Below are 951,504 nucleotides of genomic sequence, written 5' to 3' on the forward strand. Positions count from 1 at the left end.
AGGGCTTCCAGATTAAGATCAACACTTTGTATTAAAGACTTCTGGCTATTGTGGTTCTGGTCTGACTAGTACCAGTAGATCTCGATTTGGTTTGCTGCCCTCCACAAGTCTGTACTTGTTAGCTGTGGAAATACCATAGCCAACTGGTCTTCAGAGGGAGTTAATTGAATTTATTGTAATCAAATATAGGTAAATTCTTCAGCTTTTACTTTGAAGGTTTTACTTCTATAGAATCTGTTCTCCATTGTGATAATTGTTTTTTTGTTCTATTTTACTCATTTTAATTTACAATTTTTAAAAGCCTAACCAGTCTACTACATTAAGTATTAATAGTGTACTCTTGATGATAATTTTCAATATTTTTTCTTATTTTTCTCAACTGTTATATAGTATCCTTTAAGATAAATTTTTTATTCATGATAATCCAGAATTCAGAACTGCTGAGACCCTTTAGAGGTCATTTAGTCTGATCCTTTTATTTTACAGATAAAGTAAATAATTGAAGTCTAGATAGAAGTAACTTTTTTTCCAAGATCATAGAGGTAAGTAAGAGTAGTGATCCAAGAATCAGATCACCTAACTACATCGTTCGTTCTTTCCATTTTACTGTAATTCATCACATACCATGTCAAATATAATGTCTTTTTCAAACATTTTAACAATTTAGGTTACATTATAGGGAATCGGTGCATATCTAAAACAAAGTAGAATACAAAGATCTTGACCATTTCAACATAGTCTGAAAAGATGGAATGATTAAAAAGTAAAACACTGGTTTAGAAGGGAATAGTAAAAGAAGAAAGGGCTGGACTAAAAGAGGAAAGCAAAATGATGGGTAATACACAGGTGGTAATTAACATAGTCCAGCCGTTCTTTTTAAAATCCCTATCCCTCTACCTCACTTGCATATAATCCATAATCTTGTTCTGAAGGGATTTAAATATATAAGAAATTATTAGTCACAGGATGCCAAGAGTAATAGAAGAGCCTTGAGATTCAGATGATGACAGATTGAGATCTGAGAGCTATAATATTTGTAACCCTTTTGTGTGAAGGAAATTATTATGGGGACTTTGATCATGAGGATAGAATGGAAACTGATGCCTCCTGTAGTTGCAGGAAAAGCCCACAATTGAGGTAGGGGACAAGAAGACTGGCTGGTTATTTCCTAGGTGGATGACATGAGGGTGATTCAGGCAAAGGAGAAAGAGCGACAGTTGGCTCACAAGGGTGAGATGTGAGAGTCAGTGGGTAGAGAGAAAATCAGATAAACTGAGGCTCGACTGGATTTGGGCTCTTGGCTTCTGGGACAGAGATAGATGAGATGTGCTAGTTTGCTTTGGTAAAAAGGTTTAGGCCTTAGCAAAAATGGGGGCTAATACATTAACCCTTTCTTTAGTAATGATCTATGTCCTCGCACTTCTCTCATCCTCTCCTTTCTGATTAATAATATTAAAATCTATGGTCAGTCTCCCATATTTTTAATCATAATACTTTTGTGTATACTTCATTTCCTTGCCATCCTAAGATGAGGTTTCAAGGTTGATGTTGAATATGAATTCAGTCTAGCCCTAGTCACAATAATCATGCTGCTGGGGTTTTAGTCTTCATGTTTTGAGGAAAGTGACACTGTAGAGGGATTTTTTGGAAGGTGATTCATTTTTGGAGATCCAGAGCCTCATTCTGTAAAAGACACTTGAAAGCCTTTGTTTCTGGATATTTAGAGTTTGAATAGTGGATTATTTCATAGATGTGCTTCATTTCCATGGGTAAAGCAATCAGACTTGTACCAAGTGTGAGTTCAGCCTTTTCTGGGAGATCAGAACATGAAATACTTATTGACTTGAATACTGGCATAAAAATACTGTTGACTGCCTTTGTTTGAAGTTCCTGACACTATCTCCAGATCTTATATCTTATAACTATTCGCCTTTTTTGATTGAAACTCTCAAATTCTACTAATTATAATCTCTCTTTCTATTTCTGTTCTTCCCCTTCACCCTCACCTTCCCTGCTAACATTAAAGAAGGAAAAAGCACTGAAGGCAATAGAAAGATCCCCTTTTTGGTGAGTTGTCCTGCTGTCAAGGTTCAGCATCATCTCACAAGTTCTAGTCGAGGATCTTGGTGAAAGAACAATGTACTTCACCTGCTGCACTTGCCTTACTGTTTATACTGGACACTTTGACTATCTGTAGTTCTCTAGTTTCCTGCTTGAATCCCCACCCTCTCATAGCAGCATGGTTGCCTTTAGAAGGTTGGCTTCATATCCTTTTTGGCTAGCAGGCAATATGGTCACTTTTCCAGATCACGTTTTAGCAATGGGATGTTTTGGCTTCTTTCCTTTTTATGTATTTTGGTCCAGTTTTTATTTTTTAAACATTTTCTTAAACATTAGAAAATGTGAACATATAAATATACAAAGAACAAAAGATTATATATGAAACTTTGTTGATATATCATCTAGATTTTAAACGTTTAACATGCTAATACCAATACTTCTGTTCTTGCCTAAATATTCCCTTCTGAACTGATTTCAGCTCTCTGCTGTGTATTTTACAAATAATTCAGTGATGCTTTTTTTTAATATCACTAGCAGTTCTCCCCAAATCTTCCCCCTTGTAAGAGCCCTTTGTAAAATGGTATTTTAAACAAGATAAATGCATGCATTTTTCTCTTTTCTAAATCCCCTCTCTAATAGCCTAACCTTTATTCACCAGCCTTTATACTATAACTTGCCTATTCAGCCATATCTTACTCTCTGTTGTTGTGTTCTTTTGCCTTATTGCTATTCACTTTGTCAAACAACAAGCCTGGGGTTAGTCCTACTTTTGGTTCTTGCTGATGAAGAAAGTGATCTCTTCCATCTTGGATATATAGATTTGTTACCAGTTTTTAGGAGGGCCTTTAACTGAACAGCAGTTCTTTTATTTTCTATTATGCTTCCTGAAAAGGTGATTGCAATATTTTTCCTGCCTCAAAACTCCTTATACCACTGCCTCTTACTTAATAGAGAAAATCATGGCCCCCTCTTTTAAAGCTTTCTTCTTCCACTCTACCTGAACACTTCCTTTCCTCATTTTTTTCTTTTTTCCAAGTTTCTGAAGTAGTGTGGCCCTTCTTTACAAGGTTACTCTTTTTATGCCTTTGATCTTTTTTTTCCATCTCATCTCTTATCTTTGGTTCCATTTCTGTTCCTTAAAAACATGCCAGGGGGCAGCTGGGTAGCTCAGTGGATTGAGAACCAGCCCTAGAGACGGGAAGTCCTAGGTTCAAATTTGACCTCAGACACTTCCCAGCTGTGTGACCCTGGGCAAGTCACTTTACCCCCATTGCCTAGCCCTTACCACTCTTCTGCCTTGGAGCCAATACACAGTATTGACTCCAAGACGGAAGGTAAGGGTTTAAAAAAAAAAAACATGCCGAGGTATCTTCCATCTTTTAAAAAAATAAAATAAAATACCCATGCCATTTCCCTTTATGAGCTATACTATTTCTGAATCACTTAAATGTCTCCTTTTCTTGACCATTGATTTCTAAACCCCTTGGAATATGATGGCTTCCTTATACCATCACTGAAAACTGCTTTTTAAAGGTCCCATCAAATAAAACTGCTTATCTCATGGACTTTTCTGAAACTTCATTCTTCCTGACCTCACACAACTTTTTGATAGTGCTGACTAGGCTGTCTTTCTGTATATTGTCTCTGTTCTAGATTTTCTTCCTGTGTTTGACCTTTCCTTCTCGTTATAAATGGGTTAGCTCCCAAGTCTTTGTTCTGAGTCTTCTCTAAGTGATATTATCAAATCCAGGATTCTGTTATCTTTATACAAAGGACTCAAATCTAGGGGAAGCTAGGTGTCTTAACCAGCCCTATAGTCCAGAAGACCTGGGTTCACATGTGATCTCATACTTCCTATGAGATCCTGGGCAAGTCACTTAACTGCAATTGACTAGCCCTTAACCACTCTTCTGTCTTAGAATCTATATCAATTCTAAAATAGAAGGTAAGGGTTTTAAACAAAGAAAGGACTTAAATCTAAATATTCAAATATACTTTTTCTTAAATGCATCCTTTTTTATCTGTTGAGCCTATTCTGCCAGTTAACATGTTATTAACTATTTAATATGCCAGGCACTGTACAAAGCCCTAAGGGTACAAAAGCAAAAATAGTCCCTGCTTTCAAGGAGCCCACATTATAATAGGGGAGACTTTGCAAAAATTATACATATATTAGTTAGTAGTAGTCTCTCGGTGATCGAGAATGACTATTGTCTTTGTGCAGTTTCATCTACGGTGTACCCTCATGTGGCTTTGCAGTCCAAAGGCTGAGGCGCAGAGTCTGTGGCACATGGGGCATGGGACTCCAGTTGTTACGGGAGGTGCGGGTGTGGCGTGGTGTCGGTGTTCGTGTGCAGCGGCAAGACATCGACGTCGCTCATCTTCAAAGGTGGTGGTGGCATGGTGAATGTGGGTTCGCCAGCTGCTTCTGTCAGAGGCAGCAAGTTCTAGTTGCTTTGGTGTAATGCCAGCCCACTTCAAGTTGGACTTTAGCTGATCCTTGAATCTTTTCATTGGTCGGCCTTGTTTCCTGAGTCCAGCTGACAGATCACCATAGAATACCTGTCTTGGTATTCGCTGTGGGTCCATGCAGATGACGTGTCCAGACCATTGTAGCTGGGTGACTTCGATGCTGGTGGAGTTGGCTCTGTCGAGGACTTCCTGGTTGGTGATTCGGTCCTGCCATCGGATCCTTATGATTGACTGGAGAGAGCGTTGGTGGAATTGCTCCAGCTGTTTCATGTGCTTCCGGTACAGTGTCCGTGTCTCACAATCGTACAGGAGCGAGCTGAGGACCACTGCGTTATACACTTTGAGCTTCGTCGCAGTGCTTACATCTCTGTGTTGGAGGACTTTGGAGAGCAGCCGCCTGAGTGCCTGGCTGGCCTTTTGGATCCTGGCATTGATCTCGTGGTCTAGGGACCCATCGTTGGCGATGGTGCTGCCCAGGTACTTGAAAGTGTTGACGTTAGAAAGCTGTGTGCTGTTGATTGTAATGCATGGCTGGTTCGTTGGCCTCCCTGGTGCAGGTTGGTATAGCACCTCTGTTTTGCTGAGGTTGATAGTCAGGCCAAACAGTTTTGTTGCGGTGGAGAACCTGTCCACAATGGTTTGGAGATGATTTTCTTGGTGGGCCATGAGAGCACAGTCATCTGCAAAGAGAGCTTCCAGGATGAGTCTCTCTGTTGTCTTTGATTTTGCAGTCAGGCAGCAAAGGTCAAATAGTGAGCCATCCAGTTGGTATTTGATGTAGATGCCCAGGTCTAGATCCATCACAGCATGTCGTAATACTTGGGTGAAAAATAGGTTGAATAGTACCGGAGCGAGGACACAGCCTTGTTTCACGCCATTGGAGATGTTGAAGCGATCGGAAGTCTCTCCCCCAGATAGGACTTCCCCTGTCATGTCGACATGAAAAAGCTGGATCAGTTTGATGAATTTTGCTGGGAAACCGAGCTTGCTGAGGATCACCCACAATGTGTCCCTGTTCACTGTGTCGAACGCCTATATATATAACTTTGTATAAAGTGTGAATAGAAATTAATCTGAGAGGGAAGCACTTGGGCAATTAAGGGGGGGGGGTTATGCATCCCAAGTTCAACATGTCCAAAGTGTGAGAACTCCACTTTTATTATACAAATTTGAAATAGTTATTCTTGACTGTTCAGCCACATAGCTATTCCATTAGGAAATTTTGTTGAATTTACAGCTACAATATACTTTTCTGTCTAGTCAGGGCCACTTTCCAAATTCAACCCCCTTCTAATCTTTTCTCCTGATCTAATCCATTGTCCATTACACTAAGATGAATATTCTTAAAAATCTGTCTCCTTATTGCCCCCAAGGATAAAATGTAAACACTTTGGCATTTATATACCTTGCAGTCTGCTTCTAGCTTCTTTTTCCTCACACTCCTTTTCCTGTAGTCCATATTCCAGCCAGATAAACTGCTTTTAGCTGAGCTATTATAAATTCAACATCTTCTTTTTTAAAAAATTGATTTAGAATGTTTTTTCATGGTTACAGGATTCATGTTCTTTCCCTCCCCCTTTTTTTCCCCTTCCCTGAGCAGACAAGCAATTCCACTGAGTTATACATGTATCATTGTTCAAAACCTATTTCCATATTATTAATATTTGCCTTAGAATGATCATTTAAAGTCCAAATTCAACATATCTTCTGTCCACATGCATTTTGAACAGGCTGGATTTGCTTGACATGTTCAGAGTATCTTTTAGGTGTTAGCTTGTAAGGGGAAATTTTAGGGTTGTGACTTAATCTAAATTTAAATGGTCGCCAGGGAATATCCCAAATAAAATACCCAAGTCAGTTTGGGAATTTTATGGTGGTTTAATTAATATAGAGGGAAGAATTAAGAAGAAGAGAGAGGGAAAGGGTATAGGATTTCTCCATCCTACCCTGTGCCAGGGGGAGTTCAAAGACCTCCACCATGGTCTTCTCAGAAGATTAAGGACTTCCTATAAAGATATTGCTTTAGAAGGTAAAGGAGAAAGGAATCAGCTTAAACTCTGAGAGAACTTAGAGAATATGCCTCACCTGAACTAGTTTACTAAGCTTCTCCCAGTATTGTATTAAGGACACTCACCGCCTAACCTGGACAATAGCTGCTGCCACGCCACGATGCCAAGATGCTCAGCACACTGCTGCCAGCCACCTCTCCGCACAGAGGCTAGAGAGAGGAAGTGACACCAAATATATAGACTGTTTTTACATCATTTTCCTGCGTCTCACATGTACCAATGGTAGCTTAAGCTTGACTTAGGACAGCTCGGGGGTCTGTCAGTTTCTGATTTGTCATTTGCTAGGCCATCCTTCTCAATCCTTAAGTAGGGGTGTAGACATTCCTGTTTTGTTAGACTGAGCAGGGTGGAGTAAATCTAAAATTCACAATCCCCTCTGATGATGATTGGGAGACTAGTCTCCCCAATTGATCACTAAACATAATCATCCTACACTTCCAAATTTTCTAACTGCAGATACATATAAAATTTCACCTTCTAAGAGGAAACTACATTAGAAGAGGGAAATAGAAGAAAGACAGACAGCAAAACCAATGTTTGCTGGACACATTGACAAAAACCAATTGGGGGCAGTCCCCTTTTGGCATAAGAGTACAAGTAAATGTTCAATCAAACTTCAATTCAATCAACCACACTCAAAGTTCGTTCTGGATCTTGATGTAGTGTAGGTTTTCTGGGATCTTTCTGCAACAGTTCATTCTCTGGATTTAGGAGTTAGCAAGCTTCTTTCCTTGAAGATCTTTTCTCGAACAAAAATATGTTTTTCCAAAAATCCTTTTCTAACTTTCCCAATTAATGTTCTTTCTGAAATTTCTTTGTGTTTACTTATTTCTGTAATAAGACTAGCATTTATATTGATTTAAGGTTTGCAAAGCACTTTATAAATATTTCATGTTATCCTCATAACCTGGGAGGTAGTTGCTATTATTCCCACATTATAGATAAGAAAAAGAACCTAGACAGGTAATGATTTGCTCAGAGTCCCACAGCTATTAAGTGTCTGGGGTCACATTTGAACTCAAACACCAGGTAAAGAATTCTTTCCATAGTAGAAATAACCTTCTTGAGGACTGAGAATGGTTGTTTTTTTTTTTTAAGGAGGAGAGGGTATTAGAGGAAATGCATATTATTTTGCACATAGTGAGTATTTAGTAAGTATTGCCTTTGAACACTGGGTAACTTTGTATCATTTGTTTCTTTTCTGGGTCCATTATAGATTAAGGCTAGCTGACCTTAACTGGGCACACGTTGCTGACACATACTTCTTTTACTCATGTCCAGCTGAATTTATAGCACGCTTAACCTCAGTTGCTGTTCAAACTTCTTGGTGTCTTCCAGATAAGCTCACTTTTCTGAGAATTTAAAGGATGAATAACAAAGTTCTTTAGAATTTATAAAAAATGCTCTCTATATGTGTGTATATCTATGTACCTCATTTGATTTTCACAGCAGACCTGAGTTAAGTACTAATATCCCATCTTTACCAATAGGGAAACTAAGGTTGAGAAATTAAGTGACTACTGGAAATACTTGGGCCTAGTCTGACTTAAATTTAGGTTTAGAAGCTTTATAATTCAAGATCAATTTTTTCAGTCTATACTCATCTTTCTTGCCATTTCTTTAGTTTTAGAAGGTAACATGACCAGCCTTCTTGCCAAAGTGTATTTCTCCCACTAATCTTCTATCCATCTCTAGGTCTGTGCTCAGTTCATTCCCTCTATGTTAAAGTTCTTGCTTAAGTTTATCTTCTATAAATCTCAAAATTAATTTTCTTTGTTCCTCTTATTTATGATGTCACTTTATGTGTCATGTATTCATTTGGAGCTCATTTTGATATATAGTATGATATGTGGGTTTAGACCAGTGATGGTGAACCTTTTAGAGACCACCCCCAGGCCCAGAGAACTTGTGCCATTCCCTACCCCCCTACCCCCCTTGGGGGATGGAGAAAGCTCACCCATTGAGCTGATGGGTAGAGACTGGGATGTGAAAAAATGTAGGTGGGGGGGGTAGGGGAACCTTATCCACTAGAGCCCCTCTGTCTTTCTAGTAATAAACTGGGAGGGACACATGGGGTGGCCATGTACCCACAGAGCACTGTGCATGTCATCTTTGGCATGCATGTGCCATAGCTTGCTATTATGGGTCTAGACCTATTTTCTACCAGACTACTATCTTTATTTTTCCCCAACAGGTTTTTTGTTGTTGTTGTTAAATAATGAGTCTTTGCTCTATTAACTTGGGCCATTGGGTTCTTCAAAAACTATTTCTTTATCTTGATGCCTAATCTTCACTGATTAACAATGACAAAAAATCCAAACCAAAAAAAATTTACCAAATCATTTAATGGTTATTTTTGTTTAGAGCAACTTCTTTTGTAATACTGACTGCTCAAAGTTGAAGTCTAACCATGTTTTCCCTCTAGACAGAAAACTTATAATGGCTCTCCCAATACCCTGAAGTAGGTGTTTTAACTTTTAGGTGAGAGCTGCCTAGGTGGAGGCTTTATTCTGCACCCCCAAAGCCTTTATCTTAAGTAGTGATGTTTTTCAAGGTCCTGTTTAGGTATAACTTTATTATGAGATGTTTGACAACTGTAGAGTAGCCCTTCCTGTCTTAAATATCTCAAGGCCACTCTAATGTGTGTTAAGTACTAATATTATAATTATCACATTCTAATTTTTCCATGTGTAGCTCCTCTCTTGTCTATCCCTTATACAATGTATTCATTGATGACTTAAGAACTTTCCTTCCAAAGTACAGAACTTATAGCAAGTTTATTAAGAGATGACAGTAAATACTTTGGGTATAGAAAAAGCCCTTGTAGTAGTGGAGAAATCAGTGGATGAGACCAATTATTGTGCCTTTAATCAGTTGTCTTAAGTCTTCTTTCCCCATCAAGTATTTAAACACTAACCTTGAGTAAAGGTACAATTTATGTGTCTACAAGATGCCTTTTTAGAGTAAATTGGTAGGATGGGTGGGTCTTTTTCTCTGGAACTATAAACATTTCCTTTCCATAAACTGGGAATTGGATCGTACCCTATTTTTTTTTTTACCTCTCTCCCAAACAAATAACCAGAAAAATATTTTATGTTGACTTATGCTGTGTATTTTCTACATTTTTACACGGCCATATTTTTATACTCTACCTCACTAGCTTATTGCAGATTTTGAAATATTAAACATCTTTATTCCTTTGCTTATTTTAATGATATCTGTAATTTTGGTCTATAATATATTCTTCTGTTTTTCCCCATAGTAATGATATTTTTTTAAATCCAGTTAAAGAATGGCAGCTTTAATTATCCATCTTACATTTTTAATAACATCCCTTTAGAAAGGGGACTAGTGCATAATACATCACAAATTGTTTATCTGTAGAATTAGACTTGAAATACATTTTATTTAGAATACTGGTTTTTGATCTTCTGAGTATGAGCACTTGTTTAGTTATAAAACTTCCTTGGAACCACACCTGATAATTGATGAAGAAGCATTGAAATTTAGATGAACTTTATAAATCACAGCAGTATCTACCTATAATGTCTAATACATGCATTAGAAATTTAACTAGTCTACAAAAGATATGGTTGCTTCTTTATGGATTCCCAACTCTTCCAATAATTCCTGATAGTTTAGAGGTTAGAAATCACTGTTTTACAATGTATTTAGTTGCTACAGCTTTTCAAGTTTTTTTAATAGACAGTAGATGAAATTACCATGTATATTCTTAAATTTAAGGTCACACTGCTGGATCTCGGACAAATCAGTAGCAAATAAAACTGGTAATACTTTCTTGCTTATAGCTCCTTGGTATGGTGAAATTTCAATAGGTTCATGAAAACAAAAACAAAAAGTCTAGGAGAGTGGAAAGTGAATGAAAAATGATTGGACAAACCAAAGAATCATCATGACAGCTTAAAAAGGTATTGCTGAAAACTTGTTTTATGCATTAAAGGATTGTTGTGTTAATGTTTAATTTTAAACACATTTGAAAATGACTTTTTATTTAGTCATCTTAAGTCGGTGAGGTTTTATCATGTTATGTGTTCGATATTGTTTAGAACTTTTGAGGATGTAAATAAATAAGGCTCTCCAGCAATAATCACATACTGAAATTGATTGTGAGAATACTAGGACAAAGGAATTACATTGTTAGCTGATTATCCAGTTAGTAGCGATGGCTAAAAATTTAGTTTTCTTTTTGAAAAGAAGTATAAAACTTCAAATAAACTATTGATTTTCTAAAACAAATATGAAAATTCTAATTATTGAGTTTTTCTTAAAGTATTCAGTGAATGAAATTAAGATGTCTAACTTTATTTGCCCCATGTAGAAATTATCATTCAGAAGTTTAAAACACTGCTGAGGCAATTATTTTTTTACATGACTTTAGAAGAGAAACTCATTCTGGAACATTTTAATGAAATATTTTTGACAATTTAGATCTAATATTTAGGTTAAAAGGTAGAAAAAATTTTAAAAGGGCTAGTCAGAACTCACTTTACCATTATTTATAAAATAAAGATCTAAGTGTGCATCTTAAATGAAAGTGTCTTTAGGTCAAAACAGGTAGAATGTTAAGTTAAATAATTTAAGAATTTGATATAGGTTTTATTGATAAAATGGAAGAAAATAGAAATATTTAAAAAAAACCCTTAACTTATATCATAGAATCAATACTGTGTATTGTATATCTGTACTGTATATGCATAAAAGGGGTAAGGGATAGCGAGTGGGGATTAAGTGACTTGCCCAGGGTCACACAGCTAGTTAGTGTCTGAGGTCATATTTGAACCCAGCACTCTTCCCTTTCTAGGCCTGGCTCTTAATTCACTGAGCCACCTAGCTGTACCTCTCTTCCCCCCTTTTGTAAATCTCTTTAAAAAAGTACTAAACTTAATTTCCAAATTGCAAATATTGAATAGCTATGCAACAGAGAAATGGACTGAATATGTTCCTCACCAATGAAACAAAACACTTTAAAAAAGTATGTTTTAATTTTATAAATATGTCAGAGGACTTAACTGAATAATTATGTAGATGTCCATAAAACGGGTTCTTCTTAAAAGTAAAGTGTGCTTTATATACTTAAATATAGAAGGCTGGAATGTTCACTTCTAATATTATTTTGGAAAAAAAAAGTATAAGAAAGTGATAAGAGGGCTGCTGGCCTACAGATGGGAGGTCCTAGGTTCAAATCTAGCCTCAGGCACTTCCCAGCTGTGTGACCCTGGGCAAGTCACTAGATCCTCATTGCCTAGCTCTTACCACTCTTCTGCCTTAGAACCCATGCACAGTAGTGATTCTAAGACAGAAAGTGAGGGTTAAAAAAACAAAACAAAACAAAAGGAGCAGGTTAGGTGGTGTACTAGAATAATAATAGATAGAATGAAGTCTGGAGAACTTGGGTTCAAAAGTGGCCAGAAACACATTAGCTGTGTGCCCTAGGCAAGTCACCTAACCCTTTTTGCCTAGCCTTTCCCTTTATAGTTGCTACTAAGAATGTAAGGGTTTAAGGAAGAAAAAGTGATAGAAATATGATTGAAAAGGGAAAGCTATGTATAACACTTTCAGACCTGTGAAGAGGTAGAGGATTCACGACTAAAAACCTGGTAATTTTTATTATATCTTGAATGTAAGGAATACTAGTTAATCTGAAATTTTTAGTCATTTTTAAAAATTGAACTGTGGATAGACATGTAACTTAAGAGTATAGAAGCCATAATTTTTATTTAACCAGAAAAATATATTACAAAGATTAGAACCACTATTTAAAAAAAAATCGGACAAAAAGATCACTTCCTATTATTTACACATCTGTCATTGGTACTTTTCAGTACATTTTCCACATCTGTTGATTACTTTTGAGTTATCCACATCTTTGTCACATAATTATAATTAGAACAATAGTCTGCCAAGTTCAAACATTACCTGTAGAAATAATAAAAAAAAATTACAAACTTAAAATTCCAGTAATTGATTATGAAGATTTCTTTTAGAGCAAATTCTATAAATGAAAAGGATATTTTACGACTGATATATGGAATATATCCCTCAAGGTGAGTTTTTTCTTAATCACCTTTTATTCCAAATTTCAAGTGGAATTATCACTTCCAATTTCCATACAGAGTTATTGAAGGCACAAAAGGCTTCTAGTCAATTCACTAAATGAGGAACAATTTAGCAGTATTAACAATCTTCAAATTTCTAGAGCTTATTCTCTCAATCTCTATTTGTTTCACTATATCAAACTTGCACTATTTCACAGATGTTTTTTAAAATATCAGGAACTTTAAAATATAGGAGCTTGAAGCCATTAGTATGTGCCTCTTTAACAAAGATTTCAAAAAATTTGATTTCTACATAAAAATGGTTTTGGTAGTATACCTAAATGTAATTTAGTAAGTACTACAGATGGGTAATGGATTTAAAGCTAGAATGAACTCATTGCTATAAAATCAGCTCTTTAATGTTTTAGTTTCTCAGTGATATTCTTCTGCTTCAAAATTAAGAAACACAATCATCTCAGAATAAAATTACAAATAACCAGTAGAGGAACCAATAGGGAGCAATAAACATCAATGTCAACTGGCATATAAGCAGTGAACACTATTAAAGGTTTTGAAGTAAGAATCAAATAGAAAGCATTGTGTTCTTTTAAAGCATTGGAAAATAAGGGTAAAGCCCAAAGATCCCAGCTTTTGGGACCAAAATCCACTATTTGATAAAAACTTCTGGGAAAATTGGAAGACAGTATGGGAGAGATTAGGCTTGGATCAACACCTCACACCCTACACCAAGATAAAACTCAGAATGGGTGAATGACTTGAACATAAAGAAGGAAACTATGAATTATGTGAACACTGAATAGTATACACGTCAGACCTTTGGGAAGGAAAAAATTTTAAAACCCAGCAATACTTAAGTCACGAAATGTAAAATAAATAATTTTGACTACATCAAATTAAAAAGGTTTTGTACAAACAAAACCAATATAACCAAAATCAGAAGGGAAATAAACTGGGAAACAATCTTCATAACAAAAAACCTCTGACAAAGGTCTAATTACTCAAATTTACAAAGAGCTAAATCAGTTGTATAAAAAAAATCAAGCCATTCTCCAATTGATAAATGAGCAAGGGACATGAATAGGCAATTTTCAGTCAAAGAAATCAAAACCACTAATAAGCACATGAAAAAGTGTTCTAAATCTCTGTTAATCAGAGAGATGCAAATCAAAACAACTGAGGTATCACCTCATACCTAGCAGATGGGCTAACATTACAGCAAAGGAAAGTAATGAATGTTGGAGGGGATGTGGCAAAGTTGGGACATTAATGCATTGCTGGTGGAGTTGAGAACTGATCCAACCATTCCAGAGGGCAATTTGGAACTATGCCCAAAGGGCACTAAAAGACTATCTGCCCTTTAATCCAGTCATAGCTCCGCTGGGCTTATACCCCAAAGAGATAATAAGGAAAAAGACTTGTACAAGAATATTCATAGCTGTGCTCTTTGTGGTGGCCAAAAATTGGAAAATGAGGGGATGCCCTTCAATTGGGGAATGGCTGAACAAATTGTGGTATATGTTGGTGATGGGATACTCTTGTGCTCAAAGGAATAATAAAGTGGAGGAATTCCATGGGAACTGGAATGACCTCCAGGAATTGATGCAGAGTGAGAGGAGCAGAACCAGGAGAACATTGTACACAAAGACTGATACACTGTGGTACAATTGAATGTAATGGACTTCTCCATTAGGGGCGATGCAGGGATCCTGAACAACCTGCAGGGAATCTATAAGAAAGAACACGATCCACATTCACAGGAAAAACTGGGAGTAAAAACACCAAAGAAAAAACAACTGCTTGGTTGTCTGGGTCGAGGGGGATGCAACTGGGGATGTAGACTCTGAATGAACATCCTAGTGCAAATACCAACAATATGGAAATGGATTCTGATCAAAGGCACATGTAATACCCAGTGGAATTGTTCATCAGTGAGGGGAGGGAGGAATAGAAAATTATTTTTGTAACCAGGGAATAATGTTTGAAATTCACCAAATTAAAAAAAGAAAAGAAGAGTAAAAACAGTCTCTGATTTTATGGTGCACATATTTTAATGTGGAAGACAACATGTAAATGATCATCAGATCTACCCAGAGTAGATGGAAAGTAGTATCACAAGGAAAGGCACCTGCAGTTAAGGGATCCCAGGAAGGCTTTTCACAGAAGAAGAGATTTAAGCAGAGTCTTGAAATAAAGTGCTAAGAGGTAAGGAAGGAAAACATTCCAGGCACAGGGGACAGGAGATGGGGTACCATGAAGGCAGAACAATTAATAGGACAGTAAACCTGGGTTGTGGAGTACATGGTGGAAAGTAAACTATAAAAAGTTTGGAAAGGCCAGTAGGGGCCAAGTTCTGTTGACCTTTAAATGCCAAACAGAGGAGTTACTTGATCCTTGAGGGAGTTGTAAGTGAATAGTTTTGTATGGTCTGACTTGTACTTTAGGAAAATCAAGTTTGGCAGCTAAGATAGATGTGGTGAGAGGCTGGGAGGCCAATTAGAAGGCTGTAACAGCCCAGGCAAGAGATGAAGTCCTGAACTAGAGTAGCTAGTAGGTAAGTAGTTAGTAGCTCTGTAGGCAAAGGAAGACATGATGGGCATTGTGAAAGAAAAATCTGACAATGGACATTGGGGGTGAGGTGGATGAAAGATGACAGATTATGAATCTGGTTGACCAGAAAAGTTCAAAAGAAGACATAGTTTTTGGAGGGGAAATGAATTTTCTAATTTGTGTTTAAGATGCCTATCACTTATGCAATTCAAGATGTCCTCAAGGCAGTTGGTGATGAAGACTGAAGATAAAGGGCCCCAGACCTTTGGTTTAAAAGACACTGGCATTTCAGATACTGCCTAGCTGTGTGATCCTGGGCAAGACACTTTACCTCAATTGCCTAGGCTTTACTGATCTGCTTTGGAAATGATACTTAGTATGGATTCCAAAATAGAAGGCAAAAGACTGCCATTTTCCTGCAAAAATATGGGTAAGAATAACACTTTGAGAAGATGCTGTGGAAGGGCTATAATCTGTCCTACTGGAGAAAAGCACCCAATGCATGTGAAATTTCTTCTCTTTCAGATTAATGAAAGATGGTAAAAATGTCTATGGCATCAAAATTTCTTATTTACCTCTATGGTGATAAGTATTACAATCATCCATTCTAGACGGAGTGCCCGCTTTTCATTCAGATGATTTCGCATTAAGTCTGTTAGTTCCATGCAGTGTTGAAGTTTCTCATTCATCACCTATGGAAGAAAAAAATCTGTCTAAAGCTCAGTTTGAGAAATACAAGAAACAGGTCACTTATAATGAAGTGCTTATCTTTTTGATTGAAAGGACTAAATAAGTTGAAGTTTGGGGGCTGAAACCGATTTACTAATCTATACAAACTTCTGGGAAACAAAAAACAAAACCAACCATACCAATGCAGGTTAACTCTTTCTAGGTAATTTATAATGTTGGTTTTCTAGAGCAATCAGAGGCTGTGTGATTGACCAGGATCACAGCCAAGATATGTCAAATCTTCCTGGCTTTGAGGCTAACTATACAGGACAACTTGCTGTCATTCAATAGCCATCAATAATAAAAGTTCATATTAATACAGTTATTAATAAGTATTCTCTTTTCAAAGTAGGTGGTATAATTATTCCCATTTTATAGGTCTTCTAACTTTAAACTTTTCTTTAGTCCACTTTTCAGGTATTTTTTCTATATTCTGATGTTCATCATTTACCTTTTTAATAAAACCCTTTAAAGTAGGAAACATGGCAAAAATACCTCTAGCCACTTCTTATAAAAAGGAAATTGGAGAATAAAAGAAACTAAATCTTCTGGCCTCAACATTATAAATAAATTAACAGAAAATCTAAGGGGGGAGGTAGTTGGCCCAGTGGAAAGAGTGCCAAGGCCTAGAGATGGGAGGTTCTGGGTTCAAATGTGGCCTTAGGCATGTCCTACCTGTGTGACCCTGGGCAAGTCATTTACTCTCAATTACCTTGCTTTTCTGCTTCAGAAGTGATACTTTGTTTGGATTCTAAGATAGAATAAATAGGGATAAATATTCTATATTTTTTCAGTTTCAAGTTGTTACTCGTATTTTGCAAGATATTACATCATTGTTTTCTCTTGCTTCTACTTTAAAAAATTCTTTCAAATTATCAGTGTTGTACATCCCTTTATTAATCATAAGGCAAAAAAAAATAATTGGCAGTTTTTAAAACCAAAAATTTAAACTTAAAAATTAAAATTTAAAAGTATTAAAAATTCCCTATTAGATCATATGATTTTGCATTAATGTTCCATTGCGAAAATATTGAAGTATAAAGGATAGTCAGGTGCTAAATAAAAAATACAGAGAACAGTTTTTTTAAATATTCAAAAGATAAACTAGGCACAAAGCGGTTTTGACTGTTGGGTAAAAAAACAAAAACATGAAAACCACTGCTTCATATAGATTCCATAAGATTATACTATATAAAATGAGTTCCATTAAAAAATGCCTATTAAAAAAGTGAAATTCACATTAGTGTGGTCATTATGTCTAAGGGGGGCTTTTCTCATAGTTGAACATCTAGGCCTGTCAGCCTTACCTGCTATTTCTTCCCCTCTGGCATACTTTTTGCTCTCATTGTTTACACAAACAGTTATCTTATGCTTACTATGTATTAATTTAATTTTATTTTTTTAAAAACCCTTACCTTCTGTCTTAGAACCAATATGATGGAAGAGAGGTAGGTAAAGGCTAGGCAATGGGGCTGAAGTGACTTGCCCAGGGTCACACAGCTGGGAAGTATCTGAGGCCACATTTGAACCTAGGACCTCCTGTCTCTAGGCCTGGCTCTCAATCCACTGAGCTACCTAGCTGCCCCCTTATGCCCTGATTTTAAGGGAAAAATGGGTAGCTCTCCTTTCTGTTACATTTCACATTAGTCCTTCTATCTTATATTCCCAGTAGATTCCTATCTCTATTTTTGATTGTTCTCTCCAATTCCTAATGCAGAATTAAATAAACATCTGGCAGTACACATTTTATTATTTGTTGTTTTTTTCTTTTCCCGTTTAAAAAACAAAACAAAACCCTTGACCTTCTGCCTTAGAACCAATACTATTCTAAGGCAGAAGAGTGATAAAGACTAGGCAATGGGGGTTAAGTGACTTGCCCAGGGTCACATAGCTAGGACATGTCTGAAGCCACATTTGAACCTAGGACCTCCTGTCTATAGACCTGGCTTTCAATCCACTGAGCCACCCCAGCTGCCCCGGCTGATTTTATTATTTGTAATGGATGGTTCAAATGAATCTTGAGTATCTGTCCTTAAGAAAAATCAAAGCAGTTTTTGAAGAACTCATTTCTAGAGCTTATACCTCTCAGGGTTACTACAAGGATAAAATCTTTACAAACTTAAAGTGCTATATAAATACTAGTTATTATTGCTGTTATATTAATAGATTCCTAAAATATATAGCTTGATCAACCTAAATTACCTCTTAAGACAATACAAAAATGTTTTCCCTATTTAAAAAGAGGCAAATATTATATAGTAAATAATAATGAATTTTCTCAGCTGAATGTGCCTTCACTGATGATGTCCAAGGATCTTTCTTTGGTCCTCTCCTCTCCAAATACTCACAGTAATTATACGACAGTGTCTATTTTCACTATAACTCCTTACAGACAACCTATAAGTTTGTTTTTTCCAGCTATTATCTTTCAAGTTTCAGTCTCATGTCAGTAATGGATCCACTAGATATATAGCTGGGTATTCAACAGCCACCTCAATCCCAATGTCTAGAAACGAAACTTATTTCTTCCCTATATCATGAAAAAGGGTTTCAAAGAAACGGAGATGATGCAAGTGTGGTGTAGTGAATTCAAAGAAAATAAAGAATGATTTAGAAAAAAACAAACAAGCTATGCTGTATAATAAACAGGAAGCAATCTCCCTCCTGATTTTCCTATTCCTGACAGTTAAAGGCACTGCCATTGTCTTGATTAACTAAGGCTTGAAATCTGAATGTTACTCTTTTGTCTTTTTATCCAATTCCTACAAAGAATAAACTGTTGAATCTTGCTGATTCTTCCTTTGAAACATCTCCAAAAAAACCCTTCTTATACCATGCTAATTTGGACTCTTATTATCCTGAGTATGTTTTAGTGCAGTAGTCACTTACCTGGCCTCCTAGCTTCTGCTCTACAATTTACATTGTACACTATTGCCAGATTGATGGTACAGTAGGTGGAGCACTGGACCTGGAGTTAGAGATACTTGAGTTTGAATTTAGCCTCAGATGCTTATAAGCCATGAGTGACCCTGGGCAAGTCATTTAATCTCCCTTTCTCATGGAACTGATAGCAGCTACCTTGTAGAATTGTTGTGAGGAAAAAAACTGAAAGTGTCAAGTGCTTCACAAAACAAAGCACTACATAAATGTTAACTATTAGTCAATAGATGTCAATAAATATTGAATGCCTACTCTGTGCCAGGCATTGTGCTAAGAGCTGGAGATGGAAAGAGACAAACTATACACTCTCTTCTCTTAAGGAGAGAAGTCGAAATCTAATGGGGGAGAAAACAAGTAAACAAATATGCACAAACTACACATAGGATAAGTAGGAAATAACTGAAAGAGATCTCTAGAATCTGGAGGAAGACTGCTGGGTTTAAACTCCAAAGAGATAAGGAAAAAGACTTGTACAAAAATATTTATAGCCTCACTATGTGGTGGCAAAAAAATTGAAAAATGAAGGGATGCCCTTCGATTAGGCATCCAATCGATTGGACTGAATAAATTGTGGAATATGTTGGTGATGGAATATTACTGTACTGAAAGGAATGATGAACTGGAGGAATTTCATGTGAATTGCAATGACCTCCAGGAATTGATGCAGAGTGAGAAGAGTAGTACCAGGAGAACATTGTACAGAGACGGATACACTGTGGTACAACTGCATGTAATGGACTTCTCTACTAGCAGCAATGCAATGATCTGGGACAATTCTGAGGGATTTATGAGAAAGAACACTATCCACATCCAGAGAAAGAACTGTGGGAGTAGAAACACAGAAGAAAAACAATTGATTGATTACAAGATTGGGGATGTAGACTCTAAATGATCATCCTAGTGCAAACATCAATAATATGGAAATAGGTCTTGATCGATGACACATGTAAAACCCAGTGGAATTGCTCACTGGCTATGGGAGGGGGTGGGAGGAGGGGAGGGAAAGCACATGAATCATGTAACCATGGAAAAATATTCTAAATTAGATAAAATTTTTTAAATTTAAAAAAATCTGGAGGAAGCTGGGAAAGTCTTGTAGAAGATGGGACTAAAGTTGGGACTAAAAGGAAGTCCGTAAGCAGAGAGATGAGACGTTAGGAATAAAAAGGGGTCCGGCCAAAGCTATAAACATTTATTAAGAGAAAGAAGGAATAGAATCAGATCTTCATTTGGCTGGCTATGACCCTATAATTCATACAGCAGCAGCAGCATGGCTGTCATCTCTATTGCATAGGTCCAGATAGAGTGCAGTACGTTCCTGTTTAGGTTTAAAAGCCTTTCCCAACCCACTGGCCTTTTTCACATGTCATCCTGGTGTGGCAACATTCTCCTGGCCTTTCCTCCTTCACTACAGTGGCCCAGGGACATTGGGTCTACCTTGCTGTCCCCTACTTTAATTGCTGGCTTTCCTACTGGTCCCAAAGTGCACCTGAGCTTAGACTCTGTCCTTGTGATCAAGGTCCTCTAAATAACTTCCTTCACACAGAGAAGAAGGTTCCAGATACAGGTCAGCTAGAGACGAAGTGCTCAGAGTTGAAAGATGGAACAGTGAGGAGGCCAGTCCATGGATGAAAGACTATGGTGGGGAGTTCAGTGTAAGAAGCCTAGAAAGGTAGGCAAGGGCTACTGTATGATTGTCCTTGAATGCCAAATAGGATTTTGAACTTGATTTTGGAGGTGACGGGAGCCCTGGGAATTTGAGCAGAGTTGGGGGTTGCACTCATGATTTAGAAAACTATGTTAGTGACTAAATGGAGGATGGGTTATTGTGGGGAGAAATCTGAAGCAGGCAGGCCCTTCCGCAGTCTATAGCAGTTGTCCAGGCACAAGGTGAGGGTCTGCAGCACAGTGGTGGCAGCATTTAAGGGGGTGTAAACTAGAGATGTTGCAAAGACGAGATGTCCAGGCCATGGCATCCAGGGAAGGGGATGTGAGATGTGAGGAGCTGAAGATGACACCTAAATTGCCTGAGAGACTGGGACTTGTTCCCTTCTTTAGAAAAGGGAAAATGGGGCGGGGGGTTGGTTGGAAGAGTTGGATTCAAGATGTCTACTAGGCATCCAGTGCAGACTGTCTGAAAGGCAGTTGAAAATGTAAGACTGTCAATAGAGTCTAAAGTCTGGAAGTCAGTAGAGAGGAAAAGCATCAGCATAGGGACAGTAATTAAATCCATGGGAGCTGATTAGATCACCAAGGGAAGTAGCAAGAGAGCAAGGAGGAGGATCAGGACAGAATCCTGCAGGGTGCTATATTTACAGAGAAAGTAGAAGCACCTATTGTGGACAAGAATGGAATTCTTGTTGTTTCAGCTAAACAGTGCCCTTGTTTAGAGCAGTCATATCACAGCTTCATCCTACTGATGCACATAACTCAGTTAATATTACATGCGGCAAGGAAGATTAGACAGAAAGAATTACTTTTAGAGAGAGCCTGTGATTTCACTGGTATTGGGAACTTCTGGTGAGAAAACTTCCTCTACCAACAATGGGTAACTTACAGTTTTTGCAATTTACAATCTTAAAGAGTTGCCTGGAGCAGAGATCAAGTGATTTTTCCAGGGTCACACAGCCACAGTGTCAGAGGTGAGACTAGTCTTTCTGGTTTTGAAGGTATCTTTATCCACTACATCAAACTGACTCTCAGAAATAAAAATAAGCATTCCAAATGGAAATCCCCATTTTATACTCTTACAAATGATTATAAGATTGCCACTATTTTTTTTTCTGGAAAGAAGACTTACCTTAACTCTACGAGTAATGCTAAGGAATTGACAAGTTTTATCATAAAGTGCCTCCAAGTTTTCTCTATCCCAGTAGAAATCAGGGGTCATCAGAAAGTCTGAACTTAAATTTATACGGTGTCTGAAAAAAGTAAAAGTACAAATGTTTTTATTTCTATAGGTTAAGCTTAAATTTTTAATTAGTAAAATTATATCAAGATTTAAGTATTTTAGTAGTTGAATTAAAATCAATGTAAAGATGTCTGTTAATGTCATTATGCTAATATAGTTTACATTTTAAAATTTTATTTTGTTTAGGTCTTTTATTTTTATATCTTCTTCATTTCCAAACATAGTTCCTTCATCCTTCCATGGTCAGAGCCAAAGTAGTTTAGTAAAATGAATATATCAACCAAGTGTGACAGGGTATGTATTGTTTTATACCTACTTCTGTAAAAAAAGGGAGGAATATATGCATAGCTTTAAAAACTTAATCAATTGATGAGTTTTCTGTTCATTTCAGATTGGTTTCTTCTGACAATAACAATTTCCCAACCCACTAGAATTGTTTCCTTTTGTGTCTAAATTAGACTTACTGGACTTATTTGCTTTGTAAAAATTTTAGTTCATGAGACCTAGTTTGCCCACCCTCTGAACCCTTTGAAATTTGCTCTTCCAAAATTTAAGATATAAGATAAACTATTCTCAAATTGCACCTTTTATCATAACTTTAAGAGACAATGGCAACATTATTTCTATCCCATCAACTAGTTTCTCTCAATATTAGTGAGAACCAAATCCAGACTAAAGCTTTCCCTATTGTTTCCTCTGCTTTTGGATATATGTGCTTTTGAAGCAAGCGCTCTTCCACCTTTTATAAGATGGAATCATTAAATTAAATCAAGAAACTATTAGCTGGTCTGCTGTAGAGAGAACTCTAGAAGATATCTGGATATATGAAGTTCCCCATCCCAAAAGTAATCTTATATATCAGGTTTATGATATTTACTGAATCCATGTATTTCATCTGTATGTTCAGGTAGTCTGAGGTATACATCAATAATAAAATTAATTTTTTGTCCCCAATCTGTATTATTCTTCACACAGTAGACCTTGATTATATTTTAACTCTCTGTCCTTCATATTCTCTGGTTTCTTGATTGCTTCATGAATGCATACACACACACACACACACACACACACTCCAATTTATCCATCTATCCATCTCTGTCCATTCATCCATCCTTTTAAATATCTCCTTCCCTTCCTCTTTGTTGCCCTGCCTACCTGTCTTGACAACAGGAAAGGAAAAGAGTCCCCAAGTAATTAAAATAAGGGCAATAGAGAAGAAGCACATGGGAGCTGCTACATTATAACTAGTGAGAAATGTTGAAGATGAACAGGAACAAATGACATCAATGAGGAATTGTGTGAGAGGAAGAGAAGATGGTCTGGTACATTTCAGAGGTGAGATATGACAGACTGATGGCCAGGGCAGGAGAAAGCAATGGAAAATATTTAGCACACAGGGTAAATTTCCCGTGGAAATCTTATAGAAACACATCTACAACAGTCATAAAAAAAGTTAAGTTACACTATGTAATAGTGGAGGGAACTTCCTTATCAATGAAATCAGAGAACTACTTAAATAGCAAGTATGTTTTACAAAATTAGAACCAAATTATACTGCGTTTCTAGTCTTTGAAAGTTTTTTTTTATGCTTATGGCTATTATGAAAATAACTACAATTAACATAAACATGGCACTTTAAAAAACCCTTTTCATGTATGTCAACATAAGAGATGTTTTGTTCAAATAGAAATCTTTACCTTAGTGAGAAAAGTTCTCCCATTTTCTGCATAACCTCTTCATGAGTAAGCTTCACCTTTTTCCCAGCTTTTAAAGCCTGGAGAAAAATAGCAATCTGATTTGTGACTTGGTTGTGACTTTTATTTTTAAAACTGAGCCCTCCAAGACCATAAAAAAAGTTGAAGTTGCAGAACTTTGATTTCATACTATTAAAATATTTCACAAGTGACTATGTTTAGTTGCATATCATTATCATATCATAAGGTCTTAAAATCTTATGAAAGCACTTTTATGATCCATCTTCACCCCATCATTTCCTCTAAAATATTAGCCTCATCTCCTCTTGCAGAGACCATGGCTTCTTACCTCATTTCTTAAGCATATAACTGAAAAATCCTTTTACATTAAAAATGAGATCAATAAAACATGAGAAAATGAAATTAAAATATTATTTTGTGGATCTTTTCTTATTTTCTTATTTAACTCTAGATATAATTTGGCAAAATATCTGTAGAACAGTAAAATAAATGTTCAGCATTTCCAGTTAGAGGATAAGGATAATTACTATTTCTTTGGAGAATGGAACTATTTCATCACTGGCTTTTTTGGGTCAGATTTTATAATCTTAATAACATTAAAATCTCAAGAGCTTGTATTTTTAACTCAGACTAAAAAAAAACAACAAACCAAAACATTTTGGTGCTTATTCTATATCCCTACATTTTTGATATACCTGAAATGAGAAGAAGAGTTCTAGTGTGTTATCATTTTTCTACTGTGCATAATTTTTCTGATATTTATCACTACTTTGTTTTACAACCACACTGACTGGTCATTTAAAACTTTAAAAAATATCCTTACAAATGAGACTGATTCCTTTTCACTTTAAAACCGAGTATAAAGTGGATATAAATTATTACCTCGGGAATCGACTGAATAGACTCAACAAAATCATCCAGTGATGCTTCCCAAATCGCTAGTTTCACTGAGGAAGAAAATTTTAAAAGAATGGTTTTTATATCTTTCAAATTAAAAAAAAAAACATTTAAGTTCTTATTATGCACATAAGACACAATCAACAAACATTTGAGGGCCTACTATGTTCAAAGAATTCTTTGAAGTACATAGGATAAACCAAATGGAGTTCCTATTCTTAGGAAATGTATAGTCTAAAAGACAGCTTTGGCAGGGAGAATAAGAAGAGAGCTACAGTCATTGCCCTTATCTCCATGGGAAAACATCATTACTAAAGTTTCCTGAATGCCCAGGTATTTAACAAGCACAGAGGGGAAGGGCATTTGAAGCAGTGAATATAAAGTGAGCTAAGGGACACAGACAAGAAAACACTAGGCATATAGTACAGTTTTTCTGGAGCATATAACATATGCAGAAGAATAGTATGAAATAATCTTGAAATGGTAAAGGTTTGTGAAAGATGATGTTCCCTAAAATACTCTATCTAGTCTCCCAGTTCCTCTTTCTTCTCTATTGCCAAAGACCTTTCTGCACTCCACCTGAACCACTCAGTTCTACCTCTACAGTTAAGAATCCTAAAATTCCCTGGTATGATTACAATCTTTTATTATTCCATCCTTCTAAATCTATTTGTCCTCAACTTGACCTGCAGTCCCTCCATATTCTAATATTAATCCTCTACTGTGATTTAAATTTCCTCTCTTCCTGTTTTAACTAGTTCACAATTTTATATTCTCTTAAACTTTCAAATCTCTTGACCCCTTATCCTACTGTTTTTCCTACCTTGCTAAACACTAACCCTAGATTACTCCTATCATCTACATCTTTTATTATTCATATGCTGCTGAAGAAAGTGAGGTACTTGTGCTGATTTTGTCCACTACAATTATTATCTAATCTCAACTTCAGGGCAATCCCACTGTGGGTCTTAAGACCAACTTTTCTTGTACCCTAGATTTCATCCCCTGCCTCTTCTGGCAGATTGTTCACACAGATATCCCTTCCTCACTAATCTTTAATCTCTATCTAATCCATTCCTATAAACATGGCTAGATTTCCACCAGACCTAAAAGCCCCTCTGCATGACATCACTATTACCTCAAGCTCTCACCCCATAGCTCTTTAGGGAACTTTCAAAGCCAGCCTCTTAGAAAAAAGTTGTCTACACTCATTGTATTTCTTTCCTTTCACTTCTTAATTCCTTGAATCTGGCTTCTGAATTGATCATGGTAAGGGAGATTTTGGAAGAAGTCATGAAGCAGAGTGTGTGCACGCAGTTGATGGAACAGGGAACTCTTCACTGGGGATCCAGCAGTGCTGCGTGTGCACCAGAATCTGTGAAAATAACTGCCTTCAGGGGAGTTGGGAGAAGACCCTGTAGAAGGAAACATCTTCAGGACCCAGCTCTGACCTCCTGTGGCCCTTTCTACTTGTTCCTGTGGATAACCCAGTTGATTCCTAAAAATCCATCCAGCCATCCAAACTGCTACTACTCTGAAGAAGAAAATCTCAAGCAAGGTTGATGTGAACTGCTCAGTTTACCTCGAGGGGGGCTTTGGCCTCACCTGGGTAGACCAAAGTCAAACCTGACTCCTTCACTATCTGTTCCTGTTCTAGAGACGACGTCCATTGTGGGCTTAGCCTAGAATAGACCAGTTTAGAAGAGGAGAATTGAGGTAGAGAGGGGAGAGAGCGTAGCCGCAGCTCAACTGAGGGCCGAAGAGACTGAAGAGTCGGATGGTGGGATATAGACAGTTTTATTAGTGTTTGGGGAAAGTCCTCAGCCCACATACCTTTCCCCATCCTCAACGGCATCTACAATAAATCTGTTATTTTGAGTTTAAGTGGAGTCAGAGTGATTTGATTGCCTACTGGCCCGAGTTGGAGAGAGAAGAGCCATTTTCACTCTCTGGCCCTGAGAAGACCATCTTGCCTGACTCGGGAGTAAAACCCCCAGGAAGCCGTTTATATCATCTTTACAATTACTAAGATGAAATTGCTTTCTCCAAAGTTACCTCACAATAAACCTCATTTAAATAAAGCTATAGAATACAATTTGCTAAATACAGCTCCCTTAAAAACTATAAGATGAAAATGTATCCATAGTTTGTATCCATAGTTTATTTACCTCCTATATTATAATAGAATGGATCTACATATACAAACAAACAAACCCCATCTTCACCACCATCAAGAGCTCAGGTAGAAATAGTGACAAGAGTGCTAGACCTGTAATTGGAGATTTGAGTTCAAATCTTGCCTCAGAGCAAGTAAATTGAAGAATTTCCTGAAGTCCAAAAATGAGTATGTTTTACTAGGCACAATGAAAAGTTTGACATAACAAAAATGGTTTTACTAAAGTTAAGGGAGAAATAAACTGGGAGAAAGTATTTGTAATAAATATTAAAGGTCTGACACCCAGAGTCTATAAAGAACTGACACATAGATCTAATAATAAATAATCCTTAATAGAACATCAGTTCAACTGATCATTTGGAATGGGATTTTTTCCAGTTTTCCATTTTTAAGAACTCTGAACTTAACAAATATCAACAAAAATGACTACTACATGAGATGACTATATAGGAAACTGCAAATCTGTTATGTCTAGCTTGCTTTTCATCAAAAATTCAACATGTTACTTTCAGAGTCATCCTCCTTATCTGTGATTCTTTCTGGCCTTTCTTCAGGAATGCATTTTCCCCCTTAAACCCTTACTTTCTATCTTAGAACAACTCGAAGACTGAAGAGCAGGGGCCAAGCAAGCAAGAGTTAATTTTGCCCAGGGTCACACAAAACTAGGAAGTATCTGAGGCCAGATCTGAATCCAGGTCCTCCTAATTCCCGGCTTGGTGCTCTATCCTCTGTGCCAACTATCTGGTCCCCTACCCTCAATACTTTTTTTTTCCAAAGGAGGAAATACACATTTTAAAAAACCACAAAGGGGGCAACTGGGTGGCTCAGTGGATTGAGAGTCAGGCCCAGAGATGGGAGGTCCTGGGTTCAAATGTGAACTCAAGACACTTCCCAGCTGTGTGACCTTGGGCTAATACACAGTATTGATTCCAAGACAGAAGGTAAGGGTTATAAAACAAAAAAACAAAAAAACACATGAAAATGTGCTTGAAGTTACTCATAATATAAGGAATGCAAAACAAGACTAATGCAAATTGATTTGGAATTCAGTGCTGAAAAAGTTTAAGGGAAAGGGAATCCTAATATATTGCTGGGTAAGTCAGTAGTCTGGTACAGGCATTCTAGAAAGCAATAGGGTAATACTAGCCAAAAAACTGATCATATCTTTCCAACAAATGCTGCAATTTCTGACTTCTTCCTGCTTCTCCCCCTCAATTAATGAAAACATTATCTAGTTGTATAAAAAAAAAATTCAAAACCTCTATGTTTAATAATTACAGAATTCCTGATAAATGGCATATTAATTTAATAAAATATGATGGCATTATAAAAAATAGTAAATATGAAGTAAAAAGAAATACTGCAAGATTTATAGGAAGTAATAAAATCTAGGCTACCCGAACTGGAATCATACACATTGATAACAATTTTAAATTAATTGTTAAATTAGTTTTAAATTTTAAAATATTTTCTAAAAGAACAAAATCAGTAACATAAGAAGTATAGAACAAAAGCCTTTATTGATTTATGAAAATTAATCTGATTCTATCTTGAAAAATGCCAAAAAATTTTATTATTTAAGATTTTTGCTTTTTACTCTAGAAGTTAAATGGATTATTTGTTTTTGTAGTTGGTTAAATTTATCTGTGAAAATGTGTTAAATTTTTCAATTTCTTTATAAATTCTCCACAACTACTACAAGCAATGAAACACTCCAAACTCTGAAATAACTTACCTGAAAGGCAAAGGGCATTTGAAAAGGCAAATTTCTCCAATATGATTTCATCTAGATCCAACTCTGAATTTAACTTGATTTCCCCCCTATGAAGTTTTGACTGGCCCCTATAAAAAGTAAAATAAAAAGATAAACAAATCCAATCTATTTTACAAATCTTTCTTATTACAAACTATTATACTTATATAGGGATGGTATGGTACATGTATCAGTAAGTTACGATTATCTTTAAGGAGGCAGCTGTGAGACAGTGGCACAGTGAGACAGTCTTGGACCTGGTATGGAAAAAACCCAACTTCAAATATGGTCCCAGACACTTTTAACCTGTGGCACTCTGGGAAAGTCACTTAATCTATGTCAGCCTCAAATTTCTTCATCTTTATGCAAAATGGATATCATATTAAATACCGCCCCCCCAGTTGTTGGACAGATAAAATGAGATAATATTTGTAAATTATTCTAAAAATTTTAGTCTATTTATCCAAGTATTGAAGACTATAACTGTGTAACTGTGAATTGAGATTGATTTAACATATGTCTATGGTTTCTGAAATCAAGAAGAAATGAGAAACATAACATCGACTTTTAAAAATATTTTATGTTTCCCCATTACATGTAAAAACATTTTTAGTATTCATCTTTTAGAAATCTCTATTATAGTTTCACATTTATGAAACGTCCAAGATTTTCCTGATTTGTATTATTTAGAATACCAATTTCAATTACATGGATTTCGTTAATACTTAAGAACACTTCATCTATTAAAATCATTCATAAAAATTCTGTGAGAGATATGTAGAAAGGATGTAACAAATTCAAAAGAATTGTAAACTGTAAACTCCAAATCACTAATAATGAAAGAAATGCAAATGAACACTGTTGAGATTTTATTTGCTATATAGAGCAAACTGACAAAAGTTACAAAAGATACAAATAGTGTTGGAGGGACTAGGAAAGCACATGCAATCTAAAGCAATATTAGTGGAAGTGTAGACTGGTCTAACCATTCTGTAATACAATTTGGAATATAGGTAAGAAAGGGGCTAAAATGTTCATACGTGAGATCCCATTGGTAGGCATGTAACCCAAGGAGGCCAAAGACAGAATGATTGAATATATATTGGGAACAAAGTAGATGCCCACTGATTACAGAATGGCTACAAAAATTATGGCATGTGAATATAATGATAAGCTATTGTACCATGAGAAATGAAGGACATGAAGTCAATAGAGAAGTGTGGGAAGACAGATGAACTGCTATAAAAAGTAGAACCAGGAAAATTACACACATATACAGTGACTGATGATGTAAATGAACAAAGCAAAAGGGGTAATGGATGTGGAACATTAAATGCTGTTAAACTTGGCTGATGTCTTGACTGATTCAACTGAGTTGCTTTTTTTCTTTTTTTTCTACTGGTAATAAAGGATAGCTCTTTGGGAACCAGAAGAGATAGATACACATTAAATTAAGACTATTTACTGAAAAAAAAACCCCAAGAAGCCTGCCCATTAGTATTATATTTCATGGACAATAAGCATTGGTGTCATTTTTCCCTTTAAGATACTAAATTAATAAACATGATTTTTGCTTTATTACCACTGTTAGTTTATTGTAAAATAGGTGTTTTAGGAAGAAACAGCAAAGTAAGGCAGTGCTTAAGGTAAATATCTGCAATAAGACCAAGAAAATAAATGTAGTTTATGTGCCACCATTTGTTGTAATGGATGAATAGTTAGGGAAATTCCATGAAGAATTTGATAAAATTCTTTAAATTAAATCAATATGCATTTTGAAAGTTGGCAAGTCCAATATGCTTGAAAATGTGGTTCAGGAGTAAGAAATGACAGTGGCATAGACTTGAAGACTACACTATACATCTTAACTACGTTGTTAAAGAATCTGTAGGTAACACTGAGGAAAAGCAACTGCTTGACTACAGGGGTGGAGGGGACATGACTGAGAAGAGACTCTAAATGAACACTCTAATGCAAATACCAACAACATGGAAATGGGTTTGAATCAAGATTACATATGATACCCAGTGGAATCGCGCATCGGCTATGGGAGAGGTGGGGGTGGGGGGGGAGGGAAGAAAAGAAAATGATCTTTGTATCCAATGAATAATGCTCAGAAATGACCAAATAAAATGTCAATTAAAAAAAAAAAAGAATCTGTAGGTGCCAGACATGATGAGTCCCAAATAACATCATCAAAATGAAACTGATTACACATATTTTAATATTCTAAGCAATTTTTATTTTTATCTATTATTATTTTTATTTATTTATTATTTTATTTATTTTATTTATTTTTATATTTATATATATTATTTATATATATATTTATATATATTTATATTTATAAAATATATATTTATATTATTTATTTATTATATTTATTTTTATTGATGGAAGATGTAGCAGAGTAGATATGGAGAGAGATGTAGTCATTAAGACCAAGTCCCTCCTCTCTCCTACAGGGCAATATACGTTAACATCTTGATAAGCTAGGCAACTCTCTACAACTCAACCTGCATAGGTGGAAGAAATTCCTCACCAGGAAGTCCTTATGAAATCATAGGTTTGATAAGAAAAGATAAGAAAAAAATTTCAAGGTCATCTTTTTATGTCACATTAATTTCCAAATAAATCCTTCTTCCCTATGCAGGGTAAGAAGAATCAATTAGCTTATAATAATTATAAAAATTAATATGTTAAGTTGTAACTATGTGATTTATAGTCTAGTTCATTGAATAACTCTGTATAAGAGATAATAATCAGTAAGAATAATAAAAAAAATCATAATGTGTGTCAGTAATTAAAGTAAAATTAATTCTCTGTGTGCTTTGGACCCTGAACTCTACCCATTATTCCTTTAGAAAAACCATTCTGGTCAGGTCAGCCCCGTCCTTTGACTGGGCACACACGTACTATGGGAGGATGTCGGAGGCCTCGTGGCTCCTTGGCATCTGAAAGACTGGGCTCTGACAGGGTTCCCCAGAAGTGTTCTCCACTATCTTGGAGAGAATTCAGATAGAGCCCAAGCTAAAGAATGGTCCATGAAATGCTTTTGTTTGTAGATGACATTGTGTACACTCCAACAAGCCCTAGAACACTGTAAAGCTGCCAAAGGAGATTCACAGGAGTTTGGTCTAACTATTCACAGAAGAAAAGCTACATGGATAAAGAATTCCTATTGTCTGGAGTGATAGTATGCTGCAAGATGGATGGCATATAGTGCTCAGTGTATATGTAGGGTATACCGCAAGACAAGCAACCTAAAGCTCATCTCTGCAGTGTATGTAGTATGTGTGTGATATCTCTTGACAATGCAGGACAATGTTCTGCAAATGGATAATGAATGAGAACCAGAATTGAATAGGTGGGAGAATGCTGGATTACATTTGGGAATTAGCAAAGTTCTGTATTCTCCCTTAAAAAAAAAAAGCCCATTTAAAAAAAAAAATTTTTTTTTTAAACCCTTACCTTCCGTCTTGGAGTCAATACAGTGTATTGGCTCCAAGGCAGAAGAGTGGTAAGGGCTAGGCAATGGGGGTCAAGTGACTTGCCCAGGGTCACACAACTGGGAAGTGTCTGAGGTCAGATTTGAACCTAGGACCTCCCGTCTCTAGGCCTAGCTCTCAACACACTGAGCTACCCAGCTGCCCCCCAAAAGCCCATTTTTTAATGTCAATGGTCTTTCATTTTATTCCAGTGATCTTATAATAATTTTGTCCATCATGGATTACTGCAATCTCTGAATAATTCAAGATGAAGATAATCTAAAGAGTTATGAGGAATCTATGATAGACATGAATAGGTTGCAACACATTACAAATAAGAAAGTGTAAGGGAGAATTAGTAAAAAGGATATCCAAGGAGCCTATGATTAAAGATGAAGAAAGACTGATTAGTTATGTAAATCTTGAAATCTCTCAGACTTGTGAATGTTAAAAAATTTCCCATCGGGGAATTCTTAATTGGAACAATTGGAACTTAATTGGAACTACTGAGAAACATTCCCCATTTTGATGTGAGAACTCGCCAGAATCAGAAATGGGAGGCTCTATTCCACCTGTACTTAAGACTGCTTTAGGGCAGAAAACTCCTTGCTAAATAAAGAGAGTACTTGGATCCATGCTTATGGTGGGGCAAGGAGTTCTTTGAGCCAGGCCAGTTTTTAGAATTGATACAATGAGATGCTAGGTACCTAAAAGGGTCGGGCAAGTTTTGTCTTAATGAGATTAGTTGACTCAGCTGTGTTTTCACTGGTTCAGACTTACTGAGGAGATTGGTTGACTTAGCAGGAATTCAGATGGGCAGTCCTTTGGAAAGAGTCTACAGTGATTGGTAGATGTAGGGACTTAGGGGAGGTGACATGGGAGAAAAACCCCTATATAAGAAAAAGCAGAATCTCTTGAATATAGATCCTTTAGGAGGAATTCCTTTTGGAGGATCTCTGATGAGGACCACTTGGGAAGAATCTCTTGAGAGAGTCTCTGGAGAAGGGAAGTTCTTGGAGGACAATCTCTAAGGAGGTCTCGCTGGAGCTCCTCTAAGGGGACTCTGTCCCTCTGGAGGCTCTGGAGAGAGGCCCTTTGGAACAGTCTCTGGCTGGAAGGCTCTCTGGTGAAGTCAGCTGAGATGGAGCTGGCCTGGTGTCAGTAGAATCCTTGTTTAGGCAGACCTTGTGGTGAGTGTTAAAAGACTGACTGACTGATTCTCTCTCTTAAGACTCAGGTCTAGGCCATATTGGCTTGAGGCCCTTCATAATTATTCCTTTCCTACTCTTTCTCAAATTCCTCATTATATTATTAATTAAAAATCTCTATAAAACCCAGTTGACTTGGGTATTTGAATAATTGGGAATATTTCCCTGGCGACCACCTTATATTTGATTTAAAACCAAGACACTGTAGTGAAACATATTTTCTGTGGTCAAATTTACTCACCCTCTCTTATATCTATCACAATTTATATCTTCCACCATTTTAAATCACTACAGTTTAAGACCTTCACTATTTTAAATCTCACAGTTAGCAAGAAAAGGGATAACCAAAGAAGAGCCTATATATACACCATTGATATCCTTGAAATGTCAATGTGTACTTAAGGAAGGTCCTTCGCATTTTGGGTATATTCCATATGTTGAACTTATTGAGGATGCAGAAAAGATAAGATAGGCCTACATGGGTGGGTTGCAATCTGCTTTGCTGGATTATTACGTTAATGAGATCAGAGATCAACCTGAGTACTGGAGATGCTCTGTTAGTGTAGGTAATAACAAATTGCTTACTCTGCTTTCATGTAGTTAAGCTCTTCATTCTCCCAGTGAACCAGTGCCATTTCATAAGGCTGAACTTCATGTTTTTCCAAAATTTGCATCACATGTTTCATCTGGAGGAAAATAAATATCAACTTAAAATAAGAAGTGAATTAAACTACATGAGTATTGTATGATATGACAATTGGCATTTTTTCCCATAATACTTGGTAATTTTTTTGGCTACTTAAATTTGTTTTTTAAAGTTCAATTATTTTAATAACAACTCAATCCTGATCTTGATGTTGGCAAGGTATAATTTTCTGCAAATTTAAATAAAAAACAAACAAACAAAAAAACAATTCCCCTTTTCCAAACAAAAAAAACACCCCTCTGGTAAAGTAAAGCTTAGTTTGGCCTGTTCTCAATGAACAATACACTTCAATGTGTAGATTAGGTGCTGCAGATGTTAATCACAGATAGGCTTATGCTTGCAATCTCCTCTCCCATCAGTTACTATAACAACTCTCTATTTACTGTCTCATCAGAATCTCATGACAACCATATGTGGTAGGAACAAATTTTTAATTTCTCATGTCATAAGAAACTGGGGGTTCAAAAAGTTTGTGACCTAAACCTCAAATTAATTAATTAGATCATTAAATCGCTAATGAATGTCAGAAATATATTAGAACTCAAGGTCTCTCCTAACTTCAAGTCCATGTCTTCCCACTCTACCAAACTGCTTTGTAAAACTCATAAAAACACAGATTTAAAGCTAGAAGGGATAATCCAGCTAAATTCCTTCATTTCACAATTATAGAAACTAAGGTGTAGGGAGGTTAAATGATTTGCTTAAGATCACACTATTATTTTCTTTGAACTAAGTATCTGAATAGGAATCTGAACTCAAGTCTTAACTCTCTCCAACCATATCATGCTACCTTTGGTTTCACATAAGACAGAAGAAAACATAATTAGGAAGACAAATCTATATGAAAATATGTAATAAAGAGCAAATAGAAATGATGTTTAGGTTTATCTGCTGCTTTAGATCATTTGCACCACTGCTCTTGTCCACTATGACAAATAATTAAGAGCTCCATAAAAATGTGTTCCCAGAAGCTACTGAGTTTTCAATTTATTTTCACTTACAGTTTTATTCTTCACATTCCAAAATACAACAGCTCCTTCCCTGTACAAAACAAATAAAAAGATCCATTAAGTTTAAAAGTTACATTATTTTAATATAGAAAATAATATTCATATAAATCTTAAGACTATTTCCAAGTTTAAGTATTACTAAAATGAATAAACTTTTAAAAAACCACATTAAACTTTGGTTTTTACCTAGACTAGCTAAAATAAAAAGGTTTTCATTAAAGTGTTTTTGACTTTGTCAGGGGAAGGTGATGCGTATTTTTGTCCAATATAGATGGAAATGACAAAATATACAAAGGTCAAATTAAAATTAAACCAACATTTTTATGCTTAAATAAAGGTTGTTTTTTTTCCTAAGATCACTGGTTTTATAGTGCTTCCATAATGCCCAAGTAATTACTACTCCCAGTACTCTTGTATATTTGGATCAATTCAGACAAACTATAATCAGGCTATATCAAAACCCAGATAGTGCAGAGATACTTTTAAACATCTTTCTTCAGCATTAATTAATTAATTAATTCGCTGTAGTTCCTAAGCAATGACAAAGGAACTCCGGGAGAACATTCTCAGAAAATATACATAGCAAAATGACTGAAGTAAGTAGAACTACAGGTAAGTGGGGGATGGATAAGATTGTGCCACACTGAAAATGCTCCAGAGAGAATTGTGATGATGCCTTAAGCTTGCTTAAGACTGGATCAGAATGTAAAGCCTATATATAGCCATGGGCGAATTTGCCTAATTTGATGCCCATTGAAAGGAATCAACATTAGTCTAGAAGTTGCTGGATAAAGTTCCTTGGATGGCATCCAATTCATCAGGCCTCTAAAGAGCTGGAAGGTAATGTCAGGAGCCCAGGGGAAATAATTGGGTCATGAAATCACAAGAAATAGGGAGAGTAAGGAAAAGATAAATTAGTCAATAGTGATAGTAACATTTACATAGGGACTTTCCCAGCAATAATGAGAAGCTAAGGTTTTTATAGTCATGTTCTATGAAGTATGTCCAATATAGGAAAAATTTATATTAAAAAAGACAAGGATTATCACAGGATTCTTTTAAATAGTAAGTTCCCTAGCACATCTGAAGTGGGGCTTGTTGTCCCACTTACTATACAAAATTGGAGGGTTGCAATTTCTAGAAATTGGATATAATTGCTTTAATAAATGGGTTTTTTGTATTACCTGAAGAAAAAGATTGTTCCAGGATCATACTCTTTTTCAGAATTTTCTACGCCAATCACCAAAATATTTGCTGCATCTATAATTTAAAGTAAATAGAAAAGCAATGTTTCAAACATAATTTTGTTCCTCCAGTTAGTTGTTCTGAAAAACAACTTCATTGAAATTCTTAAGACAAGTACTCCAAAATGCATTATATGACATAATTGTTGACTAAGTTTTCTCAAAGAGAGACATCATCAGGAATGAGTAAAGTATAAGAAAAGATTGAATAGCAGCAATACTTCACACTGTATAAAATTGTTTAGTTAATAGTCACTTTGTATAGTTTGTTCTATTCAGTAACCATTGAAGTTATACTAGTGTCTATAATTCTAGCATTACTTCAAAAATCAGTACTGAAAAAGTCTTAAAGTAATATTTTTTCCATAATATATTTTGTTAAGAAGATAAATTTAATAATAACAATAATGATGATACTTGCCATTTATATAGCACTTAACTATGTACCAGACACTGGGTTATTATCTTATTTGATCCTCACCACAACCCTGGGAGATATAGGTATTATTATTATTCCTATTTTACAGATGAAGAAATTGAGGCAAGCAGAGGTTAAGTGACTTGTTCCAAATCATGACAATAGTAGATATCTGACGTCAACTCTGAACTTGTACCACCTAGCCTTGATATCGTAAAAATGGAGATTTGAACCCCGGACTTCAATCCCCAGAAGTCCTTGCTCTAGTTCCCAGGATGCCCTCTAATCTCACTGAGATCCTCACCTTGGCAAGATCAAAATTTCTATTTAAACTGGCTGTAAAGCCTATTGAACTCTCTTCCTACTTCCACTTTGGAGCACACATGGCTCTCTATCTAGCAGGCAAGATGTGAGTGATTGTGAATGGGCTCTCTGGGCCTAGACATGTGCTTTCTTATTTTGTATTTTCTTTATTTCCTAATCTTAATTAAACCTCTAAAAATATAATACTTCTAGCAGAAAACCTAAATTTTTAATCTTAACAGTTTGGAGTAACCACTTTGGGAAAACAAAATACCTTCAATCTTCTGATCTACTGTAACTAAGATCAGCCTTTAATAGCTAGTGCCTAGTTTGTTTGGTTTTTAAGCCACGTTTCTCCAAGCTGCTTTTTTAGAAAACCATCTTGATCAGCTCTGGCCTGCAGTCATCTGCTTCGGACTTTCTTGATTCAATATTGCTCAGCTGCCTACCCTAACTGCCCAGCTGGCTCAGCTCCTGTTCCCAATGACCGGACCTATTTGACGCAGATCTCACTCACCTGGTGCTTTTGCACTCCAGCAATCTCCCAGCCCCGGCCCGCCTACCTACTGCCTGCAATCCCGACCCAGATGAACCACTCGGCCCAGCAATTCTGACTCATCGCCCCAGATCCAGGACTCATTTCTATTAGTTGGTAAAAAATGGGGGTAATTTCCCCTTAGGCTATGATTAGCCTTCACGTGGACTGGGGGAAGGGGATCACAGGAGGGGAGAAAGAAAGGGAAAGAAGGAAGAGACTTCCAAACAGGAACTTACAAGCAATGGGTTGTTTAAAAGGATATCTTTTGACTGTTCTGGTAATTTCATTTATTTCACCTGTGTTCCAGGGAAAAAATTCAGCTCCCAGCAACTCTTTAGCAAAATTTGGGGAGGCAGCTGGGTGGCTCAATGAATTTAGAGCCAGGCCTAGAGGCGGGAGGTCCTCAGTTGAAATCTGGCCTCAGATACTTCCCAGCTGTGTGGCCCTGGATGGGTCGCTTAAAGCCCATTGCCTAGCCTATACCAATCTGCCTTCTGACAATAGGCATCTAAATGGATAAAAACCCAAGGAACTTTAAAGAGACTGGAGGTTATGTTTTTAAGGTATTTCAGACTCCAATGTTTTATAAAAATCTCTGTATTCTATTGCATTTACTGATTGCTTTGTTTAAGATTTAACTTTGTGATTTTAAGTTCATATATTACTGCATTCAATATTATTCTATTATACTTGTTCATTTTAATGTACTGAGTTTTAACTACTGTTATATTGCTTTTCCCCTATAATCATACTGAACGAACAAACACTGATTAAGCCCATAAAAAAAAAAAACAGCTTTTCTGTTTTAGACTTTGTAAACTGTCACATAGAGGATAGATGGACTCCATCAGAAGTTTGCTATAACAACCTTTGGAAAAATTAATGTGCTAAATATCTCAATCGATTTTCAGGGTTCTTTATTTTAACAATCTCTGGTCATTTTTGCCTGCCCCTACCACGAGGTAAGGCCCATTTTAACAGCTGAAGTGAAATACATTTTATAACCCCCACCTATGTGAATGGAAGCTAGGCAGTTAATCCCAGGGCATGTACCCCTAGAAGCCTCCCCCCCCCAAAAATAAAAGGGAGCATCTCTCATATAACTCTTCAGCTCACTACTTTACTTCCACCAGAATATCTAGATTTCTTGATGATGTTCTAAACCCAAAATGAGTTTTACTTTGTTTAAAAATATGTTCACCAAAGTTGAATGAATTGCTCTGATTGTAAAAATTGTGACAAATATCCATCAATTCGTAGGCTTTTAAAAATGCCATACAGCAACTTATGTGAAATATGATAGTATGTTTGTTTGCTATTGTAATTAACTGGATTATTGAGAATTTTGGGGATACTGATTCAACTGTTACCTTGTGAAATTCATTTGTTTGTACTCACAGTGGATCATGGCCAGATATGAAGAGGAAATGGATCTCATTTTTGGTGAGAAAGTCTTGTATTCCATATTTTCTTAGCTGACAAAGGGTGTCAATGATTATAAGCTACATTTTTATTTTTAAAACACTTTTATTATATTTTTCTTGCATGTGCAAAATACTATTTGTTTTTTCTCTCTCCTTTTTATATTTCAAGCACATGTCACCAGTATTAAAGTTTTCTTTAACCTTTTTGATTTTACAGTAATATAAGTTTAACATACATTTGCTAAAGCATGCCCCAAAAGCTTGAGACTATAAAAATGATGCCACTAATTGTTTAAAAAAATTATGGGACTTTGCTTAATGATTCTGTCTGATTCCAGGACAAGATATACAAAAGAGCCATTGCATAGGGCCAAAATAAACCAATCCAGGATGATTGATGTACTTCTAAGCCAATACAAAGGATTTGAACCTAGTGTGAAGACTCAAGGTTGCGATGCTTAACATATGTTAAGACATAGGCCTTCCTTGTATCCACACTCACTCTGAAAATACTTACAGATGAGTATCCTAAACTTGGCTCCTACTTGGCTTCTATAATCTAGTCCCTTTTCTATCTTTTCTAGTGTGGCAACTTTCTGTAGTCCTGGCTACTGACTGGGTAATGCTTACTTGCTTAGATCATTTTAATTGGGCCCTGATTCAAGGACCTGTTATAGGTTTACTTTTCCTTTACTTAGAATTTTTACACATAAGACTTTAATGGTCTATATTTTCATCCAGAAATTATCTTTTTTTTTTTTAAACCCTTACCTTCCGTCTTGGAGTCAATACTGTGTATTGGCTCCAAGGCAGAAGAGTGGTAAGGGCTAGGCAATGGGGGTCAGGGGACTTGCCCAGGGTCACACAGCTGGGAAGTGTCTGAGGCCAGAGTTGAACCTAGGACCTCCCGTCTCTAGGCCTGGCTCTCAATCCACTGAGCTACCCAGCTGCCCCCAGAAATTATCTTTTTTATTTGGATTTTTCTGATATCTTTTTAATTTCTCTTGCCAATTGATTCATATACCTCATAATTCAGCCATACATCCCTAAGAGATCCCGTGTTTTTCAATTATCCTCTTCACGGGGAAATGTAAAAATATTATTATTTTAAATTGCAAAGTTTAAATTCCTTTTGAGAAGAATTTTAGGTTAAGAAACATGCTACCTTTCTGAATCCAGAAACTGAACTGTTTGGAGAAGACACCATGAAGAAGCCTTCAGACCACGAGCTGCACAAGAAGATTAAAATTGAACTTTGGGTGTGGTTGATTGAACATTTATTTATTTGTATCTATACTTTCATGCCAAAGGGGACTGCCCCCAACTGGCTTTTTGTCAATACGTCTAGCAATTATTGGTTTTGTTCTTTTTTCCCCTCTTATCCTCAAATTGTTGTAATGTTTAAGTTGATTATGTTTTCATGATCCTTTTTGGGGAAACTTCTTTCCCCAATAACAATCAAATGGGGGTATGTAAAAATGGAGATCTGAACCCCGAACTTCAATCCCCAGAAGTCCTTGCTCTAGTTCCCAGGATGCCCTCTAATTTCACTAAGATCCTCACCTTGGCAAGATCAAAATTTCTATTTAAACTGGCTGTAAAGCCTATTGAACTCTCTTCCTACTTCCACTTTGGAGCACACGTGGCTCTCTATCTAAGCAGGCAAGATGTGAGTGGTTGTAAATGGGCTCTCTGGGCCTAGACATGTGCTTTCTTATTTTGTATTTTCTTTATTTCCTAATCTTAATTAAATCTCTAAAAATATAATACTTCTAACAGAAAACCTAAATTTTTAATCTTAACAATATTTTAAAATAAGTCTATCAGGTCTGTAGGGTAAATATATAAAGATAAGGAAACAAGGATATTGACAACTTTAGAATGATTATAACTTTTAAAAGTTCTCCTTGAGAACTATTATCCTGCTTAATAAGTTTTTAAAAAAATTAAGTAGAATGAGATTTTAATTTTTAAATTCTCCCCTCTATCTTTCCCCCAGATAGTCCTGGGAGAAACCAAATCCTAAACATCCCTTCTTTGTGAACCACAGTCAACTTAAATGCCCATGGAAGTGGGCAACTTTATTAGTATGTACAAAAATGCCAGGATGGGCAGGATGATTTCAATAAAGCTGCCCAGAGAGTAGAGAAGAAGGTTTGGCTAGAGCCCAGTTAGACCCTGGTCAGTCTGGACATGAAGAAAGTAATGCTGCTGAAATACAATGTCATGACAGTGGTTGCCATTGTAGCTCTCTAAGTGGATGGGTTCTGAACGCAGCTATAGCATTCCATGTGAGCTATGTCTGTCCAAGCAAGCAAACAACAGAGTAGGAATTCTCAGTTCATGGGGCTGTCAAAATACAGTGGAATTTCTAATGTTCCTTGGGGTTAAGGAACAACTAGGTGCAACTACTTTGTAACGTTTCCTCTTTTATAGTCTTATAATCTATTGCATTTTTATTCAAACAACATTGTTCTCTAAAATAGTCCTAGCTGAGGCCATCCTCAAATCATTACTAAAATGTGACTACCACGACCACAACCACCACCACCACTTCTTTTTAAGGGAGTCTCTCTTCTTATTTTGTACTTTAAAAGAATCTATCTGGTTACAACAGCATGGATTGCAATTTTAAAGTATTTGGATGTACAAGCAATGGGCAATTTACTTCAAAAGGTCTTATTAATCAGTATGACTAGTAATTTTGTAGCCATGTCATTTAAAATTTTGATAATAAAAGGAAAAGGATTTCCCACCTTAAAAGTATTTAATGATAATGTAAAATCATTGTTAGTTTTGTCTATGATCATCCACATATGTCCAAATACATTATTCTTTTCTCATATAAATGTTACTGGTATAAATTTTAGAAAATATACCTCTAGGCAAATTGGTTATTTCCACATATCCATGAAATCCCAATTCATGGGACAGATTGCCAAGATGATATTCATCTGCTGTTGCGAAGGCTATGCAGTGCATCAGATCCTGTACCAATCAGAGCAACACAAGATAGGTTACTAAATGGTTCAAGTCACAATAATATATCACTATTAATTTTGGTTAGCAAAATTAGAACTCCAGATACACCAAGTTTTTTAAAACAAGTAATGAGGGGGCAGCTGGGTAGCTCAGTGAATTGAGAGCCAGGCCTAGAGATGGAAGGTCCTAGGTTCAAATCTGGCTTCAGATACTTCCCAACTGTGTGATCCTGGGCAAGTCACTTAACCCTATTGCCTAGCCCTTACCACTCTTCTGCCTTGGAACCAATACAGTATTGACTCTAAGACGGAAGGTAAGGGTTTAAAAAAAAATAATGACTTATCCAAAGTAATACTATTCTTGGGGATATTTTATTATTATAAATAGATATATTACAGGTTAATTCTACTTTAAAACAGTAAGTCAGCCCTGGGATTCCTTGGCCTGGAAAGTGTCATCCCCTTTGATAAGGTTCTGTCTTCTACAAAGTCCTAGTACAAGTTTAAAATACATATTAAACAACAATCTATTTTTGTATAAAGTGTTCGAAAAAGTTGTTTTAAAAATCCTATCATTTTAAAATATTCTGAAATCCTGATGGCTCTTGGTCCCTTCTACTTTGTGACAATTCTAATTGCTGAGAAGTTTTCCTTCCATTTGAGGTTTTTAAAAACTTTTTCTTTCTGTCTTTGTAACAACTCTAAAGTAGAAAGGCAAAGGTGAAATGAGGTTGTGCTTGTCCTGGGCCACACAGCTAGGAAGTATCTTAGGCCAAATTTGAATAAAATTCTCTGCATTCCAGGTCTGGCATTCTCTGGATTGTGCCACTTAGCTGCTCCTTCCACTAAGCTTACAAACCTGCTGCTCTGAGTTCTGCTTTCTAGAACCAAGTGGAAGAGACTATTAAAATGGAATCTAGAAGCCCCCAAACTTGTAGCCTAGAAAGATTTAATGATCCCCAGTTTACTTAGCTTAAAGGTGAAAGTCCCAGGTTTGACCTGGTCTCATGAGAGTTCTCCCTGAGGGAAAGTCCAACTTCACTAGTCTCAGACTGACAAGACTTTAAAGGAGTTTAAGTGGGGAGGGCTAACCCCATCAGGTGACCTCCACTCTAGTTTATATCAAACTTATAAAAAACTCTAAATGTAATGTTTGTCATACTTGTAAAAAACAGACACCTCATCCATGTCTCTTCAAACAGGACAAGTTTCTTGTGGGGGGGGAGGTTGGGGGGTGTTAAGGGCTTGACATCAACCCCTCCCAAATAATGCAGTCTGAACTCTTCTCAGTGTCAGTCTCTAACTTCCTGATCATTTCTTTAAAATGTTAATTTGCTTGAAAGTACCCACTGTAAAGCTATTCTCCAATTTCTGGAAGGCCTTAATTTACTAGAATCCATCCATTATGTAAAGCTACTAAAAGTTTTATCTCCTTGAAATTTTCCTATAAGTTGGGAGTTTCTCAGTAAACCTGGGAAGCATTTTGTATCAGCAAGATTGTATCAGAGTCTGTTCTCAGGTGCATCCAAGGCAGATATGGCCATACCTCTCTCTCTTTAAATTTGGGGGGGGGGGGGCATTTGTCTGAGGTTCATGACTTGAGGCAGTGCCTCACGTTTCTCTCAATGAATACATTCCATTTTAAAGATGATTTCCCCCATTTTAAAATCGTGATTAAAGAGGGTATACTTTGATATTTTCAAGGTCCCCTTAAATTTCCACTTCACACAGCCCCACCTCAAGCCAAAACTCAAAAAGAAATAGCCAAAAAAACCCCTACCACATCCTGAATTTAAAGGGCCCACTCTTCCTACCCTGCTCCCCCTTACTGGGGGAAAAATGTTTTCTCAGCAAGTTTTCTAGATCAAAATTATCATTATAAATAATGAGACTGTGTTAGCTCCCCTTTTGGTAGTATATGGAGGGAGAAATTAGTGTGTTATTCTCAAGTTATCATTAAAATTTCAAGGTAATAGAAAAGTGGTCTTCCCACCCCCCCACCCCCAATCTCTCTGCAAGCTCCACCCAAGACAAGATTATTCCACCCTTCTCCTGGTTGGAGTCTTTGGGAATTTGCCTGAGGCAGTAGTCCCAGGATAGACTGTTCTTAGACCCTAAAGTAACCAGGAACAAACCTTAAATAACAACCTGGAGGACCCTTTGGTCTTAGAAGTCTATCTTTGTATTGTAGAGTATCTATGAAGCTGTTCCAGGTCAAGCCCAAAGGCTATACTGATCAGCCCCTCCAATTTAATCCAGTCCCCCCTTGGTGTCTGACTCCAATTTCCTGATCATTTCTTTAAAATATTGATTTGCTTAGATGTATCCACCCTGAGGCTATTCTCCAGTTTCTAGAATTTGTTCATTTACTTGAATGTGTCCATAGTAAAGGTATTCAATGTTCTGTATCCAGCCTCTTGAAATGTTATTCTAGAAGGGAATGTCTCAGGAAAAACCAGAGAACATTTGTATCAGTTTTTCTGTAAGTCTTCCAGTCAGTCTGTCCCCAGGTGCCTCCCAGGCTGATATGGCCAGATCTATCTCAGTAACTGTGGGGGCTGGGGGTTCTGCTTTGGGTCAGTGACTTGAGGCACTGCCCCCACATTTCTCCCTCTTTCAATAAAGCAATGGTTCTCTCTGGTCATATTGTTTAATGGTAGTTAAAGAGGGTATACTTTGGAATTTAAGGTTCTCTCAATTTCCACCCCACATAGTAGAGAAAGAATTTCTGAGGAAATTTCAACTGTTGAGATCCAATATCAGTTTTTCAGCCACTAAACATTTACATGCCTACTCTGAACCAGGCACTCATCCAGCTTTGCAAGTCTCCAATAAAATGCATTTTAGGCCCTTTTAAGTATCCCTAATCAAGAACCTGGCATGACGTTATATTAAGGCCTGGCCAGAAATTCAGATAACTTCTTTTTACCTAGTTGTTCACTTCCTAAATGCAATTTTTTCCTGAAGTCCCTACTTTTGAAGGCTAGCACCAATTCGAATACTATCTGTATATCTGAAACCATCGATTTCCTCCTCAGGACTTTACAGTCCTCAGTAATGATTTTCTGGCAGTATCACCAAGAATAGTGGCTCTCAGGTTTAATAAAACTTTGGAGACACTTTTTGTCATATGTCTAGCAGACAAATAACTACACTGTATAACCCAGGCAAAAGCCACATACATACAAGGAAGGGTCTTTCTTGTTAAACTGGAAAAAAACAACTATTCAATAGTCAGAAAAATCACATCTTTAATTAAGGAGAGGGTTCAGTGCCTTCCTCTGTCACCATGGAATCTAAGAACCCCAAACTTGTGGCCTAGTGGGATCGATGAACCCCAAGTTTCAGGACTAGCTTATAGGTTGGAGACCCCAAAGTTGATCCTTGTTCCCTTTTCCCAGGGGAATCTACCCTGAAGGGAGTCCAGGGCTAGCAGTTTCAGACTGAGTGGGAAACCATCAGAGGAATGACAAAGCTAGTTGGGTGAGACTAAGCATATGCTAAGGACCCTCTTTGTTTTCAGTAATCTCCCCTATTAGAACAGACCCTATCCCAAGAAGATCCACACCAGGCAGGAACCATCCTTTAGTATCCATTGTAAGCAGCCTCTTCTTTTACACCCTAGCCTCTAGCTATGATTCCTTTCCCAAGTTAGATTGTATCCTATCTATGTAGTTTGAGTACTCTCATTTCCTTTGTAGTTATAGTGATCAATCAACTTTCCCTACCCCTGGATTCCCCAATGGTACATAGGTTCCCCAAATTCTTTTGTTTCCTGGAGTCATCATCTAGCGTGGTGGCACTCTCAGGGGTCAGTGTCCAGAGCGGCCAGAGTTCAATCCTTGGACTCTGCAGTGGGTGCGCAGCGATGTTGTTGAGGCCTACTAGCGTTGAACCACCTTTGCCCTTGATTAAAGAGTGATTTTTAACTAATAATTCTGTGTTTTTTCCCAGTTGACATCTCTTAGGCCTCCACACAGAGCCCGGAGACTCTGCTTGCTCTGGCCACAGACCCCTGGGAATCACATGCAAGATGTGACAATTCCGAAGGACAGAAGAAACTGGAGGGCTTATAGACCATTTGGGGAACCTAGGGACGGGGGAATATGTTTGACTGACCATGGCTACAAGGAAATGGGGGTGCTCCAGCTACACAGACAGGCTTGGAAAAGAAACCACTGCCTGAGGCTAGAGGGTATGTATGGGAATGGAGGGTCCCAGTGACATGGGCACTGTGCCCCCAGAAACCCAGGCGAACTATTACCAGGGAAACTCCTTTGCCTTTTTATCCTCCAGACTCTGAACCTGGAAATACCCAATGACCCTCCCAAGGGTCCCGAGATGACTATCTACCTTTGAATGTCCTCTAGATTTTAGATGGACAAAGAGATGAATCTATGCCCCCAGACAGACCCATCAGATGACCACCTCACCCCACCAAATGCCTGAGGGACTAACACTCCATAGGTCACCTCCACACCATGACATAGCATCTGTTGTAAAAAGGATAAAATCCCCAGAACTGATGTCGTCTGGGAGACAGCCTTTCCATCCATGCTGTCCCCATGGAGGAACAGCCTTTCCATTCATGCTGTCCTCCCAGGAACTGCTCCCCATCTTGCTGTCCCACCTTGCTATCCTCCTGGCCATTCTCAACATTACTTTCTAAATTAATAAATTTCTCTTTGTTTTTAAGCTAAATTTTGGAGTCTTGCATTCTTGTAAAAGGTATCCTTCCTGAATCCCAAAGGTATCCCTTCCCGCCCATAACACCAGCACAGATTTGGGTCTTCTAGGGAAAGAATCTCTGATACCAAGGGAGAAGAGACTGGGACAAAAGGATATTTACCATTTGATTAAATCTGTTAACTCCACCTAGCTAAATCCATCTAAGGTCAATTATTCAGTCAAAGGGTGGATTCTCATAGGAACAAAGGGCAAGCTTTAGGGTCTCCATCTTTCAAGCTGACTAAACTGGGGTTCTCTTGGATTCCCAGGCGATGGTCTCATTTTGCTCACCCGTCCAAATCTTTATTTGTTAAAGTACAAGATCTCGTTTCATACTTGGAGAATACGGGTTTCTCCCTAGGATTAATCCCAGGCCTATTCCTTGGCACCAAATGATCTTCCATTCTTGCACCCTATGGATTTCTATGTGAGACAGGGCTGCTTCTTTTTTAGACCTGCACATGGTGAATGCAGAGCTGTTACTTAGCACTGGCAGAATTTCAGCTCCTAAAGAGTTACACATACCGAATCACAGACATAATACAAGAATGTACAAAGAACAAACGAAGTCTGGAGGGAAAAGGCTTTGCTGAGAGTGGGAGCTATGTGTAAAGTAATCAGTACTGCAGCCAACATGTTTCATTTACTCTGTACTAGTAGTGGACTAGTGCCCTGAAGGGTCATTTCAGAGCTGGACCTTAACATAAGATAACACAGAAGTAATACAGATTTACTTCACCAAAGCAGGTGAAGGAGTCATCCAGAATGTTCAGGAAAGATAAGATGATTCAGCTGAGTGCCTGAGATAACCATGATGGCCTTACCAATGAAGCATCAGGGATGGATAAAAAATTCATTGAACCGTATTATTTATTAACAATATTTCTAGGTGAAACCATTCGTTTTCCTTAAACTCCTGACTGAGGAAGGATCAGGCAGCTCCTAAACTAATGTGATTACTCCTACTCCTAAGGTATCTAACCGAGTGGGGCCAGTCAGTATTTAAGACTGGTGGAGACTGGTTTATCTATAAGCAAGAACATTCTCCCTAAGGCATTTGAAAGCATAAGCATAGGAGTGACCAGGTCCACTGAAAACTCCCATGGAGACAATGCTTATTTTTCTAGCCAAAGATTGCTAGAAGAAGCTCGGCTTCAATTCTCACTCACACTTTATTTATTGGTTAAAATTCCAAGTGCTACAGGCTGAAGCTAGACCTCTTCATGGCTTTTTGTACTCTACTCGGAAGACTAGGAAGTAATGTCAATAGTGTGAATCAGTTAAGTCTTGAGGATGGTTTCAATATCTTTTAGGAAAAAGAACTCACCTAGCTTGCACCCCAGAGGACACTGGTAAATAATTTTCTTATCAGGCCTCTTAGTGGCAATGTCCTAAATACCTTCTAGTGAACTCTTCCCCACTTAAATGTATTACTGAACTGTAAAGAAACATTGGGGGAGAAAAAATAAACCTCAATGTCAGAAAAACAAAACAGAAAACAAGCAGCAGCAGTGTAATATTCTCCTGAAAGACCAAACGTGGGAAAATGAAGACCTGAAGTCATAGGCCTCAACTTTTCCCCCTTTGGTGACGTGGGTGATGCCCAAAATGTGCAGTTCACAGGAGCATGAAGAAATGGCATTAAGAAGTAGCAGCAGGAGCAGCAGCAATTAGGACTATAGTGAATATCATACCTGGTCAGTCACCAGTTCTCATGAGTCAGGATCATCTATTGTCACTGAGGCTTTGTTGTTGCCCATTGCCATTGGGGCCAAGTGTTGTCTACCTGGGCCAAGGCCTCACAAGGCCTGAGAGCTTCTACTTTACCTCATCTACCTTCTTAGGCAAGAATCCTGCTGCAGCCTTTGCCAGTATTTGAACCTGATTCTGCTTCCCATGTATTTCATGATTGCTCTCTGGATCACCAAAAATTTTTATTCTTCAGAGTTTTCGTCTTTAAAATTTACAATCATTCAATATCACTAGGAAAATATTTGTGGAGAGTGAGGGAGGAGGTGGTTGGGTTAACATTTTAGAATCACTGAAAATACTAGCCTGATATCTTCTTCCTATTCCATTCTGGGCTGAACTTACTGTCTATTTCTAGTACCTATCCTAGAAATGTGCACAGATGTAGTTACTCAAAGGAATGTACCTTCAACTACATTTCAGGATAACAGGCATCTTCTACCCATTTAGTTTTTTTCTATATGAAATTTGAGGCCAATTTCTTTCCAGTGAATGAATCCTATTGAGGGGACCTAGGAATGTTCTGGGGTTTGATGCAATTAGCACAGTATTATTTGCCAGCTCATGCATTTGGAGTACCTTAAAATGTGTAGAGAATCTGTTTTTGGCGACTTTAATACTATCTAGGGCAGAGATCCTTAACCTGGAGTCTATGAAGTTAAAAAAAATTTTTTTCATAACTTTCAATATAATTTTTTTCTTGTAAATATCTTTCTCTATATGCCTATATATTCAATAACATAATTCTCAAAATGGGTCAATGATATACACAAAAAAGGTTAAGATTAAGAACCCCTAGTCTAGGGAATTCTCAGTGAGAGCAGTAAACACTTCTAGCAAATACCATTTCCATATTTTTATGCCTTGCATGACAATCACAAGGTTGCTGAACAGTCATTTATCAAGGGATGTATATACTCTTACTACATGCATGAGATTCCTTGTTCAGGGAAAGCTCTGAGAGTGATAATTTGCCTTTTTTTGGGGAAACCCTTACCTTCTATTTTAGAATCTATACTAGGTATTAGTTCCAAGGCATAAGGGTGGTAAGGGCTAGGAAACTGGGATTAAGTGACTTATCCTTCAACTTGGCACATTTGAAGTCAGGTCCTCTTGGTTCTAGGCCTGGCTCTCTATCCACTGAGCCACCTACCTGTTCCTATATTGAGACAAATGCCCTACTTTTTTTGTCATTAATGAACAAGAATTCAATATATCAGGTATTCATTATACCTTCTAGTCACTTATATAACTTTCAAGATGTGGTACTGCACAAAACATTTGTGAAAACTGCCTATTCCCTTCTCATTTTCAACAAATATACCCTTGATATATCTGAAAATCATTTTCCAAAATGAAAATGAGCAAGTGATAATTGCTGTATATCACACATTTTTTATAGGAACCCATGAAAATGAAGGTCAATTTCTGTCTTTTTCCATTTTGATGGCTTGTCTGAACAAGTTAAACTGAAGTTGTAACTGTTTGCAATCATCTCATCTTTATACTCTCCTACTAATTTCATGTTGTTTTTTGGTCATTGCTGAAACTGGCTGCACAAAGGTAGAAAATAAGGATATTTATGTGCGGTTTTTAAAAGTGCCCAGTAATTTCTCTTAAAATCTCCACAGAAGTGTCCAAATACACCATCTTAACTTCTGCTTTTGCAAACACATGGAGACAAGAAAAATACTAAATTCTCACTCCATGTTATGGTTTTTCTGCTATATGTTAGCAAAGCAAAAGCAATGGCACACACAACTATAGTTCTGGATATACTAATCACAAAGTAACGAATTGTGGGTTTTAGAAAGCTAAAAAAAAACAAAGAAAAATAAATGACCCTAGTTTTTGTGAGGCCTTTTTCCTGAAACTTCTATAATCATAGGGGTGATCGATAGAAAAGCAGACAGCCAGAAGGTGTTAAAATCCCTCAGTTTTCTTAGAATGCCTATAAGGATTAATTTATCTATTGGTATTTTCAATATGAGATCATCTTCTAACTACCAAAAAGTTCACATGTCAACCAACATATATACACATATATGTATCGCTATTAATGTTCTCATTATAAACACAAGATAAAAGACATAAAAAGTTGCATATATAGGGATGGATAGCTTACAGATTCTCCTTTGAGCACCAAGTAAAAGAGTTGGTTTTCTCACATGCCCAAAGGAAACAAGAAATACTTCTTTTCACACGATATTTGGTCACCTCACCCTGCAATGCTTGTGATCAGTATAAGCCAAAAAAAAAAATTTGTTAAGTGCTATGGAGCAACTACAACTTTTGGAGCTAAAAAGATAATAGATAATGCTCAAAAACGGAGCAGAAAGAAAGAATGTGTAGGTAGCTACTATGAATTCTGAAGTGTTCTGAGGGTGCTAACAACTGAGCTTCTTAACCACAAAGGAAAAAGGAGTTAGATGGTGGGGATGAAAAGGTATTGATAGTCACTTCAATCAATGGGAAGCAATGAGTTCTAGTCCTTAAATTTGATCCTTTGGTAAAAATGGAATGTTTTTACATAAACAGTAGAAAACATTTTTTTAAACCCTTACCTTCCATCTTGGAATCAATATTGGGTATTGGTTCCAAGGCAGAAGAGTGGTAGGGGCTAGGCAATGGGGGTCAAGTAACTTGCCCAGCGTAACACAGCTAGCAAGTGTCTGAGGCCACATTTGAACCCAGGACCCCTCATCTCTAGGCCTGGCTCTCAATCCACTAAGCTACCCAGCTGCCCACCTTTTTTGTTTTTGCTTTCTTTTAAAATTATATGAGCACACAACCAATAGTCATGGAATGTTAGAGCCAGAAGGACACATTTCCGCTTTTTGTTTATTAGAGAATGTGATGGCACACACTCTCTTTGAAACATAACCTCCATTTTCTACTTAACCACTTTTTGGGATCGTACTTAATATTTCATTGGGGTAGATGAAAATTGTTCTGAGTTCCTTGAGAGCAGTTTCTCTATAGTTCTAGTATTTAGCACAGTGCCTGGCACACAGTAGGTACAAAATAAATGTTTGCTGACTTGACTTGCACTCCCAAAGAGGAGGAAGATGATGATGTGATCTTTGAAGCTTGATCCAAAGAAAGAGGGTTGGAGAAGGGAGGGAGGAGTGGGGTGGGCGTGAAGCAAGCTTAGCAGTGATAGCAATAGGGTAGAAGTAGTCTCTGATCCTTCCTGACAAGGGGAGTTATATAGAGGTAAAGTATGTTTGAGGCTCCTAGTCAGGCCAGTTCTGCCTCAGGACTTTTTCCAATGGAGAGGATATTATCTCAGTAGATAAATTCTCCCAGATAATTCTTTAGTTAGGCTTTAAAATGTCTCAACCCATGAAAAGGCATTTCCCTCCTTGCTTTTTTTGGGGGGGGAGGGGAGAGGATAGGGTGGTAGATAAGGAACACTCCTCAAGTAACAAATTTTTCAATATTGGCTAGTTCTGATAATTTCCCCCCTTTTTTCTTTTTAATTATAAAATATGTCTCTCTGGAAGGAGAAGAGGGAGAGAGATTGGGGAATGTTAAGAGTTATGAAAAGTAATTTAAAAATATGTTCCAGTAGGTGGTGCTAAACAGCTATGGAAAAAGGAAAGCATTACAGTACATTTTTATGTATGTGGTGTTTTTTATGTAGCATTACCTAAATGAAGACATTAAACTCTTAAGTAGCAATGTTCTATCATTGGAGAAAATAAAATGATATGTACTTTGTTACATTATACAAGTAGCATGAAAATTTCTCCTTTATTTTCTGCAACTGTTTTACTTTGTTATTTATTTCATTTGGAATCCTACTACTTACTATGCTGATGATTCCCAAACCTACCAATCCTGCCCTAAACTCTCTGCGACCTTCAAACTCACATCTCCAAATGCTTTTTAGACAGCTAGAATTAAATGTCCAATAGACATCTTAAACTCAGCATGTCCAAAACCAAACTTAACTTGACCCCTAACTCTACTCCCCATCCTGCTGCTTATAACTGTAGAGGGCAACAATCCTCCTCCCAGTCTCCTCTCTGAATCCTCACTACCTCTCATCATCCCATATCCAAACTGTTGCCAAGACCTGTCACTTCACCTTACCCGGATCTCTTGAACACACCCTCATCTCCCCGTGACATTGGCAACACCCTGTGTGCAGGCCTCCATCACCTCACACTTGAACTAATGCAATAACCTGCTGTGGGTGGGGAGGGGGCTCTGTGCCACAAAATTTTCCCCACTCTTACTCCATCATCTGCTATTCAACCACCAAAGTAATTTTCCTAAAGTGTGGATATGACCATGCCACCCAACTCCCCTAACCCCCACTCAATAAATTCTAGTGGCTCCCTATAATTTCCAGGATCTAATTCAAAATGCTGTTTGGCATGCAAAGCCCACCAGAACCTACTTTTCCAGTCCTCTTATATCTTACTCCCCACCCTGGCTTCCCTGCTACAAAACATTCTATTGTTCAGCTCTGGGTATTTTTTTCTGCCTACCTCCCAGGCCTAGAATGTTCTTCCTGTCTGCCTAATGGCTTCCCTGGCTTCCTTATCTAAAATTCCATCTTTTATAGGAAGCCTTTGTCAACTCCTCTTAAGTGTAGTGCTTTCCTTCGGTAAATTACTTCTCATTTATCTTGTATGTAACTTCTTGTCTCCCTCTCAGATTGTGTACTTCTTCAGGGCTAGGATGGTCTGTCTCTTTTATGCATATCTAGTCCTTAGCATAGAGCCTGGTACTTTTACATACTTAATAAATGTTTACTATCAGACTAATGTTGTGGCAAATAGTAGGTACTGAATGTTGAATTAATTTATTGAGCAGAGTTTTTTTTTAAGTTATTTACTATCAAGAAGGGACACTCCGGAACAAAATTTTGCAAACCAATAAAATTTGTGAACTGAAAGGGGAAAAATGATATATGGAATTCTATAGCATTAGTGTAGAGCAATAAAGTGACATGGGCACTGTACCCCCAGAAACCCAGGCCAACTATTATCAGGGAAACTCCCTTGCTTTGCCTCCTCCTGACTCTTAACCTAGAAACACCCAATGACCCCACCCAGGGTCCTGAGATGTTTACCCTCTTTGGTCCTCTAGGTTTAAGATGGACAAAGAAATGAATCTTTATGCCTCCAGGCAGGCCCCAGGCAGATGACCTCACCCCATCAAATGCCTGAGGGGCTAATACTCTAGTCACTTCCACACCAGGACATAGCATCTAAAGAGCATATAAACCCCAGAACCGTTGTCATCTGGGGGACAGCCTTTCCATTCATGCTGTCCTCCCAAGGAACTGCTCCCCATCTTGCTGTTCCACCTTGCTATCCTCCTGGCCATTCTCAACATTACTTTCTAAATTAATAAATCTCTTTTTTTGTTTTTAAGCTAAGTTTTGGAGTCTTGCATTCTTGCAAAAGGTATCCTTCCCGCTCCTAACATTTTGGCACCCAGAAGAGGGAAACCCCAGGGGTACACATTGACCCCCATAACATTTTGATCCCCAGTTTTTGGTTCTCCTAAAAGCTACTCCTGTACTCTGGATCATCCACGAGGACACAGCTTCTCAGATAGGAAGCAGACTTTTCTTTGACTCCCGAAACCCCCATCTTTTGGGTGATATCTTTGTGGCAACTCTTTCATGCTCTCTCCCATCAGCCCCAGATCAGTCTGGCCCCTGGAATTTGGGGACTATCTGTCAGCTTCCCCTTCTGATACTAGAAGACGTTCTGGTTTGTGGGGAGTCTTGACTCAGTATTACACTGAGAGCTCTTGGACGGGCAACCTCTGTGGATGCATAGTTGTTGACCCTCTGGTGTGGAATTGGCCATCCCTCATCTAAATAGGACAGAGACAGAGAGAACCCTGAGATTCCCCTTTGGGGTGTATACTTAAAAATTGGAAAAAATTGGCACTAAAGAAAAAGCAACCAATTTCTTTTTGTAATGTTGACTGGCCAAGTTACATCCTTGGTAAGCAAGAGGCATGGCCTATCCATGGCAATTTTTTTTTTCAGCCTGAGGTCAAGCCAGATAGGGACTAGCCCACCCAATTAAGACAAAGGGAAAAGCATGCTTGCAGGCCTTTCCTGTTGGGAAGGGATCAAGTCTAAGCAGCCTGAGAGAAAATTCAGTTGGATTTTTTGTTTGTTTTCTCTCATGTTAAATAGCTGAGCAATATAAAAAAAAAAGATGAGGAAATTGACTTTTTGTTACCCTAAATTCTAACACCAGGTGGCAATTGGACATATTGTAAGGACAGAAGCTCCTTACCTTTTAGCTTTATTCCCTCACCAGGCTCCCAGTTCTCCAAAACTCTACTTGGATTTTAAGGCAAGGGTCTGCCGAGAAATCTAGGCGGAGATGGGGGAAGGAAACTGGGAAGTTATCAGTTCACTGATCAGATCTACCTTCTCCTCTACTGCAGAGAGGAAGGGGGTTGATTCTGAACAGAGAAGCAATTGGTGAGAAAGCCCTATTTTGGGGATTTTTAAATGTCTTACACTTTAATCTGTCTATTAGAGGTATTTATTGGTATTTTATTTCAAAATTGTGATCATGTATATATGTGGGTTTAAAAAATAACATCCTAATTTTAATTTTGTTGGACAGTGAAATTTCAGTTTGTATGGAAAAGCCATGGATCAGTTTTGTAAAACAGGTTTTAGCAGTGTTTTAAACTTACCAAAAATGGGTTTTTGTTTAAAATTCTCAAATGGTTTTCATCTCAATGATTTTCATCCCAGTGTATTAAAGTTGGACTAACTTTATTATTACATTTAACTTCTTGGTCTTGAAAATAGATAATCAGCCTGCTTGTCAAAAGGCTTGCTTTAAGGTTTATGGTCCATAAAAGGTTTCAAATCTCTAAATTTAAAATAGATCCTGTAATACTAAAAGCTTTATGAACATTTTTTAAATGTTATGTGAGTTGCTGCTGAAACATGTATTTTAAATATTGTTTGGATGTAAACAAAAGCTCATTGTAAACCTGACTCTACCACAGATTTTGTTCAATACTCAGTGGTTACCTCAGGGGGGAGAGGGGGAGAGGGGAAGAGGGAGAGAGGGAGAGAGAGAGAGAAGGAGAGGAGAGAGGGAGAGAGGGAGAAAGGAAGAGAGGGAGAGAGAGGGAGAGAGAGAGAGAGAAGGTGAAAGAGAACAGATAGATATTCTGCTCTCATATTTGGATCTTTAACTTAGGGATCATTTCTAGAATTGATGTATGTAGTTTTGGAAAATCACAAATAATTCTGGAATTTCTCTGAAAATTCCTTAGAGAGATTCCTGACCGGTCTTGTCTTAGTTCCTTCAGAAAGCCTATTTCAGGATATGATCTAGCCTTGATTTGTATTTACAATAGAGCTAATGAATCCAACATTCCTGTTCAGGTTTTATGACTAAATTGTGATAAATTATTGCCAAAATATGTAAGAATAATTGCTATAATGTAGACTCATAGGCCTTAAGGAATCCTTAGAGAGGGCAAATGGTCAGAAAAGCTTGTTTGAGGGTATGGAAATTTGTTTTTGGACTGCTGATAAGCAGAATTTCTCTGAGCTGTAATGGGTGAGACTTGTCCTTTAAGGAAAAAGAAGGCTTCTGGGATCCAGTAGCAAGTGCTGTAAGGAGAGAGAAAGTCCTAGGATGGTTATAGAGAAGGCAGTCCAAGGCTCACTTTGGACTGAATTTTCCTGACCATCTAGACTGCTGATCCTTGAGTGAAACAATAATGGCGTGACAGCCTTGCTTTGTACATGAAGCCACTCACTGTGTCCTTTGTGACATGTGGAGACATTTTCCCTTCTGGGACTTCTTCCTTTGTGACAAACTCCCATAATCAGCACATAATACAAATTGGAAAATTAAAGTTTCCATTTCCCCAAACAACCTGTTAGGTTAATAATTGAACATTCTCAAATTGTTAGGAACATACTTTGAGAAGTAGGTGAAGTTTATTCATTGATGGCTTGTATTTGAAGCCTTAATCGAAGTTTGGATCTTGAGCTTGGAATAGCTCAAAGCTCTCCTGAATTTTCCCCAGAATCTGGAGTAAAGAAATTCATCTGTAAAATATTGTTACTCAAGTGTTTATAGATGTTTTAGTTAATGCGTACTTTGCAAAAGGATATTCTTTAACAGAAACATCACATACCAACTCTGCAAACAACTCAGGAATCTGATTTCCCAAAGGGATCTATTCCTGTCAGAAGACGATTTCTGAAGAAGTCTGTTGGCTAAGATACTCGAATGCAAATGTGTAATGCCAATTGCTATTGTACTAATTTCCTTTGTTTCTATCCTCCTAGTCCTGGGTTCTACACTTCTATCTTAGGGGCTGACTCTCCCCTTGTGCTGCCCATCAGGGGAAGCAGTCGCTGGACATCCTTCACATCTGCAAGCAGGTTCCCAGCTACCTAGGACCCAGGCATTCACTGAGGACATGTCCCTAAGACCCTGTGCCCACAGCCTTCCCTTCCCTGCTATTTTCAACCCCTTTTACTTTAGCTCTTAACTGTGAACCTTAAAAATTCCCAGACCCTACTTCATAAGATTGGATTCCCCATAAGACCATTCCCCATTTGGGCAGTGAACTCTCCTTAGATCAGGAATGTGAGAACTCTACTTCACCTACTTAAGTCTGCCCTAGGGGAAGATAAAGTACTTAAACTCATACTTATAATAAGGCAAAAAGTTCTTAAGATAAGTACCTATAAAGGTCAAGCAACTTGTGAATTTACAAGGAACAAAGAGCTGAGAAACTTACTCAGAGCTTTCCTGGTGTGAATTACTCAAAAATTTACACCTTAGGTGTGGACTAAGAATGGTCTGTCCTTTGAAAAACATCTAATGTGATTGGTAGATGGAAGAACTTAGGGGAGGTGACATAGGAGAAAATTCCCTATATAAGGAGATGACAGGCTCTTAAAAAAGGAAACAGGCTCTAAGGAGGCTGTTGGGAGAGAGCTCTGGAAACAGGCTCTGGGGATAGTCTCTGGCTGGAACTCCCTTTGAGGAGGACTCTGGCTGGAACTCCCTCTAAGGAGACTCTGTCTCTCCCGGGTCTCTCTCGGAACAGTCAGCTGGGAAAGGCTGCCTTGAAGGGTCTCTCTGGAGACTCTCTCGGGGACATTCGGATTCACATTCAAATTCAGATTCAGGATTGAGCTGGTGAAGTCAGCTGAGATGGAGCTGGCCTGGTGTCACTAGAATCCTTGCTTGGACAGACGTGTGGTGAGTGATTAAGGACTGACTGATCTTTTCTCTTAGGGCTTAGGCCTGGGTTGGCCAGGTCTGGCCAGGGCCGGCTTATCCCTTTCTCATTATTTCCTTTTCTCTTTCTCTCCTTTTCTTTAATTCCTCATTTGTATTAATTAAAATCTCTATAAAACCCAGCTGACTTGGGTATATTTTAATAATTGGGAATATTTCCCTGGTGAACACCTTATATATTGATTTAAAAACAAGACACTGTAGTGGAAACATATTTTCTGCGGTCACAACTTACTCATCCACTCTTATATCTACTATAATTTATATCTTCCACTATTTTAATTATTACATAACTACCTGACCATAACTATTTCTTTCTTTAAATTTTGGGTCTTTTATGTTTTAAATCATGCACATCCAGCCAGCTGGACATATAATTCTCTGATTCAGCTTGGGGAAACAAGTATTTAAAGTGGGTCCCTCTAACTGTTGGGTCTGTATGAAGCACCCCCAAAGTGGAGAGAACCCCAGGGCTCTAGTTCAAGATGTCAGTGCCTCTGAGGTATATCCAAGACCTGAGGCTTTAAGGAGATTAGCAACCACTCCAGTTTTTGCTACTCCCCCATGGGATATGTGGACCTTGTATTTGTAACCTTGCCATCTCTCTAGTTGCTTCTAGGGTAAAAGCACTCATGGGAGTCACCCAGATGCCAGATGCCACCATAACCATCTCAGCCTGATGCTCTGGACACAGCCTACAGTCAATACCTCTCTCTCCTAATATTAGGCAGGGACACCTCTAGGCCCATTCTCAGCTCTGAAGAAGTTACAGAAGATTCTGAGACCATGGTCCCTTTTCCCTTACATATTAGGAGAGGGGGAATATGACATGGGCACTGTATCCCCAGAAACCCAGGCCAACTATTATCAGGGAAACTCCCTTGCTTTGCCTCCTCCTGACTCTTAACCTAGAAACACCCAATGACCCCACCCAGGGTCCTGAGATGTTTACCCTCTTTGGTCCTCTAGGTTTAAGATGGACAAAGAAATGAATCTTTATGCCTCCAGGCAGGCCCCAGTCAGATGACCACCTCACCCCACCAAATGCCTGAGGGACTAATACTCTAGTCACTTCTACACCAGGACATAGCATCTAAAGAGTATATAAACCCCAGAACTGTTGTCGTCTGGGGGACAGCCTTTCCATCCATGCTGTCCCCATGGAGGAACAGTCTTTCCATTCATGCTGTCCTCCCAAGGAACTGCTCCCCATCTTGCTGTTCTACCTTGCTATCCTCCTGGCCATTCTCAACATTACTTTCTAAATTAATAAATCTCTTTTTTTGTTTTTAAGCTAAGTTTTGGACTCTTGCATTCTTGCAATAGGTATCCTTCCCGAACCCCAAAAGGGATCCTTCGCACCCCTAACATTTTGGCGCCCAGAAGAAAGAGGGAAACCCCAGGGGTACACATTGACCCCCATAACAAAAGGAACAGTGGTCATGTGACTCTAAGGGTCAGAATGTAAATCTGGACTGTTTTACTTAACAGCCCTCAGTTAAGTCACAATCCCTCTCAGCTTGTTTTACCTATAAAATGAAGATAAACCCTGTCCCACCAACCTCACAAGTCTATGAAAATGAAATATTAAACGTATGGGACAATGTCTTTAAACTATAAAGCAATATGCAACTTAAAGTTACTAATACAGAATTCCATGCAGTCGATAACCTTGCACAATTTTTTTCTCTAATTACATAAATCATTGCTGTTAAAGGAACAAAAGCAACAACTTGTTTGTGTTGTTTATCTCAGAATAAAACCCCCAAAAAATGGAATAATTTAGTAATAACTAACTACTAGGACCCCACAAAAGAAAATGGAATGGCTACAGGACCACCCAAGGATTTGAAAGGCCTAAAAATGGAAAAGATACAAAGAATTTTAAAAGAGCCATAAAGGAAAAATTCCTGGGGAAAAAAGATGGAGGAAGAAAGAGCTTGATAATTCAATGCTACAATCAATAATTTTAGATTCAGCAAAATTGAATACCTGAAAAACATGCCAAAAAAACCCCAAAAATAAACTGATCTGAAAAAAAAAAACAGCTTAGAAAGAATCTGATAATCATTCAATGACCTCCCAGAAAAAAAAAACATAATGAAACAAAAAACCTGAATATTATATTTCAAGAAATGAATAGCAAAGGCCTACCTATTAGTTTCCCAACTTACATTAGTAGATTTCCCCCTTCTTTTAGATAAGGAAGTGATTAGCTGTATGCATGAATGATACTAAATCTAAATTCAGAAGAGATGTTTCTATAGACTTACTGGCAGACTAGATTTTGTTATATAAATACTAGTATTCTCTTTTAAAGGATACTGTATTGACAATCAAATGCAACATTTCCCCAAACCATATTATATAAAATCCTGATATTTTTACCTGACCAAAAAAGGCGCTTTCTTATGACATTCTGATTTCTTAAGTATTTTTATCTCTAAAATATTAAATATGAAAGATAGGTAAATATAAAAAATATTATGGCATTGGCATCCTACCCCAGAAAATTCAGGGAAATTCCTCTGCTCACTTAGGCCCTCAGGACTCCCAACCCAAAACACCTGACCTAGAAGATTACCCTCCTTAGCCCCATTGAATTGAGATGCACAGAGACACAACTCATTCATTCATCCTCCAAATCAGGAGAACCAACCCCATGCCCTTAGGCAAACCTCCCCCTCAACCCCCAGTTCCAGAGTCACACCCACTCTGCAGTAAAAGAATATAAAAACCCCAGAATGTAGGCATTCTGGGAGCAACCCTCCAGTTCCGTCCACTCATGCTGTTTTGGTGGCCAAAAACTCAACTTTACTAATAAATCTCTTTTTTAAACTTTTAAGCTAAATTTCAGAGTCTTGCATTCTTGTGAAAGGTATCCTTCCTGAACCCCAGGGGTACACCTCTATACCCCATAACAATTACAAGTGACAAGGAGTTAGTAGGTAAATGACTTTAATTTCTCCTCCAATCTTTGAGATTTTTTTAGAACACTTTTTTATATTTCTGGGTGTGCTTACACTAGGATCAAAGATGTAAAGAACTATAAATTTAGAGCTCAAAGTATCTTTAGAACCATCAATTAAGGATTCTATCAGTATGTTTTAAGCAATGAAGTGTATCATGATCAATATTTAAGAAAAATTCCATGTATACTTATATGCATTTTTATCTGCATTAACAGTCAACATTAGTAATTGATTTCCTGTAGGCATGTTAGAAGTCTTAAAAATGAAAACCAGTTAAGTCAGTTTAACTTGTTGATTCTCCAATACCTGTGTCAACATGGAATCTAGAAACCCCAAACTTGTAGCCTAGTAAGATCTGATGAACCTCAAGTTTTAGGACTTATCTAAGTTGGAGACCTCAAAGTTTGTACTTGTTCCTAGTTCTGGTGAGAATCCACCCTGAAGGGAATCTCAGGCTAACATTTCCTATTAGGCGGGACTAAGCATATGCTAAGTATTCTTTTTGTCTTAGGTTGTCTTCACTCTGGTATCAGAGGTTTCCCAAGAAGACCCACACTAGGGCAGGGACCATCCTGTAGTATCCATTGTAAGCAGCCCCTTCTCTTAGACCCTAGCCTCTAGCTATGGTTCTTTTCCCAAGCTTGAGAGTATTAGGTCAGTATGGTTTGTACACTCCCATTTCCTTGTAACCACTGTAATGTCAATCAATCATCTTTCCCTGCCCCTGGATCCCCCAAATGGCATACAGGTTCCCCAAATTCTTTTGTTCCTTGGAGTCTTCATCTAGTGTGGTGGCACTCCCAGGTATATGTCCCCAGAGTCCAAGGTGTAAACCCTGTAAAAGTTGTGGCACCAGACTGAGTGAAGGGCCAAATATTGGACTTATCCCTATCCTGATTAAACAGTGGTTTTTCTGACTACTTTAGTAGTTCTGTGTTATTTCCAAGTTAACACATGGCGAGCCAGCCAGGATTTGAACCAAGAATCTTCTGATCTGTAGTCAAGATGCATTATCCGCTGGCCCTTGGTTATGTTATTTCCAAGTAAACACCAGCATACAGATACTATGTTATAGTCACTGTCTAGAATGCATAATTATTATTAAATGGAGAATTCAGAAACAATATGAACTTTACCTCATTTACAGATGAAAGTGGAAGGTTAGCCCTGGATGGCTGTTTGGTCCTAGAAGCTTTTAGTGGTCTCTTGATTTGTTGAACTTCTAGTTTTCCAGGTGGCATAGATGAATAACACCTCTTTAATATTTTCATAGGCCACTCTCTATACAACAGAGTTTGCTTGTGATTCATTTTCCTGGAAGTACCAATAGATTTCACGGATAGAACATTCATTTTTCCAACTCTGTAGAACACAGTCTTCAACTGAGACATTATGCTTGCAGCTGACATTTTCCAGTTGATGTGTCCAGGGAATGAACATTTCAAAACACCAGCTGTTGTTTCAGAAAAGCATAAACCTAAATTCTGATTTATTGTCAGGGTTATGCATGTTATCTTTTCAAATTCCTTTAGTGGTTTTATTGTTGGAGGAAGAACTCTAGGGAGACTTTGGTACTGGCATATTTTTGCCAAAATGCAGGGAAGTTTTGCCAGATCTTGAAGCAGTTTAACTTGCATCACAGCATTGAGAACTAAATAAAACAAAATTTTAGAGTTTAACATTAAAACAGCCAGTCAACAAACATTTACTAATAAAGAAGGGCAAACACATTCTCCCTTCAATAAAGAAGTTCATGTTAAGAGTGGAGACAACTAATTTAGATCTGCACAAGACAAATACAATGTAATAAACTCCAAAGGGAATGTTCTTTTCATAGATGTGTAAAATCTTGAAGGCATAACAGAACACTTAAGCGGAATCCAAGAGTTGTATCTGTGACCTCAAATGAGTTACTTTCATAATTTAATCAATTAAACCACAAACATGAAACTCTGTCAGCAACTGTGAGAGGAACTGAGGATACAAGAGAAAAAACAAAACAATTCTTGAACTCAAGAAGCTTACATACTACCTTCACTTAAAATTGTAGGTCAAATCTCAATTAGGTTCCAGACTTAAAATGCACAATAAACATTTGTGGAGCATAAGACACAATTAAAAGAAGCTTTTTAAAAAGAACACATAAAATACCAATTGAAAAGGATAAAAGACAAAAGGACACTACTTGAACCCTTCAGAATAATCATCACGGCAAACAATTGTTGGAAAGCATTTCACTAAAGGACCACAAGAGAAGCAAGGTCAAGAATCTACCTTCAACTGTTTATGGGCTGGACCTCATATATCAGAAGGCAAGGAAAGAAAATGGCCCTAATGCCCCTTTAAAGGAACAGCCCAGGAAGAGATGATTCCCTTACTCTACCCCAAACAGGTGTTGCTCTTACCTCATCTTACCCCCCCTGGTGGCAAGGTCCCTAAAATTTCCAAGGTGAACTTCCATCTTGGAAATTCTAAAAACAACCCCAGCACAAGCAGCACTAGAATAACAGAAAGAAGTTTTTTTAAAAAAGGCTCCTAAAAAGTGTCAGAGGAGCAATGTCTTCTACAGAAGAAACATTTGTGATGACCAGAAAACATCCACAACCACAGATTAGATGATACCTCTGATGCTGCCTCCAGTTCCTACAATAGGTCTGGATCAGCTGAACGAAAACAGCTAAGAGCCTCTTGCCTGCAACTTATCCTGGGATCTAAGATGACACCAGGATTTGCCTTGTACTACTATTCTTGTACTTCATTCAGTGTTCCCTGACCCATCAGTCAAAATAGATATGATAGAGAAGAGGTGGAAAAAATCATCTGGGATGATAGTGAATAGTAGTTTATTTGTTCATGTAAATTCTCCTGAAAGCTAACTCCAACAAACTTCTGGAATGGAAAGATCTTGCCCTTTCTTAGGGGTGGTACTAATTTATTAAAGATAAAGCCTTTGCAAGATGTCTCACATCCAACTTCAATGGTGTGGAGAACTGCAATGAAAAGCTGTTATTTTAGATGCAATTTCGGTGTTTCATGCATGATACCATCTGCCTGGGGACGGCATGGAAGATGAGAAAATGAGCAAATGTAAAGACAATGTGCTCAATCTTAGACCTTCTTCACAGTTCAATATGGATATCCTGAGCAGAGCAATGGTAGAAGCGGGCCAACAAAGGAAGAGGCAATAAGTATTTATATTGTACTTACTATGTATTGGCACTATGCTAAACACTTGATAAATATCTCATCAGAAACTCACAACTTTGCAAGATAAGTGCTTTTATTGTCCCCATTTAACAGTTGAGGAAACTAACTTAACAACAGAGTTGTTAAGTGCTCTGCTTAGGGTCACACAGCTAGTAGGCATCTGAGGCTGGATTAGAACTTAACATCTTCCTGACTCTGGATACAGAATTCCATCCAATGCCACACCTAGCTGTCATGAGGGAAGAAAGATGTATTATTTAAGTCATGATTGGTTTTCTCAATAACAGTCCGAACTGGCACTAAAACCATTTCTTGAGTAATTATTAATTGTAGTCTTGTTCTGCTAAAGGCGAAAGGAATCAGTAAAATCAATTTCTGAAGAAAAGGTACGTAGAAAACCTTAGGGATCATACTGTACAAATCCTTCAATGTCATAAACTCTGTTTTGAAGAGAATATTTTTGTTATACACTGATCTGACACCTTTCTCTCAGGTGATTGTTTGGAAGTTAACTGGGTTTTAAAATGTTAGGGTGAACCCAGAGAACTATAACACTGTGTATATCTTAAGTTATTGCTGGGTCTATTTCCCTGGGAGATGAGGGGAAAAGGGAAAGCACCTATATGTTTTAAAATATTGATAGCAGCTCTCTTTGTGGTAGCAAAGAACTTTTCTCTAGATCTACCTTTTTAAGACTGTCATGATTCATCCTTGTGCCATTCATCTTCAGAACTTGCAGTTACTTTCTCATGCAGGCATTTATATATACAAGAATTTGAAAGCAAGAAAGGCCCTTATTGATAATCTAAAGACTATGTCTTCCCAAAATGTAAAAATCTTCTTTGGTTTTATTATAAGGAACTTTTAAATATATAAACAGAAAATGGTCAAGCAAGAACTCCAACTCTAAATTTTCAACTACACCAGCTGCTTGAAATTTTGTTGCCACCTTCTTTGACACCTCTAAATAAAATTCTTAGAATGTATGAAACAAAGGTCCAGTTTTTAGAAGCACAGGTGTGATAAAAATTTATTCTCATTACCCATTAAATTTTTTAAAATTAAATTAAAAATTTTTCAATTACACATACAATTTTTGACAATTGTTTCCTGACATTTTATGATTCAGATTCTCTCCCTCCCCACTTTCCTGAGGGGGTAAATAGTCTGATACAGGTTTTATCAGTGCTTTTATGCAATATGTATTTCCACATTCTCCATGTAATAACTGAAGACACCTAACATGTATATAATAAAAAAACTCATAAAGTAAATAAAGTAAAGGGTGGCATGCTTTGATCTGCAATCACACTCTAACAGTTCCTTCTTTGGCTTCGGTTTGCATTTTTTTTTTTATCATGAGTGGCTTGCAGTTATCTTGGAACCTTGTTTTGCTGATAAGTTTGGTCCTTGGTTGATCATCATGTATTTTTGTTACTGGATTCATTGTTCTCTTGGTTCTGCTTACTTCACTTTGCATCAATTCATAGAAGTCTTTCCAGGTTTTTCTGAACTTATCCTGTTCATCATTTCTTATGTTGCAACAGTTTTCCATTACAACCATATGCCACAGTTTATTCAGCCTTGCCCAATTGATGGACATCCCCTCCGTTTCCAATTCTTTGCTGCTACAAAAAGAGCTGCTAAAAATATTTTTGTACAAGTAGGTTCTTTTCCTCTATCCCTGATCTCTTTGGAATACAGACCCAGAAGTGGTATTGCTGGGTTAAAGGGTATGCATATGGTCCTTTGGGAGTGATTCCAGATTGCTCTCCAGAATGGTTGAATGAGTTCAGTTCCACCACAGCATATTAGTGTCTGCATTTTCCCATATTATATCCAATATTTAACATTTTCCTTTTTGACCATATTAGCCACTCTGATAGGTGTGAGGTGGTATCACACAAAGTTGTTTAATTTGCATTTTGCTAATCAATAGTGATTTGAAGCATTTTTTCATATGACTCTAATTTTAATTTATTCATCTCAGAACTGCATGTTCATATCCTCTGACCATTTATCAATTGGGGAATACTTTTAATTTTCCAAATTTCTTTTATGACACAAATATGGTACTGATACCTAAATGAGTAAGAGCCACAACAGAGAAAGAAAACTATAAATCAAATCTCCCCAATGAAAAATAGATGCAAAATTTTTAAATAAAACACAGCATTATATCATAAGAATCATAGACCATGACCAAATGAGTTTTATAAAATGAATGCAGGGATGGTCCAATATTAGGAAAACTATCAGTTTAAGTGACCATATCAATAATAAAACTAACATAACCATATGATTTTCTCAAAAGATGTAGAAAAAACCTTTGACAAACATAACACCCATTACTTATAAAAACACTAGGAAAACAATGGACACAAGCTTTCCTTAAAGTGATAAAGGGTATCCATCTAAAACCATCAGCAAGCATTAACTGCAATTGAGTTAAACTAGAACCCTTTCCAAGAAGATTAGCAGTGAAGCAAGGATGTCCATTATCATCACTATTAGTTAATATTATACTAAAAACACTAGCTATAGCAATAAGAGCAGAAAAGAAATTGACGAAATTAGAACAGGCAATGAAGAAACAAAACTATCACTTTGGGCAGATGACCACAGAGATTCAATCAAAAAACTTAGAATGAACAACTTTAGCAAAGTTGCAGTATACAAAATAAACCCACACAAATCATCAGCATTTCTAATTACCATGAATGAAGTTCAATAGCAAGAGAGGGGAAAAGAAATTACGTTTAAAATAACTGTAAACAGCAAAACACTTGTAGGGAGGAAAAGGTAAAGATTTTAGTAGTTTTACTGTAACGCTGGTTACAAAAGCCAGGGTCTACAGTCAGGTCCAGTTTGGTCTGGGACTATGAGTTCTTAGATCCTCCAGATTTCATAAGCATAGGCAATGACTCAGTAGAGATTGTGAGCAGGGATAGGAGTTCAGGTGTATGTTCTGAACAGGCGTCCTGAACAGGGTTTATGAAGTAGATTTCAGAATAGATTCTAGTAATAGGGTTATGTCCATGGTATCCCCCTATATGAAGTGGAAGTTGAGGGGATCTTGAATATTTCAAAGTATACCCTTTATAACCACTATTAAAAATATGACTAGGGAAACTGTCACTTAAAATATAATACTTTTTTGAGAGAGAGAGAGAGAGAGAGAGAGAGAGAGAGAGAGAGAGAGAGAGAGAGAGAGAGAGAAATGGAGGGGAGCACTGTCTCAAGTCACTGACCTAAAATAAAAATTCACAGAAAAATCCCTTGGAGAATTCTGATACAATCAAGGCTCCCTGAAGGGATTGTAACATTTTTACAATGGTTGTGTGTAATCAGAAATCCTGTACCCTTGAACTCCATTTCCCAGCACCTCACTCTCCTGTGGTTATGTATTGTGGATAAAAATCTCCCTTTTTCCACCTCTTTTCCCCTTGTCGTCCTCTTGCGGCTTTGGTGGAACAGGCTTTTTGAGCAGGGAGATTAGCTTGGGCACATGGTTTTATTTTTGTTAGATAATTACCTTTTTATTCCTTTACTTCTAGTTATTAATAAATCTTATAAAATATAATATTTGAAGTTAGTATATATTAATTTTAATCTTACGGTTGGAGACAGAATGTTGCATAGTTTTACAATGGCTTTACAATGAACACATTCAACTAACTAATTAACATCTTTGAGAAATTGGAGAACAGCTGTAAACCTCAAATTTCCTTAGACTTATAATTGTTGAAAATTTCACCATTGGGATATTTCATACTTGGAAAATTTCTTACTGATAGTCTATTGGAATGGGAACTCCATTGGCATGGGAGGTTCCTTCTCTTCCCTTCTTAAGATTACTTTAGGACAGAAACCCTTTGCTGAACAATGGAAAGGACTTTGACCTATGCTTAAGCATAGAACAGGAATTTCTTTGAGTCTTGATTGATTTAGAATTGATACAATGGAGATACTTGGAATAAATCTCCACCCTATTCAGTCCTAATAGGATTGAGTAAGGGCTGCAGCCTAGATCAAAATTTAATTATTCCAATCTCTACCATACTCAAGTTAACAGGATTTAGAAAGGGCTGTAGCAAAGGAGTATAGATTTAATCATTTGAAAATATGACCTTCAACAGACATGTGCAAAAGCCAGAAACCTCTGGGCGGTCCTGGGTTAAGCGAGAGCCTCCATTGACAGGGAAATTGATGAAGAGTGATTGGTAGATGTGAGGACTGAGGGGAGGCAACTTGGATGGTGTCCTTAAAGATAGGAGGGTCTGGAGACTGAAGGGGGTGGAGTTTTTTTTGGGTCGGTGTGGTTCCTGGGCTCTGAGGAAGCTTGCTCTGAAGGAAGCTGAAGGTGGGGGCCTCTGAGACTGTTTCTCCATTTTGGACACGTGAGTAATAGGGACTGATCTCTTTTCTTTGCCCCAGCTATCTAAGGGCTTGGGCCTTTTGGCCCAGCCTAAACAGAAGGGGTATTTAAGCCCTATTCCCTTCTCTCCCCTTTCTCTCTCTATATATATCTCTTAATTCCCTTCTTGCTCCTATTGTAATTAAACTCCAAAAAAGGCTGACGGCTGACTTGAGTTTTTCATTTAGGAATTACATAGCTGATTCCTTGGCGACCTTAAATTAATATATATCAGTCTTTTAAAGTGATTCCCTTGTAACACAGCTTTACAGTGGGTACATATAAGCATTTAGTTATTTTAAAGAAAGGATCAGGAAGTTGGAGACAGAGGTTTTAATACAGAAATAAAGGACAGGAATATTATACCAAAAGAGGTGGAGGTCAGGACTGAATTATCTGGGTGGGGAAGATGTCAAGCCATTGGTGTTGATTACCTGGAAGAAGCCTCAGATATAATGGAAGAGGCTTCTATGATAAAAGGGTACTCAAGATTGATACTTACGATTTGATCATTGGGTACTTTAGGGTTCTAGGACACCTGCCCTTGGCAAATTCCCAAAGAAATTCAAAAAACTAAATTCAAAACTGAAAGGAAGAAAGATTTGCAAAAAAAAAAAAAAGGTTATTAGCAAGATTTTGCAAAGAGGGTCTGGACACATGCAAAGAACTGAAAGGGCTGTTCTATAGCTTGAGGAAAAGGTAAAATGGGACACACTGAAACAGTTGGGAGCTGTTGATTCCTGTCCTTCAGGGAGATCAGAAAGGGAACTTTCTGTGGCTTGATCTGTTGGAGCCTAGAGGGGAAGGGTTTACCTACCTGTTCCCTGGGAGCAGAAGGTATCCTGCTTTCCTGATATCCAACTATCCTGAGATCCTGCCAACCCTGTGTCCACATTTCCATCTACCTGTGTTCTTGTGAGATCCAGTGTCCTGAGTGTTTCTTGAGAGCTGAGAGAAAACTGCCAGTACCCAGTAAACTTGTCAGTGGAAAAGGCAGAGCCATCTTGGCTTTGGCCTGAGAGGGTGAATCCACCAAGAGTTCAAGCTATCTTATTTTGATGAACTTTAAACTTGTCTACTGTTAATTTGGAGGACCAGTTAGTTCAGATAAGTTAGATAATGTGGGTTTTATAGAGTAGGGAAAGGCAGCCAGAAGACAATTTCTTGAGAAGTCACTAGAAAGGAGGGTGGAATATCCAGAGTTTTAAGCTTAGGGATGACTCCTTGTTCCTGGTCCTCTTCCTTTTCTCTTTACTTGATTATTAATAAACCTTAATTAATTTTTTTTACATCACCTCAACTAGTCAGTGTTTTGGACCTTCAAACTACAAGTTCAGGCCAACCCTCTGAGTGGTGTACCCAAACTGTGATACATCACCTACTCAAACCTTTCTATACAGATCACTCACCTCTTTCAACACTGTTGGTCCTACAGGGAGAAAGGTAGAGTAATCTTGTCTTGAAGGGAGCTTGAAGAGAAATGGATGGGGGAAAGGGAAAAGGCAATTTTACTAACTTTTTGGAGATGTTAATAACTTGAGAACAATACACTAATTTCTCACCCCCTTTTCTCCTCTCTCAGGTAACTGTCCTAAAACAACAGGGCTGGGAGCAGTTTCCCCATGTCATAACTTTAAGAGTATGTGACAAGGTAATGTGAAGTGTATAGACACTTTCATCACTGCAGAGGCTTTTAATACTATATCTTATTTAAACCACACAGTTACAGCTTATCAAACTATTGTAGAGGAGTCCTTATAAGTGATTAAAAACTACTTGGTTAAATTTTTTCTTACATAACCAGGAGTATACTTGCTAAAACAAACTCATCAATGTATATGAACATAATTACAAAACACTTTTCACATAATTAAATCAAATCCCAAATAATACTCATGGATTGGCCAAGCCAAAATAATAAAAATGACAATCCTACCTAAATTAATTTACCTATGCCAGGCCAATCAAATTACCCAACAATTTTTTCCTAGGACTAGAAAAAATAATAACAAAATTAATCTGGAAAACAAAAAGTCAAGAATATCAAAGGAATTAATGAAAAGAAAAATACCAGCTGTACCAGATCTCAAACTATACTATAAGGAAATAATCATCAAAACAGTCTGGTACTGGCTAAAAAGAAATACAGTACTGAATCAATGGAATTGATTAGGAAATCAACACATCATAGTTAATAACCATGATAACCTAGTGTTTGATAAACCTAAAGATCAAATCTACTAGGGGAAGAACTCATTATTTGACAAAAAAAACAACTGGGAAAACTGGAAAACAATGACAGAAACTAGACATAGACCAACATATCATGCCACACACCAAGATAAACTCAAAATAGATATTTGATCTAGAAATAAAGGGGAACACCCTAAACAAATTAGAGGAACATGGAAAAGTTTACCTGTCAGACCAAAGAATTTATGAACAAATGAGACAAAGAACATTATGAAAAATGAAAAGTTTGATTATATTAACTTAAAACTGTTCTGTACAAACAAAACTAATACAACCAAGATTAGAAGGGAAACAACAAATTGGGGGAAAAAAATTTATGGCAAGTGTCTGTGACAAAGACCTCTTTTTCCATTACCTATAAAAAGAGAACCCAAACCCTTTTGCTTGGCATTTCAAATTCTTTATAATATGGTTCCAGTCTTAATGTATCACTGTTTTCTTGAAATACTGTTCCAATAAATGTAGGCTCTTACTTGGCATCAGAGAATCTGAAGCTGGAAGAAACCAAAGGCATCATCTAACCCCTCATTTTAGAAATGAGGAAAGTTTTAACTCACACTCAAATTCAGGTATATGCAATTGGCAATTGAAAAAAAAGGCAGAAAAATAGGTAAAATTTTAATTACATGCTACATCTGCACCATTTCCCCAAGCACAGTAAAATCTCCCTGCATTTTAACCATGCTCATTTTCATTCTTAGAAGCATGTGAATCATTTTTGCCCCAAACATTAGCTCCTGCATCAGTCTTTGTCTGGAGTGACAAGTCATGTCCACATCAGAACAGTGCTTTCTTGAATGCTATTTAGTTATTAATATTTGCCCCGAAGTATAAGAGCAGTGAAGTTGGTAACTCTGATAAGCCTAAAAAAAGTGGTAAAGTGCCAAGGTATGTTTGTATAAAAAATACTTAATAATGGGGTTCAGTATTATGCTTAATTTTCAAAATATGAGAAGGGTATAGAAACATATTGGTATAGAAAAAGGAGGTCATGTTGCAATTCTTTCCTAATCTTTGCCTCCCTCTCCACCAAATCCCAATTATCTGGTATTCACTTCTTTGTGTATATGCTACAACTTATTCATCAGTAGAAAAAAACAGTATCTTGAGAGCAGGGATTGTTTGATTTTTGTCTTCCTATGTTACCTTTCACAAAAATTTAATGTTTGTAGAGGTGTAAAATTAATGCACTGAGAAATGAGCAATGGATTTGGTATCATAAAAAGAATAGGAAATCTGGAGTGAGCCTAAAAGCTGAAAATGGTTAGGGCAGTATGTTTTACTCAAGTTATGATGAGTTTCATTCTTTAAGATATTATCACTCGTATCCAGACTTTCTCATGTAACTATTTCTGCACAGTGAAATAAGTGATGGATTTGGCATCATAAAAAGAAAAGAACAAGAAACTTGGCTTGAAGACCTGTAAGTTCAAATCCTTGTTCTGTTACCTATGTAAACTGCATTGGGGCTAGTCCCTTAACCTCTCTAAGTCTTAAGTTTCCTTATCTGTAAATGGAAAAAACTTGAAAATACAACTTCATTTTCACTGACTTTTAAATGAAACTTAGCACTGCCTTCTATTAAGAATTAATAAAAACCACTGTTCTGAGAAGGGGTCTGAGGGCTTCCCTAGGCTGCTAAAAGGGTCCATGACATAATAGCGGGCATTCATATAGTGCTGTAAGATTTGCAAAGTACTTCACAAATATTATATCGTTTTATTCTCACAGCAACCTTAGGAGGTAAGTGCTATTAGTAGCCACATTTTATAGGTGAGGAAATTGAGTGACTTGCCCAGGGTCACACAACTAGTGAGTGTCAGAGGATGGCTTTGAACTCTGGGTGTAGGACTTTATACACTGGGACTCCTAGATGAATTTAACACACACACACACACACACACACACACACACACACACACAATGTCTCTACTCTAGGGACAGAATTCTCGACCTGGAGTCGGAAAAGACTCATCTTTCTAAATTCAAATCCGGCCTCAGACACTTACCAACTGTGTAACCCTAGGCAAATCACTTCACCTCTGTCTGCTTCCGTTTTCTCATCTATAAAAGGAGATGGATAAAGAAATGTCAAACCATTCCAGTATCTTTGCCAAGAAAACCCCAAATGGGATCACAAAAGGTCTGACACAACAGAAACGATTTAATAACACTATAAGGGAATGAGTCTACGGTGCAAATTTGAACCGCAGCTCTTCCAATTACTGGATGATCCTGAACACGTCACTTAAATTTCCAGGACCTCAGAATGAAAGTTTGTTTAGACTAGAGGACCATCAGGTTCCCCACCCCCGCCGCCAAGACCCTACCTCTTACTTCTCGGAGCTGATCTGTCAATTCCACCAGCAAAGGAATGTGTCCGGCTTATCTTTTTATCCCCTGGGGCTTCAGGGGCGTATAGGTTTAAGACTGGTGCGACCCAGTAGGTCAGCAGAGGAGAGGGAAGCCAACGTGACCCAGGAGGCAGGGAAGAACAGGCCAACCACCCCCAGCTGGAGGTGAGAGAAAAGACTCCTCCAATCCCAGGAAGAAGAGGCGGAGCTGGCTGGGCTTTAGGGGTTATTAACCTCCACTAAAAAGACAGAAGAATGCAATGCCAGCGGCTACAAACTTCTTTTGACGCACAGCCAAGGTGACCTCCTAAACCTCCTACCCCAGGAACCGATCCTGGATCCATTCCGCCTCCACACCTGGCTCGACCCGCAAGCGTTAATTTCCGCGCACGCGCAAACGTAGATCCCGGGCGTGCTGCTCACATGACTGCTCTCCCCGTTTCTCCTTCCTCTCCCCCTCCTTCCCCACTCTCCGTGGTCTTTGATTGGGACCTGAACCTGCCATTGCTGGTCTTAGAGTGTCGCACAGTGGAATGTTGAATAAAGTTTGTTTATTCAAAAATAAGCAGGCAGTATGGCTGTGGGAGGGGAGGAGGCGGGGTTTGACCAACCGGCTTTGGTGACGTAATTCCTACACCGCCTTTTTCTTCTCTTTCCTTAAGAGTTTCCCTTTACTTTCTGTGCCCCCGGGAGAAGCTTGAGAAGCTGAGGCTTGAACCGCGATGGATGTGCTTCCTATTCGGATGACTGCCAAAGAGGAAGGGTTCGTCTCGCTTCCTTCTCTTTTTTAGTCCCCCACTCCCCACCATTGCCCGTAAATAGGATCAGGATCTTGGAACCAATCCAGAGCGGGTCCAATAACGGAAGGAATGAGGCGCGGGTGCGCAGTGCGCTGTGCTAGCGGGGTCTGGCGCTGGGGAGTTACAGAGGTCTTCCTCTTGGAAAGGGAAAGAGAAGACGTGTAAGGGAAGGGAGCCTCCTCTGCTGGCTCTGCCGCCAGTCCCCCACTATCCCCCCACGCTCAACTGTGTCGGCTGCGTGTAGTAGGCGCTTGGGTCGACTGCTCATTCTTTTCCCGGGAGTGAGGCCAGGAGTCATCTCCTCCCTCCCAGGGAAGAGACCCTCGATGCAAATGCGAGATGCCCTGGAAACTTGGTTAAAATTGACCATTTGCTTAACGTTGCCCTCCCTTTCCTCTAAATCTCCAGTGATCCATTTTGAAGTAACTAAATGTTGATGTATCAGTTAAATGCGAATTAAGAAACCTGAGTTGTTTTCAATGAGTCTTTAATTTTAATTTTCTTTCATGTCCTTTCTCTGCCTTGACCTCCCTACTCACCCGTTCTCATGTCATGGTGCAGATTGCTCAAGAACTCTTATTCTTTTTAGGAAACGACTGCTTTTCTTCACCCAAGGTGAACTTTTCACAGCTGTTAAATGTGATGAGCTAAATTTAGGAGTTCTGGGATGTAATTCTATTTGTGCCACCCAAAGAATGTGCCGCCCTGGAAAATGTTTAATAACTGGCTCATTGAAAGATAAAAGTACCTATGATGGTTTTTTTTAAATTTTGCATTTTTCGTATTTTCTCCTTCACTTTCTTAAGTCTACATAATCAACAATACCGTAAACTGAATCCTGATTTGTACCTTTGCCAACATCACCCTGAAAATTTAACAAAATGTAGCTGGTATGAACTGTGTCACTTCTTGTGTGACTTTGGACAAGTCACAATGTCTCTGGAACTCATTGAAATGTTTTATAAAAGTTTTCTTCCACCCTCCCATTTTTTTTAGTGTATTTTGAGAATTCATTTTTTTTTTCTTTTAAGAACACTTTTCTGGAGTTATTTCTGTTAGTAGAAATTCCCAAGTTCACACAAGTGTGAAATAGGAGAAAGAAAATTAAGAGAAGGAAAATTAGAGCGAAATTTAGGAGACTAGGTTTCTATTTCAGGCGGATGTAGCTATGTGACTCTTAAGACACATCACAAACTAATCAACTCAAGTCTTGATTTCATTAGGTTCCTGGTAGGTCTGCCTACCTCAAGCCTTACTCAATCCATCCTTCAGAAAGCCACCAAAGTGGCCCTATGCCTGTGGGATCAAATATAAAAAACTTGGAGGTTTTGAAGCCCCCCCCCCCCCTTTTATAAACCTTTAATCTTTGTCTTAGAATACATACTAGGTATCTGTTCTAAGGCAAAAGAGTAGTAAAGATTAGACAGTTGGGGTTTAGTGATTTGTCCAGGGTCACACAGCCAGGAAGTGTCTGAGGTCAGATTTGAAACCAGGTCCTTAATGGACCTCTAGCTCCTGAGCCACCTAGCTGCCCCAGTTCAAAACAGTTCTTAACCTAATTAATTACTTAAGTTCTTAACCCAATCTCGTTACTTCTCAGTCCTAAACATGACTGACTTTCAGACACTACCATCTTGTACCTTTCTGGAATGCTCCCTCCTCACTGCTGCTTACTGTTTTACTTGGCTTCCAAAGTAAAATCCCATCTTCCACAGAAGTCCTTTCTCAATTCCTCTTAATTCTAGTGTCTTGCCTATTTTAATTATTTTTGATTTAATGTGTATACATCTTGTTTGTGTGATTTTGAGTGCAAGGATGAACTTTTGCCTGTTTATATCCCCATTGCTTAGCACTGTGCCTGCTATATACATGGTGCTTAGTAATATTCATTGACTGACAAACTCGACCTCAGTTTGAAGATGAGAGGATTAGGTTAATTAACTTGTAAAGTTATTCAGTTATATGTTCATGCAAAAATAATAATGGTAACATTTATATAGTGTCTTCAGATTTTGCAAAGCATAGAGAGTATATTATTTGATCCTGTTTTCTCTGAAAAATTGGATCAGTCATGTGTATTTGTATAACTCTTTACCTTTTAAAATAAATTTTTTCCTTTAAATTCTATTCAGAGCTATGAAGAAGTTCTATATTTAATAGTATTGTGTAGATCAGGAAGGAGGTCTCAGGCCATCTATCAGGGAGGCCATTATCATTTGTTCCAAATGACTCATTTTACAGTGAGGCACAGAAATCTTTAGTTATATGTCCAAGGTCCTACAGGTCTCATTGTCCATCTCTAGTGTTATAGGTGAAGAAACTGATGTTAAAATGATTTGCTTGCTCTTGACTGGGTCTTACTATCCAAAATCTCATCAGAGACCAGAGATCTAACACAAAGTATTTGTCAAGTTCAGATTTGAACCTAGGTTTTTTGTTTTCACATTTCAACTTTTTATGCTAGTTTATGTAGTTTTCCTTATACATGTAGTCTAACAAAATATTTGAGGAAAATTAATTTTAATACTGTACCATTTGACTATTAATATTAATTTTTGTAATACTCCTTTTTTTAATTTGAAATACACACTTTTCAGTTTAGCTCAAATAATAAAATAACCACTTCCACTATCTTCCAAAGACTGGTCTGGGCCTCTCTTTATTCCCTAAACAGAAACCTATAAGAAATAAAGAAATCTCTAGGCCATAATTCTGAGCTGAAACTATTTGTGGTAAATACAGTCATACAGTCAATGGCCTCATCATATCCAGTCTGTGATGAAAGACATCTTTTGGATGTTCAGTTGTTTTATAGGATTTTAACAGTTGATATAGATTGTTTGATTAACAGAACCAGAAGTTTAAACAAAGCAGGTTAGCTAATAGTTGCAAAATTACAATACAGATTCCATGCATTTTATTGATCCTGTAACTAACACTATCAGACAAAGATTTGTGGAGGAGACTTAAAGATATCTGAGCATTCTGGTATTGACATAAAAGCAAATACTGACTTTCTATGATTATCTTTATCAGCAATCAAGATTCAATCAAACTCAGGATTGAATAGAGGAGCTAACATTCTCCATACCTTATCACAGTTAACATCTGGGACTAACTTTTCTGGCATGCCAGTTAGAAATACTGCCTAACCAACCTGAATTCTACCATGATGATGGAAGTAAAGTTTGTATGCTTGCTTCCTAATCAAAATTGGGGGTGACCTGCTTTACAAAGGGGAATCTTAAGGCAGTGAGATCCTGTTTAGGTTGATTTTTCTAGTCCAGATAGTTGGAGTCAGCTTGAATTCCATGACTAGACCACATTGTCCAGCTACTCTCCTCTTTCCCCCAATTATGAAATACTTGGGAGAAGTTGAGAACTCTTAGTCCACCTCCTCATTAAATGACCAGTCAGGGTTGCCTTTCACTTGTCAGGGGTGTGCCAGTGATGAAAGACACCTGGGTTTAAGGAGAACAGGACCTGGGATACTCCATTGAGGTCTTTGGTCACCAAGAGATCACTGACTTCAGTTTATTGCTGGTTTGCTGAAATCTATCTGATTTCATAGACAAATTTAAAGGTGTAAATTGATCCAAATAGTGTTAAGACTTGGTGATATAACTGAGGTAAAAGTGGTTTGTTGTTCCTACCCACTCAAATTATTTTTGTATATTTTTCCACCACCACCCCATTATTTTGTCATGAATTACTTTTGTTGAAAGTTTGTATCAATTAACAAATATTAAGTGCATGCATTAGATCAGGAATTTTCAGAGGGCGTTGTCCAAAATTTCTATTTTATCCAGTGGAAAAAAGCATATTTGCAGTTTTTTTTAAGCCTATACTTTCCATCTTAAGACTCAAAGCTATATTGTTTTTAAGGCAGAAGAATGATAAAGACTAGTTATGGGGATTAAGTGACTTACCCAGGATCATACAGGAAGTGTCTGAGGCCTGATTTGAACCTAGAACCTCCTATCTCTAGACCTGGCTCTCAATCCACTGAGCCACCCATGCCCCCTATATTCTTTAAGATAAAATATAAGCTCTATTTGATACATAAAGACTTAACACAACCTAGCATTTATTTTGTTTATATGTATATTTTGCTTCAGCTAAGCTCTTGAGGGCAGTAATTTTAATTTTTGTTTATATCCCCAGCATTTAGCACTATCCCTTGTCTTTAGTAAATACCTCTTGATCTTGAAGTAACATTCAAATGAGTTAAACTAGCATATGCTCTGATGCTTAGAGATTTTGATGCAAAAGACAGTTGAATTAGAGTGAAATTATATGGGAAGTATGATTTAGAAGAAGGAATGAAAGAGGCCAAAAATTTGTAGATTACTCAGCAGACTCATTCCTCCAAAAAAAAATGTGGAAAGTTATTCTTTTTGTTTGTTTGTTTTTTCCAATTGAAATTGCTTTTGTTTTATTTTTCCCCCCCATTTGAATTAGTTTATTTAGTCAATTTAGAACATTATTTCTTGGTTACAATAATCGCATTATTTCCCTTCTTCCCCTCCACCCACCCTTCCAGCCAACACCCACTTGTTCTTTAAATGTTTGATAGAATTCATTTGTGAATCCATCTGGATGGGGGTTTTTTCTTAGGGAGTTCTTTGATGGCTTGTTCAATTTCTTTTTCTGATATGGGGTTGTTTAGATAATTTATTTCTTCTTCTGTTAGTCTAGGCAATTTATATTTTAGTAAGTATTCATCCATATCAGCTAGGTTACCATATAATTGGGCATAATAGTTTTTAATGATTGCCTTAATTTCCTCTTCATTAAAGGTGAGGTGAGGTCTCCCTTTTCATCTTGGATACTGTCAATTTGGTTTTCATCTTAACTTTTTAAAATTAGATTGACCAGTACTTTGTCTATTTTATTTGTTTTTTCAAAGTACCTGGTTCTAGTCTTATTTATTAAATCAATAGTTCTTTGACTTTCAATTTTATTAATTTCTCCTTTGATTTTTAGGATCCCTAATTTAGTTTTCATCTGAGGATTTTTAATTTGTTCACTTTCTAGTTTTTTAATTTGCATGCCCAATTCATTGATCTCTGCCCTTCTTAATTTGTTAATATATGAATTCAAGGATATGAATTTCCCCTTGAATACTGCTTTGGCTACGTCCCATAGGTTGTGATTTTGTTTTGTTTTTTAAAACCTTACCTTCCGTCTTGGAGTCAATACTGTGTATTGGCTCCAAGGCAGAAGAGTGGTGAGGGCTAGGCAATGGGGGTCAAGTGACTTGCCCAGGGTCACACAGCTGGGAAGTGTCTGAGACCAGATTTGAACCTAGGACCTCCCGTCTCTAGGCCTGGCTCTCAATCCACTGAGCTACCCAGCTGCCTCCCCATCCCATAGGTTTTGAAAGGGTGTCTCATCATTGTCATTTTCTTCAATGAAGTTATTAATTGTTTCTACGATTTGTTCTTTAACTGGTTTTGGAGAATCGTATTGTTTAATTTCCAAATAATTTTTGATTTACCTCTCCATGTACCCTTACTAATTATTTTCATTGCATTGTGATCTGAGGTCACATTTATTATTTCTGCTCATTTGCACTTGTTTTCAATGCTTTTGTCCCCTTATACATGGCCAATTTTTGTGAATGTACTATGTGCTGCTGAAAAGGAGTATTCCTTTTTGTCCCTATTTATTTTTCTCCACATGTTTACTATAATTTTTCTAAGATTTCATTCACTTCTCTTACCTCTTATTTATTTTTTGGTTTGATTTATCTAGTTCGGATAGAGGAAGGTTCAGGTCTCCCACTAGTATAGTTTTTCTATCTATTTCATCCTTGAGCTTCACTAGTTTCTCCTTTAGGAATTTGGATGCTATGCCATTTGGTGCATACATGTTGAGTACTGATATTTCCTCCTTGTCTATACTGCCTTTTATCAGAATGTAATTACCTTCTCTATCTTTTAACTAGATTTATTTTTACTTTGGCTTTGCCATGATATCATTATTGAGACTCCTGCCTTCTTTTTATCAGTTGATGCCCAATAGATTTGGCTCCATCCTCTTGCTTTCACCCTATGCGTATCTACCTTCCTCATATGTGTTTCTTGTAGATAGCATATGGTAGGGTTTGGGATTCTAATCCACTCTGCTATTTACTTTTGTTTTATGGGTGAGTTCATTCCATTCACATTCAGAGTTATGATTACTAGCTGTGTATTTCCCAGCATTTTGATTTCTACTCCTGGTCCTGCCTTTTTTTCTTTCACTGTTTCCTTCTACACCAATGTTTGTTTTTAATCAATCCCCCTAATTCCCACCCTTATCTTACTTCCCTTTCTACCCCCCTCCCTTTTTGTCCCTCCCCCCATTTTGCCTGTAGTCTTTCTAAAACTGCCCCCTCACCCTCTCCCTCCCTTGTACTGCTTCCCTCCCAACCGGTCCGTTTGTTACCCTTCTACTCCCCTATAGGACGTAAATCTATTCTCTGCCCCAATGGATTGGATTGTTCTTCCCTCTTTGGGTCAATTTCAATGCATGTAAGAGTTGAGTATTTCCTATCTTCAACCTTTTTACCCTTCCAGTGTATTGATGTTCTCCCCCCTCCCACCATGAGCTTCTTTGTGACATATAAATTTACCCCCATTTGTTTCTTTTCCCATTAACCTCTTTTTTAGCTCTAGTTGTATATATATGCATATATGTATTTATGCATGCATATATCTATATACCTATTTGTGTCTTGTCCTTTCATCCTATACAGTTTGTCACTGTTCCCTCTAAGTATAATTCTTCTAGCTGCTCAAGTGATAACAGTTTTTAAGAGTTACCAATGACCTCTTTTCTTATAGGGATACATAACATTTTAACTTATTGAGTCTCTTAAAAAAATGTTTTTTTTTTGTTTTTTATTTTTTCCCCTCTTTTTTAAATTACCTTTTGATGACTCTCTTGTTCTGTGCTTGGGCATTGTTGTGGTGAAAATTTTCACCTTTTAAGATTGTTATAATATTGAACAATGGCCGCCAAGGAATTTACTTATGAAATTCCTAAAATGAAACACTCAACTCAGAATGGAGTTTATGGAGGTTTAAGCACAATGGGAGTAGGGAAAAGGAGAGGGAGAGAAGGAGAGAGAAGGAAAGGGAAAGGGGTTACTCAACCTCTGACCAAGGCAGAGGGAGTTTAGGCCCAAAGGGCCAAGGTAGAAGGAATCAGTCCTTGACTCACGTGACCGATCTGAAGGGAAGCTGTCTGTGGGCCTCCTCTCTGTTCAAGCTTCTAACACGAACTGGCGTCTAGCTCTCTCCACAGGAAGTGAGGGAATTCCAGAGGCTGCTCTCTCCATCACTTCCTGTGCTTCACACGTGCCAATGGTGGCTCAACCTTGGCTTAGGACAGCCCAGGTGGGCAGTTAGTTATTTCTGATTTGTCATTGACTAGCACATGCCTGTGTAGTGTGGGTGTGCACAATTTTTGGGTGCTAGACCAAGATGGAGATTTTAAAATTCACAATCCCCCCTGATGATGATTGGGGGACTAGTCTCCCCAATTGATCACTAAACATAAGCATACTGCATGTGATAAGGAAATAACTTTTAAAAGACTGATATATATTAATTTAAGGTCGCCAAGGAATTCAGCTATGTAATTCCTAAATGAAAACTCAAGTCAGCCGTCAACCTTTTATGGAGTTTTAATTACAAACAGGAGGAAGAAAGGAATTAGAGATAGAGAGATAGAGGTAGAGAGAAAGGGGAGAGAAGGGAATAGGGCTTAAATACTCCTTCTGTTTAGGCTGGGCCAAAAGGCCCAAGCCCTTAGATAGCTGGGACAAAGAAAGGAGATCAGTCCCTATTACTCACGTGACCAAAATGGAGAAACAGTCTCAGAGCCCCCACCTTCAGCTTCCTTCAGAGCAAGCTTCTCAGAGCCCACTGCAACCACTCCGACAAACTCCTAAAACACCCCCCTGAGTCTTCAGACCCCTCTCTCTTTAAGAAAACCATCCAAGTTGCCTCCCCTCAGTTCTCACATCTACCAATCACTGTCCATCAATTTCCCTGTGCCAATGGAGGCTCTAGCTTAACCCAGGACCGCCCAGAGGTCTCTGGCTTTGCACATGTCTGTTGAAGGTCATATTTTCAAATAATTAAATCTTTGATCCTTTGCTACAGCCCTTCCTAAATCCTGTTAACCTGAGTAGGGTAGAGATTGGAATAATTAAATGTATCTCCATTGTATCAATTCTGTGGCTCTCTCAGAGGGGAGAGAAGCCACAAGGTAGGAAGATAGAGACAGGATAGAAGTTTTTGATACCACGAGGGGAGTGACGGAGTCCTATTAGAGATATGAGGTGGTCAGAATGAGTCTTTATTAATTATCAATGAGCCACAGCTAAGCTCTGATCAAAGGACCATTGCGTAGGCTTTTCCAGTCCTGAGATCTATACCACACAGGTCAGAGAGGTGAATAGAGAAAGATTAAAGATGGAGCTTGGCCAGAGGCCAAGCTCCTGCAAGAACAGCCATCAGGTAGCCTGAAAGAGAAGAGAGAGAGAGAAGGCGGAGCTTGCTGGGCTAAATAGTTTTTGATATGCAAATATACACAGTACATAGGGATGATTCTCATTGGTTAATGACAAGGCATAGGTGTGGTTTCTCTTAACCAGGGGAGAACAAAGAAACCTGTTTTCCCACCTAACCTGGGAGAAGCTGGGGTCAAGGGTCAGAGGCCTTCCCAGCCATGAGCACTACTGAGCATGCCCAAGACTGACTGTTCCCCTTGCCCATAGCCAGGGGGCGGACTGCTACATCTCCCCCTTTTTGTTTTACACACAAATGAATAGTGTAATATCAAAATGTAGCAATATTACAGCATTAACAAATACAAACACTCTGGTGCATAATCATATTCTGATACAGAGATGAAAAACCCATCCTGATTGTATAACTTAGATATCCCAATCAAGAATGAACATCAGCATAAACTGATTCAGTGATCAATCTTAAAAATTCCCAAACTGATCTTTCTATCTGCCTGTCTGCATTTCAAGATCAATGCAACAGTCTTAGTAGATATAAAAATGTTAAGAAAATAATTTCCACGCTACTGATCCTGGTCTAATGAGGTAGAACTCCATGGTTCACATGACAGGTGCAATAATCAAACATGCCACCTTTCACAGTCTGGACTATCAGAAGTTGTCAGCCTTTTCAACAGTTAGCAAAATACTATCCCTGGAGATGAAGGATAAGTCCTTCCTTTCTCTCGTCCTGATACTGCATCTTGGGGATCTTTCCGTGCTCACTGCCAGATGCCTGCCACATAGGAAACTGGTTGGTAGCTCGATGCCAGGACACCCAGCGACTGAGGGTGTCAGTACGCCATGTCTCTGCATTTCCCAACCTCAAACATCCATTTCATATGGAAAGTGTATGACCGTGGCTGAGGCTGTCTGTTCCATAATGAAAGATTCATTATGATTCCCCTTACATGCAATCAGACATCACTCTCCAGAATGGTCATCTGAAAATTAACAATTGCTGTCATGTTCTCATGTTCACCGACTGTTAGGTGACTGCAATTCTAGAAATCTTTGCACCTTCATAATTCTGGATCAGAGCATTAACAGTACTTTCCTTGTACTTAAAAATTCTGGCAATAATTGCACTACAGAAAATCAAAGTTGAATACTTGAGAATGAATCAAAAGTGTTCTCTCAAATGAACATACTGATCTCTATGAGATTCCTCTCCCTTTTCTTTTTGTTTGTGTGTTGGGAGAGATCCCTTCAAAGAAAAACATCCTCTCTTAACAATTCTGGAGGATCATGTTATCACATGTCAAATGATCTTAGAAAATTGATCCTGGGAACCTGATCCCAAAATTAATACAAGATTCTCTTGGCTCACTGTCTATGTGGTATCTTTGAAACTGAGCCAATGTAAAATATCAGAACTTATTTTCCCCATGATTTCTAATTCCTGATCTAAATAGATCAAAATTCGCCTTGTATATGAACATAATTTTGCACCATTACAGGCTTTGCAAAAACATTAATACATCAATCACAGTGCAAATTTTTAACAAATACCAATATTCCCATCCATTTTCCATTCTCAATTGTAGCTTAAATAACCATGATGGTGATAATGAAGTAAAAGTTCAAGTTCTGACTGCATATTCCTTATGTCTTCCTTATTTTAAATCTCTGCTTGTATAAATAAGCCCATCAATATGATAACCAAACCTATACCATTACCACTATTTGCAAAATTCATTCCACCAAACCAATGTTTGAGTAAATAGAAGCTTAAGTTGTTTTCCATGTAAAAACAATTTCTACAGTTTCTTGTACCTATGGAATTTGACATAGCTTTTTCATTCCTAATTGTCAGTGAATAATATTCAATGTGCTTTTTCTACACGCTTATCTGTGCCTATTGTGTCATGTTCTTTATCCATACTCCAAAACAGTAAAACTTAGATTATACTTTGCCCTTGCTCCAAGTTTTTGTGCAATAATAATTTTTTCCACCTAGGAGAGACAATGACTGCGCGTCCACAGAAATTGTCAAACCTAGAGCCCTCAGTTTTTCTTGAGGTCTTACTTCCATATACCAGAACGTCTTCCAGTATATGAAAGGGAAGCCAATAGATCCCGAATCCAGCGGCCGTCTGAATTCTGGGATTGTTGGAGGAGAGCAAGACATTTTTCCTATCAAGATATTACCCACAAAGACAGGGTATCAGGAGTAATGGTTAACAATGGTATTAACACTTAACTACTGCTATGGTAGTCAGCCCTTAATGTCCATCCTGGTATTGTCAGGAACATAATCTTTGCCTGGATGTCAATGATCTCTTACAATAACTCAGGTTCCTGATTAAAGATTTCCTAGTGTCTTTTCCCTGATCTCTCATCCTTTCTTGAGAGTAACATCAGTGTCATCTGTCTATTAGACATGGCTGTGCAGCATTTCCTGCTTAGCACCTCATTTTCGTTGTCAGAGGTATCAGATCTATGCTATGAATGAGAGTTTTCTATCTCCTACTCTTTGGAGAGTCCTACCAAGGTCTATACCCTTGTTGATAACAGTATTTCTTACAATACAAGTGGTGGATTTACAATGCATACAATATACATTCCTTTTGACAGTATCATATACAAAATACAAGGTATACATTAGTAGCTAGACAATTTGTAGCTATTTCATCTCAATCCCATCGCAAAGTCTTTGGAATGTGGGATGTATCTGGTGTCTTGTACAGACACAAGTGTGATTTAGTCCTTCTGAGTTAGCATACTTGATGTTGCTCTGGGTACCCCATCTCAATGGATGTCAGCATAACAAGTGTCCTTCAGTGGCCTAATAGCCAATGTCCCTAATAGTGTAATGTCATTGTTCTGGAGTGATATTAGTCACCAAAGAAGTGTCCTTCCAGCGAGTCTGGATTGTGGCTGGCATGTAGGTATCTGATGCCATCACCTTCCGTCTGCTTCTCTTCCTGGTCTGTATCAGCTGGCATGAAGCATGACGTGGGTGACCAGATGTTTTCATTATCTGTGAACATACAAACAAGACCTCGACCCAACATTATCATCCCCTTGGGTCCCTTACCGTCTTAATATCTTGATGATATTTAACCCAATTCAGGCATCTCACACAATGTGATCTCTATCATTACATTCAATATTGATTATTACAAAGCTTTAACTTATCTTCCTTTTGGGGTGTAGAAAAGATAGATGATTAGTGATACCATATCCACCCCTTTCCTTAATGAAAGTGGAACAGTCACAGCTAAACAAAATTGACTTCTAGATAAGTCTGATTCTAATAAAGACATGTTGTTTGCAAATATAATGTACCCTTTAAGACAATATTCATCATTACATTTTGGATAGCAATACCCTTTTTGTGCTACAAGTGGACAGCATTCCTTATACTGTCATAACATTCCCAATTATACCCTTTTGATATTTGATCGAATTTGGCTAACATGGAACAATTCCAATAATATGATTTCAAGTTACACATTGTACCAGTACCATTCAAAATTTTCACGCATGTAATAAAGTTAGATCTTTTACCAAACACCCATATATTCCTAGAACAGAATATCTGTTAGTGACTCAATGATACTCTTCTGCATGTACATTGTTTCTCATACAATTGCATGTGTGTGTGTGCATAGTGTGTTAAACCTGCCTATAGGGCAGTCATAGCCTTTACAGTCCATGTGCTGCTTTTCTGGTGTCCTGTGCCAGACACCTCTGCCTTCTGTCCTTCCGGGCAGATTTTCTTGCCATCAGATGCTCTTGATCCTCTTCCATGGACTCCATGTATCTGAGAAAGTAAACAGAAAACCTCGACCCCAAATGAAAGCCTCATTGGGTCTTAGACAATTAGAAAGTGACAGAACATATATACCTTCAGTTTTTGAACCTTGGGGCTCATGAATTCCTTTGAGCTCTTTTTACCATAGCTTGCATGTAAGCCATGAGCTATACAATTTAGCCCTTGCATTGCTGTTAAAAGCCCTGCCATTCCAAGCTGTTTGGAATAGACAGTTGTGCACAGTTATTTATAAAATCCGTAATCACTTTGCTCACTTCTTCATTTGAGCTTGAACCCATAAACCAGGAGAGTAAGTATCTCCCATCACTTTTCACAGTTCAACCTTTGTGCCAGGAGCAAACTGAAATGCACCTTTTGCTCCAAAATATACAGTGGATATCTATCAGGGGTGAAATTAATCCACAACAGTTTGCATTGATAAGCCATATCACCTGCTTGTTCAGGATATAGATGTACAATAGACTTTGCAAAGCAGCATGTATAGATGCTTAAATATTTGTTTTTTCAAACCCATAATCATAAAAATATCATTCCATAAATCACTTATGATTTGACCCATGTGTGCTGGGATCTTAAGCCTTTGTTTGCCTGCACACCCTTTTTGCTTTCTGAAAAATTTCACTGTGTGCAGTTATTAAAATTATAGCATTGTCTTATGCTGTAAAAATATGCATAGAATTATCAAATAGTTGCACAGAAGTTGTTATTTCTGAACTACTGCCCTTAGCTTCATAACTGAAAAGATCTTAATACTGTGACTAAAATCATTACTTTCATCTGCTAATTCTGCAAATCTTCCCTGCAGAAATAAATCAAATTATGCCAGTAACCTTTGAATTTGCCTTATTATCATAGGTCTCTTTTCAATATCATGATCAGCTTCAATATCTGCAATTTCAATACATGATAGTATTGCCTCTTTCAAATCCTTAATAAATCACTGTACTGAGTAACAGAGTTCCTGATAACTTTAATAATTAACCACTGGTAACCAGATTGAATCCTTCTAACCATGCTTTTACTCTGCTGAGCATGTGTCTTAATTTTCCATAGTAAAAGCTATTCTAGTTATACATCATTTGCTTTCTGGATACAGGTATAGTAATATGCCCAGTAAAAAGTTTCTGAATTGCATACAGGCTGTTTGAATAAGCTCTGCTCAAGATTCATCCTGTTGCTTTATGTCCTGTTTAGAAAAGTGTTAATAATTCCTCCATGGTTAAAATTAGAAAGCCTTATAAATTCCTTTAAATCGTATTCCAATTCATGCTTATTATATCTTTAGTATTAAAGTTTTCCTTCTAGCCAATTACAGCCTTAGTGATAAAGCTTGTAACCTCAGTTGCTCTGCCTCTATCTTCCACGTGGCTCAAGCCACGTGGCCGGTAGAGAAAAAACATTTCAATCTGCTTCAGATTTAAGCCCAAACCTTAAAAGTTTTCTGTTTGCACTTTAATTACCTTGAGATATATACCAAAATTTCTCTACAGATAAAACATTTCTAGTCCTGATATTCTGTGGCATATAACAAAAGTCAGAGAAAGATTTTTTAATTCTCCTTTTTAACTTCCTTTATCAAAAAATATAAGCAGACATTCCTTTATAATTTTGCCTATATCCAACCTAAATTAAAACGATTCAAATTCCCAGATCTCACTTCACTGTGCTTTTTATCATTTGCACTCACCCAGGTAAAGCCTGCCTTTACCTGGCCAGACCTCAAACAAAAGAGTTCCTGGGACCTTTTTCAAATGCTAAATGAGTTTGGAGGCTTGCTTTTAAAAAAAAATCTTCTGCCTTTGGTTACAGAATGGCAATATCCTTTTACAACTTAGGCTGTTCCGAATTTAACCTAATTCAGGATTATTGCCTTGATTCGTTAATTTTGCTGAGACCTACGGTTTTATTAGAAAAGTTTTTTGTTTTTTATCCTTTTTTCCAAGTAATTTTCCAAGTAATTCCAAGATCCTTTAAATGCCCAGCTTTGAGTCCAAGCAACCACTTCCTGATAAGCCTTTCAAATGCATCTGAGTCCAACCTCTCCTGAAAAGGCACAGGGATTTTCTTGTGAAGATTAGCTTGCTCCCTGCAGAACTTTTGAAATAAGAAGTGCTTAAGAAAGAACTCCTTAGCATTCTGCAGCAGTTTCTACCTTGCTTCTTCGCTAGCCTCTCCCGCTTTTGCCAAACTGACTGTTTTGCCTATGAATAGCAGTCTGGCTCTCCCAGCTTTTTGTTTTAGGAGCCGGTAAATTTGACTTTGCACTTTCCTGATGAAATTTTAACTCCTGCTTTTTCCTTTTCCCAGTTGCTCCTTTTGAAATTCACTATGCTCTAGCAACTGTTTGTTTCAGACTGAGAGTTCTCAAGTTCTCAATCGCCCCTAGTGAGGGTTTTGCTAGGTCAAATTTTCTTTTTCCTTCCCCTCCCCCTCAGACCACTCCTCAGGTGTTTCTTAACCTCCGGAGATCCAGGTCTGGGAGAGGAGGCCTCCGCATAGTATTGTACTAGCAGGACCAGGTGGGGGAGGGAAACTGCACTCCCACCGCCACAGAGATAGTTTAAGAATCCCGCTCTGACCGACCGTGTGCTTCCCTCATCCTGATTCTTTTTTCTTTCAATACTTCCCTTCCTCCCCTGCCAACAACGATATTAAGAGTCGAGCAGGGTTCAGAGGGGAGACCCACCTCAAGCAGAGGAAGACTTACTGTCCTTGGCCAGAGGAGCAGCAACATTCCTCGACTTCCGGCACCCGCCTACTGTTTACCCTCGTGTCCTGGAACGCGTTCTCCCACTTAGCTGTGTGAAATAAAAGGGTTGAATGCCACGAGAAAGTGCCAGGGGCAGGGCCCCACGTTGGGCGCCATGTGTGGCTCTCTCAGAGGGGAGAGAAGCCACAAGGTAGGAAGATAGAGACAGGATAGAAGTTTTTGATACCACGAGGGGAGTGACGGAGTCCTATTAGAGATATGAGGTGGTCAGAATGAGTCTTTATTAATTACCAATGAGCCACAGCTAAGCTCTGATCAAAGGACCATTGCGTAGGCTTTTCCAGTCCTGAGATCCATACCACACAGGTCAGAGAGGTGAATAGAGAAAGATTAAAGATGGAGCTTGGCCAGAGGCCAAGCTCCTGCAAGAACAGCCATCAGGTAGCCTGAAAGAGAAGAGAGAGAGAGAAGGCGGAGCTTGCTGGGCTAAATAGTTTTTGATATGCAAATATACACAGTACATAGGGATGATTCTCATTGGTTAATGACAAGGCATAGGTGTGGTTTCTCTTAACCAGGGGAGAACAAAGAAACCTGTTTTCCCGCCTAACCTGGGAGAAGCTGGGGTCAAGGGTCAGAGGCCTTCCCAGCCATGAGCACTACTGAGCATGCCCAAGACTGACTGTTCCCCTTGCCCATAGCCAGGGGGCGGACTGCTACAAATTCCAAAATCAATCATGACTCAAAGAAATTCCTGTTCTATGCTTAAGCATAGGTCAAAGTCCTTTCCATTGTTCAGCAAAAGGTTTCTGTCCTAAAGTAATCTTAAGAAGGGAGGAGGGGGAAACTCTCATGCCAATGGGGTTCACATTCCAATAGCCAAGACCCACTATCAATAGGAAATTTTTCAAGTATGAAATTTCCCAATGGTGAAATTTCCAACATTTATAAGTCTAAGAAATTTTGAGATTTACATGCACCACAAAAATTCTAACTGTAAGTGTATTCAAAAAATTTACCCACTAAGAGGAAAACTATAATAGTTGTAGATATGGAGAAATAGAGGAGAGAGAAAGACAGCAAACCAATGTTTTTCTGGGTGCATTGACAAAAGCCAATTGGGGGCAGTCCCCTTTGGCATTAGAGTGTACATTCAAAAAATGTTCAATCAACCACACCCCAAGGTTCATTCTGGATCTTCCTGTAGTGAAAAGGTTTAGATATCTTTCTGCAAACAGTTCATTCTCTGGATTCAGTTAGATAGCAAGCTTCTCTGAAGATTTATCTTGAACAAAATTTAAATCTTGGATTTGATGAAATACAATCCCCCCTGAAGAAAGTGTTGAAAAAAACACTGAGTCCAGCTGAGGATGCAAGTTTTAGTTGTGGGGGGGGGGTGTGAGTTAATCCAAAAGGATAACAAAATAAAATAAAAAAAAACAAAAGAAAAAGGGAAAAAATCAAGGGAAAAAATACAGACCCTTTATATATACATATATTTATATTAAAGAATTCAAAATCAGTATCAAAAAAATAAAAAAAATCTATGTATACAAAAATTTGAGAAAGCAAGAATAAAAAAAAAAATTTCCCCCCCACAGGCCCCTGTATTAGGGTCCAGTTAAGTAATTTCTAATCCCACAAGTCTGTAGGACAGAATGCAGCAAATTTTACTTACTCATTTGCAGCCAAGGCTACAGGAAGTTGCCATACTATAGGAGAGAAAAAAGGACCAGATTTTTATTTTATATCTAGGGAAGTGTCATTCCCTCGTCTGATTTTACCTTCGTTCTCAGGGATGGAGGGAGCCAGGATGGTAGCTAACCTTTGGTACTTGTCTGTAGGTATTTTCACGAAGAGTGTGGATACAAGGAAGGCCTACATCTTAACGTCTGTCAAGTGTCGCAACCCTGAGTCTCACACTAGGTTCAAGTCCTTAGTATTGGCTTAGAAATGCATCAATCCTACCTGGATTGGTCTTTGATTTTTAGACCTGTGAGCTCTTTTGGCATTATCCAGGTCATCTCTGTGCTCCTTTTCTGATCCCATTCCTAGAATCAGACACAAACATTAATCATAGTCCCACAACAATTATCAATAAATGGCAGGTTCCCATAGTTTAAAGCTATTTGGGTGCGTATTAATAATAATAGCAAGTATATATATTTAAACTAATATTATTGTAGAATAAAAATTAATATTGATTGTATGTACCTTAAGTACATAGAAATGAGAAAAAGGGGAAAAAATAAAATGTTATAAAAAAGGATAATAATAATAAAGGAAAAGAGAAAAAAGGAAAAAGAAAAAAAATTAAATTTAGGAATTCAATGTGTCAAAAGCAGAATAAAACAGTTCCACTTGTCAATGGGTAGTTATCTCCAGTGCATGTATAGGATACAGTCAATCAGTCTCAACAGAAGATGCTCTCTTTACATGTGAGCAGTGAACCCAAGAGCCCTTTTCTCCAACCTTTATAGATGTTGGAGTAGTTAACAATATTTGGAATGGTCCTTCCCAGGAAGGTTGGGTTGCTCCCGTACGCTGGAAGTTCTTTATATACACGTTGTCTCTTGGGTTCAGGTCATGAAGTGAGAAGTCTAGTGGTCCGGCTTGTACTGCAGCTCCGGGTTCATGTAGTTCACGCAGTTTGTGCTGTAATTCGTGTATATAGGAAGCAATAGTAATATCTCCCCCTAATAGCGATGTATAAGCCGGGGAGAAAGGCTTAGCCTGTATAGGCGGATGTCCAAAAAGCATCTCAAATGGTGAGATGTGGAGATCTCCTCTAGGCCTGCTTCTAAGATAAAATAGGGCCAGAGGGAGAATTTCAGGCCATTTTAAATGGGTCTCAGTGCATAATTTGCCAATCATAGTCTTAAGTTCTTTGTTCATCCTCTCAACTTGGCCTGAACTCTGGGGATGATATGGAACATGGAATTTTGGAGTTATCCCCAAGCAAGAATATATCTGGTTTAGAACAGAATAAGTGAAATGACTCCCCCTATCGGAATCAATACGTGCTGGCAGGCCAAAGAGAGGAATAATTTCTTTTAAAAGCACCTTAGCAACAAAAGCTGCTGTGGCTCGGGCTGTAGGAAATGCTTCCGGCCATCTGGTCAGTTGGTCTACTATAACCAGACAAAATTTATATTGTCCAGCCTTTGGCATCATTATGAAATCTATCTGCAGGTGCTCAAAAGGTGTGTAAGCCAGAGGTCGCCCACCAAAGGCTTTGCCACGAAAGGCATGTTAGTTATATGCCTGGCAGGTAGAGCAGGCTGAGCACACTTTAGAGGCTATGGTAGTTATACCAGGGGCTATCCATACTCTCTTAACAGAGTCCACGATGCCCTGGGTACCAAAGTGGCCATTATTATGAACAGATTGGCAAATTTGGTGATAGAAACTTCTAGGGAGCAGGGGTTTTCCTTCAGATGACACCCACACTCCATTAATCTGTTTTGCTTTGAATTTTTGTTCCCATTTTTCCACTTCCTTCTCATTATAGGAAAGTGATAAATTTAAGTCATCAGTAGTTGTTAATGTTAAAAGTAATTCAGGCCCTTCTATGGCTGCTAGCTTTGTAGCAGCATCTGCTCGGTCATTTCTCCTAGAGACAGGGTCGGTGCCACCTGTATGGGCTGAGCAATGAACTACAGCTAGGGCTTCAGGAGCTGAAGAGCAGAAAGTACTTCATTAATAATTGCAGCATTAGCTATGGATTTTCCAGCTGAGGTTAAAAATCCTCTCTGGAGCCATAGCATCCCGACTGAGTGACAAATGCCAAAAGCATATCTAGAATCCTTATAAATTGTTGCCCTTTTATCCTTGGCAATTATACAGGCATGTTTCAGAGCTATGAGTTCTGCCCCTTGAGCGCTAATGTTAGAGGGCAGTGAAGCTGACCACTCAGTGGCAAATTCTGTGACTACGGCAGCTCCACTGTAGCTTATGTCATCCCTCATGAAAGAAGAACCATCAGTAAATAAGATCAGGTCTGAGTTCTTTAAGGGAGTGTCCAGAAGATCATCTCGAGGCTTTTCTGCCATGGACACTAGTGTTTCACAACTGTGTAATGGTTCTCCTGAAGTTGGTAAGTCTGGAAGCAAGGTGGCAGGATTAAGGGTTGTACAGCGTTTTAGAGTAATATTTTCATTTTTTAGCAAGGTTATTTCATACCTTGTAATTCGCTGATCAGAAAATGCCTTTGTTCTCTGTCTTAGCAACAATGCTTCTACCTCGTGTGGACACATAATTGTTAGTGGGCATCCCAATACTAGATCAATGGTTTTTGTCACTAGTAAAGCAGTAGCATCTACGCCTCTAAGGCATGGGGGTGCTCCTGAAGCTATTGGGTCCAGCTGGGCTGAATAATAAGCAACTGGACGCTGAGAAGGCCCACAGAGTCTGAGTTAAAACGCCTAAGGCTACTCCTCTTCGCTCATGTACATACAAAGTAAATGGCTTGTTGTAATCTGGGATGCCTAGAGCAGGGGCAGATAGGATAGCCTTTTTTAGCTCCGATAGAGCTGACAAGTGTTAAGGCTCTAATTTGAGGGGTTCAGGGACGGAATCCCTTGTTAGTGCTATAAGAGGTTTAGTAATTTCCCTATAGCAAGGAATCCATTGTCTGCAAAACCCTGTTGCTCCTAGAATTGCTCTTAACTATTTTTTAGTGGTAGGAGCACTCAATTTTTGAATATTCTCAATTCGCTTGGGAGAAATAGAGCAGGCACCAGCTGTCAGAATGAACCCCAAATATTCTACTTTGGGGAGACACCACTGAACTTTATCCTTCGAGATCTTATGACCTCTTTTGTGCAATTCCAAAAGAAGGTGTTTACTATCTTCCTGACATGCTTCTGCATCTGCGGAAGCCAAGAGTAGGTCATCTACGTATTTTATTAATTTGCTGTTTTTAAATTTTATATTATCTGTATCTTGTCCCAAAATTTGTGCAAATAAGGTCGGACTTTCTACATAATCCTGGGGCAAACAAGTCCAGGAATATTGGGTGCCATTCCAGGTAAAAGCAAAAATATACCTCGAGTTCTCATGTATGGGTATGGAAAATAAGGCTGAGCACAAGTCTACTACTGTAAAATATGTAGCTGTGCTAGGAATAGAAGAAATAATAGTATTGATATTGGGAAGTACGGAGTGTCTCTTTATAACGTGATTGTTCACAGCCCTCAAATCCTGTATGAATCTATAGAGGTGTTTGCCATCGGGCCCCCTTTTTGGTTTTTTAATGGGGAGGATGGGCGTGTTGTATTCAGATTTACAAGGGGAAATTATTCCTTGGTCAATTAAAGAGTTTAATTGGGGTAATGCCCTCTGTTGCCTCCTTGGAAAGAGGATACTGAGGAATGCAAGGAGGTGGGCTGGATTTAGTTTTTATTTGCACGGGAGCAGCTGATTTAAGTAAGCCTACATCAGTAGAAGATGTGGCCCAAAGAGACTCTGGTATATCTGTAGGTATTTCAAAGATGGGAGGCTCCTTTGCCTCCTGGCTCTCTGAGAGAAATACAGGGAGTAAATTTAAGGTTTCCTCGGGCACTTCTAAGGAGAGGGAGCCATTTGGGACACACATTATTGTTGCTTGTAATTTGCATAGTAAATCTCCCCAGCAAATTTGTGGGGGATCCAGGCATTAAAAGAAAAGAATGTTCAACAATTAGGGGTCCCACGTGTACCATGCGAGGAGAAAGTTTTGGGACCTTTAATGGTTTTCCTGAAACACCTACTACATTTAAGGAGCCAATAGAATCACATTTCTCATCAGGTTTGCTTACTAGAACTGACCTAGATGCTCCAGTGTCTAAAAGACAGTCATAGTATGAATTTCCTACCTTTAAAGTGACATGAGGTTCCTTACTGTTTGGAGTGGGGGATATATAGGGATTATTGGCATTAAAATATCAGGGTCTGGAAAAGCAAAGGTTTCATTCTTTGATTCCAAGGCCCTCACCCCCCCCCCCCCCCCTTCACACCTTCATAAAGATGCTTGGGCAGTTTTTTGGGACCCTGCACACTATTGGGGGTGTTCACCCTGAGTGTAGTGTGGTCGAGCTCCATTTCTTATGTATTGTTGTTGGGCATTTTTTGGGTATTATCATTTTCTGTATTTTGAGCATTGTCATTTTGATTGGCATTGTGATTCCTATAGTTATTATTCCTAAAGGTGTTATTATTTCCATTTTTCCGTAGCCAGCTCCCACAGACCATTGTTGCATGGCCTCTCTTCCCACAGAAGAGGTATATTAAGGGGTTTGTTAATGATCTATCTGTGGATTCCTGCAAAGGGGCCATGGTCTCTCCCTTACTTTTCAATTGTTCCTGTATCATACTTTCAAGTTCTTTTTTTAAGTCTGCCACTGATGTATTGTGTGTCTCAGGTTTTTTGTACGATTCTTATAGGCATATGTTGCTACTTTCCTCAGTTCTTCGAGGTCCATAGACTCCCAATTGGGACAGCTAGTTTCAAAGTAGTCTTTTACTGCTGATCAACAATTCCTAACAAATTGTCTGCGTACATGTTTAATGTCCCTTTCTCTGGTCAAATCAAGGTCCATATATGTACTTCCTACGTCAATAAGTCTGTCCATAAAGTGGGAGGGGGTCTCATCAATTTCCTGTTGGGACTGTTCAAATTTTTCCCATGCATCAGGGCTATCAGAGCAGTCTCTCATGGCTTTTAATAATAATTCTCTGGCCAGGACTAGTTTTGTGTGATCCTGTGTAATATTGGGGTTCCAGTGTGGATCTACAGTTGGCCAGTGGTGAGCTCCTCTACCGCTTTTCTTATTAGCTAGAGAGATGACATTTTTCTCTCACTTTGTCAGAAATGTATCTAACAAATTTTCCACATCCAACCAAGAAGGGTCAAAGTTTCTGAATATATTTTCTAATTTTTCTATAACCAATATTGGTTCTGCCTCAAATGATGGAACATTGTGCTTGAATTTTTCTAAATCATCAGGTTTAATAGGTGTATAGTGTCTTACAGACACCAAGTTCCCTTCTTTATTAAAGGTGAGTACTTCCCTCAATGGAAATAAGCTTCTGTCTAAATTATCTGGTGTTACTGTTCCTAGGCTACTTGCTCCATTTTCAATGGGGTAGGTAAGAGAAGGGGAAAGGTTAGGATTATTGGCTGTTGGGGCATGGGGGTTGGGGATTAGAGCATGAGTGGGGGGGGAGGGCAGGGGGAAGGGCCCGGACAGGAACAGGGGGTGGGGCTGAGGGAGCAGGGTAAGAGGCATGAATAGAGGGAGGAATCAGGGTAGGAGGGGCAAGAATGGCAGGGGGAGGGGCTGGGTGGTCAGGATGGGGAGGAGCTGGTTGGTGTGAAGGGGCTGCTATTTGAGCCAAATCGTTTTGGGCAGGGTGGATCAGGGAATCTGATAATGATGGAATGGAGAGATAAATCACTCCTATTATGGGATGTTTTTAACTCCCTTTCAATGTTTTGCAGGAAGGTTTTTATCTCTCCCCATTTTTCCTCCATAATTTCATCCCGTTCCACCAATTGTTGATTAATAAAAGTAAAGTTTTCTGTAATTTGTTGTTCAGTAAAATTATTTTGTTTCTTAATTCGTTGATCAGTAACAGTATTTTGTTCCTTAATTTGTTGATCAATAAAATTGTTTTGTTCCTTAATTTGTTGATCAATAAAAGTATTTTGTTCCTTATTTTGTTTAGTAATAGAAGGAACAAGGGAGTGTTCTCTCTTAGAGGTTAGGTATATTATTACAAGTACAACAATTACAATCCCAAGGAAGATGAATGTAAGGGTCACCAAGAGGCTTATAGTTTCTGAAAAAAAAAAAACCCATCCTACAGGAACATCTAAAAATCCAATGGACTTGGTTATTGAACTTATAAGCCAGTTTCAAAGCAAGTCATGCACTGGTTGAAGCCACATTTTTTTTTCTGTAAGTCAATTACTAAGTTGCCTGTAACTTTTTTTTTTTTTGTCAGTAGGTGGTTCCCTTTACAGTCTACAACCCTATACAGGTTAAAGGCCTATTCTGTTGTAAATTCTCCTTATTAAGCTTCTGGGAGGGGTCACAAAAAGCCTTATGCGGGAAGGCAGAGGCTATGAAAAGGCTGATTAGGAGTGAATAAGCCGTAAACAAAGGGTAGAGCTAAAACTCCTTCTTTTACAAAGTGTGTATATGGGAGGGTCCCAGCAATCTTCTTTAGCCCTCAGGATAAAACTGCTAGGACCATGTGCTTTCTTCCTTGAGCAAAGCCCACTTAAATTTTAAGACTAGAAAGGCCAGGAAAATGGGTTTTAAGTTAGCTCCCTAGGTGTATTCAGTTGTTTTTGTTGTGGGCTAGGAGCTCCTAAGAGCTCCTTCTCCAGAGGTTCCTCGTTGCTAATCAGTTGATTAGGTAAGCCTGGCCTGCCTCTCAGTCCACTGAGCCACCTCCTTAAAGTAAAGGGAGGAGGAAATGAGAGACAAAGAAAAAAAAACCCGTTGACCCCAATTTAAATTAAGGAGAAAAGAGAGAAAAGGTGTTTTATACTTATCTGTTCTGGCAACTGTGTCTTTAAATCTTTAAGGACTGACAGAGTGAGAAGGAAGTGGGGTGAAAAGGCAAGAAAATTCAGGAAATTTACTGAGGTTCGATAAACCTTCAAAGCACTAAAACAGGGCCAAGAGCCGGAGGGGGTAGTCATGGGACCTCTCCCAGGTGATCAGTATTGAGAAGGAAAAAGATCAGAAGATTGAGATATTTCTTTTTTCCCGAAGTGGTTATGCCAACTGTTGTGGTGAAAATTTTCACCTTTTAAGATTGTTATAATATTGAACAATGGCCGCCAAGGAATTTACTTATGAAATTCCTAAAATGAAACACTCAACTCAGAATGGAGTTTATGGAGGTTTAAGCACAATGGGAGTAGGGAAAAGGAGAGGGAGAGAAGGAGAGAGAAGGAAAGGGAAAGGGGTTACTCAACCTCTGACCAAGGCAGAGGGAGTTTAGGCCCAAAGGGCCAAGGTAGAAGGAATCAGTCCTTGACTCACGTGACCGATCTGAAGGGAAGCTGCCTGTGGGCCTCCTCTCTGTTCAAGCTTCTAACACGAACTGGCATCTAGCTCTCTCCACAGGAAGTGAGGGAATTCCAGAGGCTGATCTCTCCATCACTTCCTGTGCTTCACACGTGCCAATGGTGGCTCAACCTTGGCTTAGGACAGCCCAGGTGGGCAGTTAGCTATTTCTGATTTGTCATTGACTAGCACATGCCTGTGTAGTGTGGGTGTGCACAATTTTTGGGTGCTAGACCAAGATGGAGATTTCAAAATTCACAGCATCGAATTTTCTGTTCGTGTCGGGTCTTTTCTTTACAAATTCTCGGAATTCTTCTATTGTTGAATGACCATACTTTCCCCTGTAAGAATATAGTCAGTTTTGCTGGGTAGTTGATTCTTGGTTGTAGACCAAGTTCCCTTGCTTTCCGAAATATCCTTCCCTGGCCTTTGTCACACTTGCTAGTCCCGCCCCAGGCCCCCCCTCCTGTCTCTCCCCATCTCCCCAAGCACTTTTTAGTTTTAGCTTTGGTTTTAGTCAGACTCCCTCCGGGAGTTTTTAAGCAGCTCATAGAGCCAAGATACATTAATATTATCCAGTGTCCGTGAAGCAGAACCAAGTCCTTGGAAAATCCTGAAAGGTGTTACATTGTTATTTACTGCTGCCTCTTTATTCTTTTCGGTTGTTGTTCTTGAGGCTGAAGTGATGGCTCTCTCCACTCCCCCCCCCCCCCCCCACCTACATGACTAAGGTTGCAATAGAGTTCTGGGAATTCATCCACCATTGTGGGCTTGCTGTACCTGGGTTGACTTACATGTCACAAAACTGTACACTTCAGTTCCCGAATAATGGCATTCCAAAGGTAGAAAAAAAACAATCCAACAACCTGTAGTTTTCCAAAGAAAAAGTGAAAACACCCCCTGGCTGCATGCTTTGATTAGAACATTTATAGTTGTCATATTGATTATCTTAAATTACTTAAATATGATGCTAAGGAATTTTTTCTATGCTATAGTCTTTTCAGAAGATTTTTAGGAGCCTTAAAAAAAGTAGCTTTGGAGTGTAAACCTTGAAATTTCTCAGACTTGTGAATGTTAAAAATTTCCCCATTGGACTGGGAACATTCCCCATTTTGATGAGAAAAATCCTTGCAATGGGAGGACCTCTACTCCACCTGTACTTAAGACTGCTTTAGGGGAGAAAACTCCTTGCTAAACAATGAAAGTACTTGGACACATGCTTATAATAAGGCAAGGAGTTCTTTGAGCCATGCCTGTTTTTTAGAATTGATACAATGAGATGCTAGGTACCTAAAAGGGTCAGGCAAGTTTTCTCTTAATGAGATTAGTTGACTCAGCTGTGTTTTCACTGGTTCAGACTTAGGAGATTAGTCGACACAGCAGCATTTTTTCTGGTTCAGACTTACTGAGGAGATTTGTCGACTTAGCAAGAATTCAGATGGGCAGTCCTTTGGAAAACGTCTACAGTGATTGGTAGATGTAAGGACTTAGGGGAGGTGACATAGGAGAAAAACCTCCTATATAAGAAGTAGAATCTCTGGAGGAAAGAGAATCCTTTTGGAGGATCTCTGATGAGGATTGCTTGGGAAGAATCTCTTGAGAGAGACTCTGGAGAAGGGAAGCTCTTGGAGGACAATCTCTAAGGAGGTCTCGCTGGAACTCTCTGGTGACGTCAGCTGAGATGGAGCTGGCCTGGTGTCACTAGAATCCTTGCTTAGACAGACCTTGTGGTGAGTGTTAAAAGACTGACTGAGTGATCTCTCTCTCTTAAGACTCAGGTCTAGGCCATGTTGGCTTAAGGCCCTTCATACTTATTTCCTTTTTCTCTCTTTCTCTCTTTTTCTTCCACATTTGTATTAATTAAAATATCTATAAACCCAGTTGACTTGGGTATTTGAATAATTGGGAATATTTCCCTGGCAACCACCTTATATTTGATTTAAAAACCAAGACACTGTAGTGAAACATATTTCTGCGGTCAAATTTACTCACCCTCTCTTATATCTATCACAATTTATATCTTCCACTATTTTAATCACTACAGTTTAAGACCTCAACAATTTTAAATCTAACAGCAGCTTGGCTGCCAAGGTCCAGCCTATGTTAGAGCTTCGGACTATCCCTTTCCATACAATGAACATCAAGAGGTCTGACCATGTGTCTGGTAATACAATATCAATACATCAATCAAACTTCCCAGATGCTAACATGCCTGGTATGCTTCACTTTGGGAGATAGTGGAAGTGGTTATTTTATTATTTGAGCTAAACTGAAGGGTGAGGATTTTAAACAAAGAATGGAATATTACAAAAATTAATATTATTAGTCAAATGACCCTTGCCTTCCATCTTAGAACCAATACTGTGTATTGGTACTATGATAGAATAGCAGTGCTAGGCAGTGGGGGTTCAGTGACTCACATAGTTAAAAGTGTCTGAGGCCAAATTGATTATAAACTCTTAAAGAATTTTTAAAAATTTAAATACTTTTATCCTTATTACATTTTATATAACAGACATTTGAATGTTTGCTAGAATAAATTGAATAGTATACCATTTAAGTCTTACGTTTTGCCACAGCATCTCAAAATATTTTATACACTGGCGTACTATAGGGGACTGACCTGCGGTTCCTATATAGTTTATCTGTGGGTGGTGACCTGAGAAGGAGAATGGAGGGTAGAGGAATATGGATGTGAGATAGATAAGGTAGGTAAAGGAAGAGATGCAGGAATAAAGACCGCAAGTTAAAACACCTGGGGAGATGCGAGCTCCTCCTTAGATATATCTCTAATGCAGTGGTTCTCAACCTTTCTAATGCCATGACCCCGCAATACAGTTGTGACCCCAAACCAGAAGTGTCTTCACTTCACTTCACTTCAAAACTGTAATTTTGCTACAGTTATGATTTGGAATGTAAATACCTGATACTCATTATGTATTCTCATTGCTCCAAATTGAGAGGTTGAGAACCTCTGCTCTAATGAAAGATAACAGAGTGGAGAAATTATAAGTATGAGGACAAGAGAACCTGCGTGGAGCACAGGACCCGGGATATCCCTCATGGACCAGATGGTCAAGAGATTAATGGGAGATGTGCGGGGCAGCTGCGCTGCGTAAGTCAGTTAGACATGAGGAACATAATAGACCACAGCAAGATCAAGATTATAAGAGGCAAGGGGGAGGGCAAACACTGTAAGAGTAAGAGGTGTAGGAGAAGAGCAGAAAGAGGCTCATACATGTTCCCCGGCCTTTATTGGGGACCTTAGGAATGTCAAGTGGGAGGTGATTAATGAATACGTGACATAGAGGTTTTTACATTGGTAGCATTTGGAATCACAGAGGAGGTGATTAATCCAACCCGCACTTTGTAAATGAATGTAGTCCGAGCCAGGGCAACGTGGCTGTCAACGCCCAGTCCTGGAATTTGCTAGTCTTTTGCAGTAGTCCCTTGGACTGTCCCTTTCCATACAGTGAACATTAAGTGAGCTGACCCTGTGACCATATGCTTCATGTACTAATAATGACAGCATATATATGAAAAGTAAATGTGAAGAGGAAATATATTTTGTAAGTGAAGGGATACCAGATCTATTACTGTAATTTTTTATTATCCCTAATATGCTAATTTGTATTCTCTTTTTTAGATCCTTTGCCTATATTTCAATGAAAGAGCGAACACCAGAGATCATAAAAAAAGCTATGGCTTCACTGGATGAACATCAAAGTAATTTCACTAAGTTGCATGGACAGGTAAAGGTTATATGTTTAATAATTATCTTTTGATTAGCCACTAAACAGGAAACTGGTAAATGTTACTAAATAAGTCATTTGACTTCTGTCTTCCATTTTAATGACAGTTGGTACAAATGATGGTTAGTTTCTACAGTTGTACCACAAAAGCCTATTTAATCTGTAATTTAGAATTATTATAACTCTTAGTATTGTCTTCTAGGTGGTGGGAACAACCTATGTCCTCTCATTTCTCAGTATTTTCTTAGGCCTCAGCTGGCAAGTGGCATTAAGCTGGTGGGACCAGACTGAGAATCTGGGAGAGACTCTTTGACTCCCATTTTTTCCTGAATTTAAGCCCATGCCTGCACTGGTTTTAATTTGTCTGTCCTGACCATGTGGTTAGCTGGACCCCCAGGCCTTTCTTGTGAAATGAACTAGGGCTCATGGGAATCTAGAACCTGATGAAGCTAGAGACTTTGGATAGTTAGTCTGGTTCCTTCCTTCCTTCCTTCCTTCCTTCCTTCCTTCCTTCCTTCCTTCCTTCCTTCCTTCCTTCCTTCCTTCCTTCCTTCCTTCCTTCCTTCCTTCCTTCCTTCCTTCCTTCCTTCCTTCCTTCCTTCCTTCCTTCCTTCCTTCCTTCCTTCCTTCCTTCCTTCCTTCCTTCCTTCCTTCCTTCCTCCCTTCCTCCCTTCCTCCCTTCCTCCCTTCCTCCCTTCCTCCCTTCCTCCCTTCCTCCCTTCCTCCCTTCCTCCCTCCCTCCCTCCCTCCCTCCCTCCCTCCCTCCCTTCCTTCCTTCCTTCCCTCCTTCCCTCCTTCCCTCCTTCCCTCCTTCCCTCCCTCAAAATATATATAATTTATGATGAATACAATTTGTAAAAGCTATTCTTTTCCCCCCCCCAGGCAGGCACTAAAGCAAAACAGAAAGCTTACTCACTTCTTAATGATTTACTACAGCAACTAAAAAGTGATGAGCCCTTAAAGCTTTTGACTGATAATTATGTTGATAATGATATATGGAACGAATACCTGAAAAATCATGAAAATAAGGAAAAGTTAAGTTGGTTTCAGGCACCTTGGTTATATGCAGAGTGTTATATGTACCGAAGGATTCATGAAGCATTAATGCTAAGGTAAGTATCTTGTCAATTCTGTTACTTATATGCTTGGATGTGTTTTAAGAAGCCTTTATATTTTATATCCAAAGAAGAGCAGTGTAGAATAAAGGGAGCTGATCTTGAAGCCAGAAAGACCAAGATTCAAATCTTCCATCTAACATATATTATTTGTGTCACCCTGGGCAACTTAACTCCTCAGTGTTCTTGGTAAATCTCTAAGATTTATAAGTTGTAGAGAAAGTACAAAACTGTTCTGGTAGAGGAATTTCATTCAGGTCTTTTAAAATTATGTGAGAGTTATAAAAGCTAGCTATAGCTAGTTAGATTATACCAATAAAAACATTAGTGATTTCAGAAACTTTTACTTCTTCAAAGTTATTTTATAAATGTTATAATTGTGCTAGGTTTTTCACTTCTGTGAAAGGTTGCCTGGCATTCTATTTTATTTTCTTACAGAGTCCAAATTCCTAGCTTTTGGTCAAATGTTATAAGAATTTAAGAGTATAGACACAATCTGACCTTTAAAACAAACTTGTTTTGTAAAGTTTAAAAAAAAATAGATAACATTTCAGCATTCGTTTCATAAAAGAAAACATCTGAGTAGTACATCACTATCTCATTTTCATTGTACTGTCTAAAATCTAGCCAGTCCAAAAAAGAAATGTCATCTTTCACATTTATTCATTTTTCCTATTCTTAACATCCTGGTTCAAACCCTACTCCTACTTCTTCTCTTTACCCTTCTAATCCTTCATCATGTTGGCTAATCACTTCTTTTGCTTAGTCTCTGAGGCATTCGCCCTCGAATGCCCCAAGAAGAGAGAAAGGATAGTAGTTTAGATTCCGTGGGGGGCGAGAAGGAGACAGGAGATGGCAGAATTGAGTCAGAAACCAAGCCGGATTGATTTGAATGGAGCCACAGCACACTCCGGCCACTGGAAATCTCAAAGGAAAGAACCATTCAGTAGTCCAAAATTAACACCACTCAGGTCAGAGAAATGATATAGCTTAACTGAGAAGTTAGCCTAGGTTCATACCAAGCACAAACCCTAGGGCTAAGAGAATAAGGTGTAGATAGATAATAGGATGAATTAGAAAGAGCTAGGTATTAGCATTGGAAAGGAAAGTGCCTGGCCAAAGGCCAGGTCCCAGGTGAGAGAGAGAGAGGAGAGAAAAGGAGAAGAGACAGTGTTAGGCAATGCCTGAGATCCAAGAGAGGAGGAGATGACTGTGGGCCGCTCCTTTTAATGTTTTTGATAAGCAAATATGCGAAATGCATAAACATGAATATAGAGTGTATTGATTGGTTCAGGTGTAGATTCGAACAAGGTAAAGGTGGGGTTTATCCCAGTGTGGGTAAGACAAAGGGATCTAAGTTTTCGCGCCTTAACCTTAGCAATGCTGGGATCAGAGTTCATTGCCATGTGCAAGAATGGCCATGTGTCCATACACAATCCTTACATCTTAATTATACATTGTGACAATTAAAATGTTTGGGAGACAGGGAATATAGAACACTTATGAATATGCCCAAGTCATTTGGGTTTTATAGAGATTTTAATTAACAATACAATGAGTAATCAAAGAGAGAGAGAGAGTAAGAAAGGAATAAGTATGAAGGGCCTCAAGCCAATATGGCCTAGACCTGAGTCTTAAAAGAGAAATCAGTCAGTTTTTTAACACTCACCACAAGGTCTGACCAAACAAGGATACTAGTGACACCAGGCCAGCGTCCTTCCTCAAAGAGTCTTCCAGCCAGAGATTGTTTCAAAGGGCCTCTCTCAAGAGCCTCCAGATCTCCTACCCCAGAGGGACAGAGCCCCTCAGAGGAGCTCCTCAAGGAGCTCTCCTTCAGAATGAGAGTCAGAAATCCAGATCAATTTTTTTTCTTCTTTGAGCTCTTATTTTTAAGGGCAAAATCTCCTCTGTCACCTCCCCTAAGTCCTTACATCTACCAATCACTGTAGATGTTTCTAAATGACCGCCCATTTTGAATTCACAGCTGAGTAGTTTTAATCTCTTTAGTAAGTCAGAAAAAAATGCTGCTGTGTCGACAAATTTCATTAAGAAAAACCTCTGAATAAGTTATCACTCTTTTAGGTTTAAGTAGTTTACAAGTTGCCCCACCTTTATAGGTATTTAGTATCCCATTGTATCAATTCTAAAACAGTCATGTCTCAAAGAACTTCCTGTCCCTTCCATAAGCATGGAACAAAGTACTTTCATTGTTTAGCAAGCCATTTTCTGTCCTAAAGCAGTCTTAAGTAGGGTGGAGCAGGGACACTCCCATAGCTAGGAGCCCCCACACTCAAGTAGAGTTCTCACCATCTGCTAGGGGATATTTTTAAGTAGAAGATTCCCCAATGGGGGAAACCCCTAACATTCATAAGTCTGAGAAATTTTTGAGGTTTACAACATATGGGCTGGACTGCTACAGTCTCTATATGCTCTCCTGTAACCTAGAACACCTGTTCCTTTGGAGCCTTAGCCCAAAGGACTTTCTAAGAAGTACTCTGTCCTATAGCCAAATTGGACACCTCACTGTACTCTCTACTGTGCCTTTTATGTCATGCTGTTGCTATGGCTTGGAATGTTCTTCTTCCACATTGCTTGTTCTTCATGTTGTAAAGAGCAGCTCAGGTGCCAATTTCTCTAGTAAAGCCTGTCTGATCCTTCTGGGTTTTGATTTCCTTTATCTTCATACCTCACAATAACGTCTTGTTTCATAACTCTGTAGTTATGTCATTTATTTTAGTTCTGTTGTATTATCATTCTACTAAAATGCAAGTTCTTTAAAAATAGGGATTATAAATTATTTCTATGTTGTATCTACTGCCACCTGTAGCACAACCATAACATATAGGAGACCCACAATAAACAAATAGCATTTGTGAAATGTTTTTCTGTTGTGAAGTGCTATTTAATTTTAATTTTTTTTTAAATCCTTACCTTCCGTCTTGGAGTCAATATATTGTGTATTGGCTCCAAGGTAGAAGTGTTAGGGGGTAGGCAATGGGGGTCAAGTGACTTGCCCAGGGTCACACAGCTAGGAAGTGGCTGAGGCCAGATTTAAAACTAGGACCTCCCATTTCTAGGCTTGGTTCTCAATCCACTGAGCTACCCAGCTGCCCTCTGAAGAGCTATTTAAAAGATCTTAGATGTTGAATAAAGTCTACCCTTGTTTCTTCTCTATTGAATTTTGTGACTGTAATTAATTTTTTCCTTAGCTTTCCACATTACATTTTCCCATAATTCCACATAAATGCTAGTTTTGTTAGATACATAATATATTATTCCTTTTTATATTTTTATATTTTATATTTATATAACTTATATTCCTATTCAGCCGAGGGTTTTGATAATTATGCAAATATTGTGAAATAGCTCATTTGGATTCTCTTAGAAATTTTGTAGGAAAGAGCACAAGAACAATATAAGGGATTCTGAATATGAATTCATGGTGGTTGCTTTCATTTCTGTTATCAAACCAAAGCTATTAATGATGAATTTCACTGTAAAAGAAATTGTAACATAGCCTATGGCACAGGATGCCTTTCCCTAATGATTAAGAGTTTTAAGTTACAAAGGGACTATTTCTTTGATTTATTCATTACTGTTAAATGAAACTCATCTTGTTTTTCATATGAGGTATGACAACTATAAACTAATGATACTTGTTTTTAGACAAATAGGATGAAAGTTAAACATGCAAATAGATGTTTTTCATCAAAGTCACATTGGGAATTAATATTCTTATTCCAGTCATACTGTCTTCACCAAAAACATTTTGGAATTTCTCTTTTGGAATTAACTTTTAGAACTAGCTTATGAACCATACAAAGAATGTCTCACTATCTTATGGTTATATCTCAGTTTTGAATCAAGCTGGTATTACCAGTTTGATCCAACCCACCTTATTTACAGGTACAAAGGTACAAAAGTACAAAGGACTTTTGACTTATTTCCAAATGTCAAATCACCATCAAAATAAGATACACCACCCCTGAAAATACTCTAAAGATAATGCTGCAGACCCTGAAGACATTTTTAAATGAGGCAGTATAAAACTATGTCAAGCTATGTTATCACTGGAATAAGAATATTTCCTCTTAATCTGACTCCTTTGAAGAGGAAAATACTTATTTGGTTATACAAATTCAGGTAAGTGTGTTTTTAAAAACCACTTTCTTGTCAAAACTTAACATACCATAAAAATAATAGCACCTATTTTGCAGGGTTTTCTTGATGATAATTGAGAGAACATAATTAAAGTACTTTGGAAACCTCAAAGTGCTGTTTAATTAAGTGTTTGTTGTTGATGTTAGTATCTTAAGACAGTAGCTTTTCTTACTCCTTTGTGCTTCCTGATTTTTGAAGCTTTCATCAGAAAGAGAACTTTGCAAATAGGAGACAATACCAAATTAGTCAATATTGCAAAATATACTGTATATTGGAAAAGGAATATGATAGCTTTAGGGATTAATTATTGAAGCTTTCAGTTTTCAAGCTTTATGCTTCTTAGCCTTTACCATAATTTATAATTGATTGTTGAATTACTAAGATAATATTAACTATTTAAAGTATAGCATCATGATTATTTTATTTCCTGTTTCTTTTGTCCTATTAGTTCACCAATCAGTGACTTTGATGTATTTAAAGATTTAAAATGCCAGAGTTTCCTTGACTCTCAGGAACCTATTATCATTTTATGTAATTACCTCCAAGAGTTAAAAAGAAAGATTGAAACCCTAAGTGAAAATAAACTGCAAGAGGAGTTTTTTAAATTGTTACAGGTAATGATACAGTATTTTTGTTTCTTTGTGTGTATGTTTTTATGTGTGTATAATTTAAATTAAAAAGTTAATGATTTTCTAAAACATTTTTCATAAATATTTTTATTCACATGTCAGGTCATTTAAGGCCAATCATACATATATTTATAATGGGCTTAAAAATAATTTTTTTTTTAGGAATAAAATTTATTTTAAAGCTTGGAAATAGAATTGGAAGTCAACTTTTAGCTAGAGATCCATGCTAATAGCATAGGAACTATCTGCTTTAGTATTTTTAAGTTATTCCTAAATATAGGTAAAGCTTGAACAGTCAATTCATTAGATGCTTCCTTCACTCTGAAAAACACTATGCCTTTAAAAAAAAAAACAAAACAACCCCTACTTTCTGCCTTAGAATCAGTACTGTTTATTGGTTCCAAGGCAGAAGAATGATAAGGTTTGGGCATGAAGGTTAAGTGACACAACGCCCAGGGTCAAACAACTAGGAAGTGTCTGAGGTCACATTTGAACTCAGGACCTCTTGCCTCTAGATCTGACTCTCAATCCACAGAGCCACTTAGCTGCCCCCTTAAAACATTCTTAATTCTATTACTATTTTTCTTCTGAGAACTTCTTAGAAGAAGATACTTGTGTCCATTGGGGTAGAATGTGGGCTTCAGAGGCCAAGGAGCAAAAAAATTGAATGCACAGAATATTTGGAAGAAGAACCAGATAACCAGGAGGCAAAAACTTAAGGGTATGAATATGAAGCAGAGGATTTTTTTCAAGTCAAAATTTGTTGAGCATCTTCCTTTCTAATGTTGCTAAATAAATTTTGTAGGTAGTAATTGCTTTACGAATATGAATCTTGGGGGCAACTGGGTGGCTCAATGGATTGAGAGTCAGGCCCAGAGATGGAGGTCCATCCTAGGTTCTAATCTGGCCTCTTAAGTTTTTATATCATAATCAAAAGAAGAAAAGTCATTTACTTTTCATTACTAATAATCAGTAGTATTTGAGTTATAGTTTTTTTTAATTTATTGAAGCCCTTACCTTACCCTTGTCTTAGAATCAATAGTGGTTATTGGTTCTAAGGCAGAATAAAGATGGGATTTTAAACCAGAAAAGCTTTGTTTTATGCCTAATCTTTACCTGTATAAAATGTCTTTAACATTGAAACCATTTCTAAATCACAAAAGGATATGGAGAGAGGGCTTCCCATATTTTGCTATGTAAGGATTGAAATAATATTTCCACTCAGATATATACTTTATAAAATTTATTAGAAAGGGTAGACCATCATTCGTATAAGTAAACTGACCACGTGGTCCCTAGCCTGCAAATCACTTTCTCATTCCCTTCACCTGCCTGCCCTGTTCCTCTTCATTCTCTTCCCTCAAGCCCCAAAACCTTGAGTTGTATTGATGTACAGCACATAGAGGGATGCAAACCTGGTGCAACTGTTATCTCAGGAATGTTTGATGGGCAGGTGAAGCTATTCAGGAAGGGGAGGGGATGAACTTCCTTGACACAGCTGCCAGTATTACTTAGTAAGACTGAACTACTACAATATTCCATAGTCAGTCAAAACCAGTTATTGTTATGGCATGTTTTTAAGGGGCAAAGGAGAGGGGAGTTTACAACTTCTGTTGGCATTAGTTAGCAATGAATAGAAATATTTTTAAAATAAGATTTTAAACAATTAGTTATTTGAGCCTTTTAAAAATTATTTTAACCAGTTTTCACTTATCTCAAGGATAAATTCTCTTGTTTAAAATGTATTTATTAGTGTTTCTGAAGTGTCTTTCAGAAATAAACTTAAATAATTTAAATCATTTTCTTATTAATGAAATATATCAATGTCAGTTTTTGAATAAATATTTTAAAAATAGAGAATTCATCTTTTTCCATATTAACTCAAGTTAAGGTGTATCATTTGAAGTCTTATCTTTTAACATACCTGAGATTTCTTTCTATTCAGTATCTTAACTGCTCAGTTAATAGTATGGTGAAAATTTTACTTTTCCATAGACTGCAGTTGTTTGCCTGGCTGAATTTTTCACTTTTGAGTCTGATTTTCCAATTTTAAAACAACTAGTTCAAAAGGAAAAAATTCCATCAATGAAACTGAAATATTGCCTTTAATATAGGAAAATGATTTTTCATATAAAGATTAGTGTCACCTTTGAATTGTATAGACGGTTTTCAATGGAAATTGCTCATGACTTTTGCCACTAACAATATAGCCTTTGAGGTAGTTCAGTTGTATATAGATAATGAATAGTAATTATTTTGTACTTTCTTTCAGATTTCATTGTGGGGAAATAAGTGTGATCTGTCACTTTCAGGTGGTCGGAGCAGCGCTCAGTTCGCAACTCCAATGGCAGTTGTGGCAGAACTTGAATCTTTCATTTTAGTGAATCATATGGATTCTATTTGGTCAGTACTTATAATGAGAAAGAAAAATCAGGAAAACATTTCTACGAGAGTGGATTTTATCCTGGATAATTCGGGGTTTGAGCTTTATACAGATTTGGTATTGGCAGACTTTCTGTTATCAGCTAATCTGGCTTCTGAGATCTATTTCCATGGAAAAAGTATTCCCTGGTTTGTTTCAGATACTAGTGAAAAAGACCTTATGTGGTTAATTTATCAATTAAAAACTGCTCATACCAATTGCATGTCCAGGTGTGGGAGTATCTGGGAAGAGTTTTTTCTGAATCATAAATGGAATTATCGAGATAATATGTTTTGGACTCTACCTCATGAGTATAGTGCTATGTCTCAGGTTGCTCCTGACTTGTATGCTGATCTACAAAAGTCAAATTTAATTATTTTCAAAGGTGATTTGAACTATAGGAAATTGTTAGGAGACAGAAAATGGACATTTACAGTTCCATTTCATGAGGCTTTGAATGGCTTTCATCCTGCACCTCTCTGCAGCATAAGAACAATAAAAGCTGAAATTCAAGTTGGTCTGGAACCTGGGCAAGGAGAAAGAATTGCAATTTCTGAACCTACTTGGATGAACACTGGAAAATATGGTATATTTCAATTTGATGGGCCTTTAAGTTGACTTTTTTAAGTTTTTCACATGTACATTTCCTCCCTAGAAAAGTATTTTAAAATTTTAATTAATTACTTTTTGCTTTACTTTTTAAAATTTAGTTATTTTTGGATTATACTTACAGTATCAGTTATACTAATGTACTGAAGTTACTGATGAAGCATCTTTAGGTTCAGCTGCTTAAAGACATTTCATTTCTAATTCATTGAAATATTATGTTCGTTCAGTATTTCTAGTGGTTCAAAGAAACTACTGAGATAAATGCAGAAAGTGCATTTTGCTTTTATTATTAACTAAACTTGTATTTTTATTTTCACCATTTGAAAGTATAAGCTACATGGATTTAATATTTTGGAAAAGTGAAAATTATTTTAACTTCATTTTGTATTGCTGCAACACAAGTCTTATGGTCACTTAAATTTTTATTTACCTTTAGGGGGAGAAATTTCTTTTAAACTATGATGTTTGTACCACCAGGAAGTAGAAAATTGATGCTATTTGTAATTCTGAGGAATTGCCTTTTGTATTTACATTTATTTTCTTAATGATAGTTGCCTAAATTCATGTGTGTTTTGTATTTCTATTCATGCATTTACTGTACTGACCAAAGTTTACCGTAAATAAAAATCTCCAAAAACAGACCAAAAGAATGTGGTATCTTTTTCATTATTATGACTTATATCCGTAGAACTAAAAGATATTTTGATCATTTTGTCTTTAGAAATTAACAAATTCCTTTTGGAATTTTTATGTTATAACTGCTTTAGAGATGTGAGGTTTATAATAGACTGTGCCCTTGAATTTATTCTCATGCTTTGAATTTGGAAGGCTGTCTCTCCACAATGAACCTTTGTACTTGAATTATTTTAGAAAGTATAACCACTTTACCACTTTGCTTTGAAAAAAATAATGGAATGTGTTTTCAGGGGCAATGTTAATAAAAGTGAACTGTGTTAACATTTACTTAGTTTTGTTTTACATCCCAGAGTGATGAATTAGTTTTTTTAAAAAAACGGGCATCATATGATACAATTTGCATATAAGATTGTTTTAACTTCTTTAGCCAAAAACAATTTCTTTTTTTGAGGTGATATACTATATGAAAAATAACCAACTTATTTACTTCTGGATGTATTTTTTCATTCATGGGTAATTCTTTTCAAAACATGCGATTATTCACAGCACAATGTTGTGGACAAAAACATTTGAATGAACTACTCAAGTATAGTGTTTTGTATTACATTTTGTTAAGAGAATAAAGAAAACAGCGATTAGTGATCTATTAAATGAATTATATTGCTCAATTATAATGAACTTGAAAAGTATAAAATTTTTTACTTCACATACTTTTCAATTTTTGTTTTGTATTAACATTACCTTGCTTGTCTGTTTATCCTTTCTAAGTTTTTATGGTATAATACTCCATTGTATTAATATCACAGTTTGTAAAGCGATTTCCCAACTGATGAGCAGTTCCTCTTTATTGCCATTTCTTTGTTAAAACTGTTAGATTTAAAATGGTTGATGTCCTTAAACTGTAGTAGTTAAAAGAGTGATGTTGTAAACTGTAGTGAGTTTAAATGGTGGAAGATATAAATTATGATAGATATAAGAGAGGGTGAGTAAATTTGACCGCAGAAAATATGTTTCACTACAGTGTCTTGGTTTTTAAATCAAATATAAGGTGGTCGCCAGGGAAATATTCCCAATTATTCAAATACCCAAGTCAACTGGGTTTTATAGAGATTTTAATTAATACAAATGTGGAATTAAAGAAAAGAGAGAGAGAGAAAAAGGAAATAAGTATGAAGGGCCTTAAGCCAACATGGCCTAGACCTGAGTCTTAAGAGAGAGAGATCACTCAGTCAGTCTTTTAACACTCACCACAAGGTCTGTCTAAGCAAGGATTCTAGTGACACCAGGCCAGCTCCATCTCAGCTGACTTCACCAGAGAGAGTTCCAGCCAGAGACTGTTCCAAAGGGCCTCTCTCCAGAGCCTCCAGAGGGACAGAGTCCCCTCAGAGGAGCTCCAGCGAGTCCTTCTTAGAGAGTGTCCTCCAAGAGCTTCCCTTCTCCAGAGCCTCTCTCAAGAGATTCTTCCCAAGCAATCCTCATCAGAGATCCTCCAAAAGGCTTCTTTTTTTCCTCCAGAGATTCTGCTTCTTATATAGAAGGTTTTTCTCCTATGTCACCTCCCCTAAGTCCTTACATCTACCAATCACTGTAGATGTTTTCCAAAGGACTGCCCATCTGAATTCTTGCTAAGTCGACAAATCTCCTCAGTAAGTCTGAACCAGAAAAAATGCTGCTGTGTTGACTAATCTCAGTAAGTCTGAACTAGTGAAAACACAGCTGAGTCAACTAATCTCATTAAGAGAAAACTTGCCTGACCCTTTTAGGTACCTAGCATCTCATTGTATCAATTCTAAAAAACAGGCATGGCTCAAAGAACTCCTTGCCTTATTATAAGCATGGGTCCAAGTACTTTCTTTGTTTAGCAAGGAGTTTTCTCCCCTAAAGCAGTCTTAAGTACGGGTGGAGTAGAGGTACTTCCCATAGCAAGGATTTTTCTCATCAAAATGGGGAATGTTCCCAGTCCAGTGGGGAAATTTTTAACATTCACAAGTCTGAGAAATTTCAAGGTTTACAAAACAAAAAGTAATGCCTTTTGTATGGATAGATTCGTTGTCTTTGATCTTTCATTTATATGACTTATAATGGGATTAATGGGCCTAAGGGCAATCTGTTTTCTAAATTGCCTTTCAGGATGGTTGAATTATTTCACAATAGTATATTAGCATGCCTATTATTCCCTTAACCTCTCCAATAATTTGGTTTTTGTCAACTTTTCCATTTTGATAAGTTTGAAGGTCTTGCCTCATACCTCAGTGAAAAAGTTGATATTCACTCTAAGATCTCCTATTTGCCCCCTCCTTTTACATCACCCAAAGGTCTTCTTCCTTTGTCATGTATAATTGGAAATCTGTTACCCTAAAAAACATTTCCGGGCTGCCCACTCACTTCCTGTCATTACATACTTAGGCAGTGGGCATTCCTGGTCTGGCCTCTTTACTTCCTGTTGGCGAATGCTGGTAAGTGGTAAGATTTTGAACAGGCTGATTAGTCATGGGCATGTGGTTTTTTATTTTGTTACCTTTTTATTCCCTTCTAATGATCATTAATAAATCTCTTAGAATATAATATTTTATTGGTGATAACTTTTAATTTTTACAGTCATTCTCTCTCTGATGAGGAGGTAACCTTGCTAAGTCAAAACTCCTACAAGCACCCTTGAACTGATCCCCTCCTGACTTCTCCAGTAAATTTCCCCTTGTAGCAGCGACACTAATATTTATCATCTTCCCTTTTCTTAAAAAGACAACCTTGTATCTTTTCCTTCATGGTTAAACTTCATCGTTAAAAGTTATCTACAGAGTGCTTTCACTTCCTCTCCTCCTGTAAACCCTCTTACATATGGTTTCTTATCTCATTCCACTGAAAATATTCCTGTTATGAATCCCTTAACAGCTCTTGTCTTCAGTTATCTCTATGAAGATGGGACTCCCAGACCTATGCATCTAGCCCTCGTCTCCAGAGCTCCAGACCAGTTCCACATCACCTTTTGTATTCCTTAAATTGAATGATCTCAAACTATATCCAAATCAGAGCTGTAGCAGAAGCGACACAAGTTAATCTTTATACCCTGTTATACGGTCATCTCTTAGACTACCGTTGAGGAGAACCACAGATCCTGAGGGTCTTGGGCCGAGTTGCTATATTCTCACTTAGTCTATAATGGCAGCATGGAAAAGATCCATCTGGATGGAGCAGCAGCCAGATTGTATGCTGTACCAGCCCTCATTCTGTAAACCTCAAAATTCCTTAGACTTATAAATGTTGGAAATTTCACCATTGGGATATTTCATACTTGGAAAATTTCTTACTGATAGTCTATTGGAATGGGAACCCCATTGGCATGGGAGGTTCCTTCTCTTCCCTTCTTAAGATTACTTTAGGACAGAAACCTTTTGCTGAACAATGGAAAGGACTTTGACCTATGCTTAAGCATAGAACAGGAATTTCTTTGAGTCTTGATTGATTTTAGAATTGATACAATGGAGATACTTGGAATCAATCTCCACCCTATTCAATCCTAACAGGATTGAGTAAGGGCTGCAGCCTAGGATCAAAATTTAATTATTCCAATCTCTACCCTACTCAGGTTAACAGGATTTAGAAAGGGCTGTAGCAAAGGATCAAAGATTTAATTATTTGAAAATATGACCTTCAACAGACATGTGCAAAGCCAGAGACCTCTGGGCGGTCCTGGGTTAAGCTAGAGCCTCCATTGGCACAGGGAAATTGATGGACAGTGATTGGTAGATATGAGAACTGAGGGGAGGCAACTTGGATTGTTTCCTTAAAGAGAGGGGTCTGAAGACTCGGGGGGGGGGGTGGTTGAGGAGTTTGTCTGAGTGGTCGGAGTGTGCTCTGAGAAGCTTGCTCTGAAGGAAGCTGAAGGTGGGGGCCTCTGAGACTGTTTCTCCATTTTGGTCACGTGAGTAATAGGGACTGATCTCTTTTCTTTGCCCCAGCTATCTAAGGGCTTGGGCCTTTTGGCCCAGCCTAAACAGAAGGGGTATTTAAGCCCTATTCCCTTCTCTTCCTTTTCTCTCTCTCTATCTCTAATTCCTTTCTTCCTCCTATTGTAATTAAACTCCATAAAAGATTGACTGCTGACTTGAGTTTTCATTTAGGAATTACATAGCTGAATTCCTTGGCGACCTTAAATTAATATATATCAGTCTTTTAAAGTGATTTCCTTGTCACATACCTTTTTTTAAAATGAATAATTCGATTCTCTGCAGAAAGGAGGGGGTATTAGATCACAGGATTATAATTTAGGACTAGAAAAGACCTTATCAATTATCAAATCTCATTCATTCTCTCTACAGATAAGGAAAATAAGACCCAGAGATGTTAAGTAATTCACCCAGGTAATATAATAAAGTGATTGAGGCAAAATTTGAATCCAGGTCTGCATGATTTCAGGCCCAAAATTCTAGACCCAAAATTATGTTTCTCTTTAAGGACAAAAGAGAAGATTGTGAGAAGAGTTGAAGATTGGATTGGAAGGTAGAGATTTTATATAGCCCATCTTGAAAACAGTAATGAATAGATGAGGTCAATTGAGTTTCAGTTTTTCCTAGAGTTTTGAATTTGTTATTTGGATCACATAAATTGTCTTTGGAGATATTTATTTCATCATGCTTTGTTTTTGTCTTACTTATCATACCTATTTCCCAACTTCTTTTTTAGTCTCACTATTATTCTCCAAATAATTTTAAAATATGTATTTCCTTTCTGTTTTTTCCATTTTCAGTAAAGTAGAAAAGGAAAATTGAGGGTATACATATACACTAAAGACATTTATAAAAATGCATTTAGTATTAAAGGGTATTTTTATAATTTAAGGAAATGACATTATATTTATTGTTAAATTCTTTGTTTTATATATATATATATATATATATAATACCATTCAGGTATGTAGGAAGAGGAAATGGTTATGATAAGTTTTTAAAATTAAAATGTGTGCTCTATGGTTCTCATTACAAGATGATAGGCTTGAGTGGGATAGGGTCCACGAATAGTGGGCCTCTGCACTTAAGTAAATACAATAATCTTGGAGTCAGAAAGCCAAAGTATAACTTTCCTGAAAAAGGGACATCCCTGACTTTGGATGCTTGAGGAATGCCAATGCATAGAATTCAAAGAGCCAATTTATAGGAGTTTTTATCACAAAAGACCTTCTCTCACTCCCCTCCCTTCATCCTGTCAGATTCATCTCATCAGACTCTAGACTTCTAGGCTCAGGCTTGAATGTGAAGTAGGGCTTAAGAAAGAACAATGTATACATATGCATGATATACAGAGTGTACCTGTAAAAAGCTAGGTTTAAAGAACAGTGAGATAAAACAAAATGTGCAAAAGGACATTCTGATATCCTTAGAGAAAAGTTGCTAACCTGTCCTTGCCTCAGTGTTCTTTGTTATCAATCATCTTTCTTGGACTTGTTCCTGGAGCCCTTAAATAAACTAGTAAACTAGCTTTCATGTTCCCCCTCCCAGTCAAGACAAAAGCCATACTTTAAATTGTACTTCTTTACCCATCTCCCTGAGAATATTGGTGTTATAAACCAAATGTCATTATCCTAAGAATTACACACTTAATCCCAGTTTACACAATCTTTCCTTTTCTTATTTCAGAGATGTGTTATTCTCACTTGCCTCGTTTTCCTTCTCTACAATAGCAATAACATTGATTAAACATTAGATTTCCTCGAATTTGGATAACATTCCCATGACCAACATATTTCATCTTCAGAAATCATCATATGATGGTCAGGGATGGATCTTCAGAAACTTGCTCCCTCTGCTCTAAGTTGCTTTGCAGAGATGCTGGAGATGTTCCTGCTAAAAATCTTTTGCAAGGCAGATTTCAACAATATTTATGAACCCAGAAGTAACAACACTTTTGCAGATGGATTTCTCTATCCTAGGTTCTATAAGAGATTCTTTTTAAGAGAAAATCCTGGGTCATTATCCTGAAGCTAAGATTCAAGCTCCAATCATGGTCAATTGGAACTAGAGGTCCCCTTTTATAACTGTTCCTACAGGACCTTGACAGCAAATACAGATCATTAAAAACCTTAGTACTTAGCTAGCACTTGAAAAATTCTAATCTTCAACTATTGATCTACTTGGTTGTTTGGGAAATGGAAACTTTTTTTTTACAATTTACATTCTGTGCTGATTATAGGGATTTGTCATAAAAGGAAAAGGCAGGGAAAAGATAACTGTCCTCACTAGTTCCTTTAGGTCTATGCCATAAAAGGACACAGAGAGACTTAACACTGTCTGACTTCATGTACAATGGCTCATGCCATAACTCAGGGACCTTCAGAATATGGTAAGTCTTAAGTCAAAAGGCTCCTATCCCAGCTCCAGATTAAGATCATCCTTTCAACCCTTTTTATAAAGACTATCATTTGTCCTCTGAGTGCCTTGTAGTTCTTCTATCCAATGATGGGTCAATCATCAGATAGCCATACTTGAATTCCAAGCTCACAATCATATCACTTAAGATCCTAAAATTCTTTTACCTTAAATGCAAAAATCTTACCCAAAATTGAAATTATCTTTCTCAGAGGTCCAATTCCATTTGTAATATAGGAGAGAGAGAGAGAGAGAGAGAGAGAGAGAGAGAGAGAGAGAGAGAGAGAGAGAGAGAGAGAGAGAGAGAGAGAGAGAGAGAGAGAGAGAGAGAGAGAGAGAGAGAGAGAGAGAGAGAGAGGGGACCAGAGTGAAGTAGAGGTGGAATGAAGTCAAGTGGAAAGAGAAAGGGGATGGATTGTTTTCCCTCTCTCTTCTCCCTAGCAAACCCCACTCTGTCTGCCTTTAAGACAGCTTTTCCCTCTCTGAGGAGAGAAATGTAACTTACCTCCACCCAATCTTTAAAGTCTCCTTCCTTTCTTAGATACTCTAAGGGAACAAATGAAGAGCAGGGCAATTGAATTGAGGAATGAGTTATTGGGAAAGAGGGAGTGGGAAGTCCCTAGAAGTGACTGAATCCCTTTTCCCCAAAGTCTGGCAGGGTCAGGATTGCCTGCCTGACCCTCTGAGGTCAGTTGTGAAAATGTCCTGACTTTGTGGTTGCTCTAGCTATTGTAACAAGTTCAAGGACTTTCAGGGGATTTAAAGGAATTCTTATAGTGAACAGCTTCCTGTTGAAGTCCTATTCTCTCAGCTTGTCTTCTCTGGAAACTGGGTTAGGAGTCACAGGAGGAGGGTGCTGGTCCAGAGGTCCTCTCAGGTTTTTCTGTTGGGTTTCCCAGAAAGAAGTCAGTTCCCAACTGTCCAAATCCTCTTACTTCCTCTCTCCTTCCATCAGAACTCTCTCTCCTTCCTGCCCTTCTCCCATTCCAGTTGGTCCTCATCTGCTTCTCTCTTCCTTCTGGCAGGTTAAGTCCAAGTTCCTCTTTTACAAATTCTCCTGAAATCCCATAACCCAAATAAGCTTTTTGTCCTGCTTACTTTGTTTAATCCAATAGCTTCTTAAAGCTTTATAAGTTTACAAATTAAATATTTTTCTCTTTATCTTTCTCATACAGAAAATGCCAATTCTGTATTTTCTTCATCAATTCCACTATTATTAATCCTTACAGATTCTTCTTTATAATTAGATCTAACTGGAAAGATTTTCTCTCCACTTATTCCATTTTTTTTAACTTCTCTGAGAATACTCAGGGTTATGATACTTGTCCCTCCTTGGTAATGGGGAAATGAGACAGTTATTTACTAGTCTCAAAATAATCATTCTTTCCCCCTTTCAAGCCTTAACTCAAGGCAGAATAGAACTTTCTTTTTGCCTTCTCCTCTGTAAAGATGAAAATTTAGGGGAGATGGGGAGACTGAGGCAGGTAGAAATTAGTTTCTCTCTGCAAGGAGTATTATATTTTATAAGGTTTATAAAAGGTTGAGAATTTAAGAATATACAAGTAAGAAAAAACACATGCCTAGGCCAGAGGCCTAGACAAGACCTCACCTACATTATGGAAAGAGCCACGTCTGCCCCAAAACGGAAGTCCAAAAGAGCTCAAAAGCCTTTGCAATCAGCTTAAGTACCTTCTCGATCTCGCCCACCTCAGAATTCCGTGAGATTACAAAGAATTTTGGGGAAGTGGAGCAAGGACTTGTGGGGATTGAAGTCCAGAGTTCAAATCTTAATTTTATACCTCCTCACATATCTATATACATGAAACTTTACATATGACATTCCTCTCAATGGACTTTACTTAAAAGCCTCATACTCTGATTTTAAAATCTCTTAACAATTTATTTCTTTCATATTCTAATCCAACATTCCTTTCACCTTCTATGTTCTTTTCACCATCATTATTCAAATAAACTTCACTTCACCAGGTATTGTTTTACCTGTTAATGAGTACCCCAAAAGAGTCCAGAGTATCATTCTTCTTAAAGATTGCATCATTTACATGCATCATTTATATATTATATCTTAGCACATTGTCTTATCAATTCATCTCAGACATTAATTTAGTCCACATTATAAATTCATAAATTGTTTTGTGATTAAACAAAATCACATTCAAACAATGAAATCATTCTTGCCCAAAGTACATATTTTGGTAGCAATTCATATAACATTTTAGTCATACTTCATCATTTAACAGTATTCCAAACTATTGGTACATGTTCTATTTCAAATTACAGATTTAAACCTTTTTCTTTCCCAATGTTCATTGCATTTTCATTTGAGAGCACAAAATCTTTGTGCTTTATTACCTCTTTCTTGTAAAAAGTTGGTACTAAGTTTCTGGTTCAATAAGTTATTGAATATTGTACTTCATTAAGCAGCCAGCTGTTATTATGAGTTTGTTTCTCATCTATTTACTTGAAGCAAGCCCTTTCTGCCAATCAGGCTGGCTACCCATTACACTGATTAAGAAATGCATTATATAACAACCATTCTTGATACATTCAAAAGTTTACATCATTTAACCATTGCACTTTTTTGTATACCTGCATGCCAAGAATATGGATATAAAATATAAAAATAAATCCCAAGCCTGGGAATGTCGGAGCAGCTCGGAGATGCAAAGCAGTCCCATGGCCGTAATGATTAAGCTGTCTTCCGTTTGTTATTTATTTTATTTTATTTATTTTGACTGATCATTCGCCACCTGCCAGGAACCCTGGAGTCATGAATGGGGCTGGACCCTGACCCCGGCGCATATCAATTTCTCGTTTTTCCATCTAAGATTTGTGAGGACCTATCTATAAATAGATTTACTTCCCCAGGTGGGGGACATTCTTGCAAATCCTCCATCACTCTAGTGTGGTAATCTATTACTTCCATGTGATCATGCTCTGTTTCCTCAGAATCTCCCTTCCTAGTTCCCCACAAAAATATTGCAGGGTTCTATATGGAATCTGATATCAGAACTAGGTCATCTTTTTCTAACAAGACTTCATATGTTAGTATCCTTCAGTTTGACTGTAAAGCCATCTTCAGTTCTAAGAATTTCTCTTCTCCCTCTGAATCCCACCTTATGGTATCTGAAGATTCTTTCTCTGTAAATTGTAATTGCCTTGATATTTTCTCTTGCTTATATTTCACTACTATTGGTTCGGTGATGGGGACAAGGAAATGTTCTCCTTTGACCCTAGTCACAAGTTTCCTGTTCCAAAGCTTAGTCCCTTGGGGCAGCATAATAAGGGATGATGTAGCAGCACCCATATCAGTCAGGATGGTAACCTCCACGTCTGATCCAACACCTTTAATGTTATCAAGGGCTCTGAGTGGGAGTCATCAAAGAGCCCTGGATCTCTTGAGTCTTTAGTCTCTGTGAGAGAGAGAATCCTCTGCTCTCTCTGTTGTTTAGGATACTCCTTTTCCAATGGTCTACCTTTCCAGAGCTATCACAGAGATAGCTACAGAGATCTTCCCAATTGATTGTTTGATTCTTTCTTTCTGTGAATTGTTCTATTTCTAGTCTATCCTTTCTGCTGTAGTTCCTCTTTTACAAATACCTTTTGGGCTTTCTGTAAGAGCTCATCTAAGGGCTCATTCACCCAATCTTCCATTTTCTGGAGTTTCCTACTAATATCTGGCCAAGAATTAGGAGTCACATCTAGGTATAAGATTTAAATTTAGGTTTTGACTCAATATGATAGTTATAAAAGTGGTTGCCAATTATAAAATATTAGTCCCTAAGTCAAAATGACTGTTAGCAGCTTTTATTTACAACAAGCTACAGATATTGAAAGTGGGAAATATAGGAAGGAGACAAAGCCTGGTCTAGTCTACCAGCCCTAAGTGCTGCTCTGGTAAAGTCCAGGTCAGTCCCTGGCAGGGCTTCCCCAAGTCTCAATCTCCACGTGGATTTCCTGGTAGTCCTCAGCCAGAAGTCCCAGTGGTATCTTCAGCCAGAGTTCCACCAACACATAATGACTCTTCCTTCAGCTCCAGTCACTCACCCAGCAAGTCTCTCCAATGCAGAATCCAAGGGAAGAGTCTCTCCAAAAGCCAAGTCAGGAAAAAGGTTTCCTCCAGACCTATTCACTTGACATCCCTGTCTCTCCCCCTCTTCACAGGAACCAATCATAGTCTCCCAATTTACCTAGCACTGCCCAGGGGAGGGCAGTGATTGTGGCCTTTGGAGGTGTCAGCTAGTAAGTGGTGAACTCTCCTACCTAGTGACCATTGTAAACTTTAAAATTTCTTAGACTTATGAATGTTGGAAATTTCCCCATTGGGAAATTTCATACTTGAAAAAATTTCCTACTGATAGTAAGAATTCTATTGGAATGTGAAACTCTTTGGCATGGGAGGATCCTTCTCCTCCCTACTTAAGACTACTTTAGGACAGAAACCTTTTGCTAAACAATGGAAAAGGCTTTGACCTATACTTAAGCATAGAACAGGAAATTCTTTGAGTCATGATTGATTTTAGAATTGATACAATAGAGATACTTGGAATGACAGAACCAGGTCTTGGAACTTACAATCTCCACCCTTCTCAGAGTAACAGGATTTAGGAAGGGCTGCAGCAAAGATCAAGATTTAATTATTTGGGAATATGACCTTCAACAGACATGTGCAAAGGGGGGCAGACCTCTGGGTGGTCCTGGGTTAAGCTAGAGCCACCATTGGCACAGGGGAGACATGGACAATGATTGGTAGATGTGAGAACTGAGGGGAGGGGACTTAGATTGTTGACTTAAAGATAGCGGGTTCTGAGGAGGTTTTGCTCTGAGGAGTTTTTTGCTCTGAGAGGTTTTGCTCTGAGGAGGTTTTGCTCTGAGAGGTTTTGCTCTGAAGGAGTCTGGAGGTGGAGGCCCCTGAGACTGTTTCTCCATTTTGGTCACATGAGTGATAGGGACTGATCTCTTTTCTTTGCCTCAGCTATCTAAGGGCTTGGGCCTTTGGCCCAGCCTAAGGAGAGGGGGTATTTAAGTCCTATTCCCTTCTCTCCCCTTTCTCTCTCTCTCTCTCTCTCTCTCTCTCTCTCTCTCTCTCTCTCTCTCTCTCTTACCTTTCTTCCTCCTGTTTGTAATTAAAAACTCCAAAAGGTTGGCTGCTGACTTGAGTTTTCATTTAGGAATTACATAGCTGAATTCCTTGGCGACCTTAAATTAATATATATCAGTCTTTTAAAGTGATTTCGATATCATGCCTTCCAGTGCTAAATAAGGGCACTTTACTTTCTTGGTTTGATTAGCTAAAAATAGACAAAAGGAGAATTAATTCCATCTTCACATAGGCCAGGGTACCTGCTTATCAAAAAATCAGTGGGGGTTTCATTTTTTCCCTGTTTGGCTTTAGATACCTCATTCAGGTCCTGACTCTGGGTAGCATTAATATAACCAATCCCCTGTCCTAATGTGACTTCCTTGGGGGCAGAACCAAAATGGTGGCTTAGTAGCAGTGAAAGCCTGAAATCACTCTGAATATCTTTCCAAATGGATCTTTAAAAAGGAGTCTCAAAAGGACAGGAGTCAAAACAGGATGAGTGAGGGGACTCTCCTACTAAACACAATGTGAAAGAAAGGCAGAGAGAGGGGATTCTCATAATATAAGGGGAAACCAAAAGGCCATGGCATCAAGCTCTGGTGGAACATAGTGCTGGGTGCTTTCAAGGCTCCTTGGCTACAGTGAAGATAGAACCAGGGTAAAACCCTGTGAACCAGAAGCTAAGACAGAAATGGCCAGCAACATGTAGATTTCCCAGTCCACTGAGGGGAATATTAATTAGCAAACAGTAGCAAAAAAAATCTTTTGACCCTCAAAAATTTCTATGGGAAAAAGAGCGAGGAACAGAAGCAACAAGAGATGGTGAAATACAAACACGCAAAATCTCAAAAAAAAAATGGGAATTGGTTGTAAGCTTTGGAAGAACGTAAGAGGGACTTCCCTCAATGAGTATTGCTTCCCACCTCCACCCAGGGGCAGACTCTTCTGGTCCTCTACTGTCTTAAGTTCTCAACACAGGGGCCCAAAAGAAGCAGGTGGAGAAGCCAAATTCTCCTCAAGTGGAGCTACTGATTCTAACTCCTTTTTCTCCACTTGTTTATTTTATAAAACAAATGTTTCCACCTCTGGCCACAAGAGGACAGCATAAGTACACTCTTCCTCATTCTGAGGCTGTTTTGCATTCACATACAGGTTTCAGAATTGGCACATTGATTCCTCTGAGGATCCGAACCTGGGCCAAAACATATCATCAGCCTTACGTAGGAGCGTCTCAGTCCACTTCAGAAAAACAGTATTTTACAAATATTCTCCTGTCAAGGATTGTAATTTGATCACTAGTGGACTGTCTGGACTCTTCTTTCCTTTCTTTCAGCATTTCTTCCTTGAGTGTTTCTGACCCCTCTTCCAATTCTCTAATGTCTATCTCTAGTATCAGAATATCTAGCACTCTGAAATGCTCTGCTGACAGCCCTCGCCGCTGCTGTAGTCCAAACCACCTCATGAGCCTATTATGGATTTGTCGACCTCCGCTCTTGGTGTGAACTGGATTCCTAGCCCAGCCCCGGGGCACTCTGCCTGAGCTGTCCTGCAAGTCAGGAACGCTAGATGTGTGCTCTCCAAACTTCCTTGTCTGGGGAGACCTCACACCTAGCCAGAATTGTTCGATTCCGTCAAACCTTCAACAGATCTAAGATATCCTAGGGCTATTTGATCAGAAAGGCTATCCTGCTTCATCCTGCATCTCTGGATCTCTTGCCACCCACAATATTTGCTGCATCCCATTTCTGGTTGGGCCCCTCGTGGGATGCTGAAAACGCATACTAAGGCTCCTCACTCACTCAGAGCTTGTGCTAATGTGTCTCCTCTCACACAAACATCCAAAAAAGCTTTTCAAAGCCAGGACTTCCCTCCTCCTCTTCACTAGCCCATTTATACTTACAAATCCTGTTGCATCTGAATTCTGAATTTCTCACCGTCTTTATTTTTGCCTCCGCACTCCCGTCTAGGCTTGAAAGCTAATTAGAAACTCACAACCCCCTTTTTTGGCAGGCAGCTGAAAAATCTCAGTTGACCATCTTAAGCCTCCCAAAAGGGGAAAATAGTTTCTTACCATTCCAGGATCCTGGACAGCCCCAACTAAGGGGGATGGGTCGAGAATTGTGGATCCCTCCACTTAAATGAATGCCGAAGTATAAGACAGACTTTATTGTACCTTTCCTGAAAAGGGGAAATCCCTGGCTTTGGATGCTTGAGGAATGCCAATTCATAGAATCCAAAGAGCCAATTTATAGGAGTTTTCATTACAAAAAGCCCTTCTCCCTCTCCCCTCTGTTCATCCTGTCAGATTCATCTTAAACTTCTTTCAGGCTCAATCTTGAGAGACAGTGAAGTAGGACTCAAGAAATACATACATACATACATACATATATATATATATGTAGATATATGTATATGATATACAGACCATACATATAGGTGGCTAGGTTTGAAGAACAGTGAGATAAAATGTAATATACAAAAGGACATTTTGACATCCTCAGAGATAAAAGTTGCTAAGCTGTCCTTGCCTCTGTGTTTTTTATCAAGCATCTTTTCTGGACTTATTCCTGGAGCCCTTAGATTAACTAGTAAACTAGCTTTCACATTCCCCCTCCCAGTCAGGACAAAACTTTCCTTTAAACTGTACTTCTTTACTGCCCCTCCCCCTAATATTGGGGTCATTAGTCAAATCTCATTATCCTGAGAATTACACACTCAGCCCCATCTCACACAGGCTCCTTGTTTAAGAGCTGGAAAGGATATTTGAGGTCATCTAATCACCTTCACTTTTTATGAATGAGAAAATCAAGTCCTAAACAAGTTAACTGTCACACAGGAAGTAAATCGGGAGTAGCAGAATCAGATTTGTACTCAAATTCTTTGACTCTAACTCTAGTACATTTTCAATTATGCTATGTTGTCTCTTTCAAATGTGGTAGGAGAATAAATAAAATTTATTAGCTTGAGTTTGGGAATTCTGACTTATTCTAGCCTTCAAGTCCATTCCTATTGAAATATATATATGCATATACATATATATATATATATATCATTATATATAGACATATATTTGGCATAGCAACATGGTTAATATGCTTGCCTTTTTATTTGATTCCTGTTCTCTTATTAACTATGTGACCTTAAGTCACTTTCTCTTAATTTTCCTGGAAATCTGAAAGTTATTTCTAATATACTTGAAAGACATTTAATCCCTAGTCTTAAAAACCCTTAGGAAGCTGGGTTTGTTCTGAAAAGCATTTAACATTCTAGAATTCCCTATGGGACATCAGAATATCCTAGTATTTGTCCAAATTATTTATTATGGGAAAGTATTAAACTATTTATACAGGGCTCCCTAGAAATGTGGATTTGAACTGAGTAGGCTTAGGGAAACTGATCTGGTCTGGATTGAATCCATAAAAAATATTTCCATAAAAAATATTCAAAAGAGCCACATGAAATTGTCAACCTGAAAAACACAGAACCACCAAAGCAGCTACAAAAGAACACATCTTTAATCAGGACCAGAGAGGCAATGCTCTTATGGTCATCATACGCATCACACCAGAACTACTTAACTCTGAGACTCTGGGAACGTCTTTGGGAAAAACACCAAGAATGGGAATTCCCTTAGCAATAAAGAAGTTGGAGTTATATTTATACCTAATGGAGTATAGTCAAAGAGAAACAACTGACCAGGTATGTAGGGACTTGGCAAAAGGGTTGTAGCCCAAGGCTAAAGCCAAAGTGCAAGAGACACTTAGAAGACAAAAAGTACTTAAGGCTTGACTACATCCACCTCTCCTATCCAAGGTGCTCAATGGGTGCTTGATGCCCTACTGTTCATTCTGAGACAAGGGTCATTCTGGGAGGTTCTTGAAGGCAAATTCCCACGGAACAAAGATAAATTTGAGGTTACATAAAACAAGGTTGTCAAGATCAGAATGATTCATGTGAGACCATTTCTTGAAGTTCTGTTAAGAAACTATTCTCAGACCTCAGCAAGACAGTATACGATAAACCCAAAGATCCCAGCTTTTGGGACAAAAATACACTATTCGATAAAAACTGTTGGGAAAATTGGAAGACAGTGTGGGAGAGACTAGGAATAGATCAACACCTCACACCCTACACCAAGATAAATTCAAAATGGGTGAGTGACTTAAACATAAAGAAGGAAACCATAAGTAAATTGGGTAAACACAGAATAGTATACATGTCAGACCTTTGGGAGGGGAAAGACTTTAAAACCAAGCAAGACATAGAAAGAATCACAAAATGTAAAATAAATAATTTTGACTACATCAAACTAAAAAGCTTTTGTACAAACAAAACCAATGTAACTAAAATCATAAGGGAAACAACAAACTGGGAAAAAATCTTCATAGAAACCTCTGACAAAGGTTTAATTACTCATATTTATAAAGAGCTAAATCAATTGTACAAAAAATCAAGTCATTCCCCAATTGATAAGTGGGCAAGGGACATGGATAGGCAGTTCTCAGATAAAGAAATCAAAACTATTAACAAGCACATGAAGAAGTGTTCTACATCTCTTATAATCAGAGAGTTGCAAATCAAAACAACTCTGAGGTATCACCTCACACCTAGCAGATTGGCTAACATGACAGCAAAGGAAAGTAATGAATGCTGGAGGGGATGTGGCAAAGTGGGGACATTAATTCATTGCTGGTGGAGTTGTGAACTGATCCAACCATTCTGGAGGGCAATTTGGAACTATGCCCAAAGGGCGACAAAAGAATGTCTACCCTTTGATCCAGCCATAGCACTGCTGGGTCTGTACCCCAAAGAGATAATGGACACAAAGACTTGTACAAAAATATTCATAGCTGCGCTCTTTTGGTGGCCAAAAACTGGAAAACAAGGGGATGCCCTTCAATTGGGGAATGGCTGAGCAAATTGTAGTATATGTTGCTGATGGAATACTACTGTGCTAAAAGGAATAATAAAGTGGAGGAGTTCCATGGAGACTGGAACAACCTCCAGGAAGTGATGCAGAGCGAGGGGAGCAGAACCAGGAGAACATTGTAATGGACTTCTCCATTAGTGGCGGTGTAATGTCCCTGAACAATTTGCAGGGATCTAGGAGAAAAAAACACTATTCATAAGCAAAGGATAAACTATGGGAGTGGAAACACCGAGGAAAAGCAACTGCCTGAATACAGCGGTTGAGGGGACATGACAGAGGAGAGACTCTAAATGAACACTCTAATGCAAATATTATCAACATGGCAATGGGTTCAAATCAAGAAAACATGTAATGCCCAGTGGATTTGCGTGTCGGCTATGGGGGGTGGGGGGGTGGGGGGAGGAAAAGAAAATGATCTATGTCTTTAATGAATAATGCTTGGAAATGATCAAATAAAATATAATTAAAAAAAAAAGAAACTATTCTCAGAGAAGGACCTACACTATTGATTCAGTCTCCTTTTAGGACTTTTTGATCTGTTTTCTTGTCCCCATTTTGTAGTGGAATGTCTATATCCCAAATTTTTTTAGTTATCATGCTTCATAGAGGTATACCTTAGGATACCTAAGCTATCTTTGATCTGAGGAAAATATAACATTTAAAAATATTTCCAAATGAGTTAAATTTTTAAAAATATTTTATTTCCCTCAACTACATGCAAAAACAGTTTAAATTTATTTTTAAAAAATGTTGAATTCCATATTCTGACTGTCACTTTCTTCTTTTTCTCCTTGAGACAACAAGCAATTTGATATAGGTTATGTATGTGCCATCATGCAAAACATAATTCTATATAATCATGTTGTAAAAGAAAAACCAGACCTAAACAAAGAAACAAGAACAATAAAGAATATTTTAAAAGTATTCTTTGATCTTTATTCAGATTTTATCAGTTATTTCTCTGGAGGTGGATAGCATTTGACAACCTGGATAAACACAGAACCACTAAAGCCATTACAAAGAACAAGTCTTTAATCAGAGCAAGAGAGTCAGAGTTAGTATGGCCACCCCACAGGGTCATAAACACACACCACACAGAACCAAGCTCTGGGACTCTGGGAATAATGTCCCCAAGAAAATGCACCAGGAATGGAAATGTTCATCATGGCAATTTCCAATAAACTGGAGAACTTGGGGTCTTATGTACACTTTGGGGAATAAAGGAAAGGAAAGACAACTGATTGGCTTACATGGAGGTTAGGAAAGGATAATTGTAGCCAAAATCTGGACTACCTGGAAGAGGCTTAAAATACAATGGGAGAAACTTCTAAGACAAAAGCATACTTGGAAGATTTGATTGTATCTACTAATTCTAGCTAGGCTGTCATCATTGGATACTTGAAGGTTTATTGTTCAGTCTAAGTCAAGGGTCAGTATGAGAGTTCCTTGAAGGCAAGTTCCCAAGGGGCAAAGATAAATCTAGGGATTCCATAAAACAAGGTTGTCACAATTTTCCAATCATAAATCTTTCAGAATTGTCTTGGATCACTGTATTGTTGGGAATAGCTAAGCCATTTACAATTGATCATTGTCCAAAATTACTGTTACTGTGTATAATGTTCTTCTTCTTCTGACTTCACTTTGCATATGTTCATATGTCTTTCAGGGTTATTCCAAAATCATCGTGGTCATCCTTTCTTATAGCACAATAAAATTCCATTCCAATTACAGGCCACAACTTGTTCAGCTATTTCCTAATTGATGGTCATCCCCTCAATTCTCAATTCCTTGCCAGAACAAAAAGAGTTGCTATAAATATTTTTAATTAATAGATTAATAGATCCTTTTATAAAGAATCTTTTTGGGATATAGACCCAGAAGTGGTAGTTCTGGATCAAAGGGTATACACAGTTTTATAGTCCTGTGGGCATAGTTCCAAATTGCTCTCCAGAATGGCAGTTCCCAACTCCACCAACTGGTGCATTACCATCCCAATTTTCCTACATCCCTTCCAACATTTGTCATTCTCTTTTTATGTCATATTAACTAATCTGAGAGATGTAGGTGGTACCTCAGAGATGTTTTAATTTGAATTTTTGTTATAAATAAAATTAATCTTGGAGGCTTATTACTAGATTTATAAGCATTTATTAGTAAAGAGAGAGCAAGAGAGAAATATGATTTAGAGCCTTTCTAATGTAAGTAGGGTCAAGTCCCCTCCACACTGCCACTTGCCAGAGGTTATAAGATGAGATAAGTGCTCAGAGAGAGAACAAGTCAAGAAACAGGTAGGGGAAGCAAAGAGTGTAATTTTGCTTCCCATGCTGGCTTTCCGAACCTAAGCCTCCCTCTCCCCCTGATCCTTCCATTGGCCAATGGCTTGCTGTCTGGCTTCTGTGATGCTATCACGCCTTCATGTCATCATACAAGGACTGTGCTGGGATACTGACTTCAGACATGGGACTCTGATTTCTATGTTCATCCATTGGGGTGCACAGAATGAAAGCTGAAATGGAAGTCCTCTAGATATTTACTTCCTACGTCTCCAATCAATAGTGATTTTGGAATATTTTTTCTTATGACTTTAGAGACCTTTGATTACTTCATCTGAAAATGGCCTGTTCATATCCTTTGATCATTTATCAATTGGCAAATGATGTGTTCTTATACATTTGATTCAATTTTCTATGTACTTAAGAAATTAGTTCTTTATCAGAGAACCTTCCCATAAATTTTTCCACATTTATGATTACTATATATTTCTGAGGGAAATATAATTTATTGTTACTTATAATCATTCACACTCAGCTAAAAGTAGACCATTGGATTTTCTATTTGTTTTTGATGTTTGGGGGAAAAGGGGGGCAATTTTATTAGGGGTTTCTTCATCCTATTTTCATATATTTATAGAAATAGCAAAGAGAAAATTGGTTGACATGAGGGAATTCTTAGAATTCCCCATTCTTTTGTGAAAAGAAACTCAAATTGAAAAAAAAATTAAGAAAAAAAGTTTGTTTTGGTCTGGATTCAGATTTGCTTCTTTTCTCTAGAAGATGGTTTTTATCATGAGCCTTTTGGGATAGTTTTGGATCATTGTATTGCTAAGAATAGCTGCTATTCACAGTTGTTCATTGTAAAATATTCCTGTCATTGTGTACAATGTTCTTCAGGATCTGCTTATTTCACTCTGCTTCAGTTTGTGTAAGTATTTCCAGGTTTTTCTGAGCTCCTCCTAGTTGTCATTTTTTATTTAATGATAGTATTTCATAACAATCATGTACTATTGCTGGGGGCCATAAAGCCACAATGTTTTGATATGGTCACTTGTGGAAACCAGGAGGTCACAAAGTAGCTCCTAGGAAGGATGGAGACACCCACTCAGCCCCTCTCTGTGTGACTTCTCTCACTAACATCCCTTATTGGAATTGCTATGATCATCGTTCTCAAAATACTTGCAGGATTAATACTAATGTTCCACATTACTCCCTCCCCCCCCCCCAATATCAACAGATATTCTTACTTACAGAATGAAACTTAAAGATTCCTATGTACCAACTCAGGTGAAAAAGCCCCCTTTCCCCCTAGGCTTGAGCCTCTAGCAAAACCACATTTAGATTCTCCACCCCCAATACAAGCCAGGGACTACAGGTATATTAATTACTTCTTAGGTGGAGACTGGTATATTACACTTCATTGGTTTGTTGTGCTTACTGAAGCCCAAGTAACATATCTTAGATACCTCAGTGAAACATTAGAAAAATGAAAGCTGGAAATTGGAAAATACCTAAATCTGGATTGTGTTGATTTTACTCTTTGACCCCGCACTTAGCAGCAGTGTTTTTGTTGGTTATCTCCTAAGTAATTCTGATTTATTATGTAAGTTGATTAAAAGCAACAATGATTTTCTTAGCAAGTCTGAGCACCTCACAGGTTAATGGGGACTGACCCCTGGTTATCCTGCCTGTGACAAGAAATACATTTATCTTTAGTAAAGCTTTGTATTTGTTGTCGGAATCTATAGCAACATGTATGCAGGATAGTCATAGAATGTTAATTAAATGATTTGTTTAAAGTTAATGTATCACTTATCCAATTATCTGTATTTGAACATGTATGTTGAAGAAAGTGTGTAACCATTGAGAGGTATAGAAATAAACGTGACTCTGGGCCAGATGGAACAGTTCTGTACAAAGCCTGTCTCCCATCACTCATTCGTGCCTTGCCATCACACCTAGTTGAGGACCCCTGGACCCAAGATCATGTCATACTATAACTTACTCAGCCAATCCCCAATTGATGGATATCCCCTCACTTTCCGGATCTTTGCCCCCTTAAAAAGAGATGCTTTAAACATTTTTGTACATATAGGTTCTTACACACACACACACACACACACACACACACACACTTTTTTTTTAAATTAATCTCTTTGGGATACAAACCTAGTTATGGTATTTCCAGACTAATGGACCTACTTCTCTCAAAAATATGAGGTAAACCAACTTGTTTAAAATATATATATATATTCCTCTTCTTCATCTCTTGGTCCCATTCCATTAAGAACAAACAAATAAACCCTGATCTCCTGCTTGGTTAAATATAGCTAAATATTGTTGTTGTTTAAAGTTATAAAATTATTAGTTTTAGTGGAAAGGGGCACTGTTGTACTTACTACTGGTAGAATTTTTGAGTTTCAGCAAAGAAGGAAGTACCAGTATGATACAATTTTCTTGGTTGACTAAATAGAAACTTATGGCTTAAATACTCATAATTCTTCTCTTGGAGTTAGACCTCTGAATACCTCTGATAGAAGGATAAATAAGAATTATTGTAAAAATTCTGCCCAGATAACACAGTGGATAGAATACTAGAACTGGAATTAGGGATCAATTTTAGTCCAAATGTTGGCTCAGATATTAGCTGTGTGACCTTGAAGGAATCACTTAACCTTAGTTTGCCTCTTTCCTCATTTGTCCAATGAGGATAATAAAGACATCTACCTTATTCAAACTTGACCCTGTAGCCTGGTGAGAAATGATTTAAAGTTTAGATTTAGACTGAAGGCTAGGATTTCCCTTATAAGGAGAATTAAAAAAAAACACATTTAATGTATATGAACCAAGTATTTAATTCCTACATAAAAAGGAATGCTAGAGACAGAACACTCACAAGACTCCAAAACCAAAGTAAAATTAAAAAAACAACACTTTATATTCTGATGCTCAAACCTCAGCTGAACATAAGAGTTTAAGGATTGCTAATAAGATTCCCTTTTGTTCAGCACCAACTAAACATTTCTCAACAGTGTCTCCTTTGTGGTCTAAATCCTGGATGTTCACCTCCAGTGAAGAAATTTCCCTTGATGCTCAAAGTTTCTTCCAAAAGATCCAGGACCTTTGGTTCTTTTATTTTATTTTTGAATTAAATTCTTTCTAATTTTATTAGATGAAATAGAATTTACAAGGAAAACTAATGAATGTAGTAGGATGAAAACCTAGCCTATACAAATGATTCTCATTTACACAAATTTAGAAAACTGACTCATTTTTGTTACAAGGCTACCCAATTACATGTGGTCAAGGCAAATTCCCAGTGTTTGGGCCCCATATTTCTTTAACATTTTTTGTCTTTATTATACAGATATTTTATTCTACCAATTACATGTAATAATAAGTTTCCACATAAGTTTTCCAAAATCATAAGAATGTCTTCCTTTCTCCCTTCCCTCCCCACTCCTGGAGCTGGCAAGCAATTGACTTTGGATCTTTTAAACTCATAAATTTTACTTCAAACTGTTCATATATATTTCTGAATAGATACTCTTTCATCCAAAATTAGGAAAAAAGAAATACTAATGCAGAAAAAAGAGTGATAAGGCCCTAAGAACAAGCTTGCTGAGTTAGTTGAGTCAGTCAAAATAATACCAGATGGAGGAGCCAGTACTTTCCTTCCCCTCATTTGAAATAATAGGGTTATATACTGTCATCCTGGAATGCTGAAGAAAAGAATTGTCTTTCCTTTTTTCCCCCAATGGGGGAGGTGAGAACCAAGAGATTGTAGGAATATGTTAGGGATAGACTAGTTTCAAAGATTAGTTAAAAGAAGGGACTTTTGATACAAGTCCTAGGAGAGGATTCTGGGAAGGAGAAAGGGATTGTGGGAGCTTGAACTGAAAATAATTGACCTTTCCTTCCTTCTTGGATTTCCTCTGAGATGGAGGCAGATTGGACTCTCTGCCTGAATTTCCACCAAGCTGAAGGGTTTTGTTCTGAGAGATTTTCCCAAGATAGTCAAAATTTTGTGGAGAAACTTATTGGTAGAGAATTTATTAGGAGGAAATCATTTTTCCCTGAGTCCAGAGATCATCTGCTCATGGACCATCTGTCAGAAATCCTGTTGGGCTAAGGTAATCCAAAGATTTTCATGTTACTTTGGATTACTTAGTGCAGCCAAACCCAGACTTTCGCTTTCTTTTGCTAATCTCTAGTGAGAGGATCAGGATAGATTCAGATAGCATGGGGAAGGGTTTTAGGTAGAATAGGGAGCTGTAGGCAGGGCCCAGAGAAGAAACAGAAGGCTCCCCTTAAGCAGGGGACTTGGGAGTTGGGTGAAGTTAGTTTTAAAAGTGTTAGGGTCTTACCTAACAGCTTCCCTTATTCCCTTTTATAAAATAAACTTTGTTTTTTAGAAGCCAAAGGGTTTATACTTTACTGGCCCTGGGAAGTTCCTAGGTGGGTCACATCATCTCACATCCCTCTAGGACAGTTCCTCATTACAAGACTATTTGGAGTTTTTCATATGGAACCAAAATGTCAAATTCTTTCTGTATTGGATCAACAAATGATAAGATATATCTAGAGGAAAGCACATCATCTTTGACATGCTTAAATACTGAGACACTAGATCCTGGAGTCCTCATAAGTTGGCCTAGAAGGTTGGGGTATATTTTACCTGGGATGATCTTTATAAGTAATTGAACATTTGTTCTAAGTGAAAAATCCTCTAAAATATTTAGTATATAGGACTAAGCAAAAACTAAGTCACAGAGCAGTAATGGGTAGGTAGTCATTGTAGTATAATTATTTTGGGAACAAATAATTATTTGAAGAGACTTCTTTGGAAGAGCAAAAGGGAGGTGGTTTAGTGAGCATTAATTGGTGGACTTCTAAAGAGCTCGTTCTCTTTGAAGGGTAAGTACTGCTTCAAAGGGAGTAGTACTGATTTTTGTCTAGTCTGGAAAAACTCCTAAATTTTATCAGGAACAAAAGAATTCAAGTCATATTCTGGATATTGATAGCATTCCTATTAATTTGTCTGTCAGGCCATGAAATAAAGCATGTTAGATAGAATGCTATTATATTGACCTATCAGAGTTGGCTGTTTTTTTTTTTTAATTTAAAAAGATAATTCAATCCTACATTTGTTTTCTATCATCATTACTTCTCAGGTGGAATACAAATTATACTATTAAGATTCCTACTTATAGACTTCTAGATTTCCATCAAGGTACCTCCTTGCTGTCTCTAGAGGCATTTAATATGGTACAGAACAATGAATAAGAGTCAGGAGAAAAGAATTCTGGTTCAGCTTTTGTAATGTCTTTGGGAAAGTCTTATACTAGCCATACTTCAGTTTTCTCCTCTGGAAAATGAGAAAGTGTATGAAGCTGCACCTTACTTTCTCCAGTGGCCAGGATGTAGCCTCTGCACACTTGTCAGGTGCTTTGGAGCAAATCTCAATGCCTTTCCTCCTCTTTTTCCATCTGTCCCATCACAGAGTAACTGTGTGAGGTTATAGAAAGGCTGGAAGCCTGCTTCCTGTCTTCAAGTGACACGTGTGACTGTTCTCACTAGGAAAACTTTTATTTTTTTTTCTGTCAAGATATGAATTGTCACTACTTCCATGTTTCAGATTTCCCCATATTATTTAAAAGAAAGAACTTCCACAAGAGGCAGCTTTGTGGGAAGGGAGTCAGACAAAAGGTCCATGTCTTGTTCCTATCTCTGAAGCAGTTGAAAAGCAACGTTTTCTGTACAATGTCTTGTACAAATGTCTGTGTAATTAAGCTTCTAAATTTTCTTTGTTTATTAGAAATGGATGTGTTTGCTTGACATTCCTTCATTAAAACCTTTCAACATTGAACAAAAGGTTCTTTATATTTTTGTCATTGATCCCTTTGGCAGTCTGCTGGAGCCAATGAATCCTTCTTAGAGTACGGTTTTTAAATACATAAAACAAAATATGTAGGATTACAAAGGAAAACAATTACATTGAAATGTAATTGTCAAAGTATTTTTGATATCCAAAATTCAGGCACTATCTGGTATCCATGGGACTCTGTAGAACCTAGCTTAAGAACTCCTATATTAGGGATCTCTCTCAGCTCTAAAATAATAATCTATGACCTTTAATCCTGCTATACTGCAAAACAGTATCAAAAAATAAGAGCTAGCATTTATATACCACTTTAAGATTTGCAAAGACCTCTACATACATTATCTCATTTGATACTCACAGATAAATTCCTGAAACCTCCACTAGGCAGGTTACTCTCACTCTGCACTTCTGGCTGACATTGCCTTCTCTTTCTCTTCTTTCTTATCTCCTCCTTGACCACCTTTCCAGCCCCTCTTTATCTTTTGTCTTTCCCTATTAGAATATAAGTTCCTAGGGAGTTGCAATTAATTGTCTTATTTTTGCTTTTAGCACAATGTCTGGTGCATCATTTGACTTAATGAATGCATGTTTCTCTCTCTCTCTCTCTCTTCTTCCTCCCTCTCCCCCCCCCTCTCTCTTTCTCTCCTTGATTTTCCATCCATCCATTCATCCATCTACCTATCCATCCATCTATCTATCTATCCATCCATCTGTCCATCTTCTGCCCACCCTCACCCACCTACCCATCCATCTCTCTCTCTCTCTCTCTCTCTCTCTCTCTCTCTCTCTCTCTCTCTCTCTCTCTCTCTCTCTCTCTCTCTCTCTCTCTCTCTCCACACAGTAAGTGCCTGAAGTGGTATTTGAAATGGGACCTATCCAATACAATTATTTTTTCTTGCCTTTAGGAATAGGTAGATAAATTTCCAGTAACTGGCTCTCTGGACAAAAAAAAAATGTATGTGGAACATACTTTTAAGTTTGATTGATATAATTAACATTTGAATGATATAATTAACATTTTTTCATCTTTCTTAAGACTTTACAATCAATGAAGCACTAAATCAAGCCTTAATATGTAGTGTTTGCTGATTTCTGAGTTGTAAATGCTCCCAATGAGAATTTAGCAACTGGCTCTAGCCTGATTTAGCTATAGTATACTTCTGCTCACATTTGAATTTTTTTTTTCCAGACCAGGACTCCCAATGGAATAATGTACTTTTTACCTCCCCTATTATTTCCTCCTGTACTAATGGAGTATTAATATTACATTTCATCCAACAAGTTATTTGCTTAACTTTACTTTTTTTTTTCCAAATGCTTAATGTATATCATTTAGTTACCTTTCAAAAATCCTTATTATGGTCAGTATGTTCCCTGTCTATAACTTGATGATGGAGAAGACATTTGCAGGTAGAAGGAATGATAAATACAATGATATGGGGGTGGTGGTGAGAAAATACAAAAAATATTCAGAATATAGTGAGTAATTCAGACAAAATTGATAAGAGTTTAAACCTAGGATGGCTATAGTAGGAATAAAAAAGGAAAGATGTACTGAGATAATGATAAAAACTAGAAATCATGAAATGAAAAAATAAAGCTGAAAACATGTTTAAATCAAATTCTGGATGCTAGACTATTAGTGAGAACTAAGGATATTTGGGGATATATTCCCAATACTTTGAAATTATTGTTCAGTAAGACATTAGGCATTGAAATGTGTCTTGAATGTATATATGTAGAGGAATGAAGAGGAGTGCATAGATGAATGAACAAGGATAGCCATACCCTTCCACAAAATGACTCAATTCTATTGTCAGACAGAATATTGGTCTGGGTTGACTATAGGTCTGACCTAATTTTGTTTTGTTGTTTAATCCTCTAGGTCTGTGATGGTGCACCTTGTATAGATAGAATGCCAGGCCCTGCCCCCACCCCACCCCTCAGATTAAAAGCCATGCCCACTCCCCTTGAGACAAAGTACTGCCCCCAACCTCACCTCCTCACTCCTTACCCCAGACAGGGAGGGAAGAAGTGTTCTCATTGGGCTTCTAGGCAGAGGGGCAGATGATGAGAGACATGTGTGGAGATGGGGAGGAGTGTGTCCTGAGAGCTCCACTCCCCTCCAACTATGTACTACACTGTGAACTATGTTCCCTTCAAACCTAGCTACTTTCCAGTACTACCACAGGAATACGCTTCACCACAGACTCAACAGGCTACCATCTGTGCCACATCCTCACACAGCATGTGAACTGCCCCTCACCCCAGACAGGAGAGAGAGGAGCTCTTATTGGGCTGCTGGGCAGAAGGGCATATGAAGTGAGAAATGTCCTCAGGTGCATGGAGGGGAATAGCTCCACTCCAGTTCCGCTGGCTTTCTAGTAATGAACTCTTGTGGGAGACTGAAGGTGTGCTTACAGAGAGGACTCTGCATGTCCTTTTTGGCATGTATGCCATAGGTTCACCATCACTGCTCTGGGTTCTGTCCTTAAAAATTCTGTTTAGGATTTATCTCCTCTAAGAAATTTGCTGCAACTAATCCCATTTGATCATTCTATTCATCCTAGTAATCTTTTGCCATATTTTAATGTTGTTGTAACTGATTTTTTATATTTTATATTGTGGTTCCAAGGTTCAATTATATTTGTCTGATTTTCTTTTATAAATTGTAGGCCACTTGAGGACAAGGACTGTCTTCTAACATTTTTTTTAAACAAATGAGCACAATTTGAAGAAAAACCCTCCCCAAATTTTTCATGTTAAAAATGTGGGGTTTTTGTGTACTTTGAGTACATCACTCCTTTGTTAGAAGGTGAATAGCATATTTATTCATCAGATCTCTGGAGTTGTGGTTACTTACTTTCCTTTTTACTTATAGAATGATGATCTTTAGAAGAGATTTTAGAAGTTATCTAATCCTCCACCTTCTTACTTTACAATTGAGGGAACTGAAGCACAGAAAAGTGAAAGGACTTGTTGACTCTAGTGAAAAGATTTGGACCAGAACTCAGGACTTTTGATTCTCCTGTCAGTGTTCTCTTTGTACCAGCACTAGGCAAAACAAATAACCATAAAACCAATCAATGGAGTTAATTTATTCATACATTGTACCATTTCAAAACATTGTTAGGATATCCTGAAACACAGTTTTCATCAGAGAGGCAAAGATAAAATGAGCTAGTGATCACTCTCCCTTCTGTTTATTCCCTTATTTGAAAAAAAAATGGTGGAGACAGGGGAAAGAAGGAAGCACTCATCGAACTGCTCATTAGTACAATCTTATAAATAATGTATTTTTGTTGAGGCCAAATTTGTGAATCACTAGAAGATTAAACATCTCTTTTCCAAAAGCCAAATAAGTTAATTTATTTTTTTGATTTTGCTAGAATAATTAGATAGAGATCATTCCTTATAAAATGTTGGATGCACCTCAATTTGTAATAAAATCTAGTCTGGTCTAAATTTGAAAAATCATCAAAAGTGTTCTAATGCCCCCCCACCCCTCAAAAAAAAAACCTCAGCAGGATGTTACAATCAATATTAAGAAGCCAGCCAGAGCAGTGCAGAGGAAGAACAAAGACTTTGCCCTCAACTCCTCTTTTAATTTTTTATTAACAAGAATTATTACTGCCTTTTGAAAGGAAGTTGGCATGCTTTTAAAAGAAGCCCAAAGTATGTTTAAAAGAGGGTCAGGCAAATCCCACACTCTCTACTCAGCCCTCCCCTCCTCCAACATTAGTATTTTAAAAATTGAGAAAATAAATATCTGTGTATTCAAATAGAATGGATTTCCTCCATATTTTGAAAACAGAAATTACTTTTTGAACATGACAGTAAATTTTACTTTTCAAATAAAGGTTTTGGCACATTATCCTATGTTTTTTGAGGAGTTTCAGCATTGGCCCCTCAAGACCTGGTATACAATTACTGATGAAACAATGTAGAAACAGTATTAATTTCTTATATCTGTTTTTAAAATGAAGCCTGAATTTGATTGTGGTTGCTCAGAAATTAGGCCATTCCATCCTTTACTTCCTTCTTTTTTCTGGTTCTTCCTTTTGCCATTTTCTTTGGAATTATTAAAGAAATAAATGATCTTCTCTTTTTTAGAAATTTAAAATTGGTTTGGTAACTATAATATTTCCAAGTTCAGGGCAATTCAAAGGTAAAAACAAAAATAAACAGCTTCTCTAATGCTTTTCTCAAAAATGTTGATTGATGCTTTCTACTCAGTTTTAAGACAATATGTTTTCTTCAATTTATATGTAAAGGAAGCACATAAGAGTTTTTCCAGACAACTTGATAATAGGTACAAGAGTAAAGAACTTGACCATAAGGGAAGAAGTTCTTCAATCAAAATGACCTATATATACCTATATGCATGCATACATATACATACATATAAACACATGTGTATGTGTGTTTATATACACATATATTTGTATATATGTCTATATATATTTGGAGAGAGAGAGAGGGACAGAGAGACTGAGAGAGAGAGAGAGACTGAGAGAGAGAGAGAGAGACTGAGAGACTGAGAGAGAGAGAAACTGAGAGAGAGAGAAACTGAGAGAGAGAGAGACAGAGAGAGAGAGAGAGACAGAGAGAAAGAGAGAGAAACTGAGAGAGAGAGAAACTGAGAGAGAGAGAGACAGAGAGAGAGAGAGACAGAGAGAGAGAGAGAGACAGAGAGAAAGAGAGAGAAACTGAGAGAGAGAGAGAGAGAGAGAGAGAGAGAGAGAGGGACAGAGAGACTGAGAGAGAGAGAGAGAGAGAGAGAGAGAGAGAGAGAGACTGAAAGACTGAGAGAGAGAGAGACAGAAAGAGAGAGAAACTGAGAGAGAGAGACAGAGAGAGAGAGAGAGACAGAGAGAAAGAGAGAGAGACTGAGAGAGAGAGAGAGAGGGACAGAGAGACTGAGAGAGAGAGAGAGAGAGAGAGAGAGGGACAGAGAGACTGAGAGAGAGAGAGAGAGAGAGAGACTGAGAGACTGAGAGAGAGAGAGACAGAAAGAGAGAGAAACTGAGAGAGAGAGAGACACAGAGAGAGAGAGACAGAGAGAAAGAGAGAGAGACTGAGAGAGAGAGAGAGAGAGAGAGAGAGAGAGAGAGAGAGACAGAGAGAAAGAGAGAGAGACTGAGAGAGAGAGACAGAGACAGAGAGAGAGAGAAACTCTTATAACCGGAAAGAGTTTAAAAATAAGGGTGTGCCCATCATTTGGAGAATGGCTATACAAATGATGGTACATGATTATAATAGAGCACTATGCTATAAAAAATGATGAAAGAGATGGTTTCAGAAAGTCTTGCGAAGATTTGCATGAAGTGATACAGAGTCAAATGAACAGAACTAGAAGAACAATTAATATAAAATATTATAAAGACAAACAACTGTAAAAGACTGAAGAAGTCTGACGAACATATATTTATATCCAATCATGATTCTAGAGGACTGATGATGAACCGAATTCTTGACAGACAGGTGATGATTTAAAATGCAGAATGAGACATATGTTTCTGGACATTGACTAGTAGATTTTTAAAATTTCTACTTTGTCCTTTGTCTTTAAGATATCTGGGTGGTTTTCTATTTCTAATTACTTGAAATATGATATTGTGGCTCTTTTAAAAATAATGGCTTTTAGGTAGTCCAATTCTTCTTCTTCTTCTTTTTTAAACCCTTACCTTCATTCTTAGAATCATTACTGTGTGTTAGTTCAAGGTAGGAGAGCAGTAAGGATTATGCAATGGGTTGCCCAAGGTCACACAGCTAAGAAGTACTTGAGGCCAGATTTGAATCTAGGACCTCCCATCTGTAGGCCTGGCTCTCAGTCTACTCAGCCGCCTATATGACCCCAATAATTCTTAAATTAAATCTTCTCAATCTATTTACCAGGTCAGTTGTTTTTCCTATGAGAAATTTCATGTTTTTTTTTTTTAATTTCTCAGTTTTTTTTTACTTTGATATCCCATGGAGTTATTACCTTCCACTGACTAATTCAATTTTTTAAAGTTTTATTTTCTTCATTGAGGTTTTATATCTTTTTTTTTAACTATTGGTCAATTTTGATTTTTAAGGAGTTGTTTTCTTTAATTTTTTTGGTACTCTTTAAAAAAACAAGCTGGTAATTTTCTTTTCATAATTTTTTTGCATTGATTTCATTTCTTTCTTCAACTTTTCCACTAACACTCTGATTTTTAAAATCCTTTTTTGCTCTTTTAAAATTTTTTATGAATTCTTCTTTGGGTTATGTCTAATCTCCATTTTTCTTTGAAGCTTTGCTTGTACATGTTTTCAACTCATTGTTATGACTTTATGTTAGAATTTGACTCTGTTCATCTCTGGGGGTAGAGAAGATGTCTCTCCTCATCTTTTGACATTCATGTCTTACTTCTTACACAGTTATGTCTGGGAGACTGTACATTTTTTGTGCTTTCAAAGTGGAATGATCTGTGAAGTCACTGTGAAGTCCTTTTGGTCTGGGCTCTGTTCCTTACCCAAATAGGTTTTCTTGCTTAGAATTTGGCTTAACATACTTTTTACAATTGTTTAGAAGTTGTGTTAGGAGAACTTGGCAAAAATGCTTACCTCACTCTGCCATCTTGGCTCTTACTTTTCCCTTTGGAAAAATTATTGTATAATTAGAATTTGGAACCCCAGGACTCTTTTTCCCAGCTTCCCATGTTCCTTCTCACACATTTCATGCTAACATTGGGAGGTTTTGTGTAGCTCCACCCTCTCTTGCTCTTTTTCCCTCATTGTGGCCAAGAAAACAGGTTTTATGCCAAGCAAGAGAATCTACACATGTGGGTTTACTTTTTGTTAGATAATTAGATTTGAACTTCTATTTCTTTTAGTTTATTTTCTTTCTACTTCAACTGATTATTAATAAACTTTATAAAATATAATTCTTGGAGTTATTGGATATTAACTTTAATCTTACACTTTAGAGAGGACTTTATGCTTTGGAATGAGTAAGAGGGTTTGGATTAGATGACTTCTAAGGTCTAATGCTAAAATGTTACTAATATATCAGATGAATTATGGTAGGGGCTCCCCAGGAAACTTAGAAAGGAATGAAGTTTATTCAGCCAGGCAAAGAAACCTCAGATCAGTGTGGTTATTATAATTCTAGTGATTTTGTCTCCCAAAAAGAGCCTTACAAGCCTTAAGCAAGGCCTTGTAAGCCTTTAAGAGTGAGTCCACTTTTGAGCTCAGCAAAATTTTTTTCCTTCCAGGAAAACCTGTTCTTCTTGAGGTATTCCCTGATACTATATATGACATTTTCTGTATGACCCTGGATAACTTCTGAATCCCAGTAAAATGGGGACTATATTCAAACTTTTATATTTCACAGTTGGTTTAAAAAATTTATACAGTACTTTGAAGTTTATGAAAGAAATGAGCAGTATTCCACTTGAACTTCCCAACAATTCTGTGAAATGGGTACTAGAGATATCATTGCTATTTTACAAATGGGCTCAGTTTAAATTATTTGTTTAGGATTACATAATAAGGGTAAGAAGGAAGATTTGAACTCAGACCTTTCTATGCACAGATACAACACTTTGTCTATTATTCCAGGTTGTAGCTGACATTAACAGCTGATATCTGTATAATGTTTTAATATTTTCAGAATCCTCTCTCTGTCTCTGTTTCTTTCTCTCTCTACTTTTGCTTTGCCAATAGACTAACTCCTGAAGAGAGAGTGAAGCTGATTATTCTATGCAACTCTGCCTCACTTGAATCCAATTTATGTACAAATCAAGATATCTCCTTATGATGTCATTGGTTCTCTTAACAAACTAAAGACATAAATGTATATAAATATATAAATAATGGGTGTATACACACACACACATTCCCAAAAGTCCTTTAAGCATTTTAGGTGGGTACAATAAATATTTGTAAACCATTTTAGGACTAAGAAACTAGATGTTCACAGAGATTGAGTCTTATTAATAAACTTCATGCCTACTATGTGCCAGGCACTGTGCTAAGTGCTAGGGATACAAAAAGAGACAAAAGATAGCTCCTGCTCTCAATAATCTCATAGTATAAGGTAAGATAAGCAAATTAATATGTACAATAAGCTATATACAGAATAAATATGAAGTAATTAAGGCAGGAGAGGTACTAGAATTAACATGATTTGGTAAAGACTTCTGTGGCAAGATTAAGAATGTGACCATCTTTGTGTGTGGCTGAGGTGAGAAGTGGAAGGAACTGAGAGGTCAGAATGTTCATGGGAGAGTTAATATGTTGAAGTCTTCTAGTATGAGGGTAGGAGATGGGAGGAGAGAGAATGTAAACCATGTCCTGAACTCATTGAGGAGGGAAGGAGAATGACCTGGAGGTCTGTAGACAACAGCGACCAGGATTCTGATTGAATGGTAGAGATGAATAGTATGAACCTCAATGCATGAGAGGTTACTGAATAACAGAGGAAGGGGGAAAACTAGCAAGTGGCAATAGAGAACAAAGAGTATTCCAATTTGATCTTGATCGGTGAACAGAGGGGAATGGGTGAAGGTGCAGCCAGTAATGGAAAGGATGGTCAGGAAGGTTGTGTCCTCAGTGAGGAGTCTGGTTCCTGCAATAGTTAAAAGATGGAAGTATTGGGAGAGGAAAAGATTTAGGGTTAAGATAAATGTATTGCTTATGGAACACACATTCCAGAGGGCACAGTGGAAGGAGAGGGTGTTTGGTTGAACCTTTGAGATAGAAAGTCAAGGGGAGGAGACTAAAGGAATCAAGTGGTAGAGGATAGGGAATAGGACTTGGATGGTGACCTACAGCGGTTCAGAATCATTGGGATGTGTGTGGTATGACTGGATATGAGGCTGTCCTTGAGTAGAAGGAATCATTTCTCTTCCCAAAGGAGGCTGGAGATTGTGTTGGAGACAAGTTCAATAGGAGATGGAAGGCACAGAATCAGATGGTCAGATGGGAGGTCCTGTTTGGTACTTCTTTTCCCTCCAAAGTCAAGGTCCATAGTCACATAACTACAAAGTGGCAGAGGTCTTCTGGATTTCAAGTTTGATATATTATTCACTGTGACATATTATCTGTGATGAGGAAAGTGGTAATATTGCTATCATTATTACTTGAGTTTTTTAAAAAAAATCATGAATCTAAAAATAGCTGAAATAAGTAGTAAAGCATTCCTTTTTTTTTTTAACTCTTACCTTCCATCTTAGAATTAATACTAAGTATTGGTTCCAAGGCAGACAAAGTGGTAAGGGCTAGACAATAGAGGTTAGGTGACTTGCCCAGGGTCATATAACTAGGAAGTTTGTGAGGTCACATTTGCACCTAGGACCTCCTGCCTCTAGGCTTGGCTCTCTATCATGGAGACACCTAGCTACCCATAATAGCAAAGCATTCTAAGAATTGTAGTTTAATAATATTATGGCTCATCTCCAACAGATAGGGTGAAGCGTCAGGCTTATACCAAGTGTAAATTCAGTCTTGTCTGGGAGATCAGAACATGAGGTATTTTCTGACTCAGATACCTGAACTTTTGCTTTTGTTTGAAGTTCCTAACATTGTCCCCAGATCAGTCACTCAAGAATGGACATACCCTTTATCTCATCATCACCTATAATGATTCATCTTTTGTGATCTAGAACTCTCAAATTTACTCGTTATACTCCAACCTTCCACCTCTGTTCTTCCCCTTCCCCCAGTCTTCTCCATTAGCATGAAAGAAAAGCATTGAAAAATCAAGAGAAATATTCTCTTTTTGGTGAGTTCTACTGTCAGCATCATTCTACAAGCTCACAGTCCAGTACTTCGTGAATAGACTCAAGGATCTTGGTGAAAGAGCAGTGTTTCCTTGGACTTCACCAGCTGCACACTGTGGTTTCCTTGCTATTTATGCTGGACCCTTCAACTCCTATTTGTAGTTTCATGGCTTCTTACATGGCTTTCCAGGCTAAGATTCCTTTAACAGCATGGTTGCTCTCAGAATGCTGACTCCAGCTGGCAGTATAGTCCCTTTTAGCAATTGGACATTCTGGTCCCAATGTAATTGGGCAAAAAATAAAATAATATTAATAAAAAATTTATAGCAAATATTTCTGATAAAGACCTCATTTCTCAAATATAAAGAGAATTGAGTCAAATTTATAAGAATGTTAATCATTCCTTAATTCATAAATGGTCAAAGGATATGAAAAAGCAGTTTTCAGAAGAAGAAATTAAAGCTATCTAAAGCCATATGAAAAAATTCTCTAAATCACTATTGATTAGAGAAATGCAAACTGAAACAACTATGAAGGTCCATTTCACACTTGACAGATTATCTAAATGGCAGAAAAGGAAAATGACAAATTTTGGAGGGGATTTGGAGACAGTGGGGCAATAATGTACTGTTAGTAGAGTTGTGAACTGATCCAATCATTCTACAGAACAATTTGGAATTATTGTCTATCCCCTTTGATCCACCAATACCTCTACCAGGTCTGTATCCCAAAGAGATTTTTTAAAATTAAAAAGTGCCCATGAGTACAAAAATATTTATAGAAGCTCTTTTTGTAGTGGCAAAGAATTGGAAATGAAGGAGATGCCCATCAACTAGGGAATGACGAATTAGCTGAACAAGTTGCGATCCATAATTAGAATGAGATATTATTGTGCTATAAGAAATGACAAGCAGGATGATTTCAGAAAATCCTGGAATCACACAGACTGATGCAAAGTGAATTGAGTAGGATCAGGAGAACATTGTACACAGTAATAGCATTATTTTGCCATGATTAACTATGAATGACTTAGCTATTCTCTGCAATAAAAGTATCCAAGACAACTCCAAAGAACTCATGATGAAAAATGCTCCTCCAAAGAAAATACCTCCAGAGAAAGAACTGATAGAGTCTGAATAGAGATCAAAGCATACTGTTTTTCTTTTTCTTTTTGTGTTTATTCTTTTTAGGTATGTGTAATATGACTAATATAGAAAATAGTGGTGTTAAGGGAAGACTAGTTTATCTAGTGTGAGGGCTTGTTGAGCCCCCTTTTTTTCCACATCTGTTTTTCTACTTTGGTATTCACTTGCCACTCAAATCTCAACTGCAGCTCCAAGAAACTGTAGCATGCACAATGTCCACTCCATGGTAAAGCCATCTAGGTAGGCAGGTTAAATGAGTTTGAGGGTTACTGATGGGCCTCAAACCCATTGTTGAGTTGGGGGAGTATCCATCCTAACACCCAGCAGAAAGGGAGGATGAGAACAATTTGTTCCAATGGCCATGAAGGTGGTATAAGTAGTCTCTGTAAAGCACTTAGGTCTTGTTTGACATTGAAGAACCCAGAGTCATCCCCTGAGTCATCACCAGTTGTCTTGATTTTTGTCTTGCCACTGGACTTCAATGACTCTAGAAGAGACAGTGAACTCAACAACTTTGCACATCTTTGCCTTATTTAAGTCTAGTTTATAATTGAATCAAAAGACTTCACCCACACCATTTTACATTTTATTATCCCATTATTTTACTTCTACCTCAAAAGTCCTATGGTGATGAGCAAGTGAGGAAGCAGCAGGGTGTGGAAACATACAAGGAGCTGTAGTGACAATCCAAACACAGGCAGTCCAGAGGATAGGGTCACTTCATTGGGAGCACAGCAGTGGGATTTGGCAGCTCCCTGGGAGTCTGAGCAGCCTTTTTAAAGGACCACATTGCTTACCTCTTGACATGAGAGAAGGTGCCCCCAAAATTGTCATTTGAAACTGTCTGCTTTACCTAACCTTGGCTTGCTTACAGGATCTTACCTTGCAGTCAAAACACAAAGTACACAAACTTTAGCAAATATGAGTCTACTCACCATTGGCATATGGAAGGTGTGTATACTTATGGACCATTATCAACCAATGCTGAAGTCATTGACCATATGCCTTAGGTTGAAGTTAATCCCTCTGTAGCCAAACTTCCAACTGAAGAAGTTTTGAATGTCATTAAGCTCTTCTTGTGTAGCAAAGTGACTGGTGCTGATTCCATTCCAGCAGAAAAGCACAAAGCTAGGATGATCAGGAATCCATTTTTCATATAAAAGCTGACTGAAGGGGCAACTGGGTGGTACAGTGGATAGAGAGCTATCCAGACCTATAGATGGGAGGTCCTGAGTTCAAATTTGGCCTCAGATATTTCTTAGCTATGTGACCCTGGATAAGTCACTTAACTCCGAATTGGCTAACTCCTACCAGTCTTCTGCCTTGGAACCTATACTTAGTATAGATTCTAAGACAGAAGGTAAGAAATTTTTTTATTATTGAAAATTTTAATTAAGTAATTAATAATATTTTCCCAATGGTTATATGATTCATGTTCTTTCTCTCCCCCCCCCCCCAGCTGATGCACAATTCCACTGGATTTTACATGTATCATTGATCAAGACCTATTTCCCTATTATTGACAATTGCACCAGGGTGATCATTTAGAGTTTACATCCCCAATCATATCTCCATTGACCCATGTGATCAAGCAGATGGTAAGATTTTTTTAAAAGAAGCTTACTGAAATCTTCTGGGTTATATAGAAAAAGGACATCCAAGAAATCAAGGATTCCTCCATTGTTTACCTCTAGAAAGGAAAAGGAAATAGATTGTCCTGTGACAATCATGGGGGAAGAAGGATATCTCTCTTAGTTAATGCTGGCAAGATTCTTGCTAGAGTCATCCTTAATAGGTTAATCCTTTACTTGGAAGATGGTCACCTACTCAAGAGCCAGTGTGGCTTCAGAAAATACTGAGGAATAGTTGATATGATATTTGCTTCCCAACAACTCTAGGAGAAATGCCAGGAGTAGAACAGAGGTCTATACAAAATATTTGGCAATCTGATCAGGGCACAGAACAGTATCAAAGGATACTGTAAGTCATGAGGGCTTATCATGGCAAAATTGGTTTTGTAGATAATTTCACCAGCTCACTGTCAATATGCTTGCATGGGTTCTGCTTTCCCAGTCACCAGTGAAATGGAGTAGGACTGTGTTCTTGCTTCTATGATTTCTTGATATGATGTTTTCAGCAATGTTAACTGGATGTATTAAATGAAATGAAATGAAAACTGAAAATGGCATCAAGGTCAGTTACTGAGCAGATGGTAAATAATTTAACTTGAAAAGACTACAAGCCAAGACTAGGTAGAGGGCCAGTTGGCGCACTACTTTCTGTTTTGTGGAGGAGAGAAATTATAAGGCATGCGAAAGGACAAGAAGCAAGACAAGAAGTTGGAGATTGATCAGCTGTCAATCAAAGGAAAATTCCTTTTGGAATGTTACTGGAAAACAATTGAAGGCAAGAGTCAACTGCTTGACTTTTTCTGGTTGATGGTGGTGACTTTGAAGGAAGAAGCTGGGTTTATCTCTGAGACTTGGGATAATCAAGTTGGAGGTGGCCTGGCTGATTTGAAGGCAGAAGAAGAAGGACAATAGTCCATATATTTCTCTCTGACTTGCTCTGTTTCATGCTAGTGACTGAATTGCCATTTCTCTCAATATCCTCTAACCTAATAGATAATAGGGAAACCTCCACCTCTCTTACCTCCATCCTCCATCTTGTCCTGTTTCCCCCAATAAACCCTTACTTGAGATAAAGAAGAGAAAAGAATATTGCCTCTGAAACATCATAGCTCACCTTGAGTGACTTAGAAAGAGGCTGAATAAGAAGGGGGAAGGGGAAACTGAAGGGAAGAAGAGGGGAGGAAGGGAGATTGGAAGAGGGAGGAAGGGAGGTATAAAAGGGAAGAGGATAGGCAAAAGAAGATAACTACCTGATCCATTAGTTATCTAGTATCCATCTAATATATCCAATATAATCTATTTCAATTTGGCACCCCGGGCTGACTGGACTTTAAAATTCTAAAAACATACAGCAAGTTGTTCAGAAAAGTACTCTGTGGGGTACTGATTTCGGAATATAAAAGCTGGTGACATAGGCTTAGATCAGAACACAAAGCCAGAGTTAGCAACATCTGACACAAGTTTACATGGCACTGAACAAAATTCATCTAATATACCCCCTCCAATATCATCTATTACAGTTTGCAGATGTTTGTGCACTCAGTGCAGCCTCTGAGATTGAGATGTAACAGAGCATGGATGGACTCTCTACTACTAGTGCTAATTTTGGCCTGACAACACCAAGAAAACAGAGATTCAGCACCAGTTAGCAATACCTAATCCGTATGTGGAACCATTGGTTGCAGCAAATAGAGAATGCTATGGATAAGTTCACTTATCTTGGCAGTACATTTTTCTAGGGATGTACATATAGATGATAAGGTTCATGCTCACATTGCCAGCACTAACTCAGTTTTGGGAGGCTCCAAAGACCATAGGAGAGAAGAGGTACTAAGCTGCCTACCAAATTTAAGGTCTACTGTGCTGTTCTACATATAAATGCTTGCTGATTTAAGCACTCCCAATTTGGAAAAAGGGAATGATTTGGTTGTCAATCTAAAGAAAAAGGAGCAGGGGTAGTACCAGGGTAGGTGTGTGTGAAATAAGTACACAACACCAGAATAAATGTCCAGGTCCTTGTCTTAACTGACAGTTAAGAAAAAATTATATAGAGGTGAAGAATGTTGATAAGGTGATTTTATTATTTCACCAGATAAGTTCCCTCAAATAATAATTATTAAATTAATTAAATTAAGCTTAAGAATGTCTTTTCTCATGAAAAGGCACTTCCCTTTTTTCTCTTTTTGAAGGTATTGAGGTAGGGTGGTGAATGTGGATATGGAACACTGTAGATATTAGTCATATTTTTCAATATTGATCAGTGTTGCTAATTTCTCCCCCTCTTTTTTATTCTAAAGGATGTCTCTCTGGGAGAAGAGAAAGAGAGAGACTAGGAAATGTAGGTGTAAAATATCAATAAAACCTAATGAAAAACATCTCTAGTCAATAAAAAAATAATTAAAAAATCTCTAGTACTACTCTGGCAGGGTCTTTATCTTTCAGCTCTCTTCTCTTTCTGTAGCATTAAAATTATGCTATACATAATTATTAATTACACAGGAGTAGTTAGATGACTCGATGGATTGAGAGCCAGGCCTAGAGATAAGAGGTCCTGGGTTCAAATTTAGCCTCAGACACTTCCTAGTGGTATGACTCTGGGCAAGTCACTTGAACTAGATTACAGAGTCCTTACCACTCCTCTGCCTTGGAACCGATACATAGTGTTGATTCTAAGACAAAAGGGAAGGGTTTAAAAAATTTTATGAAACCTATGGTTTTATGCAAATTTTTACCGGAAATTTTTAATGGAGATTGCCTGATTTTTGTTAAAAATTGAATGCAGAGATTAGGTCCAAGGATGACTATTAATGATAAATATCTTGCTGCAAAATGGATGTTATGAACTTGTAATTTTGGGGGACTCTCATTCCTTAGATGGAGAAATAAGGGTTGAAGACAGTGAGGAAAGGGTTGATGAAAATGGCTTCCCTCACTACTCCTTCCCAGAGTCCTTGAATTACTTGAGGAAGGCAAAATGGAGATCTCTCCTCACTGAAGGCTTGCCCTTTGATGGCCGTGCTGACCCTCAAGGGTGGTGGGGAAGTCTTCTCTACCAGAAGAGGTATGTGGGACCTCAATCTAGATATGTGCTATTTTGGGGCGCTCACAAGCCTCCCCCTCATGTCTTCTTGAAAATTGGCAACATGATGGAGTCTGCTATTGGGTTTACTCTCTAGATGTAAGTAAATAAACAAGATTGAATTTGCTATCTGACTGCTTATTTGATTTAATTGTTGATTGGGGCAAAGGGTAGAGGTTAAAGGGGTTGTGGGTTGCCTTAAATCTCTTTCTAAATAAAACTAATTATTGAAGTACTAGATTTTCTTGTAAGCAGGGGAAAGATAATAAAAGGGAAGAGAACACTGCTCACTGATTTGAGTCCAGTATCTCAGTTCATGGAAATGAAAGTCTTTGAAGAAACTAAGTTTCTTGACAGGAAGCAGCAATATTTTAAATAGGAACCCATGATGTTAAGATTTCTGTCAGTGACAGAAATCCCCAAAGGTATCTTGAAATGGCCCTGAGAAACAGTTCCTCCTTCCATTCCCTTCTGTGTCTCAGCAACCAAGACCCCCTCCTCAGGAGAATTTTCCAGAAATCCTTCTTCAGTTCCCAACTGCCATTCCTGCCTCATGCACAGTAGAGCTCTCAACTTCTGTTTCCCCCATTGTTCTACTCTGCATCATTACAAACCCATCAAGGAATGGTATTGGATAAGTCAAGGTGTAATAGTAATATTTTCTGCAAAAGGCAAAATACAATTGTTTTGTTTGTTTTTCTGGCTAAAGAGAACACATTCCAGGAGGTGGCGATAGACAACTATGGAAAAAGGAAAGCTTTTCAGAATAATCCAAACCCACAGGATTTTTTTATATAGAAGCTTTGCCCAAATGAAGACATAGAACTCTAGGAAGTCGTGTTCTATCTTTGGAGAAAATAGAATCCAATGTACTTTGTTCTCGCATTATAAAAGTATCAGCAGAATTTTCCCTTTAATTTCTCAATATATAACTCAAAGTTTTCAAGTGAGGATTCCTTAATGTGATTTATTTCGTTTGAACTTCTACTTACTGAATTGCAATTTTTTTTTAGATATATTTTATTTGATCATTTCCAAGCATTATTCGTTAAAGACATAGATCATTTTCTTTTCCTCCCCCCCCACCCCCCATAGCCGATGCGTAAGTCCACTGGGCATTAGATGTTTTCTTGATTTGAACCCATTGCTTTGTTGATAGTATTTGTATTAGAGTGTTCATTTAGAGTCTCTCCTCTGTCATGTCCCCTCAACCTCTGTATTCAGGCAGTTGCTTTTCCTCGGTGTTTCCACTCCCATAGTTTATCCTTTGCTTATGAATGGTGTTTTTTTCTCCTGGATCCCAGCAAGTTGTTCAGGGACATTACACCGCCACTAATGGAGAAGTCCATTACGTTCAATTATACCACAGTGTATTAGTCTCTGTGTACAATGTTCTCCTGGTTCTGCTCCTCTCGCTCTGCATCACTTCCTGGAGGTTGTTCCAGTCTCCATGGAACTTCTCCACTTTATTATTCCTTTTAGCACAATAGTATTCCATCACCAACATATACCACAGTTTGTTCAGCCATTCCCCAATTGATGGGCATCCCCTCGTTTTCCAGTTTTTGGCCACCACAAAGAGCACAGCTATGAATATTTTTGTACAAGTCTTTTTGTCCATTATCTGTTTGGGGTACAGACACAGCAGTGCTATGGCTGGGTCAAAGGGTAGATATTCTTTTGTCGCCCTTTGGGCATAGTTCCAAATTGCCCTCCAGAATGGTTGGATCAGTTCACAACTCCACCAGCAATGAATTAATGTCCCTACTTTGCCACATCCCCTCCAGCATTCATTACTTTCCTTTGCTGTTATGTTAGCCAATCTGCTAGGTGTGAGGTGATACCTCAGAGTTGTTTTGATTTGCATCTCTCTGATTATAAGAGATGTAGAACACTTCTTCATGTGCTTGTTAATAGTTTTGATTTCTTTATCTGAGAACTGCCTATCCATTTCCCTTGCCCATTTATCAATTGGAGAATGGCTTGATTTTTTGTACAATTGATTTAGCTCATTATAAATATGAGTAATTAAACCTTTGTCAGAGGTTTCTATGAAGATTTTTTCCCAGTTTGTTGTTTCCCTTATGATTTTAGTTACATTGGTTTTGTTTGTACAAAAGCTTTTTAGTTTGATGTAGTCAAAATTATTTATTTTACATTTTGTGATTCTTTCTATGTCTTGCTTGGTTTTAAAGTCTTTCCCCTCCCAAAGGTCTGACATATATACTATTCTGTGTTTACCCAATTTACTTATGGTTTCCTTCTTTATGTTTAAGTCACTCACCCATTTTGAATTTATCTTGGTGTAGGGTGTGAGGTGTTGATCTATTCCTAGTCTCTCCCACACTGTCTTCCAATTTTCCCAATAGTTTTTATCGAATAGTGTATTTTTGTCCCAAAAGCTGGGATCTTTGGGTTTATCGTATACTGTCTTGCTGAGTTCGCTTTCCCCCAGTCTATTCCACTGATCTTCCTTTCTGTCTCTTAGCCAGTACCAAATTGTTTTGATGACTGCTGCTTTGTAATATAGTTTTAGGTCAGGGACTGCAAGGCCCCCATCATATGTGTTTTTTTTCATTATTTCCCTGGATATCCTTGATCTTTTGTTCTTCCAAATGAACTTTGTTATGGTTTTTTCTAAATCAGTGAAGAAGTATTTTGGTAGTTCAATGGGTATGGCACTAAATAGACAAATAAGTTTGGGTAGGATGGTCATTTTTATTATATTGGCTCGTCCTATCCATGAGCAGTTAATGTTTTTCCATTTGCTCAAGTCTAGTTTTAGTTGTGTGGCGAGTGTTTTGTAGTTGTGTTCATATAGTTCCTGTGTTTGTCTTGGGAGGTAGATTCCTAGGTATTTTATTTTGTCTAAGGTGATTTTGAATGGGATTTCTCTTTCTAGTTCTTGCTGCTGAGCTGTGTTGGAGATATATAGAAAAGCTGATGATTTATGTGGGTTTATTTTGTACCCTGCAACTTTGCTAAAGTTGTTGATTATTTCAATTAGCTTTTTGGTCGAATCTCTAGGATTCTTTAAGTAGACCATCATGTCATCCGCAAAGAGTGATAACTTGGTCTCCTCTTTGCCTATTTTGATGCCTTCAATTCCTTTATCTTCTCTAATTGCTACTGCTAGTGTTTCTAGTACAATGTCAAATAGTAGAGGTGATAATGGGCATCCTTGTTTCACTCCTGATCTTATTGGGAATGCATCTAGTTTATCCCCATTGCAGATGATATTAGCTGTTGGTTTTAGATATATACTGTTTATTATTTTTAGGAATGACCCTTCTATTCCGATGCTTTCTAGTGTTTTTAATAGGAATGGGTGTTGTATTTTTATCAAAGGCTTTTTCTGCATCTATTGAGATAATCATGTGGTTCTTGCTAGTTTGCTTGTTGATGTGGTCAATTATGTGGATGGTTTTCCTAATGTTGAACCAGCCCTGCATCCCTGGTATGAATCCTACTTGATCATGGTGAATGATCCTTCTGATCACTTGCTGGAGTCTTTTTGCTAGTATCCTATTTAAGATTTTTGCATCTATATTCATTAGGGAGATTGGCCTATAGTTTTCTTTCTCTGTTTTTGACCTGCCTGGTTTTGGCATCAGTACCATGTTTGTGTTGTAAAAGGAGTTTGGTAGAACTCCCTCTTTGCTTATTATGTCAAATAGTTTGTATAGTATTGGGATTAACTGTTCTCTGAATGTTTGATAGAATTCACAGGTGAATCCATCAGGCCCTGGGGATTTTTTCTTAGGAAGTTCTTTGATGGCTTGTTGGATTTCAATTTCTGATATGGGATTATTTAAGAATTCTATTTCCTCTTCTGTTAGTCTAGGCAGTTTGTATTTTTGTATATATTCATCCATTTCTCCTAAATTGGTGTATTTATTGCCATATAATTGGGCAAAGTAATTTCTAATGATTGCCTTAATTTCATCTTCATCGGAGGTGCTGTCCCCCTTTTCATCTTTAATGCTGTGAATTTGCTTTTCTTCCTTCCTTTTTTTAATTAGATTGACCAGTACTTTGTCTATTTTGTTTGTTTTTTCAAAGTACCAGCTTCTTGTCTTATTTATTAAATCAATAGTTCTATCACTTTCGATTTTATTAATTTCTCCTTAATTTTTAGGATTTCTAGTTTGGTTTTCTGCTGGGGGTTTTTAATTTGATCGCTTTCGAGTTTTTTCATTTGCATTTCCAATTGATTGATCTCTGCTCTCCCTTGTTTGTTAATATAAGCATTCAGGGATATGAATTTACCTCTGATTACCCTTTGGCTGCATCCCAAAAGGTTTGAAAGGATGTTTCGCCATTGTCATTTTCCTCGATGAAATTATTAATTGTTTCTATGATTTCTTCTTTAACTAAATGGTTTTGGAGTATCATATTGTTTAATTTCCAATTGGTTTTAGATTTGGTTTTCCATGTACCATTACTAATCATTATTTTTATTGCCTTGTGATCTGAGAAGGCTGCATTCATTATTTCTGCTTTTCTGCATTTGTGTGCTATGTTTCTGTGACCTAATGTATGGTCAATTTTTGTGAATGTGCCATGTGGTGCTGAGAAGAAGGTGTATTCCTTTTTATCCCTATTTATTTTTCTCCATATGTCTACTTATTCTAATTTTTCTAAGATTTCATTCACTTCTTTTACCTCTTTCTTATTTATTTTTTGATTTGATTTATCTAAATTTGATAATGGTTGGTTTAAGTCTCCCACTAGTATGGTTTTATTGTCTATTTCTTCCTTCAATTCTCCTAGTTTCTCCATTAGAAATTTGGGTGCTATATTATTTGGTGCATACATGTTGATTAATGATATTTCCTCATTGTCTAGGGTTCCTTTTAACAAAATATAATTACCTTCCCTATCCCTTTTGATCAGGTCTATTTTTGCATTGGCTTTATCAGATATCATGATTACCACTTCTGCCTTCTTTCTATCAGTTGAGGCCCAGAAGGTCTTACTCCATCCTTTCATTCTGACCTTGTGGGTGTCAACTCGCCTCATGTGTGTTTCTTGAAGACAACATATGGTAGGGTTTTGGATTCTAATCCATTCTGCTATTCGTCTACGTTTTATGGGTGAGTTCATCCCATTCACGTTCAAAGTTATGATTGTCATTTGTGGACTCCCTGGCATTTTGATAGCCTTCCCTAATTCTAACCTTTTCTTCTTCGGCTCTACCTTTTAGTCCAGTGATTTACTTTGAATCAGTCCCCCTTGTCCCCTCCCTTGATGTTTCCCTTTTTAGTCCCTCCCTTTTTCTTCCCCCCCTCCCCCCTCTCTTTCCCTCCCTTTTTGTTCTCCCTCTCCCCCTCCCCCCCTTGGTTTTCCCTTCTCCCTACCCTTGTTGGGTAAGATAGAATTCAAGATCCCAATGGATCTGGATGTTTTTCCCTCTCAGAGTTGATTTCCCTGAGATTGAGGTTTAAGTACCCCCCCCCCCTTCCTCTCCTTCTTATAGGAGTTTTCTTCCCCTCCCCTTCCCATGTGAATCTTTGTGTGAGAACGATTATTCTATTTGGTCTTTCTTTACCCCCTATTTATACATTACATTTTCCCCACATATTAGTATACATAGATTGATATAAATGTAGTCCTTATAGAAGAGAGTTTGAGTAAAAGAAGATAACATTTTTCCCCTTTCCTTAATATTTACCTTTTCAGGTATTCCTTGCTCTTTGATTTTCGGTATCAAACTTTCCACAGAGCTCTGGTCTTTTCTTTGCAAAAAGTTGGAAATCTTCTATTTTGTTGAATGCCCATACTTTCCCTTGGAAGTATATAGTCAGTTTTGCTGGGTAGTTGATTCTTGGTTGGAGACCCAGCTCTCTTGCCTTTCGGAAGATCATGTTCCATGCCTTACGATCATTCAGAGTAGAACTTGCAAGGTCTTGTGTGACCCTGATTGGCATTCCTTTATATCTAAATTGTCTTTTTCTGGCTTCCTGTAGGATTTTTTCTTTTGTTTGATAGCTTTGGAATTTGGCAATTACATTCCTGGGAGTTGTCTTTTGGGGGTTTAGTGTAGAAGGTGTTCTGTGAGCTCTGTCAGTGGCTGTATTGCCCCCTTGTTCTAGAATCTCTGGGCAATTTTCTTTGATTATATCTTGTATCACCATATCGAGTTTGGTGTTTATTTCTGGCTTTTCTGGGAGTCCAATTATTCTTTTTTTTTTTTAAACCCTTACCTTCCGTCTTGGAGTCAATACTGTGTATTGGCTCCAAGGCAGAAGAGTGGTAAGGGCTAGGCAATGGGGGTCAAGTGACTTGCCCAGGGTCACACAACTGGGAAGTGGCTAAAGCCAGATTTGAACCTAGGACCTCCCGTCTCTAGGACTGGTTCTCAATCCACTGTGCTACCCAGCTGCCCCCGAGTCCAATTATTCTTAAATTATCTCTTCTCCCTCTATTTTCCAGATCTATCACCTTGTCGGTGAGATATTTTATGTTCTCTTCTAATTTCTTGGTGTTTTGACTTTGCTTTATTAGTTCTTGCTTTAAAGCCTGGTTTTCTTTTACAGTTTGGTCAAACTGGTTTTGTAGATGCGTGAATTTCTTTTGCATTATTTCCCACTTTTCCTCCCAGAAGGCTTCCATCTTTTTGGTCATTTCTGATTCAAATTCTTCATGGGTTTGTGGAGAGTTTCCATTTCCTTTGGAGGATTTTGGAGCATTTTCTTGTATATCTTCTATCTCCTCTGTATTTTGTATTTTGGCTCCATAGAATGTGTCCAAAGTCGCCCCTTTCTTCTTATTTTTCTTGGTATTTTGGGGCTTCTGTGCTTCTGTGGAGTTTGCCATCTCTGAATGGGGAGGATTAGCTTTTCTTATCTCTGTCTGGTGTTCAGAGGCTTTAGTCCTGGGCAGATTGTCGGTTCTATGAGGTTTCCCTGGGTTAAATTGAGTATGCCTCACTGGAACTGGAGTGGAAGGGTCGGACCAGGAGGCCACACTCTCTCCCGGCTCTCTGGGTCGGGTTGCTTTCCAGAAGTTGCCTTCAGAATAGCTGGCCGTGAGGCTGTTTCGTCGGCCTGCCGGGGGATGGGCTTCGGCTTCCCAGGGCAGTGACTTTCGCTGAGACTTGGATAGCAGGATCCAGCCCGTGAGGCTGTCTTGCCCGCCCTGAGGGTTGCTGTTGTTTCAGACAAGCCTGCTCTCTGCGGTAGGGAGCTCCGAGGGCAGTGACTTTCACTGGGACTCGGATAGAAGGCCCTGAGGGTTGTTGTTCAGAGGACCCTGCTCTCTGAGCCGGGCGGGGCTGCGGCTTCCGGGAGCCTTGGACTCTGCGCTCCTACCCCTTAGGTCCGAGTGATCTCGGGTTCTGGCTTTTGAGGGGGCTGTACCTTTTGATCCGGGTCCAGGTCCAGGAGGGTTCCCAGGGTCTATGCTGTTGATCGTTTTGAATTTCGGTGCCTTAGGAGCTTATAGTTTGAGATCGGTCGGGAAGGGTTTTCCGGAGATCTGAACTTTAGCTTTCTCTAAGCCACCATCTTCTGAATTGCAATTTTTTTTAGCATCTTATGGTATTCTGAAATGAGAGAAGGCTAGTGATTTAGGGCAAAAAGGATGATAAGACATATACAGAATGCCAATGCCACTTCTTTTGCCCCTCTAGGTTTCCTTGAAGTCTTAAAATACCACTTTCAATAGGAAGCTTTTCCCAATTCCTCTTCATTCTAATGTGTTCCTTCTTCGATTATTTTCAATGATCCTATATATAGTTTGTTTGTATATAGCTATTGAAATGTTGTTCCTCCTATTAACATGTGAGTTCCTCACAATCACAAGACTAGGGTCTTTTTTTTTTGTTTGTTTTTAAATTCCCAGCACAGTGCTGGGCAAATAGTAACTACAATCTTTATTGATTGACTGGTCACTTACACAATAATTTACCATAGTAAAGCATAGCAAAATCTTATGGAAAGATTGCCATCAATCCTTCTTTCTCTTTTTTTAAAAAAAATATTTTCTATGGTACTAACTTTTTTCCTGATATTGAAATAGAAAAGGATAATCTGTGGAAACTATTACTTATTGAAATAAAATGTTAAATCTGTGTGACACTTTCTTGTTGCTGCAGTTTGCTCTGGCTTGTGACTAGAGAGAGCAGCTGCTGGTAGTATGGGACCCTTGCTACAGAGATGTTGTTACAGGGAAATGCTGCCACAGGGATACTGTTAAAGGGGAAGGCTCTGGGGTAGATCAATCTATTTCCTAACCTCCTACTCCCCCTTCCTCCCTCACTGCCTCCCTTAACTTCCCACTTCTGGAAGCCTTTTGGCTTTCTCCCTCCCCACTGAGTGGACTATAAAATACTCTAAGTTTCTTTCTCAGGTAACTGGTTTATTGTGATAACAGGATGGGAAAACTGAGGTAAGAGGGATGAGGGTGTCCCTAATCTTAAATGAAGATTATGCGGATTGGGAAGTCACAACTGTGACAGAGGGACAGTCAGAGATGGAGGACAACAGATAAGATCTTCTTATTTTTCACAAAGTCATCAAGAAAAGTCTCTCCTTCAGCTTGACTTTCTTCCAACCCTTGGTCAGTCAAATCTCAGAGAGAGAGCAGAGGTTTCTCCCTTGGTCAGAGAGCTCCCAAAACCAAGCCAGCCCTACAGGGGTCCTCAGCTAGCCTCAACTGCCAACTCCTGGGAACATTCCGTTTGGAACCTTCTTCTTAATTGACAGGCAGTTAGTTGTTTCTTCCATCTTGGCTTACAAGTCCTCTCTCTCTCCATGCCTCTACCACAATATTTCACTTACTATTGTACTGTTTTTCCTTTATTTTCTTTTCAGGTACAAGAAAGCCTGTTTCATCCTGTCTAAAATGAAGAATGCACATAAAGGATTTATAGCAGTTTACAAACAATTGCTAGTTTCTCCCCCATTGCCCACCTCCTTTTCTGTAAGTATCATGAATGAGATGTACTGGTGCACATCATACCACAGACTTATAATGAGCTTGTGAACTACTAGAACCAGTATACCTTTTTCACAAAATAATTTCTATTTCCCCCACCCCTACTCCCCAGAAGGGATCTTAGACAACAGTTAAATCCAAGTTTAAAGTAAATCTGCTCTGGCAATACCACGGTTTCTATATAAGGAGAGGCAAAGACGTTTTTTCTTTGAGAAAGAGAAAAGGAATCTGATCTTCTGTCTCTCCAATGGCCTATGATTAAAATCTAATCTTTCACTCTTTTCCCTACCCCTGCTCCAAACCTCTTTCTAAAACTAGCTCCAATTTGTCCTGTATATTATTTTGTTTATACATAATTGTTTATATATTGCCTCCACTATTACATTATGATTTCCATAAGAGCAGAGGTATTTTTGCTTTTCTTCATATATGGGGGGGTTTTACACTGTTAGATTTAAAATGGTTGAGGTCTTAAACTGTAGTGATTAAAATAGTGGAAGATATAAATTGTGATAGATATAAGAGAGGGTGAGTAAATTTGACCACAGAAAATATGTTTCACTACAGTGTCTTGGTTTTTAAATCAAATATAAGGTGGTCACCAGGGAAATATTCCCAATTATTCAAATACCCAAGTCAACTGGGTTTTAGAGAGATTTTAATTAATACAAATGTGGAATTAAAGAAAAGAGAGAAAGAGAGAAAAAGGAAATAAGTATAAAGGGCCTTAAGCCAACATGGCCTAGACCTTTAGTCTTAAGAGAGGGAGATCAGTCAGTCAGTCTTTTAACACTCACCACAAGGTCTGTCTAAGCAAGGATTCTAGTAACACCAGGCCAGCTCCATCTCAGCTGACTTCACCAGAGAGAGTTCCAGCCAGAGTCCTCCTTAAAGAGCCTTCCAGCCAGAGACTGTTCCAAAGGGCCTCTCTCCAGAGCCTCCAGAGGGACAGAGTCCCCTCAGAGGAACTCCAGCGAGACCTCCTTAGAGATTGTCCTCCAAGAGCTTCCCTTCTCCAGAGCCTCTCTCAAGAGATTCTTCCCAAGTGATCCTCATCAGAGATCCTCCAAAAGGATTTTTTCTCAAGAGATTCTGCTTTTTCTTATATAGGGTTTTTTTCCTATGTCACCTCCCCTAAGTCCTTACATCTACCAATCACTGTAGACGTTTTCCAAAGGACTGCCCATCTGAATTCCTGCTAAGTCGACAAATCTCCTCAGAAAAAATGCTGCTATGTCGACTAATCTCCTCAGTAAGTCTGAACCAGTGAAAACACAGCTGAGTCAACTAATCTCATTAAGAGAAAACTTGCCTGACCCTTTTAGGTACCTAGCATCTCATTGTATCAATTCTAAAAAACAGGCATGGCTCAAAGAACTCCTTGCCTTATTATAAGCATGTGTCCAAGTACTTTCATTGTTTAGCAAGGAGTTTTCTCCCCTAAAGCAGTCTTAAATATGGGTGGAGTAGAGGTCCTCCCATAGCAAGGATTTTTCTCCCCTAAAGCAGTCTTAAGTACGGGTGGAGTAGAGGTCCTCCCATAGCAAGGAGTTTTCTCATCAAATGGGGAATGTTCCCAGTCCAATGGGGAAATTTTTAACATTCACAAGTCTGAGAAATTTCAAGGTTTACAACACAATGTCTAGTTGATAGTAGGTACTTAATAAATGCTTGTTGATTTTACTTTTACTAAATTTTCTTTTACTGTTAAGGGTACCAGCACTATAATCATCTAGGCTGAAAACTTTAGAGTTTTCTTTGACTTTCCCCTTTTCCTTATTTTCCACTGTGAACTTGGAAATTGCTCCATCCTAATTAGACATACTTTAGGGGAAGATAAAGTTGTAAACTCCTGGTTGAACAATGAAGGTACTTAACTCATACCTTATAGTGAAGCTAAAACTTAAACTAAGTCTATTTTTACATCTAATACAAAAGGGTGTTAAGTACCTATAAAGGTTAAATTAATCACAAAAAGGTCAAGTAACTCACAAAAGGTAAGCTTATCAAAGAAGTGTGAAGTACTCAGAAGATATAATCTAACCAGAGAAGGTGAGAACTAAAGAGTGTATAATCCTGGAGAAAAATCTAATCAAAGAAGGTGAGAACTGAAGAATAGGCAGTCCTGGAGAAAAGTGTCTACTGTGACTGGTAAATGTGAAAATTTAGGGGAGGTGACATAAGAGAAAATTTCTTTAAAAGGAGGCTAAGAAGTCAGTTCAGGCAATTGAATTCAGTTCGCAATTGAATTCAGTTCGCAATTGAATTCAGTTCAGAGTGCAATTGGATTTGGAGTTCAGTTCAGGACTGGAACTCAGCCTGGAGGATCTAACTCAGACAGCTTCCTTGGAGACAGTCTCGTGGTGTGTAATAAGGCTGACTCCCTTTCCATTAGGCTCAGGGAGGCCACTTTGGCCAAGGCCTTTAACTACTGCCTGGCTCTGGCTCTGGCTCTCAACCTGAGCCAGAGCAGTATAAATTAGTTCTTTCTCTCTCTCCTTTCCTTAATTCCTTCTCTCTATATTAATTAAAAACACCATAATTCCCAGCTGACTTGGGTATTTTATTATTTGGGAATTTTCCCTGGCGACCAATTATTTAGATTTCAAGTCACAAAGCTAAAATTATCCTTTACACTACCCATATCCAACAAATTGTAAAGTCTTTTTTCCCCTTCAAATTACAAAGTCTTGTAAATTCTACCTTCACAATATCTCTCTAAAAAAAAAACCAAAGAAACAAAAACCTCACTTTCTTAGGATCCATACTAAGTATCAGCTAAGGACTGGGCAAGTGCCTTGCCCAGGGTCATACAGCTAGGAAAGGTATAAGGTCATATTTGAATCCAGGACCTTTAGGCCTGGCTCTCAATTCATAGAGCCACCTAGCGATCCCCCACCCTACAATATATTTTGTATCTGTCTATTCCTTTCCCATGATAATCAGTATTCCTAGTTAAGGACTCTCATTTCTTCTGAATGATTTAAATAATTTATTAACTATTTTTCTTGATTCTGGCCTCTCCCTTTCCCAGGATTCTCACTGCCTAGAACCCCTCTTAATGAGTCCTGTCCTGGGCCTCTTTTCCTCCTCCTATACTACTAGTTCACAAAATGATCTTATCAGTTCCCATTGACTTAATTACTATCTCCAGGCAGATGATTCTCAGATCTACCTATCCTGCCCTAAATTCTCTGCTGACTTTCAAACTCACATCTCCCATTGCCTTTCAGACCATTTGAACTAGATGTCTAATAGACATATGATAATCTTGTTTTATGGAACCCCCAAATTTACTTCTGTCCCTTGGGACCTTGCCTTCAAGGAACTCTCAGAATAACTCTTGTCTCAAAGAGGAACTCTTGTCTCCCTTGTCCCGCCTGATTAAAAACTTGTTCTTTGTAACTACTTTATTGGTTTTATGTTTTTCCAGGTTGATACATCTTAAACACAATATGTCCAAAACCAAACTTATCATCTTTCTCTTTAAACTCTCTCCCCATCCTATTACTACTAAGGGCAACATAATTGTCCCAGTTCATCAGGCTCACGATCTAGGGAGTCATTCCTTGATTCTTCACTATCTCTTACCCTCACATTTTCAATCTTTTGCCAAGCCATTGTAATAGATGCTCCTCACTACGATATTTAAGGCAGCAGAGAAGTGCTGGAGCAATGACACCAGGAATTAAGTTAGGGGGAAAGCTAGGATTCTTACTCCTTCTCCCCACCCCACTTCCTGTCTCTCTCTCAGTTGGTCCTAATGGCTCTTCTCAATGTGGTGAGTTATCAGAAATTTCAAAAAGACTACTCTCACACTATGGCTCTTTCTGAAAGGGGTTTATTCTTAAAGAAGGGAAGTTAGGGAGATGGGAGAAGGATAGAGGGAATTTATGGGCCTCCCTAATCTTCTATAAGATTCAATACAGGGAAGTAAAGTTAATTTGTCTCTGAGGGGATATTATTGATAATTAAAAAGGTTCTTCAGAGCTATGCTCCAATCTTTTCAATGTTAAGTCACTAGCCAGGAATCCAGAGCAGTATGTCTGCTGGCCCTGTAAGATAATTTTACAGTTGTGACTTAAAATCTATTTAATTTGGTCACCAGGGAAATTCCCAAGTAATAATTGCCCAAGTCAGCTGGGAATTATGGTGATTTAATTAATATAGAGAGAAGGAATTAAGGAAAAGAGAGAGAGAGAGGAAAGAGTTAATTTAAACTGCTCCAGCTCAGGCTGAGCCAGGCAGTAGTTAAAGGCCTTGACCAAAGTGTCCTCCCTGAGCCTAAGGGAAAGGGAGTCAGCCTTATTATACACCACGAGACTGTCTCCAAGGAAGCTGTCTGAGTTAGATCCTCCAGGCTGAATTCCAGTCTTGAACTCACTCAACTCAATTGCCTGAACTGGCTTTTCTAGCCTCCTTTTAAAGAAATTTTCTCTTATGTCACCTCCCCTAAATTTTCATGTTTACCAATCACAGTAGACACTTTTCTCCATGACTGCCCATTCTTTAGTTCTCACCTTCTTTGATTAGATTTTCTCCAGGACTGTCCACTCTTTAGTTCTCACCTTCTCTGGTTAGATTATATCTTCTGAGGTACTTCACACTTCTTTGTTAAGCTTACCTTTTGTGAGTTACTTGACCTTTTTGTGATTAATTTAACCTTTATAGGTACTTAACACCTTTTTGTATTAGATCTAAAAATAGACTTAGCTTAAAGTTCTAGCTTCACTATAAGATATGAGTTAAGTACCTTCATTGTTCAACCAGGAGTTTACAACTTTATCTTCCCCTAAAGTATTAGGGTGGAGTAATTTCCAAGTTCACAATCCCCCATGATGATCATTTGTAGACTAGTCTCCCCATTGATCATTTAACATAATCGTCTTGTAGTCCTAAAGAACTTCTAACTACAGATATATACAATATTCAATTTCTAAGAGGAAATTACAATAGTTAGGGGGAAATAGAAAAGAGAGAAAGCAAAACCAATGTTTTGCTAGGCACATTGACAAAAAGCCAAATTAGGGGCAGTCCCCTTGGCATAAAAGTGTACATTTACAAATAAATGTTCAATCAAACTTCAGTTCAACCAACCACATTCAAAGTTTGTTCTGGATCTTCTTGATGTAGTGTGGGTTTTCTGGCATCTTTCTGCAACAGATAATTCTCTGGATTTAGGAGTTATCAAGTTTCTTCCTTGAAGATCTTTTTTGAACAAAAAATTTTCAAAATCTTGGATTTTTATTAAAATAAAATCCCTCCTTGAAGTGGGTGTTAAAAAACATCTAGTTCAGCTCAGGATGCAATATTGAGTTATGGAGTGTATGAGTCAATTATCAAAAAAAAGAGAAAAACAATAAAAAAATAAGGAAAAGAAAAAATGGAATGAAAAAATTCAAAATAGGCCCTTATTTGGGTTTTAAAAATCTCTAACAGGCCCTTGTATAGGTCCAGTTTAAAGTAATTTCTATCCCACAAGTCTGTAGGACAGAATGCAGTAATATTTTATTTATGCATTTGTAGCCAAGACTACAGGAAGTTCCTATACTATAAGAAGAAAAGGAACTAGAATTTTATTTTTGATAGGGAAGTGTCATTCCCTTGTCTGATTTTTTGTCATTCTCAGGGATATAGGGAGCCAGGGCAATAGTCAAATTTTGGTACTTGTCTGAGTACTTCACAAAGAGTATAGATATAAGGAAGTCCTTTGACTTCCTTATAGATATAAGGAAGTCCTTTGGCTTCCTTATAGATATAAGGAAGTCCTTTGGCTTCCTTATATCTGGCAGGTTCCCATAGTTTAAAGTTTTTGGGTATGCATTGATATTATAGCAAGTGTATATATATATATATATATATATATATAAAACTTGTATTACTGCAAAAAAAATAATATTAATTGTATGTACCTTTAGTACAAGAAATGAGAAAAAAAGGAAAAAATCAAATATTCTAATCAAAATAAAAGAAAAGCAATAACAAAAACAAGGGGGGAAGTCATGAATTCAATGTGTTCTCAAAAAAATAGCATCCATTTATCAATGGATTATTATCTCCAATTCATGTGATAGTATAGAGTCAATCAATTTCAACAGAAGATGCTCTCTTCACATGTGAGCAATGACTCCAAGAGTCCATCTCTCCAACCTTTATAGATGCTAACAATATTTGGAATGGTCCTTCCCACGAAGGCTGAGTTGCTCCAGTAAGCAGGAAATTCTTAATATACACTTTGTCTCCTGGGTTCAGGTCATGAAAAGAAAAGTCTAGTGGTCTGGCTTGTACTGCAGCTCTGGATTCATGAAGTTCACGCAGTTTGTGCTGTAATTCCTGTATATAGGAAGCAATAGTAGCATCTCCCCCTAATAGTGGTATATATGCAGTGGAGAAAGGTTTAGCCTGTATAGGTGGATGTCCAAAAAGCATCTCAAATGGTGAGATGTGTAGGTCTCCTCTAGGCCTACTTCTATAATAAAATTGGGCCAGAGGGAGAATTTCTGGCCATTTTAAATGTCTCAGTGCATAATTTTCCAATCATAGTTTTAAGTTCTTTGTTCATCCTTTCAACTTGGCCTGAGCTCTGGGGATAATATGGTACATGAAATTTGGGAGTTATCCCTAAGCAAGAATATATCTGATTTAGGACAGAATCAGTAAAATGACTTCCTCTATCTGAATCAATATGTGCTGGCAGGCCAAAGAGAGGAATAATCTCTTTTAAAAGCACCTTAGCAACAAAAGTCGCTGTGGCTTGGGTTGCAGGAAATGCTTCTGGCCATCTGGTCAGTTGATCTACTATGACTAGACAAAATTTATAGGGTCTGGCCTTCGGCATTGTTATGAAATCTATCTGTAGACGTTCAAAAGGTGTGTAAGCCAGAGGATGCCCACCAAAAGCTTTGCCATGAAATGCATGTTGGTTATATGCCTGGCAGGTAGAGAAGGCTGAGCACACTTTAGAGGTTGTAGTATTTGTACTAGGGGCTATCCATACTCTCTTAACAGAGTCCACAATGCCCTGGGTGCCAAAGTGACCATTTTTATGAATAGATTGGCAAATTTGGTGATAGAAACTTCTAGGGAGCAGGGGTTTTCCTTCAGATGACACCCATACTCCATTAATCTGTTTTTCTTTGAATTTTTGCTTCCATTTTCCACTTCCTTTTCATTATAGGAAAGTGATAAATTTAAGTTATCAGTGTTTGTTAATGTTAAAATTAATTCAGGCCCTTCTTTGGCTGCTAGCTTTGCAGTGGCATCTGCTCGATCATTTCCTCTAGAGACAAGGTCGGTGCCATCTGTATGGGTAGAGCAATGAATTACAGCTAGGGCTTCAGGCAGCTGGAGAGCAGAAAGTACTTCATTAATAATTTCTGCATTAGCTATAGATTTTCCAGCTGAGGTTAAAAATCCTCTCTGGAGCCATAACATCCCGCCTGAGTGACAAGTTCCAAAAGCATATCTAGGATCTGTATAAATTGTTGCCTTTTTATCCTTGGCAATTATACAGGTGTGCTTCAGAGATATGAGTTCTGCTCCTTGAGCGCTAATATTAGAGGACAGTGAAGCTGACCACTCAGTGGCAAATTCTGAGACTACAGCAGCTCCAGCATAGCGTATGCCATCTCTCATAAAAGAGGAACCATCAGTACATAAGACCAGATCTGGATTGTCTAAGGGAGTGTCCAAGAGATTATCTCAAGGCTTTTCTGCCATAGACACTAGTGTTTCACAATTGTGTAATGGTTCTCCTGAAGTTCATAAATCTGGAAGCAAGGTGGCAGGATTAAGGGTTGAACAGTGTTTTAAGGTAATGTTTTCATTGTGTAACAAGGTTATTTCATACCTTGTAATTTGCTAATCAGAAAATGCCTGTGTTCTATGTCTTAGTAACAATGCTTCTACCTCATGTGGGCACATAATTGTTATTGGGCATCCTAATACTAGATCAACAGTTTCTGCCACTAGTAAGGTTGTAGCAGCTACTCCTCTAAGACATGGTGGTGCTCCTGATGCTACTGGGTCCAGTTGGGCAGAATAATAAGCAATTGGGCACTGAGAAGGTCCCAAAGTCTGAGTTAAAGCACCAGAGTCCAAGAGAAAAAAAAGTTACCAGTTTCAGATGCTGACTTTCTTAACTGCCTGACCACATTATTCTTTGGAATCTTCCTTCCTTCTCTCCTTGATTGGCAATTCCTTCAAGCTTCCATTTCCTTGCATTTGTTTGCCAATCACACTGATGTTATAATCTCTTCCTCACACCATCACAATATCTCTTGAATATATCTTCATCTCCCCCTGACACTGATACCACCCTGGAGCCAGCCTTCATCACCACATGCTTGAACTAATGCAACAACTTGCTGGCAGTGTTGTGGGAGAGCTTGAGAAGAACCCTAGGCCAGGAAGGATGATCCTTTAATGAACTGACAGGCTCTGATGAATATCTTTAAAAATAGAGACATTTATTGAGTTGAATGACTGGGTGGCAGGTGCAGATAAAAGACCTTCTCCTTGAAGAGATGGGGTCCAGGAGTTTTTTTTTTTACCTTACAGGGGACAGAGACTATGTGACCAGAAATGGGGATGGGGGATGTGATATACAACTGTGAGGGGCCTTGGTATCTGGGATACAGGTGTCCTTGATCACAAAGGAGGGTAAATTGAACATTTCAGGGAATGAATTGATATCTGAGGTACATATTTAGGCTTATCAGCTAAGGAAATATATAGTTGATGCTTATTCAAAAACTGGGGGAAATGCTAAGGAAATGTATAATTGATGCAAAAAGAAAGTGCATAGCTGTGCTTATTAAAAAGCTAGGGAAAAAGGCTAAGGAAATATGTCTCTCTGAGAATCCTTTTATCATGTTTCTGTTGCTCTAAGGTTGGCTTTCTTTAGCCAGCATTGCAGGGGTGCAAGAATGGGGAATTCCTCCATGTACTCTTTGACCTGGGATTCCTCTGGGCCCAGGGAGCTCTGTGTCCCCATATCAGCAGGTCTGCTTTCCCACTCTAATCTGCCACAGAGCCACCAAAGTGATTTTCCCAAAGTGTGGATCTGTCCATGTCATCTCTCTGCCCCATTGCTCAGTAAATTCTGGTGGCTCCTTATTACCTCCAGGATCAAATTCAAAATGCTGTTTAGTATTCAAACCTCATTAGAACCTAGCCTCTCCTACCTTTAAAGTTTTCTTATACCTTACTTACCATCAGGCATTCTTCAATCCAGGGTGTTGCTGTCCTCCTTGGTGTTTAACAAACCAAATATTTTATATCTGAGCTGCAGACAATTTTTCTGGCTATGTCCCATGCCTGGAATATTCTTCTTCCTAATTTTTCTGCCCAGTGGTTTCTCTGGCTTCCTTTAAGTCTCTAAAATTTCATCTTTTACAGGAATCTTTTGCTAACTCTTCTGAATTCTAGAATTGGCTTATTTTATTTATTTCCAATTAATCCAGTATGTAGGCTGTATGTGCATATTTGTTTGCTTCCTGTCTCCCTTTCCCCTTAGATTATATGTAACTTGAGGGCAAGGATGGTCTTTTGGTTCTTTTTATATTCCTAGACCTTAGCACAAGGCCTGCTACTCAGTAGTTCCTTACTAAATATTTATGTTATAATTAAAAATCAATTTGGAGGCTTATTACCAGATTTTAAAATATTTATTAGGAAAGGGAGAGAAAGATATATGAAAGTAGAGAAACAGGGCTCAGCTTTCTTACTTGAGGGATAGATCTGATTCTCCATTTAGGTGTCTCAGACTGAGACTTGCCAGATCTGATAAGATAAGGAAAAGCTCAGAGAAAAACATCTGCCCACCCTCAATTTTCAAGCTATCTCTGCCATTCCTCCTTCCTTTCCTTGGCCAATGGCTTTGACTTTCAAACCTCATGCCTGCCCTTCCATGGAGACCTTGTGCTGGCTCTGCCATGCTGATGGGGACTCGGGCATCCAGCAGTCAGACATTCCACATGACTTTGTGACTCCTATGCCCAGCCACTAGGAGGGATCCAAGTCCCCTAAATAATTTACTTCACACATTTATTCACTGTCCACTACCACTAGTATAGTAGTAAATAGTAGCTATTTAAGGTTGATTTGATTTAATTTGTTTAGCAGAGGTGAGTTTTTTAAATTAGTTATTTTTAAGAAGGAATATGACTAATCAAAATTTTGCACAGCAGTAAAAATGTGTGGACTGGAAGTTGGGAAACGCTTTATATAGAATTCTAAACCATTAGTTTGGGGTAATAAGGGAACATTAATCATGTGTCCAAAGGGCTGGGATGCAAATCTGGACTGTCTTACTTAACAGACTTGAGTAAGTCACACTCTCCCTTTGTTTTTTTTACTTATAAAATATAGATAAGCCCTGGCCCACCAACCTCACAAGTCTATAAAAATCCAACATCAAATGTATGGGACAATGTCTTTAAACCATAAAGCAATATGTAACTTAAAGTTATTAATACAGAATTCAATGTAATCAATACCTATGCATAATTTTTCCCTCTGATTACATAAGTCACTGATATTAAAACAACAACAGCAATACACAATTTGTCTCTGTGCTGTTTATCTCAGAATAAAACCCAGAAAAAAATAATTTGGTAATAACTACTACTAGATTTTTAGGATTGAAAGGCCTAAAAATTGAAAAGATAAAGAATTAAAATAGGTCAGTAAATGAAAAATTCCAAAGGAGCATTGAGAACTTGGAAAACCTTAGCAAATAGTAGATACTTGGGGGGGGGGGGCAAAGATGAAGGAAGAAAGCTCAATAATTCAATGATGCAACCAATAATTTAAAAAAATCCAGGAAAATTAGAATACATGGAAAATACGCAATAAAAATAAACTGATCTAGAAAACAGAGCTTAGAGAGAATCTGATAATTCATTGGCCTCCCAGAAAAACATAATGAAATGAGAAACCTGAATATTATATTTCAAGAAATGAAAGCAGAAGCCTACCTATTACTTTCCCAGTTTCTGTACTGCCAGATTTCCCTCTTATTTCCTATAGATACATACAGGAGCAATTATCTATATGCATGGATGATGCTAAAATACAAAATGCACATTTTGACAGTGAGATCCAAATTCAGATAAGATGTTTCTACAGACTTACTGGCAGACTGGATTTTGTTATATAAATGCCAGGATTCTCTTTTAAAGGATAATGTATCAACAAGTTTAATGCAATGTTCTCCTTATGTTCTACCTGACCAGAAAGGGGTTTTATGATAATATTTTGGTATTATTGTAATATTTTATCTCCAAAGTATTAAATATCAACACATACATGTAATATTTTATGTATCAATGTAGTAGATAAATGATCTTAATTTCTCCTTTGTTCTTTCAGAATTTCTTTGCATTGTGCTACATTCATTGCTGTATAGAATGCATAATGATTATTAGACAGAGAACTCAGCAATAGTATGAAATTTACCTCATTTACAGACAAAAGGGAAAGGAAGGTTAGCCCTGGATGGCTGTTTGTTCCTTGATATATGGGTCTCTTGATTTGTTGAACTTCTAGTGTTACAGTCTAGCCAATAACAAGACATGTGTGGATTCTCCTGACCTGTGAAGGGAAGCTGAGGACTGGAAAACATGGGGCAAAGTCAAAGATTAGAGACAATAGAGAAAAGACACAGATACAAAGTGTGTTGGAATCAGCTTAAACAAACTGCTTGGGTTAGCAGTAGCTCAGGAGTATATTTAAATGTAAATAGACCAATGAAAGTTCAGTGAATTCATGAAACAAAAGAGAGAACCAATGTTTTCACACAGGAGTACAAGATTTTTACAAAGGTTTACAAGTTTTGTGGGAAAGGAAATTGATTGAAAACTCCACTGCTTATATGAAACTTTCTTCCTTGAGGATCCAAGTTTTATGATGGGATTTCTAATCTGCTAGCTCACATTAGGATGTGAAATGTTTTTGTTTTCTAAAAACTTTTGTAGTTTGCCCATCGCCTTCTTCTTTGCATGAAGCTGAAGTGAACGTGACATTCACCCCAGGTCAAGAGAAGTTCAATTTCCTTGCTAGATAATTTCATTCCTAAGCCAGTTTTTCTGATAGAAGGATTTAGTAGAAATCAATCTTATGAATTATTAAATATATAGCCACAACAAGAAAATTGCCTTTGTGACCAAATCTTGCTATCACTGGTCCTGAGCCCTTGTTCATAGGAATCAGTTTTGACTATATATTCATAACTCTCAGCACTTGTTATGTCTGAATTCCTTCATCTAGTTTTCCAGTTGGTATAGATCAGTGATGGCAAACCTATAGCACAGGTGCCAAAGATGACAAGTAGAACACTCTGTGGTCTTGTGGCCATACCCTCCCTGCCCTTTTGCCCCTCCCTCCCAGTTTATTATTAGAAAGGCAGAGGGACTCAGGCAGAGCTGCTCCCTTCCCCCTTTCTACTGTACCTTAAGACATTTTTTCCCATTACCCGCCCTTCTGCCCAGCAGCCCAATAGGAGTGCTTCCTCCTTCCCCTGTATGGGTTGGGGACTAAAAGAAAGAATATAAGGGGAGACCCACAGATGTAGATAGTGGTGCATCCACTCAGGGATCCCCCTGAATACCCAGCCAGGTATTCTAACCTTCAGTTAGTGAGAATGAAACTGAATCACTTTCTCTCACTGGACCAATTGTGCAAATGCCTTGGAGATATTTGATATAAAAAACAGTATCTCTTTTATTTTAAGAGGGGATACAAACTGAGGATCAGAACAAGGGGTGCCTAACTCTAAGGGATCTAGCTAATTTCCCACAATCCTCTAAGTCCCTTGCAAGATGGACCCTTCAGGTCTTCTGGCTAACTTAACAGCTCCCTGTTTTCTATCTAGGTGTCCCCAAAACTGACTAAGCTACCTATCTATGATCCTCAGTAGTTGTCTCTGAAAATTGTTAAGAATGAATTCCAATGGCCAAATTCAACCCAGTGGGTCTGATACCTGAAGTAAAACCTCAAAGCTAATCTGACAGGATTTTTTTTAGATAAAACCTTCTGAAAATCACAGCAGTTATAGTCAGATCCTTTTCTAGATCTTTCCTGGTTAAATGAAGTACCTCTAAAGATGAACTAGGGGTATACGCCTTCTCCACAGTCAGGTTGAGGTAGATGAGGTACGACAAGTTTGCCTTTTCTCCACCATTCCTGGTCAGGAAGCTCTTAACTTCCAACAGTAAGTCACTGCTCTCTAGCAGTTGTCACTTCCAAACTGTTCTTTCTCTACCTTCTGCTTGCTAACATCCTTTGCCATGAGTTCCTAGTTTGTGCCTTAAAAACAGCCTTACACTTCTCTTAAATCTTATCCTATCTCTATCCTTTTCCCATTACAGAGTGGGGCCTGGCACTCCATCTCCAAAAGTTTCACCATCACTGGTATAGAGATGCCTCTAATATTTTCATAGGTCACTTTCTATACAACAGACTTTGTTTGCGATTCATTTTCCTGGCAGCCCCCAAAAGATTTCACAGATAGAACATTCATTTTCCAACTCTGCAGAACATAGTCTTCAACTGAGATATTATTGCTTTCAGCTATCATTTTTCAGTTGATGTGTCCAGGAAATGAACTATTCAAACCACCAGCTGCTGTTTCAAAAAAGCCTAAGCCCAGTTTCAATTTGTTGTTAGGGTTGTACATGCTGTCTTTTCAAATTCCTTTAGTGCTTTTTAGTGCTGGATGTAGAACCCTAGGGAGACTTTGGTACCAGCATATTTTAGCTAATTGCAGGAACATTTGGTCAGATCTTAGAGCAATTTAATTTGCATCGCAGCATTCAGAACTAAATAAAATAAATTTTAGAGTGTAACATTAAAACAGACAGTCAGCAAGCATTTATTAATAGACAAAAATTTACATTCTCCATGTGCTTAAGAAATGCATTCTAGCATGGGAGATAATGTATCTAGGTTCATATAAGACATATACAGTGTAAAAAGCTCTAAAGGAAATGTTCTTTTTTTATAGATGTGTAAAATTCTGAAGGCATAACAGAGTACTTAAGTGGAATCCAAAAGATATGTCTATGAGCTGAAATTGGTTGCTTCAAGTGTTTGATTATTAAGCAACAAATGTTTATTAAATACCAACTATATACCAGAAACTGTGCTAGGAACAGAGGATACAAAAACAAAAATAAAGCACTTTATGCCCTTAAGACCTTATATTCTGCCTGTACTTTACACTGAATGTCAAGCCTCAATAAGGTTCCGGGCTTAAAATGCAATAAAACATTTGTGGAGCATAAAACACAATTAAAACCAGTTTTTTAAAAAGATACACATAAAAATTAATCAATTAAAAAAGGATAGACAAGTGGACACTATTTTATCCCTTCTGAGTAATCAAAATGGCAAACAATTGTTGGAAAGCATTTCCCTCAAGGGCAGCAAGAGACACAGGGTGAAGCATCTGATTTCAACTTTTTAGATGTGGGGCCTCATACATCAGAGGACAAGGAAGAAAAATGGCATCAATGCCTCTTTAAAGGAATTGTCCAGGAAGTGATGATTTCCTTCCCCTACCCCAAACAGATGTTGCTCTTACCTCACCCTAACCCCTGGTGGCAAGGTCCTTAAAATTTCCAAGTAGAACTTCTACTAAAATATTCTTAAAACAACCCTGCACTAGAACAGCAGAAAGCATAGGGTTTTTTTAAAGTCTTCTCAAAAGAGACAGGGGGAATGATGTCTTCTACAGATGAAACATTTGAGAAGATAAGAAACATCCACAACCACAAATCAGATGATGATACTTTTGATGCTGCCTCTGGTCCCTACAATAGGTCTGGATCAGATAAATTAAAATAGCTAAGAGTTCATAGCCTGTCTACAACTCATCCTGGGATCTAAGGTGACACTGTGATTTACCTTGTACTACTATACTTATACTTCAGTGTTCCCTGATCCACCAATCAAAATAGATGTAATAGGAAAGAGCTAGAAATTATCAACTAAGATGATATCCAGCAATAGTCTAGCTTTTTCAGGTAAGTTCTCCTGAAAGCTAAATCCAAGAAATTTCTGGAATGGAGAGTCCTTCCTCTTTCTTTGGAATAATATTGATTAAGGACAAAGCCTTTGCAAGATAACATACCAAACTTCAGTAATTTGGGAAACTCTGATAAAAAGCTATTGTTTTGTTTATAATTTTTTATTCATAAAATTTTCTTAAAAGTGATCTTTTATTTTTCCCAATTACATGAAAAGCCATTCTTTTTTCCTCCTTTTAAAATTTTTATTTTTCCATAGTTACATGATTCATGATCCTTCCCCTCTTTCCTCCCCCCCTCCCAAATCTGACAAGCAGTTCCACTGGGTTATACATGTGTCATTGTTCAAAACCTATTTATGTGTTATTCAGATCTGCAGTAGAGTGATCCATTAACATCAAAACCCAAATCATATCCCTTTCATATTTTTCTAATGTAATGAAAGCCATTTTTAACAATTCTTTAAAAAATTTTTTGAGTTCCAAAATTTCTCTTCCTTTCCACCCTTCCTTCTTCTTTTCCCTGCTCCCTCGGATAGCAAGTAATTTTATCTAAATTATACTTCTGCAATCATGCAAAGCATATTTATAGATTGGTCAGAATATGGAAGACGACTCTTAAAAAAACCCCACCAATAAAGGGATAAATAGTATGCTTCTATCTGCATTCAAACTCCATCAGTTCTTTTTCTGGAAGTGGATAGTATTTTTCATCATGAGTCCTTTGGAGTTGGGTGAAGTTAATATTCATCTATACTCCTTTTTGGTACCCCAAGATAACCTTTGGATTTTTAAGAAGAAAAACTTTAATTTTAAGACTGAAGCTACTGACTTGCTCTCCCATCTCCCAAACCAAGCAGGTTGGAGATAAGTTCTTTGCTAATGTTTAAAGAAGTTCTTGTTTATCTTTACCTCTTGAGTAGTAAAGCAATTAAAGGACCTAGGCAGAGCCAGGAGGAGAAAAGTGGATATACCCATGAGGCCATTCTAAATGTTTCATGGTGGTGACTCTTGACATCTGCCTTTTGTCCAGGCTGAGGTTGGAGTCTGCTAATCAAAGAGGCTTGGGAAAGGGATGTCAGGAACAGCATAAGATGATGGAGAAGAGAGGAAATTCCCTTCTTTTTCTTTGGAGTTCTGAACTGGGGAGGCATGTGATCTGTCTTGGGGCTAGTTCAGCCAGGTGGGAGGAGGCTTAGAAAGTAGCTGGCCACACATGGCTGGTGCCTTTTCTTTCTCTGATCTGCTTTTCATTATTTAAAAAATAATTATAAATTAAGGTGGTCTCTAGATGATGTGGGATTCAGGGTTTCCCCTGGATGCCCCCAAACCCCAAAGGTATCCCAGGTCAAAAAGTACATAAGGAATTCCTTTTTCCCTTGCACTCCTGCAGTGCTGAAGGAGGTAACTTTGAGCTGAGAGAGACACTCTCTTTGGCCTCTTCCCCAGAGTTTTGATGAGCACAGATATGCACCTCTCAGTTCTATTGTGATAAGCATCCCTTTGTATTTAAGATATCGAACTATCCCCTGAACTGTACAGTTTACCCTCTTTTGTCTTTGAGGCACAACATATCACCTTATCCCTGGTCACTTAGTAACATCACTCCATCAACCCACATCTGATCATAAAGCCTATTGACAAAAGGGTACAAGAATCCAAACCCACATCTCCTCTGGGAGGTGGTATCTTCCCTGCACCTGCCTCCTGGCCAATCAACTCAATAATTCAACTTACTTTCAACTTAATAAATTTCTCTATTTTTAAGATAACCATTGAAGCCTGTCATTCTTGAAGAGAGCAACCTTTCCTAGACCAGATTAACCTCTAGATCTTATAACATAGAGAATTTAAATTATAACAGAGTTGTCTTAGGATCATTGTATTTCTGAGATTAGCTAAGTCATTCAGAGTTGGTCATCATATTTTATTATTGTTACTATGTACAATGGTCTCCTGGTTCAGCTCACTTTCCTGCTTCAGTTCGCATAAGTCTTTCAAGGACTTTCTTTTAAAAAAATTAATTTATTTAGTCAATTTAGAACATTATTCCTTGGTTACAATAATCACATTATTTCCCTCCCTCCCCTCCCCTCACCCTTCCCATAGCCAACGTGCAATTCCATTGGGTATTACATGTGTCCTTGATCAGAACCAATTTCCATGTTGTTGGTGTTTACACCAGGATGTTCATTTAGAGTCTACATCCCCAGCCATATCCCCTCGACCCATGTGTTCAAGCAATTGCTTTTTCTTCCGTGTTTCTGCTCCCACAGTTTTTCCTCTGAATGTGGATAGTGTTCTTTCTTGTAGATCCCTCCAGGTTGTTCATGATCACTGCATTATCACTAATGGAGAAGTCCATTACATTTGATTGTACTACAGAGTATCAGTCTCTGTGTACAGTGTTCTCCTGGTTCTGCTCTTCTCACTCTGCATCACTTCCTGGAGGTTGTTCCAGTCCCCATGGAATTCCTCCACTTTATTATTCCTTTGAGTACAATAGCATTCTATCACCAACATATACCACAATTTGTTCAGCCATTCCCCAATTGAAGAGCATCCCCTCATTTTCCAATTTTTGGCCACCACAAAGAGCGCAGCTATGAATATTTTTGTACATGTATTTTTCTCAAGGACTTTCTGAAATGATTCTGTTTATCATTTCTTATAGTACAATAGTAATCATTAACAACCACTGCTGGGATTTGGGTCCAGTCCTTGTCACAGCTTCAGGGGTCCTTGGCTGGGTGTGGCAACAAAGGCCCAAATGAATGATGAAAGACAGTTGGGAATGTCAGCCTGGGCCAGGCTTCCTGTAGAACTGCTTCACTAGGCCCAGTGTTGGCTTTATTTTTATACCCCAATTATTACATACTTTCATGGCACACAGCTACATTATTCATCATACATGCTCAAATGAAGATAATTGGATAAGTGATATCAACAAACACTGTGGCCAAGTTGAGTGATCAAAGGGGTAATAGAATCATAATTCAGTTTTAATATTAGACTAATCATTTTTCAATGTTTCATGGGGAGTTTCCAAGATGGATTTTAGTTGATAAATCAAATCACTGAGGCATGATATACCAACCTCTCACTAGGGTGATTGATACTGACTTGGGAGAACCTGTTCCAGGCCTGTACATTGGGTGGAGAATTTTGAGTACAGCTCTATTAGAAGTTAACCCATAAGAATCTTTTAGGTTTGATTTCACAAGTGTGATCTTTTGGTGATATTCTGGGGAGATGATGTAGAGTATTAGTATGAATCCTGCAAGTATTTTGCTCTCATATTATTTTTTCTGAAGCTAGGGAGAGAACAATGATCATAACAATTCCAATATTAAGGGATGTTAGTGAGAGAAGTCACACAGAGGGGGTTAAGTGGGTGTCTCCATCCTTCCAAGGAGCCACTTTGTGATCTCCTGGTTTCCACGAGTGACCGTGTCAAAACATCATGGCTTGACAGTCCCCAGCAAACCACAACTTGTTCAGCCATTCCCTAACTGCTGGGCATACTCTCAATTTCTAAATCTTTACCACCATAAAAAGAGATGCTACACATATTTTTGTACACATAGATCCTTTTATCTTATTTTTTATTTCTGTAGGATACAGATCTAGTACTGTTATTGCTGGGTCAAAGGGTATGTACAATTTTATAGTCCTTTAGGTTGTTAACTTGGAAATAACAGAGACTATTTGATAGTCAGAAAAACCTAAGTCTTTAATCAGGAATAGGGATAGGCCCAATATTCGGCCACCACACAGAGCCCAGCACCAAGATCTACAAAGGGCCTGCACTCTGGGGACATATCCCTGGGAGAAGATACCACAATAGATGCCAGCTACAAAGAAGGACATACCTTGGGGGTCTTATATACCCCCTGGAGAACTCAGTATGGTAAACCTGCATAGACAAACCTGCAAACAAGCTGCAAACCTCTTTGTAGCCAGCCTCAGGGATCAGGGAGTGGTCAACTATAACAATTAGAAAGGAAAGGGTCAAATTAAGAGCTGGGCTTCCTTGAGAGAAGTTTAACATAAATATTGAGAAGCCTTTAAAACAAATAAAAGTACTCAATATTTTTACTATGTCCACAAATCCCATCCACACTAGATTTCCCAAACAATTTTAGGTCTTTAGTTCAACCCAAAACAAGTGTGCCTGACACTGGGGTTTCTCAAAGGGCAGGGGCAAAATTGAGGTATCCAAATTTTCCTTTGACAAGGTGTAGTTCCAAATTGATTTCCAGAATGGTTGGATCACAACTCCACAATCAGTGTATTAGTATCCTAAATTTCCCACATCACCTCTAACATTTATCATTTCCTCTTTCTATATCATATTAGACAATCTGCTAGGAGTAGGAGTATCTTAGAGTTGTTTTAATTTGCATTTCTCTAAACATGATTTGAGGCATTTTTTCAGATGACTGTAGATATTGTAAGGGGGAGAAAAGGGTTTTTTATAAAAGGTTGGACTGGATTATTTAAGAATAGGGTTGCCAGGAATTTTGTGAAATTCCAAAAAGGCTTATTTATAATTTATTTACAAAATATAGAAAGAGTGAAGTAAGGGATCAGAGAGAGGATATGGTAAAATATCTAGTCTATGCACTAAGCATTTTGTTCTGACCCTTGGCTTAACCCAGGCAGGGCTTAGCAGGAGAATCCTTTGCCTTGAGCTGAGGAACTGGGGATGCCTCTCTCAAGAGGATAAGTTTCTCCTGAAGATAGTGTCCTCAGAAAATCCAGGAAAGAAGTCAGCTCTTTTCATTTACCACATGTCAGTCCAAAGGGAGAGATTCAATGACAGTCTCAGCAGGAGAGGTTTTAGGTCCAGTCAGCAGATTCTTCATCAGCCTCTAATTTGAGCTCAGAACTCCAGAAGAAGTCAGAAGTCCCAAGCACACAGAACCTGAGAAGTCTCCAAAGATAAAGTTTGAAGTCCTCCCACAGGAAATTGTAACTCTCTTTTAAAGACACTTCTTTTGTGCCACTTCCTGTGCCTTCCTACACTTTTACATCTACCAATTACAGTTGAAACTTTACTTAGGACTGAACAGGGGGCAGACAGTTTGATTTTGATTTGTCACCCACTATTGCACATGTGGGTCACAGACCTCCCCCACTCAATGATTAAGTGGGATGTTTACACTTTTGGTGATTAAATCTAAAAATGGGCAGGAGAGTTAATTTAATCTTCACAATATCTTTGATTTTTTCTTGTCTGAAAATATCTATTTATATCAGCTGATCATTAATCATTTGGGGTATGACTTGTATTATTATAACTTTGACTCAGTTCTCTATATATTTGAGAAATGAGGCCTTTTATCAGACACTTGTAAAAATTTTCCTCAGCTTTCTTCTTTCCTTATTTTTTTAAACCCTTACTGTCTGTCTTAGAAACAAAACTAAGTATCAGTTCCAAGGAAGAAGAGTAGTAAGAGCTAGGCAATTGGGAATAAGTGACTTGCCCAAGGTCACATAGCTAGGAAGTGTCTAAAGTCAGGTTCCATGGAGGGCCAGCCCTCATGGGGTCAGGGGTCCTTAGTAGGATGGTAGTGTCAGCGTGAAGAAAGAGATGAGAGACAGTTAAAGTTTTCACCTGCAGCAAGGCATCACAAAAACTGCTCACCTTAGGCTCTGGCTGACTATTTTTTACCTCAAGGAATACACATCTACTTGGCACACAGTTTCATTTTCAACATATATACTTCCTTACAGGTAATGGAATAGGTCATACCTTAACTTTTATACTATTCTCAGACATACCCTACTTACCTTACTTATCAATATTGAACATGTATGTACCAAGTGTTATAGCACCTAGATTTTTGAAGGAAAAAACTAAATGAGAAACAGATAACAACAGATATATTACTTACATATCTTTAAACAATTGCAAACAATGTAGAATTTGTGGTTTTGCACATAATCTATTTTTAAGCATTTATTTAATTGAATGTTTTTTTGGGGGGTGTTGGTAAGTATATAATGAAAAATTAAAAACCACATGGACAGGTCAGACAAATTAAGGCTAGCCAAGGAGCAGGTTTGAGTTCAGGAAGGCTTTAGCAAAGTTGCAGGATACAAAATAAACCCACATAAGTCATTAGCATTTCTATATATCTCCAATACATCTCTGCAGTAGGAATTAGAAAAAGAAATTCCATTCATAATTACCTTAGACAATATAAAATACTTAGGAATCTATCTGCCAAGACAAACGCAGGAACTATATGAACACAACTAAAAAACACTTTCCACACAACTAAAACTAGAATTGAGAAATTGGAAAAACAATAACTGCTCATGGGTAGGACCAGCTAACATAATAAAAATAACCATCTGTAACAGTTAAAAATTAGGGAAACTGAGGCAGGTAGAAATTAGTTTCTCTCTGCAAGGAGTATTATATTTTTTAGAGGTTTATTAAAGGTTAAGGATTAAAGAAAATATAGAATAAGAAAAAACATGTGCCTAGGCCAGAGGCCTAGACAAGATAACCTCACATCATGAAAGAGATGTGTCTGCTCCAAAAAGGAAGTCCAAAAGAGAGCCCCAAAAGCCTTTGCAATCAGGTGAAATACCTTCTTGATCTCGGCCCATGTGAGAATTCAAAGCATTCTGGGGAAGTGGAGCAAGGGCTTCTGGGAACTGAAGTCCAGAGTTCGAGTCTATTTTTAAACATCCTACCCAAACTTATCTATTTAGTGCCATATCCTTTGAACTTCCAAAAAAAATTTTTTTACTGAATTAGAAAAAAACATAATAAAGTTCATTTGGAAGAACAAAGGATCAAGGATATCCGGGGAAATAATGAAAAAAAAATACAAAGGAAGGTGGTCTTGAAGTCCCAGATCTCAAAACTATATTATAAAGCAGTGGTCATCAAAACAATTTGGTACTGACTAAGAGGAGGATCAGTGGAATAGACTTGGTGTAAGCAACCTCAGTAAGACAGTCTATGACAAGCCCAAAGATCCCAGCTTTTAGGATAAAAATCCATTATTTGATAAAAACTGCTGGGAAAATTGGAAGACAGTGTGGGAGAGATTAGGTTTGGATCAACACCTCACACCCTACACCAAGATAAATTCAGAATGGGTGAATGACTTGAACATAAATAAGGAAACTATAAATAAATTAGGTGAACACAGAATAGTATATATGTCAGACCTTTGGGAAGGGAAAGATTTTAAAACCAAGCAAGACTTAGAAAGAGTCACAAAATGTAAAATAAATAATTTTGACTACATCAAATTAAAAAGTTTTTGTACAAACAAAACCAATGTAACCAGAATCAGAAGGGAAATAACAAATTGGGAAACAATCTTCATAACAAAAACCTCTGACAAGGTTTAATTACTCAAATTTACAAAGAGCTAAATCAATTGTACAAAAAATCAAGCCATTCTCCAATTGATAAATGGGCAAGGATCATGACAAGGCAATTTTCAGTTAAAGAAATCAAAACTATTAATAAGCACATGAAAAAGCGTTCTAAATCTCTGATAATCAGAGAGATGCAAATCAAAACAACTCTGAGGTATCACCTCACACCTAGCAGATTGGCTAACATGACAGCAAAGGAAAGTAATGAATCCTGGAGGGGATGTGGAAAGTTGGGACATTAATTCATTGCTGATGGAGTTGTGAATTGATCCAGCCATTCTGGAGGGAAATTTGGAACTATGCCCAAAGGGTGCTAAAAGACTGTCTGCCCTTTGATCCAGCCATAGCCCTGCTGGGTTTATACCCCAAAGAGATAATAAGGAAAAAAAACATGTACAAGAATATTCATCGCTGTGCTCTTTGTGGTGGCCAAAAATTAGAAAATGAGGGGATGCCCATCAATTGGGGAATGGCTGAACAAATTGTGGTATCTGTTGGTGATGGAATACTATTGTGCTCAAAGGAATAATAAAGTGGAGGAATTCCATGGAGTCTGGAACAACCTCCAGGAAGTGATGCAGAGCGAGAGGAGCAGAACCAGGAGAACACTGTACACAGAGACTGACACACTGTGGTACAATCGAAGGTAATGGACTCCTCCACTAGGGACAATGCAATGTCCCTGAACAATCTGCAGGGATATATGAGAAAAAACATTATCCGCATGCAGAGGAAAAACTGTGGGAGTAAAAACACAGAAGAAAAACAACTGCTTGACTACAGGGGCCGAGGGGATATGATTGGGGATGTGGACTCTAAATGAACATCCCAGTGCAAATACCAACAACATGGAAATGGGTACGGATCAAGGACACATGTGATACCCAGTGGAATCACACATTGGCTATGGGAGGGGTGGCAGGAGAGGAGGGAGGAAAAGAAAATGATTTTTATATCCAAGGAATTATATTTGAAATTGATCAAATAAAAATAATGTTTAAAATGAAAAAAAAAGGAAGGAAGCAGAGCCCAAGAGACAAGAGTTCCTGCAGTAGCCCCCTGTGATAGACATTCTTTTACAGAACAGAAAAATAGGAGAAATCCAGCTTGCTTCATACATTGACTTTTTAGGCTCAGTCTAAACTCTTCCCTTAGATTTTCTAATTGGTCAGATTTTCATTTCACTCTCTACATGTCAGATGCCTTGACTACTGCTAGGCAGAAATCTCACCTGCCACACTGACAAATAAGACACCTGATGGAAAGTCTGAAACTGAGGGGGGGGGTGTCCCCTAAATATTTAATTCACACCCTCCAAATAACTATTGATTTGAGAAATGCAAATTAAAATAACTCGGAGGTACCACTGATCAGATTGGCTAATATGACAGAAAAGGAAAATGACAAATGTTGGAAGTGATGTGGGAAAACTGGAAACTGTTTCACCTGCTGGTGGAGTTGAGAACTGCTCCAGCCATTCTGAAGAGCAATTGGGTACTATGTCCAAAGGTCTGTGTATACCCTTTGATCCAGAAATATCACTACTAAGATCTGTATATCCCAATGAAATTCTTTTAAAAAGAGTGAGTATGGGAAGATTTTATTAATTCAAAAGTATTTATAGCAGCTCTTTTTGTAGTGGCAAAAAAATTAGAAATAGAGGGATTGCTCATCAATTAGGGAATGATGGAATAAGTGGCCTTATGTTTGTAAGGGAATACCGCTGTGGTATAAGAAATGACAGTCCTGCAGCAAGACAAAAATCAGGAAAACTGGCCATGACCTAGGCTTCTTTAATGTCTAAGCAAGCTCTAATTGCTCTGCAGCACTTGCTTAAGCAGCTTTCATGGTCATCGGAATAAATTGGTTTTATCTTTCCATTCCAATGGTGAGGTCTTCACATGCTTGGGGGTGGATACTTTATTTCAATTCACAAAGGAGTTCGTGGGCCATCCTTATCCTTAAACTGATTTAGCTGGTCTGTAGAGACTGTTTTACTCTGCACATGCTAAAGCTTCTTGGCAGTACAGATGAGAGTTGGGTGAAAAGTAGACACACCAAAGGAGCAGCTTGAAAAGAGCTTAGCAAGCCCTCACACCAGAGGCGCTAGTCTTGCCGGGATACACCATACATCTCTTCAAATTGTCTCACAGCAGGGAATGTTGAATAAAGTTTGTGTATTCAAAAAGAAGCCGGCAGTAAGCAGCAGCAAGGATGTGAGCTGGGGGGCGGGGGGGGGGGGGGGGGGAGGAGGCGGGGTTTGACCAACCGCTTTAGTGACGTATTTCTAGCTCACTACCTTTTCCTCCTCCTCTTTCCTTCCTAGAGCTCGCCTTACTTCCTGTGGCCGGGGGGAGAAACCGGAGGCGCTGAGCACGGAGCCTTATGAACCGCGATGGATGAGCTTCCACCTCAGTTGACAGCCCAAGAGGAAGGGTTCGTCACACTTTCTTCTCTTTTTCAGTCCCCTGCTCCCTATCCTTGCCCTTAAATAGGGTCGGATTCTTGGACCTGAAACAGAACCGGTCCAAAAACTGAAGGAATGAGATGCGGAGTGCGCGGTGCGGGCGGGGTCTGGCGCTGGTGAATTGCCGAGGTCTCTCCCTCCTCAGGAAAGGGAAAGAGAAGAGAAGGAAAAGTAAAGGAAGGGAGAAGATCCTCCTTTGCTGACTCAGCCGCCCGTCCCCACGCTATCCCCACGCTCGACTGTGTTGGCGGCGTGTGGTGGGGGTTTCCCTTCTCGAGTCTGTCTGGACTTGGGTCGGCCGCTCATTTTTCCCCCTGGAGTCGTCTCCTCCCTCTCAGGAAAGAGACCCTCGAGGCGAGATGCTCTGGAAGCTTGATTACAGTTGACAGTTGCTGAACGTTGTCCTCCCTTCCCTCTTTTTTCTAACTTCCAGTGCGGGTTGTGTAGTAACTAAATGTTGATGTACCAGTTAAACGTGAATTAAGAAATCTGAGTTGTTTTCAATGAGTTTTTATAAAAAAGTTTATGTTTTCTTTCATGTCCTTTCTCTACCTGACCTCTTCACTCACCTGTTCTCATATCATGGTGCAGGTTCCTCAAGAACTCTTATTCTTTTTAGGAGATGAATGCTTTTCTGAAGATAGTTACCCAAGGTGAACTTTTCACAGCGATTAAGTACAATGAGCTAAATTCAGGAGCTGGGGTTTGGTCCTAATTGTGCCACCCAAGTGATGTGCTGGTAAATGTTTAACAAACGGCTTACTGAAAGTGCTCAGTACAGGTTTTTAAGTTTAATCTTCATCATAGGTTTTCTCCTTCACTTTCTTAAGTCTAGATAATCAGCAAAACAATCAACCAAAACTTGATTTCTATGCTTACCAACTTGTTCACCCTGAAAATTTAACAAAAGGTAGCTGGATTGAGCTAGCTTTTACATCACTATGTCACCTCTTGTGCCAGCATCTCTGGACTTCAATTTGAAATGCCTCTTTTAAAAAAGTATTTTCTCCCTTTTTCAAACACCTCTCCCCCCTTTTGTTATAGTGTTTGAAAACTCAGTTTTATTCTTTTCTAAAGTTATTCACATTAGCAGAAGTTTCTAAGTTCTTAAAAGTGTGATATATGGGAAAGAAAATTAGACTGAAATTTAGGAGTCCAGGTTTTTAGTTCTGGCTCTGCTACTTATATGGCTGTGTGACCTTGGACAAGTCACAACCTAATCAACTCATTCTTGAATTGCTTCAATAACCTGCTAGTGGATCAGCCTGCCTCAAGTCTCTCCATAAAACCACAGAAGTGATTTTCCTAAATCAGAGCTCTGATCATGTCACCCCCTACTCATTAAACTCCAGGGCCTCCCTATGCCTATGGAATCAAATATAAAACCCCCTTGTTTGTTCATTTAAAGCCCTTTTTAACCTACCACTCTCAGGCTGCCCAACTTTCAGTCTAACTATAGAAGCGCTTTCTCCTAGACATTCCTAACTCTCTGAGCTGGACATTGTCCTTAGCTGTCATCTGTACTGGATTGCTCTTTATTTCTCCCTACTATTTGCCTGGTTTCCCAAGTAAAATCCCATCTTCTAAAGGAATCCTTTCTCAACTCTTAATTCTAGTACCTTCTCTTTTAATATTATTTCCAATTTATTGTCTACATATTTTGTTTATACATGTTTGTTTGCTTGTTGTTTCTCCTCTTAGATTCTGAGCTTTGTAAGGGTTAAAATTAAGGGTTTGACTAAAATATATAATTCAAAGTAATATCGCTCAAAGTTGAAGTGACCTTTAATAGCTTTTATTTACAAAAGAGGTGGAAAGAGTGAAAGTAGAGAACTACAGAAGGATAGAGAAGACATTAACCTACTCAGCCAGGACTTGTTGAACTTCAACTGGAATTAAACTCTCCAGAAGACAGGAAGGGAAAGCCAACTGGATATCCACTCACCCAAGTTCCCTTCAAGAGGCAGGTCAAGACATGACTGGAGCTGAAGGTGACTCCTGAGGCCAACTTTCTTCCTTGAGCTGACCTTCTTGAAGTCCAACTTCTTCTTGAAGCTGACTTCCTTTTTGGAGTTGACTTACCTTCTAGTCTCAGAAATTCAGAGCCTTTTATAGTGGCTTCTTGTCTCCTCCCCTCTTCACAGGGGCCAATTACAGCTTTCAAATTGTCTAGCACTGCTCAAGGGGCAATGTTTGTGGGAACCAGTTTGCACCTTCTGGAGGGGTGATTATTCATCAAAAAGATTCAGTTTCCTGATTGAACAGTTTCTGAGAGTGAACTCTTAAAAGAATTCACAAGTTTCTGACTGAGTTAGAAAAAAAGGGTGAAGCTCTCCAAATATCTAGCTGACCTCACTTAGCACTAAGTAGGGTATGAATTCACTAAGTGGTTTGCCAGCCCCTCTACCTAGTTTAAGCTTTTGTTGATTCAATCAAAAGGTGTGTGAATTCAGAATAGGCAAAAGGAATAAAGAATTCCCTTTACACATAATGAGCATTTATATAGTATCAAACTTTTGCAAATCATTTAAAGTATATTATTTGATCCTATTTTCTCTGAGAATTTGGAACAGTCATATGCACTTGTATTTATAACTCCTATCTTTTAAAATAAAAGTTTATTTTAAATTCTTTTCAGAACTGTGAAAAAAGTGAACATAATGTGTTGAATATTTGTTTAAACCTAATGGCCAAAATTATCTCAAGTTCATTTTCAAAATGGCAATCATTTACATAGTACTTTAGTTTCCCTCCTCATTTTACCTATAAATAAATTTTAAAATCCCTATAAAATATTATTGTACATGTAAACCTTGCTAGGGGGTCTCAGACCATCAATCATTGAGTTCATTATCAATATTTTGTCCAAATGATAACTTATTTTACAGATGAAGAAAGTGAGGTGCGGGAAGGTTTAGTGACATGATTAAGGTCCTACAGATAGTTCATGCCTTATTTTTCATCTCTAGTTTTATAGGTGAAGAAATTGAAGTTTTAGTGTAACGAAAATGCATTGCTAGAGTGGCTTTGTCTTAAAGTCTGTATCCAGTGTTCTCTTCATTGTTCCTCACTGTTTCCTTTTCTCTAACATGACCCCAGAGAAAAACATAAATAGATGTTCTTAAAGAAATGGCTATATCCTAGAAATGTGACTCCTTTAGTAAGTATAGTAAGCAGTAGTGGAAGTCAAATCTCACAGAACTGTTTTCTGTTAAGATATTTTACTGTCAAAAATCTCAACACAAAGCTATTTCAGCCTTTCAAAAAAGCACAAGTCTATAATCTAATTTATTCAGTAATAGAACTAATGAATATACTTTACTATTTAAGAATGAATCACATTTACTTAGCTCTTTGAGGTTAACACAGTGCTTCCTTTATGAAAACCCTTCTAGGTAGTGTAAGTAATTAATCCATTTTTTATGGAAGCTCAGGGAGATAATTAGTCACAAGCTAGTAAATATCAGATTCCAGATTTGAATCCAGGTTTCTTGATTCCACATTTCAGCCTTTTTAATGTTATACCACACTATGACTTTTATATATGTATATGTTTCATATATATGTTTACCATACATATGCTCATATAAAACATTCAAATCATTAAGGAATCAGAATTTACTTTAACCATTTCATTTATGGGTATTTACAGTGTGACTTTAAAAAATGGAATACATTGAGTACAACATAACTTTTTAAAAAGCTCTTACCTTCCATGTTAGAATCATTAATGTATATTGGTTCCAAGGCTCAGAGTGAACTAGGCAATTAGGGGGTTAAGTGACTTGTCCAGCATCTTACAGCTAGGAAGTGCCTGAGACCAAATTTGAACCCAGGACCTCCCATCTCCAGGCCGCTCTTTATCCACTGAGCTACCTATTTGTCCCCAATATAACTTTAAAAAAAAAGAAATATATGTAGACAAATTTAAAAGTGTTGATTAAAACATTGTCAGAATTGGTGATTTAGTTGAGGTAAAAGTAGTTTGCTGTTCTTACCCACCCAACTTATTTTTGTAGTTTTCTCATCCCCCCTCCCCCGTTTTGTTAAGAATTACTTTTGTTGAAAGTTCATATCAATCAACAAGTCATTTATTAAGGGCCTATATATCAGTTTTGAGAGGCACTGTGGTTATTACGAAGAGAAAAATGAAACAGTTCTTGATGATAATTTCTATTTTATCCAGGGAGAAAAAGCATATATACACTTAAGGTTATCAAATATAATGTCCTGTGATTGATACTTAAAGCCTATTACAGCCTAGCCCCAACCCAACTTTCTACCTTTATATATTACTTTTTATATACACTCTATCGTTTAGCCAAATTGGGCTTATTGTTTTTCCTTTCACACGAGGCTCCATCTCCAGTGCCTTTGATTGGGCTATATTCTGTGTGTTCAGTGCAATCTTATTCCACCTCTACTTAGAAAACCTAGTTTTTCTGAAAGAGTAAGCTCAAGCTCCATCTTCTTCCTGAAGCCATGGCAGATTTCTCTCTCTGTCCTCCCCATTACCTTGTATTTATTTTGTATATCTGTACATGCAGTGCTTCTGGTTAAGTCCCCTAGGGCAGTAACTTTCATTTTTGTCTCTGAGCATTTAGCATTGTACCTTGTTGATTGATTGAAGTAACATGTATAAATGGATAAAATTAAGATATGCTCTGATATTTGGAGATTTTTATGCAAAAGAGGGAAAGTTGAATTTGGGGAGAAATATATGGGAAAGCATGGTTCATGAAGAAGTGAGTCCAAAGATTTGTAGGTTGCTCAGATGACTTGTGTCTCAGTATCATGATTTTCTTTGAGAAAAGAAGTAGTAGGTGCTGGAAATAGTGGTCAGCAAAAATGTGTTAAAGAGTGAAATCTATTTTATATTTTAATGAAAAAAACTGATTGATATGGGAGTTATTCCTAAATAAACTTTCTGTATACAATAAGATCAATAATGGACTGACTCATCAGACCTAACTAAGTTCAGAATTAGTAAAGAAACAGGAAGAAAGAATGAGAAAAAGATGTGTACAATTAAAGCAGACTTGCACTTAAATGATTCATTGAAAAAAAAATCTAAAGGGTATCATAAAAAACTAATTTATAGTGGGGAGTGTGATAAAGGATGAATGGTTTGCCAGTTCTATATGGAATGAGGAATGGAAAAGTAGAAGATGCAGCAGTCAGCACTGGAGAAGAATGCCAGAGATCCAGAAACCTTGGGAAAACCAGGTTTCAATTAATGCAAGGAAATTGAAGGAATATAAAAGGAAGAGATTGAGCATCAAGGGGAATGAATTAATTTGTTTTTGGGTCAGTATTTCCAGATGACAAGGATTAAGATTGGAAATTACACATTTTTCCTTAAAGAAATGAAAGTACCAGGCAGATAGATCATTGGAGATTGACTTTTCCCATATACTTACACAATTAACTAAAATATTAGTAAAAACAAATCATGTTTAACTTTCTACTATATTCTAAACTCAAAGCAGGCATTTTCATTTATATCTTTTTTATCCCTGGTATACTTATAATATAATAGACATTTGATTATTGTTTGCTAGACTAAATTGAATAGCATACCATTTAGGTTGTACATATCACCACTTTATCTCAATAGTATACATTGGCATAGCAAATACGTGAAAAGGAATTGTGAAGAGGAATTGTATTTTGTAAGTGAAGGGATACCATATCTATTACTGTTAATATTTTATTATCACTAAATAACACTAGTTATCTATACCTCTCTCTTTTTTAGATCTCATCCTTATCTTGTAATGAAAGACCAAAAACCACCAATCATAACTAAGGCTATTGATGCATTGCATCGACATAAAGATGAGTTCTTTAAGAAGTATGGAGAGGTAAGGGTTATATTTTTAATAGTTATGTTTTCATTAGCCATTAAACAGGAATCTGATAAATATTACTAAAAAAGCCTTTTGACTTCAGCCTTTTTTTAAATAACATAAATATAATGATGCTGATCTTTTTTAATTAAAATATCACAAATGATTGCTAGTGCCCTGGGTTGTCCCTCAGAATCCTATTTAACCTATAATTTAGCTGAATAAACTCTTAGATTTGGTCTATGTTCTTTTGGGTTGTGGGATCATCCTTTTACCTCCTTTCTTATATCCTCTCATTTCCCAGTATCTTCTCAAGCTTCAACTGCTTTAGGATCATAGAATTAGAACTGGAAAGGACTTTAGGGACCTCTAGTTCAATACCTTTCAGATGGGGAAACAGCCTCTGAGAGGTTAAGGACTTTTCTAGGATCACACAGCTAAGCAGATGCTATGTGGATCAGCTTCCTACAGCCTTCCTAATATACTCATTAAAAAATGTCTATATTACATCCCAAGTTGGAACACTGAACACAATTTTTTTTTTGCCATAGAAACTACCAGTGTTGTATATGATAGTTATTATATAGTACCATTGGGATAATAACTGTAATGAGGGTTCCCCAAGATTCTGTCCAGGGCCCTTTTCTCTTCTCCCTCATTATTCTTGGTGACTTCATCCCCTCCCATGAGTTTAATGTCTCCATGTAAATGACTCCTAAATCTAAAAATCTAGCCCTAGTCATCTCTCTTTAGGCTTCAGTTCTAGATATCTATCTAATTTTCATTTCAAATCAGATGTCTTAAGAGACATCTTAAACTCAATATAGCTAAAACTGACCTCATCTTTCCTCCTAAAATAGCCTCTCAACCTTTCTTGTTTCTCTTGAAGATACTACTATCTATCTTGTAGTATCTCTTGAAAATACTGCTATACTACTTGAAGATACTACTTTCAAGTGTCTCAGGTTTGTAATCTCAGCACTTTCTGGACTCTTCTCCCCAAAATTTGCTTTTTTTCTATCTCTAAAGAACATTTCCTGTATCCAGCTCTTCTTACCCAGCTCACCTTAGTTCAGGCTCTAATCATTTCTCACCTACATTTCTCCTTGTTTCCTTGTTTCAGGTGTCTCCTTGCCCTCTAATCAATCCTACTCACTGCTTGTCAGAGTCATTTTCTTTTCCTTAAGTGATCAAAGGATAATAAAGGAAAGTTTTCAAAGGAAGAAAGCTGCTACCAATATTCCTGATCATGATTGCTTGGTACTTAGTTTTATTTTCTGGTTGCTTGAAGTATTTTTCTTGGTACTTGAAGTTCTTATTTCATTTTGAAGTTTCTTTCAGGAGGTGATTGGTAGATTCTATTTTCACATTGTCCTCTAATGATAGTATTGACCAATTTCCTTCGATGATTTTTTAAAAATTTTATTTTTATTTAGTCAATTTAGAACATTATTCCTTGGTTACAAGAATCATAATCTTTCCCTCCCTCCCTTCTCCCCACCTTTCCCGTAGCCAATGCGCAATTCCACTGGGTATTACACGTGTCCTTGATCACAACCTATTTCCATGTTTTTGGTGTTTGCATTAGGATGTTCATTTAGAGTCTACCTCCCCAATCATATCCCTCTTGACCCATGTGATCAAGTAGTTGTTTTTCTTCTGTGTTTCTACTCCCACAATTCTTCCTCTGGATGTGGATAGTGTTCTTTCTCATATGTTCCTCTGAATAGTTCTGGATCATTGCATGGCCACTAATGGAGAAGTCCATTATATTCGATTGTACCACAGTGTATCAGTCTCTGTGTACAATGTTCTCCTGGTTCTGCTCCTCTCACTCTGCATCAATTCCTGGAGGGTGTTCCAGTTCACATGTACTTCCTTCAGTTCATTATTTCTTTGAGCACAATAGTATTCCATCACCAACAGATACCACAATTTGTTCAGCCATTCCCCAATTGAAGGGCATCCCCTCATTTTCCAATTTTTTGCTACCACAAAGAGCACAGCGATGAATATTCTTGTACGTGTATTTTTCCTTATTAGCTCTTTGGGGTACAAACTCAGCAGTGCTATGGCTGGATCAAAGGGCAGACAATCTTTTAGTGCCCTTTGGGCATAGTTCCAAAATGCCCTCCAGAATGGTTGGATCAATTCACAACTCCACCAGCAGTGCATTAATGTCCCAACTTTGCCACATCCCCTCCAGCATTCATTAATTTCCTTTGCTGTCATGTTAGCCAATCTGCTAGGTGTGAGGTGATACCTCAGAGTTGTTTTGATTTGCATCTCTGATTATAAGAGATTTAGAACAATTTTTCATGTGCTTATTAATAGTTTTGATTTCCCTAACTGAAAATTGCCTATTCATATTCCTTGCCCATTTATCAATTGGAGAATGGCTTGATTTTTTTGTACATTTGATTTAGCTCTTTATAAATTTGAGTAATTTAGACCTTTGTCAGAGGTTTTTGTTATGATGATTTTTTCCCCAATTTGTTGCTTCCCTTCTAATTTTGGTTGCATTGATTTTGTTTGTACAAAACCTTTTTAATTTGATGTAATCAAAATTATTTATTTTACATTTTATAATTTTTTTCTAACTCTTGCTTGGTTTTAAAATCTTTCCTTTCCCAAAGATCTGACATGTATACTATTCTGTGTTCACCTAATCTGCTTATAGTTTCCTTCTTTATATTCAAGTTATTCACCCATTATGAGTTTATCTTGGTGTAGGATGTGAGATGTTGATCCAAACCTAATCTCTCCCATACTATCTTCCAATTTTCCCAGCAGTTTTTATCAAATATTGGATTTTGGTCCCAAAAGCTGGGATCTTTGGGCTTAGCATAGACTGTCTTGCTGAGGTCACTTACCCCAAGTCCGTTCCGCTCCTTTCTGTCTCTTAGCCAATACCATATTGTTTTGATGACCATTGCTTTATAGTATCCTTTGATGATTTCTTGAGATTCAATATAGAGGCTTTTTTTCGGGTGGGGTGGGGGGGCATGCCTTTTTGCTAATGTTAAAGGGATTTTTTCTTAATCTCTCCCTCTGTCTCTTTAAGAGGTAAGTGAGCGGAATTTCTAAGTATAGCAGAACTGACTGGGGTCTGTAAGCCAGAGCTGAAGATTCCATTACCAGGGAAATGGGGAAGAGAAAAAATGTTGGCAGTTAGAGGCTCTTTGCCTCTGGATCTCACCAAGATCGAAAGAGGTCTGTCTCAGCTACTGGCAGTTGGCTACTGACTGTTGGTGGTAGAAACTGGTTGAAGGAGTTAGTGGGTGCTGACTTGATATTTAGGAACATAGGTAGTTAGTGAATCAATTTTATATGGTGTAGGTTAGAGAGGTCTTGCCAGGCAAGAAGAACCTGTCCTCAGAAGACAGAAGAAAGGTTTTAGAAATTTTAAATCGTTTTTAGGAATTTAGGTATAGTCATAGGGTATTAGGATAATAATCTCTTTTGTCCTTTTCTATTTTCTACCTGTACTTCTCAAATTAAACTTTTATTCAACTGCTCTCCTCACTTTTGTCTTAAGACCTACCTTTTAACCCTTACACTAGCCCATAGATTCTTAAATGATCTCTCCCTGATGATTTCCATATAATTTTTTAATTAAAAAAATTTTTTTAGGAGATAACTTACATTTTCTTTTATTTTTTCCAATCTTTTATTTATTTATTTATTTTTAAACCCTTACCTTCCGTCTTGGAGTCAATACTGTGTATTGGCTCCAAGGCAGAAGAGTGGTAAGGGCTAGGCAATGGGGGTCAAGTGACTTGCCCAGGGTCAAACAGCTAGAAAGTTTCTGAGGCCAGATTTGAACCGAGGACCTCCCGTCTCTAAGCCTGGCTTTCAATGCACTGAGCCACCCAGCTGCCCCCTTTCCAATCTTTTAACTTTAAAAATATTTCATCTAATAGAGACATTAACTTCTGTTTGGTTTGTTCTAATTTTCATGGAATCTCTTTCTTGGGTAAGATTTTATAACCATTGTGCCAAGCTATTAATTCTTTTTTTGAACTTTTCCTCCAAAATTAGCATTTCTTTTCCAGTTCTTTCTTCTAGCACTCTCATTTTATCCATTTTATCATATTTTAATTCTTGCTTTATTTCTTCTAAGAATACTAACTTACCTTGTGACTTCTTTGCTTGTAGGTGTTTTGTAGTTGTTCCCCTATGAGTTTGGGTCTTAACTATTACTAATGCCTTAATAACTCTCTATTTTGGGTGTTTTTTTTTTATTTATTCATTTTTCATCCTTCCCAGATTGGGTTTTGGGACTACAGTCAAATTCTTTGTACTTCTGACAGAACTGTTTTGGTCTCATTTGTCCCTGCCTTGTGCTATCCTAGTTTATACCACTTTTCTAGGAATTGAATGCCATGTTCTTCAGGGATTATAGGAATACCTCAGTATGGGAACTGAAAACTTTCCTTGTGCTTTATGCTCTCTGACCTAACACATACTCTAATCACTGCCTTTTTGGACTTTCCATGCTCTGTTCCTTGGTTTGTTCTAGGTGACATAGCTGAAGAGCTACTTCTTGGAGTTCCTAGAGGTAGTTTTTGATGGTTTATGCAACTGCCACCACCCACCCCCTCCCCCAGTTAGTTAGCTAAAAGAGCCTGTAAGTTCAGAGTAACTGCATTGTTTGCTTATCCTGATTGGAGCCTGTGAAATTTTGTAGCTGTAGCCCTGGGCTGAGTCTGGGGCCAAATCTGCACTGTTATTCTTGGGTCAGAGAATCAAAAATGCCATTACTATAGGCCTATTCTGGTTTTGACTTTGGAAGTCAACATTCCTAATCCTGATCTGGGGTTACAGTGGTAGCACTGGACCATTTTTCCTACCTTGATCACTTTCCAGTGGGCCTACCCTGTGACCTTGGTCTAGAAATACAACCCATTGTGGTTTTAGCATGGATTTTCCAATCACTTCTTGGTCTGATATTCTTTAATCTTTATGTAGTTGTAAGAGGAAGTGATCTGTACTTCTTCCTACTCCATCATCTTTTCTGGTTGGTATCTAATTTCAAAAGAGATTTCACATCTCCCCCTCTCATAGAACCATTTCTTTTAGGTCCTTTTTTCAATAGATTCTTCTTTCTGGTTCTTAGCTTAAAAAAACAACAACACTATTTTGGCTTAAATTCTATATAATAAACTTAGCACATTTTTAAACCATAATTTTAATATTTTGGTTTTTTTTCCACTTAGATGTAAAAACAGTTTTTAACATTAAAAAATATTTTGGGTTCTAAATTCTCCATCTCTCCCCTCCCACCCCATTGAGAAGGCAAGCAATTGGGTATACATGTATAGTCATAAAAAACATTTTCAAATTAGTCATCTTGTAAAAGAAAATACAGACAACACATACATACACAAGAAAAGTATGTTACAGTCAATAGTTAGATTCCATCAATTATTTTTCTTTGGAATTGTCTTGGATCATTGTATTGCTGAGAATAGCTAAGTAATTGACATTTAATTATTATATGTTATTGCTGTTACCATGTACATTGTTCTACTGATCCTGCTGAACTCAGTTTGCATCAGTTCATGTAAAGTCTTTACAAGTTTTTCTGAATGCATCTTGATCATCATTTCTTATGCCACAATAGTATTCTATCACAATCATATACCACAGCTTATCAGCCATTCTCTGACTAGGCATCATTTTAGTTTCAAATTTTTTGGCACCACAAAAAGAACTGTCAATTTTTTTGGTACTTGTAGATTCTTTTCCTTTTCTTCTTTTTAATCTCTTTGGTATACTGACCTAGTGGTGGTATTATAGGTTAAAGGGTGTGCAAAGTTTTATATACCTTTGGGCATTGTTCCAGATTGTTCTCTAGAATGGTTGGATCAGTTCACAACTCCACTAATAGTACATTTAGTGTCCCAGTTTCTCCATATCCTCTTCAGCATTTGTCATTTCCCTTTTCTGTCATAATTAACCAATCTGATAGGTGTGAAGTGATACTTCAAAGTTATTTTAATTTGCATTTCTCTCATCAATAGTTATTTGGAACATTTTTTCATATGAATAGAGATCTTTGATTACTTTGTCTAAAAATACTTATTCATATCCTTTGACCATTAATCAATTGGGGAATGACTTGTATTCTTATAAATTTGACTCAGTTCTTTATACATTTGATAAATGAGGCCTTTATCAGAGAAACTTGCTGTAGAATTTTTTTTTCTGTGTATTTCCTTCCATCTTATGCTTTCCATTTATCTTTCTCCCTATTTCCTTTCACCCTCTCCTTCCTCAAAAGTGTTTTACTTCTGACCACTGATTCCCCCAACCTGCTATATTTTCTGTAACCCCCACCCATACCTTTTCTTATCTCCTTCCCCTTCTACTTTGCTATTGGGTAAGATAGATTTCTGTATCCAATCTGTATGTATTTTATTCACAGTTTGAGTCAATTTCAATGAGAGTAAGGTTCAGACATTGTCACCTTTTCCTCCCCTATAAAAGCTCTTTCTCACTTTTGTGAGATATGTGAGATAATTTACTTCTTTCTACTTTTCCCTTCTCTCTTCTCCCAGTGCATCCCTCTTTCCATTCCTTAATTTTATCCATTTAACTATCCCATCATAGCCATTTCATAGCCATTCATTGCCATGACTTCTGTCTATGTATACTTCTACTAACTGCCCTAATAATGATAAAGCTCTTAAATCTTATAAGTATTATCTTCCCATGTAGGAATGCAGACAGTTTAACCTTATTCTATCCCTTAGGTTTTCTCTTTCCTGTTTAGTTTTTTATGCTTCTCTTGAGCCTTGTATCTGAAAGTCATATTTTCTGTTCAGTTCTGGTCTTTTGATCAGGAATGCTTGAAAGTCATTAGATATCTGTTTTTTTTCCCCCCTGAAATAATATTCTCAGTTTTGCTAGGTAGTTGATTCTTGGTTGTAGTACTAGCATCATTGATCTCTAGAATCACATTTGAGGCTATCTGTTCCTTTCATGTAAAAGCTGTTAAATCTTGTTTGATCCTGACTGTGGCTTCATATTTTGAATTTTTTTTTTTACTATTTTAAAAAGTTTCTTCTTGTCCTGAGAGCTCTAGAATTTGGCTATGGTAATTGGGAGTTTTTATCTTGGAATCTCTCTCAGAAGGTTGATACTGTTTTTTAATGCCATAACTTGTTCATCCATTCCCCAATTTATTTTTTCTTTATTGATGTTTTTATTTTTTCCTACTTAAATGTAAAAACAATTTTGAGTGTTTGGTTTGTAACATTCTGGGCTCCTCATTCTTTACATTTTTCTTCTTCACTCCCTTATAAGCAATTTGCTATTGGTTATACATTTCCTGTCATATAAAACTTTATAAATATAAATTATCATATAAATCATATAAAATTTCCTGTCATATAAAACATATTCGTCATGTTGAAGAAGATACATTTTATTTTATTTTTAAACCTTTACCATCTGCCTTTGATTCAAATCTGTATATTGGTTCCAAGGCAAAAGTGTAATAAGGGCTAGGCAATGGGGTTAAGTGACTTGCCCAGAGTCACACAGCTAGGAAGTCCAGATTTGAATCCAGGACCTCCCATCTCTAGGCTTTGCTGTCAGTCCACTGAGCCACTTAGCTACCCCCAAGAAGATATATTTTAAAAAATGAAGAAAATGAAGTGAAGCATGCTCTGTTTAAATCTGCACAACAGACTCCATTTTTTTTTTCACTGAAGGTGGATAGCATTTTTCATTATAAGCCTTTTTGGGGACCATTGTATTGTTGAGAGTAGCCAAGTCCTTCACAGTTGTTCATCATACGTTATTGCTGTTGCTGTGTATAATGTTCTTCTGGTTCTGGTCACTTCACTCTGTATCAGTTTATGGAGGTCTTTCCAGGTTTCTTTGAAATCTTCCTGTTCATCATTTCTGGGAAGCTAGCCTAAAGGCTCATAGTTTTTTAAATTTAATTTGTTTGTTTTGTTTTTGTTTTTTGTATTAAGATCTGTTTTTTTAAGGAAAGATATTACCAATGACCTGGACCAGGAAAAGCAGATCTGCCAGAGAAAATGCTATGAGGACTAGAATGATTCCAGATGGCCTAAGAAGATGACAGCAATAGAAGATACCCTCAGATATTAGACACTATATTATGAAACTGAGTGAGCTTTTGATATAACAAACTGAACTGTGGGAAGTAGGTTAACTATTCCCTTCAGTCCTCCATGCGTATTGCTATCTTGATTATAAAATCCTTGTGCCAAAAAGAGGAATGTTCCCCTAATGGTTTCCTGTTAGTGAGTCTATTAATCATTTTAATATAATGTTAAGAAACAACCAAGCTTGAGTTAGACCCTCCATTAAATGTATAATACTTTCAGGCCCTTATGCATCCTGGTGAGACAATCCTGAAATGTATAGATATCATATATTGAATGATTCACTGGGGCAGCCATGTCTTCCAATGAATCAGAGGGGATATGTGGAAAGTTAATATTAATTGTACCTCTTTGTCCCCCCACCCCCTCAAAAAATGCCTTTTGATTTTAGAGGTCAAACAGTTTGATTTTAGGGCCGAAGCTCAAGCTGTCTCTCCTTGAGGCTGTGCTGGGTCTTCTTTTCTTTTGTCTAGATGTAAAAACTAGCAGTGGAGACCTGTTTTCTTTTTAAATCTATAAATAAGAACTTTTTTGATTGATGAAGCAATCAGTTAGCTAGGCAAGTGCCATTTTGGAAGCCCCATGCACCATGTATTAGAGTGCCTTGGTACCTGGAAGACCTGCCACTTCTTGGAAGTATCTTGAGTTCATTTTCTGTGTAGTTGTTGTCCAATGAGAAATATTTTAGGATTTTCTGGGGAGGGGCTGGATGATGACATTGTGAGGGACATATATTAACTTTTGGGATAGGAAGTGGGACTTTTCTCCTTCCTCTCCCCTCCCCTCCAAGCTTGAAGGCTTATCTGCTCACACTGATCTCTCTCATTTTATCTAATCTGATATTTGTGAGATAGTACCTCAGAGTTGTTTTAATTTGCATTTATTTAATCAGTAATGATTTTTCATATGACTCTAGTTAGTTTTGACTTCTTCATCTGAAAACTGCCCTTTCATATTACTTGACCATTTTGGGGATCAGTTGGAGAATCTTATGAATATGACTCAGTTTGAGAAATGAGGCCTTTGCCAGAAATGGTTGTTGTTATGAAAATTTTTCATAGTTTAATGTTTTTCTTCTAAACATGGTTTCATTGACTTTGTGCAAATATTTTAAAATTTATTGTATTCAAAATTATCCAAATTTTATGTCTTATAATGTGCTTTTATCTCTTGTTTGGTCATAAATTGTTCCCTTTTCCATAGATCTGATAGGTAAACTATTCCATGCTCCTCTAATTTGCTCATGGTATGTTTAAGTCATGGACACATTTTGACTTTATCTTGGTATATGGGTCCAAGATGTTGATTTATGTGTAGTTTCTGCCACTGTTTTCCAGATTTCTCAACAGGTTTTGTTTAATAGTGAATATTATTAAATAGTAAATATCTCAGGAGCTTGGATCTTTGACTTTCTGAAACATTATTATGGATGTTTTTCTACTGTTGTGTTATGTGTCCTATTCCATTGGTCTACTACTATATTTTTTCCAAGACATAACTTCAATATATATTATTCCAGGCATAATTTCATAATCTTCACAATGGATAGGCAAATAACCTCAAATAAAATACTACCAGTAGATTTGAAACTTTTAGCCCTATTTTGTGTAAGGAGTGTTTGTAATGGACTCAGGGATTCCATTATTCAGCAAGCCACTTGTTGAGGAATTTCTTTCTTCCTTTTTTCAATTTGATCTCCTTCCCCCCAATTACATGTAGAAAGTTTCCAAAAATTTTAGAGAAGTTTTGAGTCTTGAATTCTCTGCTTCTGTCTTCCTCTTCTCCCTGCTGAGGTGGTAAGCAAATCTGATATAGATTTTACATGTTTAATCATGTAAAACATTTTCTCATATTAATCCTATTATAGAAAGATGCTCAAAAAAATTAAAGAGAGAAAAAAAAAGTTTGCTTTGGTCTGGATTTAGATTTCATCACTTATTTCTCTGGAAGCAGATGGCTTTTTTTTTTTATGAGTCCTTTGGGATTGTTTTGGATCATTGTATTGCTGAAAATAGCCATGTTATTCACAATTGTTCATTATATGGTGTTACTGTCATTGTTTATGATGTTCTCCTGATTCTGTTTACTTCATTGTGCTTTAGATCATGTGTGTCTCTCCCCTCCTGATCATAATTTTTTACCGCATAAGAGTATTCCATTATAATGTTCTATAGCTTCTTCAGTCATTCCCCAAATGATGAGTACTCCTTCTCTTCCCAATTCTTTGCCCCCATAAAAAAGTGCTGCTTTAAATATTTTTGTACATATAAGCCCTTCCACTTTTTGTTTATCTCTTTGAGATAAATTCTAGTAATGGTATTGCTGGGTCAAGGGGATATGTACTGTTTTATATAGTCCTTTGGTCTTAGGTCTAAAGTGTTTTCCAGAATGGTTGAATCAGTTCTCCTCTCTCCAAACAGTGCATTAGTGTCTCATTTTTCCCACATCCTCTCCAAGTTTTGCTATTTTTCTTTCCTGTCATAATAGCCAATATGATTGGTATGGAGTGGTACCTCAGAGTTGTTTTAATTTGCATTTCTCTAATTAATAGTGATTTAAAATGTTTTATTTTTTTCCTGATCAGAGAGAGCTTTAATCTGTCTGTTCATATCCTTTGACCATATCAATTGGGGTATGACTTCTATCTTTATACATCTGCCCTGCTTCTCTATGTATTTGAGGAATGAGGCCTTTATTAAAGAGACTTGTAAAATTTCTTTTCACTATTATGATTTATTTCTGTGTATTACTCTCTTCCTTTTTTCACCCCACCCCATTTATCCTTTCCCCTCTCCTTTCAATCTATCCATCCTCAAAAGAGTTGAGTTTCTATCACATCTTCCAATTTACCCTCTTTTCTATCAGCTCTTCCCTACCCCTCATCTTCTTTTTCTCCTGTTTTCTTTTAGGGCAAGGTATATTTTTGTACCCAAATGAGTATGTAGATTCTTCCCTCTTTGAGCCAATTTTGATGAGAGTAAAGTTCATGCGCTCTTTTCCTCACTTCCTCCATTTCCCCCTCCACTCTAAAAGCTCTTTCATGCCTTTTTTATGGAAGATAATTTACCCCATTCAATTTCTTCCTTCCTCTTTCTTCCAATGCATTACTCTTTCTCATCCCTTAATTTTATTTTTTTTTAGATATCATCCCATCATATTCAACTCACACCCTTGTCTTCTGTCTATATATACTACTTCTAACTGCCTTAATAATGATAAAATTCTGAGGAGTTACAAGAATCATCTTCCCATGTAGGTATGTAAACAGTTTAATCTTATTGACTGTATTTATCTTTCCTATTTGCCTTTTTATGTTTCTCTTGAATCTTGTATTTGAGAGTCAGATTTTCCATTTAACTCTGGTCTTTTTGTTGGGAATGTTTGAAAGCCTTCTATTTCATTGAATACACATTTTTTCCCCCTGAATGATTATACTCAGTTTTGTTGGGGAAGTGATTCTTGGTTGAAGTCTTTTGCCCTCTGGAATATATTCCAGACCCTCTGATCCTTTAATATAGAAGCTGTTAAATCTTATGTTATTCTGAATATGGGTGCATGATATTTGAATTGTTTCTTTTCAGTTGCTTTTGTAATATTTTTCTTTGACCTAAGAGTTCTAGAATTTGACTGATATTTTTGATAGTTTTTCTTTTGGGATCACTTTCAGAAAGTGATTAATGGATTCTTTCAATTTCTATTTTCCCCTGGGTTCTGGACTAGCAGGGCAGTTTTCCTTGATAATTTCTTGGAAGATGATGTCTGAGTTGTTTTTTTTTTTTGATCGTGGATTTCAGGTAGAATAATATTTAGATGATCTCTCATTGATTTATTTTCCAGGTCAATTGTTTTTCCAATGAGATTTCACATTTCATTCTTTTGGCTTTCTTGATTGTTTCTTGCAGTTTCATAGAGTCATTAGCTTCTACTTGCTCAATTTATAATTTCTTCAGTGAGCTTTTGATTTTCCTTTTTCATTTGACCAATTATACTTTTTAAAGAGTTCTTTTCCCCACTAATTTTTGTACATTTCTTTCTATTTGGCCAATTCAATTTTTTAACAAGTTCTCCTCAATAAATTTTTGTGCCTCTTTTACCATTTGGCCAATACTTTAATTTTTTTTTTCAGTACTTTTTTGTGCCTCCTTTGCCAAGCTATTCACTCTCTTTTTATGATTTCTTGCATCACTTGCATTTCTTTCCCCAATTTCCCCCCAATGTCCCAAGACATTTTGTCTTATTTGATTTTTAAAATCCTTTTTGAGCTCTTCCAGGAGCTCCTTCTGGATCTGAGACCAATGCACTTTTTTTTTTTTTTTGAGGCTTTGTATGTAGTTGTTTTCACTTTGTTGCTTCAGGTTTTTCATACTGCTGTTTTCAGAACTGTTTCTGGGAATCTGTATGTTTTTGGTTCTTCCAAATTCATATGATTTAATGAGAGAGATGTTGTCATCCCTCTTCTAGCTTAGGCTCTGGTTTGTAAGCAATCACAAGCATTTTTTCTGTCCTGGACCTGTGACCAGCATCCCTGCTCCCCTGAGGGCTGCATGCTCTAGTGTGCTAATACTCCTCCTTGCCCTCAGCCTGGAACCTAGATTTGTGTATGGGCAACACAAAAGAATATTACACTCAGTGTCAGCAAAGGATCCCCTTTGGTATCCTTTCGACGAACCCCCTTGTCCTCTTTAGATAGAATGCTCCAGAAGCCCCTACTGGTGAGTCAGTCACCTGTAATACTTGCTTCTGAGGTGCGGTCTATGCTGAAACTATTCCATTCTCACTCCAGTGAGACAAGATATTTCCTGCTAATCTTCTATGTTGTTTTGGGCAGTAAAATGGTTTCAACTTATCCTTTTGTTGGTTCTGCCATTCTAGAATTTGTTTTGAGGTGTTATTTAAAAGTATTTGGAGGGGAGTTTGACAGAGTTTAGCTGAGTTCTTGCCTTTTTCCTTTCTTCCCCTATCTTAGCACAAACTTTCAAGCTTGTTAGTTTTTAATCATTCTTTACTTGCTCATAGTTCTAGTTTACCTTTAACTTTCAGTTGCTTAATCAATTTACATGTCAAATGCCCTCATTAGTTCTATATTTCTCATCAGGAAAGAATTACATTTTTTTCAACTTCCGGAATTAACCATCTTTTTTCATGACAGAGTGTGCTTTTTTGAAGCATAGATAATTTTGGTGCATAGACTAGTTTCCTTTACCTTTTTTCCCTTTCCCCCTAATCCTTCTAAAACCTCTGCTTTCTATCTTAGAATGGATACTAAATATTGGCTTTGAAGTAGAATTGCAGTAAGGGCTATGCATTTGAGGTTAAATGACTTGCTCAAGTTCACACAGCTAGGAAGTGTCTTTGTCTAGATCTGAACCCAGTATTTCTCATCACCAGGCCTAGCTCTCCATCCACTGAACTACCCTAGCTCCCCTGCTCCCCTTGTCTTTCTTAGGTTATTACATTTTGGCCTCTTAATTCCTTGTCCTCCCAATTTTAGTTTAGTTGGGGTTTTTTTGTCTGAGCATGTAAATTACCTACTCCTGGATAAATATATATATATATGTTTGTTTCTCTCTTTGACATGGTACTAAAATTCATTGGCTCCATTTTTGAGTTACTGAAAGTTCTACATTTTTTTTTTTGGTCTTGAAGGTTCTCTCAACTTGAGCTTTGCTTTGTATTTCTTTTACTTTTGTAAAATTTTATTGGAGCATTTCCTTGAAGGTGATATTCAGATTCTTTCTTCATGGGCATTTTTTTCCCCTGGGAGAACAGTAATAGTCTTTTGATTGTCCTGCTTAAACTCTGTTCTCTGGTTTTGTTGCTTTTCTTTATAAAGGTCTTTCCCCAGTTTTCATATTTAAAATTTTTTCTTCTTCTGTTTCTTCAATTTTTGTTCTATTTGAATCATGCTCATAGGAGAATAAAATACTTTGAGATTTTCCATTGTCTTTTCAATAATATCAATTCTTATTTTCATATTCCTGAATTCTTTTAATAATCTAATTTATAGTCTTAGAACTATCAGATCTTTCTTTATATCTCTTGGAAACAGTATAGCAGAATAAACAGTGTTGGCCTTCCAGTCAGGAAAACCTGTGTTCAGAGCCTAACCCAGGCAAGTTACTTGCTGATTCTGAGCTGTGGCTTCTTCATCAATAAACAGGGATAATACCTGTATTCTGTACTTCACAAGGTTGTTTTGAAGGTTAAATGAGATAATTTCTGTTAAATACCATGTAGACTTTAAAGTCTGATATAAGCAGAAGTTATTGATATTCTAAATCTTCCTCAAAATTCTACCATATTTCATTTTTTAATGGTATAGTTTCTGATATTGTAGTCTTTATTTTCTTACAGTAATTTCTTTTTGCTTTCTTCTTTCCCAAAGTATCAGTCCATTGCATCTAATTAGTTCTCTTTTCTACTTATTTGTACAGCCTTTCTGTTAATCTTCTAGTTATTTCTTTTTGTTGTTGTTTTATATTATTTGTCACATATATCATTGTTTAGAGGTTGGGCCCAAATACAGAATTCACCATCTCAATTCCACCATCTGGTCCTGGGTTTTACTAAAGTATATTTATTTATATGAGACCTGTATGAGTAATAAGTGATTTAGAACTCCAGAATTCTAGATTAGAACATGGTTTATTCTAAACAGCTTTTGACATTTTAAAAATCCAAGACTCTTGAAAAGCAACTTCAATTTATGATGATTAAAATTTGTGAAAGGTATTTTTAAATTCTTTTTTTCTAGGAAGGCACTGAAGCAGAAAAGAAAGCTATTTCTCTTCTTTCTAAGTTACGAAATGAACTACAAACTGATAAGCCATTGCTGCCTTTGCATGATGACTGGGTTGATACTGATATATGGAACCAATACCTGGAAGATCAACATAATCTTTTAAATGAAAATGACAAAAAAATAAGCTGGTTTCAATCTTCTTGGTTGTATGTAGAGTGTTATTTATACCGTAGAATTCATGAAGCATTAGTGCTAAGGTAAGTAAATATCTTTTTGTATAAAAATTATTAATCTCAAGCTTACTCTTAATATGAGGTGTGATTATAAATTAATGAGGTGGATTTTTAAATAAAAAGAATGGAAGTTCCACTTGCAAATGGATGTTTTTTTTCAAAGTCACATTGGGAATTAATATACTTATTCCAGCCATACTGCCATCATCAAACACATATTGGAATACCTCTTTTGGAATTGTTTTCAGAACCAGCTCATGAGTAATAGAACTTCATTTTAAAATCAAGGTGGTATCACTTAATTCAGTCCAGTCCATTTTATTTACCAGATTTGGATCCAAGAGTCAAATTTATCATCAAAAGATAAAAGATTTGCCACCATTGAAAATCTTCAAAAGATTGTGCCACAAACTGAAGCTAATTCCAAAAGAGGAAATAAAAAATATTTTGAGCAATGATAACATCATTTGAATAAGAATATTTTCTCCTAATCTAGCTACTTTAAAAGGAAAAATGCTCATTTGGATATATAAATTCTGGTAGATATTTTTAAACAACCAGTGAAGTTACTTTCTTGTCACAGCTTATATACCATAAACTTTTGATTTTTTACCTGAATATAAAAAAGTGGGGGACATAGTATGGATAACTTGGAAAAGAAGATAATCCTCAAATCTTTTGGGCTTTGAAATATCTCATCATTTTCCCCTTCAGAGTTAGTTGCTCATTTGTTTTCTTTGGTTAACATTATTCTTATTTCTCCATATTCCCTTATTGTGTGCTGGCCAGGCAATAGAATGAGATGGCCTAGGAAGATAATTGATATCAAATATGGGGATGAGGAAATGGGAAGAGAGTAAACAGTTTGGAATTTAAAATTTTGTAAAGATAACCTGCATATAGGTAATCAAACTTGACTTTAAAATGAAATCAAGGCAGCTGGGTGGTTGAGTAGGTAAAGTGCTAGATTTGGATTCAAGAAGACCCGAGTTTGAATCTCCCCTGGAAGACTTACCCTATGCAAGACAGTTAATCCTTTTCTGCCTCAATTTCCTCATGTATAAAGTAGAAATAAATAATAACACCTACCTCACAGGGATGTTGGGAGGATAAGTGGGAGAATATATTTAAAGTATTTTGGAATCCTTAAAGTACTGTATACATGATTGGGTTATTTATTTATTTTTTATTTTATTTTATTTTTTTAAAACCCTTACCTTCCATCTTGGAATCAATACTGTGTGTTGGTTCCAAGGCAGAAGAGTGGTAAGGGCTAGGCAATGGGGGTTAAGTGACTTGCCCAGGGTCACACAGCTGGGAAGTATCTGAGGCCAGATTTGAACCCAGGACCTGGCTCTAAATTCAGTGAGCTACCCAGCCGTCCTCAATTGGCTTTTTAAAATTATTATTTTAAGCCAAAGCTTTTCCTATTCTCTTGTGCTTCCTGACTTTTGAGGTTTTCATCAGAAGGAGAAATTGGCCAATAGGAGGCAATATCAAATTAGTACTGCAAAATATTGTACATTACTCTGATTTGTCAGAGTAAGCTTTTAGGATTATCTATGGAAGATTTGTTTTCAAGGAGATTCATGCTTCTCAGCTTTTACCACAGTTGAGATTTGACTATTAAATTAAGATGATATTAAAAACTATCTAAAGTATAGTATCATGATTATTTTTTACTTCTTGTTTCTCTTGTCCCATTTTAGTTCACCAATCAGTGACTTTGATGTATTTAAAGACTCAAAAGACCAGAATTTTTTAGAATCACGAGGTGCTATTGAGGCTTTATGTTTTTATCTACAAGAGTCAAAAAGAACAATTGAAGTTGTAGATGAAAATATACAAAAAGATGAATTTTGTAAACTCTTGCAGGTAATTTTATAATATTCTTTCTCTGTCTTTTCATTTATATATTTTGAGCAATGATAACATTATTGGAATAAGAATATTTTGTCTTATTTTGACCCTTTTAAAGGGGAAAATATATATATCATTTGCATATACATATATCTATATATATACACACATATCCATATACAATGCTTATATTTATAAAAAGTTGTTTTTTTGCATAGAAATATATTGTTTTAAATCTGCAAAATTATTTAGAGCCATTTGTACATAAGTGTAATTGATTTTTTATCATGATGTTATTCAAGTAATAAAATTCATTTTAATATTTGAAATGAATTTTGAGGTCACCTCATAATTTTTTCCTTAAGAATCATTTGCCTTAATATTTTAAAATTATTCTCATATATATGCATATATATATGTTATATGTAAAATTTGAGCAGTTAGTCATCTTATTAGATATTTCCTTGACTGAAATAATATACATTTTTAATATTTGTTTTCATTGCACTTTTTTCTTTTTTTCACTTAAAACACTCTTAAATGGTATTACTATTGTTCTGAGAACTTCTTGGAAGTATACTCTTGTCCATTTAGCTAGAGAGTAGGTTCTGGGGTCAAGGAGCAAAAAAACTGAAAGCACAAAATATTGGAAAGAGGAACCAGATAACCAAAAAAAAGACTTTAACATGTGAAAAGTAAAATAAGGAATTTAAATAACTGTTCAAAATTACATAGGAAATCTTTTGAGGTACTCTCTAGTATTGAAAAATGAATTTTGTAGTCAATAATTGACTTAATATGAATCTGGGCAAAATAAGTTTTACATTTATTCTGATCTTCATTTTTCCATTTCACCCTTTCTCAGATTAATATGCATGTGTATAGATATGTATATCTATATATGACATATAAATAAATACACAAATTCTTCAGATCTGTGAGATCTCATCAATGTGGATATTTTTTCCATCAGTGTTCTTATCACACATAATTCTTATTCATATTTTCCTGTGAATCCTCTTTATAGGAGGCTGCTAATCCTTTTCTGATCCTTTGTGTATTTTATACATACTAGTACAGTGCTTGGACTTGTTCCTTCTTTATCCTTTAATTTTGTTACATGATTAGTTCCATCTTTTCTGGTCAACCTCCCCTGTATGGTTTTGTATACCATCGTACTACATGGTCTACCACTTTATCCTTCATCATTTGCTGAACTATTACCCTTACTCTCATGACTTATTGTTAATGAGCTATAAATCCTTATCTGAACCATAATAAAAAGAAGAAAAAACTTCTTTTCCATATTATTAATAATTAGTAGTATTAGAGTTATAGTTTTTAAAAGATATGTGTGTGTGTGTGTGTATATATATATATATACCAGAAGTTCAGCTTTGTAAATTGGTTTTTTTATTTCTTACAAAAAGTTTTGCCTATGCAATGTAGGCAAGTTTTGCTTTGGAGCTAAAAAGTTTGATTCTCTATATTGCAGAACTTTAGTTTCACACATAACTTATATTTGATATAATTCTAATTAATGTTTTTGTTTTGCATACTATTAAATTCTGGAGATGTGAGTAAGCTTATCTATGAAAGCAAGATAATCCATCAATAATATAGATCATTCTGCTATTGACTGTGTGAAGCATACAATGATAAACACTGAAATAATGTTTTACAAGTGCAGATATTGTTTGGATCCTAATGGAATCTTTTGACTTCCAGAAACTGATTTCAGACAACATTATTTATTTAAGCTTCATTCCTTCTTCAAATAGATTAGCTGCATAATATTAATTAAAGGAGGAAGTAGAATGTTATGGTTGGCAGGAATACTCTGGAGTTTCTATTAATCAAAAAATGCATAACTTCACCCTTCCCCCCCCCCTTCTAAGCTATACTTTTAAATTAAGGATGGAATTTTGGAACAGAAGAGCTTATCCTTTGTTCCATGTCTAATCTTTACCTCCATGACCGTCTTTCAATCTTGACATGGTTTTTAAATTCACAAAGGGTTAGCAGTGAATAGAAATATTTGTAAAATAACATTTTAAACAGTTTTTTGGTACTTTTAAAAAACAATTTTATTTTATTTTACTTTTTAAAAAACCCTTATCTTCCATATTGGAATCACCACTGTGTTTTGGTTCTAAGGCAGAAGAGTGGTAAGGGCTAGGCAATGGGGGTTAAGTGACTTGCCCAGGGTCACACAGCTGGGAAGTGTCCGAGACCAGATTTGAACCCTAGATCTCCCATCTTGGCTTGGCTCTCAATCCACTGAAGCTACCCAGCTGCCCTAAAAAATGATTTTAATCAAGGATGAGATTTTTTTAAACATGTATTTAATATAAGTTCATTAAGAGTTCTAGTTTAAAAATGTTTATATGAAGTTATGTCTCAGAAATAAGCTTAAATACTTTAAAAAGTCAAAAGCTTATTAATAAAATTAAATGTTATTTTAACTATTAGAATAAATATCAGAAAAAGAGAATTCACCTTTCTTTATTAATTCTTGAGTTAAATTACAGTATTTGAAGTCTTATCTTTTAACAGAATCTTGATGATCACTCCTTTCATTTGTGTTGACTCTCCCTGACTCCATTTGTAGTTTTTTGGGTAGATACTGGAGTGGTTTGCTATTCCCTTCTCTAGCTCATTTTACAAAGGAGGAGGATTAATAGGATTGATCTGTTTGTCCAGATTCATACAGCTAGAAAGTCCCAGAGGTCAAATTTGTGAACTCCTGAAGAGGAGTTCCTCCTAACTTCAGGCCTGGAGTTATCTACTGCACCACCTAGCTGCCCACTACATAAATCTTATCTAATCTTTACTTCTATTCTGTATCTTAACTGCTTAATATAGTAAATAGGGAGGAACGTTTTTTGCTTTTTCATTGACAACAATGGGTTAACTGGATAAATTTTTGAACCTATGACACGCATGCCAGAGGGGGCACTCAAAGCCCTCTCTATGGGCACATATGCCATTGCCCAGCACAGAGTTCATCAGAGTTTGTTACTGAAAAGCCAGAGGGACATGCGCCAGGCTGCTCCCTTCCCCTCTCCAGAGGTGCCTGAGGACATTTCTTATAAGATAGCAAAATTATTTTTCATATAAAGATAAGTTGATGCCACTCTGAGTTGTAAGGGGAAAAAGTTTTAAAATGGAATTGCATATGAATTGATGTAGCCTTTGAAATATTTCAATTGTATATAGGTACTAAATAATGATTATTTTGTACTTTTTTTCAGATTATGTTATGGGGAAATAAGTGTGATCTGGCAGTTGTACCTGGTCAGAGCATCCCTCAAACATCTAGTCCACTAACCATTTTGGAAGGCCTAAAACCTTTCATTTTAGTGAATAATATGGACGCCCTTTGGTCACTACTTTTAAACAAAAGGAAAAAGAGTCAGGAGAATTTTTCTGTTATTAGAGTGGATTTTATCCTGGATAATGCAGGGTTTGAACTTGTTACAGATTTGGTAATGGCAGACTTCCTGATAGCCTCAAACTTGGCTACTGAGATCCATTTCCATGGAAAATGTATTCCCTGGTTTGTTTCAGATACTAATATAAAAGATGTGAATTGGTTGATTACACAATTAAAAGCTGCTGAGAGCACGTACCTGTCCACGTGTGGGCTTATCTGGGAGGACTATCTTAAAAAGAAGACATGGGTTTACCACGATCATATGTTTTGGACTCTGCCTTTTGAATATTGTGCTATGCCTCATGTTGCTCCTGACTTATATGCTGATCTACAAAAGTCAAATTTAATTCTTTTCAAAGGTGATTTGAACTATAGGAAATTGTTAGGAGACAGAAAATGGGGGCTTACAATTCCATTTCATGAGGCTTTAAATGGCTTCCATCCTGCACCTCTCTGTAGCATAAGAACAGTAAAAACTCAAGTTCAAGCTGGTCTAGCCCCTGGGCAAGGAGAACAAGTTGCAGATTCTAATCCTGAATGGATGACCAGTGGAAACTACGGTATATTACAGTTTGATGGAGGGCCTTGATTTGGCTTAGGTACTTTTTAAACTCTTTAACGAAAGGCTCTAACATATACATTTCTTCCCTAGAAAAGACATTTAAAAATTTAATTACTTTGAGGGTGTTGAGTTAACTTCTTTTTTTGAATGCTTACATTTTCAGTATTAGTTGTATTGTGATATTGCTGATTAAGGGTCTCTGGGTTCAGCTTCTTTGGAAGTCTTAATAACATTTTATTTCTTACTATTCATTGAAGCTTTATGTCTATTGTCCAACATTTCAAGTGAAGTTACTGAGATGAATGTAAAAAAATGTATTTTTCTTTTATAGTTAATTATATTTATTTTTTATTTATGTTTTGCCATTTGAAAAGATAGTAAGGTACATGATATTGAGTATTTTGGGAAATAGTAAAAATATCTTAACTTCATTTTTACTGCTACCACACATCTTATGGTTGCATAAATTTTAATTTATCTATCCTAAGGAAAAATTTTGTAAAACTGTTATGTTTGGAACCATAAGGATGTAGAAGATTAAATAATTCAGAGGAATTGCCTTTTTTTACTTGAATTTCTTAATGATAATAGCCTGCATTCACATGCATTATGCATTCCTATGCATGCGTTTACCTTTTTGAGTAAAATGTATATAAATTACAAAAAAAAACAAGAAAAAATTAAACAGATCATAAGGAGCTGTATTATTGAAGAATGATATCTTTTTCATGCTTATGAATTATATCTGTATACCAAAAGATATTTTGATCAAATTGTCTGTAGAAATAAAGAATTTCACCATGACTGAAAAAGCATTTATTCTCATGCTTTGAATTTGGAAGGATGACTTTCCACTATGGATCAGTTTTTAATCTGAATTGTTTAGAAAGTGTAACTACTTCACTACCTTAGTTTGAAAAAAATATAACTGAATATGTTTTCTGGAGCTGGGCTAATAAAACAAATTGTATTAAAATTCTGTTTGGTTTTGTTTTCCATCACAGAGTTAAAAATAGACAATTACATGTCCATGCCAAAAGAACTGAATAATAATGTGTCAGTTATCCAAAAGCAGACTTTGATGAAATTATCTTAGTTCCTTCTTAGCTGGAAAAAAAAAAAAGTTCTATAGTGACTGTATATAAATTAATGGTTAATTTATTTACTTCTACATATTTTCACTTATGGATGATTCTTTTAAAAAATAAATAACATAGAAAGTTGAATTACCAAAACAAATATGAAGTGGGATAAAAGCATTTATATGAATGCTCAGGTATAGTGCAGACTCCTGTTCAGGGAATTACATTTTGTTGGAGAATAAACAACAGCTATTGGCAGGTCTGTTACAAGTACAATGTTTACTTACAATGAACTTGAAAACTGAAAGTTATTTTTCATTTCACAGAATTCCAAGTTTGCTAGTTTAAAAATATGTGGTTAAATTGCTAAAATAAAATATTTGAAAATTTTTGATCATTTTCCATTTTGTTATATAGCATGTGACATGATCCCTGGTTCTTTAAAAAATATTTTATTGATGCTCTTTTCCCTTTTTAAATATGTTGTCTTTTTCCACTAACTCTTTCATCCTCTTTCAGTTGGCACTTATGATAGTCTAGCAAAACAAATCAATGCATTGGATATATTTGAATATGTATACCTTATTTTTTTTACCTCTTTATCAGAGAGGAGGCATTGCTTCACCATCAATCTTCTAAAGTCATAATTTGATCCTTGTTTAAAAAATATTTTAAAAACTTGACTAGCATGAATTTTTATATATAAAGCAGAGCCAGAAAAAGGATTACATATGATTTTGTGATTTGACCATTACATAGTTTTGGGTTGTATCAACAATGTCCCTTTTGCCTTCTGAATTCCTCTCTGTGTGTTTCATTGACAATTGTCAATGAAACTATTGACAATTATATCACCATCAACCTTCCCCATGTTCTCCTTATATTATCCCCTTCTCCAATCCCTCAAAAAAAAGTTTTCATAACAAAGACAGTTAATGAAATAAAATATACACGTCTTGACCAGGTGTAAACATTTTTTTTCTAGTTCAAGGAAATAAGATTTTTGAGCCTGTTTTCTTGATATGTGTAGATTTGCTTATAAATGATATGTGTATGCCACTACAGTAATTGCATACACTTTAAAAAATAGAAACTAGAAGTGTGAGGTAAAGATGAAAAAATACCTGATCTTACATAGATAGCAGTAAATTTATTGACTAGAGAATGTACTTTAGGAAATGTCACTAGCAGCTATGTAGGGAGTCAATTTGAGTGGGGAAGGATAGAATTGCAATAGACCAAGTAAGGGGTTGTGAGGTACTACATTGGAGTAGTGGTTGTGTGAGGAGAGTGACTGATGCAAGATGTAGCAACAGATTGGATATGTGATATGGGAGGGAAAATGCGAACTCAAAGACAAAAGGTTGAGAATGGGAAGAATGGTTGATGGCTTTAATAGCAATGGAGACATTTGAAAGCTGGAAAGGTTTGGTAGGTGGGTGGGGTGGGAGTTATCTGTGAGATTAATAAATCTGAAAGTAAGGAAACCACTGAACTAATAAAACTAAAAGGAAGAAAATGACCAGTATCAAAAATGAAAAGAGTGAATTCACTACTAATGAAGAGGGAATTAAAGCAATATTAGGAGTTATTTTACCCACTTATATGCCAATAAATCTTATAACCTAAGTAAAATGAATGAACAAATATTCAAAATGACAAACTGCTTGGATGAAATAGAATATTTAAACTATCTTAAATTGAACAAGCCATCAAAGAACTCTCTTTATAAAAAACCCTTTATAAAAATAGGCACTGAAGTAGTTCTATCAGATTCCTTTTATGATACAAATATAGTAGTTGTAGTCTCTCGGTAGCTGAGAATGACAATTGTCTTTGTGCATTATCATCTATAAGATAGATGAGTGTTCACAAAGATACTTGTGTGTGAAGGAGATTTAAGTGGAAAAGTCGATGCACAGAGACAGTCCCACTCTCTTGGCATTGGAAGCCTGGGTCCAGTGGCACGAAAAGTCGTTACACCTGGAGACTTCCTGAGCTGCATTGGATGGCCATGTTGTCTTTTGTGCTCTAACATGCCTTAAGCACTCCACAGTGCTTTGCTGCATCGCCATCTCAGCCGTTGAACCTTCTTATTGGTTTCTTCCTTCTGTTCAGCCAAAGCAGTCTTCACATGCTGGATGAGCAAAGCCCTGGTTCACCAGGGGTCGACGACCCGATGGCTACCCTCACAAGGTTTAGCCGGCCTGTCGAAGCCATTGCCCGGGGTGTGGCCGCTGCCACATGCTAGCAGCTACTGGGAGCCACAAGTGAGAGCTGGGTGTCAGGTGAGGGTCAGAGGCTGGGGAGCTGCCCTAGGAGGGCACAACAAGCCCTCCATACCAGTTACTACCCCTCCCTGAACACCCCATACACCCCACAAATATAGTACTGATACATAAAACAGGAAGAGCAAAAACAAAACTATAGATCAATTTTTGTATTAAATAATGATGCAAAAAAAAGTACTAGCAAAGAGATATCACAAGGATAATTCACTATGACCCAGTGGGATTTATACCAGGAATGCAGAACTGATTTAATATTAGGAAAACTATCAGCAAAATTGGCCACATCAATAACAAAACTAAGAAAAATCACAAGATTTTCTGAAAAGATGCAGAAAAAGCCTTTGACAAAATACAACCATTTCTATTAAAAACCACCAGAAAGCTAAGAAATAAATGGGGCTTTTCTTAAAATAATTATCTAAAATCAGTAAGCATTATCTGTAATAGAGACAAGCCCTTCCTGATAAAATCAGAGTTCCAGGAAGCCAGGATCTCCATTATCACCATAATTATTCAATATTGTACTAGAAATGCTAGCTATAGCAGTAATAGAAGAAAAAGAAATGGAAGGAATTAGGCAATGAAGGATCAAAACTATCATTCTTTGCATGTGATGATGTGATGGCAGAGAATCCTAGAGAATCAAATAGAAATTTAGTTGAAATAAATTTAGCAAGAGGTAGAAAAAAAAGTTTCAGCTTAAATTAACTAATGATATAAAATACCTGGGATCCTATCTGCCAAGACAAACACAGGAACTATACAAACACAATTACAAAACACTATACACAAGTTAGATCTAAACATAAATTTCTCTGTGTAAGACCAGCCAATATAATAAAAATGATAGTTCTCCCTAAATTAATCTACTTATTCATTGCCATATCATTAAATTGCCAAAAAATTATGGAGCTAGAAAAAAAATTCATGTGGAAGAACAAAATCAAGAATATCAAGGGAATCAATGAAAAAAAGTGAAGGTGGGCCTCTCAGTACCGGGCCTCAAACTATTACAAAGCAGTATCATCAAAACAAACTAGTACTGGCTAAGGAATGGAATGATAGACCAGTGGAATAGATTAGGGACACAACACAGTAATAAATGACTAGTAATTTAATGTTTGATAAATCAAAAGATCTAAGATTTTGTGGTAAAAACTCACTATTTGACAAAAACTGGGAAAATTGGAAAATGGTATGGCAGAGATTGAGGATAGATGAACATTTCATAACATAGATCAAGATAAGGTCAACATGTGTACATGATTTAGACAATAAAGGGTGGTACCATTAGTGAATTATCGGAGCACAGAATAGTTTAGATTTATGGATAAGGGAAGAATTCATGACCAAATGAGATAGTTAATTAACATTACCAGATGTAAAATGGATAATTTTGATTATATTAAAATGTTTTCATAAAAAAGAATCATGATTAGAATGATGACAACTGAAAAACTTTTTCACAGTGACAAATTTATGAAAATGGAAGTCCTGAGGGGGCAGAGGCAAGATAATAGTTTAGTAGCAGCAAAAGCTGAAACCACTCTGAGAATCCTTGCAAACCAATCTTTTAAAAGCATCCCAAAATGACAGGAGACAAAAACCAACAGCAAGACAGAATGAGGATGCTCTTCTGCTGAACACAACTTGAAAGGGAGAGAGTTGATTATCATGGGATAAGTAAAGGGCAACTGGAAGTAAAACTGCATACAGAAGAGTGCTGGCTGACAACCTTCCACCTACTGTGCTAGTTCTGAGTCTGAGCATAGACCATCTTTGGGATCCTGGGACCCTGCCTCCACCCATAATAGAGCACTCCACATCCACCCCTTGAAGTCCCAGGCTCTGGCACCAGCCCACAGTGACATCCTTTTAGCCTGTGCTGTGGTGAAGCCTTTAGCTCAAGGGCAGAATAGCATGAAGTATTAAGTCCTGCAAACCAGACAGATTCAAGATGAGACAGATTCAGCAGCTTTCAGAACTCCAAGTCCACAAGCAAAAACAAAAAAGGGGGGGGGGGGGCTGGGAAATGGAGCAAATAGCAAAAGAAACACCTAAGCATAGAAAATTTCTATGGAGACAAAGAGCAAGGCACAGAGTCAGTAGGGGACAATGAGATTCAAGCAACCATATGCAAAACTTTAAAGAAACATTGGAATTAGTTTCAGGTACTAGAACTCAAAAAGGAATTAAAAATCAGATAAGAAAGGTGAAAGCAAGTTGGAAATAGAAATGAAAATAATGCAGAAAGAAAATAACCACTTAAAATGCAAAAGGTCAACTGGAAAAAGAGGCAAAAAAAAATCTAGTGAAGAAAAGAGTTCCATGAAAAGTAGAATGGACCAAAATGGAAAGGGAGGATCAAAAGGTCCTGGAAGAAATTCATTCTTTAGAAATTAGAATTGGGCAAATAGAAGCTAATGACTTTACAAGACATCAAGAAACAATAAAATCAAATCAAAAGAATAAAATAGAAGAAAATATGAAATATCTCATTGGAAAAAGAACTGACCTAGAAAATAGATCCAAGAGAGACAATTTAAGAATTATTGGATTACCTGAAAGGCATTATAAAAGAAAAAGGCCTAGACACCATATTACAAGAAATTATCCAAGAAAACTGCCTTGATATTCTTGAATAAGATGGTAAAGTAGAAATTGAAAGAATCCACAGATCACCTCCTGTAATAAATCCCCAAATGACAACTCCCAGGAATGTTATAACCAAGTTCAAGAGTTCCCAAGCCAAGGAGAAAATACTACAAACAGCCAGAAAGAAACAATTCAAATGTCATAGAGCTCCAGTCAGGATTACACAGGATCTGGCAGCTTCCATATTGAAAGATTGGATTCTGGAAGGCAAGAGAACTGGGTTTAAAATAAGCAAGAATCACCTATCCATAAAAACTGACTATATTATTTCATGGGAAAATATGACTATTTAATAAAATAGATTTCTAAGCATTCCTGAAGACCAGACTTAAGCAAAAAAATTAATGTTCAAATACAAAATTCAAGGGAAGCATAAAAAGGTAAATAAGAAAAATTAAAAATCTAAGGGCCTTGATAAGGTCAAAATGTTTCTATTCCTATGTGGATATTTGTATTTGTAAAGATATTTGTAACTTAAAAATTTTTATTATTATCTTGGTAGTTAGAAGAAGTATACAAGCTGTTTAGGATGATATGCAAAAAAATCTAGAGGTAAAAAGGATTGCATTAAGAGAAATGGGAAGAGAGAAGTAAATGGAGTAAATTATAATACAAATTCCTAGAAAATCAATTAAACTAGTTGAAATAATAACTTTAGTAAAGTTGCAGGATACAAAAAAAAAAAACACATAAATCCTCAGCATTTCTATATATTTCCAACAGAGCTCAGCAGCAAGAGTTAGAAGGAGAAACTTCATTTAAAATTACTCTAGACAATATAAAATTCTTGGGAATTTATTTACCAAGACAAGCTCAAGAATTATATAAACACCATTACAAAGTACTTTCCACACTAATAAAATTAGATCTAAATAATTGGAAAACCATTAATTGCTCATAGGTAGGCTGAACTAATACAATAAAAATGATAATCCTACTTTAATTAATTGACTTATTCAGTATCATACCAACCAAACTACCAAAAAAACCTATTTTATAGAACTAGAACTGGAAAAACAGAAGATCAAGAATATCAAGGGAACTAATAAAAAAACGTGAAGGATGGTGGCCTAGCAGTACCAGATCTTAAATTGTACTATAAAGCAATAATCATCAAACAATCAGGTAATGGCTAAGAAACAGAAAGGTGGGTCAATGGAATAGATTAGGGGTAAATGACCTCAGCAATCTAGTATTTAATAAACTTAAAGATCCCAGTTTTGGGGGTAAGAATTTACTATTTGACAAAAACTGCTGGGAAAATTGAAAAACACTATGGCAAAAATTAGGTTTAGATCAATATCTCACACCCCTATATCAGAACAAAGTCAAAATGGATATATAACTTAAACATAAAACATGATATTATAAATAAATTTAGGGGAACATAGAATAGTTTATCTGTCAGATCTATGGAGAAAGGAAGAATTTATGACCAAACAAGATAGAAAATATTAGATTAGAATTAGTAAAATCAATAATTTTGATTATGTTAAAAAGGTTTTGTACAAACAAATCCAAATGCAATCAAGATTAGAAGGGAAATAACAAACTGGGAAAATTATTTTCGTAACAAATTTCTCTGATAAAGGTCCCATTTCTGTGGAGATTAACTGCCAATTTTTAGATTTAATCACCTGAAGTGTATACACTGCATTTTATCCTTAAGTGGGGGAGATCTGTGACCCACATGTGTGATAGTAAGTAACAAATCAGAATTGACTGACTGCCCTCTGGGCAGTCCTAAGCAAAGCTATAGCTGCAATTAGCCCACATAAAGTGGAAGGAAGGCACAGGAAGTGATGAAAGGAAGGGTCTTTAAAAGTGGCAAGAACTTCCTATGACCAACTTTTTTTACCTTCAGGTTTGGCCCTGGAGGAGCTCTGGCTGGGGACCTGTGACTGCTCTTTCATTTTCCTTTAGGATTACCATGTGGGTAAGTGAAAATGACTGACTCCCTTTCCTGGCTTTTCTGTAGGTTCTAGCCTCTGGAGAGGCTCTAAGCCTTGGAGGAGGCCTCTTGGCTAAAGCCCTTGTTTAATTTACCTCTGGGTCCCCTTTGCTGGGGCCTCTGGAGTACTGCCTGGTGGGCTGGAGTAATTATCTACTCTCTGTGATTTCCTTACTTTCACTCTTTCTCCTTTTGTAAATAAACTACCATAAAAAAGTCATTCTGACTTGAGTAATAATTTCAGCAATCACATTTTTATATATTTAGTCCAACCCTTTAATTTTTTAATTTTTATTATTATTTTTAAAATTTTATTTAATAGATTAATTTAGAGTATTTTCCCAGGATTATAAAAATCATGTTCTTTTCCTCCCCTCCCTCCAACCCCCTCCCATAGCGACACACAATTCCACTGGCCAACCCTTTAATTTTAACCCTTACATTCCTCAAATATATAGAGAACTAAGTCAAATTTATAAGAATCCAAGTCATTTCCTAAATCATAAATAGTTAAGGGATATGAATAGGCAGTTTTCAGATGAAAAAATCAAAGCTATCACTAATCATATGAAAAAAATGTTCTCAATCCCTCTTGATTAGAGAAATGTCAATTAAAACAATTCTGAGACACCACTTCACACCTATCATATTGACCAATATGATAGTAAAGGAAATTAATAAATGTTGGATGGAATATTGGGAATTTAGGATACTAGTGCATTGCTGGTGGAATTGTGAGCTGATTCAATCATTCTGGAGGACAATTTGGAATTATATCCAAAGGGCTATAAAAGAATGTATACCTTCTGATCCAATAATACCACTACCACGTCTGTATCCCAAGGAGATTTTTAAAAATGGGAAAGGACCTATGTACAAAAATGTTTATAGCTACTCTTTTTGTAGTGGCAAAGAATTGGAAACTAAAAGGATGACCCTCAGTTGGGGAATGGCTGAACAAATTGTGGTCTATAATGGTGATTGAATACTATTGTGCTGTAAGGAATGATGGACAAGATGATTTCAGAAAGAGCTAGAAAGACTTATGTAAACTGATGCAGAGTGAAATAAGGAGAGCTAGGAGGACATTATACCCAGTAATTGAAATATTGTGGTATGATCAAATTGCTACTAACAACAATACAGTGATCCAGGATAATTTTGAAAACTTATGAAAAAGAATTGTTGAATGAAAAAGAACTGTTAGAGTAGAAATTCAGGTGAAAAATGACTTATTTCTTTATTTCAGTATATGTTTTGGGGTTTTGGTTCTATAAGATTATTTGCTTACAAAATGAATAATGTGGAAATATGTTTTGCATGATAATACATGTATAACCCAGATTGAATTGTTTGTCAGCTCCGGGAGTGGGGAGAGAAGAAGAGAGGCAAACAATTTGGATCATATAACTTTAGAAAACGTTATCAAAATAAAAAAAATAAATTAAAAAAAGGAATACAAGTCATTCTTCACTTGACAAGTGGTCAAATGATATGAACAGGCAGTTTTCAGATGAAGAAATTGAAATAAAAATGTACTAGTCACATGAAAAAATGTTTTAAATCACTATTAATTAGAGAAATGGAAATTAAAGTAACTTTGAGGTACCATCTCACACTTTTCAGACTGGCTAATATGACAGTAAAGGAAATGATAAATGTTGGAGAGGATGGGCAAAACAGGGACATCAAGGCATTTGTTGGTGGAGTTGTGAACTGATCTAAGGATTTTGGAAGACAATTTGGAACAACGACCAAAGGACTCTAAAACAGTGCATAACTTTTGACCTAGTAATACCATGACCCAAAGGAATTAAAAAGAAAAAGAAAGGAAGGAAAAGGACCTATTAGTACAAAAATATTTATAGCAGCTTTGTGTGTGTGTGTGTGTGTGTGTGTGTGTGTGTGTGTGTGTGTGTGTGTGTGTGTGTGTAGTGGCCAAGAATTGGAAATTGAGAGGAAATCTATCAACTGGGGAATGGCTGAACAAATTGTGGCATATGATGGTGATGGAATATTGTTGATGATAAGAAATGATGAGCAGGATGACTTCGGAAAAGCTAGAAACATCTAGGTGAATTGATGCAGAGTAAAATAAGCAGAACCAGGAGAACATAGTGCACAGTAATAGCAATATTGTATGATAATCAACTGTGAATGACATAGCTAGTCTTAACAACACATCGATCCAAGACAATTCTAAAGGATTCATGGTGAAAAAACGCTATCCATCTCCAGACAAAGAACTGATGGAATCTGAATGCTAATTGGAGCATACTGTTTTTCACTTTATTTTATTTGTGGGTGTTTTGATTTGGCGGATTTGGTTTTATATGAGTATTCTCACAACATCAACAATATGGAAATATGTTTTGCATGATCATATACGTATAATCCAGATCAAATTGCTTCCCTTCTCTGTGGGGAGGGAAGGGAATGAGGGAGATAACTGTGGAAAATTTATATAAAGGATTTTTATTATTTATACTTGGGAAAAAATAATATATTAAGAAATTAGAAAAAACAAATGTTTATTGACTGATTGGGTGATTATTGATTGAGGACCAATACACATGACCTTTATGATTCCAATCATGAAGCTGCCTGGACTTTTCATGAAATTAAAAAAAAAAGTTCAGATTCTCCTAAGCAGTGGCTTCTGCTTTGAATAAATAAACCATGCCAATATTTCCTTCAAGCCTTAGCTCAAAAAAATCTTGTGCTGAAGACCTTTCCTAGTCTTTCTAGTTGTTAGTGTCTTTCCTTCTGAAATTCCTTTTCTGTCTACTTTGTACATATTTGCATATTTTATTTATTTATATGCTATCTTTCCGGTTAGAATGTGATTTTCTTGAAAGCAGATATTTTTGCCTTTTTCTGTGTTCCCAGCACTTATCATAGTATCTGGCACAATAGTAATGCTTACTAAATGCTTGCTGACATATTGAGGAAGAACTTCAGGTTTGTTTTATTTTGTATTTCTTTTATTATTTTATTCAATTATTATTATAGAATTATACATTATAATTAGGATATAAATTAATATTAATGTATCATTACTATATTGTTTTTATTAGTTATTTGAAACATTATTTCATATTACTATTAATAGTTTAACTTTCTCTGGAGAACTGCCTGTTAATATCCTTTGGCAAATTATCTATTAGGGAACAGCTCCTGTTCTTTGACATTAAGATTAATTCCCTCCATATCTTACATATCAAATCTTTATTAAGGAAATTTGCTAGAACGATTTGTTTCCTCATTTAGCGGTTTATCTTCTTGTTCTAATGGCATTGATTTTATTTTTGCAAAACCTTTTCAGTTTTATGAAATCAAAACTATCCATTTTCTCTTTTATGATCATCTCTATCCCTTGTTTGGTCAAGATCTCTCTCCATATACATAGTTGTAAAAGATATCACTGTATCTTCTCATTCATTTTATGAGTGAGTTCATCCCATTCACAATTAATGTTCATTGCATGTTTTTTGCTTTTTCCTCTTTTAGTCCCCTTCCCTCTTAATAAAGAAGAAGGAGATGGTAATACAGAAGAAATACAATGAACATTAATAATTTATAATTGAAATATATTGCTCCAGATCCTTTGACCCTTCACATTTTACCTAGCAAATTCCCAATAGTTGGTTCTTACACTTTCATTCTTTCTTTTGAGAACCATTTTTGATCCACCTTCCAAAGCTGGAGTTTATTTTGCTTATGACTATTATCTCCTTAATTCTGTTCTCTCTTTTAACCCCTCCTTTTCCTATGCCTGCCTGTTTCTCTTTGGAATATTTCTTTCTTTTTTTTTTTTTAATAAACCCTTACCCTTACTGTGTATTGGCTCCAAGGCAGAAGAGTGGTAAGGGCTAGGCAATGGGGGTCAAGTGACTTGCCCAGGGTCACACAGCTAGGAAGTGGCTGAGGCCGGATTTGAACCTAGGACCTCCCGTCTCTAGGCCTGGTTCTCAATCCACTGAGCTACCCAGCAGCCCCCTCTTTGGAATATTTCTACACTAAATTCTGGGTGTGCTACCCTTACCTTTATAGTTGTAATGAATGAGGTTTATGAGATATCTGCTCCCTCCACTGTTTCTTCCATCTTTGTCTATTATTCCCCCACATCCCAATTATGAAATATAGGAAGTTCCTCCCCACTTCTTTCCAATTTCTTTCTTATCATTTTACTTCTTCCCTCACTTTCTTTTCTCCTTTTTAACCAGAGAGAACAAACTCTATCCAGATCTAGTTTACCTTTCTTAAATCCCTTTGTGACTCTCGAAGAAGGTAGGATTTTGAAAGGATAGTTGTCTCTTCTATTCTTATTAGAATGTAAGCAATAGGTAACATGTAACTCCTTCCAAATGTTTAAGTTTATTTATCCTTCCAGGCTTCTCTGACCTCCTGTACCTGTCTTTCAAAATTTCTACCAGGTCTTCTGGTCTTTTCATCTAGGATAGTTGAAAATTCTCTTTTCTATTAAATATCTATCTTTTCACCCATTATATTATATTCAGTTTTGTTCAACAAGTTATTCTTGATTGTAAATTTTTATTGGTTGCCTTTTGGCTATCACAGAGCAAGATTTTTTCTCTTTTATTAGTTTAATAATAGTCTTTAGAGATCTTGACTTTAGTTTCTTGGAATTGAACTAATTCATTTTGGATACTTTTCTTTCTTTCTTTCTTTCTTTCTTTCTTTCTTTCTTTCTTTCTTTCTTTCTTTCTTTCTTTCTTTCTTTCTTTCTTTCTTTCTTTCTTTCTTTCTTTCTTTCTTTCTTTCTTTCTTTCTTTCTTTCTTTCTTTCTTTCTTTCTTTCTTTCTTTCTTTCTTTCTTTCTTCCTTCCTTCCTTCCTTCCTTCCTTCCTTCCTTCCTTCCTTCCTTCCTTCCTTCCTTCCTTCCTTCCTTCCTTCCTTCCTTCCTTCCTTGTTTGTTCCTTTCTTTCTTTCTAACTAGAAGCTCTGGTTGTGACATTCCTGGATGTTTTCAATTTAGATTTCCTTTTGGACACAACTTTTGGATCTTACAATTTTGTGCTTTGTCCTTTGTCCTTTTATGATTTCTTGAAACATGTTATCCAGGGTTTCTTTGACTATGCTTTTTCAAAGAGTCAGATGATTACTAAATGATCTCTTCTTGTCCTAGTTTCCTGGTGAATGACTTTTGACAGTTGATATCTTTTATGAAGATACCTCTAGATTCCCTTTTTTGTTTTTGGTAGATAAATAACTTCCATTGAAGTAGCAGATAACTCTATAAGTCTTTTCTATTCTTAAACAAGGGAGTATTAGACCTGGAGTCAAAAAGACGAGTTCAAATCTGGATTCAAACACTTTTTTTCCCAAACACATAGCTTTATGATGCTGGACAAGTCATTTAACCTCAGTTTCTTCAACTGCAAAATGATGATACTATTAGTACAACCTTCCAGGGTGGCTGTGAGAATAAAATGAGATTTTAGTTATGCCATTAAATATTTATTAATGATACCCTACTAGAAGGTGGTCCCCCCTCTCTCCTTCTATAGCCCAGATAGTTTCCAATAAAATGTTGGCGATTGTACCTAGCACATCAACTTGGTGATTCAATTGGTCCAGTCTCCTGCCATGGCTCTGAGTGCTCTTAGGCATGCCATGCCTGGCCCCGATTCTCCCTGCAGAGTGACCGAAAGGGGATCATTTTACCCTCTGATGGTACTCTGACATGCCAGGGCCAAGATACTGCTGGCTTCAGGTCACAAGTTGTCAAGAGTCTGAGTTGGCTTCTACCTCCCAACCTACATGTTTCAGGTCCTTTGAGATCAGAGAGATTCTGGCTTTGTGAGGCTTGGTGGGTTCAGGTCTCCTGACAAATACCTGCTTAGGGTACTTGCAGGCTTCAAGCACTTTGCTGGCTCTCATGCTATCTTTTGTTTCCTCTTCTATAATGGCTCTTCAAGGGTTCCCAGACCATCAGTTATCTTTTGAAGTCTTAGATTAGATGAAGGAATTTCTTGCTGTTCCTCTTAACCTTCTTTGGTTAAGTGACTTGCCCAGGGTCACACAGCTGGGAAGTGTCTGAGCCCAGATTTGAACCTAGTACCTCCTGTCTCTAGTCCTGGCTCTCAATCCACTGAGCAACCCAGCTGCCCCCTCTCTTTGATCTTTTTGGTCATTGCTTGTTCTTTCAGATATTAAATGGAGACCTGGGGACTCCTTGACAACCTCTTATGTTATTACCCTAATCAGGAGTTCCCTGAACCTTAGTTTTTGAAGACTATGCCCACAATATAAATCCTGGCAATCTTGTTGAGCTGGAAAGACTTTGAGTAGTCTGGATGTCTTTCTCAGCTGTTGACTTTGGCTTAGCTCATGATCTAATCAGTTGCCACATTGGGTTGTTTCTGCCTCTCCAACTTCTCTCACATCCTTTGCTCTCTACTCACAGGCTCACTTCCTTGTTCAGGTCCTCATCGGTTCTCACCTAGTCTATTTCAACAATCTTGTAGTTTTTTTTGTTTTGTTTTTGCTATTCATTTTGCTATTTTATTTCATTTGCTATAAATAGTTATTGCTATTTGCAATATTCCCTATTGCAGTCCATTCTCCACCAAAACACCAAAGTGATTTTCCTAAAGTGTACATCTGACAATTTCACTCCCCCCTTCAATAAACTCCAGTGGCTCCCATTATATCTAAGATCTAAACTTTTCTGTCTGAAATGAAAAGTTCTTTAAAATCTCTATCTGCTATCTGAGGACCTACCTGGTCAAGTGCAGAGAATCTCACTAGAAGGTTTGACCTAGATTACCAGTGAGCTTAAAATGTGTATTTGTGTCTGTAAATGTACATGTATGAGGAGTTTCTTAATTTCGTTGCTTCTGATGAATGCTGTTTATAGATTTGGTGTCATGCATTTTTGCAAAGTGAATTGATTCAATTCTCTGTGCAGAAAGGAGATGGTATTAGATCCTAGGATCATAAATTAGGTCTAGAAAAGACCTTATCAATCATCAAATCTCATTCATTCATTCTACAGATAAGGAAAATAAGACCCAGAGATGTTAAGTAATTCACCTAGGTAATAAAGTACCTGAGGCAAGATTTTAATCCATTCAATTCTAGCCACAAAGTCAAGTTCATCCTTAAAAACAACAACAAAAAACCCAAAACAAAAAAATAACAAAAACCCAAAAAACAAACAAACAAAAAACCAAGGGGTGTGTGTGTGTGTGGGACAATTATAGAAAAGGCAGATGATTAGAAAGGATAGTAGTAATTTTATATGGTTTATATTAAAAAAAAAGCCAGCAATCAATAGATGAGGTTAATTACATTTCAGTTTTTCCTAGAGTTTTGAATGTGTTACGAGTGTCAGATAAATTATCTTTGGAGATTTTTATTTCATAATTTTTTTTCTTGCTTTACTTATCATACCTATTCCCTAACTTCTTTTACTAACTTAACATTCTCTCTATTATTCTCTGAATATTGTCCAAATAAACATTTTCTTTTTTATTTGTTTGTTTTTTTTCCCATTTTATGTAGAAAATGGAAATTAAAGGTATTCCTTTATACTAGAGACATTTAAAACAATGCATTTATATTAAAGGGCATCATAATAACATAGAATATAAAAGTATTTTAATAATATGAAGGAGTTGCAGCTTATATTTGTTCAGTTCAATGTCATATCATATCATTTAGGCACTGTGAAAATCTAACACTAACACTAACCTGTATCCCTTTCTTTGGCATCCCATGACAACTTTTGGATTTTAAAAGGTTTTATATCAAAATTGAAGCTACAAATGTTTCTTACTCCAGCCTCTGGTTGAGTAAGAGATATAAACAAGCCTCTTAAGACAGAGCGGTAAATGAATGATGGTGGTGGGCATGAGCACTTTGCAGCCATTCTAAAGATCTTATGACTTCTCATCTCCAGAAGACCTGTGTCTTTTGTCCCTCCTGGCTCCCTGGTCAAGACTTGTCTATTGCCCAGATTGAGGTAGGTTGGAGTCCAAAGCAGTTGGAGGGACTATGGAAATTGACACAAATAAATTGGAGTAGTGGGAAGGAGTGGGGACTCTTTGTCCAGGAAATCAAGAGCAAGAAGAGTGTTCATAGGCCAGCTCCCTGCTTTTAGTTCCTGTCTCTTGCCTGCCTCTTGGAAGAAGGCTGCTAAGGGAATGATCAGACATGGCTCTCTCCTTCTTGTTTTTTTATTTGTTTTTGTTATTTAAAAATAATTATGATTAAGATATCATCTCTAGGCAATTTAAATTATAACAGCATCTAAGAAGAGAAAAAGCTTTAAGAGAAACCTATTCAATGAATACCTAAAATAAAAAAGAGTGCTTTATGGTGCTCATTAAGATCACAAAATCATAGCTTTAGAGCTGGAAAGTTTGTTAGAGGTCATCTAGTCCCCTTCACTTTACAAATAAGAAAACTGAGGTCTAGATAGGTTAAATAACCAAGGTCACACAATGTAAGTAGTAAGGAGCAGAATAAGATTTTTATACAAATTCTTTGGCTCTCAAGTATTTCTTTAATCATATATGCTGCCTGGAATGTGGCAGGAGAATAAATAAATGAAAAGTTATAATTGAATTTAGGAACTCTTGAGTTCCTTGTCATTTTAATTTTGCAAGAATTTCTAGTCTTTTAGTTAGTACCTAATGAAAAAAAATGGCATAAAAACATGATTAATTTTTATTGTTCAGTTATTTCTATTGTGTCTGATTCTTCATGAAAAAGATACTGGAGTGGTTTGCCATTTCCTTCTCCAGCTCATTTTATAGATGAAGAACCTGAGGGCAAACAGGGTTAATTAACTTGTCCAGGGTGGGATTTGAATTCAGGTCTTACTAATTCCAGCCCTGACTCCACTGCAATATCTAGCTCCCTCCATTTTTATTTCTGATTCCAGTTCTCTTTATTAACTATGCGACTTTAAATCACATTCTTTTAATTTTACTGGAAATCTGAAAGCTATTTCTGATATACTTGACATATGTTTAATCTCTAGTCTTAAAAGCCCTTGGGAGACTGGGTTTGTTCTGAAAAGCATTTGACATTCCAGTATCCCCTAGAGGACATCAGAATATTCTAGTATTTGTACAAATTGTTTAATGATGGGAAAGTATGAAGTTGCTGCTATAGGTCTCCCTATGGAATTGTGGCTTTGAACTGAGTAGTCTTAGGGAAACTTGGGTTCTAGATTGAATCTTAGTATTTTTCCAGAGTCGTACAAAGGAACCAGGTGAGATACTGAATGTTGTGAGGCTGCTTCTTGAAGTTCTACTGAGAAAGTATTCTCAGAGAAGGACCCACATCACAGATTAATCTCCTTTTAGAAATCTTTTTTTTTTTTAAACCAGAAACTTTGATCAATTTCTTTGTCCCCATTTTGGAGTGGGACTCCTAGATCTCAAATTGTTTTAGATATTATACTTCCTAGAAGTGGATTAGGGAACTCCAAGTCAATATCTGTGATTTGAAGGAAGTATAATCTACTGCTACTGATTATCATTCTTAGGCAGTTGAAAGTAGACCATCATTCTTTCCATTTTCTATTTGGTTTTGCTATTTAGAAAAAAAAAGGAGGAGTTTATCAGATGTTTCTGATTTGCCTTTAATCCTTTGAACTGTTGTGATTATCCTTTTTGGTTGTTTTGATATTGCTTCATCATATTTTTAGGAACAGAAATGGCAAAAAAAAAGTTGATATGAAGGAAACACATGCAGATTCCTATCCTATTATTGTAATGTTACTTTTCATTTTGTTAGTGTAAGGCATTATTCTGACTTAAAATATCTGGGGAACAATTTCTCCTGAATGAGAGAATAGTTCAAAGAAATACTGTAAAATTTTAATTATTTGCATCAATTTTTTGTATTTATGGAGCCCCTGACAATTAGAGGTTGCCCATTAAAGAACATAATATCCTCTAAAATGGTCAATCATGAGGCTCATCTTCAATAAAACTACATTGAACCTTTACCCTTCACTATTTTTTTAAACCCTTACCTTCCATCTTGGAATCAATACAGTATATTGGTTCCAAGGCAGAACAGTGGTAAGGGCTAGGCAGTTGGAGTTAAGTGACTTGCCCAGGGTCACACAGCTGGGAAGTGTCTGAGGTCAAATTTGAACTCAGGACTTCTCATCTCTAGGCCTGGATCTCAATCCACTGAGCCCCCCAGCTTTACTATTACTTTACACCTTACCCTTTACTATTAATACTCCTCCCTTCCTCCAGTCTGTATCCTTCTGCTTTGGATGTTGGCCTCTCAAGGCAGCTATAACTAACTCAGACCTGTGTTCATCAGCAGCAGAGGTTATACTTGCCCCTGATTTGTATCCTCTACCCCCAGATCACCTCATGATTTGAGCCAGCTTCCCCTGAGGGTAAGCTTCAGCGAACTAATGGTGAGCAAGAATCTTACTTCTCTCTTTTCATTTTGCATGGAATAGAGTGAAGTGCATATAGGATGAGGAGGCTTGAGTAGATTGCATTCTGCACCCATCATGTTACATTTGGTGGTTCAGTGGATTGAGAGCCAGTTCAAATCTGGTCTCTGGCACTTCCCAGCTGTGTGACCCTGGGCAGGTCACCTAACCCCTATTGCATAGCCCTTACTGCCTTACACAGTATTGATTCTAACATGGAAGGTAAGGGTTAAAAAAATAAAGATTACATTTTCTTTTGCCCCAAACCCACTCCTTTTCCAGGCTTCCTCATTTTTGTCAGGGATGCCATCATCCTTCCAGTCATCCAGCTTTATACCCTCCATGTCACCCTGGACCCCTCACTCTAGCTCACCCGAAGATCTAAACAGTTCCTAAAACCTGTCATTTCTATCTCCACCCAATTTCTTCCATTCTTCCTGTTTTTTCCACACAACCACCAATGGTCTACTGATGACATCTATTGAAAAGCTAGGCTCACTGTCTAGCATGACCCATTATTGGATTGTTTAATTGTGCCTCTTTCAATTCAGAAAGTATCTAAAATAAGACATTTATCTGCTTGACTAGATAATATTGTTCAATGGAACTGAATAATTACTAATAATTATTATTTACAGATTTACTCTATCTTCCAGGACATTTAAAGGGATTTTTCTCATATAATGAAGGATATTTAGCACATTGCTCTCAAAGGCAAAAAGGATTTTTTAAACATTAATAAAGTTAAGAGTTTAAAAATAATGTTAACTTCATCTCATCCTCTGGATTCTTGTATTTTATAATGCATATAATAAATTAGCATAATAATACAGACATGCATAATTTATAAATAAATATAGATATGTTGGAAGTAAAAGTAGCTTAAATTTTTTTTTGTGGATGATATTACATGATTTAAAAAAAAATTAAGAGAACACCAAATAGACCAAATATTCAGCAGCATTTTAAGTCTGAAGATAGGATCGTAGTCTTTCCTAGGCTTTATCTTCAAGGGGATTATTGTTTATATAAGAAAATTGGACAAATATAAATGAACCTTAAAAACATAAAATAAAATATACAAGATCAAGTAGGCTGAAGAGTTGTGACATATTTTGAAACTTAATATCACATAAGAGGTTCAATGTTTCCAATATACATGATAATGATAATAAGGAATGGAGACTTTGTTATCCTAAATTCTCTTGAGTTATCATTTGTGTATTACATTCATTGCATTTCCAGACTTATAGGCTTTATATGCCTTTCAAAAATATGGAGGACACAAATTTGTTCTTTTTGTCTTTCTCCTTTTCATCTCTAGGTCCCATAACATTAAAAAACAACAAAACAAACAGTTGTGCTTTGTTTTAGTTGTGAGTAAGGAAATAAGGCATTTAGAGTGATATTTTCCACAATGTAGGATGAATTTGGGGTTTAGGAGAGAGATATTGGAGGTAGAGAAACCAGTTAAGTATTGTAATAATTCAGGCAAAATTGTTAAAGACTTGAACATAGCAGAGTCAGTAAGAATAAAAAGGGAAAGATGTATTGAGTTATTGATAAAAACTGAAACTTATTAGATGAAAAGATAAGAAAGCTGAAAATGTGTTTAAATCATATTGTGGATGCTAGGCTCATAAATTGTTCGTGGACACTAAGGATGGCTGGGAATATATTCCACATGTTTTGAAATTGTTTTCCAGTAAGATATTCTATTAGGCACTGAAATGTGTTTTGAATGTACGTATGTAGGGGAATGAAGATGGATGAATGAATAAGGATAGTCATGCCCCTCCCCAATTTGACTCTTGGTTCTATTGTCAAGGACAACATTGCTTTGGATGGACTACAGATCTGAATTAATACAGCAGTTTTATTGTTTAATCCTCTAAGGTTTTGTCCTTAAAAGTTCTGCTTAAGATTCACCTCTTCCAAGAAACTTTCAGTGACTAATTCTTAGTAATCTTTCCCCATATTTAATATATTTTTATCTTATTGTAACTGATTTTGTCTATTTTGTGATTCTGTTTATTTATATTTGTCCAATTTTCTTTTATAAACTATAAGCCCCTTGAAGATGAAGACTAGGTCTGCCTATTTTTTTTTAACAAATAATCACAATTTGAGGGAAAACCCTTCCTAAGTTTTCCATGTCTAAAAATATAGGTCTTATTGTGTCCCTTGAGTCCATCACTCCTCTGTCAGGAGGTGGGTAGCATACTTACTTGTTCATCAGACATCTGAGGTTGCTGTTATCTACCATCCTTTTTACTCAGTTACAGAATGATGGTTAGAAGAAATTTTAGGAGTCATCTAGTCCTTTACTCCTTCACTTTACAACTGAGAGAACTGAGTCACAGAGAAGTAAAAGGACTTGTCCAAGGTGATACAACTAGCTGGTAAAAAGATATATTAGAACTCAGAGCTTTTGATTCCCCTGTCAATGTTCTCTTTGTACCTCTTATAGCACTTGGCATAACAAAAGTACAAAATAAATATAGAAATATAAAGTAATTATAAAACCAATCTACAGAGTTAATTTATTCATATATTGTGCCATTTCAAAACTTTCAGGAAAAATAGCCTGAAACACAGTTTTCATTAGAGAGGCAAGGATAAAAGTGAGCTACTAGTTGCTCTGCTTTCTGTTTATTCCCTTATTGGAAAAAAAATAGTGGAGATAGGGGAAAGAAGGAAGCTGTCACTGAACTGGTTTTTTTTGGGTCGTTAACCCAGACTTATAAATAGCATATTTTAGATGAGGCCAAATTTGTGAACTGCCAGAAGATAAAAATCTCTTTCCCAAAAAACTGAGATTAATTTATTTTTATGATGTTACTAGCAAAGTAGATGGGAATCATTCCTTATAGTGCTGGATGAACCTCAATTTGCATTAAGACCTAGCCTGGCATGAATTTGAAGACAATCATCAAAGTAGTTCTTATATATTTCCTTCCTCCCCCCCCCCACCCCGAACCTCAGCACAGTATTACAACTTCAAGAAGCCACAGCAGTGCAAAGGAGGAAAAAAAGACTTTGTCCTCAACACTTCTTTTAATTTTTTATTAACAAGAATTATTATTGCCCACTGAAAGGAAGTTGGCATGCTTTTAAAAGAAGCCCAAGGTGTATATAAAAGAGGGTCAGGGAGGCAGCTGGGTGGGCTCAGTGGATTGAGAGCCAGGTCTAGAGACAGGAGGTCCTAGGTTCAAATCTGACCTTGGATATTTCCCAGCTGTGTGACCCTGGGCAAGTCACTTAGCCCCCATTGCCTAGCCCTTATCATTCTTCTGCTTTGGAACCAATACACAGTATTGAAGAGAAGGGTTTAAAAAAAAAATAAAAGAGGATCAGGCAAATCCCAAACTCTCCATCCAGGCCTCCCCAACTCCAACTCTGAATGATTAAAAAAAATGTACAGGAATAGGTATCTGTTCATTCAAACAAAGTGGGCTTTCTCCCTGTTTTAAAAATAGAAATTGCTTTTTCAACATGACAGTAAATTTCAATTTTCATCTGAAGGTTTTGGTAAATTGTCGTATGTTTTTTTTGGGGGGTAAGTTTTAGCATTGATTCCCCCAAGACATGGGCCACAATTACCAAAGAAATAATCTGGAAGTACTATTAATTTCTTACAACTGTTTTAAAACAATGAAACCTGCTTTAGGTTGAGGTGGCTGAGAAATTGCTGTTTACATTCATTACTTCCTTCTTTTCCTGGTTCTTCTTTCTGAAATTTTCTTTTGGATTGTTAAAAAAAATAAATGGTCTTCTCTTTTTCACAATTTAAAATTGGTTTGATGACTGTAACATTTCCAAGTTCAGGGAAATTTAAAGTTAAAAACAAAAATAAAGTTAGCTTTTCTAACACATTTCTCAAGAATATTGATTGATGCTTTGTATTCAGTTTTAAGTCAATGTTTTCTTCAACTTATATGTAAAGGAAGCATTTAAGAATTTTTCCAGACAACTTGATATTAGATAGGTGTACAGTTTGATCAGAAGGTAAGAAATTTCTCAATTAAAATGACCTGTACAACTTCTCCATTAGTGGCAATGCAGTGATCATGAACAACCTGGAGGGATCTACGAGAAAAACCACTATCCACATTCAGAGGAAACACTGTGGGAGTAGAAACACAGAAGAAAAACAACTGCTTGAATGCATGGGTCGAGGGATATGGCTGGGGATGTAAACTCTAAATGATCATCCCAGTGCAAACATCAACAACATGGAAATAGGTTCTGATCAAGGACACAAATAATACCCAGTGGAATTGTGCGTTGGCTATGGGAAGGGTGGGTGGAGGGGAGGGAAGGAAAGAATATGATTCTTGTAACCAAGGAATAATGTTCTAAATTGACTAAATGAAATTTTCAAAAAAAAATTCATGAATGTATCCTAAATAGTATTTTATAGAAGGTGTGAAAACTACATAAGGCCTGCACACATTAATATATGTAGTAGGAGGAAATGTAGAACAAACAAAGAATATATCTTAGGATAATTGTTTAAACAGCGGAAATGACTTAAATGAGCTACTGAAAAATCAGTGGAAAGGCACCTAATTATCTTTGAACTAGCTAAACTCCATTTGATCATAAAGACAAAAAGTCTAAAGTAATAATAATTATCAATTTTTATGAAGTTATATATATATATATTTATTACCTTTTTACTGAGTGCTTTTTTTCATAAAAATTGAGAAATTTGTAAATTGAGAAACTGAACCTCATAGAAGTTAAGTAAATTATGATTGCACAAGTCCAAGTGTTGAAGTCAGGATTTGAACCTAGGTTGTTCTGACTTCAAGTTTTATAAACTTTCCACAGACCATAATTATTCGATATTAATATTAATAAATTCCAATCAATAATATTCTATATTAATATTAATAAATCACACCAACATCATATTTAAATGTTTACTTTTCTTACAATAACCCTGTGAGTTAAGTAGAATTAATTTTACATATATATACACATATATGTACTCTTCATAGTATCAAAGATCTTAAAAATAAGGGATTGCCCATCATTTGGGGAATAGTGATACAAATTATGGATATGATTATAATGGAGTACCATTATAAGAAATGATGAAAGTTGGTTTCAGATATCTTGGGAAGATTTATTTATATTGGGATACAGAGTCAAGTGAGCAGAACCAGAAGAATTTATAAGGCAAAATATTATAAACTTTGAAAGACTGAAGAAGTGGGATTAATATCTATCCAAACATGATTCCAGAGGACTGATGACAAATCTACTTCCTGACAGAGAGGTGATGATTCAAGATGCAAAATGAGACATAGATTTGTTGACATGGAGTTTGTTTTACAGGATTATGCTTATTTGTTACAAGGACATCATTATTCTTTTCTTTTAAGTAAAACGGAGGAGGAGGAGAGAAAATAATAATAATTGAAAAAGAAAAGAAAAGGGAAAAATAAGAATGCTAAGAAAAAAAACAAGTTCCTTATAAGCCTAATGAAATTGGTTTGGACCACTGTGTGAAGTCAGCTGGAATAATACATAAAGAACTTCAATTATCAAAGGAAAACATGGTCCACTCTATGTGACAGAGAAAAAGCAACTGAAAGTGAGCTCTAAGGCAAAAGTTCATTCTTCATCTTTACTCTTATGTTCATTGGAAAGGAGAGTCACGAGAGGAAGGGGTTTCTCTTTCATTCTCCCCCACCCTTTGGCAATGGTATCTTATAGCGGTCGTACCTGTTAGCATCCAGTGGAAGAGAGTCCAGCCCTGGAGATGAGTCAAGGCAATCAGAGAAGTTCACAGTTTAGTACCCAGAACTGGGATACTGTTCAATAGATGGCAAACCCAGAGCAGAGATTCTTCCTGGAATGATTTTCACAAGCTTAGAAGCACCCTAAGATCTTGTCTGAGCTGGAAACTAGGGACAATGATGACTAGAGTGAGCGATGACTAAAGGGCGAAGCAGACTGGCAGGAAGTAGTGGAGCCATGTGGCAAAGGCAGAAACTAAAGTCAGAGAGCCCTGCTGTAGTCCTGCAGCTTCAGGAGCTTGTCCTGCTTCTCCTCTTACTTCTCTTGTCAGTGTCATGTTCGTTGCCTAGGTACCTTTCCACTTTTGAACCTTGTGTCCATTCTTCTTACTCACATTTTGAATATTTATGGGAAAACATACTTTAAATTTATGAGGAGGATGTTCTTTGCTTCTGTTTTTTCTTTACCTTCACCTTCTTTAAACCTTCACCTTCTGTCTTAGAATCAATACTGTGTATTAGCTCTAAGGCAGAAGAGCGGTAAAGGTTTAAATGCTAGGCAATGGGGGTTAAGTGATTTACCCAGGGTCACACAGCTAGGAAGTGTCTGAGACCAGATTTGAATATAGGATCTCCCATCTCTAGACCTGACTCTCCATCCACTGAGCCACCCAGCTGCTCCCTGCTTCTGTTTATTTTTTTTTAAACCCTTACCTTCTGTCTGGGAGTCAATACTGTGTATTGGCTCCAAGGCAGAAGAGTGGTAAGGACTAAGGGCTAGGCAATGAGGGTTAAGTGACTTACCCAGGTCCTGCTTCTGTTTTTACTATGCTGCCAGTGAATAAAATATCAACGAAAATGGAAAACTTCTAAATTGACTCTCTTTCCAATCAGGTATTCAGTCTCCCTAGCCACCTTGGGCACTGGATGCTACTGGGGCCCCCACCGTCGTTGCCCCTTCAAGGCAACAATGGATACTGCTTCCTCCACCCTCTGCTCAGCCCTCTGCCGTGTCACAGACCTCTCTGTCTATCTTCCGAAGTTGCCCTGAACTGTAAACACAATTTACTGTGGCTTTTTGTTGGCTTTCCTGCTTCCAATTTGCTTTGAAATGCTGTTTAAAGTTGTTTAGAGGGGTGTGTGGAGAACTTGGCAGAAATGCTCACCTTACTCTGCCACTTTGGCTCTGTTCCCTGAAACTTTCCTTTTGGAAAAATGATAGAGATGGTTTTATACACTGGAGTGTGTATATATGGAGAGAAGGAAGTGTGGAGAGGTTGGATTAGATGACTTTTAAGACCCTAATGCTAAAATGCTATGATTATATTAGATGAATTGTTGTGGGACCCTCACAGATTTAGAAAGTAATCTAGTTTATTCAGTCAAGCAAAGCAGCCTCAAATTAGGATTAGTGTAACTTTTTTTAGTGTATTTTTCCAAAAAGAGACTGCAGGGAAATTGTTGCTATTTTTTTAAACCCTTACCTTCCATCTTGGAATCAATACTGTGAATTGATTCCAAGGAAGAAGAATGGTAAGGGCTAGGCAATGGGGGTCAAGTGACTTGCCCAGGGTCACACAGCTGAGAAGTATCTGAGGCACAATTTGAACCCAGGACTTCCCATCTCTGGGCCTGGCTCTCAATCCACTGAGCTACCCAGCTGCCCCCAAATTGCTGTTATTTTAATTCTATCAATTGATACAATTGTTCTTTCTTTTTTTTTTTCACCAGCCTGAAGCAAGTTGGATAGAGAACCATGCCTAGAGATGAAAGGTCTCCAGTTCAAATTTGGCCTCACACACTTCCTAGCCATATGACCCTGTGCAAGTTACTCTGTACTGCTTTTTTGGCCTTAGAACCAATACTTAGTATTGATTCTAAGATTAAAAAAAAAAAAGACTGAGTACCTTAGAACTCAGCAAAGTATTTCACTTCTTAGAAAATTTCTACTTCTTTCTCATCAAAATCTTCTTTCTCAACACTATCCACATTCAGAGAAAGAACTGTGGGAGTAGAAACAGAAGAAAAACAACTGCTTGAGCATATGGGTCCATGGGGATGTGATTGGGGATGTAGACTCTAAATGATCACTCTAGTGCAAATATCAATAATATGGAAATAGGTCTCCATCAGTGACACATGTAAAACCCAGTGGAATTGCACATCAGCTATGGGAGGGGGTTCAGGAGAGGGGAGGGAAAGAACATGAATCTTGTAACCATGGAAAAATATTTTAAATCAGCTAATTAAATAAAAATTTCAAAACAACAAGAACAAAACAAAACAAAAACCCCAAATCTTCTTTCTCTATCATCTAATCTCTTCCCACTGCAGAGTTTGGGTTTTTGGCATCCAGGAGCTTAACTAAAGCTAACAAAACAAGGAAATATTGGTTTAATTAAAGTTTGGATAATGTAAGGTAAGAGTGGGAGTGGAGGTTCTAACTCTAACCCAATTAACTAACACAAACACAGGAAAGCCAGATTTTTCAATCAATCAAATGTGTAAACTAAATGTGAAAAAAGTCCTAAATCAATTTGGGAGGAATGAAGTACTTGGATAAAAGCAACTGATAAAACAGGAAATATTTTGTGTTTGGCTGAAGAGAATCAGTCATGCCCTGCAGGCTATGTGTAACACAGCAAGCCAGTTCAGAAGCTTGAAGTCCATTTCTGGAGCTTCTAGGCTCAGAAGTGCTTTGGGGAAGCATCCCATTGTGCCTGTACCAGAGGGCTGCAAGGAGGGGACCACTGAGCACCCATACTGATCAAGGGATTGCCACCATGGATTTTTTGATGAATTAGTTTACCTTTACTTTTGATCTCCCCAGTACTAAGCACACCTATTTGATTTAAATGTTAAGCACCTTTTTATTTTGGAGGCTTCTCTATTGAATGAAAGTTTTCCTCTCATGAAGCCCAGTTTCTTAGATGGACCTTTGCCTTTAATTTGTTACAGCTGACCATTCCCTAATACCATAGCTATAGACTGCAAAGAGGTTTACAAAGCTGTTTGTGATACCTAATTATCCAGAGGATATAAGGACTCCCAATTTTCTTTCCTCTTTGGAGAAAGCATTTGGCATGGTGTTTTTTTCCCCCAGGGAGGAGTTGGTACTTGGCACAGGGCCTTTGGTTTTGTATGGTATTTGACATTTGACCAAATACTTGAACATTTTTTGTTCCTGATTAAAGAGTGGGTTTCCTAACTACTTGGAAGTTTCTGTATTTATTTCCAAGTTATCAAGATGGTACTATGAATTTCAAAAGATCAGAAGATCTGGAGTTCTTATTGCTATCAGTAGCAGCATACCTGAATGGCAATGATTGTCCATAGCATCCAAATTAGAAGCTGAGGATAAAGTAGACAAAGTGAAGAAAGGCAATTTCATGAATCTGCAAAGGCTCAAATCCTTGGGGCTGAGAGCAGAGAGCTATACCCAAGGCTAACTTTATTAATTAAAGAAACTTTACCTTCTGTCTTAGTATTGATATTAAGTATTGGTTTCAAGGCAGAAAAATGTTAAAGGATAGGCAATTGGGGTTAAGTGACTTGCCCAGGATCACACAACTAGGAATTATCTGAGGTCATATTTGAACCCAGGACTTCCTTCTCTAGGCCTGGCACTCTATCCACTGAGCCACCTAGTTCCCCTCAGGATGAACTCTATAAGGATTCCACAAAGGGAATAACTAAGAATACTTTTTTTAAAAACCCTTTTTTTCCACATGGGTTCTTGTGTTGAGCTCACTTTCTTTAGGAGCTTTGTGTATAAGAGGCAAGTATGCTTAGGTTTTGGAGGGGATATTTTGTACTAACTTTGCTTATTATACTATATTAATAAATACCCTTTTTAAAGACCCATTAAGTCTGAGAGTTCAAAGGAAATCCTACTGCTTGAGGGCTGATGAATTATAATGCTAGGACCTTGGCTTCTCAGAATTACCCCTAAATCTAAAGGACTTTCCTAGAGGAAATAGCATTCAGCTGCTTCTGAGCACCCAATTTACCAATATAAATGGGACCCTGGGCCATGGCCTCATAGGGGGTGCTGCAGTAGATTTTCTAAACATATTACGTCAAAGTTGTGCATTTCATGTGATTTTCTTTTGATATTTTAAATTAACTATATGAACATAGATTTGGGAATGTATTTCCCATGAAGCATTGGACCTTTATTCTATGTTTGACTATGAGGAAAATAAAAATAGGTATCACTCAGATGATAATGGAGAGGCATATGGTAGTATAAACCTGCTATATAACACATTGTAAAGAAGAGTAAAGAATATCGTCAAAAATGCTGGAGTGGGAAAAAAAAAGATGTAATAGTTACTAGACAGGAGTGAAGACTGATATCAATGGGCAGTCCATATCAAGATATCACAAGTATCCTCCTGATGACAGAAACATCAAAGTAGAGCCCTATTAGATAGACCCATCTCCCCCTCCCCCCAAGTTAACTAATGGGAGGATATTGATGAGTCACCTAGCAAGGACAAATATGGATAAGCTGTGATCTACATCTTTGGAGGGAGTATTCACATGTACGAGATCATAGCTCCTTTGAAGAATGAGTATTAAATACTCTAAAGATTAAAAAAAAATTCTCAGTATTACATGAAATAAAATAAGACCTTATAATTGGTATGAGACTGTCTGGGAGGAGGCAGCTAGGTGGCTCAGTGGATATAACACTGGACTACAGTCAGGAATACCTGAGTTTCAAATCCAGTTTCAGATACTTACTATCTATGTGACTCTGGACAAATCACTTAGCCTCTTTTTGCCTTAATTCGATGAAAAAGGAAATGGCAAACCACTCCAGTGTATTTGCCAAGAAAACATTGTGCTATGGTCCATGAGGTCACAAAGAATTAGACACAAGTGAACAACTGAACAATAACATTAGAAAGTAGACAAAGAACAGAAAATATTTAATCAAATGTTAAATTATATTAGTTGACTTTTAAAGTCAAATCTATCCAACTTTCCCTTGTCCCTCAAAAGATGGTCAAGTAAGTCAAGTTGTTAGGTCCTCAAACCCAATACTATTCTTTTCCTTTAACTAAATTTTCCATCAATCCAGTCATTTCTGGGGACTATAGAAAGAAACATTTTCTCAGGCCATGCTTCCAACAAATGGTAACTTATTGACATGAAAGAATTAAATTTATTTCCTGTGAGAGTTTGTTGTGGTATGTGGAGGAGAGAAATTATAAGGCATGCAAAAGAAGCAGTGGCTGAGTGGTAATCCGTCAATCAAATGAAGATTCTGATTTGGAATGTTGCTGGGAAAGGCAGTTTGGAGCCAAACCAACTGGTGGCAGAATTCTGGGCTTGGCTCATGGTGGTTGCCTTTGAATCAGGGTCCTGGCTGATTTCCTGGTTGCCTTTGAATCAGGAAAGGTAGAAGCTGGTTCTATCTCTGGGACTTGGGGATAATCAAGCTGGAGGTGGCCTGGTGACTTTGAAGGCAGAAGAAGAAGAAGGAAGAAGAAGGAAGAAGAAGGAAGAAGAAGAAGAAGAAGAAAGGACAACAGTCCATATATTTCTCTAACTTGCCCTGTTGTGATAGTGACTGAAATACTAGACCTATCAACCATTTCTCTCAATATCCTCCAACCTAAGGTTAATTATAGAATTAGGGAAACACCAACCCACTTACCTCCATCCTCCATCTTTCCTGTCTTCCACAAATAAACCCTTACTTAAGATAAAAGAAGATAGAGAATATTTTCATTTGAAACATCATTAACTCACCCTGACTGATTTAGAAACCAGAAGAACAGGGGAAGGGGAAGCTAAAGGGAAGAAGAGGGGAGGAAGGGAGGCTGGAAAAGGGAGAAAGAGAGGTATAGAGGGAAGAAGGTAGGCAAAAGAAGATAACTACCTGATTTATTAGTTATCATTTACCCATCAAATATACCCCCTCAATATTATCTATTACACATGCCAAGAAAACTCCCAAGGGGATCAGGAAGAGTTAGATATAATTGAAAATGACTGAACAACAACAGAAGATACAGGCCTTGGGCTTTAGGCAAGGTCCTATCTATATTTAAGAGCCTTTTTCCTAGAAAAAGTTATATTGCATATTTTTGAAACTTTGTTTATTTGATTTCAGAGTGAACAAATACAGATAAAAGCAATAAATCAAATAGGAAGTTCTATGTTTTCAAATGATATAAACAACAGCTGTTGAGTCACTGGGGTCCTTTCAAAGCTCAAAGCTGTTTATATAACTCTAAAGTGAACTGTCATCAGTCCTTGTTATTTAAGACACTGTCACCCATTTTTATTAGTTAAATATTATTTGGAAAATACATTAGAAAAACATGTTAGCAAAAATAGTTTTACGGTCATCCTGAAAAATTTATATTTTAAGGATAAAATGATTTGCTTTCTCTCTCCAATGAATAGGAACTAATCCATATGGATCCAAGAACAATGTAATTTGATAATTTGGATAAGGCTTTAGACCTATAGTTAATTGATTTCATAGGTGCCATAAAAGAAGGGAGGAGAGGAACACCACGGCAGTAGAATGAGTGGTAAGAAGTAACAGCAAACGATTTTAGGCTCTCTTAGTGGACATTTGGAAAATTTCTAGTACCTTTGGAGAGTAACTATTGTTATCTACTCAACTCTTTTCCATGTTAACTCCATGGAAAACTCATTTTCCAAAGGCTTCATGGCCTTTGTAATCTTCTACACTCCACCTCAAACCACTGCCTTCTCTCTTTCCTATTGTTTTTTGGGTGAGTTTTACTAGCATACTAGTATAGAGAACTCTGTAATGAGGAAACTATCAATGCAGGTATAATGTGTGTGTGATGTATGAATCTAGAGCAGTGCTTCTCAAAGTGGGTGTTGGGGGTCCCTGGTGTACCCCTAAGAGACCCTTACAGGAGATCCTCAAAACCAGAACTATTTTCCTAGTAAAACTAAGGTGTCAATTCCTGTCAATTGCCATAGCAAATACTGATAGATAAAACTAGGTAAATGCTGGTAAATTTAAAAATACCTTTCTGAAAACAATGTATGTAAGACACACTTTAAACTTTCATCTGCATTACTATTTTTTCTTTATCATTTTTTAAAGTCTAGGAATTAACAGAACAATAAATCAAGCCCTGATTTGTGATTGGAACATTTTTGAGGTATAAATACTCACATTGAAAGTTTAACTAGCAATTGGTGAATCTGTTTGAGTTGACTCCAGTATACTCTGGATACTATATATATATATATATATTACTATATAAACAAAAGCTCTTTGGGGGAGGGGTCCTCAATTTTTTAAAGAGTATAAAGGTGTCCTGAGATCCAAAAGTCTGAAAGTTTGTCTTAGGGAATTTCTTAGTGTTACTCAGACATTAAGTATTCAGAGTTGCATAACCCTTGGGATAGGTTGGTAGCCTCCTGGGCTTAGAGTTTGGAAATACCAAGTTCAAATTCAAATACAGACACTTATTAGCTGTGATTCTGGTCAAGTCATTTATCCTCTGCCTCAGTTTCCTCATCCATAAAATAGTTTTAACAACAGCACTTACTTTATAAGGTTGCTGTGAGGATCAAATGAGTTAATAATTGTAAAGTATTTATAGTCCAGTGCCTGGCACATAGCTAGCATTATATAAATGTTAATTATTATTATAACTAGCATGTGTCAGAGCTAGAGATCTTCTTAGTTTTGTTGTTACATTTTTTTTCACATAATCATTAATCATTTCTATGATTGTTCTTTGACCCATTTACTTATGATATCATTTTACAATTTCCATTTGAGTAGGTGTCTATTCTTTGTTTTTTCATGATTAGGAATCCTGAAATTTCTTTATCCAAGGTGTCTATTTTTTATGATCCTTGAAATAATAACTTTTTTTTTTCACATTATGGTCTATAAAGGATGAAGTAAATATTTCTACTCTTTATATTTGTTTAGATTTTCTCTGTGCCCTAATACAGTTGATTTTTATAAAAGTTCCAAATAGGGGCAACTGGGTAGCTCAGTGAATTGAGAGCCAGGCCTAGAGACAGGAGGTCCTAGGTTCAAATCTGGCCTCAGACACTTCCCAGCTGTGTGACCCTGGGCAAGTCACTTGACCCCCATTGCCTAGCCCTTACCACTCTTCTGCCTTAGAGCCAATACACAGAACTGACTCCAAGATGAAAGGTAAGGGTTTTATTAAAAAAAAAAAGTTCCAAATGGTCCTAAGAAATATATAGATTTTTTTGCTGCCCATTTAAAAGATGACATAGGACTTATTGTTGTTTCTCCAGCTATTTGTTTAGTTTCCACATTTTCTGTTTACTCTTTCTGTTAAACTTATCCAAAACCGAGAGACAGATATCGAAGTCTCTCTTTAGTGCTGTGTTACTCTCTAGATCTTCTTGTAGTTCAGGTGATGCTTCCTTTATGAATTTACATTAAGGAACCTATAAGTTTATTATTGATATTAGTTGTCTGTGGTTCCTTTCAGCATAATGCAGTTTCCTTGTTTAAAATTTTTGAATGTTTCTTTTCATTTTGTCACATGGCATGATTTCAATTAAAAAAAATTCACCTGATATATAGTAAAAAAAAAAAAAGATCACTTTATAAATGCTTGTTTCCTTCAATCCTTTTACCCATGTTACCATTTTTTTGGTCTGCTTCTTCTTTCCTTATTGTGTTCATTCTTTCCTGTTTTTATGTGAAAGAGTATTGGAGACAAATAGATCTGGGTATGACCCTGCCAACTTTGAAAGACCACGAGACATCTGAAGTACAGCAACTGGAGTCTGTAGAAGCTATCTTTGAGGAGCAAGTGCTTGACACAGTCAAGTAGTGAATGGACTGAGCAGCTGACACACTGTGTTATGCAAACAAGAGAGTGTCTTCTATGTGGCTCTATGACCACCAAAAGGGAGCTTGGCAATGAGGATACTTTGAACACCCATTTTTAAGTTTGATTTTACTTTTTAGGGACCAGGTAGTAGAGGAGAGTGGGCTCTCGGTTTTGGATTTCTGGTAATACTAAACATCTATATCTTTTGAATAATTATCGTTTTGTAAAAGATACTTGATAATTCATTATCAATGGTACAAAGGCGATATCAAGTAGCCAAATCATATTGGAAGAATAATTACTGATTAGAAGATTTGGGAAAAATAATAACTGATGATTGATATTGGGAGGAATATATGCAATGAGAGCTTTTGAATGACAGTAGTGGAGTGATACTCTGTAACTCCTCAGGGTCTACCTCTAAAATTCTGAGAGGAAGAGGTAACATTGTTTTGGAGGTCTAAACTGCAAATGGAGCTGAGGTTGGGAGACCGAGTTGAGCTTGTAACATGTTACATTGGCATAACTGCAGTCCAAATGCTTTATGGAGAGGAATCTGGGTCTGAGATAACAGACAGATTATACATCTAGAAACCTTATAAAAGTATCCAAATAAGCATTTTGCATTTGTTCCTCGTCTTGGCTGTTCTATTCCAGTAAATTGAATTCCCCTCAAGCATAGGCTGTGTACATAAGCCATAATCAAATACTTCAAGAAAGTTAAAATTTCCCTTGGGAACTATCAAAATTTTGTTGCATCCAGCTACAGAAGAGTAAGGACAGCGTTTATAAAATAAGATGAACTCTTCACTATTTTAAACAGGGCATTTATCACTTGCTAATCATCATAATTTTTATCTTTAGCTAGAAATTTTTATCTGACAGGCTGTCTAGTTTAGATTTTGAAAGAAAAAATTCCAGGTGGCATTGAAAGATTAAGTGATTATACTAGATCACCGAGTTGTAAATTTTACCTTTCTCAAGTGCAAACAAGCTGAGAAGAAATCCCTTTTGAAAACAGGTCCTTTACTTTGAAAGTAGATGTCACTGGTTTTCTTAACTATTGAATCTATATCTATGGATTTCTGGGTTAGAACCCACACTGTCTCTTATTTTGCTTTTTGTAGCTGGAACCCTAGAAGTTTCTTTAGGTTTCGTGACTTTAATTAATATTTATTACTCTATACAAATACTTGTGATCAGAGATGGTAATTTTTTAAGCTTCTCATTGCCCAATATCCAATATGATGACATTTCTTAATACATGTATGTTGAATTAGATAATGTTTCTTGAGCAACATTAATAGAATAATCCTGGATTTATAATCCTGAACCTAGGGTTCAAATTCTGAGTTTCTATGTTACTTAGGATGTCACCTAAACTTTCTGGGTCTTCTTCCTCACTTATAAAATGAGAGTGTTGTATATAACTTTAACAGTTCCTTTTAGTCTAAATGCATGAGCAAATGATATTAGAAAAGCTAACTTCCTGATTGAGTCCTACAATCTTGTAATGTTTAGTTCCTTTTTTGCACTGCTTGTTTAAAAAGTGAGAGCTAAAGTTAGACACTACAGCTAAAACAACATATTGATGTTGATTTGTTAAGTTCTGACAACTGGTCTAATGAAATTGAAACACTGGCTTTTTTTACATTTAGAATTTTCTTAAATTTGTTTTGTTTTTAATCATTTCATAATCTTTAGGACTTATATGTATAAACATAACCAATTTGTAACTCTTAACATTTATTTGAATACCCATTTGTTGTAAAACATTGTGTTAACATAATCCTCAAGAAGTTAAGAATATTTAAGACAAACATATACAAAACTGACATTCAATTTAGTTCAGATCTGTCTTATAATGGCACTTAGCCAAAAACAATTAAAAACTTGAACTTGTGAAGTATGGCAACTTCTGAATTCATGTGAACACAGCTAAAGGAAGTCGAAGAAGGAAGAAATCATCTACATCATTTTGCATCATAAACTATCTACATCATTTTATAGCTGAGGAAATGGAGATCCCTGAGAAGTTACATGCATTAAAAAAAACCCTTATCTTTTGTCTTAGAATCAATACTTTGTATAGCATATGTTTCATAATTCTATTAGTCTAAAATTTTCAGTCCCAATTTTGTCCCATTTTCTACCAAATAATCTCATTTCCATCTTGAATGAGATGATTGAAGCCATCCAGACTGAGGTCCTTCATGTTTTTTCTTTCTAACTGAAATGATGTTTCTCTATCCAGAAGCAACATTCCTTCTTTTTTCTAAGGTTGATTTTTTTACTTGTTCTCTAAATCCCATGTCCTGCTTCCTTCAGAACTTTACTCTCATACTAAGAATGTTTTCACATTCAATACCATCTTTTAATCTCTTATTCTACCTTCATTCATTCTTTCTCCTTGATCCTTAAATTTGCAAATCTCATATTCTTTTTTTCTTTATTAAACCTTACCTTCCATCTTAGAATCAGTACTATGTATTGGTTCCAAGACAGAAGAGTGAAATCTGGCCTCAGACACTTCCCAGCTGTGTGACCCTGGGCAAGTCACTTGACCCCCATTGCCTAGCCCTTACTACTCTTCTGCCTTGGAGCCAATACACAATATTGACTCCAAGATGGAAGGTAAGGGTTTAAAAAAAAAGACAGAAGAGTGATAAGGGCTAGGCAATGGGGGTTAAGTGACTAGCCCAGGGTCACACAGCTAGGAAGTGTCTGAGGTCAGATCAGAACCTAGGACCTCCCATCTCTAGGCCTGGCTCTCAGTCTACTTACTGAGCCACCCAGCTGCCCCACAAGTCTCATATTCTAAGGGAACTTTCACTATTTTCAAAGATTTGATTAGATAAATGCTAAATGTATTTAATGCAAAATTTCCTATGAACGTGGTCTTTTTGATTTTATAGTAATTATTTTCTTTCCTGAAATAATTATCTCGCTTTTTACCTTTAGTGTTTCCTACAATTCAGGAATATTCACATTTTTTAAAAAATGAAATAAAAATTTAAAAGACAAAGATTTTAGATGCAACTCTGGCATAATTTGGCATCATTACTTTTTCTCTAATCTGATTATAGGCTAAGGTCACTATCCTCCATATCTTTCAAAAGTTCTCTTCTACTTGAGGAGTCTTCAGTTGATAACCTTTTCTCCCCATCTTGTATTGGCTGTTTTAATGCCCTGTTTGCAAATGACCTTGAAGCATTGAAACGCTTAACCATTCACAAGGCAGAAAGTGATGTTTCATAGAACTGTCCTCAAATAATTTCACATCATTTAAAACATCTGTGTGTGTGTGTGTGTGTGTGTGTGTGTGTGTATGTGAGCACTGTCTCTTAGGTTCAACTTAGACTTAGGAACTTTTGTTTTTCCCCAGTTGTGTTGGTTATTAAAAATTACCATCTTAATATCATGTTTGCAATGAGAAAATAACCTAAAATATTATTTACAGTACAGTAAAATCTAATGTTTCTATGAAACCTCTGAAGGATTTTCAGATAGAGACTATTTTTCAAAGATAAAGCAAATGAGAGAATATTTTGGTTTTTGTATTTTTATGACACATTAAAACCTCCAAGCCTTAACAGATCTAATTTATAGAGTTCCCTAAGTAGTGATTTTACAGAATTCAGAAGGGTTTACTACTTCTCTGAAAAAAACACATATGTACATATGTAGAGTATATGTTCAGTACAGTTTTTTCTTCTTGTATGGTACATTTATCAAGCAGTGTTGCAAGAGTAGGTTGCCTGGAGGTTGAAGTTCCTTGAAGTATGACTTAGCAAGTCACTTTTTTCTAGTCGTTTTTCCTTATCTATAAAAGGAGAGGATGTTCCTTCTAACTGGAAATCTATGGTTCCCTCTTTGACTTAAAGCTGGAAGGAACCCCAGAAATCATCTGGTCTAATTCCTTTACTTCACTGACGAGGAAAGTGAACACCAGATATGACGATTTTCCCATAAAGGACTAAGTAGCAAGGTTACAATTTGAACCTGCCTCCTTTGAGTTTACAAGACTTGCTGCTTAGGCAATGCGCTATGCAAAAAAAAAAATAATATAGTTTTTGGTCCCAAGAAATTTACAAATCAGGAGGAGAGATAAAGACACAAATAATTACGATACAAATTAGAAACTAAGAAGTACATAGAAGTATTAAAGTGCTATGAGACACTGGAGGGCAAAAAAAAAAATGCAAGGTTATGGAAGAATTGCTCCAGTGTTAGATCTCTCAGGGTAGCAGGGATTTCAATAGGTTGAGTTGTGAGATCAAGGTAAAAAGCATTCCTGTCTAGGAACTGGCTTTGTGATTTTCCTGATATTGGGAACTCCCTGGTGAGGAAACTGCTTGAGATATCTGCAGTTATGGGAAAGAGCTAAATGACTTCTGGACAGTAAAATTCAGCTTGGCTAGATCTTAAAGAGTACTTTTTGAGAAAGCAGTGGGAGATTAGGTTGGAGTCAGTTCGGGAGGGCTTTGAATTCAAGCAAAGGAATTTATACCTTATTAGATAGTTGAGGAAGAAAAGGCTTATTGGCTGGAAGAGAAAGGGGAAGGATGAGAAAATTAAACTTTCAAGAGGCTTGGGTTAGTTTCCACCAGGGAGACCAATTAAGAGATGAGCAAGAAACTCTGAGGTAGAATCTTGGGATCTTAGCAACTGATGGTCTGGCACGGAAGGGGAGGGGTCTGTGATTGAGCTGGGGCGCGGTTTCGTTCTCCCATTGGGAGGTCGGTGAAGACATCTCAACAGTACTTTCGAGATGTGTGCCCGGATGATACATGATTCCCTCATAACTACCATGGGTGGTCAAACGATGACATCATGAATTCTTGGTCAAAGCCCGGAACAACAGTCTGGCTCATCTTTTCTAAGTTCCCCCCTGGTAAGGGAATAATATTCTCAAAACCGGTCCCTGCGCCACTGTCATAGTCACTGACCCTTGACTTCTTCAGATCCTCCTGAGAGGAGTTCATGAGGTTGTTGGCCCCTTTCCCCAGTGGCCACAAGTTCAAACCTCCAAGCTTATGTTTCCCCGCGTACATTTCCTCCAGGAGATAATAGGCAGGCTCACTTTTCCCGCGAGAATTGACAAACCCGTTCTTCTCCACTAGGCTCTCTGCTTGTTTATGCGTTGCTAAGGGAGACGGCTCGCTAGTGATAGAATCCTGGCGCTCAGATGCCCAGCCCTGGTCAGACCGCTTGCTCAGCAACCTTGGTAGGAGGTTCGAGTTCGGAACGTGGGTCCAGGTACTTGGAGTGGCGGCGTGCGTTCGCGTCTGGGCCAAGCATGAGCAGGGATGGCAATAGCGGCAGCGGCAGCGGCAGCAGCGGGGCTAGCTCCCGGCCCGCCTCCACCTGTTCTAGGCTCTACGAGATGACTAGCAACGCAGCCTTTGGTGTCTCCTCTCTCGCAGCTGCGCCCGAGGTATCAGTGATCTCAGTAGGCACTACAGGTGCAGGTGCTAGTGGAAAATCCAAAAAGGGCAAATGAATATGCCTAAATGGTCTCCATAGCTTCCTCTTTGTCGGTCTGTCTCGTTCCCTCTCACTCTTCTCCTCTTTCTCTCTCTTTCCCCTCTTGCAATTAAAAAAGCAAGCAAACAAACAAAACAAACAAACAAACAAACAAAAAAACACCCAGAAAGAAGTTCTTATTGGGGAAAGAAAGCAGCAAGGGGGAAATGAAGAGAGAGACAGGAGCACCCGGTTTCAAGGTTCCTCTTTGACCTGTTACACGATCTTTGTGACCATTCACCTAATCTTTCACTCTTCTGGACAACTTTCTAAATGGCAAAGTTCTGATCTGCATTATTTGAGGCAGTACCAGACACCAGGAAAGTCACAAGTCCATTGTATTCAATTTAGGACTAAAAACAAAAAAATGGGAAAAGGTTCAAAAGAAAAATTTCTGAGATGGGTAAAATTGGATGGATCCATCAGGATTTGGGTCTCACCAGTAATAATAGAATCTGTCTGAAATTTAGTGTGATTAATTTCAAGACCGGAAGGTTTCTTTGGTTACAATTATAGTTTAATTTAGGTCTGCTGGTAGACAGTAGTAGTGGAATAGACACTTCAGCTAATAAGTTTGAGATGTGCCTAAATTGCAGTTTGAGTCACTAGGCTTCCAAACTATGGAGGTAACATACTCCAAATTAAGTACTATAAACAAAAAGTTTCATTTATTCCTAGCTCTTAGAAGCCATCACTACTCAAGGCACTCTCTCTAGTTTGTTATGCAACACTCTTATACTAATCCCAAATTAAATAAAGTGAATTATCCTTTCTTTATTGCACTTTACTCCAGCCCAGAGAGGACTAGAATCTTATTTTATATTCGAGCAAAAAATAATAGTAAATGTAAACTAGTAGGAATGATTTAGGCACAAGAGCGATTCAGTTTTAAGATGTGTTTGCAAATTTCAGAGCATTCTGTGGAAGGATATTCCTACTTATGAACTTATCTGATAATAAACTGATTCACTTAAATCATAATCATTTGTTTTTCTGTTTTCTTCTGTAATACTAGCATATTTCTTTGCCTGAAAGATGAGCACTATTTCAATTTTTTAAATTTGTTTCAAAAACCAAGGTGGCAGAGTGGAAAGAGGGCTGGGTTTGGAGTTAGAGGACTTGGGTTACAATTCCAGCTCATCTACTTACTCCCTGTGTCATTTTAGATAAATCACTTGTCTTGTCTGGTCTTCAGTTTCTTAATATGAAAATGAAGAGGCTAAACTAAATAATTTCTTAAGATTACTTCCAGCTCTAGGTATATAGACTTATTATTTCAATTCCTTTAACCTTTCATTATATATTACTTCTGAATCCAGTAAACTTATTTCCTTGCTCCTTTTTGGACTTTCTGCTAGTTTTAGGTATGTCTCTAAATTTCAGAATTCAATATGGACTAGATTGCTAATGAATGTTCAGTTAGAATTGCATAATGGTTTCCATATATGGTACTGCTTTTTGTGTATCATAGTAGAGTATTTATTTTTAAGAATTAGTGTACAATTAGTGACTAATATTTATTTGTAGTTTTACCTATCTCCACATATTTTTGTTATATTAATGTGTACTTGTTTCCCATATTTTACTTGTGAAAATTGTTTTTCAGTTATATTCTACAAAAATGTTGCTGAGCACATTATGTATAAAGCACATAGTACTGAAGGGGCTACAAAGTGTTGACTTGTTAAACATTGAACAAAGTTCTCACATTTAAAGTAACAAGAGAGAAATAAATGTTTATAGATAGTGTAAATGCTATATAATTGTTTTACTTATATTGGTCCTCTCTTTTTTGTTTTATTTTTTTACATCGTCATCCTCATGTAAATGGTTCTCCTGGTTCTGCTTACTTCACTCTTCATCAGTTCCTACACATCTTCCTAGTTTTCTCAGAATTCTTCATAGCAATCATTTCTTACAGTGACCTTCTATTACATCCATCGAACTGTGTGTTTAGCTATTCCACAAGAGATGGATATCCACTTTTGTTTACAGTTGTTTGCTACTATGAAAAATGCTGCCTCAAAAATGAAGCATCATCTTTGGGCTTTTGTTAAATTAAATACCTATATGGAATGCATTTTTTAAAGCTATACAATCAAAACAAAAAATTATGCTTTGGGAATTCTTCATAATCCTCACCATGTTTTGGTATGTGTGAGTATGAGATGGGGCAGAGAAATAGACCGTTTTCCAATACTTTCTGGTTCATTTTAATTAAAAAAAATTTTTTTTCTTTAAGAATCCACAGTTTTTTCCCCTGGAAGCTTCTCATTTGTGAAGACAAAAAAAAATTATACCTTCTTAGGTTGTTTATCCTAGAAATCTGCAAATAAATTAAAGAGATCTTATGACAAGAGTCATATAAATTACTTGGAAGACATTAAAGGAACCAAACATTTATGCTTTGATGAAGTATTGCTTAAGAAAAGCAGTGCACAAATATTTGTGGTAAATAAAGAGGAATCATTAAGATAAAAAATTTAGCACCTTTATTTCAGGGGAAAAAATCTGACAGTGTGTTGTGTAATGGGGAAATTTAAGGCTTCTGGGAGAAGGTTATAATATAGTAATGGTTACAAATGTGGCTACAAGATTTATATAATATTTAACAATGGCCGCCAAGGAATTTACTTATGAAATTCCTAAAATGAAACACTCAAGTCAGAATGAGGTTTATGGAGGTTTAATCACACTGGGAGTAGGGAAAAGGTTAGGGAGAGAAGGAGAGAAGAGAAAAGGGAAAGAGGCTACTCAACCTCTGACCAAGGCAGAGGGAGTTTAGGCCTAAAGGCCCAGGTGGAAAGAACCAGTCCTTAACTCACGTGACCGATCTGAAGGAAAGCTGTCTGCGGGCGTCCTCTCTCTCCAAGCTCCTAACACCCACTCTCCCTAACACCAACTCGCGTCTCCCTCTCCCCACAGGAAGTGCGCGAATTCCAGAGGCTGTTCCCTACCTCACTTCCTGTGTCTCACAAAATCCAATGGTTGGCTCTAGCTTGGCTTAGGACAGCCCAGGTGGGCAGTTAGTTATTTCTGATTTGTCATTGACTAGCACATGCCCGTGTAGTGTGGGTGTGCACAAATTTTGGGTGCTAGACCAAGATGGAGACTTTTAAAATTCACAATCCCCCCTGATGATGATTGGGAGACTAGTCTCCCCAATTGATCACTAAACATAAGCATACTGCACCCCAAAAATTTCTAACTGTAAGTATATACAAAATTTTTTTTTTTTTTTACCCACTAAGAGGAAAATTATAATAGTTGTAAATATGGGAAATAGAGGAGAGAGAAAGACAGCAAACCAATGTTTTGCTGGGCGCATTGACAAAAGCCAATTAGGGGGCAGTCCCCTTTGGCATAAGAGTGTACATTCAAAAAATGTTCAATCAACCACACCCCAAGGTTCATTCTGGATCTTCCTGTAGTGAAAAGGTTTAGATATCTTTCTGCAAACAGTTCATTCTCTGGATTCAGTTAGTTAGCAAGCTTCTTCTCTGAAGATTTATCTCGAACAAAATTTAAATCTTGGATTTGATGAAATACAATCCCCCCTGAAGAAAGTGTTGAAAAAACACTGAGTCCAGCTGAGGATTCAAGTTTCAGTTGTGGGGGTGTGTGAGTTAATTCAAAATAAAAACAAAACAATATGAAAATAAAATCAAAATCAAAATCAAAAGAAGAAAAAGGGAAAAAATTAAGGGAAAAAATATAAACCCTTTATATATGCATATTTATATTAAAGAAGAATTCAAAATCAGTATCAAAAAGCAAAAAAAATCTATGTATACAAAATTTGAGAAAGCAAGAATTAAATTTTTTTTTTTCCCCACAGGCCCCTGTATTAGGGTCCAGTTAAGTAATTTCTAATCCCACAAGTCTGTAGGACAGAATGTAGCATAATTTTACTTCCCCATTTGCAGCCAAGGCTACAGGAAGTTGCCATACTATAGGAGAGAAAAAAGAGGACCAGATTTCTATTTTATATCTAGGGAAGTGTTATTCCCTCGTCTGATTTTACCTTTGTTCTCAGGAATGGATGGATGGAGCCAGGATGGTAGCCAACCTTAGGTACTTGTCTGTAGGTATTTTCATGAAGAGTGTGGATACAGGGAAGGCCTACATCTTAACGTCTGTCAAGTGTCGCAACCCCGAGTCTCACACTAGGTTCAAGTCCTTAGTATTGGCTTAGAAATGCATTAATCCTTCCTGGATTGGTCTTTGATTTTTAGACCTGTGAGCTCTTTTGGCATTATCCAGGTTATCTCTGTGCTCCTTTTTTGATCTCGTTCCAAGAATCAGACACAAACACTAATCATAGTCCCACAACAATTATCAATAAATGGCAGGTTCCCATAGTCTAAAGCTGTTTGGGTGCGTATTAGTAATAACAGCAAGTATATATATTTAAACTAATATTGTAGAATAAAATTAATATTGATCATATGTACCTAAAGTACATAGAAATGAGAAAAAGGGAAAAAAAATAATGTAAAAATAATAATAATAATAAAATAAGGAAAAGAGAAAAAAAAAGGAAAAAAGGGAAAAAAATTAAATTTAGAAATTCAATGTGTCAAAAGCAGAATAAAACAGTTCCACTTGTCAATGGGTAGTTATCTCCAATGCATGTATAGGATACAGTCAATCAGTCTCAACAGAAGATGCTCTCTTTACATGAGAACAGTGAATCCAAGAGTCCTTTTCTCCAACCTTTATAGATGTTGGAGTAGTTAACAATATTTGGAATGGTCCTTCCCAGGAAGGCTGGGTTGCTCCTGTACGCTGGAAGTTCTTTATATACACGTTGTCTCCTGGGTTCAGGTCGTGAAGCGAGAAATCTAGTGGTCCAGCTTGTACTGCAGCTCCGGATTCATGTAGCTCACGCAGTTTGTGCTGTAATTCCTGTATATAGGAAGCAATAGTAGTATCTCCCCCTAATAGCGATGTATAAGCCGGGGAGAAAGGCTTAGCCTGTATAGGCGGATGTCCAAAAAGCATCTCAAATGGTGAAATATGTAAGTCTCCTCTAGGCCTGCTTCTAAGATAAAATAGGGCCAAAGGGAGAATTTCAGGCCATTTTAAATGGGTCTCAGTGCATAATTTTCCAATCATAGTTTTAAGTTCTTTGTTCATCCTCTCAACTTGGCCTGAACTCTGGGGATGATATGGAACATGGAATTTGGGAGTTATCCCCAAGCAAGAATATATCTGGTTTAAGACAGAATCGGTAAAATGACTCCCTCTATCGGAGTCAATACGTGCTGGTAGGCCAAAGCGAGGAATAATTTCTTTTAAAAGCACCTTAGCAACAAAAGCTGCTGTGGCTCGGGCTGTAGGAAATGCTTCCGGCCATCTGGTCAGTTGGTCTACTATGACCAAACAAAATTTATATTGTCCAGCCTTTGGCATCGTTATAAAATCTATCTGCAGGTGCTCAAAAGGTGTGTAAGCCAGAGGACGTCCACCAAAGGCTTTACCACGAAAGGCATGTTGGTTATATGCCTGGCAGGTAGGGCAGGATGAACACACTTTAGAGGCTATGGTAGTTATGCCAGGGGCTATCCATACTCTCTTGACAGAGTCCACGATGCCCTGGGTACCAAAATGACCATTTTTATGAATAGATTGGCAAATTTGGTTATAGAAACTTCTAGGGAGCAGGGGTTTTCCTTCAGGTGACACCCAGACTCCATTAATTTGTTTTGCTTTAAATTTTTGTTTCCATTTTTCCACTTCCTTTTCATTATAGGAGAGTGATAAATTTAAATTATCAGTGGTTGTTAATGTTAAAATTAATCCAGGTCCTTCTATGGCTGCTAGTTTTGCAGCGGCATCTGCTCGGTCATTTCCTCTAGAGACAGGGTCTGAGCCTCCTGTATGGGCAGAGCAATGAACTACAGCTAGGGCTTTAGGCAGTTTGAGAGCAGAAAGAACTTCATTAATAATTTCAGCATTAGCTATGGATTTTCCAGCTGAGGTTAAAAATCCTCTCTGGAGCCATAGCATCCCGACTGAGTGACAAATGCCAAAAGCATATCTAGAATCCGTATAAATTGTTGCCTTTTTATCCTTGGCAATTATACAGGCATGTTTCAGAGCTATGAGCTCTGCTCCTTGAGCGCTAATGTTAGAAAGTAATGAGGCTGACCACTCAGTGGCAAATTCTGAGACTACGGCCGCTCCACTATAGCGTATGCCATCCCTCATGAAAGAAGAACCATCAGTAAATAAGATCAGGTCTGAGTTCTTTAAGGGAGTGTCCAAGAGATCATCTCGAGGCTTTTCGGCCATGGACACTAGTGTTTCACAACTGTGTAATGGTTCTCCTGAAGTTGGTAAGTCTGGAAGCAAGGTGGCAGGATTAAGGGTTGAACAGCGTTTCAAAGTAATATTTTCATTATTTAGCAAGTTTATTTCATACCTTGTAATTCGCTGATCAGAAAATGCCTGTGTTCTCTGTCTTAGCAATAATGCTTCTACCTCATGTGGACACATAATTGTCAATGGGCATCCTAATACTAGATCAACGGTTTTTGTCACTAGTAAAGCAGTAGCAGCCACTCCTCTAAGGCATGGTGGTGCTCCTGAAGCTATTGGGTCCAACTGGGCAGAATAATAGGCAATTGGGCGCTGAGAAGGTCCCAAAGTCTGAGTTAAAACGCCTGAGGCTACTCCTCTTCTCTCATGTACATATAAAGTAAATGGCTTGTTGTAATTTGGGATGCCTAGAGCAGGGGCAGATAAGATAGCCTTTTTTAGCTCTGATAGAGCTGACAGGTGTTCAGGCTCTAATTTGAGGGGTTCAGGGACTACATCCCTTGTTAGTGCTATAAGAGGTTTAGTAATTTCCCCATAACAAGGAATCCATTGTCTGCAAAACCCTGTTGCTCCCAGAATTGCTCTTAACTGTTTTTTAGTAGTAGGAGCACTCAATTTTTGAATATTCTCAATTCGCTTGGGAGAAATAGAGCGGGCACCAGCTGTCAGAATGAACCCCAAATATTCTACTTTGGGGAGACACCACTGAACTTTGTCCTTCGAGATCTTATGACCTCTTTTGTGCAATTCCAAAAGAAGGTGTTTGCTATCTTCTTGACATGTTTTTGCATCTGTTGAAGCCAAGAGTAGATCATCTACATATTTGATTAATTTGCTATTTTTAAATGTTATATTGTCTGTGTCTTGGCTCAAAATTTGCTCAAATAAGCTCGGACTTTCGACATAACCCTGTGGCAGCCGACACCAGGTATATTGTGAGCCCTTCCAGGTGAAAGCAAAAATATGTCTGGAGTTTTCATGTATTGGTATGGAAAAAAAGGCTGAACACAAGTCTACTACTGTAAAGTATGTAGCTGTGCTAGGAATAGATGAAATAATGGTATGTATGTTAGAAACTACGGAGTGTCTCTTTATAACGTGATTATTTACTGCCCTTAGATCCTGTATAAATCTATAGATGTGCTTGCCATCGGGCCCTTTTTTTGGTTTTTTAATTGGTAGGATGGGCGTGTTGTATTCAGATTTGCAAGGGATTATTATTCCCTGTTCTATTAATGAGTTAATAACTGGTGTAATACCCTCAATTGCCTCCTTTGAGAGGGGATACTGAGGGATAGAAGGAGGTGGGCTAGATTTAGTTTTTATCTGCACAGGAACAGCAGATTTAAGCAAGCCTACATCAGAAGAAGATGTGGCCCAAAGAGACTCAGGTATATCTTTAGGTATTTCAAAAATGGAAGGCTCTTTTGCGTCCTGGTTTTCCGAGAGAAGTACAGGGAGTAATTTTAAAGATTCCTCTGGTACTTCTAATGATAATGAGCCATCTGGGGAGCAGGTTATTGTGGCTCTGAGTTTGCATAGAAGGTCCCTTCGTGGTCGCCAAAACTGTAATGGGGAAATTTAAGGCTTCTGGGAGAAGGTTATAATATAGTAATGGTTACAAATGTGGCTACAAGATTTATATAATATTTAACAATGGCCGCCAAGGAATTTACTTATGAAATTCCTAAAATGAAACACTCAAGTCAGAATGAGGTTTATGGAGGTTTAATCACACTGGGAGTAGGGAAAAGGTTAGGGAGAGAAGGAGAGAAGAGAAAAGGGAAAGAGGCTACTCAACCTCTGACCAAGGCAGAGGGAGTTTAGGCCTAAAGGCCCAGGTGGAAAGAACCAGTCCTTAACTCACGTGACCGATCTGAAGGAAAGCTGTCTGCGGGCGTCCTCTCTCTCCAAGCTCCTAACACCCACTCTCCCTAACACCAACTCGCGTCTCCCTCTCCCCACAGGAAGTGCGCGAATTCCAGAGGCTGTTCCCTACCTCACTTCCTGTGTCTCACAAAATCCAATGGTTGGCTCTAGCTTGGCTTAGGACAGCCCAGGTGGGCAGTTAGTTATTTCTGATTTGTCATTGACTAGCACATGCCCGTGTAGTGTGGGTGTGCACAAATTTTGGGTGCTAGACCAAGATGGAGACTTTTAAAATTCACAGTTGTAGAAATCTAATTATTTTGGGTTGAGTGAAATAAGCAGTTGGATGAAATCCTGGAAGGTGAACTATGTTGATGACAATTGAGCTAGATGATCTTTTGGGATGTTTTCTTCTTTTGGACTATTCTTTTACATGGACAACAATGATTTTAAATAGTAATGCTATTTATAATACCTTTTATGAGACAAAACCCACCTTTTGTTGGTCAGTTGATAATTTTGTATGGATGTTTCTAGTTATTTAAGCTGCACTTTCACACTTCATGACTCCCTATATTCACTTGCATTGTTGTAGATAAGGTTAGACAAGAGCAGCAACATGGTGTAATGGATAGAGAGAGATGGCTGGCTTTAGAGACAGGAACAGTTCCAATCCTGCCAGTGATACATACCAGCTGTGTGATCAAGGGTAAGTCATCCTCCCACCCTGTTTCTTGCTGCTATAGAGGAGTTGTCATCCATTATGAGTGGAAACAAATTACATCTGTCCTTTTACTCCATATTTATCCCCCTCCAAAAAAGATGAAGGATCCAAAGAATAGGTAGCAGAACAGAATTTTTCAGTGATCAAAAAGAAAACAAAGGATCATTAGTTTTTGGTTTCTTTGATGAATTTACTGTATTTTAGGCAGCTATAGTGTCTTGCTACAGACATTAAAGATTATTGCTCAGCTTCTATTTGAATTGTTAGACTAATCACTATGGTTTACTTTTGCAAGTTCAAGGGCAAACTTTTTGTTTTAATTGAAGAAGGGAGTCCCTTGCTGCACCAAGAATTATTTATAGTATATGTTGTTATCCAAGGTTCCTTTTCCCTTGCTTCTTTGTTTTCCTTCCAATTTTTCCTTTGGAAGTTTAGTGGTGTTGATCTAAGGCAAAAGAGTTCAAAGATATTGTTTGGAAAGCTAGACTCACTCATCCCTCTTTCCTTTAACATCACCCAAGTTAACCATTATTGTAGTTTTTGCCCTAATTTTAGATGTTTTCTTAAATGTTTTACATATATATGTATACATATACATGTATATATATATATATATATATATATAAATGGAGTACTGTCTGCATAAGTCATTTAAATACATGAGAGTATCAGGATCAACTTTTAAACCTTAGTTTAACTTATGAGGGACATAAAGTACTTTTCAAATCATATCCATCAGTTTTGCCTATATTTTTTCTTTGAATCATGAGATTATAACATTCTAACTAATGTGAATGTTAATACCAGGGAAATAAGGTTGTATACTTATCTCCCAATATAGTACAATTTAGGAGGTGGGAGAACTATAAACATAGGTCAATTTGGGGGGCTTTGAATTTCTTCAAAGAAATTTATTTCATGCCCCTTTGATAAAAAGCTCTAGAGGGCTCCCTAGTAGTAAACAGAGAAGGTACAGATTTCTTGATGTTTTGGGAAAGGGGAGAGGAGTTTACCTGATGAACTCTTGAAAACCTTAGAGGTATTTTCTACTGAGGGGGCAAGATATTTGAACAGAAATCACACAATCATATCCAGGAATAGAGAAGTTTTTTTTCTGAGAGCTGTATGAACAAGGGATTGAGAGGAGAGATAAGTAGAAGCTATTAAGGGGTTATCAAAGTAGTTGAGGTGAGTAGTTATGATGTCCTGTAGAATTATAGTGATCATAGGAAGACAAAGGCAGGGAGAGATGCAAGGGATGTGTTGAAGTAGAATAGACAGGATTTGGTAACTCTTGGATATTAGAGGAGAGAGAGAAGAGCTAAAGGTGACCTCAAAGTTTCAAATGTTAGAGATGAAGTAATGGTGGTGACAGTGCAACAACAGAAATAATGAAATGAGAAGATTAGGTTTAGGGGGAAATATATGGGTTCAAATCTCACTTCTGTTGATTATTACCTGTATAATCTGGGGTAAGCTACTTCACCTCTCTCTACTCATCTACAAAATGAAGGGATTGAACTAAATGACTCCTGACATGTCTTTCAGGGTAATAGGTCACTGTGGATTCTGGACTCTGGTCTTCGTTGTTATACTTTGAAGTATTTGAACAGGTTGGTTACAGGTGCAATCAGTGTGGAAAATCAGATAGTATTTCATGAATCAAAGAACTACTATAGATTTTTTGCTTGTTAGGGGGAATTCTTATTATAGTATGGTCTTTGTCTTAATGATATATCTATTGATATCCCTTTAACTAATAATTTCTCTCTTTTTCTGGAGTTTTCCTTTCTCCAACATGGCAAGTCACATTCCTTCTATTACATAGTATAGGCACATGATGGTGATCTTCATCAGTTTGATAGACTAAATGGAATTTAGGAGATAGATGAGAATATCACTGAGATAAACCATCATTCTTTGGTCCAGCAAGGCTTCTAATGCAAAGTTCATTATTTTTGAAAAAACTGCATGAGTATTGCATAAACTGAAGGAAATGATTTGGTTTTCACATAGGGAAGAATGCACTAGTAAATATTTATCAACTGGCTCTCTGGAAAAACAAATATATATGTGGTACACTCTTAAATTTAATCTGCATTATTGACATTTTCTATGACATTTTTAAACAGTCTAGATAGTCAACAAAACAATAGATCAAGTGCTGATTTTTAGTGTTTGTTAATTTCCAAGTTGTAAATGCTCACACTGAAAATTTTAAAACTGGCTTTCTGGAGCTAGTTCCAGCGTATTCCTGCTTACAGGCCATACTAAGTCTAGAAGACAACACCCTTTTTCCTTAATCAGTGTTCTATATCTAGATCAAATTATAAGCCCAATATGGTCTAATGAAGTAGAGTATGGTATATATCACTGCTCCTACTGATCCTTAGATCTGGTATTGTGAGAAGAGGGACTGATCAAGGTAGAGCCATAACTTCAGGCATTTAAAAAGTAGAACCATAGGTTCTGTTTCCACATCCCCTCTGTTTGTCACTTTGCTGTTTTGTCATTTTAGTCAGTTTGGTGGGTATGAAGTGTCTGATGTCTTAGAGTTGTTTCAATTTGCATTTCTTTAATCAGTAGTGATTTGTGGCATTTTTTCATATACCTTTATATGACTTTGATTTCTTTATCTGAAAATTGTTTATATCTTTTGTCTATTAATTGGGGGAATGGTTTTTAATCTTGTAAATCTGATAAAGTTCACTTTAGATTCACTATATATTTTAGATAATATATTCATATATTCATAATATATATGAAATATATATTTTAGACATAAGACCTATATCTGAGGGTCTGTCTATAAAATTCTTCCCCCTATTTTATGTTTTCCTTCTAATCTTGACAGCATTTATTTTAATTGTACAACAACTTTTCAATTTAATGTATTCAAATTATCCATTTAATATTTCACAATGCTCTCCATCTCTTGACTCATAAATTCCTCTCCTATCCACAAATCCACAAATCTGATAGGTAGTAGATTCCCCATTCACCTAATTTACTTAGGGTACCTCTTTTCATGTTAAGATCATGTATTCATTTTGATCTTATTTTAGTGAGTGGTGCAAGATATTGGTCTATACCTAGTTTCTGCTAAACCAATTTCCAGTTATTCCAAGCAATTTTTTTCCAACAGTGGTTTGTTATCCTCAAATCCTGGATCTATGGTTTTGTTAAATACCAGATAGTTATAATCTTTTACTGCTGTTTGTTTAATATCTGTTCTGTTCTACTGGTCTACCTTTCTATTTCTTAGCCAGAACCAGATAATTTTGATAATTACTAATTTAGAGTATAATTTAGAATTTGGTACTGCTAGACCTGCTTCCTTTCCTTTTTAAAAATTAATTCCTTTGATATTCTTTATCTTTTATTCTACCAAATGAATTTTATTTTTTTCTAACTCAATAAAGTAACTTTTTGGTAATTTAACTGGAATGGCATTGAATAAGTAGATTAGTTTAGGTGGGATTTCCATTTTAATTATATTGGTTCTGCCCATCCATGAATAATGACTATTTCTTCATTTATTTAAATCTGGCTTTGTGTAAAATATATTTTATAAATATGATCATGTAGTTCCTGGGTTTGTTTTGGCAGGTATACTCCCAGGTATTTTATTCTACCTGGAGTTATGCTAACTTTTTTAATCTCATGGTTTGGATATAAGATTGTATTCTCTCTGGCCATGGAAAGTCCATCCAGTTTTCAGATACTGGAGTCCCTCTGTGTTGAAATCCATACTGCATAGTAGCTTGGAAATAGGTGAGGAATGGGTGCTGTTGTCATTCCTTTATCTATGGCAGTGTGTAGGCTGGTCCATGGATGGCTGGTATTCAGGAGTCAGTTGTCCTTTGGTGACCTCTTAATTTCTTTCCTCCTCTCCCCATTGCCACCCCTTTCCCCTTCCCTAGTGATTTTTTTCACTAGGGAATTGACTGAATCTTCTCCACCACCAGACTGATGAGTTGTGTGGCCTCAAAGTAGTTTACATTTTAAACAAATGTCTTGAAAAGAGTCTAATTTTTTTCATCTAACTACAAGTTGTTTCCAATTTGGCTTTCAGATTTTTTTAGAGACTTGTTGATTATATTAAGTGAAGTGGAATTGAAACTTCACTCATATAAATAATAATAGCTGACATTTATGTAGTTCATTAAGTTTTTTAAAAGCACTTTTGCGTATTTTTTCTCCTTTATTCCTTATAATACCCCTGGGAAGTAGTAGTGGTAGTCTCTTGGTGATCAAGTATAGGTACTATAAAAGATGAAGACATTTTATAGATGAAGACTCTGAGGCTTGAGTCTTGTCCATGGCCACATATTTAGTGAGGGGCAGGATTTGAATCAACCAATCAATTAGCAAGAATTTATTAAGCGCCTACTGTAAAGTGATATACTATCTATAAAGCCTTAGCATAGTGCCTGGTACATAGTAGGTGCCTAATAAATGCTTGTTTCCCTCTTCTTGCCCTTCCCTCCCTACTATGTGCTAGAGTTGTAGGGCTACAAAGACAGAAATGAAGCAGTTTCTGTCCTCACATTACATTATATCAGGAAAGGTAACATGCACTTAGATAGGAATATACAGAATATATGCAAAATTAACAGAAAGTAGTTTTGGGAGAATAAGCATGACTTATTAAGTGCTTTCTATGTGGCTGCCATACATCAAGGATACAATAGGGATACAAGGAAAGGAAAAGACAGTCCCTCCCTTCAGGGATTTATAAGCTTATGATCTAACTGGGGAAACAGCTGCAAATAAATTTGTACAAACAAGTTGCATACCCAATAAATAGGAAATAACTAACGGTGGAAGGCACTAAAAAGAAGAGGTATTGGGAAAGGTTTCCTATAGGAGATGGGATTCAGTTGCGACTTGAAGGAAGTCAGGAAGCCAGGAGGCACAGATGAGGAGGGAAAGCATTCTAGGTATGGGAGACAGCCAGAGAAAATGGAGAAATGAAATGTTTTCTCTTACTCATGGGGACCCCAAAGAAGCCAGTGCCACTGTAGGGAAGAGTTGGGGGTCGGGCAGTACAATATGTAAGAAGACTGGAAAGATGGAGGAGTGGCTAGGTTACTGTGTGAGTTAACTATCTGGGGGATCCCCAACCCCGTCCAATCCCAGAAGACTCACCACACTAGGTGGCCACCGGCATCGGGCATTGCAGAGCCATAGGTCTGGCTTTGGGCTGGGTTCCTGACCAGTGGGTGTCCCAGAGATCAAGAGATGTGATGTATGGGGTTGGACCAATTGAAGGATCCTGTGGGAGGGCTCAGATTGAGCTTGAAAAACCAGAGAGGGAGCTCAGTCTCTGCTACTCCTTTGGGCTTGTGAAAGTATCCCTCTCGCTCAGACATCAGGCTCATCTATGTAGCCATCTCATTCCTGACAGTGGTAGGACCACAGGCAGGCTGGAATCTGGGACCCAATGGAGACTTTCTTTAAGCTGGGGACCTTATTTCCCACTTTCTTTCTCTTTACCAATAAATACTTATGAATTTAGCATAAAATCCCAATGTACCAAGCTGTGTATCAAGCAAAGGACAAATTCAAAAGCAAACAGCATCTGTGTGACTCAGACCCCCAGGTGTGAAAGTGGGTTCTCAAGTTACCAGAAAAACTGGGGCAGGAATCCCAGTCCAAAGTAGAGCCTGCAATTCTGTGACTCCCTTCCTCCCTGACTCCCTTCCTCCCTCCCTTCCTTCCTTCCTTCCTTTTACCTTCTGTCTTGGAATCCATACTAAGTATTGGTTCCAAAGCAGAGGAATGGTAAGGGCTTTGAACCCAGGACCTCCAGTCCCTAGGTCTGGCTCTCTATCTACTGAGCCACCCAGCTGCCCCACCTTGGTGCCTTTTCATTGACTGTTTTCAGCCTGGGAACATTTTCTGTTGTCATCTGTGTCTCCACATGTCCTCGACCTGCTTCAGGACTCAGTCCAAATCCCACTTTATGCCAGAGGTCTTATTCAGACCTCTACCACCCCCACCCTTCCTTTTGAGAATATCTACCATTTATCCTGAATAAACTTCGTATGTATGTAATTATTTGCACATCATTTCTTCCTTAGAATGTGAATCTCCTTGAGAGCCTTTCTTTGTATCCCTAGTGAATAGCATGGTACATTTTAGATGTTTAATAAATGTTTCTTGATTGATTGACTGGACAACCATTGGTCATCTATTGGTGGTCCTGGTAGATATGACTTTTAAGGTCCCTTCCCTCTATCATATTTTATATTTCTATTGGCAGGCTCATGCCTACAATGGAACCCAGAAGGTGATCTGGCTGCTTGGGTGAAGTCTGCCTTCAGTATGGTAACTACAGTGGCAGATATTCAGCACTCCTCTCACAGGGGTGTTGTGAGGTTCAAATGAAATAACATGTATAGATCTCTCTCTTTTTTTTAACCCTTACCTTCCATCTCAGAACCAATACTGTGTATTGGTTCCAAGGCAGAAGAGTGGTAAGGGCTAGGCATGGGGGTTAAGTGACTTGCCCAGGGTCACACAGCTGGGAAGTATCTAAGGCCAGATTTGAACCTAGGATCTCCCATCTCTGGGCCTGGCTCTCAACCCACTGAGTCACCCAGCTGCCCCCAACATGTTTAGATCTTTGTAAACCTTAAAGTGCTACATAGATATTACTATAATAAATTATAATATCAATAATAATAACTTTTATATTAGTATAGATTATTATTATTAGTAGTAACAATCATCCATGTATCTTAAAAACAATGGAAAGAAAATGTATCATACATACAACCCAAAAAAGATAACGGAGTGGTAGATTTAGTAAGCCTTGTATTACTGAAATCTGAAATATTTTAGTTTTGAGTGATAGGCAATTGATGTTTTTACTAGACTACCCAGTTGGTTCTTTTAAAATGCTTGTCACTCTCTGACTAGTTAGGTACTATTTTCTTGGGCACCAAAAATATCAATTCAATTCTCTCCTTGTTTTCATCTCTGTATTTCTGACCTCCCAGTTCACCAGGTTTTTTTTTTTCCCCTCCAGTATAAAAGTCACATTATATGTGCTGGACTAGATTGAGGTGCCATTTGGCATTCTGCCCATTTTTTAATGAATTATGAATTGTCTATGCCGCATCCAAGTTCAAAAGCTTGCTGTAGTCATTGGCCCCAGGAGAGGTACGTTTTGTCAATGACCCCTGGGTCCAGGATTCTGTTCTGGAAGCTCATTAGTCCTGTAGAGTGTATGGTCAGCTGGGGACACTGTTCCTTAGAGCCAAGTAGCGTGGATTGGCGATCTAGGATGAGAACTGACTTTCTTATAGAGACAGAGCTAACTTAAGACCTTACATTTTATAGGAGTGCTTATTCAGGGCTAGTAAATGTCACAGCAGTTTAGAAAAACCATGACGCAAAATTCAAACAAGCAGCCATAGTAGACAGCTTGAAAGTGTGGACAGGTAAGTGGAGTAGGAGTCAGGAAATATCAGGGTTCTCAATCTTTTCCTCCCACTAGTAAGTGGTTGTGATCTCCAGGCAACTCACTTAATCTCAGTTTTTCCATCAATTGGGACCCATTTGAATAAGAATCATCTCGATGCCAGTCTCTTTCAATTCTATCCTTCTATAAAACATTTATTATGATTATGGTTATTCTCTGAAACTTTGCTTGTAGATGTTTTGGAGCCCTTCTCTTGGGTTTGTTTCTTAAGTGTCCCTGTAATCAGTACAGCTTTATATCATAAGGATATTTCTTTGCTCATTTCTCCAGCCTACTTCTTTGCTTTGGATTTCATATTAAGGCAAGCTTTGTGCAATTCTGGAGGGAACATCTGGAAGTGGTTCTGCTGAATTTTTTTCTTTGGGATATTGAGTGTTGTGTTATTCCAGGGTCTTAGGGACACTTCAGCCTGGGGATCTGCAGGCTTTCAGTATTCCAGAAGTGGTCTGAACCAGGGCCAAGTTTGCAGTTCCTTCCAAATTCCTGACCTGGGCTTGAATCTTAAGGAATATACATGTGGACTTTCTCCATTTGGCATTTCAGTAAGCTGCTGCTAGATTTAGCTAAAATTAGCCCATTGGAAAGCTCTGCTGGTTGAGTCACAGAATTGCAGGCTCTACTTTGGTCTGGGATTCCTGCCCCAGTTTTTCTGCATCATGCCTAGAAGTTGACTGGCCTAGAAATTGGAACTTGAGAACCCACTTTACACCTGGGGGTCTGAGCCACCCAGATGCTGTTTGCTTTTGAACTTGTCCTTTGCTTGGTACACAGCCTTGGGTCCACATCCACTCTTTACCCTGTATTGTCAACTGTAGGTGTGGACCCCTTCTCTGTCCCTACTTCATCTGTGACCTGAAACTGGTTACTGTGTGATAGAACTGCCAGTTTTCATCTCTTCTTGCTGCTTGACTAAGTTTAGTCCCTTCTTTGCTAGATTTGGACTTCTTATCCAAATAGACAGCCACTCCCTATTTTAGAATGTAACCTGATGCATTACTCAGGTCTGTTGGAAGGAATTGTGGGGTTGTGAAGATTGAGTACTTTATCTTGGCTCTGACCCTAATAATTTTAAATAAGCATTGAGGCAGTGAATAGAGCTGTTCTGTAAGCCAGGAAGATATGAGTTTAAATACTACCTCTGACATATACTGCTGGCTTTATGATCTCAAGCAAATCACTTGCCTTTTAGTGCTCTAGTGAATTCACTAAGAGTTTTAAGTTGCAAGGGAGCTGCTACATTGTTTGGTAGAAGTTTCTTCATCTGAGAGTTGCCTATAATAATGCAATCACAGGTCTCCTCTCTTACCATATCCCTAATTCAAGTGTCCCTTCCTTTTTAGCTTGAAAGGCATTGATCTCTTGATAGAACAATGTAATTAAAAGGCTTTGTGAGATGACTGCATTTTAGCAGTTATTGGCTGAGGTAGTTCATTGAATAGCACCAGGGGACTAGGACTGATAGCACCTTGGGAAAGGAGCAGAAACCAGGGCTAGATGCTTATAAAGAGGTTGGCAGCAGATCAGCCACAATAAGATCCAAAAGGGTCATGACCATATAAAAGAAGGCTTATAGAGTTGGGCAGCAGGAGAAGAGAGGAAAATCAGAGGCAAGGACTAACACAGTAAATCAACAAGACAAGGAACCTGAGAAACCAAGAGAAGGAAGGGGTCCTGGAACTACAGCAAAGCGCTTTGGGTAATTTTAATTTCTTAGTGAACTGGGGAGCTAAAGGCTTTTAAACTAGAGCTGACAGAGCTAGGTTCACCTCCCTAATTTTCCTGTTAATGATGGTGCATGAGAGACTGCTGGGTCAGGACCACTATCAGATAGAAAGTCAGAAAATGGAGCCAACTCTTGATAATTTGTGTTAGTGAGAAATAGGAAGAACTTGAAAAAAATATTATAGATAATTTTTAGAGCCAAATTTATCTCAAAATATCCTCTTCTCAAGCCTTTTCTCATAACTTCTAAGAAAGAACATTGTTAACCCAACTATCTTCTTGGGTGTTTAACCTCACAGACCAAAATTGAATTGATTGAAAAACACTGGAAACTGAGGGAGGTGTAAAGGGTATTTTTAATGTATTCTCAGTAGAATGAGCTTGGATGTGAGAACTTCTTCCCAAAAGAGAGGAGCCCATTAGAGACAGAAGTTAGTCAGCTGTTAAATTGTTTGCAAGATGAGGAAGAGAAAAAAGAAGAAAACAGATCATGATTTGAGGGAGAGGGAGTAAGGGCAAATTCTTGACAGTAACTTCTTGGAATGACTTTTGGGGTCCTGAGAAATTACACTGATAACAGTCATCTTATCTAGATATCTCTGGAGCCCTTCCTTGTGAGATAAAGATTGTCTTATCAGGAAAGGTTCCTAGGATTGTTTTCAGTCCAGGCTCTGTCGGTACAATTAGGACAGGGTTCAGTTGGTAGGTCCCTGTTTCTCAAGTTTAGTTTATAGTGGCAAAGGATTGTTGTTACGTATCAGGAAGCCTTGGGAAAATGGAGGTTTGAGCAAATACAGCTAATTATTATGGTCCTTATTTCTTTCACTTTTTCAGCCTCACTGTCAAACTTAAGCTTTACACTTTTTTAATTCTCAGAGGTGCTATTGAGCAAAAAAGCAAGTAGGGTTACCCCTCCCCCAGCTTAAAAATCAGGAATGATTAATATAGGTGGTCCAGTACAGAGAGCACAGTGGCCTAGAGTCAGGAAGACTCATCTTCTTGAGTTAAAATCTGACCTCAGACACCAACTAGCTTTGTGAGCTTAGGCAAGCCACTTAAATCTGTTTGCCTCAATTTCCTCACTTGAAAAATGAGTGGGAGAAAGAAATCACAGTATCTTTTCCAAGAAAACCTCAAATGGGGTTTGGAGTGGGGAATGATTGAACAACAAAAATTAAAATTACAGAGTTACAGAATCTCAGAGATGGAAGAGACCAAAGAAATGATATAGTCCAAATAATAAAAATGAAAAGTAATCCTCTCTACTACATACTTAGTGAGTGATCAGTCCTAAAGATCTCCTTATCTGCTAAAGCAGTATGCTCTACTTTTGAATAGCTTTAATTATCAGGAAGTTTTTCCTTATATCAAGTCTAAATCATTCTCTGGAAATTTGTCTTATTGTTGTTGTAGTAGTTTTGGCTTCTGTGCCCTTGTTTTTTAAATATCTAAAAATAGCTTTCATGTCCTCTCTACATTCCTCTCCCCATCAACCAAATCTTTATCCTGTCATGATCCTGAGGCTCCTGTAAAAATTAAATTAGTCTCTAGTAATAGAAATATTATATTTTAAAAGGTTTATTAAGGATTATTAGAAATCAAGGAATAAAGAAAAACCACATGCCAAGGGCTGATTAGCCCATTCAAAGCTTGCTTACTACATCTTGTAAATGGTGGAGCAGGAGAAGAGGCGGAGGTAGGCATTGCTGCTAGTTTAATACTAATTGTGATCTCGCCCAGGTGGAGACTCAGGTGAGATTATAGGGAATTTTGGGAAATACCAAGGACTTCTGGGGATTGAAGTCTAGGGTTCACATCTCTATTTTACACCCCCTCACTATCCTGGACAGTTTCCTCTGGATTCTTGGCTTGTCAAATGTGTTAAAATGTGATACCCGCAACTTAATTACTTCATATATGATCTTTCCAGGATAAGGGATATTTCTTCCTGGTCCTAGCTTCTTTCAGTGTGGTTTAAATCATGTTAGCCTTAAAATAAGAGTGAACCCCAGGAAAGTTGAAGCAAAAATTTGAGGAGAAAAACAACATTGGGAGAAAGGAGAACAGGTAAAAGTTTTAGAATGCAATGGGGCTATGCAGGTGCGACGAGAATCTTGGATTTAGAGGGGAAAACAAGTTAGAGAGCTGGAAAGAAGAAGTTAGAAAGGATTGGTAATTGTTGCGAGACCAGAATTTTGAATAAATTAAAGATGAAAATTCCGTAGAAGGGCCAGCTGTATAGTTGAACCCTGAATAATGCCAGGAAAAAAAGAGCTCAGTTATAGGAAAATGGGGATATGAAGTAGAATTTAAGATCTTTTGTGCTGAAGAGGCAGATATTCATTTTCTTATTTTCTATTCATGGGATAATAAGACAACTATCAAAGAGGCAGGGTTGGTCCATGGTATCGCTGTGGGCCTGGGGACATTGTGCACTCAATTGTGAGTGAGTTTATTTCTGTATTTCTGAGCTTTTAAGCCATCCTTTTCTTATAGAAGGTGTCAACTGAGCTACCCTATGCAGCAATTTCCATAGTTCCCATAATCGGCAGCAGACTCAAATCCAACAGTCTTTTGTAAATTAACATTAGATTGCTTTGAGTAGAAACTGTGAAGCATAGTACAGATTGAGCCTTCCCTGGTAGTAAGAAAGGAAACATTTGAATTTTCTAGTAGGTCCTACTATGTGTACTTAAATTCTCAAAAGAAACCAGGATGGCTCCAAATTATTTAAAGGAAAAGCATGGGAAACGTTTTTCTTTTTTTTTTGTTCTCATTTTTGAAACAATATCTAAGGGGTTCCTGTCCTTAGCAGATGGGTTTCTGCATACATGCTTGTTCTGCTGAGAAAGATACATTAAAAATGCCCTTTGCTTTTACCCCATTTTCTAGTATTTCTTGTTCAGTTTGACGTCAGTCTGGTGGGGTCAGATACCTGGGAAAATAGTGGGTTGACAAAACCCTGGTCTTCCTGGATTTCTAGAAATGCTTATTTACACACACACGTTCACATGCTTGTTTTTATATATATGCTTATTATACACATATGTATATATGTATACATACTTCTATACACACACATGCTTATTTATTAGATCTCATTGTCCCAGCATATCAGATTTCATATCACTTTTCATTCTCCAACACACTTTTACAAATGAACTAAGCTCCTACTAGGAAACATTTTTTAAGATTAGAAAACAATTTCAAGTATAAATCTAATGAATTATTCTTGGAAAAATATTAATAACATTAAATGTTATGAAAGAATAGAGGCCAAATTTCTTTAAGGTAATTGATAGCTCTTTCATAGTCTGTATCCAGCTGGTTTCTTCTTCGTAAAACTAGCCAAATTGTTACATTGGTTTTATTCTTCTCCACAAAACCACAGGAAGTAGTACTATATATAGGCTAACTTTGATCTGTCAGATTCTCTATTCTGAAAAGAACCATGGTAGCCACAAAATGCACTTTAATAATTCTTCCACTCATCTAGGAACTCATAGATAACATGATCATTCATTAGTGATACCCCTAGAGTTGGCAAAATACAGAGAGGAAATTTTTGAATAGGAATTTCTGTGATTATAGTATGAGTGCTCCTACTCATGGGCAGAGACCTCGTCCATTTAACTTAGATTCATGTAGGTTTGATGCCTGTGCCAGATGTATGAGGGCAGTGAATAGTATTTGATGGCTTGCACTTATTTCATTAACTAATGTTTCAAGATATATTTACCACAGTATTATCTGTTTCTGCTTGAAAGTTCCTGGAAGGAAATCAGTTCAATTCTTTATCTTCTCTATTCTTTGTGCTCTCTCACTTGGTGACCTCACCAACTTGCATACGTTTAATTATTAAAGAAGAGAATGAATATTTATTAAGAATCATTAAGCCAGACACTGTTATAATGATCACCTCAATTCAGATGATAGAAGGGACTAAATAGAGAAATCATTTATTAAGTACTTGTATGATGGGTACTATGTTAAACCCTCTACCCTCAAGTAACTTACATTCTAGTGGGGAAAGTAGAGCAAGAAAGAGGGTGAGGGAAGTATGGGGTAGAGGTAGTTAGGAAGAGGCTTGGAAGCTTTCTTCCAGGAAAGATAAGTTTATTAGACCAGCCCATTGTCCCAGGAGCAGAGTCTTCCCTGTGGAGTAAGGTGATCAGTAGGTAGATAGCATGGTGCGGATATGGCTTTGTCTACCTGAAAAAATACAGAGCCACCAAAGTAATTATAATAAAAAGTCTTTCATTGGGGGCAAGGAGATTATAATCTTGAAAACCACACAAAGCTACCACTGGAACTTCCATTGAACTGTTGAAAAGGAGGTGATTAAATATTTCTTTTTTAAAGGAAGGGAGTGGACAAAAGCTAGGTCTCTTGAGTTCACAAAAGCTTGGGAAAGACAAAATAGTGAGAGGTTGGGGTGGCCATGGCCTAGGTCTCTAGTTCTGCAGATTTGATCGTTCTCTTTCAAATCCAGTCCAGTAGTTTCTGGGAACTAGGCAAGACATATTCATAATCAATTCAGAGTCATTATCTGCCTTTTGATTGTTTTGTTGTAACACTCCTTGGGAAAGCCAATAAGGGGATTATCTGAAAATGAAGTCACCAACTCTCTGATTTATATATTTAGTCATATTCTTTTTCCTAAACAACAGTAATCCCTTTCCAACTGGCAATTTCCAACAGACAGACTTGATGTCCTTTAGGCATCCCAAATTCAACATGTCTAAAACAGAACTCATTTGTCTTTCTTCACAAACTTGCTATTCTTCTAAACTTCCCTATTTCTGTTGAAGGTATTGTCAGCTTCTAGTCACCCAAGCTTGTCATCTTGGCATTATCCTTGACTCTGTATTGTCCCTCACCAGAGATTGTAATTAGTTGCCAAATCTTGTTCCTAGCTTCCTAATGTCTCTATATTCAGAAGGTTATCCTGCTCTCTAGGCCCATATCAACTCTTAATTAGACTATTGCTATAACTTCCTGATTGGTCTCCCTGTCTGAAGGCTTGCTTAACTGCAGTCCTTCCTCTGTGCAGCTGCTAAAGTTCTCTTAAAGTACAGGTCTGATCATGCTCCTCTTGTTCAATAAACTCCTATAATTCTCTATTCTTTTTCAGTTCAAATATTAAGTGTGGTTGCTTTTTAAGTCTTTCTCATGACCATAAACAAACTCTTTGCCTTTTAAAGAGCCATGCCCACACCCTACCTTTTTGGCCTTCCTACCCTCTATGGTCTAACTTGACTTGTGCTTCTTTGTGTTCTTTACATATTCTATCTCCTGCCTCTGTGCCTTGGCATTTGTGGTTCCCCAGACCCCCCTTTCTGCCTTTTGGATTCCTTTTTCCTTAAAAACTCCAAAAATTTGGGGGCAGCTGGGTGGCTCAGTGGTTTGAGAGCCAGGCCCAGAGACAGGAGGTCTTGGGTCCAAATCTGGCCTCAGACACTTCCTAGCTGTGTGACCATGAGCAAGTCACCTGACCCCCCCTTGCCTTTAAAAACAAAACAAAACAAAACAAACTCCCAAAATATCCAAGTAAGCTAGCACCATTCCTGGCTCTTTGGACTTTCTGTTGTGCCATTGGTCCTCATCATGAAAGTTCACTTAATCCTTGAACTTCTCAAAATGGAAATAATGCCCATAACACATGTAGCCATTTCCTTTGAGTGGTTGGCTTTTCCCAGAATCTCCATTTTAAGGCAAATATGCAGATAAGTCATATTTCTATCTTTATTTCTCCCTAGACTTCACTCCTGACTCAGGATCTCTTGAATTTTAAAATCTCCATCTTGGTCTAGCACCCAAAATTGTGCATACCCACACTACACGGGCATATGCTAGTCAATGACAAATCAGAAATAACTAACTGCCCACCTGGGCTGTCCTAAGCCAAGCTTGAGCCACCATTGGCACTTGTGAGGCACAGGAAGTGATGGAGAGAGCAGCCTCGGGAATTCGCTCACTTCCTGTGGACAGGGCTAGACGCCAGTTCGTGTTAGGAGCTTGAACAGGGAGGAGGCCTGCAGACAGCTTCCCTTCAGATTGGTCACATGAGTCAAGGACTGATTCCTTCCACTTTGGCCCTTTGGGCCTAATCTCCCTCTGCCTTGGTCAGAGGTTGAGTAACCCCTTTCCCTTTTCTCCTCCCTCCTTCTCTCCCTCTCCTTTTCCCTACTCCCATTGTGATTAAATCTCCATAAACTCCATTCTGACTTGAGTGTTTCATTTTAGGAATTTCATAAGTAAATTCCTTGGCGGCCATAGTTCAATATTATAATAATCTTAAAAGGTGACATTTTCACTACAACAGTCGCGTTTTCAAAATCTTTTTAGGTGTTGTCATCCCCTATTAAAATGTAAGCCCCTTGAAGATGGTGACTATCCTTCTTTCTGATTGTATTTGTATTCCTAGTGCTTAGCATAATGCTTGGTAATAGTAGGAACTTAATAAATACTTGTTGATTTGAGTTGAAAAACTTGACTCAAATGCCAAATTCTCCATGCTGCCTTTCCTCCCAAGTGTCAAGTGACCGCACCCTCCCTGGCCACCATCATATTTATTTCACATATACAGTTGTCCCTCACTCTATCAAGGTTCAATTATCGTGGCTTCCCTGTATCCAGGGTTTAAAAAAAAAATCTGTATGGCAGAGTTACATTTATCGTGGCACACTATTGTCTGATGGAATGAAAGGCAACCAACCACCCAACTGTGTTCTGTATCCTGGGTGTTGATTGGCTCAGTGACTGTAGGTTAATAAGAGTGAGTGTGGAAAAGGTTTATAGGTGTGGGAAGGGTTAATAAAGCTTTAAACTATATATAAATAATAAAATAAATATAACACCACTACTTTGTGGATTTTCACCTATTGCAGAAGTCTCTGGAGAGTAACTCCAGGGTCAGGGTCAGGGATCACTGTATTTTGTATGTACTTATTTAGGAATATGTTCTTCCCTGTTCCTTGACTTGAAAGTGATTACCTTTTATTCGTATGGAAAGAAAGGGTTACTTCTGATTTGTGCTGAACAACTATTAGAACCCTGTTCACATAGGCAGAGAATTAATACTTAAAAAACAATTAATGATGATGAGGAAACATAAGCTAGTAGGAAGAGTTACTATCTTTTTCTGTCTAGAAAGTGAAGCCTTTAAGGAAATTTTTGTGGTTTTAAAGAACAGATTTTCTGAATGAATTTTGGGAATAAAAGTTGAGCAAAAAAGACTGTTGTTTCAATTACCCACAAAAGATCTGCAAATGTTGGACCTATTTTCGAAAATGTAGCCATAGTGGTTAGGGTAGGAATAAAATGTCTCTTTTTGCTATTGAGTGAGGTAGCACAGGGTGTGGTTAAATCTTATCTATTTTCTGTGCAAGAGTACATACTTACCACCCTCTTTGAATGGCAAATATAAATAGTTACTAAGCTTATAGAAAGATTTGTTTTGGGGGCTTTGTAATTGAAACACAGTGGCCATGACAACTCCCACTGGAAAGTTTGAGGGCTGTCAGGTGATTTCAGCAGCTGAATGAGTCTATCCCCAAACAAGTTTAACTGGTATTTCCCTTAAATATATTATAGATAATCCAGACAATCCTTCCTTATTAGACTTTCAGGTCCAGAAAAAATGAATTGCCTTTTGATGAAGCATCTTTCACAAAGAATAAACTATACTGAAAACCTAATGGGTGTGGTTTTAAGTACTTGCATAAGCACTTAAAAAACTTAAAAATACCCCCACCCCCTCTAAGACTTATTCTTGACAAAAGCAGGAATTTTTTCTTTCTCTTTTTGTTGGGGGGAACCTAGTACTGTAATGGAGAAAAGGTTTGGGGTTGGTAAAAGGAAACAGGATCTTAGAGTGACAGCTGATGTTTAGTCTAGATCAGAGAGAGGAGAGGGAATTTGAAGATTCTCACCTTTCAGCCTTCCCTTCTCAGCTATGGCTGCTCTCCCAGTTTTGCTCTAGTCCCTCTTGTTCCCCCTCCTCCACTACTGTAGACTAAAGGGTTTCTTCTTAGGAAGATGTCTCTCCCCTTGATCTGTTCACTCACACTTGATTCAAAGCTTGGGGAAAAGATAACTACTTGAATGTCAATTAACTCAATCAGGGTAATACAAAGGAATAGCTGACAGGGAAAGAATGGGAAAAGAAAGTGGGGAAAAGGGGGTCCCTTTCTCTAGCTAAATCCCTTTTCCCTCTCTCCTCAAGTTTGTGTGTGTGTGTATGGGAACTCAGGCTTTGGCAACTTGAGCCCCCTGAGAGATAGTCAGGTTGACTGACCCTGGGTTTGGCCCCTTGGCCACGGTTCAGACCCAGGGCAACAGGAGCTGAGGTAAAGTCTGACAGAGACTCCAAATGTCTCAAGTTTCTCTTCAGTAGTCTTTTCAACTGGGAAATGTTGGGGGGAAGGATTTCTAGTCACAAGCAGGAAAAAAGTGGGTAACTCTCAGGAGAAAATCTTATCCAGCACTCTCTCTCCAGCTTCTCCAAACGGAGAGACCAATTTCTGCTCCTCAAGATTCCAGCCTCCTAGGGCCTTTCCCCCATCAAAGTGATCAGATCCACACACTCTTCAGCCTGGCACTTTTCCCCTAGTGCCAACCTCAGTACAGTACTTATACTCAATAGGGGTCTAATAAAAACTTATTGACATCAATTCAATAGAGTGGGAGTGAATGGGTTATGAAATAGGATAGTAAAAGACCTTAGGTAATTCATTATTGATGAGATAATCTTTGACTTCTAAGTCAGCCACCAGATCATTTAAAAATATTTATTTTAATTTTAAAAATAATTTTCCACATAAGTTTTCTGAAATTATAAGACTCAAATCATATCCCTCCCTTCTTCCCTTCCTGCTCCCAGAGCTGGTAAGCAATTCAATCTGGGTTATATGTGTTTTATCATTGTTAAGTGAATAATCTTATAAAACCAAAACCCCCAAAACAATACACTGAAATAAACAAGAGATAAATCATATGCTTTCATCTGCACTCCAATTCCAACAGTTCTTTCTCTGGAGGTGGAAGCATTGTTTTTCATAAGCCCCTCAGAATTGTTCTGGATTGTTGAATTGCTATTAGTAGCCAAGTCTCTCACATCTGATTGTTCCTCAATATTGCAGTTACTGCGCGCAATGTTTTCCTGGTTCTGCTCATTTCATTTTGCATCAGTTCATGTAGGTCTTTCTAGCTTTTTCTGAAATCATCCTTATAGCACATTTGTATTCCATCAGTATCATATACCATACTTAGTCTAGCCATTCTCCAATTTATGGACATCCCTTTAATTTCCAGTTCTTTGCCACCACAAAAAGAGCAGCTATAAATATTTTTGTACAAGCAGGTCCTTTTCCATTTTCACCAGGTCACTTTGATGATAACATAAATACTTTATTTGGTAGTCAAAAAGATGAATTTATAGTCTTATTCTAGTTTATACATAACAGAGATTAACTATGCTTTCTAACACAACACTATAGCTCATTTGACTTTCCCGTCCCTTTTTTCTTTCCTGCGTCCAAGCTGCATTAGTCTAGCAGAGGCTATTATAAGCATTTAAAATTGGGTAGAAGTCCTAATGGTACTATTCCTACCACAAGGTTTTGTCATGTGAATCTTATGGCAATATTCTGTACTGAATTTAACTGCTTGTGACAGCAACATAATCCTATAATTAAATAACATTTTTTTCTTTCCTTTTCTTTTAAAAAACCCTTATCTTCTGTCTTGGACTAGATACTGAGTATCAGTTGCAGGGCAGATAATAAGGGCTAGGCAACTGGAGTTAAGTGACTTGCCCAGGATCACACAGCTAGGGTAAATAGTGTTTTTCCATGTATGCCTTAAAAAAAATCCCATGATTTTTATACTATGTTAAAATGTAAATAGTGAAATTAACAACAATGTTTTTTGACTTTCAATTGTGGCCAGAGTGATGGTCCAAATCTCACTTTTCACACAGAACTTATCTATATGACTTTGAGAAAGGCACTTAGGCTTTCTAGAACTCAAATTCCTTATTTGGAAAATGAGGAAGTAAGGCTAGCCTTTGAGGTCTCTTTTAGCTCTATATCATCCATTTTTAACCTTTTTAATGTCATGGATATCTTTGATAGTCTGGTGAAGCCCATAGATTCCTTTTCAGAATAGCGGTTTTAAATAATTGAAGAAAATGCTCATATATAATTATTTTTTCCTGATCTGGGTTCACAGATCTCCTGAAATCTGTTCATGAGGACATTAATTTAAGAACCTCTGATTAGATCTGTGATTCTATTATATAGACAATGTGGTGAAAGAGTTACAAGGGAAGAGCAGGAATAATCCTTGTTTTATAATTAGGGGAATGCCAGAAACTCCATTTCTTAACACCTGGCATTTTCACTTGTTGTCTGTGGTATTTGGAACTCTCTCCTCATCCCTACACCCTAACTTTCCTGGCTTCCTTCAAGTCTCAGATAAAACTATACTTTTTACAAGAAGCCTTTCTGGATCTCTCTTAATGCTAGTCCCTTTTGGGTGGTGATTTTCTCCAATTAGTTTATTTCATATCTTATTTGTACATGATTGTTTGCATATTGCCTCTCCCATTAGCTCCTTGAGAGCAAGAACTGTCTTTTGCCTTTCTTTGTAGCCCTAGTGCTTAGCAAAGTGCCTAGCATATAGTAGATGCTTAATAAATGTTTGCAACTTTACTTGTAGGAGAGCTGGACCCTCTGGGTAGGAAGGGTTGCTTTTGCTATAAGAAATGATATCAATCAGAAGAGATAAATAGTGATAGAATTTGTTCATCAGTGAGGAATGAGTTAAGAAAGGTTGTCAATATCCCTTGAGATTTGGCATCAGGGTGGGGTCTTCATCAGGGGGAAGAGGTTAGGGATAGAACTATTAGAATGGTGTTTCACCCCTTTTCCTGAAATCAGGAGACTTGCACCATAAAGAATGGTGTCTCTCCTTTCTTCCCCAAGGCAGGGGGAAACCTGACTTGATGAACTAGTATTTTTCCACTTCCCCCCAAGACAGTAGAAAGTAGCAGACCATGTAAGAGAATGTTTTATAGTAGTAATCATATAATTCTTGTTTATTTCTTGTGGTCCTAGATATTTTATATTTTCTTTAGTTTTTTTTAGTGGATTTTTTTTTCTGTCTTAAAGTATTTTTCATTGTCTCTGTTCCCTGTTCCCTATTCCCTATTTTCTTTAATTTAATCAACTGGACTGGGGAGAAGTCAATTGAACAGGGGTATGAAATTGTACACTTGGGTTTAAAGAAGTCACTTTCAGGGATAGCTAGGTGGCATAGTGGATAGAGTGCCAGTCCTAGAGTTGGGAGGATCTGGTTTCAAATCTAGCCTCAGAGACTTCTTGGCTGTATGACCCTGCTCAAGTCATTTAACTCTAGTCAGTTTTACAAGTATCAGATGGGAGAGGTATAGTTAGAGAATAGTTCATGTGAAAAAGGTCAAAGGATTTTAGTTGATCAATGGCTCAATATGTGTTAACAGTGAAACATGGCAGCTAATAATAATTAATATTCTCTTGGACTGTATTGAGAGGTAGAATGAGAGATGGACTTATTTCTTCTGTTCTAGTCATTCTAGCCAGTCCATTTCTTAAGTACTGTGCTGCTACATTTTCAGAAGGACTTTGAATAAGCTGGAAAATACCCAGAAAAAGTAAGTAGGATAGTGAGGGACCTTAATATTATATCATAGGGGGCATTGATTAATTCAAATGGGGATAGTTAGCCTGGAGAAGACTTAGGGGACTTCATTCCTTTTTTTTGTTTGTTTTTTAAAAGATATTTTATAAAACAAGGATTAGACTATGCTGCTTGAATAGGTGGAAACATCAGAAAGAGACTTAGACTTTATATAAGGACAAAAACTACTTAATTGAAACTCCCCAAATGGAACCATCCAAGCCTGGATGCCTGTTTGGTGGGGATATTGTAAAGGAGATTCTTGTTCAGGTACAGATCAGATGGGATCAGCTCTGAGGTCTCTTTCTACTCTGTGATTCTGCGAATCAGTATAAGAGTATGTGGCTTTTGGCAGACCCACTCTGAGAAGGACAGAAGGGGCATAGTTAAGGGAGCAGCTGGGGGGCTCAGTGATTTGAGAACTAGGTCCAGAGATGGGAGGTCCTGGGTTCAAATCTGGCCTAGATGTGTGACCCTGAGCAAGTCACTTAATCCCCATTGGCTAGCCCTTACCTCTCTTCTTCCTTGGAACCAATACCCAGTATTGATTCTAAGATGGAAAGTAAGGGTTTAAAAAAAAAGAAGGGGCATAGTTAGGAAGAATGAAGATAGAATTAGGAGAATGGGCCATCTGAAGGCTTAGTAATGGCAGTTGATAAAAAGTAAGCAGATTTAATAATAATGGTGATCTTTCACATTTCTATCAAGGCAACAAACATGTAAAGCATTTGGTATGTGCCAGATGTTGTTTTAAGTGCTGGGAATACAAATACAGGCATCTGGCATGAGGAGCTAGCAGTCCACTGGTATAGGGAATTCCGTGGGGAGAAAACTCTCTTAACCACTTCTGGTTGTCTCTTTCTCTGCAATTCTAATCTTCGAGAGTTGCTTAGATCACTAAGAGTTTAACTGTCTTGCCCAGGAACACCTTGCCAATATGTGCACTAGTGGGACTTGACTCCATGTTTTCCTGACTCCGAGGCTGACTAGCCCTTTTCCCACCTTGTTTCTTGAGGTTTGCAAAGCAATTTGAGTCTTTTATCTAGTATTGATTTGCTTGGCTACTCTGTAGAACATGAGGCAGTATAAAAGAGAGATCTGATTTCATTTGGGAGCAGGTAGGTGGTGCAGTGGGAGAAAATGCCAGATCTGGAGTCAGATAGACTTATCTTCATGGATTCAAATGCAGCTTCAGACACTATCTGTGTGACCCTGCACAATTCACTTAAATGTCTTTGCCTCAGTTTCCTCTTCTGTAAAACAAACTGGAGAAGGTAATGGCAAACCATTCTAATGTCTTTGCAAAGAAAACCCCAAATGGAGCCATAAAGAGCCAGACACGACTGAAACAACCAAACAGCAAAACAAAACAAAAGACTTCATTTTGGGATGGGGGAAATCCTACTGTAGAAAGGGACCTAAGAATTCATCCATTGAATCAACATCCTAAAAGATATAACTAAAAGTTTTCATCTGTTTTGAAAAGACATTAGAATCTCCTTTAGCTTTCAGAAAATGGGAATGACAGAATCTGAATAGTATATGATGACACATTTGGAATACAAGAATATTTGAAATTTTATTAGGCATTACTCCCTGTGGAGGAAGTATTGTCTGGCACACTTCTCTGTTTTTGTTTTTTTTTAGGGGGAGACTCTCCAGGATCATCTTTTGGATGTCCCTGTCACTCGGGAGCAACTAAACCACTACCGGAAAGTGGCAGAAAGTGCCCGCAGTGAGCTCGCTGCATCTCTGGTCAAATTCGAATGTGTTCAGTCTGAGGTAAGGTTTCTCTTTTTTTCACTTTTAATTTAATTGTGCTGATGCAATTCTTGTGAACAGCAATTTACCACACATGTTATTGAGAAAGCAGACCCTTAATTCCTCTGTAGCAAAGGAGAAGTAGGTGGTAACAGAACTGCAGATGTCTATGGCTTGGTGAGAGGGTATCTCTTAATGCCACATAATGACTAGCTAACTGGCTCTCTCTGTTCACCATATTGTGATTGCAATGTAGCATTTCTTAGTAGTCAGAGCATAATGCTTTTGCCTAATAACACAAGCCCTATGTCAGCTCTGGGGAGTACTAAGGATCCTATTTTGAGATTAGAATGAGCTCAGGAAGCTTGCAATCTTTCTATACACATCTTCTTTTGTTCTGAACTGACATGTAGATTTGGAAGTCCCTCCTGATTTCTTTTTCCTTAGTGATGCTGAATCCTGTGCATTCTGCAAAAAGTTCTGGGAAAAAATCCCTCTGAGATGAATGGAATCCATGATTATATGTGGATATATTTATTTTTTAATTAAATAATTAAATTAATAGAAAAATAAATATTTATATTTATCTGCTGTAAACCTTAAAATTTCTTAGACTTATAAATGTTGGAAATTTCACCATTGGGAAATTTCATACTTGAAAAATTTCTTACTGATAGTCTATTGGAATGTGAACCCTATTGGCATGGGAGGTTCCTTCTCCTCCCTTCTTAAGATTACTTTAGGACAGAAACCTTTTGCTGAACAATGGAAAGGGCTGCAGCATAGATCAAAATTTAATTATTCCAATCTCCACCCTACTCAGGGTAACAGGATTTAGGAAGGGCTGTAGCAAAGGATCAAGATTTAATTATTTGAGAATATGACCTTCAACAGACATGTGCAAAGCCACAGACCTCTGGGTGGTCCTGGGTTAAGGTAGAGCCACCATTGGCACAGGGAAGACATGGACAGTGATTGGTAGATGTGAGAACTGAGGGGAGGGAACTTGGATGTTTTCCTTAAAGATAGCAGGGTCTGAGGACTGGGGGGTGGTTGGAGAGTTTTTGCTCTGAGAGGTTGTGCTCTGAGAAGCTTGCTCTGAAGGAAGCTGGAGGTGGAGGCCCCTGAGACTGTTTCTTCATTTTGGTCACGTGAGTGATAGGGACTGATCTCTTTCCTTTGCCTCAGCTATCTAAGGGCTAGGGCCTTTTGGCCCAGCCTAAACAGAGGGGGTATTTAAGCCCTATTCCCTTCTCTCTCTCTCTCTCTCTCTCTCTAATACTTTTCTTCCTCCTGTTTGTAATTAAACTCCATAAAAGGTTGACTGCTGACTTGAGTTTTCATTAAGGAATTACATAGCTGAATTCCTTGGCGACCTTAAATTAATATATATCAGTCTTTTAAAGTGATTTCCTTGTCACACTGCCACCTGGAAATCCAGAACTCCTTGTTCATGTTTGTAGTGGGTCATATCACAGAGAGTGTATCATAGATGAAGAGCTGGGAGAAACCTTTATTAGTTCAATCCCTGTCATTTTTACAGTTAGGGAAACTGAGGTCCAAAGAGGGTAAGTTATCCAAGCTTAAACAGTTAGTGAGGTGAGTGGCAGCTTCAGGATTTAACCCCAAATTCTGCTTCTCAATTCCAGTGATCTATGTTACATTGCCGTTTAAATTCTAAAAGGGATTCAGTTATTCTGAAGATCTTCCTTGATCTCAAAGTACCACACGGCATGAGAATCAGTAGTTCCTTCAATAATAATAATAACTTATTAATTATAATAAAAAACATTTATATAACATTTATCACATTCCAGGCCCCAAGTAACGTTTCATAGTCATTATCTCATTTGGTTTTCCCAACAACCCTGGAAGACAAGTACTCTTATTTCCATTTCACAGATGAGTTAACTGAGGTAAACAGAAGTTAAGTGACTTAACCAGGGCGGATCAGCTAGTAAGGATATGAGGCCAGATTTGAAATTTGCAGTCTTGACTCTTGTTCCAGAATTCTATCCATTTTGCCTCCTAGCTGCTCTTTAATTTCATAGCAATGACCTGGGAGGTAACTCACTGTGACTGCAAGGCTGCTAGATCATTGAGTTAACTGGAGTATGACTGATGAAGTTGTAGCATTGGTGGTAGAAAAGTGATATCCTAGAGGAGTGGTTTAGAAAGTCTCTTGTATATTGTATCCTGGGATCATTGCTTCACCAGTGTTCATAATCACACTGTCTTAGATTTTCAGTGTTCTGTAAAATTTATTCTCAATGTAGTTTGTAGAGAGTTTCCTTTGATTTTGGTTGTTATTTTTTAAAGTCTATATTACTTTCTCTCTCTCATTTATACTTTTTCTAAAAATCCAGAAAGTAAACAAGGAGACACGGTTTGAATGGTGAATAGTTGATTTATGTGTGTGTGTGTGTGTGTGTGTGTGTGTGTGTGTGTGTGTGTGTGTAGAAGATAGATATCTAGAATGAGGACATCACAAACAACTTAACATCTTTGTTTCTCATTTCATTTTAAAAAACAGTATGTAGCAATACTAACAATGCAATACAGATTTTGGAAATGGGTGCACAATTGCAAAATGAACCACAAATGTCTTTAGAGAGGGAATAAATCACCTCAAGAAGTTGCGTAAGTGATGTTTGGAAGGGCTGAATAAATAACTTTATTTAGATATCATCTTTCTTCTTGATATTTCATATTCAGATATAGAAGATAATTCAATTAAAAAAGTAAGTACTGATAGGAGAGAATAATGTAAATATTGTTAAAATGATGATACCGCAATACTTATTGGCTTCTTAAATTCAATTCACTAAGTTTCTCAGTTTCTTCTTTTTTTACTTCTTTGTTAGCTTCTGGATCTCCGGTCTAAGATGTTTTCTAAAGAAGTCTCATGCCAAGAGTTGAAGGCTGAAATGGAGAGTTATAAAGAAAATAATGCAAGACAGTCTTCTCTTCTCATATCATTGAGAGACAGGGTTCAGGAGACAGAGAAGGAATCTGTAGCACTTGCCACATCTAAAATGAGAACAGAAATAACAGTTCATGCTGTGACCCAGGAGAACCAGGATTTGAAGAAGAAAATCACAGACTTAGAAGCTAAGTTAAAGTAAGCAAGTTAAAATCAGATGTCATGTCATTTGATCCTAATTCACCAGGCTATGGGTGATTGTGATGGGCATTTTATCCTTTTTGTGGAATTATAACTCAACCTTCAAAAGTCTTTTGATCTTAAATGCTTTTATAATCCTATAAAAAATTTACAAGTCCTTTCTTCTTATATGCCAACAACAACCTCAACAAATATAGTATTCTTCAGGATTCATTCAAAATGGATTCACATTTTGGAATTTTTATTTGGAACAATAATTTAAACCATTGAGTTGAAGATATGGTTAGAAGACAATAGTCATTCACAAACCTTTTCAGACAGATGGATCATGACCTAGAATATTCTGGTATATTTCTCAAGGTATCCCAATGTAGTAGAAGGAGGATTGGATTTGGAATAAGGAGAGTTGAGTAGGAGCCTCCCTATGGGCATATACTTAGTAAAGTATACCTAGTAAACTAGGCAAATCACTTAATTCCTCTAGATGCTTTAGTTTCCTCACTTATACTTTTTAAAAAATTCCTAGTGCCTAACACAGTATATGGCTCACAGTAGGCATTTAATAAATGTTAGTTGGTTGGTTTATAGGGATAGTAATTCTTTTTTTAATTAAAACTTTAAAAAATTATTTTAAATGTTGGTAGAAAATTTTATTTCCCCAATTATATATGTAATATATAATATATATGACAATATAATATATAATAACAATTTTCAACATACATTTTCCAAAATTATAAGATTTAGATTGTCTCCCTCTCTTCTTTCCTTCTTCTACATAGCTGGCAAGTAATTCAATCTGGGTTACAAATGTATTATCACACAACATTTTTTCCATAATACATTTTTATAAGTGCATAATCTTATAAAACCAACTCCCTAAAATATACCCCCCCAAAAACAAGTGATAAATCATATTCTTTCTACATTCCTACTCCAACAGTTTTTTCTCTGGAGGTGAATAGCATTCTTTTTCATAAGTCCCTCAAAATTGTTCTGGATTGTTGAATTGCTGTTAGTAGCCAAGTCTATCACATTTGATTGTTCCACAATATTGGTGTACAATGTTTTCCTGGTTCTGCTTATTTCACTCTGCATCAGTTCATGTAGATCTTTCCAGTTCCTTCTGAAATCATCTTGTTAATCATTCCTTAGAACACAATAATATTCCATCACCATCATATACCACAATTTATTCAGCCATTCCCCAATTAAGGGATATACAGGGATAGTAATTCTTTTGCTACATGCCTTCTAAGTATTAAAAGTACAGGATAATTGTCAGTTATAAATACCATTTTTCTGATGGTAATTGAGTATACTCATCATTTTGAATTTATTTGTAAACAGGAATCATTCAATCCTGTTGAATTCTGACAAAGGCTAATAACTGCCTCAGAACCAAGTTTGTGATTATCTTGTAAAAGGGAAAAGCTATCTAAATAGGGTATTGCTTTTGAAACATTTAAAAGACACTCTTCTTCACAAATCACATTAAAGATTTTTTGAGGCCACTAAATGGTTAATTGGATAGAGACCTAGACTTGGAGTCAGGAAGACCTGAATTTGAATCCTGCCTTAAATAGGATCAATTTTTTTCATCTGTAAAATGGGGATAGTAATAGCCCCTAACTCCCAGAGTGGGGGATGAAATGAGATAGTATGTATAAAGTACTTTCAAACTCCAAAGTGCTATATAATTTTACTATTATTTTTTATTCAATAAAATTACATTATTTTTAGTAAAGCAATCTTTAATAAATTACTATTCACTAATGCTTTGTAATTATTTATAGTAAATTAACAAAAAGAACAGGAAGATAGAGTTTGCAAATCCTTTCTCAGGATGTGAAAATAAGATTTTGGTCATAAGATATTAAGCATAGGGAAGGAATCAAAGCCTGGGAAGGTTTGCCAGTAGCCACTTAGATGGTTACTCATGCGAATGAATGGTAGGGAAAAAGAAACAAAAACAAAAACTGTTAAACCTTCCAGGATAAACTGCTTCAGAGATAGCTCTCCATCTCAATCAACTTTATTTCAGGTACCTGCTTTTATTACTATATGTAGTTTGTCCAAATATTTCAAGATTTTTACCTACCTAATTCTTAGGTACCTTCCTGGTAGAGCAGCTTAGAGGGAAAAGAGTATCTTGGGGGATATCTTGAATCTCAAAGAATGAATACAGTTCTTATAAGCTGAAAATAAGAACAACTAAATGAGCATAGCAAAGTTAATCTTTTATTGTTCTACATTTTTCAAAATGGAAATATGATATGCTTTTGAGGACATGTAATTATATGGTTTACTTCACATGGAGCACAGTGGAAGAGTTTGCACGAAAAACTAAACATGGTAAGGAGGAAAAGCAGTAATCATGATTACCATCTACTATCTGTAAAAAGTACTACCAATTACTGTAAAATGAGCCCATTTTACCATAAAAGTGCTTCTTAATGGCCTTTTAGAGTATTAGAAATGGCTACTGGTATTTCAGAATGTTTACCTGAAATTCTGAAATGAAAACTCCATACCGGAGCACAAGCTTTTGTGAGCTTGAATTTTGTTTGGCTGCCCCATCTTTATGCTTCTTGAAGACTTGTAGTTGATTGGGTCTTTGGTGTGGCTACTCTCATTTCCAAGAATTAAACATGATTGCTCCCTTTGCAAATAGAAGGAAACATTCTCTCCAGTGAGGAAAGATGACCTAAGATGATTCTTCTTGAAACATGGGAATTTAAAGATATCCTTTTCATTGATCCCACGCTTCCTCACTTCCCAATTTTCTGGCTTTCTTGACTTCTTTAAAGACTGAGCTTCAAACCTTTTCCTGGTCTCCTTCCCTGCTGGTGCTTTCCCTCTGGTATTACCTTGCCTTTTAGAGTATTAGAAATGGCCAATAGTAATTCAGAGTGTTCACCTGAAATTCTGAAACAAAAACTCCATATTCAAGAACAAGCTTATATGAATTTGAATTTTGTTTGACTGGATGTATAGATCTTGTGCCCATAAAAGATTGTTGACCATTGTCTCCCCCATTAAAATGTGAACTCCTTGATCTGAGAAGGGACAGTGTTTTTTCTTTTTTTCTGTGTCATCAGTACTTGGCAGAGTACCTGGCACCTAATAGGTGTTTCATAAATGCTTATAATAACATAATAAATAAAAGCATTTATGAAGCACCTTCTAGGTGCCAGATACTCAATTAGGCACCAAGTACAAGTACAAACAAGAAAGGTAGTCTCTGCACATAAAGGGTTTGCTTTATGATTGGGAAAGATGATACACAAAGGGGTGCTAGAAAGGAGAGTAGCTTACTTAATAGTGGTCGCAGCCAGAAAAAGCAACAGCTGCATGGACTGGGCTCCAGCAAGGTTAAAGACTGCAACTTCTGTTCCAATAAGTGGATAAGACTTCTCATAAATTAAAACATTTTCTCCTTCAGCTATTGTTTCAAAACTTTGCATATTTCCATTTGTATGGAATTTTGGTATTTTTGGGATGATACCATTATGGAATGGTATTTTGGGATGAAGAGGTATGATTTAAATTCTAGAGGAAAATTCCCTTTTCTAATGTAGTCTGTAACTGTCTTGCAACTTTGTCTTAGAGGTTGTATCTCTAGTGTTTTGAATTAAACTGAATTGTCCAGAATCACGATGCCTAGCTTGTTTTAAAAAATACTTTGATAACTATTTCAATATAATTGGTTTCATTCATAATTCTACATATTTTATTTTATTAATTTAAAAATTATTTGGAGAAGGGGTCCATAGGTATCACCAGAGAAGTGCTTGACACTTAGAATAAAGGGTCCTCTCAGGTAACTAGGGCTCTCAGGCTTTGTCTTTTCTTTGGACTTTTCTGATCCATAGGTTTGGTTTCCCCACAGATCTCACCCCTCACCTACCTAGTGATGAGTTGGGATATTAACTGCTCAGTAATGAGTATTTTATTTTAAACAAAAATTGAACCTACTCATAGTTACTACTGATTTTGGGCCTCCTTAGGACTCAAAAGAATTAGTGATGGGAGAAGGAACCTGAATCATTTTGTAACAAAGTCTAAAGAATGAGAATGAATGAAAGAAATGATTTGTGTTCTTCCTGGCTTCACATTGGGTTGTAGTCTCTAGTGAAAACACGTAATTTGTTAGGTTAAAACAAAAAAAAGTCTATTACCTAGTCCAAAAATGTATTTCTTATTCTTCATCTTGAGTCAATCACTTTTTTTTTGTCAGGAGATTGGTAGCATTCTTTATTATTGGTCTGGTTTTTTTAAATGTAAAGAACATTCTTGCAGAAGCTTCCATAAGAACCACAAACTAGCACATACAGAAATGTTTATAGTTCTCATTTTTTGCTTGAGAACAATGACTTTCTACTATTGTTAACCTTTGACATATTTGTTATTTGCCTGGTTAGGAAGTATTCAAAAGAAAATGAAGAAAGCAAGAACCAAGCAGCAAAGAACAGCAGGAAACTTGAGGAACTCTTAATCCACCTTTCTGGTTGTTTAGAAATGGACATGAAGAATGAAGAAGAATCTCAGGAGCATTTAATTTCAAAGGTGTTTTTGCAAATTTAATAAATCTACTTTCAATAGAAGTGGTAAGAAATGATGTGGGAAGGAAATTGAAATGAAATCAGGAGATCTACTCCCTAAATTTGTCACAAATCAGCGAAGTGATCTTTTTTTCATCTAAGTGATCTTGATTGTCACTTTCTAGCTTTAGACCCCATGTTCCTCATATATTAAATGAAGGAGTCAGACAACATGATTTTGAAAACTTTTTCCTGATCATTTGTCCTTAGTGGGATTGTACTGACTACTTGTTTTAAAATATATTTATAGTTGATAAATTAAATCAATAATCTATCAAACTGTGTGTATTTATTCAGTGCTTATTATGTGTTGGGCAGTGTGCTGGCACTCTTGATACAAATAAAAAGTAAAAACAATAGGTCCTTGCCTTCAAGGAAGTTATGTTCTAGTGCAGGAGATAACATGTATGTGAATATATGTATGCAAGATACACATACACACACATATATTTTGCCCTCCATCTGTTTTAAAGTGACATTACCTACCCTTCTAGTTAGAAACAAAAGCAAAGTGGGGCAATGGGTGGCTTAGTGGATAGAAAGCCAGGCTTGGAGACGGGAGGTCCTAGGTTCAAATCTAACCTCAGAAATTTCCTAGCTGTGTGACCCTGTAAGTCATTTAATCTTAATTGCCTAGCCCTTATTGCTCTTCTGCCTTGGAACAAATATGTAATATTGATTCTAAGACAGAAGGTAAGGGTTAACAAAGAAAAGAAAGAAAACAAAGGAAAAACTGATTTCAATAACATTTCATTTTGAAGTTTGAAGTTCAGGAGTATAGATAGCTTAAAGTTAGTCTGAACTTTTTATATTTAAAAAAATCTTAACATCAGATAGGAGGTGTTAAGCAAAATAGAATAACTAAAATTAAATGAAAAAATATTTCTTTTAATGAACAAATGCTCATTTGCTCTCCTTCTCAATTCCCCTTTCTATTAAAAAAAAACAAACACACCCAAATGGTTTGAGTAAATATTAATGATCCAGCAAAACAAATCCACCTATTGGTCATGCCCAAAAATATATTTCTTATTCTTCATCTTGAGTCAACCACTTTTTTTTTGGGTCAGGAAGTTGGTAGCATTCTTCATTATTGATCCTCAATAGAAATTCTGAAAAATCAAAGAAGAAATGAACAGAATTGAAAGGGAAAAAGGAAAAAAAAAAACCTTTGAATGAATAAATAAAACTAAGAGCTTTTAAAAAAATGAATTTCTAAAAAGTGACTCTTGGTGAAATAAGTTTAAAAAGTATATTCCATATGGATGAAATTGACATAGCACAAGGCATAGAGCCTTGAATTTGGAATCAGGAAGCCCTGAATTATCTGGCTGAGGTGTGTGACTCTGAGGAGGTCTGCCTCAATTTCCTCTTCCATAAATAATAATAATAACATCCCCTATCAGAGTTGTTTCAAGGATTAAATGAAATATTTGTAAAGACCTTTGCAAACCATAAAGTGTTATATAAGTGCTAGCATCACTCCTCCTCCTCCTCCTCCTCCTTCTCTTTCTACTACTACTACTATTTCTATTTCTATTACTACTACTACTGCTATTATTTCTACTACTATTACTACTACTACTACTATTTATACTACTACCACCACCACTACTACATTTGATGCTTGGAATACATGTAGTCTCTAGTTAAATATCCTCTTACAAATATTGTACATTCATTCCTCCCAGTGTTATTTCCTCTTACCTCTTTGCATTAAGAGAATCTCTATCCCTGCCATGTTGCACTCAGAGACTTGGTAAGTATGTGCTTTATTTTGCAATTTGGAAACTATCACAGTGACTTTTGCCACTATTTCCTGAAGGTCACTCCTGGATCACTATGAACTTGACTGCTTAGTAGACTCGTATCTGCAGAATTTAGAGGCTGCCTTTGAAAAGGGGATCTTTCAGGCCAATGTTGCCTTTGTCATTTTCACTGCACCGAGCAGCAAGCCCAGAGGTTGGGTAGAGATTAGCCCTTGCTCACAGAAAGCAGTGTAAAAAATTGTTCATTTTTCTGTTATTCTCTTCAGGTTAGGGAGCTGCATAAGGAAAATATACTTAAGAAAGAACAGATTGTTACTCTTGAAGAGACTATAAATGTCCATGAGATGGAGGCAAAAGCCAGCAGACAGACCATCATGCGACTGGTTTCAGAAGTAAACAAAGAACAGAAAAAAACTGCTTCCTGCATTGAAGAGAAAGAAATGTTGAACAAGGTATAATATGTGAAGTGAATGAGTGTGTGTGTATGTGCATGTGTACGTTGGCTTGACTGCTCCTGGGTCTCTCACTGGTGAAGTAGAATTGGCCTATGGAAGAGGGGTCATTGTTCAGAGAAGACTGACTGCAATGAGCACCCCCCCCCCCAATATCTCCTTAGAAATAGCTTTGGCGAGCAGCATGACGCTGATGAAAATGAATGTGCCACTTATTTCATCTGAACCAGAAATATAAATCATTGAAAAGTAAATGGCTTCTGATCAAATATACTTTTTTTTTACTGACACTGTTAGAGAAATAATATTTAATTCTAAATATTATAGGCAAAATAAATCATGGTCTCATCTAACTGATTTCTGTTTTGTCTGATCTACTTGAAAACGAGAAACATATACTGTGTTTTAACTCCTTACCTTCAGTCTTCAATTTTAAAATTTTGGTACAGAGAGTTATTTTGATCAAATCAATGACTATTTTATTTTTTAAACCTCTACCTTATGTTTTATAGTCAATACCATGTGTTGGTTTCAAGGCAGAAGAATGGTAAGGGCTAGACAATGGGGGTTAAGTGACTTGCCCAGGGTCACACAGCGAGGAAGTGTATGAGGCAAAATTTGAACCCAGTCTCTTAATCCACTGAGCTGCCTAGCTGCCCAAACTATGTATACTATTAAAATAATTAATTTCCAAAAAGCAAAAAGTAGACTGAGTTGAACATTTAAAGCAATAAAATCATAAAGAGAAAATAAAATTGTTATCAAAGGAGGTCATGTTTAAATACAGATGATTATTGAAAATGAGGAGAACTAGAGTTGGCTCTATTTTATTTCATTATTTATTTATTTATTTTTGGCTCTATTTTATGAGGGATGTTATATTTCAAAAGTTGGATGAAAGATAAAGATAGGGATATTAACAGATAATATGGGGCTAAATATTAAGGATATATCCTTTTGTTGTCTCTACTCCAAATAGTGATATTGAGTTGAGACAGGATGATCAGTGGTGACCAGAGGTTCATTTATAACAATTCAGTGATAGCTAGCTAGCATATATTAAGAGCTCACTCTATTCCAGGTATTGTGCTAAGTGCTGGGGTTGCAGACACAAGCAAGCAATGCAGTCTCTGCCCTCAAGGAACTTGTATTCTAGGAGGGAAGATAAAACCTAATGGGGAACCAGAAGGGAGGCAAAAGGGAGGCTACCCATTAATTGGCAGAGAACTAGACAGGAAGAGACAAGGCAACTGGGGGCTTGGCAAGATAAAGCAAATCCAAATCTCTCATTGCTGAAGGAGCTGGGGTAGAGCCCAAGTTATCAGACGTGACGAGGTAGAGTTAGTAGCCAGAGTAGAGCATGCTATGGAGCAGGCCAGAGAAGAACGATGGTTCATTCTTTTCTTATTATTGTTGTGAACTTACAGATAAGGACTCCAAAATGTCGGAGAATTGATGATACCCTCTGAACCAAGTAGTTGTACCTCACTTGTTACCCTTAAACTGGTTTCCACAGACCAAAGAGTGTATATGTCAACAAAGCCAACCAACATAATGCTAATTACTTTTATTTGTTAATATAATTAATTAGTAACACAAATGTTCTTTTAGTTATACAGTGTGGTTGTGAACTTCAAAAGAGTCAGGTTTGAATGTGACCCTAAAGCCAATGTGAGGATTCATGGTCCATATCCCTTGCCTCCTCTGTCTCAGCTGAGAATCTCACTTCACTGAAAAAAAAATTGAGATAATTCACCAAGAGTTCACTCTTCTTTCTTCGTTTTCATCTTGTATCAATCATATGGACTTGTTTCCCCACTATCTCCCCCATTACCCCTGTCTCTGCTAAAGGGGAAGCCCCTTTTCTTACCAAGAGAAGCCCCATCCTTGATCATATTTCCTGCACGCTCCTACCTTCCCCAGATTTCTTCCTTTATCTGATTCTCTAATTTTCTAGCTCTCTATCTACTAGCTTCTTCTTTGTTGCCTACAAACATGCTAATTTCTCCCTATCTTTAAAAAGTCTTCATTTGATCTAATTGTTTCTGTTACCATATTGTCCTATGTTCCTTCTCCCATTCTCACTAAAACTTGAGAAAGTTATTTACACTAGGTGTCTCCTCTTTTTCTCCTTTCACTAGTACCTAAAGCCTCTGTAGTCTCATTTCTTTCTTTTTCTTTTTCTTTTTTTTAAAACCCTTACCTTCCTTCTTGGAATACTGTGTATTGGCTGCAAGGCAGAAGAGTGGTAAGGGCTAGGCAATGGGGGTCAAGTGACTTGCCCAGGGTCACATAGCTGGGAAGTGTCTGAGGCCAAATTTGAACCTAGGACCTCCTGTCTCTAGGCCTGGCTCTTAATCCACTGAACTACCCAGCTGCCCCTTGTCGTCTCATTTCTTAATCCTTCATTCTCTTGAAACTGCCCATTCCAAAGTTTCCAATGATCTCTTAATTGTCAAACCAATAACCTTTCTACAGTCTTCCTTTTTGACCTCATTATAGTCTCTCATGCATTAGCCTCAACAGTTGGATACTCTTTCCTCTCTTAAATAATGACCTTACTCTAACATTACATTATAATTTTCTCTCTTAATTAATGGCATTATTCTTTCCTTGTTTGCTCCCTACCTATCTAATTGTTCCTTCACAGTGTCTCTTGCTGAATATTCAGCCAGTTCACTCATACCTGCTAACTGTAGGTGTCTTTCAAGGGTCTTGACCTGGGCTTTCTTCTCATCTCTCTCTGTATATGAGATAAGATTCACTTGTTATCTCATAAGTTCTTGTGTGTCCAATGGTTAGTTCTATATTAATGATGCTCAGATACACATATCCAGCTTTAGTCTCTCTCCTGAGCTATAGTTATTTATCACCAATTTGCCTTTTGGACATCTTGAACTGGTTGTCCCATAGTCATCTCAAATAAAATATGTTCAAAATAGAATTAATTGTAATTTAATTAAATCTTTACCTCTTCTCAAAGTTCTTCTTATTGGAGACACCATTTCCCCCCAGACACCAAGACTTACAATCTCATTGTTATCCATGAGTCTTCACTGTCATCCTACACATCCATCTGTTAAATCTTTTCATTTCTGCCTTCACATCTCTCTAATATGCTTCTTCAGGACAGACCCTTATCACATCATGGTGACTGTATTATTATAATAGCATAAAAAAGTTTTTACTGATACCTTCTAATTTCACATATTTGTAGTTATCCCAAGTATCTCTTCTCTTTCCTCTCCCAGAGACTCTTCCTATACAATAAATAATATTTTTAGAGAGGAAATCCCCCCCGCATAACACTTTGAAAAAGTCTAAAAACATATGCAATGTATAACATCTGTGGACCTCCCATATCTATGAAGAGGTATATTGGGGTTTTCCTTATATCTCTTCATTTGAATTCTTGTTCTTTATAATTTTGCTATATTTACTTTTGTGTAAATGTGTATTTCTTCTTTCCATTTACATTATTGTTGTTACTGTGTATATGTTTTCTTAGCCCTGTTAATATTACTCTGCATCTGCTCATATAGATCTTTTCATATTTCTCTCTATTCATTGAATATATAATTTCTCACAGCACAGTAATATGTACATACTACATATGTAATATATGTGTGTAGATATAAGTATACCATTCTATCATTTTCCTTTTCATTCTAGGTGCATTAATTTTGTTTCTGCAGAAGCTTTTCAATTTCAGGTAATAAAAGTGATCTATTTTTATTTTATCTTTTTTTTAAAATTTCTTTCCCATTTCTTATTTGGTTAAGAATGCTGGGCTTTAGTCCTTCTGCCTCTCACATTTATTTTTGCCTTAATTTCTCTGAGCCTTGGGTTTCTTATCTGTAAAATGAGGACAACAGAGAATTAAAAAAAAAACAAACCAGTTTATCAAATTGAACCAACCTACCACTCAAGTCTAACAGTATTTGATGCACATCTATAATTTCTAAACCCTGCCAAAAGAAAAAGGACATTAGTGCATTCTCTTATCTTCAGGGATGCTATAATTACATCGCATAGTTTTATTTAGTTTTGTTGTTTTTCCATTTACATTGTTGTAGCTTTTGTGTCTATTGTTTTGCTGGTTCTACTTACTTCATTTTATATTAGTTCACCTAATCTTACTTTTCTACATTCTTTATATTTATTGTTTCTTATAACACAAGAATATTCCATCAGATTCATTTATCCTAATTTTAAAAACCATTTTTTGATCTCTGAGCATCTAGTTTCCAGTTCTTTGCCAATACCAAAAGTGATACTACTAATTCTAGTGTACATGGGATCTTTCTTTTTAATCTCTGACTTCCTTAGTTTATATTGCTAGTGATGGGATTTTTGGATTTGAATGTTGACATTTTAATTATTTTCTTAGTATAATTTCACATGGCTTTCTAAAATGGTGGCCAAATTCACAGCTCTACTAATTCACATCCATACTCATATTGTCTATTCTATATTTTTTAAACCCTGATCTTCCATCTTAGAATCAATACTGTGTATTGGTTCTAAGGCAGAAGAGGGGTAAGGGCTAGACAGTGTAGGTGAAATGACTAGCCCTGAATCACACAGCTACGAAGTATCTGAAGCCACATTTGAACCTAGGACCTCCTGTGTCTAGACCTGGCTCTCAATCCACTGTCCCTTATTTCTATCTTTTATCATTATTTCAATTTTTTAAAAAGCAGAAACTGATCCCTTTTTACTAACAAGTAAAAGTGATATTAATTGTTTCTCTCATGGATCTCTATTCCATCCCTACATCCTTACCCCAAGTGCAGTTAATATTGATTTTTGACAGGTATTTTAGTAATGCCCTTCAATATTCATTTCAAATTCATTGCTTCAATGGATATTTGATTTCCTTAGTGTGTACATTCCTTATAGTGATAGAATCTGCATTCTCATTATTTCTTCTCATCTCTTATTCAAGACTAACTGAATATCCTCCACAGAAGATCCCCCTGAGATGATGTGGTATCCATGGACTGTCCATTGGTTATCTCTCATTGAGTGACTTACTTACTTCATTTTCTAGTCATACATTTATTAGATAACAAATACCCTTTATGCTGTTCCAATAACATGCAAATGCCTCTAGGATAAAACATTAATACCTATTTTGACTCTTTACAATCTGTCTCCATCTTTCTTTTCTGAGCTTATTACATATTATTTTCTTTCATGTTTTCTGCAATACAATCACACTGACCTATTTGCTTCTTCACCATACATAATGTTCCATCTCCAGTCTTTGTGCCTTTGCATAGGCTGATTCTACACCTAGAATACCCTCCCTTTTCTGCTTCAGGGAATTCTGATTGTCCTTCAAAGTTCAGTTCAGGTCAGTCCCTTCCCCTATCCCTTTCCTATTGGAAGTTATTTGGTATTAGTTTTCATCTATTATCTATTTGTTTTGTTTCCCCAGTATAGAGGCTGAGGGCCAGGACTCTTTTCTCTGGCACATAGTTGGCACTTAATAAATGCTCATCAAATAAATAAATGAATGAATGACTACATTTCCTACATGCAATTCTTCATTAACAACATGTTGCAGATTCTCATTGACCTTTATTTGAGGCACAACTTTAGTTATTCAGAAACTGATATTTAATGACATAGTCATAAAACACCAAAAGAATACTGACATTAAAAAGAAGGGTCTTTGTTTAGGAAGAAGCAAAATGGGATCATTAAAATCACTGTATAATTTCCCTAAAAAGAGTCAACTAGCTTTCTTTTTCTTCTTCAATTTTGGGCCGAGCTCATCTTCCAATTGCATTGCTTATCTAAGATAGGTGTACTAATGGATTAGCTTGATGGCTGACTGTTCTACAAGTTACTCATTATGGTCTATACTTCACATCCACTTGGTTTTTCCTGTGTGGATAGTTAGGTTCAACTCTTTTGAATGATTATAGATTTCGTATAGGAAGTTTTGATATGTCAATAATCACTATCTAATTTTGCAAGTGTGCAGCCATTAGATGAGAGAAATCTGGTATTGACCAGTTTAAAAAAATATATTATTCAGTGCAGCAAATACAGTAAATAGCCCACAGTCAATGAATACTTTATTTGATGCTTCATTTATTTTTCTTTGTTAATTTATTCTCATTGTCAGATTTGGAAGTATTCCATACTGCATTATAAATATGCACTTTTGGAGGCTAGCCTTCATGAGCTGAGTACTAGAGTGTTGCAATAACTCACTTTCTGAAAAATCAACTTTATAAGTGAATGATGCAATGTGTCCAGACTTTGCAAGTACATTGAACTTTGGGAGGAGTTCAAACAATTTCTGCCAAAGTATATATTTAAAAAATGTTTTTTACAAGTAGCTAGAAATTTGCATTTCATAATAAAATACTCATGCATTCATAAGGTCAGGGCTGTAACAAAAAGAACAACCAGTTTTGCTGACCTATAGATGTGCACAGGGAGAATAGTCTTTCTAAATGTTCTCTTTTTTAAGGTAGGAAAAAGATTCCTGGTGAACTAAGTGCAGTGATTACAGCAGTGAAAGCAACCATAGAAACAATGTTAGACTTTTTTGTTTTATTGTTTCTTTTGAGCTCATTTCTTTGATGGTCCTAATTATTAAATTCTGATACTTAATTCAAAATACACTAAAGGTAATATAAGTTGTTCTTAAAAAAGTCCCAGTAGTCAAATAAAAGCATTTTGAAAACAACTATTAAAAATAATACATTACTAATGTTATAACTTCTCTTTCCTATTTAAACATAACTCAAAACTGAGAAAAAATCTTTGACTTTATGGGAGTTAAACATGTTTCTATGCATTCTAGAGGCCAGGCACAGTGGCACAGAAACAAGAAGATAGCTTTGATTTTAAACTTGTCCTTGTCAATCTTACTATTTCTTAATTCTATCTGACTATTTGCCAGTCTTTATTGACGATAGAACAAGAGTTTGTGGGTAAGAGCTACATTTTAAGAGACTTGATGAGGCATGTGGAAGAATTTTCTGACAGCATTATTTAGATTAGATGATGGAACTGGTGAGCAAAGGAGGCTTAATAATTTTTTCACTGGTGATGTTTCTTGTCACTTTAAAGTTTTGGAGTATTATTGAAAAGCTATTAATTTATTCATAGGGATTTTGTCTGCAATTAGGATGTTCTCATCTCTAGTGGAATCTGAGTTATGGCCTCTTATGTGACATTAACTTGTTTTTCTATTTAGGTATCAGAAACCCCCCCCAGTAAAGCTTACTGAAACACATAATTCCTGTAGTTTTTTTCCTCCTTTACCTGTCCAGATTCTTTTCCTCTCTCCCATTTCCCCTCACCCTCCAGCCCCAAGGTGCTCAGGACTCCATTCTTATAGACACTGTACCCACTGCCAAAAACTTACCTCCCAGAAATTTGCCTAGAGACCATTTCTCCCAAGGACCTACAAAGGACATCTGGACCTACATTGTGCCTTGGGAACTTTGAATGTACACACAGTCTTATTTGTTGATCTTAACTATGGGGAAAGATGTGGTCAACCGATAGACAATTTTAGAAAATGTTCCAAAGGCAAAATGCCATCCAACTCTGATCCATAGAATCATCATATTTTGAGGACATAATATGACCCCATAGTATATTCAAATCCATTTACTAATGATCCATGTTGCATTAGGGTTGTACTTGATTTTTAAGGTATTAAAAATGTAATGGGTTTTTAAATAAATCCTCACTTCAATGCCTCATGGAATTAACCTAGAGTAGTGGGCTCCAAAAAAGAAGCTCGGACCTTACCCCAAGGGTAGCATGCCTTGACCCCAATGGATTCATAATAATACAGCTGCTATCTATATAGCATTTTAAGGTTTGCAAAGTGAGTCATATGTTAATTTATTTTATTCTTACAACTACCCAGTAAAATGGCTATTATTATTATTATTATGTGATTTTTTGTAAACTAGGGAGACGTGTTTCATTTTACCACCTCCAGGATATCTCCTTATGGGCTTATGTTCAGCATAACTAGTCTACCTCTTAACTACCTCTGCTGGCCTTATATGCTTCAGTCGTCAGTTTATCATGAGTGTGATTCTAATCTAATCACAACCCAGGAATATTTTTATATCTATCCATCTGTCCATCTGTCCATCCGTCCATCCATCCATCTCTGTCTCTCTCTCTGTCTCTGTCTCTCTCTTTCTCTCTCTCTATCTATAGATCCCCTGTTCTGAACTTCTCTTATATTGGGAGCCCACTCCTCTTATTGGGAGTCCTGAACCGCTCCTCTTATATTGGGAGCCCTGGATTACTCCCCCCTCCCAAACCCTGCTCCACCCACAGAAGGGCGCCGGAACCACTTCCAGGGGGAGAATCGGATTCGTTAAAAACTTATGGGACTTTGGTGAAGGGGACTTACCTAGCCAGGAATGGTCCTGTTCCAGCACCAGAAATGCCACGGGCAGGATCTAGCCTCACTGGTGACTCCAGGGGTTCCTGACAGGTAGTGAACAATCAGTCAAAACAACAACAACAACAACAACAACAAATGGAAGACAGCTGTATCTTTATGGCCATGGGAATGCTTTGCATCTGATAGCTGCTCTGTCATCCCCAGGCCTGGTGTTTATTTTTATACCCATTTTATTGGCACACAGATACATTATCCAACACATGTCCAAAGAGTGATAATTGGAGAAGTGATACATCAACTTTTAACAAATCACTTGATTAGAGGGGTACTGGGAACCCAACTCAGATTTAATATTAAACTGATCATTTTTCAGGGTTTACTAGGGAGTTTCCCACTGGTGAGTTACTGGTTTGTGAAGTTGAGTCACTGAGGCACATTGAAGCTCGGTGTACCTATAATGTACCTGTACATATTGTATGGGCCTTTATGATTGATTTATGTGCTGGCTTCATGAGAATAAGTCTCTGTGAGTGGGAAAGTTCTGGGCTTGGCTTGTAGCTGAAGTTTCACTGTGTCTAAGTAAAAGTTAACCCATGGTAGTCTTTTGGGATTGGGTTTGAGGGTCTGATCTTTTGGTGATGTTTTGGGGAATTAGGGTACAGGTATTTTGCTCTTGCATTATTCCTTCTGAGACTAAGAGGAATAATAATCATGTCAATTCCATAGGTAAGGGGCATTGATGAGAGAGGTTATGCAAAGAGGACTGAGAGGGCAATCACATCTTGCCAAAGGCCACTCTGTGGCCTCCTTAGCTACCACATGTGACTCTGTCAAGGCATCGTGGCCTGATGGCTCCCAGCATTGATCTATCTATCTATCCACACACATATATACCCATACCCACACATGCATAGAAATTATATACAACATATACACATACAGGAAATGTAAGATTAAAATTAATATCCAATAACTCTAAGTATTATATATTATAAAGTTTATTAATAATCACTTGAAGTAGAAGAAAATAAAAAGAACAAAAGGAAACACCTGAGTAAAATTCTCTTGCCTCTCACCTTACCCCACCTCTACCAGCCATGTTTCTGGGAGAAGAGAGCAAGAGGGTCCGGGTCACACAAAACCTTATATCCTCTCTACGTTAGCATGTAATGTGAGAGGGAACATGGAATGCTGAGAGAAAGAGTCCTGGGATGCAAATGCTAATTACACAATACACACGTATAGAGATTATATATAAAATGTTTGTAATATATATAAAATATACAAATAGATATGTACATATGGAAATTATATACATGCTAATATATACACATAGTTGCACATATATAGGAAATGTTTATTAAGTACTAATTAGGGACAGCTAGATGGCACAGTGGATAGGGTGGTTGGCCTGGAGTCAGGAAAACACATCTTCCCAAGTTCAAATTTGGCTTAATTAACTTTAACTGTGTGACCCTAGGCAAGTTACTTCATCCTATTTGTCTCAGTTCCCTCATCAGTCAAATGAGCTGGAGAGGAAAACAAACCACTCCAGTATCTTTGCCCAAAAAACCCCAAATGGGATCCATAAAGAGTTGGACATAACTGAAAAATGACTGAACAACAACAGAAGTGCCTCCTAAATGTCAAGCACTGTCAAGGAATATAACCCAGCTCTTTCTCTTAAGGAGCTCACATACTCATTAGGGTAACTACCATATATTCCTAACTCACCATTCTGACTCTGCCACTCCTCTGCTAGGGTAGAGAGATGGCAGGGAGCCATGTGTGTCAAAGAACAAGGAAGAACTTAAAGATGTTATTAAAATTAAAAAAAAATTAGGCTCTCTCCTTAATGGATTCTCTGAATCATTTGACTTCTGTAGGTCTGGGTTACAGAGGAGGGGTCTTTGGTTACTCATTTCTTTTTCTATGAGAAAAGTAAGACTTACTGGGAGAGTAGATGTGAATGATTGAATAACTCTGAACTACTCAAGCTAGACTAAAAGTTGGATGGACTTTAGAGATTTGTTTTTTTAATACCCTTACCTTCTGTCTTGGAGTCAATACTGTGTGTTGGCTCCAAGGCAGAAGAGCAGTAAGGGCTAGGCAATGGGGGTTAAGTGACTTGCCCAGGGTCACACAGCTGGGAAGTGTCTGAGGTCAAATTTGAACCTAGGACCTCCCATCTCCAGGCCTGACTCTCAATCCACTGAGCCACCCAGCTGTCCCTGACTTTAGAGATTTCTTTGGGAAAGGAGGAAAGATGTTTTTATGATGATAGGTTTTAATGTAGATCTAGTCTGAATGTTTTCTTAGGTTGAATAAATCTAATGCTCATTCTAAGGGCTTAGTGGAGAACTCAGAGCTATTTTGGTGGGAACAAAATAATCCAGGTAGTGACATTTCCAGAATTTCTCTAGGTGGGGGCAAGAATTTAAGAAACTTTGTTAGCAAACTGTCCAAATTGTCCTTGAGTCTACTATGTCTGGGATTGGGGGCCAACTGTATTGGTTAGTCATATTGGTTACAGCAGTAACTCATGTCTGTGTCACTTTGAAACATACAAGGCATATTTCATAGCAACTCGGTGAGGTATATACAATGTTGGATTCATAGCCTCTCGGGTACCAGAACAAATGTAGCGTTTGTTAAGGTTATAGGCTTTTGTAATTAAGACAGTTGTATAACAGCATGCTGTCTTAATTTGGGTTTGAAATTTCATCTATGGTTATTATTTTTTCTAGCAAAAGTTGTTAGTTGATCACAAAGTTGTAACTATCAGTGAGTTTATAATATGCAGTAATAAGTTAGACACTAGATATCCTGTGGAATTTTTGTAAATATTACAAAGTTATTCTAATTAAAGGCAATGAAGTACATGGTAGGAAGAGTAAAAAGTTTGGAATTAGGTAACTTGGAATTGAATTGTGGTTTCACCATTTACTAGCTATGTGATCCTAGACAATTTATTTACCTTATCTGAACCTCAGTTTCCTCATTTGTAAAATAGTGATATTCCTTGTACTATCTAGCTTACAGAGGAGTTGTGATTAAAGTTCTTTGAAAACTATATGCCACTAGAGAAATGTGTCTGACATATAGTATAAGCTTAATAAATAATTTATCTGTTGTTATTAAAAGTTGTTGAGTGAGTCACTTGGCTGACCATACAACACTGCCCCTTTTTGTATCTCAGGCAATTTTTTTTCTCATGGAACTTATATAACAGACCCATGTTACATATTGATGTTGTATTTGAAACTCTAGGATGGTTGATGTGATTTGTTTTCTTAGCTTACTTAATAGGTAATTTCAATATTCTGATTTCTCCCCCTATTTTATATTAGTATATTTAAGTAAATTTATTACTGCTGAGGCTGGGGACTATAATTAGCCATCTGTCAATTTTCTTGATGAAAGTAAGTCTTCACACTAGTGAAATATTGTAATTGTGATAAAGTGCATCTTTATTTCTTACATTATTACTTACAATTTAATTAGTAGCCACAGTGGGACTTCTCTGAGAGGACTGCTTTAGAATGGGAAAGGGGAAATGAAGCCAACTATTACCAGCACTTTGAAATGCAAGGCATTTTTAGAAATGAGTTCTATAATTAGTTCAGTTATCACCTTTGGGAGACAGGCACCTTAACTACTCACCTACTTTTTGAATTTTTTTTTGAATTTTTGAATTATATCAGCACATACAATTTCTTTGACTTAAAAATTTGTGTGTGTGTGAAAGAGAGAGAGAGAGAGAGAGAGAGAGAGAGAGAGAGAGAGAGAGAGAGAGAGAGAGAGGAGGGAGACGGAGAAGGAGACAGAGACGGAGACGGAGGGAAGAAGAGAGGGAGAGAGAAATCAATCTAGTAAATTATGTGATAGTATATTGTCCATAATATTAAGGACCAATTTTTTACTCTTTCTTTGTATCTCTTTATTTCATATAAAATTTCTCCTTTTTCTAATCTTTTAGTAAAGGAAATATGTTTTTAAAGAGAAACAATATTATTTGTAGTAGAATAGTGTTAGATTTGGAGTAAGGAAGACCTTGGTCTAAAGCGCCTCTGACTCTTACTGGCTGAGTAACTATGAAAAGATGAATCACAAAATCTCTCTGAACCTTAGTTTCTCCAACTATAAAAATGGAGATAACTACATTGTAGCAACTACCCCAAAAAGGATGTTATAAGATACAAAAGGACTAGTATAAGTAGAGTACAAGAGAAACTTTAAAGCACTATATAAATATCAGGTATTAAATCCTCCAGTAGTCACCCATTTCTATAAAGCAAGAAGGCAGATGGCAAAAATTATAAACTATGATCTGGAAGGCCTTCAGTGTTTAGTCATGGGTATTACCTTTTATTCATGAAACTCTATTTTACTTTTAGATTTTAGCTTCCCTAAACATAACTGGAAGACTTTCGCAAGTTAATTAACCAGTCATTGATTTTTGTGTACATGAGCTTTTTATACAAAGAAAACAATTTATTCTAAAAATATTGCTTAAAAAAGTCTCCTGAATCTTTCTCTTGTATTTATACAACAGTATAAAAAGAAGTATATAGCTTGCTTTTCTCACAATATGTTATTTTATTATCCCTAAAATTCTATGCAAAACAGACCTAATATTTCATCTGTGTCTGAACCTTCTGTGCTACTTAGACTCTGAGAGAGTTTCCTAAGGATACTGAAGTGTCAAGTACCTTGCCCAAGGTCATATAGTCAGTATGCATCTGAGGCAGAACCTGAACCCAGGTCTTTCTAAATTTAAGATCAGCTTTCTTTTCCATAAGCCATACTGCTTCTAATTATATAAAATTATATAATTTTAAAAAATGATCTTTCACAGACAAGCTTTTTCCTTCCTTCCTCCCTCCCTCCTTTCCTTCCTTCCTTCCTTCCTTCCTTCCTTCCTTCCTTCCTTCCTTCCTTCCTTCCTTCCTTCCTTCCTTCCTTCCTTCCTTCCTTCCTTCCTTCCTTCCTTCCTTCCTTCCTTCCTTCCTTTCTTCCTTCCTTCCTTCCTTCCTTCCTTCCTTCCTTCCTTCCTTCCTTCCTTCCTTCCTTCCTTCCTTCCTTCCTTCCTTCCTTCCTTCCTTCCTTCCTTCCTTCCTTCCTTCTTTCCTTCCTTCCTTCCTTCCTTCCTTCCTTCCTTCCTTCCTTCCTTCCTTCCTTCCTTCCTTCCTTCCTTCCTTCCTTCCTTCCTTCCTTCCTTCCTTCCTTCCTTCCTTCCTTTGTTTTTGCAGCTAATAAATGCCTCAAACAGTATTCAAATTTGTAATCTTGACTAAAAACAGCACACATGTAAACTTTTATTTATAAAATACCATCTTGGTTTTTTCTTTTAAACCAATAGGTTATGTTTTCTCTAATCATAATTCCTTAGATCTTTTTTGCATTGCTCTCAGCTTAGTTGTTCATAGAGATCTACAAAAGGAAGTCTTCAGTGCAGCATCTCAGAATTCTTGAGAGAGAGCTGAGTGTAGATGAGAAAACAGCAGCACTAAGAGTGAATTGAAAATGGAGAGGTAGTATAGGTTTCCAGCTTCCTCCACACCTAGGAGTCAATCATGGTTTGAGCCAGAGGCTGTGTGTTCTTACTCATGTGGTCTGAGGGGAGAGTTCTTGGACATTGAATTATAGTCCCCAAATATGGTGAGGCCATGATGTAATCTCTTGGCTTGAGAAATGGAGGTTGTTGAAAAGGGAACCAGGGAGCCAAGTATTAAGAGATCTTGAACTCCAGACTTTTGGAGGAGTATGGGGAGTTTCTGATTAAGTTTGGCTTTTACCTTGTAGCATCCAAGGTCATTTAGCCCTTTCCAATCCAAATATCATTTTTCTTGGCAGAGAATGAAGAAGCAACATAGGAGATGAATAATTCTACCTTCTTTTCATTCCCCATCTAATGCAAGTAATCAAATATGTGTTCTTTAAGCTTCTTCATGTCTTCCTCATGGTTAAATAATCCCCTTTCATTCTTCATGCTATATCTTTGTATTCATCCTTTGTTCCTGTTGCTTCTATCCTCTGTATATTCCCCTCCCCCTCACCCTTGTAAAGGGTGAAATTATGGTTGAGACTGAAAAAAAATCAAAATTTTAAGTGGTCGCCAAGGGAAATCCCAAATAATAAAATACCCAAGTCAGCTGACAAATTTTATGGTGATTTAATTGATAGTGGAGAAGATTAAGAAGGAAGAAAGAGTAGGTTTTTTTTTTTCTTTCTCCCTCTTCTGGTTAGTATCAGGTGGGAGATCAGGAGATAAGGGAGTAAGGGTTTGGTGTATGAAGGAGGAAGGAATCAGCCTGACCTCCAAAGGGGCTCAGCTAAGATGCCTGACCCTGAAATCAGCTCCAGGGCAAAATTCACCACCCAGCACTCCAAGATGTCTGAACGCTTAGCACACTGCCAGCCAGAGTTGTCTCTCCAGGGAAAGAGGAGGGGCCAGGAAGTACTGTGCCTTATATGGATGTTTTTGCATCATTTTTCTGCATCTTATCTGTACCAATGAGGGCTTAGCTTGACTTAGGACAGCCCAGAGGTCTGTCCTTTTTTGTGCACATGTCTGTTGAAGACCATCTCCTCAGATAATTAAATCTTGAGTTTGATGCAGACCTTCAAAATCTTGTTAAACTGAGTAGGGTGAAGAATGTAGAGTTTCTAAGGCCTGATTCTGTTATTCCAAGTATCTCCATTGTTACTGATCAGGAAATAGCTAAATCACATCTTCTAAAGAATGGTCTGATTAGGGTGGAATAGTCTTGAAATTCTCACCCTCAACCTTAGAATAAATATTATGCATCTGTTCAAAGGCAGAAGAACAGTAAAGGCTAGGCCTAAGGGACTTGCCCAGGATCACACAGCTAGGAAGTATCTGAGGACACATTTGAATCCAGGACTTCCACTCTCTGGTTCTGGTTCTCAATTCACTGTGAGCTCATTTACTAATTCACCTTAAAACAATAATAAAAAAATCCCCCAAACATTAATACTGTGTATTGGTTTCCAGGCAGAAGATAGGTAAGGGCTAAGCAACAGGGTGACTTGTTGAGGGTCATACAGCTGGCAGATTTGAATTTAGGACCTCTAATCTCTAGGTTTGGCTCTCAATCCACTGAATCATCTAGATCTCTCCTCCGTCCATGTTTTTTAAAAATCTAACTGGATCCACATAAGTCTCTTTAGACAACTTTTTTTTTTCCTACTGAACTAAATTTTTTCACTTTGGGATTTTAGAATTTCATTCTTCAGAGTTAGTATACTTAACACTTTCTTTTCTGTGTGTGTATATGTGTGTGTGTGATGAAACCTGTGGATCCCTTCTCAAAATAATGTTTTATGATGCATAAAATAGAATGCTTATTATTAAAAAAGAACCCAGTTGGATAAAAATAAAGCTATCAAAATATTTATCCACCCCAAGTTTATGGAGTTTATATTGAAAACCCTATTTTAGAGTTCCCTATCTTCTCAAGTTTACTTCTATCAAATTTTAGACTATTCAATCTCATCTACTCTTTCTTTGAATTCTTTGTAATTTGTTCTCTCAAAACCAAACATTTATGTCAATTAATTCCCAGCTTTCCTCTTTTTTTTCATGCATTGGTAGATGGAATAGTCTCTCTAAGGGTCTTGTCATTTTTATTTAGGCACACAGTTCCTCCTTTTGGGTCAGAAAAAGGTCCAGAATAGCAGGTATCCTTATCATGCCTATATTTGTCTCTTTGCCGCTTCTTTGTTTTATAAGTTTTATTCTCTGGGACTAAGCTGAATAAGTTAATTGACTCTCTTCTGCATGACCGAAACTTGAAGTAAGCTAACTCTCTTGCTGTTTTTCGTAGACAAAACTCCATTCTCTCTCTGTGTCTTTTTATATATTGACCTCGACATAAGTGCCAGCTCCTATAAGAAACCCATTTTCTTTACCTTTCTGGTTTATATTTTATATTTAGTTTTCTATGTATATGTTATTCCCCCTTAATAGAATGTAAAGTCCTCAGTCCCCACTCATCACATCCCCTGACCTTCATGACTTCTGCTGGTCAGGAATCTGGACCATAATGTTGGCAAATTCAGGCATATGACCCTGCAGCTCCCATGGCCACCACTGTGGTGAGTCTTCTAGGGTTGAACTGGGTTGGAGGTCCCCCACATATTTAATTTATACACTATCCACTGTGCCATCTAGCTGATCTGTAAAGAGTTGATGATAATGGAGCAGATAGGTCTACAACAACAACAGCAGCAGTAGACACTTGCTCGGAGGTAGGAAACAAGCCTCCCATAGCTGGAATTGGTCTCCTGCAGGAAGTTAGCATGTAGAGTGGAAATCTGGTAAGACTATACTAGTTCCATCTCTGTCCAGTACTTTCTGTTTTCCACTTATAACTTTTGTGTGGTCTCTCCTGGATATTCTCTTCCAATGTTTGAGTGGTTCTCTTATCTCCAGGAATTTTTCCTTATTTGTAACCTTTGTTATCTCTTCTTTCCTTTCCTGATTCATATATGTATTGGTATTTTGGCAATGTCCTTCCCCTTCAGCCTTTATATAGCATTTTATTTCCTAAACTCTTTAATACATTTATTTCGTAAAACTGTGTCATAACTATTTGTGGTGATGACTTATTTCCCTATGTATCTCTAAGCTGCTTGAAGGTAGGGAGCATTTTCTAAAATGATGTTTCTTCTGCATTGTACAGTGCTCTACTCATAGGAGTAATAAATGTTGATTTCAATATGATTCTTTTTTTTTTTACTCCTAATTTATCAGGAGAATCCTTCATATCTGGAACACTACTTAAGACTTTAGGAAGAAAATGTAGGATAGTTAAGATAAGGAATAGAAAAAAATCTAACCCTCAATTTTTTGTCATTAATAATCAAAGTAGATAAATTGTTATACCAATTACAAATACATACAGATTATATTTCTAGCCCTTAATTGTTTGCAGGAAACTGTGAGTTCAGATGAAACAACATTCCAGGGGGCAGTTCCATATTTTCTTTTTCTTTTTAAAGTAATATCTCATTTAGATATAAATTTTAAAATAATATTTTATTATGTGTAAATAGTTTTATATGTTCATTAGTAATTCAGTTCATTAAACACTTGTTAAGCACCTACTATGAGCCAGGATATGTAGCAAGTGCTGAGGGGCCAAGAAGCAAAAGACATTCCCTGCCCTCAAAGAGTTTACAGTCTAATGGGAGAGGCAAGAAGCAAACAAATATGTACAAATAAGCGATATATCCAACAAATAAGAAATAATTAAAAGAAGGAAAACACTAGCATTAAAAAGTGTCAAGAAAGTCTTAGTATAGAGTGAGATTGTAGTTGGGACTTCAAGGAATCCAGGGAGGTCATAGGTAAAGTGGAGGTTGGGAAGAGTATTCTTGACATGAAGAATGGCTAGAGAAAAAGCCTAGGAATGGAGGGTCTTGTTCATGGACCAGCCAGAAGACCATTGTCACTGGATTGAAGAGTATATGGGGTATGGAGTATGATGTAAGATGACTAGAAAGATGGGAGGGGGATAGGTTATGAAGGGCTTTGAATGTCAAACAGAGCATTTTGTATTTGATCCCGGAGGCAATAGGGAATTGGAGTTTATAGAGTTGGGGGGTGATATGACTGCACCTGTTGCTGAATGGAGAATAGATTGAAGTGGAAAGAGACTTGACACAGGCAGACACACCAGCAGGCTATTGCAGCAGTGATGAGGGCTTCTGCCCCTTTTTGGCACTGTCAGAAGAGAGAAAGGGGACTATTCAAGAGATGTCACAAAGGTGAAATCAACAGGCCTTGGCAAAAGCATGGATGGGGGAGTGAGAAATAGTGAGGAATCCAGGATGAACACATGATTGGATGAATGAGGTCACATTAAGATAGCTAATAAAAAATTACATTGAGGGCAAGGCAGCTTTATGCAGGGTATGCATCTATTTACTGTGAACTCAAACTTTAACCCAGTCTCTACTTTCTGTCTTATCTTTCTATTTTAAAGATACTATCTATTTCCTACCTTTTTCTTTCTTTAGGACTTGATCAGTGCTGTAGAAACAAAACAGAGTTTTGAGAGGGAAATGAAGATCTTACAAGAAAGGCTAGCTGTTGGCCAAAGAGCCTGGGATGCCACTAAGAAGGAATTGAGTCACTTGAAGAAAAGTTTCTTTGAAACAGAGAAGAGTTTGAAGAACAGCATGGAAGAAGCAAAGACCTCTCAGAGCCTCTTCTGTTCATTTGTGGAACAAATTGCAGACCTTCTAAGTAGAAACTCAATGATGGTTAAGCCTACAAAGGAAGATGTTTTGGACAGGATACAGGAAATGAGCAAACAGGAAGCAAAGAGGAAACAAGTAAGTGGGCAGTTGTTTTTATTGAATACTCTTAGTATAATTTAATAAAACTTCACTAAATTGGACCAGTGGGGGTGGTATTGGAGAGGGAATGGGCAAAGATCCCTAATTGGTAAAAAAAATGTGGTTTGAGAGGATATTTAAATATATGGTTTGCCCCTTTCAAATGCAACAGGGAGCTTAAACTAGGATAGTGTCAACTAATATATTTGTTATCAGGTTCATTTAATGCACAGAGATGAATGTTTTATAATTATCATTCCAACAATATACACATTTCCATTTCAAAATGCTTCAAGAAAGCTTTAAGTCATATGAAAATTATTTTTGTACATTTTTGCTTTTACGTATTTTTATGACAACCATTTATTAATTGAGGAAGATAGGAAGATGAGGAAGTTCATTCTGGGAAAAATGGCTCTGTAGCACTGGGAACATCTGATTTTATTCTGTAACCAACTCTTGTCTAGATGTCCTCAGTTCCTTTGCCAGCATCAAGCTAATAAGGCATGGAATGTAGAATGATTTTATTTTGTTCTAAGGAATCTAAAGTAAATGCATTCCAAAATTCATAGAGTTAAGAAAACCTTTTCTTTTGCTGAGTCTTACCTTCCTCAGGAATCTTATATAGTTAATCCACATTTAGCACTACTTTGGGTTTGACCCTTTTTCAAGGAATGGATTTCTGAGGTATAAATGCTCAACTGAACATAGAATATTTGGTTCTTGGCACCCTTGGAGAGTGGTTTCATTTTAAATATCCCCAGTATTTAGCAGAGTGCTTTACACATAATAAATGCTTTCTTAATAATTGCATTTTCATTCATTCATTCATTTCACCACTCTGGATACTATACCTCTTTTAATACCACTGAAGAGTGTGTTAGTTTTTTTGGGGGCTGCCATTTTGTACAGACTCATATTGAACTTGAAGTACACTAAAACCCCTAGATCTTTTCAGTTGAGCTTTTGTCTGTCATGTTTTCACCATCCTATATTTGAGCAGTTGATTCTTTGAACCTTAGTGTTGGATTTTACAATATCCCATATCAAATTTTATCTAAATTTAGCCTGCTTTTCCAGGCTGAGTTTTATTTTTGTGTACAGATTTTATCATTTAATATAATAGATCTTAAACTTTTAAACCTTGAGACTCCTTGAAACTTTTTTTTTTTAAAGCCCCTACCTTCTGGTTTAGAACAAATATTGGTTCTAAGGCAGAAGAGGGCTAAAGGCTAGACAGTTGGGGTTAAGTGATTTGTCCAGTGTCACACATTGTAAAATGGAGATTTGAACCCCAGACTTCAATTCCCAGAAACCCTTTGAAGTTCCCAGAATGTCCTATAATCTCCCTGACACCTCACCTGAGTGCCAGAACATAATGGGTATTTAAACTGACTGTACTGCCTACTTGGTTCTCTCTCCCTGCTTCCACTTTCAAGCACACGCGGCTCTCTACGTAGCAGGCAAGATGTAGAGTAAGTGGTTGTGAATGGGCTCTGGGCCTTGCACGTGCTTTCTTATTTTGTATTTTCTTTATTTCTTAATCTTTACTGAACCTCATAAAATATAATACTTTTAGCAGAGAAACTAATTTTAACTGCTACAACATCTAGGAAATGTCTGCCCAGGACCTCCTATCTCCAGGCCTGTCTCTTAATACACTGAGCTAATTAGTTGCTTATGAATCTTTTTTTTTTTTTTAATTTTAAACATTATTTTATTTGGTTATTTCCAAACATTATTCACTGGAAACAAAGATCATTTTCTTTTCCTCCCCGCCCCCTCTCCCACCACCTTTCCCTCTCCCATAGCCGACGCACGATTCCACTGGTTATCACATGTGTTCTTGACTCAAACCCATTTCCCTGTTGTTGGTATTTGCATTAGAGTGTTCATTTAGAGTCTCTCCTCAGTTGTATTCCCTCCACCCCTGTAGTCAAGCAATTGCTTTTCCTCAGTGTTTCCACTCCCATAGTTTATCCTTTGTTTATGAATAGTGTTTTTTTCTCCTAGATCCCTGCAAATTGTTCAGGGACATTACACCGCCACTAATGGAGAAGTCCATTACGTTCGATTATACCACAGTGTATTAGTCTCTGTGTACAATGTTTTCCTGGTTCTGCTCCTCTCACTCTGCATCACTTCCTGGAGATTGTTCCAGTCTCCATGGAATTCCTACACTTTATTATTCCTTTTAGCACAATAGTATTCCATCACCAACATATACCACAATTTGTTCAGCCATTCCCCAATGGAAGGGCATCCCCTCGTTTTCCATTTTTTGGCCACCACAAAGAGTGCAGCTATGAATATTCTTGTACAAATCTTTTTCCTTATTATCTCTTTGGGGTACAAACCCAGCAGTGCTATAGCTGGATCAAAGGGTAGACAGTCTTTTATCACCCTTTGGGCAGAGTTCCAAATTGCCCCCCAGAATGGCTGGATCAATTCACAACTTCACCAGCAATGAATTAGTGTCCCCACTTTGCCACATCCCCTACAGCATTCATTACTTTCCGTAGCTGTCATGTTAGCCAATCTGCTAGGTGTGAGGTGATACCTCAGAGTTGTTTTGATTTGCATCTCTCTGATTATAAGGGATGTAGAGCACTTTTTCATGTGCTTATTAATAGTTTTGATTTCTTTGGCTGAGAACTGCCTGTTCATGTCCCTTGCCCATTTATCAATTGGAGAATGGCTTGATTTTTTGTACAATTGATTTAGTTCTTTGTAAATTTGAGTAATTAAACCTTTGTCAGAGGTTTTTATGAAGATTGTTTCCCAATTTGTTGCTACCCTTCTGAGTTTGGTTACACTGGTTTTGTTTGTACAAAAACTTTTTAATTTGATGTAATCCAGATTATTTATTTTGCATTTTGTAACTCTTTCTAATTCTTACTTGGTTTTGAAGTCTTTCCCTTCCCAAAGGTCTGACATGTATGCTATTCTGTGTTCACCTAATTTTCTTATAGGTTCCTTCTTTATGTTCAAGTCATTCACCCATTTTGAATTTATCTTGGTGTAGGGTGTGAGGTGTTGATCTAAACCTAATCTTTCCCACACTGTCCTCCAATTTTCCCAGCAGTTTTTATGAAATAGTGGATTTTTGTCCCCAAAGCTGGGATCTTTGGTTTTGTCATATACTGTCTTGCTGAGGTCGTTTGCCCCCAGTCTATTCCACTGATCTTCCTTTCTGTTTCTTAGCCAGTACCAAATTGTTTTGATGACTGCTGCTTTGTAATATAGTTTTAGGGCAGGGACTGCAAGGCCCCCATCATATGTGTTTTTTTTTCATTATTTCCCTGGATATCCTTGATCTTTGTTCTTCCAAATGAACTTTGTTATGGTTTTTTCTAAATCAGTGAAGAAGTATTTTGGTAGTTCAATGGGTATGGCACTAAATAGATAAATCAGTTTGGGTAGGATGGTCATTTTTATTATATTGGCTTGTCCTACCCATGATCAGTTAATGTTCTTCCAATTGTTCAAGTCTAGTTTTAGTTGTGTGGAAAGTGTTTTGTAGTTGTGTTCATATAGTTCCTGTGTTTGTCTCGGGAGATAGATCCTAAGTATTTTATTTTGTCTAAGGTAATTTTGAATGGGATTTCTCTTTCTAGTTCTTGCTGATGAGCTGTGTTGGAATTATATAGAAATGCTGATGACTTATGTGGGTTTATTTTGTATCCTGCAACTTTGCTAAAGTTGTTGATTATTTCGATTAGCTTTTTGGTTGAATCTCTAGGATTCTTTAAGTAGACCATCATGTCATCTGTAAAGAGCGATAATTTGGTCTCCTCCTTGCCTATTTTAATGCCTTCAATTTCTTTTTCTTCTCTAATTGCTACTGCTAGTGTTTCTAATACAATGTCAAATAATAGAGGTGATAATGGGCATCCTTGTTTCACTCCTGATCTTAATGGGAATGGATTTAGTTTATCCCCATTGCAGATGATATTAGTTGATGGTTTTAGATATATACTGTTTATTATTTTTAGGAATGACCCTTCTATTCCTATGCTTTCTAGTGTTTTTAGTAGGAATGGGTGTTGTATTTTATCAAAGGCTTTTTCTGCATCTATTGAGATAATCATGTGGTTCTTGTTGGTTTGCTTGTTGATGTGGTCAATTATGTGGATGGTTTTCTTAATATTGAACCAGCACTGCATCCCTGGTATAAATCCTACTTGATCATGGTGGATGACCCTTCTGATCACTTGCTGGAGTCTTTTTGCGAGTAGCCTATTTAAGATTTTTGCATCTATATTCATTAGGGAGATTGGTCTATAATTTTCTTTCTCTGTTTTTGGCCTGCCTGGCTTTGGAATTAGTACCATGTTTGTGTCATAAAAGGAGTTTGGTAGAACTCCCTCTTTGCTTATTATGTCAAATAGTTTGTATAGTATTGGGATTAGCTCTTCTTTGAATGTTTGATAGAATTCACTGGTGAATCCATCAGGCCCTGGGGATTTTTTCTTAGGAAGTTCTTTGATGGCCTGTTGGATTTATTTTTCTGATACGGGATTATTTAAGAAATCTATTTCTTCTTCTATTAGTCTAGGCAATTTATATTTTTGTAAATATTCATCCATATCACCTAGGTTGGTATATTTATTGCCATATAGTTGGGCAAAGTAGTTTTTAATGATTGCCTTAATTTCCTCTTCATTGGAGGTGAGATCCCCCTTTTCATCCTTGATGCTGTTAATTTGCCTTTCTTCTTTCCTTTTTTTAATTAGATTGACCAGTACTTTGTCTTTTTTGTCTGTTTTTTCAAAGTACCAGCTTCTAGTCTTATTTATTAGCTCAATAGTTCTTTCGCTTTTGCTTTTTATTAATTTATCCCTTAATTTTTAGGATCTCTAGTTTGGTTTTCTTCTGGGGGGTTTTAATTTGTTTGTTCTCAAGTTTTTTGATTTGCATTTCCAATTCCTTGATCTCTGTCCTCCCTAATTTGTTAATCTATGTACTCAGAGATATGAATTTTCCTCTAAGTACTGCCTTGGCTGCATCCCATACATAACTTTTGAAAGGATGTCTCACCGTTGTAATTTTCTTCAATGAAATTATTAATTGTTTCTATGATATCTTCTCTAACTATCCAATTTTGGAGTATCATATTATTTAATTTCCAATTAATTTTTGATTTGGCTCTCCATGTACCCTTCCCGATCAATATTTTTATTGCCTTGTGATCTGAAAAGGCTGCATTTATTATTTCTGCTTTTCTGCATTTGAGTGCCATGTTTCTGTGACCTAGTGTATGATCTATTTTTTGAGTGTGCCATGTGGTGCTGAAAAGAAGGTGTATTCCTTTTTGTCCCTATTTATTTTTTTCCATATGTCTATTAACTCTAATTTTTCTAAGATTTCATTCACCTCTTTTACCTCTTTCTTGTTTATTTTTTGGTTTGATTTATCTAAATTTGATAGTGGTTGGTTCAAGTCTCCCACTAGTATGGTTTTACTGTCTATTTCCTCCTTCAATTCTCCTAGTTTCTCTATTAAAAATTTGGATGCTATACCATTTGGTGCATACATGTTGATTAGTGATATTTCCTCATTGTCTATACTCCCTTTTAACAGAATATATTTACCTTCCCTATCCCTTTTGATCAGGTCTATTTTTGCTTTGGCTTTGTCAGATATCATGATTGCAACTCCTGCCTTCTTTCTATCAGTTGAGGCCCAAAAGGTTTTACTCCAACCTTTAATTCTAACCTTGTGAGTGTCAACCCACCTCATATGTGTTTCTTGAAGACAACAAATGGTAGGGTTTTCGGTTCTAATCCAATCTGCTATTTGTCTACGTTTTATGGGTGAGTTCATCCCATTCACGTTCAAAGTTATGATTGTCATTTGTGAATTCGCTGGCATTTTGATATCTTCCCCTAGTTCTGACCTTTCTTCTTTAGCTATCTCCTTTTGAACCAGTGATTTACTTTAGGTCAGTCCCCCTAGTCCCCTCCCTTGAGATGCTTCCCTTTCTAGCCCCTCCCTTTTTATGCTCCCTTCCCCTCCCCCCTCTCCTTCCCTCCCTTTTTATAATCCTTCCCCCCTCCCCCTCCTTAATTTTCCTTTCTTTCTTGCCCTAATGGATAAGATAGCATTCAGGATCCCACTGGATCTAGATGTTCTTCCCTCTCAGATTTGATTTCACTGAGAGTAAGGTTTAAGTAATTCCACTTCACGCTCTCTTCCTCTCCTTCTCATATGAGAGTTCTTCCCCTCCCCTTCCCATGTGTATCTTTATATGGGAAAGATTATTCTATTAAGTCCCCCCTATTTCTTGAAGTAAGTCTTAGTGTTATTGATGGTTCACCCCCTCCGTTTTCCTTTCTTTGCCCCCACTTTCCCCAAATCTTCTTAATGCCCCAATCTTTCCCTATGCATGTTTCTTCTAACTACTCTTATGACGCATATACTTTTTGAGAGTTACACAAAACATTTTCCCCACGTATTAATATATATAATTTGATGTAAATGTAGTCCTTATAGAAGAGGGTTTGACTTAAAGAAAAAGATAAGATTTATCTCCTTTTCCCTTTCTTTCATATTTCCCTTTTCATGTTTCTCTTGCTTTCTGTGCTTGGATATCAAATTTTCCACTAAATTCTGGTCTTTTCTTAGCAAATGCTTGGAAATCTTCTATTTTGTTGAATGCCCATACTTTCCCCTGGAAGTATATAGTCAGTTTTGCTGGGTAGTTGATTCTTGGTTGGAAACCCAGCTCTCTTGCCTTTCTAAATATCGTGTTCCATGCTTTGCAGTCTCTTACTGTGTTAGCTGCTAAGTCATGTGTGATCCTTATGGGAGCCCCCTTATATCTGAAGCTCCTCTTCTTGGCTTCTTGTAGGATTTTCTCCTTTTCTTGGAAGCTCTTGAATTTGGCAATTACATTCCTATGGGTCGTGTTTTGGGGATTTAGTATAGAGGGTGTTTTATGAACCCTTTCTATTTCTATTTTGCCCCCTTGCTCCAGAACATGGGGGCAGTTTTCTTTTATAATCTCCTGTAGAATAATATCAAGTTTATTGTTTATCTCTGGTTTTTCTGGGAGACCGATAATTCGGAGGTTGTCTCTTCTCCCTCTGTTTTCCAAATCTGTGACCTTCTCAGTGAGATATTTTATGTTTTCTTCTAATTCATTAATTTTTTGGGTTTGCTTTATTGATTCTTGCTGTTTTATGATCTCACTTTCTTCGAATTGCTTAATTCTGGTTGTTAGGGACTGATTTTGCTTTTCAGCTTTGTCTGCCCTTCTATAATGGATGCTTCGAGCTCTTTTTCCAATTGAGCAATCTTATGTGTCGGACTACTGATCTCTTTCTCCCATTTTTCTTTCCAGGTTTCCAACTTTTGAATAAGATCCAGTTTGAGATCTTCCAGATCTTGTTGATAGTTTCCATTTTGGGAGGCATGTTCTGATTTTTTTTTTTGGATTTCCTCCTCATTCTCCTCTTTTCCTTGGGTACTTCCACCATAAAAGTTTTCAATAGTCACTTTTTTCCCTTTCTTCCTGGAGGCTTGATTTTGGGCCATGTGAGCCATCCCTTTGGTGGGTTTATTCCCGTTTCCTTTTTGGTCTGGGTTCTGGGTAATATGGGAGGGTTTTCTATGAATTTAGGTTACCTCAGACTAGTTCTTCCCAGCCTCCGAGGTTTCTTAGAGCACTGGGCCCCTGATCACAGCCACACTGCCCAGGTGTTCAGCTCCGCCCAGATAATCATCGCGTGGCCACTCCCCTGGTGTTTAGCTCTGCCCAGATGCTTAGTGCAACCGCCCAGAGTACAGCTCCGTGGACCCTCTATGCTCAACGCCGGGTTCTCTCATGAAATCACCCTGAGACGTTTTTTCCTGGCAGTCCCCAGATCCCAATGACCCTGGAGTGCGCCTCCCTCCCCCAGACAGAGACGTTCCCCACTCACTCGCTGTCCCAGTGAGCGCTCCGGTAGTTCACTCTGGTTTGGTGAGGGAGGTGTGGGGGGGAAGGGAGGCTCAGTTCACGTTTCTGTGCAAGCTTTTCCTCCTTCTTATTATAGTGTGGAAATGTTCAAACCCCATGTACCTTCGCCTCTGTGGGGTACTGGGGAGTACTGGGGAGTCCTTCTATTCCTCCAAAGGTGAATTTTATGCTCCTTTGATGTAGTCTATTTCGTTTGGTGCCAAGGAGAGGAAGCGTGTGGTGTCTAGATTGCAGCCATGATTACCTCGAAGTCCGCTTATGAATCTTAATGCTAGCTTTGTAATGAATGCATTTTGGCTTGTAATGATCTCTATTTTCCTTTCTAAATATTGACAAACTGTCACTTTTAAAATTACATTCTTAAGTTTTGCTAGGAATTGAAGTTAACTACCATATAATTTGAAGAATTCATTTTTCCTTTCTGAAACTTAGATCAATCCATCCATTTCCATTCCTGAAATACTCTTATTCTCCATGGTTTTCCAGTGATCACTATTGGTCTAGCAATCACACACACAAGTACTTTCAATGCTCAAGATTTAATTTAGATATGTATGAAATGCTTTTAAATTTAATTTCCATTATGCACATTTTCTCGATCACTTTCTTAAGTGTAGACCAATCACAAAAAATAAATCAAGACCTGATTTGTTATAGTTGTCAATATCTAATTTATAAGTTCTCACACCAAACTTTTAACAATTGGTTGATGTGAGGCAGTTTGAGCTAGCCCCAGGGAACCTTTGATCTTGGCCCTCCCTTCTCTTATTATGGATATTACCTCCTCTGTTTACTTTTATCCAATATTTCTCAATATAAGGATTTTTCTCCTTGGATAAGAAAATCATCAATATTATCAATAAAAATTAATTGTGGAGGATTATTACTAGATTTATAAGCACTATTAGTAAAGAGAAAGAGAGAAATTAGATTTCCAACCTTTCTAACTGAAGGTAAAAATCTGGACTCCCCCTCTGACCCCTCTATATTGCAGGTTTCTTGCCACCACTTACCAGAGATCAAAAGATAAGATAAGAAGGTACTAGCGAGTTTAGAGACAGGAACAGAGACCACTCCACTTGCTTCTTATGTTGGTCTTTTTAAACCTCCTCTCTGCCCTTCTCCTGGATCCTTTTAGATCCTTCAATTGGCTAATGGCCTTCATATATCATGCCATCTGGCTTCCATGACACTGTCAAGCCAGGCTTGTGCCAGGACACTGGCTGATTCATTTGTTGAGTGTTTTTGAGATGGAGGTCTCCTAGGTATTCAATTCTCACATCAACTTAGGAGTTCCATCCAATGTTGCAAATATCAAGCCATATATGCCTGGCCATCCTGTGTTTCTTGTCCATGAAATTATATATTTGCCACTGGGGGTCCCTTTAAAGGAACTGGAGGTCTTCCTTACTTTCTCCTGACATCACAGGGTTGTTGGTGGGAACACTTGGGCTGTTGCTTGTCATGACTTGCTCTTGACTATCTTCTTTTCTTATCATTATATTCTTCAATGATGTCTCTTTTTTTTTTTAAACCCTTACCTTCCATCTTGGAGTCAATACTGTGTATTGGCTCCAAGGCAGAAGAGTGATAAAGGTTAGGCAATGGGGGTCAAGTGACTTGTCCAGGGTCACACAGCTGGGAAGTGTCTGAGGCCAGATTTGAACCTAAGGCCTCCCATCTCTAGACCTGGCTCTCAATCCACTGAGCTACCCAGATGCCCCCTTCAATGATGTCCTTTACTAATTGTTCTTTGGAATTTCTCATTGGTCATGCAGTGTAACCTACTTATGCCCATAATGTGCACCCCCATTTCCTTCTGTGTGCTATTCTACCTCAGAAAGGTATTTGGATAGAGTGAGGCTCCACATCTCATAACCACGTGTCAAAATTGACAAAATGTTGGGAATGAAAGAATAGGTCTTTGCTTTGGTGGTAAGCGTTAGGACAGTAAAAGAGCTTTGTGATTTTCTGAAAGAAATCTAGCCCACTCTTCTCCTTCTTTTCAAATCTGGACCCACATCCTTGTTCCTTTTCCTGCCTATTACTGATATGCATACTCTTGGACAAATTCTACAAGATAACTGTCCAAATGCATGTTGAAATCTGAGCAGTAGACATTTACAGAATTGTAAGATGATATAGATTTAGAGCTGAAAGGGGGCTGGTCAGGCCATTCCCCTAATTTTGCAGATGAGGAAACTGAATCTGAGGGAGGTTAAATGAATTGCTCAGTGTCATATAGCTAATAAGTTTCAGAGGCAAGATTTCATCCAAGTTCTTTCTGATCCTAAGTCTAACACTCTTCCCAGTATATAACCTAGTTACATCTTTATCCATCTTGTCTTTCTTGTGTGGAGGGACAGTGCAATTTTTTTTGAATAATTACAGATATATTCCAGGAAATTCTGAATTGTCTTGGTATTTGCTGCAATCAATGTAGTTTCATTCAGGAATAGGAATATCTGGAGGATTTTATCAGGCACAGGGAATCTCTTCTTGATCTGAATTCTATGCTGAATTTCCTCTATTGCTGTGTCAAATATCTTTGGCAAGCATATATCTCCTTGTTTTATGACTTTCCTGATGTTTATCATGAAAAAGTCACTTAATAGCGCTATTTTATTTTATAGCTTCCAAGGATTCCTGAAAGATCTCAATATATGAATGGGAAACATGAAAGGCAGTATTTTATTCTGTTGAATCAAATACTTTTTTGTAACCCATGATATGATATTAGGATTTTATATACCCTATAGCTTACAGGTAATTATGAGATTAAAAAAAAACCCCTGTTTTCTGTTTTAGGATTGATATTAAGTATCAGTTCTAAAACAGAAAAATGGCAAGGGTTAGCCAATTGGGTTTAAGTGACTTGCCCAGGGTCACACAGAGCTTGGAAGTGTTTGAGGCCAGATTTGAACCAAGGATATCCCTTCTTAAGGTGTGGTACTCTTTCCATTGAGCTATTTAGCTACCTCCATGAAATTTTAAACATGTGACCAATGTTGGACATCACTTTCAAAAGTCTGTTTATTCTTCTCTAATACTTTCATTAAGGATTCTCTTAATTTGTGTGTGAATGACTCTTGTAAATATTTTAAATAGATGGGAATAGGTATATAGGTTGGTCATTACTGATGTTCTGTCAGTTAGCCTTTTTGGGGGGAATTTATAAGGTCTGTGGGTATTTTTTATGCCTTTGGGATCATCTTCAGACACCTTGCATATGGGTTCCCTCAATGTCCTCACAATTGTATTACCTGTAGCACTGATCTTATTTATATACAATTGGTCCAATTTAGTTGCTTTTTCTATCTTTGTTCTCTCTAGTGTAAGAAAAAAAATTAGTTTAGTGTGTTGGTGAAGTGCTGGCATGGGGGAACTGCTCTGTTCCCCCTTTTCCCAGCTCCCAATGAGATTTTTTGAATGCCCTTCCCCTCTGTCCAGCCATCCAAAGTGAGCACTTCCTCCCTCTGCTCTCTTGGGTAATGCAGAGTGAGGGGTGAGGGTGTGGGGACTCACAAGCAGCTTGAAGTTGCCTTCTGGGCATGTGAACTTGAAAACCTTCACCAAGGCTGCTCTAGTTCCATTTTCTCTAAGAACTTCAGGTATTATTTTAGTGTCAAAGTGTACTACTGACCTTGATGGAAGAAACATTTTGATTAAATGGCTATTGCATATCTTTCCTCCTTTACCCCATTTCTGTGTGTACTCCTATTTTTGTCCTTTAATACCCTTGGGATGGCTTTGATTAGTTGAGTGTCTTGCTAAGTTCTCTGTATACTGATTTAACTCTTTACTATTTCTCTTGACTTTATGAGATAATGCTGCTTATAATCATTGATTATCCTTTCTTGTAAATTTTAAGATAACTTTATATTCTAGGTTTTTGCCTTTGGAACCCACTTCTCTCTAGCAATTACATCTGATGTTTCCTGACTTAAGCACTTTTTAGTTTTTTTAGAGAAGAAAACAGAGAAAAATAATGCTATTATTCTGCCTTTCCTCCATTAACTGCCATTATTTTCTTAGTTGTGTGCTTTTGCTTTCTTGTTTTATGCAGAACTTCTTTTGAAAAAAACCTATTTTTTCAATTATTTGTATCAACAGTTTTTGACGATTGTTTTCTGATATTTTAAGAGTCAGATTTTCTCCCTTCCTCCCTTTCCCCATTCCCTGAGATAATAAATAGCGTCATATATCAGTACTTTCATGCAATCATATGTCCATATTGCTCATGTTGTGTTAGAATATACATATCACACATATAATAAAAATCTCATGAAGGAAATGAAGTGGAAGATGGCATACTTTGATCTGCCTCAGACGACTTTCTTTTTTCTTTTTCTTTTTCTTTTTTTTTCCTCAGTTCTTTCTTTTGGCTATGGATAGCATTTTCATCATGAGTCTCTCATGGTTATCTTGGAAAATCATTTTGCTGATAGTGGTTTAGTCTTTCACGATTAATCATTATATAATATTTCTGTTACTGTATACATTTTTCTCCTGGTTCTGCTCACTTCGCTTTGCATCAATTCATAAAATCTTTCCAAATTTTTCTGAATTCATCCTGTTTGTTGTTTCTTATGGCATAATAGTATTCCATTACAATTGTATATCATAACTTGTTCATCCATTCCCTAGGTGATGGGCAACCCCTCAGTTTTTAAAATTCTTGACATGACAAAAAAGAACTGTGAAAACTATTTTCATATAGGTTAGATCCTTTTCCCTTATCTCTGATCTCTTTGGGATATAGACCCAGTAATGGTATTGCTGGAACAAAGTTTACACATAGTTTTATGGCCCTTTGAACCTGGTTCCAATATTGTTCTCCAGAATGGTTGAATCAGTTTGAAGTTCCACCACCAGTGTATTAGAGTCCTAATTTTTTCAAACCCCTCCAACATTTATTGCTTTTTGTGCATAACTTCTTAAAATCTGAGTTAGTTATGAGATATCACCTTACATGCATCATATTGGCTAAGATGACATAAAAGGAAAATAATACATGATGGCAAAGATATGGGAAATCAGATATACTTATGCATTGTTGGTGGAACGATGAACTAGTCTATTCTGGAAAGTAATTTAGAACTGTGTTCAAATCGATTAAAGTGTACACCCCCATTGACACAGCAATACTATTGCTAGATTCATATTCCAAAAGATCAAAGACAGAGGAAAATGTTAAAAAATGTTGATAGTGGCTCTTTTCATTGTGACAAAGTAATGGAAACTGAGGGGATGTCCATCAATTGCAGAACAGTTCAACAAATTATAGTATATGAATGCAATGGAATACTTTTGTGTTATAAGAAATGATAAAAGGGATGATTTGAGAAAAACCTGGGAATACTTATATGAATTGATGAAAAATGAAGTGAGTAGAACCAAAACAATTTATGCAATAACAGCAATAATATAAAAATAATCAAATTTTGAAAGACTTAGTAACTCTTAGAGACACAATAACCAATCACAATTCTAAAGGACTCACAATGAAACATACTATCCACTTCCAGTTAGAGAAATGGGCTCAAAATAAATGGAAACATATTTTGTTCTCCTTCTTTGCTTCCTTCCTTCTTTACTTCCTTCTCTCCTTTCCTCCATCCCTCCCTTTCTGACATTCTTTCTTTCTTGTGCCTCTTTTAAAAAAGTATTTTTAAACAGGACAAACATAGAACATCAGATTTCCATATAAATGGAAAGAAGGACTATATATGAAACCATGAAATTTTAATACACATAGCTTACTTTTTAAAAAGTATATATTAAATTTAGCATACTATCCACATTGTTTTGCTTGTCTGAGTCTCCTTCTATACTTCTTTTTGCTCTTTTCTATGGGTTTTAAAAATGTTTAATTGATGCTTCCCCCCCTTTTTTTTGACATTATTGTTCCACTCCCTCTCACTTATAGCCTTTACCCTCACCAGAAAACCCAAAGGCCCATCCCATATAATAAATGAACATAAAATCATGCAGAACAAATTCATACATTGGTCATGAATGAAAAGTGAGTTTCATTCTGTACCTATTATCTCTTTACAAGAAATTGTAAGAATACTTTATCATTAGTATTCTGGAGTTCTGATTGTTCATTGCATTGATCAGAGATCTTAAATCTTTCAAAGTTGTTTGCTTTTATAATATTGTAATTATTTGTTATTACAATATTGTAATTTGAAATGACAATATTATAATTATATAAAAATATAAAAAATCTTTTCACTTCATTCTGTTATTAGTTTATACAAGTATTCCCATTTTTCTCTGAATCTATTACATTCATCTTCATTTTAAAATAGTAAAATAATATCCTATTACATTCACATACTATACAATGTGCCTACCCATTCCCTAATTGATGTTCATTAACTTTGTTTCCAGTTTTTTTCTAAAGCAAAAAAGTGCTGTTATAAGTATTTTTGACCATATAGGTTTTTCCTCTGCTTGTGATTTCTTTGTGAAGTATAAGCCAAGTAATCTGTTTCTCTCATGTGAATGGATGATGAATGAGGAAGCATTTATTATGAATTTACTATGTCTCAAGCTCTGTGCTAAGCACTGAGGAGAAAACTACAAATTGAAGATAGTCCATGTCCTGAAGGATCTTACCTTTTAATGGAAGGAGACAACTATATAGGGGAATAGTGGCTAATCGGGAATGTTTGAATTTCTAAAGTTAAAAGGATAGTGAGTAGAAAGATGGAGTAGACTTTATCAGGAGGTAGAGATGAGGAGGGAGAACATTTCAGGAATGGTGAACAGCCAAAGGAAAAGCATGGAGTAGGGAGATGGAGTATGTTGTGCAAGGACCAAGAAAGAGGCCAGGGTCATTACTTTCCATTTAAAAATGTGACGTCATCACTGAGCTTACCTCTGTATGCATTTTGGTAATTTGCTTATGGAATAATTTAATATGATTGCTTAGTGAATAAAAGAAGTTATTCTAAGAAAGGCTTATGCTAATAACATAGCCTTTCTTTTAAAAATGTATCTTTATTCTGAAAAACGATTTAAGTTTTTTCCGTAAGTGGTAGTAGATGGCCTTCAATAGCTAATGGCTTGTTGCTGCATCCATGTTACTGTTTTCCCTCTAAAATGCTTTGCTACAAACTGTTTTAATTCCAGCATGTGAAACAACATAAAATTGTCAGCATGATATATTTGTTTATTTTCTAAAGCAAAACGCTGTAAATTGGTTAAGCTAGTTCCGCCCTCTCTACCTCCATAAAAATGAGAATGACTCAGTCTTTTCTTGGTTCCTTTGTCTGACTTTCCTACCCAGTAATCTTTTTCAATAGCTCCTTTTCCTTTTTCAAAACCAAAATCAAGCATATGGTTGAGGTTCTCTTGCGTGACTTATGCTCAGGGAACACTGGAAGAAAATAGGTCTCCCATATTCTTTTAAATATACTTCTAGAGAGGGCAGCTTGGAAGCTCAGTGGATTGAGAGCCAGGCCTAGAGATAGAAGGTCCTAGGTTCAAAACTGGCCTCAGACACTTTCCAGCTGTGTGACCTGGGCAAGTCACTTGACTTAAAAAAAAATTAAAAAAATATACTTTTGGAGAATTTGTACATTTTTTTTTACAACTTGATAAATTTGTTTGTGGAAGAGATAATGTGCTGACTTCTAGCTGATGTAGCAAAACATACTGTAAATAGTTGAGAAATACCAGTTTGAAAGCCAAAGGCAGTCATACTTGACTTGGTGAAGTCAACTTAGGTGTGCTTCAATTGGCAGAACATTGCTTTCTATTTATCCTTTGCAGCATGCAAGTCATCTCTTTTACTCTCCTACCTTTAGCATTCCCAGTAGAACCTAGGAGAGACACACTTTTCTTGTAAATTATTTCTGCATATTCATTATCTTTCAGCTCACAGCAAATTTTCTTTCTTTTTTTTTCAGGGTTATTTTCTCATAATAGTCACTGCTAGATTACCATGAATTTGAATTGGGCCCTAGATATTGTTTAACCTTGAAAGTTCAGGACACCTGTAGCAGGTGTTTATGAAATTCTGATTTCTTGTACAATGAGAGAGAAGGCATTAAGATGCAACATCTTCAGAAATGAGTCTAGATTGTTTAGAGAAAATATTTCTCTCCCTTCTGGTTGTTTTTTTTTTTTATGGCCAATCAACCAGGCTGAAAATGGTTTATACTATTGAGAAGCCACAGATAATGATTTCTCTGTCATCTCTGATGTTAAAAACAAATCTATAAAACTGTTCTGGACGGTGTTTTAATGGAATTGTTTTCTTGAAGTTACTTTATTCTTTTCTATCTAATGCTGAATGTGTGGTCTGAATCCTAGCCCTCATTTCTTCCTTTAAAAAAAGTTTTATTGATTCTTTTTATTTCTACACCATAGTGATTTCCCAACATATCTCTGCCCATTCCTCCTTTGACCCCTCACTTGTAACAATGAAAATAGTTAAAAGCAGCATCTTACTCAACCTCAGCCGGGAACATAAATGCCGTCAAATTTTTTTGTCCCTCTGTTCATGTCCCTGAATGATTACAAAAGTGCCTTGAGTATTAATTTTGGGGTTACCAATAAATGCAAGTGAGTAGGCCAATTTGCAAATATGGAATTGGTGAGTAACAAGGATCAATTATAAGTCTATCATGTGGGATAGAGGTCAGGGCTAGAGATATAGATTAGATATTTATTTCATAGTAATAATAGGTAAGTGCAAATAAACATTTAACAACTAAAATTCATACATGACACACATTTATGTTTCATCTTTATCCGCATTATTAGCATTTTTATCACTTTTTATTTTATTTTTTAAGCTGTTACCTTCTATTTTAATATAAGTTCTAAGACAAAAGTTCATCAAGGATTAGGCTATTGAAAATTGTGACTTGCCCAGGGTCACACAGCTAGGAAGGATCTGAGGCCAAATTTGAACTCATGTTCTCCCAACTCCAGGACTGGTTCTCTATCCATTGTGCTACCTAACTGCCCCATCACTTTTTAATTCTTTTTTTTTTTAATCCTTATCTTCTGTCTTGGAATCAAGTGTATTGGTTCCAAGGCAGAAGAATGGTAAGGGCTAGACAATAGGGGTCAAGTGACTTGCCCAGGGTCACATAGCTGGGAAGTGTCTGAGGCCAGATTTGAACCTAGGACCTCCTGTCTCTATCCTCTGAGCTACCCAGCTGCCCCCTATTCTTGACAATCAACAAAACAATAAATCAAGCCCTCATGTGTAGTGTTTGCCACTGAGGTATAAATGCTCACACTGAAAATTTAACAACTTTCTCTCTCCATCCAATTCAAGCTGGCTACATTATAAGTTCTTTGGTCTTCTTTTCAGTTCCTAAAGAAATAATCTCCAGGCTGTAATAGCCTGGCTAACTAGCAATCACACAGGAAAATATTTAGAGATAGGGATAGGGCCTCGACCCATGACTTCATTGTTCTTCATGTAAAAGGGAGAGGGTTTGGGGATGGATTGAATTGGGCTAGTGTCAGTAGGTTGACTGTGGGTTGTAACAGATGCTGTGACCAGGACAGAACCTGGTCTGAGATCACACAAGCCCACTCAATAAAATGGGAAAGTAGGTTTAATTAAAGAGAATAGGTTATGGGATAGCCCTAAAGCTAATTTTCTAACTAATACCCCAAAGATCTAATGTGTCCTCACAGAGATTCTTCAGAGTGGTTGTTCTACACTAATCCTCCTCATTGCTTAAAAATCCCAGTGTCTGTTCTTGATAAGCTACAACTAAAACCAATCTGAGAGGGTATTAAGGTACTGGTCTGTGTAAGCCTGATAGGGCCCAGGGAAGGTCCTGGATCCAAAAAGGACCCAGACCTGGTCTCCCAATCACTGCAGACAGTTGGTCAGGATCACCAGGTTTTGCTCTGATGAAATATAGCACACAAGACAGCAAGCAGGACAGGAACTAGGATAGGATCAGCCACTAAGGAAAAGCAGCCACACTCTCCAGATATCTTGAGGGAGACTGCTAACCCCCTCAGTCCAGTCTAACCCTTCCTGCAAAGTTCCAGAATCTTTCCTGCTGGTCTCATGCCACTCCCCTTTGCAAACTTACACACTTTCCTGCTTAACTTAACTTTTCCTTATAACAATAGCAAATGTGTCAGTCATGTGGTCCACAGGTTGTATACTCCTTGAGTGTATGTAGCCTGAACCAGACTGTAGTGTAATTGGGAAATATTTAACAAAATAAGTAAAAATATGATAGAACAAAGATAATGTTAAAATATGGTTTTCCAAGTTAAGAGGAGGCTGGCAAGGATGCTTATTCATAGTTTAGTGGCCATGTTTCTATTTGAATTTGATACTATTGTTCTGTAGAATTTCCCCATAGGGAAACTTTTTAACCAGTTAATTGGCAATGGTATCTTCTTTACAACTTAAAGGCTCAAATATACCTAGAGCATTGAGAAGTTAAATGATATGCCCAGGGTCATACAAGTATGTGTCAGAGGTTAAGAATTAGACTTAGGTCTTATTGGCATCAACATTAGCTTGCTGTTCCCTATGCTATGTCATGTGTAATTACTGAGGGCACATTGGAAATGCCTCTTGGCATTTGCTATTTTATTCCTTACATTTTATTTCCTTAATATTTAAAGGTTGTGCATTACTTAGATAATAGTATGGTCCCCGGAGGAGTGCTGGATTCCTTTTCCAGACCTATCTTTGAATCAAATCAATATAGACTGGGGCAGCTGGGTTGCTCAGTGGATTGAGAGCCAGACCGAGAGGCAGGAGGTCCTGGGTTCAAATGTGGCCTTGAACACTTTCTAATAGTGTGATCCTGGGGAAGTCACTTAACCCCCACTGCCTAGTCCTTACTACTCTTCTGCCTTGGAACTAATACACAGTATTAATTCCAAGATGGAAGGTAAGGGTTTCAAAAAAATCAATATGGATGAGAAAAATGAACGATTTTGTTTCTAATGTGCAAAAAAAGATGATAATTTTTCATTTATTCAATGAATATTTACTGAATGCCTGTATAAATCTATAGTGCAATTTAAGGCACTGTGCAGAGATACAGGGAAATGTAAGATATAGTTCCTTGGAGAACTTTCTGCTTCTGAGCAGACAAAGCATATAGAGAAAAAGATAAGCATCAAATGATGCTCTACTTTTAGAGCAAACTAAATTAGTAAGCTTTAAATCAAATAAAAATTGTTTAAGAATTATTGCTAGGAGAGCCAATGTTCTTACTAGAAATTCTAGGATGCCCAAGAAGCTTTTGATGAACATACATGAATAAGAGAGGAAGTAGATCATTTATCTTTGGGGAAACCTAATTATCTTTAATGAAACTCTTTAACAAGACCACAGAGAGACCATTAAGTTGGCCTTAAAACCTGGTTTCCTTTTTATAAACCTCAGGAGGCAGGGCTCACTGAGTGGGAGCTAATCTCATCTTCTTTTCTGTGTTCTACTGCAGAACTTCTATCTCCTGCCCTCAGTGTGTTCACTCGGGTATTCGGAATCCCAAATATTGAAGTGTGAATTTTTTTTGGGGGGGCTACAGGGTCAGCAAGAGAGAGAGGATGAACACAAGTGGATTTGCCTTATGTTATGGTCTTTGACAAAGTCCTTCTTAGAAGCCTCATTGTGGCTTGGAGGTGAACCTGGGTTTGCCCATTGCTCTTTCTGACAAAAACAAGTGAAGCGTGATCTTCTGCAATGAGCTTCACTGCATTTATGGGAAGGACATCTGCAAATGCTTCAGCACGTTAGCGGCACAGGATTTCATCTTTCTGTGGACAACCTCCACTGATGGTGGAGTATAACCCTCCAGCACCATGGCCAATAGTGCACTGAGTTGCTGTCTCAAAACGAGGTCATCACCTAGACATAGTTGATGGCTCGGTGGATAGGATGCTGGGTCTGGACTCAGGAGGACCTGAGAGTTCCAAGCTGCGAGGCTCTGGGCGAAGCGCTCAACCTCTGTCTATTGTAGTGTTCTCAACTGTAAAGGAGGATAATAATAGCACCAACCTCCCAGTGTTGTTTGGAGGATCAAATGGAATATTTGTAAAGCACTTAGCACATAATAGACATTTCATAAGTGCTTATTTCCTTTTTTTTTCAGGCAGTCCTCTAGGGATAAGCTTCTCTAAGTTGATGAACTAGGATGGTCTATATTTGAAACATTTCCTTTAGGTAGGGAAGAAAAATAATAGGACCCACCAGAGCTTGAGCTCTTCTGGCATAGCTTGTGGAATTAGAGGGCCTGAGTGTAAATTCTGTGACCTTGGTGAAGCCATTTAATTGAATTCTCTATGCCTCTGTTTCCTCATTTATAAAACAAAGGGGTTATATTGGATCACAACTTGAAGTCTGGAAGAGTCATTACAGGCCATACAGTTTAAGCCTCTCATTTTTCCTAGATGAGGAAACATAGGCTCAGAGAGATTTGGTAACTTGTACAAAGTCTAACATGAAGTAAAAAAACAAAGGAAGGATTTGAATTCAGATCCTTTGACTACAGTCAGTGAGCTTTCCATCATATCACATTCTTTCTTGTTCCTTAAGATATCACAGAAGGGGACAGCTGGGTAGCTCAGTGAATTGAGAGCCAGGCCTAGAGACGGGAGGTCCTAGGTTCAAATCTGGCCTCAGACACTTCCCAGCTGTGTGACCCTGGACAAGTCACTTAACCCCCATTGCCTAGCCCTTACTGCTCTTCTGCCTTGGAGCCAAGTATTGACTCCAAGACAGAAGGTAAGGGTTTAAAAAAAAAAAGAAGATAACACAGAGTTCTACATCTTATGATTCTTTGAGAACCCAGGGCTATCTCCATACTGACAACACTTGTCTTGTTGGTACCAGAGTATTATAGACACTCAATTGATCTGTTTTAGCTCCTATGGCTCAGAAATCCCAAGCTCAAATGATGCATCAGCTTCTGACTTCCTTAGGTGAAGGTATTATAGGTTGGAGCTACTATGTTGGCTTGATTCAATGACTGACTGTGTGACTCTGGTCAAGTCACTTAACCAACTCAGCATCTCAGGCAGAATGTCAAATTATATGAGATAATGTAAATCAATTTTGTTAGATAGTAAAAATAGAGTTTGTCTTTGCACCACAAGTAAATATGATTGGTGTTCTATTTTAGATTTGCATGGCATTTTTTTTTTCATCTGAAGAAATCAAGTGATTTGAATCCGTAAGGTGATAATATAAATAGTTTTTCTGGAGCTGTTGAGCACTCAGTTATTTTTTAAAAACACTTCCTTGCATTTCAAATGAAGCTCAGCTCTATTCTGTTTCTTTCCAGATGGTTTCCCAGCTTGAAGCTCAAATAGCTAAACTGACTGAACAATTGGAGAATGAGACAGGACTTCACCAGAAAGCTCTGCAAAGGGCCCAGAAAGCAGAAAAGCATTTCGAGAATCTTCAGGGTCAATTGACACACCTAGAGGGGGAATTGGTGTCTGGAGATGTTCTACTAGACAGTTTGAGCCTTGAGAAACAAAAAGTAATAACTTAGGGGTTTTTTCACTTAATGGAAATTTCTGTTATAAAACGTTTTTAAAAAATATCCAACTTCTACTGTACTTAGAGATTGAGTCCTAAATCCTAATTTGCCTGAAAAATCTCAAGCAGCAAGTGGCATGGTGGGAGAAGGGTGGGGGGCAATTCTAGGTTTCTGGGACTCCTTGGATAATAAAGTTGGATCTTTACCTCTAATAAAAAATGGAGTGAGAAAAAAAAAATTGCTCCCAAACACAAAGGACTAACTTGAAACTAATCCAGTAAAAATATGAAAATTCCCTCCAAGTGGCTATTTCACAAATGGTCAAGCAAATTATCATAAAGTGGATTTGTTATTGTTGAATTAAATGAAAAGGAAATAATACTGCTGGATTTTCTTTCAGATTGCTGGGTTAGGGGAAGGGAAAATTCAGCTAGACAATGGAATTGTGAACGTGTGTATGTGTGTGTGTATGTGTGTAGGCAGTGTAGGAAGGAGGGAATAGGTGTATAGAATTATGTTCCCTTTTGTACCCAAGAGAAGAAACTCTGCCCCTGACAGCTTTATCTGTTACTTTTCAAGATTCCGCCAGACTTTCAGATTTGACCATAGTTTTGGAGTTGAGCTAATCCCATCATTTTACAAATGGAGAAATTGAGAGGCTATGTTGGGAGGTGATTTGCCCAAGGTCACTTAGGTTATAAATTGTACAAGTGAGATTTGAATTCAGGCCCTTTGGTTCCAACTCTTTTGACCATACTAGGTTGTCCTTAACAGTGATGTTTTGGAAGGAAAAAATGTAAAGCAGATTGCTCATCTTGCCACTTTTCACTTTTGAAGCTTGCATTAGTATTGCATATTGAACACTTAGTGCAAATAATGATTTCTGAGTTCCTGCACATTCAGTAAAGTTACTCAGACAGCTACTAGGTACAGAATCACTTCATCATGTTTCTCTGGACTTCTGACAGCAAAGCAGACACTACTGAGGCCGGCAGAAACAAGATAGCAACCCATTTTATAGCTTTCTTTCATTTTCTCCATAACCACTCCGAGGCTTTCCTTCTAGCAAAGTCTTATTCCCCTCTCTTCCTCTTCTTTTTTCATCTCTTTTCCCTTCAGACTCAAAGAAAAATAGTATCACTCTATGGTTTTAATCACATACTCTCAGAATGGCATGTATTTAACTACTACTATAGAATATTTCCATTCAGCATCTGAGGAGATAGGCAGCTAGGTGGCACAGTGGAAAAAGTGGCAGGCCTAGGGTCAAGAAGACTCATTGTCCTGAGTTCAAATCGAGCTTTAGATACTAGCTATGTCACCCTGGGCAATTCATTTGACCCCATTTGTTTCCGTTTCCTTCTCTGTAAAATGAGCTGCAAACCACTTCAGTATCTTTGCCAAGAAAAAGCTGAATGGAGTTATGAAGAATGAGGTATGTCTGAAGATAAGTGAATAACACAGAGGAGATATGTTGTATATGTCATCCTGAACTTGTAGGAGAGAAATGGGCTCAGAGCTTAACAGAATAAATTGGTTTAGGTAGATTTATCCTCCATCTTTGCTAAAGTTGTAGGCTATTTTAATTAGTTTTTTTAGTTGACCCTTTATGGTTCTCTAAGTATACCTATCATTTGCAGAAAATAATAATTTTATTTTTGCTTTTTTCTATGATTATTCCTTTAATTTTTGATAGTACTATTGCTACATGTTTTCATATGTAGCAATAAAATGTGTATATATGACATTATATATACATACATAGATACATAATTGAATTTATAGCACTATATTAAATAGTAGTAGTAACAACAGACATACTTAATTTACCCTTGATTTTATTGGAAATTTCACTTGTTTATTCCCATTACATATAATATTAGCTCTTGGTTTTAGATTTATACTATTTACTATTAACAGGATAAAGTAAAAAAAAAAGGGTACAAAGGAATAAGTTTCAGTTGGATGATTTTAACTTTTTAGAATGTGCATTGTAACAACAGAGCAAGTAAAAAGATTGTAGTCGATGTTATATCACAGTGGTTCTCAGAAATTATAGGTATTCTCAAATAATATGCAGTAGAAGGAGCAGTGAAATGGAATTATAAACTTGAATTCAAATCCAGATTCAGTTACTTTTATGTCTCTGGGTCTCTGTTTCCTTATCAATAAAATGAGGAAGTTGGACTAGATAACTTCTAAATTTCCTCCTAGTTCTAGATCTATGATTCTATGCTACCTATGAAACCTATACTCTAATGAGTATTGAATTGCATATGAAAAGTTGTATATTATTTTAGTGTTTAACACATCTACTTGAATCCTTCTCCTATCTCTAATAGCTAAGTAAGCATTTAAAATTAAATTTTAAACTTAATTTTCTTTTCCTCCCCAAATGGTAAATGGTTAGAATTTTCTAGAATTGTGCTTTATTCCTTAGCATTGAAGAAAGCAGCTTACTTTCTCTGGGTATTTAGGAGGTTCCCCAGGTTGCATGTAGATTACATATCTGAATAGAGATACTGTCATTGAACTATTTTTTTAAAATGTTGACTATATAATGAAACACTATGGCACAGTAGAAATAATGTTGTTTTTGGAATTTTAGTGCTAGAGTTCAGTTGCTAGCTCTGCTGCTTACTATTTGGGACCCTGGGCAAGTCACTCTAGGGCCTTAGTTTCTTTTTTCTTTAATTAGCAGATCTATTTCTCCTTCTCTTATTCAATGCTGCCTATTATTGATAATATTTTATTGATATCCTTTCTATTTAAGATTTTTTCCAGTTACACATGAAAGTAATTTTTAACATTAAACATTTTTTTAAGTTCAAAATTCTCTCCCTTCCCCCTCCCCACCAAAATGGCAAGTAATTTGATAGACTTTATATGTGTAGTCATCAAAACATTGATATCTTTTTCAACATCACCCATATTTCCCAATTTATCCTTCCTTCCTACCATTTTCAGAGAGTCCTTCCTATAACAAAGAATAAAAGAGAAAAAAATAAGAACAAATTCAGCAAAATTAACCAACACATTGAAAAAGTCTGACATTTACCCATAGTGTTTCATAACCCTAGTCCTACTTCTGCAAAGAGGAGAAGAGGAGGCTCTTCATATCCTTTCTTTGGGGATGCACTTAGTCATTATAATTTCATTAACTTGATTTCAATTGTATTGTTGTTGTTCTTTCCATGTTTTGGCATAATTATTGTTAATGCAATTGATGCAGATTGGCTACTGCTCAGTAACCCATAGTCTTAAGAGTTTAGAATTGCCTTAGGACAATGAAAGACTAAATAAGTTGTTCATGATCACACTGCTAATGGTAAGGCTTAAATTCTAGAACTCTTCCTTGACTCTAATTCTGTCCTGTCTACCAACTATCTCAGTCTATGTCTTCTCTCTCTCTCTCTCTCTCTCTCTCTCTCTCTCTCTCTCTCTCTCTCTCTCTCTCTCTCTCTCTCTCTCTCTCTCTCTCTCTTTCTCTCTCTCTCTCCTCTCTGGCCCTGTCTTTGACATAACACACACACACACACACACACACACACACACACACACACACACACACACACACACCACACGTGCCTTCCAGACTGTTCATTTGTTGTTTCCCATCCTTATTATGTGACTGGTCCATTCTGATTATCACCAAAAGAATAACTGAAAACAATTATATGCTATAGCGTCTCAGGCTTTAAAACTAAAACATATATATTCATTATTTTCTTCCTGTTGGTTCCTTATATTGAAAAAATTAATTTTGAAGTGTTCTACTTAGTCCAAGCATTGAAAAGTAGCTAATGGCTAGTTCTTTGCTTGAGAGAAAGAGAAAAGCTTGACAAAGTCACCTGTTAACTATTGTTTTCTATATCATTTTTTTTTGTTTTGGGTTTAGTATCTTAAATTTGTGGATCAGCTTTCAGAGAAGATGAAGCTAGATGAAATGACTGCTGAACTTGGCTTTGACATGCGTCTCGAGGCAGTTTTAGCTCGTGCAGAGCAGCTGGTCCGTCTTGAGAGCAATGCAGTTATTGAAAACAAGACCATGGCCCATAGCTTACAGAGAAAGGTAAGAAGGTGGCTTGCCTCAATCTTGTTGAAAAAAAAAATTATTGGGGAATCTCAGATGTTGTAAGAAAAAACATTAACTCCACATTTGTCAATAATTATTGCTAGGTTGTCTGGAAATCTATTGTGTCATCTGTGTAAATAAATCTTCATTGATTGACTGGAAACCCTTCACATTTATGTAAAAGTGGTGCATTCTGGCTCTTGAAGCTTTAATATGACTTTATTTGCCTTTTCTCCAACCGAAGGAGTGACCAAGATTTGGATGTAGTGGTTGAGTGCAAAATTACCTAATCTCCTATATCTAGCTGAGCTTTATGTAATGTTTTTATCCCATCCATCCATCCATCCATTTATTTACTCATCCACACTTGATAACTTACCATCTTCCCCTCCACCACTGACATTGATAGGCTTCTCCTATTCTTCTACCATTTCTTCGTTTGGGAAAAGTAATCATATAATATTACCATTGTTGATGGGGAAAGTAAAGTAATTGTAATTCTATTCACCATCCCTGTGACTTCCCAGTTTAAAACTCTCTTCCTTGACCACCATTCCCTTGAATGCTTTGTTTTTTTTTCCCATTAGAATGTAGGCTTCTAGAATAGGGAATGTCTCACTTTTGCATTTGTACCTGAAATGTTTAGCACAGTGCCTGGCAGATGGGAGTGTAATAAATGCTTCTTCATTCATCCAATCAAATGTAGCTTTACATTTTGATGTAAAACCAATCTTTTATACTTTATGGTTTGTTAGGCATACTTCACTGTAGGTCAAGAACCCTTCGGTCCTATACTTTAAGTCTTGGGTCAGAAATCCAAACCTGTTTCTCAGATACCATCTTCTTAACCAGATGTTATTTCTCAGATGTGCCTTTCTCTTCTGAAACTCTTGCCTTTTATCAGCAACAATTATGAAAATAACACCTGTGTTCCCAACGACTTCCTGAGTGCCATCCTGAACTTGTAGTCTCACCCAGGCCTTCATAATCCTTAGCAATGCTTTCTATATGCCTTTTGGCACCTTCATTTGTTCTCACAGGAAACTTAGAAGTGGGTAGTAGTCATTAGGTGAAGTGAAGTGGGTAATAGTTATCACATGATCTACGTAAGTAGCCATGGAAAAAGAAAATTTATCACCTGCTGCTTAATATGCTGATGATGAGCCTTTCCCCAATTAGTGATGCTCATCCACGGACAGCAGACAGTCTACTAAGGGGCTGGTGCTGTAAATCTTTCCAGCCTGGTGGAGTCTGCTAGAACTTGTTTTCCCTTTGAGAAGCCAGGGTGGCTTCCGTACCAGGATGAAACATTAGAGTATAAATTTAGTGGAATTGCTAGATTTAGTTAAGAATAATTCTAAAATATAATTTATCATCTCAAATTTAGAAGGATGATGATTATGTGAGTACAGAATGAAGAGAATATGTCCTCTCATTCATACATGAAAAGAAGAAAGGAAGGAAAATATAGCTATTTTTTGGAAAGAAAAAGGGAAATGAGTTTACCAGAAAACTACGTAGTAGCATCTCTTCTATACCATTATCATTGTAACTTTAGGGATATTTTATACAACAATTCACTGCTAACAAGAGAGGAAAATTGAATTACATATTCTTCCCAGGTTCTACCCAGATATTCAGTTTTTCTCTATGCTTAACACCCATTCCTTTTTACTTGGATCTCAATCAAGGAGAAGGGGACCATTAACCATAATGACAGTAATAACAACAATAATAACAACTAAAATTTTTAGAGCACTTTAAGATTTATAAGGCATTTTACTTACATTAACTCATTTGATCCTTATGACAATCTATGTGATATTTTAGGTTTCATTATTCCCATATTTTAAGGACACAGGTTATCTGCATTGCTATTTAGATTTGCTGTAGAACAGAATACTAAATGAAAAAGGTCATACATGCAAGTTTAGTTAGTGAAAGATTAATAGTCCTAATGATAATTACTCCTTTTTACAATCTAGTAAAATATTAAACAACTCTTGCTAAGACTAAATTTACCCTGTGAGGAAAGTTCCTGGCATAGATTGTAAGTTACAACGAACTTCTCTTCATTGTAAAGTTTATTAATTTAGCAACTTTAAAGTAAAGTATATTAATCTTCATGATGTACTTACAAGAAGTAAGAAAAACAGAAAAACTCACATTTTGGTGAAGTTTTCATGCCTTCAACTTTTTTTTTTAAACAAATGCAGGAGGTATGGAATTATGAAATTTGGCTATTTCCAACTGCAATAACTCTATGATAACTTGGAACGTCAATGTCCCCCGCACATTGATATCAAATAGGATGGAACTGAGCTGAATAGTTATACTTTGTTATTATGTATTATATAATGTCACATATACTTTTAGCATAACTCTGTGCTCTGTAATGATACTATTATTGTTTGAAAACTGAAAGTAGAATATTTTTCTTAAATAAGTCCATATACATTCATTATTTGGCATTTACTGTGTGCTGGGGAAACAAAGAAAGACAAGACAGTCCCTGCTTTTAAGGAACTTCCATTCTGGGGAATATGACATGCAAACAATAGGGGAAACCAGGAAAAAAAATCTGTCTATATACATGCAAATTATGTGTTGGGTCAATTAGAGATAATCTCAGAAAGAAAGCAACAGCATTGAAGGGGAACTGGAAAGACTCTTTCTTCTTAATGTTGTACTTTCTTTAGAAGTAGCCAAAATATCATTAATTCATTAAATTCAAATTTCATTCATTTTAATTGCAAATGGTGAATAGTTTTTAATAACTTTTTTTTTTTTGGTGGGGGAGATAGAGAGCACAGTCTAATAGATGTTGTAAGCCAATCAATTAAATACCTCTGGAAACCGCTTCTAGATTTATATATGTAGGGTTCTCATAAACCTTTAAGTGTAGTGTCAAGAAAGATAAAGGTCAGAATGAGCTGAGGATGGTGAAAAAAATGCTAAGGAAAACAAAAAGGACTTTTAAAGGTATTTTTAGATTAAGAAGAGGAAGAAGAAAGGACCCTTGGGTGGGATCAACATTACAGAAAGAGGAACTAACCCAGTGCTATTTTGCTTCCTTCTCTGTCAAGGGAGAATGATCTTCAACTAGAAAGGTCAGAACAAAACAAGTTGTAGAGTTAAAGCTAGGTGAGGAGGTATTAAATACCTATTTATTGACTCTAAAGGAGAAAAGCCTTTGGGCTTTTATTGTTAACCCACTCATCAAACTCAAAGAATCCTTATCTTTGAGAAATCATTGGAAATGGGAGAGGTCCCAGAAGACAAGACAGTGGAAATTAGTATTTTTTGAAAGGAAAAGATTCATGGTGCAAAACCACAGACTAGTGAACTTTATGTTGATCATAGCAAAATTCTGATATAAATTATTAATTAAGTGAATCGTAAGCTTTTAGGAAAGGAAATAGTGATGACTGAGAGTCATCATTTTTTTTTTACCTCAAACCTACCCATCTTTCAAACTTCCCCATTCCTTGTTGTTGGCACCAGCATGAATCAAATTCATAGCTTCAGGGTTATCCTTGACTCTTCACAGCTAAGGGAAATATTGAATAGAGCTCCAGGTCAGAAAGATCTGAGTTCAAATTTGAATTTAGACTCTTGGTTGCTAGGCGACCTTAGGTAAGCCACTTAACCTCTCCTTCAGCTTCCTCATCTGTAAAATGGAGATAATTATAGCATCACCTTTCAAGGTTGTTGTGAGGATCCTATGAGATAATTGTAAAGTGCTCAGCATGTGGTAAGCACTATATAAAAGTTAGCTATGTATCCAATAAGTACCACTCAAGTCTACACTTCCAGGATGATTATACTTCCCATTCATACCTTCAATGGGCCAGTCAAACTGATCTTGCTGTTTTTGATCTATAACCCTTGATCTTCTATCCCTCTGCATTTCCACAGGCTGTCTGCTTGCCAGGAATGCACTACGCTGCAAAGAAATCCCAATTTCCTTTATGGCTTAACTCAAGCATTGCCTCCTAATTGGGGTCTTCTGGTTACTAGTGTCTCTTCCTCAATAGAATTTTGTATTTATTTAAAATGTATTTTTTGTGTGTATGTATATATGTACACACATGTATCACATGTATATACTTGTAAATGGTCATAAGATACATGTATCTATACATGTGCATAAAATGCATGTATATGTCTATACATGCACAATGTACACATCCTCATACAAATATGTATGTATATATTTGCCTCCCCTTTTAGGCTGTTAGCTCCTTGAAAGCAAGGACCACTTAATTTCTGGTTAAATATTCTCATCGCCTAGTTCAGTCCTTGGTGCTTGATAGATAATATATGACTTTAATAAATGCTTCCTCATCGTTACATCATCTCCTCTTGGATTTATATGAACCACAGTCTCTTGGTTCTTCTCTCATGTCTCCTACCTCTCTTAATCAGTCTTCTTCGTTGAGTCTTCATCCTCTTCTCTAAACCATGAGTTAGTTGTTTCCCAGGATTCTGACCTTGGCTCTCTTCATTCTTTGTTCTTTTATTCCCAGCACCAAGTACAATGCTGAGCACATAGTAGACAAGTAATAAACACTTTTTGATTGGTTGATTTCTCTTGGCAAGCTTATCTACTTTTTTTTTTTAATTTCTTACCTTCTTAGGTATCTTAGAATCTTAGAATCAATCCTTGGTTCAATGTTTTGGTTCCAAGGCAGAAGAGTGGTAAAGGGAGTGAACCCAATGCTATTTTGCTTTCTTCTCTGTCAAGGGAGAATGATCTTCAACTGGAAAGGACAGAACAAAACAAGTTGTAGAGCCAGATAGGGGAGGAGGTATTAAGTATCTGTTTTTTGACTCTAAAGGAGAAAAACCTTTGAGGTTTTATTGTTAACCCACTTATCAAACTCAAAGAATCCTTAGTTGCCCCCAAACTTATGTACTTTTAAGGTTTCAACTACCACATCTATACAGATGACTCATATTCATACTTAATCTTGATCTTTTAAAGATTTCAGGCCCTTAAATTCTATTGTTGTTGTTTAATCATTTTTTAGTTATTTCCAGCTCTTCATTATTCCATTTGGGAATTTGTTGGCAAAGATGCTGGGGTGGTTTGCCATTTCCTTTTCCAGCTCATTTTACAGATGAGAAAACTGAGGCAAACAGGGTTAAGTGACTTACCCAGGGTCATACAGCTGGCAAGTTATCTGAGGCCAAATTTGAATTTAGGTTTTCCTGACTCCAGATCTGGCCACCTAGTCACCCACATCACCTACATGAACTTTTTTTTTTTTTTAACTCTTACCTTCCATCTTGGAATCAGTACTGTGTATTGGTTCTGTCTGAGGCCATATTTGAACCTAGGACCTCCTGTCTCTAGGCCAGGCTCTCAATCCATCAAGCTACCCAGCTACCCCCCTACATGAACTTTGATCAGACATCTTTACCTATCTATCCCATTGCTATACTAAATTAAACATATCCAAAATGAAGCTTTTTTCCCTCTTGAACTATCTGTCCTCCTTTTTTAACTTGATCTTCTGTCATTGGCACTGTCATTCACTTGCTTCAAAATTGGGATTTTTTTTTTTTGGTTCTTCTCTATCCCTCACTTCCTATATCTAATCAATCATGAGATCTCTTTGTTTCCCTCACAAAATATATCTAGAATTATTCTCCTCCTTTTATTTACATGACCAAAATCTTTGTGTGGATCTTTTTACCCCCTACCCACTTGGATTTTGACAATAGCTTTTTACTGGGTTTCCTCATTCACTACCCCCATTGCTTGTCTTCTTTATGTATAGATTACAGATCTTATCCTGGTCACTTCAGTGACCAATCTTCAGTGGCTTTCTATTGACCACAATTTAAGTTTGGGCTATCTTACACATTGTTCAGTGCCCTTAGCCATCTGGTACCAGCATCCCCTCTTAGAATCAATACTGTGTATTGGTTCCAAGGCAGAAGTAAGGGCTAGACGATGGGGAGTTAAGTGACTTGCCTAGAATCATGCAACTAAAGTATCTGAGGTCACATTTGAACCCAGGACCTAACATCTCTAGGCCTGGCTCTCCATCCACTGAGCCACCTAGCTACCTTCCTCCTATCATTCTTAACTAGTTGAATCTATTCATTTTTCAAAGTCCAATTTATATTTTACTTCCCCTATGAAGTCTTCCCCACTCTTCCCTTGTTCTAATAACTTTCCTTCTCAGGCAATGAAAGTATCATAGAATCTTAGTGTTGGAAAGGACATTAGGAAGCAACAAGGTGGCTCAGTGGATAAAAAGCCAGGCCTGGAGATGGCAGGTTGTGAGTTGAAATATGACCTCCAATGCTTCCTTTTTGTGTGATCCTGGGAAAGTCACTTAATCCCAATCACCTAGTCTTCCCAACTCTTCTGCCTTGGAACCGATATTTAGTATTAATTTAGCATTGGTTCTAAGAAGGTAAGATTTTATAGTAAGGATTAAAAAATAAATAAAAGAATATTAGTGGCCATCTAGTCCGTTCTATAACTGAATAAGCATTTTCAGTTTATAAAATGAAGTGGTCAGCCAGCTTTGGTATAAAGCCTCCTTCTTAGGCAGAGTTCTAATTCTTGAGTTTTTCCTTATAGCAAGCCAAGTATGTCTCCTTGCTCTTCCCACCCATTGCCTCTGGGGCCAAGTTGGTTGAGTTTCAATCTTTTCCCAGGTAATATAGATATGAACCTGAACTGCGATTTTATTGAGAGTCTTCTGACTCTCAACTTACTGTTAGTTCCATTACATCATGCTGGATGTTTATCTTAAAGAAGAAAGGATTTAGAGGGAGCTTGATAACTTCATCAAACATCTGAAGGCTTGCTTTGTGGGAGAGGGTTTACATAGTTATCTTTCTGACTTCACACAGAGCAAAGCTAGGCTGGGCAGAAGTTAGAGGGAGCCAGATTTTAACTCAAAATAAAGAATTTCCCAATATTTAGAGCTGCTTGGAAATGGAATAGGTTGTCTCCTCTAAAGGTAATGAGTGTACCTTCTGTCATTTTTCAAGGAGAGGGGAGGTGATCAGGCTTTGTCGAGGGATTCACCTACCTGGTGGGTGTGGGATTAAATGACTCCTCAGGCTCTTTTCAACTCTTAGGATTGATTCTTTGATTAAATGAAACCCAAGACTTCTTAGAATAATTTCCCTGGCATTTCAAGTAAGAAAAATATGATTAAAAAGTAATTTGAAAGCATAATAACTCTAATTTTTGTAACCAACTAAACCCAACACTTTGTGATTGAGATTAATCAGCAGAGGGTTGGCTGCCATTGGGTTTGTGGAGGATTTAGTCTTTCTGTGTCTTGTTATAGACCAGCCTTGATGAATCCATTTTTGTGGTCTTAAATGCAATTTCACATTTTTTATTATGATGCACCTAATGCCAGGAAGAATCAGAGTTGAAAGCCTACCTCCTCTGCACATTTTCTGTGGTTCTTTTGTCTAGGGCTTCATAGCACATGAAATTAATTCCTGGAAAAAATGAATAAAAAATGCAATCAGGGAAAAGAAGCCCAATAACCTTTTTGGTGGGTACAAATGAGTCTTATTGAAATACAAAGATCAATGTGATAGCAGTAATTCACTTATATTTTCTGAGTGTTCCATTATAAAGAAAATTCTCTGTCCTTAAACCAGCTAAAGGCTCAGAAAGAAAGGCTGGAGAGCCGAGAGCTGCACATGAACCTTCTACGGCAAAAAATAATCCAGTTGGAAGAGGAGAGGCAGGTTCGCACAGCCTTGGCTGTGGAGAAGGATGAGGCCAACCTTACCATCAGGAAACTGCAGAAGATGGTGGAGAGATTGCAAAAGGAGATAAAAGTGGCCCGGGAATCAAACACCGAGCTCAAAGCCAAACTCTCAGATACCAATGAGCTCAAGGCAAGTGCCAAGCTTATGTCTCTTTGTTGATAGTTTGCTAGCCACAATAAAAGGGTATCTGCCCAAAGCTCGATACCTAAGCATCAAAGTCAATAATACTCATCATATCAATAATTATTATTTATGTAATCCTTTAAGGTTTTAAAGCACTTCACAAATATCATATCTGATCCTCACAACTACTCTTGAAGGTAGATGTTATTATTCCCATTTCATTGATGAGAATACTGAGACAGATATTAAGTGATTTATTCAGGATCACCCATCTAGTAAGAGTTTGAGGCAGGATTTAAATTCAGTTCTTCTTAACTCTGAATCCAGCATTCTGACCATTCTGCCAGTATAATTTATGGTTTGAGAGTTGCCTGTGGTACTGAGAGATTAAGGAATGTGCCCAGGTCCACACAGCCAGGTTAGGTCAGAGGTAGCTCTTGAACTCAGATCTTCCTGGCTAAGAGGCTAGTTCTTTATGTGCAATATCCACACTATCTCTCACTGAAAATACTTATAGTGTAATAAGAGAAGGAAGAGTGCAAAAGGACAGTGCAATGTGAACTTCCAATTGATTGACAGGGACATGTGATGGAGAGTCACATGGGAGCCTGAGGCAAGATCTGGGTGAAGATTCCAAGGTTTTAACTGAAAAACACTCTCTCCTGAAGAAGACTTTGGAGAAATTGGAGGTTTTCCATCTGTCTGTCAGGTTTCTGACCTTTGGGAGATACCAGCTTGAGTGAGAGAGAACCTGCTTGGACTGGCTGCTGGCAGCTGGACAGAAGACCAAAGAACCACTTCTCTACCGGACCTGCTTTGGACATTTTCTTCTGAAGATCTCGGCTCATATCCTGGACTCTATTTGTGAGATTTGTTAGGGGAAAGAACAAGAAGGAAACATATAAATATTTTAGGTTTATTGTTGGGAAAGTTGAGAGGAAAGGAGGGTAAAAGAGTAAGGGAAAGTTATTATAATTAATCCCCAAACCCAATTTCTATAAAATTTTCCTAATAACTAACTTATCTAAGCTGAATACATTAAGTTTCCCCTAACAAATCTCACAAATAGAGTCCAGTATATGAGCCAAGATCTTGCCTCAGGTTCCCATGTGACTCTCCGACTCATGTCCATGTCAATCAATTGGAAGTTCACATTGCACACAGTCCTTTTGCACTCTTCCTTTTCTTATTACAATAGGCAATATGCAGTCAAGAAAAAAACAAAGTGGTGATTAAGGACAGAAAAAACACGTCTGACTGGACATATCAGGGAAGACAAGTCAGAGAAAATGAATATAGTTGTTCATTGAGAAGGGTCAGTTGCTGGACTAACAACGTTTACTGAAATTCCTTTTTGGGTACGGAACTATGGACATATACTGCTTCCTAATCCTGCCATTGTCAATGAGTTCCATAACCAAAAATTTCATTGGGTGAAACAATATTTCAGAAGGCTGAAAGCTCAGCAGGGACCAAGTTGAGGGGAGTGATGTGCTTGTGCTCCAGGAGGGGAATGGCCTCAGCCAGAGGGTCAGCTGGGAGCTGGGGCTAAGTTAGACTGATGTTACCTGATTGACCTATCAATGTCGTAGCATGTTTTGGCATGAAGCACATTATAGGGGGGTCCTCGTATAAGAATTTAAGAATGTTCTTATGCCTATACTAGATATTGTTAGAGGTTTAGAAATGTGTATACTATATTCAAGGTCCTTACCACATAAAGGGAACAGAAACAAAACTATACATGGACATAACCAAAATAGTTAAAAGAACATACCCATTTGTGCCACTGTAACTGACATATTTTATAGCATGTGCATAAAATATAAAGCTCAAATATATATCTTAGTCAGCTATATAAAGCATCAAGTGCTTACTATGTGCTATCTTTTTATAAAGCACCAGGGCTATAAATGAAAGCAAACAAGACATTCTCTACCTTTGACAAGCTTACATTCTAATGTGGGAAGACTAGGGGTGCTGGAAAGGGGAGGTTGGAATTATACATGTGGTTGTATGACTAGTGATATTGGAGCAATATGTGTGATATAAGCCTGAATCCAAATAAAATGAGACCAAAACTAGACTCTCAAAGCCCAGGGTGGTTCGATGGAAAGAGTCCATTTTCAGCTGGGGAAGGAGTCAAGAGGTTGGCTCTAGCAGAGTTGAATGTAGATAGCACAGTTGGAGATGTCCTCAAAGTATTATTCATCTAGAATATACAATATATCCTTATTATAAGGGGATCTGTTTTCAGGAACCCTGAGAGTCCTAGAATATCTATGAACCTTGAAATTGTTCCAAAAAAAAAAAAAGATCTTTGACTCCAAAATCAAAATAAAACTAATTAAATGAACACTCTACAACCACCCCAACAAACAAACAAAAACAACACAGTTCCTGAGATCTCAGAAAAATTAAGCACAATAGATATGACTATTATAATTGTGATTGGTTGGGAAGTTCTTCTGAAGGAAAAATGTTTTGGTTGGATAGCAGTGTCTTAGACAATATAAAATACCTGGGAATCTACCTAACAAGACAAATCCAGGAAGGTATAGGATCATAACTATAAAACCCATGTCATAAATAAAATCATATCTAAACAATAGGAAAACATTACTCATGAATAGGCTGTCAATTTTATAAAAATTACATTTCTACCTAAATTAATTGACCTATTCAATGTCATACCAAATTCCACAAAAATTATTTCATAGAGCTAGAAGAAATAATAATGAAATGCATCTGTAAGAACAAAAGGTCAAGAATATTAAGGGAATTTATAAAAAATATGAAAGAAAGTGGCTTAGCTATAATGGATCTCAAACTGTATAAAAAAATGGCAACCATCAAAACAATCTGGTACTGACTAAGAAACAGAGTAGTGGATCAATGGAATAGATTAGGCACTCAATATACAATAGTAAATGACCACAATAACCAAGTGTTTGACAAATCCAAAGATCTAAACTTTTGGAAGAAAAACTCACTTCAGTTTGACAAAAACTGCTGGGAAAAGTGGAAAACAATTTGGCAGAAAGTAATAATAGATTAATACCTCATGCTACATACCAAGGTAAAGTCAAAATGGATAGTCGATCTAGAAATAAAGGAATATGCAATAAATAAATTAGAAGAACATAGAAAAGTTAACCCTTTAGATCTATCAATAAGGAAAAAAAGGTATGTCCAAGTAAGACATAGAGAACATTACAAGATGTAAAATAGATAACTCCAACTACATTAAAGTAAAAAGTTTTTGGACAAATAAAACCAATGCAATCAAGATTAGAAGGGAAACTACAAACTGGGAAAATGTTTTTCATGGCCAATGTCTCTGACAAAGGCTTCATTTCTCAAATATGTAGAAAATGGAGTCAAATTTATAAGAATACAAAGCATTGACCAGTTGACAAATGGTCAAAAGATATAACAGGCAATTCTTAGATGAAGAAATTAAAACAATATTTAGTCATATGGAAAATGCTCCAAATTACTATTAATTAGAGATGCGAATTAAAATAACTGAGTTACTGCATCAGACTGGCTAATATGACAGAAAAAGATATGATAAATGGAGGTGATGTGGTAAAACTGTGACACTAAAACAGTATTGGTAGAGCTGTGAACTAATACAACCATTCTGCATCATATACCTCAATTCGTTCACCCATACCCCAGTTGGTGGACATTCCTTCAGTTTCTAATTCTTTGCCACCACAAAAAGAGCAGCTATGAATATTTTTGTACAAGTAGTTCTTTTTCCATTTTTTTGATCTCTTTAGGATACAGACTTAATAGTGGTTAGTGCAACCATTCTGGAGAACAATTTTCATCTATGTCCAAAGAACCATAAAACTTTTCATACCCTTTGATTCAGTAATTCCACTACTACATCTGTATCCCAAGGAAATCAAATATAAGAGGAAAAGACATTCTTGTACAAAATATTTATGGCAGCTCTTTTTGTGGTGGTAAAGAACTGGAAACTAAAGGATTGTCCATCAATTGGGAAATGCCTGAATAAGTTGTGATATATAATTGTAATGGAGACTATTGTGCCATAAAAAAATGAGAACAAGGCAATCACAAAAAAAATCCTGGAAAAATTTATAGAAAATGATGTGAAGTGAAATGAGCAGAACCAGGAGAACATCGTACACAGTAACAGCAATAATGTATGATGATCAATTGTTAATGAATGAATCAGCGATGTAAGGATCCAGGACAACCCCAGGGACTCATGATGAAAAAGACTATTTGCCATCATAGAAGGAACTGATGGAATCTGATAGCATATTGAAGTATACTATTTTCATTTGATTTCCTCCATGAATTTTTCTTTAGTGTAAAAGACATGTCTTCTTTCACTACATGATGAATATGGAAATACATATTGTATAATAATACATATACAATCTATATTGTATTACCTGTCATCTTAGGGAAGGGTGTATTATAAAGGAAGGTTAATTTGTAACTCGAGGGGTAGACTTTCAGTATAGAGGGGGGGTGAAGAGATGAGAACCTCCATTCTCAAAGAGGGGTTTCAGCAGAGACAGCTGATGTTTAAGGTTGGCCCAGAGAGAGGAGGGGGGTTTGAATATCTGTATTATAAAGGGGAGGTTGATTTGTACTAGAGGGGATCAGCCTTTCATTATAGAGGTTTCCCCCCTTCTGCCTTCCCTCCTTAGCTAAAGCTGCTCTCCCAGATTCACTCTTGTCCCTCTTATTCCCCCTCCACTACTCCCTTGATCTGTTCACTCACACTTGTTCACAGCTTGGGGAACAGATAACTATTTTAATGTCAGTATTTTAACTCAGTCAGGTAATACAAAGAATAACTAGCAGGGAAGGAATGGGAAAAAGAAAGTGAGGAAAGGGGGTCCCTGTCTCTATCTAATCCCTATCCCCTTCCTCCTCAAATTTGGGTGAAACTCAGGCCTTGGCAGCCTGAGCCCCCTGAGAGAAAGTCAGGTTGACTCATCCCATGGCAACAGGAGCTGAGGTAAAGTCTGCTCAGGTTTCTCTTCAGAAAGTTCCTTCAATTGGGAAGTGTTGGGGGAAAGATTTCCAGTCACCAGCAGGAATAGTGGGTGGTTACCCACTCAGGAGGAAGTCTTTTCCCACCTTCTGTCTTTGGCTTCTCAAGACTGAGAGTGACCAACTCCTCTCCCAGCCAGAGTCTTCTCTTCCTCCAGATTCCAATCTCCTGGGGCCCCTCTCGCATTGAGGTGATCAGTTTCACCCACTCTTCAGCCTGGCATTTTTTTCTTTAGTGCCAGCCTCTGTCACAAGGGTGAGAGGAAGGGAAAAAAACCAAGGATCTTGAAATATATAAAAAAACCCAATTATTACAAATAGTATCAACATGTTAAAAATAAAATTAAAAGCATAGGTAATAGACATCTTGAATATGAATATATGTGCATATATACTAACTGATACTTTAAAACTGTAGCTTGTGTACATTGATTTTATAATCCAAATGTAGTAGTTTTACTCTTATCATTGATGAAATAGAATTCCTGGCAAATTAGTTACATTTTATCTCCATTTTTTGTCCCTCCAGTTTCTTATAAGCTCTTGTTTTGTGAAAGAACTTATATGTTAAAACTATCTCTTTGTTTTCTAATTTCTAGCTGCTAGAGCAGGTAATGGGGAGTGGGGAGCTATAATAATAAATTTTGGTCAAGGAACTTTCAAATCTCTCTTTGTCTTCTTTCTCTGCTGTTTATTTTACTCTAGCTAATCTCTTCAAATAAAAGATGATAATCAAAATCAATGTCTTCACTGTTATTTCTCATTTTCAGAACTAAAAGCTTATTTGAATAGTTAAGGTTAGAGCTATCCCATGTGGTAATCATCTCTGCTGTCAGGGTATTGACTATTCTTCTCTTCGTTACTACTTGCATGTAGTAGCTTCGCATCTATCTCACTTTAATTTGTTGATTTTTAACTTGTGTTCTAACTAGTAGATGCTCTGATTGCACATATAATTGGAAATGATTCTCACATAACAAACAGTCATTTGATGTCTTTTTATACATAGTCAATTACATTTTTTGTGATCTCATTCAGTGCTCACCATAGTTAGCTCTTTCTGACACTTTCCTTTTATTAAATTAAATTTTATTATATACCTTAGTAATCATTAGCTACAACAAAAACATTTAAATAAACAAATGTAAAAAATTATGTGCAAAATCACAAACTTCCTATTGTTTACAATTATATATTAAATATATATGAATTATAGACATGTGCTAATATAAACATCATCTGCCTTTGAGTTCCCTTTGGAATTGTTTTACTTTGATACTTTTTTCTCTCAATTTTGTGTCTTTAAAAAAATGTAATCATAGTATGTATTATTATTATCTTTTCTTCCCTTCATTTCCCTTATTTTCTTTATATTTCCAATATTTTTCATTTCTAATAACATAATGCATTCTATTACTTTCAAATATCACAACCCATTCAGCCATTTCCCTCAGTCATTGCATTTGTGTTATTTCCAATTATTTTGTCATTACCAAGTTTCCATAAATATTTTCATAAATATAAAGCTTTTTAAACTTTTCAATAATGCCCTTGGGGCTAATAATAGTAGTGGGATCCACAGGTTAATGAGCATGTATCATTTTATAGCTATTAATGTATATTTTTTTCTTTTTTTTAAAACCCTTACCTTCTGCCTTAGAATCAAGTTGATTCTAAGGCAGAAGAGTGGTAAGGGCTAGGCAATGGGGGTTAAGTGACATTCCCAGGGTTACACACCTAGGCAGTATCTGAGGCCAAGGACCTTCCATCTCTAGGCCTAGCTCTCAATTCACTGAGCCCACTCAGTTGCCCCCTTGATGTATATTTTTTTAAAAAAATCCACAACTTGCTCTAGCATTGTTATATTAACCCTATTTCTCCTTGTTCCTATCCACATTTAATTTGATCAACTTAAGTAGTCTGTTTTTCAGATAACATACATTACCATATTTAGCAAGTTTGGTCTTTAGACAGGAGATATAATCTGTCAGGACCATACTTTTTCCAAAACCAAGTGTTTCCAGCTTGGTCATAGCCAGTGGAATTTTTGTTCCAATGCCACAATCCCTCAGGAATGCAAGACTACCTCCACAGTAAGATAAGTGTTAAAGTAAGACTTTTCAGAATATCTATGTTCTCTAAACCATTGTTATTCCATCAGAAACCATGTTGGGATTATGTGCATGCTCATCTATTATGTGAGGGCCTGATGTGTGCCTTGCACTCAGGGAGCTTCAGAGAAAATAATAGGGTAGAGGATGACTTACTCTGCTAGAGGATCTAATACTAAGCTGCTCCATAGTGCTAAAAATTATATTAAAAAATGGAAAAAAATTTATAACTGAATAATTACTTTAATTTCATCCTCCTTAGTAGTTTATTTATCCATTTCATCCATAATGGTAGTGATTTGGCTTTCTTTTTTTTTTTTAAATCAGATTAACCAAGGGCTTATTTTGTTGATTTTTTTTTCATAAAATCAACTTCTAGACTTATTTATTAATTCAGTGGTTTTCTTACATTAAATTTTATTGATTTCATCTTTAGTTTCTAGGACTTCTAACTTGGTATTAGTTGGGGATCCTGATTTCATTCTTTTTTCTAGTTTTTAAAAATTGCTTTCTCAATTTGTTGATCTTTTCTTTCTCTGTTTTATTAAGATAAGCATTTAGAGACATAAAATTTCCTCTAATTACTGCCTTCACTGTATCTCATAGGTTTGGTATCTTGACTCATTATTGTCACTTTCTTTAATGAGATTATTTATTGTTTCCATGATTTGTTCTTTAACCCATTCATTCTTTGATTAAGTTATTTACTCTCCAATTAATTTTTACTTTTTGTTTCCATTATCCCTTATTGTCTTTTAATTTCTATTGTGTTACAATCTGAAAAGAATCCTTTTAATATTTCTGCCTTTCTATATTTAACTATAATGTTTTTGTGTCCTAATATAGGGTTGATGTTTGTAAATATGCCATTTACTTCTGAGAAGAAGGTACACTTCCTTTTATTCTCATTCAGTTCTCTACAGATACCTATTATATTTAACTAATCTAAAATTCTATTCATTTTCTTGACTCCTTTCTTATTTATTTTTTATTTAGATTTATCTGATTCTGAGAGGCAAAAATTAAAGACCACCACTATTATTATTTTGTTATTTATTTCCATTTTTATCTCATTTGTTTTTTCCTTTAAAAATCTGGATGCTATAAAACTTGGTATATACAAGTCCAGTATTGATAAGGCTTCATTATCCATGGTAATCCTTAACATAAAATAGTTACCCAAACAATTATATCCCTTTTAACCCTAACTCTGTTGGAGATCATGACTGCTACCCTTGCCTTCTCTGAATCAACTGAGGCATTGTATATTCTACTTCAGCCCCTCATCTTTATTTTATGTGTGTCTCTCTCGTTTTCAGTATGTCTTGTAAACAGCACATTGTCATTTCCTTGTTTTTGATCCATTTTGCTATTGTTTCCATCTCATTCACATTCAAGCCATAGTTACAAGCTGTGTATTTCCAATTCTCTGTTCCTCCTTAGTGTTTGTCTCTCTCTTCCTTTCTTTCTGATGTATCCTTCCTCAGATGTTCAATTTCCTTTGATTAGGACCTCTTTGATTCATACCTCTTCCCCCAAATTCTCCTTATCCTTTTTCCTTGCTTTCCTAATTCCAAATTGGCCCAGCTTTCCAAAGGTCCCTCCATTCCTTCTTCCCCCTATCCCTTTAATTCTTAAAAAACCCAAACCCTTATTTTCTGTCTTAAAATTAATACTGTGTATTTGTTCCAAGGCAGAAGAATGGTAAGGGCTAGGCAAAATGGAAGTTAAGTGACTTGCCTAGGGTCACAAAGCTAGGAAATATCTGAAGTAAGATTTGAACCCATCTCTAGGCCTGGTTCTCAATCTACTTAGCCACCTAGTTGCCCCCTGACTTTTAATTCTTATTCTAACCATCTTTCCAAAAATCCCTTCCTTATCCCCCTCAACCATGCCCTCCTACTTCTTAATATGAGTTTGATTCTAAAAATCCCTCCCAAATCTTGTCCCAAGTCCATCCTTTATATCCTCACCTTACCCCCTACCTTTTGATATGGACTCCCCTCTACATATCCCTTCTTTTTCTCTATCCATCCTTCTTTCTCTTAGTCTCTTAGTCCCTCCTTCATCCTATCCCCCTTCCCTTCTATTTCTCTGCATGTTAAGAAGATTTTTACCCTTCTTATTGCATATGTTGTTCTCTCTCTATCCCAGACTTGGTAAGAATAGAGTTCTAATACTATCATCCCTCCACCTCTGTGACCCCTTTTCTGTGGCAGCTCTTCCTCTCATTCCTCCTCCATACGAGTTCCATCATACTCCTCCTGGTCTACTCCACTACCATTTCATCTCATTACATTATATTCACCTTTGACCTCAACCTACCATCCACACACCCCTTCCATTTACCCTGGCCCCATTGATGACATTTTCCCATCAAAGAATCAAACCTTTTGAGTCACTTATGAATAGTCTTTCCTCATTACCTTAGTATGTTTCTTATAGATCAAATTTTCTACTGAGTTCTGAGTTCTCTCTGTTTATATATAGTCAGTTTCATTTTTTGTGATGTCATTCAGGGCTCACCATATTTAGCTCCTGAACTTTTTCTTGAAGAAAATATATCTAATATATAGGGCTGGGGCTTTTGAGTGATCTATAATACTTTGGATGTATTTTACAAGTTATTTTTTTTTTTGCCTCCTTACTCTGTGCCTAACTTCCCATTGATGTCCCTGAATGTGAAAATCTGTTACTAGTTTTGCATAATCTTGTTGATTTCTTTATAGAATTTTTCTTCTTCATCTTTGTAATAGTTATGTATATTCTATAGTTTTTGTCATGTTTTTGTTCGTGATCATTATGAGTATTGCAAGGTTAGATAACTAGGTATGTAATGAGATGGTGTTTATGTGGGAGCTAGACATTACACTGGATAGTAGGATAGACTTGGAATCAAGGTAGACCTGAGTTCAAATCTTCCCCCAGACACTTACAAGCCATGTGTTCCATGGCAAGACAATTAACCTCCTTCAGCCTCTGTTTCCTCATCTGTGAAATGATATTAACAATAGTACCTATTTCCTAAAGTTATCAGGAGGATAAAATGAGATAATTTTAAAAAGTAATTTGTAGACCTTAAAACACTACATAAATACTAGCTATTATATTCCTTATTGCATTTGTATACATTTTGGAACCAACTTCTCCTATATTTGTTTTTCCCAAGAGAACCTGTGAGTTATCCTTTCCCCCTCTGCATATGAATCAAGAGGTGATGTCCTTCAGGTTCTCTAGTAGTAGTAGTAGTACCAATATTTAAATGAATAGCTATAGATTGTATAAAATATATATGAATCTTAGCATCCTCTGCTGTCTTTCCTTCCATCCTGCCACCTTTACTGCAGAGGGCCTCTTAGGACTGAGAGAGCCACTTGTGTATTGTTTTTTCACATGGTGTTGTGGCCAAAAAATTCCTGTGACCAGGCTACCTTTGATAAGCCTCTTTTGTAACTCAGCTAGGTTCATCCTCAAGGTACTTGGTACATAAAGATAGTATTTGAAATCTTCCTCACATGGCAGAAACCTACCAAAGCTTATGCTCTGACAGCATATTATTCAAGAACCCACAGTAACCTCCATGCCACAATGAGATACTGATATAGTAGTGTTCGGGAGGAATACTTGTTTGGTTTTGTAATGAAGTAGAAATGTTCTGAAGGTTATAATTCTGGAAGAGTACCTGGATCTTGTTAAGGACACATTCTGGCAGTAACACAAGCGTGAAGGTACCCTGGGATATATTTTAAGACACTTCAAAGGGGAAAGATATTCCAAAAAATAAAAAAAAGAATGAATGGGATTATTAATAAAAGAGGGAAACTGAGAAATCAAGTACTGGCTCATATATCTACCTTCACAGCTTTATAAGATATGAGAATACTGTGCCTGTTTTTTGAACATATCCTTGATAAAAAAATGTATGAAGAGAACAGGTTGGCTTTCAGAGGTGATTTCCACAGTCATACAATTGACCAAAAAGTTTAACAAATACAAGAGTCTACTTTAGTGTTGTGTGTTGACTCAATTCAAAAGTCCCACAACTTCTACAGAGACTTATTCTTGATGCCTTATAATACAGAGGTAATTTGGGCTCTTGAAGGTTTTACTTCTAGTGTATAACCTCTGATTGGTTCTTTCATTCTGGAAAGCCTTCAAGTATGATTGTGGCAATAGGTTAAGTTGGTTTTGTGGGGTACAGACTAAGTACAAAGAGGATCATCGATAAGAGATTGGCTACTTGGTGATCAATTCTTTGGCAATGGCAACTCCCCTTTTTTTCTGCTACCATCTCTGCTGCCTGTGCTTTTAGCGCTTGCTCAGCTAGCCTTTTCCATTACTGTCCCTTTTTATTTTTTAAAAAAGTACCAAATAGTTTTGGATAATTACTGCTTTATAATGTAGTTTAAGACCTGGTAATGATAGGTCTTCTTCATCATTTCTCTTAATATTCTCGACCTTTTGTTCCAACATATGAATTGTGTTATTATTTTATCTAATTCTATAAACTATCCTTTTGGTAATCAGATAATTTTAGTGCTAAATCTGCAGATTAATTTGGGTAATAAAAGACTTTTTATTATTTTGGCTTGGTCTGCCATGAATGTATAATATCTTTCCAATTATTTAGATATGTTTTTTTCTTTAAACACTTTTTGGTAACTTTGTAGTATTTATATTTAACTTATGTATATCTTGGTAGGTTAGCTCCAAGATTTTATGTAGTTTATAGTTATATTAAATGGAATTTCTCTTTAGATTTTGCCTAGGTTTTTGTTAGTATATAGAAATATTAATGATTTGGGGAGAGTACTGTCCTACTTTTTTTTAATTAAACTTATTCTCTTATTTGTTTTCCTTAATTCTTTAAGATTTCCTAAGTAAATTATCATCTTTTCTGTAATGAAGAATACTTTTTTTCCTTCTCTTTACTGATTCAAGTTACCATAATCTTTCTCTCTCCCTTCCTTCCTTCCTTCCTTCCTTCCTTCCTTCCTTCCTTCCTTCCTTCCTTCCTTCCTTCCCTCCTTCCTTCCTTCCTTCCCTCCTTCCTTCCTTCCTTCCTTCCTTCCTTCCTTCCTTCCTTCCTTCCTTCCTTCCTTCCTTCCTTCCTTCCTTCCTTCCTTCCTTCCTTCCTTCCTTCCTTCCTTCCTTCCTTCCTTCCTTCCTTCCTTCCTTCCTTCCTTCCTTCCTTCCTTCCTTCCTTCCTTCCTTCCTTCCTTCCTTCCTTCCTTCCTTCCTTCCTTCCTTCCTTCCTTCCTTCCTTCCTTCCTTCCTTCCCTCCCTCCTTCCTTCCCTCCTTCCTTCCTTCCCTCCTTCCTTCCCTCCTTCCTTCCTTCCTTCCTTCCTTCCTTCCCTCCTTCCTTCCCTCCTTCCTTCCTTCCTTCCTTCCTTCCTTCCTTCCTTCCTTCCTTCCTTCCTTCCTTCCTTCCTTCCTTCCTTCCTTCCTTCCTTCCTTCCTTCCTTCCTTCCTTCCTTCCTTCCTTCCTTCCTTCCTTCCTTCCTTCCTTCCTTCCTTCCTTCCTTCCTTCCCTCCTTCCTTCCTTCCCTCCTTCCTTCCTTCCCTCCTTCCTTCCCTCCTTCCTTCCCTCCTTCCTTCCTTCCTTCCTTCCTTCCTTCCTTCCTTCCTTCCTTCCTTCCTTCCTTCCTTCCTTCCTTCCTTCCTTCCTTCCCTCCTTCCTTCCCTCCTTCCTTCCTTCCTTCCTTCCTTCCTTCCCTCCTTCCTTCCTTCCTTCCTTCCTTCCTTCCCTCCTTCCTTCCTTCCTTCCTTCCTTCCTTCCTTCCTTCCTTCCTTCCTTCCTTCCTTCCTTCCTTCCTTCCTTCCTTCCTTCCTTCCTTCCTTCCTTCCTTCCTTCCTTCCTTCCTTCCTTCCTTCCTTCCTTCCTTCCTTCCTTCCTTCCTTCCTTCCTTCCTTCCTTCCTTCCTTCTTTTCTTTTTTTTTGCCTTTCACTCTGGCTATTGTTTTTAGAATAGGTCAAATAATAGCACAAACTAGACCAATTTTGCTTCTTATTGGACCCTGATTTTACTGGAAAATTTTCCAAGATTTCTCTGTTAACAATAATATCAACTCTTGGTTTTACAAAAATGATTTTTTTCTAATTGAGGAAAAGTCCTTGCATTCATGTGCTTAAAAAAAAAAAAACTCTTTACCTTCCATCTTAGAATCAATACAGTATATGGGTTCTAAGGCAGAAGAGCTATAAGACTATGCAATGGGGGTTGAGTGACTTGCCCAGGGTCATAAAGCTAGGAAGTGTCTGAGGCCAAATTTGAACCTGGGACCTCCCATCCCTAGACCTGGTGCTCAAACCATATGAGCCAACTAGCTGTTCCTCATTTATATGCTCTCAAGAGATTTTTACCATAAATTTTTCAAAAAAATTTTCAACATCTACTGATATTTGATTCTTGTTTGGTTTATCCATATAATTAAGTAGATTGAACTGTATTTGCAGCAATAACAAATCCAGTTTAGCAGTCAATACTTTTTGGATATGTTGTTGTATTGTCTTTGCTAATATTTCATTTAAAATTCTTCACCAATATTCCTTAGTGATATTGAGTTATAGTTATATATCTATTTTTTCCTCTCTGATTTGGGAAGCATAACAATGCCAGTTTCATAAAATGAATTTTGATGAGTGCTTTTTTTCCCTCTCTATGTTTGAGAACAGTTTATGTAACGCAGGGATAATTTAACTTAAAATGACCATGGTTAAAGACAAATGGATGAGTGTATATAGATAGGGCATGGTCCTCATTTTGGAGTATAAGAGGGTATTGAATCAGAGATACTGGCAAAAAGCCTGGCCTTGGCAAAAAGAAGGGCTACTTCTTTTCTGGAGACTGGAACAAAGGAAAAGAAAATGGAGAATGATTTTGAGGGTTTTTTGAGGTGTAGAAATGGGGAAAACAGGGCATTCATGAAGGAGGGTTCCACTGTTTTCTTTGTAGAGTTAGAAGCAGAACCCACTCTTATAAGCTCTGGAGGGAGGAGAAGAAACACATGTTGGGGAATAGAGGGCAGAAAAGGTTTGCCACAGGTACAGTGAGGCCACACAGTTGAAATTAGCTAACATAAATTTGTAGACCTACATGGATTTACATATTATAGTTGTGAGATTTCCTTTAGTAATTGGTCAATGCCAAGTGTAAAAATTAAATTATATCTCTAGCAACAAAGATATTATATTTTATGAGGTTTATTAGGGATCATTAGAAATCAAGGAATAAAGAAGATACAAAATAAAAACCACGGGCCCATGGCTGATTAGCCCATTTAAAGTCCCCGCACTTAGCTTACCACTATACTTGCTGCATCATTTGCAAAGGAAGAGATCGTGGGAAGCATTACTGCCAGTTAAATACCAACTGTGATCTGCCAACGTGGAGACTCAGGAGAGATTATAGGGAATTCTGCGAAACATGAAGGACTTCTGGTGAATGAAGTCTAGGGTTCAAAATCTCCATTTATACATGCCCCCTGAGAACTGAGGAAGACTATGGGTCTTGTAAACATACCAACTTTGAAATTACAATAATTTGAGGATAAGAGGAAAAGAGAACAAAACCAATACTAAACCACTGATTGCTAGGCACATTGACAAAAAGCCAGTTAGGGGGAAGTGTAATAGAGGAGATACTCTGGGGTTTCTATAGTAATAAAGGGGATACTTGGAGATAGAGAGATACTACCGAGGGTGCCTATTGTAATAGAGGGGATACTTCTTAGGGTGTCTAATGATTAATACTGGATGGCTTATGGATCAAGATTTTGCCTACCATTCTCCCTCAAATGCCTCCTGTTTTTCCTCCCTCTTCCTCCTGCTATTTTTGTCTATAACTGATTTAATTTTTCATTTTAAAAATTGAATGTTAGTACATTTTACACATATAAATTTAAAATTAATGATGCTTCATTGTTTATTTTACCTTTTAACATAATGAAGTTTTCCTGTTTATTTCTTTTGATTATATTTCTTTTAGTTTTAACTTTGTCAGAAATCATTATTGGTACCCCTGCTTTCTTTATATCAGCTGAGGCATAATATATTCCATTCTAGCCCTTTATTTTTACTCTATATGTGTCTCATTTTTATGTGTTCTTTTTTTTTAAACCCTTACCTTCCACCTTGGTTGACTCCAAGGCAGAAGAGTGGTAAGGGCTAGGCAATGGGGGTTAAGTGACTTGCCTAAGGTCACACAGCTGGGAAGTGTCTGAGGCCAGATTTGAACCTAGGACCTCCCATCTCTAGGCCTGACTTTCAATCCACTGTGCTACCCAGCTGCCCCTTTATGTGTTCTTTTTGTAAACAACATATTGTTGATTTTTGAGTTTTGATCCACTCTTATCTATTTTAATTTTATGAGTGAATTCATACCATTTACATTCAATGTCATAATTACCAGTGGTGTATTTACCTCCCATCTGTTTTCCTTACTGTTTATCCTTTTATTTCTTTCTTTTTGCTCTATACTTCCTCAGACTTATCCTAAGTTCCTCCCTTATCCCTTCACCTTACTCCCTGTTTCTTGATATGCACTCCCTTCTCAGTACTTCTCCCTTTTATTATACTCTTGTCCTCTTTTCTCTTAATCTACTCTTTCTTCTCTTAGTTCCTCAGTCCTTTAAGGATCTACCTCATTCTCTTCACACAGATATTACCTTTCCACTATCCCAAATCCAGATTCATTGGCTGTGCTTTTTTATTACCTCTTTAAAAAATATTTCTTTGCTTAGTGAAGATACAAAAGTGTTTTATAATATCTATAACTTCCCCATTATCCAGCTTTTTTTATGGAATGATCTTTACCTATGGATTATTCCAAGAAATATTAATTCAGTTCTTCCCTCTCTCACTTGTTCCTCAAGATTTGCCTAGAAATGCTTTTTCTTTGTTCTCTCAGATGACTTCTATATAGAATCTGACTTACAAAAGAAAATAGTCCAATCATTGAATCTCTAATCCAACAAGGGATCATAATACCTTGCTTTTCAGAATATAATACACCTATACTTCCAATCATAAAGCCAAAGCTAGATCAAAATGGCAAAATAGTATACAGATTCATATAGGATTTTTAGAGCTGTAAATGATCATGTGATAAAGATACATCCTATTGTACCAAACCCAGCTGCTATAATTTCTTCCATTCCAAGTCAGGCAAGATATTTCACCATGGTAGATTTATGCTCAGTGTTTTTCTAGATACTGATTCATGAGGATTCTCAAAAGATCTTTGTTTTTACATGAGGAAAAAAACCCTATGGACTTGGACTTGTTTGCCTCAGGGATATACCAATTCACTGAGCCAATTCTCACAAATTTTAAATAGAGAGCTAAAAACCATAACATTCAAAGAAAGTAAAATAGTGCATTTTGCTGATGATATCCTTTTTCCTTCTCCAAGTGCTAAAGTGTGTGTAAGAGATTGCAAGATTCTTTTGATAGAATTATATAAATGTGGGCATAAAATATCCAAAGCAAAATTATAGTGGGTTTTTGCCTCAAGCACAATATCTTGGATTTGTGTTAGAGGGTTATAGAAGTATCACACAGAAAAGAAGAGCAGATATTTAGAAATTGAGTGCTCCTAAGACCAAAAGAAACTCAGTTATTCTTGTAACTACTTGTTTCTGTAGGCAATGGATACCTGAGTATAATGAATTAACAAAGTGTTTAACAGACTTAACCAAGAATACAGAACCAGAATCTCTGAAACTAAAAACTGAACATCTGCAAGTCTTAAGTAATTTTAAAGAAGCCATTTTATCTGCCCCAGATTTGGATATCCTGGACTACACAAAACCATTTCAATTATTTGTCAGTGAAACAAAAGGTATTGCTTCTGGTGCATTGACATAGACTTTAGGACAAAGTTGATGTCTAATTGGATATTATAGCTACCAGCTTGATCCAATAGCTGCTGGTACAGTTCCTTGTCTAAGGGGTGTAGCAGCTGCAGCTATGTTAGTCCAGAAGTCATCAGATTTAGTTTTGGGATATCCATGGACTGCATATTATTCATATCAAATAGAAGCACTAATTAGGACATTTTGTACTCAAGCATATTCAGACCAATGAATATCTAAGTATGAAATTATATTCCTAGGTAGTGAAAACATGCAGTTGAGGAGGTGTCATATATTAAATCAAGCTGCATTTCTTCATTATTTGCCAAAGAATGGTGAAGCATTAAATGAGTGTGCTGAAGTAGTTGATCTAGTGGATATGCCTAGGATGGATTTAAAAGACACTCCAATCAAAAATCCAGGCTTGGTGTTATTCACTGATGGTTCTTCATATTTGTGTAATGGAATTAGATTCACAGATGCTATAGTTGTCACAGAATTTGAGACACTCTGTGGTATGGATCATTACCTAGTAACCTTAGTGCTCAAGGGGCAGAATCGGTCATTTTTAAGCAAGCATGTCTTCTAGCTGAGGGCAAAAGCACAAATATTTATACAGACTCTCATTATGCATTTTCTGTATGTCATGCTATAGAAAAGATCTGGAAACAATGAGGTTTTATTACTGAATCAGGAAAACCAATTGCTCATGTAGAAATAATAACTGAGTTGTTGGGTGCTATCCAAAAACCTAAACAGCTAGCTGTAATCCATTGCAGAAGTCATACTTAGGACAGAGATTCAGTCTCTAAAGGAAATCATAGAGCTGATATAACTGCAAAATTTGCTGCCAGGAATGTTCCAGTGTATGTAATGAATTTGTCAAATATTGAATCTGATGACCTAGAAAGAATTTATGTAGACTCAGAAATTCAAAAATGGAAGGAGAAGTTTGGAGCAAGGAAAGAACATGGGATATGGGTTGCAGACACTGGAAAACTGCTATTACCAAAAGATTTGTATACCTATTTGTGTCATGCCATCCACACAAAAGGTCATTTTGGTACTCAAGCTGTAACTGACTCTGAAAAGAGGCAATGGGTAGCACTTGGAATAAGTACTATAGCTAATAAACTCTGGACAAGCTGTTATGTTTGCCAAAAATTCAATCAAGGGGCTTTCAGATAGAAAAGTTTAGGTGGTAGACCTTTAGCATATTGTCCATTTCAGAGTCTGCAAATTGATTACATCAGCATGTCAAAAGCTGGAAGATACAAGTTTTGTCTGGTAATTTTTGACAGATTAACTAAGTGGCCTGAAGCATTTTCATCAAATAAAAATACAGCTAGTTTTGTGGTTAACGTGTTGATTAAGGAAATTATTCCTAGATTTGGAATACCACTTACCACAGACTCTGATAAGGGATCTTATTTCACCCAGGTATTTCACCCAAATATCATGTTCCTTATCACCCACAAAGATCAGATCAAGTGGAGTGTGTAAAAAGGGAACTCAAGATTATGATGGGGAAGATCTGTGCTGAAACTCATCTAAAATGGCCAGATATTCTTCCCATAGCTTTGTTTTACTTACATAAGAGACCAAGAACAGATTTACATGTATCATCCTATGAATTGCTCTTTGGACATGCTCCACTATAGGTAAAGACTTATAAGAAAGTCTATACATTTCTCTTAAGAGGAGATTGTCAACTTGCTTCTTGCTTGAGTGCTTTACAACGAAGACTCAAAGAATTACCTGGTATGGGAGTATTTATTCAATCTGGTCCATTGGATTATTCTATCCATGATTTTAAACCAGAAGATATTGTATATGTTAAAAATTTTGCTATAACATCAGCAACGCAAGAGAATTGGTTAGGTACTTACACCATTGTGTTAGTATCTCCATCCTCAGTAAAAGTTTTGGATAGAGATTCATGGTATCATTATTCACATATAAAATTAGCACATGGTATAAATAATGAAAATGTACAAATTATTGAACAAGAAGAAATTGAAGAAGAATAAATAGTAGAAAGTGAGAATCATCAGTCAAATTGAGTCTGCAGTCAGAAAGATCAGTAAGGAGAGAGCCATTCCAATGGAAGAGCACATCTGGATGGAAGAGGACAATGCAGCTGAAGAAGAGAATACAGGAAATTAATGGGCATTGTTAAAAGACTGAAAACTTATAAATTTAAAGACTTTGAGAAATTTGCAATGAAAAGGATCAGAGGATTAATGGACTAATAAATTAAGAAAATTTTGCATAATGATTTATAACACAAAACAACATGACATATATTCACAAACTTTCATAAATATATTTATTACCATGGAGTTGGAGAAGAAAAATTCTTTCAAGCAAAATGAAGAGAAGAGAAAGAAAATTTGTAGTGGTAAGTATATTACATACAACAGTAGCATAACATTAACATAACAGTAACACTAACATAACATTAGCAAAACAACATAACAGAAAAAATAACAACATAAAATATAAATACGAATACATAAACATGTTTAGGTTATGTTGAATTGATATGTGAATGAGTGAAACAATGTATATTTAGGGTGCTAAAATGTTATAAAGTAGTTATAAATTAGTTACTAACAAAAATTAGGTAGATAATTTAGTATAACTAGACAGGAGAATTTTATTAAGATAGGGCTTTAGTTAGATATAAATACATATATAAATATATGTATATAGTATATATAATAGGATTGTAAATGGACTGCATTATAGTGTATGTATATGTATATATGTAACACACATGTATCATGCACAAACATGAGGTGCACATATATTTATATGTATAGCATACATGTATATATTATATGTATGTAGTATATGTATATACATGTAAAATTTATGTAAATAGATCACTTATGTGCCTATTGTTACATGTAGTTTGCATAAGTGAGTTTAATGTTTCAGTTTGATTTCTTTGTAAAACTTATGGGAAGCTGTGTTTATTGTAATTTTCAAAAAAATTTCTCTAAGTTTTCTGTTATGCATTACAATAGTAGTAGCATGTTTTGTATTAGTTGATAAGAGTAGTATCTATGAATTTAATATTTGCATGTAAGTTGTGTTTATCTTTTGCTTTTGATGTTATTTGCTTGTTGTGCTTTTGCATATGTTTGAAATTTGTACTTGTTCATTATTTAATCCCTTTTTTCTTTTCCTTGATGAAATCCCTAGAATAGGATAGTATTAGATAGTTAAGATAGTAGAGTGTAGGTTGTTTGTTATTTTGGGTAGATATTTTAGTTTAGGTAATCTGTAAATAAGTTTGTGAACAAATGCCAAAATAGTGTTTTCAACACAATTTAGGCTTTGTGCAAAGGGGGAACTGTTGCAAAGGAGAATATAACTTATGCAAGGAATGATTAACAGGGCTGAGACTCAGAATTCTTCGGGGGCTGTCAGGATTCTAAACTGTTGAAGGGACAGTTCCTCAATGGTCTCTTTGGACCTGGGATAAGGAGGCGACAGGTGTAAGTTTGAATCATCTTGAGCCCATCCATTAAACAACAGGCCTTGAGGATCTTCTAGCTGTGGTGAAGAAGAATAACTCCAGTCTTCCTGGTAGACATCCAGACTGGGGTATAGAACACAGTCCTGGTGGGATGTCTGAAGACATCAGCTGGACTCCTGTTTCTGGCTCATCAAGGACTCTTTGTGAGAAACTGATCTCATCCCCTGATGGACTTACTTTTGATAAGTTAGGGTTTAGTTTAGAGTAAGTCAGATAGGGTTTCTATAGTGGGTTAAATTATTTAGATTTCCCCCTTTCCCCCTTCTCTTTCCTTTATCCCTTTTATGTTAAAATAAATTCAATATTTATATGTTTTCCTGCTGTATTACTTTCCCTCCCCCTATCCAAATTATATTTCCTTTTTACATTTAACTCAGATAAGAGTGTTGCCTGTACTTTCCTTACCCTTTTAATTTTTCTTCCTTTTTCTTCAAAAAACCTTCCTAGGACCATTTCCAGAAATTTTAATTCATGAAGGGGAAGCATAGTTCAGTGTAAGGAGCATAGGATCTAGTCCTGCAGGCCCTGTGGTCCAAATCCAGGCTTTACCACTCATTTCCTGCACAACCTTGAGCAAGCCATACCCCTACTCTCTGCCTTATTCTTCTGTAAAGTGATGAATTGAACTAGAGGATCTCTAAAGTCCCCTCTTACTCCAAGTGTGCTTTCCTATTAACTTCTCCCTGCAGCTTAGTGATGCCCTTTTCAGTAGCTTCTTTGACTAAATGTTTTCCTTGTACCTAAAGAGAATGTGATATTTTAAAAAGAGAGTAGTGTGACATGGAAATCACTTTAAAAGACTGATATATATTAATTTAAGGTCGCCAAGGAATTCAGCTATGTAATTCCTTAATGAAAACTCAAGTCAGCAGTCAACCTTTTATGGAGTTTAATTACAAACAGGAGGAAGAAAGGTATTAGAGAGAGAGAAAGAGAGAGAAAGAGAAGGGAATAGGGCTTAAATACCCCCCTGTTTAGGCTGGGCCAAAAGGCCCAAGCCCTTAGATAGCTGAGGCAAAGAAAAGAGATCAGTCCCTATCACTCACATGACCAAAATGGAGAAACAGTCTCAGGGGCCTCCACCTGCAGCTTCCTTCAGAGCAAGCTTCTCAGAGCACAACCTCTCAGAGCAAAACCTCTCCCACCACCCCTCAGTCCTCAGACCCCCCTATCTTTAAGGAAACCATCTCAGTTCCCTCCCCTCAGTTCTCACATCTACCAATCACTGTCCATGTCTTCCCTGTGCCAATGGTGGCTCTAGCTTAACCCAGGACCACCCAGAGGTCTGTGGCTTTGCACATGTCTGTTGAAGGTCATATTCTCAAATAATTAAATCTTGATCCTTTTGCTGCAGCCCTTCCTAAATCCTGTTACCCTGAGTAGGGTGGAGATTGGAAGTTCCAAGACCTGGTTCTGTCATTCCAAGTATCTCTATTGTATCAATTCTAAAATCAATCATGACTCAAAGAACTTCCTGTTCTATGCTTAAGCATAGGTCAAAGCCCTTTCCATTGTTTAGCAAAAGGTTTCTGTCGTAAAGTAGTCTTAGGTAGGGAGGAGAAGGACCCTCCCTACCTAAAGTTGGAAATGGGGAAATTTCCAATATTCATAAGTCTAAGAAATTTTAAAGTTTACAATAGCTTGTCTTCTTTGCCTACCTAGTCTGTGAATGTAGTTCACAAGCTCTGCTTCTACTTTCCTATTTTCTCCTTTTATTTGAATTCCCAGATTCATCAGTTCAATTCTTTCTCTTCTCTTTTCCTTAAATCCTATAGGATATCTTTATTTCTTCTCCATCATTATCTTTGTGCATAAATGCTCTTTATTCTCTAGTGACTAACAAGGTGAGACTTCTCAGAAATGCTTGTCTTCTCATAGCATAGAAGATTTGATTATTTTCAGCTTATTTTTTGCAGGTTACATAGATTTGCTCACATTTTTCATATTTTGTTTGATCCATTTTCATTGTAGATTCCTTTAATTTTTTTCAGTCAGATTGATTCAAATTTCTCATTTCATTCCATCTTCTTTTAGTGGTAGTCAATGGTTTCATTGATGGTTAAAATCCTTAGCTTTGCAAAACTTTTTGTATGAGTTTCATAGGTAATATTTAGAAATTATAATAAATTATTTAGATTTATTTAATATCTGGATACTTTGTTAAAGTTATTATTTCAATTAATTTCTTTCGACTCTTTAAGGTTCTATAGATAAACCACAATTTCATCAGCAAAATGCAATAGTCTTTTTTTCTTGCTACCTATCCTTATTACCTGAATTTCTCTTTCTTGTATTATTGCTATAGCTAACATTTATAGAACTATATAAAATAATAGTAGTGAAAATGGATATTAGTATATTATTTCTCTTTTATTGCAAAGTCCTGTAGTTTATTCCCATTGCAAATAATTCTGGATCTTGGTTTTACATAGATATTAATAGCAATATTAGGGAAAAAGTTCATTAATTTTTGTGTTTTTTAGGTTAGTTTTTCTAAAAGTATAAATGCCATGATTTTTTAAAAAACTGTGTTCTTAATTGATTGATAGACTCATGCAATGAAAAATTATTTTGTTATTAATATAGATTATCTGATTAATAGTTTTCCTTATATTAAAACAACCCAATTCCTGTTATATGTTCAACCTAATCATAGTCTAAATAATCTTTTAACTTTTTCTTTTTTCTTTTAGATTTGCTAATTTGATGTTTGGTTTTTAAAGTTGTGATATAAATGGGTTTTTTTGGTTACATACATAATTTATTTACCTTTACTTTCTTTTGTTAATGAAAATATTTCAAGACATAAATTCCCTCTCTACCCTCTCTATTATTTTAACTTTGCTCCAAAAGTTTTGGTATGTTGGCTTAGTCTCATTGTCATTTTCTTTGATGAAAATTTTTATTGTTCTATCATTTATTTTTTTATCCATTAATTTGTAGGATTATGTTATAATTGATTTAATTCATTTCCTCAAAGAGTTTTTGTTGAATATAATTTTTATTGCATTGTGGTTGATAAAATTTGTTTATACTTTCTTCTGTTCTGTATTTGTTTGCTATTTTTTATTCCCCCAAACTGACATGGTCAATTTTAATAAAGACATGATATAAATTTTAGAAATATTTCTTTGTGTTACTATCCAACAGTTGCCATATATAATTTTCTAATATTCTATTCATATCTTTAACATCTTTATTTTTTAATTATATTTGTCTATGTCTGCTTCCACCATGAAAGTTTTAGTGTCTATTTCTCCCTACAATATGACTAACTTTTTTCTTTAAATACCTAAATTTTATGCTGTTCCATAGTGTGTGTGTGTGTGTGTGTGTGTGCGCATGCGTGTGTATGCATGTAATTTTTCATGGCTTTCTTGCCCTTCTAGGTTCATCTATTTAAATTATTCAGACACAAAATTCTCTGACTTGATATGATAGTTGTATGTAATATTCCCTAAAAATATTCTTAACTTATCTTGTTTTTGATGTAATCTTTTTTCCATTCATGACTTTGTTGTTTTTAATTTTTTTCTGTCTCTTTTAAAATGAAATTTGTTAATGGACTATCAATCTATTGGCTTTTTCAAAAAGCCAACTCCTGGTTTTGTTTACCAATTCAATTGTCCAATATTATTTTCTTATATATTTATTCTGGCTCCTGTGTTAATCCTTGCTCCCTCTTCTAAACTTTCTTTTGAATTCTTGATTTGTTCCATTATGCAGTTTCAGAATTGGAAGGAATTTCGCCATCATCCAGTATATGCAATCTATACATAAAAAATCCAGCCCTATTACCCAATAAGCTTCTGCTTGATAACAATTTTTAATTTTTTGCATTCTAATCTTAATTCATATATTTTCTAATTTTATTTTCATTAATATAGATGCTAAGTGATAAAAATGTACCTCTAAAATTACTTTGGCTGTAACCCAGAGTTGTTGATATGTGGCATTATTGTTGTCACTGGCTTTAAATAATTTATCATTTTATGATTTCTGCTATCCAAACATTATTTAAGAAACTTTTTTATTAACCATGTAGTTCTATAATTTTTGTTGATATTATTATTATTATTATTAAATTCTATTATACTATGATCTAAAAATAGAGTATGGATAATTTCTACCCTTTTGTATATTTAGTGTTTCTCTCTGACCTATAACATGAACAGTTTTTGTGAGCATTCCATGTATCCTGGAAAGATTATATTTTCTTCTTCTCCTACTTAGTTTTCTGCATATAATTAGTGATTCCAACATATTCAGTAAGTAGTCAAATAAGTGATTTCTTTATTATGAATGTTTTATTTGATCTATCATGTTCTGAAGTGTTGAGATTACCTACTATTATTATATATTTTATCTTTTTCTCCTCATACAGTTGACAATCTTTTAAAAAATGTACAGTCAAATTTAGTTCATGGAAATTAAGACTTTTCATATATTTGTTATTTTTTCTTTTATCATTATAAAATGTCCTTTTCTCTTTCAATATTTTGTAAGTTGAATTCCTTATCAGGTATCATTACTACAACCTTTGTTTTTCAGAATTTGCAGTTGCTTATTTAAGTTTAAATCAGCCTCTTAATTTTAATCAAGCTATAGCTTTTTTATAACACATAAGCAACTTAATGCTGGGTTTTATAACTTGATCCATTCTTTAAATTTTTTTAAGTAGGAGAATTTAAGCAATTTGAGCATAATACTATCAATAATAAATTTGATATATCCTTTGTAATTTTCTTCTTGACATGGTTTAGAAGCATGAAGTCTCAATCAACTTATTTCAACTATTAAAGCTAGTAAATAAGTTATATTTATGGATTTAAAAATTATTAAATATATATATTTCATTCAAGATGGATACAGATATTTTTAAATCTGTGAGAGGGCAGAGCTTGCTACCTTGATTTCTTTACCGTGCCATCTCCTAGGAAGTCCTTTAAAGAGATAATGCTTGGAATTATCTTGGAATATTGGTTTAGAATTATGGAGGTGGCTAGGGCTAGGTGTCAGTAGTCCCCCAGGCACATTCTACAACCTACTCATGTAATGGAAGCACAGGGACTCTCCAATATCCATCTTCTCCTGACCAAATGATGTGAATGGCTCAGATTGCAATCCTGGAGTCCTGACTTGGAGAGGAAATCCAGGTATCCTGCCAAGACTGTCTTTTATTGCCACTTAAGATAAAACATAGAATCTTGGCACTTAACATTGCGAACAAGTTGACTGCTTTCCAGTCTCATTTCACACATCTCTTGTTCCAATCAAACTATCCTTTGAGTTGTTCCTTGGACATGTCATTTCATGACCCACTTCTGTATCTGTTAGATACGTGATTTTCTATCTCTGGAATTCTCTCCCTCCTCACCTCTGCCCCTTAACAGTACCTAACTGTCTTCAGGGCTCAGCCTTTTTTGCTACCTTCACAAAACCTTGCTCTGCTTTTTAGTGCTGTCTCCCTAGGTGGCACAGTGGATAGAGAGTTGGGTCTGAAGTAAAACAGACAAGTTGAAATTTTGCCCAAGACAATTCATCAGCTCTGTGACCCTGGGCATTTCACTTAACCTCTATTTTCCTCAGTCTCCTCATATGTAAATGTGAGGGGATAATAATAACACTTACCTCCTAGAGTTGTTGTAAGGACCAAATAAGATAATAATTGTCAAGAACTTAGCACATAGTAAAGCACATCTGGAACATAGTAAGATTTCTGTTTGTATAGCTGTTATCGACATTATTTTGCATTATTTTGTTATTACTCATTTTTGTATGTGTTATGATCTTCCTAGTAGGTCTGAGAGGCTTAGTCTCTCTGTGGTAACAAAAGCATACATCTTCAGGGTCCCTCATAGAATGACTAAAAATGATGATAATCACTTAGGAGTCATCATCCTATATAACTAAACAATATAGCTCTTGGTCTTTACAGTTAATTTAGTTCTTGTTTCTCTGAATCCTGGAGCAATAGGTTGAGGGGAAAAAATTACCAACCAAATGGTTAATTCTAAAATAGTAGGTAAAATATAAAAGTGCCTCACAATACATTGTCACACTATCCAACTTGAACTAGCTATTCTGTTCCCACTTCTCGCTGAAGGAAATTGATGTTGGTGGAGTATAAGGCATTGTATAATAAGTTCCAGGGAAGGAAAATTCATAATTGAACTCATGGAGGCACTTATTCCTCCTTATTTCTCATTTGGCTTTAGCCTCAAGCCTGAAGCATATATAATGTGTCACTTATACTATTTTGTTGATTTATAAATTGTTTTCTAGTATGCCAACAGAGACAGCACATGGGGGAAAATACCATATAAATATTTTGCACATTAATATATAACATTTTTGGACTATTCTTGGTACTGTAGGTATTTTGGAGGTTTATATATGAGGAAGTTGAAGTATAGTGATTTTCACTGACATCTACAATTTTACAAGAAGGTAATAGCAGAATTTCTACCTTCTTACCTAATCCCTGAACCAAGTTGCATCTCATTGACTGTAATAGATAAGTCTAACATGCTTGGTTTTGAGATAATTAACTCTGCTAAAATGAGGTTGTTTAGCTGGTATATTTTGCGAAGTATGTGTTAAAAATTTTGGGGGTTAAATTTTTACTTCTGGATATTGTATGTTTTGGTCTCTTAAAACATTTTACTAAGCAGGCTCTGATGAATCCTGCTTTGAATTGTTTATACAGTTTTTTATGACTTAAATGGTATATTTCTCTGACTAAAATCTTTGACTTTGTAGATTAAAACTCTGGAACAGACCAAAACCATAGAAAACCTAAACAAATCCAGGGGCAAATTGGAGAAGATGAAGGAGAAGGTGGAGAAACAGTTGATTTCTATTAAGTCAGAGTTGGATATAACTGAACATGAAGCAAAGGAGGATAAAGAGAGGGCTAAAACCATGCTAGATGTTGTTACCAGTGAAATGAAAACACTGAAGACCACATTAGAAGAAACAACCAAAAGGGAGAAACAGGTATGTATACATTTGTTGGCTATATGACCATAGAGAATGCATCATATAAAGCAAGTGCTTAATAATATTAATTATTTCTTTAAACCACCCTACTTTTTATATTTGGGCAGGTAGATAGTACAGTGGATTGATCCCTGGGCTTAGCATCCAAATATTCTTTTTTCCAAGTTCTAATCTGGCTTCAGACATTTAGTAGCTCTGTGACCCTGGGAAAGTCACTTAACCCTATTTGTCTCAGTTTCCTCATCTGAAAAATGAGCTGGAGGAGGAAATGGCAAACCACTCCCATATTTTTGCCAGGAAATCCTAAATGGAACCATGAAGAGTCAGATATGACTGAAAATTACTGGACTTCTCATATTTATTGTTTTCTCCTCTTTTATTTATTTATTTTTTGCATTTAAATTTTACTTTACTAAGAGTTTTCACCAAATTTCATGGGATGAGATTCTGGGAGTAATGATTTAAAAATGCATTTTTCTAGCACATAAAGGTTTACAAGTGCTTGAGACAACCCTGTGATATAGGAAAAGGAATTCATATTTATAGTTTTAAGAGCCATAAAATGCTTTCTGGACAATTTGAAAACCTTTTAAAAGTTAAGTAGGGCCTTTGACCAACTTAAATATTATCTATAATTATCTCCACCATTTGCATCATTCTTGAGATTGCTCAGGATTTTAAAAAAATTAACCAGTACCCCAGTATCAAGAAGAGAGACTTATCTCTGACATGGATCTGTTGAAGGAAACTGACCACAAAGTCTCCAACAGTGGCACAGAAAATGAATGGAAGACCAAGAACATATGTACAACATAAAAAAGAGAGGGACTCATTCACTTGTTAATTGCAAGTAGGAGAGTTTATCTGGCAGCTACATCAGGAGGTCAGTCTCATAAAGAAACATGTACTGGGCAGCCTGACCCCTATTGTTTTTGGCTTTCATCTCTCCATCTTTCTAGAGCTGTAAAGGGCATTGAGTGGACACTGAGCCTAGTGCTTTTTTCTTTTCTTTTTTCTCTTAACTGGCTCCCTTTCTACTCATGTTTCAGACAATATGGGAATTGCTATTTCTTAAATATTTGGTAGAATTCACTTGTAAGTCCATCTGGATCTGGAGTTGTTTGTGTTTTGTGTGTGTGTGTGTGTGTGTGTGTGTGTGTGTGTGTGTGTGTGTGTGTGTGTGTGTGTGTGTGTGTGTAGAGAGAGAGAGAGGGATTATTTATTGATTATGACCTGTTCAATTTCTTTTGCTGCTATTGGGCAGGTAGAGACTCTGCTTTGATTAGAAGGAAAACAACAGAAATAGAGCCTTATCCATGGTAAGGAAGAAAAGAAGAATTTGAGGAAAGATTTTTTCCTCCCTGAGATTCAGTACTAAGGAAGAGTCTAAATTTCTGGAAGTTAAAGCTTCGTACTTACGAACAAGTTGTAGGAAGGATGAGGTTATGAATAGGAGTTTTCCTTAGCTATAGATGTTTACTCTGTGGGATAAAAATTTCCCCCCTCCCCTCAAATTCTGGTTTGCATTGCAAAGTGGTAATAATCCTGGACTTTGAATGAATATATCTTAGTTCAATTTTGGGGCCTTCTGCTATGGAGAGTCTCTTGTGAGACTCCATGTAAGTCCTTTTGCTTCTTTAGGGCTTTAGTAATCCCACCTGTAAAATGAGCAGATTAGATAGGATGATACCTTCCAGTTCAAAAATCTGTAATCTAATTGTTCTCAGAAACTTGGGCATAATTGATGTGGTGCCATTTCCCCATGTACTTTTGGTTTATTTGTTTCTGCTTTGTTTTGTACAAGAATAGACCCTCTAAAGACAGAGTAGATGGCACCATATGTGGTGTAAATGTTCTTGTTCTTTAAATATTTCCCTTTCTGAGTAACTATGGTGTCTTAAATTCTCACATTAACTATTACTTTGATACTCATGTAATTATTGCTTTGATTACTTTTGATAGATTACTTGATACTAGGTACTTTGATTATTTATTGCTTTGAAAAAATTGACCATTAATGATAGTAGAACCATCACATTTGTACACTGACATTACAGTCCCATATGTTGTTCTTAGAGAAATGGAAATGGAGTAATTAGAAAAAACAAAGATGGGAAGAACAGCTAGACAAAATCCCAAGTATATATAGAAGTACAGGAGGTCAAGGTCATTGAGGAATTGAATTTTAAGATATTTGAATGAGGGAAAGATACCAAAAATGTGAGAAAAAAATCTCTGATTTTTTTTAACCAAAAAAAGCAACCAAGAGAATTATAATTGCTAATCCACATGCTTACTTTCCTCATATATAAAATTTTTATTAGAAAAATCAATGTATATACTAAATTATATTTAAAAATGAGTCAAGATTTTGCAAGTGATATTCCACAGTATATACAACTTTATCATTATATGAGTAACTGAAACATGTAGAGAATACAAGATACCACCATGCTTACATTAAAAAAGACGTGATAAGAAAAAAAACACTACTTTAAGGCATTTTCTCAAACAAGATATGTCCCAAGCATATTTCAAAATAAAACTGGATTCCTTGAAAGAAAAAGAATAGCTTTGTTCTGATTGTTGTCAAGCAAGACATAAAGCGAGGAGATGTATATTTACCAAATACTGGAGAAGTTCCAAGATAATCTAAGTTAAAAAGGGGTTCCTTATAGGTGTTGAGCTTCTCCAGAAATTCCTGATATGGGATAACATTTTGATGATTAAATTAAGCCCCAGAGAGTTACAGAATCTCTTAAATGAGATCCATACTTATTAAAAAAATCTAACAACTATACACAGAGAACAAACTATTAGTTGTCTGTAATATAACAGTGGATTTTAAGTTTTATATGAAATCTGCTTAAAATATTGAACAACAGGACACTAGGGGATTGCCACCAGTTATCTCTCCAGGGTGACAACTATCCATTAATCATTCTTCTCAAATCCAAACAACCAATTTTGAATCTATTTATCTGAACTATTGATCATGTAGTCCATATCTTTTCATCTTGTCTGAAAGGTATCATGAGAAATTTTATCAAAATCTTGGTGAAATCAAAGTATGCTATTATCTATGGCATTTTCACTAGTGTAGTTGTTCTGTCAAAAAAAGAAATGAGGTAAGTCTGGCATGAGCTGTTATTGATGAATGCATATTGGCTCTTAGTCATCACTGCTTCCCTTTCTAAATACTCAGTAACCACCTCTTCAATAATACCTTCTTTGTATTTTTTCAGGAACTAAAATTTCTTTCTTTCATCTGCTTATGATTTGAAGTGATTTTTGTCTTCTTTTTGAAAATAAGGCCAACATTTTCAGTCTTATGACACCTCTATTAAAGACCCCCAGCTATAATTTAGGAATCATATCTATTCTATCAGAACCCTCAGATCTAGTTTCTTTAGACTTGATGACTTAAAGAAAATAGAAGCAAAATAAGATATGAGTAGTTCAACTTTTTTTCCATTCCACTACTCCATCTACTTCAGTAAGTATTTCTATCACTTCTTTGACCTTTATCTTGAAGATCAGAAATAAAAAGTCCCCTTTCTTATCTTTAATATTCTTCAATAGTCTCAAATCATTCTCAGCCTTAGTTCTCTTGATATATTTTTTAAAGTACCATGCCATTGTTTTTATTTATCCTTAGTTACCTGCCTTATTTCTATATTCTGTATGTATCTTAAAAAATATTCTAAACTGGTTGACATATCCCATACAAATTCCCATTGATGTCTTTAAACAAACCACTCTTTTGTTCCTTATAGGATTTAGTTGTATCATCAAACTGTATTTCTGTATTTATTGTCTGTGACCAAGCAAATAAACTTAATATCTCTTTAAAATGGCAGCCCTTAAGGTATATTAACAGAGCTATCATGCCTCACATAAATCTTCTCTGAACTAAACATCCCCAGTTTCTTTAACCAATTCTATTTCAGAGTTTCAAGTCCTTTCATCTCCTTGATTATATCATTGTGTTCTCGTTCCCGTTTCTCTTGCCTGTTTCTTTAAATTTGGCACCCAGAAACAAACAGAATTGACTAGAGCTGGGATACAGTAGAAGTATTGCCTCCTTCACTATGGATAATACAGTATTCTATTTGGATTACCAATCAACCTTTTTAATAGTTATCTGGGTTGGCCCTTAGATACCAGACATAGATTGTTATAACATCTGTATTGGAAACCTTTCCACTTTGGTGGAATCTGTTATAACTTAAGTTCTATACATATAGCTTTTGGGAGCCCAGGGTTATCCCATGCCACAGTGAAACAATGGGGTCTAACTTTATCCTGTCAGCTAGGATAAGCTATTTCATTATCTGGTGTTTCTTATGGAACTCTTAGTCCACTAAAATCCTTAGGCCTTTTTCACATTTTCTAGCTGTCTTTTCCCCTATACTGTACCTGAACAGTTGAATTATGAATCCAAGTGCAGAACTTTAAATTTTTTGCAATTGAATTTAATCTTGCTAGTTTTGTTATAATTTGTAACCACCTTTGGATTCTTATTTTATCATCCAGTATATCCCTGGCAGTTTCAACTTATCCACAAGTGTGATAAATATGCCATCAAAAACTTTCATCTAAGTAATTAGATAAGTTGGTTCTTCTCTTTGCTGATGTTAATTTCTTTGCTTTGGTCCTTCAGTTGTTCCTATCTCATTTGAGTTTGTCCTTTTGATCATACCCTCATTCAGCTTGAAATTTCTCCTTATTTTATGCAAGTTTCTTATTCTTTTCTTTTATTTTGTTCATAATCATGTCCAAATCACTCATCCTTAAAAAAACCTTCAGTTGATTGTACCATCTCATCAAGCTATTATCATATATCTCTCCATCTCTCCTCCTTTTCATGACTTCCTAGAAAAAGTTACATCCATTTCCTCTACTTTCTTGCCTTCGAATCATGTCTTAATTCCTGATAATCTGACTTTTGATTTTGATATTTAATGAAAACTACTGTCTCCAAAGTTATCAATAGTCTTTAATTTCCAAATCCTAAGACTTTGACTAAGTCCTCATTCTTAGCTTGTGTGCAGCATTTGATACTGTTAATTACCCCTTGCAATAAGATATTCCCATACCTGGATTTTTGTGAAATGTCTCTCTCCTGTTGTCTATCTACTCCTTTTTAGTCTTCATTTCTAGATCATCATTCATGCTACAGTCTCCTTGTGCAAGTATACTCCAGGGCTCTGTCCTGAGGTTTTTTTTTTTCTCTTATCACTCAACACTCATTTTCTTGGTGACTGAATCAGCTTTCATGGGTCAAACTATCATTTCTCTATGTTTGCCTCTGAGATCTTTATATCCAGCCCTAAACGTTATCTTGAAATATAGTTTTGCATCACCTACTTCCTTTTTGCATTTCCAACTGGATGTTCCTTAGGCTTCTCAAATAGAATATCTATAAAAACTCCTTATTTTTCCTTTCAAACTCTCCCAGTTTCCCAATTTTTCTACTACTGCTGAAGGTACCACCATTCTTCTAGTGCCATACATATATATCTTATATATATACATATTCATGTGTATGTGGATATAGTGTGTCCAAATTATTATTAGCTTAACGATATAAATAACTGAAGCTATAACCACTTGATCTTAGAGGCTGGTGTGAGTTGAGGGTGGGGGTGGAAGAGGAGGACTGACAAAGTATAGGAACTTTCCCAAAGCTATATCTGGCTCACAGTACTTTCTGGGTAGGCTAAGGAGATCCCCCAACTTGACTTCGGCAGTGCTGCTGGAAAAGGGGCAGGGCAAGGGACTGTGGTTTTCCACAGCCACATGGAGAGAACAAGTAGAGGGCTAATGTTCAGACTTTGTAGGTAGGGAGAGCAGGGGGACCAGAGCTGCGAAGGGTGTTTGAGGCAGAGCTAAACCATCCTAGGAAGTGATATGGATCTCCTAGATCAGTGATCTAGGGCAGGGACATGTCAATTCAGGAGAACTACTGTTCTTATCCACAGGAAAAAGTTTTTCTCATACCCCTTTGCTTTCCATGGCTCTTGTAAGGAGAGAGGCACTTTGACTATACCAGCTATTAGGCACATAGAAACTTTCTGATGTGGAGGTGGGCCAATGAGTGGTCAAACATGGAGTCACATCTATCTGCTAGGACCTAGCAAAAGGCCAGTCCTCACAGTTTGCCTAAATAATTTTTTTTTGTTAAAATTTTTTATTTAATTAATTGATTTAGAATATTTTTTCATGGTTGCATGATTCATGCTTTTTCCCTCCTCTCTTCCCAACCCACTCCCAGAGCCAACGAGCTATTCCACTGGATTTTATACATGCCATTGATGAAGATCTATTTCTGTATTATTAACATTTGCACTAGGGTGATGGTTTAGTCTACATCCCTAATCATATCCTCATGGACCCATGTGATCAAGCAGTTGTTTTTCTTCTGTGTTTTTGCTCCCACAGTTCTTCCTCTGAATGTGGATAGTGCTCTTTCTTGTAAATCCCTCTGAATTGTTCTGGATCACTGCATTGCCACTAATGGAGAAGTCCATTACATTCGATTGTACCACAGTGTATCAGTCTCTGTGTACAATGTTCTCCTGGTTCTGCTCCTTTCTCTCTGCATCACTTCCTGGAGGTTGTTCCAGTTCACATGGAATTCCCCAGCTCATTTTTCCTTTTAGCACAATGGTATTCCATCACCAACATATACCACAATTTGTTCAGCCATTCCCCAATTGAAGGGCATCCCCTCATTTTCCAATTTTTTTGCCACCACAAAGAGCACAGCTATGAACATTCTTGTACAAGTCTTTTCCCTTATTATCTCTTTGGGAGTACAAACCCAGCAGTGCTATGGCTGAGTCAAAAGGCAGACAGTCTTTTAAAGCCCTTAAGGCATAGTTCCAAATTGTTCTCCAGAATAGTTGGATCAACTAAATCTTTGTTATTAAAATATTGGTTAATTGTTAAGCTGTGCTTTGGATGCATAAGTGAGGATAAACTGGAAAGGATTCAGATGGAAAAGAGGTTTAAGTTTACAATATCTCTGAGTGGAATAATTCTGTCTGAAGTCTCCTATTCAAAGGAGAAAAGTGATCAGTTTCTCAGAACAGACAGAATGCATCCCTTTGGGTTTCTCTGAGCATCCAAATGAGCTAATAACAGTGTGGGAGTAGTAACTGGGAGCTATTATTACCTCTTTGCTACCTGACTAGTTTGAAAAGAAAGCAGAAAGGAAGGAGCTAAGGGAGAGGCTATGAAGAAAGTCCTATCACAGAGGAAGAGAGAGCCAAAATACATATACATATACATACATGAAGACCTATACCTATTAAAATAGGCATATTAAAATAATGGATAGAAACTATAAATATAACAAAGTAACAGTTTATTTTAGGAGAAGGGAGGAAGGAAAGGGAATTGGGATGATCTTATCTTAAACCCAAAACCAAATTGTTAAACCCTTTTATATCACTATTCATACACACACACACACACACACACACACATTGTCATTGTTCAATTGTTTTAGTCATGACACTTTTTGGGATTTTTTTTAAACCTTTACTTTCAGTCTTAGAATCAATACTACACAAGGTTTCATGTTGAAGGTGGGACTGCACTGTGATTCCACAGAAACAAGGGATTTTGTGCAGAAGGGAGAAGGGAGAAGGGAGCATGTTTCAGGCATGGGGAGCAGCCAACACAAAGGTTCAGAGATAGAATCTGGAGAGTCATGGATGCAGAACAGCAAGAGGGTCAGTTTGGTTGGCCGTAGTGTGTGTAAAAGGAAATAATGCATAATTATCCAGCCGGAAAGGTAGGTCGGAAGGGTGCGTACTTGATCTTCAAGGTAATAGAGAGTCGCTGGGGTGTACTGTGGGGAATACTGTGGTTTAACTTATACTTTAGAAAAAATTCACTTTGGCGGCTGAATGGAGGATAAATTTGAGATGGTTGAGAATTAGAGCAGAAAATAGCATTAGGAGGTTAGTCCAAAAGCCAGAATCAATGATGATTAGGGCTGGAACGAAAGACGTAGCCATGTTAGTAGAGAGATGGGGGCAGATACAAGAGATGCGCAAGAAGAATCAAGAAGCCTTGGCAACTGGAAAGCCTGTTCTGGTCCCCTTAGTGTTTAGTGGCTTATTCCTGGAAACTACTTCATATCTACATGGTGTGTATTTTACATTGTATTCTCTAGGTATGTGTTGTTTTTCCCTCAGTAGAAATAAGATAAGTTACTGAGCATTTATTAAATATTCAACATATGCCAGCCATTGTTTTTGTCTTTATATTCCCAATACCTACAACAGTGGATGCTTAATAAATGCTTGTTGAATAAATTAATATTGAACATTATTAGACAGACCTCTGAAGTATTGCAACAGACCTCTAAGTTGATGTGAATCCATTATTCACTAGTTTATTTTATTTTTTAAAATTAAAAAAAATTTTTTATTCATTCATTTATTTACTTATTTACTTGTTTATTATTTATTTATTTATTTATTCATTCATCCATTTATTTATTCATTAATTTATTCATTTATTTGTTTATTTATCTGTTTGTTCATTCATTCATTCATTTGTTTGTTTGGTTATTTATTTACTCATTTATTCATTCATTCATTTCTTTCTTTATTTAATTATACTCTTACCTTCTGTGGTTCTAAGGCAGAAGAGTGTAAGGGCTAGGCACTGGGAGTCAAGTGACTTGCCCAGGGTCACACAGCTGGGAAGTATCTGAGGCCAGATTTCAACCCAGGACTGGCTCTCAATCCACTGAGCCACCTGGCTGCCCCCTCATTAGTTTTTTAGCCTAATAATTATTTAAAAACACACAGAGACACACAAATGAGGTTAGTTTAGCAAGGCTTTAAAAAAAACAAACCAATAAACCTGACCCATACCTTCTGCCTTAGTGTTGGTTCTAAGACAGAGGAGGGACAAGACCTAGGCCAGCTGACTTGCCCAGGGTCACACAGCTAGGAAAGGTCTGAGGCCAGGTCCTTCTGACTCCAGGCCTGGCACTCCATCCCCTGTGCTACCTGGCTGCCCCGTGATCTTCTCCTAATGAATCCATGTCTTGTAACAATCACCTCTGTAGTGGAAATTACTTTCTTCCTATGTAACCTTTGGAAAACGAGCCACACTATGATTCATCCTCCTCACCTGTAAAATGAGGACATGGTGCCAGATGGTCTCTAATGTTCCTTTCAGCCCTAAGTTCAGGGCCCTTTCCAAGTGCTCAGATAGTTTCCTGTTTAATTTTCTTTTCTAGAATTTTATTATGTACTAGAACATAATCATTTTATTCAGTTTTTCTCTAATGAGATCAAAAGAGTCAGCCTGGCAGAGCGAGCCAATAGATAGTCTTAGAGTCAGGAGGATCTGCGTTCACAGTTTACCATTGACCCATACTGGCTGTGTGACCCACTATTTAACCACTCCTTGCAGAGAAGTTGGCACTTACTTTCGTGGGAGTTTTCTCACTGGAAGTTCCTCTTACTAATGAAATCACAGGTCAAGGAATCTTCCCTCCGTCTCCTTCCTCACAACTCCCGGGAGAGACTTAGAGGTAATGCCTGAAGTTGTTCAGTGCGTCTACCAGGAGAGGAAGCGGGGCTGTCAAGGGGACAAAGGCAAAGACCTGACAATTAGGAGGTGAGGGGAAAAGCCAGTGAAAAAGGGAATAGGAAACAATTTTAAGACTTAGGAACTCTCATCACTGCAATGATGAATTATCAGAGGATCAATGATGAAACAGTCTCAGAGATGATGGACTCAATGCAAAATGAGACACATTTTTGATATGGACAATGTGGGGGTTCATTTTATTTGCCTATGCATCTTTGTTTTTAACTTGGAGTTGTAGTGTGATAGCTGAGAGGGAGAATTGGACTAATGATAAGTTTGTTTTAAATAAAAGAAAATAGGATAAAGGAAAAGATATTTTAAAAATGAATTTTATCTTCATCAATTTGTTTAAAGGTAAATTTGTTCAGTGCATTTAATTTGTTTATTTTTGCACAGTCCTTGAACAGATTTTATTTGTCTCTCTCTGCATTTTCAATGTTTTTTTTAACCACTTATGATAATTTATTTCTTTTTTATATTTTAGCTGGTGGACTTCAGGGAGGTGGTTTCACGGATGATGGGCCTAAATATTACCAGTCTTGCTGTCCCTGACTATGAAATCATCAAATGTCTTGAAAGACTCATCCATTCTCATCAGCACCATTTTGTTCCCTGTGCCTGCCTTAAAGACATGACTATTGGACAGGACAGGTCCCCACAGGACCACATAAAACTTCTACACTGATCTCTGCCTCACTTGTGGGAGGTGGCGTTGGATGATGGTTGGTGCTTTTTTCACTTTGCCATTTGTTTGAGTAGATGAATCAATGTCTGGATTCCATGCCTGTGGAGGATCTCCCCTGAGGCACAAAGCTGAATGGTTTCCAGGCTTAGGTTCAAATTTTAATTATGGAAACATCCCAGTTATTTCTTGTGTCATCATCTGGAGATAGAGCCAATGGAGGCTGATCTCTTTCATTCCATATCCTTTAGCAAGGATAAATTGTATAATTTCCTCACTAATGCTGATTAGGGCTTAAGGAAGGTGGATTCTCAATCTTTTCTGTGAGAAAAAGCATGAGATACAAATAATCCTTTCTCTTGAAACTGAATCTCTTTAATCTTTTGTAAATAAGTGCTTTGGGTTGCAAATGAATAAATGAAAAAGCATTTTAAAAAGCTCTTACTTTCTGTCTTAGAATTGATACAAGTATTGTTTCAAAGACAGAAAAATGGTAAGGGCTAGACAATGAAGGTTAAGCAGCTTTCCCAGGGTCACTGAGCTTGGAAGTGTCTGAGGGCAGATTTAAATCTTGGTTCTCCTGACTGCAGCTCTCTACCAATCACCCCCTTAGCTGCTCTCCACAAAAGTACTTCTTAAGCACATATGTACCAGGCACTGTGCAAAGGGATAGACTCAGCATTTTTAATTCTTTTACCAAGCAAATAAGTCAGTTTGTTAAAAATTCCCCCCCTCTTTTCCTTTCCTCTCCCATTTGTCTAAGACAGAAATGGATTGTAAGTTCTACTCATATTTCATCTTCCTTTTCTGAATCCTTTCCTGTCTTTTCACTGCAAGCATATTTTTTCCTAGGGATCAAATTCTTAACATCAGGGAAAAAATGTATTGAAATTTTCATTAATATAGCATTTACCTGCCTTTAAAAGGGAGTTTCTCTGAGCTTCACTGTAATACTTTGCTGAAACATCAACGTACCCTGAGGAAGAAACTGGAGGTGACACATGAGCAAATCAAACCACTTCCACCTTGACCTCTACCTTCCCTCTGACCAGAGACAGCCCAAGACTGACCCCAATAGCAGCACCCTTTGCTACTGGCCTTTCTTCCACCATCACGGATGGGAACCGCCACTCTGGAGAAGGGACCCACTTTCTTCAGTACCGCCAACACCAAATGCTTACAACTGACACCATCTGGCAGGCAAACCCGAGAGCCCTGGAAGTGCCAGCCCTTCCGCCCCCCCTGCTTCCCAGTCCCCCCCCCCCCCCCCCTAGCTATTATCTCCTGGAAAGCAACCCTGGAGAAGGCACAGCCTGGCAGCTGCTTCTGAGGATGCCGCAGTCACAGCTACTGGAAGGGGAAAAGAAGAGTTTTTACCATCTAAATCCTCCACTCTGTCAAATGGCTCAACATCTAAAACCCATATGATTTTGTCAGTGGAAATGGTATTAAAAAGGATGCATTTGCATCTGTTTTGCTAGTGTACCCCGAGGATCATGGGGCATCCCCAATTAGGACCAGAGCCCCTCTTCCTTTTCCTTTTGTATTTCCAAATCCCAAATACAAAGATTTGATTGAGGTAGGTGGTGTGGTATGGATGTGTGGAGGGATCAATGAGGGAGACCTAGCAACCTTAGCTCTCTCTTCTCCCAGATGCCCAGCTGCAGCCTCTGGAAGCCTCCTCACACTCTCTGCTAAACATTTTTTTAGCTGTTTCAAAAGTTGTTATATGGTCGAGATATGGATGCCAAAAGAGCCCAAGGAACAACTCAGTTCAAACTAGACACTAGAATGGAATGTGATAACTCTTAAAAAAACAACAACAAACCAACACATATTGTTCTTTACTCCTCCTCCCCCACCCCCATCTTCCCCCCAATCTCTGACAGGAGACATAACAGAAGTGCTTACTGAATGAAAGAATGATGTCTAAACAGTTTGAATTTTTGATCTATCTCTGAAATTTAGTGAAATCAATTGGCTTTAATTTGTCTTAGCTATTTTCTAAAAATAGCTTTAGCATGTTCTCAGTTGATATCATTTTTGTTTAAAAATACAAAATATCAGAAGTCTTTTTCTTTTCTAATTAGAGATTTAAGGTAATCAAGTATATATTCAAGTTCACATAAGAGGTTGAAATTGATAAATAATAGGTACCACATGAGATATACATTTAAAATACTTCTATTACATATCTCAAAATGTGTATAACAAAATAATATTATATAGGCATATTACATGTCTATATAACATAGCATCTGTATAATATAATATAATAAGACAAATAGAAACATAATATAAGGAAATCATTCAGAATTTCTAGTAGAAAAGGTATGAGATAAAATGATATTTACTATACCTGTTCCCTCTGACATATTCCTCCCACACATATAACACATATATGCATACCCTGTCACATAGACATTAGTTGATTTTGTAATTTTGAAAATGTAAAATTTGAAATATTTTAATAAAATTTATTTTCTTTATGTGAAAATTTTATTGTTTGACAATCAATGAATGAATGCCACAAAGTGTAAATCTATAATTAATTTTCACTATTAATAAGGAAGTTATTGTATTCTATAATAAAGTTCATGTATATTTTGTGTTGCACAATAAAATATATTAGATTTATCTAATGCCCTGGATAATGTCCTTTTATAAAAAAATCATAATTATTGTTGATAAATGAATTTGTCTTGATCAGGCTTGTCATTGATTCATTGAGCCTAATTTCTGAGAAATTATGTTTAGACAAAGGGCCTTTGAGATATGTTGAATAATTTCTCCCCTTTCTCTAAATTTCCAATTTTTCTGAATACATTTGTCTTATGTTAAGCAGGAAGTGATTGGAGAACATATGATAATGCCTGTGACTCTATTAAGGAAATAGACCACTTGGAGGTATCGAGTGGCTGACTATCTGGAGGTCATCTCTTCCTTCTCAAATTTCTCATATCCCTTTGCTTTTGCTTCTCTGTATTTACCTCATTCCCTCTAGAATCATGGTTTATTTGTCTATAGATCTCTTACTCCTGCATTAGATTATAAGCTCCTTGAGAGCAGGCATAGAGTGCCTAGCACACAATAAAGGTATAATAAATCTTTATTGACTTGCACCTATTGTGGTGATAGGAAACTTCTTTAGACTGGCTTATTTTGACTTTTAGGAATATAACTTTTGGCTACTTATGGAAGTATGGAGCAGCTGTCTTATTTACTTTGGAAACATATGTATTGATCTCTCTTGATGGGGTACAATATGAATTCTAATGATGCTAAGCTATATTGTTTCTTTTTGATTGTAGCAGGACTTTCAATTGAATGCAGAACTGAATGGATTTCTAGTGCATGGTAATAAGATGCAAGTTCATCTTATTAGCTTGGTTTGGGGCTTATAAATTTGCTTTTCAGTTTAAAAATGCTTTTATATACATAATTTTTATATCATCATAGCAGTCTTGAGGGTGGTTATGGATATTCCCAGGAAATTTAGGGAAAAAAAGGGAAAGATGACTTTTTAGTGTCACAATTATTGACACTAGAAAATTTTAGTAGGATATCTTGGCTTCTAGTTCAGTACTCCTCACATTGTACTACACTTCTGCCCACAAATAATTTTGCAGTGAATTTCTTGAGCAAAAATAAAAGTAGGGAAGAGGATGCTGTCTATGAGGAAAAGATAGGGGGGTTGAACTATTTAGGTGACAGATGCCAACTGCTATTAGTTTTCTATGGAAGAGGTTGAATCCAGTGTGTTTTGGGGAAGGAAAGGCTGTGTTCATACATTCAGTGTATGAATCTGAAGATGCTTTGTCCTGAAATCCTATTTAACTGAAACATTTCCCATTATATTGACAGCTATTGATAATTTGGTTACAATATCTCTTTTTGGGTATTGCCAGAAGATACTAGCTGCCATTGGTAGGAAGTCAGCTAGCTATCTGGGTTTGCTTTTCAGGAGACTTTAGCTTTTCTAGTTGTGTAACAATCTCCCTTAAGTATTTAGAAAAATTCAAGGACAAGGGGGGCTTTTCATTGGTGTTTTCTCTTTACAAGTCTTTTAAAAGGCTGAATAGAAAAGGGAAACTATCCCTCCTCTCCTAGGAATATACCATAACCCTAATTTGTCATAAATTTATTACTTCATGCAACAAATATTTGTTGAGCAAGAAACATTCAAGGACTGAAGAAAATACCAAGAAGACACATGACAGATTCCTGTCCTTATGGAGATTGCAGTTTAGTAGATAAATATCTATAATTCAAGGTAAAATAACAAAGGGCAATAAGAGAAGGACAAAAGGGTTTGGTGACTCAGAGGAATTCAGAGATTTCTGACATCTGATCTGAAAGATCAAGAAAAGTTTCACTGAAGATATAGAATTTGATTTGGGACTTGGAGGATCAATCAACTATTTACTATATGCTGGGTCCATCAACACACTGAATTGAGTCCTAGCTAACCAATTTTTCCATTAGCCAGTTGTCTTATTTTGATGGGTCTGGCCCACTGGTTCAAGTTGCTACTGATGTAGGAATTTCTGTCTATATTATTGAGGCTAAGTGATAAATAAAGTTAATATAATTTGTTTTAGACTGAAACTTCAAGTGCAGCCCACATTTTAAGAGACTTCTGTCCTAAGTGTGATTAATTGTAACCTTTTTTGATTACACTTAATGAGTTAATGGTTTTCTTTGAAGTCTACTACATGTATCCTCTGAAGTTTGCATAAAAGTTTGAGAGGGTTTTTTTTCCCTTTTGATTTCTGTAAAAACTTTCATTTCCTCCCTCCCTCCCACTCATGTATTCACAGACCCCAAACTCTATAAGGTCAATATGTTTCTTTCAAGGTCATTTTCAGGATGATAATTGGCTGAGCAAATTACCCTTCCTGGGATAATTACCACATCCCAAGTGCATTATGTATCATCCTTAGATTAATGATGAGAACTAGCCTGTTTTAGTTTTTATCCCAGTTAAGAAATGCCTGCAATTGAGGCTATGTGGGGTCTTAAATATGTTTTAACACCAAGTTGAGTCAAAGACCAGTCTTGAATGGAGAAAATAATATCCATGAACTCAGAAATGGGCATCCTGACCAATTAATAATCCTAAAAGTTTAAGAATACTTGGAAAATAGGGTCTACTGATAAAAAATAAATTGTCAGAAACAGAACTTGGAGTAGGAAGAATAATCCAGACTCTGGTTGTGTTGCTGCCACAGCCCAAACTTATAATTTATACAAAGATATTAGTGATTAGATTTATGTGGGAAAAGGAAAAGGGAAAGGACCTCTCAAGCCTAGTTGAGAATTTTCAGTCTATGCAAGAATTCTCTTTGGGAAGTGTCCAATGGTATCATGGTAGCTTTCTCACTTTTTCATTTTCATTATTTGAGGTCTAGCCAACTATAATTTATAGTTTTTAATAAACATTGCTGAAATATTCATGAGTTGTTTTTTTTTCTTTTTCACCTTTTAATGGCATTGAACAAATATTAAACATAAACTATCCCATTTAGTGAACATTTGCTGCTAAATGTTAGGGAATGGGCAAGTGATCCCAATAACTTTTCCAAACCTAAAAGTAGCTCCACTAGGAGAGAGGGTGAAAAATAGGAGAAGTCAGCCTACAGTTCTCTATTGAATTCCTTCTTGTGCCCAGCATTGTGGTGTTGATTATGGTAGGCTTAAAAGAACTGTCAATGGTTTTGCAGTTCCTGCTCCCTGCCCCAGGAATTCTGAAACTTCTACATAAAACTTGATGTGTAGAGAGAGAACATGGACACCTAAATGATAGTCCTGCCTCTGCTAGTATCATTTTTTATATGACTTTAGACATAACCTCCTTGTGCCTTGGTTTCCCATTCCATAATACAAAAGATTAAATCTAGATGGATGGTCTTTACTCTGCCTTCCATTTTTGATTGTATGACCTCGTTGGCAAAGACTGAGGGGTCTTTGAGAGAGAATGAATAAGAATGCAACGATTTAGCATTTTTCACAGAAAGATGGTTTAAAGTTGACAAATAAAGTCTGATATAAAAATGGCAAGTTATTCCTGTGAAATAACTGTCAGTGACTAAAATAGACTTCTTGTTCAAAATACGTTATACATTTTTATTTCCTAAAAATACATTTGAAAATGCACCTACTTATGAATTATAAAAGTGTATTTTTAAAACTAAGGAGATTAGCAGTAATTATTTATAGTATTTGTTAAAAAGAATTTTATAAACTTCTTTAAATGTTCTTGTAGTAATAAAGGAAAAAGTGGTCAATTGTTATTCTTAGCAGAAAGAAAGTAACCTTGAGCAAAGAAACAACCGATATTTCCTTTTTCAAGCTCAGGTTCTAGTGACTGTCTGAATTAAGTAGTAGTAGCTTTGGTTTAATTGATTTTAGTCATGTCTGACTCTGTGACCTCATTTTGGAGATTTCTTGGCAAAGATACTGCATCTCCTTCTCTAGTTAATTTTACAGATGAGGAAACTGAGGCAAACAGATTAAGTGACTTGCCCAGACTCACATAGCTAGTTAACTCAGGCCTTCCTGACTCCAGGCCCAGCGCTCTATCCATTGCTCCATCTAGTGAGTGTGGGTATAGGCAAAAACTTATTTGTAAACCTGAATGCATGATATGGAGATGGTGTTTCCCATTGCCCCTGTCTAGATTCTGTGATCAGCTTTTTAGCCCCATATTTTAGATGGCAATTTGTCATTTTGAAATTAAATAATGTGATTCTGTAGAATTTTCTGTATCTGGTTGTATTTTGTCAAGACTTAGGTGATGTTTCAGATAAGGACCATTTTATGATATGGGTATAGACCTTCACAATCTACTGAAATAAAACAAATTCTGTTGCTTTTAATGCTTTTACAATAAGATTGAGATATTAAAGTTTCTTTTAAAGCCCTATACTTTCATATTACATGACTAAATGATTGAATTAATATATATCTCATTTAAAACACTTCTTATGCACAATACAAAAATAATAGAGAATAAGGCAGTCAAGAAGACCTGATTTCAAAAAACAAAAATCACATGATTATTTCAATAGATGCAGAAAAAGCCTTTGACAAAATACAACACCCATTCCTATTGAAAACACTAGAAAGTATAGGAATAGAAGGGCCTTTCCTAAAAATAATAAACAGTATATATCTAAAACCATCAGCTAATATCATCTGCAATGGGGATAAACTAGATGCATTCCCAATAAGATCAGGAGTGAAACAAGGATGCCCATTATCACCTCTATTATTTAACATTGTACTAGAAACACTAACAGTAGCAATTAGAGTAGAAAAAGAAATTGAAGGTATTAAAATAGGCAATGAGAAGACCAAGCTATCACTCTTTGCAGATGATATGATGGTCTACCTAAAGAATCCTAGAGAACCAACTAAAAAGCTATTGGAAACAATCAACAACTTTTGCAAAGTTGCAGGATACAAAATAAACCCACATAAGTCATCAGCATTTCTATATATTTCCAACACATTTCAGCAGCAGGAATTAGAAAGAGAAATTCCATTCAAAATCACCTTAGACAATATAAAATACTTAGGAATCTATCTGCTGAGACAAACACAGGAACTATATGAACACTACTACAAAACACTCTACAGAATTAAAACTAGATCTAAACAATTGGAAAAACATCGATTGCTCATGGGTAGGATGAGCTAACAATAAAAATGACCATCCTACCCAAATTAATTTACTTATTTAGTGCCATACCTATCAAACTACCAAGAAACTTTTTTTTTATTGAATTAGAAAAAAAAACTATAACAAAGTTCATTTGGAAGAACAAAAGATCAAGAATATCCAGGGAAATCATGAAAAAAATATGAAGGAAGGTGGCCTAGCAGTCCCAGATCTCAAACTATACTATAAAGCAGTGGTCAACAAAACAATTTGGTACTGGCTAAGAGACAGAAGGGAGGATCAGGGGAATAGACTTGGGGTAAGTGATTTCAGCAAGACATTCTATGATAAACCCAAAGATCCCAGCTTTTGGGACAAAAACCTACTATTTGACAAAAACTGCTGGGAAAATTAGAAAACAGTATGAGAGAGATTAGGTTTAGATCAACATCTCACACCCTACACCAAGATAAACTCAGAATGGGTGAATGACTTGAATATAAAGAAGGAAACTATAAGTAAATTAAGTGAATACAGAATAGTATATTTGTCAGATCTTTGGGAAAGGAAAGATATTAAGACCAAGCAAGACTTAGAAAGAGTCACAAAATAAAATAAATAATTTTGACTACATCAAATTAAAAAGTTTTTGTACAAACAAAACCAATGTAACTAAAATCAGAAGGGAAATAACAAATTGGGAAACAATCTTCATTACAAAAACCTCTGACAAAGGTTTAATTACTCAAATTTACAAAGAGCTAAATCAATTGTACAAAAAAATCAAGACATTCCCCAATTGATAAATGGTCAAGGGTCATGAATAGGCAATTTTCAGATAAAAAAATCCAAACTATCAATAAATATATGAAAAAATATTCTAAATCTCTTATAATTAGAGAAATGCAAATCAAAACAACTCTGAGGTACCACCTCACACCTAGCAGATTGGCTAACATGACAGGAAAGGAAAGTAATAAACATTGGAGTGTATGTGGCAAAATTGGGACATTAATACATTGCTGGTGGAGTTGTGAACTGATCCAACCATTCTGGAGGGCATTTTGGAACTATGCTCAAAGGGCACTAAAAGACTTTCTGGCCTTTGATCCAGCCATAGTACTGCTGGGTTTGTGCCCCATAGATATAATAAGGAAAAAGACTTGTACAAGAATATTCATAGCTGCACTCTTTGTGGTGGCAAAAAATTGGAAAATGAGGGGATGCTCTTCAATTGGAGAATGGCTGAACAAACTGTGGTATATGTTGGTGATGGAATACTATTGTGCTAAAAGGAATAATAAACTGGAGGAATTCCATGGGAATTGGAACAGCCTCCAGGAATTGATGCAGAGTGAAAGGAACAGAACCAGGAGAACATTGTACACAGAGACTGATACACTGTGGCACAATCAAATGTAAAATGGACTTTTCCATTAGTGATAATTCAGTGATCATGAACAACCTGGAAGGATCTATGAGAAAGAACACTATTCACATTCAGGGGAAAAACTGGGAATAGAAAAAAAGAAGAAAAACAACTTCTTGATTACATGGGTTAATGGGGATATGGTTAGGGATATAGACCCTAAACAATAACCCTGGTACAAATTATCAATAATAGGGAAATAGGTCTTGATCAATGACACATGTAAAAACTAGTGGAATTGTGTGTTGGCTATGGGGGTGGGAGGGAGGAGGGGAAGGAAAGAACATGAATCATGTAACCATGGAAAATATTCTAAATTAATTAATTAAAAATTTTTTAATAAAAAAAGACCTGAGTTCAACTTCAACCTCAGACATTCAGGTTAGGTGACAATCTCTCCTTCAGTTTCCTCAATTATAATAGTACCTACCTTCTAGGCTTTGAGGATCAAATGAGATAATATTTGTAAAAAGTGGTTGTCACAATGCCAGGGACACACTAGATACTATGTAAATACTCAGTCCTTCCTCCCCAAAGATATTGAATTTTGGGCATAATTGTGAAGGGTGGCAGGTTCATAGCTTTCAGTTCTAATCTTTAAATAGTCTCAATTCATGTTCCCTCCTAAAAGAACTGGAAGAACTTGTAAGTCAAATCTTGAACTATTATAGCCTTGTTCTGTGTCAACAGAATACAATGGTCTGTCAAGGGCTGGACTTTTTACATAGTAAGTATTGCTTCATATTAGCACATATTAAATGGTTTTAAAATGGTTAAAGTGGTTCTTTTTTAGGACAAAAGTTGATTATCAATATCATATCTTTTCAAGTTTTCCTCACTTAGCCAAAGTAAATAAAAATAAATAAAATATTGGATTAAAAAGATGAAAAAAACTCCAAAGTTTAGAGTTACTTTTCAATACTTCTTTGATTTTATTAACCCAAGGCCAAAGATTGAACTGACATACACACTGACAGGACATATAAAATATGACTTTTAGACCTTTGTTTCACATACTTTTGAGGGGTTAAACTGGTATCTTTTCCCCCCCTTAATGCCAAGACGATTGATTTACTTTAAATCCTTCTTTGATTTTTGTCATGTGCAGACAAATTTATATTTTACTCATCTTGAAGTTCTTAATCAGTGACCCTTTCACAAAACTGAAAGGAGACCCTTTTCTCTTCTATCAGAGATTTGCTCAGTTATAGTTTTGTTGTTCTTCAGTCTGACTTTTTGTGACCCCATTTTTGGATTTTTCTCGGCAAAGATACTAGAGTGGTTTGTCATTTCCTTTCCCAACTCATTTTAAAAATGAGGAAACAGAGGCAAACAAAGTTATAATGACTTGTCCAGGGTTACACAGCTAGTCAATGTCTGAGGAGGGATTTGAACTTAGGTCTTCTTGACTCCAAGTTTGGTACTCTATCCAATCTGTAGTTATAATCTTCTAAGAGGAAACTGGTTCCTAACAGTTCTGAAAAGTGGTTAGTGACTTGCTGTAGGATAACTGTATGGCTTGACGTTGATAGTGATTTGTACACTTGGCTCCTTGATATTGGAACTTGATTCCAAAAACTAGTGTTTAAGGTGTTTTTTTTTTAACTCTTATTTTTTGACTTAGAATCAACACTAAGTATTTGTTCTAAGGCAGAAGAGCTGTAAGGGGCTAGGCAATGGGAGTCAACTTTCTTGCTTAGTGCCACATAGCTAGGAAGTATCTGGGACCAGATTTGAATCCAGGACTTTCTTTCTGCCCACTGAGTCATCTAGCTGTCCTTGAGGTGTGCTTTTATCATGTACTAACTCTGTCACCTTGGACTTCTCCTCTTTTTGAGCTCAGTTTTTTATTTGTATGATGGGCATTATAATATTCATACTGTACCTCGTAGTATGAGAATTCATTCAGATAACCTCTTTTCTTTCATCTTTATCTGTAAATTCAGAGATGATTTCGATAATCTCTAAAATTCATTTTGGCAGATAGATTGCACAGTGGCTAGAGCGCTGTTTCTGAAGTCAGAAAGACATCTTTCTGCCTTAAAATCTGGCCTCAGACACTTCCTGGCTGTGTGACCCTGGGCAAGCACTTAGCATTCTTTTTCTCAGTTTCCTCATCTGTCAAACAAGCTGGAGGAGAAAATGGCAAACCACTCTAGTATTAATGCCAAGAAAAATCTCAAATGGGATCTTGAAGAGTCAGACATGACTGAAAACAAGTGAACAACAACTATGAAGTCCATTTTAGTTCCCAATCCTATCAGTAGATAAGTGATCCATGAATGCAAATTGCTATTGCTATATATCTTATTTTTATGCTCCTTTACTTCCCATGCCCTATTAGGGCTACAGGACTATACTTGTTCTAACCACATTCCTCAGGAGAATAGGGGAGGAGGAGACCAGAGAGGAAAAGAAGCCTTCTTCTGCAAAAACCTGAAAACTGAGAGTCTGCTTTCTGGCCAGGGCATCAGGGCGTCCAGCTCATTGATGCTTAAATGTACATATGTTCAAGATATTCTTCCCTCAAGTACGGAAGAAAGATGCCCTCTACAAGCTTTTTTACCCCCCTTCTTTGTCACTGTAGATTTTGAGTTCTGATCAAGTTCATTAATTAATTGCACAACACTGAGACCAATCCAATGATGAGTCAGTGCAAACCAAATACTACTTATCTTCTCTTTGCTCCAAAAGATCAATCTTATGTATGTGAAATGTCTACAGGCTACCGGGAGATGTAATCTTACATGAAACTGGTGTTAAAAAAATAAATGGATGGTTTACTTAGAGCTGACTGGAAACTTCTAGGTCATCTTGCCTAACCTCTTTCAGGGCCTCTGAATCCAGATTTGGTGTACTTTCAATCAATGGTGTAAAGATGTTGAAAATGAATTCTTATAAGGAGAGTCAAGAATTTTTTAAAATGTTGGAGGAAATTTGGCTTTTACATTATGTATTTTTTTCTGATAAAGATTTTTATCAGAATGCAACTAGAATCCTTTGAGATCTCCCTCCTCACTGTTAGGATGTTCAGCAACTAGGATATAAGTGGCAGTTGGTTTGTGGAAATATTTGAAAACCCATGGGCATCTTAACTGTCCCACCACAATCACTGAAGCTTCCATTTTCATTTGCCATCAAAACCAATGTTTACAAGCAAAACATGGAAAAATGTATGTTTACTGAAACAAATATTGTTTTTGGAAAGTGCTTACTAATACAATCTAAAAGTGCTTTTCTCAAAACATGTGGTTGCTTTGGGAGCATATAGCATGATCATTTTAAGAAACCTAGAAGAGTCTGACTCAGATCTAAAGTAATTGCAATTAAAGATATGTTCCTTTTTCTTCTGGCAACTGAAGGATTATGGCCTGGCACACAATATACCTTTTATTATTTGTTTTTTTTTTTCTCCCATGAATCAACAATTGTATTTTAATTAACTTGGTCCCTTACTCAAGGGCCAAACAAAAAAAAAAGGCATCTGTAGTAAATGAGTTGACAAAAGCCACCAGAACTTTTTATACTTTGCTTTGATATGTCACTTGAAAATTACATTAATTTTCATGTAAGCTTTAATGTAGTTTATTCCTGAAGTATAAATTCAGGTCATTCTCTCTCCTTTCGTAAGGAGTTCTCTAACTGACTCACAGACATTCTTTTCATTAAAATCAATACCCTATTATTTAGAAACCTCAGTATTCATATTGATGTCCTCTCAAAAACCCTGATCCAGTTCATCAATTTCCTCAAATCTCATGACCCATGTGATTCACCCATAGAAAAGGTCATACCTTAGATTTCACCAGCACCCATAGCTGTACTGTCTCTCATTTCTTGCATCCTGAAATTTTTCCTTCTGATCATAATCACATATACCTCAGTAATGGAGAGTAGGTGGTACAGTGGTTACAGTGCTGGGCTTGGAGTCAGGACACTTGAATTTCTTTTTTAAAAATTTTTTTATTTAATTAGTTAATTTAGAGTATTTTTCCATGGTTACAAGATTCATGTTTTTCCCTCCGCTCCCACCAATCTCCTCCTGTAGCTGACGCGCAGTTCCACTGGGTTTTATATTTGTCATTGATCAAGACCTATTTCTTTATTATTAATATTTGCACTAGGGTGATCATTTGGAGTCTACATCCCCAATCATATCCCCATCTACCCATGTGATCAAGCAGTTGTTTTTCTTCTGAGGAACACTTGAATTTCAATTTTGCAGTGATCCAAGACATTTGAGAGACTTATGAGAAAGAACACTATCCACATCCAGAGGAAGAACTGTCAGAGCAGAAACACAGAAGAAAAACAACTGCTTGATCACATGGTTCAATGAGGATATGATCAGGGATGTAGGCTTCAAATGATCACCCTAGTGCAAATATTAATAATATAGAAATAGGTCTTGATCAATGACACATGTAAAACTTAGTGGAATTGTTTGTTGGCTATGGGAGGGGGGTGGGAGGAAAGGGAGGGAAAGAACATGAATCATGTAACCAGGGGAAATTTTTCTAAATTAATTAATTAAATAAACATTTTCAAATAAAATAAAAAGAATCCTTAGTTTCCTTCAAGATTGAAATAGGTATTATCATCTATGTGATCAGCCTTTCCTGATCTCCTTAGTCATTCACATTATTCCCTTCTTCAAATTACCTTTATTTATGTCTCTGTGCATTTGTTGTAGCCTCCCTACTACTCTGAAGAACTCCTTGGGGTCATATGTGATTGGATTTTGACCTTTGTATCCTCAATGTACTAGCACAGTGCCTTTTAATCAGCCAATCATTTTTGTTGTTGTCATTGCATCATTTTCAGGAATGTCTGACTCTGTGACCTCATTTGGGGCTTTCTTGGCAAAGATACTAGAGTGGTTTGTTATTTCCCTTTCCCACTCATTGCATAGATAAGAAAACGGAGGCAAAGAGGAGCAGGTGATTTGCCCAGGATCACATAGCTAGCTAGTGTCTGTGACCAGATTTAAACTCAGGAACATGAGTTCCTGACCCCAGACCTGGAATTCTATCCACCAGGCCACCTAGCTGACAATCAGTCATTTAAAGACCTTCTTGCTGAGCCCTTTTTGGGGATGCTCCTTTGCCCCATCCACTTTGGGTGTTCATCTTTCACTTAATTCTCACTGGTAGCTCCAAGAAGCTGTGATCATACCCTGTTAAAACCATCTCAGCAAAGGGTAGCCAACAGGCCTCCAACTCCTCAGTGGGTTAGTTGGTTGTCCACTCTAAGGATACAAAGACTTTCACTAGTGGAATGGTTGGATGAGAACAATTTGTTCTTAACAATTTGTAGAGTGCCTGGAGCTTGGTCAGACATTAAAGATGCTGTCAACCACTGCATCCTAGGCTGATGCCAGTCCTCCTGACTATTGTCTTGCCATTGAACTTGATGATTCTGGAAGGGAGAGTGAAGCTGGTGACTTTGGGCAACATCCTCACTTAAATTCAATTCATGTGCAAGTCAAGACATTGTCCTCATGATGTCATTGGTCCACTTTGAAAATGAAGGACAAACAACAGGAGTCAGACAGCCAAACACAAGGGACTGGAAGATAAAAGTAAAACAATGCCTCCCTTCAAGGAGTTTACACACCCACACATATATTTAGTACACATATGCAGAAGAGAAGGTACTTTGGGGTGATGGGGGCTAGCAACTGGGGGGCAGTTAGGAATGGGGGAACATTTGTTTTGGAAGATGGTCCTTGAATTGAAGTTTGAAGGAAAGCATGGATGCCAAGTAGGTAAAGGTGAGAGAGAGCATTCTAGAAATGGGAAGAAGCTGACATTAAGGGAGATAAAGGGTCATATGTGAGGAAGTGTGGCTGAACTGTAGAAAGTGTGAAGAGGAACATTGTGTACGAAATCTAGAAAGACAAGAAGGAGCCAGGTTTTATTGGAAGGAGCTTTAAATGTTAGGCAGAAGAATTTATGTTGTATTGGTGAGATAATAGGAAACATGCAGTAGTTAGCTGTTTCATAAATTTTTGCTAAACTGCTGACTTGAAATTCAATTATAATGTTTGCAATGTTAATACCACTGGTATCGTCTGGATTTCCCTTAGAACACAAAGTGCTCATTAAGATATTTATCTAAGTATCAAAAGAACAAATGTTTCTGTTGTGCACTTCATTAAAAAAATCCAACATTCCTTAGTTGAATTTTCCCCAGAAGTTATTTCATTTTCTTTATAAATTTTGTATTTTTGCCAGGTCCACAAAACAGTCCCACTGAGACTAGATAAAATTAATTCATGATGGTTGAAATTGTAATCTCAAATGATATGTAAAATGATTTATTTTAAATGAATTCATTATTTTAAGATCTATTAGCAACACATAATCTACTTTAAAAATGTTATTGGATGTATATTATTCTTCTCTATGTGTATTAGCCCAACTAACTTTGTTAATGACCTCTAGGTGATATAGTGGAAAGCCTCCCGCTTTTGAGTCAGGAAGACTCATTTCGAGTTTCTAATGTGGCCTCATATACTTCCTAGCTGTATGACCCGGGTCAAGCCACTTAACCCTGTTTGCCTCAGTTTTCTCATCTGTAAAATGAGTTGGAGAAGGAATGGTAGAATACTCCAATATCTTTGCCAAGAAAACCCCAAATGCAGTCACCAAGAGTGGGACATGTCTGAAAAGACTGAACAAATGACAAACTTCTGATAGCAGATTATGATAATCTATTGAAGCATTTCTCTTGTTCTGTCTTTGAATAATAGGAACTCAGAGTGGGAAGAAAGGGAAACTCTTTCATTTGTCATGTGAGGAAATTTAATGGCAGGGAGGTAAAATAACTTCCTTTCCTAAGAATCCATAGAGTTAGCTGGCAACAAAATTAATATTAGAATCTTGAGCTTGGTGTAGTGCCTTATATATAATTAACACGTCAATTTTGAATCAATAATTGTGCTTTCTCCAAAAAAAGTGTTGATGAAATTTAAATTAAGTTTGTTATAAAGTGGAATCCAAATAGCTCCTTTTTTCTCTTTTTTAGGATATACATTCAACAGAAGTGAGAAATTTATTAATAATCTTCTAATTTCAGGAAAGCATTTAAAAATTTGTCCCTATCCTTAAGGAAACAGATTAATTCTGTAAAAGGGGAGGACTTAATGAAATAAGATATTGGTGGTCAAGAAACAGATACGAATGGGTAATATAATGAATATGCAAAAGTAGGGAATAGGTCTATTAGTAAAATCAGTGCTATTATCCAGGATACTTCACCATGAACTAATAGGAAAAAAATTGTTAAAAATTAAAATAAAATTTAAATGCACAAATCTGTAAAGGACAGAAGGTTCATTTGACTTAAATCTCTTAAAAAATGATGTAAGTAGAACCACCAGGTTTTGTTAACACATGCTAAGTGAAGGGGGAAAAAATGCAACCAGGTAGAGTTTGTGCCTGAATTGCTTTAGGTGAGTGCCCTGGAAAATGGTTTCTATCTTCCTTTTCATTTTATATGTATAGAAATAGCATATAGTCTGCAGAAGTCAATCGCTTGAAGAATGCTGCAATATGAACATCTTGACTAAAAAGGAGAAAGACAATAGTCCTGAGAATTCTAGATATGCTGAGATCTTTTTGATTCTTGCAGTAAAGGATGGAGAGGGGATACAATTCCCATTCCCCCTCTCAGGTGTTGTAAATACAGTCCATAGTCACAGATAATGAGGTTTTAATTAATAAAGCATAAAACTAAGAGTAGAAATGAGACAGTTATAGATGATTTCCATTTATGATGGAATTCTTTTTAGGTAAAATTAAATGGAGGAATCTTATCAGATGAGTCAAAAGTTTGATATGCCTTTGCAAAGCAGTAAATAGTTAAGTCCTAGAGGAGCTCCAAGCTAAGAGTGCAGGTTTAGGGCTATTATTTGCAGGTGGTCCCTATTGTAAGACTGAGGATGAGAGAGAGAAAGGGATTTCTTTATCCTCTCTCTCCATCTCACTCCCATTAGTCATGGTGTCTAACAGAAATTTGCCCAGAGAAGACATTCAACAGATCAAGTTAGTTATTTGGAGAGCAGCTGAGACATGATAGATGGATTGGTCATGCATGCACTCTAGACAGACCCACATACAGAGGGGCAATCACTCATAGAGGAAGCAGCTTGGAGAAATGGATTCCTAGTATTGAGAAGAGAACCAGCTATGCGTCGGAGCCCTAACAATTGTGAGTTGGCTTATGGAGAAGTGTAGACCTTAGAGACCCAGACGAGAAACCTATTCAGAGGAGATGTTGTGCATCCAAGCAGAACCATGTAAGAAAGGACTTTTGGCCCTGTAATGCCAGGAGTTGTGTGTTGCCCTTGCTTCATGTGTATATGAGTACTTTTCTGCCACTGTCTTATGAGTTACACTCTTCCCAGGAATAGTATGAGTATTTGTGGGAGATCATATCCCAAGTTTATTGGAAGATTATTTTGTAGGTACCATATTTTACTATGCCACCTTAGAGCTGGAGTGTACAACTTATAATACACATCATTTAGAGCAGAGCAAAGATTGGCAACATTAAGGTTTTAAGGAAATGTGGTATGGTAGGAAGCTTGCTGGAGATGGATTCAGGAAAGACCTAGGTTCAAATCCCACCTCTAGGGTATATGAGTTTTGTAACAATCTCTTAACTTTAGTTTTTTTTTAATTTGTAAACTGAGAATAATATTGTCTGGAGTATTTATTCTACTTGGTTATTTTGTTGCTCTGAATGTGATAATACATGGAAAGCACTTTTTAAATTTTAGGGCACTAAATATATGTTAAGTTTGCACATGTAGGCTTCTCAGGAAGAAGCCAAAGACCAGAGAACATAGCAAGATGGTAGGTAAGCAGGTCAGAGTGTAGAAATAGTCAGGGACCAGAATATCCTTAAGAAACAATGAAGTGGACTGGGGCAGCCTGGAAGATAGGCAGAGGGAACCAGGAATCATACATTGATACTGAAAAAGCCTCCTCTTACAGCCTGGAGACTTCATAGGACCCGGGTTCCTAGATCTAGAATTAGAAGGGGGCATAGAGGTCTTCTAATCTAACTTTCAGTTGAGGAAACTAAGTCTCAAAGAGGAGGATTACCCACAATAACTTGGGAAGTGAGTAGCTGAGCTGAGATTTGATTCCAAATCCAGCCACACACACCTCTGCAGGACACACTAACCTGGGATATGGATGACAATGGTATAGAGTTAGTTTGGTGAATACCTAGATTGAGAAGAAAATTGAGCAGAGATCTAGGACTGGCAAGGCAAGGATTGAGCATCTCCTTAATTCCTGGTTTGCTAAAGTTTTGAGAGCCAGGAAGTTGGATGGAAAGATGGGGTCATCCAAGCAATAAGTTGTTAGTCCCCAAGAATCTGAAAGTCAAAGTCTGGCTGATGATCTGGAGCTACATGGCATCCAGAGAAGACAGGACTTAGTCTGAAGATAGCTGTGATTTTTATTCCAAGTGCCAGAACTTGAAACATATAAGCAAAATCAAGCAAGCAATCAATGTTTATTAAGCACTTACTATGTGACAGACACTATAGTAAGTGCTGGGAATACAGAGGCAAAAAGTAACCTCTTTCCTCCAGGCACTTGCAATCTAATGGGGGAGACAACATCCAGACAATATGTAGGAAGCAAGCTGTCTATGGGATAAATAGGAAATTGTTACCAGAGGGAAAAGATTGGAATGAAGAGGTTGGGGAAAGCTTCCAGTAAAAGATGGGATTTTAGTTGGAACTTAGAGGAAGTCAAGGAAGTCAGTAGATGGAGCTGAGGAAGGAGGGCTATCCAGGCATGGAGAATAGCCAGAGGAAAGGTCTGAATCTAAAAGATGGGGAGACTGGCTTTGATTCAGATTAGATATGAGAAGTGAGAGAGTGAGAAATTAAGGGTGACTCCTCTGTTTCCAGGCTAAGGGACTGGGAAGATGTCAATGCTTTCTATAATGATAGAAAAGGTAGGAGAAGGAGAGGGGAAAGATAATGAGTTCTGTTTTGGACATAGTGGGTTTAAGATATCTCCTGGATATCCAGTCTGAGATATCTGAAAGGCAGCTGGAGATGTGAGAGTGCAGGTAAGCAGAGAGGTTGAGGAAAGAAAGATAGATTTGAGAATCATCAGCATAGAGATGGTAATTAAATTCATAGGAGTTGATGAAATCAGTAAGTGAAATAATACAGAGGGAGAAGAGAAGAGGGTCCAGGATAGAACCATGAAGGATACTTATGGATAGAAGGCATAGTCTGGAAGAAGATTTAGTAAAGGAGATAGAGAAAAATGGTCAGATGGTAGGAGAGAGGAGTGTCCTGAAAACCTAGAGAGAAGAGAGTATCAAGGAAGAGAAGATAATCAACAGTGTGAAAGGTTCTGAGAAAACAAATAGGCCAATACAGATTGGAAAGAAAATATCAATCTCTTAGATCAGAAAGCTGAAGGACATCAGAATTGAAGGTAAGCACCATGCCCATAACCTTTATACTTTGATTTTGGTTTTGAGTAAGCCAATTCATATAGAGTAGGGATAATTTGATATATTATGGTGAGGTGAGCAGGCAGTTATTATTGTTTTTTTTTGGTGGACTGGGCTTTTCTTTCCTTTTTTTAGGGTACAACTTTCCTTCTAGGCTAGCCATGTTCTTTGAGTCTCCCTTCTGGTGAAATCAAGGCACGTTAAGAAACATTTATCAAGTGCCTTCCACCTGCCACGATCCTGTGCCAATCTCACAGAATGGCAACAGACAGTTGCTATTTTAAAGGAGTTTACAGTCTAAGGGGAGACAATGTATAGCAATGTAAGAAAAGATAAGATATATATACAGGATGAACTGGAGGTAATGGATATAAAGAAGGCACTAGCACTAAGTGGGATAAGGAAAATATTATTCAAGAAGGTGGATTTGGGTTGAGAATCAAAAGAATCTGGGGAAACTGAATTGAGGAAGCAGAGAATTCTAGGAGGGCAGAGTCAGTGAAAATGCACAGATTTGGGAAATGAAGTGTCTCATGCAAAGAACAGCAAGGAAGCCAGTTTTTCTGGATACATGAGGGGAGTGAGAGTAGAAAGGTTGAAGGGACCTAGTTCATGAAGGATCTTGAAGGCCAAAAAGAAGATTTAAAAACTGTTCCTGGGTCAGTTTGATAGCTGACTAAAGGATGAATTAGAGCAGGGAGAGACTTGAGGAAGGGGAGATCAACCAGAAGGCTATTTCAATAGTCCCAAGGCCAGGTGATGAGGGTCTGCATCAGGTAATCAGGCATTTCCAGAAAGAGGAGAGAACTTTATATGAGAACTGTTTTGTAGGCAATATCAATAGGTGCTGGCAATAGAGTGAATATAGAATATGACAGATAGTGAACAGTTAAGGGTGATACCTAGATTTCAAGTCTGGGTGATTAGGAATATGGTGCTATCTGGGAGTAATAGGAAAGTAAGGAAGGTGGGAAGGCTTTGGGAGAAAAGATAATTTCTGTTTTGGATATATTGAGTTGGAGATCTTGATGGGCAATATAATTCAAGACATAATAGGCAGTTTAGGAGGGAGGAATAGATTTGAGAACCATTTGTGTAAATGAGAAAAATGAGAACCATTTTTCAAAGGCAGAGATGTTTCAGAATGTAGCCATGGGAGGTACCTACAGTTAATAGATGTGACCTGGATACTGATCCAAGACTGTAAAGGAGAGGTCAGGCAGGTAGGAGAATCAGGAAAGAAAACTTAGACTCAAGAGAGTATCAAGAAGAGGGTTGTCAACAGTGTTAAAGCTTATAGAGAGGACAAGAAAGGTGTGAAAATTGAGAAAAGATTATTAGGTTAGGTAATTAAGATATCTTTGGCATTTTTGGAGAGAGTAGTTTCAATTGAATGATGAACTCAGAAGCCAGATTGTAGAGAATTGAGAAGAACATGACAGGAAATGAACTGGAGGCACTGATTATAGATGACCTTCTCAAGGAGTTTAGTTACAAAAGGGAGGAGAGATAGTGGGAGTGGCTGGAGCAGTGAGGCAGGCATAGACTAGTTTTTAGTTGGTGGAGAAGCAGCTAGTAGAAAGGGAAAGACTGAAGAAAAGTGAGAGAGTAGGAATGATGGACCGGCAATTTGTTAGAAGAGACTGGATAGAACCGTGTTATTCATGCATACCAAGGGGGTAATGTTGGAAAGGAATAGGGCTGCCTCTTCATGTGAGACAGGTGAAGGGAGGGATAGTGGTAGAAAGCATCTGAATGATGTGAAAAAGGAATGAGAGGATGAAAGGGAGCTCTTGAAGAGTGGTCTTGATTTTTTCAGTAAAATGTGAGGCAGTATTCTCTTCTGGAGGAAGAGGCTTGAGGAAGGATGAAAAGATTTAGAAAAGCTGCTATGATGAATGAGCTAGTAAGATAATTAAGGAGGCATTAAAATTACCTCATCCAGTGAAAATCCAGTTGAATTGATGTAACAAATTTTTGTCATAGACCTTGTCAGTGTAGTGGTTCCCCCCAACCCCCGGTTTGTTCAGCTACATGCTCTTACTCAACAAGTAAGAGCAAAGGTGGCAGGCAGATGGTGGGAATAATCCAAGACTGACCTCCAGTAGAGTGAGATCAGCAGTAGGAAAAAAGGGATAAGGTACTCAAAAGAACAATATAGAATTTCACTGGTTCACCAAGTGGTCAAGATGAGAAAGGGAGGCAAATATAGAATTGGAGGTCATGATGAGGATGAACAGGAGAGGAGAGGTAATGTAACAACAGATTTTTATGAGATAAGGCAATTTCAGAGCTCACACATACTTTGAAGTTTGTGATTGAGGGTATGACAAGTTCAAGGGTATAACCATCTCTGTGTGGCCCTGAGGAAGGTCAGGGAGTAGTCCATGGAAAACGAGTAAGTCAAAGGATATTTGAGAGATTATTAATAGTACAAGAGTAGGAGTTGTGGAGAAGAAAAAGACTGTGAGTCAAGTACTGAACAACTTGAGGAAAGAAGGTGAGTGTCCTAGAAGTCAATAGACCAGATAAAGACATATGAGTCAAGAATTTTAGGCTATATCCTCTAATCTGTAGTTTTGCCACCACAAACTATGGTACAAGACAAATCAAGGAAGGGCCCATTGTTGCTATTGGTTAGTTGGTGTAACTATTCCATTTGGTTCTATTTTTGCAGAATATGCTAAAACAAGTCTTGATTTCTGCAGAAACTGGGTTATGACCTAAAGTCTTTGAAGACTTCATTGTCAACATTAAAACCAGAATTTTGATACAGTGGTAGATATGGACTGCATGAACCTCAAAGGGAAAAAAGGTTACTGAGTGATAGTGTTATAGGGAGAACCTGGAAATAGCAATTGGGAGCAAGGAGTATTCTAGTTCCACCTTGACAAATACATGGGGTGGGGAATGAGCAAAATTGCAATTGGTGCTAAAAAGGGTATTCAGGGAAGATAGATGATTAGAAGGAAGCTAGGGCTCAGTGAGAGCCAAATGAGGGAAGGAAAGGATTTAGGACGAAATGAGAGTTTGTTACCTATGGAATAGGCATTCTAAAGAGCACAATGGAAAATATTAATGACTATAAAGTAGGACATGGGGGTTGATTGAAAAGAATGGGAGTAATGAAATATGCATTGGGTGGGATAGAAAGTGAGATTTAATTAATAACAGTTCAGAATCAGTGGGATGGAGAGAATATGATAGGAAGGGAGTTTGTTAATCATTGTGGAATGAGTTCCATTTTCAACCTCCCTAAGAGTTCAGTCTCAGAGTACAATCCTCTTAGAATGTTAGGCAACAGTGTGTAGCTGCAAGTGGAGAGAGGAGGTACCTGTGCCGGGATAGGGCAGGCCAGGTGACAAACGGGAAAAGCTTGATGGAATTCCATTACTCCACCAGCAGTCAGGCCCAGGTGGGCCTAGGCAGGTCACTATGGAGGAAGTCTGATACAGTGGTTTTTATCTCCTTTCCAGGTTGGCAGGCAAGATCAGGGAATTTTTGGAGGGAGGATGATAGGATGGTATTTCATCTGGTAAAGAAAATTTTCTCTTCACATCATGCCACTGTAATAATGAGTGTTTGTCTCAATGCCTTCTCATCCAATTAACTGCCCAGCCACTTTTTTCATTTTTTTATATTAAATTTTTTTCCCATTGGTACATGATTCATGTTGTCTCTCTCCCCTTTTTCCTACCCTCTCCCAGAATTGATGAGCAATTCCACTGGGTTATACATGCATTATCACTCAAACCCCATTTTCATATTATTCATTTTTGTAATAGAGTAATCTTTCAAAACCCAAACTCCAAATATATACCCATATAAAATGATAAATCATATGTTTTCTTCTGCATTTATACTCCAACAGTTCTTTCTCTAGCTGCAAGTAACATTCTTTCTCATAAGTCTCTCAGAATAGTCCTAAGTCATTGCATTGCTATTAGTAGCAAAGTCTATATTTGATTGCCCCACAGTGTTTCATTACTGTGTATAATGTTCTCCAGATTCTGCTTATTTCACTCCAAATAAGTTCATGTAGGTCCTTCCAGTTTTTAAAGAAATCAACCAGTTCTTCACATTCCTTAGAGCACTCCATTAACATCAGTTACCACAATATGTTCAGTCATTCCCCAATCAAAGGACATCCCCTCATTTTCCATTTTTTGCCACCACATAAAGTACAGCTATAAGTATTTTTGAACAATGAGGTCCATTCCCATTTTTTTAATCTCTTCGGGATATAAACTTAGTTATTGGATCAAAGGGCATGCATTCTTTTAAAACCCTTTGCTACCCAGCCACTATTGCTATTTCATATCAGAGAAACCCTGGTGAATATATTCTCTCTGCCCTGGGAACTTATAAAAATGATCAATAACTATTTTTTAACTTGGAATTACAAATCAGAAATCTCACTTTTGTAAATGAAGTAGATGTAAAGTTTTCCCAAGTTCCCTCAGTTGCATACTTTGCATACTTCAAGCAACAACATACTTTTTTTTTAGCAAGCCATTGATAATAAAATTTTAAACAAAAAGGATAAGGATAATTGGCTCACAAGTCCCTTTGCTCACTCAATGCCACCCCATCCCAACAAAAAACACATTTAATGCCAAAGAAGTCATAGAGGGAAGGAAAGGGTGAGGAAGAAAATTGATCATCAATCTTGGTTCTTGGTCCAAATAAATTTTAGGATCTGCTCTTATTTGGCTTATATATATTTTGTCCTTAGTACCGTGGCTTCAAAGGTCCTGCATCTATTTCTTATCTATTTCTTTAGCTTCAATCCTTCCATCACTTCTGACTCCAAATCCAAGGGTAGAGGAAGGCAGAACTTGTAAGTCAAAGTTAGTCTCTTTGCTAGTCCTAAGGTTTTGTGAGCAGAATGAGGGAGGAAATAGAAATGGCTGCCTGAACCATTGGGTTTCCATCTCTTACATCCTGCTCTTGGTGACTGCAAGTGCTAGCCATATTAAGCATCTTTTCTTTCTTAATTATTTCCTATTTATCCTGTCTGCCTAGGATAAACAACCCCCTGACTCAACTGATGGGTTTGAGGTCTATTGGTTATCCTCAACCTGGGTTAGCCCACCTTATAAGACAGTTCACAGGCCCCTGCACATGCTACAGTTTCTTGAAGATACAGATGAGACCTGGGTTTCATGTGGACATCAAAGCAGGAAAATAGCTCTGAAAAGGGCTCAGAAAGTTCTCATGCCAGAGGAACTGGTCTTCCTTGAACACCCACGTATACCCATCAGTGAGTTAGGGGGAGTGCCTATCATACCAGGCATGTGAAGACTTCCTCTGGTGGAAGGGATAAATGAAAACTGTTTGTTCCAACAGCTGTGAGGGCTGAAGAAGCAGGTGGTATTGAACAATTAGAGCTTGGTTAGATATCAAAGAAGCCAGTGCCATCCACTGCATCCTTAGCCCTTGCTAGTCTTGACTTTTGTCTTGCCACTGGACTTGGATGACTCTGGAAGAGAGAGTGATGTTGATGACTCTGTGTAACTAAATCACTTAAATCCAATTCATGTGCAAGACATCGCCCAGTGATGTCATTTTAGTTCTCTTCAAGGATGGACAACAACCATTTATTCTGCATATAGCTTGTTTTTACATATTTATTTGCTTGCTGTCTCCTTCATTAGATTGAGAGTTCCTTAAGGGCAGGGTTTTTTTTTTGCCTCCTTTCAACTCTTCATTGCTTAGCAAAGTAGCTGGCACATAGTAGTCACTTAATAAATGTCTATTGACCACCCAACTTATTTAAAACAAACAGGTTTTTAATAAGACAAACCAAAGAAAATCACTACTTATTTATAACTACAATCCTATCCCAGCCCCACAAATAATGTCACAAAAATCCCAAAGGAAATATGATATATCTTTAAATAACTTTTGAATCTTTACAAAAGAAGACATTTGCTTCCAGAAATAATTGAAATATTACTAATGATAAGTTTTCAGTCATTGTTTGCCTTCCTGTTTTACAGATGAGGAATCTGATGTTCAGCTCTAAATGACTTGCCTATTGTTAGTAATATGGCTAGTAAGTATTAGACTATGAACTCAGGTTTCTTTTGCCTTCAAATTGACTACATCACTTTCATTTTCTCCCAGTGTTGAGCCCTTCATGGAAGAGGAAGCCTTTAGATTCAGATAGTAGGATGCAGAAGAGCAACTCAATCCCGATCTTTCATAAAACTTCATCTTTATGTCATGTATTCTCTAGAGGGAGCTCTCATTTCCATATAACTTATCTGAGCCCTGGAATTAACCCTTATTTTTCTGTATGTCAATCAGCTATATTATACACAAAATAGTACACGGATTTTTCAATATCAGTATGCAATTTAATGGAGCTCTACTGATTTGTTCTTAATTTTATTTTTTCTCCATAGTGTTATAAAACAGATCCTCAGAAGTCCTTGTTAGGGGGCAGAGCAGGCAGAAAAAGGCAGACTAAGAAAATCAATGCAAGGAATGAGTTGGATGGAACATGGCAAAGGTCTAGGTCTCAGTAGTCAAGGTAGGCAAGAAGGGTATGAACTGCTCCACAAAATGGAATAAAGATATGAATCTGGTTTTAGTGTAAATGTGGCTTGCCCTCTGACCACTTTCATATTTTTATATTTCCTGTTGAGTGTGGGTGACTATACAGTAGGAGTAATCACAGCAAGGGACCACTTAGGTCAGTTGTGGCTCAGAGAGGCAATAGGACATATGGTAAGAATCACACCACAGGCACCAGTAGCAGCAGAAATACTGATTTTTGCTACATTTGGAGTACCCTTCCCAGAGAGAGCATGGACTGGTGATCAGATAAGGACAAATGATTCAAGAATTTTAGGCTATGTCCTGATTTAATCTGTAGTTTCTTCACGACAAACTATGGTACAAAACAAATCAAGGAAGAAATTATTGGTTAGCTAGTGTAACTATTCCATTTGGTTCTATTTTTGTAGAAGATGCTAAAACATGTGTTGATTTCTGCAGAAATTGTGTTATGACTCAAAGTCTTTGAAGACTTCTTTGTCAATATTAAAACCAGATGGAAATGATGTCATGAATAGCCTAGTTATTTCAGGGATGGCCTTATTCTAATAAATTATTTATTGGACAGTGAGGGCATTTGAATAAGGAAAAAAACCCATTAACGTGCTTTGGATAAAGTTCTTTTGTCCTAGACTATCCTTTTATAATATGTTTTACTAGATTTGGTCACGTGGAGAGCAGTATCTCCCACATTCCAAGAATGGCAACATGCAATCCATACTTATCTGTGAACTGTTATATTCCTTTTTAAAATGGTCATTTCAAACACAGTGGGGTTTCTTGTCAGTTAGCCTGGATCAAGCTGATAAGAAATGATCAGAGTATATGCCACTTATAAGAATCTTGACTACCACTTACCATCTCTCTGACTTAAGGCAAGTCATTGAACTTAGAATTTTTTCATCTGTAAAATAAGGAGGTTGGAGAAGATGATCTGTAATGTTCATCTCAATTATAAATTTATGAACTTAACCCCAGGTTTGTCACTAATTAAGAGTGTGACCTTTGACAAACAATGTTTTTGCACTTTATTTTCCTCCTTTATAAAACAAGTATGTGGGTGAATTGAATAGGAGACTGTTTAGGTTCCTTACAGTTCTATGATTCTATTTTGCATTGTATAACTCACAGATTTGGCTTTTGGAGAAGTCTAACATAGGAATGTTATGGGGAGGCAGAAGAATGTAGTGGCCAGATGACTATTCTTAGAGCCAGGACACCTGGGTTCAAATTCTACTGTAAGAACTTACTAACAACTTCATTTTCTAATTTGTAAAATGGGGATAATAAAACCTGTAGCAATTTTCTCATGGGATTTTTTTGAGAGGATCAACTAAAATAACACCAAATGAAATATTTAACACTACTAGTTCTAGAAGCAGAAATAAAAAAACCAGCTAAGTTACAATAGTTTATTTATGATGGAATTTTTATAAGATATTTACAAAATGATCAATTTCATAAAATGGAAATGTAATCCAAAGTATGAATTACAACAGACATCAATGTGTGAAATGAGTGCAAAGTAAAAAAAAAAGCTTAAGTGGACAGACAAGAAGCTTTTCTTTTCATTTATTAACACTAACTTAAACTTGGTAAAGTGCCTTGAAAAACTCAAGCTCTCTATAAATGTCGATTGTTAAGATATTATTATAGTAGTGATGAGTCAGTCAGGTGGCACAGTGGATAAGTTAGGGAACTTGACTTGGTGTCAGGAAGACTCATCTCCCTGAGTTCACATCTGGCCTCAGGCACTAATTAGCTGTGTGATCCTGTTTGCCTCAGTTTCTTTATCTGTAGTGTGAGCTGGAGAAGGAACTGGCAAACCACGTCAGCATCTTTGCCAAGAAAATGCCAAAATGGGGTCATGAAAAGTTGCATGTGACAAATGACTGGACAACAGTAGTGATGGTGGCAAACTATCATTCCAGGATAAGAAGTATATGTCTTTAGATCTTTAGATAGCTGTATTGGGTTAGTGAAGTGAATTAGTCAGAAGGATTTGTCCCTCCCCTACCCCCCCCCCCCCATGTAATGCCACTGGAAATCAAGGAAAGAGGAAACACCAAAAGAATATTTGTCCACAATCCTGGGTTATATTTTTGGTAGGACAGACTGCACAAGACCAAAATCAAAGGTTTCATGAACAGGTATATAGATGGGTATCATACATGCTCACTTTAAGCAGAAGTGAGATGGTAAATGCTTAACAATCAGCTCTCTGAAAAAAAGTACAAATGATATTCTTTTATTAACATTTTCTCCATTATCCTTTTAAGTACAGACAATGAATAAGCAATAAATTTAAGCACGATTTATGGGATTTGCCATTTTCCAAATGCTTACATGGAAAATTTAACAATCAATTTTTCAGAGTTAGTAGAAGTTGGCTCCAGCAGAACCTTGATTTTTTTAGTGTCTTTGATACAACTGGAAGATGGATGGAGGGAAGGATACAAATATTTAGTAAGTATCTACTATATGCCAGGCACTATGATGAGCACTTTACAAATATTACTTCATTTTTGATCATGGGGAAATGAGAGGTCCTCATTTTACAAATTAAGAAACAAGCCTAGGGAACTTAGTAACTTATTCCAGGAGGGCACAACAATTTGAATAAGTTATTTGACTCATATTAATCTGAAAATAATTTGTACCCATGACTGCCAAAATTGCAGTTGTAAGAAATAATTTTTATGCAGATTACAAACTTTATTTCTTGCTTGTCATATGTATTTGTAGCTAAGTTGTTTTTACACACAACTAAAAAGAGAATATTCAACCTACAAAGTCAATGGTATAACTTTTCTGAGTGTTGTTTCATCAGGGAGAGATTTCTGGGCCACGCAGGCTAATATGCCATCTATAAATGTTCATCATAATTTGATAAGAACAAGCATGGCCCAGGGACATAAGTAAGAGCCAGAAGATCTGAATTCTAGTTCCAGTCTGTTATGACCTCAGCCAAGCCAAATATCTTCAATGATCCAGCAACACTGTTTTATTGCTGCATTACCCAAAACAATCCATTTCTCAACTCTGACTTTTTCATTGGTTTTCTTCCAAGACAGGAAATTTCTCCCTCTTTGCCTTTGCCTTCTGGCTTCCTTGAAAACTCAATCCAATCCCTTTCTCCTCCTTCCTATTAATCCCTTCCCTCTGAGATTACCTCCCATTCTTAAGTGTATATAATTTGAGTATTGTTCCTCTCCCCTCACCCCTTCCTCCCCACTAGAATGTGAGCTTCTTAAGGGCAAAGTCAGGTTTTTTTTAAGGGTTAAATTTTTTTTTTGTGTGTGTGTGTATATTCAGAAGCTAACAGTGTTGGGTACATAACATGTGCTTAAAAATGTTTGACTAAGCCTCACTTTCCTCATATATCAAATGGGAATAGTAATAGCTACACAAAATGGTAATGTGGCATATTGAGTATATCCATTCCAGAGTCAGGGAGACCTAGGTTCAAGTCTCATTTATTGGCTGTGAAATCCTGAGCTAGTCATTTCACATCGATCTTAGGCATCTTTTTAAGATCATAGATTCAGGTCAGTTGTTGATCTTCATTGGTAGAAGGAATTTCCTGCGCTCTTGAAACCACTGATCTAAATTTTAATTTTCTCTCTCTTCCCCTGTCTCATTGCTATTATTCATTTGTTTCAGTTGTGTCCGACTCTTCATGAACTGTTTGGAGTTTTCTTGGCAAAGACACTGGAGTATTTTGCTGTTTCCTTCTCCAGCTCATTTTATAGAGGAGGAAACTGAGGCAAACAGAGTTAAATGATCTGCCCAGGGTCACATAGCTAGTAAGTGTCTGAAGATGGATTTAAACTCAGGTCTTCCTGAATCCAGGCACAGTGCTCTATCCATTTGAGTCACCTAGCTGCCACCACTTCCTTCAAATCTACTCAAATTAGTTTATGAGTTCTTTGTGAAGAAAAGTATGATAAAGCATTTGAAAGAATATGACTGTTACTAAATATATCTATAAAGTATAGATATATCATATAAGACATATTTGTATGAGGGGGAGAAGGCTTTTAATTTTAATTGTTCTCTCAGCCCTTTCAAGTTCTTATAACAATCTTAAAAAAAAACAAACGGTACTTAGTCTCAGTTCCAAGCCAAAGAGCATTAAGGGCTAGGCAATTCAGGTTAAATGTCTTGCCCAGGTTCACACAGTTAGGAAGTGTCTGAGACCAGCTTTGAACCCAGGACTTCCTGCCTTCAGATTTAACACTCTATCCACTGAGCCACCTAGGTGTGCCTTATATCAATCTTTTAATTAAGAAATGAGATAGGATGTTTTGAACTAAAGATTCCCATCTCTTTTTCTCTAAGTTTTTAAGTTGGGCATGGATTGTTCAGGAAAATAATTCTGGGAAATCAATATCCCAAAATGGGAGATATCTATTATTATGTTTGGAATAATAATAATAGCTAATATTTTTATAGCTCTATTTGTTTTACAGGGTATTTTATATATGTTATTTCATTCATTCCTCACAACAACCCTGCGGGGTAGATGCTTTTATTATCTTTGTTTTATAGATGAAGAAACCAAGGCTGAAAAAAATTGACTCATAAAAGAGCTAGGAATTATTTGATAGGATTTGAATTCAGGTTTTCTTGACTTCAAGTCCATCACTGAACCAATTAAGCCAGAGAATATAGGTTTCAGAAAGAATATCTTAGCTTGCATTTTTTCCCTCCTTAAAAATGGAAAATTTGTCACTAATCTTAGAGGATATGATGGGTAATAGCAGATCTTTAAAAAAATGGATCCAAGACTACTGCCCCAGAAAGACCCTCATCAAAAGGAAGGGGGAAGTACTTTAAAGGAACAGACTCCTTTCCATTGTTAGCCTGATTAAAAATGAATAAAGACATCTTTTCTGAGATTTTTTCCTTTTTAACTTAGAAAGTTACAATTTGTGCTTCTCTGGCATGACGTAAGCATTAATGGCCCAGAGCTAGGATCATTTCTAGCAACTGAAAATTCTTCCCTACTTTCCCCAATGTAAATATCACATCAATTCATTTTTATGAAAAATACTTACTGGATAGCTTTGAGAAATGTTCTGTGCTTTCTTTCAACAAACAGTGGCTATCAAAATACAGAAATGGTTCCTGAAGGTATGCTGCCACTGTTTGAACAAAGCACCAATGCTTTGTCCAGAAAAAATATTTGGTTAATTGATTTTATTAATGTAGGTTCTAAACCTGTGAGATAAATAAAACTGCAACTTATAATGCTCTCTGAATCTGGTCTCTTCCATAGCTCATTGAGGATTACATTCTTTAGCTTTTCCTCCCAAACAGTAAGTTTTAATTTTTTACTAGACCATTTGTCTCATTGAATGTGATTCTACTTTATAATTTCTATGTCCAGGCAGAGCATCACAACAGAACAAATGAGGGAACAGAAAGGAGTCATTTTGGTTTTCAAAGTGCAAAACAACTGGTGGTGAGTAAGACTGGCTGACTTTTTCAAAGTTTTGCTATATTATCCATAAATTTTGAGGTCTCAAATTTGGAATCACTATCAGCATACTTTTTTCTGATGGGGGAATTTTCATATAATGATAGGATGATAGCAAAGCTGCTTGAATAATGAAGGGCAGAATTGGCAAGGACAATGAATCGAGGCCATTGAAAGCCTGTATCAACAGTGTCAAGTGGTTTTTCATACTTTGGGCAGGACTGCATTAATCTATCACATTCTGCAAAGAAACATGCAGTCCTGTTTAGGTTTTTCTGAACCTAATTAGGTTGCCCCATGATTCTCTTAAAATCTTGACTTTTTTCCTCATGATGAGAAATTCCCAATAACTTAGTTCTGCTGTGGAGATTTAAAAGTGGTTTGGAAGAAATCTTTTAACTCATCCATCTATCCATTCATTCATCCACCTATTCATTTACCCATTCAAAAGAGAGTTAAAGAGGAACTACTCAACCCTGGCCAGAGCTCAGAAGTCATTGTTTTCGTTGCACACATGAAGCATGACTTTAAAGAATCATTGTTCTCTTGAAAAGGCATCATTTAGCAAGTCAAACAACTTTAAATGCACCTGTTCCTTAAAAAGAAATGCTCACCCTGCTATTCTACAGTAGACATTTTGGATTCCTGAGACATATACAAGTAGTAACTAGTTAATAGTAAACATACTGATTCCAAGCCTATTTCCTAGAAGTGTGCTCTTACTCCTTTACAAACACCTTTAGTTTCATCACTTAATTCTTTTTGTACAAATGAAATCTGAAATTTCACTCTCAGGTAAGTTCATCCATGTTGACTCTTAAAAGACTTCACATTGTATTTGTTTTTTTAAATAATGAAACCTGTTGAGTGACATTTTCTGCTTCACAGATATACTCTCATTTTTATTGTTTTGGTACAGTCCCATGAGGAAACTCCATTTACTAATGCAAATTAGCAACTTAGAGAATCAGTAAGTGGGTACTGAGTCATTAAGTGACTTGCCCAGGGGTCACCCAGCCAGTATGTGTCAGAGATGTGACTTGGATTTTGGTTTCCCTGACTCAGATCAGTTCTCTATCCAGTATGCAATGGTGTCTTTCTATTTTTATTATACCAATTCAGATAACTTATTTCTGAGTGTGAATCAACCAAACTATTTATTAAATACCTATCATGTGTTAGTCAGCAAAGAAGGTGCTGACATATATTGGTAGAGGGAGTTTTCTTATCCACAAGTTCTTTACATCAATGAAATCACAAATCCAATCTCTATCTTTATGATATATGTCAATTGCCCTAGTAGGTACTGGATACTATCTCATTTGTCATATCATATCAATCTAGTCTGTCTATTGTATCTATATATTCATTTATTATTTACCTAATCTGTCATATTATATATCAATCTAATCTATATGAACTGTCATAACAATTTAATCTACTTTATATCTACCTACTCTGTCATGTCATCAATTAATCTATCTTATCTATCTATCTATCTATCTATCTATCTATCTATCTATCTATCTATCTATCCTTCTATTTATCTATCTATCTATCTATCTATCTATCTATCTATCTATCTATCTATCTATCTATCTATCTATCTATCTATCTATCTATCCTTCTATCTATCTATCTATCTATCTATCTATCTATCTATCTATCTATCTATCTATCTATCTATCTATCTATCTATCTATCATCTTTCTCTCTCTCACTCTCTATCTGCCTGTTTGCCTTTTTGTCTGTTTATCTATTTATCTGTCTGTCTGTCTATGTTTGTCTATCTTTTTGTATGTCTGTATCTATCTAGCTATCTGTCTGTGTCTGTTTATCTGTCTGTCTAATTCTCTACAAAGATATGAGAAAACCCCAGGGGATTAATGTGATTTGGAACAGACAATGCAAATATTTATATGGATGGACATGCTACAGCTATAAGATGTCTCTTGGTGAAACAACTAATTGTAGACTTTGCCAAGAGTCTTGTTAAGAGTGTTTTCAGAATCTTGAGTGTCGTTTAACTAATATGTACTTCTCTCTAATTGTAGATGGAACTTTTTTCAGGTCTGAGGTCATCATATTTTATACTTTATTGTATCTCCTATATCAACAAACATAATGTTATTTTAAATATTTGATAATAATGATAAAATTAGCTGACAATAACTATTTTCAATAAAATAAGATTTAAAGTGAATTATTATTAATTTAAAATAATTTATTAATAAATTTAATAATTAATTTAAATTTGCAAAACATGTTATTTCATTTGTTCCTCACAACCACACCATGGAGTAGATGCCATTACTATCCCTAGTTTACATTTGAGGAAACCAAGACCAAGGAAAATTAAATGACTAGCTTAGGGTCACACAGCTAATAAGTATCTGAAGCAAGATTCAAATTCAAGTCTTCCTGACTTCCAACACCTTATCTGCCATGCTGCCTAGCTAATCCCAGTTAATTGGCTCTTCTGGGTTATTGACATGTTTTTAAAGATTCCATAAACACTTAACCAGATTTAATGACCATCAAATGTAAAAATATTTTTTGGTAGATTCATTTTCATAAAAAGTTTTCAATGAACAAGTTTTCGCATGACCATTTGTTGCTATTTCTGTTCACTACTTTGTCCTTTTCTGAGCATCTTTACCTGCCAAATCTTTCTTAAAGTAGAGGAAGCAGTTGTTTCAAACTTCCATTCGCTGCCTTCCACTAAAATGCCCTAATTACTGCCTATCTCTATTTCTATTAAGATGGCTTCTTTTCTCTCCCTCCCTATTTTCATTCCATTCTCTCTGCACACCATTATTTCCCCCAGTCTACTATTTTACAGTTAGAAAAGCCTACTTTTTAATCTCCAGCTGGTTCTATTGTACATGCAAATCTGTGACTATGTTTTGAATCCATTCTTTTCTTGCTGAGTTTTCTGTGCTGTCTCTCCCTTTACCCCCTCTGGTCCTTCCTCCATCTCACCCACCTTTGGGTCTATTATTTTTTCAATGCTACTCTCTGCTGTCATATCCCTATACCACTGTTCCCTTCTCTTCCCACTTTCATTCTTGCACATTCCATGGCATCTCTTGAAACATTTTAAGTTTCCATTTGCTTCTCCTTCTCTGCTATCTCACACTTCTTTTTAACTAGTCATACCTTTAGCCAGACCATTAGCAGCAGTCCTTTAAAAGAAATATAAAGAAAATATCCAAAAAAAAAGTAAATCTACCCTGCTGTCCTTTTTTCTCATGGTTCTTTTCTCTCTCTAAAAGATCTTGAATACATTTTTCTTGCTCTGCAATTCTCTCTCATTGTTGAAAATTAAAATATGAAAATCTTGTGTACAATTAAAAAATAAATGAAATATTAAGTTAATTGAACAAAGGCTAATTAAGTACTTTTCTGTGCAAAGCACTATGCTGGGTGTAGGAGAAAGTGAGTATAGGAGTTACAGGAACAAAACAGTCCCTGCCTTCAAGGAGCTAGTATTTCATTGGGCACAGGAGAAAATTATAAAATATGGACACAGAGTGTGTGTGTGTGTAAGAAGCACTGCTGATTGTATAAGTCCAAAAACTCTTCTTATAGGTTTTGATATCTGAGTTATGTTGTGTTTTTTTAAAACCTCACCTTCCATCTTAGAGTCAATATTGTGAGTTGGTTGCAAGGTGGAATAGTGGTAAAGGCTAGGCAATGGGGTTTAAGTGACTTGCCCAGGATCACACAGCTGGAAAGTGTCTGAGGCCAGATTTTAACCCAGGATCTCCTATCTCTAGGCCTGGCTTTATTACACTGAGCCACCCAGTTGCCCCCTCTGAATTTTGTTTGAAAGAAAGAGTTAAATAATGAGGAATGATTGTTTTCCAGACATAGAAGATGGTTGATAGGCACAGAGACTAAAAGGAAATTAGAATAAGGAGTCTCTCTATATGCCTAAATGAGAAATTTGTATTTTGTGTTAGAGACAATAGGTAGTCAAGGATGATTTTTGAGGAGGGCAAGTGACATGGTCAGAATTACATCTCAGGAATATTAATTTAGCAGCTAAGTTGAAGTATAGTTGGATGGGAGAGAAGAGAGAGTAGAAGCAGGGAGACCAATATAGAGTAGTCTAAGTGGAAGGTAGTGAGAGTGTGAATTACAGAAGTAATCAAATTAGTGGAGAGGAGATATAGAAGACAGATGTGGTGGAAGAAGAATCAACAAAACTTGTCATCTGCTTGGTTGGGGGAGAATGGTAAGGAAGAGAGGGTCAAGGATGACACAGGTTTAATTTTGTGGGTGACCAGAAATATGTCGTTTCTTTTAATAAAAAACATTAAAGTTTGGTGGATGGTGGGTTTATAGAGAAAGATAATAAGTTTTACTTTGGACACATTTTGGTTAAGATTCTAATGGGAAATCCAGGTAAAATGTTTAGGAGGCAGTTGACAATGTGGACCTGAAGTTCAGGAATGAGATTAGAACTGAATACATAGAGTTGAGAGTCATATGAATTGAGATGATACCTGAAACCATGGAATCTCATGAGATTACTAAGGGGAAAATAGTGATAGAGAACACAAGAAGGTCTAGTAGACAACCTTGGGTCCCACTCTACTTAGAGAGCAGGAGGTAGATGATGATTCAATAAAGGAGAATGAGAAAGAATAGATAGCCAGGTAGGAGAAAAATTGGGAGAAGGCAGTTTCAGAGGAGCCAGGGTACATTATTCAGAAGGAAGGAGTTGATAATAGTAGGAGGATTTAGCAGTGAGGAGATCATATTTTACAAAGAAAAAAACATTTTCAGTAGAGAGTTTAGGTGACCAAGAAGATAGAAAATGGAGGCAAAGAGTATATTTCTAGGAGTTCTGCTAAAAAAGAGAAGAAACAAGATATTTTAGAATAGGCCCATTTGTTGCTTTTAGGCTTGGCAATGGACCTAAACAATACACTTTTAGACAATCTAACAGTTAACAAATCTCAAGAACAGTTTTGATCCTTTTAGAGGAAAAACTAGCTTTTCCTACATGATGGATATTATTTGTTTTATTATATACATCTTTTGATGCAATGGCAGTGTCAAATAAGAGGTTTTTTTTTTAAGGACAGAGGTGATTTGAGCATGTTTGTAAGCAGTAAAGAAGCAGCCAGCAGAGAAAGTAATTTAAGAGAAAAGAGGGAAAGGGAATGGCTGAAGAGGCAATTTTCTAGAGAAAATGGGAGTGGATAGAAACAAAGAAGAAAGTAGAGGAGATGGCTTTGGCAAGAAGGGCCATTTGTATCTCGAGTAATGGAGTAAAGGAGGAAACAATGTGGAATCTTTAAGAGAAGGTGTGAAGGGTAGAGTAAGATGTAGAAGGGATTTCATGCAGCTTACTGCTTTATTCCTAACAAATTAGGAGGTGAGGCCCTGTCATGAGAATGGCTTGGAGGAGGAGGAGGCATAGGATTTTAGGAAAAGAATGTTAAAGAAGCAGTGAGGACCTATTTTATATGTGGAATTTGGTGTGTGTGTGTGTGTATGTGTGTAAAGGCAGAGAAGCCAGAAAATGGGGAAAACCAAAACTGGAGTTTGACAAAGGGTGAATGCTGACAGAGCATGGATACTAGGGACTAGTGAGATTGGAAGTGGTCAACTAAGAAAAGGTTAAAGCTATCAAGGAAAATGAGACCAAAGCAAGGATGATGGAAAAAGAGAACAGAAAGAAGTAGAGGGCATGATAAGGACAAAGAATAAGTTTAATAGAATAGGAAGAAAAGAGGGAAAGATAAAAGGTTTTGTTAAAAGGGAGACATTTCATGGTTTGAAATTATGGAAGCAGCATAGTTTGGGTGAGGGTGAGATAGATGATATAACTATCCCTGTGAATAATTGCTCCTCTCAGGGTGAATGAACCTGTAAAGTGAAGAGAATGTAGATCATGGAGGTGAAGAGGTTGAGGAATTGGAAGATCAGAGTACTTGAGGGTCAAAATACTTCAACTTGTATTTTGAATGTTTTGAGGAGGAGTACTGGTCAGTGCAGAGAGAAAGTGATCAGAGTACTAAACTCCTTGAGAAAGGAGGAAGAAATGACTTCAAAGCTGATACAAGGATCTGGACAAAGTGGTATGGATGTATGGAATAAATCTGAAAATGAGAGAGATGGCCACCTGAAGGTTGCAAAGATAAAAGGCTTGGAAATTCCAATGATGATTGATCAAGAACCATTTCTACTTCTTCCAACTTCTTTTGTTAGAACATGAGAAGAGAAGTAATAGTGGAGAGAAGTCAGTGATGCAATATTTTTTCAGAGGGATCCTAGTTTCTATGAGCATAAAAAGATAGAAAGGAAGATGCCCAAGATGAAGAGAAGTTAGTTAAAGATAGAATGGGAGTTCCAGAGAGCATTATGGAAAGAAAAGGTAAAAGAACTGAAAAAGAAGTAGGACTGAGGTGGATAGGACTGAGACACTGGAAAATAGTAGAGGAGTGTCTTTTTGTTTTGTTTTGTTTTTTTTTTTTTTTGCTTTTTTTTGCCTCAGCAGGTGACTGAATTGTAGGGATTAAGAAAGGAGGAGGTTTGCTAACCATAGGATCAGAGAAGTATCAACTGCCTGATGCTTTTATACTTCAGGTGATAGGAGACAGGATCAGTGTATATACTTTCAAAAACTAAGAAAGAAAGAGTTCAACCAAGATGGAGATCAGGCTAAGAATTTGACTCAGGAAATACAAGATTGAGAAGGCTCTTGTTTCTTGGTTAGTCCTGATGACTTGAACCTTAGATCTGGAAAAGGTATTAATACTGAGAGACTTAAGAATAGTTTATTCACTCTAATGCTAATTTACTAGATAATATAGTTCACTTAATTCCAGAAAGGGCCATTTAAAAAGCAGTACATTCTTAGATTAGTAGGATTCTGAGTCCTCACTCTTTGAGTTTAACTTTGAGTAGAACTCTCTCCAAAAATAGAAAACAGTATTTACAATTAAGTTATGAATTCCTACTAAATTACTTGTGTGTGTGTGTGTGTGTGTGTGTGTGTGTGTGTGTGTGTGTTTAGCAAAACTTCATTTCAGGAACAGTGCCTTCTATTTCCTTTTGTATGTTTCCATTGTGCCTAGTGTATGTGTACACTGTGGTTGATCTAAAAGACTGCATTTACCCAGAGACCTCAAAAGCATTTGAAAAGGAACTGTTGATTTTAACTTTTAATTTTAGAATTGACAGAATTAACCAATATTTAAAAAATCCAGAAATGGAAAATGTCAACCATATTGATGGTGAAATTTTTTTGACCCCTTTCTCATGTGTATCCCCTAATAGGGGCTTAAGTGCCTTTTTTTGGCTACCTAATTAGTGTGAGCTCACTGAGAGAGCTGTGGTCAAAGCTATGCAAACAACCCTAGAGGTATTGCTCTTAAAAAAAGTAATTAATGGTATGTAAATATAAGGCTAAGGTATATACTGGGCTTGGGCATGAAGCTGAAAAAAATTTTTTGTTGCCTTTTTAAAAAAAAATGCTTCAGTCACTACTCAACCAACCCAACCACCCAGTTGGACTAGATTATTTCTAAGGTCCTTTCCAGATCTAAACCCAATCAATGTAATACCATTAGTCCTATAATTCTAACCTGAATACTATTTCATGATGAAACTGGCCCAGGGTGCTACCAGAGAAGATTCTCTGAGGGATTTTACCAGTAAGAAACTTTTCTTCTTCTCAGCATGATGACTCTATAAGGAAGGATGGTTTCTTCTCCAAAGATTGTTTCAGTGAATCATCTAAAGGACATTTCTCATCTCATCTGCTCCCATGGGTTCAAGTATTGACTCTATAAGATGACTGCAATTTCTATATGGTAGCCATAATATCTTTTTAAAATTTCAATCTTGTATTGTAAATTGACTGTTGGACATCTCCTGGATGTACCATAGCTATCTTGAATTTAATAGGTTCAAATAAGACTCATTATCTTTCCCCTACAATTGACCCTTCTTCTAAATTTTCCCATTTCTACTGAAGGCATCAAGTCCCTAGCTTGGTATGGTAGAAACCCCACAATGGCAGCTAGGTGATAAATAGACTAAGAGTGTACAAGATCTGGGGTCAGGAAGATCTGAGTTCAAATGTGACCTCAGACATTAACTGTATAATCTTAGGCAAGTCACAACTTCTGCCTCAGATTTTGGATCTGTAGAATGGATATAATAATAGAACCTACATTCCAGGATTGTTGTGAGGATCAAATGAGATAGTGTTTGTAAAGTACTTATTAAAGCACCTGATACATAATAGATGCTATATAATGCTATTTTTTAATCACTGTCAATTCTAGGTCTTACCTTTCCAGTCTTATTTCATACTATTATATTTCACAGCCAAACTGGACAAGTATGGGTTTGCTAAAGTTGACATCCCATTTTTACTGTCTCTGTGAATTTGAAGAGGTTAATTTTCTGCCTCGATTGTACTTTTTCCTCATCTATGCCTTTTAGGATTTTCAAAGGTTTCGCTCAGGTATCACCTTTTCTGTGAAGTCTTCCCCTTATCTCTTCTCATTTCTCTCTCACTTATTAATGTGTTGTCCCTCATCAATTTGCCTTGTGCCATGCTGATTTGTGTATTTGTTATATCTCTCCAGTAGAAGGTAAACTCCTCGAGGACAGAACCTAATTTTATATTTTTTCTTTATATTCCTAGAGTCTTGTCTACAATATGGCACTTAATATTTTTCCTGAATTGAAAATATAAAACCCTTATTTCTATCTCTCTCCTGTATAGGGAACATGCCCAAAAGTGGGATCAAAGAGTTTGAAAAGTTTAATGACTTCTTTAACATAATTTCAAGGCATTTTCCAGGATGGTGAAACCCATTCATGGTTCTACCAAGAGTTCATTTGTATACCTGTTTTTCCACTTCCCCTCCAAAGTCGACTGTTTTCTGTTTTAGTATCAAGTATTTGTTTAAATCAGGATGAAATGTTTATTTCTTCTTGTTCTTCTTCCTTTCTTCTCCTCCTCCTTCATATTCTTGCATTTGTTCTTCTTACCCTCTCTTCCCAGGGAATTTACATTTTAGTAGACCCTTTTACTTTCTATTTATAGATTTGGATTTCATTATATGAATATCAAAAAAATCTAAACATAGTTTCAAAGTAATTTTTCATGTTAGAGAACTCTTTTATTGTTTTTTTTAACTGAGTATGTATATGTCTATTTTTTGGTTATGGATATCATTCTTGGTGGTTTTGCCTTTTTATTCCTGAAGCTGCAAGGAAGCATTGCTAACAGTGAACCTTGCCAGCTTTTGGTGCTATATACCAGTGATAGGATCATTTCATACATTATTCTCATTGGTTGTTGACTTTGCCACATTCTCTAAAATTATAATTTACTATATTTTCTATTGCTTGGTTATAGTTTACTAATATTTTATATTGATTTTTCTAAATTAACATTTGAAACAACTGGCTAGATATTTATTCCAGTCGTGTCAAACTATATCCTAGAAATACGTAAGTTCCTCAGTAGTAGAGACTGTCTAGCTCAATTTTATATTTGTACTCACCCTGGGTCAGTACATTATAAAACCTTAATTGTTAATTGTTCATTTTCCTCCCTTTTGCTTGTCTGCCACTCCCTCCAGAGATCTAGATTATAATCCCTCTATGCCTTTGTAGATTTTGTGAGTTGCTGTAGCTGAAATCAATCATTACTTGGTGATGTAAGTTGCTGGCAATTCTTGAAGATCATAAACCATCTAGGCTGATTCCTAGACTTAGATGTTACCTGAAACTTTTTCATTTTGATAAAGTCAACTAGTGGAATTTCCAATTCCACTGAAATAATCTTTAAAAAAGTCAGATTTAGGAAAGGGAGCATTAGAGCTATCTTCATGTATTTAAAGAATTGAAGAGAAATTAGACACCTGATCTACTTTGCTTCATAGGGCTGAATGAAAAATAATGGTTGCAAAGAAGAATAATACAAATTTTGGTTCTGTGTAAGGAAAACTTCCTAATATCCCAAAGAAGAAATGTTTTATGGGAAAGTAGTGGACTTTCCTTCATTGGAGGTCTTAATGGAAGGCACTCAATCACCTTTTGTTGTCAGTATTGTTGAGGGAATCCTTGATTAGGTTCAGATTGTATTAGATTGGTTCTTGCTCAAAGGACCTCTTTCTACTCTTAAAAGTTTTGAGGAATAAAAAGAACTTTTGTTTATGTGGTTTATATTTATCATATTATGTGGTCAATATTTACCATATTAAAAGCAAAATGTCTTCATTATGAAAATATTTTTGATTTCATAGGCTCTCGAAAAGATCTTAGGGATGCCCAAGGGTCTCCCCTCCCCTGGCCATATAATGAATACTGTTTGAGGAGATGTTCACAAAGGTTCTTTCCAATTCTGTGATTCTATGATTCTGTGAAAACTGTGGGTTACTTGCATAATCAAGTCAATAAAGCCATTAATTCTGGAAAGGGCATATTAATTGACTCCCCTATAGCTACATTCATTATTGCAGTTACCTCCCAGACCAAAATGCCCTCCCTGGACTACTTTTCTAGTTCTCATATGCTTCTATTAGAATGTCTAGGGTAGGAGCAATCTTACTTTGCCTTTGTTTTTTGTTTTTGCTTTGTCCCTAATAATATAATTTCCAAATAAATGCTTAATAAATATTGCATGGTAATTTATACCAATCATGAATGAAAAGAACTATTTTTAGTGATTTTATATCTTAGATAATTCAAATAGAAAATCATATTATTAAAAATTATGTCTTATAGAACTCATTTTTAAAAATATTGTTATTTCATCAGCATTGGGAACTCCTAGCTAGGAAGTTCCTTTTGTAATCTTTCTTCCCAGTTCATAGTGTTAGAATTACCTGGGGAACTAAGAGGTCAAGTGAGTTGTCTAGGGTCAAACATTCAGTCTGTGGCAGAGACCAGGACTTGAATTAAGGTGTTTCTTCAACTTCAAGGCCAGCTTTCTATCTATTACGCCACCTTGCTTCTCAAATTCTACCATAATGATCAAGTTGTATCATATTTGAAATATTATCAGACTTTATTGGGGCATACTAACCAAAGTTAAAAAATTTCTTGTGTTTTTCAGTGTATCTCTTCAGTTTGATATTTGTTTTTTTCCTCTTTGGATCTGAGCTCTTCTTCTTTGAGGGATAGGAACAGGAACTGGACCTATAGTCTCTATTAATGCAGATTGGCATCTCAACAATTTATGATCAAGAATTGCCTAGGGGACTGAAAGGTTAAGAAAGTTTTTCAGAGTCATATAGCCAGTGGTATCAAAGGTGGGATATATAAGGATGATATTAGAAATTAAGTTTTGTTACATTATTTTAGAGGTAAGAAGTAGAGAAGCTGGCTTGAGAAAGAATTGGAGTTTGAAACAGATCTGAGGCAGAATGTCAGTTTCAAATGTTGACTGTGTGTGTGGGAAGGTGTAACCGTTTTTTTTTTATGGCATTTACTCTCTGGGAGTGTCAGTTGCTCTCTCTTTGAGTGCTGGGAGCAGGTGACATCTTTTTTCTCTATCCTCACTGTTTGAAGGTAGAAGGAAAGGAGGGAAATCTGAAGGAGCTAAGTGATTTTTTCCCAACTTGGGAAACACTAGTGACTGTCTATTGGTGTTTCATAGATTGTTTTATCTCTGAGAAAGACCAATGAAAGATCCCATCTTTGGTTTGGACTCTAGGTCTGTTACGGCTCAGATTCTTAACTAGGTTCTTCCTGAGGCTCAGTCAGCTGGCCTTTGTTATTTTTATAACACGGAGACAAAGAATTATATACGCCTTATAAGGATAATAGTGTTAGTTTATTGTAGAATAGGGAAAATTTGGGTTAGTCAGATCAGGAAGGATCATTGTAGCCTGTGGAAACAGGAGAAGTGGTTCCTTTCAGAAACAGGGAGCTCTATATGGGTGGAGTTAGAATCCCTTAGAGTTAGAAATCCTTTTATATCCTTATATTCTCAACAAATAGTTCATTTTTGCATAACAAGAGTCTCCTTAGCATCCTTGTGTCTGAATAGAAGTTTACTTATGAGCTTCACTTCACTTATATAAACTGAAGATACTTTCTAAGCACAGTTATCAGAGTATCTAATCAGTTTATATATGTAAGCAATTCATTCATTTATTATTTTTACAGATATGAACCCAGGTTTCCCTGACTTCACTTTCTGACTTTCCCAGTAAGACATGCTACTCTTCTTTAGGTAGTAAAAAGAAGCAGCTGGGTAGCTCAGTGGATTGAGAGCTAGGCCTATAGATGGGAGGTCTTAGGTTCAAATCTGGCCTCAGCCACTTCCCAGCTGTGTGACCCTGGGCAAGTCACTTGACCCCCATTGCCTAGCCCTTACCACTCTTCTGCCTTGGAGCCAATACACAGTATTGACTCCAAGATGGAAGGTAAGGGTTTAAAAAAAAAAAAAGAACTTCCATCCATAAGCCCACACAGTAGGCACTTAAATGCTTATTGAAGAATAGAACTGGGTCTACTCTATGAATGGGAGGAGGAAGTGATTACTCATCACAGTATGATTTGAAAAACAGAAAATCAGGTGCAATAAAAAATATCTTTTCTCACCCATCACATTGTCTAGAATAGCTTCAATTAATAATCTGAATCTTAAAGACTCTTCTAGAATCATCTATTAAAATGCACATGACCCTGAGAGAACAAGTAACCTTAAACCTCTAATCTGGTTACATCAAAGTGAAGATTAGTTGACTATAACAAACTCTTTGTAGTTTTTTTTTTAATGCACTGTTCACATTCTTATGTGGATCAATCCACTAGAATGGGACATAGCATGCAATGCCCTTTAACCCATCATCTCTTGTCCATGGTCTCCTTTAAATCTTGAATAGGGGTTCTACCCAACTGACTGCAAGCCTTTCTCTAAGTCTTCTGTTATATGGAGAGTAATGGAAGAAGAATAGCCTGCTAGTAAGAAGTTATAGTCAGAAGTCACTGTACACCCCCTTCCCTAAAGTGTTTAAGAGAAGGACTCCATATCTTTGTGTCACCATCAGACCTAGCATAATACATTTCCTTCAGAAGTCACTCTGGAGATCATTTAATACAATATCAACTCCTTCATTTTACAGAAAATGGAGGCCCAGAAAGGTGAAGTGATTTGCTCAAGGTTCTCAAACTAATTATTGGTAGATGCTAAATTAAATTGAATTGTCTAGGAAATGTGTGTGACAGGGTGGGGGTGGAAAGGGAAGGACCAAGCAAATAAAGGACTCCAAGACATGGAAAATGACACAGAGAGGGTGAAAGGGCACCAAAGACAGAAATCATCTGCTGTCTAGTTTTGTCCAGGGCTGGGTTTACTTTTAACCTTGTCTTTAAAATAATGGATTTAACATTTGGAGAACTCTTTACCTGGAAGAGGTAAGCACATAGTTACATTGATTATATATGTAATATATAATAAAAATGTGTAATATAATAGCTCTTATTTATACAAATCAAATGTTCATCTGGGATTTTTGTGTCTGATCTGTGGTGCAATCTTCTGTTTATATTTGTCTGCCATAGTCAGACACATTGCACATTGACCCCAACATAATGATGTCATTTTGGTCCTCTTTGAGTACAAAGGACAGCAACCAGCCAATTTGACCTAGATCTCTTCTTTTTTTTTAATCATAATTTTCTGGTAATCTGACAAATCTTATATTGCCTCTTCATCTATTTTATAGGTTGGTTGTTTTTGTAATAAGATGTTTCATATTCCTATTTTTTCATTCTTTTGATTTTGTTTTGTTATTTCTTATTATCTTAAGAAGTCATTAGTTTCCCCATGCCCAATTCTAATTTTTAATGAGTTATTTTTATATAATATATATATAAATATATAAAATATATTTTATAATATTTAATGAGTTATTTCTTTGGTGAACTTTTGGATCTCTTTCCAAGTGGTTGACTTTTCTTTCATAAGTTTCTTAATTTCTTTGTTCTTATTTTTTCCTATTTTTTCCTCAAACTCTCTCATTTGCTTTTTAGTCTTAAGCTTGTCCAAAAACTCTTTTTGGGCTTGTGAACACTCTATGTTTTCCTTTGGTACTCTAGAAGTAGATGTTTCAACTTCACTGTCTTCTGAATTTGAATCCTGGTCTTCTTTATTCCATAATATTTATCTATGATTGAATGCTTTCCTTTTGCTTACTCATTTAGAAAAAAAATATTTTTTTTTTTTGGTGACTAATAATAGCTTTATGCTATTGTCAGACTCTGTTCCAAGGGTGTGGGGAATGTTTCAGTTTAAAAATTTTTTTGTGCTATTATTTCCTGATTCCTACTTTTTACAATTTTTGTAATCCAGAGCCAAGTGCGATCCCTTTTCTCTATTACCCTCAGTGAGTGACCTCAGATGCCTCACCAGGTCCCCCAGCAGTGCTGTTGCTGCAAAGCAAACATTTACTGCAAGCATTAGGGCACCTCTCTGCCCTGGAATCTCAACCAGGGACTTAACTCTCCTGGGAATAACCACAGTTAGCAGGGAATTTAGCACTCAGCCACTACACTCTAGAGCATATATTCTCCACTCTTCCTCTCCCAAAGCCAAAGTCTGGGATGGAGTGGTGTCTGGTCTGTGGTCAGCTACACAACTCATACACTGTGGGTGGAAATCTCCAGAGCTGAGACTGTCACTCTCATAGCTTCTCCCACGATTCCCATCCCTGGAGCATCAAAATGAAAAAAAAAAACAGCTAAATGAGAACATTCTTCCTCTCAACAAACCCTATTCTTTAGGCGTGTGACACTTTACTGGCCAATTGCCATAGGGAACACAGAAAAATATGAGACATATCCTGGTAACAAGTACACAGATATCCTAGAAAGTCTTGAAGAATTTATATAGAAAAAATGGAACCATGGGATCACTGTGACTAGTCATCTCTTTCCTCTATTCTCTATTCTCTAGTCAGCATTCTCAGATTCTAGCCATCTTCTAGAGCAAATGTGTAAATATTGTGTAAATATTTTGAGGTCAGTGAACTTAAACATTTTTGATAATTTTATTTCAATATAATTGATTTCCTTTGAAATTTCTTATATTTTATTTTGTGCATTTGAAATAATTATTTTGAGAAGTGGTCCATAACCTGTACCAGACTGACAAGGAAGTTGATGATACAAAAAGATTTAAGAATCCTTGCTCTAAAGACAGCATTTACACCTAATCATCTACTCACTTGAATTGCTTCACTTCCCTTTTGGTTTTCATCCTTCTTCACTTTTCAGAGGCATTTAAGGCAAAGAAATACTTTCTGCTTATTGACATTCTTTTGTCCTTTGTCTTCCATTCCACTGAATTGTCATGGTTCTCCCCCTATGTTTCTAAGCATTATTTCTCAGCCTGTTTTGTTATCAGTCTTTTACTATGTCTCTGTCTATCTTTTATCCCTTGTCCATTTCATCAAATTCCATGAATTAACTTATCACATATATCCATATTTCCCAAGTTGATAGCTTCTTTCCCACCATCACTTTTTTCTCATTTTTAATTAAAGAGAGAAAGAGAGAGACAGAGAAACAGATAGAAAGACAGAAAGAGGCAGAGAGAACTGAAAAGGTCAGATGGGATCCATCACAAATATGAGGGACAGAATAAAATAACATCACCATTTGAAACCAATGATAACAATATAAAGTAAATGAGAAGAACCATCTAAAAAGTAGCCCAGTCTAAGTTAAACATTGTAAATATGCCAATAACCCGAATCACAGAATTTTAGAGAAACATGCTGAATGAAATACTCCATAAGGTCATTCAACTGACTCATTTTGTTCTAGTTATTTTGTTCACTAAGTAATTTTCTGGACTTATTTCATTAGTTAGGTATAGGGAATCAGCCAGTTGGCACAGCTGATAGAAAATTGAGATTGGGGTCAGAAAGATCTGAGTTCAAGTTTGACTTTAGACAATAGCTGTGTGACCTTGGACAAGTTACTTAATGTCTATTTGCCTCAGTTTCCCTAATTGTCAAATGAAGATAGTAATAGAATTTATATCACATATAATACGGGGTCAAATGAGATAATAATGTTTTTCAAAAAGTGCTTAGTACAAGGTTGGGTACATAGTGGGCACTACACAAATGCTTATTATCCTCTCCTCACTGTTTAATATTATATAACTGGAAAATTATAGCTATTATAATAAATTAATGAATAGTTTCCTTGTTTATATGTCAATCTTTTGTGACTTTGGATGGTATGAATTATTAGTATAACACCCTATAATCCTCCTGAATAAACTGGTAAACTATTCCTGAAATGCATTGCTTTCTTCAACAAATTCTTATTAAGTCCCTATTATGTTTGCTGTACTTTACAAGCAGAGACATACACAAAAAGTTAAGCATCCCTTTCTTTAAAGGAGATCCAATATAATAAAGGTGTTAAGACATGGAGACAAACAGAATACAAATGAAAATTTGATTAATTCCATGAATGCAAAGTACTTTGAAATTCATAGAAGAAAATGGAATTTTCAGATAGAGGGAGACAGGAGAAGGCTTTCTGGAGGTGGTGCTATTTGATTTAGGCCTTGTCCAAAAGGGGAATGTATCAATAAGAGATGGAGCTTGGTGGGGGTAGTGGGAGGGGGAGAGGATTCTAGACATAGTAAATACTATGGAACAGAGAGAAGCGTGTAGGACATATTTGAGGGATAGAGAGTCATTTGGCTTGGTTGGAGAATACTCTGGATTTGTGAAAACCCTTGTTGTTCAGTCATGCCTGACTTGTGATGGCCCCATTTGGGGTTTTCATGGCAAAAATATTGGAGTGGTTTGCGTTTTCCTTCTCCAGCCTATTTTATAGATGGGGAAGGGTTAAGTCACTTGCCAAGGGTCACAGAGCTAATAAATTATCTGAGGCCAGATTCAGGTTTTTCTCTTTCTAGCCCTGGAAATCTATCCACTGTGCCACCTAACTGTCCCTGTTGAGGTGTAGGAGATCCTTCCTGAAATAATCAGGAATTTGGGGTCTTTAACCCTCTTAAATACAACCATGGCCAGTATTATTATTATTAGGTAGTATGATCAAATTAGAAGCAGAAAATATGGAGAGGTGAGCTGGATCCATCTTGAATTGACTGATGACATTCAGTTTTCAGTGTGAGGAATTTATACCTTAGAATTTGTAAATGCTACAATCAAGGATTGATTTATATATTAGTTTGTTGATTGTTTAGACAAGAAAATAATTAAGAAAATGTTAATAGTCCATATTGAAATAAAAAATTACTTAATGTCATATATACATTTTTTGGAGGAGAGTCAATCCATTGTTAAACATCCACTAGCATACTTTGGAATAAATTTCTGCCTTCAAAGAGTTTAAAATCTACATTGCTGCTAATTTTGGCATAATTTTGGAAAAATTTACAGGAGTTATGAGTACTTCTCCCTCCCCTCTATAGCCTTTCTAGTCTATTTCCTTTCCCTACTTCCTTTAATCCTGGAAACACTCAAACCTTTGTAAAAAAAAATGAAGGATGTGAACTAGAGAATAGTTCCCTTCTTTATGGGTTTACAGTTTACAAAATACTTTCATCTCAACCACTCTTTGATGCAGGTAGTAAAAGCATTAGCACCCTTCGTTTGCCCTATGAAAACAGTCAGACTTGGGGAAACTGTGATTTGCTCAAGGTCACATAACTAGTCAATAGAAGATTCAAGTCTCAGACCCAGTTATGATTCAGAGTGCAGGGGCACCTGTCTTCAATGAATATAAAATAGCATCAATCTGACCTTTGTTTTCATATTACTACTGCTTCTTGGGTAGTACCTCTCATTCACAGATTAAGTCCTTTTTATTGACAGTATTAGTTTTACTGACTTTCTTTTTTTTTTTTTAAAGTTCTTCATTGATTTAGAATATTTTTCCATGGTTACATGATTCATTTTCTTTGTCTTCCCTCTTCCCTTTCCCTTCCCACAGCTGACAAGCACTCCTACTGGGTTATACATGTATTATTGTTTATAACTAATTTCCATATTATTCATGTTTGTAATAGAGTCATCTTTTAAAATCCAAATCCTCAATTGAATCTTACTGACTTTCTGGTCCAGAAACAGAGGCACAAAGGCTTAATAACTATATTGTAGTTGCACCATTGTTGTTTGGGCAATTTGCCACAATTTCTTTATACGATTCAGGCTTGACAGAGTAAATAGAATGAACATCATAATTAGTTTTCTCTAAGACTTCATCTCATTATTGCCTATCAGATAGAGTCCAAACTCCTTAGAATGGCATTCAAGGCTCTGCATGACTTGGTACCTCCCTATATTTTCTGTCTTACCCCCCCCCCCCAATTCACTCCACATGTTCTATGCACTAGCAATTTAACCATTTACTTATACCTGTACATATTTGGTGCTTCTTAACTTCCATTCCTTTGTTGTGGACATGCTCTATATTTTGAATTTTCTTTTCACCTTCGCCTGTATCCTCATTATGCTTTTAAAGAATAACTTAAATACTATCTCTTCCAAGAAGCCTTCTATGATTGTCTTAATAAAAAAACTGATCTTTCCATTTTCTTCCTCATATTCTATTTTACATTATAAATGTTGTATGACTTTTGAATAAAAAATGCTTTTAAGTTCTTATTATGTGTCACACCCAGGAGACACAGAAATGAACGTGAGTCAGTCCTTGACCTCAAGGAACTTAGATTTATATAAATAAGGGGATTTTGGTAAGAGAAGAGAGGTATGGACTGGAAGTCACAAAGACGGTTAGGAGAACAATAGAATCAGCCATTAATATACCCTTTTTTCAGAGGCAATAGTAGGGGTTTTTTGATTACTGTTTTCAGAGAAATTGAAAAGGGTTAGAGAGGATGAGGGTTGAAAATGGCAGAAGTGGAGCACAGGAGGACACACACTTATAGAGTTATTGTAATTATGGCATGATTGTGTAGGTATTATATATACTGCACCCCCAATTTCTAGCTCTTTCTTTCTGCTAGATTTTAAGTACAAGTAAGGCATGAATAATGCTTTAATTATTTTTGTACCTCTCCCAGTTGCACAAAATAGATATTGAATAAATGTTTGTTGAATGACTAAAATTTTAAAAGGGGAATTGACCAGTGAATACTCATATAAATATATAACCAGAATGTATGAGTCACAAGTTGCTTAGAGTAATTTTTGCCTTCCAAATTATTTAATTTGAATCTTTGCTTCACAATCTTTCCTTCTAATGCAAAGAGGTGAAAATTTCTCTTTGTCACCTCACAAAACCCCCAAATCTCATTGTTAGCTGTTGATTTTGAATATACTCAATCCACAAAGCTCTAGCCTTATTTGTTTCTGTGAGAGGATCTCAACTTGTATGTTTTGTCTTCTCTTTGGTAAACTACTAATGTGAAACTGAAGGGTATGGATTGTAGCTATGTGACCCTGGGCAAGTCACTTAACCCTTTTTGCCTCAGTTTCCTCATTTCTGAAATGAACTGGAAAAGGAAATGGCAAACCACTCCAGTGTCTTTGCCAAGAAAGCCCCAAAACGGGTTAGTAAAGAGTTGGGTACTACTGACATGACTAAACAAAACAGCAACCCTTAATAAATATTCATTCAATTCAATTGATTCATAAAGAATGAATGACATGAATATTAGGCTCATTTGAATGTTTTGTTCAATTGGAATCAACTCATATCTATTTTCCACTTATTGTATTCCCAGCTGGAAGAATCATGGTATAGTGAGTCCATAAAGTCAGAAAGACCTGAGTCTCAGCTCTGACATATATTAGTTGTCTGTGTGCCAGTCACATCCTCTTGGTGCCTTAGGTAACACACTAAGCTTAAGAGGATGTTCTGGTAAATGTTTAATAGCCAGCAAGATAAAAAAAAAAGCAACCAAAAATGTATGCTGTAAAAGAGGAGGAGTATGGAGAGGGGCTCTTCTCTCTTTACTAATAGAGAGGGATGAACAGGTTTGAACCCACTGGATGGCTGTGTTTCTCCAGTGAATGGTTGAAAGGGAAAAGTGAAGGAACGGGATGTGAAGAAAAGCTGAAAGGTCTGAGGAAAGATGGCTGTGTCTCTCCTTCCTCAAGGTTGACTGAACTTAGTGCTTTGAATTACAGAGAGAGAGAGAGACAGAGAGAGAGACAGAGAGAGACAAAGAGAGACAGAGAGAGAGAGACAGAGAGAGACAGAGACAGAGAGAGACAGAGATAGATAGATAGAGAGACAAAGACAGAGACAGAGAGAGTCAGACAGAGAGAAAGAGAGAGACAGAGACAGAGAGACAGAGAGACAGAGAGACAGAGCGACAGGAGGAATCTGTCTACCTCTCTTCCCAAGGATACACAACAAACTATATCCTTGAGTCTTGAATATGGGCTCAACTGCTGGGAAAGATGTTGTATCCCAGACAGTCCTTTCTAGGGCAAAGGTTTTGTCATTGAACCCTTCCCTATAAATTCAGTGACAAGCTGGATCTTTGCTTGTCATGGATGAAACAAGACTTACTTTGGCCTTGTTCACTATTCACTCAACCTCTTTCTTCTCATGAAAACCCCAACCAAAATCAAACTGACATAAACTAAAATTTATTTGAAAAGATGGGGAACGAGGGGTTGAAGGGACAAAGCAGTAGGATGGAAGGTTAAGGATGCCCCAATAACTACATTTTACAATAGTTGGGTTTCAAACGTCCTTGACTAGAGGCTTTGTGACTCAAGCCTTTTTCCCAACACCCTGTTTCTTATTTTCTTACACAATACTAACTTAAAATAATATCTCTATAAATCTATCCAAGGAAAAGCAAAAAGGGGGAGACCCAAAAGGAAGAAATTAGATTGGCTCTGGCCAAAGAGTCCAACTGACTCCCTCTCAGTCTTGAGTAGCTGCAGTCAAGTCAAGGGGAGTTGAGAAGGATTTCTGCTTGAAAACAGGTCCTCAGCAAATAGGAAACCAGGATCTTTCTCCTTCCTGTGGTTTCAGATGTCCTCTGACCCTCAGGAAAGCTCCTTTCATTCTCCTTCCAAAGCTGGAAGTGAAGCAGTTGCTCAGAATTCTCTCTCAGCTCACAGTTCCTTTTCCCAGAATCCTCAGCTGACTCTTCACTGCCCCCAGACTAGTCTCTCCATCAGCCTACAGGATCCTATTAGGGTCTCTTTCCAATCCTTACAATGGGTGACATATTTTAAGGTTTAATTTGCATTATTAATATTTCCTCTATCACCTTAAGGGTAGACACCACACAGCAAAAACAAAAAGCCCTGCGCAAAAACAGTTTGCCAATTTCCAAGGCATAAATGCTCAACTCTGAAAATGTAACTTGGCTTCCAAAAGCTGGTTCAAACTGGCTCTAGAATACCCCAGGCAATTTATCGATCTGCATTTTTTGAGGAAGTTTCCATAGTGGCAGTTCCCTACATGGATAAAATGATAGATCTAGACATCAAAAATATGTACAGCCTTGTGCTAGGTACTATTTGGGAGTGAGGTAAGCTAGGGAATACAAGCGAAGTAAAAGCTTTCTCTTCTTGCATTCAAGGAGTTTGATTAGGAAGACAGAACTTAAGCAAAAAATAATTAGAGCATAATAGTAGAGAGTCCATAAGGAACTCTGCTATTTGTGCTTTATGTTATAAATGAAAACTAAAAGTGATTTGGACAGAAGGGATCCTGTGGCCAAAACAGTAAGTCACTAATGAGAATACTCCGGGTTGGAATATTTTTTCATTTCAAGGAAAGAGTTGAGGATGGCATTTTCCGTTGGCACACTCTTAGAGCACACAGGCACATTTTGGGCATAAGCTCTGCATTGGAATGAGCCAGTTTATGACTGACTCATGTAAAGGTTAGCATTTGAATGAAAGATCTTTACCTACTGTTTCCTGCTTCCCTTTGCATATAACAGCTCCCTTGTCTATTAGACCATATTCTTATTTAATGAGAAAATAACAAGCTCAGACAAATTGAGGCAGGGTGGTATGGTGGAAAGAGCACTGACTCTAATCTGAAAGTTTATGTTCAAATTCTGCCTCTGATGCATAATCCCTGTATATTCTTGGGCAAATCACTTAATCTCTTCATTTCCTCATTTGCAGTACCAGGGGTTGAACTCAAAGGTCACTGAGGTAGGGAGCCAATTGAGCTCTGGATCTATGCTATTATGATCCTAAGTATAAACTGAAGCCCAAAAGATTGACATGGCAATGGAGGAAGTAAGAAGACAGACATCAAAACTAAGAGATGTTGGAAAATTCGGTACTCATGTTACCAAAAGATGAGATCTAATGTAGAGTTGAGAACTCTTTTTAAAAATTTTTATTTAGAGAATTCTGGTCACCTTTCAGTAAGAGCAAACAATAAGTAACAGTAAACAAATAGGAACACCACTACTGCAATTTATTTTTTCAAATGTGTTAAGTATGAGAGATATGGAAACATTGATGTTAATCGAACTAACTATAATTTTCTGGTCAATTCAGTAGTTTAATTAAAAGAAACTATGGAAAATAATTATTTAAAATGTATCAACATATGATAAGAATGAGACTTGAGATAACATCTGCAGATAAGTTTTCTTTTGAAAGAAAAATCCTGGGCACAAATTTATCTTTGACAAAATGACCTGCCAAATCAATGTTACTCAGCCAATCTGATAAAGGTCAACTACTGAATACCCAAACAAGTTGATGCATGCAGCACCTGCCTGACTAAAACAGTTAAATTGTTTTTTCTCAATGTAAAACTGTTCTTTTTTCCTTTACTCTGAAAAAGAAATCACAAGTTTTAATATTGGATATTTAATATGGGACCTTTACTTTCCACCCTAAAGACAAATAAATCCTTTTTTTTTGTCATAAAAACTCATGTGACATATTTGTTTCTCATTTTTTGAAGTGAAGCCTCAGCTTTTCTGATTTCAAGTCTTACCTGCTCATTTTGTTATACCATGTAGTCACTTCTATATCCAAATACCATAAAGATATGGCCATATTAACTTCATCTGTGGGTAGCTGGGTGGTTCAGTAGATAGAGTGCTAGACCATCTCCCTGAGTTCAAATCTGGCCAGAGACACTTATTAGCTGTGTGACCCTGGCCAAGTCATTTAATCCAATCACAACGACTATACTTTTCTTCTGTCTTGGAGCCAAGTTTAAAAAAGAAAAGCAGAAGTTTTGGATAGTAAGGAATAGGAACTGGACCTAGATCTTTCATATCTAGTCCAGTGCTTTAGTAATAAAATTAATCTGACATACTCTCAGTTATGCTTAATTATTAAGCTTTTATTATTAATTATTAAGTTATGCTTAATTCTGACATTAAACTACTTCCATCATGATTATTAGTTTGTGTAAAAAAGTGTTTAAACATTTTGTTCATGTAGTTCCTGGATTGAATATTATTTTAGAAAGGGAAGACAGTTGCAAAACTCAATCCTAGAATTTCAGAGCTGAAAGAAATCTAAGAGATCACCCAATCTCTTCCCTACCCCCATCTTCTAGATCAGGAAACTAAGAAGTGAATCAGCAAATCTAAGGTGCCTTGGCTAGTTAGTTATCAAACCAGGAATGACTTCTAACTCTTAATCTAGTGCCCTCCTGCCAGACTATGTGTCCTTTCTTTAGAGTTACCCTTTTTCTTCACCTTTCTCAGTGCTTAAATGGTTTCAACTACAAAAATGATTTCTAAATCACCTCAGACTATTAACTTAAAATGTTTTATCACAATTCTCAAAGTAAATTGGCATATTAAGAAATGATTTCATTCTTATTCTATATTCTTCTTTAGGCTAGTAGTAGACATTATCTCTGAATTATTACCCTGAGGACACAAAGACAAGAATTTTACAGCATTCTAGTTATCAAATCATAGCTTTTTTTTTTTTTTTGTTAAATCTCTGGGCTAGTTATTTCCTTCTATATTTTTCTTGTATCACTTAAAAATTACATTGTATTTTTGTAAAGGTCTAAGGAATTACATTGAATAACCTAGGGATTACAGATAAAATTCCATTACTACAACTACAGTGATCAGAAGAAATCGGCTAATTTCAGTCTTTCAGCTTTTCACGGAAAATTGTTGAAATGTGTATGTTGTAAGTAATTGCCATTCTGAAATTGATATAAAGCAGTAGTAGGGAAGAAAAGCTACACTGGAAGAAATAGTTTCATTACCAAATCTCAAGGATTTAAAAAAAAAGCATGGCTAGTGTTCTCAGGACCTTAGTCATTGAATGTTTATTTTTTTCCCCCACCAGTCAAGGGACCAAGAAAATGTGCACAGCTGGTAGGGAAGGAATGATAATCCTATTCTTATATTTTAACCATTATCAACCCCAAAGCCTTTGAAATTAGATCGTATGTTCCTAATTCCAGTCTGTCAGAGGTGACTTGTCACCAGCCTGTTCTGAACACTGGCCACTGGAGTGGTTTGCCATTTCCTTCTCCAACTCATTTTATAGATAAGGAAACTCAGATCCAACAGGGTTAAATGACTTGCTCACAGTCACATAGCTGCTAAATGTCTAAAGACCAGATTTGAACTCAGAGAGATGAGTCTTCCTGATTCCAAGACTGGTGCTCTGTTGACTGTGCCATTTTGCTGCTGCCTTGTAAAGTAATAATGGTCAAAGCAAAGATAGAATATTTACTTCAAGTCAAGTGGTAAGGGATGGAGATGGGAAGATGGGTGATGAAGGTCCTATTTATGTTGCTGCTGGCAAGACAGGGCAGGTGCTTATGGGAACAATGACTGACTACTTTCCTGTACTCCAGTTTTCTGTTCCGGATCTAGTGGGCTATTGGAAACATTGAGACAAAGAGTGGTTGGCACACAATCTCTAACCTAGGCTTAGTCACTTACTAGCTGGGCAAGTCACTCCTCTGAATTTCAGGTTCTTTATCTATAAAACAAAGACAAAAATGCTTGTTTGAGTTGCTCATCTGATATCTAACATTTATATAGGACTTTGAGGTTTTCTAGGCAATATACATGTGTTATCTCATTTGAATATAAATTCATGGATCTAGACAGGAACTGGATTGGAGACCATCATTTTATTGGAGACGATGTCATTTTATGGATGAGGAAACTGAGGCTTCAAGGTAAAGTGATCTGTCTATAATAATATAGCTATTAAGTGTCATAATCAAGATTTCCAATGTCATGAAAATTCTTGTCTGGCACTGATATCTTAGTAATTGTGAACTCAAGCACAAAACTATGTACAAACTCAAAAAGCTTCAGATATCAGCTTTCTAATGTCCAAAGAACAAATTCATTACAAGGAATTTCCCAAATACCAATTTTTGCTTGAAATGAGCTATCTTTGTCCTTTTGAAGGAGATATTGCTATAATAGATCATTGTTTTTTCTCTCAAATGTGAGCTATTATTAGTCTTGTAAGCAATTGAGTCAGGCTGCTGTTCTTTTCTCTGATTGCTTGCTATAAGCTTAGTTTAAAGATTTCTAGGGAGCAAATGGAAACTATAGGGCCACCTTCAGGCATACAATCCAAACCCAACACTCCTACTCCTTACTTTTCTGTATTAGACTTTTTCTGTGAGCTGACCATTACTTTTCTTAAAAAAAATTAAAAACATTTAAAAACATTTTATTCCAATAATAAATCTACAAGTAAGTTTTTCAAGGTTTCATAATTCATATTGTCTCCCTCCTCTCTTCCCTCCCCCTCTCCCAGAGTTGACAAGCAATTCCACTGGGTTATACATGTATTATCACTCAAAACCCATGTCTATATTGTTCATTTTTGTAATATCATAATCTTTTAAAACCAAAACTCCAAATCATATACCTAAATGAACAAGTGATATAAATCATATGTTTTCTTCTGCATTTTATTCCAACAGTTCTTTCTCTAGATGTGGATAGCATTTTTTTCATAAGTCCTTCAGAATTGTCCTGGATCATTCATTGTATTGCTTTTAGTAGCAAAGTCAATTACATTTGATTGTCCCACAATGTTTCAGTTACTGTTTACAATGCTCTTCTGCTTCTACTTATTTCATCCTGCATCAGTTCATGTAGCTGACCATTACTTTTCAGTTAGAATGTTCAGATATTGGTTGTGCAGGAAAGAATAAGGATTTCATCATACATGATAAAAATAGTATAATATTTATAGCTCTATTGTACCATTAGGCCATTTACGATTCATCTTTTGAGACAAAACATCTCAGTCTTGTGTTCATTTAGTTCAGAGTGTGACAAACTAAATTGCGTAATATTTAACAAAATAAATAAAAATGCAATAACACATAACATCACATTTTAAAACTAATTTAATATGTAGTTTGCATAGATTCTTACATATAAATTACTATCTCCAATTTCTAATTGAGTTTGATAGTACTGATTTTGATGATCTGTAAAAACAGGTTACTTGATGTACTTCTCTAGGGTTTACTTAATTTTTTTATCTCTATGTGCTAAGATGTAAACAAATATTCATATTTTTGAGATTAAAATACACCCTTCTCTATGATTCTCAGACTATTATTTCTTTCTTTCTCTTCCTCGTACATAGAGCCGTAATGCTTACCTGTTCAACTATTTTCTTTCTCACATATGTATCCAAGACAATATCAATATCTAAACATCTACATATGTATGATATATATCTGTACATTTATGCATATATGTATGTGTATATATTTATCTATTCCAACCATTTGACAATATATACCCTCTCCCTTTAATTATATTTGAATATTCAGATGTCTTCATTTATTCATTCCACAAGCATTTATTAAATGTCTATAGCCAATCCTTATTGAACTGACTTTTTAAAATGAAAATGTTTTAAGTATGGTAACCAATTCTGAAAAAAAAACAGTGAATTGTTTTATAGTTGTCAGTATTATGGTTTTGTAGTTCTACTTGTGCTTTTTTTCCTTTGGGTCACTAGAAAGAAGTGAAACCCATAGGTTTTTCTCCACCATCTCCTTCTTAAATCTTTTTTACACTAACATTGGAGATATTAAAGGTTCAGCTTTTTTGTTTACTTAATAGCACATTGCACTATAAACAATATGTATGTATGATTTTATGATGATCATCAAATTGTTCTCATTAGTGAAACAAAAAAAAATCACTGATTTATTAGCTAACTTCCATCAATTGAATATCCTTTCTTGGGAGCTTCTCTGATATTCCCTTATTTTACTCCCAACTTGATTCCCCTGCAAAGACATATGTTGCATTATTGTCATTCAGGTATTTTTCAGTCATATATGCCTTTGTGATTCCACTTTGGGCTTCTTTGCAGAGATCGGAGTGGTTTGCTATTTCCTTCTCCAGCTCATTTTACAGATGAGGAGACAGACAAACAGGATTAAGTGATTTACCCAGGGTCACACAGCTAGTAAGTGTCTGATGTTAGATTTCCTGACTCCACGCTCAGTAGTCTATCCCTTGTATTGCTTAAATGCCCATATTTTGCCAAGAAGCTGGTTATTGTTTAGGTCAAATCTCATACCTATGGATATCATGTTAAAAATAATTCCCCCATGACCAAGTCTCAAAATACTAATATTAACAATTAACATTTATATAGTACTTATATACCAGGCATTGTGCTAAGTGCTTTGCAATTATTATTTCCTTTGATCTTCATAACAACCCTGGGAGAGAAGTAATATTATCATCCCAATTTTATAGATGAGGAAATAGAGACAAAAAGAAGTCAAGTGATTTGCCCAGGATCATATGGTTAGTGTCTGAGATGTGATTTGAAATCAAGTCTTCCTGTCTCCTGATCTAGTCCACTGTGCCACTCAACTATATACTAAGTGGACACAAGGTACACTTATTCAGATTAACATTAGCTAAAACAAATCCCAATACATTGAAAGAAGTCTCAGCAGTTGTTTATTATATATATTATTACAGGATACCTCCTGTAATAAATAAAAATTAATTTTTGAGAATTTATACTAAATTTATACATATTTATTACTAAAGAGAAAGAAAGAGAAAAAGGAGGTTACCAGCCCAATTCCCAAAAATCCTGGATGAAGTTGCTTCTTTATCATATTCTAGATTCCCAACTTGCCCTGGCCCATTTTACAAGCAGTCCAGCAAGGGGGCCCAGCAAACTGCATAGTCAGGCCAGACAAATTAAGGTTAGCCAAAGAGTGGGCTTGAACCAAAGTGAGTGAATTCCCACTTGTGCTGGCTCTTATATGTTCCATGACATTACACCTAGTTGGTTTTTGATTGGACAGTCTGGGTCATGTGTTCTAATGTCCAGGCACATAATCACACCACACTGCCAGGTCAGAGGCTGGGCAGAGGAGCTACCATCCACCCATTCCAGAAGTCAGAAACTGCACTGTTACTCTGCGTCCTACCTTAATTCGAATGTGGAAACTATAAATTATATTTTTGTGTTAATTTCACCCCTCCCCCCAAAGCAATTTAAAGATCAAGGAAGAATGTCAGAAAGAGAAGAAAATGAGAGGGAGAAGAATTTCTTGAACATGGTAAGGAAAATTAGGATTTATCCATTGAGCCACAAATAAATTATTTCTACTGATGCACTCTCATAGGAAAATAGAAAGAAAGTTTATATTTGATGGAAGGATTTTCCTTTTGACAACTTATGCTTATGAATAAAAATGTTCATAATTTTTCCTAGTGTAGATGTCAACAAGTGGGAATCTTTTTTGAACTTTCTGTCTTTGCCCATGGCAAATGTTGGGCCAACTATGTAACTTCCTTTACTTTTTTCTCCCCAACGGTAAATTGAGTTTTCCAAGCTTTGTTTTGTAATTTTTTTTGGGTGGCTTCAAAAAATTGAAATGTAAGACAAAATATATTGCTACCATAGCAAAGATGTTCTAGGCAAGAGGGACACTGTGAATTAAGGCAAATGAGTGAGAACATTTTTGTTAATGAAGTTCAACATGTCCAGTGCTCCTAGAGTGAATAGAGACCCAGTAGATTTATCTCTGTTTGCATTGCTCTCTTTGACTGTATGTAAATCTTTGTGGTGATTACACGGTATTTATTCTCCATTGTTTGAAACCCTCTCAAAAAGCTGAATACAGGACTTCTTTCTCCACCCTGCTGTTTTTGTTCTTTTACACTTGGCAAAGGTTGATTGATTTTATTTTTCTTTTGGCCTCAGATTCTCAGCAACTTGAAATGAAAGTGGCTTTTGGGGGGGATTTTGTTTACTTCTGAACCCACATTGTTGATAATAGAATTCTCCTTAGAGTGGGGCTTATAATTTAATTTCTGCTGAAGAGGCAGCAAATGGAGGAAGGCATTTTTGCTGTCTGTATTGTTTTAGCTGAAAATATTACTTTTTAAGATGCTGAGACTCTCTCTCTGGGACTTTTCATTTTCAGTAAAAACCTGTCTTTTAAAGATCTATATTAAGAAGATCACAAGTAAATGTTATAAAAAAATAGGAAGGAAAGAGGGAAAAATAGTAAGGGAATGCATATGATGTATATAAAAATGCTTTGTAAATCTTAAAGTCCTAAATAAATGTCAGCTATTGTAATTATAATTATAAACAATATCACATAATTATCATTACTATTACTACTACAACCACTACCACTACAACTATCACTACTATTACTCCTACTGCTACTACTATTGCCCAGAAATGGTACATTAATACAGGAAACTAGTATGATGAATAAACTTTGTTAGTTACCTGGGGGTATGTGTCTATTTGCATGATGATGTGTTCATATATGGAAGACTTATATAGAAAAATAGAATGGGGAGAAAAGGAACTTGATAGCTAGGTGGTCAGGAAAGGGAAGTTTAGCAGAGTCAAGTCTTTACACTAAACCTGTAAACTCCTTGAGAGAAGAGACTCTCATATTTCTTTCTATCCCCTTCAGAGCCCTGACAATGCCTTGCATGTTGTATATATCAATACATCTTTTAGAAATTTAGATTCCTAATAGCTCAGCTCTTTTCCATTGACTCTTCTTCAGTAGGAAGCCATTGATTTAGCATTTTTAACCATGTAAGGATTTATTTTTCTTTAGTTATATTTCTATACTTGGTTGTAAAACAGTCAGAACTTAAGTGACACAATGGAAGCACTAAATGAAATAAATGGTGAATTAATCAGAAAATGAAAAAAAAATAAATGTATAGTTGAAAGAATATGCTCTGTGAAATAAGTTGCTATTCACCTCAAAAGGTGGAAGGGACTCTCCTAGAATACTGAGATTCCTTGAACTTACAAGCATGATGTGGTGAATAGAAAGAATTCTGGATCTGGAGTCTAAACTCCTGAGTTTGAGTTTTACTTTTGATATATGCTAGTAGTATACTGTTGGTCAAGTAGAATAATCTCTTTGAGGCTCACTTTAAAATGGGGCTGCCCACCTTGCAGGGTAATTATGAAGGAAGGTAATGTGTAAAAGTCTTAAAATGTAATAATGTGAGCCATTCCTAATAGAAAGATTTAGCTCTGTTTGTGTCTCCATGAGGTGTATTTTCAGAGTTTTTTCTCTCTTCCCTGTCCTTAAGCACTGTGGTAATGAGAATCTCAAGCCAATATCTCTGTGGTCACTCATCTGTTTAGAAAACAAATCGAATAGGATCATGGATCAAGAAGGAAACCGATTTGGCTGCCCAAGTGTGCTACAAAAACAGTAAACAGCTTAAATGGAGAAAAGCAGGATATACAAACACTGCTAACTCTTTCCCCCCTCCTCTCTTAATAATCTAAGCCAACCCAGTCAACACATCCCATCATTTTAGAGGTACATTGGTCAGAAATTACATATTGCAATGATGAGAGCTCTGTCTTTTGCCTTTTGGCATTAATTCTTAGGATTAGTGCTATGGGCTGAATCCTGAAAATTTTTGTGCATGGCTTTATTCTTTCCTAGGTTGGCAACAGTAATAGAGGGATGATACAGAGGCACAAAGATGGGGCTGGCATTGATATGGTTGTGGAAATTTATGGGATACCTTGTTTTATGAACTAAAACTCTCCCTTGCCCATCCATCACTTTTCTCTCTTGATGACCTATTTGTTTCTTCCCTCAAAGGTCCCTAGACCAGTAGTAGGTCCAACTGCCCATACAATATGGTTTGGTTGATTTCTCCAGACTCTTAATTGCTGCTCCTTCCCTAGATCCACTTCATCTTTGCTGTCCCTGCTCTGGCATCCTCAGCATTTCAGTCTCCGGAGTTGGGGAATGCCTTTAGAACTTTAGAAATTCCCTGCTAGAAGGAACATTATGTATATAAGCACTTTATAAGCTTTAAAGTGATTTATAAAGGTCAGCCATTATTATGATGATGACTAATACTAATGAATAGTATTATTATTTTTCATTGGAATGTTAATATATTAACATGCATTAATTTATCAGATTGGTTGGCTGTTATCTACAGGCTTCCAAGATGATAGCATATGGGAAAAGTAAATTCCAATGAAGGACAAAAATGACATAAAGATAAAGACCAGGTCTTGAGGCCCCAGGAAGGTGGACCCAGCTAGAAGTGCTGCACTGGGAGACCAGAGTCAACCAGAGAATATAACTTGACAATACTGAGAGCCTGGTATGGTATGGGAAGAGACACCCAAATTTCACTTATTTCATGTAGTAGTTGGCTGTCATTTGGTCAATAAGCAATTGCTAAAGACCTATTCAGGCAGCTAAGTGCTCTAGAATGGGTAGAATTCTAGGCCTGAAGTCAGGAAGACTTACCTTACTGAGTTCAAATCTGGCCTCAACACTTAGTAGCTGTGTGACCCTAAGCAAGTCACTTTACCTTGCTTGCCTCAGTTTCCCCATGTGTAAAATGAGCTGGAGGAGGAAATGGCAAACCTCTCCAGTATCGCTGCCAAGGAAATGCCAAATAGGTTCATGAGGAGTTGGAAACAACTGAAAAAAAAAGACTGAACAACAACAATGCAACATATATCTTCACAGGGGAATCAAGTTGAGAGTAAAATAATCCACTGGAGATATGAAGAGTCAGACAACAAGTGCCTACTATGTGCCAGGTACTATGTTGAAAACTGGAGGGAGAAAGGCAAAAGATAGTCTCACTTCTCAAGAAGATCACAGTTGAATTGGGCAGACAGCATAGCAAATAGCTATGTACAAAGAAGATTGCTTTATAGTTGAGGAAGCAGAGGTCCAGAGAAACTATGACTTGCCTGCATGTGCATAGATAGGATTCGAACCTATGTTCTCTGATTCTGAATACAGCATTGTCTTCTCTGTATCATGCTGCTTTGATAACTGTGTACCTTGTACTTGAATTCACTTTGGATCTTTTTTGCTAATGATAGTGATGTATTTCTCTTCCTTTTCTCCATGGGCTTATCTCCCATTTTAAATCTTCGTTTATACCCAGATTCCTACATCTGAGTCCATAGAGAGACAGATCATTGGCCTTATTCCCAAATTCAGACACATAGCCTTTTCCTGACTCAATAAGATCATCTCCCCATCACCCGAACCTCAGTGGTGATACTTTTCAATCATATCCAGGTCGGTCTAGCCTTGGGCAGCAGGCTAGATTAAAAAATGAATCATATCTATTGCACTGAAGTATGAGGAGGGAGAATGATTTTTGTTTATTTATTTATTTAATTAAGAATATTTTTTCATGGTTACATAATTCATGCTCTTTCCCTCCCCTTCTTCCCCCCCTCCTGTATCTGACAAGCAATTTCACTGGGTTTTACATGTATCATGGATCAAGACCTATTTCCATATAATTAATATTTGCAATAGAGTCAGGAGATTGGTTTTTGGAAGATAGATATAGTTTACTTAATACTTGTTATTGAGGATGACATGGCAAAATTTTTCCAGACTACTGATTTGTTGTAATCATAGTGGGGAGGAGGTAAAAGAGGAGGTCCTTTTAATGTAGGCTCAAGAGAATTTGTGATCTCTCTTGGCCATTTTTCTTTCTAGTTTCTGTTTTTATGACTCAAAAGCTTCTGTGTCTGTGAAAGAGTTTTGCACATCAAACCAGTCCTATAAATAATTATTTTTCTGTTGATCTGATGATATAGAAACATTTGGGGGGAAGCGAAGGCTGGAGACTATGCCTGGATTCTTTCACAACAGTTTACTTCTTGAGAAAGATAAGCCTTTCTCCCTTCATCTCTAGTATTATATAACTTAATATTCCCCCTCAATGGTTGAAAGGAAGAATCTTTTTGTGCCTGAATAAAGAGAGTACAAAGTCCTCAAGGAATAAACCTTCCTTTGCTTTGGCTTTCCTCATGGTCCTAGCTAATTGGGGTAGTTTAGTGGATGGTTACAATTCAAATTTATTTCAAGCCTCCATTAATTCTGCAGCCCTTTACAAAAGCATCTTCTAACATTGGGGAATTTATCAATGGTCCACACAAAATTTTCTTTCAAAGCAAAGAATCAATCTGCAGGGTTTTATTGATAAAGTTTGAAGAAAGAATAGGCATGGAACTCTCAGATCTAGGGCTAGTCAGAAGTCTTTGCTTCCACCTGACAAAGGTTCAACCTGCTGGTCAGTGAGTTGGATGCTAAGAAGCCACTGGAGGACAGCCAAGAGCCAGGACCAGCATTTAGGATGGAGCCATTTAGGATGATTGCCGGAGTCCTAGAAAAGAGCCATAGATCTGGATCCAGTTCTTGGAAGCCAAAGGACAGAACAGGGCCGTTATCCAGAAGGATGAAGCAAGTGTCAATACTGTTTGAACAGACCTAGGACAGGCAGCATTGGCACAGGAAATCTTGGATCAAAAGCAAGAGCCAAGGTTTGCTGAGGGGTCATTGCCCCACACTAAGGTCAGGATAACCCAGGATGCCAGGGTCAGATCACAGGGAAAGGAACGGGCAAGAGGTAAAGGCAGATTGTTGTGATGAAGTCAAATGACAATGACTCTTTTTGAAGAGCAAGATCTAAAGTCCCCCTAACCAAAGTAGAGAAGCTTTGAGAGTCTTCCCATCTTCAAAGACTTTTTCTATTATTGAATGCTAAATTCTTTGAATTGAGCTAGAAGTATGATACCTCAGAAGCCAGCTAATTTAATATTCTTATTTTATAAATGAAGACACTGAGACCCAGTGAGGGTAATTTGTTTGTCTAAGTCACACAGATATAGTAAGACTCAATAGTTTAATTACTACCCATTCATAATTGTAAAGGTAGTACTGGGGTGATTGAGAAGTCAATTAAACAAAAAGCACAATTAAAAGTTACCCAGACTTAAAAAGATCACCATCTTCTGGTGCCTGGATGTATTAACTTGGTTTTTATCTTTAGGCACATTGCTTCTGGTCTTTTAATCTTTTCTCTTTTTTAACCCTAATTTGAAGTGTGAGTTTTGGATTCACAATCCTGGTCTAAGCCTGAATAATAGTATATCTTTATCTATATCTATGTATGTAGTAGAGTTATTTCATTTTCACAAAGATCAAGAATAATTGTCACCTTCAGTTTTTAGTGTTAGCTCATCAGTCAGTCAACAAGCATTTACTAATCCCCTACTATGTGCCAGATACTGTGTTAAGCTCTAGTGATACAAAGAAAAGCAGAAGATGAGAAGCATCCCGAGTGTTTGCAAGGTCTAAAGCAACTTGAAGATTAAAGAATCTCCACCTATGAGGAGAAAGTTATATAGCAATGAGCTTTGGGACTGGGGTTTGATCCACACCACTGAATTTGACAGGTACCATGACATGACATCATAGTTAGAGACCTGACCTTGTAGGGGGAGTTAGAGGTAATCAGTTTTTATATAATGCTACTATATACCAGGTACTATGCTAAGCACTTTGCATATATTATCTCATTTAATTCTCATAGCAATTCTGTCAGATAAGTCCTGCTTTATCCCCATGTTATTATTAAGGAAACTAAGGCAGACAGAAGTTAAATAATTTGCTCAAATGGCTAGGAAGTGTCTGAGGCCAGATTTAAACTCAGGAAGAAGAGTCTTCCTGACTTCAGGTCTGGTGCTCTTTCTGGCTTCAGACACTTCCTGGTGGGACCCTGAGTAATTTATTTAACTCCATTTGACTCAGTTTCCTTATCTATAAAAAAACCAAGAGAAGGAAATGGCAAACTACTTTAGGATCTTTGCCAAGAAAATTCTAAAAGGGATCACAATGATTTGGACATAACTGAAGCAACTGAAAAACAACATGTAATAATACAGTAAATAGTTTTTAAAAATGACCCTTTGATCTTAGTTAAGGGGGCATTATTCCTCACAAGTAAACACTTGGGCTATTTTATAAAATGGAATTTGAATTTCTCTTATTTTTGTTTGGTTGAGATTTATATCACAGAGGTCTCTGTTTTGGACATATCCTCATCAAGATAGATTCTCAACTTGTTCATTACTGAAAAGTTGAATGACTTGCCTGGGTAGCATCCAAGGCAGGACTCATTGAATACAGGCCTTCCTGCTTCTGAGACCAGTCAGCTACTCACTATAACATACTACCCCTCAAAATGGAAGGAAACAAAATAAAGAAAATCATTAGAAACTACTCTACCTAATCATGTAGCAGCAAAACAGTAAACTTTATTATATATATATATATATACATATATATAATTATAATAAATTGAAAGGCACCTTGGTATAGGAGTTCTTTACTGGGATCTGTCTATAGGAAAAAAAATGCCCATTTCCCAATGTTTTTAATAGTGTCCTGAACTTGGAGTTAGGAGATAGCTAAAAGTTAGCATTCTGAGTACTGTTAAATATTGGTGGAGACAGTGAATATTCTCTTTTTATCCTTGAACTTATTGGGAAAGCTTTCAGTATTTCACCATTTCATCTAATACAAACATTTGGCTTTAGATAGATAATTTGTCCAATGAAGGAAAGGGTTATTTTTATGCCTTTGAGTATTAAAAAAATACAAACTCTTACTTTATTTTGTCCAAGGCTTTTCCTGCAACCACTGATACAATCATGTATTTAAAAATTGTTGTTAATGTGATTCAATGTTAATATTGTCTGATGTTGACCAATCCTTCCATTCCTAGTATAAATGCAATTTTGTTACAGTGAACAATTTCAAAACACATTGCTATAGCCTCTCTACTAATATCTTATTTATTTTCACCAATATTAATTAATGATATTAACTATAGTTTTCTTTATGTGTTTTATATATCTCTGGTTTGAGTCAGAGAATTGTATCTGTGTCATAGAAGGAGTTTGGTAAAATGCTTTCATTCATAACTTTTATATCCAGTTTACATTTTTTTTTTGTTTTTAAAAGTTTCTCAGGTTGTACTTGCAAATCCATATATAGACCAGGCTTTTAAAATATGGCATATTTATATTTTTAAAACATGCATTCATTTCATTGACATCTCCAGTTTTCCATACTTATAATTAAGGCATTCACAACCCCACTTCTCTCAGATTTAATAACTTCTAATGGTTCTCTGTTACCTTCAGTATGAAAAGCAAAATCCAAGTAAAGTCCTTTACTACTTTGCCTCTTATATTTCTGTAAGAATACATTGTATTCTCCTTCCCATTCTATAAGATCTAGCAACACCAGCTTCCTTGCTGTTAATTGAACACAGGATACAGTATCTCCCAATGCTGAACATTTTGGTTAGTTGTCCCTCAAGCCTGGAATTCTCATTTCTGTCTCCAGGATTTCCTTGCTTCCTTTCTGCATAAGTCTTTCCAGTTCTTCTTCAGTGGTCAATGCTTTTCCCTCTGACATGACTCTCTCTCTCTTTCTCTCTCTTCTCTCTCTCTCTCTCTCTCTCTCTTTCTCTCTCTCTCTCTCTCTCTCTCTCTCTCTCTCTCTCTCTCTCTCTCTCTCTCTCTCTCTCTGTATGTGTGTGTATTTTAGTTTCTTTTCTTCTCTTTCCTTCTCCTCTTTCTCCTTTATCTCCCTTTCCTCCTTCCTCAGTTTACATGTTTTGCAGTTTCCTCTACTCTGATATGAACTCCTTGAAGGCATGGATCTATTTTCACTTTTCTTTATATATCCCTAGACCCCAGAACATACTAATTGTCAATTAACCAATTGATTAATAATTTCCTTTTTTATCTTCTCTATTTTGAATACACTTTTTTTCATCTTGGTAATTTGGTTTGCCTCTCTTTTTATGAGATCAGCTAATATTTTATTGTTTTACTTGTCTCTATACATGTTGTATTCTACCCCACATCCCAGGGCAGAGATTGTTTTTCATTTTGATTTTGTACTCTTTTAAAAAAAATAAAACCCTTAGCTTCTTAGAATTTATACCAAGCAGCAGTTCCAAGATAGAAGAATGTTAAGGGCTGAGCAATTGGGGTTAAGTCGCTTGCCCTGGGCCACACAGTTAGGATGTATCTCAGGTCAAATTTTTACCCAAGACCCCCATCTCCATGTTTGCTGCTCTATCCACTGAGCAACTTAGTCACTCCTATAAAATGTTCTTCATACTTGCCGAACTATTTGGAAATATTGAAATACTACCTCAAACACTCACCAGCATTGGGAAAATTACTTTACTTCTTTAAACATATTTCTTCTTCAGAAAAATGAGAAAATTAAAAAAAAAACACATTTTCTACCACATAGAATTATTGTGAGGAAATCATTGAGCAAACTTGAAATGCTGTTTATTATTAATAAACAAATATAAATCAACAAGTCTAATTGGGTTGAAAATAATACCATGCAGGAAACAGAAGGCTCTACCAAATAAGTTCCAATATAATTTGCTGATGGATACAATGTTTAAGCAAAGGGTTTTTTTTAGCATGACACAGTGAACAGATACCCCATTGTAGCCACAATCAAATGAAAACTTCCTTTTTGTCAAATTTATAAACCAATATCAGATAGTTAATATGATGTTTTATTCATATATGGCCTTCTGTCATTCTTTGATTATTTCTTTTTTTTTTAAATTCTTATTTTCTCTCAGTAACAACTTTAAGACAGAAGGGCAAGGTTAGGTAAATGCAGTTAAGTGACTTAGCCAGGATCACACAGAAATGTCACGTCTCAGGACAGATATGAATCTGTCCTCCCAATTCCAGGCATGGTGCTCTATCCAATATACCTCTACTACCCCATTCTTCAATTATTTCAAGTGGTAGTCATTTCTCAAATAGATTATAAACTCTTTAAGTGTTGTTGGTTTGTGGTAGTCTCCTAGACTTTCAGGGTCTTTACCCTAACTCTCACTTGTACTGATGAATCAGGTCCATAAAGTGTAGCTTTGTCTCCTTAGAGCTTTTGGGCTAACCTGGAGGACTGAAGAATATTTTTCTAATGCTCAGAAGGCCCTCCAAATAGTTCTCTTGCCAAAATTATTAGTTGATGATCAGTCTGTCAACCAGACAATTAGGCTTTATAAAGGGCTATTTATTTCAGTAGTAGAGTTGGTAAAAATCCCATCTAGAAAAAGTATATGACATTCTCTAATAAGTACATGCAGAATCTAGAGGAAAGTGAGTTCAAGCATAACGACTGGAAAAACCTCTTGTTGGCATCATAAAGATGCTTTGCTTAGATATGGTCTAGCTTTTCTGCTCTTCTCTTTATAGAACTTTGAATCTAAGTCTCACCTGTCCTTGGCTTGTAATATCATCCTTCTAGGTTTGAGAGATGCTCCTCTGGCTGGTAGTGGGGAGGAGGAGATGAGGAGACTGAGATGAAGACCAAGACCCAGGGCTCTGCTTCCCCCTTACCTATGAATTCTTTCATACAGCTTTAGATAGAATGCTCTCTCATCTCCACTTTCTCAAATCTCTCAGGCCCCAAATGGCTTGATATTTTGTAGATGGTCCATGTGGCCTCCCTGAATGTCCTCAGTCATTTGGAACATGATTTCTGTGCAAAGTTCTTCTAGTCGATCAAAAAAAGGATTTTTTTTCAGAACATAGTCTAAAGCTCATGATTGATTGATTCAGTAGAGAAATGTTCTCACAGTTAAGGTATTTGACTTTAGCTTCTTGATACTTTTTAAAGGGACATGTGATTTGAGTAACTTGATCAGGTCCCAACTTTTTTATTTGTATGATTTAAAACTAATTTCCAGCTCATTGTATCCAATAAGTATTTATTAAAGCCTATATATATCAGGGGCTATAGTAGACTCTGAGAACACAAAAAAGAAAACCAGGTCCTGTGCTCATGTCTGGCACTCTACTAGGATAGATAATAAATACTTGGTGAAATTATAGATGCTTGCCCACTATATAGATGCATTGTTATCCATTTTGTGTTCGTACTTTTTAGAAATGGCACTATCTTTTATTTAGTCTGAAAAGTCACACCCAGCCATGGCAGGGTATTGAGGAGAAAGTCACAGACTAGAGAGAATATCACACATTAGATAGCACTCTGGCCTTGGAACCAGGAAGATTTATCTTCATGAGTTCAAATTCCACCTCAGACACATTCTAGCTATGTGACCCTAGACAAATCACTTAACCCTATTTGTCTGAGTTCCTCATCTGGAAAATAACCTGGAAAAGAAAATGAGAAAACCACTCTTTGCCAAGAAAACCCCATATGGGGTCATGGAGAGTCAGACATGACTGAAAATGGCTGAACAACAATAAAATTTTCATACTGCCTTTAGTGCTTTCGTGTGTTCCTTAAAGAACCAGGAGAGGAGTTATTAATCCACTGTCTTCTTTGATGGTATATCCAAACTGCTTCTGAAAACAGACAGAAATATTACCACTTTTTTCATTTTTTGAAATGCTTTAATCACTCAGGGATCTTGACTTGTTTTGATAAACTAGTCCAAAAAAAAAAAAGCAGGTTCTTGTTCTTTGAATTCCTAAAATATGTACACACACACATGCACACACACACACACACACACACAGAGTTCTTTTCCTCTTTAAAATGTTTACAACTTGATTTATCTTCTTATACATATAGAAAAAATTTAAAAAAATTATTAAATGCTTGCTATGTGCAAACTAGTTGTGATTTACACAGTGAGATTTGGCTAGTCTTTCTGAATTTATGTCAAATGTGAGCTTTATCTGACTTTGTTGATTTTTCTCCCACAATATTTTTTTTTGGTTGACTTGGCTACTGAAATAAAGCTATAAAAAAAATTTTTTTTGAGATTTGAAATGTCCTTAGTTGGCTGCTCTCCAAGTACCTTAAACTTTAAGTAAACAATGCTGAAAGGTAAGTAGATACTGGATGTTGAACATATTACAACTTGTGACTGTTTTAAATAATCCATACTCAGAGACTGGGCAAAAGTGTAAAGCTGGGACTTTCTGGGCCTAGATCTTACACATATGTAATGACATGCACCTTAGGAAACTCCCATAGTCTGAAATATCTAAGGTAAAAGGAGAATCTAGGTGGCTTAGTGGATTGAGAGCCAGGCCTGGAGATGGGAGTTCCTGGTTCAAATCTAACCTCAGATACTTCTTAACTATGTGACAACTCCACTCCCACCTCAATATAGTTGGTTTACCTTAAGTTTTTCCTTTAAGGAGAAAACAAGCTTGGGGTCACCTAGAGGACCTGTGATCAAGTTGGAGCAAAATGTTTAAGGATACTTATTAGATAGATCTCCACGATTAAATCTAGAAAGCAATGACGTACATAATTCAGTTCTAAACCCTACCATTAGATGAAAAGAAATTAGTTTGGATATTGTAGTCAAAGAAGATTTCTGTTTGAATGACCCAGATAGTTTGCCTCATTTCTCTGATTTACTTTGTAGTAGAGACCTGGTCATTAGTGGGAAGAGTAGAGAGCAAGATGCCACATTGTCTTGAATCCTTAAAAAAAGATTTCAGGGTATGAAGTATTAGTGTGTTCTTAGGTGAAGTATACACTGATTCTGATTGTTTTATAAAAATGCTGATGTTAGTACAGTTACAATTAAATACTTAAACTAAATGCATAATCATCAGTTGAATAAGCTATATCAGAGAAGTTAATTTCTGAGTAGTGGGATGGAAACTTCTTCTGTTAGAACTTTTTCATTTTGTTTTGATTCACCTGTGCCTAGCATAGTACTTTGAACACTGTAGGTACTTAATAAATATCCATTGAATTGAATCACATTGCATTCAATTAAATTTCTTTTTCAATGGCATTACTTATAAATTTGTTCCTCTGTTTTGACAGCTTTTTCTCATCATTGATTCTAGTTTTTGATGGTGAATTCCATTCAACTAAACAATCACTAATTTTGGACAAGATGATAGAGAAGCAATTTTTTAAAATGATCATTGATGCTTTTTTGGATATTGATATCATTTCCCAGGACCATTCTGCCAATGACAGAACCTTCTCTTGCAATTAAACAGTACACCCAAATAAGCCAAAACAACACTTTGATCATGTCTGATAGCATATACTCTATTCCTCACCTGTAGTCTATCACCTCTTCTGAGAGGAATAAGGAGTACCTTATTATCAATTCTCTGGAGTTAAGATTGCTCACTGCATTAATCTGACTTCTACTATCTTTAAGTGTTATTTTCTTTTATATTATTGTGGTTGTCATGGATATTATTTTCTTAAGAGTTACATAACTCACAGTTATGTAATTTTTCTGGAATTAATAAAGAAATAGAAAGACAATATATAATAATAAAAAAAAAGCAGGATGGTATAGTGAAAATAATCTTGGCCTGAACCAAAAATCTGAATTGGAATTGTAGTTCTACTTCTTAGTAACCTTGTCGTTTTGGGCAACTTTCTTGCTCTCCTTTAGCTTTGATTTCATCACATTTAAAATGGGGAAATAATACTTGTGCTAGCCTGCTCACAGGGTTGTTGGAAAGATCAGTTGAAATTTCGTTCTCCCAAATGAGTCTGTAAAGTACTTGTCACCTCTTCTAACTTCCCAGTGATTCATAGTGCTTCCTATAGACCCCTTAGTTGATAAAGTACTAGAGTACCTTTATTCATACACTGTACTTATCTACATGTAGCTATGTATTGAGTGACTCAACAGATTTGACAGTAAAAGGCAGAAATCACTGCATAGCTTGTCTCAATTATCATTGTAAATCATATAATCGGATATTAATATAGATAAATTTTTTATTGTTGTTCTTAAACTTCTGTTCAGAGAATTGATTTATTGGCTAACTCACTTTTCATTTTTCACTAATCTTAAGATTACAAAGAGGAGGAACCTCCTTCCTCCCCTCCTCCCTCCCTTCCTTCCTTCCTTCCTCCCTCCCTCCCTCCCTCCCTCCCTCCCTCCCTTCCTTCCTTCCTTCCTTCCTTCCTTCCTTCCTTCCTTCCTTCCTTCCTTCCTTCCTTCCTTCCTTCCTTCCTTCCTTCCTTCCTTCCTTCCTTCCTTCCTTCCTTCCTTCCTTCCTTCCTTCCTTCCTTCCTTCCTTCCTTCCTTCCTTCCTTCCTTCCTTCCTTCCTTCCTTCCTTCCTCCCTCCCTCCCTCCCTCCCTCCCTCCCTCCCTCCCTCCCTCCCTCCCTCCCTTCCTTCCTTCCTTCCTTCCTTCCTTCCTTCCTTCCTCCCTCCCTCCCTTCCTCCCTCCCTCCCTCCCTCCCTCCCTCCCTCCCTTCCTCCCTTCCTTCCTTCCTTCCTTCCTTCCTTCCTTCCTTCCTTCCTTCCTTCCTTCCTTCCTCCCTTCCTCCCTCCCTCCTTCCCTCCCTCCCTTCCTTCCTTCCTTCCTTCCTTCCTTCCTTCCTTCCTTCCTTCCTTCCTTCCTTCCTTCCTTCCTTCCTTCCTTCCTTCCTTCCTTCCTTCCTTCCTTCCTTCCTTCCTTCCTTCCTTCCTTCCTTCCTTCCTTCCTCCCTCCCTCCCTCCCTCCCTCCCTTCCTCCCTCCCTCCCTTCCTTCCTTCCTTCCTCCCATCTCTGTGTATCTCTGTATCTCTGCCTCTGTCTATCTTTGTTTAGGCCTATCTGTCTATCTTTGTCTTTATATTTATGACTAGCTGTCTTTCTATTGTTCTAAGGAGCCTATCCATTTAATAAATTGCAGCTTGTCTGTATACTCTATATACTCCTCTCACCAATCTTACTTTCCCCCAAAACTCTTTAAATCTTTTACAGTAGACCAAAGTTCTTCAACTAAGCTTTTTTAAAGACTTTTAAGATATAAGCTCTTCAATTATAAACAGGTTTCAAAAGCCCTTTAAATTTCCAAGTCCTTTTATTAGCTCATTTTCTACTTCAGAATGTTTATCTCCTGGGTCAGAGGGAAACTTAAATCGCTGCAGGAAATGCCAGACAGTTTATAGAAAGATCATATGACAGAGGGAAGGGCTTAACATTCACGGAGAAACTAAACTACTCTAGGTTGGCTCTAGTGAAGTACATAATTAATTAGTGTCCAGAAGAAGGGAAATAAGTTGAGGGGATGGGTGAATGGGATGGTTAGAATCCCTCTCACAGAAGAGTTTTCATGTGGCTATTTTAGTGGCTACTAATTTAGGTTCGCCAAAATTTATGTACCGAATGAATGCCTTTTCCTAGTTAGATTCACCTCTGTGAAGACTTCATGCTTTATTATAGGCAGACAACAGATCATCTGGACTATATTAGAATTTTGCTGGCAGCTTAATGACACACCCTCCACTTCTTCTTTATCCTACTTGAAGTGCTCAGAAAGTTAAAAAATCTGGCCTAGCATGAAGAAAAGGCAGGCCTTCATTTTTCAAAAAGATTTTCCAGGTCTTGTCAAATGGTGGTGCTAGCTCTTCATTTTTGAGGCGTTGCATTTCCTAATTTCTTGGTCATAACAACCTCCTGTGTATTGCCACAGAGCAGATTTCACCAAAACAGAGAATGCAAGGGCACATGCACAGAAGCTGTTTAATGGGCTAGAAAGGTTAATAGTCCTTCCTCCTGCATATTCTATAGTATAAGAAGACAGACAGGCTGTGGGGGAGATTCTTCTTCCAAGTAGGTACTCCTTTTTCTTCCCTCCTCTTTTTCTTTTCTTTTTTTTTACCCCTCTCCTTTTTTTTTAATTTTTGAAAGGGGTATCTGTGTATATATGTTTTTGTGTGTGTGCATGTTATTTATAAGCATGTTGTAACTCTAGTGCTTACAGGCATTCACTTTCTTTTTCCATATGGCTTGAGGCATATTTTGCAAAGTCTGTTGGCAAGAGTATTACTATGTTCAAGTGTTAAGTTTGAACTAAGTGCAATGGAAATTCACTTTTGGAATAATGATCAGCTGAGTCAGAGGGCAAGAAGGGTACCTTTTTCTTAGTGCTAGAGTGACGGACTTACAGCTCCTAACAAAATATATTTGTTGGCTACAGGTCTCTTCATGAAATCCACAGAAATATTCCAGAATCACCTCAGTCTCTATCTGAACGATTGTGCGCATTGATGAGATCTCATATAGAATGAACTGAAGTTATCATAAACATATGCCAACTACCTGCTATGTTATACTCTAAATACAATAACTTTTGGCAGTTCTGTCCAAATATTTTGAATAAGCTATTTCCTAGAGGAGGGAAAGATTTCTGAAAAGCAACTTAATCCTGTAATAGGAGCTTAGGAAGAAGGACTTTCTCTCATTGATTTGCTTTGTAATCTCAAGCAAGTTATTTCGACTCCCGACCTCAGTTTTCTTTTGTGTGAAGAAGAAAAAAGCAACATTGGTTTATTTGTTTCAGCAGCCTGGTGTCCTCATTAATGACTGTACCACATATGACAGTGTCACATGGTGCTAGTCCAGTAATGATGTGGCAAACACACAGCAAGGACAGTACACTTTCATTTTGGTGAGAGGAAAGCCACAAGTTTCAGGAAATGTTCATTTTAGTTGTTGGTTTAACTCTGTAGCAAGAAGAGAAGTAGCCATCCACAGGCATAAATATAATTTAAAAAATATATGTGTATATATATGTGCATGTGGATATAAGGATTACATTGTTTCTGGACATTAATTTTACGGCATGGACTCCTGTTTCTAGGTACCAGATTCCACATGGCTTCATGGGCAAGAGTGATTAGACTTGCAGAACAACTTTGAGAAGGAGTTTTTTTGGGAAATAATCTTGTTTCGGATGTAATTTTAAAAAATTGTAATATAACGAGTGCAAAATAAGGAGGACAATAGACTGAATGCCCAAAATTCACCTAGTCTTTTAAAAATATGCACATAGGGCAAAAGAGATTAAAGTGGCAGTTTTAAATCATTTCCTGTTTGCTCATAAGTGCTTCACTTAATTTCTTTTTACCTTCTTTTCTTCATTTGCTAAATGGAAACATCACCATGATGAGGTTTTGTTTTCATTGTTTAGATCTGTTATTTCATCAGTGTAGGGAGCCTGGAGGTGAGAAAACTCCCTCTATCAATGTGAATGGCTAACATCCTTGTACCTTATAGTTTTACAGAGTTTCCTGGCAGAAGGGAGTTACCCAAGGCCATATCACCAGTAAGTGTCAGGGATGGATGGAACACAGATCTTCCTTATACTGGGTTAGGCTCTTAAATTACTACTCCACAAAGCTTCTATTTGTTGTATTTAATTAATATTTATTTTATTCCATGGTTGTCTTAATGGTACTTATTAGGCTTTTGGACATGTGAATGTATTATAGCAGAAATTGTCGGGGGCTTTCAAATAAAAAAGTTATAAATGATCAATAATTTATATATGATTAATGTTAAGTAGACAGTAAGAGCTCATTTAAAAACATATTAATAATATTTATAGAGTGCTTTAAGGTAATAGCATTTGTCAGTAGAATTTTTACTTGAAAATATATAAATTATTTAATTTATGGATATATTTAATTTATAGATATTTTAAAAAATTGTGATAGGGAGAGGGATATATCACATGTTTCTTGAACTAGCAGTGAAGACATAGTTGCATAACTCATGTTAACCTTATTTCTGAATAATTAACCTCAGCTTTACAACCCACTAGCTTGGTGGTAAGTGTGTATGAGGTGGGATTAGGGAGTGATAAGCAACATTTTTACTTTTTACTCCTCAAATACACTTACACTGGACATTTATCTAGGTGCTAGAAATAATTTCTGATGGCTTCTCCATCATTCTTTTTCATGTTATCTGTATGTTCTCTTCATATCTCTTCATAACCAGTCTGTTCACCTCATTAAAGCATAGTTCTAATGGGACCAAGATCCTAGGTCTGAGATCCTAGTGGGCTGCTTGTTTAATATTATACAGAAAAAATTCTGTTTTTAGAGTCATTGAGAATAATATGTTCCTATTGAAGGCAGTTAGGTAGCACTGGATCTGAGTTCAGGAACTCTCCTCTTCCTGAGTTCAAATCTGGCCTTGGACATTTACTGGCCAGCTGATCCCAAGCAAGTCACTTAACTTTTTGCCTCAGTTTCTTCTTTTGTAAAATGAGATGGAGAAGGAACTGGCAAGCCACTTCAATATCTTTGACAAGAAAACCCCAAATGAGGTCATGAAAAGTCAGATATGACTCAAAATACTGAACAATAAGAAACCAGTCTAGCCACTTCACAGATGTGTACTATTGGTTAAGATCAGGCAAAAGACAAGTAGTTTATTTCATTTAGTGTAGCCCATCATCTTCAAAGAGAGAAAAAAAGTCAAAGGCCATACATATCTGGTTATGGAAGGGAGTGTTGTCTTTCTCTATGTACCTTGACTTTCTAACTGGTTCTGTATAAGCTTTGGCATCATATCCCACATAAAATGAGGGCTTTGAAAATTTACTTTTAATAAAACTGAGAGCAGTTTTATTTTATTTATATCAGGAGAACTTATACAGACAGGAAGCTAAAAGATACTTTGCATGGCTTGTTCCAGGAAAGATGACTTCACTGATTAGACTTCAAGAAGGTTGTGATTGTATTTCCCTGAAGCTTCATTATATAGTAGAGAAAAAAGTAGTCTTGTTAATAGGAAGACCTGGGTTCCAGTCTTCTGACCCACATTGGCTATGCAATCCTGGCTAACTTGCTTGACCTCTTAGTACCCTCAGGCAATTTCTTAAGACTACAAGTTGCACTGGGACAGCTAGTTGACTTGGTAGATAGAGAGCCAGGCCTGGCAATGGGAGGTCCTGGGATCAAATGTGATCTCAGATACTTCCTAGTTGTGTGACCCTGGTCAAATCATTTAACACCAAATGCCTACCCCTTACCATTTTTCTGCCTTGGAATTAATACTTAGTATTGATTCTAAGATAGGAGGTAAAGGTTTAAAAAAAAACAAAGACCACAAGCACAGATCTGATTGACAACAATAATAGTAACAACAAAAGAGCTTCTTTATAGTGAGATAGCTCTCCTTCTATGACTGTGATTTTAAAGATGATAAAGAGCCATGCTTCACCTCCAGGCTATTTTTCTAGAAGTCTGTAAGTCCTATCAGGTTCTGCACAGCATTAATGATTCAGATTAAGATGAAGTCATTAAATATTTCACTTATTTGATGGAGAGTGTTTTGATGAATATCAATGCACAAAGAATAGTTTCTGGTATCAATTAGACTTTAATAATATTCCTGAAATGTTGGCAGTTAGGTAGCTTAGTGGATAGAGTGCTGGGCGTGGAGTCATGAAGACCCAAGTTCAAATTGGACTTAGACGAGTACTAGCTGTATGACCCTAGGCAACTCAAGTAACCTCTTCTAGCCTCAGTTTCCTCATCTTTATAGTAGGATGTTAATAGCACCTACTTCCTAGGGTTATTTTGAGGATCAGCAAGATAGTATATGTGAAGTCCTTTGTAAATTTTAGGTACTTATAGACATTCTAGGTTTAATATTCTTGATCTCAGCTTCTTCATCTATAAAAGGAGAGAGTTGGTTAGATGAACTCTATTTGTCTTATTTTAGGCAATCATGTATTTGATTGGGCAAATGCCACTGAAGTTTTTAAATGCCACTGGGAATTCCTAATAAAAAATCTAAAGATGTTTTAAGTGTGCTTTCCAGTCAAAGGCACCATATCATAGTTCTGTGGCTCAGTGCTTAGTCCCTATATATGTACCATGGAATAAATGTTCTCATAACTAACTGAAGTAAGGCAAAGTCCAGAAACAAATTGTGTTTGTAATTTTTGATGACTGATGAATCATCACTGACATCATCATCATCATCATCATCATCATCATCATCATCATCATCATCATCATCACCACCACCACCACCACCACAATCATCATCAAAATCTACCTCTTTAATTTGTTTTAGTTCTGTGACCCTAGAAAAGTCTCAACTTTATATGACTCAGGCAGCAGCCAAGGGCTTTTCTGAGACCAATTGGCAAGGGGAATTGTGGGAAGTAAATTACTCCAGCCAAATAAAAGTATGTTAGTTTTTTAAATTTAGTTTAAAACATTATTTTATTTGGTCATTTCCAAACATTATTCACTGGAAACAAAGATCATTTTCTTTTCCTCCCTGCCCCCCCTCCCACCACCTTTCCCTCTCCCATAGCCGACGCAGGATTCCACTGATTATCACATGTGTTCTTGACTCAAACCCATTTCCCTGTTGTTGGTATTTGCATTAGAGTGTTCATTTAGAGTCTCTCCTCAGGCATATCCCCTCAACCCCTGTAGTCAAGCAGTTGCTTTTCATCAGTATTTTTACTCCCACAGTTTATCCTCTGTTTGTGGATAGTATTTTTTAGATCCCTGCAGATGGTTCAGGGACATTGCATTGACACTAATGGAGAAGTCCATCACCTTCGATTGTACCACAGTGTATCAGTCTCTGTGCACAATGTTTTCCTGGTTCTGCGCTTTTGCTCTGCATCATTTCCTGGAGGTTGTTCCAGTCTCCATGGAATTCCTCTACTTTATTATTCCTTTTAGCACAATAGTATTCCATCACCAACATATACCACAATTTGCTCAGCCATTCCCCAATTGATGAGCATCCCCTCGTTTTCCAATTTTTGGCCACCACAAAGAGTGCAGCTATGAATATTCTTGTACAAGTCTTTTTCCTTATTATCTCTTTGGGGGTACAAACCCAGCAGTGCTATAGCTGGATCAAAGGGTAGACAGTCTTTTTTATCATCCTTTGGGCATAGTTCCAAATTGCCTTCCAGAATGGCTGGATCAATTCACAACTCCACCAGCAATGAATAAGTGTCCCCACTTTGCCACATCCCCTCCAGCATTCATTACTTTCCTTTGCTGTCATGTTAGCCAATCTGCTAGGTGTGAGGTGATACCTCAGAGTTGTTTTGATTTGCATCTCTCTGATTATAAGAGATGTAGAGCACTTTTTCATGTGCTTATTAATAGTTTTGATTTCTTTGGCTGAGAACTGACTGTTCATGTCCCTTGTCCATTTATCAATTGGAGAATGGCTTGATTTTTTGTACAATTGATTTAGTTCTTTGTAAATTTGAGTAATTAAACCTTTGTCAGAGGTTTCTATGAAGATTGTTTCCCAATTTGTTGCTACCCTTCTGAGTTTGGTTACATTGGTTTTGTTTGTACAAAAACTTTTTAATTTGATGTATTCCAGATTATTTATTTTGTATTTTGTAACTCTTTCTAATTCTTGCTTGGTTTTGAAGTCTTTCCCTTCCCAAAGGTCTGACATGTATGCTATTCTGTGTTTGCCTAATTTTCTTATAGTTTCCTTCTTTATGTTCAAGTCATTCACCCATTTTGAATTTATCTTGGTGTAGGGTGTGAGGTGTTGATCTAAACCTAATCTTTCCCACACTGTCCTCCAATTTTCCCAGCAGTTTTTATGAAATAGTGGATTTTTGTCCCAAAAGCTGGGATCTTTGGGTTTGTCATATACTGTCTTGCTGAGGTCACTTGCCCCCCCAGTCTATTCCACTGATTCTCCTTTCTGTCTCTTAGCCAGTACCAGATTGTTTTGGTGACCACTGCTTTATAATATAGTCTGAAATCTGGGACTGAAAGGCCCTCTTCCTTTGTATTTTTTTTTTCATTATTTCCTTGGATAGCCTTGATCTTTTGTTCTTCCAAATGAACTTTGTTATGGTTTTTTCTAAATAAATAAAAAAATTTTTTTGGAAGTTCCATGGGTATGGCACTAAATAGATAGATGAGTTTGGGTAGGATGGTCATTTTTATTATATTGGCTCATCCTACCCATGAGCAGTTAATGTTCTTCCAATTGTTCAAGTCTAGTTTTAGTTGTGTGGAAAGTGTTTTGTAGTTGTGTTCATATAGTTCCTGTGTTTGTTTCGGGAGATAGATTCCTAAGTATTTTATTTTGTCTAAGGTAATTTTGAATGGGATTTCTCTTTCTAGTTCTTGCTGCTGAGCTGTGTTGGAATTATATAGAAATGCTGATGATTTATGTGGGTTTATTTTGTATCCTTCAATTTTGCTAAAGCTGTTGATTATTTTGATTAGCTTTTTGGTTGAATATCTAGGATTCTTTAAGTAGACCATCATGTCATATGCAAAGAGCGATAATTTGGTCTCCTCCTTGCCTATTTTAATGCCTTCAATTTCTTTTTCTTCTCTAATTGCTACTGCTAGTGTTTCTAATACAATGTCAAATAATAGAGGTGATAATGGGCATCCTTGTTTCACTCCTGATCTTAATGGGAATGGATTTAGTTTATCCCCATTGCAGATGATATTAGTTGATGTATTATTTTTAGGAACGGCCCTTCTATTCCTATGCTTTCTAGTGTTTTTAGTAGGAATGGGTGTTGTATTTTATCAAAGGCTTTTTCTGCATCTATTGAGATAATCATGTGGTTCTTGTTGGTTTGCTTGTTGATGTGGTCAATTATGTGGATGGTTTTCCTAATATTGAACCAGCCCTGCATCCCTGGTATAAATCCTACTTGATCATGGTGGATGACCCTTCTGATCACTTGCTGGAGTCTTTTTGCGAGTAGCCTATTTAAGATTTTTGCATCTATATTCATTAGGGAGATTGGTCCATAATTTTCTTTCTCTGTTTTTGGCCTGCCTGGCTTTGGAATTAGTACCATGTTTGTGTCATAAAAGGAGTTTGGTAGAACTCCCTCTTTGCTTATTATGTCAAATAGTTTGTATAGTATTGGAGTTAGCTGTTCTTTGAATGTTTGATAGAATTCACTGGTGAATCCGTCAGGCCCTGGGGATTTTTTCTTAGGAAGTTCTTTGATGGCCTGTTGGATTTATTTTTCTGATATGGGATTATTTAAGAAATCTATTTCTTCTTCTATTAGTCTAGGCAATTTATATTTTTGTAAATATTCATCCATATCACCTAGGTTGGTATATTTATTGCCATATAGTTGGGCAAAGTAGTTTTTAATGATTGCCTTAATTTCCTCTTCATTGGAGGTGAGATCCCCCTTTTCATCCTTGATGCTGTTAATTTGCCTTTCTTCTTTCCTTTTTTTAATTAGATTGAGCAGTACTTTGTCTATTTTGTCTGTTTTTTCAAAATACCAGCTTCTAGTCTTGTTTATTAGCTCAATAGTTCTGTCACTTTTGATTTCATTAATTTCTCCCTTAATTTTTAGGATCTCTAGTTTGGTTTTCTTCTGGGGGTTTTTAATTTGTTTGTTCTCAAGTTTTTTGATTTGCATTTCCAATTCCTTGATCTCTGTCCTCCCTAATTTGTTAATATATGCACTCAGGCATATGAATTTTCCTCTAAGTACTGCCTTGGCTGCATCCCATAAGGTTTGAAAGAATGTCTTGCCATTGTCATTTTCCTCAATGAAATTATTAATTGTTTCTATGATTTCTTCTCTAACTAACTGATTTTGGAGTATCATATTATTTAATTTCCAATTAATTTTTGATTTGGCTCTCCATGTACCCTTCCCGATCAATATTTTTATTGCCTTGTGATCTGAAAAGGCTGCATTTATTATTTCTGCTTTTCTGCATTTGAGTGCCATGTTTCTGTGACCTAGTGTATGATCTATTTTTGTGACTGTGCCATGTGGTGCTGAAAAGAAGGTGTATTCCTTTTTGTCCCTATTTATTTTTCTCCATATGTCTATTAACTCTAATTTTTCTAAGATTTCATTCACCTCTTTTACCTCTTTCTTGTTTATTTTTTGGTTTGATTTATCTAAATTTGATAGTGGTTGGTTCAAGTCTCCCACTAATATGGTTTTACTGTCTATTTCCTCCTTCAATTCTCCTACTTTCTCTATTAAAAATTTGGATGCTATACCATTTGGTGCATACATGTTGATTAGTGATATTTCCTCATTGTCTATACTCCCTTTTAACAGAATATATTTACCTTCCCTATCCCTTTTGATCAGGTGTATTTTTTCTTTGGGTTTGTCAGATATCATGATTGCAACTCCTGCCTTCTTTCTATCAGTTGAGGCCCAAAAGGTCTTACTCCAACCTTTAATTCTAACCTTGTGAGTGTCAACCCGCCTCATATGTGTTTCTTGAAGACAACAAATGGTAGGGTTTTGGGTTCTAATCCAATCTGCTATTTGTCTACGTTTTATGGGTGAGTTCATCCCATTCACGTTCAAAGTTATGATTGTCATTTGTGGATTTGCTGGCATTTTGATATCTTCCCCTAGTTCTGACCTTTCTTCTTTAGCTATCTCCTTTTGAACCAGTGATTTACTTTAGGTCAGTCCCCCTAGTCCCCTCCCTTGGTATGCTTCCCTTTCTAGCCCCTCCATTTTTATGCTCCCTTCCCCTCCCCCCTCTCCTTCCCTCCCTTTTTATACTCCCACCCCCTCCCCCTCATTAATTTTCCTTTCTTTCTTGCCCTGTTGGATAAGATAGAATTCAGGATCCCACTGGATCTAGATGTTCTTCCCTCTCAGATTTGATTTCACTGAGAGTAAGGTTTAAGTCATTCCACTTCACACTCTCTTCCTCTCCTTCTCATATGAGAGTTCTTCCCCTCCCCTTCCCATGTGTATCTTTATATGGGAAAGATTATTCTATTAAGTCCCTCCCTATTTCTTGAAGTAAATCTTAGTGTTATCGATGGTTCCCCCCCCTTTTCCTTTCTTTGCCCCCACTTTCCCCAAATCTTCTTAATGCCCCAATCTTTCCCTATGCATGTTTCTTCTAACTACTCTTATGATGCATACAATTTTTGAGAGTTACACAAAACATTTTCCCCACATATTAATATATATAATTTGATGTAAATGTAGTCCTTATAGAAGAGAGTTTGACTTAAAGAAAAATATAAGATTTATCTCCTTTTCCCTTTCTTTCATATTTATCTTTTCATGTTTCTCTTGCTTTCTGTGTTTGGATATCAAATTTTCCACTAAGTTCTGGTCTTTTCTTAGCAAATGCTTGGAAATCTTCTATTTTGTTGAATGCCCATACTTTCCCCTGGAAGTATATAGTCAGTTTTGCTGGGTAGTTGATTCTTGGTTGGAGACCCAGCTCTCTTGCCTTTCTAAATATCATGTTCCATGCTTTGCAGTCTCTTAGTGTGTTAGCCACTAAGTCATGTGTGATCCTTATGGGAGCCCCCCTAAATCTGAAGCTCTTCTTCTTGGCTTCTTGTAGGATTTTCTCCTTTTCTTGGAAGCTCTTGAATTTGGCAATTACATTCCTAGGGTTTGTCTTTTGGGGATTTAGTATAGAGGGTATTCTATGAACCCTTTCTATTTCTATTTTTCCCCCTTGCTCCAGAATGTGTGGGCAATTTTCTTTTATAATCTCCTATAGAATAACATTGAGTTTATTGTTTATTGCTGGTTTTTCCTGGGAGACCAATAATTCGGAGGTTGTCTCTTCTTCCTCTGTTTTCCAGATCTGTGACCTTTTCAGTGAGATATTTTATTTTTTCTTCTAATTCATTAATTTTTTGGCTTTGCTTTATTGATTCTTGCTGTTTTATGATCTCACTTTCTTCGAGTTGCTTAATTCTGATTGTTAGGGACTGGTTTTGCTTTTCAGCTTTGTCTGCCCTTCTATTGGATGCTTCGAGCTCTTTTAACAATTGAGCAGTCTTATTTGTCAGACTGCTAATCTCTTTCTCCCATTTTTCTTTCCAGGTTTCCATCTTTTTGGTAAGTTCCAGTTTGAGATCTTCCAGAGCTTGTTGATAGTTTCCATTTTGGGAGGCATGTTATGATTTATTTTTTGGATTTCCTCCTCATTCTCTTCTTTTCCTTGGGTACTTCCACCATAAAAGTTTTCAATAGTCACCTTTTTCCCTTTCTTTCTGGAGACTTGATTTTGGGCCATGTGAGCCATCCCTTTGGTGGGTTTATTCCCCTTTCCTTTTTGGTCTGGAGTCTGGGTCATATGGGCGGATTTTCTGTGAATTTAGGTTGCCTCAGACTAGTTCTTCCCAGCCTCTGAGGTTTCTTAGAGCGCTGGGCCCCTGATCACAGCCAAACTGCCCAGGTGTTCAGCTCTGCCCAGATAATCAGCGCATGGTCTGCCCCTGGTGTTTAGCTCCGCCCAGATGTTCAGCACAACTGCCCCAAGTATGGCTCCCTGGGCCCTCTGTGCTCAGCGCAGGATTCTCCAGTGAAACTGCCCTGAGACGTTTTTTCCTGGCAGTCCCCAGATCCCAAGGACTCTGGAGTGCCCCCCCAGATAGAGACGTTCCCCACTCACTCGCTGTCCCAGTGAGAGCTCCGGTTGCTCACTCTGGTTTGGTGGGGGAAGTTGGGGGTGGGAAGGGTGGCTCAGTTCACGTTTCTGTGCAAGCTTTTCCTCCTTCTTATTATAGTGTGGAAATGTTCAAACCCCACATACCTTCACCTCTGTGGGGAACTGGGGAGTACTGGGGAGTCCTTCTGATCCTCCAAAAGTGATTTTTATGCTCCTTTGATGTAGTCTATTTCGTTCGGTGCCGGGAGAGGAAGCGTGTGGCCTCTAGATTGCAGCCATGATTCGTATGTTAGGTTTAAGAGGAAAACAAACTCCCAAAGAGTATCATAATAAAATATAGTCTCCTTTAGGTAATCTCTAACATTTCTTTCAGCATTAATATTCTATGTCTTTATGTCCCTTTCCCCTCAGGAGCTATTGTAAAATAACAGCAAAACACAAAACAAAACAACAAAACAAAAAAGATAAGTTAAGTATAAAATGTAAGCAAAACTATAAACTATTGTGCTGAACTTGGAGCCAGGAGGCCTGAATTCAAATGATCCTTCAGAAATTTACTATTAAATTGTGACTGTAGGAAGACACAACCTATCACATCCCCAGTTTCTTTATTTATAAAATGAGGTAAATAATAGCAATTCCTTCATAGAGTTGTTGAGAGGATGGTAGAATGTGTAAAATCTTTCTAAACCTTAAAGCATTATGTAAATGCTATTATTATTATGATTAGAAAGGCTTCAAATATCATCATTTCATTGGTTAAGTATTCCAGTGGAAAGATGGGCTGTAGTACCTACTCCTGCAGCTGCCCAGAAATATTGTTCACTTATGGGAATGGGGAAACAGCGTCCAGTGGTTTGAGGGTAAAGAAAAGGGAACAGCTTGTACTTTTTTCCTCTTCCTCTCCTCTCTTCTTTTCCAAGGAGGGTGAGGGGTGATGACAAATAACAAGCAAGGAAATATGGGGGACAGGAAGGCCAAACACAATATGTCAAGTTGCCAAAAATCTGAAGTGATGATATTCTACCCATGAGAGAATGTTCTATTTGAGAGAATCTAAGAAACCTTTTGCTGTGGTTGATTGGAGAAGAATTTTAGATGTTGAGTGGCCTGTTTCAGGAGATGGTACTGTCACAAAATTCTATAATGTTCTGGTTGATTTGAAGTTATCCATCTCTACTATTTTGGCTTCACAAATCTAAGACTTACACATTTAGGTGCTTACAGGTTTGGCTCATGATTAAAATTTTTAAAAATCACTGTGATATTTTCTAGGGATAAAACCCAGAAAGCAAAACAATTTAATGATCGTCTTCATGCCATGAATCATTAATATATAATCATTAACAAATAGTAATGTATTTCACTATTGGTTATTACCAAGTATTTATTTAGTGCTTGATATGTGCCAGAAACTGTTCGAAGTCTTACAAAGAAAGTTTAAAAACAAAACAGTCCCTGTCCTCAGAGAGTTCACTATCTACCAGTTCTTTATTTTCCTTTGTTTTCCCTTTCTTCCCATTATTTGCATTTTGCCATTTTTATTGGTCTGCCAGTCCTTCCATTATAAGTTAGATCCTGAGAAATTGATAGAGATCTAACAAATTTGCCAATTATTTACTTGTTAGCAGCTTTAGTGACAGGTTTTGTAAGGAAAGAGAATGAAACTGTTAAGTAAGAGAAATTTGAGGATTATTTTTTGACTCTAATTCATTGATGTGATTCTTACCTGATATCACAGATACTGAAATACTTAATACCTTAGAGCATTTCAAAGTCTTCTTCCAGACCTGTAGGGAAAGTGAGCTGCATTTGATTTCTTTAACTTACTCTAGAGTCCTAAATTTACTGCTAACTTATCAGGCTATTTCTCAGAGGAGTGGTATTTAGTGTGGTCACAAGAAAACATCTGCAAAGCTTAGACCTTAGTGGCAGATTGCCAGTTAGAACATTTGGTCTATAAAGTGTAGATTTCAGAAGAGAAAAATTACTCTGGGGACCCTTAAAGCTCTTGAGAAGACAACTGAGGAAAAATGTCTTATCACTGACCAAACTGAAATATGGACTTCTGATTAATTAAGAATTCAAAGAGTCTGGAATAAATCCGAGGAGTGTCTTGTTATGACATGATTTGGAGTTATTGTCAATCCCTGCATTCAGGATTTGCAATAGATTATTCAGTGGAATATGGACTGCTAGGGAGATCAAAAGACAGTACTGGCTGTCTTCATCAATCTTCTTAAGTCAGGCCTACCCGATTTTAAGCCAAGTGGAGGGGTTGAGCAACTATCTGATGAGGTGGGTGGTGTAGACAGCCAAAAACAGATAATGCATAACCAAAAAGTTACTGGAGGGAAAATATAAGCTTAAAACAGAGGGTGAAATGTCAAGTCAATTTGGGTAGTCTCCATAACCCAACTTCAGGGGATAATTGCCAATTTTCTTTTGCTCTTAAGTTCTTTATTTGAACTGCCTAGGAGCCTGGGAGAAAAGAGAATCCACCCAGGTTGTTCCATATCTGTGCAGAATTGCTCTAACTCTATTAATTTTTTTTGCATGCCTGGTTTGACTATTTCCAGGAATAAGATTTCACCCTTTTTGAGGTAGTCACTAAGTATGGATGAGCAAGGCCATTTCATAGCCTGACATGACAGAAGCCTGGCACATAGTAAGAGCTTGTTGACTTGTTGGTAGCTGAATTTGGCTATAGTTTAGTTGGGGATTGTGGCTACTTGACCTTGTTTTCATGTCACATATTTAAAGCTTCTTAATTTGAAAGTCTGTTATTTTCCTAATTGTGTTCTCATAGGGCAGTTTCCTTCTCTCCAAGATTTTAATGGGAAAGATGGTAAAGTGGTTCAAGTCCAAGAGAATGGATCTTGTTGTATGACTTTAGGCAATAATTACCAAAAACACTGGATGAGTGTGGTGCTTTCTGCTCTCTGTGACATGGGAAACATAAACTATTCCTCTGGAGCAGCTGTTTCCCACTCCTAAAATGTAGCTATCAGTCCATCGCCCCCTGTAAATCTGTCAGACTGTACCTGCTAATTCCAAAGACTCCTAAATTCCACGTTAAATTTTCCATTTGTTGTTTTTTTTTATTGGGAAAAGGTTCATAAATTAGATCACTGCTGCCTTAAATTGGAAAAGACACAGACGTACTAATGTTTCAGATGGGAAAAACAAAGTTGAGGTTAAATAGTTCTTTTTTGTTGTTTTTTTTTTACTCTCAGATGTCTTGTACATGAGAGCCCTTATACATGTAGCACCTGCTCCATCCTTCCCATATGTAGACTCTGAGAAAAACTACATCACATTTGAGGCATACAGTGCCTTACAGGACCACTGACTCTAAACCACAGCACTTGAGCTTCAACCAATGTGTTTATTTTTTGGAAAACTTTAGTGCAAAGCAAAAAGATATGTTAAACACATTACAAAGTAAATAAAATAACAAGAAGAGATCTTTCCTTTCATATGTGTGGTATACTCCACCTCAAATTATACCATCAGGAGAATATATTCAGACAGAGGACATAAATGATTAGGAAACATGCTTAGGGTGTATACTCAGAGGGACACATGGATCTACAGTATACAGATAGAAAGGGTAACTCATACCCTTAATAAATATTCTTTGCTGGATTCACATCTCTACACTCCATTGTCTCATCAATGCTAGTATCTTCCCTTGTTTTGTGTTGATCAGGCTGTTCTCAGTTAATGTTTTCTGGATTTCAGCAACTTAACATTTTCTGAGTCATTTAAACTCTTCAAGACTAACTACTGCCCTCTGCTACCATCTAATAAAGTGCAGTGGCTAGAAAACATCTCCATCACAGGAGCTTTGAGTCACCACATGTAGCCAGGAAACCAGCAAAAGTCAACAGAATGCACTAGATTAAGATTAAACTATTATTTTGGCAGTTTTATCTTACTATTCAAAACCAAGGGCCTTGATTCCAGACAACTATGTGACTTGGAATTAGAAAATTTCTCTTAACTTCTGTTAAATCCCTAATTGTGAATCTACTTTCCCAAAACTCATCCTGGGGTTTGTTTTTGTTAATTGTTGTCCAGTTGTTTCAGTCACATCTGACTTTTTGTGACCATGCTTTGGGATTTTTCTAGCAAAGATGCTAGAATGGTTTGACATTTCTTTATACTAGAATGGTTTGCCATTTCTTTCTTCAGCTCATTTTATAGTTGTGGAACTGAGCCAAACAGAGTTTAATGATTTTCCAAGGGCCCTACAGCTAGAAAGTATCTGAGACCAGATTTGAAGTCATGAAGATGAGTCTTCCTGACTCCAGGACTCTATCCACTGTACCACCAAGCTATTTCCCCGGGAATTTTAAGAACTCTATACCTGCCCCTCCAAAAGAAAAAAAAAATCCTATAAAAGTTCTATAAAAGCTAGAATGAAGAGGGTCTCTTCTCTCCTAAGAGCCTCCTTGATTGGTAAACAAAAGTAATTAGGAGCAAGAACAAAAGACAAGGTGAAACCATCAGGGTCATTAGCTTTTGATTCTATTTCCCATTTCTATCTTTTATTATGTATACCTGTCAGCCATTTTTGTGGCACATTTTAGCCATGATAGGCCTTTGCTGTTCTCCCTATATGCAGCATTATAAAAGGAAATCTGGAAATTTCCAAATATCAGAGTGGGGAATGAAATGACCAATGGAAATATCCAATGAATACACATTACTTTCTTTATTCTTGGAGGAAAATCTGGGCATAGGAGGGAAAGACAAAATGGATCCCCATATTACATATTTTTCTTTCATAGTGAGGTAGATGTAGACATATTGAATGATATAGGAGAAATTAATAATGGCTTTAGCTACAAAATTTAGTAAATTTGAGGATTGAAGGATCTCTCTTATAAGTCATAGAATTTAGACCTGGAAGGGAACCTATAACTCATTTAGTCTAATTCTCTCATCTTGCCGAGAAGGAAACAGCCTCACAGAGGATTTTTTTGGGGGGGTGTAGATTTTTAGATTTTATTTTTTCTAATAACATGTAGAACAATTTTTAATATTCATTTAATTTTTTTCTAGGTCAAAATTCTCTACCCCCCTCCTTTCCCCTTTCCTTGAGAATGCAAGCAAATAGGATATAGATTATAGACATACATTCATTCAAAACATATTTCCAAATTAGCCAAGTTGTGAACGAAAACACAGACCAAAAAACCCAAACAAAACAAACAAACAAAGAATCCTTCGATCTGCATTCAGATTCTACTTGTTCTTTCCTTGGAAGTGAATAACATTAAAAAAAAACATATCTTGGATCATTGTATTGCTGAAAATAGCTAAGCCATTCATAGTTGATCATCATATAATACTATTACTGTGGACAATGTTCTGGTTCTATTCACTTCATTTTGCATCAGTTTGTATGAGTCTTGTCAGGTTTTTTCTGAAAGTATCCTGCTCATCACTTTTGATAGCACAATAGTGTTACATTGCCATCATATATCATATCTTGTTCATCCGTTCCCCAATTGATGGACATCCTTTTAATTTCCAATTCCTTGCCACCACAAAAAGAGCAGCTATAATTTTTTCATACATATATGCCTTTTTAAAAAAATCTCTTTGGGATATAGAACTAGTAGTGATATTGTTTGGTCAAAGTGTTCTCTGAAATGGTTGAATCCATTCACAACTCTAATAGTGTATTACTTTCCCAATTTTTATCTTTTCTGTTATATTAGCCAATTTGATAGGTGTGAGATGGTTCCTGAGAGTTGTTTTAATCTGTATTTCTCTAATCAATAGTGATTTATAACATTTTTATGTGAATATATCTTTTATTTCATCATCTGAAAAAATTCCTGTTCATATCCTTTGACCATTTATCCATTGGGGAAGGATATATTCTTATAAATTTTACCTAGGCCTGTATATTTTTGAGAAATAAGTTCATAATCAAATAAAGTTGCTATAAAATTTCTCCCCAGCTTCCTATTTTCCTTCTAATCTTGGCTGCATTGGTTTTATTTGTGCAAAAATCTTTTAATTTAATATAACCCAAATTACCCATTTTATATGTGTTATGTCCTCTGTTTAGTCAAAAATTCTTCCCTTATCCTTGGATCTGACAGGTAAATTATTCCATACTCTCTTAATTTGCCTATGATATCACCCTTTATGTACCCATTTTGACATCTTGGTATATAGTGTGAGAAAAGGTCTATTCCTAGTTTTTGTCAAACTACTTTCCAGTTTTCCTGGCAATTTTTGTGAGATAGTGAGTTCTTGTCCCCCAAACTGGGATATTTGTATTTATCAAACACTAGGTTACTATGGTGATTTAATACTGTTTATTGTGTAATCTATTTCACTGTTTCACCATTCTGTTTCTTAGGCAGTACCAGATTGTTCTGATGATTATTGCTTTGTAATACAGTGGTACTGCTGGGCCACCTTCCTTCACAATTTTTTAAATCGATTCTCTTGTTATTCTTAACGTTTTCATTTTCTAGGTGAATTTTGTTATTATTTTTTTCTAGATGCAGAAACATTTGTGTGTGTGTGTTTTGGTATGGCACTGAATAAGTCAATTAATTTAGGTAGAATTGTCATATTTTATTGCATTGACTTGGCCTATCCATGAGCATTTAATATTTCTCCACATGTTCCTTATTTCTCATAGAAGTTAAATGACTTTATTTTAGAAAATTTTGTTACTTTATTTTGCCATAGCTGTCATTTCCCCACATGCCATTTCTTCTCATGTTCCAAAGAAACCAAAATATAGTTAAGTCAAACATATCAACATGTTGACTATATTTTCTTCATTAAATGGAGACAAATATAATTCATTGTTAGTCCTTTGGAATTATAATTAGTCATTGTATTGATATGATTTCTGATATCTTTTAGTTTCTTTGTCTTTATGTTTTTTGGGTCATTTTATTTGTTTTCTTGCTTCTTCACTCTCCATCACTTCATATATTTTTTCTTAAGTTTCTCTGATTTTTTTCCAAACAGAGCAATGTTCTTCCATTATATTGATATATTCTAATTTATCCATTCATTCCTCAACTGGTTAACTACCCTCTTCCTCTTCCTGCTCTTATACCTCACAAATATTTTGTTACATATAGGATCTTCCTTGGAGCAAATCATTAGTTGCGAGATCACTGGTTCAAAGGTTGTGAACTGTTTAGTGACTTTTCTTGCATAGCTACAAATTGCTTCTCAAAATAGTTGAACCAATTCTACCTTTAGAACATATTAATATGTGCACATTCCCACAAAGTTTCCAAATCTAAAGATTTTTTTTTTGTGGTAAATTTGATGGATGTGAGATGAAACGGTGACATATGCCTGTATTTCTTTTATTCTTAGTGACTTGAATCATGTTGAGGCATGTTTTTCATTATTTGCATTTTTACTATCTTTTGATATCTTTATCTAATGGACTAACTGATTTCCCTAAGGTCCAGTATAGAGCCATGGGGTATTTGAACACAAAACCTTTATTTGACTCCAAATCTAGCATTCTTTCTTATAAACTACAGTGTATACCATAATATAGTATAGTAGATTGGTGTACTACACAAGAAAATAAATTGCTTTAATTCTCTGTATGGCAGTGAGAGAAATCCTAATAAATCCCATCAATTGATGGTTATTGTTTCTCTATACAGTGAACCAATTTTCTGTGATATTTATAGCTGATACTAATCATTTCATTTGTGGTGCTGCTGATCCTTCCTCATCATACATGACAATGAGACTTGCTCTGGTCCTTCTTGTGAATGAAATGCATTTGATATATTGAATAGCCAGAGATTCTCCTTTGAATGGCTTCATCTATCTACTTACCTATCTGACTATCTATTGGCTAGTGGTATTGTTATTTATGTTTGTTGCCATTTAAATTATGAGTAGTCACATAGGTCTGTATAGATATCTCTAGCATTTTTCTCCTCTACACTTCTTTAAGGGAGAAATTGATTCTTACCAGAAGGTAAAACAGAAGGTTGGGGCAAGAAGGGGGCCACTCTGCTCTCCTCAGAAAGAAGGTATATCTGGCTAGAATTCTATCTATCTACTCCTTTAAATATTGCTAGTCATGGGTAAATAATTTTTAGATTCAAGCTACACACTTGGACACTATCATAGAGATCCCCAAGCTATATATCCAAGGTTTGACTCCTTTCTACTAAATGCCAATTCCACAATGAATAGATGTAACATGGAAAATGAGCCCATTTATCCAAAGAGATAGCAAACCGAAATAAAAAAGAAAGAATGCATATGAAATTATATACCAGACAAATACAGATGGAAAGAACTCTTCCTTTGAGAGTAAGATAACTCAGTTCAACTGAGTACAGTCTTAGATGTCCCTCAAAGGGAAATTCCAGTCTTTACTGTAGCAAGTTGGAAATAAAGACATGATAGAGATTGTCAACTCCTCTACATGCTTACTTCTTCCCATAGGGCTTCTCCCTTTATGGACCTGAAAAGGGGTTGGAATCATGAATTTTCCTTCTTGATGCTGGAAACTTGAAGTGCTTGGTTCTCATCAGTTCTTCTTTCCAACTGTCACTAATTTTACCCATCCCCCAAGCAGATGAGGACCACTTTGTAGCAACAACAATAATAAATATAGCTATCAAACAGGAGAGTAAAATCTATAAAGTACTACACTAACATCTTCTAACCTACTGGGGTTGAAACAATCCTATTCGGTATTCAAAGCACTAGTAGTATGCCTATAATTCTGAATCATAGGTACAAATAACATTGAAGAAACAAATAATCAATATGGGAAGATAATAAAAAAATCTAATCTTAACTGTGGATTGAGTCTTTTCCCAATAAGAAATTTCACCCTTTCTACTAAAACACAACCAACAGCTTTTTCTGACTTGATTTGTTTGACCTTATTTTTTTATTTATTTATTTTGATTGATTTATTTGACCTTTGTAAGTTGTCTGAAGTCAGAATTACTTTCTCCCTTATTTTGGTTTTGGCCCAAGTCTGTCATTTTATCAGTACAGAGAAATAAATATTGGGATGGAAACTATCTACTGATGCAGATCTGGAGCTCAGTTTCAGGCACTCACTAGACACATTGCTAATATGTGTTAGAAAAAGGAGTTGAATCCAGATCTTCCTGATTCTAAGGCCACTCCATTATTCATTATACCATGTCAATAGAAAGGAGATAATTTTCATGTTATGGATGTGTCATTCATTTCATTAACATTTTTACTTACAAAGAATGAAATGGTGCCTATGTCCTCCATCACTCTTAAAATAAATTGTTGAATTTAATTATTGACTCCTTAAAGTATTTAGGGGTATGCCTCTCCTTCAAATCACTTGGACAGATAAAAACCCTTCTACTATCTCACAATCATATGCTGATTATAACACTGCCACTCTACTTCCTTCTTTTTCCTCCTTCAAAGGCTGAAAAACAAAACATCATGAGCAGCCAAAGATCTTTGGAAAAGAGCAGTTCCAAAGCTTTTAAAAGTCACAATTCAAAGGACAGGTCTATTGGCACTGTTGTCTAGTGTTAGTTTGAAGGCAATGTTTTGATATAGCATCTTACAATTTCAGTAGTGAGCAGTGTGTACAGAAGATAAAAAACCTTTCTGAAGTGTAAACACCATGCTATAGCTTTCAGGATATTTGAGGGCAACAGTAGGTCTATATTTGTCTAGCTGACAAATGATATGAAACATTTATCATTATTATGTAACCTGCAAATATTCCAAGGATGTAGTAGTGTCTGAGAGACAAAGGTTGTATCAGTCAATCAGTAAGTAGTTATTGAATGAATGAAAGAGTAAAGCATTTATTATACACCTATGTGCAAAGCCTTGTGCTAAGATCGGAAATACAAACAGAAAGGCAGAGATAGTCCCTGAACTCAGGGAGCTTACATTCTGATGCACATAGAGAAATATCAACTGCAAATCAGATAGATAAATGCCTTAGGAAAATTTCTTAGGGTGCAGTAGCAAAGCAGATGGCAAGGGAGAAGGAAATAAGCTAAGTCCTTGTTATGTGCCAGGCACTGTGTTAAGTGCTTTACAAATATTCTTTCAGTTGATCTTCACAACAACCCTAGGAGGTATTGCTCACAGGTGCTATTATTATCCCCATTTTATAAATGAAGAAATTGAGGGATACAAAGGTTAAGTAACAGGGTCACACAGCTAGTTAGTGTCTGATGCTGCACTTGAATTTGGGTCTTCCTCACTTCAAGTCTAACACTCTTTCCACTGTGTTTCATGGCAATCCTTAATGTCATTTCCACTGGTAAAACCATATTGACTGCTGCTATTAAACTGTCTGATAGTTTCTAGGATTTGGGGCAAAACTTTGATGAGTGGCTTTTATTTGACACTATCTATAGTACAAATAAAAACCTCGTTTCAGAAATAGGTACATATTAGCCTTAGTAGTAATTTCTTAACTGCACAATGGGATTAAGCTCCAGTGAAATTTAGCTCAAAATCTGGACTGATTTTGCTTCTACTCTTTGTAAGTCATTTCAATGAATGAGAATAATAACTGATATTCATATAGTACTTTTTGATTTTAAAAATACTTTGCATATGTTATCTCATTCGAGCCCCACATAGATCTTGTGAGAAAGGTACTGATGATATTTTCACCCCCTCCATCCCTCCATTTTATAGACCAAAAAAATAAGCTGAGGCCGAGAGATTTAAGAGTAGGGGAGTTTACACCAAAGAAAGCATTGATAGCAGGAGCTGAATTGCTGGGCTTCCTGACTCAACGTCCACTGTTCTGGGCATCATGTAATGCTGTTTCTAACACTTGAGGGAAACCTCTGGTTGAATTTAGACTATTCTTCTGTAATAACGAAAGAAGGTTTCTAGGTGTGTGTATATGTGGGGGAAGTTAATCAGTGTCTAATCAAGATATCCAAAACAGTTTGCCATAGTAGGCTGCACACCCTTGTCTATGTACCTCATGGTTGGTGAGCAGGTCAAGCAAGTCATGCCTGAGTGGCAGCTCTTAACTGTCAGTGGGAATGTATAACTGAATTAACTTTCAGCCTGTTGTATTGTAGTCTGGAGACTGACCAGCTCAGCAGGAAGGAAAGCAAGACGCTATCCCCTCCCCCTACCGTGGAGAGCTTAAAAAGGTACAGTCACTAGCTCTTTTTACCAAGATTTTTGAGTTATGAACAAAGATAAACAATTTGGAAATTAAATTATGGAGGAAATCATTACTTCTGTGCACAGGCTGCCAGACCGCAGTCATGTGCCAGTACAACCTAGGTGAACACATGCCATTCCTCAGTACTCACTGAGAAGAAAGGCAAAGGAGAAAGGGGACATTTTAAAAGCACTTAGACCTGAAAAGAGAGAAGGCTAAGAGAAGGAAGAGTTCAGGAGATACTAATGACAGCATCACCAATATGGGTTAGAATGGTCTTTGGCGCCATTGGAATTGTTTTAAACCCATAGATGATTCCCTTGGTAGATTGTGATTCTTACTTCTTTCATCTCGGGGTTGTCCTTGTAATCTTCCTTCCCAACTAAATTTAGTTTAGTAAATATTCCAGTAGTTATTAATTTCCAGTTATATGTAGAAAGCTTTTCTAGATGTTGAGCACAAAAGATTAAAAATAAAATCCAGCACACATCTTGGCCTCTAGAAACTTGCAATCAGATGGAGAGGGGGATTTGTTCTGTTCTCTATTACCCCTCTTCCACTCAATGTGGCTATAAAAATTAGCAGCAGATAACAAAGTGCTTACCTATAGAGTTTCTTCTAACCTTAATGCCCTATTCCTTTACAAAGTATGAAAAGCTTTTTTCTTTGATTGAATTGGAAAGGGCAACCAATGGCAGGAAAATGATTGGCCCTGCCCTCAAAGGATGAGCTTAGCAGCCAAGAATAGATTTGTGGAGTGTTACCCCTGCTGCTTGTAATGGAAATTGGAGATTATCTTTGTTTAATCATCCATTGTGCAGATGAAAACATGTTGAATTTGAGGCTTCAGAGGAATATCCAGGTCAAGATGTCCAGCAGGCAGTTAGTAAATATGTGTGACTAGATCTCAGGGGAGAAATTGTAGTTGAATATATAGATTTGTAAGTTATCTTCATGAAAGTGATAATTGGAGCCATGGAAGCAGATGAGGTCACCAAAGCAGATAAGTATAGAGAAGGAAGAAATGAGGACTAAGAAATATCCATACCAAGGGGGTGGGAAGAGCAAGGTGAATCAAGGAAAGGAGGCTGAAGAGGAATTGTTAGACAGGTAGAAGGAAAAAGAAATATACATGCAGAGAAGGAGCAATTTACATTTGATGCTTTTATTTCCTCACTATCACTCCTCAACTCCTTGTACCCAACTGCCAACCCAATAATTTTTCAAACTCATCTCTCAAAAAGATATCAATGATCTCTTAATCACTAAATACAATGGGCATTTTAGCCCTCATTCTTCTTGACCTTTACATAGCTTTTGACATTGTAAACCATCTCTTACTCCATGATACTTTGTCCTCCCTTGGCTTCTTTGATATTGTTTCCTACTTGTTTTTCTCCTGTTTGTTTTGTTGTTCCTGTTTAGTCTGTTTAGTCTGGTTTAGGAACCTTCTCCTTCCCTTTAAGAGTGGATATATATGCCCAGGGTCATATTTTCTTCTTTCTTTTCTCCATACTATTTTTAATTAAAAATTTATATTTATATTTTATATATTTATATTATATTATTATTGTATTATAAATTACTAAAATTAAAAAATTGTATATATTATAAATAACTAAAATTAAAAAAATTTAAACCCTTACCTTCTGTCTTGGAGTCAATACTGTGTATTGGCTCCAAGGCAGAAGAGTGGTAAGGGCTAGGCAATGGGGGTCAAGTGACTTGCCCAGGGTCACACAGCTGGGAAGTGTCTGAGGCCACATTTTAACCTAGGACCTCCCATTTCTATGCCTGGTTCTCAATCCACTGAGCTACCCAGCTATCGCCAAAATTAAAAATGTACAAAACCAAATGAAAGAAGCATTTCCATATACAAAGAAAAAGAAGATGGTACACAAATGAAATCATAAATCTCATGTATGTTCAGCTTACTTTTCTTCATAGATACATAACAATTCCTGTCCACTGATGCCCCAGTCCTTCCCCACTGTCCTCACATCACAAAAGATATTGGCAAGGTGGCCAACAAACACATATAAATCAAATCTTTTATATTTCACATTTCTGTTCACTTTCTGGAGGTAACTTTCACAGTTTATTCTTCCAGGATGAATTTGATGGCCGTGCATATTGTTCTGGTTCTTCCCATTTCACTGTTTGTTATTTCAAGTAGTTCTCTCTAAGTTTAAAAAAAATGAATCTCTTCATTGTTTCTTAAGATGCATTAGTACTCCATCACAATTATATGCCACAATTTGTTCAACAATTCTCCAATTGATGGGCAACCTCTCTATTTCCCCTATACTTTTTGCCATAGTTATTTGATCTATTCTCAAGCCTTCTAACTCTCTCCCTTTTCTAACTCTAACTCTTTTTTAGATGACTTCCAAATATGAATATCCAGTCTCAATTTTTCTCCTAAACTCCAATACCCCATTTCTAACTACCCACTGGCCATTTTTGCTTGACCATTCTGCAGATATTTTAAAAACAAGAATATTTGATTCTTATCTGTCCCTTTCATATTTAATCATTTGCTAAGTCATATTGATTCTACCACTACTAAACATTTCTCAAATTCATCCTCTGCTTCATTTACATAGTCACAAGTCTTCAGGTCTTTTTTTATCTGTTACCTAGATTATTTAAAATAAAATTATTATTTTTGTTTTTAAACCCTTACCTTCTGTCTCAGAATCAATACGAAATATCAGTCTCAAGGCAGAAGAGTGGTAAGGGCTAGGCAATTGGGGTTAAGTGACTTGCCTAGGGTCACATAGCTATCTGAGACCAAATTTGAACCCAGAACCTCCAGTCTCCAGGCCAGGCTCTCCATCCATTGACCACCTAGCTGTCCTGCATTAATTTAATTTAATACATTACATAACCTACAATAATTTAATAGGCTCTTAATAAATGCTTTGTTTTATTTCTTTGCCTCCATTTTCTTTCCAGATTTCATATAGATACCCAAATCATCTTGCTGAGGCAGAGATCTGACCATTCTCCACCTAAAAACTTTCAGGAGCTCCTACACTCTCTTAGGACAAAAATACAAACTCCTTAGCTTGAATCTTAAGGCTCCCCACAATTTGTTTTTGACCTACCTTTCTAGATTTGTTTTACATTATTCTCCTTCATGTACTCTGTGTTTCAAGTCAAACTGGGCTGTTAGCATTTCTCTTAATTTTACATTCCATTTCCCACCTCTGCCTGTTTATTATCCTCAATGCCTATGGCTAATTCTTTCCTTATCTCCTTAAGATTCTCTATCTTCCTTCAAGGCTCAGCTCAGGCTAGCTTTTATTTTTCCCTTAATCCTGCCTGCTGATGAGTTACCTACTTTCTTAATACATATAGCATTTTTTTCTCCCCTATCACTCTCAATCTTAAATTTTTATAGTTTGTAGATTTGTATCCCTTAGTAGAATGTAAGCTCTTTGAAAGCAGGTACAATTTTTTTTTTTGTGCCTTACACCTTCTACCTAATGAATTTTTATTGATGTGAATCTATAGTCTGTAGAAAGGCCAATTAGGAAGAGAACTGAGAAAAGTCCATTGTATTTGGGAATTAAGAAGTCATTAGTAGGGGCAGCTGGATAGCTCAGGAGATTGAGAACCAGATCTAGAGACAGGAGATCCTGGGTTCAAATGTGGCCTCAGACACTTCCCAGCTGTGTGACCCTGGGCAAGTCATTTAACCCCCATTGCTTAGCCCCTACTGCTCCACTGCCTTGGAACCAATACACAGTATTAATTCCAAGATGGAAGATAAGGGTTAAAAAAAAGTCATTAGAGATGTCTGGAAAGAATTATTAAAGTCTTAAAGAACTCCCATTTCAGAATTTGGATGAGACCTGAAACAAATATTAGTGAGGAAGCTTTCAGGATCTCAATAACTGAAGCTGGGATAGGAACTAGGAGTGGAGCCACAAGATGTAGATCTGAGCTGTAAGAGAATCAAAAAGGCAATAAGATATGGCTGTTCACAGAGCCCAGACTTGTTTGTCCCATTTTTCTATTTATTATGTCTGTAGATAAGCAACAGACACAGTCCTTCCTAAAAAAGTTTTAACCTCAGTGTTAATGGATTTAACATAAAGCCATTTTAAAAATACATTGAACACAAACCCATATTTTTCATGTAACTATCATCTTGGAGTTAACCAATAAGAAATAACAAAAAGGTAAAAAGACATAATTGGAATTGGACTTAATAAGTGCTTGGTGCTTTAAGAGTTGATATACTTGGCTCTGAAGTTATGATCACAATTCCTGTTTCAAAGATTTTTCTCTTTTCTTTGGGTTTCCAGTTTTTTGGGATTATCTTTTTTGGCTCCCCCTCTCAATGTAATCCAAGTATCTTCTGGCCCTTATTGAATATAGAGCTCTGTATTAAACTGTGTAAAAAAGAAAAGAAAGAGAAGACATAATCCATAATCTGGGAGATTCCTTCTAGCTCTAAGTCAATAATCCATTTTCTGACTCTTAATTCCAGTACGATATTCTTTCCATCATACCTAAATATGACTGAAAGATGAAGTCTGGTACATTTGATTTGCTGTTTGGTTTAGCAGTGACTTTCTTCATATATGTGTTAGGAAACCAGATGTCCCAACTCTTTTCATTCTGTGTGGTAGTATTTCCACAACATTCTAACATTCAGATGAAAAATGAAAACTGCAGGCAATCCAATTGCCTGGTTCATAAGGCCAAATATTCTAATGCTCCAAGACTGGCCCAGCTGTGCACATAAAGTTATGGATGATCTATGGCTGTCAGTGCAATCCCTCACTCACAAACATCTAAAAAGGGATTCTTAATTTGGGATCCATGAACTTATTTGTAAAAATCTTCTGATAACTATATTTCAATTTAATTGGTTTCCTTGGTTATCCTACATGTCTATTTTTTTTTATATTGAAAATCATTGTTTTGAGAAAGCGGCCATAATTTTCTCTAGGTTGCCAAGGGATCCATGATCCCCAAAGGTCAAGAACAATTATTCTTGCTATGTGCCAGGCACTGGGAATACAAAGATCAAGGTGCAACAGACATTCTCCTCAAGGAGCTGATATTCTAGGGGGGGGGCAGTATGACATCTATATAGTTACATACAAAGTAAGATTCAAGATGATGTGCCACTAGTGGCTTGAAAGGATCCAGAAAGGTTGCCTGTAGATGGAGGCATTGAAGCTCAACCTTGAAAGATACTAACTACTTAGCAAAGAATCACAGAATCATATTTCTAGAGCTGGAATATAGCTGAGGCCAGCTCCTTCAAACCCCTTCGTTTTATAGATGAGAAACCGAGGACTTACAGCGGTTAAGTGCATAGAAATGCTATTGCTTTTAATGTATATTAACTACTAGACATTTTCCCCTCTGACATCGAGGGAAAAATAATGTTTGGTCACGTAAAAAGAAATGAAATAAAATTTCAAAATGCCTGTGTGCCTTTCCTTCCTATCAAGGGTACAGGATGAATTTCTTCAGATTACCTTGGCAACAGGAGATTAGCCTACTCTGTACAACTCCACCTATGTGTCCCCCAGCTGTTTTTCTCAACAACACTGGGCCCTGAGGAAAAAAAAAAGGCAGCCTGGAATCCTTGTTTGCTTCCTGACACAAAAGTCCTTCTGAGGATTTGTGCTTAAGTGGGAGGGACACAGTCTGCCTCAGAGGTTTTGATATTTATCTTGGTAGTGCATTGGGTCAATTTCATGAAGGTTTCCTGGGAGAAGGACAGATATTGTGGGTTGTCCTTGCTGTGCCATTAGATTGTATCAGGGTCCCCTCACTATAAGGTCATTTGCTTTCTTCCTACATGAGTGTCCTTGCCTGGTATATCATCCATAATCCTTTGCATTGGTGAGGAAGGCTGCGGCTTAAAGCAGGGGAGAATTTCAGGCATTAATCCAAAGGACAGAAATCTCTGGTGGTCGAAAGAAATGTGCCCAACAGAGATGCTACATGGAACAGCAATAGTACCTCCTTCTCTCCTTCCCTTCCCCCCAGGTCAAATGCAGCATCTTTGAAAACTGTTTGCTTGCATGATGTAACCTTGGAATTGGGAGATTTTTTTTTAACTTTTATTTTTATCATGCTACCTCACTTATGCTAGGCTGGCTGGATAGTTTGTTAATCTTGGAGTCTTTGAACCTTGCCTCTATTTTTATCCTGTATATATGAGGCAGATGTTTGAGTAACTCAGTTTTAACATTATTATAATTTTTTAAGACCAAAAGAACATGAAACCAAGGTTGCTCTTATGACGGCAAAAAACTGCCTGCTATATACATGAATGAATGTGTGTGTGTGTGTGTGTGTGTGTGTGTGTGTGTGTGTGTGTGTGTGTGTGTGTGTGTGTGTATGTTAGGGGAATTGTCCATAGACTGAAAGGGTCATAGATTTAGAATAAGAAGGAAATTTTGAGGCCATTGGGTTCAAAACCTTTTTTTTTTACAAATAAGGAAACTGAGCCATAGAGGGATTAAGTGACTTGCCCAGGAGTAGCATGTATCTGATGCAAGATTCAAAACCTGGTTTTCCTAAACTAAAATCCAGTGCCCTGTCCACTTTACAATATTGGCTTCCTTCTCTTTGCTATAACTTGTTAATCACCAAAAACAACTATTTTAACATGTGAAGAATAAAGAATAGGATTAGCCAAGAAATAGAATTTCTGTTTTGTGTAGGGTTTTTTTGGGGGGGGAATACACATATTAAATTTAACATGATAGTAGCAACATTGCTTCATTTGTGTCTCCTTCATTTGTTTTTCTTGTCCTTTGTGTAATTACTCAAAGGATTCAGGATGTAAATGGCCAATGTCAGTGTCCCCTGCATTGGTGTAGAACACAAAACATCCCTGCCGTTTGACCCATTGTAATTCTACATGTCCTTCCCAATTCACTGAAGATGTGTACAGCACTGTCCCCTTTCTCCTCCACTTTATTGTCTCTCTATGCTCAGGCCGTTGATGGTGGCTGAGGGCAGAAGGCAGCTCATGGAAAGGACAGCAGTAAGTGGGGATGGAAGATTAGCTGTTGATACTAGCAATACCTCATTTAGGTAAAGCAACCATGGTGGTTGTAGCATCATAGATTTAGAGCTGGAAAGGAATTTGGTGATCAATTAGTCCAACCCTTCCATTTTATAAGAGTTTATAAGGGAAGAAACTGAGGCCCAAAGATGTTAAATGACTTCCCCTTGATCACACAGGCAAATAGAGGCATAGCTAATTATTGAAGCCAGGTCCAGCCCCAGGGCTTTTTTTGCACTGCAAATGATGCCTCCCTACATGAGGCTTCATCATTTCATTCTTGGAGGATCTTTCCTTAATGAAATACCTTGAAAATCAATTACCTTTCAAATTGTCACCTCCAGAACATTTTCTCTTTCAATGGATTTGGTCAGGTCTGACTGAGCCCTCTTCCAAACTCCAACTTCTTGAGAGTTCCTTCTATTTCCTCTAGTTCCTTCTATTACCAGATGTGACATCTGGTACTGAGATGTTAGAGTCCAAATAAATCACTTACTGAGTTTTTATTGTGTGTAAAACCCTATGATAAATTTTAGTCATACAAATGGAAAAGTATGACAATGCTTGCCTCAACAAGTTCACATTCTAATGGAAAAGACAATACAAATGGAGGGTTTCAGCAGAAATTCAGATTGTCCTTAGCACACTTAGGAGGTGATATCTCTTCTATAATGTCATTTCCACTGACAAAAGCATACCAGTTTTTAATGATGAGCCCTCTGACAGTGCCAAGTCCTTTGGTGACAAGAACTTTCTTTTCTGGGTCTTCAGTAAAAGTGGCTGTAGCACCATCAAGAGAAGCTGCCAGGCTGTTTCCCCTAAGTAACCACTTGCTTCTCAGGATGATGGCTACAGACACTGGGCTAGAAGCATTGCTAATTCAAATGCTCTTGGGTTGAGTTGAAGGTTCTTCACTGTTTCCATCAGGATCTGAGAGGTGTTGGTGATGGTCAGCTTTCTTGACATTGTTTCCTGTCTCTTCTGTGGAGTGTGTTGCTGTTTTACCAAGGCTGGCATATGTGTCCTAGGTTTGGCAGTTGGTTAGTAGGAGGTAGGGATGGCTAATTCCTTCTCCACAGGAGATGATGGATGTGAGTGCTGTGTTAGAAGCAGGACTGGTGGTCTGGAAGGTGTTCCTACTCCAATGGCTCTTGTTCCTATTATATTGATGGTGGTAGTTGGTCGACAGTTGTTATTGGTTATGGTGAAGAAACTGGACCTTTTCCTATCTCTGCAATGATTTCTGCTCACAGTGATGACTACAGGGACTGGTCTGGAAGAAGATCTGGTGGGACACACTGTCATTCTTTAATTCAAGGCCTTGGACTGTCTCCATCAGGGTGTAAGGGGGAGATGGTGGATAAAGTAGTGTTAGTGGTATGACTTGCTTTACATGCTGCCTCTTATCCCCGCTTTGGGTTCTCCAATCTTTCAGTAAGCCCGACTTGCCTGTCTTCTCAGTGGCATTTGTAACATAATGAAGCAGTAATACTTTTGTGACACTTGGGAATTGCCACCTGGGAAAATGGTGAAGAGAGGGTTTATTCATTTGTTCTTGAAGAACTCAATACGTGACCTCTTACTATATGCATGGTAATAGGGCATAGGGATGGATTAGGAGGGAGGAAAGATAATTAGAGGTGTAAAGTATGGTCTTGGTCTTTATTTTCCAGGACCTTATAAACTAGTTTAACAAGACTCTAAGAGACACAGGAAATAAGTAATAATGTGAGGCAGTATAGGATTTAGTGAAAAAAATGGCAAATATAGAAAATTACTGCTATAGTTACTTAGGGAAAGGAGAAAAAAACTGTGGACTGAAGCAACAGGGAAAAATCTTTTGGAGGATGATAGTTTTGAACTGGATTTTGAATGATTAATATGGTTAGAATAGGATCAGGGTGGGGTGGGGTGTGGGGAAAGAAAAAAACAACACTTCTTATTTCTTGGTGAGAAAGAACATAATAAGCAAATGAAATGCCTATGTGTGGAGGGAAATGTAGAATAATTTGGCTGGAAGGTTGAGTTTGTTATTGGAAGATAAAATTGAATATGTAGGCAGAGCCAGATTATTTGACCCTTGAATTCTGGGGTGAGCATTTGGAGTTTAGTCTATAGAGAATTAGGGAGCAGGGGTGGTCATTGGCTCTTTTTTAAAAAATCCTTACCTTCTGTCTTGGAGCCAATATTGGCAGAAAAGCGGTAAGGGCTAGGCAATGGGGGTCAAGTGACTTGCCCAGGGTCACACAGCTGGGAAATGTCTGAGGCCAGATTTGAACCTAGGACCTCCTGTCTCTAGGCCTGGCTCTCAAGTCACTGAGCTATCCAGCTGCCCCCAGACATTGGCTCTTTTAAGGTGTATTTGTATTTGTGTGTGTGCTTACATTTGTGCATGTTACAAGACAATGAAAATAGTGTTTGGAGGATTCAAATCAGGCAGAAGGCTATAGGATGGTGGAGCGGAAAGATAGGCAGTAAAAAAGCAATCAGAAGGTCATTGCAGTAGTTCAGTGGGAAGGTAAGAGTATCTAGAGACAGGTGGTGGCAGAGGAAATGGAGGGAACAGAATGATATGAAAAATTTGAAAAAAATATTGATTATATCTGGGGTCTTGGTGCAGGAGATGAAGGAAAAGGGAGAGTGAGAAGCTGGATTTGAAATCTAAATGCTGGGTGAATTGCATACCATAATCAGAAAAAAAAATTGGAAGGTAGAAAATACATTGGGGAAGAAGATATGTTCAGTTTTAAATCTATTGAGTTGGAGGCAACAGAAGGGCATCTACATGGAGTTGTGGCATAAAAATCAACTGAGTGCATATTTTCCAATACAGGAGCACTTTGAAGCTAATGCATCCAAATATTTATGAATACTTCTATGTTGCTGAACTTCTACTTATTTACAGATTGCCCAACTTCTTCTGTGTCTTTCCATATAAGAGTAATAGAGTAGGCACATATATATTCATATTTACATTTGCATATTATATAGTTGTAGATATAAATGCTAAAATGAAACTTTTTAAGTGAGAATTATTAAAATGAGTAGTTTGTTAGATCTAAATTCAAATTCAGCTTCAGTTAATGCGTGTCACCATGGGCAAGTCCTTTAATTACTGTCTGGCTCAGTTTCCTCAAATATAAAATGTCAATAACACTCATCACCCAGGGTTGTTGTAAAAATCAAATGAGGTCATATTTGTAAAGTCCTTAGAATAGTTCTTGAAACTATATATATATATATATATGTATATATATATACATAAATATATACTTGTTCTCTTACTATATATGTACTTTCTATATACTTACTATATATGCTATCTACACTGTCTCTCTCTCTCTTTATATATATATTTTTCTCTTACCCTTTGTTAGTGTTACATGGAAAAGGGAATATACGACCAAGTTATGGATACTATGGCAGCTAGGTGTTCCAGTGGATAGAGCACCAGACTTGGATCAAGAAGACGAGTTCAAATATGGCCTCATGTTTATTAACTGTGTGACTCTGGGCAAGTCATTTAACTTTGTTTGCCTCAATGTCCTCATCTGTAAAATGAACTGGAGAAGGAAATGGCAAGCTAACTAGGTATCTTTGTCAAGATAATCCCAAATGGGGTTAAAAAGATAACTGACTGGAAAACTACTAACAGCCAAAACAATACACTTTTATATTTAAAATTTGCATTATTAACATTTTCTCCCGCACTTTCTTAAGTCTAGATAAACAACAATACAGTAACCCAAGCCCTGATTTGTAGCATTTGCTGCTTTCTGAACTGTACATGCTTACCCTGAAAATTCAACAATCAACTCTAGTCTGAGCTGGTCCAAGTTGGCTCCAGCACATATCTGTATCTTTCCAGGTCTGTGGGAAAATCTGGATGAGAGTAGATGAACAGGGTATCTTCTTTTTACTATCAAAATTTTGCCAAAAGAAAATCTTATACCAAGTTGTATATTTTGTTAACTGATCTAAAGTTATTTAGATTAAAATATGAATATTTCAAATAATGTTGTATTTCACGAAAATATCTTTTTGATAATTCTCTTTAGTAGTTGTATATTCCAATTTATATCTGTTTAAATATATTTTATCATAATGCTTCAAGAAATCTTTCAACCAACTAGTTGATCAAACCAAATCAAACCAAATATCAAATATTTATCAAGTGCCTAGTATATGTTCATTGCTAGTCATGGATGATGCTATGAGGGTTAGAGAAAGGGTACAAAACAGTGTCCCTGTCTGTACAGTGTCCCTTGCCCTGTTCCCTACTGGACTAAAGCTTTTGATCTTCAGACTACTGGGAATTCAAGATATCAGGTGTTCAAATTTCACCTTAGAAAGCAATGTTTGTGAAGCAGAAGGAATCTATTTAGCATTAGTGTGGCTTTTCTAGTATTCTGTTTCTCTTGTCCCTCTACTTTTTCTTGTCCCAACTCTCATTCTTTTCAAATTCAATCAGAATTTTAATATAGGTGGTCTGTTACACTTGGGTTACATTTCCATAATGCTGATAGAATTCTGTTAGACTTGTTTTTCTCCTTAATCTTTATCTTCTAGAAAGCTTAGGGGGCATATTAAACTAAGTTTATCTTCTAAAATTGTATTATTTAAAAAAAAAGTTTATTCTTCCTTGGTGTCAATATATGTCAGGCAAAAGTGTCTTGGTGAGGGGGCAGCTGGGTAGCTCAGTGGATTGAGAGCCAGGCCTAGAGAGGGGAGGTCTGGGTTCAAATTTGGCCTCAGGCACTTCCTAGCTGTGGGACCTTGGGCAAGTCACTTAATCCCTAGTGCCTAGCTCTCACCATTCTTCTGCCTTCTAACTAATACATGGTATTGATTTTAAGACTGAAGGTAAGGGTTAAAAAAGAATATCATACTTTTAATTCTCTGTTTCATATTATCTAACACAGAAATGTACATGCTGGAGTTAACAGAAGGAGAGAAAATCCTTTCTTTTGCCATTCCAGAATTCAGAAGTCAGGCTAGATGAATCATAATTCTAGAGCTAGAAGGGACCTCAAAATCCATTTAGACCAATCCCCTCATGGTATAGAAGAGGAAACTTAGGCTGAGGGAGATGAAAGGACTTATTGAAGGTCACTCACAGGAAGGTAGAATTTGATCCCAGGTCATCAGACTCCAGGGTTAACGTGTTTTTCCTCATGCCACACTTTCCCTAAAGATCTTCTATTCCTTCTGTAATCCCACATGGGGCTATCCTCTATCAATTAACTAAAATCCCATTTCTGACCACTACTTGTAGAACACAAAGACATTTTTTCTGTGATCATTGAGCAAACCCATCAGTTTTCCAAGACAGTTCATGTACCATTTGTTAAATTTCTTTTTTGTTGTTGTTGTTTCCTAATTCTTTTGTTTGATGAACAAAATATATTTTGATTCATGAGTTTTGTATATATCAGGGAATGGTGGGAGAGTGTTTCTAATTATGACTCTCTGCCTATACAACTTGGAGAACAAAGATTTCATCAAAAGAGACTAGGCTTATTTTGTTTGTTTTCCAAGAAATCTGAAGACTATCCTCTTTGGTTTGGGATTTGGGGGTTTCAGGATGAATTTTTTAATGTTTCAAACTTTTCTGGGTAGATTCTTAGAAATTGCTAAGAGCCAGTTCCCAGGATTACCGCTGGTTTTATTATTTTAATTAGTGGAAAAAGAACTGTCTAAAGCAATAAATCTCTGAGGTCTTTTTATTATTGAATATAATTGCTTTGTGCAGTCAAATTGTCTTCTTATTCTTATACAGTAGTGGCATCACCATCTTACTTATCAACTGAACAAATTAGATTAAAAAAAATCAAATCAACACACATCTACTCATGTTTATTCTGTGCAACACATGCCTACTCTGTGTAAGTCTCTGCTCTAACTCATCAGAGATGAAAAGAACTGTAGGACAACATCCTGATTCTAAAGGAGCTTCAAGTTTTGTTGGGAGGACAGTATATAAACACATGAAAAGTTAAATGGAGGATGGAGGGGGAAGGGAACAAGAATTTATTAGGTGCCCACTATGTAGTAGTACTAAGCACTGTACAAATATATTTTTTGGTAACAATAACCATGAGAGGTATGTGCTATAATTATTATCCTTATTTTATAGAAGAGGAAACTAATGCAGACACAGGTTAAGTGACTCGCCCAGTATAAGTGTCTAAGGTCAGTCAATTTGATCTTTCTGATTCCAGGGCCAATATTATATTCACTGAACCATGTAGGAGATGTTGTTAAGGAGATTAATTGCTAGGTGAAGTAGATAATAATTTCTCTAATGGGAATAAAGCAAAAGAAGGGAAGGGAATGGCCACTTATTAAGTACCTACAAGCATACTATGTGCCAGGCACTGGGCTAAGTGTTTAAATAGCATTTCATTCAATCTGATATAAACATTCAGAGAAAAGAGATTAGGAGACTGAAATTTTCCAGAAAGATTTTTGTTTTGTTTTAAAAGATCTGAATTTGAATTGGATGTTGAAGAATGGGTAGGATTTGAACAGCTGGAGCAGAATGGGGAAGATAGATGAGTGAAATGGTAATAAGCAAAAGCTTGTAGGTTAGATGGAAAGAGATGTATTTGGAGGGCAGTAAGCCCATTGTTGAGAGGAAAAAATTAATCCTTCATAAATAAAAAAAATCTAGGGTATACTTTTTTTACCCAAGTTAACCTTAAGAGTTTTGGAAAATTATCGGGCAAAGATGTTTCTAATATCCATTGGTGTTACACTTTTATATTTGTCTGAAACCTTGAACACTTCCATAAATCTCAATAACTATATCTGAACAAGTTGGAGGGTTTCCAACCTGCATCCAAAACAACCCTTTCCCTTTTGCTTTTCAGACTGTCCTTTTCAGGGCAATATACCTTGGCAGTACAGAATTCTCCATCATGTGAGCTCAGCATGTTGTCCTTCCCTCAGGCAACTTACATTATATCAAGGAAACCAACTGTAGGCATAAATAGACAGATACACATATATAAACACATATACATACACATATCTATACATGATGATTTCTACCCACCTATCCATCCATCCGTCCATCCATCTATCTATCTATCTATCTATCTATCTATCTATCTATCTATCTATCTATCTATCTATCTATCTGTCTGTCTGTATACCTGTCTGTCTGTCTGTCCACCCATCTATCTATCTATCTATCTATCTATCTATCTATCTATCTATCTATCTCAATGTATTCTGTCAGACAGAGTCACTAGTAGCTGGAGGAATTGGATTAAGCTTCATGCAGCAGGTGATGTTTAAACTGTATTTTGAAAAATGGATTCTAAGAGAGAGAGATGAGGTAGCAGTGTATTTTAGACAAGGAGGATAACCTATGTATGTAAAAAGCTTAAATCTTATGCTGTGTACAGATACACACACACATATATTTATTTATTCTCCTATCATTGACATATCTCATAGGACTATTGGATTCAGAACTGGAAGAACTTTTACAGATAATTTCATCTAGTCCTTCCCCTTGTTTTACAGAAGAAAAACCGAAGCCCAGAGACATTAAACTGACTGTCCAAGCTCACACAGATAACAAGTTGCTTCCTCTCCAAATTCCATGTCCAATTACTTTATTAGCATGTTTTTACAATTTTATCCCATAAACATGTCAAAAATGAATTTGAATTTTTCACAACACAAAATAGTTAAGAATTCATGTTTCTTTTATGGCATATGAAATTTTCTTTATGATTTCAGGCTGAGGCATTTCCCAACTTATAAATGAGTTATATTCATGTGTAAGTCAGTTGTTTCAAACCTGCCACACATTTTCCCTCACACATTTCCCCACATTTTCCTCATAAATTGCTAGCCCACAAAAAAGCACATGTAGCCCATAATGCATACTTTAGGGTTTGGTACTCTTTTGGGCATTAATCATCATCTGAAAGAACCTAACCACCATGTGTGATGCTCTTTCTGGAGAAATGCATTGAGATACCAGTAACACATCTGTCCCTCCTTGCCAGCCCCCCACAATGGCAAACTTTAGGGAACAGGGTCTGTATGTCTCTCTTCTTGACTTGATTCTCTCCTCCAATTCTCCTTCCCATAGCACCATCCCCATTCTCCTTCCCACTTGCCAAGCAAGGGGAAGTTGGACTCCAGTAGTTTTGAGATTCTGGTGGTAGTTCTATGGCCTGAGGGAGAGGCTTCAGTGTTCTGGCAGGACTGGAATGGGATGTAGATTATACAGTGAGGAGTGAGAAAGAAGAATGAGGAGGAGGCTGTAAGGAATGGGGACAGGGTTTCCAGAGTTAGAAGAAAGAAGAAGGAGGGGCGGAACCCCCTGCTTATGTAAACTTTTGGGAGTCTTTCTAGGCCCTGGACTGGTTCCACAGACACACTGGACTTCTTTCTTTTTTCACTGGGCCTCAGGGAATAGCTTGCATGTTTTCTTTTCCATTGCCACCATGGATTGATTCTGACTACGATTTTTCTCCATTTCTGACTTTCTGTAGAACAGAATAAAGTCTCACAGCTCTTTCCTGATAGGTTACCCTGAAGTAATCACATTGCTCTTGGCAAGTTTTTCCAAGGAAATGTACTCCAAGTGAATGATTAAAAGGGAGCCTGGTGAACTATACAGCACACTGGGAGACAGAAAATCTCAAGTTTTACTTGCTAACTATGTGACCTTAAGCAAATCACAATGTCTGGGCCTCATTTTTCTCATCTGTGTTTTAAGATCTCTTTCAACTCATAGACACCATGATTCTTATGCCTTTTCATACCCATTCTCTTTCATTTAAATGCCCTAGAGATGTCTGCTATAGATACTACTAATCATATTTTGGAATAGAAAAGAAATGAATTAAAATCAACCAATAAATTAATCAATAAATGTTTATTATGTTCTTACTCTTTGCTAGACACTGTATTAATCTTTGGAGAGATTTGTAAAAAAAAGGTAAAAGCAGTTTCTACCCTCAAAGAGCTCATAATCTATACTAGAGAAATTAAGAGGCAGAAGTTGGGAAGGAGAATATTCCAGGCATAGGAGACATGGAGAACAAGGAGCCAGAGTGTAGTGTCCTGTGTGAAGAACAAATTGGTGTAGAGTACACTGAGGGGAGTAAGTATGGGAAGCTTAAGAAAGAATTATGTTATGAAAAATAGTTTGAAATGCCAAACATAGGACTTCATATTTGATCTTGGTGGGTAATAGGAAGCCATAGGAGGTTATTGAGTTGGGATGGGGAGGGGAAAGGCAGCCATGGCAGATATCCTTTGGCAAAGTCATTTTGGTATCAAAGTGAAAAGAGATTGGAGTAGTGAGCAAATTTGAGTCAGGGAGACTAATTTGAAGTCTACTGACATAGTATAAGTGAGAGGTTGATTAGGGATGAAATAGAGTGGTGACTGGTTAAGTGGAGAGTTGTGTAAATGTACCAGAGATATGTGGGTAGAGATGACAAAATTTTGCAACAGATTGACTTTGTGGAGTTAGTGAGAGGACGGAAGCATTAAGTAGGACACCAAGATTTTGAGCCTATGTAGATAGCAGAATGGTTTGTGCCCTCACCAATAAAAGGGAAGATCTGAAAAAAGGAGGGTTTGAGGGGAAAAGAAAATGAATACATATTGAATTTGACATGCTTATCAGGCAGCCAGTTATAGATGTCCTAAAGGCAGTTGGTGATGCAAAACTAGTTCAAGAGAAACATTAGGTCAAAATACACAGAAGAGAGTGTTAGAAAGTCATGGTTCTGAGCGACAATATGCTAACTACTGCCAAGAGGTCAAGAAGGATGAGGTTTGAGAAAAGACCATTATGTTGGCAATTAAGAGATTATTAGTAAATTTGGAGAGACCAGTTTTAGTTGACTGATGAGGTTACAATCCAGATTGCATAAAGTTTAGGAGTGACCAGAGGAAGAGAAGAAACCTAATGTAGACTGCTTTCTCAAGGAGTTTAGCCAAGAAGAAGAGGAAAGATAAGGTGTGATAGCTAGTGGGAATGATAGGATCTGGTGAGGGCTTTATGTTTTTCTTAAGGATGGGGGAGATATTAAATTGGTAGATAGCAATGATGGAGTCAGAAGATAAGAGATTTAAGATAAAAGAGTAGAGATGATAATGAGGTCAATCTGCTGGGAAGCACAGGAGAAGATGGGATCAAGCATACATATTTAGTGTTTGGTTTTGTTAAGGAAAAAAAAAAACACTTCCACTCAAGACTGGAGTAAAGGAAAAGAATGAGAAAGAAGGAAGGAAAGGAGGCAGAAGGAATTAAAGAACTAAGGAAGACAAAGAAAGCCTGGAAATTGACCACTGCTTTGGATGAAACCAGTTGCAATGAGGGTGTCAGAATAACCAAGAGGAAAGAACAGTCTTTGGATTTTCTCCTTCCTTCCTTCCTTCCTTCCTTCCTTCCTTCCTTCCTTCCTTCCTTCCTTCCTTCCTTCCTTCCTTCCTTCCTTCCTTCCTTCCTTCCTTCCTTCCTTCCTTCCTTCCTTCCTGTATCTCAGAGGACAAGGTAAGAAGCAGTATTGGGGCAGTAGAGTGGAAAATAAGGGAACTGATCTTAGACTTCATTTGGGGAAAGAGAAAAAAGATGAGAGTAAAGTACATGAAGGAGAATGAAATCACAAAGTGTCGGGGATTAGAAGAGTGTATGAATATGAAGGAGACAAAATCCAAGAAAGAAGGCATCATTAAATTTCATGGCATCAAAAGTCTGTACAGAAATGTTCAAAGTATTGGTAAAAATCAGCTTGAGAGATTGGAGATATAAGTTCAGTCTCAGAGGTACAATGGAAATCCAGTAACATTGTCTGAAAGGGTATGCTTTATCCAAAAGGAATAGGATGGTAGAGGGGTCAATGAGAAGAATAGCTTTATATGTTAATATAATTCAAGGTCTATAAGAGGAAACCTAGTGGTGAGCACTTGGGTACAGATAATTGCAGGTAGAAACAGAAGTGATATCAGAGAACAGACAATTTAGACAAAGGGAAGAAATAGACTAAGTATTCAGGAAATAAATTATATCCTTGGCATGGAATGATTATATAGAATTCTGACATTTTCTGGAGTTTTATTCTAACTAAAAATAAAAACAGATAATATTGTGTTAACTTGCCTTAATGACAATTTCATACTTCAAAAGGCAGAGGAAGCAACAAGGGGATCTGGCATTTTTACAATCAAAGGGGAACTGATAGTTGATGTAGAAAGGCTAAAAGTCTGGGCATGGTTGTATACACCTGTAATTCCTGCTATTGAGGAGGCTCAGGCTGGAGGATCCCTTGTAATTCTGAGTTACAGTAGACTAAACCAATTGGATGTCATACTAAATCTGGAACCAACATGGTGAGGCCTTGGTAGTTCAGGGCCACCAGCTTTCCTTAAAACAGAAAAGGAGCAAGGCCAGAGCTTCTTTGGTGATCACTGTGGGATGAATCCCATGAATGAGTGCAGTACCTTTAGCCTAGATGATCATAGGGAGACCAAGGCAGGCAGTCAGGAAAGAAGAAAAGAAGTCACAGAAAGAACTAGAAAGGTAGAAATAAAGAAAAAAAGACAGGAAGAAAGGGAAAGGAAAGAGAGGGAGGAAGGATAAAGAAAGGAAGGAAGGAAGGAAGGAAGGAAGGAAGGAAGGAAGGAAGGAAGGAAGGAAGGAAAGAAGGAAGGAAGGAAGGAAGGAAGGAAGGAAGGAAGGAAGAAAGGAAGGAAGGAAGGAAGGAAACAAAGAATGAAAAGCTAAGAAGCTCGTTGGAAGTTCCCACCATTTGACCTAACATTTGCAATAGATCCCAAGAAAGCCAGGCATAACATATGTATCTTATTTTGCAGCACAGATTTAAACAGGTTATAAAGAGGATCAAATCAGTTTGATCCCAGGGGTTAAAATTCTACAAGAGAAGTCAGTCCAGAAGGGATCAAAAGAAAGAAATTCTGAAGACACATAGTTAAACAATTCCACTGAGACAGAAAAGGGAGAGTTGTCTAGAGACTAATGAGAATATACAAGGACCTCTGGCTCAGTTTAAGAAATATATGCATTATAGAAGAGGTAAGCAAAAGTAGGTAATGGAATAGAGATATAAAAAGGTGGCAAGTTGCTGCTATAAGAGTAGAGCAAAGGCACAAAAGCTCAGGCATACACAGGACATCTAAAAGTCATTTTATTTTTTTTTTTATTATAATGGAGAAAATAGGAGGAAATAAAGAAGGAATAGCGCCAATGTTAATGGGTAATGGAGAGAAAGTAGAATTACTCAACACATATTTTGCTTCTCTTTTCCATGTCAAGGAAAATAGTATTTACTCTAGAAAGAAGAAAACAGACATGGCAAATAAAAAGTGGAAAACCAAGATAAGTAGGGAGATAGTAAAAATGCTTGGCTGCCCTTGATGAGCTCAGGAAGTCAGGCCCTGGGGAATTTTATTTCAGGATAGTGAAAGATTTGTCAGATATGATTGCTAATTTTTGAAAGATTGTAGAGAATGGGAAAAGTGCTGCAGGACTGGAAAAGGGCAAATAACACGATTTTTAATAAAGGTATAGTCTTAGGGAGTTGCCTGGGAGCATTAAGAGATAATTGACTTTCCCATGGTCACAGAACCAGTTGATATGTCATAGGATACAACTTTTAAACTATGTTAGGGATTTTGGCAACATTGCAAAACAAAGTATTAGAAGGAATGTTAGTGAATATCTAAAAAGGAAGCTAGGACCAGAAAGGGCCATGATGATTTAATCAAGAACAGGTCATGACAGATTGATGTGATTGTTCATTTTTGACCCTATTATTAGGTAGACAAGAAACAAGTTATAGATGTAGATGATAGTGAAACACCTGTCAAAGTCTCTGTTGGACAAAATAGCAACATGGGTTTGACAATTGAGTGTAAAGTGGGTCGTTGTCAAATCTGAAGGTGTCTAGTGAAGTGCCATTGTGATTTATGTTTGACAATGTGTTGTTTAATATTTAATTAAGACTTGGATAATCAAGGCACAGATGGGTACAACAAGGTTTATCAAATTTGCTAATAGGCATAGCTAGCATAGTGTCAAGATCCTAAATGATCTTGGCATGTTAGGACATTAGGCTTAAAAAAGCAACTTTTATTTGGGTGGAGTGCTGTATCTATGATTTTATTCATGTAAAGAATTCCTCAAAAAGAAAACTCCTTCAACCAATGGAGAGCCATACCTGCTTTCTACTTTATACCCCTAGACAGTTGCCTGGAGGCATCAAGATGTTAAGTAATTTGCACATGGTTACAGAAACAGTATGTATCACAGACAGGACTTGAATCCAGGGCTTTCAGCATCCATGGCCAGCTCTCTATTAACCTTCTCAAGGTAACATTTAATAAAGATATAAACTTTTATACCTTTTTATGAGCTAAAAGATCAGTTATCCAAATAGAACATGGAGAGGTATGGCTATATAATAATTTGCCTGAAAGAGATCTTAATGACTACAAGGCAATTAGTGGACTATAGGCTTACCATGAATGAAAAGTATCCAAAGAAGCAGGACTTAGACTGCACAAACAGAGATCACAAAAGGTAAATTTCTTGTCATACTCTCTTCTGGTGCGAGTATATCTGGAATACAGTGTTCAGTTCTGAATTGATTTTAGGGTTGATATTGATAGAAACTGAGCTCATACATTCAACTATAATGCCATGTAAAGATTGGTTATGGGAGCTGGGTATGATTAGCTTGAGAAAAAATACTTTGGGGAATATGATAGATGTGTTTAATTATTTGAAGAATTGTCATATACAAAAGAAATTAGATTTATTCCACTTGTCCCTAGGGTATAGTGGTAGGACGAGAGAGTAGAAATTTCAAAGAAGCAACTTTACATTTGATGTAAGCAGAAAAATTTCTTCACATTTAGAACCTTTCAGAATCTGAATTTGATGCTAAGAGGTAGTAGATTCTTTCATACTAGAGGGATTCAAGTAGTGGTTGAATAAGCACTTGTCAGAGATGCAATAAAAGGGATTTTTGTTCAGGTATGGGATGGACTAGGTGGTCTCTGAGATCCCTTCCAAATTTGATTCCACAAGATTCTGTAAGCTATTTTATAAGGTTACCTAGGTGGGCTCCTTGTTCTGGTGTGGGCATTCAAATGAGGACCATACATAAGATGGGTATATGTAAGTAAGGGATGATTACTTGTTCTTTTCCTTAATATTTTTTATTCAAAGCATAGCAACAATATCAAGAATGTATTTTCTAGGACATCACAACCTTAGAAGTTGGCTTGAACCACTTCTAGGCAGCATTCTGGGCAAATTCCCATGAGGTCAGGCCTCCAGGCAGGGTTTCAGGGGGTGGTCATGCCTACCCTTCCACTTTCTACCTTAAGAAAAATGCAAGTTCAGGTTACCTCCCCATGGCCTTGGAAAATGCCTGATTGCCCTTTAGGGCAGTTCGACCCTGCTTGGAAAATATAGCAGAAAATGGCAACATAAGTGCTTATTCACTAAGAGGGCCAACTGGATTTTAATGAACAGAGATACTTCAAGTCACATAAACCCTGGACTGAGATACTGAGTGTGTTCCAGAAAAGGCAACGATAACACAATATATGTATATAAAAGCTCTTTCCTGCACTGTCTCCAAATCTCAAAGCAAGTCCTTATTAGGCTAGCAATTTTATTTCAGCTCAATTCAATGTACATTTTGTTAGACATCAGCCTAAGGGCTGAGCACCTTTCTGGGTATTAGGTGAGATGCAGAATTTAGAAAAGACATATTTTCATGGAGTCTAGAAGGAAACAATGGCATAAATAGAGAGCCATACTAGAAATAATACATGTGAATGGAGAAAAGAGATGCCATGTGATGGTTGAGGGAAAGGAGGATAGGACTAACTGGGGACATCAGGAAATTCTTCCTGGAAGAAGACTTCAAATAATGGTACTTTAAAAAATTGGTAGAAATTCAACAACCGAAGAGGAAAAGTATTCCAAGTATGGGGAATGGTATGAACAAAAAGCATGTAAGCAGAAAAGTTTCAGACATATGTGATCAGTAATAAGAAATCCAGCTTGGATGCCTCATAGACTATATGGAACATGTAGGATGAAACAAACCTGGACAAGAAGGTGAAAGCCAGGGACTGGAGTTTGAACTTTAATAAGCAGATAATCGGGAGTCACTGATAGGCTTTCAGCAGAGAAGTCTCATGATCAGATCTATGATGAAGAAAGAGAATTTTGATAGTGATGTGAAAGAAATTGAAATGCAAAAACACATTGGAAGGCTGTTGAAATAGTTCAGATAATGAGAAATGATGATGTGTGTAGTAGCAATCCCAGTGGAAGTAGAAATAGAAGAGGGGATAGATTTGAGAGATATTGTAGATGCAAAAAAGTAACAGGACTAGGCTGTAGGATATGGGAAGTAAAGGAGATAGAAAAATACTGGGCATGTGATTTCTTCAGTGAAGAGAGCTTCCAGGGAAGAACTTGCCCTCCCAATGCAGATAGGTACCTCTTTGCACTTTTAAAATAAGAACTTTAATATTTTTTTTATAACTTATAGTCTTAGAGGATCACCCAGGATCATACAAGCAACATGTGTCAGAGGTAGGACTTGACCCTAGGATATCCTGACTTTGGGACTGACTATCTACTATGGCAAGGCTACTTCTCTTTCAACACAAAAGATGCAAATGGGACATCAAACCAATCAGAAGTAAGAGCAAGTTCTTGGGGAAAAGACAATCATATTGGTTTTTGACATCTCAAGTAGAGTTATTCTGTAGATAATTAGAAATGTTGAACCTAGGAGAAAGATCAGGCTACATAGATGGGCTACACTTTCATAGAAATATTATTGCCATTAAATTAGTGAAGGTAATTGTCAAAGAGAAAGTATAGAAAGAGGGCCAAGAACAGAATATTAAAAAAGTATTAATTAATTAGTTACCCATTACACATAATACATTTCTAAATGTTTTCCAAAGTTACATGATCCAAATTCTCTTCTTCCTTTCTTCTATCCCTCCTTCATGGGTCTGGTAAGCAATTCAATCTGGGTTATACATGTATTATCACACATTCATTTTCATAAGTGAATAGTCTCATAATCCCCAAACTCCAAATATATGCCAAATAAACAATTGAAAAAAATAAAAAAATTGCTCATAGCAACTAAGTTGATCACATTTAATCCACAAAATTACTGTTACTATGTATAATATATTCCTGTCTCTGTCTATTTCATTCTGCATCAGTCCATAAAGGTCTTTCCAGCTTTTCTCTGAAATCATCTTGTCCCTCATTCCTTGTAGCACAATAATATTCCATCATCATCATGTATCACAATTTGTTCAGCCATTCACCAATTGAGGGGCACAACTCTAGTTTCCAATTCTTTTCCACCATAAAGAGTAGCTATAAATATTTTAAAACCAGCATGTCCTTTCCCCATTTCCAAGAATAAAGAGGACACATCTTAAGGGAGTCAAGAATAGGATAAAGAGCTAACAACAGAAAGAGAAAAAAGAGTATTTATAGAGGTAAAGGGAGACACAGGAGAACATGTCTTATAAATAAGGGAAAGAAATAGCATTCTTTCAATAAATGCTTATTAAATACCTATGTTGGGCAAAGCATCCTCTAGTAGAGATGGTAAACCTTTTAGAGTGGACAATGATATGAGCAATGTCCTTATGTGCTCATGAAGAAGGAGAGGGGAGCAGCCCAGATCCCATGTCTGTCTGGCCTTCTAATAATGAACTCTGGCAAACTCTGTGCTGGGGCAATGGTGCACATGCCCACAGAGAGGGCTTTGAGTGTCCCCTCTGGCATATATGCCATAGGTTCACCACCATGGCTTTAGTTGATGCTGGTTTGTTATTCAGTCATTTTTCAGTTGTTTCTTACTCTGTTATCCCATTTAGGATTTTCTTGGCAAAAATATTGTAATGGTGTGCCATTTCCTTTTCTTGCTCATTGTTAGTGCCTAAGGTCAGATTTGAGATCAGGGAGATAAGTCTTCCCTAACTCCAGGCCCTACATTCCAACTATTGTGCCACCTAGCCACTCAGGTATTGGAAGAGATGTAAAGTTAAGATGCAATGTAGTTCTCATGGTGTTTTCACATTAAGGATGGAATGAGACAGAAGCGTTATAATACATACCATTAGACAATTGCAAAACAAAGGCCAGAGGGAGAAGGTCATAACCAATTTTCTCAAGGAGCTTCCATTCTTAAAAAGAAAAAAAAAACCCTTTTTAAAATTTAATTTTTAACTTCACTTAAAATTTTAAGTCTTTTAAAAGTATTTCATTTCCATCTTTAATTTAATTTTAAAAATTTAATTTAATCAATTAAATTTTTGGCAAAATCAATAATACATAAGCATTTTCATATACAAAAATAACAAAAAGAGGCTTATAGATGAGAATTTAGGCAGAGAGTAGTACAATTCTTTTGGGATGCACAATTCAAGAATGGGTTTAACATGAATAAGGCTAGAAAGGCAGAGCAGTACCTGATGGTGATGGGTTTAAAATGCCAGAGTTTGAATTTTATTTTAATATTTCTTTATAACAGCTGAAAGGTTTTAGACAGAAGAACTTAATAATAGTCACAGAAAACCATGTTTTAGCAACAGTGGAGGCTGGGTTGGAGGTAGCAAAGAGTTGAGATGGGGAGACCTGTTAATAAACTATCAAAATAATCTAGGTGGATGATAATAAGGCCCTTTATTAAAGGTGTGGCAGTGTAGATCCTAGAGGAGCTAAAGACATAAAATGAACTGGATTTGGTAACTGATTGAAAGGAAAGGGTGAGGAAGGAGTCAAAGAACTTAAAAGTTATGAACATGAGGGATAAGATAAAGAAGTATACCATGGAAAGAAACAGTATCTAAAAGGAAGAGGCTTGGTATAATAATAATGACATAGGATTGAAGTGAGTCAGGGAAGGCCATTGGAATTGAGGTTGTATTTGTCGTGGGGTGTGTGTGTGTGTGTGTGTGTGTGTGTGTGTTTGCACATGCATGCATGCATGAATGTGTCATCAATATTACCCCTAATGATAAGTCAGAGGACCTGATGGAAAAGAAGATGATGAAGCAGGTGCTCAAGTCATGGAGGGAATTAGGAAAATGATATAGAGGTCAGTTAATTGAAGCATCTTGGATGGGAAGAAGGTGGTGATAAGAGAATAACTTCGACTATCTCTCTGCCCTTTGAGCTTGCTATCTTTTAATTTCTTTTCCTTCAAGTAACATTCTTCCTCTCTCCTTTCTTTCAATTTTCTCTTCTTTGTAAGTTTTTCTTATCACTAATATTTTTGATTCCTCATATCCCCTAGGTTCATTTGTTTCATTTGTTCTCATTGGTCATGTTTCTAACTCATGTGGAGGATTAGATTATTTTTAGATTCATATATATATATATATATACATATATATATATGTTATCTCCTCTGATAAGCTTCTCAAGTCAAGGACTGTTTTTTTTTGTCTTTGTCTTCCCTGCACCAAACAGAGTATCTGACTCATAGTGCTTAGTAAGTGCTTGTAAACAGACTTGATCACACTTCATAATTGCTTGCTTTGTTTTTTCTCTTTTGGCACAATTTGAACTCTCCTGTACTAGTAATAAAATCAAGAAAATTCAGGTTTCAAGATGAATGATTTCCTGTTTGTTTTTCACACTTATGGAATAGATTTGGGGTTGCTAGCAGTGGAGTTTCAATTGTTATGACATGCCACTGAAAGGACTCTGGAATCTGCTTATACTTTATAGCATGTGTATAAACTCTGCCAGCGTGATGCTTATATGACCTACTCAAATGAAGACACTAGTGAGATGAAGACAAAGAAGTGCCTTTGTTCCTTTCTCTGTGAAATGTTTGACCTAATCATTCTTTCTATGTTGGAAATAACTTCCAGGCCAAGAAGCTGAAACTCCTTATGTGTAATTAGAATTTTTATTTGTTCCTCTAGTCAAGCTGTTTGAATGGAATCATGTGGTTAAAAATCTTTGCATAAATCTACTTAAAAAGAAAAAAATATGCCATTTTCTTCTTCTTTCACAGATTATTGCATATATAGTAGTCAAGCATGATGGGGGGGAGTCTCCTTAACAACCTTTTCTGTCTTCTTTTCTTCTGAATATATTGATTTGGGCTTCTACTCTTCTCTGTGTTGCTCTCCCAGATGGAAGCAAATGGTTTTTTCCCCCTGAAAGTAGGAAAGTAACTTTTCTCCTTTAGGGAAAATAATTCAGATTATTTAATAATTGCATTTTGATTATGATTCTATTGTAGCTCTGTTTCTGTGTAGGGAAGAGGAATATTTCCTCTTTCCTCCTTCCCACATCTCTGAGGAAGAATTTGACTCTGTTATTTAACTTAAAACCTGGCTTCTGAATTATAGCTTTGTCTGTTTTGGAATCCTACTTTTTGCTGCCTTCGAGTATTAGTAGTCTGGGTGACTCCAGTGAAATTGATTTGAGGATTCTTTCTTGATCTCTCATATCCATGATAACCATATTTCTTTCATTTTTCCCCTCTTACTACAAGATTGGGTCAAATGAAATCAAATCAAGAATTTATTAAATGCCCATTATGTGCCATGCTGAGCACTGAGGATACAAAGAAAGACAAAAATTGTCCTTGACCTCAAGAAGCTTTTAGTCTAATTAGGGAGATAACATTCATGGGTAGTCATAAAGAGATCATCTATCTTTTCTTCTCCATTTCACAGGTGGAAAAATGGTGTAAAGGTGAAGTCAAGGGATCTAGCTATATAAGATAAGACATTATTGATCATAAGACTAGGAAATGATGTTTTCTATCTTCTCTTAAAAGGAGATTGCTAAATCATTGTACCTTATCAAGTCTATTGTTAAATGAGACAAGTAAAGGGGGAATGTCAAATTTGGGGCAATAATGATATATGTCCAGGTACTTCATCCCAAGAAACTTCTTCTTCTCTTTGTTCATCAAAAAGTTATGATTGACTTTGATACTTTACCCTCTATCCTACCACCTTGTGTTGATTTTTTTAGGCAGCATTTTAAGACCCAAGTAACCTCAGGTTACTATTGGTTTCTTTTACTGATGGCTTTGATGGGGGACAGGAGTGGTATTAGAAGTGGACAAGTAGCCTCCAGGAATTGATGCAGAATGAAAAGAGCAGAACCAGGAGAACATTGTACACAGAGACCAATACACTGTGGCACAATCGAATGTAATAGACTTCTGTACTAGCAGCAAGGCAATGATCCAGGACAATCTGGAGGAACTTATGAGAAAGAACACTATGCACACCCAGAGAAAGAACTGTGGGAATAGAAACACAGAAGAAAAAGATAAGATTTATCACATGGTTGGATGGGAATATGATTAGGATTTTGATGTTAAAAGATGATTTGATTGCAAATATGAATAACATGGAAATAGGTTTTGAACACTGATACATGTATAACTGAGAGGAATTGCTTGTCAGCTCTGGGAGGTGAGAGGAAAGGGGGTGGGAAAAATAATGAATCATTTAACCATGGAAAATATTTTAAATAAATTCAAAAAAGGATACAGAATGAAAAAAAGAAGTGTACAAGTGGCATTCCTTTTCATTTGGGCCACCTTTTATATTTTAATCATAAGACTGCCACTATAAATAGTCTGCCTAATTTTACAGGATATTAGTCTCTTCAGGTAGTTAATTTATATGATAAAAATGGATGAGTTCATAAACCCAGAACTTCTGACTCACAGTCCAATGTTCCTTCCACTGCATCATGCAATTGAATTTGTCATAAAAGGAAGAAATAATCCTTCCCTCCTTTTAAGAACTTATTTTTTCTTTGTATTTGTTCAAATAACTCAGATTGTGATGAGAGGAAATTAGAGTTATTTCTCTACATTCAAAGATAAATAGATATGTATTTTGTACTGTCAAATATATAGGACAGCCTATGGATCAAGGGTTCATAGATTATCAGAACTAGGACCTTAAAATAGTCTAGTCCAGCTTCCTCATTTTTACAGATGTGGAAACTAAGCTCAGTAGAAGTTAAATGACTTTACCGAGGTTTTATTATATAATACTAGTGCATTCTATTCACATCTTCTACTACCAGGATTAGGCTTTAAAATCAGTTGTTGAGATGAAAATTGGATATAATTGAAATTACCTTTTCTTAAATCCCTTAAATTGTCAATAACATTCAGGCTATGAGGCTCTGTCCTGATGTTAAAAGGGAGTTGAGTTCAGATCCCAGAATTTGGAATGGCTAGAACTGTAATTGCCAGGCTGAACCAATGCTCAAAAAAATATTACAAGAAGTCAGCAGGTCAGATGGGTTCCTTTGGGATAAGGATTAATTCTAAGGAATTATGCTATTTTTCAAGAGCACAGGAGTGTGATTCCTTTTTCTACAACTCTCCTCCCTCCCTGCTTCCCAGGGTCAGTACTTTTGGTAGCTTTTGAAGGCAGCGGGATCCTTCCAATGTATGCCTCAGTTGTGGCAGAGTCTTTAGAAGGCCAGTGTCTCCATTGTAATAATAATGTCATGGCTCACTATAGAAATGGGGAAATATTACAGGTATTAGTATTATTTTCAACCAGAAAGTATTTATTGAATACCTATACAATTCCAGATACTTTGCTATGTGTTTCAGATACAGTACATTAGATAAAATAATTCAAACTCATAAGGAGCTTATGTTCTACTGAAGGAAACAAGTTCATATAAAATACACAGCATAAAAATAAAGCTAACATATATAAATGCATTCAAAGTAGCTAAATAGAAGGTAGGTTTGGAGGAAAGTTATTACCATTTGGGGACAACTGGAAAGACACATGTTGAAGCGTACCTAACTTGGATCTTCAAAGGAAAGAGGAACACTTTGAGGTAGAGGGTAGTATTGTGGTCCAGGGCTGAGGGATGGCTAGGGTAAAGGAGTGGAAATGAGATACAGAGCATTATGGGTGAGAAACAGAGAGATGGTCAGTTTGCATAAGAGGGCAAGACTGTCCTGTTAGGCTGAAAAGATACATTGAAATGATTATGTATATATTCTATTCTAGAGGCAAAATGAAGCCAGTGGAATTAAATTACTAAAGTAATCACATTGTTAGGTATCCATTTAAAGAAAATTACTTTGGTTGCAATGTGTTGGATTAAGGAGAGACCTGAAATAGGCAGAATAATTAGGGGGAATGTAGAGGGAGATGAGGAGAAACTTGGGGAACACTCACAGTTAGGAGATGTAATGTGGTTGATGATCCATCAAAGGATGCTGAAAAGAAGTGGTCAGATAGGTGGGAGGCAAACCAGAAAAGGAGAGGAGAAATTATCCAGGAAGAGAAAATGATTAGAAATATCAAATGCAGCACATAGGTTGAGAAGAGTTAGAACTGAGAAAGATCATAGAATGTGAAAGGAAGTACATACATTAAAACTTTATATCTATATCTACATATATCAGGACATATAGCTGACTCAGTGAATAGGGAGCCAGGTCTGGAGATGGGAGGTCCTGGGTTAAAATCTGATGTCAGACACTTCCTAGCTGTGAGACCCTGGGCAAGTCACTTAACTCCAATTTTCTAGTCTTAACCACTCTTCTTCCTTGCAACCAACACATAGTATTGATTCTAAGATGGAAGGTAAGGATTTAAAAAAATTATATATCATTATGGTCATGTTAGATAGGATTGGGTTTTTGGAGAAGGAGAAAGAGAAGAAAAGAATAGCACAGAAGAAAAGGATGAAAGAAAAGTTAGGCAAGAACAAAAGTAAATGAAGTAATGAACTTCTTTTTTTTTTAAATTGATAAGAAAACAATTAAATATTCTCCTGTATGTTCATAAAGGAAAATATGAGAATCCTATATCCTTTCCTCCTAAAAAGGACACAGAATAGGCAGGTCAGGAGTCATTAACTTTTATTTAAGAGTAGTGTGACATGTGATTGACCTCGGTTTTTTTCCCCCACTGGGGAGACATGAAGAATAAAATGGATGACTGGAGTAAGCAAAGTGTCCACATTAATTAAAAAAAATCTTCCTCGACACATCATAACAATTACAAATTCATTTAGATTACTCTAAGATGCAAGTAAGTTTGGGGAATTTAAGCTTAGTAGGCAATCATAATTTAGTGTAAAGTAGATGCATAGGTTATTAGTTTTGGAAGGGCCTTTAGATATCATCCAAATTCCCTCATTTTATAAATGAAAAGACTAGAACCTGGAAAGATCAAATGATTTGTTTAAGATTGCTCAAGAAACTTCAATGGCTCTACTAGTAGGATATAAAATTTAAAAAAACCCTTCTATTTGGAATTTAAAGACCTTTATAAAATAGTTCCAATTTATTTTTTTAGACTGATTTAAAGTTCCACTCATGAACTTTACATTACAACCTAGCTTAATTACCATTCCCCATATAGGATATTACATCTGTAATTTCTTTGCTTTTTCACAGTCTGCCTTGTATGCTTGGAATTTTCTGCTTCCTCACCAAAACCTCTTGGAATTCTTAGCTCCCTTCAAAGTTCATTTCAAGTGCTACCTTCTTCATCAGCACTTTCCTGATCACTATAGTTAGAGCTTTCCCCAATCTCCCCCAATATTGATCTGAATTAATTCTTTATATATTTCATTTTTACTTATCTATATGCATGCTGTTTCTTTCACTCTAGCAGAATATGTTCTTTGAAAGCAGGAACTATATATCATTGTTATCTTGGTTCCCAAATACATAGTATTGTACATGGAACATGATGTTTAATAAATGCTAGTTGAATTGCATTGCCCTAGGTCTTGACTTTAATTGGATTGTTTTCTTTTAATGCTTTATTATCCAAGTGGAGAAATGAGACTTTTGATTTTGATTAGGGTAATGATAAAGCTAATTTTGGAGTATTGTATGCTTCAGAAGAGAGAAAGTAGGCTTGGGTAGGATGCTCTGTATGGGATACTGGAAAGTCACAAACCCCCTTAGAGTATTTAGCACATATTGGAGAATGGGTCATAAAAGAAAGTGATGGCTAGATATTGCAGAGGGGTATAAAAAGTGAGGCAAAAGGGCTTCAAAGAAAATGTTAATCCAGTTGTTCATCAGTCTAAGTTCAGGGTCGCAACAACTATTCAGACTTGCAGTGAAAGGCATCTCCCTTGTTGTCACTCACACCATTCCTATACATTGTTCTTGACTGGTCCAAGTTCTTCAATTGCTATGATAATGAGAGACATCATAAGCATTTTGAAGGAATTATACAGATGCTAACTATTCAACTGGAGATTTTGTTGGCATAGTTTTTCTTCATTCTTGTCACATCATAACTCTTTTTCAGAAACTGTAGTTAACTTCACCACTGTTGCTTAGTGGTTCAGACACTAATGTGACAGGGAGTGTTGGTATTTTCTGCTCCCTGATAAGTCATCCTGGACTTTCTTAGGTGAACAGCCTTGTAGATTCCCTAAAAAGAGTAAAGACATATACATTTACATAGTCTATAATTTAAATAACTCTTTGGATGATTAGTAAGTACACAAATTATAAAACATTTATAAAACTATCAATGGTTGCTCATATGCTCCTTTTTGACTATCAAGTATATTGTTTTTTAATGAACACATTATCTTTAGGATTGAGAATACCTGAGACCAATCTAAGATGGATACATTTTCCCCATTCTTTTTGGCAGGTTTCATAGTCGTCAGCCTGTTGGTATAGCACTTGTAATTTCTGTCATGCCTACTTTATCAGTCTCCTGTTGTTATTGCAAATTTTGAAGTGTTGGAATCCTAGCAACAGATTTCTTCTCTAAATGATGTGGCCCTAGTCATTAGTCTCCAACAGTTTGGTAAAAGTTTTGTTCATCTTCATATTGCCTTGAGAACATTCCTAGAGCTTTTCTCTGCACACTGTTTTCCCATTACTACTCCTGGAAAAAATAAGATTTGTTTTGGAAGGCTAGCATCTGAATGGCAAGGCAATTCAAAGAGATGGTAGCCAAGCATGACTTCAATGTCTTTATTTTATTGGATAGGAACATTAATCATAGACTGAGTGTTTTTCAGTTTTATTAGATTGTTGGTGATAAAATATTTTAGTTGTACTTTATCTTTTTTTGAGAGTAGTGTTCTTATGGTCTGTTCTTATATTTCATATTGGTTTTATGTCTTCAGTATCACAGAACAAAATTTTATCAAGACCTTACTATGCATAAGGAGCCCTGATACTAGAATGTTTTTTAGTTTTATTAGATTTTTGGTGGCAAAATGTTCTAAGAGTGTTTTCTTCCTTTTGAGTAAAGTGTTCTTATGGTTTGTCCTTATATTTAATATTGACTTTATGTCCTCAGTATTACAGAACAAAGTTTTGTTAAGAACTTACTATGCATAAGGAGCCCAAATACTAGAATGTTTTTCAGTTTTATTAGATTGCTGATAATAAGATATTCTGAGTATTTTCTTTCTTTTAAGTATGTGTTCTTATAGTCTGTCCCTTATATTTAATATCGATTTTGTGTCTTAAATATCACAAAACTAGAATTTATTAAACACCTATCACTCACAAGGAACTATACTAAATGCTGGGAATATGAAAAGGGCAAAAGACAGTCCTTGCTCTTTTTTTTTTTTAAATAAACCCTTACCTTCCGTCTTGGAGTCAATACTGTGTATTGGCTCCAAGGCAGAAGAGTGGTAAGGGCTAGGCAATGGGGGTCAAGTGACTTGCCCAGGGTCACACAGCTGGGAAGTGGCTGAAGCCAGATTTGAACCTAGGACCTCCCATCTCTAGGACTGGTTCTCAATCCACTGTGCTACCCAGCTGCCCCCCAGTCCTTGCTCTTGAAGAGCTCACAATCTAGTAGGAGAGACAACATGCAAATAATTATGTGAAAATTAGATATATACAGGATGAATGAGAGATAATCAACAGAGGGAAGGGACTAACATTAAGGAGGGTTGGGAAAGTCATCTTGTTGAAGGTAGGATTTTAACTGGGACTTGAAGGAAGCCAGGGAGATTATGAGCCTGAAGTGAAGAGGTAGAGAATTTTGGACATAGAAGATAGCTAGTAAAAACATGCAGAGTTAGGAAATGGAATGTTTTGTATAAAGAAGAGCAAGGAGACTGGTGTTACTGGATTACAGAGTATGGGGAGTAGAAGGAGTAAGGTAAAAGAAGTTTGGAAAGATAGGAGAGGGCCAGGCCATGGGAGGGTCTTTTTTAAAAAATCTGTAGGTAATACGAAATCACTGGAATTCATGGAATAATAGATCAAATGTTTTCTTTTGTTTCTGAATGATTTCATATGGCAATCAAATGATGTACTTGCCTATTTATTTGAATTTATTTGCTTTACAATAATAGAACCACAGAAGTTAGAATTAGAAAGAAACTTTCAAGATAATTTTATTTAGCTTTCCATAGAATTCAATAATACCAATTGTTCAATTTTTCTGGGTCCAAGTTTCTTCATTTGTAAAATGAAGGGATTGGAATAAATGACTTTTAATAGACATTTTGGCTCTAAGATTATGATTATTTCTCTAGGATTCTTTATAGTTATTCATCCAGCCTCTGGTTGCTTTCTAGTTCCTTTCCTGACATTCAGAAGTGAATGATCTTTTTGAGAGTTAGTTTCTTCATATTTAAAATGAATAAGTAGTTTAAATAAGCTTTCATATTCGTTCTAGTTCAAATATTCTATGCTTCTGTGACCTGCAGCTACACTTATAGTATTATCTACTGAGTAGCCTACTTTACTGTTGGATAGCTCCAGATTACTAGAAAATGCTTAAGCTGAGCTGAAAAAAACTGATTCATAACTTCCACCCCATTTTGCCTTTTGAATCAATCTAGAACAAGTCTATTCCTTCTAAATGAAAACCTTTCAAATACTTGAAGATAACCTTTTCTGTAGCTTTGAGCAGTTTTTGAAATGTTCACCATTGTCTATAGTCACACTACCCCATGAAAAGTTGTTGAGGGAAAATTTCTGTCTTCTGAGTGTTGTCATTACTATTTGACATAAGACTTGTATGTGAAACACCAAGGATTTGTTTCATGATAGTCAACTAAGAGAATCTTAGTTTTAGATGTATTAATTAAAAAATTAGTTGGAATTTTAACTTGGCAGTGATTTTTCCACACCAACCAAGAAAGTATTGGAATGATAATGAAATCTTTTTATAGAAAGTACTTGCATTATGTTACTCCAAAGGATGTTTGTATTTGCAATGCAAAAATATTTGTTGATTCTGGCAAGCAGAAGATCACTTCTTAATTGTACAAATTGCACTCTTTCCAAAAATCTTGAGAAATCAAAAGAAGTCACTGGTGCAAAGAAGTGTGAGCAAAAATTGTACTTAGAGAAGACCCAGATTCAAATCTTAGCTTAGAAACTCACTTACAGCATGATCCTAGGCAAGCCATAGTCTTATCTCTGAGCTTCAGTTTTTACCTATTTAAAATGGAGATAATATTAGAATAGCATTTTGATGAAGAAAATACACTGCAATTCTTTTAAGAACCATTTTTTCATATTCATTGACCACTTGTCTACTGGGAGATGACTATTACACAAATATTTTGTTTATGTATCTTGTATATCAAAAACTTATTGGAGAGATCTGATACAAAAGATATAAAAAACATTCCACTACTTCCTTTCTTATTCTTGGTGCATTGATTTTTGTATCTGCAGAATCATTTCAATTTCAAGTAATCAAAATTATCTCTTTTATCTCTTAAAATTGATCTTCTCTCTTATTTGGTTAAGAATATGTCTCCTATCCATATTTATTGAAGGTATATAACATGCTTCTCTTCTAGTTTTTTAAAAAATTGTGTGATCTTCAATATTAGGTAATCCTGTAGAATGTTTTATGCAATACAGTATAAGTTGCTGGTCAGAGTCTAATTTCTGTCAGTCTTCCTATAATTTTTAATCAATAGAGAGTTTTTAACCTAGATAATTTATGTTTTCCACTTTGCAAACAATGGATGCTTCTTTTTTCTCATTCTCCCTTGTCTGTTCTATTGATCTATCTCTTAATTAAAAAAACCAATACCATATAGTTTTTTTTACCATATAGTTTTAATATCTGTTGCTTAATACTATTATTTAAGATTTGGAAGAACTTTTTTTCCTTTATCCCATTTCTTTTCACCAGGCAGGCTCCTTGAAATTCTACATCTTTTGTTTTTCCAAATGAATTTTGTTATTATTTTTTTTATCAAGTTCTATAAACTATTCATTTGGGAATATAATTGGTATAGCATAAAAAGTATAAATTAATTTTGGTAGTATTGTCATATTTATTATATTGGCATGACCTACTAATAAGCTCTGTGTATTCCTCTAGTTATTTAAATTGCTCTTTAATTATTTTTTAGGAACATTTTGTAATTGAATCTGTTCAAGTCTTTTGTGTGCTTTGATAAGTCAATTGCCAGAAATTTTTGCATTTTGTAGTTATTTGGAAAGGAATTTCCATTTCTATTATTGTCTTTTAGATTTTGTTATTATTGTGTAGAAATGCAGTTGGTCTATTGGTTTCTGAGTATTTATTGTGTAACCAGAACCTTGACTGAAGTCATTGATTGTCTTAATTGGAATCTTTGCTGATTTTCTAGGAATTGACAAGTATACTATCATATCATCAACAAATAAGAATAGTTTTTTTCTCCTCTTTATGCATTTGCCTTCTTTCTCATGCCTTCTTATTGCTGTTATTTTCAGAATTTTTGGCATACTTGTAACACTTTTGTATTTATTAGACAAGTTTCTAGTATATTCCCATTGCATATAATTATTGAGATTTTGTTTATAGATAGATGCTTTTAAAAGATCTTAAATAAAGGTCCCTCTGTGCCTTTACTTTGTAGGATTTTTAGCATAAGTGAGTGTTGCACTTTGTCAAAGGTGTTATTTTTTCTATATGTATTAAGACATTTATGTGGTTTTGGTGCTTTAATTTTTAATTTAATTTAATGTTTGGAATAGATTTAATAAGATTATATTGTTTTTCTAATATTAAACCATCCTTGTATCCCTTGTATTAATCTTACTTGGTCACAATGAATGATTTCTTGGATAAATTTCTGCAGTCTGAGTCTGCTTAGAATTGTCATCATTCATTGAATGATATTGGTCTATAATTTTCCTTCTGTATTTCTCTGCTTTATTTATTACGACTGTATTTGTCTTATGATGGATTTTTGTAGAGTGCGTTCTCAGTTTTTAAGAATAATTTGTGAAATATAGGTTCTATAAAAGTTTAATGTAATTCTTCTGTGAATTTAGAAGAACTAGGAATTTTTTCCCTTTGACAATTCCTTTACAGCTAGATCTATTTCTTCTTCTTCTTTTTTTTTTTTTAGATTGAGTTATTTTAAATCTCTATATGGTCTTCTGATAACTTGGGGATTAATTACATTCCTCTATTTCTTTTGCATCCTTGTTTTTTTGGGCATATAATTATACATAATATTTTATTATATTTTTAAAATTTCTTCTATTTTTAAAAATGATTTTACCTCGCTTATTTGCCATTTACTGATTTCATTTTCTGCTTTCTTTTTAATAATATTAATTAAAAATTTATTCATATTATTAGTTTTTAAAAGCCCAGGTTTTGGTTTTATATTCTTATGTCCAATTTGTTTATTTCTCCTCTAATTTTTAATATTTCCTCTTTTGTGCTCATTTTAGGTTGTTAATTTGTTGCCTTCTTAATTAAAAAAAATTCAAGGGCAACTAGATAGCTTAGTGGATACAGTGCCAGATCTAGAGAGAGGAGGTCCTGGCTTCAAATTTTGCCTCAGATACTTCCTAGCTATGTGACCGTGGGCAAGTTATTTAACCCCAATTGCCTAACCCTTTTCAACTCTTTTGCTTTGAGAATGATACTTAGTATTGATTCCAAGAGACAAGGTAAAGATTTTTAAAAATATGCATGTTCAAATCATTAACAATTTCTTTTTCTATTTTGTTAATATATGTTAGTAGGAATATCAATTTTTCTCCTCAGAATTACTATAGATGCATCCCAGAAATTTTGATAGGTTCATCATTATTAATTTTTCCACATACCTATTATTAATTATTTCTATGACTTTTTTTACCCTTTCATTACTTGGGATTTCATTGTTAAGTCTCTGCTTGGGTCTGGGTCTTTTGTTTGTGATCCCTGGATCAATGATTATATTTATTGCATTGTGGGTAGTAAAGGATTTATTATTAATGCCTTTTAAAATTTGTTTGCAATATCTGTATTACCTAATGTATGATCAGTTGGATTTTTTTTCAAGGCAAGACAATAGGTATTTATTTAGTACTTCCTGTATGCCAAGATGATCAGTTTTTGTAAAAAGTCCCATTTAATACTCAGAATTATCTTTTTACAATTCCATTCAGAAGATACATCAACCTTTTTAACTTTAGTATCTCAAGGAAGTTGTCTGGTTTCATATTTTCCCTTTTGTTTATCTTTCCTTTAGACTTATAAAAACTGATAGTGGGATACTAAAGTTTCTTGACTATGTCTTATGGCTCAGTTAATGGTTCCTTTATGAATTTGAATGTTAGTGAATAAGTGTGTTTCTAATAATGGTTTGTTGTTTTTGGTTACTTTCAGTATAATGTAATTTTCTTATTTATTCATTTTCAATTTTTTATTATTTTTTTTTGCTTTGTCTGGTAGAGTAATTGCAACTACTTTTCTATTTGTTTGATGCATAGTATATTTTTTCTTATCCCATCAGTTTTATTTTGTATATATCTTTGTTGTCTAAATGTATTTCTTTTAAGTTTCAGATTGTTGAGTTTTATTTTCTTATCTAATCTGTCACTTATTTTCATTTTATTGGATTATTTAATCCATTTGTGTTTAAATTTGTGAGTTAGGTGTTTATTTGCCTCCATTTGTTGCTAATATTGTTTTTCAAGTTATGATTTCCCCTCACTTCTGTGTAGACAAAGTACTATATATTTTCAGTTATTCGAGCTTAATCTTTTAAAAGGTGATTCTATAACTTCTGGCTCTCTTCATCTCACCCTAATACCCCTTTCCTATATGTTATCCCTTTCCCTTTGGAGTTTTGCTTACTAATTTCTCTCTCTTTCCTGATGTTTCTGGTCAAAGTTCTTTCCTCTTCTTTTCCCTATAAGCTATATAGATTCAATCTTTCTCACTTCCTTTCAACTAGTTCTGTTCAGTAGCTAAATTTTTTTTTTTTCTGTGCATGTCTCTGGTTACTGAGCATTTTTGTCTTTTCTTTATCCATCCTCTTTTTCTGTCTACTCAGGGGTCTCATTTTCTGCCTCACAATCTTCATAATTATCTAGTTTCTCTTTAGTCTCTATATTCTCACTGAATCATAACTTAGGACTCTACACTCTAGGCAGTTTCTGCCACTGCTTTGTGGTCCTTGGATCAAAAGTTCTTTCTTTTTTAATGTGACTCACTTCTAGAACAATGATGATTCCTTCCAGAAACAGAGAAGATTCTGTCCTATTGTCGGGCATCCCATACCCCAATGATATCCCTTATTATGCAGTTTACCATTGATTTATAACCTCCTTCCTTGGTTGCATTCTTTTTACATTTGTATCAAAATTTCTTCCCTGGGTCTAGTCCTTCTAATCCCCCAAGTGCCATTTCATTCCAGGAGTTCTAACTACCACTGCTTTCACCCAAAATCTTGGGTAGAATTAGTGATCTTTTAAAGCACCAAATCTTTCAAGCAACACTTAGTACAAGTTCCCCATCTCACTTAACAGAGCATTTCTCTTTACCTATGGGAACCACCCACCACCAAAGCAATTATCTCCTTCCTTCTCTTTCAATATTTTCCTCTTCCTCCTCATCCACTGTCCTTTTTTTTTTCCTTTTCCTGAATGGCATTAGGTAACCACCTTCCCTTCATTGCTAGACTTCAGTTTTACCTTTCACAGACTCCTCTGTAATTCCTTTTTCATGCACTCTTCCATTTCATAATGCCCATAATGTCCTAGGCTTACCTCTCTTCTATTGCTTCCACCTAACTTCTGCTTTTACCCCATCTCCTCATGCACATTTAGAAAGGTCTTATTGCTCTCTCTGCTGTTATTCTGTTGCTGTTGTTGTCCTTGACTATTTATGCAATTCAACTCCACCCCCCCAAGTTTCTCTTCCTGGGGTTCAATAAATAAATAAGGTCTTCAGGTCTGGTTTAGAAATATCCATTTTAGTTAAATGTCCCTGGGGGCAGCTAGGTGACTCCGTGGATTGAGAGCTAGGCCTAGAGATGAGAGGCCTTGGATTCAAATCAGGTATCAGACACTTCCTAGCTATGTGAACTTGGGCAAGCCACTTAACCTCCATTGCCTAGTCCTTACTGTTCTTCTGACTTGGAACCAATATACAGTATAAATTCTAAGAGAGAAGGAAAGGGTTATTTAGTAAAAAAATAAATCAATGTCCATTTTTTTCATTTCTGATTATGCTCAGATTTGCAGGGTAGGTCAACCTGGGCTACATTCTGAGCTCTAATGCTTTTTGAAATGCATTCCTTCTTATGGTTTTGTGTGTGTGTGTGTGTGTGTGTGTGTGTGTGTGCTACCATATAGTCTTGTGTTATTCACAGTTCCTTTCCTTTGTATTTGAAGATCTTTCTCCTAATCACTTGCAAAACTTCTTATTTCTGAAGTTAAATATTAAATTTAACCACCATATGTCTTAGAGTTTGCAGCCTTTGATTGTTTTCTGGAAGCAATCTATGTATTCTTTTAATGGTATTTAATTTTCTCTATAAGTTCTGGGAATTTAAAAAATTATTGTTCTTCTGGAAGACCTTTGTTATAACTTTGTATTCTGTCTTCAAGATCAGTATGTTTTGCTTTGGTAGAGAGCATATTTTATTTTTGTTTCCTCTTCTAAATTGTCTTTCTCTTGGTGTTTACATTTACAATTCATTTTTCTCTTGTATCTTTAGTGAGACTTGCCATTGCAAATTCAAGTTTTTCTATTCTGCCAATTATTTTTGCTAGCCAGATAATTAATTCTGCTTTTATAATTCTCATTTCTTTTTTGAACTACTCAGGAACAGCATGATATTTTCCCATGTTCTCACATTCCACAGGGTCCTGTGTCTCATCAAATGTTCTGTCATTTTCCTTTGTTTTGCAGTATTTGTTCATAGATGCCTGAACTCATTTACTATGTCTAGAGGCTATATTTCCTCCTGCTCTTAATATTTTCCCTATTAATTTATCTGCTTATATTCAGTATTTTTGAGTTTTCTTCTTCTTGAAATCTTTGATAATTTCAGCTTCCCCCCCAGTCCCTTATTTTCCCATATTGCTCACTTTTTGACTCTGCCCTCTCTGATGATCATTTCTCTGGGGGCAAAATGTCAAAGTGTCACAGCTTCTTCTCATTTTGGGTTATCCACAGTTCTTTAGCTTAGATATTTTTCTTAAATGACTTTGGAGGGGAAAGAAATGGACCCAATTAGATGGGTTTCCCCCTTCAGGCTTAATGGTGTGCCTCACATTATCCCTGCCCCTCCCCACATGATGTTATGTCCCATTCTGATCCTCAGCTCACTGGCTGGCAGTTCAGAGTACTGTCACAGTTTAATTGTATCTGGGGATGATTTATGACATCTGGAATTTGAATATCCAAGGATATGAAATGAAAGGGGCAAGAGATATGTGGTTATTTGTCCTGCCCCATTCTCTTTTCCCTCAATTCTCCTGAAGAGATATTTTGCAACCCAGAGTATTGTTGGGGTATCGGCCACCAAGGCTGCTGCAAATTTCCATAACCTCTTTGGTACTGGGAAGAATGAGGTGAGGCAGCATGGGGTTGAGTTTTATTAAAAAACCATGGGTCAGATTCTTAGTTGGTTATCAATCAATCAATCAATCAATATTTAATAAATGTCTACTATATGGCATGCATTGTGTTAAATGCTGATTGGTGTAGTCTTGCTGTTGGGAATATGCTTGATGATAGGGAAAGGGGTTCTGCATGAGCCTAGTGTAGGCATGAATTCACTTTTTTTTAACCTTTTCTGTTTTAGGTGTCCAAGAGAATGGAGAAAGCTAAAATTGCCTTTTTCATTGGTTCACAATTTCTATTTTGGAAAGATTTGAGAGGTTATGGGGATTAAGGAAAATTATTATTCCTCCATCTTGTTAGTAACATGACCCAGTGGTTTAAAAAATTCTTTTTGACTGACTGACCTTTTTTGGAACTTAATGAAGGACAAAGATGTAACTTGCACATAGACAGACATAGATTAATTGTAATCTGCATCATTGGAGGGAAAATTCACACTAATGAAATCACATATCTTTAAATATTTGAGGTTTTGAGTTAAGAAGGTCCTTGAATATTCAGAAAATAGACAGTTTTGATAGCCTTATAAAATCTGAATGTATCATAGATACAGATGAAGATTAAATCTCAACATACTCTCTTAATACATTCTGTCACAAACTGCCTTTTGGGCCTCTTTCCTCACTTATAAATTTAGTATCTCAGTTTCCTTTACTGGTAGAAGATTATATTTTACTAACACCCAAGTTAATTAACTGCTAAATCTCCTTTATAATCAGAATTAGCAAGACTTCAGTTCAAATCTGCTTCAGACACTTACTTAACTGTGTGAACCTATGCAAGTCATTATTTCAGTCCAAGTATTCTCCTCTATAAAATGTGGATAAAAATAGCACTTACCTTCCAGGTTAATGCAAACATCACTTTTAAGGAAATATTTGTAAAGTCCTTTGTAACCCTTAAAGTGCTATATTAATGCTAATGATTATGATTATGGCAGGGTGATATAATGGATAGTGTTAGATTTGAAATTAGAATGATCTGTTTTTGATCCTTGATCATTCCTCCACCTTGGAACTACTTTCTTGTGCCTATTCATAAGAATGGTATACCAGAAAGAGTACTAATGTAGGAATTGAATTCTGACCTTGAATCTCATCTCTGACATCTACCTATTGAGTGGTCACAGGTAAGGCATTTAAACTCTCTGAGCAGATTCCTCAGTTATGAAATGAGTACAATGTTACCTCTAGGACCTGGCTTAAAGGATTTCTGTGAAGATCAAATGAGTAATGCATGCAAGATGGTATAAAACATTAGTTATTGTCATTGTTATTATTTATTTCAACAGATTTTGATATTGGTTTGTAGAGAATCCAAATATCTCTTAGCAGAAGTTGTTGAGGGTAGGTATCTAGGCACTTCAAGTGCTAAAAAGAATTCACAAATGTTGTTGTTTTATTGTCATGTTGGTTTGAATGAAGGCATTAGTCAAAGAAGCTCTTTTTTTCATCACTTGTCACCTTAAATTCTATAACAAAGTTGCAGAACACCTCACTTGCTCTGTCCTTCATCTGCCTTTATGTCTCTTAAAAATCCCTACTTTTTGGCTTATTTATTTGGAAATATATTGGATTATTTTTGGATTATTTATTTGGCTTGTTTATTAGCTTATATTATTTGGCTTTTTTGGCTTGCCCTATGGCATATTGGGGACTTTAACAGGGCCCTCTGGACCATGGCCACATTTTCCAACAGGCACTCTCCAGCTTCTTTTGAAGTAAACATTTACAAAAGGTCTTTCCACTATTGGCTGCCTGCAAACAAGCTATGTAGTCGTCCCATTTTACCCACTCCCCCAAATTTAAATTAAAAATAAAAAAGGCTGCCCAGTTTTTAGATAACTTTTCCCCTTGGTGGTAAAGTATCCTACTCGGCTTTGTTTTTTTTTTTTAACTAATATTATTTAAATGCTATGGAACTTTAAAAAAATAATAAAAAAATATCTTACAATGAAGAGCAGTGAACTGAGAATCAAGATATCTGGGCTTAAATCATGGTTCTACCACTAACCTGTGTTGTGACCTTGGACAATCAGTCAATCAATCAGTAAGTATTTATTAAGTTCGGACTCAGATGCCAGTCTAGGCCAGACCACACACCTATGGGTATAAAACAAAAAGAAAACAGTTCATGGCCTCAAGGAGCTTATATTCCATCAGAGAGACATGCATATATCAGGATAAGATATTTCTATATCCTGATGTTTGTGTATGTTTCCCTAATCTGTCTCTCTGTCTCTGTCTCTGTCTCTCTCTGTCTCTGTCTCTTTTGTCTCTGCCTCTGTCTCTCTTGTCTTCTGTCTTAGAATTGATACTAAGTACCAGTTCCAAGACAGAAGAACAGTAAGGGCTAGGCAATTGGAGTTAAGTGACTTGCCCAGAGTGACACAGTATCTGAGGCCAAATTTGAATTCCAAGCCTGGCGTTCTATCCACAAAGCCACCTAGCAGCCCCAGGATATATAATATATTAAGAATAAATGGAAGGTAATTTGCATAGGGCTGGAGTTTATGTGGGGAAGAGATCCACCAGTCCCCAAGGAGATCAGGAAAGGATTCATTTAAAAAGTAACTCTTGGGGAAATCTAGGTTCTGAACTCCAAACTCCCCAACTCCAGTATTTTTCCTACTTTTGCTGCCCAAGTCATGGTTTCTCTTTTAATAGCATGATTGCCCTATGGCATTAACAATCCAGATCATCTGGAGCTATTTCTCTGTTTTTGTCTCAAAACTCTCATGTAAAATTTTGGAAAAAAATTAATGAAGTACAGGCCATCTCTACATTTGCAGGCATTCTGGTCATGATATATTAGGGACAGCTTTACCAGAAAGAAAAAGAAAATAAATTATTTTTATTTAAATAAATCATAAATCATTTATTGAGAACCCCAAATCCACATGATCTTTCAAGAAATGCATTTAGGTCTGGTGGCATAATATGAATATCAGTTCTGAAGCTGAGCATCTCCCTCAGGATAGTTTTTCTAAGTCATTTGGGTTCATCAAGGCTTCCTATATATAGGAATATATATTCCCATACCTGGTCTTGTTATCCAATCATTTGTCTTGCCTTTCAGCAAACTGTTTTGGTTGCAGGGTAGCTTGCCATTGTCCTATCCAGGCTGGGAAACTCTTCTATAAAATGTGGCCACACATGTGCCCCTTTTCTCTCTCTGTCCTTCAGGGGCTCATCTGCTTGGTTTCTTCTTTTTGACCTCTCTGTTTTCTATGGAACATAGTAGATGGGTGTTTCTGAATCTAAGTAACTTGTTCCCACCATGCCAAGAGAATTCAGAAGTGTTTGGGTTTCAGTCACTTCTGCCATCTGCTAAAACCCATAGTTAAAGCTCGAAGCTTTAATGACAAAACAAATCTATAGTTTAGTTTTTGCATTTGAGGCCTTTGCATTTGAAATCAGCACAGGCAGACTTCTGTCATTTAGGACAAATGAGGCTATGTGATTATTATTGAAATATCTATGACTTCACTGGAATGGTTATTCCCTTCATTCTTAAATATTTCATTTACTCAATGAATCATGCATTGCTATAGATGAAAGAATTGAGCAACCCATGACTAACATTTTAGTGACAGCTTCTCTGCACTTAATAACAGCTTGACTTTAAATGGTGTTTGAAGGTTTGCAAAGTGCTTTTACAAATATGATCTTATTTGAGCCACACAATAACCCAAAGAAACAGGTGCTATTACCACCTCTGTTTTTTAGATGCAGATACCTACAGGCAGATAGGGGTCAAGTGATTTGCCAGAGGATCCCCAGCTTGGAAGTGTTGGAAGCTGGATTTGAACTCTAGTCTTCCAGGTTCCAGGTCTGTGGAGGTATCTATTGTATCACCTAGGTAGTTGGCGTAGAAAGAAAGCAGTGCTTTCCCCTCTTTGTGTAGGCATGCATTTACTCATTTTTATTTTTATTTAGCATCACAAAGCTTGTGAGATGAATTGTACTCCACCTTGATTTTCTCTTTTTTAAATGTTTTTATGGTAGAAGGGTTTAAGTTAAGAAAAGTGAATCAGATACTGTGGTAAATGAATAATTGACTTTATAAACAGAATAAATCCAATCCCTCATTGCTATTGAGTTAATGTATGAGTTTGTATGGACCCAAAATATTGTTCAGTTTGGAACAAAAAGAATAATTTAGATCAATGAAAAATTATGCCAAACAAAACAGTCCATTTGTAACAGCAAATGGAAATGGAAACAAAAATCGATATTCATAGCTGTCCAATTTGTCTTTTTTTCCTTTCTGATCTTATTTTTTTCATGTTCTATTTTGTGTATTAAAAAAATCTATTCTTCCTCTTTCTCCCATATCCTCCTTCTTATTTAGGTCAATTTTATTTCTTCAAAGAACATCTTGTAGTTGTGTTCACATAGTTCTTGTGTAAGCTTTGGTAGATGTGTTCCTAAATATTTATATATTCCATAGTTATTATGAATGAAATTTCTCTTTCTATCTCTTATGCTAGTTTTGATGGTAATATATACAAAGGCTGCCATTTTGGGTAGGTTTTATATTATTATTTTACTGTAGCTATTAATTGTTTAATTATTTTTGAGTTAAATCTCTAGTGTTTAGGTAGACCTAAAGATACCTTCAGAAAAGAATAATTTTGTCTACTTTTGCTTATGCTTTTATTCCCTTCCTTTTTTTTGTCTCTCTTATGTTATCACTTGTAGAAATAGATCAAATAATAGTGGTGATAATGTACATGTTTGCTTTATCATAATATTCTTGGAAAAGCTTCTAGTTTATTTATAATATATTTAATCACCGGCACTTGGTTTTAAATAGACATTATTAATTATAAGGAAAGATCTTTTAACTACACCAATTCCTCTACCTTAAAATTAAAACAATAAGTATTATTTTTTTTGTAAAAAGTTTGCATCTATCATATAATCATATGATTTTGTTATTTTTGTTATCAATATGGTTTTTTCTTATTGAACTAATTTTGCATTACTGGTATTAATGCAGCCTGATTATATGTATAATCTTTTTGATGTGTTACTATATCCTCTTTGTTTATCTTTTATTTAAAAACTTTATGTTGATATTCTTTAGAGAAATGAAAAGAGTTTTGGATTTTGAATCAGAGAACCTGAGTTTGAATTCTGGGTCTGTTATTTATTACCTGTGTAGTTTTTCATGAGAAGCTCAAACTATACTTTACTACTTTTTTGATTCACTATACAAACTTGGAAACAGATATCTTTGCCCTGAGATCTGGTCCCCTGATTGGTAAATTCCTAGACTAGATCATCATTTGTGAGACCCCAATCATGCCCACTTCTCACTCTCTGCACTTTAGCTCTGACCTGTCAGTATTACTTCCTTATATCCCAGATTTTCAGCTCCCCTTTATGTGTTATTTCCCTCCATTAAAATATAAGTTCCTTGAAAGTAGGCACTGTTATGTTAATTTTATTTGTATTCATATTGCTTAACACAGTATATATAGTACAAAGTAAACACCTAATAAATCCTCCCTCCCTCCCTCCCTCCCTCCCTTCCTTCCTTCCTTCCTTCCTTCCTTCCTTCCTTCCTTCCTTCCTTTTCACATGTAATTTCACATGTAACCACAAAAATTTTTCCATGGGTAAATAACAGATAAAACAGTTATTGCATTTAAATATCATTATATCCTGATAAGTTATATATAATTTTAAAAAGTTGATTAGGTTTAGGAATACTAATGGATAGAAATGTGATTTCTATCAAATAAGTAGATTTAAGCGAGGGGTTTGCTTTGGTCTGAGAATGTTAATAAAGATGCACATTCTTTTGAGTCTGTTTTGGTTAGTTATAGAGATTTAAATAAGAGAAATGCCAAAATGACTGATTTTCTAGTATCCATCATGTATCGAGGTGTGATTTTAAAAATTCTTTTTGGTTTTGCATTGGGAACATGTATCCTTACTATTTCAAGAGGAAGTCAATACTGCTACCTATGAAAATTGATATGATTTTTATTTAATGGCTATGAACATGATTGGATTAGCTTTTTCTCTTCCTGATTAATTCAATATCACATAAATAAAAAGTGGAATCTGTGGTACTCGCTAGCTACTTAGAGCATCATTTGTGTATATCATATATTCCTAAAACTTGAATGCAAAGGGAATATCAGAAAATTAAGTGAATAAATCCAATATATACTCTTGGAAAGTGTAAAAGTCTTTAATGAGTGAATCATTGACTGGACAGATGGATTGTAGAAGACAAAATCCTCAGTAAACAAACAAACAAAATCCCACCCAAAACAAAAGGTATTCTTTTATTAGAGAAATATTTCTCAGAGATTTCTTCAAACTCTTTATACTCTTTTAGATTACATTCTCAACCTCAGGTATTAATTGTGTTTTTAAAATTGCAGATTTTCCTTTTTGGAGAAGCATTCTTCCTACCAGTTATTTTGCAATCCCATAGAGTTTTAAGAGAGCTTTCCAGATATCTTCCTACATTTAGTCCACGGTAACAGGGAATGGATGTAGCAAAGATAAATGGAGTGAATAACCCAGGGACCTCATTTTAGCCTGTAATTTCAACCTTCTCTCTCAACACAACTTTTATTAGAGATACCTTTCAAGAACTAAATTGACTGACCTGAATGTCACCTCTTTTACCCTTCTGCTTATCTTCTGGCAGAGGTACTAGTGAACAGTGAAAATGGTTAAACAGGAGAAAAAGCCTAAAACATTGATAAAACATATACAAACTGCATAACCAGCTTTGGAAAAATCAAGAGTTGACTAAGTCACTTGATTTGAAGCTTAAAAACTGGAGGTAGTGTGGTATAGTAGCCAAAATTTGGGATTATAGGCAGATAGAGGACCTGGTTCAATTTCCAGTTTTGCTATCTTTTCTTGGACAAGTCATCGAACCTCATTGGACTTCTAGTTCTTCAATTGAAAACTGAGGATGGTGAACTACACTAATGTATTTTTAAACTAGGGTTCCTTAAATATTTTTTATTATATAATTCTATCAATAAAAAACAAAACAAAACATTTTGAGCATATATTTCTAGTATGTTTATATTTATTTACTGACAAATTACATACATGAACTACTGTATTATAGGGGAGCTAGATGGTGCAATGGATAGAGTACCAAGTCTAGAATCAAAAAGAATCATCTTGAGTTCAAATCTAACTTCAGTCATTTATTAGCTGTGTGATGCTGGGCAAGTCACTGAATCCTGCTTGCCTCAGTTTTCTCATTTATAAAATGAGCTGGAGAAGAAAAGAGTGGCAAACCACTCTTTGTTAGGAAAATTGTTAAGAAAATGGGGTTCTGAAGAGTAGACATGACTGAACATGTCTGAATAACAACAATGACAATAACACTATTGTATTAATATTTGTATACATTAAATAACTTATAAAATAGAAATGAAAAGAATGAGATAAAGATGAATATATAATATTTGATCTTTGAAGCACAAGAGAATCACAAGCATAGAGGGGAGTGACATGATCAAATACGTACTCTAGGAAAATCACTTTGGCATCTATTTGGAGGATAGATGAGAGAAGGGGCTATTAAAAGGGGATGAGAACATAATCTAAGGTGGTATCTGTCTGAGGGATAGAAGGAACAGAAGTAATAATCACTGTCAAGTTGGAAACACAATATTTGGTAACATTGTTGGGTGAGTTGGATTGAGAAACAAATGCAACACTGTGGTTATGAACCTGAGTGTCTAGAAAGATGGCTGTGCCCTTGACAGAAATACGAATATTATATAAAACAGTGGATTTGGGGTGAAAAACTACAGAGATGTAAGATACGGATAACAGACTATATTCCAGATTATACTTTGAGATTCACTCCATTGGATACGAAATGAAGAGGGGAAGAGCAGTGCTCTTACTCACAGGTCACTGCCACAGAGCACCTCAAAGGTTAGTCACATGGCAATTTGGGGGTCAAAGGGCAAGTATTCTTGGGGTGGCAATGTTGAATTTTTCCCAATGGCACCCACATAGTTCCTATATTGAGTGTCTCATAGTAGTTAGGTTGTGATGCCAGGCTCAGAAGAGGGGTTTGGTACACTTGGCTGAAAAATGGAGGTAATGGGAGTATTGGAGAATGATGGGTGCCATGTAGATGTGGCAAGTTGGAGTCAAGCTCCAGGGTGGGCTATCATGGGGAGAAGGTGTGATGAGACCCACCTTTCTACTCTCTGGTAGATTTCACATCCACCAGAGTTAAGGCACATCTCACCTTTGGAAACTACTGATCAAAATGATTTTTAAAATTTCTCCTATCTTTGCTATTCTAGGACTTTATAATTACATGATAAAAGGAAAACCAAACCAAATCAGTATCCTAGTGATCTGAAAGAGTTAATACACAAATATGGTGAGCAGCTTACTCTTTTGAAAGGCTATCGCCCAACTTCAATAAAGTATTTTGGAATATTCCAGAGTCAGGACCCTATGTAAACACGAATGATGAAGTAGAAAAAAAAATCTAGTGTAAGACAGTTCTCCTTATAAATTAAAAACTTAATTTAGAATGTTTTACAAAATCTGAATCAACCAACTGATATGACACATGGGAAAGCAAGATAAAGAATGCTAATAAACTTTCATTATGTAACAGTATAAATGTCACAGACCTGGAAACAAAGCTTGGCCATTTATCATGGACAGTGACTTCATTTGAATACTATGTAAATGAAAATATTTAGCTGCACCAAGAATTCATAGTCTTCTCTCAATCATGTGAAGTGAATTTCTTTAAGAGGACTATGTATATGCATGGAAGGGAAAAATTTTACTTCCTTATTTTTGGTAGACAAATTTTGCTGAAATGTTGCCTTAGCAGAGGAAAAGTAATATGTGAACCCTGCTATACTGGTAAGGCAGTTTTACTGCAAAAGCAAGCTTTTAGCAGCTACCAGATTTGCTAAAAGCAAATGATGTCCAATTAGCAGTAAGTGCCATGCACCTGCAGTTACTAAGAATTCAACCTTTTTTCTGAGGTTGAACCTCGTTGTAGCTTTAAAAAAGCCTTACACAAAATTTGCTCTAGGGAACAAAGAAAAATTAGTATTGGCAAAAGTAAGCATTCCTGGGTTTGTTGCTATTGCTGGTTAAGAACGTTTGGAAGAATTGCCAAACCAATGGGCATTTTAAAAACCAACAACAAACCTTAAGTCCTGCATTCTCACCCACTCCCTTCCAAATTGTGAATTTCCTTTTCTGGAGTATAGATTAAAGGAAAACAAAGCCTACCTCCAGTGACTTCTTTGACACATTTTGTTCATGTTTCTCTCTTCAGCTGTGCTAAGCCCTGTCCATGAAAGAAGGTAAAAATAGCAGTAATTGTAGAAATGGAACATTAACTTATCTATCCAACCCCCTCTTTAACATGTTTCACTCATCACAATGAAAACTGACATGCAATCAAAATGTTCTTTTCAAAAATACAGTTCATGTTTTAAATTGTTTTTGTCAGTGTTTTCCCCAAATATGTTGCTCCTTTGCTTTGTTTGTTTTTGCAAATAAATTTGTTTGCTTTTAAAAATATGTAGGAGGAGTCTGATTAGGGTGTTATTTATTTTTTACATTTTCCCATTTTTCCTCTTTTGAAGTAAATTATAGGAACAAGCCATCTGTTGAGTCAACCATTTTGCCAGCTGTTTGGTATTTTAATGAGACTAATATACTAATAGCTTGGTCTCTTTGATTGCAATAGAAAGGTTTTCCACTTTTAGGAGAAATGGAGTGTGGTGTCTGATTAAGCCAGAAGGGGAAGATAAGATCTTTCTAAAATTTTGTATCTTCACATAATGAATGTGATTATTATGGACAAAGAGGAAGTGTGATAGGAAGCATAACAGCAAGCCATATATATACATATATACATATATATAATGTTTATACATCAAAATCATTTCTGGATATATTCTACTTCTCCCATAAGAGATTGAAGTATTGCTTATAACAAAGACAAATAGACAAAAACAAACAAAGCTATAATCATGGCTGACAACATATGTGACATTCTGGTATCCTAGTCCTCCATCTCTTTGTTGAGAAGAAGAAAGTGTATTTTTCATGCTTAATTCTTTAGGACCATTGCTGGTTTGTCAATGACCTGGTTATGTTTCCTTTTAATGACTCTGATTTACATCTTGCTGTAATTACTGTGTTCTCCTGGTGTCTATGTCAAAAAACATCAATTCATTTGACTCTTCCAAAGTTTCTCAGGTTTCCTTACATTTGTAATTTCTTTTTGCACAATACTATTCCATCATACTCATATACTACAGTTTGTTTATCCATTCCCCATTTAATGTACACCATTTTGTTTCTAATTCTTTGATACATTGAAAAGTTCTGCTAGAGGTATCTGGGCTTTGTCTCCTCTCTCGGACTGTTATAAGAGCCTCCTACTGTCTCTCTGTGCCCGGTTCTCTCTTCTCTAATTTTCCACATGACTACCAAAATGATATTCCCCAAAGCACAGGTTCACATGTCACTCCTGTTCTCAAGAAGCTTTGGTGGTTCTACAAGGTCCTTAAGATAAAATAGAGACTCCTTTGTTTGATTAAAGCTCCATCCTGTCTAGCTCAAGCCTACAGTTTCTTCCCTTTAGGCACTCTGTGCTCTAGTGAAATTGGAGTCTTCATTGTTTCCTCTGCATGCCATCCCATCTCTTCTTTCCTTACCTCTGCAGCCTGTGCTCTCCTTACCTCCAATGCTGGCTTCCTTGGCTTCTCTTAAGGCTCAGCATGACTGCCATCTCCTTCAAAAGGCTTTTAAAAAAGTCTTCTTGTCTCAGTGCTCTTCCTCAAAATCACTGTGGATTTATTTTGTATCTGTCTTTTAGTTACTTAACTGTGAAGATATGCCTTTCATCCAGAAAAGCGTAAGCTCCTTGAGGAGAGGGATCCTTTCTCTTTCCTATCTGTATATTGAGTACTGAAAACAATCCCTGGCATATTGTAGATAGTTAATAAATACTCATTGATTATTTGTAATGTCTTTGACAAGTTCAGGAGACTGGATAGCCAGTGGAAAGAGCACTGAATTTGGAGCCAGAAGGCCTGAATTCAAAACCCACCTCTGATACTCTGGGAAACAATGGGCTAGACATTTAACTTTTCTGGACCTCAGTGTCTTTTGGCTCTCATCCCTAATGCGCCTCCTACTTCTCATTTCAAGATGATTATTGTTAACTTGGTTGATTGTTAAGCTAAGATGATCATTAGCTATGTTAACAATATCATGAAGTCACCAAGCATTTATTAAATGATTCCTATATGCCAAGCAGAGCCAGAAACAAAACAAAATAAATAATACCTTTGCAAGCCATTGTTGATTTGATTTGTGTTTCCAGTTTTGAAGAGTAAAATGTACATGGAAATAAGGTTTTGTTGTTGTTGTTGTTGTAATAATGACCTTTGAGAGCAAGAACTGTTTACTTCTACAGTAAATTCGTGAAGCATTTTCTCCATAATAACCTATGAGATGGAAGGTGCAAGGACTATTATTCTCTTTTTACAGATGAGTAAAGTTAGACTTAAGAAATGAACTAGTGATTTGGAAAACTTTTTGAATATTTTTACTTTTGAACTAAATTAATTTATGTGCATATAGGCATAATGTTGTTCTTTGTAAGCTAAAAGAATGGAATTACATAAGGCAAAGTTTGCTAAGTCATTACAAATATATGACAGATATCTCAAGTTATGATTTCACATCTGCATGTAGAAAATATTGCAAATATGTATTTACTAACCAGAGCCTTATCCCTCTAAAGTGATCCTTTTCTCCTGCCTGCCAATTCTTAGAATTCATTATTTTCTGTCAGTGACATCAGTCTGTTGCTGTGGGAATGGTTAAATTTCTTACAATGCCTGAGATCAAAATGGATTATGATATCTCAGTGGGAGGAGAAAAAAAGCCGTGGTAGTGATTGTGGAGTGACAGAGGATGGGATGGAGGAAGGAAACCATTGACTCACACAGATGGAACCTCATCTTTAGGATTGACAATCAGGAGAGAGAACCTGGAAAACAAAACCACAAATCTGGAAAGTAAAGAGTTATCCTTTTCTGTTTTTCACAAAGGCTTTGGAAGAACAAAAATTTGTCATTTTAAATCAATACAACTAAACAACTGTACCTCACTGGGTCTGTAAAACAAGGAGGCGATTGCTTTCAGGTGTATCTAAATCTGATTTTAACCTGATGTTTTCTTTTTATGATTCATTAATATGTTTTGTTTTTATGTTATAAACATTTCCAGATTACCCCCTCTAAGTGAGGTCTCTTATACTAGAGTAAAACAATTAAGCAAAAACTGATAATAGAGTCACTGCTTCTAAAATTACCCATATCCCTTTTCTATTTTTTAGCATTTTAAAAAATTTTATGAAATTATTCTTATTCCTGCTCCTGTTACTTCATTGAAATAAATGAGAAAAACATTTCTTGTAACAAAATACATAGTCAAATAAAACAAAGATCCTCATTATATATATATATATATGTGTATATATATATGTATGTATGTATGTGTGTGTGTATGTATGTATAATTTTGCACCTTAAATCCCAGTCAGGAGATGGATAGTTTGTTTCATTACTGGTCCTCTGACATCATGGGTAATCATATACTGATCATAGATCTACAGCTTTCAAATTTATTTATCTTTACAGAGTTGTTACCATATAAATTGTTCTATTGGCTCTGCTTATTTCATTGATCCTCAGTTGATAAAAGTTTTCAAAATTGCTCATTTTTATAATATTGATGTTAAAAGTATAAATTATTTTTCTGGTCCTACTTACTTCACTCTGCATCAGTTCATGTAAATCTTTTAGGTTAGAACTATTAAATTTTGAGAACTATTTGTGAACTGATAAATCTTCTCCCTTTTTCCCTTAAGGGTCCCAGTGATTAACATCTTTGGTTTATTCAATGAATGGTTAAACAGTGAATGGTTAAACAGTGAATGGTTACAGATATTCAGACACCATGAAGTAGATTGAAATTATTGACTTATTTTACTCAGGTCAATGATTTAATTATAGTAGCATTCAGTCTTCATTGACCTCACTGGAAAAAAAGATATGAAAAATATATTATGCATATGCAGGGCATGACTTGGACAGAATCTCCTAGCATTGCAATTGATTTTTAGTGAGAAAAATGAGAAAGATAAATGTGACTTGGTTGGCATATGAACCAGGACTGGAGAGCAGAATTTGTTATTTTCCCAACTTTGTGGACCTCTCATTAGAACTACATATTTAGAGTTGGAAGGGACCTTAGAGGTCCACCCTCCCCTTTAACAGATGAAGTAGCAGAGGCCCAGAAAAGAAAGCTGACTCACCCCAGACTATATAGACAAGATAGAAGAACTGAGATGAGATTCAAACACAGGTTTCCTGACTCTAAATCCACCACTCTTTCCAGTGACCCAGGCAGTCTCCTGAGCCAGATTCTACACTTTCCTCAATATAGTCATCAAGCAGTACAGAGCATGGATTTTTACTAGAGCTCAGACTATTTTGACTTTTCTTCCCCCCCTTATTTAAATGCAAAAAGAAGTAGTATTTCTTTAACAGTGACCTTAGGATACTCCTAGTTTTATAACTGTTTAGCAAAAATGTGGAAAGGTTGAGTATGTTTGCTGGCCCCAATCTTTTATTACTCATCTCTATAAAGAGGCTTTTAAGGACATATTAAAAAGTTTCCATCTCTCTTGTCTCTTGTTCTATTTCTCTGTCCTCCCTTGCTCCCCAAATGGTGAAAGCAAAACTCAAGGAATCCTAAAGACTCTAATCATGGTCATGGTCCAAGTCATGGTAGAAGGGAGCTAGAATCCTGGGTCCCTGGCATTAGATCTACCCTTCAAATGTTTTTCTCCATAACATTGTTCTCTATTTCCCTCCTCCATGGATCCATCTAGTTGCCTTTTTTTTTTAGGGGTTTTCCACTGCTCCCTTTGTTTATCTTTTTATCTTATACCTACTTCCTTGTGTAGGATACAAAGAAGGTGTACTAGAAAGAATTGGAAATGTAAATAGAGGTCTTAGGTTCAAATCTCAGCCCTGACACTTAGTAGCTGTGCTAGCACAGGTATATGATTTTACCTCTCTGAGCTAGTTTCCTCATCTATAAAATGGGAATGATAATAGTTGTGCTACCCTCCTTCATAGGGTTGTCATAAAGAAAAGGCTGTGTGAACTTAAAACATTAGATAAATGTGAATTGTTATTATTGATAAGCAAGACAAATAGCATAGACAGAACTATGTCACATTTTTTTTTGTCAGTGTGTTCAAACTGTGGATGCAGGCAGTACTTTATAAACACTCAGAGCCAGTAATGACTTCACCAATTTCTCATAACAAGGCAGGGATCTCACCTCTTGGAACCTACTCATGTGTGCCTCCAATCTACCTCTTTGATTTCTAGGTATTAGATGAGAAATGGTGTCTCTTTCTTTAATGTAATCTGAAACAGTGTTAAGATTCTTTTTCAAGAAACTGGCAATATCTCCAGGATCATTGAAATCCTTGTTTATACTGTGTGGCTCCTTTGTATTTTGGTGCCTTAGATCATTAGGATACTTTAAGGAAAAAAAAATGAACAAACCTTACACATTAATTTGGGAAGGTTTTTGTGTGCTTTGGATGGTTTGGCGAATAGGTTTTTGTTTTCAGCTTGGTTTTTTAGGTTTTTAAAATATATGTAGCCAAAGAATTGCTAAGTGAAAAAATGCTTTTTGTTGTCATAAAGGTCTCTTGAGGCTCATTTTTGTCAATGAAGCTTTTAATACTTTTGTCTCTTCGTTTGATTTTGTACATCTGTTTCATGGTTCTTCCTTCTGATTTTTGGTTCCCAGGCTGCTTGTTCTGTAACAGAAACAACAACAAGAGGAATATAATTCCTGAAACATTCTTTCTGTGTGTTCTGGTCACAGGAAGAAATGTCAAGTTCAATAAAAATTGGAGTAATTAAACTATATCTCTTTTAAAAAGACTTCAAAAATTCTGCTGTGATTTATCTAGAATTATAAAGAAAAGCAAGTGCATTTTCCTTAGAATTGTAGTTGAGGAAAACTATAACCCTGCTAAAATACAGAAATCTGTGTTTGCAACTGAAATTGTCTGTCACATTTACATATTAAGTAAAGTATAATTTATGTTAATGTTATAAGCAAGACTTGGGCACTTACAATGTGCTGCTAAAGGAGTTTAGTACACCCCCTGGTGGTCAATATGTATAATTTGGCAAGCCCTGGAAAAGTTTGAAAACTAGGGGAAAATACAATGGCAAGATAAACGAACTTTGTAATATCTGTTGCAAACATCAAGGTTGTCATTACATGTATTTGTGTCAAAAGAGTAGACCTATTGAAATGATTAGGTTCATGTTTACCTTCTTTAAAAACGTTGTAGACAATGACATTTCTTGTAGCATTTAAGTGCCTACTGTGTGCCAGGCACTACTCTAAGTGGTTAGAATACGAAAAAGAAGTAAAATGAGTTCTGCTCTCAAGGAGCTCACAAGCTATTGGGCAGGGGTCCCAAAGTGCTCTGCATTAGTTGAACAATATTTCTGTTTCTACCAGTGTATGACATCGAAGACAGGAAAATCATTGAAGATTTCCTTTCCTTCCTGGAATAAAGGCACAGCAAAACTAGGAGGACAACAACACAGCAAAAAACCCCAAAAAACCAGTTTGTTACCTAATGGTACTTTTTTTTTTTCAAAGAAAGATGCCAGTTGCTTGCTATATCTTTAATCCAAATGTTTAACAAACAGATATCTATAATTTTTTCCCTTTAAGTAATATTCCTAAAGATGGCTGGAATATTCATGTTAGGCAGGCTATATCTTTACATACTCTGAAAAAGAAATGGGAATTGCTTGGACCAGTGAATATTTTCACATGATGTCCTGCTACAGAGGCTACTAGAACTAAGAATGCATTGTAGGTTGCCTAATGCCAGTTTTAGAGTAAATGATAGGAATTCTTGTATATTCATTCATTCATCATTTATTAAGTTTTGGTATATAGATTTGGGGGAAGATATAAAAGCTTAGACATGATATAGCTCAGGCCCATATAAACTTTAGATTTCAGAAGGTGAATGACATATATATATATGTACATATATATATGCAACTATTATGCAACCATTAGTTAGGTGTATTAAAAAAATTCAAATCAAAGTAACATGTGAAGTCATAACTGGAAGAATTCAGAATAATTAAATAGAAAGATGACATTTGATTTGATCTTTAAGGGATGGATAGGAATTTAACAAGTGAAAATGAAGAGTGATGACATTCCAGGAATAGGGAAGGGGATAAAATAATTGATTTATATGACAGGTTGGTTTGAAAAGCTCTATATACTCATGTGAGTCTTGTAGCCATTCAATATGGCAGGTGCTATAGATATTATTATCCTTATTCACAGATGAAGAAATAGGGGTCAGAAAGGTAGTGGCCTAAGCTTGGCCAAACAACTGGTAAGAGTTAGAGGTGGGATTCATGACACATAATATGGTAGCCATTGTATTATGTTGATTTTCCAAGCAAAGGCATTGAGGTGAGAGAGATCATTGCATGGCCAGGGGACAGAAAGTTGTTCAATTTAGCTAGAACATAGAGTCAGCAGAGATGATAGTAATATGAGATGTCTGAAAAAGTAGGATGCTTCTAGATTTAGGCACTTGAGTACAAAGCACAATAGTTGAATTTGTCTGTCTATTCAGTTATTTCAGTAATATCCAGCTCTTTGTGACTTCATTTGGGATTTCCTTGGCAAAGAACTGGTATGGTTAACCATTTTCTCTCTCCAGCTAATTTCAAAGATGAGGAAACAAGAGGCCAACAAGGTTAAGTGACTTTCTCAGGGTCACACAGCTAATAAGTGTCTGAAGCTAGATTTGAACTTAGGTCTCCCTGACTCTTGTGCTCTATCTACTGTGCCACATACCTGCCCAGTGGGATCATCATTCAATAGGAAATAGGGAGCAACTGAGGAATTTTCATCAAGGAACATCCTTAGTGACAATCTTGCTCAATTCTTTCCAAACTCATATCTTACTTTAGCCCTATGAATTTGCCCTTTATGGCACATTCCTTTGCTGGTTGCTCCTTGAAAAGGATGTACTTTCCTCTGGACCTTGATATATGCTCTTCCATTCCTTTAGAGCTCTTGATCCAAAAATGCTAACATTAAGTTTACAGCAAATATAGTAGGTATTCAGTTGGTTGGTTAAATAATTGCTGTTGTTGTTTTTCTTTCTTTCTTTCTTTCTTTTTTTGAAGAGGACCAATGACATCATGAGGTGATGTCTTCACTTGCCCATTAATTTGATTTGTGAAGCAGAGTTGTAGAAAATCATTAGTCATCAAAGTTCAGTGGCAAGATAAAAGTCAGGTGACTGGCAATGGCCTGGGATAAAGTAGAAGACCCTTGGGTTTTTGATGTCTTACCAAGCTCTAAGCTCTCCACAGGGCTTGCTTCAATCACCTTCATGGTCATTGGAACAAATTATTCTCATTTTACCCATTCCACTGGGGCAGTCTTCACATACTTGAGGCAGACACCCTCTGAACTTGACAACAGGTTTGTGGACCATTGGTTACCCTCAGTTTGTTTTAACCTGTCTCCAGAGATGGTTTTACGGTTGCCCATGCTACAGCTTCTTGGAGCCACAGGTGAGAGCTAGGTGAAAGGTGGACATCAAAGATGGATGAGCAGCCCTGAGAAGGGTCAGTCAGTCCTCATCCCAGAGGTGGAAGTTCTCTTTTAACACCCCATTCACTGTGGAAGGAGACTTAAACTCTCACCTGATCCCTCTTTCAGAAATGCTGAGAAAGAATTTTCCAATTATTTTATTCTAAAGTCTTTGGACTAATCTGAAAGAGAAATCTTGTCAGTTGTTAACTCTCATTTTCAAAACAATTTCCTATCACCACCCTCTTTCTGGCTCAGTCTAGGAAAGATAACTCAGAGAAGTAATTAGAATAGTGGCAGGTTTCCTTGCCTGACTCATCTAAAAGCAGTACCTTTGACCAGATTTGAGTGATGATACACCTAAGAGAGGAAAGAAGTCTTTTTGATTCCTTTAGTTCATAGAAGTATCTTTTGAGTTTATTCTTGACTAATTGGAAAAGAGCATCTTTAAAGGGAGTGGTCAAAGAATTGAATGATTATAAGAAAATGATTCTCCCAGGGTGGGCTGAAAGTTAAGTGACTATTGTTCTGTTTGATGAAGCAAAATGTTAACTGAGCTTTACTCTGAGTACTGAACTTGTGTTTTATCTCATGGTAGAATTTTATCCATTGTGTGAGAATGTTATAACTGAACCTTAAAATGGCTTGGGAAAGAAAGAGATTTTGCAGTCATGGTGTAACTATCCCTCTTTAGTTCTTTTTCTAAGCAGAAATGCTTAGTTAAAAAACAATCTAAATTAATAAAAATTGTTTCTGGAAGGTTTGTGTGTAAAATGCGGAGTACAGAATTTTATTCCATCAATAGGAGAATTTTTGAGGCAACCCCTTTGTCATTTTTTGGAAGACCATGTCCTAGAATATTTTATTTCAAGGAAATCTGTCTTTATAATTCTTTATTATATTGATATACACTTAAGGATAGATTTCATAGATTAATACATAAGCATACTGTCTGCAAAGTTTAAAGACTATTTCCCATCTTTGTAGATAATCTGTGAGGCATTTAAAACTTTCTTTTTTTTATTATGAACTTAATCATCAAGCATAAATATTTCAATAAGAAAAGAAAAAAATTATGATAGCTGAAGTTTTTAAAGTATATATTCAATTTGACTAACAAAATTGCTTTGTGTCCCCTACTGAACTTCTACTTATTTTCTCTTTATTTTTATTCTTTTTAGGGCCCTTACCTTCTGTATTAAAATCAATATCAAGTATTTGTTTCAAGGCAGAAGAGAAATAAGGTCTAGGCAATTGAGCTTAAATGAATTGCCCATGGTCACACAGCTGGGAAGTATCCAAGGCCACATTTTAATCCAAGACTCTCCTGTCTATAGACCTGGTTTTCTATTCACTGGGCTACCTAGCTGTCCCTTTATCTTTATTGTTGATACGCTTTTCTTCTTTTTCTTATATTTCTATCACTATTCTTATTCTCATAGAAGATTCCCTTTTTTTTTTCAAGATTTTAAATTTAATTTTTGGCAAACTTGAATGCCTGTACATACAGAAAAGAAAAACAGAAATAAATGCATTCAAAACAATGGACTTCTGTATAACTTTTTTTGAACTATGAAAGGAATTCCAAATACTAGTTCCAAATCCATATTATTTTTAAATTTATCTTTCAACTTCCTTCTATTTTCTTCTGTTTATTAAAATATGTCATGAATATCTTTTCTTTCTTTTCTTCTTTCTTTGTATCACTCTCACTACTTTCTTCTTCCTCATCCTTCCCCACTTCCAAGCTTCCTGTTTTTAAACAAATAAACATAATCAAACAAAACAGATGCACACATGACCAAAAGTGAAAATGTAGGCTTCATTCTGCACACTTCCTCTAATCACCTCTCTCAAGAGTCATGAAGCATTCTTTATCATCAGTCAAGAAGTCATCAAAGTAGTATCTATAGGTAATTCTACCAGCAAATGACTATGTGCATGTATTTGCAGAACCGCATTGCTCTGCATAGTACAATGGAAACGATATTGGAATTGGAATTGGAGGAGGAGGACTTGAGTTCAAATAATGACTTTGACAGTTACTATGTATATGACTGTAAAGAAGTCTCTTGATGACTGTAAACGCCAGGGTGGGAGAGTTCAAATATATGACCTTTAAGGACCTTACCAGCTCTAACTCTGTGGTTATAGATACTAGCATTGGCTATGTCCAAAGGAAGCAAGATGGTGACTTAAGGAAATGGACACACAATGAGACTGTTTCAACATTAAAAAAAAAAATCCCATGGAAACAAAAGTGGAATTAAAGGTGAAAAAACATGAGGAACCAGTCTGTGTTTTAAAAAAAAAATCATAAGACTTTGGATATTCTTGGATCCTTAATCTCCTCATTTGTAAAGTTAGGAAATTGGATTGGATTATTTCTAAAAGGCCTTTCAATTTATGTGAAACTGCTCGCTACTCTTACTTATATAGATCTATTCCTCAAAAAAAAAATAGATTTCTTTTCTTTTCTTTTTTTAACCCTTCTTTTCTGTCTTAGTAAGAACTCTAAGACAGAAAGTCAAGAGTTAGACAATCAGGATTAAGTGATTTGCCCAAGATCACATACCTAGGGAGTGTCTTGAATCCAGGTCTTCCTGACTCCGGGTCTGGTGCTCTACCCACTGAGCCATTTAACTGCCTAATATGTCTTCACTAACATGTAGACCGTGCAAAAATTTTACAGAAGTATTCACTAAATACTTTAATGATAAAAGCTGACTTATTAAATGGACATTAAATATTAAGTGGACATTAAGTGCAAAGAAAAATGGCATTTCTTGGAATTGAAGAGATTTGCAAAAGGAATGAGAATGCAGTGATAGAACCTAATGAAATGAATAGTGCAGTAGATGGAACAATAACTTAGAATTTACATAGCACTTGAAGGTTTGCAAAGTACTTTACAAATATTAGCTTGTTTTTCTGCTCACAACCATGGTAGATAGTTCTTTTTATTAGCAACCTTTTTTTTTTTTAAAGAATGAGGAATACTATAAACTTAGACTTTAGAGAGGTTAAGTGACTTGTTTAGGGCCATTCACCTAGTAGAGCTTGAGACAGGATCAAAATTCAGGTCTTTCTGGGTCCAGGTCCAAATTACCTATCTGCTTAGCTACCTTTGGAGAGAAGACAACCTCTTGGCACTCAATGCCTATTAGTAGCAGTAAAGAAAGTTTCTGTACTGGGATTTCACAACACTAGTGAAATCATAGATCTAAGGGGAAAAAAAAAACCAAACCAGACCAAACAAATGCAAAGGTAATTAAGATATGATGGCTGCCCTTCAATTAGAGCCTAGTCTCTCATTCCAATGATTATTAACAGTGAGCTGCTGTTTCAGTCAGGCTTGATTAGATGGGTATGGATGAAAAGGTACCTCAGGCTTAGCAGGTTCAGTGATAAATAATTCCAGACGAAATGTTACTCAATTCGTTGATTAATGGTGTAGGCAGACTTCCCTTGCTTCTCAGAGTCTGGGTGTTACCCGGAATTTCATACTTTAATAGCATATTCTTCTTCTCTTCATTCGTGACTCCATTTATGCAAAGCACTAGTTTTACTCAGTCTGATGACAATGCACATCCTTCAGCAGAAGGACGACAAAACTCGTTAGCTCCTGGAGGGCAGGAACCAGGGCTCATCATTTTAAAATGTGTGTGTGTGTGTGTGTGTGTGTGTGTGTGTGTGTGTGTGTGTGTGTGTGTGTATCAGTGCCTAGCACAGCACTCGGAATACTGCTGGGCACCTAGTAGGTGTTTAATGAATAGCTATTGAAATGAAATGGAAGACCAATATTTTGAGCCACACTGGGGATTCTGGATGAAAACACTGGTGGAAGCCAGAAAATGAAAGTGAGGTGTTATGCTTCAAAGGTTAGTGGTGTGGCATGACTGCTCAAATGCTGGAGGCTATAGGAGTCAGAGAAGAAATTTTGGGAAGGAGATGTGTGTTTGTCTTCACAAGCACAGTCACATTTGGAAGATGGTGTTTGTTCTGGCATAAGAGCGGCCAAAGGAGACCAATGGAAACCCAAGTTCCTCCCCTGACAGATTCTTCCCTTCATTGCTTTTAAGAAAAGCTACAGAAAGGCTGAAAGGTGGCTGGACATTGACAATTCTGGTTTGGTCAGCAGCTATGCTCATATTTCTATCACTCTTGAATATCTGAAGAGAGCTGTTTCCTGGCTTGCTATCAAGCTAGTAGTGCAAGTATTATTTACTCCATTTTACAGTTGATAAAATGGCATTTCTTGGAAATGAAGAGATTTGTCAAAGATATGTGAATGCAGTGTGATGGGGTCCAAACTCAAACTTTCCAAATAAATATTCCCCTTTCTTTTTCCTCTTTTAATTTACTGCCAGTGATAGGGGATGAATATTTGAAAAGAGCACTGGCCTTGGAGTCAGAGGACCATAAATGGAATCCCAGCTCTTTCACTTATTACTTGTGTGGCCTTAGGGAAGTCTCTTAGCCTCTCTGAATATAGAAGAAAGATAGTCTTTGCCTTGTTTCATTATGATGGGGAACTCACCATAGTAAAAAATGCTGAAAATTTGGAAGGAGAAGGGGAAGGAGAAGTTGGAGAATAATGGAGAAATATAGCTTAGTGGGAAATGAAGAGGTGGGTGACTTGGATGTCTCTATTAAATGGAGGTTCCGGGAGGAGCTATTCAATCAGAGAGAGGAACCCTGGGGAAGAGTGATCTTTCCAGGTGTGAGTCAGTCCAGGGCTGACATAAAATGTTGGGATTTAGACTAGATCATCTCTAAGTTACCCTTCCTAATGTTGATACTATAATGTCTGCTCTAGTTAGAGGGTGGATTAAGAAAAGCTAAAAGGTTCTTCCACTTCTAAGATTCTGTGAAACCATTGCTCCTTACATGATTTTGGAGGAGGTGGTAATTCTGTTTTCACTGTCAGAAATAGTCAAAAATATAAACACATGGCTTAACATTCAATTTTTTTTACATTGATGAGCCAGGTCGTTATAATTTTCGTGATATTCAGTTTTATTTTATTGTCCTTTCCATTTAAATTGTTGTAATTGTGGTATATATTATTTTCTTGGTTCTATTAACTATTATGCATGAGTCTTGTCATATTTCTCTGAACTACTCATATTTGTAATTTCTTACAGCATAAGCATAATAATAACTATAACAATAATGGCTAAAGCAGCTAAATTTATAACTATAATAATAGCTAAATGTATATCTATAACAATAATAATAGCTAAATTTATAACAACAACAATAATAGCTAAAAATCACTAAATGAAATATTATTAGAGGTAGCTAGGTGCCATAGAACAGTTCCTGAGCCTCAATCTTGCCTTAGACATTTACTTACTAACTATGTGACCCTGGGTAAATTACTTTAATCCTGTTTGCCTCAAAGGCAAATCATTCTAGTATTTTTGCAAGAACCCCTCTGTCCCCCAAAAAGGGGTGAAAAAGATTAGAATACAACTAAAAATGACTAAACAAAGTAGCTAAGTAAATAATTAATGGTAGCTATATTTTTAATGCATTTACTATGTTCCATGCAGTGTGCCGAGCACTTTATTATGATTCTCTCATTTGATCCTTATAATAATCTTGGGAGGCAGGTATTATTATTATCTCCATTTTGCAGATGAAAAAACTGAGCTGAAATAACTTGCCCAGGGTCAACAATAAGTAAGTGTCTAAGGCTAGATTTGAAGTCATGGCTCCATAATTCCCAGCCTGGCACACTATACACAGTACCCTCTAGCTGTCCCTAATAATATTTCATTACATTTATGTCCCACCTTTTGTTTAGCCATTCTCCAATCAAGAGACTGTATTTTGCTTCTGTTTCTTTGCTCCTACAAAAGTGCTTTGTTCAGTCTATGTGAATATTTAATTGACGATGACAGTGGTTCATACATTTGGGCTCCTACAATCTATGTCTTGTAGACTGCATGCAATACTGACTTTAAATGATAATAATGGTCAGAGGCGTATAAAGTAGATGAGTGGCCTTATGGAAATGGATTATTAGAATTCTAGCAATCCATTCAATATTATAAATACTCAGGAAGGGTTCAGAGCACTGTATTTGAAAAATTGAAGAGGATAATTGAACATGAGTTTGGGGGCATAGCACTCCTTGTTTTGGGAAGGTGAGAAGAGACATTATCACTGTGAAAGAGAAAGATGGCTTTGTAATAAGTAACATCCACTGAACTAGATAAAATGGGGATGAGAAATTCTATGGTATGCACAGATTTGATTAACTGAAATTTTAATGTTTTATCACTGCTTATGACTTTGCCAAACTCCAATTCTAGATTACTCTCACCATCTGCAGCCATCACTTTTACTCATGTTCTATGAAATGTAGCTGGAGGAAATCATGCAATGATACTGATTGGGTCCTCTACAAATTTTTTATCTAATCTCAACTGGATGCCAAACCTTTACTCCTCCCTATCCCATTCTCCACAAGGACTATCCTAAACTTTATCTTTTCTCCCTAAATCTCATAACACTATACAGCATCTGTATGCTGTAAATTTAGGTACTTGACTCAACTAAAAAAAAAAAAAAGAACTCATTTGCAATAAACTTCCTATCTTTTCTTCTTTATCTTATAATTTCTCTTTTGATAGTTCTTTTGAAATAATGTTCTACCATTTCTTCTCCTTCTTTAAATATCTAAAGAAGAGATTGGCCTCTTTTCTATGGCTGACACCTTCCATTAATTCCCTTGTTCATGTTGCGAGAGCTATCTGGTATCCCATAGGATAGAACGTTGGAACTGGAATCAGGAAGACCTGAACTTAAATGTGGCTTCAGGCATGAACTGTAGTACCCTCCAGAAGTCCCTTACCCTTCATTTGCCTTGGATTCTTCAACTATAAAATGAGGATATTGATAGCACCTACCTTGCAGAGCTATTTTGAGGGTTAATTGAGATAATATTTATTTAAAAAGCACTTAAAGTGGTTCCTGCCACTGTTCAAATCCTCATTTCCTCCTCCCTATTCCCACCCATCTTTTCCCCAAAGTTGTTCTCACTATCATCCCAATTCCCTAATTTTTAATCTCTCCTTATCTACTAGTTTCTTCCCTGTCACTTACAAAAAATGTTCATTTATTTCATTCCTCAAAAAGAATCTACTAAATCTCACCATCCCCAATAACTATTGTCCTATTTTTTCCATCCTTTATCAGCCAAACTCTTTTATAAATGCTATCTAAACTCATTGACTTTCCTTCTCCTCTCATTTGCTTCTCAACCCCCACAATTTGGTTTCCACCCTCATAACTCAGCTGAAACTGCTCTCTCCAAAGTTACCTTTGATCGCTTAATTGTCAAGTTTAATTTTTCCCCCTTCAGTTTTCAGTCTTCTTGACCTCTCTATATCACTTGACCTTGTTGATCATCTTTTCCCACTCTTTCCTTTGTGGGTCTTTGTGACACTGCCCTTTCTTGATTCTCCTCCTACCTGTCTAACCAATCTTTTTCAGTCTCTTAATTAATTTATCCACATCATGCTGAGTAAATATAGATATTGCCCAAGGCTGGGCTCTTTTTTCCTTCTATATATTATTACTCAATGCTTCCAAACTTGATGTCCCTTGATATTTCAAATTCCAAATGTCCAAAATACATCTGAACATTTCCTTATTGCTATCATTAAGTATGCCATTAGCTTCTAACCTTGCAACCTTTATGTACTTGAATCCCTATTCTTACTCAATATAACTATCCAAATAGCTGCCAAATATTATAATTTCTATATCTCATATAAGTTCCATTTTCCTGTTTATTCTTATACCACCTGGCTCAGGTCCTAATCACTTCTCACTGGGACTCTAATTGGTTTCTAACTAATATTCCTTTTTTAAGTCTTTTTCCATTCCAATCCATCCTTCACAGTGTCAAAGAACTTACCCTAAAGAACAGGTCTGACCATGTTACCTTCTCATTCAGTAACCTACAGGGGCTCCCTATTCCCACCAAAATAAACTATGAACTCCTCTGTTTGATATTTAAATCTTTAAAATCTAGTCCCTTTCTAATTTTCCAGCCTTCTTATATATTACTCCTCTCAACATACTCTATGATCTAGCCATATTGGCATAATACGTCTTTGGTATTGATGTGCCTTTGCATGAAGTGTCCTTCAAACCTGTAATGCTTTCCTTCCTCACTTCTGCCTCTTTTAATTCCTTGCTTCCTTCAGAATGAAGTTTGGTCTATATTCAGAGGAAGAACTGTGGGAGTAGAAACACAGAAGAAAAACAACTGCTTGGTCATGTGGGTTGATGGGGATATGATTTGAGATGTAGACTCTAACCTAGCACCCTAGTGCAAATATCAATAATATGGAAATAGGTCTTGATCAATGACACATGTAAAACTCCGTGGAATTGTGCATCAGCTATGGGAGGGAGTAGGGGAGGGGAGGGAAAGAACATGAATCTTGTAACCATGGAAAGATATTCTAAATTAATTAATTAAATAAAAATGTTCAATAAAAAAATGAAGCTTGGTCTATTCCTTCCTCAAACTTTGCAAACTTCCTTGTGTATATTAGTCATATACCTAAGGTCATCTTCTATATTCCAAATCCTCTGAGGGCAGAAAGTATTTCCCTTTTTTGAGCATCCAGTACTTAGGACAATTAGCTACATCTTTTTTGGAGACTGGGTTTCCCTATGTTCCCTAGGCTGGAAGTACAGCATCCTCTCACAGCTTGGCTCCAAAACTAATTGGTTCAAAAAGCTTCAACCTACTCTGTTTTTCCAACTTGGTCCAGTTTGTCCCTTCTCAGGCACCCTGGCAACCTTCCACTCCCAGAGACTCATGTGTTGGTGCTTGCTCTCAGTCAGCTTAAGCCCCTATTACAGCTTGATGCTCCTCATCTTAAGTGGATGCTTAAGCCAGCCTCATCCTCTCTAGCAGCTAGGATTACATGTGAGACTTAGCACCCCTGGCTTAGTTATCTCAATAATTCCTTGACTTGAAGAAAGGGACAAGGGGCAGAAAACAAAGGGAAATGATGGAGGAAGGAGACATTTAAAATATGTGAGAGAGCAGAAATACAGGTTTTGGATCAAGAAAACTTGGGTTCATATCCTAACTCTGTTATTATTACTTGGGTTACTTTGGATACATTTTTGGGTCCTGGTTTCCTCATGGAAAATGGGAGAGTTTGATTTAGAAGAAAGTTCTTTAGATTCCTTTCAACTTTCAGCCTATTTTCTCAAGAAAAATTTAAAAGTGTATACTTATGTACCTTTTGCCATATAGACCCTGCTTAAATTTAAAATTTTTTGCTAATATCCTCTATTTACTAGTAAGTGTCTGAGGCCAACTTTGAACTCAGGAAAATGAGTCTTTCTAACTTCAGGCCCAGTACCCTATCTAATGCACTGCCTGGCTACCGTGATAACAACAATACATGCCCACTGTCCCTACATTGCTCTTGGTCTCGAAGGGCTTTTCTCAAAACAATTCTGTGAGGTGGGTAACTGTCAGGATCATTATCTCCATTGTATACATGTGTGAACTGGATAAAATGAATTGCCTAAAGTTATAAGCCTAGGAAATTTCATATTTGGAATTTCAACATTTGGGTCTTAATACCCACTTATCCCTCCTACCCCCTCAAAAGACCAGGAAGATAGTGCCACAAATATTATTTCTCCTACCTATAAGGATAAGTATTTACTATTTATTTTTCACTTTTCACTGGGTCTGTCAGGATAGCAAACTATTCTGAAAGAAGTCATCCTATAGCACTACAAGCCTGGAAAATGGACCAAGCCCTTTTGTAGCACTATAACCATGGAAAATGGGCAGTTTTTGCTGCTTTTAAATGTAGCTGAGTATTGGGTAAAGGAATGGAAAAATGGGCTGATGAAACTTTTATTACCTCTTTTGCTGCTCTCTAACTTTTTTTTTTAAAGCTAACCACACACATACATCTAACTAGTGGGCTATTTTATAGCTTCAAAGGAAGATCAAAACCCAAACCAAGAAGTATATCCATTATTAGTGACTTGGGAACATAAAATTCACAGTTTCTGATTCATAGCACTTTATAGCAAACATAACCACTCATACTATCCCCGGGTATGTGAAAGTCATAATCCCATTTATCAAGATTTGTTACCAGTGTTGAGAGGTGGCATGAAGGTCCCAGGTCACAGCTTTCTCTCTGCCCTTTGCAAGAGACAGATAGGACAATCTTGCACTGGTTTCCATTTTCTTTGACATTTCCCCACCAAACCACTAAACTTCCCTTGTAAAATGAGTGTGTTGGATTAGATGTTCTATTAGGGCTCTTCCAGTGCTCCCATTTTCTATGAGTAGGCTTTGATTCACTTGGAATTGGACAAATGACTGTGGTCATTGGAGCTGTTAATTTTCTGTTCTTCCTTTAGGTGGCAGTACTTTCTTCCTGAAACTATTCATGGGGGTGGGGTAGGGGAGTGAAAAAAGGAATTTGTTTCCAAGATTTTTGTATTTTTCATAGAAAGGAAGTCAAAGAACATTGTAGATCTCTGGAAAATTCTTTGTTGGCAAATTACAGAATTGATCCTGCTCATCTTTAATTCTTGACAGACAACTGCAAACAATATACTATAAGCGAATTAAGAATATCTCAGTTTGAAGTGTGAGAAAATAGTGAAAAGAGATTCCAGGAAGAAGAAAAAGTGATCAGGCCATATTAAAATCAAGGGGGAAAATGTTTTTTTATAAAATGATCAAGATATATCTTTCCTTTCCCCTGATTCCCATATTGGACACAAAATGTAGATGGGGATGGTCATTTGCTGTCTCAAGAAAGCTATTGATAAAGCAGATATGATCTTGAATGCCCCATAGACATATTAACCTTTTCTCTCATTTCCCATTGGGATTTTTTAATTTTAATAGTTGGAACTTAAAGAAAGGAGTCCAATTTGTTCTGCCTGCTAAAATCTAAAACACACACACACATAATAGAATTTGTCAAAAACTCAAAGTAGACATGGTACAGATGGAGGTTGGAAAAGGAGGGTCCTTTTATATTCTTATTTTCTGAGAGCCTTCAATCACATCCTTTCAGGGTATTTATGAGTAGAATAGGGTATTTGAGGAGGGTTGCAAAGGAGAGAAAAGGGAGTGATTCAGGGGTGGGTGCCATGAAGCCTCACTGTGAATCTTTTGTAGCCTGCAAGAGCCCTCTGAGACTCAGTATCACGAATGATAGTTTGGTTGCTTGGTTCTATTTGATTGATGGGTTTTTAATCATAGGCTCTTATTTCTTTAATTATTACTTAATCTCATTTCCTTAAATAGACTATCAAATGTTCTTTTTGAATTTTTATCATATTTTTGATTATCTTGGTTTTACAGTCAGAATGTTCATATTTCAGAAGAGATAATGTCAAAAATGTGATTTTCAGGTTTGATCTTCCTTTTTCATAGCACATTATTATTTTAAATAATATTATTTTCTAATCTTCTAGACTGAAAAGTCTGATCTGCATGTAGAAATGTGTTGAAAAGAATTGAATGAGGTAAAGAACATTTCACCATTAAAGGAGATTCCCATTTAAGGAAAGGGAGAGCCTTTTATAATGATCAGATTCTCCTTGAGGGTAGGGATTATGCCATTTACTTTCTTTTTCATTTCCTTGCCATGTCTATGAAAGTGTTCAACAGAAGAGTAAATTCAACTGAACAATTATCTGTCCCACGTTCAGCTTCTGAGGGCACTTGAGGCTGAATGAACCTAGTGTGTGCATGGAGGTCATTTCATAAAGCAGAATCAGAGCTCCTGCTGCTGCCGTCAGGGTAGCCCCTCTCAGTTCTTCTTGCTGACTAATTCCAATTTCTCAAAAGGCATAATTTGGTTGCCTGTGGTCAAAGTCTAGACCATACCATTTCTTCCCTGATGTGGAAATGCCCTTTCTCTTTGAGACATTGAACCACTGGATCCCATGAAGCTAATCCCTGGAGATTCCCTCTATGGGCAGGGATCTGTCTCCAAAGGATGCCACATAGTCTTATAAACTTCATCATGTTTATAATGTATTCCCTTCTAAACTCAGTCTCATGAAACCCTTCATGACATTTCCTGTTGTTAGTGTGCTCTCTCCTCAAATTATCTTTCATTCATTATATGCCGCATTTTCTCTCTTCTTTTGGTCCCTCTCATTCCATATCCAGTAGAATGTGTATTTTTATCCCTAATACCTAGCATAATGCCTTTCACATAAAAGATGCTCAATAAAACATTTACACACCTATGTGCCAGACACCTGTGCTAAGGGCTTTACAAATATCTTATTTGATCTTCACACTATTATTATCCCTGTTTTGCAGTTTGAGAAGACTGAGGAAACCAGAAGTTAAGTAACTTGCCCAGAGTCACATAACTAATGAGGATCTGAGCCTACATTTGAACTCAGGTCTTACCTGATTCCAGGTCCAGTGCACCAACCATTGTTCCACCTATTTGTCTAATAAATAATAAACATTGAATCATCTTCCATGCCAATCCTTGATCTCACCCTATTTACTGTTTACTTGTTGCTTCAGTATTTATTTATTTATTTTTATTTTTAAAAAATCCTATCTTCTGTCAGAATCATGCTAAGTATTAATTCCAAGGCAGTAGAGTGGTAAGAGCTAGGCAATTGGAATTGAGTGACTCACTGAGTGTCATAAAGCTAGGAAGTATCTGAGGTCAGATTTGAATCCAGGTCTTCCCAAATCCAGGTCTGCACTCTATAGACTTTGCTACCTCTTCTCAGTATTTAAAAAAAACAACCTTTACTTGACTCTACTATTCCCTCAGACTATTATATTATAGGTCTTCTCCTTTTCATGACCCAGGTCCTGGATATAGTGCTCTTTATTCATCATCTCTACTTCTCAGCTCCTTGCAGTCTGACTTTCAGTCTTATAATTTAACCAAAACTACTCTCCAAAGTCACTGACGATCTTATAGTTCAAGAATCTCTTAAAACCTCTGCAGCATTGAAGTCACTATTGCTAACTTTCCCCCATGAGAGTCTCTCCTTCCTGTTTTTGTTTTTGTTTTGTGATACTACTCGAACAGAGGTTCTGGTTCACCTCCAACCTTCTGGCCACCTTTTCATCTCCTTTTTTTGGTCATCTCATATTCTGCTTTCTAACTGTGGAAAACCCCCCAAACCCTGTCATCTTCCCTTTTTCTATTCTCTTAGCTCCAATGAGTCATCAGCTCCAATGAGTTCAACAATAATTTTTGTGGGGATATCAATATATGCAGCTTCAGTCACACTTCTGAACTATACTCCAGCAACATCGGGTCTACAAGACATTTAAAATTAGATATTTTACAAGCATCTAAAACCCAACATGACCAAAATACACGTTATTATCTTTCTTGGAAAATGTACCCATCTTCCATAGCTTCCATATGTCTGTCAAGGATACCACTTGCCTTCCAGTCATCTAGATTTCCAAACGAAGCCATTCTTAAATTTTCACTTTTCCCAACTCCTTGTAACTAATCAATCACCAGATTTTAAAATTTTAGATCTTAAACATTTTTTATATCCATCTCCTCACTAATCACATGACCACCACACTTCAGTTCTTCATCATCCATTGCTTGTTCTATTGTAAGAGCCTTCTAATTAATCTGCCTCAAATTGTTTTCTGCCCCAATCCATCCTTCATATACTGCTAAGGCGATATTCTTAAAGCTCAGGTTTGGCCAGGCCACTTCTTTATTCATTAAGCTTCAGTGGTTCCATATTGCCTCTTTTTAAAAGAATTATATTAATTTATTTGTTTATTGGTTACATTAAAATTCCCAATATGTCTGTTCTCTCCCCTTCTCACCCAAATAAAGCATAATTTGATTAAAAATGTATATCTAAACTAAGTCTTTTGAATTCCTGTTTATCAATTTTTTCTCTGGAGATGTACATTCACAAGTTAATTTTCAAACATTAATACTGTAGTGGCATATAATTTCCCCTTAGTTCTACTTATTTCACTTTTTATATTTTTTAGTAAATCTTTCCATATTGTTTTGAAATTAACCTGTTTTATCATTTCTTACAGTGCAGTAGTATTCCACCACAATCATATGCCACAACTTATATAGCCATTCCCCAGTTGATGAGCATCCTCTCAGTTTCTAGTTTTTTCCACAAAGAGAGCTGCTATAAATATTTTGGAAAAATAGATTCTTTTCCTTTTTCCCTGATCACCTTGGGAAACAGACTCAACAATAGTATTTACTGGGTCTAAGGGTAGGCACAGTTTTATAACTCTCTGGGTATAATTCCACATTGCTCTTCAGAATGGTTGGATCAGTTTCTAGTTCTACCAACAGTGTATTATTGTCCCTATTCTCTTTTGAAGAAAAATATAAATTCTTTTGTTTGGCACTAAAAACCCTTTACAACCTACCTCTAACCTATCTTTCTGGGATTATTGCTTATTTCCCCCTTTACAATCTCTGTTCAGTCACACTGACCTCATCTCAATGCTTTGTGCAGGCTATCATACACATACACACACACACATCTCTCTCTCTCTCTCTCTCTCTCTCTTTCTCTCTCTCTCTCTCTCTCTCTCTCTGTCTCTCTGTCTCTGTCTCTGTCTCTGTCTCTCTCTGTCTCTCTGTCTCTGTCTCTGTCTCTCTCTCTCTCTCTGTCTCTCTCTCTCTCTCTCTCTCTCTCTCTCTCTCTCTCTCTCTCTCTCTCTCTCTCTCTCTCTCTCTCTCTCTCTCTCTCTCTCTCTCTCTCTCTCTCTCTCTCTCTCTTTCTCTCTCTCTCTCAACTCTAAGCTCCTTGATGATGGGAACTATTTAGTTTTTTAATCTTGATTCTCAGGGTCTAGCATACTACCAGACATTTAGTGGTTGCTTAATAAATGCATGCTGATTGCTATTGAATTATGTTGAAATGAACTGAATTTTTATTGACTAATAAAGGTCAGTGGCTTAAAAAATCCATGTTGATCTCCTTGTGATGGGTATTCATTCTTGTTGTTGTTTTTCAGCTGTTTGTGTCATATCTGATTCTTCATGACTCCCTTTGGAGTTTTCTTGGCAAAGATACTAGAGTGGCTTGCCATCTTCTTTAGCTCATTTTACATATGAGGAAATAGTGGGGAAAAATTAGGTGATTTGCCCGAGGTCACATAGCTAGTGTGTCTGAGGCCAGATTTGAAATTATGAAGATGAGTCTTCCTGACCTCAGGTCCAATATTCTATTCACTGTACCATCTAGCTGATCAATTTTTAGGGCCATGCTATAGCTCTGTGTTCATTTTGGGTGGGCTTGGGAGAGAGCAAAAATCCTAGATTAAACAAAACTCTGGGGAATCCACCAGTAGCAAATTCAAAATCCAGGACTGACCACAGGACTTTCCTTTTTACCTCAAGTGTCTTCATTCTTGTGATGATGTTGGGTTTATTCAGTTGCTCAGGGTTCACTTCATAGGCCCAACAGGAGGACTTCAGCATAAGCATAATTTAGGCATTAAAACTGAGCTAAAATTCAATTCAAAAAAGCTTTCATTAAATTCTACTATATGAGGAGAAAACCAAGTTCCATGAGATAAATCATGTACATATAAAAAGAGAAACAAAATCTATACCAAAGATAAAAAAGGTAATTTTCAGAGTTTTGGGAAATCTCTTTTTTTTTTTTTAAACTAGTTTGGGAAACTAGGTCACTAGTACAATAGTGGTAGTCTTGACAGAAATAGGGAAGTTGTGAAGAGTAATTTGTCTTATGGGAAAGATAGTTCAGATTTGGATATAATGATTTTGAGATGTCCAAAGGACATCTAGTTTAAAATGTCCAATTGGCAGCATTGTGCGATTGTAGCCAGAGAGCGACTAGGGCTAGATACATATAAATATATACAAGAATATATATATATATATATATATGGCAATATACATATAATATTTGGTAGACATTCCCACAGAAATAATCATTGAATCCATTAGAGTTGATGAGGTCACCTAACCATATAGAAAGAGGACTTTGAAGGAAACTCATAGTTAGAGGATAGGACATAAATGATGATTCAGAAAGGAAATGGGGGATAATGAAGGTAGAGAATGAAGCTGAAAGCCAGTGACTTTGCTTATTTATTGGTCTTGTCATTCTATGATGCCCTAGTTAATTCAGTTTATTCGGCCTATGCTTTAAGGAAGCTGAAGACATCTTTCAAAAATCCAACAGTAAGTTTTTATTCTTATTTGGGCACACGAATTATAAGGATATTATTTTGATATTTTTAAAGAAAAGTTTCTGAAAAGTGGTGTCTGTGTTTGCCAGCACAGTGTTGAACGTGATGTGAATGTGTGTATCTCTGTGTGTTAGTAAATGATAAATATTTGCTGCTGAGTCACAACAAGGAAGGATCATTTTATTTGCCAGGTTTTGTATATACAGAGATGGAATGGGAGCATGTAGAACCAAACTATCAATCAGACATTAAGCTCTTGCTATGGGCAAGATGCTCATGCCTATCACATTGTTCCTACTCTCAAGGAGGTTATAATCTAGATGAAAAGATAGGCAATATACATTAAAAGATAATTATCAATTCAAGAAATAAAAGCAAGCAAGCAATAATTCAATCAAGAAACAAGAAGTGTCTGCTGTGTGCCAAGTACTATGCTTCCCTATCCCTCTTAATTCTAGTGCCTTCCTTTTTCTCATTATTTCCTATTTTCTTATAGATAGCTTGTTTGTACACATTTATTTGCTTGTTGGTTCCTCTATTAGATTGTGAGCTCTTGGAGGGCAGGGACTATCTTGCTTCTCTTTGTATCCCCAATGCTCAGTACAATTCCTGCCACAAAGTAGTCACTTAATAAATGCTTATTGACTGACTTGCTAGAGATACAAAGGCAAAAAGGAAATAGTCCCAGCCCTCAGGAAGTAACAAAAGCCAAATTAGTGTGTGGCAAATGGGGCTTTATCTCAGGGTACTTATATTTGTTGGAGCTAGGATAGAAGGGGAAACTTTCTCTTTTGGTAACCTACTGTCTTCATACTTGGCGATGCCTTTCAGTTCTGTGACAACAGCTTCTTAGATCAGCACTCCCAGCATTCCACCACTTTGGCACCCTGTTCCATATGTCTGCCCTCTTTCCCAGCTCCATTAGGTGCACAGAACATTGCTTTTCCTTGTGAAATGCAGCATTCATAATTGAACTATTTCCTGTGTACTCTCCCACTCTCAGGAATAATTATGACTAATTAGGGCTCTGATAAGTGATACAACAGTAAATACTATAACACTTTGGAGGAGGGAAATCACTGTGAGGTGTGGCTGAAGAAGAAGGAGAAAGACTTAGATTGGCCAAGGAAGTAGAGGGTGAGTCTTTCTGTCACTTGTGTTTTAGTGACCCCTGAGTAGTTCCAGCTAACTTTTACTTATTAGTGAGGCTTATCTCTTCCTTTTGCTGGTATAAATGTGTTTTTCATTCTGGTTGATGAACATTGTTCTAAAGTTCCCAACTTTAAGCCTCAGCCTACAACTCAACCTTTCATGAAGTTGTAGAGAGTAAAGAATCCCATCCCTGTGTGCACTATTAAGAAATCTATTATCAGTTTCCTAAATTGTTCCACACTGTCAACTCACTTACTTAATCTAAAGTTTTATCCTCTTTTTAAAGCTAACTTGGACATGGAGCTTAACTCGGTCCCCTTGAAAAGCTCCAAACTCTTTTGAATTGTACAATATTATCTTTTTCACTTCATATCATTTTACTTGTTTTCTTATTTTCATAGTGAGCTACAGGCATAAATTGAAGGGAGCTCTTGAGTGGATAACTGCTGCTCTAGGCAAGAGAAGCTAATATTATTTTTCCTTTCTGTTAGTTCCTTATAGACTAGAGTAAGAAAAGATCAGATTATATTCGTGTAGTGCTTCAGAATTTACTGAATACTTTCTTCACAATAATATTCCAAAAAAATTAATCAAATTTTATGATCCCTATTTTTTCAGTGAGGAAATTAGAAGCATTGAGAAGTCAAATGACTCTTGGGGTCTTACAAACAGGAGGTATCAGAGAACACAGGATTCAAATCTAGGTCCCATGCCTCCCAAACCAGTATTTTCTCCATTATATTATGCTCTTTCTTAATGGATACTCAATAGCTGATACAGATAACCCTCTTGACCTAAAGGGCTGTTTGACCTATGGAGAGATTGAAGGTCTGTTCTTAATAGCCCAATTCCTTAGAATCCAGGCAAATTTCAGGCTAAAGTTCCCTCTTAAGAGGATAATCAGATCAGAACCAAAAACAAGCCAGGAAAACTATTAGAATAGTCCTGCTATTTCTCCTCACACCATCTCCAGTTCTCTCACTCTTCTCTTCCTCTTCTGGTTGCATTCTAGGTTGCCAATGTCCATCCTAAAAGGTGGCACATAGAATTAAAGACAAGGCTCTAGATTTGTTATGATCAGAGCAGAGTATAGTAAGACCCTCACCTTCTTCTTTCTGTCTCGATTAATAGCTTAAGATTGTATTTGTTTGTTTCACAATGTTAATTTATATTGTTTGTCTACTAATATCTTCATATCTTTTTTCACAAGTTATGTGTATGTGTGTAAAAACAAACCAAACATAGAATATTATCTTTATTAAATTATAGATTCCTCCACAAGACAGAAAATTCCTTGAAGGACGGGACTCTCTTTTGACTCTTTTTGTATTCCCAGCACTTAGCAGTGCTTGACACATAGTAGGCACCTAATAAAGGTTTTTTGATTAATATTCCATTTCAACTTATTAAATGCATTGTTAGAAGAATTTCTATGTAGTTAAATTTTTTTTTGAATTTCCATTGCAAAGTTTCATAGATGCTAAGCAGAAAATAAATATAATCCAGAATCATGACAAAAAATAAGTTGTAAAACATATAAAAGAAATATCCAATCCAGGCTAGATAACCCATGGCAAGTAACAGTTTCTTTACTGTTTTGTATCTGTGGTAGACATGGAACACAACTTTGCAACTAGAGAGCAATATAGGGCAATATAGACACACTAAAAGAGAAGCTTATTACTTTCTATTTGACTTGGACAGGAGTGTAAAATTATTAATCTGTACTCTTCTACACCCACATCTATCTGCCTCTCCACCATTATCTATTACCTTCATTTCTTTGAGCCTGTATATATAGGGCTATTGTATCACCTAGTGTTCTTTAAACTTGAAGAAATATTTTCAGTGGTGAGGCTGCATCAGTTATGTGTTCTTTCCTCCTTGAGAGTCAAAAAGCCAATAGAATTATGGCTAGAGGTAGTAAGTAGTTCTGGATCATAATAATCATTCTTTTTTCATTGTTCAGTGCTGTTTAACTATGCCTTTTATTAGGGAATGAATGCATGCATGCTTGAAAAAAGCAATTCAGTGTTTAGAATGTGCCAATCATCATGCTCAGTGATACAAGTTGTAATATTTATTGGGAGAGAATGGGGAGGATAGGAAAAACTGGGGATAATGTGAGGTTTCTATGGGGGTATGGAGGAGTTGAGGGGAGAGAAGGAATATTGCTCGGTGAGGCAAAGGAGAGAGATTCCCCTTGCTGAGAGGAAGCAGCAGGGGTCCAATAAGGTCTGTTTGTCATTGAATGACTGAACTGATGTTCAGCTCCCTCTATGCCCAGAAAAGATAGTCCACTTATCTGACTGTGAACTCAGATAATATAAAGTTTAATAACCAGTTGGGATTGGAGTTTTTTTCCTCAGCTTCAGAGCTGAGGCCAGGCCCCAGAGGCTGGCAGAGGGTTTCTCTCACTCCCATCTACTTTATATCAGTCCTCCCTTTGTCTAATTCAGAATCTTAGCAGTAGACAGAAAGAAAACAAGAACAGTTCTGACTTTCAGAAGTGATTGGGCCTGAATCTTCAGGCTGAACCAAGAAGAGGCACACCACACCAGACTGGGCTGAACAAGCTCCTCCCTCCTCCCACACCAGGAAGGAACTCAAACCTGCCAGGAAGGAAGTGCTAGTCACAAGACCCAACTGCCACTCCCAGTTGCTCCTTCCCCCACCAACTATCAGTCTTGTTTCCTTTCCACGGTCGCCCAATATATTAGCTAGCTTTCTTAGTTTTTCCTTACTCACAAATTTGGTAAGTAAGCTACCTGTGCTATCATTTAAGTCATTGTTAAAAATGTTGAATAAAAATAGGGACAAAGGTAGATCCTTGGAGCAGTTTCCTGGAGACTTCTATTCAGATTCATGTTGATCCATTAATAACCAGTCTTTGGGTGTTGTCATTCAACCAGTTCTAAATCCACCCAACCATACTTTTATATAGGCCACATTTCTGTCTCATTAAAGGCTTTGTCATGAGCTCTAAAGTATGCTATGGCTATAGTATTCTCTTGCTCTGCAAGTCTAGGAACAATTAAAAAAGGAGATGGGGCTAGTCCAGAATGACTTGTTCTTGAGGCACCTCGGTATTATGGAGAGAAAGCTAGACCTAGAAGCTAAAATGAGATAATATTTGTAAAGCACTTTATAAATGCTTGCTGTCATTATAGCTATTATGATGAACTCCTACTGGCTCTTAGGGATCATCACTTCTTTTTCTAAATATTCAGCAACCATTTTCCCCATAACATAGCCTGGAATTTTGCCTTAAATCAAAGTCAAGTATTTCCAAATATGCCTGCCTTTTGCTTCCTCCTTGCTATGCTCTTGTTCCCTCTTCCTGGAATGTCTAACTTCAACGTTTCCAACTCTGAATGTCTCTAAAGGTCTAGCTTGTCATCTTTTCCATGAAACCTTTCTTGATGTACTAAAGCTAGAATCTTTCCTTCAAATATTCTAATCTTGCCTTCCACTGAATTCCAATGACATTTAGTTTGTAAGTCCCTTAGAATTCTTATTAAATTCTGCCTTTTATGACATTAACTTGTGAACTAAAGAAGAAACAACATGACTCAAAAAGGCAATGCTAGGCTTTGAGTCAGGATTTGGGTTCAGATCCTGTCTCTGATGTGTAATAGCTCTTTGACCCTATGCAAGTTATTTAACCTCTGAGTACTTTTAGCAACTCCTTAGGACTTATCTACTCAGTGATAGATTGGTTGCCATCTGCATTGATCATAAGATTATAGATTTAAAACTAGAAGAGACTTTAGAGGCTTAGTTGAACATTCATTTTACATAGGAAGAAATTGAGATCCAAGGAGATCTAATGAATTGCTTAGGATGGAGGGCATCACTATCGTAGGTATTCTTCACATGAACAGAATCACTGATGATTTGTATATTTGCATATAAAAATATATTATAATATCTCTAGTATGCACATATACATGATTAGAAACTTGCATCTCTACGTCTATATCTGATGTCTCTTACTAGATTTTAAGTCCAATGACATTGGAGACTGTGTCCTATTCATACTTATAGCCTTCATGTCTCTAAGTAGAGTACATGACATTTAAATGGCCTTCAGTAAATATTTATTGACCACTGGATTGACTAAATGAATGAATGAATTTCAGTTTCTTTCAGAGGGGCAACCTGGTCTATATAACAAGGACATGTTTCTCCCAGTCCTGGCTCAGTTTCCTGATAAGACCAATTTAGTGTACTTTAATGTACATGTACCTCTGCTCCATCTATTCATTCAGCAATTATTGGTTGAATGCCTATTGTGTATAAAGCACTGTGCTAGGTTCAAGTATAAGAAACTATAATAGCTATTAATTTACACAAAGATCCCTTAGGTGTCTGGAACCAATCTGATAGTTTCTGAACATTCTATTCTTTAAGTTTCCATTAGCAGATGTAATTTTAGAGGGCTTGGATGTTGGAATTGGCAATGGCTCTGCCAAGGCATTATGTTTAGGAAATTTGAATTGGGAAGATGGTTTCATAGAAACTTGGAGTTGGAAGAAATCATCTTATGCAGCTTCTCGTCCATCTCTTCAGAAAAAAAAAAAAAAACTACCTTTGTTTAACTCGAAAAGATAATATCTGCCCAAACTCATTTAGCGTCATACTCTTATAATGTTATATGGCAATTCTCTAAATAAGAGACTGACATTTTATGAATTCTTAGTTCCATTTGTCCACTCTAAAGATGGATATCAGGAATTGTAATGTAAATGGCAATTTTAGTCATAAACTATTTGGACCTTACCTACAAATATAATTGGAATGGTGAGTTTAGGGAAATATAGTGGTTATAATTTAGTGAGTATTTCTATTTTCTAAAAATGATTTATTTATGTTTTCAGTTCCCAGTGACTCAACCTAGTCCCCCACCCTGAAGCCTTTCTTGTAATAAATCCATACAGTTAAGTAAAACAAATCAATAATTTGCCATGTCTGAAAAATTATTTAATTCTTTACTTGTGGTTTCTCTCCTGACTCCTGAAAGATAGGAGGTATACTTAGTCCAGTGAGTATCTGACTGGCCATTGCATTGTTCAGTATTCTGAACATTTCCAATCCTTAAAAAAATTTTTTTTACCTCATCATGGTCATCATATAAATTGTTATGGTTCTGCTTCTTTATATCAACTCACAATAGCCTTTCTGTCTCTTTGAATTCTTCCTATTTCTCATTTCTTACAGTGCAGTCATATTATTTTATATTCATATAATTCAACTATTCCCTAATTAAAGGACATCTACTTTCCTTCCAGTTCTGTGATACAGGAGAAAGTGCAACTATGACTATTTTATATATTTTTGTATTTTGACCTTACTGTCTGATTTTGGCCCTCTTGAAGGTGTGTTTATAGTGGTGATTTTGATGGGTCAAATATTATATATATCATTGACTGACTTAATAGTATAATTCCAAATTTTTTTTCTAGAAGGATGGGACCAGTTCACAGATTCTCAACAACACATCATAATAGTAACAGCTAACATTATATTGCATTTTTTAAGTGCCAGGTATTGTACTAAGTTATTTACAATTATTATACCATTTGATTTTCACAAATAGCCCAGAGAGGTAGGTGTTATGATTATCCTTATTTTATAGATGGGGAAACTGAGATAAACAAATTAAGTGACTTGCCCAGGATAATACATCCTTTAAGTGCTTGAGGATTTGAACTCAGGTCTTTCTGACTCTCATTTTATCCATTGTGCTACCTAGGTTAGTGTATCTGTCTTCAATATTCCTTCCAACATACATGATTTTTATACTTTGTCATCTTGCTTACATTTGAATTTTTCTTATTAATTTAGAGCACTTTTTGATGTGATTGTTGATAACATACATTTTCTCTTTCTTAAAAACAGCCTTTTCATATCTTTGAATGAGAACTCCTTTAATTTCTTAATTAATCTTCTGAGACCCAAGACACCAATAACATTTTTCTCAAGCTATTTTTTTGGAAAAGAAGGTTCCCTTTTCACAGGTATAGAATAGATTGGCAGAAAACAACTTTGCCCCTTTTTTGTAGTAATAGAATCTACCATTTTATCTTTTGATGCACTAAATATTACTAGAACATCAGTTAGTATCTTGATAAAGCTATTAAAACAAGACCATAGGCAAACTTGAGTGATAGGAACCCAAAGAATTTTAAATTTCAGCTCCTTTTATAAATAATCTATCCTTTCCAAAACATACTGGAGTAAAAATAGATTTCAATAAAAGATTTTGAGCTTAGGTGTCTAGACCAATCCGAAATGTAGATTTAGGGACATAATTGTCTATGAAATGATTTTTGGGAATAGAATTATAAAATTATAGAAGAGAAGCAAATCTCTTTTGATCAGTGAACAACATTATTTATCTCTACTATACAAGGATCTTTTTATATTTTGTAGATTCCAGAGGCCTCCCTTTCTGGGGAGCCACTACATATCATCACAATTATTTATAATCGAAAAAAGATCCTAGGTTAAAAACTCTTGCCACAAGGATTATTCAGAATCTGGATAAGACTCTAACCTTGTCAGACTTCAGCTTGGCATAGTGGATACAAATCAGGTCTTGGAGTACAGAAGATATAGGTTCAAGTCCCTTCTTTATTGACTTTATTCATATATTATTATTTATTGACTTTATTACTATGAGCAAGGCACTCAATCCTTTAATGCTCCAGGGAAATCTGTTTGTCTAGCTTTGAGAATAGTTCTTTATATGCATGTTAAAGTCCTCTATATGAATTAAATTACAAATTTGAACCTCCCTCCTTCCTAGTTTCATAGACATAGATCTCTAACATATGGGGAACTAATCCTTTATTCTTCCTCAATTTTCCATTCATCCTTCCCTTAGACATTATATCGCAACTCTAGTCTCGAGATTCTTAACATTTTTTAAAATTATGAACCCAACTGGTAGTCTGATGAGTCTATGGAATGCTTCTCAAAATACCATTTTTAAATGCATAAATTATGATACATGATGTTATAGAAAAAAGCTGTTATATAGCAATACAGCAATAAAATTTTTAAAAAACTCACTGCCCCCAGGCTAAGAATTGATCTCTGGGCCACTCCAACAAATTAATAAAACTGTATTTTACAAACAATGAAATTTTAGGCCCACGCATTCCACTACTGATTATGTTTTACTCAGTTCTATCTCATATTGAAGAATAACTGTAACATTCATTGCTTGGTCTTTTGTTTCATAGATAGGAACTATTGATGGATGAAACCTTACAATTTCAGCATAGATCTGAAGCCATGAATGCCTCTTTGGAAACTTTATGAAAACATTACTACTCAAAGCACAATGAACAGAAATAGTCTCATGACAGGATGGACTTTTCATTTCTGAAGAGTGCCAAATGGATTGTGTGTCTTAGAGCCCCTTCTTTTTCATTTCTAGCTAAAGAACTTGGGACAACTTCAGGTGTCCATGTGACTTATGCCTCTTGGTAGAAGAATTAGGCAGACAAATAGCCTGCTGTTTTCTGATGACATGATTGGCCAGAAGGAGTCTTAAGAAATATTTGGGTAGGTAAGCTAATTATTGGTATAAGCTCAATATTTGTAACATTCAAACAAAAAAATTATGAGAGCATTTAGTAGGCATCCTCCAACATTTAAATGAATAATCTCAAATAACTTTGCCCAGCAGGTCAATTTGTCCTATTTGGGGATTCTCTGAGGCCAAGTCTCTCTAGGAGGACCATCAGGATGCAGTTTTACTTTTAATCAGATATGCTATGGGCCCCAGTGGAAGTTCTTTCAAGGATAAAGCAATTAGGTGGTAATATCTTTCTGAAAACTTTTCAGGCTAAAATGATTTCTTTTATGCAACATGTAGAGAACTATATGGGTCTTCACCAAGTACTTACTTGTACAAGTCCTTCACAAGATGAAAAGCTTTTCTCTTCCTTGCCCAACCTTCCTTCCCAGTATTGATTTTGCCTGCAGGACCCTTGGCTGCTCATGGGTCTTCTGAGGTGAATTAGCTTTCCATCTGGGTAAGAATGTCAGTCAGGCTTTAAAGCTTTCACCCCACCATCAAATTCTATTTCTCTCACTTCTGGTATTGATAGTAGTTTGTTTGTTTGTTTGATTGATTAGTAAATGAGGCCTTTTATTCTCACCTTAGCCAACTGCAAAGAATATCTGCATTCCAGATACTTGTTAGTGGAGTTTGATCCAACACCTGCCAAAGATTCATTTAAGACATTTGGAATTTGAAAGTCTAGTGGCTATGTCAACTTTCTGCATTTCCAGATTGTCTCTGTGTTTCCAGGTCATCTAAAGGAATATATTTTCAGTTCCTCTTTCTTATTCCTCCTCTCTTCCAAATTCCTTTACTTCATTTCAATTTCATGTTATATCCTCTGCCTTTATTTAGAAAGCATCCACTTGAATAGCTTTCCTATGTCTTTTGTAAAAATGTAGTTGAGGACATTGCCTGCTATATTACCTTGAGTCCCTTCTACAACAAGAACCCACAACAAAAACAATAATTTCCTCTGGGTCGTTAATTCCAGGAAAAAGTTTGTATGCAGATCAATTTGTATGCTTCCCCCGCCCATCAATCCATGAAAACTGTGTCGTCTATCATACTTCCCTCTTTGTTATAGTTTCCAGGAAACTCTGAGCCATATTCAGTACCATTATAGTAATTAGCTCATTTCAGGTGCCTGCTTACATCTACTCCCTCTGCCCCCTTTATAGAATCTCTGTTCTGTTTCCATCATTAAATGAGAATTCTATTTAATTTTTAAAGCATTTTCTTTTTATCTTTAAAGGTTCTGTTTGGCATTCTATTTACTTTTTAAAAATGGATTCCAATAATTTTGGTGATAGGTAGCCATAGATTTGACTACATGGAGTTGGAGGTGTGGAGAATTCCAAGGGAAACAGATAAAGAATTAGAAAGACTAGACCTGGAGATAGGAAAGCACGTTGCATTAAAAAAATGCTTAGCTTCACTTATAGCATTAATTCTAAAACAGAAGAGTGGCAAGGGTTAGGTAATCAGGGTTAAGTGACTTGCCTAAGGTCACACAGCTGGAAAGTATCTGAAACCAGATTTGAATGAAGGTCCTGTCAACTACAGACCTTGACTTCTAGCCACTGTGCTACCTATCTGCTCCAGGTTTCATGTTTAAGGGATAGTGAATAGATTATTTATTTGGTTTGCTCATAGAATCTAATTTAAAAATTGAAGATGATCCAGGTTTTTCAGAAGAGTGCTTAGCTCTCTATTTAAAAAATATTCATACCATCCATCTTAAAATCAGTACTAAGTATTGGTTCCAAGGCAGAAGAAAGGCGAGAGTTAGGCATTTGGGGTTAAGTGACTTGCCCAAGATCACACAGATAGGTTGTGTCTGAGGCCAGATTTGGACCTAGGATCTCCTGTCTTTATGCCTTCCTCTCTATCCACTGAGCCACCTTGCTGCCTCTGCAGTTTTCTGTTTATGTTGTATAGTTATCTTCTTGTTTTGAAGGTTCTGAAAATTCTATTCTAGTTCCTTTTTCTGGTCTGACTATCACAAATTCATAGAATTACTTAATGTAATATAGGTGTTTGGGGTATTATAAAGGTGCCGTAGAATATTGTAGAGCCATTAGCTAAGCACCAATGCCAAAAATGACTGAAGGACCCCCTGGAATCTTCTGCGGTATGGCTATTAAAGTGGCTTAGGGGAGAAAGTCTCTGAGACTTAGCTGTTTACAGCCAGACAGGCAATACTGAATTAATCTAGCAAATGAGAGAGAGGGAGAGAAAAGGAGAGAGACAGACAGACAGACAGACAGAGACAGAGAGAGAAGGAGAAACAGAGAGAGGAGAGATATTCATGCATTAATAAATATTAAGGAGTCTGAGCAATGGTGCAACTGTATTCTTTGTGTTGGAGAAGGAAGATTCAGTTCTGGGAATTGTGTGTTCAGACAGGAAAAGTCAGGGGAAATAAATATCTTCTTGCCAGTTGGATAGTAAAGGCTTCAGGAAGGGGATGAGATTTCAGGAACTTTTTGAGAGATGAAAAGGAGAGAGCCTGGTGAAATGGAAGGGAAAGATGGTTCCAGGAAGAGGGTGTGTTATAAGAGAAGGCTTGCAGGCAAGAAGGGTGAAGGGAGCTAGGGCAGCAAGAGTTGAGTGGTATGAGGTGGTGAGTTAAAGAGAAAGCTCTCATCTTGTTCAGATGGTTTGGGAGGCTTGGTTTGGCTATGAGTTTCTCTGCAGTCCTGGGCAAGTCATTTAGACATTCTGTGCTCTTGATTCTTCATTTGTAAAAAGGAAACTATATCAGGGTAAGTCAATGGCTGAGGCAAAGTGAAGCATGTTTTCAAAATATCTTATTTGAGATACATGAATACAAAAACTGATAATATTATAGAAGCTACAAGAGAATTATGTTTTGGGATATATTATGAGAGTTTGTAGAGATGAATATATCTAACACTTCTTATTCTACTAAAGGGACCAGTCTATTTAAAAAAAAAGAAAAGAAAACCAGCAGTTTTGAGCAATTTGAAATAATTTGTTTAAAATTACCTTTGGAGACAAGGAAAACAAGAGCAAAACCAATTATTTTATGGGAGTTGTTTCAGTCATATCTGACTTTGTGACCCTATTTAGGGTGTTATTGGCAAAGATCCTGGAGTGGTTGCCATTTTTTTTTCCAGTTCATTTTACAGATGAGAAACTAAGGCAAATAAGATTGACTAAGCTAGGGTCTGTGGTCATATTTGAATTAGATCTTCCTGACTCCAGGTCCTGTGTTCTATCTACTCTACCACCTAGTATAGTATACTCTTACCCTATTTTTTTCTATTCAACTCAGTGGTACTAAACTCCTAGGTGCTAAAAACAACCCCATTTTTTCAACCCTTGTTGTCTACTCCTTAATTCCTAGTCACCTTAATGCTCTCTCTATAATGTTTCCCTCTAAACTCTTGCTATATAATCAATACACTTTGTTTATTATAAGCCTCTTTATGCCTTCTCCTTGTATCTTCTGGAACTGATGAAGACCAGGTCTCCCTCAAATGACACCATGTCACTGCCCATCCTTCCTAGTGCCAATTGCACCTTCTTTCATAGTCCCTAAACCACTGATCATTGGGGGGAATACTTTTTGCTCTCTATTTCCCTTTTGGACTTCCTCTTTATGACCACCATTTGTCAACCTTCCCTTCTTTGAGGTTCATTCTATTCAAATTTACTAATCTGGATCCTTGTGGTTATAATTACCTGCCCTCTTCCAGTATTTTGTCCTCCCTTTCTCATTCAGTTTACTGTCTGGCTCAATTTTCTCCTTCAACTTAAATCTTGCCCTCATATGAGGGGACACACACACATATACACACATACCTGTGTACAAATGTCTACTTACAATACTTGCATATAATACTAAGGCATATGTATACATACATATACACACACAAAATAGCTACACAACCTACTTAGAGATGGCCATAAGTATTTCATCTCCATGTTCAAGGAACCTGAAATTTCTTTATCCAATGCTCATCTTCTATCTTTTAATCTTTTCTTGTGTTTTTTCTAATCCTCCTTTTTTTTTGTTCTTACTGTGGGACAATGATCTCCAGTCTCTCCAACCCTTAGGACTTTCTTTTAGGCCATCACCTCTGCTCTGGTTATACTCTCCTCTCTGTCCAATCTTGACCCGTTGGTGAATAAATTCAATTCTACTCTTTAATCTCCTTTCAAATCCCTTCCTCCCTTATCCTATTGATGATCATACCTTGCTAAATTCCAGTCCTGGATTATTCTTGCTATCTGCCTCTCCTTTGTTCCTACTATGTGTTACTGAACAGTTCAAAGTCACAAAACTGTGCTGACTGAGTCCTTTAGAAATGTACATGATAATAATATGGAAATAGGTCTTGATCAGTGAATGACACATGAATTGTGTGTTGTCTATGGGAGGGGGGTAGAAGGGAGGAGAGAAAGAACATGAATCATGTAACCATTGAAAATTTTTCTTAATTAAATAAAATTTTAAAAAAGAAATAAAAATAAATGTACCTGATATAATAAAACCAGGCTTTTGCTCTAGCTAGACAATTTTTTTCTCCTTCCTAATTGATTCTCTCTGCCACTCACCATGGTAGTTGTTCCTTTTCCCTCCCTTCCTCCATCCTCTTATCCCTTTTCATTCCTTTCCATTCCCTTCCCTTCTGTTCCCTTCTCCCCATCTGAAGACTTTGAACCATACTTCACTAGAAAAAGGGACCATTCAGAATAAATTCCCTCTTCTCACTTTCTCATCATATTACACGTTCCTGACAATATCCTTGACTATTTTCTTCTTTACTCCAGTCCCTGAAAAAGAGGTTGTTCTTCTTCTTTGCCAATATCTACAACTTTACATGTACTTTTAATCTTATCTCCTTCCATTTTCTTTAGTAGATTCTTTAGTATTTTCTACTGTCTTCCTTCTTTGTTATCTCCAATATCTCACCATTGTCTGCTGTCTTCATCCTTGCCCACACACTAGTTTCTTCCATCCTTGAAAAAAAAAAAAGAATTCTCATTAGATTCCACTTTACCTATTGGTTTTCAATCTGTATCATTCTTTTCCTTTCATAGCTCAATTTCTGGGAAAAGCCATCTAGATTTGATTCCTCTACTTCCTTTCCTCTACCTTTTAAAACTTCTGCATTCTGGCTTCAATTGAAATTTCTCACATAATGGCCAGAGTTCTACACTTGACTAAGGCTTAAATTTGAGTCCTTACTCAGAAACTTACTAGCTGTGTAATAGTCATATATTTTGTGTCTACCTCAGATTCCTCATTTGGAGAGTGGGGATAGCAATAGTCCCCATCTCATGGGGCTGGAATATTTAAAACACTTTGTAAACGTTAAGACATAAGTGTAAGCTATCATTTCCGCCCTATTATCTAATGACATTTTCTACTCCTCATAATTTTTTACTTTTTTGCAGCATTTCACACTTACTTCTGACTGTCTTTTCCTTCTGGATCTTCTATTTTTAAAAATGCTGATCTGGCTTGATTCTGCCTCTACCTGTCTGACTACTTCTCAGTATACTTTTGCTACATATTCATCCATGTCACACCCACTATGGGTGTTTCACAGAGCTCTGTTTTAATCTATCTTATTTATTATTTCTATTTTTTTTTCACTTGGAGAGCTTGGGGTTCAATGATCATAACCTAAAAGATGAATTCCATACGTAAATATCCAGTTTTAGCTTCTCTCCTGAGCTCCAAACCCATATTGCCAACTGTCTATTGGCCATCTCAAATGAGATGGCTTAAAGGAATCTCAAAATACAACTCATTATTTCCCCCTGCCCCCATGCCATCTTTTCTTTTAGACTTCTACCATCCTTGAAGTCACTCGGTTTTGCAATCTTAGTGTTATCCTTGACTCCTCACTGTCACTCACCCCACATATTGAATTAGTTTTCAAATCTTTTAATTTTTATTTCCAAAATATCTCTTATATATCCTTTCCTTTCTACCCATGCACCCACTGCCCTAATTTGCCTTTTTTTCTGGATTATTGCAAGTCTTAATTGATCTTCCTGGCAAATCTCTTCATCTTCCAACATACATTTTGCCAAAATTTTTTTCCCTAAAGTGCAGGTTTGACCATGTCACTTCCCCGACTCCAAATTCAACAAATTCTAGTGGCCTCTAGGACAAAATATAAAGTCCACTATTTGTCATGCAAAGAACTTCATAAACTATTGCTTTTCTATATTTCAAGTCTTCCTACATATTATTCTCCTCCATATACCCTGTAGTCAGACCATTTGTTGTTCTTTACACATCAAAGCTTTTCACATTCCTGAAATCCTCTCAATTTATCTTTGTATCCTATATTTTTTTACTTTTTCCAAGACTTTGCTCAAGTAAAACCTTTTACAGGTAGCATTTTTCATAGGAGAGTCCTCCAATTACTAGGGCCTTCTCCTCTAATAAGGTTACCTTATACCTATTTTGTATATATCAGGTATATAGCTCTATATTTATATGTCTCCCTTTTTAAAACACAAGTTTCTCAAGGTCAGAGATTGCTTGAGTTTCTCCTTTATAGTAAATGCTTAATAAATATTTAATTTATTGTTAGATTTATTTAATTGGGATAAACTCTTTAGAAGTATTTAATAGCCTTTTAAAAATGTGATCAGCATTAAGAAAATGAACATAATTTCAGTTACTGGATGAAAATAACATAACTAGGACAATATAATACAAATACAACACAATGAAATTGAAAATGATCATGATTGAATCATCTTAAGATGGTGTAATGGATAGATGAATTGACCTGGGAGTCAGAAACACCCAAGTTCAAATTTTAAATTTGATGCATTCTGGCTGTGTAATTGTGAGGAAGTCTCTTAACCTTTATATGTCCCAGACAACTCTTTAGGATAGGAGTACTTCAACTTTTTTGTGTGTGTCATAGACCCCTTTCGCAGGTTGGTAAAGACTATGGATCCCTTCTTAGGATACTATTTGTTGCCTTCATTCATAATTGAAGGAAATGCTAAATTTCAGATAGAGGTTAGTGAAAATGAAGTTACAATTTTTTCCCCATCCAAGGAAAAATTTTCCCCATCTTTAAATCTATCCCTAAACCCACTGTTGTTTTGTTTATTTTTGAGAACTCAAGATTAAGAAATCCTGCTTTAAGACTTTGAGTGGAAGAGCAAATTGCCAATCTGTGTTTGTAGAGGTAGTTCCCTATACTAAATAAATCACAGTGGTGGTTTCTTTTCTTTTCCTTCCTTCCTCAGATCATAAAAAGTGCTAATATGTTTTATAGCCACTCATGCAAAATAGAGATCTTCATAATTCAAGGCAAAAATTATTTTTTTCACTTGAAATATCTAGATGATTCATTCAAACTGAGTTCTCAGTTTCAGTTTTCTTTGAATGATCAAGTGACTTTGCCAATGCTGAACTTTAAACTTTAAACAATGACAAACTAAAACTCACCTAAGGCATTGTCAGGGTAAAAACCAAGAGTATTAAACAAAAGTCTGTCTTAGAGACTCACCCATGCTTTGAGTTGGGATTTGAAGATTATTGGCTTGAGTGTGTCAACTGTTCATGACTAGGATGAAGATAATAATAATGATTTTTGTAATTCAATTGTTACAGTCATGTTTGACTCTTTGTGTCTCCATTTGGAGTTTTCTTGGCAAAGGTACTAGAGTGGTTTGCCATTTCCTTCTCCAGCTCATTTCATAGATGAGGAAAATGAGGCAAACAGGATTAAGTGACTTGCTCAGGGCCACACAGCTAGGAAGTGTCTCAGACAGGATTTAAAGTCAGGTCTTCCTGCCTCCAAGCTCAGCACTCTATCTATCTATCTCTGTGCCACCTAGATGCCTTGATAGACAAAGAATGAAAGAGGAAAGAAGGGAGAGAGGGAAGGAGAGAGACAGACTGAAGCTAAATTAGACTTGGGCCTCTAGTATCCCATAGCTTTATAACATTTCAGTAGTACTGTAAGTCACTGATTTATAGCTTACAAGTTATTTGCTTAAAACTTTCCAAGGGTGTGTTTTGGCAGCATTTTACAGATGGAGGCGATCATTCTCCACCTTATTAGGGAGGCAAAGCTGTTTCTTTCTGTCCTGTTCCCTACCCGATGATATACTTTTTATTGCTCAAGAGCTATAGAATTGTGTCTGTCTCTATTGTTGTCAGCCTGATGGGAATTCATGTAATTGAAAGCGTTTATCCTCTCTTAGTAGAAAAATTGGGCACTTGGAAGTAATGAAATCCTCCACCTTTGTCCATGGTACAGACAATACCGTTCACTCAGCTTTGTTCTAAAGTTTTCACTGTTTCTATTTTGGCCTATATTGAGAATTCAGCCTTGAACAAGAAAGAAAGTGGGGATTTCTTGGGGGTGATACTAGAAACCCATTCCCTTGGAATGGAATTTTGGTTCATACTTTGCCAGTTCCTTAGGAAAAAACCACACTTCTTTGAGGACAGCATGAGGTAAGAAATTACTTGGAATGGAATTTAGTTTAAATAATTAATTTGCCAGGAGTCTACTTGGCTATTATTTCCCTTGCTAAAATAAAACTCCCCTGCCTCTTTCAGGAGGTTGTCTTGAAAAGGTAAAGTGAACATTTCTAATGAAGTAAACAGCTCAACCTTCCCACCTCTGGCTTAAATTCCTCATTTCAGTTTTGTGAGTAATAAATGCTACATGCAGATCTTTAAGGTAGATCAGAGAATGTGGGTGTTTAACAGGACGGTGCCCCCTGCCAGGATGAATGGAAATGAGGCTTTTCAATAGTCCATTTGTCAAAGTCAGGCAAGAAGGGAGGATTTAAACAACAGGAAATGGGGTGCTATTAGGGGCACTGTGACATAGCACCCCAAAATGTTATTAAAGACTAGTGTTTTAAACTTCACCACTTCTCTTCTAAGTTTCTTGACTACCAAAAGTAAGGGAAAAAAGAAAAATAAAAACAGCTGGTATATAGTTTATGTCTTTCAGGAGGTATGTGCTGAATGGGATTGGTTTCAAGGAAAGAGTGCCTGATCAGAAAGAAGTGGGTGAGTGGTCAGGGATGGAAGTATTGGTCCACGTTCTGCCTCTTAGTAGTGACCTATGGATGATCTTGGGCAAGTCATGTCATTTCTTTGAATTCCAGGTTTCTATTTGTAAATTTTTTTCTTCACAAGGTTATTATGACAAAAAGGCATTGTAAATTGTACAGCAGTATTTAAATGTAAGGGTGGAAACATGGTGTAGTGGATAAAAGGCCAGAGTTGGAGTCATGAAGACCCGAGTTCAGGTCTTGCCCATGCTAGCTGTGTGACTCAGGACAAGTCATTCCATGTTCTAGGCAGTTCTCCAAGACTATAATTTACAGGGGAGTTGCCTATCAGCATTGATTCAAGGAGTTTCCTACATTGATGAAATCAATCTAGATCAAATTCTCTCTGTCTGTCTGTCTCTCTCATAAATGAATAACTTTGTCATGTATTCTATATGTATGTATGTATTCATAGATGTGTTCTTCATGTTCTGATATGTATGGATGTCTGTGCTGAGGTGTGCTGGGGCCAGCCTCAAATGGCTCTCATGCTAGTTGTAAAATTTATACACACATGCATATATATGGGTACATTCACATATATAATGTGCATTGCATAATATCACAATTTCTATCTCTATCTCTGAACTCTTATTAAGGAGAATAGTCTAGCCTGGGTTTTATGTGTCTAAGAAAGCTAAATGAGCATAAAATTTCTGTTCTAAACCTATTTTTTCTTGGAAAGTAATTAATCTCTGGGATTTAATTTTGAAAGATGGTGAGTAAAAAATTCTTCCTCCACTGACCAAACATATAAAGATACAGAAATATTCTGTTGCTGAGGAGATCCCTATTCATTAAGGTGGCTTTAGATTGATCCCAGACTGATCTGTGATGCTGAAATAATTTGTAAATTTACAACTCCTAGATATTAACACTGAACTTATAGTTAGCTCTGTGAGGGTGGTGACTGTAAATATTTGTCTCTATCTCTCCAAGCATCTAGTATAGTGAAATTATGTATATCAGTCACTTAACAAGTTTGTTTGTGTCAATGTGGAAGACATTTTTGAAGGCAGATCAAGGATCATGGGGAAATTGAGGGGGGAGACATTGTTCACTTAATCACATCTAACTCTTTGTGACCCCATTTAGAGTTTTCTTGACAATGATCCTGGAGTAATTTGCCATTTCCTTCTCCAATTCCTTTTTACAAATGAGGAAACCAAGGCAAACAGGGTTAAGCAACTTGTCTGGGAGTATCTGAGGCTGAATTTGGACTTAGGCCTTCCTGATTCCAGACTTGGTGCTCTCTATCCATTGCCCTGGAAGAAGAAAATATAAAAAAGCAAATTTCAGTCCAGTATAAAGAAAAAGCAGAACAGAGTTTTAACCTCAGGCCATTTCAGGGGGCTTGTGAACTTGGATGGGAAAAAATGGCATCTTAATTTTCCCTAATCTCTGGCTGAAATTTAGCATTCCTTCTGAATGGAGGAATCAAACACTAATTTGAGAAGGGATCCTTAGGGTTCACCAATCTGCCAAAGGGGTCCATGACTCTAACCCTTGGGTTAAAGCTTTCTCAAAGAAACACAAGACTTTGATGGACAGTGGGATTCCTGTTACTAGAGAAACTCAAACAATCTGGATAATTATTTGCCAGAAATGGCATAGAAAAGCACCTATGCCCTGATTGCTCTTACAACTGCCCTTATTTCTTTTGATGAAGAATAACTATTTCAGGTACAGTTAGTGTTAGAAGGCACCAGCTGGAAGATAGTTGGGCATCTTCCAATTTGGGGCAAAAGGTGCCAACCAACCTGAGACTACCAGGGGAACAAAGTAGACCTCTAGGAGGGCAGTCAGATGACTCATAATATGGCTGTGATATTTCCTGCTCTTTATACAATCCTTTTTACACAAGCAAAAGCCCCTGGCATCCTCTTTTTTTTGACTGATTTATGATGGAAACATATTTACGAGAGTGCAAGCGAAAGCTTTCCGATAGAGCTAAGGCTCCTGCAAAAGAAAGAAAGAAAAAGTTCTTTATTTTATGCATATAAATGGCTATGCTTCAGTAGTTTTAGTGCTAAGATTGCTACCTGAAGTTGACTCTGGCTTCACTTGCAATACCTACCTTGCTGTTTAGGTTGTTATTTGTGTGTGTGTGTGTGTGTGTGTATACATATACATACATATATATATATATATATATATATATATGGCATTGCTTTCTAATTCAGATAGATTTTACCTAAATCAGCCTACTCAAAGCTTTATGTGATAAAGAAAAAAATCTATGAAAGGAGCACAATCTAGATCTATTCTGAGGAAACTTAAGAACAATATTGCATTGAGGAGACAAGGGATATTTTGCTAATGTTTCATCTGCTTTGGTTCATTTTGAAAGGGTCTTATGTCTTCTTGGATGGTTGTTAAATTTTTAATGTGAGCAGCGACACCTCAGAAAAAGACAAACGCTACAGGTCAGCACTTACTTAATTGTTTAGTTGATTGTTTAGACTTAAAGAAGTGACAGAGATGATAAGGCAGATTAAAGTGGAAAGGGTATTATGGGTAAATCAAGAGCTGGTTGTTAAATACTTACCAGCACATCCTGATTATATGATATAATATAAGTGGTTTGCAGTTAAGTGCTGTGTAGTCATAAATTGCTTTTGTGAGATGCAGTTAATGTTTGAATGAATGAATGAATAAGTATTTATAGAGCTCTCACTACACATCAGGCACTGTGCTAAGCCCCTTGGGCCAGCAGTCTTTGATTTGAAACACAACTCACTTTCTACCTCTGTGATCCCGGGCAGGTTATTTCAACTCTTTGAATTTAGTTTCCTCATCTGAAAAATGGGGATAATAATGCTGAGTGGTAGAAAGTAGATCATATTTTTTCACTGACTGCATTCATTCTGAAGTAGCTTATTTTACTGAATAATAACTGTCAGTTTACCATAGATAGAGAATGCCTCCAAATTACACTTATTAAACTTCTCTTTTACTTTCTTTACTCTGCCTGAGCTCTACATCTCTTAGAGAAAAATATTTGAATAGACACCTGTGAGCTAATCAATTTGGATGGTCACTAAAATGATTCAGATCCTTGCCTTTCCATAGCTGCTCATCTTTTATGAACCTGGTCCATGTTTTTTTTTTTTTTTCAGAGATTCACTAGAGAGGGCCATTAGCATTGCAATAGCCTTCCTCACTTTCTCCTGATATCAGCACACCCTTAGCTTTCACCATGTAATGAGACCATCTTTTTTTACTCATATATTTCCTTAATGCCATCCCTCAAACAGTTTTCAAGTCTTTATTTTTGTTATAGTCTATTAGGACTTTAATATATTGTTCCAATAGCTTCTCTGTCATACTTATTTTTATTTATTCAGAAACTATAGCACCCCTCTCCCAATTAAGCGACATATTGAAAAAGTCTGGGGCAGTGTTCATAAACAAGATCCTCCAACTCTATAAAGAAATAGGGGGAAGTATCACTAACAAAAAGATTGTATCCACTTTATAATAGGATTTTGCTATTGGGCTGTTGGAATTCCTGGAAGTATGAGAAAATAAAAGTGACAGTCCAGATCACAAGTAAAGATACTCTCTTTTGCCTGAGTATTACTCCCTAGGCAAAATAGTTTTCTCTGAGATTTATTTGACTCTTTTTATAGATAGCTTCTTAAATTAAAACATTTAGGTTGTATCTCCTAGTCGCAGATACATTCTTATATTTTTTTTCTGTTGGAGAAAACCTGGTCATTAAGATTTTGTAGCATTGTTTCAATTGTTTTGTTACTGTTTATGCCATTTATATTGTTGGAGTCATTGTACATATTGTTTTTCTGGTTCAGTTTATTTTGCACTGGTTCATGTAAGCCATTCTATGCTATTCTATATTTCTCATATTCATTCTTTCTTAAGGCACAGTAATATTACATTTCATTTATGTACCATAATTGATCATTATTATTATTTCTTCTGGGTTTGCAGTGATTCTACCTCGATCATCTATATTTTATTAATTTTATTTTCCACTCTGTAATAAAATTGACTAAAGGTTTATCCTTTTTTGTTGGTGTTTTTGAGAACCAGCTTCAGTTTTATCAGTTTTACATCTTTTTAGTTTTAAATTTATTTCTCCTCTACTTTTTAAGATTCCTTCATCTGTACATATTTTAAGTTTTTTATTTGTTGACTTTCTAATCTTGAAAATCTTTGTTCAGTTTTTAAACCATTTCTATTTTGTTAGTATACCCTACAACTGTTTTAGCTTCATCTCAGAAATTTTGGCAGATTGACTCATTATCATACTCTTTCCTTTGTCATATAATTTTTTAAAAAAGAATTTATAATCTCTTTGGTGACTTAGTAATTTTAGGACCTTCTATGTTGACTTATATGTGTATGTGGTGAGTTTTTATAGAATTTCTTTCAGACATTGATATTTTAGTCTTTATTTTGTTCCCCTATCACTTCGTGATAACTTTTCTTTTGCTGGTGGGTATCTTCTTGGTACTTGTCTGTAAAGTTGCCTCAATTTCTACCATGTTGGAGGATTTGTTTCACCAGACTTGGTCTTTATACTTAGTAGACCTTGGGATAATAAGATTGGCCTCAGATGGGTTTCATCCTCCTTTGTTTCAGATCTAAAGCAGATCTAAGGTCTAAGATCTAGTCTAATTTCTTTCTTGTCTCTCCTTTCCTTCCCTAGATGGGCTGAATCAGCACTTGTTCCTTTTCACAGGATTGAGATATGGCAGAGGAGGGCCTGGGCATCCCTAATTTAGGAATTGCCCCTTTCAAAGGACATTATGCACTACCTTCCCTCCCTCCTACAATAGGCCTGGATAGAATCAATGACTACCATTTGTTGGAAAGGTGGAGTTTTTAAGGGGAAGAGTTGTATGCTTCCTAGCAGGAGATTATACCATTATGTGCCATAGAACTTCGGTTGGGTTTACACAGTCCGGCTAGGAGCATGGAGGCCAGTGGTTGCAGAGTAATGAGTAAGCACTTGAAAGATTATTAGCATTCTCTGAAGTTAATTATTTTATCTTTGGAGGCAAGGTTCTTTTTTGCCCTTTGCATTAAATGGGAATTGCTGTAATCTAACAACAACTTTTTTTTTTGAGGGGGGAGAATTTTTGAGCTTTTAGGGACGAGGGTAAATACCTGGTCTTCTTTCTGGTTGGTCCTACCACCCAAGGACATAGCATTTCAACGCAGTACATATTTGACACAGAAATTCTTGTTCTTTCTCATAGCTCTGTAGCAGGCATTCATGGTGATTATTATTTTCAACGGTAGCTGATGACTTTTAATAGTTCTTGTAACTTGTTTCTTCCTCACTGTAAATATATGAGACAAAGCTGTAGTAGGAGAAGGAAAAATCCCACAAAGATGTCTAGTTAGTTACTATTTGACTGTGGCTATGGACCATTCTACCCTGCTTGTCACTGAATGAGGAGACTGACCTGTACAAGAGATGTTTCCTCTGAAATCACTCCAATAAGCCAGTACAGGAATTTCAGATCAACAGCCATGTTAAACATTACCATTTTGGGAAGTATGCCATCTTGGAGAGACCAGTGAAGTGGAGGAGCATGCAGCTGAAATAGGGTAGAGGATATATGTGGGTAGAGGGAAGGGTCATTGGAGAGAATGGAAAAGGTACTTAAAATAATAAATAACTTTGACATTGTCTGATGTCAAGTTATGCCAATTGAGTTTTTCTGTTCCTGAACAAGGCAACATCTGTCAAAAGAGTAACAGTTTCTGGACCACCAGGGACCAATTAGTTACAGAACAGAGATGAAACTGACTTGTGGTCTTCCTAAAACTTCTAAAAACTTAAGCAGCCTGTGAAAGGCACTGGCCTTTCTCCAGCTTGGTTTCTTGGCGGGATATTAGGGTAAGTTTCTTTTAACTTTCTGTCATCCGCAGAAGCCTCTAACACATGTCCTTCCTTCATGATGATTGACGGTGGTTAGAGATCCCTCAATTAGATAATTCTCTGCTAAAGAAGGATGTCCTCAATCAACAGTCGGAAATTTGTAGGTGAAATTGGAGAAACAGGAAGCCACAGATCATCTAGAATCACATCTGCCTCTTAGCAGCAATAGAATTAGACAGTTGATAAAAGTAAAGAAAATCTTTGCCTAGTTTAAATCACCATTAACCATTAAATAATTATCCTGTCATTCTAGTAACTTTTTCTGTTGATTTGTCATGGATTTAATTTTAATTTCAGGCTTAATTGATTTATTTTAAGTGTTTTTGATCATTTTGGTACATTACATAGTCAAAGTTGTTTTGGCTTTCAGAGTGCTTTGTATACAACAGTCCTGTGGGGCAGGAACTACCAATATTTTTCAACTAATTTTATAGAGGAGAAATTCAAAGCTCAGAGAAGATAAATACCCCACCCACAGCTGGCAGGATAGTAAGTGGGCAATTGTGGATTTGAATTTAGCCCTTCTGACTCTGGAATGTAATGAGCATTTTATCGTGCTCTGAAGACTCCAAATTTTGTCAGTCATGGAATTGTAAGTATCTAGCCCAGGAGGAGACATGAGAGGTCACATAGTCATACATTTACCTGATTTCAGGTAGGTCCAGGCTCTCCATGAAACCATTAGATCCCTGGCCAAAAATGACTTAATAGGAGAAGAAATAGACTGTTAAGGCAAGAAGTAGAATGATAAAAAAATTTTTCACAATGGAAAAAATACCTCAAACATCTGAAAACAATGTTTACAGGGTAATATTTCAACAAACACAAATTAACATAGTATTAAGTACTGAAGGGTTATGATTTGAAGTGATGAACAAAGTCAAGGGCATTAGCTATGGGTGACTGACTTGGATAGGTAGATTTGGAAATAGGTTGCAAAGGAGATGAGTAAGAATTGATGAAGAACAAGAAGGGAACTTCTTCAGGTAGAGGATATGCTATTATACTGTGCCATTATTATAAAACCATCTTGTATAATTATAATAATGAACATTTATATAGGCCTTTAATGTTTGAAAAGTATTTTACAAGTATTATCTCTTAAATTTAGCCACAGGCATTTCTTAACTGTGGAACCCTGGGCAAGTCACTTAACCCCATTTGCCTAGCCTTTGTCCTTCTATCTTAAATATGTTACTAAGATAGAAAGAAAAGGTTTTAAAAAACAAATTTTATCTCATTAGATCCTCAGAATAATCCTGGGAGGTAGGTTTACCCCAGTTTATAGATGTAGAATATATATTCGACATGATGATATATATAGATGAGAAAAAAAGTTAATAAGTGAGGTATTGTCTAAGGTAGTGTCTGAGGCTGGATTTACACTCAGATCTTCCTGACTCCAGGTCCAGTTACTCTATCTACTACACCCCTTAGGTGATTCAAATTTAATGATTCTTCAAAAATTTCTCTCTCTTGGAGGCATCTAGGTGGCACATTAATAATTAGGAGCATAACAGATATTTGTTGGATTGGTGGGCTGCAAAATGGTAGTGCAAGTCAGGAGAAGTCAGATCAATTTATTTAGATTATAGAAGGTGATACCTAGCTAGGTATCATAGTACCTGGATCACTGAATTTGGAGTCACCAACACCTGAATTTGCATGCTACCTCAGATACTTCTTAGCTGTGTGACCCTGAGCAAGTTAATTAATCTTAGTTCATTCTTCTGTAAAATGGGAATGATAGTAGCACTAATTTCACAGGATTGTTGTTGTGAGGATCAAATGAGAATATCTTTAAAGGTCTTCACACATCTTAAATTGCTTTATAAAAGTGAATCCTTATTGTCCTCAAAGATATGGAAGACCTAGATAGCAAAAGGATGTTATGGCCAGGGTGCTGGTTAATCTAGTGATGTGTTCAAGGAGCCAAGAGTCTAAGTGGAAAACCAGAACTCAAAGACTCTACACACCTTTTTTGGATCAACCATTTACTAGTTTCTTCTTGTATCCCACATCCAAATTACTGTGCATTTATTTTGTGTGTGTGCGTGTGCATACATATATATATATATATACACATAGAGATGTGTCATTTTCCCCAGAATATAGACTTCTTATGAAAAGGAACTATTTGCTTTTCCCTTTATATATCACTGACACTTAACATAGTACCTAATACATGACTAGTACCTAATAAATGATTACCAATTTATTGATGAACTGGTAAGTAATGGATATCCTTGAAGGTAGGCTCAGGTCAGCTGGTGTATATGTATGTATGTGTGTGTGTGTGTGTGTATGTATGACATCATATAGCAAGGATTAGGAATGGCAATAATGAGTGCTTGTATTTATATGTAAACTTTATAGTTTACAAAATATGTTGGATATAGATGGATGAAATAAGCATTTATTAAGTTTACTCTATTATATATATTTATTATGTTAGTGCCTTATGATTTCATTTGGTCCTCATAACAACCATGGAAATTAGGTACTATTATTATCTCCATTTTACAGTTGAGAAAAATGAGGTAGGAAGAAATGAAATGAATCCTTTTGCCGAGGGTTACACTACCAGTAAGTATTTCAGGCTAGATTTGAACTAAATTCTTTCTGACTCTCTAGTCGCCTCTTATTTTAACTTATTTGATCCTCACAACAACCCTTTAAGATAGGTACTATTATTATTCTCATTTTTCTCATGAATAATCAAAGCAAGGATAGAAGAGGTTAAGTAACTTGCCCATGATCATATAGTCAGAATGTATGTACAGCAGGATGCCAATCCAGTCTTTGTCTCTTAATTCTACTCTATCCATTACACTACTTAGTTGCCAGACTAGGAGCTTGGGGAATGGGGCACTGTGGAACCAAGCACAGAAATTTGAGGTAACAGGGGTCAGATCACAGACAGAGACTGAATAATGGAAGTCACACTTCGAACTGGGTCAAAATCCATTGTTCCTAGAGCAAAGACTACCCTGGGCTGCATTTAAACTCCCTACTTGGTGTGGGCAGACAAGAGTTGACAGGTTGTCTGCTGGCAGCCAGATAAGGGTGGAGATATCCAAATACCATTTACTTTGGGTTACAGCCAAAAGCAAAGGGCTAGACCTCCTTCAGAATTTTAGAAGGCACGAAGGCAGGAATGAGCAAGTAGTTTGCTGGGGAGAACAAACAGACAAACTTTATTGGAGTCTGGGTATGACAATAATAGAAATTAGGTTGGCAAGATGAGGGAGGAAAACAAGAGGAAGTTAAGATTTGTTATGCTACAGAATAAGGAGTCACTGTGGTTTTTGAGGGGAGGTGAGTAATGCAATGAAAATAGTATGTGATAAAGGTAGATTGGAAGAGAGAGAAGTAGCCTGGAATCAGGATGTGAAGCTTTGAGACTTGCAATGATCTACCAAAAGAGGTCATTTAATTTGAATAGGTTTTATGGGAAAGAAAACGAAGAGAGGCAATTGCAATAATTAAGCCAATGTAGTTGTAGTCAATGATTACTGACAAAGTCTCCAATTTTGGAACTTGACTAGGGCTTGCCCTGAACTCTCTCAGTTGGAGGAATCAGTCTAATTTTTAAGTTTCCCTTTCTCCCCAAATTGTATGACTTTCCTTGATTTATCAGCTACCCATGTGTTGATAAACTCTAGAGGGTGTTGTGATTTAAACCCTTTTCCTCTTGTTCCAATTCATTTTCAATTCAATTTGAGTTACTAAGTATCTGCTAAATACTGTACTAACTGATATGGGTAGTCAATTCCCAAATATAATTGGTGGCCTTATTGATTCAAGGATTACCTCCAATGATGGCAGCTTGTATTGATCCCTGTCTGTCCTATTTGACTGCTCTCTATATTGTCCCTGAAGTTTACTACAGAAGCCCCTCCTTATATTTTCTTCCTCAATTTTCCCCACCATCCTGGAAGTCCCAGTGGAGCACTTAGACCTCTTTAATTGTTTTCTCTCCAGCTTACACTGTGACCATCTTTTCTTCCTGCTACACAATTTTAGTCTCTATAATTTAAATTTTAAATCTGTGTACATGCGGTGACTAAAGACTCAACTATAGGGCAGTGAATCACAGTAGTTAATTTTTCTAGCATCTTTTTTTTTCTCTTTCATTTCTATTTGTGATGGCTGGGTCCTAGGTAAGCCTGAAGCCCAGCCATCTTCTTATCTTTTCAATCCTTTCCTTCTCACTGCTGGACCAGTTCCATATACCATTTCTGGGTTGACTTTTTCAGGCCTTAAGTCATTTCCAGATAAAGCACAAGTTGGTGATTGCAAGTGGGAAGTCCCAAGAAGGTGGAAGGCTTAGTATGGTTGGAGCTCATTTAAATAAATATTAACTTTTATTATTTTAAGTGAGCTGATTTGATTTGAGTTCAATCAACAGGTATAAGAGGAATAGTTATCTTGAAGTTTTATTTTTAAAAAGCCCAGTAACTTATCTTTCATTTGGAAAATATGGTTCATGGGATCATTTTTCCTTTTACTAACTTATGAAATGAACAATTAGGTGCATGCATGATAAAATCTATTTTGGGCATGTTTTCAAAACCTTTAGTTCAGTATGTTAAGGATTATCATGATATGTATTCTGTTATGCATAAAGTATATTGTTAAAAATAAGATTAGCTTCCAATAAGGTGATTGATCTGGGACAGCAAATATTCTTCAGTTGACCAAAGCTGCCAATTTTTAACTTTCAATAATATAGCTTATAGCTATAAAATATAATCCATCCGCCATGACACAGTCCTTCCATTATTTTCAGCCATCTTTTTATTACTCATGTGAAGGCTGGTTCCTTTCAACTACCACATGATATGACTCTAGTGCTAAGATGGTTGAAATAATGGTATCTACATGAACAGATTGATAGTTTTGATTATAAATACACCAAGAGAATCCTGATGGACACTTGTTATGACAACAGCAAATATGTGTTAAAAACACCTGTTATGTGCCCAGAACTATTTATCTGGGCCAGCATGGTTCATAGTATCAAGAAACATGTTTTGGTTTTACTAGCTGAATATTTACCAGGAAATATTCATTTACTATGAAATGAATATCTCAAGACATGATACCTATTCTAGATATATAACACGGAGAATCAATTAGTTTATTGTTTGCATTTATTGGACATTTACTATGTGTCAGGTACTTTTCTAGGTGTTGGGGACATAAATACTAAGAATGAATTAGTCCCTGTTCACAAGTACCTTGTATTATCAAGGGGGAAACAACAAATACATTTATAAATATATACAGAATAAATATAAATAAATGCAGGGTGCTTAAATGGTGAAGAGGGAGGACACTAGCATATAAGGGGATCAGGAAAGGTGATGCTTGAGCAATTTTTTTAAACCCTTACCTTCCATCTTAGAATTAATATTGTATATTGCTTCTAAAGCAGAAGAGGGTTAAGGGCAAGACAGTGGGGGTTAAATGACTTGCTAGGAAGTCACCCAGCTAGGAAGTGTGTGAGGCCAGATTTGAACCTAGGACCTCCCATCTCTAGGCCTGGCTCTCAATCCACTGAGCTACCGAGATGTCCACTTAGTTGTGTTTTGAAGGAAGAGAGGAGATCTAAGAGGTAAGGGTGAGGACAGTGTACGTTCTAGGAATGGGGGCCAGTCCAGGCTAAGACCTGGAGATGAAAGATGAAATGCCATGTGTGAGGAGCATTGAGAAAGCCAGTTTGGCTCAAGGCCAGAGTGTGGGATAGGAAGCAGTATGCAGTGAGGTTAGGAAGATGGGTTGAGACCATGTTCTGAAGTGTTTTAAGCTAAACAGAGACGCTTATATTTTATCCTGAAGCAATAGTAAACCACTAAAGTTTACTGAGTAGAGAAGTAAAACTTGTCAGGATGGCCAGTACAATGGTAAGGAAAATCACTTTGTCAGCTGTGTGTAGAGTAGATTGGGGTGGGAAAAGATCTGAGGCAGGAATAGCAACTAAGCAGTTGCAGTGAATCTATTGTCAATATAGTTAGGGTCTACACTCAGGTGGCGATTTAGTTGAGAAAAAAGGGCAGATAACAGAGATAGAATGGAAGTATAAATAAAATGATCAATATGAGGGGCAAGTGAGGGCTCAAGCCTAATGCCAACCTTACAGACTTGGGATACTGGAGGCATAGTAGTTCCTCCAAGAGAAATAGGGAGACCTGGCATTTTTAGTAATGAAAGGTAGCGATTAGCATTAGATGGAATTATTGAGGCTAGGGATTATTTGAGTATCTTGACCCAAGTGATTAGGTAATTAGAATTAGCTAGATGGCAGAGCGGAGAGAGTGCCGGGCCTGAAGTCAGGAAGCCCTGAGATCAGATCAAATACTTTTTATCTATGTGATCCTGAGCAAGTCATTTAACCTTTGTTTGCTGCAGTTTTCTCATCTGTAAAATAGAGATAACAATTACACCTACCTCCCAGGGTTGTTGTGAGGATAAAATGAGATAATGATTCTGTCTATCTGTCTATCTGCCTATCTATCTGCCTATCTACCTATCTATCTGCCTATCTATCTATCTATCTATCTATCTATCTATCTATCTATCTATCTATCTATCTATCTATCTATGTCTGTCTCTATGTATGTTTGTTTATGTATATATCTATCTATATGTCTGTTTGTCTATGTTTGCCTGTCCATCTGTCTATCTATCTAACTGAATATCTATTTATGTTTGTTTATCTGTTAATTTACCTAGGTGTCTGTCTGTATATGTAATTGTTCATCTATCATCTGTCCATCTATCTGACTGTCTGCCTACCTGTCTCTCTATTTATCTATTTATGTTTGTCTATCTAGCCATCTATCTGTCTGTCTATCAGTCTGTTTGTCTCTGTCTTTCTATCTCTCTGTCTGTATGTATATTTATCTGTCTGTCTGTCTATCTATCTGTCTGTCTATCTATCTATTGGTCTCTCTCTCTCTATCTATCTATCTGTTTATATCTGTCTGTTCATCTGTTTGTCTTTCTATCTATATATCAGCCTATCTGTCTATGTTTGTCTATATGTCTGTCCATCTATATAGCCATCTGTCTGTCTGTCCATCTATCTATCTATCTATCTATCTATCTATCTATCTATCTATCTATCTATCTATCTGTTTGTGTCTGTCTGTCCATCTGTTTGTCTTTCTATCTATAAATCAGTCTATCTGTCTATGTTTGTCTATATGTCTGTCCATCTATATAGCCATCTGTCTGTCTGTCTATCTATCTATCTATCTATCTCTATCATCTAACCAAGATAACATTTGTAAAGCACTGAGCACAGTGCCTAGCACACAGTAGACATTTAATAAATGCTTATTCCCTTTCCTTATTTACCATTTGACATCTATGGGAGATGCCATTTTAAGGAAAGTCTCCACCAACTATCAAATGTGATAGACTTTGCTACATAGCAATGCAATGATCCAGGACAACTCTGAGGAACTTAAGAGAAAGAAGGCTACGCACATCCAGAGAAAGAACTGTGGGAGTAGAAATGCAGGAAAAAAAACCCATATGATTGATCACATGTTTGAATGGGTATCTGATTTGGGTTTTGGTTTTAAAAGTGTCTTCTATTGCAAAAATGAACAATATGGTAATGGGTTTTGAGTGACAATACATGTGCAACCCAGTGGAATTACTTGTTAACTCCAGGAGAGGGAAAGGAAGAAGTTTCATGAATCATATAACCATGAAAAAAATTTAAAAAATTTAAAAAGTCAATTTTATAGTATGGAGACACCAATTGGCAAGGCTGATTTGTCAGGGGCAGGTTTAGACCAGGTAGGCTTATGGGGTCTGGTTTAATGATGTGTATCAGGTTCCAGTTGGCCCTGAAGGTGCTAAAGATTCTTCAGCAGGGAGATAGCCTTGAGTTGCTTATCCATTTCAGTTTAGTTGGGTTTCGGGAGCCCAGGAGCAACCATTATCTCAGAATCCCAGGGTGCCCCTCACTCAAGATACAAATATCTATATTCCAAGGCCTAAAGTCAGCCCTTAGAGCGTATCTCAGCAGGTCCTCTGCGGCCTTCACTTCCAGAGTTCTGACCAAGTTAAATGCTTGTAAATAGTCTCTCATATTTAATGTGTGTTGATACAACACACAAATAATCATTTGAAACATTAATAAAAAATAACAAGCATTTGTTATTTAACAACATAGAACTATGTGTCAGTTGTTCAGAAAGAAGTTCTTAATATACTAAAATTTAATATGGAAATGAAAACCTTCACATTCACATTTTATTATCACAGCAACTTGGATGAAGATGATTTGAAAAAATTAGGCATCATGATGAATTGCTAGGCACAATGGCAAACCAGAACCTGGGATTAAGGCAGTTTGATAGGTTTGAAATCAAATAATGTAGAACTGAATACTGGCTTCCCCACTTGGAACCTGTGAGAACCTGGGCAATTTTTTTCCTCTTTGGCCTAAATTTTCTCATTTGCAAAATGAGATAGTGGAATAAATATTCTCTGAGATCCCTTCCAGTTTTAAATTGTATTTGTGTGTTTATTTTATATATACATTGCATATGCTTTTATATGTACATGTCTTGCCTGAGAGAATTTAAGCTCTTTGAAGTCAGGGGAAGTTTCATTTTTTTTGTCTTTGTATCTCCAGTCCCCAGTATGTAGCAGGTAATAAATATTTTCTGATTTATGGATGGATTCAATGAATTTAAATCTGGCCTCAGACATTTACTAGCTGTGTGACCCTTGGCAGGTCACTTAAACTTTCTCTTCTTTTATTTCATCAATTGTAAAATGGGGATAATAATAGCATCTACCTTCCAGGGTTTTGTGAGAATAAAAATGAGATAAGTATTTAGCAGAGTACCTATCCCATGTGTAAATGCTGTACAAATGTTAGCTATCATTATTGATATGAATTGGTTAATAACTGATTAAGAGAGGGCTGGGCCAGGAGTCAAGAAGACCAGGGTTCAAGTCCAGCCTCAGACACTTACTACTTGTAAGTGGTTAAGGGACATGTCATAAGGGACAAAGTCATATGACTTTCTAACCATGTCCCTTAACCACTCTCTGCCTCAGTTTTCTCATCTGTAATTATACCTACCTATCTGGGTTTTGTGAGAATCAAAAGCAATAATATATGTAAAGCACTGTGTCAACCTTAAATCAATATTCAAATGCTAACTGTTATTATGACAAAACAGATGCTTAAAAAGGTTTGTGGAACTGATCTCAAGTGAAATCTAAAATAAAGCTCCCTTTCATGCCCAAGTGGATTATTGTTGTTTAGTTGTTTGGAGCTTGTCTAACTCTTCATGATCCCATTTGGGATTTCCTTGGCAATGATACTAAGTAGAAAGGAGCCCGGTACCCATAAGTTTTAGGAGTCCAAAATAGAATATGAATGCTCATCTGGCTGCAATGGTTTCTGACAGTTTGAAATACAGGTAAGGAAACTTCCAGAGACTAGAGGATTTCCTGCTTCCCAGCAGATTCTGTACCATGAAGTGTTTCCTCATGGTTCTAGCAATATATTTGACACTGAATCCCAATGCATTTTAGCTCTGCATTAAAGAAGCTCATTAGTTAATGGTTGACAGACTATTTAGAAGACTTTTGTTTTATTTTTGCAAAAGCTGAAGTTACATTCATGCTTGAAAAACAAAGATTGTGGCAACAATCAGCCTCATTTATCGAGTTTGAAAACCTGATGATGGTTATTTACTTGTGGCGTACAGTGTCTCAATGGAGGGTATTTTGTAGTAGTTTTCAAAACACTGCAGAATTGGAAAAACAACAGCAACAATGGTGACAAGCAAACAGAGGTTCAACTTCAAAAGCACAATCGACTCAAACATTTTGTTCTTCACGTTCAATGTCTTATCCCTGGCATGGCTGTTCTATGCCTTTGTTGTCATTGTGCTCTGTTATTTTTTTAATGAAGCAGTCCTGATTTGAACCAAATTTCAGAGAATTTTAGAAAGTAAGCACTGAGAAGTAATTACTTAAAACCGTTTATTTCAGGTCTCAGAATTTCTTAAGGGCAGTGGGATTGAATTTCAACTTCTGCTGATGGCAGTGATTTATGTGTTTAAAAATTATGACTAATATATAATTATAGCAAAGGCTCACTCTTATGGTTAAAACAGAGTAGAAAAAGATAGGACAAGAGTCAAGAGATAGACTTGTTTCTCTTCTAAGTCCTCAGAGAAGCATGGGAGGAGATGGTTGAAGAAAGTCATTAGTTATTAGTAATTCATCAGGACTGACTCCTAATATTGGACCTGGAATAATATATTCTACAATAAAACTCTAAACCTTGTTATTGGTTGTTTTTGTCTAGACATATACTTTAGATCATTATCGAAGGCTGAATATTTTCTTGAAAATAATTCAAATCCAGGATATCAGCTCAACAAATATTAAGTATATGCTATGGGTAAGGTCCAGTGTTAGGCTCTGGGGCCACAAAGAGGGAAATTACAGTGTCCTTGCCATTAAGAGCCCCCCAAATAAACTGGGGTTTTGTGGGAATGGATATGGTATGAATCAAAACAAGTATGATGGAATTGGGGTCAGATTTGATAAACATTTATTAAGCATGTGCAAGGTACTGTGCTAAACTCTGGGGATATAAGTCAAAAGAATAAAGATATACCCCAGCCCTCAAGATGCTCTCAGTCAAATGGGAGAAAGACAATCCATAAAAAGAAGCTTAAAAGTATGTGTGTGGTGGGGGGAGAGGAGAAAGAAGGGTGAGGAAAAAGATTACTTGGTGTAGGGAAATGAGGAAATCCTGCAGTTGGAGTGGAACATGATGTGGAAGTGAGAGTTTCAGAGTTGATTTCATATTGACGAATGATGAAAATTATGAAGTTCAGGAAAGTAGCCAGGTGAAAAATGATGTGGTAAAGTCCCTTGGATGCCCTTTTTGAGTGGTAGAGAATCTAGGAAGAGAGGAGAGCCAGGCAAAGTGCTCTACAAGTATTTGAGGAGGAGATGGTATTTCACATCTGAGGAAGATTTGTGTGTTAGGAGGTTAGAGAAGTCTTCATATAAAGGAGGTCTGAGATGAGTCTTGAGGAAAGTTGGGACTTCAGTAATTAAAAGACAGGTGCTATAATGGTAGAAGCTCAGATAAATGTGCCTGTCCACAAAATCTTTAAAGTTAACTGGAATAAATTTGACAATTGATAGAGATAACAGTGAGAACCAATGTGATCTCATGGCTAGAGAGCCTTTAAAATGAGGAAGGTCAAGTTCAAGTCTTGCCTCTGAGACATTCTGGCTTTGTAACTTTGATCATTACTTAACTCCTTATTATTGATTAATTTTGTTCCTCTGACACAGGAAATTGCAGAGAAGGTGTTGATGTGCTTTGGTAGAGGGAGTTCCCTTAATCAATGAAAATCAGAGATCCTTTACCTCTCTCTAGTGATACTTGCACCATTTTTTTGTTTTTTGTTACTCTGAAAGGAAGTCTACCACAACTCAAGACATTCTGTTTCATGTTTTCTCTTTGTGTTCCCAATCTTCAGCACAATACCAAATACTTATTGGATGCTTTATAAATGCTCATTGTTTATTGAGTTCCCTGAACAAGTCCTGAAAAATCTTGACTACAGCTTCTTGATCAGTTTCCATGGAAAATTAGGTGCCTTTGGTGTGTTATACTCAGGATGGTTTATACTCCTTTATAGTCTTCTGAATATCAGAATCAATTCCAGGCCACCAGACATAGTTTCTAGATAATTATTTCATTAAAACCATTCAACCAGGTGGTGGTACATGCAGTGGGGCCAAGAGAATGCAATAGTCACCTTCAGCAACAACAATATGACTTAATCACAAAAAATATTCTTTAAAGGCAGATAATTCATATACATACATATATACATACATATATACATACATATATATATATGTGAAACTCTTACCGTCTGTCTTAGATTACTAAGGAAGAAAAGTGGCAAGTGTTATGCATTTAGACTTGTCTAGGGCCACACAGATAGGAAGTGACTGAGGCTACATTTGAATCCTGATCCCCGTGAATCCAGGCTTGGTGCTCTTTCCACCATGCTACCTAGCTGCCCAGGATAGCTCATCTTGATAGATTGTGAACAATTAACATTTTCAAGTAATTTCTATGATGATTCCCTCCTTAAAATCTAGTTGAAGATACAAGCAATAAAAAAGACAGGCAGATCTACTACTGCACAATTCGATGTAACCATTTAAAAAGAGGTGTACCAAGGATTTCCACTGGAGGTGGTATGACACAATCTGGGATAAGATATGGCAGATAGCTCAGGGGATCAGCATTTAATATTGGTCTTCTAGATTTGTAGACAGGAACATAGTCAATAAACACTGAGTAAAAGACTCCAGCTTTCTAGAGGGGGTTACATAATTAAGGTGTAGGCTTATCCTTAGAAAAACAGAGCACAAAAAGCTAGTGATTGGACTCGATTGTAAAAGCATAACCACAAAGGTAGTTCTCAAACTTCTTGACTCCCACAATACCAGTCAAGGTTTTGTCAATTTGTGCTCAGGTCTAATCTGCAAATTACATTGTTTTTTCTTACCAAGTAACTGGGGCATTTTGTTAGCATGAACACCTCCAACCCCGCAAGATAAAGTGTAAGAGAAGTGATTTATGTGCCTTGTAATTTACTAGCACATAGTCAGAAGTCAACAACTGCTTGACATTCCAGAAAATGCCCACTTGCTGCCAAGGCCATTGTTGAGGTGTAACTCAGCAGTAGTAGCCTTTTACAGAATGAGAACCTGGTAGAGAGTGAGTGGTCCTGGGGAACTTGAAACTCTTTCTTGATTTTTGAAGTAGGCACATCACGAATGAAATTATATTAGATGGGGTGAATATTGGAAGAACTTAAGTCATAGACTAACAAGGTGAAATAGAAATTTCAATTTCACATTTCTCTTTTCTTACATGGATATTAAATACATCAAAGTCACAACACTTTATGCTTTGTCATTCTCATGATCAAGATCATTAAATGATTTCATACTTCATTTTACAAACACTTCTTTAATCACTGTCCTGGGTGCTGAGAGATATACAAAGCTATGTGAGGCACATTGCTATAACAAGTTGAAGATGTGACTGGGGAAAATTTAGTTGAGCTGTGGGTGGTGGTTGTTCTGTAGAGTTGTAACAATGAACATACAATTGGAGTTGAGGGGAATACTTCATCCCTGAGAATATCTTGTGAGTTTCCTCTATAGGATTGTGAAGGGAGATATAAGAGAAAGAAGAGACAATAGATTTTTGAGAGAAGAGAACCTGAAAATACGTCCTCCAAGAAGGATGCATATGATGTCTTCCCCCTCTGTTGGCATTCTTGGGCAAAGATCCTTTTGTCATTATACTAGTTACAGATCTCAGTCTATTCTTATTGATCTTGTAAGTACCATGATATGCTACACCATCTGAAATAATAAAGCAATAGAAAAATGCTGTGCTAATAGTGCATCTTCCAATGGAAGATACAACTTGGAATGCTGATGAATGATTATTTGGCTATCTGTTGAAATGTTATTGACTATCAGGTATTAAGTAGCATGGAAAAGGTTGAATTTTACAAAGACCTTTCTTCCAGGGAAAACATCAAGGAGATGATTGAATTCAGACACTAGTTGTGGGTGCTGTTTTTTAAACCAGGCACTTTCAGTCTCTGTACAATGTTGCCTTATTTTAGAACTGGAAGAAAGGGTGAATATAGCCTCCTGAAATATGTAACAGGTTTAAGGGCTGCTTATTTGGTTGGATACTTAATAGTGAGGCTGCTTCATTCAACTGTACAGACCACTAGTTGTTGAGTGTACATTCTAAGAAATCTTACCAACAGAACCATAGAATCTGGGTTTAAAAGAGACCCAAGAGGCCATCAGGTCCAGTCTATACCAGAATAAAATCTACTCTGTAGTATTACATTACAAGTAGGCATATAGCCTTCTATCCATGATTCCTTTCACCTTTTGGGGGTTAAGAAGAACAAGAAGTCTAACCATTCTTCTACATGGCAGCTTTTAAATTACTTAAAGATAGATACCAGGGGAAGATGTGGGCTCAGTGGATAGAGTGCCTGGCCAGGATGAGAGGACTTGGGTTCAAATATGGCCTCAGATACTTCTTAGCCCTAAGACCCTAGACAAATCACTTAACCCCAATTGTCTGACCCTTATTGTTCTTCTCCCTTGGGACCAATACTTGTAACAATTTTAAGAAAAAGGTGAAGGTTGAAAAAAAGTTGCCTATCATGCCCTTAAATATTCTCTGCTCCAGGACCAAACTCCTCAGTTTTTTCAAATGATCATATGGCATCATTTTGAGGTCCTTTATGAGGTCAGTCATTTTCTAGATGCTTTTGAAAATATTAAGTTGAATTTACTCTTCAAAAACTTGAGTGGCATGAATACTTTAATACTTATATATTATGAATATTTTCTTTAAGGAGAGAATCATAAATTGCTGCATATGGTAAACAACATAAAAATGAAAATTTTGGTATCCTGGTAGATGGAAAAATGCTTTTTTCCTCCCAAAATTTTGCCAAAGCACTTTGTCTAGATTTATCCTTTGGCCCTATGTGATATGCTATTTTGTAAATATTTATGTATGTCCATGTCATATCCCTTTTCTCACCCTCCCATAATAATGAAAGCTACTTGAAGCCAAGATTTTTGTAATTTAAAAATGTTAGTATCCTGAGTACCTTACACATAGCAGTTAATTCTTAAGAGGTTGTTTTTGAATGAAATATTTGTCATAATAATTTCAGAATTAATTATCTATGTAATTCAAGCTGGTAAAAGATGAGGTGAAAATCAATACCAAATAGAAGATAGAGATGAAAATATGGCAGTGTGTGCCTTCACATTAGTTCTAAGTAAATTGTTTAAACAAACTATTGACTACACAAAATGGAAAGTAGACAAAAGGCAAGACTAATTTTTAACTACAACTTTCTTAGAGAAGTTTGCTAGTGTAAAACATTTGCCACAATAAAGAGATTCAAACACTCCAGCAATTGCCTTATCAAGGAAACATTTGTCCTTTTTCCAAATGAAGAAGTAGGGGAGTCATGGGCCATCTAGTTTCTAGCCCAAGATCTTTGGGAAAACATCATAATGAAGGAGAAGGATGACTGATTACTAACATTGTCATCCATCGATTCATAAGTTTAGTTTCTCATCTCTTTAAAATATTGATGAGAATGATCTACACAAATATTGATGCTATCCATTTTGAAAACTTAAGAAAGGCAGAAGGTTTTGCAAACAGTTTTCTAGGGCAAGCAATGCCATAACACAATTGAGAGATATAGAAAATATAAGATTCTCATTGCTAGATGATGTCAAATAGATCTGTAACTCAATAGAATAAATATAATGCTGCTTTAAAGACTATACTAAGATTAGGTAACTAATTTATTTGTTAAAATCTCCACATAGGGCCATATATTTGCTTAAGCAAAAGTATATAACAGGTGTTTACCAAAGATTTTTAACAGTACATGGAAGATTCTCTTTGGAGGATGAGTGTCTCCACACATTCTTGTTTGATAATGACACTGTGCTGGTTGCATGAAACCCTAGAATACATCACTCTCCAAATGAGATCCTTGGTTATTTAAAAAAATATCAGCAACTAGAAAAAAAGTATGTAAGAAGAATATATATAACAAATTATTTTGTGCATTTAAATGGCAGTCTATTGAGTTAGTCTGTAAGACTTTATAATTTAGGTGATTGTTGTAGTTGGAAAGTGAGTTGAATTTAGAAATTACAGGAGGGGAAGGGACTGGATCAAATTTGGACAATTGTACCATGTTGTTCCAAAAGCACATTTTTGTTTAAATCATGAAACTCTTTTGGTGCCTACACTGAAGTTCTAATTCAGTTCATCATGGTGGGAAGTAATCCTTTCACAACATTACAATCTCTCCCAGGTCCCATTAGTATGGAAATATTTCAAGAATGGACCAAGGAAGAGTCTCTTCTGAGGTCCCAAGTTCAGTTACAACACCTCTTGAATACTATCAACCAAGTTGTGCAGGGGCTTTGATCTGTGATTTTAGAGGGATCAACCACCCTGAAAAAGTCGACATTAGCAATGATTCTACTATAGCTGCAAATCATGGAATACAGGATCTCTGAAAAATCAAAATAGGGGATGACCCAAAGTATAAAAGACAGGGTAGGGTATAACTATGGCACATATCACCAACAAGCATTTACAAATGGCAAGTCAGGTAAAAGATACAAATGATAGGTATGATTAGGAAAGGAGGAGAAATAGTCACCTAGCAAGAGGAATAATAGATACCCTGATAGATAACCTTTACTGGCAGCAATGAAACAGTTCAAGGATCAGGATTTCTGAGAAACCTAGAAAAGAATCACAATGGATGAGGTTTTGATGAGTTGTGATTGGTATCTGAGTACAAAGCACCTACTCTAATGATATAATGAAGTGGAACAAAATCCAGAATGAATATTTTTCTTTACATTGCTTTGTTTCAGTAGTAGATAGAAGCTATCAGCTATTTTTAAAAATGACATTTTCAGAGAAGAAACAACCATTTTATCACCAAATCCATTTTAGTCATTTAGATTTGATGTTTCCCTAACATTCTTTCTAATTCATTAAAGAGGATGTTAAATATTTAAGAATACTTTCATCATTAGTAATGGAGTAGTTTCTTTGATGTCATCAATATGATTCCAGAATAAAAATTGGCTTTGCTCATCTTTGCAACTGGACTTGCCATATAGCTTAAAATTGGTCATATCTTTGACTTTTTACTCTCACCTCAGTATGATCTCAAATTGTTCATCTTAGTTGAGGTTGTCATATTTGCAAATTTGTATAATTTGGCAATTAAATGGAATGGCAAAGTTTTTCTTTGATATTAGCTAAAAAGCTTTGATACTCAAGAAAAGATTGGATATAACAACTCAGGAAACCATCTAATAAATCATGGAGGGCTTATGATTTGCATTATTGGATGAGTAGCCACACTATTGAAGTTCTGAGTATTTGAAAATATTGGAAATCTTAAGTATATAAGAATAATCAAAGCTTCTTTGGGGTATCAAGGCTCTTTGAATTAAAAATTTCTTGTAGCTTCTCAGTAATTGTAAGCATATTTTTGTATCTCTCATATTGTGCTTCAGTTCCCACAGATTTTCTCAAACCCCTTACCCCATCTGACCTCTTATTAGTTTGGCAGTGACCAAAGAGAATTACAAAGAAAGTGATAGCAGAGGCTCTCCAGCTGAAGGAACTGCAGAAGAAACTAGAAGACAAGGATGAACACATGTCTTGGCATAAAAACAAATGCATTTTGATTGTCAAATTTAGTGTGACAAATTAAGATCACTTTTTCTCTCGCTTAAGCTATTGTGTGTCAAGTACTGAATCCTTTCAGCTTGAATTGCAGATACTACTTCTTGCTGGCCCCCTCTTCTATTTCATGAGTCCCATTTTTGCTCCTTATTTGGACACTCCTAATTTCCCCTCACCTTACCCCCACTCCCCTACCACATACACACACACACACACACACACACACACACACACACACACACAGATAGCCCACCCACCAGCCTCTGACTCTTTGTATTCCATGATGGAAAATCAAAGAATCATTAAAAACTTGAAAGTTGGAAGATGCCATCTAGTCCAATTCATGCAGGAAAGGAATCCCCATTATAAAAATACTGGAAACTGGCATAGGCTTTGCTTGAACACCTCTAGGGAGTTTTTAGCTAGCTTCTGCTGCCAATTTCATATTTAAAATCTTTCTAGATTGGTCAAAATGGCCAGAACTGGAAATCCAATGGCATAGGTTTTAAAAATGCAGAATCATCTCCAATTCCACAATGAGACAACAGAAGAGAATTTTAAAGCAGAAGTAGTAACCTAGAAATAATTAATTTATTAGCTGCTCATGATATAGCATAATATAATAATAATTGGATAATAATAAATAGGAAAGATAATTTTTAATGGACTAGGAAAGGACCAGAAAAAGTCTGAGGAATTGTCTGCTACTGAAAATGTTAGACCCAGGTGTGGTGTGAGTAGGGAGGGAGTAATTAAAGATCCCATTCTGAGCTTTAGACTTTGTGTATATTTGGCCAGCTTCCTAGGGCACCAAGATCTTCCTTGGAACTGTTTCAAAAGACCTTTGCTTTTAGCCCTTAGGGCTTTTACTATTTTCTGAGGCTTTCTTGATCACTGAACCTCAAGGCATCAAGTCTCTTGACCTTTCTCAGTCACTGAACAACCTTAGCTCCTTGGATTCATATATCTGCTGCAATGTATTCTAATCACATTTCTTTTTGCTAAAATGTTTAATTTTTCGTTATTCTACACTTAAAAAACCCTAACATTACCACATGCAAAAAAAAAATAAAATTGTATACAAAATAATAAATTTCAGAGACTATATTCATTTCAGCATGTTAGTTCTAAACCTGACTTGCCTGTTTGCACTATCCTAAGTCTTCTTCTGATTTCCTGTGGGTTTTCTTTTATGTATCATCAATGCATCTCTTTGTTTTCTTCCTTCCTTCCTTCCTTCCTTCCTTCCTTCCTTCCTTCCTTCCTTCCTTCCTTCCTTCCTTCCTTCCTTCCTTCCTTCCTTCCTTCCTTCCTTCCTTCCTTCCTTCCTTCCTTCCTTCCTTCCTTCCTTCCTTCCTTCCTTCCTTCCTTCCTTCCTTTCTTTCTTTCTTTCTTTCTTTCTTTCTTTCTTTCTTTCTTTCTTTCTTTCTTTCTTTCTTTCTTTCTTTCTTTCTTTCTTTCTTTCTTTCTTTCTTTCTTTCTTTCTTTCTTTCTTTCTTTCTTTCTTTCTTTCTTTCTTTCTTTCTTTCTTTCTTTCTTTCTTTCTTTCTTTCTTTCTTTCTTGTTTATTTTGTCTTCCATTATCTTCCATTGACTTTTAAAACTTAAGGTTATGCTAGTCTAAACCTAATTTCTGCCAGTCAGATTCCAGTTTCCTAGAAGATTTTGTCAAAACAAACATTACAGTACTATAATAGTTTGTGTCTGTGATCTTTTGCTTCTAATCTGTCCCATTGATCAACTTTTCTATTATTAACTGATAACAAAATTGATTTGATAATTGCTACTTAATTGTATGATTTGAAGTGTGGCACTTTTAGACCTTTTTCACTCATTTGGAGTTTTTTATTTGCTTATTTAATACTCTTCTAGGTTTTTTAGTTGCTTGCCAATTTACTTTTCTGCCAATGAACGTGTTTAATGATATCAATTTTCACCTCAAGCAGACTTTGTTTCCATCTCATAAACTTTGGTATGTTGTCTCGCACTGTTTTCTTTTATGAAATTATCTTTTCTATAATTTATTCTTTCACTCACCATTTTTAATATTTTTAATTTTCATTTAAGCTTGAAACTTTATTTTGAAAGCTGTCTATTGGTTACAATTTTCATTGCATTGTGGTCATAAGAGAAAATTTTAATACTTTAAAAATAGTTTAATATTTTTGATTTCCCCCCTTTTGTTTATGACATTTTTATGCCTTAATATATAGCATAAAGGAGACATATCCAGGCGTAGATATTTATTCCTTTTTTATTTCCACTCAGTAATCACCAGAGATTTGTCATATTTAACTTTTCTAAAATTCTATTCAGGTCCTTACCATGTTTATGTTTTTCTTTATTTTTTTCTTTTTCTTTTTTCCCTTTTTTCTACTTTTTCTTTTTTCCCTTTTTTCTTTTTCTTATTCTTTCTTTTATTAATTTTTTCTTTTATTCTTTCTTTTTTCTTTTTAAAATTTTTAATTTAATTTGGTTTTATTGATTAAGAAAAAGTTTACATGGTTATATGATTCATGTTCTTTCCCTTTCCTCCTCTCACCCCCCTCCCATAGCCAACATGCAATTGTACTAGGTTTTACATGTGACCCTGATCAAGACCTATTTCCATATTATTGATATTTGCACTAGGATGATCCTTTAGAGTCTACATCCCTAATCATATCCCCATCAACCCATGTGATCAAGCAGTTGTTTTTCTTCTGTGTTTCTGCTCTGACAGTTCTTTCTCTGGATGTGGATAGTGGTTTTTTTTTTCTCATAAGTTCTTCCCGATTGTCCCGGGTCATGGCATTGTTGCTAGTAGAGAAGTTCATTACATTTGATTGTGCCACAGTGTATCTGTTTCTGTGTTTAAGGTTCTCCTGGTTCTGCTCCTTTCACTCTGCATCAATTCCTGGAGGTTGTTTCAGTTCACATGGAATTCCTCCAGTTCATTATTCCTTTTAGCACGATAGTATTCCATCACCAACAGATACCATAATTTGTTTAGCCATTCCCCAATCAGAGGGCATCCCCTCATTTTCCAACTTTTTGCCACCACAAAGAGCATGGTTATAAATATTTTTGTACAAGTCTTTTTCCTTATTATCTCTTTGTGGTATAAACCTAGCAGTGGTATAGCTTCTTTAACTTTCGTTTTGTTGATTAATGTAGTTTAAAAAAATGAAACCTTATCTTCTGTCTTAGCAACTCTAAGACAGAAGGGCAAAGGCTAGGGTTTAAGTGACTTGTTCAGGACCACACAGCTAGGATTAATGTAGTTCTATAAGGGGTATATAAAGGTTTCCAATTATTATAGTTTTTCTGTCTCTCCCCTTAATTTGACTAAATTTACCTTTAAGTACTTAAAAAATCTTGTGCATTTCAGTGATCACATTTAAAAATTTGATATTATTTCATTGTCTATCTTGTTCTTGAGCGTAATTAATTATTTTCCCTGTTTCTCTTTTCACTACATCTATTATTCCTATTCCTTCATTCTATATTCTGGATTTCACCCCTATTATCTTAAATTTGTTTGAAACAATGAATTCTGCATTTTCCTTCCTGTTAATTATGCATAAGTTTTTGTATCTAATAAACAACATATTAGATTCTGCTTTCTAATTCATTCAGCCATTAGTCTATTTTATGTGGGAGCTCATCTTATTCACATTAATGTTATGTTTGTAATTGTGCATTTCCCTGCATCATATCCTTTTTTACTATTTCCTCTCTTTGCCCCACATCTCTTTATTTTTTTTTAAACCTTGACTTCTGTCTTACTATCAGTTCTTAGATAGGAGAGTAGCAAGGGCTAGGCGATTGGAATTAAGTGACTTGACTAGAGTCATACAGGTAGGAAGTGTCTTAGTTCAGATTTGAACCTAGACTCCAAGTCTGTCACTCTATCCACTCTAACCCTACATGCTTCCTGCATCAGTCTTTATAAAGAAGAGAGTAGTAAAAGAGAAAGAATGTATTTAACAGTTTTCTTGCTATAATTAAATCAGACAGCTCTTTCTCTTCATTTTACTCTTTTCCCCTCATCTAGACCTCAATTGAGTTTCCTCTTGATTGTAACTTTCCAAACCATCCTCCAAAGGTGATTTTTGGAGGGGTGTGACTATTCTTTTCTGGGCAGCTAGGTGGCACAGTGGGTAGAGGACCTGGCCCAGAATCAGAAAGACTTTATTTTACTTAATTCCTTCTTGGATCCTTGGAAAACATTGGGATTCTAAATGGACATTTTTCTCTTCTTCCCCTACTAGACTGTAAGTACTTTGTTTTTGTTTAGCTTTTTCCAAATGCTCAACCTTTTTAGAGTTCTCTTGATTTTTGTTTTTGCAATTTAAGGTTTCTATTCAGGTCTTATCTATCAGAAATATTTGAAAGTCATCTATCATTAAGGGACTAGTGGTAGTACTATACTCAGTTTTTCAGGGTAAGTTGATATTGCCTTTATCTTTATAGAAGTTGTGGTCAAGTTTTATGTGATCCTTAATGTGCTATCTTTATACTTCAGTTCTTATTGGCTACTTATGGTAATTATTTTTTAACCTGGAATCTCTTATTTTGGCCATATTTTTGGGTGTTAATTTTGGGGTTCCTTTAAAAAATGACTGGTAGATCCTATTTCAATTTTGCCCTGTGATTCTAGTAAATCCGGACTGTTTTAATTTATTAATTCTTGAAATATGGTATGTAGACTTTTGTTAGGAAATTCAACAATTCTTTTCTTCTTCAAAATTTATTTATTTGTTTGCTATATTAAAACACCCAGTTAACTCCCTCCATTTAACAAAGAGATGTATGTATATGTAAAACTATGTCATAGCTACTTCTGTTTATCAGTTCTTTCTCTGGAGGTAGACATATTGTTAAATTTTCTTTCCTTGGCCCATTTTCAGATTAGTTGTTTTTGATTAATTCACACATCACATTGTCTTCTACTTATTGAAATCTTTTGATTTTGTGCCAATGTCACATAAAGTCATTTCATTCTGTTTGGCCTCTTAATTTTCAGAAGGTTTGTCACTTGGGTATTTATTTTGCTTCTAATTCTTTCTTCCAAAGAGCTTATTTCCCTTATTCTTTAATTTTTTTAATTCTTATTTCATTTTTTTCAAAGTCCTTTTATCTTCCTTGTGGCAAAGGCATTTTTTTCTCTCTCTCTCAGGCTTTGCTTATAGTTGTTTTGGATTTACTCTATTCCTCTGAGATTACACCTATGATATTTCTTCACAGTATTCTTCTGTTTACTCATTTCCAGCCTCAGTTGCTAATTTGAGATTTTGTGCCAGACCTAGGCTTTACTCTTTTCTGTACTCTTGAATGGAGTAGATATACAGTTTCATCTTGATCTTATTTCCTTGGTTCTTGCCACTGGCTTCTTCCTCCCCTGACATATCTGTGCTTCATTTTCCCCATTCCAGATGCTACTGCATGCTTTCTTGCCATCTCTCATTCGCTAACTTGGGTGCAACTATTAGCTTTTAGACTCTTCACTTGATCTTGTGTTGGTTTTCAAACTATAGTGAGTTTTCTCTGGGTTCATTCTCCCAGAGCAAAGATTGTTATATTTTTCCTTAGGGCTCCTAATGTGTTGGGGGGAAATTCTCTAAAACATTCAAATTGTTCTCCCGTTGGTTATCTTCCTCCTACTGTTTGGTCCCAGGTTCATTTAACTATCTAAATTAACCAATTAGTTTTTACAATGGGATATTTATTTCAAAGATGTAACATGAACAAAAGTACAAATATTTTCCTCCAACATTTTGAGAGCACACTCTTCACTGTCCCATGCCAGGCCCAGTGAAGAGTGGACTCAGATCAAGTTTAGTACTTAGCTAATATTAATCTCAGGAAGTTCATGTCCAAATGAGGCACAACTGTTCTTTGGGTCCTTGTCTCAGCTACTGTTGGCCTGAAGCTACTTCTGAAGGTGATATCTTACACATTGAGTCAATACTGAGCTACTTGTAAAAACCTGCAAGCTAGGATACCAGGATGCTATTCTATCTTCAAGAAAAATGGAAAAGAATCAACATGATAGCAGGCAAAGAACCCAGATCTCTTTTTGTTTCATTTATTTTTGTTTCTTAATTTTTATTTTCATTGGTATGACTGAAGACACTTCCAAATAAGCAACCCACACAAAGAATATTCCCCCCCACAAATGACTAAGCAAAACTATCAAATAATGTGATTCTGATAGTCCAATTCATGACATTTTTGTAGTCTGCTGTAAGAACCATCGTACAAAGTAATTGTGAGTCCCGAGATGGGGTGGGAGAGATGATTGTTAATTGATGTAATTGTTAACAGAATGGAAAGGATTGTGCTTTATCTTTGACGCTATGGTACCAATAATATCTGTTTTATTTTGTTGTTGAGTCATTTTTCAGCTGTGTCCAACTCTTTGTCTCCCCATTTGGAATTTGTTTTTGGCATATACTTTAGTAGTTTGCCATTTCCTCCTTCAGCTCAGTTTTCAGATGAGGAGACTGAGGCAAATAGGGTTACAGGACTAACTCAGGGTCACACAGATAGAAAGTATCTGAGGTAAGATTTGAACTCAGGAAGTTGAGGCTTCTTGACTCCAGGCCTATCTGCTAAATCACTTGATTACTGTTACATTTGACCTCAATTATTATCATTATTATCATCATTATCAATCACTGCCAGGAGGCCACTTAACCTGGAGGTTGGGGCTAAAGTGGAAGTGGAGAAGGTAAGGCTTATCCACTTAAAATATTGATGCTCATTGGATGCCATTAGCAGAGTTAAAACTCTATTGCTCAGCCAAAGAGAATGAGGGGAAGAGATTGACCCTTCATGAAGACACCTATAGTTCTGGCTCAATAGCCAATTGATAAAAGATTTTTTTCTAACCAGATAATTGGCAGAATAGAAGCAACTACATATTATTTACATATGATCCACAGTCTCTCTCCAAGGCACCTACATTTCACGTTATCATTACTCCTGGAAGCAGACTCCCTTTCTGTGTGTAAAGGAAGGCAACATCATTTTTCTAGACTTCCAGATTTGTAACCTGGAAGTTCTTAACTTTGTAGTTTCCCTCAGCCCATATATCTAATCAGTTGCCAAAACTTGCTATTTCCACCTCTGCAACATCTCTTACATCAAATTCTTTTCTTCACCCATGCAACCACCATTAGAATTTAAATTCTCACCATTTCTAGCCTACTATTGCAACAGCCTTTTAATTAGGCTTTCTTTTTTAAAATTTAATTTTATTGATTAATTAAGAAAAATTTTCCATGGTTCCATGATTCGTGTTCTTTTCCTCCCCTCCTTTCACCCCCCCTGCCATAACCAATATGCAATTCCACTGGGTTTTACATGTGTTGTTGATCAAGTTCTATTTCCATATTATTGGTGGTGATCATTTAGTCTACATCCCCAATCATATCCCTATTGACCCATGTGATCAAGCAGTTGTTTTTCTTCTGGGTTTCTGCTCCCACAGTTCCTTCTCTGGATTTCTCTGCAATCCATTTCATCCTAAATACAGACGCCAAAATGATTTTCCTTAACTGAAGAAAACCTTTCCTTAAGTGAAGATATTCCATGACTTCAAGTGGTTCTATATTGCCTCTAGGATAAAATATAAACTTCTCAGGCTATCTTTTAGATCTCTCCTAATTTGCCCCTCAATTTATCTTTATAATCTCATATATGCATTCCATGATCCAGACAAATTGGTCTTCTCTGTTTTTCACACACAGCACTGTCCCATCTTTAAGCCTTTGTATTAACCAGCCCTCATGACTAGGATGCACTATCTTATATAATCCCACTCTTCCTTTAAGATAGAGCTCATGCTTTACTTCCTACATGAACATCCCTGATGCCATGGAATGTTAGTGCCTAGCCTCCTTAACTCTTGTATTTATGTTGAACGTCTCTCAGCTTCTCTCCCATCTTGCCATTTTCATTAGACAATTGGATCTGCAGAAGGCAACTACTGCTTATGCAGATTCTAGAGGGTACATTGTGGGTGGCTACTCATAATTCTAGGGTTTATAAGTCCCTCACAGTGTACTTCTCCTTAAACAGTTAGCTAGCATATGCAATTAGCTCTTAGTGAAGGCATTCATTAGGATGGAAAAGTAAGAAAACAAGAGTCACAAAAGGTTTCCTTATAAATTTGAAGTGCACCCTTCCACAAATACCCATGGGAAGAATGGAAACAGAATCTAGTGGAAGTGAGGTACACATTCAGGGAAGAAATAAAGCTGAGGCAACTCACTGCTCTAGTAATTATTGCAGGGCCTTGAGGTCCCTTCTCTCTTTGAGGGTTGCTCTCTATAGAATGGCTCTTGTTTGCCAGGGCTAGCTTTTTCTTCATTATGTAGCCAGGTCATTCTATCTCTTTGCATTTTTGTCTGTCTGAACAGACTTATTATTTCTTATGAGCAGCTCTGCATTAAAGTGACCATTTTTTTTGATGGGCAGGGCAGCTTTCCACTCTACTTCTGGATTGAATTGATGTGCTAGCTAATGAAATATTGGGCTGCTGGAATAGAAGGTCTCCCTTTGGAAAACTTTCTGCTAGACACCATGACCATTGAAAAGGAAAGTATATAGAGAACCTCTTTCTATGCCCCACTTTAGGGGATGCCTTTACAAAGTACTCCTTACACCTCAAACTCCTGGCAGCTTGACTATTTAAATCCTTCTGGAATGTGTCTACTTTTTTGCTTAATCAAATTGTTCCCTTCTGACTCAATCAGAGTGTGCTCAGTTTGTAAAGGGATCTCTGTGTGTGACCCCAATTTTATAGTTAGTCTGGCACCTTGTTACCACATGAAAACCTCATCATCTGTGACTAATTTCTGTGACTGCATCAACTGAATGTGTGTGTGCATGTGCATGCGCATACACACATAGGGAATCATATCTCTTTTCAATTATCTATCTTTTCCTAATATTTATTCTATATATGGTATTTGTGAATATATTTATAGAAATATCATATATTATATTCTATATTCTTGTCTCTGCCATTAGATGTGAGCTCCTTGAGAGTAGAGATTGTTTCATTCTTCTGTTTGTATGCCTCATGCCTATCATAGTGTCTGGAACATAAAATTGTTTGTTGATTGAATGATTGATAGGTGGGGTAGTATTGTATAGGGATAAGAACACTATTCTGAGATGCAGGAGACTAATTCACAAGTTTCTACTAAACCATTATCATGGTCAAATGACTGAACCTTTGGTGGCTTTAAGTTCTTAACCTTGATCATGACCTGTGCAATCCCTGAAGTATCTTCCAACTCTATTAAGTGTGCAAATCTATGATGTCAAGAGTTCATAAAAGACAAATACTTACAAGGGCAATTAATACCTTGGGAACAGGCAGCTTCATTTTATCTTCCTCTAGAGCCTGGCAAAATGACTAACACATAGTATATTCTTAATAAATTATTTTAATTAATTGATTAAAAGGGAGCAACATAAAGTAATTGGAGTAATTGATGCCTGGGAGGGCAAGAAGAAGGAAAGGGGTGGAGCAGAAAGATAGAGAGAAGAGAGAGGGGGAGGAGGGAGGGAGGGAGAAGGGGGGATAGGAGAGAGAAGAAATAGAAGAGAGAGAAATATAGATATAGAGAGTATACATACACATATAAGTATATATACATACATATAGACAGAGGGGAGAGAGAGAAGAGAGAGAGAGAGAGAGAGAGAGAGAGAGAGAGAGAGAGAGAGAGAGAGAGAGAGAGAGAGAGAGAGAGAGAAGCATGTAAAGAGGCAAGTGTTTCAGATCAGATGGATTCACAAATGAATTCTACCAAACAGTTAAGGGATAATAATTCTAATACTATATACAGTACTTGTGAAAATAGCTAAAGAAGGAATTCTAGAAAATGCTACAATATTTTATGACACACACACACACACACACATATATATATACACACATATATAAAATATTGATACTGGAAACAGGAAGAGAGAAAACAGAGAAAGATAACTGTAGATCAGTCTTCCTAATGAATATTGATGAAAATTTTTAAATAAGATACTTCACATATTTCCTCAGACTTGTGGACTTAGAAGTCACTTAGGTAACCACATTTTCTTATACATATAACACTGAACACAGTTCTGAGTCCTCTACCAATAATATCTGACTCAAGACCGGACAGGTATAAATCATTTCAAATGCTTTCTGACTAGAAATAGTGTTCAAAACAAATGACATAATTTGTCAGACAATTAAGAAAACAGGTTAGAAAAGAATAGAATAGTGCTATAAGCTAATAAATGTGTATCTCTATCCTTTCAAGCCTCTGGAACATTGGACATTGAAATAATTAAAAATTCTTCCAAAATCTGACACTGCTAGAGGAGTTCATTCATAATTGGAAGTGAAATATTGGGTGACAATGCTATATGAAAATGATGACATATGTGAAGATCTGGGTTCAAGAACTGTGTCTGAAGTTTACCGGCTATGTGACTGTTACTCTACCTTTTCAAGGCATAGTTTCCTCATCTATAAAACAGGAAAAATAATATTTCCTCTGTCAACTTTGGTTAAATTTAACAAATATATGAAACACCTGCTATACTTCAGACATTGTGCTAAGCCCTGCAGAGACAAGAACAACAAAAAGAAATAGTCCTTGCCCTTGTGAAGCTTACATTCTAATTTACGGAGTTCTTGTGAGAAAGCATTTTGTAAACTGCAACTTGCTATTAAAAGTGAACAAAGCAAGAGAAATAATATTTTTAGTGAAAGTACAATGAATTGATTAAATACTGTGCACATTATAGATAGAATGTTAATATCATGAAGGTCCAATAATTGAGAGTGATAATAGGGATTGATTTATAATAATTTATTGCTAATATAAATTTAGGATGACTTTGATGGATAGATAGTATCATGGAAATAATGGACATGAACTTCGACAGTCTTAGAGAGATAGTGGAGGACAGAAAAATCTGGTGTGTTTTGGTCCATAAAGTCATGGGGAGTTGGACATGACTGATGAGCTCAACAATAATATTACCAACAAAATAAAAGACCAGAAAGTTTTCTGGAAATCAGAGGGTCTATCACAGAAGTATCAAAAAAGTACCAATAGGACTTACGATCAATTAATTCTTGTTTACATGAATTTTTTTTTGATATAGAAAAGTTTGCAAATAGACTTTAAAAAACCAATGAATTCTTTTGATTTAGTACTCATTCCAATCTCCAAACTTCTCAAATCCATATTAAAATGCTATATTAAAGTCATTTAAGCTTGAGGGAGTGCGATCACATTAAAATAGGTGGGGCTGACTCAAGATGGCTCTGTGCCCCTTTTGGTGTTGATCCTGGTGTGGCTACACCCCCTTGCACCTGCCTAGTTATGTCACTGGTTAAAAATATAGCTAGTCTATTCAAAGTTGAAAATGATCCATGGTGCACATTCTGAGAAAATTAAAAATCTTAGCCCAGAGCAAAAGTCTAGGAGCTACAACAAAACCACTAAAAATAGAGGACCATGATATATTTAGGAAATAGCACAAAGACCACAGAATTGGGCAAAAAACTTTATTATTGTTCCATTTTAGAGTAAAATTGATGATGTCAAAAACATTCAAGAACCAGCTTAAGAATAAAGCATTTATATGCAAAACCATAATCAACTTGAACAATGCCAAACCACCATGTGTGAGAGGGAAAGAACCAGTTATAATAGCTTTAGGAGCTCTTTGGAAGACATTACAAAACTCATTTAGTTCTGTCTTCTTGTAGAAGGGTAATGTTTTGTATTATTAAGAAGCTACTAATGGAGCTGGAAAAGAAACTCTGCCTGGCCATACTATTATCTGGCAATAAAGGAAAAATCCAGTGCTTTGACTACAAACCATGATGTTGAGAACTTCAGGTTTAATTCCCAAGTCTACAGGCACTTGAATTTGAATCTATGGACATAACCAGTACTAACATAATAATATAACCTTATTCAGAAAAGTTATAGAAAAGGGGAAATGTATCTCTTTTTTGGTAAGTCAGTTTTTAGAAGTGGACATTAAGATAATTATAGGTAGTTATGGAGGCATAGGTCCTAGTACTTTACTCTTATGAAAGAATAACTGTAATACAATTCAAGAAATGGTTTCTTTCCCCCCACCCCCCATCTCTGTGTCTCTAGGGAAGAGAATATCATCTTCTAAAGAAATGGCTAGCTTTGGAAAGGAGGAGATTTTAGAGAGGGCTTGGGTGGGAAGAGGGTGAAAGGTAAGGATAATGGCCTTTATTACTCATCTTGAACTGACTTTTTTTTCTAGTAAGACACAAAAATAGTTCATATTTTCAAGTAAAATTTTAATTTGGAAGATTCTTCTTTTTCTTTATTCCCTTTGAGTGGTCTTAAAAAAAACCTCTTAACTTCTGTCTTGGAATCAATACATAGTATTATACTATACATAGTATTATACTATACATATACAATACATAGTATTGATTCCAAGGCAGAAGAGTGGTAAGGGCTAGGCAATGGGAATTAAGTGACTTGCTCCTTGTCACAGAGCTGGGAAGTGTCTGAGGTCAAATTTGAACCCAGGACTTCCTGTCTGTGGGACTGACTCTCAATCCACTGAGCTACCCACCTGCCCCCAAGTGGTCCCTTTTTGGATAGGCTTCATGTTAGAGTGATCAACCTGAACAAAAATGAGGGCCAGAATTTAACAATGTCATGTATGAAGAGCTTCAGACAATTTTTTCCTTATTATTATTATTATTGATGTCCAGTGAAAACATCCTCATATGTCTTCACAATGTAATATTTAAGGGTTTTCCAAGGGTATAATATTTATTCCATGTAATAATAGAATCATTATGATTCTTAATGACTTTCTTCTCCCTTCAACTTCAAGTCTTCATGCTTTCTAGGACATCCACACAAGACTGAATAGGTGCTTAATACTTTAAGATTAAAGCTAACCAGGGGTTGGTTTAGTAGTTTAGTGATATGTTTGGTGGTTCCTATATCCCTAAGAAATATATCCTAAGCCTAGGAGATAGCAGAGAGATACCTTATAGTACAGGATGGTAGTCAAATCCTGAAAATCTGAACATGGGACCAGCAGGAGCTCTATTTATAGTTTTTCATTGCCATGGCCAAGTGAAATGTCAACCAGTAGGATGATCACCGAGGAGATATAGAGGCGTCCTTAGCAGAACATAACACCAACACATTTTGCAGACAAAAAGCAGTTTACAACGGAAACCCTCACCTTGTCTACTCTTCTTACCCTGGGTCAATTATAAAATACTCTGTAAATCGATAGAATACCATTAACTGAACTGTTTGTAGAGGTTTATGGGTCTAGTCAGGGATTTGGAGGAGTTAAATTTCAGCTGGAAACATCTATATAATGCCAAAATATTTATTGAAAACTTGGGTTGTCTGGTACAATTGGAGGCAAAACAAGAGTGTATCTGCTCTGAGAATGAGGGAAAGGGTATTTGATCCAAGAGCATCTCATAAAGCTTTTGACACTAAATTATACTCTTGGAAAACCCACCCTGTTTAAATTTCCCAAACTTGATATCTTTTTTTCTTTTGAACTGACATTCTATTTAATCAGTAAGCCTATGATTTATAGTAGATCTGTTTTTGCTCTTGTTTGGGATAGCTTCAGAAAGCACTAGCTGCTTCCAGGTTCTGAGGGCATGGAGGAGGACCAGGAGTACTCTCAAGGGCCTGAGAGCTCCGGATCTCACGAGGCAATTTTACAATTGCAGCCCCATGTTGCTCTCTGTTGGCAGTAAAGGAACCTTAAACTCCCAACTGCCATTCATTCGGTTTTGTGCAGCAGCAGAGCTGCTGTGACTTACATACAGGAAGCTGCCAAGTGCCCTGCCTACTGGCTGCTTCATGAACCCCTGCAATTTCGCACACGCATACAGAGCCACATGCACATACACGCACATTCTTTCCTTCATTCTCACTCTCTCAGCCTTTGAGTTCTGCATATCCATGGAACATTTCAGGAAAGACGCTCTCTGTCCTGTAGGGTAAGATTGTTTTTGGTTTCTTTCTCTTATTTGTAGTCCCAGCCTGGTTTGAATGCATGCACCTTACTGTTTTGGTCAGTATCTGCAGCTTAGGAAGGAGATTTGCTGCTTGTGGTTTGGCATGTGTGTTTTGTACTCTCAAGACTTGCAGGATTTCTTTGTGTTAGCACTTAAATGTCACAGGTCCAGATTCTGAAGAAACTTAAAGATTTTTGCTTATACTCTGAAGGGTATTTTAAAACAATGGAATCAGGGTTCACTGAAGATAAATAAATAATTTGTAGAAAAGTTGTTTTGCAAAGTAGTTGGAGTTAGGCATATGGAGAAAGATCTGTGATTAACTTTACAGGTTTTTTTTAACCCTTCCATTACCAACAGCCTATATTTACTAAGTTCATTTTTGTGTTAATGAAAAATTGAGATGTCATTTCATTCACAATAATTTATTGAAGCTTGACTTTGAGATCATGAATTATAGCCTATACAAATGTGTGCTGGCTGATAAAAAGCACATCTATTGTTGATGTTAAAAGAAAAACATTTGTATATAATATCTACATGTACTTAGATACCTTTATTAAGAGTTGGGGAAGATTAGAAAGAAGTATAAATGGAATGTTCTAGCCTGGTGAAAAATTAAAAAAATTAGAGGCACAAAATATCAGAAAAATGTGAATAATAAATGTTACAACATAGTCACCATACCTTTTGTTTTTTCCAACTATGCTTTTCTTTGCTAAGTTTGTAACCCAGCATGCAAGCTTCTTCTCTTTTTTTCTGTTTGGCTCAGATTAAAAAAAAATAGGGACATTTGATTCTAAAAAGTACTGATAACCAGTTGATTGCCCCAGCCAGAGTTCACTAAGGAGAATCATTTAGAGAAATGGAGAAAAATACTATTATATCTTTAATTTTTTTTTGTTTAGTCATCTATTCAGCTCGATACATTTATTAGCTAGTCTGGCTGATTTAAATTTGTATAGAAATGCCATATTTTACATGCATTTTTGAAGTTTTGGTAGCAGAGCCTGAAGAGGTACAAACACCCAAGTGCATGTATTGGAACATTTTTGTGAAATGCCATTCATAGGAGAATCATTTAAGTAATGGTAGCGAGCACTATACTTCATAATACCAGATAGTATTAGAGCTGCAAGGACTCGTGATTGACTAGCAACTTCATTTTGCGATGAGGAAACTGAGTTCAAGTCTCAGGCTATAGCATCACTTCCTAATATAAGTGACAATTAAATATATACATAGAAATATATACAGTATATGAGTTCCTGTCTTTTTCCTTCCCTACAGAGACGCCTCCTATCCTCTCCTGCAGTGGCTAAATATAGTCTTGCCGTCTGTGGCTGGCTGCATAGGCAACCACACACTCAGTTCTATCTGCCATATCTTGGTTACAGAATAGACCTACCCAGGGTCATTTTCTGTACACACTACATATTTCTAGAAAACATGAAAAGCGAATCAAACAGAGGGAAGAGATAAACAGAGATAGATTGGAGCCTAAGTAGGGGGCAGAAGGCAATAAATGAGAAAAGGCTGACCACTATATTTGTCTTCCCACTTTGATATGAAGTTCTGTTTTTCCTTAGCTACCTTTGGGGGAGTAATCTGCTGTGTGCTCTCCCCTCCCCTTGTAAAATTCAGACTCAATTAAACAACTAATACTAGTAAAGTAAAGTTCAGGGAAGCAATTCTTTGGGTTCTCTCCAAAGAGTTGTGCCTGGAGTGATGTTTAAGCCAATGTCAGTGCAAGGCAACAGTATCTGGCCAGTTTCCAGTACCTTTGTAATGCATATTAGCTCAGATGAGGAGTAAGTACTTAAAGTTAGAGACAGACCGAGTTTTTCTGAGCGCTTGCCGCCATACAGTTTTGCTCCTGCTCCAGTGAAATACCTGGGGAGGGCTCAAGTAGACATGCCCTGCGCTGGGACTGACGGCGTCTTGTCCTCTTTCTACAGGTGGCCCACCGGCTGCTGAGTCCATTGCTGCCCCGGGAACCAGTTATGCGCCTTGCTCGCTGCTACTGACCATGACCATGACCCTTCACACCAAATCGTCTGGAGTGGCTCTGCTCCACCAGATCCAAGGCAATGAGCTGGAGCCTCTGAATCGCCAGCAGCTGAAGATTCCCCTGGATCGACCCTTGGGCGAGATGTACGTGGACAGCAACAAAACAGGGGTCTATAACTACCCAGAGGGGGCTGCTTACGACTTCAATACAGCCGCAGCGCCAGTTTATGGCTCGTCCAACCTCACTTATAACCCTAGCTCGGAGACATTCAGTTCCAACGGCCTGGGGGGGTTCCACTCTCTGAACAACGTGTCTCCGAGCCCGCTGGTCCTGTTGCACCCACCGCCCCAGCTCTCGCCCTTCTTGCACCATCACAGCCAGCAGGTGCCCTATTACTTGGAAAATGAGCAGAGTGGCTATGCCATGAGAGAGGCCGCCCCCCAGGCTTTCTACAGGTACCTATAGCCGAGACATCGGGGGCGGGGGCGGGGGGGGGGTACTCGCCTTCCCCCGGGGCCAATGTGTCTCTCGAAGCCTGTGTGAGAGACAGCGGGTGCTTGTGCGTGTGTATGCGCGCGCGCGCGCCTCTGTACTTGAGGGGAGGTGCTTCCTCTAGACCGGGATCTAGAATGGAAGGGGGTACCAGGAAGGGAACTGGAGGGGTCCCTAAGCGGCCTGGGGGTAAGCGAGGCTTCCTTCCTGAGGTTCACGGAGAGCTAGGAGACTGTTCTTAGTCAGAGGTGCCGATCTGGGCGAATTGGGCCCTAGCTAAGACACTCCCCCGCCCCTTTCGTCCCTCCCTCTACCTACCTGGGCAGGTGAGGAGGAACTTGTCCAGGCTTTTGGCTGGAAGAGGAATGGATAAAATGAAGGAAGGTCTGAAGGAAGGAAGGAAGGCTGCCGACACCGCCCGGGGGAAGTCAGGCAGCATATTGCACTCCTGCTGAGGAGAAAGACAGACCGATAAAGAGATCGACAGAGATAAACAGAGAGCCCGACCGAGACCTATGGAGACAAAAATAAAGAGGTAGAGAGTCAGAGAAATGGACCGGAAGAAAGACAGCGACAGAGAGAAAGAGACAAAGAGCAAAGACAGAGATATAGACACAGATCAGGACACAAACAGTGACAAAGACAGAGACAAATAGAAACACTGAGAACAGAAATCCATAGAGATAGATAACAGAGAGACACACATATATAAAGAGGCAGAAAGAGACAGAAGTGTGGGGTAGGGAGAGCAAGAAAAGAGCGGCTTATTTTGTATTCCCATCTTCTGAAGTCAAGTTCTTTCTCTTGGCTGCATTTTGAAAATCCTATTCCCAGGCTCCCCCTCCCCATTCTTTCCCACCCCCTCGGCCTGGTCCCAATCCCCTCCCCGTGAGAAACAGGTCGAGAACCTCGTGTGCTTTCTAACCAAACAAACCCTTAAAACACTGTACATACAAAGGACCAGTTATCTAGGGAGCGGGGGTGGTGGCGACGGCAAGTGAAGTGGGGCGGAGAATAAAACCCAAATAAACACCAGGAACTGTGAGTTACTACTAAATGTCCAGCGCAGGTATTTGGGGTTGGAGGTGTTTGAGGTTAGTGACAGTGTGGAGCGTGAGAAGGCTCAAACCTGAAGGATTCTTCTTTTTCCTCCTCCTCAGTTTTCCCGCTTCCGGACTACACTTTGCCCTTAGCCCACCCTACTACGAACCTCAATATTTTCTTGACAGTGTTGCCCCGATGGAAGAAACAAAACAAAACAAAAAATAAAAACAAAAAGGAAAAATGGGAAGGGATTATACAGGTCTTAAATTGCTAGCTACGAAGGTATCTGAGCCAATGTTGGAGCAGATGATGCCATGTGACATCTGACGGCAGGGAATTTATAGGTAGTGTGTAACCAAGAAAACATGCCCCACCAAGCTGTTCCTGATTTTATACTCTTTACTGTCAGATAAGTGAGATTTCTGTGAAGGGCGCACCTCCAGCTTGCCTGCCAGAAAGAAAAAAACTCGAGAGAATGGCCCACGTGCAGCTCGGTGTTATATAGTCTAGCCATTTGCTATTCAGGATAAATGAGGAAGATTTGTTATTAAAATTATGATTATTATTTTGGGGTAAGCTTTTTTTTTTCGTCCCTTTTCTTTGGAAGATTTTACTTCCTATTACTTTTCTAAATTCTTCTACGTTACCCATACCCATTTCCCTTTTCCTTCCTTCCGTTCTAGCTCTGGAATTGCCTACATGCATTTCAGGTGAATAAATTTGTTTGATAGCAGTCTGGGTCAGAATAACCCCTACACATTGCACTTTCAAGAAAGACTGATCTAAAGTCCTCACTTTACTGTCAACCTCCTCTGCCCTTACCCGCCTTACCGCCTTTTTTCTCCTCCTCCCCCCCAGTCAGGATTGAGATGGAGTGGTTCTTAGTGCATTTGGACAATTAGGTGCTGAATTTGGATTCTTCTTGTGTTGGGCTTCAGGACTAACTGCCTGTACAAGTGCCTGGCCAAATTACCATCCTAAATTGCAGCTTTTCGGTTCAGTATTTTATTCCCAGGGATATTTATAGCTGAGGAAAGAGGGTTAAAGGGCAGGTATGTCTCAATGGAATAGCCAAGTTCTGGTATTTGGGATGGCAGGCCTTTCAGATGGTTGGATCCTGAAGCTAAAGCCAAATTCAAAGGGATTTAATACCCTAGGGCCAATGATACAATCTGTGGCATTATCTTCTTTTCCCTTTTAATAATTTGCAAGTTAGAGATTACTCTAATATTTTAAGTCAAGGTTAAAATGAAAGGACTAAGTCCTTTATCTGTTATTTCTCCCCCTTTCCAATAAGAGAGCAAAATACAGAAGTTAAGTGCACTTCTCCAGACATTTCACTTTCTTTGCTAGGTAAGAATTAGTGTGAGTTCCTTAACTTCATAGTGGACTTTGGGAAGTTTTTTCATTTAATTTTCAGGTCTTTTATTGCCAATTAAATGTCACTGAATTTCAATGGGCCCTAATGAGACTGCATCTTGGAGAATTATTTTACTGCCTTGATAATCATTGGAAACCAAACCTGTTCAAATCAAGAAGAGTTCATCTTTTACTCAAAACATCTACAATTTTCATTATATTAGTGGCAAGTACAAACACTGTATCTTAACTCTGCAGTATTCTTGAACTCCCAAGATCTTTGTCTGAAGTCAGAGGTTCTAAACTTGGTATCTATACAATTAAAAAAAAAACTAATTACTGCATTTCACTGTAGTTCATTCTCTTTCTAATTCTTATGTATTTCATTTTATATATTAAAAAAAGATTCTGAGGAGTCCAAAGCCTTCATTAGACTGCCAAAGGGGTCCATGGTACAATAAAAATTAAGAACCCTCATCTTAGAAACTCAATCTAAGAAGCACAATTGAGTTAATTTTAAAGAAATTTTTAAAAACCACACATGTTGGACAATGTGTGGAACCTCAGAATTTATTAATAAAAGAATGAAGACTGTATATATATGCATTGATATGAATGGACAGGCGTTATTTAGATAATATTTTCTTTTAAAATATTTTCCTCCTTACCATTTCCCCATTTTTATTTTTCATCAGTTAAAATAATGGAATTATGGTAAAACTTTAATGTTTTTGAAAGCACTGATGACAATTCCATTGCCTTAGAGGGATTTACTATAGAAGTCAATTGAAAATTAAAAATTCAGTCAATTGACTTGTGGTTTTACCTATGCAAATTCTACAGCTTTTCCTATCACAAAGATCCCAAAAGGATTAGACTAGATGGCTCAGAAAAAGCTTGGTCTAAAAATTGCTTTTCTCAAATGCCAAGAACAAAGGATTTGATGTTTAAGTACTATGGTGTTGGTTCAGATTTTTGTTTTATACAGTTATAAAGTAGATATAAGAACAATATTCATAATATACTCTGATTTATAATTTACTCTATACTCAGGATTTATAATCTACTCTAGCCTGTGGTAGCTAAAATAGCATCATGAAATTCATGGTAATAATGACAACAAGGAAAATACATTTTATAGCACTTTCCAGGTTACACATTGCTTACCTCACAACTCTGTGGCAAGTAGTGAAAGTATTATTATTCCCATTTTACAGATGGAAAATCTGAAAATCAGAATATGTCTTCTCTAGGGTTTCATTGCTATAAAGAGAAGAAATTGGTATCTAAATGAATTGTTCTGATCCAAGTCAGATGATAAGAGCTGGACCCATGTTTGAAAAATATTAGAAATTGAATTAGTTAGGAAAACTACGAGTCTGTATATTAAGGCTATCATTTTACAAAAAGAATCCATTAACTTTAAATGATAGAGTATAGCTATCAATCAAATATTTTCTAAAATGAAAACAAGGGAACTTTCCCTCTCTTAAATTAAAAAAAAAAACCCAACATATCAAATAATTCTGAAGCTGAAATTAACTGAACCATTAACATAGCTAACTAGTCTTACATACTTAACTCTATGTGATCTGTGGTGGTTTTTATAATTCTGTTTTTTAAGGACTAAAATCTTTCCCCCTTTCTATAGCAAACTCTAAAATCTGTAAACCATTTAAGATAGATTTCCTGACCTAGTATTTTGTACCCCAGTTTTATGAATCTTGAGAATAGATTATGTTTTAAAGCAAAAACAAAATAAAATAAAAAACAAAACTTGCAAGTCCCCTCGAAAAAAAAACAAAAATCCAATGCATATCTTTTTGAGCTCTTTGAAATTTTATGATGTATCTATGTGTGGTGTAAGGAAGGAAACATTTTGAGAAATGCCTGCAAAATAACCTTCGCTTTCTTATAAAGAAGAAAGTAACATTTCTTCTTCTGTCTTACCTGATTATAAATTCTAAAATTTATTGACATGTTTATAAAGATTAAACCCTGAAAGTTGTAAACCGGTGGCAATTGCTTTAGATAACTGATTGGTATAGTTTAGCTATGAATAGCTTGAACTATTTTTCAGTGTTGGACAGAGGCTAACATCTAGTAGAGGATTTAAATAACTTACTTGAATATTTTACATCAATCCTATGAAGACAATTATTTTACCTACCCCCCCATTCACTTAAAAAAATCTTCTTAGTCATTTTGTTCATTTAATTTCTAACAATTAATTTATCTGATGCATTGGGTTGGTTTTTAAAAAGTAAAACAAAACACATAGAACATGGATATATTTTAGGGGGGAAATTGTATCATATGGTATTATCTTTTTATTCTTGTTTTCATCTTTACTTATTGCATGTGGCTTGCAGGTATATAAAGTAACAAGACCCCTTATGCTTAATGATCACTTTCTCTTGCTTTCTTTCTCTTACTAATTTTTAATCCCAAATTTTACTTGTCTTTTATTTTCTTTCATGAATATAGGCAGGATATGAAAATCATGATTCTTAACAATTAAGATTTAGCACTTTAGGCTTATATAAACAAATAAAATAAAGACCTAAGCAAGAAATTGAGTTAAAAAGACATAGAGCAGAAGCATACTTTTTACTATGTAACCTTCTGTGGCTGGACCTCCAATCCCCTACTCATATGTGTTGTTTGAATGAATTTAGAAGTATGTGGGGGCATAGAAATCAGAAGCATGGTAATTAAGTGCTCAGATTACTCAGAGCAAAGCTTTTGGAGAAATTTAATAGAATAAAGAGAATGTGAAATAATTTTCTACAGAAGCAAAATTGAATTTATTTTAAAAACCCCATCAAGATGTACAATGTGTGGATACTGCTAGGTTTGTTCCCTTCCATGCAATTCTACTTGTGCAAGTGCACTTCTTTATGTGAAAAGTGTGATTGTGTGAATGGAAATTTAAAGAGAAAATTTATGAATTTTTGTTACACATTTTCTTTCCAAAGTCCACAGATTGCACAAAATAGCATGAAGTGACTTCTGGCTCTGTTTCCATTGTTATTATTGTGTTTTAAGAATTTTACTTCTAAAAGAAACTGTTTAAGAGTATACAGAGTCAAAAGCTTTCAGCTCTATCTTTAGAATCTATTGGATGGACCATCACATTACTATATTCAAACACAACAATCCTGTGCCTCAGTTTTCCCAACCATAAAAGGAAAAAGTGATAGTCTCTGACTAACTGCTTTAATTAATTAGAACCACCTTCCAAAATGAAAGTGTTTCAAAAGAGCCATTCTATGTAAATATAAAGCATATGGTAACTTTAAAACAAACGACCCAAACAGAAAGTGCACAGTACAGGGTAGGGTGTTGGCTTACAGGCTAGTCCATCATAGACATTAAGTAGTTTCGCTTTATGTTACAAAATCTCCTAAGGCATTCATACCAAGTATTCAGGATTTCTATTGATTTTCATTAAGTAAATGCTCTAATATTCACTCCTTCTCTCACAAAATGCCTAGAGAATTAGTTCTTAGTGATCTTGAAAGTAATGGTTCCAAGAGAAAGACTTTTGGAATGGTTTAGAATGAAGAAATCATAACTCTTATCTTCATACATGTCTTTGATATTCAGATTCTCTACTTCAGTGTGGGTTACAAAATATCTGAGGGGAGTTTTGTCCTACTTTAGAATGGATTGAAATTTTATTTTTGCTCCTTCAAGAGAGAAAATTGGATGAAAAGGCAGACATGGATATAGTCTTATATTCTTATAGAGTATTATTTTGACATGTTTCCCAACAGGTTTATACAGTGATAATCTTAAGGAATATAGTGAAATGGTAGAAACTATGAAATTCCACCAACATATAATAATGATGGTAGTGGTGGTGATTATGAGAATAATGATACAATGGGTATAAGTTCAGATACTTATAACCTGGAGATGATCATCTTAGAATGTACTTAGCATGCCCGTATTGTCATAATGTAAGCTAAAATTAATCTGAGAAGTTAAAAAATATTTTACATACTCATAGATGATGCACTGAATATAAAAAAAAAACGTACATTTGGCCAACATCAATTTCTTTTCTCATTCTCTGAACTCCTCCAGCACTTACTTGTCTTTTGAATGTTTATAGCACCATTGGGGGGGGGGCAATATACTCTTGTATTTGTATTTAAGTGTTTGCATATGTGTCTATAGTATCTCCACAATATGACTGTGAGCTTCATGGTTAGGAATGTATCTAATGTTTCTATTATATGCCCTTCCATAATATAATGCACACCCTAGGTGCTCAGTTTAGAGAATCAGTGTCAGATCTGGAAGGGACCTTAAAGAATAGCTACTGTATCTAGTCCTATCTTTTTGCACATTAGGAATCTGGAGCCCAGAGGAATTAAATGACATGCATCAGAATATAAATACATACAACATTTGGTAGATTTGGGACTGGAATCCAGCCCTAGTGCTCTTTCTCCCAATTTGCTCACTCACCTCAAAGAGACTCCAAATTATAGTCTGTGACTTGTGGAAGTTCTCTTCAATTTAGGGTAGAGTGAAGTCGTTAAGAAATGTTTCAGAGTGGTCATATTAAACACTTTCAGTTTGTGTTTCTTTTGAAGGATGGGAACATTTCTGTAATGTGTTTTCTTGGTCTAGCGAGGAAAGAAGAAACTATCATAACCCTGTCCCTAGCTTCTTGCCTGCATTACATCTGAAGATAAAGAAGACCTTAGCTAGTATCAGAAGCTACCTTCTCCTTCTATTCAACTCTAGACAGAGCAAAAAGCACAAGCAATGGTTTGTGAAGAGAACTATAAGAAAGCTGGCGGGTGTATTCTGGTGACTATTCTGGGAGATTTCTTACTGTCATTGCTGCTTTCTTCTCTCTTTTATGAGACAAAAAAAAAGTCATAAAGGGATTACTCTAAGTATCCTTCAGGATATTCGGTGCACCACGAGAGGAAAGTTTATTGTACTGTTCCAATAGTTTTTCCAGGGAATGTAGGAAATATTATGTGGCTCCCATCTACTCATGGGAACATGTTGTCATACAAAGACTAATAACTTGTTTTTGCTTTCATATTAGAAGAAAAAAATTCTGGGATTTCTTGGAAATTTCTTGGAAATCCAAAATTATAATTTTCATGGCACAAATAATCTCTGCATTAATACACTACCAAATTTTCCCTTTTTGATGGTATATATCATTAAAGTTATTTCTCATCAAAGATCAATAAATATTTTTTAGTTTGCTTGTATTGTGCCAGGGAATACAAGAAAGGCAAAAATTCCCCTCAACAGGTTTATTCACATTCCTTCTCTTCCTCTTTGCTTCATCTCTTAATGTTCTTATTCAGTCCTTTTGGCTCCCCCCTCCCCATCCCCAAGCAGTCTTATGTTTTTCTCAGTTGTTTTCTGATTGCTCTATCCCATACTTGGTTTTTGTTTTTTTTTTTTATATCATGCTTTTGTCTCAGTTCACCACTTTGTTTCCCCTATTGATTTAGCACACATTAGAGCAGGACTCCAGCTCCAGCTGAATACAAAGTTAAGAAGGAAAAAAAAAGTTTCTCAGTAGAAGAATTTGCTTTAGATCGAAAGTTCCAAGTTATCATTTTGCATGACTAATGGTGAAAGCTGTTCACCAATAAAATCAATAATACATGTTCTTATCAAGGTGCAAGTATTATATTCAGTTGGTATAAAAACTGTTTTTTGAAAAAAATTTGCAGTGGTAGCAACCACTTCATTTCTAACTCCTACAACATATAGCAAAATACATTGCCCAACAAAATTTTCTAGAAATAATTTGTTAGATAAATAAAGGAATATGTAAAATTTTTTTTTCTCCTGAGTTTGGTATATCAATCAGATCACTAGATTAGATAAGCACGTCTTCATAATTCTCCTTCAGAAATGTTAAAAGATAAATTAGGGAAAATATTTTGATTTTTAGCTAAGGGAATATTACATTAAGTTTCTGAAGCTCAGCGAGATGTAGTTGTTTTAAACATAGGCTCTATTTTGGTGCTCAGATATAATATGTTACCTGAAAAATTTCTTAGGCTAAGCATATTTGAACCCCTAAAATAGTACAGGTGTACATTTGTTTCTATTTGAATAATTAATATACACAAATTAGCATGTTACTAACTTTCATTTTGTATTTTTTGTAGAACTAATATACTTATGCCAGTTTCACTAGGAAATAATTTCAACACCTATTTTGAAAAATTAGGACTCTCCTGTTATTCAATTTTCCTTTTGTTATATATCTATAAAATAGAGCAGTTGTTCTAGATCCTACCAGCATGAATGGAGCAAATGGTGCCCTGGGGCTACATGAACTCTTTTAGGTGATGAGGAAGTAATTTCATTGGCTAGAAAAGGTAATTCACTTAGAGATCCAACATAATAAAATTTTTTGTTCTTTCAATAAGGATCATGAAATATATTTATTAAGTTACATAGACGGCAAATAAGGTTTGATTTATGATTATTTTCTGAGTGGGTGCTTTTGTAGAATAAATGTATGTGTTGAAACAATTTATTTACAGAGGCATTGTTATTAGTGGTTGACTCAGCAGTCGACACTTCAGGTCTTTGAAAGTTAATCTATATAGCTGTTACAGAAATTCTGTCAGTTTAGGGGAAGTCACTTATTCTTTCAGCCCCTTAATTCAGTTCTCAATCATTAAGAAAGCTCCTATGTTTTGTACAAGGTAAGAATATCCATAACAAAATTTACTGACTTATCTCACTGTTTTTTTTTTAATGTTCAAAATGTCTCTTTTAAGCATTCATAAAATGTGACTAGTAATGTTATTGTTGTTATGGTTACCTCTTGGGAACATTGACTCTTGATCATTAAGCCATGCCTTTTACTACAACTGGAATGATCACCACAAACCAGAAAATTAGAATGGCTTGCCCCAACCAGGACAGAAAGTATTTTTAAAAAATCCATTGACAAAATTAGGCAGCAAGCAATTGATATGGTTGTAGCTGAAAAACACCGTGGAAGTAAATTTAACCTTCCTTGTTTCTCTTTGAAGAGAAAGAAATAACTTGTGCTTTATGTAAGAAAAGGAGACCATCATCACTGAAGAACATACAGGGATTTCTATGGACAAAGTGGAGGAAGACTGAGGACTAATTAGGTTTTAGAAAATATTAAGATACATAATTAGGACTGAGGTTGGAATTTAAGGACAAGTAGCATTTTGACATAGTGGAGAGTACTTTTCAAGGTACATAACAGAAATTTCTTCATCATGATTTAGAAGAAAAGAACATACTAGAAGATTTTTAAAACCCAAGAAGTTCAACCAGAGTAAAGAGGTAAAAAATCCACATGGCAGCAGTTTTAGATATTGACTGGGGGGGGGGGGGAAGGAAGGCTTGTGATAGAGAAATCAAGATGCAAAAGACAGGAGATAAAAAGTTGAAGCTGGAGAATATTGTAGCAAGGTCATTGGATGTATGAGTGGGGAGGATAGCATGCCAAGCCTAAATAATTTATCATGATTTCCAGAACAATTATTCTCTACTAACTGGGAGTAAAAGAAAAATGAATTTTAATTATGAAGATGATCTGGATGAATAAGAATTCCTCAAACTCCTTTTTTTCTATTCATGAGAGTTTTCTTTGCCTTTAATTTTTGGAAAATTGAAGTATTTTTAAAAAGCTTTTCATTCTGTTTTAGAATCAGTATTGAGTATTGCTTCCAGGTTAGACGAATGGTAAAGGCGGGGTAATTAGGGTTAAGTGACTTGCCGAGGATCACACAGGTAGGAAGTATCTGAAGCCAGCTTTGAACTTAGGACTTCCCTGTCTCTAGGCCTGACACTTTTAGATAATTGAAGTTTTGAAGAATTTTTGTCTTTGAATTTTTTAGATAGTAGGTTCATCTTATTTTACTAAATTGAGTAAGTACAGCCTATGGATTTATTTATAGAACTCTCAAATTTAATAAATTATCAAGATATTTCCAAATATGTATTTTCACATCATTAAAAAAATTAGGACAAATGCATTTGATATTTAACATTATTTTGATTTTTTTTTAATCTGAAGGGCTAAATCACAACAGTGTTTTGGAGCATTGGATCACAGATTTAACATGGATGGCACTTTAAAAGTTTAATTCATCCCTTTCATTTTACGGATAAGAAAATTGAGGCCAAAAAAGGTTAAGTGACTTATCAAAGGTTGCATAGGCATTAAGTGTCAGAACCAAAAGTTTGACCATATGTCCTTTGATTCCATATCTAGCACTCTTCATAATCATAACGATGGCTAACATTTATGTTGTGTTTTAAGGTTTACAAAGTTCTTAATGTTAACTCATTTTATTCTCACCATAACCCTGTGAGGGAACTGCTATCATTATTTCCATTTTACAGATAAGGAAACTGAGGCTTGTAGTAGTTAAGTAACTTACCCAGGAACACATAGTAAGTGTTGAGATAGGATTTAAACTCAAGTTTTCCTTTTTCTAAATCTTGTACTCTGGACTTTACCACCTAGCTTCCTGGATCTTCTTTCCATTAACTAATTTCTAGGATAAAGGACTTTTAGATACTGTCCATCAAATACTATACTTATCATAATTTTAATTTTGTCCTGTATAACAAATTTACATTTTAAAAACTCATTTTATTATTAATAATTAAATCTGAAGCACAAGATTAAGTAGTATTTGAGAACTGTGATACAATGACATACTAGATGCAAACTATATATATATATATATATATGAAGTTGTCATTGTTGTCAGGTTGCATGAGGTAGTGGATACATATTCTGGCTTCAGGATAAGGAAGACTGGGGTCCAGAACACATTCTAGTCTTGTGACATTGGGGAAGTCAATGAACTTTTTCTATTCCTAGGCAATTCTCTGAAACTGTAAGTTGCTGAATAATTGATATATTGGTAGAGAGAGTTTTCTTATGGGATTCTAATGGGGAATGGAGAACATTTCCTTAAATTTATGAAACATAAATGTTTCCCTGAAGGGCAAAAAACCAGAAATCAGTAAAGATGGTGAGATTGACAGCATGATTTTAAAAATCTAAACTATATAGATCAATGTAGCTCATTGGGCTGGAAGTCCATGTGTGACTTTTCTGGTAGCTAAGCTACTTGAATAACAGGTTCTAGGAATAAAACAAACAATGAAGGATTATGAACTTACTGGCCAACGGCTATACTGATTTCTTTGTTCTTTGTTTTTGATCTTCTTTAAGTAGAGTCCGAATGAAGACTCATGAAATCAAAATTGCTTTTCTATACCAATTTTACTCTGCTATCTTAAGAAGGATAGGTCTGATATTGGGAAAAACAAATGTTTCTGTTTTGCAATGTATAGAGACATTCTTTCCTTATAGATTCCAGGATTGTCACATATTGAACTCTGGTGCAATGTTTACTTTGCAGATGTTGTTTTGTTAGTTATTCAGTCTGGACTGCTGCTTATGTTTGAGTGTCCTTCAAAGATGAACTAGGAGGGAGAATGGGAAATAAAGAAAGTGATATAGTGATCCAGAATCCTAGAGAAAAGTTAGAATATTGACCGGGCCCTCTTCTTTCATTGACAAATGTAACTAGCATGTCATGAAGTACTATGATAGTTATAGGATTCTATAGAGTTAATTGGATTCATAGTTTTTATCCTTGATTGTAGCCTGAGATTGAACTGGCTGGATTTACAAGGAATAACTGCTTTTAAGGCATAAATTTAAGCTGTTTTCTGCTATCAGACTTGCTTTTCTTCCTAATTTGTAAAGGAGCTTTTAAGGAAATGGTAGATCCTATAAAGAATTGCTTATGGCAACATATTATATTAACATTAAATTTTTATTGATATCTTTTGTTTTCATACTTTTATTTTGAAATATATCCCAATCATTTCCCTACTTAGTCAACCATTGCTTGTATGAACTTTAAAAAGAAGGGAATAGGGGAAGCAATTCAACAAAACTAGCCAACCCTTTATCAGAATCTGATAATACGATGTAATATTCTACCCCTTGAGTGCTTCATCTTGGCTAAGAAGTGTAGAGAACCACTTTCAAAATGAACCAGATGAAGTACCACTGGCTTTTCTTCCTTTCCTTAGATTCCTGTTTGATTCATAAGAATTGCTGGGCAATTGATTAGATTATGGCCACTGATGTAGATTCTGAAAATAGTCACAAGGCAGTTAGCTTATGGCATCTTAATGGAGGCTCTAGTTGGAGGTGGTTGATTCAAACCAAAGTATCCAGTTTGACCTTAAGTCTGGTCTCACTGAATTTATAGTTATAATTTACTGGTTAATATCTACATTTCCACTTTATCAAGTGATATGAAGACACAAAGTGTCCATGTCTATTTTATAGTTTTCTTAAGCATTTAAAGGAATAGTAGAAATCATTTTACAGAGTAAAAAAAAAAGCCAAGTTCTGATCATTTCCTTGCCATGCAAGCTTGGCCCTGCTGTATGACTTTGGGCAAGTCATCTAACCTTGCTGGGCTTCAGTTCCTTATCTGCAAATGTCAACAATAATAACCATTTACATAGCACTCTAAAGTTATCATATTCAATTTAATCCTTACTATCACTCTGTGAGTTGAGTTCTTCAAGTATTATTATCTATCCCAACTTTAAAGATAAGTAGATTGAGGTTCATAGAGGTTAGTCATGAATAATCACTTTTAAGTATCAGAGATGGGAGATAATAATAACTACTAGTATAAGGATTTTGTGAGGAATAAACAAGATTATGTATACAAAGAACCTTACAATTATAATGTATTATTCTTGTTATTTTAGTCATGCCCAACTCTTCTTGACTCCATATGGGGTTTTCTTGGCAGAGATACTGAAATGGTATGCCATATCCTTATTCAGATCATTTTAGAGGTGAGGAAACTGAGGCAAATAGGATTAATTGACTTGCCCAGGAACCCACAGCTTTTAAGTGTTTGGGGTTAGATTTGAACTCATTAAATAGAGTCCTAACTTCAGGTCAGAGACTCTATCCACTGTGCCAATTAGCTATGTCTAACTATTAGGTAAATGTCAATTATATTATTAACATTTGTTTCCACATCAAGTTTAATATGCTGATGGTGATTTTGATTCTGTGGTTAGAACAATGTTTGTAGAGCTACAAATGTTCTTTTTCTGGACTTGCTAATATTAATTGATTCCTTCTCCCAACCCCACTCAAGTTTTCCCCATTCTTTTCTTTTGAGGTTAAATTTTAAGTTTACTAATTTTCTCAAAAACTTGCCACTACTACTTGTAGATTCCAACTACAAAAGAGTGCATTTTTTTCTTCTATGACTGTTTTGTGAATAAAGTATACTTTAATTAATTATACTTATTTTATAGAATTAGGAAAGTTTGGAAGGATTATAATTTTCAAGAGTGGGTACAAATGACATTTCAGAACTGTTGATGTATATGTGTGTTCTTGTGTACACACACACCTATATGCATATATATGAGGAAAGTATTCGATGTATACTTGCACTGCTCATCCAAAGAAGTTTCAATTCTACCAAACTTCAAAGATGAGAAATTCTGTTAGTGTGGATGTCAGCACCAATGCCCATTACAAACCCTCTTTGATTTATCAAATGGTATTCAAGAGTTTCTGTTGCTATAAAAATCATCAGCCTTGGGACAAATTAAAGATGAGTCACACTGAACAGTCTATCAACTGATCTATACTTGGTAGGACATGCCAGAACTGGGGCTTCACTGATATCCAATGGTATATGAGGCATCAAAGGAAAGGTTTATGGATCTGAAACATGTTGAAGTAAAACTTTAGTTGTCACACCTCCTAAAGAAATACTTGCATTTTTTTGGTACTGGCTTATTGAACTCAATATTGAGAATGTTTTGGTTACTACTATTTATTTGTTTTATATTTTAATATTTCTGCCAAGAAATGAATATAAATTTAACAGAAATGGCTATCCGAGGACCATATATTTTGTTTAATTAGTTTCTGTGACCAAGGAGTCTATCTCTTTGGGATTGTTGCTGAGCTATACCAGAATGCTTAGAATTTTGTGCTTTATTTTGTAGCCACCTCTATTTATTAGGATAGCATGAACAAAGTTATAATTTTTGTAAACTTCTAAGAACTTAAAAAATCAATAATTCCCCCAATAATCTACTATCATTATAGGAATGCATTCAGCTCCTGATATTTAAAACTGTATTAACATGCTTCTGTTTCATTATGTAAAAAGAACAGAGGACTGAAGATTGAGTCAGCTTTTTAATAACATTTAACATGTTTTAATAACATCTTAGTGTGTTTTGGGGTGTCTAGGTGACACAGTGGATAGAATGTTAGGTCTGAGCCAAAAGTCTGGCCTCAGACACTTTTTAGCTGTGTGACCCTGGACAAGCCACTTACCACTGTTTGCTTTAGTTACCTTGTTTGTAAAATGAGCTGATAAAGAAAATAGTAAACTATTACAGTATCTTGAACATGGCCCCTTAGTTAAGCTCTTTATGCATAAGGGAAGCATAGTGGATCAAAAGTTTTTTATATCTAACATATATTTGAAGCTTCCATTGAAGGGGGGGCAAACTCTCTCTTCAGAGGCTTAAAATAAAGCCAGAAGAACTGAATTTTGAATTATTTTTGCCTTGCATTTTGAATACAGACTATTTCTTAGATACAGTTAAGAAAATATTCCCAAAGCAATATTTCTGTCTGGCAGAGAAGTTTTCATTGATTTATATAATGGATATTTATTATTTTCTCACATATACCACATATTGATTTTCTGAGACTGGCTCTTTCTGGTTGTATTTGCATTATGGAGACTACTAGGAGATGGAAACAAAGTTCTCAGAGTATGTTCAATACAAAATTATGATCGATAGTTTTTAATATTGCCTCTATATGTATTATTATCTTATATGTTGCTTATCTTTGTGAATAAATATCAAATGAGTTTGTAATTCTGTGGCAAACATGGATTATTTCATCATTATGATGGGTACAACAGATAAACACATCAGATTAATTACTACATTAGACCTGACTATGTGGCACAGTGGATAAAGTACCAGGTCTGGAGTCAGAAAGATATTTTCTTGACCTCAAATCTAACCTCAGACATTTATTAGCTGTGTGACTCTAAGCAAGTCATTTAACCCTGTTTGCCTCAGTTTCCTCATCTATAAAATGAGTTGGAGAAGGAAATAGCAAACTACTCCAGTATCTTTGCCAAGTAAACCTCTAATGGTGTCACTAAGAGATGGTCATTATTGCACAACAAAATAACAACAGATAATTCACTGGATGAATACTGACAAAATTTGCCCTTAGAAAAACGGATGTTTTTGCATTTAATTGTCAAGCAACAATTGATTAATGAAAATTTATTGAGTGTCTACTATGTGCCAGATACTGTGCTTGGGGCTAGGGATACAAGTACAAAGAATGAAATAATGTCTTATGTTCTATTAGGGAAGACAACAAGTACTTGTTAGTGTGTACTTGCAGAATAAATATACAGAGCATAAATACAAAGTAGTTAAATACAAGATAGCTTGAGAGAAAGGATATTAGCATTTGATGGGAACATGAAGAGATTCATGTAGATGACAGTGCTTGGATTAAGTCTTGAAGGAGAAGAGGTATTCTATGGGCTAGAAGTGAAGGAGTTCATTCCAGGTGTGGAGAAGGCAGAAGGTAGATAGAGAGTGCATAGTCATAGAGATGGAAAATGCAGTTTCCTGTATGGGGAACATAAAGAAAAACAATTTGGTTGATCACAGAGCAGGGAAAGGAGCCATATCCAGTGAGGCTGGAGAAAGTGGGGTCAGGTTGTGAGAAACTTTAAATGCCAACAGTATTACTAGAGGTAATAGGGGACCACTTGAATTGATTAATTGGGGAGTTGACATGGTCAGGTCTGTTAATTTACATATCTTTTTTGTAGAAATTATAGTAAGACTGAGCTGTCACTGTATGTGACTTAAACTGAGTAGATTTCACTTTTCCCACCTATTAAAATGAGGGGCAAGTTGGACTACATGACCTCAAAAATTCTTTCCAGCTCTTTGTCTACAATCTATTCATCGACTGTCAACTCCTTGTGTTTCTTTAATAAAGTCAACCTCGCTGAGGTGTAAAGTTGATGTTCTTGAAGACTAAATACAGTCCTCTGACTCTAAATCCAGCACTCTTTCCGTGTACTACATTGTTTTTGGCATGTCTTATAAACTGTAGTCTTTGGGTATAAATCAGGTGAGGGATCATATGTCTTTTGTACAAGAACCAGCCTGAAATGGAAGAGATTAATTACTTGGTTGACCAAAGGATGACAAGTTTTTCTAGCCACAGATACCCTCAAAGATAAAGCTTAAAAGGGATTATAATCCATATTGTTGGAGGGAGTATCTGTAGTAATGAAACCATAGGTCTTTGAAGTATTTGCATATGTTTCTTTAATCTTTATCAATGAAAAAAAAATAAAAACCTTTTTTAACCCCAGGTAATCAGTTTACTTGAAGGCAGCTAGGTGGCACAATGAATAGAAAACTAGATGTGGAGTTCAAATCCCTCCAAAAAGAGATCCTACTTTACTCAGGGGTTAATATCAAAAACATCTATTATTTATCTTTGTGGGGTCTCCTGAATACCACACAGAGATCTAGTGGTCTGTTTCAACAGGATAGGAAGTGCTACCTTCAAGTGGAATCAGTGTTTTTCCTTTCTTTATATTGTTTTTATTAGTATTGATTGTCAACAGAGACTTGGGCATTCTACCAAAACCAGAATTGAACACCTATTCATTCAACTTATCTGAAAAGACAGGCAGAAGTGAAATAATCAAAGGGAAATATGGGAACACACAGTAGGTGGGAGGAATTAAAGAGCAGAAATTAATAAATACATTGGAATCAGGCTTGAGGAATTTGGTTTCCTAACCGTATCAATTGATCAACATTTTTTCAAGTCAATTTTCAGAAAACAAGATTTCCTTCTCCCTTCTCCAAAATCTTAGGAGAATTTCTTTTACATTTTCAAATATAAAATTTCTATGTTTTCTATGCTTTTCTCCTAAATTCTAGAAAATGCTTCTGAAATGCTTTCCAAAAGAAGATGTAATGATTGGAAACAGCATCACAAATTAAATAAAAACTTTAAAGGGACAACAATATAAAGTTATACTTTAGGCTGCTATCTTGGCAGTAATTGTATAAACTGTATTTAATTCATATTTGTATCATTATTATGAATCTAAAGAAAAGTAAATTCATCTATTGTTTGTTAAACATGAGAGTCACTGAAGTAATAAAGAAACAATTACTATGATCTTCTGACTCCTTTGGGAAAGGGAATAGGGATAATGAAAACCTTCAAAGAGAATTTATTTACAGTTTAATCAAGGGATGAGCATGGGATGTCCTTCTGGATATTTTCTCAATCAAAATGAAAAATGCATGATATAGAATCAGTTAGAGACATAGTAGAGAGATAAAGATAGGCCTGGATATACAGTATATGGTACATTCTGTGGAGTTCTCTTATGCTTAAGAAATTACAGTAAGCTGGCAGATGCTTAAGCCACTGGTTAAAAGCTGAATAGTTTTCTGCCCAAATTAGATATTAGTTTGAATTAAAATGGGAATTGAGGAGGGGAAAAGGATAATTTTTTCCTCTTTCTTTGTTCTACAGAAACTATTAAACCTTTCTGAGTCAGAAGAGAAAATGGGAGTACAGGAAAAATGATAATTCAGTATTTTATTTACTTTGTAAAAACACTTACTTATTGGGACAAAAAGATAAACAACAATGAAATCTTTGTCTAAAGTCCGAGGATGACAGTAATGACAAGAAAGAAGCAAAGGCACCCTAGTCCTCATATCCTATAGTTTGGAGAGCACTTTCCAATTATTCAGGGATGTCCTAGGCAAAGGATAGGGATAAAAGAGAGAAGAACAAGGGGAAAAAAACAAAACAGGCTTAACAGGTAGCAGAAACCATCAAATGGATATCAATAAGTACTAAGAGTAAAGGCTGCCATGTGTTCTACTTGGTTAATTCCACGGACTTTATTTCCTATCACTGCCCAATGGTTTTGTTGATTCCTGCACTGGCCCAAGGTTTATATTTTTCATCTTTACCATACTACTGGGCTTCATAGCGACTGAACCAGCTTAGTGTTTAATGTCTTTTGCTCTCTTCATGTTTAATTTTTTTCATTCTATGTAGACGGTTGTCTACAAAAACAAACAACCTACTGCTCATTGAGCAACCAACGTGTGTGTAGAACAGTTGATAAAACACATCTATTGAAAGTCTTTCTCTACTAAGTAGTATACTAAAAACTAAATAATATAGAACCCCTTGAACTTGCATAATGGTTTATAGGTTTCAGTGTATTTTCAAATGCATTATCTGTTTTGATCTTCACAATAAAACCATTGAGGTAGGCAAGTGTTGTCCTCATTTTCAGTTGAGAAAGGAGAGAGAGAGGGAGAGACAAAGTGGTTAGTGATTTAGAAGATTCTTAGAAATTTCAAGAGCCTACTCCAGATTAAAAAAAAAAAACTTTTAGGTACTTTTATTTGTGGAGAATGTGGCTATAATATGGACGAAGAAAGGTGTGTTCAAATGGATATTATCAATAAAATTTGTTAATGCTTATATCTCCAGCTATCTCAGGGGGTATAACATAACCAAAATAAAAATGATTTTAGTTCACTTTAATTTTTATAAAGTCCTATGGCTGAAATATGTTAACTGGGTGCCCTGGGCAAATTGTTTAACTTCTCAGCATTTTAGGCATTTATCTGAGCCCACAGATCACAAAGAAGATGCCAACTTCCACTGGTAAAGGGAGTTTCCTCATTGGGGAGTTTCCTAAATGAAGGTGACAACTCTAATTTCCTATATATGTGTTAATTTTCCCAGATGTAACCAGTTTGAACTCCAGTAGGATTATAGATTTAGAGCTGGACAGGTCCTTGTTTTATAGGGAAGAATACTGAAACTCAGAGACAAGAAATCATGTACAGCAAGTCCCCAAAGTCATAGTGCTGTTTTGATTGTTAGGACCTGAAAACTGCACTAAGATTTTGAGGACATTCTGTATAAATTACTGCATCTATACATTCACATATGTATAGATGTGTACAAAAAGACACTTTTAGGAAGTGTACTCCATGGTTGATTTTGGTTTGCCCTACTGTTACTAAGATAAGGAATCATTTTACAGGTAATCACACTGAGATTTAGAATAGTAAAGTATATTGCCCAACATCAGACAAATGGTAAGGAGCAGAGTCCATAACCCAGACCCATCAGATTCCAAATCCAGTGCTGTACCTTGCTGCCACCTATGATTCTTATTTTATTTACTTTTACCCCTACCAAAGAGATCATGAGCAAATCACACTCTAGAACCCATGGAGGAAGAACCACATCTTGTTCATTCTCTTGAGTTTTCACTTCTATCTTGTTGTATATTCATTTTAAAGTAGAGTATGTGACTTCTCTTCCATTTTACCCCTTTGAAACTGTATTAAAGTAGCCTAAGTGCTAAAGAAATAGAAACAAAAATGTATATTGGTCTTTACCTGGTTGTATTGCATATCTAGTCATGGGTGATTGGACAAAGGATGAGTGTGGTCACTGTACGTAATATGTAATTAATGAATTAAAATGCTTCCAGGTCTAAGGGCCACAGTTGTTGGTACTGCCTAATTACTGAGAGATTTAGGCAACAGAAAACACTTGACCTAATATTTAAGACTATACCATGAAGATTCAACCAATCTTTTTATTTTTATTCCCATTTCATATGCCTATGTCCTAGCCAAACTAGACAGCTGACTCTTCCCAAAACTTGACATTTCTCTCCTGTCTTCAAGAATTACTGAGTGTCATTCCCTATGCCCGTAGGACACTCAACTGAAAAAGTATTTATTAAGTATTTATTGTTTAATAATGCCTATTTATATAGTCTTTACTATGGACCAAGCACTGTGCTAAATGTTTATAATTATTATCTCACTTGGTCCATACAACAACATTGGAAGGTAGGGGCTCTTATTATTCCCACTTTACAGATGAGGAAATTGGGGCAACCTAATGATTTAAAGCTAAATGTAATTTAAAGGCATAAGAGCTCTGCTAGTCATCTTGTCATCTTGTCAAACTAGTGTGAAACATATCTTTCTGAAGGAATGAATGAGCTTCTCTTTATCTCACTAAAATCCTAATTCACATTTACAAAGATGTCTCACACACTGAAAATAAATTTGTAAAAATGTGTATGATTTTAATATATGAAATATTTACATAAGAGTGTTATCTAAAATTATTAAAAATAAATAAATATAATTTATACCTATTTTAAAGAAAAAAATTATCCTCTGCTCATATGACTCCTCAAGGTTCTAACATTCAAGATCTTTGCCATGCAACTTCTTTCCTCCAGTTAGAATTGGAGAAACTGTAATTTTATGTTTTCTCAGGGCCTTTAATTATATACATATATATGCATATGTATATATATATATACATATGTGTATATATATATATATATATATATATCATGAAACCTATCAAAATTTAGGTCATCCCAACTCCAAGAAGACAGGGTAGAATTAATTGCCTCATAACTACTATGTACGGTGATTCTAGATTTTCTTTGAGGTTGACAAATTCCTTCTCATATAACAGTAGATATGAATTTAAAGGCTACTCCCAAGTAGACTTATACTTGGATAGATGGCAGAATGTGAGAGGACTGAGGCTGGGACTTTAGTATTATTATTTCCTTGATAAAGAAGAGAATATGTGGGGGAACAGGGCTTTTTGCTGGTATAAATTGAGGGATGCTTTTGGAACTGGCTTCCAGTTTACTTTGGTCCTCTTTCCCTTTTTCATTTCTAGCTTTCAAGGCCACCATTTATTGGTTTTTTACTTTATGCAGAAGTAGATGTAATGTTCCATACCAAGGATACTAGATTTAAAATCAGAGGAACTGGGCTCAAATCTTGGCTCTATCACTGAGAATATTAGATTTAGAACTGGAAGAAACCATAACATTGGTGTAGTTCCAAGTCATTCATTTGGCAGCTGATGAGATTGTACCCTAGAGAGGCTAATGACTACACAAGAAGTAAAAGATAAATAATTTATTAATCACTTATTACATGCCAGACACTGGAACTCAAGCCCAGATCCGATTACACCAAATTCTTGTAATCTGTTTCACTGTACCAAACTGCTTTTTACTATCCTACATTTCTTGGATTACCTTTGTGACTTTTTTGAAAGTTGTTTCATCTCTCTGAATCTTATTGCAATTTCCTCATCTATAAAATGAATGTGTTACTCTAGAATATTGCAAAGTTCCCTTATGATTCTAACAGTCTATGAATCTGTATAGTATTTTATGATGATGCTATCCATGATTCAGATCTGAATCTTTGGGCTCACTTGAACTGAAATCAATCTTGAAGATTTCTCAAAGTATTCTTTGAGTCATTCACTCACATAAGGTTTCCTCTGAGAACATTAGATTTCAGATTATGTCTAAAATGGTCCCATAGAGCTCATGCAAATTCTTGGTATTTATAACACTGATGTTGGTGATCGTTTCCAACCCACCCCTACCCTTTTTATAAAAGAACTTATTTCTAGGGAGTCATACAACTTTTTTTAACCCTTACCTTCCATCTTAGAAGTAACACTGTGTTTTGGTTCCAAGGCTGGAGTGGTAAGGGCTAGGTAATGGGGGTTAAGGGAGTTGTCCAGGATCACACAGCTAATGAATGTCTGAGGCTAGATTTGGACCCAGGGCCTCCTGTTTCTGATCTTGACTCTCAATCCACTGAGCCCCCTAGCAACCCTGAGTCTTGCAACTTTCCTCTCTGATAGTTTTCCTTTCCTTCAGGTCTTACCCATACAGTACACATGACTCACATTACTGGTAAAGGAAATAGTTCTATTTTTTTCTGTCCCAAATCTCAGCTATCTGCTTTGCCTATCTATTTTCCCCTTTAAATCTTTATATAGATATGGGTCTGTCTTTTTTTAAATATTGAATCCATGTCAGTCTATCTGGGTTTTCATTTAGGATTACTTTCTTCTCTCATGTAAAAGGTTCTGTGGTTCTTTGGAAAGGCTTTGGAGATACACAATTTTCTCTTCAGGACCTGTCTTAATCCATGCCTTTGGGTAGTTCTTTTTCTCTGTCCAATTTTCTTTTTAAAGATCAAGACCAGCCCAAGGTGTGTATGGAATTTGAGTCATTGCCAGAACAAAGATCATGGGTGTGTAGGGTAATTGAAAACTCAAGGAGAATATTCTCATTTTGTCTAGGAAATTCACTTCAGGAGACATTTCAGAATGGCTTCTCTATTTCTTCTAGATAATGCTTGGACATTCTCTCTATGGTTTCTTGTTACTTTATATAGAAATATCATTATATGTAAATGTTACTTATATATAAATGTATATAAATATAACTTTATGTATTATCATATCAACAATGTGAAACAGTAATTTTACTCCAGTTTCATAGATGAAGAAATATGTGACTTGCCCAAGATCATTCAGACATTACTTGATGTAGCCTAAATTTGAAACCTTAGTCTTCTGCCTCCACTTGCATTGCTCTTTCTACTAAAACTGCTGACTCTCAATCCATGTTTAGATTTTCTAAAGGAAAACTATATGAGACCACAGGGTCAAAATGACATTGGAGAATTTATTAGTCATAAAATCCTGTAGTAATAATTTGGTGAATCTCAGCATTGGAAAGACCTTAGGAATCATCCTGTCCAAGTTTTACATAAATAAGAATGATCTTCGAACCTTGATTTTTTAGCTTTCAAGTACAGATCATAATACTTTTTCTTTTTTTCTCTCTCTCAATTTTGTGAGATCCACATGAAAAATTTCTCTCTAAAGCAACATAAAGCACAATCCACATGAGTTATAATTATTATCATGTTTCATAAACTTGACTTCTAGCCTGCTGTTTTCTGCAAAAATACCTTTACTTCTTCTCAAGTCTCAGCCAAATAACTTTTAAAACAGTTGAGTTTTTAAGTTCTAGAATTATTCATTTGCTTTGAGTTTTTTTTTCTGGCTCAGGTGTAGGACTAGGCATGGTGCAGCAGAGGAGGGAGGTTTACTTGGCCTGTATTGTTCCAGTAGTTGCTTCTTCTCATCCAGTTTCCACCTTCATCATTCTTGAATAAGTTCAGTGAACTTGGGATATGTCAAATATGCATAACCAGTTTTTCCTCTTTGCCTAACCTCTTCCTTTTTCTGACTTCCTTCAGCTCTAGCTATCTTATCTTCTCTTACACCTCCTTTTAGAGGAAAGTTATATTGCTCATTAGAAGCACAATGAATAAAACATTGGCAGCTGCCTCAGTCAGAGTGCTTATTGTGATCAGAATAGTAGAGAACAATTCTAAAGTTTTACTCCTTTCTTTTCATCTCTTTTCTGTCCTTCCTTCTCTCTCTCCCTCTCTTTTTTCATTCCTTCCTTGCCTTTCTCTGTCCTTTCCTTCCATCCTTCTCTCTCTCCTCCTTTCCTCTTTTTCTTTCTTCCTTCCCCTCCCCTTTCCTTCATTCCATTCCTTCTTTTTCTGTCTTTTTCCTCTTCCCTCTCATCCTTTTATCTCTCTTTCTCCCTCTTTTCTTCCCCTCCTCTTTTCCCTTCCTTCCTTTTCTTTCATTCTTTTTGTCTCACCTCTCTTTTCTTTCTTTCCTTTCATCCCTCTCTCCTTTTATTCTCATCCTCCCATATTGTTTCTTCTTTTTCTTTTGGTTTGTTAAGATTTTTATTTAGAATATTTTTCCATAGTTACACAATTCATAATACCCCCATCCCCACTTTATCCTCCTCCTTTCAAAGCCACTGGTTTATATATGTATATATAATTGTTCAAAACATTTCTATGTTATTCATATTTGCAGGAGAGTGATCCTTTAACATCATCTCTTTTCTTCTTTCCTTTTCCTTCCTCCCTTCCTTTCTCCTCTAGAGAATATCTTATCCAATGCCATTGTTTTAAAAATGAAAAAATTGGTGCCCAGTCAAGTGAAGTAGTTTATCTAAGTTATACATGTTGTGAGCAGTAAAAGATAAAATACTAGGTGTCTAATCCTGGAGAAGATATTTAATTTCTCTCTGTGTCTGAGTTTGCTAGCTTTCAAAATGAGGGACTTAGACTCAATGGCCTGTAAAGGCGCTTCCAGTTCAAGACTAATGATTCCATGATCCTTTGACACAAAATCTAGTATCTTTTTGTTGTACTATAGACTCAATGAAGAAACGGTAGCTAAATATAGATGGGCATGTTAGTCAGAGATATAAATTAGAATTATAGAACCATGGAAAGTTAGAGCTAGAATTTAGAAGCCATCAAATCTATCTACCCTTATTCTGCTGATGTGGAATTGGAGTCTTAGATAGGCTTTCACTTACCCAGGTTTATGCAAATGAAACAGGCTTGTAGGCTGAATAACCTAGCCTTCCCAACTACCAGACCAGGGTTCTGTCTTCCATTATCACTGCCTATTTTTTAACCCTGAACATTCTAAAAATGGTAGCTCCATATCCTTAGTTCCCCCAAAATAATAACAAAGGCCAGTTTTTCATTGTTTTAGTTTCTTACCATGTTTGTAGGGTCTTGATATGTGATTAGCATATTTTGTAAGCATTTGGAATCCTTTATAAATACCACACCAAAAACAGAGGCCAACATTAAAAAAAAGATTTCCTTTTGAGCATTTGAAATTACTTAAATTATATAGAATAAAAACTTTCATTATGTTTTTTCCCCTCACATTACAGTCATCCCTCATTCCTCATATTGAGCCTTCCTTGTGACAAAGAAAAATAATTAAGGCAATAATATATGACAGAGAAACCTTGCTGGACATGACAGACCAGTACTAATAATGCTCTTCCACCTGTCTGGTATTAGGGAGGAAGACTGATTTGTTATCCCTCTTCTGGAACCTTTACTGTTTTTTTCTATTACTTAGAATTTGCCCTTGATAATCTTTTCACTTATTCAGTTGTTATTGTACATGTGGGTTTTTGACTATGCTTATTAATTGTATATTAATTTATGCACCTCTTTCCAAGTGTCTTTTAATTTCTCATGATTCATTTTTGTTTGCTGGAACTTAATATTTTTATTATCTTCATATAATACCATTTTTAGCTATTCCCCAGTTGATAGGCATTCACTTCTTTTGGGTTATTTAGAATTCTTGTCCACAAATCCTTTACCTAAAAGCATATACTCTCAGAGTGATATTTCTTTAACATTATGTCACCTTCTACTTACTAACTTGGCACATGTGCACATTTATTATTCCTTAGTACAATGTCATATTCTCCTGTTGAAATTAAGCCTTTAAATCTGTCCTCCAGTCAAATCTCTTTTCTACACAGCTGTTCTGTCAGAAATTCTAAATGTCTCCTGATTGGCCCATTTCCTATTATCCACATTTTTTTTTCTTCCCACCTTTTGGTTTCATTACTCATTAGCTCTTCTAGGATATGGGAAACAGAGGAAGAAGAAGAGAGTGAAATTCAAGCCCATCAATTATATTGCTTATTAGGAACTCTGAAACTAATTTAAAATATTGGCTAAAAGTGGTTTCTTTTTAGGTTATTCTACCTTACATCAGCTTGCTCCCCATTAGATCAGAAAATCAACACTTGTTCAATCATTACAGTTGTATCCAACTCTTTGTTACCTCATTTGGGGTTTTCTTGGCAAAGATATTAGAGTGTTTTGCCATTTCTTTCTCCAGCCTTATTAAAGATGAAGAAACCAAGATATACAGGGTTAAGTGTCCAGGCTCATGGAGCTATTAAATATCTGAGGCTAGATTTGAATTCAGGCCTTCTTGACTCCAGGACTAGCACTCTATTCACTATGCCACCTGGACATTTTTTCATGTGAACAGAAAATTCTAGACATTCTAATGAAAACATTAACCTATAGCTGATGTCATGTTTAAGGGATGTTACTCTTTTCATGGGCAAGGATAGTTTGTCCTATCATTCAAAGTAAATGTGGCATCCTGTGTCAGGATGAGACTATCTCCACAAACCAGATGTTATGCATTTTCTACTTGGAGCCAAACATGAATAACACATCTCTTTCTATTAGCTTTTTGGTTAATGAATTAGACAAATTTGACATTTGCTTGTCATAATTTTAAAAGAAAATTAATATTTTCATTAAATCATCATGCATGATTTTTGTTCATTATTTGTTGGATGACAATATACAGTGACCAACTTTTAAACTAGACAGTCAAAATTATTATGTTTTCCCACAAAAATGGAGGAAAATAAAGATATTATGCTAGAGAATGTTAGATTTCTGAAGGGCATTCACAGATGTAAATTCTTTTCTGCATATTATCTGATGGTTGAAAGATTTTCCCTTTGGTCTATAAAATACTTTTGGTTTTGAGGTTCTGAGGGTAGATCCCCAAAGACCCTCTTCTTTAGTTACTTTAACACTTCAATACTAGTTCCTAATTTAGAAGGGTTCCCTTAATACAACAAAAAGGCGAGTTTTGTACCAAAATCCATGTATTTCCTATATCCTCCCTCCTCCACCATCCTGTCTTGGATTTATATTTGCTATATTAAAGAGGAATAAGGATTATATTTAGTGGATTATCTGATGAGGGACAGATAATCTGTACTTCTGGAAGAACATGAAAGACAGGAGTAAGCAACAACCTGCGGCCACCTAGAAACTGCTTAGTTACTGAGTTCTATGAAAATGTGTAACATCTGATTTGTGGAGTTTGTTTCATTCTGCCTAACATATTTACCTTGAACTACAGGATGAACTATCCTTCCCCATAAGTAGACTGGGATTTAATTTCTTTTTTGTATGTTAGTTTCCACACCATAAACACAAGGTTTAGGTCTTTTTTTTCTCTCTCCATATACTTCTATCTTGCTCTGAGAGAAGATTATTGACATGGATCAATGGCAGACTGTTCTCTGTGGATGAAACACAAAACTCTATGGTTAGCCTTGTCTTATTTAACAAATGAAGGAGCCCAGTGAATGTAATATTATACCTTAAAGATATTTTAGAAATTATGTAATATGTATTTTAAAAAATTTTAAATGAAGAAAGCTAGGTTGAGAGAGATGAAGGGATGTGCTTAGTAATTAGTGGTATAACTAGAGGTAGAACATAGATCTCTAGACCTATGTTCTTTCTGAAACACCACATATTTTAATCCATGACTTCAAAGAACAATTAGAAACCTATTTATAGAGGCAGCTGTTGGTGCCTGGGGACAGGAAGACCTGATATCAAATCTGGCCTCAGATTCCTAGCTGGTTGACCTTAGATAAGCTACTAAAACAAAAAAAAAAACTCTGTTTGCCTTAGTTTCTTCAATTGTAAAATGGAGTTAATAATAGCACCTGCCTTTCAGGATTGTTGTAAGGATCAAATGAGAAAATAGCTGTAAAAACACACACAAAACACACACCACAGTTTAGCATAATATTTTGTACATAGTAGATGCTGTATAAATATTTATTCCTTTAAAAGACTTAAATGATGAGTTGAAATTATCAGTAAAGAGCTAAAACTATAGGGATCATGTAAAGTCTTTCACTTAAATAAAAATAAATGAATAATGCAAGTATGTTAAGAAGAACTTGGTTTCAAAACAGTTAAAATGAAAAATGCTTAGCAGTTTTTATTGACTGGAAGATGAATATGAGTTCTGGGGTAATTGATAAAAACAAACAAACAAACAAGCAAGCAAACAATGCTGAAGCATAGTGTCCAGAACAAGGGAAGGGCTAGCCCCACTCTATTATGTCCTAGTCATACAATGTATGGAGAATTGCATTTATTACTACCCATGTCATTTATAGAAGAACATGAAAAACCTGAAATTTCCCAAGAGAAGGGAAACCAGAATGGTGAAAGGTCTCATATTATGTCATTTGAGGAATGCTTTGAGTTACTTATGATGTTAAATAAGAAGGGGAATCTTAAAGCAGACATGATAGTCTCTTGCAGATATTTAAAGGACCATCATATGGAAGAGAGATTAAAACATTATACAACTTTTATAGCTAAGGCCCCAAGTTAGATGCCGAGAGAGGCAACGATAAACATCATATGCCATTTATCAAGATAAAACCAAAATGGATACATGTCTTAAGCATAAAGGTAATAAGCAAACTAGAAAAACATGGAACATATTTCCTATCAGGTTTATGGATAGGAAAGTGATTTATGAATAAACAAGAAATAAAGAGCATTGTGAGAAGTAAAGTGGCTAATTTTGAATGCATTAAATTGAAAAAAAAATTGTAGACATAAAACAAATATAGTCAAAAATTGGAATAAAATTTGGGAAAGGATAATCTTTCCTAAGGATGAGGAGGATGAGGAGGGGGAGGAGAAAGAGGAGGAGCTGGGGAAAATTGGGGAGATAGGAAAAATTTTTATGACCAGTTTCTTGGCTAGAGGTCTCATTCTAAAATATGAGAATCTTGTGATATGTTATATTAGCTATTCCCCAATTGATAAATAGTCAAAAGATATGAACAGATAGTTTTGGATAAAGAAATCAAAACTATATGTAAGCATAAGATCTCTATCCTTAAATAATTTATAACACAAATAGAGCCTACTAAAATTTATGTAGAAGTAATCATTTAATAAAATATAAGCTATGATAAGGATAATAAAAAATACAGAATTTTTAGAATAAGGAAAGATCACTCCTGGGTAAGAAATCAGGGAGAGTTTCATGTAGGAAATGCCCTTTAAGCTATGCCTTGAAGTATAGGTAAGATTTGGTTGAATGGTGATATGGAGAGTGAGGAATTTTATTTGGATCTTACTCCCTGTACAATATCTCAGAAAAGTTCAACCCCACACTTTCTGAAACACAGAAACCTCCATAGACTCCAAAACACTAAGCTCATATTTAGTCTCCTACTGACATGAATTATGCACAAAATACCAGCAAACAAACATTTTTTTAAAAGGTTTAAAATTGGGGGTTGGGAGTATAATACTGAGTTGAGGAAATGGAAGACAGTGGGTAGCTGAGAATGAATAAGAATATGGAGCTTAAAACCAGCAGTCTCACTGGAACATTAAAAAACCCCCAAAACAAAACAAAATATAACAAAGAAATCATATTTAATGTTGCCAACTTGAAAGCATAAGTCATTCATGATGGATTAAATCGAAAATGCCAGATTAGCCACCCCAAGGAGCCAGGATTTTATGAATTTCATCTGAATGGCAAATGTAATCGAGAGCTATAAAAGAAATTTGGTTGGCAGCATTTGGGAAGGCTGTTTTGGAGAACAGGGACTGAAAGGAAATGCCAGATTTGAGAATGGAAATGTTAGTAAAGGGGTGCTGGTGGGCTTTGGGCTAAGAACTCTAGGAGGGGAGATGGGAAAACACCAAAAGAGAAGAGGGGGAAGGCAAAAAAAGTATTTACAACTGAGAAATTAATTATTTTTACTTTAAGAAGACAAGTTATTCACAAAATCATATTGTAGGGCTATAGAAAATCAGGAAAGAATCAATATTATCCTAAGATGAAAATTGATTCTCTAACTCATGCCACAGTTAAAAAAAGGTGACAAGTGAGGAAAAAGTATCACACTTCTGTTGAGAAATCCAAAAGAGGCCTGAAATAATTACCCTGGGCTTGTTCTGTCATATCATCAGTTAGTTGAAAAATTAAGGAGAGGAACATTTTTTCTTAAAGGAATACATCTAGGATCAGCATGGAATAAGGAGTCCATGAGTAGATGGCTTAGGATTTTGAGTTGCCCTATGAATTGATGTTTTTTTTTAATTTCCCTATATATTTTAGTTTCCATATTTAGAAAACAAAGCTAAAAATGTTAACTCCTTGTCAGAGAGAAAAATGGGGAATGGGTTCTTGGAATACAAGATTGTTAACCAGGAGTTAAATGGTGTGCTTGTTAGAGAAGACAACAGGTAAGGACCCCCCAAGATCATTGTTAAGCCTTTATGGTGGTACTCCAAGGTGAAGAGATTGATGTTCCTTTTGGGGTCATAGTTTGATAAATATAAATGAACTCAGATTGAAATGTATATTCTCAAAGGTAATGGTACAGAAGTATAGTCTCATTCTATCAAAATGGCTTTGATACTTTTTGAATAAAACAACCTCTTGTAATGAAAACACCTTAAACTCTATGTAAAACATAAAAATATTTGATAAATTGTGAAAAGGGTCAGCAAGCACTAAAAATATTACTCGAGTTTATATTTTAATGGAGTTTCTAGGTAATATTATATTCCACAAATAATTTATCACCCAGAAAATAAGGAGATTCTTTTGTAATTGAGGACCATATGTGTTTTTATGTTCTTAGAAACCTATAGAGCAGAATTAGGGAATCTTGAAATGTAATTAGAAATCAAGAGCATATGTAAATATAGGAGCAATAGCAATATGAAAATTCTGATTTTCTTGGATCAAATATAAAGTGCAATTAGGTAATATTGATAACAGCATCCTACAATAAGTTAAAAAATGTTGTTTTTTCTTTTCCTTTTGGTCCCTTGCACTGGAAAGCAGAATATTACTGCTGAAATGAATATGGAAGTCTTTGAAAGAAGCATAAATGTGTATGTCTTTGTATTTAGCACATTTATCTAATCATCCTTGGTTTAAATATAATATTGCTGTATATAGGTTTGAATAAAAAATGTTGCCTGATCTACAATCTTTTCCATATTTACACTACTTTTGATAGTTCATATTGGCACTAGAAGAGAAGGGGTGAACTTTTGAATTATCCATTTGTCAAAACTTTTCCTGATTACAATCTTTTAACTCCTTATGGAATTTCAAAAGAGTAAACATTACCTGTTTATTTTAAAAATCCCAATTTCATAAATTGAATCTTTTAATGAGTTTGTTTAGCCTTATTTTGTTCATATAGTATCATAGGACCACATATTCAGAGCTGGTAGTGACTTTAAAAGTTATCTAATCTAATTCCTTCATTTTGCAGAGGAGGAAATTGAGGCCCAGAAAAGTTAAGTAAGTTCCTCAAGATCACAGAGGTATTAAATACTAGGATTTGAACCTATGTATCCTGAGTTGAAATCAATTATTCTTTCTACCACACTATTATCATTCATAAGGATACTAAAATGATTTTATTTTCTTAAGTAGCAACTACAATTCAGACAGATAAGGTGGCCTTACCATTGCTATTGTCTGACTATGGTGTACCTTGCTGTGATAGTTTGATTTCACAATATCAACTTTGTATAATGTTTGGACAATGACGGGGTTAGCAGCTAAGTATACAGGACAGCTTTGGCAATTAGAATCACAAAACTAACAGAAATTTAGAGCTGGAAGTTGAGAGGCAATCTATGAAGCTTTTTCACTTGCTAGATGAGGAGTTAGATTAAGCCTTCTTGATGTCCTAGTTTATCTGATGGCAACAGGACTTTTAACTTTCACACCATGGTTCCCACACCAGTTTGACTGCTTCAAATTCCAAATGCTACAGCTGTTTTCTGCTCTGCCTTAGCCCTCCCTGAGGTCCTGGTGTGGGCTAGAATTGGAATGTGCATTACTTTCTAATAACTCTGAATTAATTGTGAAAAATTTAAAAGTCTATTAGAAGCCAGGTTGTTTCCTTTTTCCATGAATAAAGACCCTGTTAATATATTCTGGGGCAGGGAATCAGTTTTCCTAGTAGGTTCCTAATAAACAATTTCCCCCTCGAGGTTAATATGATAGGCAAACACCTTTTGTGGCAGCAGACGGCGAGAGCTAATGAAAGATTAACTTACACTGTGATTCATTATTTTAAAATGTCAGAATAAGGTGGATCTGTCATGGGCTCCCCCCCCCCCCTCTCCTCTTTAGTAGAGAATGAAATTTTTGCTTTCCTAATGTCAGTGGATTCACTCAGTGCTTGTTTTCCAGGCCAAGTTCAGACAACCGACGCCAGGGTGGTAGAGAAAGATTGGCCAGTGCTGGTGACAAGGGAACCTTGGCCATGGAATCCACCAAGGAGACTCGCTACTGTGCAGTGTGCAATGATTATGCTTCAGGCTACCATTATGGTGTCTGGTCCTGCGAGGGCTGTAAGGCCTTCTTCAAAAGAAGCATTCAAGGTAATAGTGTGTTGAAAACAATTCATCAACATTTATTCCTCAGGGAAAAAAATGTATGTGCTATAAGAAGGAAGAAATAATATAGACTGGGTTCATTTAACAAATGTACTAATAGTTGGTGGGACTAATTTGAATTTTTAAAGCCAGATTAGGCAGTAAATTGCACAGGAAGAGAGGTTATGATTTTTTCCCCAAATTTTGTGTCTCTGTGTTCCCAAGCACTTAATACATGCATATTGAATTGAATTAAAAGTGAATATGGGGTGGGGGGGGGAAGAGACAAGGCTTGTAGCATTGCAAATCTGGAGCTGGGAACAACCTTACAGGTCACCTAATCCAATCCTCAAGTTTATAGATGAAGAAACTAAGTCCCAGAGAGGTAAAGTTAATTTCACACAGTCACACAGATAGTAAATGGCAGATCTGAAAATTGATCCTTGCTCCTTTGATTCCAAATTGAGTATTTTTTTTTAACTAGACTATGTTGTTTGTCAAAGAACTTCAGAAAAGGGGCTAGCGGATGTTAGGGTAGATTTTGCTGAATTCTTTAATGTCTACCATGAATTTTGAAGTCTCTAAGGCTATCATCTTCTTTTAAGTGGAGAGAGACAGAGAGAGACACACAGAGACAGGGAGACAGAAAGAGCAGATAATAGCAAGGGGGTGACAGAGCATCCTCTTGCTCAAAAAGAGGCAGAGGAAAGATATACTTTGCCAATGTGCAAACTTTGGTAAATTGGATTAAGATATTTCATCTCTTTAAAAAATTTTATTGATACCTTTTGTTTTTGTATCACACTCGTATCCAAATAGCCTTCCACCCCTTGCCCTTTAGCCTACTGAACCTTCTCTTATAACCAAGAAACTCCCTTAGACATGGAATCCAATTAGCACAATGAATGTATCTAATGGCACTTATAACATTTCTCATCGACAGTCCCATCACCATCTTAAATTTTATAATTTAGTTCAGTTTAGAAGAGTGCCAGTTCAGTGGCTGGTTACTTCAGTAGTGAGGGAACTAGCATCATCATTAAATAACATTTGATAAGTGTACCCTATAAATTTGTCCTCTCTTCCTAACCATTCTTTCCCCAAGTATAGTTCTTTTAAGCCAGCTGGCTTTTATTTCTATCCAGTGGGTGACTCTCTGTCCATTATGTAAATTGCTCTGGGAGAAGATACAGTTTACTTCTCAAAAGTAAATGATTGCATTAAAGAAGTCTTTGAGAGATCTGTGGCTAACTAGCTCCACTTGTTCAGAATGATGATGTTTTCCAAGTACTCATTGTCTAAGTCTTTGAGCACCAGGGGTGTTACCTGGTTGTCAACATTCCTCTTGATATGTGCTTTTCTTTGTGAGATCTTAGGCTTAATAAAGCTTGTTCACAGCCAATACCTATTAAATTATTAGGAGATGCTCATAGAATTTTTCTTCACTGGTTGAATGTTAACACTGAATAGAATAATTTGGAAGTTGGGAGATGGTATCCATGGTTCATTTTACTTTGCATCATCAATGATATGATTCTGTACCACTGTTTCTATTTTTCACAGAGATAACAGAGAGGTCATTCTGGTTCAGTTTAAAAACATTCTCTAAAGCACTTTATGCTTTCAACATCCTTAATAACATTCTATAATTATGTGACTTCTAATTGGCTTTTTTGCAATAGTATTTCTGCAAAACTGATGACATTCTAAAAAAATCTGATCTCTATTTTAAAAATGTTTGAAGGCACAGAATCTGGTCTCCATCAGTTACTGCTGACAGACCTTATTTTTGAAAAATAATAACATTTTGGGGCTTGTATGTATCTGCTTATACTTATCTTTTTCTTCATAATACCCTTCCTTTTTTCCTTTGTGATTTCAGTTTACATTTATTCTGATTAAATCTTAATTATCAATGTTTCATTAAACTGGATATCATAGTACAGTGGAATGATCTGTGAACTGGAAGTTGGGACCCCTGGGTTCTAGACTTAGCTTTTTCTCTGCCCATTAACTAGGTCTAAAACCTCATTAACCTCCTGATCCCTTTTTTTTCTTTTTCCTAAATTGAGGGTATTGGTCTAGATGGATTCTAAAATTCTTCTTAGTTGAAAAGTTATAATATTCTAAGTAATTAGAAAGCAAATGTATGTATTGTGCTGGGTTTTTTGAAGGCTCTAAAAGAAGACTGGGTCTATGTTAGAGAGAGCTTTGTTTAAGTGGGGTGACAAAAATACTCATATCTTTGTATTACTCAATAACAGAATAAAAAATTAAGTACCAATTGGACAGTAAAACTAACAGGTATACCAGAGAAGCTAAGAAGGAAAGGGTAGACAATTAGAAAGTTAAACAAATATTGGGATACTTTGCTAAGTTAGGCCTTTCTTGGAGAAACAATAGAAAATCTTCATTCATTATTGTTCCTTTCTTAGTTTAGTACTCTTTAGATTCCACAAAATATGTATTCTTATTGAATCTGATGGTTCATTTAAGCATTAAATCTACAGAAGTCATAAACAAAATACACATTCCTTGGTGAAACAGTGAAGGAAAAATAAGCCTATCTTGTCTATATGCTTATTACCTATAGATTCATTTACTGGTATGACTTAAGGTTTGAAATAATAAATTATGTATGAAACAATATCTTAGTGTGTAATAATACATGATATTGCTCCCTTACTTTATATTGGTTCAAAATTAGACCTGCTTCTTCTTGAAAACAGGAAATCTTGATCAGGATTTTACTGGGCAACTGTATATAAATGTAGTGTTTATGGAACCACTGCAGTCTCATATAACATCTTGATCTTATAAACTAAGTGAATTTATTTTCAGAGTACAGAATTTAAACTGATGAACTGAGAACCTAGTTGTAACAAAATACTGTATTTTGCAAAGCCACATAGAAAATTTTTTTGCATCTATTCTTTTTTAAAAGACTACTTCCATTCTTTTTCTTTTCTTCCCCATTTTTTCTTTTCTCCATTATTTCTTTTTTATTTCAGTTAATATTTTTGAATGGTCTATTAAACTCTCTATCCACAGGTAAGCACTTTACACTACAAACCAAAATTAAGCTCAAAATGTATCACAAAAATAGAAACATGATATAGAATAATGTGTTTGAGAACGATGTTCTTAGTTATGAGTACTCAACAACAAATACTTGTTTGCAACTGATTAATTGCAATAATATCTTTTTGTTTTTATCACCTAAAGCAGTTTTCTTTTCAATTAAACAAATATTTAGTAAGTATCCTTTCTTTGCAAGGCATTGTGAAACTACTGGGTATATAAAGATGACATAAAGCTCCTAAAGGAGCTTGAAATCTAACAAAGCAATGAGATACATAAAAAAGCTATAGCAGAAGATAGACAAGTGACCAGAAGAGGTCAAACAGATGAGTTATGGGGAATGAGGGTAAGTCTACAGTAGGAATCAAGGAGTCAGTGAGACTTGAAAAGAATTGAAAACTGAGGGAATGCCCATCAATTGGGGAATGACTGAACAAATTGTGGTATATGCTTGTGATGGAATACTACTGAACCATAAGAAACAATGAATAGAGTAATTAAAAAAACTTGGAAAGAACTACAAGATAATGAATAGTGAAATGAGTAGAACTTGGAAAACTTTATATAATGCCACAGAATTAATCCTGGAAGAATAAACTTTGAATGTTACACCCAGAAAGTGAACAGAAAGGTGAAATATTAAAGACTTAATTTATATGAACTGCCTTGATGATATACAGGGAGGGTGGGAAAGGCCCCAGATGCTACTGGATGGGAATTATGTAGATATGAAGAAAAATAAGCTACCTAGGGAGAGGTGAATCAGTCTTGGTTAGAAAATAGAACAAGTCAAAGTTTCTTGTGCTAATTATTATTAGGATCAGGACTATGAGTGGCTGCTGCTCTTCCAGTCTGGGGAACACAGAGACTGAGACAAAGTCTCAAAAAAGGTTGCATTTAAAAAAAAATTATTTTTGTAAAGACCATTTGTCTAAGAGAAGTCATGTTAGAGCTAGAAGAGGTTGATATCATGACAATCATCCCCCTCATTTTATCAATGAGATAGCTGAAGCATAGAGAGTTGCCAAGTTGAGATATAGCAGGCTGAGTTTTAAATCAAAACTTTCTTTTATTTCCTCTGATCTTTCTTTTGCACCAGGCTGAAGACAGTAGCCTTAGACTGTATATATTTCTTATATTTATCTGCCTAAAGCTATCACTATTATTTCAATAGAATAACACTTGTTTTAGTAAGCCTCTTACCTGAAGTATTCACTTCCCCCACCATTAAATTACCAGAAACAATGCTAACACACACAATGCAATAGAATATATTTGTATGGAGATATATACATAAAGAATCCCTGGATTTTCCATATTAAACGGAAAAATTTACTATCATGACATCCATTTACATCTGGAAAGAATTATTATAATTAGAATACCTGTTGTGGGCCATGTTAGTTCTTAAAATAATTACTGATACATTACTACACTTTTGACATTGTCAGAGTCCTTTGCAGATATAACTAGTACTTGGACTTCCTTTAAGGCATTTGAATGATGACCTTCATTTCTAAAGAAATCACTTTAAATGGAAGAGGAAAGACTTAAAAGAGAAAAAAAGTCATAGTTAGAAATAGGTAGTTATAGGAACTTGGGTCAGAAGACTTTGCTTTGCTCATGATGAAAGACTTTAATGAACTAATCATATGCATTGTCTTTGACTCAATCAAATGCTACTCTTCTGTTTAAGTTAGAAGAATGCCTTGAGGCAAACTAGTCAATTATGTATCAAATTTGTGTAGTTTTTTTATGAACTCAAAACACATAACCATATTTTACCTTTCACAGGATGGTTATGAATGTTAGCTATTAAATAAAATGTTAGTTTTTAAGGAAGTACTATGCAAATAGCACTATATAGGATACCAAATAAGCATTTCACTGAGGCAGATAATTTATAAGTTGGTAACTTGATTGGAGATCTTAAAGGATGATGGGGACAGGCTGTGTGTGTGTAGGGGATAGTTAGACTAGATGTTCAAGTTGGGGCAGGCAACTGGTTTGGGGTTAGTTGAAGATAAATATTTGATAAGACTTGGGACCCATGGGTGATTTCAGGAGCAGTTGACATAGCTGAGCAGGATAAGATAGAAGAAAGAAAGATGTAGTCCAGTACTCTGGATAGCTCCTGGAAAAGTTATAAAACCAGTAACTGACATATTCATACCTACTATTTGCAGATCACTGTGCTAATTGTTGGGTGAAATACACACTTTAATGAAGCAGGTAATCCTTAATTTCTTATCTAGTAAGGAATTAGATACCACAATCAATGTATAAATGTTCTGTGATATCCCAGGAGAGAGGGATTGTTATTGATGGGGAAGATCCATGTAGGTAGGCTTCAGGAAGGGCATTTGGGCTGGGCCTTAAAAGGATAGGTGATTTCTACAGATAATTATGATTGAGATGAAGGTAGGGTAAAGGAAATAAGAAAAAAGAATTCTTGGTAAGTAGAACAGTGTGAACAAAAGACATACAGATTGGACAGAATGGGATATGTGCCAAAGATGGTGATTCTTCTCTTAATTGGGTGTAACACATGTGGCATGAGAGTAATATGACTTAAGGCTGGATAGATAAGATGATGGCAGATTATGGAAGGTCTTAAATGGGAAGCTAAGGAGTTTGAACATTATTCAGTATATGATAAGAATCAATGGGAGAGTTGTGGTTAGAGCAGTCATTACATGATAACAGACTCATATAAAGAAGCCCATTTAGCTATTTCAATAGTTCTGGTGGACAGTAATGATATTTAGGGCAAAGATAGTATGAATTGAGAGAGGATAGAGCAGATACAAAAGTTAGTGCAAAGTTAGAATTAGCAAGATTTTTTAAATGATTGGATATGTAAATGAATGAGAGAGGAAAGTTAAAGATATCTTAGTTTCAAGCATGAGAGACTGGGTGAATGGTCATATAGTTAAGATAAAAGTTAAAATCCAAAGTAGAAATATTTTTTTCTTTTTGAAGATGAAGACAAGGAATTTTGTTTTAGATGTGCAGAATTTGAGATGATGATAGGATGTATGAATGCAGACATTCTGTATACAGTTTAAGAAATTGATCTATAATGTTCAGGAGGAGTAGACTAGTTAGGAGTATTTAGTTAAGACTAGATATATAATATTGGAACCATCTGTATAAACAAAAGCAAATGTGAACTTGTTGAGAAATTTTAGTAAAGTATTCCAGAAATATGTTCTTGGTCAGGTGCTACTTAAAATTTTAATAACTGACTTGGGCAACATATAAATGGCATGCTTATTAAATTCACAGATGACACAAATATAGAAGGAAAAACAGAATTTAAAATATTTTAAAACAACAATAATAATATTTATTTATTAATTTAATATTTTTTAATAATAATAATTTTATTATTATTATATTTTTATAATAATTTTATATTATAATTATAATTATATAATTATATATATATTATATATATAATATATAAAAATTATAAATAATTATAATTTTATAATAATTATTATAATAATTAATAATAAAATTAATTTAATATTAATTTAATAAATGTCAAGTTTTATAGTTGGGGGTTCAAAAGTACATATAAGTACATAACTGGATAGCAGTTTGACTGAGCAACACGGTCTTAGTACAGTGTCTGGCACATAGTTGGTATTTAATTAATGTTTATTGGATTGGATTGAGAAAAAGGATTTGTGGACTATAATCTGAAACTACAATCTCAAAATACAGCCAATAATATATTATGACATCTTAAAAAAGACTAATTCCTCAGAAGAGAGAGAAAAGATCTTTGGATTTGGAAAGATTAGCCCTGGGGGGGTGTCAAATATAATCTTCAATATTTACTACATATCATCTTTGGTGCATCACCTAACATTCCTAGGATTCAATTTCCTCATCTGTAAAATGATTGGACTGGGCTAAATTACATTTGAGCTTTCTTCCAGTGGACAATTTATGGTCCTATGATCTTCAGCTGCATGAAGAGAGTCATAGAGGCATAACACAGAAAGATGATAGTTCTGCTACTGTTCCTGATCAGACCACATGTGTAGTATTGCATTAAAATTTTGATGTCATATTTTAGAAAGTTGGGGAGATTTGAGGAAGCCAACCATTATGGTGAAGAGCCTCAAGACCATGGTGGGCAATAGTTGATTGAAGAAATAGGAATTATTTAATCTAACAAAGACTTAAGGGAGTATAAGTGTCAATAAATGGTCATTAAAAGAGTGATTAGGCTAGTTTTGCTTTACTCTGATTGGTAATAGGAATAATGAGTTGAAGTTTCAAAGAAACAAACTTCAGTTTTAACAAAAAATTCTGAACAATGCTATACAAAATAGAATAGATTGTCTTGGGAGGTAGTATGTTTTCTTCACTCAAGGTTTTCAAAGTTGCATGACTACTTCATGGAAATGATAGAGATGGAGGTCTAGATGGGAGAGATCTCTAGGTCCAATCAACAGTCAATAGGCATTAATTAGGCCCTTAGTACATGTCAAGCACTGTGCTAAATGTTAAGAATATAAATACAAGCAGAAAGAAAGCCTGTCCCTCTCTCAAAGGACTTATACTCTAACGGAACAAGATAATACATAAAAGGGAGCTGAAAATATTGGGGGGTCAGCAGAAGATTCCTGGCTGGAAGCATGGTAAAGAACATTGTTTGCAGATGAGTCAGCAGAGCAGCCTGGAGAGAAATGAAGACATGGTTGTTTTGGGCCTCTTTCTTAAACTAGAGTTTCAGGGAGGAATCAATCAGCAGGTAAGGCCTCAGAAGCAAAGAGTACTTATATGGTGAAAAGTATTCCAAAAGTAGACTGAGTTTCAAGGGTAAAGAATTTCCTATAGAATGGTAGACAAAGTCCTGTGGATATTTTTCCAATTCTAGGATTCTATGATTCAGTAGAATAATGAATCATCCCAGAGTATTTCAGATTATGAATGAAGCCAAAGAAAGCTAAAAAACTAGAGAATGTAATAAAGTGTATTCAGAAAAAGCAAGTGGTCAACAGTGTCAAGAGTTCCAGATAATTTAAGAAAGATAAAAACTAAAAAGACTGTTAGATATTTCAATAAGGAGGTCTTTGGTGACCTTTAAAAGAGCAATTTTTGTATAGTGAGGGGGAAGGGTCCAGATGGCTAAGGTGTTAGTGAATCATGAGGAAGTTGAGGCTTCTGAGTTCATACAGGTCCTTTTTATTCTCAAAACACCAGATCTACTCATTTGACCTGGATCTTTCTCTGTTTTTTTCTGTTCCTATGGAGATGGAAAATCATGCTTTTTCTGAAGAATTTCTAGTTTCTGCATTAATTGGAGATGCCATATTTTCTGGATACTTTGAGCTTCTACTGGGATGCTTCAATTCTCAGAAAGTTGGGAGGCTGGTCAACTTTGAGTTTGGGTCTTTAATAACACACACAAAACATTAATTAAGAGGTCAGTGTTGTGATGGTTTGGGAATGGTAAAGCTAATTTGGGTTAGTGGAGAGTTTAATTAAATTTAAATTTAATATAATAAAAATAATTTATTTTATATCTTATAATATTCTCTGTCTTTTGTTTAGTCATAAATTATTTCGTTCTCCAAAGATCTGCCATGTAAACTATTCTATCTTCCCCTAATTTAGTTATTGCATCATTCTTTATATCTAAATCATATTTGCATATTTATCTTATCTTGGTATAGGGTGTGAGATATCTACCATACTGCTTTCCAGTTTCCCAGTTTTTGTTAAATAGTGAATTCTTATTTTAAAAACTTGGGTCTTTGGGTTTATCAAACACTAAGTTGCAAAGGCCATTTATGCCTATACATCTAATCTATTCCATACATCTATCATTCTGGTTTTTTTTTTTTATCTAGTTCCAAACTATTTTGGTGATTTCTACTTTATTCTACTTTTTTTAGTTCGAGATCTGTTACTACTAGGCCACCTTCCTTCACATTTTTATTTTATTAATTCCCTTGATATTATTGACCTTTTGTTCTTTCAGATGAATTTTGTTATTATTTTTCCTACTTTTATAAAATAATTAATGAATATTTTAATATAGCACTGAATAAGTAAATTAATTTCTGTAGAATTATCATTTTTATTATATTAGCTTGGCCTACCTATGAGCAATTAATGTTTTTCCAGTTGTTTAGATCTGCTTTTATTTGTGTGAAAAGTGTTTTATAATTGTGCTCATATAATTTCTGGGTTTGTCTTATCAAATACAGTCCCAGTTATTTTATATTGTCTATGATTTTATTTTAAATGGAATTTCTCTATCTCTTGCTATTGAACTTTTTGGTGAGTCATATTTTTAATATGATTACAATATGAATACAATAATCTACATATGAGCTGAGAAGTACCTGAACTAAGGTGGTAACTGTGGAAGTAGGAAACAAATGCAGTTATGAAAAATTGTTAGAAATTTGTACTTTATTACTTAGCTAATGATTAAGCATGGAAGGTTTTTGAATAGAGGAACAGGCAATGTATTAGGATGATTATTCAAGTAGCAGTATGAGTGATGGATTTGAAAAAGGATAGAGTAGGTAGAAGCAAGGTGGTTCAGTGGATTGAGAGTTAAGCCTAAATATGGGAAGTCATGGGTTCAATTCTGTCCTCAGATACTTCTTATCTTTGTGACTGTGGGCAAGTCACTTAACCCCCATTGCCTAGCTCTTACTACTCTTCTGGCTTGGAACCCAATACACAGTGTTGATTCTAAGATGGAAGGTAAGGGTTTAAAAAATAAAGATAAAGGATAGAGTAGAGGAAGGACAACCAGTCAGAAGGACATTATAGTGGTCTATCTAAGAAGAGATTCATCTGCTTCTTCAAATTTTCTTTAAGCACTGTAAGAATTCACTCCTCTAGCCTCTCAACAAAAAAGAATTTTCTACAAAGGGACAAAGATAGGTTGGAGTAAAAATATCCCATGAATGAAGACCTACTCATTTATCAGTATTTTATAGAGGAAATACTTCAAATAAAAGGGTGGTCTGGTTGAATTCCCTATGAGTTTTATAGAAGGAATAGACTTCAGAAATCATTGATTCCAACCACTCTATTTTATAGATGAGTGCCTATAGCCCAGAGAGGGGGAAAGACTTGTCTAGGGCCACACAAATAGAAAATGGCAGAGTTGATATTTTGCATTGGATTGAAATTAAACTATGTTGTGGTTCCACTATTAATATTTTACTGGGGCATTATGGTGAAAGGATTTCTTTAAAGAAATAAAAAAATTAAAGGAATTCATTCTTTGTCTATCTGAATGACAGAATTCATAGCACTATATGATTGAGTCAAACATACTCAAGACCTGATGTCAAAAAGTTTATAACAGGGGAATCATAATTCATCTTTTTCATCCACTATTCAAATTATTGCCTGAATTTTATTTGTAATAGTTCCAAAAATAGCTTATTCAAAAACCCTATCTAATGGGTCAATGGGTCATTCTCAGTGGCCTCCATGTACATTCTCCAATGTCCTACTGAACTAGCTGATTCCATTTTTTGATAGCTCTTAGAAAAATTTCCTTGTGTTGAGCTGAAATTGGCCAATACATGGCCAATGGGAATCACTTAATAAATGTTTGCTTATTCACTTGTACCCATGCTTCCTAATTCTTTCCTCAAGAATCAAGAATAAGTGGCCTCTCTTCCAGCTAACTGACCAGCCTTAAAATATTTGAAGATGACTAACATGTCTTCCTAATTTTTGCTTTTCCTAGAGTAAGTCCTTATTTGGAATGTTTTCCTATCCTCTTAGTATCCTGGTTCCCTTTCTCCAACCAGCAAAGATATTATAATTTAAGGGAGATTACAAGGACAGCAAGGACAAAATGCCAATTTAAGAAATTGCATTGAACTACACATGTAGTTTTAATGGTGGGGAATGTGAAACAATGTTGGAAACTTGGGAATTCTTTTCACTCCAATTTTATTTTTCTTTTTTGAGTCTAATTCTGCTTCAATACTTGTCACTTATCTTGAAGAATCATACATGCTAAACAATGGAGCAAGAGCATTGACAAGGCTAAAGAATTTCCTGGGGGTATGCTTGTGGATCATTATGTAATAGCCATGTGAAAAACTCTTAGAGAAAGAGCTTAACACAGATACTTTCAACTGTGTGACTTGGATGCTGTTAATTAGTGAGAAAAAGAAATTATGTATAAAGAAAAGACTGGAAAAACTCATCCTCTATAAGAATGCCAATCCCACCAACATCTTTCTTATGGTCATTGCTCTTAAATGTAAAAAGGAGAAGGAAATGATGGTGTGTAGGTACAAATATACATGAATGCCCACTTATTTATATTAGCATAGGGGCACATGTTTATTTTAGGCTAGAAAATTGTATTATTCCTAATGTTGTAATAATAGTGGGATTTTTTTTCAAGGATGGAGAGATGGAATGAGTATGTCTTACCTGGAAGATAACACCAAAATATATCTGACAAATAAATGCAGTATAGGTAGGACCCTTTATTTCTTGGCAGCTCTCATGGTCACAGCTGAATCTTTCAGAGCTCTTTAAAAACCATGGCAACAAATATCTTTGAAGGATAAGAGAAGGTTCCAAATGTTTTCATCCCTTGTGTTTTTCATGCTACCTCTTCAAATTTTCTTCTTAATATTTTTTTTGTTTCATCAAAATTAAATGTTCAATTTTCCCATTAAACAATTCTTTCTTGGCAATAGCCTTAGTGGTTTGTGTTAAAATGGCAGATTATGTGGTTAAGCTCAGAGAGTGGTTAAGCTCATCAACAATTCCATTATGAAATGCATGTCTATAAGTGGTCCTAATTTTGTGAAAAATTTTCAGGAAGGCTTTAATGAACACATTTTCCTAAGGTCATCAACTAACTCTCAAAATTCTGTGCCAACATTTGTTCTTATAAACCTGAAATGGTGGACCAATGTTCTAATTCACATCTTTCTTTTCACACACATATGTCACTCTGGCCCCCAATATGAAAAATTCCTATTGATCTATGTAAAATGCTGCCTCTTTTAAAAGGAAAGTCCATTCATAGACACTCCAAATATTTATTTGGGTGAAGGCATACTATGAGAGGCAAGCAGCCTGCTCCCCATCCATGTGAACCATAACTCAAATGCCTGCCTTTTAGACTTGAATAATGGGTGTGAGAAATTACTTTCACTAAACCAGCAGCCACTTTGTGAAGATTGATCCTTTGTTGCTGTGTAAAGCCTTGGTACTCTTATAAGTTTCAGAGCATACTTAATTTTCATTTTTACCAAAGCTCAGAAATTCTTGACTCAAAAAGATTTTAGTGGAAAAAGTCTCCTGTTATTCTTTCCCACTTTCCTTTGCTACTAAAGCTGAAAATGTTCTTTTTTCAGCTGAAGTGTGACAAAGAACAAAAGGAGAAATGGTTTAATTATTTCAGTTAGAAAATCTCTTTATAAAAGGCTTAGAGAAATTATATATTAATTTAAAGTTTGATCTAAATCAATAGTATCTGGATCAAAGTAAATTGAGTAGGTGAAGCTCATTGTGGGGGAAGGGACTAAAGCGGACACAGCTGGTGGATTTAGATATTTCATTCATCCATCTGGATGACTATATTAAAATTTTATAAATCTAAAATAATATGATATCAGTAATGCAATAAGTTAAGAGGATGGTTATGTTCTTTGATTAAATTTTATACTTCTTAATGTAGATTTCTAGACATTTTCTCTCCATATATGAAGCCACATGAGAGAAAATGCATTCCTCAAGACTGGAAAAATTTACAATTATGTTGTTCATGGTATTTCAGAGGTATCAATAAAGAAATTCATTTTTCAAAGGGTTACAGGCATATTTTGCCAGTGATATTTCAGGATTTAAATAAATTAGTATATTTAATTCTTTGTAGAAAATTTCCCCCTTTTTCGTACTCTAGTAAATGCTATAAAATTTCTTCTGAGTCCAATCTCCAATGTGCTATGCCATTATTAATTAACACCTTAAGAAAGGTAAGTTCAGGAATAGATACTGTACTGTGCTATACAAATTCCATGTTCTAGGTCAATGAAAGGCAGGGACAAAGTACCAAGAGAGAAGAATTCATTACTTTGTTCATACCTCATCTGCGTCTTTATTGTAAGGCTTGGATGACAAGATATAAAAGCATAGTAGCAGGACAGGATAATACTGAAAGCCAGGGAACACACATATACATCCTGTTCATGTTATCCTGCCTTGCAGCTCATGTTCTGTGAATTTGCCGTAACTACTCAGAGTATCAACCTTTAACCAGGGGATGGAGGAAAAAATCTGCAAAACGAAATCCAGGCAGACAATTTGATTCTTTCCCCTAATTCTGTGTCAGGTCAACATCTTGGTTAAACAATTTGGAATCTAATTGTACCACATTCTGGTGCTGTAGTTTTGACTAAAAGGTCCTCATTATGATATAGTTTATATGAACTTCTTTGAAGCACTAGTCACTAACAAGCCACTTCTATCCCTCTGTCTACGAGGACCTGAAAGGATTAGAAATAGCAAATCAAGTCAAAACAGTTAGGCAGTTAATCCAGTGAGGTTGACCCTGTCTAAGAAACCTCACCCTGAGACCAATTTGCTTTTATATAGTGAACACATACATAATGAGAAATACAAAACATCTCCACCATTAGTCATATCATCTGTAATTATAGTACTAATCATTGAGAATCATATTAGAGAATTACTATCATTGCTATAAGTTCTAACAAAATGCACATCCATACTAAAAATGCCCACATCTCTCATTTTGGAAATAAGCAAAAGATCTTAAATTTTCAAGTATGCTATAGCTGTTTATTTTTTTAAGGAATAAACTTGTTTCTTGTTGCAAGAAATATTGTTTAGGTCTCTTTTGTTGGGGACAGAAGAAAACTGTCTAAAGTTCTAACATATCTAAAATACTGAATTAGCCCAGGTATTCTACTGATAAGCATGTGTCACATGCTCAGAAACTATAGGTCCTAGAGTAGTAGTCAAGGATAGTGTGGAAAGAGAAGAATACCAGCTCAAGTGTGTGGTTGGGATAACCTCCCCTGACTACTCTTAGCCCATTAATAGCTCAGCTATCCCCTGAACTTATAATATTAATTTTTATACCACTTATTTGGTTTCACTGCTTTGTGTCCTCTTACATGGTATTGTCATGTAATATCATTTACCTCCTGTATTATTATTTCAATTTTTGTATGTATGTCTTGTTTTTATACTCAGACTAGAAATCCTTAGGAGAAAAGCAAACATACTAATTTTTACATACCCACAAAATTCTAAGCCATAGTATGACTCTCAATAAACATGTTGAGTGTAAGAAAAAAAGACTGTCAACTCAATGAGCTTACAACCTATTGGACAGGGAGGGGGGACATGAATTTCTTAAAATATTACCAGTGAATGTCAATAAGTTAAAAAGTGTCCTATATGTGAAGGAAGGTTGCATTATTTTTATAGTGTAAAGCACACAAATGTTCTGGAATCCTGGATTCAAATTCTAGCTCTGACACTATTGTGTGACCTTACTCTCATGACTTCATTTTCTTGGGACTTAGTTTCTATTCCTGTGAAATGAAGAAGCTGGTTTAGATGACTGGAGCACCTTCTGGCTCTAGCTCTATGGTCACATCTTCCCATGGTTTAGAGTACTGAGTTCTCTTTTAAGATAAGAATTATAATTATTTTGACAAGATGAGCTCTATGCTCCCTCCAATCTCTAAAGTTATGGTCTAAATGGACTAGTTGAGTTCTGATGTCCCTTCCAACTCTAAATTTGTGATTCTAATACCCTGTAGTTCCATGATCATATGAACCAGATGAAAAAAGATGGTTTCTCTGCCTACAAAAATTGGAAAAAAGATGTACTTTTTGTTGGAGTGCATTAATCAGGGAAACACCATAGAGGAAATAGAATTTGAATGGTCTTGAAGTTGAAAAGGTAAAGAATGTGGATTGGTATATAGGACTAGAAAGGCATCTCAATTTCCAAGGATAGTGTGTGCAAGGAGGGAGAAAAGAGCAAGACCTGTGTGTAATGGGAAATTAAGGACATTAAAAAAATGTGCTTGACTAGAGCATAAGGTTTCAATATGAAAATGCAGACAGTAGAGAGGGGGAAAAATTCATTCAAGAACCTTGAGGAGTTAGGAGTATTTGGCAAGAAGGAAACACTACATGGGATCAGGATATGACAGAAATGTAAATAAATATATGAGAGATTCTACTCGGGTCATATTTTGTGGAATTTAGCAGAAAAAAGGGAAAATGTATGAAATATTTTTCACTAAAATATTAATGATTGTAAATCATTTAAAATGAATGTTATAGATAATATATTGATAAAAGTTTTGTCTGCCATTTTATCTGAAAAAATATAATATTTATAATTCTGGCAAATACTTAATCATTACTTAATAGATCTATTTTAAAATTATTACATCATAATATCATACAATTATAAATTTTAGAATATAGTTCCCCACCATTTGTTGATGAGTTTTATTCCTGAAACCCATTGATTCTTGATTCTTGAAAATGAAATCTAAACATCTCCCCGACAAAATATTGAATTTTCTTTTCAAGATTTCTTTGGAGGAACTATTGTTTGAAGGTAATAGAGGACACCAGTATTCTTGATATGCAGATTTTTTATAACAGGACAAGACTCTTTTATGTTCCAGCATAATTGTTTGTCATTCACTAACATTCTGGTCCTCTTCTCTGAGACCTTAAATATTGCTGTAATATCCATTTTATTTGTGATAGCTCCAAACTTTCTTCATTTGCTTTTTTTTTCTTCCTGCAACTGCAAGGGAACTAGTTTCCTGCTGAAATACATGTTTCCTTTTCCTATTTATGAGACAGGCAGAGCTTGTAAGTTAAACTCATGTATCAGTTACATGCTAGATATCCGAGGCTAGAAATTTTATTTCACTCAAAAATCTTACATGCTTGAAAAACTTTCCTGGTACATTAATTTTTCTCTAGTAACAACACTCAACAATCATAATAATTGGTTGGCATTTCTGTCTTTGTAGTTGAAAAACTTTTTGTAAGAGTCAAATAGTTTGTAAGAGCAAAACATTACATTAAGAGAAGTGGTGATTAGGATTTTTCATTTCTCATTTGTTAATTTTACTTGAATAATACTTAGAAGTATAACACCATTAAAATTAACAATTTCATTTTCATGAAATTTAATTTACAAAATGAGCAGCTTTCTACTTTGTTACATGTTCTAAAGTCTTATTTCATAAAAAATCCTCCCACTTCATATTCACCAAGGACATTTGTTACATATCAAAAAGGATTTTAAAAATCTAAGTACTCAAGTGAAGTAGTTTTAGCAGAGTGATAGGATTCATTAAATTTGAATCTAGAATAATAGAGATTCCTCGTGCCTTAAAATAGGAATTTGTTAATATTTTTGTTTAACATTTTAGCTTTATAGCCAAAGGAATATAAAGTAAATTAGAAACTGTCATATTCTTGACCCTGTCATTGACCCATTAACCAAAGGATGGCAAATCATTATTCTTCTATTTTGTAATTTTAAAATTAGAGCATTTTTACAAACAGCCTCTTGAATAGATGTCTTATATCTAAAATATATAGAAGACTTAGTCAAACTTATAAGAATAAGAGTCATCTCCCAATTGATAAATGGGCAAAAGATATGAACAGACAATTTTTAGATGTAGAAATTAAAGTCATATAAAGGCATATGGGAAAAAATGCTCCAAATCAATACTAATTAGAGAAATGCATACCAAAACATTTCTAAGATACCATCTCACACTCATCAGACTGGTTAAAATGACAAAGGGGCAAAATGAGTAAAGTTGGAGAGGATGTGGGAAAATGAGCATACTAATACATTGTTGGTGGAATTGTGAACCAATCCAACCATTTTGGAGAGCAATTTAGAATAATAAAATGATGTATGTCCTTAGACTCAGCAATATTATTGCTAGGTCCCTGTCCCAGAGAAATCAGGGAAAAAAGAAAAGAACCTGTATATTTCAAAGTATTTATAGCAGTTCTCTTTGGGGTGGCAAAGAACTTGAAATTTAGGGGGTGCCCATCAATTGCAGAATGGCTAAAAATAATGTGTTATATTATTGTGTTTGAATACTACTACAACATAAGAAAGGATGAGCAGGTTAATTAAAAAATAAACTTGGAAAGAACAACATGGAAAAATGAATAGCAAATTAAGTGGAACCAAGAGAGAACATCATATGTCGCTACAGATTTAATATTTGAAGAATAACTTGTGACTGTCACCTCCAGAGAATGAATTGAAAAATGGAAATATAAATGACATAATCTCTCTTTCTCTCATATCTCTCTCTCTCTCTCTCTCTCTCTTTCTCTCTCTCTCTCTCTCTCTATATATATATATATATATATTTATATATATATATATATGTCTTTGAAATGTGGGGAGAAGGAGGGACTGAGACACTTGTAGATAAATTCTATTAATAAAAAAATAAGGAAACTGAGGTACAAGAAAGTTGAATTTTTTTAAAATTAATTCACTTTCCACCATATTAAATATAAAGTTCTTGGGGAGCTTTTAAATGACATAACATATGAAAGTGATTTTGAGTAACTTAGTAAACTAATCTCAAAGTAATGTTACTTAATTATGCATGAGCAACTCACTGAGGATGATACTAAACTACATAACATTCAGTGAGATATTTCATGCCCTAGACAAGCTTGAAGGAACTAACAATATACTTAGGTGTGCTAAATGAAGGATTATTTAGAAAATTTTTGGATGATTTATGGCACCTTGTTGTCTCAATGGAATAGAGAACCAGACATGCAGTCAGGAAGAAATGAGTTCATAGATGGCCTCAGATATTGTGACAGAGGCTGGCACTAGAGAAAAAGTACCAGGCTGAAGAGTGTATGAAACTAATAACATCAATGGGGGAGGGGGCACAGGAGTTTGGAATCTGGAGAGAAGGAGAAGACTCTGGCAGGGAGTGAACAGTGAGGCTCTCAGTCAGAAGAGGTGGATTAAAACTTTCTCCTGAGGGTTACCCACTTTTCCTGCTGGTGATTGGAAATCCTTCCTCCCAACACTTCCCAATTGAAGGGACTTTCTGAAGAGAAACCTGAGCAGTCGTTACCTCATCTTCTGTTGCCCAGGGGTAAGTCAACCTGACTTTCTCTCAGGAGGCTCAGGCTGCCAAGGCCTGAGTTCCCCCCAAACTCGAGGAGGGAGGGGAAAGGGTTTAGATAGAGATGTGGACCCTTTTCCACACTTTCCTTTTCCCATTCTTCCCTGCCTACCTGATTGAGTTCACATTAAATGTTATCTGTTCCCCAAGCTGAGTGTGACTGAGCAGATCAAGGGGAGACCTTTTGATCTCAAGTAGTGGAGGGGGAACAAGAGGGACAAGAACGAATTGGGGAAAGCAGCTTTAGCTAAGGAGGGAAAGCAGAAGGGGGAAAATCTTCAAACCCCCTTTCCTCTCTCTGAGTCAACCCTAAACATTAGCTGTCTCTCCTGAACTTCACTTTGAGAAAGGGGGGTCCCATCTCTTTCCCCCCTCTCAATACTGAAAGTCTTAATCCTTTTATAATACAATACTTACTATTTGTGGGGTACTAGGAAAATCATTAAACCTCTGTTTGCCTCAGTTTCATCAACTGTAAACTTGGAATTATAATAGCACCAAAATGGCAGGGTTGTCATAAGGATAAATGCTTATATTTCTAAACTGCTTAGTACAGTTGCTGGAATAGTATAAATGCTTATCATGTGAGCTTATATAAATGCTTATTCCCTTCTCTTCCCCTAAAGAGATAGTGAAAGTCTACAAAGGAAAGAGTTATAACAAAGATTCACCATTGATTAAGCAAGATCGGGTCATGCCAGACTAACTTTATATATTTATCTATTTTTTTACTCATTCTTTATTTTTGCATAAAAGTATGCTATATAGTTTATCTAGGTTTTATGCTATATAGTTTTTCTAGATTTTAACAAAGCATTTTGTTAAGTTTTATACTTATGGGAAAAGTGGAGAGAAGTAGGCTGGTTCAGAATTGAACTTTTAAATAATTGCTTTTAAATAAAAATGCAAAGAACCCAGATAATATATGGTTTTCTAAGTCAATATGCCTCCACAAGGGTCCTTATGTATGATTAGTGGCCCCATTCTATTTGAGTTTGACACCACTGGGCTAAATGAAATAGCCAAATTGGATTGAAAGAATAGTTATTAATGTTTCAGTCAGATTGAAATTAAATCCCCTTTAGAATGCCCACAATCTATGTTTAATCCTATACAATTTAACATTTTAGTAAAAAACCTGAGAAAAAGCAGTGATTACTCACTTTCCAAATTTATAGATGGCATACAGTTTGGAGAAGGCTGAATGACAGGTCAGGATCCAAAAAGAAATCAATGGGTTAGAACACTGGGTTGAAACTAATAAGATGAAATTTAATAGGGATAAATAAAATTTTTATATGTGAGATGAAAAAAATTAGTTCTGTGAGAATATTACTAGGAAAAGACTGTCAGATAGCAATTTGTCTGAAAAAATATCTGGAGGATTTAGTAGATCATGAAGTGTGTGGTTTGGAGTTATGAAAGACTCATCTTTTTGAGTTTAGATTTGGCCTCAGCTACTTACTACCTATGAGACTCTGGGCAAATAATTTAACCCTTTCGGGCTCAGTTTTCTCATGTGTAAAATGATATGGAGAAGGAAATGACAAACCACTCCAGTATCTCTGCCAAGAAAAACCCAAATGGGGTCATGAAGAGTCAGACAGGACTGAAAATGATTGAACAATGACCACCATGACTACAACCACAATAACCGCAAGCACCACAAGAAATGGATCAACAGGGTTAGATAACAACCAAAAGAAACTGATGTGCTCTTAGGCTGCAATAAGGAGGAGGGGGGAAAAGACAAACCTTACAGAAATTAAAGAGGATCAGCTATACTCTGCCCTGATCAGTTTTCATCTGGAGAATTGTGTCTAATTCAAATTGCAAGAGTTTAGGAAGGCCATTAATTCTTAAAAGAGTGTTCAGAGAGGGGCAATGAGCATGGTAAATTGTCTTGAATTCATGACAATTGAAGATTGGTTGAAGAAAATGGGAATGCTTAGTCTGTACAAGAGAAGAAATAGGGATGACATGATAGTGGTATTGAATTATTAGAAGGAACATAGTGTAGTAGGGAAATTAGATATATTCTCCTTGATTCCAGAGGCAAAACAAATAACCAGTGGTAGAAGTTGAAAAGAGGCACATTTGTTATCAGGAATGTCTTCCTAACAAATAAAATTGACCCCAAAATAAAATGGACCATTTGGATAGGCAGTGAATTTTCCCTCATCAGCAAGGGTTGAATGGAGGTCTGCCAGTTCTTTTGGAGGGGGGTAGGCAGTTTCCACTCATGTTGAATTTAGTGGTTACTGAAGTAACTTCCATCTCTGAAATTATGTGAATCTGATACCATGTATCCATATCTTCTTGTGCAACATTATTTGCCAGGTACATGTCTCCAATGCTCCTTTCTCTATTCTGACACTGTTTTGTAAATGATGGATTCCACTTTCCTCTACTTTGTACCTAATATAGATATTCTATGTCTTCAGGAAAGGAAGGGATATGTGTTATTGTGAGCACTTTTTTGTGGTATTCTCTTCTCCACCTACAACCAGACCTTCAAGGATGGGAGAATGCCATTAGTCACAGAAGTCTTTAATTTTACAAAATAACTTCTATGAAAAGAGTATAAATTTCACCAAGAGTTTGCTCTATAACAAGAATGGTTGGAACCTATAGGAAGTACAAAATATTGTATAATGTGAGATCACTGTGGGTCAAGTTCAACTATGTGATGATATCAACATGAAGTCATCTCAGCTAAGCATGGAGGGGAACAATCCCCTAGCTTTCATTTGGGTACCCTTATGAGTTCTTATCTTGTCAAAGTATAGTAGCAGGTACCTCATCTAGTTCTGGGAAATCCATCTGCTAAATCCTAGGAGTTTCTATGTGTAGGAAACCAGATTCTCCCAGTTGGCTGTAAAAGTACTAGAACATTTTGCACAAATTAATTTTAATTTAGTTATTCCAGTTATTCCTAAATATACTTTAATTTTTGGCTTCCATCAGGCATGTTTGTTGCACATTAGATTAGTTTGGATTATTAATATCCTACATGCTCTTCATTATTTTCATAATGTTGACTTCTAGAAAAGTTATATACAATAATTTTTGGATAGATTTGCAAAAACAAAGGATGTAGATTGTTTACAAAAGAACGGGCCTGCAAGAGACTTTGAGATGTCACTTATTTCATAACTATCTTTTGGGATCATTCTTTTCTGTTAGTTAGATAGCATGCATCCCCCAGTAGTCCAGCAATAAGTCTGTGAACTCTAGCACCTTTGTTGAGTTAATTTTCTGAGGGAGTTTAATCTTCTATTGAAAAGGGGGAATTACTTAAAATCACACCTAGTCTGGCTGCTTCCTAGACTCATCTTCTTTCTGAAAACTATAACTGTATTAGAGACTAATGGGTTGGGGTATGTGTAGTGCGAATTCTGTGAAGTGCATAATAGCAGGTAAAATGAAATGAATAGATATAGGAGACTGAATCATTAAGAACCACCAGATCAGTTTGCTTCATCTCTATGAGGTAGTAGCAAGCCTACTCTTTGTTCCTTTCATCAAAAGCTGTTTTGTTTCAATTGCCAATTAAGTGAGATGAACAGATTAAAAAAAGGAAATGTGAGCTGGGTTACAGTTGTTTTCATTACTGAAAAACCTTCATATTGGTCAGCTATAAGACAATTATGTACTTTCTAGATATACATATAGCAACAGATCTCGAAAGGCCAGAACAGACAATAGATAAGTTAAAAAAATAAGCAGGGATATGTAACTGAAATCCCTGTCTTACAATAATGGCTGTCTTCAGTCTTTCACAAGTAGATTTCCTATGATAAATTTCTCCTATTTCTTTTTTTTTAATTTTGGGAATGAGATTTTTATTTCTTTCAATAGAATGCTTAGACATAGAATGCCTTCTGATGGTGGAAGCGAAAGTGTAGAAAGTAATTTATACTATTGTTTTTTATCTTTTAAAGCAACTTTTTATTTTCTTTTTTTAAAATTTATTTATTTAATTAATTAATTTAGAATATTTTCCCATGGTTAAATGATTCATATTCTTTCCCTACTCCCTCCCATAGCTGATGTGCAATTCCACTGAGTTTTGCATGTATCATTGATCAAGACCTATTTCCATATTATTAATATTTGCAATAGAGTGATCATTTAGAGTCTACATCCCCAATAATGTCCCCATCAAACTGTGTGATCAAGGAAATGTTTTTTTCTTCTGTGTTTCTATTCCCACAGTTCTTTCTCTTGATGAGGATAGCATTCTTTCTCATAAGTCCCTCAGAATTGTCCCAGATCATTGCATTGCTGCTAGTAGAGAAGTCCATTACATTCTGAATTTTCTTGAAAATTTCTACTAATCCATTTTGCTACTGTCAACATGGAATCTAGAAGCCCCCCAAATTGTAGCCTAGAAAGATTTAGTGATTCCCCAGTCTTATTTAGCTCGGAGGTGAAAGCCTCAGGTTTGAGCCTGTTCCTGTGAGAATCAAGAATCCACTTCAAATGGGGGCTAACCCCAAGCTTAAGTCGAGTGACTCTTCTAGTCTCCAGAAGCCTCTACCAGAATATCATACCCTCCTTCCAAGGATGGAACTCGGGACCTTCATCTTGTGAGACAGACATTCTGCCTATAGCACCAAAGAGTCACTTGACTTTGGCTTGGGCTTAGCCCCCATCTGAAGTGGATTCTTGATTCTCACAGGAACAGGCTCAAACCTGAGGCTTTTACCTCTGAGCTAAATAAAACTGGGGAATCACTAAATCTTTTTAGGCTACAAGTTGGGGGCTTCTAGATTCCATGTTGACACTACAAAAGGTAGTTTTCCTTTCTTTAATTCAACAAAAATATTAAGTTCTTTGAAAGGATTGTGCCCTTTATACCTTTACATCTCTTGCAATGCCTAACCAAAAGCATGATATTATAAAAAACAAATATTAGACTATCAGTAAAAATTTATTCAACAAGTGAATGAATAGGTCTTACTATTTCTTTGGTAATCATTTCCTTAATATTTTTAAGTCTTTCTTCTAATTTGTTCTTTATTCCTTAAAATTTGGAATTGGAGTATGCAGAAAACCTCCATGTTAAGGTAAAACCAAAAAACTATGTAAGACATTAGAATGGAATTAGGATGACATTTTTTTAAAAGTAACTCTTACTGAATTCTTTGCTTCTTAGAGTTTGCTTTTGTAAATTGTAAGAATACAATCAATTACAAAAGCACAGAAGAGCAGAGCTAGAAAGGCCCTTAGAAACAATTTAGATTAACTCACAATTGAAGGAATGTTTTTTCTATAATATAGTTGACAAAGCAGTCATCCAGGTTTGCCTTCAATACCTCTTAGCATGGTACTCAGTTGCATTTCTTTCTAAAAGTAGCCCCATCCCATTTTTGGATACCTCTGATTATTATTTCCCCTTTATATTAAGCCTTAATCTATTTCCTTGCAAATTCCACCTATTATTATTTTTTTCTGTAGTCTGTGGCTGCTCTTGTACATGATAGGTCTTTAAGTACCTGAAGAAAGTTATTATCCTGCTCTTTCTCCCTACTTAAGTCTCAGATCGTTTCTTCTTCAGACTAAACATCCTGTCCCGGTCACTCTAATCTAGATGCTTTCCAGAGTCCTAAAATTCAGCACCATGATCTAAACACAGTACTCTAAATATAGGCTGACCTTGGCTTAATGTATCAATCCTGTCACCTCCCTAGTCCTGGACTATCTGTATTATGTTTCTCTTAATGTAGATGATGACAAAATTAGCTTTTTTTGGTTGTCTCATCACACTTATACTTATATAGTTCATTGGTATATTCAGATTTCAGATAATTTGATGTCACTTCCCTTATTCTCTACTTGTGGAGTTGATTTTTTGAACCCAAGCATAAGAAGTTACATCTATTTCTTTTAAATTTCATCTCATTAGATTTAGCCCAGTTTGTCAAGATCATTTTGTGTCCTGCATGCAGTCAAGCCTGCTACCTAGCTTTCATTTCTTTGAGTTTATCTGCAAACATGATAAACATGTCATCTCTCTCTTTTTTTCAAATAATGAATAAAAATGTTAAATAGTACTGGACCAAGTTCTAGAGCATTAAAATAAAACTTTTCTTTCACATTAATGACTGAGTACTCTTGAGGTACTGGCAACATAATGAGAATGAAGGATAATAATTTTATAGCCTAACTGCTCCTTGGGAGACTCCTGATATAAAGAGAAATCAGGAAGATTCCCCATCCCCTGCATAATGGGATGACATATTGTGGTACATTTCTGCAAGGACATTGACAAGAATTGCACAGAATAAGCAGACATGGATGAGTTGAACCTGAATTGATGGAAGGAGTAACTACATTGATCATAAACAATAGATCCAAATCCACCTAACTATACTAATGTCTACCCTACATTTCTATAGGTTGTTGGCAAGAAGAGCATATTATGCTTTTCCATTTGTTATTCATTCTAGATTTTGCCAAGAATCAAAATGAAAGTCACTGGCTATAAAACTTAATGAAAATTCTATGTTTGCTTTGTAATATGAGTTTAGGTTAGTGTTCAATATACAACAGAGGCAACAGGGAACATGATTTTTATAAATGCATTTTAATTGAAGAGATTTTAATTTTCTGGATGATCCTTGAAGTCATTCTAGCTGTAAAACTATGCTCCTATGATCCTTTGGGTTTTGTTTGTAAACTGACACCTATGATTTCCTTCATGTACCAATGCATATTAGTGTCTTCTGTGGAATTTGTAATCTTAGAGAACTGATTGAGACCCAGAGATGTTAAATGATTTACTTATGGGTACACAGGTTGTATGGGTCAGAAGTGGGATTCAAATTCAGTTCTTTCTGATTCCAAGACCTGTTCTGGATCCATTATGCTGCAGTGCCTCTTGATTTTCCTAAAGAACTTTTTTCCCCCCAAAGGACAGTTGATGATTACTTCAAATAAGATATTAGAATGACAAGTAATTAACCAAATAAGAAGAAAATAGCTATGAATATTCTTGTACATGTCCACTGGGTATTGCATGTGTCCTTGATCAGAACCCATTTCCATGTTGTTGGTATTTGCACTAGGATGTTCATTTAGAGTCTATTTCCCCAATCATATCCCCTTCAACCCATGTCATTGAGCAGTTGTTTTTCTTTGGTGTTTTCACTCCCATAGTTTTTCCTCTGAATGTGGATAGTGTTTTTTCTCCTGTATCCCTCCGGGTTCTTCAGGATAAATGCATTCATTGCCACTAATGTAGGAGTCCATTACATTCAATTGTACCACAGTGTGTCAATCTCTGTGTACAATGTTCTCCTGGCTCTGCTCCTTTCACTCTGCATCAATTCCTGGAGGTCATTCCAGTTCACATGGAATTCCTCCACTTTATTATTCCTTTGAGCACAATAGTATTTCATCACCAACAGATACCACAATTTGTTCAGCCATTCCACAATTGAAGGACATCCCCTCATTTTCCAATTTTTTGCCACCACAAAGAGCGCAGCTACGAATATTCTTGTACAAGTCTTTTTCCTCATTATCTCTTTGGGGTACAATCACAGCAGTGCTATGGCTGGATCAAAGGGTAGGCAGTCTTTTAGTGCCCTTTGGGCATAGTTCCAAATTGCCTTCCAGAATGGTTGGATCAACTCACAACTCTACCAGCAATGAATTAATGTCCCAATTTTACCACATCACCTCCAACATTCATTACTTTCCATAGCTGTCATGTTAGCCAATCTTGCTAGGTGTGAGGTGATACCTTAGAGTTGTTCTGATTTGCATCTCTCTGATTACAAGAGATTTAGAACACTTTTTTATGTACTTATTAATGGTTTTGATTTCTTTGACTGAGAATTGCCTGTTCATGTCCCTTGCCCATTTATCAATTGGAGAATGGCTTGATTTTTTGCATAATTGATTTAGTTCTTTGTAAATTTGAGTAATTAGACCTTTGTCAGAGGTTTTTGTTATGAAAATTGTTTCCCTGTTTGTTATTTCCCTTCTGATTTTGGTTACATTGGTTTTGTTTGCACAAAAACTTTTTAATTTGATGTAGTTGGAATTATTGATTTTACATTTTGTGGTTCTTTCTGAGTCTTGCTTGGGTTTAAAACCTTTCCCTTCCCAAAGATCTGACATGTACACTATTCCGTGTTCACCTAATTTACTTATAGTTTCCTTCTTTATTTTCAAGTCATTCACCCATTTTGAATTTATCTTGGTTGATCCAAACCTAATCTCCCCCACACTGTCTTCCAATTTTCCCAGCAGTTTTTGTTGTATAATGGATTTTTGTCCCTAAAGTTGGGATCTTTGGGATTTGAACTGTCTTACTGAGGTCCCTTATGCCAAGTCTATTCCATTGATCCTCCTTTCTGTCTCTTAGCCGGTACCAAATTGTTTTGATGACCACTGCTTTATAATATAGTTTGAGATCTGGGACTGCAAGGCCACCTTCCTTTGTATTTTTTTTTCATTATTTCCCTAGGTATCCTTTATCTTTTGTTCTTCCAAATGAACTTTGTTATGGTTTTTTCTAATTCAGTAAAGAAAATTTTTGGAAGTTTGATGTATATGGCATTAAATAGATATAAATGTTTTTGTACAAATAGGCCCTTTCCTTTTTTTCTTTAATAGGTCAAAATATATGGAGAATTTATAGCTTTTTGAATATAATTTCAAATAATTTCCCAGAATGTTTTGCCTAATGAGGAAGATCTTTTGACAAATTCAAGTTAAAGCCATTTATTAAACACCTACTGTGTAAAGAGTGTAATTCTAGGCACTGGGAAAGATAAAAAGTTTAGATAAGATATGATTTTTGCCCTTATATAGCTTACAGTCTAATTGATGATAAGTATGGTTTGGGGCTTGTTTTTGAGTTGTTCACAGACCTTTATTATCCAGATAGAGATATGTAGCAGAATGTTTTAAGTACTGGCTTACTAGACTATAGTTTGGGTAAATATTAGAATGAGAGAGACATACAGACAGAAAGACAGACAGACAAATAGACAGACAGAGAGAAACAGAGAACAATTTAGAGATTATTCACATATTGGTGATAGTTGATGATATTGTCAAGGGAGAGTGTAAAGAGAGAGAGGATCCACCTAAGGTTATCCTCAATCCTACCTCCTCCAACTATTCTATTACTATCTGCTTTCCTTCCAGTTACCCAGGCTTGTAAGTTAGGCATTATTTTCAACAATTAATGCTCTTTTATTCTGCATATATAATAAGTTGCCAAGCCTTATCTTTTCTACCTTCATAAAATCTCTGATATACAGCTCTTCTCTCTTTTGATACTGCCAACTCCTAGGTGTAGAACTTCATTACCTCTTGACTGGAGCACTGAAATAAAATGCTAGTTGATCTTCTTGCCTTAAGTCTCTCTCTACTCAGCTGTCAAACTGATATTCTAAAAGTTCATGTCCAATATATCACATCCCTGTTCAATGAACTCCATTGATTCCCTGCTACCTCTAAAATCTAATATAAAGTTCACCATTTTGCTTCTAAAACCCTGCATATCCTGACCCTTTCCCTCCTTTCTGGTTTTCTCATATCTTACTCCTTAAACTCTATGATCCAGGGATTCTGGATCTCCTCATTTCTTCTTCCTAACTTTCCTGACTTGCTTCAAGTTTCAACTAAAGTCCCCATTCTGCAAGAAGTGTTTCCCAGTTTCCCTTACTGTTAATGCCTTCCTCTTAGAAGAACTTCACATATCTTATATGTACATAATTGATTTGATGTTGTCTTCTTCATTAGACCTTGAGTTCCTTATGGACAGGGACTAGACTTTATAATCTTTCTTTATATCCTCAGCATGTAGCATGGTACCTGGAATAAAATAGGCACTTAGTAAAAGCTAGCTGACTGGCTGAAAGAGCCTGAAAAGAATTATAGAGGGAGATAAAAAGATAATTAATAGAGTGCCATATTACAGAAGCCAAGAGAAGAGCAAGTTACAAGAAGGAATTAGTTCATATTGTTTAGTGCTTCTGACAGGTTACAGAAGATGAAGACTGAGAAAAAAAGGTCATTTAGTTAGACAAAGGAGAGTCATTAGTGGCCTTTAGGAGAAAAGTTTCAGTAGGAATACTGAGGACAGAAATTTGATTGCAAATAGTTGAGGGCTAATGGGGAAATGAAATTAGGGCATATATACTGGCTTTTTCCTGAGCACCCATTTATTCAAAATTATTTATTGACTGATATACATGCACGTGAAATATATTGTAGCTCAGCTGAGCTATAAGTGAGGTGAAACTGTAAGGAAAGCCTTTGTATTTAAGGGGATTACAAAGGCAGATTCTTGGTATAAATTTAGGTTACATTCTCTTCGTTAAAAAAAAAATTATCAGCCTCTACAAGTTTTCCTTAAGAAAAAACAAAACAAAACAAAGAACACCCAAACCCCAACAAACTGGGCTTCCCTGATTCCAGAGATAAAATGGATAAAATCAGTATATGCTTCCACTTGCTTAGTGAAAATTGTTCATTTGGTGGAAGCAGATTAGTAACTGATTTCCAAGACTCATTTCAATTATCCATCCAAGAAAATATTTAATGAGTGCCTACTACATGCAAGGGTCTGTGCTAGACTATAGGTCTTGCTGTGTTTTTGTTTCCTTACTTTTTCAAACAGACATAATTTATACTTATTTTTAAGACTAAATTCAGAGATGAATATAAGTCATTTTGAAGCTCGAGCATTTTGTATGTGCTACAAATGTTTCCTGACCACAAATAAGGTGCTGACTTAGTTTCCCTTCAAAGTTCAGGTCAGTTTATGCACCCTACAAGAACCCTTTCCTGATCTCCCTTCTTGCAAATCCTCCCTTTGTTCTCAGATTATCCTGTATCTCTTTTTCTGTATTCATGTTGTATCTCTAAGGAATGAAATAGAATGGGAGTAGAATAGAATAATAGAGGTGTCCTAAAAGCAAGGACACTCTAACCTTTATATCCTGAAATGTATAGTGCTTTTACATATCTCCAGTGCCTTAATGTTAATGTATGTATATGTATATATATATATATATATTTATATATACATATGTGAAAAATATCTGTATAGAATTTAAGGTGGCATTTAATAAATGCTCAATGAACTGGGTTGACTCTTGTTTTTTTTTTTATTACCATTCACTTGAGTGACCAGAACAATTCTCTGGAGAGGATATTAAATTGAAGGAACATTAAATTTTGGCTAGATCACCAGAGAATACTTAGGAGTATTCTGAATACTGAAAATTGGCCACTGGATATATTTACCTATATTCAGGGTCTATGGTAGTCTTGGCTACCATACATTTTCAAAACTCCTTGAAGAATAGAAACCATCCATCTAGGGATCTATGTTATTAGAACAGTTCTGACCTTATTCTTTGATTGTCATACCCTTGCCATGATCACTAGACCATTTTCCTCTTTTATGACTCTTCAGGACAAGAACAGTTTGAAATTGTTTTCCTCTGGATTGAACCATTAATGTTTGGATTTTCAGTGGGATTAGCTGGAAAGATAGTTTTTAGAACTCTCATAACAATTGAACAGTTGAAAGGAGCCTGCCTGGATGTTGGGCTAACAGGTTGGTTGGGCATTGAGCTAATCTTATAAATTGTCACACTTCTCTTCTCTTTGTTTGATGATTATCTAATGTTACAGAAGGCGTAATTTCAGAAAGTCCTCTACTGTAGTATGGAACAGCACTTGCTTATTTGTTGATCCGCAAGAAGCATTATTGAAAATGGTTCATTGTCTCTAGACAATGAGATGGTGGTTACTGATTTCATTATGTTTTCTTTTGTTGAAGTTGTTGGTTTGATCATGTGCCAGACACTGGAAACAATTGGAATTATTTTGCAGATGGGAAGTGGGGTGGGATTCTTAATCAGTCAGATTTCTCAATAAAATTTGCAATTGCCACAGTCAAACTATTGATGGTTTTCTTTTTAAGAGTTCATTTTCATTTGGGAAAAAACCAACAACCTCTTTCTAACTGATTTTCTTTTCCAAAAATGAATACATTTCCATTTTAGGAAAAGATAGTGTAGAGATATGTTTTATCCATTCTTTGAATGGAAAGTGAAATGTTGATTGAATTTTGGCAGTCACTAATAGACTAAAGGGATTAGCTATAAAAATGTTGTAATGTATTTTTCAGGTAGTATTTTATCCTTTACATTGCATTCTGTTCTATAGAAATAGGATTGTGAAACAGCTAGATTATAGAATATTTAGTATTCTCGGGAGATTTTAAGGAAAGTTGAAGAAGTTCACTTGGACAGACAACTTTGCTTTAGTTCTTTTATAATGGTTGTTAAGTCAGAATTTTTTTTTAACATCTGAGCTAAAATTTTCTCTTAAAAATAACATGCTAGCTATTTTCTCAAGACATACATTTCTATCGTTTTCCTTGGTGATATATCTCTTTTTTTCCTGCCTTTTAAAGTTCTTTTCTCTCCCTTAAAATTATCCACATTTCTATACTGGATGCCCCAAGGGGAAAGAATAGTTAACATTAGAGTCTAATAATGGGTCTTTTGAACAGGGCCAAGGTCTGTAGTATTTTTGTATGGCCCTATTAAAATTGTGGAATTCATTTGTATACAGAATAATAATTCATAACATGGAAACATTCAAGTTTGAAACTGCTACAGTTGTTGAGTCAGAATAATGGTTAACTTTTTACTTAGGAACTGTTACAGAAATTCAGTAAAGCAATGGTATGATGTTCCTAATGAGGGTATTTCAATGTTATGGAGGTGTGCCTGCTGAGGAACTTCTACCAATGAAATTTTGTACCTTCTCTTCAACTTGTAGTCTTAGAAGTTATATGGCTTGCAATGTAAAACATTTCATGACATCTTTTCAACTAGATATTTAGCTTTTGGGGATCCAGGTTTATGTTTTATCCATATTTGTATTTTCCAACAAAGTGCCTAGTATAATACTTGTATATAGAAGGAATTCAATGGGAAAAACCCCTAAAGATATTAATAAATGCTTATCTTCAGTAATACAGATGAATCCTTAGCTTGATATTTCCTAATTTACAATTTATATTTCTGGAACCTTTTCCCACTAAGTTTCCTGACTTAAACCTCACAATCAGCCCAATGTATTATTACTAACCAACTAATTTCTCATTTGCTGTTTTAGTAGAAATTTCTAAAGTCATTGTTGAAATGAATTATTTAATTCATTTTTTAGTCACATCTAGTCACACTAGATTTTTTTCTCTGTTCTAAATTTCAATGAAGGTAGCTGTGTAACCTTTGACTCCCTTCTTGGTTACTGCAAGTAAAGGGTCTCCTTTGACATATGCCAAGGTTAGCTTAACTTGTTCAGATTTGAAGTTTTTAGCATGTACTTTGATACTTCAAGGTTATCTCATTGATGGTTCTCTCTAAAGGTAAGATTGAAATCTACTCATGCCTGCTTGTGAATCTCATCCCATAAATCATTAACAGGATGCCCACCAATATAGTAGGGATTTTCTCTAGCTTTCCTGTGTAGCAATGGGACATATGAGTTTTCCATCTGTTATTATCCCCCACACTTTCTTCACAATGGGCCCACCTTCTTTTCTGGTTGTAGAACACTGATAGTATCTTCATGTGATTTCTTGCATACACTTCTTTCTTGATAGCATACTGCAGCTGATCTATGCCTACCATATGTCTTTTCATTATCCTTATGGTAACACATAATCTCAAATGCATTTTACTGTCATTTCTTATTTTCTTAGTCAATAATAATATTTTCCTTTGACTATTTCATTTCAAGAAAACATGTCACTATATTCTAAGTCTTTATATTTAGGTAACTGATGAGAAATTACTTAAGAAATTTAAAAATAGTTGGTTTGTTTTCAGGAGCCAGTTACTGATGGCCTGAAAAGGAACTTCCACCAAATAGTTCTACATTTTGCTATACTGCTTCATTCTCCAGTATCTGCTTAGCCATAGAATCTCATAAAATTGCCTTTTTGGTCTTTCTCTCAAATGAAGAAATTGACCCTCTATTGTAGAAGGGCACAGAAGACAGTGCCCCAAATGGGGAATTTCCCTATTTCCATTCAGCAATAAAGATTTCAGTAACAATGGTAAGATTCTCTGTAACTGGCAGCCATAGACTTTTGGCTGGAGGAAAGTTTAGTTATAGGTTAAAATAGAGTCATTGCCATTGTCTTCCATTGAATAAACCCGTTGATCAGCCAGATAAATTCTAAGACCAAATCAACATTTACTTTCCAGGGCAATAAATCTTAATTTTCACCAGAAAGTTCAAACACATGCAGCCCAATTCTTCTATACATGATACGTAGCAGCATAATATACACAACTCTTGAACACACAAGGTGAGAAATATTTGCTTGATCTGTTTCCAACTTCCACCTGTACCCTTGGCTCAGAGCTATTTCCTGTCAACACTATCCCTGCACATTATTATAATTTTTTTCTTTAGTAACTGAATAAAAAAATGAATTACACTTTCTTAGGTGCTCTGTAACCCTGTAGGGTTTTTCAAAAATTCATTGGTAAATTGTGTAGATAGAGTGGGATAGATATAGAGGCTTAAAATGTATTGTTTAAATCAGTAAGAGTCCATTATTTTTCTTATTCATTTTGCAAACTTTTATTAGATACCTTACAAGGGGAAATTGATATGTTAGTCCCTGGAGGAAGATAGAAAAATAAACAATAATCTTTTTCCTCAAGGAGTTTATGCTTTAGCAGAGGAAACAAGACAAGTTCACAGATAAATGTAATAAAAGCAGAATCTAAGTAGAGAAGAAAAATATTAGCTGTTAGATGATAAATGAAACAAATATGACAAAAGATCTTAAAGCTGGAAGTGACCTTGAGAGGCAATCAAGTCCATCTCCTCCCCACCTAGGAAAGATTGTATGTGATATGTGACACAGGAGTACATGATGCTAATGCATTGATCTTTGGCTTGATGGAGTATGTTATTAAGGTACAATATGTTGACTGTTTTTTAATATTTCAAATGATAAGCCTGTATTGGAGCACTGTGTACCTGAGCATCTCTTCCCATGTAAAATGTAGCAGTCTCATTAAGTGGTTAAGATTTTCTATTATAAGTAAAACAACTTTGATGAGGATGTGTCATCTCTTCTACTAGGTGTGTTTCCCTTGTTAATAATACTTTTATGAAAGTTTTTATTTTCAGACCAAAACAATGAGATAAGCCAGATATACCCATAATGAAACCTATACATTTTTGGAGCAGAGGTGAACTGACAAAATTATTAAAATCTGCTATTGGGCTATCTCTTGTTGAGACAAAAGAGAAATTCATTTAAATGAATATTTCAAAGAATATTGAAAATATTGTAGTAGAATACAACACCATGAAACTGCATATCTTAAAACTTGAGTAAATAGCAGTATTCAAATTTGGAAAACATTTCTAGGAATAGTTAATATATCTTAGAGAAATTAAGCTATGTTAATTTTAATTTGTGTCAATCACAAGATATATACACATTAGAAAAATAGCAAGTCATAAAGATGGAGGAGTGATTCAGGATGTTAACAGAGATTGAATGATATTTAGCACTTATTGAGTACTTAGCATTTGTATGGTACTTAACATTTCTAAGCACTTTACAGAAAATTTATAAGCAGTAATATACAGGCTCATAAATAGCAGCCTTGCAAATAATTTTTGAAAATTATTAGCCTCATAAAAATGGTTTTGGCCCACAGAATTTGGCATCAGTTTCACCCATATGCAAACATTTCCTAGTCTCTTCTTCCTACCTAATGGGATAGGATGAGGGTAATACATATTTCAGTAGCCAAAAACAAACAAAACTGTTAAACATTTACCAGTTCTACACAAACATATTCTAATTAAAAACCTATTGGAAAGACGGTTGAAAAAAGAAATTGATTTTTGTTTCTTTTTACTCCATTACCTAGTTTTTCTTGGCCTCTCCTGATTTCATAGGATCATTGATATAGTACTGGAAGGAATCTTAGGAACCATCTAGACCAGTGGTTCTCAACCTTTCTAATGTCGTGACCCCGCAATACAGTTCCTCATGTTCCAGTGACCTCAAACCAAAAAATTATTTTGGTGGCTACTTCAAAACTGTAATTTTGCTACAGTTATGATTCAGAATGTAAATACCTGATATGCACTATGTATTCTCATTGCTACAAATTGAGAGGCTGAAAACCACTGATATAGACCAACCCAGTCATTTGAAAATATGGAAGCCTAAAGAACTTTGGTGATTTGCCTAGTCGCACAGGAAGCAATTTGAAATTATCCACAAAAAGTTACTGAACAGTGCATACCATTTGACTGAGATATGCCACTGTTGGTCCTAGATCTAAAAGAGATAAAAAAGAGAAGGTCCCATATGTAGACAAAGATTTATCACAACTCTTTTTGTGATGGCAGTCCCATTCTGCCATCCCAACAAATCTGGAAACTAAAGGGATGCCAATCATTTGAGGAGTAGCTGAATACATTTTGGCATATGACTGTGATGGAATATTATTGTGTTGTTAGAAATTAGGAAATGACTGATTTCAAAGAAGCAAGGACAGAACTGATGCATATTGAAATAAACAGAGCAAGAATAATTTATACTCTAACATTAGGAACATAAAAAGGAACAAAATCTAAAGATTTTTATAAACTGATGAGATTTAAAATGAGTAGAACTAGGAGAACAGGTTATACAATACCAACCTGGTAAAGACAAACAACTTCGTGAACTGTGAGAATTATGTTCAACACGGTAACCATCTTTAATTCCGGAGGACTGATGATAAAACATGCCCTATACTTCCTGACAGAGTTTAGTTTAGTTAGTTCCTGATAGATTCAGAGTGCTGAATATGACTGACATATTTGTGTATGGGGAAACTAGGTGGTGCAATGGATTGAGTGCTGGGTCTGAATTCAGGAAGTCTCACCTTTCTGAGTTCAAATCCAGCCTTAGACACTTACTAGCTGTATTATCCTAGGCAAGTCACTTCACCCTGTTTGCTTTAGTTTCCTCATCTATAAAATGAACTGGAAAAAAATGGCAAGCCACTCAGCATCCTTGCCAAGAAAACCCCAAATGGGGTCTTGAAAAGTTAGACACAACTAAAAACAAAATAAAATTTTTGCTTGTAGCCAGTGAGAGATTTTGTTTTGCCTGTCTAGGCATGTTTGTTAGAAGGAAATTTTTTCTTTCCTCTTTTTAAAAAAATTTCACGAAGTTAGAGAAGGAAAGAAAATAGATTTCTGTGAATTACATTTAAAAAATAGAGATGGGGAAGTCTGCATATGTGGAAAGAAGCATATCCTTTCAGATGAAATCACTGTATTATTAGTTTTGCTTGTTTTAATTGGTAATAAGAGACACATTCTAGAAAGCAGGGCAATTGTTTGCATTGTAAAAACAAACTATGCCAATAAACCAAACACCAAAAAAGGATACCAACTTGTATACTAACTCAAATTTTTGGATTTCAGGGCCATCTAAAGGTAATTACCATCCACTGTACCTCATTTCCTCTTATAGGCACTTTGGTATTAATTTCATTACTGACAAATATTTTCACTGAGGAGGGGGAGAGAGAATTGCCACTTTTCCACTCCCCAGCAGATACACACCTACTACTTCCTGCTGTTGGCTTATCTTTCCAGTGCTTCGAGATTCAGAGTCAATGAGTGGCAAAGAGAAAGAAAAAATCTAGAGGAAGGCATGCTAGAGATGAGCTGGTATAAATTCATCTCCTATCAAAATATCAAAAGAAAAGCCAGTTGATTCCAAGGGCCCAATAATAAAGCTTTCAAGTCTCTCTGTTTTCTGGGTGCCCTGTGGTCTCTCCTCCTGTTCATCTAACTCAGCATCCAGATTTCAAGAGTGTTTGCAGAAGGAAAACATTTAGAATTCCTCAAAACCCTGGTATGAATTTCAAATCACAGTTTCTGCCTTGTGGTTTGTGATCCAAAACTGTACAGGCTGAGTGGGGAAGTAGAAGAAAGCTTTGTAGGGTTCCTTCTAAGTTGCAACTGCAATTTGTTCTGCCTCCAATGTTACAAATCCCATTTTAAAAAAAGAACATTACCTCATTGGGAATTTTCCTTATGGATGAAGTTCTACATAACTCAGGCATTGTTCTTACAAAATCAAGCAATAAATCTTGCAATGGATTTCTTTTGCAAGGCTCTCACCACTTTCACAACATAGACACAACACGTTTTAGTAGGTGTTTGATTTTGCCTTTTTTTAAATGTAAGATTCAGAGTGCTTATTTAGACATAATGCACTTACTGGCTCCTTCTTGTGTTTTATTGGAAGAAGCAAACAGTTGTTAATGGGTATTGAGTTTAAAGAGGTTGTCTTAATGGCATGACTCAATTATTTGATTTTAATGAGTTTTTTCCTTGATGGTTTATCAGTTTTCCATTTTCATAGATATTAAAAGAAAAAAAAACATACTCAGCTTTGTGATAAAAAAGCATTGTATTAGCCTGCTATGGATTGGACTTTTGTTCACTTTAGAGAATTAATTCAATTGTGCCAAACCCAACCATTGTCCATGTTAAACAAGATGGTTCAGGAATTTCACTTCAGCCCTATAAAGATATATATCTAAAATGGGTTGGTTGTTTGTATGGCCAACTTAAACAGGAGGCTCAGCCAATATTCCTCTTGCCTAACTCAAGGCTCCTAGCTTTTAGTTTGTAAAATGCAAGGCATTTGGGGAGAAAGTCCAGATTATTTTCCCTCCTGTGTATAGATACAACTAATTACTTTTGAATATGACTCAGTATGTATATTACATCTCTTTAGGACCTAACTGTTCTTTTTCTAAATTGTATGCTTTTGAAGGAAAAAAAAGGCAAAGTGTTTGGGGTCTGATGCAGAATGAAATACACTGTGTAACAGCTAACTGTCTGAACACAAAAATAACGTCTTTTAGGTGAGGGTAGAATAATTACACAACTCCTTTCGCTCACTCAGAGTTGGAATTTGGCCAAATAGATTTAGTTTCTGGTTCTATTACTTCCTTAATCTGTCCCCATTAATAAGGACAATTCTAAAAATAACCCCATTGCCTGTGTTTGAGGCAGTGTGTGGTCTATCACCACGGTTACACATTTATAATTCAGCTGACTCTTTGATTGGTTCCTCTTCAGCAACAGAAGAATGCAGATGTTAATTTGATATGAAGTCTGTTTATACACTGTATTTTATAATGTATATCTAAGGATAGAGGACCAAGTTTTATGAGACCAGGATTTCTGTCAAGTTCCCACTCCACCCTGCCCTAATTGGGGCTGACCCCAGAGCTGAAAAAAGAACAAAGAGTTCTGCAGCCAAAGCCTTCTGAGACATGTCATATCTTGCCCTCAGTAAATTGGAAAATTTATAACTTTATCCAGTAAGTTTGTGTTAAATAGTGCAACTCCTCTCCTAAATTTTTCATAAATGGAAAACACATTAAAAGAAAAAGTAAAAAAAAAACCTCTTGAGCACAAATCTAAAAACACTTTCCTAAGAATTTAATTTTAAATGAAAGTAATCTCTAGTACATGATGAGGTCAGATTCAATCCCTGGTGTTGGGTACCTACTATTTAGCAGACCTAAACCAGGCCTCTTCTACTCTGAGAAAGACATCACATTGCCTAAGATATTAAAGCAATGTGTTAGAGGTTAAAAAGGGAGATCATAATGCTGTTGTGATTAGAATGCCCAGCTATGAATTTTCTTCATTTCTTTTTTCTAAGAATTCTTACTTTCTGTTTTTAATATCTGTTCTAAACAGAAGAGTAGCTCGGGCTAATCAATTAGGATTAAGTGACTTGCCCATGATCACACAGCTAAGAAATGTCTTAGATCAAATTTGAACCCAGATCCTTCTAACTCTAGGCTTTCTGCTCTATCCACTGTGCTACCTACCTTCCTATTAATTCCTTCAATTTCAGATCTGGTACTGCATTCAGTGGCTGTCTAGGTCTCTGTTTGGAGCCTTTCTTAACAATAACAACACTAATAAATGAGCACTTCTATAATGCCTTCGTGTTTGCAAAGTGCTTTATACATATGCAATCATTTCTTTTGAGTTACTTCAAAAGAATAAAAACATAGGTTCATAAACTTTTTAGAATTCCATTTTCCCTGCTCTCAAATTATAGTGTGATAAAGAATTCCAGACAAATTTGTTGTCAATACTTTTTAGAAAAAGGTTCTTCAATTTTTTTTTCAGTTCAAATCCACTCTTCTTTGCTGAGTTTTGGAGGTGAATCTGGGTTTTTTAAGGCAGAACACAAGCTTTGGGGGTGGGTGGAGGGGCTTCACCTAAAAAAATTTCAAGAACAGGGCTGGTGATGCCTCTAGTTTGGAGACTAGCCTAGCTGTTTTCAGAGAGAACTAGGATCAGATTTTCCCATAGTGTTTTTGGCCATACACACAAACAGATAATCTACTAAACCAAAAAAGGGCTGCTATTTGCATCAGTAGAGGGATTATGCACTTGGACAAAGAATTAGCTATTTTAATTAGCTATTAAATTAGATATACACCCTGTATAATGACCACATAGAGATTTGAAGATAGCATGCATTCATATAGCACTCTATGGCTGGTAAAATGCTTCATACACATTGTCCAATTTGATCTAAACAAAAGCCCTCTGAAGTAGCTACTATTATTAACTCCTTTTTACAGAAGACAAAAGTGAGGCTTGGGGAGACTGTGACTTACCTAGGGTCAATGCGACTAGACTAGGAGGTGTATGAAGCATGATTTGTAAACAGATCTTTCTGATTGTGAATCTAAAGCTTTATTCCTCACAAACCTCTTTCAGATTCATATTATGATTTTCAAAATTAGAAGTAAAATTTTAGGAGGATATAAATAGGGCCTGCAAATTTTGAAATGTTTTCTGAAATCTAACTAATTCCACATAGAAATATAAAATTCTTTGAAAGATACAATTTCCTGATATGGCATAGAATGAAAAAATGCCAGAATTGTAAGTAAATCCTGTTTTTGACATTTACAATCTTTGTGACCATGAGCAAGCAATTTTAACCTCTTAGAGTCTCAGTTTTCTTATCTACAAAATGGAAATAGCATGGATTGTCATAACTATCTCACAGTTTTATGAAATGAGATTTTGTACACACCCATGCATTTAAAGCTTTTTGGAACTATGTAGGACTCAATGCACTATATTAAAATCAGGTATAAGTATTATTACTAGCAGTAGGCAACTAGGTAGTACAGTGGATAGAGAGTCCTGGACCTGGAGCCAGGAAGATTTGAGTTTAAATTTGGCTTCAGAGACTTACTAGATGTGTGATCCTGGACTAATAAGTTAACTTCTGGCTGCCTCAGTTTCCCCAATTATAAAATGGGGCTAGTAATAGCATCTACTTTGCAGATTTATAATGAGGATAAAATTACATGATATTTGTAAAGAATTTTATAAACATTAAAGCACTATGTAAATAGTAACTATTATTATTATTATTGAAGGCAGTTAGGTGGTATAGTGAATAGAGTGCCAAGCCTAGGGTCAGGGAGACTTGAGTTAAAATCCAGTCTCAGATACATGATAGTTGTGAGATCTTGGGCCAGTCATTTAATATTGTTAGCTTTAGTTTTCTCAACTCTAAAATTTTAGAGAAGGAAATAGCAAACCACTCCAGTATCTCTACCAAGAAAACTTCAAAAGGGGTCTCAAAGAATTGGACAATACTGGAAACAATAAAAATTATTAATGTTATCATTATTATTAATAATAATAATAACATGTTTCTAATACCTCTTGTTATGTAGTTATTTTTCAGCCATATCTGACTCACTCTGATTCCATTTGGGTTTGGTTTTTTTTTTTTTTTTGGCAGAGATACTGAAGATTCTTTGCCATTTCCTTCTCCAGCTCATTTTATGGATAAGGAAACTGAGTCAAACAGCATTAAGTGACTAGCTCAGGGTCACACAGCTAGTAAGTATCTGAGAGTACATTTGAGTTCAGAAAGATGAATCTTTCTGATTCCAGGTCTGGCACACTATCCACTACATTGCCTTTTATTAGCTTTTAGTTCCACTTAATTGGATCAAATCAAACTATTTTAATGGTTTGGGTAAATAATAATTAACACCATTCTTAGGGGCAGCTAGATGACTCAGTGGATAGAGCTCCAGGCCTGGAGATGGGGTGTCCTGAGTTCAAATTTGCCCTCAGACACTTCCTAGCTATGTGACCCTGAACAAGTCACTTAATCCCAGTTGTCTAGCCTTTACCTCTCTTCTGACTTGGAAGTGATGAATTCTAAGAGAGAAGGCAAGGATTTAACAAGCAAGCATTCTGTTTTACCCTTTACAACTAGACATTATGTATGCTACCAAAGGCATGACAAGAGATTTCAAGTTATAAAATATAATGAAAATGTTGGCTTTGTCCTTAAGGAAAAGAAGAGTCAAAGTGAAATAAACAAATGAAATGAAGAGCACAAAATTCACGCAGCTACAAGATGAGCTGAAAAGCTTATTCAGAGACAACACCTAACATAAGAGCATTAGCCAGTTGTCAGTTGACCTCAGAGAGAAAAGAGGCCAGCATCACAGAGAAATGCTGGGAGAAAAATTTAGCAAGGATAGTTATATATCAATATGCTATTGTAGTGGATTATATACGTTATACTAAATCACATGCAGATGTTTTTTTTTTCTTCTTTGAAGAACATCACAAGGGTGAGCTTAGCAATGCTAGGGCAGAAGGGACAGGTTTAGTATACCATCACTGGGAAAAGAATCTATTTTGGGTAAAGAGTTTGTGGGAGACAAACATTTTTGTCAATGGCTTTGTGTTATTGTTTCTACAATATGACCTAACAATTTCTTCTTCCTCAGATGTTGAACACTGTTCTACTTTACAACTTTTGTGTAAAATATTGAATTTGTGGGCACCCAAAAATGCATTTTATTGATCACATCATGGCATTCTGTTTATCTTTTCAGATAACTACTATGACTACACTGTTCCCTCCCACCCCCTAAGCGTTATTCTGTCCATTTAATCTTCTCGGTTGCCCTTGATCACATAAACCCCTCTCTGAAAGGAAGTAGCAACCTGAAAAATTCTCTGGAGACTTTTATTTGCCATTTCACCATGTCTGAACAGTTATAGGACAAGTAAAGACATCATTGAAAGAAGGAAGACTCTGGGTATGCATCTCAAATTTATCACATCCAGTTCATGTATTCTTATTGTGTTTTTTAAAAACCTTTAACTTCTGTCCTAGTATCAGTTCTAAGACAGAAGAGCATTAAGGACTAGGCAATTAGGGTTAAAAGACTTGTCCAAGATCACACAGCTATATGATTTTTCTTGACTCTTATCTCTCCCTCACCTCTTGATATTTATTTGAGATGTCACAGATTTCAACTTATTTTACTGCTGTAACATCTCTTGCATTGTTCAAGATTTAAAACTCCCTCCATCATAACTATAATATAGGCACTTATCATGACCTTCCTGGACTGTAGTAAGCTATTAATTATCTTTCTGACTTCACTGTCTTCTTCAATCTCTGTTTTATATTGTTAAAGATTAATCTTGGGCAAAGATCCAGTTATGTCATTCCTTGGCTCAAGAATCTTCATTGACTACTTAATGCCTACAAACTCTCATATACTCATAAAATATAAGAACTGGAAGGAAATTCAAAGGCCATTTAGTTTAACATATGACCTAGGTTCTATGTGAATTCAGACTTTTTTTTTCTGGAACCATTAATTTTGCCACCAGGAGGATCTTTCTAAGGTTCTTCTTTCCTAATTGATGATTCTCTTTCTAGGGATATCAGTTAATAAGAACTCCAGCCACCTTTCACTTCACTGATACCAGATTATATCTAGTCTCCTCCTCTTCCTCCTTAGGAACAATAATGCCCCCCCAGGATACTCTTCTACCCCCTTCTTCTTGTTCCCCTTTATGTGTTGTCTTCTGCTATTAGAATATGAGGTAGAAGCTGTTTTACTTGCTTATATTTGTATCACTACTGCTTAACTCAGTACCCAATTCATAGTAAATGCTCAATAAATGTTTGGAGACACAGTGTCCCAAAAGTCTTAATGCAGTTTTAAGCTATTAGAGCTTAACATCTATATGGATATTTGTTTATCTCTGGACTTATCCTACTTTGCCAGTGATATCATGGTATCTTGTTCCAGTTAAATTGGATTTTCCTTTCTCCCCCTCAAAAACCCATGCTTCATTTTTGTGCTTTTACTCATTCCATTCATTATGCCTAGATTATAATAGTGATGCCATTCCATCCTGTCTCTTCCAACAGCATAAACCCTCTGTCATCCCCATCATTTATTTTCAATCTCTCTCTGTCCAGTGGCTCTTTATCTACTGCTATAACCATGCCCTTGTCTTCTCCAAACCAAAAGAGTGTTATATTTTCCCCCACTCTCAAATGAAAGCTTCTGGCTGTTATAGCTAAATTTTTTGAAAAGGGCATCTATGGTAGATACCTCCACTTTCTTTCCTTTCACTTTCTTCTTACAATCTAGCTTCCAGTTTTATCATTTCACCAAAATTGCTTTCTCTAAAAGTTACCAGTGATTGCTTAGATGCCAAATCCAGTGACCTTTTTTCAATTCTTATTCGCTTTGAACTCTCTGAAGCCTTTAACACAGTATTGATCACCTTTTCCTCCTTGGTACTCTAGTCACTCTATGTGAGATACCATTCTCTTCTGGTTCACTTGCCTATCTAATTGCCTTCTCAGTCTCCTTTGTTGGATCCTTAGTCAGAAAACACTAATCATAGGTGTTTATCAAGGCTTAGTCATTGGTCCTCTTCTTCTATGCTACTTCACTTGATGGTCTTATCAGTTCCAATGGATTTAATAACAATATCAATGGTTATTAAATCTTCCTATGTTGCCTTAACTTCTCTATTGCTACCCAATCTCATATCGCAGCTATCTTTCAGATACCTAGAATTGGATGGCCAGTGAAACAACTTAAATTAGACACCTCAAGCAAAAACTCATCATCTTTTCCTCTAACTAGCCCCACTTCCTTATTACTATGAGTGTTCCACCATCCTCTTCTTCCCTCGGGTTTACAATCAAGTTGCCATCCACAACTCCTGACTATTACTTTCCCCCAATATCCAATCTGTTTCCTATTGATTTCATGTTTCCAACAAACATTTCTTAAATATACCCCATTCTCCCTTCTGACACTGGCTCGTCTAGTGCAAACCCTCATCACTTCAAACCTAAACTATTGTAATAGCTTCCTGGTGATTTTTGCTGCCCCAAACCTTTTCCCACTCCAATGTATTCTCTATTCAGACTCCAAAATGATTTTCCTAAAGTTCAGATCCAATAAGGTCACTCCCTGTAACTCCCAGCCCTCCTCACTCAATAAACTCCAATGGTTCCCTATTGTTTCCAGAATAAAAACCAAAATCTTCTACAGGGCTCTCAATACCCTTCATAACCCATTCCCTTCTGTTTAGACTTTTATGTCTTGCTCCCAACCATGTACTCTTTGATCCAATTATATCGATGTGGCTGTTTCACGAATAAGATACTCCATCTCTTGGCTTTGAGAATTTTCTCTGTCCTCAGTACCTGGAGGGCTCTCCCTACTCATCTGTACCTATTGATTTCCCTGCCTTCCCTTAAATCACAATGGAAAGATCATCTTTTACAGGAAGCCTTTCCCAGTCCCTCTTAATTCTAGTGCCTTTACTCTGTTAATTATTTCCTATTGATATTATATATAGCTTGTTTACATATACTTGCTTGCATGTTTACTCCTGCATTAGACTGTGAAGTTCTTGAAGAGAAAGACCATCTTTTGCTGTGTTTTGTTTTGTTTTTGCATCCCCAGTCTTCAGCACATTGGCTGCTATTATAGTAGGCATTTAAATGTTTAGCCATTGATGGAATATTTTTCCTGTCACATGAATTCCTCCCCCTCCCATAAAGTTTAAATCCACTGCCCCTTTCTATATGAATCTTTATCTGATTTCCTCCATTTGTAATGAAAATATTTCATATGGGACTCAGTCAGTCAATCAATAAGTATTTATTAAGTGCCTGCTATGGGCCAGGTAACAAGGCTGGAACACAAATAGAGGCCAAAGATGGCTCTGCTCTTTAGAAATTCACAATCGAATGGTTTAGAGAACATATAAATGACTATGTTAAACTAAGCTATATAAAAATATTAATAGGAAATAATAAATAAAGGCAAAGTATTAGGTTACAAAAGGCATTGGGAAAGGCTTTTGTTGAAGGTGGGAACTTAAAGTAAGTTAGCTGAGACGTGAAGGAAGTATAAGAAACTAGATGGTGGAGATGAAAAAGGAGATCATTCTAGTCAAGGGAGAATCACTCCTTGAAGTACATAAACTACCAGGGGAAATTGAAAGCAAGGCTGAAATTTGCTTTCATTAATTTTTTTCAAGTGATCCACGGAGGAAATAGCTAAGGCAGGAATGAAGGCTAAATCTAACTTGGTTAAAGTGATACATGACAATTGCTTAATTTGGTTTGGATGACAAGTGTATCCACATCAATGGGTAAGTGTCATGCAGCCTCATGAAAACACTACCACTGTCTTTAGTTTGAACCACATCCATTCCCAGAAATCATATTTTTTGTCTCTTCTTGCTTTGAACAGGGCATAACGATTACATGTGTCCTGCGACCAACCAGTGTACCATTGACAAGAACAGGAGAAAGAGCTGTCAGGCTTGTCGGCTACGAAAGTGCTACGAAGTGGGCATGATGAAAGGAGGTAGGTACCAGCCATCACAGAGAAGACACGACGTCCTTTATTATCACATTACCTAGTACTTGTTCAGCATCACTGGCATAAGCAAGATGAACTTTCGTCATCATTCTGTTCATTCAGTTTTCAGTGAGATTGTGATTACTGAAAAGGCACCACAATCCAAATAGATACACATATATGTTGTATTTGCATGTGTACATATACACACACAGGCATTCCAATTCCCTCAGTTCCCTCTCTGGCAGTGGACAGATCTTTTCATCCTGAATCCCTTGAAGTTGTCCTAGATCCTTGCATTGCTGATAGTAGTTAAAGCATTTACCATGGATCATCATACTTGATTGCTGTTACTTCATACAGTGTCCTCCTGGTTCTGCTCACTTCATTTTGTGTCACCTCACATAAGCCTTTCCAGGTTTTTTTGAGATCATCTTGTCCATCATTTCTTATAGTACAATAGTATTCCATTAAAATCACATTACCACAACTTGTTCAGCCATTCCTCAATCGATGGGCATCCCTTCAGTTTCCAGTTCAAAGAGGTAACTTTTCAAATTGTTATTAGATGTGAAATGACTTGGCCAAGGTTATACAGGTATTAAGAGGCAGAGACAGAATCTGAACTCATTAACTTGTGGGTAACCATCCAATAAGAACCCTTTTTGGACTTGGATGATGAAAAGATAACAATCTGTCCCTGGCTTCATACCTTTTTAGTTTAGTAGGACCTGTCAGAATTTTGTTCTATTCTTGGAGCCTTTGAGAATATGGGATCACCATATAGCAATGAGCAATCAGGTTAAGATTTTAAAAGAGGTTATTGTAAGACTATGGTGACAAATGTACAGCTAGCATTCATATACACAAATACTGTAAAAGCCTTGTCTTGTGGGCTTAAGAATGATAAAGACCTGCATTCAAGTCCTATCTTTGAGATACTGGCCCTGTGCAAGCCATTTAACTTCACAGTGACCTTAACAATTTTCCAAGATCATAAATTGCAAAGCTGGCATTGGGAGAGGAAGTTTCCTTATCTGAGAATTCCCTATAGCAATAAAATCACAGGACCAATCCCTATTGGGATGTCTGTATACAGATATATACAACCTAGGCAAAAGTGCTTTTAGGACAAGAATAAGACAAAGCCTGGGCTCTTTATTTGTGCTAACAGAAAAAAGTATCCTAATGGAGTTATTGAATTGTGATTTTCAAAAAGAAGAATATGGAAAACAGGCTTGAGTTTCTTATTTGAAGAATAAGAAGTAGTTGGCTGCTTAAAGCATTCAGGAGCTCTTGAACAAAGATAGAAGGAGAGGGAGGGAGACCTAAGTGTAGGAATCAGTGAAAAGATAAGTCAGTTTAGGACAGATTATAGGCTGATGAAAGAACAGTGAGAATATCTTCTGCCCATGGTTAGCACCAGGGCTCTGTAGGTAGTTATGCAATGCAACATTTGAAGTAAATTTTCCATGATGCATAGATGGATTGTTTGATTTACACATTGGGTGAACTATGACTAAATGTCGAGTGTATAAAAAGGCAGCTTTAATTCAGAGTAATTAATTCCAAGAATTTAACTGCTGTATTCAGAAAATGACACTTTGAGTCATAAACAGATTAAATATTTAAGGAATTCATCTCTCTCAGAGCTTTTAGAGAATTAGTAAGACAATTAAACTCACAAAAAGCTACTTAAGGTAACTTGATATGTGACAAGAATTTAATGATATGTGAAAGAGCTGCAATTTGAAATAGCAAAAGTCCAAGTCAATTGTTCCACTTTCTGAGATCCTAGTTTTAAAACAGCTGTTTAAATTCCCCAAATTCCCTCAGAATGCCAAAAGTGTCTACTTGTTGAGTCTGAAACTAGTTTTTTTCTTTGAGGAGACAAAATGGGAGTGATTTTTTTCATATACAGTTCTTATAACACAAAAAGACTTCTATTGTCTTAAAATCTATGTGATGTATATGTATATGAATCTTCTTTCAACTTAACAGATTTCCTAAATGTAAGCAGAACAAAAACATCCAACAGTATAAAAAACATAAATATACACACAGTTTTTCATATGTCCATATTACAAGGTGTCCCCAAAGTGTCAGTGTACTTTTTTTTTTCTGTTAAACCCTTACCTTCCATCTTGGAGTCAATACTGTGTATTGGCTACAAGGCAGAAGAATGGTAAGGGCTAGGCAATGGGGGTCAAGCGACTTGCCCAGGGTCACACAGCTAGGAAGTGGCTAAGGCCAGATTTGAACCCAGGACTTCCCATCTCTAGGCCTGGCTCTCAATCCACTGAGCTACCCAGCTGCCCCCTGTCAGTGCACTTTTAAGCTATAATAGTTTAGATTTTAGGCATACCCTTTTTATATGCTTAAAAATGTTTATTGATATGATAGTTTGGTGGCACATTGGACAGAGAACTGGCTGTGTTGACAGAAAGACTTGAATTCAAATATGACCTCAAATACTTATTAGTTTTGTCACCCTAGATGAATCATTTAACATGCCTGCCTATATAAAGGGGGGATAATGATAGCATTTACCTTCCAGGGTTGTTGTGAGGATGCTAGCTATTTTTTCATATAATTTTCATTTCCAGATATTTCCTACCTTCCTCTTCTTCCTCTACTACTATCTTTTAAAACAAAGAAAAAAATATAGCATTGATTTCTTCATCCAAAAACTGTCTGTTCATGTCTTTTGACTTTATCAATAGGGGAATGGCTAATATTCTTATATATTTGCCAAATTTGTCTATATACATTTGATTTGAGACCTCTATCCTTATTGATTAGATAAATATAAATCAAAAGAACTTTGAGATATTGTCTTACACCTATCAGATAGACTAAAATGACAAATGTTGGAGGGAATGTAGAAAAATGGGGACACTTATACACTGTTGGTATGAACTTATCTAACTATTTCAGAGAGCAATATGGAATTATGATCAGAGTGTCTCTCCTTAGCTGGTACACAGAGATGGCTCTAGTGCTTCCCTGCTACGGTGCAATAACATTCAATTGTCTTCATGTACCATAGTTTGTTTAGGCATCTCCCAATTGATATGTTTGTTTTCAAATCTTTGCTAATGCATTATTCTGAGTTCTTTGCTACAAAAAGTTTTGCTCCATATATTTTAGCACACTCGTATATATTTATGTGACTCAAAATGATTGTTTCTTAGTGATCAGTTATTGTTTGTTGAATGCTTAACTATGCACTGGCAAGTGTGAATTCGGGTGGCTCTTTGGCAAAAGCCAGGTTTATTTGTAAAATTGTAAGCTATGAGAGCATCTTACACAAATTGTATTATTTGCCATAAAACTGTATTGTTTGTTACATTTCCCACACTGTTTTATACAACTGATACAAAAGATCATAGTCATCAACCTCTCAAATTGTACTATGAAAATTAATTCAGCAGACAACAAAGTATGATTAAATATAAACTTCAAAATTAGTTGCAAAGTAGAGTTGGAACAAAATAGATCTTGATGACAATTTAAATTAATTCACCTTGGCTTCTCACAAACCACACCCCCTCCCTTATAGTAAAAAAAATAAAAAAAATTATTAGAGGGTTCTTGGTGCAGTAGACAAAGCACTAACCCAAGTCACAGGACCCTAATTCAAATCCCAGTTCTTTCATTTACTGTGAGAAATCCTGGGCAAGTCACTTAGCATCTTTACATCTCAGAAAAGTAAGGAAATCTAACTACATGATCTTTAAAGTCCTTTCCAGTTCTAGACCTATGATCCTATCATTTTATTTTAAAACCATTATTCTTCATATTATTTTGAAGATTGAACCTTAAGGATTTTTTGTTTATATGAAGAAAGTATATCTAAATTTGAACAATTAAATATAATTATATATTATGTATATGTTCCCTCCTACATGCATATCCATAAGAATCTAATTTACTTCTAAAGAGTAACTTAGAATTTGTTCACAAATTTAATAAATACTCCCTTATGTTTGTTGTCAATCTATGTTAAGATGTGAGGTACTTGAGGACAGAGACTTTTAGATTTTGTATTTTTATCCTCAATCTTAACCTACAGTTAAGAGCCAATAAGCACCAAGCACAGATTAGAAGGGTCCTGCCTCCCCCAAACCACTGATCTTCTTTTCAGAACCCAGTATCTAAGGAAGCAATGTCTGTGTAAACTGACTTGCCACCAACACCATTCACCAAAAACCATTAAGAAGCAGGTAAGCTACAAGTAGCTAAATCAGCAAGGTGATTGGAGGGAAATACAGAAGGCTACAGAGCCAATTCACCACCATCACATCTCCTCAAGATCTGTAAAGGCTTTCCAGAATCCAGAAGCTAAGAACCTTTTGAATAGAAGTGCACCTGGGTCAGTTAGTAAGCATTTTAAAAGATTTATTATGTGCTACATATAGTAAAAGAAAAGTAAGGTAAAAGCCAGTTCTGGCTTTCAGGGAGTCATATTCTAAAGGGGGAGACAACATCCAAACAACTGTGCACAAATAAAATATACCCAAGATACACTGGAGATATTCTCAGAGGGAGGCATTAAGATTAAGTAATATTGGGAAAGAGATGAGACATAGATAGGGAAGGAACATTCCAGGCATGGGTTCCAACCAGTGCAAATGCCTTGAATTTGGAGGTAAATTATTGCTTAGGAGGAACAGTAAGGAGATGTTTGGATAAGTTGGGTTTGGGAGTGGGGAGTAAGATATAAGAGCCTGGAAAAGTAGGAAGGGGCCAGATTTTGAAAGGTTTTGGATAGTATAGCAATAGAGACCCACTGGAGTTTATTGAATAGGGAGGTGCCATAGTTAAATCTGTGTTTGAGGAAAATTATTTTGACAGCTGAGTGTAGAATGGACTGCCATAGAGAGAGATTTATGACAAGGAAGACCACCCAGTAGGCTATTGCAATAATCTAAATTTGGGGCAATGAGCACCTGTACCAGAGCAGTGTCAGTGTCAGAGGAGAATAGGGAATATATGTGATATAGTCTGAAGGTTGAAATGATTGTACTTCTAAAGAAATGGGGAAATTAGAATGACAGAAGTATTTTGAGTATGCAATCTCATGACTGTCACACAGCAAAATAATCCCCCCAAATAATGCTAATCCCTACAAATCTGCCTACTCTGTAGATCTCATCTCCTCTGCCATGCAGCTATTGAAAATGTGAAAGAAAATTCTTGCCACCAAATTTCTTGGCAAAATCCTGTTAAATGATTCAACATCCAAAACTGATACTGTTTTACCAATCAAAATGAAACCAAAGAAGATGCTGGCACATCAATATTATCTTCTCTCTACTCTAGCTCTAGTATTTGCTCTGCCATTGTATCCTAGAGAACACTGTGGCTTTTATCTTTCTTGCAGCTGATCCCTCCCATATATTTTGCTGCCTCCTATTATGAAGTGAACTTGAGAGCAAGGACTATTTTGTTTTCTTTGGTTTTATTTTTTAATTTGCATCCTTGGTGCTTAGCACAGGGATTTGTGATCATAAATTTTTGATAAATGCCTAATAAGCACTTAAAATGATTTTTAATTCATTCATTCAGGACTCTTGAATGAGCAACATAGCTTCCACAGGAGGCTGTTGTTTCCTTGTTCAGTGCCTGTAAGTGAAGCTGAGATCTCAAAATATTATGCCCTAAACAAGAGACTGATTTTCATTCCAGACCACTGCCTCAAAAAAATCCTCACTAAAAGAAGACCATATCCTCAAAACTGTCAACTCCCAACAACATATGTAATCAGTACAGCTGAATAGAGGGCTCCTACTCTCCCTTTCCTGAGCAATGACCAAGGTGTTGCTGACACTGGAAGGAAGTTTCAGGGTATATCTGATAGTTGCCAGGCAGTGATGATGGAATGAATGTCTGATCATTGGACACCTTCAGTAAACTGCAATGACTGGCTATATGGTGAGGATAATGGTGAGGATGAGAGTCACCACTTTTGTGGATTCAAAGCTGGAAGTAGTAGAGCTAATCTGCTGGTAACCCCTCTTTTTGCTTGTTTAATGTCAACAACTACAACAGTGGGGAGATCTTCCTACTTCTTTTTTTCCACATTATTTATGCTGTGAAAGAAAACATAGCCCAAAACCCCCCCACAAAAATAAAGTTAAGAATAATATGCTTTGATTTGCATTCAGACTCTACCAGTTTTTTCTCTGAAGATGGATAACATTTTCCACCATAAGTCCTTCAGAATAGTTTTGGATCTTTATATTGTTGAGAATAGCTAAGTCATTCAAGCTTCCTACTTCTCAAAGTGGGCAAGTCATCAACCAGTGGAGCTGTGAGAGCCAGAGTCTGGTGTTTATAGACCTGCTGGGCCTGGCACTGCCTGAGCCGAAAAAGCGCCCAAGATGATGATAATCACTAGTTTCATTTTTCTGTTTGACATCTAATAATTAAAGTTTCAAGATCTGGGAGACACAAACCAGTAAAATACCACAAGAACTAATAGTTAAGTATATGGACAAACCAAATAATATTGAACTCATTTACCCTATATTTCATTGAGTCCAATATTTCTTTATATCACTTCTTTAGAAGATGGCAATGCTTATGATTATCTGCTAGTATTTTGCTGACAGATGTTTTGCAGATGTCTAACTCACTTTTCAAAACCTCATTATATTCATGTAGACATAAGAAATGATGTGACAGGTCATTGGAAAATAGTATAAAAATAGTATGGGAATAGAAATAGAAAGAGCTAGATCTTTAGGGGAAGAACAGTTGAACTGAGTTCCAAGAAGCTTGGATTATTTAGTTAGCTATCATTGAATTCTCTGGTGTTTCCTGCCCATTTATTCCTACTTGTGAGGATAAATGGAAAAGTACCATTAGTCTACTTTGAGGTTGCTTACTTTGAGGTCTATGATCTCATTGATGTGAGCTCTCTTACTGACAGATAACATCATAATCCACCAATACATGATGCCTACCAATCTTGTGTCATTTGTCCATGTCCACTTGAAGCTACTCTGGGTTCACTGAATATATGGAAGAGTTGAGAGTTCTTCACATTTTGACATTGTGTAGATATAAATGGATATTTGCTGTCAACTATTTTCTTCCATTCTTATTACATGTCTAGTTCATATTCTTTTTAGTCATACATTTTCTGAGGATATCATTTATACCATCTCTCTTGTTTAATTGCTCATCTGTGATAGGTTGCAGTATGCTCATCTCCTTCTTTCCCCAGAATGTGTTTCTCTTTTACCTTCTGAGACCCTGAGCTGTAAATCTTCAGAAACTATAACATTCCATGATTCTCAGACATAACTTCAATGGAAGACTATGAGTGTGGAAAAAGATAACTTTTTGTTTCAGGGAGAAGCTTGAGAAGACATAATTTCTCAAAGGCAACTCAACTCACTCATATCTTTCTGTTCTGTTCAATTCTGTTTACTATCTATTTGAAGTATTTGTTTAAGAGATGTGAATTGGTAGATGAGCTCTGTGGGATTTTATCCAACTAGATATAGCTAGAGAATGCAAAAAAAAATTTCATCAGAAGAATCATCAATGAGGTTTATTTATTGAGAGCTCAGCATGAATATTGTTTTATTAAAACACTTATTTGTAGAGTCACATTAGAATTGGATGGCAACATTTAGCTTAATAACTAGTTTTAAGATACCTCCAGAGAGTAGGCTGGACTACTTTTCATAGTACAGGCAATGGTTTATGGATTAGTATGCTCTCCTTTTCCACATAATGATTACTAATTCTCTTTTACTTTCCTGATCTCTCTTATTTTTTTCCACTTTAACACAATTTATTTTGAGTATTTCAAATCAGTCTCGTTTTCTCTTGTGATTACTTGTCTCTTACCCTTAAATTAATTTCTCCTCTTGGGATTACTGTATTTGTGTTAGGATTCTCATGTGCCTTTCAGGCTTCTGGGTGGTTGAAATAAGAAAGTTGCTGGAAAAACTGGGAGGCAGATTGGTGCTGGACTGGAAGTAGGCTTGAAGAAGCCAAGAGGGATTGGGCCAGGAGCCCAGCAGACCAGGAGACATTTGTCCAAATGCTCATGGGATTTTTCCAATTCAGTCTATAACTCAGACTTCCTGACTCTTCTATGTTGATACAATGCCTGTGACCACATTATCTAAATGCTCATAATGTTTATATGCATGTATTAGTTACATTCAAAATATCTTATCAGGTCTGAAATCTCCAATATTTTTCAACCACAACTTAATATTCATTGCTCATACTGGGTATCCAAACCTGTTTTTTCAGTCTTTTTTTAATAGTAATGAAACCAAATGCGAGACATTCTTTCTTTCTTTCTTTTCTTTTCTTTCTTTTTTTTTTGTTTTCTAACTTTCTAGCCAGTACCTAGTATATAGTGTTTGGTAAATGTTTGTTGATTGGATTGTGTTTTCTTGTAATGTGCATGAAACCCAGATATGGAAGAATTATAAATAAGGTGCAATTTTAAAATTTTATTGTATAATTCTTGGTTTTAATCCAAATTTTTCATGAAAGATTTTAAACAAATCAATAGTGTCTTCTCTATCTTGCAAATGAGGAAACTAGTACAGATAAAATTATTTGGTATCTTTTAGGACAAATAGGAATTTGTGGTATTGCTTACAGGGTTTCTTGGTACCATTTAAAGAACACCTATGATAAAACAGCTATCGTTTCATGATTCTTGGGATAATCATACAGCTTACATTTTGCAAGTATTACAAAACTAGAAATTATAAAAATCACCATAGTTTTTAAATAATGAATATATTATTGAAAATTAAGAACATAGTTGCTTAATAATATAGGAAAGTTAATGAGCCTGCAATCAGGAGTCTCAAAAGAAAGTGCTTATGAATTCTTAACAAGTAGCCCAAATTAGTATTCATTGCCAAGAGTTTCTTTCCATTGCTATTTCAACTAAATAAGCTTCCATTGTGATCATCTCTTTTATTTTGATACCTTTTTGTTAGCATTACCTACCTATTTTCCATAAGTACTATTAAATAGATCATTAATACTAATAGCAACAAAGTCCAACAAGTCATTAAAGAGCATGGAAGTGAATTACTGGATTGGGATGGCCCAAATATGGGAGTGAATTATCGCCTTCAATAAATCCAAGATGCTTCACAAGGGAGGGTTGATAATTAATGTTAAGGTTTTAACATTAAAAAGAATCATTAAACATTAAACATTAAACAAAAAATCATTTAACACTAAAAAGATTCTTTAAAAAGAATCAAAGAAATAGGAAAAGAAGGGGTCTTACCAAATTCTTTTTATGATACAAAAATGGTACTGATTCCCAAACTAGGAAGACCAAAAACAGAAAAGAAAAACTGTGGACCAATATCCTTAATGAGCATAGATGCAAGAATATTAAATAAAATACTAACTAAAAGTTTATAGCAAGTTACAATAAGGATTATTCATTATTACCAGGTGGGATTTATACCAGGAATGCAAGGATGGTTTAATATTAGGAAAACTATCCACATAATTGACCACATCAACAACCAAACTAATAGAAATCACATGATTATCTCAATAGATGCAGAAAAGGCCTTTGACAAAATACAATACCTATTCCTATTGAAAACACTAGAAAATATAGGAATAGAAGAATTTCCACTCAAAATAATAAATAGCATTTATATAAAACCATCCACAAGTATCACCTGCAATGGGGAAAATTTAGATGCCTTCCTAATAATATCAGGATGAAGCAAGGATGCCCATTATCACCACCACTATTTAATATTTTACTATAAATGCTAGCAGTAGCAATTAAAGAAGAAAAAGAAATTGAAGAGATCAAAGTAGGCATTGAGGAAACTAAACTATAACTCTTTACAGGTGGCATGATGGTATCCTTAGAGAATCTGAGAAAATCAACTAAAAAGCTTGTAGAAATAATCAATAACATTAGCAAAGTTTCAGGGTACAAAATAAACCCACATAAATCATCAGCATTCCTATATATTTCCATCATGCCATCTGTAAAGAGTTATAGTTTAGTTTCCTCAGTGCCTACTTTGATCTCTTCAATTTCTTTTTCTTCTTTAATTGCTACTGCTAGCATTTCTAGTACAATATTAAATAGTAGTGGTGATAATGGGCACCCTTGCTTCATCCTGATATTATTAGGAAGGCATCTAACAAAAAACAGCAGCAAAAGTTGGAAAAAGAAACTTCACTTAAAATGACTCTAGACAAGATAAAATACCCGGGAATCTACTTGCCAAGACAAATTCAGAAATTAAAGGAACATAACTACAAAACACACTTCACACAAATAAAACTTGACCTAAACAATTTTGAAAAACATCAATTGCTTATGGGTAGGATGAGCTAACATAATAAAAATGACCATCCTACCTAAATTAATTTACTTATTCAGTGCTATACCTATCAAACTATTAAACACTTTTTATAGACCTAGAAAAAATGATTACAAAGTTCATCTGGAAGAACAAAAGATCAAGATTATCAAGGGAACTAGTGAAAAAAAATGTGGAGGGAGGCCTAGCATTACCAGATCTCAAATTATACAATAAAGCAGTGATCATCTCAACTATATGGTACTGGCTTAGAGATAGAAGGGTGAATCAATAGAATAGACTTGGGGTAATGACAGTAGCAAGATAGTGTTTGATAAACCCAAAGATCCTAGATTTTGGGACAAGAACCCATTATTTGATAAAAACTGCTGGGAAAATTGGAAAACAATATGGGAGAAATTTGGTTTAGATCAACATCTTACACCCTATACAAAGTTTAACTCAGAATGGGTAAATGACTTAAATATAAAGAGGGAAATCATTAAAAAATTGGGTAAACATAGAATAGTGTGCCTGTCAGATCTATGGGAAAGGAAGAACTTTAAGACAAAGCAGGAGATAGAGAATACTACAAAATGTAAAATGAATAATTTTGATTATATTAAATTAAAAAGTTTCTGTACAAACAAAACCAGTGTAACCAAAATTAGAAGGAAAGCAACAAATTAGGAAAAATTTATAACAGAATCCTCTGACAAAGGTCTCATTTCTCAAATTTATAAGGAGTCAATTATAAGTCAATTATACAAAAAATCAAGTCATTTCCCACTCGACAAATGGTCAAGGAACATAAATAGGCAGTTCTCAGATCAAGAAATCAAAATGATCAATAAATACATGAAAAAACATTCCAAATCTCTCATAATTAGAGAAATACAAATCAAAACAGTACTAAGGTACCACCTCACACCTGGCTGATTGGCCAATATGACAGCAAAGGAAAATAATAAATGTTGGAAAGGTTGTGGCAAAATTGGGACCCTAATGCTTTGCTGGTGGATTTGTGAATTAATCTAGCCATTTTGGAAGGCAATATGGAATTCATATGTACAAAGGGCTTTAATAGAATGCATACTCTTTGATACAGCAATACCACTTCTGGGTTTGTACCCCATAGAGATAATAAGGAAAAATACTTGTACAAAAATATTCATAGCTGCACTCCTTGTGGTGGCAAAAAACTGGAAAATGAAGGGTTGTCCCTCGACTGGGCAATGGCTGAACAAATTGTGGCATATGATGATGGAACATGATTGTGCTATAAGGACTGATGATCTGGAGGATTTCCATAACCTCAGTGAACTGATGGAGAGTGAAATGAGCAAAACCACATGAACATTGTACACCGAAAGTAAAATGTTGGGGAACAATCCAATGTAATGATCTTTGCTACTGATAGCAATGCAACAAGCCAGGACACACCTGAAGGACTCATGGGAAAGAATGCTATCCACATTGAGAGAAAGAACTATGGGAATAGAAATGCAAAAGGAAAACATATCACATCACTTATCACATGTATATATGGGTATGTGATTGCGACTTTAGGCTTTAAAAGATTGCTCTATATGGGGGCAGCTGGGTGGCTCAGTGGATTGAGAGTCAGCCCTAGAGACAGGAGGTCCTAGGTTCAAATCTGGCGTCAGACACTTCCCAGTGTGTGGGGCAAGTCACTTGACCCCCATTGTCTAGCCCTTACCACTCTTCTGCCTTAGAGCCAATACACAGTATTGACTCCAAGACAGAAGGGAAGGGTTTAAAAAAAAGATTGCTCTATAGCAAATATGAATAATATGGAAATAAATATCAAGTGATAACATTTGTACAACCCAATGGAATAGCTTCTTGGCTCTGGGGGGGAGGTGAAAAAGGGGAGGGAAAGAAAATGAATCACATAAACATGGAAAAAGATTTAAAAAAGAAAAGAAAAAGAATAAAAGAAAAATAAAATTAATTAAATAATGAGAACTTTAAAATAAATGCCTACCATGCGCCAGGCACTGTGTTACATACTGGAGATACAATGAACAAAATATTAAACAAGCTCTTAAGGAACTTTTATTTTATTGAGAGAGTTAATATTCTTAACTGTGGGGCAACCTATAACTTTATAGGCTGAAAAATTAATTGCTATGTCAATTTGTTTTATTTGGAATTGAAATTGACCAATAACAATTCATATATTTTTAATATTAGTTTTGAAACAATAGCCATTATACCCAGAATTTTTATATTTTTTCAAGCTTCAGTTCAGGTGTTACCTACCACACCAAAGGAAAATATCTTACATTTAGTTGAGTTTTTGTTAGATTTGGCACCCATTCTAATAATCCTCTCTGTCTTCAGAAAAAAAAGAAGTCTTTATCAGAACATAATTGTATGGAGTCTACCGTTTATGGAGATATTCTATTTGTTGAATTAAAAATTCACTATATGTGTGTGTTTATATACACACACATACACTCATAATATGATGTTTTTAAGTGAACAAAGAAAAGCAGAAAATAGGGCACTACTAAAAAGTGCCCAGAAATAGAAACAAGCCAATATTTAATGCAACAAATGGATTTTTTCCAGACATGAGAGATTCATGCAATTATCTCCTGATGCAAGTTATTTATTTATTTATTTGGTGGTGGTAGTGATTGTTAGAATTAACAGTGAAAGGACTGAATCCCTTAAGTAAATGTAAGGATATTTTTGTGTTCTGCTTAAAATATACTGCTAGATTTTCTAAACAAACTGTTTATAAATTGCGCTTGTAGATTTTGGCTTAGGTAAGAGATAATAATATTGATATTATTTCTCTTTTCTTTATACATTAATGAGATACTGATCTGAAAATATGGTTAACTTTTTGAGAAGGGAATTTAATTCACCACTCCAAGAATATGTGTAATATCAGAATAATATAATATCAGAATAAATTTTTGTGATGAAATGAGTTTAAATGTCAGATTATTAAAAAAATGAGAAAGAATTCCCCTTGCCTGAGTCCTTTGCTAACTGGAAAATAAATGGATATTTATGGATTCCTTTTATTCCCCTACAATGTGGAGCTACATGTGTAGCATTGATTTTTACAAAACTTGATTTAATGTCAAATACTTGTATATTCTATGAGCAGCAAAAGCTAAAAGGTCCCCAAGCCTATTTCATGTTTTTAATGGATAAGATTAAGAAAGGCAGACATTAAATGGCAACAGAGACTAGAGTACTGAGGGTGTGTGAATCAATAGAGAGCATGCCAGACTTGGAGCCAAGAAGACCTGGGTTCAAATCTAGCCTCCTACACTTAAAAGCTATTTGGTGAGGAATAAGTCATTTAATATCTTTAGACCTTATGCTTTTCCTCATTTGTAAAATGGAGATAGTAGTGCCTTTTCCCATAAGATTGTGGTAAGGATCAAGTGAGTATATAAAATATTTTGAAAAAAATTAAATGCTATATAAATGTCAGTTATGTGGTTAAACCGATCATAAAAGGTGTCACAGTTCTGAAGTGAAATCTTAATGTCATCTGGGACAAATAATGATGAAGCAATAAGGAAGTTTTCTTCCTGAACTCCATATCCCTAATATATACTTCCTAATACTCACATAGGATGAATAATTGCTTTCAACAACTGTTCTACAAATCAGGTAAGTGTATTTGAAATTATTTTCCTTTAAGAAGGTATACCAAAAAACTTATGGAAAGATGGTTCCTATTTAGGGGTACATTTTAGACAATTTCTCATTAACAAAGTTGAAAGTATCTTTTCATATTAGACATTTTTGCTACTGCCATGAAATCACTTTGATTCATTGTTTTAAAAAATGTATTTTGTTTTATATTTTAAAAATAGCACTTTAAAACTTTCTAATATAAGAGAGAAGTGTTGTAGGGGTGGATTGAGAAATGCATTGGGTGTTCAGAGAAAATCTGAGTAATGGCTCTGCTACTAACTAGTTCGGTAACCAGAGTAAATTACTTCAATTCACTAGGCATTTGTGTTCTTCATCCAAGAATATTGATGGTGTTAAAATTAAGGCTATCTAAGATCTCCTTTGGTTCAAAAAGTCTATTTTCTGTGCTCTGAACTCAGGCATAGCTGAAATTTCAGAATTTTGTCTGTATCAAAAGACAATTATAAATGTTTCCAAGTATGTAAAAATTACTTTTGTAAGAAAAATTCAAATGACATCCAGTAAAGGGGTTAGCAATTAGAAATGTTTATTTGGGGGATGGGGTTCTCTTTAAATAGAAAGGAAATCATTTCCTTCTGATTGGAAAACGTTTGATTTTACACTGGTAGCATGAGAGCATAAATAAATGGCAACAATAACTTTCTCCATTCTTCAGTCATGGTGATGGAAATATATCAAAGCACTTAGAGTTCAAGAGAATGTGATTAGCAAAAAGCGCAAATATTTCACATTCTGATGACAGAGTCAGCAAGATTTGGTGGTGCTCTCTATGTGGGGTGAAAAAATAAAATATTAGAAATGTAACTATATTAGAGATAATAACTATTCATATTACGCACGAGGCAATTTCCTCACAATAAACCTTGAAGATCTAACAACTATTATAAAACTTTTTAATGGGGGGCAGCTGGGTAGCTCAGTGGATTGAGAGCCAAGCCTAGAGATGGGAGGTGCTAGGTTCAAATCTGACCTTAGCTGTGTGACCCTGGGCATGTCACTTGACTCCCATTGCCTAGCCCTTACCACTCTTCTGCCTTGGAGCCAATACACAGTATTGACTCCAAGACGGAAGGTAAGGGTTTTAAAAAAACAGAACTTTTTAATGGTTGAGGAAACTCAAGTTCTGAAAATTTAACTAATTTGCCCATGGTTACATAGCAAGTAAATATCTTAGGTGAGCTTTTGAATCCAGATCTCTTGAGGCTTATTTGAGTACTCTTTATTGCTTCTAGCTATTGCTAGCAAAAGTGCTGCAAAACTACCGAGTATGAAATCCTAACCAGAAGACTTTTAGTATAAAATTCATAATTAAGATCTGGTAACTTGTACATTTTATGGCTGTCTAGTCCAAAAATTGAGAACTGTGTTCCAGGGCAAATCAATTAGAAGTAGCCTAGTCAAAAATGGGGATGAGGAAATGATTAGGTTAAATTGTGATGGATAGAATTGAGAATTAACAAGAAACATTTAAAATCATATGTAGGAATTTATTATTCAAAAATGTGTTCTCTAAGACTTCCCATTTTACTGTTCACTATATATATATATATATATATATATATATATATGTTTTAATGGTTATATTGACCATTTAAGACAAAGTGTAACTTTCTTAATTTAACTAATATATTTATTGAAAATCTGTTTGCTAAATTCTTGGGATACAAAGAGCTATGAGACAATGTCCCTAATACTGAGGATTTCTTATCTAGTAATAAGATAATCACTCTCATTTGTGAGTTCATTTGCTCAAATAGCTATCAAATCTTTATCAAGCATCAAATATGAGCAAGGTACTTTACCAGGGGATAAGGACTTAAAACATGCCTTCTTTGTCCCAAGAGGGGCATTAAAACTTTGCCCCAGTCTGGCTTTAATACTCCCTGACCATCCATCCCAGTCAAAACTAGACTTTTCCCTGTTCAAACACAACTTGTACCTTCCTGCTTTAATGCCTTTGCATATACCATTTGTATTCCTTGTGATTCCCTCTTTTCTCCTTTCCTCTTCCAAACTGTCTTCCAAAGTTCAGTCCAAATTCACCGCCGGCATGAAACTTCCCCAGATCCCTTTCCTTTAAATTCCTGTAGTTCTTTTCATCTGTAATGTTCACCTAGTAGTTGTCATAGGATGCCTTTTATTTTGAGCTCCTTTGATTTTTTTCCCCTATGTATGCATGTTTTTTTTTTCTTCTAAACTAAATTGTAAGCTCCTGGAGGCATGAAGCCATACTTTATGTGCTTATATGTATCAATTCTGTAGGGACCATCACTAAATATATATATATGGCCACATATAAGCATGCAAACATGTGTGCATGTATGTATGTATGCATGTGCATGTATGTATACACAAATATCTATATATGGCTGTGTTCTAGTTAAAAAAGGACTATGGCTATATATGTATATATATAAAATCAGATGCTCAACAAATAGTGTTGGTGACAAATTGAAAAGCACTACAGAAATGTGAATTATGATGGCAATGATGATGTTGATAAAGGAAGAAGGCAAAATGTTATGCTTAATTTTGTTCCAGAAAGTAACAACACAAATATTAGGGCATTACTTTACACAACCCATTTGTTCCAAGACCTTTCATATAAGTGGAAAACCATGCATAATAGCAAATCCCATTTTAATTGATATTTCTTATACAAACATAACTAGGCACTTTACAACTTTTCTTAGGCTTATCAGAGCTACCATTATCACTACTCTTGAATTTTGGAGCCATTATTAATAACTCAATAGAGTTAGTGAAACAAAGAGAAGCATTAATCTGTTGTAGATAGGACATATTACTGGCAAAACTCTGGATAAAGACTGGTGTGAGAGCTAATGTTTGGCACTAAACAATGTAATGACTCGCACTAATGCTTCTCAGAGTGAGAATGAGGGTGATTGGGTGAACTGCTCCAAAACTTCACACCATTTGGGAAAATGGCATAGATTTAGCGTGAAATTTAAAAAATTTAATATATTTTCCTGCCTGTATTTTTTAAATTGTCAATCATGTACACTTGAATTTGTGTCTACTGAATTAGTGTAAAATGAAGTCCTACTCTAGTTAAAGTAAGATTCGATTCTTTCAAGGAGTGTGGACATCTTATGAAGAGAGAATGAATGAATATATAAAATTATTTTCTCTCTTATTTTCCATTTCTTTTCTTCAAAGCTTAGCTGAACTCCACTTCCAGTATGAAGCCTTTATTAATTCCAGCATCCTCATCTCTCCTCTCCCATCTCCATGCCCAGTCCCAGTTACTTTGTATTTATTTTCTACATTTTTCCTTCATTTGTTTTCTACATTTGTATTTATATATTCTACATAGTCTTAATGAATATATGTTGCCTCCTCCTATAGAATAGAAGACCTGTGACGGCAGAGATTGTTTTGTTTTTGTTTTCACACTCGTGGCATTTAGCATGCTTCCTGGCACATTGTTGTTGAGTTCTTTCAGCTTTCTCTGACTCTTTGTGATCTCATTCTGAGGTTTTCTTGGCAGCCATACTGAATTGGTTTGTCATTTCCTTCTTAAACTCACTTTACAAGTGAGAAAATTGAGGCAAACACCGTTAAATAACTTAAACAGCTAGTAAGTGTATGATTCTAGATTTGAACTCAGGTCTTCTGATTCCAGGCATAATATCCTATCCACTGAACTATATAGCCTCTCTTGGAACATTATATATGCTTAATAAATGTTTGTTGACTGATTGCTTAAGTGATGCCCTCAAATGCTCCAACTATTCTAACATCACCAAAACAAATCAAAACCAAGCATGGAGCCCAAGAAATGATAGCAAAATGTCAGAAACTGTAGCTAAAGATGAGACCTAACTAATCCCAGAAACACAGGGAAGCTGCCAATGTATTGGAAACTTTTGTTAATTTTTTTTTTATTGCACATGCAGATCACATTTCCTATATAAATTTGCTTTTAACAAGTTTTACATTTAAAGTCTTAACATTAATGCTAAACTTAAAGTTATGCAACATTTTGTAGATTGTATGCATTTATGTTTAGATGTAATACCACAGTATGGTATATCATGTCTTTAGCATACGTGCCACCTCTCTCAGAAAGACTTCTAGTGTTATTCTTATCTGGGATTTCTCTCTCCATTTTCAGTTCTCTTAAGTAATCTTTTTCATGTTCCTCTAATGAACAAATCACATTCCAATTTTTATTATAGATATTTATGCCTCATTCTTATCTCTATACTTGCTTCTGATGCAAAATAAATAAATGAATAAATGAAAAAATTCTCCCGGGAAGTCTTATATAATCTTTTCTCTCTATGGTATCTGGCACAGTGTTTTGTACCTAATGGATATTTGCTGGGTAAATGTACCCTATGGGAAGTAGAGTATATTCTTATTTTTATCATAGGGAAAAGATAAATATATATGTTTGCTGAAAAAGCTAAAAAGAAAACTCTTATCTCACTCCCATCTTTCTAAAACTTTATTTAAATAAAAGCAACTTGAGTTTCCCCAGGGAAATTAACTTACCACTTTCACTTCCACTCCCCCCATTCACCACCCCCACTTGTAAGAGAGAGCGGGAGTCCCCCCTAGGCGCAGGATTGGTGCTTATATAGACCAATCCTGTGCCTGAAAGTAGGGGGCGTGACCCCACTCTAGCACAGGATTGGTCCAATTCAAGACCACTCCCACGCCAAGAAGTAGGGGGCATGGTTCCTCTTAACTGATCCATTCAAGACCAATCCCATGCCAGGAAGTAGGAGGGACCCGTGAGGCATGCTGGGGTATACAGTTCCCCCCCCTGGCCGCAACATTTTGAAACTCACATGTATATAGACATATATTATGTGCCAATGTGTCTATGTATATATGGCACATCTAGCTTAAATTCCATTAAAATGTGTCCAGTTCCTGTCATTGGAACTGTGGCTCATTAGGGAGTATATGGAAGTATGTCTGGTCAGATTAGTGAAGAATACTGAGTCTCATTAGTCTCATTAGGGGAGGAGGAGTGTGTTTTCTAGTCAGATCATTCACCAGGGAAGAATATTGAGCAAGTTTGCTGAGTTGATTAAGCTCATGTCTTAATTCTTCTACTTTACATGTCTTCCCATTTTAACTTCCCATAAAACTATCACTTAGCCCCTTTCAAATATCGTTTTTCAATAAGGTTACACTGTCTGCTAAAATTAACAGACAGACCTCTAAGATTCTTCCCACCACTCCATGAATTTTGGGTTAGCCTCTAGTTATTTTGGTCCTTGGATCTGTATGACAAATTCCAGTTATTTCTCTTGGATATTTTTGGCCGTCTCTTGCAGAGCCTCAAAGCCCATCTTGCCCATTTTGGAGAGGAGATAGTTTGGGCCCAGGAAAATAGGGGGGGAAAGTGACTTGTTTTGAAGGCAGTAAAGGACTCTAGAAAAAAGGTAGTATCACTGCCAAGTCAACCTGACAGCCTCTACAACTCAGAGTCTCTTTTTGTTGCTGTTCAGTTGTTTATGTTGTGTCCAACTGTTCATGATCCCATTTGGGTTTTTCTTGGTAAAGATACTGGAGTGGTCTGCCATTTCCTTTACCAGTTCATTTTATAAATAAGGAAATTAAGTCAAATCGGGTTAAGTGACTTTCCCGGGGGGGGGGGGGGGATCAGACAGGTAGCAGAGTCTACCACGAGGTCTAATAGCATCAATAATGGTCATAAGTTATGTAGACTGTATATAGCAGTAACAATTTCCAAAATTCTATGTCTTTTCTTTCTGCTTTCTATTTGACTCATATTGAACAGTTAGGCAGTGCAGTGGATAGAGTGCTGGACATGGAATCCAGAAGACTCCTCTATTTCAGTTCAAGTCCAGCTTCAGTCACAAGCTTTTTGACCTTGGGCAAATCATGTAGCAGCGATTGCCTCAGTTTCTTCATCTGTAAAATGAACTAGAAAAGGAAATAGTATACCACTCCAATATCTTTTCCAAGAAAACTCGAAATGGGGTCACAGAGTTGGAAGCAATGGTTGAAGTGGCTAACAATAATAACAACTTTTGACTCCATAGCACATTCATGATTCATTGACCTGGAACTGGAAGGAATCTTAAAAGCTATCTGTTTCAATATTCCTCAGTTTACAGATGAGGAAAGTGAGGTTGAATAGTTGACATGAATTGCCTATGGCCATAACCTGGTAGTAAATGGAAGGGAACAGACCCTTCCTCTGATTCAAAATTCATTTGTCTTTCATTGAATTATTACAAGCCATTAGTAAATGAAAACCTTTTGGCATTTCATAATAAGCAGCTGGAATTTTACAATTTTACATTTTACACCAAGGAATTAAGATCATTCAACACTTTCAGTTGCTGGTACCTCTCATTAAGACATGATTGTCCAAGTTCCAGGCTTTATAAGCAGAGCTGAGGTAGGAGACAGTACAATTAAAAAAAAATGTAATCTGAATTTTAAAAAAATTTAATGAACTGAGAATTTCCGCATATAAACTAGAACAGAAAAAGGGTATTATCCATTAAATCACAAATCTTTATTATGTATAGTTTGCCTCTCCCTTTAAGAATAGAATACATCAAACATGACTTCAAAAGCTGTCCTGCTTATCTGAAAGTAGAGCAGAAATCATGATCACATCCAGCCATCTGGCACATGATTGGGGAAGAGAATGCTACCATTAAAGGTCAAAGATCCAGGGAGACCAAATCTGTAAGACACAGTTTGCTAAACTACCTTGTAATTGACTCTTCCTCCTGTCCTAATCTCTCCAGTTTAAGCCCTTAGTTACTAAAATTTGTTGTTCCTTCTGCTTTAGCTTCTTGGATTCCAGAGCTCTGGAGAAATTGAGTTTCAGCACTCAATCTTGCCTTTGTTTCCCTTTGCCACTTAATTCCTCTATGATCTCAAGCAAGTCCTTCTCTGTGTCTTCTTTTCCTCACGTATAAAATGACAGTATTTACATAGATGTGATTCAAGCTCCTCTGAGCCCTAAATCTATGATTCTAAGCTGCTTGGTAATAGTCCCAATTACTGACATGCATTAGTCAGTTGTGGAAATACAGCAGTATTGTAGGATTCCCTAAAGAGAAAAGATACAAAAACAGAAAGCAAAACAAAACAAAATCAACAATTGCCATGGACAATGGCTGAGACTTAGGTCAGTAGCTCTTAAGCTTGTTTTGTACAGAGCATATTATTTTTCTTTGTTATGAAGAATCTAGCCATCCCTGTTGGAGAGTCAATTAACTCCTGCATGTGATCTCAAATATAAGTTGTATACAATTCCCAGCATACTTGGACAAGTACCCACCACTTTACTGTATGCTACAGCACACCCTTTGAGAACCATTGCCCTAAATAAGTGCTCCAAAGACAGCTGAATCACGGTTCGGACCTCTGAAGATGAAGCAATGTCACCCTGTAGGAAATGATCTCCTGACTCAAACTGTAGTAGGAATATCCTGCCTTGTCTTCTAGAGTAGATTACTCTTCTAATCATCTGCATTCTCATTAATCTTCTTCCTCCCCCTTCTCAGCTGAAAAACTTACCTTGCATTTCACTGAGACATTGAGACCTCTTTCCAAGATCTTTCTCTTTTCCTTTCCACTTTATTTCAAATCTCTCAGATACTGTCTTCTTTGGTGTCCTTCTTCATTCCTGTTTCATATGAAGTGGTGGCTCTATGCCTTGCCAAGGAAAATTCTCTATATGTGCAATTGATCCCCCATTGCATCTTGTCTTCTCTAGTTTTTCCTTCTATCATTCCTATCATTGTTGAGTCATTTTTCAGTTATATTTGACTCTTTTTTAATTCCATTTGGGTTTTTTTTGGTAAATATACTCATGTGGCTTGCTGTTTCCTTCTCCAACTCATTTTACAGATGAGGAATGGAGGCAAACAGGGTTGAGTGATTTGCTCAGGATCACATAGCCAATAAATGTCTGAGGCCAGATATGAACTCATAAAGATGAATCTTCCTGATTCCAAACCTGGCACTCTATCCCCCGTGCCAATTGACTGCCAAAAATAAAATGGAGATAATTCTATCTCTCAGAATTGAGGAGAGATTTTGTTGCTATTTTGTCATTTCATGCTCTTTCTGATTTCATTTGGGGTTTTCTTGGCAAAGATACTGGTGTGGCTTTGTAATTGTCTTCTTTGGACATTTTATAGATGAGAAAACTGAGGCAAAAAGTGTTAAATGATTTGCCAGGGTCACACAACTAGTAAATATCTGAGATCAATTTTGAACTCAGGAAGATGTCTTCCTGACCCCAGTTTTCTATCCATTCCACCATTTAACCTCTACCAAACCCTATCTAGCATTCATTTTTTATCTCTCTTACTTTACTGGCTGTTTCTTTACTGCCTACACACACACCCATTTCTCCCATATCCAAAATAAATAAATAAATAAACCCTCATTTGATTTGCCCATCCTTGCTGACTATCATCTCATATCTCTCCTTCATTATGTGTCTAAATTCCTTGAGAAGATCATCTATAATTGATGTCTCCACTTCTTTTCTTTTCATCCTTTTCTCAATTTTCTGTAGTCTGGCTTCCAACTTCACTATTCAATTAAAACTGCCCTCTCCAAAATTACCAATGTTCTCTTAAATTTCAAATCTAATAGCTCTTTCTCCATCTTTGTCTTTCAGGACCTCTCTGCATCCTTGACATTTGATTTCTCCTTGGTTTTCGCTTCTCTTTAGTTTTTTTTTTTGAGACACTCTTCACTCTCTATTGGTTCTCATCCCATCTGTTTTGATCTATCCTCAGTCTCTTTTGCTGGATTTTTATTCAAGTCATGCCTGCTAATCATGTTTATCTCCCAAGGATTTATCCTGGGACTTCTTCTCTTCTCTCTCTCATATTCTTTCACTTGATCCTATAGTCAGATTCTATGGACTTATTTATCATCTCTAGGCTAGGGGTATGCTAGCTATGATCACTAAATCATCTAACCTTGAATCTAACCCCAACTTAGCTAAATATAACCTAGCTATTATATTTGAAAACATAAACTTGTAATTTATGTGATTTGAACCCCTCTCTGGGCCCACGGGAGAAAATCTTTAAGACTAGATTAGAAGTTTCTTGAAGGGAACCTTACTCTCCAATTACCTCTAGTTCCTAGTTAGAGAGCTCTGGATATTTGAATTTAATAACAGCATAACTGATTCTAGGATAGGTCTAGACTAGCAAATTATTCCTTGATAATAAACATCTTATTCTTGCCCCAGGACAACAGTTTGCTGTTTATTCAACTGTGTCTTTCAAGTCCTTAAAAGAAATCAATGTAGAATTAATTCCCATCACACATTGAAACAATTTATTCCCAAAGAATAGTTCTTGTTTCCTGCCCACAATAGTGGTAATGGACTAGAAGAGTGTTTATAGATAAGTGGAATCATCCACCTCTGAGTTATCTATTTATGACTCCTCTTCTACTATATACAACCGACCAAGATCAAAGCCAAAAAGCTTTCTGTCCCATTATTCGTTGGGACCATAAAGCCAGTTCATTTTATTTGCTATATACTTCTTGGGTCATGCAATAAATAGCACAGACCCCTTCACTTTTCCCTTCTCAATAAATGAATATTTGTAGCAATTATGGTTTGATCAACATAGAGAAATTCCCAGTGTAGGAATTCCTGAAGTGATGCAGATAACAACCAATTTATATCTCAGGTTTATTGGATCATAGAATTAGGTCTAGAAGGGACTTCAAGGACAGGTAGAGCAGTGGATAAAATGCTGGGCCTAAAGTTAATTAGACCTGAGTTCAAATTTGACTTAAGATGCTTACTAGCTCTGTGATCTTGGCCAGATTCCTTAACCCTTGCCTGCTTCTGCTTCCTCAACTATGAAAAATACTCTGACAGTAACAGTATCTAAGTACAAGAGTTGTTGTGAGGTCAAATGAAGTATTTATCAAATGCTTTGCATAGTGCCTGGCACACTGCCAGAAGAGGAAGCTGAAGCTAGGATCAATTAAATGATTTGTTTAAAGTCATATAAGCAATGAGATTTGAATTCAGGTCTTCTGATTACAGTCAGTGCTCTATATCATCACATTCTTATTCAAATGACTTACTCAAAATAACACAATTTGCAAATGTCAGAGAAGGGATTTGACTCCCCACCAGCACACTATCAGTCAATCAGCAAACATTATTTTTAAGTACATTCTTCTTCTTAAGCCAGACACTGTGCTAGACTGCCTCTCTAAATCCAGTAATTGGACTTTTTATATCAGTGAAATAAAGGTAATATCTTTTAGTGGTGGAAACCTGCTACACTCACTGCTGTTTTCTACCTGGAGGTGTTGCCACAGCTATGTTATCCACATTTTATGAAAATAAAGTGGCGGGGGTAGGGAACAGCCTAGGAAAGCACCTTTAGCAAGAATATTGAGAACAGCAGTACTGAAAACAGAATGTGAGTCACCTGATGTCCAGGTTTATTTCTCTACTCATCTTCTGGAATTCTTTGATTGTTGGAGACAGGTCAAGAGAAAGAAGTAGATATGGATAAATCCATGAATTCTATTGGGAAGCAGTCATGTGGGGCTTTGGCATGGTCCAGTCTCAACTGGGGCAATAAGGAAATTTGCTATTTGGAATTGATAATAGTATGGCTTTGTTTTCCACAATGTGGAATCTCCCCCTTTTGGTGGAAAAATGGCTCATGGGCAGCCTGTAGAGAGTGTATAATGCAGATTGGTTTGGGTATCTACAATTCAGAGTTTAATGTAGAACTACTGAAATAAATGATCTTGACCTACCTCTAACTATGGAACAATTTATATTCATCATCTTATTGGTAGAAAACTGGCTCAATTAATGACTCTTTTTTTCTCTCTAACTGTCTCTACTTGAGTTTCAGGGTTGAGATTAATCAGACAGCTTCCTGTTACAAACGCACAGTGATTTTATTTTATATCTGGGTGGTGAATTGAATGACTTGAATAATTTTATTCCCCACAAGGAAGTTTTTCCAATATTTTACAGCTATCTCCTGGTTCAGAAATGGCATTAACTTCTAGTGAAATGTTTTCTTGGGCATTATCAAGTCTGTAGGATGTATTTGTGCTTTGGGGGACATAGCCAACACTGGAGAGAAAATGAGGGAAAAGCAGCTAATTGAGTCTTCAGCCCTCTCCAGGTCATTAAAACTAGTAAAAAACAGTTTGGTGAGATCCAGCAAGGAGCTACTTGCTGAAACTCCAAGGAATCATTTTCAGTGCCTTTATCAAGGCTTTTTCAGTTTATACTTGAATTCAAGTAGAACAAGGAAATAAGCAAAAAAATCCATTTGCTTGTATTTCAAACTTTCTAACCTCAAGTAGGGAAAAAAAGATCAATTCTGAATCAATGACTTGTGGTCTTGTGTTTTTATTTGCATTTGCTTTCTTGAGACAGAAACTGGATAAAAGCTACAAGATTTTATGTTTAAAGTAACTGTTTTCCCAGAATGGCTACTTTTCTATTCAGGTTGCTATTGGAAAGAATGCTATAACGTCATACTAGATATTATATGCTCCATTCAGATTGACCTTTCCACATGTGTTGTGATTACATGCTGTTCCATAAATCTCAGTGTCTAATTGTTATTTTGTAAACTTCTGCAATCAAGGTAATACAGTCTATATTCAGAGTGAATAATGAGAAAAAAGGTAAACCAATCTCTCTGACCTTGAACTTTTTCTTTATTTCTGAAACATTTGGTCTAGTTGGTACAGTTCATTAGAGTCTGTAATTGATGAAGTCAACCAAGATTGTGAGCTTCATTCCTTGTACAAGACAATTTAAGCTATATAGAAAAAAATCTGTGCAGTGGCTATACAGTGAATATTATTCATCTCAGTAAAAGAGTGAAGCTATATTCTGGGTGATTGTTTACTCTGCTTTATCCAGATACCTTTATTCACTCCCTTTCTAGTAGTACTATTCTTATATAAGATTCTCTATTCCTGTAAATTTTTAAAAATCTCCCTATTCTTGTATGTCTTGGGTTTTTTTTTCTTGCTATAATGTTTTTCTTCCTCTCTCCCACCTCCCAGATCCAAGTTTCTGGTTTTTAAGTATAAACTTTGATGGTAAAATTAAGCTATGGAATTGGTTGACGTATCATTCCTGCCATCTAGGAGCAGGATGGAAAATTACAGTGTCTCATGGACAAGATTTAGTATTTTTATACAATTAATTTTTCTCCTATCCCCTTTAAAGATAGACATTCCAACAATTTACTTTAAAGTCAATTTCTGTTTAAGTGAGTTCTATGTTCAAATTGATGATAAAACCAGTTATATTTTGTTAGAAAAATTCTGGGTGTGACAGAATCACATTTAAGCATTTAACGAACATTTAGAAAAATAAACTTTATGATAATTTTAATCATATTTAATAGTATTATTCTGAGTATTAAGAAAGCGCTATGTACTCAAGTGACAAAGTAAAAATCTAGTGTGATGATCATGATCATCATTTTTCTTCCTTTGCCTCATGTATTGTTCTCATGCTCAGGTAGCAATCCTCAAAGCTTTAGCAATTGTCCTAAATTTTCATCAGTTTTAGGTCATCTTAACTTCTAACTTTATGTTCAAGATGTTTTTCTTTTCCTTTCCTTTCCTTTCCTTTCCTTTCCTTTCCTTTCCTTTCCTTTCCTTTCCTTTCCTTTCCTTTCCTTTCCTTTCCTTTCCTTTCCTTTCCTTTCCTTTCCTTTCCTTTCCTTTCCTTTCCTTTCCTTTCCTTTTCTTTCCTTTCCTTTCCTTTCCTTTCCTTTCCTTTCCTTTCCTTTCCTTTCCTTTCCTTTCCTTCCCTATCCTTTCCTTTCCTTTCCTTTCCTTTCCTTTCCTTTCCTTTCCTTTCCTTTCCTTTCCTTTCCTTTCCTTTCCTTTCCTTTCCTTTCCTTTCCTTTCCTTTCCTTTCCTTTCCTTTCCTTTCCTTTCCTTTCCTTTCCTTTCCTTTCCTTTCCTTTCCTTTCCTTTCCTTTCCTTTCCTTTCCTTTCCTTTCCTTTCCTTTCCTTTCCTTTCCTTTCCTTTCCTTTCCTTTCCTTTCCTTTCCTTTCCTTTCCTTTCCTTTCCTTTCCTTTCCTTTCCTTTCCTTTCCTTTCCTTTCCTTTCCTTTCCTTTCCTTTCCTTTCCTTTCCTTTCCTTTCCTTCTCCTTTCCTTTCCTTTCCTTTCCTTCCCTTTCCTTTCCTTTCCTTTCCTTTCCTTTCCTTTCCTTTCCTTTCCTTTCCTTTCCTTTCCTTTCCTTTCCTTTCCTTTCCTTTCCTTTCCTTTCCTTTCCTTTCCTTTCCTTTCCTTTCCTTTCCTTTCCTTTCCTTTCCTTTCCTTTCCTTTCCTTTCCTTTTCCTTCCCTTCACTTCCCTTCCCTTCACTTCCCATCCCTTCTCTTCCCTTCCTCCTTCTTGCCTTCCTTCCTTCCTTCTTTCTTTCTATGGCCATCATTTGAATTTAACTAACTCATTTCTAGATCTAATAATGAAAGAATATTGGAATTAGAGTCAGATAAGATTTGTGTTCAAATTTCACCTTTGATATTTCCTATCCTTGCAAGTCACTTTACCTCTGAGGCTTGGTTTCTTCCTCATGGAGATGATAGCACTTATTGTAATTACCTCACAGGGCTGTTCTGAGTATAAAATAAAATAATGTATATAAAATGCTTTGTAATTACATAGCATTCGTGACCATTTTCTATAAATCTTAGAAAAGACAAATGAGTATAATGAATTCCCTTAAGAGATTGAGTGTTTTGTTTGCTTATGGGGGAGGGAATAAAAACCTAATTAATTAATTAATGAAAATGCCCTAACTACTAGAAGGGAATATGAACTAGGTTTAGGTCATAATTACAAATAATTGCATATTATAACTAATATATAAAGTCAATGATTAATGTTATCATTCTCCTTATAACAACACATATAGTTTCTTTTAGTCTTTTGTGGAAGAGGAATTTATACAACTGATTTTTAAACTTTTGTTCAGTTATAATCACTGCAATGTCTACTGAGACATGGAGTTACCCTATAATTTGGCTTCTGTCTAATGAGGCATTCAATTCAGTGAGCATTTATTAAATGTATTCTATATGCCAGACATTGTGCTGAGGCTACTCAGATGAAAAACACAAAAATGAAAAAACAAAACAAAAACATCAAAAAATTCCTATGTAAAAGGAGCTTGAATTCTACTGGAATGATAAATTAGATCATGACTTTTTATTCTGCTGTTTCCTAACTAATGTTTTGCTTATTTAATAAATGACTAGTATTCATTAAGTCTGGGAAAATGTTTACTATTTGCTAGATATTATCACTTCATCAAAGGAGGATGATCTAATAGTTGTACAGAAGTAAAATAGATCCTTGAGGGGAGGAATGGTTGCATCAGGATAAAATGGTGGGCACAAGAAAGTTGCAAAAGATCCCTCAATTCCTTATGTTTTGTGGATGCTATATGTAGAAAGCTTTAAATGAGAAATGGTTGCTTTTATCTTTAGTTGTGTTTGACTTCCTTCTGCCTTGCTCTTTCAATACCATTTTTATAGTAACACATGTCTTAATAAATCTTTAAAAAATTTCCAGATGAATGTGCTAGTATTTTTAATTATTTTCTTCAAAGTTTTGTAAGCAGCTCTTTTTAGTCATATTGGTGATATCCTCCAATATGTATATTGTTTTGTTTAAATAGGTGAACATCTGGCAAAAATAGTTCCAAGGTCTTTAATCCTAGTAATGGAAAATATGGTGTTACAGATCTGGTAACTGTGAGGTACCATGACATTTGTTAAATCTAAAGTGGTGATGAGAAATCAACACTGGTAATATAGCAATATCAACATCTTTCAGAAATGGTGTTGGAAAGCCTTGGTGGAGGTAGGAATACAAGAACAATGACTATAATATCACTTAGTTTATTAAAAAGCTTAAAATGAAAATCATATATTCTTTTAACATCTGAATATTTGTTGATTTCTGGTGATAAACAGTTTCTCAGACAACCTGAATCCTATCTCCATGTTATGGTCCATACGCTGCATTTTCCAGGTTTGTATCCATACCTGGCACTTCAGATGCCCTCTTGATATTTAGGACACTTTTATTAAGTCCCTCTCCACCTGTAAACAGAACGCATTGGTCCATTAAGAGAGCTCATTATGCTTATTTGTCTTGTGAGGAACTATTGAAAATGATCACAAATGACTATGTAATTATAATTAAGATTTTTATATGCATACAATTTATTTTTTAACAAGTTCATTCTGCTAAGTTTCACCCTATTTAGGAAACTGCCATTCACTGGCACAAAGCAGAATTATGAAAATGACAGGTTAACTCATATCTTTGGCAGGCATGCCAGTTATTGTATTTAATCACTGGAATTATTAGCTCCTAATATGTGGATATTAACTCAAAGAGATTTAGTCTATCACTGGAACATGTATGAAAAGAGAGTGAACCAATTTATCTAATGGGTTTGATCTGATAGCACCTGTTTACTATAGAGAAATTTTCATTTCAGTCCAAATGTCTTCAATTTTAATTTCATCATCAAATAACACTAAGTCTTGCCCAAGGTAACATTTCAGCCTTTTCCCATTGTAATGTTATTAAGAAGAATAACAGCCAGCCAGCCCCCATCCCAGACTTCAAATGATAAGCATCACAAAAGGACCAGGAAATCCTTCTGGTAAGAATCAATTTCTTAGCTCAGAAATGATTGCATTTTAAGAGTTTCTGGTAATCTGGTAATTTTAGAAGTAGTATCTATAGAAACTTTTTCATTATTCTTCTTGTTTCCATTCAGGACATTTCATCAAAACTTAAATTTGTCTTGCCTTTACTCTTCTTGGTCTTTATGTGCTCTCTACTTGAGAAATAAGATCTTTAGTTTCAGTAGCTCTATGTCCTATTCCTTTACTTTAAAGACATGGGAAAAATAACTGTCATTTCCTTATCCCTGTCTCCAATTCCCTCTTATCATTTTCAGGGGGGCAATTTTCTCCTTTCTCTCCTGTCTACTGTGAAGAACTTTTTACTCTGCACTGTTCTCTGCAATTCAAGGCTCACAATTTCTTAGAGCTTTTCAAATTATCTTTTGTACTTGCTTCTACTTTTTGATTAAAAAAATGGCTTCAATTTTCTTTCTACTCTATTATCTGTATATTGCTCATATTTAAAAACTATATCTGCTTATTTATTGGACCAAAGTTTCTATCACTGTTAAGTCTTTACAATTTTTTTGTAATTATGTGACTTTGGAGTGAATGAAATACTGCAAAAAATAATTTTCCATCAGCTTTATAACACTGTAGCATATAGCATAGATTTAATGGAAATATTGATGTAGTGAATGTTTACATTGAAAAACAATGGTGAAAATTTGAGTATAGAGGCAAATTCTAATGGATCAATAGGCCATTAAACAAACTGACTTATTGTTCAGAAATATGAAAAATTCTGACACTAGAAGTATTGAAGTTGATATTTACTGCCTAAAAGACCTTAAGAGTAGGTTCAGGAATTTTTGAAGACTACTTATTGGTAATGGGACATAATTATTCTAAAATGCAAGGGAAAGAAAGATCAACTACTTTGGGTTCTCTTTTGGCAGAATGGACTAATGGATTTGAGTATTGTTTCCAGCCCTTACTACCCATATTGCCTAACATAAATCACCTCACCTTTCTGAATATCAGTTTTCATATCTGAAAAATGGGTACAATAATGTGTTTGTTCCTGAACTTCTAAGGTTGTTATAAAGATCACTATATCCAACATAATATTTTCCAACAGCCTCACTAATGTAACTAATATAAAATGCTTATAAGAATCAAATTATCCCTTATAATAGTTTCCTATTATCAATTATGTAATTCATATTTAAAATACATTGGGAATTCATAATCCAAACTATGCTAAATTGAGAAACTGCTCTGTGACATAATCCTTATAATACTTGGAAATTAGCCCACCTTCAGTGTGCCCAGTTTGGGTCTCTGTTCCTTAGCCCCAGGTGTTTTATTCTTTACTCTCTTAGCACTAGGTGAAAACTGTTGATTCTTGCTCCCTCAAAATAACACTATTTCCTCCTTCCCCCTCCCCCACTAAACAGAAAACTATAAACCTCCTTCAGAAAGACATTGTAAATGCTAAATCTCAATAGGGAGCTTAAAAATGAAATTTTAAGCACTTAAAGAGTTTCCCTTTGATTTTGACTTTCTTTACATAATCCTGTTAGTAAGCAGCAGTCATAATAAAGATCCAGAAAATTAATGTTTCCCCTTGCAGTTTCCATCAGTCAGTCAGTTAATAAGGCTTTATTAAGCATCATGATAAGGACTGGGAATACAAAACAAAAACAAAGAGCAGCAAAAGTTGGACCCTTCTTTAAAGGACCCTACATTCTAATGGCAGACTACTTACAAAGAAATATGTACAAATAACAAATATGTAGGATAAACTAGAATAATTTGAGAAGCAAGTTACTAAGCTAAGTCAAACTGGGGAAAGCTTCTTACAGAAGATAAAAGTTTAACTGAGAATATAAAGGAAACAAAACAAAGGGAAAAATTACCAACAATCTTTTTAAATTGTATTTATTTTAAAAATATTTTCCCATGTTTACACGATTCATTTTATTTCCCTCCTCTCTTTCCTCCCAACTACCAGAACCAACAAGCAATTCCATTGGTCAACCAACAATAATGATTTTTTAAGTTTTAAATAGTTTTCATGTCCTTGACTCCCATCTCCTCACTATTTATGAATATTTCAATTTTTTAACTTGAGTTACTCACTTATTGATTGTCCTGTTGCCCCATCCTCCTCCTCCCTCCAAGTTTTTTTTTCTGATCATTTCTTATAACACAATAGTATCCCATTGTAATCAACTAGTTCAACCATCCCCCAATTGATTGCCCATCTCTACAATTTCCAATTTTTTTTGCTATCACACAAACAAAAAGCTGCTAAAAATATTTTTGTACAAATGGGTAGTTCCCTTCCATTTGTTAAAAAAATCTCTTTGTGATTCATATCTAATAGTGGTATTGTTTGGTCAAAATGTATGAACAATTACATAACACTTTGGATGTAAGGATGTTCCTATCCTGTTGAAAGTACCACAATTTTTCCAGGTCCCTTGTTTCCTAGCTTCACAAACTTAATGTGAAGGAGTCTTCAGCTTCTTTCTTTGTCTGTTTTTCATTCTCTCTCTCTCTCTCCCCCTCTCCTTTTCTCTTTCTTTCTTAATTCTTTGTCTCTTTAGTTCTCACATAAAATTACCCGATCTTGTTTCTAGCTCTATATCTATCTCCTCTATCCCCTTTCCCCTACTCTAAAGCCACCACACATTTCATACTTTTTACATATACAATTGTAAATGCCTCCTAATAGGTTTTTATGCTTCCTCTCCCCCCTCTCTTTAGTCTATCCTTCATGTAATTTCCAAAGTGTTTTTCCTAAAGCTACAGTCTGACTCTGGTACTTATTTAATAAAAGCTAATGCCTTTCTTTTGAGTTTAAGATCAAATATCTTTTTGTCTTCATCTCACCCTTAAACATTTTTAATTGTAAATTTTTTATTTGTACTTTTTTGTGTAAAATTTTGATGTAGATAATTATCATAATAGTAATGCATATAATTTATAAACAAATCCATACATAGTAGGTACTCAACTTTTTTGTTTTTGCTGTTGATCAAAGATGTTTTGAGACAACTATCTAGTCTTACCCCTTTTTTTTTGCAGATAAAGAAACCAACTCTGAGAATAAGGTTACATGGGTAATAGCATATGGTAATAGCAATGGGTCTAGCATAAAGTCTAGCACTCATTCTCCTATGACAGATTGTCTATCATACTAGTAGGATACCTCCTATTATCTCCACAAATTCTGCTCTAGCTCTCTAGAAAACCTTGTTCTGCTTTTTTATTCTTGGGTCAGATGTCCCTGACCAACAACTGCCCCTCACTAACTAATTTCCCTTCTACTCAGCCTAGGTCACTTCATTCTCTGAAACTCTGCCATTTTAGTGAAATGCCCTCATCTCCTCTCAGACACTCTTTAGAAATCCCTCTGATGATTTGGATCTGTTGGTGTGTCCAAGTGGCCCCACCTACTGTGATAGTGAAATCCAACTCAGCTCATATAATTCCCAAAACTCTTTTTGAAAAAGTGATTTTCAAACATATTGGCTATGTGATTTTGATTTTTGTAGTACACATTTTGACCACACTGGAATGTAACTTCAATTTATAACATCGTTGCTATGGAATTAACTCTCTTCTACAACATCTTTTCATCTCACAGTGTCTTTTCATGGGGTAAAGAAGAAAAAAGGTAAGAAAGGTAGATCAAATATTTATTTGTCCATATGACTGGACAGCTCTGCCTCCCAGGCAGACAGGGAAATATCTACCAAGAAATTGATTTATGACAATAAATCAAGTGTTTTCTTACTGAAATTTTATTGTTGCTTTGCATTTAATAGAAGACTATATCTTATATTACATTGACTCTATTGCTTTTTCTTGAGCTAAGACTAAAGAGTAAGATACTCTACTCTGACAACAGAGAGAAATAGTTGTTTTTTTTATCCTGAGATATTTTCTTTTTCTTTGGATTCCTAATTCTTTAGTATAAGAATTTCTTCTTTCTTCTTAATGTTCTCAAATAAATAGCTAGGATTAGTTTTAGGAATACTATACATAGGCTGGCATCACCTAAAGCAGCTCTATTTTACAAACTATTCCAACCCCAAGGAATCAGAGATACTAAAATGGTCCTAGCACAATATCATGTCCTCATACATAACCCAGGAGGAACTAAGCTATTTCTTTAGCAGCTTCATAACATTATGTTAACATAAAGCCTTAACTTTATGCTTGCCTATTAGTTTTATGGAGGTTATAAAAGAATCTTTTTGCTCAGTCTTAAGACAATTATTCTGGTTACTTCATTTGGGTGTTTCTGTTGACAATATAAGGGTTGGTTATTATAGGACTGGGAGCTAGTTAATGTGGGGCCAGAGTCAGGAAAACCCAAGTTTGTATTCAGCCTGAGATTCTTATTATCTGTGTTACCTTGAGTAAGTTAGTAACAACCTGATTGTGTTCTATTTTTCTGACATGTAAAATGGGAACAATAATAGCACCTACCTCAGAGTTGTTATGGGTATCAAATGAATTAACTTATGTAAAGTATTTTGCAAACCCAAAAGTACTATATAACCTCTATTTTAATTCATTCAAAATTATTTTTCTTAGATAAGATAATTTATTTTTTAATAAAAATAATTATTATGGGATAGCTGAAATCAGCCTTTGAATTTTGACTGAAGACATCCTCTATTTTTTTATTTTAGGAGTAAAGTTTATTTTTAATAGGACACAGTAGTTATGTCAGGTTGCTAAGTCTACCCACAAAAGGACAAATATTCTGGAGCAGCATATATTTAGCATTTGACATTTGATAAACAAGCTTGTTTAAGACATTTTCAATATAGTTTCTTCTTGGTAGTGGCAAGCATTGGTGTTTAGTGAAGTAAATTGATGTATACATATGGCTTGCATCAAGATTTAGTAGCTTTTTTGTGGGCAGAAGGGAAGGAAGAGAGAAAAAATGGATTCATACCTGTGAGAATATTTAATAAGATGCATATTATGTAGAGAGTTATATCTGATACTTTGAAATAAAATATGACCTAATAAAAGAGCATCTTTGTTTGAAATTAATGAGAATATTTGGTGATAAATCATGATAGGAGGAAGAAAATGAAAAATAATTCAGATGAAAATTTGTTGTCACCAGTACCTTCTGATTTAAAGTAGAGTACTATGTTTTTCCTTTATTTACCTCAGAGGCCCAAATAAAGGTTCTGAACTGCTCCTGTTGGCCTCACGTGGACAACTATTTGATCTGTTTCCCTTATTTCTCTTCTTTGCTGCAAGAAAGCAGAATGCACTGGGAATGAAGAAAAACATTGTGAGCTGAAAGACTTTCTCTGACACTTCTCTCATTTATTCAGTCAATGTGAATGGAAAGGATCCTTAAAAATCAGAGAGAGCTTTGATGGTGGCTGTAGTAGGAAATGTATAGATCTGTTAGAACAGAAGTCCCTATGCTATCAGTAATATAGACAGCAAAGAGAGAGTCTATGATCTTATAACTTTTTTCTGCAATACCTCCAATGACCATGATTTGTGATGACAGTATTTTTACTAACTCAAGGTCACACAAATCTGTAGCTTTTTAATGATGACAAATAAAATCCCCACCCCCAAAGAAAGCAGATCAATAGACAAATACCTTTTTTATATTTTCTATATCAAGAATTGTTTAAGGTATGGTGAGGATATCAATACATTCTTCCTTGACTTCAATGAATTTGGAATTTCCTGGAGCAATAGAATAATGAATGAATGAATGAATGAATGAATGAATGAATAAAATATTTATTGAGGACTTACTCTATGTAAAGCATTGTGCTAAGCACTGGGAATAAAAATAGAAGAGATTGTCCTTACTTTCAAGGACCTCACATTCTAATGGAGAAAACAACACAAATGAAAGGCTTAAAATCACATTAGTTTCTGATGTTGAACTGTTTATAGTACCAAAAAGTTCAGTGACAAGAACTTTCTTTTCTAGCTCTTCAGTTGCTGTGGCTACATAGAATAATGCATGAGAATATCTTCTTTAAAAAAAACGAATCTCAGAAAGGCATGATAAACACTATGGCGACAATAGTTCAGGATGTGTTAAGAAGCCAGCTGGAGCAAGGTTGACTTAGAGTAGACCAGTTGTAGGATTGTTGTAGGATGACTGTTGTACTGGCAGACATACCATAACCAAGAAGCACAAAAATCTGATTAAAGTTTGGTAACTGGAGAAAAGTTAACAATGTTCATCCTTTAGAAGATGGACTGCAGCCACTGAATTAGAATTATTTACCACAAGTCAAATGAGGGCACCATCAGGAGCTGGGAAGAAAGAATATGTATGTTTTTCTGATTAGGAGATGAAAAATTGAAAGTCTGAATTATAGAATTGCTTTGGAAGGAGAGGGACAGGAAGGGAGGGAAGAAGAGAGAGAGAGAGAGAGAGAGAGAGAGAGAGAGAGAGAGAGAGAGAGAGAGAGAGAGAGAGAGAAGAGAAAGAGAGAGAGAGAGAGAGAGAAAGAGCGCTTTACAGGCTGAGTTTTGGTATCTTATTTATTCTTCTTGGCTACAGAATGACTACCAGCAGGAGACTCATCACTAAGATATTACAGAGAAATGAAGCCAGGCAAAGAAAATATGTATTGCTTTTCTCCTCACCCCATAAATTTGTTATTAATAAATCAAATTTTTATAGAATAATGTGCCTCAGCTATCTTGAAAAGAAAGGACTTTATCATCAGCCTTTCTATTAAAATGCACAGTAGTTTGAAGAAGCAAACAAACTTCTGAGTAAAAATTGGCAGAGTTAAGGATCATGAGTTGGCATGTTTTGACTTGTTTGACTTGGTTCGTAGGATCTTTGTCACTGGGAGAAGACCATGAGGTTTATCATCCCATAAAAGATATGACAGCCAATGACAGTTTTCTCTTTCATTATGATTGCTGCCTAATGTATGGGAAAGTTTCATTAAAATTTTTGACGTTATTTTTTATTTGGTCAATTTCAAACATTATTCCTTTGTTACAAAAATTATTTTCTATTCCTCCCTCCCCTGCCCCCAACCCCACCCATAGCCGTTCCACTGGGTATTGCATGTGTCCTTGATCAGAACCCATTTCCATGTTGTTGGTATTTGCACTAGGATGTTCATTTAGAGTCTACATCCCCAATGATATCCCCTTTAACCCATGTCATCAAGCAGTATTTTTTCTTCGGTGTTTTTACTCCCACAGTTATTCTTCTGAAGGTCAATAGTATTTTTTACTCCTATAACCCTCCGGGTTATTCAGGATCATTGCCTTACCACTAATGGAGGAGTCCATTACATTCAACTGAAGCACAGTGTATCAGTCTCTGTGTACATTGTTCTCCTGGTTCTGCTCCTTTTGCTCTGCATCACTTCCTGAAGGTTGTTTCAGTTCTCATTAATTCCTCCACTTTATTCTTCCTTTAGCAAAATAGTATTCCATCACCAACATATACCACAATTTGTTCAGCCATTCCCCAATTGAAGGGCATCCCCTCATTTTCCAATTTTTGGCCACCACAAAGAGTGCAGCTATGAATATTCTTGTACAAGTCTTTTTCCTTATTATCTCTTTGGGGTACAAACCCAGCAGTGCTATGACTGGATCAAAGGGCAGATAGTCTTTTAGCGCCCTTTGGGCATAGTTCCAAATTGCCCTCCAGAATGGTTGGATCAATTCACAACTCCACCAGCAATGAATTAATGTCCCAACTTTGGAACATCCCCTCCAGCATTCATTACTTTCCATAGCTGTCATGTTTACCAATCTGCTAGGTGTGAGATGATACCTCAGAGTTGTTTTGATTTGCATCTATCTGATAACTGAGATTTAGAACACTTTATCATGTGCTTATTAATGATTTTGATTTCTTTGACTGAGAATTGCCTATTCATGTTCCTTGCCCATTTATCAATTGGAGAATGGCGTAATTTTTTGTACAATTGATTTAGCTCTTTGTAAATTTGAGTAATTAGACCTTTGTCGGAGGTTTTTGTTATGAAGATTGTTTCCTAGTTTGTTGTTTCCCTTCTGATTTTGGTTACATTGGTTTTGTTTGTACAAACCCTTTTTTAATTTGATGTAGTCAAAATTATTTATTTTATATTTTGTGACTCTTTCTAAGTCTTGCTTGGGTTTAAAATCTTTCCCTTCCCAAAGATCTGGCATGTATACTATTCTGTGTTCACCTAATTTACTTATAGTTTTCTTCTTTATGTTCAAGTCATTTACCAATTCCGAGTTTATTTTGGTGTAGGGTGTGAGGTGTTGGTCCAAGCCTAATCTCTCCCACACTGTCTTCCAATTTTCCCAGCAGTTTTTGTCGAATAGTAGATCTTTGTCCCCAAAGCTGGGATCTTTGGTTTTGTCATAGACTGTTTTGCTGAGGTCCCTTACCCCAAGTCTATTCCACTGATCCTCCTTTCTGTCTCTTAGCCAGTACCAAATTGTTTTGATGACCACTGCTTTAGTATAGTTTGAGATCTGGGACTGCAAGTCCAAATTCCTTTGCATTTTATTTTCATTATTTCCCTGGGTTTCCTTGATCTTTTGTTCTTCCAAATGAACTTTGTTATGGTTTTTTCTAATTCAGTAAAAAAGTTTTTTGTAAGTTCGATGGGTATTACACTAAATAAATAGATAAGTTTGGGCAGAATAGTCATTTTTATTATGTTAGCTCGTCCTACCCATGAGCAGTTAATGTTTTTCCAATTGCTCAGATCTAGTTTTAGTTGTGTGGAAAGTGTTTTGTAGTTGTGTTCATATAGTTCCTGTGTTTGTCTTGGCAGATAGATTCCTAAGTATTTTATGTTGTCTAAGATGATTTTGAATGGAATTTCTCTTTCTAATTCTTGCTGCTGACCTGTGTTGGAGATGTATAGAAATGCTAATGACTTATGTGGGTTTATTTTGTATCCTGCCACTTTGCTAAAGTTGTTGATTATTTCAATTAGCTTTTTAGTTGATTCTCTAGGATTCTTTAAGTAGAACATCATATCGTCCACAAAGAGTGATAGATTGTTCTCCTCATTGCCAATTTGAATACCTTCAATTTCTTTTTCTTCTCTAATTGCTAATGCTAGTGTTTCTAGTACAATGTTAAATAATAGAAGTGATAATGGGCATCCTTGTTTCACTCCTGATCTTATTGGGATGGCTTCCAGTTTATCCCCATTGCAGATGATGTTGGCTGATGGTTTTAGATAGTTACTGTTTATTTTTAGGAAAGACCCTTCTATTCCTATACTTTCTAGTGTTTTCAATAGGAATGGGTATTGTATTTTTGTCAAAGGCTTTTTCTGCATCTATTGAGATAATCATGTAATCTTTGTTGGTTTTCTTGTTGATATGGTCAATTATGTGGATGGTTTTCCTAACATTGAACCATCCTTGGATTCCTGGTATAAATCCCACCTGATCATAGTGAATAACCCTCCTGATAACTTGCTGGAGTCTTTTTGCTAGTATCCTATTTAAGATTTTTGCATCTATGTTCATTATGGAGATTGGTCTGTAGTTTTCTTTCTCCATTTTTGACCTGCCTGGCTTTGGAATCAGAACCATATTTGTGTCATAAAAGGAATTTTTTTCTTTGCTTATTATATCAAATAGTTTGTATAGTATTGTAATTAGCAGTTCTTTGAATATTTGATAGAATTCACTTGTGAATCCATCAGGCTCTGGGGATTTTTTCTTAGGGAGTTCTTTGATGGCCTGTTCGATTTCTTTTTCTGATATGGGATTATTTAAGAATTCTATTTCTTCTACTGTTAATCTAGGAAATTTATATTTTTATTGCATTTATATTTTAATAAATTTATATTTCATTAAAAATTTTTAACAGCTAAGTTCTTATGCTAGGCATATGTTTATCAATCACTGAAGTGTCAGTCTTAGTCTTTAGAGATGAGCAACATTATTGGACACCATGGAACTAAATTTATATTATTGTATTGTATTAAAGTTGTATTATGGCAAGGGAGTGTGCTTTTTTACTAAGAAGATATGATTCTTAACAAGAGTTCATTTATTTTCCCTGAAGGTCCTTTATATTCAAACAATCTATGTGCAGACTAAGACTGGGTTCTTTTAGATATATGGATACATATCTTCCAGTGGAGTGTAGTCACCTCAATTAGTTATTCTCTTCTTTCAGGTACTAATACTAGACAGTTTTCCAACTGCCAGAAAATCTCATTCAGAGGGATAATCTGAAGATGGGCAAAAGAGAGAATTTTGTTCAACTAGGAGTGCACATTACTTACTTCCTCTGAAACCTAGAGAGAACTCATATAAATTTAATGAAGATTTAATGAGTCCCTACTCTGTGTAAGGTGCTGAGAAAATGAAGGGGAAAATCACATAGTCTTTGCCCTCAAGAAACTTGCCATCTACTTAAGTACATGGATATATAATCAAAATTAGAGCTTGATGGAAGGAAAAAAAACAAATTACAGACAAAATAGTCTAGGAAAATTTGAAGATGTAGAGAAACTTTCTCCTGGAAGGGAGAGAATCAAAGAAAATTTCACAAAGATACTCAGTCATTCCCTGGTTAACCTTGAAGGAAAGAAAGGATTTTGAAAGAGACAGATAGGAAAAGGGGCCAGTTTTGAAGGGAGGATATAGATGACAAACTGAGATAAATGAATAACTAGTAGTCAAATTTGATTGGAAAATAGATGGTGTAAAGGACAATAAAGGACCCTGTTGCCAATTGTAGAATACTAAGAAATCAGCTTCCCTATTCCACATCATGTTGTAGTATTTGATAGAACTAAAATAAGTTTTTGTGATACAGCTGAAATAAGACTAGGTATAGATCACAAAGGTCAGTCTTTTATAACAAAAGGACCATTACCACTTGGGCATATGCTTATATATTTATTATTTTTCCAATGATGATCAGAAGGAACATTAACTTTCTTTTGGCAGTGTCAACTGATTATTTTTACCTCTCTCATACTTTTTTTAATCAGAAAATAAAATCAACAATAATGAGATAGATAGCATTTCTATAGCACTGTAAGATTTGCAAAGTACTTTATAAAAAATCATCTGACTTTGTCCTTACCACAGTCCTGGGAGGTAGATGATGTTATCCCCATTTTATAATTGATGCAACTGAGGTAGAGTTGTCAAGTGACTTGCCCAGTATCATTGAGCTAGTAAGTGTATGAGCCTAGATTTGAGTGCACGAGACTCAAATTTTACTGACTCCAGTTTCAGTGTTCTATCTACAGAGGAATTAGAGATGGTGGCGTGCCATTGGGAATTATTCTTATTGGAAGGGAGTTACCTTTTGCTAAAGAATAAAGTTGGAGCCAGCTAGGTAACTGGGTAGATAAAGCTCCAGGCACAGAAATAGGAGGTTCTGGGTTCAAATTTGGTCTCAGATATTTCATAGTGGTGTACCCCGGGCAACTCACTTAACCCCAGTTGCTTAACCCTTATCACTCTTCTGCCTTGGAATTGATGTTTAGTGTCAATTCTAATACAGAAGGTAAAGGTTAAAAAAAAAGAAAGGATATAGTAGGTGATTTTCCAAAATGGGAGAATGAAGAGTACAAGGAATGATTAGTGGACCCCTTCCCCCTCAGATTACCTCATAGGTTTTACATGGAAGTTTGTCTAATTCAAAGAACTAGACAACCAGAAAAGAAGGTGATTTAAGAAGCAGAAAGGGTGTGTGTATTTGTTGGTGTGTGTTTCTAGTTAAGCAAGAGAGCCCTGAGTCCATGGAAGGAGAGCAGGGCAAGTTTATACTGGTAGAATTCTTAGAGCTGGTGGTACTAGACATGCCAGAACCGACATTTTGAATGTGTACTGGCATGGTGAAACAATGAGGAGAGCACAGAACTGGGGCTTGGACAATCTTTTCTTGGAATTTTAAGGGATCCCTTTCTTGTCTGAAGAACTTTGGTCAAATCACATGGCCTCTCTAAATTCTAGTTAGCAACATATAAAAGGCTGAGGTAAAACAAAAGGCATCAATAAAATGTATTTTTAACAGAAAATGCATGGAAAAGCTACCATGAAATTAACAATGGTTTAAATGAACTTATATGTTATTCAAATAGCATCTACATAAATCTGAAAAAGTATATTTTATATTACATATATAGTTGACTTTAGTCTGTCTACAAATTATGTTTATTATATTGGGATAGCTAGGTGGTACAGTATATAGAATTCTGGGCCTGGAATCAGAAAGACCTGAATTCATATCCAGCCTCAGATACTTTCTAGCTGCCTAGTCTTTACAACTCTTCTATGTTAGAATCAGTATTGATTCTAAGGAAGAAGGTAAAGTTTTTTTTAAAGAGTCTGTATATCACAAATTATTTAACATCTCAGGTAGAGGACAGGGGAGGGAGAGATGAGAGGATAGAGAGTAGAATGGAAGGAGAGAATTTGGAACTCAATTTCTTTTTCTACTGAACACTACCTTATGATAAAGAAGAAGAAGAATTAAGTAAAACAATAAGACAGACATCTTCCTGGTAGGTATTTAGTAAATGTTTATTAATTGACTGATGACACATAGAACAATATATACAATATTCTTTCCCATACATCTTTCACTTCCCTGCCATCAGTGGAGTGATTTATTTCTTTGCTTGTACTCTAAGACCATCATAGTTTTTTCAATTATTTAGAGTTCAACTTCCTTTTATAGATATTATTTACATTGTTGTTGTCATTGTTCTCTTGGTTCTGCTCATTTCACTCTGTGTTTTTTACTCTGAACATATTCATTCATATGAGTCTTCTTGTGTTTTCCTGAATTCCTCATTAGTCATTTTTACTAAAATATAATTCAAATTTATCTGTCATCTCCTCAGTTTAGTTTCATCCAGTGATGCAGATTATCATCCATCCCTGCCTACCCAACCTGTTGACTTTTGCCCATGTCCTCCCATATATTTGCCACAAGATATCTGCTCATTATATTGGAGAGATCTTGCTCATTTTCTCCTGAAATTTTGAGGATGTTGGTGGAGTACTTTGGCCATCCACTTGTCATTATTTACCCTTGACACAGGACCAGCTCATCTTTTCTTAGCATGTTATTTCCCTAATGACATCCTTTACTATTATTTTTTTGAAGTTCCTGATTCCTTATGTGTTACACACTATTGAGACCCACTATATATTTCTCCATATTCTGTGTAATATTTATTAGTTCTTAATGTATTGTTGCATTTTTAGTCCTATCATCATATGACAACATCAGAAATCTTGGATGGACCTTTATTTCTAAGGGAAGTTTTGGGTCATTAAAAGTACATCATGATTTCTTTAAAGAAATCCACTCTACTAGCTATTCCTATTGAACTCAGAGCCCAGCTTGTTCATCTACATAGCCTGTCCCAAATCTGCATATTGATAAGTTCTATGGGTTTTTCCACACAAATGCTGATTGATGTTTTTATTCCTCTTAGTCTTTCCCATGCAGATCTTTATGCTAAACTCTTTTGAGTGGTTGTAGCCAGTACAGTGTCATTTGCAATGAAAGTTATCTGGAGGTCTTTACCATCCACAGGGAATCTCTCTTCAACCTGAATGGTATGCTGGATCTGTTCAATATATTTGGAGAACATACATATCTCTATTTTGTGCCTCATCTGATATTTATGCCTCTAGAGTTATCAAACAGGGGAAAGATATGATCCATAATTGAATATTGATTATGAAATCATGCTTTTTCCCTTTTAGTGCCCTAGTCAAGATTACCCATGATTTTATATAGATTATTCACATAACGATTTTGTATAGATTGGAAAATAAATATATAGGTGAGTGGTTGTCAAAGTTCTCTTTGTTATTTTTTATATTGTTTTGAGATTTTCCCCCATACCTTTCATATCTAGTCTTCTGTCAAGAGGAAGAAAATACATTGTCTATGAATACCTCAAATCCCTCATATATGCTTCTCCACTAACACAATTATGATTGTACACTTTGATTCAATCCAGCTGATTTTCCATCTTTCTTCTTGTTGGTGTCATTTCTTCCCCTTAAATGCTCCTGCAATTGAAATTTGAGGATGGAAGCATGATGACTCCATTGTCTTTGACACTGAACTTTAATGTTAGAGTTCACAGAATAATAGTTGTGGAGTTGGAAGGAACCTTAGAGGCCACTCCTTTTGTGTACAAGGAAATCAAGACCTGGAGGAGTAAAATGACTTGCCCACTGTTGCATAGATAGGAAGCTCTGAAGGCAAGATTTGCATGAAGGTTTTCCAGAATCCCTCTACTACATTATGTAGATTCTGTTTTAATTTTTCATTTCTCTTACTATTTTATTTTGAAGTATGTTCCCATTTAGCCTTCGAACATAGTTTGAAATTATTTTGAATGCTATTTTTTTATAACCTTTGATCACTGATCTATTGGAGAATGACTCTTGGTATTTGTTTGTAGAGATAGGAATAAATCTAAGACCTGGACCTATGTTCTAATTGAAACAGAGGACTCTAAGAGAGGGAAAACTCCTTATACCAATGTAGAATAGCACCTTTTCTATATTTTCTTGTCTTAGAGAATTTCTTAGAGCTAAGAAGCTAAGTGACTTACCAGGGCTGAGTAACATTGCCATTATGGGTCCTACATGGGGAACTAGAACCTAAATCACCTTGGCTCAATGGCTAGCTCTCTCTACTGAACTGAATCCTGTTGATTCTCTATTTGTTCAAAGATTTTTACAAATAAATAACAGATGTTGATTTGTTTAATTGAAAAAAATAAATTAAATTATCTTTGTTCCACTTAGGAGAAAATGTATACTATTTATTTAGAAATTTGGGTGTGGTTAGAATGTGATAGTAGAGTCTGCTCATTTTCACTTCTGATGCTAGAGTAAGCCTTGGATTCATTAACAAAATAATTTCAAATTTCTGATTGAAGATTTTGAGTATTTAGTAGAATTTAGTTATGTTCTTTGAGGGATGGATGGCCTTGTAAATGGATAAAATAGGTTATTTCATGTAATGAAATAATATCATTTTAGATGTATAAAAGAGCTTACCAATCATCTGTTCCCACTCTCTCATCTAATGGAATAATAAAAAACAACCTAAAAAGATGCTGACTGGTCCAGCATGGAAAGAACTTTAAGCCCTGTTAATAGGGGGGTAAGTTAAAGGCATGAGGCTAGAGAGGCTGTGCCTAATGTCACAGAGCACCTGGTATTAGAAGGTGGTAGGGAGAAAATGTTGTCTACACATTTACTTACCACCTACATAACAATTCTGCCTAGACTGCTCTCTGTATCTCTGACTTAGTCATCAAAACTTTATAATAAATAAATTGGGAGCTTGAAGAAAAGCTATATATGTTAAAGTGTTTGCTCAAAGAACAGAAAAAAAAGAGATTTAAGTAGAAGTTTCTAATATAGAAGGAGGAAGAAATCATTTTTGTCAGTAATAATGTATTATGCATGAATTTTTTTAAATTTCATGCAAGATTACCTGAGAACAGTTGCATATCATTTGCTTTAGTTTTAGTTCAATGAGTAGTGGTGGGATGGGGCAATATACATTTTAGCATACTGATGATGCTAGTAACAGGATTTTTATATTTACATGTTGCTTTTTCCAGATTTTAAAAGCCTAAAGTTACAGGAAACAGTTGAATATCTTTCCTTGACCATTTAAATTCCATGTATACATTTAGGGAAAAAAAAACTAATAGGACTTAGACAATTAATATTATTATTTTACGTTACAAAGCTCATGCATAGGAATTATGACTATAGAATTTAAATGAAATTGTTTTATGACCAATTTTTTAAAAAAAGGCATTCATTAAGCACCTATGATATTCAAAGTGCCATAATATAGTTTGTGGGAATACCATGAAGGTGATACTATTGGCTTTATGATTTAGGGGAAATCACTCTACCCTGCCCAAATCTCACTTTCCTCATCTATAAAATGGAGGGATTTAACCTTTTAGATGATTTCAAGGGAACTTTATATTTCTAAGATTATAATCCCTGCTTTAATAAAATCACAGTAGTCAAAATCATATAGTTTTGACATAATGGAGCTAAAACTGGAAAGATTGCTTGGGATCAGATTTGGAAGGTCTTTAAATATTAAATTGAGCTTGGACCCCCAGGATGATTAAAGCTAGATTTTATTAAAGTCCCATATTTAGAGTCAATATTCTACTATTCCCATGAATATTTTCAATGGCCAAATAATATACTGTGTGCCAAGTGCTTTGTAATTCTTAAAATATTATATAAAAGTTATTAGTATGTACATATTCTCTCCAATGATGCAAGCCATAGTCTACCTATGCTGCCTATATGTTCCTTTACTAGTCCTTGTCCTTCCATTTGTTTGCCATAGATGATATATCCAATGTTTACTGGGCATTCTTCTCACCTTCTCTTGATATCAGGAGGTTATGAGAGGTTGGCTGTCTTCACATATGACTAGCTTATAATTTCTAATCATACATTTCCATGATGTCATACTTATACCACTTCTGAATAGTCAACAAATTATTCATTTATTAAGTGCTCACCATGTGTCAGACACCAATAAGTACTGGGGATATGAAGAAAATAATAATTAAAAAGTATTGTCACTATATTCAAGGATCTCATATCCTTAATCCTAATGGTGGAGACAACATGCAAATAACTTTGTACTTATAATATCTTTACAGAAAAAATGGAAGCTGTTTCCTCAATTATAATGTGTTGCCTCCAATAGTATGTAAGTTTTTTTAAGGCAGAGGATTTTTCTTTTGTCTTGTTATCTTCAATGCCTAGCGTGTTGTAGATCATCAATGAATAATCAAGGAATTAATGGATGTTGTCTATTCCATTGTCCTTTGGGTGATCCTTTGTTTCACTTCTTTAGTGACAATAATATTCTGTAACTCTGAGTTATACAACATGATCAAAATATTGGTGTTAAAATATAGGTAATTGTTTAGGGAGAAATTACATTATTAAAAAAAACACTTTGTACTTTCCCCAAAATAATCCAACCTGCTCTCCTCTTCTTGTTTGATTGTGAGACTACTCCATAATTTGTACATAGTGTATGTCCAAAATACTATTCTTATATAACCTGCTCCATGGATTGTCCATTGATCTGGATTTCATCATCTAGGTTGGTTGTATTCTTCATTTAACTTGTTTTTTCCTCTGTTGATAGTTTGACCAAACTGTTGAGTGCTTATAAATCTCAATTAGAAAGTTCTACAATGTTCAGGGTCTTGTTGCAGTAGGCATAGTGACATTAGCCAGCAGGAGTATCTAGGGAAACTTATTTTCTATAGGAAATTCCTCTTTAATGTAGAATCTCCTCCAGATCTCTTCCTGGGCAATGGAGTACATATTTAGCAAGCATGTTCCCATGTTTTATACTTTACTTAATATTAATGACAAGAGGGTTATCAAAGTTATTTCTGCAAGACTTAAAAAATACAAAATTTCTCTCTAAAACAAGATCTAAATTTTAATACCAGTATTCTGATGATGTTGCATGACTTTGAATTATGGAATAATATTGTCACTAAAGAAGTGAAGTAGAGGGTCACCCAAAGGGCAACAGGGTAGATCATTTGTTTATTCATTTTAAAATCATATAATTTTGATACATGCATGGAATTTTGTTCTACCAAAACTAAAGAGTTTTAGAGTCAACAAAAAACAAATATACTGGTATCTTGTAATTTCCATATTTTGGTCAACTATGTGATGGAAATAATGTGTTCTACTGTGGAATTTCACCTGAGAAAACTTCTCTGTTCTTTCCTAAAACCTCCACTAAAAAAATTTGTCAATGCATATTTTATTCTCATAAATTATATATACAGTAGATGGTAAAAGCATGCATAAAGTACTACAGTTATTCTTTTTTTCCACTAGGAAGGAAACAAGCATTTATTAAGCATGTATTTTGTGCCAGACATTGTACTAAACACCATACAAGTATTATCTCATTTTTTTCTTCTTAAGAACCCTGGTATATAGTTGCTTATTATTATCCTTATTTTATAGTCAAGGAAACTGAGGCAGACAGAGATTGAATAATTTGTCAGGGGTCACGCAGTTAACAAGTGTCTTAGGTGAAATTTGAACTCAGGTCTCCCTGACTCAGGAACAATGCTTCATTTACTGTACCACCTCTCTGCCTATTTCAATTGCCATTGGTAGTTATGGTTAGTTAATAATAAGGTGCAAGATATTTTCCCATGCTTCTGGCATCTTCTCCTCCTTTGGGTGCCTTGAGAATCAATTCCTAAATACCCTCCAAATTGTAACCTCCAATAGATATCTTTATCCCCTACTTGGTCTCCTTTAAATACTTTTCTAAATTGTTTTCTTCAGGCTTCATTCTGCTTCCTGAAGTGGCTTAACCAGAACTATGATGTTACAGTCCAGATGTGGTAAATCCACTACCCTTGTTGTTGAAAAAAGCTTGTTATAAAATCTTTACAGATATTTTCCATCTTTTGTCTATTTGCTATTCTCCTTCCATTTTCATACTTAAATGACCTTAGGTTGACTTTGCTCAGTTGAGTGCCTCGCCAAAGTTTCTTTAAACTTGTTTATTCTTCCACTGCTTCTCACTATTTTATGAGGAGATATTGCTCATAATCTTCTACCATCCTTCTCTGTAAGATTTTACAAACAAGTTTATATTTTAAACCAGTGTTGCCCTTGGCTGCTTCATCTCTCCACTTGGCAAGGAGATAAAGCATTTCCTGAATAAGGCGATTTTTTGGCTCTTTTGGTCTCCTGTGATCCTCATTATGGAATTATTTTACATTGGTTAAACTTCTACGAAACTTACAATCCATGATAATGTTTTGTCTTCCATTTGCTTCTGATATTTTGGCATCAATAACTTGTTTAAATAGATAAGGTGGAATTTTTCCATTTACATGACAAATTTTTGTCATTCTTTTTTTTTTCTAGTTTTGTATTCATTTTAGTGTTTGTTGTAACAAATCAGTGTTCAATTGTGGTCAATATGGTATTCTTATTCTACTATGTAGTTAGGTGGACTTTTTGCTCAGACATTTTAAAAGATGTCAGAAAGAAAATAGGTAAATGATCTTTAAGGGAAACCATTTAGACAAGCATGCTTTAGACAACTTTTTATGATAATTTGGAAGCCTATTTGTTCTAGGATGCTAATATTAAATATTAATATTTATTTTTACTTGTTCTTTTAGGGTATAATATATACCTATTTTGAGGAAGAAGAGCTTTATGAACTATGAAGTTTGTAAAACATGAACTATTATTATGTTTGTTGATTAGTGTAAATATGACCTTGAAATGTAAATTTTCATTGCTAATTAACATATCATGAAAACATCGCTATATTTTAAGTAGGGCAGAAATTCTGTTTTCTTTTTTTTTGCATCTTTATATCACCCAGCAGGTTATCATACTCATAAGTGCTCAGTAAATATTTATTGAATGATTGAACAGTTGCATCCTTTGGACCATGGAAAGCCAATGACAGATTTTGATCATATAATTCTTGGTGGAATTTTTGTTTTTGGAAAATTCACGGGGCAAAGGTAAAGCAGAAAAAACTGGAGAAAGGAATGGTTGTGAACTAGTTTGAAGGTTACATGATAACCTCAATATTAATGGGAAAAGGACTGGCATAAATAGAAAGGAGAAGAATGGGTGAGAAAATGCAAAGGAAGAACTGTCAGGATAGATGTCTTATCTGAATGAGGCCAAGTAGTAAGGAAGAGAGACAGAGAGACAGAGAGGCAGAAAGACAGAGAGAGAGTCATTTCATTGCAACATCAAGTTTTAGAGACTTGGACCAGTTGCACTTTATAACATTAGGTCTTGTTTGTCCATTAAATATATATATGTATATATATGTACATACATATATTAAGCAATCTATAATTGCATTGGTTTAGGGACCTCCTTGTGAAGCCATTTCTTATATCAGTTGAGATTCGAACCTGCTCTGAAGCATATAATTTTGGAGAGCTATCTGGGATCAATAAGAGTTTAAATGACTTGGCCAGGACATCAAAAACATTACGTATCAAAGATGAGACTTGAACCCAAGTCCTTCTAATTCCAAGACCGAGTGTCTATCCACTAAGTCACTTTTCTATTAAATATAGCTATCAGAATAATATTTGTTTTTGTTTAGTCATTTAGTCTTTGTGACCCCATGGACCATATTATCCATGGGGTTTTCTTGGCAAAGATACTGGAGTGGTTTGCTTTTTCCTTCTGCAATGAATAGTACTTGTATCACTGGATAAAAGGGCAAGTAAAAAGAGTAATATTTCCTAAAGTCATTTGTTTCCTGGGTTCCTTAGAGTAAAAACTGTATTAGTCAACAGTTTACCATGTTAAAAGTCAAATAAACTGGCACTTCAATATTTTTATTACAACTTTTATATTTAGTAAATCATATAGTGCCAAAACTGACCAGGAACAATGTTAAAATAGATCCATTTCCAGTATATTGTTTTTGAGGATGAGATCATAATAACATCATATAAACTTGATAGTTTGCAAAGAGCTTTTGTTTGTAAATCTTATTTCATGAAAACAAGTTGCACTTATATGACACATTAAAGTTTCTAAAACATTTTCCTGGCAACAAGTTTGCTACTTATGTCCTATGAGAAGCAATATAGTGCAATGGAGAGAGTGTTGAACTTGGAGTCAGGAAGACACAAGTTCCATTTTTACCTCATATATTAATTACACAACCCTGAGCAAATTACTTAGCCTTACTTAGCTTTGGCTCCCTCATTTTACAAATGAGGGGCTTGGAATTGACATGCAAATTCTTTTCCAGCTCTAAATCTATATACTATGATCCTTTGTAATTTGAGTGCCATGATGTCTATATACAGCAAAGTAAACTGAGGCTAATAAAGATTCTGTGGCTTGTCCATGTTCATGCTACTCATAAATATCTGGGGGACAGTTTAAACTCAGGTTTCCTGATTCCAGATCTGGCATTCTTTCTACTCTCCTATGGTGTATATTGTTTCTTCTCAAAACAATCCTGTAAACTAATCATGGCAGGGATTGCTTGTTAGGTCTTTAGTTCTATTGCTCTTTCCAAAATGCCATGGCAAAGTTGATCCTGTCCTGTTTACATAGGATCATTGACTTAGAACTGGAAGAGATTTAAAATACTATTGAGGGGCAGCTAGATGGTTCAATGGATAGAAAGCCAGGCTGGGAGATGGGTGATCCTGTGTTCAAATTTGACTTCAGATGTTTCCTAGTTGTATGACCCTGGGGAAGAACCTAATCTCAATTGCTTATTTCTTACCACTCTTCTGCTACTGATATTTAATATCAATTCCAAAATAGAAGATAAGTTTTTTAAAATAAAAATGAAATAAATGAAATACTATTGAGTTCAACTTACTCCTTTTATAGATGAAGAAACTAATGCAACAAATAAGTTAAGTGACCTGTCTAGAGTCACACTACTGTCTGAGGCAAGATTCAAACTAAGATCTTTCAAGTACTTTCAAGTATATTGTAGCTCTGTCACATTTGGACAAGCATCTCTCAAAGCTCTCTTTCTCTGTCAAATACAAATACAAATGGGGTTGTTTTCAAAGTTCACATTTAATTTTGGAGTAAAATTTTATTTTTCATCCAGTTGGTTTGGGTGGATATTTGAATAGTTTTAGTTTGGGCAACTTTATGTTGGAACATCAAATGGATTTTGTTTGGCTGCCAGGTCATCTTCCTTCTTAGAGCTTTCCTGGCTCACTGCCCGCATGCTAATAACCTTCGCTGTTCACTGCCCTTTAATGGGACTTCTAGACTTCGGAGCTCAAGGTTTTTTGGAGAGAAATAATAAAAATCAATGCAGAGGGAAACTCTCTCTTGAATTGACTCAGTTAGTGAATTTTTAATATTACTTAGCATGCTACATTTCCCCCAATATGTTAAATAAATAATAAAAAACCTCTTCTCTTTTTTAAAATTAAAGTGAGCAATGTGAACTTATTGAGAAACAGAAAGGAAGTTATTATGTTTTATATATTTGATGACATTTCAAAGCAATCTTTAGGCAGATGTGAGAATAACTTTACATATAAGATTTCCCTGGGAGTATACAACATTAAGCAAAAGAAAAGAACATTTAAAAGGCTATATTAAAAACACTAGAGTCCATATTAAAGTGGAATAATAGATTGAATTCTATCATTAACAAATATTCACCTAATTCTTCAGTTTTTGTTAAGACACTAATGCCAAGCTAAGGAATTCAAGGAAAAATAGAAAATGAGCAGTTAAAGACAATCTAGTATAATTAGAAATATACTTTCAAAATTGCAGGTTTGACATAGAAGGTTCCTGAGACAGATCTCTGACAATAATTATTATGAGCAGTATTGCATTTTAAAGAAATTTATCTTTTGTGATTTTCTGTTTTTCTATTCTCTATCTCCCTTCTTATTCAACTTTTCCACTTCACCTCTCATCCACTTGCTCTTGTCCTGACAAATATATTTAGGTTGACTTTGGCCTTCCAGCAACCTCCCCTGGACGCATCTTCTTCTGGGAAAATCTCTCACTTTAAACCTCTTTTTCCTTCCTAGAAGAGGTTCATAACCTTAGAGTGCAAACATAATAATTGTGGAACCCTTTCATAATGTTATTGAAATACTTTGCTTTATTATCTGAGTTCATTTGGAGTGGCATCTATTTTAAGTTCCATGACAACAAATGTATTTGTGTTCTATTAAAATTGTGTACAATGTTTGCAAATGTACTGTTTATTATACAATTTTGATTGTCATATCTAGTTTTCCAGTTATCCAGACCAATTGCTTATCTTTCTCATTCCTGCTGTCTGGCATATTGGCCATTTGGCCACTTTATTCAACCAATTTTTTTTTACTACTTGGAAATAGCCCTTAAACTATCTTGGTGGAGGAGAAAGAATACAGTTTTAAATTTTAAATTATTCATGCCATTCCCATTTTCCACATCCCTGAGTAATGAAGAACTGGCAGCAAGTTAGGCATAGCCTGTATTATATTAGTCCTAATTCTGTAATGTCAATAATAACTCACATTTTAGACCTTATAGTCCATAAAGCGCTTAACTCAAAACAACTTCGCCATTAGACTATGAGAAACAAGAGCAGGTCTTTGCCCTTTTTTGTAGCTAGGCACAAATGTTTAAAAATAGATGTTTAATGAATACTTATGGACTGATTGATTTACAACATGCCAAGATATAAAGTACCCGCATTATCATCATCATTTACTAATGAGGAAACAGAGGATTTCAGTGATTTGCATATGAACCATACAATCAATAAGTTTCTGAGTTGGGATTTGAATCAATATCTCTTGCCTCCTATACTCTATCCACTAAATTATGTTGCTTCAATATACCTTATTATAAACAAAGTTTAACTAAAGATGGAAGTTTAGAATTCCACGTTTTCCCATTCAATTCCCATTAAAGTGAAAATCATTTTTGAATTATTATGCCATATTGTTGTTTGTGATATGTGGAATATTTTTAGTGGCAGATTTATTTATGCTACTCTGAGTAATATCATAGATGTCTGTCACATGCACTTAGAATCATAGAATCTTAGAAATGGAAGGAATTCTAAGCATTTTCTAGTCCAAATCTTACTTGAACAACGGATCCCATCCCCAGTAAGTAGCCATCCAACTTCTCTTTGAATATCTCTAGTGGCAGGGAACTCTAAAACTTGCCTATTCCATTGCACAACAACAAAAATAATAGCTCTAACTCTTAGGAAGTTCTCCCTTATTTTGACTGTAAGACCTATCACTCTTTAATTTCTTCTATTTCATATTAAATCTATCTTATAGACCCAAATAGAATGTCTCATCCCCTTTTCCACATGACATTTCATAGAATATTGATAGTACTAATATATATTTCCTCCCAGTGGGAAGAGTTATATAAACCTCATTCCCCAAACTCTCTATAGTTCCTTCCACTCTTTTCCTTATGATAAAATTTCAAATTCCTGTACAATGTATATATTTTCTCATGATATCCTTTAGGTTACTTCTTGATCATAATGAATATGACATCATCAGATACATGTTGCAGCCTATTTATACCTATAATTCATCTCTCTGTTGGTTTTTCAGTCACCTATAGTTTTGATTCTTTTGATATTGATATTCCAATATACCTATTTTAGGATCACTGGGAGGACATTTGGGTCAAAAGATGAATTGTTTCAAGGAACAGCTTGGGATTATTAAAAGCAATGTGTAATTTTCTCAATGCAATGTAACCTACTTTGTGCTCTTCTGTAATTCTGGTCTCAACTTATAAACCATCTGCAGTGTATCTATGGACTGGCTATCCAATTGCATACATTTTTCATTTTTTACCTTTCTGGTTTTTTTTCATCTATGAATTGATAGGCCAATTTATTTGGAGGAATCATGTATGTCGTTGGAAAAAATCTGTAAAATTTCAGGATACACTAAGCATTATGCCATCTAAAAACTAGAGAATCTCATTATTTATAGTGAATCTCCATTCCACTGAGACATTATCCATGAGAAGAGCAAATTCACTTGGCAAACATAAATCTTGGTTTGATGTTGAAGATAAGTTGTTAATCAGAGTTATCTCTATAGTGTTATTCATGATATTCTTGTCCACTGACTCCAAGCATTCCTACTTTCTCCCCACTGAGACAGGAAGATTGCAAAGTTGATAGTGTTGGACTAGAATCAGAAAGACTTGAGTTCAAATCCAGATTCAGATACTTATTAGCTCTCTGATCCTGGGTATTAAATTCTTTAGCCCCTGCCTGCCTCAGTTTCCTCAATTGCAAAACAGGGATAATGACAGCACCTATATTCCTGGATTGTTGTGAGGATCAAATGAAATAATATTTTTAAACTGCTTGGCATAATGCCTGGCACATAATAGGTATTTAATAAATGTTTATTTCCTTCCTTCCTACATTCCACAGGAAATTTGAACTCTGGCCTAGGAAGTTGCCTAGATTGTGATAAATGATTTTTTCCCTTTGATCTTTCCTAGAACCAAACTTGTATCTCCATTTCCTGGTAAAATCCTTTGCTCATTTTCTGCTTTTTTTTGTTGTTGTTGTCTTCTTCCCTAACCCTAATGCAAGCTTACTGGGAGCAGGGAATGTTTTGATCATTTTTATTTGAATCCAAGAGATTAGTATAGTGACCATTACATAGTAAGAGCTTAATAAATATTCCATCTATCTACATATATTTCTATGTATCTATATGTGTATTTGTCTGGTTATCTATCTATCTATCTATCTATCTATCTATCTATCTATCTATCTATCTATCTATCTGTCTATCTATCTGTCTGTCTGTCTATCTATCCATCTATCTATTTGTCTCTCTATCTATCTAAGAAGAGAGCCTTTAAGGTTTCATTTTGTTCTACCAATTTAAATGCTATTTTTTAGTTAAGAAAAAATAAATTTAGTATCCCTCATGTCTTTCAGTCAATTCTGTTACTTTAGAATGATGATCTACCTTAATCATTTATGAAAGCCAGACTTTTCTTCTCATATTTTATAAAGAAAACCTTCAATCTCTAAATCTATTTATAGATAGAAATGCTTCATATTTATGTAAGCAGATAGATCTCCATATAGCCATTTATATAGGCATAGGTGATCTCCCAAACCTTAAAGATATAGAAAATTATGAATGTGTAACAATATTTAATATAGAGGCAATTAAGTGGCTCAGTGGATAGAACTCTGATGCTAAGTGTGGTCATTATAATTATGTAGTTTTCAGTCTCCTCATCTTCATCTCTATCATCATCATCATCATCATCTTTTTCTTTGCCACTGAATTACTGTACACATTGTGTATATTGTGTCCTTGATTATTTCAATTGTATCACATGTATCAATTATTGTTTTCACATATTTCAATAAATAATTTTTATTCACTCTCTTACAATACACTAACAATATACCATAATTGGTATAGTCTTTCAATTGTTAGGCATCAATTTTATTTCTAATTTTTTTATATTTCCAAAAAGTACGTTAAGTATTTTGGGATATATGAGACATTTCTATTCTTGACATATTTGGGGTATATGCTTAGTAGGGGTACCTCTGGGTCAAAGAGTACAGACCTTTTGACTGCTTTTCTAAACAACAAAACATAAACTTGATTTCCAGAATGTTTTAAAAAAACAAGCTATAGTTCCACTAATTATATTTTACTGTACCTGCCTTGCCACAATTCCAATGGACTATTTCTTTTGTTATTTTTGTCAATTTTTTGTGTATAAGGTGTTTATCAACATCAACAATTTAACTTGAGAGTATGTTCAATAAAGACACATATTCTAAAAATAATTTCTTATGTCTTCTCTTGAATGAAAAAAATGATTATAATAACTTCTATTTATTAATTTGAACATTGTTTATTGCCAGGCTTTAATATCATTTGCAATTTGGCTAGATGTGGTGAAGTCAAAGACTTTTTTGTGGCCATGATAATTTTCATCTTTCATTGGTTCCTAGGTAATTGCAAACTTCCTTTTAGTCTAATAGTGCTGCCTATTGTGGACTAAGATATCAATGAAAAATGGAAGAGATGGGCTATGTACCCATAATTTAGTTAGCAGGAACCATAACTGAGTATAGGTTTGGCAAAATGAATAAATAAACTATTTGGAAACTTTTATCATAGGAAAAAAGAAGTACACTTGTGAAAAACAAGAGCTTGGAAGTATCTGAGTGACAGCTATTCTTTCAGCTAAGGAGAAAACATCATGAATGATGATGCATCAGTACTGTGGTAATTTAAGATTTAGCCACACCTTCTGTGTTCCGTAAGATAGAGTTAGTAGACACTTTGGGCAATTCATTTTACCTTTGTCACTTTTACAAAATGGTTCGCTTTGAAAGTAAAATGAGTGTTTTATCCAAAGAGAAGCCTATCTCTTTTTTTAAAAAAAATGCTTAGTACAGAGGTGGTATTTTAAAATTTAGTTATTTCCTGGGAATAATTGATAATCAATCCATATAACATTTAAAATGTTCTTTCTAGTGTCCATTACAGAAAAAAAGATAAAAACAAATAGACACACAGTGGGAATTTCAGTTTAGAAGTGTAAATTGAAGCATAGGAAACAAACTAGTTTGTTTTTACCCTTCCAGGAATCCGGAAGGATCGCCGAGGGGGGCGTATGTTGAAACATAAACGCCAAAGAGATGATCAGGATGGAAGAAATGAAGCAGGTCCCTCGACTGACATGAGAGCTTCTACCCTTTGGCCAAGTCCTCTCTTGATTAAACATACCAAGAAGAACAGTCCAGCCTTGTCCCTGACAGCTGAACAAATGGTTAGCGCCTTGCTGGAAGCTGAGCCACCAATACTCTATTCTGAATATGATCCAAATAGACCTTTCAGTGAAGCTTCAATGATGACTTTATTGACCAACCTTGCAGACAGGGAGCTTGTTCACATGATCAACTGGGCAAAGAGAGTGCCAGGTAAGGATGTCAAGTCTGAACCTTTGTTGTAAGCACAATTTTTTTTGCATATAGCTGGATACTTGCTGGGAGAATCTGTGAAAACAATAACTTTTTTAAATTTCCAGATGATCTCCAAAATAATTTATATTGGCAGATACATGTTTCTCCTAATGTGCCAGAATTTCCTTGAAAATTAGGCACAGATTTTAAAGTGATGAGAAAATAAAACTCTTCTAATAAATTCACTGAAAATAATGGAAGAGGATACTGCCAAGAATTTTTAAAAATCAATGAGCTATGAAAATCTTCATGTTCAATATTATTATTAAAGCAATTCCATTACTATCAAATCCTACTGCCTTTTTAAAAGTTTCACATGTTGCCATTGTCAGTGAATGAATAAGATCCTAATAGAGGATTATGTCAATAATGTTTTTACTGATGTTTAATTTTTGTCCAATATTGCTTAAGCTTGTGGCAAATTGTGATATGCATGACAAGTATAAGAAGGATCCTTGCCCTCAAGGAATTTACAGATAGATAGATTTTCAGAAAATAGAAATGAAGGATGAATTGTACTCTTTGGCTACATCATTGGTCCATTTCTGTCAAAATTGTTGTGCTGACCGTGAGAAGCAAGTTTTATTGTAGATCTTTGTACTATTCCCTTTCCTGAATTCACATTCATTCATTCCATACATAAATTTACATTCATGATATGATACAGGTCAAGACAAAAAGAAGTGAAACTTTTGTTTTCTGAGGTTACACAGTAAATCGCTGGTGAAAAATGCTATTTTTTTTTGCTTTTCTTATCTGATAAGAAGTTACTGTCTAAGTAAAATGAATTTTTATATTGTACAAACTCAAAAGTCCATGTAGTTCTATACTTGATCTACAGTAATATTTTTCTGCTAAATATAGTTTTACTATATTTAGAAAATATCATATTTATTATCCATATGCTCATAAGTAAAACAAATTATCCTCTGAATATGTAATCAATGTGTCATGACACATTCTAAATAGCATATACTTAATGGCTTATTTTATTATTATTGTTTTTAGTATTGGTTTTTATTAATTTAACTACACACTTTCCATTAGTTCTTCTCACTTCCATGTCACTTTCAATTTGGTATCAATAAATGACCAATAGAATCATTTATAAGATGACTAGGGTTAAATGTAGTCTGTAGCTATGAAACAGAAAGCATCTGGCCCATTTGGGAATCAAATTATTGAATTTGTACTGATTAGCATCATGTCCTAATTAGTTGAACTAGTAAATACAGATTAATGTAAAATACATAACAGATTATGAGGAAGATACAAGAAGCAAATTCCTTAATGATGGTCTTATCTAATTTTTAGTGTTAATGCTGTTTGTTTAGCTTCTATTTCCTTGTTAGCTTTGTCTATCACTGAATAATAATGCATTTGAAATTCAACAAATGTGTTTGAATTTCATATATCTTATCTGGCTGGAACCAAGCTTCAGTTAATACATTTTCATATTGACAGGGAATAAGGTCTTAGGCTAAGATATGGTATTTCTTCACCATACTTCTATAACTAAAGTGCCATTTCATTAATTGTCTAGTTGTTCTTCCTTGCAATAGACATTAAGACTTTGGAAACATATATTCAGCTTAATAGCCTCCTCTCTCCACTATACACAATCAGTTGTAATCTATTATTTCTATCTTTGTAACATTTCCCGTGTATTATTCTTTTTCTTCTCCGATGCTGTCACTACCCCCTGGGACAGGCTGTTGCCATGTCCTGCCTAGACTATTGCAATAGCTTTCTGGTTTGTCTTCTTTCTTCAAGTTTCTCCCCATTCTGATCAATCTTCTATTCCACTGTCAAATTGATCTTTCTAAGACAAAGGTCTGACAATATTATACCTTTATTAAATAAATACCTGTGACTCCCTATTACCTCTAGGATCAAATATAATTTCCTCTCTTTGGCTTTTGAAGCCTTTTGTAAGACTTGGACCTTTCCTACCTTCCCAATCTTATTACATTTTACTCCTCACCACATCCTTGTTCCTTGAGCACAATATTCCATCTCCTGACTCAGTATTTTCACTGGCTGTCCCCCCTTGTTGGAATTATCTCTCTTCCTCTTAGCCTCTTGGCTTCCTTTAAATTTTAGCAAAAACTTCTACAAAAAGCCTTTCCCAATTTTACTTAATCTTATTGCCTTTCCTCTGACATTATCTCCAGTTTATTCTGTATATATATTTGATTGCAACTCTGTGTGTTGTATACATTGGACTATGAGCTCCTTGAGATCAGGGATTGAGTCTTTCTTCATTTTTTTCTTTCTTTGTATTCCCATTGCTTAGTGCAGTGTTTGGCATACTATAGACATCCAATAAATCTTAATTGACTGATAAACACTAATGGTTTTTAGAGCATTTGTAAATAGAAAGCACTACTTCAGTAACACTGTGACCTTTAGCACAAAATATTGACAAAAAGTCTTTTAAATGATAAAATTCAAAATTATATAATAGAATGAGAACTCTTGAAATGATCTTGAAAAGTCATCACCAAATAATCCAAACCTCACTTCTTGTTGCAGGTCCATTTAAACCTTTCCATAAATAATACGCTTGTGTAACACCCTTGAAATTCTTATAGTCCCACTTGAGAGCATTAAGCAAAAAGGCTGATCTTCACATGTTTAATCCAGCTGAGGACAGAGTGAAAATTTAGGGCCTTTTTATTTCTAGCTCTACATGCTACATTTACTGCTTTTTCTTTTCTTTTTAAAAATATTTGCAATAATCTATATTGTATAGAAAGAAGGTAAAGGGAAAAGAAGTCAAGCTTGGTTGCTCTCTGTGGTATGCAGACTGTTGTTCCTTCTAGTGATCTGTGCCTATAGTCAGTTTTAAAGACATGATGGGCTGCAACTTTAGAGATATCTTTTAAAGATAATTGCCACATCTCTGTAAAGGAAACTTGGATTTTCTAAATATTGACCTCTAGGGTTAGGCCACTTCAAAGTGGATGTTTGGTGTTTCCATATTTCTAAGCTCTCTTATGTGCAATGAATCTAGGAGACTAAAGGTATCCAAAGTGGTTTTATGGTAGCCTTTGCTTCCCTTTGCATCTGAAGTTATTTTTCTTCCCAATTTGAGGTGTAAATTGGTATCAATAATACTAAATGTTCTTTTCCTCCATCTATAAACAGGAATGACTGCTGGCTCTTAAAATATTGCCTTTTGATCCATTAGCAGAGTCTCCCCTTTTCTAAGGCACTCTGGACTAATTTAAAGAACTGAATACATTGTTTTCTCATGTCTTTTTAAATGAATAGGCATCATTATTTTCTAAAGAAAAAAGGCAAATTTGAAGAGCATTTAAAAGAGTTGATGGAAAGCTCATCTCTTGTTGATAATCATAGATGTCATATGTAGACATCTCAACCTGGAAATGGAGAATGTATTAATTGGAGCTGAAAAATGTTCTACCCTCTCTTATCTGTATAACTAAACAAATTTATACTAATATACTAAGGTCATTGGTTTGCGACTTAATTGCCTTTTTCAAAGACCCAACAATTCTTTTAACTTTGGAGCAAAATGTATCTTGTAATCTGAATTTTAAACAAACCCAAATGAAATGTATTTTTATGAGATTTTATGATCAAAGGAATTAAAAATCAGGAGTATACTTGTCTAACCATGCAGAAAATAAAAATATCAATGGACTTAAAAAGGCAATGGACTTAAAAAGGCAAAGCAACAAAGTTTTCTGAGACAGGAAAAAAAGATTTAAATTTGGCTTACAATTTTTTGAGAAGAATTTACAAAGGCAAAATTCTGAAAACATATTTCTGCCTGAATGTCATCTGTATCCACTTAAAGCCATAGCTCTGTCTTAAACTGAAAATTCCAGTGTATCAAAAATATGATCTTCTGTGCTAATAAGTGGGATCATTAGCCCAAATAATTCTCAACATGATAAATAATATTTACTCCAACCTATAAATAAGGTAAACTTGGGCAGTCTACTTCTTGGAATATGGTGAAACACACAGAGAAATCTCTGAATTGTATGAATGGCAGTGAAATCATACAGGAAACAAAGATTATTCTAAATGTATATATTCTGACCTCTGACTCGATCATATTACTCCTCTGCTCAATAAATTTCCTCTAGAATCAAATTCACCCTCCCATCCTTTGTATTTAAAGACTTTCACAATCTGCATCTTGTTACATATTATTCCTCTTTACACTTCTGTTGGTTCAGTCAGGTTGGTCTTGTTTCACACTGGAATTTTTGCCTTGCCTCTTCATGACTGTTCAAGCTGCCTTTGATGCTTGGAATATGCTAGCTTCCCACCTCTACCTCTTAGATTTCCTAGTTTCCTTTATAACTCGGACCAAATGGCACCTCTTTCAAGAGTCCTTTCTTGCCCTACTCCTCCGCCTTCTCTGAGTTTCTCTCCATCCAGTATTACTTGACATTTATTTTATACATCAATATGGGGTCATTGTATACAGACTGACTTGCCAAAGAATCTCTTTGAAGGAGAATCAAGAAGCTCCTTGAAAACAGAGACCTTCATTTTTGTCTTTATAACCCTTGTGTTTAGCATAATATTTGATATGGAACATTGCCTTTTGATAAAATGTTTAGTTGATTGATGATTGGATTGATGGAGAATATAAATTGGGTGAATATTTTTGAAAGTTTCATTTTGTTAAAATCCAAAGATCTGATACATTTTTGACTGGCCTTGGTACTACTTTAATCTCTTGGATGTTTAAGAAAGGTAACTTGGACCTTAATAAGGCATTCTAATAAATCAGGATATTCTTGTGGACTTAATTCCTTGGTATCATGAGTAATGTTTCTAAGTTTTACATTTCAAGGGACATGAAAAAAGGCAGTTTGGAGGATTTTTTAATCTAAAGGAGTTTGGAGGTCATCTAGTACAAGTTTAGCTAATGATTCACTCCTAGGTAGTTTTCTTTTCTGAAAAAAAAAATACATTGTGCTACTTGCTTTGAAGCTTATAGATCATTCACAATGTGTAGAACTTTAACAATTTCATGAACATAGAAGATAAATATTTTGCAAAAAAAATTATTTTAAGTTCCAGGAGCATTTTCTTTAGGCCATTTTCTCTAGTTGACCTTCCAAACTTGGCTACCTGTTAAGAGCATTTTGTGAGGTAGTAGTACCCATCATTTCATGTGTCTTCTTCCTGGTCTTGAAATCAGAAATGAAAAGTGAAATGCTATATATTTGAAAGCTTTTCTTTTCCTTTATGTTTTAGTTTTCTTTATAAGTTACAAAGAATGTGGAATGACTACTTCTGCATTGCCATGTATAGTGCTGCTTATTGACACAAATTTTGGCTAATTATAAAAATTAAATTAAGGCTCATCAATTTATATGTATCATACATAATAGACACTATATGAAATGTCATTGGAGAACATCATCACTCACAAAATGCATGTTAGCTTTAATATGACCAAAGAACTGGTAAGTCTTAATAGTCTTCCTTTTCCTCTTCCTCCTACCTTCTTGCTGCAAGCTACCTCTAATACTTGGCCATTGACCCTGAGCTATTCTCCTTCTTAACCAGAGTTGGTGAACTTGTTTTATACATACTTATAATATATGCTTGTATATGAATATGTATGTATATTTGTACATATAGATAGACAAAAACAGGGACAGAGAGAGGGAGAGACTGCATTTTATGTCATTGGTTTCCTTTTTAATCCTCTGCATTTAAAATAATTTATATTTATAAATAATTTTTAATTTAAAATATTATTCTAAAAAGAGATCCATAGGTTTAACTTAACTTCTCAAGAAATTAAATGATCTTTTGAAGAATTAATACAGTCTCAGTGTAGAAATTATTACTCCTATATTACTGATTTTCCATTTCTCTCTCTCCTTATTTATTTCTTCAGGAGTAAATGCTCAACTAAGTTTAAGCCTTTCATTTTTGAATTAGAGATGCACATCACTGATTGGCTATTACAATATTACTTTTAGTTCAAAATATTTAAAATATCTCCTCATTCCCCAAACCAGCTTTTCCAGCCAAGTTTGCCTGTTGCTGTAATGCCTTCATGATTTTTTTCATCCTTGGAGCTTAGGAGTCATAAAGATTGCTTCATTCTCCTTTGACCTTAAATATAGTCATTAAGTCCTCCTGTGAATTCTTTGAAAATTTTCTAGCTTTGTCCCTTACTCTTCATTCTTACTACCACTACTTAGCACAGTGCCTAGCATTTAGAAGATACTTAATAAATGCTTATTAACTGACTAATATCACCTTTATTTTCACCTGCCTTGAAATTAGTGAGTTACAGTATATAATATTATAGAAGAAATACTGGATTTGGAATCTAGGGACTTGCATGTACCTTTTGGCTCTCTTTTTCTTTTTGTGACCATCAATAAGTTGTGGTTCCTTTCTGGGACTCAGTTTTCATATTTGTAAAATCAGGTAGTTGGACTATTTGGTTTCTAAAGTCCCTTTTTGCCCTGATTCTGCACTCCATATTTTCCTACTTTAGCAGTGCTCTATCTATACTATAGTTCCTCTCCTTTCCAATTCATCTGGCAAATTATTTCCAGATTCATCTTTCATCATCACATGTTTCATAGGCCACTTTTCAGCATGATAGTCTCTCATTGTTGATGCAAGACAAGTAGTAGGATCTTACTCTCAAGTATTAACCTCTCAGACTAAGATTTAAGATGCCACACTAAGTGTACCTTTGCTTCAGTCTTTCTGACCATAATGTTTTTATTATTCCCCAATACAAATAGTTCCTTCTGGTCATACTAGTGTCCTTGCTCTTTCCTAATCACACATACATCCAAACCATTTTTATTCTTATTTTTTTACTCATGTTTTACTCCTGTATTTGGAATGAAATCAATTTAATTACATTTAATAAGCATTTAATAAGCACTATCAATATTTCAGGCATTATACTAGGAATTTTGGATGCAGAACAAAAAATTAAATAGTCCCTGACCTCAAGGAGTTTAGATTTTTTTCTATCTCCTCCTCCTTTGCCTAAATAATTCCTATACTTCACTTAAGGCTTGTCCCAACTCCTGCCTCCCTTAGGAAATTGACTCATGCTACTTTGGCTTCAAATTATCTTATGTCTGAGACTGACTTAAGAGTGGACAAGCATTTTCCTTAGCATCTGAGAAAGCTGAATTGACAATGGATCTGAAACAGGAAAGTCTATATTTTCTGTAGGTTCTTAGTCATTAGAAAAATCCCCTAGTAATGGAAATGACATGTTACATAATATATGTTCCTAAAAATCTATAAATTAAAGAAGTTGCATACCACATAATTCAAAAATACATAAAATATTTCTATTTAAAGGAATCCTTTGGCAAATTGTTTTTCATTGAATAAGCCTCTGGTAAACTGAATAATCTGCTCTCCTATCCCACTAAAGTTTTTTGAATTTACTTAATAATATAACATACACAAGTACTAAGAAACCTCAACAGAGGTTATTTACCTCAATGACTTAGAATTAGCTAGGTTAAATTTAAGTTGCAATCATTTTACAAGACATTATGATATTATGGGGTGACTGGAAGTTATCATTTTTATGGAGTAAGGTTCAGAGAGAAGAAATCACTAACATAGTTAATGAGATCAAAAGCAGGGAAGTATGAGGGAGCATTTGGGAACAGTGAGCTCCTGGTTAGAACTTTGTATTTGGAAAATATAAATGAATCAGAAGACAGGGGGAAAACTTCCTTCCCTTTTCCTCTCCTCCCTCCCCGGCAATACCACTCCATATAATAGAAGATAGACAGATAGACAGACAGATAGATAGATAGATAGATAGATAGATAGATAGATAGATAGATAGATAGATAGATAGGCAGAGCTGATATAATATTCTTGGAGAAAACTCACAAAATGATTCAAATTTAATTTGTAACAGAACTATGTTGCCACCTTTTCTCTCAAGGATAGGAGGATTTAAACTGAAGAGTTCCATTAATAAATTGGATGGGTTTATGTGGTAGGCTCAATTTCAGGTTATCCTTGATTAGTCTATAAAAATTGATCCACATTTATAATTACTGTCAGAAGCACTTGAAGGACACAACTGCCAAAATGCCATTTCAAGTATCTTTCTAGGTAGGGTGAAAATGTAGCAGCTGTTGTATCAAGTGAACATTCCAGGCTACATCAGGCTAATCACTGAAGAAAAAACAGGGGAAGTAAAATTGTAGTACAGATCACGAGATTAAAATGGACTTTATGAATCCAAAGCTCTCTTTCTACATCTGAGGCAACTGGGTCCTAGAAAGAGGAAGAGTCTTGACTAAATTCAAAGCAGCTATTACTATGGTGAGGTAGAGGGCACCAACAACCCTCGTTGTATGCAGCATAAAAACAGGAGAGCTTAGTACCTGGTTGGCAAGAATATCAGTTAAAATATAAAGCTATTAGAGATCAGCATAGTATGACTCCCTTCCCTGATCCATGGTCAGAAACATAGCATTTGCCTCACATTAGTGTCCTGGAGTCACTGTTTCCACACCACTGGGTGGTCTCCCCCTTCAGCTGAAGGTACAAAATCTCCTGTTCAGACTTCTTGGTGCTCGCCCCAACTGCATCATTTCCCAGTTATGGCTATGCAAAATATACAATGGAAATATTGTTTCCTTCTCCCAAAAACAATGTTTTACTTGACTAAAGTAAAAAAAAATACCTTCAGGCCATCCACAGCTGGAAAGGAAAGTTATCAGTAGGTAGACACACTACCGAGTCTGATTGGAAAAATAGCATAGGTCAGGCACAAAGGTGGAACTTCACGAAGGTTTTGAAATGTTCACGGGAAGGAGATGCAGCCTTTGGGTTGTTTATGTTTAGAGTGTTTTGTTTTTTAATCTCACCTAAGGTCACCGCATGCTGCCTAGTGTTCTGTTCATCAGCTTTGGGATGAGTGAATGAATTAAGTGTTCCTGGTTAGGAACCCTTGGTTCCAGGGAATCTAAATGTTTCAATCCAGTTGCCTTGGTTACTAAGCTCTTCCCTGCAGTTTGGTGAACTTTTAATGGGGACTTCTCTTTGAAACTATCTTCCCTTATGAGCAACTGGCTTGATCTGCTAACATTCAAGAAAGTATTTAAAAATACTTGAGGCAAATGATGCCTGATTGAATCAGGACAAATGAGATTCATTGTGGTCTAATTTTCAAAATAAAAGGGAGACGGGTGCTCTGAGTAGAATTTCTTACTGGGTTTTCAGATACCTACTATCCATAGAGCTCCGGGGAGAAGCAGTGAGCACTTAGTAAAAAAGTTTGTTGCTCATGATGACTGATGATAATAATCCATTTTTCTGTACTAATGTAATACTGAAATAGCAAATGATGATATTTAGAATTATTACAGAGTGTAACTTTGTCATATGGCAATGTGTGTGGGGGGGATGGGGGAAGGGAGGCTGGCCTAATAACTATAGAATGATAATCTTTTAATTATTTGAGGAAAATGCTTTGGTGAAGTATTGACATTTAAAACTCATTAAACATCGCAGCATTTTCAGTGTCGAAAGTCTACATATGCAGAATAAGAATAATTCCCAAGCATCATCTGGTTTAGGAAATCCCTTCATTGATTCTTTTCTTGGGGAGGGAACAAATGAAAGATAATGGGAATGGAACACAGTAATTTGGTGTCACATACCCAGAAATCAGATAAGGTAAAATATCTATAGAATTGTAGAAGTAAAATATTATTCTCAGGAAGGGAGATAATAAAAATTTGATCATTATAATTGTGTTAAATACAAATGAATAAAGGGGGGAAATAGCAGCTTATATCTTCTCTGTGAAGGGAATTAAAACCATGTGTGCTCCATGAACTTAAAATGCAGTTATTTGGTCAAGATGCTTGCTTCAGATTTTTCTGGGTATTTGAAATGCGTGTTTTTAATCTAGGAGGTAAGTGCTATGAATTCCAAGATGTCCCTTCTATAAGACCTTGAGTTATTGATGAGAAATTTTCTGAAGAATGCATTCCACATGTTGGTCCTTGTTATCCTTGTACAGAGAGAGGCAGGAAGTGGGAGGCAATCATAATCTATTTTTCTCAGATGCTGACCCCATATTTGTTTTTTGTGTACTTTCAGAGACATGACATGAAATACAGATCATATACTTCTAAGAATACCTTCCAATCATTGTTCTTGCCTTTGGTTCTGAGTCTGGATATTAAAAAACTCCATTAACATTAAGTAAAAAAGGTTTTAAATGAAGAATTAAGTATGTATAGCTCAAATAATTTTAATCAAATTGGCATTTAACAGCTTGATGTTAAAGCATGAGGTTCCTGGCAAATAAATTAGCCACTTCTGTTTCAAATCTTTAATTATTTTGCCTCCTAAATAACAGGTCATTTATCGAGATTCTGTAATAGTCAGTACAAATTATATACTGGGAAATGATTATTATGTTCTCAGACAACTAACTTCAAATTTAGAATATACATGGCTGTTTTGATAAGTGGCATGAATGTTTAAACTTATGGTCTGAAAAATTACACTAATAAGTAATGTATAAAAATTATTTAAGGTGCATGAAAAAAACAAGATTGTTATTTAAGGACAAATTTAAATTGATGAAAAGTGCTACTGTAGTTTGAAGGAACAGTAAGCTATATACTATAAAACCCATAATTGACAGTGGAAATGTAAACAATAGTGATAATGACCCCTTTTATTCAGAGAGAACCTTTCAGAGAAAGAGTAGGAAACATTTTCAGGGCTAAAGCCTTATTTATCCACTTTGTAGGTGAATTGTAGTAATTATTATCATGCATAAATGAAGAAATAGAAGCATAAAAAGTTTGTGTTATGTCTAGAAATTCACATGATAAAAAGCTAGGAATTAAATAATAGCCAATTTTACTATTGAACTTTGTGAAAGAAAGAAAAAAAAGCTTTAGACTGAAAAATAGGAGTATCTCAGGCTTCTTTTAAGTCCTAGCTAAAATTTCACTTTCTACAGGAAGCCTTTCCCAAATTCTAATGCCTTGATTATCTCAAATTTATTTTGTATGTAGCATGTTTATTATATAAAGTGTGTTGAATAATGTCTCCCCTATTATGTTGAGAACTGCTAGAGGGGGGGAGATTGCTTTTTTCTTTCTATGCCTAGTGCTTAGCAGAGTACTTGGTACATAGTAGGTACTTTGTAAATGTTTATTGATTGACAATTTTTACTCCATGAGTTTCATTTCTTAACCTCTTTGCCCCCTCAGAAGTAATAAATCAACAATAATTAAGATACATTAACACAGTGTGCTTAAGCACTGCGCTAGTGTTAAGGGTACAAGTACAAAGAATGCAACAATCTCTACTCTAAAGGAATTTCCATGCATACACACACACACACACACACACACACACACACACACACACACACACGAACACCAACCACCCTACGCTTTCCACAAAATTTGGTATGGGATCATCATTGCCAAAGTTGGCTCTTGGGAGGCTGATCCTTTACAAGAGGAAGATTGCACTTAGCAATTCAACAACATTTATTAAGAACCCATGAAGACACTGTGATTTTATGCTTATTTGATATTTGTATTTTTTACTTTCCCTCAAATCAACAATTTGTACTTTCTTACATTTCCTTTGTCATGTTTCTTGATTCTACTCTAAATATAAAATTTGGAGTTTCTTAACTTTTTCCAGTTTTCTGAGTTGGCATTAAACCTAGATTTTGTCTGTATTAGAATATTTAAATTTTTTGATGTATTTAAAATATTTATGATCAGAATGTTTGATTTAAATTAGTAAAACATAGAGAAAAAGACCAGCATCCAGGGAATGATAATCATTGTTTTACCTGAGATATACTAAAATCCTCTTATCTGAATTATTTGGGAAATAGAATGTTTTGGATTGAATATTCTAGTAGACTATGAACACTTATACTATAAACTACTCACTATTTACAGTTATATAATTTCACATCCCTAGGAAATTACTAGTATGGAAAATCCTTCCTCCTATACAGAGAGGAAAGAAGTCTGCAAATTACCATCTATGATGCTGAGGACAATGAGAGGCTATTATGACTTGCCCCTGGTTATATAGCTAGTATGTATCAGAAACAGTATTTGGTCAGAGGTGTTTCTGACTTAAGGCTCACTCTTTTTACTGCTGGGGTAGCTAGCAAGTTCAATAGATAGAGCACTGAGCCTAGAGTCAGGAAGACCTGAATTAAAAGCCAGCCTCACATACTGACTAACTGTCTCACTGTGGGTAAGTCACTTTACCTCTGTTTGCCTAGGAGGCAACTAGGTGGCTCAGTGGATATAGCAAGAAGCTTGGTGTCAGGAAAACTTGAGTTCATCTCTGGGCTCAGACACTTCAGGCAAATCATTTAGCCTTATTTTGCCTTAATTTGTAGTAAATAGCAAACCACTCCAGTATCTTTGTCAAGAAAATGCCATGGAAACATGGTCATGAAGAATCAGACGACAATGATTGAACAACAGCTACACTATATCACATTGCCTTGGTATTGATTTTTTCTCAGAAAAAAAATGGATTTGAATTCAATTCAATTCATTTGGCAGTGTGATATAGTTGATAGAGCACTGGATTCAGCATTACAAAGACCTGGGTCTCAATCTTACCCTAAGACACCATAGATAAGTCATTTAGTATCTTTAAGCCTCAAATTTCTCATATGCAGAATAAGGGTGATCCATGGGAATATTATGAGAACCAAGTGAGATAACATGTAAAGTATCTTATAAATCTTTAAGAGACTTCTGAATATAACTATTATTACCATTCAAATTTAAAAAATTTAAATACTTCCACTCCACAAGGTACTGTATTGATTCTCAAAGAGTATTTGAAAAATAGTCCATATCTAAACTTTATTGAGCATAATCCATTGTTTTTTTAATTATTCTATGCAAAAAAGTCTAACTTTCATCTTCTGAATTTTTTTAAATTGTGGGTTTATTTTTGAATTTTATGAAGCCAAAATTTAAAATTGACAAACACACTGAAAATAGCTCTTTAACATTAGTGAGAGAATTCTTGTTTAACTATCACTTAAGTCAGTGGCATACTGTCAAAAGGTGCTATTGCCCTGAGATCCAGAGTTCACTACCAATGGTGATTTTGATGGGTCATCTTGTCTTGTCACCACCTGTGTCTCTATTTGGGCTTCAGAAGTAGTGAATTTGCACAAGGTGAGATCCTCCAGATAACACATAGTGCCATTGTGAGGAATTGCTTACCAAAATAGTCTTCCAATTGCCATTTGAAGTTCTCCCAAGTATATGAACCATTCCATCAGGGATGAAACTCACAAGGGGACAACTTCATTTCTTCTATGTTGAGAAAAACTGTATGTGTATTGAAAATTCTGCTTCATTTCATCATTTTAATAATTTCATTTACTAACCTTAGTGAAAGAGCACTCAGTCCTTTTCAAAGCTTACAAACTCTTCACTGTTAGGAACATCTGGCACAGTCCACATTCTCCTACAAATAAACACACTTTTCTATTTTCTTCTTCAATTACTAATTTTTCTTTATTCTTTATTCACTTCCTATTACATTTTGCACTCACTTCAGGGCAGTCTCATGCTATGGGAATTGAAGAATATTACAATTGGAAGGGTCTTCAAAGGTCATCTCAGGCAGTTCCATCATCTATGAACCTAAGCCCAATGGCATTAAGTAACTTAATTGACTGCCTATGGGCCTTTCCTTTCCTTTCCTTTCAGGAAGCTTTTGGAATACCCAATATGGGGAGAGAGAACACCCTGAGGAGGGATAGAAGGGTAGTAATAGCTCTATATAGGAGATTCCCTTGGAGAGCCCAAATCTGATACCAAGTATTTTACAGAGCAGGGTTAACTCCCAAGCTGAACAGAAACCAGAATCAGGTAAGTTTGCAATCTCCCAGGGGCTCTGCTTGAACCCTAGAGATCTTTATTAGAGTTCTTACCCAGGTGACTAGTACTCATAAACATATAACTCTCCCCATGCTCCTTTTTGTGTGTGCACATGTATGTGTGTACATGTGCATAGGAGGGTGGGGTATGTGGATATGAAACATTGAATATTTTATTATATTTTTCCAATATATTAATTGATTTGCCTGAATTTTTTTCTTCTTTAAAAACAAAATCTATGTTAAAGGATAACTTTCTTTGGAAGAAACAGTTAGGAATATGAAGGAAATCTAAATCATGTAAAAATAAAAGATTTCAATAAAAATATATTTTTCCAAAAAGTTATAGTTGAAGAAAATTGAAATTGAAATGCATCTTAGGGACCACATAGTCAGGCTTCCTTTTTATAAGGTTAAATGAGAGCCAGAGAAATGATTTGTCCAGGGTCACACTGAGAATTAGTAATAGAACTGGGACTCAAAAGTTGGGGGTCTTGATTCCCAGTCCAAGAATTTTTCTGCTATGCCATTTTGGAGTCTTGCAGAGGACCCAGGATCTATCCTGCTTTATTCATAGGTTATTCAGTATTAGAGGTGGGGGGCATTATATTGCAATAGAAGACTAAAGTCACTGTTTTCTACCCATTCTGGTAGAAGCCTCCCACAATCTGGGAGGCCTCAGAGGACTGAGGTGCCAAAGAGGCCAGTTTTATCCAATCTGTTTCTTATCTTCTGTGATAGTACTCCATGGCCTTTAGCATGTACTCAAAGATGTTAGATCCCTACTGATATACCCAAATATAGTAGTAGTTCTTCAGATAGAGACTGTTCTGTGCAAATGACACTGATAATGGAAGGTGAATTTTATAATTTTAAAAAATGAAGTTCTTATACACTACCAGGAGTCCCTGAAGTGCTCTGAAAAAGATTGAGAGTCCTCCATTTTGTGGAGAGAAGCACTTACATTTTCTTACAAATAAAGATCTCACTGCTTACATGAATCCAGGCTGTTATGAATGTTAAATTATTGTCTCCTTAAATCAGTCCTCATTCTATGCAGAAGACTACTTCAGATCACAAGGACCTATTATTGCAGAGCATGAAAAGTGATGTCAAATTGACTAATGTAAATGAAACAAAATGCTGTTTTGTGGAGGAGAAGAAATGGAGAGATGGGAATGCCCTCTCAGAGATTTACTTTGACCTATTAGCAAGAGTAAAAGTATGTGCATATCACCTCATTTTGCTAATTTTTTTGTGATGAGGTAGACCACCAAAATGTGGAAAGAACAGAATGAGCTGATTGATGCCATTGCAAGGAAACAACAGCAATGCAATTGGAGACAGTGCTTTCTGAGCTGCGTATAGAATTTGGGGATCCTCTTTAGCCAGATGGTTTATGTAATTCCTTGGATTGAAGGCATTTGATTCAGATAAAATGTTCAGAATTATTAAAACTGACAATACCAGCAGAAATCATTGATAATATCTGTATCTGTCCATGGTTTATTCTCTTTTATAAAAATAAATAAAATTTGTTCATGTAAGAATATACCTTATGAAATAATACTGAAAGAAGGATGTGATAATAAAGTGAATTTAGTAACACTTCAGGTTCTAAAAAGCTTTCATTTCCTTTTAATTCTTAAATTCTATGAGTTTTTTTCAAGTTTTGCTCTAATTTAACTGAGATACTTTTACTACACTTATTTTAGTGAGCATCCTCTGTCAAAAGGTTGCCAGAATTGCAAGGGAGCTAAAGTATTGCAAAGGAATGTTTATCAGAGAAACTAAGCACTTGCTGCAGAAATTTTAGGCACACATCTGATGAGAGAAGGGGGAGAATCAAAGGGTTAGCTAAAATGGTCAAGGATTCAGATTAGGGAAAAGACAAAAACCCTCCCTTAACAAAAGGATTTAAAGCCCACCTTTCCCTCTTGACATCTGTCATTTTTTTGTGTGCAAAAGATCAGCTCTGAAGAGTATGGATCTAAAATATCTGGTATGTCTTTTCAGTAGTGGGCTTTAGCATTCCTTGGAGTGCTTATGGAGGAAGGTGACTTCTGGGTCCTTTTTTTCCTCTTGAAGTTTCTTCAATGTACTATTAGAAAACTCCTAGAGTGAAGGAAGTAATATAATTTCTCTTGCAAGATTTAAATAATTGGGTGCCTAGATATACTCTGTCACTGAAACAAATGAGTGGTAGGAGATGCATAAGATTCACAGGGTTTGGCACATTGTAGGTGTTTAATAAATGCTTCGTGCCTGACTTTGAGCTGAATGAAAACTTAGATACTATCTTCAGTATAGTGCCTTATTTTTATAAGATAAGAATGAAGGGTTCACATAAAAAGAGTGATTTTTCAATATCAAAATCGTCAGAGTGAGGATTTGAACCCAGTAAACTAATTCCATGTCTTTTGAGCCATCCTTTACACTACACTATAACACTACAAAAAGTTTCCTATATTTTGAAAATAAACATTGTTTTTAATGCAGTAAACATGCATAAACAAATACCTAGATAAACCCCAAATAAAATTTGATTCCCCAAAACTGCTAACCATGATTATGATTAGTTATATCATCCTTTTTAACACTTATAAGGATATCATGAATTTTTTGTGTATATATTTAAAATCCATTCTGTATCATGAAGGAATATGCTAATTTTTTACCAGACAGACAATTTGCAGAGAATTCTGGTGAAATCAGATTTAATATTTGATAAAAAGAAGAAAGAAAAGTTAATTGTGTTAGGATGTAATTGTTCTTTTGGATCTGCTACGTATAAAAATTCTCATATTTCTTTGAATTTTTCACATTCATCATTGTTTATGGAATAATTATTATTTTTATATGATTATTATATGATGGTGATGAAAAGAGGTGAACTTAGTAACTTATGTGGTATTGTCACAGATTTGTAATATAAAGATTTTTTTCCTAGTCAGTATCTTCATTTTTAACAACATTATTTTTATTAGTGCAAAAAAACCTTTTTTATTTTTATAAAAAGAAAGTCTATTTTCTCTTATAATTTTCCATGTAGCATAGCTGGTTACAAATTTTATTCCTTTCTGTAACTTTGAGAGGTTTTAATTGCTAAAGATCAATGAGGTTCCAATCTTATACATAATTCTCTCCCTCTCATTAAAACTCTGGATTTGGTTACTAAATTTCTGTTGCTTTGTTTTCTATTTTTTAGTAGTTCTAGGAATTTTTCTCTTGTTGGAATATGATTTTTATGCTATTTTAACTTCACGTTATTTTTATGGGAGACCAATAATTCTCAGGTAGTCTTACCAATTTCTGTTCTCTATTTTCTTTGTCTTTATTTGTAGGGAATTCAACTCCTGGTTGTGTTGTGTTTTATATCCTTAACTTTTTTTATTCCATGAACTGGATCATTTTGTTCCTCAGAGAATTCACTACTTTCTAAGTGGTCAAGTTTCATACTACCATTTCCCCTATTCTTTCATTGATGTTATGTCCATTTTTATATCTCTGTATCTTCCTTCATTTCTTATATTAAATATAGTGAGTTTGCTAAAGAAGCTTTTAGTTATATTCTGGGTAGATTGTTGCCAGTGAATTGTTCCTTTCTTCTAAAGACCCCCTCACTTTTATTTACTGTCAGGTTCATTTATTGAATTAAGACTTCCAAGAGTTTATTGACTTTTCAATAACTTCCTTTTTCGTTGAAATTATTTTCTCTGAGGATTTTTTTTATTTTGCGGGGAAAATGGGAAGTTGATATCCTTGGCACCTTTCCTTGATGGTGATGAAAAGAGGTGAACTTAGTAATTACCACCACTGACTCAGCCATACCTACTGTAATTCTGTAATTTCTTTCATTATAAGCATAAAGGGATTATATACCAACCAACTTAACAATTTAAGTAAATGCAAGAATACTTAATAAAATATAAATTGTCTAGACTGACAGAGGAGCCAATAGAATATTTAAATAAACCTATTTTAGAAAAAAGAAATAAATGAACTTCCCAAGGAAAAAAGCATCAAGACCAGATAGATTTACAAGTAAATTTTACCAAACATTTAAAGGTCATCTAATGCCAATATTAAATGGATTATTTTGAACAATTTGTAAAGAAGGAGACCTGCTAAACTTTTTATGAAACAAATATGGTGCTGATACCTTAAACATTGGAGAAAAAACCAGAAAGAAAGTTATAGGCCAATATCATTAATGATATAGGTACAAAACTCCTAAATAAAAAATTAGCCATGAGGCAACAATATATCACAAAGATTATATTTTATGACCAAACAAGATTTATTCCAGGTATACAGAGATGGTTTAATATCAGGAAAAGTATTAAAATAATTAATTACATCAACAAAAAGCTAACCAAAACCATATCAACAGAAGAAGAAAAAGCTTTTGACAAGATTTGACACTTATCTCTGTTAAAAACACGAAAGCAAAGGTATAAATAAGTTTTTTCTTATAATAAGAAGTATATACCCAAAACCATCAACAAACATTATTTGTAATGGGAATAAGTGAGGAGTTTTCCCAATAAGATCAGTAATGAAATAAGGATGCCCATTATCACCAATATTCTTAAATATTGTATTAGTAATGCTAATGATAACTATAAGAGAAGAAAAGTAAATGGAAGGAATCTGTATGAGAAAATAGGTAATAAAACTATTTCCTTTCACAGAGGATAAGATGATATATATGGGAAATCTTGAAGATTAAACTAAAAGTTAGTTGAAATTATCAGTAATTTTAGCAAAGTAGCAAGATATAAATAAACCTACATAAGTATCAGCATTCCTGTCACCAACAATGTCTACTATGAAGAGATAGTAAAAAAGAGATAATAAAAAAGGATGGAGGTTTAGCAGTATTCGATTCTGAACTATATTATAAAGCAATAATGATCAAAACTATCTGGTATTGGCTAAGAAATCAGAAAGTAGATCAATAGAACAGAATAGACATATACAAATTTGTAAAAGATTAAAGTAACCTTGTGTTTGACAAAAGTAAAATCCAAGTTTTTGGAATAAGAATTCAATCTTCAATAAGAATTGTTGGGAAAACTGGAAAGCAATTTGACAGAAATGAGATATAGACTAAAATCTAACACCATTTACCAAGATAAAATCAAAATGGGTGCATGACATAGGCATAAAGGGAAATATAAACAAATTAGAAGAAAGTGGAACCTCTTTATTACTTATCAGATTTATGGAAAGGACAGTGGCATTGATATGTAAGATGGCTAATTTTAAATACATTAAATTGAAAACTTTTGTATAAATAAAACCAAAGTGGACAAGATTAGAAGAAAGTAGTAATTTAGGATAAAATTTTATAGACAATTAATCATATTTAAAGCATATATTGATCTTTATTAAATATTTAAGAATGAGGCACTCCCAATTGATAAATGATCCAAAGATATGAACAGACTTTTTGGATAAATAAATCAAAGCTACATATGAAAATGCTCTCAATTATTATTTATTACAGAAATAAAAATCAATGCAATTCTGAGATATTTCGTACCTATCAGATTGACCATACTGGTAAAAGGGCAAAATGAGAAATGTTGGAGGGGATGTAGAAAAACATGGGCTCTAATACATTGTTGATGGAACTGTGAACTCATCCAACTATTTTGTAAAGCAATTTGGAATAATGTTCAAATTATAAAACTGTGTATACCTTTTGACCCAATAGTATCACTATTAGTTTTTTCCTAAGATGATCAGAGAAAAAGGAAAAGAAACTATATATTCTAAAATATTTATGGGGGAATGGCCAAACAAATTGAGGCATATGATGGTGATGAAATACAACTGTACCATAAGAAATGACAAGTGGGTTAATTTTGGAAAAACATGGAAAGGCCTATATCAAATTATGTAGAATGAAATGAGCAGAACTAAGAGAACAATATAGACAGCAACAGAAACATTGTTTGAAGAATGACTTGTGTATTTCTGTCTCCACAGAAGGAACTGGTGAGTAGATATAAGTAAGAAATAAGTTTTGCATATACATATATTATTTTGTCATGTAGGGAGGGAGTTAACTTGATATTAATAGAACACAAAAACAATTTTTTAAAAAAGCATGAAGAAAAAAAGAGAAAAGGATTAGAATGCATCAAAATTGAAGACTAGTGAGAAATTATACCTAACTTTATTTTCATTAATATCTAACTATGTATACTTTCTTTTAAAATTTGATTGATACTCTTTAACACATACATAGGTTTTAAAAATATTTTTATGAAGAAGAAAGCATAATTATGTAGAAATTTTTTCTACAAAAAGTGTAGAAAATTTAATTGTAGAAAACCATGCCATTTCTTTTTACTCTGCCTGTGGACGAATTTAGATATTTGATCATAATCCAAGTCATAACCATCACTTTCCAACTGGTGACTGCGTATATTAATTTCAAGCAAAGTTTCTGATGGAACTTAGCTACCTGGGTGCTATCCTTACAAACTCAAACCTAATAAGTATTCATAAATTCTACAAGTGCAAATGGTATACTGAGACATCAATCTAGAGGAGTTAGCACTGTCAGACAAAGGGAACTTTGCTCTAGGGAAATGTGTAGAAAAAGATTACTTTTAGCTGGTGGGATCTGGGGACCTTTATGGAGGATTCATTTTAAGGGTAGGATCTGAAAGAGAACAGACAAAATATGGAAGGAGTTCTAGGTATCAAGTTAGGAGTGGCAGGGAAAGATGCCTTGAGTGACTAGCTAGTAGTCTAGTCTGGTTGGTAGGGAACAGAGTAAAACAGACAGTAGGCAAATTGTGGAGATCCTTAAGAGATTAATTGTTTGATCAAGAGTTTGCACAATGGGACCTCATTTTAGGTGACCAAATACATTCCAAGATCCTTTGTATAAGTTGAAAATCATTTATAATAGTGAGCTCTATTATTTAATAAGATTTCTTATGCAAATATACTTAGGCACTTTATAGCTTTTCTTAGATTTATCAGAGCTATGAGCATTACTACTTTTGTAATTTGGGGGCAATCTTTAAAAACCAAATAGTACTAATGAAACAAAGAGAAATACCGCTCTGAAACAGACATGACTTTTAACAAGCAAGAACTTTGGACAAAGACTAATGTGGGAATGTTTTGTAATGACTCACACTAATATTTCTTGGAGTGAGAATGCTCATGATTGGATAAACTGCTTCAAGAATTTCTGCTGTTTGGAGCTTAGATTTAGAGTGTGATTAAAAATGTTAATTTTACACATTCTCTGCCTTTAATTTTTTTATTCTTAATCATGTATACCTGAATTTGCATATATTACATTTGCATAAAACAAGGTCGTACTGTATTCTGTAATATATATCACTAAAGATCCACTGAAAGCCTTTGATTATGCATAGATAGAATTGTTCACTGGGAAGAATACCTTATTATTTCTCAAAAAAAAAATATCTCCCTAACAAAACTACGAAATAGAGGAGGTATTGCTCACTTCTTTATACAAATGAACAAATTCTGACCATAAATCTACTTAGCAGCATAAAGAATAGAATCTGGCACCCTAATTTTGGCTTCAGCATTCTGTCCAGCAGGTCATACTACCTCAGAAATAAAAATCGCCAAGTTTTAGATGCTGTGATTTATTAGGCAATTAACATATCAGACATTCCTTATCATTACACATCTAAGAGAACTTTGTTGGAAAGTCTTTGTAGGCAGTACTACAATTTCATTGCATCAGCTGTAGAACATAAATCTGCTACAATTTTGATTTGCCTCTGACCAATGGTGCTTAAAGAAAAGGAAACTCTGAGGTTAGGTTTTGCATTGAGAGAGAGAGAGAGAGTGAGAGAGAGAGAGAGAGAGAGAGAGAGAGAGAGAGAGAGAGAGAGAGAGAGAAAGAGAGAGAGAGAGAGAGAAGAGAGAGAGAGATAGATCACATTAGTTGCCCCCTCTTTCCCCCCACCTTTGTTTCTTAACTAATGTGGCTCTACTGTTGCCTTCCTTAAATCTACAGGAAGACAGAATTTGTATTAATTACCGACCAAAAGAGTAGGACATGAAGTTGCTCACTAAAGTAGTAGTCTACTAACTTTCATGGATCATTGACCTTATTCATGTCTTTTAGTTCATAGATGAGATAGTCTTCTCTAGAGGCTGTGGTATATTACCTGGCCACGAGAGGTCACTCAACATACAAACATCTAGACTGGGCCCCCACAGTCATGCTCATGTTCTATGGTATTGATAAAATAGTTTGGGTTAACTACAACACTGGCCAAGTCCAACGTTAATTTAGGGGATTAAGTGCAATATTACTCAAAATAGTCAAAGATAAAATCTGTGGTTGAAACAGCTTATAGTTATAGCTTATAGTCAATTCCATCTGGGCTCACTTCTGACCATTCAAGACCCCCTGAATATAAAGAGACAGACAATATATTTTGACCACATATTTTATTGCATGTTGCCTACAATGGAAAGGCAATAGATGGAGTCTGCTTATACAGAGGTATGTTCCTAAACATCCTCCCATTTGTCATCTAAGATCTTCATACTTGCTTGAGAAAACTCCCAAGCACATGTACATAGAGCTCATGGAAAAGAGTAAGATGTGGCGCATATTCACATTCCATCATATCCTAGAGAAAGCAGAGAATGATGAGAGAAAGTCTTCTTGACAGTCCAGTAGAATTTTCGATTAATGGTAACCTTAGCAATTCTAGATCTTCTCTCCTTATGTCTCCAAGTCTCATCTCTGATCCAGGATAAAGATCACTCCCAATATTTTGACCTCTAATTATTTCACATTCCATATTTTATGGGACACACCCATCATGGTCTTTATACTTCTTCATGTGAAACTAGTCACTGGTTACTCACTCTTATAAGATTTATGACAGTTTGACTATAAGAAAAATGGAAAGAAGAGCAAAAGTTATTCCAGGACTCCATAAAATACAGATCAGAACCTCATTTCTGTTTCATGACTTCTGCTTATATATGTTTCCACTGACCTCTTTCTGTCCTAGAGAAATTTGGGATAATGCTTCCTGTCATGTTTCTTGCAAATTCTATTCTATATATCTCCCTCTCTGCTAATTTTCTGGGTTCATCTCAGATAAAAAGATGATACAGAAGCATTGGCTTTAGTGATAAATTTTACTGCTTATAAATTCCAGCAAAAGCATTGTGATAGAGAAAATGCATAGAAAGGAATTTGTATTCCTTTTATATGAAGACATATAAAATTTAATAATTATTTTAGAAAAATAAAGAAGGCTTTTGAGTCACTAAGTGATTGTTATCACTTCTACTTCCATTTTCTTGTTGGAAAGAAAGACATGAGTAAAACTTGCAATAAGCTGAAAAGATATTCTTCACTTTAATGTTTCTTCTTTTACTTTCAAATTAATTCTAAAAATTCTTCTTTTATTTATTACTCTGAGGTTTTGAAGATTCCATGATCTTCTGGATATGAGTATTTGCTCCAACAATACAGATTGCAACTAATCCATATTTTTCTAGGTTATACAATCCTTCTCCATGTCTTCCCACAAATTCCTTCCCTTTGTGCCCACTTGATGTGAAAGGATCCTTTTTCTAAATCTTGTGACAATGAATGGATACAATTAGAACCTGGATCTCTTTATTGGTTATGGTTGCATCCATTTTCTTTTCCAATCACACGTCTCTTTTATAATGTGTTTTATTCTACTTTTAATATATATTTCTTTATTGTTGGTAGACTGGTACACCCACTGTGTACTTTTCACTGTTCTTGGGTGACCCAAAACTTTAATTCTTCAGAAATTTTGCTATTTTATAACTTTAAAATAAGCAACATTACTGAGAAATCTTAACATTAAATTATGGGATTCTGTTTCAGAGAAGAACTTAAGGTCATGAAAATCAAGGTGTTGTTACTCAACCCTCTCTTCCTTCTATGTTATTCATCTACAGTTGGGATCTATTGAAGCAAGGCAATCTTTATATTCTCCACAACTGATTCTCTATTTCAAAAGCTATTCCAAACCTTCTTTCTCTGGGCTCTTACCTTTTTCAGTACTCTAGGCAATTCTGTAAGGCTACAAATTACTTAGGAAGTATAGAACTACATTGGTAGAGGATGTTTCCACATTAGAGAAGTCCCAGTTTCAATGAAACCAGGTCTCTATCTCCTATCTATTTCTATTTTTTTTCTTTCCATTATGTTTCTTAAAAGGTCCATGGAAGTAAGGATTGTTTCCATTTTTTGCTAGTTGCTGACAGTATGGAGTTGAATTAATCAACTATAGGGTTAAGTTTGGGAAGGGAAGAAAAAGTCTCCTAGTCCAAAGACAAGAATTGGAGTGGAGAGGAAAGCAGTAAATCTGTTAAAAGGGAGATTGACCTGAAGACCAATACACAATAGCCACCATGGTTTGAATAAGGTATAAAAATCTTGATATTGTGAACTTCAGAGGAAGAGTGTGTGCTAATCAAAGGTGTCAAAGCAAGAGTCTAGAAATGACAGAGGGGATCAAGGAGTATTCCAAATCATTGCCCCCTTCTTTCCTCCCCCCCACTACTGTCAAGGGTAGGAGTGAAGGTGCATCCAGGTCAGCAGAGTATGGCTACAGATATGATATCATTTGGGCAAGTCAGGTTTCATAAAAGAAATATCAAAGAAAGGGAAGTGTGTTAAGTATAGGATGGGAGTTCCAAAGGGCTCAGTGGAAGGATGGAGAAGAGTTGGATTGGGGCATTGGGGCATAGTTAGGGTAGGTTTGAGAAGAAGAGGAAAGAGAGAATGGGTTATGGGACTTGTTGATAATATATTCTTTGATGGCTGATCAGATATTGAATAATACAGGGAGGGTAAAAATACAGTAGAAGTTTGTTAGCCAAAGGGCATTATTTTTATATATATTACATATTGTAATATGTAGCATAATGATATAATACATTATTTGTTTATAAATGTGCAATGCATCATAATAAATATGCTTTTTCAAGAGAAATAAATTCTTACATTGGCAGTATCCAAAAATCTATGTCATTCTTTTCTCACTTCTTCCCATTCTTGTCCCTCCCCAAGAAGGTCGGTAATAAAATATAAGTTGTACATATATTATCATGTAATACATATTTATCTACTTGTTATGTTGTGAAATGACTTACCCTGGAGAAAAATTCATGGTGGAAAAAAAGTGAATAATGGTATGTTTCAATTTGCATTCAGATTCTGTTTCTTCTATGCCAGAGTATATTCCTTTTTGCATTGACTCCCTTGCATTGTCCTGAATTGTTGATAATAATTAAGCCATTTGCAGTTGATCATCATATATAATTATTGTTATTGCATACAATATTCTAATTATTCTCACTTCCCTTTGCAACACTTCATACAAGTTTTTCCAGGGAATTTTTTGTGAATATCTTGTCTGTCATTTATTATGGCACAATACTATTCCATCATAATCATATACCATAACTCGTTTGGCCATTCTCCAATTGATGGGCATCCCTTCAGTTTCCAGTTATTTGTCGTTGTAAAAAAGAGCTGCTATAAATATTTTAGATCATATAATTGCTTCTCTTTTTTTCCTTCATTGTCTCAGGAAATAAAACCTAATAGTGTTGTTACTGGGTCAAAATGCATCCATAGTTTTACAATTTTTTGAGTATAATTCCAGATTGCTCTCCAAAATTGTTGGATTAGTTCACAGTTCCACCAGAAATGTATCAGTGTTATTTACATTGTTGCAGGAAAATGAGGTGAATGTTGTCCATTGAAGTATGAGGACAGAATATGTGAAAACCAAGATAAAAAATCCACTAAAACTATAATGGGAATTTCTTTTTACTCTCTGGGAGTTCAAAGGAAGGCAACATATAATCTTAACCATAGTCTTAAAAGGGTATTGTTTCAGGGTAAGGGATAAACATTTTGAACTTCCCACCTCATCAGAACTTATTGGATATGGGAGAAGGTTAGTAGGTGGTGGGGCAGCCAATTCCTCGTTGCAGAGTTTGCTGGCAAGAACCTAGACTTACCCTTGCTTTCGCTTCTCCTGGGGTAGGCTGGCTCATTTGCCAAAAATCCTAATCTTCTTTATATCCCCTCAAAGGAGATTACTGTGGGTAATGGAAGGTTATATATTGGAGCATTAGATCCAGCAGTTGCAATTAAACTCTAAGTATATACTCTGTTAAGGACTGTATGCCTGTTGTTTTCCTGGGAACCCAACTATGTTCAGAGAAGCTCATCACAAGAAGTTTGTCCATTAGACTTCTTTTGACCACAGCAATTAACAAAGGCTGTATTTTTAAATGTGGAGAGGTCATATTCTATGTCCAAGGAAATCAAGGACTCTTTCCAGTATTAAACTTTAATTTTAGCAATTTGTGAGCAATTCTCAGATGATTTGGAGAACACGTTTTTGGATAATTTCTGGCCTAAATCTGTTTAAAATTCCTTTTTCTTCTGAGTAGAGTTGGCCTCTAATTGTAAATATCAATTTTCATCATGCATTGCTTCATTTCAATTCCCAGGGAGCAACAAGAAACTCCTATTATGGTTTCATCAGATTTTTTGCCTCTGCTTTCAGACCTTCTGTCTTCACACTCCAAGGGACAACACTTATCTCATTTTCCTGTAATACTAAATAAATACTAGAGCTTGTTCACAGTAATTTATAAGTCAGAGCTAGTATTTTACTCTAGTGCTCAATAGCCAGCTATTAGAATTGAAATTAAACAACCAGTAGAAACAGAGAATTCTGATAATTCAATGAATGCTATTGTCTTGAATGATTTTAAAATTATTAGTCAAAGCATTTGACTAATGTTTTTTAAATTGCCTATTATCAGTAAGAACTCTAACCCCATCATACTCTCTGGTAAGTTAATGAAATGTTTCGAAAGAGAATATAATTTTGAAATGGAAAAGACTGTTTCAAATCAGACCTCTGACACTAGTTGGAGACCATGAGCAGGTAAATTAACCTCTTTAAGCCTTAGTTTTATCACCTCTAAATTGAGGATAATAGCAGACCTTCTCAAAATGGTTGTTGTGAGGTTTAAATGAGATATTGTATGAAAAGTTTGGTAAATTTTACAGAGGTATGTGAAAGTCAATTATTATTACTATAACTTTTATATCATATCATAATCAATAATTCCTATTTATTCTATTGTTATAATATTTCTTTTCTCTGTTGTTTTTAGCATCATAATTTGGTATGCAATTAACAAATAGTTTAGATTATAGCCTATCCTATAACTCTGCCAAATTGATTTCCTAATCTAGTTCTCCTCATCACTCTTTTTTATGCCTTAATACTTTTATTTTATAACCAAAAGCAGTTATCTCACTCTGTTCTATAATGACCTATAGAATATTAAATATAAAAGAACAACATCATGATAGCTACTTGCCACAGGATCATTGCTAGCTAAACTCAACTGAATGATGTAAGAATAATGATTTTTCTATAATGATGATGAGGGTGTTACAGTGATTCTAAAGAAGATTAACATATTTCCTAGTGCTTTTATTCAATTAGAGCAGTTATCTTTTCTACCTGCAAACTAGCTTGGACAGCCTTAAATATATATATGGATATATATAAAATATAAAGTATTTAATATATAATTCATGTATAAATATATAATAAATATTTACTATATAAATAAATATAATGTATAAATATGTGTACATATTTGAAATAGCAGAAAAGTGTCATGTAATTCTTTGGAACCTCTAAGGGCTTCCCATTTTGAATTTTGTTAATTGAAAATTTTTTATTTACTGAAAATAGGGCAATCTTCTTCCTGGTCTTCAGCAACCCTAAAGGCTAGCTCCAAACTACCTTCCCAACCATGCCTGTCACTACATCCTTTAAATGAAGTGATGGTCCAAGCAGTTGGTCCACTTTCAGTTTCTTAAATATATACTCACATTCCTTCCCCCAAGCCATTGCTCAAACTGTTCCCTAACACTCTAATATGTTCTCACTTTATTTCTCCCTGTTGAAATACAACCTATTCTTCAAAGTCCATTACAGGAGGACTTCCCTATTCCCTTCCACCCAAAGTGATCACCCCTTTTAAGCCCTTATGGAAACTTAAACCTTTCTTGTATATTTTTCCTTTTTGTATTGTATCTATTTATGTCTGTCTTCTTTCTCATTAGATTCTCTGCTTCTGGGGAGAGGAGAAAAAGTTTTTTCATTTTTTTATAAAACTCCCCCCCCCCAACACCAAGCACATTACTTTGCACTTAGTGAGTCTTCAGGATGTGTTCACTACAGGCATACCTCAGAGATATTGCAGGTTCAATTCCAGACCACCATAATAAGGCAAATATCACAGTGAAGCAAGTCACGTGAATATTTTTTGGTTTCCCAATTCACATAAAAGTAATATCTTTAAAAATGTGCAGATCTTAATTAAAAATATTTTATTGCTAAAGAATGTTCATCACCATCTAAGCCTTCAGCAAATCATAATCGTTTTTTTTCTAGTGGAAGATCTTACTTCAGGTTTTATGGCTACCGGCTAATCAGAGTGGTGGTGACTGAAGTTTGGGGTGGCTGTGCAATTTCTTAAAATGCCACAACAATGAAGTTTGCCCCATTGATTCTCTTTCTCTTGGAAGGAGTAAGCTGAGTAAATAAAATGGGACTGCAATGACTTTTCCTTTCATACATAGTTTCAGCTGCTGAATTTTAGCACAAATTGACATTTTGAAGGCAGCCACTTTAAGAACCTGAAGAAAATATTGGGTCAATAGTAATACATTACATCCCTACTTCCCTTTGTTCATCCCTCAAACAGTAACAAAATTAGCAGCAGTGTCAGCATATAATCATAAGTTAGCTGGCCCAGGCTCCTCCTGTTTGAAGCTGCAAAGTACTCAATCATTTTTACATTTTATTTAAAAGAGCTGATCCATGTAACTCTTGGTCTCACTTATTTAGGTTACCTGAGAACAATTCTAGTGTAAAGGTTAAATTTAATGGTTGGATGCAGTTTATTTACCAAAATAGAGGGAAACAATAAAGTAGAGAAATATGAAAGAGGTTGCAGAAAATACTTATACTAGTCCTCAGCCAGGAGGGCTGGTAGTGAGTAATCATGGAAGCTAGTCTCTCAGGAAACTAGGAAGGGAGTTAGCCTTTTTACTCAACCAACCAAGTAGTCTAGGAATCAGAGTCTAAGAAGTCAGGATCCACACTGCAGTCTCCAATGAGGTTCACTTGATGACTATCTCCAGGACACACTCTCCATGCGACTCAACTTCACCAGACTACCAACCAAAGGATTTTGTGACTTTTATAGTGTTTTCTTCTCCCCACCCCTCTTCACAGGGCAAATCACAGTTTCCAAAATTGTCACAACTCTCATCCTCTGAAGGTGACAACTCTTATCAAAGGCCTCTGAAGGTCAATGTCTCATCAAAAAAGTTCATAGTTTCTGAGGGTGTGAACTCTCAAAAGAATTTACAGGTTTCTGACTGAGTTAGAAAAAAAGGTGGAGCTCTTACTGGCTTCTCACTTCTAAAGGTGTTAATTCTCCTCCTAGGAGTAAGAGTTTGTGGACTTCCCTTACTTAGGGTTAAGTATGGGTTTATTTGCTTTTGTTGATTAATTCAAAAGTAGACAAAAGAAAGTCAATCCTGTCTTCAGTCTAGTGAGGTTCTAAATAAGGCTACTAAATTTATTGTTATTCCAAAGTGTTAACTCCAACTAGGCAAAGAGAACAAAGAATTCCCTTTTTACAAGTACAAACTCAGAATAGAGGAAGAGAACCAAGAATTTTCTTTCACACTAGTTTAATTAGAAAGGTCTCAATTTTTCAAAGGAAACTTTCCTAGGAAATAATAATAATAGAACAACTCCTAATTAACATTAAAATGAGTACTCATTCCTTTATCCATGCAGAGTACACTTTCATGGTGCTTGCTTTAACTCACATTGAGGTAAAAAATTCACTTACAGGGCCAGTCAATGATCTTTTTTTTTCCTGGATTTTGTTTCATTGCTGGTCATTTAAGAGCTTATCTAAATGAAGCAATTTCACTAATGCTCCTTATCTTTAAGGAAAGACAGGAGGGAGAAAAGCTGGTGGGCTTTTCCCTCTAGTAATTTTCTTGTTACTGTTCTTAAAAATTTCCATTTTTTCTGAACTCATTTCCTATTTTGATAATGCCAACTAATTAAATTAAATCTATATAAATAATCATCATATATCATCAATATCTAGAAATTTGAATTGGAAAAAATAAAACTAATCTTAAAATTTCAAAAAACAATTCATATAATTTCACTTCATCTAGAAGATCAAGTAGCATTGCTAATTTCTGGGCAGTATTTAAGACATTACAATTCACTTATCAACAAGAGGAATTTCCTTCAATTGGTTCCCAGCATGTAATCCTGAACTGATGAATTTAGGATTAACAGTGAAGGTCAGAAATGCATAAAAATTGAGATATTTTTTGATGAGGCAGGTAAAAGTCTTGAGAAAATTTGCCTTTCAGTTTAAGTTTCTGGTATTTTTACTTATAATATAAATCACATTTTTAAAAAAGTTTGAAGTAATTTGATGTTAGATCCATCTTATCTTTCTAACCTAGTCTTTGCCCCAGAGATGCTGCTCTATTTGCATAAATTTTTGTCCATCCTTACAGGGCTCCTCAAGTTTACTAGAAAGTGTAAATTTATAAAGCCTCTCCTCTTTTTACCTTTAAAGCACTCTGAATATCTCATATGCACAAACTTCCTCATATGTATTAAATGTCAGGGTCTCACATCATCTGATTGTAGGGGTTGTCAGATTTCTGTCACTGGCATTCATTCATTTTATCATCAATGATATTCATCTGTTGAATGAATGAAAAATTTAAGTTATTAGCCCTTTGTTTTGTTTATATGAAACCAAACTGTTTATTTAACCTACTTTTTTCATTGAATTGTTTGAATAGAACAATTGGTTTAGTGTTGGGCAGATGCAACTCATGTTTTTGTATGATCATAATTTCATTTTTGGTGGTTTGAAAAATAGAGTAAGCACCACATGAAAGCTGAGTTCTTTGATTTTTATTTCCAGTGTAGTCCTGGCTTGGATTGGTTTGAATTTACAATATTAAGACCACTGATTTAGAGCTGAGAGAACTTTAAAAGTTACCTAATCCAAACTTCTTAGATTATGAATGAAGAAACCAAGATAAAAAGAGGTTAGGTGACTTGCCCAAAGTTACACAGGTTAATAGGTAACAAAGCTAGAATTGGAATCGAGGTTTCAACGAAACTCAGTGTTGTTTTTTTCTTCTATACCATCTGTCTCTTCAGTTTAGTTTCTAACTCCTATTTATGTGACTTTTACTCAAGTAAGTTCAAAACTTCATGAAATTACAAGATTAAAAAAAACTGCTAATGATGCTAATACATGTCTGCCTATAGAATAGTCATTTCTGTCAACAGTTCAAATACTGACAGATGCATACCCTTTCCTGTTTAAGGCTGCTCTATTTTTGTTAGTGTGATGGCTTGAGATTTGAGCATTCCATCCTCACCATAAAAGTAATAGTTTTTCAGAAGTTCCAAAGTACATGTAAATAAGTTCAACCAAAGGCTTTAACAATTCACTAGCATTTGAGTTGGATAGTACAAGTGATTGAATCAGTGACTTTTTGGAGTGTGACAAACTGATTTATAAAGATTCAGAAAGTCACTGAAACTGAACAGGCGCATATTGAGGCAGGGGTGCTGTCATCAGGTCATGTGTGAGACCAGCCAGCTCAGAATTAAGGAATTTAGAATCTTGGTCACATTGTTTCATTCCTAAATTCTTAGGTATTAGTGTGTTTTTCATGGTTCAAAGTCTTCATGCAAATCTAGTGAAATTTCACTCTTCAAAATAAATTAAGGGTTAGGGAGGGGGTGGAGGAGAGGAGAAAGCTACTCTTATTTGATAAAAGTAAACATTCATTAAGTACTTAACATACTTAAGGCTAAGCTCTGTGCTTACAAAGTAAGGCATAAAACAGTTCCCCGCCTCAAAAAGCTCAGTCCAGTGGGAGAGACAACATACAAACAACTACATTGCAAACAAGCATATACTGAATAAATGGGAAATTAAAGATTAAGCACTAGAATTCAGAGGAATTGGGGAAAACTTCCCATAGAAGGTAGGATTTTAATGGGACTTGAAGTAAGTCAGGAAAGCAGTGAGGGTAAGATGAGGAGAAAGAGAACCTTCAAGGCATGTAGAACAGCCAGTGTTGGGGACAGGAAGGGTCAGGCTTGTTGAGCAAAAGCAAGAGGCTAGTACCACTGGATCTCACTAAGTATGTGTGTATGGGTGGGGGGGCTTGTTAGGTGTGAGACTGGAGAGGAGAAGGGAGGTGGCTGGATTATAAAGGGTTTATAAGTGTCCAAGACAGGATTTTGTGTTAGTTACTAGAAACAGCAGAGAGCTATTACAACCATTAGTGGTGGGAATGATGTAGTTGGACTGGCAATTTAGGAAATTAATTTTTGCAGCTAAATGGAAAATTGTGGCAGGAAGGCAGACCAGTCAGCAGGCCAGCGCAGGAGTCCAGGCATTAAGTGATAAAATCCTGGTAGAAGTGGCAGTGCTAGAGTAGAGAAGGGAGTGTTTTGAGAGTTGTTGCAAAGATGAAATCTATAGACCTTGGCAACAGATTAGATGTGGGGGATGAGAGATAGATAGTAAGGAGTAGGTGATGACACCTAGGTTGCAAGCCTGGGGAACTAGGAGGATGATAGAATAATGTATATGCATATATACATATATAATTAATATAGTGCATATATATATACACAGTATATGTAACATATACTATATATACATTCTTGCAGATTTTACATTGAGCATTATATGCATATTATCTATAATGTAGCCTGGCAAATCACTTAATCCTATTTGCATCAGTTCCTCCTCTGCAAAATGAGCTGGAGAAGAAAATAGCAAGCTACTCCAGTATTTTTACCAAGAAAACCCCAAATGGGGTCACAAAGAGTTGGACATGACTGAAATAACTCAACAAAATACATATCATATTTTATATAACACATATATGTATTTTCAGAAGTTCTGCCGAGGTTGGTCATATTCCCCACTAATCTTGTAGTCTCCACTGGGAACTACTCCAAAGATTCAAAGTCTCTAATGGACACTACTCCCATAGAATTTCTGCAGGATATTATTTAGCAGCAATTTCCTCTTCCAAATGTATCTATTTCTGATGAAGGTATTGCTATCTTTTCAATCTCCTAAATTTGTAATCTCAGCATTATCCCTGACTTCTCATTCTCCTTCACCTCACATATCCAATCAATTGCTAAATCTTGTTATTTCTAACTCCACAAGATCTTTCAAATCTGACCTCTTCTCTGAACTCACCTAGCTATCCCCTTAGTTCAAGACCTAATTGTCTTCTATCTATATGATTGCAACAGCCTCCTAATTGGTCTCCCTACCTGAAATTCCTTGCCACTTTGATCCATCCTACATGCTGCTATCAAGGCAATTTTCCTTAAGTGTAGAAGTGACCATGGGATTCCCCCACTCTGCTGGTTCCAGTGGCTTCCCACTACCTCCAGAATAAAATATCAATTCTGTTTAGCTTTGAAAGTTGTTCACAACCTAGTTCCAACCCATCTTATCAGACTTATTAGACAATACACCCTTCTTATATTCTTTGATCCAACCATCTTTGCCTTCTTTCTATTTCTCACTCATGATACATTTTTCCTACTTTTTATATTGGACCTCTCCCATAGATGGAATGTACTTTGCCCTTACTACTGCTACTATGACAACTACTACTACCACTACCACCACATAAACAGTGATAACAATAACAATACCTAACATTTGTAGCATTTACTATGTGCCAAGCACTGTGCTAATCACTTTAGAATTATTACAATGATTCCTCACCTATTGTGGGAGTTACATTGCAGAGACCCTCACGATAGGTGAAAATCTATGAGGTAGTGGCATTTTTTATTTATTTTATTTTATTTATTTTATTATTTATATATATTTTAAGGCTTTATAAATCTTTCCCACTCTCCTATAAACTTATCCACACTCTTATTAACCTTTCCCATACTCTTATAAACACTTCACATACTCTTAAACACTTTCTGAATGTATAGGCACAGTGTGGGAGAGCAAACAGACCGATGCTACAATCATTGAGCCAATCAACACCCAGGATACAGAACACAGCACTGTGGTTGATTACCTTAATTCCATTAGCCAATAGTGTACTGTGTACAATCTCACATTGGCAAACTTGTGCAAGTGGTAGTGGCATAATGCATTTCCATTGTGTACAGTACCATATTCATTACTATACAGAATTATATATATATTTAAACTCATGATACAGTGAAGCAGCAATAAGTGAATCATGATATAGTGAGGGTCAACTATATATCCTTTGTTCCTCACAACAAGAGGTAGATGCTATTATTATCCATTTTACAGATGAGGAAATTAAAGCAAAGATGTTAAGAGACTTGCTCAGGATCACACAGCTGGTATCCTTAGAGTTCCTTCCTTCACCAAACTATTTTGTATTTAACTACTTGTACTTGTACTTTTTAACTATGTATTTATTCTCCCTCCCCTCCCCCCCTCTGCATATATATATAATATATGTATATATATATATATATATATATATTAAGAAGTACCTATTCACTCCACCTCTTCTTTCCTCCTTTAGAATGTAAACTCATTGGGAAATAGGGATTGCTTTATTCTTATTTATATTTTTGTTATCTACCCTTGTGTCTGACATATACATGCTTAATAAATACTTATGGATCAGTTGATAATCTATCACTTTATTGATTGATTTGACTGAAATCCTTAGTTATTTATTATTAAGAGTATGTTTATACTTTTTCTAGCTCTTTTAAAACAGGCAGAAAAATAGCCCAGGGCTGGCACACAATTTCCTTGTCTTCTTTTCTCAGTCTAGGCTACTGAAACCTGCATTATTTCCAGCAGGATATTCTTAGCTCCTAAGTGTCAAACTCTAATAAATAGAAGGACCCTCTCAACTAACTCTCAGGTGTAGTTATTTTTTGGACTCCTCTTCCTAGTCTAAGAAGCTAGGCCTTTCAATCAGAGTTGTCTAGCTTATGATGAGTATACTATATTCGTTTTCATTTTCAATTTCTGATGTCTAGACTATAAACAAGTTAATGTTATTAACTACCCCAAACAGCGCTGGAGATTGAAGTTCCCCAATGTTTTAAACCATAACCCTTTTCCTTCTGACATGTAGATGAATGGATTAATAAAGGGACAGAAAGAAAATGATCAAAGCCCATTGTATCTGCTACTGGCTTAGCTATATTCTTGGCCCCTTCATAATGCAGATATCAGTGAATTCTAAAAGAGAATTTGCCTTATACACTTACATAAAAATGTCATTATAGTAAAATCCTATTTTTAAAATAATGAGTTGGAATCAAGGTAATTTCAAGAAATGTAACCTGGAAATTTACCATAAAATTTTTATAGAAAAATGTGAATAAAGCAGAATGTTGAAAGATAAAACATTTCATACAAAAGAGATGCTGTCCTTTTATGGTAATTTAACATACACAAAAGCTAAATAAGAATGCATAAAAAGTTCACAAGTACTCTTCCAGTCTTTTCCTATAGCTTTCATTTCATAAAGCTAACATTTCTACTCAAATGTCATTACATTGAATTTTATTGAGCATTAAGTTGTTTTGCATGACAATTTATGCAAAGAAAACTATTCCTTTTGATAAACAGATAAAATGATTATTACAGTATTATTACATTTGGAATTTCAATTATAAAAATCTTTGAAAACAATGCTTTGTAAATTATAGTAAACAACTCCTTTTTTCTGCCATTGTGTTTATACTATTTATTTTTGTAGCAAATTCTTTTACTAAAGATAATTGAAAAATAAAAGTCCAAATGCTATCTGATTTATTCAATTCTCCATGCAATTTTGAATTATGGTCTTGCCCATAGTAGAAGCTTAACAAAGTTTGTTGAATTGAGTTGAAAAGAATGATGATGATGATTTCTGATCTAATGTCCCAGTTACATTCTAACAATTGTTTTTGGTATAATAGGAAGAGAATTAGATCAGTGCATGAATAATGGAAGTGATATGTGTACTGTATGGGACAATCAGAAAGAAGATTGTCCTAGTATCTTGCTGCAGTCTGACACTAGGCACATAATTACACTCTCTGGAATGCCATTTTATTAAATATTTGGTTGTCTGAAGTTGGCAGAACATTGACCAAGAATATATAGCTAATAGGTCTCACATTTTGGAAAAAAAATGAATTCTGGGAAAACTGAAACCCTTTTAATTTATTAAGAGATGGGTTTTCTTGGAACATGCTGCTTTTTAATAGACAAGAAAATAAATTCAAATGGTCAGCTACATTCTAACTTATGATTCTCTCCCTAAAAGCCATCCCCCTTTGCTGCTTTGGATTCTGACACTCCTCCACAACAGCTAAAGCACTCATGTCATTATAGTACTCACAGGAAATTGTAGCAATTAATTTTTCTGTCTGCTCTCCCTTTGATGTGTCATATGAGGCCTCGAATAATTTTAAATCTGGCATTTTTTCAAGGTAGTTGTTTGTGTAGGGATGGGGGAAGGGGAATGAGCTAAGAAAAAAGGAGAATCTTATTTTTTGTTGTTGTTAAAAAGGTGAATAAAAGCTATCTAATTGACATCTAAGCCTCAATGTTCTGAAAGCAAGATATTTCCTGGATTTGGTGATAGGGATGCAAACTTCTAAAGCAAGACCTAGACATAGCAACATTTCACATCCAGGATGTCTAGTTAACTTGCTCAAAAAGAAACTCAGATAGGAGAGCTTTCCAAATTTAAGCCAGCTGAAGATTTAACATGGCTACAGGTGTCTTGGTAGGAGACTAATTTTATTTCCTAATGACTATAAAGAATGACCAGACCATGAACTCTAGGGTTATGCTTCATTTCTCATGGACAGCACGGTATGTTCTGAGCAGTTTCTATTTGTAGTCATGATGTAGTTGTAGGGATTTCATGCTCATTCTATGCTTGTGATATTTTTTTCAAGTTCAGATAATTCCTTTTCCCATCATTCTCCACAAGCATGCTTTAGTCCCTCTTATATTGCCATTCCTAAAAAAAAAAAACTTTATTTCCAGAGATAAGTAAAAAAAAAGATGCTACAAAATTTTAGATCTTCTGGGGTTTTTACATTTTCTTCACTTTTTAAGTGTGAAATAACTAACATGTTTGATCAATAGAAAGATCAAAGATAAACTTTTCTGCCCTCTCCTTTTGATATATTGGCCATTTTTTATTACCCTCCTCCAATTTCTGTGTGTGTGTGTGTGTGTGTGTGTGTGTGTGTGTGTATGTGTGTGTGTGTTTTCAAACCATATTTAAAGGTCAAGGAATGGCCAAGGGAAATTGTGTGCCACGAGGACAAACCTCCAAGGAGACAGAGCGAGTGTGCAGGGTTTAGAATGCCTGTTGAGTTTACAGCATTTGCAAATGGATGAAAATATAATTTTTCCAGTAAAGTGGCTACTGTTAAATGTTGGAGTGCATATAATGATGTACAAATTATATACAACACGCATACATATGCACTCACACATACACACACAAATTGAATGTGGAGGCAATCTAGACAGACACTACAGCTGGCTCTACACTGATCACTCAGATTCATTCAACAAAAAAATATGCTTTTTTTCTCACTGTGCCTCATGCATTCTTCCTAAAGCCTTTCATTGGTCAAAAGGGCAACCTTTCTCAAGATAAGAAGAATTCTTTGGTCAAGTGATGTCACTTGCTTCTCAGGAAACAACTAACTACAAACAAACTTTGTACTGAATAAATTAGAAGCAAATAAGAAATGGAGTGGGAAATTAGAATTAAGAGGAGTTAGGGAAAGCTTCCTATAGAAGTTGGGATTTTAATTTGGATTCAAATGGAAGCAAGGGGGGGGGGGTCAGTAGAGTGGAAGAGAGAGAGTATTTTAGGCATGTGAGGCAGCTAGAGAAAATGCCTGGAGTCAAGAGAGGGAGTTTCTTGTTTATGGAATATGCTTGTTTTACATATGGCATTCTACTTTGTGGAATCATACTGTCTGCCAGTTTTCAGTTGTGTTTTTTTAATACCTGCAGCCACACCCAATTCATCATTAATTAATAGAGTTGTTCATCCTTATGTACTTACTGGCGGTTGGCCGTGCTCCTGGGATAAGTTTAAAATTAGATTTTGAAACCTCATTAACTAGATTTGGATTAACTGCTCTCTCAAGGCAGTTGTTTAGTGGTTCTGAGTTTTTAGCAAGGCTCAACTGGGAATGTTTTTTCAATTGACCCCATCATTCTTTTGAATCAAGCCAATTATCCTTCCCTAGCCTCTAATTGTTCCAGAGCATTCTATAAAGAAACATGAAAAGGATAAACTGATGGTACTAATAGGGATCTCAAGTCAGTTTTCTGCCTTTAGAAATAGGTCTAAATTCAGACTAGTTCATGCAAAGGATGCCTGGAGTCAGGAACACTCCTCTTTTCACATCTGACCTCAGACACCTATTAGCTCTCTATCATGTAACCCTGTTTGCCTCACTTTCCTCATCTATAAAATGAACTGGATAAGGATATGGTAAAACACTCCAGTATCTTTGCCAATAAAATCTCAAATAGGACTAAGAAGAATCAGACATCACTAAAATCACTGAAGAGCTATTAATGACAAATTCAATCTAGCTTTGAAAAGTATTTTCCCTCCCCCTATATTTTTCCCCCAAGTCTTGTATATTCTAACTTGGTAACATTTTGATTTTTCTTTCTTTCTTTTTTAAGAAATTTCTTTATTTCTTTAATTGATTTAGAATATTTTTCCATGGTTACATGATTCATGTTCTTTCTCATTCCTTCTTCCTCCCCCTTCCTATAGCCAACTGGCAATTCAGCTGAGTTTTACGTGTATCATTGGTCAAGACCTATTTCTATATTATTAATATTTGCAATAGAGTGATCATTTAGAGTTTACATCCCCAAATCATATCCTCATTGAATCATGTAATCAAGGAAATGTTTCTTTTTTCTTTTTTCTCTGTTTCTATTCCCACAGTTCTTCCTCTGAATGTTGATAATGTTCTTTCTCATAAGTCCCTCAGAATTGTCCTGGGTCTTTGCATTGCTGCTAGTAGAGAAGGCCATTACATTTGATTGTGCCACAGTGTATCTCTGTGTACAATGTTCTCCTGGTTCTGCTCCTTTCACTCTGTATTAATTCCTGGAGGTTGTTCTGGTTCACACAGAATTCCTCCAGTTCTTTATTCCTTTCAGCACAATAGTATTCCAACTCCATCTGATGCTGCAATTTGTTCACCCATTCTCAATCAAAGGACATTGTCTCATTTTCCAATTTTTCCTCCACAAAGAACTCAGCTATAAATATTTTTGCACATGTGTTTTTCCTCATTATCTCTTTCCTCATCTATATTCTGTTATTAAAGATATACCAGGAGACTTTGCAGTCTCTGTTCAATCATTTTATCTATTTTCTATCCAATATTCTACTCTATCATAATTTTTTGAGCCAGAGAATTTTAATTAATATCTAAACTGCACCCTCCATGATGCAATACAATCTGATTTGCTATTTCTATATCTTTAATGGAAATGTCAACCTCCTGTTCCATATCATTCATATAATTTCTCTTTTTAACTATTAGGAAGTATTAGGGAAGGCAGAACCAAAAACATCATAGGTGGCAGGAAAGTCTAAAAGTCTAGTAAAGCCATTCATAGAGAAATAACACTTCTCAAAAGGGTCCAGATTAATAAAAAAAAAGGCAGGACTGGTAAGTTCTCCAAGCAGTTCCATGGAATTACCCATTCATACTGATGTCCCAATATAGAGGACAAGATTATACTTTTTGTAATTCATCCCCTTTGATCTTTAGTCTGAGCAGAAGAGTTTCTTTAAGCTATGTCCAACATATGTAAATATAATTTCAGCTACTGTTATGGCTTTAGTGATGCTGTTAGGCATTTGCAATCATGGTAAAATCATGTTGTTATGCCTCCACCAACTAATGTTGAATACTTCATTGTGGGCAGTTCTTGATCAGGTGTACAAATTAATTATTTGGGGGCCATTGTTAGCTAATTTAGAATCTCAGATTTATTTCCCACTATCACTTAACATCCTTTTGAGTGTTTCTCCTGGTTATTTTTTTGTGTTTAGGGAATTCAAACATATTGATATTTTTTTATCTTCAACTTCAGCAAGTATTTTTGTCTATTATATGCAATACTGGTAGAATTAAGATCTGATTTCAACCCTTATAGAGCTGGCAATTGAGTACAGAGCTACAACATATACTAAATAGATAACTTAATCCAGGTCACACCTAGTATGACCATGGGTGTCCTCCAAAGCTCACTCCTAGTTGCTCTTCATTTCTCTCTCTACACTATTTCACTTTGCAAATTAATCATCTTCTGTGGGTTCTTATCTCTTCTCTCTCTCTCTCTCTCTCTCTCTCTCTCTCTCTCTCTCTCTCTCTCTCTGTGTTTCTCTCTCTCTCTCTGTTTCTCTCTCTCTCTGTCTCGGTCTCTGTCTGTCTCCCCCCACCCCCATATCTCTCTGTCCCTCTTTCTCTTTCTCCTCTCCTCTCTTTTCTTCTCCCCTCCCCCTAATCTTCTTTCTGACTATATGTCTCATAATACCACTAGTCTCTTGTACATCTCAAGTTGGATGCCCTATAGTTATCTCAAACTGAACATCATTAAAACATTATATTTTCTTCAAAATCCTTCCATTTCTAATACACTACAAAGGGAAGGAAAAACCTTCACAATGATGGCAAATTGTGACCAGGAGCAACAACCTCCCTCCAAGAAAAACAAAAAGAAGGCATTGACCTTGGAAAATATTTATGGAGGAAAAACCCAGGCTACAGAGAAAATTCAGGAGGAAATTCAAATAAAAACAAAACCTCCCCCCTCCCCAAATGGAAATTGTCCACAAGCTCTTGAAGAATTTAAATTGGAGCTTATCAAAAATGATGGAAGCCTTCTGGCAAGAAAAGTGGGAAATAATCAAAGAGAAAATAACAGTTTAAAGGACAAGAACTTCCAATTGGTGAAACAGCTGGAAGCCACAAAAAGCAGGATAGATCAAACCGAAAAGGACAATAAAAAGATTATAGTGGAAAATCAGTTCTTAAAGACCAGAATTAGGCAACTGGAAGACAATGATCTTGCAAAACAGCAAGAATTAATGAAGCAAAGTCAAAACACTGACAAAATAGAAGAAAACATAAAATCTCACTGACAACATGACAGATCAGGAAAACATCATAACAAGACAATTTGAGAATCATTGGTCTATCTGAAAATCCAGAAATAAACATAAATCTTGACATCATACTACAATAAATCATCCAAGAAAAATGCCCTGATGTTCTTGAACAAGGGGGCAAAATAGACATTGAAAGAGTTCATAGAACACCCTCTACATTAAATCCTCAAAAGACAAGTCCCAGGAATATAATTGCCAAATTCAAGAGCTTTCAATCTAAGGAGAAAATTCTACAAGAAGCCAAAAAGAGGAAATTCAGATACCAAGGAGCACCAGTCATGATCACACAAGAACTGGCAGCTTCCACACAAAAGGACCATGAGGCTTGGAACATGATACTCAGAAAGGCAAGAGAATTGGGCCATTCAACCAAGGATCACCTATCCATCAAAACTGACTATATACTTCCAGGGGAAAGTATGGGCATTCAAAAAAAAAAAAAGATTTCCAAGTATTTGAAAAGAAAAGACCAGAAATAATTGGGAAGTTTGATATCCAAACACAAAGATCAAGAAGAAACATGAAAAGGTAAATAAGAGAGGGAAAAGGAGAAAAAAATTTTTTATTCAAACTTTCTCCATTAAGGGATACAATTAGATCAAATTATATATATATATATATATATATATATATATATATATATATATATATATATATATATATATATATATATATATATATATATATATATATATATATATATATATATATAAATATATGGGGAAAATGTCATTTGTAACTCTCAAAATTATATTTACTATTATATTAATTAGAAGAATCATTCACAGGAAGAGATTGGAGTAATAAGTGCTTTAAGATGATATACAAAAAAAGGAAAAGGCAGGGGGGGGGATTGAAGATGGCACCAAGAGATACTAGAAGAAACAAAATAAATAGGATAATCTTTAATACACAAAGATATACATGGGAAGAGGAAGAGAAGAATACTCTTATAAGAAGGAGAGAAAGAGGGTGCTAATAGGTAATACTTAAACCTTACTCTCAGTGAAATCAATTCTGAGAGGGAAGAGCATCTAGATCCATTGGGGTCTTGAATTCTATCTTATCCTACAGGGAAAATGAGAAGGGATCACTAAGGAGGGTAGGAGGGAGAGAGTATAAAAAGGGAGGGAAAGAGAGTGGGGAGGGAACTTAACAGATCCTAAAAAAAAACAAGAAGGGAACAAAAAGGGAGGGGCCAGAAAAGGAAGCATATCAAGGGGAGGGATTAGGGGAATTGATTAGAAGTCAACCACTGGTTTAAAAGGATATATCAAAAGAAGAAAGGAAAGAACTAGGAGAGGATATCAAAATGCTTGGGAATACACAAGTGACAATCATAACTTTGAATGTGAATGGGATGAACTCACCCATAAAACGAAAACAAGTAGGTGAGTAGATTAGAATCCCAAATCCTACCATATGTTGTCTACAAGAAACACACCTAAGGTGGGTAGATACTCACAAGGTTAGAATCAAAGGTTGGAGCAAAACCTATTGGACCTCAACTGACAGAAAGAAGGAAAGAGTTGAAATCATGATATCTGACTATGCCCAAGTAAAAATAGATCTGATTAAAAGGGATAGGGAAGGTAAATACATCCTAATAAAAGGGAATATAGACAATGAGGAAATATCAGTAATCAACATGTATGCACCAAATGATATAGCTTGCAAATTTCTAAAGGAGAAATTAGTGGAATTGAAGGAGGAAATAGATGGTAAAACTATACTAGTGGGAGACCTGAACCTACCACTATCAAATTTAGATAAATCAAATAAAAAAATAAATAAGAAAGATGTAAAATATGTGAATGAAATCTTAGAAAAATTAGAGTTAATAGATATGGAGAAAAATAAATAGGGACAAAAAGGAATACACTGTCTTTTCAATAGTACATGGTACATTCACAAAGACTGACCATATTATAAGTCATAAAAGCATAGCATACAAATGCAGAAAAGCAGAAATAATGAATGCAACCTTTTCACATCATAAGGCAATAAAAATAATGATCAGTAAGGGTCCATGGAGAACTAAATCAAAAATAAATTGGAAATTGAATAATATGATTCTCCAAAATCAGTTAGTTAGAGAACAAATAATGGAAACAATAATTTCATTGAAGAAAATGACAATGATGAGACATCCTTTCAAACTCTATGGGATGCAACCAAAGCAGTACTCAGGGGAAAATTTATACCCTTGAGTTCATATATTTACAAATTAGGGAGGGCAGAGGACAATTAATTGGACATGCAAATCAAAAAACTTGAAGGTGAACAAATTAAAAATCCCCAGAAGAAAACTAAATTAGAGATCCTAAACATTAAGGGAGAAATTAATAAAATCAAAAGTGAAAGAACCATTGAATTAATAAATAAGACTATAAGCTGGTATTTTGAAAAAATAAACAAAATAGACAAAGTACTAGTCAATCTAAAAAAAAAAGGAAAGAAGAAAACCAAATTAACAGTATCATAGATGAAAAGAGAGACCTCACCTCCAATGAAGAGGAAATTAAGACAATCATTAAAAACTATTTTGCCCAATTATATGGCAATAAATATGCCAATCTAGGTCACATGGGTGAATATTTACAAAAATATAAATCGAATAGATTAACAGAAGAAGAAATAGTATTCTTAAATAATCCAATTTCAGAAAAAGAAATTGAACAAGCCATCAAAGAACTCCCTAAGAAAAAATCCCCAGGGCCAGATGGATTAACAAGTGAATTCTATCAAACATTCAATGAACAGCTAATCCCAATACTATACAAATTATTTGACATAATAAGCAAAGAGGGAGTTCTACCAAATTCCTTTTATGACACAAATATGGTACTGATTCCAAAGCCAGGAAGGTAAAAAATGGAGAAAGAAAACTATATACCAATCTCCTTAATGAACATAGATGCAAAAATCTTAAATAGGATACTAGCAAAAATATTCCAGCAAGTCATCATGAAGGTTATTCACTATAATCAGGTGGGATTAATACTAAGAATGCAAGGATGATCCAATATTAGGAAAACCATCCATACAATTGACCATATCAACAAGCAAACCAACAAAAATCACATGATTATCTCAATAGAGGTAGAAAAAGCCTTTGACAAAATACAACATTCATTCCTATTGAAAACACTAGAAAGTATAGGAATAGGAAAGTCTTTCCTAAAAATAATAAACAGTATTTATCTAAAACTATCAGTCAATATCATCTGCAATGGGCATAAACTAGATGCATTCCCAATAAGATCAGAAGTGAAACAAGGATGCCCATTAACACCACTATTATTTAACATTGTACTAAAAACACTAGCAGCAATCAGAGAAGAAAAAGAAATTGAAGATATTAAAATTGCCAATGAGGAGACCAAGCCACCACTCTTTGCGGATGATATGATGGTCTACTTAAAGAATCCTAGAGAATCAAAGCTAGTTGAAATAATCAACAACTTTAGCAAAGTGGCAGGATACAAAATAAACCCACCTAAGTCATCAGCATTTCTATACATCTCCAACACATCCCAGCAGCAGGAATTAGAAAGAGAAATCCCATTCAAAATCACCTTAGACAATAAAAAATACTTAGGAATCTATTTGCTGAGACAAACACAGGAACTATATGAACACAACTACAAAACACTTTCCACACAATTAAAATTAGATCTAAACAATTGGAAAAACATTAACTGCTCATGGGTAGGACGAACAAACATAATAAAAATGACCATCCTACACAATCATATTTACTTATTTAGTGCCATACCAGTCAAACTTCCAAAAAAAACTTTTTTACTGAATTAGAAAAAAAAATAGCAAAGTTCATTTGGAGGAACAAAAGATCAAGGGTACCCAGGGAAAAAATGAAAAAAAAAATGCAAAGGAAGGTCTCCTTGCAGTACCAGATCTCAAACTATACTATAAAGCAGTAGTCATCAAAACAATATGGTATTGGCTAAGAATCAGAAAGGAGGATCAGTGGAATAGACTTGGGGCAAGTGACCTCAGCAAGACAGTCTATGACAAGCACTGCTGGGCTTGTACCCCAAAGAGATAATAAGGAAAAATACATGTACAAGAATATTCACAGGTAGGCTCTTTGTGGTGGCAAAAAATTAGAAAATGATAGAATGCCCTTCAATTGGGGAATGGCTGATCAAATTGTGGTATATGTTGGTTGTAGGATTCCAGGAAGAATTTCTGACCTGAGCCACAGAAGGCTTAGCCTTGGACTTGTCTGACAGCATTCCAATGTATAATTTATGAGCACGCCATGCGGTCTTTGTTCTGGGAGTTTGAAAAGAACGGGCTGAACTTACCACACCTCTAGCTTGTACGTCACGGATTTGTCAAGCCAATGTAAATCCACTATATGTGTTACCTGCCTCTGACGTCATTACATCAATAAAGAGTCAGAAAGGACAGGACCCTCTTTCTCCTCTCTCTTCCTCTTTCTGTCTCTCACTCCTACCTGCCTTTTGGCCACATGGATCTCTCCTGTTATGGAGAGCCAGGGTGCCTCTAAAGATTTTCTCCCTTTATTCTCTTTCTTCCTTCTCACCTCACTCCTGATTCCTTATTCATGCATTCTGGTTAATTTCTATCTTCCTGCATTGTGTTCCCAGCAAAGGAAGATAGAAGGGAAGCCGCGTCCTTCCACAACAAGATATGATCTGGTGTCCATCTCTATTCATTAACCTCTCCCCTTGACTTCTATCTCTCCTCCTCAAAATCATAATCTTTTTAGTTATTTCTTTTCATGCAGCAATTATAGGTAGACTGCTGTATTGGTAATGGAATACTATTATGCTCAAAGGAATTATAAAGTGGAGGAATTCCATGGGAACTGGAACAACCTCCAGGAAGTGATGCAGAGCAAAAGGAGCAGAACTGGGAGAACATTGTACACAGAGACTGATACACTGTGGTACAATCTAATGTAACGGACTTCTCCATTAGTGGCAATCCAGTGATCCTGAACAATTCGGAGGGATTTATGAGAAAGAATGTTATGTACATTCAGAGGAAAAACTGTTGGAGTAGAAACAGAAGAAAAACAACTGCTTGATTACATGGGTCGAGGGGATATGATTGGGGATATAGACCCTAAATGAACATCCTAGTGCAAATATCAACAGCATGAAAATAGGTTCTGAACAAGGACACATGTAAAACCAAATGAAATTGTGTGTCAGCTGCGGGAAGGGTAGGGGGAGGGGAGGGAGGAATAGAATATGATTTTTGTAACCAAGGAACAATGTTTGAAATTGACTAAATAAAATTTTAAAAAATCCTTCCATTTCCCAAACTTCTCTATTATAATTGAGAGCCCCAGAATTCTCCCATTTTGGGGGGCTCTTAATCTTTGTGCATCCTTGTCTCCTTTTTATATTCAATACATATTTCCATTTGTCTTTGTGTCTTTATGATATACCTCATGTATATTCTCTTCTTTTTAACCCCATAGACACTACACTAATGAAAGCTTTCATCACCTCACATTTATACTGTTGCAATACTTTTGTATTCTCCCTGCCTAAAGTCTTTCTCTACTCCCTGTCTTCTGCTGCTAAACTGGTACTAAAGCACAAATTTGATTATGTCATCCTCATACTTAGTAGCTCTCGATTACCTCCAGGATCAAATATAAAATCCTCTAGCATTTACTAGTCCATAAAACTTTTACTAACAGAGATGCTTCTTAAAATCTTATCAAGTTTAAAAATGGATTCATCTTCCTTTTCCTCCCTTCATCCCATTCCTGACTAATCCCTGACTTATAGGGTATTACAAACCAATATATTATGTCTGCAGAGGATGGAGCTATCCACCGTTGGAAATTTAGACCGTTATTGCTCTCAGGAGGATTTTAGATGTGCACTGCCATTGACCCCTTCCTACCATTTTTGCATTCTTATACTTGAATCATCTCCATGTACTGTATAGTCCGTTGACATTGTTCTTCTTACTGTTCCTTGAACATGACATTCTCTCTGCCTATTCTGTCTTTTTGCTAGCTATCTCCAAGCCTGGAATTCTCTCCCTTCTTACTGTTACTTTCTGACTTACCTCAAACCTCAGCTTAAATTTCATTTTCCCAAGGGAAGCTTTTCCCATTCCTCCCCATTGCTACCCTCTGTTTCCCCTGGATATATTTTGAATGTACATGGTTATTGGCAGATTGTCTGCCCATTTATAATATGAGCTCCTAGAGGGCAGGGTTCATATTTTTTGCCTTTCTTTTTATCACTAGGCTTACCATAATTCCTGGCACATAAAACATAATAAATGCTTGTTGATTGATTGAAATGCTTAATTGACTGATGCATGATAGGCTAAAATAAGGGTGAGAGCAAAGGAAAAGTGCACAGTTTGTATTGAACATGGAAAATAGTTCAGTTTGGATAAAGCATATTGTATATGGAAGGGATTCTGAAATTGGGGGGGAGATACAATGTAGAAATGTGATATGTTGTAGGGAACATTGTAAGACTTTTAGAAGGGTTCCTGATCTGACTTGGCAGCTGTATATATATGGACTGGAGAATAAGAGAGAAGAGAGGCTATTGTAATCATTTGATTAGGTGTATGTGTTTATAGGTTTATGTATATACATATATACATACTACATACATAAATGTGTTATGCATATGTATCTATGTATTTGTGTGTGTATATATCTATCCATCCATCTATCTGCCTATGAAAAGCAGTGTTCTTTCAAGCTGTTGGCCTCAGGTGACACTTTGTTTTTCCTGTGGCTCAGATGCAAATTCTTTCTAATTAGGTTAATACAAATACTGTATTTCATATATATATCTATATATATATATATATATATATATACTTACTTCTAGATGGTATAATACATGGACTAATGGACTTGAAATTGGGAAGTTCTGAGTTCAAATACTGCCCCAGACACTTACTTTGTTGGCTGACCCTGGGCAAGACCTTTTTTTACTTCTCAGCTTTAGTTTTCTCAACTGTAAAATGCGGATAAAAATGGTATCTATCTTACCAGCTTGTTGTGAGGACCATATGAGATAATATATAAAGTTTCTTGCAAGCCTTAAAGTGCTATGTAAATGTTAGCTAGTACATCTATATCTACAACTATATCTATATTGTAAACAATAAAAAAATCTCCAAATGACTTGACTTTAACATCTTAAAATTGCATCCAGACTTTTGGGATACCCTGTATATAACTATTTATAGAACATATATACATACACATATGTGTGTACACATAAACACCCATGCATCTGATTTGGGGATCAAAATTGTCCATTTTGATCAGGTTCTACAACTGTTTAGTGATAGAGCTAAGATTAGAACTCAAGCCTTATGACTTCTAATTCCTCAGATAATACTGTCTCTAAAAAAAATAATATCCTAATATATAAAGTTTGCTGATATTTTAGAAAAAGGAAATCCACAAGGTGTCTCTCAAATTAGGAATCTTTCCTTTCAATAATTATCAGGTCAAATACAAAGACAATGATTGTGAACTGAAGATGTAGGGTTTCATTCAATAATAATGACTAACAGTAATCTTGCTGAGAGCTTTACAAATATTAATTAATCTGATCCACACAACAACCCTAGGAGGTAAATGCCATCATAATCTCCATTTCATAGATGAAGAAACTGAGGCAGGCAGAGATTAAGGGCTACCTTAGGATCATACCATCTGTAGTTCTGCTTGGTTTTGTATAATTAGAAATCTTGAACCCTTGGGTTCCATCTCCCAAAATTCTTTTTAATTACCCAGCATCACTTTCCCTTGTTCCTCATGTTTGCATTTGTTACATGTGTATACAGTTCTGAAACTCCACCCTAGCTCTCTCTCGTCTCTCACAGCCTTGGCTGAGTCAGCTCCCTTTTTACTCTAGCTTTTTTTAAATTAATAAATCTTATTAAATATAATACTTGGAGTATTTTGAATATTAATTTTTAATCTATATAGTTTCAACTCCATGGATCCTGAGTTGGGGATAGAAGGACAGGGTTGAGGAAAGTTACATTTTTTACACTTTCTGTTTTTTCTCCCATTAGATTGTAAATTCCTTGAGGGCAGGGACTGTCTTTACCTTCTCCCCCTTTACATGCCCCTATTTTTATCCTCAACACTTAAGACAATGCCTGGCATCAAATGGATATTTAATAAATGTTTTTAATTGAAAATTTGAAGTGCTAGAGGACTGATTTGAACTCAGATCTTCTCTATTCACTATGCCATCTAGCTGCCTTCTATTGGTAATTATCCATATATCTCAAGATCTTTAGTCTTCAGACTGAGCCAGTAGATTTAGCATCAACATAAAACCATCTCTTTCATCTACAAATATTGCCCATTTAAATAGTATATTAAATTATTTGTTTATTTGGGAAGACATACAGATGAGGTAGTTCAATTTTAATAAATGTTTTCATGAGAACACAGACTAGGCAATTTTCCTTACTATTATTTTCCTATGATGTTCAAACATGTTTCTCTTGCATTGATTGGAAAAACATAATAGTAATGCTTGTACTGTGCCTGGTATTTTAGGTTCAAATTAATTAATTCCTTCAATATTCTTACTCATTTTATTTAGCTCATTCTAAAGATGAGGAAATAGAGATTCAGGGAGGTTAAAATGACTTTCAGAGGACAACAGAATGAGCAGAAGAGAACACAGAATTAGTTCTTGTTCTCTTGTCCATAAACATTTTCCCATAATTGCTGATTTTTGTTGACTAACTTATTTAATACTACTATCTACAGAATCTAAACCTACTACTCTTTTATTTGACTCCTTAGGTTATGAACCTATTGTCCTGGAACCACTAGGATTTCATGCACCCTGTTAATAAATTATTTTGTGTATATAACTACACATCATATTACACTTTTTCTAAATTAGTTTCTAGGCTTTTTTTATAACCATGTTTAACAAATAGATTTAGGTATTGATTTTGCTATTGAAATTTAAATGACTTTATGGATGAGAATGTAATAATAATAAGCATTAAAATGGTGCTTTAAGGTTTATTTGCTTTATACATCTTTTCTTATTTCATCCTCACAACCCTGCAAGTTAGATCCCATCATTATTCTGATTTTACAGATAAGGAGACTGAGGTACAGAATGATTAAGTGATTTGCCTCGAATCATATACCTAGTAAGTTTTTGATATAGCAGGATTTATACTCAGGTCTTCCTGAATCTCTTTTCTACTTTTTTACTAAGTTGCCTAGCTATCATGATATGTACACATGTGCATTTTGATTAGCACTAGGTAGGGCAGTGGATAAAGTGTTGGTCCTAGAGTTAGAAAAATCTTCCTCAAAATTTAGTCTCAGATACTTATTAACTGTATGACCCTGGGCAAGTCACTTAACCTCTATTTGCCTCAGTGCCTCATTTATAAAATGGAGACAACATAGTAGGAAAGGACAAACAACTATGGTATCTTTGCCAAGAAAACTCCATGGACAACTGAATGATTGAAACAATAGCAACAGCACTATTGATTAGGTGTGTGCTGTCCATGTAATGGGTGCCCACAATGGCTGTCAAAATTCAGCTTTGGGGATGGAATTAATAAATATTTCTAGAATCTTATCAAATCTTTTTCAAGGGAGACTTTGATTCCTGACTGGAGGAGTCAATCTGAGGCTAACCCTTTAGTTCTCCTCTGAGAGAGAGGCATATTGAATTAGGATTATACCTACCTGCTCCACCCACTAAATGCCAAGTGGCATTGTTGAAAAACAGCAAACCCTCTAGCTTTCCTATTGACTATCTCTTAATGGGAGAGAATAACCCAAGATCAGACCCAGAGACTTAATTCTTTTTTACCAAATAGTATTTATACAAAAGACCATCAACAAAAAAGGAGTAGCAAGTAAAAACATCTCTGCAAGCAGCAAACAGAAATTGTGAGAAGAAAATATATGGAATGAATGACCTTCTATTGGGAGCAAGATCCCATAGTTTACCTGTACTGGTTATGTGGATCTGAGAGAGAGTTGCCACAGGCAACTCTCTAAACTGCAGAAAAGGTACCAATCATCAGAGATAAATGAAACTTCTATACTAGGGAGCTTCTTGTATTACATATCCTCCAAACCAAATTTAAACATGGACTAACTTGTGGTCTTTGCTTCTCTTGAACCTAGAACGCTACTTTTATATGGGATTAGGCAATCTCTGGGTAAGAGAGGTCTAGGTAAGAAAGGTACCCAGGAGTACAGAGCTCAGAGTCTGAGTCTAATACAAATCTAGCCTCAAACACTAACTAGCTACGTGACTCTGGGCATATCACTTAACAGATACCAGCCTCAGTTTCTTTGACTGTAGGAAAACAACAGGATCAAATGAAATATTTGCAAAGTGTCTAGCATAGTAACTTGTACATAATGCTGTTAACCAGTCATTTTCAGTCATGTCTGACTGGACCCTTTTGGGGTTTTCTTGGCAAAGATACTAGAATAATTTACCATTTTCTTCTTCAGCTCATTTTATAGATGAGGAAACAAAGGCAAAGAGGGTTAAGTGAATTACGCAGGGTCACACAGCTAATAAGTGTCTGAGGCTGGATTTGAACTCAGGAAGATGAATCATCCTGACTCCAGTGTCAGCACTCTATCCACTGAGCCACCTAGCTGATCTCCTCAAAAATATGCCTCATTTCAATTTCTCTATTCTTGTTAATATCATATTCTGCTATGTCGACTGAAAAACTTAGTTATCTTCAATGTTTCCCTCTTTCTAAGCCTCCCACCAATAAGAGTCAGAATGCTCAGCATAAAGCTACTGGTATTAAGTTGGTATCAAAAAATCTCATTTTGGTCACATTTTTGTACATTTGTTTTTGTTTTAATAGGGGTGGGAGAGAGAGTGACTATACCAAGGATTTAGAAATATTTCAGAAGCTTATAGCCTTATCAACTTGTCTTAACTATACTCTTAGACTTCACAGATGAGCGGCAGCACAAAGGTGAAATAAATTCATTTTCCTTGTGATCTGATCCTTATTAGTTTAATTTGCCACTTTTTGTCATCCTCGATGTCTCTTCCCCTTTTTAATGCTATGTATCGACTTTTCTGGTAGTCTCTGACCAGCACAGAATTTAGCCACTAAGCAAAACACCAGCACCACATTGGTTCATGGGAGCTAAAGCACTTTAGTAAACTAGAACTAATGATTCATCTGTTAGATAGAATGTGTTGTGTTTGAGGAAGTTATGATTTGTGAGGCTAAAAAGAACAAGTCTGGCACCTAGATGTTTCCCCATCTCTAGCAGAAGCATATTAAATTTACCTATAGACAATATGGGCTAGGGGAAGTTTGGAGGGGTAGGAGCAGGGTTATTAAGATACAGAGCACTGTATTTTAACCAATGGTTGTTGAGAAGGGCATTATGGAGAAGACCAAGTCACAGTTTCCTTTATTGAAATAGAATTGTAACATAATTTTTTTCTGAAAAAACAAAAGCTATTATTTTTTGTTCAGTTTAAGTGGGAGGTTTAAAACCCTTATCCCTAGCCCTAAGGGACAGTTTAACTGAGAAGTAAACAGTAAGGACACAGATTTGAAAACTTTGTGCAAAGGGAGAATTAGCTTTCTGTTAATTGGCTAATAGTCCAGATATAAAAGTGGCTAGGGCTACCTTATCCAGCTGCTGTCCTAAGCCTTTTGGTTTTTACCTTTGGTAATGCCTCTTATGTCCACTGTCTTCTCTCTTCTTATACAGCTGCCCATCTTTCACATGGACCTCTCAAATTGATCTTCCTGAATCTAGTCTCTCTCCTCTCCAATCAATCTTTCACACAATTACCAAAATAATGTCTCAAATATACTGGTTTTGCCATGCCTCTCTTTTGCCTAGAAACCTATGATGATTTTTTATTACCCACAAAATAAGATATAAGAAGAGCTATTAGACTGGTAGATCAAAGAATGCTGTTGCTTAGGCTATATTTGCAGACAAGTTTAGTTCTTTGGAATATGGCATTTATTAATGGAAAAGTGGGTTGGAGACAGCTTATGGAAGACTTTAAATGCCAGGGAGAAGAAATGGGTAACCATTGAAGGTTTTTTTTTGTGTGTGTATAGTTCTATAAATGAGGAAGATAAATTTGGCAACTGTTAGAAGGACAGTTTAAAGAGGGGAGAGGTTAGATGCAAGTTAGGAGCTCATTTCTACACCACAATCTAAGCAAGAAGCATTAAGGTTTTGAACTATATAGTATTGGCAATAGAAGTAGAAAGATGGGCTTAAGAGTTATTACAGAGGTGAAATTGACATGGTAAGGAAATAGGTTTTCATCCTTCTTTTTCTTTAGCAGATATAAGGTATTCTACTAGGCTATTAGACAACATGGGAAAAGACATCCTCATTAACAAATACTCTTCACAACATAACACTTCCAGAGATACTGATAAAAAAGGCCCAGTTAAGTGAATTCATTTCTGGGCTTAGTTGGGTTACTTGCATGTGTGATTTTATAAGTGGAAAGATTAATTGATCCATATTTCAGTGCAGATCTTTTACTTTCACTTAAAATCCATCTTTCCTTTCTTTTTTTTAACAAGTCAAATTTATTTCTTTCTGTTTGAGATTGCATGAAATATCAAAGGAGATAGAATTTATAATCACAGGTCCTTCCTCCTTCAAGGTGGAGTGAATAAATAAAAAAGCTAATTCTTTCCACATAGAATAGGAGTTCTTAAACCAAGATCTATAAATGTCTTTTTAAAAGTAGAAGTTGTATTTTAATATAATTAGATTCTTTTGTGATCTTATGCCTTTTATGCATTCAAAATATTCTGTGTAGAAGAACTGTAATATCCATGGATCCATGACACAAAGGAGGTTATGAACCCTTGAAATACATGGTGGAAGATTCTCAAACATCTTCTGAACTTATAGGAGAGATTTGGCCTTAAAATATGTTTTTATTAAGCAAGATTGTTATTTATGTTCTGTTGAGAATACTGAGCCTGGAAAAATCTAAATATAGTGTGAAAGAAGGGGATTTTGACTAGTGAATTTGCTTAGTATTACTGGTTTCTAGAAAGGAAAATCAGAGTTAGAATAAACAGTTTTAACTTCATGAATGGAATAATATTTATTTTGCATTTTCTTTTCTTAATCCTTGTGGGTAAGAATGACTGCAGAAGTCATTCAACATGAAAAGACACAAAAATTCTTATAACAGGGGGCATCTGGGTAGCTCAGTGGATTGAGAGCCAGGCCTAGAGATGGGAGGTCCTAGGTTCAAATCTGGCCTCAGACACTTCCCAACTGTGTGACCCTGGGCAAGTCATCTAACCCCCATTACCACTCTTCTGCCTTGGAACCTTGGAACCAATACACAGTGTTAATTCCAAGATGGAAGGTAAGGTTTTTATTTAAAAAAAATTCTTATAACAATTTAAAATGTTTATTTCCCTAAAACAATCTACTTTCAGATTTATATATTGCCTTTCACAAAAGGCCTTCATATATGAAGCATACTAAAAAATTTAAAATATTCCTTCTTAGTTACATAGAATTATAAAAATTTATTTTTATTCACTTTTTTTTTAGCAAAAACAACTCTTTCCTTTATACCTAGATTACTTACTGTTAGCACCTCCCAACTGGTCTCTTTGCCTTTGGTCTCTAAATTCCCTGCCCCTCTCTCCATGTCATGCTATACACTGTGGCCACATTACTCCTCTAAATTATTAATTTTTATCATGTCAATTTGCTTCTCAATAGCTTCTGATGACTCAGAATCAAGAGTGAACCACCCAGTGTCATTCCAAATCCTTTGCAATCTGACCTTACCCTATCAAACAATCAATTAGTCAATCAATTGGCTTTCATTAAGCATTCAGTTGTGCTAAAAGCTGGAGACACTAAAATAAAAAATAAGATAGTCCCTGCCCCCAAGTAATTTACATACACATTAATCACTATGAGATCCTATCCAATAAGTTTATAATGGGAAAGCACAACATAAATGTATTCTATAAAATAAATTGATGTCCTTCTACATATCACAAATAAAGATTTCAACCTAGTTAATCCTCACCACTCCAGGAATACATTATTCTTTCCCCATCTCCCCATCAATGCCCTTCCTACCTCCTCCTACCTGTCTGAAGTCTAGTCTTTGTTCAGAGCCTAATAAAAGTTCATCTTTTTCCACGGATCTTTCTCTGATGACCCCAGATCACATTAATATATTTCTTCTAAATTTTCATTCACTTAATAAATCTTCACCTCTCACTTGAACAAATTGCAAACCTCTTTTGCATTGCTACTTAAGTATTTCATACATATTTGTCTTCCCATGCTATTTTGAAGGCAAAAATAACTGCATGGATTGTCATATATATTTCTTTGTATGCTCTTAAATAGCACTCAACTTACCAGATCTAGCACCTACTACTTGTAGAATAAATGAATTAATGACTGAGTGTGTGAGTGTATTCAGTTTAAGATCTTATGAGAAAACATCTGAGAAGCACTCTTGAGAATGCCAATTGTCAATGAAACCTGGGGAAGATCAAAAACTTATGTTACCTTTCAAGAAATTATCTTTCTATTTTTTCCATTCTTGTCATTGATTATACTTGTAATGAGGCAAAAGTAAATATAAATTTAATTTAGTGCTGGAGAATCACTAAGAGCTTGTATATACTTTGTTTTTTTTTCTTTTTTTAGAGGATGGTGATCTGGACTAGTAATTTCATTGACATGAACTTTTCCCTGTGGAAACTCTCCACTGAAATAAATCAATAAATTGTTTTTGGCTTAAAGTCTTAGAAAATTTCCTGGGAGCAATGACAAGTTGTGCCTTGACCATAGAACAAAGGTCCAGGTCTCCTGGATGCTAAGCCCTGCACTCATCAACTACTCTAGCTTTCTATTCATATATATGTGTATGTATGAAATGTATACATATATATATATACCTATGAATTAGAATGAGTGTTATATGTTTGTGTGTGTATATATATGAGTGTGTTTCCATCATGAATGAATGAATGAATGAAAAACATCTATTTGGCACTTACTATATGCAAAGCACTGTACTTGGTATATGAATAAAGAGGCATGACTACCACTCAAGAATCTCATAGGCAAACATATGGAGAGTTTCATCTGCAAGTCATATGAAATGATCTTAGGACTCATCAGTAAAGAAAGTGATAATATAAGTTTTTAAATTTAATTTCTACATGTAAAAACCATATATATTTAAAGTGTCAAGGACTTGAGTGGTAAGGACTTTCTTTTCCAGGTCTCTGACCCTTGTGGCAGCTAAGAAGGTAAGAATTGCAATAAGCACAGAGGTAGATAACATGTGGGATCTCAAAAAGGTTGGTTATATAGATGATAGTCATGGGGTGAGATGAAAGAAGGACTGGTAATGGACAGGAGAAACCAATTTCTATTCTCAGAGCTCTTGAACATTAACTGCCTGTCAATAGCAGTTAGTCTCTGATTGGTGATAGTTGTGGTGGAGATGGCTAGCCTTTTTCTTACTTGGTTCCCCCCTTGATGGTGGCCACTAGGTGTGGACTGGAAGCAGGACTGGGGTCTAGTGGATCACTTTTGTCCCCTGGGTCCTCAGGGTCTGAGTATTGCACCATCACCACCACAGTCTGACAGGAAGTTATGGCTGGAGTTTGCAGTGTTCTAATCTACCTGGGACATGCTGCCTCTCATCTCTCCTTCAGTATGCCTTGCTGCCTCAGCTTGGTTGACTCATTTGCCTTTCCTGATGTCTCATTATCACAAAAAATAGCCTCTGTTATCAAAGATTGTACCAGAAGAATATCCGTCTGGCAGAACTTAGAAAGGTTTCAAGTAAATGGCATTGTTGATTGTAAACCCACCCAGGAGAGTAACATAGATGAGGAGTTGTTAGGGATCTTTTAGGTCATATAATCCAATCCTTCATTTTACTGACAATGAAAAAGGCCTAAAGAGGGTTAAATGTCTCACCCCCAAATTGCATGATCAACTGAGCATTTATTTGGCACATTTATGCCAGGGACTTCTTCTAAGCACAATGATTTAAAACCAAGTCTTCAAACCCCCAACAAAGACCCTTTCCAGTCTACCAAACTGCCTCTCACAAACAGTTCAAATTAGAATTTTTCATGCATAGAGTTTCCCTTTGCATTCCATGTATGGAATGGAATCATGCTTGAAATATCCATCCCAACCTCATTTGCCTTGCTAAGAACTAAGGTTGGTCAAAACCATATGCCCTGTTCTCCTTTATGGATAAAATCCCATCGTGCTGGTGTGTTAAGTTTGCCCAAACTTGTTGTACAAAGATTAATAGCTTGACTTGAAAACTACTGAGAATAACATAAGAAGATATGTAATTTCCATGTGAATGATTTCTGGATTTCTTGTAACATATACTTGTAAGTGAATATGTACCTGTGTGTGATATTCCTAGAATTAAATACTCTTTCCCCAGAGATTTTATGAAAGACTGAACATCACACTCTTTATAGTTCTATTACTGATGAAAGAAAGAAAGAAAGAAAGAAAGAAAGAAAGAAAGAAAGAAAGAAAGAAAGAAAGAAAGAAAGAAAGAAAGAAAGAAAGAAAGAAAGAAAGAAAGAAAGAAAGAAAGAAAGAAAGGAAGGAAGGAAGGAAGGAAGGAAGGAAGGAAGGAAGGAAGGAAGGAAGGAAGGAAGGAAGAAAGAAAGAAAGAAAGAAAGAAAGAAAGAAAGAAAGAAAGAAAGAAAGAAAGAAAGAAAGAAAGAAAGAAAGAAAGAAAGAAAGAAAGAAAGAAAGAAAGAAAGAAAGAAAGAAAGAAAGAAAGAAAGAAAGAAAGAAAGAAAGAAAGAAAAAAGAATACCCTCCCCCCTTTACTTTGTGACAAAATGAGGTCTGGGAGTCTTACATCAAGCGTGTCTCCCAGACAGTTAACAATATAGCAGCAGGAGCTTCAAATGGACAAGTATAGTCAATTTCCAGCAGCCAGCTAATACTAATACAGCAAGGAAAACTCCGTTCTGAGAAGCACTGTATAGAATAGCTTTGATTGCTGAAAGCCAGGGAGGTCTAAAGACCTATGTTATCTTTCAACAAACTGCCTTTCCATTTTCTTCAGCTTTCGTGGCATTGACTATGCTTTCCAGAGGGGCTAAAATGAATGAAAATGTTTCTTTGGGCCAGTTTCAAATCACAGTCAGCTCGCTTGCAGCTGATGACATATAGTAACAGAGGAGTAAAGGCAAAAGGAAGATAGATGAACAGATCTGGAGAAGACTAGGAGCATGATATAGATGCCAGAATACAAAGAATATAGGCATGTCAAAGAAAGATGAGAGGCAAGGATCACCAAGATATTCCTCAGTGCTGCTTCTCCAACCTTGGACAAACTACTTGAACTCTATGTGTCAGTTTCCTCATATATAAAATAAGAATGATACATTGGCAACTTACATCAGAAGGCACTTAATCATTAAGTTTGTTAAGAGCTTTTTGAAAACATAATATGTTGTATACATTTCAGCTATTATCATTATTGTTATAGAAGCAAGTCAGGTAGACATTAGTTCTGTCTTCTACTCTATCACTGAATGATTGTCTGAAATTCTACAACTATAATGATAATAATAATAATAATAAGTAGTAGTAGTAGTAGTAGTAGTAGTAACAGCAACAATAGTTGTAATAGGAATAAAATAATGAGAATAATAGTAAAATTGACCAATCAAAAGAGAAGAGCTAATTCTGGTCATTTTCCAAGGGCCTTGTCAGTCTAATCCTTTATTTAGTTTTGATCTTTTTAAAGTCTTATTGCATTCTTTCCTCTTATTATATCTTGCTTTCTCAAGAAAACATTGTCTCATAATTTCCATATTCCGCTTCCTGAATTAAATGCCCTTCTTGGATTTGTTGCCAGTGGGATATGATCCATATATGAGGTGTCAGACAGATTTATGTTAGATTATTTTTTGTAACTAAAATATCTGGGACCATAAATATGAAAATTCTCATGTATACTCTAAGTATCTACGCTAAAAAATTTTAGAGCATACATTCAGGTGGACATTAACATTAACTAGCTGTGTGACATTTACATTCTACCTGCCTCAGTTTCCTTATCTGTAAATTGTGGATATTAACGTCACAAAGTTGTGAAGATGAGTTGAGGAAACATATGTGAAGCACTTTGCAAACCTTAAAATACTTTGTAAATACTAGCAATGATGATGATAATATCAGAATGTTTATTACCATCCTGCCCAAAGTACCATTATAACTTCTATAAGGATATACTGAAAATTGCTGCAGTAGGATTATGGCTAACCACATTTTCCTTCATTCTTGCTGTCTTCACCCCTAAAATGTGGGAAACCATTTCACTAAACAGCCTGGCTGGCTTGAAACTTCTCCTACCTCTGAGTCAACTGACCATCATATATCAATAGTAAAAATTATAAGAAAAGTAAAGAATCAATAAATATGTGTTCATAAGTGCAGACAGAAGATGAGTATTTCTCAGATTCTGGTATCTTCCATGAATTGTGTAAAGGGAGTCTGTTCTGAGTCTCCCATCAGGGTAAGCCTCATTGTGAGCAGCTGCTAGACCAACTCTCTGCTCACTGTGGTCCACTGATGTTCCTGGGGTAATCCTGAAATGTTGTTGCTCTCTGTTGCTCCCAATCAAGGAAAAAAATCCCTTGATTCCATTTTTGTTTCCTTTACTAAAATCATTATATGTCCTCCTTGACTGCCTTCCTTGTCCTTTATGAATTCTCTAGAACTTTAAGAGTTCACATTGTTCTTCATGGACATCCTTGGTCTTGAGCCACTCTATCTGATCTCTCCTATAATCTTTATCATTTTTTCCTTATTAGTAATAACTCAAATCCGTATAAAACTTTAAAACTTAAAAGCATCCTCTAGGATGGTATGTAGTATAAATATTAGTATTCCCATTTTGTAGATAATGGGAACTGGGGAAACAGAAATTATTTATCTATAGTCTTACAGCTAGGATGTATTGGAGCCAGGATTCTAACATTAGGCTTTCTGACTCTGAGACCCAATTCTTTTCATCAACAATTTTACTGTATTGATCATATTGAAACCTTGGCTCAGTAGATCCAATGGTAAGCCTTCCTTAAAAAACTACTTTATTGAAGTCTAAAGAAGAATAAATATGACTGAATACTTTGAAGAAAGAACTGCATATATTTTCTCTGGCTTTACATAAACATTTTATATATTATTGTCCTCTGAATTGATTGAATCAGCAAACTTTGAGTTACTCTATTGACAGGTAAACTTTGTTCTTTATACCTTTTGAAGTTAATTCTTTCATCTTCTACCACATTTATGTTTTGCTTTATGTTGTCCTTTCAAAACAATGATGATGATGATAATGATTACTGGTGTATGTGTGTATATATATATATATATATATATATATATATATATATGATTTGTTTTAAAATTTGCAAAGTACTTCCCACGCATTCTTGAGATGAGCTTATTAGTCATTTCCTAAAACAGTTCCTTTGCAATTACCTAAACCAGTTCTTTAGGTAATTTTTGAGCCTCATTATTATTCCTTGGTTTATATATATGAAGTATTCTCAGTCATTGATGATACTCCTTTTAGCTTTTCAACAACCTGGAGGAATTCCAAGCAAAACTGAGTGACTCCTCCCTTTTGTCACCATTTTTACAGCTTGTCTCTTAGGTTTTTTTAGTCTTGTGATATAAAACAAGGGGAAATATTTCATTAACCAATCAACTCAATGATCAGAATGTTATTCACACCTTCCTAACAAGAACATCTTATCTTCATCACAGAATTTGCCAGCAACTTTTCATCACTTCAGGAAGAGATTTACATCTATCTTTTCTCAAAGCCTATTCCTGACTATAAAATTTAACTGGATAGACTTATGAGTAGACAGAGCACTTAATATATTTGTAACTCTGTCATCTTGCTCTAAGAGGCAGAGCAAGTCAGGGATCTGTCTAACCTCAGATGGACCATAGAATTTCACATAGATATAGGCATCAGAGTTCCTCAGTTTAAAGTACGAAACTGAGATTTAGGGTGAAGTGATTTGCTTAAAATCACAGAGTAAATTAGACAGGCAAAAATAATGAGCCAAATTTGATAAGATTACATTTAATTTACATAACTGTAAAGTCTTACACTTGGGTTCAGAAAATCGTCTTTAAAAGTTGTTATTGTGACAAAAGGATATTTAATAAATTTCATATTCACAACTTCTGTAATCTCTTATCAAACCTGCCATGCCCTAGATCTTTTGAAATCAATAATCTTAGAATTTTTGAGGCACTGGCCAATAGGAACCTGGACAGCTCTGAAACTCTATAAAGCAAAGATTCAAATTCAAAAAGTGGGAGGAAGGAAGAGGGCAGTTAAGGAGAAAACATTTAATGTAAACTATTGGGCATATCCACTATTGGTTACATTAGCACAGCATAAGCATATAATTCAATCAAAAATAAACAATCAAACCCATACAAATTTAGATCCATTTAGGATATATACCATCATGGAGAAATGAATAACTGGCCACTGACATAAATCTATGCAAATATCACTCTTGAATAATGAAAATAGAATTATAGTAATAAAGATAAAATACAATCTCATAATTTAGTTATTCCTAAAAACAATAGTTGTGAAGGATTACAAATAGATAGCTGTCAGATGGTAAGATACTTGTTCCACAATCATCTGAGAGGCCTGAAAGAGGCAAAGTCATGAGGAAACAAAGATGGAGTAGAACAGAGAAAGATATCTGCCTCACTGGTACATCAAAAGATGAGCTGGTTAATTTTAAAAGCAAACAGACATGGAAAGATCTACATGAAATTATGAATGAAATAAGCAGAACCAAGGGAACATTATATAAAGCTACAGAAATATGGTTTAAAGAATGACTTGTTTATGTATACCTTTAGAGAAAGAACTGATAAATAGAAATAAACAAGAGAAAATTTTATGTATACATATATCCTCTTGTCAAATGATGCCTTCTCTAAAGAGGGAAGGTAAGGAGGGAGTTATCTGGGTATTTTACCATAATAAACAAACAAATGAATCAATTTGAATTTTTTAAAAAGGGAAGAGAGTCAGAAAAGGGAGCAGAGCCCCAAATATCTTTTTGTGGTTATCAAGTAGGATTGAGGGCTGTTGGTGACTGGAATAGAGACTTGTTACTATCATGACCAACTGAGAAAAGGCAGAGAGCAAGACCAAGAAGAAAAAGTCCCAAAAGACCTGTACTTGGAGCTCTGCCTACTTCTTTATGCTAAGTCAAGTCACATGTTCCTAACATATACTTGTTAAGATTCAGGACAGGTCAGCTCTGTCCTCTTGAGAGGTGGAAGTAACATTGTATTTTCAATATTCAAAGCTCCACTGGACTTCAAGGTCCAGGGAAGTTTTGCCATTTTTTTTTAAGGAAGAGGTTGGTCCTGAAACAAATAGGTCCTGCCTTATTAATGATAGGATGCTGATCCCTAAATCCATTACTCATTAGGAGATTATTCTTTACAGACCTCTATTTGTCTTGGTTGGAACTTAATAAGATAAGGGAGAGGTAAGATCATACCATTACAGAGTTAGAGCTAAAAATGACCTTCGGTAGCAATTAGCTTCTCATTTTACAGATGAGGAAACTAAGGTCAAGAGAGCTAAAGTGACATCCAATGTCACAGAAGAAGTAAGCAGCAGAGATCAGATTCAAACTTAGGTCCTCTGACTCCAAATTCAGCACTTTGCCTCCTATACTATATTTCTTGTCCCCATCAACCAGTTCCAAATAGAGAGAAAGAGACTTGCTATCCTTCATTAATTATCATGTTTTCAAGGATGCCTGAGCAAGCAGAGTTTTACTAAAGTATAAGATGGAGATGTTTGCTGTACTACAGTATGCTTGAAAAAGATTTTCCTGGAGTATCAGCACAATCTGAGTCAATGATATGTTATGAAAACCCAAAAGACTAAATAAATAGATCCTTGGTCACACTCAGAAACTGTACAAAACATGAGACTATAGTACTGCATTACTCCATTATGAGACCATATCTGAAAGGCTTATTTTAGGAAGAAGATTGCTGATTTGGAGGGTATCCAGAGGAAAGCAACCAGAATGAGGAATGCTTTCCAAATTATTCTATATCAAAATTATATAGAATATAAGAATATATAAGAATTACACAAGAATTAGAAGCATATGATACAGAGGAAGAAGTACAAGGTTTGGAATCAAAGGATATGAGTTTGAATTTCAGCTCAGCCACTTGTTATCTGTGTGATGGGCTGCAGGTTATTTAACCTTTCTGGACTTCAGTAACTTCATCTGTAAAATCAGAATATTGGACTAGGTGGTCTCTAAAATCCTATCTAGCTCAAAATTTATTATTCTATGAACTATATATATATATTTAGTCTAGAGAATAAAACGCATAGGGGAGACAAGGTAGCTATGAAGTATTTCCAGGGCTGTCATGAGTAAGAGGAATTAGACTTGGGCTTCTCCCCCACTGATTTTTCTTGGTTCTAGCTTGAAGCACTCAGTATTATCTAAGCAACAGAGAGGAGGAATTTATAAGGATCTCCTTCAGCTTCCCCCAAAGCAAAAATGTTTAAGATTTTGAAGTCCAAGTGTTAAAGAAACCAAAACATTAAATGTGTATACCTGACTGAGTCTCCCCTGTAAGTGGATAGATACACATTCTCTGATTTGGAGGGGTGTTGAGGAGTCCCTTCCCTAGTCTCCCCTCTCCCCCAATCCTTCTTTCTGGCTCAGTCTCTGTCCCTGTACTTGGAAACCTATTTTGACTGTTACCAAGTACACACTAGGGCAGCCTTTGGGAAAGTGATATAGGGAGATTCAGGCTAGTGATCCTCTCTTGGAAGAATTCTTAAGGGTTGCATGCTTGCAAAATGGCCCTAATAAAAGCACTGTACTTCTTCCTAGGAGGAGACAAACCCTTTGCTGGCCTTCTCCCTTACCATCCCTTCTGCATACATTCCAAGAGAGCTTTCAGCTGTGGGGGTTTATGGCAGCCCATCTAGTGTTCCCTGAGTTAAAGATCTGCCTGCCTGACAGTTAACTATCCTTCCTCTCCCAATTTAAAAGCTAGAGCTAATTTTAATGTACTGTGAAGAAACACAAACATTCTCTGGAACACCCAAACCCCAAAATATTTCTGTTTTGAAAAAAAAGAAAGAAAGAAAAATAGCTCGAAGCGTTCAAAATGGACAAAGTGATTTTTTGTTTCATTTTCCTTAAATTTGGTTCCAGGCTGGCACCTTGCTTGCCAGCTTTGTAAGAACATTTTCCAACCAGCTCTGCCCACTGCTCTAGGGGGAGGGAGCTTCTGGAGAACTCCCAAGGCCCACGCACAGGTGGAAAGGCTCAGCAGGGTACTCCCTGCTTTGTCCCCAAAGAAGGGGAGAGAATAGCTCAAGGTGTGTGAAGGGAGGGAGGTACACTACTAAGGGAATTCTTTGTGGAAGCTGCTGATTTACTACCTGACAGGACTTTTGGTTCACCCACTGTGCTGGGAGTAACAAAACCCCTGCCTGCAGCTGTGTTAGGCTTTTGGCAGCTAAGACCTTTCCCTCCTTCAGAACCCTTCTTGAATGTAGAGGGGAAGAATTGAACAGATTTACTTAAATTAATCCCCCAAAGCAAAGTGGAAGTGTTGTTGTTTGTTTTTTAACCAGAGATGCATTTTAATTTCTGCTGCCAAAGGAATTCTTTCTATTGCAAATATCCTTGCTAAAATATATTGTTAACTTGGAAATAACACAAAACTACTAAAGTAGTCAGAAAAACCAAGACTTTAATCAGGAAAGAGATAGGTCCAGTAATCTGCCACTATCACAGAGCCCAGTGCCAAAAACTTCACAGGGTGCATGTATCCTGGGGCTCCAGGAACTATCCCTGGGAGAATGCACAATGCTAGATGATTTCTCCAAAGAACAATAGAAATTGGGGGATTTATATACCTTTTGAGGAACTAAGGACGGGAAAGTATGATTGATTGACATTGCCAGGGCTACTAGGAAATGAGAAGTCCAAGATAGGCTTAACAGGGAGAGTTTGATGCTTTACAAAGGGTACAAAAGGGAAAGGTCCAGCCTAGAGCTGGGCTACATGGAAAGGACTTTGATAAAATGGGAGAAACTACCAGGACAAAAGGGTACTTAACATTTGATTTAGGAGACCTTAGGGTCTATTGTCTTGTCTGAAAAGGGCCAGTCTGGTACTTCCCTCAGGTGAGTTTTCAGAAGACAGGAACAGACTTGAGATCTCTAGGTTTCAAGTTGACCATATTAATCACTTATTAAGGACCTATCATGGGCCAAGAGTGGTGCTACAGCTTTAGAAATACAGACACAAATGAAATGTCTGCCCTCATTCCTATTTTTTTTTTAAACCCTTACCTTCCATTTTGGAATCAATATTGTGTATTGGTTCCAAGGCAGAAGAGTGATAAGGGTTAGGCAATGGTGGTTAAATGACTTGCCCAGGGTCACACAACTGGGAAGTGTCTGAGGCAGATTTGAACCTAGGACCTCCCATCTCTAAGCCTGGCTCTCAACCCACTGAGCTACCCAGCTCCCCCCTCCCCCATTCTATTAGGAGACAAAACATAAACACACACCAATAACTATATGTATAATATACTATGTGTTTATTTTAGTTATATATGTGTACATACAATGTATTTACACAGGTGTATATTATTATACATATTAGTGTGTAGATATAATATATACTATATAGTTACATTTGTGTATACCATCTGTACAGACATCAGTAACTAAGTAGAATTACTCTGTAACTAGGAATAGTTTTAATGTGTGTACATATTACATACATATGATATATATTGTTCATACATACATAGTTACATATACATGTTATATATTATAATAGATCATCTATATAGTTATACATCTACACTTACTGGTAGGTAGTGTAAAAATAAATTGGTGTTATAAAAATATATGAAAAAATTGTTCAATATAGGATCAAAACTGGATACTTTTGATAGATGTAATCAAAAGTATTCTCTTATTTATAAAAAAAAAATTATTGAAATATATAAGGATAAAGAAGGATTTTTTAACTCTAAGGGATTCTAAATCCACCCAAATAAACTCCCAGGTTCCGCAAGGATCTGACTAACCCAAATTTATACTATCTAAATAAAATTACCACTATTATCCTTATAAATCTTAACTTCGCCTTCAAATGATAAAGTAGCAAAGGTTATCTGTTTGAGTTTCATCAAGAATCACATTAGGATTTTTCTTTCATCTTCTCAGAGTTAAACAACCTATAAAAACCACAATAGATAGTTAATAGTGTTTCCAAGTTGGGAAAGGAAAACATTGAGTTCCATCAGGTCTTTTCCTCAGACAGAGAGAGAGAGAGAGGCAAAGATGTTATCTCCTCAAGCCCTGAGAGAGTCTCTGAGAGTGTGTCTCTGCCAACTGCCAGAAAGAGACCAACTCCCAACTGCCAGAGAGAGTAATTGACATAGGAAAAATGGTTATAACTGTCAGCAATAGAAATTAATACGCCCTCTCAGGACTGTTTCAAACTCCACTTCTTTCTCAAGCCAGCCACTTTACTTTTTTTCTCTAAACTAATAAAATAATAATTACTTTCCAATATCCTTACAGTAATCAACTGCAAACATATAAATGTATACATCTATAGTACAGGTACTATATATAGTTAATGGTGTATTAATGTACAATATATATTATATATAGCTATATATTTATAAAATAATATCACACAAGGAAGAGTGTTAGCAGGTCTGGGCATCAGGTAGAGCTGAATGAAGGAGAGGGTTCTTCATCTAAGCTTCAAAGGAAGTTAGAGATTTTAAGAGTTAAAAATGAGTAAAGAAAGCCTTTGAATTATAGGGGAAAGCCTTGCACAGAGGTAGACGATGGAATGTTTCCAGGAAACAATAGTAGGTTAGTATGGCTTGAACTTAAGAGTTCAGAGTTTATAGTATAAAAAGAAGTTATACACACACAAACACCCCTCACACAGACCCATGCACAATAAGCCTGGAAAGATAGACTGAAGCTGGAATATCAAGGATTTTACACTCTGAAAGGGTTATATTATCCTACAACAGCTTTGGTGAAGGTTTTTGAGCTCAGGTGCCCAGAGGGCAAATCCAAACTGTCTATGAGCCCCCTCCCACATTACTAGAGAGATTAGAGGAAGTGCTTGCTTTGGGCGGCTGACAGAGAGGCAGGGCATGTAAAAAATGTCCTCAGGCACTGGAGAAAGGCAGAATGGAGCCAGGTGCAGCATATGTGCCAATACTTTGCCAATGCTGTCCTAGAAGAAAAAGGAAGTCCCTATAGTTTTTTGAACAAGGGAGTAACTTAGTTCTGTGCTTTAGAAATGTCCCTTTGGCAAGTGTGGCAGATGGACTGTGAAAGGGCTAGACTAGAGGCAGACAGGTCAGTTAGAAAGTTATTGCAAAAGTTTGGTCAAGAGGCATCTGGGCCCAGGATCTAGGGTGGTTGTTGTGTGTAGAGAGAACAACTTGGAAGTCATGCTGTGAACAAACAGGATTTAGGAACTGATTGCTATGGAGGTGAGGGAGAATAAAAGGTTGAAGATGACATTAAGTTGGAAAACCTGAACGACTGAAAGATTATGGTTCTCTCAACAAAAATAGTTCTGTTAGGAAAATAAGTGAGTATAGGGACAAAAAACAATGAATTATATTTTGTATATATTGAATTTGAGATGCCTATGGGATATCAACTTGGGAATTCCAATTAGTAGTTCATTATATGAGAATGGAATTTGAGAGAAAGACTAGGAGTTGGATATATTGATCTGGGAATTATATGATTAGAAATAATAATGAAACCTCTGGGAGCTAAAGAGTTTGCCAAGACAGAGCCTTGGGACACATTTTTGCATAGGGAGTGGGATGTGAAATGATCATCTAGCAAAACAGGCTGACACAGATTAGCCAAACAGGTCAGAAGAGACCTAAGAAAGGACAGTCATGAAAACCCAGAGAGGAGAGAGTATCTAGGAAGACAGAGTGACCAACAGTGTTAAATGAAGCAGAGAGGTCAAGAAAGATGAGGACTGTGAAAAGGCCATTGAATTTGACAACTAAGATACCTACATTGTTAAATAAAAAGATTCTAATCTTTTTCTTTTCTTTTATGTCTCTCTAAAAATGTAGGACCAAATGAGTAGAGATTTTTCTTTTTTAGTCACTAGAACTTCTCCATGCTGTATATCTTTTATCTTAGAGATTTTCTATTTAGAAAAAAAAGTTCATTTTTTAAAAAATGCTATTTATATACAGAACTTCTTTTCATTGTTAATAAAATAAAATTAATTTAAAATAATAAATATAATATTCAACTCGTGTGATCATCAGTCTGAGCTAAACCCAAAAGAAAATTTAGAAGATACAAAAGCAGAATGAGTTTCAAAGATTATTCAGTGGTATCATTTAATGCATATTATTCCATCTGTCTTAATGGCAACTTAATCAATATATTCTCATATTTGAATGAGAATTAATAGTAGTTCCCTGAACAAGTGTTTATTATTTTTGATTTATGAGAAAGTATGCCCATAGATTTTCTAATCAACATTTTTCCCACCAATCCAGCTACCTCTTTTGATTTCTTTATTCTCCTTAATGATACTACCATTCTCCCAAACTCTCAAGTGCAATCCTAATTGTCATCTTTGCTTTTTATAATTGGGCCCGGTAATATGAAAGTATCTTGAAGGCAAGGACTGTTTTTGGATTTTCTTCTTTATGTTCCTAGTGCCTAGTACGAAACCTCATAATAATAAGTCAGTAATAAGTGCATTTTAAAAGCAGAAAGGGAACTCATGTAGTAGTTTGCTACTGATAAGATCATAGGATTTAGAGATGGGAAGGAGTCTTAGATATCACCTAATCCAATATACTAATTTCATAGATAGGAAACTGAAGCTCAGAGATGTTACTAAGATTACATAAATCTCAAGTTGTAGATCTCAGATTTGAACCTAGATTTTTCAAATCCGGCATTTTTCCATGGCAGCACTTTTTTCAGTTATTATGTATTTACTGTTATAGTCATTCGTGCTATATGGTAGATGTTTATTGTGAATTTTAAAACTATTCCACCCTAATCATACCATACTTTAGAAGATCTGATTTAGCTATTTCCTAATCAATAACAATAGAGGTACTTGGACTAACAGAATCAGGTCTTGGGAACCCTGCATTTCTCCACCCTCCTGAGTTTAACAATATTAGGAAGGTCTGCACCAAACTCAAGATTTAATTATCTGAGGAAATGACCTTCAACAGACTTGTACAGAAAAAGTGGACAGACCCCTGGGCTGTCCTAAGTCAAGCTGAGCTATCATTGGTACAGATGAGACACAGGAAAGTGACGTAAAACTGTCTATATAAGGCACGTCGCTTCCTCTCTCTTTCTTTCTCTGGAGAGGTGACTCTGGCTTGCAGCATGCTAAGCTTTCCAACATCTTGGAGTGGTGGCAGTGATTTGTCTGAGTTTGGTGCTGAGTTTTGCCCTTCAGCTGATTCAGGTTAGAGCATCTTAGCTGAGCCCCTTTGGAGGGCAGGCCGATTCCTTCCTCCTTCACACTCAAAACCTTACTTTCTATATCTCCTAATATTCCCACCCAGTACTAGCCCCTTCCTTCTTATTCTTCTTAATCTCCTCCACTATCAATTAAATCACCATAAAATTTCCAACTGACTTGGGTGTTTCATTAGGATTTTATAAATAAAATCCTAGGTGACCAAAATAATTACTACATTCAGTCTCAACCATAATTTTAACCTTTACATTATTCACCTCCCCCTCTTACTAGATTATTAGCTCTATGAGAACTGGGACCATATCTTATCTAAATTTCCTTTTTATCTCCCCCTACACATAATAGCCATTTAGTAAATGTTTGTTGAATTGAATTGAGATGAATCAGTTGAGATGGAGTGCCAGGCCCCACCCCCACCCAACTCCCAAGACTGTGCCTCCTGTTCTCCCTTACCCCATACAGGGGAGGTAAAAAGTGCTCCCATTGGGCTGCTGGGTGGAGGGATGGGTGAAGTGAGGAATGTTCTCAGAAAGTGTGGAGAGGGGGAGAGGAATAGCCTGAGCACTCTACTTCCAGCTCTGCTGTACGTGAGCTGCCTACCTTACCTACTATGTGCTCCTATTGGGCTACTGGGCAGAGGGACAGGGGATATGGAAAAATGTCATCAGAGACAGTGGATAGGGGGAGGAGAGCAGCTCTGCCTGAGTCCCTCTGCTTTTCTAGCAATGAACTAGGGGATGGGGGTGGGGTAAGAAGTGCCCAAGTTTCCACAATGAGTGCTCTGAGTCCATTTTTGGCACCTGTGCCATAGGTTCACCAGCACTGGTTTAGAGTTACACCTATTGATCTGCTATTCTTGAAGTCTTATTAAGCTGAGCTATTCTTGTGTGTGGCTTATTTCTTTCTAGCTTCTTTAAAATTCCCTTAAGCTTGCCTGCCCTTACCACTACCACTAGAGATACAAGAAACTTTTAGGGAGAGTGTAGACAGGATTCATACTTTGAGTAGCCAGATTATTAGATTTTTATTGTTGGATTGAATATTTAACTGGTCGCCAGGGATTTAATATATAAATCCCCAAAATGAATTACTAAAGTAAAATGGAATTTATGGTAGTTTATTTTTACAATAGAGGGAAGATATTAAGGAAGAGAGAAAAGGGGCAGGGGGAGGGAGAGAGAGAGAGAGACAGAGAGAGAGAGACAGAGACAGAGAGAGACAGAGAGACAGAGAGAGAGAGACAGAGACAGAGAGAGACAGAGAGAGAGACACAGAGAGAGAGAGACAGAGAGAGAGACAGAGAGAGAGAGAGAGAGAGACAGACAGACAGACAGACAGAGAGAGAGCGCTCCAGCTTCCTGTGATCCATGTAGAAATTCTAAGGCCCCAACCAGGGGAAAGGAGTCTTAAGACAATTGGCCTTTCCCAGAGGCTCAAGCCTCCAGAAAGGGCAAGGAAGGGAGTCAGCCTTTACACTCACCATGTTGTCAATTCAATCAGCAGACTCTCTTATCAGCCTCAACTCCAAGTGACTTCACTCTAAGTGTGTCTCTTTCAAACTCCAAGTGTCCCTCTTCACTCCAAGTCCAAGTGTCTGTCCTCTGTGTGTCTGTTTCCATTTTTAAAGATCTTTTTCTCTTGGGCTACTTCTCCTAAATTTTTATGTCTATCAATCACAGCCAACGCTCCACTCCAGGACTGTCCATGCTTTCACACTTGGGTCACAGACCTCCCACTCAGTGTATGAAATGGGTGTTCACACCTTTTTGTGGTTAAAATCCAAAATGGGTAGATCTCCATACTCAACTTTAAGTACTGTGCTTTACACTTTGGGGATTAAAATCTAAAATTAGAAAGGGGAGTACAACTTAATATTCACAATCAAGGAAGAGCTAAGTACCTTCATTGTTACAATCAGGGGAGAACCAAATCCAAACTTTACAATATTTTGGGTGAAATGAGATCACTTATCAGAGTCTATGGTAAGTGGTACACCAAATGTAGGAATAATTTCCTTAATCAACACTTTTACCACAAAGCTAGCTGTATTTGTATTTGATGGAAATGCTTCAGCCCACTTAGTTAATCTGTTCACAATTGCCAGACAAAACTTGTATCTTTTAGCTTTTGGCATGCTGATGTAATCAATTTGCAGACTTTCAAATGGACAATATGCTAAAGGTCTACCACCCAAACCTTTCTGTCTGAATGCCCTTTGATTGAATTTTTGGCAAACAGAACAAATTGTACAGACCTTATTTGCTACAGTACTTTTTCCAGGTGCTACCCATTGCCTTTTTACAGAGTCTACTACAGCTTGAGTACCAAAATAACCTTTTGTGCGGATGGCGTGACACAAATTGGTATATAAATCTTTTGGTAACAGTGGTTTTCCAGGGTCTGCAACCCATATTCCATATTCTTTCCTTGCTCCAGATTTCTCCTTCCACTTTTGAATTTCTGAGTTTACATAAGCTCTTTCTAGATCGTCAGATTCAATAATTGACAAATTCATTACATACACTGAAACATTCCTGTCTGCAAATTTTGCAGTTATATCAGCTCTATGATTTCCTTTAGAGACTGAATCCTTGCCATAAGTATGACTTCTACAATGGATCACCACTAGCTGTTTAGGTTTTTGGATAGCATCCAACAACTCAGTTATTATTTCTGCATGAGCAATTGGTTTTCCTGATGCAGTAATAAAACCTCATTGTTTCCAGATCTTTCCTGTAGCATGACATACAGAGAATGCATAAGGAGAATCTGTATAAATATTTGCACTTTTATCCTCAGCTAGAAGACATGCTTGCTTGAAAGACTAATTCTTCCCCTTGAGCACTAAGGTTACTAGGTAATGATCCATACCACAGTGTCTCAAATTCTGTGACCACTGCAGAACCTATGCATCTAATTCCATTATACAAATATGAAGATCCAGTAACACCAAATCTGGATTTTCAGTTGGAGTGTTTTTTAAATCCATCCTAAGCATATCCACTAGATCTACTACTTCTACACACTAATGTTATGGTTCAACATTCTTTGGAAAATCAAGAAGTGTAACTAGATTTAATACACTACATATCCTCAACTGGATGTTCTCACTTCCTAGGAGAATGATTTCATATGTAGATATTCATTGATCTGAATAAGCTTGAGTACAAAATTTCCTCATTAGTGTTTCTATTTTATATGAACAATGTACAGTCAATGGGCAACCCAAAACTAAGTCTACTGACTTTTGGACTAACACAGCTGCAGCTACTACACCCCTTAGACAAGGAACTGTACCAGCATCTATTGGATCAAGCTGACAATTATAATATTCAGTTGCATGATAAATTTTTCTTAATGTCTGTGTCAGTATACCAGAAGCAATACCTTTAGTTTCATTTACAAATAGTTGAAATGTTTTTGTATAGTCTGGGAAACCCAAGGCAGGAACAAATAAAATGGTTTCTTTAAGTTTTCTTAACGCTTGCAGATGTTCAGGTTTTCATTTCAGAGGTTCTGGTTCTGTATTCCTGGTTAAGTCTGTTAGACACTTTGTTAATTCACTACACCCAGGTGTCCATTGTTTATAGAAACCAGTTGTTCCAAGAACAGCTCTAAGTTGCTTTTTGGCCTTAGGAGCACTCAGTTCTAGATATCTGCTACTCTTTTCTGTGTGATACTTCTGGAACCCTCTGATAACAAAAATCCAAGATATTGCACTCAAGGCAAAACCCACTGTAATTTTACCTTGGAGATTTTATGCCCATGCTTATATAATTCTATCAAAAGAATCTTGCTATCTCTGAGACATACTTTAGCATTTGAGGATGCAAGGAGAATATTATCCACAAAATGCAACAATTTACTTTCTTTGAAATTTGTGGTTTTTAGATCTCTATTTAAAATTTATGAAAATTGGCTCGGCAAGTCTGTGAACTCTTATGGAAGATGAGTTCATGTGCACTGGGTTTTTTCCCCCAGGTAAAAGCAAAGATCTTTTCAGAATCCTCATGGACTAGTATTGAGAAAAACGCTGGGCATAAATCTACCACAGTAAAATACCTTGCCTAACTTGGATTGGAAGAAATTATAGCAGCTGGACTGGGTACAATAGGATGTATCTTTATCACATAATCATTTACTGCTCTTAAACCCAATATGAATATATACACCACTTTGACATTTTGATCTAGTTTTGGCTTTTTGATTGGAAGAATAGGTATATTATATTCTGATAAGCAAGGTATTATGATCCCTTGTTGGATTAGGGAGTCAGTGATACTCTCTATTGCTCCTTTAGTTAAGGGATATTGAGGTACACAAGGAACTGGCCCTTCCTTAGTCCTTACCCTTACAGGAGTAACTGATTTCAATAGACATACATCTGTGGAAGACTTTGACCATAAACCTTCAGGGATATCCTTAGGTATAGGATAGATAGAATTCCTCTGTACTGACTGAATCTAAGAACATCAATGGAAAAGCTTTCTGAGATTCTTCTGGTAGATGTAATGATATATCACCAGTATCAGTACATTGGATTGTTGCCCTTAATTTACATAATAAATCCCTACCTAAAAGATTCATGTGACAGTCTGGCATACAAAGAAATGCATGCTCCACAGATAAAGGACCTAAAGTAATCATTTTAGTGTAAAGGATAATTTTAGCTTTGTGACTTAAAAATCTAAATTAATTGGTCACCAGGGAAAATCCCAAATAATAAGATACACAAGTCAGCTGGAAATTTATGGTGATTTTTAATTAATATAGAGAGAAGGAATTAAGGAGAAGAGAGAGGGGAAATTCTGGTTTCTAGTTAGAATTTCTAAGTCCCAGCCAGGGGGAGAGAGTCTCAAGAAGTTTGGGCCCTTCCTGGAGGCTTCACACCTTCAGAAAGGCAGAGTTATTAAGTCAGCTTTCACTCACCAATGGTGACAGTCTTAATGGGTGTTGCTCTTCCAGGCACTCCTCTGAGTCAGTGCTCGGAATGTCTGAAAAAGTATATATTCTCCAAAAAAATGAATGTCCCAATTTGATTCATCCTTTTTTATAGACCTTGCACTCTTGTGTCTCCTCCTCTAAATTTTCACGTCTACTAATCACAGCAGACACTTTTCTCCAGAACTGCCCATTCTTTAGTTATCACCTACTTTGGTTAGATTTTCTCTAGGACTGTCTACTCTTTAGTTCTCACCTTCTCTGGTTAGATTATATCTTTTGAGCTACTTCACATTTCTTTGTTAAGTTCACCTTTTGTTAGTTACTTGACCTTTTTGTGATTAATTTAACCTTTATAGGTACTTAACATCTTTTTGTATTAAGATACTAAAAATAGACAGCTTAAAGTTCTAGCTTCATTATAAGGTGAGAACTAAGTAACTTCATTGTTCGGAGATTACAACTTTATCTTCCCCTAAAGTATGTCTAAGTAGGGTGGAGTAATTTTCAAGTTCACATTAGGTTTTAATTTTGCTACTCCCTCTAGTTTACCAGTAGCTCCTATTACTTCCATTGTACCAACCACTCTACAATTCTTAGAAAGACTTTGCAAAACTGATTTACTACCTCCAGCATCAACCAGAAGATAATATATCTGGTCTCCTATAGTAACAGATACATATGGTTCTGTATTGTTTGGAGGTCAAAATGTTTCCAATACTGGTGCAAATACAGTAACATCAGTATAAAGCTCAATTATTTCCTGTCCATCCAAGTAAACATCTGCTTGAACTGCATGATATCCCTAGGATTTTACATCTTCAACACCATCATCAGCTTTTTCACTATTCTCCTTTGTCCTTATACTCTCCACCTTGGTATCCATGTTCAGATATGTTTCAGCAGCTTTAGTAATGTGATCAAGGAATCCAGTAGGTGTTTCATTAGGCTTTTGTTTTATTCCCTGAAACTTAGACCATGCATTCGGCCTTTTTTTGTATCTACCCATAATCGCTAATATTGTTTGTCTGGCTTCTTTAATCATATCATATTGTGCCTTGTTATTCATTTCTGTGTCATAATAATCTTGTGGCCATGGTATTAATGAGGGATCCTGCCTAGCTTCATCTATGAACTCGTTCCTTTCCCTTTTTGTCAAAAGTTCTTTCATTAGTAGGGCAAAATCATTATAATCTGGATCAAGTAGATCAATGGTTCTCTTCATTTCTTTGATTACCTTATTGGTTCATCTATAAAGGCAGGAGTTCTCTTTTTTTTATGGACTCTAAGTCTTCAAGTTTAAATCTCTTATGTGTTTTTATTTGAAAGATCTCATCCCTAGAAACCACTGAGAGATCTCATAGATGGAATAAGGTAACCTTCCCTTCTGCCTCTTCTTTCTGCAGTCTATTCAAATTTTTAGATGTACCATCTTTTTCTTTTACCTCAAACCCATATTCATTATTTATAAATCTTTTGTCTTTCAAGTATACTTCCATTTGGTCTTGTTGTTGCTTCATCATTATAACCATTTGTTTGGGTTCAGAATCCTTTGTTACCCATATGTAAAGATTAAAATTAATATCCAGTACTCCCAGTATTATATTTAATAATACTTATTAAATATTTATCTTGAAGTATAAGGAAGTAAGGCTAGCAAAAACCAAGAGCTACTCCTCTCTCCTCCACCATGGGACCAGAGAGACCACATGAGCAGAAAAAAGATACCCAAAACTCATTCCAGGTAAGGAGACAAACAAACAGGAAAAGGAAAAGGGGATTGTGGGAAATCTAGTCTCTAGGGTTCAAGATTCTAAATCAATACATTACCATTGCAGTCTTAAAACTCATTACCAATAACAACTAACATACCTCTATACTTATACACAGTACACATACAAATACACAGTATAGGAGCATGATAATATATTTTGCACAGTCAATGACATGCAGGGTTTCATCCATTTGTAGTCCAAGAACATGTAACACACTTTAGGGAACAGGGTGAAAACAATATATGGGATGTGTACAACACACTCCCAAAGTATAAAGGAAAAATCCTTTAACATGTCCCCGGACATGTTTACATTCATTAGTAACTGTAAACCTCAAAATTTCTCAGACTTATGAATGTTAGGGGTTTCCCCCATTGGGGAATCTTCTACTTAAAAAAATTCCCTAGCAGATGGTAAGAACTCTACTTGAGTGTGGGGGCTCCTAGCTATAGGAGTGTCCCTGCTCCATCCTACTTAAGACTGCTTTAGGACAGAAAACGGCTTGCTAAACAATGAAAGTACTTTGATCCATGCTTATGGAAGGGACAGGAAGTTCTTTGAGTCATGACTGTTTTAGAATTGATACAATGGGATACTAAGTATCTATAAAGGTGGGGCAACTTGTAAACTACTTAAACCTAAAAGGGTGATAACTTATTCAGAGGTTTTTTCTAATGAAATTTGTTGACACAGCAGCATTTTTTCCTGACTTACTAAAGAGATTAAAACTACTCAGCTGTGAATTCAAAATGGGCAGTCCTTTAGAAACATCTACTGTGATTGGTAGATGTAAGGACTTAGGGGAGGTGACATAAGAGATTTTGCCCTTAAAAATAAAAGCTCAGAGAAGAGCTGGATCTGATTCTGAGGGAGATCATTTTGAGAAGACTCATTCTGAGGAACTCATTCTGAAGAATCTCATTCTGAAGGAGACCTCCTTGAGGAGCTCCTCTGAGGGGCTCTGTCCCTCTGGGGTAGGAGCTCTGGAGGCTCTTGAGAGAGGCCCTTTGAAACAATCTCTGGCTGGAAAACTCTTTGAGAAAGGATGCTGGCCTGGTGTCACTAGTATCCTTGTTTAGTCAGACCTTGTGGTGAGTGTTAAAAAACTGACTGATTTCTCTTTTAAGACTCAGGTCTAGGCCATATTGGTTATGAGGCCCTTCATATTTATTCCTTTCTTACTCTCTCTCTCTTTCTTTGATTACTCATTGTATTGTTAATTAAAATCTCTATAAAACCCAATTGACTTGGGTATTTGAATAATTGGGAATATTTCCCTGGCGATCACCTTATATTTGATTTTAAAACCCAAGACACTGTAGTGAAACATATTTCTGCGGTCAAATTTACTCATCCTCTCTTATATCTATCACAATTTATATCTTCCACTATTTTAATCACTACAGTTTTTAAGACCTCAACCATTTTAAATCTCACATAACCCAGAATTTACAGTAGAATTAGTCCTGTTATAATCCACTGTGATCCCTTTGTAGCTATATACTATTAAAGAAAGGAAAAAAAAATTCCAAGATGGCCACCTAGTTCATGTGCCAGGGGATTTAATAGATTTAAATGTGCCTCCCAGTTCAGTTAGAGTCCCAGAGTTCCATTGCCACAACCTTTGGAATGTTCCACCTGCTGAGAGCAAAATGGAATCTTCCCAGCCTGTAACTGACTATGGCTTTCTAACTGCTATATGCTTATATTAAATTATATTCCTAAGTCTTCTTCTACCTGGCTTGCCCAACTGTTATGGGGAATTTAGGAAGGGGGAAAGGGTTTATACAAAGGGGAAAATCACAATTTAATAAAATGAGTTTATTAACAAAGAAAGGAAAAGGGGAAAGGTTTACATCTGACTATTTGCCCCAAGATATTTAAACCTACTATAGTTAATTTAATTTCCTAAGCTAACGTGTCTAAATGAAAGATTACTAAGGATAAATCCAACAGGGGACCCAGATTCTCACATATAGAGTCTTTGGTGGGTCAGGTAACAGGAATCCAGCTGTTGAGTCCTCCGATATTCCAGGAAAGAGAGAAAGGCTCCTCCAAAATCACTCTGTCCACCAGAATGTATAGGGAATCTTCCTCTTAACCTTGTTGATTTTATTCAGTCAATCAGCTTACAAAATGAGTTTGTCCAGGGAGAGTCCAGATTCACACCTTTCAGTCTTGACTTTCAGCTCCAGACAGACAGTTGGAAATCTGTCCCTTCAACAGCTTGGGACTCTCACCCAGCCAACTCTGAGAGAATTCTGAGGCTCGAGGGCTGCCAATCAATTCTTTGCAACTTCTTTGCACTTTGTAACTTCCCTCACTATAGTACAAACCCAGCAGTGGTATGGCTGGGTCAAAGGACAGGCATTCTTGAAAAGAATCCTTTAGGTCAGCCAATTTCATTCATTTCCTGTTCCATAGCACAAAGTAGTGCAGGTTGTCACCTCAATTCCTTCCATGAATTTTGTTACCTGATTTCGTCCTGAACAATTGTTTCAGTGACACTTCTTGGTCCCCACTTACCTTCTTAAAAAAAAATAAACAAAAAGACCCAACCATAGCATTTTTATGTTTAAGGACAACAATGGGAGAATAAGGCATCTCTCCTCTCTCATCTTCTCTCTATACAGCTGCCTTTCCTCCACAGCTATGACAGTAGATATTCTTCTAGAAGAGACCCTTATGTTAAAATCAGATGTTTTCTTTGTACACTTAAAGAGCACCCCGGAACTGGGAGATAATTAGTCAGTATTCTCTTGCTCAGGGAATCTTTGTGAGGGCTATGAGGAAGGTGGGGAAAATTTCCATTCATTTGTTTTCTCAACTTGGTCCCTCACGGTTTTTGTTTTAACAGTTCTCTCTGGGGTTTATAGGGAGCTCATTGTGTCAGAAAATATCTGCCGGCAATAAGTGAACCTTCTGTGTGTTGTGTGTGTCCATGTGTGAGTGTGCATGCGAGCATGCCCCTAGGAGTGTAGGAAGGAATAAATACTTGTTCCAAGGTACAAGTGCTTGTTGACTTTTAGAATACAAGCAGTCAGTGCCCTTTGTCAGAAGGCTCAGCATTTCCCTGGGGTTGCAAGCCCTTTTGGTCCATTTGACAAACACTTAAAAAGGACAGTTATAAGAATGATTTTTTTTCTAGTTTATTAATCTCCCTCTCCCCCATTCACCTTGGAACTTACTCTGATAAGATGAGAAATAATTTATTTGTCTTTTCTCCTTTCCCATTTAGCCAACATTGATTTCCCATCAGGGCATGTAAAAGAAAGTTACATTGCCATTATTAGACTGGTTTTGTAGATTTTAAAATAAAGACTAGGTTAACTTCATAAGGAACTGCTTGGCTAATGGATTCTCTGCCCCGCTTAGATGAATTTCACTTCCTGAAATGATAAAATACTCTGTCCTTAGGGGTACAGTGCCATTTTTTTGTATTGTTTGGGAGCAGGAAGAACAGCGAGAGAGGAGACACTCCTATCCATGGGCTTCTCCCCCCAACTCTTCTCCAGTGCTTATTGTCATGACAACCATCTCTTCATAAACCAAGGCTTAGAGTGTAATCCAGACGGGGCTGGTAATGAGGTAGCGTTGCCATCTGCTTAATTTTAGCTGAGGGACATGTTTTCTTGATTCCCAAGTCTGGTCCTCGGGGCTACAAGGTCTTGAACTTGTTTTCTTCTCCACTTATAGTCTGGTTGTTAGGTTTACTGTTTCCCTGGTGAGGTGACAAGCTGCTCCAGGACTTCTGACTCTGGTACCTTCCCTGCTGATCTGTGGAGAAAAGAAGGATGTATACTCAGGATACCTAACGTTAGTGTATGCTATGGTCAGAACTAAGGATTATCTTAGCTTCTAAAGAGAATGAGTAGCTAGAAGCTGATGTGTGGCCAATTAAAAAAGACAGTCTAAAGCATGAGAACACTTTGTTGTTCAGTCATTTCAGTCGTATCCAACTCTGAGATCCCATTTGGGGTTTTCTTGGCAAAGATACTGGAGTGGTTTGCTAACTGCCTTCTCCAGCTCATTTTACAGATAAGGAAACTAGAACAAAAAGTGTTAAGTGATTTACTAATGATCACATAAATAGTGCCTGAGCCTACATTTGACTAAGGAGGATGTCTTCCTGATTCCACACCTAGCTCTCAGTTGCCTAAAAGAAGAACATTTTTCTCTAATTGATATTTGAAATCCAGTGGATGATTCCCCTTACTCTATTAGATACATAGTAGTCTATAATTCTAAATCTTGTCAGATACTGTGAGGTAGAATCTAAGGCAATCTTAGTTCACAATAAAGGGTGAGATAATGTAGAAGACTGGGGGAAGAGGTCATTATATCAAACAATCACAGGTCCTAGCAGGCATCCTTATTTTGCAGATGAGAAAACCAAAGCCCAGAAAGTTAACTAATTTTCCCAGTGTCAGAAGGGTAGTCCTTGATGGAGCTGAGATTGAGACCTTGGTCCCCTGATTCCAATTCAGCACTTTTTTCATTATTCAGTGCAGTCTCTTTTATGATTAGTTCCATTATACTCTCCTCTCAGACAGACTATATCTAAAGTATTGTGCTTAGTTCAGAGCATCATCTTTTTAAAAAGATGTTGGTAAGCTGGAGAACACCAAGAAGAAAGCAACTGGAATGGTGAAGTGGATCCCAAATCAAGTCATAACAAAGATCTTTTGAAAGAACTTGGAATGCTTAGGCTGGAGAAGGAAGGACCTGCAGAGAATATGAATTACTTTTATTTAGTAAGGATTAGACTTGTTCTTCTTGACTTCTGAAGGAAAATCTAGGAGCAGTCGTAGAATCAAAAAGCCCAATTTAAGTGAGATAGGAAGAAAACATTCTTAACAATTACAGCTGTCCAAAATTAAAATTGACTTACATTGGAAAGTAATGGGACCTAGCTCCCTGGAAGTCTTTGAGACTGGAGAACTTTAGAGGCAGGTAGGTGACTCAGTGGATTGAGAACCAAGCCTAGCAATGGGAAGTACTAGATTCAAATCTGACCTCAGACACTTCATAGCTGTGGGATCCTGAGCAAGTGACTTAACCCTCATTGCCTATCCCTTACCACTCTTCTGCCTGGGAACCAGTACACAGTATTGATTCTAAGACAGAAGTTATGGGTTTAAAAAATAAGAAAAAAATGAGTAGAGGACTTTAAAGGTATTAAACAGAGGGAATTCTTTTCAGAGTTGAGTTGGATTGGGGGCATCTGTGGTTCCTTCTATTCTAAATCAGAGGTTTTGTGATTCTTTTACTTTGTAAAGGGAAATAAAGAATTGCATAGCTATGTCCACACATATCTAGATCTACTTATTTCATTTATCATTCCAAGTATATAGGAATTTTGAGATGCTTTCAAGTGCCTGCTGTGCTTTACTATATAGAGAATATTCATTTCCTTCATCTATATTTGTGGTGCCATATGCCTGTATGTAAACATAGTTTAACACTACTGAATGTGTTAATTATAAATGTAATACATTCTACCCACATATACACAAAACTGAATAAACAGTAATGATTTTAAGGAGGAAAGACTAATTAACAGATTAATCAATCTAAATATTTTATATACATTTCTGTTGTTAAACCCATTAATCTCTATGAAGTGAAAGGAGAAGCTTTAATTAGAGACATTAATGACAATTCTCATTTATAGAAGGGGATCAGGCTCAGGTAATATTTTCCACACATTAATACATACAGAAAAGTACAAGGTTTCACTTAAGCTAAAAAAATGGATTTGAGAGGGGTCATGGCACAGTAATCAGCAAGCTGACCTCAAAACCACGAAGATATAAGTTCAAGTCCCACCTCTGATTCATATTAACTGTGTGGCTCTGTGACAAGTAATTTCATCCAAGAAATTCTCTACAAGAAAATATTGGCCCCATCTGCCTTGTTAGAGGGCATCGAGATGAAGAGTTCTTTTTACCAATGAAATCACAGATCCTATCTTAAAAATAAAAATAAAACTAAAACAAAACAAAAAAATCCAACAGCTCTTCCTCACAATATAAGTGTAAATAGAACCTTGGTTTAGCAACTTTTTTCCTTCTCCAATTGCAAATATTAATTGCTGATGTTCAATATATTACATAGAGAATAATTAGCAAATCATTGGTATATAGTTTAGAAAATTATGATGCCAAACTCTTCACCCTACAACTTACTTAATGATGAAAGCAACTGATCTTCTCTAGGCTGGTCCTCAAATGATAGATTAATAATTGGTTACTGAGCCCATCCTTGAAACTTTTATGACTTGGTGAGACTTTCCAGACCTTGCAGACTTTAAGAACTCAAAATCACTTTCAACATTGTGAAGATGAAAAAATTGGAATAGGATTTGGGTGTAGAGTATTAATATAGATGCATAAAAATATGCAAATCACACAAAAGTAATGTATGCACATACCCATATAAATACAGACATATATGTACATATGTACTTATACACATATGCAAAAATATATATTATATATGTATATAACTAAATCCTCATATAGTGTGTGATCTTGGGTAAGTCTATAAGAGGATGCAAGTAGACTTTTTTAATCAGTCAGTTGATAAACATTTATTAAGTACCTATTATGTGTCTGGCACTGTGCTAAATTTTAGGAATACAAAGAAAGGAAAAAGACAGTCTCTACCTTCACGTATGCATACGAATGTACACAGATATCCATCGCACCAGTGTATGTACACATTTGCATATATGTGTACACACACAATTGTCACATGGAGATATTTACACCCAGAATTGCATGCCATAAATGGATCATACCATTCTATACTAGTCATTTTGGGGGTGTTTAGCTGTCTCATATAGAACTCCAAAATGCTTTTCCCTACATAAAAAAACACGGAAACTATATGGCTTCATCAGATCTGTCAAACCAAATTCGGCATACCATATGTGACTAAAAACACTCCCAAGTATCGTTCAAACCACATTAAAATGTAACTGGGAAATATTTAACTAAATAAAGATGCAATAAGACATAGATAATGTTAACATGTGGTTTTCCAAGTCGATGTGCACCCATAGGCATCCTTATGGATGTTTTAGTGGCCCCTGGTTCTATGTTAGTTTAACACTACTGGTCTACATTATGTCAATAGTCAATCAAAACTCAAGCCCTTTCTATGATCTAGATCCAAGACCTAGATCTAACTAGCATTAATTATATTATGAAATAACAGTTGTATGACTAAGATTTTTAAGTCCCATAAGGAAATTTTCTCAGTTCTTTGTAAGTTTTAACATTAGGTAGACCTATCATGCTGATGTTTTGATGTTAACCTTGTCTAGACTATGGAATTTAAATGGTGGGGGGCAGAGAAGAAGGCATCTGAAGCTATGATTTAATTATTATAGGGGCCTTCGAATGTAGAACATCCATTCGCTGATGCAGATTTGTCACTTGTTAATAATTTAGTATTGCCATGGTAATTATAAGAGTAAGTGAGCTAATGAGGGTTACACAACTACTATGTTCCAAGGGAAGGACTTGAAACCAGATCCTCCTATCTCCAAGGCCAGCTCTCATATTCTCACATTCATTCTTCTCTCTCTCTCTCTCTCTCTCTCTCTCTCTCTCTCTCTCTCTCTCTCTCTCTCTCTCTCTCTCTCTCTCTCTTTCTCTGTGTGTGTGTGTGTGTGTGTCTCTGTTTCTCTCTCTCTCTCTCTCTCTCTCTCTCTCTCTCTCTATATATATATATATATATATATATATATATATATATATATAACTTTTTATGCTTTAAACATTCTAGGAATACATATGAATTAGATTGGGACTCAATCAAGATTTCATAAACTTTAAGATCTATTTTTGTTAATGTTCAGTTGTTTCAGTCACATCCAACTCTTCATGACCCCATTTAGGACTTTCTTGGCAAAAATACCAGAATGGCTAGCCATTAACTTCTTCATCTCATTTTACAGATGAAGAAAATGAGGCAAACAGATTTGATTGAATTGGTTGGGCTGCACAGATAGTAAATGTTTGAGGCTAGGTTTGAACTCAAGAAGATGAGTATTTCTGACTCTGGGTCTGGCATTCATTATGCCAAGTAGTTTCCCCATTAAATTATGTTGTAATGATTGTGCTCTTTGTCATTCAGAAAGGATTAGTGGTAAATGATATATTTTAAGAAGGTATCATTTCATTGCCCTCCCCATATCTTAGCTAAAAGTCATTGAATGCTGCTAAAGCTAAAAATGCTTCTTATCTCATGGCAAGTGTCACACTATTTTGAACATTCACTGTACTGGTCATCAGAGGACACAAGGAAGGACTGCCATGCTCAGAGCCTTTCCCAACTGGTGGAATTTCTCAGAACTCATGTTCCTTTAACATAGCCTTTGAGAATCAAGAATGTCTCCTGTGCAACAATGAGACTAGATGGTGAAATCAGCTCATATGTGACATTAATTTGATATCTTGTGAAGTAATATGTTGTAAAACTGTCAGGACTATCCAACCATTGCAAATTTATATCATCATAGCAAGGTCATGAAGACTAGAGCTCTAACATCCTTAACAAGGAAATATTTCAGAAGTTTGTCAGCTCATTCATGGACTAATGCATGGGATTACCAAAGTTATCAGTTTACTATTCTGCTACTTTAGGCACACACTAAAGAAGAAAAGTTGGGCTGACATGTATTCTATTATTTTTTTGGTGGAATTCTTCCATTTTTGCTCAAACTTAATTGTTTAGCCATTCCGCAGATGACTAATTATAAATGTATTTAAATCTCTAATTCATTATGTACAATTGCCTATTTATCATTGCTTTGTAAACTTTAACAACTGCTTGGAGACCATTGCTTCATTTCCTAGGCCAAAAACTCACTGGACAGAGGTTAACAGATTTTGTTCTCTGCACTCCAACATAAAATCAGAATGAAAAAGCTCCAAGTGAAACATGGGTGAGCACAATAGCAAACCACTGACCATTCATTTGAGGAATGGTTGAGCACAGCTGCATTCTGCATTTGCTAAACATCTTGAAATACTTCAAGGGCAATAAAATTCAAAATGTGCTTTCTTGACCACTTTTCTGAGATTTTTTTCATGCATATGTATTTTAAGGGAAATATAACCCACATGTTCTTGTTCCCTCACTTAGTAAATCATGAAATGTTGTTTTGTAAGAGCTGTTTGATGTCCAGGAAGTCTTTTATCTCTTTTTATTAATATTTTTATACTTAAAAAAGGAAAAAAATAAACAGAAAAAAGACAACATGACATGACATCATAGTTTGCTTCAAACAAAAAATACTGAAATATAAAATATCACGTTTTGGAGCTATAAATCCAAAATGTGAAAGCTTTTTTTTTTTTTTTGCAAAACTGATATTCCTTTCTCATGGCAAATTCAAATTATGGAAATCTTTTTAAAGATCTATTGATTTGTCTAAGAGATTAAATTAAAACAGTAATATTTTATCTAAGCAATGAGGAAGCCTGGACTCATAGGTTAAGAGCTGAAGAGTCCATAGAGGTCATTTAGTTCAACTGCCTTATTTTAGGGAGGAAAAATCATCCAAGATGCCTTATTCAAGGTCATATAAGTAAGAGATAGCAGAATAGGGGTTTGTAAAAAAAAAAGCTTCCATTTCTGAGGCAGTGGGCATAGTGGATACAGTGCTGGATTTGGTGTCAGGAAAAATAGCATAAAATGCTACTTTAGACATATCCTAGCTGTGTGACTCTGGATAAATCTCAGTCATCTTGTCTGAAAAATAGTTATGATAACTAGCACCTATATCACAGAATTATTATGAGAAACAAATGAGGTTATATAGGCAAAATGTTATTGAATAACAGTAATAATAAATGGGTGGTAAAGTGGAAAGGGTCAGGAAGATTCATCTTCTTGAGTTCAAACATGGCCTCAGACCCTAATTAGATATGTGATCTTGGGTAAGTCATATAATCCTATTTGTTTCATCTTCCTTATCTGTAAGTTGAGATGGAGAAGGAAGTGGGAAGCCACTTCAATATTTTGTCATGAAAACCCCAGATGCAGTCGCAAGAGTCAGACATAACTGATACAGCTGAACAACAACAAACAATAATAATGAGAACTTATATTTATGTAATTCTTTAAAGTTTGCAAAGAACTTTACAATTATGATCTCATTTTATCCTCCCAACGGTCCTGGGGGGTGGAGGGGCTATTTTTACCCCATTTTACAGATGAGGAAACTGGGGTAAATAGAGGTTAAGTGATTTGTTCAAGGTCACAAAGCTAATTCGTGTCTGAATTGATTTGAATACAGTTTTTCCAGGCTTCAGGTTCTACTCACTGTACCATCTAACAATAACAATTTCAATGGAAATGAAACTGAAGAAAATATATTGCTACCTGTTTTGCTGCTGTGCTTTCAACTCTACTGGGCCTTTCCTTCTGATTTAGAGCTGAAATCTTTTGTATGTATTATCTCTTATTAGTATGTGAGTTCCTTAATACCAGAAACTCTTTTACTTTTCTATTTTATCTCCAGGTCTTAGAATAGATAGATTTAGAGATAAAGAGATAGACCTTTATCTTTTATATATACATATATATGTGTATTTATGCATTTATACACAGAGAGTACATTTCAAACCTTAAAGCACTATGTAAATGTTAATTATTATTGTTATTAAATAGAAATGATCTAGTCCTATTCCCTTTATTTTTCAGACACATAAATTAAGATCCAGAGAATTAAGTGAGTTTAGTGTCTTATAAATAAAAGAGTCATGATTTGAACCTAGATTCTAACTCTGAATCCAAGGCTCTGTACTGCACAATGTTGAAAGCTCAGACTAGGTCCTCAAGATGTGAGTCCCAATCTCTACATCAAATTGGTTTCAAAATCCTTCAATGTTCTTCATGTTTGGTCAATATGGGCTAATATTCTGGTGAACTACCTTGTGAATCAATATAGGGCGCATTTTAATGAAGCTCACCCAACCTCATTATTTCTAGATTAAAAAAAAAATCACCAGGAGCAAAGGTCTGATGAGCTTTCATAAAAATCTATGTAAAAAAAGATCTGAAAGTCCTGTCCTCCTGGGAAAGAAAAACTTAAAAGCTAAAGTTTTTTGAGATAATCTAATGAAAAACGAGACTCAGTGGATGCTTTGGGTAAGGAAAACTAATACTATAAGGCAAAACTCTTGTTAGGCATAAGTTTGAGGGCATTGTAAAAGCTGGTCAAAAATAATAGATAACTCTATAGCCTTGCAATACATTTTTAATGTTTTGTGATATATAAAATCCTTTATAATCCTTAAAGCATCACATTAATGTTGTCTTGTATTATTCTGTACAGTCTTTTGAAATAGAATACTAAACTGACTGAAAACTGTTTCTTCTTGAAATAGAAAAGGTAAACTGAGGGGAACTGTTTCTTTTATAATGGCTGCTGTTCTCTGGCTGGCTATGACTAGAGAGAACTTCAGAGGGAACCTGGGGCTGCTTATTTGTAATGGAGGTAGAACAGAGAAATGTTGAGGGATGGTGACACATAGGAATGCTGGTACACCTGCTCTGGGGTTTGCTTTGGGGTTCTGCCTATTGATCCCTACTGATAGCTTATTCTTCAATCTATTTCCTATCCTCCTTCCTCCCTCACTCCCTCCCTTAACCAACCCTCTCCACCCAGTTCTTCTTGAAGCCTTTGGCTTCTTCCCTCCCCACTTGAGTAAAGTATAAATATATTCTTTTCCTTTCCTTTTTCAAGTCAAGGGGTTTATTGGGATAACAGGATGGGAAACTGGGATAAGAGGGAATAAGGATTTCCCTAATCTAAATGAGGTAAAACTGAGGGTTTGGGGAGTCACAAGTGTGACTCTTAGACAGTTAGGAAGATGGAGGACAACAGCAGTTCAAAATCTTCTTTCTTCTTCTTCACAAAATCAGCCTGGCTTGTCTCCTTTCTCAGCTTCAATCCTAGAGAAAAACAAAGTTCAAAGTCTCTAAGTTTCTCCTGGCCAGCTCAACTCTCAAATAGACCACCAACTCAAAAAGTCAAGTTTCTTTTTCTTATCAGCTTCAACTACCCAGAGTCAGAGAGACAGAGACTAAGTCCAAAAACCAAGTTTCTCATCTCAGTGTGGCCAGAAAACCCCAACATTCCATTTGGAACTCTGGTTCTTGATTGACAGATGATCTTCAACCCCAGTTCCTGAATCTTGACCTACAAGTCCTGCAAAACCTCTCTCTTTCCCCAGCCTATACTACACTTTCCAATATTCCAGATACTGTTGCCTTATAATTCCACTATTTCTTGCTAAAGATACCTTTCATATCCAATGAGTCTCATTTTGTTTTGGAGCATCTCAAAACTTTAACTATTTAGTTTATTTCCTAAAGAAACTAGAGACTTTCAGAAAAATATTTTATGTGAGTTTTACTACTGTTAATAGATCTTTGACTAGAGATTTTTTTATCCGGAAATTTTGAGGCCAGGATAGCTTGATTGGAGAATATCTCCTCTGATCAATGCTTTACAAATTGCTTCTACAAAATGTTTTACAAATATTATCTCATTTTGTTTTCACAATAACCCTGAAAAGTGAGTGCTGTTATTATTTGCATATTATAGATGAAGAAACGGAGGCAGACAGAGGTGAAGTGATTTGTTCATGTTCTTACAGATATTAAGTGTCTGAGGTTGGAAGACATGACTTCAGGTCCAGTGTTCTACCCATTGTACCCCCTAGCTACTACTATGTTTCTTTGATCTGCTCTGCTCTTGGTCCATGTAAATTAGGTTAAATGTAATATATTTACCTTAGTGAAGTGGAATAAGATGTGCAGATATTACCATTCCCATTTTACAGATAAGAACACAGAGGCTTAGAGGTGTTAAGTGACTTGCCCTAGGTCCCACAATTAGAGAGTATTGAAGTCACACCACCTCAAACCTAGCTCTTCTAACTCCAAATTAGTCCTATTACACAATGCTTTCAAGAGAATGTATTCTTATGGAAGTAAGTGTTAGTCTATGATATTCCCTGAAAGTTCTGGGACATTATTGATGACAGGTTCAGGGGTCTTAGTTAAAATGAAACCCTTTCAAATATTCTTGAAAAGAACCCATTTTTGCAGTTAGCACTTGTGAAAAAAGAGCTATATTAACTGCATTATTCCATTGGCAGTAGAATGTCTAGAAGCCTTCATTTCTGCCTAGGGTTAGTACTTATCAGAGAAAATGGACTATGTCACTACTGTGAGTTTTAACCCATGTAGGATCTTCCTTATGGCCACAGAAAGTAGAAACTTCTTTGAAGCTAGATGGGAAATATAAAGGAAGATCTGGACACACCAAAATAGACTTGAAACTTTTTTTTTCCTTCCATAATGACCTTTGGTTATCACTTTCGTGACAGTTCTACTCCATTCTAAGAGTGTGGCATGCCATAGATATATATTTTAGTCATTTAATTAGTCATTTAATTAAATGAATTAAACCAAATTTTCCTTTGAAAATTTTATGACTATGATTAAGATAATTAGAAACACCTAGAGCTGACAGGAAGCCAGGATTAAGGGAAAATGCTTTGGAAGGTCTCATTCTCCATAGCTGGATTTCTTTATCAATATTGAGAGGCAGCTGCAGGTTGTAGAAAAAGCTCTAGTATTTAGAATCAGATGAATTAGGTTGGAGACCCAGTGCAGACTGGGGAGTTGTGTGGTTCTGGAAAAGTTCCTTAACCTGTCAATTCCCTTATCTGGAAAATGTCAGTATTTTTCCTTGTACTACATACCTCAATGTTGTGGGAAATACTTTTAAATCTTAAAGCTCTAGAATATTGTGAACTATTATTACTCTATGTACTTCTCTAAAATGTCTAATTATTACTCCTAGTTTTTCCCTTCAAAACTAATTTGTCACCTTCTTGATAGGAATAGGACTAGTCCTGTGATTTCAATGATATGAGTAACTACTGAAATAGGAAATTCTCTATATCAATTTATATAAATGCCCCCTCTAAAATTTATGGTCTTGGTGCTCAGAGCACTGATGCGCTAGGGTTAAATGGCTTGCCTAACGGTCATTTGTTGACATATGTCCAAAGTAGGATGGCTACCCAGGTCTTCCTAGTTCTGAGGACAGCTCTCTGTCCACTATACAACACTGCCTCCCACTCAAATGTCCTTCAAATACTTGGAAACAATTAAAATGCCACCATAAGTCTTGTCTTTTCAAAACTAAACAAACCCAGTTCTTTATTAGTCTCATGCTTGGCTTGGTCTCAAGTCAAAGACCTTACCATCCTAGTTGCCCTCTTCTGGATGTCTTTCAGCTTGTCAATACCATTTCTAAAATAGGCTACTATTAACTGAATGTGGTCTGACCAATGGAGAGAATAATAATAGCATGTCTCATTCATGGGCTGCTATGCCACCCTTAAGTACCGTCTAAGATCTGGTTAGCTTTTTTTTTCCTTTGCAGACATATAACTCAATGGATTCACATTGGGCTTGCAGTCCACTAAAAACCCTATACCTTTTCCATATAAATAGTTTTTTTTTAGTTTTGCTTCCCCTTTTTAATACTTGTAAAGTTGATTTTTTGAAACTAAGTATAGAACTTCATTCCCAAGAAATGTAAATTACGAGACCACCTATAATTCTATGATCACAATTATATAAAGGGATAAATGAAATAAGTATGTGTTGGGTTTGTCAATAAGAGGGCAGCTCTGGGGTAATAAATAGAATACTGACATTAGTCAAATCTGACCCTTTGTCTCTCTTCTTCCACTAACTTGCTATGTAACCTTAGGTAAATTACTTTACCTTTCCTGGCCCCAATTTTGCTTCCCTAAAATGAGAGGGTCACTTGGTGTCTCTGAGGGAAGCTTCTGCCACAGGGCATATTTTTTAGAGCATTGAAAGGGGCTGATTTTGGCTTCCTCAAACTGGGGGCAAATGAAGTACCTTTTAAGAAGATTTTCTCTTCTCTCCAGGGACATGAACCAAAATGCTTTGGGTCTCAGTTCATGGATTTCTGACTGTTTATATCCCCAGAATTCCAAAAGAATTCCCAACAAAATTCCAAGTAATGAGTTCATTGGGGTTCTTTTTTTTTTTACCGACTTTAATAACCAGCCCCTGATGACCAAACTCATTTGCAGAGGGTGCCATGGGATGCCCCATGAATCCACTGTCTCTGAGTCGGCAGGGGCAGAATCTAAGCACTAGCAAGTCATTGCTTGCTTTAGTTTTCCTGCTTTGAGATCCCCTTGGCCCTGTCTTATATCAGTGACTTGCCTAAACTTCTCCTAAATCTGGCTTTTGAGAAATGTTTGGACTGTGTCATTGTTTTCTTTGGGGTATGGTGAAGTATGTTTGTTAAAGTTTTTATTAAGTTGTATCTGCCTATCCATGCTGGGTCACTTCTGTTGGTGTCTCTGTGTATGTGTGTGTGAACACGTGCATGAGTGTATGCATGATTCTTTTTAACTCCTTTCTTTTTTTAGAGGAAAATTTGAGAATATACCCCAACTCTTGATATATATATATATATATTTTTTTTTTCTTAGTAAATTCTTTTCTCTCTGGAATTAAAGGGGAAAAAGGCAATATTTTTGCATTGGTTTTATTTGTATGTTACAAATAAAAGACACTTTGTTCAAAATAAATAAATAAAATAAAATGAGAGGGTCAGACTAGATGATTAAGATCTCTTCTAGGTTATACCTTTTTCTGATTTTGTATTCAGATTTTTCTGAAGGGTGTAGGATTCCTTCCACTTTCCTCTTGGGAAAGTCTAAGTCTTTATCATTGCTTGTACTGCCATCTCTTACTCATTATTTCTCTCCACTTCTAAACCTTATTCAACTTTTCTCTGAGTCTTTGGCATTGAAGGGGAAATAAATGAGTTATTCAAATCTTCAGCCATTGAGTAATAAGGCAATATTGAAAAAATGCAAGCAGCAATTTCATAACTGACATTTGGAGTACATCAAGGTCATCACATCAGTAAGAACATGATTAATTTTTTTTCTTATTGAAGGTCAAAGAACCAATATTTTCTCAGTTGATTTATTTAGGGACCCAACCACCTGGCTTCTGACTTTATATGCACAGCTCCCCAGAGGATAGTGACTTTTACTTTCCAACAGATTCTTTTCCATTCATTTGACTGGCTACAGATTTATTCCTCTGAAAATAAGGAATATGTTTAATCTTGCATGTCATTTTTTCTTGGCTTGAATTTTCCTACAAGTAATCTAATTTATCCCTTTCATGGTAAACTTTTATAAGAGTTAATATTATACTACCTTGTTTATATAAGGATCTTAAGAGTATTTTTTACAACATCATTTGATTACATCTCACCATCATGATGAAGGAAGGAAGAGGGCAAATACAGAATCAAGTCTTATTTTACTTGAGGATAAACTGAATATAGGCAAGTTAAGCTATTAGTATCTTAGGAGACAAAATAGGAACAATACCTTGAATCCCTGACTTCTGCTCCCTGGAAAAGTATTGAATTTGCATTGAGTCCTTTACACTTTTCTGGAGGCTTCCTGGAATCTTTGACTTGAGGGAAGGCTTGAGAGATCTTTGGAAAAAAGACTAACAGATATAGTGTTTGCCAGAGAGTTCCCATTTTCAAGTTGGTGATAACTTTCTCAAGGTTTCCCCAAATGAATGCAAATCTGCTGTCTTGAATTCCTCTAAAGAGGTTATTTTAGAACATTTGCAAATGTATTTTAGCTGATTCTTGATGCCTTGGGGGTGAAATTGCACATGCAAATAAGATACCTTAAAAAGAGTTGCTACCTTGAATTTATGGATGTCTCCTGAAAAATCTGTTGGTTATTTAGTGATTGAAGAAATAGGCTGTGTGCTATATGGAATGTCTTCCCCATTGAGTTATACATGTAAGTAGTCTATTTATTTTCCCAAAATAAAAGAGAGGCTACCTTGAGAAGAGGAAACTGCTTTTTCTTTTTTAAAATTAAGTTTATTTATTTAATTAATTAATTTAGAATATTTTTCCTTAGTTACATGATTCATGTTCTTTCCCTCTCCTCCTACTCCACTCCTGTAGCCAATGAGCCATTCCACTGGGCTTTACATGTGTCATTGTTCCAGACCTATCTCCATATTAATGTTTGCCCCAGGGTGGATCCTTTATAGTCTATATCCCCAATCACATCCCCATCAAACCATGTCATCAAGCAAAAACTGCTTTCACTGTAGGTCTTCTGGTAGGGGATGAAAGACAATTTGTTGGATGTGTTGTGAGGATTCTTTGGGGGATATCGGCTGAAAGAGAGAGCCTCTAAAGGCCCCTTCTAACACTGAAAAAAATTTTTTTTTTAAAAAACCACTCTAAAACAGTAATGAAGTCTACATTATTGTATTAGGTAATATTGATCAAAATGCTCATGCTGTATCTCTGTCTTAAGAGATGAATCATTCCATCAAATAATTTCATCCATTAGTTCTCACAACTAGTAGTTTAGTTCCCATTCTCCCCTTCATCCCCATTAGACTTGATGAAAATGTTATACAAAGCAAATAGATTAGTTCTTGTCTTCAGGCAATTCTCCCAGCTGCAAAAGATAATTAAATGGGTCATTTCATTTTGAAAAAAACATCAGCATTTCAACACTTTTGGGACCCAGAAAATCTACTGGACTTCGAATGAAAACCATTACCAATAGACATTTTTCAGATAGACATATTTCGTAATCATCCTGCCTATTTAGTACAAATGGTTATGATGATCTTTTTTGGTTCCCCAAAGACCTTTAAATCTGTCAGTCTTTAGCAATGCTGTACTTATGATGTGAAAATTAAAAAGTGTTATTATTTTAAATACATAGAATTATCTTCTAAAATTGCTCCTTGTGTTCTTTAAAATGGAGGCATTATCTGGTTAACAGCAAATCATTGATGTCTAAAACCACAGTGGCTTCTTTGGGTCCACCTCAATTTTATTTCATTTCAGTTTTAGAGGTTTTTAGGAGGAATGAATAATCTGGTATAGGTTATATAGTGGAAGATTTAATATCATGTGATTGTGCATTTCACAAATAGCAGTGAATATTAGGAGGGGAGAGTAAAAGCCTTCCTTTCAAATGTTAACCTTTAAGAAAGTGAATGTCATTTGCAAGGAAGTTTAAAATAATGCTTTAAATTTTCTTAAAAAGAGTTAAAGTGAAGTCTTAAGAGTCTAAAATTTATTTTTGATGTTTCATTTTTAACAAACATGCATTGGACTTGATTCTTCACACAGTGCTTTATATATAATAGGAACTTAATAAATGCCTGTTGATATATGGCTGTTGGATTGCCTTGGGCATGGAGAGGAAAAGAGCTTTCTTCTAACCTTCTGGCATATTTTCCCTATAAATTAGGTTAGTTTGTTAAGATTCCCTCATTTAACTCATGTAGCTATCAGGAGAGTGCAAGATAAAGCAAGCAGTACACTTCTTTTTGAGATAATTCAATTCTTTTAAGCCATGACCAGGTGTTGACTTGAGAAAGGTATATGGCACTGAAGTCACATTGAAGTTTTGAAGTCTGCTCCCATGGAATACAAGCTCTGACAGGTTCTAACATGTTGGGAAATCTTCACTTATGGGCTGGCGTCCAGATTTAGGTTAATTGTGTTGGTATTGACATTATCAACATGAACAAAACCAGAAGAAAGAGAGGTGTGGCTCATGGGAAGTATGACTCAGGGATTGTCTTTGAATAGGCAAATGAAAGAATTGATGGAATGACTTATTGTATCCAAAGGCAGTAAAAACATAATTTCATGGAACATTTGGTCATCATGCATTTTTATGCCCATGATAAATATTTGCAAAAAGATAACTTTAAAAACAACTTATTTTTTGCACCAAGATAATATAAAGAACTACAAATGACCTTCCAAATCAAATCAGAACATACTTTGATACTTAACAACTTTAACATAAAGGTAGGAATAGATGAAAATGGCAAGAAATATATTGGAAAGCATGACTTAAAAATAAAGAATATGAGAAGACAAAAATTTCTAAGTTAAACAGCTATCAGGAGGTAGACATGACAAGTGCAAAAGACAAAATAGATTTTACTTGTAATTGATGTGAAAGTCATTTCTGAAACAATTATCTGTATATAGTCTGACCACAATCTTGTTAGACTACAGATCAAAATTACTTTAAAAATAGAAGAAAGAATGAAATTTTTAAAAAAGAGAGAGATATGGAATGCAATAGAAACAACTCAATTTTGACCTCTTCAAACAAGGTATTGATTGATAGTGGAAAATAAGTAAAGGATACAGCACAGACTTTAATAACAATTTCATCAAGAAATTTAATATAAATCCATTGCTATAGCAAAGAGAACAGGGTCTAAAAAATACCTTGGACAGCAATCACTTGACATATTTGCCAGGTAGAGAGATATGGCAACCAAAAACAACACTGGGTTGCAATGTAAACTAATTTGAAAATGTTTATGGGAAAGGATGATGGAAAATTATGAGTAATATTGTCTCAAAACACAGAGAAGTAATGGAGGATAAAACCAATTTTAAGAAGCCTTGGTAATAAGAGACTAAATTAGACAGTTTTCCCAAAGGCTTTTAGGGATAAAAATGGAAGGAGGGCAACAAATAAGAAAAATGAAAAAAAAAACAACTTGTGAAGATTTTTATTATAATCTTTTTTCAACATCAAGTATACTATAGCTACTGTACTGGAATTCTAATTTCACAGTTTTGGATGAGGTTGAAACAATACACACACTCACACACACACTCACACACAATCACACACACAGATGGAAAAAGAAGTTGGGTTATACCATATGTACATAGAGGAGATCAGTAGTAGAGGTGACCTAATTGTTTCTGAATCATTGCCAGATGCGAAAGGGATGGGAAGCTTTCAGATCTTAATCATACTAGAAAAAGACAACTGAGAGAACTCTAACTTCTGTCCTTTACACTTCCTTTCCTATCTATATAAATCCTTTATGGGAATAACAAATGTACCCATCAAGGTCATTAGTAGAGAAAAAGTAAGCATTCACAAGAAACATTCCACTATAGGATGCATCTTTGCCATTCTATAACAGAATGACATAGAGATTTCAGTTATGAAAAGGCATTCAACTCAGAAGATCACAATACTACTTTAAAATGCCCTCTTTCAACAAGGTGTCTCCCATTCATGCACCAGAATCATTCAGGATTTCTTGAGAAATGTTACAAAGATAAATGTGTTTGACTACATGTTGCTCAGGTGATACATAAAACTTCCAGTTTTTTTCCCCTTTGGTTGTTTTTTATTTGTTTGTTTGTTTTTACATAGGGACAGATAATACAAATGGACCAACCTGGGTCTAGAATAGATAGAAGGAAGAGAGTGTGCTGGACTGCCTTCAGAAAATTGCAAAGCTCCTTTATGATTCTTCTGTCTTAGAATCAATACTGTGTATTGGTTCCAAGGCAGAAGAGTGGTAAGGGCTAGGAAATGGGGGTTAAGTGACTTACCCATCATCACACAGCTGGGAAGTGTCTGAGCCCAGATTTGAACCCCAGACCTCCTGTCTCTGGATCTGACTCTCAATCCACTGAGCCACCCAACTTCCACCTCTCATAACTTCTTTCAGAAACAAAGATCCCTATTTTTAATACCAATATTTTACCAGTGTTTTTATGTTTCTGTGAGTTGTGGAACACTGGTCTCCAAAGAATTAAAAATGAGTATCATACATGGAGAATTGGAGTGATAGGGGTGTGGCGACTATGAGCGAGCTGTGATGTATAACAAATAAAGAACTTCCAAGAAGAACTGGAGTAAAGGATGTCATTAGGGAAATGTATAATCAGAAAAAGAAGTAATGGTTATATGACAAGAGCAAGAGATAAAAAATAGATCAAGTGCTCAACTGATATCCTCCAGATGTTAAGAGAAAGTAAAGAAGACTTCTGGCACACTGAGTAGACCTTTTGTAGCTAACATGTGATGACATGGACAAGAGCTTCACACACTAGCTATGCAAACTGTTAGCGTAACTTCATTGCCTCCAGCCTAATATGCACTTAATAAATGTTCATTGATTGATTGGTCCTCACTTTCTTTATTTGTAATATCAAGGGATTGCAATAAATGACCTCTAAAGTCCTTCCCTTCTAACTCTAAACATGATCCAACTGTTGACTGATTTCTTTAAGGCACTAATTCTTCAGGTGCATCTTAATAGTTGTCTTTATTGTGTTACCTACCCAGCATTTACCCTATTTTGCTTCTCACAATCCACAAGCCCCCTATTTCCTTTTTTGAGGGGGATTATGGACTTTTCCATATATTTGTTATTTTCATCACTGACATGAACTATTCGAGTATGTTCCTTGAGAAGAAGAATTCATTTAATCTGTCCATTCCTGCTATATTATCTTACATTTCTTCTTCCTTTTGTGGCTAAATCTCTACTGTTATCTTTTATCTCTTCCTTTTGTGGCTGAACTCCTTGAGAAGGCCATCTATAACTGGCACTTCTATTTCTTTTCCTTTCCTATTTTCTTAACTCTGTAGCCTGGCTTCAAACTTCATCATTTAACTAAAACTAGTCTCTCCAAAGTTACCAGTGATCTCTCTCTCTCTCTCTCTCTCTCTCTCTCTCTCTCTCTCTCTCTCTCTCTCTCTCTCTCTCTCTCTCTCTCTCTCTCTCCTTTACCCACCCCTCTCCAACCCTTATCTTTTGTACTAGGATGGATGGTAAGTATTGGTCCTAAAGCAGAAAAGTGATAAAGGCTAGGCATTTTGAGTCAAATGTCTTGTTCTGTATCACATAGTCAGGAAGAGTCTAAGACCTTATTTTAATCCAGGACCTCCAGTTTCCTGGTCTGCCTCTTTATCCACTGAGATACCTAGCTGCCTTGACTAATGATCTCTTAATGGCCAAATTTAATGGTTTTCTGTTAGGTCTTATCATTTTGATATTGACCTCTCTGTAGGCTTTGATTCTGTTAATCACCTACTTCTCCATGATAACCTCTTTCTAGATTTTTATGACACTGTTCTCTGCTCTTTCTCCTTCTGTCTGACTACTCCTCAGACAATTTTACTTGGATCTTTATCAAATTTTTTTAGCCACTGTTCATGGAGGGCCCCTACATCTCTTTCCTAGACTTTTTTCTCTTCTCTTTCTCTACTATCTAGTTTGTTCATCTCATAAATTCCAGTGGATACAAGGAACCTTTCAATGCATCAGATGGTTCTCAACTAACTTCTCCCTTGATTTCTAGTCTCATAACCTCTAATAGTGTATTGAATGTCTTGAACTGAGTGTCACGTAGACATCTTAAATGTAACATGTCCAAAATTGAACTCATTATCTTACTCCCCAAACTTTCCCCTTTTCCTAACTTCCTTATTACAAACAAGGAAACTACCATCCTCTCAGTTATCCACATAGCCAGGTGCTATACTCAATTCTTCACTCTCTCTTGCTCTTATATTCAATCTGTTGCCAATATCTACCAATTTTATCTTCATAGCATCTCTCTTCTATGACTCCTCTGATACATATACACACACACCTCTCTTTTGACACGTCTTCTACTCTGGTTCAGGCACTTAGTATCTCATACCTGAACTATGGCAATAGTTTTCTGGTAGGTCTCCCTGGCTGAAATCTCTCCCCTTTTCAATCCCTCCTCTATACAGTTGTCAAATAGATCTTTTCTAAAGCAAAGTCTGACCAAGTTATACCACCCCACCCCATTCAATAAACTCCAATGACCTCTTGTTTCCTCAGGAATCGAAGATAAAACTCTTTATTTGGCTTTTAAAGTGTTTTATAAACTGGTGACCTCCTTTTTAGTCTTTTTATACAATATATCCCTTCATGTATTCTGTGACTCAGTGACATTGGTCCATTGATTATTCCATAGACACAACAGTAGACGTCCCAATTCTGAGCCTTTGCACTGCCTGTTGCTTATTCCTGGAATGCTCTCATTCAAATCCACCACCTCAACTCCTTGGCGTTCTTTAAGTTACAATTAAAATCCCACCTTCCATAAGAAGCCTTTCTCACTCTCCTGTAACGCTAGTTCCTTCCCTCAAAGACTATCTCCAACACATCCTGCACATATTTTGTTTGTACAGTCATTTATATGTTCTTCTCACCATTAGAATGTGAGCTATTTGAGTACAAGGACAATTTTGTTCTTTATTTGTATTTCCAACACTTAGCACAGTGCCTAACACACAATACTTACGATACTTAAGAAATGTCTTAAAAATTTTTTTAAACCCTTACCTTCTGTCTTGGAATCAATACTGAGTATTATTTTCAAGCAGTAGAGTGGTAAAGGCTAGGCAATGAGAGTTAAATGACTTTCCCAGGGTCACACAGCTAGAAAGTGTCTGAGGTCAAATTTGAACCCAGGACCTCCTGTCTCTGGGCCTAGTTCTCAATCCACTGAGCCACCTAGTTGCCCCCTTAAGTTCTCATTTTATCAAACTCTGACTAGTCTCCAAATCCCTATTATGTAGTCCCAATTTTGCAATAAATCTCTTAATTTAATAACTTTAAAATATTTTTGATAACCGTACTTTAATAAAAATGATTTCCTTTGTATTCCTATGCATCTTATTTTATACATCTAAAAACATTTTCAAAGACATGAACCATAGGCTTCAGCATAATGTGAAAGGAGACTATGATACCAAAAAAACTTAATTATGTTCATTATATTTTGTCATTAATCACAATGGATTGATACCAGCTTCAACCAATTTATCTTTTTCTTTTTTGCCTTTGTTTTGTCCTCCTATCCATAGTACCGTGCCCTCTACCTAGTATACTGGGTTAACAAATACTTAATAAATGATAGTTAAATTGAACTGGAATCTAAAAATGGAGGGAGGAGAGGAATAGCAGGGGAGAAACTGAAGAGGTTTTTATAGAAGACGAGACTTTGCCTGAAACTTTAAGAAAGGCATGGCATGTAGAAGGAAGAGATGAGGAAGGAGAGCATTTCAGTCATGTGAGATAGTGAGCAAAAGGACCCACAGGAACAGCAAAGATGCTAGTGTCCCTGTTTAATATATGTGTGTGTGTATGTGATAGGGATTGGGGCAGCGTAGAGCTTATAAAGTGTAAGAAGACTGGAAAAATAGGATGGAATTTTAAAAAGGGACTTAAAAGAACTTTTATGTTCCTATTATGTGCTAGACCCTGTGTCAGGTGCTAAGGACACCAAAAAAAAAAAAAGTGAGGCAATCACACCCAGACTAATGGGAGCTTATATTCTACTCTAGAAGCATGATTGGAGCACTAAATGAAAACCACCAATTTTAATATATTCTCAACTCTTGTTTTGCTTCAGGTTTTGTGGATTTGACACTCCATGATCAGGTCCACCTTCTAGAATGTGCTTGGTTAGAGATCCTCATGATTGGCCTTGTTTGGCGCTCTATGGAACATCCAGGAAAACTTTTGTTTGCTCCTAACCTATTGCTGGACAGGTGAGTACTCTGGCTGCTTCACACCCGTTCATGTAGCCTTCCCTTCTCCTATCCACCGTTGTTCATGAATACTCCAGGAAAGCCAAGAAACTTTTTTTGTTTGTTTAATTCCTTTTACAGTTTTTGATGTGCTTATTTCAGTTTGTACAAGAAGCTAACGACCAAAACCAGACTTTTAAGGAAAGCTATCAGGTATCCAGATCGTACTGATCACTAAGCCAGCATATTTTTGTGAATTTTTCTGCCTCCACAGCCATGTGGTCTCTTATTCAGATGATGAATCACCCTCAGCTTAATTCGAATAAGTTTTAACTGTTCTTGTGTCCAAACCACTAAAATCTCTTTGTTTTCCCTCTCCAGTTTCCTGGAGGGTTGGACTCTGAGATTCCTTGCAGCTCTAAGCTTCTATGAATCTCTCTATTTCCTTTAGAACATTCAGAATTCTATTTCAACAGACCCTCTGTGAGCGAGCTGGTCTGGTATGTATGCCCCCATCCCCAAACTCAGAAACAGAGCGTCTATGACTTGTTTATTTCACCAGGTTCCTTATGAACTTGCATTGCATGACAGGGGAAAAGCAATACTCTTTCCAACTGTTCCTGGCCTCCTAGAAATAGATGTCCCTCTGCCCCAGCTCACTCCTCAAACCCAGAAGCTATAAGCTGTGCAGTGGAGGCAAGGGGATATGAAGGAGTGACCACTAACTGAGGCCAGCCTATGCCCTCGAGCACCGCTATAACAGTAATATGGAGGGGAATGTGGCTTTAGACCTCCACAAATAGGACCATTACCCTATCTTTAGCTAGGCTCTGCCAGTGTTTCCTTGAAGTTTGGAGATGGCATCTATTCCAGCAGAGCAGAAGCTGTGGTAGATTTTTACCAACCTAGAAAGTTCTCTAGTTTAGGCTCAGAGATGAGCTGCCTATTAATTGTCCAAGGATCAAGTTGACCAAGTCAGAGACTTCTCAAGCTGGTCACAGGAAGATGACTTTTTTTTTTCCAGAGCAACTTTTAAATATCTTTCTCTTATTTGTAGAAGAATGGTAAACTTAAGTAGTTGGAGTACCCCCTTCGTTCAAGACAAAGATCCTTGCAGGGTGAAAGGGTAAAGGCTTCTTAAGCATGCTATATTGGATAGAGAGCTGACCTTGAAGCCAAGAAGAATTAGATACAAGTATAACCTGTGACATTCTGGCTGTGTGACCTGGCAACTCCCTTCACATTTCTGAGTCCCAGGCAGTTCTCTAAGTCTATTTTGTTGTTTAGTAGTTTTTCAGTCATGTCTGACTCTCTGTGGCCCCATTTGTTTTCTTGGCAAAGAGGTTGCAGTAGTTTTCCATTTTCCTCTCCAGCTCATTTTACAGACGAAGGACTGAGGCAAACAAGGTTAAGTGACTTGCCCAGGGTTACACAGTCTCCGAGGCCAAATTCAAAATTAGGAAGATGAACCTTCCTGACTACAGCCCTGGCACTCTATTCATTATTCCACTTAGCTTCCCTCAGAAGACTATAAGTTACACTCTTATTGAATAATGTGCAAAAATAAGGGGATCTACATGCTTTGGAAGCGGGAATTTTCTCATTTGGTACTTGATCATACCATTTTTCTCAACCTTTTTTGGTCTTGGAATCCTTCTTTGTACTCTTAAAAATTATTGACAACCTGAAAGAGTTTTTGTTGCTGAAGGTATATCTATCAATAGTTGATATATTAAAAGTGAAAATGTCTTACTATTATTAAGAAAAGAGTTTTGGCCTCATGAATTCCCCTGAAAGTATCTTAAAGACCCCCAGGAATCTCTCAACCATACTTAGAGAACTCCTGCCCTATATCAATGAAATGACAAGCTCAATACTTTTCCGTACTCTTTTTGTGTTACCATTTAAAAAATATATAGCATAGTATATAACATGTAACATAACAATAATACAAATACATATGATTTGTTTTAAATACATAATAAATTATAATAACTATGTTTATCAAAGAGAAACTTTTTTCTCATATTAGCTATATCCAAGAAACTGTCTCATTCTTTTTCTTTCCCTCCTACACCTTTCCTTTCCCTAAGAAAGCAGGCAATATGATATAGGTTGTACATATATTATCATATAATACATATTTCCCTGTTCATCATGTTGTGAAACATGCATTGCTTATGCTATAGAAAAATTCACAAGATAAGGCATCAAATGAATTTCACAAATATTAGAATACATTTTAATTGAAAAATTTTATTTAACTAATTAATTTAGAATATTTTCCCATGGTTACATGATTCATGTCTCCCCCCCCCCACCATAGCCAACAATTAAAATACATTGTAAGTAAGAATTATACAGTTTTTATCTGGCATTATCATCACCACCATCATCATCATCTCTGTGCTTTTTTGTTTTTTTAGTCACAATTTAGAGTAATGAAGTTTTGACATCTTTCTATGTGCTTTTAAAATATTTCCTGCTGCTCATGTCAAATTGCTACACAAACATATTGTTAAATGACCCAATCAACAAAAATTTATTATGCCCCTGCTATCTTTCAGGTGTTATGGTTAACTCTGGGACCCTAAATAAAAAATGAAGTAGTCCCAGCCCTTGTGGTGCTTATAGATTTTCAGGGGAAATGATAAATAACATGTTGAGAGCAATGTAGAAAGTGCAGCTTTGCCCACATTGTCAATAAATATTGGAGTTTTGGATTACTCCTCTAGTAACTGCTAGAAAAACTACCTGTTTACTTCATGGACATGAGAACAATTGTTCTTCCAAAAAAACATCTCATTATGTGTCTCTGGATGTCCTGTTCAGCCTGTGAGATGCTTTTTTTCAGCAATCAAAAGACAGTGCTGGAATCTGCAGTCCCTTGTGTCTCTCTCTATCTCCCATCAGCCATGCTTACTTCATTATATTTCAGCTTGCTAGACTGCATCCCAGACATCAGTTTCCTACACATGCCCAGGGCCCTGGAGTCCTCATAGACAGATGGATTTATACTTGTGAAAAACCTTAGTTACACATACTTGTTATAGCGTTAGATAATAAATTTTTAGTTGTAGCTCCAAGGGGAACATGGGGAGCCTGCTCAAGAAGCTGATTGTGATATCTATACAATGTCTAAAGTCTTACTGCATCCCAACTTTGTGGTCAAGTCAACAAGCCACCTGCTATGTGCCAGGCACGTGTGATAAGTGCTAGGGATACAAAGGCAAAAACAGACCCTGCCCTTAAAGAAGTCAACATGCAGACAACTAGGTTACAAACAAGATATATACAGAATAAATCAGAATCATCTCAGAAGGAAAGGCACTAGCTTAAGGAAGATAGGAAAGGTTACTTGTAAAAGATGAAATTTTAGCTGGGATCTGAAGGACCTTGTAAAAGGAAAGGCCTTCTCCTTCTGCCAATCTTTAGAAATTTATTTCTGTCTAGATTCTGAAACAGCAGCTAATTCCCCACTTCCAAGATATCCAAAGGATGCCCTTAGGACGTTTTTATTTAAACTTTCAGTCAATTAATATAATTTATTTATGTTTCACTATATGCAACCCCTAAAAACAAATATATTGCTAATATATTGCTCTCTTCTTTGTAACAAAAATAATTAGTAGAGTTAGTTTTTATCTTTTTTTTTTGGTCTCATATCTCTATGTGTGTGTTCTGCCCAGGTGACAGAATCTGAGGAGCCATTCATTTATCTTTGTAGATCCAGCCTTTGATTATGTATATATGACTGATGTATAATTCAGTCTTCACACTTTTGACCATGTATAGTCTCTTTTAAAAAAAATTTCTTCTTTCCCCAGCCCTTAGCAAGTAGGTGCTTAATAAATGTCTATTGAATTGAATTGAAATTGAAGGTCTTGTCCAACAACTTTTAAAACTATTAAACATTACTTTATATTAACTATTTTATATTTTATATATTAAACAAAATCATCACACTAAATATTGACTGTAAATGTATGTTATGTGTAACAGGATTATATATAGATACTGACCCAAGGGTTGATAATACCAACTCAAAATGGTCATGATAGAAAAAATATAAAAGCAATGATATACTAGATATAATATATATATATTCAAAATAATTAGATTATGGGCTGCCGAACTGATTAAGCCTTGTAAAACATAGACCAAATTTGTAGTATAGGTATTATTAGCTTATTAGCCAAACATTTACAAAATAGCAAACTTGAAGAACAATTGAAGAAAAGGGAATAAATTATCTCCTTTTTCTTGTCACCATACTCTTTTAAAAACTTCCCCTTGATGGAAGTCATCCATTATTGGCTATGTCTGAAAATTTTTTGTCTCATTCTGCACTCTCTTCTTAGAGAGGAAAGGCATGGGAGAGTCAAGATGGAGAAGTGAGAGTCAAAATTCTTTTCTTGATTCCTACAGAGCTTTCTCCACAATGACCTATAAAGCATGCCAGACTGAATTCTGATTGGGAAAACCAAGAAAAAGTCACAGTTAGTCATTTTTTTTCTGCCCAGGAGAGCTTTGTAAAATAGACAGAGAAGTCTAAGGGCACTAGAGTAGGAACTGGTCAGAGGTCCAGTGCATCAGTGAAGTGTGGCAGCTATGTATATAGTATCTTGTATTTATTCTTATGGACACCCTTCCAAAGAACAACAATTATATCTTTGCGTTTGAGAACTGACAGCATTATCTAGACCATTTTTTTTTTGCAGGTCAGGAAAATGAAACCCAAAGAATTTAAATTATTTACCCAAGTTCACATAATTAACAGAAGAGCCAGAACTAAAATTCTTCTCTGACTTCCATTGTTATGGTTATTTCTAGTATTCTAGTTTGTCACTATCTTATTGATCTATAGTATATCTAGGTAAGTCATGCCCAATTCTTCATAACCCCTTTTGAGGTTTTCTAGGCAAGAATACTGGAATGGTTTGCCCTTTTCTTTTCCAGCCCATTTTACAGAGGAAGAACTGAGGCAAGCAAAGTCACACAGCTAATTAAGTGTCTGAGGTCAGATTTGAACCTAGGACTTTCCCTATCTAGGACCAATTTTCTATTCACAGAACCACTAATGACATAGTCTTAATAAAGTCATGTTAGCTCTTTGTGTTTGTTGATTCCTTTTCTGGAGGGTCACTAGCTAGCCCTTTAATACCATGTTTTAGAATCTTGATGAGAATAAAAGGCAAGCTCACTAACTTATGATTATTTTTCTCCATTCTCTCTCTTTTTTTTTGAGTAGGGGTGCATTTGTCTTTTTATAATACTATAGGAACTTTCTTATTCTTCGTGATCATTCACAGATCACCAACTCAGCAAACACATCTGTAAATTCATTCAGTACCTTAGGATGTATTTCATCTGGACTAAGAGTCTTGAACTCAGTAAGGAGAGCTAAATATTCTTTTCATATTTCCTTGCTTACCTTGAAAATCAGTTCACTATTTACTATTTTTTTTTTGTTCTATCCTGTCCAGTCCAAAGATCATTCTCTTTGGCAAAGAAAACAAGAAACTAAATGAGAAATTAAGCAACTTAGCCTTCTCTCCATAACTAATTATTTTCATGCTATCTTCCCCAATGCCTTGTTTCTTCTTTCTTTCTCCTTTCCCCCCCTTTCTTATTGCTGAAAATAACCCCAAAATATCAAAAGAAATATTTTTTTTAATTATCCTTCCAACTCCAGCTCAATTTTAGATTTTTTTTCAGTGACATGCCACAGGTTTATATTTACATTCTATTATGTATATTGGCTTCTGTCTTCTGTACATCTCTTTTTTTAAACTTTTAAGCTACATTTTTTTTGTGTGTTTCTTTTGTCTTTCATCATCTCAGGTCAAACCTATTCTTGTGAAAAAGAAAAATTGTTGAACAAAAACATTTGACTTAGAAACACCTGACAATGTATACAATAGTATGTCCTGGTAGTATCCTACTCACTTCTATGCCATAAAGGCACCAGGGTCACCAGAGTCAGCTAAGTGGCACAATGTAGAGAGGGATGGATCTGAAGTTAGAAAAACTCATCTTTCTGAGCTCAAATTTGGCCTCCTAAAATGTACTAGCTGTGTGACCCTGGGTCAGTCACTATAAAATGAGCTAAAGAAGGAAATGGCATACCACTCTAACATCTCTACTGAGAAACCCCAAAATAGGGTCATGAAAAAGTGGACACTATTGAATATAATTGAACAACAACAGTGAATCTCTTTACTAAGACCTTCATTTATTTAAAAATATTTAATTTCAACTTGCTTCTAAAAAAATCATTCCCTTACACTTAAAATTACTTTTCCCTCTAGTCATTTCACTTATTTCTCTTTTAGTTTTGCTCTCCATCATTTCATATAATCTCAAATTTTCTGAATTTTCATATTTATCAACTCTCCATAAAAAAGGGAAAGGGATTACAGAATGAGATTATATCATGGAACAGCTTAAATATGTTGCAAGTATGTCAAATAGATGCAAACTAAGTGTTATTGTGAGGTTTTTGAACACATGCTTCAATCCTAACTATTCTGACTCATACTGACTATATATATTTCTGACAAGCAGTACAATATAATGAATAGGGAGCTGTATTCTGAATCAGGAAGTCCTGAATTCAATTTCTGCCTCTTAAACCTAATGTCTGTATAATACCAGGCAGCTCTCTAAGACTAAAGTACAGAATAATTGCTGATCTATGTTGGTAGAGAGAGTTTCCTCATCAGGAGTACTTGCTTCCAATTGAAATTGCAGTTTGGTACATAAGTAGAGCCTATTTTCCAAAATGATCTATTAGTGACTGAGTATGGGCTTCTATAATGCCACTCAAAAAAAAGAGAGAATAATATGGAATTACTTACTTGTTCTCCATTATTCTCTTTTATTCTCTGTGTACCTGGTTTTTATGGAGATCATGCCCTTCCTACCATCTTAGGACTAAAGGCTACAATTTCATTCAGCCTGAAGTACATCATTGAGCTAGATGATGGACATTATGCTGAGTTTTCTGTTTTTCTTTCAAAAATCTTTATGAATTTGGCAGTTTTGAAATTCTATGGTATTTCCTTGATTCTCTATTTTAAGGGAATTGTTATGCAGATGTCCTACTTTGAAACTCTTACTCTGTTTGTCATGAAGTCAAGGGCTTTCCCACTCTTACAGGCTGGGATACTGCTTTGAACACTGATGTCATCTATCTGTCACCTCCACTTGAAAGAAGCCCTTACAATTGTTTAGGGATGATGGAAACTGGTATTCTCAACCAGCTTTGCATTCTTTATGGAAACTGCTGGCTCATTGAATATGATCTCCTGTGGGCAAAGAATAATTTATTATTTTATACTTGTACCCACTGGATCTGGCGCAATGTCTTGTATGTGCAGATGTGTATCAAATCCTTTTTGGACTGAATTGAGCTAAAAGGATCCACTTCAGGAGCAAATAGGATTTCATTTGGAGTTCAGTTAGCTGCTTGTTTCCTTTTAACCTCCTATTATATACATTTTCAGTTGCTCATTACAAGGCCATAAGATGGAAGAGTTTGCCCTGTCATTTCACTTTTAGTCACTGAAATGAGTTTTAATAACACAGAAATTACAGCATCTAATGGGTCTCCCTCTCTCCTCTGCAAGTACCAAGCATACAGTAGGTATAAATGTTTGTTGTAATATTTATTGATCTATAAGATATTTGCACTGATTTCCTTTTTCTTTTCCTTGTACCCATTAGACAGTTTTTGTCTGATATATTCCCCAGCAACCACACATGATAAATTTGACTCTGCAGTTCATAATTTTCATAGGATCCTAGCTTTCATTCTAGAGAGGACCTTAGAGGGCAGTTTAGTCCAATTTCCTCATTTTACAATTGAGATGAGCCCTAGACAGGTTAAGTAACTTAGCCGAAGTCACACAGGTAATATTAACAGAGGCAAGATTCAAACATGGGACCTCTAATTCTGAAGACTTTAGGCTTTCCATTGAACTAACACTACCTTTCTTGGTAAATATACTTCTAGCATAATTTTATATAATGAGTTTCACTGTTTTTTGTTATGCTTGTCCTGCTCATAATTCTTAGATTTTCTTTATATCCTTCAACAATGAGTTATAAGCATTTGCTATATCTACATTTCTTTGAAAATCAAGGAGTTAGAAGTCTTTGTGAGGTATAAACAAAGGACTACATTCATTTTGTGTGTCTGCATGTGTATTTGTATGTAAGAGTGGGGTTGAAACTATCTCATTTTGTTCTGGTTTCTTGACTGGATGAAAAGACGTTTTGATTGGATCAAATAATCAGACCTGAATGTGAACAGGGCCTATATACCTACTTGAAACATTAAAAAAAATGTTGGCACTTAACCAAGGTTACAGAGTCAAATCAAGTGGTTTCCACCCCATGCCTAGATGTGTTAATATGAAGAAAGCACAGGAGAAAGAGAATCCATGTGAAATTAATCAGGAAAAGAAGAAAAATAATTTTGAGTTAGTCAAATCCCTCTTCAACCTACCTCTTAATACTAGCCTTTCATCGTTTGGTGTACTTTGGCACTAGCAAACACAAAATATTTTCTTTGCATAGCCTAGAAATGTATCCCTTCTCTCCAAGATGCCCTAAATGCACATGATGGAAAAATATAGGAGGAAACAGAAGCAAAAGTGTTCATGATGTCTCTTTTTTTGTGGCATCTCCTAGCTGCTACAGAAATAAAATTTATAGTGGTTGGAAGGCAAATGTCATTTTTGAGGAAACCATCTAAATTGCCTGTTCAGTAAGACCATCCAGTTTCCAAGGGACTGTCTCCTTCTACATTGTTGGCACCGTCAGCACTAACAAATTCTGAGAAATATTTGTGGATTGCCCAGTAGAGCCAAAGCCTCTGTCTACATTGCCCTTAGGTCTCAGAGGAAACACTAGTTATCCAATCAAAAAGCAGAGACTGATTTGACAAGCAGAATGTCCTCTCCACCGCAGTCTCTGGCCAGTGTTGTTAATGCAACTCTTTCCATAGCCCTCCCCATCATGAGGCAAGTTCCTGGACTCTGCCTGCAGGAGATACTCTTGGACGACAGAAACATCTTTTACTTGTAAGAATGGAATAGTAATAAGTTTCTGCCTTAGGAGAAAAACAGGTTGTTATAGCCTAGAGAACATTTCTTCTGCCTTTCAAATAATATTCTCTTTCCTGATAACAAGTTCATTTTTTACAGGAAAGTAATACGTTTTCTAGATATATGAGCATTTTTACTTAATGTTTGCCTTTTTGGGGGGGGGATGTTTCCTGAGGCATCAAAGATATTCAAATGACAGGATTCTTCAGCAACACTTCATTTCATTAAACTTCCAATCTGTGATCTTTTTTAATTTAAAAGAATTATGTGTAGATTACTTTTCAAGTTTATAGCAGAAGATTCCAAGACTCTATATGGCTATGATAAACAGCTCATGAATACAGGGTAAAATGAATTAGCATTCATTAAGCTCTCACTATGTATTAGGAACTATGCCAGGAGCTGGCAAAACAATGACAAAAATACAACACTCCAAGTCCCTGTGCTTGGCATATGTAAGTATATAAAATTAAATGCATATATAATGATCTCTGAGTCAAGTCAACAAGCATTTATTAAACATCTACTATGTGCCAGAACTCTACTAAGTGCCAGGGATACAAAGGACACTAATTGTCCCTACACTCAAAGACCTCACTATTTAATGAGAAAGACAACATGAAAACAAACTATATATGAATAAAGTACATAAAATAGGTAATTTAGAAGGGGCTTCTAGCAGTTGGAAGAATGTAGAAAGTGGTATTTGGTTTAAATGTTACAAGGAACTCAGAATTCTAAGATCATTCCAAGAGACAAAAGGTAAAGGTAGAAAGGGTCCAAGTTTAAAGGTTTTTAAAAACCAAACAGATGATTTTATATTTGATCTTGGAAGTAAAGGGGAATCACTGGAGTTTATCAAATGGGGATGAGGTGACATCGAGCAGTGCTTTTAGGGAGATCATTTTGATAGTTGAGTGGAAGATGGACTAGAGTGAAAAGAGACTTGAGAGAGGAAATCTAAAGAATTTATTGCAATAGTCTAGAAGTGAGGTGATGAGGGTCTTCACCAAGATGGTGGTTAAGTCCTAGGACAAAAGGGGACCTATAGAAGAGCTGTTGCAAAGGTGGAAACAATAGGATTTGGTTACAGATTGGGTATATGGAGTGAATGTGAGTGAGGAACCCAGAAAAATGACACCTAAATATATGCTTTAAGTGTCTTTCATAAAATACTAGGATATCATTTCCATTTAGGATCTACTCTCCATTACAATACAACAAACTATATTTTAAACCTTTCTCTTAGCAGAGCTGGTATTTAAACTTAAGTCTTCTTAGTCTAAGTCCATTGCTCTATCTTTAGTCATCTCCTTCTCTCCTTTTGTATATGTCCCACTGTAATAGCACAGACCTATATGTTCTAAAATAGTTATAAGCAGCTCTCTTTGTGTAGGCAAAGAATTGGAAACTGAAGGAATGCTCATCATTTAAAGAATATTTAAACAAGTTGTAGCATATTATTTTGATAGAACACTACTATGTTGTAAAAATGATGAGCAAGTTAATTTTCTAAAAAATCATGGAAAACTCTACATAAAATTATGAAGAAAAGTGAGCACTCTCCTTATTAGAGAATATAAAAAGACAGGTTTCTTCTATCCCCACCAACTCCACCCTGTACAGGGCACACATTTAACTATGATAATAAGGAAAGTCTCACTTTACAACAGGAGTTACAGGAATATTCACATCTTTACGGTAATGCATGAAGTATAACACAAAGTAAATACCTATCTGCCATGACAAATAGAATTTTCAGAAACTGAAAGGATGTGAAGTTGAACAAAGTTTTATTTAGAAATGTCCTTTAAATGCACTCCTCCAGTATATTGTCTTTTCATAGTTTGTACCATATTGGTACAAATCCTAATTTGTGCTTGCCTTGTACAGTGAATATGAAACTAGAGATTACAAAGGAACAAAATTACGGTAAAAGAGGAGGAATAGACCCAAATGTCTAATTGGAGTCATGATGTAAATTAGTACAAGAGTTTTTGGAAAATTTGGTTAGGGTAATAAACAAATCAAGCCAATCTTTGTGAGTTTCCTACTGGATGCCCTCCAAAAATAAGTATTTGGAAAGAGGTAGGTCATTTTTTAAAAATCAAGAGTTTTCTTGACAAGTCCTAGAATTCAGTCTATAAAGAATGTTTTCAATATACATCTCCATAAGAGTAAAAGATGTTATTTCAGCTAAAGAATTAAGGTTATTTGAATTTTTAAATATTTTAATTAACTATATATTGGTATTTAATATTTCCTACATCTTTTTCCTATATGTCAAATGAAAATTAATGGAGGTAATTAGGTGGCTCTGTGAATAGAAAGTCAAACCTAGAGATAGGGGATCCTGGACTGAAATCTGGCCCCAGATACTTCTTAGCTATGTGACTCTGGGCAAGTCACTTATCCCTGTTTGCCTAGCCCTTATTGTGCTTATGCCTTGCAGTCATTGCTTAGTATTGATTCTGTGATAAAAGTAAGGCGTTTTTTTTCAAAGAACATTAATTGAATTGATCTATCTAAAATATGGACTAAGAATGATAGCAGGCAAAATCTAGTTTAAGAACATCTTCATGTATATTAGTTAGCATGCTATTCAGAAACAACTAAGTCCCGCTCTGTCCCCTCATCACCTTCATTTTACCTCTTTTGAACAGAGCTAACTCCACTCTAGTTCATATTAGAACAAGAGCCATTTCTTTTGGGTCTCTAACAATCAAGGGAAACAGCCATTCCTTCTATACCAGCAGACTCTCTAACACACTTTCCTGATCATTGTTTCAATATATGGTCATTGAAGTATTATAACTCTATGAGGACATTTCCAATTCCCCACTACAACTTCAGAAGAAGAGCTACTCAACTGAGCACTGATTGTCTGGTTCCCTGCTCATCTGTCCTTGGTTTCTCTGCTCTCCCCTAGTTCAGCCTCTGTCCTGACCAGGAGTCCTCAGTGCTTACCCCTGAACTGCTCTGCTGAATTCAGGTCAGCACCATCCACTCTCCCAGCTGGTTTCCCTCAGCCACATTCCTATAGACTTTCCTGTAATATTATTTTGTCTAACATCATGTTTTCCTGGAAACAATGAACAAAGTTAGTCGGGGTGCATCTGTACCTCATTTCATGAATTTTTCAAGGTGATATCCAGTCTGTGCTGATTCAGATAGGCATCTGTTCCTTTTGGATATAGCTTCATGCTGATTTGCCAGATTTGTTATATGTTGTCCATTTTAATTTTATCTTTCTCATTTTCTGGCAAGAGAGAAGTTCAATTTGAAGATTTACACCTGCTTCATACTCAGCACTTACATATTGGGAATGACCCCTTGCTCCTAAACTATTCTTTTAATTTGTCTCCCTAAGAGAAGTTTCTAAAATGTGTGATTATAAAAGTAGGAGCATTTGGCTCATCAGCACCAACCAAGGAAATCATCAAGAGTTTAGCACACGTACTAGATTGGCAAAAAGAAGATTCTAGACTTTAAAATATTGGCGATAGCATGAGCACATCTTGAATAGCCATTTTTCCCATTATCACAAGGTCTGGTTGGCTGGAATGAAGTAAAGTCAAGATGTTTATTTGCTTTGCTTATTACAAGTTAAAAGTATCATTTAGTGTCATGGTTATGTGGTCCTGAGATCTGGAATGAAGTTCTTATTCCTAATCTGGCATGACTGATTTGTTTTCCCTTAAGCTGTATGCATTAATAGAAAGGAAAATATTAATCTTTTAAGGCACCAGTTTATTAATTATATCAATTCTCCTCTCCCTTGCAGAGGCAATATTAAGCCTGTCAAAATGTATGCAATTTCAATCATTGTCTTTATGTTGTCAGGGATAGCATTTTCCACTTCTATACTTAAGTGCTGTGATTCTTTCTTACTAGGTTGATGGCAGAGAGGGAGCCACAGTACCTAGCTCCCTGGCAGCAACTTGAAACAAAAGCTCAGAAATCTCTCTACTAGTTATATCCCTCCAAGAGGTCAAAGACAGACAAAAGGCCCAATGTACTTCAAAATATGTATAATGACAATTTTTGCTGTAGCAAAACAAAGAAACAAAATGTGATCTATGAATGGAGAATAGCTAAATCTATCAATCAAGCAATAAGGATTTAATTAGCATATGCTACGTGCCAGATTCTATGCTAGGCATTGGACGACTTTTCATATACTGATGTAATGGAATGTTATTTAGCCCTAAGAAATGTTGAAGATGAGGAATTCAGAGAAACAGAAAGAATTTTTGAACTGACAATAGGAAAACAATTTACATAACTACAATAATATAAATAAAAAATACTAAAATGAATCCTGTGTAAGTGTAATAACTAGTTTGGGTCCTGAATAAGAGATGAAGAAATATTCCTTTCATTGGAGAGTTAGGAGATTCTTAGGTTGAGAATATTGTACAAACTGTCAGATGCATTTTCTGGGTCATTAAGGTTAATGAAATTGCTTTTATTTTTTATATAGGAAGGTTCATTAGGTGGTAGTATGTAGAGGGTATAGAGAGGATATCTGAAAATAACTATGATATTTTAAAAAAGGGTTTGGTAAAACTTAAAAATAAATATACAAGTGAGATCTGGAGGCCATTCGGGCAAACCAGAGTCAGAGTTCCAGAGAGGGGAGACTAAGGGAAATGCTCATTTGTTTTTCCTTGAGACCCTACTCATGTGAAACTGTTTCTGTCTATTGAGGGTAGCACACATTCTTCCAATGGGGGAAGGAGGGAAGAGCATTTCATTATCTGGATGCCACTAAGCTGCCCTGGGAAATTTGAAAGGGAGATGAAATGAGGCTCTTTAAAAACTATGTTTCTGAGGAGCAGAATCAATGCAAGGGAAGTTCAAAAAGGAAAATATGAAGGATTACCCTGTTTTTAAAATTTATATAATAAAAGCTCTGTATAAAATTATTCATTCAACAGTTGAGTATTTATTAATGAAGCAAGTTTATTTTGCACTTCATCCAAAGTTAATTTCTGAAGTACTGAAGAACCATTATAATGTAATGCCATGACATGAAGGGGACTCAGAGATGGTCAAGTAGAGAATAAAATTGAGGAATATGAGGAGCTTACTTATTTAAAAAGTGATATCTTTTATTTTTACATTGTATTAATTTCTAATATATCTCTTCTCTCTTCTACTATCAAAGTCATCCCTTGTTAAAAATTAAATAAATAAAAAGGATTTAGAAAGAAAGAGGTGTGAGGGAAACAGATTGGGAAAATCAACAAATACAACATGTGTGATAGTATAAGCAATATTCTACTGTATGCAAAGTTTCCCTACCTCTACAATGAATGGATGGAAGTACATTTTTTAAAAAATGTCTCCAAGATTGGTCATTATAATTTCATGCATTATTTTATTTTATTATTCTTTCTGTTTACATTGTTGTGACCGTTGTTTATATTGTTTCCTACCTCTGCCTACTTCATTCTGTATCCATTCATAGAAGCCTTACCTTGCTTGTCAGAATTTTTCATATTTATCATTTCCTATAGTTCAACAATATTCTGTTACTTTAATGTACCACCATCTGTTTTTCCATTTACCAATCAGCCAATGTCTACTGTGTTTTCAGTTTTTGTCTCTCATGGGGGGTAAAAAGTACTGTTATGAATATTTTGCTATACATGAAACCTTTCCTTACAGCTTAAAGATCCTTAAGACATTGTCTAACAACAGAAACACTGAGAAGAGACATATTAGTTACCTTGGCATCATTTCAAATTGCTTTCCAAAGTGGTTGAACCAACTTATAGCTCTAAAAAAAGTTTTTTAATGTGACTGTTTTCTCACAATTCCTCCAATATTGAATCTTTCCATCCTTCATCATTTACCTTTTTGAAGAGTTTTAGGTAAAACTTCAGAGTTGTTATGATGTGTTTTTCTCTTAATATTGGTGATTTAGAGCAACATGTCCCATAGGTATCATTTGTAGTTCTTATTTTAAAAATGTTTTATCCATAGCTTTTGATCCATTCCACAGCAGGTGTCAATCTTAAACATTTCTGTTAGTTTCCTATGTATCTGAGGTATCAGACCCTTATCAGAAATATTTGATGTAAATATTTTTTCCTCAGCATAACTTCCCTTTTTATCATAGTCACACTGTTTTCTTTCTTTAAAGAGTTCTTATATATATATTATATATATGCATATATATGTCTTGAGTGTATCCTGGTAAATTGAATCTCAGATTAAAAAAATTTTATAGCAATGTTGAATGAAATTATCTTTCTCTATTATTTCTTCTTGGACTTTTATATAGAAATACTAATTTATTTATTTATTTTTTAGATTGCTACTTCACTAGAGCTTTTAATTGGGCTTGGTTTATTCATTCTCTGGGGTTTTCTAAGTAAATCAGAATGTCATATGCAAATAGGAAAAATTTTGTCTCCTATTTGCAAATATTTATGCCTTTAATTTCTTTATCTTGCATTATTAATTCACTAGCATTTAAAAAATCATGACAAATATAATTTAATTAAAATAAGTAAATAAAAGAAAAAAATTTTTTAAAGAATCAGCAGAAGCAAACCTGGGCCCAAATTGCCAGAAAATTTTATCTACATTAACTTCAATACTTGTTTTGTACTTGATGATTCAGAAATAAATTATATACAAGAAAAAATCACAACAGATACTAACAATTATTTCAATATTTATTTATAAAACTTCTAGATTTTCCTCATTGCAAATAATAATAGTATTTTTCTTTCACTTATAAAGGCTTTTTATTATATTAAAATGGTCCTTTTGTGCCTGCACTTTTCAAAGCTTTTAGAATAAATGACTAAGTTGTACTTTTTAAGCAATCAGCCAATTTACAAATACTTTCTGGGAGTTAGCAAAATCAGGAAACTATTTTAAGGGGTAGAAGAAGTTCTTTCAATCATGGGGGATAGTCAATGAAAGACCTAGAGATGGAGTGTCTTAGATGGACAAGAATAAGAAGGCCTGTTTTGCTTAACCTTAGTGAATGGGAAGAAAATATAAGACTCAAAAGATAGTTTGGAACTAGGTTGTGATGACAAACAGAAGTTGGTGTTTGATTCTAAAGGTAAAAGAAGTAAAAAAAAGTTTATTGAGGAGGTTAGTGATAGGGTCAAACTCTGTGCTTTAGGAAAATCCCTTTTGTAAATTTGAGAATGATGATCTGGCCAGTGTAAAGACATGAGGCAAGGAAAATAATGGTCAAGTTAGAAGTGATAAAAGCCTAAAACAGAGTGGCATCTAGGTGAGTAGGAAGAATGCACATGCAAGAGACCTTGTGGAAGTAGAAATGACAAGGCTTGCTAATTGAGGAGGTAAGGGAAGAGTAGGGGACAGAAAGAGAAAAAGGGAATGAGAAAGAGAAAGAGAGAGAGAAGGGGAGAAAGCCCCACTACTGATCCTTAGAGTATGCCCACAATTATGTGTGATAACCCACCATGATTTTTCAGAATCTATTAGTTTTAGTTGTTTTTAATATGTAGTCTAACTATGTAGTCTTGGTTGTTTTTAATAAGAATAATTATTTTTCTAATGTTGGACTAACTTCATATTCTAGGAATAAATTAAACTTAAAGTGAAAAATGGATATTAGAACTAATATGTTGCTGCAGTTTTTGTTTGTATGATATTATTTAAATGTTGGAATCAGTATTCACTGATGACATTGGTTCCGAGTTCTCTTTCTTTTCTTTATCCTTCCCTCTTAGATAGTACCATTTTTGATAGTACCATTTTTTGGTTACATAAAAGAAAACTGGTAGGGTATCTTTCTTAATTTTTGACAATAATTTGTGTATTATAGCTCTTAATTAATTTTTAATGTTTGATTAGGACAGCCAAATGGCACAGTGGTGTCATGAAGATTAGGACATGATCAAAATGACTAAACAACAACAGATTGAATTCTCCTATAACTCTGAACCCTCTATTTATAGGTTTTTTATGACTCAGTTGATTTCATTTTCAAATTTGGATTAACATCTCTTTTAAGTGTTCTGTTAAATTTGGAATTTTATATTTATGTAGGTAACTATCCATTTCTTCTGATTTAACTTCTCCTTTTTTATAAATTTAATTCTCTTCCTCTTCCTCCTCCTCCTTTTCCTCCTCTTTCTCCTATTTCTCCTATTCCTTTTTCTCCTCCTCTTGTCTGTGCACACACATGCGCTTTCTTTGGTTAAATAGTTTGCTTAAATTTAGGAATAGCTCCACACAATAGGGTTATCTTTATGATCCTATAATCTAGTTATTGTTGCTATTTTTTTTACCAAAGTCCTGTGTTTTTATTAATATAGGGAACTCCTAAATGCCTAACTTCCCTTTATAAATGCTATTTTAGAGTAGGGATGGGCAAACAAAGGCACAAGGGTTAAAAGTCCAACCTGACATCTGTTTTTATATGACTTATAAGCTAAGAATGATTTTATATTTAAATAGTTCAAAATCAAAAGAAGAATATTTTGTGACAGGTGATAAAATTCATATTTCATTGTCCAAGTGGAACACAGTCATGATCATTTGTTTATATAGTGTCTATGGCTGATTATGATAGCAGAGTTGAGTAGTTTTGACAAAGACTATATGTAGCATGCTTCCAACTGTTAATCAAAAATCACAGTGACAGTTATAACTGGACAGCATTCCAAGTGCTATGTATCATGTCATTTAAAAACATTACCATCACATATTTATAATTTCAAAACAAGAAAAGTGGACCTCAAATGTCCCCATTTTAAGGCACATTGAAATATGGATTATTTGGTTATTGAATTAGATAGCTAAGCATTATGCAATGACATTTTATCTGTGCTAAAAGACACAATATATGTCAACATTACTAGACTAAGCACTCATCACAATTTTCTGAACTCCTAGGAAAATAACTGCCAGGATACTAAGAAAATTAAAACCAAAATGTCTCATCATAGCAGAATTAATTTAGAATATTTTTCCATGGTTACATGATTCATATTCTTTCCCTCCCCTCCTCCCAACCCCCTCCCATAGACAATGAGCAATTCCACTGCATTTTACATGTGTAACTAATCAAGACCTTTCCATATTGTTGATATTTGCACTAGGTCATCATTTAGAGTTTACATCCCCAATCATATCCCCATAGAACCATGTGATCAAGCAATTATTTTTCTTCAGTGTTTCTGCTCCCACAGTTCTTTCTCTGCATGTGGATAGTGTTCTTTCTCATAAGTCCCTCGGAATTGTCCTGGATGATTGCATTGCTGCTAGTAGAGAAGTCCAATACATTCAATTGTACTATAGTGTATAAGTCTCTATGTATAAGGTTCTCCTGGTTCTGCTTCTTTCACTCTGCATTACTTCCTAGAGGTCGATCCAGTTCACATGAAATTCCTCCAGTTCATCATTCCTTATAGCACAATAGTATTCCATCCCCCAACAGAAACCACAATTTGTTCAGCCATTCCCCAATTGAAGGGCATCCCCTCATTTTCCAATTTTTTGCCACCACAAAGATCGCACCTATGAATATTTTTGTACATGTATTTTTCCTCATGATATCTTTGGGATATAAACCCAGCAGAGGTATGGCTGGATCAAAGGGCAGCCAGTTTTTTAGTACCCTTTGGACATAGTTCCAAATGATAGCAGCATTTCTTGAGAAAAATATAAAATAAAAAAAACCTGTAATCAAAATAAGTTTTTAAGTGGCTTATTTAAAACTATTAGCCTTTTGGTTCAATTAAAATCATATGTTCATGAATTTTTATTAGTATTTGACAGTACCTATCCAATGAAAGGACATTTTGAAAGGTGAAATACATAATTTTGTTTATTCATCAACATTAAGAAATGAACATTTACAATTGATTTTGAAAATAGTTTTTTTGAAAATTTGAAAATACTATTTGAAAATAGTAAAAACTAATTTTTAGCCTAATTTTAAAAAATGCTCTTCCCCCCAAATTCATTCACTTCATTTGTAGACCTGTATTATAAAAATTATGCTCAATTTTATTATTCTATTTTCAATTTCACAAATAAAAATTTTGTTGAAATTTGTTTTTATCTCTCTAGTAATGTAAGTATCTACCTAATATCCCTGATTTTTGCCTTAGCTTGAAAAGTCTAAAACTTTTACTATCTGGCCCTTTACAGAAAAAGTTTGCCAACCCTTGTCTTAGAGAGTTGCTTGTAGCCCACAGAAGTTCAGTGACCTGCCCAAAGGCACAGAACTAGTAGGTTTCAGAAAAGGAACTTCCTTAATCCAAAACAAAGCTTTCTCTTTGTTATATTTCCATGTCTCTCAGATTAATTTTTATCACTTTTAAATGTATAATCACTGCCTATAGCATTTTGATAAATACATTTAAAATTCTGAAAACAATTTGCTGTCTCCACAGATAAACTTTTAGGACTATTGGTATACAGAGTAAATTATTTTTTAAAATCAATTTAACTTTATTATCTTTTAAGTTCATATTGATACTTGAGTTTAGTTTTATAAATTTCTCCTACCTCTAACCTCTTATTAAAATATCATTTTTATGTCTCATGAAAACATGATTGTATCTTATATTTTAAATATTGGCTATATCTTATCTCCCTTTCTAGAAAGTGAGTGTAACCAAAGTCCCATACCACTGGTCTTTGGGTCTTGGGTTACAGGTTACATAAAAAAAAAAAAAATTGGTATAACCAAAGTCCCAGACCAATGGTCTTTGGAATTTGGCTTATAGGTTACATAAAGAATAATGATAGTTAGCATTTGCATGGAACTTTAAGGTTTCCAGAGTCCTTTACATATATTTTCTCATTCAGTACTCTGAACAATCTTGTGAAATAGGTAACATTCTTCCCATTTTACAATTGAGGAAATTGAGGCTCATGGAAGTTAAGAGACTTGCTCAGGGTCTCATAGGTATTTAGTGTCTGAGGTAGGAGTTAAACTTGGGTTTTCCAAATTCCGAGTCTAACACTATCCATTCTACTACCTACTTGCCCTCAAAATGAATGGCTATATCATATTTAACTCTGTTTATAATATAGTACCTAATACAATGCCTTATTGAGCCTCCTAAATGTTGACTACAATCACTTTTTTTAAAATTAACATATACTCTGAAGAAACAAATTAGATTTGAAAGATACCTGTCTTTTAGAAACTATGCTATGTATTTGGATGTTCATCCCACAAAACTGGTCCTTTAGTACATATATCTTGGATAGACACTGATGATGGACAATGAACTGAGCTCAGAATTAAGTAGGACAAATAGTTAACTGTTGTATTGCATTTAGGAAACTGCATGATGCTTTTAGTGATCCCAAATTTCTTAAAATAAATGAAATAAAGTACTTTAAGCATTAGTAATCTTTCAGCAATGGCATATAATAATAAATTTTACTATCTCTGAAAAATCAAAGTCGCAGATTATCATATCCCAGAGAACAAGTAGACTTCGATGAAACATTGATCAATTCAACAATTTTGCAATTAACTGAAGGATGTAGGTAATAGACTATCAAGTCTATGGGTAATGATTGCTCCTCTAACATGAGGAAACTTATAAGGAAGAAAGCATAAGTCTCTCACTCTATAATTCTTTAGAAATAAGTGTTCATTTATGTGTGTCATGCATTTAAGATAATTATCTTAAGATATTTAAATGCAAGAATGCAATTAAAGGTATTACATACTTAAATATGCAATAACTAATTACCAAAACTACTTTGAAATGGCAAAATGTTATTAAAATCCCTAGTTAAAGCAATAAAAAATGGATCTACCTAAATGCAGACAAAATGCCAAGTTTCTATTGTTGTTGTTTACCAAGATACAAATTCAGAGCCACTTTATAAACAAGCAAAAGATAATGACCCTGCCTCCTTGCCCATCACCAACTAAGACGGCAGCCTGTATTGCCTTAAGTTATCTCGATTGTGAAATGGAGATACTTGTTGAGGGTGAGGGCACTCACTGCTACATTTAGAGATTGTATGTTCAAGTAAACAGGATTGAAATCTTTCAGTAAGAGTCATGGGCCCAATCCTTGAAATGGATGTTTGTCGAGTTTTCTATGGAATGTAATTGCAATGCAGTAATAAGACTCAAAAGCATTTCAATACAGTAACAGGCCCAAGAGAAACTTGGCATTTCAAGAGCTTCATTAGTTCTCTGCAGACTGATACACTCGATGAAGTTAAAGTAGGAGCCTTGTTTACCTTGCTTCAGAATTACTTCTGAAGTTTAGGGGGTTTTCTGAGTGCAACATGGAGCCCTCAGGAATAGACTAGGGAGAAACCGAGAGACAGAGAAAAATATTTTTCTAAAAGCTTACCATTGGGTTCAATTTGTACTTATGGGCTTGTTTCCTTGGCAATGATATGAAGTACCGATCACTGATGAAATAGTAGGATTTCATCTCTGTTCCCCTTATTTTTGCTTCTCAAATAAGCCATTGGTAAATTAGCACAGTGGTAGTTATTTATTCTCTGCCATACTTTTTGTCATGTTATTCTTTAAATCTACTATTAGGAGATCTGGAAATGCCATGAACTGAAACTTTGGAAATGATTAATCAGTGTAAAGGGAGGCACCAAAAAAATGGCCCTTTAAATTAGGACAATCAAGGAGGTCCATCTTACAGAAAAGGTAGCTAAAATAACTTTTTATTTTTCTCTTTTGCTATAAATGTCAAATCTTGAAATCATAGAAGTTAAAATATTCCTAAGTCAGACAGGGGTAAACCTATAAATAAACATCAGTCACTGCAAATCACATGGACACCACTGAACCCTCATTTGTAATGGTGACTAATCAATAATTGATTTGCTTAACTCTTTTCTTTTCTTTTCTTTTTCAACAAATACTTGTAAGCTCCTTACATTCTCTAAGGTCAGATTTGAGTGAGGATAAAATATAAAACAAGGAATCGTGTGTATCTTTAAACATATCATTATAAAATATATATATATATATTTTATGTAATAATAATATATATATATTATATACCTTTTAAAAGTTACTGTAACAGAAGAGAGTATTTCTGATTGTTTTAATTCCAAATTAAGTGCTCTTTTGAGTTAGGGAAAAGTGGTCTGCAAATAAGAATACTAGACAGTCAGTATAGTCATAAATATTTTTTTAAGAAGATGAGTCAGTGAGAAGAATGGTCTATACAATCCTGAAAGATTTACAATAGGGAATGCTATCCATGTCCAGAGAAAGAACTGTTGAAGATGATTGGATATGGATCAAAGCATACTATCTTTTACAGTAGTGTATTCATGGTTTGATTTTGGGGGTTTGATTTTGTATGAGTGTGCTCTTACAACAATGACCAATAAGAAATTGTGTTTTGCATTAGAATTTAAAAGAAAGAAGAACATAGCATAAAGAATAAGTAAAAATCTATTCAGAGATTCCCAGGAGGCCAGGGGAAAAAAACCAACATCTGGCAAGACAGAGAAACTGAGAGCCAGAACCTTTCACTATCATAATTTTTGTAACGTCAGAGCTATGACACGTTACGATCTCTAGTCATGCTTAGACCTTGGAGGTCATAAATCATGAAAGGGATACTCTCTGTTATTGGCTTTTCATGGCACATCCAAACACATGAACACATCATGGTGTGGGTTAAAGCTGGTGACATAGAGAATAAAAACTACTCACAATCAGTACCTTACAGTTTCCAGATATTTTTCATGCAACAATGCAACAGTCTTTTTATTGGGGAGTACAAGAATAATGATCTCTATTCCTTAGATGAGGAAAATGATACTCAAAGAGACCATAGGGACTTGTATGGGATGGCATAGCTTTGAAGACATTCGAGTTGTAACATGGGCCTTAATCCCCTGATTACAAGCCAAATTCTTTTTCCACTAGGCCAGAATCCTTAGAATCTATACTACACAACTGACCTCAGTGTTCATTTAATACTTGAGCTTCACATTATGCAAAAAAAGCACCACAGCACCTTATTAGATTTTAGCTTGTGATTTAAGATCAACAACAACTGAGACCTTCCCATGAGAGAGATGATAATAAAAAGAGATTGCAAATTTGTGGCACCTCAAAAAATTTTTTGCATTGTCAAGGGTGATTTAAAAGAATCATGGACAGAAATTTATTAAACAAAATGCGTAGACTTCTCATTAGTTTCCTCATATGTGAAATTAAGAGATATCTGAGTTCTCTTCTGCCTAAAATTCCCTTGTTTTATGATATCAGATACATTTCTGAACTACATACTTATATCCCTAGCATCCCTCTGATACACAGTCTTATGGTCCTATTAATAAAAAGAAATAAGGTAGATTTGGCATAATTTGCCATCACTACACTTTTACTGGATCCTAATAACTACTTTTTGTTTCTCATATTTGCAAACCATTAATTTAATAATCCATAAAATTGTGTTGGGAGCCACGGTCAAACTCACCAGCATACTTATTCTGGAACCTACCTTTTTCTCTAAAAAATATTTATGACATTTTACCTATCTCCAAACTTCTGTTCTCCTACCCCCATTATTTGATGTTGTCTTAGTAGAGAAAAAAGCTCAGTAGGCTTTAAAAGAATTTAGATGGCACCTACCTCCTAGAGTCATTGGAAGAATAAAATGAGATAATATTTGTAAAACACTTAGCATAGTCTCTGTCACATCACAGAAGCATAAATGCTCATTTGTTTTTCCCTCCCTCTCTCCTCCCTCCCTCCTTCCTTCCTTCCTTCCTTCCTTCCTTCCTTCCTTCCTTCCTTCCTTCCTTCCTTCCTTCCTTCCTTCCTTCCTTCCTTCCTTCCTTCCTTCCCTCCTTCCCTCCTCCTTCCCTCTTTCCTTCCTTCTTTCCTTCCTTCCTTCCTTCTTTCCTTCCTTCCTTCCTTCCTTCCTTCCTTCCTTCCTTCCTTCCTTCCTTCCTTCCTTCCTTCCTTCCTTCCTTCCTTCCTTCCTTCCTTCCTTTCTTCCTTCCTTCCTTCCTTCTTTCCACCCTTCCATTATCTCATCAAGCTAGAATCAAATTAAGTTTCTGATTCTGCTGACAAAATGTTCAAGGGCACAGATAAGCCTCATCACCATCAGATTGGCCTTTTAATCATGAGTCCTTTGAAGATTTTTGACAGTCCTTGGCTATTTTGAATGCAAAATGTCATGGATACTTTTTCTCAAGGTTTTTAGTGCTTATACTTCACTAATCAGTTCTCTATTAAATTCAGAACTGAATTAAATTAAGAATAAGTGTTTCCCTCATGCATTGTTTTCTCAGCTTTTTATGAGATGGTATTGATGAAAAAGCAAGTAGGGAATCTGTTAATCTACTCTTAATAGAGTGAGTTGTGTTAAATTCTCAGTGTTTGGTATTATTATTATCTGATATGTAAACTTTTATACTGGTTTTGTAATCTATATAATGAAGTCATTATTCATATCTTCCATCAGACCAGGCTGTCTAATATACTTCTATAATGCTATTACTACTGTGTTTCTCTACATATCCTCAAGGTCCTGCATCTACCATATGTGACTTACTTTGACATGTACAAATTTCCTTCTCTGAACCTTGTTTTAGAACAAACTATTCATGTCAGATCCATTCTACCAAACCTTTGTAATACTTATGAGTTTTTAATCACTTCTTTGGATTATGTTTCAAATGCATTTGCCTGTTACCTCTACTCTCATCATCAGTATATATAGACTAAGTCACAGCAAAGAAAGTCATTTGTAGAATGAAATATCATTTGGAGGATAAGAGACACTCTGGTAAGGTGTCAAGAAAAGAGGTTAGAGTTCAATGTCATAGCAGATTTTCTCAAAAAATGTGCAAAAGAGAAACTTTTCTTGGGTTAGAATGTTTTATCAAAAATGGAAGGAATTGTATATTTTCCTGTACATTATATTGTAAGTTCCTTGAGGGCATAGATTATGTTTTGCCTCTTTTTGTATCCCTAGTGTTTAGAATAGTGACTGGCACATAGCAGGCACTTAAATGTTTATTGATTGATTGATTTTGTATTCAGATAAAATGTACTAGCAGTTGACCTTCAAATCTGACATTCACTCTCCTTTCCACTATGCAAACTTTCTCCTGTATCCTATTTTTATCTTTACCTTTTTAAACTCATTGATCAACCTTAAAGTCTCAGCTCAGATGCTATTTCCTCCTAGTTTTCCTTGCTTCTCTTTCCCTTCCCACACAGCTGCTGGTGCTTTCACCTATATCAAGCTTTCTTTGTTTAGTCTCTCCATTGCTCTATTCCATGAATTTTTAATCAACTTTGCATCTTAAAAAAAAATCCCTCCAGAAGAACCTAATTTATATGGTTAAATACTGTTTCCCTGATGTCTTTTCACAGACTGACATTTACTAAATATTTCCCTAACTGGATTAAATTGAGTTAAAGTATGAAATAATCTAGTAAAACAACAATAACAACAACATTAGGAAAGAACATCTTTCGAGGAAATAAACAGAAACATGGTTTTGAAAAAATAGAATCTAATAGATTCTAAATAGAATTTAAAAAATAGAGAAAGCAAGGGAAATGAAAAAGAAAGATGACAAATTTGAAGGGAAAAACAAAACAAAACAAAAAAAAACTAGACTGTCCTATAATTCAAGCTAAGAATTGAATTGCAGATTACCTCTGATTGGGTCATTTCTCATGGAACACCTTAAGAATTGACTATATCATAGAAAATGGCATGTGCATTGGATGCCATTCCAGCTGATACAATGAAAAATGCCATTGGGATAAAGGAAGATGGTTTTGCTCATGCTCTTTCTATTTCACTATCTTGGGTTACTTGGATGGTTTGGCATAGGACTTGTGTCACTATTGGGTTTCAAAAAAACTTTTTGGGTTTCAAAGTCTAAAAAGCTTTTATAAGCACAATAATCAATCATCCCAATAAATACAAACATATATTTATTACCTAGAAGCAAAATAGTTTTACAACTCCTTTAATGAAAAAAAATCATAATTCTAATTGCCTTAAAATAATTTGAATTATGCTGAAAAATGAAAACATGAGGATTATTAGGTCTGCTAACATGTTGCAAAGTGATTAAAATAGCATATATTGACCCTACCCTTGGAGAATACTGAATATTTAAAAGGAAGGAACAAACCCCTTCATTTATATTCTTCCATTTCCAAAGCTACTGTTGCTACTACATTTTCAAAGTAGTCTCTTATTTGCCTTCTTTCTCTTCTCCCTCTCCTCTTTCCTTTGTTCACCTTCTTCTCTTCTTTCTCCTTCCTCTTCCTTTTCCCAATCCTTTATCCTCTCCTATTCCTTTCCCTTGTTTGCTTTTCCTTCTCCTCCCTATTCCCCAGTCTTCCTCTCTCTGTCTTTCTTTTGGCATCATTCTCCCTTGTCTTCATATGATTTTACATGTTATCTCTGTCTCTGTCTCTAGTGCTTTTTCTCTATGTTTCTTTGTTTTTCTCTCACTGTGCTTTTTTTTGTACATAAGCTAAAGCTTGATATCTAGAATTATTACAAAATAAATACAGGACTTCTGTTTATTTCCCTTTCATTTCAACTGGGAGTCTATGTAAGAAATCACCTTTGATAATAGCTAATGTTATTTTCTTCTGGAGACTTAATTGTTTTTTATTTGTTATGATGGTTTATGAAAGATGGATATAAGAGCTTCATGGATAATAATTGTCTTCTTTTTATTTTCTTTACTTTTTTGTTTGGTTTATATAGAGTATTCCCATAAAAAATTCATTTTGTATCTTTTCCCTGGAGTAAAGACCAAGCTATGTTTTTGCAATGACCAAACACCTAGAGGAAAAGTAAGCTATTCAGTTATTCATTCATTGTCCTCCTTTTACCTACCTAGTCTAGTCAAGCATCAGGACACTTTGAAACATCTGAATGACTGATTGATTTTTTCCCTTTGCATTTGGATGGTTTAGCATTCTGTAGGCAATTTCCCACACTGTCATTAGTACATTTTTCTCCCTGGGAATTATAGAGAGGTGGAGATAGATGTGAAATTTTATTCATTAAATTGAACAAAGAAGTGAATTTTTATGGCAATGCAGAATATCCTCTATCTTTGGCAAAGGATTCTAACCCAGGAAAAGTTTATGTTTTGCACATTCTAAGACCAGTTGCTGTGGCATTGAACTCTAACCTCTTTTTCTGACACTTCAGCAAAGAAAAGTACAGAAAAAGAACATGGGTTAAGAATTACTCCTCTATTTGAAAACATTCTTTGGTTCACCAGACCTTTTGACCAATATTCTCCTAATGTGAGAAAAATAGGCATCAAGGATTCCCTAGACTGGGGCTCCTCTTTTCCCAGTGGTTTACAATGTGATCTGTAGACTAATAAAGGCAATCTAACAGCATGTGATCCTGTTTTTGGAACTAAAACCCAGAAGTTCTTTCAGGCAAGGTCAAAGCAATGTTCCCTGTGTAATTCCTGCTACAACCATCTGTACCAGTGGAAACAAATAGAGCTAAAAACCCTTCTGGAGTTAGTAATGAATTTATCCATAAGTCCTTTGTAACCTATATCTAGAGAGACAGCTCATGCCAATCCCTGAGGAGCAGAGGGCTATGCCATGCCTGTGACCATTTGAAGTTGAATGGAAGTGGAATGGAAAGACTAGAGTAGTTTTGTTTTGTTTTGTTTTTAACCCTTACCTTCCATCTTAGACTCAATACTATGTTGGTTCTAAGGCAGAAGATTGATTAAGAGCTAGGCATTGGAGATTAAGTGATTTGCCCAGGGTCACACAGCTAGGAAGTGTCTGGTCAGATTAGAGCCCAGGACCTCCTGTCTCTAGGTCTGGCTCTCCTTCTACTGAGCCACCCAGCTGCCCCCCTGCTGGTCCATATTTGAAGCCTATTGGAGTTTATAAATGGCCCAAGGACAAGTCTATGCCACACTAAGGTAATAGAGTAATACAGAGGATAAAAATGTGATCCCTTGTAGAATATCACCTGTGAAAACCTACTTGTTTCCTTCTAAATCCCTTCATTGAGGTTGCTCTCAATTTATATATAGATGACTCATTAAATTTTTTTAAATACATGTTATACATAATGATAATGATATCTTATAGTTTTATAACAGTCCAGGTTAGAAAAAGGTTTTTTGTGCCTATCTCTTCATTTGTTCCTTAGAATTCAGAAATATTTCATGTGTAGCATCATCTCATTTGAGCCCATCTGCTCAGTGAGGTAGATTAGAGCTGATACAGGTATGGAGAGTTTAAGCCAAGTCAAAACCCATTGGTTAGAAATCAGTTTCTGTCATAAATCCTGAGTAAAAAAAGAAAGAAGGGGGAAGGAACAACAACCACCACCATTCCCTGCTCTCAAGGAGCTCACAGTCTAATTAGAAAGACAGCATACAAACAACTATGTAACGTTTGTTTGTACACACATACATGTGTACACGCATGTCTATGCACATGTGTTATCACATACATATGCACTCATATGTGTACACATATGTATACAATAAACACACACACACACACACACACACACACACACACACACACACACACACACACACACACACACACACACCCTGATGCACTGGCATTAGGTTTCTAACAAAAAGTAAGATTTTTAGGTGGAGACCTGAAAAAAGCTAGAGAAGCCCATTGGGCAGAGAGTTGAGAAGGAAAAACATCCTTGACAAGTGGAGAGACAGCTGGAGGGCAGTGTGATGCAATGGAAAGGAAACAAAGTACCTGATGGGATATTAGCTAAGTGACCTTGGACAGAAGGGACTGAACCTAGATTGTCTGTAAAGTCCCATCTAGTTTTAAATTATATAATTCAGTTATGTGCCTTGGGTCACGCCAATAATCCCAATGTGGGGGATTGCCCATAGGAAGGCTTCTTTTTTCTCCCTCCTCAGAAAACATGCATTCTTTAATTCAAAGAAGACAAGTCAGCTGGACATCATTTGCATTGTTTCTTATGTAAACGGTCAATTTAAAGAGAGATTTCGTCCCTTAATACATTCCGTGATGTTGCTAAACCAAAATAAGAAGGAATCATTTACTCCCATAGGTGTATTCTGTTCTAGCTCTTCAATAAGGTCTCCTTGACTTGGAATATGCCTTCTGAGAACTTTACATTTCAAAAATACTGTCTAAATTGCTCAGTGCATTTACTCCCCAAACTCCTAGTACAGATAGCACTGGTTTCATTGTCACTGCCAATCTCCTCTGGGTAATGGACCAAAAGTCATTTCCACTTGAGTGCAGTTCCTCCTAAATGAATCATACATCTTGATTTTTTAATCTTTTTTTTCTCAGAATAAGTATTCTCAGAATATACTATAAATGGCACTCCTGGCATTTCCTTAAAATCTTTCATTTTGGGATAATTTCTTCTATCTTGTCCTCTACTTCCCCACATCAATACTACTACTAGGTTTATCAAATTGGGAGGGCAATATTACTGGTAACTTTGTTTTCTTTTGACCACCTAATTTGTCTCATGTTAACTGTATATTATGTTGCTCCAATATTTAAGCTCAGAGTTACACATGCCTGCTTCCCACTGTGGCTCTGTTATAAAAAGATAAGACAAAGCAGTTTGGGGGAAGGTTGAGAATGGAAGAAAAAGAGTTCATGTTGTTAGATGGTACCAATGGTACCCACCTGGAAAATCTTGGCATCAAATTCATGGTTGTTACATTCACAAATACCTCTCTTAAACTTCAAAACTCCTGACAATATTAGGTAGTGATTCAGAATAATATTCTTGGAGGAAAGGGTTTTTAAATTTCATTTTGAAGAGGAAAGACCTAATGTACCCAATTTCATTTATCTAAGTAATTGGCCTAGTTATTAACTCTTCAATGGACTTGATCACAAACTATCTGTTTCTTTTTTATACTTTTTAATTTTATATTATTACAGATAAAATGTAGATACAATTTTAATAAATCTTCTGACATTCTGTGATCCATATTCTCTCCTTCTCTCCCACCTTTCCCCACTCCCTGAAACAACGAGTAATATGATATAGGTTATATGTGTATTATCATGCAATACATATTTCTGTTTGTCATGTGAAAGAAGACACATCACTTCTACTAGAGAAAATACATAAAGGCAGTGAAGTGAAAAATGGTCTGCTTCAGTCCTCCTCTGGACTCCAATATTTCCTTCTATGTTAGTGGAAACCTTTACCATCATGAATTATTGCTTTTACTGTATGCATTGTTCTCCTGGTTCTGTTCAGTTCCTTTAGTCTCACTTCATAGAAGACTTTCGAGGCTTTTTTGTAATTGTCCTGTTTGTCATTTCTTATGACACAGTAGTATTCCATTACAATCATGTACTCCAACTTCTTCAGTTATTTGCCTTCAGTTTCCAATTCTTTGCCACCACAAAAAAAGAGCTGCCATAAGTATTTTTGTACATGTAGATCCTTTTTACCTATCTGATCTCTGTGAGAACCAGACTTAGTAGTGGTGCTGCTGTGTCAAAGGGTATGCATAGTTTTATGGCCATTTTGGGTGAGATTGTTCCAGATTGCTCTCCAGAATGGTTGAATCAGTTTACAGCCCTATCAATAGCGTATACTGTCCCAATTTTCCCACATCCCCTCCAACATTTATCACTTTCCTTTTTTTGTCACATTAGCCAGTGCAATAGATGTCTGATATAAAACAACCTCAGTTGTTTTAATTTGCATTTCTCTAATTAATAGTGATCTGTCATATTTTTTTTCATTGAACTAAAGATAGTTTTAATTTTTTCATTTAAGAGCTTCCTCTTCTTATCCTTTGATCATTCATCAGTTAAGGAATGCCTTATATTCTTAATTTGATTCAGTTCTCTATATAGTTGAGAAATAAAACCTTTGTCAGAGATACTTACTATATACATTTTCCCCCCTTTTGTTACAAACCATGTACTGTTACTCTAGATGAAATCCCACCAGGGCAAAACACAGTTCCTATTATAGGTACTATCACTTCCTTTTTTTTTTTAATTTTGTGTCTCTTTCAATGTGGCCTAAAGCCATATTAATTTCACCTGTTACCAGATTATATTGTTGATTAATATTGAAATTTCAGTTCATTAAAATCCACAGATATTTTTAGAAATGTTTCCCAATCACATATCCCTATACTGTACTTTTCAAAGGATGTCAGCATAATCTAGTGGAAAGGGCAGGAGATTTGGTGTTAGAGGAATTAAATTAGAATCCAAGCTCTTTCACTTATTGCCTATGGGATATTGGACAAGTCATTTAACTCCACTGGACCTCAATTTCCTTATCTGTAACATCAGGGAATTGGACTCAATTACCATTATAGACAGAGCTTTATATATCTATACCTGAGGTGTTTTTGTTTTTGGAACTGAAGTATGAGAGTTTATATTTCTTCCAACAATAGTTAATTTTATTAGATTTAGAACACTGGTTAAGGCTGTCCTTTAGGATCCTGACTCTTGTCATATGGTGTGTTAGCTACTTTTTCCAACTTTGTGTCATTTGCAAATTTCATAAGCAAGCCATTTATGTATTCACTTAAGTCACTGATTTAAAATGTCCCACAACACAAGGTCAAGGATAAATCCCTGAGGGAGTATAAGGATCTTCTTTCCTCTTTTGTTGATAGGGCCCTTTGGATCTCATCATTCAAGGGGTAAAAAGTTCCTATTCATATTGTGGCATTTCTCATTCTTAAGTCACCCCTCATATCCATGGGGTTAGAGTAGAAAGAGTTGTAAAAAAGCTCATGATGTTTTGGCTTCTCCACTGTAATCCTCCACTAATAACTCCTCTTGTGGAAGTGCCTCTGAGTTCTCCATGGTTGTGTCAGAGGAGTGCAAGTTATGGTAGATTTTACCATTTTGGAAAGAGCTGAGGTATGGGATGATCATGTCTGCTGCCTAAGACCAGTCTGGCTAAGTTTGAGAAGCTTGTCAATGATTTCAGATGATCCTTTTTTTTTTCCCCAAAAACAAGTCAACAAACATTTATTAAGCAATTACTATTTTCTGCTTAACTACTTTGAGCCCTGAAATCATTAACAAAGGGTTAAATGGATTATGATGGAGGTAACTATTCACATTGACTAAATTGAGTAGCTTTAAACTACAGCTACATAAGCTCAGTAACTTATAATAATACATTCTATCATATATTTATTCTAATTTCAATTAAAGCAAATTAAAGTATAGAGAATCATATAGCCTAGTATAAGAAATAAGGTGGGGGAGTTGGAGTAAAGAAGAGTAGAGTTGAGATTCTATCTCAAATACTTACTAGTTGTGTGACTCGGACTTAACTCTTTTTTTTTTTTTGCATCTATAAAATAAATGGGCTGTACTTAATGATCTCTAAGATGTCCATATATGATCCTCTGATTTATTCTGCCACAATATACTTTTTTCCATGCTCCTTTATCTGAACAGAAGCATAAGATACCTGAACTTAATGATCATCTCTTTTATAACCCTCATTTTAGAGACAGAGAAACAAGCCCTAGAGATGTAAAGTAACTTGTTTAAAGTCATACAATTAATGACATTTCAGCATTTCTTATAATCATGCAGCTATTGATAGTCCTAGAATACTTCAAATGGTAGTGGTGGGAGTGAGTAAGAATGGAGACATGGATGAGAAGAGTTGGCTCCAAAGAGCTAGTGGCCTTGAAAATGTATAGATTTTATGTAACACCACAGCTACCAATATTTGCAACATTTTTTTCTATCCAAATAAATTATGTATATTCCTTTTACCACTCTCCCAGTTTTTCTCTACCTTCTGTTTACTATAATCCTTTTATACAAAGAATTGATCTCTCGCGTCTTTATTTATCTTTTTGTAAGATGCATTTTCCAAGAGGCAGAAGTGTAGGTTTCATCTGCAACCACTTTCTAGACCTCTTGATATCTTATACAGAGTAATAAATACCTGAATGCTTCTGAAAAACAGACAAACTGACTTGCTTCCCGTAGAGGAGAAACTTTTAGTAGGTGTGTGTCAAGTGAATGCTCCTTCAAATTCTGTTCTTTGGGTGTTCTACCTTCACTTAAGACTAAATCAACTATATTTGAAAGGATAAGTAGTAGAATAAGATTCCCCCACAAGGGGATTTTGAGAGTCTCTGAAAACCAGACTGATAAAATACTTGGACGAGTTAATCATTCCAGGCTGTCACGTCTCACAGTAGGAGTTAGAGGCTGGGGCTGCTTGGTAAACCTCTGTTCTTCTGATCTGTGACTGAAACAGTGTTTCCTTTAAAAATAAATCTTGTTTTTCTGTGCCCCATGTGTTTCACAGCCTTAGAAGCAACTCCCAAGTTGAGACCAATCTAGTCTTATTATAGTATTGTTATCTCAAGTTCCTCAATAATTGTCTCCTTTCCAAAGCTGTTGATTAAATCATTTCATCTAACACCCTTTTAAATACTTTATTCCTGGTTGAGTCTGGAAATGGGAGTTGGATATTCAATGAGTGGACTCTCAAGAAAAGGAAGTTCTGGCTGCTGCAACATATATCTTCTGGGTGACTTTGCTGTGTCAAACAAATAAGTATTTATTGAGCCCTCCAAAGGTGCATGGCACTCAAAGAGACTTAGGTTAGTGTACCAACCTCTCACCAACTCGAATATCAATTTTATCACTTTGTGTGTCAAGCATCACCTAAAATGAGGGAGAAGGGCCTGCAGGCACTATGTAATGGAGCCACTTGACTCAGCAGCCAGGCTGCTAATGGTTGAACACTCATATAACTTGAATTTTTTAGAGTAAATCTCTTTTAGAGAGGGAAAGGACCCTTTGAAGACAAAGACTTGTTGGATGGGTCTTTAGACTAGAATTTTGCTTTGTGATACAATGGGTCTAATTTTAAGAGATAGAAAGTAAATGGTTTATCTACTATTACTATTAATAGTGGCTAATATTAATAAATTGTTTACTATGTGCAAGGCACTGTGTTAAGCATATATTATCTTATTTGATCCTCTCAAAAACCCTGTGAGGTAGGTACTATTATTATCCTCATTTTATAATTGAGGAAACTGAGGCAAACAAAATAAATGACTTGCCATGGGTCAGATGAACAGGAATCTCCTGGGGTCAGATTTTAACTCAGGTTTTCCTGACTCCAGGCCTAGGATTTCATTCAATACATTACCTAGATTTTTTAGACTATTGTGACAATTCAGCAAATTATGGGGACATCCAGGTGGTGCAGTGGATAGAGAACCAGGCCTGGAGTCAGGAAGATTCATCTTCCTGAATTCAAATCTAGCCTCTGATACTTACTGGCTATGTGACTTCTAGCAAATCACTTAACCCTTTTGCCCCAGTTTCCTCATCTTTAAAATGAGCTTGAGAAGTAAATGGTGAACCATGTCAATATCTTTGCCAAGAAAACCTCAAATGGGGTCACAAAGAGGCAGAAACAACTTGAAAAATGGCTAAACAATAATAACAACACAACAAATTATAGTTCCACAGCCCTGAATGCTATTCTCAAGAACCACATATTTTCTAAATCCATGGGTAGTTTTCTCCTCCCTTGCTGGTAGGATTGGATATATTATTTACTATACTATAATGACCAATAGCAGATTGAAAGGATGAAAGGACAATCAGATCAAGTTCTGGCTTTACCAAGAATTGGTTGTGTGACCTTTGGCAAGCCATTTAAATTCTCCAGACCTGAGCAAAATGAGAGACTAGGTCTAGATGCTGTTTATTTTCCATTCTAGGTGTGGATCCACAATATTGTGTGTACTGATTCCTCCAAATAGAAGAGTCTACCTTATTCATCTCTCAATCCTTTCTTTTTTGACCTCTTTGCAAGTATGTAGAATTCTAATGGAAACAATAGTTAAATGAGTACTTGTCTAATTCAACTCCACCTCCCAATACTTACCTGCTATTCCACTAGATTGTAAGCTCCCTGAGGCAAAGGTTGTATTGTTTTTCTTCTTTGTATTCCAAGCCTCTACCACAGACTCAGGGCATATGGCAGATGTTTAATGTTGGGTTCATTAAAATAATTGGGGACAAAAGAATTAGGGGTGTGACTAAAGCCCAGAGGTTTTAACATGGTAACATCCTTCAGGGCATAGACTACTTGGCTTTTCATGTATTTCAAAAGCTTTCTTTATGCTGTTGGCACTTAACAGGTGCCAAACCTTCTTAACAATAAAGCCAGTGAAAAAACAAAAAGGAATAAGACTGGGGAAAACCAATTTCTGAAGAAAATGAAAAAAATGGCTCCTCATGGGGAAAATGACAGAATATTCAAAAGGGATCAGAAGAAAGGATGGTTATTAAGATACTACTTTCTCAGTTTCTAAACTGAACTTTTGCTCACAGCAGGTGAATGATGGTTTCCTCCTACACTTAAACTTCCTCCCCTGCCGGTGTACAGTCTGTTAAATAAACAGAGACTTTATACTGAGAAAGGAACATTTCACTATTTTGGCTATGAGTTGTTATTTTTAAAGCTTCATTCTCCAAACCCCATCCTTGTTTATTTTTTTCACTAGAAAGAAAAATTGCTACTTGTAAAAAATCAAATGCGCTGTGTGCTCTCTCAACACTAAAGGCTACCTCACTATTCAGAGTGACCATCTTTACTAAGTGACCACCTATTGGATATTTTCTCACATTTCTCAACCTATCTGGGCCCCAGATAATTCTTCTTAATATCTACATTCAGTTTAAAATCAAGGCAAAATTCAGAGTTAAGAAACCTTTTCTGGCCATTTTAGGCAAGGAACCACACCTGGATTAAATTACCTGAAAAAACAACAACAAATTTGTACTATTAAAAAAAAACCACCCTGAATTTGAAAAAGTTAAGGTAAAAATGGTATGATGCATATCACATATTGAGATCTAATCAAATCAACATGGGCTAGGAGAAATAAACCAGATCTTTGCATTACAGTTCTTTTTTCATATTGTGAGACATTTTTAATCAGCTATACCTTAAGAAAAGCTAATACCTTACTGTTTTTGTATGTTTTTAGTTTTTACATGAAATCTGTCATTTTGTTGATATATGACAGTGATGGCAAACCTTTTAGAGAATGCATGTGATCTGCCCTCTTACCCCAGATAGGAGAGGGAGTAAGTGCTCCCTTTGGGCTGCTGGGCAGAGGGGCTGGTCATGTGAAAAATGTCCTCAGGCATGGTGGGGAGGGGGGAGCAGAGCAGCCCCCTCCAACATACTGCCATAGGTTCACCAACATGGCTATAGAAGAACTCTCAGAGTATAAAGCTTTTTACCAATGAAACAATTATAACACCAATAAGGTGCTTAGGGGCACTGAGGCAATCCTTTTAGACTTTCCTAGTTTATTCACTATCCAATTAACCACAGCAATCTTAACAAACCTTTTCATCCCTCCTCAAATCTCCCATGACTCCCTCCAGCCTCCTCTGAATGATAACTATCTGAAAAGATTAAGGACATTCTCTGAGAGTTCCTTCTTTTCCTCTCTAACCATTTCACACCTCTCAGATTCTTTTGCTCCTATTTACTCCTCTACCCCTATCTCACATGAAAAGGTAATGCTTCTCCTTGCCAATGCAAACATTTTTACATGCACAAATGCTACCATTTTGTCCTTTCTTCTCCAGAAGTGGCCACTATATCATTCCTATTCTCTCACCATTCTTCTCTTTCTACTAATTGTTTCACTATTGCCTGAAAAACCTGTTCAGGTCTCCCCAATCCTCATAAAGCTCTCATTTTAATCTATCCATCTCTGCTAGTTACTCTTCCATGTCTCTCCTCCATTTTGTGGCTAAATACCTTAAGAAAGTAATTTACAGTTAGTGCCTCCATTTCCTTTCTTTTCATTCTTTTAACTCTCTCAAGCCTGATTTCTGATATCATCCAACTGAAAACCCTTTCTCCAAAGTTATTGATCATCTTCAAATCTCCAAATTTAATAGCCTCTTTTCAATCATCATCTTTTATAACCTTTCTGTGGTAACTGACCTTTTCAATCACTCTCTTCTCTTTGATGTACTCTTCTCTCTGTGTTTTTATGATGTTACTTTCTCCTAGTTCTCCTCATAACTGTCTGATTACTTCTTCACAGTCTCTTTTGCTAGATCTTCTTAGATAACACTCTTGGTCTCTGTAGGCTGGAACCTCTTCATTTTTCCTTGAATTCTTTTTCATCATTTCACCCTCTAAACTACTTTACCATTAGCAGTGCTTCAATTATCATCTCTATGCTAATGATTCCCATACCTACCTCTCCAGCCCTAACCTCCTGACCTTAAGTCTTGCATCTCCAACTACCTATTGGACATCTTAAAATGTATTTCCCATAAGCATCTTAAACTCAGAATGTCCATATCTGAACTCATTCTCTTTTCCCTCAAATCATCCCCTCTTCCTAACTTTCCTTTTACTGTTGAGAGTACTATGTTCTCTCAGTCATTCAGGCTTGCAACCCCTGTATCTTCTTCTACTCCACTCTTTATTCTTTATCAAGACCCTGCCTCCAACCACTCCAGTCTGTTGCCAAGTGCATTTAATTCTTTCTTCATAATATGTTTTCTATAAATCCTGCCCCTCTCTTCTTTGATACTGCCAACGCTCTGATTTAGAGCCTTATCACCTCACACTTTCTTTGCCTCAAGTCTCAGCTTTCTCTAATCCGTCTGCCACTCAGATGTTAAATAAATCATCCTAAATCACAGTTTGGCATGTCACTCCAATCCCCATCTTAATAAACTTCAGTGATTCCCTGTTGCCTCTAAGTTCACATATGAAATCTTCTATCTGACTTTTAAATTCCTTCTTAATCTGACTTCTTCCTACCTTTCCAATTTTCTTATATCTTATTATCCTTCATGCCTGTTTTGATCTAGAGATACTATCCTCTCTGCTGCTCCTTGTAGAAGGCACTCTCTATCACTTCTGGGTTGTTTTTTTTTTAACTGAGAAACCTCCATTCCTGGAATTTTTCTTGTCATCTCTATGTATTGGCTTCTCTGACTTCTTTAAGGTCCTAGCTAAAATCCCACCACCTGTTTGAACACTTTTCTCATCCCCATAAATGTTCATGCCTTCCCTCTAAGATTATATCCAATTTATCCTGTAGATAGTTTTTTTTAATACATCTTCATTTGTATATTCTCTCCACCATTAGACTGTATGTTCCTTTAGAGGACAGGCCATCTTTTTGCCTTTCTTTGAATACTCAACACAGCACAGAGCATGGCAATTGATAGGCACTTAATAGACAATGACTTTTTTTTTCATTTGTGGTCACATAGTTTGCCCATTCTTATAGCTTACTATTTGTCTGACCTTGGACAAGATGCTTACTAGCTGTGTGATGCTGGGCAAATCACATGATATCTTTGGACCCCACTTTCCACCTCTATAAAAAGAGGATATTGGACTCAATGAGCTCCAAAGTTGTAGTTTAAGAAAAAAATGTCCTTAGTCCTAATTCTGAGATGTCATATGAATACATGTTTCCTATGGCTATGGTAGTCACAAAATAATATTATTAACAGTCAGAAATCTCTTTGCTAGCAGCATGAGGGAAATGATGAAGAGCAAGTCCTCCAAAACTCCAGAGTTTACTCCCACAGTTGACTGACCCAGAGTGAGACCAGTTATGCTCTTCATTGAGACCATAAAGGCAGAGCTGATCATCAGTTACCTTCATCTAGTGGTCAATGCCTCCTTTAATTTTTTCTAGGATCTGAAAATAATTTTTTTATTTTAGTTGATGAATAGAAACCTTTGTTTATATCTTTACTTCCAATACTTAAAATGATCTATCAAATGATACTAAGGGAAGAATGGATCACACTTCTAACTTCTAACACAGATTTTAATTCAATTCTCTTCTGAGAATATAGATCTACAATGTAGCTCTATTTTTGTTTTCACAGGAACCAAGGGAAATGTGTGGAAGGTATGGTGGAGATCTTTGACATGTTGCTGGCTACATCCTCTCGCTTTCGAATGATGAATCTCCAGGGGGAAGAGTTTGTGTGCCTCAAGTCCATTATCTTACTTAATTCTGGTGAGTTGGTGACATGGGGAATAGAGTGCCAAGTTGAGGAAAGACAGCTGTCTTTGTTGCATTTTTCACCCAGACATAGTACATCCACTTGAAGGGGGAAGTGGTTTAAATTGAAAGAAGCAGCCAACTATTTCTTATCTGAATTGAGTCAAAGAAATTGAAGTTGTACTGGTCATATCCAAGAAGTCAAATGGGCATTGAAGTACTGAAGAAAACATTCTTTTTTGTCAGAAAGATTACTACCTTTTTCAGTTATCAAGAAAAAATTTTTATGGGTACACATCACATATACTTTTGCAAAGTGCAGAATTGATGATCCCATTAGGAAATGATGGACCACTGCAAACTCTCAGTCATAAAAAAAAGGAACATATTTGAGAGTGACAACAGTCTTGCTAAAAAATGTCAGGATGAGAAGCCTAGCTGGATTAGAAAGAGGGCATTAGAAGGAACCAGAGCCTAAAACACTGGAATGCAGTGAATTGGTCCAGCTAAAAGGAGTGTTTTTCATTTTGTCTATGGAGTCTAATTCCATGGTCTCCTCCTATTTATTCATTTTAGAAAGCTTAGCTAAGAGCGGCATCTGTTTTTTTTATGCTGAGGCTGGCTGATATATAAAGAGTCATTTTAGGTCACACAGATGGAATCTACAGCTCAGCCCAAATTAGTGTTCAGGCTCCTCCCAAATCCTGATCTTAGGATGTAAGCACTAGAATCAATGATAGCCTCTAGAACATGAAAACCAACCGCTATTTATAAAGTGTAATATAAAAAAATCCACCTCTTGGTTATGTATGCATCCTGCCCCCATGAATACCTCAAGAACATCCTGTTTTGGGTTCCTTAAGTCCTGAATCAACTAATTTTTTGCCCCATTTGCCAAAACCCATGGCTCTAAGGATCCCATCCATAAAGCCGTGGAGAATGCACATGTAGCTCTCTCCAACCTGATATCTTTTTTGATGTTTTATAGCTGTCTGATCAATATGAATCCCTTTCTATGTTCCCTGAGCCATTTTTGAATGGAAGCAAAATAATTTCCCACTTCTCCTCACTGCCAATGCTAGTAGCCTACATTACTCAGTGGTTATCATGGCAATCACACTCACTTATCAACTGATAAATGGAAATCTATGCTATTACCTTAGCCGAGGCATGAAATACTGGACCAAAGTTACATGGGTAAAATAAAAAAATCTATTCTATACTAAGGAAGTGATTACCACTTGATTCAAGTTTCTGGTTCCACTCACATACATTGTGCTTTTCATTTTGATCATTTGTCCTGCATAGTGAAGGGTCCAGATCCCACAATTGCTTTTTAGTAGGACGAGAGTTCTGGGAGCAGTGCCATTCGGCTAGACAGTGCCAGGTCTTGAACCTGCTCCTTCTTAGATGGAGAGCCTGGCAAATACTGATAGGTTCTGAGTGGGCAATCTGGCTAACTTCAGTGAAAGCAGGATTTTTTTCAAGTATTGGGCTTTCTCTCCCCACTCATCCTGTTAACCAGGAAATAATGCTTAGATAGGAAATGAAATTATCCAGGACTGGATAATCAATGCTAGATTATGTTCTGGTCTTGGGGAATCAAAAGAATGGATCAGAATCAATCTAGTCTTTTGCCTAAACTGTTGTTTTGTTCACATGAAAGGTTTTCATTTCATTTTAATGCTGAATAAGAAAGTAAGTCATTTGTTATCAGCAGATCAGATTGTATTTGTTTTGGAGCTATACAAAGCCTAGATTTTTTAAAAGCAATTCTTCACATTTTTCTTTCTTTTTTTTTTTAAAGATATGCCAAAGAGAAGGCTTTGGTAAACTCAGAATCACTGATCACAATCAGATTTGGAATTAAGCTTACTGTCTTCTTATACAAGTCAAGGCTTCTTCATTCTTGCTGGTCTTATTCCATTATCCATTCATTTCCCATTTCTTTGATGCCACTCTGAGATAATGCTGGAACTCCTTTGAGCTTCACTTGCAGCCCTCTAGAGGGATCAAAAGCCTGCTTTCAAGATATGACACTGTACATTGAGAAATTTTTAAAAATACATCCCTAAGATACCAGGCAACATCTTATCTCTCATATCAAGGACAATGCACAAAAGTAATGAATAACAGTAGTGAAACAGTAGTTTCACTAGCTCAATAAATAAAACAAGATCTATCTCGCTAGTCCCATAATAAATGAAATGAACCTCACCACTACAAAAACTTACCACTATAAAATTGAGCTGTCATTTAAAAGAATAGATTTTCTATTATGTGATCAAGTATTGCTCCAAGTGCCCCATGCTATTCCTGAAAATCAAGGTTAAGAAGAATAAATACGTGAATTACATAGGCAACTTACATGTTATGGGACTCCTTTTTGGAGGAACAAAAGTCAATCAATGAAAGGTTAGGGTAATCATACCAACACTAGTTCTCATCTCCAGAAATGGAAAATTATAAAAACAAACGCAATCAAGGAAAGAAGGTAAGGAGATCAGGTGTGGAAGACGCATGAAGAGATTTATACTTCTATTTCAAGTGGCACCTTAGTCTGACTGTACCCAACAATCCCATAGGCAGGAAAGAAAGATAGTAAAGATGTTCAAACAAGTAGTTTTTGGTGTGGTGATCATTGCAATCATTGCCTGCTATTGGGTAAACCATATACTATGCAGCAAGATAACCCAAATGATAGTGGAAACTGTGGATGATATTAGTAATGTTACAATGACTGTTTTACAATTACCATTTTAACATGAATTGGTTTTCTGGCAACTCCTAGCACAAGTATATGTAATCTTTATGGCTGTGTGGTAGACTCTAACCCAAGTGAGGAAAATTTTCAGATTCATGGTACCCCTTAAAGCAGAGAAGGTTATGGCCATTGACAACTTAGACGACATGATTAAGGCAGTGTTTGAACAACTCATTAAGGAAAAAGGTTTAGATCTAGTTACGGGCAAGAACAATGGGCAATCAGAGAATGAACCTCAGGAAACTGAAGGTAGCAGTGGAAATGAGAACCAGGCTGCTAGTGCCCCTGAAAAAATATGCCCATTGAAGGAAGTCACCAAGCTAACAACTAATGCTGGTGTTATTCACTCAAAATCCCATAGGCAAGTTCTCAGGAACTCAAGTTCATAAAAAGTTGTTTTCCAAAATTTGTGGACAATCCTTTTAAGTCCCACAAGTAGCTTAAAAGGGCATTTTGGATCTTTGATCCAGATTTCGAGGATGTTGAATTTCTTTTGTCTGAACTGTTCAGCCCCCATGAACAAAGGCAATTTCTGGAGAAGACTAGATCTGACAGAAATTTGACCAGCTGGCCAACAGCAGATGAAAGAGGGGATATGGACTTTGTAAATCCAACTGCCATGCCATACCTTAGATGGTGCAGAGAGGATTTATTGCAAGCCACTAAATTATGCTATTCTAAGTCAAAGGCATGGGCCAAACATGACAAGATCAGGCAGGATAAAGGGGAACATCCTGCCACATACATAGACTGCCTGTCAGAGATGGCAGAGTCAATTTTGGGTCTAGAAGCAGATACTGAAGAGATGGCTGGTCATTTACATAGGCAATTTCTTAGGGGATGCACACCCAATTTGAAAGTATTTTTCAAGAACTATTTCCCTAAGTGCGACTCAGTTTCACTGATTGAGTTGAGAGAGGTGGCAAGTTACCTACATGAAAATAATTTAGAACAGAGTAAGCAAGTCCAAGACTTGAAAGATAAGTTAGAGAGGACAGAGAATGATTTAAAACAAAAGGAAATTGAAGAAATTAAAAATCTGAACACACACAACATCTTCTCAAAAGATACTGACTTACAGGGCAAGACCAGTGCAAAGAGAAACTAGGGAGTGTTTCTTTTGCCACCAGAAAGGCCACTTGATCAGTAACTGTTTTTTAAAAAGGAAACATGAGAGTAATAACAGAGACAAACAGAATGCACAAACTAGGTACAAGAAGTCCACCTGCTGTTCACATTGTAAGTTAAAGTCCTCACAGCAAGCTCCAGACTTAAATGAGATGCAAAGGGTCATAGAAACTGGAGCAAAACCAAAGTATTCAGATATCGTTAGAAGAGAGTTATTATGCCAAGCCCATAAGTTATTTAGTGTGACAAATAGTAGGAATAATGACGAGGCCTCAGTTGAAAATAATAGTAAAAACTTGGGAAATAGTGAAAATTTGGTGCAAAGATGTGAATCTGTGAATGATAGCCAATGCAATAAGACAATGTTATTTATATAAGGCAGAGGTCTCCCCTTGATGAGAAAGCCCACCAAAACCAACCAGCACTCTCAAGGTCTTTAGCCAGCCGCAACTGCCCCATAGAGAGCATTCCCTCGTCCCCTCCCCCTCTTCAGCTCAATTGCCACTCCTGGGAACATTCTGTTTTAGAATCTTCATCTTGATTGACAAGACAGGTCCCCAGCTTAGTCTCTTGCATCTTGGCTTGTCCTTCAAAACCTTTTTTCTCTTCATGCCTCTTCCACACAGGGCCCACTAAAGGCAGGCACCTGAGATGGGTCTGAGTAGTTAGTGGTTCCTAAAGGCATACCTGGCAGAAATCATAAGAGAAAGGAAACAGGAAACCGGGACCTGAACATTCTGCCCAAACTCTCCAAATATAACAGGCTCAGATTTCCCCAATGGCCACTCTCTGAGAATTTTCATTTTGCTTTATTTATATTGGTTTTAACTTTGGATTAGAGGAGAAGAGATATCCTAGAATTAGTTTCCCTGAAAGGCAAGAAGATCCCTCAAATACCCAATGCATTAGAGCTAAATTTAGTATTCAGGGAAAGGGCCCATGATATTCATCATGGCTTGATTGTGCTGTAGGAAAAATAATTTAATTAATTACCCCATTCTCCAAAACCAAGTTTTGTCCACTGTGTGTCCCAACCCTTCACTTTTCTACCTCTTTTTAAATAACAAAGCTCTTCCTGATTAGGCCTGATATATATTCACTGACCTTTACTAAGAAGGAAATTAATATGTCCAAAAATGGTCCATGATGTTTTTAGATAGCTCTCCTTGTTAGAATGTCAATGAGTCCATCAATTAACAAACATTTATTAAAGTCCTAATGTGTGTTAGATGCTAGATGCAAAGACAAAAGTAAAATTGGCCTTCTCTCCAATATACTTACATCCTATCAAGAAACAAAACATATACTTTCAAAAGAACATAAGAGATATTTAAATTTTTCAAGGGGAATTTGGATGGGAGAAAATCACTAGATACAGAAAGTCTTATTGTAGAAATTGGGACTTTTAGGGGGTAGAAGAGAAGATAAAACACATTTCTCACACAGAAGGTAGACTAAAAAAGCCAGAGAGATGGAGTACTGTGTCTGAGGAGTAGCAATAATATTTCCAAGTCTGGATTGTATGAAGCAGAGAGATATATAAAATGAAGGGAAAGGAAATTAGAGCTAAGTTGTATAAGGCTTAAAATATCAAGCAAATGAATCTGTATATGAATCAAGGGATACTGAGAGCCACATTCTAATGGCAACTGTATATTACTCTCTTTGTATCTTCTGCATATTGTTCCCAGATACTCATTTTATCCTCATATGTTATGAATCTAGGGATACTGAGAGTCATATTCTAATGGCAACTGTATAATAGTTTCTTTGTATGTTCTTCATATTGTTCCCAGATATTCATTTTATCCTCATATGGCATGACTTTGAGTCCCCTAAGCATTCCTCTCACCCTCCTCTACATACTCTCCAGATTATCAGTGCCCTTCTTCAAATTACTATTCAGAAGTCAATCCAGGATTCCAGCAGTGTCTGATCAGGGTAGACACCAGTGGGACTATCACCTCATACTCCCGAGTACCTCTGTTAGGTATAGACTAAGGTTGCATTAGCTTTTTTTTTTTTTTTAGCTGTAATATCACACATTGACTTATTTTGACCTCATATTTACCTATAATCCTTACAACTTTTTCAGACTCACTGCCATCAAGGTGGTCAGTTTATTGATGGGCCCATCTCCTAGTGATTTGCCTCTCCATAATTCTAGGAAAGACATTGGAAAATAGATTTAATTAGGCATGATTGGGTTGTGATGTGTATCATTAGATGGAACTTCAAAATCAATGAATCGCTGATCCATTTGGTATAAAACCTATTTCTAGAACTACATGGAAGCACAGACTCTCAGAGTTAGAAGGGACCTCAGGGGCTACCTAGTTTAACACGTATCCAAAAAATTTCTCTGTACAACTTACCCAATAAAGGATTATCCAGCCTTTGTGAAGCTCTATTTCCTGAGGCAGACCAAATTCCCTCAGGATCTTGTTCCTGAAAACAAGACTAAATTTTTCCTTTTGCAACTTTTGCTACTTACTTTTAGTACTGCCCTAAAGATCAAGTAGAACAAAACAATTGTTCTTCCTTGTTTTAGTCCTTTATATACTAGAAGAAAGCTATCCTGCCTCTCTTCTCCAAGACTTATCCAAGATTCTCTCTGATTCTTTCAAATGATCATGAGTTGGCATTATCTCAAGGGCCTTTATGATCTGGATTCTTCCCAGCTTGTCAATGTCTTTATCAAAGGATAGTACCTAGAATCTAATGTAATATTCAAGAAGTTATCTGACCAGAGTTGAATATAGTGAGACTCACCTTCCTACTTCTGTACACTATTTTTCCCTTTAGATCAACTCAGACTACCAATCCTTAGTACAGTGCCTGGAACATAATAGATACATAAAAAACGTTAGTTAACTAATATTAGCCTTCTGGGTTTTTCTATCCCAGTAATTTACACTGACCATATTGTTTCTCATGCTTGCCAGAGACATTATATTCTCCTTTCCTAGATTTATTCCATTTACTCTCCATTTATTCTATGACTATGTAAATCAGAAAATTAGTCTGATGATTTAGAAAGGAAAGTACCAACTATTTAGAACCCCTTGGCTTTGTCAAAGTCAAGTCATGTAGAATTAACTTCATTTTTTAAATAGAGTTGTTGGAATATTAGATCAAAGGACTGCCTTAGATGTAGAATACCTAGATTTTAGCAAAGCAATTAATTGATAGTCTCTCTTTATGAACAAAACGGGAGAATTGTCTTTTGTGGACAATTGATGATTTGATGATAATGGAATGTGTGTTTGTGTGTGTGTGTGTGTGTGTGTGTGTGTGCGCGGCACGCATGAGGACTGTTGCCAGAAAATGATAGCTATCTTCAAGTATTTGAAAAATTGTTATATGGAAGAAAGATTAGACTTCTTCTACCTGGCCTCAGAAGGAAGAAGTAGGAAACAATGGGTAAAGTGGTAAAAATATAACTTTAGACTGGGAAAAACTTCCTAACTTAGAGTTTTCTAAAAGTGGAATGAGCTAACTTAAGAAACAATATCGTTACCAACCAAATGTCTTCATTCAGAAGCTGGATAAGCACATTTTAGGTATATTATGAAGGGAATTCCTATTTTTGTATGGTTGTCACAATCACTAAGATTTCTTCCAATTTAGAGATTCTGTAATTCTACTTGCTTTCTTTTTCTGTCTCTCTCTCTCCATGAATATAGTAGTGAGAAAAAAGATTGTATACATATTCCTACATCTAGAAATTGAGAACATTCCTTAATATAGCAGTTTACAAATATGCAAAACAGCTGGCCACTATCCAATCCTTTGGATTGGGAGGACAAGACCTTTCTGGAGCTGAGCAATCATGGTCAAAGCTAGAAAAAAGGAAACATAAACTGAAAAATCAGTCCAGTTCTTCACCAGCATGCCAAGATTGAAAGACTGAGATGGGCAAGAAGCCTGGGTCCTGGGCAAAGATTCAGATCTGAGAGAGTTTGGAGGAGATTAGGAAACTGGGGGATTGACTATGCATCTGATACAACCTGATCTTCAGAAACTTTAGTCTTTTTATTATAGCAAATTGTTTTCCCTGGGAAGAACTACAAAGCCACCTTCTGACTCAGCCACTTCCATTATGCTATTGACAACATTCCTTCCCTCCATAGTACCTCCCTAAACCTTGGGTCCATGTGTTGTGGAAGGATGTACCAATTTTGGGGCATAAATAGTATGCACTGACTCCGGTTTCTTCTCCTGTTTCCAAACCACAATCATTCCCCTTACTATTAAAATTATTCTCATCACATCCATGAATCAGAGGTAACCTGAAAAAAAAAAACAACAAAAACACTTGTCTTTCTGTGATTATGGACAGAGGATTTGATTTTGAGTTTGATGCAGGAAACAATCATAGAATATGAAATAAGGAGTATCTAGCTAATAAGCCACTAGATAGATGGGTAGTGTACCCTTATCTTATATATGGGTAGTGGCCTTATCTGCCAATTATAGGAATGACTTTTGGCATGGAAGCAATAGGAGGATAATTGAATTTGGTCCCTAGTTTACAAGGTTCCTTGAAAGGGAAATGATGTTTAGATTCCATGTTATATGTTTTTGTGGCTTGTAGGGCAAGTTACAAATTAACCCAGAGCTCTTTCCAGGTAATCAGTGATTACCAGGGAACTGTAGTGCATAGGACCAATGACTGAAAAGTCCTTAGCTGGAACCCTAATTCAAATAGAAGAATGTACTTCAGGTAGTCAGATGGCCTAGTTATTGTGAAAGGAGGTAGCAGAGACAAGATATGATGTTCCTGGATTCAATTTAAGTATTCTTTATGCCTATCTCCTGGACCTTCTTCTTTATTCCCTCTGGACTAATTCATTTGTAAATCTTATGACCCGCCCCCACCCCATCTTCCCTATTACTGTAAAGGTCAAACCTTCATCCTAATCCCCTAGACTATTAAACTGAGTCATCCTGGATTCTTCACTCTTTCTCCTTCCCCCAATCCAAGGTCTTGCCAAAGCTTGCTGATTTTGCCATAGCAATATCTCTCAAATATGCTGCCACTGTTGTCACTCTAGTAAAGGACTTATCACCTCACCCCTTGATTATTGGAAAACTTTGCTGATGGGCTGGCCTGCCTCAAGTCTCCTCCCACTCAAATGGATTCCTCCTTAGGCCACTAAAGTGATTTCCCTAAAAGGTAGGTCTGATCATATTATTCTACTCTACCCCTTATTCAGTGAATTCCAGTGGCTAATAATGGGAAGCTACCTGGAAGGCAGGTGGTATAGTAAAATGCTGTTTTAGAGTCAGGGAGGCTTGAGTTTGAATTCTATGTAGACATTTACTATCTGAATGACCTTAGCCAAGTTACTCAAACTCTTCTCTGCCTCAGTTTATCCATCTGTAAAATGTAGGCAAAAATAGTATCACCTTGGTAGTGTTGTGGTGAAAAATCACCTTTAAAGATTGTTATAATATTAATTTATGGTCACCAAGGAATTTACTTATGAAATTCCTAAAATGAAACACTCAAGTCAGAATGGAGTTTATGGTGGTTTAACCACAATGGGAGTAAGAAAAAAAGGACAGGGAGTGAAGGAGAGAGGAGGAAAGGGAAAAGGTTAACTCAACCTTCTGGCAGAGCCAGAAGGAGTTTAGGCCCTAAGGCCAAGGTAGAAAGGAGAATCAGTCCTTGACTCACATGACCAGTCTGAAGGAAAGCTGTCTGCGGGCCTCCTCTCTGCTCCAGCTCTGTCCACAGGAAGTGAGCAAATTCCAGAGGCTGTTCCCTACCTCACTTCCTGTGCCTCACAAGTGCCAATGGTGGCTCAAGCTTGGCTTAGGACAGCCCAGGTGGGCAGTTAGTTATTTCTGATTTGTCATTGACTAGCACATGCCCATGTACTGTGGGTTTGCACAATTTGGGGTGCTGGACCAAGCAAGATGGAGATTTTATAATTCACAGTAGGCTTTAGAAGTTAAACAAGGGTGAGTTGGAGATTCAGATTAAATTTTTATCAGAATGACTATTGAATGCTAAGACTCAAGGGTTGAGACAAGTATAAACAATAGGTTCTAGAAACAGATTCCAACTGGAAGTCTGTTCTGTGAAAAATATAACAAAAATAATTATTTATACAATTGGTAAAATCCAGTCTATTTTCCTCTCCTACTCACATTGGGATTGCTCATATAATTAGTAACTATCTAAGATATGTATACTCATGAATGAACTCAATGGCATAATTCCATCCAACTACATGTTATGGGCAATAAGTACTTTTCATCCACTTTGTTATTCTTGTTTGGATGTCTGATTTCTTTTGAATGAATTTCGATCTTATTGAAAGGATCCCATAGTGACTTCTGGACTTCAATGCAATTAGTACAATGTTAATAACAGACAGGAACATCTTTAGAATCTCTCTTCTACTTCAATTTTGGGTCATATATTATTTATGACAATTAAAAAAAAAACTTTTGCAAGCAGGTGTCTTTCTGTTTTGTATCTTCCTTGATGTTGATAATCAGCCACTTGTTGAACAAATTTATCTCCATTGTTACTTGTATCTTGGAATCTTGAATTATCTTAAAATTTGCATAGAGATGTCTTGTTTCAGAAAAACCCTAAAGAAGATAAAAGGACTCCACTGTGAGTGCTGATGAAGATAAATCCCATAAAAAAATCAGTTGATTTACTTTTTCACATCTATTTGTTGACTTTCTTTTAATTTCATGGCCATGCCCAATTTTCAAACCCCAAAGCTAGATGCATGGTTTTCCTCATAGGAAATGAAGCTCCCAATTAATGAAATGACAGTTCTCAGATTTCTGTCCATTTTTTCATTTCACTTTATTAAAAGAGTCAATCAAGTCATTTTTCTTCTTGGCTGAAAACACAAGATATCAGACTGATAAAATTCATTTTTTTGGTTTGTTTTTTTTTGTTTTTCCTGTTCACAATAGGCCAGATTCTGGCAAGAAGCAGCATTTGTTTAAGGTTTAATTATAACCAGCTTTCATCACAAAGAATATTTCCTCTTTCCAGAGCTGAACTCTTTGCCCTCCCTCTTTATTATTAGACCAATTACTTAGAGCATTTATATTTTTAAGTTTTTATAACGCAGTGAATCAAAAAGCCCCTATATTTAGACCAAAGAACATTTTTAAAAGCACACTGACTATAAACATAGTTCAGCTGCAGCATCATCACTCAGAGAGAGAGAGAGAGAGAGAGAGAGAGAGAGAGAGAGAGAGAGAGAGAGAGAGAGAGAGGTTAATTCTCATCAGTTTAAGGTATCCAGGAAGAACAGGGCTTAGAGCACAGTGAGGTAGGACTGCTATTGTCAGAGGAGTAGAAAATTTAAAAATATGTATATTATTATACTATCAATAGAGCTTTCTGTTACACTGAGCATCCTCTGTAAATACACTGCTTATTGTCATTTTTTTTCTATTTAAATGCTACTTCATATTTATTAAGTACTTCATAGTCATTTTATTTCTTCTCCATGGCTTGGCTCAATAAGAAGCAAACTAGCCCCTCAAATCTCTGTTCCATGGTATTAATCAAATCCTTGCTTTCAATTATCAGCCTAGTTTTCCTAACTTAATTTCCTTCTCTAAAAATTTACTGTGACAAACTCACTCTAATTTAAAATTGAAGTTTAAAAAAATGATCTGAATGAAGCTGTTTATTGTCTATGGTGGGTAGTTGAGGGGACTGATAAGGTCCCTTGCACCTCTGAAGTTCCATGATTCTGAAATTCTGTAATAGCAGCAACATGTTAGCCAGGCTTTAATATATGAGATGATCTCAACCTCATAGCTTTTCTCTGAACTCTTTTAGTGTTGCTAAGGAACTCGAAAAGCCTTGGATGTTGCCTCAGATGCCCCGAGTCCTATTGGATATTATTTCTTAAAGGGGTCCTTGGGAACTGTAGCCAAAGCTAGAAGCTCATACGTCTTGGAATGTTAGGGAATCTCACTTTGCTCAAATAAAAGAAACTTCTACCAAGAGTCTAATAATTGGGATTTCTTTTGCAATCTAAAGAGATTAATCAAAAACTTGGCATTTAATTACATATAAGGCAGTGTTGGGTTCTGTGAATAAAAAGGTAAAATAAGACATCTTTTGTCCCCAGGAAGCTTTAACGGTGTAATGAGGAACTTATACTCTGTGATAGAATGTAACCTCCTTGAGAGAAGGCATATTTCTTTATCTTTGTATCCTCAATGCCTAGCATAATGCCTGGCATATAGGAGGTGTTTAATAAGTGTTTGTTGATTAATCAACTGGTTAATATATATTTCTGGGAGCAGAGCTACTGAAATCATGGTGAGTGGTTTCCAGAAAGAATCAGGGCCCTGATTCTCCCCCATATCTAGATTTGAGGACCATTTTTCTAACCTCATACTAGGCCATTCTCTCATGAGTATTAAATTAATAATATTGTCTCTCTTTTCAAATTATAAAAGAAAGATTAAGCAACCTAAGCCTTTACTCTACATTGGGAGTCAAAGGAGAGAATGGTCACAAAGTTCACTGTCTTAAGCCTTAAACCAGGCATGCATACATTGCATACATCCTCTCATCTGCAGACTGGGGTCAGCTAAATTAAGTGATATATATATATATATTTCCATATACCCATTCCCTGATAGAAAATCATCTACTACAGAACTGAATATAATGAATCATGAACCAGAACTCAAAATGAACTGCACTGTTTTCCTTAACCCTGATCTTAACAGAACCTAAATATTACCTTTTATCTTAACTGAAGTTTTTTCCCCGTAAAATAAACCAGAACAGAATTTATGCATTTTTTAAAACTATTAAAATGGTACATCAAAATAGTCTAGTACATTTTATAAAACTATTATGCTGGGCCATCAAAAGCATCACCAATCCAGGCCTGAAAACCTATTTCATTCCAGAGTCTCCTGCTGGTACAACTCCCAGCCTCACAGACGAGCTTTCTCTACATTTCTGAAACTGCCATTTCCCTCGATTTGTTACCATTAGGTAACAGAAGGGAAAGAAGGGAGCAAAGAACATGACTTTGCTCTGTTTCTTCCCACCCTCTACAGTAACTCCATTTCACACAAACATTTATTTTTTAGCTTATTCCAGCTTCTTCCCTTAGGGAGCTAGTGACTAATCTTTAGTTGATTAATTTTCAAGATGCCTTGAGTCACAGTTTCTCTCAGCTTCTAATTCATGACTGCCTTCTAGGAGTTATTTTCCCAACCTTTTTTGGTGATGATGTCCTGTTGGATCATGTGATTACATCCATGTGATATCCTTCTATTCACCCCTATACCTTGCTCTAAATACAACAGCAAAGCATAGACTTAAAAAAAATTTTTTTAGTGAAGATTATATTGGATTGCAAGAGAATATGTGCTTGAATTATTTTTTTCAGTTTGTGAAGGGTTTTCAGAGGAATAAGCATGAAATGGAAATCTTTACAAGGTTATTATGCTGCCAAAGTATACATAAAATCATTTTCACATATGTAGGCTCTACTGTTAGTCATTTGAGCATTAGACAAATCATCTTATTAGTGGGATCATTTGTTTTCTACTAATGGTTTATGAATACTTCAGGTTTTATGAGTGTCATAGTGATCATAGTGTAGTATCTACATTTGAGTCCATAAGCAATGTTTGTACAGATGTTGTTTATCTACCCTGGTGCCAATTTTTTCCTGTGATATTATTTGTATAAAGATATCTATTTTTTTTAAACCCTTACCTTCTATCTTGGAATCAATATTGATTCCAAGGCAGAAGAATGGTAAGGGCTAGGCAATGGGAGTCAAGTGACTTGCCCAGGGTCACACAGCTGGGAAGTGTCTGAGGCCAGATTTGAACCTAAGATCTCCCATCTCTAGGCCTGGCTCTCAATCCACTGAGATACCCAGCTGCCCCCTAAACATATTTTTTTTACAAAAGAAAAGAAAGAAAAAAGAGCCTTTTGGTCAAACAACTAAAAGTGCATATTTCTTTAAGCTTTATAGTTTGAATGTTCAGGAGGCCTATGGAATTTGAATGGTTTTAGCTCAGTAAAGATCTTTTTAAAATGTTCATGAAAAATTGTAATACATGTCGACAATGGGAAGGGTGGGGGGAGAGGAGGGAGAAATAGAAGATGATTTTTGTAACCAAGGAATAATGTTTGAAATTGGCAAAATAAAATAAAAAAATTTTTAATGTTCATGAAAATTATCATTTACTTATTTTAATTCATTAAAAAAATTGAAAAAACCCCTTTCAGTTCTGATCAGTATTATCTAATAAGAAGCTTAACATACCCCTCAAAAAATATCAAGCAGTGCCCATGTCTGGTTTCAAATATGATAGTTAAATGTCTTTAAGATTATAGCTATAACATTTAGTTAATTTTGCCATAACACAAAATAAAACATGCTAATGGGAGGATGATGAATGCATCATATTATAGGTTACCAACTAGAGACCAAAGGTGTGCAACTTAGTTTAGAGAACAACGTTGCTGCTAAAAAGATTAGCTATAACCATTTGCAGGTTCTTCTAAATCTGACACTAACAGTTTCAGCAAAAGCAAAATAAGGTAACTCTGAAACTTAGAAAGCAAAATTAATCAACCTCTTCATAGGTGAGACCTTATCACCCAGCATTTAGTTTTAGAAATGTATGACTCTATTGGAGTGCTCTATGGCTCTTATGTTGGTAAATATTTCTCTCAGTATCTTGGTGAAATTATAAATTCCCTTGAAATCTTGAGTTCCATGATCTTACTTTGTATTTTGTCCAAACATCAGTCTTTCTTCCTTTTTTTAAACTTGTAGATTTGTAGACTTCTATATAACTTCATTTTTTAGTCTTTTTTTATAATTTCACTTATTTACTTTCATTGTGCTTGAACATTTTTTAAGTAAAATAATCTCTTCCCCTGTCCCCCTCACCCTGCAAGTAAGCCTCAAATGACTACTTTCTATTTACTGTTAGCTTTTAAAAATTGATTATTAGATTCAAGTTTTTAGGATATGTCATTTTTGAGCTTCATTGCTTCTTTTTTGGAGCATATTATTTATTTCCATTCTATGATTTCTTTTAAGAAAATATTTTGCCATTTTTGCTATTTTTCCTTCATATTTCAAGGTCTTTCTCTTGCCATAATGCAAAATCTATTCCTTGTCAATAAAGGTGTTAAATTTAAGCACTGCATGTATTGGAGTTTGAAACACCAAGTTTTTTTCTGTCAGTAGTCAGTGTATTCTATTCACTTCTTTGTTATCTATATATAGAACTTCTGGAAAATGTTTTTATGCATTATGTCCTGTATTTTGATGTTGAAGTTTATTTTTATTTTATTTTATTTTATTTTTAAACCCTTACCTTCCGTCTTGGAGTCAATACTGTGTATTGGCTCCAAGGCAGAAGAGAGGTAAGGGCTAGGCAATGGAGGTCAAGTGACTTGCCCAGGGTCACACAGCTGGGAAGTGTCTGATGCCAGATTTGAACCCAAGACCTCCCATCTGTAGGCCTGGCTCTCAATCCTCTGAGCTACCCAGCTGTCCCCTGAAGTTTATTTTTATTATTGTTGTTGTTGTTTTACCTTGTTCTTTTGGGAAACCTATGATCCTTAAGTTATCACTATGTATCAGCCTTGAAAGATATTTACTTTGACTCTCATGGAATTCATGTGTGTGTGTTTTTTAACCTTTTCTTACATTTTAAAATCAATATAGTATGTTGGTTCCAAGGCAAAAGAGCAGTAAGGGCTAGGCAATGGGGGCCAAGTGACTTGCCCAGGGTCACATAGCTAGGAAATGTCTGAGTTAAGATTTAAACCCAGGACCTCCTGTCTCTAGACCTGGCTCTCAGTACATTGAGTCACCCAGCTACCTCCACAATATGTATTCTTTTTATGTTGTTGTCTTTTGTTTCTTTTATTCCATTTTTCTTCCAGTTCAGTATCTTTATGTCCTAAAAATCTATCTCCTTTGTATTTCTTTAGATAAATTATCATGAATTCAGTTATAGATTTAGTTTTTCCTAGTCTGATAATTGTGTTTTGTAATTCTGTACTGTGTTGTACTTTAATTTGTGACTTCAACTCATTCTGAACTTCTTTCTTATTGAGATTTATTTCTCTTTTGAGATTTTTTGAGATTTCTTATTATTATCTCATGACTGGGATGTCAGAATAGAGGGTGATGATGAAAGGTTCATCCATGAGATTCTCTCTTTCATCAGGTATTAATTGTTCACTTTCTTATAAACAATTTAAAATCATGCATCAAATTGATTTCAGGAGTGACAGAGTGAACAAAAAGTTGAATGAGACATTTTTCAAGCTGAAGACAGCTTAGCAAGTTAAAATGAGAGGTTTGTTACACTAGGTTAAGGAAATCTTGAGAGCAGAACACACTGTGGCAACATCAATAGCAGGCTTTCAAGGTGGTTCCTACTGTAGTAGCAACAATAGCTTTGAAAGCTCTCAGCACAGCAACAGAAAAGAAATCAAAGACATAGTCAAAAAGATATTAAAGGGGGAATACTGGCACTGGGTATGGGACTCTGTTGTATTGCACATATTCATTACACAGTTCTTGTTTGCAGTTCCAGGGCAAAGAGGAGCACTGGCACTTGTGACAGAAAGGGAACAGAGAGCCTTGTCATTGTACCATGGCAGAAAGGAGAAGCAGTAAAGGAGCAAGAACTCTTGTCACCTTTCAAAGGCAGAGAAGAGTATGTGTTGTCACTCAAAAGGGAGGAGGAGCTCTGGTCAAGTTCCAAGGAGAAAAGGAGCATTAAGGATTTTGTTCAGAGGAGGTTAAGGGTCTTACACGTAGTTCTGTGGCCAAGAGAAGTTGCTAGCACTTCCAACTATAGGATAGTAGATCTTTTCCTGGAAAAAAACCATAGCACAGGTCAATAGAGCAGTGACCACACCTCTCCTTGGATCATACCACCTTGAAAGTTCCAAAAACTTAAAAGATCTTCAGAACCAGCTCTGAAAACAGCAGCACAAAAAACTTGGAAGTTTAAGACAGTGTCCTCTATTTTCCAGGAAAGGGATCAAACTTTAACACAAAGTTACAAGTCAAAAAATAGGCTGGCAAAATTAGCAAACAACAACAACAACAACAAAAAAGAACCTGATGACCAAAAGCAACTGTGGTGACAGGGAAGATCAAGACACAAAGCTCAGAAGAAGACATCAGTGTCAAAACATATACAAACAAAACCTCAATGAAAACACGTAAATTTGGCACATGCTCAAGAAGAATCCTGGAAGTGCATAAAAAGGATAAGAGAGAAAGAGGAAAAGTTTGGAAAAGAAAGAGAGTGATACAAGATAATTATGAAAATAGAGTTAATAGCTTGGTAAAAGAAACCCCAAAATATAAAAGAAAATAACACTTTAAAAATTAGAATTGGCCAAATAGTAAGATGCATAAAATTCATAGAAAAAAAATTTTTTTTAAGAATTATTGGCTAAATGGGAAAAGAGTACAAAAGCTCATTGAAGAAAATAATTTCTTAAAAATTAGAATTGGGCTAATTACTTCATCAGTCATAAGAAACAATAAAATAAAGTAAAAAAATTTTTAAATAGAAGAAAATGTGAAACACCTCATAAGAGAAATAATTGACTAAGATAACTTAAAAATTATCAGTCTACCTGAAAGCCAAGATCAAAAAGAGAACATAGACATCACAATTCAAGAAACTATCAAGGAAAATATCCCTAATGTCCTTGAACCAGAGGGTAAAATAGAAATTGAAAGAGCATACCAACCATCTCCTAAAAGAAATACCAAAATGAAAACTATCAGAAATGTTACAATCAAATTCCAGAGTTCCCCAGTCAAGGTGAAAATATTATAAGAGGCAAGAAAGGAACAATTCAAATATGGTGGGGCAACAGTGAAGATCACATAAGATTTAGCAGCTTCCATGTAAAATTAATGGATGCTTAAGATATGACATTCTGGAAAGCAAAAGAGCTAGAATCACAACCAAGATTAATTTAACAAGAAAAACTGAGTATAATTATTTTGGAGGAAAAATGGATTTTTGATGAAGTGGAGCACTTTTAAAGTTTCCTAAAGATAGCTGAAAAAAATTTGACATTCCAATATAAGACTTGAGAGGGAAAATATGAAAGATTAATCATAAGGGATTTAATATAATTAAACTTTATATTCCTAGATAGGAAGGTATTTAACTTCTAAAAACTAATGATGTAATGGTCTCAAAAAAATTAAGGGATGAGAAAGAGGGATTCACTGAGAGAAAGATGAAGAAGGAAGAAGAATGGGAAGAATTATCTCACATAACATAGCCATACTAGCAAGATCTTTTATAGAGAAGGGGAAAATAGTGGGAGGGGAGTGTCACAGATAATGCTTGAACCTTACTCTCAACAATATTGGTTCAAAATCAGAATAACACATATAATCTGTTTTAGGAATCTATCTTACTCAAATAGAGAAATAGGAGAGGAAAAGAATAAGAGAAAAGGGAATTGACAGAAGGGATGGTGGAGTAAAACAGGCAGTGCTTACTAATAGTGCATACTGATAAAGAAAAACAGACTTCTGAGAGAGAAAGAAAAATTTTAAAAATAGGGTGGAGGGAAATACCCAAATAATCACCATAACTATAAATGTGAATGGGGTAAAATCACCCATAAAAGAGAAGTAGATAGCAGAATTAATTAAAAACTGGAACCCCACAACATATGATTTATAAGAAACACATCTGTAGCAGAAAGATATATAGAGTAAAGGTAAAGGACCAGAGCAGAATCTATTATGCTTCAGTTAAGGCAAAAAAGGCATGTGTGGCAATCATGATCTCAGACAAATCGAGACCAAAAATAAACCAAATGAAAAGAAATAAGCAGGGGAATTACATTTTGCTGAAAGGTACTAAAGACAATAAAGTGATATCCATACTAGACATATATGCACCAAATGGAATAGTATCCAAATTCTTAAAGGAAACATTAAATGAGTTACAGGAGAAAATAGTAAAACAATATTAATAGTGTATCTCAAATTTTCCTTTCTCTGAATTGGATAAATCTAACCACAAAATAAATGAGAAAAAAATTAAGGAGGTGAATAAACTTTTATAAAGGTTAATATATGACATATCATGGAAAAATGAATGGAAATATAAAGGAAACATTTTTTGTTAGATGTACATGGCATCTTCACAAAAAATTACTATGAAAGAAAAAAATTCACAAACTAATGCAGAAAAACAGAAAAATTAAATAAATTATTTTCAAATAACAGTGCAATAAAAATTACATTCAGTAAAGGTCCATGAAATATCGATTAAAAATTAATTGGAAATTAAGTAATTTAAAACTAGCAAATGAGTCAAAGAACAAGTCACAAAAATAATCATTTATTTCATTAGAGAGAATTACAACAATGAGATTATAGATAGCTTTTGTTTCTTTAGTTTAAAACTTCCCTTATAAAAGTCTCATTTCTCTAATATGACTACATTTAAGTATATGTATAGGTATTATTGAATATGTGTATGTATATATATACATATATATATATTCACACAAGTCAAATTCCCAAGTCATTTTCCAATTGATAAATGGCCAAGGTATATGAACAAGCAGTTTTCAGAAGAAGAAATGAAAGCTATCTATAGTCATATGAAAAAAATGCTCTAAATCACTATTCATTTGAGAATTGCAAATTAAAAGAACTCTGTGGGATCACTTCACACCTATCAGATTGGCTAATATGATAGAAAATAAATATGATAAATTATGGAGGGGATATAAAAAAAAATTGGGACACTAATGCACTATTGATAGAGTTGAATACTGATCCAACCTTTCTGGAAAACAATTTGGAACTATGTCCAAAGCATTCTAAAACTGGGCATCACCATGTATCTCAAAGATATCAAATAAAAAGGTAAGGATTTACTGGTGAGAAAAAATTATAACTACTTTTTTGTGGTGGCAAAGAATTGGAAGTTGAGAAGATACCCATCAATTGAGGAATAACTGAACAGTTTATGACATAGAATTTTGATGGATATACTATTTATGAAACTATTGTGGTCTAAGAAATTACAAGCAGGATGGTTTCAGAAAAAAACTCAGAAGACTTATATGACCTGGTGCAAACTGAAGTGAGCAGAACCAGGAGAATACTGTACACGTTGATAGTAATATCATATGATAATCAACTGTAACTATTTTAGTTTTTCTGACTAATATGATATAAAGCAATTCTGAAGAACTTAGGACAAAAATGACTTTCCACCTCAAAAGAGAGTGTTGATGGAGTCTGAGTACTGACTGAAGCATAATTTTTAAACTTCCTTTATTTTTCTTACTTTCCCCTCAAAACGGCTAATCCAGAAATATATTTTTCATGATTTCACATGTATTATTATCATATTTCTTGTCTTCTCAATGAGTGGGGGATGGGTGGAAGGAAGAGAATTTAGAACTCAAAAAAATTTTAATAAATGTTAAAAATAAATAATAAGGCTGAAAAAAGAAATTATTAATGAATTTGGAATATCTTTTATGATGATTTATACATATTTCTGTTTCTCCATAGTGCATGCCAAAGCTACAAGTTACTCTAAGCATTTTTGAATTATTGACAGCTTTATAGATGGCAGTGATATTATAAAAAGAGAAATGTGATAATATTACTTCAACAATGCTACTTCTATCTAGCATAACCTATTTTTACAGATTCAATAATCAATAAAGTATTAACAGTCAAAGGAATGAAAAGAATATTGAGAGGTCATACAGATTTCTTCATCTTACCTCCAAACTTACTAGTTTTGAAAGATAGGGGAAAGAATACTACTAAAGGTTTTCTTTGCTATCTCTGTAATCATTCAACAGAAAGAATCGGAAATGTGGCCACAGAAATTAATACAAAAGAGATAAGTCCTAATGGAGGAAGATCTGCCTGTCTCTTTCATCACCAGCTATTACTGATAGATTTTTAACCAGTTCACATAAACATGACAATGTGAAGGGGTTTCATTCAGTTGGATAAACTTTAAACTTTTTACCCTTCTTGGGGAAGGTAGTAGACTAGGCAAATACTTGCATAGGAGTTTAAGGGAGAGCCAGAAAGGAAACAACTTTGGTTTACCTTTTTACCTAGAAACACCATCCAATGGATTCATGTTGGATCCAGATAAATACGCGTCAGATATATCAAGTTGTGCAATCAACAGCTGCCTTTCAACTATTTTTCTTCTGTAGAAATGACTCAGATTTTCAAATGACTCAGCCAGCCATGAAGAGAGAAAGAGGATTTCCCTCCCACTTTCCTTATGTCATGCAGAGAAGCATTTGGACACAGACTTGTCCATGTTAAGTTAACTTTTTTGTCCATTAAGATCCTAAGGCATCATACTTTCACACATGACAAATTTCAACCATTTGCTCAACAGAAAATAATAAACTAAGGTTTGTTGCTTGTTATTCCTAGACAGGTTGCTGCTGTTCAAAAGTGTCAGAGGTAGTAATTATTGGGAAGAGATGGAATATTTTAGTGTCTATTCTAGATAATCAAATCACATTATTAGCATTTAAGACCAATATGGAGATAAGTCTTCTGAGTCAGATGGAGTCAAGAAATGTACTATTTGGCTCTTACAACACTCAGTGGCTTTCATAAAAAAATTTATTCCAAACTTACAAATGTCATTGAATCAGAAACATATGGTTTTGCTAGCAATCTGTAAAGGGGGATTCCAGTGGATAAGTAATGGTGCCAGGCTGAACAGAATGATCATAGCCCAGTATTGTATTGTGGTAACAGTACCAATCTCTGTTTCAAGTCACCATTGCTTCAAGACCACTTAAAAGAGAGCCTAGAGGCTGCCATGAACCTACATGTTATTGAGTTATGCAATCAGAATGGGAAACAAAAACAATATGATAATAGCTCATTTTCTAAGCTTAAGGCCAAGTTCAAAGATGGCTGCTTCATATTTCAGATGAAGAGTTACTCAGAAACTCTAGTGTTAAAAATTTCCCCCAGCTACTTCTTTCTTGGCTCATCTACTAACCCTTTCAAGAAATGATAAATCAATTCCTGAATGGTATAAGGCAATTCTTCTGAATCATTTAGAAATGTTTGGATATGTGCTTTTGAATAACAGAAAATTAAAGTCCTCAGATGGTTCTGGTATTGTCTTTTTTGTCCTTTAAACTCATGGGTTACTTCCAAGGCAGTTAGTTTTTTGAATGAAAGACCAGCAAACTAGGAGATGACAAGGTAGTCATCTTCCTATGGGAAAACCTAGTATTATTGTCACATAGGGAGGGGAAAACAATTTGGAAAAAATTGAATATATGGCATTTGACCATCTCAAAGCAAAATAAATAAATGAAGTAAAATAAAGATATTTGATGGAAGCTGTCAGTAAGCTTAAAAATATTCCCAAACTTCTCACTTCTGTCAGCTAAGTGGCATAGTAAAAAGTGTGCTGGGTCTGGAGTTAGGAAGACTTGAATTCAATTACAGCCTCATTCTCTTACTAGCTATATTAGCTTTGGCAAATCACTTAACCTCGATTTGTCTCAATTTCTTCATTGGGAAAATAATTACTACCTTCCACGGTTATGAAGATGAAAAGAAATAATAATTATAAAGTACTAGCCAGTGTTAGTACTGTATAATAATAATATATAAAATAAATAACAATGTATTAATTATTATTATTACAAAGGAGAGACTATGAGCCCCCAATTTTTTTCATCAAAGAAGATATGTTAAAAAAGGAGGTAGCAAGGTTGTTTATGTAAGATTAAAATTAATATCCAATAACTCCAAGTATTATATTTTATCAAGATTTATTACTAATCACTTGAAGTAGAGGAAATAGAAAGAACAAAAGTAAAAGCCTGAGTAAAGAGTTTTCCCAACTGTGTTATTGGGAGAAGAGAGAGCGAGAGAGAGGTCACAGAAACTTTATCTACAAAACATAAGGACACAATGTGAGGATGAAAGTGGGATTCTGGGGAATGGAATCCTGGGGTACAAAATTCTAATTACACCTTTAAGAGTGTGTGAAGATTTTTTTCAGAAGTGCATACATGGAAAGTTCTCCTAAACTTAACATTGTAATCATAAATTACTTGGATTCAGTGAGGAAGAAATATAATTCAATCCATTTTTCTCTGCAGCTACACTCCAGTGCTTACTGTATCTAGTAACTTAGCTACCATCAAGCTAAAGATCCACCTCTATTACATCTTCTTGCCACTGCTCTTTTTGAAGAGATGTGTAATGTTGATAGTGAAAATGGATGGGATTGATGAACAGGGGATATGGAAGGTTTTGTAGCAGGGAATGGAGGAATTGAAGGGAGAGAGGGAATATGGCTGCTGGTGAGGTAAAAGGAGAGAGAGATTCCCCCTGCTGAGAGGCTAGTTGTGAAAAATGAGGTTCCTGAGAAATGGGCCACTTATGATAGCCTGCAGGGATGTCTTCTTTATGGATTGATGCTGAAGATACCCCAGAGCAGGTAAGCACAGACCCTCCTGAGGGACAAGCCTCCCCCCAGACCAAAGTCACCCAGCAGGGGTCCAATAAGGACCATTTCTAGTTAAATGACTGTCTTGAGGTTCAGCTCCCTCTATGTCCCTTGAAAAGATAGTCTTCTTATTTGACTGTGGTTAATTAAATAAAGATAAAATGTAATAACAAGTTGGATTGGAGAGGTATTGGGGAAGAGGGAAGAGGGATTTCCCTAGATGAGGGTTTTGAGTCTCTCTCAGCTTTTGAGCTGAGGCCAGGCCTCATAGGCGGTGGAGGGTTTCTTTTATTCCTGCCTGTGCTATATCTGTGTTAACTTTCTTAATTTCAAAAGTCTTAGCAAAAGACAGCAAGAGGAAGAAAAGTTCTGAACTTCAGAGCTGGTTGGGCTTGTCTCCTCAGGCTGACGCCCTAGAGACCAGCTTTACAGTTCAAACTGCTTCTCTTAAGTCCTTTTGTTGATAACACGATCACAGGAATCTAGGGAGAGCACACAGTTGGGAAATTCCGGAATAGAGGCACTTCTATCCAGAGACAGGGAGAGAGCCCCTTCAAGTTCCAGGGCCAGCAAGGAAGTGCTAGTCACAAGACCAACTGCCACTCCCAGTTGCCCCTTTCCCCACCACTGTCAGTCTTGTCAATATCTTCTCTCCAATACTCCAACTGCTGTTGGTTCCAACTCTTTGGCAGAAAGTCCAGAACTTGCTTTAGTTTTCCTTTCCACAGATGTCAATATTTTCTTAGAATGAGGTCAAATGCACCATATGCTTCAGGGCTACTTAGACAATATCAAAGAGGTGAAAACTGGAGAAAGGAATGGGCAAGCTTTTGTCAATGGTCTCCTCAGGAGAAACTCCAAACAGTTAAGTGAATGGTATAGAAAAGGCAAGATCTGATGACACTTCTGATAAAAGTTAACCTACCATGAGAAATTATGTTAATCAAAAACATAATACAGGATGTCCCAAAAGTCAGTATAGTTTTCAGTATTAATAACTTCATAAATAGCGATGCTATAAAATTATGAAAACAATGTTTGAAAGGTTAATTAGTTTTAAAATATTGCTTCCTTATTAAAAATTGACTATAAAAATCTTTTGTTATACATTTCTTTCTTATCAATTTTTGAACTTTGTAAAATTTTTTATCTGCTGCTTCTCAGTGACTGAAAGGATTGCATTTGTGAACCTTAGTCTTAAGATCATCCCAAGAATGTGGTTATGATTTATATTATTGTTCAAGAAAAAAACTAATGAAGATAGATCAGGTGGTTGAAGTAGTAAAGTAAGAAGATCTCTACCAATTCATTGACCTGGGAAAGTATTATGTAGAAACTGTTATATGCACAATGACTAATGTTAGTGTGTTATGTATTGTTAAAATTAAAAATAGGTTCTTCATAAAAATAAGTAGATGTAAATAAAATCAAATAAACTTTCAAATGATATTTTTGTAAGCTTATTATAGCATTTATGATTCTAAAATATTAAAACTTCCAAATATCCAAAGAATTTGGGGTTATTAGATATATATGTATATATCATTTCTCTATTTACATTTTCTATCACCATTTTAATAAGTGAAGTTGAAGCCATTGCCATTATACATAGTGTGCTCTTCATAGCTTTATTCTTTTATCTTATGTGATATTGATTTTTACTTTTGTTCATTAGCTAGCACCAATAGTTTGATTGCATTATAGTATCTAATTCTGATAGGAATCCCACATTGGGAACCAGTTCTTCCTAATTGTTAAAGAAAGGTCAGTTTTGTAGGGTGGTGAGGATGATGTGATTTGATGCTTTTCATGCACAGAACCCTTCAACTTCCTCTTGAAAAAAATATATATATATGACATGAAGTTTTGAGATAGTCTACAATGAATCAAGATGAATTTATTAAATACCAAGGATGTTCCAGTCACTATTCTAGGTTCTGGAGATTTTTTTTTTAAGTCAAGAGTGGAGGGGAAAGAAAAAGAAACAGTTCTCTCATGCAAGGAGTACATATTATTTGAGAAGGAATAGATATATACACAGTATAAATATTTTTTATAAAGGTATAGATGGTAAGGAAGTGAATTATAGGTTTAGGGGAACAACTGCTCAGAAATGAGACATGGAATATTATATATGAGGAATTGTAAGTGGGTCAATGTGGCTCAAACATAGAGTGTGTATACAGAAGTAATGTCTAATGAACCTGGAAATGAAGGCTGAACTCAGATTGTTACCTCTTTCATTTCCAATATCTGAACCATATTATTCAACACACTTCCTGCCACCCATTCCTGTGCCTATCTTAGGACATTGAAATCATTATGTATTGGCTTCAATTTGCAAGGTTTAATCAAGTTCTTCATAGTGGTGCTTTATCATTCTATCTTCTGTAATATAAATTGACATATAAGCTATGATGATCTTCATAGTAGTCTTTTTTAAAAAAAATTATACTCATTCTGAACATTACAAGATGAAATGACCAATGTTTTAAGAAATACTACAACATTTTGACCTAATGTGTACCATAAAACAAGTACTTCCAGCCCTTCTGTCTAGTCTCTTCATGGAGAATTTATTAGTCATTCTTTCATTTTGCTAAAACTTCCTTTTGTTTCTTGGTTTCATATATCACAAGAATGTCCAAATCAATGTGGCTCAGTTATTCCATTAATATTTCACTTTTTGTCATTGGAAACAAGGTTACATCAGAAGTGCCAACTATAAAATTAATATTCATCAAACTGTGATTCTTACCACCCACTGATTTTTTTTCCATCACTCTGTCACTGACTGAATCTCATTCCCTATTGTGACAGATCACTTGTTGAATGCTATAGTTGAGAAAAGTGGAGATATTTGTATGAATATCTTTCAAGCTATTCTTTTGAGTAATATGGAGAGATGTGGACTGTGTAGCAATATAGCTAGTTGGATTCAAAACCAGCTGCAGAAGCTGATCCAATGAAAAATCACTGGTGGCTCAATGTAATCTTGAAAAAAGATTTCTAATGGAGAGCCAGAAATCTGACCTGGTCTGGTACTATTTACTATTTTAACCAGTGATGTAGATAAGGAGATAAATGGAATCTTTATAAGATTTCCAGGTGGCACAAAGCTAAGAAGTATAGCTAAAACATTAAATGATGGAATCAGGATTTTAAAAGGTCTCGATGATTTCAACTGTTGGACCAAACTGACTTTTGAGCAAATCACTCAATCTGCGTGGGTCTCAGATTCTTCATTTGTAAATTAAGGGAGTTAGACTAGACAGCCTTGGAGATATCTTCATGCTCTAAGTCTATGACTCTAAAAATGAATTTGAATAGGGGTTAAAATACTACATTTTGGTTTAACAAATCAATTTTACAAGTTTAAGAGATATTGTTAGACAACAGTTTGTCTGAAAAAGATCTAGGACTAGCAGTGGACTGTGAGCTCAAAATAAATAGTGATAACTCACAAAAACAAGCTTGTGTAATATTAAGCTGAATTAAGAGACATAAAGTGCACAAAATTAGTTAGGGGATAGTCCAATTGTGCCTTCTTCTTGTCAGCCCACAACTGAAGAAATATATCTCATTCTGGTAACCACATATTATGAAGGACACTGAAAAGCGGACAAGTTTTAGAGAAAAATGATCATGATGGTAAAGGGCCTCAAGTTCACAGTATACATATCTTTTTAAAGATTATTTTAGATTTTTTCACATTATGTTTGATACAATTTTAATAATTATTTTCTGATATTTGTGATTCATGTTCGCTCCACCCCCCGGCCTTTCCCATTCTTAAAATGGCAGGTAATATGTTATAGATTGTAATGTACATGCAATATATATTTCCATGTTTATCATGCTGTAAAAGACAACCTATCACTTATACTGAAGAAAAATTCATGAAGAAAATAAATGAAAAATGGTATATTCAGTTTTTGCATTCAGACACTTTCAATTCCTTCTGTGGTAGTGGATAGTCCTTTTCATTATGAGTTCCTTGAAGTTGTCTTGGATCCTTGCATTGCTGATAATAGTTGTCATTCACAGTTGTTCATCCTACATTATTGCTGTTACTTTGTACAATGTTCTCCTGATTCTACTTGCTTCATTTTGCATCATTTCATGTCTCCCCTGTTGCTGTGTGTGCGTGTGTGTGTGTGTGTGTGTGTGTGTGATTGTTCTTTTCCTTTTGCATATTGGTATTTCATTTACAATCATATACCACAACTTGTTCAGTCATGCCCAAATTGATGGATGTTGCTTTGGTTTCCAATTCTTTGCTACCATGAAAAAGAACTGCTATAAATATTGTGGTACAAGTAGGTCTTTCCCTCCTTCTCTTTGATTTCTTGAGTGTACAGATTATTGCTGAGTCAAAGTGGGAGGTGTTTTATTAAAGGGATTATTCCTTATGTATGACTTTGAACAGAAGATCTCTGAGGTCACTTCTAATTCTGAGATTTGGTGAAGGAGAAGGCAGTTGTTATAAGACTTTTTCATTATTTAATGGGTTATTACCTTAGCCAAAAAATAACAATGACCTAATTTTTAGCCTATTAATTGATGATTGTCTCCATAGTAAACTTGGTCGCGCTTCATACAACAACCTCAGTTTGGTACTAGAATCATGACAGGTATTTAGGAGACCTTGCCAAGGCTTGTGCTGCCATAACTTTTAAAAATTTAACTTGGGGTCACCTCCAGAGCAGGAATCAGAAAAAGATTTTATGGAACCCATTTAAATACTTTGCCATTTACATAACTATCTCACTGCCCAGGTTAATATAAACATTCCCCACTCCCTATCCTCATGTACTTTTAGAGTTTGAGTAATAATTCTGCTATCTATAAAGATTCAGAAAGGAGAGAAAAAGCAAGAGACTGGGATCATTTCCATCTGGGAGGTCCATGTGGTTTCACTCTATGTTAACGTCCACCACTGGACCTTGTCCTCTAGAACTAACAGATCATTTCTAAATCTCTCAGCTTTGGCTGCAATATTCAAGATATGTCAAAGCTCAGGCATGCCAGCAATACTTCAGAAGTGGATAATGACATGCAGATTTTTTTTCCCCCTGCTGCTTCAGAACTTTGAGCAGCCTGAGTTGCCAAAGTTTACTTTGTTGCCTGAATGTTTCTTCATACTCTCACTGTAGAAGGACTGGCATACACGTTAGGGGAAATAAGTGTATTGATCCAGAGTGAGTAAAACAACTGAGACATGGAAATTGCCAGCAGCCTGTTTTGCTCTTATTTATTAACACTTACTGACAGAATAACTGTAGTATTCTGAGAATTTTGAAGTTTTGATAGTTTCTTTAAAATGGTTCCATGGAGCTGAGAGCGGCAGAGGGGCATGACTGATGAGCTTTTTTTTTTTTTTTTGCCAGACAACTCAAAAATATGATGACTGTGGTCAATAGCGGGAGGTTCAACAAGAGTGAAGAAAGTAGATGTTACTTGAAGTATATTTATAAGGCATGAAAATATCTTCTGATAAGAACAAGTTGATAATAATCTTAGCTAACATTTCTATAGAGCTTTGTCTGCAAAGCACTATTTGCATATATTATTTCTTGAACCTCACAATGACCTTGGGATGTTGAAAAGCTATACTTGTGCCAGACTAGGACAACAAAAAAATGCATCTTTTCCCTGAGAATGACTGAATTTAATAAGTTAGTGAAGAAAAGCTGTTTCTTCAAAATGCTAAGACTTTTCTTTAAAAAAGAAATATTTTCACTTAAATATAAAAAGACAGATGAATAGGTAGTAGTAGCATATATCAACATACATAGGTAAATCCATAAATGCATAGATACATAGATGGATATATGAAGGGAGGGACAGACAGAGGGAAGCACAGACAAAGAGACCAAATAAGAAACAGACTAATCTCTGTGTCTTTGGAAAGAAACAGTTCATCCACATAAGAGAAAACTCCAGTTCCAGAAGTCACAATGCCAACTTGCATTGAAAGGAAGCACTGTGAAATGTTAGCACTCAGAATGTGCAAGTCAGGATAGTGTGATACAGAGTTCTCACATTAAGGGTAAACTAATAGATGGAACCACTCCCAACAGCTTCTAAGCAATTTTGTGTGAGTAAAATAGAACTGAACTTTGAGGCAGAAGTCCAAATTCTGGGTTCAAATTTTGTCATTTCCACTATCTAGCTATTGCTTGGCAACTTGAAGATTGAAAGATAAAAAAAATGTACAGTACCTGACTTCAAAGAACTTATAATATAATGGTTATTTATGTCAAAATCAATAAAATAAATGAATGAGTAAATGTGATTCCCCTTAGGACCAGAGAAAGTCAGTGTGGCATTATAGATAGAGTACAAGAATTCAAGTGAAGTGGACCTCAATTTAAATCTCATCTTAGACATTTATTAGCTGTGTGACTATGAGCAAGTCATAACATTTCTCAGAATTTCCTCATCTATAAAATGGGCTCAATAATCAGCAAAAATTATCTCTACTCTTATTAGATCTTACCATTCCTTCAAATTGTCACCCTATATTTCTTCTCCCTTTCCTATCAAAACTCCTTTTAAAAAAAGTTGTTTGCACACATTGTCTCCAATTCCTATCCTCTTATTCACTTTTTAACCTTTCTAACCTGGTTTCTGACAACTGAAACTGTTATCTCCAGTTACCAGTAATCTCTTACTTTCCAAATCCAGTACCTTTCTTGACTATGCTATTAAATACCATCTCTTTATGGATATCACTCGCAATTTTTGGCTTTTGATAATGTCACTGTTCTCTTTTAGTTCTCTTTTTTGGCCAGTGATTCCTCAGTCTCTTTTACTGGTTGATTATCTATTTTATATCCCAACTCTGGAGGTACAGTAAAGTCCTATCCTCAGCCTTTTCTCTTACCCCCCTCCCTCCATTTCATCTCAGTCACCTCATCTCCCCATCAGCAATAGCAGCATTCATGGATTTAATTATAATTCCTGTGCAAATGCCTCCCAAATCTAAATACTTAGTCTTAAACTCTCTTCTGGGTTCCTTGTATGTCATTTGTATGATAAGAAGTCCTAATGAATGAGGCAACAGGTTAAGTGGTAGGAACTAGTAATAAGTTTACTGTTAGAGTTTCTCTCTACCTCAGCTTTTGAGAAGCGGCTCATTCCTGATGCAAGACACATGACAAACTGGCCATGGGGGTATAGATTTGAAAGGGAAACAATAAGAGGTGGAGTCAATAAACAGTTTGGCAATGAGCTTCATTTATTCTCCATCACTACCTTCCTTCACCATCCATCATCTATAAAAACCATGGACTACTCTAGATTTCTCCAAACATTGACCCTTTTTTAATATTTTTAATTATTTTTACTAGTAGATTAAATATGATAAAAATTCCTTCTCCATAAACTGATTTAGAAAATTCCAGTCAATTCTCTCACCAATTGCCTAGTGCTTACTCATTATAGATTTGATATAAGAGAGAAACTGAAGAACTTGGAGGAATAAAAAATTTAATTAATTTTTTCCATACATGTATGCATATATTGATATGCACATATATAAACAGACCTATACATGCATTCACATGCACATACATATGTGTAGATGAATATACATATGTAAATGTATTGACATATATGTGATTACTTTTATGAGCTTATTTGTATATTTGTATATATATTCCATATGCGCTCATATATATACTGATCTATATATGTACATATGCACATGACTACACTAAGCATGTGTACCTAGGCAAAAGATTTAACCTTTCTGAGCCCATTATCTTGTTTCTAAAGTGGACATAATAATAGCAGCTAGTGTACCTCACAGGGTAGTTGTACGATTCAAATCAAATAATGTATGTAAAATTCATTACCTAAATATCATATTTTTATCATTTTAAGTTAGCGGGCCTTTGTGCATCAAGTGGAAAAATGATTGAACCTGGAGAACTGCACCTTACTGACGTTCTAGTCACTCACTACCTATGTGACCTAGGACAAATTCCTAGACCTCTTGTCCTCATTTGTAAAATGAGGGATTGTACTAGATCAGTGATATCAAATTCAAATAGAAATGAATCCCTGGGGTAGGCTGCATTTTGGCTTAGAAAACCTCAAATTAACATTATCAGTTTTATTGGGGTTTTATTTTCAGTTTATTCTGTTTCAGGACACTCAGGACTTTTTGCTGTGCCATGACTCAGAGGTAGTGAATTGGATATTTCTGTGCTAGACAACTCCTGAAATCTTTTATTCCTATGATTCAAAAGTCATGTTATTCTATTGACCTTAGAGAGCTTTACTTTGTATGTGGTAATTGCTGACGGGTTTTATTTTCAAGATTATTTTTCTTCTTAGGTAATAGTATCTTATTTATGATGTATTCCTCTCAGAAGGGTAGGTATTTTTCCTTTTCTGACCTACAGGTTATGGTGCTTTATGACCATAATATTTCAGTTTAACAAGCAGTTACAAAATGAGAGAGAGCAGAGGCAAGCTTGGGTGGAAAGTGAATGTCTTTCACTTAATAGGCACCCAATAAATTTGCTGATTGAATAGTTGATTAAATAAAGGGGGCAAGTAGATTCTTTGAAGCACATAGTTTGGAGAAAAATAAGATTGCTTCTCAACGTTCCTCTCTATATCAAATACTATGCACACCTCTGATATATTGGATGTCCCAACCATTATCCAAATAGTCTTGGTGAGGTTTGAGGGTCCTAAAGGGGAAGGGACATCTTTAGACCATATAGGAAGTCACAGGATCTGACCTTCCTGCTGACTTGAAATTATAGTTAATTTATAAGGAATCAGCATGGCTCCATATAATTCCCATTTCCCCCAAATGACCTTCTGAGGTAGGAACTGGCTTGTCATAGAGAATTCATTGAGGAGGATATTTACCTCAAATGGTTACTTTAAAAGACTGTCGAAGCATTGCCATATTTTGACAAATTCCAAAAGCAATGTTATTCTTGCAAGTAGAGCAGTATGAACCTATAAAGGTTTTGGAGGAGGAAGATAACAAAGAGAACTTCTTCACTAGAGAAGAGAGTATTATAAAAAATGGGAGCAATTAGGTAGGATTGACTGGTTGAAGCAGACTCTATATGAGCTTTCCTACTTCCTTTGGATTGTGTCCTTCCTTCCTTCAACAGATGACTTTCTATCCTCCCTAACACCTTTCTACCTATTAGTCTTTATCAGATAATATATGGCTTATATTGTCTTTATGGTCTTAAGGTATATGGTTTACCAAAAGAATCCTGCTTAAGATCTTTAGGATTTTCTAGCATGATAAGGGTTATTTGCATTTCCTTTTGGAGATTTTCACACAAGTGTTTACTTTCAAATCTAATTGCTTCAGGGGGCAGTTAGGTAGCTCAGTGGATTGAGAGCCAGGCCTAGAGACAGGAGGTCCTAGGTTCAAATGTGACCTCAGATACTTCTTAGCTGTGTGACCCTGGGCAAGTCATTTGGCCCCCATTGCCTAGCCCTTACCACTCTTCTGCCTTGGAACCAATACACAGTATTGATTCTGAGACAGAAGGTAAGGGTTTAAAAAAAAATCTAATTGTTTCCGAGGGAACTCTAGGCCTTCTTGTTTCTATGGGAGGAAGGGCTGGGATAATGCTATTTCCTTTATTTTTATATTCCTCTCTCTGAAGAGATACTTCAAAACTGTTTGAAAATCTTAAGATAATTTCTCATCTGAGGGAGGTGTAGGAAGAAGAGAAGTCAAATCTTTATCTGAAAATAAAGTAAAACTGAATTTTAAAGAAAAAGATGAGAATTCTAATCAACTTGGTGACCAGTCATGATTTCAGAGGATTGATGGAGTAGTGTGCCTCTCTGAGCATGGCAGTGAGGTGGTAAATTATAGGTGTAGAATGAGATACACACTTTCAGATATGGCCAAAGTAGTGATTTGCTTCACTTGATTGTAGTTATTTGTTATAAGGAAGTGTTCTTTGGGTGGGAAGAAAGCCACTGGGAAATGAAAGTAATGAAAAAAAAAGAACCACAATAAAACAAAAAAGAAAAGAAAAATAATAAAAGTTAGACATTTCTGCTATTGAAATTTGTTGTTGTTTGTTGTTCTCTTTGTGACCCCATTTGGGATTTTCTTGGCAGATACTAGATTGCTTTGTCATTCTTCTCCAGCTCATTTTTCAGATGAGGAAACTAAAGCAAAAAGGTTTAAATGACCTGCCCAGGGTCAAACAGCTAATAAGTGTCCAAAGTTGGATTTGAATTCATGAAAATGAATCTTCTGATTCCAAGGCTAGTACTCTATTCACTATGCCACCTAGCTACCTGCTATTGATATTTAAATATTTATCCAGCTATTCTGAAAAGTGCTATATCTTAGAAGATAGTAAAAAAAACAAACTGGGATTCATATCCTACCCATGATCTATACTAGCTGAGTGACACCAAGCAAGTCACTTAATCATAAGTCACAGTATTCTAGATAACTCTAAAATGATAAGAAAAAGAGTTTCTATACTGGGAATTCCCAATGTCAATGAAATCACAACAGATCTAATCACTAGCCTATTCAACTATTCTATATGCTATTTCTCTACTAAGCTCTTATTATGATTCTCTCTTGTGGAAAGAAACTGTTCTTGGGTTGGTGAAGGTTATATAATCCAAATATAAGCTCTAGCTGGTTCTGTCAATCCGGGATATTTTTGAGAAGAGGCCCAACAAGAGACTGTATATATTTTATCATAGGACCAGTAGCCAAGTACAGAAAGACTTAATCACCAAAGGGGATCACCAGGGGAAAAGTTTTTTCAGACATAGCAATTCAAAAAGATCATATATGTAGTGTGGATTTTAGAGTCAAAGTACCTGGGTTTGAATCTTAGACCTTCAATTTACTTTCTGTGACATATTCTGATTGAGTCACTTCATCTCTCCTTGACTCAATTTCCTCATGTATAAAATGAAGGACTTGAATTCCAACCTCTAAGTTTTTACTTAAATGTAATATGATTTTGATATTTAATATTTTTGAACTTCAGTTTCCTCATCTTTTATAAAATGACCAAATTGAACTTGATGACTTTGAAGGTCACTTTTACCTTTACTTCCATGTTCCAATAAGGTATGGAGTAGTTGCACCCAAGCCAATGAAATCATGAAGACATAAAGTATTAACTGGCAAGTACTAATTTATAAGGAAAATAATCTAAAAGCCTTCATAATATGATCACCAATATTATTTAATATAGTATTAGAAATGATAGCAATAGCAATAAGAAAAGAAAAAAATTTAAAGAATCTTAGAATGAGAAAAGTAGTAACAGAATAATCTTTTTTCAGATGATCTTACGGCAGTTGTGGAAAATTCTAGCTATTTTTTAAAATTTAAATTAAATTTCATTTTTTTGGTTACAATACTCAATTTATTTCCCTCCCTCCCCTCCACCCACCCTTCCCACAGCTGACGTGCAATTTCATTGGGTATTACTTGTGTCCTTGATCAGAACCTATTTCAATGATGTTGTTTGCACTAGGGTGTTCATTTAGAGTCTACATCCCCAATCATATCCCCTCAACCCCTATAGTCAAGCAGTTGCTTTTCTTTGGCGTTTTTACTCCCACAGGTTTTCCTCTGGGTGTGGATAGTGGTTTTTCTTGTAGATTCTCCCAAGTTGTTCAGGATCACTGCATTGCCACTAATGGAGAAGTCCATTACATTTGATTGTACCACAGTATATCAGTCTCAATGTACAATGTTCTCCTGGTTCTGCTCCTCTCACTCTGCATCACTTCCTGGAGGTTGTTCCAATCTCCATGGAATTCCTCCACTTTATTATTCCTTTTAGCACAATAGTATTCCGTCACCAACACATACCACAATTTGTTCAGCCATTCCCCAACTGAAGGACATCCCCTCATTTTCCAATTTTTGGCCACCACAAAGAGCACAGCTATGAATATTCTTGTACAAGTCTTTTTCCTTATTATGTCTTTGGGGTACAAACCCAGCAGTGCTATGGCTGGATCAAAGGGCAGACATTCTTTTAGCGCCATTTGGGCATAGTTCCAAATTGCCCTCCAGAATGAGTGGATCAATTCACAACTCCACCAGCATTGCATTAATGTCCCAACTTTGCCACATCCCCTCCAGCATTCATTACTTTCCTTTGCTGTCATGTTAGCCAATCTGCTAGGTATGAGGTGATACCATAGAGTTATTTTGATTTGCATTTCTCTGATTATTAGAGATTTAGAGCACTTTTTCATATGCTTATTAATAGTTTTGACTTCTTTAACTGAAAATTGTCTATTCATGTCCCTTGCCCATTTATCTATTGGAGAATGGCTTGATTTTTTGTACAACTGGTTTAGTTCTTTATAAATTTGAGTAATTAGACCTTTGTCAGATGTTTTTGTAATGAAGATTGTTTCCCAATTTTTTGCTTCCCTTCTAATTTTGGATGCATTAGCTTTGTTTGTACAAAAACTTTTTACTTTGATGTAATCAAAATTATTGATTTTACATTTTGTGATTTTTTTCTAGCTCTTGCTTGGGTTTAAAGTCTTTCCCAAAGATCTGACAAGTATACTATTCTGTGTTCATCTAATTTGCTTATAGTTTTCTTCTTTATATTCAGGTCATTCACCCATTCTGAGTTTATCTTGGTGTAGGGTGTGAGATGTTGATCCAAACCTAATTTCTCCCATACTATCTTCCAATTTTCCCAGCAGGTTTTATCAAATAGTGGGTTTTGGTCCCCACAACTGGCATCTTTGGACTTATAGACTGTCTTGCTGAGGTCATTTACTCCTAGTCTATTCCACTTGTAAAGGATAATTTTAGCATTGTGACTTAAAATCTAAATTAATTTGGTTGCCAGGGAAAATCACAAATAATAAAATACCCAAGTCAGCTGGACATTATGGTGATTTTAATTAATACAGAGAGAAGGAATTAAGGAGAAGAGAGAGGTAGAGGAAAGAGTTAATTTAAACTGCTCCAGCTCAGGCTGAGCCAGGCAGGAGTTAAAGGACTTGGCCAAAGTGGCCTCCCTGAGCCCAAGGGAAGGGAAGTCAGTCTTACCCAAGTCATCATGAGACTGTCTCAAGGAAGCTGTCTGAGGGAGCTTCTCCAGGCTGAGTTCGAAAATCTGAACGCCCATCTGTCCAAATGCCCCAAACTGAACTTTTCATCCTCTTTTATAGACCTTTTCCTACTCTAAATTTTCACGTCTACCAATCACAGCAGACACTTTTCTTCAGGACTGCCCATTCTTTAGTTCTCACTTTCTTTGGTTAGATTTTTCTCCAGGACTGTCCACTCTTTAGTTCTCACCTTCTCTGGTTAGATTATATTTTTTGAGCTACTTCACACTTCTTTGTTAAGTTCACCTTTTGTTAGTTACTTGACCTTTTTGTGATTAATTTAACCTTTATAGGTACTTAACATCTTTTGTATTGATACTAAAAATAGACTTAGCTTAAAGTTCTAGCTTCACTATAAAGTGAGAACTAAGTACCTTAATTGTTCAATCAGGAGATTACAACTTTATCTTCCCCTAAGGTATGTCTAAGTAGGGTGGAGAACTTTCCAAGTTCACACACTGATTCTCCTTTCTGTCTCTTAGCCAGTACCAAATTGTTTTGATGACCACTGCTTTATAGTATAGTTTGAGATCTGGGACTGCAAGTCCTCCTTCCTTTGCATTTTTTTTCATGATTTCCCTGGATATCCTTGATCTTTTGTTCTTCCAAATGAACTTCGCTATGTTTTTTTCTAATTCAGTAAAAAAGTTTTTTGGTAGTTCAATGGGTATGGCACTAAATAAGTAAATTAATTTGGGCAGGATTGTCATTTTTTTATGTTAGCTCATCTTACCCATGAGCAATCAATGTTTCTCAAATTGTTTAGATCTAGTTTTAGTTGTGTGGAGAGTGTTTTGCAGTTGTGTTCATATAGTTCCTGTGTTTGTATCAGCAGATATATTCCCAAGTATTTTATATTAACTAGGGTAATTTTAAATGGAATTTCTCTTTCTAATTCTTGCTGCTGAGATGTGTTAGGAAAATATAGAAATGCTGATGACTTATACCAGTTTATTTTGTATCCTGTGACTTTGCTAAAGTTGTTGATTTTTTCTACTAGCTTTTTGGTTGATTCTCTAGGATTCTTTAAGTAGACCATCATATCATCTGCAAAGAGTGATAGCTTGGTCACTTCATTGTCAATTTTAATACCTTCAATTTCTTTTTCTTCTTTAATTGCTACTGCTAGTGTTTCTAGTACAATGTTAAATAATAGAGGTGATAATGGGTGTCCTTGTTTCACTCCTGATCTTATTGGGAAGGCTTCTAGTTTCGACTTCTGCCTTCTTTTTATCAGTTGATGCCCAATAGATTTGGCTTCATCCTCTTACTTTCACCCTATGCATATCTACCTTCCTCATGTATGTGTCTTGTAGACAGCATATGGTAGGGTTTTGGATTCTAATCCACTCTGCTATTCACTTGAGTTTTATGGGTGAGTTCATTCCATTCACATTCAGAGTTATGATTACCAGCTGTGTATTTTCCAGCATTTTGATTTCTACTCCTAGTTCTGCCTTTTCTTCTTTCACTATTTCCTTCTACACCAATGTTTGTTTTTAATCAGTCCCCCTAGTTCCCACCCTTATTTTACTTCCCTTTCTACCCTCCTCCCTTCTTATTCCCCCCCTCCCTTATTTTTCCTGTAGTCTTTCTAAAACTACCCCCCACATACACTCTCCCTCCATGGTACTGCTTCCCTCCCCACCAGTTGGTTTGTTACCTTTCTACTCCCCTATAGGGTGTGAATCTATTCTCTGCCCCAATGGATTAGATTGTTCTTCCATCTTTGGGTCAATTTCAGTGCATGCAAGAGTTGAGTATTTCCTGTCTCCAACCTCTTTACCCTTCCAGTATTGATGTTTTCCCTCCCTCCCACCATGAGCTTCTTTGTGACATATAAATTTTCCCTCTTTTGTTTCTTTTTCCATTTCTTTTAGTATTAACTTCTTTGTTTAGCTTTAGTTAAATATATACGTACATATACACACATGTATATGTATTTATGCATACATATATCTATATACCTATTTATGTCTTATTACATCCTATACAGTTTGTTACTGTTCCCTCTAAGTGTAATTCTTCTAGCTGCCCAGGTGATAACAACAGTTTTTAAGAGTTACCAATGACCTCTTTTCTTATAGGGATACATATCATTTTAACTTATTACGTCTCTTTTAAAAAAATATTTTTGTTGTTTTGTTTTTCTTTTTTCCCTCTTTTTAAATTACCTTTTGATGATTCTTTTGAGTTCTGTGCTCGGACATCAAATTTTCTGTTCAGATCTGGTCTTTTCTTTACAAATTCTTGGAATTCTTCTATTTTGTTGAATGATCATACTTGCCCCTGTATGAATTTAGTCAGTTTTGCTGGGTAATTGATTCTTGGTTATAGACCTAGTTCCCTTCCTTTCCAGAATATCATATTCCATGCCTTTCGGTCCTTCAGTGTAGATGCAGCCAGATCCTGTGTTATCTTCACTGTGGTTCTGTGGTATATGAATGACTTCTTCTTAGGAGCTTGTAATATTTTTTCTTTGGTCTGATAGTTCTCGAATTTGGCTATAATATTCCTGGGTGTTTTTAGTTGGGGATTAAGTACAGGAGGTGATCTGTGGATTCTTTCAATCTCCACTTTTCCCTCTTGTTCTAGAATATCAGGGCAGTTTTCTTGAATAATTTCCTGTAGTATTATGTCCAGGATTTTTTCTTTTGTCATGGTCTCTGGTAGACCAATGCTTCTTAAATTGTCTCTCCTCTAATGATTTTCTAAATCTTCTGTTTTGTGAATGAGATGTTTCATATTTTCCTCAATTTTTTTCATTCTTTTGATTTTGTTTTATAGTTTCCTGTTGCCTTGTGAGGTCATTTAATTCTAATTGGTGTATTCTGGTTCTTAATGACTGGATTTCATCCCTGGCTTTTTGGTCATCCTTCTCCTTATCGTCTGATTTTCTTTGGAGGTCATCTTTCATCCTCTTTGCCTCATCTCTCATCTTCTTTGCCTCATCTTTCATCTCCTTTGCCTCATTTTCAAGCTGGTTGATTTTGGCTTTCAAGACACTATTTTCTGTTTCCAGATGAGTTACCTTAGTTTTTAAGTTCTTTTCCCAATTATCTTCAGCCTCTCTTAATTGTGTTTTGAATTGCATTTTTGAGTTCTTCCAAAGCCTGTATCCAATTCACTGGGATTTCTGATTTATCGCTTACTGATCCCTCCCCCTCTGTTCCATTTTCTCTTTACTTGTTGCCTGTACAGAATCTGTCGATTGTAAATTCTTTCTTCTTTTTTCTTTGTTTGCTCATATTTACCCCTCCTTTGCTCCCCATATTTGTCTGTGCTCTTGCTCCTGTCATTTTTTTTGGTTTTGGGGGTTTCTGTCAGTCTCCCCTCTTGGAGCTTTGACAGATCTCTCCCTGCCATCTGTAGGGGAAGAGTGTTGAAGTTTGAGCTTCCCTGTCCTCTGGAGGCTTTTGATTGGATTAAAGTCCAGCAGTCTGTTAGGGAGGGGTATTGGAGTTTGGGCTTCCCTGACCTCTGAAGACTTTTGATGGGATTAAGGTCAGCTGTGTTGGGCTGGATGTGCTCTGAGGACAAAACCTCCTGGAAGACTGGAGCAATATGGAGGGTCTCAGCCACTGTGACCAGGCTGCCTGCTCTTCGCTCCCTCTCCAGCTCCTTCCCCACCACCTGTGTTCAACACGCTGAGCCTGGAACAGCTCTGCCCACAAGGTATTCCCTCTAGACCAGTGCCTTTGCCTACCCAGAGTTTCCTGCTGCCACGAGGCTTAGCACTCTAGGTGGGGGGAGGAGTCCTGAGACCTTCCTTCTGCCTTCCCCTTAAACCCGAGTATTCTTGGATTCCAGCTTTTGGGGGGCATACCTTTTGGATTGAGTCCAGCAGGAGGGTTCCTTGGCTCTGTCCTGTTATTAGGTTTGATTTTTAGTCCCCTAGTAGCCTTCAGTTTGTGATCAGTAAGGAAGGGTTTTCAAAGGTCTGAACTTCTGCTGCTTTTAAGCTACCATCCTGATTCTGCCTCCCAAATCCTAGCTATTTAACTAACAAGTTAATTGAAATTATCAATAATTGTAGCAAATTTACAGGATATAAAATAAACCCATATAAATCATCAACATTTTTATTTATCAATTACAAAGACCTTCAAGAAAAGATAGAGCTATCCATTTAAAGTAACCACAGATGAAATCATAGCTTTTGGGACAAGAACCCACAATTAAACAAAATCTTCTGGGCAAATTGGAAATCAGTATGGGAGAAATTAGATTCAGAACAAAATCTCACACCCTATACCAAGATAAATTCAGAATGGGTAAATGACTTAAATATAAAGAGGAATAATGAACTGGAGGAATTCCATATGAACTGCAAAGACTTTCAAGGCCTGATGGAGAGCGAAAGGAGAAGAACCAGGGGAACATTGTACACAGAGACACATTGTGGCACAATCTAATGTAATGGACTTCTTTACTAGTAGCAATGCAATGATCCAAGACAATTTTGAGGGACTTATGAGAAAGAACGTTATCCATATCCAGAGGAAGAACTGTGGGAGTGGAAATGCAGGAGAAAAATATATAATTGATCACATGTTTCGATGGGTACATGATTAGGGATTTGGGCTTGAAATGATCACTCTTGCAAATATTAATAATATAGAAATGGGTTTTGAACAATGATATGTGTATAACTCTAGAATTGCTTGTCAGCTCCAGTAGGGGAGAGGGAAGAGGGGAGGGAAAGAACATGAATCATGTAACCATGGGAAAATATTCTAAATTAATTAATTAAAAAAATAAAATAACCACAGACAGAATAAAATACCTGAGAGTAACTTGCCAAAACAATCCTAGGAACTACATGAACATAATTATGAAACACTTTTTACTAGCAGATAAAGTCCAATTTAAATAATTGGAGAAATAGCAGTTGCTCATGAGTGGGTATAGACAATGTAATTAAAATGATAATTCTACTTAAATTAATCAACATATTTAATGCCATCCCAGTTAAATTCCAAAATAATATTTTATTGAGCTAGAAAAAATGAGAATTATTTAGAACTAAAGATCAAAAATATCAAATGGATTAATGAAGGAAGGAGGTCTAACATTACCAGATTTTAAACTGTATTATAAAACAGTACTTATCAAAACTATTTGGTACTAGATAATAAATAGAAAGGTAGATTATTGGAACAGAATGGATATACAACAAACAGTAGTAAAATGTTATAGTATCCTTGTATTGGACAAAAGTATAGATCCAAGTTTGGGGCATAAGAACTCACTATTTGATAAAAATTGCTAGATAAATTTGATAAAAATTGTAATTGGTAAGTTATTTGGCAGAAACTAAGTATAGACCAATAACTTACACAATTCACTAAGATAAGATCAAAATGGAAACATCACCTAGACATAAAAGGAGAAATCATAATCAACATGGAAAAATACGGAACATATTATCTATCAGGTTAATGTATAGGAGGGGAATTTATGAGTAAAAAGTTGGAAAACTTTGTGAGATATAAAACAGATAATTTTGATTACATTAAATCAGAAAGATTTTGTAGAAATAAAATTTGCGTAGCCAAGATTAGAAAAAGCAGAAAATTGGGGGCAGGGCAAGAATTTTATACAATTTCTCAAATAGAGATCTCTTATCTGAAATACATAAAGAACTGTCAAATTTACAAGAATAAGAGCCATCCCCCAATTGATAACTGGTCAAAAGATAAGTACAGATGGTTTTTGGATAAAGAAATCAAAGCCATATATAGGTATATAAAAAATGTTCAAAATCACTACTGATTGGAGAAACACAAATCAAAACAATTCTGTGATCCCATCTTAAACCTATCAGATTGACTAAAACAATGGCAGAATGAAAAATGCTGGATGAGATGTGGGAAAATAGAGACAGTAATACACTATTGGTAGAGCTGTGCAACCATTTTGGAAAGTAATTTGGAATTATGTCCAAAGAATTATAAAACTGTGTATATCCTTAGACCCAGCAATACTATTTCTGAGTTTGTTTTCCAAGGATATAAGTGCAAAAGGAAAAGAATCTATATGTTCCAAAATATTTATAGCAGTTCCTCTTTTTAATGGCAATTGGAAATTGAGAGAATATTCATCAAGTGGAGAATTACTGAAAAAATTATAATATATGATTTTGATAGAATACTAATGAGCAGTAATAGATGATGAACAGGTTAATTTTTTTTAATTTGGAAAGACCTACATGAATAATGAAAAGTTAAATGAGTAGAACCAAGAGAATATAATATATAGCTACAGAATTAATATTTGAAAAATGACTTGTGAATGGTCAGCTCTAGAAAAGAACTGTTAAGAAGAAATACTTAAAGGCATAATTTATATATACATTTTGGGTGATATCTTCCACTGTGTGGGGAGGATATGAGAGACATGGGAATAAATTAAATTAAAAACAAATAAATACATAAGTAGATCTATCAACTATGGAAAAAAGAACAATAGAACAATGACTACCAGAATATAAATGGAAATAACAGAAAAAAATAAAATAAAATTGACCCCTGTATAATCATGATGACCAATTACTCAGAGAAGAAATAAACAAATGTACCTTCCTCCTTTTTTATAAAGTTGGGGGTGTTATAAGTATAGAACATTGAGTATATTGTCCAGCCCTTTTGGTGTATTGATTAGCTTTACTAATAAGTTCCATTGTTTCCCCCTATCTTTCTTTCAAGTAGTGGCTTACAGGATAGGAAAGGAGGGGGGATATATTTGAAAATGAAAGTGATATAAAAACAAAAGAAATCAACAAAACTTTTAAATAAAGTCTTGATTTAAGTACCTTTAACCAGACCATGATCTCACATCCTGTTGGATTTTGTCTTTCTTTTCTTGTAGGAGTGTATACATTTCTTTCCAGCACTTTGAAGTCCTTGGAAGAAAAAGACCACATTCACAGAGTCCTGGATAAGATCACAGACACTTTGATTCACCTGATGGCCAAAGCTGGGCTATCTTTGCAACAACAACACCGGCGCCTGGCTCAACTACTCCTGATCCTTTCCCACATCAGGCACATGAGGTGAGAGACCTTCACTATATTGATGTTAACTGCAAAACTAAGATCTTTCCTCCACTTTTTCCTTTGCTCTAAAAGGCAGCTAGGTGGTGCCATGAATAGCCACGAAGACTCTTCTTCCTGAGTTAAAATCTGGCCTTGGACATTTATTAGCTGTGTGACCTTGGGCAAGTTATTTAACTCTGTATGCCTCACTCCCTCATCTGTAGAAGGAAGGCAATCTGAAGAGGGAAATGACAAATAATTCCAGTATTTATACCAAGAAAACCTCCAAATCAAGTCACAAATGGTCAGATACAACTGAAATGATTGAACAGGAACAAACCAAGCTTGTGGCATGGTTTGTCTTTGCTAGTCCGATAGGTTGATCTGTAGTTGGATTGTAGGGAGCCTATTGTGTTGCCCCAAACCCGGTATTTCCTGAAGTATCAATATCATAGTAGAATCAGTCATGCAACAATCATTTACTAAGGGTTTACACTGGGGCTACTAAAAAGATAGAAATGTTCCTATCTTGATTCTAAGGCCAGCTGTCTAACCACTACAATCTTTTGTCTCCCCGTTATCGCTAAGGTCAAATACAAACTTCTTATTCAATAGCTGAAGTACTTCACAACCAAAATTCAATCTTCATTTCTAGTCTTATTCTATTTTTCTCCCTTTTAGTACTCAACTAAAGGCAACTAAAGTACTCAACTAAAGGCAAAGTGGCTACACATGCCTGTTCTTTTCTCCAGTGCATCGACTCCTTACCTCTTCCTTGTGTTATCTCTCTAGTTTCCTTCCTTATGGATCACTTCCTATATGAGGTCTTTTTTGATCCCACCAGGTATCAGTCCCTTTCTCTATCACCATCATTTTTGCCCTTTGTTACTTTCCTTCCTTCATTTTTTTCCTTCCTTCCTTCCTTTCTTCCTTCCTTCCTTCCTTCCTTCCTTCTTTCTGTATATACTCACATAGGCATATGTCTTTTCTGATAGAAGGAAAGTTAATTTATGGGAAAGATTGTTTTGTTTATGCCTTTGTATCTTTAGTGCCAAGCACAGTACTGATTACATGGGAGGCACTTAGTAAATATTTGATGATTGATCCTGGATATCCTGGATATAGTGGCCAATAAAGTTGCCAGGCCTTATGCTAGCCAGATACCCATAGCACAATTGCTTTGAGAACACTCTTCTTCCATAGACCTTGACCATGCATTTGTCCCTCTTTCCTATTTTTACAACTTACATTTAGCTGCTGTACTTCAGGAAGTCCTAGAACAGTCACTCTACTGGCATCATACTGACATACTGATAGAAGGAAGCCCTATTTCATCAAAATAAAATGTAGAGTATATCTGAAGGTGGTAGTGCCCAGTTTTAAAACCCAGGTCTAATAAATGTTCCTCTTAAGAGTTCCCAGAGAATGAATTAGATATAACTTCAATGAGTGAATATTCCAACTGATCTGAAGCAAGTAAGATACTTTATTTTTTTATCATAGACTCCAGGAAAGCTAAAGTAGTTCATCAGTAATGTGAAGATATTGGGTAGAATATTTATATGTATTCTTGGAGAAACATGAGGAAAATATTCTAGAATAATAGCTTCTTTTCCCCCTTCCAGAGACTATAGAGAAGAGACAAAGACATGTGTGTTTGAGTGCCTTTGGAAAAGTCAGAAAACATTAGTTCTGCCTCAACTTTTGGTAAACCTCCTGCCATTTAGATTTTTAGCTCCTTGGGGCAAAGACCATGTTGTAAACATCTTTGTAACTTCCACAGTGCTTAACATAGTGCTTTACAAATAGCAGGTGCTCAAAAAAACAATGTTAAATAAATGACAGTCCACTTGAACCCTGAGGTCCTTCCTGTACTGATCTGTTACTTAAGGAAAAAATGGAATCTATCACCAATGCTTTCAACTATGCAATGGGAGAAAATTCTCTATTTATTCCCAAAGCATTTGTGAGAGAGGAAAGATAGCCAGTTCAAATCTAAAAGGTTAAAGTAATCAATCTTAATAAGCTCCCATTTACTTAAATGCTTTCATCATCATAATAATAATATAAGGAAGCTCCTGGAAACACAATTTCCCCATTTTACAAATTTAACAGAGGCTCAGAAAGATGATTTAACTACATCTAGAATGTTGTGTTTAGTTCTGGTAGCCACATTTTAGGAAGATCATTGTCTACCTGGAGTGCATCCAAAGGAGAGTAACAAAGATGGTGAAGAGATTAAAGCCAATTATATTTAAGGATTAGTTGAAAGAAATGTAGATAATTAGCTTAGAGAAGGCTAAAGAGGAACAATATGGCTGTCTTCAAGTGTTGCCACATGCCATGTTGGTGTTACCACATGAAAGAGAGATTATCCAGATTTTGTTCTGCTTGGCCTTAGGGAGCTAGAATGGTTGCAATGGGTGGAAATTGGAGAGAGAGATTTTAGGTTAATATGGCAATTTCTAACAAGTAGAAATATTGAAAAATTGAATAAACCACCTCAAAAGGTCATGGGTTCTCTCTTCCTCTGTTGAAGTTTTGAAGTAAGCCATTTATAAGGGATATTACAGAAATGATTACTGTTGATTCAACCACTTTGAATGTGAGGACTGTTTAACATCAAAAAATTTCACAGCTTTCCACTAATAAGAACTGTTCTATTCATATTTGTTGACTGAGAAAGTGAATAATGGCAAAATGCCCCAATGAATTTAGTAAGATTTTGAAATGAAGTTGCATTTTTTTTCAATCACAGTAGTATCTACATACATTTGAAAAAAGAGTAATATTCTTTCACAACGTGATGAAAATGGAAATATATATTATATAATAACACATCTACAACCTATATCAAATTACCTGCCATCCTGGGGAGGGAGGAGAAATGGGATGGAGGGAGAGAACATGTATCATAGAATGTCAGAAAGTGATTGTTAAAAATTGCATTGAAATGTAATCTGGAAAAAAATGTTTAAAAAGAGTAATACACATATTTTCTAGGCATGTATAATAAGGAAAATTTGCTTTTTAAAATATTCATCATATAAATGGATATCCCCTGTGTGTCTTTAGGGAAGTTATTTAGTATCCCTGGATTTCAGCTTCCTCAACTATAAAGGAGAGGTTTGACTACATGGTTTCTGGAAGTGTCTTCCAATTCTTAGTCAATGAAGCTTGATTTGCAACAAGTCCAACAAGTTTGGATTTAATATTTTGGAGAGTACTGGACTGGACTAAATGACCTTTGAGGTCCATATTAATTCTAAGGAAATGCCTATGGTTCACAGAAGTTAGAGAAAGGGAAAGCTCTGGTTTCTTCAGTCCATATTTCTAACTGGTGAATCCCTGCTTGTTTTTCTTCTCTTGATAAAGGGTACAGGAAGGGGGATGGAATGGATAGGGGGAATAGGATTGGAACTAAATATTATCTTCTAAAATATACCTGATGAGCCATTGACCCCAGCCTTAAAGAAAGTACATTCTTTTGTTTTCCCCTTACACTAGAATAGACCTAGAGTATAAACCATATAGATATTTTTCTTTGCCTATTAGAAGGTCAACATCTTCAAAGCTTTTAATTCCTTTCTAGAACTTTTAGAGTTAGGGATTAAACTTGGGTCTTCATTTGTATAGGTACGTACTAGTTGAGGAAACTTCCTTTACCAATGGAGACTGGCATTTGTTCTCCAACTACTAGCCTTAGAGAGTTTCTTGGGAAATGGCAGTTAAGTAATTTGCCCAGGGTCACACAGCCAGTATGTGCCAGAGTCAGATCTGGAAATCATCTCCTTTACTTCTAAGCTATGTTGTCTCCCTTGGCCCTCTTAAAAGATGCCTAATTAGTTGGTTACATGATTTAGATTTGTACTCTACATGTAACCTTTGTTCATTCCAAATTCAAGTAAGGGGATTATGGAGTCAGGAAACATGGGTTTGTGAAATTGCCAGATTTCTATGAAAAGCCACAAACTACCATCATTTACAGAAAATGTTTAAAGATTTAAATGTTTTGATATAAAAGAAAATGAAATAGCATTTTGATGTCTATCTAACCTATAAAATATATTGGGTTACAACTTGACCCTATCATATGCTGTTTCTCAAAAGACTTATACTAAATTTAACCTGACTGTGAATGGAATTCATTAGCTTTTACCAGGAAGAAAGCTGCAAGGCCCAGAAGGCATTTGACAATACTTTAATTAAAATGACAAAACAAAACAGTTTAGGAAATTGGATTCAGGCAGAAGTGGTGATAACACTTTGGTTCTACTTTTTAAAGACATTGCTCTAGTTCCTTGCTGGATTTCTGACAACCAAGAATGCGTACACCTTCTGCTCCATTATCTTGATGCTATTCATCAGAGACCTCTAAACACTAGCTATAGAAGAGTTTTAGTTGAATTTCTTTTGTGGGGAAAGAGATAAAGCAAGGGGAGTGGGGAAAGGGTGGCAATTTATTGATTATATTTTATTGCAAGATGTTTTATTTTTATTTTGTAGCAATGTAATAGTGGAATATCATGAAGTAAAAAAAATTATTACACTGCTACTATGTATAAGGTGTTGGAGATACACGGAGAAAAGCTGTATGATCACTATTCTCAAAGAACTCACATTGATTATGGGAGACAACAGAAACAGGAGATGGAAGGAGCTCATTTGTAATGACCTGGCTCCCAGAATAAACTTAGAGAGTTTCTTATTGAATTGCATTATTAATTCATTGTGAGTCTTGTCCCTCTTTAGAAAAGAAACAAAATAAGAAAAAAGAAGTTGTTATGTATGTTTGTTGCTTGGGTATACAAATACAGACAAAAAGAAAGATAGTCCCTTCACTTAAGTATCTTAAATTCTAATGAGTAAAAATAACACTTAAAAGGGATTTTAAAAGCAGGAAGGAAAGGGGGGGGGGGGGGAAGGGATGGTACCTAGAAGGTTAAGGTAAAAAAGTAGTCCAAGCAATTAAGGACTGGGCTTTGTTCGAAGACAGACTAGTAGAGGTAACCTTGGCTTTCTTTTTTCTACTCTTGGCTAGCTGGTCTATAGCAGATATTAAATAAAATGCTTTTTAACTAATTGATTAATTGATCTGGACCCTTGCTGGGCTGAACTCATCACCATCAATTTGTCTTCCTGTGAACCCATAGCAACAAAGGAATGGAGCACCTGTACAGCATGAAGTGCAAGAATGTGGTCCCACTCTATGACCTGCTCCTGGAGATGCTGGACGCCCACCGCTTACATGCACCAGGGAACAGAGGATCTGCCCCCAGGGACGAAGACAACCAGAACCAGCTAGCCACTGCGTCAACTTCATCGCATTCCTTGCAAACCTATTATATCACAAGGGATGAGGAGAGTTTCCCCACCACAATCTAAAAGCTCTTGAGTCCCAAATCCCATGAGGTCCTGAGAATCCCAGCAGCATAATACCTACTTCATGCATCACGTAAGCTAAGTAATGTCACATAAACACACTCCAGTATGCATCCATCACCAGTGATTTTGAATATGAGTGGCCATTCATTCGCTTGCTACCATTCTCAACAGCAAAATTCAGTTGTTGCAAATAAGCCAACAGGGATTCCAGGGCCAAGTTACTTGTAATTTTTTGCAATGGCTCCTTTTACCCCCTTTGCTGCATTAATTAGCTTAAGGATTCCTGTAGCTCTTCATGACTGAGCTCAGCCTAAGAGCTGGGTCTCGATTGGGCCTTTGCTTTAAAGCCATGTTGAAGCCCTGACCTAGGAGGTAAGCAGATAACAGTTCTGTTAACACATGCCTTTTGTTGGCTGGCTCTAAGAATGAGTAACTTACACAAATTCCAACTAGTTTCTTTAATTGCTGGCTTAGGAAAGGATAGGTCACGGGTTAGTTATAGCCTACTCTTGTATTCCTATAGAACTGTATCATTTTTATTAAAGTCATATTCTACAGCTTTTACTCTGTTGCATGGTGATAGTAAAACGTTACTGTGATTATCTGTTTGTTTCCACTGTAGCAATACAAGTTGCATCCAGTCTTATATGTTGATCCTCGCTGCCAAAGCTCTTTGGGCTTAATGTATCAGATGCTCGGGCTCGCTGAGAACTACATCATTGAAGAGAGTGTTTTAGAGGATACATAAATTGCATTTGAGGCAGTGGTCTCTGGTTAATTCATGCTTGCCATTGCCAAAAGGGAAGTTTTTCCCAGCTGAACCCCCATGCACATACTAAACTCCCCTGCTCCCATTTTGTTTTATTTTGAGTAGTCTGAACCTTCTTAATGACTTTTAATGAAACTGGTGGGAGGACCTGCCTTGGCATGGGGAGTCTCATTGACTGGATAGAGAGCTTCATGTGAACACTTTTGATCTAATGAACATCAAAAGTCTTCTCTCATGTAGATTATCCCCTAGCAGTATATGAGGTTTCATAGAAGGTGCAATGACTCATTTAAACTGAAGACATCTAGCTAACAATTCACAAAAACAAAACAAAACAAAACAAAAACTATATCCAGGCATTATAAAATTCCCAGGAGAGAAAGAGGGAGAAACAGAAAAGCAGGGAGGAGATTGGGCTGAACAGCCGTACCTGCTTGGCTATCCTCAGCCACACATGCAATGGTTTTGAATTCAAAGGCAGCTCTAGGGTTACCCAGTCACTAGTGAGCAAATTCATTGTCCCTTACATTTCTCCCATGTTTTCCTTAGGAGGCTCAGCTTGTGTCACAGTGCTTTTGTCTAGTCAAGACAAGCAACATTGGGCTTGTTGTGTCCTCAGAATGCTTAGCCTGTTAGGACTGTATTAAGTTAGTGCTTTTGGTGGAGAGGTAATGCTCATGTAATCAGGCTGGAGGCCTCAGGAGAGATCATTTGGCAAGGGGTGGGATGGCTAGCTAAAACTTTGTCAAATTATATTTCCTTGTTTATTTCCCAGAGCTCAGCCTGGAAAAAGTGTTCTCCATGGCCCACTTTGTCTCATAAGCCAAGAATATGAAGTTAGCCCAGGGCCACAGGAATCCTTTTGATTAAACTAAAAAAGCAGTGCTCTCCCAACCTTAGGACAGCCACTCCAGGAACTGTTCCCTTGGCCGTCTGCAGCATGAGGGATTTTGATTTCACAGCAAATAGGACCCATGTGGGCCCAGGGCACTAAGAAAAACATTTGCTATTAGCCACCTTCTTCCCCAATAGGCCCATAGCCTAAGATTCAAAACAAGACTGAGAGGTGTCTTGGCAAATCACAAATAGGATCAGATGCTTGGGATTCTCATCATACATGTAACATAGAAAGCAAATCAAAATGTTTTCATTTCCAGGCACCCAATATGAGCCATGATGGAAGTGTTGGGAAAGGGGAGAGGGACAAAACAATGTTGATTTTTGGTATATGTGCATTTAACTTTCTAGGCAATTTTACTTGTCTATATCACTAATTTGTTCAAAAAATATTTTTTCTTTTTTTCTTTTTTTGTCATTTTGTGTGTGGGGGAAAAGCACCTTATATAGTGTAATATATTTTTTAAATTGCATCACTTGCTTATCAGACAATTGAATGTAGCGATTGTGTTTTAGATTTTGGTTGACTGGGTTACCATGTAAAAGAACAACCAACAAAATGTTTAGCTCTTAGATACTCTTCAAAGCTACCTTATCATGTATATCGTCATTTAAGGCCTGGTGGTTGTTCATCTACGTGAGGATCACATTTCATATCAACTTTTATATCCATAGTAGACAAAAGCAGCATGAATCTAGGTGCCTATTGCTGAAAATGGGAAGATGGTCAATCTCATGTAGCAAAGCATAGACCTGAGAAGGAAGACTATTCAGGGCAGCTAATTTTGCTTTTACCAAAATATTAGTACTGATATTTGTGGACAGTAGCCATTGGGATGATGGATTCTTTTTAATGTTTATACTTGGGTTTCCTTTTTAAAAAAAATACCAAAAACCAAAAACAAATACAAAAAAAGTCACCCTAGGACTATAGATGACTTAATTCCAGCTGAAACCAAACAAAATTGAGTGGAGGATTTTACTTAGCTCATCCAAAGAGTTTGTATTCATGTCAAGATCCCATTAAGCTCAAGACAGGAAGAAAACATTGAATGGACTCAATATTAGCCTGCTCTATCTGAGTCTTGAACAATTTTAGAAATTTCTTCCTGTTCTTAACTGAAATGGCAATGAATGAGTGATTGACGTTAGCTTAGACTGCTCTTCCTTTTTCAGGCATGTGCTGGAGATGGATCATTAGTAGTTTCCTTTCTGGGAAAATTTAGAGATGAAAAGTTAGGATCTACTTCTTCATTTCCTTGTGGGGGACAATACAAAGAATGTCAATTGCCTAATGCTTTTTAGGGTAGATTAGTAAAATGCATACTAAGGATCTGCCATTAAAACTCTGACCTATAAACTACATGCAGATAACTTGCTCAAATGGGCAATCACTTAGAAAATGGTAGTTTTAAGGCTTTTAGAAATAGGGAATGAAGAACAGGACTTGCTGCAGGCCTAGATAGATGAGTCATTTTCTAAAGAAGTAAAGCTAAAGTAGGAGCTGGACCACATTTTCTTTTAACCACAGTCTAGCTATGGACTTAATGGAGTATCCTACAGTAACAAGGAGGTATAAATAAGTCGAATCTAATATCCAATATTCATTGCTAAAGCTGACCCCTGAGGAAAAGCACTCCTAAGATTTGATTTCCCTGATCCATTTTTAAAGAAAGCTAAAGCTTGTGTCCTTAGGTAACTGAAAAGAGAAAACACACACACACACACACACACACACACACACATACCCGTAGGATTCAGTTTTAAGTACAGCAATGTGACATTGTTTCCCCCCAGTTTTATTTTGTTTGGAAAGAGTTGGTTTGTGGGAAGGATAGCTCTTAAAATGAAATTGCTATTCATTGGAATGGCAATGATGTAAACTATTGGTCTAAAGAACCAAATGACATTTATTTATTTAGGATTTATACTATGCCCACTTCCAAAAAGGATTTGGGGAAGCATCACTTGAGGGGAACAATTCAAAACCATTTTCCATTCATAACAATTTTCCCAACTCTGAGGTGTCTATTCAGGGCTGGCTCATCCTTCAAAAGTGAGATTAGGTGGCTGTGGATGCTGTGAACAATGTGTTATCTATCCACTGGCAAATTTGTAAAGGGAAAGTCTTTTAAAAAAAAAATCAGTCTTGTCCTTGTATGCTTTTACTCATTGATCATCATTCTATTTTGAGCAAGTCCTGGGAGTTGGATGCACATATCCCTGGATACTTTTCTTTGCCAATATCCCAGAAATTTAATACATTTTCAACTGGAGTCAAATGACTTAAATTATGGGTACCAAATATCCATTTTTCCATTATTGCAATTTTCTTCTGTTTACTAGCTGTATTTCTGTCTTAATTAAAAATGTGGGCTATTTTTAAGTCTGATGGTTATTTTCTAAGTGATCGCTGCCTTTATTAAGCATTTCAATTTTGCACTCTTTCAGAGATTAAAGAAAAAAGTTTCTATTATCTTTTTTGCATCCAAATGTGCCTGAATTTTTAAAATATGTAAATGCTGCCATGTTCCAAGCCCATCTTCAGTGTGTATGTGCTGCACAGCAGGACACCTGGAAAACCAACACACAATCCCTTCTAGAAACCAGGTGCCACAAACAACCGACCCCTCTGTGAGTGAAGAGAGGTCATTGGTCATAGAGACTTGAATTAACAAGCGACTTTATGCCAGTCTATGTACCCTCACAGCTTTTTTTTGGTGTGCTCTACATAGTCTTTCCTTGTAGAGCCTTTGTTTTATGGGAGGAGGCTCAGCTGCCATGATGTGTTGGCTGGATTATTCTGCTTTTTTGCTGATGCATACTGTTTTTGGATGTAATTTTGTTTCGTTGCTGCCTTGCTTTGTTAAATGAAACACATATGTAAACCTCTTTTGCACCTTTAAGAAGTAAAGAATTTGGTGGGATACCCAAGAACTTGTAGACAATTTTCTCAACCTCTTTGATGTTCAAATAAACAATTAAACAAAAGCAATTTAGTTGGGTTTGCATTTACTCTCTTTCTTGCTAAGAGCTCAACCCTCCCCCTTTTCCCCTTCCTGTTACTACAAAGCTATACTCAGACCAAAGCCTAGTTTCTAATGAGTAAGAACTACTCATTGTCCCAGTCATGCCTTTGGTGTGATGGAATTTGGGAAGAGGGTTCTAGAATATTATAATCTGGTAAGGCCAGAAATTGGGGGTGATGTGGGAAACAGGTGGTTCGGTCCATAAAGTTCTCCATCATAATCCTTTCTTTCACATACACTTATCAAGCTTTAGGTTGCCTCTTTGTGGCTTCTTTTCTTCTTCAGAGATCCCTTTGATAACTCACATTATTGAATTAATGTACATTTGTTAATTTAAGTTTTTGTATTCTCTCAGATAATAATCAATTAAACTATCATTTATACAGCCCTTTAAGGTTTGCAAAGTGCTTTATACATATTATTTCATTTGAACTTCACATCAATCAATTCTATGAGGTAGGTGCTATTATTATTCCTGTTTTACAGATAAGAAAACAAAGGCTGGGAAAGGTGAATTGACTTGCCTGGAATTACTTAACTGATAAATATCTGAAGCTAGATTCAACTTCAACTCTTCTACTTTGCTTTTACAACCCAGTCTTCCTGGGATTACCTTGGTAATTGGATTACCACACCCTAGGGATAGATTTACATACATTTACATGGAATTGGCTTTGCTGTTATGTAGGACTTATATCTTTTTGATACTTGATGGAAATCTCCCCCTAAATTGACTTTTCAGTTTGACTAGGACATAAAGTATTTAGTAACTTTATCACTATTAGAGCAATGAAAAGTTACATACATAGTAAAAAGGAAGGAAACTAAATAAGATGGAGTGATATAAAAGCAAACAAACAAACAAGGGATGGGAAAGAGGAACACATAAAGAAAAGAGAAAAAGAGAGATGAAAGGGGTAAGCCATCTCTCATTAAGAGTCACATAAGAAGCAAATACAATGGAGAAAATGGGGGGAGGAGCAAGGCAGGCTATGATTGAACCTTACTTTCATTGAAATTAGCTCAAAGTGGGAAGAATGTTCACACTCAGTCAAATATAGAAATTTACCTTTCACTATATGTAAGTACAAGAGTAAGGAGAATAAAGGAAGATTGATGTATGTGTGTGTGTTTGGGGGGGGGGGGAAGGAATGACCAAAAAGGATAATGGATTGGGGGAGGCAGTCATCAAAAATAAAACATCTATGAACAGGGAAAGGATAAAAGGAGAGAGAAAGAAGAGTAAACAGGGGGGAAATAGGATGCAGGGAAACAATTATTAATCACAACTATGAATGTGAATGGGATGAACTCACCCATAAAATGGAAAAGGATAGTAGAAAAAAAAAACAGAATCCTATAATATGATGTCTGCAAGAAATACATTTAAAGCAGGAAGACACACACAGACTAAAAGTAAGGAGCTGGAGCATAATCTACTATTTACTATGCCTTGGCTTAATTTTTTAAAAATAGGTATAGCAATCATAATCTCAATCAAAACAAAAGTAAAAATCAATCTCATCATAAGAGATAAGGATGGAAATTACAACATGATAAGAAGTACCATGAACAATGAAATAATATCAATATAAAACAATTTGACCTGGATGAGTAGCATAAACATCATTCTTGTTGAAGTATATTTGCTTCTGGGTCTCAGGAACCATATATACAATCTTCTAGTGAAAGCTCAGGAATTTAACATGTCTAAATGACAATGATTAGATTTAATTCAGAAGTGAATTTCTAGGGGCAGCTGGGTAGCTCAGTGGATTGAGAGCCATGCCTAGAGATGGGAGGTCCTAGGTTCAAATCTAGCCTCAGACACTTCCCAGCTATGTGTCCTTGGGCACAATATTGACTCCAAGAGGGAAGGGAAAGGTTAAAAAAAAACTGGATTTCTATATTTGCTGCCCCTGTTCATCAATATGTCTTGTGTGGGATACCTACAAAATAAATGTCTTTTACTTTAATTTAATCAAAGGAGTATAGACAACTTTGGGAATTTGATGTTCAGAGTTGTCTATTACTTTTACATCCTTTGTTTGTCTTTCTGGTAGATGGGATTTTCAATTCAATAGTGCTTGCCCTGGGCAGCTGGGAGATATAGCTGAAAATAAGGGCTCAAATGATGAAAAAGCCTTTTTAGTACCATAACAATGGGAAAAGGAAATGAGATACACCAAAAGAGACCCAAAGCCTTTGAAAAGTTGCTTCCCTCTGCAAGTTTCCTAAGCTATAAAATGAGGAGACAGGATTAAATGACCTCTAAAATCACTTTCAGCACTAAACCAGCTAAAAAGCTAATATGGCCTTGGATTGTATTAAGTTGTAGCTTCTAGAAATAAAGAGATGATTAGAATAGTTATATTCTGTCTTGGCCAGATGGTACCAGTTAGCAAAAACAATGATAAACTGTTTAAAATGATAAACAATGACAACCAAGATGATGAAAGTACTTGAGTTTATTTCATATGAAGATTGATTTTTAAAACTGGGAATGCTCAGTTAAGGAAGAGAAGACTGAGGATTAGGGAGTAGGGTGAAATGGGAAAATGATAACTCTTTTCAAGTAAGAGAATGCTATTTCTAATCAGAGGGCCTGAGCTTGAAAATTGTCTCTAACATTATATGTGAATTTGAACATGTTACTCAACTTCCCTGAGAGTCAGCTTCCTTAAGTATAAAATGAAGGATTATATTAGATGAGAGGTATCAAATACATGGTCTGTAGGCTACCATGTGCAACCAACAATAATTTCTAGTGTGATCCAAAAACATACTAAAAGGTAAAACTATAATAAAATATAAATGATATCTGGCTTTCTAAGGCAATATATTGCCTACAGGGATCTTTATGTATCATTTAGTGGTCCCCATTTCCTATTTGGGACAGTTAGTTGACACAGTGAATAGAGTACCAGGCCTGGAGTCAAAAAGATTTATCTTCCTGAGTTCAAATCTGACCTCAGATACTTACTAGTTGTGTTGCCAGGGGCAAGTCATATAACCCTGTATGCCTCAGTTTCCTTATGTGTAAAATGAGCTGGAGAAGGAAATTGCAAATTACTCCAGTATCTCTGCCAAGGAACCTCCAAATGGGGTCCTAAAGAATCAGAAACAACTGGAAAAATGATTGAACAATTTCTATTTGATTTTGAATTAGATGACCTCTAACTTTTCTTTTCACCTTTAATCTTTGATCTTAAAGTAATCCTAAATAACTTATGAATTGTTAAGCACTAGAAAGATTCATCAGTGCTCTTAAATGTTAAGCTACTTAGGTTAGAATATGCCAGAAGTAGGAGTTCAGAAGAAGGGGACACAGAAAAGCAATGCAACATTGGAAGAACTGTGTTAAATTTGAAATATTAATAGAAAAAAAGTAGAACAAAACAAAAGTATACAAAGCTATAAGTGGTGAGGGTTCAGAACTTCATATGCAAACTAATTTGTCTGTCCTTTGTAAAAGTAAATGTTCATGTTTGTTGATGGTTGTGAAATTCATAATAATGAAAAGAAAAAAAATAAAAGAGAAATAGTACCATTAATACCAAGGTAATTTAGACTACTTAAACTTTCTCTATGGTATGGTCAAAGCTTCAGTATTTTGTCAGTAGGGTAGAAAATGAGATGGGATGATTAAGTCATGGAGCTCAATTTTTATATGGCTTACAAATTGTCTCTGTAAGGTAGTTCTTGAGGAGTTCCAACTTGTTGAAAGCAAGAACACTGAATAAGCACATAGCCTGCCATAATGACTACATCAAAAGACAGCATGTATTTGGGTATGTAAATTCCAGTAAATTTGTTTCTCCTACCCAAGATCAGTTTTGTTGTGTTATAGTCACACTGAATTTACACAAGTGGTACTTTTCAATCAGTCTATGCTATAGAACAGTGATGGTGAACCTTTTAGAGATGGAGTGTCAGGCCCTGCCCCTACCCCACCCCCAGACCAAGTGTCATGCCCCTCCCCCCAATTTCTGTGTGCCCACTCCCTTTACTCCAGAGAGGGGAGGGAGTAAGTGCTCCCATTGGGCTGCTTGGCCAAGGGGTGAGTTAAGTGAGGAATGTCCTTAGCAAATGTAGAGAGGGGAGGGCAATGACTAAGGTACTCTGTTCCCCTCCCACTCTGCCACCTGTGAGTTGCCCACTTTACCCCCTGTGAGCTCCCATTGGGCTAGTAGGCAGAGGGTCAGGTGATGTGAAAAAATATCCTCAGGCACCATGTAGAGGGGGAGGGGAGCTGCCCAAGTCCTCTGCCTTTTTAGTAATGGACTCTGGGCAGGGGAGCAGCCATGTACCCATAAAGAGTGTGCCATCTTTGGCACCCATTCTGGAGGTTCGCCATCACTGCTCTAGAAGAGGACCTACTCACAACAGTTGATTAGCTTTTGAAATAAAGGAACAAGTGATTTGGAAGATGTGATCTAGCCAAACCTCTGCTAGGGGGTAAACTATGGTCAGTTATCTTGGAAGAAAAGGTTTACCATTCTCAACCCTTGCTCTTTAATTAATCATCAGATTTGGGTTAGAACAAAGTGATAAAGGAGAAGAGGAATAATCAACAATATTTAGTAATAAGTATTTATTAATACTGACTAGAATACAGTATGTCCTGAGAGATAAGAAGGAAAAAGAGTCCATGGAATGAGACAACAGAAGTACATATTATCCAACAGCAAAACTGAATAGTATACGCATTTTTACATCCACATTCTAGATGTTTTAAGTTAGGAAAAAAAAATACACTTAGGCACTAAGGGGCCTCAAGCAACTCTTGGTTCTCTTAGTTACCCGGTAAGACCTTCTCTAGTTCTCACTCCCTTCCCCTTCCCTGCTAGGTCCCTGTCAATAGTATGGGGATGAAATGAAGGAAGATTTCTGTATGTGCCTTGGCAAAGAACTTGGCTCTATTTTTAGACACTGTTGTTAAGATTTTGAACTCATTAACAACTGTGCCAGGAGCAGAGCCTGATGACACTTTAGGAATGTATCTCCTTAGCTCCAAGCCCTCTCCTAACCTCAACATATACTCAACAACAAAAAAGAAAACTAAGAAAAAAGAGAGATTCTAGTTCACAACCATGATATTTATTATCTGGAAATCATAGCAGTGAAGTAATAAGATTTAGCCCTGGCAAAGACCCTAGAGATCATCTAATCAAGGCATTCTTAACCTGGGGACTACAGATTCCCTCCCCCCTAGAAATGTGAACTTGGATGAGGAAATGTACATTTTTATTTCAATATATAATTGATCAAGGGAAGTAATGACAGAAAAAAAAGAATGGTATTAATCCCCTCATCTAATTAAATAGTGACTTCTCTAAGGTTGCAGTATCGAGACTCAAACCCCAAGTCTCTATTTCCTTGCACTTGCTATGAAAACCATGACAGATCAAAAGCACCACTAGTTAGGACAAAAAGGAAATGAGGCTGGGAACTCATAAGCATTTATTATACTTTTCCAATACCTCAAAGAGCAATAATTCCATTATCATGTTTTCCTCCACTAATAGCAACCCATATCATGACTAGAACCTGGGAAATGGTCTTTAGACTTTAAAAAATTCATCAGCTCTGCCTACTGCCAACATGGAGATAAGCAGCTCCAAACTTAGCTAAGATGATCCTTAAACTAGGAGCATGCTTGATGACTTTTCCAGCTTGTTTTAGCCCTTCCAAAGCTTGTGTTCTGTAAAAATGACCTTCAAGGACCCCAAATCTAGGACATACTACTGGGGACTGGAGCTTTCATCATAGAGATCATGAAAATTGACTCCTTTCTTTTACATCAGGGGCTTGATAGTAAATATTTAACAATAACATACTCTCTGGGATGAGCCAGGGTATGCTGGGAAATAACTAATAACTGACTCTCAGGAAAAAAAAAAACATGCATAAGTTTGATTTTAGGTTTAATCTGAATTAGTAACATTTTCTTTATTAATTTTTAGTCTAGACAATCAACAAAACAATAAATTAGGACCTGATTTGTAACAGTTACCTTTCTGAGTTATAAATGATCCCACTGAAAATTTAACATATTTGATCTGGTTTTAGCACACCAGCAAGATTGAGCAATTTGCCCAGAGTCACACAGCTAGTAAGTATCTGAGATGAGATATGAACCCAGGGTTTCTTAATTTGAGGTCTCTTCTCTACACCAGAGGTGTCAAACACATGCAAGTTCACAATACTCCCAAGTGCTTCTGGAACTGGATTAAAATGTAATGAGGAAATATTTGACACAATAAACAAAAATACAATAGAACATGGGTAATGCTAACATTGTTTTCTAAGGCAATATGTGTTGCCTGCAGAGATCCTTATGTATAATTTAGTGACTTCTTTTTTTCTGTGAATTTGACACGAGGGCACTGCATGCCACCATGTTTTCAAATATATACTTGAAAATACCTGAGCTCATCTACATGCATTTATGTGTATATACAAATGATAAAAGCAGCCATGTGATATGGAGTACATATATGTGCGTATACATAAATGCTTATCTGCATATGTATAAATAGATACATAAGTAGATAGATAGATGGGGTTAGACAACCATCATAAAATAAACTGAACAGAAACTCTGACCAGAATGTTTGGGGTCCTTTCCCAGGGAAGTTGGTTCTCTTCAAAGGGCTTGAATGGCTACTGCTTACACCTCTCCCCCCTATCTATTGGACAGATGACTGCAAGGACTCTTGAGGTGGTCAGGGCTGATTTTCTCCTTGCCTGATCCTCATTTAGGGAATGCAGCTACTGTCATAAGATGCCTTTTCATTAGGAAATCAGGTTTACAAACCAGTAAACACGTTCACAGACGCCAGAAGCCTTGACCTTCATTCCAACACCGCTAGACTGACTCCTCCTTGAGAGCTTGGCCTTTAAAAATCTGAAAGAAATGCATCTCGATGGAATTACCACCAAATATAGTACAGAGATAATGGGGAGAAAAGGAAAAGGGACCACCTCAAGGAAAGGAAGGGAAAAAAAATGTGCATTGTCCCTGATTTTGCTTCAGCCACTCTGTCTGAAATGGGAATCCCTCCGCAAGCTGTGTGCTGGGGCTCTAACCCAACTTGAAGGAGCTGAGTCGTGGTGAAATCAATTCTCACCATCCCTCTTCACCACATGGGCCCCAGTCCTCATCTATGGCAGCCTCTGGGGCTCGAGCAGGGAGAATGAGGACTTTTCTCCCAACTGGAGTGAGAGGGCCACCTTCAGTCTTTCCTGGGAGCAGACTTTGCCTCCTTTTTGAACACAAATTGTGACGCTGTTTTCAAGCTTATAGTTTAAAGCGGGCAGTTTGTTAGCGTTTCATTTCTTGAAAACCAATAGCCAAATCAATCCCAGGAAAGTGAAGGGTTTGGGAAGCTTGGCCTGGATTGGTTGTGGTTGGCATAGCGTGGGAGGAGGAGTTCCGGTTTCCTTGTCCTGCAGTGACAACATTTTCAAGGTTTCCTAGTGCACCACAGCAAATAAATGCATACCTAGTGCTGATGCCTTTGTATTGGGGAGGTGAGAGGCGTTTAAGGCTTGGAGAAGATACAGTAGAGGAGCTCCCTTCATCTAGGAGTTCCTCACGTTAAAGAAATCACAGGGCTGGCCCTGATTCCTAATTTCGTTGTCATGATTTTTCCCTCTCTTAGCTTTTCTAATACTAACTGCCTTAATGGTACACTGGGACACATTTCTTCGGAGCCACTAGAATCAATGAATACAAAAGAGCGGGAAGTGGGGCTTGAGCATAGGCAATTTTCAGCTTTGCAACTTGTAACACCAGGAAGTCCATTCTGAGAAGCGAGGAGGGCTCTTCCTCTAAGAACAGCTCCAACCATTTCAAATCTAGTCATACTGAGAGTCATGCCTGATGAACAATGGGAGGAATAATCCTTAAAATAAGTAGCTTTTAGTCTTTTTTATGTCAGTTTTTTTCTTCCTTTTTTCTCAACTCAAACACAAATCTATTTAGGAAAATCACAGGGATGCTTAAAGCAGGAACGGGGAAGCCTAAAGATGCAGCAAATCTCAGCAGAACATCTTAAAGAAGTCACTAAAATGAATTTTAACTAAAGACAAACCAAGAAGGACATTAGTAAATTGAGCAACTGTTCATCTAAAGTACTTCCTAGGGCTTCCATCTATCCCCTTCTCCTTGCCCCCTCCCTTTGCCTGTTCTAGGGTCCCTATAGGAAAACAGAAATTGTAATGAAAGGCAATGTGGGTCCTAGGGTTTGAAGGCTCTAAGACAGTGAGTGGAAGATAGAAAGGAGACACCAAAAAAAAAAACCAACAACAGATTGAGACACAAGATAGAGACAGACAAAAACTGAAGAGAAAGAATGAGAAAGAGAGATATAGGCTAGCATAAGATGGGGGGGGGGGAAGAAGAGTGAGACTATGAAATGAGGAGAGGAGAGAATAAGAGATAAGGGGATGAGAAGGAAGGGGAAGGGAGAGGAGAAGAGAGGGGAGGCACCTTAGGTGCCTTCTCTAGTTTTCACTTGTCTTTTCCCTTCCCAGCCAAGTCCATGGGGGAGAAAATGAGTGACTAATAAAAGATAGTGAGATCTCCTGTGAGCTATAATGCAACTCTGTTAAGCATGAGGAATCTCATCCGGGAAGATGAAGAAGCTGGTTAGGACTTGTAATCTTTCCCCCTCAACCCCACCCCAAACTATGAAGGTCAGGGTGAAAACTGATCAGCTTCCCTCGTATTTTAATCTGTTACCTAATACAGGGGCAAGAAGGATGCAGAATTTGAGGGCTATAAATTCATGTCAGATGAAGGAAATGCTTTCGTAGGCTGTGCCATGAATTCTTGAATTTATTGCCACAGGTAGTCAGTCATGACGAGGTCACAGTGAGGCTGCTGAATATTAATATCCACACTCACAGATGTGTATGCCCAGGTCCTGCTGGACACATTCTTGAAGCTGTTCCTGCTCTGACAAAGGGAAGCAGCCAAACCCACTGCCAAGATCAATTAGAAGTGCCAGATGCCCTGAAACTCACAGCTACAATTACAACTACTAGGGATGAAATTTATAACCAAGCCTCCCTACCTCTCCTGGATGCCCTTCCCTGGGAGGGGCTGCTAACAGGAGGCAGGATATAGCATTCTCCTTCTTACCCATAGATTTTTCAGCAATAAATATTGCTCTCTGGGAGAGAAGGGTGAGCTGCCAGACCTAAAGCTATGGAAGGATTCCAGAGGATCATTGTAGATCCTGTGATTTTCTATTCAGACTTAGAAGGGGTGCTGGAGATCATTGGTTCCCATGTCTATATTTTACAAATGGTGAAACTGAGGTCTAAGGTCACCTAGTTCAAGAAGGGTTAAGATGAAAACAAAACAATTATTGCAATCTGAACTTAAACTCATATTCTTTGACTCTGCATTAGTTGTAGTCATCTCAGGAAAACTCAACTATCCATCTAGGTTTGGATGGAAATGAATGTTGATAATATTTTTGGAATTTGGGGAGGTACAAAAGAAGGTGCCCTGGATTTGGAGTCAAAGGTCCTGGGTTTGAATCCTAGCTCCAGAGAGAACTCCAGTTTGTTATTTGACCTGTCCAAGTTCAATTTTCTGATCTGTAAAATAGGGAGGGAGGGAAATGGAAGAGATATCTTTAAAGTTTCTTCTAGTTGTAAAATCTATGATTGTATGAAGTCCTGTGACTCCATTTGTTTCTTCCTTCCTTCCTTCCTTCCTTCCTTCCTTCCTTCCTTCCTTCCTTCCTTCCTTCCTTCCTTCCTTCCTTTCTTCCTTTCTTTCTTTCTTTCTTTCTTTCTTTCTTTCTTTCTTTCTTTCTTTCTTTCTTTCTTTCTTTCTTTCTTTCTTTCTTTCTTTCTTTCTTTCTTTCTTTCTTTCTTTCTTTCTTTCTTTCTTTCTTTCTTTCTTTCTTTCTTTCTTTCTTTCTTTCTTTCTTTCTTCCTTAAGAAAACTTCTGCCTTAGAATTGATATTAAGTATTAAGGTAGAAGAGCATTAAGGGCTAGGCAAGTGGGGTTAAATGACATGCCCAGGGTCACATAGCTAAGAAGTGTCTGAGACCAGATTTGAACCCAGGTCTTCTTAACTCCAGACCTCAAGTTTTATCCATTGAGCCACTTAATTGCCCCCTCAGTATTATTTCAATGAGCAAAGGGCCATCGAAATTGAATATGGTCTCTCTGAAGTTAGGCATACTTCTAGTCCCAAAGCCATCATCTAAGAAAAATATTGTTTTGAATCCATGTGTCTGAAGAGTGTCCTGCCTCATTCCCCCATGCCACAGATTTCTCCCCTTAAAAAGATTCTCTTTGGCTCCAGCTTCCCTGGGAACTTCCTGAGACATGGAAGCAGACACTGAACTATTTGTTTCTGAGAAATTTCTGCTTTATCAGAGGTGCTAAGAATCTCTTGGGACTGGGCTGTTCGTGTGTGTGCATGTGTGTACAAATTATCTTCTATGACAGAAAGAAGCTGGGGCTATGGTCAGAGTCAACTATGAGTTCCACATGGTTTCCAGCCTCAGAGGGCAAGGAGGAGAGAGCACTTGTCAACAGGCAGTTAGAATTCTATGCAAGATCTGCGTGTGTCAAGAAAATCAGTCCTTCAGATGAGAAGTCTTACTTTCAAA

General features: G+C 36.1%; 6 protein-coding genes and 1 non-coding gene across 37 annotated transcripts; 5 read left to right on the forward strand and 2 right to left on the reverse strand.

Moving 5' to 3' along the window:
- Nucleotides 1–449: 449 nt before the first annotated feature.
- Nucleotides 450–12,186, reverse strand: LOC130457479 (uncharacterized). Its single transcript, XM_056818941.1, has 2 exons — nucleotides 6,668–12,186; nucleotides 450–5,459 (listed from the first exon to the last, which is right to left on the reverse strand). Exon 2 carries the CDS (start codon nucleotides 5,332–5,334, stop codon nucleotides 4,288–4,290), a length of 1,047 nt encoding a protein of 348 aa, XP_056674919.1. The 5' UTR covers nucleotides 5,335–5,459; nucleotides 6,668–12,186; the 3' UTR covers nucleotides 450–4,287.
- Nucleotides 12,187–12,312: 126 nt separating this feature from the next.
- Nucleotides 12,313–73,016, reverse strand: RMND1 (required for meiotic nuclear division 1 homolog). Of its 17 annotated transcripts, none has more exons than XM_016428952.2 (15): nucleotides 72,599–73,016; nucleotides 72,278–72,332; nucleotides 69,425–69,484; nucleotides 68,518–68,600; nucleotides 61,528–62,042; nucleotides 41,566–41,674; nucleotides 35,944–36,019; nucleotides 34,751–34,790; nucleotides 33,629–33,729; nucleotides 28,330–28,436; nucleotides 24,404–24,468; nucleotides 23,504–23,580; nucleotides 21,696–21,816; nucleotides 15,802–15,918; nucleotides 12,313–12,539 (listed from the first exon to the last, which is right to left on the reverse strand). In XM_016428952.2, the coding sequence occupies exons 5-15, from the start codon at nucleotides 62,026–62,028 to the stop codon at nucleotides 12,507–12,509; spliced, it is 1,347 nt and encodes a 448-aa protein (XP_016284438.1). In that variant the 5' UTR covers nucleotides 62,029–62,042; nucleotides 68,518–68,600; nucleotides 69,425–69,484; nucleotides 72,278–72,332; nucleotides 72,599–73,016; the 3' UTR covers nucleotides 12,313–12,506. The 17 variants fall into 17 exon arrangements, with proteins under 17 accessions (XP_016284438.1, XP_056674911.1, XP_016284439.1 ...); XM_056818933.1 differs by having other exon boundaries at nucleotides 72,606–73,012; XM_016428953.2 differs by lacking the exon at nucleotides 68,518–68,600 and having other exon boundaries at nucleotides 72,606–73,012.
- Nucleotides 73,017–73,094: 78 nt separating this feature from the next.
- LOC100032145 (damage-control phosphatase ARMT1-like) lies at nucleotides 73,095–110,873 on the forward strand. 3 transcript variants are annotated; one of them, XM_056818938.1, is made up of 6 exons: nucleotides 73,095–73,167; nucleotides 73,285–73,385; nucleotides 101,185–101,290; nucleotides 102,173–102,402; nucleotides 107,015–107,180; nucleotides 109,468–110,873. In XM_056818938.1, the coding sequence occupies exons 2-6, from the start codon at nucleotides 73,345–73,347 to the stop codon at nucleotides 110,233–110,235; spliced, it is 1,311 nt and encodes a 436-aa protein (XP_056674916.1). In that variant the 5' UTR covers nucleotides 73,095–73,167; nucleotides 73,285–73,344; the 3' UTR covers nucleotides 110,236–110,873. The 3 variants fall into 3 exon arrangements, with proteins under 3 accessions (XP_056674916.1, XP_056674918.1, XP_056674915.1); XM_056818940.1 differs by lacking the exon at nucleotides 73,095–73,167 and having other exon boundaries at nucleotides 73,227–73,385; nucleotides 102,227–102,402; XM_056818937.1 differs by lacking the exon at nucleotides 73,095–73,167 and having other exon boundaries at nucleotides 73,228–73,385.
- Nucleotides 110,874–184,662: 73,789 nt separating this feature from the next.
- Nucleotides 184,663–213,161, forward strand: LOC100032151 (damage-control phosphatase ARMT1-like). 2 transcript variants are annotated; one of them, XM_001381198.4, is made up of 5 exons: nucleotides 184,663–184,830; nucleotides 190,620–190,725; nucleotides 205,609–205,853; nucleotides 207,539–207,704; nucleotides 210,944–213,161. In XM_001381198.4, exons 1-5 carry the CDS (start codon nucleotides 184,790–184,792, stop codon nucleotides 211,712–211,714), a joined length of 1,329 nt encoding a protein of 442 aa, XP_001381235.1. In that variant the 5' UTR covers nucleotides 184,663–184,789; the 3' UTR covers nucleotides 211,715–213,161. The 2 variants fall into 2 exon arrangements, with proteins under 2 accessions (XP_001381235.1, XP_016284443.1); XM_016428957.2 differs by lacking the exon at nucleotides 184,663–184,830 and adding an exon at nucleotides 184,837–184,977.
- Nucleotides 213,162–213,307: 146 nt separating this feature from the next.
- CCDC170 (coiled-coil domain containing 170) lies at nucleotides 213,308–385,061 on the forward strand. Of its 4 annotated transcripts, none has more exons than XM_056818942.1 (11): nucleotides 213,308–219,651; nucleotides 281,713–281,847; nucleotides 284,691–284,947; nucleotides 289,375–289,519; nucleotides 291,590–291,775; nucleotides 310,224–310,541; nucleotides 331,809–332,009; nucleotides 335,908–336,081; nucleotides 343,732–343,974; nucleotides 371,291–371,527; nucleotides 381,639–385,060. In XM_056818942.1, exons 1-11 carry the CDS (start codon nucleotides 219,556–219,558, stop codon nucleotides 381,837–381,839), a joined length of 2,193 nt encoding a protein of 730 aa, XP_056674920.1. In that variant the 5' UTR covers nucleotides 213,308–219,555; the 3' UTR covers nucleotides 381,840–385,060. The 4 variants fall into 4 exon arrangements, with proteins under 4 accessions (XP_056674920.1, XP_056674921.1, XP_007484815.1 ...); XM_007484753.3 differs by lacking the exon at nucleotides 213,308–219,651 and adding an exon at nucleotides 249,390–250,124 and having other exon boundaries at nucleotides 381,639–385,061; XM_056818943.1 differs by lacking the exon at nucleotides 331,809–332,009 and having other exon boundaries at nucleotides 381,639–385,061.
- Nucleotides 385,062–413,228: 28,167 nt separating this feature from the next.
- On the forward strand, nucleotides 413,229–940,821 carry ESR1 (estrogen receptor 1). Of its 9 annotated transcripts, XM_007484763.3 has the most exons (10): nucleotides 457,194–457,336; nucleotides 479,013–479,087; nucleotides 611,180–611,687; nucleotides 644,141–644,337; nucleotides 689,345–689,461; nucleotides 746,402–746,737; nucleotides 847,927–848,065; nucleotides 887,066–887,199; nucleotides 930,614–930,797; nucleotides 935,933–940,821. In XM_007484763.3, the coding sequence occupies exons 3-10, from the start codon at nucleotides 611,251–611,253 to the stop codon at nucleotides 936,162–936,164; spliced, it is 1,776 nt and encodes a 591-aa protein (XP_007484825.1). In that variant the 5' UTR covers nucleotides 457,194–457,336; nucleotides 479,013–479,087; nucleotides 611,180–611,250; the 3' UTR covers nucleotides 936,165–940,821. The 9 variants fall into 9 exon arrangements, with proteins under 9 accessions (XP_007484820.1, XP_007484822.1, XP_007484819.1 ...); XM_007484758.2 differs by lacking the exons at nucleotides 457,194–457,336; nucleotides 479,013–479,087 and adding an exon at nucleotides 413,229–413,307; XM_007484760.3 differs by lacking the exons at nucleotides 457,194–457,336; nucleotides 479,013–479,087 and adding an exon at nucleotides 413,345–413,453.
- On the forward strand, nucleotides 631,171–631,231 carry MIR7262D (microRNA mir-7262d). Its single transcript, NR_162869.1, has one exon. It is a non-coding gene; the product is annotated as a microRNA mir-7262d (primary transcript).
- Nucleotides 940,822–951,504: the final 10,683 nt, after the last annotated feature.

Source organism: Monodelphis domestica, chromosome 2, assembly GCF_027887165.1.
Source record: "Monodelphis domestica isolate mMonDom1 chromosome 2, mMonDom1.pri, whole genome shotgun sequence".
NCBI classification, from domain to species: Eukaryota; Metazoa; Chordata; class Mammalia; order Didelphimorphia; family Didelphidae; genus Monodelphis; species Monodelphis domestica.

Excerpts from the sequence above, each read along its gene's own strand:
- LOC130457479 (XM_056818941.1), bottom strand. The coding sequence starts at position 5,334 with ATGGATCTAGACCTGGGCATCTACATCAAATACCAACTGGATGGCTCA.
- RMND1 (XM_056818931.1), bottom strand. The coding sequence starts at position 62,028 with ATGCAAGTTAAACTGCTTCAAGATCTGGCAAAACTTCCCTGCATTTTG. Across the intron at positions 28,437-33,628 it reads CTTAACTACATGAAAGCAGA|GGGCCAGTCAAAACTTCATA; the intron begins GTAAGCAATTTG and ends TACTTTTTATAG. Across the intron at positions 21,817-23,503 it reads GGAGAACTTTTCTCACTAAG|ACACCGTATAAATTTAAGTT; the intron begins GTAAAGATTTCT and ends TACTTTTTTCAG.
- LOC100032145 (XM_056818938.1), top strand. The coding sequence starts at position 73,345 with ATGGATGTGCTTCCTATTCGGATGACTGCCAAAGAGGAAGG. Across the intron at positions 101,291-102,172 it reads TCACTAAGTTGCATGGACAG|GCAGGCACTAAAGCAAAACA; the intron begins GTAAAGGTTATA and ends TCCCCCCCCCAG. Across the intron at positions 107,181-109,467 it reads AGTTTTTTAAATTGTTACAG|ATTTCATTGTGGGGAAATAA; the intron begins GTAATGATACAG and ends ACTTTCTTTCAG.
- LOC100032151 (XM_001381198.4), top strand. The coding sequence starts at position 184,790 with ATGGATGAGCTTCCACCTCAGTTGACAGCCCAAGAGGAAGG. Across the intron at positions 184,831-190,619 it reads TTGACAGCCCAAGAGGAAGG|ATCTCATCCTTATCTTGTAA; the intron begins GTTCGTCACACT and ends TCTCTTTTTTAG. Across the intron at positions 190,726-205,608 it reads TCTTTAAGAAGTATGGAGAG|GAAGGCACTGAAGCAGAAAA; the intron begins GTAAGGGTTATA and ends CTTTTTTTCTAG.
- CCDC170 (XM_007484753.3), top strand. The coding sequence starts at position 249,876 with ATGCCCAGCCCTGGTCAGACCGCTTGCTCAGCAACCTTGGTAGGAGGT. Across the intron at positions 310,542-331,808 it reads AGGAAGCAAAGAGGAAACAA|ATGGTTTCCCAGCTTGAAGC; the intron begins GTAAGTGGGCAG and ends GTTTCTTTCCAG. Across the intron at positions 371,528-381,638 it reads CAACCAAAAGGGAGAAACAG|CTGGTGGACTTCAGGGAGGT; the intron begins GTATGTATACAT and ends TTTATATTTTAG.
- ESR1 (XM_007484758.2), top strand. The coding sequence starts at position 611,251 with ATGACCATGACCCTTCACACCAAATCGTCTGGAGTGGCTCTGCTCCAC. Across the intron at positions 611,688-644,140 it reads GCCCCCCAGGCTTTCTACAG|GCCAAGTTCAGACAACCGAC; the intron begins GTACCTATAGCC and ends CTTGTTTTCCAG. Across the intron at positions 930,798-935,932 it reads TCCCACATCAGGCACATGAG|CAACAAAGGAATGGAGCACC; the intron begins GTGAGAGACCTT and ends GTGAACCCATAG.